Below are 1,047,757 nucleotides of genomic sequence, written 5' to 3'. Positions count from 1 at the left end.
AACGAATATTGATTGCGTCCTAGTTAACAACTTCACATCTGTTTTACGGACAAAGTTTCAGAACGCCGGGCATGAAACGCGGCTTCTACCGCTTTGTGTAACTTTGACGAGAACGATAGAAATCGGCGAATTCATTTATATTTACTGTACTGCATGCACTGCAAACAATGCGCGTGTTTTTGGAGCTATCGACATGTTTGCCTCATATTTGTGACTTCTTTATTTTTCTCTTTGTGTTCAGAGTCGAAGCACTCACATATGCCTTTAACGAGGCAAATTAGAATATTTACCAAGCTGTCACATTCACAAGAGGCATAGATGATGTAACAGACCTAATTGGAACGGTAAACAATCTGTTGGTTTGGATTAAGTTCCTGTATTTATCTACTCACCAGTCTTGCCCGATTCTATTATACCCTACTGCCATCATTATCAATACAGTATGGACCTAATCATCATAATATACTAGTCAATTGACTTCCGTCTCACAAGAAGATCTCCCATCTCTTCTGCGTTGTGTAACTTTCTCCATTCTCCTGTAACTGTATGCCTCTTAACCCCATATTTGTCTAAGGACCTTATTCTGAAACATACTTAGCCTCTGTTCCTCTCTGAAAATGAGAGTCCAAGTTTCACAACTATACAGAACAACCGGTAATATAACTGTTTTATATGTCCACACCTGAGGAGTAACGGTCAGCGCGTCTGGCCGTGAAATCAGGTGGCCCGGGTTCGAATCCCGGTCGGGGCAAGTTACTTGGTTGAGGCTTTTTCCGGGGTTTTCCCTCAACCCAATACGAGCAATGCTGGGTAACTTTCGGTGCTGAACCCCGGATTCATTTCACCAGCATTATCACCTTCATTTCACTCAGACGCTAAATAACCCAAGATGTTGATACAGCGTCGTAAAATAACCCAATAAAAAAACTATTTTATGAATCCCTATGTTATCCTATAGGTGTCGGAAAAAAAAAAAACTTACTCCACGTAAATATAAAATTGAAGTATGTAATCATAATTGGTTTTAATACATACAGTAAAGGCAGCCATGGCGAGAACGTGACTCGCGAGACATTGTGGCTCGCAGTGATAGCTGTGCATTTCGCTTGCTTCTAACCTCCGCAAACCCCCACCCTCTCACTCACTGGAGTCAAACTCCATTCCATTTGTATTTGTCTGCGAGTGGCATATGTCTCTCTCGAAACCATGTACGAAAGTTCCAAGTAGGATGGGAGGACATATTTTTTTGCTGTCAATATGATGAGAATATTAAATGTACGATTTGTTCAAATGATAGATGGATACGTTGGAACGAGCTGCCCCAGGCAAAAAACCCGCCGCAACCACGGAACCTGCCCCAACCAAAAAACGCGCAGCGGCCACAACAACAAATCAGCATCCCAGGAACAAGCACTATGCAACAAACAACAACTTAGAACCACCAAGAGCGCCAACGGAATCTCACAACACACCAGCCCAGACACCACACCAACGTACCACCAGACAAGAATTCAGAATAGCCACACTAAACGTGAACACACTCAGGACAGAAGAAAGAGAAGAGGAGCTAAACTATGCTCTAAAAAACATTAACTGCGATATCCTGGGCCTCTGCGAGATCAGAAGAATGGGGGAAACTATAATCGAAAAGAATAACGGCGACCTCTTCTGCTACATCGGGCAGACCAAAGGACAGAAAGGAGTGGGATTCCTGATAAAGAAACACATCAAACCCATGGTGAAGGAAATCATAGGGGTTTCAGAGAGAATAATAGTTCTAAAGATAAAGACAGCGACATGCGATGTAACTATGATACAAATATATGCACCCACAGAGAACCATAGTGACGAAGACAGCGAAGACTTCTACAGACTGCTAGAAGACACAATTGAGAGACACAGATCACACAGGAACTTCATATTAGGCGACTTCAACAGCAAAGTAGGGAACAAACTCCACGCACAAGAGGACCCAGTTGGGCCGTACGGCTACGGGACAAGGAACGCAAGAGGAGAACGACTGGTACAATTCGCCACAGAACAGAGAATGGTGATACTAAACACGTTCTTCAGAAAGCGTAGCGAAGCAAGGTGGACCTGGAGACACCCCAACGGCACGACAAAAAACGAACTGGACTACATACTAACCGACAGCCTAGCAGGTGCGAGGGACATACAAGTCGTACCAAACCTGAAATTCTCGACGGATCACAGAATGGTACGTGCCACAGTGAATATAAAGAGAAACAGAAGACATTTTGGGAATACAATAGCGAGCACAATTGACAGCTTAGATAGGCACACTTTCGGCCTTGCACTACAGGAACGACTACAAGAAATGGACCTATCCTCCCAGCGCGACCCACAGGATCTATACAACTCCATCGAAGAGGCCCTTACCCAAGCATCAATCACAGCCAGGAGAACAAATGGAACTAGAGAAAACAGTTCCAAGCTCAGCCCGTTAACAATTGCATTAATTGAACAAAGGAAGAGATTATATCCAAGCAGGGATGAAAACGAGGACAATAAAAACCAGTACGCAGAGATTGATAAGCAAACAAAAAGGGCGATCAGAAGGGACGTACGTGAACACAACACAGAGGCAGTAAGAACAATACTGGAATCATCCAAATCAACAAGACAAGCAAGAAAACAGAGAGGAAGTGGGAAGCAATGGCTCTTGGGAGCACGGGGACCCAGAGGCAACCGTCTAACAGAAAGAGAAGACATTGTGACGGCAGCCACAAACTACTACAGATCACTATACACCAGCTCCAAACAGGAAGCGAATCCAAGCGACAGTATTCAGATGAACAACGTAGACGACATCGAGGTCCCACCAATACTTCAAAGCGAGGTCAGGACAGCGATAGGGGAACTCAAACCCGGAAAAGCGCCCGGAGAAGACAACATCCACAACGAACACCTGAAACTCGGTCACGACTCCTTGCTAACACCGCTCACCGCAGTCTTCAACGAAATACTCAAATCGGAGACAGTACCCCACCAATGGAAGACAAGCAAAATTATTCTACTCCACAAAAAAGGTGCCAAGGACGACCTGAACAACTACCGTCCAATCAGCCTGATGTCAAATGTCTACAAGCTGTTCTCTAAGATAATCACAAGGAGACTCACGAAAGTACTGGATGACAACCAAGCTCCAGACCAGGCAGGATTTCGCTCAGGTTACAGCACGGTGGATCATCTACAGACAATCAACCAGGTCATAGAAAAAACGGACGAATTCAATATTCCCCTCTATCTTGCATTTATAGATTTCAAGAAAGCATTTGACTCGGTAGAACACTCCTGTGTATTACAGGCGCTGAGCAACCAGGGAGTCGAGCACAAATATATCAACATCCTAACTAAGCTCTACGGAGACTCGCACGCCATCGTGATGACAGAACGAGAAGGACAAATATTCAGAATAGGAAGAGGAGTCCGACAAGGGGATCCGATCTCACCAAAGCTGTTTACTAGCCTCCTGGAAGACATATTCCGTAAGCTAAAGTGGAAGAAAAGACATGGAATCAATATAAACGGATATCGGCTGACGAACCTAAGATTCGCGGACGACATCGTACTCTTCGCTAAAAACGCCACCGACCTACAAGAGATGATACAGGAACTAAGCGATTGCAGCGCACACGCAGGCCTAAGCATGAACATGGAAAAAACCCAAGTCATGACGAACAGCCAACCACAACCCATCCAAGTCAACGCAACCAGTTTACAGTACGTGGAAGATTACATCTATCTGGGCCAATTGGTCGGATTCAAAAGCTGCATGACGAGAGAACTAAAAAGAAGAATTGCATCAGCATGGAGAGCTTTCTGGTCACTGCAATTCATACTCCTTGACAAGAAACTGAACCGCAAACTAAAGCTGGAGGTGCTGCAATCCTGTATCTTCCCAACCTTACTGTACGGCTGTCAGACCTGGAAACTGACCGTGAACCAGAAGACACAGATTCAGATCTGCCAGCGCAAAATGGAGAGGAAAATCCTAGGACTCTCCCTCAGAGACAAGATTTCCAACACCAGACTAAAGCAGATGACAAACACCAGAGACATGGCACACCAAGGGGAACGCCTGAAATGGAAATGGGGAGGCCACGTGTCGAGACTCCAAGGCTGCAGATGGGCGCATATTTCCACCACGTGGGATCCACGCATCGGGAGGCGAAACCGAGGAAGACCTGGGACCAGATGGGCGGACTTCTTCAAGAGCCTAGCTGGACCCCTGTGGTCCAGAACAGCCAAGAACCGAGAAGAATGGAGATCGCTACAGTTTGCCAGTATCGAGTGAGAGTGCAAGTGTACACACACAAACGACGAACAAAACTTATATAGAACAGAATCTACCGTCATGCGGATTAGCTCACCGCATGATCTCTAAAGAGCTCCCCTTTTAGGAGGCCATAGCCCTTCACGGGAAATCCAAAGGCTATTTCATTCATTACAAGGAAAACGGTTGTATAACATAAAACGGCATTATACTACATTTTACTTATGAAACATTAAAAGGTTAAGTGTTATTATTGTTGTTATCATCGTTCATCATCATCATCGTCATCATCATCATCATCATCATCATCATCATCATCATCTCTGTACGTCGACCCTTTTTCAGCAGATGTACGAATAATGCGGTTAGCTCCTCAATTTGAACTCACTGATTTACTATGTGATGAAAACTAGATGTAAGGACTTGACAAATGTTGAACTTTTCAAATCTTTGCCAAAAAATAAATATCCGAAGCTTCGTTCTTTCGCTTGCTCTGTTGAAGCCATGTTCGCTACAACTTACGTTTGTGAAAAATTATTTTCAACAATGAAAATAGTCAAAATCAAATTCAGATCACGACTGACAGACAAATACCTTCGTGATCAACTACGACTGGCAGTAAGTGACATAATTCCTGATTTTTAAACTCTGTCGCAGAGACATTCTGAAGACAGTTAATTTTAGGTTGTGATAATGTGTCCTATGTTTTCTTATACATTTTTTATTCGTTACACGTACTAAACATTAGTTTGTAACCTTATACTGCATAAAAATATATTTAAGTGCTTGACATAAGGAAAATGAAAATTCGTTAATAAGTCAGACAGTTGCTTCACTTCCCCTTCGGGTGTCCGCGTCCCTCCATAGGTACTATGCACCTTGCAGGTTACATAGTGACTCGGCGCACGACCACATTTTCGCCACTGCTGCAGTAAATTATAGATATAGAAATAATAACAAAGTATTATTTTGAATAAATTTTATTTTATTTATCTTTCTCCAAGTGGAGGCAGCTTACTAGACAAAGCGTACCACAAAACTGTTGTTTTTTTTAAATAAATGGTAGGTAAACAATTGTAATAAAAAAAAGAAAGTAATGGAGAAAGAAAAGGAAATAACACAAGAATTGCTATTTGTTAAAGGGATGGAAGTCCAAAAAGACAAATTTTAATGGAGAGACAAAAGACTGTCAAGAACATCCGTAGTTTTAACATAAATTATAAAATATTATGTTGCATTTTAACCATTTTTACTGTTTTTTTTTCATTCTTTTAACATAAATTGATGCGTCTATGGTAAAATAACAAATAGGCCTAGTGATATTGTAGATAATTGAAAACGATTAAACAAATAATTAATTCCAGAAGAAAAATCACATTTCCTACAGTCTAATTGCTATCAGGTGATATTAGTCGCCTTTTTTTATTCAGCACTAGTTGCACGAAAGCTTCAAACGGATAGCATTTCCTGATATTATACGTCCTCGTAACTGCACGCATTGTATTCTTCAGCTGACATAATTAGGAACATTAAATCCAGACGTTTGAGATTGGCAGGGCATGTAGCACGTATGGGTGAATCTAGAAACTCATATGGAGTTTTAGTTGGGAGGCCGGAAGCAAAAAGACTTTTGGGAAGGCCGGGACGTAAATGGAAGGATAATATCAAAATGGATTTGAGGAAGGTGGGATATGATGGTAGGGACTGGATTAATCTTGCTCAGGATAAGGACCGATGGCGGGCTTATGTGAGTGCGGCAATGAACCTCCGGTTTCTCAAAGCCATTTGTAAGTATGCTAAGTATACTAATTATAAAGTTTTATTAATGTAGTGACAATTTCTCTACAAGTAAAATTTTTAGGGCCTACATGAATATCTAATATTTTACTACGCCAAGGGATTGAAAACGTCTACGAAATAAAGTCAAATACTCTTCAGGTCTACTGACAGTTTGCCTAAGCCAAAATGTGTACATTACACATATATAATACTCCTTATGTTTTAGCAAGATTATTAAAATGATGTGTATCAAGAAGAACAGGATCCCAGTGAGTAAAACCGTTTGAAGATTGAGTGTTAAATAGAAATAGCGATTTTCTTTTGTAATTAGGGAGGGGAGTTAGGAAAATGTTAATATAGTGATTTTAAATATGATAGACAGTTAAAATTTATGAAAGATATTTTAAAAAGTAATAATGAACAATAGAATATATTGTATGAAAAATAATAAATTGTTGCAATGGCTTGAAACTTAAAAATATAAAAGGCGCCTTGCCAGCTCACTCGAGTTGAAACGGTGTCGGGTGAAGTTCCTGGGTAGCTCAGTTGGTAAGAGCGTTGATCGTTCAGCCAAAGATTCCGGGATCGATATCCGGCCCCGGAAAAAAAATTCCTTTCAAATTATTCAAGTCTACTTCACAGGAAGTTTTACCTGAAAGCTAAATTTGCGTACATTAACAGAAAACCACAATTTCAAGTCACATAGAGTTTGAATGCACTCGACGTGTGTTTCTGGCGCCTTGTCAGCTCACTCGAGTTATGTGGACACAGAGGAAAAAATTAACACGGTGTCGGGTGAAGTTCCTGGGTAGCTCAGTTAGTAAGAGCGTTGGTGCGTTCAGCCAAAGGCCCCGGGATCGATATCTGGTTCCGGAACAATTTTTCCCTTGAAATTATTCAAGTCTGCTTCACAGGGAGCCTTACCTGAAAGCTAGATTTGCACAAGTTGAGTACTGTTTAAGGATCGTGCGTTGCATGTCGTGGTGCGAAATTTTTAGGTTTCTTGCACCTTGCAGCAGATGCATAAAAATCATAGACATATCAGGTCCATCTCCCTTTCTTAACTTCCCTGTTATTGTATGTAATACGTTGTTCCAAAACTTTCGGTGTTTCTGTCTTTATGGTACTCTACTACCACAACTGAAGAAATCTGTTGTTGCAACTAATGGAATAAATATACAAATTGAGTAGCTCGTACTAAGGTTCATTGCCGCCATCACATAAGCTCGCCATCAGTCTCTATCCTGAGCAAGATTAATCCAGTCCTTACAATCATATCCCACCTCCCTCAAATCCATTTTAATATTATCCTACCATCTACGTCTCGGCCTTCCCAAAGGTCTTTTTCTCTCCGGTCTACCAACTAACACTCTATATGCATTTTTGGATTCGCCCACACATGCTATATATCCTGCCCATCTCAAACGTCTGAATTTAATATTTCTAATTACGTCAGCTGAAGAATACAATGCGTGCAGTTCTGTGTTGTGTAACTTTCTCCATTCTCCTTTTGGACCCAAATATTTTCCTAAGCACATCATCCTTAACCTATGTTCCTCTCTCAAAGTGAGAGTCCAAGTTTCACAACCATGAAGAACAACCAGTAATATAACAGTTTTATAAACTCTTAGAATTTTTTTTAAGGCAGTGTGGATAACAAAAGCTTCTCGACCGAATAATAAAATTCATTTCCCGTATTTATTTGCGTTTAACTTTCCTCCTGAGTGTTATTTATATTTGTTACTGTTGCTCCAAGATATTTGAACTTTTCCATGTGTTGAAAGGATAAATTTCCAATTTTTATATTTCCATTTCGTACTTCATTCTGGTCTCGAGACATAATCGTATACTTTGTCTTTTCGGGATTTACTTCCAAATCTATCTCTTTACTTGCTTCAAGTAAAATTTCCGTGTTTTCCTTAATAGTTTGTGGATTTTCTCCTAACATATTCACGTCATCCACATAGACAAGCAGCTGATGTAACTGTTCAGTTCCAAACCCTCTCTATTATCCTGGGCTTTCCTAATAGCATACTCTAGAGTAAAAGTTAAAAATGAAAGGTGACAGTGCATATTCTTGATTTACCCCGCAGTGAATTGGAAAAACATCCAACAGAACTAACCTATACGGACTCTGCTGTACGTTCCACTGAGATACATTTAGTTAATCGAACTACTGGCTGTTCATTTCAAAGTGTGTCATGACGTCACTGTTGTTGGGTCACCGATTTGAAGCGATTTTCAGCTTATATGTTAGAGAAGTTGCCTATTATTTAAGGCATTCTTCAATCTGAACTTGAGAACGTGTACGGTATAACTTGAACGTCGTAGCAACAGATGGCGGTCTGTACGGTCTGTGTGCTACCATAACCTCTGTTGAACTGTGTTTTGCGCCGGCAAGTCGTACGCAGGGTATTTGTTATCGGTTGCGTACGGTAACATTCCACAACACAATTCAAATGCTCCTTGTCCATGTTGACCGTCGAAGTTAATGTCAACAAATACGTAAGTAATCGTCTTAACCCTCTCCCCATATCCCGACAGTACGTATTTCCAAACAGTTCACATTCCTGCCACTACCGGCGTTACCGTACGTAAAGGTACGTACTCTTCAGAATGAACGCCGTACTTGCTAGGCAGCTTCTCTGCCTCTTAGGTTATACACCTCTGCGGAAGTGTAGGAAGATTGAATTCTCTAGGCTCATCAGCTAGCCACATGACGGCATACAGCGAGCCAAGACACATTTTGAACTGAACACCCAGTAGTTTCTTGGGAATATCGAATTCAATAAGAATAACTTATCATATAAAACTTCTCTCTTAACCGAGTCATACGTCTTTATGAAATCTATGAATAACTGATGTACTGTGCCCTTATACTCCTATTAAATAATATAAATAAGAGAGCAAAATAAGGAAATATATAAACAGGAGATTAAATGAAGCAATTAGGGAAAAAAATAACAAAGAGGAAACATGCATAGACTACTTGTATATGGATGTAGAAATAAATGTTGTTTATTTTATTAGGACTCGTTATTTGACTTTGAAATCGACAGAGTTTCTACGAGTTGATGACACGGTATTCATTGCTTTGAATAGCGATTACCCTTCGATTTGTGGTACAGATCCTTCTGCTATTATCTGTAATAATTTAGATCTAAACAACTTATAAGCCGGCAATCTAATAACTGTGGTCTGTGACCTGATAGGACCAATAACTGCTCATTAGGGAATAATTATACGTCACGGTGAGTACTAAGCCTGCATAAAGCTGTTTGATTATTCGCAACAAAGTCGGAAGCAAGCGCCCTGTTAAGTCCCCACCAAGCCGCGCGCTAATTGGTACGTATACTGCAGGAATTAGTGTTATTATTGTTCAATCCTGAAGTCGTCATAAAGTGTTACGACGCCAACGCCAAAAGCCAAAGTCACAGTGTTATACTTTTTCCTAAGAGTTTCATTGGAACTACGAAATTATTTCGTCAAAAATATTCAACAACATGCAATAAGAAAGAAATACTGATTGGAAATAATGAAAATGAACATATTTCTCATGGAGAAACGAAAGATATACTGTAAGTAAAGGTTAATCAGAAGCTACGGGGTTCAGTTTAAAAGACTTAGAATAATAGAAATGGAAACACCAAAGCAACTCAACTGAAGAACAATAAAATTAACGTTTAAAGAATAATTTCATTCACTATGATAAAATATACATGGTGGAAGGGAAATTATCCTACAGATTTTCAGAACGAATATAAAAAATATAGTACTATATTTGAATAATTTCAAGGAAAAATTGTTCCGGGGCCGGGTATCGATCCCGGGACCCTTCGCTCTCCTGACTGAGCTACCCCAGGAACTATACACGACACCGTCACAAATTTTCCTTTATATCCACACAACTCAAATGGGCTGACAAGACGCCAGAACCCAACTTTGAGTGCACACAAATTTTGTGGTACTTAAATTGTGGCTTCCTATTCACGTACCTCCAGAATTAATGATTAAACTTACATGCAGCAGTTCAAAACTCATAGGCCGAATTATTCTACAAATATAAATCTACAAATCTAAACGACGTAATCAGTACTAAACATATCTACTTCGAAATTTTCAATACATAGGCCTACATCCAGACGTTTGAGATGGGCAGGGCATGTAGCACGTATGGCCGAATCCAGAAATGCATATAGAGTGTTAGTTGGGAGGCCGGAGGAAAAAAGACCTTTAGGGAGGCCGAGACGTAGATGGGAAGATAATATTAAAATGGATTTGAGGGAGGTGGGATATGATGATAGAGAATGGATTAATCTTGCTAAGGATAGGGACCAATGGCAGGCTTATGTGAGGGCGGCAATGAAGCTCCGGGTTCCTTAAAAGCTAGTAAGTAAGTAAATAAGTAAGTAAGTAAAATAAGTAAAGTAAGTAAAGTAAGTAAGTAAGGCCTACATCCTCATATTGGAATTTCTGATATTGAAACATTAGGTACGTTAACAAAAGAAGGAGCCAAGAATCATGAAGCACATATCAATGACTAAACTTACAGATATCAGCTGAAAACTCATAGCTCGAATTAGTCTAGAAAGAGAAATCTACAATTCGAACCATAAAGGCGATACAAAATATGAAGAGTTCAGAGCTATAGTGGGCCAAGAGCCATTTATTAAAAACGAAGAAAACAAGGATTAAAATTAAGCGATTACCAATATTTAATGAAACATATAGCAAGCAATATAAAGAATGCTCAGTAAGACTAACTGATATATCAGTCTTCATTAAATTATGGTATCCACTTAACTTTAACCCTTGCTTTCTCAGTTTTTAATAAATGGCGCTTGGCCCACTATGGCTCTGAACCCTTCTTATATAACATAAAGGCTTAATCAGTCCAATATTATTACGTTGTAGCAAATGAATCGTTGGGCCGAATAACGGTCTATGTTACAATTTGCTTTCTGTGCAGAAGGAACAAAAATGTTACATCGTAGACCGTTGTTCCAACCAAGAAAGTCATGGTTGTAACTCGTGTAGAAGCGCCTTTGGTATAGATATTGAAAAACAATTTTTTGACAGCTGTGTAAGACTATAGATCATTATTCCAATAAAAAGCCGATTTTGAAAAATTGTAACATACACCGTTATTCGGCCCAACGCTTCAAATAAGCAGCCACATAAAAGTTAAAATGGAATACGGTACAACAGAAACCTTAAAAGTTTTAATATCGAAAAATATTTCTAACTTGTTTGAAGCACAGAATTGAAGACACACCATGACACATTATATTAAATTTTATCACTGTATAAACATCTTGAAATTCTACTTTTGAAATAAAACAAATGGTTCAATGAGGTTTTCAAGCTAAAGAATTGACAAAGATTGAACACTGCTTCCTTTGCTGACATACCTACTTTGCAAACACGTAATGGATTTGCTCTATGAATCTAAGCTCGATAAAGGAGCGATAGAAAGCAAAAAATCTAATTTTTATCGGTTGGAAAAGAAGAGAGAGAGAGAACTAATTAAAGTTGTTTAAGGTTGTCTGTTAAAAGATTGTGTTTGAAGGCTCAGTGCAGACGGAAACCAATGACGGGCTCTCTGAGAGTTCAGTGGCCAATTACTTCTTTCCAAATATTTGCCATTTTTGAATTCACTCTTTGAAGTTGCTCTTGGATTTGTATGTGACTTTACATTGCTAATCAGGTAGCTTCTTTTGTAACAAAATTCCAACAGTGTTGGTCGGAAGCCCTTCTTTGTCACATAGACCCTGTCAATCTTCTATCAACATTCAAAAGGTTTGGGTACTGTTCACTGTGGAAACGTTGGCTACTGATTGCCAGCGATATATTATATAAGTAGTGCTCGGATTTTCATAACCTAGAAGTTACTATGGCAACATAGTATAGTTAAGGGAACCAGGTAGCGATTAGGGGTCAAAAATCCGACTTTTTATTTTGTGTTTTGATAAAAGGTATAAAACATGCTCTTTAAAACAATATTGTGGGGGACATTTCTGCCGATAAGTACTTTAAATGTTCTCTCTAAATTTGGTGGGACATGTAATTCATACATTCTTCTTTTTTTAAATGCATTCTTCCATAATTTGACATTGTTCAAACTTAAGTGCATTTTTCTCTGAAACTACTTAATCAATTTACATGAAAATTTTACAATTTGTTTCTGCAGCCAGTGGTCTACATAGCAGAACTACGAGTTTAAGGATATCACACAATTAACACGAAGAGAGAGAGAGAGAGAGAGAGAGAGTGAGTGTGTGTGTGTGTGTGTGTGTGTGTGTGTGTGTGTGTGTGTGTGTGTGTGTGTGTGTGTGTGTGTGTGTGTGTGTGTGTGTGTGTGTGTGTGTGTGTGTGTGTGTGTGTGTGTGTGTGTGTGTGTGTGTGTGTGTGTGTGTGTGTGTGTGTGTGTGTGTGTGTGTGTGTGTGTGTGTGTGTGTGTGTGTGTGTGTGTGTGTGTGTGTGTGTGTGTGTGTGTGTGTGTGTGTGTGTGTGTGTGTGTGTGTGTGTGTGTGTGTGTGTGTGTGTGTGTGTGTGTGTGTGTGTGTGTGTGTGTGTGTGTGTGTGTGTGTGTGTGTGTGTGTGTGTGTGTGTGTGTGTGTGTGTGTGTGTGTGTGTGTGTGTGTGTGTGTGTGTGTGTGTGTGTGTGTGTGTGTGTGTGTGTGTGTGTGTGTGTGTGTGTGTGTGTGTGTGTGTGTGTGTGTGTGTGTGTGTGTGTGTGTGTGTGTGTGTGTGTGTGTGTGTGTGTGTGTGTGTGTGTGTGTGTGTGTGTGTGTGTGTGTGTGTGTGTGTGTGTGTGTGTGTGTGTGTGTGTGTGTGTGTGTGTGTGTGTGTGTGTGTGTGTGTGTGTGTGTGTGTGTGTGTGTGTGTGTGTGTGTGTGTGTGTGTGTGTGTGTGTGTGTGTGTGTGTGTGTGTGTGTGTGTGTGTGTGTGTGTGTGTGTGTGTGTGTGTGTGTGTGTGTGTGTGTGTGTGTGTGTGTGTGTGTGTGTGTGTGTGTGTGTGTGTGTGTGTGTGTGTGTGTGTGTGTGTGTGTGTGTGTGTGTGTGTGTGTGTGTGTGTGTGTGTGTGTGTGTGTGTGTGTGTGTGTGTGTGTGTGTGTGTGTGTGTGTGTGTGTGTGTGTGTGTGTGTGTGTGTGTGTGTGTGTGTGTGTGTGTGTGTGTGTGTGTGTGTGTGTGTGTGTGTGTGTGTGTGTGTGTGTGTGTGTGTGTGTGTGTGTGTGTGTGTGTGTGTGTGTGTGTGTGTGTGTGTGTGTGTGTGTGTGTGTGTGTGTGTGTGTGTGTGTGTGTGTGTGTGTGTGTGTGTGTGTGTGTGTGTGTGTGTGTGTGTGTGTGTGTGTGTGTGTGTGTGTGTGTGTGTGTGTGTGTGTGTGTGTGTGTGTGTGTGTGTGTGTGTGTGTGTGTGTGTGTGTGTGTGTGTGTGTGTGTGTGTGTGTGTGTGTGTGTGTGTGTGTGTGTGTGTGTGTGTGTGTGTGTGTGTGTGTGTGTGTGTGTGTGTGTGTGTGTGTGTGTGTGTGTGTGTGTGTGTGTGTGTGTGTGTGTGTGTGTGTGTGTGTGTGTGTGTGTGTGTGTGTGTGTGTGTGTGTGTGTGTGTGTGTGTGTGTGTGTGTGTGTGTGTGTGGTTTTTTTTTTTTTTTTTTTTTTTTTTGAAAAATTTAAAAAATGTTAAACAAAATTCAACTCTGGCAGAATCGTCATTGTCACTGGATACAGTGAGTGCAAACAAAATTAAGAATACACGTGTAACTTTAATAGTGGCAACACTGCTGTAAAAGCGAAACGAGACGGAGTTAATTGTTGTCACTTCTACCACATGTTAGTCTATGTCTGCCCTCTCCTCTTCTAAAAGGACCCTTCTGTCCGAGACTCACAGCGCATGAGCAAATACGGAAGCTGCTAGAACATAGCAAACCATTCTTTGGGGGTATCCCGGCGCACTGTTGGACAACTGCATGAAGTTCGTCATTGGTGATGAACTTCTTACCCCTCATGCCCTCTTTCATTCAATCGAATAGGGCATAGTCGCTTCATGCCCTCTTTCATTCAATCGAATAGGGCATAGTCGCTAGGCGCCTGATCCGGCGAATATGGAGGATGTGGCAGCACAGTAAACCCTAGTTCGCGAATGGTGGCAATGGTCTGGCGACTAGCATGTGGCCGAGCATTGTCTTGTTGGAGCAGAACACCACGTCCCCATTTTCCGTGGCGGCGTTGTTGAATGCGTCGGTGGAGTTGGTGCAGTGAAGTGCAGTACCGGTCACTGTTGATGGTCTTATTGGGAGGGAGCCAATCCACCAGAAGTATCCCTTCCTGATCCCAGAACATAGTTTCCGAACTAATTGTCCCGACCCTGACTTCTTGGGACGAGGGCTCCCAGTAGGCCTATGTTTCCACTCCATAGACTGGCGTTTCTTTTCTGGAGTCTCGTGGAAAAACCATGACTCGTCGTCGGTGACTAAACGCCCAAAGAATTCCTCTGGATCTGCACTGTACTGTTGCACCAAGTGTTGGGATATCTCCACACGCGTCTGTTTCTGCGCAATGGTGAGGATATGTGGCACCCATAGTGCACACACCTTCCTCATCTTCAGATTGTCATGGATGATTGTGTGGAGGGTTCCCCGTGATAGACCTGTTGCCTTCACTAGTTCATCACACGTGATTCGCCTGTTCTCCATTATCAGGTCATTGACACGATGGGTATTGTTTGGTGTGTGTGCAGTTGCTGGACACCCAGTGCTTTTGCGTTTTTCAGCACAGTCCCTGCCGTCTTTTAATTGTGATAACCAATGAAACACGGATCTGCGACTTGGTGCTGCCTCCCCACATATGGCTATTAACCTCTATGGCTATGTTCCGGAAATGAGTTTCCCCTTCTCCCTTCCTCAACTTCATAATCATTCCCTACACTAGACTTACACTCACCCTAATACACGACATAACTTTCCAAAGATTCACATCATGTACAGCGTGACCCGCCAAAATGGTGTGCAACTTTAAATGTGTTACAGTTCTACAGGGACATCACTTTATTTTTACCAACATTTTTAACATTAACCTGGCTATACTCGGAAACACTGTTGCCCCCTTCCATTACAGGAGTTTTATGTTACTAGTGCAATATGTAAACAAATCATTTTACTAGGTATAGGAGGAGAGAAAAGTAGTAAATCTATTTATGTTGTAGGGAAATATGATATTACGATTTTCAGTTTGATTGTCACTTTTACGGAATTTATCAAAATACAGTAGAGTAGTAACATTTTTTTTCTAAAAATTTAACTTTTCAGGCCGCTATGTTCGTTATGTAATGTCTACTTTATTTAGCATATTAATTATTGATGTTAACATACAATATAGAGAGTGCATTTAAATTGAGGGGGTCATAAGTAAAGGGCTGTAAGTGCACTTAAGTTACTTTTGGGAAAATGGGGATTAAATATTTAAGCTTTCGTAAAATCGGTGAAATTTTTATTTAAATTTTAATGTGTGATGCGATTAAAATATCCCTTTGCCACTAAAATTTTAGATACTTTAGCTTACACTGGATGCACTTAACTCATGTTATTACAAATGTCACTAGCATTCCTTTGCTTCTAGCCACCTCAATTCAAAATAAGCTAATATGAATTTTTAAACAAGTTGCTGAAAATGGTTGCCGTTCATTACAATGCAGGCTTCAATTCTTTACGCATATTATTAAAAACATTTTGAATCATATCCTCTGAAATTGAATTTATCGTTTCTTCAATATAATTTTTAGTACAATAGTCCACACCTGTGGAGTAACGGTCAGCGCGTCTGGCCGCGAAACCAGGTGGCCCGGGGTCGATTCCCGGTCGGGGCAAGTTACCTGGTTGAGGTTTTTTCCGGGGTTTTCCCTCAACCCAATACGAGCAAATCCTAGGTAATTTTCGGTGTTGGACCCCGGACTCATTTCACCGGCATTATCACCTTCATCTCATTCAGACGCTAAATAACTTTAGATGTTGATAAAGCGTCGTAAAATAACCTACTAAAAAAAATTAGTACAATATTATTAATATAGGTTATAGAAAACGCAACCATATTTCTGAAACACACTATACACTGCAGTGTTTACTTCACTGCTTGAAGACTTCGAACGCAACAGCGGCCGTAAGTTTGTGTGTCTGACGGGAGCAAGGACATTAGTGAAGGGGTGAGAGTGAAGTACATTCAGAAATGCAGGTACAATAAAAATGCAAGTAAAAATAAAATGATGTCCCTGTACTACCTATCCGCAATATGCAGAACCTGAATCATGTAAGTGAAGCTGGTAGACATTGAATATGCACATATTTAACGACGCTAGATTATTTAGCGTCGATGAAATTACTGATAGCGAGATGGTATTGAGCGAGTTAATGCCGAGGATTCGCCAGAGATTACCTGATATTCGTCTTATAGTTAGGAAATACCTCGTGGGGAAATCTCAACCTGATACTTGGTTATCAAACGGAATCGAACCCACGCACGATCGCAGCTCCGAATACCTTAACTTTAATAATATTTTTTTGAGAAACTGACGTTTCTCCGAGCATTCTTTCCTAATCCAAAAAAAAAAAAAAAAAAAAATCGAAATCATCCATATGTTTAAAAAGAGTATTTCGCTGTTGTTATGAATCATGCTGTACATTGAATCCTAATGGAAGTTACAATAAAAGTAAAACGTATGATTATGTTTAATTTAGTATTCTTGAGACGTCTAGCGTTATGATTCTAAATAAGTAAAATATGTTTCTGACACTGAAATGGTTTTAACCCTTTTTAATGGAGAGAAAAGGTAAAATTTAATGATGACCTATATTACACTCTATTTAAATAACTTTAATTGCAGTCTAACCTCTGAACACCATTTCTACATTTACCTAACTTTTTGAAGTTCACGTAGGCCTAATGTAAGTGACGCTTGGTTTCTTTTATCAATGTTAAATATTTATAAAATATCCGTTACATCTCTCCCAACATCTGTCGATATGCCGGCACCAAAAAGACACTTCAATATTCGTCTGTCATCAATGAAATATAAAACAGAGATAACAGAATTCTGGACCTGTTTCTAGAAATATCTTTAGGCCTACGTACCTCTTCACATTCAATCCATTTAAATGTGAATGGAACAAGACAGACATTTATTTCTCCCCGTCTAGCTCACGGAGATGAGAGGAGTTTGTACAGGTTGCCGAAGCATTTATGGATACTGGCCAAGATATTATTCCACGTACAGCTCTAAACAAGTTATAGTGTTTCAAATGATAATTGCTACATAAACAGAATATGTATGAGGATGTTGGACTATTTCCACCAATTACGACAAGCCCAAGGGATACGGCCCTAACGTTTATTTTAATAACTTCCATTACAAAATACACCAAATGTGGTTGCTAGTCTATGTTATTTCCAGGAATAAAATGATAAAGCTCAGGTAAATCTAAATTATACGTATTTTAATAATTACAGGTTGTATATTTTTAATTAAATTGTACAGATAATAAAGAGAAAATAATGTGATGACAAAAGATGATTTCGAGATTCTAAGCGAAAATATATGTTTTTAGTATTCCTGAAACTAAAAATGATCCTTAACATTCTACCTTTTATCAGTTCATGAACAGTGATTGTTTTAAAGTCGGTTTAATCATTACAGTGATATTTATTTGATATTTTATATCTATTATATTATAGTTCACAGACAAAGTACATACAAGTAATCATTTAAACCCTTACATTACACACTTTATAATTTTACACATATATAAACTATTATTTAAATACAATTTCTACAATTTAAATATTTAATATACAAAAAAAAGTTTTGTTTTATCTTGCACTTGCGTTTAGTTTTGTGCAAGCCTCAACTCATTTTAGTATGTTGCTACTTGCTACTTTCTTCTATGCATAATTTTACAACTATAACACAAAAATACAAGCGTTAAACATATTTGTTTAATAATCGTTATTCTTATTATTTTTATTTATTTATTTATTTATTTATTTTTCATTCAATTCTAGCTACTTCATTTATTCTTTCCATTCTAATTTTTTTAGTAAAAAAATATATAAACCTAATTGCTTTTGTAACTTTGTGTTATTATTATTCATAAGTTTTCTTAGAGCTATTTATTTATTTATAGGAACTTTTCTTTTATAAATTTCATCCCTTTATCTTTTGTATTTTGACATTCAAGAACAATGTGATTGTCATCTTCTCTCGTCCACATAATGGGCACGTGCCTTGATGTATATTACCTCTATTACTTCTTAATTTCCAAATTCCTAGTCTGAACCAGGCCAGTCCAAATATCTCATATTCATATTATCTATATATGTACTCCTTCTCCATATTTTTTTTAATATTTAATCATTACAGTGACTTGTAGGCAATCACTTACAGACACTTTTAAAATTTTCTAAATTTTAACCTTTACTTATTTATTTATGAATTAGCTCTTTAAAAAGAAACAATAGTGAAATGTTTAAATTAAATGTGTACTTGCTTACTTATGGCTTTTGGAGAACCTGAAGGTTCATTGCCGTCCTCACATAAGCCCGCCATCGGTCCCTATCCTGAGCTAGATTATTGCAGTCTCTAACGTCATATCCCATCTTCCTCAAATCCATTTTAATATTATCTTCCCATCTACGTCTCGGCTTCCCCAAAGGTCTTCCTCCGGCCTCTCAACTAATACTCTATATCAACCGTGGCGAAAATGTGATCGTGCGCCGAGCCACTGTGTAACCTGCAACATGCATAGCACCTATGGAGGGAGGCGGGCACCCGAAGGGGAAGTGACGCAACTGTCTGACTTATTAAGGATTTCCATTTTCCTTACGTCAAGCACTTAAATATAATTTTACACAGTATAAGATTACAAACTAATGTTTAGTACGTGTAACGAAGAAAAGAATGAATAAGAAAACATAGGACACATTATCACAACCTAAAATTAACTGTCTTCAGAATGTCACTGCGACAGAGTTTCAAAATCAGGAATTATGTCACTTACTGCCAGTCGTAGTTGATCACGAAGGTATTAGTCTATCAGTCGTGATCTAAATTTGGTTTTTACTATTTTAATTGATCAAAATAATTTTTCACGAACGTAAGTTGTAGCGAACATGGCTTCAACAGAGCAAGCGAAAGAACGAAGCTTCGGATATTTATTTTTTGGAAAAGATTTGAAAAGTTAAACATTTTTCAAGTCCTTACATATAGCTTTCATATAACATCTCATTGTAGGGGAAACCCGGGCAAAGCGGATAAGCTAAGAATAAACAATGCCACAGGCTATATTTTGGTGATCCCGAAACAAAAACTTCATGACTTTGGTTGTGACACATGTTGTCCATATATCTACAAAACAGCAATGCGTTTCTCGTACCTACGGACAGTGATATGATTTGAGAAAGAAAATATAGTTAACTATTCGCTTTGCCCGGGTACAAATTTGAACAAGTCGACGTTTCACTGGCACTGAAGACTTGGATTTCTTCTGTTTATACTCCTGCCCATAAGTTACTTCTCTTTCAACGTTTTTAATCGGTATAGAAGTAAGAGCTTCAGAGCGCTGACATTTTCTTCATTTAACTAGCATCTTTCGAGCATCCACTTTTGGCACTGGTCTAAATCAAAAGAACTGACTTGGGTTCTCCTGCTTACGATGTTGAGGGTTTTGGTGTAACCGGAACTGAAAATCTGAGTGTAATTGATGTACTGAATATTTCTTCAATCTCTGAAGATGCCGACATCACAGAGGTGGTTGATTCTGAGTGAGCATTAACTGTTTCTTCAGCCGCTGAAGAAACTGGCACCGCAGAATTGGTTAAATCTGAGCCAGCTGTCGTTTCGCTGATTTCTGTCTCAAGTGGGCGATCTGTAAGTTGATCTGGAGCAAAATCTTCATCAACAAGCACATTACGGTTGTATAGCCAGATAGCAGAACCACTGATTGGAAGATTTTATTTCTTCAAGTGCTTTCTTCATGGCTTCTTCAGACCATTTGGCTTGCTCCGTCTTCCTCTTGAAAAATTAAACCATCTGAAAACACATTACGACCTTTTTAAGTAAAAATTAAGATCAGTGTTACTGATTTATAATTTAATTAGTGTGACTTAATGTTTCCACTATGTAAAATGATCTAACACGCTTTATTACAATAGACAAATACATACAAAAATACAGCTGACACTTATATAGTCAAAAAAGGTGGCAGGGCAAAGCAGATAAGTTATCCACTTTGCCCGCAGACGCCACTTCGCTTTTCATTTAACGTTATACAAATATAAACGTGAATAATCTTCTTCATAAGTACGGCACTATAGAAGTAATAGTATCGCCTATATATTACTATCGTATAACAAAGAGTTTCTGCAGTACTGTATGTTGTACATTTGTTTCTCTTACCTTGAAATATTTTAAGAAAACAGTCAATTTTCTCCAAACACACGCTGACTTCTTTTCTCATTAGCTAGAATGACGACAAGTCAGTTCCGACAGCAAAATCTGGTTGGGATTCTTCCCCAACATACAGTAGCATAAAGCGCTACCTATTGGCATTTCTAAGAAATAGACATTATTCTCTTTGCCCGGGTTATTCGTTTTGCCCGGGTCTCCCCTAAATCTGTGAGTTTAGATTGGAGATCTAACCGCATTGTCCGTACATCTGCTGAAAAAGGATCGACGTACAGAGATGATAATAATAATACTTAACCTCTCAATGTTTCATGAGTGACATGTAGTATAATGTCGTTTTATGTTACACAACCATTTTCCTCGTAATACTTGTGAACAAATCATACTTTTAATATTCTCCTCATATTGTCAGCAAAAAAATGCGTCCTCTCATTCTACTTCAAACTTTCGTTTTTTGTAGAGGTACATGGTTTCGAGAGAGACGTTGAGACGATACGCCACTCGCAGGTCAGAGACAAATACAAATGGAACGGAGTTTGACTCCAGTGAGTGAGAGGGTGGGGTTGGAGGAGGTAGGAAGCAAGAGAAATGCACAGCTATCATTGCGAGCCACAATATGCTCGCGAGTCACAATTTTCGCCACTGCTGCTCTATAGGCATTTCTCGATTCGCCCATACGTGCTCAATGCCCTGCCCATCTCACTAGATTTGTTGATAATATCGTGTATACATTTGTACATTATGCTTTGTAATATATTATCATAGGTGAAGATTTAATGAATATGTCCAAAGTATGTAAAAACCTTGAGCGATATTTAATAACACTATTTCATGAATAGTGCAAACAATTTAAAAATGCATCGAATACATTATATCATATTTATATGTAAATGGGACCAAAGCCATCTCTTTTAACTGCTTTAATGAATGACACAAACAATAGAATAATGGAAATATTCATTTGAAAGATAAATTTAATTAAAAGCGCAATGTTATGGAAGTGACAGTCCGTAAAACATGTTTATTGGTTGTACTTAACGCAGAGGAAATTGATGTTGATTATTTCTGGTTTTACTGACCAATAGAGACGAGTTCTTCGCTGATTCGTGAAAATAATTGCGAATCACCGGCGATAAGACAAAAGTGGAAATATGAATTCGGCAATTTTGTATCGGTAGATGACGCTGGTTGGTTATTAATTATAGTTAAACAGAATTATACACTCCACTTATTAATTCTTACATAAGCGAAACAATTTATATGTAAATCTTGCAGGTAACTAACGCAATTCCTTTACCTTTATGTTTTGCGACAACCTCATTTCTAATTTCTCCTTTCTTGTATATTAATACTCCTAATTCTGCTGTACATTTATGTTCCTTATAAAATGTTTCCATGTTAGTTATATGATAGGCAAATACAACAGCTTATGATTAACAAAAAGTCATTCCTCTAGAACTCAGAGACGTAACTTAACCACTACACCAAAAAATGACAGTCGCTTCAAGACAGTAATCTGGCACTGAGGGATCATTAAACACAGCCTACAGGAGCTTCAACATTTTTATTCAAATAATCGCCTCGTTACCATTCACTACAATGCACAATATTACGCTTCTTAGACACAAAGACACAAACCGTCAAGCTTTCCAAAGACTCACAATAGAGGCAACAGTAGCTCACAGTGAGGTGGATAATGCAGGAAAACAGTACCTGCTATTGTAATGAAATGGTTCTCATTATGAGGACCAGAGACCGATGGTGAATCTACTCAAGGTAGATTTTCATCGTATTTCAACGAGAATAGCACACAGCAAAATTCTTCAAGAACTTATAATACAAGACGTTTTCATACATGAACAAACATTATTATTTATTGAGGACGGCTGCACTTTATCAGGTAATGAGCTTTACTTACTTACAAATGGCTTTTAAGGAACCCGCAGGTTCATTGCCGCCCTCACATAAGTCCGCCATCGGTCCCTATCCTGAGCAAGGTTAATCCAGTCTCATCATATACCACCTCCCTCAAATCCATTTTAATATTATCCTCCCATCTACGTCTCGGCCTCCCCAAAGGTATTTTTCCCTTCGGCCTCCCAACTAACACTCTATATGCATTTCTGGATTCTCCCATACGTGCTACATGCCCTGCCCATCTCAAACGTCTGGATTTAATGTTCCTAATTATGTCAGGTGAAGAATACAATGCGTGCAGTTCTGCGTTGTGTAACTTTCTCCATTATCTTGTAACGTCATCCCTCTTAGCCCCAAATATTTTCCTAAGAACCTTATTCTCAAACACCCTTAATCTCTGTTCCTCTCTCAAAACGAGAGTCCAAGTTTCACAACCATACAGTGCAACTAGTAATATAACTGTTTTATAAATTCTAACTTTCAGATTTCTTGACAGCAGACTAGATGACAAAAGCTTCTCAACCGAATAATAAGAGGCATTTCCCATACTATTTATTCTGCGTTTAATTTCCTCCCTAGTGTCATTTACATGTGTTACTGTTGCTGCAAGTTATTTGAATTTTTCCACCTCTTCGAAGGATAAATCTCCAATTTTTATGTTTGCATTTCGTATAATATTCTGGTCACGAGATATAATCATATACTTGTCTTTTCGAGATTTACTTCCAAACCTATCGCTTTACTTGCGTCAAGTAAAATTTCCGTGTTGGACAGCCGATAAGGGGTGGTCCTCCAGCTTGGAGGTTAAGCGAAGGGCTAACAACTCATCACCGTAAAAAAACAGCTTGTTACGAATCCATATAATAAGCCTCGGAATCTGCGGGCTTAAGCAAGGAGATGCACTATCACCTTTACTTTTTAACTTCGCTCTAGAATATGTCATTAGGATAGTTCAGGATAACAGAGAGGGTTTGGAATTGAACGGGTTACATCAGCTTCTTTTCTATGTGGAATGATATATTTTGATATGATAAATTTTCGTCACAGTACTTCTTTACATGTTATGGTGTACCTCACATTTCATGGTATCCGGTGCCACCATTCACATATTATTACATTAACACATTATTTGCAGTACAATCTACACAAATATTCTCATTTAAACTATGTACCTTTTTTGTTACTTGGTCAATCTCCCCTTCAGTATTTCCCTACATTTCATTTGCTATTCTCTATTTGTTCATTAATCCTAATATATCTAATATTATATACTCCTTTCAAACCCCCTTTTTCCTCCAACTACTATTCACTAAAATCTCAATTTCACTTTTTTTCTATAAATTCTGCAGTTTTCGGTAAAAGTGACACAAGTTAGTTTCCACAAACCCTTTTTGATAATTTATTGACAACTGAAGGAACATCTGCTCGCTTGGAAAAAAATACATAAGTATTTCTCCCAATAAAATAATTCATACAGAAAAAAATCAAATCGACATAAACCAGTGTAAGTTGTCAATAAATTATCAAAAAAGGTTTTTGGAAACTGACTTGTGTCACTTTTCCCGAGCACTGCAGAATTGTCATATTGAATTATTTGTCCTATTTGTTCTTTGACCTTTTCTCCTATCTTCCTCTTATTTTCATTTACTGTTCCAACGTTCAAATGTTAGTACTAATTTTAAGTTGTCACTTGTTCACTTCTCTTAACCCTTATTCACTATTTTCATTCATTCCTATTTGCGCTCATTTTCACTTTCTCACTATCCCACTTGCACCTCACTATTCTCACTTCCTATAAATACTTATATTTTATCACTACACATCTTATTATACACTTCCTCTCTCCTCTATACTTCACGATCTTTTCCAGTTTCACTTTACTTACACTTTTTGATCACAACCCCACATTTTTTAATCATATCTAATACCTCTGCCATATCCTCAGCTGTCGCAGGTTCTGACCTTTCTTTACTGTTCGTCTCTGCCTTATTTCTATCTCTGTCTTTCTTTCTATTTATTTCTTCTTCTATTCCTCTTTTATTTTTCCCCCACGCTTTCAGTTTCTCATACTAGATTTCCACTTACGCTCGCACCCTTATTCTTTTCACTACTTTCTTCTCTATCACTTTCTATGCGGAATGAGCTTTAGCTAATTATATTCATAACTGAACAACACTTTTTCTTTTGAATTGTGGGCCTATAAACAAACCGGACACTGGCTTAGAAGAAACTGACTACTGAAGGTTCGCTTGAAGAAATGGTGAACGGAAGAAAAGTTCGAGGCAGAAGAAGATATTAAAATATAGACGACATTAAGATATAGCTGTAATTCTTGTGCGGAGACTAAGAGGAAGGCAGAAAATAGGAAATATATTTAGAATGCTGGGTTTGAAGTGAGAGACCTGAACTTGGGCAAAAACTATGCATGAATGAATAATAAAATTGAAATATAATTTTTATAACTAAAGAGACATACTACGGCGATAGAACAGCGAGCACATTCAAATAAAAATAAAGATCAATGTATAATATTAGTACTTAATAAAGGGACATCATTTTATTTTTACTTCAATTTTTATTGTACCTGAGTTTTTGAATGTACTTCACTCCTACCCCTCCTACTAATAAAGTTCAACCGTCCTCCATACAGATCCAAGACCGCATATACAGTCACAGTAGCCTTACGGTCATAGTAAACAGTACGTTCCAAAAATATGTTCGCGTTTTCCAGTGACGAAAGAGCTTTCAGTATTGCATCATTTTCCATTTGCCTTCGTCACATCCCGGTTTCCCCCAACTCCTTCTATTCGCCTCTCTGTAAATGCTAGTGGCTGGGCTGTCTTAGATCTTTTCTGGGAACATTACTTTCAGTTAGGAATTGTACGTCTACGTAATATTATACCCATATAATTGTTTAAAATAACTTAAATAAAAGGGCCTCGTTAAATAATTAACTTTTTACTGTAAATTTTATTTTTTTTTATTTATTTATTTATTTAATAATAACATATACATAAAAACGTTACATTAAAATACCCCGAAAGAGCAAAGCTCGTGTTCGGGGACAGTTCCGTTACATAGATACACATACTTTGTAGACAAAATACTTAAGAAAAAAGCTCACATAAAGATTGTAATAAAATTAGTAAATAATAATACTAATAATAACTGAGTGAAAAAAGAGACGATGTTTAGATTGATGGATTAATATTAAATTATTATTAGTAGTATAATTAGTGCAGGTCATGTTGACATAGTAACCAAGATAAAATAGAAAAATACACTTAGGATAGAAATAAACTTGTTTTACAATACATGGTACATAATATATATACAGGGAAGTCTGTCATATAAATTTTTTAATTCTGGATCTGAAAATTTCATTGCTTAAAGTAGTCAATTCTGGATGAAATTTTATTATCGAATTATATAGCCGTGGACCATAATTTGTACTGTGTAGTAAAGCAGCAGATGTGAAATATTTAGGTTCAACTAATTTAAGAATTTCATTTCGTCTCGTATTATGAGCATGTGGCTGAGCTACAAATTTCGTTCTATTTTTATGATAGAATTTCATTAAAGAGTATTCATAAATTTGGTCAATTCTAAAAACATTCAATTCAGAATGGATCAAATTTGTTGGATAATCCAGTCGCCTTTTCAAACAAATTTTGATTATACGTTTTTGCAACATAATTAGAGGAAAAAGAGCAGTTTTTGTAATGCCTCCCCATCCAATTATACCATATTGGATAACAGATTCAACTAGAGCCAAATAAACCAAACGTAATACGTGAGTAGGCAAGTAATGGCGAAGGTTTACAAATTTGTAAATTGTTTTACGTATTCTGTTACATAAAAAGGTGATTTGTCTATCCCATTTCAAGTGCTGATCAACAATAATTCCCAGGTATTTCACATCTACAGATTCTTTCAGGCAAGGGCATTTACAGGTTGTAGAGAGTTTACAAAATGAGTTGTGGATTATTAATTTTAAATGAGAAAGTGATTTCAATTTGTTCAATCCAGAGACTGTTAAAGAAAATGGCACCAAAGTAGTTTTAGTTATATTTAGAGATAGCAAATTTGCATCAAGCCAGTTTTTGATAAAATTTATACCTACATTGGCATGTTTATAAGTGTCCTCCCAAGTTAAACCACTGAAAATCACCACCGTATCATCAGCGTAAGAATAACAGGAGCCATTATGTACTTTCAAATCAATGTTTAATAAATCATTAATATATATTAAAAATAGAATAGGACCTAAAATTGTTCCCTGAGGGACACCTATATCAATATATACATTTTCACTGATATTATCATCAATTTTGGTTACCTGAGTTCTTTTGTTTAAGTATGATTGAAATAACTTATGCGCAATACCCCTGACTCCTATATCAAATAATTTGTCCAGAAGTAAACGATGGTTCACCGTGTCAAAAGCTTTCCTTAAATCTAAGAAAATCCCTAAACATTTAGAACCGTTATCCAACTCCTGCATAATTTTACCAGTGACTTCAATAATTGCGTCATCCGTAGATAATTTATTTCTGAAGCCATACTGATGTTTGGAGAGAATTTCATTTTTCTCTAAGTAATTTACTAATCTGTTTTTTAAACATTTTTCTAATATCTTTGAGAAGCTAGAGAGCAAGGATATAAGTCTATAGTTATTCAGACTTTTTCTTTCCCCTGACTTATGGACCGGTACAACTACAGCATTTTTCAGAGATTCTGGGAAAACTCCTTGGGTGAGACATAGATTGAATACATAAACAAGCGGTTTTAATATATGTTTAATGATAATCTTTAATGTGTTATTTGTAATTTTGTCGATTCCCGGTGAGACATTATTTTTTAAGGATTTAACAATATTATAAATTTCTTCTTCGGTTACTGGTGATAAAAACATGGAGGAAGATGCGTGCTTATTATGGCCACTGCAATAATTTTTCGTGTTAAATGCCGATTTGTTGATGTTCGATGCAATGCTATGTCCTACTTTTGAGAAATATTTATTAAATTCATTAGCTATGTCTTTTTTGTTTTTAAATCACTGTCACGTGATTTCCTCCCTTTCTACGACGCTCCTACGTAACCATTTCGACGGACAGTAGATAGCATGTCTGAGTAATTTTATCTTTTCGGATCGGGCAGAAGTGAAGATTGAATTTACAGTACGTAAGGTCTCTTTTATAGAGTAGGTATAGAATTATTTCAACATGAGTTACTGAAACGAAATACGAACCTGGTAATAGGAATTACGTACAATAGTCTATAGTGCGATAATATGCACATTAGAACGGCCACCATTTTCAAAAATGTGTTTAAATATCCATATTATGATTATTTTTCAATTTAACTTCATTCTCTATAGTATACGCTAATGTGCTGTAGACAGTATAATATACACTGCATAATGAATACGTCCGCATGGAAAGCTCAGTTCGTGAGTAAAATCACTCATTGTTAATACTGTACTGTATTTTGATTAAAGAAAAACCGAATGAAAATTATAAAACTCAAAATCGCGATATTTCCTAGTTTACGTAAAATAAATGGATGAACTACTTTTCTTCCCTCCTATATCTAGTAAAGCGATTTGTTTGTATATTACGCCAGTATCATCGAACTCCAGTCGTGGAAGGGGCAGCAAACGGTGTTTCCGGTTCTTAAACGTTGATCCAAAGGTATAGTCAGGTTAATATTAGAAATGTTAGTAAAAATAAAATGATGTCCCTGTACATTTCAGAATTCAAACCTTAGTAGACATACGGTTCTGTCTTTTGTTTCTCAATCAACCAAATGCAAATAATTCTTCAGATTATGACTTATGACCTACACATTTACAATGTATAATGTCCTCTCGAGGGAGCAATGAATATATTAGTAATTGCATTTCAAAGTCACTACCAGTAACGTCTCTGTACGAGAGATTCCTTGCACCGCGCTTAATAGATTTAAATTCTTAATTTGACAGAATTTATTCAGCTCCTTCCGAAGAAGTAATCCTATAGCGCAGCTTTTCTAAGAAAGACCAGATTAGTACTGCACCTTACGTTGCAGCTAGAGAGAAAAAAAAGGAGGAACAGGACACTCTTATAACGAAGAATTCTCTGCTAGTCTAATATAATATTTATTAGCTGACAGGTTCGAAGCAGAACAGTTGGAAGAGACGCAAATGGAATCATTATTTCTTCATTTGCGACAATATGAAGGGAATTCAGACGCACGTTCAGACAAGTTCCTCAAATATTTAATGAGCATTTGCAGTACTATGTACGCTGAGAAGGGATATTAAAGATTTTAAGAACAAAAAGTTCCGAAGTTTAAATTCTTTAAGTGTAACGTTAATTTTTGTATGCTTCTGAATTTAGCCTCGCAGAAGAAACACTTCGTTCCATTATAAATTTATAATGAAATAAAAAAAAAATTCTTATTTTTTTGCAATAACCGTGAAAACCAATGACAAAATTCTGTGAACTAGCAATTCATTAATTTATTTATTTGATTAAGCTGAGTCTGTACACCGGATTTTGACAAAAAAAATCAAATTATGGTTTTTATTTTTTTTTCGGTAGTTTAATATGTGTAAAATGATAATATGATTTTATTTCTTCTAATTATTAGCTTTTAGCCCTATCTTCAGCAAAAATATTATGTAATTCCTAATGCACAAACGATTGGGGAAAACACGGGAATTTTACTCGAAGAAAGTAAAGAGATAGGTTTGGAAGTAAATCCCGAAAAGACAAAGTATAGGATTATGTCTCGTGACGAGAATATTATACGAAATGGAAATATAAAAATTGGAAATTTATCTTTTGAAGAGGTGAAGAAGTTCATATATCTTGGAGCAACAGTAACAAATATAAATGATACTCGGGAGGAAATTATACACAGAATAAATATGGAAGATGCCTGTTATTATTCGGTTGAGAAGGTTTTATCATCCAGTCTATTGTCAAAAAATCTGAAAGTTAGAATTTATAAAACAGTTACATTACCGGTTGTTCTTTATGGTTGTGAAACTTGGACTCTCACTTTCAGAGAGGAAAATAGGTTAAGGGTGTTTGAGAATAAGGTGCTTAGGCAAATATTTGGGGCTAAGTGGGATGAAGTTACAGGAGAATGGAGAAAGTTACGCAACACAGAACTGCACGCATTGTATTCTTCACCTGACATAATTGGGAACATTAAATCCAGACGTTTGAGATGGGCAGGGCATGTAGCACGTATGGCCGAATCCAGAAATACATATAGAATGTTAGTTGGGAGGCCGGAGGGAAAAAGACCTTTAGAGAGGCCGAGACGTAGATGGGAATATAATATTAAAAGGGATTTGAGGGAGGCGGATATGATGATAGAGAATGGATTAATCTTGCTCAGGATAGGACCAATGGCGGGCTTATGTAAGGGCGGCAATGAACCTCCGGGTTCCTTAAAAGCCAGTAAGCAAGTAATTCTTAATGCAAAAAGTGTTATCAATCATTTTTTTTGCCAAACGCTCAGTGGAATTTTAAATTTATTTAGCCGATTCTATATATAAAAGTATGTTAGATATGTCCTATTTTGTCTACATTTGTATCTTTTATCACCGCTGAGAAAAGTGCTCCCAAAATTGAGGAATTTAACATTGCATGGTATGGAAACTTTGACACCACTTTTCTGCACTTTCTTATTTTTGCGACATTGGTGCACTTTCCTCAGAAATTTTGTATCCAGAAGGCTAAAATTAGTATACAATATCAATGTGATAGCATTTTATACAGTAGATTAAAAAAATAAGATTATTAAATCTTCAGCAAAAATAACAAAAAAAAATTGTAATAATTCTTAATGCAAAAAATGTCATCAATGAAAAAAGATTATTGCCAATCGCTCATTGGAATTTTAAATTTATTTAACAGGTTTTATACATAAAGGAAAGCTTATGTTTCATATACCTTATTTTTTCTACATTTGTATCTTTTATAACTTCTGGGAAAAGTGCACCCAAAGTTGAGGAATTTAACATTGTAAGATATGGAAGTACAGTCTCCCCCTAAGTTCAACTATCTGATCCAAGCTGATCACGTTTCTTACTTTAAAGTCTTGGTTTTTCTGAACCGACGCATTCGAGGTGCGAGGCCCGCCTTGCACAAATTCTGACTACACGAGAGATAGTGAGTGGTTTCTATAGCTGCGAGGTACGTAGACATCGCACCTCGCAACTATAGAAACCACTCACTATCTCTCGTGTAGTCCGGATTTGTGCGAGATGGGCCTCACACCTCGCACGTCGCATGCGTCGGTTCAGAAAAATCAAGGCTTTAGATTAATGAAGGGCTGATAGACTGTTCCTTCTAACCACTGAAATATTAGACAAACTTAATTATTCTACCATACATACATGAAACTTTTAATAGTGCTATAAGTTTACTTTGGCCATTATGAGTTGTCTACTGTATGAAAGTATCTACCTATTTGTGATAGATCCTGTAATGTACATGAACAGATCCGGAAAACACCTTCAATTTTATTCGAATATGATACACGTAAAATGTCTTGCACATACTTGTCACAGATTTGCAGTATAGGTGAGAGCACTAATGCTAAAAATGGCGTTAGTTACGGTACCATATTGTTTTTTTTATTCGAGAAACAGTGTGCCGAAGTACTTATTCATCCTTCTTAATCATTACCAAATGGGGAACGTAGTTGACCTCATGCAATTATATTACAGTATTATTGAAAAATTTTCACACAGTAAATAAAGTGTTTTTCATCTGATTCAAGTGATGTCGTAGGAATCAAAACACCCAAGAACTATTTAATAATGCAGCCATTGAATATATTATAATATAAATTATATTTTGACGAATTTTGGATTTTTTCCAGGTGTTGTTCAAGCTTTACAAACATCTAATGCAGAACTAGCTACTTTAATAATACTGATTAGAAATATTGTTCATAATCTGGATCGCGCTGAAGATGAAACTGAGAAACTAGCATGAACAGACACAGAATTAAAATTTGGAGCGAGCCTTGATGGATGTCCACCTGTATACAGGGTGTTTCCGAGGTGGTGTTACAAACTTTCAGGGATGATGGCGAAGGGCACATGTATCAATTTGAGATAAGTAACCCTGGTCCGGAAATGACTGAGTCGAAAGTTACAAGCAAAAATTGTTGTGTGGAAATGAAATAATTTTATTCCTCTGTACACCTTATTAATGTGTATTTATCTGTACATCTTACACATACTGTATTCATCTGACGTTGTTTACGTAGTCTACTTACAGTACTCCATTCAGTGCGCTGTCTGAGGGATGGGGACAGGAAACTACACTAAAGCAATGCAGATAGCGTAATGTGTAACGGACATAGTCGGTCCTGATATGCACGCCTGTAGACAGCAGTGTGTGTACAAGTTGCAATGTCTAGTCGATCAGTCCTAGTGAAATGGAGTACACTAGAGCGGAATAAGCAGACCTGATTTTCGAATATGGATGAACCAATGGGAACAGTAGACAAGCTCACAGATTGTATCGGGACTAGTACCCACGTAGGAGACATTCGGCCCATATCATCTTTCCACAACTGTTCCAAAGGTTAAGGGAAAGAGGGCACGTGGTGCCAAATTAGAATTCCATTTCCACACAATTCCACAAGCAAACATTTCACATGACTGTCCACAAGTAGCATATATACAGGGGTTCTTGTTTACTACACATGCGCAGTGTCTTGTAAGTGAAACTTTTACAATAAGGGAGTTTCAGATTTTATTTCCGCTTCTGTACAAAGACGAAAAATGTGTCACCATTACATAAATAATAATATACATATTGAAAATGATTATTAACTTATAACTTGTTCAGAAAAATAACTTCAATTTATTCAGTATCACAAAATAAAAAATACTTAATAATCAGTATTTACCTTGAATCAATTGGACAGAGTTACACAATAATAGACCAACCGACAATTTGAAAAAAAAGAAGAGATATTTGTACAAATATGTTGATAGCAGGCTAATTTAACTCGGAAAAAATCAAGAATGCGATATCTGAATTTTTCTCCTATTTATAAACAAAAATCCATTTATTGCATAGAATTCATTAATTTATTTTGCTTTGAAATATTAATTCAACTGCTGGTCTCTTATTAAAAATCGGTTAGCCTTTTTTTGGTATTATTTGTGCTGTTTTTTGTAATAGTATGAATGTTATAATACTTCTTGCATAAAATTTTTTATAAAAAAAAAACAGATTTATTTCAGTTGCCAATATCTAGAGAGAGATTTTTGGCGCTTGGTCTCTTATTGCGTAACTCCGTCCAATTGTACTGCTGTAGCATCAGACTGTCTATTGTTTTTCAGTACCATCCTCCGCCACGCACCTGTACTGTGTTGCATCGTGAGTGCCTAGGAATTACTTTTCCTAACCCTACTTGTTACTTTTAGCAGCTTTTCTTCTTCGTATAGCAAAGAAGTCCAGCGAAAGTTAGGATAGATAACGGCGTAAATTGTTGTTTTGAGCTTCGACCGCAGGAGATATTTTTCATGAATTTGTATCAAAACTTGAAGGGATCTAGAGACGAAGCCAAGTTGTTGAGGAAATGTTTTGCAATCTATCCCAGAGATTGGAAACATTGTCGCTGTAACATTCCGGTATGTGGAGTCATTTATAAAAGCAGCGGAAGAAGGCACATCTGAAAAATGCGAGATATGAGGGTGTTGACGTTTGACGAATGCTTCTAGTAAAAGAGATATCAGACTACTGACTGGGGAATTCACACCCGGCACTGCTTAAGAATGACGGCTAGTCGCCACAGTGAAAACCAATTTTACATATCTAGTAATATTTGTAATACGAGAGTGCTGAACTTGCAAATTTCTGGCTATATAAATCTAGCTGAGGCATGTTCGATTTATATGTTTTTTTTTTTTCCTGTAAAGTTATTTTGATGTAAACAGAAATTAGAAACAGAAACAAATAAAACTAAAGGAAAGAATTAAAAATTATATTCATAAATATTTTCTTGTAGTTAGGTCTACATGATTTTATATTTCTCGTAAATTTATTTTCATGTAATAAAATTCAGAAACAAAAGAGAGACCTAAACAAATAAAACTACAAAGAAAGAAATAAAAATTATATTCCGAAACAAATATAGAGCCCAAAAACACTCTTTATCCATGACCATAACAAAAAACATGCGTTTTTTTAATTGTTTTGTGCGAGATCGTGCGTATTTACTCGGTTTCCGCACAAAACCAATCCGCAGAAAGTCTAAAATTCCACTTTCAGTATTCCCAACCTAACACACATAACAATTTCCCTCTTCTTACCGCTTAAGTGACATATTGATTTTACTGCTTTAGGCTTTTAATATATTATTTTTAGAGACGTTCAATACCCTATAGTAATAATTATAAATTGGAAACTTACCACTGCAATTTCACCTAAACTGCACTGTTAATTATTGTTTTTAAATATTTGCAAAAATTAAGTAAACTCTACAACCCCACTAAAGTTACTGCATTCGTGATGCAAGTAACATTAAGGGAGCCGTGAAAAAATCAACAAGATTCCATAGACTGGGCCAAAAAAAGACAGACGTATATCACGGCCTGCTGGAGTATAGTAAACACAGAAAACATTTTAAAGCAACAATGTTGAAGATAGATATTTTTGTTTTGCAAATTTGCCGTCATTGAACAGAAACCAAGATGGAGATTTCATTGCAATAATTAGAAATTCCTCTTTCAGGTATGTAATAAATGATCTTCGCACAAAATAATGTACGATACATGAGCGGTATGTTTTCTTTCAATTCTCGGAAATTAAAAAAGCTCAACTACGTTTCGCTTTTTCAAACTTTTCCTCGAACATGAAAACTTCAACATACCGCTCTCGTAACGCATATTACTATTGCGTTTGTAAAGTAGGCTTTTATTCAACATTTCTTTATTCCACTAGTGCAATAAAGACTTTACCTCACAGTTTAAACTTTATCTCACAGTTCATTAGTATTTTCCTAGTACCCGGGCACACACGTACACTTTTCCATTCAACTATTACACAAGACGTTACTAGATGCCATTATTACTATTACCATCAAACACTTTCCCTAAAACAGGGATTGCCTAGAAGACAAAGTATACCATTTACAAAAACAAAATGTTGAATAGTACATATTACATGGATAATTTGTTATGAATATAAAAAAAAAACATTTTTTATATCTCCGTACAGTCGATCTCCTTCTCCTTTATCTATCTACTACTACGTCGTAATTTGTGCATTGCATCCATATCTAATGTGTATTCTTTTTTAATTTTGAAATAATTTACCTTTTGAAATAATTTACCTTTTGGAAAGCTAGGAGACTTGAACCTGCGAAGTTGGCTTTAGGATTTAATAACAACACGCCTTAGCCAACTGAGCTAAACAGACTTACTTACTTACTTACTTACAAATGGCTTTTAAGGAACCCGAAGGTTCATTGCCGCCCTCACATAAGCCCGCCATCGGTCCCTATCCTGTGCAAGATTAATCCAGTCTCTATCATCACACCCCACCTCCCTCAAATCCATTTTAATATTATCCTCCCATCTACGTCTCGGCATCCCTAAAGGTCTTTTTCCCTCCGGTCTCCCAACTAACACTCTATATGCATTTCTGGATTCGCCCATACGTGCTACATGCCCTGCCCATCTCAAACGTCTGGATTTTAAGTTCCTAATTATGTCAGGTGAAGAATACAATGCGTGCAGTTCTGTGTTGTGTAACTTTCACCATTCTCCTGTAACTTCATCCAGCTTAGCCCCAAATATTTTCCTGAAACACCCTTAACCTATGTTCCTCTCTCAGAGTGAGAGTCCAAGTTTCACAACCATACAGAACAACCGGTAATATAACTGTTTTATAAATTCTAACTTTCAGATTTTTGGACAGCAGACTGGATGATAAGAGCTTCTCAGCCGAATAATAACACGCATTTCCCATATTTATTCTGCGTTTAATTTCCTCCCGATTGTCATTTACATTTGTTACTGTTGCTCCAAGATATTTGAATTTTTCCACCTCTTCGAAGGATAAATCTCCAATTTTTATATTTCCATTTCGTACAATATTCTGGTCACGACACATAATCATATACTTTGTCTTTGCGGGATTTACTTCCAAACCGATCGCTTTACTTGCTTCAAGTAAAATTTCCGTGTTTTCCCTAACCGTTTGTGTATTTTCTCCTAACATATTCACGTCATTTGCATAGACAAGAAGCTGATGTAACCCGTTCAATTCCAAACCCTGCCTGTTATCCTGAACTTTCCTAATGGCTTATTCTAGAGCGAAGTTAAAAAGTAAAGGTGATAGTGCATCTCCCTGCTTTAGCCCGCAGTGAACTGACCTATACGGGTTTTGTTTCCTTCCCCATAATACAACAAGTAATCTCCTATTTGTGATATGCCATTCCCATCTAACCTAACCTCTTGTACTCCCACGAAGTATATTCTATATCTAGCTAGTTCTTTTGCTACTAATGTTCCCCTCCTGTTCTATAAAGACTAGTTACGTTCCAAGTGCCAAATCTCAAAACCTTATTCCTTTGCTGTGGTCGTGCCAGAGAATCAGTCCTATTCCGAGGCTTATTGTAGGGATTCGTAACAAGCTCTTTTTTACGGTGATGGGTTGTTAGTCCTTCGCCCAACCCCCAAGCTGGAGGACCACCCCTTATCGGGTGTCCACGACTGCTTATTCAATATATTCGCAGCTTCCCTCCATATCTGGAGGCCGTCTCCTCTATCCGCAACCTGAGGACGCGCCATGCCATGGTGATAGGGACATGGGAGCTAAACAGATACGATAATTAATTACGTTTTAATATTCCTCTTAACACAGACATGGAAATACTGCACATCCAACCAAAAAGCCAGAAACTCAACACACTAGAACAATATGAAATATACAGACACACGAAAACACACCCCAACGATATTCTCAACACACACGCACTCACACAGGAAACAAGAGGCGCCAAGACCAACAACGACCAGTTCCGAAGATGACCGAAAATAGGTCGAAACATGTTAACAAGGCACGTTAAAATTTAACAGAAGAAAGTTCTTATCATACATATTCCGAATATTTATTTATTTACATATTTACAAATAAAAATATTATTTCTTCATTTTTAACAATAATAACTTGAAGGCTTTTTTTTAATAGCATTGAAGTTATGAAACAATAATTTAGCTAACATTATGTAGATAATAATTTGTGTTGTCCTTAATATATATTTCATAGTTAAATAATATCATTTACTTTACTGACCTAAATAGAATAACAGATGGAATATGAATACATAGCAAATCAGATAATCATAGTGAGTCGTTGTTTACTTCCGTTGTGATCATGGTTTAAGGAATGGGTGAAATCTGAAATTTTCCCTTGCACTGTGTTTGTCGTCCAGTCACCACAAGAACACCATTAACAACGGAGAATGCACAAGTGGATACGTGAACATGAAACGAAATGAATTCTGTCAAGGCCGTGGGCCTTCTGTTCGATCGCTGGCAGTACGAACCTCATCTTCAGTCACGTGATGCAGAACAAGTGTGATCGGCGTTGCGGCTTCCGTTTAACCAGATTATAGCCACTTGTCACGCAAGAACCAAAACAGCGAAACGCTTCTCGGCGCTTGACTCATTGAGTGCTACACGGTTTTACATGTTTCAGCAATGGAATAACTTCTCTGACAATGAGGAAGGAGGATCCTGCACGACGGACATGCCGTGTGGTGTGGAAGATGGGACAGTGAGGTCACGGAGTGAGCGAGTCGCTGCAGCTGGGTGGAAGAGTGAGCGAATGAATAAAAGAACAAACGAAAGTATAAACTATAAACAAATTGATATGAGAATGAACGAAGAAATAAATAATGGATGAACGCACCATGATACGAATGAACGAATGGGTGGATGGATGAATGAATGAATGAATGAATGAATGAATGAATGAATGAATGAATGAATGAATGAATGAATGAATCAATCAATCAATCAATCAATCAATCAATCAATGTTCGCCATGAAGTCCCATGTTGGGCACAGGCCTCCTGTGATGGGATTAGAACCCCCTCGACAGGGATGGCTCAAGTGTACTCCCTTGGTGAGCCAATCCAAGCGAGCTTGTCGTGTATACTACTTTTGTGACATGGTTAATAACCCTGTTCAACTTTAACTACTGGGTGTTCAGTTCAAAATGTGTCATGGCTCGCTGTATGCCGTCATGTGGCTAGCCGATGACCCTAGAGAATTCAATCTTCCTACACTTCCGCAGAGGTGTATAACCTGTGAGGCAGAGAAGTTGCCTAGCAAGTACGGCGTTCATTCTGAAGAGTACGTACCGATACGTATGGTAACGCCGGTAGTGGCAGGAATGTGAACTGTTTGGAAATACGTACTGTCGGGATATGGGGAGAGGGTTAAGACGATTACTTACGTATTTGTTGACATTAACTTCGACGGTCAACATGGACACGGAGCATTTGATTTGTGTTGTGGAATGTTACCGTACGCAACCGATGATAACAAATACCCTGCGTACGACTTGCCGGCGCAGAACACAGTTCGAAAGAGGTTATGGTAGCACACAGACCGTACAGACCGCCATCTGTTGCTACGACGTTCAAGTTATACATGTTCTCAAGTTCAGATTGAAGAACGCCTTAAATAATAGGCAACTTCTGTAACATATAAGCTGAAACTCGCTTCAAATCGGTGACCCAACAACAGTGACGTCATGACACACTTTGAAATGAACACCCAGTAGTCTCAGCACTCTGTTCTTTGTTCAATTTTTTTTCCTTGCACTACACACATTCCTACTGACACTGGTACTTTGACAAACACTGATTGCTATTTACACTATTTACCTGACACTTTCTCAACACTGACTTTACTATTTACAAAACTCATCTTACACTTTCACTAATACTGACTTTACTATTTACAATAGCTTAACACTGATTACGTTATCTATTTACAATGACCTTCCCTAGTTCTTTCCACAAAACTCTGTTCTTTGCTGTCCTCGACCATTGTTTCCCCGCCTCTTTGGTAAACATGTCAGACCATCTGAGCCGTGGTCTTCCCTGTCCTCTCTTTCCGACGTAGGGGTCCCACATAGTGACTGCATGGGTCCACCTTGTCTGATGTAGTCTCGCCACATGTCCCCCCCCCCAGGTCCACTTCATGGCCGTGTCTCGTTCTGCTGCATCAGTAGTGTTCGCCAGTCTTTGTAGTGTTTCGTTTGTCATTCTGTCTCGTAGCGTGGTGTCAAGAATGGGTAGATACTTGTATAAAATAACGAATAGACTAATGAAAGAAAATAGGCCTATATTACTTCAGCGGTGACCAAAACTCGAACTGCGTGAAAGGTGCTTGGCATGAAAACTACAACCATTGCTGGTTCCTGTACTAACATCTTGATCAATCCCGAGGATAAAAATCTCAAGCTTTGCTGTATTAGTAATTTCACTGCTGTCATCAAGAGCCAGTGTATAATATACGATTTTTCTTGCTTCTTTTTTTAACCTTCCTCTTGAATATAATCAGGAATTTTCTAAATTCTTTTCTCAATACTAATTGGTCGAGAAATTCGTAGTTTTTCAAAATTGAAAACTTCTTATGGACAAGTTAGGTAGCTGACTTCCTTAGATTTATTTTTGTCATCTTTCTCTTCCTGGCTATGATTTATGACATGTCAATTCCTGGCGTTTAACAGTTCGTTGGCATATAATATTGAATCAGTTTTTGTACAATATTATCATTAATAAATAACTAATAAATAGTTACGCTCATCTAAAAATTGAGAAGATTAAAATTGAGATAAAACCTAATAATGTTATCCCTCTAGGGAGAAGATCTAAAAATATCAATATTCGTGCACGTACATAAGAATTATAGAAACACATACTTAGTGGTCAGTAATAATAATAATAATAATAATAATAATAATAATAATAATAATAATAATAATACATTATTCAGCGTGGCAATTAATGTTTCTATATACTCCTAATTGAACCGTTGAGCAACTTATTACATTTTGTCCGACAGAACAAGAAAGTTCTCCTTCTCATTCTTTACGAAACCACCTCTTACTCTTTGTAGAGACAGAGTTTCTAGAGCGATATGATACCGCCACTGCTTGCCTTGAGTACGAGAATGAAACACACAGCAATGTACAGGAAACTCCTCGTATCCGTTTGAATGTCTGTAAAGGGTGAATGGATGAATGGATGAACAAATGAATGAACGATTTGACGAATGAGTGAAGAAATAAACTAATTAATGAAAGAATAGATTAATGAAAAAGTAACAAGACACTACCACATTATCTCATGGCTTAGTTTCCTCATGAGTGTCGCCTTGTTGATGCAAAAATCTTGCCAACTCATGAAAATATGTTATTGTATTTCTTAGGATTCGGTTTAGATGGCAGACTACAATAATTCTTACTGTAATAAAACAATTTAATACAATGGGTCTATTGGACCCATGTTATGTAAAAGTATATTATATACTGTATGAACACGAATAAAAAACATATCTATACTAATAATAAATCTATAGCCGAAATTTTTCTGGTAATTTTCGATTTTCCAAAAATAATTGGTCCTAACATATATAATTAACCACCCTGAAACCGAAAATCGCATTTTTGAAATGTTTGTTTATATGTCTGTCTGTATGTTTGTTACCTTTTCACTCGATAATGGCTGAACCGATTTATATGAAAATTGGAATATAAATTAGGTTCGTTGTAACTTAGATTTTAGGCTATATGGCATTCAAAATACTTTATTTAAAAGGGGGGTTATAAGGGGGCCTGAATTAAAAAAATCGAAATATCTCGCTTATTATTGATTTTTATGAAAAATGTTACATAACACAAGTTTCTTTAAAAATGATTTCCGATACGTTTTATTCTTTACAAAATTTTGATAGGACTGATATTTAATGAGATAAATGAGTTTTAAAATTAAAATAACGCCATCTAAGACGATGCAATGAAATAACAAATGACTTCGTCTATAAGGGGCCTTGGGCAACAACAATCGAAAAAGGGGCCTTGAACAGCAACAATGGAAAGCTATTAAACTATTCCTATCCACAGAAAATTTGATAGGCTTTTTTGTACATTCGTTTTCTGTATTTCTTAAAATAATATTTATGTACACACTCATTTTAATCTCAGAGAATTAATGAACAACGAGAGTGTATTGATTTAGCATGCAGTAATAGTACGTTAGCTTAGCAATCCATTATTTTATAATTCAAAGTTTAACTATGCTCAATCGAATCGTGTTAAAATACATAAAATAGACTATATATGCAATAAATGCAATGCAAAAAAAATTGGGTAATGAGCCAAGCAGATTATGTTGCGCTGTTGTAAAGGTTGTTGCTTCTGAGATTCAAGAGCCCCCGCAACAAATTAAAAACTTTCTTATCGGAGTACATCCGTTATCAACGCACTTTTTATATAATATAATATAATATAATATAATATAATATAATATAATATAATATAATATAATATAATATAATATAATATAATATAATATAATAATAAATATGTAGCCGAAAATTTTCTGGTAATTTTCCCTTTTCCAAAAATAATTGGTGTTAACATGTATAATTATTCATCCTGAGACCGAAATCGCTTTTTTGAAATTTTTGTTTGTATGTCTGTCTGTCTGGATGTTTGTTACCTTTCCACGCGATAATGGCTGAACGGATTTCGATGAAAATTGAAATATAAGTTAAGTTCGTTGTAATTTAGATTTTAGGCTATATGGCATTCAAAATACTTCATTTAACGGGGCCTGAATTAAATCGAAATATCTCGCTTATTATTGTTTTTTTGTGAAAAATGTTACATAACAAAAGTTTCTTTAAAAATGATTTCCAATAAGTTTTATTCTATGCAAAATTTGGTAGATCTGATAGACTTTTAAAATAATAATACAATAAGTTTTCACCGCCGCCTCAGATTGTAGCGTTGTTGTTCCTGCAGTAATTCCATGTGCAAAATATAAAATTTTTGAGTAGGAAGAAAAAACACATTCATTCCATGGCAATGGTACATAGGAGATCGTGAATTCTTACATTTTCGAAAGAAAGAAATATAATTACATATCACTGTTTATGCTGTATCACTATTTAAGTTATTTGAAGGTTTCAGAACCATAGTGGGCCAAGCGCCATTTACTGAACACGTAGAAAACAAGGGTTAAAATTAAGTTATTACCATAATTCAATGGAACCATATAGCGAGTAATATAAAGTTTACACATTAAAACTAAATGATATGTCAATCTTCATTAAACTATAGTTGCGTGTAATAACAAAAAAGAAACATGTTAAAGGAATTGTCATTGCACCAAATGAGTGCTCTCTAGACCAAAATGATAGAAAATTTAATTATTTAAATACAATTTCAATTAAGTAACATATTAAACGATTTATCCTTCTAACAAACACGAATGTTCCCTGTATCAAACGTCCAATTTTAATTACGTAATTACTTTATATTTATTTCTAACAGGTGCAGCGGAGCGCACGGTTACGGCTAGTATAAAATAAATTAATAAAATACCAAATGTGCTACAGGTGTATAAAGGAAGTAACAAGAGTAGCATACCTAGTGGGTAGAGTCACAACGTGAATTAGTTATTTAGAAAATATGTATTGTTGGCAAGTTGGTATAGCGCTGGCCTTCTATGCCCAAGGTTGCGGGTTCGATCCCGGGCCAGGTCGATGGCATTTAAGTGTGCTTAAATGTGACAGGCTCATGTCAGTAGATTTACTGGCATGTAAAAGAACTCCTGCGGGACAAAATTCCGGCACATCCGGCGACGCTGATATAACCTCTGCAGTTGCGAGCGTCGTTAAATAAAACATAACATTAAAAAATATGTATTAAATATTCCGCCGGGTCGACTTGGTTGGCGATTTGGTATAGCGCTGGCCTTCTATGCCCAATGTTGCGGGTTCGATCCCGGGCTAGATCGATGGCATTTAAGTGTGCTTAAATGCGACAGGCTCATGTCAGTAGATTTACTGGCATGTAAAAGAACTCCTGCGGGACAAAATTCCGGCACATCCGGCGACGCTAATATAACCTCTGCAGTTCCGAGCGTCGTTAAATATAACATAACATTTATTCCGCCGGGTCCACTGGACTCATGTTATGCATCCTAGGGTTTCTGCCTTTTTAATTAGTTTACTTCTCCTTTAGTAGGCTACTTTAATTCGTTTGTGGGATCGTTCATTTGGTTTGCCATTAAATTTGGTTAGACGAACTCTTTCTTATATTTTATAATTCATACATTCTTCACTGATTTATAAATCCTTCCTACCATATGTTTCTACCTTCATTTGTTCTTGATTTCATTCGTACATTTGCATGTCTGAACAATAATTACGTTCATTTGTTCCTTCTATTGCTCTTCATTTATTCATCTCTTTCTTCAGTTACTTTCCCTCTCCTTGCATACATCGCTGCCTAGTAAAATAGTTTACTTATCAGACTTACGATATATGCAGCAATTGTTTTTACTCTGGCATATATCATCAAGTGAGGTATATTGCCTGTTAATAAAATGTATTGGCCAGAACCTCAGAAGTACCTATATTAGGGGAGAGTTGGGTAGTATCGGACATCGGGTAATATCGGACAGTGAGTTTCTTTCATCTACCACTAGATGATAGTACCTGAATGACACGGTTACGTTTCTGTGATGTCACATGTTGTTTGTTTTGTTTTTTTCTTATTATGTATTTTGTGTATCTGTGTAAGCCACCTGTAATTGGAAGCCTGCTTCTGTTGGTGGTGGATTTAAATAAATAAATAAATTATATTATATTTTATGCTCGAACATGCCGAAATGTAGTAATTATACACCTGGTAGCAGTGCAATGCATGTCATTAAAGTACACCTAGTCATTAAAGTACAGGTGTTTTCAGCCAATGACAACTCAGCTTACAGTGTTCAGCCAATGATAAGTCAGCTTTGTATCGTTATAAAACCGCAAGTATCGATTATTCTCGGATATGCAATCGAAAGAGAATTAGCGAAAAGTCACGGAGGCTGGAAATCCAATACTGTCGCAGAAGGTTATGTTTTGTTACTATATTTATTTAGTTTTAGTAGTTTATTTTACGACGCTTTGTCAAATTCTAAGGTTATTTAGCGTCTGAATGAGATGAAGGTGATGATGCCGGTGAAACGAGTCCGGGGTCCAGCACCGAAAGTTACCCAGCATTTACTCATATTGGGTTGAGGGAAAACCCCAGAAAAAACCTCAATCAGGTAACTTGCCCCGATCGGGAATCGAATCCGGGCCACCTGGTTTCGCGGCTAGACGTGTTAACCGTTACTCCACAGGTGTGGACTCTGTTACTATAATAATTAGCGTTAATTGTAAATAATATTCAAATAAATTCAATTTGTCATCTCGTTTTTTCAATGTCGAATTCAATAATCAAGGGTATACCAAGTTTAACGGGATTACACAAGGTCAATAACATTATTGTTCCTCGGAAAAAAATCAATACTTTCGCGTCTGCGCACATCTCACAATTCACGACCTAGAACAAGGTCACTTCCGATCTTGTCAGATACAAATAAAATGTATACATCTGAATTAATTTCAAGTTAGAAATATGGTCGAGTATAAAACGTCGTATGAAACTCGCCTATAATGGTAATTAAGAAGCTCGTATGAAAATTATGAAACTCGCTTGCGCTCGTTTCATAAACATCCATACTCTCTTCTTAATTACTATCATTATAGGCTCCTTGCATAATGTACTAATATTATATTATATTATATTATATTATATTATATTATATTATATTATATTATATTATATTATATTATATTTTATTGTGTTTCACAGTGATGCTAAATATCTATATATTTTAAATCTATTTCATTTCTACATGCAAGTGAAAACACCCACAGTTCCAGTGGTTTCCTTCTACACGATTCACAAATCGCACATTGTCCTGGCATTGTAAACTTGGACCTTGTTACAAAATGGTGAATCATAGTGCACAAACAGTTGAACATGCTTGTATTCACTTCGGTGGGGGGTTTTGTTTTGCAGTATACGTTCTCTACTGTCTCAGTTGATGACACAATTTCCCTCCACATGCTGTGAATAATTTCCAGTGAAACCCCCCTTCCCCCAAACACCGCAGCAGTCCATTGTTTTGACTGAGTACGTAACCGCGAATTTGAGGGGTTTTGTCTGTGTATGTGCTAGTTTATTCTAATTTTGTAATCATATTAACTCTGACGAATCGTTTGATTCAAATTGAAATTCATTTTGGCAATTACCTAACTTGTGAAGTTATCTATATCCCTCCCCCCGTTCAGTGTGATTAGCAAAATTACATTACTTTCGCATTAGGTTTATCTGCACGCGTTTGTTGGCATAGTGCACGCTCATCCTATTGTAAACACAAATTGAATTGTAACGTATTGGAGACGCATAGCCCATTCAAAACACACACTTCATGTAGGCAGCGATTACCACTATAAATGGCTTTAAATGGCAGGCGCAAGGAGATTGGTCCGTTATAAAAACAAATCTCGTCAGACACACAATTACAACAAATATATTTAGAAAAATGTATCCGATATACTGTTACGGAGCTGGCTGAATTATCACATAAAAATATGGTTCTTAAACATATTGAGTGAAAATAGTAATATACTTTACAAGAGCGGTATGTTGACGTTTTCATGGTTGAGTAAAAGACTGAAAAAGCGAAACGTAGTAGAGCTTTTTTAATTTCCGAGAACATGAAAACAAACATACCGCTCGTGTATCGTACATTATTTTGTGCGAAGATCGTTTATTACATACCTGAAAGACGAATTTCTAATTAGTTGCAATGAAATCTCCATGTTGGTTTCTGTTTAATGACGCCAACTTCGGAACACCAAAATATCTTTCTTCAACATTGTTGCTGTAAAATGTTTTCTGTGTTTACTATACTCCAGCAGGCCGTGATATACGTCTGTCTTTCCCCCCCCCCCCCAGTCTATAAATGCGAACTTAAAACAAACGGTAAGGTTATGTAATGATTTATTTTTCATTTTAACATTTTAACAATATTATTTATATAACATATTGCAGTAATAACATCGGCATCTGGAATCTTGTTGATTTTTTCACGGCTTCCTTAATGTTACTTGCAATAAGTTTCGTGGAGTAGTAGACTTTACTTAATTTTTGCAAATATTTAAAAGCAATAATTAACATTGCAATTTAGGTGAAATTGCAGTGGTAAGTTTCCAATTTATAGTTATTACTATGTTAAACGTCTCTAAAAATAATATGTTAAAAGCCTAAAGCAGTAAAATGAATGTGGCGCTTAAGCGGTAAGAAGAGGGAAATTGTTATGTGTGTTACGTTGGGAATACTGAATGTGGTATTTCACACTTACCGCGTATTGGTTCTGTGCGGAAAACAAGCAAATACGCACGATCTCGCACAAAAGTATATGCTGTAAATTACACAGCTTTAACTTAGTAATGTCAGTATTTTCTCTATTTTTCCTTCGAACTAAGTAAGTTAATTTGTTTCGGCATTCAATAAATTATACAATATTAACATTTAAGTAGCATAACTTAAATGATGATGAAAGCTGGATAGAACAGAGAAAAATTCTCTGCGGCACCGGGACTCAAACCCGGGTTTTCAGCTCTACATGCGAACACTATCTACTGATATATATTATTTTAATGTACCGAAGTACATATGATGTTTCCATGCAGATATTCTGCGTCATCATACGATGAAAGAGTAATGGAACGGAGAAAAATTCTCTCCGGCGCCGGGATTTGAACCCGGATTTTCAGCTCTACGTGCTGATGCTTTGTTTCTAAGCCACACCGGATACCCACCCCGTTGTCGGACAGAGTCAGTTTAAGTTCTAACTCTTGGGTTCCCTCTAGTGGCCGCCCTCTGCACTACATCATAGATTTCTATGAACGTAGGACTGAAGTCCACACATGTGCTGAGGTGCACTCGTTATGAGTGACTAGTTGGCCGGGATCCGACGGAATAAGCGCCGTCTTAAATCACGAAGTGATTTACGCATATCATATATATTATTTTAATGTACCGAAGTACATATGATATTTCCATGCAGATATTCTGCGTCATGGAGTAATGGAATGGAGAAAAATTCTCTCCGGCGCCAGGAATCCAAGAGTTGGAACTTAAACTGAGACGATTCTGTCCGACGCCGGGATGGGTATCCGGTGTGGCTTAGTGGATAAAGCATCAGCACGTAGAGCTGAAAACCCGGGTTCAAATCCCGGCGCCGGAGAGAATTTTTCTCCGTTCCATTACTCTTTCATCGTACCATCTACTAAGCCACACCGGATTCCAGCACCGATGCCGGATCGAATTCCCTCAGTTTAAGTTCTATCTCTCAGTTTTTCCTTTGGTGGCTACCTTCATGTTCTGTGTCATAGAATATGTGACGTGGCACAATGTCCAACGGACTATGTACAGAGGTGCACTCATTACGAGTGGCTAAGTGGCCGGGATCCGACGAGATGAGCGCCGTCTTGGATCACTAAGTGATTAATCATGCATATCATATTATTATGATGGTCCGAAGTACATATAATATTTCCGTGCAGGAATTCTGCGTTATCATATGATGAAAGCTGGATAGAACAGAGAAAAATTCTCTCCGGCACCGGGACTCGAAACCGGGTTTTCAGGTCTACGTGATGACGCTATATCCACTAAGCCATTAGTACCCCCTGAAAGGCATTTTTCCCTCCGGTCTCCCAACTAACACAATATAGGCCTATGCCTAAATGCATAATGCAGAAATTTCTGGATTCACCCATACGTGCCTTTCCATAACAAACGTCTGGATTTAATGTTCCTAATTATGTCAGGTGAAGAATACAAAGCGTGCAGTTCTGGGTTGTGCAACTTTTTCCATTCTCCTGTAACTTCATCCCTCTTAGCCCCAAATATTTTTCCAAGAACCTTATTCTCAGACGCCGTTAATCTCTGTTCCTCTCTCAAAGTGAGCGTCCAAGTTTCACAACCATACAGAACAACCGGTAATATAACTGTTTTATAAATTCCAACTTTCAGATTTTTTGACATTACACTAGATGACAAAAGCTTCTCAACCGAATAATAACACGCATTTCCCATATTTATTCTGCATTTAATTTCCTCCCGAGTGCCATTTATATTTGTTACTGTTGTTCCAAGATATTTTAATTTCTCCACCTCTTCGAAGGATAAATCTCCAATTTCTATATTTCCATTTCATAGAATATTCTCGTCACGAGACATAATTATATACTTTGTCTTTTCGGGATATTGTATTGTTATTATTATTATTATTATTATTATTATTATTATTATTATTATTGCGTTGTTGCTGTTGTGATCAATTAGATGTTATAGGAGAGCTGATATATGCTGCTAAAAATTATGGGACTATTTTGAAAATCATGAAGATATAAGCACTGAAATATAAAGATAATTCATTACAAGGAATTGAAGAAAACACCGGAGAAAAAAAACAAGAAAAAGGAATAAAAAAAACAAAATAAGATAGAAAAGCATGAAAGAAACATAGAGTAGTCCACAATATTTTAGCAGTATATTTTCGTTCAAATTAGTTTCTATGACAAAAAATTAAGAACGACATTTTATGATATTTTCGATTTTTGATAAGAGACTTTGTAAAACTATTGGGTCTTGCAACAGTGTTTAAAAATTTAATTTCTCCGACGTTTCGGATCTACTTACATGTTCTACTATTAGCAGGGTTGCCAGACGTCCCGGATTTCTCAGTAGTTCTGGATTTTAAGGAGAGAATGTAGGTATGTTTGGTGAAAAATCTCAATATTTCTAACATTATATTCTGAAAAATTCAAGGATGATTAAAAACATTCTTGTCTACTAGTGTGCAAAATTACATGATTCTACCTTAAATACATTCAGAGAAAAAGGTATATAAATTGCACCAATTTAAAATGGCGGAGGTAGGGACCTACCGATACCTACATTCTCTCCTTAATGGTGTGTTCTATGTCGAGTTATATTTGTCCCGAAATTGAAAAAAAAAAAAAAAAAAAAAACAAAAAAAAAAACTGAAAAAACGCAATTTGTTTTTTGCTCATTTCTATAAACCTATTTTTAAAATTCCCTATTCATTTTTTCAAAAAGCTGTCCAACCTATCTTCAATGTCATCATCGCCGCCAGGCATTTCCTATTGGACTTTATTGAAATAAATACGAAAGTGCTACAATATGTGTTAGGTATTATGCAATAGTCCTATCTTTATTCTTTGCTGTCTTTGAAGTTAATTTATTATTTATAGGGTTTAAACACTGTATTGTCGTGTATTTTTTCACTACAGATAAGACTATATTAAGGGATTATTTTTCCTCACTTTATCAATAATTTAAACGAAATTTCATAATCTAGCAAAAATGAAATAAAATTAAAAGTTTAGGATCTGTATAATTAGTTGAAATACATAAAATCAATTGTATTGTAAATTTCATTAATTTAAACGCGTAGTCACGTTAAGGTACGCAATATCACCATCTGTCCTGGATTCCTGATGAGAGAACCTGGAAACCCTGACTGTTAGTCTCTCCGAATGAGATACGGAAAAAACACTTTTATACAGGGTGTAAGGGGTGCCATTGTTTTAACTGACGATTATTCATGTCATAAGGAAGAAAAAATGTCCTTACAATTTTTTATAATTGCAATATTTAACTAATTATTAAAGTTTACAATATTAGACGTTTTGCAACGTTGCTGGGTAGGGAAGAGTGGGTTTATAAGTACACAGTACAGCTCAAGCGAATACAGACGTACGGTACAGATGGTCTGTTCTAATGCAGGAGCGGACTATGATAATACTGTTGTTTACATAAAACGAGCAGCAAATACAAACTTTCAATCTCATTAATAGAACAATATTGCTCCATTTTTATTGCATGTCTAAAAAAATAAATAATAATGGTTTTCTGCACAAATCACACGAACTTTTTCTAATGCAAAATTTTAATCTCTCCCGCTTCCGTAAAGCAGCATCATTTTTAAACAAATTTCTGGTTGTATGATTTTCGAAACGGGGTAAGAGACTTCTAGTTTCTAAAAATCGTTGAGAAATTGCTATAAAAGTTCGCCGATTAGGTAATCTTCTTTGAGAAAAACGTTGGCGGTACATCCTCTTGTCTCACTTGAATTACGACGACTTTCGCCATAAATTAATAACATAAGATATTCCTAAACTGTAGATGACATTGTAAGTTGTTTATCGAATATCCTGTACTGAACTGTTATCCGTTCGGCAGTAGAGGTATGGACAGGAAGCTTGAACTCAGCTGACTCGTACTTACGTCTGTGCAGAGTACTGCCTGCTGAACACTTTGCCGTGTCTCTCACGCCAGAATATTAACAAGTTGAAGTATGCATTTTTATTTAATTTCACGAAAACGTAATAGAACACACAAATATGTATTTAAACTAATATTAACTCTTTGCTAGATATATCTACTGATGTAACTGTTTTCGTGATTCTACTACCGATAAAAGCAGTATAACGCAAATAAAATAAGAAAAGAAATATTTTTTTCTGGAAAAACTATCAAGCTTAGACCCTATGTTGTATGGACATTTTTTTACCCTGTAGACTGTCCCCGACGACTATGAAAAGGACAGCACTTATACCCCTTACAGTCTTTATATACAGGGACATCATTTTATTTTTACTTCAATTTTCATTGTACCTGAGTTTTTGAATGTACTTCACCCCCACCCCTTCCACTAATGAAGTTCAACCGTCCTCCACACAGATCCAAGACCGCATATACAGTCATAGTAGCCTTACGGTCATAGTGGACAGTACGTTTCAAAAATATGTTCGCGTTTTCCAGTGACGAAAGAGCTTTCAATATTGCATCATTTTCCATTTGCCTACGTCGCATCCCGGTTTCCCCCACCTGATTCTATTCGCCTCTCTGTAAATGCTAGTGGCTGGGCTGTCTTAGCTCTTTTCTGTCAGGAATTGGACGTCTACGTAATATTATACCCATACAATTGTTTAAAATAACTTAAATAAAAGGGCCTCGTTAAATAATTAACTGTCACGTGATTTCCTCCCTTTCTACGACGCTGAGACGTAACCATTTGGATGGACAGTAGGTAGCATGTCTGAGTAATTTTATCTTTTCGGGTTGGGTAGAAGTGAAGATTGAATTTACAGTACGTAGGGTCCCTTTTATAGAGTAGGTACAGAATTATTTCAGACATGAGTTACTGATACGAAGTACGAACCTGGTAAATAGAATTACGTACAATAGTCTATAGTGCGATAATATGCACATTAGAACTGAAGCCTGTATCGAAATTAACGGCCACCATTTTCAAAAATGTGTTTAAATATTCATATTATGATTATTTTTCAATTTAACTTCATTCTCTATAGTGTACGCTAATGTGTTGTAGATAGTATAATATACACTGTAGAATGAATACGTCCGCATGGACAGCTCAGTTCGTAAGTAAAAACACTCATTGTTAATACAGTACTGTATTTTGATTAAACAAAAACATAATTAAAATTATCAAACTCAAAATCGCGATATTTTCTAGTTTACATAAATGAACTACTTTTCTTCCCTCCTATACCTAGTAAAGTGATTTGTTTGTATATTACGCCAGTATCATCGAACTCCAGTCGTGGAAGGGGTAGCAAACGGTGTTTCCGGGTGTTAATCGTTGATTCAAAGGTATAGCCAGGTTTACTTACTTACAAATGGCTTTTAAGGAACCCGAAGGTTCATTGCCGCCCTCACATAAGCCCGCCATCGGTCCCTATCCTGTGCAAGATTAATCCAGTCCCTATCATCATATCCCACCTCTCTCAAATCCATTTTAATATTATCCTCCCATCTACGTCTCGGCCTCCCCAAAGGTCTTTTTCCCTCCGGTCTCCCGACTAACAATCTATATGCATTCCTGGATTCGCCCATACGTGCTACATGCCCTGCCCATCTCAAACGTCTGGATTTAATGTTCCTAATTATGTCAGGTGAAGAATATAATGCGTGCACTTCTGCGTTGTGTAACTTTCTCCATTCTCCTGTAACTTCATCCCTCTTAGCCCCAAATATTTTCCTAAGCACCTTATTCTCAAACACCTTTAACCTATGTACCTCTCTCAGTTTCACAACCATACAGAACAACCGGTAATATAACTCTTTTATAAATTCTAACTTTCAGATTTTGTTGACAGCAGACTAGATGATAAAAGCTTCTCAACCGAATAATAACATGCATTTCCCATATTTATTCTGTGTTTAAATTCCTCCCGAGTGTCATTTATATTTGTTACTGTTGCTCCAAGATATTTGAATTTTTCCACCCCTTCGAAGGATAAATCTCCAATGTTTATATTTCCATTTCGTACAATATTCTGGTCACGAGACATAATCATGTAGTTCGTCTTTTCGGGATTTACTTCCAAACGGAGCGCTTTAAGCCAGGTTAATATTAGAAATGTTAGTAAAAATAAAATGATGTCCCTGTACATATGTTATAATTGGCGACACACTTTCGGAGCTATCCAAGTACAACCGGCCTGGATGGAATCTCTACTTTCGAAATGTAGAAGAAATCAAATCTCAGCACGCTGTTGAAAAACACAAAAAATCTTCTTCGCAACCCTTCAGGACTCGAAAAGTTTCATTATCCATCTGAGTTAGACGTCAGAATGAAGCTTTGTGCAAGGATTGAAAGAGGCATTTAGTTATGCACGTCGCGCTTTCTACATATATTTTACCGGTCTGTAAGGGGGTGAGTTGCTGGGGACGGAGAGAGTAGAAGGGCTTCCTCCGCTTCCAAAAGCCACATGCGTCCTGGTCGTGAATAATACCGTGTTGGCATTTGGAAGAAGATAAGAAGCTACGACCAGAATATCCGATCAGCCTCGACAATTACTGCTCATCTGCGTTCGTTTTTCTTTTAGCGAAAAAAAAAGTTAATATACAAAATAAAAGGGCACAAAGTTGCAGATCATTTGCTTCCTATTTAGTGTAGAAAAAGTTTCTGTCATCCATTTCGAAGAAAGTTTAAGAAAAAACGTTTGCCTTTTCTATACAATCATTATTGATTTCACATCCGTTCAACTCTTCTTGAAAACAAATTACAATAAAAGTTATGTGCCGCACCACTAGCTGCCACAACACAAAAAGGGACGTGAAGAATGCCTTTTATAGAAAAGAAAGAAGAAGAATAGAATGTCAACTTTCTTTGATGTAAAGATGAAGGCTGCAGTACGCCAATATTTTTTTAGTATAAAACCAACAACTCTTTTCGTTTTTACTCTCCCCATACCCAGCCACAATTTCCTCTTCAAACTTCCATCATACAACATGTAACGTATCGAAGATGGCTCGTTCTATAAGGAATACTCTGCATCATGTCACATGTGCTTTCTATAATAAAAATTGAGGGAATAGGGTATATATATGCTTGTACAGGGACATCATTTTATTTTTACTAACATTTGTGATATTAACCTGGCTATACCTTTGGATTAACGGTTGAGAACCGGAAACACTGTTTGCTACCCCCTTCCACGACTGGAGTTCGATTATACTGGCGTAATATACAAACAAATCACTTTACTAGGTATAGGAGGGAAGAAAATTAGTTCAGCCATTTACATAAACTAGGAAATATCGTAGTTTTGAGTTTGATAATTTTCATTAAGTTTTTGTTTAATCAAAATACAGTGCAGTATTAACAATGTGTTTTTACTCACGAACTGAGTTATCCATCCGAACATATTCATTATGTAGTACACATTATATTGTCTGCAGCACATTAGCATACAATACAGAGAATGAAGTTAAATTGAAAAATAATCATAATATGGTAATTTAAACACATTTTTGAAAATGATGGCCGTTCATTTCGATACAGGCTTTAGTTCTTTTGTGCATATACAACATTATACTATAGGCTATTGATTCTAATTCCAATTACCAGTTTCGGCCTTCTTACTAATAATTCATGTTTAAATAATTCTGTACCTACTCTATGAAAGAGTACCTTACGTACTGTACTGTAAATTCAATCTCCACTTCTGCCCGATCCGAAAATATAAAATTATTCAGACATGCTATCTACTGTCCATCCTAGTGGTTCTGTCGCAGGGTCGTACAAAGGGGGGAAATCACGTGACAGTTAATTACTTAACGACGCTCTTTTATTTAAGTTATTTTGAACAGTTGTATAATATTACGTAGGCATCCAATTCCTGACAGAAATTATTGTTTTCAGAAAAGAGCTATGACAGACCAGTCACAAGCCTTTACAGAGGTGCGAGCAGAAGCAAGTGGGGGAAATCGGGATGCAACGTAGGCAAACGGGCAACAGTACCTGTGCGAAAATATGATTCAATATTGAAAGCTCTTTCATCACTGGAAAACGCGAACATATTTCTGGAACGTACTATGCTCACTAACTCAGTATTATTTACTATATCCGACCTTGATTCTGTGTGGAGGACAGTTGGAATTTCATTAGTAGAAGGGGTGGGAGTGAAGTGCATTCAAAGACTCAGGTACAATAAAAATTGAACTAAAAATAAAATGATGTCCCTGTATAAGTTAAAACTATGGAACAATACAACATATGTGCGGAAGTGATTCTTCCTTTGCATTTTGAACTTCGACCTTTAATTTAAATAATCTGCCACCACTACACTGAATCGTATTTAAGTATCGTTTTGATATTTAAAAATATTGAGCATGGCAATTTTCTATGTATGTAATGAATATGAGGCAAATTAAAAGAAAACTAAACAGGAAAATAGTAAGGAAAATATAGGACGAAGGATTAGAATATAAAACAAAAACAAAGGTAATAACTAGAGGACGGAGAAATGTGCGTTACCACACTATACAGGTTAGTTTGATCTGAAGTATGGATGACATCACAGGTACAATCGCAATAACATAAATGCACTATGAGAGTGTGGCAGCACAAGTAGGAACCAACAAATGACGTTCACTGTCAACTTCTAGTCGTATGGGAAAGAAAGCCAGGTGTCTACAATATTGTTTACTGCCTTTGTGCAGGTGGTAGTGTTGTGTAAAAGTGATTTAAAATATCTAAGTTAACGAATTTGGAATTAAACAGTCTAAGAAATAAATAAGAAAGAGAGATATTGATTCCGGAACAGAAAAATGTTTTCTGTGCCGTGCGCAAATGTGAAATTAAAATACGCAGGAAATATTACATATAGCGGCATTGTAACAGTAAGTAAAATATCGAAAACATAAAAAGGTCTTCGACATGAAATAATGAAAAACATTCACGATCTGAATTTAATGTGGAGTTATGTAATATGATGATTTCTGCAAATATTCCGTTCAAGAAACTTGTTTAATCCACATTTTCTAGGTGAAATGGTGAAAGAAAAATTCCACAAATTCTGCAAAAAAAAAAATACTGGTTATACAGTTATGTGTAAAATTTTGAGTGGAGGGAAAAACGACATACTACGGCGCTTTTTTCATTTGCACTTCTAACATCTTGTGACACGGAAAGAAGCTTTTCGATGTTGAAAAACTGTTTGAGTGAGAGATGTCAAACTTTCTCTTTCCGTAATTTACGGATGTGGTTCAGTGTAATGCATCCTTTAATCATCCAGGCGGTGGCAGTTAACATTTTAAGTAAGTTTTTAAATCATCATAATTACATTACAACTTCATTCCAGTATTTATAGTTGGACTGAATGGAGTGATGAGGTTCTCATTACCAGACTGTACTCTCTTGCTGCTGTTTACGTGAGTGAATGATAACACTATAGTCTGTTGACACTGAACTTAAGGCATAACGCACATTTTTCCGCCCTTTAGTAATAACAGAAAGTAATAATAGAGGATAAAATTAGAAAAAGATGCCCATGATTTTGTATTAAAAATTCATACATCCAAACGTTCTTCTAATAAGTGTATCTGTCCTATTCTAAATGACCAACACTAACGTTGGGATAAGCATGTTTTTTTTTTCTCATTGCATTAGATTAAGAAAAATTATTCACTGTTTTGTTAGCCTACGAAATTACTTGACTATCCAAACTTTCTACGATTGATTTAATTGTCAGCCTCGGTAGCGTAGTTGGCATAGCGCTGGCCTTCTATGCTCGAGGCTGCGGGTTCGATCCCGACCCAGATCGACGGCATTTAAGTGCGTTTAAAAATGCGACAGGCACATGATATTTGTCATACCGTGGGATCAACAGGGAATTGCAGACGGCTGTCCCACAATGGTTCCGATCCCAGGCGGCAGACTTCTACGACACAGGGATACAAATGTCTCAATTCCGGTGGGGAATGTGCTGAAAAATAGCTCAACAATTGCTATATCTGTTCCAATAATTTTTTCCATGAAATTGTGTTTTCTTTCTGTAAATGACTCCCAGGGAAATTTACCTTCTGGACGACCCTCGTAATAATAATAATAATAATAATAATAATAATAATAATAATAATAATAATAATAATCAGACACACTTTCATATGACATTTTATGCTCAAATTGTTCTATAGAACTGATTCCTAAAGTGTTGATAATTATTTGTTAATTACCCTGTATATGTAACGCTTTAAGGTTTGAAGTGGCTTTTGAATGTCCCCATTTTTGGGCCTAAGCCAGAATGTAATATTGTTTGTGCGAGATCGTGCGTATTTGCTTGTTTTCCGCACAGAACCAATACGCGGTAAGTGTGAAATACCACATTCAGTATTCCCAACGTAACACACATAACAATTTCCCTCTTCTTACCACTTAAGCGCGACATTCATTTTACTGTTTTAGGCTTTTAACATATTATTTTTAGAGACGTTTAACATAGTAATAATTATAAATTGGAAACTTACCACTGCAATTTCACCTAAATTGCAATGTTAATTATTGTTTTTAAATATTTGCAAAAATTAAGTAAAGTCTACCACTCCACGAAACTTATTGCATTCCTGATATAAGTAACATTAAGGAAGCCGTGAAAAAATCAACAAGATTCCAGATGCCGATGTTATTACTGCAATATGTTACATAAATAATATTGTTAAAATATTAAAATGAAAAATAAATCATTACATAACCTTACCGTTTGTTTTAAGTTCGCATTTATAGACTGGGGGAAAAAAAAGACAGACGTATATCACGGCCTGCTGGAGTATAGTAAACACAGAAAACATTTTACAGCAACAATGTTGAAGAAAGATATTTTGGTGTTCCGAAGTTGGCGTCATTAAACAGAAACCAACATGGAGATTTCAATGCAACTAATTAGAAATTCGTCTTTCAGGTATGTAATAAACGATCTTCGCACAAAATAATGTACGATACACGAGCGGTATGTTTGTTTTCATGTTCTCGGAAATTAAAAAAGCTCAACTACGTTTCGCTTTTTCAATTTTTTCCTCGAACATGAAAACGTCAACATACCGCTCTTGTAACGTATATTACTATTACCCTCGTGACCGGCTTGGATATGCCTCTCGAAATCTTCAGTTTTCCGTTTTAAGACACATTTTTTCGTAACCATGAAAACGTTCCGAATTGTTTTAATAATAATAGCCAGATTGTTGGATGTACCATTTGAAATTGGATTTAGCATCCTATAGCTTGCCTCTTCCATTTCCATTTATTTGAGGACATATTCATATCTGCAACTGCATTCGACAGAAATAACACATTTGTGGTCGACATTCCTCCTGCAGGAGGTGCGGCCAAGTTAAATCTCACGTGTTTCTCTCGGATGTCAACAATTTTATTGGTGGCGTGCTGGTTGCTTGATGAGTCGTTTGATTGTCGGTTGTGCGTGCTGTAGCTATCCCTTCCCAGTTAAATTTATTTGTGAGCACAAGTCTGTGATCGAGCTCAACATATGCATGATTTTGTGACGGACTTTCCTTCTGTAGAAATATGACCCAGCTAGATTTCATCATTCCTTCTTTTTTATCGACGTTATCACTACCATACTTGTCAGAACTTTTTATTACTCCCGTCCACCACCCTATCCTTCATGGTTTCTCGAGGAATGGAATAGCTTAAATCTACTTTCTAGCACCTGGTAAATAAAACATTAATATTAATATTATTATTATTATTATTATTATTATTATTATTATTATTATTATTATTAATATTATTGGAATATGTTAGAAGAAAATCCACAAACGATTAGGGGAAATACGGGAATTTTACTTGAAGCAAGTAAAGAAATAGGTTTGGAAGTAAATCCCGAAAAGACAAAGTATATGATTATGTCTCGTGACCAGAATATTGTACGAAATGGAAATATAAAAATTGTAAATTTATCCTTTGAAGAGGTGGAAAAATTCAAATACCTGGGAGCAACCGTAACAAATATAAATGATACTCGGGAGGAAATTAAACACGGAATAAATATGGGAAATGCCTGTTATTATTCGGTTGAGAAGCTTTTATCATCCAGTTTATTGTCAAAAAATCTGAAAGTTAGAATTTATAAAACAGTTATATTACCGGTTGTTCTCTATGGTTGTGAAACTTGGACTCTCACTTTGAGAGAGGAACATAGGTTAAGGGTGTTTCAGAATAAGGTGCTTAGAAAAATATTTTGGGCTAGAGGGATGAAGTTACAGGAGAATGGAGAAAGTTACACAACACAGAACTGCACGCCGTTGTATTCTTCACCTAACATAATTAGGAACATAAAATCCAGACGTTTGAAATGGGCAGGGCATGTGGCACGAATGGACGAATCCAGAAATGCATATAGAGTGTTAGTTGGGAGGCCGGAGGGAAAGAGACCTTTAGGGAGGCCGAGACGTAGATGGGAAGATAATATTAAAATGGATTTGAGGGAGGTGGGATATGATGATAGAGAATGGATTAATCTTTCTCAGGATAGGCACCAATGGCGAGCTTATGTGAGGGCGGCAATGAACCTCTGGGTTCCTTAAAAGCCAGTGAGTAGTAAGTAATAAGTAAGTATTATTATTATTGTGTAATATTCGTCATTACCAGGGAAAGGATTTATATGTAAATACATATTTACTTATAAAGCTAATATAATTTATATTTTGCATTGTCTTTATGTTTCACAATGTGTAGGGTTGAAAAATCCTACTTTTATTTTCCATATTTTTCCATATTTTAGAGTTTAGTACATATTTTCGTTAATTTCCATATATTTTCCATATTTCATATAAAACAGTCCATATTATATTAGGTTTAACAATAAAACAAAACAAAATTCCATTAACTTTTAAAAATACATTTCAACAATAGAGATTTAAACACATGTTCAGTAATCCCTTTAACATCAGAGTTATTTGAAAATTAGCAGTCCTATCAACAATGGGAAAGTAAGTTACAAAACTGTATTAATTTAATTTAAAATTTTTAACAGACTTCAGTTGTGCAGCTCAACAGTTAAATGCCAGTCAGAGTACACATAGGTTCAGTTTTGTAAATCATACTATAAAGACGGTAAATATGCCAAAAGTACGTCATTCAGTCAATTTAAAATCAAAACTAACAAGTTACATTTCAGAATTTAAAGAAGATGGTTTATCAACTGACAATAAAATATTATTTTGTAATTTGTGTCAGTGTGCAGTATCATCTACACAAAAGTTCCTGGTGCAACAACACATTACAACTAGTAAACATCAGGCCAACAAACAACTAAATTCCAAGCAGAGACAATTGTTTTTAACACAACCAACAACATCGAATGTAAGATCTGAGTTTAACATCGACCTGTGCCGTTCTCTCATCTCTGCTGATATTCCTCTCTACAAACTAAAGAATAAGGTCTTCAGGGAATTCCTTGAAAAATATACTCAACATACAATCCCGGATGAGTCAACACTTAGGAAGACGTATGCTCCATCCATCTACGATGAGACAATACAGAAGATAAGAGATGAAATTAAAGATAGTTCAATTTGGGTTTCCATTGATGAGACTCCCGACAAAGAAGGTAGACTTGTTGGTAATGTAGTTATCGGTTTGTTAAGTGAACAATATTCTGAACGAATTCTTTTACATTGTGATGTTCTAGAAAAGTGCAATAACAAAACTATAGTTAAACTGTTCAACGAAGCTATGGGTATCCTGTGGCCAAAGGGTATTATGTACGATAATGTGTTATTCTTTATTAGCGATGCTGCCCCTTATATGGTCAAAGCTGGACAAGCATTATCTGTTGTATATCCTAAATTGACTCATTTTACTTGTGTGGCGCATGCATTTCATCGTGTGGCAGAAGTGGTCAGAGACAATTTCCCTAAAGTAGATTTGTTGATTTCATCAGTGAAAAAAGTATTTCTCAAAGCTCCCAGTAGAGTTAACGTGTTGAAAGAAATGTACCCTGAAATTCCATTGCCACCAAAGCCAATTTTAACTAGATGGGGTACATGGCTAGAAGCAGTTGAATATTATGCCGAACATATAGACTCTATTAACAATGTTCTCCTTGCATTGGACTCTGAAGATGCAGTCTCAATTGATACTGCGAAAACAGTTACCTGTGACATAAGTGTGAAGAATGACTTAGCTCACATTCAGCATACATTTTCATGCATCATAAAAACGCTCAAAAGTCTCCAAAATAGGCACCTTTCACTATCTGAAAGTTTTGAAATTATAAATAGTACTGTGGAACAACTGAATCGTGGTAGAGGTAAAGTTGCAGATGCAGTAAGAGCTAAGGTGGACACTGTACTTTCAAAAAACCCTGGATATGAAGAACTACAAAAGGTTGTTGCTGTGATGAGTGGTGAATCAACAGTGAAGATTAACTTGGACTTATCCCCAGCAGACATTGTGAAATTGAATTATGTACCAGTTACTTCTTGTGACGTCGAACGCTCTTTTAGTCAGTATAAATCTATCCTCAGAGACAATAGAAGAAGATTCACTTTTCAGCACTTGAAAGAAATGTTTGTAACCTATTGTTATGGTAACAGACGATAAAAATTGTGTTTTGTTGAAACTACATTGGAAGATAAGGTACGTCCATTATATTTTTTGTTTAGTTTGATTAAAATGTACCAATATTTAACGTACATAGTCATTTTTTTATAATTTTAAGTCCATATTTAATTCCATATTTTGGTAAAAATCCATATTTAATTCCATATTTTGGTAAAAATAACTACATATATATTTACATATTTCATATATTTTTAGTCCATATAAATCCGTTCCCTGGTCATTACATAAGATTACGATATACATGAAATAATTTTATTTTATAATCCTTGCAAACCTATAATTTCTATAAATGGACTTGTACATGTCCATCTAAAAAGAATTAAACTTGTTACTAAAAAATAGGGCCTACTGACGGAATTTATTTATTTATTTTAAATTATTACAAATTGACATATTAATTTGGGCAATTGCTCTTAAATAGTCCATGGTGCGATCTTCTTCGCGATTAGCTTCATATTGAATGATTTCTAATATACAACTCACGAGAAGATCCCAATTGTGAAGTAGAGAGAGGTAGAATAAATTTTAATATAGAATGTTAACCTTATGTTGAATAAAGTATATCAATATAAGTAATCTTTATTCTAAGATTTAAAAAAATCGTAGTTTGTCGGTGTTTTTCAAATTTTATTGAGTTATATACAGTACTTTAATATTTACAAGTTAACTAATTAAAAAATAAATCATCCTTCTTAATTGATTTTAAGATGAAAATAATAATAATAATAATAATAATAATAATAATAATAATAATAATAATAATAATAATAATACGTTAGTAATGAGGAATTTGTAAAACACTTTTTAGGTATACATAACTTCGGAATGAACTGGTAAAACTGGAGATAAGATTGAGGTTTTGATTACATAGGTAGGCTATAACTTGAGAAGTAGCAAGAAAATAATATTGCTCAGAATGCATAATCTATGAATTCTTGATAATTGACATCTTCTAAATCCATTTAAGTCCTTTATCATAGAAAGCAATTGTCTTATTAATATAATTGCTGTTCAGGCAAAGTATACTGCTAAGTAAGATGTAAGGTTGGTCTTCATGTATCTTGAATCTTACTAGCTTTTGGCTGAGATACGAATTAAGTGTAAGTTTAGTAGTGACTCTGAATATAAATTCTATAAATAATTGATTAAATGGCGATCTTACTCGTGTTAATTTTGTAAGCATGTGCGGCTTACAGCTGTTTCGGTGCTTCTTCACACCATCCTCAAAGCCTACTAGATCTCGGCGTCATCTCGAACTTCGCTGCCTGTTGTGTGGGTGCGTTCGATTGTTGAAAAGTGTTGAAATGTGGTGTCAAATAGTGTGTGTGTTCTGAAATTGATCTGTGTGTTGAGAATTTGATCAGAGTGTGTTTTAGAGTGTCTGTATATTTCATATTATTCTACAGGGACATCATTTTATTTTTACTAACATGTTTATATCAACCTGGCTATACCTTTGGATAAACACCGTTTTCTACCCCTTTCCACAACTGGAGTTCGATGATACTGGCGTAATATACAAACAAACCACTTTGCTAGGTATAGGAGGGAAGAAAAGTAGTTCGTCCATTTACGTAAACTAGGAAATATTGCGCTTTTGAGTTTGATCATTTTCATTAGGTTTTTGTTTAATCAAAATACAGTATAGTATTAACAGTGAGTGTTTTTACTCACGAACTGAGCTGTCCATTCGGACGTATTCATTATGCAGTGTATATTATACCGTCTACAGCACATTAGCGTACAATATAGAGAATGAAGTTAAATTGAAAAATAATCATAATATGGATATTTAAACACATTTTTGAAAATGGTGGCTGTTCATTTCCCTACAGGCTTCAGTTCTCATGTGCATATTATCGCACTATAGACTACTGTACCTAATCCCAATTACCAGTTTCGTCCTTCGTAACTAGTAACTCATGTTGAAATAATTCTGTATTTATTCTATAAAAGAGTACCTTACGTACTGTAAATTCAGTCTTCACTTCTGCCCGATCCGAAAAGATAAAATTACTCAGACATACTATCTACTGTCTGCCCAAATGGTTTTGTTGTAGGGTCGTAGAAAGGAAGGAAATCACGTGACAGTTAATCACTTAACGAGGCCCTTTTATTTAAGTAGTTTTAAACAGTTGTATAATATTACGTAGACGTCCAATTCCTAACAGAAATTAATGTTCTGAGAAAAGAGGTAAGACAGCTCAGCCACTAGCTGGCGAATAAAAGCAGGTGGGGGAAACCGGGATACGACGTAGGCAAATGGACGACAGTGCCTGTGCGAAAATGATTCAATATTGAAAGCTCTTTCGTCACTGGAAAACGCGAACATATTTTTGGAACGTACTGTTTACTGTGACCGTAAGGCTACTATGACTGTATATGCGGTCTTAGATCTGTGTGCAGGAAGGTTGAACTTCGTTAGTAGAAGGGGTGGAAGTGAAGTACATTAAAAAACTGAGGTACAATAAAAATTGAAGTAAAAATAAAATGATGTCCCTGTAGTGTGTTGAGTTTTTGGATTTGGGTTGTATGTATAGGATTTCCATGTCTGTATTTATGTTATTGTATGTGTGGTTAGTATTAGTTATGTGTTATTTATATTCAAGTGTTAAAAATAGTGTACGAAAGATTCAACATGGATAAATCCTATGTTTTCTACCTACTAAAGTTGGATGTAAGTGAAAGTGAAGTTCCAGTAACATTCCTGAATACGGCTCTAAGAATCCGGTTTCTAGATATGACTAATGTACCTGATAAATAATGTGATATATGTACTGATTTTCTGTATAATAATGTAGATATACAATACGTAATATAGTGTTATATTTAAGTTTATAAGTAATGGAAGTGATACCACCACCCATCTCCACTGCTGTAATGTAGTGTTACTAAAAGTTTGTATAGATACGAGTAGCCCATTATAATGTTACTTACCGAAGAAGATCTTGCATATTGATTTGAATACAGGAAGGAGATAACATTCCTGTACGAAGCTCAGCACAAATACTTCGCAAATTCACTCATTTGCTCGTGCCAAAGTAGGCATGCGAAATGTAATATCGTAAATGAGATTCCGTATCCTAGCAACGGCTAAGAATGCTTGTCTATTGTGTGTACTGTCGTCGCTTTGGACAGACGCACGTCTTTGTTTTAAGCTCCTCGTTCTGTCAATAATATCGCGTGGACGCTGTTGTTCTCTTTCCAAGGTCGCAAGTTCTCTCTGGATTTTAGATAATGACCTTGAAAACTTTAACGTAACGAACGAAGCAGCAAGCAACACGGTTTTCATGCTGATGAATATTATAGCCAAGGGCAGGTATTTATGGAGATTAATTCTATCATTTGTGTTTTATTTTTAATATTGGTGTCGGCGGAGATTGTTGGAGATTGATTTGTACTCTTGGCGGAGATTAATGGGAATTTTGGAAAATACAATTATTTTGGAATTAGAGTATTAACTCAATATGAATATTACTTTGCAAATAATTAACATTAAAAGTCATTGGATTCTGGTAAAGATGCGGTATGGCCAATAGACAATATTTGTTAGATTGAGACTGTATTTAACACACATTCATTAAAAACGAAAAAAAAAAAAAAAAAAAAGTTGCAGTCTTCAAATTAACACTTTCAAATTATTAGTGAGATGTTGAATTCTCCGTTTTTGGAGTTGATTAATGTAATCAGAACACCTGGAATACCATGTAATGTAGCCTACTTGGATATGTAACAAATTCAAGTGAAAAAAAAATCAGAATATGAAATTCGCTATAAAACGACTCAACAGTAATAATTCGCTAATGTGTTCATATTTCGCTATTAGAACTCTATTTCGCAATTTGTCGCGATTGTTTTATCCGCATATTAATTCACTTAATTCGTAAAGATTAGTAAAATATCAATTATGTCTGTGATTTTCGCGATCTCCAGAAATACCCTGCCCTGATTATAGTCTTGTTTGTCTATCTGTGTGTTAAAGCTCGTTGAAGACGGGATATTTGCCTACTTTATGGCATTGTCTTTTCGTGGTATTTCATAGGTACAACCATTAAAAGCATTATGTAAATAAACACTAAGTGAAATAAAAGTAAAGAAAAGTTTAAGGAATGAAATTATGGGTTCCATTTAGCTATGTTTACCGTATATGATTTCATGCCCTTTCATTGAACCAAAATGCTATACAGAAGCAGATGCAAGATATAGCTCAAAGTTTGGACCAAGATAACATTTAATAACTTGCTATATTGAAAAATTAAAATTTGTCTAAAATTTGAATTGGTGACCATCAATAACATACCTAACTGTGGTGAAAAGGATGAAAAATTACGTTTTGAAGTTGAGATCTACGAACGCAAAACATATTTGTCGGCTCATTGGTTACACTTGTTCCCAGTGGTGGGGCTAGTGCAATCTAGTATCTTTCTGCAGCAAAGATCAGAATATGGTTTTGGGGCAAGAGGGTATGAGAGAACATTACATTCTGTAAGGAATGAGAATTTTATATTTTGGGCATTTGCTTAAGACAAATTGAAAGAATCAAAAGACACATAGAACGATAATTTTACATTTTTGGCATTTAATATCATACTCGTAGGTTTTAGTTCGAACTTACGGTTAAGATACACATTAGATTTACTTTAAATGTTATTTTAAGTGGTAGTGCTTATTTAATTTAGGATGCTTCCTGGTATTATTATTATTATTATTATAAATTATTAATATTATTAATTATTATTATTATTATAAATTATTAATATTATTAATTATTATTAATATTATTCATTATTATTATTATTAATTTAATATTAATTGTATTTTTTATTATTTGTGTTTATTATTAATTGTCATTATTGAGTGTAATTAGTTACCACTACCACCGGGTATATACCCATTTGCAATGTGAATAAATACATGCATGCATACATACATACATACATACATACATACATACATGCATACATACATACATACATACATACATACATACATACATACATACATACATACATTACACTGCAAATATTTAAATGAAAGAATGACACATAAACTAAATAAAAGGCATCCTTCATGTTTTTAATACGTTATTTTACGACGCTGTATCAATATCTCAGATTATTTAGCATCTGAATGAAATGAAGGTGATAATGTCGGTGAAATGAATCCGGGATCCAGCATCGATAGTTACCTAGCACTTGCTCATAATATCAGGTTGAGGGAAAACCCCGGAAAAACCTCAACCAGGTAACTTGGCCCGACCGGAATTCGAATCCGGGCCATATAGAATCAGAATTTTATATTTTCGGCTCGAAAATGCTTCCACTCAAGAATATAGACCATGTGAAGTAGCTTCTAGTAGCATAAACATTCAACAGTTGGCAGTACTTTACAAACTCACCTCTTTGCGTTTAATGACATGGTTACACTTGCCCCAAATTTATACTTATCCCGGTTCACTTTATCTTCTTGTATTGTTAGCTATGATCGTCCGATATAAAGTGATTTCTATGTTTATGAAAGTAATTTAGAAGGTGTATGTATAAATTTGTTTGATGTCCAATACATGATTCTTTATATAGGATATGTGTCGGGTAATCAAGCTTTCTTTTCAACACATATTTGTTCTTTTTTTTTTTTTTTTGTAAAAATAGTAATGAGAGAAGTGAAGGCTTTTATCCTCCCCATTCTATTATTCCATTTGTATAATAACCCATTGAACTGAAGCTAGAAGTTTCGTTCTCAGTGAATTAACCAATATGAATTGTCGTAATAATTGTACAAATTTATATGTAGTTTTAGACAGCTTGTAGTATGAATAATTAACACTAATGTTCCAACGTAAATTTCGATTAATAATAATACCTAAATACTTTACTTGGTTCGATAGGTTTAAATGGGAACAATTACAAGAATTCGAAATAGAAAAATTATTAATGTCATGAACAGATATATTGTAATTTCAGTTAACAGCGGGAAATCCTGTTAGATTGAGAGTGAATGGTATGCTTTTTTTCTATATTGAGCTACAGTAGATTTGCGTCCAGCCATTTTTTAATTTTATTTATTCCTTGTTAGTATTCTGAAATGCTTCTTTCCAACTGCTACTAGTAAATGTTACAAAAGAGTACAATTTGCCTTATGCGACATTTACATCTAAAAGTCAAAGAACGTAAATAAAAAAAGTACCTCATACTGTTTCTTGCGGAATGCCAATATTACGGTAACATCTTCACCGATACAGAGTTGCGCTTGGGCGTGGGTTCGATTCCTGCTTGGTTTTTTTTTTTCGTAAGGCGAATTTCAGGTAGTTTATGACGAATTTTCGGTCTCATCTCTCTCTCACAATTCCGTCGACGCTAAATGACCCAGTAGGTGACACAGCGTCGCTAAATAAATATAAAAAAATCTTCACTCATCGTATTATTTACTTTAGTACAGATGGGGAGGCAAGACCAGGCATATGAGCTGTGTGAGATTGAGTCTTCAGAAAGAGAGCTTTGTTTCATGATGGTTAATATTATATGAATCTACGGACACGGAAGTTCATCTCAGACTAAAACCTATCTTCCCCTCCATACCAATTGGTGATATAGCCACGGCACATGATAAAGTCATAGGACAAATCTTTCCTCCTCTACTAGGCTATACATTGATATTTACTTAAGATAATATCGAAACAGGTCTAGGGCTTTAATCTTAAACCCAATTGAAGCGGTGAGATGAATAACCATTCAAGTCCACTTTTGGCCATTCATTTTTTGCAAATTTGAAATTAAATTTTGGATACTTCCACAACTGTTACGACTTTAAAAGTTGGTATACTACTTTGTCTTGATCTCTAAAAGAACCAGAAATATTACGTGCAAAAAAAAAAACAATAATTAAGTAAGAAATAAAAAATAGATTTTTGCATTTTTCTCGAAACTTGTGTAAATGGACTTGAGTGGTTATTGATTCACCGCTTGAATTTTTGGTCTTTTTACAAGAATATTTTGACTTACTGCCTCCGAAGTCTTTATAAATGTGTTATATGTCATGTTGCAAACTCGGAATGACCACAATTTTTTGAGTGACACAACTCTCCACAGATACACATAATGTACAGTGTGACCCGCCGAAGTGGTGTACAACTTGAAAATGGGGCACAGTTCTGCCATCTATCCGCAATATGCGGAACCCGAATCACGCAAGTGAAGTGAGTGGGCATTGGACACACACACACACACACACACACACACACACACACACAATTTTTTAAGACTATTTCTTTTATATGATGTCATTCCATTTTCGGCCAATGAAGTGTAATGAAATTTTAAATTCCAACCAATAACAATCATACATTGCGATAATTTCTGCAGCTCGATTTATCACTATCAATTTATGGCATGGTCTTTCTCTTGTTTAGTCAGTGTCGTCAACTGTTTCCACGTAAATCGATGAGCATGAATCCATTGTACTAAATAAAATGCGAAATCCAACTTCCACATCTACATCTTCATCTTCTAATTCCATGTCCACTGTTTCATAACAATTGCTCATTTAATTAATGTATTAATAATGGTATTTATGCTCGACCATGCCGAAATGTAGTAATTATACACCTGGTAGCAGAACTTTAATGGACCTCATTAAAGTACACCTATTCATTAAAGTTCAGGTGTTCCACCAATCAGAAAACACCATTGTAGCAATATGAAAGCGCAAGTATCGATTATTCTCGGATATGCAATCGAAAGACAACTAGCGAAACGTCACGGAGGCTGGAAATCCAATACTGTCGCAGAAGGTTATGTTCTGTTACTATAATAATTAGCGTTAATTGTAAATAATATTCAAATAAATTCAATTTGTCATCTCGTTTTTCAATGTCTAAATCAATTTCAAGGTTATATCAAGATTATTGTTTATTTTACTCTCCATATTATATTAAGGTCAATGACATTTGTTTCTCGGAAAAAAATAAATTCTTTCGCGTCTGCGCACATCTCACAATTTACGAGATATTGCACAAGGTCAGTTCCGCTCCCCAGTCAGATAAGAATAATATGAATACTTATGAATAGTTTCAAGTTAGAAATATGGTCGAGCATAAAAAGTCGTATGAAACTTGCCTATAATGGTAATTAAGACGCTCGTATGAAAATTATGAAATTCGCTTGCGCTCGTTTCATAAACATACTCGCGTCTTAATTACTACCATTATAGGCTCGTTGCATAATTTACTATTCTGTTATAACAAGAGAAAAGCACAGTACATATAATTAACATTTTTAAACCTGTATTTCGCTTTTCTCAATTGGTATTACTAAATAACATTCAATTTCTTTATTGAAATAATCGTTACTCATCTATTTCGACTTCACAATATTTGAATAGGTTAACTATTAATAAATCCAACAATTATTAACATTTTGTGAGCGAATTTTAGGGGTATATTATTTACGTTTTTATTTTATTCACGAAATAGTCCTAATAAATGTCACTCTAGGTCTGAGATTACTATAGACAATTTGGTTTGACCGTAGAAATGATGCGTCTATATATTCATAAAAATGATAATTTGTAAAATATTCCGAACGTACGGGCAAGAAGTCTTAAGGAACAGGGTGGCAACTTTCGCATTGGGATTTTGCTTGCAGACGTGCAGGGAGAATGGACACGCTGTTGACTCAGCTCTTCTATCTTGTCTCTCGTCCCTCAAGAACACTCTCTTCATTCTTTATGAAGTTATTTCTTCCTAATCCACAAGAAAATCCGTCTCCTCTTTTTCTTCCCGGAACACAATCTCCTTATACACTTGTTTTACGGAAGATTGTGACCTATTCTCTTTGTTTACTAAGTCATCTCCGGTCTCTGTGGTTTCTGCTTGTTTACATTCTCTCTCTCTCTCTCTCTCTCTCTCTCTCTCTCTCTTCTTTTCCTACCTTCTTCTGCCTATATTGAGTTAGGATGTCTAGAATCATATCTTATAAAGTGCTCGTCTGGTCTGTTGTGTGCTGTAATACAGGCAACGTGATCCCCTACGTGGGAAGAAGAATCTTTCAGAAAACCCACTTTGTTATATATACACAACGATACTTTTTTAAGGCTTCATAAAATCCTGCGAAATAACTTCGTCAATTCTACTTATGTAGCCCTTGTATCTTCTTGTGTCCACTTCGAAATGCTATTTACTTTATTTTCAACACTTTATAATGGTTCCCAGAGACGACGGAGAAGTGCAGAATTTTAAAATGAATCGTTTATTTCTAAAACCCCACAAGTGACAAAAACAAAACTTTTGGGAAACCAATAAAAACTGTTTAGTTTCGTTACTTTTATTTTTATTGTCAAAATGTATTTTTATTTTAGTAGGTTATTTTACGACGCTTTATCAACAGCTTGGGTTATTTAGCGTCTGAATGAGATGAAGGTGATAATGCCGGTGAAATGAGTCCGGGGTCCAGCACCGAAAGTTACCCAGCATTTGCTCATATTGGGTTGAGGGAAAACCCCGGAAAAAACCTCAACCAGGTAACTTACTCCGACCGGGAATCGAACCGGGCCACCTTGTTTCGCGGCCAGACGCGCTAACCGTTACACCACAGGTGTGGACGTCAAAATGTATTTAACAAGTGATATTATTTCCTAAATATGAGGTTTATTCACCATTATTTGTGTTTTATAATTAGAGAGCGGAATTTAGGCAAAAACCTATTTTTTTCCTTGATACATACAGGTTTGAGATTTAATATTTACATTTTTCATGGAAATATAGGTACAAATAAAGGAGTTCTATAGTGCCTAAAAATGCCTATTTCGACGTTAGTGCCTATTTTTAGGTTTTAAAAAATTTTTGCATCGTTTTTCTTAACTGTTTACAGGTTTCTTAACAACCTGTACCGTTTACATTCCAAGACGGATAACAACAACTCCTTTCTAGCAGACAACACAATAGAGAAGTACCTCCGGGCCACCCCTTCTCATTCTTACAATTTTTCAATCCTACAATTCCAACTTTCAGTCGGCCTGGGTAGCGTAGTCGGTATAGCGCTGCCTTCTGTGCTCGAGGTTGAGGGTTCGATCCCGGCTCAGGTCAATGGCATTTACGTGCGCTTAAATGCGTCAGGCTCTTGTCAGTAGATTTGCTGGCATGTAAGAGAACTCCTGCGGGACAAATTATTATTATTAGGCTATTATTATTATTATTATTATTATTATTATTATTATTGTTATTATTATTATTATTATTATATCTTCCTCTGTCTGTCAGCAATTTAACACAAACTCTCTGATTTGTACCCGAATAAGCATTCTCTTACATTCCAAGACAGATAACAACCTCTTCCTTTTTTCTCACCATTTGTAAGTACAGCAGTGAGCGACACAACAGCCACAATAGGTGCTGATCATCTACTGTGAAGAAACTATGGAAATGTGATTGGTGAATGAAAAACACTAACTTAAAGACAGAATGTCTTCATTTTGTGTATGCATGTGTACCCTAGTAAAATGTGAAATGTGTGGAAGTTTCTTTTAATCCGAGAATTTTGCATTAAATAAATGTTGAATCTTATATTAGTGACATTCTTTAACAAACAGAAAAGCCTATTTTTTATTATATAGAGCCTAAATAAAGGCGTTTAACAGCCTATTTTAGGCGCCTAAAAAGCCACTTTTTGGGGCCTAAAATTCCGCTCTCTGTTTGTAATATATACAAGTCCCCCAAAAAATTAAATTAATTAGGATGTTATGAGGTTTTCCCAACAGACAAATTGAAACTAAGCAAAGCATTGCACTTTTCTAAGTATCAGAATGTATGAAAGTACGTATGAACAAACTTTATACTCTGTGTAAAAACTACAGTATAAAATCACAAAAAATTAAAGTTTTTTCTGTTGCAACAGACATTTTTCTTTTCAGGACTTATTATTTTTCTAGTCTTCGCTTCCACTGTCATTACTATCTTTGTTGGTGGTAGGCCATGTCTACAGTTCTGTGTAGAATCGTTTCACTTCATCCGGTATGTACTGCAAAATCTTCTTAAGGTTCTCCATTTTTTAACATTGATTGGTAGCCTCGAGCTATTATAAGCTAGGTCTGTTGGCCGTTCAAACGGAAAATTTTCAGCACAAACACTTTTCTCAGGAATTCGAATGGTGAATACTCCTGCCGGTACAATGTAGTCAGTGAATTCTTTACAAAGAACTTTACCTTTTTGTTTATTGCAGTGAAAAACGCATTCACCTTCGAAATTTTAAAATGTACCTTTTTATCCTTTGGTACACCACGGCCATAAGATGAATCAGACATGCTATAGATAGCTTATAAAATTTTCGCCACCAAGCTTTGAAGTTAACCACATCATTAGCTGTGACTCGTTTTACCTTGAACTTAGACGAGTTCCCAATAATCCTCATTAGCAACATTTTCATCACTTAAACTAACCATCTTGTAACAAAATACTCATAACAGATATTAATAGTAAGGGCAACACTTAATCAGCAATAGAAAGAACAACACACTGATCCGGCTATGACTGAAATCAGCTGTTGGGTGCGACAGTGCTGTTGTCAGCTAGTGTGGCAGACTAGATTATTTGAAAAACACCATATGGGATGTTACTTGTGGGTGTTTCACAATAAATGCATATTTCTTGTCCAATTTTTTACATGTTACAGTCATGCTAGATATAAGGTTTTTATATCAAAAGATGCGCATTCATGCTGGCGATCAAAATCCACAAAAAAAACGCATTTTGTAAAAAATGTCGGTTGTGGTGTTTTTACAATAAACGATTCAAATATGGTCAAACTTCAATATATGTAAATCCTACACTATATAGATGTATGTCAATAAGGAATTAACATAGGGGATGTTTTTCACAACACGGACTAATGAAATTTCTTAGAGTAAATTCTCTCATAATTATCATTCTTGCGTTACGCAAAAGATTATACTACAACTGTATTTTATTACGCCGTACTTGTACAGTGCACACTAGAGATGAACAAAACTAACTGCCGCTCTCGCTCGCTGTGTTCGCTGCATTTGTCTTTCGAGTCTCGTCTCGTAACTCTTGTGCGCTTCGAGTCTCGCTCATCATTCTAGAAATAGCATTTGGTCGGCGTGGAAACATTTCCTAACTTTGAATAACATACATCATTGAAATAAACAAGATTAGGGATACGTAATTGAGACAAAAAGACAAAACAAAACAGTATCTTAGTTATCAAAATGTTGTGGTTCTATTCAGATATTACTAAAGTTTATATACATAGGAAAAACACTATTCTCAAATAAATTTGCATTTCTAAGAAACATAAAACTTAACGTTAAATAAATCGTTAATATTATATATTTTTTTGTTGATCTCGAACATACGAAAAAAATCCTACCCTTTTAATAAGAGCCTAGTAATTAAATAATGATTGGGGAACGGATTATTATACTGTACACGGAAAGGTAGAGATGATGTTTCAAATAGGATACTTGATTGTTTATACATATATAACAGTTGCCAAAACAAATAAAAGTTCAGTCTGGTTATAAACAAATGAAGAGTCCACTGCAAGAATGATGGATGTCACTTTCTTGTCGAAAATGAACCAAGACTGTCAATGCATAGCTTAAGACATATAGAATCTACATAGAGAGTTATATGGCATTAACACTGATAGTCATTGTCCAGTAACGATCGGAAAATCACAGTTAAGCTTTGAGCGCTAAGCATTTCAAACTTTCAATTGCTTCTCCTGAAAAATGTATTCCAAATGACATCCATCATTCTTGCAGTGGACTCTTCAAATGTGACGATTCAAGGCTGCTTGGCGTTCGAGAGTTGATCACTCCCGATGTCTTGTAACACTCACAAGCAGTCTTTACGTCAATGACGTGACGTAGGCAATATTGTCGTGCTGGCTTTCGGCTTTGCGGGCGTTATTAGTCTTGCTTTCTCGATCGTTGTTCAACTCTAGTGCACACGTATCTTAACAATCATAGATAAATGCAAATATTATTTTCCAGATACAAAGAGGGTAAATACTATGCATTTGTTTAAAGTGTTGAACTAGAAGAAAAAAATGAGATAAGATATATTTATCACTTTGTTTCGAGGAAAAACTATTTTGTATTTATTTACTTATTTATTTATTTATTTATTTATTTATTTATTTATTTATTTATTTATTTATTTATTTATTTATTTATTTATTTATTTATTTATTTATTTATTATTGTACCATAACAATGGAAGGAGTCCATAATCGTACCTATTTTTAAGCTCGGGGACAAGACTAACTGTAGTAACTTTCTAGGAATATCACTTTTGTTGACGTCGTACAAAATTTTGTCGAATATCCTTTTGAGAAGATTAACTCCATATGTCGATGAAATTATTGGGGATCATCAGTGTGGTTTTAGGCGTAATAGATCGACTATTGATCAGATTTTTTGTATTCGACAGATATTGGAGAAAAAATTGGAGAATAAGGGTACAGTACATCAGTTATTCATAGATTTAAAAAATGCGTATGACTCGGTTAAGAGAGAAGTTTTATATAATATTCTTATTGAATTTGGTATTCCCAAGAAACTAGTTCGATTAATTATTAAAATGTGTCTTAGTGAAACTTACAGCAGAGTCCGTATAGGCCAGTTTCTATCTGATGCTTTTCCAATTCACTGCGGGCTAAAGCAAGGAGATACACTATCACCTTTACTTTTTAACTTCGCTCTAGAATATGCCATTAGGAAAGTTCAGGATAATAGACAGGGTTTTGAGTTGAATGGGCTATATCAGCTTCTTGTCTATGCGGATGACGTGAATATGCTAGGAGAAAATCCACAAACGATTACGGAAAATGCGGAAATTCTAGTTGAAGCAAGTAAAGCGATAGGGTTGGAAGTAAATTCCGAAAAGACTAAGTATATGATTATGTCTCGTGACCAGAATATTGTACGAAATGGAACTATAGAAATTGGAGATTTATCTTTCGAAGAGGTGGAAAAATTCAAATATCTTGGAGCAACAGTAACAAATATAAATGACACTCGGGAGGAAATTAAACGCAGAATAAATATGGGAAATGAGTGTTATTATTCGGTTGAGAAGCTTTTGTCATCTAGTCTTCTGTCAAAAAATTTGAAAGTTAGAATTTATAAAACAATTATATTACCGGTTGTTCTGTATGGTTGTGAAACTTGGACTCTTACTCTGAGAGAGGAACATAGGTTAAGGGTGTTTGAGAATAAGGTTCTTAGGAAAGTATTTGGGGCTAAGAGAGACGAAGTTACAGGAGAATGGAGAAAGTTACACAACACAGAACTGCACGCATTGTATTCTTCACCTGACATAATTAGGAACATTAAATCAAGACGTTTGAGATGGGCAGGGCATGTAGCACGTATGGGCGAATCCAAAAATGCATATAGAGTGTTAGTTGGGAGGTCGGAGGGAAAAAGACCTTTGGGGAGGCCGAGACGTAAGTGGGAAGATAATATTAAAATGGATTTGAGGGAGGTGGTATATGATGTTAGAGACTGGATTAATCTTGCTCAGGATAGGGACCAATGGCGGGCTTATGTGAGGGCGGCAATGAACCTCCGGGTTCCTTAAAAGCCAGTAAGTAAGTAAATTTATTTATTTATTTGTTTATTTATTTATTTATTTATTTATTTATTTATTTATTTATTTATTTATTTATATTTGTATGCCGGGCAACAGCCAGAGGCCAATTATAGTTGAGTACGATAGAATAAAAGACAAATAATAGATACATGAATATAAAATTCAATCGATATAAATGATAATGAGAATAATTGCTTCTGTTATTTTATGTTAGAAAATAAGTAAATATCTTATTTTAATACATCGCAAAGCGGGAGATATCAAATTATTTAATGAATGTATTTCCGTCAAATGACTTAATCTATTAAAACAATAACAAAGAATTACATCATATAAAATTTGCTAATATTACGTATAATTTATGCTATGCTGCAAATGTTTTTGCCAATCAATTTAAACATTTTATTAATGCCTGAAGTTGTCAATTATATGTAACATTAGCAAATTTTATATGATATAATTATTTGTTTTTATTTAAATATTGATAAGTCATTTGACGGAAATACCCTCATTAAATAGCTCTATATTATACACTGGATTATCGGAATTCAACACAATGGTCTTGAAGAAAGAGGGAGATGCCCGCTATTAAGACGCCTATATAGTCAGTGTTGTTTTCTAAACTCCGAACGCTCTGTAGTCCAGCCCCGAACACTATTCTAGTGTTCATTGTGTACACATTGAGGCGCGAGAGAATGCGTGTTATGAATTATATCTTGTCTGAGTACAAACCGTGTGGAAAAGGTAAAGCAGGAGTGTCACTGAGGGACACAACCTGGCATCTCTGCTTGCTGTATAGGCTTTCGCGCCTCGGATTTTGTTGTTTAGTCAACTGTCCGAAGACAGATCTGAACCTCACAAGCGATACCAAGAAGACGCCACTTATGAGGCAACTAGGCCAGGAGATAATGGGGTAGAGTAGCCAGTTCCTTTCCCCCTCCATATCATTATTTAAATAATAATAATAATAATAATAATAATAATAATAATAATAATAATAATATCTCAATATCCGGTAATTTCATCACTATAGAATTTTGTTATTGTAGGTTTAATTTATAATTTAGTAAATACAAAAATATTCTTTGTTCTTAACTTCTATGATAAAATGTCTAGCTTTCATTAATCAGGTATTCTTGTCGTACTTTAATTTTTATTGTAATTGTAATTGTAAATTTAATATTAATTGTAATCTTATTGTTCATGTTACAGTTGTAATCCCCTGGTAGAGGGGCAGAGAAGGCCTGACGGCCTTATCTCTACCAGGTTAAATAAATAAATCTAATCTAATCTAATCTAATCTAATCTAATCTAATCTAATCTAATAATAATAATAAATGATTAATTTTGAATAGTATTCTCATAGTTATTAAACAAAACGCATGAATTCTTTAAGATTGTTTGAACCAAAATCCAACACTGCTACAGTATTTAATCTTAGTAGTAATTTAGGCCCAAGAATATATAACAAATTTATATTTAAATATCCTAATCTTGTCAATTCTAGTAGTTCTAGTATTAAATTTAAAAGGTTATGTATGGATTTTATAAAAATTGAAAAATCGTAAATTTACGTTTCTATTTTCTTATTGCGTAGTAGACATAAGACAAGTTCTTAATTTCAATTCAGGAATCCGCCCCTGAGCATGATTTCTATTCTTTCAGGGGAGAGCTAAAGTATTTCTGTTTATATTATATTTTATGTTACAATATTAGCAAAATAAATAAATAAATAAAATAATAATAAATCATTAATTTTGAATAGTATTCTTATAGTTATGAAACAAAAGGCATGAATTCTTTAAGATTGTTTGAACCAAAATCCAAAACTGCTACAGTATTTAATTTTAGTAGTAATTTAGGTCCAAGAATATATAACAAATTTATGTTTAAATATCCTAATCTTGTCAATTCTAGTAGTTCTAGTATTAAATTTAAAAGGTTATGTATGGATTTTATAAAAATTGAAAAATCGTAAATTTACATTTCTATTTTCTTATTGCGTAGTAGACATAAGACAAATTCTTAATTTCAATTCAGGAATCCGCCCCTGAGCACGAGTTCTATTCTTTCAGGGGCGAGCTAAAGTATTTCTGTTTATATTATATTTTATGTTACAATATTAGCAAAATAAATAATAAACAAATAAACAAATAAATAAGTAAATACGTAAATAAATAAATAAATAAGTAAATAAATAAATAAATAAGTAATTAAATAAACAAAAAGTAAATAAATAAATAAATAAGTAAATAAATAAATAAGTAAATAAATAAATAAGTAAATAAATAAGTAAATAAATAAGTAAATAAATAAGGAAATAAATAAGTAAATAAGTAAATAAATACATCAATAAATAAGTAAATAAATAAATAAGTGAATAAATAAATAACGAAATAAATAAATAAGTCAATAAATAAATAAAGAAGGAAATAAATAAATAAGTAAACAAATAAATAATTACATAAATAGATAGGTAGATAAATCAGTAAATAAATAAGTAAATAAATAAATAATTAAATAAATAAGTAAATATATAAATAAATAAGTAAATAAATAAGTAAATAAATAAGTATATAAATAACTAAGTAAATAAATAAGTAAATAAATAAGTATATAAATAACTAAGTAAATAAATAACTAAGTAAAGAAATAAATAAATACGTAAATAACTAAGTAAATAAATAAATAAATAAATAATGTTCGGGAAAAAGTTCGAAAATAAAATACAGGATAATACAAGGCAAAACAAAAATCCGACCCTCTGTAAGCGCGGTATAATCTACACCCGTGGAAGGAATTGAATCGATTCCTTTTTTATTTGTAGCTAGAAATGCTATTACTGGACAAAATCGCGAAAATGGAAAATACACGGAGACATAATTGATCTGTTAGTTATGAAGTGCGGGAATTGGATCATTGAATTGCCGAGAACGGGATGCATGCGACCACAGCGACGACCAGATGGGTTGTGATACCGAGTCTCTGACCATTGCGAATATCTCCTGGAGTCTGTCGCCTGGTGTGTTGTGCGCATGTGTGCGGAGGACGCCGACTCGTTTGCGCACATTACCGAGGGGTAAAAGCGGAGAGCGACGCCTCACGAGCCGTTGTTCCCTCGGAGACGCCGCCGCTCCACGGACAACATCTGTTCCAGTCGCCGACGCCGTTGCCAGCGCCGGCACAGGTGAGTGAGTGACGTGTTTGCTTGTGCTATAGCGGCTGTCCTCTCCAGGTCACTGGGGTCCTCGTGTTGTCGGCTAGGTGGAACATTGGGTCGCTTCGTTCTTCAGGTTGGGGTTTTTGAGCTTCGTACGTTATAGTGCTAGCTCCAGTGATTAGTTTATTACGAACAATTCAATTATTGATATTTTTTTAATTCCAAATATCTGACAACAAAAATGATTTCTGCGTCCATAATTGCCAAAACAAACATTTAAAATCACTTAATAAAATTAAAGCAAGTAAAATCGTCTGTAAAAAATGTGTGGTATAGGTTTTCTTAATGCACTATCAAAAGGTAAAGGTATCCCCGTAACATGCCATGAAGGCACTTGGGGGGGGGGGGGCATGGAGGTAGAGCCCCATGCTTTCCATGACCAAGGCATTAGAATGAGGTGGTGTGGTCGGCACCACGCTCTGACCGCCTTTTACCCCCGGGAAAGACCCGGTACTCAATTTTATCGGAGGCTGAGTGAACCTCGTGGCCGTTCTGAAAGTTTGGCAACGAGAAAAAATCCTGTCACCACCTGGGATCGAACCCCGGACCTTCTAATCCGTAGCCATCTGCTCTACCAACTGAGCATGTTTTCTTATTTGCAATACCACTGTGTTGCTTTCACATTTGATACCTTGCAGTTGGAATTAAAACAACACAAAATAATACTTTTTAAAAAATGTCTGAAGTGAAGAATATTCCAAAGTATGAAATAATTAAGAATAATAATTGTAATGCAGTACTACGAATAAACAAAGGAATAATTAACATAATTTTATAAATTCAATGAATTGAACAATCATTCAACTACTCACGAACATTACTTTAATTTAAAAATATTTTATACCAAAGATGTCGCAAGTCCATTCTTAATGCACTATTACCATTTTAAAAAGTTATGTTTTAAAAGTTATAGACATCACAATTATTAACTATTTTTGTATAATGTGGTAATAATAATAATAATAATAATAATAATAATAATATATTTATTTATTCTGGCGAAGTTAAGGCCATCAGGTCTTCTCTTCGACTTAGCCAGAAACAAAGGAAGCTGATGCGGTTTTACAGACTAATATTTAAAGAACACTAATAAAAATTTATATAGTTATACAAGCACAAGTCGAATAAAATAATGCGAACATACTAAATAATAATTACAAAATAATATAAGACTAGAAGCTACACTCAATGGATAGCCTATGCAAGCGGTCGGTGAAACAATATTACAAATTACAAGAATAACAAATTCAAATGTAAATTATAACTATACAACACTGAGGAAAATTACATATATACCATATACACACAAAGGAGAATTAAACCTGAATACTGGTCACGTGTTTAAACAATTCTCTTTTAAATTGCAATATCGTTCGACAGTTCCTGAGGGAGCTAGGTAGGGAGTTCCAGAAACGAATTGCTGATACTGTGAAAGAGGAAGAATATGAGCTGTGGTATGTACATAACAATTAGAAGGTTTATCCTGTATTTAATTTAATTCTAAATAAATAATCTGTACATCGGAGGTAAAGGGCACTGTGTTCAATTTTTTTTTTTTTTTTTTACGAAATTGAGGTTTTTCCATATTTGTATTTCATTTTTCGCTCTCTTTGCAGTGGTTCAAAGCACTAACTTCTACCCGTAATAATAAGCGTGTTCGCCTTTTTGAAAGGGTGCTATGTGCCATAAGGTATCATGTTAAAGAGCACTTTCATTTAGCTCTCCTGTAAAATTCAGTATTTGTAACATAATGTCCTTTACTTCCGACATACAGTATTATTGTAACGTCCAATCCTTAGGCTATTTTTATTTTGTATTTAACAAGTAAAACTAAAGTATTTGAAACGAATTTCGTCGTTAATAAATTTTTATTTATGTATAAAATTTTATTTTTTTACGTAACTTCATATTTTCTTATCATTGTTCGCTTGCCTTGCACCTGCCGTTGACCGATTACTTCTCGGCAAAATTCATATTGATAGTGTGACTTTGTTCCTGATTTTAAACCGCTTCTTATTTGGGAAACAAACGCTTGTGTATCCGGTCCAACTGGGATAACCTAATCATAAAGAAACTGCAATGTCAAGTTTAGAATCGGGTACCGGAACGAATTCATGTAATAGAAGATTTTCCTGTCTGTGATAAATGTTGTAGTGAAGAAGAAACGTCTACACGTATCATTGAATGTTTAAATATCATGAAAAATTATATCTAGGCACAGAGTGAAACTGTGCTAATCATCTTAAGGGGATAAATAATATTACGATTTCTAAAATTTCCACAATTTTCATCCAAAATTTTTAAAATATAGACTACATAAACACGCCTACAATAATATCATCTGTACAGAATTTGATTCCATTAAGACTAATAGTGTGAAATTATATTTCTTTTAATATATATTTTATTTACAACACTAAAAAAGGCTCTTTGAATGAAAGTTGTAAAAGATTTTAGTTCAATTTGCTCAGAAGCTTGAAAATAGTCATAGGAATAAAAATGAATTAAAGTCTGTGTGATGTATCTTGTCTCACTGTGAAAAGAGAGAGAAAGGAGATATGTCTTACTTCGTCTGTGTTGTTATGGCGATGGGGGAGTGGAGCGGAGACGTTCATCCATCCAGTGGCGGAAGGGACTAGTTGATACATTCTGTAGCGCAAAATAAAATAACAAAATATCTCTCTTCGTACTGTGTAGTTCCGTCACTGAGCTTGCCTTTCAAAAAACTGAGTTCCGGTAGCCTGTACAATAACAAGGTTTTGAAAGGAATCCTGAAAATTTACAACCCTCCTATAATCTCCATCCTCATTTGAAGGGACTTGGTTTTATTGCCACTGAGACAAGATAAACCTTACCAGGTATAGCTTTTTGAGCTTAGTCTAAATAGGGAGTAACAATACATTTTTAAATTTCATGAATATACCATTACAGCATAATTTGATATAAGTGTAATATGAATATGCCCCGAAGGAACTTAGTACTAATATTTCATGCAAATGCTAATTAAATTGTATTTACCAGCATTTAATTAACCTCTGTGAAAGGTTTTAGACCAATCTGAAAATAACTGTTGTGCAAGGAGCATTTTTTTATTCAATAAACAGCTTAGAATTTTAAAGTTGAGAAAACGGGTTTGAAAAAAAAAACAAACGAACAAAAGAACATTTCTCCCAACTCACTCACGCACCATATGTTTAGCCGCACTTGATTATATTGTTAGATAATAATTTAAAACAGTCCCAAATTTAATTGCAATCATAAAAAAGTAGATTTCCTTAATTTTATTTTTCAGCATTATTTCACCGTAGTTACCCTTAAATATAATCTCATGGAAATAGTCTGAGTCCAAAGCAATAATAGCAAACTGTACTAATGTAAAATTTGTGGCCATTGTTAACATAACTCCATAAATGCTTTCTAAATTTCGCATAGAAAAAGCAATCATTCATAATTTTATCATATAATTATTATACAAAAAAATTAATCTGTAATTTAATACGTTATACTGTTGTCACAATTCTTAACCCTTAAATTGGCAATGTATCCTATAGGATACACCAGGTTAATAGGCTATATCTGTATAGGCTATATAATTTGAACTGGTAATGGAAATTACGGGAAAATAGCTGAACGGATCTTAATAAATGGCCCCTCATTTTGAAGCTTGAAACTCAAAGTTTTTTCGGAAAAATAGTAGTTTTCAGTGAAATATCAATTTTTCAACATAATTTTCCTATTTTCCAAAATCCATCTGTCGTCAGTTTTGAGAACTAGCTAATTGCATTCACGGCCGACTTGATGTTCCCTTCGCTTTGACACAGGGATCAAAATGAATTGTCAAGGCCAGTAAAGGAGCAGCGAAGTCAGCATCAAGTAGGCCGTGTTGCATTTCAGAATAAAACAAAACACAAACTACAGTAAACAATATTACACGAAGACCATGATCTGCAAGAATGCTGACATATTTAGAGCTCAAATTAAATTGGTTATTAAGAGCTTAACTTACTAAAAATAATTTACAGGCTCGATTCTGTGGTGTGTAATTTTCTGGGTACAGCTGTGTATTGGATATTAAAAACTACTAAACTTGAGGTGGTTTGATGACATTATTACCATTAGAAATGAAATATTATTATAGTTAATGCCATGATGTGACTATTTTTCATTAATTATACATATTAATGCTATATTGATGATATGAATGTGAAACGTTTTGGGGTTATATAAGTAGATGTAGAGAATAACTTAAATTAGATTTTGATTTCTATATTTTACTGAGTGGCGCCTATATGGCATATGTTATTGAAAGCTATAAAACTTACGTAAGATAATATTATTAAAAATCAAATATTTTTATAGTTATTAATCAAGTGGGGTTGGGTCTTTTTCAGATATTTAATGGCGGTGTGGTGTAGATATTTATATGCGTGGTTATCTTCAATATTGGCTCGAGAGAGAGTATCTTTCATTATTATGGAAACAAATAACTTTCAGAATGTCTGGTATTCTTCATTGAAAATAAATCTGAAAAATGTTTATTTGAACGTCTAATGAACTTAGTTTGCAGCATTTGCTGCACAAGCCACTAGTATTCTATAATTTTATTAGAACAATAGAAAAAAAATGGTAGAAAAATAAAATTTCACAATACTATAGCACAACATATAAAATATGGACATTGCGATAGTTGTTTACTTTACAGTCCGACACGGTTTAATAAACTAGTGTGAGAAATGAAGTTTAGCCATTTTACCTAAGAGCCAACTGGCTAGTCTCTAAAATTGAGACATCTCATCCTGCCCAAGGTTTTTCCGTGGTTTTCCTAAGGCGTTAAGACAAATGTCGGGATGAGCCCTAAAAGAAATGGGCCACGGACCTGCATTCACTTCCCCAGACATTGGTGACGGCTCAAGATTAATGATTGTTCATATCGAACTCGGGCCCTGGCAGGGTTCAATCGTCCCCTTGTACAGATCACTGGAGTCATCAAGGAGCCAATTGGCTGGTCTCCTGATCTGAGAAAAATCATCAAAGCGCCAATTGGCTATTGTAAGATTAATCCCTACGCGTTCGAATCTTCAAACAGCCAAACTGGCTATCACCGTTTCGTGCCTAGACTTCTCCTCCATCGCGTCTCTCCTCCGGATCAGGTCGCTGTACTTCTGCCCCTCCTCCCCCCCGTATGTTGTAGCTAATCAGTTACGTCCATTTTCGGCTTACCCACTAGAAATTTCTAGCGCTCCTTCACTGGGGCGGCGAAACCCGAAGTGAGACAAGTGGCCAAGAGGCTTGGAGCTCACATATTCAGTTTTTCACAGCCCCAACTCCCCCCTTGCAAAAAGGACGTGTTTTCACGTACCTTTAAAGTTTCTCCTCCCACTTCCCCCCAGTCATTCATTAATTCATTCAAGTTTAGCCAATTTAAGGATTAAGAAAGTTACAATCAAGGTAAATATGTGATTGTTGAATAATACAAATGAATTTTTAATCTTAAAATTGATAATAATTGTACAATGTATTCATCTTTAGTTCAGTAATTTCGTATTGTTAGAAAATTTGCTACAATTCTTAATGAAATTCTGGTTATAATCTTTTCTGTTATTTTTCCACAAGGCAAATAAAGCTTTATCAATTAAAATTATTAATTCTGTACTTGTAAAATAAACACACTGTATCTCAATGCACTTGTTTTGCTGTAAATCTGTTACAATAATAAACCAATCTTAATCGCCACAAAACTACTTAATTTCTCAGAAAGTAACTGAAGTTTAATAAATTAAAATTAGAGTTTCTACAGTTGACATGATTCGAAAATTCTATCTGCAATTTAGTAACTTTATACAATTAACAATCAAATCATAATGATTAAATATCTCTGAATCCGAGTTGAACTCAAATTACATTAAACAAATTTGTTGTTTACAGTTTTATACATTTTTTCTGTGTGTACGTTGTAAAATATGTAATTTCTAGCAAAATCCTAAAAATGTAATTTTGTAAATTTTACATAGAAAAGCTGAAGTTTTAGAAGCCAAAATTATTGTTATATCTTCATAAGAACTTTTGTAGTACAGTAGACTTATTTTAAAATCTTATATAATTAATAATTATTGAAATCTAGTCATCAAAATTCTTGCATAGTAAAACCGAAATTGGGTAAATTTATCATTGATGCAGTTAGGTTATTTGTCTGTACTGGACGAAATTAGTGTTTTTATAAAACTGTTATTAATACATAGTTCATGAATTGTAATTCATTATAATTTTCTGAATTTTTCATAGTGACACCAAACATCTTAACTAATAGTACATTATGCAACGAGCCTATAATGATAGTATGAAAATTATGAAACTCGCTTGCGCTCGTTTCATAAACATCCATACTCGCTTCTTAATTACCATTATAGGCGAGTTTCATACGACTTTTTATGCTCGACCATATTTCTAACTTGAAATTACCGGTATTCACATGTATACATTTTATTTGTATCTGACAAGATCGGAAGTGACCTTGTTCTAGGTCGTGAATTGTGAGATGTGCGCAGACGCGAAAGTATTGATTTTTTCCTAGGAACAATAATGTAATTGATCTTGATGTAATCCCGTTAAACTTGATAATATTATGATATTATAACCTTGATTATTGAATTCGACATTGAAAAACGAGATGACAAATTGAATTTATTTGAATATTATTTACAATAATTAACGCTAATTATTATAGTAACAGAACATAACCTTCTGCGACAGTATTGGATTTCCAGCCTCCGTGACTTTTCGCTAATTCTCTTTCGATTGCATATCCGAGAATAATCGATACTTGCGGTTTTATAACGGTACAAAGCTGACTTGTCATTGGCTGAACACATGTAAGCTGAGTTATCATTGGCTGAAGACCTGTACTTTAATGAGTAGGTGTACTTTAATGACATGCATTAAAGTACTGCTTCCAGGTGTATAATTAGTACATTTCGGCATGGTCGAGCATAACATTTATTATACATCTTTATTACACAACTTTTAACACTATATCACTTCGGAAAACATATTAGCCTATGTGTCTTTTTCGTGTTAAATTTACATGTTTTAGCCTGTTATCTGCCACATTTCCACATATGCGCAACACATCACAAATGCTAACCATACCTACAGAGACAACAACACAGACATGGAAATTCTACACATTCAACCAAAAAGCCAGAAACTAAACACTCTAGAACAATACGAAATATATAGACACACAAAAACACATTGAAATGAAATTCTCAACACACAACTCAATTTCAGAACACACACACTCTTTGACTCCACATTACACTACACAAACACAACCCACAGGAAACACAAACAAAAGCCGCCAAGACAAGTAACAACCAGTTCTGAAGATGGACGATAACAGGCTGAAACATGTTAACTAGGTAATGAAAATTTAACACGAAAAATACACATAATACGTTTTCCTAAAATTTATTATTTACATTTGCAAATATTTTACAATTTTATTTCTTTTTCAGTGTCGTGAACATTTCAATAATTGTTTAAAATTTATTAGTGACCATGGTTGGTCTTTGCTAATCATATAACAAATTTACATTTCCTTCTCCTTCAGATATTTCTTTAAAAATGTAATTACTGTAGGCCTATATCGTGATAGAGTTCATGGTTGTTTGAAGTTATCTATAGGCTATTATAAATATCCTGAATTGTGCCAGTTTCACTTCATTAGATTAATTATTAGTACAGTATAATTTTTATGATATCCCATTAGCTTTTAATATAGTTCGTAACATGTTCATAGAAATTTTATTGAGTTCGATTCTGAAATATTAAGACTTTCAGTGCATAAAGGAATAGATAAATATATTTGCATTTTATTAACCTCGTACACATTAAGATTATGTTTCTGGCGCCTTGAGAGAATTTACTGTTGACAGATCTGTCGGATTATACTGAATGAAAAATTTAAAGTTTTGAATATCTCCAAATTAATAATGTAGCATTATGTACATTCGGCGGCAAAAATTCTCAAAAGTCTTATAGCTAGCAAAAATTAATTTGCATTGATCAAGTTTATAGAAACTGTAAATAAAACGGAATATTTCTCTTTTAATTCAGCAACCTCTTACGTTTTATAAAAATGTTGAATATTATTAATGTTATTTTGTGTCAGTAATTTCAGGTTGGTGAAAAATATTAAGATACTGTAGATTGTTATTAATAGATATAATTGATTTAAGACCATACTGTATGTTTTTCGTTCTTATCTTATTAATCTAATATACGAATTTTACATGTAGAAATTTTAATCGAATGGTTTTTTAATTTTTTTATGTTGATATTTATTCGAAAAATAATAAATTACTGATGTACTAGTAAGTATACAATTTTATGTTTACTATTGTTATTTTGTTGTGTTAGGTTATTAATATTATTTATATACACATTTTAAGTAGATCTTACTGAGTAGTATCCTCTATTAAAATATAAATTAAATGGTTACAATTATTGTATGATAATCATGTCAAATTCTGATTAATCACATGGTGCCACATTAATAGCAACTGCAATTTTCCATGCCCTTTTCTTTGTTTCTTTTTTTTTAATTTAATTATCTATGTTAACATAGCTATGTATATTTTTCTGAGGATATGCTGAGCCAGTAAGGGCTATCCTCAATGGAGGGCGGTTTGTAATTAATTAATTAATAATAATTATCAGGCAGTACATCTCACTTGACGGTATGTGTCAGACGAAGAACAATTGTTTGTATGCATCTGAAGTCTGATTAGTGTAATATGTAGCTAATCGGCGATATGTACAATGGAAGGGGAAAGGAACTGGCCACCTTACCCCATTATCTTCTGGCATATTGCCTCATAAGCGGTGCTATGTTGGTATCACGTGTGAGTTCATATCTGTCTTTGGACAGTTGTCTAAACAACAATTGTAATTTACAATTAGGATTTCATGACTAGAGCCTTTGCACAAATATCGTGTACTTTTTCATATCTGTCTCCTTTCTTTATCGTAGGCTAAGGATTAGAATTACAGAAATTGATAAATTCAAGATATTCCAATATAATTTTATCTCTTCTATTTGTCGTTATACAATATCTGATTGTTGTGTCGTATGATTTAAAACAAGCACGTACCTGGTGTTGCATAGAATAATTTTCAAATACGCTTTAATACAATTTAAATCTTAGTGGTCTAATCAGATTAAGGGGAGCCTTACTACCGATCTTTGCAATGTTAAATTTCAGGTGCACTTTTCTCTGAAACCTTTGGAGATGCAATAATTATGAATTTTTAGGGGTTTATTATCTTACCCTTTGTCAACATGCTAAAAACAAAGTTATTTCAATCAGTTTTCAGAATTTTTATTGTTTTTTTTAATTACCGTACAATTAATTGCAAATATTTTAATAATTTTTTTTAGGAAGAGTGCCGATAGAAAATCTATAAATTTGTATTTGGTATGTAGAAGGGCATATCACACGTCCGTGAAATAAATTTTATTCTCGCATGTTGTCTGGTTTCTTGGAAAAGTGCACCAATATCACAAAAATATTAATTCTGTGACAAAGAGCTTTAAAGTTTAACAAGTGTTTTCCTATACCTAATGAACTTTTAAATATTCCAGCCCGATAGTAAGGGTCATCTGCTTCTTCCAAGTTTCCTTTGAGGTTCCTCTTTCGTTTCGTGGCTTCTCGAGTCATCTCCAGCACGGAAAAATAAGTTTTTTTTTTCTTTTTTTTTTTACCTGTTTGATGTCCATTTCGATCGTCTAGTTCAAATGCGCAACAACTAAAAAAAAAAAAAAGTTTTGAGATATCTTCAGTTGAAAGTTTCAAATAAATCATTAGACGAGTTTATCACAATCTTCCAGTTCATTATTAATAAATTTCGAAATGTACTAATAATGAATTAGTAAAGTCCATAGTTATATTATTTCTAAAGCAGTTTATTTAGTTTTTTTTTTCTTTTTGGTTGTAAATATGACTTATCTCAATATTGAATCGGAAAGAGCTCCGAAAGGGTCTTTCAGTAGTATAAATAAATAAAAATTGGCAATTTTTGAGTTGTCGCACTTTTGAACTGGACGATCGAGACCCTTCAGTGTTTTTCATCCTACGCTTAGTCTATATTGAGATGTAGGACTCTTGCTATACCAATATTTCCAATGTTGAAAGATAGCACTGCATCATACACCCAATTTTCAGTGTGCTCACCCCCACAAACATTGCCTTGAGAATCCTTCCCCATATGTTGTTGAAGGGCTCGTTGGTGTTCTGGGTGCGCCCGTGGTGTACAAACACTATTTACTGTTTTAACATATGTATTACTGAAGATGTTGTACAGTAGTGGCAAAAGAAAACCGGACCGAACCTTGTAACTGATTTCAGAGCCTTGTTCACTCCAGAGCACGATAGACTGACAACTAAGACTTTTGTGGTTCGAATCCTGCCTGGGAAGGAAACTTTTTTTGTTCCTTATTTAAATTTATTCCCAATACTTTTCGATTGCAACGATATTTTACTACTTAATTAACTTTTTATTCCCAGAACATGAATTTTACCAGCAATCGAAAAGTATTGGGAATAAATTTGAATAAGGAACAAAAAAAAAAGTTTCCTTCCCAGGCAGGATTCGAACCACGAAAGTCTTAGTTACCAGTCTATCGTGCTCTGGAGTAAACAAGGCTCTGAAATAGCTACAAGGGTCTGTCCGGTTTTTTTTGCCACTACCGTACTTGTCTCTAAGCGTTGGAGGCACCACGCAGCAGTATCCCTACACGTTTCAAATTAATTTTTTGTGTGAGTAAATGTATTATGAAAGGGTATCAGTCTAAATTACTTAAAACTATTTTTGTCGTTAACGTTAAAACAATTATTTTATTTAGAGGAGTTATCTCTGTAATTATTTATCTTATATTTGTATGTATTTGTATCAAAAATCTTCTTATATTTGCATATGTACAAATTTAGATGCTAGAACAACTCTTATTTAAGTATGTAATATTTTCATGTATAAGTTTAAATACATTTCTTTCTCTTCTTTACTGTATCTTTCGATGTCAACGTCGAAATGAGAAAAGCGATCGCCTTATCAGTAACGTTTGAGTGGTATTCCTGTAATAATAATAATAATAATAATAATAATAATAATAATAATAATAATAATAATAATAATAATAATAATAATGATTTATTTTAGCTGGCAGAGTTAAGGCTGTAAGGCCTTCTCTTCCACTCAACCAGCAAAAAGTATATATACATAGGGGAGAGTCGGGTAGTATCGGACGTCGGGTAATATCGGACAGTGAGTTTCTTTCATTTACCACACGATGATAGTACCTGATTGACATGGTTACGTTTCTGTGATGTCGCATAGAGAAACGTAACCATGTCAGTCAGGTACTACCATATGGTGGTAGATGAAAGAAACGCACTGTCCGATATTACCCGATGTCCGATATTACCCGATGTCCGATACAACCCGACTCTCCCCTATGTATGAACTTACAAAGAATTCAACAATTTGATTTATATAAGAGCTACATGTATACAAGAGTTATTTACGAATTAAACAACAAAATACTATGAACTATTAATTTAAACACTGAAATACAAACTATGTACCAGAATTAAGCTAAAATACATAGAATGTTAATATATTTCAAATAATGTTAGATAATAGAAGGAGATTATTATGAGACAATTTTGAAAATACAGCACTATCAGGATGCATGTCTAAAGGAAGGAATAACAATGTAGACAGTGATAGTTTAAGTCAGTATGATTCGAGTGAAATGCTAAGAATATGACGGAGTCAGCTAGCTTTCCAAATTAGAAGTTTCCATAACAAAAGTTTACAGCGGAGAGACTCCACTGTACATGATATTATACGATATAAATTCAAAATTGATATCAGAGTCGTTATATATTGGTCAGAACATCATCCTCTTCAAGTATCATAAATCATACATAGGTCATTCAATAATTAGAGGCAACAATGTTTGTATGTGGCGCTATCAGCGGTAAACGATGCAAGCTGATAAGTGAGAAAGAAGAGCATCTGATGTGTGTTATGTGTGGGTCTGAAGACAAAAATCCCATTTATAAGATATTTGTAGTGAGATTAATTTGTAGACTGTTATGTGTAGCGCTCTAAAATGTTTAGCAAATATGAATAAAGATGCTTAATTGAAATTCAGATTGCAAGAAGCCAGAATGCTCGACAATGCCATACAGCATTACTGGAAGATTGTGGTAGAGAGACTTACCATATCGCACTGTGGCTGGGTGGGCGCATGCATTTCGCAGTGGGAGGGAAGCTGTTCATAAAAAACGTGGAGCTGGCAGACTGTAATCGGCAAGTGAACGCTGTAAGAGCGCTGCTGGAAGAACATCGTTGTTGGTTATGATTTTGACGGAATCCTTCTCAGTCATTAAGTTTCTCTCGGAAATCGTGTGAATGGTGCATTGTACAGTTACTTTCTGGAACACCATTTACAACTAGCGGTGAGCCGTAAATGTCCAAATCTCCTGAATTCTGATCCTATTGTGCTACATGATGGTGTTCGCTCTCACATAGCTGCCCCTGTGGCCAATTTACTTCGCAGATGAAACTGGGAAGTTCTGGAGCACCCTCCATACTCTCCAGATACGAGTCTATGTGATTTTGACCTTTCCCCGAAAATGGAATTACCACTTAAAGAGAACCAGACAGGCAATTACAGCAGAAGTAGAGCAGTCAGTCCGAAGATTAGTACAACAAAACGCTGTGGATGGCATCCGTCGTCTCCCTGAGGTGTGAAGGCTGGTTCTTCATGTTGGAGAAGATTACTTCTGAGCACTGCAACAATGTGACTGTTACAAAAATGTTTTCTTTGTTGTTAATTCAAATGTTGCCACTAATTATTGAATGGCCCATGTAACTACAACCTTGACTGCCTCCATAGTCTGTTGGTCAGCATGCTGGCTTCCAGATCGGGATGTCCCGGGTTGGATTCCCGGGCTGGGCTCTCGGTGAATTTTTCTTGAAGAAGAAGAATTCACTCGGTCTCTAGAGTCTGGAAATTTGTATGAATGTGAGTGTGATTGTGAGTGTGCCGGGTTAATATTAATTAACCAATCATCGCATATATAAAAATACATCAGGACTGTCGCTGGGCAGTAACCTGAACACACGTTTCAGCCTCACATTGTTGACAAATAACTCCATCTGTTAGCACAACCATAAAGCATCTAATAGATGCTACAGAGTTACCAACAACGAAAAAAAAACTACTATCTTCAAAATTTAACAATCTGGCCTTTTCAGCACAAATTTATTTATGTAATTTATTTTTATTTCTATTTATTTCCAGTATGAGTCTATTCGTAACACATGATTTAAATATCCACCTTTTGTTTTTTCATGTCTCGTTTCACGTCTTATCTTTTGCTTCCTCAGTTCTATATTTTCTTGCCATTTTCAATTTCTCTGAACATATATATATATATATATATATATATATATATATCTTAGACCCGTAATTGACAATGTTAAATAATATTTTAGAACAGTTTTATTTTATCGTGGCCGCTATATTTATGAATTTATAGGGTTTATCATCGTTATTACTAATATTTGTGCTATACAGAGACTAAATCTTATTTTCTGCTTTGCATTTAATATTAACTGTAAAAAAAAAAGTTTAATGCTCTTGCTCTATGCCATGATTTATGCATCTAATGCTGAAGTATAATCGATGCACGAAAATTCACCAGAGCCATTAGCATGCACATGCACTCAACGTGTTAAATAAAGAACCTTTCTCGTTCTAAATGGCTCCACAATGACGAGGTGCGTGGCTGTCAAAATGATATTGATCAACACGTACACTGAAATGAATATATATGAAATTGTTGGTTAAGTTCCGAGTATGATCCTTGACACAAAGCAAGGAACTGGGACGTTATGTTGGAAACGAATGGATTTTATCTTCCGTCGAAAGTAGAAAATGTCATTACCTCATAATATACAGAGTGAGCCTGAAAATGTGGTGATATTGGGTACGTGTCCTACTAAGGGAAGGAAATAAAATATATAAATAATTCTAAAAGCCTTAGATTTACTTCTCATTCCTAATGTTATACAATTTTCTAAAGACTACGATACACTAAATAAGTATCAAAACTTGAACAAAATAACTCTGTGTATTATGTATAAACTGATCCTAGAATGCTGCTTTCTTCTCATTGTGTAGTCATATCCAGAGAAACTAATGGATGGAGTTCCCCTTCATTCGTAACACATATTTCTGCTCTTCTCTTCTCCATTGAAAGCTCGCAGCGGCAATATCAGAATATCTAATAGCGTTTGGAAGTATTTTCCTCCTGAATTGGCTAAAAAATCTTTTATATTAGATAGTTTGGGTATATATTATCTAATCGGACCTATCTCAAAAAGACAACACAGATATAATTACTTACGACTTTTAAAGAATCCGCAGGTTCATTGCCACCCTCACATAAGCCCGCCATAGGTCCCTATCCTGTGTCAGATTAATCCAGTCTCTCTAATCATATCCCACCTCCCTCAAATCTATTTTAATAAGTATCTTTCCATCTACGTCTCGGCCTACCAAAAGCTCTTTTTCCCTGCGGCCTCCCAACTAACATTCTATATAACACAGATATACTTCGAACATAATTCAATTTTAATTCGTCGCTTTGAAGTAACGGTTAGCATTCCTCGCCGTGAAACGGGCGAGCGCGGGTTTAAATTCTGGTTGAGAGAAGTTACCTGGGTGGAGTTTTACCCAGACTTTTCTCCTCAACTTCTTGAAAGAGAATTGCTGGGTAATTTTCGGCATTGGACCTCGGACTCATTTCGTCTTCATGAATTTCAACTTCATTTATCACCTTCAGTAGTTTCGGTCGACAAGGGAGATCGAGCAGACGTGGTACCGTGATTCGCCTAAAGATGTCATCTGTCTGAGGAGCTGCATAGATCCCAGGAAGGCGTAGGGCTTTCATAGCAGGCTATGGCAGATCAGAGAGTGTAGCTCTCTGGACAGATGGCGTCTTGGTGAATCACTCTATCTACGGTACTGTTCTCCAACCAGGAGGTTAACCGTGAAAGGAATGTGCTTACTATTGCATCATCTATTGGAGCGAAGTAGATAGATAATATTACCGTTATGACGTCAGTTTAAAAACATTCGCTCTCCTGCATATGTTATTTCCTGTATGGAGGGATTAAAAGACTAAGCGTGCTATGTATAGACATTTCGCTAGCCCGCGCTACGAGCGTGTTAAACTAGCCTCGGCTATCGACTGATTACTTGTACAGGATTCATACCATATCATATCATATCGCTAACACTGGTTTATGAATACGAAAAACGTTAGTTCGCTGATCATCCACCGGAAGCCTGCGCTAAGAATGTCTATGATTAACAGTGATCTGATTTTGTAACTAGGGTAGTATAAATATGTGTGTATCAGTGTTATTGTTTGTGCTGTGAGCGTTAGCCAATGGAGATGCGTGTACCCACGTGTGTGACCTTATGACATCTTATGACATAAACATTTATTCATAGCATTACCCCGCTGCGTTTCATTCCCCTGAGACTTTCTCGTGGTTGGAGTACAGTACCTCTATCTTCAGATTAATATAGAATGCAGCAGGCTGTAGTACGTAAATTGCGAACAGATGCCATCGATCTGAGGAGGCTACAGAACATCAACAGGGAAATGGACAGCAGTGTTGCCAACTGGACGGAAATTCCGTCAAAAGTGACGGAATTTCAACGTAGCGGACGGGAAAAAAATGGCTTTGACGAGTGACGGATTTTCTCGCGGAAATTACGATTTACATCGTCTTTTGATATTTTCAGCTGCTGTCATTTTTAATAGTTTAATTTTTTAGAGATTTCCCTATTTATTTGAACAGTCCTGCCTGATCCGTACTATGTTTAAAAGTTTCCTGTTTCAGATTTTCTCGTAATCAAGTTAGATTTTGAAGAATTATTATTTCAATCAGGATTTGTAAGTAAGTTGTGTTATATATATATTGGGTCTTATTATTTTTTTAATTTTGACGGATTCTGACGGATTTCCAGGTGTTATACTGACGGGGATACAATTTATGTGTTGGTTGGAGAGACGTTCCTGTCTTCGCGGACAGGGCGGACTAAGTCAGAACTGGATGCTGTAGCTGAATTGATAAACTGGTACTAAGCAGTAGATCACGTACTTACAGGTCCTTAGGACTTCAACAATCATTTTACAGTATAAGGAGGTTTCGCATTAAGGCACAGGCTGAAGTGTCGGGCTCCCCTGTGGAAAAAATATGCTTTTTGCACAAGTTTTCGTATTTGAAACATTAGTTAATGGTTAATTAGTTTATGTCAAGATAATTTGCACCAAGATTAGAATTCCAGTAGAACTGACACTGTAATTACACATAAACATTATTTAATAAGTATAAGAACAAGATTACAAACTGGTTTAAATGTAACAAACATTAATCCTGGATTGGGTTCATAAACTATTAACACAGGTAGGAATTCGAAATAGCACATTGTAAATAATGTGTCACAGGAAATGAGAGCACAAGGGTCGATGTCACAGGTCTCTACGGTTTCCATGGAAACGTGTGAGACAGGACCTCGTTTCTCAGGCTTTCCAACACTTTCTACTCTTCTGCTGTTGTTAAAATAGGAATCTGAACCACATAGAGAATGTAACGTAAATTATTAGCACACTGCTAAGGCAGCATTTCTCAATCTGGAGTCCGCAATAGTTTGTTAGAATTTACATGAGAGATCTTGATTAAAAATGAAAATAAATGTCATACCTTAATGGCTAAATGTGTCGAGCGACCTTTACCTTCACATGCAGAGGCTTGTAAAAAATTATCTCATGTTATTATCACGCCAAAGCGTGGTATTTAAAACACTGTAGTTGTTACAAAGCTGAAGGTTTGGGGGGGGGAGGGAGGCTCGATTTCCGAAGAGAATAATTGATTTTTTCGATTAACTTAAAAATTCCTGCTGCAGTATGGTCTTGGGGTAACCCCTGACCTCCGGCCTGTCATGCAGTTGATTTTACCTCACAATTGTTGTCGAAATATTGTCACATACGTGATGTGTATTTAAAATGTAATATATGGGAAGATAGTTACAATTTTTATCTCACGATTGTTGTCGAAATACTGTCACACTCGTTATCTGTATTTAAAGTGTAATATATGGGAAGATAGTTAAAATTTTTATCTCACGATTGTTTCGAAATACTGTCACACTCGTTATCTGTATTTAAAGTGTAATATATGGGAAGATAGTTACAATTTTTACCTCACAATTGTTGTCGAAATACTGTCACATCCGTGATGTGTATTTAAAGTGTAATATATGGGAAGATAGTTACAATTTTTATCTCACGATTGTTGTCGAAGTACTGTCACACTCGTTATCTGTATTTAAAGTGTAATATATGGGAAGATAGTTACAATTTTTATCTCACGATTGTTGTCGAAGTACTGTCACACTCGTTATGTATATTTAATGTGTAAGATATAGGAAGATAGTTAAAATTTTTATCTCACGATTGTTGTAGAAGTACTGTCACACTCGTTATGTGTATTTAAAGTGTAAGATATGGGAAGATAGTTAAAATGTTTATCTCACGATTGTTGTGGAAGTATTGTCACACTCGTTATGTGTATTTAAAGTGTAAGATATAGGAAGATAGTTAAAATGTTTATCTCACGATTGTTGTGGAAGTACTGTCACACTTGTCATGTGTATTTAAAGTGTAATATATGGGAAGATAGTTAAAATGTTTATCTCACGATTGTTGTAGAAGTACTGTCACACTCGTTATGTGTATTTAAAGTGTAAGATATAGGAAGATAGTTAAAATGTTTATCTCACGATTGTTGTGGAAGTAGTCACGCTCGTTATGTGCATTTAAAGTGTAATATATGGGAAGATAGTTAAAATTTTTATCTCATGATTGTTGTCGAAGCACTGTCACACTCGTTATGTGTATTTAAAGTGTAATATATGGGAAGATAGTTGAAATTTTTATCTCACGATTGTTGTCGAAGTATTGTCACACTCGTTATGTGTATTTAAAGTGTAATATATGGGAAGATAGTTAAAATTTTTATCTCACGATTGTTGTCGAAGTATTGTCACACTCGTTATGTGTATTTAAAGTGTAATATATGGGAAGATAGTTAAAATTTTTATCTCACGATTGTTGTCGAAGCACTGTCACACTCGTTATGTGTATTTAAAGTGTAATATATGGGAAGATAGTTGAAATTTTTATCTCACGATTGTTGTCGAAGTATTGTCACACTCGTTATGTGTATTTAAAGTGTAATATATGGGAAGATAGTTACAATTTTTATCTCACGATTGTTGTCGAAGTACTGTCACACTTGTTATGTGTATTTAAAGTGTAATATATGGGAAGATAGTTAAAATTTTTATCTCACGATTGTTGTCGAAGTACTGTCACACTTGTTATGTATATTTAAAGTGTAATATATGGGAAGATAGTTACAATTTTTACCTCACAATTGTTGTCGAAATACTGTCACATCCGTGATGTGTATTTAAAGTGTAATATATGGGAAGATAGTTAAAATTTTTATCTCACGATTGTTGTCGAAGCACTGTCACACTCGTTATGTGTATTTAAAGTGTAATATATGGGAAGATAGTTACAATTTTTACCTCACAATTGTTGTCGAAATACTGTCACACTCGTTATCTGTATTTAAAGTGTAATATATGGGAAGATAGTTAAAATGTTTATCTCACGATTGTTGTGGAAGTACTGTCACCCTCGTTATGTGTATTTAAAGTGTAATATATGGGAAGATAGTTAAAATTTTTATCTCACGATTGTTGTCGAAGTACTGTCACACTCGTTATCTGTATTTAAAGTGTAATATATGGGAAGATAGTTAAAATTTTTATCTCACGATTGTTGTCGAAGTACTGTCACCCTCGTTATGTATATTTAAAGTGTAATATACGGGAAGATAGTTACAATTTTTACCTCACAATTGTTGTCGAAATACTGTCACATCCGTGATGTATATTTAAAGTGTAATATATGGGAAGATAGTTAAAATTTTTATCTCACGATTGTTGTCGAAGCACTGTCACACTCGTTATCTGTATTTAAAGTGTAATATATGGGAATATAGTTGAAATTTTTATCTCACGATTGTTGTCGAAGTATTGTCACACTCGTTATGTGTATTTAAAGTGTAATATATGGGAAGATAGTTAAAATTTTTATCTCACGATTGTTGTCGAAGCACTGTCACACTCGTTATCTGTATTTAAAGTGTAATATATGGGAAGATAGTTAAAATTTTTATCTCACGATTGTTGTCGAAGTACTGTCACACTCGTTATGTGTATTTAAAGTGTAATATATGGGAAGATAGTTAAAATTTTTATCTCACGATTGTTGTCGAAATACTGTCACACTCGTTATCTGTATTTAAAGTGTAATATATGGGAAGATGTTAAAATTTTTATCTCACTATTGTTGTCGAAATACTGTCACACTCGTTATCTGTATTTAAAGTGTAATATATGGGAAGATAGTTCAATTTTTACCTCACAATTGTTGTCGAAATACTGTCACATCCGTGATGTGTATTTAAAGTGTAATATATGGGAAGATAGTTAAAATTTTTATCTCACGATTGTTGTCGAAATACTGTCACACTCGTTATGTGTACCGGTATTTAAAGTGTAATATATGGGAAGATAGTTACAATTTTTACCTCAAAATTGTTGTCGAAATACTGTCACATCCGTAATGTGTATTTAAAATGTAATGTATGGGAAGATAGTTATAATTTTTATCTCGCGATTGTTGTGGAAGTACTGTCACACTCGTTATGTGTATTTAAAGTGTAAGATGTCGGAGGATAGTTATAATTTTTACTTCACAATTGTTTATTACGGCCATTAATATGCTATATTTTACTTGAAGCAAGTGAAGAGATAGATTTGAAGCAAATATAGAAAAGACGAAGTATATGATTATGTCTCGTGTCCAGAACATAGTACGAAATGGAAATATAAAATTTGGAAGTATATCCCTTGAAAAGGTGGAAAAATTCAAATATCTTGAAGCAACAGTAACAAATATAAATGATACTAGTTAGGAAAATAAACTCAGAATAAATATGGGAAATGCCTAATATTATTCTGTTATCAACCAGTCTGCTATACAAAAGTGATAGTTAGAATTTATAAAACAGTTATATTACCGGTTGTTTTGTATGGTTGTAAAAGTTGTACTCTCACTTTGAGGAACAGAGGCTAAGAGTGTTTGAGAATAAAGTGCTTAGAAAAATATTTGGGGCTAAGAAGGTTGAAGTTACGGAAGAATGGAGAAAGTTACATATAATTAGGAACATTAAATCCAGACGTTTGAGATGGGGAGGGCATGTAGCACGTATAGGCGAATCCAGAAATGCATATAGAGTGTAGTTGGAAGGCCGGAGGGAAAAAAGATCTTTGGGGATATCGAGACATAAATAGGAGGATAACACAAAATGTAGGTATATGAGGAAGGTGGGATATGATAATAAAGACTGGATTAATTGTGCTCAGGATAGGGATCGATGGCGGGCTTATGTGAGGGCGGCAATGAACGTCCGGGTTCCTAGTAAGTAAGTAATATGTTATATTTAATATTACAGAGTTATTTGAAATTCTTAATTAAATTTAATACTAAAATCTACACTTTGAATTTGAAAAAAATGAGTACAACTGTCACACCCGTTGCGTGGAATGGCTGAAATTCGAGAAATGTGGAATTGAAGAAGACTGGCATTATGACAATGATAAAGATAGTTATGAAGGACAAGAAGAATAAATATACGACAATAATGAAGAAAGTGGTGAATTTTAAAATAGAATTAAAAGCGTAGAGTATGAAGAAAATTAATACAGTCATGGAAAAGACGTAGAACGCCACAAAAATGGAAAGGTAAAGAAAATGTAGGCCTATAGCTTATTGAGAACTAAAAAATAAATAATTAGTTGAGAATGAGGAAGAGATGGAAAATCATGTTTGTTAAATATGAAGTTAAACTTGACTGGTTACACGTATACGGTAAGTCTACAACACCGAAAGAGACTCCCGTGATGGTAGCAACTTTATGGCACACCCAGTTGGACCTGATCCGCTTCTCTCTCTCTGTCTTTCTCTCTCAGAAACCGAATCAGTGTGTGGAGACGTTGAAGGGACTGCGAAATTAGATTATCCTATGTACACGGAGGGTTGATGTAGGTGAAGTAGCATAACCTGCAGGACATAGCAAACACTGTGCAATGCGGTTACCACACAAAAGTCTCTTTGATGTCTTGCGCCCAAAGATGTGTAGGGTGCTTCGAAAGCTCTTCCAGGATTTATGTCTTTTTTTTGTTTTTGGTTCCACTATGTGAAATGTTAACGTCAGTTTTAAATATATATTTTAAAAAAAAACTTCATACAGTAAATCAGAAGTTATAATAAAATTAAAGCGAAGTATCAAGACATGTTCCTTTGAACTTCTTCTGAGAAGGTGGAGTTTGTTTCATGATTAACATATACAGATTTCACTTTAAGAGAGAAAGAGGAAACTCTTGGTTCATAGGTTATTTACTGGCGACGTTGAGAGTGAGTTTGAATATTTTATTACAGTAAATCTCCCTCTTCTTCGTTTCTGCCATGTATATTATCTTTTCTAGTCTTCCTTTTAGAATATTAAGAATTAATTACGATCCTTCCTCTGGTATACGAATAAAACATGGACTTCCTTGGGAGGAGGAAGTGTAAATTAGTGCCTTACTTTCAAGAAAACAAGGCGACAGGTATCTCCGGTAGATAAATATAACTGAATGACGTGTACATTAACTACATTATATCTAGGTCTCTCCTGACAATTGTTTTTCGAGTACAGTGAAACCTGCCTTTGCAGTCACTTCATTTAAACGGCCACCTGGCCAAAAGGTCAATTTTTTCTGGAACCAATTGGATTTGCCATAAGATCAATACAAATTGTCTCTTTATTTAGCGGCCACCTCATGCTTCGGCCAGCGGCCGGGGTCTGTTTGGATTGGAACCTGACTATAACAGTCACTGTCCAACAAAAAATCTTTTCACGGATACTGTCTGACCTATTTTTTCGATGGTTAGAGGACAGAGAGCAATATCACGAGGACAATAGCTAAGTGTACAACAGTACACCCTCCATATCTTGGGGTTAGTTGGTTAATGTTTTATGACTCTTTTGTCACTTTCCACACCGACCCTGCAAAGCTATAAATTATTACTCGTTTTTTAAGGATTGAAACACGGACTTTTTCTATCGAAAATGTCACAGTATGTTTTAGGTCAGTAGTTAACCATTCGAATTTTTTTTTTTAAATTTTTTCTCCTCTTTCCATCTTTTTCTATTTGGACCAGCTTTTACGAATTTTTCTTCTTTTTATTCAGTTGATTCGGAGGAACTGTGACGTTAGTTTGAGAGAGAAATCATGTCTAACAATAAATCTGAAGTGGTATTAAGTTTAGAGGTAAGACGAAAAATGATTGAAGGAAGTGAGAAGGAAACATCTGCGAGAAAAATTGCAGAAATATTCAAATGTGGAAGGACACAAATACACGGTATAATTAATATGAAATATTAAAAGAATGGTAGCCAAAAAAGAAGATAGAATCTGTGTTTAGTATTGTGAATGATTTCGTTTACGAATGGTTCAAGTGTGAGAGGGCGAAGAAATTGAGTTTTGAAAAGGCTAGTTGCAAGAATGGAAGAGGCCGACATTAATATTGTGATTTTATTTAGTAACAACAATGTAATTTATTCGTCACAACAATAATTCCTTTCTACAATTCACCTTAAAGGCTCTCGTCAACAATTGGATCTTCACTCACACAGTATTCGTTATAGCACTCCACCGACGACAATGACAATTTACTTGGACTAGTACGAACAACAATTAACTGTTAATCTTAACTAATATTTACAAAGCACTATTTACAAATCAGAACTATCAGTTCTCAGTTCACAGTTCTTCTATCTCAGTCACTCGAGTTCACAGTATCTCGAACCACAGACCTTCAGAGACAGTTCACTGTACTCGAACTCGGATCCCTCCAACTGCGGTCCACTGCACTCGAACTCAGGTCCCTCCAACTGCGGTCCACTGCACTCGAACTCAGGCCTTCGGATGCTGACGCAGATGCGGACGCACACTCGAGTCGAACTCCGGCTGGCTTGCTTGCTCTGGCTTTCTCACTGACTGAATAACTGAAAACTCTGAAAACTGCTGTCGTTCCTTCGCGACCGTAATTTATAACCACAGTGACGTAACATCGAAGGTTCCACGCGTCTCTAGAGATGGCATTCCAGAGAAATCCAGAGCCCTCTCCTCTCTACCAGCACCAGATGCGCGCGCAAACTCGTCGCGTTACGTAATACACCCTCTCTCTTCTCTCCACCGCGCGACGTCACTCAATGTTCCGTGGAGCCTGTGCGATCTGCTTTCTTGCGGGACGCTGGTCGTGAGTTCGAATCTCACGTCGCTGTCACAATATGAACGATTGTTGTACGCGCACAGTCCTAAAAAGTCAATGAAATTCAGTACTTTCATGCTGATTCATAAAAAAACCGCAACCTTAATCAAGCGGCCACCTGATAAAACGGCCATTTTACAAGGTAACTTCAGATGGCCGCTTTAGACAGGTTTCACCGTAATTCTTAGTAGAGAGGTTTTGTTGATACTTCAGAGTGAAAAAATCCGCTTCATTTCACTTCCGTACATGAGAGTTGCTAGAGAAAGAGTATTAAGTAATTTCAGTCCGTTATGTTTCTGCACTAGTTGAGGTTTTAAAGTAGATTTTAATAGTCCTAATAATTAATTGTGAAAAGTTTAGAAGTTTTTTATTTATGTCAGTCTCTCCCTCAAGAAATATTGCATCTTGAATATGAGAAATTATTTACTTGTTCTGTAATCATATTCTCGATTACTATTTTGTTTCGCATTGGATCCGTGCCTCTGATTGCGATTACTTTAGTTATGTTAGATGAGGTTTTCACACCATATTCTTTTTTGTGATTTTATGCAATGTGAGTAAACCTTTTTGTAAACTGTCTTCGGAACTGGCGATTACGATTTGATCAACGGCAAATTCAAATTCAAATTTATTCATAATTTACATTTGAAATGGTACATTTGAATACATAACCGAAATGAGCATATGCTCGTGCTCGGGTACAGTCCAGTAGAGTCTACGTAAATTTTACAGACATCAATAATAATGTTGATGATAGAAAAAAATAATAATAATAATAATATAACAGTGAAGGAGATAATACAAAGTTAATAATACAAATTAATTAATAAATAATAATAATAAAATAAAAATATTAACAATAATAAAATAATAACTAAGACTGATAAAATAAAATATAAAACCACTTAGCGGAAGTTAACACAACTTATATACGCATATAATAACCAGAAAAAAAATAACGAACTCGAAATCAAGAAAAAAGTTCGTTGTATCGCAGACGACACCAACCGCCGTATTGATATTATGTTATGCATTATTGGTAGGAGGGAGGAGCCGAAGGTCTATATCCTAACGTTCTCTTCGAATCTTCTAACATACAAGCATTGGAAGTTAATGCTGAAAAACAAAGTGTCTACGAATCAAACTGTTCGTTATTACCAGGATAAATACAAATAATACTGAAATATATTAATCAAATTTCAGTTATAGGTCTCCCCTTTGGTGCAAGAGGTATCAAATCAAAATATTTTATGAATGGGGGGGGGGGAAATAACAATTTTAATATTGTATTTAGTTTTTGTTTGAGTTTCGATTTCTAATGTGTATGTACTCCTTATGCCATCAACATATTATTTCATATACAAGGTGGAAGGTAACCACTGCACCAAACTGACACTGGTAATGAATCACAAGGAGAGGTTTGAAAAATCTAAATAAGCTTTTTCCTAACATTCGCCGTTTTAGAGGAAATCGTTATGTTTCTAAGAAGCACCTGGCAACATCACGGCTACTGAAATAACTCTAGCAGGCTCGGTCACTTTACATTCCCCTTCCCTTCTGCTGTAGGCCTATTCAGTTGCACGTACTCGACGTTGAGCTACGGTGCAAGATTTATTTTAAGGATTTTCGCAATTATTCAATTTAAATTCATAACTATACGGTTTAATTTGAAAAAAAAGCTCAAGACATAACTATTCAGATTATTTTTTACCTATCTCCTTGTATAGCAATCAGTCATTTCCCTCAGGCCGTTACTGCATTAGAGCGCTGTAAACATTGGACAAAGACTATTTTTTTCTTGCTTAACGGATTCTTCATCGAAGGAAAAGTGTAGTAAAAGTTTTGTTACATTCAACATGTAGAATCACCTCTTAAATTTTGGTGTATAGGTCCTCTTCCACTCTGTGTATATATATATATATATATATATATATATATATATATATATATATATATATATAGAGAGAGAGAGAGAGAGTATCCCACTTATTTTGCTGATCCAAAATATATTGTTTTTCTTAGTTGCAAAATGAAAAATTGTTTCAAACAAAAGCTGTTGAGGTACACTGGGGGATTAATAGTATGGGCATACCTTTATTATACCTTAATTAATAAAGGAGATGCGAGTAATGACTAAATTTTTTAAATGGCAACATGTACTTTTTACTCAAGAAATAATTTAACCTATTGAGAGCATGTTGAAAAAGTGTCACAGTCTACCATTCCAATACATAAAACATTAAGGGGCGCAAAAGAATATGAAATTCATGTTGTACGAACTTACCGCAAGTTCGAAGTAAAATCGCACTTTGTGGCACTTTGGTACCTACTCCTTTTAGTAAAACAGAACATTTACATGTCCTATTCGAAGTGGTGAACATTGAAATTAATGCGTAATTGAAAGAATAACTCCATAGATCGTTCTAGTGTTACCTCCTGAATGGATGTACAAACATGAATAATACGCTGCTACATGTCCTCTGGTGTTGCTGAAACATTTCGATAGACGCGTCCTTGACAGTTCCCTCCCACCAAAAAAAAATCTAGTGACGTAAGGTTAGAAGAACGTGCAGGCCAACTAACTGGTCTACCACGTCCAAACCAACTAACAGTAGCCTATATTATGTCTATATGAAATTATGTGAATTTATATGAGATAAGACGAAATAGGGCAGAGTGGCACGAGATAATATGGCATGAGTTAAGACGACATACTCTTATAATTAAAATGAGATTAAAAGATGTAAGATTATGTAAAGTGATAAGTGATGATGTGACTTGCCTGATATGAAATGACATGAGCTAATGTGAAGTGGTATGTGATGAAATGAGTTGAAGTGATGTAAAATGAGACGAGATAATGTGAAGTGATATGAAAGGCGCTGAGATGAAGTGAAGTGATATGCAATTGAACTATTTTTAGTAGGTTATTTTACGACGCTTTATCAACAGCTTAGGTTATTTAGCGTCTGAATGAGATGAAGGTGATAATGCCGGTGAAATGAGTCCGGGGTCCAGCACCGAAACTTACCCAGCATTTGCTCATCTTGGGTTGAGGGAAAACCCCGGAAAAAACCTCAACCAGGTAACTTGCCCCGACCGGGAATCGAACCCGGGCCACCTGGTTTCGCGGCCAGACACGCTGACCGTTACTCCACAGGTGTGGACGCAATTAAATGAGGTGAAGTGTTATGAAATGTGATGAGATAATGTAAAGTTATGCGCGGTCAAATGAGATGAAATGATATGAAATTAAATGAGATTAATTGTAGTGAGGTGAGGTGAAATTAAATCAAATTAGATGAAATGAGATAACGTGGAATGACATATAAGAGGTAAGATGTACTAAAGTGAGGTGAAATCAAATTAGTAAAAGCGAGATGAAATGTAATTAAGTTAGATGAGAGGAAGGGAAGTAATGTGAGAAAAGATACGAATGAATTTTTGTGTCACTTGTTTATTTTTAAGATACATCAGTTGGATTACATTAACATAGCTTTAATCTATTATAATGAAACATTTGATCGATTACGTAGGACGATCTTGTAAGCTGTTCTTTGAAGGAATGAACTAAAATTCATAATATACATAATATTCTTATTAGAGGACCTCGCCGTCCTGTATTCAATATTGTGTATTTCATAACTTTGTGCAATCACCACATAATACTATTAACCTGAGTTCGATTCCCAGTGCCGGAACGAATTTTTCTCCATCGATAGTCATATACATAAATTTAGATATAGGCCTCACTTACAAATGACTTTTAGGGAACCCAAAGGTTCACTGTCTTCTTCACACAAGTCCGCCATCGGTCCCTATCCTGAGCAAGATTAATCCAGTTTCTACCATCATACCATGTTGGACTACCAGTTATTGGTGATCGTGTGTACCAGAACGTGGTACGTATAGGTACCGCGTGTGTGTTGAAGTCCCTGATCGTCACATCGAGTCCTTGTTGTAAGCGGACCCAGAAGAAAAACAAACGTTTCCGGACATGAATTCCTATGCAAAATTTAATTTTTTATCTTGGTTCTCACTACAAGCCCTCAAAGTCTGTATTGGGAATTTAGACACATTCTGTATAAGATATTCCACCAAGCAGTATGTATACGTTGACATGGTGCATCTAAATGCGGGTTGTCATTGATCTCGTATGTCGTAGACCATTTGTTATATCATAGTCTGAATTCAACGTTTTCCATGGTCTACCCAGGTGTTGACGTTCTTATGCTAGTGTCCCTAGAAGTGACATACTCAATATATCTTTAAATAAATGAATAAATTGTGTTAAAACTCTATGCTATCTGTTCTTTACAGGTAGCATCTTATTGCCACACCTGTGGAGTAACGGTTACCGTGTCTGGCCGCGAAACCAGGTGGCTCGGCTTCGAATTCCGTTCGGGGCAAGTTACCTGGTTGAGGTTTTCCTCAACCCATTTTGACCAAATGCTGGGTACTGTCGGTGCTGGACCTCGGACTCATTTCACCGGCATTATAACTTAATTTCATTCAGACGCTAAATAACCTGAGATATTGATACACATCGTAAAATAATCCACTAAAAATCTTATTATGTCCGTCATTTATTCCGAATGAAGAAAAACAAATTAATCTGAGGGATTGGAGATAATTTACGAATTAAGAAATAATATGAGAATAGCAAATGACTCAAAAAAACAGTATCCAATAAAAACATGACTATAAGAAACGTTGGAAAGCCAATAATCAGGGCCGTGTATTTATGGGTTCGCGAAAATCATGACATAACAGTTATAGAATAGATTTTTACTAAACTTTACGAATTAAGTTATTCTGATTAATAATATGCTGATAAAAAATTCGACAAATTGTAAAAAAGAGTTCTAATAGCGAAATATGAACACTAACTATTGCGTCGTTTCATAGCGAATTTCATATTCTGAATTTTTTGTGACTTTTTTTTCACTTGAATTTGTTATATATCCAAGTAGGCTACATTACATAGTATTCCAGGTGTTCTGATCACGTTAGTTAACTCAAAAGACGGAGAATTCAATGTTTCACTAATAATTTGAAAGTGTTAAATCGAGGGCTGTAAGTTTTTTTTTTTTTTTTTCGTTTTTAATGAATGTGTGTTAAAGACAGTATCAATCCAATAAATATTGTCTATTAGCCATACCGCACCTTTACCAGAATCCAACGAACCTTTAATGTTCATATTTGAAATGTAATATTCATACTGAGTTAATACTTAAATTTCAAAATAATTGTTTTTCAAAATTCCCATTAATCTCTGCCAAGAGTACAAATCAATCTCCAGCAATCTCCACCGACACCAATATTAAAAACACAAATGATAAAATTATTCTCCATAAATACCTGCCCCTGCCAATAATTAACATAGCAGATTAACTGCACGTGTTTAACATAAAATTACCACACGAAAACCAAAATTCGTAACATACACATGGCGATGTCAGTGGGCATAATACACATCCCTGATTCCGCTTGCGAAACCAATAAATACTTTCCACATGTCTGGACTGATATGTGGGCTGCCTAAACAAAAATGAACTGCTTAAATCAGATACTTTGTATAAATCTTTAAGAATGAATACACTTAAATACTTAGAAATATTTAGTTGAAGGAATTTACAGATCATCCTTGAGCTTTATTTAAAAAATGTTATATGGGAAGTGTGAATATGCCAAGCCATTCCCTGAAGCTCATTTTTTTGTAGGAGAAAGGGAGAGAGCTTCCCTGAAAGAACCTTCAGAGACCCATTAGACAGTAAATAATGGGGGGCAGGAACCTAATCTAATCTTTACTTGACATAACAAATCGTCCGAGTGCCGTTGCTAAGCAACGAGATACAAGATACATTTGTATTTCACTTTGAGATTGGATTACTGCAAGCCGTTTCTGTCTGTCCTTATATTTCACAATGACGAATCGCCTCTATCTAGCGAACGAAATTATTCTACTATAACAGAGTTTGTTTTGCATAACGACAAATTTAGTTCCAACATCTGAAGCTACGATAAAAGATGAACGCCATTTTAAAATACGATTCCGAAAATATTCTGCGGCAATAGAATGATTTGTCTTTGTGCATATCTACAGCGAACGCAGTGCCAAAAAAATATCGCTTTCCAACAAGGCTCTGCATTTACGAGTATAATGAGAAACTTACAACTATATTGATATATTTCTTTATTCCGAAATATTCAGTGAGGATTCGCAGTTTATTTTTCAGTATTGTTTCTGAATTATTCTGAGTGAGTTATTTAAACGACGCTGTGTTGATTGGTAGGTTATTTAAGTATCGATGGAATTGGTTATAACCAGGCTTCGAGACTTCGGACCCAATAGAGCAGTTCAGTGGAAAATCCGCATAACGACGTACTGAGTATAGTGGTAAAGCGTACAGTGCGTGGGGGTACTGTAGAATGAATGCCAACAAATACGCAAAGACGGTTGTGAAATTCAAGAAATTAGCACACACTCTTCCTCTACCTCCAGACCCCATTCTTACTGGATTGGGTACATGGCTTAATGCAGCTATTTATTATGCCAAAAACTCCAGTACAATTGTGCAGATAATCAACACATTGAGTGACGACTGTTCTGCAATCAGAGTAATGAAAGCTCTGGATTTGAAGGTTCTGACGAATAATTTGGTTTTCATACAAACCCGTTTTAAAACTGTGTCTGAAACTATTACACGGTTAGAAAAGTCACAGCAAGAGATGCCGGAAGCCCTCAAATTAGTTGAGGAAATGATACAGAGAATTAATGAGACACCAAGTACACCGGTTACTGAACGTGTAAAACAGAAGTGGAAATCAATTTTATGTAAAAATAACGGATATGGAACATTATGTAACATAAGCAGCAAATTAGAATAAATGACAGTCTCTTAGAGACTGCAATGATGTTAGGTTTTTTTCCGTTTTGCTCCTATCACGTCATGCGACGTAGAGCGCAGCTTTTCACAGTACAAACTGTGTTTGGCAGATAACCGAAAAAGATTTACGTTTGAGACACTGAAAATGTATCTTGTAGTACATTCCAATTCGGTACTGTAACTTCACTTCTTAAAGACGACCAATATAATAAATGAAGAAATTAAAATTGCTACATGTTTATTTCCACCATTAACACTGTGTATAATTAAACACAAATGCTTATAAAAGACAGGAGAATAAATGCTTTTCACATTCTTTTGACATTGTCATTGTGTAACGTATACTTACTTTCAGAATGTCCATATATGTGCGTTTCCCCATATTACCGTACTCTACTCTAAACAGCAACGTTGTTACCTCAACACTGCTCTAACTTTCACTACCTGCAGCGAGTCAACATCCTATAGGACATGCACAGTAAACTTATTGTATCGGGTCCCAAGTCTCGAAGCCTGGTTATAACTAGGAGATATTTGGTTCTATGAGATCGAGAATGTTCTGTAGGATTACTTGATATTCATCTTACTGTTGGGGAAAACGCCAGGAAAAATTCAACCAGCTAATCAGCCCATTCGGGAATCAAACTCATGTTCGAAGGTTGCCCCACATCAGCAGGCAAACTCTCATACTGTTTTCCAACCAGGAGATTAACCATGGAAGGAATGTGCTTACTATTGCGTCATCTATTGGAGCGAAGTAGATAATATTACCGTTATAATTTCAGTTTAAAAAACATGCGCTCTCCTGCATATGTTATTTCCTGTATGGAGGGATTAAAAGACTATGGGTGCTATGCATAGACATTTCGCTAGCCCGCGCTACGAGCGTGTTAAACTAGCCCCGGCTATCGAGTGATTACTTGTACAGGATTCATATCATATCACATCGCTAACACTGGTTTCAGAATAAGAAAAACGTTAGTTCGCTGATCATCCACCGGTAGCCCGCGCTATGAATGTCTATAAATATGGCCCCAGGAGATTAACCGTGATCTAATTTTGTAACTAGGGCAGTATAAATATGTGTGTGTCACTGTTATCATTTGTGCTTTGAGAGGTAGCCAATGGAGATGGGTGTACCCACGTATGTGACCTTATGACATCTTATGACATCAACATTCATTCACAGCATTACCCCGCTGCGTCTCATCCCCCTGAGACTTTCTCCTGGTTGGATTACAGTACGCCTGAGCTATTCCGGTGGGTTGACATTATTTAAAATCTATGTTAGAGTAACAAGAAAATTTGACAGAAGTTATGGAATATTGAAGCCACTTCCAATATAGTTTTCAAATGTTCTTAATTTTCTCGGAAATTGTAATAAATGCTCTCCTCTGAAAATAAGCCTTAGATTTTAAATTTTTAGAACTTTAAAAAATTCTTCCAACTCAACAAATATTATCAATATATAATAACCACAGAGAAATGCACGCTTTATATTCTTCACCTGACCTAATTAGAACATTAAATCTAGACGTTTGAAATGGGTAGGTCATGTGACACGCATGGGCGAATCTAGAAATTCTTAGGCTATAATATGTTAGTTTGGAGGTCGGAGGGAAAAAGACCTTTGAGGAGGACGAGACGTAGATGGGAGGATAATATTAAAATAGGTTAGAGGAAGGTGGGATATGATGATAGAGACTGGGTTAATCTTGCACAAGATAGGGACCAATGGCGGGCTTATGTGAGGACGGCAATGAACCTCCGGGTTCCTTAAAAAGCCATTTGTAAGTAAGTAAGTAAGTAAGTATATAATAAAGGAGGTGACAGGACAATATTAAATTCAGACAAACTAAGTAGTTCTATGTTATTCATCACTCTCCGCCAATTCTATAAAATAAATGATTTTATATTAAATTCATAATAAATAAGTAGTGGAGTATTAGCTCATCGTTTTGTGTTAAATTGAGAATAATGACGTAGTTCTCTATTGGCTCATTATTTTCTATCGAATTTGGAAATTGTTATTTTATATTATATACAGAATAAACATGTTATTGTGTGTTGTTTTAACTTTGTAAATTATCATGTTTAACATTAAATTCAGAATAACCACATAATTTTGTGTTGGCTAATCATTAGCCGTCGATTTTACTAATGTTTTTTTTATCGAGTTCGTAGTTCGTTTTTTACTGATAATTATACGTCGCTTTTTAAGTCTAGAAATAATTGTTTAATTAAATTATCAATAACAACTTATTTGTGTCGAGTCTTCATTGTTCGTCAATAATTTGAAGAATGCTTTTCGTATTAAATTCTGAATAAGCACACAGTTCTGTGTTGATTCATGATATATTCTCCATTAATTTTATAAATTATATTTCATATTCTGTTCCTAATAAGCAAATAGTTTTGTGTTCGTTCGTTATTCTCCTTCAATTCCACAAGAAGTTCATGAAAAGCGAGAAGTTCACCTTTCTCTTCAGAATGAAGCTTTAATTAATTCTCCACTTCACATCGATTTCCTTACCGTTGTCCTCAATTAACCACAGCTCCTTCCTATCACTCTCTTCCCAATTAATCAATGATTCTGGGCATTAAAACCCAGTTTCAGTCCTATCTTGCCTCGGTTCGTCAAACAGCTTTAATATTATACAAGTAGAAAAGTACTGATATCCATTTCACAAAAGTCTATTAAAATCTAACAAATTTATTCACTTGTGACTAAAGTAATTGTGTTTCGTGAAAGATTTTCTTAATTTCCTTTTTTTACCTCATACAAATATTGGACATTTTTTGGACGATCATTTCTTTAATCCCTACTTACCATTTTCATTTACATGCTGTAAGTTGACAATACCTCACACACTCTGGTTGATATACAAACAAAAGAAATCACAGTGCTGTTTACTTACTGCAATAGTGCGGTAAATTAGAAACTAATCGAGTCTTTATTTAGAGAAATTGAATTTGATGTTACTATTCTCACAATTGAAGCTCTAACATTCTAAATGTGCTAAGTTCCACATTGGAGTAGGCATTAAGGGCGTCATGCTCAACGCATACCAGGTTCGTCTTTTCTTGCATACTGATTTCGTCACAGACCATGATGGAACCTTCTTGGAAGGGACTCTAGGAGAGAAGGTACAAGGAGAATAGCACTTTCCAGGCCTTCTCCACACTCTACCGTCAATCTGGAGAAGGTAGAGTAGCGGTGACCAAACTGGGTATCGTGATTACATCGTGTAATCAAAGACATTCATACTGGTAAGGGGAGTTTCCTGTACATTGCTCTCTGTCTCGCTCACGTACTGAAGGTAAGCAGTGTCGGTACCATGTCGCTCTACAGGGACATTTTAACATTTTTAATATTAACCTGTCTATATCTTTAGAGAACCGGAAACACCGCTTGCTCGCTCCTCCAAGACTGGAGTTCGATGATACTGGCGTAAAACACAAATCACTCTACTAGGTATAGGAAGGAAGAAAAGTAGTTCATCCATTTACGTAAACTAGGAAATATCGCGATTTTGAGTTTGATAATTTTCATTAGGTTTTTCTTTAATCAAAGTACAGTACTGTATTGTGACAGCGACGTGAGATTCGAACTCACGACCAGCGTCCCGCAAGAGAGAAGATCGCGCGGAGCACTTTGGGATGGCGCGCGGGCTTCACGGGGAAAGGGGAAAGGGGCCTATACGCGAGGGGAGGCTGCGCGCGCAGCTGCTACTTAACGCAGTGAATGTGGAACGACCTTCCCGACTATTCCAGAAATCCGTCGAAGTGGATGACTCGCGAATTTTCGAGGCTACGTCGCTGTGGTTATAAATTACGGTCGCGAAGGAACGACAGGAGAGTTTTCAGTTATTCAGTCAGTGAGTAAGCCAGAGCAAGCAAGCCAGACTTGTGTGCCGGAGTTCGACTCGAGTGTGCGTCCGCATCTGCGTCAGCATCCGAAGGCCTGAGTTCGAGTGCAGTGGACCGCAGTTGGAGGGACCTGAGTTCGAGTGCAGTGGACCGCAGTTGGAGTGACCCGAGTTCGAGTACAGTGAACTGTCTCTGAAGGTCTGTGGTTCGAGATACTGTGAACTCGAGTGACTGAGATAGAAGAACTGTGAACTGAGAACTGATAGTTCTGATTTGTAAATAGTGCTTTGTAAATATTAGTTAAGATTAACAGTTCATTGTTGTGCGTAATAGTCCAAGTAAATTGTCATTGTCGTCGGTGGAGTGCTATAACGAATACTGTGTTAAGTGAAAATCCAATTGTTGACGAGAGCGTTTAAGGCGAATTGTAGAAAGGAATTATTGTTGTGGCGAATAAATTACATTGTTGTTACTAATAAAACTCACAGTATTAAGAATAAGTGTTTTTACTCACGAAGTGAGTTATCCATGCGAACGTATTCATTATGCAGTGTATATTATACTGTCTACAGCACATTAGCGTACAATATAGAGAAAGAAGTTAAATTGAAAAATAATCATAATATGAATATTTAAACACAATTTTGAAAATGGTGGCCGTTCATTTCGATAGAGGCTTCAGTTCTTTTGTGCATATTATCACACTATAGACTATTGCATCTAATTCCAATTGCCAGTTTCGTCCTTCGTACTAGTAACTCATGTTGAAATAATTCTGTACCAATATAGAGAAAGAAGTTAAATTGAAAAATAATCATAATATGAATATTTAAACACAATTTTGAAAATGGTGGCCGTTCATTTCGATAGAGGCTTCAGTTCTTTTGTGCATATTATCGCACTATAGACTATTGCATCTAATTCCAATTGCCACTTTCGTCATTCGTACTAGTAACCCATGTTGAAATAATTCTGTACCTACTCTACGTACTGTAAATTACAGGGCATTACGCTGAATACACAGGCATAACAGGTATTATTATTATTATTGTTATTATTATTATCGTTATTATTATTATTATTATTATTATTATTATTATTATTATTATTCACGGAAATTCTACTTGAAGTAAAGAAATACGTTTGGAAGTAAATCCCGAAAAGACTAAGTATATGATTATGTCTCGTGACCAGAATATATATATATATATATATATATATATATATATATATATATATATATATATATATAACTATAAAAATTGCAGACTTATCCTTCAAAGAGGTGGAAAAATTCAAATATCTTGGAGCGACAGTAACAAATATAAACGACACTCGGGAGGAAATTAAACGCAGAATAAATATCGGAAATGCCTGCTATTATTCGGATGAGAAGCTTTTGTCGTCTAGTCTGCTGTCAAAAAATCTGGAAGTTAGAATTTATAAAACAATTATACTACCGATTCTTCTGTATAGTTGTTAAACTTGGACTCTCACTTTGAGAGAGGAACAGAGATCAAGGATGTTTGAGAATGAGGTTCTTAGGAAAATATTTGGGGCTAAGAGGGATGAAGTTACAGAGAATGGAGAAAGTTACACAATGCAGAACTGCACGAATTGTATTCTTCACCTGACATAATTAGGAACATTAAATCCAGACGTTCGAGATGGGCAGGACATGTAGTACGTATGGGCGAATCCAGAAATGCATATAGAGTGTTAGTTGGGAGGCCGGAGGGAAAAACACTTTTGGGGAGGCCGAGACATAGATGGGAGGAGAATATTGAAATGGATATGAAGGAGGTGGGATTTGATGACAGAGACTGGGTTAATTTTTCTCAGGATAGGGACCGATGGTGGGCTTATGTGAGGGCGGCAATGATCCTCCGGGTTCCTTAAAAGCCATAAGCAAGTAAGTAAGAAAATATTATTATTATTTATCAGCAAGTGCTACCATAATTCTAATATATGTGCCTGAATTTATAGGTCTACATCTTCCCTTGAAGAATAAAATAATTACAAGACTATGCTATATCTCCATTTTAATTTTTTTAAATCTTTTGATGACTATTATCAGTTATTTGCTAGTTATTAATTTAATAATAATAATAATAATAATAATAATAATAATAATAATAATAATGGAAATAGTTACTGATAGTATTATCAATAGCAGCAGGAGTAATAATTCATTTATTTATTTATTTATTATTAATATTTTTGTGCTGAACAACAGCCAGAGGCCAATTATAGTTCAGCACAATACACAAACAGAAGATACAAAGGTGCAAAAACAAATAAATAATATCTTAAATAAACAAAAACATACATAAATAAAATAGATAACAAGAACAGTAAATACTAATAATCAAAACGAAACTATACCTTAAAAGGATCTAAATTGTGCCCATGCAAATTGGCATATTTTATGCATCTACAGACTGGAGAAAGTGATTTAGAATTTCTGTTATAACATTTTTTTTGAAATCTTAAAACTTTTGTAGGAATACGAAGGCTGATGTTGTTTATGATAGACTCACAATCAATATCACCATTGATAACTTTGCAAAGAAATTGATAATCAAGATTTTGACGTCTAGAATAAAGGCTACAACAGTTAAAATATTTACAGGTAATCTCATAGTTAAAGTCAGAGGAATTGGGTATAAATCGAAAAGCACATAAGGAAATAAATTTTCTTTGAATATTTTCCAATTTAACCGAATCTGTTGAAGTAATGGAATTCCAGGCTACAGATGCATATGCAAGTTTAGATCGAACAAAAGTAAAATATAGAATTAATAGTGACTCTGGAGTAGAAAAATAATAAGTTATAGACCTTATTAAACCAAGCATTCTTATTGAATGATTATAAATATATTGAACATGATCGTGAAAGTATAATTTAGAATCGAGTAGTACACCAAGATCTTCAATATAATTTTTCCTAATAATACAGACGTTGTTAAGAGAATAGTTAAATTTTATGGAAGTAGTTTTTCGTGAGTACGAAATGACAAAAGTTTTTGTTTCATTAATTTTCATTCCATTATTGTCAGACCAAAGTTCAATAGAGTAAACATCATTTGGCAATCGGCAGGACTATTTATTGAGCGAAAGATTTTGAGATCATCAGCAAATAACAGGTAGTTTGAACTTATTCTTTTACATATGTCATCTATAAATAATAAAAATAATAGAGGGCCCAATGTAGATCCTTGGGAACTCCACATAAACAATTAAATGGGTCCGAGAGAGAATCACCTAGACGAACACAACATTGTCTATTAGTTAAATAGTTTTCAAACCAGCTCACAAAGTTAGAAGAGAGACCAAAGTTTTCTAATTTATTTATCAAAATATTGTGAGGTACAACATCAAACGCTTTGCTAAAGTCCATGTAGATTGAGTCAATTTGACCTTGCGTTTCAACAATCGGCATAACAAGATTAAGGTAGGATCCTAAGTTAGTAGTTGTTGATTTACCTTTAGTAAAACCATGTTGGGCTGAATTAATTTTATTCTTAACATAAAATGAAACATGTTTGTGGATTATTTTTTCAAAAATTTTTTAGAAATTGTTTAATATTGAAATAGGTCTATAATTGGAAACAACATTTTTTTACCATTCTTAAAGATAGGAATAATGGATGGTTCTTTCCAAAGCATAGGGTATGTACGAGTTAATAAACTTAAATTAAATATAAAAGTTAAAACAGGTATTAGAATATTAGAACATCCCTTAATAATAAAATTAGGAATGCCATCAGTGCCCTTGGATTTATTAGGTTTAAGCTTTTTATGGCTAATGAAACGTCTTCAACTGTAATTTTAGGTAAGGATAAGAAGTCAGTAGAATTATAGTCCAACAAACAGAGATTAGAATTAGACTGTTTTTGAATCGATTTAAATTGATTAGCAAATGCATTAGCAATTTCTTTCTGATCAGTAATGTGAACCCCATTTATTAATAATTCGGTGGGATAATTATTGGATTTTCGAAAGGATTCCACATATTTCCAAAATTTCTTGGATTCATTCTTCAAATTTTCATCAATGGATTGTAATCACTTAAATTTATCATATTTAACCATAGCTTTAACTTGTTTTCTGTAATTAGAAAAAATTTGATAATGATGATCAGTTTTTAATTTCTTAAAATTTCTATGTGCTTTGTTCTTTTTCTTAATAAGTATACGCAAGCTATTTGAAAACCATTTAGGATAGTGCGATTTTTTTACGAAGGTGACAGGAACAGCAGTTCATAATTTGAGATAAAGAGTTAGTAGCAACGTTAACATCTGTAGCCTGATATATGGAATTCCAATCATGATTATATAGAGTGGAATAGAGTTTCAAGTAATCACCTTGAGAATAATTAATGAAGGTACTAGATGGGCAGTGATCAGGTAGCGGCAAATAAACTTCAAGATTAATGGAGATAGATGGATGATAAAAGTCCTCCAAAACAAGAGAATGATTGGCTAGTTCTACTGTACTGTTAATGATATTAGTAAAGACAAGATCAAGTAGATTTTTACTTGAAACAGTAAAATTAATTTGGTTTAATCCCAGAAGGCAAGACGAGGAATATAAATCACCGGACTTAATTTTAGAGTAGTAATGAATATCATTAAGATTAAAACCAGTTAACCAATCCATACCAGGACAATTGAAATAGCCAGTAATTACTATTCTAAAATTATGAGTATCGAGGTTTTTTTCAAGAAAATTGAGGTAAGATTTTAAGTGATTATGACCGAAATCAGGTGGGAAGTAATGATTTCCAATTAATAAATTAATACCATCAGCCATTTTAATTTCAATCCAAACACATTCATTAATAATTTATAAATCATATCACCGACAGGTAAAAGGTAACTGGTTGTTAATCGCTGTTAGAACACCCCCACCTCTTTTTTTATTGGTGTCCTCGTAGGTTCTGTCTGCTCGAAACACAGAATAATTGTTAGGAAATAAATTTGTATTTAATACTGATTCAGATAACCATGTTTCAGTAAGACAGATAATGATGATAATAATAATAATAATAATAATAATAATAATAATAATAATAATAATAATGATATAGAGAAACTGATTGAATATTACTTGCTAGTGTAGTAATGAAACGAGCTATTAAACTCCAAGAACTGAAATTGGTCATAAACCATCGTTATGAAGAGAAAAATTACATAAATAAATGTAAGGAACCCAGCTATCTAGTGGCTCGTTCTCTTAAGCCTTCCAAAGATAGAGAGTTTTTTTAATAGCGTAATGATCAAGGTGGCTGAAATAATTTGTCCAATGAAAGTTGTTAATTAATTTGAAAACTGCCCATTTCTCGACTAAATATCCAGAAGAGAATTCAGGAGATTTCTGATTGTGTTAATGAGGAATATTTAAAAAAAGCAAGAAAATTTGTATATATATTTTTATTGGCTCTTAATGACAGTAGTCACATTACTGATACAGCAAAGCTTGCGATTTTTATTCGCGGGTTGATGAAGAACTCAATGCTAGCGCACGAACCACCACTGGTTGTAGTTTTCATGCCATGTACCTCTCCCCCGTCTCCTTACTGCATAGATTATCTCTCGCGTGTAATCACTGCCGATCGAGTTTTGGTCACCGCTGACGTAGAGCAACCTAAACTCATATGTAAACAAGACATTATACCACTGCTCTAACTTCAGTTGGTATGTTGATGAGCGAACTCTAGTCTTGCAGCTAGATGCTGCCGAGTCAACAGGGGTCCTATGGCAGATCTTCTTGACTGCAGGGTCGATTCGTGGAGACGTCCCCTAAACTGTACACACACTCACTTCCAATTGACGGTCTTGATGGAGTCGATTTTGGACCTGGGCAGCAATCGTACGCCGATCCCGCAATGCTTGAAGACTTATAAAGCGGTCGTTCCTCTCGACTGAGACTGTGCTACGATTTGATCCTGGCCTTCTACAGTACAAATTTGTTTCTCTAAAGCGCCTCGCAACTCTATGAACGCTTCCAACTGATGCTCCAAGTCTCTCCGCCACATAACGATAAGACCTTCTATCTTCAATCAATGCAACAACTATTGCAGAGATTTTTCGGGCTTAACGGCATGTTGATCGTATTAAAACATTTTCGTAACTGCGTCAAGCAATGAACAAAACAAACCCCTTCGTCGATTAACTTTAAAATCACAAGCCATCCCCTAGACAGAAGGTGCAATATTTAACAAAACTTGTCACTGGTGGTAATGGTAGTACACAACAAATCCGTTAAGGATCTGAAAATGATTATTAGGGTGGCTTTTACATTAACTTTGTCTTTCAGAATATCCCAGCCTCGTCATAAAACCATAAAACTACTTCAGAATTCAACAGAGAAGGCTTTAAGTCCTAGTATTTAATAATAATAATAATAATAATAATAATAATAATAATAATAATAATAATAATAATACTTTATTGCCAGAACAAAGATACATATTGATTTTTTATATAAGAACTCTCTAGCAGCCCCAGAAAGAGTAAGTTACATACTCGTGCTCCGGGGCATTCCACATAAGTTACTGTTAAGACATTTTATTTAATAACCGAGTAAAACGTAATAAAAAAAGAAGAAGAAAAACACATATCACAATAATTGAACTTTAAATTTCCTCTCTAATCAGCAATTTTTTAATAGATTTTTTGAAATAAGGAGCATTAGCACATTGTATGTTTGGGAATTTAGCTATTATCATTTTATAAAGCCTTGGACCGAATTTGCTACTGTGATTGTATGCTACAGTTGTGGTACATTTAAGTACTATCAAACATATGTTGTCTGATCTTTTGGTTTTATATTTATGTGAATATAATTAAATATATTTCGGTTTTTATGTACGAAATTCAGTAATACATTGTTATAAATTTGATGGAAGTCAAATACTTTAAATTCTGACTACAGCAGCTCTGAAGGATAATCAACAAGTTTATAAAGGATTGTTTTTATTATTCTTTTCTGTAGCAGAGTTATTGGCATGAGGGAGGTACTATAAGCACTACCTCATCCTATAATGCCGTATTGTAATATAGCTTGTACTAATGCGAGATAAATCAGTCGTAAAGTATGGAGAGTCAAGTAATTTCGTAGGATAACAAAATAGTGAATAATTTTTCTTAATCTATTGCATAGAAAAAGAACATGTTTATCCCAACGTAAATGTTGGTCGATTGTTATTCCGAGATATTTAACTTTAGGACATTCATTTAGAATAGTACAGTTACAACTATTAGAAGAACAATTGGATGTATGAATTTTTAAACACAAGAGAGAATCAGGAGATTTCATACCAACAGATGTTAACGAAAATGGTACAGCCGTAGTTTTAGAATGTTTTAAGACAAGTATGTTGGAATCAAACCAATTTTTAATCAACGTGATGCCATTGTTAAATAACTTTTTCTCTAGCGTTCCACTTTATTTTTTTGCACCACAGTGTATAGGCCTATCAAATTGTCATGTGTTTGAAGGTTAGGTAAAGTTTTATTCAATAAACTGTAACTGACACCCAAATTACCCCGACCCACCCTAATCCTAAATTATTCTTTAATATAGTGATTTTAAAAACATTGCTAAACTTTGTTCCATATGATGTAGTGTTATCCCGGTAAGTAATATTGAAACTTTTAAAATATGCAACCACATTTTTGTGAAAAAGTTTTTGGAATGGGATGTTTTTGTTTGGAGCAAAAATTATCAAGTATATTTGTTTGAAAAAAGATCATTCCATATGGTATTTTATTGACGTGATGACCACTTACAAATGGACCGTGATTCACAGCTGAATTATCATCATAGCCTTACTGTTCATTCTAGCCGGAAGTGATTGTTGGGATCGAGAATAAAACAAACATATGCAAATGAGGTCATTGTAATTTGTTTTCTGATTGAGACCGGAAACAATTTTCATTGGCCATATTAATTCGAATTGCCTCTCCACTGTGTATTGAATTGCTTTCCGCTATCCACTACCAGTCAGTTTTAATTACGTCCATAACTATTAAGTTATTTAACGACGCTCCGCCAAGTATTACTTCCTTTTTCCTTCCTCGAATATCTTCCTTTCCTCTCTCTCATTTCTTGCAACTCAACATCCATTAATTTTCCATTGACTTATTCGCATTTAATTTCTATATTCAATTATTTATCAGTTGTACTATTTCTTTCTTTATTTGTTTGTATTATTCTCACCACTTCTTTATTTATAGTTCTAGCGATCTTTTTCCCTGTTTTTTGCCAGAGTTTTTCTATTTTGTATCTTGTGTACCAGAGTGAGTTCATTATTTTGTTGTTTTTTTTTCGGTTTCCTCTCTTCCTGACGAATTCTGTATTTCGTTAATATATTCATTTCTGAATTTTTAGCAACATTATTTATAACACATGACTATTGTACGCATTAATAATGTTTTTTATATTTCGATCACGTTTAATTTTTATTCCCTCTGTTTCTCAATACAATCTTCCGCTCTTCTTCCGTCTGCATTCTTTACTTCTTCTTTTTTTCGTACTTTTTTTTCTACTATTGCATTCCTTATTTCATTCTTTCTGTATTGTTCTTTCTATACCTTGCTTTATTTTTTTACTTCTTTTTGTATTCCATTCTCTCTTTCTACATTTTTTTCTTTATTTACGTTTTCTGTATTTCTCTCTCTTTCCATATATATAGGATAAAGTTTTCTACATTTCCTTCTTTTTGTGCCTTTTCTCTGATTTTACATTTTGTTCCCTTTATTTTATCCTTTATGTAGTTTTCTTTTCCTTCCTATATTTAGTTTACTTTATTTCCTTCTTCCTGTATTCCAATCTCTTTTTCTATATTTTGTTTCCTTAATTTCTTTCTTTGTCTATAATTATTTATTTCTCTTTCTATATTTCGCTTAACTTCTTTTCTTATCTCTATATATTTCCCTCGCTTTCTATATTTTTCTATTTATATACTTCATTATTTCTGTATTTTTCTCTTTCTTTCTATATATTGTTTCTTCATTTCCCTTTTTATTATGTTTTTCATTTTTTATCTTGTTTTCTTAATTTTCTTCTTCTGAATTTTCTCTCGCTTTCCATTCGTTTGTATTTCATTCTTTCTGTATTTTTCTCATTCTTTCTTTGTTATGTTTCTTAATTTGCTTCTTTTTGTGATTTTTTTCATTCTTTATTTTGTTTTCTTAATTTTTAATTTTCTTCGTTCTGTATTTTCTCTCGCTTATCATACTTTGCCGTTTGTATTTCTTTCTCTTTGCATTTTTCTCTTTCTTTCTATATTATGTTTCTTCATTTCCTTCTTTTTGTGATATTTCCATTCCTTAATTTGTTTTCTTTATTTTCGTCATTCTGTATTTTCTCTCGCTTTCCATACTTTGCCGTTTGTATTTCTTTCTTTCTGCATTTTCTCTTTCTTTCCATATTATGTTTCTTCATTTCCTTCTTGTTGTGATTTTTCCATTACTTAATTTGTTTTCTTTATTTTCGTCGTTCTGTATTTTCTCTCCCTTTCCATACTTTCCCGTTTGTATTTCTTTCTTTCTGCATTTTTCTCGTTGTTTCTATTATTTTAATTCTGTATTTCATCCTTACAGAACTTTTCTACTTTGTTCTTTATTTTTCTTCGTTTATTTCCTTCGTACTGTTTTTTCTCTTTTTCTGCATTTTTCCATGTATCATTCTTTCTATAATTGTACCTATTTCTATATTTTGCCCTCCTTATTGCCTTTTTTCTTTATATTCTCTCTCTTTCTATATTTTGATAAGTTTTCTTCCTCTCCTCAATATCTCTTTGTTGAACTGTTGTCTCTTGAGTTTTACATTTTCTTGTGCATATTGTTTTGCTTTCTTCCTTCCATCCTTTACTTCTCCTTATAGAGTTTTCTATTCATCATTATTTCTGTCTGTTTCGTCCTATATTTTTCTCTGTTTACTTTCCTTCTTATATATATTTATTTTTTATTCCTGTATTTTAATGTTCTTTTTTCCTTCCTTTCTGTTTCTTAAATTTCGTCTTCAACTTCATTTTTTCTGTTTTTCTTTCGTATGTATTTCAATCCTCTGCCTACTTTCCTTTCATCTTACATAAGTTTCATCTGGAAACTACATGTTGCATATGGATCTTGATACTAAAGCAAACTTGGCCCATTCTGACGTCCTACTCCGTATGACCGGAAATAATGTTCTACGATATTTCAGATATCAACAAAACACTGAATTCACAATATGTCAAACTGTTATATTCAATAAATAAATACTTCGTTACTAGAGAAACGTGGACAGCAGATGAGCAATAATTTCAGTGTCGTTTGTTTTGCCGCATACCGTACATTCCAAACAAATTTGTTCTTGTACATTGTTATTTTTTTATTCCCGTCTTTTTGTTTTCAATTTTTTCTGTATTTCTATGTTTCTCTTCATTTCTTTCTCTGTCCTATCTCGTTTACCTTCATTTCTCCATTTTTTCCCTGTAGTCTCCTGCTTTGTTGCTGTATTCCCGTATTTCTCTTTCTTTCCTTTTTTTACCTTGGGGATTTAATTGAAGTGAATTTTTAATGGCAGGCAGAGTAACTATCTCATGCCCCCATGTTTTAGATTGCTACCAGTGCACTTCATTAGAACCAGGTACCCAGCTTCGAAGCCGTTAGCCCTGTGAACTTACAATATATTTATGTTCCCCTATTATCATAATTCAGGGTTGTTATCTAAGAAATTAGCAAGTTCTTTGTGATAGTAGAAGAGAAAGAGTGGGGGAAGGGAAGTGGTCCGTGACCCATTTCTTTTAAGGCTCATCCCGACATTTGTCTTATTGCTCAAGGGAAACCACGGGAAAACCTAGATCAGGATGAGGTGTCGTGCTGACGACAAGCCAATTGGCTATAGTGGGGTCTGAATATGTTGAGATGGGAGGTTGTGTTTTAATCATTATTCAAAGTACATATTGGTTAAAATACATAAAATTGTTTACAAGAAAATACAATTCATCTATATACAGCCAATAACGTGATGACCCTGAAACAGAGAAATAACATTATTATTGCATTAATTGACATGTATGTCTGTGGAGTCAGATGGTTGTTTAGTGTTGAAGTTGTTATTCGTCTTGTACGTTGTCGTTCCAAGCTAGAGGGTGGAGTACGCTCTTAGGTCTTTTATGTTTATCTAATGCAGGATTGTAATTTCCTAGTGAAGAAATTAATGGGTTTGTGCTGCTGTACGACTTGGTGTACGTATATATTATTTTAATGTACCGAAGTACATATGATATTTCCATGCAGATATTCTGCGTCATCATACGATGAAAGAGTAATGGAACGGAGAAAAATTCTCTCCGGCGCCGGAATTTGAACCCGGATTTTCAGCACTACGTGCTGATGCTTTATCCACTAAGCCACACCGGATACAAACCCGGCGTTGGACAGAATCGTCTCAGATTAAGTTCCAACTCTTGGATTCCCTCTAGTGGCCGCCCTCTGCACTACGTCATAGATGTCTATGAACATAGGACCGAAGTCCACGCATGTACTGAGGTGCACTCGTTATGAGTGACTAGTTGGCCGGGATCCGACGGAATAAGCGCCGTCTTAAATCACGAAGTGATTTACGCATATCATATATATTATTTTAATGTACCGAAGTACATATGATATTTCCATGCAGATATTCTGCGTCATCATACGATGAAAGAGTAATGGAACGGAGAAAAATTCTCTTCGGCGCCGGGATTTGAACCCAGGTTTTCAGTTCTACGTGCTGATGCTTTTCCATTAAGCCACCCCGGATACCACCCCGGCGTCGGACAGAATCGTCTCAGATTAAGCTCCAACTCTTGGGTTCCCTCTAGTGGCCGCCCTCTGCACTACGTCATAGATATCTATGAACGTAGGACCGAAGTCCACACATGTGCTGAGGTGCACTCTTTGTAAGTGACTAGTTGGCCGGGATCCGACGGAATAAGCGCCGTCTTAAATCACGAAGTGATTTACGCATATCATATATATTATTTTAATGTACCAAAGTACATATGATATTTCCATGCAGATATTCTGCGTCATCATACGATGAAAGAGTAACGGAACGGAGAAAAATTCTCTCCGGCGCCGGGATTTGAACACGGATTTTCAGCTCTACGTGCTGATGCTTCATCCACTAAGCCACACCGGATACCACCCCGGCGTCGGACAGAATCGTCTCAGATTAAGCGTACGTGCAGAATGCTTGATTTGAGATATATTCTTGAATTGTCCAAATTTCTAGTTCTTTATGAATTAATCCAACAGGAGTTACTCTAGTTCTTCACCTGACATAATTAGGAACATTAAATCCAGACGTTTGCAATGGGTAGGGCATGTAGCACGTATGGGCGAATCCAGGAATGCATGTGGAGCGTTAGTTGGGAGACCGGAGGGAAAAAGACCTTTGGGGAGGCCGAGACGTAGATGGGAGGATAATATTAAAATGGATTTGAGGAAGGTGGGATATGATGATAGGGACTGGATTAATCTTGCACAGGATAGAGACCGATGGCGGGCTTATGTGAGGGCGGCAATGAACCTTCGGGTTCCTTAAAAGCCATTTGTAAGTAAGTAAGGAGTTACTCTAGGAAGTCCTGTAATGAATCTTAAAATGTTGTTTTGGAAAACCTGTAATTTTTTAAGGACTGTAATAGGTGCATGCCCCCAAGCAGGACAAGCATATAATATTACTGACCTAATTAATGTTTTGTACAGGGTTAGGGTTGTGTGTATATTTAGATGTCCGCTTTTATTTAATAGTAGCCGTACCCATGCGCTCCGCTGCAACCGTTAGAAATAAATATGAAGTAATTATATAATTAAAATAGGACATTTGATCCAGGGAACATTCGTGTTTGATAGAAGGATAAATCGTTTATTATGTTACTTAATTTAAATTGAATTAAAAAATTAAAATACGATCATTTTGATCCAGAGACCACTCATTTGGTCATAAAAATTAGTTTAGGAAATACAGGAAACGAATATACAGAATAGCCTATCAAGTTTTCTGTGCATAAGAATCTATTTTAATCTTACATGTCCTCGATTCACTCAGAAGTTTCTGTGATAACATTATAGTATTATGTCCATCTAGAGAAACTACACTTTCCAATGGTGAATTAATAATTAATTATACAAATCGGTTAATTTAGCTTCCGATATTACTTCATAGAAACGCAGAAACATTATCTGTAAGTTATTTTTCATAGCTTTCGATTGTTGCTGTCCAAGGCCCCTTATAGACGAAGTCATTTTTTTTTAATTCATTACACGGCCTTAGATGGCAGTTATTTTAATTTTAAAACTCATTTATCTCATTAAATATCAGTCCTATCAAAATGTTTCAAGGAATAAAACTTGTCGGAAATTGTTTTTAAAGAAACGTTTGTTATGTAACATTTTTCACAAAAATCAATAATAAGCGAAATATTTCGATTTATTTAATTCAGGCCCCCTTATAACCCCCCTTTTGAATAACGTATTTTGAATGCCATATAGCCTAAAATCTAAGTTACAGCGAACTTAATGTATATTCCAATTTTCATCGAAATCCGTTCAGCCATTATCGCGTGAAAAGGTAACAAACATACAGACAGACAGACATACAAACAAAAATTTCAAAAAAGCGATTTTCGGTTTCAGGGTGGTTAATTATATATGTTAGGACCAATTATTTTTGGAAAATCGAAAATTACCAGAAAAATTTCGGCTACAGATTTATTATTAGTATAGATTGGATAAAGCTCCACCATTCTAGAATTGGCAAGTCTGAGTTTTTGTAGTAAAGTACATGTTCGGAGAAAGTGAGCCGTCTGTCTAGTGTTACTCTTTCTTTCCGCTTTGTTTCATGGCTTTTTTCTGTTACTTCCATCATCCTATTTTAGTCATCTTTATCGACAAATTTTCCGGCTATTATTGCTAGTTTCAGCATACATGTTCATGTATTCCAACCTTTATAATGGCTTATGTTCGGCGTATTCATTATCTTCAGGTTGTGTATTTCAGTGTAGGAGGAGAGAGGGGGTGGTAAGCAGCAGTGACACTCACTGCCCCTCACCGCTTGATGCGCTGCGTTATGAGCCTTGAAATTCCCTCATACAGAATAACACAAAGTCACATTAAAAGGACACGCTACATTTGACAGATTAACAGACTGGAAGGAAGGGAAAGTTAAAAACTTGCCACGACACAAGCAAAAAGAAATAGGAGCGCCCTGCTGTCCATAAAAAATAACGTCATAAAGTAACAAAACTGTCCCCTCGCGTTTTGCAGAAGGGGTCAGGGGTTATATTACAGTTGTTTTATTCAGTGACGTCAGAAAACATACAAGCGGATCTTTCCCTGTGTTGTGCTTATCTGGTTATTCCTTGAAGGAAAAATTACTTTCATGTAATCATAATAGAATAAGACAGCATTCACAAGGTCTCGATTGTGTTCGTTAATCAGTTAAATCGCTCGCTCGAACTCGGTCGAGTGTCGCACCCTCGAGTGAGATACGATCGGTCGTGATACGCTCGTAATAAATAGAAGCACAGTACAAGGTCATCTCACCGACATGTCTTATCTTGTATGGAAGGCGACAGATAAGATACACATATGTTTTGCTCACACGGTAAAAATAAGGCTTTATTTTCTGCGTTTATGACAAACGTTTAATGGAACAGTCAATGGAACATACCAAAACAGGAACATGAAGTTATAAATAAAATAGTATGAAAAACTTCGATATACAGTTATTATTGCTAATTAATAATTATTCAATATTTGATTTACCACATATATAATATGATAGGTCCATACATAGTGTTCCGCCTATATACTGCGACAATGTAGGAACGTTTTACAAAATATTATTGATACAGCAGTAGATTAATAACAATATTAGTACAGAGATAACGTCACAGAAAATATAATAAAACGAATAATCATGCTGCACAACTGTTACAGACGCAAAGATTGATACACTAATTATTAGAGATCATTATTATTATTATTATTATTACTAGAAAACTTGATACAGTTCTTGCATTATCGTGATTGTGTTCTCCGTTTATAATAATTACATTTACATCCAATAACACCAGATGTGGCAAAAACAAAATCACTCCTGTGTGGAGAAAAAAAAACATTTACCTACAACATTTATATTACATTTTAAAGCAAGTTTTGTAGTTGTACTATGGAGAGGTTAGTTAAACACTGCAAAGTTTTGAAATGATAAACATCTATGATGTTACTACACAGTTCATCACTGTAACAAGAACGAATGTCAAGCTTGGCTTATACCGTTCGAGGATTTATCGCTCGCGACAATTTTACCCATCACGCACGTGCGCTACCTATCGGATTATGCTATGAACTACTTGGCGCTCGAGCGAAAACGTCCAATGCAGACCTCTGGTTCATTTCTCCAATACTTCAGTACACCTAACATACGAATGAATAAAATGATCTGAAATGGATAATTTTCCGCTACATTTTTTCTAAGAATTTTCTGCCTGAGCAGATTGCTGTTTTTTTTTTTTTTTCGTTCTCTTAAGGCCGGTTTTCACATAGGATACTGTACGGGAACTGTGTCGTATCCTCGAGGATGGGTATGCAGTAGAGATGGGATAAACTGCTCTTTTTAAGAAACAGTTTCGACTGTAACTGTTTCATGAACGAAGCTGTTCCAAAATAACAGTTTCAAAGAAACAGTTTCCTATGAATATGTTTACAACATCATTGCCAAGTATTCCAACTGTTTCAACCTCTCATATGCTTCAGGAACATGTTTCAAAGCCCTTGAATCGTCTTTAAATCAGCTGTTCAGTGTATTGTGACAACGAAAGTCATTTTTTTATAGGTTACTGTTAAAGAGTACAGTAAATAACTACAATTCAAAACGAATCGATTTTAGTAAAATTAACTCATATAACCCTAGGAGAGTTTAATAACGATAAGACATTAGCCGATAATATTTTTCGCTGTATATTAATAATTAGTCCCGCGCCGTAGCGTCATGGTCTAAGGCATCCTGCCTAGGACTCGCATTACGGAATGCGCGCTGGTTCGAGTCCTCATGGGGGAAGAAATTTTCTCATGAAATTTCGGCCAATGTATGGGACCGGTGCCCACCCAGTATGGTGATGCACTGGGGGAGCTGCAATAGGTAGTGAAAACCGGTTGCGAATGCCAGCTATAACGGCTGGGGGGATCATCGTGCTAACCACACGATACCTCCATTCTGGTTGGATGATCGTCCACCTCTGCTTCGGCATGTGGGCGTGAGGCCAGCAGCCGGCTGGTCGGTCTAGGCCCTCCTCCCTCCCTCCTTCCCTCCCACGGATTATTATTATTATTATTATTATTATTATTATTATTATTATTATTATTATTATTATTATTATTATTATTATTATTATTATTATTATTATTAGTAAAACTCTTAGCGTAGTTGGTAGAGCGTTAGCTAAGAGTTCGTGAGGTTGCAAGTTCAAATCTTCTTGGAGTTACTAAACTTTCTGGGTAGACATAACGGCTCGGTTAGAAAAGCTAACGTACTATGGTAGGAACGATCATGATTTTAAAATCAAATGTAGGAAACAGAAAACGGATGTAGGTAAATTCTCATTTTTAAATAGAACTATAAATGATTGGAATGACCTACCTGCAGCGGTCTTTGAGGGCTGTCCTTCCTTAAGGAGTTTCAAGAATAATTTAAAAAGTTGTGTATAAAGTGCAAATTAAAATTAAGGTGACATTTAACATTTAATTTTTTTAAGGTGACATGTATTTATTTAGCCTGACGAGTTACTTCCTTGGTTTGAATTGTAAATTATTTAAAAATAGCGTGTAAGAGGGCCTTAGACTAGAAATGTTTAGTTTAAATGTAGTTCTGTTTATAAGTACAGTATGCATAAGGGTGTAATTATTTCACTTATTTGAACTGTTGTATCAGTGAAGCGAGGTGAGTCAGTGGAGTTATGGTTTTATAGTGCAGTGAATAGTTCCGATCAGTGATAATTTATAGCGTCAATGAAATGTGTTCTATAGTGTCAGTGAAATGTGTTATAGTGTGTCAGTGAAATGTGTCCTAAAGTGTCAGTGAAATGCGTCATAGTGCCACTACAGTGAGTGAGATGAGAGTAAAGTGAAAGACTATTGAAACTTATGTAGGGCCTATACATAATTATGTAGGTTGTAATGTAAAATTAGGGATTTTATTTATGTTTTATTATTATTGTGTTAAATTATATTTGTATTCTTATTGTATTGTGTATAAAATTGTATTTTGTATTGTATAATTGTATTGTGTATTGTAAATTTATTGTGTATTGCTTATCATTTTTTTTTGTGTATTGTTTATATTGTGTATACCACTGCCACCGGGTGCTTGCCCACTTGCAAATAAATACATACATATTATTATTTATGTTTGAGCACCATGAACATTTTCTCCATCAATGGGCGGCTAATAATAATTAATATCAGATTTATTAGGGAATTTGATTCGTACAATTAAATTGCGCGGACGTACATAGGCTACTGTTGCACGAAGGCCGTGTGGAACATCGATATTACATCTACTTTCGATTGGAGGTCGATGATAGCGCTACACGTGGTCTTTGCAGACAGCAAAGAACAGGGAAGCTCTTTTGAAATTGAACTGTTTATCTCTTGGAACCATTTGGAATGTTGAAGTGATCAGTGGAGCAGTGTAACATTCTTTGGAACAGTTGGCACAGGTTATTTCACGAAACTGTTCCAGCTTTTCCTCACCCATCTCTAGTAAGCAGTAGTTTCCATTTGATTTATATTGACAAGCTGTTATCTATTTTCACATAGGAGACTGTGCGCGGATTGTACTGTCTGGAATCACTTGGCCAGGCGATTTCGGTCCCGTGATGTCCTGTGGTTACAACACAGTACGCACACAGTTCTCTATGTGAGAACGTTGTGTGAGACAGCCCACAAACCGTCTTCAGGTAACATCGGGTATTTCCGCTCTCCATTCGGTTATAGCACCAGACATCTAGCCAATCAGCGTATTCCGAATTCCATTCGGTTATAGCACCAGACATCTAGCCAATCAGCGTATTCCGAATCTCACCTGTCCGGTGGCATCAATGACGTCACGTTGCAGCGAAATAAGGAACAAAACTGCTGGAAGGATCGATGGCTGTCATGGCGACTGTACAAGTTGTTGTTGTGCTGCACTAGCAAAATTTTGCGAAATTTTCGTACTCCCATCTCGTTCAAAGAAAAGAGAGCATAAACAATTTATTTCTTGAACCGGTAGTAATAACGGGTCCTTGACATGTTCGCTCATAAGCCATTAGCATATTGTTTTTACGTTGTGCTCATTACAAACAACACAGCAGAACTAAAGCAGAACACACCGCCATGACACAACAGTGCACGATGTTATTCGTCTGCTAATTCCCGCCCTATACAAGAACAATCAGATTCACTGATGGCGGCTGATGGAGACTGCCACCACCTCTGCAAGCTGATGGCACCGGTGCGACACCGGTGGAGCATCAGTGACGTCATCGGTGGAATTCGGAACACCGTGATGCCATCGGATTGCTCACCGGTGAGATTCGGAATACGCTCTACGTAAACATTTAAAAAGTTTCAGCGTTACGTATCGGTTTCACTCATGAAGAGCAAGGAAAGGGGAATCTGTATGTTGGACCCTCACCAGTTGAATACTGGATATAAGGAGCCTGTAAATTTTAAAATTCTTTTGCAGACCAAAAAGTTATACTTGTTCGGATAAAATTTCAGCACATTTAAAGAAGAAAACTAAAATTCTTTCAATCATTTATTACCATAATAGACTGCTCTCTTAAGGGGTTAGGTACAGCTTACAGCATTAAAAGTTTTGGAAATATTCAACATTTTTTTCTTCCATTACTGTACCTTGTACAACAATGAAAATTGGTATGTATAAAACAGTGTCCTTCTGCTATATGATAAAAATATTTTCACGATTTAAATAAATCATTTATATATTTGTTTTAAAAATCTATAATGGTGGTAGTTCACTGTGCAGTGATGAAGCTTTTCCCTCATAACTCATAAACGTGTTAATCTTTTCTTGTTCTCTCTCCTTTATTTTATTGTTGAAACTCATGTTTACAATATCATGCTCTTTCAACTACATTTCTTAATAAATAATATATTTTTATTTTGTTTTGAGAGAAAATACTGACATTTGACCATTTTTTGAAATGAATTTATTTTTTTTTCAATCTATGAAAGGTAGAGTAGTGATTTTGCATCATATTATAAATACGACATGCATAAATACACATAAAAATTTCGTCACAGAATGTTGGATAGTTTTTGAGTTATGTGGGAAACTCTTCATCACTGCACAGTGAACTGAATGTTGGAAAAAAAAATGTAAATAATTTCTTTAAATCGTAAAAATGTTTTTTTTTTTTTTTCATATAGGACAGTATTTTACACGTACTAATTTTCATTATTATACAAGATACAGTAATGGAGGAAAAAATGTTGAATATTTCCACAATTTTACTGCTGTAAGCTGTACCTAACCCCTTAAATTGACTGAGTATATTGAAAATTAAATGAATGACTTTCCCAAAACACGCTATGAAGTGTTGCATATGAAACAGTTTGTATCTCGTGAAGGAAGCAAAAACGAGCAAAACTACATTAAACGTTTTTGTTTTGAATATCTCAAAGAATAACCTTCTGAAATTAATGACATTATTTACGATTCAGCTTATATATTTCATAAAACAAGGTATTTTCCGTTATGAATTAAAAAGGCACAAGTTTAATTTACTAAAGTATTTGTTCTGTAATTTTCTGGAACACGCATTTAGCTTAGGATATGAAGAATTTCGATCTTTTTCATTAATCGTTAAATCCATCGGGCATTTCTGTCGATCAACGCTCGTGATGTCACAGATTATTCCGATGACTTAACAAAAGGCTGAGTTCAGAACCGACTTGATGGAGTAAATCTGAAGGCAATTGGTATAAATGTTAACATTTAATTTGTCATTGACTGGTAATGGATTTACGGACATGCGGCAGGTTTTACTGAGTTGTGATGGAACTATACAGAATCAATGACAAAATTTGAACAAATGTAACGAAAATAAATGTCTCATTAGATGGAGTCAATGTAAACTCAGTTATCTAGGTTAGTGAAAGAATATCTTGTATAGTAGCCTCGATTTCACCGTATCTATCGGTTTTGCAAATGGTCCTTCTATGTTACAGATTGATGAAGGATTTATTTTGCACTGATAACGTACCGCAATTTAGCCAATGACTAATTCGTGCTAACCAATCAGAAGAGAGTACAAAAGACGATAGCCATTCATCAAGTCCACATGAAGTCATGTAATGTTACGAGTTGTCATTCATACTTAATGGTGAAAGATTAGTGTTCTAATCATGTGAAATGCGAATAAAAAGGTTTACATTTTACATAAACAGATTATGGTTAATGAACTGATTATATCGGGAAACTCATGGAGAGAAAACGTTGTAAAATTAAACAAGAAAATAAAATGAGCAAAGTGGCATGAAGCGGAATTGTAAAATGCTTAACAGGTAAATGAACAAGATAAAGAAATTTGACAAAATTAGTCATTTTATTTGTTGTCCATTTCGATGCGTACTTTGAACAACAAGAAATTTGCTCCGAATTAAAATAATGTGACCCTTATGGTTTGGTGTGCGCCGAATTCGAAAATGCATCTCTTTTCTTCGCATCACGTAAGGCTTTTAAGATATAAGATGATTTCACTTTCCCCAAGAAACATCTTGTGCACGTTGGGGTTGTAAGCCAAAACAAAAAGTAATGCATTTTATGAGTTTATGATCTATTCCGGGTTCTTATAGTTGTTGACATGTCCTTTTGTACTTCTAATAAATAGACAATATCTGTCTTCTATTCAGTAAATTTCATAACAGTTCAAAATGAGGTCTAGCAATGAACAAACAAGGGTGTGGTTTTCGGTATTTGAAAGAAACGTTTACCAGTTTGAGTGAAGACAAATTAAAATAGTGCATTTTCATCTATCCACAAATTCACAAAATTTATGGCTGACTCTTTGTTTGAGGAAAAAATTTCTATTACAGAAAAAATGGGATGGTGCGCTTTCAAAGATGTTGCTCAAATTTCCTTGGAAATTCTAGGGCAGGCACCTACATCGAACTTGTGGAAACCATGTTAAGTGCATATGAGAAAATGAGGTGTAATATGTTTCTCAAAATACACTTTTACATTCTCACTTTGATTTCTTTCCTTTTAACTTTGGAGCGGTAAGCGACTAGCATGGGGAAAGGTCTGAAATGGAAGGGCGATATAAAGGAAGATCATCATCCAGCATGCCTGCAGACCATTGTTGGTTCATTGTAAAAGACAGTCTTTTGATTAGTAAGTTCAAATTCCGAGATTTTTCTCATTATACACATGAAATATTTTTATTGTTGTTGTCTTTGTTGTGTTTTAAACTATGTAACATCATTTTTGTATCCAGTACACATTTTCAAGAATAATGAGGCATTTTGAATCCCTAGCGTGTTGTAATTTTTTCAGTAGCAGTGAAAAATTAAAAAAAGAAAGAAGTTTTTTCATAAAAAGTTCAGTTCACTTTCCCCGGAAAATGGTACGTGATGGGGCAATTTGGATTTTAAATTCATATTTAGTGCACAAATATTAGTAGTATTCACATATTTTTATTTCGGGGCAAGACAAAAAGTAAAAATTTCTTGTTCAGTGTTATCTGTAACTTTTCTTGTTAATGAAATTAACAATAATGTTACATCGTTGCGAGGACACCTCTAAAAAAATATGTGACTTTCCATAGAAGAAGACAACGCTTACGTGATCTAGTGACTTTGTTAAGATTCAGATTTAAAATATTACATAATAGAAGATACTTAATGGAAAGTGCTAAAATTTCCACTTAGCGATATGAATATTTTATAAACTTAACAATCTGCGTACGAAATACGTAATATTGAGTAGTTTATTTCGTTGTGACGTAATACGACACAAATGGTGTAAGAAAAAGAGATGGCACGATGATACATTTGAATATGCAGTAGAAGTTGCAGTTTACACAGGGACATCATTTTATTTTTAATTCAATTTTTATTGAACCTGAGTTTTTGAATGTACTTCACTCCCACCCCTTCTACTAAGGAAGTTACAACTCCACACAGAACCAAGACCGCAGATAGTAAGCAGTACTGAGTTACTGAGTATAGTACGTTCCAGAAATATGTTCGCGTTTTCCAGTGACGAAAGAGCTTTCAGTATTGAATCATATTTTCGCACAGGTACTGTCCGTTTGCCTACGTCGCATCCCGATTTCCCCCACCTGCTTCTGCTCGCCCCTCTGTAATAGCTGGGCTGTCTTAGCTCTTTTCTGAAAACATTAATTTCTCTTAGGAATTGGAAGTTTACGTAATATTATACAGCTGTTTAATTTAACTTAAATAAAAGGGCCTCGTTAAGTAATTAACTGTCACGTGATTTCCTCCCTTTGTACAATCCTGCGGCATAACCACTTGGACGGACAGTAGATAGCATGTCTGAGTAATTTTATATTTTCGGGTCGGGCAGAAGTGAAGATTGAATTTACAGTACGTAGAGTAGGTACAGAATTATTTCAACTTGAGTTACTAGTACGAAGGACGAAACTGGCAATTGGAATTAGATGCAATAGTCTATAGTGCGATAATATACACAAAAGAACTGAAGCCTGTATCGAAATGAACGGCCACCATTTTCAAAATTGTGTTTAAATATTCATATTATGATTATTTTTCAATTTAACTTCTTTCTCTATATTGTACGCTAATGTGCTGTAGACAGTATAATATACACTGCATAATGAATACGTTCGCATGGATAACTCACTTCGTGAGTAAAAACACTTATTCTTAATACAGTACTGTACTTTGATTAAAGAAAAACCTAATGAAAATTATCAAACTCAAAATCGCGATATTTCCTAGTTTACGTAAATGGATGAACTACTTTTCTTCCTTCCTATACCTAGTAGAGTGATTTGTGTTTTACGCCAGTATCATCGAACTCCAGTCTTGGAGGGGGGAGCAAGCGGTGTTTCCGGTTCTCTAAAGGTATAGACAGGTTAATATTAAAAATGTTAGTAAAAATAAAATGATGTCCCTGTATATAAAGATATGGATCATGGGTTTACATGCTGGTGGTCAGGAAGAATCTCATCCTAATGACTAAATTACTTGTCTCTCTCTGCAAAAAAACATTCATTGGTGATACAAAGACTGGTTGCCATGGCAATAACAATTCCGTAGTTCCTTTCGAGTTTTTTTCTTTTTTAATGACGGGTACTTGACTTTTCAACATTCATCTTTGTGAAGTCAGTTGTGTAGTTCAATTTACCAACAGAGTCGTTGTCCTGAGTGCGCCATAGGAGGCTGGACTACGCTACACCCACGATAAGATAAGATAATGACGGAAATTTGTTGGGATACCACTGGGAAACGGAGCTTTCTTAGAAAACTTCTATGTTACCTGGACCACGGCATTTTTGGTTATGTAACGACGCTGTATCAACTACCAGGTTATTTGGTTTTGATGGAATTGGTGATAGCGAGATGATATTTGGCCGAGGATTCGCCATAATTACCTGACATTTGTCTTACGATTGGTGAAAACCTCGAAAAACCCAACCAGGCAATCAGTGCAAGCGGAAATCGAACCCGCGCAACTCCTGATCTGCAGGCAAGTGTCTCAGCTGACTGAGCTACGCCGGTGGCTCCCACGGGCTTGCCCAATACAAGTTATAAATCGGGAGTACCTGTTGTGACGTATTTATAGGAATGTGTCATATGTAAATGAAAGAATGAAACTAATAAATCCAAAAACGTTCATTTTTTTCCAAAAATAAAATTGTACATTGTTTAAAAAAGCCCAGAACATCTAATAGCCTACTTCCCTTGATGTTATAATTATATATTCAGCCGCTTGTTACGGGTGAACCTTAAAAGATAGATCAGGATATATTGCGAGTGAAATGCGTTAATAAATGCAACATTATCAAAAATGCAACCCGTTTTGACCCATATCTTATGGTGTAGGAATTAGAACCAATTTTTCTTGGCTTATACAGTGCGATCGAGAAGTCTCTCCGCAGTGCTTGTGTAGCCGAGAATCTACTAGTCAGAGAATTCAAGTGTATTTGGTAGAGAATTCAAGTGGCAGCACTGGCCGCTAAGCATGTGATAGACTGGGGTTGTGAGGTTGTCAAATCGGAATGAATGGGGTAGTGCCAACTTTCTACAGAGTTGTATTCTAGGGTTACTAGAGCTAATAGAGCTGCGGAGGGACTTTTCGATCGCACTGTACAACTGCTGTGCTAAGAGTATGATGTAGTAACCATAACAAATGCATGCGTGTGACGTCACGCACAAATAAACATGTCCAAAGGAAGCAGTCTTGTAGAATATGTGAGACTTCATAGGAAAAGAAAATGTGTAAGAAAAGATAATTCTCAATCTAGTACTAGTGTACCCAAACGAAGGAAGACTAACATCGAAGACATATGTCAATATAAACGACACAAAACTCAAGTAAGAACACTACAAATATCTACGTCAATTTTTTCTACATCATTTTAATGTGAAGACAGAGTTGTAATGTGAATTCTAATATTTAACTTTAGTCAAAGTTAATCCTGGAACCAAGGTTGTGTAATCAATTTTTTATAATTTCCATTAGAATTTAATTTTATTATCAATAGTTATCTCATGCGAAAACACTATTAATGGGATACGGTCATGTGCTAAGCAAATATGGGGCAATTAATCACAGACCTCACATCTATATCTAATAATCTATCAGGATAAGAATTAGAATTTTTGTGTCCGATTGAGTATGGATGAATTCTATCGATGCTTCTAAGAACGGTTCCTGCAGACTTTTATGATTAGAGACTAGGGGCCGTATTCATAGACGTTCTTAGCGCGGGGTTCCGGTAGATGATCAGCGAACTAACGTTTTTCGTATTCATAAACCAGTGTTAGCGATATGATATGATATGATATGATATGATATGATATGATATGATATGATATGATATGATATGATATGATATGATATGATATGATATGATATGAATCCTGTACAAGTAACCAGTCGATAGCCGGGGCTAGTTTAGCACGCTCGTAGCGCGGGCTAGCGAAATGTCTATGAATAGCACCCAAGAATTTAATGCACTATAAAATCCCAAAATATGCATGCATTCATGCACTATCAAATTATGAAGTACGCTCGATCAAGCAAAAAATACATTAAAATATGCACTTTCATTTTTGTTCCAAATGTCTTACTTCACTTCACTTTTTTTTGCATAGTTAATAATCTAACAAATTTCTGAATTAATTTCTGTGAGGTTCCTGCACTTGTTAGTCAATATGTTTATGTAGGCAGAAAATGACCTCTCTACATCGCAAAACGTTATGGGTGCAAACTTGAATTGACATATTTTTGTGATAGTATCATATCACATTCTTCATTCGAGTATTCGCCACACTGAACAAAAGAATTCGTAGTCCGTGTTCGCATTTATGGCCCTGTCCAGTTTGCTTTTCGCCACTACACCCACTTTCCCATGGTGTAACTGAGGGATCTATGGAATTCTATGCAGATTCTTTCCTTGTTTGTCATTCTTGCAATAAGTGAAGCGGATAGGACGTTTATCCGAATGGAGAAACCTTTAATTGGAAGCATATTATTACCACATTAACACACACAAATACAATAAACAAATGATTCCAATTTTAGAAGAATCTAAATTGCTACTAGTACTGGAAAGGGAGAGAATTTACAACCTCCCTGAAAGAGGTGCTTTTGACCTAAATTATTTGTCGGCAGTTTCCTTGAATCCGCTATGTTTCCTCTCCACTATTCTCAAAATATCCAACGTAATAAATCCATTTATGACACGTAGACTGTAGAGGACCGTCGGTAAAGTGTTGTAAAAGTGAACTTCCGTCCAGGGAAAGGTCCTCTAACATTTTATTGTAAAAATCTTAACATTTTATTTCATTTTCCCGTTATTTCAAACAACGACCAGTTCCGAAGATGACCGAAAATAGGTCGAAACATGTTAACAAGGTACGTTAAAATTTAAAACAAGAAAGTTCTTATCATACATATTCCGAAGTGATACAGTGTTAAACGTTGTGTAATCAAGATGTACAGGGACATCATTTTATTTTTACAAACATTTTTAATATTAACCTGACTATACCTTTGGATTAAATGTCTAGAACCCCAAACACCGCTTTCTCCCCCTTTCCAAGACTGGAGTTCGATGATATTGGCGTAAAATACAAATCACTTTACTAGGTATAGGAGGAAAGAAAAATAGTTAATCCATTTATGTAAACTAGGAAATATCGCAATTTTGAGTTTGATAATTTTCATTAGGTTTTGTTTAATCAAAACACAGTACTGTATTAACACTTAGTGTTTTTACTCACGAATTGAGCTATACATTCGGACGTATTAACTATGCAGTGTATATTGTACTGTTACAGCACATTGGCGTACAAAATAGAGAATGAAGTTAAATTCAAAAATAATCATAATATGGATATTTAAACACATTTTTGAAAATGGTGGCCGTTCATTTAGATACAGGCTTCAGTTCTAATGTGCATATTATCGCACTATAGACTACTGTACCTAATTCCAATTACCAGTTTCGTCTTTCGTACGAGTAACTCATGTTGAAATAATTCTGTACCTACTCTGTAAAAGAGTACTTTACGTACTGTAAATTCAGTCTTCACTTCTGCTCGATCCGAAAAGAAAAATTACTCAGACATGCTATCTACTGTCCGTCCAAGTGGTTTTGTCGCAGGGTCGTAGAAAGAGGGAAAATCACGTGACAGTTAATTACTTAACGACACCCTTTTATTTAAGTTAAATTAAACAGTTGTATAATATTGCGTAGACGTCCAATTCCTAACAGAAATTAATGTTTTCAGAAAAGAGCTAAGACAGCCCAGCTACTAATCTTTACAGAGGGGCGAGCAGAAGCGGGTGGCGGGATGCGACGTAGGCAAACGGACGACAGTATCTGTGCGAAAATATGATTCAATATTGATAGTTCTTTCGTCACTGGAAAACGCGAACACATTTCTGGAACGTACTATACTCACTAACTCAGTACTGCTTACTATGATCGTAAGACAACTCTGACCGCATACGCGGCCTTGTTCTGTGTGGAGAACGGTTGGAAGTTTACTAGTAGAGGGGGTGGGAGTGAAGTACACTCAAAAACTCAGGTGCAATAAAAATTGAAGTAAAAATAAAATGATGTCCATGCATTTGCATGGCATTCTTATCTCTACTTATGATTTATTGATCACTTCAGGAAAGCCTTGATGGAGTTGCGGTAAGCTTATCGGTAGCTTGAAAAAACTTACCCTTTATAGTTCACATTGATTAACTAAGTTATAGCAGATTGTTATGATATCATCCTGAAGGATAATTCGAAGATTTTGTCCATATGCTCATATTTACCTCATAGTTCACAGCTATTTATCATACATTTTTAACTACATGTGCTATCCAGAAGCTATCAGACGATAATAATGTTACAGTGCAGCAATAACGGAATGTGGATGTCAAGGAAGCCATAGTCCTCGACATAAAAAGCCTGCCACACAATTGCATTGTGCGTCACATATCTCGGAAGATCTTGGCTAGAAGTCATTAGCCGGCTCCTAAACTACTGTCGAGCCCCTGCTCTCTCTATAGAGTCGCTCTCACTATTCTCTCCTTTTTATTTCGCCCCTACGAATATCAGATACCATTTTGTAGCTCTTTTTGCCTGTCCACTATATCGATTTTAAGCTACCCGTCCGAAGTCTTGGCTCGAGACCCACTCTTGTTATCTGTTTAACATATCTATGACCTGAACATTCGTGTCACTGTCATTTTAGAATAGTCTTCAGCCCTGACTCAAGTGGTAGTGCCTGTAGCTACAACTTCAGTGTGCCCGAATACAATTCTTCGCAATGGAGCAGACATTTACAGCCGTCTTACTAATAAATCGGGTATAATTTTTATACGTTACGTTATTAATAAACTCTGCATAAGCGATAGATTTACAGGGACATCATTTTATTTTTACTAACATTTTTAATATTAACTTGCCTATACCTCTGGATCAACGCCGTTTGCTACCCCCTTCCACCACTGGAGTTCGATGATACTGGCGTAATATACAAACAAATCACTTTACTAGGTATAGGAGGGAAGAAAAGTAGTTCATCCATTTACGTAAACTAGGAAATATTACGCTTTTGAATTTGATAATTTTCATTATTTTTTTGTTTAATCAAAATACAGTACAGTATTAAGAATGAGTGTTTTTGCTCACGAACTGAGCTGTCCATGTGGACGTATTCTTTATGCAGTGTATATTATACTGTCTGCACCACTTTAGCGTACAATATAGAGAATGAAGTTAAACTGAAAAATAATCATAATATGGATATCTAAACACTTTTTTTTTAATGGTGGCCGTTCATTTCGATACAGGCTTCAGTACTAATGTGCATATTATAGACTATTGTACCTAATCCCAATTACCAGTTACGTTCTTCGTACTAGTAACTCATGTCGAAATAATTCTGTACCTACTCTATAAAAGAGTACCTTATGTACTGTAAATTAAATCTCCATTTCTGGCCGATCCGAAAAGATAAAATTACTCAGACATGCTATCTACTCTCCGTCCAAGTGGTTATGCCGCAGGATCGTAGAAAGGGAGGAAATCACATGACAGTTAATTACTTAACGAAGCCCTTTTATTTAAGTTATTTTAAACAGTTGTATAATATTACGTAGACGTTCAATTCCTAACAGAAATTAATGTTCTCAGAAAAGAGCTAAGACAGCCCAGCCACTAGCTGGCGAATAAAAGCTGGTGGGGGATACGACGTAAGCAAATGGACGACAGTACCTGTGCGAAAATGATTAAATATTGAAAGGTCTTTCGTAACTGGAAAACGCGAACATATTTTTGGAAAGTACTGTTCACTATGACTGTAAGGCTACTATGACTGTATATGCGGTCTTGGATCTGTGTGGAGGACGGTTGAACTTCATTAGTAGAAGGGGTGGGAGTGAAGTACATTAAAAAACTCAGGTACAATAAAAATTGAAGTAAAAATAAAATGATGTCCCTGTATAAGCAGTATTACTTTGCTGTAATACAAATCTCCTGAGACGTAGATGTGAGGATAATATAAAAATGGATTTGAGGGAGGTGGGATATGATGGTAGAGATTGTATTAATCTTGCACACAATGGGACCGATGGCGGGCTTATCTGAGAACGGAAATGAACCTCCGGGTTCCTTAAAAGGAGTAAGTAAGTAAATAATTAAGTAAGTAAGTAAATAAGTAAGATATTTCATTCACTCCATGTAGTTTACGTACCTCGTCGCTAAACTCCAAATTTCAAACATATTTTCCATGATGATGATGATGATGATGATGATTATGATCTTAAAGTATGGAAAAAGGGTTTTCTGAAATCAATTTGAATCTCATTCTGTACTATTTTCAAATTTATATTCAAGATAAACCTTTCAATTTATTTATTATGTATTTTGGTTTTGTTCGTTCTCAACACATGTGGCATCGAATTATCATCATCATCTGATAGATTTTGGACCAATAAATGATCTGTTCCAGCTCCAAATTATAATTGTTGGGTCCGTCTTTTTAGAGTTCGTCCTTTACACCGTCGTTCTCTGGATTTGTAATTCTACACCATAGATGTCCAATTGTAACTCGTACGAGGTAACCCCTGGCGTAAGCAACCCTCGGCGCATATTCTTTAAGGTCGTTTTTCCTGTTTTATATGGAATGTTAATTGACCTTAGCAGAGCATGCTTGACGTGCAATAATTCCTGGTTCTTAGGTGTTTGGACACCCATGTTCTACACGCTTTGGGGTATTTTTCGCTATTGTTTATATAACTGTGTTTACATTATTATTCCTTCTACATTATTATGTTTTATTAATAAGCTTAAATAGTTTTAGTTATTCACGAATATCTTCATTTATTTGTTTATCCAACAGTGTGTAACCTACAAGAAATCTCAAGAATTTGGTTTCTTCTACATTCGGTCTTTTAAATTAATCTTTATTCAAGGTCTAAAATTCAAGAACATACAACACAGGCATTGCGAAATATCTGTAGGCTAGAGCTCAATTAGGATTTTCTTACTTTTTGCGAATACTGTGCCACATAATGTTAAAATAAATCAATTTTTTTTTGTATCTTTATAACACTATTAATAACGACAATCTTTATTTGTTCAATAGGAAAATTATTAATAATTTACTTTTTACCTATGTTAATCGTTCCTATAAAATACTATTATTCGGTTATCTCTGATGATATTTTGAAATTATATTCTGCAGCTTCTTTGGTAAGGTGGTGAATAACATTTTGTAGGTTATCTTCAGTAGTAATTATAATTTCTTGATCATCTTCGATAACAAATGTGCCTAAGCTTTGTTATTTATTTTAAAATTGTTTTCAAATGTATTGCTTACTTGTTATAAGATTGACAACATACATTTTAAAAACAGCGGGTGAAACAATGCAACTTTTTCTAAGAACTTGGTTGACTATTATGTAAGTATTTTATTCTTTATTTACACATTTATTTCTTAACATTATTCCTACGTAAATATTTCGAATTGCTCTTGTAATATCGTTAAGAAAGTCTGTCTTTTATTATTTTCAAAGCTATATCTCTGTTTACTTTATAAAAGGTTTTGACATAGGCCTAATACATTTAATGCTATGTAAAGTGGGAGGATATTTTTTTTCCAAGCAGTATTTAAAACGCAAACCATCCTGTGCCCTTAGGAGAAAACTTCCATTATATCTTATATCCCGTTTCCTAATTATGTTTGTATGAATCCTATAACAGGTATTTAATATACTAATACCGCTGTAATTACGTCATTCATTTTTGTCTCCTCTTTTGAATACAGGAATTATAATTGCTTCTTTCCACTCTTCATGGATACCTGTTGTTTTCAAACATTCATTTGAAAGATGTAGAATTCTCTTATGAAAAGAGGGTGAGCTGGATGTAATTAGTTCTATAATTATTGTGTTTAAGCTTGACGCTTTCCTACTTTCAAAGCTTTGTACGGAGATTCCAATTTTCTGAATTCATTGGATTATATTTATATAATTTTATGATAAGTTAATTAGTTTCTAGAATTTCAAATATAAAAATATCTCAGCTGTAATTTATTCAGTGAAAATTGTCAAACACCAGCTTCAAGATGATGATGATAATGATGATGATGATGATTATTATTATTGTTATTATTATTATTATTATTATTATTATTATTATTATTATTATTATTATTAACAGATAGGGTTTGGAATTGAACGGGTTACATCAGCTGCTTCTCTATGCGGATGACATGAATATGTTAGGAGAAAATCCACAAACGGTTAGGGAAAACACGGGAATTTTACTGGAAGCAAGTAAAGAAGTAGGTTTGGAAGTAAATCCCGAAAAGACAAAGTATATGAATATATCTCATGACGAGAATATTGTACGAAATGGAAATATAAAAATTGGAAATTTATCTTTTGAAAAGGTGGAGAAGTTCCAATGTCTTGGAGCAACAGTAACAAATATAAATAATACTTGGGATGACATTAAACACAGAATAAATATGGGAAATGCCTGTTATTATTCGGTTGAGAAGCTTTTATCATCCAGTCTGCTGTCAAAAAATGTAAAAGTTAGAATTTATAAAACAGTTATATTACCGGTTGTTCTTTATGGTTGTGAAACTTGGACTCTCACTTTGAGAGAGGAACATAGGATAAGGGTGTTTGAGAATAAGGTCCTTAGGAAAATATTTGGGGCTAAGAGGGATGAAGTTACAGGAGAATGGAGAAAGTTACACAACACAGAACTGCACGCATTGTATTCTTCACCTGACATAATTAGGAACATTAAATCCAGACGTTTGAGATGGACAGGGCATGTAGCACGTATGGGTGAATCCAGAAATGCATATAGAGTGTTAGTTGGGAGACCGGAGGGAAAAATACCTTTGAGGAGGCCGAGACGTAGATGGGAAGAAAATATTAAAATGGATTTGAGGGAGGTGAGACATGATGATAGAGACTGGATTAATCTTGCTCAGGATAGGGACCAATGGCGGGCTTATTGAGGGTGGCAATGAACCTCCGGGTTCCTTAAAAGTAAGTAAGTATTATTGTTATTATTATTATTATTATTATTATTATTATTATTATTATTATTATTATTATTATTATTTATTATTGTACGTAGATGGGAGGATAATATTAAAATGGATTTGAGGGAGGTGGGATATGATGATAGAGACTGGATTAATCTTGCACAGAATGGGGACCGATGGCGGGCTTATGTGAGGACGGCAATGAACCTGCGGGTTCCTTAAAAGCCATTTGTGAGTAAGTAAGTATTATTATTATTATTGTGATGATAATTGATAATACTTACCTTCGAGTACACAAATTTCACGCTGTTTTGTAGCTACAATATTCTATCGTTACCTGCTTAGTGTATGTTTTACTCCTACAGTTATATCCTATGTTGTCTTAGGCCAGGGCCGGGCATGAGAGCGGCTCTCGCTCCGCAAGGCAAGCCAGAGCAGAACGCTCACGCAGTGGCGGATTCACATCACAGCTACCTTCCCTGCATTAATATAACAAGAGCCACGGTTGTTCTAGTCATTCAGTCTGTCAGTACATAATAGTTTATAAGGATATTACATCAATCCATTGTACAGTACAGACTTTATAACACTCTTATTAATTTAATGAAATAAACTTCGCTCTATGCACACACACAAATCATTAGGCTTATTTACATAACCCATACGCACATACTGCAATCTCCTCACCACAGTTCTATGAGAAAGGCGTATGGCTTCCACTTCCCCTACTTGCTGTGGACAGAGTTCTTCTGCCAATATAATTAAACATCGCTTGATGAATTCACCTTCGTTGAATGTTTTCAATTCCTTTGCAATTTCGTGGAAACTTTTGTAGCTAATTCTCATAGCCGATTCACTAAGTGCATTACTGTCATCCTGTTAATACATAATATAATATAATGTGATGCGATGCGATATATGATATGATATGATATGATATGATATGATATATGATATGATATGATATGATATGATATGATATGATATGATATGATATGATATGATATGATATGATATGATATGATATGATATGATATGATATGATATGATATGACCATAAATTAATACAACTTAAAGAAAATGTTTCTCAGGTACATTATATTAGAGTATCTATTCGATATTTATATTGCATTATAAGTTATTATAATACATTTAGTAATATATAATTTTAAATTATACAAATATTATGATATATCAGAGTATAGTATATTACAGTTCATGACATATGATATATTATATATCATAATACTTGTATAATTTAAAATTATATATTACTAAGTGTATAATAACTTATAATGCAATGTAAATATCAAATAGATACTCTAATATAATGTACCTGAGAAACATTTTCTTTGATTTATGGCGTTCATTACCAACATATTTGTCATATTCAGTCGCATGTTGTAAAGAATAATGTCGTTAGATATTGAACTTCACAGTGCTTTAACAATTACATAATGGTAGGCTATTAATATTATTATGAACATAAAGGATTACAATCAGACATAATGGTAAGGTATTAATAATATAAACATATATAATAAAGGATTACAATAATATAATATAATATAATATAATATAATATAATATAATATAATATAATATAATATAATATAATATAATATAATATAATATGTAACTTTATATGATATAATATATATCATAAACTGTAATATACTATTCTATGATATAACATAATAGAACTACTTGTATAATCTAAAATTATATATTACTAAATGTATAATAAGTTATAATGCAATATAAATATCAAATAGATACTCTAATATAATGTACCTGAGAAACATTTTCTTTAAGTTGTATTAATTTATGGCGTTCATTACCAACATATTTGTCATATTCAGTAGCATGTTGTAAAGAATAATGCCGTTGGATATTGAACTTCTTAATCAGTTGGAGTGTTTTATGACAAATTAAACACTTTGCTAATCTACTGACCTCTACGAAAAAGAACTCCTCCTCCCATGATACATTAAAAGCTTTGGGAGTAGCGGGCCGCTTTAGTGTATGAGCGGAAGCTCCGTCTTCAAAGTTCGCCATCATACTGCAGAGTCAACCACTGCACAGACACTGAATGACGTACAGTATGCATACGTCACAGTGTTCGGAAGAACCGCTCTTTAAAGCACACAGCGCTCATTTCTCAGAATCACGTAATGTGCCCAGCCCTGTCTTAGGCGGAAGTATTTGACACTTTGTCCTCTCACAAAGTAAATGTTTCCTCTTTTTTGATATATTTATTATTTCGATCAGTACGAATAAACTCAAAGAACAAGTTGCACTTCGGACTGTCCCGCTCGTTGTAACGGAACAGGTTGGTTCTGTTGTAGGAGAGGGAAAATTATTTAATCTGTGTGAGTTAACAGATATCCCAATGTGCAGTTCAAAAGGGGAAGGAATGTTCAATATTGAAATTTTTGTATCGGGTTTGTAATCGATTTTTGGTAAAATTGTGTGTGTTTAATCACTCACATATTGAAACATCGACCGTTTTTATGAAGTCCTGAATGATGTCTCTAGAGATATTTTAAACAAAACTTTACTGTAATTATTTATGTTCCTATAACATTTATAGTCTGTATGTGATGTATTATTTTGATCCTCATCTACATGTATCTCTTGTTTCTACTCAGAGATTTCTTAATATATTGAAATTTTTGTATCGGGTTTGTAATCGATTTTTGGTAAAATTGTGTGTGTTTAATCACTCACATATTGAAACATCGACCGTTTTTATGAAGTCCTGAATGATGTCTCTAGAGATATTTTAAACAAAACTTTACTGTAATTATTTATGTTCCTATAACATTTATAGTCTGTATGTGATGTATTATTTTGATCCTCATCTACATGTATCTCTTGTTTCTACTCAGAGATTTCTTAGAAATTTTTTTGTATTCTGTGAAAGGAATATTACGATCATCCCCGGTAAATGATTGATGATTGTAATAATAGTAATAGTAATAATAATAATAATAATAATAATAATAATAATAATAATAATAATAATAATAATAATAAATATGTGCAGTATTTAGCAGTATATTTGCTCTCTTTTCTTTTTTTATCTATTTTTCCTTCTGTTCTTTTATCTTTACTTTTCATCTTTAATCTTTATTTTTCTTCTTTCATCTTAACTTTCCTATTTTATCTCAAATTATCTTCTTTCGTCTTAACGTTACTTCGTTCTCCTTAACTTTTCTTTTTTCATCTTAACTTTTTTTCTTTCATCTTAACTTCTCTTCTTTCATATTAAGTTTTCTTTTTCATATTAAGATTTCTTCTTTCATATTAAGTTTTCTTCTTTCATATTAACTTTTCTTCATTCATATTAACTTTTCTTCTGTCATTCTAACATTTCTTCTTTCATTCTTATTTTACTTCTTTCATCCTAACTTTTCTTCTTTCATCCTAACTTTTCTTCTTTCATCCTAACTTTTCTTCTTTCATTTTAACTCTTCTTCTATCATTGTAACTTATTTTTTTATCTGAACTCTTCTTCTATCATAGTAACTTATTTTTTATCTTAACTCTTCTTCTATCTTAGTAACTTATTTTCTTTCATCTTAACTTTTCTTTCATATCAACTTTTCATCTGTCGTATTAACTTTTATACTTTGATATTAACTGTTTTCTGTCTCATCTTGACTTCTCTTCTTTGAAATAAACTTCTCTTTTATTACATCAACTTCTCTCCTTTTATCTCCACTTCTCTTCCTTTACACTTAATTTCTTTCCTTTTCATTTAACTTCTCAACTTCTTTTCTTTTTCTTAACCTTCCCTCTTTTACCTTAATTTCTTTCGTTTTATCTCAACTTTCATTTATCTTAAATTCTATTTAATTACGTATCCTAATTTTTATTTTCTTAATTTCTCTTCTATTGGCGTAACTTTTCTTCTGTTATCTAAACTTGTCTTCTTTTATTTCAACTTTTCTTCCGTTACCTTAAATTAATTTATTTAACTTCTGCTTTCTACGATGAAAGAGTAATGAAACGGAGAAAAACTCTCTCCGGCTGCTTTCTAACTGAATTTCTCTTATTTCTCCTAACTATCATATTATACCCTACCTTATGTTCTTCTATCTTTATCTTATTTTGTTTCATCTTGATTTCAACTTATTCGTTTTATTTTTACTTTAACTGATCTCATCCTTATCCCACCTTCTCTCCTCTTATCTTAATTTTCTTCATTTACCTTTATCTTATTTTGTTTTATCTTTATCTTTATCTCAACTTCTTTTATCTTCACCCTAAATTCTCTTCTGTTGTCATAACTAATTTTATCTTTTTTTAAATTCTGTTCTTTTGTATTATCGTTTTCTTTCACTTCTTCTCCTCTTATTTACGATGATTTCGTCTATAATAATTTTGGGCTTCTAATCGTATGATGAAACTTAGGATCCTATGCATAGACATTTCGCTAGCCCGCGCTACGAGCGTGCTAAACTAGCTATCGAACTGATTACTTGTACAGGATTCATATAATTTCATGTCATATCATATCATATCATATATCATATCATATCATATCATATGTCATATCCTATCATATCATATATCATATCATACTCCTGGTTGAGTGTTAGAGAAGGCCGTATGGCCTTAACTCTGCCAGGTTAAATAAATCATTATTATTATTATTATTATTATTATTATTATTATCATTATTATTATTATTATTATTATATCGTATATCATATCATATATCATACCATATCATATCATATCATATCATATTTTTATCATATATATATCATATCATATCATGTCATATCATATCATATATCATATCATGTCATATCATATCATAAATCATATCATATATCATATCATATCATAGCATATATCATATCATATCACATCATGTCATATCATACCATATATCATATCATATCATATCGCTAACACTGGTTTATGAATACGAAAAACGTTAATTCGCTGATCCTCCACCGGAAGCCCGCGCTAAGAATACCTATGAATTTGGTTCTAAATGTCTCCGACGTTTCGGAAATATAGTTTTTTTTCCCCCCCCTTAATGTGCAAGACCTGAAGTGTTTTCTATTCTTCTTAACGAGTGTTGTGCTTATGTTGATTTGTTTATATAATATTGCTACAAATATATTTATGTACTTTACATGCAGAGATGTTATACTTATTTTTTTTTTTCAAGCAGATAAGATTTCGGGAACGTTCGCTGTCAGTCGTATTTTTCAATATTTTTAAAGGTTTTAGTTGATTTTTAGGTTGTGATTTTTATTGTGCACTGTAAATGTTTGTGACTGCAATTGGAGGAGGTGGAGAGCTCCAACAGTAAATAAGAAGTGGATATGCAAGCATATAGCAGCGGATAAAATGACAGACGTTTACTTAAATTATTCATTACTAAATGTGTGTCCTGATAAATATAATGACAAAGAACTCTCATCATTTAATGGGAGAGTTTTTCTTTAGTTATTTATCTAGATGCACTGTCTATGCGCTTCGAGTTCATACGGCCTTTATTTGATTATACCTGCTCCACTGAGTGATTAGCGATGTACTGTTGTTCAGAAAGGCTTTGTTTCCCGTGATACGCTCTCTTGCTTTATCATTATGCCCTCATTTCCCATTACATTAGTTCTCACCGCATCATGACCAGTTTAACATTTGCTCTGGCTCGAGCAAAAACAGAGATCACGAGATGCAGATTAGGTACTCATTGCACCACTTTACCAGCCAGAATAATTTTAAGTATTTAAATAAGTTAATTTCATGCTACTTTGGGCTATGTTCACCACATGACCAGTGGGTCTTGCTATTCAAATATGTCTAATACAGGTTTGACGTCCTCGTAAAAGCGGAATCGAAATATAAAAAGGGCCTCGATACAAGAAAATTAATTATTTTTGCAGGTCACATATCATTTTTGTACTAATCGTTGAGGTTGTAGTTGATTTCTATTTTTAAAGTCAGCCAGTCAGTTAATACTACACTTGACGTATGGAAGTGACTTGTTCAGCTAGGCAAAGACCACATTCACCCGTCAGCGACACGAGCTGTTAGTAACTTAATTTAATTAACTCATTCAAGTATCTGTTCATTTAGATCAGTGGTGGGCAAAATGAACGCAACCCACAAGACAGGATTTAAATGGCAACTACATACATGGGAGGGGTTGCACTCTACAGTACAGTGACGGATTTACAGACAGTTGCGCCACTACAATCCTACCTACCATATGTAATTAGAATAGTCCATTCATGTGATATTTAATTAATCATTTTTCAAAGCAATTTCTTTGAAATTGGGATTTATATCTGTGCATATTTTCAGTTGCGCAAGGAGATGAGCACCGGTTAAGCTGGATCTGAGGCTGGACTTTATAAATTTCATTTTATAAAACAGCTGTTCGCACTGGTAGGTTGATGAATACATTTCCCATAACTATGATCCTGGAACACAACTATGATCCACGATACAACCATTCAAAGAACATTGTAGAAGTAACATAGACCGTTCGTAGATAGCTGCAGTGACTTGAATTCAATCTACAGTACAGGAAGAATATAGATAAATACGTTATTTTTTTAATGATAAACATCTATTTATTTATTTTATTTAAATTTAAATATACAGAATAAAGACTATAATTACAAAACAAACAAGAGAAATAGAAATAAAATAATACAAGCAATATAAAAAGAAGATACAGTAGTATTAACAAAATTTGAGACCGAATGAGCAGCGCTCGTGCTCGGTCGCAGTTCAGATATAATATTAAAATAAATAAATAATAATAATAAATAAGTAAAATAAAATAGGAACTAAAATATAATTACAGCGGCAATGGAATTATATAATATAATATTAACACTAGAGAAGAATAATATCGCACGTGAAAAGTAGGACTAATATATATTTCAAAATTATAGAATACAAATATAATATAGGTTGATTAATTCATACACATAGGCTATAAATTTATTTAATCAAATTGAAGATATTAACACGTTTCTAATTTTCTTGTTATATGTTAGTGGGTTACATGTTAGAAGTTCTGGGTGTAATTTAGTTAAAGCATTGTACAACCGAGGGCCAAAATTTATTCTATGCTTTAGACCAGCAGATGTGAGACATTTAGGTTCTACTAATGTTGAATTAATATTTCAGCTTGTGTCATAATTGTGTGTCTGTAATACAAACTTATTACGATTTTTATGATAACATTTTAACAGCGTATACTTATAAATTTGTTCAATATTAAATATATTAAATTCAGAGTAAATTAATTTAGTTGGATAATCGAAACGTTTCTTCAAACAAATTTTAATTATTCGTTTTTGTAGTAAATTTAACGGACTAAGATTAATTTTTGTACTTCCACCCCAAACAATTATACCATATTGAATGATAGACTGAATAAAGGAGTACAACATTTGAATAGTTGTATCCTGGACAATAGTTATGTTCCAGGACCATAGTTATGGGAAATAAGGGTATTCATTATTTTTGAAGCAAACTGTCTAAGCAGTGGATATGTAGTACTGGACATCTTTTAAAAAATTTTAGCTCCCAGTATACCTTCACATTCTGCTTTCAAGAAGCCATCATTCTGCAAATCCAGTACCTCTAACTGCAATTCTGGGATAACATTTTCAATTTAAACATGAAAAGGAGTGGCAAAAATATTAAAATCTTTCTCAATCCTTTGAAAATCACTGAATTTGTGTTCTTTGAACTCGAATAACAGGTGATCTATTTTAAGAATGCACATATTTAAGTTCGCGTCCTGAATATTTGTAACTAATCCTAAACATGAGAGATGAAAGAACCGCCTTTCTTGTAAGTGTGATATCCCCTCGATTCATATGATTCTGCGAAAGACATTGTACAGTATCACTAATGAAGCTCCGAAGTACAGCAATCCAGTATAATCCGCCACATACACGCGCAGTATTTTCATGGAGTGGGGGAAGGGGAAGGCAGGGGGTAAGTTTGATGCTTCGCTGAGGTCTGACGTCACTGCGGCAATGCCGCAGGAATGCCCACCCATTGATTTAGATACATAGGTACATGCACAATTATTTGTTGTTGTTTTTTTTATAATTTTTAATCAGCATATTTATGCCAAGATACAGAGTGTTTCCATTTATGTGGAAAGTAGCTGGTGTGTGAATAGTAGACCTCAAGAAATAACATAACGCCCCTATGAATACGTCTTATGCCTGATTATTTGAGTTATAGACCTACATGTGTCAACAGTTGGTAGCAAGTATAGGCCTATTTTTGTACAGATTTTGGTTAGAAAAGTGTAACTCGGAGTGTGTTGCTAGACTCCGTTTCTGGAATCTGTGGAGTAAATCGACGCATTTGGGTGGAGCTATGACAAGCGAATGGGCGGAGTCTATCAGAGCGGAACAGTATTGCGGGTTGCATCGGTTCACGGCCACTAAGGGGTAAGACGTGCGTGACAGAAGGTGGTAAGTAGGGGTGGCATTTTAGCACGCTCGTCTTTAATCAATGCTTTACTCCAGAGTTGTCATTGGACGGCCCCCACCACTCACCACTTGCGGAAAGGACTTTTTTCGGTTCCTATACTCCACAGATTCCAAAAACGGAGTATATTTCCATTGCACTGTCAACATCCAACTCACATCGGGCACCAAACGCTGCTGATACTACTAACGAAATCTAGTTCAGTACTTTCGTGACATTTAAATGTGCTATTAGAGATGCACGCTGTATCTGATAGGCCGTATTGTAGTTCATACATGATAAGGTACCACCAAATTTCAGTAGAGTGGCCAGAGTCTATCGGGATGAACGGTTATCGCAGCAGTCGAGAGGTCGTGCGGGACCAATCGTCTGGCCTGCACGTTCTCCAGATCTAAATCAATTGTACTACTACCTGTGGGAACATCTCAAGCCCTTCGTTTTCACACAACCACTTAAGGACATTGCAGTGCTTCGCCAGCTTATGATATAAGATTTTCAGCAGATAGTCTAATATCTGGGATGTTTGAACTTTGCAAGACATTGTCCAGTGGTTCGAGACACGGATCTGGGGGAACAAAATTAACTTTGGTTACCCTCGTGAAAGTGCATTTTATTGATGAGATAGTATTTTAAACATACTGAACCTTCATATTTCGTAATATAAACTACAATAATCAGGGACATATCAGCACCATATTGTCGTGAATTTGGACCTGTAGGCAGCTGACATTGCATGTAGAGACAGTTGTTCGGCATTGCGAAGAACTGACTTTTACATTTCTAAAGCAAGTTTCAGGTTACATTATGTAGAAAGTTTTAACATAATATTGAATTAAATACATAAACTCGTGTATACATGCTGATGACTGAGAATTATTCAAGAGAAAAAATAATTTTCAGTTTAATATAAATATTGAAATAAGCTTTTAAAAAAAGTGAATCGCAACGCATCGTCGATACTTTTTTATATCTTATCAACAATCCTTAACTGCAAAATATTTAAGATGCTAATTCCGATAACCTGCGGGTTTGTAAGATATATGCCATTCTTTAGAAGACTGTCAACAGTTTCAGTCCTTGAGAGTTCGATATAATAAATCAAGTTACTATACTGTTATAGTAATTGTACTAATTTCCATAGATTTATAGACGCTTTAATTTCGTTCTCATTATCTCATACTTCTTGCATGTAATTTATTAATATTCGAAATATTAATTTTTTAGACGAGATTATGTCGCGCAGAAGAAAACGCGATTTGCCTGTTATAACCCGCATGAAAGTATTTGAAGTGCTGCAGGAAAAAAAAAAATGTGACAGTAAAAGAACTGTGTAATTATGTACAGAAAAAAATAGATTACAGGACTGCAATGTTGTCACTTTTAAAGTTATCATATAGATAATTAACTATTTGAAATCTTGGTTTTCAGATGTTCTAGAAACAGTCGAGTAGAAACTAACATACGTTTTTGTTGAAAAACCAGGGTAGGTTAAATTGAGAAGTACAATTTTCTAGAACTATAAAAAACTATAGAAACCAATTCCTTAGTGGGCGGGCAAAAGGGCTTAAGTCATTATTTTTTGTGATATAAGATTTCCTTCATTAAACCTGTTTTCTGAAAGAGATCCTAAAACCAGTGATGTCAGCAATAAAGAAAATCATGAAATAGCCGAAACATGTCAATTTACAGCAGTGTTTAAATCTTTGACAATTCTTCCTGTAAATTGTGCATAGAGTGAGTTAAGTCCTTTTGCCCGCCAATTAGAGAATTCATGTCACTGAGTCTACTTACTGTTCTTCAAAAGTAGGAAGACCACGTAAACCTGTTTATGAAGGTGAAATGGAAATAAAGTGCAAACTGATAGAATCCCTTGTCAGAAGAATTGTCTCGAAAGTCAGCTGGTGTATAGAAAAAAATGTAGGCTACCTGTAACTCCTGTACGAAATTGAAAAATCTCTTAAATAGATGAAAATTATTAATTTAGTCGCTCTCATTCATTCATTCATTCATTCATTCATTCATTCATTCATTCATCCATCCATCCATCCATCCATCCATCCATCCATCCATCCACCCGTCCATCCATCCATCCATCCTGTAAATTGTTAAGTCAATCCAACAGTAATTAGTCTAACATAACGTTTATCAGTTATTTTTTCAGTAAATGAACCAATTATTTTTGAAAGGTCTCAAGTCCACTTTTGTCAATTTTAAACGAAAAGCAAAAAACTGTTTATTTTGCTAATGGTACTTTGTAGTATAATCAAATATTTTTTATTCGACGACAAAGGTGTAAAGTTACATTTACATGCATGAACTAATGGTAACATCACTAAAACTTAACTGTAAAAAGTAATATTTATGATGGACTTCAGCCCTTTTAATAATAAACAGTAAGTAAAGCGTAATGAAATGATTTTTTATGTTCTTAAATGTTTTTTAACTATTATTGACTAACAAATACTTAAGAATTTAACTGTTAAGAACATTATTTTGCTAAGGCTATATCTCTTATTTGTGAAATAAAGCAATTTAAAAGCATAAAAGTTTTTAAGTTTCTTCATTAAACACTTCCCCTGTAGTTTTCAGTCATCTTCATTGTTTTTTTCTTCTATCGGCCACTGGAGAATTTCTTCATAAAATTGAATACATTCAGGAAGTACATACTGCATACGTACAGCTACAACTTTCTTCTTATTTATTGGAACTTTTCCATAATATTTATTTTAAAGTAGTTTCAAGTCATAAGGATACATCGCATTAGTTCTCTGCAGTAACTTGAATAATGGTGTCATTATTTCATCATCATGTACTTAGCATTAAAAACCATAATTGAAATTATGAAATTTAAAAGTATATTTTCTGATCTTTAGGCACTCCTTTTCCTAATGAGTCAACTACTCGCCATTTTGTAACTGTTGTAAAGAAAGAATGGAATCATAATATTTTATATTGCACATCATGCAAAGAATGATGGGAAGAGAATAGAGTTTGTTATTAATAGGTCATATGTCCTGGACACGTGCCCTTTCAATATTAGACGGAAACTCTTTTCACTGTAAGTTTTGGTAGAGTGCACATACTTGTGTCTTTTCTTCAGCAAACTGTGCTCATCACTAAGAAGAATATGATGGTGGTCATGAGTCAATTTGTAAAAAAAAAAGTGGACACGTACCCTTTCAATATTAAACGAAAACGTCTTTACACTGTAACACTCGGTAGAGTGCACATACTCGTGTCTTTTCTTCAGCAAACCGTGCTACACTAAGAAGGGGCAGGGCATAGTTGCGCCCCACGGTCAGATAAGATGCAGCAGATAAAAAAGGGTCCCTGTTTTGTGGGCATAGTTGCGCCCCGTTCCCATCAGGTAGAGAAAAGGGGCATGGCATAGTTGCGCCCCGATGAAATAGGTAGAGAAAGAGACACTACGGAAACTCGAGCCTCGTAATCAACCAACCTTATTGATTTCTTATTCGATTTAATATTCAATATCGATACCGTTAAAATGAACACCATGAAGTTGGCAGTACTTTGTTAACTGTTTTTCTACTGTTTATGCAGGTGCCTACCGTTAAAATGAACACCATGAAGTTGGCAGTACTGTATTTTATTAACTGTTTTTCTACCGTTTATGCAGTGATTATCGATAGCCTACCGTAAAAATGAACACCATGAAGTTGGCAGTACTTTATTAACTGACATATTCAAATGAGTGAGCCGTTGGAATATGGGGTCTTAGCAGTCTTGACATTTTATTAGTGATTTTCACACCGTCTGTCGCGTATAGTGAGGTTAATTTAAAATGAATGTTAAGTTTAGTGAAAAGGGTAAAGAGTTAATAATTCACAATGGTTCTAAGTTTCAATTTTCGAAACCCTGTACTGTAGGGTTAAGATATCGATGTACAAACAAAAATGCAGTTCATTTATTGTGTGTGATCGATAAAAAAGTGTTATTTTAAATATCAAAATTGATCATATGCTAGGCCTACCTGATTTCACTGTAATATTTTTAAGAAATTTATTTATTTTATGACAATTACTTTCGTGTATACTATGCCCATCGGGGCGCAACTATACCAAGTCCATTCTGCTACCTGATTTCTTCGGGGCGCAACTGCGCCATGTCCATTCTGCTACCCGATTTCTTCGGGGCGCAACTGTGCCATGTCCATTCTGCTACCTGATTTCTTCGGGGCGCAACTGTGCCATGTCCATTCTGCTACCTGATTTCTTCGGGGCGTAACTGCGCCATGTCCATTCTGCTACCTGATTTCTTCGGGGCGCAACTATGCCATGTCCATTCTGCTACCTGATTTCTTCGGGGCGCAACTGTGCCATGTCCATCTGCTACCTGATTTCTTCGGGGTGCAACTGCGCCATGTCCATTCTGCTACCTGATTTCTTCGGGTCGCAACTGCGCCATGTCCATTCTGCTACCTGATTTCTTCGGGGCGCAACTATGCCATGTCCATACTGCTACCTGATTTCTTCGGGGCGCAACTGTGCCATGTCCATCTGCTACCTGATTTGTTCGGGGCGCAACTATACCATGTCCATCTGCTACCTGATTTCTTCGGGGCGCAACTGCGCCATGTCCATTCTGCTACCTGATTTCTTCGGGGCGCAACTATGCCATGTCCATTCTGCTACCTGATTTCTTCGGGGCGCAACTGTGCCATGTCCATTCTGCTACCTAATTTCTTCGGGGCGCAACTGCGCCATGTCCATTCTGCTACCTGATTTCTTCGGGGCGCAACTGTGCCATGTCCATTCTGCTACCTGATTTCTTCGGGTGCAACTGCGCCATGTCCATTCTGCTACCTGATTTCTTCGGGTCGCAACTGCGCCATGTCCATTCTGCTACCTGATTTCTTCGGGGCGCAACTGTGCCATGTCCATTCTGCTACCTGATTTCTTAGGGGCGCAACTGTGCCATGTCCATTCTGCTACCTGATTTCTTCGGGGCGCAACTATACCATGTCCATTCTGCTACCTGATTTCTTCGGGGCGCAACTATGCCATATCCATTCTGCTACCTGATTTCTTCGGGGCGCAATTATGCCATGCCTAGGTCTCCCAATTGACCGCGGGGCGCAACTATGCCATACCGCTAAGAAGAATATGATGGTGGTCATAACTCAATTTGTCAAAAAAGTGGACATGTGACCTTTCAATAATAATCGATTCAAATATGTTATTCAGTCGTTCTGTTGGTTGTTCGATCAGACAGTCGACCTTTCCGTAAGTCATTCAGTCACTTATGAAGTTCAGTCCAGTCATCAGTCACTCATTCTTTACTTTTTAAACATGTCATTTAATAGCATGTCCGTGAGTGACTCTTTTCTTTGAGTGACTCGTTGAATCGGTTAATCATTTCAGTAAATCCTTCAGGTAGTCACTGTACTGTACCTGTTCACCAGTCGTCCGTCTACCCGTAAATGACTCAATCGTTCAATTAGTCAATAATTAAATCAGTCGGTTATTGAGTAATTTAGTAAGCCAGTCCCCTACTCAGTGGGTCATACGGTCGATCGATCTGTTGATTAGTATAGGTCACTTGTGATGAGATTAAAGGTCAACTCCACTCCTCACGTAGACTTCGCCGCTCGCCGTCCTCTACAATCCGGCGGTGCTAAATCCCAGACGTTGGAGGTGCTTCAGGAATCTTCCAGTTCGGTAAGTGCGCGCCCCGCTGAGAAGACGCTCCTGGCCGCCTCGTTATGTGGAGTATTTTGAGAAACACGGCGCCCATTCAGAGACGCACTTAGATCCTTGTTAAGTTGCTCGGAAAGGGAGTTAAATTACGGCCGCTTTTACACCGGGGAAAGCACACATTTTTCTTGGGAACAATTAACATTTTGTGTGCCGGCGTGTAGGCAGGGAGTAAGACTCGGTATTGATCCAGCAGGAGCAATTATACGGCGCCACTTGTCTTATCCGAGTTGACGACTTTCACTGCTTTGTGACACGTCACAAGTCTGCATCTGCTTTAGATTGCACACGATTCTCTCCACATCCTCCGCCAGGCGCGCGCAATAATTCCTGGCGCTCTCCCGATTCAGCTATCAGAGCCGTCCAGGTGTGTCATCCACTCATGTTGCCTCGGCTTCGTGGTGGACACCAAGTCCATACGTAATACAACAAAGTACAATATCATTATAATACTCACCTTTAATTTCCTGATGTATTCTTTCCAATAGCGAGTGTTCTTAGATGACTCTGGGAACTCTGGAATTTCCAAACGATATATCCAGCCACATTTCTTCAATCCTCTTTTGTGTCTATTTGGGGTATTATCCATTATTAATACACATCTTTTTCTTTTAAATAATAATAATAACAATAATAATAATAATCATGATGTTTATTGCATCAAAAATAAAATACAAACAAATTGTAAATTAACAAAATTCTAACACTCCCCTGGAAGAGAGAACTCGTGCTTAGGGGAAGATTTGATACATTAGTAATATGCGTTACAAGAGCGGTATGTTGAAGTTTTCATGTTCGAGGAAAAGTTTGAGAAAGCGAAACGTAGTTGAGCTTTTTTAATTTCCGAGAATTTAAAGAAAACATACCGCTCGTGTATCGTACATTATTTTGTGCGAAGATCGTTTATTACATACCTGAAAGAGGAATTTCTAATTAGTTGCAATGAAATCTTCATCTTGGTTTCTGTTCAATGACGGCAAATTTGCAAAACAAAAATATCTATCTTCAACATTGTTGCTTTAAAATGTTTTCTGTGTTTACTATACTCCAGCAGGCCGTGATATACGTCTGTCTTTCCCCCCCCCCAGTCTATGATGAGTCTGGAATCTTGTTGATTTTTTCACGGCTTCCTTAATGTTACTTGCATCACGAATGCAGTAACTTTAGTGGAGTTGTAGAGTTTATTTAATTTTTGTAAATATTTAAAAACAATAATTAACAGTGCAATTTAGGTGAAATTGCAGTGGTAAGTTTCCAATTTATAATTATTACTATATTGAACGCCTCTAAAAATAATATGTTAAAAGCCTAAAGCAGTAAAATCAATATGTCACTTAGGCGGTAAGAAGACGGAAATTGTTGTGTGTGTTAGGTTGGGAATACTGAATGTGGAGTTTTAGACTTTCCGCGGATTGGTTTTGTGTGGAAACCAAGCAAATACGCACGATCTCGCACAATAATAATATGCGTTACAAGAGCGGTATGTTGAAGTTTTCATGTTCGAGGAAAAGTTTGAGAAAGCGAAACGTAGTTGAGCTTGTTTAATTTCCGAGAATTGAAAGAAATCATACCGCTCGTGTATCGTACATTATTTTGTGCGAAGATCATTTATTACATACCTGAAAGAGGAATTTCTAATTAGTTGCAATGAAATCTCCATCTTGGTTTCTGTTCAATGACGGCAAATTTGCAAAACAAAAATATCTATCTTCAACATTGTTGCTTTAAAATGTTTTCTGTGTTTACTATACTCCAGCAGGCCGTGATATACGTCTGTCTTTTTTCCCCCCCGGTCTATGATGAGTCTGGAATATTGTTGATTTTTTCACGGCTTCCTTAATGTTACTTGCATCACGAATGCAGTAACTTTAGTGGAGTTGTAGAGTTTACTTAATTTTTGCAAATATTTAAAAACAATAATTAACAGTGCAATTTAGGTGAAATTACAGTGGTAAGTTTCCAATTTATAATTATTACTATATTGAACGTCTCTAAAAATAATATGTTAAAAGCCTAAAGCAGTAAAATCAATATTTCACTTAAGCGGTAAGAAGAGGGAAATTGTTATGTGTGTTAGGTTGGGAATACTGATTGTGGAATTTTACACTTTTCGCGGATTGGTTTTGTGGGGAAACCAAGCAAATACGCACGATCTCGCAAAAATGTATTTTCTATTCTGTGGACATTTTGCTAGTGGACATTTTTTATACTGGACATTTTGTTGTGGAAATTTTTGTATACGGACATTTTTTACTGGACTTTATCCCTAGGCCATTTTGCTCTGGAAATTTTTGTTTGTGGCACATTTTTCCTCTGGTATTTTGAAGTGAACAATTTAACCTGGAAGCCTTGGGTTCAAATAAACGTATTGTATCCATGCCTTTAGTTTTGTGTTTGTGAGTAGGCCTATATGATCTGAAATATGTTTGGTTTTTATTTATAAAATTTAATAATGAATTAATATAAATGTGAGGTATTTCAAGACTTTAAACAGTTTTTCGGAGGATACTCAATAGTTTTTTCAGACATATTTTAATTATTCCTCTCTGTAATAAATCTATTGGATTACGGTTAGTTTTACATACTAGGTTCAAAAAGTTCCCGGAATTTGCTAGCATCATAGAAACAACGTACCTTAAACACTATTCTACAGCATTTCCTTCAAAATAGTTGCCTTCCGCAACAACACACTTTTGCCAACGCGTGTAGAGTTCCTGGAAGCAGGCCTGGAAGCCATTTTGTGAAACCCGTCTTAGTGCTCTCGTCGCGTTTGCGATAACCTCTTCAGCATTGAATCTCCGTCCTTTCAGATGACTTTTCAGACGGGGAAACAGAAAGTAATCAGGTGGTGAGAGATCAGGAGAGTATGGTGGGTGATCCAAAGCAGTTATGTTGTGCCTGGCAAGAAAATTCTTTACAATAATTGCGCGATGAGCAGGTGCATTGTCATGCATAAGGAACCAGTTGTTTTCTACCCACTTTTCTGGACGTTTCCTTCTCACTGCGTCCCAGAGGCGACGGAGGGTTTCTACGTACAATTCTTTCGTTACAGTACGACCTTCTGGAATGAACTCATGGTGTATGAGACCCTGAGAGTCGAAGAAAACTTCCAACATAACTTTGCTTTAAGTGAGCTTAAATGCGACAGGCTCATGTTAGTAGATTTACTGGCATGAAAAAGAACTCCTGCGGGACAAAATTCCGGCACATCCGGCGATGCTGATATAACCTCTGCAGTTGCGAGCGTCGTTAAATAAAACATAACATTTAAAATAACTTTGCCTTTGGAAGTGTGCCTAGGAAATTTTTGCTTCCGAGGAGATGTTTTCGATTTCCACTCACATTACTGTCGTTTAGGGACTGGGTCGTACAAGTAGCACCAGTTTCATTTTGTTTAAGAAATCACCATCTTCATCAGCCATACTGATCATGTCCCCAGCAAAACACAGAACTTGATGTTTGTACTTTGCTCTGTGGACATAATTACAAAATGCGACGAACAAACGAAACACTATGATAAACAATTGCCTACAACTCAAAACCAATAATTGCCATTATCAACAAACTTTAAGGAAATGACATCATGAATGTTACCAACAAAACAAATGTATAATATCCCTTGTTATATATTAATACGAAAAATGGTAGTAAAATTCCGGGAACTTTTTGAACCTAGTAGTATAAGTACTGTACTATCCCATCCTAATATTCCATATTGAGTTATATACTAAAATAAGACAAGGTAAACTGTACGTAGCACATCCATTGGTAAGTACTTTCGTAACTGAACAAAGTAATATGTAAATCTACATACTATCCACTACTATTTCGTCCAGATTGCAATTTTTTCATGCTATTTATTTTCTTCGGTGCATTTTTTGGTAATATTCACTTCTACCCGATGGCCTATACTCTCTTGTTGCTAAAATCTCTTCTGATATTTTCATGTAGTCACACCATCCTTGTATCCCTCATACCGTAGGAGAGCTTCCTGGAATGATGTTTTTGTCAGCAAATAATCTGTTGGACGGATGTTGTTCAACTTAGAATTTGCCGATCAACTCAAGTGGGAATGATACATATAACATAGTGAATTACAAAATAAAGAATAGGCATTATTTAAAAAAAATAACGCCAAATATTTATTTACACGAATTGATTGTAACAACTTTTTTAAAAGGTGAATTCTTAAATAAAACAAAGATATATTATAATAATGTAATATTACTTCTGTCTTTGTGAAAAATTAGAGTATTTCGCCTAGATTTTGAGCATTGAATAATGTATTTTTTCCAGTAGTTCGTAAATTAAATACCAGTGGGTGAAATAATATTACATTATGCACAGTTGCTTTTTCCGCTCAAGTGCTATAAAGATTGATTTTACGCACTGATATCGGTGCGAAAAATATAACACTACGCAGGGTCGTTGTAAAAATGCATTTAGTTGATAAAATAAAAAAAATAAGAAAATTTATTAACATCATAAAATCAATTGCTTGCGAAGAATGCAGGCCTGCTAACTTTATACGAATAAAACGGAAACGTAATATAATTAATAGTCACTGGAGTATTTTGTAACGGTCGTAAACATGACATGGAATTCAAACGTAGTGATATTGTGTTAGCTATTAACAGTTGTGCCACTACCTGTTGGAGCGACACAAATATCCCTCTTGTATTGAGGCTGAATGTTTTGGTATATCGGACTAATCAACGGGCATACTTGAACCGTGATGCTGGTCGCATTACCTAGCGCTCAGTTCACGTTGCAGACTTCAAAGTGGCTATTGGAGTTGGGCGATGCGACACGCCCCAGCTGGCTTTGTGCTCTGTGTGAAATGCAAGTTACAAAGATATCCACTCAGAATCCACCGCCCGCAAAAATATTTCTCACTGTTGTAGTTTGCGGTTTGAGCACAGTTCTGATTTACGAGCTCACATTCTATTATACAGTGTGTCTCAAAATGTTCTAATAACACTGTTCTACAAGGGTCATTTTTCTTATATGAAAATATGTGATTGCAAAGGATTTTTATATGGCAAATTCAAATCTGAAAACAGAAATTCGCTATAAGGCACAGGTTTTTAGTTATACGACAATATATGTCTCATTTAACTTACATTTTAAGTTTGTGATAAAGATGGTGAACTTTGCTTAACAACAGTTGCCTACAGTTAATTTTGTTCTTCATTGGTTTTCATTTTCAAATTGTGGCATTCCTGTTGCTAGTAAAATTTTATGTTAATAAGCAAGTCGTTGTCACAGGATTTAAAATTGAGTTAAACTGGCATTATTTGGAGACATTCCTTATCATGTGAGTAAATATTCATTTTCAACCATAATATTCCATTGTGGTATATAAAATATGTAAAACTTTACATAGGCCTAATTTCTCTTTTACAGAAACCTCCTAATCATAGAAATAAAAAAGACAGATTCTAACAGAGAGAGAGAGAGAGAGAGAGAGAGAGAGAGAGAGAAATCTTGAGTTTAATCTGAAATTCTTGTTAGAGGAAGAGAGTATTGTTTGTTTACATGAAATATTGTTTCTGCATATGCACAATTCAACTCATGATGACATTCTGCAATGATGTTTGTGACCTAATGAATACTTTGAACTTCAAATACGAGCCACAGGAGTGGAGACGTTTTATAGATGCCTCAAAATACAGTCTAAAGGGAGTTCTTCTCTACAATGGGAGCATAATGCCTTCTGTCTCAGTTGCCTATGTAAGTATAACTAAAGAGTCATATGATATTTTGAAAAATACGAGTATGCTGAGATTAATCAAATATAATGAGCATAAGTGGAAAATATGTGGTGATTTGAAAATAGTTGCCTTGATACTGTATTAGGTATGCAACAAGGCTACACCAAATATGGATGTTTTCTATGTGAGTGGGATAGTCGCGATAGGAATTTCCATTATAAAAGAGAGATTTGGCCTGAACGTAAGTGAAGTTGGAGAAAAAAATATAATGAATGAGAAATTGGTAGCCAGTGAAGATGTTCTGCTGCCCCCTCTTCACATCAAGCTAGGCCTTATTAAACAATTTGTTAAAGCCGTGGACATATCTGGAAGAGGATTTATGTACCTTTCAAAAAATTTTCCTCGTCTTTCTGCAGCAAAATAAAAGAGGCCTGTTTGTAGGTCCCCAAATTAGAGACCTTCAGAAGGATTCAGATTTTGAGCAATGCCTTTCACCAAAAGAACGAAGAGCGTGGTCTTGTTTCAAGAATGTAACGCAAAATTTTCTGGGAAGAAAAAGAGTTCACGACTTCGAACAATTGGTTCAACAAATTATAAATGCATATAGAGATCTACGATGTCACATGTCTTTAAAAGTGCATTTCCAAGATTCTCATCTACATCATTTTCCTGAGAGCTGCAGTGATGTCTCCGACGAACATGGTGAAAGGTTCCATAAAGACATAATGTCCATGGAAAAGCGGTATGAAGGGAAATGGATACCTGCGATGCTTGCTGACTACCGCTGGAACATTAAAAGACTCTGCAACATTGAACACAGGAGAAAAATATAAGATTTTGAAATTCTTAGGGAAAAGTGTATTTTGTTCATATTTTCTAACCTTAAATAAGTTTTTCCATATAATATAATTATTATATTAAGGCTTGTATTTATTTTTTGTTTTATAGTGCATAAAATGTTTTTAAATAATTTTGTAAGTGACTAAAATATAAATAGTTACATATTTTGCCTACATAAATACATAGCGTGGAAACGAAAATTATTTAAAAAATGAAATTGTTTATAACTTGAAAACTATGCGTGACACAGAGAAACTAATTACAGATTTGAATTCAAGAGGTAAATTTACATTTTAATCAAGAATGTTATACCCAGAAAAATGAATTTCATTTTTTTTTTTTGTAGAACAGTGTAATTATTAAGTTTGTTGTTGGTTTTCTTATAAGTTATTTAAAGTGTTACGAAATGACATTCAAAACATTGTAATACTGCAAATAATTATATACTCGACCATGCCGAAATGTACTAATTATACACCTGGTAGCAGTCCTTTAATGCATGTCATTAGAGTACACCTACTCATTAAAGTACAGGTCTTCAGCCAATGATAACTCAGCTTACATGTGTTCAGCCAATGACAAGTCAGCTTTGTACCGTTATAAAACCGCAAGTTTCGATTATTCTCGGATATGCAATCGAAAGAGAATTAGCGAAAAGTCACGGAGGCTGGAAATCCAATACTGTCGCAAAAGGTTATGTTCTGTTACTATAATAATTAGCGTTAATTATTGTAAATAATATTCAAATAAATTCAATTTGTCATCTCGTTTTTCAATGTCGAATTCAATAATCAAGGTTATAATATTATAATATTATCAAGTTTAACGGGATTACATCAAGGTCAATGACATTATTGTTCCTCGGAAAAAATCATTACTTTCGCGTCTGCGCACATCTCACAATTCACGACCTAGAACAAGGTCACTTCCGATCTTGTCAGTTACAAATAAAATGTATACATCTGAATACCGGTAATTTCAAGTTAGAAATATGGTCGAGCATAAAAAGTCGTATGAAACTCGCCTATAATGGTAATTAAGAAGCTCGTATGAAAATTATGAAACTCGCTTGCGCTCGTTTCATAAACATCCATACTCGCTTCTTAATTACTATCATTATAGGCTCTTTGCATAATGTACTAATTCATTATTTCATTTCATTTCATTTCATTTCATTTCATTTCATTTATTGTATTCTATAGATCTTACATTAGCAATGAAGCTTTAAGATGTGGAACAAGTCAAAATTTTACAATATTACAATTACAATTACAATTTTTACAAATTTTTACAATTTTTATAATATTTTACAATTTTCACAGTTTTACCATTTTTTTACACTTTTCTACCATTTTTTTACATGTCATTTACTTTTAATTTTTTATTGCACCTGGAGCTTTTGTAATAACTATGTAAGCCTCTATTAGTTCTCAACATAATCCAATAGATGGCACCTCTAACTAAAAAGAATTCATTTTATGGACTCTCATCATTCTTCCCGCCAATCCTACAAATATTGTAGGATAAGCAGCCATGATTGGCTGAAGCACGTCATTCCGTACCGTTTTATTGGCCTAAAGTAGTATGACGTAGTAAAAGTGTAATAGTCAATATAAATTACTGATTGCAAATATATTTATCGACAGACCTGATCATGAATAAAGAAAGGAGATTGTGATGTTATCGCTTTAGAGGAGATAATAGTACATTATGCAACGAGCCTATAATGAAGGTAATTAAGAAGCGAGTATGGATATTTATGAAACGAGCGCAGGCGAGTTTCATAATTTTCATATGAAGAACATAACCTTCTGCGACAGTATTGGATTTCCAGCCTCCGTGGCTTTTCGCTAATTCTCTTTCGATTGCATATCCGAGAATAATCGATACTTGCGGTTTTATAACGGTAGAAAGCTGACCTGTCATTGGCTGAACAGTTGTAACCTGAGTCGTCATTGGCTGAAAGACCTGACCTTTAATGAGTAGGTGTACTTTAATGACATGCATTAAAGGTCTGCTACCAGGTGTATAATTACTACATTTCGGCATGGTCGAGCATAAAAAATCTTATAATTATCGAGTGAATCATGGCTGTGGTTGATTAATTTTGCCTATTTTCTTATAAACGATTTGTGTATATTAGAAAACTCGCAGAATACTGAAAAAAGTAGAATTATTGACACTGTATTCTATACTCGACACTAAATGGAAAGAAGTACGCCAAATGACTCCAGAAGTTATGAGTGTCGGATGAAGAAGCAGAAGTGAATCATAATTATAACAATAATTTATTTATTTTGCTAATATTTTAGTGTGCTGTACAACAGCCAGAGGCCAGTAATGGTTCAGCACAGATGAAAAAATTGACAAATAATGACAAAATTTAAAATAATGATAATAATTACAAATAATGACAATAATTGCAATAAATGTACATGAATAGACGTTCATGGATAGATGTGAAAATGAAGAATAACTCAATTGAAGCAATAATAACAAAACATATGTAGAGTTGAATCCAATATTAAAACAACAACAATAAGATATTCAAACTATGCATTAAAAAGATCCAATTTCATACCATACAAATTGGCAAGTTTTATGCATCTGGCAACCGGTGAAAGAGATTTAGACTTACTGGTATAAAAAAAGGTTTTGAAATATTAATCCTATAGAAGGAATACGAAGGTAGATATTACTTGTGATGGATTCACAAAGAATGTCACTCCTTACAGCCTTAGAAAAGAATAAGTAATCAAGATCAAGACGTCTGGCATAAAGACAGGACAATTAAAATAATGACAGGTTCGTTCATAATTGAAAACAGAGAAAGTTGGTAGAAATCTAAAAGCGCATAAGGAAATAAATTTTCTTTGAATATTTTCCAATTTAACTGAATCAGTAGAATAATAGAATTCCAAACAACAGATGCATATTCAAGTTCGGATCTGACCAATGTATTGTATAAAACTATATATAATAATAATAATAATAATAATAATAATAATAATTAATAATAATAATTACAAGTTAGTTCATAGTTGAAAACAGAAGAAGTTGGTAGAAATCTAAAAGTACATAAGGAAATAAATTTTCTTTGAATACTTTCCAATTTTAACCGAATCAGTAGAAGTAATAGAATTCCAAACAACGGATGCATATTCAAGTTTGGATCTGACTAATGTATTGTATAAAACTATACATAATAATAATAATAATAATAATAATAATAATAATAATAATAATAATAATAATTAGGCTTCGTATTCCAGCTACCTAAAGACTGAAGTTAAAGACACATTGGGTATATAGTACGCCGAATACAGGTAACGCAACGGATAAGGATATAAACAAACATGTCGTCGCTGCGTGTTCGTGGAGTACAGTCAACTGCCGACATTCTGAAGCTATGCTAGTAAACACATGCTTGAGCCGTGATGTTCATTTTCGTCGTGATCTTTGCAGTGAATAATAACGTGCATTCGTAAGTTACGGAACTTGAACATATGCGGATGTCACTTGAAATGATTTTATATTGTAAGAAATTCTTTCAAAAGCACATGACGTTATTGGTGCATGATGTAGTACAAGATATTCCTAGTGTGTGATATTTTTTCGTGTTTCATTAGGATATTGCACCTCACTCATCACTGAAAACCCATGTACGTTTCTAGAAATTCTCTTAAATGGAGATTATTGAATTTATTAATTGGGATGTTGGCATTAAACATCATGGTGGGCTATACAAATCCATGCTAAACGCCGAGTTACTATCTTCATAATTATGAGATTTTTATGGTACTGGTTGTTTTTCATTACTGTCTTTCAGTGCACTGTTTTTGTCATTTTTACGTTTATTTTACACAATTTTTATGTAATTTTGTCTATATTGACAGTAAAAGAATTAGTTCAAATATCCTCAACTATGCCCCGCAATATTACACGCTCTGCAATGAACTTTCAATCAGCCACAAAGGTGTAGTTATTTAAATAGCCCTGATACGACGAGTAAGGGCAGTGACCGATAAGATTACTCACTATGGCTGCGTCCCGATTTTCACTTTCTAGAGGAAGAGGGCAGAGGATGCGTAACTATTTTGTTTACGCACGTACCTGTACCTGCGCTATGAAGTCACATATATTTCGCATGAGGCAACTTCATTCCAGTTTATAGGTAGCTGGATTACGGAGCATAATAATGATGATAATAATAATAATAATAATAATAATAATAATAATAATAATGAGATTGGAATAAAGTTTTCTCTTGGTATTAAATAGTTTATAAATAATAATAAATGACGTTCATAGCATTAAATATAATTGGTTATTTCTTTCTTATTTCCGTTCAGTGTTTCACAACCTCGTATATTATAGCTGCGGGAACCAAGACAGCTTGTCACTTCCAGGTGCCAAAACATGCTGGATTCTCATGCCTCCGATCTCAGAGAAAAATACGACTCAACATGGCAGTTTAATACCAAAGACTGTTTACGTGCATATTATGCAAACAAGTTTATTTGCCAATATCCACGTCAAAATCTGTAGGTTCCAAAAGCTATCTAATCTGGCTTCAGTTCGTTTCAATAGGATTCTGTGACACTCACGGTGAAACATTTCTATTAATGTACTTAGGTTTTTTTTACCACATATCACAGTAACAATGTAGATTAAAGAATTCGAATGTAATTTGTAGTGTTGTGGGATTTAATCGATTAATCTAGTCGAATAATCGATCAATTTCTGTTGTAAGATTAATCTATCAAAAATATTTAATCAAATGATCGAGTCGATTAAAATTAATCGTTGTAGTTGATGTTAACTATTATTTTGTTAGTACAAACTCATACTAAAAATTCTGACAATATTCCTCTATCGGAAATTGCTTACTTAAAATCACAATAGTACTGTTATTTTCTAACTGCAAAGCAGGTAGCGTAGGGAAAAATCTTTGCACAAACACTTTAGAAAAAGATGGAAATATGAAGACAGTGATCTAGTCTACCTCTATTGAAATTTGAAACACAATGCGAAACCCTTATTAAGTTTTATGATTTTCCAAGAAAACTTCCACCTTGTTGTCAGCTCATCTTCCTAGCATATGAAATACATACTTTTCTGGGATTCGTCACCCTCATCTCTTATAAAATAGCCATGTCTACACTGTGAGAAAATGGGAGCGTAACTATCTTCTTCTCTTTCTTAAATCTGGTAATTCGATTACAGTAGGGGCCAATCTACTGTTTCGACAGCTGTACTTTTGCAGTTGCAGTTTCTGTACTGAGTTTATAGGCCTATATTAAGCTTGTGTGTTTAGTTTGATAAAGAAAAAAAAATCAGTTTTCTGTGGTCTTTGAAAAGTATAAACTCCATTATGTCATATGAGAATTTTAGAGGTAAACTCCGTGAAACGTTTGGATTTAAATTTAACGATCATGGAGAAGTGTTTGACAGAAAGAAAAAGGTTTTCGTGTTCAGTGATGCAGGAAACATTGTTACTAAAAGTAGAGAGGCACTTAATTCGGGGCATGTGAATGCACTCACATGTTTAATATCATGGATGAAGCAGTATTAACTAGGTGAGTCTTCATACTTCATGTTATTTATGTTTGTCTCAAAAATTCCCGGAGAAATTGACACAATAAATTATGACTCATAATAAATAGGTTAGTAAATAATTAAAATAGTTGTTTTGCAATATAACGATACAATATATACAGACATACAACATTTAATACATATGCTTATCACCGAACACAAGTTAAATTTAACAATAGTTGTGTATTATAGTATATCAAAACATTTTTTCAAATCGATCAAAACTCGATTAAATATTTTGATCGATCAACAGCACTAGTAATTTGTAATGAAAATGCTATGTAGGCTACATATCTATTTAATAACAGCGAAAGGTAAAAGTACCTATATTATAGACCAAGGAAGTCTATTGGGCAGGCAGGAAAACTCTTACAATTTCTACATTGGCATAAGTACAAGTAGTAGTAATAGCGATGTCATACCTAGCTACTTTCCGTTCGTTTATTTTCTAATGAAATACCTGAAGTATTTATTTCTGTTAGAGGATGAGTAAAACCCACGGTTGTAGTGCGACTGGAAAAAAAAAAAATATATAGATCAACTGAGAAATTCATGACCGCATCGGGAATCAAACCCACGAAGTTCAGGCTTGCAGCGAAACGACTTTACTGCGACGCTATCGCGTTCCACATTTAAATTAGTACTTGTACTTATATCACACATTAGTATTTTTGTGCGTTCTAACAATATAATAGGGGAAATATTAGTAAATTTTAGCACACAATAGGAGACTATTAAAATAATAATCGATTTTATTCCAACAAAGAAAAACAAAAACGAAACACGTACAATGAATTCAGAATGTATGCACGCATACATACACACACGTGCGTGTATTAATAATTCTTATTATGCGTCCCTATCACCACGGCATGGTGCGTCCGCAGGTTGCGGATAGAGGAGACGGCCTCCAGATATGGAGGATAGCTGCGAATATATTGAATAAGCAGTCGTGGACAGTCGATTAGTGGTGGTCCTCCAGCTTGGGGGTTGGGCGAAGGGCTAACAACCTATTACCGTAAAAACAGCTTGTTACGAATCCATACAATAAGCTTCGGAATGGGACTGATTCTCTGGCACGACCACAGCAAAGGAATAATCTTGCACAAGATAGGGACCGATGTCAGGCTTATGTGAGGGCGACAATGAACCTGCGGGTTCCTTAAAAGCCAATTGTAAGTAAGTATGTTCTATAATAATTCCTACATTTGTGTTCTACTTTCCTTAGTGAAAATAGAAATTATTTCGACGTTTGGTTGTAAAATATTTGCGTAATATGTGTATACATTTAAGTGATAAATAAAAAAGATATGCTTTGTAATTTATTGTAAAATGTTTTGTTAACGTGAATGACATTATGTGAAAAAAAGGCAAAATACAAACTGCTTATAGAATTTTATATTATAACTCAACGAAACACTATTAAGTAAAAATTGTTATTTATGTATTACATTTCGCATGAAATAAGGCAGCAAATTATGGGCAGTGATAGTGTATAAATTACTAAAAAAGAAAATTGACAGACATACAAAATTTGATACTTATAACATTCATGAATATTCAATGTCATTAAACTTTGGGAAATTAGAAAAAAAAAACTAACTTGTTACGTGGTTAGACGCAATAGGTTCTATACTCTAGTTTACATTATGTGAAATAAAACCACACCGACTTATGATAGCACTATGATGTATCGTATACTATCCAATATTTTCACCGCCTTCATTAAAAGATAATTACTAATATGTGCTTTAATATCAAATTTGTGATAATTTTGCCCCACAAACGCAGCACTCTCATAAGAAAAATATACGTAGAGGACTTTGTGTAATGCCTGGTCTTTTGTTAAGGCATTTGCTAACTTATAGTGGCCTTCCGCTGTTCCTACCATGGCACCATGGAAATCTGTTACTTGTGAATGCCTTACGTAGTTCAGTGATCTTTCAGCGTATTCATTTTTGAAAATTTTTTATGGTTCATGTGCTGACTTATAATGGCCTTCCGGTTTTCCTACCAAGGCACCATGGAAATCTGCTACTTGTGAATACGTTAAAAATCTCAGTACACCCAATTATCTTTCATTCTATTCACTCTCGGAAATTCTTGATGGCTCATGTGCTGACTTATAGTCGCCTTCCACATTTTCGACAATAACTGCAAGTTATTTCATTATACTGTAATTAAATGAATATATAAATAAAGAAATTAACATTTAAACAAATAAAGCAAATAAATAAATACAGTCACATTACATTTCAACTCAGCAAATGCACAAACTTTCCATAGATGCAGATTGTTGCATTGAGCCATTCGTTGTATTTTTATCTAGATTTCTTTCTATGTATTGCTAGCCATCTGACCTTGCATTGATACTTTATCTTAGATTCTTTTTTTATTTTAGTAGGTTATTTTATGACGCTTTATCAACATCTTAGGTTATTTAGCGTCTGAATGAGATGAAGGTGATAATGCCGGTGAAATAAGTCTGAGGTCCAGCAACGAAAGTTACCCAGCATTTGCTCATATTAGGTTGAGGGAAAACCCTGGAATAACGCAACCAGGTAACTTTCTCCGAAGGGAATCGAACCCGGGCCACCTGGTTACGCGGCCAGACGCACTTAATCATAGAATGTTAAATGTTAGGTTTTATTAACGACGCTCGTGACTGCCGAGGTTATATCAGCGGAATTTTTGTCCCGCAGGAGTTCTTTTACATGTCAGTAAATCGATTGATATGAGCCTGTCGCATATAAACCCTGGATCGACCCCGCAACCTCGGGCATAGAGGGCCAGCGCTATACCAACTCTGTCAACCAGGTCATAGATCGTATGCCACTCCAGTATGACTGTCACCCTAGAGCAGGGATGCAGAACTGGCGAGAGAGGGATGAAAGCATGGGAAAGCGTTGGTTCCCAGTCCACAGTCCACTGGCGTTGAATGACGTCACTGTGAACCGTACGCAATCACATAACACAGACTCTGAATACAAATCCCCTCTCCTACCAAGTCAATGACGCGGGGTGGAAGGAGGGGATAAGTGACGTATTCTGCCGTATAACGTATGCCATAATTGGCATCCACTTCTGCAAGCATGCCCTAGAGGGTTCATATCGCACTTTTTTGGATGTGGTGATTCTTTGTAGTACTATTCATTAGATTGACGCTTTGGTTCAGGCTCGTGTGCCCGTGCCCACGTCTCGTCAATGGCAACAATACGTTGCAGGAATACGTCTCCTTTGTTGAGGAATTGAGCTACTCCGTATCGGTGTCACTTCTGTTCTTCTGTCAGGTTACGAGGAATCCAGCATGTTGCAATTTTTCTTATGTGAAGGTTTTTCTTCAGGATGTGCCACACAGTTTGATGAGTGAGTCCAAGATCGATGAATAATTCTCATACAGTCTAGCGATGGTCAACAGCAAGGAGACCTCGCACTAACTCCACTTGTTCATCACAAATGGACGGGCGACATGTGCGAGCCACATGTGGCGTCTCATTCCGACCCGTACGAAATGCAGAGACCCATATTGCAACCGTCCGATACGGTAGTACTTCGTTGTCACAAGCTTCAAGTACCCCTTGATGACATTGGCGTGCATTTCTACCACGGGCTACCTCGATTTTTATCCACGATCGCTATTCAAGTTTAGTAAACATGCTTTAGAGCAGTTAAAAATAGTGCTCTACATTTACCACGCACAATAACATCTGTTGCCATAGCAACCGGTTTTATCATTCAATATATCGACAATATCTCCAACTACGATCATCATTTGTCTCGTATCGCATGCTAATGCGCATGATACATTCCCAGCAGTGTTGCCACTACTTTATTTACAACCCATGTATGTTAAAGGATATTAACTTTAAATATTATTATTTTTCATCTGGCTAAATAACACTTTCCATAATACAGCTGTATATTAACTAATTTATGACATACTTTTATAATTTAAGAATGTTCAATTATGGTTCATCACATCTTTCAACATCGTCACACATAATTTAATTTTTTTGGTCATTCTGGTTTTACATGTATCTCTATTTGAGCAATTACACATACTCACTGTCAACTTACCTTATTTCACAGTTTGGTACACACTATTTAATTTTACTTCACACTATTCTTCTCCACCCATGTTTATTATATTAATTTCATGATTTACTTACATTTTTTTCGCCACTTTTTTCAGATATTAGTGACAGAATTATTTTTACAGATATCTTTGTTCCTTGTAGACTTTGTGGAAAGTATGCATATTTAATTTCTCCCCATTGCTACATAAACAAATTAAACAAGTGTCAGAGTTTTTCCACATTCATACAATTTTTGCGTGAAGTATATATTTAATAATTCACGCATGACCAACCTATTGAGATACAAAAGCAATGATTCGTAAAAAATTCTTTAACTCATCTCATATAGACAATTTTTAGTACGTTTTTATTAAATATGCATAATTTTCTATAAATATCACACGTAATCTTGTCAATCATTTATAATAAATTATTTTTAAGTGATGGTTATTTAATAGTACATTATGCAACGACCCTATAATGGTAGTAATTAAGACGCAAGTATGCTTGTTTATGAAACGAGCGCAAGCGAGTTTCATAATTTTCATACGAGCGTCTTAATTACCATTATAGGCAAGTTTCATACGACTTTTTATGCTCGACCATATTTCTAACTTGAAATTATTCAAAATTAGGTCATGTTACGGTTATGTGCGAACTGACCTGAATTGTGAGATGTTCGCAGACGCGACAGTATTGATTTTTTCCGAGGCCGAATGTCATTGACCTTGATAGAGAATAAGATGAACATTAGTCTGATATAACCTGGAAATTGATTTAGAATTGAAAAACGAGATGACAAATTGAATTTATTTGAATATTATTTACAATTAATGCTAATTATTATAGTAACAGAACATAACCTACTGCGACAGTATTGGATTTCCAGCCTCCGTGACTTTTCGCTAATTGTCTTTCGATTTCATAACCGAGAATAATCGATACTTGCGGTTTTATAACGGTACAAAGGTGACTTGTCATTGGCTGAACACCTGAACTTTAATGAATAGGTGTACTTTAATGAGGTGCATTAAAACGCTACTACCAGGTGTATAATTACTACATTTCGGCATGGTCGAGCATAATTTTTTTTTAATTTGTTTATTGCAATATGTTTCACATGAATTTATTTACTTTTACACAGATATCTATTTATTACTCTGATTATGCCCATAATAAGAGCGAAAACTTTTACGAATATGTACTTACTTACTTACTGGCTTTTAAGGAACCCGGAGGTTCATTGCCGCCCTCACATAAGCCCGCCATTGGTCCCTATCCTGAGCAAGATTAATCCAGTCTCTATCATCATATCCCACCTCCCTCAAATCCATTTTAATATTATCTTCCCATCTACGTCTCGGCCTCCCCAAAGGTCTTTTCCCCTCTGGCCTCCCAACTAGCACTCTATATGCATTTCTGGATTCGCCCATACGTGCTACATGCCCTGCCCATCTCAAACGTCTGGATTTAATGTTCCTAATTATGTGAGGTGAAGGATATATGTACTAGTAAAAATAACTTTTTGATATTTTGCTACAATAAATAAGTCAAAGACTGAACAATTGAAGATCTCAGTACAATAAGTGGGTTATGAATCAAAAGGCAACTTTTCAGGAGAGTTTCTATTCACTTTATTTTTTGGAACAGCATATTAGGCCCTACTTGAACTTTAGTTTCTAATACTACAAAAGGGTTTATGAGAGAACCAATGGCTGGTTCTGATTCTATGAGGCGGGAATAGTAAGAAAGTTTGGAAATACGAAAATGCCACATTTGGTCGATAACCTACTTATTGTTCTGAGGTCTTCAATTGAGATTTTATATTTTGTATTATGTTTATATAAGGAGTAATATTGGTTATCTTTTTGAATAGTACCAATCGTTAAATTTACACAAGAAGGTCATAAAGAGATCGATATACAAAAAGTATGTTCAGTGGTATTACGTCGTGCTATTTCATTGGGCGTTTCGTATAGTTTGAACTTACAGTAAGTACAGTCACTAAGTAGACACACATTACGGTCAATGATAATGACATTTTTACGTGTGTCAGTGCAACATTAATACCACATCGAGAGTAACATTTCGTTATGAAATATTGAAGGAGGAATTAGCAACTCTTTTATACGCGTACATCAGTTACATGAGGTCATTAAATCTACACATTACAAAATAAATTATAAAGTAAGCTTGATTAGATGCATTATAACTTACTCAGTAAACTAAATACTTTGTTAATTTACATCAAATGTCACAGGTGCCTTTATATAGATAAATAATTACACATGCTAAAGTACTATTTTGTGTGCTGATGTGAGTGCTTCTATCATCAAAATCCTATTTCATGTTATATTCGTATTCTATTACAAATATCCCTGGTTAATGGCTACAGTACTCATGCGATAGGAACAGGAGTTGTAACATAATTTCGGAAATAAAAGTGAGAAATATTCCTTACCTCTGACTGTAATCGAAATGACGAGCTATGTCTGCTCAGAATCAACATATTCCTAAGTATTACTATTTTTCAAAGACTAAGTTACGCGTATTCAATTGATGTAAAGAATATTCTTAAGTACGAAAAATTGTTAGATTTGAAAGCGTACGTATTTTTTTTCCCCCGTCATCAACTCAAGATTCTATGTCGTTAGTCGAGGAATATTTTATTCTTAGGTGTTCTACCAATGCCAATGGTATCTCGGACTCTGAAAATTCGATTTGAATGCATGAAAGCATTCATAATAATAATAATTTATTTAATCTGACAGGATTAAGGCCATAAGGCCTTCTTTTCCATCCTACCAGATAGCACATATAAATACAAAAAAGAAATGCAAACACTGAGAAAATGACACAAATTAAGCTAAAGCTCTATAGAGGGTCAACAGAGTTAAAAGTACATCATAGTGCTCTTATCGAGCTAATACAACAAAAAGAAAGAAAACAGAGATAGCAATGATGATATTGATAACTGGCAATAATAATAATAATAATAATAATAATAATAATAAATACATTACATATTAATTTTCAATTTTACAACAGCATATTACAATATTTACTATATGTCATGGGTTAAGGTGAAGTTGCGCAACCTGACATGTGTTCAACAAGCAATTCCACGAACTAGAATGTGATTTTTTAATTTAAATTTGAATTTTGATATTGTCCGACAGTCTCTGACGTGGTCAGGGAGAGAATTCCAGAGGCATGGAATAGATATGCTGAAAGATGATGAGTAGAAGGATGTCCTGTGCAGAGGAATAGAGAGAAGGTACATGTTCCAGGTTCGAGGTAGTGAAAGGTAAACAAAACGAGATGCTAGGTAAGAGGGTGTGGAGGTGTGGATGAAAACCTATGAAGAAAATGTTACAGAAATGCAAACTAAAGTCCTTTTCTGTCTCTTATAGTGCTGCTTATGATTAGGTTTTCTCCGGAGCAGTTGTTTGCGCGCTTTCAATCGGAGACCTCCGATTACCTCCGATTGATGCCGCGCAGGTTGTATATGTGCTGTGGCGCAGACATACACTTTCCGCTGAGCATGCCTTTAATCGGATCAAGTAGTGATTCGAGTCCGCTGACGTCCGCGTATCTTTTAAAATAAGTTGTAATTTGTTGTTGTTTGTTCTCTCTTTTATGTTAATCTCTCTCTCTTTCTTCGGCTCTTTTTCTTTTCTTGTTTTGCTTGAAGTGCTGCGTTAGCTGACAGATTTTTTTTTAGTTTTAAAATTCACAGTATATGTGGAAAGACGTATTAGTTTTATGTCATTGATCAAATCAATAACATTCAATCTAACTGCTAAACTAACGCAGAAGTAAAGCTTTTCAGTAGCTAATGTAAACATGTATACTGTAGTTCTCCTAGAAACTCTCGTTTAATCGCAAGCAGTGTTTGTCAATTATTATTCTAATCGGTTTAGTTTAACGTAAAATACATTGAGGGAGCTTCAGAATGGAACAAAAGAAACGTGGGCTATCAATGGGTTAAAATTTACTGTCCAACATAATTTATTCAGATTCTTCACCGGACAGGATTGTGATTATTGTGTTAAAGGGTGTCAGTATTTGAACTTCCTCTTCTAAAACGCGCCACTCTTTCTCTCTAATAAAAATATAAGCGGATATCAACTTAAGAATAATTGTAATTATATTATTACCACATGTTTCTTTAGTTTCATTCAGAAACTCAAAATTTTAATCCAAACAGTAAAATATAACTGAAGTTGTCTAAACATCAAAATATAACTCAAGTCGTCTTGTAAATATTTCATATGTTTTTTATTGCCTCGACGTTTTAGAGAAATTTCAAGACTTTTTCCTATACTGTGGGCCTTTGGGAACAATAGCACTTAAACAATTTAAAAACAAATCGTATCAAATGTTTTGCGTAATTGTTTTCATCCAGTTCGCGATTGCGCAATCGCTTCAAATGGTCTAACACATTCGAAGTTCCACCACCCTTAGAGTAAATTCGCCCACAAAGTTTACAGTGTGCGACTTTATTATTACCTTCAACTAAATTAAAGAATTTCCATGCGACGGATATCCGATTTGGTGCCATTTTATTCCACTCACAACTACAGTCAGTCCGTACGCGCCGATCGTCCTTGAACTAACTGTCGCTTCGCTCCGAACCACCGCGTCCCTCCGTATGTCCCCTGTTCCACCTACGGTAATACCGGAGACCACCGGTGGAGAGCTTTATTCGTAATCTCCGTTTCCTCCGCTGTAGTAGTCACTCCGATGAGCAGCACTGATCTCTTATAACAACATTGGAAGGAGGAGGAAAATTTTGAATCTTTTTAATTTCAAAATACAAAAGTAGAAAATATTGTGATGATGCAGGACTCCGATTTACAGATTTTCAAGGAAATTACGTACATGTCCAGTGTATCCCTGATAAATAAAAGTAGGTTTGGGCGCGCAGACTCTGTTTGCAGCGAATTCTCATAAATATTTTTACAAATTTCATTGGAATTCAGTATCTGCAAGTCAGCTCAACCGGTATTGAAGTTTAATGAATTGTAATATTGCCTATTATGAACGAGTCTACATTAAAAATTTACCTCAAGTTTAAATTAAGAAAATTTATTGCGTATTTTAGTTACATAATGTGGTATAAAATGAAACATGGTACAAATAATTGATCTAATAAACCAAACGTACTTCCAATAGACAAAAACCTTCAAATAAACGTTTACACTTGGAAATAGAACAATTTAATAGTAAATTATCGTATACTAAAATTGAAAGCTATTTGGGAGTAATAATTCCTCATGAACTTATACTTTTAGCCACATGTAAAATAGAACGTTTTATGTTCTCTTAGAATTTACTCTCTATATATAGATATATATATATATATATATATATATATATATATATTAAAACTTAATCAAAAGTTAATATATAGAACCTATATATGTATAATTTTAGTTAGCAATAATAAAATTGTTTAGAGCCCTAGCATGATATAAAAAGTCCTTTGTTGCTAAATTACAGATTGGATATAAATGAATTTGTTTGTTTCTAATATACAAATTACTTCAAAATTATGAACGCTAGCGAACGTATTTTAAATAACATGCTGTACCAACGTGGATGTATTTTGTGACTAGAATTTTGTTTTTAATTTCAAAGTTTTAATATTTGTAATCAACAAAATATTTTGTACACTCACAATAAAAGAGAAAAGTTGAAATGTCATTGTGTATTTTCGAACAATTACTCCAACATAACACTCTGGAAAACGTTAGCATCTCTTTACCCATCCTGACATATTGAACAGACCACAATTTTACCACAAAAATTTTTAACTTATATTTTTTTAACAGTTGTAATGATCAAATAATATATAATATAATAAAGGAAAGAAATTGAAATGTCATTGTATATTTTCGAATTGGGATATTTTTGTCCAACTTGACATTTTTTCGTATTTTAGTAAAACTACCAGTGAAAACGATTTAACAATAACATAATAAGATAGAAGGATTCATAACTGAAAATAAGTAATATTTTCATACCAGTTTTATTGATGAAATCAATCGGAAGAAACCAATATAAGAAATCATATTTTTAACATAAAATGAGAGAATAGATATTCTGGTGAAGATGGGACTTGGTCGTGGAAGATGTACGCAACAAGAGGCACGCACACGTTTTAACGAAATCGAAATCAGCCACCTATTTCTCTGTCAACTGTTAGTAGAATAAAAGCGAAATTTAGGAGACATAAAAAATCATTATTTTTTAAATAATATTGTGTCTTATTTTATTGTTCATTTCATCAATAAAACTGCTTCAGTAATACAGGGACTAACAAAATATATCAACAATAAAATTGTTATACCTTATCAACCGTAACTATAGCGCTTGTGTACAAAGCAAATGAATTATTGCATAAACATACGCTCTTTCAGATGATATTAACTGTAAGGTGTCATTTAAAATGTTCTCAAATATTTTATTTCCATAATAATTTTATTTTATACATATAATAATAATAATAATAATAATAATGATTTATTTTTGCTGGCAGAGTTAAGGCCGTAAGGCCTTCTCTTCCACTCAATCAGCAAAAAGTGTATATACTTATGCATGAACTTACAAAGAATTCAACAATTTGATTCAGATGAGAGTTACATGTATACAAGAGTTATTTACGAATTAAACAACAAAATACTATGAACTATTAATTAAACACTGAAATAAACTGTGTAGCAGAATTAAACTAAAATACATAGAATGTTAATATATTTCAAATTATATTAGATAACACAAAGAGATTATTATGAGACAATTTTGAAAATACAGCACTATCAGGATGCATGTCTAAAGGAAGAAGTAACAGTGTAGTCAGTGATAGTTTAAATCAGTATGATTGGAGTGAAATGCTAATAAGGTTATCTTTTAAGCTGTTCTTAAACATATAGGGATTGACGTGTATAAGATTTGTGTCCAAAATCCTATCATTCAGTTTTAATTTCAATTGTGTGTTATTTTCGAAACATCGTATATACATACGTATGTTTTTAGCCATATATCAAACTACAGCCCTAAAATACTTCATTGTGAAATAGAATTTCTATGTATCTGGATATTGAATAATAATAATAATAATAATAATAATAATAATAATAATAATAATAATAATAAAATTAGTGATTACGGTACATAACGGCCAGGTATGAGAGTTTCTACAATACTAATACAATAATATATGCAAATATTTAATGGAAAGTGTTCCACTGTATTTATTTTTATTTTTTGTTTCTTATTTTTATTATCTAAATCATGTTTATTTATCACTTAACGCCAATATGTATCCCACTGTGTTATTTTTTTAATTATTAATCTATTTTTTTGTGTACATTTTATTCAATTTTCGGTTTCTGGTTTAATTATGTAAATCCTACTTAATTGTAATTTAATACTAATATGTATACTAATGTGTTTATTTTTATTTTTACTGTATACATTTTTCTTTATTGAATTATGGGCTTCTGATTCCAACAACATTAATATGTATGTCACTATGTTTATTTTTATTTTATGAGGTAAATTTTATGTAACTACCTCTTTTGATCTCATTATGTACCTAAATTGTACCAGCATGTAATTACTTAATTCCGATCCAGTTGTATGTTCAATTGTGTAAGCACGTTTTAATCCTGGTTGAGTGTAAGAGAAGGCCTTACGGCCTTAACTCTGCCAGGTTAAATGAAGCCATTATTATTATTATTATTATTATTATTATTATTATTATTATTATTATTATTATTATTATTATCTACTACAGACCGCAAATATACGACAGAAGTAATACGAGCTATATTGTGGAGTTAAAATAAAAGCATTATGCGTGAAATGTATAAATCAATAAATTTAATGGTATTTACGGGCAGAAATAAATTATATCGTTTATGCATATGTTTTGTATACTTACGAAAATGAACTACATCCTTGAATATCATTGATAAAGTAATAGATACCTGATCGGTTGCGAAGAGCATGAAGATAAAAAGTAAGAAAGTATGTGTCATCTTTAATATACCGACCTTTTATTGTTCGAATTATTTCCTTTATCGCAAAAATAAATGACAAAATTTAGATTTCTGAGGCATAAACGAACAAAATATATTCAACTCACTTCTGGAATCCTCTCACTGAATCTGTTTCTTTAGTATTCATGGCTTGAATTTGAGACTAATAATAGCACTTCATCGTTTCCTGGAATCGATACAAGTTTTGCAAACTCCGTAATGTAGTTACAAAACCGCGCATTCTATAAGACCGATTCGTAGATCTGTTAGTGGCGGAATGATTCCCTACTGGATGGTTGTGTCAATACGGCGTTTAGATTTATAGGGCAACTGTGAGCTGATATACCCTGAACACAATAAATAAAGATAACTACTGCAATGCTGGAGACTTGTACAGTCTGCGTAAATCAACAGAGAGCACCATGAAAATCTATAAATTTTCTCTGTTGAGAGACCTTCATACAGGAAAATATTTGAAATATTTAGACTAGCTTTGTTGTGGCTGTTTTGACACGTGCGAAATTTTACCTTAAAGTGAATCTGCTTTAAAGGGGCGAGTGGATATCAAGGCTTGCAAGATGTAGCGCAATATAACGCAAGAGATAACTTTGCCTCAATTATTAACCTGTCTGTTCGGAACGTAATTGTTGTAAGCTGACATTCCAGTTTGTATTAGTTTTATATAAAGCACTTTTCGAAATACTCCAATTTCACGCAGCCTCTGTCTTCAGCATTTTAAGCTGACATCAGGAGACTTCGGAAGAGCTCATTTTTCTACTCATTATAACATATCGATACTATAAAAACCTACAGTCTGATTCTTTTCGGAAGATATAAAATAAAACCGCTCTATAAAATTATATCAGAAATTGGGTTGAGAAGCTTTTGTCATCTAGTCCACTTTGAAAAGAAAACTGAACGTAAGAATCTATAAAACAGTTATACAGGATTGTTTCCGATCTCTGATAACGAATTTGAATGACGCCATGTGCGTCAGGAATCACATCGACAGCTGAATTGCGGCGAGAGGTGACAGACCAGTAGTGAGTGATTTTATAATCAGAGTGCACGGTGTATCACAGTAGCAATGTCCAAGAAAATCGTGGTTTCGTTATTTCCAAGAAAGGCATCTTGTGTGTACAGACCGATTATTTAGTCCTGACAGCTCAGCGACGCGGAAGAGGGGAAGTAATAGGAGGATGGGGAGAGTTCCGGAGTAGAGATAGGGCGAGCGGTCGGTAAAGGCCTAGATCATATATGTAACAGATATGTCGGGTTTATAGGCTTTGAGGTTAACAACTTTTGTCAGGTTTACTACGCTGCCATCTAGTTGTTACTTAAGGAGTCACGTCATAATTCCCATTTGAATTGAATTAGCGACTGTGCTGCCATCTCGTGTTCGTTTACGGCGGACGGGTGGCGATCCTGGCGGTTGTTCTCTTCAAAGTGCTGCCGATTTTAACGTAGCGAAGAGTTATCTGTTACATATATGATCTAGGGTAAAGGCAAGCGAGCCAATAACCCAAACACTCCTTGGCGTAACTAAATGGACTCGCCTGTCCCACGCGCACATCTCCGGCGACTGTCAGACCTAAATAATCGTACTGTACCTAATAAGGCTGGCAAAGCTCGAATGGGATTAATTCAAGGGTGGAAAAAGCAAGCAAATCCACCCTCCGTCACAAGTCACCGCACCTTACGACATGATACAAATTAATTACATTCGAACTTTACCAAGAAGATGCCTTTCTTGGAAATAATGAAACTTCGTTTATTGCAGGCTTTTTTTATTTTCACTTAAGAGTACTTGGCATCGGAAAGGGTTATTATGTACCCCTCCCAAAAAGGCTCGAGTTTCTTGGGAATTTCTGCTGTGAGTCGCCGTGCACTCTATGAGATCACTCACTACTGGTCTGTCACCTCGCACCACAGTTCAGCTGTCGTGTGACTCCAGACGCATATGATACCATTCAAATTCGTTGTCAGAGATCGGAAACAACCCTGTATTATCGGTTGTTCTGTGTGGTTGTGAAAGTTGGACTCTCACTTCGAAAGAGAATCAGACGTTAACAGGGCTTATACAGTAAGAATCGTGAAAAAAAATTGAAAATTTTTTTTCTCAATCGATAGAGTATACTTTTCTGTATATAATTCCAAACACACTCACAAGGGAACCTTCTTTCATGGTGAATTGAAAAGGCGGTAATGCCGTATGTTTTTGGAAAGTGAAGGCAAAAGTAAGTCAGCAGGTGAAATTTTTCCGCGTGAGCTCCATAGGGACAAAAGTTATGGGACTGTAAATTTAACATGACAGTCTGTAAGAAGTGACTCAATGTACACACTTAAAGGTAAAAATGAAGTTGTTTTTGAAGTCACTGCATTGCAAACAAAATATTACATCTGTTGTGCGTTTTAATTGCAAACATTATGGATATCGATAACAGAATGATATGTATAAGCAGCCGAGCTGCTGCTTTCCGATTCCCGCCAATCCTGCAGTCTTGTGACGTCAGTGTTTCAGTATAATGCGAGTCATGACTTCGTGTTTTTTACCCTACTTAGCCTGCATTTTGCTGCATCATAAGAGGTATTGTGATCTATCGCATTCTGTTGATTTAATTTTCAAATGGCCAGTAACAAAAACTGAATCCTTGTAAGTTCAGCTGCCGTAAGTGGCTTTCTATGTTTTACCCTATTGAACTGTACGTAGCTCGTATTTTGCTATATCATAAGAAAAGTTGTAATTTATAACAATCTTTTCATTGAATGTAAGTGGGATTTAGGTATGTTAGAAATAAATATAACAAAAATACATACAATATTTGAATATGTAAAATATTTATGAAGTGTGAGTAGCAAACACGGAGCTAAAAAGAATTGTCAATTTTTCTAAATAAGTTTTTTAATCTGTATGAGGCAGTGAATTTGTCTTTCTTGTGGCACACACAGGCTAGAAAATTATTCTACAATTTACCATAAACATTCAATAAATTTACCTGGTTTTCTTCCTTATATGTTTTTTCGTTCTGCAGAAAAGTTCAAAAACTGACTTAATGCCTTTCAGCTCCGACCGATTCAATTATTATATTATTAGAAAATCATTGACATTGTTACAAATGTATTCAGATTATCATTATTATTATTATTATTATTATTATTATTATTATTATTATTATTATTAATTACTTACTTACAAATGGCTTTTAAGGAAACCGAAGGTTCACTGCCGTCCTCACATAAGCCCTTCATTGGTCCCTACCCTGTACAAGATTAATCCAATCTCTATCATCATATCCCATCTCCCTCAAATCCATTTCAATATTATCCGCAATCTACGTCTCGGCCTCCGCAAAGTTCTTTTTCTCTCCGGTCTCGCAACTAAAACACTATATGCATTTCTGGATTCGCCCATACTTGCTACATGCCCTGCCCATCTCAAACGTCTGGATTTAATGTTCCTAATTATGTCAGTGCGTGCAGTTCTGCATTGTGTAAATTTCTCCATTCTCCTGTAACTTCATCCCGCTTAGTCCCAAATATTTTCCTAAGAACCTTATTCTCAAACACCCTTAACCTATGTTCCTCTCTCAGAGTAAGAGTCCAAGTTTCACAACCATACAGAACAACCGGTAATATAACTGTTTTTTAAATTCTAACTTTCAGATTTTTGACAGCAGATTAGATGACAAAAACTTCTCAACCGAATAATAACACGCATTTCCCATATTTATTCTGCATTTAATTTCCTTCCGAGTGTCATTTATATTTGTTACTGTTGTTCCAAGATATTTGAATTTTTCAACCTCTTCGAAGGATAAAGCTCCAGTTTTTATAGTTCCATTTCGTACAATATTTTGGTCACGAGACATAATTATATACCTACTTTGTCATTTCGGGATTTACTTGCAAACCAATCGCTTTACTTGCTTCAAGTAAAATTTCCGTGTTTTCCCTAATCGTTTGTGGATTTTCTCCTGAAATATTCAAGTCATCCGCATAGACAAGAAGCTGATGTAACCCGTTCACTTCCAAACCCTCTCTGTTATTCTGAACTTTCCTAATGGCATATTCTAGAGGGAAGTTAAAAAGTGAAGGTGATAATGCATTATTATTATTATTATTATTATTATTATTATCATTATTATTATTATTATATTATTATTATTATTGTTATTATTATTATATAAAACTTGAAGACGTTCATAATGCACTTTGGTGAGAGGAGTTGAGATTTTTAACCTACTGTGTTCAGTTTCTACGAACTGTGTTTTAATATTCTATACCATGCACTATACAACTGAGAAGTATTGTAGTATTCTTTTCTCTGGACCGTTTAAAGGAATGGTTTTGAATTATGGAGACGTGGCTGAATAAAATAAGGGAAACAAAAGTAGTTAATTCTAGAAAATCTGAAGTAAACTTCACCTATATTCAAAATATCGGTCGTATTCGCCGCTTTATGAATCCGGCACACCGAAATGTCAAATCAGAATTAGAGTAACTGTATGCCTATTCAAAATTATAGGCCTAAGTTCTTACGTAAAGTATTATAATATACCTTACTACTCTGAATATGCTGGTCATAAAGTCTGAAAAAGCTAAGGTCTTAAAGTAAATCCAGGTGAGACGGGGTGCAGCAGAAGACAAAGGAAGAAATAGCTAGAAGATTAGAAGAGAACATTAATGAGACGAGAATCATAAGTCAAGAGGAGACGAATACAGACTGAGAATTAATTGTGTGACAGACTTTGACTACTCAGTTCTCCAGGTTTGGAGTTATGCGAGGGAATGGTAATTCCTTCATGTGAAAATTTAATGACTCATAAGCTTCACAATAAGAAGAAGCCGTGTGGAAGAAATTTTGACAAAAAGTGATGAATGACAAACGTTTTGGAATAAAGGATAAGCTGTCAGTGGCAATACGGAATATAAGAACAGACTTCAGTTATAAAGAGATTGTATTTAATGAGCCGTAGAAAAAGGAACAAAAATTCGCAGTAGTAGCTGGAAAAAAAAATAATAAAAGATACAGAAGAACTGAAGTATTTCGCTAAGATCTGGAGAGAAGATGAGTAGAATCTCGTGTGTTAAATACTGACTGGGAAAAGTATGAAGTCCGTAAAAGAGATGCAAGGAATTAATTGAAGATCACTTAGATGTAGAAAACTGCCAAATGAAACGAGGATGGAAAGTAATACAATTCCAGTGTTGATGAATAAATACAAAACCATTGGTAAGAGATATGTGAGGCTTATTAATAATCAATAGATTGAATGAAGAAGGCACATTGGTTTTTAGCCATTATAGTATTTTCGATATTAGTGTCGTGCAATGTTCGAAAATGGGAGGGGATATCGAGAATGATATTACAAACTTTGCCCTACTCCATAGGCGTCCAACAATATTGTGGCACCCGTCTGGAACGTTCTGGTCGCGTTAGGGAGTTGCGCGCGCATCTAGCGAGAAGGAAGGCGCGGAGACACGGAAACTCGAGCTTCGGAAGGCACTGTAACGCGGTACGGAGCGAGGGGAAGAACTACGGTGACAGCGCGGAGCGGAGAGAGGAGGGGAAACATCTAGAAGCCAGAAAGGTTCAGAAAGCCACGCGAATCGAAGATTCCAGATGTTACGGTTTAATAATAAAAGTGAGAAACAGTCTTGAGTCAGTCTTCAGTCAGCCTTCAAGTCTTGGACAGCAGCGAGGAAGGTGGACCTGAGTCCGACGTGCAGTGAACTTGAGTGAGTCCGTAACTGTGGCAGTATCCAGGCGAGTGCAACGTATCCGGAGGATCTGAGTTCGACATGCAGTGAACTTGAGTGGGCCCGTAACTGTGGCAGTGGCCAGGCGAGAAGCGACTTATAAGGGGCATCTGAGTTCGATGTGCAGTGAACTTGAGTGAGTCCGTAACTTTGGCAGTGGTCAGACGAGGGCGATGCGCCCGGAAGACCTGAGTTCGACATGCAGTGAACTTGAACAGTGAGCTAGAAGAACTAGCCAAGACAAGCGAATTTTTAACTGAGAACTTACAGTTTTGTTCTGCACTTAGTGCTCTGTGAACATTAATTGACATTAAGAGTACATTGTTGTTCTTCTCAATAATACACGTGTATTGCCATTGTCGTTGTGTGGAGTGCAATAACGACTATTGTGTTGCTGTGTTGAGTGGAATACCCATTGTTGTATGGTGAATTATTGAGAATAAAAGTCACATTGTTGTTGGGTGCGTGGTGGTAAAAGTAAGAATAAAAACGTTGCAATATGTAGAAATGAAGCATGTAAACTTAAGTAATCGAATTCGTTAAAAACCGGTAAGAGGCCTTACGTGGGGTTCATGTTTACCCAGTCTCTGTAGAACCGAAGTTCGCTTTGCAGAAGCACTTTGTCCAATCTTTCTCCCTATGTTCAGTGTCTTTCTCTGCATACAGAAATTAAATTTAATTCTGGATCTATTGTTATGACATTTTTATTTGATTGAATGTCCTTAATATTTATAGGTTTTGTTTATTTTTATTTCTTCTTTAGTTATTTTGTATAGTGATGACATGGTTCCTGTAATGCACGACGCTAGTAGATAATGATGACTTCCATCTAGAGCATTAATGTTCGAAAGTGAGAGAGGAGGATATGGAAACCGCGTTTTGAACTGGCATACTAGCTCGATGTTTGTGAGATGGATAGTAGTAACGAGTAAGTAGCCGTTACGTCTTGTTTATCATGAAGCTTAACTCTCAAACTTCAGACCGGACACATCTAGTTGATCCTAATGTCATCAGAAACCTTCACTAAAAGACGAGGTAAATCCGTGACGTCATTTCCTGAATGAAAGCTTCTAGGTGTTTCGGAAGAGAGAGAGACGGTGGATTAACGGCAGGAAGCGTCGGGAAAGAACAGACGCCTTGTAGCAACACTGGGGCTCAGAGTTCCGGAAGCGGGAAGACAGTTTAATACTCCTGAGTTATGGAAGAATTTCAATGAATAACGTAAATTGTAGTCCCGATTTTGGCTTACAGTTTCTTTAGTATAGGGTGTCTCTCAGAACAGACACTTAATGTACGTTTTGCAAGAAATGCCATTCAATAAATGATTAGATTGCCAGCCTTACACGCCATAGTCCTTATTTCATAATCTGAAGAGAACAAGTGGAGTTTCCAATAGGAAACATTTCTTGAGGCACTCCTATTTTCTGCCAACATTTAATCAGTTATCCTCTCCACCATTTGTTTTGTACCACGGGCAAATCCTTAACAAATAAGTGATTCTACAGGGACATCATTTTATTTTTACTTCAGTTTTTATTGTATCTGAGTTTTTGAATGTACTTTACTCCCACCCCTTCTACTAATGAGGTTCAACCGTCCACACAGATCCAAGACCGCATATAGTCATAGTAGCCTTACGGTCATAGTAAACAGAACGTTCCAAAAATATGTTCGCGGTTTCCAGTGACGAAAGAGCTTTCAATATTGAATATTTTCGCACAGGTACTGTCGTCCATTTGTCTACGTCGTATCCCGGTTTCCCCCACCAGCTTTTATTCTCCAGCTAGTGGCTGGGCTGACTTAGCTCTTTTCTGAGAACATTAATTTCTGTTAGGAATTGGACGTCTACGTAATATTATACAAATGTTTAAAATAACTTAAATAAAAGGGCCTCCTTAAGTAATTAACTGTCACTTGATTTTCTCCCTTTCTACGAACCTACGACATAACCATGTGGGCGGACAGTAGATAGTATGTCTGAGTAATTTTATCTTTTCGGATCGGGCAGAAGTGAAGATTGAATTTACAGTACGTAAGGTACTCTTTTATAGAGTAGGTACAGAATTACTCGTATTTCAACATGAGTTACTAGTACGAAGGACGAAACTGCTAATTGGGATTAGACTGCTAATTGGGATTAGGTACAATAGTCTATAGTGCGATAATATGCACATTAGAACTGAAGCCTGTATCGAAATGAACGGCCACCATTTTCGAAAATGTGTTTAAATATCCATATTATGATTATTTTTCAATTTAACTTCATTCTCTATATTGTACGCTAATGTGCTGTAGATAGTATAATATACACTGCATAATGAATGTCCAAATGGACAGCTCAGTTCGTGAGTAAAACCACTTATTGTTAATACTGTACTGTATTTTGATTAAACAAAAGCCTAATGAAAATTATCAAACTCAAAAGCGCGATATTTCCTAGTTTACGTAAATGAATGAACTACTTTTCTTCCCTCCTATATCTAGTAAAGCGATTTGTTTGTATATTACGCCAGTATCATCGAACTCCAGTCGTGGAAGGGGATAGCAAACGGCGTTGATCCAGAGGTATAGCCAACTTAATATTAAAAATGTTAGTAAAAATAAAATGATGTCCCTGTACAACAACTGCGCTTTACGTGTAGTGATAGAAGAAATAAATAAATACCGATATATTGATATTGCAATATATTGAAAACATAATTTCGATAAACGATATATATCGCAGAAAATATATCAATATATCGAACGATTATCGGTATATCGCTCTTCCGAAAGTAAATTGCGTTTTCAGGCCGACATTTACTGCATTACAATAAAATTACTTCAATTTTAATATTCCTTTTTACCATTGAAATTAACGTCATAAAAGTTAAAAGCATAAATGTAAAATTGTAACAATAAACAATACATTTTCAATACCATATGATGTAGGTCCTAACCTAAATAAAAATTATGATGGAGGTAAATTACCGTAGCTTAAATAATATAGTGGGAAAGAGTTAAGTGAATTCCATACGGTTGAATATTTGATATTGGAACACGATTCAATTATTCTAATTTTATACAGGATTCAATCAAGAACACAGATATAATGCTCTTTTCTACCTAACAATGTAATCACTTTTTAATGTAAGTAAACAGAACATGTAATTGTTTTTTAATGTAAGTAAACCGTACTTAGAATGTTACAAGTTTTAACAAACTTCACAGTTGGTTTGATATAATCCTTCTATAGTAAGTTCCCATTGCAAGTTACTGTTACACTCCAACATTCCAAACAACAATAGTGATGATTATAGGGATACAATTTTTATGCACTGAAAGATATAAGAAAACGGAATGTCAGCACTAGATTATGCATAGAAATCATAGACGTAAACAAATGTCACATCGGTATTAAATCTTTGTTTCTCTCTCCATTTCAGAATATAGAAATAAAAGTTTGATACCCGTTTTGAGGTTAGACGGTTTCCTTTCAGGGTGGGAGTTGCTCCTGCCTTGGAGAACATTAATAATAATATTAAAACAGTACTAGCTAAATTTCCCATCTGTTTCACGTTCGCACACGCTGCATTTTGAATTTGGTGCTGCATATTAAACAGTATGAATTCGAATTCCAGTCCAGCCAATTAGAAGAAGATAATGAGTCAGGTTGCACAATTATGTAACTGTCCACCTTCAGTAGCGCCATCTCTCGGAAATTATCGGAGTTGTCTAGTGTGAATTTTATTGTTGTTGATAATGATAATAATTCCACGGAAAATCGATAAATTTATCAGAAAACCGATATATCATACAATATATTGAATCAGAATTTCGATATCTATATATCGCTATATCAAACGAAAATATCGGTATTTCGTAAAAACCGGTATGTCGTTCCCATCTCTACTTACGTGTACTGCCGTCCTAAGCCTAAAAGACATCTCAATTTTTTTGTATTTTCTTATTTTTTAACCGCAATAATGTTTATTGGTCTCTCTACCTTCTTCATAAGCAGAATTTGACGAAAAACACTAATGAATTATGACGTATCTCAAAATGTTATTGAAATCCTAACAGCGTAATATAAAAACATAATATCGTGGTTCAAAAATGCATTTGGTATGTACGGAGGTCAGACTGAAAATCATGAGCAGAGACCGGAGCTTTGGCAGAATGCCTTTTTGAATTTGTTAAATCTATCTTCGTTTTGAAAGTAAATCTGTACGAATTATACCTTTGTGATTGAACCTTCACAGTTTTATGTTGCCCTTTTCTGCCTTTTTTAATATAAATGCCTAATTTACAAACTAAATGTTTTTTTGCCTTTATTTGATTATTTATTTATTATTTATTAATTTATTATTAAAAATTGCCTACAGGCATATTTTAATTTATTTCTATAACCGCTACAATGAAAGTGACTTCACCGAATGTATATTATTGTCTTTCAGTCAGTTCATATTCTCTTTGCAACAATGAGTGCTGCCGTGCAAAAATGTATAACAGTAAGCGTTTTAATTAGCTATCGCTTGTGTTTATTTGACAAGGCAACGATGAGTGCGGGTCTTACGTTATTTTTAACGGTTATTTTTCTTTCAGTTTTCATTGCGACGTTGTTGTAGCTAGCTAAATGTTTCATATCGCAACACATCTGTACAACCAAACACAAAAATGCACTTTCCAAGGCTACTGGGAAGAAGATTTATTTGCTTCCAACAGTAATTGCAACATCGAGTCGAAAATCTCAAATTGCATTCGACTTATGTGAAGATTTTCTTGCTGCCGAAATCCCTTTGTGGAAGGTGCAAGGTTATGGGTCTAGTGTAAGGTTTTGTAATTGCCTTTTATTGCGTATTTTAGCTATTTATGTCTTTTTGCCTGCCTATTTTAATGATTCATAATGTCTAAACTTCCGGTCTCTGATAATAATAATAATAATAATAATAATAATAATAATAATAATAATAATAATAATAATAATAATCTAATGTCCCGCGCCGTGGCGTCGTGGTGTAAGGCATCCTGCCTAGGACTCGCGTTACGGAATGTGCGCTGGTTCGAGACCTCATGGGGGAAGAAATTTTAGCATGAAATTTCGGCCAGTGTATGGGACCGGTGCCCACCAGCATCGTGATGCAGTTGGGGAGCTACGATAGGTAGCGAAATCCGGTTGCGAATGCCAGCTATCATCATGCTAACCACACGATACCTCCATTCTGGTTGGATGATCGTCCATTTCTGCTTCGGCATGTGGACGTGAGGCCAGCAGCCGGCTGGCGGTCTAGGCCCTTCACGGGCTGTAGCGCCACGGATTATTATTATCATTATTATTATTATTATTATTATTATTATTATTATTATTATTAGATTTTATTATTATTAATCTTTTTATTATTATTATTATTATTATTATTAGATTTTATTATTATTAATCTTTATTATTATTATTATTATTATTATTATTAATCTTTTTTATTATTATTATGATTATTAATCTTTATTATTATTATTATTATTATTATTATTATTATTAATCTTTATTATTATTATGATTATTAGGCCTAATCTTTATTATTGTTATTATTATTATTATTATTATTATTATTATCATCATCATCATCTGCAGAATCAATTGTGAAACAAAAGCATACTATTGTTAATAGGCCTATATTAAATTTATCTGCTTTTGTACAGTAGAAGAGGCAAGACCTGTACTGTAACCTTACCATGTGCTCTGACTGTATCACTAATGGGTATGGAGGAGAAAGGTATTAGTCCGGGATGAATGTTCGAATGTCCGTGTCGGTAGATTCGTATAATATTTACCATCATGAAACAAACTCTCTTTCTGATAGCTCGTTCTTCCCCCTTTCGCGCAGTTCACATACCAGATCTCGCCTTCCCATCTGTACTAAGAGTTACACAGTCACGTCCGCGGGTGGTGTGATGATCTTTGCCGGTAAAAGGAGTAATGTTGCAGCTGTTGCGTAGCTTAAAATGACAAAATGTTTAAGTGATATTCAACTTGAAGAGATTTTTCTAACATGGGCAATCACTCGTAGAAATTATTTAAAATATAATATGCTGCAGTGATGTACCTGAGACGTGAATCGAATTAAAGACAGTGACTTCTACAGCGCAATAAATCTTTGTGTTTAGGCGTTGCGTGTAGTACGGTAGGAAAAGGTAATAAACGAATTGTATGTTTTCGTCAAATATGTACAGTATTAAAAGTAATGCTGTTGAAAATAGCTTCCAGTCTGTATATTTTGACAGTAGTGTGGTGTCGTCAGAATGATGGTCGCACTGTAGCGTGGTAACCACATTGACTACGTCATCCCTTTGTTGCAGTTGTAGTTACAACATTGCAGTACCGCTCGATAAAAGTTTGTCGTAAATTTTTCATACGGGTAGAATGGTTGCTCCAAGGGATTTTAATTATAACCGTGGATTCAGAACAAACAATGGGAATTCCGAGCTATGATCGAATCGGTTATTGACTTTATATTTAATGGCCCAAAGCTGCGGTTTTGGATAATTAAACACGGAGTAAAATTAAAGTTTGCGGTCGGAGAGAATTCTCATTGAAGTAGTGGAATTCAATATTCTGGACAGATGCGCTAACTTAAGAAAACTACACTAAGACTCTGATAAGTAAAAAGATGTAGGCCTATTAATATTATACATAGAAGATAAATTCATCCGAAAATTTCCCACTGTGATCTAGTAACTTTAATATCCTATGGGATTTGTGTTTACCTCTGCTTCTTATGAACTAATAAAGAAGTGAAGTAGTTCCACACCGGTTTGTCGCTATTGAAACGATGTTAACAATTCAGCGTTCAGTGACTGTGATTAAATCAACTCTTGGTGTATGTATATATGTATATATGTTACTTAATGTACCGAAGTACATATGATGTTTTCATGCAGATATTCTGCGTCATCGTACGATGAAAGTGAAGTGGAACGAAGAAAATTTCTCTCCGGCACCGGGATTTGAACCCGGGTTTTCAGCTCTACGTGCTGATGCTTTATCCACTAAGACACACCAGATTTAAGACGGCGCTTATTCCGTCGGATCCCGGCCAAACAGTCACTCATAACAAGTGCACCTCCGCACATATGTGGACATTGTCCTACGTTCATAGACACCTATGACGTAGTGCAGAGGGCAGGCCACTAGAGGGAACCCAAGAGGTGGAACTTAAACTGAGACGATTCGATCCGACACCGGGATGGAAATCCGGTGTGGCTTAGTGAATAAAGCATCAGCACGTAGAGCTGAAAACTCGGGTTCAAATCCCGGTGCCGGAGAGAATTTTTCTCCGTTCCAATACTCTTTCATCAACTCTTGGTGTTCACTATGCCTTATACGAGTATAAAAAAGCAAGCTGTGCGACGCTAAATATATTTATTTATCTATAGGAACGTAACGTGTAATTTTAAAATTACCGGTAATTTTATCTAGGAAATTTCAAAATCACGAAGTGCGTTTTTAAAGCTATTTCACGAATAAAAGGAAAGAAATGAAATGTCGTAATGGTCATTAAGTAATGAAAATATTGTGATCTTTATTAGTTACAACAATGTAATTTATTCGTCACAACAATAATTCCTTTCTACAATTCACCTTAAACGCTCTCGTCAACAATTGGATCTTCACTCAACAAAGTATTCGTTATAGCACTCCACCGACGACAATGACAATTTACTTGGACTATTACGCACAACAATGAACTGTTAATCTTAACTAATATTTACAAAGCACTATTTACAAATCAGAACTACCAGTTCTCAGTTCACAGTTCTTCTATCTCAGTCACTCGAGTTCACGGTATCTCGAACCACAGACCTTCAGAGACAGTTCACTGTACTCGAACTCGGGTCCCTCCAACTGCGGTCCACTGCACTCGAACTCAGGTCCCTCCAACTGCGGTCCACTGCACTCGAACTCAGGCCTTCGGATGCTGACGCAGATGCGGACGCACACTCGAGTCGAACTCCGGCTGGCTTGCTTGCTCTGGCTTTCTCACTGACTGAATAACTGAAAACTCAGAAACTGAAACTGCTGTCGTTCCTTCGCGACCGTAATTTATAACTACAGCGACGTAGCCTCGAAAGTTCGACCCGTCTCTAGAGATGGCATTCCAGAGAAATCCAGGGCCCTCTCCTCTCTACCAGCACCAGATGCGCGCGCAAACTCGTCGCGTGACGTAATACACCCTCTCTCTTCTCTCCACCGCGCGACGTCACTCAATGTTCCGTGGAGCCTGTGCGATCTGCTTTCTTGCGGGACGCTGGTCGTGAGTTCGAATCTCACGTCGCTGTCACATTGCTCCCTCCTTAGGACTGCTCGTCTCGGGCAGTCCCTTGGTAGGCTGCTAGTCGGTCCAACGTTTGGGGTCCTCCGGCTGCTCCCTCCTTATGGTGGCGCCACCCCATCCTTGGCTTGGCTGGGCAGCGATACTCGTACTGCGTGGGCGCCATCTTGCTTTTCCCCTTGGCCCTCCAAGGAGAGCTCGCTGGCCACGGGTTGGTCCTCGGCGTCCATCAGGAACACTTCATCCCGACCAAGACGGAGTATACGGCGCCGGACGTCCACCGTCGCATCGAGTAACCGCATGGCGTCGAGTCCCAGGACGACGTCCTCGGTGATGTTGGCGACGAACACCCACATCTCCAGTTTCCTCTTCCCCAAGGTCAGGTCCAGGAAGACCTCTCTCTGGATGGGCAAGCTCTCGCCTGAAGCAGTCCGTAGCTCGTATTGGCGCAGCGGCGTCCTCCCAGGTAGGCCCCGCACGACGTCTGGTCTGGCGATAGTGAGCATCGCCCCGGTGTCCACCAGTACTCTGCATGGACGGCCTCTTATCCGTCCTTCAGCAATCAGCCCATCGTCGCACCTTCTGTCGACCGGTTTCAGGACGAGCCGAGGGGACGGTGATGATGGCGCCGACGTGCTCCTCTTAGCATCGGCCCCCTCTCTCTCCCGACTGTTGCCAGGTCGGTCGCAACTCCTCCGCAGGTGCCCAGGTTCACCGCAGGACCAGCAGGTGGGCACCCGTCGTCTCCGTTGCTCAGGCGACTGTTGACTCCTCTCGGTGCCAGCCACCTCTCTCTCCTGCCGGTGGCCGGAGCGGTTGCAGTCCCTCCTTAGGTGTCCCGGTCTCCCGCAGGACCAGCAGTTGGGCGTCCGTCGTCTCCGCCGCTCCGTTGACTGTTGGCGCTCCTCGACGTCGGCCACCTCTCTCTCCTGCCTGTGACCGGATTGGTCACAGTCCCTTCTCAGGTGTTCCGGTCTCCCGCAGGACCAGCAGGTGGGCGCCCGTCGTCTCCGCCGCTCCGTTGACAGTTGGCGCTCCTCGACGTCGGCCACCTCTCTCTTCTGCCTGTGGCCGGATTGGTCACAGTCCCTTCTCAAGTGTCCCGGTTTGCCACAGGACCAGCAGGTGGGCGCCCGTCGTCTCCGCCGCTCCGTTGACTGCCGCTCGGGTGGCTTCAGTTGGCGCCCCCCAGCATCCGTCGCCGTGACGCTCCTGATCCAGTGCGGTGCTGAGACTCCCGCCGCCGACTTGGCCGCCTCCATCCTGAGGGCCGCCGCCAGAGCTGCGTTGATGGTGCGATGCTCTGCCAGGAGTAGCTGTTGTCTTATTTCCGGGTCTCGAACTCCGCTGCCGAAGGTGTAGGCCGCCTCTCCAGCGATGAAATCATTAGGTAGGCCCCTGAGGGCCTTATGGGCCAGTTGTTCCACCGCCATCGCGAATTCTTGTAGGGACTCGCCTGACTGTTGGACCCTCGTTTTTAGGTGGGTCCTAAATGCTGCAGCAAGTTGATGGTCACCATAACGTCCCTCCAGGGCCGCCATTATCTCAGCGGCTGTCCCATCTTCTGGAACGCTGTGAAGAATCTCCGACGCCTGTCCCTGAAGCGCGGCCAGCAGCTGAGTAGTTTTCTCTGCTGGCGTCCACCCATTGTGCTCTGCGATGGCCTCGAACTGGCGACGGAATATCGCCCAAGACGTCGTACCGTCGAACTTCGGCGTCTTGACGTTGTGATGTCTGGCTGAAGCCGATGGTTCCGCAGGGGCACTATATGGAGTCCTCAACTCTGTGGCCGCTTCTTGCATGGCACGTCGAACCTCCTCGGCAACTATCTGTTTATGTTCTCTAGCCTTGCGATCCACCAACGCGAGAATGTGCTTGTTTTCCTCAGCGTGTTTATCCATCATCTCACTCGTCTTGTCCAGCAACTCGGTCGTCTGCTCTTGACGACGCTCGAGATCACGGATTTTGCCATCGAAATGGTCTACCTCCTGTCTCAATTCGGTTACTGTCTCGTTTATAGTTGTAAAATTCTTGTTTAGGTTGTCAAGGTCGGCTTTGAGTTCGTCTTTCACGATGGCGACAATTCCATCTACGTGGGCCGAAACGCTTTCAATTTGCGAAGTGACGTCATCTTTCACTCCGCTTATGTCGCCTTTCACTCCGCTTATGTCGCCTTTCACTTCACTTATGTCGTTCTTGAACTCACTGATATCGTTCTTCATTTCTGCTTTTACTGCACTTATGTCGTTTTTCATTTCAGCTTTCATTTCCGCGATGGCTTGCAGGATTTGCTGTAGGTTCTCCATTGTCGATAATATCCCGATTCTGACACCAGTGTGAATTTTATTGTAACAACAATGTAATTTATTCGTCACAACAATAATTCCTTTCTATAATTCACCTTAAACGCTCTCGTCAACAATTGGATCTTCACTCAACAAAGTATTCGTTATAGCACTCCACCGACGACAATGACAATTTACTTGGACTATTACGCACAACAATGAACTGTTAATCTTAACTAATATTTACAAAGCACTATTTACAAATCAGAACTACCAGTTCTCAGTTCACAGTTCTTCTATCTCAGTCACTCGAGTTCACGGTATCTCGAACCACAGACCTTCAGAGACAGTTCACTGTACTCGAACTCGGGTCCCTCCAACTGCGGTCCACTGCACTCGAACTCAGGTCCCTCCAACTGCGGTCCACTGCACTCGAACTCAGGCCTTCGGATGCTGACGCAGATGCGGACGCACACTCGAGTCGAACTCCGGCTGGCTTGCTTGCTCTGGCTTTCTCACTGACTGAATAACTGAAAACTCAGAAACTGAAACTGCTGTCGTTCCTTCGCGACCGTAATTTATAACTACAGCGACGTAGCCTCGAAAGTTCGACCCGTCTCTAGAGATGGCATTCCAGAGAAATCCAGGGCCCTCTCCTCTCTACCAGCACCAGATGCGCGCGCAAACTCGTCGCGTGACGTAATACACCCTCTCTCTTCTCTCCACCGCGCGACGTCACTCAATGTTCCGTGGAGCCTGTGCGATCTGCTTTCTTGCGGGACGCTGGTCGTGAGTTCGAATCTCACGTCGCTGTCACAATATTATTTCAACTACCAGAATATTCGTTTACTATCTATACTGACGAATGGCTAGTCACTGCAACTGGATTCTGATAACACTAGCATGTAGGGAATTATAAGTATGGACACTGCGCGTCGGTACCTTTGATGTAGTAGTACCTAATTCCAATGACCTTCAAACCAGCTCTGTCTGCATCAGCGGGAGGTTGTGCCTTTTTCCTAGAGTTGGCGCTGATATCGCACCAGCAGTCGACAGCAGAAATACTTTTCAGCAGACTTGCCAGCAAATCAGGATTGCTGTTCCACCGTTCGCGGGTGCTCGATTATATTGACCTCTAGCGTTTGAAAGTGAAATTAGACGCTAACGGAGCGCATGTGCGCAGAAAAAACAGGCCAGAAAAAATTCGTCCAGTGTTCATTTTTTATAATTTCTATTCGCTGGTAATACTATGAGAAATATCTGTCTGAAACAGCATAACTGGCATTTTATTTCTCTATCATTATTGTATTGAGAAAACTGATCTTTCATTTTTAATTACTGTCACAATTTCAGTTCTTAAATTTATAGTACAGGGACATCATTTTATTTTTACTTCAATTTTTATTGTACCTGAGTTTTTGAATGTACTTCACTCCCACCCCTTCTACTAAGGAAGTTCCAACTCCACACAGAACCAAGACCGCAGATAGTAAGCAGTACTGAGTTACTGAGTATAGTACGTTCCAGAAATATGTTCGCGTTTTCCAGTGAAGAAAGAGCTTTCAATATTGAATCATATTTTCGCACAGGTACTGTCCGTTTGCCTACGTCGCATCCCGATTTCTCCCATCTGCTTCTGCTCGCCCCTCTGTAAAAGCTGGGCTGTCTTAGCTCTTTTCTGAAAACATTAATTTCTCTTAGGAATTGGACGTTTACGTAATATTATACAACTGTTTAATTTAACTTAAATAAAAGGGCCTCGTTAAGTAATTAACTGTCACGTGATTTCCTCCCTTTCTACAATCCTGCGGCATAACCACTTGGACGGACAGTAGATAGCATGTCTGAGTAATTTTATATTTTCGGGTCGGGCAGTAGTGAAGATTGAATCCACAGTACGTAGAGTAGGTACAGAATTATTTCAACATGAGTTACTAGTACGAAGGACGAAACTGGCAATTGGAATTAGATGCAATAGTCTATAGTGCGATAATATGCACAAAAGAACTAAAGCCTGTATCGAAATGAACGGCCACCATTTTCAAAATTGTGTTTAAATATTCATATTATGATTATTTTTCAATTTAACTTCTTTCTCTATATTGTACGCTAATGTGCTGTAGACAGTATACACTGCATAATGAATACGTTCGCATGGATAACTCACTTCGTGAGTAAAAACACTTATTCTTAATACAGTATTGTACTTTGATTAAAGAAAAACCTAATGAAAATTATCAAACTCAAAATCGCGATATTTCCTAGTTTACGTAAATGGATGAACTATTTTTCTTCCATCCTATACCTAGTAGAGTGATTTCTGTTTTACGCCAGTATCATTGAACTCCAGTCTTGGAGGGGAGATCAAGCGGTGTTTCTGGTTCTCTAAAGGTATAGACAGGTTAATATTAAAAATGTTAGTAAAAATAAAATGATGTCCCTGTACAATATTTGACAGAAAAACACAAAGATCTCAAAGGTGATGTTTGGCGGAATGCTTCTGTTCTTCGTTATACAATATTTAACGTAAAAGTTATCAAAGTTCAAGGTATATTCCTCTGCTTCTTGAATGATGCTTTTCAGCGATGTTGTTGTGACTGAATAATTCCTTACGTATTTCCGGTTCTTTTTTTATTGCGAAGTTTTCTGTCGCGGATTATAAATTCAATATCTTTACTAGAAACGTCGTCAAATTTTCCTGCCATTTTGAAGTTAGAGCAAACAATTGATAAATGCTGATGTATGTATTACTCACTGCAAATAGATATACCGACCGACCTGATCATGAGTATAAAGACGGGAGGAGATGTTGTTATCGCTTTAGAGGATGTTATAAAACATTCTGATAATTAACGAGTGAATCATAGCTGTGATTGGTTGATTTTGCATACGTTTTTATACGCGATTGGTGTAATATCAGAAAACTGGCATGTGAGTGAAATAGTCTTAGTAACATGGCATTGCTCGGATGTGGGTTCGATTCTCGCTTCGGTTGATTACCTGGTTGGGTTTTTCCGAGGTTTTTCCCGACGGTAAGGCAAATGCCAGGTAATCTATGGCGAATCCTCGATCTCATGTCGCCAAATATCATCTCACTATCACGAATCCCGTTGACGCTAAATAACCTAGTAGTTGATACAGCGTCGTTAAATAATCAAGTAAAAAGAACATAGTATTACAGTATTTCCAATCTCTCATAACCTAAACAATAGGAAAGAAAATCAATTCTAGTGTTATATAAGGAAACAAAATAATGTTTATGCTAATCAATGTAGTCTAAAGATACAAGAGATTACTTAGGAATTAAGCAAATAAAATCAAAGTAGGTTAAACAATATAATTTAACCCACTGGCAGAGCGGGTAGAAGAGAAAGTGACGTTACTTCCTCTAGTTCAGTGGTTCGTCGCCGAGTGGCGCTAACCCTGTTTTCCGTGCCCAGTTTCAGGATCGATATTCAAGTGAATGCAAAAGGTTTTTAAAAATAACCCATTAGATAAGAATGTATTGTAGAGTATTTAGTTACAATATTTTATTTCTTTAAAAATGTAATACTGCCACATTAACAAATTGTGAGTTATATAACACAACCCTGAATAGTAAATATAATAATTAACCAAAAAATGGAACATTGTGCCGGCTTCATCCAAAAATACGCAAAAAAAAGTACAGCATCGCAAAACTGAACATTTTTATGGCATTGTAAAATATGCATTGACATCAAATTATAGTTTTTATACACAAGAAAGAATGTAATATAATAAAGGAGACACTTTATTTTCACTAATAGTTTTTATTTAGTATTTAGTCATTAGTTGCAGCTGTATCTGGTTTATACGTAATTCAGGGGAACAAAAAATATTACGTGCAACTTAGACTCATAAATTAAGCTTCGATATTATATCTATGCTAATGTAAGTTTTGATCTTTTAAAATACCTAAGTTATTTTATGTTTTGTAAAATTAAAACAATTTAGTAGCACTGTATTAAGTAGTTGTATGCTACTTATTGGAGAATATTAAATTAACGACTTTTCCATGAGATCTTTTACTTTCTCATATGCTCGATTAGAAATATCTTATGATGTGGAAACGTAATAAACAAATGTAATAAAATTGTAAACCATATTATGTTCTAGCCTAGATGCAAAGTAGAATTATACTGTACTTTTGTTACCGAAATAACTTTTACGTTAATTACGACTAAAGTGCTATTATTAAAAATAAAATAATTAATAATTAAACATGTGTATTTAATGAAGTGGAAGCTAGGTGCTTGGATTCAATTAGGAGTTCACAATTAGCACTTTAATACAGCACATTTTTTAACCAGTACATAGATTGAAAAATGTTCAGATGGAGAAAGTCTATGGTAATCATCACAAGATAATCATTTTCTAATTCCAAAATGTCGCTCTAGAGGATCCTGGTTAAATTTTTTCTGTCATAATATATTTAAATCTGCTATCCCACAAGAATTAATATATTTCGCTAGTGCTCTGAATTGTCACTGTAAGTAATTCAAGAGTTCTTTCTTAGACAGACGTGTTCTTTGTATTGTCAATTACGTGTAATATATTTTCTAAAATCGTGTAATGCTAGAATCCTTTGTACAGGGCAGACGAGGGAGTCTTTGAGATCAGCGTATCTGCAAGGACGTTCATTCACCTTTGAATTCTTTTGTATTTTCACTTTCCTGGAACCGATCACAGTTTATGACTCTAAAAAATGTATGGATTTTGAAAAACTCACACAAAACATCTGAAATGCTGGTCTGGAGTTCATTCACTGGAAGGAATTACGGTCAATGCAACTAGCCATAATTTTGGGCATTCAGGTGTGGAGTAATGGCACATAAATGCATACAAGCTCATGATTAGCTAAGGTGTTCTTCTGATTTTCGAGTGTCACATCCAATTATTTTTACTCGCATATTTAACGATGCTGTAACAACTACTGGGTTATTTAGCGTCAATGGAATTGGTCATAGCCAAATGGTATTTGGTAAGGGTACATTGTTATGAGAAAGGATTGATGTCTTCTTCGTTGGATATTTCCTCTTCTTTTCTTTTTTTTAAGATATCGAGGCAAGTTTGGGAAAATATGTGTTATGGGATACGGTTTTGGTCGCCAGTTCTTGCGTGGAAGTCCCACTTCTTTATCGGCTCTTACAATCAAAAGTCGCCCTCGGTAGCGCAGTTGGTATAGCGCTGGCCTTCTATGCTCGAGGTTGCGGGTTCGATCCCGGCCGAGATCGATGACGTTTAAGTGTGTTTAAATGCGACAGGCTCATGTCAATAGATTTACTGGCGAAGCTGATATAACCTCTGCAGTTGCGAGCGTCGTTAAATAAATCAGAATTACAATCAAAACCGCAGAAAAATGGATGTCACAGATATAAGAACTAGCATACAATTTTCTGTGTCCGTGGAATTGCTCTACACCACTTCTGAAAAGTAGTCTAGTCTTTGGGTGGATAAAAGAAACGTCTCTTCCTTACAGATTATACAGTATAATTGGATTTACATCAAGAACAAAACAATTAGGCTTATTACTACTCGCTCACATAAACGGCACAATAAAAATCACCCGAACACAACAAGAAATATCTTCTTAATTCCATAGCAGAACGAGTTCTACCTGCTCTGTCCATAGTATTAAGAGGAAAACTGCAATCTTAGAACGATCGCCACGCCAATGTTTCGCTCAGTTGCCGTGGCGACACTAGGGGGTTTAAAAGTCCCATTAGACCCTTGCCGAGTTACCACACTTTCTATTCTAAACGCTCTGCCACTGGTATACGAAGACAATTTTCCATCGATTTTGCAACCCCAAAGTTATTGATGTAAAATTCATGTTCTACAGTATTACAGCTAAATGAAATTAAGTAAATTATATTCAAAGTAAAGTATTGTTTTAATGTTAAAAAGAAGAACGAAGCTCTGAGGAAGAAAATTACTTCGAATATTTTGCGTCTATCCCTGAATATAAACCTAATCATTCTGTATGCTCATCATGAAATAATATACCGTCGGTTTGCAAGAAAAGAATATTAAGTCAAAAATATTACTTCTGATAAAAAGGCGTGTTTAATGTACATCAAACATGTATATAAACTTGGAATTGGAAAATTAAATAAACATAAAGAGAAATAACTTACTACATCTAATATTTTGAGGATTAAGTTCTGTTAAGAACATTCAAACGAATTTCTCTCAGAAGTAAATATTTTTGTCACTAACAAACACATATTTCTCCGCACGCGAACTTGAAACTTTAGATAGAAATACGTGCGTACACACGAATTTAACTGTGCTTTGCTTGTAAACCGACGATATATAGCACAGAATTCTTGAAATTTTATTTTCCTCCAAAAATCTTTTGCATACCACCGGTTGTGCATCACCAGTAGAAACAGACCAAGACGATATCTGGCTGTTATAATATTAAGGGTAAATGTACGTGAGCGATCAAAATAATATCAGAAAATGTAGGCTCTAAATTTCTAAAATTTCACATGAAAATGAATTAAAATATGAACAAAAATTACAATATACCATAAGAAAACTTGTTAGAACTTAAATAACTGATAAAAGTGTAATAATATATTATTTTAATTCAGTTTTATTAAAGTGCGGAAAAAAAAATGCAGTTAAATCATTTGGTAACCATAATATTGTTAGGGTTTTTCTGACATCAATTTATTAATGTATGTAATAAACACTTATTTATAAAAAATGGACTACTCTCAGACATGTAAAGTTGTTAATTTTAATAGAATTAATGTTTTATTTGTCCTATATAAAATATAATAAAATTTACATCATGTTTTGTGACCTTTTTTATTTTCAAAGATATGTGCATTATTATTTTTTGCATTCTATCTCTAATGGTTGTGGAGTTATGAAGTAATATGTGTGGAAAAATTGAAACTTTTGGAAAATTTAATTTAAAATAAAAAGTAAATGCCTTAGCTGACCTATATTGTGTTAGAACATGTTCATTTAAATAGCACAAATGAATGAATGAATGAATGAACTATATACACTAGATATCACTGGATTCAGGAAACTCTGCGTAATTTTTAAATATGTATTTTTTTAATATTCACGTACATATACCCTTTAGTGACCGAATGAATTAATGAAGGAATGAATGAATGAATGAATGAATGAATGAATGAATGAATGAATGAATGAATGAACTATATACACTAGATATCACTGGATTCAGGAAACTCTCCGTAATATTTAAATATATATATATTTTTTTTTAATATTCACGTACATATACCCTTTAGTGACCGAATGAATGAATGAAGGAAGGAATGAATGAATGAATGAATGAATGAATGAATGAACTATATACACTAGATATCACTGGATTCAGGAAACTCTGCGTGATTTTTAAATATATTTTTTTTAATATTCACGTACATATACCCTTTAGTGACCAAACCCCAGATGAGAAATTATGTCTCTTTTAGGCCTCATTGACGTGATCGTTACAGACGGGAAGTTATATTTGGCTATTCGTCTATTTTTCATATCTTCCACTTTTCTCTACCACTCTTCGTCATATGCATTTATTAGAATGAATGTTAAGAAAAGAGGAGAAACACCTATCGGATTTCTATTGGTTGACAGGATTGTTTAATCCACAAAATATATTCAAATGATAATAGAAAATACACATCACATAGCTAAATTTGATTTAAATTATAATTATGTTCATATTGTAATGCAAAGTGTACTGATTGTGCTTGCCTTCACTATGACAAGTAGAAAAATACCTGAATTATTGGCATATCGAAACATATTAGTTTGTTTTTATACCATCAAGTACGAGTACTAACTAGTCATACTAGTCGAGCAAAATATAATGAGGTGGGCGAGACCTCATTCATATTTGATACATATTTGATACATATTAGTTTGTATTTGAAACCCCTTTTTTGTTTTGTTTCACTGTGTGTATTGCCTCTCTATTTTTTGTGAGTCACTTGTTCTTTACGCTAAATACCCGTATTTAGACTAACAGAGTTGCAAACATAATGGTGTGAAAATTCCTCCTGTGTATAATGTCGTTTGTTATTTGTTGTCCCAGTGTTTTTTTAATTATTTATTGGTTGGTTTGTGTATCCTGAGTTTCGAATGTTCGTAAAACTTCTCCACAGTGTTTTAATGGATACGCACAAATAGGCCGACTATGTAACATTATAATATGATTGTATAATAATTCTGTGGCTTCAAGACAAAATATTATGTCATTTCTTGCAGCTTTCAGGGGCGCGGACATTTAAAATTTGAACAACTGTATAAAATCATAGTAATCTTGTTCCATAACAACAGGTTAAAGAGAAAAATAATAGTGATATGCGTGTCATCTTTCACCAAAATAAAGATATAATCAGAATGTACAACATAGTCTATCGCAAAATCTCATTTTAAAATTTCTGATGCAACGATTGGTGCCATAGGATCTCATGTGTTAAAATCATCCTTAGCTATAATTAGTAATCATTTGTACCCAACAAACTTTTATTGTAAATTATTTTCCTATGTTTTCCTATCATTTATCTTAATGTTTTCTTTTTCCTTTCAAATTGTCACACAATTGATTTTAATGATTATTCTTTATGAATTGATTAGTAGGCCGATCTATTCGAACCTTATTTAGGGCGGCTTTTTTTTTTTTGTAAAAAATTATTTATTATTAAATTTTGTGGAATGCCCCTTCAGCACGAGTATAAGCTCTTCCTAGGTATGTTAGAGTAATTTCTATAAAAACAAAAATTCTTATCTCTTTTTAGCAATAAATTATTATTATTATTATTATTATTATTATTATTATTATTATTATTATTATTATTATTATTATTATTATTATTATTATTCCTGCTAATGGTTTAAGATTTCATAAATTGTTTTATAATAAGAATCCTAAATCTCTCTCTCCGGTCTGCAGATGCATTAAATATGCTAATTTGCATGGATTCAACTTGGATCCATTTAATGTGTAGTATATCTGAGCTTTTTTTCTCACTGATCTAATTTTAATAATTATTTGTCCATTTTTTTTCTCTTGCATTTGGTCAATTGATTAAGGTAACTATTCCATTATTTCAATTATCTTATTGTACTAATTTATGATTTTATAATTTTTATTTGATCTATGATTGATGTAGACTATTATATTGTTTGTATTTCATCTCATTGCCATTTTCTAACATTCATTCTCATCATCATTTGTTGTTTTGTTGTATCGTGCTAAACTTTAATTGGCCTTGTGCTGTTGTTTTGCACGTTAATATTCTAAATAAATAAATAAAATTATTATTATTATTATTATTATTATTATTATTATTATTATTATTATTATTATTATTATTATTATTTCCGAAAAATCCCGAAAAGACAATGTATATGATTATGTCTTGTGACTAGAATATTGTACGAAATGGAAATATAAAAATTGGAAGTTTATTCTTTGAAGAGGTGGAAAAATTCAAATATGTTGAAGCAACAGTAACAAATATAAATGATACTCGGGAGGTAATTAAACGCAGAATAAATATGGGAAATGCGTGTTATTATTCGGTTGAGAAGCTTTTGTCATCCAGTCTGCTCTCAAAAAATCTGAAAGTTAGAATTTATAAAACAATTATATTACCAGTTTTTCTGTTTGGTTTCTGAAACTTAGACTCTCACTTTGAGAGAGGAACAGAGGTTAAGGGTGTTTGAGAATAAGATGCTTAGGAAAATATTTGGAGCTAAGAGGGATGAAGTTAAAGGAGAAAGGAGAAAGTTACACAACGCAGAATTGCATGCATTATTTATTTTTCACCTGACAATTAGGAACGTTAAATTCAAACGTTTGAGTTGGGTAGGATATGTAGCACGTTGTGGCGAATCCAGAAAAACATGTAGAGTGTTGATTTGGAGGCCAGAGGGATTGAGACCTTTGGGGAGGCAGAGACGTACAATATTAAAATGTATTAGAGGGAGGTGGGATATGATGGTAGGGACTTGATGAATCTTGCTGAGGACAGGGACCTATGGCGGGCTTATGTGAGGGCGGCAGTGAACCTCCGGGTTCCTTAAAAGCCATAAGTAAAGATTATTTCTGAAGTTATATTTGTCAAGTTTATGAAATTACTAAAAAAATTCAAATGTTGGAAAGAAAAATATAAGTAGAATGTTGTTTAGTCAACTTTCCGGAGATTGCTATGAACCTCACAAGCGCTAATAATAATAGACTAATAATAATAATAATAATAATAATAATAATAATAATAATAATAATAATAATAATAGTAATAGTAATAATAATATAAATAATATTAATAATAATATCAATACTAATATAAATAATATTAATAATAATACAAATAAGAGTAATAACGGTTATATATATATATATATATATATATATATATATATATATAACTTATGTTAAGAAAATTCCGAAAAAATTGGGAATATGTAGGCTATAAAGACTTCATTTAGTCAGAAGAAGATAAGTGTTTTAAGTTTTGTGATTATGATGATTATGAAAATTATGATGAAGATGGCTATATCCTGTGATGAGTAAGAAGGAAAAGGAAGCCTAAATATGAGAAAGAGTGAAAGAATACGTTGTAGAGGGGGAAAAATAATGATAGGAAAGATAAAAAAAAAAATGAAAGAAGCAGGAGTATATGTAGAAAAACTACAAAGACAGCTGTATGCAAAATAAGCAGAAAAAGAGACATGGCGATGATAATGGTAATGGTATTGATTTGTAATAAGCGTTGAGTGATGAATGCGAACAGCCTCTATACGTATAACACAGACAGGGAAAGCTTGCGCGTATTAGTTAGCCGTCCACTTGCGCCAGATCCTTCCTCGGGGGCTTGTAGGACACTGTTTAGATTAGCAGAGCACAGCTTCAAAGGGTCTGAGGACGCGAATCGATCCGTGAATATCCATTCTACAAGTTTGACCGTTCCTTGCTTGCCGGCTCTGTCAAGCCGGAGGAAGTCTAAATTGAACTGAGGTTCAGTGCGCCTGACTGTCGGAACCCTGACTGACCCGCTCTACACCTTTGTTGGAGTAGTTGCCGATTCACATTGCTACAGGCCAAAGACAGTTATTCACTTCTCGAAAGTGATTTATGATCACTTTTAGTTAACGTTCGACTTCCAAGTAGTTTTTTCCCCCTTTCATACTACATGACTCGTACATTATGCAGCAATCAATATCTCCTTTCGATACTTCCTTTTCTTTTCTGTCGTTCTGTTTAAGTTGTCATGTGACTACTACTTATTCAGTACCGGAAGGTTAATATTAATAATAATATTAATAATGATATTAATATTATTAATATTAACAATAATAATAATATTAATAATAATATTAATAATAATATTAATAATAATAATATTAATAATAATAATAATATTATTATTATAATTTATTTATTTTATTTATTTATTTACTTATTTATTTATTTAATCTGGCCAGACTTTATTCTAATGGAATAGAGAGGGTCTATGAGATAAGATAACCTTTATACCAAGTTCAATTTTTTAATTTATTAAAATGTAAAGTTAACCCGATGGATTGTGTATGCTGGTACTAAGTGTTTACAAGTATCTAAATATGCTTACTTACTAACTTACTTACTTACTAACTTACTTACTTACTTACTTACTTACTGGCTTTTAAGGAACGCGGAAGTTCATTGCCGCCCTCACATAAGCCCGCCATTGGTCCCCATCATGAGCAAAATTAATCCATTCTCTATCATCATATCCCACCTCCCTCAAATCCATTTTAATATTATCTTCCCATCTACGTCTCGGCCTCCCTAAAGGTCTTTTTCCCTCCGGCCTCCCAACTAACACTCTATATGCATTTCTGGATTCGCCCATACGTGTTACATGCCCTGCCCATCTCAAACGTCTGGATTTGATGTTCCTAATTATGTCAGGTGAAGAATACAATGCGTGCAGTTCTGTGTTGTATAACTTTCTCCATTCTCCTGTAACGTCATCTATCTTAGCCCCAAATATTTTCCTAAGCACCTTATTCTCAAACACCCTTAATCTCTGTTCCTCTCTCAAAGTGAGAGTCCAATTTTCACAACCATAAAGAACAACCGGTAATATAACTGTTTTATAAATTCTAACTTTCAGATTTTTCGACAGCAGACTGGACGATAAAAGTTCCTCAACCGAATAATAACAGGCATTTCCCATATTTATTCTGTGTTTAATTTACTCCCGAGTATCATTTATATTTGTTACTATTACTCCCAGATATTTGAACTTCTCCACCTCTTCAAAAGATAAATTTCCAATTTTTATTTAAATATATGTAGTCTAAATTTTCTATGGAATGTTTATGCCGTGACACATTCAAATATGGTAATCACTTCCATAACAAAATAGTGTTTATGACCAAATATAATCCCAGTTACCACGTTGTTGGGTTTTGTTCCTCGCTGTATATCCCAGCTTCATCCTGTTTAGTAAGCAAATTCTTAACAAATAATTTTGAAATAATTATTATGTAATATCAATATATATTACACTGCACAGTGTCCTTGTTTGCTGACCCATGAAAAATTTCTGTCGAGTGATAAGTCAATAAACATCCTTTTGTTGTGAGATTAAATAATAAAATTGCAAACTCTTCAAATTTTTATTAATTTCAGAATTCTTTCCTTAAATTGAATTTAGAATTGAACTTCATGTAAACAATACTTCTTAAATAATGTAAATTACTTTAGACCACGCTGTATAGTGTGTAATAGGAAAGCGTAATCTCATTGAGTTATATAACTGGGAAAGATTTTTAAATAATTATTTATCAATCTGTGACTTTATTGTTAAATACGAGTACTATTGACTCTCGTCAAAAAATTAAATTACCGATAAAAAGAAAACAAGTCCCACAATGAATCAAAAGTGAAGCTTGGACTTTCACTTTGACTGAGGAAAAGAGGTTAAGAATGTTCGAGACTAAGGTGTTTAGGAAAGTATTTTGGGCTAAAAAGGATGAAGTTACAGAATAATGGATAAACTTTACACAACGCAAACTGCATCCATTGTATTGTTTACCTGAAATAATCCAAACGTTTGATATGGGCAGGGCATGTAGCACGTGTGATTGAATCCAGGAATACGTATAGAGTGTTAGTTGGGAAACATGAGGGAAAAAAGACATTTGGGAAGGCCGAGACGTATATGGGAGGAAAATATTGAAATGGATTTGAGGGAGGTGGGATATTATGGTAGACACTGGAAAAATCTTGTTCAGGATAAAGACCGATGGCGGGCTTATGTGAGGGCGGCAATGAACCTCTTGGTTCTGTAAGAGCCATTTGTAAGTTACGGGTATTACCAATAAAACATTCAGTCCAACCCAAATAAAAAAGCACGTGAGATTGAAAATGTAACACCCTTGTCATACCTACACTCTTATACGGGTGCGAAACCTCCAATCTTTCCTATTTTCTGCCTTCCTCTTTGTCTCCTCATATGATCCATATATCTTAATGTCGTCTATCATATGATATCTTCTTCTGCTCCGAACTCTTCTCCTGTTCACCATTCCTTCCATAGCATCCTTCAGAAGGCCAATTCCTTTTCCTCTTTCTGATCAGTTTTAGCATCTTTCTTCACCCACTCTTTCCAACACAGCTTCGTTTCTTATTCTGTCTGTCCATTTCACACGTTCCATCTTTCTCCTTATCCGCATTTCAAATGATTCTAGTCGTTTCTCTTCACTTCGTCGTAATGTCCCTGTTTCTGACCCATACAATACTACACTCCACACAAAGCACTTCTTTCTCCAGAGTTATGCAGAAGATGCTCTTTTTTCTATTAAAAGCTTCCTTTGCCATTGATATATTTCTTTGACTTCTTGGCAGAAGCTCATCTCACTGCTTATAGTACACCCCAAGTATTTGTAGCTGTTTACTTGCTCTACTGCCTCATTTAGAATTCACAAGTTTACCTTCTTTACTTTTCTTTCTATGACCATGGTCTTCGTCTAGTTGGCATTTATCTTCATTCCATACTGCTCACAGCTGTCATTTAGCTCCAGTAGCATATTCCTTAGTATCATCTCCTCCATCAACGTCGTATCATCAGAAAATCTTATACAATTTATTCTTCTTCTTCCTACTATCACTCCACCCATGTTCTGAAAACAGTTCTTCACTAAATGCTCCAAGTAGATGTTGAACAGGGTAGGTGATAAAGGGCACTAATCTCCCTACTCCTATCCTGACTTTGACTCGTTGTTGCACATAAAGGTTAGTGAACAGCATTCTCTCTTTCAAATCCATGGCAGTTTTCTTCGGGATACCCGTCGATTTATTCCAATCAACTCTGTCAAACGCCTTTTCTAAATCCATAAATACTACATACATTTCTTTACTCTTCTCTAGCTATCTTTCGCCGATGAGATTGTTAAGGGGAACTATACTTTTCAGGATTATAAAACTAATGATGAAATCCTAACAGAACTCAACGTCAAACCAGCCAGTTATAAAAATTAAAAATACAAAAGAAAATTCGATGCAACATGTACAACACGTCGAAAGAAACTGGTTGCCATCACAAATTGTGAAGTATACAACTCACGGAGGAAGAAGAAGAAGAAGCGATGAAAATCTTCTCTACAGCTATACTGAGACCGGAACAGGCCACTGGGCTTATACTTTGGTTGCACTACATTCATATTCTTTTTCATATTCATATTCTTTATTTGCCTGAAAGTACAAGAATACAAGAGGCCTCGTCAATGTGTTCATATAAAAAACAATAGCTATGTCAATATTTAAAATATTAAAATAGTAAAAAATAATGAAATTTAACTAAAATACTACATCATTTTCAAAAAATTCATTCATACTATAAAAGGGATTATTTTGTAGCCATCTCTTAAGCTGAAGTTTAAATTGTGTTTCATTATGTGCCTTTATATTTGTTGGTATCTTATTATATACTTTTATTGCAGTAATTACATAGCTTGATTGTGTTTTTTGCAACCTGACATGTGGTACGTTTAATTGATCATTATTTCTGGTTTCATAGCGATGCAGATCAGCTATACTTGTATAATTAGTAATATTCTTGTTTACATACATTAAAAGTTCAAAAATATATAGATTGTAGACTGTCATAATATTTTCAATCATTATTGGAAAACACAGCAACTCACAATTTCTTCCACATATTTCTTACATTATACCATTTTATAGTGTAATCGCTCCATTGAATCATTTCCTGACACTTTGAGGTAATTAAATATTGATTATCGCATTTGAAATTCATTTACACCAATAAAATCATAATTTTCTGAACCGCACACAAGAATGTCCGGATCGTTATCGACGAAAGCATTATTGCCTAGAACGCAAACGTGCTTGTTCATTATTTATGTTAAAGCCAGACCGAATCCATTCAAATTTACACATTCAAAGAGAAAATGAATTTCAGTGTAAATAGAGTTGACATTTCATTCACCCGGTCAAGCACCTGCGTGAAATGCTTTTAAAACGTTATAATCAAACAAATACGATTTCATATAAATGATGTTTTATTGATTGTTTAGGAGTTGGCCTATAGAGAGTTTTTAATTATCTTGACATAGGTATTGTCATTATGTCTCTCTAACATTTTGTTCTTTAATGACTAAATTGTTAGGCGAGGAAATAATGCCTACAAAACGCCATTTATTTCTCGTTATTGGTCACAAACTGTAAAAAAAATGTCTATTCAAACTTAAGTCCAAGGTAGGAAGATAATATTTATAAATTAATAAAGCCGTTTTAGATTTTTTCTAGTCTAAGATGTTTAGCTTTCTCCCAAATGCAGATATACTATATTTAGAAGTAGAATTTTTTTTTATTTCATCTTCCTCTTAAGTCAGGTTTACTGAGCCTATTTTATGTAAAGACGCTTTGAGTTTTACAGGTTATTTAGAGTACAAATTTAATGTAGACAAGGAATAGTCAACGTATTTTGTTTGGAGTCATCTATTAGGGATACGATTCTTTCACGTATCGTAAATCTTCGATACTTTTCCCCCATCTTTACAGTATTTCTCTCCCGGACAAATTACTGCTAACGATTTTGTTGCCTTTTAAAATAAATCCCCATTAATCTGGTTTTGAACCTGCTGATCTCTAATCCGACTTCACGCAAGATTGCCGGGAACGATGTTTTTGTTTTTAACAGGAAACTTTATTCTATAAATATTATACAGTTAATTTTTGCTCAATTATGAGAATAAATCGGATAAAAAAACATAGGTGGGTTGTGTGAGGACAAAACCCAAGGGTTTAACGTGAATACTTCTAGGTTCGAGAAGTGAACAACACAAGTGATTTGGTTTCATGCATATATTGACTGTGTGTGACAGAGGGCATTTTAAGTCAGACTCACGCTTCGCCGCATCGGTCACTTTCGTCGTTTTCTGCTATATCTCTGTCCTTTGACCAGAATCTATAGGATATTTTTTAGATTCCTCTGACATTGCTCTATTCGTCTGTTGTAATTCTGATGATATTGTTTTGTTACATATCCGAAATCCTTCGAAGTGAGTCAACTTGTAATAACTTTTGTTCATACCTGAAATAAAACAAATTTCGCATAGATCTCGACTAGTGTAATCCGACGATGTCGGTCTGGTCGACGTACGACAAACTATTAACGAGATAGGGCCCTTGGAACTCTCGAAACGTTCCGCTACAATGTCATTTTGCGCAGGTGATCAGTTACTCTCAGCGGCAGAGAAGAGGCGTGAGGAGCAATGGTTAAAAATCTTTAGTCCTATAGCTACATAACCCTCATAAACCATTCATTTCGGTTCAGTGATTTAGCAACAGTGAACGAAACAAATTACTAGTAAAATCGTCACATCAGGTTTCACTACATGAAACCCAGTACGGAGTTAGTTTAGAGACATATTCACGTCAAAATAATGCCTGTGTAGAAACGAAAACACAAAAATCCTACCACTTGTAGAATAAACCAAAGATGCCACCGATTGTTAACAATCTATTTTCACAAGTATGAATGAGTTGGAATGTTTTATTCTTCTTAGTATTCTTGAGGGTGCACTCAATGTCTGGTATTCAATACGTTAACAAAACAGGGAACGGATTTCGTGGTTGAAAATATCTACAATTTCCTGCAGCTCATAAATTATCCACAATAACCTCAAGGAAGTGTATATTACCAAATAAGTTACTTTTGAACTTGCATTGTTTGGACGTTCTTCGTTGCTAGCGAAGTGTATAGAAAAACCCGCAACGTTTCGATGACTGGATATACCTTTTTTCAGGTTCATCTGAATGGAAAATGCCCGAATAACACCTTTCTGAACAGTACATTATTGCATTCTTTCAGATTTACAACTATATGACTGATATTTCGCACTTATCAATGTGTGTATTACGATAGAATACTTATTTACGAATAGCTTCTACGGAACCCGGAGGTTCATTGCCGCACTCACATAAGCCCGCCATCGGTCCTTACAATGAGCAAAATTAATCCAGTCCCTATCATCATATCCCACCTCCCTCAAATATATTTTAATATTATGCTACCATCTACGCCTTGGCCTCCCCAAAGGTCTTTTCTCCTCGGGTCTTCCAACTAACACTCTATATGCATTTATAGATTGACCCACATGTGCTACATGCCCTGCCCATCTTAAATTTCTCGATTTAATGTTCCTAATTGTGTTAGGTGAAGAATACAATGCGTGCAGTTTTTCAATGTGAAACGTTCCCTATTCTCCTGTAACTTCATCCCTCTTAACCCCAAATATTTTCCTAAGCGCCTTATTTTGGAACACTTAACCTCTGTTCCTCTCTCAAAGTGAGAGTTCAAATTTCACAACCATGCAGAATAACTATTTTGTAAATTCTAACCGAATTAATAACAAGCATTTCCCGTAATTATTGTGCGCTTAATATCCTCTCGGTATTATGATAGAATAGTTTTTATTTTCTTTACTTGAGCAGAAGAGGCGAAATCTCTTAAAGAACAACTATATTGCTCAATATGTCTCATTAATGTAGGATAATTCCGGGTTAGATGGCCATAGTTTTCTAAATCACTTAGAACAGGTTAACCGTTTGGTAAATAAATACGGAAAAAATCAAATACGTTCCTGCAAGGTATATTTCACCACTACAGTGTCTCAGGGCGCATAGAATTCACGGATGTAATAAAAAAACACGTTTGAAATACAATAAACCACTGGCCATTTCTCCCAACATGTATGGGTGAGATGGCTATAGAATATAGGGATAGATGACCACCATTATTTTTAAGTAAATACATAACAAAATTTTTTGTAAAGCAATGAGGTTTTATGCAATGGACACATAAATATTATGTCTAAGTTCATAATTACGGTTGTTTGGAATTTTTCAGCAACTTGATCATTTTTTCCTCTTTTAGTGAATTTTCCTTAAAACAACACAGAAAGAAATTGAAACGCTTATGAACATGTTAATGAAACAAAATCCTAAAAGGTCAAAGTAACAACATTTTCCAACGTTCTTCTTTGTAATTTCATTTGCCACAGAATGTGTTTCGTGCAGCCATCTTTGGTAATGTACAATTTGATTCAATCCGCTTTTTTCCTTTGTCTCATTATAAGTATCACCACATCCTCAAGGGCGCCCGTAGGATCCAATCTCAGTGGTAGCAAGATGGTTAGAAAATTACAGGAAATGGATGGACGAGGAGAGAGAAAATTTAACATGAAAAATAGCCAGTTCTGAAATCTAAATTACCTTGCGCATGCATTTATAGTGTAAAGCACTCGCTTTTGTTGAATTTTTTACCAAGGGTTTGAGAAAACATGTATCGAGCACGTAGAGAAAAAAAGCGCTTAAAAATAAAAATCTCAGTGGTAGCAATTACTACCGCTGGATATCCCCTGGGGGCGCCCTTGTACGTACATCCTACACATTCATCGCTTTGATCAGTTATCTCACCACTGAAAAAATCATCCATTACATCGTTTGTAGATTTTCCTGTTTTGACTCTTATTTCCAGGGCTTTTTTTGGAATAGGCCTATTAAATGTAATGAAAGTTTGACGTACAGGAGTATCATATTTAACGTCTTCAAAACACGGTTTAAGTCATCTTCATTTCAAAGACGCGGTTGCTGCCTGGCTTTGCTTTATATTTTGTCGGCATCTAGAAATAGTTATCAAAAATCAATACTTTTAACATAATAATAATAATACTCAACTGTAGGCCATTTATCCCACAAAAATTCTGGCCACCTTTCCCTTTTCACGGGAGAGATGGCCATACCGCATAATAAAAACTGACAGCAGTGAAGAGAACAAATGAATGGTGAATTTGCAAAACGACTTAAGTCCCTATAAGTAGTTTTGAGAAAATTAAAGAAAACTGTTTTTAGCTTCGCTGAACCATATATTGTTACAATATAATTTTTTATATGTAAGAGATATGTAAGGGAAATAGTTTTATTATAAAAATTTATACTTTTGTATTCTTCTTCAGGTCGTAAAAAATTAAATTATCTTCAGGACTTAAGTTCTTCCGCAAATTAACTTCAATCCTGCATCATAATTATTAGATTACTGACACATAAACATGTTTAACTAAATGTATTTATACCAAAATCATAAAATAACCTTATTGAAATTGTTGAACAACATTATTTTGAACAATTTGTTAACCACAAGAGCACAGACAACTCTGAGGAGTGTTATAACGAAACCACAGCTTAGTTTCATCTTTCAATTCTTTGTTGTTTCTCATGCTATAATGTTTTCGTAAAATGTATTCACGTCTTCTTCATCACGAATGTACTTAAGCATTTTACGAATATCTTGAATTTTGGTTTCATTGATCGGGGATAAACCACTGTGTTGGAAAGTGTGGAGAAAGAATGATGCTGAAAATGATCAAGAAGTACAAAGAGAATTGGTTGTGTCACTGGCTGAATAGAATTGCCTACTGAAGGATGCACTGGAAGGAGTGGTAAACGTGAGATAGGTTCGGAAAGAATTACGAATGACAACAGACAAAAAAAACAATTTGTCAGCTGAGTGTAGGATTAAAATTACTTATTATGTAAGTTTCTTCAGTACTTGACAGGAAAAACAACTTAAGTCCAGGACTAAAATCGTTTTACCCCTTAACTAAATATTCTGCTGGTAATAAAAACAACACAAAAGTCGTGGATTAAAGTCATTCTGCTACTAAACGATGCCCCCTGCACATAGTAACATAATCATGCTCTCAACTCAAAACCCCCAAAATGTGGACTTAAGTCGTTTTGCAAATTCACCATTCAAATATGGTTAAGATAGAATGATTAAAGATGTCTTATCTCTTTAATGTTTCCAGCAAATTTCGTCACAAAATGCAGTACTTTTCTATTGTTATTTCAGGAGGTGTAAAATAATTTTAATAATAATTATTATTACTTGCTCACAAAATCACGAACGGCTACAATAGAAATAAAATAACCTTATGTTTTCGCAGCTATAATAATCACTTCGTTTAAATAACATATGGCGGCAATCCGATTTTCAATTGAAACAGATGATTGGAATAAAAATTAGAGCGGTTGGCCGACTCACCCATATGACTACCTCCCCAGGAATTACCCTAATATATGAACTCATACCGCATAAGTCAAGATAATTTTGAAATCATATAAATTTGTTCAAAATAAAATTACCTAAAATAAAATGCTTCATTCACAAAAGGATAGAGATTGTTGGTGAGACAAAACCTTTCTGTGGATAAATATATTAGAATTAGAAAAGCCCATTACATCCTTAGCAGGAAGGGCCTCCTACCATCGGTAGGGCAGTTATACTTTTGCTCACGGGGTGAGCTAGTCCCTGTGGGCCTTACTCAAAGTTGAGTCACTTCACTTCACTTCACTTCACTTCATTGTTTGTGTTCTACTGTTACTTATTCTAAATCTAAAATTATGTCTTTCTACTTTTCTCTGTCTCTCGCAATACGCGTCCACTGCGGTCCTATCACATCAACGAAGTCCAGTGTCCATCTCCTTCTTGATCTTCCCCTTCCTCTTCTTCCCCTCCTTGGGTCCCAGACTGTAGTGGCGTATGCCCATCTGTCGGCGGGTAGTCTGGCTACATGTCTTCCCCATAATGGAGCGTAAATAAGCATTTTATTTTTATATACAAAAATAAATATTAACAAAATATCCAATATCATGTAATGGGAAGCAAATATCGATACGTTGGACTTAATTGTTTATTATTGTAACCAGTAGTTGTATTAATGTATATCATAAACATTTATTCTTAACGAAGCTTCAGCGAGTTCCTGGCATTTGAACTGCTCTCTCTACACATTACATGCATCTCTTGCAATGTAAGTTCTGATTTCAATGAAATCGTGGGTTTGAATTGACGGATATGATCTCTGCATCGTTTATAATTGTAAGTATTTTGGAAAAGTATACCAACATTCGTGAATATTATTAAAGTGACTAGAGACTGGATTAATCTTGCTCAGGATAAGGACCAATGGCGAGCTTATGTAAGATTAAATTTAAATTTAAAATATTTCCTCTCCAATCAATATTTTTGTTAATAATGTAAAACCATTATTTTTTTTACAAAACACGCATCGTATCTTCTAGTATCACTACTCTAATTTGTATTCCAATAAAAACAAAATTATATCTGAATAATGTAATAAAATAATTTAATTCAATGGTTTTTCGATGAAAAATAGTATAATAAAAGTTGTTTGATTGAACTATAATGAATTTGGACTGTTTTAATTTGATCATTGTGTCCAATTAGAACACTTGTGCCATATTATTTAAGTCATTTATGGAATAATTTAAAATTCAACCAGTTTCAATAAATTTGTTCAACAACTTCACGACAATAGCCATTGTGATCGATATTATCATCGTAATTCGTAATGACATTTTCCACTTTATGGATTTGTTTCATTGAACCTTTCGTTTCTAAATGTTCATCACAAGCATGACTTCTCTGTCTGACATAACGAACGTATTCTGCTTAGGAAGGCGTGGAAAAGAGAGGACATAAAGATACATGTGTATAATCTTTCCGCTGTAAGAATAATCCTACAGTAAACAATGGCACGTGACTGAAGTGAGGCTTGATTGGCCGCAGTTTGGCGCCAGAGATTCTCAGTAAGTGATCCCGTCCACTCCTGTACATTGAACATTTCCTGTTACTCGTCAAAGTAGACCTAACCTCACTATTACGCATTACTGTGCTTAGGAAACTGTTACTTTATAATTAATTAATTGGATTCAACTCACTTAACTTAATATATACATTCAACACTATTTCTTTCTCTCCGCTTTTGAGAGGGTTTCCACTCTTATGTTTAGTAACCACACACATTGAGTATGCAGAAGCCATGCTATCACGTGCTTACGAGAACAAACTCAACTGGCCCCAAAGTATTACAAGAACAGACTACCTTGGTATTACTCTTAGTATTCATCCGCTTATAACGTAAATAACAAAATATAAAAGTAGCTTTTCTTTCACATAGCGTTTTACGTAATGAGTGAAGTTATATGTTTAGTCGTATTTAATAACTAAAATTCAATTTTTATTTTCAAATAATACAAGGTTATGATTTCCAAATACGGAACTATATTTTTCTGCGTCGTGTGAGTGTTTCGACTGGGAGCCATTCACGGGTATGATAGCCACGTGCTTGTGTTTACATTATGATTTTTCTTACAGCGAAAAGGATATATACTGTTTTCGCTGTAAGAAAAATCCTAATGTAAACACAAGCACGTGGCTGTCATACCCGTGAATGGCTCCCAGTCGAAACACTCACATGACGCAGGAGAATATAGTTCGTATTTGGAAACCATAATCTTGTATTATTTGAAAATAAAAAATCGAATTCTACTTGTTAAATACGATGACACATATAACTTCACTCATATGTAAAACTCTATGTAAAAGAAAAGCTACTTTTATATTTTGTTATGTACTATGAACGCGGATGAATACCAACAGTAATACCGAAGTAGTCTGTTCTTGTAACAAGCTGGCGATACTTGAGCTCGTTGTTGTTCACATAACCACGTGGTACTGAAGTATGGTTTCTGCATCCTCGGTGTGTGTGGTTATTAAACATAAGAGTGGAAACCCTCTCAAAAACTGAGAAAAAGAATTAGTTTTAAATGTATATTAGACTTCGGATTTTTAGGCTTGTTTAGCGTAGGCTGAAACTTGCGTTCTTCAATGCACTTAGTTTTAGACAATATCATCGCTCGAGAGTTTCTCGTGCTGCATAAATTTAGGGATTTTTATATAGAATTATTGCAACCTATCCTATTTGAGCCTAAAAATCCGAGGTGTAAATTAATAAGTTAAGTGAGTTTTAATTACAATAATTATAAAGTAAATGTTTCCTGAGCAAACAGATGCACAATAGTGAGGTTAGGTCTACTTGAAGAGCAACAGAAATAATTGTTTAACATGAAACAGAATGTACAACAGTAGGCGGGAACACGTACTGAAAATCTATGGCGCCAAACAGCGGCCAATGAAGCCTCACTTCAGTCACGTGCTATTGTTTACGTTAGGATTTTTCTTACAGCGAAAAGGATATAGTCTTTGTTTTTTAATGGCGTTAAATTCCCAGTTCCCTATCGAGATGGTAACAAGAACCTTTTGTTTTAGTAATATGCAGCATCCACATGTTAAAGGCAGCAAACTTTTATGGGATTCAAAATCATGCTCACAGAAGCAAGTTATCCACAACTGGCGCAGAGGAGAAATCTCTTTTACCCGAAGGTGAAAGAGCGTTAAATTAGGAATGAAATCAAATACAAATTCACAAGTATAAGCACATCTTGTTTTGGAAGCCTGCTATGTTTCCTTTAGAACTTTAAAATATTTACTGTACGGTGCCACTTCGACGTTATGCAGCATTAGCTCTGATTCAACTGCTGGCTTCACATTGTCTGCCAAATGCGGGGATTCCTTTTCACCTTCATCACTTCACATGTATTACGCACACATGTCTGTGGCATTCCCAAGCACAAAGGAAAGTTTTCATTAAAATATTTAGGTAGAATTTATATCTGGCGTTCACGTTGCTATGTTTTCCTTTGAAAAGGTGATGGCCACCGGCGTGGCTCAGTCGGTTAAGGCGCTTGCCTGCCGATCTGAAGTTGCGCCCGGGTGCGGGTTCTATCCCCGCTTGGGCTGATTACGTTGTTGTGTTTTTCCGAGGTTTTCCCTAACCGTAAGGTGAATGCCAGGTAATCTATGGCAAATCCTCGGCCTCATTTCGCCAAATATCCTCTCGCTATCACCAATCTCATCGACAAATTCTTCTTTGATAGTGGTATATTCCGGAACTTTCACTCAGATCTTTTTTATTTTATTTATAATTATGTAATAATTTACATATGTACGTCGTTTTCTTATCTTTTTTCGTTCGTTCCATTGTAACTTTGTAACACAAACAATGTATAAAGTAACTTTATTTTTTTTTTGTCACAGAAGACCAACACAATTAGTTTCTGAAAGAAGAAATGATTGATAATACTCTCTTGTCCATTAGAGAGTCGAAACGTTGTCGTTACTTATGTACTCTTAGTCTTTACGTTTACATACACACGTATGGTTATATGTTTCAGAGTTTCTTTATGACATGTAGCTATTATTGTGGATTTAGCAGAAAACTGTGGTTTTGACTGTTACATAAGACCTATTGCTATATTCATTTCATTATTGATAATATTTTGTGTCCATTTTATATTCCTTTGATGTGAATTAGCATTTCTATCGCATGTGTGCCACAGTAGAAAAATCGATCCATGATTCCCCAGCATGTCGCCATACACATGATTAAATTGTTCTCCTTCTAGTGTTCCTTAAAAAAGGATGGAAATTTGGTTGTGTCGTTAAATTATACAGGATGTTTCCGAGGTGGTGTTACAAACTTTCAGGGATGATGGCGAAGGGCACATGTATCAATTTGAGATAAGGAACCATGGTCCGGAAATGACTGAGTCGAAAGTTGTAAGCAAAAATAGTTGTGTGGAAATGGAATTGTAATTTGGCACCACGTGCCCTCCTTCCCTTAACCTTTGGATCAGTCGTGGAAAGATGGTATGGGCCGGATGTGGGTACTTGTCTTGATATAATCTGTGAGTTTGTCTACTGTTCCCATTGGCTCGTCCGTATTCGGAAATCAAGTCTGCTTATCCCGCTCTCGTGTATCCTCCATTTCACTAGGACTGATCGACTGGATACTGCAACTTGTACACATACACTGCTGTCTACAAACGTGCATATCAGGACAGAACATGTCCATTACACATTACGCTATCTGCATTGCTTTAGTGTAGTTTCCTGTCCCCATCCCTCAGACACCGCACTGAACGGAATACTGTAGGTAGACAACGTAAACAACGTCAGATGAATACAGTATGTGTAAGGTGTACAGATAAATACACATAAATAAGGTGTACAGAGGAATAAAATTATTTCATTTCCACAGAACTATTTTTGCTTGTAACTTTCGACTCGGTCATTTCCGGAACAGGGTTCCTTATCTCAAATTGATAGATGTGCCCTTCGCCATCATCCCTGAAAGTTTGTAACACCACCTCGGAAACACCCTGTATAAACAATGACAAAGATAATGGCGTATTATAAGAACATGACTAAGAAAAAAAGGAAATGTTTCTGAAAAAGCTTATGAAGTTTCTCTTTGCAAGCTAAAAATTAGAGTCGGAAATATTTTTATTAATTAAAACTGTTATTTAACGACGCTGTAGTAATTGGGGAAATTATCGTTTGAACATGTTAATTACATCTTTCCTCGATTTTATCGCTTTGGAAACATTCCTATAAATGTTATAGACTTGCTGTGTGAATTACTTAATTTTGTTGTTGGAAGGGAATCAGTTTATTAGCGATTCTGCGTATCTAGTCACGTGGTCTTATTTTGGCCAACGAGCTGTTGGTTTCGTTACTTCGTTGATAATTGAAAAAAATATATAATTATAGATTTCTGAAGTACAGTATGTTTAAAGACCAACCTAACTGTTTTAAAGCTACTCTAAAATTAAAGATTGTGGTCCCAAAACTCGCTCATATATTTTGGCTATTTGTATGATTTATACATACATGTGATTATGGTTGAGCTCTCTACCATTATATTTTGAGCACTTTTTCTTAAAACACAATAGTATGTGCTTGATAGCCTATTTCAGACTCGACCAGGGTTGCCACATTGATTTTACTTAAAGTCCCCAAATCTTGGTGTCCTTGTAACCCAATGTCGCTAATTTTCTACTTTAAAATAAGTAATCTCATTGTTTTTATGATAATATAATATTGTTATTTTATATCATATTGTGACAGCTGCACCGGGGCTCGAACGCGTGTCCGATAGGGCGCGCGGCAGACGAAACGCTGGTACGGGGAGCATATGCATGCTGAGAAGGCAGAGGGGAAAGGGTGACGCGACGAGGGGAGGTTGCGCGCGCATCTTCTGCTTGCCTAGAGAGGCCGAGAAGTCCGTCGAAGTGGAAAAATCGCGAACTCGAACTTTCTTGGTTACGTCGCTGTGGTTATAAATTACGGACGCGAATGAACGACAGATTCATTCATGATTAGTCAGTCAGTCAGTAAGGCAGTGTTGTTAAAGTCAGTGGAGAGCAAGCCAGATAGTCTTGTGCAGCAGTGAAGCCAGCTTCGAGACCAGAGCGCGACTTGAGTTGTGTCCGTAACTGTGGAGCCTCAAGCCCGGAGTTCGAGTGCAGTGGACCGCAGTTGGGGGACCTGAGTTCGAAGTGCAGCGGATCGTCTCTGAAGGTCTGAGGTTCGAGATTCTGTGAACGCGAGTGACTGAGCTAGAAGAACTAGCCAAGAAAAACGAGCTGTGAACTGAGAACTGACAGTTCTGTGTTGTAAATAGTGCTTTGTGAATATTAGTTAAGATTAACAGTTCATTGTTGTTCGTAATAGTCCAAGTAAATTGTCATTGTCGTTTGTGGAGCGCAATAACGAACGCTGTGTTGCTGTGCGGAGAGCAAATCCCATTGTTGACGGGTGTGAAATTAAATTGTAGAAAGTGAAGAGTTATTGTTGAGATAATAAAATTACATTGTTGTTCAGTATAAAAATTTACAATATGTATGTAATAAATTCTATAAATTTAGTACTTATGAGTTTTGCATTGGTTTTTGTACAGATGTTCTCAAATTTTCGCCACTTTTCCAATTTTACATAACACAAGTCATTGTTATCCCCCTCCCCTGAAAATTAAACCAATCTCAATATCAATACATTTGAACGAATGAAATATTTAGAAAATTTGAGTAGGAACTACAGTTAGATTGCTATTTTTACATTTTTTAGAAAATTCTCTACACTGCATCGTCTGTAAGTTCCAGTATTGATTAATTTATTGGTCCTCAGATTAAGAAAAAAATAGCGCAGTAGGCCTACTTTCTGGGGCGAGGAAGAAAGAGCGATACGTTTGTTTAAACAAGTGTCAAAGATCGGTGACAGCAAATTTCTGCGCTCAACTATAATGCATATTTTATACAATAAAATTTTCTGGGATAAGAAAAAACATGTTCAGGCGTGTTAACAATGACAGGCCTTATATTTTCACGTCAATCATTGGATTGGATTAGCGATGTATCAGCAATGTACTACTCAATAAAATAAAATGAATAAATGATTAAGTGATTTACCTTTGTCGTCCAAATTTCGCAAAATTCCGGGCAAAAGTCGCCCAAATGGCGTTAGTCGCAATTCTTTAAAAAATAGGTTCCAAAATCTCTGTTTATTTAGCCCAAACGGCGAAATATCGCCCAATCTGCCAACCTTGAGCTCGACTTCTAAGTGACGTTCAAGGCACGGCAGCATGTAATTCAATTTGTGCGTTCAAGAATCCCCACATGCAATTCAATGTCTACTATTTCGATCTGCACTGCGATCAAGGAATCAAAGAAGCCTCATTCTTGACCCCACTGTCCGTTTTGAGAAGAATGATCAACAAGCAATAACGTTAACGATGAAAAGAAGTCTATTTACAGTCCATGTATTCCTCACTTCAGTGAGAGATACAAAATGAATATTAATACATGGGAAGTGAAAGGACTTCTTTTTGGCGCTAGGGGAACTTCATTTAAGTTAGTCAAAACCATTCTCCTCTCTCTTAAATTTTCTAATGAGGTCATTAACAAAATTTGTCTAATGGTATTCAGAAATGCATTGTCCATTTTACACAATTACTTGTATAATACTACGCAATATATTTTTTTTTTATTTCATTTCATTACTCTTCAGTGTACTTTCATCTCGTGTTTCTCGGAAATCAAATTGTACTTTATTTTTAAATTTATCATTGTTCCGTATTCTCTCCGCAATCATATTGTATTTTTTTATTTAACCTCTGCTTTGTATTCTGGATCCTAGTGGTCAGCCGTAGATGTCGGCCAGATGTCCCAAATTGTGCAATTTGTGTGATACAAAATAGGTGGAATTGCAAGTTTCGTTTACTGTAGAAATATTGAAAAACGGTATACCGAAGTTTTGCTCAACCTGTATGACACGCACACATTTGATCTTAAACCAAGCGATTATTATAACATATTCCTATAATCTGTTTTAAAGTGTTAACTGATTTATATCCATCCTATTACAGTAGTGTTAATTGTTTCAAACACCCGTTACATATTTATTCTGACAGAAATCAGATACTGATTGAATATTGAATCGTTATTGGATTACAGAGTAATAAATAGTAATATAAATACAATATTGTGCATCTGACAGGATTACTTTCTGCTCATTTATAGCCATGCTAAAAAGTGTGGCGGGGTGGAGGGGGGGGGGATTGATGTTGCACGCAACAGCTTGTATCGAATTGGCGTTTGTGCTGACAGCAGTGGAAATAACGAAAAGTTCACGCATTGCTGCCGACCCGGGTGCGATGGTTATTAACCTTGTCGATCAACATTTTATCACGCATCTCTCATACTCGTGGGACGCTCAAAGTATTTCAATGACATGCAGAATCCTCTGCCATCTCCGTACTGTCGAGTACGTTTCTGTTTTAAAAAGAGATTGGTAACGATTTCTCTTGAGTTATCGGTATGTAAGTTAATATTGGTAAGGATTTCTCTTGAGTTATCGGTATGGAAGTTAATATTGGTAAGGATTTCTCTTGAGTTATCGATATGGAAGTTAATATTGGTAAGGATTTCTCTTGAGTTATCGATATGGAAGTTAATATTGGTAAGGATTTCTCTTGAGTTATCGATATGGAAGTTAATATTGGTAAAGATTTCTCTTGAGTTATCGATATGGAAGTTAATATTGGTAAGGATTTCTCTTGAGTTATCGATATGGAAGTTAATATTGGTAAAGTTTTCTCTTGAGTTATCGATATGGAAGTTAATATTGGTAAGTATTTCTCTTGAGTTATCGATAAGGAAGTTAATATTGGTAAGGATTTCTCTTGAGTTATCGATATGGAAGTTAACGTTAAGAACATGGGACACAATGTTTACAATATGATCTCATGAATTTTAAATTGTTAAATTTATTTACTATATTGTATATTTATTTACAAAACTATTATAGTTTTAGCTGATGCAGTAAAGAATATATTGCTCTGTCGATATAGGAGAAATTCAATGTTTACCTACTGAGAGATAAGACGCGGAGAAAGTACCCTGCAATCGGCAAGCATCATGTTTAGGTATAGCATGAAAGTCAAAGAATAATATGGGCAGTAAAGTAAGTTACTTAATAGTCCACCGTTGTGGGTAACGGCTAGCGTTCTTGGCCGTCAAATGAGCGGGCCCGGGTTCAAATCCTGGTTGGAACAAGTTACCTGGTTATTTTATGACGCTTTATCAACATCTTACGTTATTTAGCGTCTGAATGAGATGAAGGTCATAATGCCAGTGAAATGAGTCCGGGGTCCAGCACCGAATGTTACCCAGCATTTGCTCATATTGGATTGAGGGAAAACTTCGGAAAAAACCTCAACCAGGTAACTTGCCCCGACCGGGAATCGAACCCGGGCCACCTGGTTTCACGGCCAGACGCGCTAACCGTTACTCCACAGGTACCAGGAGGACATAGCTGACTTGGTTCCAGGATTTGTCTATAAGCGACATCTGTTTGCGGGAGCTGCACATATCCAGCGAAGTCGCAAGGGTTTTAAGCGGACTGTTGGCGACCAGGGTAGTGTAGCTCCCTGAGACAGATGGAGACTTGATGAGTCGTGGAATCGACTGCGACGTGTTCTTCTGGTAGCAGATTCAATCACATGAATTGCGAACAGAAGCCATCGATCTGAGGAGGCCGCAGAATAACATCATAGGCAGGCGGAGAATTAGGTCTCCAGTCAGGACTGGATGATGTGGCTGAATCGATACGATGGCACCATGCAGTTAATCATGCACTTGAAGAGCGATCCTAATGGACTTCAACAATCATTCCAATATAAGGAGGATGCACAATAAGCCTAAGACTGCGGTGCTTGCTTGCGGGCCCTCCTCTGAAAAAAAAAATAAAAACTTAGAAGTTAATAATATAGTCAGTGAATAAATTATTAAATAAATTAATTACCTGAGGCATAACTAAGTTATAAGGTATTCTATTTGTTGCTCAATCAGCAATTTATTCAGTGAATTATTTAATACACATGAGAATTAACGAAATAATAAATGAATTACTAATTAATTAACATGTGGAGAGTTATTTATTTAATTGAATTTGTAATTTATTAAAAGAATGAAAGAAATAATGAAATGTCAGTAAATGTGTTAATCAATTTGTTAATTATTAAATAATTTGATGGATTAATTAATAGTTTATTTATTTATTTATTTATTTATTTATTTATTTATTCTGGTGTAGTTAAGGCCATCAGGCCTTCTCTTCTACACCACCAGAAATACAAATAAAATAATAGAAATAAAAAGAAAAATCACACTATAAACAAAGTAAAGCCACACACAAATAGCCTATACACAGGTTACTGTCACAAACTTTACATGAATGATTAAATATTGTAATTAATGATACCCTAACTAATTAATTAACATAAACAAGAAACGTTCAAGTTTGATGTAGAGTAAAAAAAAACAAATCAACACTTCTAACAATACCTGGAAGCATTAAATAAGACAAAATTTTCCAATTTAATTTTGAATTGTGATAACGTCCGACAGTCCCTGACGTCATTAGGTAAAGAATTTCAGAGGCGAGGTATTTCTACAGTATAGGATGATGAGTATAAAGACGTTCTATGATGAGGGATAGAAAGAAGTGCTTGATGCCGAATTCGAAGAGTTGTAAGAAACTGAAAGCGTGATAACAGATAATTTGGAGTAGAAGTATGCATGATTCTAAATAGAAGAGACAGTGAATGTATTATTCTTCGTTCCTTCATACGCACCCATGAAAGTAACTGGAGGGAAAGTGTTATCATATGATCAAATTTACGAGTATTGCAGATGAATCGTATGCACACATTATGAACACGTTGTCTTTCAGTTAAGAGTGAACTTAGCCTACATTAGTTAGCAAGGAATCGCAATAATCAAAATAGGGCATTACAAGCGTCTGAATAAGATTCTTTTTTAGACTAAGTAGTAGAAATAGTTGAGGTAATACTGAAATTAATAAGTAAATGAATAACTGAATAAATCTGTTCTAATACATCAGTTATCTCAGACTCTTTTATACACACAAGAACGCAATAGTAATATAAGTTACGTTACAAGAGCGATATGTTGAAGTTTTCATGTTCGAGGAAAAGACTGAAAAAGCGAAACGTAGTTGAGCTTTTTTAATTTCCGAGAACATGAAAACAAACATACCGCTCGTGTATCGTACATTATTTTGTGCGAAGATCGTTTATTACATACCTGAAAGACGAATTTCTAATTTGTTACAATGTAATCTCCATGTTGGTTTCTGTTTAATGACGCCAACTTCGGAACACCAAAATATCTTTCTTCAACATTGTTGCTGTAAAATGTTTTCTGTGTTTACTATACTCCAGCAGGCCGTGATATACGTCTGTCTTTTTTTTCCCCCAGTCCATAAATGCAAACTTAAAACAAACGGTAAGGTTATGTAATGATTTATTTTTCATTTTAATATTTTAACAATATTATTTATATAACATATTGCAGTAATAACATCCGCATCTGGAATCTCGTTGATTTTTTCACGGCTTCCTTAATGTTACTTGTATGAGGAATGCAATAAGTTTCGTGGAGTAGTAGACTTTACTTAATTTTTGCAAATATTTAAAAACAATAATTAACATTGCAATTTAGGTGAAATTGCAGTGTTAAGTTTCCAATTTATAATTATTACTATGTTAAACGTCTCTAAAAATAATATGTTAAAAGCCTAAAGCAGTAAAATGAATGTCGCACTTAAGCGGTAAGAAGAGGGAAATTGTTATGTGTGTTCGGTTGGGAATACTGAATGTGGTATTTCACACTTACCGCGTATTGGTTCTGTGCGGAAAACAAACAAATACGCACGATCTCGCACAAACATATTTTATGGCTTTGCCGTTTATTTACATTTTGTAGTAAATGAAATTAAATTTTTCAACTCGGAAAGATCACATGACCTACATCACCTCAAACGAATTACTTCTTCTACTTGAAACTCAGGAAAGGCTGAAACGTATTATTAGTGGAGACAAGAAAGAAGAATTTGCGTTTATAATTGTTGAAACCTAAAAATATATATCCTTGAATTTTCAGAAGTCCAAATATAATTCATTTTATTTCCAATTATAGTAACATGCAATGTTCACAATATTTAATGACTGGATAAAATTTAGGTTTCTATAACAAAAGGAAAGTCTTAAAACTGCTAAGAAAAGTATACTATTCTGAAGAAGTCTGCTCGGCGAAGGAGAAATTAATAGTTTTCTTATATACACATTTGTTATGGAGAGATAAAATTTACAACTCATCTCTTGGCTGGTTTACTATCTGACTCCCATCTTCTAGCATTGTCACGAAGGGTTGTAACTTTCTGAAATGGTCTCATAACATGCGTTCATTATGCAGCTGACATAAAGCAACCCAAATTTATTTATTACAGCTTTCTGCCACTGACATTTTTCCTGCATTAGATTTCCATATATTACAACTATAAATATGGTTGTAAATTGTTTCCACGGTTACACACAGCTGATAACTTTTCGGTTGTATTTGCTTCAGAAACGTGACCTGTATAACTGTCAGGACCATGCTGTTCCTAGAAACTGGATATACATGGAGAGAACGTTTCTACATATTCAAGTCAAAATTTAAATATGTATAATGTGGAGTGAAAAAGGTTGTCCATGCAAATTTCATTAGAAAAAAAGACCAATGAGAAACCTCACACCTACTTGGTACTTGGACGATATGTAGAACAATTTAAAAATTTTAGAAATTTGTAACAGTAAAATTGTTTGTCAAGACAAGGTTGAGTGTTATTATTGAGTTGGTTCGTAAGTTCGTAGCGTTTTTGTTTTGCGTTGGTACTACGGGTTTATTTATCGGTTGTCATTTTTATTTGAAATCCAATTATTGTAATTGAGTTTACATATTGAAGTTTTCATTTTTGCGGACAGTGAGTGGAGCCGTGAACGCTAAAAAAAATGGAGTGTCAAATGGAGAAAGTGGAACATTCACGACATATTCTTCTTTTTGAGTTCAAAGAGGGGAGAAAGCAGCGGAGGCTGCCAGAAACATTTGCTCCGTGTATGGGGACCTCTCTTGCTATTAATATAACTAAACATTCTCAAAATTATATATATATATAAATTAAAATATATAAAAAAACGCACATGCTCTTAGTACGGACTAGTATTATGCAATGTTAGAACATGAGAAAGTAAACCAAGACATTACAAACTTCGTCTTATTCCATACGAAAATCTAATCGCAAGGTATGAACATGAAAGAGGAAACCAAGACATTATAAATTTCGTCTTATTCCATATGAAAATCTAATCGCAAGGTATGTGGTCAAGTCCTTAAGCAGCTTAAAATATTGTCCTGCAATGTTAGAACATGAAAGAGGAAACCAAGACATTATAAATTTCGTCTTATTCCATATGAAAATCTAATCGCAAGATATGTGCTCAAATCTTTAAGCAGCTTAAAATAATGTCCTGCAATGTTCGAACATGAGAGAGGCAACCAAATCATTACAAATTTCGTCTTAGTTTATATGAAAAACTAATCGCAAGATCTATTCTAAAATATGAAATGGTGCGAGTGGAGGACAAGGAATATTTTTATAACAAGGTGGAACAAACACGACAGGCCTTCTGCAGAGCGACCACCGATGAATGTCGAACTTCGTCATATTCGACTAACTTGAATCCAACATAATGCCTGTAGTGCACGTCGCTAATGCGTCCATCATCGGTATAGTCACACAAATATTGTTACCGAGAAACTGTGATTTATTTGAATATTATCTGAAGAATATAATTATAGCTATTTTCTGTCGGTAATTGATGTAGTAACAACAGTCATGTATTTTAAAATATAATATGATGTACCTATATGCACGTATATTTTTGTCGATGTTAATCATATTTTTATAATAAAAATTACTTATCCTTACAGCTAAATAAAACTTCACAAGATTTGTTCTAAAATCCTTACTCAGCTAAAAGCATGAAGAGATGGAAGGGGAGGATAGGAGAGGCCAGAGAATTTCAAGGGCACAGATCATACAAGGCGCAAGTCAGAGCGAGTTGTGGGAGATCCGCTTCTTCAAAGCAGACTTAGGTTCTTGTCACGCTCGACAAACGTGAACCGAACATAGAGCTTGAAATGCACGACACTATTACCTACATTGTCGGACTCACCGCACCGGCCCTGGCCGATGGAGAATATCACAGGGAAGCTGGGAGTGGGAATATGGTAGAACTGATAAGAGATGTTGACAGGCTAAATATCTGACCATTCAGCTACTGCAGGGGTTAAGGGGTTAATACATGTATAGTGATTCGTTAATGTTTTATGAAGATTGTACTGGAGAAGTTATCAACAGAGGAAATTCTCTTCAAAATATGTGACTGGTTCGCAGCCAATAAATTGATATTAAATTGTAACAAAACTAACATAATTCAATTTAAATCCTATCCAAATTCAACCTCGCAAATTTCTAGCGCAATAATTAACAATGGATCCCTATTAGAAACAACAACAACCAAATTTCTTGGCTTAAAATCGATAATGTGTTAAATTGGAAAAATCATATTGAAGAAATTACCCCCAAACTAAATTCAGCTTGTTTCGCTCTTAGATCTATGCAAAAGATAGTAAATATCAATATCTTAAAAACAATATACTTATACATACTTCCACTCGGTAATGAGTTTTGGAATAATATTCTGGGGAAATTACACTGATAGTAACAGCATATTTCTATTACAAAAAAGAGTAATTAGAATAATATTAATGCCAAATCTAGGGAATCGTGTAGGATTATTTTCAAAAAACTACAAATAATGCCCATGGCTTGTCAGTATATATTTTCATTAATAATCTTCCTCTTATGTAATCGTGAAAACTTTGTAACTAATTCAACAGTTCATAGCATAAATACACGTCAAAAATGACTTTCATACTCCATCGGCAAGACTGTCGTGCTATCAAAAAGGAGTGCGTTATATGGCAGTAAAAATTTTTAATAGCCTCTCTATCGATATAAAAAATGAAACTCAAAACATAAGATTATTTAGGACCAAATTAAAGAAGTACCTAATTTCTCACGCCTTCTATTCTGTAGGTGAATTCATGACATTCAGTAACACTTCATGAAATTGATACTAAAACTTTATGTTGTACTAGTAGACTATATTGTAAATCTCGTCTGTATATATTTGATCTAGAGTGTGACTATAAATTAAGACTTTATAATAAATAGTATTAAGTTTTTTGACTTGTTCCATATTCTAACTCTAAAGCAATGTATGAATACCATGGAATGTTAATAAATACAATACAATACAATACAATACAATACAATACAATACAATCAGTTCGGAAGCTGGTGAATAGGGGCGTGGTTTCCAGTAGCTTTTAAATGAGTAACAGTTGATGCATTCTTTTTTAATTCTTCACAAGGCCGGTGAGGTGAGTCTCATACAGTAGTTATGTAACTTTGTGTGACGCCATTTAGAGCTAGATTCAAATAGGATATTCTTTCAGGTATATTTTAGTTTTTACTGTATGCAGTATTCTGTGTGGACGTGGAATGACTTAATCATGAGGCCACTAATGTAAAGCGAAAGAAGTGCAGCTCTCTTTCCACTAGTATTTGATGCTGTCACTGCTTCTGTAACTGTACGTCAGTGGAGAGACTCAATGTATCTCAATTTTCACACTGCGTTTTTATTATTGTCACTGTGGCCGTCACGTCACGTCTCAAAGTCTGGCTGGCCTTCGTCAGTGTCGTATTTTGACCTTTACTCTTACCCACACCTCTGTACCTGACTCCCACCTTCCCCCCACACTCTTCGAGCTCTGAAAACTTTTTAACGAGGAAATTCTATCGTTGTTACACGTGCAATATTTGCTGTGAGTTCAAACATGAAATTCTTCCATGCGAGGCTAATCTTTATGCTTCTATAAAAGCGTAATTTCCAATATCTTCATTTTTTCTTTCTCTCTCTCTTCCAGGTTTTGCGCAAGCAGTTTGCTGTTATAAATTCCTTCGAGTCAAGAATCACAGCCTTCTAGCAATGTAAGTAAGATTTTATTATTAAGAAATTATATTGAACTTCTGAGTTGTTTAAGACTCATTAAGCTAATGAGTCAGGACGAAAGCAAGGAAGTGTAAGCAATCCTTTTGTTTTTCCTTTTTCTTCGTAATTAATGCAAGGTGACCTTATTAAAGTATTCAGTTCATTTATTTTAAAAATGACTAATAGATTCAGCTGCGGGAAATTTCTTCATCTCGCTTATTACTATCACGACTTCAAGAGTAACCAAGAGCTACACCACTTATAAAGTCATAGCTATGAGGATCAATATTTCACACTTTTAAATTTCTTCACCATAATTACAAATATCGATAAAATGAATGCGCCGTTCAATTCTCGCTTGTGCTGACTACCTGGTTGGATTTTTTTTCCGAGGTTTCCTCCATACCTAAAGCAAATGTCAGGTAACGGTATTATCAAGCTCCGCAAATATAGATTCAAACTCCGCAAATATGCTTCGCGGTTATAGTCCGACCATCGGATCTGTACCCCCGTAAGATATGCGAACTGAACCTTAATTTCTTTTCAGCCTCGGCAATTCATTTCTCCCCCTGTATTCCTATTTCTCTCTTTTCTATCCCTCTCTCTTTCTCTCCCCCACTACTCACAATTTTCAGCCTTCTTGCGGGATAGTTTATTTGCACTTGCAGTCCAGTGTTGACAACTCAACACGAATACTGTAGCACGGGGTGGTGAAAGAAATATTATTAAGCAAGTAATAGAATTTTGCATAAGTCAATCAGCGTCATTAGACCTATTTAAATTAAATTATGAATAAGTAATAATTAACCTTACAGTATTATAAGCAAAATTCAAGAGACATGACACTGTTTGACGGAAGTTTGGCAACATCCCTATTCGGCAAGGTTCGTGGCCTGCTGTTTGACGTAGTAGGAGAGAAACGGGTGGAATGGGGTGAGTAGAGGCGTTAACTTTTCCAACAACGAAGACAGCGCTGAAGGGGCATAGATCCGATGGTCCGACAATACAACAATAACAATTACCCCCACCGTTTTCCCCTCCCCTACTGTGATAATTTGGGTGCTATTTTCCGTGTGCGCGCGCAGAACTGATTACTCTTCGCGAAGCTATGGCACGGTCATTTCTCCACAGCTGGCGCACTATTCATTTTGTACTGTACGTACCTCGGCCTGCAGCAACTATAAGTAACATTAAAATATACAGTCAAAGAGGGAAGGAACTAACTATATTTGATGAATAAAAATACAGGAAGTAGGGTAAAGGTTGGTAATATTATGATACGAGTAATATTGTGATAGTTCTTTTTGAGAATTTATTACAATTTTACTGAGCAAGAGAATGACCGGTTGTTTGCAGAAACTTTTCCACGAACATTCCCTGAATACGTTGACGCAAAAAACTGATCTTCCTCTCGCTCAGTAAAATTGTAATAAATTCTCAGAAAGAACTATCACAATGTTACTCATATCACAATATTACCAATCTTTATTCTATTACAGGAACAAAGGAGAACATAAATGGAGGTGCATAGTGAAAATGTGTAATGCCAAAATAGTGACAACTGTTGACGGTGACATTCTTTTAAATATAGGATGAAACCACAACCATGAAAAAGATGTAACTGTACACCGTCAGATGATTAAAAATGCCACGAAACGCAAAGCCAGTGAAGAAGACTCGTTCGACAGACCTTCAAAATTAATCAGGAGAGAAATATGCTCAGAGCCACAAGAAACAAGAGAGAATAACGGCCAGGGACATAAACCTAACAAGAAGGAATTTATACATGCAAAGAAGAAAACTACATCCAAGACTACCTAGAACTAGCAAGAGGCTCATGAAGCTCTACAAGTAGTCAACACAGAAAGCAATAACGGCGAAGCTTGTTTTTAATATTAGTAAGTAGTTTTTAAATCGCCAGCATCGACATAAAGGCATATGCTTCTGGTCCTAAGTCTAGAACAGAGTACGCAATATTGACTTACTAATTTGTTTACTCTGAAGTGTGAAGGGAATTTGCTTACTATTGATGTGAAAGAGTGGGGGTAACTGATGAGGCAAGATAGTTGCGCACTTTTATACAAAGTTGACGAGGGTTTTTCTTTTCTTGCGCAGCTTGGTTTAAATTTTTTGTTGCGGAGTTTGATATTGCCCTCAGGTAATCTATGACGAATCCTCCTCCTCATCTTGCTAAATATCATCTCGCTATCATTCTATCGATACTAAATAACCTCGAGATAGGATGACTAGACGTCCTTTTTTGTTCGGACATGTTCTCCTTTTTAGGCCTTTGTCCGGGGTCCGGGCGGATTTTTTAAAAAATCAAGAAATGTCCTCCTTTTCGTAACTCATATGCCTGATATTTTGAAATTATCTGATTTGATGCCCTTTTCAAGTAATTTACATGTAGGTGGCAGCCTAGATCATATATGTAACAGATAACTCATCGCTATGTTAAAATCGGCAGCACTTTGAAGAGAACAACCGCCAGGATCGCCACCCGTCCGCCATAAACAAACACGAGATGGCAGTACAGTCGCTAATGCAATTCAAATGGGAATTATGACGTGACTCCTTATGTAACAACTAGATGGCAGCGTGGTAAACCTGACAAAAGTTGTTAACCTCAAAGCCTATAAGGCCGACCTATCTGAGTATATATGATCTAGGGTGGCAGCAGCATCGACGGAATAGACGGAATACTCTTTGCCAACGATCACAACTCTCTTTGCTCCCCCTTGTTATGGTCGTTGCTCACAGGTAGCTAGTAAATCGAGAGATCGAGGTGCGAATATAAATCTAAGTAGATATTTTCTGTCCTGTGTAATAATTATAGTTCCCTTGACTTTCGTATGTACCTAACTGTAAAATAATAATTATTAAGTTTTTATGTAATCATTTTGTAATAAAATAGATATTAACATACTTTTATGCATGATATAAGCCTAAATCTATACTGCAAATATTTTGTAATAACAAAAAAATTGTGATGTAATTTAAAGTATAATATAAGCCCAAGCTAAATCTAAGTACAAATTTTCTGTCCTCTTTTTTCGAACAATGTCCTCCTTTTTTAAGTTTTGTGTCCTCTTTTTTATCGATGTGAATCTGGTCACCCTACTCGTAATTGATACAGCATCGTTAAATAACCAAGTAAAAACAATAAAAAACACAGTTTTCATTAGCAATAATAATAATTGTTATTATTATTATTATTATTATTATTATTATTATTATTATTATTATTATTATATACTTACTTACAAATGGCTTTTAAGGAACCCGAAGGTTCATTGCCGCCCTCACATAAGCCCGCCAGCGGTCCCTATACTGTGCAAGATTAATCCAGTCTCTAACATCATACCCCACCTCCCTCAAATCAATTTTAATATTATCCTTCCATCTATGTCTAGGCCTTCCTAAAGGTCTTTTTCCTTCCGGTCTCCCAACTAATTGTCTCGGGCATTTTAGGTCTTATAAATTGTGTGTGTGTGTGTGTGTGTGTATTCCCCTTATGTTATGTAACTGATTTTGATTATGTGTAATTTTCTACTTTATTTTATATATTATGTAACTGATCTTGACTATTTGTAATTTTATATTATGTAATTGATCTTGTCTATTGTAATTTCCTACTATATTTTATGTAATTTCTAAGGTATTTTCTTTTGTGTTGTTTTGTAATCAAATTTTGTATCTCGTGTATATTATTGAAACCTGGTTGAGTGGAAGAGAAGGCCTCATGGCCTTAACTCTGCCAGGAAAAATAAACCTACTACTACTACTACTACTACTACTACTACTATTACTACTACTACTACTAATACTACTACTACTACTACCACTCTATATGCATTTCTGGATTCGCCCATACGTGCTACATGCCCTGCACATCTCAAACGTCTGGATTTAATGTTCCTAATTATGTCAAGTGAAGAATACAATGCGTGCAGTTCTGTGTTGTGTAACTTTCTCCATTCTCCTGTAACTTCATCCCTCTTAGCCCCAAATATTTTCCTTAACTTAATAATTATTATTCTCAAACACCCTTAACCTATGTTCCTCTCTCAGAGTGAGAGTCCAAGTTTCACAACCATGCAGAACAACCGGTAATATAACTGTTTTATAAATTCTAACTTTCAGATTTTTGGACAGCAGACTGGATGATAAGAGCTTCTCAACCGAATAATAACACGCATTTCCCATATTTATTCCGCGTTTAACCTCCTCCCGAGTGTCACCCATACCTGCCACTGTTGCTCCAAGATATTTGAATTTTTCCACCTCTTCGAAGGATAAATCTCCAATTTTTATATTTCCATTTCGTACAATATTCTGGTCACGAGACATAATCATATACTTTGTCTTTTCGGGATTTACTTCCAAACCGATCGCTTTACTTGCTTCAAGTAAAATTTCCGTGTTTTCCCTAATCGTTTGTGGATTTTCCCCTAATATATTCACGTCATCCGCATAGACAAGAAGCTGATGTAACCCGTTCAATTCCAAACCCTGGCTGTTATCCTGAACTTTCCTAATGGCATATTCTAGAGCGAAGTTAAAAAGTAAAGGTGATAGTGCTTCTCCCTGCTTTAGCCCGCAGTGAATTGGAAAAGCATCAGATAGAAACTGACCTATACGGACTTTGCTGTATGTTTCACTGAGACACATTTTAATTAATCGAACTAGTTTCTTGGGAATACCAAATTCAATAAGAATATAATATAATACTTCCCTCTTAACCCAGTCATATGCCTTTTTGAAATCTATGAATAACTGATGTACTGTACCCTTATACTCCCATTTTTTCTCCATTATCTGTCGAATGCAAAAAATCTGATCAATAGTCGATCTATTACGCCGAAAACCGCACTGATGATCCCCAATAACTTCATCTACGTACGGAGTTAATCTTGTCAAAAGAATATTGGACAAAATTTTGTACGATGTCAACAAAAGTGATATTCCTCGAAACTTACCACAGTTGGTTTTGTCCCCCTTTTTAAAAATAGCTACAATTATGGACTCCTTCCATTGTTCTGGTACAATTTCCTTTTCCCAAATAGCAAGTACAAGTTTATAATTTTCGGTATATAATGCACTTCCACCCTCTTGTATTAATTCTGCTGGAATTTGATCGATACCTGGAGACTTGTACTTTTTCAGATTTTCTATCGCAATTTCGACTTCTGAAAGCGTGGGTTCGGGTATAAATGGCTCAGCAGTTTGTATTTCAATTTCGTCCCGATCATTTCTATTTGGCCTATGTACATTTTATTAGTTGCGCAAAATAGTTTTTCCATCTGTTTAGGATTGATGGAGAGTCTGCAAGCAAGTCACCATTCTCATCCTTGATCACGTTCACCCTTGGCTGATATCCGTTCTTAAATTCCTTTATACCCTTATATAAATCTCGAATGTTTTTATTCTTACTATTTGTTTCTACCTCATTCAGTTTTTCCTTCAAGTAACCTCTCTTTTTATTCCTAAGTGTACGACTTGCTTCCCGTCTTTCATTGAAATAATTATCTCTCTTCTCCTCAACTGGATCCTATAAGAATTTCAATTTTGCCTGTTTCCTTCTTTCTACTACCATGCAACAATCTTCATCAAACCACGTTTTCTTTTTCTTAGTTTCATAATAACCTATGCTCTGCTCAGCTGCAATTTTGATACTATCTCTGATATTTGCCCACACGCTATTAACATCTAATTCTTTCTCAACTTCGTCGGAACTTTCTAAAGTGGCAAACCTATTCGAAATTTCGACCTGATAATTTTGCTTAGCTTCCTCGTCCTTTAATTTCAAAATATTGAATTTAATAATAACAATAGTAACATCATCATCATTATCATCATCAGCATCATTATCATCATCACCATCGTCATCATCATCATCATCATCATCATCATCATCATCATCAGTAGCGACAGCAACGGAAAAAGGAATAGGGTGGGGCGTGGTAATTTGGATATAGTGAGGTAATTTGGGTATGTTACAATTTGGCGAATAAAGCTTTACCGAATCTACAAACATATGCTAATTTAATATATATTTTCTACTTCACAATTGCCTATCATGGAGTGTTAAGAATTTATGTTAGTCACACTGATATTATCTGTTAAAAAAAGTGTTTCTTGTTTACCAGTCTGTGAAATGACCCATCACATTCAAAGCAATATTGTTGGGAATCAGCTGAGATATAATAGCCAAGTTCATGTATATGTACATTATACAAATTTAGAACATGTTTTAATAAATTTAGTAATATGCCATTACTTTGTTAGTACCGTTTTCTGTCCATGATTTTAATAGAAGATATATTAAATTTATAAAATAAGCGTTATCAAGAACCTAAGTACTGGCTGATTTATATTTTATCTTTATTGATGGAGTGAAGTGCATTTTTTCCATCGTTAGTGATAAGATATAGTTTTACGACGTTTCGAAGATTGGTTCTAGAAGATAGATCTATGAATGACGGGGAGAGTAATGGGTGGATTAATATTTGTTGATGGAGTGGAATGGGCTTTTTCCATTGCTGACGATAAAATTTAATTTAGTTTCACAACATTTTGAAGATTGGTTCTAAAATATAAATGGTAAAATTAAATACAGATCAGAAGTATCACATATGATACCCGGGAACCGAGGAGATCTGTATGGAAATGTATGTCTATGTCCTGAGAAAGCAATGACACTCTTAACTCATTTTCGCATTTTTCATGACTTATCCCCTTTCTGCAATGACCGATTCAATTATTGTTTATAATTCGAATATCTATAATGGCAAACTAATATCGTGTACAGAAAATACTAAGGCTTTGTTACTTATATTTTGGAAAATGTAAGTTATATAATAGACTGGGTCTTGCACAGGATAGAGACCGATGGCGGGCTTATGTGAGGGCGGCAATAAACCTCCGGGTTCCTTAAAAGCTATTTGTATATATATTATATTTTTCATTAATCCCATATTATATTATATACAAGGTACAGCAATATTATTCTAATACACTATCATAAAAGAATGAAGGTTTACATGATCAAACATTATTTACATGTGAATAATTTCATATGAGGCAATCTTTCTGAATAACAACATATAATATACAGCAATATATAAAAGAGTCTATCACTATTTCAAAGTGATTTGAAGCACTATATCATAAACAATTTTCACCCCAGTGTTCCTAGCTAATAATAAACACAAGACACTGACAACCTGTAGTGTCGCTGTAATGTTACAAACAACTGTAAAGAACAAACTTATTATATTATATTATATTATATTATATTATATTATATTATATTATATTATATTATATTTTTGTTTAGTGTTATCTGCGACCAGCAAAAGTTTATTACAGCAAATACTCGAAAAAAAATAAGTTATAAGTTATGTGTTACGAGAAGAATTTCCTCCCACAAGTTCGTGAACACAAACTTGCTGTAATATGAGTGTGCGGAAGAGCCACTGCGCCGAGTTCCGAAACACAAGGAACATAAAATCAATGTCGCTGGGCGGAGTGATCGGTTCAGTCCACGGAACCATACGCGCAAATGTTCCGGGTAGAATCAATGACTCTGGACCCAGTCTTATCACATCTGACATCAACACGAATTACTGTCAGTTGTGGCTCCATCGTTTCGCTATCGATCGACTTCGCAGCTCGTTAGTCTCTTTCAAACTTGGATGTACCACCTCCCATTAGTCACGAATGAGGAGTTGAGGGGATTCCCCAGCCAACTTGTGTAACGGTAAACAGAGACCGTGACGGCCATTGTCTGCTGCCCGTAGGCCGAGGAGTTGAGCTCGTACGAGTAATCAAAGTGCAGAAATGAAGCTTCCTGACTATTCCTACATCATGCTTGTTCGCTATCTGCATTTTTCTTTTCACGATTTTTGTAAAAAAAATTCATTTCAGAAAATCCGATATCTAGGTATATACAATAAACAAAGAATACACCCAAAGATAAAAAGGCTGATAAAAATGACAATGTTGGAAACTAAAGCACAAGTCAAAGTTTTTGGTGGCATGTCAGGAGCCTTTGTTGTTAACAATGGGATGGATTGGCACCAATGCTATTTAATATTACACTAGATTGGGTGATAAGGCAGACAGATATAGATATTAATAATACAGTGATGTATAAGAGTATATACAAGTAGTTGGGTATGCATATCATTTGGACATTATACAGGGACATCATTTTATTTTTACTTCAATTTTTATTGTACCTGAGTTTTTGAATGTACTTCACTCCCACCCCTTCTACTAGTAAACTTCCAACCCTTCACGACACAGAGCCGAGGGCGCGTAAGCAGTACTGAGTTACTGAGTATAGTACGTTTCAGAAATATGTTCGCGTTTTCCAGTGACGAAAGAGCTTTCAATATTGTATCATATTTTCGTACGGGTACTGTCGTCCGTTTCCCTATGTCGCATCCCGGTTTCCCCCACCTGCTTCTGTTCGCCCCTCTGTTAAGTCTAGTAGCTGGGCTATCTTAGCTCTTTTCTGAAAACATTAATTTCTGTTAGGAATTGGACGTCTACGTAATATTATACAAGTGTTTAAAATAACTTAAATAAAAGGGCCTCCTTAAGTAATTAACTGTCACGTGATCCCCCCCCTTTCTACATACCTGCGACAAAACCACTTGAACGGACAGTGATTTTATCTTTTCGGATCGGGCAGAAGTGAAGATTGAATTTACAGTACGTAAGATACTCTTTTATAGAGTAGGTACAAAATTATTTCAACATGAGTTACTCGTACGAAGGACGAAACTGGTAATTGGAATTAGGTACAATAGTCTACAGTGCGATAATATGCACAAAAGAACTGAAGCCTGTATCGAAATGAACGGCCACCATTTTCTAAAATGTGTTTAAATATCCATATTATGATTATTTTTCAATTTAACTTCATTCTCTATATTGTACGCTAATTTGCTGTAACAGTACAATATACAGTACACTGTATAATTAATACTTCCGAATGGATAGCTGAATTCGTGTGTAAAACACTAAGTGTTAATACAGTACTGTATTTTGATTAAACAAAAACCTAATGAAAATTATCAAACTCAAAATTGCGATATTTCCTAGTTTACGTAAGTGGATGAACTACTTTTCTTCCCTCCTATACCTAGTAAAGGGATTTGTATTTTACGCCAGTATAATCGAAGTCCGTCGTGGAAAGGGTAGCAAACGGTGTTTCCTGTTTCAATCGTTAATAGAAAGGTATAGCCAGGTTAATATTAAAAATGTTAGTAAAAATAAAATGATGTCCCTGTAGTTAGATCAAAAGCCAAAGTAGAAGAGATACTTAAAGTCTTTGAAAAAGCAGCAGGAAAAATAGGATTGAACATTAATAACAGCAAGACAGAGTGGATGATAACAGTTCAGAAACACTCTAATATCCAATCAACAGATAGGTTCAGAAAGATATGAAACCGCGAAGGATTTTAAATATCTTGGGTCAGTAATAACCAATGATAAAAAATAGTGGACAGATATACAAACACGCATGACGAAGGGAACTCAAACATACTTTGCATTATTGGATATCCTGAAATCAAGATTTGTACATAAGAAAACTAAATTTCGAATCTATAAAACAATGATCAGAAGAGTATTCTGTTATGGATGTGAAACTTGGGTAATGAATAATAAGACAGAATCAGCCTTAGGTGCATTCGAAAGAAAGATATTGAGGTGGATAGTTGGACCAGTTAATGAAAATGGACAATGGAGGATAAGGTATAACCAGGAAGTAATGGAACAATATCGAGATATGGGTGTAGTGACACACATCAAACTCCGAAGATTGGAATGGGCTGGGCATATCAATAGAATGGAGAACCAGAGGATACCTAGGAAAGTAATGGAGGGAAGGATATATGGTAAAAGACCGATAGGCAGACCGAAGGCTAGATGGGCCGATGCAGTGAGAGTGAATGCTAGACAAGTTTTGGGAGTAACGGCATGGAAGAGAACATCACTGGGCAAATCTGATTGGAAGGGGAGAAAAGAGGAGGTAAAGGCTCGATTTGGGCTGTATTACCATAGCAGAAGTAGAAGTATACAATAAATTCATTCAACATGTTAGGTTTTATCTCTTCTTTTAATTTTTTGATATTTCATAACAAGAAGTAACAGAATGGATTACATGTCTATTGAATTATATCTGCAGATTATAACTTAGATATAGGTTTATTAAAAGCCGGAGAAAATTATTTTACTCGTACTGTCACTGAAAATTTCATTTCATTTTTTTCAGTATTTCTGATATGACAAATTAAATAAACGAACAGCAAATCAAACTAGTTTTGAGTGAGTTAATGTGTGTTCTCCTGCAAATTAATACCAGAAAATAATGATTTCCCTGTGGAAATGCGAATTTCCATTATTCAGTGTTACTGTAAAAGTAACATTGATTGTTTCCATCGCACTGAGAAGATTCAGAACTCTATATGGTTTGACGTATAGGTCCTACAATTGAATCGATGATTGCAGAAAGGACCTCACTCCAGTACAGTTTGGAAATGTAAAAGAAAAACTATTTGAATATTTTCAAAACATTTTTATATGTATGTTGTTTATTTCTCTGGAAAGAATATTTCAAGACACACATTTAAAGCTATCTTGTTCACACTTGCTACTTCAATTAAAACAGTGATTATTATTTACAATTGTTGGGTCCAGGTCCTTTCTACTATGATTGGAAATATAGTGATAAATCACTTCAAATCACAATGAATATCTATTAATGTAGACAAATTCAAGTAATGTACAAACTCATGTTTTCAGTTATTTGTTTTAGTTTGTCATTTAACGATTCTCTCTCAACTAGAGGGTTATTTTTAGTGTCCATGGAATTAGTGGTAGCGACATGGTATTTAGCGAGATGAGGACGAGTATTAGCCATAGATTATCTGATATTCACCTTACAATTGAGGAATACCTCGGAAAAAACACCAAAATAATCAACCGGAGCGGGAATCGAACACACTTCCGAGCGCAATCCCGGATCAGCAGGTCGACGTATTACTGTATGTCAGAATTAATTAACAATTTTTATTATTTCATTACTGAAAGCATAAAAATTTCAAGTTGCTGCTAATATTCTTCATATTTTACGAGTAAATTAAAACATAAATATTTAAACAAAGTCTCCGTAATACAGTCTGGTAACACTTCCTACATTTTTGTACCTTCATTCATACTTGGCCATCGGAAGATAACATTAGAAAATTCTTCATTTTCGGAAGTTTCTGACACATAGGCAGCTGATGAGTTCGTCATTTTTTTTCTGATTAGTACATGCTTATTTAAGTTGTGTTAACTCTCGCTAGTGGTTTTATATTTTATTTTTTTTCAGTGTTAGTATTTATTTTATTACCTATTGTCGAGTTCGTCATTTTTTTTCTGGTTATTATACGCTTATTTAAGTTGTGTTAACTCTCGCTAGTGGTTTTATATTTTATTTTTTTTCCGTGTTAGTATTTATTTTATTACCTATTGTCGAGTTCATCATTTTTTTCTGGTTATTATACGCTTATTTAAGTTGTGTTAACTCTCGCTAGTGGTTTTATATTTTATTTTATCCGTGTTAGTATTTATTTCATTACCTATTGTCGAGTTCGTCATTTTTTTTTTGTGGTTATTATAGGCTTATTTAAGTTGTGTTAACTCTCGCTAGTGGTTTTATATTTTATTTTATCAGTTTTAGTATTTATTTTATTACCTATTGTCGAGTTCGTCATTTTTTTTCTGGTTATTATAGGCTTATTTAAGTTGTGTTAACTCTCGCTAGTGGTTTTATATTTTATTTTATCCGTGTTAATATTTATTTTATTACCAATTGTCGAGTTCGTCATTTTTTTCTGGTTATTATAGGCTTATTTAACTTGTGTTAACTCTCGCTAGTGGTTTTATATTTTATTTTATCCGTGTTAGTATTTATTTTATTACCTATTGTCGAGTTCGTCATTTTTTTTGTGGTTATTATAGGCTTATTTAAGTTGTGTTAACTCTCGCTAGTGGTTTTATATTTTATTTTATCAGTTTTAGTATTTATTTTATTACCTATTGTCGAGTTCGTCATTTTTTTTCTGGTTATTATAGGCTTATTTAAGTTGTGTTAACTCTCGCTAGTGGTTTTATATTTTATTTTATCCGTGTTAATATTTATTTTATTACCAATTGTCGAGTTCGTCATTTTTTTCTGGTTATTATAGGCTTATTTAAGTTGTGTTAACTCTCGCTAGTGGTTTTATATTTTATTTTATCCGTGTTAGTATTTATTTCATTACCTATTGTCGAGTTCGTCATTTTTTTTTTGTGGTTATTATAGGCTTATTTAAGTTGTGTTAACTCTCGCTAGTGGTTTTATATTTTATTTTATCAGTTTTAGTATTTATTTTATTACCTATTGTCGAGTTCGTCATTTTTTTTCTGGTTATTATAGGCTTATTTAAGTTGTGTTAACTCTCGCTAGTGGTTTTATATTTTATTTTATCCGTGTTAGTATTTATTTTATTACCTATTGTCGAGTTCGTCATTTTTTTCTGGTTATTATATGCTTATTTAAGTTGTGTTAACTCTCGCTAGTGGTTTTATATTTTATTTTATCCGTGTTAGTATTTATTTTATTATTGTAAATATTTTTGTATTATTATTATTATTATTATTATTATTATTATTATTATTATTATTATTATTAATTAATTTGTATTACTGTCTTTGTATATCTCCGTGACGGATATTCTATTATTATTATTATTATTATTATTATTATCATTATTATTAGTCTATTATTATTATTGTTACAATTATTTCTAACATCAACATTATTATTGATCTCTTTAAAATTTATGTAGACTACTGGACTGTACCCGACCACGAGCGTATGCTCATTTCGGGTATATATTCATATGTATCATTTCAAATGTAAATTGTGAATAAATTTGAATTTGAATTTGATATCAGACACTTTACTCATTGATAGGATCTGCATTGTCTGAATGTGCAAGGTAGGCCTACACAGGCAGAGCAATATTTTAATTCTGAGACAAAGATTTTTGGATAACCGTATATTTAAGATATTAACTTTATTTACATAGCCATTCTTTATGCGAACGAAGTGTATATTTTAGGATGAAATCCACAAATTATTACAGAGAACATGAGAGTTTTACTTGAAGCAAGTAAAGAGATAGATTTGGAAGTAAATCCCGAAAAAGCAAAATATATTATTATGTCTCTTGACTGGAACACTGTACGAAATGGACATAAAAAAATTGAACATTTATCCTTTGAAGTGGTGGAAAAATTAAAATATCTTGCAGCAACAGTGACAAATATAAATAATAATAATAATAATAATAATAATAATAATAATAATAATAATAATAATGGTTTATTTTAACTGGCAGAGTTAAGGCCATTCGGCCTTCTCTTCCATTCAACCATCGAATGGAAATTAAATGCTCAATAAAAATAGGAAATGCCTCCTGTTATTCAGTTGAGAAACTTTTGTAATCTAGTCTGCTTTCGAAAAAACTGAAAGTTGGAGGTGCTCATGAAAATATTTGGGACTAAGAGGGATTAAGTTGCAGGAGAATGAAGAAAGTTCCACAACGCTGAACTGCACGCATTGTATTCTTCACCTAACATAATTATGGTCGTCCCAGTTATGTTTAGAATAGAAAGACAAAACAAGACCTCTGCAAATGGTAGCCTATGTGGGACGGCTAGGGCCAATGATCGCCTCTGGAGGAGGTGTTGATTGAACGAAGCTAACAATCGCTTGCAGAGATTGGATTGTTTCTATCTGAACTCTTCTCTACCTTCTATCACTAGCATCTTACCCCTTAGCGGCCTCGAGCTAATGCTGCCCCCGCAATGCACTCCGGCACAGATAGACTCCGCCCACAAACGCGTGAAGTTACTATACAGATTCCCAGAACGGACCATAGAAACATTAAATAGTGACGGTTAAGGCATGTAGCACGTATAAGTGCATCCAGAAATGCATGTAGAGTATTAGTTGGGAGATCTGAGGGCAAAGACCTTTGGGGAGGTCGAGACGTAGGTGGGAGGATAATATTAAAGTGGATTTGAGAGAGTTGGGATATGATGCCAGGGACTGGGCTTAGGTTAAGGTCCGATGGCGGGCTTATGTGAGGGCGGCAATGAACCTCTGGGTTCTCTAAAAGCCATTTGTAAGTATATGACTAAGTAAGCCACCATATCAAATTTCTGCACATTTAAAGGACAAAACTAATACTTCTTACAATAATTCATTATAATAATACGCTGATTTCTTAAATTGACTGAGCATAATGGGAATTAAATCAATGTCTTTCTCAAAAACACGCTATGAAATGTATGTAAAACAAATTTTTATCTCGAAGAGGAAGCAAAAACCAGAAAAATTACTGTTAAACCTTTTTATTTGAAATACTTACTTACTTACTTACAAATGGCTTTTAAGGAACCCGAAGGTTCATTGCCGCCCTCACATAAGCCCGCCATCGGTCCCTATCCTGTGCAAGATTAATCCAGTCTCTATCATCATACCCCACCTCCCTCAAATCCATTTTAATATTATCCTCCCATCTACGTCTCGGCCTCCCTAAAGGTCTTTTTCCCTCCGGTCTCCCAACTAACACTCTATATGCATTTCTGGATTCGCCCATACGTGCTACATGCCCTGCCCATCTCAAACGTCTGGATTTTAAGTTCCTAATTATGTCAGGTGAAGAATACAATGCGTGCAGTTCTTTGCTGTGGTCGTGCCAGAGAATCAGTCCTATTCCGAGGCTTATTGTAGGGATTCGTAACAAGCTGTTTTTTACGGTGATGGGTTGTTAGCCCTTCGCCCAACCCCCAAGCTGGAGGACCACCCCTTATCGGCTGTCCACGACTGCTTATTCAATATATTCGCAGCTACCCTCCATATCTGGAGGCCGTCTCCTCTATCCGCAACCTGAGGACGCGCCATGCCGTGGTGATAGGGACCCACCATACATGGTTTTATTTGAAATACATTAAAGAATAACCCCCTGAAATTAAGGACATTAGTTACGGTGCGCTCGGTATAACAGAAAAAATCTATAATCTCCTATTATGTGGCTTCATAGTCATGCAGTATATCAGTTAAGATGAACTTATGAATCAACGTGATTGAATAATTGCTATTGAGAATATTCTAAATCATCCGCATATGTATGTAAAAGTCCATCCACTCTTAAAGTGATCCTAACATAAACAAACCCCAGTTGTATCCTTCCGCCATTCGCGCCGCAATCACTGTCACATTGACAGGGAGCACGTGTGAAGTACATAGTTATGGCATGTGATGTAAGTACAGTACGCAGTATATTAGCGTAATAAACGAAGTAAAATACAAATACATACTCTACATAGAATTAGTTACTATTAATATTATTAATAATAAGTTACTAAGTTTTAGCAGAACAATCAGTAGTTTAAGCATCAATTATACAGTTTATTATATACACGGTGAGAGGGTATAACATTGACAAAAGTGCTATGATCGCATTGTGACACAGTTATTGAAAAACTGTCCTTTCTCCGTTCGCAGACCGTTGATTAAATTTGAAGTGATTGTTGCCAATGTTATTCATATCCCTTTCATTATGCGTTTAAGTTCATATTAGTAATATACGTTACAAGAGCGGTATGTTGCCGTTTTCATGGTCGAGGAAAAGATTGAAAAAGCGAAACGTAGTTGAGCTTTTTTAAGTTCCGAGAACATGAAAACAAATATACCGCTCGTGTATCGTACATTATTTTGTGCGAAGATTTTTTATTACATACCTGAAAGACGAATTTCTAATTAGTTGCAATGAAACCTCCATGTTGGTTTCTTTTTAATGACGGCAACATCGGAAAAACAAACATTGTTGCTATAAAATGTTTTCTGTGTTTACTATACTCCAGCAGGCCGTGATATAAGTCTGTCTTTTTTTTTCCCCCAGTCTATAAATGCAAACTTAAAACAAACGGTAAGGTTATGTAATGATTTATTTTTCATTTTAATATTTTAACAATATCATTTATATAACATACTGCAGTAATAAGATCGGCATCTGGAATCCTGTTGATTTTTTCACGGCTTCCTTAATGTTACTTGTATCAGGAATGCAATAAGTTTCGTGGAGTAGTAGACTTTACTTAATTTTTGCAAATATTTAAAAACAATAATTAACATTGCAATTTGGGTGAAATTGCAGTGGTAAGTTTCCAATTTATAATTATTACTGTGTTAAACGTCTCTAAAAATAATATGTTAAAAGCCTAAAGCAGTAAAATGAATGTCGCGCTTAAGCGGTAAGAAGAGGGAAATTGTTATGTGTGTTACGTTGGGAATACTGAATGTGGTATTTCACACTTACCGCGTATTGGTTCTGTGCGGAAAACAAGCAAATACGCACGATCTCGCACAAACTGTTTTAAAGAGTTATGAATAAAATTTACCGGCAGTTACAATCTTACCAGTTTTTGTCTTTTCTTTCCGAGCACTATTAATGCTTGTACACGACACACCGGTAAACTCAGACGTTAAATTCACTATCTCTTTTATCGAAAGTTCTGGATATTTTTCACTAAACTTGTGAAGTACATTTAAAATAACTGTTTTTTGGCCACTAGTCAAAGGTTTGCTGACATGTTTTACAAATTTATTTGGCGACACAGCAACAGAAGACTCAGAACCTTCAGCCATTTTGTTGCAACAGAAGCGACTGAAGCGCTGCCACCCTCAAATGCGTCTTGCATATGTAATAAACTATTTTAAATTGTAATTATTGATCTCAGAGTGATTAGGTATGTTTTATAATCATTTCTATGTTTTGGATATTATTATTTCAATTACGGAAGAATAACAAGTACATTCAGGGGACATATTTTTAATTCAATGAGGGGATCTACTTTTTTCGCGCGCTTATTGCTTATACATTGTGCTTCGGTGTCATAACCAATGAAACGCGAGCTGGTCACATGCGATTGTTTTGGCGCGGATCACTTTAAGAGTGGATACGGTTTAGGTTCCTGTATACACTGTTGAGGTTGTCAGCTCTTGAAAAATAATTTCGCGATCAATTCACGTATAGATCTACTGATAAAATATAAATCGGCCTCACATTAGACGTGTCTGTTAAGGTAATTTCTACTTTAGTAAAATGAATACAAACATCCGTTCAAACTTACCCAATCTGCACAAGAACAAAATAATCTAAGAATCAGATTTGAAAATCAGCACGGAATAGTTTTCTTAGATATTCCTAATTATTCAGTTCCTTTCCTTGTATTCAAATATTTATCTACTCAGTAGTAGGTCTTCAGCAAGCAAGACTTCAATAGATCACCGCAATAGTCTGGAGCTGGTATTTACGTAAAACATTTGAACTCCGCCGTGTTTGATCTTCAGCCTCCCTTCGTTCGTTCCAGTCCACACGAATGCAAAACTTCATTTCGGTAGCCTTTCCTTTACTTCCGTCCCACTTGATAAGATCCAGGCTTCGCCTTTAAGTACAGCGGCGGTACAACCCTTTCATAAAATAATGTTCACTCCGACTCTTTCCCGTTTTGAGAGAACGTACGTATTCTGACTAAGACAAAAAGTCAGTACTGTTAGCGTAATCATTTCTGTTCTAGATGGTACGCATTGAGAATTTACTCCCTTTTTAATATTTCTCCAGTCCCTTGCGTTTAATTTACATATGGATTTATTCAAGAGTCAGGATGTTTGAACCGATGAAATAAGCTTTGTATGAAAATAAAACCATACTATATTGATTTCGTTTACAACAACTACTTTTAACAAAATAATCTGCCCTCAATGAGGGTGACTATAAAGATCCAGAATAAAAGCACTACAGAAGGTTAAGTGAGATATGGTCCACTGTGCAATAGGTCCTCTCTACGAAAATGTCCAACGTTTAGATTTGTCCATATAGAAAATTCGTCCATGCCGTAAAAATGTCCTTACCTGAAAAGGTCCACTGTCAGCAAGTCCTCTTCTTGAAAATGTCCTACGTTCGAAAATTTCCACATATAAATTCGTCCATTTCCCTAAAATGTCCGACACGGAAAACTACAAGGAAAGTGCCGAGGAATTTATTGTTATTTCAATTATGTTATATATATTAGGCTACATATGTAATAAAAAAATACATCTACTGTTCATCTTGAGGGTCACTATATAATTTCAAATCGCATGGTATCGCTTTAAGAATCGAAACATTTCATTCCTATCTTTATAATCTTGGTAATTACCGACAATGTTGAAAATTCTCGTTTGATTATTGATATAACGTTTATTTACTAGTTGCTTATTATTTGTATGCCCACCAAGGACCTGGGTTACTAAATGTTGTGTTTCCGATTGCTGTTGTTGCAAATGGCTAAAGAATCGTCAAATGTTTACGTGGTGTGCTGCCACAAGTCGTTGGAATTGAGACTGAAATCCTTGAACCACATTATTCGTACGCTGTATTCATGGACTTTCCATGTCTCAAGAGAAAATTAGGGAAAACTGCTCACTTCGCCCTTTTGTTGGATGACCAGTAATATATTTAGGCCCTAATTATTAATACAGTTAGTAACTCATTTCTGTTGAACAGCTTTGTATGTTGGACCTTTTTGTATGGACCTTTCATATGATGGACTTTTCCGTATGATGTGCTTTATAATATGGAGGACCACATAGACGTTGGGCTTTTTCACTCCATGGACGAATTGTATGTAGGACTTTAAATGTTGGACTATTCAGTTTGTGGACATTTTTTGTGGACCTTTTGTACTTGTGGACATTTTGTTATGGAAGCCTACAGAATAATGTAGAAAGACAAAAAGATTAAATACAGGAATTGTTTAGTAAAACATCCAGAAAAATGCAAACCCAACAGAATCATCAATGGCCAAAATATAAATGGTAATGTAATATTTGGATTGAATACTTAAGAATATTCAATAAAATTTTTTGAACTTAAAAAAATCGGAGACCGAGTGCTTTTAAAATATTCCATGTGAATTTAGAAAGTGTGCCACGCGCACCAAACAAAAGACCAGAAACACTCCGCTGACTAGTGGGAAGGTTATATTTCTCACTTAGGTACGGGATGCAGGACTCATAAATAGATTTCTTCTCCTCATCAACGTGTTGTGCCTGCAGGGCATCCCTCTCAAACCAGATTGTAGGATCAAGAACTATTCCCTTAGATTGAGTCCTGTGGATGGCTACAATATCTGCTCTTCTGTTCGAATCTAAGGATGAAACGCAGTGGATCTCCTCGTATACCTCCCATCCGCGACGCTTGAGGACATCAGCAATACCGGTCCTGGCCTTATGGTGTCGATTGTTGCGCAGCAGCTCCGTTTTTCGACAGAACCCCAACACGTGACCAAGAGTTTCCGTCTCGCTGCAGCCGGGATGGCGACAACGGGTTGTGTTGAAACTTCTGCAGGGCACAGATCTAACCGCAGATAGATTGCTGGACATCTTAATTGTACTAATGTATTCTGAAATTGATCAATTTGCTTTTGAAGACATCCAGGAATTTGCCTTGGGGCACTCAGAATACAGGATAATACCTTTGCCCTTATGAGGTCACTAAAAATTCAAGTGTGACTATCACTATGTTCTTCAGTCATTAGAGTCTAAAATAAAAACAAATTATAGTCCCCACATCTCAAAATAACTTTTACATGAAATGAAACATTATTCAGTTCATAAAAGTAGAGGAAATATGACTTATAAAATTCGAATACTATAAATTTAGATATAATTATGTTCACCAGCGATGTATGCCATAGAGAGGGAAAGAACTGGCCACTGTACTCCATTATCTCCTGGCTTAGATTTCTTAAGAGTGATGTCTTATTGGTGTCACTTATAAGGTAGGATTTGAGGGTAGAGAAGAAAATAAATAAATAACGCAAATTATTAAGGAAGGAATATGCAATATTTAATATGTAAGCGAGAAATGGAAGGGAGACAGTCTAGGTAGGAGGGAGACAATAGAAGAGGATAGAGAGGGAAGGACATATAGCAATTCAGTCTTAACAAAACATTAGAAAGCAATCAAGAAATTCTCGGCAAAGAATACACTAATAGAAAAGAGTTGTATGTATTAAAGGGATGGTGGATCGAAAAACAGAAATTTGAAGGTCCACCATAACTGTGAATTGTAAAGTTGACTGACAAATAAATATCATATCATATCATATCATATCATATCATATCATATCATATCATATCATATCATATCATATCATATCATATCATATCATATATCATATCATATCATATCATATTGGTGTCACTTATAAGGTTCAAACCTCTCTTCCGACAGTTGACTAAACAAGACCATGTTTGCGAATAATTAGTACACTGCTCCGTCGATTTAGTAGAATGCGTTTGAGTCTAAGTAAGGCAGAAAACAGTACAACGTTGTCTGTTGTAACGAGAATCCAAGCCCCCGTATACCGATAAGGCTTCGTAATGCTTTCAAGTGTGAGTATTTCTGACAAAGTAAATATTATTCAACGCCTTGAAAACGGCACAAATGTTAAGGATACTGCTTGAGAGAGTAAGATAATATTTATTTATTTAATTATTTATTTATTTTTGTCTTTTCTCTATTTATTTAAATCTTCATTCATTCATTCATTCATTCATTCATTCATTCATTCATTCATTCATTCATTCATTCTTTTCTTCATAACTTCACTCACTTCTTTCTCTTTTTACTTATATATATATTCATTCATTCACTTATTCATTCACTCCTTCTTCCTTTTCTTCATAACTTCTCACTTCTTTCTCTCTCTACTTTCATATATGGCTTTTAAGAAACCCGGAGGTTCATTGCCGCCCTCATATAAGCCCGCCATCGGTCCCTATCCTGTGCAAGATTAATCCAGTCTTTATCATCATATCCCACCTCCCTCAAATCCATTTTAATATTATCCTCTCATCTACGTCTCGACCTCCGCAAAGATCTTTTTCCCTCTAGCCTCCCAACTAACACTCTATATGCATTTCTGAATTCGCCCATAAGTGCTACATGCCCTGCCCATCTCGAGCGTCTGGATTTAATGTTCCTAATTATCTCAGGTGAAGAATATAATGCATGCAGTTCTGCGTTGTGTAATTTTCTCCATTCTCCTGCAACTTCATCCCTTTTAGCCCCAAATATTTTCCTAAGAACCTTATTCTCAAACATCCTTAATCTCTGTTCCTCTCTCAAAGTGAAAGTAGAAAATGAAATTAATTTGTATTAACGTTGTATCAGATTCGCTTTTTACAATGAATTAACAACTCTTAAATAGGTACCCATTCCTGTATGATCGATTTTTTACTGTCCATAATATTTTTTTACTTTCTTGTTCTACCTGTCTACCAAAGGATGATGCTTGTCGTTTCCTTATTTAATGAACGATAATTGCTACTGATACTTCTAATATATGTATTTAATACAATCAAGAATTCTTAGTTTACAGCTATTACTTTAAAGCTCTTGTTAGATTTAATATAATGTATGTACATTCGTAACTTCATAAAGATTTCTAATATTTCGTATTAATTTTATACCTTGATAACTCTTTCATTCACATAATATAAACTGTTCTGTTAATATTACATTAATTGGACCATTTGTTTCTATTCATTAAATAGACTATAGTTACAATTAGTTGTTTTTAATTGAGGTTACCCTACTAATTATTTCTTTAACCCATTTCCTTCGGTATAACTCTTATTAAGGGGATGGACTCTGTACACTGTCTATAATTAATTTTCACCCCAATTCTACATTCTAGTTTCCTTGTCTGTTTTGTAAATTTCTAATCTCTTCCAATCTTATAAGTTTTTCTTCATTCTGTGCCCATGAACTTTTAGTTGGCTAGTCAGTCATGTGGATTTATATAAATTGCGACTGTCTCTGTGTGTACGAGTTTTTTCCTTCTCCGATTTTCTTCTAAAGAAAATAATAGAAGTTGAGTTCTCTAATATTTCATCATAAATCCAGTTTGATCCTATTATTTTCGTAGTAGTAGTTATCGTCGACGTTCTCATCAGTGTTATCACATTTATGTCATAGTTGCGAAATTTCTGCTTTGTGCACATTTTCTCAGCATTGTTTTGACAAGATATTGTAAGAAAATGGAAAATGAATTTTATTATTAAAATAGCTCAATCCTAGGACATCTTTTCTCGTGGGTAACCAGACAAAGTGAATATGTATCGGTTTTATTTTCTTTTGAAAGTGGGTTCCTTTCTGTGACATATGATGTAATTACATATATAGAGTATTTCAAAAGTGAATTCAAACATTAAACCGCTATAAATATTATAATATTTGAGATAGGCAAAAAACAAAAACATCACATTGTTGGACAAACAACGGGGTTTACAAAACATTGGAAAGATGTCCGCCGTTCTCTTGTTCAACATACAGCATTGTCTGCGACACCATGCACAGAATTTTGCAGATAATTTCTTGGAATATTGGCAGTTTCTTGCGAGATGACATCTTTCAGTTGCAGTAGGGTTGTTGGATGTGTTAGGAAAACTCGTTCTTTAAGGTAACTCCACAACCGAAAGTCGGCCGGATTGAAATCTGGAGATCGCGGAGGCCACATTGAACATTATGCATATTATCTTCTTTTTCAGAAAATATTTCTTATAATCTTCGGTGGAATTCTGGAAAAAGTAGTAAGGAAGAAACTAGTGATGTGCTTTGCTTAGAAACATGGACATTACGACGAAGAGAAGGTAAAGGATTAGAAACATTTGAAATACTGGTATGGAGATGAATGGGGCGTGTAAAATGGACAAACAGAATAAGAAACGAAACTGTGCTAGAAAGAAGGAATGAAAAAGGAATAATTCAGAAACTTATCATGAAGATAAAGGAGAAATGGCTGGGTCACTGGCTGAGAAGAAACTGCCTACTGAAGGATGTACTGGAAGGAATGATTGAAGAGAAGAAAAGTTCGGTGCATAAGAAGATATCAAATGATAGACAGCATTAAGATACGTGGATTGTATGTGGAGACTAAAACGAAGGCGGAAAAGAGCATTGGAGAATGCTGGATTTGCAGTGAAAGACCTACCCATGTGCAGAACACTATGAATGAGTGAATTTTTTAAATTTTGCATAAATTATTGAGAAAGTAATTATAATATTTCTTGATAAAAATTTAATTTTATTAACTCAACTAGGCAAACAGATTTTAAAATCTTAAGAATATCGCACCCACACATCAGTCATTCATATAAAATATAATGTAGGCTACAATTAGGAACAACGGGGAAGTCGTTGAGTACGTATTGTGTTTTGCTGCAATATTCGTGAGGCTAATTCCTGAATTTCCACTTCTTATTTTATTTCTCTGCAATATAATATCATGATTGATGATTTTACTTTCCACTTCTTATGTAGTTTATGAATGGTCAGAAATCTGTCTGAAAATATTTGAATAATGTCAAAATGACTACGTTCTTATTCTCAGACTATGAATTATTATTCCACGAAATAGAGGTTTCAAGTCCAAAGATGCGTGTTTCGGTTACATAAAACTCGTAGAAAGTGTAATTTTATAACTTCAACACACGAAACTAAGTGATTTTAAACACAACCCCCTCCCATCAATGCTATGAATTGTTGAGAGATAGGCCTATGTCCGTACTAAAGATACAAGTTTCAAACATTATTCAATGGTAACCCTCACTGAGAGCCCAGAATAGATTACTGAATGATCTTGTGATATGTTTCATGTACAGAATCAATATATTCACCGCAATCATAATTATTACTACCACCTCCACCCTTAAAGAGTGAGCGCTTTGGGTTCTTTTTACTTGCAAAGAATAAATTCCATTTTTGTACCTTTTTTGAAAAAGTACATCATCTTTAACTCAAATGAATGGCCTTTATTTATTTCATTTTTGTGATTTAGACAACTTTTTCAATGATAAATTTGACCTCTTTCTTCTACTAAGGCATTCAAAAAATAATAACATAGTTACAATTTTATATTGCATTATCTTTAACTGAAATGAATGGCCTTTATTTATTTCATTTTTGTGATTTAGACAACTTTTTCAATTATAAATTTGACCTCTTTCTTCTACTAATGCATTAAAAAAATAATAACATGGTTACAATTTTATATTGCATTTATTTAGGTTATTTTTGGCATTACTTCAGAATTATCCCCTTCCATGTCAACAATAAGTTGTCAAATCCTTGGAAGAAGGCTGACTCCATCTGCAGCATCATTTCTAGTTATCTTTCTCACTGCTCAACCTAAAGCTCTTTGGATGTCAACTCTTGATTGAAAGCGAATGCCTCCCTCCCACCTATCTTGCAATAGTTTGATATCGTAGGACTTCTCTTCTACAAGCTTCTTGTAATGCCCTGAAACACGGAGTTGCATTTTTGTCTGTTGCAACTTGAATTTTTTTTAACCATCTGCATTACTACAAATCAGAAACAGTCACTGTATTTAATAAATGTGGTAACATCGAGACTTTCAATATTGATCTAAATGAAGAAGACGAGAACAACGGTGAATTGTTCAATGGTTGAGCTATTTGGTCTTCTTCCATTGCTAATTTTCAAAATTGTAACACAACGTTTGAAAGAGTGCAACTCCCTTCGTCATCAGGTGAAAGCTCACTGTGGGGATCATTAGAAACAGCTAGCAGTCCAACAGTCAGATAGGCTAGCTGTTTGTAACGATCCCCACAGTAGGTTTTCACCTGACGGCGAAAGGAAATCCACTCTTTGAAACCTTGTGTTACAATTTTGAATATTAGCAATGGAAAAAGTCTAAACAGCTCAATCATTTAACTTTCAATAATGCAGATTTATGAATAATCGCTGCTTGCCGATTGTGCCGTCAGGGTAAATTGGCACCAATACTTACAGCAGCGCGCACTCCTTTTCAGCCACAAGATGTCGTGTTGCTAATTTGAGCGGGTTCGAACATTCTTTGTGATCACAAGTATTTAAAACGTGGACAAACAATAGCTTCCTTATTTACATTTTACGCTTGTAGACTTCGTTTTTAGCGAAGCTTACAAATAATAATCTAAAGATGTAAGATCGGGTAGCGTTGGTGGCCAAGAAATGACACCACCGCAGACCGATCCAATGTCCAGGATAGGTTTCATTGGTGTACTTGCTCACTGGCCGGCTGAAATGTGCGTATGTATCAATGTGTGCAGTTATGCGAAGGAATAAAAAAGGAATGTCTGTTATTTCAAATAGCTGTTTCTCGGAAACAATTAAGAATGAGACATATGTTTGTAATTTTCACCCTTCACACTTATCGTCTTTCCTTTCTGAATCGCCGTGTGCAGTATATTGAGAAAAACCAAGGCTTAAATCATACAACTTACGTAACTGAAGTCAAATATAATACGTTTTGGGGTTACAGATATGTATTCTATGCAGAGTAGAATAAATTAAAGTTTATATTTTTTTTATTTTTATTCGTTTATAGTACTATATCATGTAATTTATATTACGATAAAGAAGTTATTTGTTGCAGAAATAGTGAAACTTTCCCTGTGTATATTTTCCATCCACTAGAAAATCACAACACAATTAATAGAAAGACATACATTATGTATACTGAAAACAACTTTTAACTCTGTGAATTGAATCTCTTGTTGTGGATGTATAGAATTATGACAAGCGGATTGTGAAAACGCGATTATCCTTTAATTAAATAAACAACTCGATGCTCGTTGGATTACAAATGTCAACGAGGCATTTTCATCACTAAAAAAGAAAGAATATTAATTGATATTTTCATCCCATAAGCTCTAGAATTGAGCAATGTACACGCCAGCTTCACATAGTTCTGTATGTATTGAAAGCCCAATATTAAGGGCTTAACTTTGATAAGTTTATATCAGAATTCAATGTTAATGTCGTTTCGAAAAATAATTATTACACGAGTATTTCGTAGACATAAATGAATTGCTATATCGGATTTCCCATATTGTTACTGTTGATTTATTACACAGCGTCCCATTTAGTTCCATTTTTTTTCTGAAAAGTTAACAAGAGTTTTCCACTACGTATTGTTGAAGTACATAACATAACATAACATAACATAACATAACATAACATAACATAACATAACATAACATAACATAACATAACATAACATAACATAATATGTAACATAACATAACACTTCAGCACATAAAAATTCACCAGTGTAAAAACGTGTTCAAATTTCAATAAAATATGCAACATGGGATCTAGATTTCAGAATTTCTTACATGAAATATAATCATTTTCTTATTAATATACTGCAGGTAGTTGATTTTAAATAATATTGCTATCTATTTGTTACTCTGTAATTTGCCAATTATAGCTACATTATACATTTTTGATTATGATATCTATACTTATCTATTTTTCATTTAATTTTATTTTGTATTTTTCATTTATATCTATATCTGTGTCTTTTATTTAGGTAGTATCCATTTGTCTGTGCTTTTTTTTTTCACTTTTCATTTTTAATTTGTATTTACACTTGTATCTTGCATTTGTATCTGTTTTATCTCTTTTTTCATGTTATCTGCAATTCTATGTTTCAAACAAATATCTGTACTGTCTATTGTAATTGGGGCTTTGCCCTGTTATAGACATAAATAACTAAATAAATAAATACATAAATAAAAATAACATAACATAACATAACACGTAACCTACGTATGTAAACAATTCTGATGATAAAGCAAACGTCAGTTAATATGTGATAAGAGTAGAAACGAGTACGGGAGTTCAAAAAGAATGTTCTAGGTCACTTATTTCAATACACACAATGTGTATGTATGTATACATATATAATATACAGGGCTATCATTTCAAAACTTCCCAGTCTAAATAACAAATTATTTTATTGAATTCAATTTAAACAAAAAAAAAAAAAACACGTCAATTTAGATATTGAGGGGGAAGTCTGAAATCAGGCTTAATTGCATTTCAGATTTCACCCCCACCCCTCACACGCTCCCACTTTGAAATTTCAAATGGCACCCCTATATTTTTATACTTAAATATGAAAGAGTATTCAGTTGTTTATACATCTCATTCATTTATTTTCGCAACTTTTGTTTTCTATCGTCGCCTGGATTATTGTTATTTTTTATTAGAGCTGAAGAGAATAAAGCTACAAAAACTTATTGAGCATTTCATGTAATAGTTGTGTTTGTGTGTAAAATTATTTTAAAATGATCTATACCCTTCAAGAGAGAACATAAATCATCCTTATTGATTACATTTAGGAAATTACACAAAATAAGCTGTGTTTTTATCCTAAAATCAACTGGTAATAACAAAAATACAGGAAATACTGGAATACAAATACAAAAAAATGGCATATTTCTGCGTGAATTCATTTTTTAGATTGTATGTATATTTATAATATCTCTATGGCCCGGTTTCTTCAACCTTTGTTAAATTATAACAGTGTGTTATTCCATTTTAACTGTAAACTTAACAGTTGAAGCATTTCTTCAACTACTGTTAGTACTAACAAGCTGTTAAAACTTATGTTAATTTAACTGCCCAATTTCAATCAGTTAAATTATTTAACTCTCTGTTAGCATAGAAGTATCCAATATGGCTGGTGCGTTAGATGCTGAACTTATATATCTGCATTATTTAGAAAATGATATCCATGAATACATAAACAGAGCGGATGATTTCTGTGATTTGACAGACCAGAAGTTCATACAAAGGTATAGGCTATTTTCTGCCAAGCCTCACTTTTCGCTTTCAACTTAGATCCGTTTGTTTGTTTATTCTCATTAATTGGTTTATACTGGGAAATAATTGCCAGCAGAAGGTTTCTTTCGAAAGAAGAGAAATTAGTCCCAAGATTTCTTTTTGTTCCAATGTTTTCCATTTCAGAACAGCAATACCAATACGCCGCTCTACTCTATTGTGATACAGACGAAGAAAGAAGCAGAAATCAAACCTGAGAGAATAGAAAGACTTCTATTCTCTCTGAATCAAACAACGGAAACAAGCGAGAATCGCAAATTGTCAGAGTTCAGAAAACAGACGTGAGCCTATACTTGGTTATAGGTTATGGTTAAACTGTAGAATCTCTGGTCCTAACAGAGAGTTAACAAACAGAATGTTAAAATGTGAAATGTAAAGTCGAAGAAACGCAATATTTTTAACAGCAATTCATACTTTTAATTTACAGTTAATTAACGCTATGTTAGGTGCATTATAACAAAGGTTGAAGAAACCGGGCCTATGTCTTGATTACTTTCCAGAAGTTGTTATCATGGTTATTAAACACCCTGTACGGTGAAATTAATCTGTGATTGACGTGTAGACAGTGGACAATTATTTTAACTATTCCACAACAGAGAACACATCTGAGTGGTCAGCTTGTGTCAATTGTTGGTAGCAAGAGTCGTGTTTATTGGGGTCGGTAACCACTTTATCACATCGAAAATGTTTTGTCTAACTCCTGCAAGCTTAGGGTCGTTGTATACATTGTTATTCCAACTTGCGATTGCTACTGTCGGTTCATATAACGCTATTACAAGAATGCGCCTATGTGTATGTGAGGTATTCAGTTTGCATGTCCACTATTTGTGGCTTGGAATTCTACCAGAATTCAGTTCATGTTGCTACAATCGATTTCCATATCGAAGGACAAGTTTGGTGCTACATTTATGCTATTCTGTATTTCAGTGGCATTTGAACTTCATTCAGCTTTAAAGACGTGCTTGCAAGTAATGTAGTTGCAGTGATTATTGCTTTCATCGAACATTGAATGAACGAGGAAAATAGAATGCCTAACACTAAGCATACAGCATAAAGTAATATATCACTTTATAACTACAGCAATACTCTGAATAGAGACGTACGCCCATGATCATTTCCTAAGTAAAGAGTTTCTCTGAGCAAGACAAGCCATGTAAGTTGTTCAATATAATAAAGTTATGATTAAGCTTAGTATTTCAGCTACGTCTAAGCTGGAATACACTTGCCTACTTTCATACTATACCTGACGTCACAGCCCAGGGATACATACCGTCTGATACAACATAGAACAGCATCTTACTCACGCTCATTCTAGTTTGTGTTGAAGCCGGAACACGGTCATAGTGAGTGCTTTAAACCAGTGAAGTGTAAAAGTCGTATTATTTACTTAACGTAACATTTGTATTTGTGACGAGGTAAAATGCCGAAGACAAAAAAGTTCGAAGTATGAAAAGCTGGAGGACTTTAACTCAGGAGTTCGGAGCCAATAATTTCTGTGTGAATATGGGCAACATTACATGTAAGTTGTGCAAAGTAGATATACAAGTTACAAGAAAACAGTGCATTGGAAGACACTATAATATAAAAAGACATAGAAATATGCTTCAACTTAACTCAAAACAAGCAGTACCATCAAACTCTGAGAGAGAGTACGATAAGAAATCCATGTTTTGCAGGGATCTATGTGCCATGATGGTCAATGCCAATATACCGCTTAATAAATTGAACAATAAACACTTTAGAGAATTTCTAGAAAAGTACATGAAGGAACATATTCCAAGTGAGCCCCAACTCCGTCAGCACGTTGTACCCATATTTCATGAAGAAAAAATGTTTGTCATGCAGGTAGGCCTTGGCCAATTTCAAGCTGTTGCGTCATTAGATTATGAAGTCAGTAGTTGCTCTACTTTTATTTCAGGTTGGATGTACTCTACGAACATGCAGTAAGAACATGTTTGTCTGTCTCTTTCTCTGCTGCATCACCTGGGTTCCACCTACTATATAGACTATTTACCCGCAACTTGAGTCTTTTGGTAGCAGGAATACTAAGCTTAGTTATGATGTATGAAGTTTCTTATAATGAAGGGTGACAGGGGAGATGTGTTACAAATATGGAGTTTTTTTTTTTTTTCCATTTTGGAACTTACATGTTTAGAATCTGAACGTAAAATATCGTCCCATTTATTGCTGAATGTCGCTGTGAATTGTACACCGAACTCAGAAGATCGTAAGATGTTATAAAATATTTGAAAACAAGTTCTCAAAATTTAACATATTTCCTTCATACAAATAGAGGTCCAAATATAGAATACTACAGTCTGATCCGTTTGGGTATGGATAATATTAATCTATTATTATATGCCTATTATGATATTAGGAAAAATTTCTTGTTGGTTATATTATGATTAAAAGATATGATAATCAACAATGCATAATCTGGAAGGACAAATGAAAATCGTAGATTAAAATGGCTGCTACAAATCAACAGCAGGCACAATGTGTTCTTTGGTATGCTAAATTTGAGAGTGTTAAAAGAGTTCAAAGGGAATTTCGACGTGACTATGGTGCGCATAATGTACCTAAATACGAATCCATAATGTTGTGGTATCGAACATTTTTGTAGAAACAGGTTCTGTGTTAAAGAAACATGCAGGAGGTCGCAGACGAAACCCAGTACGAGAAGCAGCTATCTCTTGGCTTGGTCCCCAAACTCCTCAGATCTAACCCCTCCTAACTTCTTCGTGTGGGGTTTTCTTAAAGACATTATCTATTCACAGAAACCCAGGAACATTGATAATCTGAGAGAAAAAATTACTCAAGCTTTTCAACAAATCACCCCTCTTATGTTATAACGGACATGGGCTAAATTGCATCACGGTTATGAGTTGTGCAGGGTGCGCAATGGGGGTCATGTTGAGCTCTGAGGAATCTCCCATCTTTCAGTGTTGTATGCACAAAGTTTCAAAATATAAAGTTCAGTAGTAAATGTATTATGGTGTTTTTATTTTATCCTTACCCAAACGGATCACCATGTATTAACAAGTTACAAGATTAACAAAATCGCAAAGTCAAAATGGCCTCTACTAAGAAAAGCACAGTACAATCATTCAACACTTCATTAGAAGATGTTTTCCCAACCGTAATATTGAATCTAGATGAATCGTGTCTCACGTCTTTTCTCGAACTTGTTTTATGCCTTCTTGCATTGCCTTTTCATTCCACTGTTTTCTAAGTTTGTTGGAAGGTGAGGTTTTCCCTCCTTCTGCAAGTGTCAATACTAGTATAACGAAACAGAAAACCAGGATATAAAGATGCAATACTAATAATACTAGTATTTCATATTTGTGGCACACTGATGTTGTAAGTCATAATCTCGAAACATATCATAATTTAGAAATGAAATCAATTAAACATACATTGCTATAAACGTAGATTATTTCTCGTACGTATGTGCAGAATGTTAGGAGTATGAGTGGACAGGAGTTCTTTGTATGAAATAGAACCAGTACTTCTAATGAAATATTTTTCTACAACGCATAGTTCAACTAATAAGAAATAAATTGTGTGGAAAGTTTCGTTTCCGATGTTTTCATATCTCTTTAAAATTGTAAGGTTTACTATGAATGTCGCGATACATATTAAAAAGATGAACAATTATTTTCTTTGTCTTTTTTGTATAAAGTGAACCGTTTATTCATAAATTAATGCCATATACAATACTAATGGTTCAGTTACACGGAACGTACAGATAATAAAATTCGAGCCTCCCAACTAACACTCTATTTGCATTTCTGGATTCGCTCATACGTATTACATGCCCTGCCCATCTCAAACGCCTGGATATAATATTCTTAATTATGTCAGAGAAAGAATGAAATGCATGCAGTTCTGTGTTGTGTAACTTTCTCCTTTCTCCTGTCACTTCATCCGTCTTAGCCTCAAATATTTTTCTAAGTACCTTATTCTCAAACACCCTTAACTTTTGTCCCCCTCTGAATGTGAGAGTCCAAGTTTCACAACCATACAGAACAACCGGTAATATAACTGTTTTATAAATTCTAACTTTCATATTTTTCGAGAGGAGACTGGATGATAAGAGCTTCTGAACCGAATAATAACATGCATTTTCCATATTTATTCTGCGTTTAATTTCCTCCCGAGTATCATTTATATTTGTTACTGTTGCTCTAACATACTATAGTTGAATTTTTCCACCTCTTCAAAGGATAAACTTCCCATTTTTATATTTCCATTTCGTACAATATTCTGGTCACGAGACATAATCATATACTTCGTCTTTTCGGTATTTACTTCCAAACCTATGTCTTTACTTGCGGTCCACACCTGTGGAGTAACGGTTAGCGCGTCTGGCCGCGAAACTAGGTGGCCCGGGTTTGATTCCCGGTCGGGGCAAACTGCCTGGTTGAGATTTTTTCCGGGGTTTTCCCTCAACCCAGTATGAGTAAATGCCGGGTAACTTTCGGTGATGGACCCCGGATTCATTTCACCGGCATTATCACCTTCATCTTATTCAGACGCTAAATAACCAGAGATGTTGATAAAGCGTCTAAAATAACCTACTTTACTTGCTCAAAGTAAAATTCCCCTGTTTTCCCTAATAGTTTGTGGATTTTCCAAAAAAAAAAAATTATGAATTAGAATCATAACTTATTATTCACGGAAATAAGTTATGGTTGTATAGAAGCGAAGATATTAACCATTGATAAAGCATAAATTACGCCTTGTAACCACTGAATATAACTCTTGCTAAAGAATCGACAGTACGTATCGCCTGTTCAAATATCAGCCCAGCAATGATGCCATGTTGCTCGTCGAGTGAGTTTTGAAGATACAAGAAACTACGTTGAAATCAATTTGTATGTAATTTTTGTGTTGCCTGTGTTCCAATATCTAAGTTTTAGGAATTTTAACACTTCCTCTCTCTGTGTTTCTATCAAGTTCATTTAATTAATATTAACTTATTTATTTAATTTAATTTAATGTTATTTTAAATGTAAATTAAACTTATTTATTTAAATTTAATTATTTATGCTCGACCATGCCGAAATGTAGTAATTATGCACCTGGTAGGAGCCCTTTAATAGACCTCATTAAAGTACACCTATTCATTAAAGTTCAGGTGTTCCACCAATCAGAAAATACCATTGTAGCAATATGAAAGCGATTATTCTCGGATATGCAATCGAAAGACAACTAGTTCTGTTACTATAATAATTAGCGTTAATTGTAAATAATATTCAAATAAATTCAATTTGTCATCTCGTTTTTCAATGTCTAATTCAATTTCAAGGTTATATCAAGATTAATGTTTATTTTACTCTCTAGATTATATCAAGGTCAATGTCGACATTTTTTGTCGGAAAAAATCAATACTTCCGCGTCTGCGCACATCTCACAATTTACGAGGTATTGCACAAGGTCAGTTCCGCTCCTCAGTCAGATAAGAATAACATGAATACTTACGAATAATTTCAAGTTAGAAATATGGTCGAGCATAAAAAGTCGTATGAAACTTGACTATAATGGTAATTAAGATGCTCGTATGAAAATTATGAAACTCGTTTGCGCTCGTTTCATAAACATATTCGCGTCTTAATTACTACCATTATAGGCTCGTTGCATAATGTACTATTATTTATTTATATCAGTATATTTATTTATTCATTTAAGGGGAGAGGATGGTATTTTTTGGTGAAAAATCAGTATATTTTCAGAAAACAAAAAAATTCTTTAAAATCCTATGTGATATGTGCGGAATGCATAGCATAATATTTTATGGGTATTTGTGCCCTTATCGGATGTTGAGTCGCCATTTTTAAACTTCCTGCGTTATGGATTTTTAAATCACTCGCCACTTTTATTGTTGTTTCCGGTAAATTAAATTTTCAAAGAAGAAAATTTTTTCTTTAAAATTCCCTTTGAAGTGTGTGGAATGCATTGCATAACATTTTGTAGGTATTTTTGCCCTTATCGGATGTTGAGACGTCATTTTTAAACTTCCTGCGCTATGGAATCTTAAATCACACGCCCATTTTTATCGGTTTCCAGTAACTTCATTTTTTTTTTTTGCTACATTGCCAGACAAAAATGGATATAATTTCTGAACTATTAAAGATACATGCATGAAATTTAGAACACACATTCTTTAGACTATTAGGAAACTTTTCTCTGTAACAGAATTTTGTTAATTGATTTCATTTAAAAAATACGTCCGTTTCTTTGCAAGAAAGTAAATCAGGAAATTGTTATTAAATTTTAATTGTTTATTTTACAAGCGTAGAGACTAATATCACAATTCTGTTACAGACAGTTTGTAGAACATGCTTTTGCAAATACATTGCAAAACACTGTTTCAATCTATCTTTAAAACGGTTTAGATATATCGGTTTTAGTACAATCCTGCATTGGGTATATTTTTTTCAAATTTGGGCCCCCAAATAATTTTTTTCAAAATAGTTTTATTTGGTTGAGTTGCCACAGCTATGAGCTCTCTACCTAGAAAAAAATAATATCTTACACCAAATAGGAAAGAAGTTTTAAAAAATACCATCCTCTCCCCTTAAATGTACTTATATAAATTTATTTATTTATTTTTTAGCCTATCTGTAGTTATTACACAGATACAAATGTCTGCGTTTTATTGCTGTACAGTATAAATAATCTCCTTATAAATAAATTTATAGGATTTTTATCTCTTCTTAATAAATATTCATATGGAATGTGTTTCGACACGATATCCACATACAAACACGTGTTATGCAGGCTGTGACTCTTTCACAGATGGCGGGTTGTACGGAAACTGAAAAGTTCGTTATAAATATGTTACGATGATGATAATTCTCACACAGCAAGTTGCTAAAAATAGATGCATGTTGCCTTTGCATGCAAATATTACAGAAAATTCGCTAAACACTTGTCGGACCCCAGGAACGTGGGCAGGCTTATCTGCCATGTCATTTACGTGACTACTTACATGCTTGTACAGTTTTATCGTGGGCTTGTACTACGAATACGAAAACAAGCGGCTCCCCAGGCGGAGTTAAAATTAGCTTGTATACGCCACTGATGAACGAGATTATTAAGTGTACGTGTCAACGTAACAATTGAGATTCTCTCCCGCTTTGCCGTTTTATTTTTCTGGTGCGATGTATTGCAATTAAACTACAGTGAGAATGGAGGAATCGCAGATCTGCATAGATATGCGCTTTTAAAGAAAGTGCTGCAGGTACTAGCCTACTTAATACGATTACAGAGGTGGTCTATTCTTTACAAATAACGTCTGCTGACGTGTAATTTAAGATTGTACTTTTGTAGTACTCGCGCTCTACAGGCTTTCTCCCGCCGGCGTTTTTCGGATCAAGCATGACGCGATCGCACTGTATGTATGTATGTATATATATATATATATATATATATATATATATATATATATGCATATAATACAACTTATATATGTATATATTCATATCTATTTCATTTCTTTTCACAAATTGTTCTACTTGATTAACGTACGAAATTTATATTTATCAACAGTAATATCACTAGACGTGTTGATTTATCTAGAGAAAATCAAAACTCGAGTGGGATTTAATTGACTATTACACGATTAGAAGAAAGTATATGAAGATTAGAAGTAACGAAGTACTCCAATGGAATAAAATATTAATTGACTTACGAAAATACAACTGTCTTCAAATGTATTATTGTACCATCTCAACATTACAAATATTACGCTAGATGCATGCTAGATGGCAGTAGTGAGTTATGATTACTAGCAATGCCTTCTCGTCGAGAAGTTCTCGATCTATACACGATGGCAATGTTACTAGTCACGAAGGCTTTGTTGATTCAGTTTCATTTTTATTAAAATGCAACATTCCACTTCAGTTATCCGAATCCCAGTAATCAACGTCACTTGACAGATGATTTTCAATAAATCTTAATATTAAACAATCTCTGATACGTGACTATCCATAATATCAAATAGCAGAAGCTATAACATAACCTAACTAATATACACAAGTGTTAGAAAAGTTTTAATTAACGACGATGACATAAAAAATAAACATGAATAATTTTAAAAGGAATAATTATTGAATGTACAATTTTCAAATTTGAATGTGGTTGGTGGTTCCATTGATGTTATATTGGACGTGTGCGTAATAGAAGTGGAACTCGTTGATTTAGGCCTACATGGTGCATTCAACTTATTCAGGATTTCCGAATGGTGCTCTTCATTTATTTGTAAATCGGATTTCAGAAGATGCATAGGTATGATCAGTGATTTTTATTAATTCTTGTTCTTGAATGCCAATGCGAGTCATATTTGAAACTGCTGTGCATCGACTGGAGTGGTTTGTAATTATATTGACGTCCAGACCAGCGCAGTTTCAAATGTTGGCAAACAAAGAAACAAATGCTAGGGACGCGATAAAATTAAACAAATGCTAGGGACGCGATAAAATTAAACAAATGCTAGGGACGCGATAAAATTGTGCGATAAGCAGCCATGATTGGTTGAAATACGTCCATCCGTACCGTTTTATTGGTCAAAAGTAGTATGACGTAGTAAGAGTGTAATAGTCTATGTTAATTTTATTTATATATTCCTCTTATGTTAATAATATATCATTCTGAAGTGCGACCGAACACGAGCGCTGCTCAATCCGTCCTCAAATTTATTATTATTAAATTACATAAGTTAGGTCAGATGCAACAGTGTTCATGAATAAGATAGTTTTATGTATAATAAAAGTAATATAATACAATTATATGAACACTTTGTGTGTGTTCATATAACTGTATTCTATTACTTTTATTATATATAACTTTATTATTATTATTATTATTATTATTATTATTATTATTATTATTATTATTATTATTATCATCCTCTTTTCATACCAGTGTATTATTTTATTCTATTTCTATTGTTATATATTCTGTAATTTGTATTTATGTGTATTTTTGTATATATTTATAATATGTTATTTTATATATTTATTTGGTCGGCGAGAAAAGGCACATAAGTAAAAAAAAGTCGATTTTTCTGTTGTACCTAATCACATAAGTCAAGGATTTTTTATAATTTCTTGTATGTTAAATTGAAAATACGATATCGAATTTGAATGAAGTCTTACATTGTTACACAAATACAACATCTGATTAATCTACCTATTTCAACATAAATTCAATAAGCTAATATCTAATTCATAATACTAAATAAAATATTTACAAAAAAAAAAACTTAATAAATTTTAAAGAAGAAAGAATTCGTCCAAAAGGCTGGATTCGGGAAGAGTACCCAAAACGCTCATTGCATTTCCGCGTTGAATAGCAAAACTTAAGCGTTGACTCAAATAAGTAGTGCAACGGCGATCACCAGTAATGGAGATCAAAATTTCAGATGCCAAAACTTTAGCGTCATGACTCCAAGGACCAAAGGTTTCCACAGCAAAGGGGGTAAAGACATAATTGTCTAAAAGATGTGCATATTTATTGACTTTTTTCTTCACGGTTTATTCAGCAGCAGATGCTGCGCGTCTGGAGGTATTCGGTAAGTGAGATGGAGCTAGAGTGTCTTACTTTGACCAACATATATAAATTTCATTATTATACTTATATTCAGTTAAGAGTGAATTAAAAAAAAATAGTATCTCCTCAAAAATTATGTGTATATTTTTTTCCTTACTTGTCTTTTCCCGCCGAACAAAGATTTGGAATAAGTAAATTAGCAGAAAAACTTTACCGTTTATTATGTGAACATAATTCGTCCTATTTCACGTGGACTAAATTGACATTGTTAGGTTTATCTTAAATGATGATGCTTCAATACTTGTATTTCACTAAAACTCATATTTCATGTATAGATTATAATATTCTAGGATCAATTGAATCATAGGTAAAGAATATGAAGTAAATCGTCAACGACTTAGAATAAATTATTACATAAAGACAGATAGAAAAATATATGGGCAAAAGACATGCGGAATACCTCTTATCTCTTTTTGGGGATAAGAATTGCTGAAAACTAGCATTTCTGTGAAAATATATAAATAGAAATTGCAGTATTGCAATTTTTTCTCTTTATACTTCGTACAGTTGCAAATAAAAATATACAGTGGAGTATGTAGGGAGTAAAGTATCTTGCGAGGTGAACTGACTTCACATTTCCTTTCAGTGCCAAAGTTTCACAATATGGTTTCGTTCCAAACTACGATTTTTAGAGTAAGAAACAAAAAAGAAGCGGAACTGGTGTATATATCTTTAGAATGACAGATATGAGGTTGTCCACCATCGTAAGGGCCACTCATAGTCTTTCGTTTTCCCCGTTGCTTTTCTTCGCCGTCAGTAAATCAAATTTGGTGTTCATCTTGTATTTTATCGCGCTTTCTCCTGGTTCGAGAGCGCATACGGCGGTGGTCCTATATGAGTCGATTAATCATCTGTGCTCTCTCTTTCCTATCCACTTTCCCTCTCCTCCTACGCACACAGGTCTGAATTTCATTCCAGATAACTTTAATGATAATTGGAGCTGCGCCAATAAAATGGATTCACTGAGACTTGAAAGACTAAGAGCTACCGATAAGGTATTTACGTCTTTTATTATTATCAAATTGACAACTGAGTCACTATTTAATTGCAAATAAAGTCAATGCAAAACAGGAATAACGTTAACATAAACTATAAATTATTATATTTGAATTAAAAATTTATAACAGAAGTTAAATAATGAAAATAATATGTCATTGTTTCAGTTCCTCAAAGTTAACACTTGTTGGTTAAATTTAATTAATTTGAAAAGATGAGATACAAAATTCTGAAGCCGTATGTAAGAAATTAATGGTCAACACATTTATACCTCTCAATTCTATAATAAACTTGGGCTGTTACTACTTGATAATTTTTATTTAAAACTCAGGACAACTAGTGCTACAATTATTGGAACATGTTCTGAAACATATGGCCCCACAACCTACATGAGAAAGTAATATTTTCGGTAATATGTAAAAAAAAATAATTATGGAACAGATAATATGAAATAATAAAACACACCTGAATTCAGTAGTACCCTATGGGATAAATGAACGGAGTTACGCAATAAGAGATCAAGCGCCAAAAACCTGTTTCGAGATATTGGCCATTGAAATAATTTTCTTTTACAAACCATTTTATGCAAGAAGTATTATAACATTCATACTATAATAAAAAGTAGCACAAATAATACCAAAAAAAGATTAACCGATTTTTGATAAGAGACCAGCAATTTTTTTTTAATATATCAAAGCAAAATAAATAAATGAATTGTATGCAATAAACGAATTTTTGCTTACAAATAGCAGCAAAATTCAGATATCGCATTCTTGATTTTTTCCGAGTTAAATTAGCCTGCCATCAATAGGTTTTTGCAAATATCTCATTTTTTTAAATTGTCGGTTGGTCTATTATTGCGAAACTCCGTCCAAATATACAGCAAAGGTAATTATGGAATCATTTTCAGGATAAGAATCGAAATTTCAGTGTAAAATATTTATATTGAATTTACGAGCACCTCAATACGGAAAAATATAGAGGAAGTGTTACAAATATGGAATACCTTTTTGTTTTATCGTTTTGGAACCTACATTTTTTTTAATACTCAACATAAAGTATCGTCCTGTTTATCGCTTAATGTCTCTGTGATGGTACACCGGACTTGGAAGTTCGTAAGGTGTTATAAAATGTTGGAAACTTCATAAAATAGAGGTTCAAATATGGAATACTATTAACAAGTTACAAGATTAACAAAATTGCAAAGTCAAAATGGCCTCCACTAAGAAAAACACAGAACAAGCATTCAGTATTTTTGCTAGAACGTCTTTTCCCAACCATAATACTGAATCCAGATTAATCGTCTCTCATGTCATTTATTGAACATGTTTCATGGTTTCTTGCATTGCCTTTTCATTCCACTGGTTTCTAACATTATTGGAAGGTGAGGTTTACCCTCCTACTTCAGTTGCCAATACAAGTAACGAAACAGAAAATCAGGGTATAAAGATGGAATACTAATAATACTAGTATTTTATATTTCTGACATATTGGTATTCTAAAGCAGGCATGTCAATTGATGCCCACAGGAGCAAGCGCGCGCTTTAGAGCCCAGGAGAGCCTGAGCGCTTTACAGCGGAAAGGAAAGAGACAGACGAAAGAGGTGGTATATGCCGCTTGGTCGAGCTATATTCAGGGATGGCCAGCACTTATTCAATAGATAAAGGGAAGAGAACTTATTAAAACTGTATCCATGACAAGTTTTAGATTTGCCTGAGAAGTATAAGTGCATTATAAGAATGTAAGTTCTAATTTTAATGCTCATTTTTCACAAGTTTGATTTTTTTATTAAAAAAAATATTTTCTCAACTTTTCGTGTAGAAAAGTGAAATTTTCAGGTATAGGCCTATTTATTTAGTAGCCTTACAGAAAGTTTTCGTAAATCTAATATACCGTATATACGTATTACTTAAGATAGTGTATTGAAAATTTTGAAAATATTCGCATGGAAATTGTTTGTAAGGAATTGAATTAACAAAGCAATTACTGTTACATCATATGCAAACGATACGTGCCCATGTATTGCAAAAATGTCAGCTCTATAGCTTTAGCAGATTTCGAGAAAATAATTTAATATTCTGATGATAGGAAGTTGCTCACAAATATCACCTTAAAAGCATAATGCGATAAGAGTTTTGTTATGTAATATTAGTTACACCTAAAGCAGATACAGTACCTAGGTAACTTTGCTTTGTACTGTAATATTGTTTTGATTAGTTTATTGATTACTTTTGTAAGGCTAAAGATACCATCAATATAAATTCCAACTTATCATGTCATACTCAATCTCTTTCTTTGGAATATCACTTTCTTTATGAATGATGTGCTTCAGCCACTTAATACAGTATAATATTATACTACTATGGAATTTAAGTGAATATTCCTTCTTAACTCTCTATTATGTTATTAAGATTTAAAACACAAGTGCAATATTAAGAAATCAGTGTTAGTAGTTTTGTTTTACAGACAATATAGATAATATTAAACAGAAAGAAGCCATATAAAAATAAGGACATAAAATTTCACGTTCCATTTGAAGTTTGTGCACCACTGTTTTCTTAAACCAACAGGTTGCTTATTCATATACACAACCCTTCCTCTTTCCATACTTAGCGCTTGCTACCCGTGCACGACGTCAAGGTCAGAAAAATGCGCTTGCTTTGACATCACTGTTCTAAAGCATAATATCAAAACATATAATTTAAAAACAAAATCCATTAAACATACGTTGCTATAAACGTAGATTATTTCTCTTTAGCTGTATATATTTAACATTAATATTTCTAACATTGAGGCATAACAATATATATTCAAGAAAAGAACTTACCGCCAAAATTTTCACTTTCCTCGAAAATGCAATAATGATAAACGTTTTCAACAGTTCAGCTTCTAACTGCAAACTGACACATTCCCGCGAAAGAGTACCAGTGCGTAGTAATTTGGAAGGCTTTCGCTAGAATACAACACGTCTCAGATTATATATATCACTATTTCATATTTGTACCCATATTTCATATTTGTAACTGTTCCGTTTCGAAATAACATATCGATATCGTAATAATAATAATAATAATCATCATCATCATCGTCACATAATTTTTACAATCGTTATCATAATGCTCATGACTTGAAACTTTGGAAATTCTCTTCTATAAATGTCTACCTGTTGGGTTTTGCGTGGACTTCGAACGTTTCTTCTTTCTCTTGTTATAAGAATAAAATAATTTCGGTATATGACTCGGTTAAGAGAGAAGTTTTATATGATATTCTTATTGAATTTGGTATTCCCAAGAAACTACTTCCGTTAATTAAAATGTGTCACAGTGAAACATACAACGAAGTCCGTATAGGTCAGTTTCTGTCGGATGCGTTTCCAATTCACTGTGGGCTAAAGCAAGGAGATGTTTACTTTTTAACTTTGCTCTAGAGTATGCCATTAGGAAAGTCCAGGATAACAGAGAGGGCTTGGAATTGAACGGGTTACATCAGCTGCTTGTCTATGCGTGTTTGACGTGAATATGTTAGGACAAATCCACAAACGATTAGGGAAAATACGAGAATTTTACTTGAAGCAAGTAAAGAGATAGGTTTGGAAGTAAATCCCGAAAAGACAAAGTATATAATTATGTCTCGTGACAAGAATATTGTACGAAATGGAAATATAAAAATTGTAAATTTATCCTTTGAAGAGGTGGAAAAATGCAAATATCTGGGAGCAACAGTAACAAATATAAATGATACTCAGGAGGAAATTAAACACAGAATAAATATGGGAAATGCCTGTTATTATTCGGTTGAGATGCTTTTATCGTCCAGTCTGCTGTCAAAAAATGTGAAAGTTAGAATTTATAAAACAGTTATACTACCGGTTGTTCTTTATGGTTGTGAAACTCGGTCTTTCACTTTGAGAGAGGAACATAGGTTAAGGGTGTTTGAGAATAAGATTCTTAGGAAAATATTTGGGGCTAAGAGGGATGAAGTTACAGTAGAATGGAGAAAGTTACACAACACAGAACTGCACGCATTGTATTCTTCACCTGACATAATTAGGAACATAAAATCCAGACGTTTGAGATGGGCAGGACATGTAGCACGTATGGGAGAATCAAGAAACGCATATAGAGTGTTAGTTGGGAAGCCGGAGGGAAAAAGACCTTTAGGGAGGCCGAGACGTAGATGGGAAGATAATATTAAAATGGATTTGAGGGAGGTGGGATATGATAATAGAGACTGGATTAATCTAGCTCAGGATAGGGATCAATGGCGGGCTTATGTGAGGGCGGCAATGAACCTCCATGTTCCTTAAAAGTCAGTAAGTAAGTATATTTATTCCTCGTGTCAAACGCCGGAAGTTACCCAGCAGTTCTGCTTCAATTGGTTGAACGAAAATCCCGGAAAAATCCTCAACCAGATAACTTGTCCCAACCAAGATTTGAACCCGAGGCCACTCGTTGCACGGTCAGACGCGCTAACCTTTACTCCACAGCGGTGTACCAATAATTCTTCGCTTAGTGATAAGTAGAAGGAGACGTACTTTTTGTATAACAATGGTAAAGAATGTCAAATACTTACATAGACTACATTGGTACTACGAGATGATCGTGCAGAAGTTTGTGAAACACCCGATACACATGTAATCTTGCTTTGTACTAACGTTTCCAGCAATCCACAAACGAGTTGTCCCCATGCCACGTGCAACTTCACATACATATGTTGTCAGTTCCACACACTCTCGCCATGTCAGACTCTTGTATATCGCAGTCCTCCATCTCAGAGTGCGACATATAGGAAATGCATCTTTCAACAAGCAGCGAACAGAATAAACATACCATGTCAAAGGGATTCTAGTAAACAGAATGTTCGTTGAAATTGTATCAAAAGTTTTTTTTATTACTTTCCGTGCGATTTAGGTTTGGTATATGTTTATACTACGTGTTGTTTTTCTCTTGCAGAGTTCACGCTTTGATCAAACACTTTAAGGGGAAATATTATGTCTGCTGGTTAAAAATGACTTCAGATCATAATTCCTTGCCCTCTTCAAATAGCCTGGAAATAAAACTAAATGTTAGTAACATACCTAAAGGAATCTAGCTGAAGGATCAAATGTAGTTTTCATATTTATATGTGGTCTTCTCATAAAAGCAAAGCTTAGAAATTGATACACGTATGGCAGACCTGCAGAACTGCAGCTTCTCAGAGCGACTGCTTTACTACCCCTCCTTCACTACCCCCTTCATTCTCGCGGCGGCAGGTATACAATACGCAATCAAGAACTACAAATGAACAGATAATAAAATTCTTAGGAAAATACCTTTAGAAAATAAGAGAAAAATGAATGAGGGAAATAAATAAGGTAAAAGACATGTAAAATAAATTTTAAAATGTATGTGTGCATATAATATAAGAAGGTCTACCTATGTATATATCGCACTATTACTAGTAAAGCCGATTAAGTCCACTTTTTGTGTAATAGTAATATGCGTTACAAGAGCGGTATGTTGAAGTTTTAATGTTCGAGGAAAAGTTTGAAAAAGCGAAACGTAGTTGAGCTTTTTTAATTTCCGAGAATTGGAAGAAAACATACCGCTCGTGTATCGTACATTAGTTTGTGCGAAGATCGTTTATTACATACCTGAAAGAGGAATTTCTAGTTAATTGCAATGAAATCTCCATCTTGGTTTCTGTTCAATGACGGCAAATCTGCAAAACAAAAATATCTATTTTCAACATTGTTGCTTTAAAATGTTTTCTGTGTTTACTATACTCCAGCAGGCCGTGATATACGTCTGTCTTTTTTTCCCCCCAGTCTATGATGAGTCTGGAATCTTGTTGAATTTTTCACGGCTTCCTTAATGTTACTTGCATCACGAATGCAGTAACTTTAGTGGAGTTGTAGGGTTTACTTAATTTTTGAAAATATTTAAAAACAATAATTAACAGTGCAATTTAGGTGAAATTGCAGTGGTAAGTTTCCAATTTATAATTATTACTATATTGAACGTCTCTAAAAATAATATGTTAAAACCTAAAGCAATAAAATGAATATGTCACTTAAGCTGTAAAAAGAGGGAAATTGTTATGTATGTTAGGTTGGAAATACTGAATGTGGAATTTTAGACTTTCCGCGGATTGGTTTTGTGCGGAAACCAAGCAAATACGCACGATCTCGCACAAAATAATTTAAGTACAGTCCCCGACTTGTCTTTCCGTACTCTATTCTACTAAAATGAAATAATTCAGAAATGTTCCATGCAGGCAACAAACCAATTACTTTATTTGAAAAATTTATTTCGTGCATTAATAAAGTTTTAATTCCTGTTTTACAAAACTTGCATTACTGGTCTTAACTGGTTTTACTAAGTAGTAGGACGATAAATAAATTGTACGTTGATAAGTGAATGATAGCTATATGACCGGATGTCAATGCTGTCATTCAACATTTTAACGCGCTCCAGCTAAATAAACAAATAAAAAATAAATAAACAAATGAATAAATAAATATATAAATAAATACACAATATGCGTACTGCAGTTTAAAGAGAACGGAACATGGCAAAATCTAAACCCGTGAAGAAATACTACTTCCAAAGGAAATGTGAATATTGCTTTGTTGTTAAAGAATAAGAAAGAATTGCTTATTTACCGTGTCCCATCCAATTTATTTCTACTCGTCATTTCAATATTAAACCACATTTCAACAAAGCCCATATTAAGAATTATGGAATGCACAAACTTTCGGGTAAGTTCATTATTACGAACTGTGTATTTATTATTTATTTGAATACTGTTAAATTAAAGACGTAATTCGTTGTGTTCATTTTCAATTGAAATTAATAGTGACTTTCAAGGTTCATTACTTAAATGCTATAAATTTATGTTTCCGTAGGTGATGATAGGAGGAAAGTTTTCGAAAATCTAAAGCAGGTTAGGTGCAAAGAAATCTCAAAGAAACTACCGACAGGAAATCTAGCATAATTGTAAACCTTGAAACGAGATAACGCATTATAAATACAGAGTGATTTACATAGAACTGACACATTTCTTTCATTAATTGTTTCAAAATGAATTGTGCTAGCGACAACTTATTATACCTAAAATGTAGAGGAATTTTGGGAGATTATTTACCTCTATAGCAAATGTTGTCCGGTGTTGTCAAATCCGGAGATGTCGGTGGCCACAGGTTCCTGGAAATTATTCGGTCGTCACATAACCGGATAAATGGAACCATGCTTCATCTGTGAACCATGTGATGGACAATATGGCAGGATTTTGCACAATGAACGTCTGAAACCAACGACAATAATTCAATCTTTTATCCTTATCTGGTTCCTGTAGCTGATGAACAACCGTAACCTTATATGGCCTTATGCTCTCTGACACATTGAGTAGGTGTACCCTGTCTCCTGCGACAAACGTCTTAATGATTTTTTGGGCGACTGCTCCAGTCGTGCTCTTACGTCAACAACAACCGTGGGAAGCCTAGATGAACGATGCTTACCCTTTTCACTCACCAGAGATCCAGTTGTTTCCAATTTGTTTACCAGTCCCAGTATTGTGTTTCTTTTGGGAGGATTGCGAACACCAAATTCTCTCTGGTATGCCTTTTGAGTAGCTGTAATTGAATTCGTAATCCAGTATTGCTTCACAAGGAAGAGTCGTTGATTTAATGTGTACTGCATTTTCACGTTGACACAAAATGTCGAAAACAGCTGCCAACAATAGGAATAAAACATAAACATCTGCGCATCTAGTGACAAGGAATCGAAACTCCAGAACATTCTGCTGTTGGTTTCAGACGTTCATTGTGCAAAATCCTGGCATATTGTCCATCACATTGTTCACAGATGAAGCATGGTTCCATTTATCCGGTTATGTGACGACCGAATAATTTCCAGGAACCTGTGCCCACCGAGATCTCCGGATTTGACAACGCCGGACAACATTTTCTATAGAGATAAATAATCTCCCAAAATTCCTCTACGTTTTAGGTATAAGTTGTCGCTAGCACAATTCGTTTTGAAACAATTAATGAAAGAAATGTGTCAGTTCTATATAAATCACTCTGTACAATGAATTTATTACAATTCTTTTCGAAAATTACAGTGCCGCTACAGGTAGAGAATGTAAACAACTCTGCGCAGAAGTCGATTATCCCCAATAGAAGTGGAGTGAGGCTGACGTCATATTTCCCCTACTTACCGGTTCTGCAGGCCTGACGTATGGTTACACAGTAAGAGAAGGTCGCCATTTATGGCCCCCTTTTCGTTTTTTTGCATACAATATAAATTTTAAAAGTAACTAATTGTTTTTTTGGACGTTCATTCATTCCAGTATTATTGTTCATTAGTGTGAAGTAGCAAATGAAGCAAATTTTTGTAATCACTACAATTTCCGGCCGTGTAATGAGTAGCTCGTAATAAATATTGTGTTTAAATTTATATGCATCCGGTGTTGAGGAAGTGATAATACTCTCCGTGGGCCCACAATTCAAACTGAAATTAAACATACGCACCAGGAGCATACGTCCTCAAGTCTTCACATTTATCAGGGCGTCCTTTCTCGACGACCAGCGTCTCGGCGCTTCGGTTGAGGGCAAAGGGAGGGGAGGAGGTCTGAGGAGACAAATGACGGTCTTCAACTAATCCCTTCTCGCTTGCTTCACGAGCCCAGCATAACAATATAGCGCCCACCCCCGACGAGAAATAAAGCGAGAAAAATGTGAGACTTACGAAACGACCCCTCACATCCTGCACTCAAACTCTATTGGCTCTCTGATGGAGACGAAATAGCACGGAGGAAACTTTTTTTGCCTGATACCCACTCAACACCTTAAGTTCAGTTCTTATCAGGCCAAATATATTCACTTGCCATAAATACCATTCCTCACGTAGCTGTAAACAATTATTAGCGTTGTGGGATTTAATCGATTAATCGATCAATTTCTGTTGTGAGATTAATCGATCAAAATATTTAATCGAATAATCGAGTTGATTAAAATTAATCGGTTGTAGTTGATATTAATTATTATTTTGTTAATGTAAACTCCTACTAAAAATTCCGACAATATTTCTCTATCGGAAATTGCTTACTTAAAACACAATAGTACTGTTATTTTCTAACTGTAAACCAGGTAGCGTAGGGAAAATCCTTGCACAAACACTTCAGAAAGAGATGGAGATATGAGGACTGTGACCTAGTCTATCTCTATTGAAAGTTGAAACACAATGCGAAACCCTTATTAAGTTTTATGGTTTTCCAAGAAAATTTCCACCTTGTTGTCAGCTCATCTTCTTCGCATATGAAATACATACTTTTCTTGGATTTGTCCCCCTCATCCCTTATAAAATAGCCATGTCTACACTGTATGCAAGTGAGAACGAAACTACCTTCTTCTCTTTCTAAAATCTGGTAATTCGATTACAATAGGGGTCAGTCTTCTGTTTCGACCGCTGTAGTTTTGCAGTTTCAGTTTCTGTACTGAGTTTGTATATGAAGGTTGTGTGTTTAGTTTGATAAAGAAAAACAATAAGATTCCTGTGGTTTGTGAAAAGTGTAAACTGCATTATTTCATATGAGAATTTGAGAGATAAAGTCGGTGAAACGTTTGGATTTAAATTGAGCGATCGTGGAGGAGTGTTTGACAGAAAAAAAATTTTCATGTCTAGTGATGCAGGAAACATTGTTACTAAACGTAAAGCGGCACTTAATTCGGCGTGTGTGAATGTACTCACATGTTTAAAATCATGGATGAAGCAGTATTAACTAGCTGAGTCTTCATACTTTTTGTTATTTATGTTTGTCTAAAAAATCCCCGGAGAAATTGACACAATAAATTACAAACCTACATAATAAATTTGTTAGTAAATAACTAAATTACGAGTAGTATTGTTTTGTAATATAACAATACAGTATAAACAGATATACAACATTTTATACTTATGTTTATCACCGAACACAAATTAAAATTAACAATTAGTATATGACATAAAAACATTCGAGATTTATATAAGGGTATAAAGGAATTTAAAAACGGATATCAGGCAAGGGTAAACGTGATCAAGGATAAGAATGGTGACTTGCTTGCAGACTCTCATTCAATCCTGAACAGATGGAAAAACTATTTTGGGCAACTACTAAATATACATAGGGTCCACACCTGTGGAGTAACGGTCAGCGCGTCTGGCTGCGAAACCAGGTGGCCCGGGTTCGAATCCCGGTCGGGACAAGTTACCTGGTTGAGGTTTTTTCCGGGGTTTTCCCTCAACCCAATACAAGCATATGCTGGGTAACTTTCGGTGCTGGACCCCAGACTCATTTCACCGGCATTATCACCTTCATATCATTCAGACGCTAAATAACCTAGATGTTGATAAAGCGTCGTAAAATAACCCAATATACATAGGCCAAATAGATATGATCGGGACGAAATTCAAATACAAACTGCTTAGCCATTTATACCCGAACTCACACTTTCTGAAGTCGAAATTGCGATATAAAATCTGAAAAAGTACAAGTCTCCAGGTATTGATCAAATTCCAACAGAATTAATACAAGAGGGTGGAAGGGCATTATCTAGCGAAATTTATAAACTTGTACTTACAATTTGGGAAAAGGAAATTGTACCAGAACAATGGAAGGAGTCCATAATCCTACCTATTTTTAAGAAGGGGGACAAAACTAACTGTAGTAACTTTCGAGGAATATCACTTTTGTTGACGTCATACAAAATTTTGTCGAATATCCTTTTGAGAAGATTAACTCCATATGTAGATGAAATTATTAGGGATCATCAGTGTGGTTTCAAGTGTAATAGATCGACTATTAATCAATTTTTTTGTATTCGACAAATATTGGAGAAAAAATGGGAATATAAGGGTACAGTACATCAGTTATTCATAGATTTCAAAAAGGCGTATGACTCGGTTAAGAGAGAAGTTTTATATAATATTCTTATTGAATTTGGTATTCCCAAGACACTAGTTCGATTAATTAAAATGTTTCTTAGTGAAACTTACAGCAACGTCCGTATAGGGTAGTTTCTATCTGATGCTTTTCCAATTCACTGCGGGCTAAAGCAGGGAGATGCACTATCACCTTTGCTTTTTAACTTGCTCTAGAATATGCCATTAGGAAAGTTCAGGATAACAGGCAGGGTTTGGAATTGAACGGGTTACATCAGCTTCTTGTCTATGCGGATGATGTGAATATGTTAGGAGAAAATCCACAAACGATTAGGGAAAACACGGGAATTTTACTTGAAGCAAGTAAAGAGATAGGTTTGGAAGTAAATCCCGAAAAGACAAAGTATATGATTATGTCTCGTGACGAGAATATTGTACGAAATGGAGATATAAAAATTGGAAATTTATCCTTTGAACAGGTGGAAAAATTCAAATACCTGGCAGCAACAGTAACAAATATGAATGATATTCGGGAGGAAATTAAACACAGAAAAAATATGGGAAATGCGTGTTATTATTCGGTTGAGAAGCTTTTATCATCCAGTCTGCTGTCAAGAAATCTGAAAGTTAGAATTTATAAAACAGTTATATTACCGGTTGTTCTTTATGATTGTGAAACTTGGACTCTCACTTTGAGAGAGGAACATAGGTTAAGGGTGTTTCAGAATAATGTTCCTAGGAAAATATTTGGGGCTAAGAGGGATGAAGTTACAGGAGAATGGAGAAAGTTACACAACGCAGAACTGCAGGCATTGTATTCTTCACCTGACATAATTAGGAACAAAAAATCCAGTCGTTTGAGATGGGCAGGGCATGTAACACGTATGGGCGAATCCAGAAATGTATATAGAGTGTTAGTTGGGAGGCCGGAGGGAAAAAGACCTTTAGGGAGGCCGAGACGTAGATGGGAAGATAATATTGAAATGGATTTGTGGGAGGTCGGATATGATGGTAGAGACTGGATTAATCTTGCTCAGGATAGTGACCGATGGCGGGCTTATGTGAGGGCGGCAATGAACCTCCAGGTTCCTTAAAAGCCAGTAAGTAAGTAATAAGTATATGACAGTATATTAGAAGTTCTTTTGAAATCGATCAAAGCTCGATTAATCCATCGATTAAATTCAAATAGTTAATCAATTACATATTTTGATGGATCAACAGCACTAATTACTAATTTTATTATAATAATAATAATAATTATTATTATTATTATTATTATTATTATTATTATTATTATTATTATTATTATTATTATTATTATTATTATTTTCTCCTTAAAACTTTTACACAATCCTGTAATAACGAACTACCATCCTAAATCGTATAGTCACGTTCAAGATTGCCCACTTAAATTCGAGCTGTAGGTTCATATTCGTTTGACTTGCCTGTTATTATTTTTTCTCTTGATGTACAGACATTTGGTACACGAAATGCTACAGTAATAGTATCATTATCAAATAGTCGTACAAAATGATAGGTATCGATAGTTGCTGGATTTCTGACGTGAGGTGGTACTTGTTTAAACATTTGACTTGTTTGACGAGTGTCTGTCTAGAACTATTCCTGTTGAGGTTATTAGGAACGCTGGAGTTCTGACGTCAGTAGAGTTGCTTCATGTCTAAAGATTTAAGACGATTATCCGTAACTATTCCTGTTGATATTATTAGCAACTTGATGGTGACTGAATCAGTTTTCCACATTAGTTTGAATCGCTCTGGCAGTTCAAAGTGTTTATTGATTTCTTGTTCCAGAAATGAATTGTAAATTATGGTTAACGGCGTTGCCAAGTCTAACATACCACTGTCGTTTGCTTGTTATACAGTAACATTAATTATTGTCTATTTGTATGAATTTTTCTGTCGATTTTTTTTCATTATTCCAAAATACTGGCATAAATTGAAGTGTAAATTTTCTAGGAATTTTGTGGTACTTATTTATGATGTTGTGTTCCATCATACCTAGGGAACGGATTTCTAATTCCGTACCTATTTTGTTTTATATGTTCTAGACGTATGTTATTAAGATATCTCTACATTTCATGTACACAAGATCCACCTATTAAAATTCTTTACGGCCTAAAATCTACCGGCGTAGCTCAGTCGGCTAAGGCGCTTGCCTGCTGATCCAAAGTTGCGCTTGGGCTCGAATTCTATTCCCGCTTAGACTCATTACCTGGTTTGATTTTATCCGAGGTTTTCCTCAACCATAAGGCAAATATCAGGTAATCTACGACGAATCCTCGGTCTCATCTCGCTATCACCTTTTCATTGACCCTAAATGACCAAATAGTTGATATAGCGTCGTTAAATAACTAACTAAACAAATGATTAAACGAACTATAGACTCCTATAAATGTCTGAAACCTATGTTTGTACCTGAAAATAGCCTTTTTAGTATTTTTTATATACTTAAAATATAAATTTCGGTATTAAAAATGAAAAAAAAAAAAAAAAAAAAAAGGCGAGAAAACTACAAAAATGCTATTCAAAACGTAAAAATATATGTACACTGTGGGTCAATTTCTAAAACACGGACGAAATCATGGTTCCAAACCTCGGCTTTTAAACCGTGATCGAGGGCTGAATCCTTATGCGATTTCTAAAACGAAGTCGAGACGCGGCTTGAGAAGAAACCGAGGTTCGTGTGTTTTATATATGGCAACGCAGCTAAGAATCGATTTTTATTTTTGTAAACAGTCGATATTAGAAAGAAATGAACATCGGGATTAATATTTTTATTGAATTCCAGAAAGTCACATTCTTTTGTTCTCAGCTAAGGTATTGTTATATTTGCTAATTTACAGGATATGGGCTATGTGCGTTTAAAATAATAGCATTAATTATAGGGAACTGATTTTTAGGTACCAGAATTATATTTCCTAAATAATTAGTACAATTCTAACGTTTATGTTGTAGTTTATCATTTGTTCATAGCTACTGCCAATATTAACTACCTGAAAACCCAGGTCTAACGAATCAGTAACCTAAATATTAACTGGATTAAAGTTGCAACTGAAACTAAAATATTATATGGTTCTATTTTCATAAATAATAGGCCTACTACGTGGAAAGCCCCAGTAGCATAGAAGTTAAAATAACAAGACAAAATCACGCTTGCTTCATACATATTCTTGTAGGCCCACATCATATTCGAGTATTAAATAAAATGTCCAGAGCTACTGTAAAGCCTAAGAATTAAGTTACATCGTCTTATAGACATAAATGTGTAATTAGTATAAAATATTAGGCCTATATCTTACTTCCCTCAAAGCAACAAGAAGGTGTAAAAAAACTTGTCAACCTGACGCCTCTTGCATCTCGTTGCAGATTATTATTTAGCATTCTTGCTAAATTTTGCGTTGATTCCTTCGAAAATCGAAAATATTCGCATGAAATTATCGTCATTATATCGTTACAAAGTATTATTCCTGTCTCTCATGACTCTAATCCGAGATTTAATATTTTTAATCACAAATTTTCCTTTCATAGTCATCCAACTGATCTACTTCCTCCATCTTGTATACATGAAGCCGTGGTTTTAAACCAACCCCAGCCGTGGTCTCTGCGTCAGACCATGGTTTCGAGCCATGGCTCAGAAAAATGAAAGAGACCCCGTTTTATAAATCAAAACGCGGTTTAACTCCATGGCCGTGGTCTAGACCTCGTTTTAGAAATCGAACCTGTATATCTTACAAACGCTGATCTGGCATGTTCGTCTCCTATTGGTCTTAGAAGGGGAGAGAAGATGATTTTACATACTGTAATTTCCTGGAACTAAAGTTCGTTTGAAAAATTACATCTAGCATGAAAGGGAGTACCTAGGTTGTTTATGTTAGGCGGGAGTTACATATTAGCTTTCACGTCAATGCGAAATAAAACTGACCAATCAGCAATAAGCCTATTTCACTGATATAATTTCAATCTTCAGTTCAGTAGCACTGATTGTCAGCTCCAGTTCTTTGTACAATAGTGGCAAGAAAAACCGGACCGACCCTTGTAGCTGATTTCAAAGCCTTGTTCACTCCAGAGCGTGATAGACTGGTAACTAAGACTTTCGTGGTTCGAATCCTGACTGGGAAGGATTTTTTTTTTTGTTCCTTATCCAAATTTATTCCCAATACTTTTCGATTGCAGCGATATTTTACCAGAACATGAATTTTACCAGCTTATTTTCTAATGGCTTTCGAAATGGGCTACGTCAGCAGTCGAAACTACAACAATTTCAATAGATTACTCGCTATCTTGTGAATGTGGGCGTGGCATGCCCAGTGGCTCATTTCGGGGACTTCGATTATTCCGTCGGTCCGGTTTTTTTGCCACTTCTGTACACAAATTCCACCTAAAATGGAATATTTCCTAAAATTAAAATTATTCATTATTAATTTTATATAAACTCCTAGAAATCCTAAATTGGATTTTTATAAAGTCCTAAATCTCTGCTTTGTAGCACCTACAAATCCGTTCTATAGTCATCGCATAGTAGTAGGCCTAGTAGTAGTGGTAGTGGTAGTAGGCGAAAATTATACAGTAAGAGAACTCCAAATTTTTTCCGTGTGTGTACATGTCAACCAGAACCTCAATCAGAGGTAAATCTTCTATTGTTTAAATTAATTACCCATGGATTGCAAATCTTTACCAACTCTCAATTTTTGCTGTCAAGATTGGCTTTTATTCTTTCATCATAATATCTCACTTTGTTAAAGGGATTCATAATTTGAAACTTTCACTTTGTTAAACGTGGTGCGAGACATTCTGGATTTTCACCATGTCATTGACGTAGAAATATCCAGAATATATATATATATATATATATATATATATATATATATATATATATATATATATATATATTGGCATTCTCAGTGATAGAATCTATAGTGCCGAGGACGTTGAAGAAGGGACGATATTTTCAAGGGATTGTACAGGGACATCATTTTATTTTTACTTCAAATTTTATTGTACCTGAATTTTTTAATATACTTCACTCCCACCCCTTCTACAGTACTAATGAAGTTCCAACCTTCCTCCACACAGAACCAAGACCGCATATGCAGTCAAAGTCGCCTTACGCTCGTAGTAAACAGTACTGAGTTAGTGAGTATAGTACGTTCCAGAAATATGGTTGCGTTTTCCAGTGAAGAAAGAGCTTTCAATATTGAATCATACTTTCGCAGGTACTGTGCGTCCGTTTGCTTACGTCGCATCTCGTTTCCCCCACCCGCTTCTGCTTGCCCCTCTGTAAAGGCTAGTGGGTGGGCTATCTTAGCTCCTTTATGAAAACATTTTATGTTAGGAATTGGACGTCTACGTAATATTATACACCTTTTTTAAATAACTTAAATAAAAGGACCTCGTTAAGTAATTAATTGTTACGTGACTTTCCCCTTTATACGATCCTGCGACATAATCATTAGGACGGACAGTAGATAGCATGTCTGAGTAATTTTACCTTTTCGGATCGGACAGAAGTGAAGACTGAATTTACAACAGTACGTAACGTACTCTGTTATAGAGTAGGTACAGAATTATTTCAACATGAGTTACTGGTACGAAGGACGAAACTGGAAATTGGAATTAGGTACAATAGTATATAGTGCGATAATATGCACAAAAGAACTAAAGCTTCTATCGAAATGAACGGCCACCATTTTAAAAAAATGTGTTTAAATATCCATATTATGATTATTTTTAATTTTAATGTACTTTCCATATTGTATGTTAATGTGCTGTAGACAGTATACTACACACTATATAATGAATAAGTTCGCATGGATAGCTAAGTTCGTGAGTAAAAACACTTGTTATTAATACTGTACTGTATTTTGATCAAAGAAAAACCTATAATGAAAATTATCAAATAAAAAATTGTGATATTTCCCTGTTTACGTAATGGTTGAACTACTTTTCTTCCTTCCTATACCTAGTAAAGTGATTTGTTTGTATTTTACGTCAGTATCATCAAACGCCGGTCTTGAAAGGGGGTAGCAACGGTGTTTCCGGTTCTCAACTGTTAATCCAAAGTTATAGTCAGGTTAATATCAGAAATGTTAGTAAAATAAAATGATGTTCCGGTATTTGCGAATACTGCAAACATTTATTATTTGTGGGTACAAAGAACTAGTTAAGGCTGGTTCACAATAAACCCGGAACAAAAAACGACAACGAGAACGGAAATATTGTTAAAATAAATGCATTTAAATGTGAGTATTCACAATTGACTATTGTGAATGCTCTCATTTAAATACATTCATTTTAATATTATTTCCGTTCTCGTTTTTGTTGTTTCTGTTTCGGTTTATTGTGAACCAGCCTTTAGTTTCTCTAGAGAGGCCCACTATGAACTACTAGTAAGTTATAATTGCCATTTCAAATGCTTAATTTAGTAAATATAGAAACAATATTTGATATTATTAGCCTACAATATTTGTGCAGCTATTTTCTGTAAGTATATAAATTTTTCCAGATAACTTACTTTATTAATTATAAAATCTTAATTTATGCAAGCTACAGTATATCGAGAAAACGAAAAATCCACTTATTTTGGATATATCCTTTCATTTCTAGTTTTGTAAACATTAAAAAATAAGCAATAATCAATAATATCGTATGCAACATGACATCCCTCATTATAGAACGTCTTTATACTCATCTTCCTATACTGTAGAAATACCTCGCCTCTGGAATTCGTTACTTAATGACGTCAGGGACTGCCGGACTTTATCACAATTCAAAATTAAATTGGAAAATTTTGTCTTAGCTAATGTTTTTAGGTATTGCTAGAAGTATTGATTTGTGTTTTTTTTCTTTTCTTTTTTTTTAAATCTAGATTAAAATTGCAAGTTTCTTGTTTATGTTAGTTAATTAGTTAGGATACAATTAATTAATCATTTAAAGTTTGTGTGACTGCAACCTGTGTATATTTTTGTGTGGCTTTACTTTGTTTATAGTGTTTCTCTCTCTCTCTCTCTCTCTCTTTATTTATTTGTTGTGTAGCTTTACTTTGTATATAAAGTATTTTTCTGTTTATTTATATTATTGTACTAGCCGTACCCGTGCGCTCCGCTGCACCCGTTAGAAATAAATATAACGTAATTACATAATTAAAATAGGACATTTGATCCAGGGAATATTCGTGTTTGATAGAAGGATAAATCGTTTAATATGTTACTTAATTTAAATTGTATTTAAATAATTAAAAAGTGATCATTTTGGTCCAGAGAGCAATCATTTGGTGCAATGACAATTCCTTTAACTTGTTTCTTAATTTTTATTACATGCATCCGTTCTTTAATGAAGACTGACATATCATTTAGATTTAATGTGTATAGGCCCTACTTTATTTTACTTGCTATATGTTTCCATTGAATTATGATAATAACTTAATTTTAACCCTTGTTTTCTACGTATTCAGTAAATTATATTATATTATATTATATTATATTATATTATATTATATTATATTATATTATATTATATTATATTATATTATATTATATTATATTATATTATATTATATTATATTATATTATATTATATAAAAAGTGTGTTGATAAGTAAGTTTTCAATTTGTTATGGGGGCTCTTGAATCTCAGGACGAACAAATTTTATTTTACAACAGGGCAACATAATCTGCTTGGCTCATTACCCAAATTTTTTGCATTGCATTTAATACATATGTATTTTATGTATTTTAGCTCGATTCAATTGAGCATAGTTAAAATTTGGATTATAAAATAATGAAATGCTAAGCTAACGTATTATTACTGCATACTAAATCAATACACTCTCGTTGGTCGTTAATTCTCTGAGATAAACATTATTTTAAGAAATACAGGAAACGAATACACAGAATAGCCTATCAAGTTTTCTGTGCATAAGAAGCTATTTTAATCTTACCTGTCCTCAATTCACTCAGAAGTTACTGTAATAACATTATAGCATTATGTCCATACAGAGAAACTACACTTTCCAATGGTGAAATAATAATTAATTATACAAATCGGTTAATTTAGCTTCCGATATTGCTTCATACGAACACAGAAACATTTTCTGTAGGTTATGATTCATAGCTTTCGATTGTTGTTGACCAAGGCCCCTTATAGACGAAGTCATTTGTTTATTTCATTACACGGCCTTAGATGGCAGTTATTTTAATTTTAAAACTCATGTATCTCATTAAATATCAGTCCTATCAAAATTTTTCAAAGACTAAAACTTATCGGAAATGATTTTAAAGAAATTTTTGTTATATAACATTTTTCATAAAAATCAATAATAAGCGAGATATTTCGATTTATTTAATTCAGGCCCCCTTATAACCCCCCTTTTAAATAATGTATTTTGAATGCCATATAGCCTATAATCTAAGTTACAACGAACTTAATTTATATTCCAATTTTCATCGGAATCCGTTCAGCCATTATCGCGTGAAAAGGTAACAAACATACAGACAGACATACAAACAAAAATTTCAAAAATGCGATTTTCGGTTTCAGGGTGGTTAATTATATATGTTAGGACCAATTATTTTTGGAAAATCGAAAATTACCAGAAAATTTTCGCCTAAGATTTATTATTAGTATAGATTTTTATTCCTGGTGCTGTGGAAGAGAAGACCTGGGGCCTGTTTCTCAAAAATACTAGTTTAGTAGTTCACCAGTTACTAGTTACCAGAGTATATTTCACCAGCTCTAGTAGATTCTGTTTCTCAAACTATTTCACAAGTCTAGTAACTTGTGACAATTTGTCACTAGTCACATGATCTCTTTCACTAGTCAGCTGATTGAGTTCATTTGTTTATAGTCATTGGTAGGTATTGTTATTTGAGGTTAGGAGGCTAAGTTGTTTGTGTTTTGGTTCTTACTTCTCTCTTCTCTTGAAATTCCATCAATTGACAGCAAATTAACTATACTCAATATGATTGATGACTCGAAGGATATATTATTCGGCGCGTTTTCAAGAATAATAACAAAAATGATAAAGTAAACGACTGGACAAAAAAATTTGTAATATGTGAGGCTATGGAACTGATACTTCAGAACAAAGATTATGCATACGTTAGGGACACTTATTGGCTCAACATTAAGAAAGCAACTTTGACGAGTACCAATTCAAGTTCACAGTATCATAATATGAACACATTATGTAGCTAGTGAGTCTACTGGCGACATGGATGCCACTTATGACTTGAAAAATTCGCTAATTTTTTTTTTCAGTTTTACGTTTGATCTATTCATAAATTAGTGTCGTTTTGTATTTAATTTGTAGGCTAAAGTTGACAATGTCAGAAGAACTAGCAGTAGAGGCGGAAAGCCAGCAAAAATTACTGCAGTTGATGAATTGGTATTAGATTATTGGGAAAAAAATTCTGCATGTGTTGCTGGTCTAGGGCAGAAAAACCAGATGGCATTGGAAAATAATCAACATCCCGATTTGTAGAGCAATTTGTATTTGAAGCTTTGCTGATAATGCATGACTTCTATTTGTTTGTCTTGTTATGGCAGATCCCACTATATTTAACAATTCTCCAAGCTTTTTAGCACTTTATTTAAACCGTTCATTATATTTAAACAATGCTCTCGTAAAGCAATAATAATTGTTCTTTCTCGATATAGTTTTAGCTCTTCTCACAACAACTTCTTCACTACTTCAATCGGAATCACTAAACCACATATATATAAAAAAATAACTACAATGTTTTGTTTTGATTATCTGAGAAAGATTGCCACTGGTAACTGATAATATATAAATCACCAGTCTTTAGAGTCTTGTAGGAATATTCCTGTTGAATACTAGTATAATTAACTAGATTAGCATTTTGAGAAACAGAATCACTTATGAACTGGTGAAATCGACCAATATTACTAGTCTGTGAACTGGTAACTACTACTTTACCGTTGTAGTTTCTAGAAACACAGACTTGTAAAATAAACTAATATTACTACTGTACAGACTAGTATTACTAGTTCGTGAGATTTGAGAAACAGGCCCCTGATGGCCTTAACTACACCAAAATAAATAAATAAATAAATAAATAAATAAATAAATAAATAAATAAATAAATAAATAAATAAATAAATAAATAAATAAGTAAGTAGATAGATAGAAGATAGATAGATAGATAGATAGATAGATAGATAGATAGATAGATAGATAGATAGATAGATAGATGGATGGATGGATGGATGGATGGATGGATGGATGGATGGATGGATGGATGGATGGATGGATGGATGGATGGATGGATGGATGGATGGATGGATGGATGGATGGATGGATGGATGGATGGATGGATGGATGGATGGATGGATGGATGGATGGATGGATGGATGGATGGATGGATGGATGGATGGATGGATGGATGGATGGATGGATGGATGGATGGATGGATGGATGGATGGATGGATGGATGGATGGATGGATGGATGGATGGATGGATGGATAGAAGTGTTACGAAATACGTAGAATGTTGAATGTGGAATCATGTTTTCCTGTGAAATTGTGGTTCGCTACAAAACAAGGAAATATCTCCGTTTCTTCTTCTACGTCAAAGCACCATATCATGTTTAACTTGGCACTCCGAGACAACCAATTAACCGCAACACACTTACTTCATTAAATCTGAACACGCTATGGTATTCCTCTTCACGAATCACGCTCCGTTCCATATATAGTTCTAGAACCTTCACCTGCATAAATGCTGCTATTCCTGATTAAATATTCCAGACGATTGACACTTGAAGAGCAGTGAGAGTCGCAATTAAACATTTCTGAACTTAAAGCAGAAAAACGAGGTTGAAGACTTGCTTTATTCACAAGTCAACAGTAAAAAATTAACTTTGTTCTAGTGGCGAAAGTTTTAGATTGATTTTCTTTATTAAAGCTTATGCCTGGTGATCGAAATTTCACACCTCTTTTCATGAGTTTGGTGGGACATTTAATCATTATAATTATTATAATTATAATAATATTTTTTTTTATAAATTTTACAAGAGAAAGAGTTCATCCAAACGGCTGGACTCGGGAAGAATACCCAAAACGCTCATTGCATTTCCGCGTTGAATTGCAATAATTAAACGTTGACGCAAATAAGTAGTGCAACGACGATCACCGGTAATGGAGATCAAAATTTGGTCGATTTGAGATAGCAAAACTTAAATTTTACAAGAGAAAAGTTCATCCAAAGGGCTGGAATCGGGAAGAGTACCCAAAACGCTCATTGCATTTCCGAGTTGAACTGCATTACTTAAACTTCGATGACGCAAATAAGTAGTGCAACGACGATCACCGGTAATGGAGATCAAAATTTGGTCGATTTGAGATACCAAAACTTAAATTTTACAAGAGAAAGACTTCATCCAAAGGGCTGGACTCGGGAAGAGTACCCAAAACGCTCATTGCATTTCCGCGTTGAATTGAAATACTTAAACATTGACGCAAATAAATAGTGCAACGGCGATCACCTGTAATGGAGATCAAAATTTGGTCGATTTGAGATACCAAAACTTAAATTTTACAAGAGAAAGAGTTCATCCAAAGGGCTGGACTCGGGAAGAGTACCCAAAACGCTCATTGCATTTCCGCGTTGAATTGCAATACTTAAACGTTGACGCAAAGAAGTAGTGCAACGACGATCACCAGTTATGGAGATCAAAATTTGGTCGATTTGAGATACCAAAACTTAAATTTTACAAGAGAAAGAGTTCATCCAAAGGGCTGGACTCGGGAAGAGTACCCAAAACGCTCATTGCATTTCCGCGTTGAATTGCAATACTTAAACGTTGACGCAAAGAAGTAGTGCAACGACGATCACCAGTAATGGAGATCAAAATTTGGTCGATTTGAGATACCAAAACTTAAATTTTACAAGAGAAAGAGTTCATCCAAAGGGCTGGACTCGGGAAGAGTACCCAAAACGCTCATTGCATTTCCGCGTTGAATTGCAATACTTAAACGTTGACGCAAAGAAGTAGTGCAACGACGATCACCAGTAATGGAGATCAAAATTTGGTCGATTTGAGATACCAAAACTTAAATTTTACAAGAGAAAGAGTTCATCCAAAAGGTTGGACTCAGGAAGAGTACCCAAAACGCTCATTGCATTTCCGCGTTGAATTGCAATACTTAAACGTTGACGCAAATAAGTAGTGCAACGACGATCACCGGTAATGGAGATCAAAATTTGGTCGATTTGAGATACCAAAACTTAAATTTTACAAGAGAAAGAGTTCATCCAAAGGGCTGGACTCGGGAAGAGTACCCAAAACGCTCATTGCATTTTCGCGTTGAATTGCAATACTTAAACGTTGACGCAAAGAAGTAGTGCAACGACGATCACCAGTAATGGAGATCAAAATTTGGTCGATTTGAGATACCAAAACTTAAATTTTACAAGAGAAAGAGTTCGTCCAAAGGGCTGGACTCGGGAAGAGTACCCAAAACGCTCATTGCATTTCCGCGTTGAATTGTAATACTTAAGCGTTGACGCAAATAAGTAGTGCAACGACGATGACTAGTAATGGAGATCAAAATTTGGCCGATTTGAGATACCAAAACTTTAGCGTCATGACTCCAAGGACCGAAGGTCCCCACAGCAAAGGGGACAGAGATATACTTATTGACTTTTTTTTTCACTGCTAATTCAGCAGCAGATGCTGCGCGTTTGGAGGTGTTCGGCAAGTGAGATGGAGCTAGAGTGTCAACGCAAGTGGAGTCCCAAATTAAAGATTTGCCTCTAAACCATGGAATTATGGTGAGACCATCGGGCCGTTTACCATCCGCGCGACTAATTTCCTGGTGGTTTCAAAAGAGACGGGATGCCACAAGAAGTCAGAGATCTTTTAATGATATCATTGAGTGATGTATGTCTGGGAATGCGACCCTTGCTCCTCGCACAGATGAGTGCATGATGACCGTAAATATCAGCAATTCCTCCGGAAATACATTGGTGTGGCTGGCAGAGTTTACAACCAAGGCGTAAAGCCATTGCGATTTTAAAGGATGTACTATCTATTAGAGTGCCGATGTGAGGAGAAGGTAATGCGTGTAACCAAGCTCCAGACTCAATCTCTTGACGAGCTAGGAGACGTGCAATGTCTTGTTCGGATTTGAAAGAAGAAAGGATAATTATAGTTAATTATCTCTTAATAATCGGGTGACATTTCATTACGACTATTTCGTGAATACAATAAAAAAGTGAATAATGTATCCCTAAAATTCATTTACAAAATATTAATAATTGTACATTTACGAATACTTAGCCTATTCAGACATTGTGAAGTTGAAATAGATCAATGTCTATTATTGCAGTAAAGAAATTGGATGTTATTCAGTAATGCCAATTGCTAAAAGCGAAATACAGGTTTAACAATGTTAATTATATATACTGCGATTTTCTCTTGTTATTATAACAGAAGTACATTTTCATTATCTGCTGAAATCATAATCTAAGTTAAACATTTTATAACATATGATTACAAGTAACCTGATTAATACATTAATTAAATGAAGAATTGTTGAAATAACGCGATTATCAAATCTAAATGGAGTGTAATTCTTTTCATATATCCTACATGGAATTAGAAGATGAAGATGTAAGTGTGGAAGTAGAATTTCCCACTTTATTTAGTACTTCATCATTACATTACACACTACACCGAGAACTAAGAACTATGTAATATGTGTGGAGACACCTATATAACAATGCTTATGTATTCATACTACATGTTGCTACACAGTGAAGCCATCTCTATATAGATAATTAAAACACGAATTTTATTACGTCATATAGAAGGCAGTTTGATCAAAGATGTTACATAAATTTGAACATCTGAGCGATGTTACATAAATTTGAACATCTGACCTATGTTACATAAATTTGAACATCTGACTTTTTATTAATTGTTTAATTTCATTCACGTAATACAAATTTTATAGACTACAATTACGTTAGGCTACCTGTGTGTTACTGTTTCTCCAACGTATTTGAATTTTTCCACCTCTTCAAAGGATAAATTTCCAATTTTTATATTTCTAAACTGCCTTATATAGTGAAATTAATGACATTACTTACTGATCATCCTGTATAGCATACACTGAGATTATTTAACTGTAACCGTTTCGATAACATTCAATGCCTGGATTATTTTAAACATAATTTCAACTGCTTCTTGTCTAGATCGTCTTGTCTTGAAATGTTTCGTGCGTCATTATCAGTTACAATCGTGCTTGTAAAGTAAATTTTTACGTAGAGAAGAAGTGATCGATAAGTGATATTCGTTGGAAAACCGTCGCTATATTTGAACTCTGGTCTGACGTTTAGAATGCTGTTTTATTGAACTGTAGAGCGTGGCGAAGAATTTTCACTGCTTCTGCTGTTGTTTTGTTTTGAAATATTGGCACTGGCTGAACACGGTGACAGGTCCGGATGGTAATGAACCGGAATCTGAACTCTGGTGTCAGGAACAGCTTCCCGGAACGACTGGACTGGCAAATAAACAAATCACAATAAATCAATTATCACCCCCAATGTAGACACAGCTGACACTGCATATTCCAGTCCGCCCATGTCAATAATATAGATGATGTTTATCGAATTAGCAACGGACGCCAGTGCAGATGAATGTTAACAGAGATAGAAACCTAGAGGTAGAAGATATTGTGTTCCTGAAACTGGTTGTAATCGACATGAATTAAGTAGACGTGACTTGTTATACAGTAACTTTAATAGGAAATGTATTAGCAAGAATGTCTCAACATTGTTCATTTTGTCGTTTATTACAACATATATATAGTGAGCATCACGTAAGTGTAGTTCCTAAAAGTTTAATTTGGCCGTCTCCTCAGTGTTGCCAACTACTACCAAATATCATCAAAGAGAGTAAAATCGCAATAATAATAATAATAATAATAATAATAATAATAATAATAATAATAATAATAATATTAATAATAATAATAATAATAATAATAATAATAATAATAATAATAATAATAATAGTTATATTATGATGATGGTTGCCTTGCAATCACATAATAACAAATCAAAGAGCAGAGAATAATTACAATAATATTGCTGTAGCTGTACTCTTTGATCGAAATATAGCGTGGTAATCGATCAGGCCCAGTTGTAATATCGATACGTAGCGCGACACATTAGCGCACACTGTCGGATGCAAGAAAGAATCTCAGTTATTCTGTTGCCTTTCGTAATAAAATAATAATAATAATAATAATAATAATAATAATAATAATAATAGTTACATTATGATGATGGTTGCCTTGCAATCACATAATAACAAATCAAAGAGCACAGAATAATTACAATAATATTGCTGCAGCTGTACTCTTTGATCGAAATATAGCGTGGTAATCGATCAGGCCCAGTTGTAATATCGATACGTAGCGCGACACATTAGCGCACACTGTCGGATGCAAGAAAGAATCTCAGTTATTCTGTTACCTTTCGTAATAAAATAATAATAATAATAATAATAATAATAATAATAATAATAATAATAATAATAATAATAATAATAGTTACATTATGATGATGGTTGCCTTGCAATCACAGAATAACAAATCAAAGAGCACAGAATAATTACAATAATATTGCTGTAGCTGTACTCTTTGATCGAATATAGCGTGGTAATCGATCAGGTCCAGTTGTAATATCGATAAGTAGCGCGACACATTAGCGCACACTGTCGGATCCAAGAAAGAATCTAATTTATTCTGTTACCTTTCGTAATAAAATAATAATAATAATAATAATAATAATAATAATAATAATAATATAGTAATAATAATAATAGTCATACTATGATGATGTTTGCCTTGCCATAACAAAATAACAAATCGAAGAGCACAGAATAATTAGAATAATATTGCTGTAGCTGTACTCTTTGATCGAAATACAGCGTGTTAATCGATGAGGCACAGTTGTAATATCGATATTTAGCGTGGCACATTATCGCACACTGTCGGATGCAAGAAAGAATCTCAATTATTCTGTTACCTTTCGTAATAAAATAATAATAATAATAATAATAATAATAATAATAGTAATAATAATAATAATAATAGTAATAATAATGGTAATAAAAATAAAGATATAGTATTAATAACCATGTCTTGCTTATTTACCACATGTAAGGTTAAGTTGCGAGGTGTTTCCTAAATGATTCATAATGTATTAAATAATGTAAGCTCATTTTCCTCCTGGACGTCTTGCATATTATGTTGGTAATTTGGATTAGTATGTTCTAATATCAAAATGTATTTCGTCTGACAACATGAAATTCCGTACTTTGACTAAACAATTTACGATTCATGAGACCTAACCTAAAAATGTATTTAGTTTGATCACGTGAAATGATTAGTAAGAATACCGAAAACAGATGTATAGCCTACTTAAAATACATACAAGCACTTTCTGTCTTGGAGAAGTCGCTAACATGTTATTTCCTCTCTTGGATGTTTTAATAAAAATCTGAACACGGAAGAAATTAATTAAAATGTGAAATATATGTCCATGTTTCATACTAAGTAGGTCTATAAGCTATTTATTATCTGAATATAAAGTTTGAATTGAAATCACAACACAACAGAACTGAAGTGTGTATTGATATTAATATTAATACCAGTATTACTAATTAATTAATTATTAATTCACAAGTTTAGGTACTAGCATTTTTATCACTTTCCTTTACTGCAATCCGAAATTATTGCTGCCAACATAACAGAAAATTATTGCCATTTGTAGTATTTGTCAGTACCCGAAATTCGAAACGAAGTTGGTAAAAGAACATTTGAGTAGTATAATATCTAAGACGGACATCTGTCGTCTCCATAGTTTTGATTTAGAGGCAATTTTTTAATTCACAGTGTTCGTTGTAATATTTAACACAATTTATTTTATAAATGTAGTGTTAGAGTTTGCTCATGGTTTCACTATAACTGGAAAGAGCATGAAAAATTGTATAAAAAACCACAGCTATCTAAATTTCGATTGAGGTCAGATGTCCGTCTTTGATATTAAGCTACTAATTTAATCTAAGAGCTAGGAAGACGTTATAATTCACTAGCATAGCCTATGTAGTAATAGAGGAAAAATGGTTTGGTTTCATATTAAATAAGGTGATCCGGACTGTAACAATTTCAGCAGAAATGAAATTATTTTTAAATTGTATATTTCACTCTGTAGGATCACAAGAGGTATGTTGTAATTATGGAATTTCTTCGGATTATTCTAACCTTATGGCCAATTAATAAATATAAGGGAAAGTTACTTCAAATAATTTAACGAATCGTCATATTTCGTATACATAATTTCCGCACTGAATGACTTACTGGAATTTTGATAAATCGCTCTACAAAGACACACAGTCGACGTAAGAAAATTATTTTAACGCAACCTTTCAAATTCATTAGATGATGGAAACACCGATTAATAAAAGTTTCACACACGCACAGATAGTGTACATGGCTTGTATTAATTTTATCTGATATCATAACCGATGAGGTTTATCCGAGGTGAATTATTTCTAGTTGAAAACTAGAAACGCCTGAAGGATATAGACATAGACAGTCAAATAAGAGAAGAGACAAATGTCGGGATGAGCCCTAAAAGAAATGGGCCACGGACCTGCACTCATATCCCCATGAATCTCCCTAATTAACTCTAAATTAATTACCATTACATCTCTCCCCCCTCTTCGCAATTGAGCCATCATATAGCCAAATGGCTGGTTTCGGAATTGAGACAAATCAACACGGCTCATGACAACAATCACCTCCTACATAATAGCCAAATTGGCTAGTCTCTTATTTGAGACAACTCATCCTGCCTAAGGTATTCCGTGGTTTTCCTCAGGCGTAAGACAAATGTCGGGATGAGCCCTATAAGAAATGGGCCACGGACCTATATGCCCTTCCCCATATATATTCCCTTTATTATAAACGAAGTATGCCCTAGTTCAGAACTTATATAAATTGTCTATTAAATATAGGAGGTCACTCAATTATTCGCAATTGAAAGGACAGGGACCTCTCAAATTGCAGATTTAGATTTCACGGCGCTTCTTCCGACGGCCTTCACATGCTTTGTCATCGAACAACAGATGACAGCGTCTTGCCATCCTAACGGAAAACACCAGCCAGCTCTTCCTCTTCCCGTTCCGTGATCACTTGATCAAATCTCAGTCCCCCTCGCGTATGTGGTACCTAAGAGGTTACGTCCAATTTCGGCTTCCCCTTCAAAATTTTCTAGAGCTCCCTCAGGGGAGCAGCGTAACCCGGAGTGAGACTAGTGGCCAACAGGCTTGGAGCTCACATATTTAATTTTGTACAGCCCCCAATCCCTTGCAAGGACGCGTTTTGCGTACCTTTTAAATTTGTCCTCCCAATTCTCTTTCGATTTTTCGTTTTTCGATTTTTCGATAAGAGAAGAGCAATGTAGGGATAAGGTTGCTCTGGAGATCCAGTCGATTATCAAAACAAATTGGGGAATCGAGTTATACCTCTATGAAAGAAGCAGAGAGGGCAGGCTGGACTTAACCTGGTTTCGTCTAGGAGCTTGGAGGGCACTTAAAATCGTCAACGAAAATGGGACGAGAATATAACTTCTTTGCGGTAGAGGTGAGACATCACACCATATTTTGTCGGAGTGTGAAGCCACAGAAACTCTGAGGAAACGATTCCTGCCAGAGTCCTTCATTAAATCTAGCAGGGGGCGCCTAGCAACATGTGGTATATTAAATAACGTTAAATTCTTTGACAGTGTAGGAAAATGTTTGCCAAAAGTTCAGATTCTGGACTGCCCCCCGGGTTTTCGAGTTACGATACTATTTTACTAGAAGTGCGATTTAGTCTAATTTGTACATATATTTCTTTAGTTTACAAATTATATTATCAATGTTTTAGTTGAGAGGTCGTTTAAAATAATATTCATGCATTACGAAGTGAATGCGTTGTAAAGTGAAAGATGTAAAGACTGTGAATTTATGAGATAGTTACCAAGATATTCGCTAGATTGCACCCATATCTAAATAATGAAGTCTACGTGATTCTCAACATCACATCCCGCTGAATTCTCAAACCGCAATGTTACTAATAACGGCAATTATCTCCGAAGGAACAAGTAAATGACATAATCAATTTAATCCGTTCTTTTGTCGAGATTATAAAGGAAAGATCTTTCTCTCAGCAAATAACTTACCCGAGGACTTGCTGTCAGAAGCAGAATGGATGTATGAATGGTTTCAAATGAACGAGGTCGTAGAAAGAGAAAGGATCTCTTACCGGTATAACGAAGCGATTCCTACTCAATTAGGAGGGTTGGAAAGAGGAGGATGGGACGCGGAGAGCGAGAGCTTGCCAGCACTGCAGCTTCCAAGAAAGGATTTGCTAGGTTTATTACATTTGTCATTTGGCCATTTGCTCAGTATTCAAAATTAATTGGAATTCTGTATCCTGATTGATGAGAAAAGAATTTGTCAGCATATAAGGAAAAGAAAGTGTGCTAGCGAATTACTGGCTTTTCCGCACCAAAGGCAGTTCTCTATTTTACATCTCTCTTCAACTACAGAAGCTATTCGGAGACAAGGAGATGATTCAGCGACATTGGAAGAATGCTCAGCGAGGATGACAAATGAAACGGAAATAGTACCGAAGAAAATTTGCAGTTTTGCGAAGCGAAGCAGTAATGCGGTATTAGTCTACAATTAATAGCAAGATGACATTGGAAATAGGATTTCCTTTATAAAAATTCATACATTTACTGCGCCTACCTACATTTTCGATATGAATATTATGAAAACTAATTTAATCTGTGAAAGGCTGAATAAGAATAGGCCTACAAGATGCTTAATCGAAGAGTCAAGTTGCAATAATTCTGATCATCATCATCATCATCATCATCATTAGACTTCGTGGAATTGCCACGAGAATCGTAAGGTTTACTATGCACGCGGTATAGACTGTATGAGAAGGAGGCGTGCAACGGATGGAGTATGCCTCTGATGTAAACACTGAGCAGTATACTACGGTTACAATAAAACCTGTATCCTGCATTCAAGAAATATAATGAATGATCATTGAAGTGGGAAATATCTAACCATGTAAATACACAATTATTTTGTTGTGAGATATATTAACTCTTAAAATGTAATGTAATATACTCGCATCATCCTTGAATATGTGCATTGCAGTGAAGAGTTACGTACATTTTGAGCGACTGCAAAGTGAACCTCCTCCGATGGTCACTCAAACAGTTTTTATATTGGGAAAATATACGTTCAACATCACACGATGTAATAGGAGCATATTTGAAGAACGGAAAGTCACTACTTTTTAGTACACCAACTTCAGACGTCTTGTCGTGACCTGATAGTACATCATTTATAATACGAAGTTGTGAATAGGCAGAATTTTTAGCAATAATGTTTCCCAACTTACATTTCACTTTTTCTGAAATTAATGAATTGTTATTTTGGATAACGGTTTGTGGTACTTTATACACTATATTAAGAGCTTCTGAGAGTTGTAGTTTAGACGATTCTAATAGGGTGATGCTTTTGGACACGATCTTAAAATTAGAATCAATGAACAGAATATCTTCCAATAGCTGTTCAGAAGGCAATGATTTCACAGCTGCAACAGCGGAACTGCCTGTACTATCCAATGCATAAATTCCCTCCATTATTTTGCCTAATATTCTGCATAATAATTAACAGCATCCAACCACTTTTTCCAAAGGGTCAAGACTGGCTGCGGGGTTAAGGGTATTCCAGGGACAATTGTTTGGAACAGCAACACTCTCATTGTAGTATGTTTGATTGAATTCTTGTCTGCACTGAACAAATGTTAAGCTTTGACTATTCCAACCACATTAATGCAAAAACAATTGCTTACATAGGTATACATTAGCTGTAGCTGCTCTATCTATTTGGACCGGTCACATCTCTAAACATGAACTGCTTATACAGGGACATCATTTTATTTTTACTTCAATTTTTATTGTACCTGAGTTTTTGAATGTACTTCACTCCCACCCCTTCTACTAAGGAAGTTACAACTCCACACAGAACTAAGACCGCAGATAGTAAGCAGTACTGAGTTACTGAGTATAGTACGTTCCAGAAATATGTTCGCGTTTTCCAGTGACGAAAGAGCTTTCAATATTGAATCATATTTTCGCACAGGTACTGTCCGTTTGCCTACGTCGCATCCCGATTTCCCCCACCTGCTTCTGCTCGCCCTTCTGTGATAGCTGGGCTGTCTTAGCTCTTTTCTGAAAACATTAATTTCTCTTAGGAATTGGAAGTTTACGTAATATTATACAGCTGTTTAATTTAACTTAAATAAAAGGGCCTCGTTAAGTAATTAACTGTCACGTGATTTCCTCCCTTTCTACAATCCTGCGGCATAACCACTTGGACGGACAGTAGATAGCATGTCTGAGTAATTTTATATTTTCGGGTCGGGCAGAAGTGAAGATTGAATTTACAGTACGTAGAGTAGGTACAGAATTATTTCAACATGAGTTACTAGTACGAAGGACGAAACTGGCAATTGGAATTAGATGCAGTAGTCTACAGTGCGATAATATGCACAAAAGAACTGAAGCCTGTATCGAAATGAACGGCCACCATTTTCAAAATTGTGTTTAAATATTCATATTATGATTATTTTTCAATTTTACTTCTTTCTCTATATTGTACGCTAATGTGCTGTAGACAGTATAATATACACTGCATAATGAATACGTTCGCATGGATAACTCACTTCGTGAGTAAAAACACTTATTCTTAATACAGTACTGTACTTTGATTAAAGAAAAACCTAATGAAAATTATCAAACTCAAAATCGCGTTATTTCCTAGTTTACGTAAATGGATGAACTACTTTTCTTCCTTCCTATACCTAGTAGAGTGATTTGTGTTTTACGCCAGTATCATCGAACTCCAGTCTTGGAGGGGGGAGCAAGCGGTGTTTCCGGTTCTCTAAAGGTATAGACAGGTTAATATTAAAAATGTTAGTAAAAATAAAATGATGTCCCTGTAATACGAGACCGGGCGGCCTCTCACCTCTTCTATACTACCGTACATCGGCAACCTGATTGCATGCTGCGTGTGGCAATTCAACGAAGTCTAATAATCATCATCATCATATCATCATCATCATCAACGACATCAACAATAGCGGAGAGATTTAGTTCTCTCTGTCCTACATAAATCTTTGTTTCCTTCATCTTCTCTTTTATCTTCCGCCGTTTTATCTTCTTCGGGTTTATACTAATGTCAGTGCTAGTATTAGTAGTATTAGTATTTATTTATTTAACCTGGTAGAGATAAGGCCGTCAGGCCTTCTCTGCCCCTCTACCAGGAGATTCCAACTACAATATCAACAATAAAATTACAATTAGTATTAGATTTACAATTACAATTACAAATAACATTACAATTAGATTGTCTATCAGTGTTCATCCTGCTAATACGTTAGAGTTAATTAGGTCTAAGCTGACAATTCTGTGTCTACGTTCAGTTATGTGTTCCTCACCTATAGCAACTTAGTGCTACACTGCGGTTTATCATTCAGTGAACTTGGTTCTATCCCCGGCGCGGCGCTTTCCAGAGTGATACTTGTTGTGGAATAAACTAGAAGATTAGGTTTCTGCCAAGGCTGTTGCTTTAATTTAAAATTGCAAATTCTACCGAAACTTTCCATTTCATGTTACTTTTCTCCGTATTTCTTATAATCCGTTCATTCTCGATATTCAATCACTTGTCACGTCCGAAGTACTGGAGTTTTATTTTCGAGCGAAATATTTCATTTAAACATTAGCTTTTCAATAGGCTTATTTATTCATATTTTAGGTAGCTTTCATCGTTTTAAGGGGCGACTGTACTTCCATAGCTTGCTATGTTAAATTCCTCAATTTTTGGTGCACTTTTCTCAGAAGTTATCAAAGATACAACTGTGGAAAAAATACGGCATATGTAACATACCTTTATGTTTATAAACGGGTAAATAAATTTAAAATTCCGCTGAGCGGTTGGCAAAAAAAAATCGTTTATAATATTTTTTGCATAAAGAATTACTAGAAATTATTGTTTATTTTTGCTATAAATAATCTTAATTTTTTAGCCTAATGCCATGATATTGATATTGTATATTAATTTCAGTTAGGTACATGTTGGACCGTAAGAAATGTCCTTAATTTTATGGAGTTGTTCTTTGAGATATTTCAAACAAAAAAAGTTTAATACAATTTTCCTCGTTTTTGCTTCTTTTTCGAGAAAAAAAAACTGTTTTATATTAAAGATTTCATGTTGTGTTTTGAGAAAGATATTGATTCAATTTCCAATATACTCAGTCAATTTAAGACAGCAGGTATTATGTTAATAAATTATTCAAAGGAACTTGTTCGGAAAAGGAATTTTACAAAATGGAGAAATTTGATTAGAACAATTGTGTTATTATTAAATATCCGCGGAGAAGAACCCTAATTCACCAAACGGTATGCTAGGGTTTTAGTTTTTGTTATGGGTAAACTGCTTATCTATACTATTTATTTTGACACAGATAATGGTGAAATATGTATCTAAAGTCTTTTAAAAATGAGGTTTAGCAAGTCTATAAATTGTCTGTAGCAACAAGGTTTTTTGATTACTTCACATAGTGGAGTCCTGTATTTAAAATGTTATAATTGTTCTAAATACAGGACTCCACTATGTGAAGTAATCAAAAAACCTTGTTGCTACAGACAATTTATAGACTTGCTAAACTTCATCTTTAAAAGACTTTAGATACATATTTCACCATTATCTGTGTAAAAATAAATAGTATAGATAAGTAGTTTACCCATAACAAAAACTAAAACCCTAGCATACCGCTTTGTGAATTAGGGTTCTTCTCCGCGGATATTTAATAATAATAATAATAATAATAATAATAATAATAATAATAATAATAATAATAATAATAATAATAATAATAATAATACAATTGTTCTAATCAAGTTTCTCCATATTTAAAGGGAAAAATTAAAGTACTTTCAATCACTTATTATCATAATACACTGCTCTCTTAAATTCACTGAGCATATTGGAATTTATTTATTTATTCATTCATTCATTCATTCATTCACTCACTCACTCACTCACTCACTCACTCACTTATTTATTTATTTATTTATTTATTTATTTATTTATTTATTTATTTATTTATTTATGTATTTAGTTATTTATTTAGTTTTTATTTATTTAGTTTTTATTTATTTAGTTATTTATTTAGTTATTTATATAGTTATTTATTTAGTTAGTTATTTATTTAGTTATTTACTTATTTATTTATTTATTTATTTATTTAGTTATTTATTTAGTTATTTAGTTATTTATTTAGTCATTTATTTATTTAGTTATTTAGTTATTCATTTAGTTATTTAGTTATTTATTTAGTTAGTTATTTATTTAGTTATTTATTTATTTATTTATTTAATTAGTTATTTACTTATTTAGTTATTTATTTAGTTATTTATTAAGTTATGTATTTATTTATTTATTTATTTATTTATTTATTTATTTAACTAGCTACCTATCTTGTGAGTACAAATTAAAATTATAAAACAAAAATGTTTCCAGCCACTACCGAAATTAAGCCAATGGCTTTCCCAAAACACGCTATGAAATGTTTCATATAAAACAATTTTTATCTCGGAAAGGAAGCAAAAAGAGCAAAAATATATGAATCTTTTTGTTCGAAATATTTCAAAGAATAGCCCCCTTAAATTAATGACATTACTTACGGTTCACTCTGTATAGTCCTTGAGGCTTGTGTGCTGACGTGACGCGGACTCCACGTGAAACATAAGGAGAAAGAATTTGCTCAACGGGAAAACCGAACCCAGACTTCCGACTGCATCAAAAATGTATTCCCTCGCTTCCTGAGGAGTTTCCTTCAGAGTTGGCATTGAGTCATTCTCTTCTCTCTCTGTCTTTCTCTGTTTCATGCTGGTCAAAATGCAAGTCTAAGCAGGCAACGGTTAACGTAACTCTTTTGTTCTTGCGTTGTTTATTGTCTATTATCACGCTATGAATTCTCCAGAAAAATAGCCCGACTGAGCGGTTTATTGCTTGAGTAAGTTGTGTGCGAACGCAGCGAAATAAGACATCCGGGACTCGTGAGCGTCATAACCTCAAACTTAAAGTTCAGGTAAATGTAAAAATGTTACGTTCCTTCCTGGGAAGACATAAACTACACACATGTGAGTACAGGCATTATTTCCTTTCCCGTTTATGTCCCTATACAGGCTGAGTGTGTAGCAATTATTTTGCTCGTATGGTGTACTCATTTCACAGAGAAAATTCAGGACTTCAAACATTACCTGAAATGATTATGGATGCATTCATACTTTTTCACTGACGTTCAAAGATATCTGATCCGACTAATCGATAGTGATCGATAATTTGTTGGTGTAAATGTGGATTCTTTAGTTATTGCTTCTATGAATAGATGGCGAAGATAATAGTCACTGTTGTAGATAAATATTCCCGCATTATGGAATTCAATTTTTCATCCCACTCAACTGATTGTAAAACAAGACTGGGTTTAGCTGGAAACCGTTGATATTGTCAATTATGAGAATAATTTATGCTTGATCCACGTAAAATTTTCCCTGACAATTTTTAAGTCGCTCCAATAATGGTGCGACCTATTGAGAACTAGCGGAACACTTTCAAAGTTTGTCAATATCTTTGCTTCTGACTTACCCTTAGTTGTAAAGTTCGCTTACACGATCACAAAATCGTAGGTCAGATATCTTTGAACGTCAGTGTACAATTATATGTACAAAATTTTTGTACATATAACACGCGTGCATGAATAAAGAAATTCATACGTACGTACGTACATATATACATACATACATACATACATACATACATACATACATACACGCATGCATGCATAGGCCTACATACATACATTCATACATACACACACATGCACGCATAGGTACATACACACTTACTGTACACACGAGTATACGTGCATACGTACATTACGCACATTCATCGTGGATACATACATACATTATGTGCATACATACATACATACATACATACATACATACATACATACATACATTATGTGCATGCATACATACATACATTTTATTTATTTATTTATTTATTTATTTAGCTAATTATTTATTTATTTATTTTTATTGCTAGTAAGTTTGAAATGAATACAAGTTAATAAATACAATGTAAGATAAACTAGCCCACTCCTGAATGAGTAAGACTCGTGCTCAGGAGGGGATTTCAATAAAATTAAAACTGAGAGTGAATACAGATTAAATAGTGTTTAATATGTTTAAACTCAAACTATAAATCCAATACAATTTTTTTTATTTTTTTTATTAATTTGGAGAGGATTCGTGGTTGAAATATTATTGGAATAAAATTTGTTTAATAATCTGGGACCTTGACTCACACTATGATAAAAAGCTACATACATACATACATACATACATACATACATACATACATACATATATTACACGCATGCATATATACATACATTATTTATTTAAAGTATTTTAGAAAAATTGTCCTGTGCCGTGGCGTCGCGGTCTAAGGCATCCTGCCTACGACCCGCGTTACGGAATGCGCGCTGGTTTGAGTCCTCGTGAAGGAAGAAATTTTCTCATGAAATTTCGGCCAGTGTATGGGACCGGTGCCCACCCAGCATGGTGATGCACTTGGGGAGCTACGATAGGTAGCAAAAATCCGGTTTCACAAACCAGCTATAACGGCTGGAGTGATAATCGTGCTAACTACACGATACCTCCATTCTGGTTGCATGATCGTCCACCTCTCCTTCGGCATGTGAACGTGAGGCCAGCAGCCGGCTGGTCGGTCTTGGCCCTTCAGGGCTGTAGCTCCATGGATTTACTTTTTATTTATTTTATTTTTATTTTAGAAAGATTGTTATTTGTTCAGCCTCATTGTTAAGTAGGCCTACTTATATCTGAAGAATGCTACATTGAACACATTGTCATGTTAATAAATCTTACATTACTTATTAAATACAATTCGTTGATCTTTATAATGCTTCTTAGGAGAATGTCTATACGAAAATAGTATGTTTCCTTTGTAACCATGCATCATAATCTGCTAGTTGTTTTATTCATGTTTTCACCTTATCGTGGTGCCATTATAGGGTCACAGGTCATAAATCATCACTTTTTACCCATAGTATCCAGCAGTTAGGTAGCTGTTGTGCGGACTTTGCACTAGGTATGTTGCTAATATCTGCTTATTGAAGGATCCTAGAAAATTCCGTCAAAAAATGGATGACAAAGGAATTCTAACGACATCCGATGAAAGTGCCGCTGTTTTCAACGGCTGCGGACCGCTTTCTGTATTAAAAATCCGTTACGTAACGCTAGGAAAGCATTTTTGGTATGCAGATATCGATTTCTGTTATTTAAAGATATTCAATTCTCTTTGCCTGCAACAGCTTGTGAAAAAGGGAACAATACAAAGACATTACTAAGTTATGCGCAATTAAATATAAAAGGACGTCCAGATAGCAGAAAGTATTTCTCAGAAATTTCTATCTGTACGTAGTAAGTTCGCTTTTGGAATATAAAAATTTTAACACAAATTACTAAAGTAGTTTTTTTTAAGTTGGCAAACTTGCATATATTACAAACAGTTCGCACACTCCAAACTCGAATTTTATAGAGGTTTAATGATCTCCTCCAATGGAAATTTTCTGAATTTCTCTGTAACCACAGTCATTAATTTCAAAGTATAAAAAAGCATTTTTAAAATCATTCAGTATTATCAGAAATGAGGCTTACCTGAAAATAAGTACACCATTTCTTTCATGAAATAATACAGTTCATCGTCAGTGCACTTGTATTCAGTCCTTCAGTCCTATCTGCAGCTTTATTCCTCAATTTCATTGGCATAGTGGTCCGATGAGCAGGCATAATAAAACAAAATATATATTTGTATATAGTTCCGTCTAATTACTTACCTATAATATATAAATAAGTTAACACATGACTTAATTATACAGGGGCATCATTTTATTTTTACTTCAATTTTTATTGTACCTGAATTTTTTAATGTGCTTCACTCTCACCCTCTCTACTAGTAAACTTCCAACCATTCTCCACACAGAACCAAGGCCGCGCATGCGGTCATAGTAAGCAGTACTGAGTTAGTGAGTATAGTACGTTCCAGAAATATGTTCGCGTTTTCCATTGACAAGCTTTCAATATTGAATCATATTTTCGCACAGGTACTGTTGTCCATTGGCTTACGTCGCATCCCGGTTTCCCCCACTCGCTTCTACTCGCCCCTCTGTAAAGACTAGTGGCTGAGCTGTCTTAGCTCTTTTCTGAAAAGATTAATTTCTGTTAGGAATTGAACATGTACGTAATATTATACAAGTGTTTAAAATAACTTAAATAAAAGGGCCTCGTTAAGTAATTAACTGTCACGTGGTTTTTCCTCTTTCTACGACCCTGCTACATTGGACGGACAGTAGATAGCATAAGTGAAGACTGAATTTACAACAGTACGTAAGGTACTCTTTTATAGAGTAGGTACAGAATTATTTCAACATGAGTTACTAGTACGAAGGACGAAACTGGTAATTTGAATTAGGTGCAATAGTCCATAGTGCGATAATATGTACAAAAGAACTGAAGCCTGTATCGAAATGAACGGCCACCATTTTCAAAAGTGAGTTTAAATATCCATATTATGATTATTTTTAAATTTAACTTCATTCTCTATATTGTACGCTAATGTGCTGTAGACAGTATAATATACACTGCATAATGAATACGTCCGAATGGATAGCTTAATATATACAAACTACTCAAAATATTCACACTACGAGTAACATGTATTGTACAATTGACCTCTTACGTAGGACAGACAGGCAGATCATTTGAAACACGTTACAAAGACCACATCACAGCCATACTAAAATTACAAAACACTTCCACATATGCAGAACACATCACAAATACTAACCACACCTACAGAGACATCAACACAGACATGAAAATTCTACACATCCAAGCAAAAAGCCAGAAACTAAACACACTAGAACAATACGAAATATACAGACACACAAAAACACACCCAAATGAAATTCTCAACACACAACTCAATTTCAGAACACACACACACTGTTTGACTCCACATTACACTACATAAACACACCCCCACAGGAAACAAAACAAAAGGCGCCAAGACCAGCAACAGCCATTTCTGAAGAAAGTCGATAACAGACATGTTAACCAGGTACGATGGAATTTAACACGAGAAAGACATATAATACATAATCCGAAGTAATAATATGTTATTATCAGGCTTAGGATCCGAGACAATTTAAGTGAAAGTCTCGTGAATTTTCGGCCAGCATCGTGATGCATAAAAATAGTGTGAAATGAATATCATCCATTTGTTGTGCAAGGCCATCTTAAATAAATGCAGAGTCATTCGTTTCCACTTCATTGTAATAGTCTAATTAAGGCAGCACTTACATAAAACTGATTTGATATTAAAAAGTAATTATAATTAGAATTAGCCACGAAATCCCGTGAAGGGCAAGGGCCTCCTGACTATGCAGGGTGGCTTGTCAAGCAGTTCCCTGTTAGCCACTCCGGGAATGATGGTCACTTTTGTAAAGTCATAGTTGAAGGGTTCACTGTTCACTAGTCACTATTTGATTTGCAAGTCACTTTATGATGAGCTTCCATTGTTGTCGGTCTTTCGCTGTTCTCGACCATAGATGGCCGAATCTTTATCATATATCTCGTTAAATCTCAATCCTATAAAAATTTTGAATTTGACACAATCTTTCGGAAATATTTGTTTAAAGCAACGTTTTTTACGTAACATTCTCCTAAAAAATTAATAATAAGCGAGATATTTCGATTTATTTACTTCAGGACCCCTTATAACCCCCCTTTTAAAGGAAGTATTTTGAATGTCATATAGCCTAAAATTTAAGTGGGAACTAACGTATCTTACATACCAATTTTCATGGAAATCTGTTCAGCCATTATCGCGTGAAAAGGCAACAAACATACAGATACACATACATACAAAAATTTCAAACATACGATTTCTGGTCTCAGGATAGTTAACACCATGTTAATATCAATTATTTTAGCAAAAGCGAAAATTACCAGAAAAATTTTGGTTCTAGTTTTATTATTAGTATAGATTAGGGATACAGAACTGGCGAGAGAGGGGTGGAAGCATGGGGAAAGCGTTGGTTCCCGTCCACAGTGCACCGGCGTTGAATTACGTATCTGTGGCCCGTACGCAATCACAGAAGACAGACACTGAATACAAATCCCCTCCCCTACCAAGTCAGTGTCGCGGGGATGGAAGGAAGGGGTGAGTGACGTAACGCCACAATTGTCGCCCAGCTCTCCAAGCCTGGTATAGATGATCACAGAATTTGGATAGTTATTTTACGTGATTTGTGCTAAATTAATTACGTATATATTTAAACCCTACAGTGGCTAAGATCAGGGACCTTACATTTTCTATTATAAAGGATGCATTTTATGTATTACCGGTATAAGATAACAAAAATTAATTTGTAAGTTAGGTGTAGTAAATTGTTGCATGTGCGTCTTATGAGGAATAGTTCACGAAAATGAACTATAAAGTGAAATATTACACAAAATACGATAAATGAATTATTGCACTTACGAAATGATAATACAAATGACAAAGTCTGCGAATTGATCTATGCAACACTATTTTTTTTCCATTCAAATTTTATTTTAACAAATTTCCAATGATTTCAAATGGGTCCTGACTTTTGAATAACCCCATATCTTGCACGTTTGATGAATCACAATCAGTTGTATAGACTATGTCATCATCAGAGAAACTATGAAGTTTTTTAACGTTGGACAATAAATAATATATTTGACAGCGTCAGTGACCTGAAAATCTATTTTAGGTTCGTATATATCTGGAATAAATTCGCAGAAAATATTCGAATTTCTCCCTCTCTCACTCTGTTTCATAAAACGCTGTTGCATATCATTCACATAGGAAGCTGAGTTGAAACTCAGTTTGTTGAATATTATGACGGAAGGAAGCATGTATGGATTGCAAGAAAATAATGTAATATTAAATATACAGTGGACTAAAGTTGTACAGCACTTCCACATTTCCGTTGAAGGACTTGAACAAAAATTATCTCTAAACATTTGCCTTAATTATTTCATAGCATTACTCACATCCTATTATTTATGTTACAATACTATTTCAGCAAAATTATTTTAGAAAACGAAGTCATAATAAAACAATTACAGTATTTTATTATTAGGCTTCAATATAACATTTACTTAGAGTACGTAAATTAAAAACTTATTTTCACATCTACTCTCAACTGTGAAACCGGTATCTTACTTACTTAATTACTTACTGGCTTTTAAGGAACCCGGAGGTTCATTGTCGCCCTCACATAAGCCCGTCATTGGTCCCTATCTTGAGCAAGATTAATCCAGTCTCCATCATCATATCCCACCTCCCTCAAATCCATTTTAATATTATCTTCTCAAATACGTCTCGACCTTCCCAAAGGTCTTTTCCCCTCCGGCCTCCCAACTAACACTCTATATGCATTTCTGGATTTACCCATACATGCTACATGCCCTGCCCATCTCAAACGTCTGGATTTAATGTTCCTAATTATGTCAGGTGAAGAATACAATGCGTCCAGTTCTGTGTTGTGTAACTTTCTCCATTCTCCTGTAACTTTATCCCTCTTAGTCCCAAATACTTTCCTAAGCACCTTATTCTCAAACACCCTTAACCTATGTTCCTCTCTCAAAGTAAGAGTCCATGTTTCACGACCATAAAACGCAACCGGTAATATAACTGTTTTATAAATTCTAACTTTCAGATTTTATCACAGCAGACTGGATGACAAAGGCTTCTGAACCGAATAATAACAGGCATTTCCCATATTTATTCTATGTTTAATTTCTCCCGAGTATCATTTATATTTGTTACTGTTGCTCCAAAATATTTGAACTTCTCCACCTCTTCAAAAGATAAATTTCCAATTTTTATATTTCCATTTCGTACAATATTCTCTTCACGAGACATAATCATATACTTAGTCTTTTCGGGATTTACTTCCAAACCTATCTCTTTACTTGCTTCCAGTAAAATTCCCGTATTTTCCCTAATCGTTTGTGGAGTTTCTCCTAACATATTCACGTCATCCGCATAGACAAGAAGCTGATGTAACCCGTTCAATTCGAAACCCTCTCTGTTATCCTGGACTTTCCTAATGGCATACTTTAGAGCAAAGTTGAAAAGTAAAGGTGACAGTGCATCTCCTTGCTTTAGCCCACAGTGAATTGGAAACGCATCTGACAGAAACTGACGAAACTGGTATCTATGGTTTATTTAAATAATGTAAAATTATTGATTTGTATAATATTAGCTAAATAGCGTACAACATTTCATTTAATTTAAACATATATTTATAACAAGTTTATTGGTACGCTTAAAACGTATTAATACAGATATTAATCGAAACATACGCTCTGTGATCAATATTAAATCTATCGGTAAAAATTACATCTCGGTCTACTAAACATCACGATGTATAGTGAAATTTTGTTTTGCCTCCTATTTTTGTTTTCAATTTTTAAAAATATAATGTTTTTGGGGTTGATAGTAGTCTAATATTTACCGCTTGAGTAAATGTGAACGTCATTGCCAATGACCTTCCGTCTAACACACGCTAACACCACCATAAGAGAAACAAAAGGGCACTCTGATTTCTAAACAAGGATATCACTAGACTTCGTGGAATTGCCACGAGAATCGCAAGGTTTACTGCGCACGCGGTATAGACTGTATGAGAAGGGGGCGTGCAAAGGATGGAGTATGCCTCTGATGTAAACACTGAGCAGTATACTGCGGTTACAATAAAACCTGTATCCTGCATTCAAGAAATATAATGAATGATCATGAAGTAGGAAATGTCTAAACATGTAAATACACAATTATTTTGTAGTGAGATATATTAACTCTTAAAATATAATATAATATACTCACATCAATCTTGAATGTGTGCATTGCAATGAAGAGTTACGTACATTTTGAGCGACTGCAAAGTAATCTCCTCCGAAGGTCACTTAAACAGTTTTTATATTGGGAAATGTACGTTCAACATAACACGATGTAATACGTGCATATTTGAAGAACTGAAAGTTACTACTTTTTGGTACACCAACTTCAGACGTCTTGTCGTGACCTGATAGTACATCATTTATAATACGAAGGTTGTGAATAGGCAGAATTTTTAGCAATAACGTTTCACAACTTATATTTTACTTTTTCTGAAATTAATGAATTGTTATTTTGGATAACGGTTTGTGATACTTTACCCATTATATTAAGGGCTTCTAAGAGTTGTAGTTTAGACGATTCTAACAGGGTGATGCTTTTGGACACGATTTTAAAATTAGAATCAATGAACAGAATATCTTCCAATAGCTGTTCAGAAGCAGATTTTACAGCTGCAACATCGGAACTGTCTGTGCTATCCAATGCATCAATTATCTCCATTATTTTGCCGTAATGTTCTGCATAATAATTAACAGCATCCAACCACGTTCCTCAACGGGTCAAGACTGGCTGCGGGGGTAAGGGTATTCCAGGGGCAATTGTTTGTAACAGCAACACTCTCATTGTAGTATATTTGATTGAATTCTTGTCTGCACTGAACAGATGTTAAGCTTTGACTATTCCAACCACAGTAATGCAAAAACAAGTGCTTACATAGATAAACATTAGCTGTGCCTGCTCTATCTATTTGGACCGGCCACAACTCTTAACATGAACTGCTTATACTACGAGACCGGGCTGTCGCTCTATACTACCGTACATCGGCAACCTGATAGCATGCTGCGTGTGGCAATTCAACGAAGTCTAGATATCACCATAGTTGCAATATACGTGTCGGATCGAAGAAAAAATTATGACGGTCTACTATCATTTCTAAAAACATTAGACTCATAGATACCATTTTTTTTTCTAAGGAAACCACAAGAGTTACACAAAATTATTTTTAAACTTTTTGTTCAGTAATTTATGTTCTGTGACCAGTATTTTTTTTTCTGTTTGTATCGTTTACACCGTGTATAAGATTAAACTCAAAATTACACTTTACAGTTGGATGGTTAGTTTCTTGTAAATGTAATTTATATAAAGGTTATTGTATTTGCATGAGAAGTCGCTTTCCACAGGTTTGATCTTTCTTTCTTAAGGTACACTGGTCTAGACTTGCCATACAATCTGCATTGGGTGAGGAGATGAGCAGCTGTCTGATACTCCTCTTCACATACTTGTTGATGTACTTTTGCCAATTTTGGGTAGGTATTGCTGGAAGTACTTGATTTACTTTGTTGAAATCAGACTTTCCAGAATCATTAATGATTGCAGTGTCATAGAATTCGGGATTCAATACTGGCTAGGCTATTATTATTAGACGATGAAAGAGTAATGGAACGGAGAAAAACTCCTTCCGGAGCCGGGATTTGAACCCGGGTTTTCAGCTTTACGTGCTGATGCTTTATCCACTAAGCCAAACCGGATACCCACCCCGGCACCGGACAGAATCGTCTCGGATTAAGTTCCAACTCTTGGGTTCCCTCTAGTGACCGCCCTCTGCACTACGTCTTAGATGTCTATGAACGTAGGACTGATACCATAGCTGAAACAAATTTATATTCCATTGGACGCATTCGTGTCGACGGAATTAAGATACCATGCGGATACCAAAGAATATAATAGTCTATATAATTGAAGAGGAAGGGTTGATATGATATCAACTGAAACTCTAGCCAATCAACAAGATAGACGACTTGTGCGTAGGACTGAAGTCCACACATGTGCTGAGGTGCACTCGTTATGAGTGACTAGTTGGCCGGGATCCGACGGAATAAGCGCCGTATTTCGCATATCATATATATATATATATATATATATATATATATATATATATATATATTATATATTATTATTAGGCCTATTATTATTATTATTATTATTATTATTATTATTATTATTATTATTATTATTATTAACGTCATCCGCTTCTCAAGTGTGTAACTCGTTTTCACCTGTGACATTTTCTACCGCAGCAGATACTAAAATAGTTAGAGAACTCTTCGCGGTATATACGGATTGGAAAACATCAGTTCAATTACTGCTGAGTTCAGGTTAGTTAAAATTTAAACGTGATTTACGTTTCGTTAAATTGACACATGCATCAATAACTAAACAGTTATTTAAATTTCTAATGAACTTGCTTTTTAAACCGACACGTCCATCAGGTTTAAACACTCTCTTTGTGTTAAAATCATTCTGTTGACAGTCTGTAGAACCATGATGAGATTTAACCTCATTGTTTTATTCGCGGTGTTCCATTCCTTTGTTATGTGTATACTAATAATTTACAATGGATTAATATTTAAAGAAAGACCATCACCAGTATTCAGAAATAGACATCAAAACCTGATATTATTTAAATAGAAGCTGTTTTTAGATCTTCATTTTGCTCTTGCCGCAGGCCTTTTACCTCTTAGTTGATAGTTCAAGAGAATTTCAACAATAGATTAGTCCTTCGAAGAGCTGGAAAAATTCAAATATCTTGGAGCAACAGTAACAAATATAAATGACACTCGGGAGGAAATTAAACGCAGATTAAATGTGGGAAATGTCTGTTATTATTCGGTTGACAAGCTTTTGTCTTCTAGTCTGCTTTCAAAAAATCTTAAAGTTAGAATTTATGAGAAAGTTATATTACCGGTTGTTCTGTATGGTTGTGAAACTTGGACTCTCACTTTGAGAGAGGAACACATATTAAGGGTGTTTGAGAATAAGGAGCTTAGGAAAATACTTGGGGCTAAGAGGGATGAAGTTACAGGAGAATGGAGAAAGTTACACAATACAAAACTGCACGCATTGTATTCTTCACCTGACATAATTAGGAACATTAAATCCAGACGTTTGAAATGGGCTGGGGATGTAGCATATATGGGCGAATCCAGAAATGCATATAGAGTGTTAGTTGGGAGACCGGAGGGAAAAAGACCTTTGGGGAGGCCGAGACGTAGATGGGAGGATAATATTAAAATGGATTTGAAGGAGGTGGATATGCTGATAGAGACTGGATTAATCTTGCACAGGATAGGGATCTATGGCGGGCTTATGTGAGGGCGGCAATGAACCTGCGGGTTCCTTAAAAGCTAGCAAGTAATTAAGCAAGTAAGGTCCATACTCATATGATAAGCAAATTAATAATTGACTGTTTTTCTTATTTTTTTTTTTTTTCATTTAATGTGTGAACTTTATTGTAATAAAGAATATTGGGATCCGTAATAATTGATTAGCGTTAGGAAGAGTGAATGGTGACATACCTAGAAATTCTGAGGGGGTCATTTTGACCCCTTGTTTTTATATTGCCTTAAAATGCACGGAAAATGATTTGATTGTGTAATATGTAATGTGAATTAAAATGGATTTGAGGGAGGTGGTAGGGTAAAGTTGCCTATTTCCGTGATACCCCTAATCCCATGATACCTTTTTAAAATTGAATGTCAGTCAAAGCTTTGCCATTCGATTATAGCGCCAGACATGTTTCTCGAAAGATTGGATCTTTCACCTACTTTTGAGACATCGGTGAATTTCCTAGCAAGATACCCAATCCTTAGCGTTCAGTGAAAATAACGTGTCACGGAATTAGGCAACTTTACCCTGTATGATTGTGGAGAGTAGATTAATCTTGCTCAGAATAGGGACCGATGGCGGGCTTATGTGAGGGCGGCAATGAACCTCCGGGTTCCTTAAAAGCCATAAGGAAGTAAGTAAGTAATATGTCATGTAATGTAATGTAATGCGTTAGCAATATATTTTTCTTCTTCTTCTTCTTCTTATTCTTCTTCTCCTTCCTATTACGTATTAAGCCTGGTGGCCTGTTACAATCTCACTCCATCGTTTAAGCGAACGGCCCAAAGATCTTCTTCCTAAAGAGCGGTAATTTAGTACTTGGCGTGGAATCTTTGTTCTAGGTATCCTGAGTGTATGAAATTTCCATTTATGTCTATAATTTTGAATTAACTCTAAAATTGGGTCAATATTTTAATTCTTTAAAAATATCCAAATTTTTCTTCTTGTCTTATCTTGTATAGCTAGTAGTTCTTCTTAAAAAACTTCTTTTCATTGGCAGCGATTCGGAGTTCATCACATTTACGTATGGTCCAAGTTTCACTTACATACATGAAAACAGATCTCGGCAATGATTTATAGGCTTTAATTCTAGTATGGTTTGGACATAAGAAGGTTTGAAAATGTTATTAATGATGTTCATTGCATAGTTAAAGTAATTCAGCTTTGTAAGGATATCTTTCTCTTGTTCACAGCTCAAATGATAACCCAAATATTTAAAACATGAGACCTGTTCTACAGGTTTATTATAAAGGCAAATTTTTCTGCGAAGATGATTTTTTCCGATGAATTCCATTACTTTAGTTTTGTTAATTGAAATTTCCATCCCGTATTCCTCAGAAATCAGTTGTAATTGCAAAACAGAACGTTGGAGGCCATCAGCAATATATTTTTAAGGATCATAATCTTCACAACAGAAGTACAGTCAATATAAAAATGAAATATGTAGCACAAAATATTATAGTGTCATGGATTAAAGTTATTCTCTCTTTTTTAAGTAATATTTTCATTAATAATATTTTTTTTCCAAGAGTTATAAGAACAATTCTCAAGAAATGCAATACAGTCACTAAATAATATAATAGTATTTAGGAATTTTATTTTGTTTTGGAACATTCTCTTATCAACTCACATTACACACTTATCACACCACATACACCATAATATTACACTTCATTACTACTAATAATTACATCTCAAATCTGATTAGTGTACTGTATATTATTTAGTCAGTGATATATGCAATGGAGGGGAAAAGAAAAGGAACTGGCAACCTTATCCCATTATCTCCTGGCTTAGCTGCCTCATGAGTGATGTCTTAGTAGTGCCACTTGTGAGGTTCAGACCAGTCTTCGGTCTGCTGACTTTACATACATACTGTTTATATCGACGGGTATCAATTTGACCCCTCAGTCTTTGTAGGTATTCCTCTTATTGGGTATCTCCAGTTCTATAAAAGTTTCAACGTCCAGATTTCGGGTGAACAATATCTTGGTAAAATTAAGAAATGTCATAGAGCCACAATTGGATACGACATCTAGCATAGGAATAATGTGCTCAGAAATATGGAAAAGGAGTGAAAATGACCGCTCCTTCTTTCTAATTTTAGAAATACTGTACGTACAGGATTATTCGAAAGTCGGAAAAGATTATTTTATTTTCAAATATACATTTAAGTGTTCAATATATCCCTTCATACACATCACAGTTATAGGTATGACAGCAACATAAACTTAATCAATTACAAGTAATTAATGAAAACAACAATAGACCTATTGCAAATTAAAAAAAAATAATAAATCCAAACAATTCCAACTGCATTCCTCAAGCCCACTCTTCGGCTTCTACATTTAATAGGAATTCTACGGCCTTTCTTTGTATTTTCCAATGAAGCCAAGCAGTACAACCTTGTTCTGAAGAATGAATTCATAACTTTAACAACTGTATTATGACATTCTTACAAATAGCAATTAGGATTGAATTCAGTAATTCTTGGCTTCAAAGGGAGAAGATGGTGAAATTTGACATTTTTTCCTAGTTGATACATAATTTTCATTTGTTTTATGTAGAAATATCATTGCTGCAACAATTTAAATTCTAGATTAGTTTTAGAAAAACATTTTGGGGCCAAATTTTTTTAAAAAGAAATACCAAGATTCACGAATCTCATAATTAATGTAATGCTCGCTTAGGTACCTAGTGGATCGTTCCTTTTCATATTTATAATCACTTCTTTCTTTTTTCCTTATTTCTTTCACCTTGTGACAAAACAAATGTGGGCCTTTTTCAGTTCTCTGTAAACAGTTTGGAACACAACAGCATGACATGTTTTCGCACTTACATTACATTCGTGCTCTATATGACTGTACGAGTATACTGTATAGCGCAAGCTATAATAACAATGGCGGATTTGTTGGCGTTTTCCGTCGCAAAGGATTGCAGTACTCTGGATATCCACGAACTCTGGCAGTGGTGGCAGTGGATAGTAGCTTCATTTCCACCCACCCTAATTCACGACCTGTCCCTAAAGCTTCCGTGATAGCCAATTAGTGGTCTAGCTAGGTTTGAAGTCTATAGACTGAATGTTCACTAGATGTTTTCAATTTCACCTTGTAAAGTGCCAATGCGACGTGACTGTGTGGCGCTTCCAGCAGTTCAAAATGATGGACGTTTCAGATAATGGTATAAAACAAGGATTGTAATTGAATTCCTCAGCGCGAAAGAAATATGTCCAATTTGGATACATACTTGACTCGAAAATATGTATGGTGACAGCACCATTGACATCACTACTGGGTGTTCAGTTCAAAATGTGTCATGGCTCGCTGAATGTCGTCATGTGGCTATCCGATGAGCCTAGAGAATTCAATCTTCCTACACTTCCGCAGAGGCGTATTACCTAAATGCGAGAGAAGTTGCCTAGCAAGTACGGCGTTCATTCTGAAGATTACTTACCGATACGTACGGTAACGCCAGTAGTGGCAAGAATGTGAACTGTTTGGAAACACGTACTGAAGTGAGTTTTTTTTCTTACTGTCGGCCTAGATCATATATGTAACAGATAACTCCTCGCAACGTTAAAATCGGCAGCACTTTGAAGAGAACAACCGCCAGGATCGTCACCCGTCCGCCGTAAACGAACACGAGATGGCAGCACAGTCGCTAATGCAATTCAAATGGGTATTAAGACGTGACTCCTTATGTAACAACTAGATGGCAGCGTAGTAAACCTGACAAAAGTTGTTAACCTCAAAGCCTATAGCCCCGACATATCTGTTACATATATGATCTAGGCTGTCAGGATATGGGGAGAGGGTTAAGACGATTACTTACGTATTTGTTGACATTAACTTGGACGGTCAACATGGACACGGAGCATTTTGATTTGTGTTGTGGAATGTTGCCGTACGCAATCGATGATAACAAATACCCTGTGTACGACTTGCCCGCACAAAACACAGTTCGAAAGAGGTTATGGTAGCACACAGACTTTACAGACCGCCATCTGTTGCTACGACATTCAAGTTATACCGTACACGTTCTCAAGTTCAGATTGAACGCCTTGATTAATAGGCAACTTCTCTGACATAAAAGCTGAAACTCGCTTCAAATCGCTGACTCACAACAGTGACGTCATGACACACTTTGAAATGAACACCCAGTAGAGTCGGACTTTGGGTGAGAAGCTTCAGGAGCGGAGAAACAAACATCGTTGACAGGGCTCGGGGCTGCCGATCAGTGACGGCAGTGACAGAAGACAACAAGGGACGAATCGATGCGCTCACCATGCTCTCGAGGCTCTACAATTAACTCAGGCCGATGTATGGAAACATGAAATTTTGAACACTCGCATTCGTAGCGTTCAGATCGACATGAACGTCATCCTGCTTCTTAACAACGCAAGAACTCATGCCAGATTGCACTCAAGAGAAGCTATTGCAAGACTAGAGTGGGCTGTTCTCAGGGTTGCCAGATAAAGGAAACAAAATCGTCGTACCAACTCATGAAAATTGTCGTACATCAATATAAAATTGTCGTACATCTCTCACTTCACTGTAGATTATTAGTTAACCGGGGTTCAAATCCTGATTGGGACAAGTTAACTGGTTAAAGTATTTTATGGGATTTTCTCTCAACCATTAAGAGAAAATGCGGAGCAACTTCGGCGCTGGACCATGGATTTATTTCGCTGGCTTTACCACCTTAATCTCAATCAGACGCTAGATAACTATCGCAGTTGATAAGCGTCGTAAAATCATATAATTCTACCGCAAAATGTCAGTCTCAGTTAAGAATACTACTAATAATTATATATTGTTCACATCCATAATGACATTTGACATTCAAACAAATCACCACCAATTTCTTCATCATCAAAAATGTCATGCCGTAAAGCGTGCACGATGACGTTGTTCAGAAACAACATTGTTATATTTTAATCAGAAGAAATTTGATCTTTGTTATTTAGTATCAATCAATACGACAGTTGATAATTATATAAAATGAATTCACACTACAGTCGACTCAAAACCGACACTGCTATAATGTCGCGCGTTTAGACTTCTTAATCCTATTGCGGTACTATTTCATTCATAAAATACTTCCTTTATCGAACATACAAGGGAAGTTAATTTAAACTGGTATTACTTTGGTATACATGAAACCTAGAGCTCAAGATGGCAAATTATGACTTGAATGACAAGCGTAGTCACCATATCGATTTTCAAAGTATTTTCCCCACTCTTAAAATTTGTTCCTTTTGCATTAGTGAAGCACATATTGAATGAAGAAAGCTTGTCTGAAAAGGACGAATTAAACATTAATTTTATTTTAATTATATACCAATATTATAAGTTCCAAAATAATTTGCTTGCGTGAGCTTTCTGCTTTCTTCATTTCTTGCTTAGATAAGGGTCAAATTTGATAATAATTGCGGCCGGTGGCCTTGCGAGCTGTAACTCGTAATAATTTTGTATCTTCAGCGAAATAGTCGTACAAAATTGCGTACGACATGGAGTGCGGTCGTACCTCGTACAATTAGTCAAAATAGTCGTATGCGTACGACTATAGTCGTACGTATGGCAACCCTGGCTGTTCTTCATCCTCCTTACAGCCGTTATCTGGAATCCTTCTGACTCATTCTCTTTAACCTTTGAAGGATACACCCGTATGTTGTCATTTTGTGGAAGATGACAAGCTGAAACATTGTTCATATTATAGCTCGCGCAAGAAACGATTACGGAAAAGCAATGGTGGCGTTGCTGTCTGTTTTGACGTGTGTATGTAGGCACGCCTAGGGGAGAGAGGTGTGAGCCGATGGAAGTACTGTCTCTTCCAAGAAGATGAACAAATGAGGACATCGCTGTGGAAATAAAGAACGTAGCAAGAGAAAAATTCGAAGCTAATTAAACGCGCAACATATGTTTACGAATGAAATAATAATACCGTGCGATACAAGACACGTATTCACATGCAATGGAACAAACTAAAGTCGTAATGTAACTATCACAACGCAATACTGATTCTATCGATGTCATTTCTCTTCCGACTTTACTCTTGAATATCATTCAAGTTATCTCGTGACCTTTCCTCTTGCCCGCTCTTCCTTATCGCAGTGTTTGATTCGCATTCCTTCCGTCGGTAATCCGTACTTGCGAGACCTATACCTCTGGAAATGCTGCAAGGAATTTTCAAGTGTCGAAATATACAACGTAGTCTAATTAACAGATGGCAAGCTATCGGCGTAGCTCAGTCGGCAGAGGCGCTTGCCTTTTGATCTGGAACTGCGCTCAGGCTTGGGTTTGATTCCCGCTTGGGTTCATAACCTGGTTGGAATTTTTTCCAAACTTTTCCCCAAACATAAGGCGAATGGCAGGTAATCTATGACGAATCCTCGATCTATCTCAGCAGAGACGCTTACAATCTGATCCGGAGTTGCGGTCGGGCTTCGTTTCAATTCCCGTTTAGGTTGATCACCTGGCTGGAATGTTTTTCGAAGTTTTCCTCAAAAATAAGGCGAATGTCAGGTAATCTATGATGTATACTCGGCCTTTCCAGCAGAGACGCTTGCCATCTGATCCGGAATTACGATCGGCCTTCGATTCGATTCCCGCTTAGGTTGAGTACCTGGTTGGGATTTTTTCGGAAGGTTTCCTCAACCATAAGATGAATGTCAGATAATCTATGACGAATCCTCGGTCTATTTCACCAAATATCATTTTGCTATCACCAATTCCATCGATGGTAAATAACCTAGTAGTTGACACAGCGTTGTTAAATAACCAATAACAAATATAAAGAAAATTAACGGATGGCGCAAGTGCATAGAAAATTAGATGATTTGGAAAAAAAAGTAGGGTATTGATGAAAGATTCAGAAATATTTCATGTAAATAACATAATTTTATCAATTAAAGATTCTAGTAAAAAGTCCACACCTGAGGAGTAACGGCTAGCGCGTCTGGCCGCGAAACCAGGTGGCCCGGGTTTGATTCCCGGTCGGGGCAAATTACCTGGTTGAGATTTTTTCCGGTGTTTTCCCTCAACCCAATATGAACAAATGCTGGGTAACTTTCGGTGTTGGACCCCGGACTCATTTTCACCGGCATTATCATCTTCATCTCATTCAGACGCTAAATAACCTAAGATTTTGATAAAGCGTCGTAAAATAACCTACTTAAAAATCTAACAAAAAGGCATTAGTCTCGTATTAATCTACTTAAGTAGGCCTATATCCATTAAATTCTGGAAATGGACATAACCTAGCCTAACGGCTACCACATGAGAGGAGGTCAAGCACAGCTGAACAACAACAACAGGGCAGAATCGTCGAAAATGTGAAAAACCTGCACTGCGAGCGAGGAAAGAGAGCGCCGCTGTCCTCTCAAGAGAAGGGATCCGAGCCCTTGCGCTGTGCGATTGGCATTCGAGTGAACTCTCTCCAGATTAGGTCTACCGAAGGCAAAATTCGAAACGCAAGGCTCCGATTTGAGAAGGCTTTTAATTTGGAAAATGCCGAAATTTCTGTGGTGGGCGAGGGGAGATTTAGGCTCGCGGCCCATTTCTATTAGGGCTCATCCCAACACTATCAAAGGCTGTAGGGAATATATGACTATATTTTATCTATCTTCACGCTCGCGCATTCGCAGTTTAAAAAGTCTCATGCATATGTGTTGCGAGACATCCTTCAACACATCATCTCCATTCGTTGAAACGCGTTGTAAATAGCTGCACAATACTGTTGCAATCATTGAAGGACACATGCAGAATGATGAATTAAGGAGACTTGCGGTAGTCAGTTGGCTGTGTAGTGACTAATAAAATGTTTCCAAGTCGCCCCCGAGGGCATAATGTGAGGAATTAATTTGCAGAAACTCTCTTTCTCTTACCAATCTCTTACTGTGTCGGACTGCAAAGAAAAAACAACTAATGCAATGACCGTGAATCGATTTTGCTGCCTCCCACGCTGACATCCCGGACACGTTAGTCACTCTTTCGCTCAACCGGTGTCTTGGATCGAGTTTTTCGAATCCCAGAGGCCTCGGCTTCCTCCCTAAGTGCAGCTTGTCAATCACAGTACTATCACAGTCTAGTATATACAGTCAGGAAGCTTGAGTTGATGAGGGTACTAGTAACAATAGAATGTGCAGCTACTATTTCGCATTGTCTTTGATGATACGATAGTAGCGATCCTAGTGGTTAGCAACTATCTATCGATGCATATTTGCTACGTATTGAGCTTCGTGACTGTATATATTAGACTGTGGTACTATTTTGGGTGGGCATCTTTGATATATTTAAGTCCATGATTTATTCTATAACGGTCTGATAATGAGTGTGAGTTAGTCTATTGTAAAAATAAATAAACATGATTAAAATCTCTTTATACAGGATGTTTCCGAGGTGGTGTTACAAAGTTTCAGGGATGATGGCGAAGGGCACATCTATCAATTTGAGATAAGGAACCCTGGTCCGGAAATGACCGAGTCGAAAGTTACAAGCAAAAATAGTTCTGTGGAAATGAAATAATTTTATTCCTCTGAACACCACATTTATGTGTATTTATCTGTACATATTACACATACTGTATTCATCTGACGTTGTTTACGTTGTCTACTTACAGTATTCCATTCAGTGCGCTCTGAGGGTTGGGGACAGGAAACTACACTAAAGCAATGCAGATAGCGTAATGTGTAACGGACATGGTCGGTCCTGATATGCACGTCTGTAGACAGCAATATATGTGTACAAGTTGCAGTGTACAGTCGATCAGTCCTAGTGAAATGGAGGAGTACACGAGAGCGGAATAAGCAGATCTGATTTACGAATACGGATGAGCCAATGGGAACAGTAGACAAGCTCACAGATTGTATCGGTACAAGTACCCACGTAGGAGACATCCGGCCCATATAATTTTTCCACTACTATTCCAAAAGTTAAGGGAAGAAGGGCACGTGTTGCCAAATTACAATTCCATTTCCACACAACTATTTTTGCTTATAACTTTCGACTCAGTCATTTCCGGACCATGGTGCCTTATCTCAAATTGATACATGTGCCCTTCGCCATCATCCCTGAAAGTATGTAACACCACCTCGGAAACACCCTGAATACCACTAATAATTGTCAGCATACTGTACCTGACCTCTAAACTTGCGGGCCTGGAATAGAATCTTGTTTGGGACAAGTTATCTCATTGAGGTTTTATACGGCATCTTGCTTCAACTGTTTGAGTAACTTTCAACGTTTGAACCTCGTACTCATTTTGCCGATATCGTCATCATCATTATCATCATCACCATCTATGTTGATCTATTTCTCCGGATCGCCAGTACGTTCGTTACGATCAGGCACAATCTGGCAGCTATCACATACCAACGATAGTTCCACTCAAACACTTACGTAAGAAAATTAGTTTTGAAAATTCATACCACTTTTAATACTGATTTCCATAAGCAGAAAAAAAAAATAATAATAATAATAATAATAATCCGTGGCGCTACAACCCATGAAGGGCCCAGACCGACCAGCCGGCTGCTAGCCTCACGTCCACATGCGGAAGCAGAGGTGGACGATCATCCAACCAGAATGGAGGTATCGTGTGGTTAGCACGACGATTTCCCCAGCTGTTATAGCTGGCTTTCGCAACCTATCGTGGTTCCCCATGTGCATCACGATGTTGTATGGGCACCAGTCCCATACATTCACCGAAATTTCATGAGAAAATTTCATCCCCCATGAGGATTCGAACCAGCGCGCATTCCGTAACGCGAGTCTTAAGCCTTGGTTTTACTGAACCGACGCATACGAGATGCGAGGTGCGAGGCGGACTACAGGAGGTATAGTGAGTGGTTTCTATAGCTGTGAAGAGCGCAGACCTCGCATCTCACAGTTATACGGGGACATCATTTTATTTTTACTAACATTTTTAATATTAACCTGGCTATACCTTTAGAGAACCGGAAAACCCGTTCGCTACCCCCTTCCACAACTGGAGTTCGATGATACCGGCGTAAAACACAAACACATCACTTTACTAGGTATAGGAGGGAAGAAAAGTACTTCATCCATTTACGTAAACTAGGAAATATCGCGATTTTGAGTTCGATAACTTTCATTAGGATTTTTATTTAATCAAAATGCAGTACTGTATTAAGAATGAGTGTTTTTACTCACGAACTGAGCTATCCATGCGAACGTGTTCATTATGTAGTGCATATTATACTGTCTACAGCACATTAGCGTAAAATATAGAGAATAATGAAGTTCAATTGAAAAATAATCATAAAATGGATATTTAAACACATTTTTGAAGATGGTAGCCATTCATTTCGATAGCCTACAGGCTTCAGTTCTTTTGTGCATATTATCGCACTATAGACTATTGCATCTAATTCCAATTACCAGTTTCGTCCTTCGTACTAGTAACTCATGTTGAAATAATTCTGTACCTACTCCATAAAAAAGTACCTTATGTAATGTAAATTCAATCTTCACTTCTGCCCGACCCGCATAGATAAAATTACTCGGACATGCTATCTACTCTCCGTCCAAGTGGTTATGTCGCAGGATCGTAGAAAGGAGGGAAATCACGTGACAGTTAATTACTTAACGAGGCCCTATTATTTAAGTTATTTTAAACAGTTGTATAATATTACGTAAACGCCCAATTCCTAACAGAAATTAATGTTTTCAGAAAAGAGCTAAGACAGCCCTGCTTTTACAGAGGGCCGTGCAGAAGCAGGTGGGGGAAATCGGGATGTGACGTAGGAAAACGGACAGTACCTGTGCGAAAATATAATTCAATATTAAAAGTTCTTTCGTCACTGGAAAACACGAACATATTTCTGGAACGTACTATACTCAGTAACTCAGTGCTGTTTACTATAAGCGGCCTTGATTCTGTCTGGAAAACAGTTGAAACTTCATTAGTAGAAGGGGTGGGAGTGAAGTACATTCAAAAACTCAGGTACAATAAAAATTGAAGTAAAAATAAAATGATGTCCCTGTAGAAACCACTCACTATATCTCTCGTGTAGTCCGGATTTGTGCGAGGCGGGCCTCGCACCTCGCACCTCGCATCTCGCATGCGACGGTTCAGTAAAACTAAGGCTTAAGGCAGGATTCCTTAGATCACGACGAGGGACAGGCAGAAAAATAGTATTAGCAATAATTACGAATAACAGTATTAGTCCCCTACTTTTTTTAATGTTCATAAATAATCGTGCTCCCCCCCCCCAATAAAACATATAGGTCATCCCATATTATTTGCATATGATCCAGGTATAGTAATTACACCCAATAACTCCAACACATCCAATCTTCAACAGAGGCAATTCTCCTCAATATAAGTGATTGGTTCTCAGTCAACAAAATTAGTATTAAATTGTAACAAAACAAACATATTTGTTTATTTGGCCATTATTCAGTCTATCATTCAATATGGTATAATTGTTTGGAGTGGAAGTACAAAAATTAATCTTAGTCCGTTAAATTTACTACAAAAACGAATAATTAAAATTTGTTCGAAGAAACGTTTCGATTATCCAACTAAATTAATTTATTCTGAATTTAATGTATTTAATATTGAACAAATTTATAAGTATACGCTGTTAAAATTTTATCATAAAAATCGTAATAAGTTTGTATTACAGACACACAATTATGACACAAGACGAAATATTAATTCAACATTAGTAGAACCTAAATGTCTCACATCTGCTGGTCTAAAGCATAGCATAAATTTTGGCCCTCGGTTGTACAATGCTTTAACTAAATTACACCTAGAACTTCTAACATGTAACCCACTAACATATAACAAGAAAATTAGAAACGTGTTAATATCTTCAATTTGATTAAATAAATTTATAGCCTATGTGTATGAATTAATCAACCTATATTATATTTGTATTCTATAATTTTGAAATATATATATATATATATATATATATATATATATATATATTAGTCCTACTTTTCACGTGCGATATTATTCTTCTCTAGTGTTAATATTATATTATATAATTCCATTGCCGCTGTAATTATATTTTAGTTCCTATTTTGTTTTACTTATTTTTTGTATTATTATTATTATTATTATTATTATTATTATTATTATTATTATTATTTTTTTTTTATTTTAATATTATATCTGAACTGCAACCGAGCACGAGCGCTGCTCATTCGGTCTCAAATTTTGTTAATACTATATCTTCTTTTCATATTGCTTGTATTATTTTATTTGTATTTATCTTTGTTTGTTTTGTAATTATATTTCTTTATTCTGTATATTATTCTGTTTATATTCCAGTTCAAATCCTGCTCAAATTCAACCTCGCAAATTTCAAGCTCAATAATTAACATTAGATTCCTAATAGAAACAAGAACCAATTTTCGTGACTTAAAAATCATATTGCATTAAAAAACTCATAGTACAGAGTGATTTATATAGAACTGACACATTTCTTTCTTTAATTATTCCATTGGAAATTCATTCAATGACCCAATTTTAGCACCAAATTAAGCAGAATGTTCTGGAATTTCGATTCCTTGTCACTAGATGCGCAGATGTTTATGTTTTATTCCTATTGTTGGCAGCTGTTTTCGACATTTTGTGTCAACGTGAAAATGCAGTACACATTAAATCAACGACTCTTCCTTGTGAAGCAATACTGGATTACGAATTCAATTACAGCTACTCAAAGGGCGTACCAGAGAGAATTTGGTGTTCGCAATCCTCCCAAAAGGAACACAATACTGGGACTGGTAAACAAATTGGAAACAACTGGATCTCTGGTGAGTGAAAAGGGCAAGCATCGTTCATCTAGGCTTCCCAAGGTTGTTGTTGACGTAAGAGCACGACTGGAGCAGTCACCCAAAAAATCATTAAGAAGTTTGTCGCAGGAGACAGGGTACACCTACTCAATGTCTCAGAGAGCCTAAAGCCATATAGGGTTACGGTTGTTCATCAGCTACAGGAACCAGATAAGAATAAAAGATTGAATTATTGTCGTTGGTTTCAGACATTCATTGTGCAAAATCCTGCCATATTGTCCATCACATGGTTCACAGATGAAGCATGGTTCCATTTATCCGGTTATGTGACGACCGAATAATTTCCAGGAACCTGTGGCCACCGAGATCTCCGGATTTGACAACGCCGGACTTCTTTCTATGGGGTTACTTAAAAGACAGGGATTACGCCACACGTCCCCAGACATTGGACGATCTGAAGCACAACATCACACAGGAGATTCAAGCTAACAACAGAGTCCTCCAACGAGTGGCCAGTAACATGGAACGACGTGTTGAGTTGTACCTTATACAGGATGGAGGACATTTTCAACATTTGCTATAGAGGTAAATAATCTCCCAAAATTCCTCTACATTTTAGGTATAATAAGTTGTCGCTAGCACAATTCGTTTTGAAACAATTAATGAAAGAAATGTGTCAGTTCTATATAAATCACTCTGTATATTAAAGAAATTATCCTCAAACTAAATTCAGCATGTTTTGCTATTAGACCTACTGTATGCAAGAGATAGTAAATATCAGTAAGCCTACCTTAAAAACAATACACTTTGTATAGGGCCTACTTCCACTCGGTAATGAGTTTTGGAATAATATTTTGGGGGAATTCTACAGATAGTAGCAGTAGGTCTATATTCATACTACAAAAAAAAGTAATTAGAAAAATAGTAGATGCCAAACCTAGGCAATCACGTAGGAACATTTTCAAAAAACTACTAATAACGCCCATGGCTTGTCAGTATATTTTTTCATTAATAAACTTCCTCGTATTTAATCGTGAAAACTTCGTAACTAATTCAACAGTTCGTAGAATAAATACTCGTAGAAATGACATTTATAATCCATCGCCAATCTAACGTGCTATTAAAAAGTAGTGCGCTATATGGCAGTAAAAATTTTAATATCCTCCCTATGGATATAAAAAATCAAAACATAAGATTATTTAGAGCCTTCTATTCTGTAGGTGAATTTATGACATTCAACAATGCTGCAAGAATATTTCTGTCTTGTATATTAAGTATCGATACTAACCCCTTGTGTTGTACTAGTATATTGTAAAACTCTTCTGTATATCCAATTTCAACTAGACTGTGACTATGAATTAAGACTTTGTAGTAGCCTACTATTAAGAATTTTTGACATGTTCCATATATTCTAGCTGTGAAACGATGTACGAATTCTATGAAATGTAAATACGAGTAAATAGCATACTGTATTATTTGTGAAAAATTAATTACATGCTTTTACAAAATGCATAAAATTTAATTTATAATTGAAGTGAAATATCGTCGTTGTTCCTGCAATAACTCCTGTGTGACATATTTATCGATTTTCAGATTGTTGCTCTATTAAATAGTTTAAATAGTGATACAGCTAATAATAAAATCTCCTATATGTATTTATATTTCTTTAAAAAATGCAAGAATTCACAATCTCTATGTACCTCTGCCATAGAATGAATAGATGTGTTTTTTCTTCCTACTGAGAATTTTTTTTTATTTTGCACATAGGAGTTATTGCAGGAACAACGACGATATCTAACTTTTAAATCATACCTGCACAAACAGCGCTCAACGAGCGCGCGCGCTTCTTCGGAGCGGGAGAGCCGTGTTTTCCGCTCGCCGAAACGGAGAGGAAGATACGTCAGAGTGACATAGACTTGGTATAGGTAGAGGAGAGGGAAACGACCACTCAGCTATCTAGTGGAGTGCAGTGTAAATCTATTCTCAGTAACTGTTTCACGTTGCTTACCTACTGCTACAGTACAGTATGGAGGAATCTAAAAGACGGAACATAACATTTAACATTTAACTATTTACAGCTCGAACTTATTGATCTTCAATGTGACCTAAGGGCTAAAGATCGTTTGAATAATACTACTAGCCTGGTTGAGTTTTACAAGAGTAAACATTAGCAATAATATCCACGACTACACAGGCTGGCTGTGAAAATGATTGCTATGTTTGGCTCAACATTTATATTTGTGAGCAACTGTTTTCTATTATCAACTGTAATAAAGGCAGACATCGAACATCTGTAACTGATGTTTCATTACGATCAGTAGGCTACTATTCCTTTCAGCTGCCAACAACATAAAACCTCGTTTTGATGTACTGATAAATAAAAATATAACAAAATGATATTGTAAATTTAAGTAACTATAGAATTTCTATTATTTCTGTAAAATAAATATTTCTTTATTAATTAATAATAGTCCAAGATAGTTTTGCAAACACTGAACGGGAATTCATTTCATAAACACTCGTAATAGTAGGGGAGACTGTTGTACCTTTAAACACTTTTCACATTTTTTTTTTTTTTTAATTTTGGGAAATGAAATTTTTTAATGAAAAAATTCTTGAAATAATTATTGAAGATTCCTTTACAACTTCCTGTATGTATTTTCCTGTTTTACAGATCTATTAAGGATGGAAAAAATAAAATGAAGGGATATGTAATGAGTTCAAAGGTACAACAGGTTCATCTACCTTGGAACATACACTCTTGTAAGCTGGAACACATGGAATGTAGGTGGGAATATAGCTGTAAAAACTGACAATCATATTTAAAATGTATTTGCAATCATAAACCAGAGCAGGCTTCTCTGATTGAGATTTTATTTCCTGGAGAAGCAATAACTGCTTCAACAGCTTTCTTCAAGACATCCGAATCAATTGGGGACCTCTTTAATTCCAGACTTACTTCGTGACATAACCTTAAAATAAAAGAAAAACAAAAACCGATAGTATCGTTTAATTTGGAACATGTTCCATGGTACAAGATGTTTTGTGTTCAGAGGTACGAGAGGGTGCACGTTTAAACAAATATGGCTCCAAAAACTAAGAGAGTCAAATGAATCATGGAAATTAAAATATGTTATTACTCACCAGATGAAAGGGAACACACCGTACTTGAAAGATATTAACAAATACAATCTGGTTTTGTGTTAGAAAACATACGTCAATGAACGAAATGTTTACTTTTGGTACTAAAAAAAACTTCTTTTGTCCACGGAACTCAAACTTTGCAGTAAATCAAACCAAAACTACGACCAGAGCTACTTAGCGGCTTTCTCTACAATCTACTTCACTTTGAGTCCTCTAGGCATCAGCAAAAATTAAAAAACAAAAAATGTTCAAAGGTACACTATGCTAAAGGTATAACAGTCTCCTCTACGTCCTTTTGTATATATTTTGTACGAGATCACCCCTTCTTCCAGTCCACCATTATACAGAGCGCAGCTAATATCTACATTCCGCTCATGAGCTGTGAGCCGGCTCGGAGAGCGCAAACCTTGTGCAGGTCTGTTTTAAATCATAAAAAATTGTTTTTTTTAATCCAGTGACGAAATATATGAACGGTATTAGGCCTTCTATTGGCAACATAAATATAACAACTAAATTCTTTTCGAAACTGGTGAAACATTACGAATATAATAAGGGAGTTTTTGGCACACGTAGATTTTCCTTGTTGGTTCTTTGGTGCTTTGATTCCTTCCTACGCCTCTTACTGCTGTTGTTAATAACATACAGAGCCCTCGTTGTGTGTCCTCTGCAGATTATTCCGCCTTGCTTCCTGTTAATTCTGACATTTCGCTCTGGTCGTTTTTGTAAATACGAAACGTTACAAGTCATCCCCCAACACTGGACTTCAAAGAGCGCTAATCTGTCCAATTGAGGAGCGCGGCAGTGTTTTCCCCTGTGTGCAGAGGGCAGCAGCAGCACCTGTTTGCGTGTTGTGTATAATTTGTTGCACCAACCTCCGCAGGGGAACTCAGAGAGCAAGCGGAAACAAAAGCGAAACAGTACGCGAGATGAATGAGACATTTTGTGCAGGTTAATACGTTGCAGGAAATTGAAACCTCTCTCAACTTCATTTAAAAGAAGCGTTTTATGTTACACAACAAGAACAGAATGTTTACTTCGAAGATTCAGAATGTAAAATGCAAGACTCTCAGTTAGTGTGGAAGACTATGTAGTGACCAGCAGGGGCGGCCCGTCCTTATGTGCTACAGTGCAATAATAATTTTTGCTCAAATAATGTATTTGCAATACCACCATAGTATCTGATCTGCCATTTGACAATTTTCCGTGGTTATGTTCATGACGCGTTATAGAGTGTTTAGTCTTCGCTCTTAGCTCTTTGGTGCCTCAGGGGGTACAATGTGCTACCACAGTCTACTATATACAGTCGCGAAGCTCAATATGTAGTAAAAATGCAAACATGGGTAGTTGCACACCACTAGGATCGCTACTATCGCCTCATCATCGCAGATCTCTCTCCTAGCAGCCGACAAAATATGTTACACTTTCGTTGTCGTGTTCTTTTGGAAAAATTATCACCTTCCTTCCATTATTGAAATATTAAATGCATAAAGTTAATTTATTATTTTAATGAAGTATATTAAATTCCACCATAATCTCGAAGATCCCTGCAAGAAATAAGTTAATATAATTTTTGTTTGTGCAAAACGAACTGAAATTTACTATAATAGCTTCACTCATTCAAGATTATAGCGATAATTAACTATGAAACCAATAAATATTAATTTGCATTTCTCTTTACAACAATAATAATGGAAATATGAATTAATGGAGTAACTTACGTGTACCGGTACTTGTTGTGTAGGCTTACGTAGTTAACAAAGTGGGATGAGGTTAAGCAATAATAATCACACCAGAATTTGAAATAAAACGTGATCAATAAATTTTATTGTAACAGACTTTTTCTACGTCTCTAGTAAAGCAACAAATAAAAATAACAACAAAATTAACAGCTATAATTAAAAACATTTCCTTTGAAGGAAAAAGTAGGCCTAAGCAATAATAATCCCACCTGAATTGAAAATAAAACAAACATTTGTGAAAAATTATAAAATTTTGCTCTTTTATTAATAGGGGAAGATGGGAGGATATAATAATTAATAATTAATAAAAATAATCAGACCCACATAAATAATTTATTTTATAATTATGAAATCATTATGAGTTATGGATCATATTCGCTTATCAGATGCAGAAGTTCGATATAATATAACAAACATGGCCAACAAAACAGTTTATTTAGTTTTTTCAACCCTGCCAACCAATATACATTGTTGTATTGAGCTGCACTGAACGAGCGCACATATTCTCTATAATGTCTGTCTTCTCTTGAATAGTCCTTCAAGAAAATTGATTTAATAATAAGGTTTCAAAGACACACAATTCCGAACTCATTGCAATTCTTCAAATTAATGTTTAAGAATTAATAATACATGCAGCAGCTAACATATGGATTCCGCTCATACAATTACAGTCCATTGCACTCGCAAATCACAGCACATTCCGGCTGCCAATACTGGTCTGTGTAGCTCTCGGACCAGAGCTTCAAACAACACATAATAGAAGCATGTGCGCCTAGGACGGGCCAAGGAGGAAGGCACTTGCGCGCGCATCATATTCTCGCTATTTCTACGTCTTTCCTGTAGCTCCAAGAAACGAGCAAGCGTTGCGATATTTGCGGTGTGCAACCTGCAATACGCCTATACAGTATTCCAAAACTCAAAATAAAGTTTAATGTACATAACGCCAATTTGAGAAATACACATTCTACGAAAATATCGGGCTTGCGCAGCAAGCATAGCATGCCCTGAGAAATCGCCCCTGCATTTTTGTAATTATTTTGTAAACCACCACACAAAATTCTTTTGTCACTGGTTAATTAAAAGCACAACATATTGAATAGATCTACATAACTCTCAACAACAAAGCATATTAACAATCCCTAGAAACTTTCATTATTAAACGCGCGAGAAATATGTTTTCGAGGTGTCTGACTTCAGACAACCGCCGTACTCTGACAACCGCTAGATCCTAGCGATCGAAGCGCCACTAGTTGTCAAGTCCGCCACCGATAATGGGAAAGCATAGAAGCGCGTACACTATTTTCTTCTATTCGTCCTGCTTTAGATAACCAAACGCAGGACTCTAGTACATGCGAAGTATTTCACGAATGGTGTAATGGCTGTTGCCGGTATGTTGTCTGCTTGTAGGCTGTTGCGTAGCTTAAAAATTTCACTCAATACCAATGCGTATATTTATTTACGTATTTATGTATGTGTATAGCATTATAATAGATAATAGATAGACTATAATAATAATAGATAATAGATCAATTATTGACCAGATATTTTGTATTCGACAGATAACGGAGAAAAAATGGGAGTATAAGGGTACAGTGCATCAGTTATTCATAGATTTCAAAAAGGCATATGACTCGGTTAAGAGAGAAGTTTTATACGATATTCTTATTGAATTTGGTATTCCCAAGAAACTAGTTCGATTAATTAAAATGTGTCTCAATGAAACGTTCAGCAGAGTTCGTTTAGGTCAGTTTCTGTCAGATGCGTTTCCAATTCACTGTGGGCTAAAGCAAGGAGATGCACTATCACCTTTACTTTTTAACTTTGCTCTAGAGTACGCCATTAGGAAAGTCCAGGATAACAGAGAGGGTTTGGAATTGAACGGGTTACATCAGCTGCTTGTCTTCGCGGATGACGTGAATATGTTAGGAGAAAAGCCACAAACGATTAGGGAAAACACTGGAATTTTACTGGAAGCAAGTAAAGCGATGGGTTTGGAAGTAAAGCCCGAAAAGACAAAGTATATGATTATGTCTCGTGACCAGAATATTGTACGAAATGGAAATATAAAAATTGGAGATTTATCTTTTGAATAGGTGGAGAAGTTCAAATATCTGGGAGCAACAGTAACAAATATAAATGATACTCGGGAGGAAATTAAACACAGAATAAATATGGGAAATGCCTCTTATTATTCGGTTGAGAAACTTTTATCATCCAGTCTGCTGTCGAAAAATCTGAAAGTTAGAATTTATAAAACAGTTATATTACCGGTTCTTCTGTATGGTTGTGAAACTTGCACTCTCACTTTGAGAGAGGAACATAGGTTAAGGGTGTTTGAGAATAAGATTCTTAGGAAAATATTTGGGGCTAAGAGGGATGAAGTTACAGGAGAATGGAGAAAGTTACACAACACAGAACTGCACGCATTGCATTCTTCACCTGACATAATTAGGAACATTAAATCCAGACGTTTGAGATGGGCAGGGCATGTTGCACGTATGGGCGAATCCAGAAATGCATATAGAGTGTTAGTTGGGAGGCCGGAGGGAAAAAGACCTTTAGGGAGGCCGAGACGTAGATGGGAAGATAATATTAAAATGGATTTGAGGGAGGTGGGATATGATGATAGAGAATGGATTCATTTTTCTCAGGATAGGGACCAATGGCGGGCTTATGTGAGGGTGGCAATGAACCTCCGGGTTCCTTAAAAGCCAGTAAGTAAGTAAGTATAGCATTATAATATTTTGTACTTTCTATAACGAGGAAATAGATGTCAGAGTTAAAAAAAAGTCTTTGTTGTGCCCATTCTAATACAGAAACAGCAGGTGTGAGGTATACAAACCCGTTTGACCCTCCACAGCTCACTTGTCTGTGCAGAACGCGTCCAATTCATTTCGAAGCATTGTACTCGTCTCTAAAGCGGTTTATCGATGAATGCATTTGAACTATACACAATCCCCTGCCCACCCAAGACTCTCTCTAAAGCTTAGTATACAGAGTTCCCGTCCATTCGGAGTTTTCTGCCAGAAGCCGACAAGCTTTGCGTAATATTCTGTCCAGAATGACTCTTTCTTATCGTGCCCCTGTTGAATACCGTCTCGCCCGAGGATTCGGATCGGTTTCAACAAGCTGTTTAAAATTAAACATACCCAATGATTTGATACGTTATAATTGTTTGTTGTTTATCCAACTCTGCAAAGACTGGTTTGAACTTCTAAGCGACTCCAATAAGGAATCATTCATAAGGCAACAAAACCAGGAGATAACGAGGTAGGGTGGCCAGTTCCTTTTCCCTCTCCGTTGTATTCATCACTGACTAATAACATATTACACTAGTCAGACTTAAAGAAATATATTATTTATAGGTTATGTAGGGCCTATGTATTTATTTACACTGCAAGTGGGCAAGCACCTGGTGGCAGTGATACAAACAATATAAACAATACACAATAAAATTACAATACACAACATTATATATACAATACAATAAGCATACATAATACAATTATACACAATAATTAAAATTAATAATAAAATATAAAACAACCTAATTAATAAGTGAACCTAATTTTACATTACAACCGACGTATGTATAGGCCGGTATTTGATTCTGGTTGGAGAGAATCTTTGGTGGTCAAGGTATATATTTATTATAATTAAAATTAATCAGTGATGATAATATAATAATTTAAAATCCTTTCTTATATTTTTTGTAATATGGGTTATTGCAATAATATTTATATTAATTATTTAGACTTACATAAGTTTCACATTGGTACAGATAATAATCTTTCACTTTACTCTCATCTCACTCACTCCACTGGCACTATGACACATATCACTGACACTTTAGAACACATTTCACTGACATTGCCTTCAGGCCTTCATTATTTAATTTCGGGTTTCAACTAAATAGGTAGAAGTAACTAAAATAATATAAGTATTGCCTTGATTACTTAAAACTATAAATAAATATAGTAATCTATGTAACTAGTAATATAATTATGGCACGAGCGAATGTTTAGGGTATGAGCGTAAGCGAACGTGCTAATTTTTACGAGTGTTTATAATGAAGGTTATAAACGTGTTACAACGTTTTATGCTATTCTAGCAATAAAATATCTTAAAAAATATTATTAATTTACAAAATGTAATGTTATGACGTACTAGAGACATGAGTACTGGTTATGACGTAATATATTGCATGGTTGCTAAGTAACCGTTTCTAAGACAATGTTGTTTTCTTGTCGTTTTGAAGCTTTTTCTTACAGTTATGTTGCATAAAATTGTGTCGTGAAGGCGGTGATAACGTCATGGAACACTAGTTGCTAGGTAATCTTTTTTGGCACCAGTGCCACAATTAGACCAAAATTGTGCACGATTAATAGCACCATAAAAGCATATTTTAATGCTAGGATTATATGAAGAGTATTTTCCTACATAATTATGCGTCCCTCTTTGTCTTTTAGTTATAAAGTAACAGATAATTAATTTGTATCTTTGTTGTTATTGTTTTGAAACTTAAAAAAAAAACAGTAGCCACCGAAGTAGCTTAGTTGACAGAGGCGCTTTCCTTCTGATCCGCAGTTGCTGTCAGGTGTGGGTTTGATTCCCTCTTGAACTGGTTGAGTTTTCTCCAAGATTTATCCTAACCTTAAAGCAAATGTCAAGTAATCTCTGGCAAATCCTCTGCCTTATCTCGCTCATCTCGCTATTACCCATTCCATCGACTTTAAATAACCTAGTAGTTGATACAGCGTCGTTAAATAACTAACTAAAGACACAGTGGCTAAGCACTAACGCTGGTGTTCCATCCTGGCGCTCCTAATTAAATTACCTGTCTCTTCGTGATGGAATTTCTTATGGGCAAACATGTTGCAGAGGACATTTTTTGCAATTTCCCCAGTCATTCCAGCAACACTTTTCATCTTTCATTCATTTCATCTATCTTCTGCAATATTTGGGAATATGCTACGGTGAAGTCTTGGGAATAGTACTGTTCTTTGAAGCTAATTTATCGCTTGGTCTTTCTTTTGTTTAGTCAGTGTCGCCAACTGTTTCCACGTAAATCGATGAGCATGAAATCTTTGTACGGTACTAAATAAAGTACGAAACCCTACTTCCACATCTACATCTTCATCTTTTAATTCCATATCCATTGCATCTAAAGAAAATGATACTCCTTGATAACAATTGTTGATTTAATTAATGTATTAATCAGGTTATTTGTAATTATACTATAAAATGTTTAAATCAAATTGTTATTTCAGCAGATAATGAAAATGTATTTCTGTTATAATAACAAAAGAAAAGCGCAGTACATGTAATTAAAATTTGAGGGACTCACAACCAGATTGGATCAAGTCCAGCTGTGGTCAGTTTGTGGATTAATACAATCTCGGATGAAGAAAACTTAGATTTATTCATTGCCATAACAAACAGAGTCCATAACTCATTTGTTACTCCACAGAGGGCAGCATTTCCTATGGAAGGTGGAGGTTGCTAAGCGTGAGCCAGGAACTTTGACACATTTTCTCAAAATTATTCCAAAAGGACTCGGTCCACTCTGGTTGTTGTGAACCCCTCATTTTTAAACTTGTATTTCGTTTTTCTCAATTGGCATTACTGAATAACATTCAGTAATAATAACAGTAATCGTTATTCATCTGTTTCGACTTCACAATGTCTGAATATATGAAGTATTCATAAATAATGACTAGCTGCAGGAAATGGGACCTAAAGTCATATTTTTTTGTGGTTTCAAAAAGAGGATGAGATACTGAGCATTTAGAAAAAAATTCATGGTTCTAGGAGCTATAGTTTTTAATATATTACTTATTGAATATTGATATTATATTACATACTCTTCGAGAAAATGTAAATTAAAGTCTTCATTTGTTTTGTTCATTGTGTGTCTGAAGATGATTCTCATAGAAGAGTCGATATAATTGCCATCAATAGAAGAACCCAGAAAGCGATGGTCTTAGACCCTACGATTTGCTTTGAACGAGACACAAATCAAGCACTGCAGATTAATGATGACAAGCGAGCTAAATATGTACCTTGTCTTCCATACCTCAGTGAAAAATATGGCATTTCGCTTTGCAACTGGGATGTAACAGGCTTACTATTTGGAGCGAAGGGTTGTTTACCAAAATTTACATGTACAGTAATATCCTTAAATCCTTTAAAATTCCCTTTTATGAGGTTCAGAAGATTGTAATGAAATTCTCAAGGCCTCTCTTCAAATTCTGCACTATCATCTATATGTTAACACGTAAATTTTTGTTTTAATGTACAAGTCGAATCATTATTTTGCTCGTTTCATTTCCCTTTATCTTTTATGTTTGTTAATTCCGAATCCCAGTGGTCAACCTCACTTGAGGATGGATGATTTGAAATCTTAGTAGAAGAAAGATTTAGATATTTAAGAAGCACTGTGTAAAACTACGTCCTAGTTAATATCCTAGATCATATATGTAACAGATATGTCGGGGTTATAGGCTTTGAGGTTAACAACTTTTGTCAGGTTTACTACACTGCCATCTAGTTGTTACATAAGGAGTCACGTCCTAATACTCATTTGAATTGCATTAGCAACTGTGCTGCCATCTCGTGTTCGTTTACGGCGGACGGGTGGCGATACTGGCGGTTGTTCTCTTCAAAGTGCTGCCGATTTTAACGAAGCGAGGAGTTATCTGTTACATATATGATCTAGGTTAATATGTAAAAAAGCCTACAGGTAGCGCAAGATGTCAAAACATAGAAATACAGTTTTTACACAGCAAATTCGTTATTTTGTTCTCCTGTAAAATTTCCTTTCACGACTTTAGGTCCCTTTGCGAGCAACGGGTCACAATATGCAATTATTAACATTTTGTGAGCGAGTTTTAGGGATATATTATTTATTTATTTATTTATTATTTATTAATTATTTATTTAAATATTTATTAATTATTTATTATGTATTTATTATCTATCTATCTATCTATCTATCTATCTATCTATCTATCTATCTATCTATCTATCTATCTATCTATCTATCTATCTATCTATCTATCTATCTATCTATCTATCTATCTATCTATCTATCTATCTATCTATCTATCTATCTATCTATCTATCTATCTATCTATCTATCTATCTATCTATCTATCTATCTATCTATCTATCTATCCTGTCTATCTATCCTGTCTATCTATCTAATCTATCTATCTATCTATCTATCTATCTATCTATCTATCTATCTATCTATCTATCTATCTATCTATCTATCTATCTATCTATCTATCTATCTATCTATCTATCTATCTATCTATCTATCTATCTATCTATCTATCTATCTATCTATCTATCTATCTATCTATCTATCTATCTATCTATCTATCTATCTATCTATCTATCTATCTATCTATCTATCTATCTATCTATCTATCTATCTATCTATCTATCTATCTATCTATCTATCTATCTATCTATCTATCTATCTATCTATCTATCTATCTATCTATCTATCTATCTATCTATCTATCTATCTATCTATCTATCTATCTATCTATCTATTTATTTATTTATTTATTTTACGAAATAGTCCTAATAAATGTTACTCGAGGTCTGAGATTTCCCAAATAAATGCACTCGCTTCACTCAGACCTCTTGTGATATTAGTATAGATTATTTGTCGTTTCATTTTTGAACTGCTACTTAAACAGTTGTCATCTTAAAAATCTCATCATCCATTGCCATGCTTTAACTCGCCAACATCAAGTGTAATACTGGTGACAGACTATAGTCACTAATCGCGATAATACTAATCGCGATTAGTTCCGATCGCGATTACCGAAAATGTGTTGACACACTAGGTCACGCTTGGTCCAGTCTGGTCAACACCTGAATTACCATGGAGGAAACAATTTTCTCTATGTACATACGTATATGTTTGTTTCCCTCCTGGACAACACCTAAAGTTCATACTTTCTTTTGATGTTTTTTCATTGTTTTTTTTTTTTCCTTTTTTTGTTGTTTCTTGCAGCTTTATATGGGAATTTATTTGTTAAAATTGTTATATGCTTTACAATGTAAACTGATACAATTTATATCATTACTATTTATATTATTTCGAAAAGAGATTTTATAACCTATAAAATTTATATCATCATGTTAAAAATATATATTACTAGTGGCTTGTGCAGTAAATACTGCTGCAAACTAAGTTCGTTAGACGTTCAAATAAAAATTTTTTTCAGATTTATTTTCAATGAAGAATACTTGTCTTTTTGATAGTTATTTGCTTCAATAATAATGAAACATACTCCCTCTGAATGGATTTTTTTAGGCCAAATACTTTTTCTTGAACCTATCCAACTTCAGTTTTTGAGTTTCAACGCGAAAACGCAAGTATCAATGTCAGGACGATAGCAGTAGCTATTTCAGGTCATTGTGGATTGTAGGCAAAAGTTAAAAAAATGTCAGGTTAGCTAAGCTTTCGAACAATAGCATTTTCGTATAGCTGCTGCATGTAGAACTTGAAATGTAGAGCGTAAAATCATTTTATCCTACTAAGAGATCTTGCTGAAATGATCTGGAGACTGCAAAAGTTTCTAGGCCTCTTATTTTATCAGTAAGTAATTCCTTTTGATCTTTCCTTAGGAACTGTAATTTTTGCGCTCTGTCGAGCCAATACTGAAGACAATGACACATATCAATATCTACACTACACCGCCATTAAGTATATGAAAAAGACCCAACCCCACTGGGCTAATAAGTATAAAAATATTTTATTTTTAATAACAATATTATTATCTTACTTAAGTTTTGTAGTTATATATACTGTAGCAGCCACTCAGTAAATTATAAAAATGAAGATCTAAATTAAGATAATCTCTACATTTACTTACATAACCTCAAAACGTTTCACTTTCATGTCATCAATATAGCATCAGTATTATGTACAATTAATGAAAAATAGATGCATCATAGTATTAACTATAATAATATTTAATTTCTAATGATAATAATGTCATCAAACCACCTCAAGTTTCGTAGATTTGAATATCCAATACACAGCTGTACTCAGAAAATTATTATACACTGCAGAATCAGTTTTTAATAACAAATTGAGTTGAGCTCTAAATATGTCGGCAATCCTGCAGGTCATGACCTTCGTGTAATAGCCTATTGTTTATGTTTATTGTAGTGTGTGTTTTGTTCTGAAATTCAATCAAGTCGGCCGTGATTGTTTATGTTTATTGTAGTGTGTGTTTTGTTCTGAAATTCAATCAAGTCGGCCGTGATTCGATAAAATTAGTTCTCAAAACTGACAACAGATGGATTTTGGAAAATAGGAAAATTATGTAGGAAAATTGACATTTCACTGAAAACTACTACTTTTCCGAAAAACTTCAGGTTCCAAGCTTCAAAATGAGGGGCCATTTATTAAAATCCGTTCAGCCATTTTCCCGTAATTTCCATTACCAGTTCGAATTATATATATATAGATTTTGTAATAAGACATATTTTAAAAAACAACCCTAACCTCAACGATAGCGTCGTAATGGAGAATGAAATTGAAAATCTGAAAAAGAAACCAGTTCCAATTTGTAATCCATTATTTATTGAAATTAAACATCTTTCAGCAGCCTTCTATTGCTCTCTCTCTCACCCTCCCTTCCTCCCTCCCTCCCTCTCTCTCTATCTCTCTCTCTCTCTCTCTATATATATATATATATATATATATATATATATATATATGAATAGTTCGTCTGTCATTTGTTAATAAATTTCTTTTTACTTTTCTCACATCTGCGTTAAATTTCTCCAGTACGTCTAATAGTAGCCAAATTCATTTTCTAGCCATTCATATTCGTTTCTATTTGATATAATACAATGGAAGGGGTAACAAAATTCCACAGCAGAAGCTATCACGACTTCCTAAATAATATAAATCAAGGTGATTCGAAACCAAAGATTACTAAAATGTTACTTTCGTCCACTGGGCCGTGCCTCAGCGCGATTATCTAGTTCTGGGAACAGGATTTAGGGCCGAATTCATAGTCAACGCTTATCGTAAGGAAACACTTAAGCAGTTGCTTATAATAGTTTTTAGTTCATAAATCCCACTAAAGTGAACACTTATTCAAATAAGGTAGCTTGTCAGCTTACTCAAGTGTTTCCTCATATGCATTGTAATCAGCTGATTCGGTATACAATAAATGATGATTATGATTTAATTTAATTTATTGAGTTCTGTAATTAAAATGAAAATGAGTTTCGGCAAGCAAAAGATATATCAGAGATATGGAAAACCCTTTAGAGATGTATAATGATCAACAATTTAAGAGGAGATACCGTTCCGACAAGAAACTGTTGTGAATATTCTGGTGTCTCTCATTGAAATTCACAATGCAACCATGAGGCTTACTGATTTCGCCACTGCTGAAAGTTCTGGTTGCTTTGAGATTTCATGATGCAGCAGCATTTCAGATATATTTAAGTGGCATTTTTTTCGAAAAGTATTCACGTCCCAACAAAGTGTTATTTGCATTTTTGTTTGTATTCTACCCAAGGAATAAGCTGTTAAAATTTGCGTAATTATATCACTTCCACTTTGTTTAGCATAAAAATAACTGAAAAATAAATTAAAATGATTTAGGCCTATTTACAGGAATATTTCCGGAGTGTGCATTAAACTCAACTGCAATTTTATTCCATGACAATTTCTTCTTTTGGAGAGAAAAATTATTATCAATTTGTTTTACTTTCGACGACATCTTCATATTTCATAACTAGTTATCTTAGCTCACTTTTTTCTTTTCTGTAAAATGCTTTCTGGACATTTTGTATAATTTTTAGCTCTATAATATTTACTTGTGTATTTGTGTATGACAATAATGCCGACTTAACAATTTGAAGGCGCTGGAAAACAATTGAATGTAGGAAAGCGCTCACGTCTAGCCATGTTGCCATATTTGTTTCGATGTCAAGGGAATGCTCAGGTCATATGAATGAGTAGCGTCTCTGCAATACGATCTGAAATAAGTGCTAAGGAAATGCTCATTACTTAAGTGTTTCCTCATTTTATAAGTGACGACTATGAATTCGACCCTTAGCTCCTGATCGCGATCAGGACGGTGACACACTATAAACCCGATCGCGATTAAGTCGATAATCGCGATTAGTGACTGTAGTCTGTCACCAGTATAACGGCGAACATAGGAACTTCTGTTTCATCAAGCACAATATGCTCGTTGAACTAGCTCTTGTGCACCGTGTAGGATTTGCAGTGCCTTCTATTCCGTGAGATACTTCCTGTTTTCCTTCAGTTAAAACGAGAAAAGATATTAAATTCAAAAGATTCTTTTCACGGCCGTAAAAACTAAGTACGTACGTGATACGGGCACCGCAGAGAAAAGGGTGACTGGTGGCCGTAGAATCACTTTACAAATTTGAGCCCATCAGCCGTCATACATAACTGCAATAGTTTATTTTTCAGTTGGAAACACAAAGATGGTTGCCACCGGCTTTACGTCACTAGGATACCTGATACACGACCTCATTTCTCACATCCTTCAATCCCATCCTTCTCTCCTACTCTACGACCCGACAAACTTCCTCCCGGGGGCAGACCACTCTATTTCACTTTTTCATTTCTCCTGCTCTAAGAACTCAAAGGTAACGTTGGAATAGCAGAATTTTTTAATACTTCAGGGAATCTTCCAGCCTGGTATTTTAATTTTCTTCTGCCATATCGCAACATTAATACAACTTGCAAAAAAGTTGTTAATGTTGTTCTAGAATAAAAAAAAATAATTGAAATATAAATTTTATGCGAAAAGTTTCAGAGAAACATGTCTCTGTATAAGACTTCCGCAGTATAAGTACTAAAGATAACACTGACTAAAATAAGCGGGCTTTCTATTAGGCTCTCGAAGAAAGCAGAGTTTATGTTCAAATATATTCGATAACGCTACGCAGAAAAATGAACACGTCAGCACAGATATTATAGGCCTATTTGAATGCGAGGACTTATCTCATTTAGAAAGAAATTAAGCGAACACCGATATTTGCAAATTATAGAGCTAAAATAATTTCCACAGTCATTATATTCAGCTGCAATTATATTCAGAATCATTTTAATATTTTGGCAAATAAAACCAAATATTATTCCATCTGCAGACTCACAATTAAAATCAAAGAGAGCTCGATTGGTTTCTGCCACACAATACTGAAGCAGAATAAGTTATAAATGTAATTTAAAAGTATTTAAAAAACTCGTAATTTTTTTCTTTTTCGCTTTTAATAATAATATTTTAATTTCTTTCTTCATTAATTTAGTTGGCGAATATGAGTTCGATCCCAAGTGGTGACGGGATTTTTCTCGATGCCAAATTTCGAGAAAGGCCCCGAGGTTCACTCAGCCTCCTATAAAATTTAGTTCCGGGTCTTTCCCGGGGGTAAAAGGCGATCAGAGCGTGGTGCTGACCACACCACCTCATTCTAGTGCCGAGGTCATGGAAAGCATGGAGCTCTACCTCCGTGCCCCCCCCCCCAAGAGCCTTCATGGCGTGTGACGGGGATACCTTTACTTTTTTTTTTTATTATTATTAATTTAGTTGCTATAGTTTTTCAACTTCAAGTGAAACCCCGTAAAACACGCGGATAAACTCCAGAACATGGATTGCACCCTTTCCCTCTTACTTCAAAATTCCAACCTTGTGCACACAAAATAAATTATTGGCACTGAAAAGTGCCTTTTCGTAAATATAATGATGCGCATTCGACAAACGCAGACAAATCTACTCGTTTTATTATTTTAAGACATAATTTGGTAGGTGTTCTAAAATTTTCCCAACACGCCAACTTCTGGAATCTCTCTCTTTCTTCTCTCTCCCTCGCTCCTCGTCATTCAGTCACCAATCACCACGTAAATATCTGAGAGGGTGTTGTGGGCATCGCGACCAATAGAAGAACCACTCTCCAGTATTACCACAATATCGGATTCTTCATTTTTTCCTCGACTGTCGGCTAGGAAGATTCCATTATGCTAGCATTGCAGGCAACTAGTCAACCTTTTAATGCTTTTGTTAGCAGGTTTGACAAACTGTAAGTGGACCTGCAAGTACATAGTGCATAGTGCTCTCTCTCTTCTCCCCCCCCCCGTGCTTTCTCACTTGCTCCTCCCCAAGACAGCCAGCGATCACGTAGTAACTCGGACAGGGTTTCAGTTCGATTTGTCAATCTTTAATTCCACAATTTTGGATATCTGGCCGACATTTACGGCTGATCATTAGGATCCAGAATACAAAGCAGAGGTTAACTTACAAATAAAATACAATATGATTTGCGAAGAGAAACAGAACAATGATAAATTTCAAAATAAAATACAATTTGATTTCGGAGAAACAGATGAAAGTGCAATGAAGATTAATGAAATGAAGTAAAAAAAGAAATATTATTACGTAGTGTTATACACGTGATTATGTAAAATGGATAATGAATCTCTCAATACCATTAGATAAATTTTGTTAATGTCCTCATTAGAAAATTTAAGAGAAAGAATGTTTTTGATTAACTTAAATGGTTTCCTTAGCGCCAAAAGAAGTCCTTTCACTTCCCATGTATTAATATTTTGTATTTGTCTTAGTTTCGCTTTCTTAATGTACAATGTATTCTACTTATTAATAATTTCCTCTGTACCAAAATTAAACTGGTAATAGATAATGAGGAGACATTTCAAAATTTAAATAAATTTCTTCTCTAACATTCACCGTTTCAGAGGAAATCGTTAGATTCTATGAAGCATTGTCAACTTCACGGCTGCTGCAATAACTCTAAGCAAGCGCGGCCTGCACTCCTTACCTTCCCCTCCCTCTCTGCTGTACTCAGTCGGTAATACGCGACGTCCGCTGTGTTGCAAGATTTATTTCAACGGTTTTCGCTGTTATTCAGTTTAAATTCATGGCTAAACGGTTTTATTTTCAAAAAATAAATTAAATAAATAAATAAATATTTACATAAGTAAATAAGAAAAATACATAAGTAAATAAGTAAATAAATAAATAAATAAGATTCAAGACATTAACTGTTCAGATTATTTTTATCTATCTGCTTGTATAGTCTTCTTCTTCTATGGTGCGTCGGCCCGTTTTCGGGTCATGGCCTCCCCAGTTGCACTCCACCAAACTTGTCGATCCTGTGCTGCGACTCTCCAATTTCGGATTCTGAGGATTTGTAGTGCATCCTGACATACACCATCTTCCCATCTGTTATGTGGTCTTCCCACCGGCCTTCCTCCTCCGGAATCTCCTGAAAATACCTTTCTTGGGACTCGATGTTCTTCCATTCTAATTAGATGACCTGCCCATTTGAGTCTCTTAATCCGAATAACATGCACCAAGGGTAGCTCTCCATACAAGGAGTATAGTTCTTTATTATGTCTAATTCTCCATTCCCCTTGCACGCATACAGGTCCGTAGATTCTCCTCAGGATTTTCCTTTCGAAAGAATCTATCTTTTCCACGGCTCTCTTTGAGAGGGTCCACGTTTCACTTCCATACATCACTACTGCTTGTCTAGCAATCAGCCATTTCTCTCTGACCATTACCGCAATAGAGCGCTGAAAACATTGAAAACAGACTGTTTTTTCCTGCTTAACGGTGCTGCATCGAAGGAAAAGTGTAATACAAGTTTTGTTATATTTAACATGTAGAATCACCTCTTAAATGTTGGTGCAGAGGTTACCATCTATTCTCTGTTTCTTCATTTCAATCTTTCTTAACTTCTTTATTCCGTTTTAATATTTAAATTTTCTTTCTTTCTAATTGAAAATGCACTTTTCTATGATGTATTTCACTGTTTCTTATCTACCTTACTTTTTCCCTTGATTTTCAACTGCGTACTTTGTTCAAATTATTTCATTCTTTCTTTGTCTCTTGTATTAATTATTTACAGCTCTCTTCCTTATTTTCCCTATTTTTCTTCATTCTTTAATAACTTCCTAAACATTTTTATTCTTGTTTTCATACACATTTATCTCTATTTCCTTCCTTCTTCCTCTCTTCTATTTTTCTTCCCTTGGTTTTATTTTTTTTTCTTTTCTCTTTTTTATTTCTTCAATTTTGTGTTTATTATGTTTCTTTAGGCCTATTCTTTTCTGTTATCTTTATTTTCTCTGATCTCTCTTTTTCCTTCTTTACTATTTGCATCTCTAAATTGTCTACTCTTTTCGTTTCTTCGTTTTATTACCTTCACCTTCTCTCTTCCATTTCCTCTTTTCAACTTATGTAATATATTTATCAAATTTTGTAATTTTTATTTTTGTTTTCCCTCTTATTTTACTTTACCTTTCCTTCCATTTTCTTTCGTTCTTTAATAACTTCCTAAACATTTTTGAACTTGTTTTCATATAAATTTATCTTTATTTCCTTCCTTCTTCCTGTCTTCTATTTTTCTTCCCTTGGTTTTATTTTTCTTCTCTCCTCTTTTTTACTTCTTCAATTTTGTGTTTATTTTGTTTTTTTAGGCCTATTCTTTTCTGTTATCTTTATTTTCTCTGACATCTCTTTTTCCTTCTTTACTATTTGCATCTCTAAATTCGTTTCTTTGTTTTATTATCTTCAATTATTTCTTCGTCACCTTCTCTCTTCCATTTCCTCTTTTCAACTTATGTAATATATTTATCAAATTTTGTCATTTTTATTTTTGTTTTCCCTCTTATTTTCCTTTACCTTTTCTTCCATTTTCTTTCGTTCTTCCCCTTTAATTTTCTACTTTGTAATTTATATTTTTCAATTTATTTGTTACTGCTGTCTCGTTTATTTATTTTTGTCGCTGCCCTCATTTCCATTTCTTAAGTTTTTCCTTCTTCCTTACATTTTCACTTTTCTGCTTCCTGTTTTAACCCTTAGGCGGGCGCGTCTTTTCTGGTAACACGACCAGGCGCGCGGAGAGCACTGTGCGCCACACAATTTTTCATTAAAAACGACCTTTTCTGTAATTTTAACTGAATATTTTTAAGAGCGCTCTTATAGACTTCATTATTATTATTATTATTATTATTATTATTATTATTATTATTATTATTATTACTACTACTATTATTATTATTATTATTATTATTATTACTACTACTATTATTATTATTATTACTACTACTATTATTATTATTATTATTATTATTATTATTATTATTATTATTATTATATTTTAATACAAAGTGAACACTCGAATGGAGGAATAGGCGCGCGCAGAAGAAATAATCACGGAATGGCGCATACCGTGAGCCGCCGCGCCAGCTGGAGGGTTAAAACATTTACAAATGTGCTCTTTACTTTATCTAAATATATTTGTTTTCTTACTTTTATTTCCCTTGTAATGTTTTATCTTTTACTGTTTGTGTTTCCAAATATTTTTCTTTCATTTACATTACTTTACAATTTTAACTTCCTTAAAAGTCTTACCCTTTTCTTCTCTCTCATATTCATATTTCTTATTTCTTTTATTTTTTTTCCTTCAGTTATGTACTCTTCCTGTTTTCCGTTTTTGTACACGTCGTTTCTTCCTTTGCTTCCTTTACTAAAGAGTAATATTTGTATGTAAAGAATTATAAGAGATTCATTTTAAAAATTAATATGTTTTCTCATAACTTCTGTTCCCGGAGGGAGTTAACATTTATCTTCAATTGCTTTTATTTTTAAAGTTCCCAGTCCGTGTAACTGTAAATAATAATAACGCTCATGGTGGAAAAAGGACGGAAAGCGTTATTCAACTATTGAAATCTAGAAGCTAGTCAGAAGACAAAAGACTCTGTGCTGAATAGCTAGTTCGCTATGAAGGATACACTAAATGCAATTTCGTCAAAATGTAGCAGAGGCTTAAGTGCAAAGTTAGTGCACTCTGTTTTGATTATGTTGGAGGAATTCGCTTTTCAGAGAGATCTGTTCTAAGTTCGAAGGATAAACTGCTGCAATGTAAACCACCTCAGGACAAACAGTTCAATTTAAAATATGGAATCTATAATTGAAACTGTGTCCGGAATTGTATTACCTAATTCTTTATTATATGTATTCGCATGTTTATCTGCTCTTTAACTCATTTCGCCATCTTTTTATCAGGATTTATAATCTACTGCATTACACAACTACAATAAATTTGAGGCTTTCAGTATCTCCAAGTACACCAATATTGATTTCGCCATTTCTTCCTGGCTCTTTCAAAGAATTTTCTTTCACGTGCATTATAATTGTATACATTTCTTATAAATTTAGGTGTACAGTAGTTCTAAATCCACGTGACTGACTGACGACTAAGAACACAAATTCAATACTGCCTGAGAACGAATAGAAAATGAAGAGGTTTCAGAACGATAATTATATGAAAATTAGAAGTTATAATAATAGTAATAATAGTAATAATAATAATTCTTCTTCAGAACTGATTGTTGCTGGTCTTGGCGCCTCTTGTTTTGTCTCCTGTGGGGGTGTGTATGTGTAGTGTAATGTGGAGTCAAAGAGTGTGTGTGTTCTGAAATTGAGTTGTGTGTCGAGAATTTCATTTGGGTGTGTTTTTGTGTGTGTAATAATTTCGGAATATGTATTGTATGACGTTCTCGTATTAAATTCTATCGTACCTGGTTAACATGTTTCGACCTGATATTGGTCTTCTTCAGAACTGGTTGTTGCTGGTCTTGGCACCTCTTGTTTTGTTTCCGGTGGGGGTGTGTTTGTGTAGCGTAATGTGGAGTCAAAGAGTGTGTGTGTTCTGAAATTTATTTGTGTGTTGAGAATTTCATTTGGGTGTGTTTTTGTGTGTGTAATAATTTCGGAATATGTATTGTATGACTTTATCGTGTTAAATTCTATCGTACCTGGTTAACATGTTCCGACCTGATTTTGGTCTTCTTCAGAACTGGTTGTTGCTGGTCTTGGCGCCTCTTGTTTTGTTTCCTGTGTGGGTGTGTTTGTGTAGTGCAATGTGGAGTCAAAGAGTGTGTGTGTTCTGAAATTGAGTTGTGTGTCGAGAATTTCATTTGGGTGTGTTTTTGTGTGTGTAATAATTTCGGAATATGTATTGTATGACTTTATCGTGTTAAATTCTATCGTACCTGGTTAACATGTTCCGACCTGATTTTGGTCTTCTTCAGAACTGGTTGTTGCTGGTCTTGGCGCCTCTTGTTTTGTTTCCTGTGGGGGTGTGTTTGTGTAGTGTAATGTAGAGTCAAAGAGTGTGTGTGTTCTGAAACTGAGTTGTGTGTCGAGAATTTCATTTGGGTGTGTTATTGTGTGTGTAATAATTTCGGAATATGTATTGTATGACGTTCTCGTGTTAAATTCTATCGTACCTGGTTAACATATTTCGACCTGATTTTGGTCTTCTTCAGAACTGGTTGTTGCTGGTCTTGGCGCATCTTGTTTTGTTTCCTGTGGGGGTGTGTTTGTGTAGCGTAATGTGGAGTCAAAGAGTGTGTGTGTTCTGAAATTGAGTTGTGTGTCGAGAATTTCATTTGGGTGTGTTATTGTGTGTGTAATAATTGCGGAATATGTATTGTATGACTTTCTCGTGTTAAATTCTATCGTACCTGGTTAACATGTTTTGACCTGATATTGGTCTTCTTCAGAACTGGTTGTTGCTGGTCTTGGCGCCTCTTGTTTTGTTTCCTGTGGGGGTGTGTTTGTGTACCGTAATGTGGAGTCAAAGAGTGTGTGTGTTCTGAAATTGAGTTATGTGTTGAGAATTTCATTTGCGTGTGTTTTTGTGTGTGTAATAATTTCGGAATATGTATTGTATGACTTTCTCGTGTTAAATTCTATCGTACCTGATATTGGTCTTCTTCAGAACTGGTTGTTGCTGGTCTTGGCGCCTCTTGTTTTGTTTCCTGTGTGGTTGTGTTTGTGTAGTGCAATGTGGAGTCAAAGAGTGTGTGTGTTCTGAAATTGAGTTGTGTGTTGACAATTTCATTTGGGTATGTTTTTGTGTGTGTAATAATTTCGGAATATGTATTGTATGACTTTCTCGTGTTAAATTCTATCGTACCTGGTTAACATGTTTTGACCTGATATTGGTCTTCTTCAGAACTGGTTGTTGCTGGTCTTGGCGCCTCTTTGTTTTGTTTCCTGTGTGGGTGTGTTTGTGTAGTGTAATGTGGAGTCAAAGTGTGTGTGTGTTCTGAAATTGAGTTGTGTGTTGAGAATTTCATTTGGGTGTGTTTTTGTGTGTGTAATAATTTCGGAATATGTATTGTATGACGTTCTCGTGTTAAATTCTATCGTACCTGGTTAACATATTTCGACCTGATTTTGGTCTTCTTCAGAACTGGTTGTTGCTGGTCTTGGCGCCTCTTTGTTTTGTTTCCTGTGGGGGTGTGTTTGTGTAGTGCAATGTGGAGTCAAAGAGTGTATGTGTTCTGAAATTGAGTTGTGTGTTAAGAATTGCATTTGGGTGTGCTTTTTTGTGTGTCTGTATATTTCATATACACACAAAAACACACCCAAATGTTCTGTTGCGTTGAATGGGTGGAATCACTTAACACACGTGATCAAGAGTCAAGGCTGATGCAACCATAAGGAAAATTCCTGCATGACGCAATCGAATTGCGTAAGCAATCTGCAGTAGGTTCCCGAATATGGACTACGACTACACCGTAAAAAAAAAGTCCGTTGAAAGGAGAAAATAGCAAAAAAACAATAAAAAGTCCTGTATTTCGTTAAAAAATGACCAATATACAATAAAACATTGAAAAATGTAGAAAAATGCAAAATAGAATTAGGCTATATTGGTTCTTGTTGAAGTAAAACGAGCTTATATTGCATCCTGCATTGTCTGTGATGTCCCAGTAAAAAAAATGTATATATATATATATATATATATATATTTCATCAACTTCCAAGCCCTACTAATAATACAGTTACAGCCGCTTCAATATAATGCAGTAGTACCATTTGTATAAGGCGTTAGAGTGCGAACAAGGTGAAGATTGTTCCTTATAAGTGGAATAATAGTATGTTAGTTATTCATTAGACGTCCCAGATGTTGGAGCAAACTTTGGGCACCGGAGTGGCTGGCGGTGTGGCCGGTCGGTGGTGGGAGGAACAGATGTTGCCAAGTTTATGTCGATGGGCGAACTGTTTAGTAATATCAAGAAGAGTTGGAACAGTCTGCGAACGTCCCATACGGCGTCGTAACGTTATGACGTCTCCATTCTTGTGCAACTGTCGAGTGATGACTGCGATTACCTCCGACTGAATCAAATTTAGGGCCTCTGAGTAATGAAAGGCTTCCCCTAGCGATTTCAGTTATGTTAGCGCTTTGAATAGCAGAGCCATCTGTTATTAAAAAATGGAAATGCTCGAAACTCTGCCATTAGCTGATAATTGCTGTAGGCAGCCTTATTATTACTACAACGGCTTCCACTCGTTTGGCTGTTTGAATTATGAATGGTTACGATACACATGCACTCACACTGTGATTTTCATATTGCGCATGTCCTCCTCTGTGATTCGAGTGGAATTGTTTTCGGTTAAGTTCAGAGAAATGGATTTGATTCTTTTCGTCAAGTGATACAGCAAATTCGAAGAAAAGGTCAACATTGAACAAATTACTTGTACTTCAGTTGACTGATTTAGTAATAGATATAAGGAAAAGTTTGTTCTGTGTTTAGTTTGTATAATTTATGTGTTTAATTGTTAAATATATTCCATCATTCTCGCTGAGATGAACTATTTTTGTACTCTTCTCACTGTTTGTTTGTTTATTTGTATATTTGTTTACTTGTCTCACACTATTGCATGTTTCCATTATCATGGCTGAAGATAAACTCTACAGCCCTGCATTAAATAAATAAAATGAATTGTATAGTTTTTGTGAGTTTAGTTTGGATAGTTTATTTGAGCGTATAATCTATATAGTTTGTGTGTTTAATTTGCACAATTTATGTGTTTAATTGGTATAGTTGTGTATGTTTAGTTTTGATAGTTCATTTGTGCGGTTAGTTTATATAGTTTGTGTGTTTAATTGGCACAATTTATGTGTTTAATTGGTATAGTTTTTTGCATGTTTAGTTTGGATAGTTTGGTCGTGTGTTTAGTTTATATAGTTTGTGTGTTTAATTTGGCACAATTTATGTGTTTAATTGGTATAGTTTTTTATGTGTTTGGTTTGGATAGTTTTTTTTGTGTATTTAGACTGTATAATTTGTGTGTTCAGTTTGTATAGTTTTTGTGTGTTAAGACTGTATAATTTGTGTGTTCAATTAGTATAGTTTTTTGTGTGTTTAGTTTGGATAGTTTGTATGTGAGTTAAAACTCTATAATTTATGTGTTCAGTTTGTATAATTTTTTGTGTGTTCAGTTTGGATAATTTATTTGTGCCTTTAGTTTATATAGTTTGTGTGTTTAATTGGCAAAATTTATGTATTTAATTGATATAGTTTTTTGTGTGTTTATTTTATATAGCTTGTGTGTGTAATTGGTACAATTTATGTGTTTAATTGGTATAGTTGTATATGTGTTCAGTTTGGATAGTTTATTTGTGCGTTTAGTTTATATAGTCTGTGTGTTTAATTGGCACAATTTATGTGTTTAATTGCTATAGTTTTTTGCATGTTTAGTTTGGATAGTTTGTTTGTGTATTTAGACTCTATAATTTATGTGTTCAGTTTGTATAGTTTTTGTGTGTTAAGAGTGTATAATTTGTGTGTTCAATTAGTATAGTTTTTTGTGTGTTTAGTTTGGATAGTTTGTATGTGAGTTAAAACTCTATAATTTATGTGTTCAGTTTGTATAATTTTTTGTGTCTTTAGTTTGGATAGTTTATTTGTGCGTTTAGTTTATATAGTTTGTGTGTTTAATTGGCAAAATTTATGTATTTAATTGGTATAGTTTTTGTGTGTTTATCTTATATAGCTTGTGTGTGTAATTGGTACAATTTATGTGTTTAATTGGTATAGTTTTTAATGTGTTTAGTTTGGATGGTTTGTTTGTGTGTTTAGTTTATATAGTTTGTGTGTTTAATTGGTACAATTTATGTGTTTAACTGGTATAGTTTTTATGTGTTTAGTTTGGATAGTTTGTTTGTGTGTTTAGTTTATATAGTTTGTATGTTTAATTGGTACAGTTTTTGTGTATTTAGTTGGGATAGTTTATTTGTGCGTTTAGTTTATATAGTTTGTGTGTTTAATTGGCAAAATTTATGTATTTAATTGGTATAGTTTTTGTGTGTTTATCTTATATAGCTTGTGTGTGTAATTGGTACAATTTATGTGTTTAATTGGTATAGTTTTTAATGTGTTTAGTTTGGATGGTTTGTTTGTGTGTTTAGTTTATATAGTTTGTGTGTTTAATTGGTACAATTTATGTGTTTAACTGGTATAGTTTTTATGTGTTTAGTTTGGATAGTTTATTTGTGCGTTTAGTTTATATAGTTTGTGTGTTTAATTGGCAAAATTTATGTATTTAATTGGTATAGTTTTTGTGTGTTTATCTTATATAGCTTGTGTGTGTAATTGGTACAATTTATGTGTTTAATTGGTATAGTTTTTAATGTGTTTAGTTTGGATGGTTTGTTTGTGTGTTTAGTTTATATAGTTTGTGTGTTTAATTGGTACAATTTATGTGTTTAACTGGTATAGTTTTTATGTGTTTAGTTTGGATAGTTTGTTTGTGTGTTTAGTTTATATAGTTTGTATGTTTAATTGGTACAGTTTTTGTGTATTTAGTTGGGATAGTTTATTTGTGCGTTTAGTTTATATAGTTTGTGTGTATAATTGGCACAATTTATATGTTTAATTCGTATTGTTTTTTGTGTTTAGTTTGGATAGTTTATTTGTGTGTTTTGACTGTATAATTTATGTGTTCCGTTTGTATAGTTTTTGTGTTAAGACTGTATAACTTCTGTATTCAATTTGTATAGTTTTGTGTGTGTTTAGTTTGGATAGTTTGTATGTGTGTTAAAACTATAATTTATGTGTTCAGTTTGTATAATTTTTTGTGTGTTTAGTTTGGATAGTTTGTGTGTGTGTGTTTAGACTGTATAATTTGTGTCTTCAGTTTGTATAGTTTTTTGTGTGTGTTTATTTTGCATAATTCATGTGTTTAATCTGTATAGTTTTTCGTGTTTAGTTTATATAAATTGTTTGCGTGTTTAGTTTGTACGTGTATAGTGTAATCTCTCTTGGACTGACTCCCCATGTGTAGTAGACCTTCAGCTCGTCCTACACTACTGTAGGAGGCCGTTGCCCTTATGGGATTTCAGGCTTTTCATATTTCATATATAAGGAAAAGAAAACTTAAGACGTTGTAAAGATGGATAAAATTGTACTAGTAATTAGTGGCGAAGCTCTTAAGAGGTTTCTGAGGCTTAACTTACCCAAAAAATTTGGTTTATATCCAGTAACAGTAGACCTGTAAGTTCGTAATAATGATCTATCGTAGCAACTGGTTTCACTCCGATCTTTACATATATTAAGTTCACTGTTGTCAGTCATTCCAGGACGGAGAGTTCAGTGCAAGGCTTGTGGCAGAAGTCTCTAAAAGCGAGGCTACGACCTTGACTCGCAAACTTGAGGGGGGACCAGGAAAGGTGTGTCGATTAGCTACAATTAAGTACGAAAAGCGTCTAGCCTAACCTTCACAATAATATTGCGCTAATTGGTGTTCTATGAATGCTCTGCGTTGGTGAGTGTTTAATCAAAAGTAAGTGCGTGTGTGTGTTACATATTAATTTTGTGGAAAGTGGCTCATATTGAGGGAACATTGAGGTCATTATTTGTAGTATTAAAAGAGAAAACGTTTTCAAATTGGACATATGAAGCAAAATGTGCTTACAAAGATAGGAGATTGACACACACATCTTTTCTTTTACGAAAAACCATATTGCATATAACAAAAATAAACACGTTCCAGTTTCTTTCCCCCGCCATTGTATACATCGCACACTAGCTACATATTACACTAGTCAGACTTCAGATGCATACGTTCTTCCTCTGACACATATCGTCAAGTGAGATGTACTGCCTGATAATAGATGGAATAATGTGGAGTGTAATTTAAAACTCTTTAATACTTAAACATATATTCACAACAGTAAGGAGAATATTGGTAATCTCTGGCCAATTCTCCGCTTTATCTTGCCAAATACCAACTCGTTATTACAAATCCCATGACGCTAAATAACCTAGTAGTTGATACTGCGTATTCAAATAAGAATATATCATCACAATGGTTACAGCGTCGATAAAAATGATCTATTTTTTTTTTCAGAAATATACAGCACGGAAAAGAAGCCTGTCACTGAATAAAGGCTGGTTCACAATAAACCGGGAACGGAAACGAGAACGAGAACGGAAATGTTAAAATAAATGTATTTAAATGTGAGCATTCTGAATTAACTATTGTGAATGCTCACATTTAAATTCATTTATTTTAACATTATTTCCATTCTCGTTCTTGTTGTCGTTTCCGTTCCCGGTTTATTGTGAACCAGCCTTAACACGTTTTCAGGTAAAAATTTGTCTGGAGTTATTACAATGGTTCGTTTTGAACGGGCTGAGTGCTCACGGATTTGTACATCCCTCCACCTGTAATTAATCAATCCGCCCCCTTCAGGCATTCCTGAAATTCTCCATTAACAATCATCACTATCATCCTGCTGTTATGTAGATCCAATTCTCCCGATGCACAATGGGCAATGTCTGTGAAGACTAGCGATCTACGAATTTCGATGCGTTGCTTGTAGGAGTAGTCGTTTCATGTCAAATGGTTAGAATCAAAGGACTCGCTGTAAGACAAAGCAACTTCCTTTAGAAAGATTCCAATTAGCTATAATTTGAAGCGCTGTAAACAAATAAAGTAGTACCTCTGGTAAATCGGGTTTGATACTTGTGAATAATAGATACTACATTTTTTAGATAATATCGAATAATGATGAGGCGGAAACATAGACAGTACTACAAAGTGAAGAGAAGCGAATAGAAGCATTTGAAATGTGGATATGGAGAAGAATGAAGCGTGTGAAGTGGACAGACAGAATAAGAAATTAAGCTGTGTTGGAAAGAGTGGGTGAAGAAAGAATGATGCTGAAACTGATCGGGAAGAGGAAAAGAAATTGGCTGGGTCACTGGTTGAGAAGAAACTGCCTACTGAGGACTGCAGTGGAGGAAACGGTAACGGGAGAAGAGTTCTCGGCAGAAGAAGATGTCAGATGACAGACGGCACTAAAATATATGAATCTTATGAGGAAACAAAGAGGAGGGCGAAAAAATAGGAAAAACTGGAGACTGCTGGGTTTGCAGTGAAAGACCTGCCCTTGGGCAGAACACTATGAATGAATGAATCGGATAATGAGGATTTTTCTTGAAGTTGTCCTGTTTATCAGGGCATTCGATAAGTAATGGCAACAATACTGTAAATCAGTGCTCCTAGCGGTGACCATTGGAATCTTGTAGTACGTAACAGAGCAGCGATTGTTTCATAAATCTGCAATATTGAACGCCTCGAAGTAACCATATTTAGTAAATACTGTCACTATTTCTGATTTGTAGTAAGTAACACAGCCCTAAAAACAGCTCAGTAGGTACAAACAAAGGTGATTCATAAAATCCAAGTTGCGAGAGGAAAAAATGAAACTCGGTGTTCAGAGCATTACAAGAAGCTTGTGGGGGAGAAGTCTTAACATACGGACTATTGCAAGATTCGCTTTGAATCAAGAGTTAGCATCCAAAGAGCTGTAGTTTGATCAGTGACAGAGATGTCCAGAAATGATGCTCCAGATAGAGTCCGCCATCTTCCAAGGATTTTACAACGTATTGTTGACATGGTAGAGGACTATATTTGATTTATATAATCTTAAAAGTAATCTAAATAAATTTAATGTGATTCATTAACTATGTTGCCATAGTTCGAATATCCTAGTAAAGTTCAATTAGTAGGCTAGCGGTGTCAAAGAGGACGGAAGCTTTGTAGTTTCAATAATTTTAATTACGTCGCTGTCCATTGTCGTCAAGTCTTTTGAAGGCCGCTGCATTGTCGTCGTCAAGTCTTTTGAAGGCCGCTCCAATACTCCACGCGGAGTGTATAAACCAGAGTTGCAAATTTTAGCAGTGTGTCTTGTTCTAGTTCACAGTGAAAATTAATTATATTACAGTTCAGTGTATAATAAAAATGTGGAGGCCGTGGGAAGAGAGTGAAGTGTTGGGAACCGATACCCATGAACGTCAATAACGACGATGTTAATAATAATAATAATAATAATAATAATAATAATAATAATAATAATAATGATAATGATAATGATAATGATAATAATGATAATGATAATAATAATAATAATAATAATAATAATAATATATCAGAGTTAAATAACAATTCAAATTCAAAAGCTAGACCAAAATTATGTAAGCAGTGTCAAACGTTTGTGTGCAATGCTCACACGTATGTTCTGAAAAACAATTTAGGTAAAGAAAAAATTTCGGAGATATCTAAAATTCTTAAATTAAATAGAAATACTGTAAGTAAAATTGTAAAAAAGGGACCTAAGACACCTAAAAAGCGTGGACACAAAGTCACAAAATTTAATAAAGTAGATGGTTTTACGTGTGATTACATTCGCCGTGAAATATATAGTTCTTACAATAAGGGCCAATCCTTAACAATAAAAGAATTATTACAAAAAGTCAAACTTTCCGGTTTTCCTTATGGAGAAACATTTAATTATTTTTTTAAATAATTAATTTAAAATAAATAATCTAAATAATATAAATAATCTTCAAATTAACTGATGCTTTGAGCAATTAAGCCTAGCCCATATCCAAGTTATATCAATATATAGCAGCAACAAACAAGACGTGACAACGTCGCATTTTCATTTTATTATCGGTTCATGCAATAAAGACCTACAAATCTTAAAAGGAATGCCGCTGCCTAATAATTAAACGAGGCAACTATACGATGGTCGTCAGCATGCGCTGAAATTAGTAAAGGGTAAGGAGTGTCTCGGAATATGCATCGTCGAGTAGAAGGAAGAGGGAGAAAACATACCTGCCAGCAACCACGGATACACGATGGAGCAATGCGTTATCCGCGGGTAAGAGACGCTAGCCCGAGAGTGCATTGTGCTGATGACCGTTGCCCTAGTATATCAAGTTTACATGTTTTACTCCGCTAACCTTCTCAATTCGCTGTAGGTCGATTTGGTCGCTTGGGATATTTGTTAACTGTGTTATAGAGGTCGCTTCGGGCGACTATCGATAGATCGTTTGGATCTTCCATACTGTGACCAGCCAGCTTGTGCGAGTGCTTCCATATCGTGTTAGTGTACCTGCTGCTTCCATATATTGAACAGTCTTGAGGATGGATGAGAAAATAGTTCACGTTATTTACACTGACTACTGACTTGACATTTGCTGATTATATTTATGACAATTGCATTAACGAACATGCACCATTTCCTGCAAATATGTGGGCTGCTGAACCGACGGAAGATCCTCGAACAACAAATGGGTCAGAAGCATTCCATAGCCATTTCAGTGCACAGTTCTACTCTCAACACTCCAACATACTCGTACAGAAGGTTAATGATGTCCTTTTATTCATATAGGCAGAGACAAAATTAAAATTAAATTATATTTCCCAAAACATGTTTCATGTTCAAAAGCACGCGGAAAGAAGGAAGCAGACTTTTCTAATCGAGAACTGGAATGACTATAAAAATAGCACACTAAAGTTATGAGAATACTTCACGCAAAAAACCCACAAGTGATAGTTGTAATAAATAGAATAGAATATTTTATTTTCACTGGCAGAGTTAAGACCATAAGGCCTTCTCTTCCACTCAACCAGCCTTAATACAATAGTGACATACATATTTAAATTATGAATATTTACAATACACTTAAAAGATTATTTAATAATATTCTTCAGTTAAGTTTTAACGAGTAGTACATATTTATTTAAATTGAGATAAAACCCATAAGAAAAAGTATTAACTTAATTTATGAGCTAATGTAATTCAGTTCAGTCTATATCGAAATAATTATAATTAAATGATGAAAGAGTAATGGAACGGAGAAAAATTCTCCCCGGCGCCGGGATTTGAACCCGGGTTTTCAGCTCTAAGTGCTGATGCTTTAACCACTAAGCCACACCGGATACAACCCCGGCGTCGGACAGAATCGTCTCAGATTAAGCTCCAACTTTTGGATTTCCTCTAGTGGCCGCCCTCTGCACTACGTCATAGATGTCTACTCTTTCATCGTATGATGACGCAGAATATCTGCATGGAAATATCATATGTACTTCGGTACATTAAAATAATATATATGATATGCGTAAATCACTTCGTGATTTAAGACGGCGCTTATTCCGTCGGATCCCGGCCAACTAGTCACTCATAACGAGTGCACCTCAGCACATGTGTGGACTTCGGTCCTACGTTCATAGACATCTATGACGTAGTGCAGAGGGCGGCCACTAGAGGGAACCCAAGAGTTGGAGCTTAATCTGAGACGATTCTGTCCGACGCCGGGGTTGTATCCGGTGTGGCTTAGTGGATAAAGCATCAGCACGTAGAGCTGAAAACCCGGGTTCAAGTCCCGGCGCCGGAGAGAATTTTTCTCCGTTCCATTACTCTTTCATCGTATGATGACGCAGAATATCTGCATGGAAATATCATATGTACTTCGGTACATTAAAATAATTGTAATTAAGTTGAGATAGCTAGTTGGTTAAAATGATGAGAAATAATATAATAAAAGTTTACTATCTTGGCTGCAATCTTTCTTATATAAACTCCAGGGACGTAGATATTAAACTAGCCAAATTTCAGCAACTGTTAAGAACAGTCAAATCAACTCTATTAAAGAAAGTTCGACCAGAAACAATTTTGAAATTCTATAAAGTTATGGCAGTCCCGGATTATTATATGGTCATTAATGAAAAGACAACTTCGAAGAATAGATGCTGCTGAAATGCGATTGCTAAGATCTCTTGCAGGATATACTCTTTACGACCATAAATGGAACGCTGACATCCGAACAGAATTGAATATCATCGCCATTACGGATACTATAGAATCTTACCGCAACAACTGGTATGCACATGTATCAAGAATGCCCAACAATAGGTTATCCAAGATAGTATTGGACTATACACCTCATGGAAAACGAGACATCGGAAGACCAAGGAAGAGATGGAAAGACCAACTTTCTTCTGGAAGCGGAACAGGCCAGAAGGCCTAATCCAAGACTGTTATTGATGATGATGAAGTTTACTAGAACTGTGATATAGGGAGCAAAATGTAAATCTAAAATATATTGATATAATGAGAATATTAATGTAATGAGACTTTACCATTAGAGGTTTTATATTCTATTTAGAGAAATTGATGGTAATAATAAGAATGGACAGATGTTAAATACGACGTTGGAGAATTATATATAAAAATTATATCGCATAAACTATATATTTTATTCATATTCATATTCGATTTTGAATTAAATGTTTACAAATTTAGTAATAGAAACTTTATATAAACACATACCAAGCTCACAGCTTTTGTCATTGCCTTACATCGCCTCAACGTCCGTTGCTACAGTCGCATACTTAGCCTCAGTCGTCCTCTCTAGATCGGCCTGAAGGTACGTGTTGTAGGAAATTCGCCCCAAACGTCCTACGGCCTCTCAATTTCAGCCTACCTTCCTCTCCATGTAATCTGACGAGAAATAGGACAGTAGGGTTATACAGCAATCTCTGTAATACCGGATGAAAATAACCGGCCAGATACAACTTTCTGTCCGTAAAGCTTATGACCATAAGCCGATAAACGACAAGGGATACTACCTCAGCTTTCTCAGCCGAGCTTGATATTTCAATCTGGTCACTTCTCCTGACCTGTCTCTGCACTATCTTCGGGGATGAAAATCTCTCCATGTAACTTCTCTCATCTAATCTCTCACTATTTCTGTTCTTCTCTTGACAATCGCTTTACACAATATACCTAGTATATGTGAATGGCGAATTTGCACAACGACTTAAGTCCCTATAAGTAGTTTTGAGAAAATTAACGAAAATTGTTTTTGGCCTCGCTGAACCATATATTGTTACAATATAATTTTTTATATGTAAGAGAAGTAGTTTTAGTATAAAAATTCATACTTTTGTACTCTTCTTCAAGTCGTAAAAAATTAATTACCTTCAGGACTTAAGTTGTTCTGCAAATTAACTTCAATCCTGTGTCATAATTATTATGTACTGACGCATAAACATGTTTAACTAAATGAATTTAAAAAAAAATCATAAAATAACTTTATTACAATTGTTGAACAACATTATTTTGAACAATTTGTTAATCACAAAAGCATAGACCTCTGATGGAAAAAAGTAGGATGTTGAAGAAATGTTTCTGAGCACTTATTGCTATTAAGAATTTGATTAGTATGTTGTTCTTATTTTGTCCCGGACAACTATCGCAAAACAATATCAATTCTTAGTATACTGGATGTGACACAGTCATTGAAGTAGTGTGCAGGAGAAAGTTACATAACTCATTAAGACTTTTCTTGGCCTATCCGTCATGGGAGACACAAAAGGACATTTCACTAGTTTTCATATTGTGTACAGAGAGAGCTGGGACAGTAAGCTGGCGATAGTAGTACATATCCTGAACTGGTGTTTTTCATGTAGTCAAATGTGATAGCAAGAAAATCCTCTCTCTCGATGCTTAACTTGGCTCCATTTTGCAGTACTTTTTACTTCAGCTATAAGTTTAGCACAATTACTGAGCATGTTGCTTTTCATTTTCATGCTCTGTTCTTCAAACGTAATAAATTTTCACAACTAAAGAATTACCAATGACAACAGACAAAAAACATTTTGTCAGCTGATTTTATGATTAAAATTACATATTATGTAAGTTTCTTCAGTACTTGACAGGTAAAATAACTTAAGTCCAGGACTAAAGTCGTTTTACCCCTTAACAAAATACAGTATTCTGCTACTAAGAAAAACCTTACAGAACTCGTGGATTAAAGTCATTCTGCTACAAAACGATGCCCCTTTCTCACAGTAACATAATCATGCTCTCAACTCAAAACCCCTAAAATGTGGACTTAAGTCGTTTTGCAAATTCACCATTCATGTGTTTATGTGTGAAAAGAATGAAGGAAAGTCCGTATGCATTTATAATGTATCGGTAGTTGATTCATTATGCATAAAACCCCAGGAGATAAGGATGAAACTATCGGAATCCCTCCGAGCAGATTTTCAGTCCCGGGGATAAGCCTACCACAGAGATAGTACACGCAGATAGAAGCGGACAATTCCCAAATGCTAGCAGGTCTCGCTAATTGGAGGATCTATGACTGATACTACCACCAGGGACATCCCATTATGCTAGCGGTTTTCAGCAACTGAGTGTTCCCGCTTGGTGCTGGCGCAGAATCGTGCGCGTTTCACAGAGAATCAGCAATCCGTTTGCCTGTGTCTATTCGGTACCCATCCCATAACCATATTTTTATGATAGGTATGAAATTTAATTAAAGGAATTGGCCTACATCCAGTTTAAGTGGTCCAACTTTTTTGTTCAAAATCTGTAATATAGAATTTACCCTTTTTGTCTGTGAATAAATTTTCTAAATATATCTATTAATTTCTGAGTTACGGCCAAAAATATGCACCAGAAGAGTAACTTACTAGATAGCACCGCCAGTTATGTTTATCGTTCCTTCTCCGAAACTTAAAATTTTCAAACCATTTCTCTCATAATTCAAAAACTATTCAAACAAATTGCATTAAATGTTATATGGTTATTGTGTAATGTCAGCGGTGGCGAAAATGTTTATTTTCCTTATGTCAAGCTCTTAAATATAATTTTATACAGTACAAGGCTACAAACTAATGTTTAGTACGTGCAACGAAGAAAGAAATTAACAATATCACAACCTAAAATTGACTGTCTTCAGAATGTCGCTGCGACAAAGTTTCAAAATCAGGAATTATGTCACTTACTGCCAATCGTAGTTGATCACGAAGGTATTTGTCTGTCAGTCGTGATCTAAATTTGGTTTTTACTATTTTAATTGTTGAAAATAATTTTTCACAAACGTAAGTTGTAACAACATGGTTTCAACAGAGCAAGTGAAAGAACGAAGTTTCGGATATTTATTTTTTGGCAAAGATTTCAAAGTTTAACATTTGTGAAGTCCTTACACTTTCATTTGACATCACATAGTAAATCAGTGAGTTCAAATTGAAGAGCTAATCGCATTATTCGTACATCTGCTGAAAAAGGGTCGACGTACAGAGATGATGATGATGATGATGATGATGATGATGATGATAATAACAACAACAATAACACTTAAACTTTTAACGTTTCATCAGTAACATGTAGTGTAATACCGTTTTATGTTATACAACCGTTTTCCTCGTAATACTTGTGAACAAATCATACATTTCATAATCTCATCATATTGACAGCAAAAAAATGCGTCCTCCCATTCTACTTGGAACTTTCGTACATGGTTTCGAGAGAGACATATGCCACTCGCAGGTCAGAGACAAATACAAATGGAACGGAGTTTGACTCCAGTGAGTGAGAGGGTGGGGGTTGGCGGAGGTTGAAGCAAGCGAAATACACAGCTATCACTGCGAGCCACAATGTCTCGCGAGTCACGTTCTCGCCACGGCTGCTGTATGTCGTGATTAATGATGAAACCTCTCCTTCCATAGACACGAGGTTGCCTACGCTTCAACCATACAATCTGGGTGTCTCTGAACTCTGCACAGCGGTCATATGTAAACGAGCAGGTTTCAGGCATACAAAGTATACTTCGGTGGAACATAAACGTTGCCTACTACCTGTTCGAAAATTTTTGAGTAAAATAAATTAAAATTGTTAAATTATCGTTTATTTCAGGCGTTAAGAGCTAAAGTAGATCAAGTCACAAATTTTCATAAATCGAGTTTAATTTATTTTCTGCTTATCTGAAGTTCGATCTTTTCCGAGCAGTAATGGATCAAGTCTTAATTCCAAGCAGTCGCCGGTAGGTGACACTAGTCACTTTAGGCTCATTATTTGTTCACGATGTTCTGAGCCATAGTGCTTCAAGTCACCAAAGCGTTGCATCAATTAATATCACAATTGTTTATATTTTATAAATCTAGAATTTGAGAATGGAGCAATAAAATTAGTGCTAGTGAAATTAGATAATCCTCTAGAACAAGTTAACTTTAAGTCCTATTACCTCAAAACTACTTCTCATGGACTTGAATCACTTTATTTCTGAACGCCTCATTTAACGACTCTCGCAACTGCCAAGGTTAGATCAACGTCGCTGGTATGCCGGAATTTTGTTCCGCAGGAGTTATTTTATATGCCAGTAAATCTACTGATATGAACCTGTCGCATTTAAACACACTTAAATGCCATCAACCTGGGCCGGGATCGAACCAGCAACCTCGAGCACAGAAGACCAGCGCTATTCCAACTACGCTACCCAGGCCAACGGGAGTGAAATATAACCAATGTAAAGCTGTTAGTACAATTCAACTAAAGCCTACGTCCCGGTCGGGGCAAGTTACCTGGTTGAGGTTTTTTCCGGGGTTTTCCCTCAACCCAATATGAGCAAATACTGGGTAACTTTCGGTGCTGGATCCCGGCCTCATTTCACCGGCATTATCACCTTCATCTCATTCAGACGCAAAATAACCAAAGATGTTGATAAGGCGTCGTAAAATAACCTACTAAAGCTTACGTATATAGAAAGACTTAATATATAAAGTAATGACAATAACATTGCACTACAGATTAGAAATCGATTCGCTCACTTACTACCGCACTGGATACGTAGCACTACAGTTCAGCACTGTTGCTGTAACCAGACGGTACAGAAAACAATTCTACTTCCTTCCCCCTGACGTCATGTACAATACTCGAGTCATATATATGCTGGTATCGTGTTTACGAAGGAATTGTTTCACTTCTAGTCATGATTAGAGAACGAAGTTGAAGTAGCCTAGACGCGGCTACAGGTTTATGGAACACAGGATATAGGATGACGTTAACTGTTTACTGATGTACCCTCAGATTCGTATGCAAAATGGAGGTCGTCGCGTGAATGGATTATTCATTCGAATTTTAGTGGATGCACGTTTTGTATTATTTACTGTATTATAATAGTTGTTTCGATACAGCACACCTATTTTCTGTTTAAAATATAAACCTTTTGTATGGAGTTCAGTTGTGATCTAGCAAAGGTACTGTGAAGATATATTTAAATATCGCCAATAAAATCTGCAACTTTGCCTGTTCTTGTAACAGACTTCGGAGATGACAATTTTTCTGTCAAGGACGAAAAATATATTATGGTGTACGTGCATGAAAGCTAATCTAGGCGTCATGATTTACAGAAACATCGTGACTCTAAAAGACACATCGAACATCTGGAATTGTTTAGTGATTTGATTTCGGATCAGTCCACTTTTTATTATGACTTGTGCCTGATGCTTATATGTGCGAATATTCCGTTCTATGAAGTGCAGTATGAACTAAATAATAAAAAGGTACAAGATTATAGTCAATAAAAACTATTTTAAATATTTACAAATATACACAGTTGTACCACAGTCTAGTATATACAGTCACGAAGCTCAATACGTAGTAAATATGCATCCATAGATAGTTGCTAACCACTAGGATCGCTAATATCGCCTCATTACAGACAGTGCGAAATAGTACCGACACAGTGTATTGTTCCTAGCACCCTCACAACTCAAGCTTCGTGACTGTAATACTAGACTGTGGTTGTACATTGCAACAAAATTAGTGACACTTAAAGTACACCATTATTGTTTAGAATATATCACCATTTTCTTAAAAAAAAAAGAGAGAATTAAGTAAGTCGCTTTCGTAAATGTGTGTTGTACCGTACTTGTTTTAGTCACCTGATTATACTGAGTAATGTACAAGTCCCTGCACTACCCTGAATTGATGTAAGGAACACAACTTGTATATTATGCGACGTAGTTGACTCCATAGATTCGGTGTCTAAACTTCCATCCCTAGTCGTGATGTACAATGTGAATTTATATCTTTGTCTTATTATTAATAGAAAAAAAAATATAAATGTATTTTAATTAACATTTTTGGGGAAAATAAAAAATAAATACAAATTACGGGAATTAAAAAAATAAATAAAAATTACTAATTAGACACTGCAAATAACACTGGGCAACAAAAAAAAAAACTTTTTTGAATGTTTCTTGTACTTCATGAGTCAATTCTTACTAATTTTGGGCTGAGAAAAACGAATATGACAATGAAAAATTTTTCTTAGCTCTAGTTTCTGTGATACACAATAGGTGGAAGTATTTCAGTTTAACGAATTAAGAGAAAACGATACATTTTAATTACATATGCCAACAACATTGAAAGTGCATTTGAATTTTTTAAAATGTCAGTTACATTCTATGAGTTCTAAATTGATGGAAAAATACCTGGCAGATGGTTGGGTCTGAAGAGAATCATGTGTGGCTTCATGAGATCGTCGTCTTTTAGCTTGCCTCTTGTAAATGAGTTCCGGAACATCCCTACACAAAGACCAGCAGTAACCCGTAAGCATTGTTTCATTCCAACAGCCCTGATTTCTTTGTTCCATAACAGAAATATCGTGATGGAACCTTCCTCCGTGTTCATCACTGAAAGCTCCACAACTAGGAGGGAAAAAGTCTAGGTGGGAGTGGAGAAAATGGAATTTAAGGGACATGTTGCATCCGAGTTGATGGTATTTTTGCAGGAACACTGTCACCAACTGAGTGTAGTTATCATCTCTTTTGTTGCCTAAAAATCCATTAAAAATTCCCTTGAAGGCTTCCCAAACTTCCTTTCTTTTCCCCTCAAAATTTGGTCAAATGCAGGATGCTTTACAAGTTCTTGAATTTGTGGCCCGACAAAACTACCTTCCTTAAGTTTGGCATCACTTAATTTCGAAAATTTCTCTCTTACGTACTTAAAGGCCTGTCCTTCTTGGTTCATACCTGTGACAAAATTTTTTATCAAACCCAGCTTAATATGCAGGGGTGGAAGAACATCTTTTGGGTCCACGAGAGGCTAGGCAACAACATTTTTCTCGCTAGGGTTATGATTTCTTGCAGGTCAGTCTGCCTGAATATAATGTGATTTCCTATCCCTGCTGTCCCACATACATAAAAAGCAGCAATATTTTGTGTACCCCAGTTGCATTCCTAAGAGTACAGCAATGACTTTTAGATCACCACAGATTTTCCACTTGTGTTCATGATATTTGATTGAGTCGAAGAGGGCTGTCATATTTGCATAAGTCTCTTTCATGTGAACTCCATGACCAACAGGAATAGAAGGAAGACGGTTGCCATTGTGAAGTAATACAGCTTTCAAACTAAGCTTGGAGAAGTCTATGAATAGCCTCCATTCAGTTGGATCATGGTTCAAATTCAAACATTTCATCAAGTCATTAATGTCGCAGCAAACAAGATTGTTTTTCTTCTTAAAAAAAAAAAAAAAAAAAAAAAGAAGCAGATCCCTGTGACATTGTCTGTACTGTGAGACCTTGATATAACGTTCGAGAAGATTCCATTGCTGTAGTCTAGACCCTATAATTTCTGCCTTCTCCTTTGACAGTTCAAGGTCTCTAATGAGATCACTCAATTCCGCTTGACTCAGTCTGTGCGATTTATCATCTTTTTTCCTAAAAATCAGGGTCATGGGATGTGGAAGGCTTGTTGGGTTCTTCTTCTTGTTCCACACTGTCTTCATTTTCTACTTCAAACACACAATTTTCGTAGCATTTTTACAAATTTTACACTTTAAAAACACTTCCAAACCAGAAATTCTGCATTAATTACAACAGAAACAATATGAAATTCACAATCACAGCAACAATATCTATGTTTGCAACTTACAAACAGCTGAAGAACATTTGTGTTTTGTTATTTAACAGATGTGCCAACTCCCAAAACAAAATTTTCCCCAAATTTCCCCCAAACTGAAAATGTTGACTCTAAAAACTGAAATGTCACTTTATCTCCAAAGCAAGAGCTAATCTGTCATTTTTATTGTGATTTTTTAATTCAGCAGGTGGAAATACATAAGAATTAGCTATTTTTGAGCCCGAAACATTTTCATTGTTGACCAGTGTAATTTAATGATCCTGATTCACGTTGTTGTCACAACCTTCTGCAATACTCTCTCTAACATCTTTGGTCATATCGCGAGTTAATCATTTGAGTGAAATCCGAAAGCCTGTGTACTATTGTTGAGACTGGTTTTATTGTTGTGAACTAGATGGCGACTGTATGTGTATTACTGATTTGCAGAGACCGGAAGTTTAAGAATTATGAATCATTAAAATAGGCAGGCAAAAGGCATCATAAATAGCTAAAATAGGCGGCAAAAAGGCATTATAAATAGCTAAAATACGCAATAAAAAGCAATTACAAAAACCTTGCACTAAACCCACAACCTAGCACTTTCCACAAAGGGATTTCCGCAGCAAGGAAAACTTTATATAAGTCGAATGCAAATTGAGATTTTCGACTCGATGTTGCAATTACTGTTGGAAGCAAAGGAATCTTCTTCCCAGTAGCCTTGGAAAGTGCATTTTTGTGTTTGGTTGTACTGATATGTTGCGATATGAAATATTTAGCTAGCTTCAACAACGTTGCAATGAAAACTGAAAGAAAAATAACGTTAGACCCGCACTCATTGTTGCCTTGTCAAATAAACACAAGCGATAATTAAAACGCTTACTGTTATACATTTTTGCACGGCAGCACTCATTGTTGCAAAGAGAATATGAACTGATTGAAAGACAATAATATACATTCGGTGAAGTCACTTTCATTGTAGCGGTTATAGAAATAAATTAAAATATACCTGTAGGCAATTTTTAATAATAAATTCATAAAAATGGATAGACAATCAAATAAAGCCAAAAAAGCATTTATTTTGTAAATTAGGCATTTATATTAAAAAAGGCAGAAAAGGGCGACATAAAACTGTGACGTTTCAATCACAAAGATATAATTCGTACAGATTTACTTTCAAAATGAAGATAGATTTAACACATTTAAGAAGGCATTCTGCCAAATTTCCGATCTCTGCTGATTTGTAATGAATATGATTTCGGTGATGAAAGAGACCGGTGATATTCAAGGATGTTGTGGTCCGAATTTCCTGGCAATTGCCTCACGGTTGAGGTAAAACTCTGAAAAACCTCAACCTGGAAATTCAACCCGACCGGAAATCGAACCCGGGCCCTCTGCGTAAGAGACCAGCATGCTGACCTCTACACCACGGAGGTGATCAAAATGTTTTTTTTTTTAATTGTGGGAGCTAGGAGGGAAAGGGTGATTGGTTGTAAAAACATTTTAAAAATTTAAAATATGACTTTTTTGTGTTCAAGTAGTAGTTCTTGTAAATGAAGATGTGAATAATGACCTCATAAATTTTCAACTTAATTCAGTAAGGGAGACTTGAGATAACAAAAAAAAAAATAAATTTACGTAGTTTCCACAAGTATTTAAGCTGGATATACCCCCTTAAATTAAGGGAAAGGTAAAGGGAACTCATCATGAGTGTATCCACGCCAGCAACAGACAGAAGTGCGTCTGGCCGCGAAACCAGGTGGCCCGGGTTCGAATCCCGGTCGGAACAAGTTACCTGGTTGAGGTTTTTTCCGGGGTTTTCCCTCAACCCAATACGAGCAAATGCTGGGTAACTTTCGATGCTGGACCCCGGACCCATTTCACCGGCATTATCACCTTCATTTCATTCAGACGCTAAATAACCTAGATGTTTATACAGCGTCGTAAAATAACCCAATAAAATAAAAATAATAACAGACAGAAATGTCGTAATGCTCAAAGAATTTGATCTGGCCGGTACAGATTTTAAAAAAATAACAACCAGTCAGTATTCCAGATTATTCCACAAAGCTTTAATTTGTCAAGTAATTTTTCAAGAGCATTGTAGTTTCTTAAATTCTGTAAACATCAGTACGAACCTGAATACAGACGTCATTTCCGGCTTTCAATTAGAAAAAAATATGTAAAATGATTAATTAATGTAAATGAATCACTCTTTATATTCAGTTATTTTTCGAGAGACAAGAACGTTGTTACAAATGTGCTTAATCGTACAATGACAAGGCTTTTCATACAGTCATCTGCTGAGGAAAGGCTTTTAGAGCTGTAACAAATTGAAGTCATTATCTTCGCATAGAAATGCCACAGGAATGCGCTGAAACATTTGTCACTGGCTTACGATTCTATCGAAATGGCTGTTTTCAACTCGCAATAACTCAAACTAAATGGAATTTCGAATGGATGCGACTATTTGTAGATATACCATTAAGCACCCATGTCAGACCCCGCTAATTGGAATGAATAAAGGGACCGTGTTTTTAAATCGTGGCCGTTTGAATACGCATATAAAAAGCTAGTGAAATTCCAATCAAATTATAATGTATTTAACTGTTATGAAATTGAGTTTAAATCTCGTACATGAGGGAAACAAACGCTACACGCTGTACTTAAATCAATTCGATCTTTGGTCAAATTATGTTTAATGTTTATCAAATGAATTGTTGCATACTTTGTTAGTTTTATTCATAAAGTAAATTTTGGCATAAGATAATAGTTCAAGTTTAGTACAATTCAAATAAACGTTATTGGTCCCTGAATGTTTGTACACAGCTCCGAGATATTGACACTGATTTCGTTATCATTATTGTTTCTAACATCATTATCATCTTCTTCTTCCTTCTCCCAAACTTATTAACATTCTCTTTATTATTACGTCCTATTTATCATCTTTGTATTATCACTTTCATATGATTTGATAATTAAAACTTTCGTCGTTTCTGTCACCTTTGTCATCATTGATATTCTCGACATCTTTGTCATTTTTATTATCTTTGTAACTGTTAGCAATTGTTCGTCATTTTTGTTATTTTGGTCAGCTTATTTATCGTCATGTATATATATCTTTTTAATTTTAATAATAATAATAATAATAATAATAATAATAATAATAATAATAATAGTAATAATAATGGCTTTATTTAACCTGGCAGAGTTAAGGCCGTAAGGCCTTCTCTTACACTCAACCAGGATTAAAACTTGCTTACACAGTTGAACACAAAACTAGATCAGAATTAAGTAATTACATACTGAAACATAATGAGGTCAAAAGAGGTAGTTACATAAAATTTACCTCATAAAATAAAAATAAACATAGTGAAATACATATTAATTTGTTAGAATCAAATACGAATCACATAAAAACAGAAGCCGATAATTCAATAAAAAAGAAAAATGTACATAGTAAAAATAAAAATAAACACATTAGTATACATATTAATATTAGATTACAATTAAATAGGATTTACATAATTAAACCAGAAACCGACAATTGAATAAAATGTACACAAAAAATAGATTAATAATAAAAAACAACAACACAGTGGGATACATATTGGCGTTAAGTGGTAAATAAACATGATTTAGATACTAAATAAGAAACAAAAAAAAATAAATTGAGTGGAACACATTTGCAACACGTTAGATCTGGCAACTCATCATAAGATATTTTTCTAATTTACATTTAAAGGAAATTAAAGTTCGGCAGCCCTTGACTTCAGGCGGCAGAGAATTCCAGTGACGAGAAGTAGCAACAGTGAAAGATGAAGAATAAAGAGATGATGTGTGCAGTGGTATTTCTAGCGTGTTGTCATATTGTGACCGAGTATTTAAGTTATGATACCGAGAAAGACTGTGGAATCGGACAGATAAGTAAGAGGGAGTAGAGGTGTGCAAAATTCGGTATAAGAGAGAAAGGGAATGTAACTTTCTCCTCTCATTTAACCTGAGCCACAATAATTTATCGAAAGAAGGCGAAATGTGATCGTAGTAGCGGACATTACAAATGGAACGAACACACGCATTATGAACACGTTGCAGTTTCTTGGATAAATCCACCCTGAGATCACTGAATAAAGCGTCACAATAATCGAAATGAGGCATAATAAGAGTCTGTACAAGCGTCTGCTTTAATTTAGCTGGATAGTGGTACAATCCTTTTAATGAGTGAAGAGTGGAAAATACTTTCTTGCACGTGTGTTTGATATGCGTGTCCCAGGTAAGGTTAGATTCAAAATGAACTCCCAGGTTTTTTACAGTTGAACTGAATGGAATGATCTCTTCATTCAGGATCACAGGAGAAATTTAATTTTATTGGGTTATTTTACGACGCTGTATCAACATCTAGGTTATTTAGCGTCTGAATGATATGAAGGTGATAATGCCGGTGAAATGAGTCCGGGGTCCAGCACCGATAGTTACCTAGCATTTGCTCGTAAAGGGTTGAGGGAAAACCCCGGAAGAAACCTCAACCAGATAACTTGCCCCAACCGGGATTCGAACCCGGGCCACCTGGTTTCGCAGCCAGACGCGCTGACTGTTACTCCACAGGTGTGGACTCGTCATGTATAAGTTTATCATATTTTACATGTTTTATCATCCTCGTCATGTTTAGCATCTTCGCCTTGTGTATTATTTTCGTAATGTTCATAATCTTAGTCGTTCTTATCATCTTCATTATATTTACTATTTTCTTATCTTTATTATCTTCATCTTATTTTTGTCGTCTGTATTATTTTAGTCATTTTATCACCTTCATCTTTATCATCTATTTGGCTTTTATTATCTTATACATTTTTTATCTTCGTCTTTTTAATAACTATGTTACACTTTTCATCTTCGTAATCTTAACATCTTTGTTGTCCTTATTCCCTTCGTCACTTTATTACCTTATATTTTTCATGTTCGTTGTCTTCGTTGTCTTTGTTACTTTCGTAATCTTGATCATCTTCGTCATAATTTTGAGCCTCATCAAGTTTTTCTTAGCAATTTTATCACCTTTGTAATTTTTACAATTTTCGTCACATCTTCCTTATCTTCACCTATTACATTTTCGTTGTCCTCATCATCTTTGTCATTTTATCATCCCCAAAGATCAATATTAGGTCCCCTACTTTTCCTAGTGTTCTTCAACAGAGAAAATTCTCTTCAAAATATCTGACTGGTTCTCAGTCAATAAATTAGTATTAAATTGTAACAAAATTAACATAACTCAATTTAAATCCTGTCCAAATTCAACCTCACAAATTTCAAGCGCAATAATTAACAATAGATCCCTATTGGAAACAACAACAACCAAATTTCTTGGCTTAAAAATCGATAATGTGTTAAATTGGAAAAATCATATTAAAGAAATTCCCCCCAAACTAAATTCAGCATGTTTTGCTATTACATCTATACATAAGGTAGTAAATATCAATACCACTTCCACTCGGTAATGAGTTTTGGAATAATATTCTGGGGAAATTCCACAGATAGTAACAGTATAGTCCTTCTACAAAGAAGGGTAATTAGAATAATGGTAGGTGCCAAATCTAGGGAATCGTGTAGGATTATTTAAAAAAAAACTACAAACAATGCCCATGGTTTGTCAGTATATTTTTTCATTAATAATCTTCCTCGTATGTAATCGTGAAAACTTTGTAATTAGGTAATTCAACAGTTCATAGCATTAATACGCATCAAAAAAATTACTTTCATACTCCATCGGCAAGTCTATCATGCTATCAAAAAGGAGTGCGTTATATGGCAGTAAAAATGTTTAATAGCCTCCCTACTGATATAAAAAATTAAACTCAAAATAAGATTATTTAGGGCCAAATTAAAGAAGTACCTAATTTCTCACGCCTTCTATTCTGTAGGTGAATTCATGACATTCAACAACGCTTCATGAAATTGATACTAAAACTTTGTGTTGTACTAGTAGACTATATTGTAAACCTCGTCTTTATATATTTCATCTAGACTGTGACTATAAATTACGACTTTATAGTAGTATTAATTTTTTTGACTTGTTCCATATTCTAGCTGTAAAGCAATGTACGAATGCAATGGAATATTAATAAATACAATACAATATAATCACCTTCGTCACCTTTATTATTTTCGTCACATTTATGATCTTTGTCAGTTTTCATCTGTGTCATCTTTAACACATTTGTTATTTTTATTACCTTCGTCATCTATATAATTTGCGCCATTTTTAATATACTTGTTGTCTTTATAACCATACTCATCTTTATAATCCTCGTCATGTTCATCTTCGTCATGTTTATCACATTCTTTATGTTTATCTTCTTCGTCTCTTTATCATCGTAACCTTTATAATCTTCGCCATCTTCATTATCTTCATTTTTTCATATTCGTCGTTTTCATTATGTAGACCTACGTAACTTTTATCAACGTCATCTTTATCATTTCGTCCCCTTTATCATCTTCATCATTTCTGTCATCTTCATTGTGATCATTATCATCTTTTTGTTTCATCTTATCATCTTCCTCTTTATTATTTTCGTCATTTTATATCACCTTTGTCATCTTTTTTTCATATTCGTTACATTTATTATCTTCGAAATCTTTTTCGTATTCATCATTTTTAACAAATTTGTTTTCTTTATTAACTTCGTTATCTTCATCTTTGTCATCTTTATTATCACCATCTTTTCCACATACGTCAACATCTTCTTTGTCTTCATTATCTTGATCATCTTTATCATTTTCGTCATTATTGCCTTCACTTTTATTATTTTAGTCATTTTTAATTTACAGCAATTCTGAATTATTAAATAATTCATACTTTTTATATTTGTTGTAACAACATGAACAAAATAAACTTTTACTTTTGACTTAAAAATATATTTCCTTTATAGAATTCATTATTATACTTCAACATTTTCATACTTATATTGTTCACAAATACAGGGACATCATTTTATTTTTACTTCAATTTTTATTGTACCTGAGTTTTTGAATGTACTCCACCCCCACCCCTTCAACCGTCTTCCACACAGATCCAAGACCGCATATACAGTCATAGTAGCCACAGTACGTTCCAAAAATATGTTCGCATTTTCCAGTGACGAAAGAGCTTTCAATATTGAATCATTTTCGCACAGGTACTGTCGTCCATTTGCCTACGTCGTATCCCGGTTTCCCCAACCAGCTTTTATATTCGCCAACTAGTGGCTGGGCTATCTTAGCTCTTTTCTGAGAACATTAATTTCTATTAGGAATTGGACGTCTACGTAATATTATACAACTGTTTAAAATAACTTAAATAAAAGGGCCTCGTTAAGTAATTAACTGTCACGTGATTTCCCTCCTTTCTACGACCCTACGACATAACCACTTGGACGGACAGTAGATATATGTCTGAGTAATTTTATCTTTTCGGGCAGAAGTGAAGATTGAATTTACAGTACGTAAGGTACTCTTTTATAGAGTAGGTACAGAATTATTTCAACATGAGGTACTAGTACGAAAAACTGGTAATTGGAATTAAATACAATATGCTATAGTGCGATAATATGCACATTAGAACTGAAGCCTGTATCGAAATGTGTTTAAATATCCATATTATGATTATTTTTAAATTTAACTTCATTCTCTATATTGTACGCTAATGTGCTGTAGACAGTATAATATACACTGCATAATGAATACGTCGTCATGGACAGCACAGTTCGTGAGTAAAAACACGCATTGTTAATACTATACTGTATTTTGATTAAACAAAAATCTAATGAAAATGATTAAACTCAAAAGCGCAATATTTCCTAGTTTACATAAATGGATGAACTACTTTTCTTCCCTCCTATAGCTAGCAAAGTGATTTGTTTGTATATTACGTCAGTATCATCGAACTCCAGTCGTGGAAGGGGATAGCAAACGGCGTTGTTCCAGAGGTATAGGCAAGTTAATATTAAAAATGTTAGTAAAAATAAAATGATGTCCCTGTATAAGTAACAGGCGTTCCAAAAAGGTACCTAATAGATTTTGTTAAAATCCGGAAACACATATGATTCAAAGTTTAATTAAAATATTATAGAAATATTCTGATTTATTAGGAAAAAATATAAAATTTTATAAAACATGCAACAAAGAGTAAAATTAAAGGGACAAGTGAAGTGACATGCATGTCTGTTAAAAATAAAAAACGTATCTCGGGCACCTCTATACAGAATGAACCGTAAGTAAGGTCATTAATTTCAGGGTGTTATTCTTTGATATACTTGAAACAAAAATGTTTAATACGATTTTATTAGTTTTTTGGTTTCTTTTCGAGATAAAAATTGTTTTACACGAAACATTTCATAACGTGTTTTGAAAAAACCATTGGTTGGTTTCCCAATATGCTTAGACAATTTAAGGGAGCAGTGTATTATGGTAATAAATCATTGAAAGAATTTTAGTTTTGTGCTTTAAATATGCAGAAATTTTATGCGAACAAATTTAATTTTTACTTCTGCAAAGGAATTGTACAATGTTACATTTGTTTAGATCAAATTTCTACACATTTAAAGGATAAAATTAAAGTCTTTTCATTCACTTACTGTCATAATACACTGCTCTCTTCGACTGATTGAGCATATTAGGAAATCAATCAATGGTTTTTCTAAAATACGCTGTAAAATGTTTCATATAAAACAATTTTTATCTCGGAAAAGGATGCAAAAACGAGCAAAATTGTATTGAGTTTTTTTTTTTAAATATCTCGAAGAATAACCCACCTGAAATTAATGACATTACTTACGGTTTACATTGTATATTCAGGGTTATTCCAAAGTGATTGTAAAAACCTTCGTAGAAATTTAACCCCGAACATTTGGGGCCTTTTGAGATACAAAATACATGTCCGCTGAGGCCTTGTTTCAGAGCTATGTCAATAAAGGTACTAACCCCTGCAGGTAGTCAAGTTATTTAAAAGAAGGTCCTTTTGATGCGTGGTAACTGTTGTACGTGTAAGCATTATTGTAGGGAAAACCCGGGCAAAGCAGCTAAGCTAAGAATAAACAATGCCACTGGCTGTATTTTGGTGCTCCCGAAATAAAAACTTCGTGACATTGGTTGTGACACATGTTGTCCACATATCTAAAAAACAGCAATTCGTTTCCCATACCTACAGACAGTGATATGATTTGAGAAAGAAAATGTCTTTAATTATTCGCTTTGCCCGGGCACCCGGGTAAAGCGAATAATTAACGCGGGCAAAGTGAATATCCCTATAATATTTTCACATTTCTATTAAATTGTTATTCACTGATAATAAAATTAAATGAACACATAAACACGATGTTAACGAGTCATATGAGACGATGAGAAATGTTATTACAGCCCTTTACAGGACGTTAGATTAGTACAAAATACAAATTTGAACAAGTCGACGTTTCACTGGCACTGAGACTTGGACTTCTTCTGCTTTTCCTCCTGCCCGTAAGTTACTTCTCTTTCAACGTTTTCAATCGGTATAAATGTAAAAGTTTCAGAGCGCTGATATTTTCTTCGTTTAACTTGTATCTTTCGAGCATCCACTTTTGGCACTGGTCTAAATCAAAAGAAGTGACTTGGGTTCCTTGCTGACGATGTTGAGGGTTTGGTGTAACCGGAACTGAAAATCTGAGTGTATTGATGTATTCAATATTTCTTCAATTTCTAAAGATGAAGACATCACAGAGGTAGTTGATTCTGAGTAAGCATTAACTGTTTCTTCAGCCGCTGAAGAAGCTGGCACCGCAGAATTTGTTAAACCTGAGCCACCTGTCGTTTCGTTTGTTTTCTGTCTCAAGTGGGAGATTTTTAATTTCATCTGGAACAAAATCTTCATCAACAAACATATTATGGTTGTATGGCCAGATAGCAGAACCACTGATTGGAAGATTTTATTTCTTCAAGTGCTTTCTTCATGACTTCTTCAGACCATTTGACTTGTTCCATCTTTCTCTTGAAAAATTAAACCATCTGAAAACACATTACGAAGTTTTTAAGTAAAAATTAAGATCAGTGTTCCTGATTTATAATTTAATTAGTGTGACTTAATGCCTCCACTATGTACAATGATCTAACATGCTTTATTACTATAGACAAATACATAAAAAAATACAGCTAATACTTATATAGTCAAATAAAGGTGGCAGGGCAAAGCGGATAAGTTATCCACTTTGCCCTATTCGCTTTGCCCGCAGACGCCATTTCGCTTTTCATTTAAAATTATACAAACACTTTAGAAGTAATCGTATCGCCTATATATTATTATCACATAACAAAGAGTTTCTGCGGTGTTGTTTGTTGTACAAATGTTTCTCTTACCTTGAAATATTTTAAGAAAACAGTCAATTTTCTTCAAACGCAAGCTGACTTCTACTGTCACTAGCTAGAATGACAAGTCAGTTCCAGCAGCAAAATCAGGTTAGGATTCTTCCCCAACATAGCAGAAAGCGCCATCTGTTGGCGTTTCTAAGAAATAGACATTATTCTCTTTGCCCGGGTTATTCGTTTTGCCCGGGTCTCCCCTAGGCAAGAATTAGATAGCTACATTTGAGTTGTAGTAGGCAGTAGCGCTCCTCGTGAGTCAACGGTAGGATTAATACCACAGTCTAGTATATACAGTCACGAAGCTTGAGTTGTGTGGGTGCTAGGAACAGTAGACTGTACTGGTATTATTTCGCATTGTCTGTAATGAGGCGATATTAGCAATCCTAGTGGTTAGCAACTATCTATGGATGCATATTTACTACGTACTGAGCTTCGTGACTGTATATACTAGACAGTGGTAATACCACAGTCCAGTATATACAGTCACGAAGCTCAGTACTTACTAAATATGCAAACATAGATAGTTGCTCACCTCCAGGATCACTACTATTGCCTCATCACAGACTCTATCCCTAGCAGACGATAAAATGTATTGTACTTTCGATATCGTGTTCTTTTGAAAAAATTAATACCTTTCTTCCACTATTGAAATATGAAATACATAAGGTTTATATATTATTTTCATAAAATATATATTATATTCTATAAACTCACCTTCCTGGATCTTTCGGAAGAAGGATAATTCTAACCTATTTTTCTTACAGGTTATAGTAGGCCTACTACAAACGTCTCCTTGTCCCATATTATTATTCAAATTATTGTACTTTAGCCATTTACAATTATTACAACCGATAACGAACATGTCATTGTTTACATAGCTTTTCACAAAAATGCGAAATATGGTATAGTCAATGCATTTTCGATCTAGACCAGGTCGTAATGTTTGTTCGGATTTTCTATTTCAGTGTATGGAGCTCAGTGAAATATTATAACTTTATTGCGTATCATTGCTAAGCTTTTTTTTAGTGTAATGAGTCCATAAGTTCCGTTTACTTCTTGTTGCATAATATGTTGCAGAAATAATTACAAAACTGTGTTATTTTAATGTGAAGAGAATTTTATGTGTTAACATAATCTGTTCGCGTCAACATTTTAAGTTTATAATGGAAGCTATTTTGAGGTTTAATAAAAAAGAATTTATATTGTGATTTCAATTTAGCACATCTAATTTCCTTAATTTTAGACAGAAAATTTACCATACCACTTCTATGAAATTAGTGGACCTACAAATTGTGTTACTTCTTCTCTTAAGTAGTAGATAAATACAATAATTCAGTACTCAATTGTAATAGTAAAATACAGACAATTTGAATGTGCGGGGTATCATACATGATATTATGTTTAATTATAATGTATAATTGCGAATTTAGGAATAAAAGTTAAATATAGTAAACATAACCTATAATATCCATATGAATGGCAAGGCATTGGAGATCACTAAATTTAGACAAAGGGGTAACTGGTACAGTAAATATAACCTATAATATTAACATATCTAAATATCCGTGCGGTGCAACTGAAAATTATTGAATCGTGCATAAATGAATGTACAAGAATTTCGCAATATTTAATCGAAATAAAGGCAGGTATTATACATACGAACAACGTAATTTTCACACCATAAATAATATTACATCTTAACTTGCAAGTGAATTATGTTTGAAGTGTCTCATAATCATTGTTTAAAATTTTATTAATGGAATTACACTACATTTTAATGAAACATATGTTACTGTTTATGCATTCCAATTAATTTATATGGTTGAAATGCGGCCCTTCGTGATCGGGTTAAGCGAATTACATGGTCTGCCTTACGGCCTGTATTAGATCACGATGGCTGTGGCACAGTCTATTGTTCCTAGTACTCAGAGCGCTCCAAGCGGCTAGCAACTATCGCGAGAATTGCAAAAAATCATCCCAAACTTCGTGACTGTATATATTAGATAGTGGGAATACTCTCGCGTCGTCTCGTACCTTGAGTTATAGTCGGTGTTGACAATGCACATTGAACGTATCATCATTGCTGGTTCCCTCTTGTCCACACCTGTGGAGTAACGGTCAGCGCGTCTGGCTGCGAAACCAGGTGGCCCGGGTTCGAATCCCGGTCGGGGCAAGTTACCTGGTTGAGGTTTTTTTCGGGGTTTTCCCTCAACCCAATACGAGCAAATGCTGGGTAACTTTCGGTGTTGGACCCCGGACTCATTTCACCGGCATTATCACCTTCATATCATTCAGACACTAAATAACCTAGATGTTGATACAGCGTCGTAAAATAACGAAATAAAATAAATAAAAATGGTTCCCTCTTCAGACCAATAAGTAGTGGAACAGCGACAAGAAAAGAGCGCAATATGGTGAGTTGTTTAATTTAATTTATTACGAACTAAGATACTTTAAATGTGTTTCAAATTGGAAATGTTGGTTTTATAACGCAAAACAAGCACTGTATAGTATTTTATACACAAAAAATGTTCAGAGCGATCCTTACGTTTGTTTTGAGGCCCACAGTTCGAACGTGTCACTCTCCTCTCTTGTCACCATTCCGCTGCGATGATACCAGACTTAGCCTGAGTTGTAGTCTGCCTGTTGACAGTGCACAGTGAATTCATCCCAATAACATGGAACGATACACACGGCTGTAGTACACCGACAGGCATTACGTACATGGGGAAGCCACAGGTAATACTGGGTGCTTTGCGCATTTACCAACAGCGTTATCCATAGTGGCATCAGCCGAGTCACAGAAAAGTGCTAGTTGTTTCCTGCACGGACACAGGTACCACGCACCAAAAGTGCCTATAATTTGATGCTGCTTTCCGACTTGCAGGGATTAGCACTTCTTTTGACGGATCTCTAAAAGGAGGCTTTGTTGGATATGAATTTCATATCTCGAAAGACTTCAAATGTTCTGCACTATCATCTCACGAATTTTTACGAGTTTTTATCATGTCGGTTCCGGACAATTGGCCACAGAAAATTGGTAACTGGGACAACTGGCCACAGAAAATTGGTAATAGGGACAATTCGCCACAGATAGACAATTTGCCACACCGTCCATTATCCAAAAATGGTACCGTAACAATTTATTTAAATGTGAATTATTGGCAAATATGATAAGTTTCACGTTGTCCTTCGGTTCAAAACACAACAACCACCTTCCTCCTTGTACAGTCTTAGTGTATCTGTTGGCTGTAAGGTTCAGTTCGTCAATATTCCTTGGTTCAGGTGGTAGGTGTAGCTTCCTGGCACGGCGCACCGTTTTTTTAATACATGGTTTCTTCGATAGATTCACATTGGCTTCGCTTGCAATACGCTGTAACTCATTTTGAATAATGACAGACGTTGGTTCTCGAGAAGTCCCCGCCCTTGCCTTCATGTTCTCTACACATTCCTTTGCCTTAATCCTTCCCCAGTCTGCAGAATGATTCTTGTGTTCAGACGGTTCTTTGACGACACTGCTTCCATCTTCTGATAACGTGACTGTTGCATTACACCCACCACACATATCACAGCGCCAAACAACTTCATTCTTATTTTCTCTAAGTCTCGTGTACATGTAGCCAAGATATATTAATTTGTCAGAGCTTCTTTCTGATTTTGTGAAGCGAATTTCTTCCGCCATAATTCCTAATTAGTTTTGTCTTGTGTTACCATAGAAATATATCATAAATTGTTGCGTATCTGAGTATTGCCTTGAATTTTAATGTGTGGCTAATTGTCTTGATACGAATATCAGTTATGTTGCGAATTGTCTTTGATAGGAATTTCAATTATGTGGCGAATTGTCTTTGATAGGAATTTCAATTATGTGGCGAATTGTCTTTGATAGGAATTTCAATTATGTGGCGAGTTGTCTTTGAAAGGAATTTCAATTATGTGGCGAGTTGTCTTTGAAAGGAATTTCAATTATGTGGCGAGTTGTCTTTGATAGGAATTTCAATTATGTGGCGAGTTGTCTTTGAAAGGAATTTCAATTATGTGGCGAATTGTCTTTGATAGGAATTTCAATTATGTGGCGAGTTGTCTTTGAAAGGAATTTCAATTATGTGGCGAGTTGTCTTTGATAGGAATTTCAATTATGTGGCGAATTGTCTTTGATAGGAATTTCAATTGTGTGGCGAGTTGTCTTTGATAGGAATTTCAATTATGTGGCGAGTTGTCTTTGAAAGGAATTTCAATTATGTGGCGAGTTGTCTTTGATAGGAATTTCAATTATGTGGCGAATTGTCTTAGATAGGAATTTCAATTATGTGGCGAATTGTCTTTGATAGGAATTTCAATTATGTGGCGAATTGTCTTTGATAGGAATTTCAATTATGTGGCGAATTGTCTTTGATAGGAATTTCAATCATGTGGCGAGTTGTCTTTGAAAGGAATTTCAATCATGTGGCGAATTGTCTTTGATAGGAATTTCAATTATGTGGCGAGTTGTCTTTGATAGGAATTTCAATTATGTGGCGAGTTGTCTTTGATAGGAATTTCAATTATGTGGCGAATTGTCTTTGATAGGAATTTCAATTATGTGGCGAGTTGTCTTTGAAAGGAATTTCAATTATGTGGCGAGTTGTCTTTGGTAGGAATTTCAATTATGTGGCGAATTGTCTTTGATAGGAATTTCAATTGTGTGGCGAGTTGTCTTTGAAAGGAATTTCAATTATGTGGCGAATTGTCTTTGATAGGAATTTCAATTATGTGGCGAGTTGTCTTTGATAGGAATTTCAATTATGTGGCGAATTGTCTTTGATAGGAATTTCAATTATGTGGCGAGTTGTCTTTGAAAGGAATTTCAATTATGTGGCGAATTGTCTTTGATAGGAATTTCAATTATGTGGCGAGTTGTCTTTGATAGGAATTTCAATTATGTGGCGAGTTGTCTTTGATAGGAATTTCAATTATGTGGCGAATTGTCTTTGATAGGAATTTCAATTATGTGGCGAATTGTCTTTGATAGGAATTTCAATTATGTGGCAAGTTGTCTTTGAAAGGAATTTCAATTATGTGGCGAATTGTCTTTGATAGGAATTTCAATTATGTGGCGAATTATCTTTGATAGGAATTTCAATTATGTGGCGAATTATCTTTGATAGGAATTTCAATTATGTGGCGAGTTGCCTCTGTGGCCAATTTTCTGCGGCCAGTTGTCCCCAACCCTTATCATGTAAGTAAAAGTGTAAACGAGTTTTCACTCATTCACAAATCAACAATTCGCATAACGAGTTTGCATGATTAATTATAAACACACAACAAAGAGATGCTCTTGTATAAGTAAGTGAACGCTAGTAATATTTCAGAATGTTTTTAATGTTTTAAGTGGTAGAGGGCTGGCCTTGCATTCGGGAGGTCCGGGGTTCGATCCCAGGGGCCGGCAATCCTAACTGAGGTTTTTCATGGTTTCCTCAGTCATTTCCAGGCAAATGCCGGGATTGTATCTCTTGAAAGTCCGGCCATGGACAGCGATCCTTCCCTTAATCCTTTCATATGTGTGAGTGAATGCTGTGTAATGTCTTAAATGTTTGTGTTGTATCGGAGGTGGCCCTGGCATTGAGCTGATCCCTCATCCGGGGAGGCCCTCCATGTCCTTGTGTGGTCAAAAAAGTATGTATGTGATCCACAGTTTAATTCCTCTCCCGACAGGTCGCGGCTCTGTAAGGCCCGTGGGCGTGGGAAAGAAAGAAAGAAAGAAAGGAAGAAAGAAAGAAAGAAAGAAAGAAAGGAAGGAAGAAAGGAAGAAAGGAAGGAAGAAAGAAAGAAAGAAAGAAAGAAAGAAAGAACTTAATTTTAACATTTACATCTAGTATTGATCAATTTCTACTTTATTACATTAAATCTCTTAATTAAGGTTAATATATTAGAAATTGTATCTCATGATGTTGCAAGTATAAAGGATTTATTCCTTGAATATTGTATGATAAGTCATTGACTGAAAAAAAAAATTCATTGGTATTGCTGTTGTGTATTAAACTGAGAAACAACCAGAAAACAAATTGTCGATAGTACTGGATGGCAGACCGAGCAGGAATATTAACTATCCTTCATAGGCACTGAGGGAGACCAATTGCCTTGTATTTGACCTGTGTATCTTACAGTAATTTCAAGCCTTGGATCTTAGCGAACGCACACAGCGTGAGAAATTTAAGGATAACTCTTAATAATATCATTGACATAAGGATATAGTGCCACTTAAAGAAATTTATAATAGGCGCACTGCAATTATTATATCGCATTGCAGCCCGCGACAACTGGCGGCCATTTTGGCATGGGCGAAAATTTCCAGGAAGTATATCTCGCGACTGAGATGTGTTAGCACGCTCATTTTGATTTCAATCGAAATATCTCGTCTAGATCTGTCGATTTAAGCTAGCGAATATCGGCGAATATCGAACTTCACCTTACTCGACAAACTTGAACAGAACATAGCGCCTGTAATGCACGATACTAATGGGAATTCACTTGTGAACAGACCGCTGTGCCGTGCATCTCTAGATAACAGTCTGTTATGGTTACCGCACGGATAACGATGTTACTCGTAATGCATAATTTAGATGTGAGTCGACCGCCATGCAGAATGGATGTGACCCGAAGGGTTTTTTAGGAGTTTTTCAGGTGGATATGTGCGCTGTAGTGCTATTCCAACTGCCATAATAAACATGAGTTTCATGATTCTATGTCGTTTATGGATGTCTGATCCCTACACTACCTTATTAGTACACACATTCTTCCCTTTAATTTACATATTTTAAAATTTCAAACCACGCCCCCTAATTCTCATAAAAAAGAAACTAGTCACGACTTATGCCTCAGCTCTCGTTTTTTCGTAAACGAATATGTAAATTTTTGTGATACAGGTCTAAGACTTCTACCCTTCATCTTTCACGGTCTCTGCAGCTCATCTCTGGAACTCTCTACCACAACATGCCAGAGACTGTCGGACATTGTCTAGTTTCAAAAATAAATTAAAATTGCACTTTTTCAATTCAGATTCCTTTCAGTTATAAGCCCTTTTCTCTGCGATAGTTTTGTAAAAATATAGGCTATATATTTCTTTCCTTCCTTTCCCCTTTTTTGTTCTCTTTATCAGCCGATGAATTTATTAGCATAGCCATTTTATTGTGAATTTTATTTAATATTCGTATTTCTTTTCTTTTTTATTACTATTTTATTACATCCATTTTGTTATATTCCACCTTACGTTTTCCATATTAACCATTTGTACTAAATGAGTTGCTTTTACTATATTCCAATGTATTTTACTTTATTTTTTTCTATTATGGTACTATTTTCATGCTGTTTAGTGTCGATTTTATTATGCTATTATTATTATTTTTTTGTAATATGTTAATATTCTGTTTTTTAACTTTTTGTTAAATTTTAACTGCTTGTATACTTTGTGACCTGGTAGAGTGTAAGAGAAGGCCCTATGGCCTTAACTCTGCCAGTATAAATAAAGAATTATTATTATTATTATTATTATTATTATTATTATTATTATTATTATTAAGACTAATGGCGATGTTCAGCGAGGTGCGAGAATTTTGCAGTATCTTCCAGCACTTAGGAATATTTGTTCTCGTTTCCATCATCAAGGAAAGTAAGAAAAAGGGATTCAATGTATTGGTTCTGTTATCAAAAGCTATCCTCTTGTATCGTATTCTATTTCAATCCTGAAGCATAATTCCTGATGGAGCTTCTTACATAGAGGTTGCCTTTCTTTATCTTCTTTGATAGTGGAGACGAGAGGTAGCTAAAACATTCTGCAAAATCGTAAATACTCGTATTTCGCGTGACGTGTAATTTAATAGGGTCTATTATGTAAATTTACAGAGTGTCATTTTGGAATTTGAATTATTGTTCTCTGAATACAACCATTATGTTCTAAATTCCATCTTTATATTCGTTGAGTTAATATTATGTAATCAAGTTTAATACCCACATTTCCTTTTCATCATGTTTCAGGTATGAATGAGGTTTAATGGGTGCAACCATGGAAACCTGGCACCCAAATCCCCGTGCTCAACCTTTTATACCGAAACGTGGGATATACAGCTCTCAATCTCTGACAGCTCGTCCACTGGGGAGAAGAAGAGTTCTGACCAAAATATTTCAGGTATAGTCATGCAATTCCCAGTTCAGTAACACATCTCATCGCTCGGTGATGAAACATGCTTCATCTCAATGTAAATAATGGCAGAAGAAAACTAAGATACCTTCATAAAATCTGTTTCTTCTTTATGAAAATATAGCCTTTTACACACCCAATATAGTTTACTCTGAATGAATAGAAATAATTATATACCTGAGCTAAACAAAAAGCAAATATGTTTCGCCAGTGTACGAAACCACTTCTTGGCAGATACAGTATGTAGATAAAAGTACTCGTCCACGGTGCAACTGAAAATATTGCATGCAATGTCAAGTTGCGCAGGAAAAGTTGAGTTGCACAGGAATAGTGGAGTTGCACAATGTAAACAACCGTGCAACTTGAAATATTCCATATGCCACTCGCTTCTTGCGAAATTTTTAAGTTGTGCACAACTTCAAAACTGGTGTCGTGTGCACAGTGAAATGGACAGAATTGCGTTACCTGAAAGTGGCTTGAAAGTTTAGCTTCAACGTTGCTCAACATCATCATCTCAATGAGGTGGATTCTACACATATTTGATGAATGAAATGAGTTTGATCAAGATATTGTTATTCTTGATTTATTTTAAACAATAGATACATGTTAAATCTAGCTTCATGTTTTCGGCAATTATAAAGTAATACATATCGTAGCATACTGTATACATGGCCGAGAAAGCTGAATGGACACGACATATCACAGACATGCTGATTTCTTATAAAGTCCAAATAATGTTTATGAAAATATGAGTAGTGGACTACAACAATAAATAAAAATAGAGAAATTCTATTAACAAAATTGTACTTGACATTAATAAGTTGGCAGGACGTGTCGACGGACCAGTTCAAGAGAGAAACAACTAAAAAATCTAAAGCTTTGAGAAACTTGAATTTTAAAGTTTCATGTTGCTGTGTAAAATCCAAGAATTATTGAAATTATTCCAAATTCTGTTAATGATGTTTTATATATATAGTAGGTATAAGTTTCTAATTATAGTAATGTTAATTGGATTTCAACACGTACATGAAGCATTGAAATGCTGTTTCTCAAATGTTTAAATTTTGAGTTGTTTCCCTTTTGAGCTGGCCTCCTTTAAAACTAAATACGTAGTTTCTAACACCTCTATGTTATACGTGACATAATGCACTTTAGTATAGAAAACAGAAGCATTAGTCACTGTCACTTAAAGGACAATTTAGGTTCGTTACATTGATGACAAATTACAAATATATTTCCATATACATTCCGTTACTGCATGAAGAGTTATCCCTATTAGTTGTTACAAGTCTCAATGTTACTAAAAGACGTTCTATATTTTGTGATATGGACTATCTCTTTAATGATTCAGAGGTGAGTTCATTTCGGGTCTAAGATATTTCGTGACCGGAAATTTCGTCACTGTTATAGTTTGTCATCAATTTTTCGTCATTAGTTTTTTGGTCATAAAATACATTTTGTCATCATGTTTTTTGTCACTGAGGAGATTTTATCATCGAACGTATTTCGTCATCATATACATTTTGTGACCATTTTCTTTTATACTGTGGGGCTTTCGTCACCAAAATAATACAAAAAATTATATGTAAGCTGTTTTTATTATGAGTCCAAAACTATCACTGTATAATAAATTATTTTAGTGATCTGTATTAACATGGATTTTGAATTGCATACATTCATCCTGTTTTTATGAAGTTTCAACCAAAGTTCCCACTGAAGTTGTGCTCTGTAGGTTCTTTTATAATGGTTTTCTTATCTGAGGAAATAGTCATCAATTAATTACAAATGTCACGCTGATAACATCTCCATAAAACCCGGTCTTCGTAACTTTGTGTTTTGTATACATATGTCCATTATATGTCGATTAACTTATCTCTTGATCTATTACTTTTTACGAATTGCAATAATTCCGCCATACCTTAACTTGAAGATTTTGAAACTAATGAATCCTTTAACTTGAAGATTTCGAATCCAAAAAAATCAATGTATCCAAACGAAATGAACGATATGAACACAATGAATCCTGTAACTTGAAGATTTCGAAACCAAAAAATGAATGTATCCTTGGAAACGAAATGAACAATGAAGTAGGAAATTTTATATTACGTATCATTTTATATAGGTATCATCAAGGGAAGCGATACGAAAGGGGAAAAAATTGTGGTGACGAATAGTGATGAAGAAATTAAATTGGTGACAAAATATGGTGGTGACAAAAGTGATTTAGTGACAAAACCGAATCGGCGACAAAATGTTGTAGTGACAAAATGTAATATGTGACGAAATCACCGGGTGACGAAAAATCGGTGACGAAAATTCCCGATCCCGTTCAATTCCTCTTGGGCTGATTACCTGGTTGGATTTTTTCGAAACTTTCCCAAAATTTAAGGTGAATTTCAGGTAATCATATAAGTCCTCGTCCTCATTTTGCCAAATATCGTCTCGCTGACACCACTTTCATTGACTCTAGATAACCTAGTAGTTGATAAATCGTTGTTAAGTAGCCGATAAAAATGACAGGTAGTTGATCTATACTACACATAGAGAGTAGTGGGTACAGTGAGACACAAAATATTAAGACATATGTATGCAAGTGATAATTCAAGTATTTTTAAAATCAAGTACAATAGAAATAGACATTAAAACATAGAGTACAATAATACATAAACAAAAATGTTAATAGATAAAGGACATAATATACAATACGTGTTTGTCAAAAAAATGCAAATGTCTCACTGTTCCCATTCAGGAGGGTACAGTGAGACACCACAGTGTCTATTAACGGACATTGAAATGATTTACATTTATTTCAAAAGAAAGGAAAGTTTGCTGTTTCTTTATATTGACATGTTCTGTAGGCTTATTTAGAATCATTTTGATGTCTGACTTTGAAACCATTGAAACATCTGAAACATTTGGAAAAGTGAATTTTCCATGACATTTCAAACTTTTGCGAAAAAATGAAATGAAATTTTGTGACAACAAAGCTTATAATTATAAGAATTTAATTTAATTCTTTATTATTTTTTAACATTTTCTTAAATTTTGTGAATAATTTTTTATTTATGAAATCATTAAAATATAATGTATCCATTATTTTAAGCTATAGTTCCTAAATTGGTTACTAGTATGTTCATTTTTAACGTTAGTTACTGGTAAATGTATTATAATTAGTCTACAGTTTGTTTTTGAAAATCATTGGTACATGGAACAGTGAGACGTCTCAGTGTAGGCTACCCTTCAATGGCATGTCTCACTGTTCCCTTTACGCATAGTTCGTTTAAAAATGGCGCCATCACTTCAAAATTAAAACAAGAAAGACGAAACTTTGCCAAACACAATCTCAAATACTATAGTATTAGGTAACAAAACATTCATACGTATATCTCATTTGTATATCCAATATAACCTTCAGTAAACACAAGCCAAAATTTTACTTCTAGAGTGAAAAATTACGAATTATTTTTTCATCACTCACCTTTATAACTAGAATAAAATCGAGTATGAAAATACTGTTACTTTACTCATGGAACATACAACTCCACTGTTACTAGCATCTCAACATCAAAATTTACCATCTAATAAAAAATGTCTTACCGTACCCACTTCTCCCCTACAATACAATATGGTAAAATAATATCTATGGTAGAATAGCATGTAATTGAAAGGAATCACGAAGTCCTATAGACACTTACAAGGAGAAGATATGCTCTGTATATCACCGAATGGAATAAGATTGTGTGAGATGAAGTACAAGACGTACTGTTTAAAGTCATACCTGGTATGGGTGGCCAATGACCCCTCGTTTTGGAAATATTGGCTATTGTTTGTGACATACTTCCGTTAGGTGCCTAATAGGGAAGCATTAGCCTGTGTAACAGAGTAGCCCATATGGTTGGATGCTGAGTTGTTATCCAGGCAAACTAAGTTCGAATCTTAACTGGTTCTATATTTTTTTCTTTTAATAATGATTAATATTGTGATCACAGTTATCTACTTACATACCTATATCATATTTCTCAATGTATTGAATGCTTCATCATGTCTTAAACAAATTACTAATTAACTAACATTGTATTGTAAAGGATAAACAATTAAATACTGCTCACGTAGGAAGGTAAGATGTGTCACCGGTGTCTGTTGTATTTCTGTAGCAGCTATTTCATTTCATTTTGTACCCGATTCATGTCATAAAAACACACAAAACATACATATTTCCTGCACCATGCGCAGCAAATGAAAGAAGGTTGTCCACAGTCACACACATTTTTCCGCACTTCTGCTGCGAAACAGACATCCTTCACATTCACAAACACTTCTCGTTCGTTTATCAATTTTGATGCATACCACGCATATTTCAACATGGCTTTGAATATAGGAACTGAGAGCTGAAAGTGAATTAAAATAATAATAATAATAATAATAATAATAATAATAATGATAATGATAATAATAATATCAAGCTTTAAAAAGTGAGAAGGCATTAGGATTCGAACTCCGGTTGCCTGGATAACAACTCAGCATCCAACCACATGAGCTACGCCCTTACACAGTCTACTGCTTCCCAATTAGGCACCTAACGGAAGTATGTCATAAACAATAGCCAATATTTCCAAAACAAGGGGTCATTGGCCACCCATACCAGGTATGACTTTAAACAGTATGTCTTGTACTTTCATGTCACAAAATCTGATTTAATTCAGTGATATACAGAGCGTGTCCTCTCCTTGTTAGTGGCATATTCAAGTCAGTTGAGTGGCTCTAAATTGGTTGAATATTTGAGACTAAAAGCGTAGAATCCACAAACTATAAAACACACTAAAGTGGTTTGTACACAATCCAAATAACACGAGTTATATGAAGCTTATCCGCACCGCAGAAGGGATAATAAAAGCAGCTTGAATCTGTTGCAGGGCCTGCTGGTCGTGGTGTTACTCATAACAATCGGCATCAATGTAATGTTCATACTGGACACGAGCCGACGCCTCCACGAAGAGATTCCCACAACAGGTACTTGTCAAGTAATTACACCCCTCCGCAAGACAAAGTCTGTTTGTAGTGCATATTCAATTACACACCTCCAAGAGACTCAAGTGTCCAGTACAAATTGCGTTGTAGCATGATAACGCAGCCTTTGTTGCCTACCCAGGCGGACCGTTAATTGTGCGGATTTACATAAGAGGAAACCATCCACCATCCACTTGGAGCTGGGAGCATTGCGTCCAAAGTTAACTCTTTGTTTTAAATCATGAGTACAGTATGCACAGCAACAATGGAGCTCTTGTTTGGACCGATGCGATGTAGCGAGCTTCTTATTGTGCTCAGATCATGGGGATGAATAGGCTTCTGCATGAACCCCAAAGTGTAGGAACTGATTTAGCATGTTTGACTGGATGGTTTGTGAATAGAATGAGCATTGAAAGTTGAATTACAGAAATAGCAGACCAATTAATTGATGTATCAGCAAGTGAACGGGTACAGTAATAACTATGACTGTTCATAGACTGACGATTGATAAGTTGAATTATAAAAATAGTATGTTTGACTGGATGGTTTGTGAATAGACTGAGCATTGAAAGTTGAATTACAGAAATAGGAGACCAATTAATTGATGAAGTAATAGATGTATCAACAAGTGAACGGATACAGTAATAACTATGACTGTTCATAGACTGACGATTGATAAGTTGAATTATAAAAATAGTATGTTTGACTGGATGGTTTGTGAATAGACTGAGCATTGATAGGTTGAATTACAGAAATAGAAGACCAATTAATTGAAGTAATAGATGTATCAACAAGTGAATGGATACATTAATAACTATGACTGTTAATAAAGTGACGATTGATAAGTTGAATTATACAAATAGGTGATTGATTAATTAATTGATTAAATTAATCGCTCCTTTCCAGAAGGACCATAGTTCAGAATGGTAAATTTGAGAAAAGCTGATAAAACTGTTCTGTGTTGCCCATATTTAATAAATGACTTTATTATCATTATGATGGCTAGGTTTCGAAACCTCGGATCCAATAGAGCAGTTCAGTTGGAAATCCGCATAACGGCGTACTGAGTATAGTGGTAAAGCGTACAGTGGGAGGGGGTACTGTAGAATGAATTCCAACAAATGCGCCAAGAAAAACGCTCTGGATTTGAAGGTTTTGGTGAATAATTTGGTTTTCATAGAAACCTGTTTTCAAACTATGTCTGAAACTATTAAACGGTTAGAAAAGTCAGAGCAAGAGATGCCGAAAGCCATCAAATTAATTGAGGAAATAACACAGAGAATTAATGAGACACCAAGTACACCGGTTACTGAACGTGTAAAACTGAAGTGCAAATCAATTTTATGTAAAAATAACGTATATGGAACATTATGCAATAGAAACAGGAAATTAGTGGGTATGAAGCCACCCGAGAATAAAGGACTGTCTCTTAGAGACAGCAATGATGATAGGTTTTTTTCATTTTTCACGTCATTGCAACGTAGAGCGCAGCTTTACACAGTAAAAACTGTGTTTGGGAGATAACCGAAAAAGATTTACGTTTGAGACACTGAAAATGTATCTTGTAGTACATTGCAATTCGGTACTGTAACTGTACTTCCTAAAGACGACCTATAATAAATGAAGAAATTAAAATTGCTACATGTTTATTTCCACCATTAACACTGTGTATAATTAAACACAAATGCTTATAAAAGACAGGAGTAAAAATGATTTTCACATTCTTTTGACATTGTCATTGTGTAATGTATGTATATTTACTTTCAGAATATACATATGTGTGTGTTTCCCCATACTACCGTACTCTACTCCAAATAGCAACGTTGTTACCTCAGCACATCTCTACTTCTCAATATCTGCAGCGAGTCAACAACCTATAGTACATGCACAGTAAACTTATTGTATCGGGTCCCAAGTCTCGAAGCTTGGTGATGACACTGATGTGATAATAATATATCCACATAACATAGAAATGACAATCAAAAATCATTTCCTTCTTATGTTATAAGTATCTAAAATTCTGGAATTAAGCCCATTTGGAAAAAATGCAACTTTTTTTAATATGTTTACAACAACTCGACACATAACCATAATACAAATTACATATACGGGGAACCATAAGTAATGTCAATAATTTCAGGGGGTTATTCATTGAGGGTAATCGAAACAAAAAAGTGTAATAGAATTTTACTCACTTTTGCTTCCTTTTCGAGATAAAAATTGTTTTATATGCAACATTTCGTAGAGTGTTTTGAGAAAGCAATTGATTTAATTCCAAATATTCTCAGTCAATTTAAGAGAACAGTGTATTATGACAACAAATGAATGAAAGAATTTTATTATTATTTTTTTTTTTTTCCTTTAGGTATGCAGAAATTTGATCCGAGCAAATGTAACATTGTAAAATTCCTTTAGGGAATAATCGAATTCTTTTCTTCAGGAGATGGAGGGGGTCTTATTGACGGGGAGAGCAGGAGGAACAGTCTGAGGCTGCAGGAGAGCCAACCCAAGTCCCTCGCTATCGAAGTCGTGTCCAGCCAGTCAAAAGTGTCCGTGTCGGTCGATGGTGCAACGGTAAGTCGCTTAAAGGGAAGCGATTGTTACCCAAATTCTAAATTTTCAGTATTTCTTTTGTTATAAAGTTAACTACATTAACAAGTTGCCTCTTGGGAGAAAAGTTAAAAAAAATGGCATTTATATTAAGACAAATTCAATTAATTTCTTTCTTACCTCACTTATCTTCCTAAATCAGGGATGGGCATAATGTCCCGCTTACACTGTGAGCACTGCCCGCGCGTGAACATTTTATGCCCATGCCTGCCCTAAATATTAATTTCTTCGATGACTTATTTATATTAGTATTTTATTTATTTTTATTACATCATTTCATTGTTTATTTTTCATTCACTTCTTCAATTTACTTATTTCTTTGATGGGTCATTTGCAAAATTTGTATAACAAATGGACGATTGAGAACGTCAAAATTAAAGTACTATTTAGTGCATATTCTGCATGTATTAATGTAGTGCAATGTCTCTGCCATAGTAATCAGCCACTGTACATTCACCTTGCCTTACAGCACTGCTTTGAATTATGTAACAGACATGACACGGAGTAACAGATCTGACAGGTAACAGACATGACAAAGCAAACACAAGCATGTGCTAACCTAACATTTTTTTGCTTAAAAATCTTCAAAATAGCAACTTAACTACTGCACACGTGCACTATTATGTCCTCTTGATCTTGACTTTATATATTTTTATTTGTGGAAAACACAACACAAACAGATCTGACAGAGTAAAAATGCACGCTTAGACTAAAACATAAAGAAGAGTATGACACACAATCTCGCCAAATCAAAATGGGTGAATATAGCAGTATAATCAAAATGACTCTTTGTGCATCATCTTGGCTTGTGCTGACATCTGTGGGATTTCTTTTTCAACTGTGTGTCCATAGGAACAGACTAGTGTAACAGACCTGACTAACTTACTGGACTAAAGTAATTATGCAATCATATTTAAGGAAATATAAACTCAGACATAAATGAGTAAGTTTTGATAACATTAAATGTTTCTTTAATTTTTTTCTCAATTACATTATTAAACAAACCTTTATCTGGACATAATGATGCTCCATTTTTAAAAACTTAATTAGTATGGACACAGCATTTTAGCTGTTACTATGAGAATTTTATCTTATTCTCGTGAAATACTTCACATGAAGGAAATAATTCTTGTGACGTTTACTACATTAGTATTGAAACTATCACTGTTAGAAATTTATAACTCTATCGTTATAAATGCAATAATGGGAAGGGTAAGAATTGATGGACGTCATTTATTATACAAATTCTGAAAATGACCCAATATTTTCTATCCTTATTTATTTGTTATTGACGTCAGAACAACTTTATTGGAGGTACAAACGGGAAAAAGTCATAGAACAGAACAGAAAACAGTGACGTCATGCACTGATAACTTAACAGGACATCCGCAGTAGTGTTACTGTCGAACTCTGTGAGAGAAGGCCGTGAAGTTACTGTACGTACTGAAGAAAACATAGGGCGAATTCGTGTCATAAGAGAGGATTATCGACGAAACCAAATTGAAAGGTAGGACCAGTCCCTCTCATACGAGGGCAGAAACACAAGTTGGTCAATAACTACAGTATAAATAATTACAACACACACATATATACAGTTTATTACTTGCATACCCTTTGACACGGAAAATGGTCGCTCTCCTGTCGCGTTGATTTGTCTAATTGTGTCGTTCAGCTTAGCCCTCGATGTACACTGGGAAATATTAAGCATCTAGGTCCGAGGATGAAATCAAGTCCTAGCAGCGATGTATTTGCATGTCACGAAACGACATATTTCCTGCGAAGCCTTTATGGTTTAGCGATAGAGCTCTTTCTTCTCGTTACAAAGACAGGGCTTCGAATCTCTCTATGTAAAACACACGCATGTAAACACAGGGCTCACGATGATTCCCGAGCTATTCCGATTTGGGATCAATTTCCTTGTCAAAGGGTGTACAATTATCACATACCACCAATCAGTAATGTACAACAGGGTATTACTCAAATATTAGTATCATTTAATCCTCATAACCCCTATTTAAAATTAAATAAAAGGAGAAGTTTTAGACTATTAACTTATTTTCATGCACATTCGTACGCTTTACTTCTTATAACTTATGATAAGAGATATACGCATCTGCAAGTACTTGTTTTGTACACTCTCCTTGCATCCCGTGCATAGCATAAATTAATAAAATAATAACCTTAAAAAATAAAGACGTTGTCATACAATAAATAGGATTTAAAATACTGTGACTTTTTATTTGTTTTATTATCATCAATACAATTATTATTATTATCATTATTATTATTATCATTATTATTATTATTATTATCATTATTATTATTGTTGCTATTATTATCACTATTATTTCCGTTATTTATTTTTATTTGTATCTGAATTTATTTATACTGAAAATATTTGACCGTTGTTTATAGTTTATGTTTTGATACATTGCTTGAGGATTTATTATTTATTATATTGCTTTTTGTGATTTACTTATACATAATAAAATTATATCCATTTTTTCTTTGTACATTTATTTTATTTTCCATGTACATTTTACTCGTTCTTTCTTTCATTTTATTCTTCACTTTTGTTTGTTTGTTTACATGCAGTCCCTATTTTTTTAATATGTTTTGATTGATGTTTCACCCCTTATATACCTACATTCGCTATTGAAGTAGTGTATACTTTCTGTTTGCCCATTTTAAGTTTTTGCTTGGGTTTTATATAGATATATATATATATATATATAAGTTATTACTCCATTGTTTATTTGAATATTTTTGTTTATCATATTATATTGTTTTTGTGTATATATGTCTTTATAAACTTATTTTTTATTTATACGTTTTTATTCATTTCATTCTTTGTTCTTTCTTTATGTATATATTCTGTGCTTATTTTATTGCTTATTTTGTTCCTTTGTTTAGACATTTGTTCTGTCCTTATACAAATGCTTACTTTTATTTCTTTGCTTCCTGTTTCATTGCTTATTTTTCTTTGTTTGTTGATATGTTCTGTTCTTTTATTCCTTATTATATTCGTTTCTTTATGATTTTTTGTGTGCTTATGAATGCTCAATTTTGCTTCTTTTTCTCTGTTTACTTGATTGCCTATTTTTGTTGCTTTATTTATGTTACGTTCTTATTTCATTTCTTAGTCCTATTTGTTCCTTTATTAAATAAACAAATATATTTTGTGAATATTTTATTGTTTATTTTTGTTTTCTATTCATATATTTGTTCAGTGCCTATTTTATTACTTATTTTGTTCCTTTGTTTATATATTTGTTCTGTGGTTATTTGATTCCTTATTTTTGTTCCTTTGCTATTGTATTTATTTTATATTATGTTACATGATTATGAACCATTATGTTATAAGTGTATTTTTTCCTTATTTTGTCCCTTATTCTTGTCTTTATATACATATACTCTGTGCATATACATTTTGTCTTCAATCTATTTTTATCCTTTTTTGGATTCATTCCGTTCTCTGTACATGTGTTGTCCATTTCTGTTTTTTTATGTATTCGCTCTTTCATTTGAGTATTTATTCCTTTGTCTTGTTTACCTAATCTTGCATTGTTTGTTTATTTGCTCTCTATTTAATTTCGCTATTTATCTTTATTATTAAGAAATTGTTTATTTTCTTATGCCTGAGTATATTGTTGTGTGCGGAAAAGACTCAAGAGTAAAGATGGATGGAAAATTATTCCACATTTATGCCATGTTCTTTATTGTTTTGGTATCTTTCGCTGCAGTTGGTTACTGTTTCAACTGATGACTTACAATTTTAAAGTGAATAATGAAGTTATATGTTAATCTCGGTTTTTTTATATTATTTTGTAAATTTTAATATTAAAAATATTTAATATTATACAGTTACTAAATTTAAAGCTTAAAATCCGGTACACGAATAACTTTAGAACAGTGAATTGAGACGAGAGAAATTTAATGTTAGTGTAGCTTGCTAGATCCTGGAGGACGGCGAGGAGCACAAGGGGCGGGGCATCCACGTGATGGTGCTGAACCAGGCGAGTGGCAGCGTGATGGCCCAGCGCACGTTCGACACGTACTCCCCGCACGAGGACGAGGCCATGGCGCTCTTCCTCAACATGGTGTCCGACGGCAGGATCATCATATTCGCCATCAAGGTGAGGAACGCCGCTGTCAGCATTATTACTACTCTCTTTCCAGCTAAAGATTGAAGTAAATGTAAATAAATGCACGTGGCATAATGGTTTCTGATTGGGTATTGGACGCATAACGCCTCCAAACTCGTGCTTGTCATCTTCTTCCTCATATTAATATAGTTCCTTCTAAAATAATGGAATACGAGTGAATTAAACATGCTTATAAGAACACTTTCTTACGATTTAAACAACATGTTTATATTAGTAGTTTCAGACATTGCGTGTTAAATCATTGTAACGTGTATTATGGCAACGCGCATGCGTAATAGGCATTAAATCCCTCCCAAGGTGACTTGCAGCTTCACAGAGCACATCAGCACAGCTGGTATAACACAGTGCGAGATTCAGTGTTGCCAACCTCAAATAAATTTCTGTAGAATTAAAGAAATTCTCCACTCTTCAAAGAATAACATTTAATCACGAATCTACAGAAAATGAAAATCCACTATTCCCAGTAGAGAAATAATAAATATTAACCCTCTGTGAGCATTTTACGGGTTAGTTGAATGAATGTGTTGAAATGTGTGCAATATATCAGACGGTGGCTGCCCTGCGTGTTCACTTGCTGAAAATAATGCGCCCTGGTGGCTGCTTTGGTAGCTAGCTTGCGATTGCGGAGTAATACATTTCGGTTTTGTTTACGTCTACTTCAATCTTTAGTTGGAAATAGAGTAATGGGTGTTCATTTCAAAGTGTGTCATGACGTCACTGTTGATGAGTCAGCGATTTGAAGAGAGTTTTAGCTTTTGTGTCAGAGAAGTTGCCTATTAATCAAGGCGTTCAATCTGAACTTGAGAACGTGTACGGTATAACTTGAACGTCGGAGCAACAGATGGCGGTCTGTACGGTCTGTGTGCTACCATAACCTCTTTCGAACTGTGTTTTGCGCGGCCAAGTCGTACTCAGGGTATTTGCGTACGGCAACATTCCACAATACAAATCAAATGCTCCGTGTCCATTTTGACCGTCGAAGTTAATGTCAACAAATACGTAAGTAATCGTCTTAACCCTCTCCCCATATCCCGACAGTAAGAAAAAACTGACCTCAGTACATGTTTCTAAACAGTTCACATTCCTGCCACTACCGGCGTTACCGTACGTATCGGTAAGTACTCTTCTGAATGAACGCCGTACTTGCTAGGCAACTTCTCTGGCAGATAAGTAATACACCTCTGCGGAAGTGTAGGAAGATTGAATTCTCTAGGCTCATCGACTAGCCATGTGACGACATACAGCAAGCCATGACACACTTTGAACTGAACACCCAGTAGTGATGAGCGATAGTCCATAGTACTATCGAAACTATCGGTAGTCAAATTGTTTCTAGTACTATGGCTGGTTAAGAGCTAGTATATTGACTATTACACTTTTATTACATTATACTACTTTTGACCAATAAACGATACGAAAGGACGTCTTTCAACCTATCATGGCTGCTTATCGCACAATTTTATCGCGTCCCTACCATTGTTTAATTTTATCGCTTCCCTAGCATTTGTTTGTTTTTATCACTACCCTGACATTTGTTTCTTTGTTTGCCAACACTTCAAACTGCGCTCGTCTGGACGTCAAAAAACAGAAAATTACAAACCACTCCAGTCGATGCACAGCAGTTTCAAATATGACTCGTATTGACATTCAAGAACATCTTCCCTGAAACCCTATTTACAAATATATGAAGAGCACCATTCGGAAATCCTGAATAAGTTGAGGAATACACCATGTACATCAACGAGTTCCACTTCTTTTACGCACACGTCCAATATAACACCAACTGAACCACCAACCACTAAAACATTCAAATTTGAAAATTGTATTTTCAATAATTGTCCCTTTTAAAATTATTCATGTTTATTTTTTCTTTCATCATCCTTAATTACAGTTTTTCTTGTTTATTTCATCATCACAAATTAAAACTTTTGTAACACTTCTTTATATTATTTAGGTTATGTTATAGCTTCTGCTATATGATATTATGGATAGGCACGTATCAGAAATTGTTTAATACTAAGATTTATTGAAAATCATCTGTCAAGTGACGTTGATTACTTTGACCCGGATAATAGAAGTGGAATGCCACTGTTTTAATAAAAATGAAACTGAATCAACAAAGCCTTCTTGACTAGTGCATATTTTTTTTACATTTTTTTTACACATTTGGTATAATATTATATATTTCACACTATACTAGGGCTACATAGTAACCGTCCACAGAGTTCAATGAAGATTCCACAGTTGGCACAGCTGATAACAAGAAAACAGCTACACACTACTGCCATCTGGCGTAATATTTGTAATGTTGAGATGGTACAATAATACATTTGAACATGTTAGGTATAATGAAATTCACAGAGTATATCAAGCTGATCCGCCAAAATTTCATGTCCTCACTACTTACTCATCCCAATCCATTGTTGAATACTCAAATCATCTAGCTCAATAGCAATTTCCATCCCCAATGATTTTCTCAAACACATTCCTTACACCTCAATATCAAACCAACACTGTCCACCTAACTTGTCTGCTGCTAGTAGACATTAGTTAAACAATTATCCAACTAATCATATGCTACCCTTCAGATTCATTATAAGGCAAGGGTCCTAAGTAAAGGACCTGGTACTTAACCACACACTGCTCATTTAAAAAAAAAAACATTTGAAGATAGTTGTAGTATTTTCGTAAGTCATTTAATATTTTATTGTATTGGAGTACTTCATTACTTCTAATCTTTATATACTTTCTTCTAATCGTGTAATAGTCAACGATTAAATCCCACTCGAGTTTTGATTTTCTCTAGATAAATCAAAACCTCTATTGAGATTACTGTTGATAATATATATATATATATATATATATATATATATATATATATATAAGAGAAGACTATTCATAATCTTATAAGGGAGCTGACTAGCTGAGCAAAACGATTCTTTGTCAGGAATCTATTCCGACGATTCAATCAGACATATTCGTTCACAACTCGTCCCAGTCTGTGATTCCAAGTATTGTTTTGAATCGTAAACGAACGACTCGTACGACTCTTCGTTTGTAACCAAGCATAGAATAAAAACGTTCTATATCTCTCACTAATTATGAAAAAAAATTAATAACAATGATTTTACAGTTAGCTATATATGAAAGTCATCGGAACTATAATAAAATTATGGAAGAGAACAGAAAATATCTGTTTAGATTTACATTCGCACCTCGATTTACTAGCTACCTTTGAGCAACAACCATATGATCGTTGGCAAAGAGTATATTCCGTCGATGCTGCTGCCACCTATAGGAAAATTACTTGAAAAGGCGCCAAAGCAGATAATTTCAAAATATCAGGTGTACAAGTTACGCAAAGGACATTTCTTGATTATTTCAGGATGAAGGCACTTTCCAGATGAAGCAACCTGCTCGAGATCTGTTGAAGAGGCTGGGCTCCAAGCGCGCCCAGGTCATCGGCTGGAGAGACATGTGGGCCATGGTGACGCAGAAAGGGGCCAAGATGTTTGGAGAGTCGTACAGCAAGAGCACCGAGTTCAACACCTGGGGAGCTCCCGTGGTTCTTAGAACTGAAGTTCCACTTATTTCAATTGAAGGTAATTAATATGTTTCCATTTAATAAGTTACAATTTTCTTGTTAAATTCATTTAAATGTGATATTTATTATTAAAATGTAAGGTAGGGTAGGCTAAAAATAGCCTCAGAAACTTATAAACAGTGTTTATGATTATTTCGTCGGGCAGTTTGAAGGTATTGAATCTAAGCCGCATCTGTGGCTCAGATGCTAGCGCGCTGATGTTCCATTCCAGGCCAGATCGTGATGGTAAAGCCTGTGTGATAATCTTGACTCACTGTGAAAAGAGAGAGAAAGGAGAAATATATCTTACTTCGTCTTTGTTGTTATGGCGTTGGAGGGGGTGGAGCGATGCCGGCCAAAGAGATCCAAAGAGATTGCATATAAATTACTAGTACGTCCAGTAATGGAATATGGTGCTGCATGTTGGGATCCTTACAGATTATAACATATTAAGACACTGGAAAAGATTAAAAAACGGGCTCTTAAGTGTTGTCGGAAAAATTCACCATTAAAATGGGACACACTCACGGACAGGAGAACGCGAATTCGATTATGCGCACTGTTCAAAACATACAGAGGTGAGCCTGCCTGGAGAGAAATAAAAAATAGGTTGCAGCCGCCAAATTACTCTTCAAGGAACGACCACTCATATAAATTGAGGGAAAGAAGGCAGAGGACGGACACTGGAAAGCTTTCTTTTCTAAATCGTACTATCAGGGACTGGAATGCTTTACCTGCAGACTTACAAAAGGCTTTACCAACAACCAAAAATGTATTTAAAAATAGGCTTAAGGACCTTACTAATAGACGGTAATTATACACAGTATTTAAAGGGTGTAAATGATATGTTGTTATTGAAGTGTTGTACCAGTGAAGAATTATGTTGTGTCAGTGAAGTGTGTTGTATCAGTGAAGAAGTATGTCGTGTCAGTGAAGTGTGCTGTGTAAGTGAAACGTGTTCCTGTCAATGAAGCTTTACAGTTTATATTGGCAGTGCATAGTATTTGAACAGTGAAATGTTTTTGAAGTGTTAGTGAAATCAGGATAGAATCAGTGAAATGTGTCGTAGTTTCAGTGCAGTGAGTGAGTTGACAGCGAAATGAAAGGTACTTGTGCAGATATGAACATATCATACTCGTGGGTATTAGTTCGATCTTAGTTTTAAGATACAAATTAGATTTATTTCAAATGTTATTTTAAGTGATCGTTTCATTTAATTTAGTACATTCCCTGTTGTTGTTGTTGTTTTTGTTATTATTATTATTATTATTATTATTAATTATTAGTTTTATTATTAATTGTATTTTTAATTAATACGTTTATTATTGTCATTATTGAGTGTAATTAGTTACCACTGCCACCGGGTATATACCCACTGCAGTGTGAATAAATACATACATACATACATACATCCAGTGGCGGAAGGGACTAGTTGATACATTCTGTAGCACAAAATGAAATAACAAAATATTTCTCTTCGTACTTTGTAGTTCCGTTACTGAGCTTGTCTTTCAAGAGACTGAGTTCCGGTAGCCTGTATAAAAACAAGATTTTGAAAGGAATCCTGAAAATTTACAACCCTCCTATAATCTCCATCCTCATTTGAAGGGACTTGGTTTTATTGCTACTGAAACAAGATAAACCAAAGCAGGTATACTTGTGCTGACAAAGCAGTCGTTGCAGAAGGTTTTTCTTGGGGTACTCCCATTTCCCATTATCGTTTCACGAACACACACTGCCTTCCCTCATTTCATCTGTCATTTTCAATGGAAAAAGTGAGCTTGTGTGATTTCTTCGGGGTAGTACGGATTTCCGATACTGACATAAGAAGAATTTAGGGCTTCGGACCACTGCGGCTTATCAGGCTACTCGTATGCGGATGGAACCCAGCTCTATCAGGGGATGAGGCAGGATGACTAACCTATTAGCATCGGCTCATCACAAAGGGCTTCGAGCTCCGGGCCTCTGGGGCTTGTTAGGCTCTATCAGGCGCTGAGGCAGGATGGTCTACCTGTCAGCATGAATGCCACCCAGGTACTTGTCGGACTTGGACAGTCATCAAATACAGAGTGATTCAAAAGTCTGGCTACAGAAAATCCGTTATTAGTACAGACAGTGAAAAATATAAAGAGGGGAAAAGTTGTTGGAAATACAGTAGAACCTCTATTATCCGTGGTAATGAAGGGGGTGGACCGGACGGTTAATCTCAAAAATCGGATAATCCGTACCATAACATATTTTCATGAATTAAGTACATATTACAGTTTTGTAATTTCCTCCGTAATGTTGTCTTTGACATGCTAGATAGTGGACCAGAAGTTCATTAATTTGTCAACGATGGGTTTATAAGGGCCAAGGAAATTTCTTGTGATGTTTTTTCGCGGAAACGTTGGAATTGTAGAGATCTCCTGTTGTAAATTTACATACTTTATACACTTTATCCTCGTTTTTCATTAAATCGCGCACAGAATTAACGCCAATCTCGTATTCTGATGCGGAATGAACCACGATTTCTCTTTTCCCAAAGCTCTCAATTTTTTGCATTTTTATTTCGACATTTAGCAGAATACTATTGACATCCGTGGAATATATTTTACATAGAAGATATAAAGTACGGGCACTCGAACAGTAGGGCAAGGACTGAATGCAGAACGGATTTGTTATAAAATGTGCGGAAGTGGGACCATTTCTTTGAAAGCAAGTAGTGACTATTTTACAAGTTGGGAAAAACACCTTCAGATAACTGTTCTTCCTGTATAAGGATAAAGGCTTTTAATTATACACTCTAGAAAAAATAGCTAATAATATAAAGTATAGTACATTTTTCTGCAGCAAAGAAAGAGAAAGTAAAGAGCGAGAGAAAGGCAGTCGGATAATCCGCCAATCGGTTAATAGGATGACGGATAATCGGGTTTGTACTGTATGTAGTTTTTAATCTAATAGGCCAAGTGAATAAAAACTAGTTATTGCTTAATCTAGCAAATTTTAAGTTCATACTACCGATTCTCTGAATAAAGTGAAGTTTATTCTTAAACTTATAAGCTATAACTAGAGCTGAATATTACTGAACAAAGTTTATACTAAGGCACGCAGATAAAACTTAAATTTTCCAGCAAGTGCTTTAAAAAGTGTGAATAAAGCCCAGTTAAAACTATTTAACTACAAGTTTAGTCTTACGAATTTTCAAGTGTGCCTCTGACCAGACTTAAAATCAGTTTGTGAGGCTACATCATATAGAATGGCTGCTTTCATGAATATTCGGACTCCTAAATTATACAGAGAACGTAAGTCAACGCACATAGTAGACTACCATGGTCTATTCAGATTCGAAGAAGAGAACGTTGAATGGCTGGCTGAGTATTTTCTGGGTGATATTATTATTACTACTAGTAATAAAATGTATGAATAAAATGGATAACTATTCTTAGCAATAATTAAAAATAAAAATTAATAGTATTAAAATATTACTAATATTATATTATGAATATGCATTACAAAATTATAATATAATTAATAAAAATTTATTATTACGAATGAATAAGAATCAGAGTAAAAATTTATTGACAATATACTAATAGGTTATAATTACCTGGTATTTTGTTGAAAACGGGATTTTCATCAGATGACAGCAAATCCAGTAATATTTTTTCCCAGTCCTTTAGAACCACTTTCTTATTTCCTGTAGCATTTTTATCCGTCTTCTTTTTCACTTCGGTCTTCATATTTTGTATCTTCTTCTTAAGTTGCTTTTCTGTGATGTCTTTACCAACATGTTTTAAGAATTCATTCCTCAATACAGACACTGATCTTTCTTTTTCATCTCTAATTTTGGGCAGTTGAGACTTGCTACAAAGTATCTTATGTTCTGCCAACAACATGACAAATTTCAATTGTGAATCATTAATTGACTCTTGAATTCTTTCTGTTTCTGTTTCTGACCCTGACATCCTGCAGTATTGTTCATTTGCTTGTAAACTACTGCCTTACATTCCCTCAACAACAATACTTTAGGCCTAGTAGTTATTAATAATATCAGACGTGTATACATCAATGCCATAATTAAACCAATTTATACGGATTTTTTTGCAGGTGTTCAGTTCAGCGGCAGCTAAAGCTTTAAATTTTCCAGCATTAACTTAGAAGTCTGATTTCAGTTTTATTCACACTTTTTCAAGCTAAAGCCAGTGCTTTATCGTAACACTTGATAGCTAGAGCTAGTACTAAAACTTAACACTTAAAGTTCTAACTTGATTTTTATTCACCTGGCCCAATGTGCTTGAATTTTCAACGCAGAATACACCGTTGAGGATGTACACTAGTACGACACACCTGCCAGTCCCAATGCTGCCTAATTAGTGGCTTTCCCACTAGTTCTACCGGATTTTAGATACTTTTAGCGTATCTGGTAAATTACGAAATGATGACAGTAATTAGCAGTGTTGCCAATACAAGTTCAGGAAAAAGCACCAGGCAAGAATGAAATTGTCCACACTTGTGGAGTAACGGTTAGCGTGTCTTGCCGCGAAACCAGGTGGCTCGGGTTCGAATCTCGGTCGGGGCAAGTTACCTGAGTGAGGTTTTTTCTAGGGTTTTCTCTCAACCCAATATGAGTAAATGCTGGGTAACTTTCGATGCTGGACCCCGGTCTCATTTCACCGGCATTATCACCTTAATCTCATTCAGACGCTAAATAACCTGAGCTGTTAATACAACGTCGTAAAATAACCTACTAAAAAAAAGAAGAATGAAATTCCTCTCAATACTTACGCTATCAATGTAAAGAGATATTTCTTTCACTGTGAGAAGTTACATAACCGGTAAACTCTGCATGTCAACTATTTTTCTCCGTTAAATAATACGTATCTAAAATTTGGTAAAACTAGCGAAAAAGTCACTAATTTGGCAGAATTGGGATTAGCTGCTGTGACACCCTAGTGAATGTCCTCAAAGGTGTATTCTACGTAGAAAATTCAAGAACATTAGATTGAAAACTATACATTTTCAACAACTTTCTCCTCTTTGCATTTTTCACTACCTGCAATAATAATAATGGAGTTTGTCTATGTTACCGGACTTTTGAACCTCCCTGTATGTATAGGGCGCACAATGAGCCAAGGCTATAAGCAAACTCTGAATCTAATAACTTAGGCTAATGATTACAATTTTCTCAGTCTGATAATGAACGCAGAATGTCTGCCACATTTAACCTTGCACTACCAATAAAATTAAGAGATCGTAGAGAAATGGAAAAACTAAAACACCATTACAAATATCTGGAGGGTCTTGTGATGTATTAGGGCTCTAAATCTAAATGCATTCATAAGGGTAATTATTAGGGATGAACAAAACTAACTGCTGCTCTCGCTCGCTACCAAAGCGTTTGTAATACTCACTAGACACACATACCCGTGAGTGGCAGGTAAGAAAAATGTCACAAATTGAATCGGCTAGCATCCGCCATTAAAGGGAGTGTTTGCGGCGCGAAATTCGAAAACAGTACCACAATACATTGATGTAGCCTGGCGATAGACACTGTTTTAAACATCTTTTACAAAGGATGAGTCATGATGAAATAAACATGAATGGCAGAGGCGCGCTATATTTATTAAAGTATTATAATAATTCATCTTTGGCGATATTCTAAAAAATAAATTAAATCACCCATATACTGTACACTCGGGATAAGTATGTGAAATATTGAATAATGGAAATGTCAACATTAATTTTCAGTATTACTAGTATTGTTTTAAGGACATAATAATGGATATTTACTGTAATATTTAAAGTGATCTATATTTCAGTCCTTTCATGCAAAGGAAAAGGAAGGTATATGGTGCTTTGAAAATATTTAGTGGTGAAATATGAGATCATGAAAATTCTGGAAACTGATTTAAAATATAATGAGATAAATTTTATCATAAAACAATCTATTCATTGTGTAGTTGACGACCACCAAGTTAGAGGTCAGTACAGAATTTTAATACAATTAGTAGCGGTAATAGTAGGTATAGGAGTAGTAGTAATAGTAGGCCTAGTAATAGTGGTAATAACAGACCTAGTAGTAGTGGTAATAAGAGGCCTAGCTAGGCCATCAGCTATATTTTCACTAATTTCTTTGCATTTAATACAACCAAAAACTAGAAGTACGTACTGTACAAAACGGAAATTACATGATTAATTAATTTATTGTGAAACAAAACAGTTTTATACAAATATAGTCTGAGGATTTTCTTATGCACTCTGCTATTATAATCCACTGTACTTAATATGATGACACCTAACCCTTACATACATTGTTGAAATCAACCTTATAAACCTGATTAATGTGTTTCTGGAAAAACTTTATCGAAGAAATATTCCGACATTTGGAACATTCTTCCAAATATTAAGATATGCATGCTTTCCTGAGTATCCTACAATAGTAGCTATGTTCGAACAATTATTTGCAACGCAGTATTTCACCATTTTCTTATTATTTCCCTTCAAGTGTACTTATATTTATTCTTACTCCTCAAATAAGCATGAACTGCTCGCACTCCCGGCGGAGCATCAACTCCCTTTAATGGCGGCCGAACAGAGGTTCAATTTTGTACGCGAAACTAGCGCCGTTGGTGTGTCTAGTTATACATTACAAGCTCTTTGCTCGCTACGTTCGTTGCATTTGTTTTTCGAGTCTCGTCTCGTCTCGTCTCGTCTCGTCTCGTCTCGTCTCGTCTCGTCTCGTCTCGTGCGCTTCGTGTTTCGCATTTGGTCGACGTGAAAAGATTTCGTAACTTTCAATAACTACTGTACATCTTTGAAGTAATTAACATTATAAATGTTTAAATGAGACAAAAAGACAAAACAGAACATTATCTTAGTTATCAAAATGTTCTGGTTCTATTATATGATATTACTTATGGTTAAATAAATAGAAAAAACAATTCTCAAATAAATTTGCATTTCTAAGAAACATAAAACATGACATTAATATCTTTTTACTTGAGATTGCACACTTGATCTCAAACATATGAAAAGAAAATTCCTAGCCTTTTAATAAGGGCCTAGTAATTAAATGAAGACTGGGGAACGGATTTATTATACACTGAAAGGTAGAGATAGTGTTTCAAATAGGCTACTTGATTGTTTATACATATGTAACAGTTGCCAAAGTAGATAAAAGTTCTGTCGAATATAAACAAACTGTGGTGATTCAAGGCTCCTTGACGTTCGGGACTTCGGGAGTGATCAATCTCGACGTCCCGAAACATTCACAAGCAGTCTTTACATCAACGACGCGACGTATGGAATATTGTCGTGCGGGTTTTCGGTTTTACGGGCGCTGTTAGTCTTGCTTTCTCGATCGTTGTTCATTACTAGTAATTATGTACTTAATTGTTTATTTAACATTTAATATACCCTTGTGTTAAAATAAGCACGTATTGTTACAGATAGTGAGTGCGACTGGCTTGATACAGAAGAAAACAGAAGACGGAGAGAATTCTGCAACCATATTGAAGGCTACGGAAGTGTGTGCAGCTGTACAGATCCTGCACCTTTGTTATTTAACCCAGAACCAGTAAGTTACAACTGTAATAAAAGTTTTCCTTACATGTACGTATATAATATGATGCAGCAAGATTCCTCAGACTGATACTCTCCAGTCACGGAAATAATTTACTTGAATACATGGTAAAATGTAAACTAGAACTCTCTATGCAATTATTCATAAGCGAAAGTGTGGTCTCCTTTCTTGTTATTGCAGGTCTTAAACAACGAGGTTCACGACGTACCGGTAGCAATCATTGCAAGCAATAGGCCCCATTATTTATACAGGTAATTACCATTTTATTTCTGTGTTGTTGACGACTCTGTAAGAGTTCTTGTCTCGGTCTACATGTATTACCGTGATGTGAAATGAGCAGATGCCGTAACATGACTAAAGACAATATAGGACTTCATGTTAACATGGACGTATATTTGACATCGTTAACGTGGCTATCAAGCAACGTTAATAGCACATTATGCAACGAGCCTATAATGAAGGTAATTAGAAGCGAGTATGGATATTTATGAAACGAGTGCAAGCGAGTTTCATAATTTTCATATGAGCTTTTTAATTACCATTATAGGCGAGTTTCATACGACTTTTTATGCTCGACCATATTTCTAACTTGATATTATTAATTTTCTTTGTATCTGACCTTGGCCAATGTCCCGTATGTTGTGAGATGTGCGCAGACGCGAAAGTATTGATTTTTTCCGAGGAACAGATGTTCACATTGACCTTGCTAGGCCATAAGAACCTACAGAGATAACATTGAAATTAAATTAGACATTTAAAAACGAGATGACAAATTGAATTTATTTGAATATTATTTACAATTAACGCTAATTATTTTAGTAACAGAACATAACCTTCTGCGACAGTATTGGATTTCCAGCCTCCGTGACTTTTCGCTAATTCTCTTTCGATTGCATATCCTAGAATAATCGATACTTGCGGTTTTATAACGGTAGAAAGCTGACCTGTCATTGGCTGAACAGTTGTAACCTGAGTCGTCATTGGCTGAAAGACCTGACCTTTAATGAGTAGGTGTACTTTAAGGACATGCATTAAAGGTCTGCTACCAGGTGTATAATTACTACATTTCGGCATTGTCGAGCATAAAGGTTTGTTAGTGTGAATATTCTGTGATTTTCACAGTCAGCCAAAGAGTCAAAGTTGTACAAATGTTCAGCTTTTCGTAGTTATATATCTATAGGCATCATCATAATCATCATCATCATCACATCAATGCAGAAAAAAAGTAATTCCGGTATAGGTAATGTGTAAACTTAAAGACGAGATTAAACAAAATAATTAGATATATTATTATGATTAAAGGACGGAAAAATGTGCGTTATGCCTTAAGTTCAGTGTCAACGGACTATAGTGTTATCATTCACTCACGTAAACATTGACAAGAGAGTACAGTCTGGTAATGAGAACCCCATTACCCCATTCAATCGATCTATAAATACTGTGATGAAGTTGTAATATAGTTATGATGATTTAAAAACTTACCTTAAATGTTAACTGCCACCGCCTGGATGATTAAAGGATGCATTATACTGAACCACAATATACATCCGTAAATTATCTAAAGAGAAAGTTCGACATCTATCACTCAAACAGTTTTTCAGCATCGCAAAGCTTCTTTCCGTGTCACAAGATGTTAGAGGTGCAAATGAAAAAAGCGCCGAGTATCGTCGTTTTTCCTTCCACTCAATATGTTACACATAACTGTATAACATATATATATATATATATATATTTTTTTTTTTTTTGCAGAATTTATGGGATATTTCTTTCACCTTTCCAACTCTAAAATGTTGATTATCAAGTTTCTTGAACGGAATATTTGCAGAAATCATCATACTACATAAATCCACATTAAATTCAGATCGTGTATGTTTTTCATTATTTGATATCGGAGACCTTTGTATGTTTTCATTATGTTTCTTGCTGTTATAATGCCGCTCTGTGTAATATTTGCTACATATTTTAATTTCAAATTTACGCACGGCACAGAAAATATTTTCTCCTTGCGGAATCAAAATGTCTCTTCCGTATTTATTTCTTAGATTGTTTAATTCCAAATCCTTCGACTTAGATATTTTAAATCACTTTTACACAACACTACTACTTGCACAAAGGCAATAAACAATATTGTAGACTCCTGGCTTCCTTCCCCATACGACTAGAAGTTGACACTGAAGGTCATTTGTTGGTTCCTACTTGTACTGCCGCCCTCTAGTAGGGCATTTATGTTATTGCGCTTGTACCTGTGACGTCATCCATACTTCAGACCAAACTAACCTGTATCGCGTGGTAACGCACATTTTTCCGCCCTCTAATTATGATATGCAAAAAATAATCACTTACCGGTAGTGATTTAAGACGGCGCTTATTCCGTCGGATCCCGGCCACTTAGTCACTCATAACGAGTGCACCTCTGCACATGTGTGGACATTGTCCTGCTGTCATACTTCTATGACGCAGCGCATGAGGGTAGGCCACTAGAGGGAACCCAAGAAGTGGAACTTAAACTGAGAGGATTCGATCCAACATCGAGATGGGAATCTGGTGTGACTTAGTGGATAGAGCGTCAGCACGTAGAGCTGAAAACCCGGGTTTAAATCCCGGTGCCGGAGAGAATTTTTCTCCGTTCCACTATCTTTCATCATAAAATAATTAGAGTTTACATTTGTTATGATATATTCAGGAAGGTAAGCCCCGGGAGCACGAATTCTACTCTTTCAGGGGCGAGCAAAAGTTTCTCAGTATATTTTATAATTTATGTTACAATTATTAGCAAAATAATAAATAAATAAATAAATATAAAAAAGTTTCTGTTAGCACTGTTACGTAGTTTTATTGACGTATGCATGTGTTTCTGTACGAGACACAAAAAGAGGGAAATTGTTTTAAGTTATGCCGTATTATAATTTGTAGCAGACCTACAGTTCAAGCTCTATACAACTCGGTCCGAAACATGGCAGATATGGATGTAACTGTAAGAAACATGCCTCCGAAAATACCTTTATTAAATTATTATATTTCGATATACTGTACCACAGTCAAGCTATAACGGGAGGAGAAGGTAAATTATGTCCCTCATAACCCCATTATATGGGGATTCTATGGTTTTGCTTTGCCCCCCCCCCCAAGAAAACTGTTCTCTCTCCGCCTATGCAGACATTATACAAATCATACAACGACAATAATCTCAAACTACAATAATATAAAACTTTAACATCAAAACGTTAACATGAAATCAATATAATATTACGTGCGCGAAATTACAAATTTTTAATAGCATCTTCTGTTGGCAGTTTAAGAACCTACGCCATTACACTTCCTGTCGTGTACGATATAAGATCCTAAAGTTTAGGGGTTGTTTTACGTGGAAAATAGCTGTGTATATTGCAGAGAAAATATTGCCGTATCGTTTGAAATAACCACAGTAATATCGTAACGTAAAACAAACGTAGGAAATTACGGGTGAAAGACTGCAATAATATTTCCAGACCAGAGTTCAGGAAGTCGTAAATACAGCGCTCAATGTGCTGATGGTTCTGCTATTACATCCTGTAATATAAGTCGAACGAGAAAACATACAGCTTGCGTGAGAAGAGAGACAAACAGCCCAAAGGCCTTCAAAGTTATGCATATTGCCATGGAATACATGAAAGAAAACAGACGCATCTTTATTTTGTATATTAATAAGAGAAAATTATAGACATGAAATTAAAATCTATACTATCCTTTGGATTCCGAGGAAAAAATTTAATAGGTAATGCTCAGGGGCCGGGTATTTATGTAGATCGCGAAAATAAAGGCATAATAGATATACAATAGATTTTTACTAATGTTTACGAATTAAGTGATTCTGATTAATAAATGCGGATAAAACAATCGCGACAAATCGCGAAATAGAGTTCTGAACACATTCGTGAATTATTACTATTGCGTTGTTTTATAGCGAATTTCATATTCGGAGTTTTAGTCGGATTTTTTTTTCACTTGAATTTGTTATACAGGGTGTTTAAAAAATATGGGGCATAATTTCAGGTATATATTTCCCACATGTAGACAATCAAAATAGTTCATTACAACATGTGTCCGGAAATGCTTTATTTCCGAGTTATGGCCTTCACAACATTGAAATTCACAGGAACGTTTTTCTTTCCGCAGGTCGTTGCCGTCAAAGGAGACGTTAAGAGGGCACTCTGACAGTTCATTCCGAGGCGAAGGTTACATTCAATGTTGTGTAGGCGTTAGACTGTGCGACATGTATTCAAATCAAGGCGTACGGCAATGCTGCGCTGGCTCGTCGTTTGTACCAGGAGAGGTACCCACAGCGACAATGTCCAGATCGGAAGACGTTTGTACGTCTCCATTACCGTCTGTGCGAGTATGGAAAATTTAACTCTCCTGGTTTGGGAAGGGGACGACCAAGATCTACAACTCCAGAAGTACAGGAGGAGATTCTGGAGGCTGTGAACATGACTCCTTCTATCAGCACACGAAGGGTAGCGTTGCGAGTCAATGTTCCTCATACGACTGTCTGGAGACTGTTGAAAGAGTATCAATTGTATCCTTATCATTTGCAACGTGTACAGGCCCTGTCACCAGCAGATTACCCTGCACGAGTTAGGTTCTGTCAGTGGTTCTTGCAGCAGTGTGGTGTAAATCCGAACTTTCCTGCCTTAGTATTATTTACAGATGAAGCACAGTTCACACGAGATGGCATAACAAACTTCCACAATCAGCATGTATGGGCGTATGAAAACCCGCTTGCAACTGTTCCATCTCATCACCAGGTGCGGTTCTCCCTCAACATGTGGGCCGATATCATTGGTGATCGATTAGTTGGACCCCATGTACTTGTAAACAGACTTACGGGGCAGGCGTACACAAACTTCCTGGAAAACACCATACCTCATGTTTTAGAACACACTCCGCTGATCAATCGTCAACACATTCACTTCTTGCATGATGGCGCTCCTGCACACTTCAGTCGTACGGCTCGCCGGTACTTGGATCGAAGGTTTCCTGATCGATGGATAGGTAGAGGTGGCCCAATTGCTTGGCCTCCACGCTCACCTGATCTGAACCCTCTCGATTTCTACTTGTGGGGCCATTTAAAATCATTGGTTTATTCGTCTCCGGTGCCTGATTTGGAATCCCTTCGGAATCGAATTGTGGCATGTTCTGAGGACATACGCAATACTCCTGGAGTTTGGGATCGTGTTCGCAGGTCAATGAGACATCGATGTGAGGTCTGTATTCAAGCAGGGGATGGACATTTTGAACATCTTCTGTAATGACAACGACCTGCGGAAAGAAAAACGTTCCGGTGAATTTCAATGTTGTGAAGGCCATAACTCGGAGATGAAGCATTTCCGGACACATGTTGTAATGAACTGTTTTGATTGTCTACATGTGGGAAATACATACCTGAAATTATGCCCCGTATTTTTTAAACACCCTGTATATCCTAGTAGGCTACATTACATGGTATTCCAGGTGTTCTGATTACATTAGTGAACTCAAAAGACGGAGAATTCAACATTTCACTAATAATTTGAAAGTATTAATTTGAGGGCTGCAAGTTTTTTTCGTCTTTAATGAATGTGTTTTAAATACACCAGTCGCCTGGAATCTGAAAGCATAGCGGCCTTTAGCTTCGTCTGTAAAACAGAAAGTGCGCGTGCGCGAGCATATATTTATAGTACCGCCACAGTCTAGTATATACAGTCAAGAAGCTCAATACGTAATAAATATGCAACCATAGATAGTTGCTAACCACTAGGATCGCTCTATCGCCTCATTACAGACAATGCGAAATATTACCTGCACAGTCTATTGTTCCTAGCACCCTCAAAACTCAAGTTTTGTGACTGTATATACTAGACTGTGGTATTGGTTCTACCCACCGAGTGACGTGGGAAGTGTAATAAAATGACTACTAATATTTTATTTCAAGATTTGATTACTGTATGTACCGCAAATTATTTACTATTATCCTAGATCATATAATTATACCCAGATAGTTCGGCCTTATAGGCTTTGACGTGTAACAACATTTTTGAGGTTTACTATGCTGCCATCTAGTTGTTACATAAGGAGTCACGTCATAATTCCCCTTTGAATTCCATTAGCGACTGTACTGACATCTCGTGTTCGATTACGGCGGACGGGTGGCGATCCTGGCGGTTATTCTCTTCAAAGTGCTGCCGATTTTAACATAAGGATGATCTATCTGTTACACATATGATCTAGGCTATTACGTAAGAACAATAATTGTAATTGTAATTGATTGCCCATTCATTTCTTTATTAAACTATTTTTAAACGTACGATTATGGATTTTATTTTGTTATCTGGCATGAAAATTGTTGCACAATAATTGCGTATCATAATTTATTTCTTAAAACCAAAATGCACACTAGGTTGGATTTGAACCTACATGCTGTATGTATCAAAATGTATGTTACATAAAAGTGTAGTGGAACTAGAACTAGTGATTGATATTAACGGTCTTACTAATAAAAACTCTATATACAGACGTTTAACTGTCTTATACAATGAGTAACTCGTTTATAAGTCATGTGTAAATTCCTTACTAATAATCACTACATACGTAATGTATAAGAGTATAACTGTTACACAGCTACGTCATAGTTTCGTCATTACTTCATTACGAAAGGTAATAGAATATCTGAGGTTCTCTATTGCATCCGGTAGAGCGCTCTAGTGTGCCGTGTTAAGTATCGATAATAGAACTGGCTCTGATCGATTACTACACTATATTTTGGTCAAAGAGTACAAGCTACAGCAATATCACAGTCTACTATATACAGTCGCGAAGCTCGATATGTAGTAAAAATGCAAACATGGGTAGATGCTCACCACTAGGATCGCTACTATCGCCTCATCATCGCAGATCTCTCTCCTAGTAGACGACAAAATATGTTACACTTTCGTTGTGTTCTTTTGTTAAAATTAACACCTTCCTTCCATTATTGAAATATTAAATGCATAAAGTTAATTAATTATTTTAATCAAGTATATTAAATTCCACCATAAACTCGAAGATACCTGCAAGAAATAGGTTAATATTATTTTTGTTTGTGCAAAACGAACTCAAATTTACTATAATCGCTTCACTCATTCAAGATTATAGCGATAATTAACGATGAAACCAATAAATATTAATTTGCATTTCCCTTTACAACAATAATAATGGAAATATGAATTAATGGAGTAACTTGTGTGTACCGGTACTTGTAGTGTAGGCTTACGTAGTTAACAAAGTGGGGTGAGGTTAAGCAATAATTATCACAGCAGAATTGGAAATAAAACGTGATCAATAAATTTTATTGTAACAGACTTTTTCTACGTCTCTAGTAAAGTAACAAATAAAAATAACAAAATTAAGAGCTATAATTAAAAACATATCCTTTGAAAAAAATTGGCCTAAGCAATAATAATCCCACCAGAATTGAAAATAAAACGTGATCAGTAAATTTCGTTAAAACAAACTTAATTTTTCTACGTCTCTAGTAAAATATTATTATTCCAATTATTGTATTTTAGTCATTAACATTTTCATTACAACCAATAACGAACATTTCACAAGCATCAATGTGAAATACGCAACGAGCTAGCACTCGATGGAAATACGACACAGTCCAAAGTCGACCGTGCACAGTCTATTGTTTCTAGTTGCTAACCGCTTGGAGCGCTTTATCACGAGATTTGCAAAAAATCACCTCAAGCTTCGCGACTGTATATAGTAGACTGTGGCAATATTATTCTAATTATTTTGCGCTCTTTGGTTTGTTCTTCTGTGGTTACAAGGCAACCATCATCATAAAATAACAATCGATACGAACAGCTGTTACAGGGGCGCCATTTTTTGTCTATATACAACGCTTAAACAAGGGGTTTCGTGTATATAACTACTGCAAAGGAATTTCCGTTGTATAGTTACACTGTTTATACATCCAACGCTTATGCATGGTTTATTAGTAACGTTTCCTGTCTCAACTCTGCATAAGTCTCGTATAAAAACTATACACGGTTTATTAGTAAGATCGTAAATGTATAGAGACAATATATCGACTCCATCACTAATTCTCCAAAGCAACAGATCGTGTAAGAATAATTATCATATAGCTTATGTTATGCCATATTAATAATAAAAACTGTAAACCCAATGTAGACTCACTCGTGTGATTCTGAAGCTGTTCATTCATATTTGATTTTGTTTTCCGTTTTTCCCTCTCTACAGAATGCTGCGGTCTCTTCTGTCGGCACACGGAGCAAATCCCGAGATGATTACAGTGTTCATAGACGGATACTTTGAAGAACCGCTCGAAGTAACGAAATTGTTCGGTCTGCGAGGAATTCAGCACACGCCGATTGGAGTGAAGAACGCCAGAATATCCCAGCACTACAAAGCGTCCCTCACGGCCACCTTCAACATATTTCCTAACGCCAAGTACGCCATCATCGTGGAAGAGGATTTGGATGTGTCTCCAGACTTTTTTGGGTAAGATTTAAAACATATTATTTTCTTGGAATGTCATCATAATCACTTTCGACGTATTAAAATGTTTAAATCTGCTAAAATTCAATAAGTCTCGTCCTATGTCCGTCAATATTATATTTTTGACGTAGAAGTACACATATCTTTCTCCTGACTAATAATGGAGAGGGGGTAAATGGGAATTGACTCTCACACAAAAACCAAGCCCCTCCTTATTTATCTTGCTTTCCCCTTTTTAGCTTTATCTCCCCCTTGTTTTCATGTAAACCCACTTGTTTCCTTTTATTCCCCTTGTTTCCCTTGTCTTCCCCCTGTTCTCCTTCTATTTTCCTTTTTCTCCTTATGATCCCTAACAGCAGTTACCTCAAAACACACATTTCATAAATTAATTAAGTACATGTATGTGAACAGTATTGTAGATTCACGTCACAAATTCACAGAATTTTTAATCACACCCTAAATTCCTAAATAGTCGCTATGGACTACATCTACTTAAAAGCGTCCTTTAAAAAAATCTTGAAAGACTAGTATAATTTTTCATTCTTTTGGGTTCTGATAAAGTACCTAACCTGTCTTTAATTTTGGCAAATATTTTAGACATAAATACAAATTGCAAAATATACTTTGCTTTGTTTTATTGTCTTATATTTCATTTTTAATTTTGTCATTAGAAATATGGTTTTTTATTGTTCACTATTTTACTTTTATTTGTTAAGGAGTAAGGATACGTTTAAGGTTTCTTTTCGTCGCATACTTCCTTATAAGAACTTCACGCGACACTCGATAGATAACAGCATCGATACGCTTCGACATGTGCAGCATCTAGCGAAGACTTCTGGATTCGTGTTACTCAAAAATAGTGGCATTTTTTTCTTATGTACACTGATGTTCAAAGATATCTGACCTACGATTTTATGATCGTGTAAGCGGACTTTTCAACCACGGGATAAGTCACAACCAAAGATATTGACAAACTTTGAAAGAGTTCCGTTAGTTCTCAATAAGTGACACCATTATTGGAGCGATTAAAAAACGACTATGTAGATTAAGCAAAAAAATTATTCTCATAATTGACAATATCATCGGTTTCCAGCTAAACACAGAGTTGTTTTACAATCAATATAGTGGTATAAAAAATTGAATTCTTTAATGCGGGTATATTTGTGTACGGCTGACAACTATTATCTTCACCATCTAGTCATAGAAGTAATAACTAAAGAAGCCACACTTACACGAACAAATTATCGAATACTATCGATTAGTGGAGTTAGATATCTTTGAATGTTAGTGTACCTCCGAAGAAGTATTCACGCCAAAATCGATATCATGAAGTTGTCGTATATTTTGTCGCTGTTTGGAACAATTCAGTTTTCATGACACCAAAAATATTTCTTGTTTGCAGTACAAGTTTTTTTACAATTTTTTTCGTTTTTGACTATTACCATAAAAGATAGAATTACTTTAATAATATACAGTAGTGGCAAAGAAACGGACCGACCCTTATAGCTGATTTCAGAGCCTTGTTCACTCCAGAGCACGCTAGACTGGTAACTAAGACTTTCGTGGTTCGAATCCTGCCTGAGAAGGAAACTTTTTTTTGTTCCTTATTTAAATTTATTCCCAATACTTTTCGATTGCAGCGATATTTTACTAGTTAATTAACTTATTATTCCCACAACATGAATTTTACCAGCAATCGAAAAGTATTGGGAATAAATTTGAATAAGGAACAAAAAAAAAGTTTCCTTCTCAGGCAGGATTCGAAACACGAAAGTCTTAGTTACCAGTCTATCGTGCTCTGGAGTGAACAAGGCTCTGAAATCAGCAACAAGGGTCGGTCCGGTTTTTTTGCCACTACTGTACAGGAATATCTGTATCTTTAATTTTCACAAAAAACGTTAGGCATGTTACACTTCGTACAGAATGATATACTTTGCTGAATTTCTCATCTAATAGTTTAAAGAAATCGAAGTACGTAGAGAGACGGCTTACCAATGACAATTTTGTCAGTATTAGAGATTATAGAATAGATATGATTAAACATGTACTTAGAGGTGTTTAGAGATGCATATTTTATAGATTCTTAAACATTTACTTACACGAAAATGTCGAAATTGAGTTTTTGCAGTATCACAATTTTTTGACCTTTTTATTCGTACCGACTTTGGTAACGATCCATGTTTCACGCGCATATAGGTCGTAAATGTTGTTTTATTATACCTCACATCCACGGAAATTTGACGTTTACTTCCTTATAAAAGGATACAATAAATATGAACTCTATTAAGTGAAACATCGTTTGTGGGTTGATGTTTTTGTAATGGTGTGTGTACTACAGCTATTTCAGCCAAACCAGACGCCTCTTAGAGGAAGACGAAACGTTGTACTGCATCTCGGCGTGGAACGACCAAGGATACGAGCACACTAGCGATGATCCTAGTTTATTGTATAGAGTGGAGACCATGCCAGGCCTGGGGTGGATACTTAAGAGGTCGCTATATAAAGACGAGCTGGAATCCAAGTGGCCTACCCCGGAGAAGGTTAGTACCATGTATAAACCGGTCATAATTTCAGGCTGGTTACCGAGAAAGAAAAGAAAATTTCATCATCATAATCAACACCATTATTTTCTTCTTCTTCCTGAATTATTTCGAACGAATTGTTAGTGCCATGTAAGAATTAGTATTTGTCTACTACTGTTTCATTTAGGATAAATGAGAGTGACTGTCTATAAACGTAAATATTTCCATAATTTGCATAAAAGTGAGCACAAAACTTTACAAACTTAAAAGGATTTATAAATTAATTTATTATGAATTTAAGGGGGATGTACACTTTTAGCTGGCAAAAAATTTAGTAAAATTTAAAATTTAATTTCTATTTATTCTGATTTAATTTTGTAGCTTCCTGAGTCCTGAGAATATAGCATATTATACTATATTATGCTTCATAAACATGATTATGATATAATATGTATGTGAAGAGACGGAATGCTTTACTCCCCTAAAAAATATCGTGGTCTTTCGTTAATGAAAGCATCTTGGGAAGCTTATGTAAAACCATAAATATCTGTAATACTCTTCTTCATGTTGATGACGCCCATCTCCACAATGTTAGGGACCTTATAAGTGAAAAAGTTTCTGCTCTGTCAAAATTGAATATCACAGCTATTGATGCTATCAACTGGTCAGGTCATAAAATTCGTAAACACTCAAGAAATGACGCATTCCAAACTTGGACAAACCATACCTTGCGTGGTAAAGGGGTTATTGTTTATAGTGATCTCCCCAAGGCTAACTCATGGGTAAGCAATCGAAAGGGCCTATCTTCCTCAGAATGGACCAATGCTTTAAAAATGTTAAGCAATATTTCGGCGGTTCGCGCAATACCGGGCAGAACTCTAAGCACAACCCGCTGCCGTCATCCAGACTGTAGCGAGCTTGAAACACTTGGACACGTGCTTGGACAATGCCCCAAAGGCGAGCTGCTGATCAATGCTAGACATCATCGTGTACGACATGCTTTGGCGATATCGTTAAAAACTTTAAATTGGGAGATTCATGAGGAAGTACATTGTGTATCATCAGATGGTTCTTTTAGACGGGCAGACATTATTGCTATCAACGGACGCTTAAAACGGGCTCTTGATCTTGACCCTACTATCCGTTTCGAAAGAAACCTAGATCAGGCCACCGAAGTTGATATTGAGAAGAAGTCTATATATGAACCTTGTCTGCCGTATCTTTCTCAAAAGTACAACGTCCCTCTTAAACAATGGTCTGTCATTGGTTTGCTGTTTGGCAGTAGAGGTTCAATTACAAAATTCACATGGAATTATCTTAAGGAACTTCACATTCCTTTTGTTTATGTAATGTCTATTCTTATAAATATTATCAAGGATTCTCTTCAAATATTACATCATCATCTCTATTTCAATTAATCAACTTATATTTGCCTTCAACAATTAACTTTCTTTTTTCTTTAATGTATCACATCACATTATATTGTACATGTTTATTGTATTCAGGACCCTTGTGATCACTCAAATTCTTTGAGCTGATGTCTATAATTTAGAAATTTATTTAAGCTTGCCTGCATTTGTGTCCTAACTGTAAACTGCAGAATTTTTTCAGCAATTTTCCTCATTTCAATGACTTTTTTAAGTGTAGAATTATATGCTTCTAATAGTTCTAGTATTAAATTGAAAAAAGTTATGTATGGATTTTATAAAAATTGAAAAATTGTAAATTTAAATTTATATAGCCTGCTATAATTGCATAGTAGACATAAGACAAATTATATTGTATAATTATTAATTTCAATTCAGGAATCCGCCCCTGAGCACGAGTTCTACTCTTTCAGGGGCGAGCTAAAGTTTTTCTGTATATATTATATTTTATGTTACAATTATTAGCAAAATAATAAATAAATAAATAAAGGGTAATTGATAAACACAGGAACGCCATTAACAATAACACGTTTAGCAAGAATTCTGGCTTCTGTTGCATTCAAACAATTATAAAATACGATAATTTGGTCCAGGGAGCATACGTTTTTGGTGCAAAGATAATTCGTTTGCCGTGTTTCTTAATTGAAATTACGAAATGGCGTTTCTGTGCTTAACATAATAGTAATATGCGTTACAAGAGCGGTATGTTGAAGTTTTCATGTTCGAGGAAAAGTTTGAAAAAGCGAAACGTAGTTGAGCTTTTTTAATTTCCGAGAATTGAAAGAAAATATACCGCTCGTGTATCGTACATTATTTTGTGCGAAGATCGTTTATTACATACCTGAAAGAGGAATTTCTAATTAGTTGCAATGAAATCACCATCTTGGTTTCTGTTCAATGACGGCAAATTTGTAAAATAAAAATATCTATCTTCAACATTGTTGCTTTAAAATGTTTTCTGTGTTTACTATACTCCAGCAGGCCGTGATATACGTCTGTTTTTTCCCCCCCAGTCTATAAATGCGAACTTAAAACAAACGGTAAGGTTATGTAATGATTTTTGCAAATATTTAAAAACAATAATTAGCTACGAGTGCACCATAATGCAATGTGTTCTCCGCAGGTAAGAGACACTTACCCTAGGATGCTCTGTGCTGATGACCGCTGCACTAGCCAATAGTTAAAATTGATTAATTAGTATCTAAACTGCTTTGTTAACTTATACAAATACACCTACACGTTCCTAATGTTTTTCAATTATGCATTTTGTCTTCAATAGATTCGGGCCTAATATACAGTAGGCTAATTGATAAAACAAACAAAAAGAACTACACCAAAAGAAAGCAAAATTTTGTACAGTATTTGCTATCTTCCGTACAGTATTCTTTATTAAATGAGCCGTTCAGAGCAGAAGTGGTGTAAGTCAAAATTGGGTAATGATGTTTAAAGTAAAAATTGTGTAAAATACAGCGCAAAGTAACAATAATTGATATGTCCTTCGTGCTATCCACTGACTGCTAATAGTTTAAATAAATTGAATATTAATTGCTACTTTGCGCTGTATTTTACAGAATGTTTACTTTAACTCTCATTACCCATTTTTGACTTACATCACTTCTGCTCTCAACGGCTCAAATATACTAGTGATAACCTTAAGGCAGCCGTGACGAGAATGCGATCGTGCGGCGAGCCACTGTGTAACCTGCAACGTGCATAGCACCTATGGAGGGAGGCGAACACCCGAAGGGGAAGTGAAGTAACTGTCTGACTTATTAACGGATTTCCATTTTTCTTGCGTCAAGCACTTGAATAAAATTTTATGCAGTACAGGGCTACAAACTAATGTTTAGTACGTGTAACGAAGAAATAAATGAACAAGAAAACATAGGACACATTATCACAACCTAAAATTAACGGTCTTCAGAATGTCTCTGCGACAGAGTTTCAGAATCAGGAATTATGTCACTTACTGCCAGTCGTAGTTGATCACGAAGGTATTTGTCTGTCAGTCGTGATCTAAATTTGGTTTTTACTATTTTCATTGTTGAAAATAATTTTTCACAAACGTAAGTTGTAGCGAACGTGGCTTCAAAAGAGCAAGCGAAAGAACGAAGATTTGGATATTTATTTTTTGGCAAAGATTTGAAAAGTTCAACATTTGTCAAGTCCTTATATCTAGCTTTCATTTAACATCATATTGTAAATCTGTGAGTTTAAATTGAAGATCTAACCGCATTATTCGTACATCTGCTGAAAAAGGATCGACGTACAGGGATGATGATGATGATGATGATGATGATGATGATGATGATAATAACAACAACAACAACAACAACACTTAACCTTTTAATGTTTCATCAGTAACAAGTAGTAACTTATAATGCCGTTTTGTGTTATACAACCGTTTTCCTCGTAATACTTGTGAACAAATCAAACATTTAATATTCTCATCATATTGGCAGCAAAAAATGCGTCCTCCCATCCTACTTGAAACTTTCGTTTTTGTAGAGGTACATGGTTTACAGAGAGACATTGCGACGATACGCTATTCGCAGGTCAGAGACAAATACAAATGGAACGGAGTTTGAATCCAGTGAGTGAGAGGGTGGGGGTTGGGGAAGGTAGGAAGCAAAGGAAATGCACAGCTATCATTACGAGCCACAATGTGCTCGTGAGTCGCATTTTCGCCACGGCTGCCTTAAGGCATTGATATAATTTTGTATCTAGAGCACTATGTTGAAACAGGTCCTAGACTGTGGATTACAACACGTTGTTTCTGCTTCAGTTGTTTCGAAAACTGATATCAATTCTAGTGACTATTCCAGGAATGGTCTGTATGTAAACTTCAAAATCAATGGCGGAAAGAACTTTTCTTGCGCATAAAAGACGGATATAATGCTGCGTGATTTGCAGATGTGGGACTGGGACATGTGGATGCGGCTTCCAGAGGTTCGTAAGGGCAGAGAATGTGTGATCCCCGACGTGTCCAGGACGTACCACTTCGGAGCCTCAGGCCTCAACATGAACTCCTACTTCCAGGACGTCTACTTCAAGAAGCACTCCTTCAACACGCTGCCTTACGTGCAACTCAAGAATGTGGACAGGTACTCTTACAGCTAGATAATATAATTTCTATTTGTTAATTTTAATCGGTTATTTAACAACGCTATATCAGCTAATAAGTTAATAATAGTGGGCGGATGTTGATGACCTAAAAATCTGCTTAAAATGATCGTTAAAATGCCCTTAAACTAATGTAAAAATGATATAAAATTAAAAGAAAATTACATTTAAATATTATTCACCGTACTCGCACTACAACTTCTAGTCACTTTGTTTCAATGACTGCCCTGCAAATCTTGGAGAGAGGAGGCAACTTCCTGGAATTTGGCTAAGATAAACGAAAAGAACATGCAACAAAATGATGGTTTTAAGGGAAAAGTATATATTTTAATGAGGGTTTACAATGTGTTTCAATCACGGGGTGGTCCATGTCAGTGCCTTCATTCTCCATCTCCTCCTCCTTCCGCGCTTCACTTTTGTTACCAGATCTTCCAGATGAGGGAGTGTGAATGACAAAACAAATTGTGGGCGCAGCGTGCATTATTGCAATCTTTGTGTTAATAATACTGTCTACTACAGTAGATATTCCTTCCGAACCATGCTGAGGACACAACGTCCTGTCCAGGACATGGTGAAAGTTTCCTCCCTTCCAAACATAAATTCTAAAGACACCCTAGTACCGACAAAAGAACAGTAGCTGTCAAAGTCCTCACTTAAAATAAGCTGCTGACAAGCATTTTATATTACTTCCGTTGTGTGAAGTGAAGCCTCCAGTGGAATGAGTAGATAATTACTACCGTGCTGACTTTTTTGGTTAGAAAATGATTTAACAGACTTATCGGTAAAGAAGAAAGTAAAATGCATTCCAAATGATCTAAAAGTTCTTCAAAGTATTCAAAATTACCAAAAAAAATGCCGAAAAAACATAAAAATGAACTATTAGTTCAAAAACGTCAAAAATGCAAAAAATGCAATATAAGAAATTACTTTTTTACGTTGATATTAACATAGAAAGGATATCTATACTAATAGGCATTGTCCTAATGTGAAAAATAAGATGATGACTTTTCATCAACATCCGCCCCCTAGTTATTAAGTATCGATGAAATTGGTAATGACGAAATGGTATCTGGCGAGATAAGGCCTAGTATTGTCAAGGAGTTACCTGACATTCACTTACAGTCGAGAAAACCTCGGACAGTACCTCGCCAGGTAATCAATCCAAGCTGGAATCGAACCCACGCCCAAGCGCAACCCAGGATCAGTAGGCAAACACGCCAGTCACATGGGCTACGCCGGTGGCTGCTAAATGTCGCCTCTATTCTTACAATAAGGAGATGGTGAGACATTTTAACCTTTCACGATTATTTATTGTGTCCAGTAGACAAGTCCTCTCAAATTCCGGACATACGAGTATTTTGAGAGCCTTATTCATTACACTAGGTTTATTACATCTGGCTAATTCTTGGCCCTTTTTATTATATTATATTGTCAATAATTTTGTTGGAGTTGTGGTTTGTATTTTCATGGTCATCAATAATAGTTACACAATCCCTCTACTTTAAGTTTATTGTTGTTTAGTCAACTGTCCCAAGACAGGTTTGAAACTCATAAGTGACACTAATAAGACATCACTAATGAGATAAATAAGCCAGGAGATAATGGGTAGGATGGTCAGTTCCTAGATACTGATCGCAGTTGATAAAGCGTCGAAAAATAAATTATAAAAGAACAACGCGTCATTGGTATACAGTAATACCGTACAAAGTCGGTTATCATCGATGTAAATACCTAACACGCTCGCTTAAAATTAGGTTTAATTAATTTTCTTGTGTGTGGAATTAAATTGAATGCACTGTAGATCAGTTGAATGGATCATTAAGTTTAGTCAAGGGTTATTAAATCCGATACTAAAACAAAGTTAGAAGAAATAAAAAAAAAACAATTATCCCAAATTTACATTTCCTGCAAATGGTCCTATATACTGCTCCGTCGATATAGGAGAAACCGATGTTTACCTACTTAGATGCAACATATGGAGCAAGTCCCCTGCAATCGGCAAGCATCATGTTTAGGTAGAGCATGAAAGTAAAGGAATATTATGGACAGTAAATAATCGATCATATGGGAATGGGTATTTGAGAGTTGTTAATTAATTATAAAATAATAATATGATTGAAATGAATGAATTGATGAATGAATGGATAAATGAATGAATGAATGAATGAATGAATGAATGAATGAATGAATAAAAATATTTCCTCAAACTCTCCAGCCATATCCTTAATATTTACACCGTCTTCAAGGCGTGAGTCCACACCTGTGGAGTAACGGTCAGCGCGTCTGGCTGCGAAACCAGGTGGCCCGGGTTCGAATCCCGGCCGGGGCAAGTTACCTGGTTGAGGTTTTTTCCGGGGTTTTCCCTCAATCCAACACGAGCAAATGCTGGGTAACTTTCGGTGCTGGACCCCGGACTCATTTCACCAGCATTATCACCTTCGTATCATTCAGACGATAAATAACCTAGATATTGATACAGCGTCGTAAAATAACCCAATAAAATAAAAAAATAAATTCAAGGCGTTGAATAATGTTTACTTTGATAGAAATACTCAGACGTGAACGTGTTTCTGACACGATGCCTTATCGGTATGCAGACGCTTGGATTCTCGTCACAACAGATCACGTCGTACTGTACAACCAGCGCCATCGTTTCTGGCGTGTGTCCTTTACTAAAAAGCTATAGGCATGCAACTGGCAAAACTCCGTTGTAGGAGGTTACTAAACCTTACCGCTGTGCTGGAGGCGGAGCCTGGAGTTTCCCTCCATTAATCCAAACCATTGTCGCTACAGATTGACAAGTCATCAGACTCATCACTGCTATCAGTAGGCGCTACTATTGCCTGACAATTAGGAAGGAGGACGTGAATAGTATATTGTGTCACTCTTCAAGATTGACGCATGAGCAGACCAACGGAGTTTTGTAAGTTGTTCCCCTATAGTCAGTAAGCACTTGTTGCCAGTGTAGCTGAGAACGGTACAATCCAAATACACGTCACGTCACAGTTGTCAGTCTTTTTGTCCACTGACTGCGGTAAAGGCAAAATACTCGCAATTCGCGCTTCTGAGACGTGTGATTGAGTACTTTGCCCAGTCAGTGGCATCTGTTGCCACTTCTACTGATAGAGGTGGCACCTCCTAAACAGAAGTCACGTCAGCAGTCTGCCAATCATAGTTATCAGCTTTCTCTCCCACATAATGCGACAAAGGTAAGATACTCGCTCTCAACGTTCCCACTACTTATTTCACACGCCAGAAACTGTGGCTTTGGTTATACTGCTGCTTTCTTTAAACTCAAACTAATCTACTAAATCGGCGAAGCAGTGTATTTCATTACTTTTTCGTGTATCAATATTCGTATTTCCATACAATAGTTGTTAACTAGCTGTAATAAGTTATGCTGATAGATTAAATTCGAAATGTGTATTATTTTCAGTGTGAAGAAGAACAACTACGAAGAATTGATTGTAGATATGATAAAGCGCGGCTTGGTGCTGGATCATAGCAAGTCGCCATGTGAGGAGAATTTCATACCAGATAAGAAGGTAGGAGCCAAAATTATAATCTATACTAATAATAAATCTGTAGCCGAAATTTTTCTGGTAATTTTCGATTTTCCAAAAATAATTGGTCCTAACATATATAATTAACCGCCCTGAAACCGAAAATCGCTTTTTTGAAATTTTTGTTTGTATGTCTGTCTGTCTATCTGTCTGTCTGGATGTTTGTTACCTTTTCACGTGATAATAGCTGAACCGATTTATATGAAAATTGGAATATAAATGAAGTTCGTTGTAACTTAGAATTTAGGCTATATGGCATTCAAAATATTTTATTTAAAAGGGGGGTTATAAGGAGGCTTAAATTAAATAAATCGAAATGTCTCCCTTATTATTAATTTCCACGAAAAATATTACATAACAAAAGTTTCTTTAAAAATAATTTCCGATAAGTGTTATTCCGTGCAAAATTTTGATAGGACTGATATTTAATTAGATAAATGAGTTTTAAACTTACAATAACAACGCCATCCAAGGCGGTGTAATGGAATAAAAAACAAATGACTTCGTCTATAAGGGGCCTTGGACAACAACAATCGAAAGCTATGAAACATAGCCTAAAGATAATGTTTCTGTGTTTGTATGAAGTAATATCGGAAGCTAAATTAACCGATTTGTATAATTAATTATTAATTCACCATTGGAAAGTGTAGTTTCTCTAGATGGACATAATGCTGGGCCTATAATGTTATTACAGTAACTTCTGAGTGAATCGAGGATAGGTAAGATTAAAATAGGTTCTTATGCACAGAAAACTTGATAGGTATTCGTTTCCTGTATTTCATAAAATAATTTTTATGACCAAATGAGTGGTCTCTGGATCAAAATGATCGCATTTTAATTTTTTTAATGCAATTTAAATTAAGTAACATAATAAACGATTTATCCTTCTATCAAACACGAATGTTCCCTTGATAAAATGTCCTATTTTAATTACGTAATTACTTTATATTTATTTCTAACAGGTGCAGCGGAGCGCATGAGTACGGCTAGTATAATAATAATAATAATAATAATAATAATAATAATAATAATAATAATAATAATAATAATAAATTAGAAATTTGGTAGGATCACATCTGTTATTTACAAATAAAAGTACTTACTTACTTACAAATAACTTTTAAGAAATCCGGAGGTTCATTTCCGCCCTCACGTAAGCCAGCCATCGATCCCTATCCTGTGCAAGATTAATCTAGTCTCTATCATCATATCCCACCTCCCTCAAATCCATTTTAATATTATCCTCCTATCTGCCTCCCCAAAAGTTTTTTTTTTCCCTCCGGTCTCCCAACTAGCACTCTATATGCATTTCTAGATTCGCCTATACGTGCTACATGCCTTGCCCATCTCAAACGTCTGGATTTAATGCTCCTAATTATGTCAGGTGAAGAATTCAATGCGTGAAGTTCTGCATTGTGTAACTTTCTCCATTGTCCTGTAACTTCATCTTAGCCCTAAATATTTTCCTAAGAATCTTATTCTCAAACACCCTTAATCTCTGTTCCTCTGTCGAAGTGAGAGTCCAAGTTTCACAACCATACAGAACAACCGGTAATATAACTGTTTTTATAAATTCTAACTTTCAGATTTTTTGACAGCGGATTCGATGTAAAAGCTTCTCAACCGTATAATAACATATTGATTCTGCGTTTAATTTTCTCCCGAGTATAATTTATATTTGTTACTGCTGCTTCAAGATATTTGAATTTTTCCACCTCTTCGAAGGATAAATCTCTAATTTTTATATTTCCATTTCGTACAATATTCTGGTCACGAGACATAATCATATACTTTGTCTTCTCGGGATTTACTTCCAAACCTGTCGTTTCACTCGCTTCGAGTAAAATTTTTGTGTTTTCCCTAACTGTGGATTTTCTACTAACACATTCACGTCATCCGCATAAACAAGAAGTTGATGTAACCCGTTCAATTCCAAACCCTCTCTGTTATCCTGAATTTTCCTAATGGCATATTCTATAAAAGTAATAGATTAATAATCTTCTTAGCTCATCGCATTAGAGAATAAGAGCTACCCTCTTGCAGGAGGCCTTTGACCTTCAGAGGGACACTCGGATTCATTATTATTATTATTATTATTATTATTATTATTATTATTAATATTATTATATTTACTCGTACGCTTTGTTTGCTTTCACGGCGAATGTGATCAGAAATCAGTTTTTGGGTTTTCCTCCGCATCCTCATTAACATTTCGGTACTATATAGTTCCATCATCAGGGAAATATTGATATGATCAGTGGAATCACCACAGATTGTCTCAGATTTCACACCTACCCACATCGCTATATTGCTATCTCGAATTAGCAGCTCCGCCATTTATCGAGCGGGCAAGAAGGTACGTATTATTCATATAATACTGGTAGCGGTTTGTGTACTAAAAGTGTCACATTATATTTTCTGTTAATGTCACAATGTGTATTGTTCTGCATAGAAGTTTATGAAGAGTATCCTAACGAATAGCTTGAATATTGTAACCACTACAAATTTATAACGAACGAAGTATTAATTTTGTTGACACGGATCGCAATTCATTTAAATATCCGTGCCTGTGTCAAAAATGGCGTAAGTACAACAATGTATCTCACTGATATCATTTAGCTCTTCCTTCTGTACTAGAGAAATAAACTCTAAACTTGTACCCATCGTTAAATGAATATTTTGCATGGAAAACCAGTTATTTGAAATTTTATATATAAGGCTCTCTATCGTTTGCGACGTTTAAAGGCAAAGACTAAAGGCTGGTTCACAATAAACCGGAAACGAGATTCGGAACGAAAACGGTAAAATTGTTAAAATATATACATTTAAATGTGAGCATTCACAATTAACGAAAAGCTTGCCGGAGCCCGAGATCGGGAACGGAGAGTTGGCCAAGTTTCAACTTTGGCGTTCACGTTTCCGATCACAGCCCACTAGATTCATTCTATTGCCATCTAAAAGCTATTTTGTCGTCGTATATTTTGTAGCAAGAAGACCGTGACATAACCTATGCATTATTTTGTTCTGTGCTGTGCATCATGGAACAAGTTTTATTTGATGAGATTCTAATATTGAAATCCTCACATTTACGATAAGCGGCGCGCCTCGTATAAAGATGAGAAAATGAAGGAGAATACGTGGCTTTCAATAGCTGCATCTTTGGACACCGATCGGAAGCGAATCATATTTTATTACTGTATTGGTTGTATTACACATTACATATTCACGCTTCAATTCAATAACTACTGTTGTGTTCATTTTTGTTCTATTGCAAATGTTTCTTCTCTAATTATTTTATGTTATGGTAGACTTAAAATAAGTTGTGATAATAAAGATGCATGGGCATATTTATAGTAGCGTACCTAATGAAATGTTTCAGTTGAAATTTCGAAGTTGGTTAACCTGTGTTTATGTTGGCTGCCTTGTACTCATGAGAGAACGCCATTGGTCAATTATACACAAATAACATCAGAATGCGTAATATCGACTTTACATATCGTTATTGACATACATATCGATATGCATAGTCGTCTACGTTCTCGGTTTATTGTGAATAAAAAATTTTCATATTCACGTCCTCTGCTTCTCGTTTTCATTCTGGTTCTCGTTCCCGGTTTATTGTGAACCAGCCTTAACTCCCTACCCCACTCTCGGGCTGAAAGTAGTGTAGATAGTGCAAAATCAGCTAATTCTTTGAAGCATATTTATACTGAAAAACTTCACACTAAAAACCATTGTTAAAACATGGTGTGGTGCCTCCACGTGTTATGTATGATTCGGGACTTCCTCTTCACTACACACAAGAGAAATGCTAACACAGGATCAAATCGATCTATTCATAGAAGTAATAACCAAAGAATCCGCACTTGCACCAAATTAACTTGCGTCTAGCGCCTAACCCATCAAAGCTTTCACTTCAGTAAGTAGTAAAAATTTCACTCGCCAAGTGACAGTGGTGTTATAGTCCCGTCGCTCTAATTTTCCGCAGCCAATCGGTTTGCAGGTCGGCTACATTTAAACGTGTGCGTCTTGTGATTCCTTATGAAGACGTTATTCATTTCTTAAGGCTCGATAAATACTTAATATAATCGCCCGCCATTTTGGCTCTTTCGTTGGCGTTCGCAGAAAGCACACGAAGACGTTATTTGCCGCTCAATTATTTGCTGAACTACAGTGCGTTTGATTTATTATCATAGGAGCTACGACATGATAATGTTTAACGGTGTGGCAAATAGATTCCTCGTATGGTAGCTCGGGAACGAAAGAATAAAAATGGCGAACTATACTACCTACCTAGACTTTATAGGGCCTTCACTTCCTAAGACGTAAGCAAAGAGGCGGAGTCACGCCGGAAATAACAGCGTCGCGACTATAGTTTTTCGTATGACGCTACATGGCAGAAACAAGAAAGCCAAAATTCAGTAGCAATTAAAATTCTGTGTTAAAAAATGATGTGATATTACAAAATATTAAATTCTGATGCTTATCCTACATATCTGATTATAACACTTTCAAACATTTTATACATTAAACATCACCATTATCATCATAGTCCAAGTCCATGTTACGTTATTTTTTATTGTTACTACAAAATAAACTAAATATGATTTTTTAAAGTAAGATGAGTAGTATTTCTCAGAAGACCACAGTCTAAAGCAGAAGACCCTGGACCCTGATTCATGCAATTGTTTTTTTGTTTGTTTGTTTGTTTGTTTTTTTAATAAACAACTATGAAATTCAACGCAATGTTGACAGTTAAGGCTGCACTGAGACGGCGTGGTAAATGTTACCATGATTTTGACTTGCCTGAACACATTGTTAAAAAAAATCGGAACAATGGAAACATTGTTTGTATGTAAACATACAAACCAGAAACTGCAACTATGGCTGAAATTGAAGAAGACGATAATGATTATGTAGAATCTCTTCTTTTCTAGTTTTGGTAGGTGTTTAATAATATTTTATAGCCTATTCTTACTTGCACGTATTGTACTCTTCGCCTGACATAATTAGGAACATTAAATCCAGACGTTTGAGATGGGCAGGTCATGTAGCACGTATGGGTGAATACAGAAATGCATATAGAGTGTTAATTGGGAGACCGGAGGGAAAAAGACGTTTTGAGAGCCCGAAACGTAGATGGGAGGATAATATTAAAATAGATTTGAGGGAGGTGGGATATGATCATAGAGATTAATCTTGCACAGGATAGGGTCCGATGACGGGCTTATGTGAGATCGGCAATGAACCTCCGGGTTCCTTAAAACCCATTTGTAAGTAAGTAAGTAAGCAAGCCTATTCTTATTATTTTTTTAAATATAATATACATCAAAAAAATCTAGCGGGTTTTATGCTATATTTAGCGGTTTTTAAGTATTTAGTTTATTTCTGAAAACTGGAGTTGGCAACACTGTGCAGTTCCATTATGGCGTCAACAGTGAATATAATGAAGTGAAGTTGAAATTAAAGGAGTTACGGTTGAAATAAGTGCATATCAAATTGTGGAATATGGTGAAATATTACATGTAAGTAATTTTTGCTATATCTAACAAGGGGAAAATTTCAGTATGCAGATTCCTCACTGACGATATATTCTAAAATACTACTGTCTGCATTTATCGAATGCACATTATCATGCTTACGAAAAGGCACTTTTCAGTGCCAATAATTTACTTTGTGTGCACAAGGTTGGAATTTTGAATTAAGAGGGAAAGGAAGGAATCCGTGTTGTGAAATTTATCCCAAATAAGTTTTCCGCGTTTTTCTTCTGTGTTTAAGAACAGGTTTAATGTTTTCGGACATGCGGTTTATTAAATTTCGAAGGCCTCTCTAATTACGCGTCCATTTGAATCAACCATTTTCTTGTGTTCACGATTCATGAAATGCTAAACTATCACAATTTTTTCTGTTGACATAACGTAATTATCGAACGTGTTCTGTTCTTCGTGCTTTGACCGATATAAATTATTTCACCTTGGAGTGTAGGCTACCCAATTTGACAAATTCCCAAAATTTTGAGTCCTATGCAGTTTTCAAGGATATTATGAAATCACTTATTTTGTTAAAGAGAATCGAAATTGCTGTTACTAACTGTTTACAAATCCGATTCGTTATGGTTTTTACGTACGAGATTATTGCCAAAAAGATTTTCCTATACGTAGTTCTCATTTTTTCATTACCTCATCTTCCTATTAATTCCATAACTCGAGTAAGCATTTTCACGGAAGACTTTTTTTGAGAAATTCAGTTTCAGAATTAATACTGGCTTCAGCACATCGTTCTTACCCTATTTAGCAGTAGCGAAGTATTATCTTCTCAGAGTTATTTGGAATAGCCATCGAATCCAATAGAATAGCAGTTTCCCTCTGGTCAGTCTATTTTCCCTGATGATGTAACCTATATGATAGGCCTAATTAGCCTATGTCCGAAATGTTACGTACCTAGGTAATTATTTACTTTAGCAGACAGTGTGTTTTCTCTACAAAATTTGGGTTTACTTGATTATAGGATATCGTTATTGTTTTTATGAGAATTTATGTTGGCTAGATTGTAGAATGGAGTGTAGTGATATTATGACGTCACTTGAAGACGTCACTTTTTGGACGGAAGTGGTTAGGTTGGAAGATTTGTAAATTTTGTTCGTGGTTGGTATTCATGAGGTTTGAATGGCGTACCGGTTAAGGATGTGTTTGGATCTGAGAGGATAAAAAGAAGGTTTGGATGGTGAGCGTTTTATTTGTTTTTTTTTTATAAGGATGGGTTTTCGTTTGCTAGGGAAGTAATTATGTATCGAGGATAATGTTTAATTTATTTATTGTAGATATATGTTTTTATTTTTGTTGGTTTTGTATATATGGGTGTGTGTGTGGATCTGTTCGTTGTTTCTTTTTAATGTTTTTATTTGGGGTTAAAAATTGCGCTCTTATCCAAAATACGATATCACCAATAGAAGCGGGGTATCGGGGCTCCAAGCCCCAATGATGATCCGACGTGTAGCACATGATGCAAAAAGCGGGGTATCGGGGCTGCAAGCCCCGATGATGATTCGTGAGGTGATATTTTAGTGACATGAGATGAATATGTGTTTTGAAATTGTTTTGCTGATATTCTATTCTGGATAAGAGGGGTGCGTTTTATTCGAGGATGGGATGTTTGTAATTGATTTGGTGATATCGTATTTTGGATAAGAGCGGATGGGTTATATTTCAGAATGGGATGTTGTGATATTGGTTTGCTGATATCCTATTTTGGATAAGAGCGGGTGGGCTCTGTTCCAGTATGGGATATCGTGAATTGTTTTGGTGATATCGTATTTTGGATAAGAGTGGATGGGTTGTATCCCGTAATGGGATATCGTGAATTGTATTGGTGATATCGTATTTTGGATAACAGTGGATAGGTTATATTTCAGAATGGGATATTGTGATATTGTTATGCTAATATCCTATTTTGGATAAGAGCGGATGGGCTCTGTTCCCGAATGGGATATCGTGAATTGTTTTGGTGATATCCTATTTTGGATAAGAGCGGATGGGCTCTGTTCCCGAATGGGATATCGTGAATTGTTTTGGTGATATCGTATTTTGGATAAGAGCGGATGGGCTCTGTTCCAGTATGGGATATCGTGAATTGTTTTGGTGATATCGTATTTTGGATAAGAACGGTTGGGTTATATTGTAGAATGGGATATCGTCAGTTTGTTTTTTAATTTTTTTAGATAGTTTTATTTATTTATTGTTTTGGTTTACGTCGGCCATGTTGTGACGTCACTGCGTTGTGCCGTCATTGGCGCCATATTGTGACGTCATAGTTTGTCCAACTTGACGAAAATTAAGCGATATCCTATAGTAAATGAAGCCCCAAAATTTATTAAAAACTTCTAGATTTGACTTGTGACATACGCAAAAACTACTGAAATTGAACGGAAAACAGTAATTTATATTTTTCTAGTTACAACTTTGGTAGGTGTGTATTCTTGGATAGACTTCAATGTACAGTATAGTTGAAGTTCGTACATTTATTTTGCTGTTCTTTGTGTAGAGGGCGTGGTGAAGGTTACTTATGTCCCGGCCACTATAGGAACTTGCTAAAATACGTTGAAAATGCTTTGGCCATGAACGAATATATCACACTTTTATCACTGCCAATGTGACGCTATAAATCAATTTTCTACACTTTTATCACAACCACAACACATTTCAATTTCTATTTGCATTATAGGCTATAAATGGAATTATCACTGCATTAACACATTGAGTCATGCACAAAGCACAGGCTTAACGAACTAAATGTAATTATGAAGAATGAAGACGAAAGACGTTCGCCATCACTTCCTCTTCTTCCATTAGATGGTTCTCGACATGTACACCATGGCGGAAAACATTTGCAAATGGTGAAGGTTACTCTACCTTGACTTCCGTCCAAGGCATACCAAAACCCTAATGTAACCTACCGACGCTGATTCCTGACGTCAAACTTCAATCTAATAAGCTATGGACAGACAGAATAAGAAATGAAGTTGTGTTGAAAAGAGTGGGTGAAAAAAGAATGATGCTGAAACTGATCAGAAAGAGAAAAAGTAATTGGTTGGGTCACTGGCTGAGGAGAAACTGCCTACTGAAGGATACACTGGAATGAATGGTGAACGGGATAAGAGTTCGGGGCAGAAGAAGATATCATATGATAGACGACATTAAGATATATGGATCATATTATGAGGATACTAAGAGGAAAGCAGAAAATAGGAAAGATTTGAGATGCTGGGTTTGCAGTGAAAGACTTGACCAGAAAACTATGAATTAATGAATGTCATATGTCGTTATAAACGTGAGGAAAATAGAGTGAAAGGTAGATAAGAGAGAAAGAAGAAGAGTTTTTATTACTCATCTAATTTCACAATCCCGTAAGACACTTGACTTTAAGTATAAATGTCATATATGAAAAACTTGTTGATCCGATATTGTGCACTTGTTCTCTTAAGTTCCTTCAATGGAAAAATGAAAAACGGAGTGGGACAAGTGGTAACAGGCTTGGAGCTCACATAGATTGTTCCTTGCAGCCCCTAATTTCCTTGCAAAGTCGCACGATTTCGTACATTTTTAACTGTTTCTCCTGTCATTTCTTCTTTCATTGCGTCATTCGACACAGCCCGTCTTCTTCCTTTGTCTAATGATTGAATAGAGTGTACTTATTCTGCCTGTAGTAAATTTGTTACATTATTAAGAATAAGGACGTTTCGTTCAATCCAAGGGGTTTCATAAATCCCTTGTTACTTTTTTTGATAATTTTCGAGGGCTGCAGAGTACTGAAGCCCGGTATTAACGCCGTTTAAACCTTACGTTCAGTTTAAATTCTTTTCATTCTGCTTCGTATTATAAACCTTAACTACCAGTTAATCTTGAGTTAACTTGAGTTTAACTTGATGGGCAGTCTTCTGCCGTTTAAACTTCTGTTCAAGGCTCGACAGTGCTATACACATGGACATGACAGATGTTTTCCGAAAACTTATGAGTAGACTTCGTTGAATTGCCACACGCAGCATGCAATCAGGTTGCCGATGTACGGTAGTATAGAGGAGGCGAGCGACTGCCTGGTCTCGTAGTATAAGCAGTTCATGTTAAGAGTTGTGACCGGTCCAAATAGATAGAGCAGCTACAGCTAATGTATACCTATGTAAGCACTTGTTTTTGCATTACTGTGGTTGGAATAGTCAAAGCTTAACATTTGTTCAGTGCAGAGAAGAATTCAATCAAACATACTACAATGAGAGTGTTGCTGTTACAAACAATTGCCCCTGGAATACCCTTAACCCCGCGGCCAGTCTTGACCCGTTGGAAAAAAACATGGTTGGATGCTGTTAATTATTATGCAGCATATTACGGAAAAATAATGGAGGTAATTGATACATTGGATAGCACAGACAGTTCCGCTGTTGCAGCTGTAAAATCATTGCCTTCCGAAGAGCTATTGGAAGATATTCTGTTCATTGATTCTAATTTTAAAATCGTGTCCAAAAGCATCACCCTGTTAGAATCGTCTAAACTACAACTCTCAGACGCCCTTAATATAGTGGATAAAGTATCACAAACCGTTATCCAAAATAACAATTCACTAATTTCAAAAAAAGTGAAATGTAAGTTGAGAAACATTATTGCTAAAAATTCTGCCTATTCACAACTTAGTATTATAGCCTAAATGATGTGCTATCAGGTCACGACAAGACGTCTGAAGTTGGTGCAGACCTACTAAAAAGTAGTGACTTCCCGTTCTTCAAATATGCACCTATTACATCGTGTGTTGTTGAACGTACATTTTCCCAATATAAAAACTGTTTGAGTGACCATCGGAGGAGGTTCACTTTGCAGTCGCTCAAAGTGTACGTAACTCTTCACTGCAATGCACATATTCAAGGATGATGCGAGTATATTACATTAAATTTTAAGAGTTAATATATCTCACTATAAAATAATTGTGTATTTATATGTTTAGATATTTCCTACTTCAATGATCATTCATTATATTTCTTGAATGCAGGATACAGGTTTTATTGTAGCCGCAGTATACTGCTCAGTGTTTACATCAGAGGCATACTCCATCCGTTGCACGTCCCCTTCTCATACAGTCTATACCGCGTGCGTAGTAAACCTTACGATTCTCGTGGCAATTCCACGAAGTCTACTTATAAGTGACGGTGAGGAAGTGATCAATATTACTGAACGACCACGGTGGCCAAGAACTTTTCGAAATAGAGTGCATCACTTTGAAATATAAATGAACATAAGTTTTAAAACAGATTCAAACTTTCGAAGTAGACAGTCCTAATCTTCAGAATTAGGCTTTACAGTCCCTAACCTTGTTTCGAAAAATTGAAACTCGAATACCCTAGAACATGTAACAAAAAGAAAATGAAAAAGTGCAAAAATACGTGTTTCTTAGTTTTTTTTTTTTAATTTATAGATTATTTGAAAAAGTAAACGATTTCCTTTTTATTTTTGAAAACATCCTGTTGAACTTCTGCATCAGTTATTATAGGGTAAAGGTTGGTAATATTGCGATAGTTCTTTTTGAGAATTTATTACAATTTTACTGGGCGAGGAGAAGATCGGTTTTTTGTGTCAACGTATTAAGGCAGGTCTGCAGAACTTGTAAGTAGGGGAAATATGACTTCAGCCTCACTCCACTTCTATTGGGGATGATCGACTTCCGCGTATTGTTATTTACATTCTCTGGCCGTCAAAGGTCCATCAGTGGCGGCATGTAATTTTCAAAAAAGGATTATAATAAATTAATTGCTTTTATAATGCGTTATCTCGTTTCAAGGTTTACAATTATGCTAGATTTCCTGTCGGTAGTTTCTTTGAGATTTCTTTGCACCTAACCTGCTTTAGATTTTCGAGAACTTTCCTCCTAACATCACCTACGGAAACACAAATTTATAGCATTTAAGTAATGAACCTTGAAAGTCACTATTAATTTCAATTCAAAATGAACACAACGAATGACGTCCTTAATTTTGCAGTATATAAATAAATAATCAATATATATTCGTAATAATGAACTTACCCGAAAGTTTGTGCATTCCATAATTCTTAATATGGACTTCGTTGAAATGTGGTTTAATATTGAAATGGCGAGTAGAAATAAATTGGATGGGACACAGTAAACAAGCAATTCTTTCGTCTTCAACAACAAATTAATCATATTCCCATTTCCTTTGGAAGTAGTATTCCTTCATGGGTTTAGATTTTGCATGTTCCAGTTCTCTTTAAACTCCAGTACGCGTATTATTTATTTGTTTGTTGGTTTGTTTACTTATTTACTTGCTTACTTATTTACTTATTTTCTTATTTACTTAATTATTTAGGCCTACTTATTTACTTATTTATTTACTTATTTACTTTCTTACTTTCTTACTTATTTATTTATTTATTTATTTATTTATTTATTTATTTATTTATTTATTTATTTATTTATTTATTTATTTATGTATTTATTTATTTGGATGGAGTGCGTTACAATGTTGAATGACAGCATTGACATCCTGTCATATAACTATCTCTCATTTATCAACGTACAATTTATTTATCGTCCTATTACTATTAAAACCAGTTAAGACCAGTAATAGAAGCTTTGTAAAAACAGGAATTAAGACTTTATTAATACACGAAAAATCATAATAAATTCTTCAAATAAAGTAATTGGTTTGCTTCATGCATGCAACATTTCGGACTTATTTCAATTTAGTATAATACAGAGCACGGAAAAACAAGTCGGGACTGTACTTAACTTATTTTACACAAAAAGTGGATTTAATCGGCTTTACTAATACTGTAATAGGACGATAATATACATAAGTAGACCTTCTTACATTATATGCACACATACATTTTAAATTTATTTTAACTTATTTATTTCCCTCATTCATTTTTATCTTACTTTCTAAAGATATGTTCCCAAGGATATTATTATCTGTTCATTTGTAATTCTTGTTAGCGTATTGTATACCTGCCGCCACGAGAATGAATGTTGATGCAGCCGAGCTTAACTAGAACGTCATGACCGCACTGGTAGAAAAGGTGGGTGGGGTAAGAAAGGAGAGTAAAGCAGTCGCTGTGAGGAGCTAGAGTTCTGCAGGCCTGTATTAGGGGAATGTTCGTGGACTAGTTACTGCGCAAAACCGGTCCTTCTCTCGTTCATCAAAATTGTAATAAATTCTCAAAAAGAACTATCACAATATTACTCGTATCGCAGTATTAGCAACATTTAGCGTGTAGTTGCACTGCGCTATTTTTCCTCTGATAACGATGGAACATTTCGGATGTGACCGTATATCTACTCTAAGCCTATTGTGCATTGCTCTGTGTGTGGCGGGGACTGTTTTATAAACATACTAATAATATTACGTAACAATAGTAAACTCATAAAAATAATTTTATTATTTGACAGACTTCTGTTTCATAAACATTCTACACAACTTATAAAATACGCACACTAATATTATAGTTCATTAGTCAGCTGATTATTATGTATGGAGTTTTGTCACGGATGATTAGGCCTATGCATAGTTTAGTCTGGTTTAGGGCTGGGGACGGAGCGGTTCGGTTCGGAGCAGTTACTGTGACGTCATTACTCGGTTGAACCGAGTACAAATTTGTGGCGGCAGATTTAAAATTTAGATAGATTGAGTAGATTTTAGAACGTACTTTGAAAGTGAAACCAAGCGTGTTTTAAAAGCGTTGTAGTAAAGCGCTTTCGCTTTCCCGATTGCAAAATGGCGGTTGCAAATTTCATTTGCGTGATTACAACTATTTGAGGAGTTATTTTGTATGAAAGGCCTATTTAACTTTCAGTGTTGTTATAGCCTATATGACAGACGAAATAAAATTGATAAAACAATTTATAATAGTAACAGCTAATAAATTAACATGTGAGGTAAACGTTAAACGCTGCAGCTAAGTAAAAAATAAGATAGAAACGGGCTCCATGAAGCGCTGCCTAAAACACTTAAAAATAACACAAAGAATTATTTACTATTACGGAAAGTGGATAAAATAATCAATAAAACGTGGAATCTTAAACTGAAGAACATAATGTTTATTTATTTTATAACATTACTAGCTTTCAATACAACCATGTTCTCTTTGGTGAAGAGTAATATTATTGATAAATTAAAGTAATTAGGTAACATAATTCGTAGAAATAAATACAAATATAATGATGACTGACGAGGTAACACAAATCCAATAAACACAAATACAGGGACATCATTTTATTTTTACTTCAATTTTTTTTTGTACCTGAGTTTTTGAATGTACTTCACTCCCACCCCTTCTACTAAGGAAGTTCCAACTCCACACAGAACCAAGACCGCAGATAGTAAGCAGTACTGAGTTACTGAGTATAGTACGTTCCAGAAATATGTTCGCGTTTTCCAGTCACGAAAGAGCTTTCAATATTGAATCATATTTTCTCACAGGTACTGTCCGTTTGCCTACGTCGCATCCCGATTTCCCCCACCTGCTTCTGCTCGCCCCTCTGTAAAAGCTGGGCTGTCTTAGCTCTTTTCTGAAAACATTAATTTCTGTTAGGAATTGGACGTTTACGTAATAATATACAGCTGTTTAATTTAACTTAAATAAAAGGGCCTAGTTAAGTAATTAACTGTCACGTGATTTCCTCCCTTTCTGCAATCCTGCGGCATAACCACTTGGACGGACAGTAGATAGCATGTCTGAGTAATTTTATATTTTCGGGTCGGGCAGAAGTGAAGATTGAATTCACAGTACGTAGAGTAGGTACAGAATTATTTCAACATGAGTTACTAGTACGAAGGACGAAACTGGCAGTTGGAATTAGATGCAATAGTCTATAGTGCGATAATATGCACAAAAGAACTGAACCTGTATCGAAATGAACGGCCACCATTTTCAAAATTGTGTTTAAATATTCATATTATGATTATTTTTCAATTTAACTTCTTTCTCTATATTGTACGCTAATGTGCTGTAGACAGTATAATATACACTGCATAATGAATACGTTCGCATGGATAACTCACTTCGTGAGTAAAAACAGTTATTCTTAATACAGCACTGTACTTTGATTAAAGAAAAACCTAATGAAAATTATCAAACTCAAAATCGCGATATTTCCTAGTTTACGTAAATGGATGAACTACTTTTCTTCCATCCTATACCTAGTAGAGTGATTTGTGTTTTACGCCAGTATCATCGAACTCCAGTCTTGGAGGGGGGAGGAAGCGGTGTTTCCGGTTCTCTAAAGGTATAGACAGGTTAATATTAAAAATGTTAGTAAAATAAAATGATGTCCCTGTAGAAGAAAAACATAATGCACTTCTTTTTTTTTAAACCTATTTTAATATTAATCAAACACTCTAATATGATGATGGTGATAATAGTAATAATAATAATAATAATAATAATAATAATAATATTATTATTATTATTGTTAGTTATTATTATTATTATTATTATTATTATTATTATGTCTGGCGACGCTTTGGTATTATCAAAGAATCAAGTGTTCATATCGGAGCAACGAGGTCGCGGGAAGCGAACATTTTGTTTTATCAGTAGAAGATATTCTATGCATTCACTTAATGAAAGAAGATATATAGGAAATATCAGCTGCTAAGTTCAAGGTTAATATAAGTTAAATACGTACAAAATTAAACCAGTTTCTCATCCCAAAGATAGTATAAATTCGTTGTGTTGTGATTAGTTCTTGTGATCACATAATATATGACCAATAAATATACAAGTGATCAATTTGCCAATATCTACAACAATTAATTTAATATGCCGAAATAATAATAAATCTATTAATATTCGGATATATTGATAACCACCGGTCATTATACACATCAATATTATCTTAATCACAGATTATATGAACGACAAGAGCGAAGAAAATGGAACTTATCTTTTTCGTCGCTTTTATCGTTACTCCAATATGCACACCTCAATGACAGTGCATGCTTCAATTCTCTCTGATATAGCATCGCTGCTTCTTTTATCGTTTATCGTCGCTCCACCTTGTACGTACCCTTAGATGTCAGGTTTCATCTCTTCTATACGGTATTGTATAGATAAATAAATTGTTGCACATTATCTCATTGCAAAATTATGAAATATTCGATATTTATTTTTTCCTCGTAAAATTGTTGCATATTAATTTATCGCAAACTTAAGAAGAAATATGCTATAATTTTTCTTCAACGCAAAATAAAAAATGCATCTTTCTTAATAAGTTTACATTAAAATAATATACAACAATTCTTTTGAGCATTGTATTTATTTCATAAACACTTCTTTTCTGGTATATTTTGTATATTTTGGAATAAATAATTGAATTTAATACAGTCAGACTTCTGAGTTCATACGTAAAGATGAATTTTTGGACCTACAGAATAGTATCTGTTATGCTAACAATTACTATTAGAGAAGAAAAATTCGCTCTGGATCATTGTTACCATAACAGATATAGGCCTATTCTGTAAGACCAAAAATTCATCTTTACATAGATTCTTTGCCCAACAGTCCATATTACTGTAGAATCCCGGCCACCAAGTCACTCAATTGAGTGCGCTCCTTGTATAATGGCAGTTGACTTAATATACGCCAACATACATGTCGAACTTGGAGTCAGGCCACAAAGGAGAAAAACACTGGAAGAGGGGGATTCGATTCGGTGCTGTGGATTGAACTTTGACGTAGCTCAGTGGTTAGAGCGCTTGGTACGTAGAACTAAGGACTCGGGTTCGATCCCCGGCACCAGAGCGAATTTTTCTCCTCTAATAATCGTTCTGAGTTCATAATAACTATCATTTCAAAATTAGAAAATTTATGTTTACTTTTTAAATTTATATTAAAACTGTTTATTACAATTTTTAAGAAACCATGTTTTTAAACACTTAATATTAACTTACTGTAGCCTATATTAGCCTATAGGTTTTGTTCATAAACAAAATTAATACCAAAGTAAATAATTACACAGAATAATTCATTTATTTTTTTTCTTTTTGTTTCAGGGTGAAATAATAATTATGTTTATCAAAATGGAAGAACCAAAGGATTTTGTGACATGGCTGCAAGTGGCAAAGGTAAGATTCTCAAAGTATATTAACGTACAGTGGACTCTCCTAAGTTCGACAGAACAGAATTGAAAGTTCTGTCCAGTAAGTGTAGTCCAATAGCAGGTGAAATGAATACAAATTCTTATTGGTTATCCATCAACGAATACAGTACTGTACTTGCATTTCCTGCCCGTCCCGAGACTTGTGTATGCGCTTCTAGTACCACAGTGGGTTTCGACAGTTACTTTTCTCAAATAGAAAAGGAAGAGTTCATTAATTTAAAATCAGTGATCAATATGGATGTCCTAATCAATAAAATATTCTGTTTTCCTTTAAGAAAAGTATCACTACAAGACACAGAACCAATTCCCATTCAAATGGCAAACCCATTTCTTAGTGCCCATATAAGGGCTTGTCTAGTTCGACTACGTAAGCAGTCGAACTATAGGATGTCGAACTTGATTTCTGTCGAACTTAAGAGCTTCCACTGTATTTACAATTAAACATGTATTTTATTAAATTTGATTTACAAAATATTCACCAAAAGCAACGCAGGTGTATGTATTTTGCATTTTACCAACTTTATTCAATATTCTGACTTAAAGCGTACTACTAATGAATAAGGAAATTTAACTCATAATTCCTTTCAAATTCACGCTCGTTTATAGTATGTTTTTGTACAGATAGAATCGTCCCGCCAAGAGAGTTAAACCGGTCAGATTAGCAGTCCAATGATATATTTAGCGGCTGCAGAAAGTAGGAGGAAGGACACAAGTAATCCTAAATGTCCTTGATCTGCTAATTCGACCGGTTTATAACTCTTGGCGAGACGATTCCTTCAGTTTAAAAACCATTTTCTATAAGCTACTCAAACAGAGAGATTTTAGGTCTAAAATAATGATTTTTTTTGGGAAATAGGCTTCATATGGAGTTTTTCCTTTTTTTTTTGGGGGGGGGGGGTACGTTCGTATTAGTACTCAAGTAGGGATGAGTCAGTATACAAGTGGAATGAAAAATGCAATATCAGTAATAAATACAAAATGAACCATGTGACTATAAATACTGTAGAGCGCCACATTTTGTTGATCCCTAAGAAATTAAGATCGATACTTTCGTAGTCCTAAAGAAAAGGCGTTGTTACATCACAAGTAAGCAACTAGGACTGTAATAATAATAATAATAATAATAATAATAATAATAATAATAATAATAATAATTATAACAATATATTTATTCATTTATTTACTTACTAATGCTTTATTTTGCTGTAAAACAACTAGAGGCCAATAACAGTTCAGCACAAAACGACAACACAATAATAATAATAATAATAATAATAATAATAATAATACATAGTTTTCTGTCCAAGAGCGTTCTTTCACTACAAACCCAGCATTCTCCAATCTCTCCTATCTTTTGCCTTTCTCTGTGTCTCTGCATATGATACATATCTCTTAATGTCGTCTATCATCTGATATCTTTTTCTGCCCCGAACTCTTCTCCCGTTCACCATTCCTTCCAGTGCGTCCTTCAGTAGGCAGTTTCTTCTCAGACAGTAACCTAACCCAATTTCCTTTTCTCTTTCTGATCACTTTCAACATCAGTAATAATAATAATAATAATAATAATAATAATAATAATAATAATAATAATAATAATAATAATAATAATAATAATAATTCATAGTTTTCTGTCCAAGGGCGATCTGTTAGTTCGACTCTCTTGAAATATCTGAAATGCATTTGTGTATTATGAAGTTTGTTAAAGTGCATATTCTTTCATTATGTTATTTGTAACTCTGCTTAGGAAGTTGTTAATATTTTAAATATATTTTCAGTGTTTCAAGATATGGGATCTGGATGCTAGAGGATTTCACAAAAGTATGTGGAGAATGCATATGAAGGGCAGTGAAATATTGGTTATTGGTGTTCCAAACTCAGAATATGCGTAAGTATAATGTAACAAACACAGTCTGTTTCCTTATGCAGTAAAACAGAGATAAAATTAGTATTTTGTAGTAAGCTAGGTTATGAGGGTTCAAGTGCCTGTTTGTACTTGTATGTGTTATTCCTAGCTGAATTGGACCAAGTCCATGGAAGGATAACTGTTATTATCTACCGTTTATAGACAATTCATTACCAAATTTCATTGGAGGTAGGGTTCTGCCCTCATATTTTTCTTCATTGATGATGGTGAATGGAGAAACAATATGGCAGGGGAAAGAGCAATAGTCTGAGGGAAAGTATGAACAATCTTCTTTCATCACAAATTTCACTTGACCTTGCCTGGATTTCAACTAGGTCTGTGGCGTAGAATAAAAAATTTTGATCGAACATTGGGAAGCAATTTCTTAATCTAAAATCTATATATATAATTTTAAATAGTAATGGAAATTATGGGAAAACGGCAGAACGGATTTTAATGAATGGCCCGTCATTTTGAAGCTTGGTATCCAAGGATTTTCAGAAAAATAGTAACTTTCAGTGATGTGTTAGTTTTACTACATAATTTTCCTATTTTCCAAAATCCACCTTTCGCTAGTTTTGAGAACTAATTGCATTTCAGAATAAAAAAAAAACGTACACTACAATAAACAATAGGCTATTACATGAAGGCCATGACCTGCAGGATTGCTGGCATGTTTAGAGCTCAAATTATTAAAAACTTCAATATTTACTAAAAATAATTTACAGGTCTGATTCTGCGGTCTGATACAGGTCTGAGTACAGCTGTGTATTGGATATTAAAATCTGCAAAACTTGAGGTGATTTGATGACATTATTACCCTTAGAAATTAAATATTGTTATAGTTAATACCATGATATGACTATTTTTAATTAATTATACATATTAATGCTTTATTGATGATATGAAAATGAAACGTTTTGGGGTTATATAAGCAGATGTAGAGAATATATGAAATTAAATCTTCATTTCTATAATTTACTGAGTGGCGGCTATGTGGCATATATAACTACAAAACTTACGTAAGATAATAATATTGTTATTAAAAATAAAATATTTTTATAGTTATTAATGAAGTGGGGTGGATCTTTTTTCATATACTTAATGTTGGTGTGGTGTAGATATTTATATGCGTCATTTTCTTCCGTATTGACTCGAGAGAGCGCAAAAATTAAAGTCCCTACGGAAACACCAAAAGGTATTACGTACTTACTGACAAAATAAGAGGCCTAGAAAATTTTGTAGTCTCCCGATCATTTTAGCAAGATCTCTCAGCAGGATAAAATGATTTTACCCTCTACATTTCAAGCTCTCCTTGCAGCAGCTATAACAAAATGCTATGTCTATTGTTCGAAAGCAAAGCAAACCTGACATTGTTTTAACTTTTGCCTACAATCCAAAATGATCTGAAATAGCTATTGCTTTACTCCCACATGAAAAACCCACTGATCGTCCTGACATTGTTACTTGCGTTTTCGCGTTGAAACTAAAAAAACTGAAGGTGGATAGGTTCAAGAAAAAGTATTTGGCATTAAAAAAAACCATTCAGAGGGAGTACGTTTCGTTATTATGGAAGAAAATAACTTTTAAAATGTGTGGTATTCTTCATTGAAAATAAATCTGAAAAATTTTTATTTGAACATCTAATGCACTTAGTTTGCAGCTTTTGCTGCACAAGCCACTAGTAAATTATAAATACTAACTCCTTATTTCAGTCGATGTTACTTTATTGACGGATGGAAACACTTTTTTTACATGTGTCAAAGTTTTTTTATACACCATAAGATAGGGTGGCTATGATTAAATGTCTGTATATTTAGACAATAAATGAATAGGCCTACTCACAGATCTGTTATGTTGAAAACTTAATGTACTTCTTATCAGCCTTGTGTATAATAAAAACACTTAGAAGTTTCTTTATTATAAATCATTTAGAGCCACATTTATATTTACAAATCTATCTCTTTGTTTCTATAACTGAGGCGCTGTTCTGCAGTTGGTTCCCAAACAAAATATCAACAACGTGAGTTGGTTCCCCATGTTCAAATATCAACAACTTGAGTTGGTTCCCCATGTTCAAATATCAACAACTTGAGTTGGTTCCCCATGTTCAAATATCCAAGGCTGTGATTTTGTAGCAGGCTGTGTGGGACATGGATGTTAATCGATCATGTAGCAGAGTAGTTGTTATTGCCTATTATGGATTTTACTACTATGCTCAGTGAAAAGGGGAAAAAACTCTTAGTGATCAGTGATTACAAATTCGGTTTTCAGAAAACATTATCCAAAATGGAATTTCAAACGTATTCCCTAATGCCAAACTTAAAGGTTGTAGATTCCATCTTGCACAATCTTGGTGGAGGAAAATTCAATCCTTAGGTTTGAGTGCGGAATTTAAAAATAAGGAATCTGAAATTGGTCAGCTTCTAAAAACTATATTCGGACTGCCTTTATTGGCTCCTCAAGAAGTTGAAGATTGTTTTTTTAATGACTTAATGGCTGTCAAACTTATAGACGATCGATTGGACCAGTTCTTTGATTACCTCCTCCATACTTATATTACACCAACAAGTGAGCATCCACCTCCAATATGGGCTGAGTTTACTTCTTCCTTAGAGCGAACAACCAACTGTTGTGAATCTTTTCACAGTAAACTTAACGCGCACTTTTGTGCTCCACACCCAAATATATTTGCACTTGCAGATGCTCTGAAGGAGGTTCAGTGCGATACTTACATTAAGCCTAGGAATCTGTCTTGATCTAGCGCGGGAACCAATTGAAGTACACAGGAGAAATCAACCTGGAACCAACTCGAGTATAGCTCTGGGACGAACTGGGAACTAATTCACAGATTTGGGAACCAATTCCAGTACAGCCAACTGAGGAGAGCAATGCCATAGATATTATAACTTTTTGATGAGACTTAGTTTATGGAGGTAGCAGCTTTTCAGCCACCCAAAACACGAGCCATTCATGCGTAAGCAATGTTGTCTACGTCTAATGTTCAGACTCAGTCGCTGTTAGTGGCGATAATTTCAATATTGCATGCGCCCAGACAAAATGTTCTAGCCACGAAGAAGATGAGACTATTAACTATGTCGTGTGGAAAGCTTTATAGTCACCTCGAATAATATGAAGTAGAAAAGTTTATTGGTATTCAGGACAAAAACAAAATTAGTATCCATTATATCTAAAGCAATTTAAGCAAAGAATAAAAAGGTGCTATTTTGAATTTATAATATGCACAATGGAATGGATTTTAATTAAAATGTTCAGTTCTAAGAATGTAAAAACTATCGTTTAAATGTTATTGGGGTTATTTTTCTTTCTACATCACTCCATTTATAAATCATTTTGTCACTTCTTGCTGGCCAATTGCAGAATTTGTTTTCGTTTGTTTTTTTAATGAGGCAGTCCACATTCACTGCTTATGAGATTTTAGATACAGTTGTGTTATTGTATTGTATTTCTTTACACTCCATTGTATTCATACATTGCTTCACGGCTAGAATATGGAACATATCATACGAAAAAAATATACATTAGGCCTAATAGTACTATAAAGTCTTAATTATAGTCACAGTCTAGTTGAAATAATTATATACAGAAAAGTTTTACAATATAGCTTATTAGTACAACACAAAGTTTTAGTATCAATATTTAATAGAACACAGAAATATTCATGAAGCGTTGTTGACTGTCATGAATTCACCTCAAAATAGAAGGCGTGAGAAATTAGGTGCTTCTTTAATTTGGCCCTAAATAATCTTATGTTTTAAGTTTCATTCTTTATATCCATAGGGAAGCTATTAAAAATTTTGACTCCCATATAATGCACTCTTTTTTGATAGCACGATAGACTTGCCGATGGAGTATGAAAGTCATTTTTGACGCGTATTTATGCTATGAACTGTTGAATTAGTTACAAAGTTTTCACGATTACTTATGAGGAAGATTGTTATTAGTGAAAAAATATACTGACAAGCCATGGTCATTATTTGTAGTTTTTTGAAAATAGTTCTACACGATTCCCTAGATTTGGCACCTACTATTATTCTAATTACTCTTTTCCTGTAGTAGGAATATACTGTTACTATCTGTTGAATTTCCCCAGAATATTATTCCAAAATTCATTACCGAGTGGAAGTATGCGAAGTATATTGTTTTTAAGGTATTGATATTCACTATATCTTGCATAGATCTAATAGCAAAACATGCTGAATTTAAAAGACTCTGTATGATGATTAATCACTACAACCACTACTGTTTTAAGCGATTATTATTCCAATATTTTGCGATTGTACAGTTATTTTATGTAATATTGTTTTTAATTTATTATCTCCATATTTACGTTATGCAATTATCGAATCTTATTGTTTTGCCACACTATTGTCTTTATGCTCACAGTATCACTCTATGTTACTGAAGATGCCATTAATTGGCGAAAGCTCTTGTCACGTTTTGATTGTATAAATGACCTAATGTAATTTTTGTGTCATTCTTTAGGTTAAATAAGACAGTTATTTTAAGGAGTTTTATACTTATTTCATTTATATGCTGAATTTAGTCCGGGGGTAATTTCTTTAATATGGTTTTCCCATTTTAACATATTATTGATTTGCAAGCCACGGAATTTGGTTGTTGTTGTTGTTTCTATTAGGAATCTGTTATTAATTATTGGGTTTGATATTTACGAGGTTGAATTTTGAGAAGATTTAAATTGAATTATGCTAGTTTTGTTATAATTTAATACTAATTTATTGGCTGAGAACCAATCACATATTTTGAAGAGAATTGCCTCTGTTGAAGATTGGAATGATAAGAAAGTGACTTGTTTGCATTGCACAGAATCATAGTCAATGTGTGATGTAGATGATGATTTAATAGCTGTGTATATGGCACCTTCTCATTGAAATTCAACACGCTTTGATACTTATTTTAAATCATACTATTTTCTTTAAACCCAATTTTTCAAGACCTTATTTTTTAGTTTCATTATATGTGTCATTGCTTTAAGCAAAATGTTATGTATCCTTTCTCTGAATGAAACTTATTTATGTGGTACACATTTTGCTAACTTCTGTAACCTCATCACAATAATAATAATAATAATAATAATAATAATAATAATAATAATAATAATAATAATAATAATAATAAATGATCTTTCAGATGAAATAAAAACTATAGGATGTCCTTTAAAAATGTTTTCAATTAGTCATATTTCGCACAATAGTTGCAAAAATATTTTATTTCCATAAAATATTCCTTCTGAAGTCTGATTAGTGTAATGTTACTAGTCAGCGATGTATGCAATGGAGAGGGAAAGGAACTGGCCACCCTACCCCATTATCTCCTGGCTTAGTTGCCTCTTGAGTGATGCCTTATTGGTGTCACTTACGAGGTTCAGACCTGTCTTCGGACAATTGACTAAACAACAAGAATAATAATATAATATACTTTATAACATAATGTAACGTAAAGTAACGTAACTTTTTTTTTTTTTTCACACATATATTCTTTGAAATAGAAGTTGTCTCTCCATAGATTAAAGTTCATGATGTACTGTACAATATTGTTATACATGCAATGGAGAATAATTTTCCTTCAGCCTAAAAAGAATTAGAATTTTGAATGATGTGACGTGGACCCTGTAAGCTATCTTCATACTGGAAGTTATTCGAACGTTTTTAAGAAACCTATTCAAGGACAGATGAAAAGTGTTCTGATAGGAAAAAAGTCCATTGAACACATCTTTTACTAAATTTCACAATACCTACAAAGTTGACATGTGGGAAACATGCAGTGTGGAAAGTATTGTAAAAAGACTGCAGATGACCTATCAAATATTAAGTTATTTATTTGTTTAATCATTTATTTATATATATATATACATTTGTTTACTGATTTACCTATTTATGTACATTATTACTTAATTAGTTACTTACTCAGTTATTTAATTAGTTATTTACGTACTTATTTATTTACTGATTTACCTATTTACGTACATAATTACTTAATTAGTTACTTATTCAGTTATTTAATTAGTCATTTATGTACTTATTTAATTATCTATTTGTTTGTTTATTTATTTATCTATCTATTCTGGTGTAATTAAGGCCATCAGGCCTTCTCTTTCACACCACTAGAAATAGATATAAAGTAATAAAATAAAGTCAAACTATAAACAAAATAAAATCATGCGAAAATATTCGACTTACTCAGCAACATGACAGATTCTCATAAAACAGCTAAAATTATTTCTTTATAAAATAGAAAGCTTCTTTCATGGAGCCCGACAAAGTAATTCTACTGAACTTCACTATACGAACAATTATAGAAATGAAAATGAACGAGAACTTGTATATACCCGTATTATGGATGAGGCTCATTTCGTATGAAACGTAGTTGTTAATAACATAATAGCAAGATTTGGTAGATATATTATAATCCGATGTTATCCTAAAACAAGAACGACATAGTGTGAAATGTACTGTTTAGTGGTATTTCGAATTGTATTTTGTCATTGGACTATAATGTTTCTTCGGAAAATTTAAGAACGGACAAATAGTTACAGTGGTTATTAGGCAGACTAGAGAAAAACACTTTAACCTTCCTATTATGTTCGAAACTTTGTCACACATATTGTGAATGGGTCAGTTTGACCCAGGATTTGAAAAATGGATGTAATAGTAAAACATCTACTTTTATCTATGTCTTGGTTAAAAAAAGCAATCAATGTTTTATTTTCCAATGTGTGAACACAAAATAATTACCAATTTAATCTATGCAAATGTTGCATTAGGCCTAAAATGTTTGCATGATCTTGGCAGAGAAATGCTTTGCATCTATTGCATTTTGACAGTATTTTGGTCTTTCTTCGGTCTACATTCCTTTTTGTTGCACTTTCTCCTGAACTCATTCCTGGAACATTTTCCAAACTTAGTTTTATCTTCTGAGGCAGGCTTCTTGTCGTCCTTTTTTTCTCACATTGCTTGTGTTAATTGTAGGCCTAGTCTAATTCCTTCAGGAACAATCTTCGTCTATACAATTTATTTGGATTGTACTCGCTTGAGCATAGAATACATAAGCATTTATTCCTTCAATATCGAGTACATTATAAAACACACAATGAGACCATCTTTTGGCACTCCTTTTGCAAGAGTAGGTATTGGCACGTTTATGTGTGGCGACAATTCCTCCCTTCGTTTTGTTGTAACGTAATATGATTTCAGGCTTTCTGTGCTCTTCTGAAGATGTACTGCAGTCGTGATGCACTATGGACAGCAAAATCACTGATTTATTCTTCTAAGACACATACGACACCATAGTTACGTCGGGCTGAAATCCGAAAATGCTTGGACATCCTTGTCTCGTACAGATTAGCTGCATATCTTATGGTTTGCTTTTTCTCAGAGTTCTGACTGACGTTCAGTGGCGTAGCGTCAATGTAAGCTAAAAAGCTCAGCTTCCCCAGTTAATAATAATTTCATAATAAACCTGCCGTTTATGAACAAAATTATTTATTAACTTTAATAGAGTTTATATTTATGCGTTAAATATTGTGATGCGGCAGCTCAGGATGATTTGTGATGCAGCAGCAAACAAGAAGCCTGCACACACCAGCTTCCAAGCAGACTGGTTTCTTTCACTCATTCTTCTGTGTAATCCATCCCGCAGATTCTCCATCCCTTTGTAACTAAACTACCCTTGTCGCAAGGCACGGAAGAAGCTAGCTTTTACATTGAAAGTTTCCGAGTTATCCCTTTTCGTCAGTTGTGTTCAGTTGAAGTGTTAGTGTGCATTGTGGCTGATATAATAAATAATGAGTGAAATAACAGTTCCTGACACCAATTACTTGAATTTTTAGGACAATAATATTATCAAGACTGACTTACGAACAAAAGTGCGATTTAAAAAACAAATGACCGTGTCTATTTGTTAGAGATATGTGTAAACCATGAAATCATATTTTACTACGTTTCATTTGAGGTGTTGCCTTATTGGTGTTACTTACGATGTTCCAACCAATCTTCGACTGCTGGCTTGACATTGACTACTATTTATTTTAAGACTATATTTTTGTAATACGTTTTCTCATATGTACATGAAAGACAACTTGAGTTAGCTTCCCTTGCTCAAAATTTCATGCTACGCCACTGCTGACGTTAGATTCCTCTTGAGAAGTTCCTCGGCCAAAATATAATAATCCGTGCCGCTACAGCCCACGAAGGGCCAAGACCGACCAGCTGGCTGCTGGGCTCACGGCCACATGCCGAAGCAGAGGTGGACGATCATCCAACCAGAATGGAGATATCGTGTGGTTAGCACGTTATAGCTGGTTTGCATAACCGGATTTCGTTACCTATCATAGCTCCCCAAGTGCATCACGATGTTGGGTGTGCACCGGTCCCATACACTGGCCGAAATTTCATGAGAAAATTTCTTCCCCCATGAGGACTCGAACCAGCGCGCATTCCGTAACGCGAGTCCTAGACAGGAAGCCTTAGACCACGACGCCAATGTGTGGGAAATGCCAAAATATAACCGGTGAAAAAATTGCCCGTGGTGATGTTTCGATCAGTCTTTTCAATGCTACCAACATTTCTGCCTTGGTTTGTTTCTCGTGGTCCACTTTCTGGCTTTGCTTTGTAAACTTCTGCTGCACAAACATATTATACTGTTTTTACATCACAATTTTATACCATACTACCCTCTGGGTTTTGAAAGTGTGTACTGGCGGAAGGGATATTTGTCTCGAAATGGCTCCAACTGCTCATATACTGTAATATCTTGGTAGGGTAAGAACATTTTTGGCATTTGTTCCACAAACATATGAGAAAAAAAAATATAGTAGCAGCCAATTTATCATGACGTTATCTAATTGGTCGGACTGATTTTTGTCAAACCTGAGAAACTTGCTAGTAGTATGGAAAAATTGAAGTGATGTTGTTGCACAGAAAACAGGTCTACCATACATACTGTCCCACAGTTCTTGAAGTGATTATCCAGCAGATCTGTACATACCGGCTAATATCAGTGTGAGTGTGTGATTGTGTGACTGTGTGTGAGAGTGTGTGACTGTGTGTGAGAGGGTGAGAGTGTGTGTGAGAAGGTGAGAGTGTGTGAGATTGTGTGATTGTGCGAGAGTGTATGAGTGTGTGAGATTGTGTGACTGTGTGTGAGAGTGTGTGACTGTGTGTGAGAGTGTGTGAGAGGGTGAGAGCGTGTATCGGAAATGTATCGGAACACAACAACAGTATGTAACTCATAATTAAAATCAAAATCCGTGACTGGGTCTAAATGACCCAATCACAATAGATGTGTCAAAGTGAAATATATGACGAAGTACTATATTTTTCTGGATAAAAGTAATAGGAAATATTCGTAATGATGTTTTTTAGGATTACTCAAAGCCCTGTCACATTATCGCTGTTTTTGTAGGTTTTGTGTTAATTTTAGTAAGTGCAATGTGTCAATTAGACCCATTCACAATAGGAAGGTTAAGAAATATAGAAAGATTTTTGCAACATCATGCTCATATACTTACTACCAGGGCCCAGATTTTGATAACCTAACAATTCTTGAAAAACGACCTATAAAATGACTCTAAAATTTAATGAAAACGACCTAATAATACAAAAAATGACCAAAAAATTAGAATTTTCATTCTAATAATTAATAATTGTTTATATTAAACTAATGCACAAAAATTATACACTAAAGATAATTGAATTAGTAAGCATACATACTTAATTTTTAATAATTAGAAAAGTAGAAAACAAGAACAAAAATAATTGAATTAATTAGGTAATTTGAATAATTAATTAAAAATCTACAGTCTCAGATAATCATTTTCCTCTTTGGAACATCTGTAAAGAAAGAAAGAAAACAAATTAGGGCGTGAAATGTTGGATTAGAGTTGCCGAATAATGTTATTTAAATGTTTTATGAAAAAAAAGAACATTACTGGTACGCCTAAAATATTGTGACTCGACTTTTTTCACTGAAAACTTTATTGCAACTGAAGGTTAAACGGTTTCATAATCGCGTATGCATGACAAGGAATAAGTCTCATTGTTGTAAATTAGCTACACGCTCTCATTTCCTGCAGCCAATCACGTTGCAGATCGGCTACATTTAAACGTCTGCGCAGCGAATAGGGATTATAAAGAATGGACACTGAGCGAATTTTCCTGTGTTTTGTTTCTCTGTGCGCCAGCGGCTAGTTCCACTTTCAAGCGCTAGAGGTAGTGTAATCGAGCATACGCTAAGATAACAATTGAGAATAGAATTAAGGCACAGGATCCAAACATCGCCTACCTTATTGCATAATCCAGTAACGCTTTGCTTCAAATAAATTCAAGTTAACAGCTTTTCCTTATTTCTCAGTGACAAACTAGTTGTAATAATAATATTTTATATTTCAGATATCATAAATTATATTATAAAATAATATAATACATTATAAAATTAAGTATCGAATTCGTTTAATATTTGTATAATAATATAATATAGGTACAGTATATGGTTTTACTTCTCGTAAGAGTTTTGTTTTTCCATTTTCAGCGCTATCAAATCATTACATATTTTAATTGTTGTTGGGGTCAACGTCTGAACTCTCATTATAAAGGAACTCTAGAGTCTAGACATTACAGTTAATGAAGGATTTATTATTTTATGGGTCCAATTTATTTTATTTGAGTACATAATGTACCTAGATGTATTAATTATATGTATTATATTTCCGCTGTGTCGACTGCTAGCTGGTGTGATGTCAGCGCCAACTCTAGGGAGAAAGCAGAATCTGACGCTTTAGCTGGCTTGAAGGTCATTGAAATCGGTCCGGCTACATCAAAGGTACCGGTACCGACGCGAAGTGTCCATTCTTTATAATCCCTATTCGCTGGTCTGCGTCTTGTCATTCGCTGCTGTAGACATGCACTTCCTAAGGTTCGATAAATACTGGGTATAATCATTTGTCATTTTTGTTCTTTGGTTTCCGTTTGCAGCAAGCAGAAGAAAACTCGACGCGATGTGATATGTTACTGTATGTTTGTGTTCGTTTCTTCCAGTAGATCAATATAAATACGACAAAATATAATGTAGAAAGCAGATTGCATTTATGAAATCCCGTTAAAGAACGAACCGAAACTGATTCTAACAGGAAACACTTGTATTCACAGTACAAGGAACTGACTTAAAATTAGGCCTAACACTGCAGACAAAAACAGTCACATGTTCACCACTAAATAAAATACAGTATAAACGAACTAAATTTAACTATTAAAGAAGGAACGATAACTAATTCTAACAGGAAACACGTGTATTCACAGCACAAGGAACTTTATTATGCACACTTGCTCACAATGAAAGTTGTAAACCGAACTTACGCGGTATGTCATGTAATCTAATAACAGAAGATCATCGATAATCTACATCGAAACATTGCCATCTGTTGGAATTACTACTGTACTTCTTGAAACAAACTACAGTGGCATTATATCGTTCAAAATTACTACTGTATATAAAAATTGTAACTACAATGAGTAGGTGTGTCCGTTTAAAGGAAGCGGAGGTTTTTAACTACGCATCACTTTAAAAATGGCGTCATAAACATTATGTTCTATACGCCCTAAGCAAATAAAATTTTACATTAACGTACATTAAGGTACGCTTTATTTTTTAAGCCGAAAATAAAAAAAATCTATTTTTTTTACCAAAATCACTAAAACAGCACCTCTGACCTCCCTTAATAACGAAAATATTGACCCAAAACTTGAAAAAAATTACCTAAAAATGACATAACTTTTAAAAATTACCTAAAACCAGGAAATGGCAAAAAAATGACCTATAAATTGTAGAGTTTTAGAATGTGGATGTCACAAATGGGATTTATAAACAAACGAACAATGTCTCCGATACAAGGAAAAAAAATGACATGACAACAGAATCCGGGCCCTGCTTGTTACATTTCAATCTTACTTCAATGCAAGACTGTAACATACATTAACCTGTAGGTGACTTATAGAGAATCACATTACTTTTGGGGATCACTTTGTAAAGTCATTATTTTCCTGATATCATGCCTCATTGATCACAAGATATAAGCCCCGGGTCTACCTGGTTGGCGAGTTAGTATAGCGCTGGCCTTCTATGCCCAAGGTTGCGGGTTCGATGCCGAGCCAGGTCGATGGCATTTAAGTGTGCTTAAATGCACAGGCTTATGTCAGTAGATTTACTGGCGTATAAAAGAACTCCTGCAGGACAAAATTCCGGCACATCCGGCGACGCTGATATAACCTCTGCAGTTGCGAGCGTCGTTAAATAAAACATAACATTATTATAAGCCCCGTAGATTTCCGGTAATTGTTAGATATCTAAAGGAATGAGTTCTTCGTCACTCTTCTTAAACTGAAAAATTGAAGGCAATAATTACTAGAGTAGTGGTTCCCAAAGTGGGGATTGGGGTCGCGAACCCTTGGGGGATCCTGTAAAGAGCTTAGAGGGTTGTGGGATGATTTACAAAATAAATATTAGAAAATTGTCTTTTTAACATAAATTAATTTTGTATTTAGACACAAAAATAAACAACGTTTAACATAAAAGTAAACAATTTTTCAGTAGTTATAAATTAAAAAATAATTAATGGGATAAATGTGTCTGTTTTTTAGAAAGTAGCTTCTCGAATCTTGAGTTAGTATTCGATAAATACAGTTAAATTAATTTCAAATTCAAAGAGATTTCACGCTTTTATTTTGATGGCAGTGATATATGAGAAACTTATTTTGCATGAATACGACGTTGCAACTAATAATAATAATAATAATAATAATAATAATAATAATATTGTTTATTGCCAGAAAAATACAATGCAAAGAAAATTGTAAAATAACAAAATTCTAGCACTCCCCTGAAAAAGAGTGTTCTCGTGCTCAGGAGAGGATTCGATACACAATAAATTTACATGAATCATAAAATAACATTTAAAAATCAATAATTATTACTCTTAACAAATTGCTTACATACATTCTTAAATTTGAAATAGATAAGGATATTTCTTTATTAAGGTATTATAAATTCTACGGCCGATGTTAGTAGACTACTATGGTTAAAAACAGTGCTCGTTAAACACTTAGATTCAAACAAACGTATTGTATCCATGCCTTTGGTTTTGTGTTTGTTAGTATATGATCGGAAATATGTGTGGTATGTTATCAAGTTTCTTTTACAATACATATTCATTATATATGAGGTCTCGCCTACCTCATTGAATATTACACGACTACTATGAAGTAGCCAATGTGTTTTATCATCATTTAATTCGAGAAAAATTCGTTCCGACACCGAGAATCGAACCCGGGACCTCTCAGCTCTGCGCGCTGAGTGCTCTTTCCAACTATTTCTTTTTACAAGCTCGAAGTATTCTTTTGAGACAAAACTGGTCTATGCTGTGCGAAAAAAAAGTGCAGTTTCAACATTCCATCAGAAGATATATGTTTCAGTGAGTGCTTCATTTTTTTATTTGTAATTCAAACCACTTGAATGCAACTGTCTAAAATCGGATTCAATATCCATTTTGTGATTGTCGTAATTGTTTTTCATTTCTTTCGCAAATACTTAAAAGCTGTTATTTAAATTCGTACTTTAGGTGCTAACCATTTTGAGTAAACTTAGTTGTTTGCAGTTTTATAGGAACTTGTATTTTACGAATGGGGTCATGAACCAGTACGGTAGTTGGGAGTCGCAAACAGAGGTCTCGCCCGAAAGTGGGAAGCACTATGCTAGAGATATTCAGAACATGTCGTATAGTTATCTTTTGAAATATCTCCAGAGCCTTAATGAGCGAGGAACAAAACAACATTCCTATTTTAATTTTATATTAACTACATTTATGTTAATAAACCTCAAACTCTTGTGAATTAAATGTACAGTAGGGGAGACTCGGCTAATTCCGCAATATTAAGAAGTAAATCTATCATATTTTTATCAAAATGTTTATTGAAAAATATTGTCAAAGTACGTAGACATGGACGAAACCTTTCCTTACCAAATGAAATAAAGAGATCTATTAAAATGCAAATATATTTAGTTGCACATACATTACAGTTGAAAAAGAACAACTCGTGTAATTCCGTAACAGTGCGGATAAATCCGCAATAGGACTTGGCTAATTCCGCAGTCGTAATTAATTATATAATACATTATGAAATTTATATAAAAGGAACAACTTATGTATAACAATGCTCACTTTCTTCACAGCTGTGTAGCAAAACACGAAAAACAGCCAACTTTCGATGTTTCACTGTATTGCCGACAGAGGATTCGACCAATATCCTTAATTTTTTTTTCTATAGCACTGCAGAGAACATGCCTCCTGTTGACAGCCTCTCAAAACTTACGTTCACGCTATTGTAAAGTGGCAGTAAAATCATATATGCACTACTACGGAATTAGACGCGTTTCCCCTATTATTATTTTATATAAACTTCATTATTAATAAAGTTCAGGTATATAATGTAAATACATCTTCTTGTGTTGTCGGCCTCGTAGCGATCCCGGGCCAGGTCGATGGCATTTAAGTGTACTTAAATGGGACAGGCTCATGTCAGTAGATTTACTGGCAAGTAAAAGAACTCCTGCGGGACAAAATTCCGGCATACCGGCGATGCTGATATGACCTCGGCGTCTTTAAATAAAACATAACATTTTTTTCTTCCTGTGTTCAAAGTATATTCCTTTTTTTTTCTCTCTTTTCTTCCTCCATTCTGTTCTGTTTTCCCAGTCCATCGTTACAAATGGAGAGATATTTAAATACAGACTAAGCCAATATACTAGTGTTTTTACTGCTGAACTCTATGCTTTTTACAGAGTTTTATTGTTTTTAATTAGGCAACCTCGGGGCAGATTCCTTATCTGTTCCGACTCTTTAAGTGCCATCCAGTCCTTGCAGTCTTTTAATTGTAATGATCCGCTTGTCTTAAGAACTCAGCAGCTGTTCCATACTCTCCTTTGCTCTGATTATGAGATTGGAGTAGTGTGGATTCCTGGCCATGTAGGGATTGCAGGAAATGAGGCCGCGGATACTGCAGCCAGGGCTGGCGCACTGAATGGCTCTCTGGTATATTGGCGCGAGAGGTGGCAGGACATTCGAAACTACTTGAAATATAAAATTTGGTGGCAATGGGAAGGAGAATGGTCTGCACAAGAGGGAAACAAATTACGAAATATAAAGAATACCGTTCGAGTTTGGGATTCGTCTACAAGAGCGTCGCGACACGAGGAGGTTTTACTCACCCGGTTGAGGATTGGCCATTGTCATCTGACACACGGCCATCTCCTACGTGGCGAGCCTCAGCCGGAGTGCGATATGTGCCATGTTCCACTTACGGTGGAACAGTTTTTATTGCGTTGCAGGAAATATGACCATGCACGGAGGCAATATGGAATTCGGCCGACATTACGTGACGCTCTTGGAAATGATTTTAATTGTACAAATGCAGTTCTGAGATTTTTATCAAAAACAGGTTTGGATAAGGTGATTTAGTTTTTATTGATCCGTTTTACTTATCCTCCGGACCCTTTACATCCGGAGGTTACATTTGTTGTTTTATATTTGATTTTACATTGTTGACATTTCGGACTTTATACATCCGAATATTTTATAAAATTTTATGATTTTAAAATATGATTCACAAGTTATCTCTGGTGGCCTTAGTTTTATTTGTTCGACTTGAATACCACCTAGTGTGGTAGAATTGCTCACTTTTATGATTCTGTAGAAATCACCTTATGTATACTGCATTTGTGTGCCTCGTTTTATCGTGACAACGCTTTTTAGTTCTTTTAGCACTCTTATTATATTATTTATGTATTTGTTATATTAAGAATTTTAGATAAGGGCGCAAATAGCCATAGTAGCTGACGCGCCCTTCTTAAACCCTACTACTACTACTACTTTCCCAGTCCATCTTTTGCAAACCTTTTTCTCTCATCCATCTTCTAATTTTATCCATCCAAGTGCCTCCAGGACCGCCTCTCTTTCCTCTTCCAGATGGTATCCAGTCTAGAATCTTTCTCGGCAATCGCTAATCTGGCATTCGTCGAATATGCCCTTACCATTCTAACAGCTTATATTTCACAAAATCTGAAATTGAATTTTGAACTTACAATTCTCTTCTTATTGCCTCATTTCTAATTTTTTTTTCCTATTTAAAATGTCTTGTGTAGCATCTTTAATGGTCCATTTCTGTACTTAGCAGTTTCAAATTACTATTTCTATTCAATGTCATGTTTGTGCTCAATGTGTTAAAGTACTTCGAATAATTGAGTTATAATTTGCAGTTTGATATCTTTTGTTATATTTTTGTCCCACAACACCTCATTTAATACAATGCTATTGCTGATCTTCCTTTATGTATCCGATGTTTTATGTTATTCTCTTTCCTGTCATATTTATTAATTTTGATGCCTAAATACTGATATTCATACAGCTTTTCCCGTCTTCCAAGTTTCGTTCTTTTCAAGAATTTCCTGAATTTCGTAATATTGTCATACTTAAAATAACTCACTTATTGAATTGTCTTCCACTTCATTGTGAAATTTGCTTATATTGTTTGAAGTCCTCTTAAAGTCATCACCCTGTTTTGTTTGTAGATATGGGCCCTAATCATACTGTTAGAACAAGCAACATGATGTAAACTAGCTAACGCAATTTTTATGTTAAGGCATTAGATATAGCTTACAGCAGTAAAATTTTGGAAACATTTAACATTTTTTCCCTCCATTACTGTATCTTGTACAATAATGAAAATTAGTATGTGTAAAACATTGTCCTTCTGCTATATGAAAAAAAATATATATATTTACGATTTTAGAAAAATTACTTTTTTTTTTTTTTTTTTTTTTTTTTTTTCAAAATTCAGTTCACTGTGCAGTGATGAAGCGTTTCCCACATAACTCAAAAACTATCCAACATTCTACGATGAAATTTTTTGTGTCTATTTGTGCATGTCATATCTACAATATGATGCAAGATCACTCCTCTACATTTGATACATTGTCTGATAAAAAAATAAATTATTTAAAAAAATGAACAAATATCAGTATTTTACTCTAACACAAAATAAAAAGAATATTATTTATTAAGAAATGAAGAGTCCACTGCAAGAATGATGGATGTCATTTGGAATACATTTTGCAAGAGAAACAATTGAAAGTTTGAAATGCTTAGCGCTCAAAGCTTAACTGTGATTTTCCGATCATTACTGGACAATGACTATCAGTGTTAATGCCATATAACTCTGTATGTACATTCTATATGTCTTAAGCTATGCATTGACAGTCTTGGTTCATTTTCGACAAGAAAGTGACATCCATCATTCTTGCAGTGGACTCTTCAAATGTAGTTGAAAGAGCGTGATGTAGTAAACATGAGTTTCAGCAGTAAAATAACAGAGAGAGAACATGAAAAAGTTAACAAGTTTATGAGTTATGAGGGAAACGCTTCATCACTGCACAGTGAACTGACATCATTTTGCATTTTGAAAAAAAAAAATAATTTTTTTAAATCGTAACAATATTTTTTTTTTTTCATATAGTAGAAGGACAGTGTTTTACACATACCAATTTTCATTATTGTACAAGATACAGTAATGGAGGAAAAAAAGTTGAATATTTCCAAAAATTTTACTGCTGTAAGCTGTACCTAACCCCTTAAATATTAAATGACAAACAAGCAGAATAATTTAATCTTTGACAGTTTACAATATTTCACTTCTTACTATGAGTCATTTTCTTCTTTTCAGGAAATATAAACCATCAAATATCACTCCAATTTATTTGGAACCACGGAAAGAAAAATCTAAAATTAGATAGCAGGAGACGACATCCTTGAAAAGGATCTCTTATTCAACATTGCCATAAAATGTGAAACCGTCTATGTGAGAAAAACTAAGTGACTAGAGAAGTGCTTATTACTATTACATACCATCATCATTAGTCATGATATTTATCATCATCTTCATCGTTATCGTTATCATCAAGATGGAATATAATTACGTGGCTCTACACCATCTTGTTTGTGCCAATATTGTCCTGTGAAAAAAAACTTTGTACAGAAACTGTAGTCCTTTAAAGTTGCCAAAAAAACTGTGTGCTGATATATGTTATCGAAGAAGTGTGACAATAAAATAGTGTGCCCGTTGTCTGAATGGGATATGCTGGAAAAAGAAAAAGTGTGGGTAATTGAATTCATGAAATATGGTCCTTGGGATAAAACAGTTATTTAGAACAACTGGTCATCTGTAGTTAAAGGAACTTTACAATTCATTGTGCAAGTTTCTTACTAAGAAATTAATGTTATTGTGATAGAAAGGAGTTACATTTCTAGCTGAAAAATTGTCATTTGTTTAAAGAAATCATAGCTTCGACAAATTAAACGAATAATGCATCTTTAAATTAAACCTGGATTTGAATCAAAGTGCCATATGTGGGGGAGTGGATGTGGGTGGTTTTTCTACAGCATTTCTTTTTCTGTGATTTTTAGAGCTAAGAATTTGAGGTGCTGCTCCTTATTTTTCTTACTATGTTGTTTTCTAATGCCAGGCGTTTGACAGTAAAGTCATTTGACCTCTTGCACTCCAATATTTTTCAAAGATATTATCATGGTCAGCCACTGAAGCACAGATTTTGAGGTGTTCCGAATCCATTTCTTGGTTTGAGTTGCATAATGGGCAGTTAGGGGACTGATATATTCCAATTCTATGCAGGTGTTTGGCCAAACAATTACTATTAAAATGCCCAAATTGGATTGTCTTGGAAAACGTGAAATAAACACTCCTGTGTTTTGGCTGCACCTTTTCCAATGTCAGAAAGATTTTGCACTTTTCTCATCTTTCTTTGGTCCCCTTTGCCGAATTTTATTGTGGTAAAAATTAAACGGGGAAAACCGAACATGAGCGGCTCGTCAAGTGCTTCTACCTACTGTTAAATGCACTTTTCAGGCACCTTTATCTATTATTCTACTGTTGAATTTTTTTTAAATAAATGGACAAATCTCTTACTTTCTGAATGTTTTATTAGAATTTACTTCCTTTTAGTGTGATACCATATTATTTTCACTTCAGTGGAGTCTTGTTTGGCAAAAGCGTTCAAATTAGTTTGCGCCTCATTGAACTCCCTTTTGGCAAAATGTCCACAAATCAGTTTGCCCTTCTTCGCAAACTATTGAAAGCTATTGAATAGCAAGAAAAAGAATTTGAGCTTGCTCCTTCATTGGCAAAAGATGAATTCTTTTCCTCTCCTTATCAATATCATCTGCTATATTGGCTGAACCATAACCGTAGATCAGTCGCCTGACATTTTCACCAAACATGATTAAACTTAAGATTATTCAAGGAATTTTGTGTCCGTATATGTATAATGTAATTTGTTTTGGTACTGTTTATAATGAATATTTACATTCTGAAATTTACACCTTTTTTCGTACCTTTTCCAACTAAACTAAGGCACTTTTTTTTTTTTTTTGCACTTTCTTGACCAAAATTTTGCACCTAAATCTCCTAGTTCTAGCGATCATAAACTACGTACGTACACATATTTTTCTTATTCTGAATTTTATTAGAAATAAATTCATGATTATGTATAATTTTCGATATTATTATTATTATTATTATTATTATTATTATTATTATTATTATTATTATTATTAATACTAGGATTAAACATAATTTTATTATTTTCATTTTACACGCATGAAATTTGCTTCGACAGTATAAATGGATCACATAGTGGCCGGGAAGAAAAAGGTCTTAAGTCAATTTCATGTGGAAATGAGATTTTTATATATTCTGAAAGTGAAAACAATTCTCTACAATCTGGTAAAACGGCTAAAGTCAAATAAGACTCCTGACTGGATTTATAGAGCATTACGAAATGTCCTAAGTACTTTTTGAATCGAGCACACACAGAATAAAGGACTTAGGAATATTTAATACTTTATTCCTTACGAACATCACAAGCTTACTTTCTATGCTTCCCTATTAGAAAGGTCTAACTTGTATTTTAGCTATTTTATCACATGCTGATGCCCTTTCCTTTTAAAACTTTAAGCACCAGGTAAACAGTCCTATATTGTTTAAGACCAATTTTGAATTCCTAATAAATATTTCTCATTTATTTTGGCATGAAAAAAGTCATGTTTAAATAGTTCCTCTCAGTTTGGGTTCTGGTCTTAAAAGGGCTTAAGTACGGCTATTTTTGGAAATAATCAAGAAAATTGTTAAATGAGCAATATTACTATTTTAGAAGAAATATAAACAAATAATATCCAGGAAAAAACCTCTTAATTAAAAATAACTCTACAATTGACACCAATTTCATTCTTTCTACTGCTCTCCTGAAAAGTATAAAATTTTTACTTAAGACCTTTTTCTTCCCGGCCACAGGTATTGATGGAAAATTTTCTATATTTTGAATGATATTCTAAATTAAATTTCAAAAATTATATTTATAATATCATAATTATGTGTAAATTTTTCCACTATTCTGTTATATAACATTATGATAAGTTTTTCTTTATGTTCTCAATAGAGCTTTTCGATGTTGGGTAGAGAATGGGAAGGTAGGCCTAAAACGGGGGGGGGGGGGAATGTGTCATCACTCCTACCTCTCTGGAACAATAACAAGTCGCACAGTGATTTGAAATAGTTGATCGGGAAAGAGAAAATAGTTGACGGTGATGAACTTTAACATTTATAATATCTGTATTCGATTTCAAAATTGATTTACCTGTAGGTCTATACATTTTTATAATTATCTGTATGAAATAGACTATGAACAAATGTAAGTTGTGAAACAAATTTTTAAGTTTTATTAAGTCATATATGGTATTATGGAGCTTTATGGATTAACATGTCATAGAATTTTATATCCATTATTCTTTCATCGTCATTGGTAACAAGGCAAACATTCACTTTCTAAAAATTCAATTAAAATATCAAGTGAGTTCCTTTACTGTCCTATATTCAAAGTAATTTCTTTCTCACCTATTTATTCGCCAATGCAAATGAATAAAAATATACTTACATTTCTATGGCAGAATATTTTCTTTCTGTTGTTTTAATAGCCTATACCCTGTGTTTCAGACCAACCGTATCAGCCATTTTTCTCTGGTTGTTCATAAAAAATGTTCATAACCAAAACCTATGTAAAGAATCGATTGGTGGTAGTATAATTTCCCGTAACAAACCGGAAGTAGTGGTACCTGTGGCCATCTTCGAAATTTCAAATTAGAACATAGATAATTGAGGGTATCATTGGAAACTGCTTTTAAAAAGAAACGACTTTTACTGAAACTTTTTTTTCTAAAGTTTATTGTTTACTCACAAAGCAATAAAAATTATATCTTCTGAGAAATGCTGTACGTTTTTTATGTACATGGGTGGACAACTCGTGCTTTCAAAGTGTCAACATAGCCTCAGTGCAGGTAGAACAGACTCTGTATTAGCTGAAGTGTCTGTATGCGGTTCTTGCAAGACGCAAGTTCGTTCACGTCTGCAATAAGTGGCGGCTTGTTTTAAGTTTCAGTAAAAGTTGTTTCTTTTTTAAAGTAGTTTCCAATGATACTTTCAACAACCTATCTTCTAATTTGAAATTTTGAAGTTGGCCACAGTACCCCTACTTCCGGTTTGTTACGGGAAATGATACTACCACCAATCGATTCTTTACATAGGTTTTGGTCATCACCAGTTTTTTATGAGCAACCAGTATCATGCAGTTTTCGAGAAAAAAAAGGCTGATACGGGTGGTCTGAAACGCCAGGTATATTGCAAATGTACCTCTGATTGAGGTTCTGGCTGATATGTACATCTATTATCAGGCAGTACATCTCACTTGACAATATGTGTCAGAGAAAGAACAATTGTTTGTTTATACATCTGAAGTCTGATTAGTTAATATGTAGGTAATCGACAATGTATGCAATGGAGGAGGAAAGAAAATGGCCACCTTACCCCATTATCTCCTGGTCTAGTTGCCATGTCGGTATCACTTGTGAGGTTCAGAACTGTCTTAGGGCAGTTGAGTAAACAACAACATATTGCACATGAATACAGAAAGATTATTTTAACTACAGTTGCCAGTAAATCTTACTAGAACAGAATATCGACTGAATTTTGGACCATTTTTTGAGAATTTGAATTTACGGATGTTTGTTATATAAGAAATGTTACTGTACATTTGCTGAAAAACCCTACACTTTCTTATCTTTATTGTTAATATTGACCTCTAATTTTAATTGTAGTTGATAAGTTGTACTAGTTTAGTAAGAATGTTTATTTTGATTCATATGGATATGTTTTAGTATGCTACATGTATCATATTGCTTAGGAAGTAGAGTTTTTCAGCAGAGTAAATTTTATTTTCATATTGAATAAAGTTTCCCCTGATATCGAATTTACACTAATATTTTTTTAAGTTAAAATGTTCCAAATCCATCTTCTATATTGTGATTTATAGCTTATGTTTTCAGCAACATAATTTGTAAACATAATTTCGTAGTGTTGTTCATGGAAATTATATGATTTTTAAGAATAAACAACAATTTTATGAATGCAGCATATTATTTTGAGTAATGTAGCAACATGGAAAGAGTTATCTCTTTCGCCAATAGTAATACACAGACAAACCAGCATTATGTAATGGACATATTATTCAGAACATGAGATGTGATATTCATATTCTAGCATTTCTCGGCTACATTTAGTGATACTCAGTTCCTATACTCTATTCCAGATGTGTTGGGAATGCAAGTAAACAGAGGCAGACAGAGACAAAAAGCGCGGTTCACAAGCTGCCAAACTCACTTTGCGAAATTATTAATGAACATTGTCTGGAATATTAATATAGAGTAAAATAATATAATAGAGGGACCAAGGTTCGAAACTGAACTGCAGCACCATCAGATAGATGGAAAATAATGTACTCCTTATCGCAGCCTTTGTAAAATTATCGGTTGTATTTAATATATTTTTAGTTTTGGTTTTTTTTTTAATTTGACTTGGCCCGTAGATCGATATTCATTTAATATCCTATACACACTGCTCTTCCCTACTCCCAAAGTTGAACACACTTTTGAAACTACGTCTGTAAGAGATATTTCAGGGTTATCTTTCACAAGAATCTTATACACATTCATAATCTGTATTTTTTCTCTCGTATGAAACCCTTCCCCCCGCTTGTGCTTCTTGACTGGCGAATGTCCAGAACATCCTGGTTGAAAATCGTCATTCATGTCAACACTCTACATTCAGTTATGCACAACACATTATATAAAACTAATCTGTACTTCACAATATTGCAGTTCAATGTCTAACGAAAATCAATGACACTTGTACTCGTTGTTGTTAAAATAACAATAATAGTGAACATTTATTTTACTCAATCTATTACAGCGTCGAAACACAACTGCTGGAAAGACAAGCGCGTTACAGTGTATCATGCTCTACTCTTATCTCCCGATTGACAGCCAATGGCGTGGCGACATTCAGTTGAAGGTCACGTAATGTCTGTGACTCTCCCAGGACATCTGGAATGAACTGTAGTCTACCATCGTCAACGTGTTCGTACCCAGGGCGGTGACTCACTCGCTTCGCTTCATATGCGTCAGTCCGTCTCTTCATTATATAACGTGAAATATTGTGTGTGCGTGCTTTTTCAGTGCAGTATAAATTTATAATTGGTGTCTTCAATACAGTTCGGGTAACGTGAAATATCGTGTGTGCGTGCTTTATAATTCGACACTGTCTTCCGCTGTGGCTCAATTGATATCTTTTCTGCGGATTCAGGTTCGATTCCCGGTAGGAATGTGATGTTACATGGCGTTTACAGTCCCACAAAGGGTATTATGCATTTGTGAAATATTCATCTTGTAGAAGGTGTCGTCACAAATTTGTAAGACAGTTTCCAGGAGTTCATCCTCCAAATAAACGTACAATTTATTAAATTGCACTCTCGATGCACTGAAGGAGAATATTCGTGGTGAAATTAATGCTATTACGAGGAAGGAGCTACAGTAAGTGTCCAACAACTTCTTCTCAAGGTGTCAGGCTTGTATTCGCGCCGAGGGACTACACTTCGAAAACTAAGGTAGGTGCTTATAGCATCAAACACGCATGAAATTTCCCGGAGAGTGTTGGTTATCTCCCGCATCCCGCTTCCATGCTAGCGTCGGGGAACTCGCAGTGCGAAGATCCTGTAGTAGTAATTTTGATGTCAGTAGTAACAGCTGACCCATGTTAAAATCTGTAGAGGTGTGTGCAGGGGCCCGTTTCACAATCTTACAAATTAACAATTTACAAATAACAAGTAAAAGATTACAAATGCTTGTAAATTGTGTTTTACAATGATATTTTACAGTGGCGTAGCATGAAATTTTGAGCAGGGGAAGCTAACTCAAGTTGTCTTTCATGCAATATGAGAAAATGTATTACAAAAATACAGTCTTAAAATAAATAGTAGTCAATGTCAAGTCAGCAGTCGAAGATTGGTTGGAACATTATTAGTAATACCAATAAGGCATGACCTCAAATGAGACGTAATAAAATACGATTTCACGGTTTACACATATCTCTTAACAAATAGACACATATACTTATAACATTAGCTCACTCCCTGTCATACTCAGAGAAATCACAATATTAGTATCATTACGTAAGTATGCGTCTGTCTTTTGGTTGTGTCCTTCATTGACAGCAAGGGAGTCGGTCATTTGTTTTTTAAATCACACTTTTGTTCGTACGTCAGTCTTGATAATACAATTGTCCTAAAAAATTCAAGTAAATTAGTGTCAGGAACTGTTATTTCACTCATTATTTATTATATCAGCCACAATGCACACTAACACTTCAACGGAACACAACTGACGAAAAGGGATAACTCGGAAACTACTTATTTTAAATGTTAAAGCTAGCTTCTTTGCGAGCCTTGCGACTAGGGTAGCTTAGAAGGGATGGAAAATCTGCGGGGTGGATTACACAGAAGAAACCGGTCTGCTTGGAAGCTGGTGTGTGCAGGCTTCTTGTTTACTGCTGCATCACAAATAATCCTGAGCTGCCGCATCACAATATTTAACGCGTAAATATAAATTCTATTAAAATTAATAAATAATTTTCTCCATAAACTGCAGGTTTATTATGAAATTATTATTAACTGGGGAAGCTAAGCTTTTTAGCTTACATTGACGCTACGCCACTGATATTTTATTAGTTTGTAAAGTCTGACGAACTTTACAAAATCAGCTAAAGAAATTTACAAATACGCATTATTGGTTACACACGATCGCCAACGACAGTTTACAAAAATCGCTAAGGAGCAGAGCTGAAGTGGCTGTATTTTTACTACCATCGATACATATGTTTATATTTTGTACTAAAATAGATTATTCTAAGCTTGCTGATTCATATTTCACTAATAGAAAATATAAAGTATTGTTAAAAAAAATTAAACGTATTTAGATTTTTATATATTGGCGACAATGGAGTTTCATGTGATGTGATGTGATTGGTTGAGTATAGCAATACGTCTATTACTTGAATGACCAAAGTTAGCACAAAATTCAGTCAAATAAGTAAATAACAGATTTGGTCCACGTACAAATATACAATTGATAAAATAATTACGATGTCTAACCACAAAATCAGGTTAATTTTTTGTATTGATCCATCAGTATTTATTAATGTTGCATCCATAACCTCACAAACATTAGCGATCCCATCAGCAGCATAAAAATTATGTGCTATAGTAAATAACATTTTGGTGATCAAAACCCTGCCCCAAATTTAACTCTTTTAACAACACCAACTACCTTGTGGGCACTTTTGCACACTGATATCTTAGAAATTCCGTGCTTATCTGCTAACCCACGGAACTGACTGCATCCAATGCAAAAAAAAATACAGTTCTCGCTTTGAGGTTAGGGGCTAGGGCATCACTTTCCTCTTTTGGATGTTGGATATGAGAGATTCCAGCGAATACCGCGTAAGTAGTCTCGTTATTGAGATTCCAGCGAATACCGCGTAAGTAGTCTCGGTATTGAATTATTTATTTTTGGTGCAGGGAACTTCTTTATTAAGTGCGAGTATTTATTAAATACAGTCTTCGTATTTACGCGGTATTCTTAAGTATAGCGCGGGACTCATTCGAAACCTTTCATTAAATTTATATAATGATACGAACATGTTATTAATTCTTGCCCGGAGAATTTTACGTATACGTCTTCGTTTGATTAGGCCTAAATTCAATATCTTCGTCTGAGTCATTAGAACTCCTTAATACTGTATTACCCAGTTACTCAAAAATTAATTTAATAAGTATGCGTTTATTGTGTTTATTCATAATTTGTTGCAATATCAAACTTTACACATCTCAGAGTAAAATTTACACGTTTGTAAAATTACTCTTCATTGTGAAACAGAATACTTGTAAAGTGAGCAAAATTAATTTGTAAAGATTTGATTTCCTTTGTAAAGTTCAACATTACAAATAAAGATTATGAAACAGAAATTTACAATTTACAAGCAAAGTTTACAATTTATAAAGATTGTAAACATTGTGAAACAGGCCCCAGGACTGTTCTGAGATTCTTGCTACTCGTGCGATCGAGGCACTGTTCTCAATAAAGTCGATGATACGAGTGGGTTATGGCTATGAGCAGTGTTGCCAACAGTTGTTCGTATAATCCCACTAGATGACTTTCGAAAACCCGCGATTTTCTAACAAATATCTCTAGATTTTAATGTATATTATTGTTCAATAATAATAATAATAATAATAATAATAATAATAATAATAATAATAATAATAATAATGACAATAATAATGACAATAATAATAATAATAATAATAATAATAATGGTCATGATAGAGCATCCGCCCGCCAATGTAACGAATATTGCACACTTTTATCATGCCCAATGTGGCGCTATGAAGCAATTTTGAACACTTTTATCACAGACACAACATATTTAAATTCTTATTGCACTATATATGTTACCGTTAAAACCCAAAATCCGACAAAACCAGTTTCAACTAATTTGAAAATGTAGATAGAAAGCGAATTTTAGTAAGATCTAGAATCAATGACAGGTTAGGTTTGGTTTGTACTGTTTCTCTTTTTTTTTTTAGGCTTTTAATAATAATCCGTGGCGCTACAGCCCGTGAAGGGCCTAGACCGACCAGCCGGCTGTTGGCCTCACGCCCACATGTCGAAGCAGAGGTGGACGATCATCCAACCAGAATGGAGGTATCGTGTGGTTAGCACGATGATCCCCCCAGCCGTTATAGCTGGTATTCGCAACCGGATTTCGCTACCTATCGTAGCTCCCCAAATGCATCACGATGCTGGGTGGGCACCGGTCCCATACACTGGCCGAAATTTAATGAGAAAATTTCTTCCCCCAAGAAGACTCGAACCAGCGCGCATTCCGTAACGCGAGTCCTAGGCAGGATGCCTTAGACAGCGACGCCACGGCGCGGGACTTTTTAGGCTTTTACCAAACAAAAACCTAAACAAACCAAACCTAACCTGACATTGATTCTAGATCATACGAAAACTCACTTTCTATCTATCTTCATTTGCTTAAACTAGTTTTTACTAGTTGAAACTGGTTTTGACGGATTTCGGGTTTTAACGGTAACATATATAATATGGAATTGTCACTACATTAACACATCCATTATTTCACAAAACACACACTGAACGAATTACATGTAATTATCAAAGCCGCTTATAATGCTAATATGAATTTCATTTCAGAAACTTTAAAGATTAAAACCGCTAGTATTCCCGCTAAGCGGGATAATATAATAGATTATCCTGATGTATAATAACGGAATTATATACAGTAGTTTCAAAAATAAACAAAGAAACTTGTGAATTACATTAAATGAAACTGAAAACCAAAAACATAATTAAAAAAGTCTCCGTACACTACAGTTTATATGCATTCAAATCACCAACCACTCTTCATTCGGTGGTCAGTTGGACCTTCTTTTGTTTTTCATGCGTTAGGCATTGTTTGTACTAGTTTTCTTGTTTTCTCTATCTCAATGTTGCCCCATTCCTCTAGAATTTTTCCCTCAATTGTTGCTTGCTTCTTATCTTGTTTTTTTCAGCCTTCGTTTCATTTCATCTCATAATTGTTCTATGGGGGTCATGTCAGGGGATTGGGGAGGAGTTTGGAGCTTTTTTTTTTTTGTATTGTACAATAACCAGAGCTTCATATTTGAGGCAGTGTGTTTAGTCATTGCCTTAATGAAAGATAATTGCCTCACTGATGTTGAGTTTTCAGCATTGTCGTGTAGTTTTTCCTTCAGGATGTTCAAATATTGTATCCAGTCCATACCACTGCCACCGGGTATATACCCATTTGCAGTGTGAATAAATACATACATACACATACATACATAGTCCCGCCCACAAAAAACCAAATTCCCCAAATCTGCACCACTCATGCAGCACAAACAAAAACACTATCTCCTCCATGTTTTACAGTAGGGCACAAATTCTTGCTCTGTAATTGTTCACTTGGCTTTCTCCATATCATTGTCCTACCATCCGAACCGCTGAAGATGATGACTGAATTCCAGAAGCCCTGCAGTTTGTTAACATGCTCCTTTGCAAAAGCTAATCTCTTCTGCTTGTTGACGTTGCTCATATAGGACTTCTTACGGGCAACTCGGCCATGGTAACCTCCTTCTTTTATGACATTTCCTATAGTCTGAGATACCACCTCTACCCCATAACCTTCTTTAACCAAGACCGCCAGTCTCTGTGCAATTATCTATGGATTTTCTCTGGCGGATTTCAATACTGCCCGTCTATGGTTGGATTCCAGTTTCTTGGATCGTCCTGATCGACTTTTATTAACCAGTTATTTTGTGTCATTGTATCTTTCAAACATAATATTGTACAGAAGAGGGGTTTTTTACATTTTCTGCTTTTTTTTTTTTAACGACTGTCCCTCCTTTCTCAACTTAACAATTAACTCTCTAATTGGTATTGGTATTTCCATTGTAGTTCCAAGACTTCCTGCGTCTTAACTTACTATAGTCACAGGAAACTCTATACTGACCCTGTAGCTTTCTGAACAACAACAAACACAGGTATTCTTGCACTAGTGCTGTCCGTACGGAGACTTTATGTACTGGTAGTTTTGAGTTGTGTTGTGTCGTGTTTACAGGAAAATGTACAGAGGTAACTGCGCCGTTTTCTGTAGGTATTAACCGTAAACAGACGTAATAGTAAAATATATTTTTTTACTATATACGAGTATTTAATCAGATTTTTTTCACAAATGTTAATAGGTGAGCCTGGTGTACGGAGACATTTTTTACTGACTATGTGTAGCCATGTTTCTTCTGGATACCTCGTCAGAATAGTTTGTGCGAGATCGTGCGTATTTGCTTGCTTTCCGCACAAAACCAATACGCAGTAAGTGTAAAATACCACATTCAGTATTCCCAACGTAACACATATAACAATTTCCCTCTTCTTACCGCTTAAGCGCCATATTCATTTTACTGCTTTAGGCTTTTAACATATTATTTTTAGAGACGTTTAACATAGTAATAATTATAAATTGGAAACTTACCACTGCAATTTCACCTAAATTGCACTGTTAATTATTGTTTTAAATACACTCAGGGACAAAAAACCGGACACTTCTATATTTGCTTGCATTTTGTTGCCAATTATTTCAAAATGAAACAAAACCCATTTAAACAATGTAATGTTTCATTTAGCACCTTATACGCCAACATTTGAAAAAAAAAAACAATTTGTGATGAGAAAATTTACAAAAAATTACAAAGGGCGTATAACTATGGCATCGTTTGGTCTAACTGTTTTTTTTTTCATTTTATGGTGCCTTAAACATTAAAAACTCTTTTTAGTGACGTGCTCTGGCTTGAATAACTGCATCCATAAGTCTTGGCATGCTCTCAATTTGGTTAGCAATGTCTTCTTGAGGAATAAGCTCCCATTCTTCGCCAAGTGCTCGCCTCAACTCTTGTAACGATTCTGGTCTCGGTCGTCTATTCTTAACACGCCATCCCAGCTTGTCCCACGCCTATTCAATTGGGTTTATGTCTGGACTCCTTGCTGGCCATAGAAGAACATGGATTCCCACTCCTTGGAGATAATTTCCGACCGCATGGGCAATATGCGGTCGTGCATTATCATGCATTAAAACAAAATTATCGCCTACAAATTGGTCAAATGGCACAACATGATCAGCCAAACATTCATTTATATACCTATCAGCTGTTAGTCTTCCATTTCCAACAAAAACCAACTCTGTACGAGCATCCGTACACACTCCTGCCCAAACCATCACTCCACCACCTCCATACGGCACATTTTCGGAAATGCAACACTGTGAAAATCGTTCTCCCCTCCTTCTCCAAACTCTTTCACGTCCATCAGGTGAGCACAGATTGAAACGGGACTCATCGGTGAACAGAACACAGCTCCACTGTCCATTTCTCCAATCCCTGTGATCATTTGCAAAACGCAGTCGTTCAACTCGATGCATCCTGAGAAGTCTGGGACCAGTTGCAGGTCTACTTGATATCAGTCCACTTGCTTTCAACCTCCTTCTAACTGTTTTGGCCGAAATTGGGCGTCCATGCATGTTAACAAATTGCTGGGCTACACTAGTAGCTGGCAGGTTGCGCTGCCTAAGAACTCTCAACATCATATACCTGTCTTCATTTGGATTTGTAGCTCTTAGACGACGCGAACCTGGTCTTCTGGTGTATTCTAGGGTCTCTCTATACCGTTTTATGGAATCATGGGTTGTGCTTCTAGCCATATTCATAACATTTGCAATGTAACGTACACTGCGTCCATCATCGTAAAGGGCTACAGCTCGAGCCACATCTTCAGGTCGCATCTTGTTTTAAGACAAATGTTACAACCCCACTTAAACTCAGAAAATGTAAAAATAAAGAAATAACGAATAATAACGATAATGAACCACAAAATGGATGAGACAAATTTGTTGTAGCTGAGACTCCGAAAACAAAATTGGAATATTTGGTTGTAATGGCTTGTTTATAAAAGAAAAAAGAATCAACAATGTATACACGTCTCCATAACAACAGATGGCTGCCATAATATTGTATGAGAAGATAATGTTTTGCAAAATACCAGAAAATATTAAAGTGTCCGGTTTTTTTTGTCCCTGAGTGTATTTGCAAAAATTAAGTAAATTCTACAACACTACGAAAGTTACTGCATTTGTAATGCAAGTAACATTAAGGAAGCCGTGACAAAATCAACAAGATTCCAGATGCCGATGTTATTACTGCAATATGTTATATAAATAATATTGTTAAAATATTAAAATCAAAAATAAATCATTACATAACCTTACCGTTTGTTTTAAGTTCGCATTTATAGACTGGGGGAAAAAAACACAGACGTATATCACGGCCTGCTGGAATATAGTAAACACAGAAAACATTTTATAGCAACAATGTTGAAGATAGATATTTTAGTTTTTAAAAGTTGCCGTCATTGAACAGAAACCAAGATGGAAATTTCATTGCAACTAATTAGAAATTCCTCTTTCAGGTATGTAATAAACGATCTTCGCGTAAAATAATGTACGATACACGATCGGTATGTTTGTTTTCATGTTCTCGGAAATTAAAGAAGCTCAACTACGTTTCGCTTTTTCAATATTTTCCTCGAACATTAAAACATCAACATACCGCTCTTGTAACGCATATTACTATTCTATGGCGATGGCTCGCAGAATGTCTCGAGGAGTATCATATTTATTACAGTCCTGAGTTAGGTCGAGAGTGTAGTCTATATCATCCTGTTCTAATGGATTTTCTGGGAGCAATAATGGGCATGGCTTAAAGGATAGCCTATATCTAGTTTTTCCTTTTCCTTCATAACTTTCTGTAGGAATCCCTCTTGTGTCTTTAATCTTCGGGGTCCTTGCATATTGCTGGGGTAGTCAACACCGGGTAGGCGGATTAGTTTTTCATGGATTTTAAGTGCAGATTGGACAATATCAGTCTTCATATCCTGGTTGTCTCCTCGTGGTGCACCCTGGAAACGCAAAAGGAGCGGCTAAATAATTTACCACGCCTGCAGGAAATGGTAACCAACAATATGAAGCATAGAAACCGTCCTTCTAGGGACCACGTCCTCAAAATAGCACAATGGAATTGTGGAGGACTAACACAAAGTAAAAGAACAGAGTCTCATAATAATACTTACTTACTTACTTACTTACTTACTTACTTACTTACTTACTGGCTTTTAAGGAACCCGGAGGTTCATTGCCGCCCTCACATAAGCCCGCCATCGGTCCCTATCCTAAGCAAGATTAATCCAGTCCCTACCATCATATCCCACCTCCCTCAAATTCATTTTAATATTATCTTCCCATCTACGTCTCGGCCTCCCTAAAGGTCTTTTCCCCTCTGGCCTCCCAACTAACACTCTATATGCATTTCTGGATTCGCCCATACGTACTACATGCCCTGCCCATCTCAAACGTCTGGATTTAATGTTCCTAATTAAGTCAGGTGAAGGATACAATGCGTGCAGCTCTCCGTTGTGTAACTTTCTCCATTCTCCTGTAACTTTATCCCTCTTAGCCCCAAATATTTTCCTAAGAACCTTATTCTCAAAAACCCTCAATCTCTGTTACTCTCTCTAAGTGAGAGTCCAAGCTTCACAGCCATACAGAACAACCGGTAATATAACTGTTTTATAAATTCTAAATTTCAGATTTTTTGATAGCAGACTAGATGACAAAAGCTTCTCAACCGAATAATAACAGGCATTTCCCATATTTATTCTGCATTTAATTGCCTCCCGAGTGTCATTTACATTTGTTACTGTTGCTCCAAGATATTTGAATTTTTCCACCTCTTCGAAGGATAAATCTCCAACTTTTATAGTTCCATTTCGTACAATATTCTGATCACGAGACATAATCATATACTTACTCTTTTCGGGATTTACTTCCAGCCCTATCTCTTTACTTGCTTCAAGTAGAATTTCCGCGTTTTCCCTAATCGTTTGTGGATTAGGAAAAATAATAATAATAATAATAATAATAATAATAATAATAATAATGTCTTTGTATGAATCTATTATATATTTTTGACTGCTAATCCGTCTCTGATTAATAACATGTTATGGTTGCTAAAGTTTTGGCAGTTCATAGAAAAATATGATTTTCTGTTGCGGTAGTGTTCTGAATTGTCTCGTCCGGGACACCGAATTCTGATGAGGGTACGGCCTATCGTTCCCACAACACCCGGAAATTAATCTCTTTGATGGAATCCAATTGTTACAGATCTTAGTTTTTTCCTTGAAGGAAATGAAATACAGCGTATAGGGAAAAACGCAATAATGTTCGACACATCTTCTGTTATAGACAGTGCTGTGGTGCGATGAATGTTGTTAATATCACCAATCACAATGTCAGATGTCTTTGTCGCGTACGATCTTGACGATAACAATAAGTGAGACGGGATTATTTGGATTAGTAGGAAATTCCAACCTTACTTTCACTAACAATCACACGATTCCTTTGGACAGACGAAATCTCGAAATATACTATCCACGTACCTATTCCTCAAATGGATCCCCTCTTTCCACATTAACTCCAATTTGACAATAGTCTCTGTTTAAATAACCCAAGTACAATATTTCGTTTCCTATTCCATGGAATCGCGCTGTCATTTTGTTGGAACTTGACCTTGATAAATTCCTCATAATCAGTCCATTACGAGCATCCCATCGATGCTAAAGCGTCGTTAAATAACTAAGTAAAAAAAGTTACATGTACAGTACATATCAGTGGGGTTACGACTGATTGTTTTCGAAGATCTACATTTTTCAACCGATTCTTATTATATTTTGGGAACTCACTTACCTATACTCATTGTATGCTGTGCCAAGTTTCAGTTGTATTGTGTAGGTCACTTAATTATCAAGATAAACTTAAAATTACATTATTAAATAAGTCATTTCATTTGATAAGTCCCTTGCGTAATACTGTAGTATTCACTTCTTCAACTTGGTAATAATTTTTAAATAGTGGGCTACTTTCCAAATATGTAGAAACTAGAACAATATTGGATATGTTTTAGTTCTTACGTGAATCAGAATGGTGGACATTGACTGAACGAATGGCCTAATGATCCTCAAATTATTTGACTCATTATTATTATTATTATTATTATTATTATTGTTATTGTTATTATTATTATTATTATTACTGTTATTATTATTATTATTATTATTATTATTATTATTATTATTATTATTAGTATTATTATTATTTCACTCTTTCTTGTTTTACGGGTCTCTTTACTTGCTTCTCATAGTAATTTTCATATCCAGCTCCGTTTCTTTCTTCTTTCCGTTGCCTTCTTCCTTCCTTTTTCCTGTTGTTTCTTTCCTTTATTTGTTCTTCCCGATTTTATTGCTATTTTCCATATTTCCCTCTCCCGATTCTTTTCTTTGTTTTGTATTCCAACTTCGTCTTGTTTTCTAGTCATCATTCTTTCCTGTCTGACTCAGTTGTCGCTCCTTTTAGGAGCAGTCCGCTCTAAAATCACAAGTCAAATTGATTGTCTATAAAAATCAGAGAAAAAATTACAAGACCTTTGCTTTTGTCCGGACTCGATAGCTTTATGTGAACTGGTAGTACTGGGTGTTCATTTCAAAGTGTGTCATGACGTCACTGTTGTTGGGTCACCGATTTGAAGCGAGTTTCATATATGTTAGAGAAGTTGCCTATTATTTAAGGCGTTCTTCAATCTGAACTTGAGAACGTGTACGGTATAACTTGAACGTCGTAGCAACAGATGGCGGTCTGTACGGTCTGTGTGCTACCATAACCTCTTTCGAACTGTGTTTTGCGCCGGCAAGTCGTACGCAGGGTATTTGTTATCATCGGTTGCGTACGGTAACATTCCACAACACAAATCAAATGCTCCGTGTCCATGTTGACCGTCGAAGTTAATGTCAACAAATACGTAAGTAATCGTCTTAACCCTCTCCCCATATCCCGACAGTACGTATTTCCAAACAGTTCACATTCCTGCCACTACCGGCGTTACCGTACGTATCGGCACGTACTCTTCAGAATGAACGCCGTACTTGCTAGCCAGCTTCTCTGCCTCTTAGGTTATACACCTGAGCTGCGGAAGTGTAGGAAGATTGAATTCTCTAGGCTCATCAGCTAGCCACGTGACGGCATACAGCGAGCCAAGACACATTTTGAACTGAACACCCAGTATAGTGCCTAATAAAAAGCTGTGTGACGTCACATCTACAGTCGACCTGGTTGGCGAGTTGGTATGGCGCTGGCCTTCTATGCCCAAGGTTGCGGGTTCGATCCCGGGCCAGGTCGATGGCATTTAAGTGTGCTTAAATGCGACAGGCTCATGTCAGTAGATTTACTGGCATGTAAAAGAACTCCTGCGGGACAAAATTCCGGCACATCCGGCGACGCTGATATAACCTCTGCAGTTGCGAGCGTCGTTAAATAAAACATAACATTTAACATTTAACACATCTACATATCACCCTGCAGCTGGCCGAGAGAGAGTAATTTAAATTGCCGCTACGAAAATTACCAATACATAATTATGTTACAAATAACTTGTTGTTAGGTTTGCTATCAATGACAATACGACCTGTGCCTCAAAAAGCTACGATAACATATGTACACATTATGTAACATAATGTAATCTAATTGTATGTATGTACGAGTATGTTATGTTATGTTATGTATATATGTATGTATACTTCTTAGTTCCCTTACCTTCTGATTGAGGTTCTGACGGACATGCAGACTACATCTTTATCAGGCAATACATCTCACTTGACGGTATGTGTCAGAGGAAGAACAATATATTATTGTTTCTATACATACATCTGAACTCTGATTTAGTAGTAATATGTTACTAGTTAGCGATGTATGCAATGAGGAGGAAAGGAATATTATCTCTTGGCTAAGTTGCCTGATGGTTGATGCCTTATTGGTATCACGGGGTTCCTACCTGTCTTCTACAGTGGACTAAATAAGAACACATAAATTGCTTTTAAATTTATTTCAGTCTGAATCATTTTCACCAGCTTTATAAATAACAACCAATTCCTTAAAAATCTAAATATACTCGTAATAATAACCGTGTTATTTTCGTAGCAGAATTTGTCATTGTTCCATTAGTATAAGAATGTTAAATAGCCTATATATTGTTGAGGTTAATTTAAAGTTAAATAATTTAATTAACTGGCTGTTACTGTAATAATACATAGACCTATGTAGATATTCGGCACCTGAAAAATGAGAAGATATAAATGCAATAAAATTATTAGCTGTTGTGCTGGATATGATATTAATTTTGACAGTATCAGAAATAATTATTTGTCCTTATGCATATTTATGTTTAAATTTAAGCACCATAGAAAATAAATATGTAAATTCATAATCTATTGTTACTTAAACTTTTGTACAGTACACAATCAAAGAAGCCGAGATTGTAATCCTCTTTGCTTTCCATGTTCCTTGCATGGAATACCGAGCAGAGACAGTTGAAGATAGTTGGCGCGTCATGGCTTGTATTTGCAATGGTGAAACTGTGGTGATCGCGTAAACATGCATAATTCGGTATTTAAGCTGTGAAATTCAGTGTATTTTTCTGGTGCTATGAAAATAATGAACATGCCTGTGTAAAACTGTCTTATAGAACAACTGGTAGATGCAGAATTACGTGGTGAATTTGTGTCACAGTTTCAGGATTGTGGCAGTCGAAGTACGTCATAGGTATAAATATAGCGTCATTATGATTATTAATATTAAATTACGTCCTGCAAATAGCATATGTTGAGCTGTTTTACTTAATATGACAGCTGCCTTCATTTAATGTAATTAATATTGATTATCTTTGTGATTAATTGCCGTTAAATAGATATTTTAAATGTCAGGATTTATAAAACGAGTTGAAGGAGATTTTTAGCATTTCGATCAAATAGTGTAAATTCTTACAGTCAATTACTTAATATTACATACATTGTATCTTTATATTATTACATGATGTAGTATTTACAAATTATGACAAACGTTTTTACCAATAAATTTGGCATCTTCAGGTCACATTAAAATGAGCAATTTCCGTTTCTTAATTGACCGTCTACTCATAGTTCCGTTAAATAAAAAGAACTACCGAACAGAATATAAGTAGATCTTACATTTAGCGCAAACTAATGGCTTCAATAAAAGAAATATTAGGCCTACTAATTTGATACGTAAACGTAAATAAACTTCAATCGGAAACTAAAACAAACACTACTTTATTAAGATCTGAGAAGAAGGATAAGATTACTAACTGGAAACCCATGACATTTTTTGGCAACGTTTCGTATAAATTAGGTAATTTCTTCAAAAAAGAAAAAATCAACGTGGCCTTCAGAACGAATAATAAACTCAATAACATCATTCCAAATAACTTACAAAACCATAATAAATTTGCTAATAGTGGAATTTATTTATTGCAATGCAAAAACTGCCCTAGTAAATATATATGACAAACCAAGAGAAATTTCCGCATACGGTATAGGGAACATGTTTCCGATTTCAAATATAATAGAAATAAGTCGAAGTTTGCAACACACCTAATCAACCATAATCATGAACTTACAGCTATAGATGACACCTTCCAAGTTCTAAAAACTGTCAATAATTATAAGTACATGAATGCTGCAGAGGAGTTTTACATAGCCTCCCAGTCTAATAATAATAATAATACCCCTTTACTTAATTAACAATATCCTAATTTAAATAACCCTCTTTTCAAGATTGTACAGAAATGATTTCGGTTTATCCATTAGATTTGCCTGGTACACAGTTTCCTTCTTCCGCTACATTCCTCAGTAAAGTTCAGTCGTGTTGCTACATCAGTGGACTCAAGTCAACTTCTCCTCAACCTTCTTGTAAGTATCGTTAATTCACGACATCAAAATGTATATCCTTTTTAAAAAAATTTTATTAAAAAATTCTTTCACATTACCCTTTTATACTTCACAGGGCATTGACTCCATACGTTCATAAACAGAAACACGATCGTCCTATATACTGTAGCATATTTTCATCATTTTGGGAACTGCACCTGCATAAACTTGAAGATTGGCATGCCTTCTTTCTTCGTTATGTACACTTCTATGTTAATACAGTGTTATCAGCATATTCCACGATATCTTGGTAACATCATCCTGGTACACGTATTTTAATGACGCTGCTCAGACTGCCTATTATACCTGTTTTTAATTTTTAACGATTGTGTTTAACTGGAATATCTTAAGTGTTCATTTTATGTTAATATGTTTTTAATGTGACCTGAAGATGCCAAATTTATTGGTAAAAGCGTTTGTCATAATTTGTAAATACTACTTCATGTAATAACATACAGGTTCAATGCATGTAATATTGTTAAGTAATTGATTGTAAGAACTTACACTATTTGATTGATACTATACTTATCGGACCCAACATGCCTTTAAAATTAGCATTTCGGCTACAAATGAAAGGGATCTATGTTCGATTCCGGGAGACATCAAAATTATTTTTTATCCCATACGAGTTGGGTGATGTAAACAAGTACCCTACGTTCACAGCAGAACTGCTTGAAGCTTTATATAAATAGTAATATTAGCGATAACATAATAATAATAATAATTTATTTATTATTTATTATTAATATTTGTGTGCTGAACAACAGCCAGAGACCAATTATAGTTCAGCACAATACACAAACAGAAGATACAAAGGTGTACAACAAAATAAATAATATCTTAAATAAACAAAAACATACATAAATAAAATTGAGAACAAGAACAGTAAAAACTAATAATCAAAACGAAACTATACCTTAAAACGATCTAAATTGTGCCCATGCAAATTGGCATATTTTATGCATCTACAGACTGGAGAAAGTGATTTTGAATTTCTGTTATAAATTTTTTTTTGAAATCTTAAACCTTTTGTAGGAATACGAAGGCTGGTATTGTTTATGATAGACTCACAATCAATAACATCCTTGATAACTTTGCAAAAAAAAATGATAATCAAGGTTTAGACGTCTAGCATAAAGACTACAACAGTTAAAATATTTACAGGTAATCTCATAGTTAAAGTCAGAGGAATTGGGTATATATCTAAAAGCACACAAGGAAATAAATTTTCTCTGAATATTTTCCAATTTAACCGAATCGGTTGAAGTAATGGAATCCCAGGCTACAGATACATATTCAAGTTTAGATCGAACCAAAGTAAAGTATAGAATTAATAGTGACTCTGGAGTAGAAAAAGAATAAGTTATAGACCTTATTAAACCAAGCATTCTTATTGAATGATTATAAATATAATGAACATGATCGTGAAAGTATAATTTAGAATCGAGTAGTACACCAAGATCTTTAATAGAATTTTTCCTAATAATACAGACGTTATTAAAAGAATAATTATATAATAAATAATAATAATAATAATAATAAATGTAATTTCTGAGAAGATATCGGTCTTTTACAAGATATGTGACAATTAGCATAATGCCAAAGATTATGTGAAAAGATTTCAATGATCTTAAATCAATATCGTAATAAACAATACCTGGATCTAATGGATACTACAACACGGAATTTTACGTTTTTTGGTAGATTGAGAGTTTTCATAAAGCCGAGAATCAGTACACGTATGCCTTGCATATATAAATATATTTCATCGTTAGGGTACCATCTTTGATAATTCTGGAGGACGACCACTCCACGATTTTCAATTTTTTTTTTCACATACTATGATTATATGCTCGATTCTCGAAAGGTAATAGAAAAAAAATTGGATTGTAATCTAACATAACCTACCACTTTACTATGATATACCCAAGTACGTACTGTATTATATTCCCGTGCAGGAAACCATAATGAATCACGACCCAACCTAACCAAAACCAAGCTAACCTGGTAATGTTATGTTTGTTTATGTTAGCTTAGCTTATTTTAAGTTAGTTTTGCTTGGGTTAGTTAAGGTTAGGTTAGTTTAGATTGTGATAGGAGCATATAATCATGGTTTGTAAAAAGAAAGTTCGAGAATCGTGTACTGGTCGTTCGTCAGAATTACCCATCTTTGCTTCATAATTGGGGTGTAATAGTGGCTGTATCTTATTCTTCAGTAATTCCCAATACTTTGGACTAGGCCTACTATTTCGGAATGAAATAGCAATAGTACATTGGGTAATTTCATAGAAGACGGGCACTCAGTTGAATGTAGTAAGCATTACTACTTTTTTTATTTCAGAGTTAAATGTTAGTGATCTTTTAGTGACTTTTATATGTTTGTTCTAGGTTTTTATACTAGGTGTCGCCGTGATTTTCTTTTAATTTGATTGGTTATTGTCGTCACTTGTCCTAGAATTTTCATTAATTTTGAATGGATAATGACGTTGTCAGTTGTTCGTGGTTGTTTGACGTGAGTGGCTAAAACTGTTGAAAGTTTGTCATTTTATGATATTTGTGAAAGATGTGTGAACTTAGAACAAAGTATTAAATTTTGTGTCGATTTTGGTTAAGTTCTTTCGCTGGTGAATAAGAATTGTGTTGAATGTTGAGGAGAAAACTGTTTTTATGTGGTTTAAAGGAATTATTCGCTGAATTTTCTGTATGAGTTAAGGTTTAATAAGTGTTCGAAGAGAATTCATTTTGTGTAGGCAAAATACATGGTTTATTTATGCGAAGTTGACTGTACGATAAAGTGTTGGTTTAGTTCCTTATTGTCTGCATAGTGTGTTTAAATTGCCTTAAAGCCTGTGTCATATACTGGAAGTGAAGTGGTTGTCCTTGAAGACATCAATGAGAATTGAATTTTACTTGATAAGGTGATAAATTATTATGATTTGTTTTGTGTTTTAGTGATTTTTTGGGGTAAAGTGCGGAAGAAAACTGCCAGAAAAGTAATGCCAACTGTGAAGTTCGAATGCCACCAAACACCAAAAAAATCAAAGGTGAAAAATTAAATATATTTCAATTTTTTTGGAGGGCTTGTTCTTCTTTAGAAATATGAATATATATTTGATTTTCCATCTTTGATTTTGTGATGTCTGGTAACATTTGAACTTCATAGTTGGTAGAACGTTTTTGGTAGTTTTCGTCAGCCATGTTGGATTTTGCCCGTCTTCTAGGATATTACCGTACATTGATTTCAACAGTTACGATTATTATGATAATAATAAGAATCCCTAATAATTAAAATAATAGACTTAATAAATAATGGGCATTTTCTTCACATTTACGTTACCATGCTTTACATATACTAGATATTTCCTAAGGATGTGCCCTTTTTTCCAAAGCATACCAAAAGTTTAAACTAACCTAACCTGTCACTGATTGGACCTTATCAAAACCCACAGAAATGAGATGTTCGTGCTGTTGTCTACCCTTTCTACTTCACGAACGATCCTGCATGCACTCCCCTCTGCGCCGGTCACAAATTTCCACACTTATTTCTGTGCGAAATTAGTGTGGGCATTCAGTACTTTCTTTTGTGTATGCTACATAGCACTTGGCTAGAAGCCAAGAAGGTTCATACATGTTTGTACGTTAATATGGTAACGCAATGAAGAACTATTAAATAACAGAAGAAAGCAATACATTTATATTTAGTTACGAAGTAGCAATAATGCATTGACTTGAGGCAACATGTATGATGACTATTATTTCTACTATTGCAGCTACTACTACTGCAACTACTGTTACTACTACTATTACTGCTACTAATAAACTACTAATACTCTTAATACTACTATTACTGCTGCTACTACATCTGTTGCTCCTACTACAACTGTTATTATTACTACTACTACTACTGCTAATACTATTACTGTTGCTACTACTACAACTGTTATTACTTCTACAAGTACTACTCTGCTGCTGCTAATACCTTACTATTACTGTTAACCTATAACTGCATAAAGTTATTAATGACTTCAAAAATGCGTTTCTGAGTTAAAGTTTGCTAGTTGGTGACTTAAGTATGCTTTCATATCAGTTTTAAATTTATGTACTTTCTGGGATAAAAATTACGGACAGTCCCATAAATAGGACACTATGCATAATGGTTAGTGATACAGAAGTTGACTAGAATAACCCCTCTTTGTAATTCAAATAATACTTATGTATTTGTTATGAAGCAGATCTACTACTAGGCCTACTATTACAACTGTTGCTACTACTACAACTGTTACTACTACTGCTAATACACTACTACTACTACTACTACTACAGCTGCCATTCTCACACAAGCTTACGCACTGTGCAACACTATTTTGTGTGATAAGGGTAGAAACATTGGGTCTATATGACTATAGGATATCGTTATTTTTTTATGAGAATATATGTTGGCTAGATTGGAGAATGGAGTGGTCATATCATGACGTCACATTATGGATGGCGGTGGTTAGGTTGGTACTTAGGTAAATTTTTTTGGTGGTTAGTATTGATGAGGTTTGAATGGCGTACCGGTAAAGGATGTGTTTGGATGGTGAGTAAATCATTCTATTATTTGTTTAATTCGTGAGTCGTTGTTAGTAAATCATTATATTATTTGTTTAATTTGTGAATAGTTGTGCTACTGGTGATTTGTTTGGGAATGGAGTGTGTTGCTGGGCCAAGTGGTGTGAAGCGAAGGACCGAACATACTATTTCTGATTCACCATCGGATACTTCAGAATCATCGTATGATGAAGCACCTGCCGTAGTGCCTCGGGTTGGGGATTTTGGGGATGTTTTGAGATATTCGTTTTTAGTTTTATTATTTCAGGATTTGGGGAAGGATATTGCGTTTTTGAGGGATAGGGTTTAATTTCGAGTGAGTATTTTTGTCCAAAGTGTAACAGGGGAATGGTCGAGCGTTCTGTTTCTGATAGCCGAACCAAGGATCGTTTCTTATGGTACTGCCGAAAGGATAATGTTTGGCGGTCCATAAGAAAGGGTTCTTGATTCCGCAAGAGTAAGTTGTCTCTTTTAAATATTATGTGTTTGACTTTTATGTGGGCCTGGAAGCAACGGATAAATTTTGTTGTGAATGAGTTACGTGTGAATGCGAAAACTGTGGTAGATTGGTTTAGTTTTTGTAGGGAGGTATGTAATAAGTTTGTTGATAGGAGGGGGAAGTTTGGGGGGGTCGGGTAAAATAGTGGAGGTTGATGAGTCGTGTTTTGGGAAAGTTAAGTATCACAGAGGGAAACCAGTGAAGAATACATGGGTGTTTGGTGGGGTTGTTCAGGGTTCTGGGGGGCGGGATTGTTTTTTTAATGTAGTTGATAGAAGGGATAAAGTAACTTTACTGAAGCAAATACTCTCTAACAATAATACTGGAAAGCTTCCCTGTTGAGCATTGCAAGCGGCGGCGAAAAGTGACTGTGCTGCTATCTAGCGGCTTGGATTGTTGATACACTCCGTGCGGCGTGCTGGGTTACGTGAGGAAAAGCGGAGAGGTGTGCATGTGATGTCAATAAGAAAATATAAAGCAATAGCATTATTTTGAGTCACAGTGTTAACATTTTTAATTAATAAGAAGTTACAAAGCTACTGAAATAAAAATGAAATGGCACAATTCTCGAATTTTCAAATGTAATTATGATTTAGTTGTGCATGTCTTTAGAAGCTTTCATACTTCGCATGTTTCGTTTCTTAGCTAATTGTTAACCATTTTATTTTTGATGCAACAATTTATTAGTACATTAAAATATTTGTCAGTGAAGATACTGGCACAGTTGCTGCTTTAGGGATAAAGCATGTATCTTGCATGTTATCTATTACATCAAGCAGATGTGATTTTAAAATCTCTGCAGGCATGGTACCTTTTGATAGAAAATAACTTATGGTTTGCTTTAAATTTTTGCATATTCCTCGAATAATGAAAACTATTGCAAGTGGTACTTCTGAAACTTTTACGCTAGTTGAAGTTTTGTGATTAGATCTATTTTACCTAATTCAATTAATCCCTCGAAGTGTGTGCTTTAGCGTTATAAGTTATATTTTCCTTGAAAGACATTTCATCTACAACAATAATAGTTAGAACCTTTTCATTCAATGATAGAATATCCGATTTTATTTTTAATAATGAATTGTAAAATGGTGGGATTGACACCGGGGCCTATACCAGATTCATGAAGTCAATTTTGGAGAGATCTAACTGTTGATAAACATAATTTTCTTCTTAAAAATCTTTAGTCTTGAGGTGAGCAATAATGGAATGTTGCGGCAAAACTTTTGTTGTAACTGGAATACCGTCTCCACATTTCCTTCTTTTTAAGCGCACTTGAGGCTAATAAATTCGCCATCTTAAACAATTTTAATTAAATCAGCGTTTGAATTTGCTGTGTTCGGAGCTGTCATTTACACTTGAGAAATTTTTCATCTTTTATGAATTCTTGCATTGTAAAAAAAAAAATGAATTTTATTTAGTGAAATATTAATAATGCCTTTAAAGTATAGGGCTAGGCAAATTATTTTGTCCGAATCACCTGAATCACTTATTGTGAAAAAACGAGTCCACTTTCTTCACAAAATCAAGAATTCACATTTTTATGTTACGCATCCCAACGCACACTGTTTGGTTAAAAAGGAAGTCAAGACTTTCAATTTTTGTATACGGAGAAACTATAAAGAAATTGTGTTTTCTATGAACAAAGTAAAGTAGATTTATGCAGTTTAGTAACTGATTGAATGAGCATAGAGAATATTATGTAATTGCTAATGTACTAGAAGTATCGTCCGTCGTTTCTGTCTGATATGAGAGAACCCACAGCCTCCTCGATGCAAGATCTAATACGTTTCTCTGGGGCCTTCGCCGTTCTTTCATTGTGTTTTGTTTTTGAACCATACTTTCGGAAGAAGGAGCTGTTAAATGTAGTGAATGAATATTGTTATCTTTAGTCTGTTATGAAAAAACAAAATATTAAAAATTAACTCTCCTACGACTGATTTCAAACTTCAGTATACTTTTCCAATTTATTACACTTTATTTTTATTTATTCCTGATGTTCCCTGATGTTCCAAAGTATTAAGTTATTGAAGTCCGATAATCTAAAGTGATCTGAATATATTCTGTGATTTTTGTACAAACATTCTCTCCCTCTAATCTAAACGTTTCGTCAAGAACTGTTGACAATGGTTTTAATTAGTGTTAACATTTTGCTTGTGATATTGCTTGTGTTTTATTTTTTAAAGAATTTTAGGTAAGACCGCAAATAGCGATAGTAGTTGACGCGCCCTATTAAACGTCACTAACATCTAGGACTTCAGTCCTTGTCGTTTGCATTTATTTACCTATATGGACATGGCGCACCTAAACGGAAAAAAGGCAAATAATTGTAGTAGTAGTAGTAGTAGTAGTAGTAGTAGTAGTAGTAGTAGTAGAAGAAGCAGTATTAGTAGTAAAATAATAATAATAATAATAATAATAATAATAATAATAATCTTGTAATAGAAAAGTAACATTCTACTGGTGTTTACATGACTACACCCTATTTCTATCTTTTGAAAATCTGATGAAAGATCTAGCAGCTAAGCGTAGTTTCTAAAACAAATTCCACATTTAACTGACATTGTGTGCAACTATAATGAGAATAATCCTTACGACATCACGTGTTTGTTGAACAAAACTCATATCACAGTTCATCGCGCTAATCGTCGCGTCATCCTCGCTGCCTACAATCCCTGCCGCTAGATAGCACTGGTGAGTCATTCGCCACTTGTACCGTGAACTTTCCAGTATTATCATTGGAGACTATTTGACTGAAGGAAATAAAGAATCATATTCGGGAGGGTAGTGTTATTTTTTCTGATAAGTGGGCGGGATATGGGGGTTTGAATTATGAAGGTTTTAGACATTTCACCGTGAATCATAAAGTTGAGTTAAAGAATTATGAGACTGGATGTTGTACCAATAGTATAGAGGGGATGTGGTCTGCTGTAAAACTTCAGGTTGGGAGGGGTAAAAGGGTGGGTTCTACTTTACATGGTCATTTAGATGAGTATGTTTGGAGGAAGAATGTAAATGTGGGTGATTGTGTTGTGAGTGAATTTTTGAGAGATGTGTTTTCTATGTTCCAGAGAGTAAAGATGTGTGAGTGTTTTTTTTTATTTTGGAGTGATTTTTATTTTGTTTTTGTTGTAATTATTTGTTATTACCCTTATTGTTTCTGTAGAGGTTACATTTTTTTTTCCGCGAAGGAGAGCGTTTTATTCGTGTTTTATAATGATGGATATTCTTTTGTTAGGGTAGTAATTACGCATGAAGGATAGTGCTTATTTTATTTATTGAAGAAATAGGTTTTAATTTTTGTTCGTTTTGTATATATGAGCGAGTGTGGATCTGTTCGTTGTTTCTTTTTATTTCATTTAATTTGGGGTTCAAAATTGAGAGAACACTGCTGTAGGAACTGGTATTTTGTAAATGATTTGAAAGTCAGTTTATTTAAATTCGATGTTTTTATTATGTTATTGTGTTGTATTTGTATTATTTGTGTGAAAGCCGAGGTATGTGAGAAGGTTAGTGGGTTAGTTGAGGTGATATTTGAGTGACATGAGATGAACATATGTTTTGCTGATATCCTATTTTGGATAAGAGCAGGTGGGTTATATTCCAGAATGGGATGTTGTGAAATTGATTTGGTGATATCGTATTTTGGATAAGAGCGGATGGGTTATATTCCAGAATGGGATGTTGTGAAATTATTTTGGTGATATCGTATTTTGGATAAGAGCGGATGGGTTATATTCCAGAATGGGATGTTGTGAAATTGTTTTGGTGATATCGTATTTTGGATAAGAGTGGATGGGTTATATTCCAGAATGGGTTGTTGTGAAATTGTTTTGGTGATACCGTATTTTGGGTAAGAGCGGATGGGTTATATTCCAGAATGGGATGTTGTGATATTGTTTTGCTGATATCCTATTTTGGTTAAGAGCGCATGGGCTCTGGTCGAGAATGGGATGTTGTGAATTGTTTTGGTGATATCGTATTTTGGATAAGAGCGGATGGGTTATATTCCAGAATGGGATATCGTCAATTTGTTTTTTTTTTAGATAGTTTTATTTATTGCTCGTTTTGGTTTACGTCGGCCTTATTGTGACGTCACTGCGTTCTTTTTTTTCAGGTAGCCTACTGTATTGGACGCAACCAGACCTCATCTTTAGATCAACGGGAAAGTAAGTGTATGCAATCACATGATATTCATGTAAATTTCAAGTTGCCATTTCAATGTGTAGTTTTATTTGCAGGTAATGTAGTTAGCTCCACTATTCGTTGTTTTACATTATTTTAATAATCTGCAGAGAGTGTGAAGTAAACTAGACGTGATTTTTACTACGATGGTTGAATATTCATTCGGTTGGTTATAAGTAGGGTATCACTGAAATATCTTGTTACTCCGGACAAACGAGCGGTGCGTCCTTACGCATGTTTTTCGCATTGAATGTAATAATTAATCAAATCATTATCGTGTCTTAAAGAAAGTGAAGTTTTATCGAGCCATGTCTCAAATTCCCTCATTGCTCTAGTTCATTACTGCGGTGTTTTCTTGCACGTTTTGTAATATGTGTGCAGAAAATCAATCGTTACTTTGTATAGAAAAATGATTCAATTACAATTCAGTTATCGCCATATTCTAGTTGCGTTTTATAGACCTATATTACTTAATATATACATAGAGTTTAAATAATTCATTATTCTAACTTAAAGCGTGAGTTATGCAATTAGTTGTTCAGTTATGACATTACTACCGTTGGACTCAGTTTGTTCTGATATAATTAAATATATACATACTGTCCCGTATATGCAAGGAATAAAAAAAATAAATCTTACAACTTGGAAGCAGAATGCGAATCTCTGGTTCTAGCCATCCTGCCATATTTTATGTAAATTAGAGGAATATACAGGGTGTTTGACGACGATATGTATCCTAATGACTAGGGCTAGAATTTCTGTGTGCCAAAAATATTGCAAAAATTCATACATTTATGCGTTATAAGTCCGAAAATACGTGCTAAAACATTAGGCCTAACAATATATATGACGGGGAAAACAGTTCAATATACATTACCTCCATGTCTGAGTGTCGTCGTGTGTTACGAAGAACGTTCTCAAATTTTCGGCAGTCTGACGATTCTCACGAAATAAAACCCTTGCAGCGCGAAACGTTTATTCCACATCACAAGTCTCAAGTTTGACATAATTGAATGAAGCCAGTTGTTTCGCACTCAGGTTTTGAGGCAGTGACGTAGTCTTCACCAACCAAGACACTCAGCGTATTCCGAATCTCACCGGTCCGGTGGCATCAGTGACGTCACGTTGCAGCGAAATAAGGAACAAAACTGCTGGAAGGATCGATGGCTGTCATGGCGACTGTACAAGTTGTTGTCTGTGCTACGCTAGCAAAATTTTGCGAAATTTTCGTACTCCCATCTAGTTCAAAGAAAAGATAGCGTAAACAATTTATTTCTTGAACCGGTAGTAATAACGGGTCCGTTGACATGTTCGCTCATAAGCCATTAACATATTGTTTTTACGTTGTGCTCATTACAAATAATACAGCAGAACTAAAGCAGAACACACCGCCATGACACAACAGTGCACAATGTTATTCGTCTGCTAATTCCCGCCCTATACAAGAACCAATCAGATTCACTGATGGCAGCTGATGAGACTGCCACCACCTCTGCGACACCGGTGGAGCATCAATGACGTCATCGGTGGAATTCGGAACACCGTGATGCCATCGGATTGCTCACCGGTGAGATTCGGAATACACACACTGGCAGTAGCTGACATAATGTTGAATCCAGTATTTTTTGGCTTTCTCTTTCACTCTATCATTCTTGCTGACAGACTTGTTATTTTGGTAATAGCGATTTTCACCTCTCGAACCGCGTCAGCGGGAGTGTGCCAGGGTGTTTATGCAATGGATGAGAAAGCGAAATTTGAATCTGATGTACAATAGATCTATCTTCAAAGTGTAATTCTTGCAGTACTGCAATAGAAACGCTTTGTCTGCACATAATTCTTTAACAACACCGTACAGTGATTCGAAGTTATCGGCGTAATACAAGGCCTCTACTAGAGGTGCCCTGCTTGAAGCATTCAGAATGGAAGTGCAATTAAACTGTTGACCTCTGGAAACGTCGCACGTATTGCTGTGTAAATAATGAATAGTGAATCAAGTTCGGGTAGCTCACGCCCATCTTTCTTCGCAAGGATGGTCTGGTTAACAGAGTTCATCTCTTGGCTGTTAAGCATACTCCAGTTTTGTGTTACAGCACCAAAAACCACATTTCCTTTGCATCCTGTCTGGTCCGTGATCTCGTCTAGCTTGCCCATATGTTTCCATTGCTGCATTGTTCATGAATTCTAGCTAACATTTAGGCAAATACATCTTTTGTAGGGTTGAATCCTCAGATGTGTTCAGTCCTGTGTAGGCCTATTTCGATAAAAAATTTCTCAGACTCGGGCTGTTTAGTTTATAGAAGAGTATGTCTGCTACAATAAAGACTTCGCAGAAGTCCATAAACTAACGATTGCCTCGTGATTAGCTCTGTGAAGTATTAGTTGAGTGTTGTCTCCCCGCCCACAATTTCTCTGCTCATACCCTTGTACGTGTTGCATCACTAGAGATTTTGATTGCAACTTAACAGGGTTTCTGCACGGCTTTTCCATCACTTTTGAGTATTCACATTTATTAATGAGTTATTTGTTCCTGTTTCCGTAATTTTAGGTTTGGATATTGGAAAGCTATATCTTGCAAGACAAGTTTCCTTCCATTCTCTGTTTGTCATCGCTAGGGTGCTGAGAAGTCCTTGGTTTAATGTATTTTGCTTTCTCTCGCCTGTCTTCCAAGAATCTGGTGCTTTGTGGTGTTGGTACCAGGCTGAGAGTTGCAATCAATTCCTCTATGAAGTACAGTAGGTTGTGTCTGCTAAAATATATGCTATTCTGCTTTGCGTGTATTTTGAGATGCAGAGCATTCCTTTCAGGTAGGCTGCTTCGACTCTCTCCAGCCGTTTGAGATTTGAGTGCGTGAGGTGGTTCCATATAAGGTGTATCCCGTATGTGGCAATGGGCGCAACCTTTATGTTGAAAAGCCTCAGGGCTGTCGTTACGGATAGTAGGTTCAGTTTCTTAATCTCGAAGGTCGCTTTCATTGCTCTGTCTTCGAAGTGCTTGGAAAAGGTGTGGCCTGTCGCTTGTAGTGTAAGTCCTAGGTATTTGTAGCTTTTGACCATTTCCAGTTCTTGTTCTCCGCAAGGGAATCTATCGGTGTTTGCCAAGGGTCCTCCTTTTCTGAATTTCATTACTTTCGTCGTGTCCCTGTTTATGACTGGGTCATTTTTTCTGGGACCAATGGAATGATGGGTAAGTTAGATTTTGGGGCAATGAACCTGCGGGTTCCTTAAGTCATTTGTAAGTAAGTTTTGGAGAACGTTCACTATAATCTGGATAGAATACACTTCTTACCGCGACTCCATGATTGGTCCAGCGAGCACTGGATTTACTAAGAGACTTTCTTTAATAGAAAATGACTTGCTTTCAGTTGTCCGGCGATTCACTTGCCTGTAGTAATGTAATGTGTAATTTATATATAAACTCTCAAAATTATGAGTAAAATCTTACAGATCTCTTATTTGATGAGTAAGTAATACCTTCTGGGTTTTCCTTAGGAATTTTAAACTTTGCGCTTCCGCCGATATTACTGGTCTACTAATATTGGATTAATTTGTGTGAGAAATGGTTACGAACTCCAATCCGCAAGCTGAAATAAAGTAGTTTTAGTGAGCTTATGTTGCTGGCGTGAGTCATTATGTTGTAATTATGAGGCATAAGGGAAGAGGATATAATGTCATCAGATCGCAGTGAGGATTTAATTTGGTCCCCTTTTTCTGTAATGCACAATATAACAATACTTTGGTGGCTCACCATCTTCGGAGACAAAAACACTCACAATTTCCTCTGCATAAGGTTTATTGTATCGTTAATCTAACCCAATATGATCAACGAAATTTAAATCTAAAGATAGCACGTTTTCTTCAGTTCACTATATTTGTCATGCATGTTTGTAGAAAATAGCGTAAAGATTGTTGGAAAAAATAATCGACAACGTTTGGAGTGTGTTATGTACCAGTGAATGCTGGATAACATTTTGGTAATGTAAAACGTTAGCATGTCGAATCAATGACGTGGAACTGGCCATAATTTCGTAATGAATTACTTAGCCTATTAGTGACGAGAGATCAGAGATCTAAGTTACTTATGTATTATCCCTTGTGTTTTCAACAGTATAGGCAGTTGTGGGGAATATATTGCCGGGATGCAAAAAATGAGGCGAATGCTATACCGGAGTTGTAGAATATTATATACGTCCTAAATAAAATAGCTCACCGTAAATCATTCCATAGGCTTTGGTTTCATCGGTAATGTATTCATGTCCAATGAACCTCTAAAGTTTTTTATGCTCGACCATGCCGAAATGTAATAATTATACACCTGGTAGCAGTCCTTTAATGCATGTCATTAAAGTACACTTATTCATTAAAGTTCAGATTTTCGATAATTCTCGGATATTCAATCGAAAGACGAGGGAAACGTCACGGAGGCTGGAAATCCAATACTGTCGCAGAAGGTTATGTTCTGTTACTATAATAATTAGCGTTAATTGTAAATAATATTCAAATAAAGTCAATTTGTCATCTCGTTTTTCAATTCTAAATCAATTTCCAGGTTATATCAAAATTAGTTCATGTTATTCTCTAAATTATATCAAGGTCAATGACATTATTGTTCCTCGGAAAAAATCAATACTTTCGCGTCTGCGCACATCTCACAATTTACGAGCTTGCACAAGGTCACTTCTGCTCTTCAGTGAGATGCGAATAAAATGAATACTTGTAATAATTTCAAGTTAGAAATATGGTCGAGCATAAAAAGTCGTATGAAACTTGCCTATAATGGTAATTAAGACGCTCGTATGAAAATTATGAAACTCGTTTGCGCTCGTTTCATAAAAAACATATACTCGCGTCTTAATTACTATCATTATAGGTTCGTTGCATAATGTACTATTTATCCCAAGCTTTTTTACATAATCCATAATATATATATTGGTTAGAGGCTTGAAGTCAGTTTTCTTTTGACTGGTATGTAACCTCGTTTTACGAGCAAAGTTTTTCTTTTTTTCTTTTTTTTCGTAGTCAGTTTCCAGAAGCTTTGGATTCTATGGCTGCATTATGACGTTTCTGTTTTGCTAGTTCAGCATCGTTCTTTTTCTTATGAAGTACAAGTTTGGCAATAGTAGCGCCTCCTCCCCAACAGTGATCCAGAAGCGCCTAGAGCTGTAAATATTATTGGAACTGTGAAATTAAAATCATCGTGACGTATTGCTATTACACTTCCAATTTTAGCATCTTTTAGAGTCTTATGTGCTGATAGATAATGTGTTAATGTAAAACCTTTACCTTCTTTAGTGGGTTCTATACGACCAAATAATTTCCGCAATTTCATAATAGCACTTAAAAATAAAGGTAATGTAAATATATTGTTATTTCCACCATGTTTTATATTCAACGGTCCTTTGCCTATTTTAGCCTTTGGTCTGGCGTTAGATTTCTTAGAAATCTTTCTATTAAATAGTGTTGACATTTATTGTAATAAAAATAGCGGCTTATACTCAACACCAAATCCTATTTTACGTTTGGCCCACATTCCACCTGTAATCAACAAGGCACCAGCCTTTACATTAAATGGAGTCTTTGGATCATTTTGGATATCTTTGGCTTCGATCTGTAATTCCTTGTCAGTAGTATATCTCGATTCTAGGTCCTCGTGGTCTCTATAGAATATGTCGTATTTCATACATTTTGCATCAAATTCGTTAATTGGCGGATCACCTCTTATTTTATTTTAATGTACCGAAGTACATATGATATTTCCATACAGATATTCTGCGTCATCATACGATGAAAGAGTAATGGAACAGAGAAAAATTCTCTCCGGCACCGGGATTTGAACCCACTAAGCCACACCGGATACCCATCCCGGTAGAGCTGAAAAGCATCAGCACGTAGAGCTGAAAACCTGGGTTCAAATCCCGCTGCCGGAGAGAATTTTTCTCTGTTCCATTACTCTTTCATCGTAGGATCACCTCTTGCTAATCGCTCTTCTGGCCGTGTCCCTGAAGCCCGGACTGTATCTTAATGGATCATCGGAGTAGATCAGACTCCTCACCACCACACCGGTATGAGTCTCTGAGACAGCTCCATATTAGACTGATCAAATTTAGATTTCTGTACGGGACAGTTCTTTCCAAGCTTCATTGAATAACTTTTCTTTAGAACGCACTTTTCTTATGTTTAATCTTTGATGAAATTTCTGTTTTTCATGCCAAATAGGTTCGTTCTTGTGTCTATGGTAGTAATCTCTTCTAACTTTTCTTTTTTCTCAGGGTCTCTAGTCTTCTCACGATTATAATAATAGCTCGAAGCATATTTATTTATTTATTTTATTTAAAGGCCATCAGGCCTTCTCTTCTCCTCTACCAGGGTATTACAACTACAATAGTAAGAATACAATTACAATTATTACAATTAATATTAAATTTACAAATACATAAAAATCAAAGTACTAAAAGATGAACTGACTAATAAAAGCTAGACAGTTTATTGTAAAGGTTAAGAAGAGAGAAATTTTTTTTATTAATTAAGTAAAAAATTAAACCTACTCAACGCAGTAAGGAAATGCTTCATGAGTTTGCTTTTGAACGCTACTAAATTCCAACAGTCTCTGATGTCACTGGGTAGGGTATTCCACCCTGGAATTGATTTATGAGAATTCTCTAATTCAAAATGTTCTTCAATTCTCAGGTCTTTTTTTGATGAAACTACAACAGATCGTAGCGCTTCAATTCTAAAATACTCAATTCCAATATTTTTCATATGTACTGAAATTGGTTTTGGGTTTCCGTTTCTTGCATCGGATCTGTGTCCTGCCATTCTTCTACAGAGTGCGTCTGTTGTCCTTCCTATGTATATTAAGTTATTTGTTAGTTTGTGTATATTTAATATCCAATAACTTTTTTAAAGGATTTCCTAACTTAGGAACTCGCCTGCGGAATGCCCAATCTCAACCGTTTTTGCCATTGGGTTCGGTCATTACCAGTAGCGGCTGGTGGTCAAAATAATGAGTGTGCTACAATCTCTATATTGGCCTACTGTATACACTTATATGCATTTATCTTAATTTGAGACTCGCCTAGTGACGAAATATGGAGTTCCTTCCTACTGCAGAACTTGTCAATTACCCTGGTGTTAAACGTTAAATCCCTCCATCCTGGACATCATACTCTTTTCTATTGACAATATTGCAAGAGCAGTGAGGCGATCCTGGGACATAGTGTTCCTTAAAAACGTTTTTATGCGTTTCAAACAAGAAAAACATCTTTCTGGCTCAGCAGTAGTTTGGTGTTGTAACCAAAATATTTAACAACTTCGTTACTTCACAGAATGGATCCCGTGAATTGTTGGAGACTGTGTTTTGTAACAATTGAACAGCCATCTATATTTCGGAAGTCGGATCTTCCGTATAGAACTCCAAGTTGTGTCTTTAACATTTTTTTGTTCAGTGCAGTATAGCTGTTGACAGCAACTTCAAGTTCGCGTTCAGGAAAATTATGCAAAAAATTGTCAAAAAATTCGCTGTTTAACAATTGTGTTGCGTCTAGGTAGCTTAAAGTTTGGAAACGATGAGTAGTTTCCTGAATTATACGGTTACATACCTCCTTGGCATCAATTTTCTGGGATTCAATTTTCCGTCGCTTGCTGACTGATTCAGGAGGAACCTCAAAAAACTGGTAGATGGCAGCAGCAGTCGAACATTTGAATTACCAAATACATTTTACATAGTTCCGAGTTCCTCCACAAACAAGCATTCTTTCCTTACGCTTTACTTTTGCAATCTCCAAGCTGTGTTGTGCTGAAGCTGACTACAGCACTTCCCCGCGTAAAAATAGCCAATCAGAGCAGTTATTTCAGCTTCGCACATGCGCATTAACTGTCTACATTCTCATTTAGAGTTTTGAGTAGCACAACGAACCCCCTGAGGCACCAAAGAGCGAAGACTAAACACTCTATAACGCGTCATGAACATAACAACGGGAAATTGTCAAATGGCAGATCAAATACTGTGATATTGCAAACACTTTATTTGAGCAAAAATTATCATTGTGCTGTAGCACTGTAGCACATAAGGACGGGCCGCCCCTGGTCATAACCCGAGTTCTCTCTAAAAGTTCCCTAGTAAAAGTGATAGGTTGAGCTCTAAGGGTGTTCCCGCAGGAAGATGTGCATTGCCATGCCCTTTTCAAGCACAACAGCGGTCCCGTTGACCGCAGTAATTATATTTTTCTCCAGTGCTGAAGCTTCTTAAATGTAATTCTGGCATTATACCGGAATTTAGAATTTTATTAAATATTCCCGAACTATGTTTATCCCCCAAAAGCTTTTTACAAGAGAGTATATCGCGTTTGGATTCTTATCTAAGTCTACCTTAAATTTAAAACTTTCATCTAACCTATCAATAATACTTATTTCATTTATCTCTGGACTCTTGTTACCAGCTTACCATGCCCCATCAAGAATCATAATTCTTTCTATAATTTGATTAACGTTATTAAACCACACATATTCTTTTGGAAGCCCAGGATATGTTTTTAGAACCCCCTTTCCTAATTTCGGAGAAGATAGATATGAGTAAGTAGTAGGAGTTCTAGGTTTTTTATTTGACATTTGCCCCCGTAGTGGTTTAATAAATACTACATACTTTTTACCTATGCTAGATTTTGGCATTTTTGTTGATGGATCATTATTTTGATAAATGGCATTGGACTCGGTAAGTATTTCATTATATTTTAGTGTATCTTCTGGTTTGATCACGTTATCATAGATATCTTTCTTAGTTAAAAAAGTGAGTAGACCATCTATTGCCTCGTACGTTTCTCCATTAATAATGAGATTTTTATTATGTACCGACATTTCAGATTGTCGTATATATAGTTTATTACCATCTGGCCTTATTTCAAATACTGGTTTGTTTGTTTTATACGAGTAATTCAAATACTTTGCTATATTAGTATTTATATATGAGCCGTTCAGAGCAGAAGTGGTGTAAGTCAAAAATGGGTAATGAGGGTTAAAGTAAACATTCTGTAAAATACAGCGCAATGTAGCATTTAATATTCAATTTATTTAAACTACTAGTTTTACCCGTGCGCTCCGCTGCACTTAGTAGAAATAAATATAAAGTAATTACATAATTAAAATAGAACATTGGGTCCAGGGAACATTCGTTTTTGATAGAAGAATAAATCGTTTAATATGCTACTTAATTTAAATTGTATTTAAATAATTAAAATGCTATCATTTTGGTCCAGAGACCACTCATTTGGTGCAAAGATAATTCGTTTAACATTTTTCTAAATTAGTCTTAAATGCATCCATTAATAAATCACTCCAAATTAATAGAGCTGATTGTGTACGAAGATCATTTTTATGTTAACCTTACTGTGCATCTTTTTTTTTTTTTGTTAAGTTTATTTTATTCACGCCTTAACATCTGTGGTCATGTCGCGTGTTTAGAATGTGTGGGTATATCAGCAGGCCGTTTTTACTTTTGTGGAGTTCCTGTTTCTATTGTGTGTTGTAGATGGCTTGTGTTCATGTAACTGATTATAGACTTTGATCAATGTTTTTGGTATTGCTAATTGAGGCGGTGATGAATAATGGCATGTATCTTTCCAATCCAGCATTTGCCTTTATGACTAAGGGAAATCATGAAAAACCCCAGTCAGATTGGTCGGCCACGGGGTTTGAACCTGGGACCCCCGAATGCGTGTCTCAAATGCTACAGCCTGAATCAACTCGCTCGGTTGTATATCATTGTTTATGCAAATAAAAAATGGGGTACCCTACATAAATATTATTTTAAGAAACACAGGAAACGAATATGGGTAAATTATGAGCGCAGGAACGCCATTTCATGACACCTTTTAAAATAACTCGGCTCCAGTGATCTCTATGGTAAAATGAGTGTATAAAATTAGAGTATTTTATGTGGACCAAATAAAGTTGCAATAATCCAGTTATACAATATTTCGACAGAATATCAAGTTTTCTGTGCGTACAGATTTCTTTTCATCTTACCTCAGTCCTCATTTGTAGCATTACATCCATCTAGAGAAATTACAAATTTCAAATAGTGAAGGTTAATTAGCTTCTAAGCTTACTTCATACAAGTACACAAACTATTCTCTGTATATTAATATTGATAAACGTCAAGGCCGCCTTAAATAGACGGAGTCATTTGTTTCGATTTAATTGTAGCCATCGTCGTCGTTCCTGCAATAACTCCTGTGTGACATCGATTTTCAGATTTTTGCTCTATTAAATAACTTAAATAGTGATGCAGCAAATAATGCAATCTACTATATATAACTTAATTATATTTCTTTCTTTCGAAAATGTAAGAATTCACGATCTCCTATGCAATACTGCCTTAGAATGAATAAATTTGTTTTTCTTCCTACTAAAAAAAATAATATTTTGCACATTGAAGTTACGGAACGACACTATAGGCCTAATCTGAGGCGGCAGTGAAAATGTATTGTATTGTTATTCTAAACCCATTGTTTATCCTTAAATATCAGTTCTATCAAAATTTTGCCCGGGATAAAACTTATCGGAAATCATTTTTAAAGGAACTTTTGTTATGTAACATTTTTCACACAAATAAAAAATAAGCGAGATATTTCGGTTTATTTAATTCAGGCCCCCTTATAAACCCACCTTTTAAATAAAGTATTTTGAATGCCAAATATCCTAAAATCTAAGTTACAACGAACTTCATTTATATTCTAATTTTCATCGAAATCCGTTCATCCATTATCGCATCCATTATCATCAGTCCTATCAAAATTTTGCCTGGAATAAAACTTATCGGAAATCATTTTTAAAGAAACGTTTGTTATGTACCATTTTTCGTAAAAATCAATAATAAGCGAGATATTTCGGTTTATTTATTTCAGGCCCCCTTATAACCCCCCTTTTAAATAAAGTATTTTGAATGCCATATAGCCTAAAATCTAAGTTACAACGAACTTAATTTATGTTCCAATTTTCACCGAAATCCGTTCAGCCATTATCGCGTGAAAAGGTAACAAACAGACAGACAGACATACAAACAAAAATTTCAAAAAAGCGATTTTCGGTTTCAGGATGATTAATTATACATTTTAACACGAATTATTTTTGGAAAAGCGAAAATTACCAGAAAAATTTCGCTTACAGATTTATTATTAGTATAGATTACTAGTCAGTGGATAACAAGGAGGACATATTAATTGCTACTTTACGCTGCATTTTACAGAATTTTTACTTTAAATCTCATTACCCAATTTTGACTTACACCACTTTTGCTCTGAACGGCTCATATGTAGTTCCGTAATCTGTAATGGTGGGCGTTGACTTGGACTGTGTGTGTGGAAATTCAAATAATCCCGTTTCAATTGGTGTTTGTGGAATTTCTAGGCTATGATGAGCTACTGTAATTAACTCTCTATTTTGGTTAGTAACTTTTTCAACTTCTGTAACTAAACGGCTAAAAGCGTCAATAATTGGCTGTTCTTTCTTTTTGTTCAATTAATATGGTATTTGGGGCGCTTTTTCCATTCCTTGAACTTATCTTTCAGTTCTTGTTTAAGCGTAAGTCGCTCTGATGGTGTTGGTTGCATTTATGTGGATTAATCTATACTAATAATAAATCTGTAAGCGAAAATTTTCTGGTAATTTTCGCTTTTCCAAAAATAATTGGTGTTAACATGTATAATTAATCATCCTGAAACAGAAAATTGCTTTTTGAAATTTTTGTTTGCATGTCTGTCTGTCTGTCTGTCTGTCTGTCTGTCTGTCTGTCTGTCTGTCTGTTACCTTTTCACGCTATAATGGCTGACCGGATTTCGATGAAAATTGGAATATAAATTAAGTTCGTTGTAACTTAGATTTTAGGCTATATGACATTCAAAATACTTCATTTAAAAGGGGGGTTGTAAGGAGGCTTGAATTAAATAAACCGAAATATCTCGCTTATTATTGATTTTTGTGAAAAATGTTACATAAACATTTCTTTAAAAATGATTTCCGATAAGTTTTATTACAGGCAAAATTTTGATAGGGCTGATATTTAAGTCTGTCTGTCTGGATGTTTGTTACCTTTTCACGCAATAATGGTTGAATGGATTTCGATGAAAATTGGAATAAAAATTAAGTTTCGTTGTAACTTAGATTTTACGCTATATAGAATTCAAAATACTTTATTTAAAAGGGGGTTATAAGGAAGCCTGAATTAAATAAACCGAAATATCTCGCTTATTATTGAATTTTGTGAAAAATATTACATAAGAAAAGTTTCTTTAAAAATGATTTCCGATAAGCTTTATTCCAGGCAAAATTTTGATACGACTGATATTTAAGGATATACAAGAGTTTTAAAATAACAATACATTTCCACCGCCGCCTCATTATAGTGTCGTTGCTCCGTAACTGCTACAGTATGTGCAAAATATTACATTTTTTAGTAGGAAGAAAAAACAAATTTATGCATCTGTGGCAGTAGTGCATAGGAGATCGTGAATTCTTACATTTTTACACAATCAACTATATTAATTTGGAGTGATTTATTAAAGGATGGATTCAAGACTAATTTAGGAAAATGTTAAACGAATTGTATTTGCACCAAATGAGTGGTCTCTGGACCAAAATGATAGCATTTTAATTACTTAAATATAATTTAAATTAATTAGCATATTAAACGATTTATTCTTCTATCAAACACGAATGTTCCCTGGACTCAGTGTTCTATTTCAATTATGTAATTACTTTATATTTATTTCTAATAAGTGCAGCGGAGCGCACGGGTACAGCTAGTTTTCAATATTTTTTAGAGTACAGACCGGGTAACGATTTGTTACCTTCTTACATCCTTTTTTTAGGGACTTCGATGCCGTACTCTAACATATTGTTCGTAACATTGACATATGTTTGCGTGACGATGACATGACGAGGACGATGATGCGACGTTGTGTTAACGTTGTCCTTGTAGTATTATAAAGTATTGTATGTGTTGCCGGTATCTTCCTTGGTTAGGTGCTCTTGTATAGTTGTAATAAAGCCATGAGGTATATTCCAACATATATTACACAGCTCTTGGAATTTATCAAACGACATATCGATACCAACAAACTCATCGTACAAATGATTAAGATTTATGATATCTTGTCTAAATAAACACAAAAAAATCATATTATCCCTAATGAGCTGTTTTGATATTTTAGAATATGTTTGGCCTGAATAAATTAGATTGATTCCCATATATCTCCCTCTCAAACATATCTCTCGTACGTTATCTTGATTCTCTAAGATCCAGTCATCTATAAGAATTAAAGACTACGGTTCGCAGTCATCTTCGTCCTTATCTATAAATGTTGTCATAGATTCACCCGCTTGTTCTTCAAAATCAACAAATTTTCTCATCTGAATGTATTTTGGTTGATCTAAACTTTTCGAGAAATATAATAATGAGTAGGATCAATCCATTCAAAGTTATCTACTCCCAATACAGTTTTTCCACAGCCTGATGGACCTACAAATAATGTTCTCATGCATTTATGAAGTAGTTTTCCAGTTATTCTAAGATCGTTGTCTTTGCTTCCTGGAAAATGTGAATGCGGTTCCATGTACTTATACGTGACGTGTTACTCCAGATCTTTTGCACACGGCAGCAACTGAGCACCGCAACACCAACACATCACACAACTGAATACACGTTCACGTCACATTTAATTCGTGTATTCGCATAGTGAATATGCAGACGAGCTTTATGTTTATGGATTTTGTGATGGCAATGCATTGCAGCTGTTTAGGAATATAGACGACGTTTTTCCAATCGTAGGGTTTCATTTAGCTGTATGTTTGCCTGCGTTTACAGGATGTTATCTGAAACTGGCAAGCTACTAATGTTTCATTGAGGTCGGAAAGAGAACCGGCACTGGTATCTGATATGAATTTACAATTCATGGAATCCATAAGAATGGCAACCTTAGTATTTTGTTTTGTGTAATTATTTTATTTTCTTACCGAGTTTGTATTTAATTATGAAATGAACTTATTGGAACAACACAAGATGCAGCATTTTCACTAATGTATCATATCACAATGTTCTAAAAAGTATAAATACATTTATAATGTGTCTCTCCATTTAAAAGTTCTCCAATCAACTATTTCTCAACCGTTACATTTTGGACATAAGTATATCAGGTTAAATCGATGTAGATTAACCCAAACTACATTATCCTGAAGTGTTTTACATTTCTCCTGAGGCATCTTGTACATAATATGATGGTGATAGAGAGGTAGTAGACAAACGATAGGTTTACTTATGTGATAATACTGGGATAACCGAATTGCTATCAGGGATCTGGACTGCAGTCCCTCTTTTCACTATAAATCTCACAAAACTTAACTTCATCACAACCATTCGCTAATAATAGACAAGTCTGTGCATTTTGGTGAATAAATTAATGTTGTCTGTAAACTATTTAAGGATTATCACACCTTTCTTTTCCTTCCAGGCAGGTAGTCTAAAATTTATAGACACAATCTGTAGTACCTTTCCTTGCAACGTGAGTATCAAATAATGCTTTTACTTCTGTTTTGTTGAGAATAAAAGGAATTTCTAGTTTATGTAGGAATAGACCTACTTAATATTTTAAAGTTCTGATAAAGTGCATAAATATTCTTCCGAGAAATTTTATCTGAACAGTTTTCAACCTTGAAGACTTCTGCTTCATAATGATATAGATATCTCTTCTACACAGAAATATTGAAACTACGAAAGTATAACATTGATTTAATCTCACATATTTAGTTTGTTTGGCTTTGGAAACTTCGTTTAATATTCATAATATTTCGTTAAATGTAGTTACCTTTATCTCAAATTATTTTTCATTTGTAGATGATAACTAACGTCCCAGACGAAATTGACCACATCTACTGTACTTATACTGATATTTTAACTTCCTTGGTAGCTCCGTCGGTAGAGCGCTGGTTTACGACTAGCGCAGACCCTAGTTCAAATTCCGGCGATAGCCAAGTTGTATGTGTGGTGAACGAAGTCCAGGTAGTGACGGGTTTTCTAGGTGTTCTCCTGGTTTTTTATCCCATTAATATTCCACCAATACTCACCACAATTCCCCTTTCATTATCATCTTAGTCTCGAAAAAAAAAATAGGGTATTACCTGTGTTTACGTGACGCTGAATCGATGGTCAGTCATGGTGAGTGTTCCTTGAGGCTTGACCAAAGATCAGTGGCGCGTGGTGTGACGAATTGTGGGACCGACTTAGCCGTACGGGTGTAGAAAATTACGTGAGTTGAAATCCTTAGGGATGTTCCATAATCAACTCTATACTCCTATACCAATAGTTTCGTATCGTATTTCGTTTTCTATAGATTCTTACCTTAAGTGTCATTCTTTAAAATTTTGTAGAAGAAATTGTCATACAGAGAACTTTCAGATCATTATTCAGTTTTCTTTTGAATAACATATAATTATTTTATCGTTAAGAAATAATGTATTGCAATTTGTATCAATTGTACACTATAATATGACTTACTTTATTTTCATATTTTTAATTAAATACTGCTACTACTAATGATAATTGCTAATAAGTTAGCGTTATGATTAGAGGGCGGATTTTGGCATATTTGCATGTTTTATTCCTTGAAGGTTAAAGATGTGTATAGGGTGACCAGACGCCCTCTTTTATCCGGATATGTCCTCCTTTTTAGGCTTTTGTCCGGAGTTCGGGCGGATTTTTTTTAAATTTTGAAATATCCTTCTTTTCGTAACTTGTTTGCCTGATATTTTGAAACTATCTGATTTGAAGTCTTTTTCAAGTAATTTGCCAGTAGATGGCAGCAGTATCGACGGAATGTACTCTTTGCCAACATTCATAACTCTTTTTGCTATTTTTTTGATAATAATAATTATAGTTCCCTTGGCTTTCATATGTAGCTAACTGTAAAATCATTTTATATTATTAAGTTTTATCATAAGTATGCTATAATGAAATAGATATTGACATAATTTTAAATACAATATAGGTCTAACCCTAAATTTTAATAGATATTTTCTGTCCCCTTTAATAATTATTATAGTTCCTTTGACTTTCATATGTAGCTGACTGTAAAATCATTATCATTAAGTGTTTGCATAATTATTTTGTAATAAAATAAATATTAACATGCTTTTAAGTATGATATAAGAATAAATCTGTACTGTATATTATCGTAATTTGAAGTATAATATAGGCCTAAGCCTAAATCAAAGGAGGCTACATATTTTCTGTCCTCTTTTTTTCCAACAATGTCCTCCTTTTTGAAGCTTGGTGTCCTCATTTTTATCGATGTGAATCTGGTCATCCTAGATTATCTTTTTCTATTTGGTTATTTAACGACGCTGTATCAACTACGAGGTTATTTAGCGTCGATGGGATTGGTGATCGCGAGATGAGGCCGAGGATTCGCCATAGATTACCTGACATTTGCCTTATGGTTGGGGAAAACCTCGGAAAAAACCCAACCAGGTAATCAGCCCAAGCGAGAATCGAACCCGCGCCCGAACGCAACTCCAGATCGATAGGTAGTCATCCTAGATACAGTATGTCTGTATGAGAGAAATGTGTTTCATGCTAAAGGAAATCAACGGGGTAAGTTTTATAGGGCATATAAACGCATATTCAGGGGGTTAGTGCATATTTCTGAAATATTTGCATGTGGATGAATATATTACACTTTTACCCGAGGATAGTTACTAATGAATGATATCTCGAACCTACTTTTTCATTCTTTTATTTTATTGCTAGTAAATTTCAAATGAACACAAGTTTATATAATACAATATAAACTAGCCCACTCCATAATGAATAAGACTCGTGCTCAAAAATGAAAATAAAATTGAGTGTGAATAAATTGCAGATTAAAAAGTGTTAAATATCTTTAAACCCAAACTATAAATCCAATATATATATATTTTTTAGCTTCGGCTAAAATAATATTAGAATAAAATTTGTTTAATACTCTACGACCTTGACTCACGCTATGATAAAAAAAACTGCATTCATTTTACATTTAGGTTCAGATAAACCCAGAGAACTCATATTTTTAGTTCTTTATTTTTTATGTATATCATCCTGCCTAGGACTCGCGTTACGGAATGCGCGCTGGTTCGAGTCCTCATGGGGGAAGAAATTTTCTCATGAAATTTCGGCCAGTGTATGGGACCGGTGCCCACCCAGCATCGTGATGTACTTGGGGAGCTACGATAGGTAGCGAAATCCGGTTGCGAAAGCCAGCTATAACGGCTGGGGGAATCGTCGTGCTAACCACACGATACCTCCATTCTGGTTGGATGATCGTCCACCTCTGCTTCGGCATGTGGGCGTGAGGTCAGCAGCCGGCTGGTCGGTCTAGGCCCTTCACGGGCTGTAGCGCCACGGATTATTATTATTATTATTATTATTATTATTATTATTATTATTATTATTATTAGTAGTATTATTATTATTATTATTATTATTATTATTATTATTATTATTATTATTATTATTATTATTATTGTATATACCTTTCAAAGTTATTAAGGCCCGATTGTATAAACCATTTAATCTTAGATCAGAGGTTAAATTGATCCTCGTTCTAGCTGAACTTGGCATTTTGTGTTGTATAAAGTCTAATCTGAGATTAATTTGTCTCAAACTAAAGTCAACTTTGACTGAAGAAATTTCTCCGATTAAGTTAGATGATCCAAGTTCAGTTATTTCTTTTCTGTTTGAAATATACGAGTGACAGATTGTGCAAATAAAATATCCATTATTATTAATATCAATAGATATGATAGGTACATTTATATATATTTCTTTCAATTTCTTGCCTTAATACACAAACAATCTTATATTTTATAAGGCTCTATCGTGTTCAGCAGTATCAAATAACATAACCTATAATTATATTACGTTTATAACAACCATTAAATATTAATGGATATGATAGGTACATTCATAAATTTTCAATTTACTGTATTACTAAACGAAAATTGTCGTTTTATAAAGCTTTATTATGTTTAGCAGTGTCAAACACCATAACATGATAACAACTCGGAGAACAATCAACCTTCTTCTTATTGTCCGCCATTATTTACATTGCACAAAAAACTAGTGTCTCCAACAGAGTATACGGAAAGTCGCCAAAAGTAGTTGTAAAGTCGCTAGATTTCTCATTATCAACAAAGAAAGATTAAATTTTGTCACTATTGGGGTGCTAAAAAGGTCACTAAATCTCTATTTAAGCAATATAAAAGTTAAAAGAAATTGTTGTTGAAAAAGAGTTAAAGTCGCTAGATTGGCAACACTGAACAAACCTGTATAACATGGTCCGCGCATCACGTATTTCACCTGTTCATGCGATGTTGCCAGATCCTTTTCACGTGAACTTAGATTGCATTTGAACCAAGGTAATTTGATCGCAGAAAAGTTTTATACAACAGAAGAAGTGTCTGAACTCGGTTCACTTTTCGATCTACGATCAAAGTTGATCTTTAGTCAGGGAGTTTTATACAATTGGGCCTAAGACTTCTGTGAACATATTTTAATAAAATAAAATAATACATTTGTTTAATGTCGAAAACTTTGAAATGTTTAAACAACAGTTTAGTTGCGTAATCTTTCTACTTTTTAAACAAATTTTAATACTTTTTTTTCTGTAGTAAAATTAACGGGTAAAGGTTGGATTTATTAGTTCCATCCCAACCAATAAATATAGATTGACATAATGCTAAATAGATTGTACGTAACCAGTTAATTGATAAAATATTTCTTAGAACAACAAAGTAATATAATGTTTTACGTAATTTATTACAAATATAATGAATATGATTCTTCCATTTTAAATGAATATCAATAATTATACCTAAGTAACCTCATTAACTTCATTAATAGCTGAACAATTGCAAAAATTTAAGTATTAACTGTTCATTGTTTGAAACCCTCTACTCCAACGCACTGACAATCATTCGTGGTCGTTGAAATTTTAAAATTGTTCCATAACTGTGAGAATAACACTTAATAAAACCGAAAACACAAGTTTAAATTTGAAGAAAATTCAGGACATTTCTTTGTGTATGAAACAGCACCGTAGCGAGTAGTGACAATGTCCCGCGTGGGTCGGTAGCAGCAGTTATAAATCTCTACAAGTCGGTAAGCAAAACTGATGATAGTTTATTGGTGATCGGAACTCCCCTTTTAAATTAAATGTTTCTTTCTCTATAGTTTAAATTCTTACCAGTTTCTTGATCATTGTCATTTTGTAAGTGTGAGTGAACGGACATAAACATATTTGCTTAAACAGTGGATTGAGGGGAATCTTACATTTATCAACGGATGGGACAATTGTTCTCGGCGAAGTCTGTGACAAAAATGTGAGTTAATTTTATTATAAATCTTTATTATATTATAATTATAATATCAATATAACTCTGCAGTAAATATTTTGGTCAATGTAGAGTATCCAACGCCCACTGAACGAGTATTTCACACTTTTATCACTGCCATTGCGCTATAAACCAATTTTCGGCAATCTAATGTAAATGACTGCCTACAGATATATGAAAAGTTTCAGAGAAAATTCACAAATTCAATCTTCTAACACGATTTTTTTTGTTTTTAAATAATTAAGTAATTTGCTGGGAGACATCGTTAGATATAGACCACTCTTACACTAAACTGGAGTAATTTGAGCTTATTAAGCAGATATGATTCTACTTACTGATTTTATACGCTCACCTGTTATGTAATTTTTATTTTATACCGGTACATATTTCATTGTTATTGCCCATCCAAAGATAGGAACGATGAATATTACTTAGTATCTCCTATCTTTCTTCAAATAGTGTTTATATGCCATATTAATTTTCATTTGTTTTTATAAGTTAACAATAATGCACATTGGGAGCAACATATAAGAAATTATTTTCCTACACAATCCACGCTATATTCACGTTGTTTTAAAATGATTAATCGAAGATGGTTTAAATCATCCTTGTGCCAAAAGAGAATGCTCCCTGGACCAAATTGTCGTATTTTGCAATGGTCGTCAGTACTCGCTGAAATGAGTAATAATATAATTATGTTGTACATAGCATTTAGAAACATGTTACATAAATCATCCTTGTGCCAAAAAGAGAATGCTCCCTGGACCAAATTATCGTTTTTTTTTTTTTTGCAGTGGTCGCCAGTACTCGCTGAAATGGGTAATAATATAATTATGTTGTACGTAGCAAGCGTGATATATTTATTAATTTGTGCTTTGTGAAGTTATTCCATTTCTCTGTTTAATATGATGAGTTAAAAAATGCAAAGAAAATCAATTATTATAATATTATTATCTTGTACATAGCAAGATCGATTATTCAATTGATAGGATATTTTATGAGGTTGTTATGACATATCTATTGTCAATTGCTTTTATTTCTCAGAAGGCATTGACTGACGGGTATATAAGGACTGGCGCTGTTAGGCATGGAGGTCGGGGTTTGGGATGGCCCACAAGCAACAAGTTATACTAAATATTGTTAGTGTAAAACTGGCCTATGTCTCTATAGTGGGCGGGACATAAGTAACATTCACCAATATTTTTGTTACATTATTATTTACAGTAAGTTTAATAATCTTTTTTTTACAAAAAAAATTGGAGAAATGTTTAGTTGTGTATTGTGACAAAAACAAATGATCATGAAGTGATTGGTGAATGATATTTGATATAATGAATATGATGATTAATGGCATGAGCACATGACTAATCTATACTAATAATAAATCTGTAGCCGAAATTTTTCTGGTAATTCTCGATTTTCCAAAAATAATTGGTCCTAACATATATAATTAACCACCCTGAAACCGAAAATCGCTTTTTTGAAATTTTTGTTTCTATGTCTGTCTGTCTGTCTGGATGTTTGTTACCTTTTCACGCGATAATGGCTGAACGGATTTCGATGAAAATTTGAACATAAATTAAGTTCGTTGCAACTTAGATTTTAGGCTATATGGCATTCAAAATACTTTATTTAAAAGGGGTGTTATAAGGGGGCCTGAATTAAATAAACCGAAATATCTCGCTTATTATTGATTTTTGTGAAAAATATTACATAACAAAAATTTCTTTAAAAATGATTTCCGATAAGTCTTATTTCAGGCAAAATTTTGATAGGACTGATATTTAAGTCTATCTGGATGTTTATTACCTTTTCACGCGATAATGGCTGAATGAATTTCGATGAAAATTGGAATATAAATTAAGTTCGTTGTAACTTATATTTTAGGCTATATAGCATTCAAAATACTTTATTTAAAAGGGGGGTTATAAGGGGGCCTGAATTAAATAAACCGAAATATCTCCCTTATTATTGATTTTTGTAAAAAATGTTACACAACAAAAGTTTCTTTAAAACTGAGTTTCGATAAGTTTTATTCCAGGCAAAATTTTGATAGGACTGATATTTAAGGATATACAAGAATTTTAAAATAACAATACATTTCCACCGCCGTCTCAGATTATAGTGTCGTTGTTCCGTAACTGCTATGTGCAAAATATTAAATTTTTTAGTAGGAAGAGAAACAAATTTATTCATTCTATGGCAGTAGTGCATAGGAGATCGTGAATTCTTACATTTTTACACAATCAACCCTATTAATTTGGAATGATTTATTAAAGGATGCATTCAAGACTAATTTAGAAAAAAGTTAAACGAATTATATTTGCACCAAATGAGTGGTCTCTGGACCAAAATGATAGCATTTTAATTATTTAAATACAATTTAAATTAAGTAGCATGTTAAACTATTTATCCTTCTATCAAACACGAATGTTCCCTGGACCCAATGTCCTATTTTAATTATGTAATTACTTTATATTTATTTCTAATAAGTGCAGCGGAGCGCACGGGTACAGCTAGTTACCAAATAAATTCAATGAAATAATATTACATTTTTATAATTAATTCAATTTATTAGAAAATTGTGAATCTCATTGAAAATCAACACTTTTTTGGTGCATATTTCTCAATTTTTAGAGCATATTTCCAACGTTTTTACTGCATAAATGCATGCATATATTCACTAGTTTCAGTGCATATAAATTCGCCTCTAGTTATTAAAATGTCTCCAACAATGGCTGAGTAGGCACACTTTCAGCTTCTCACGTGGGAGATCCGGATTAGAGTTCCGGTCAGGCCTGGAATTTTTAATAGTGACACTTGTGACGAACAAGGTTGCAGTTGGGGTTTTTCTCGGGCGTCTCTCGTTTCCCCACATTAGGCATCTATATCATTCTGTTAACATTTCTGCATTTCGTCATCATTCCATAGTATTCCCCGAGCGCCGACTGGCGACGCACAGAGTGGGCTGGCCTGGGAGACGAGTGAGGTTACCTGATAGAAACCTGGGTACACAGCAAATCTCAGTATAGTCATCCTTTGTAACTTGAGAGTTAGCGCAATAAATCTTGAAAAGTAGTAGTGCTGGGTAGTAGTGACCTTCCGAAATCTAATTTAATTCATTGCCAATACTTCAGTGGCGGCTGATTGACTGAGGCAAGTGAGGCCGGGCCTCAGTCACTTGGCTTAACTGAAATCAAATTTTGTGTTTTTATATAATGTATTAGTTATTTGAATGAAGCATATATCGCTGTAGAAGCATTTGAAAACTTTGTGATGCATATAGAGCTGTTTTGCAGTAAAATTTGTTCCTGAGGCCAGGATCGCTCGTGCCAGGTCTGGCTTATGCATTTATTGTCTTTTCGCGGGCTTTGAGTTTGCGCTTAAAACGTTGTAGCTGAGGCGCAATTCGTCTGGCCTCGTGGCCTGGTCAGGTTTCACTTCTCCCATCCATGGGCCGGTCTCAAGGGTAGAGTGGGGTGGAAATAGCAATGGTGACTTGTCTTCCTAAATAGGCCATAAATAACAAAATTCCAGCTCTTTGGCAGGCAGAGACCCACTCTATTCTCTCCCCTTATGTCTTAGTTTATGACTTAAGCGAGGATGTTGTACTATTGCACTTCGTAGTACAGTAGTGAATCTGGGCCAATGTTGTTAAGATATATTTCGGGAAAATATAAACAGAAACAAATGAGAGAAATAATGATGGTGCAGTTAATTCGTTGTTAGAGTGTCCTTTCTTCGAGAAGAAATAATACTGAAAAAAGGACGTTTTAAATAAAGAGAGAGACTACCGAGATACCTACGACATCGCTGACAAATTTTCTGACAGATAATCTTAAAACGCTAGTTTCTATTGCATCCTGGTATGGGCAACATAAATGGTTAAGTGGTAATGTGGTGCAAAATAAACTTCTCTTCGCCTTGTTTGTTGCTGTCAAAGGAAAAAAATAAAAAGAAAGGAAAGAAAGGGGAATTTCAACACATAATATGGGTTGCTTCATCACACTGAAACAATCACTGAAGCTCACAGCATAACAGCTCATTTGGTGAGTGAAATTATTTTTCGTTAATAGTAATAATAATAGAATAATAATACAGTAATAATATAATAGCAATAATAATTAATATCATAAACAAACATTTCCTATCGGAGGCACATATAACTATAGCCCCGTCGCTCTTATTTCCGGCAGCCAATCACGTTGCAGGTCGGCTACATTTAAACGTGTGGGTCTTGTGATTCGCTGATGATGACGTTATGCATTTTCTAAGGCTCGATAAATACTTAATATAATCGCCCACCATTTTGACTCTTTCGTTGGCGTTCGCAGGAAGCACACGAGGACGTTATTTACCGCTCAATTATTTTCTGAATTACAGTGCGTTTGATTTATTATCATAGGAGCTACGACATGATAATGTTTAACGATGCGGCAAATAGATTCCTCGTCTGGTAGCTCGGCAACGAAAGAACAAAAATGGCGAACGATACTACCTACCTAGACTTTATAGAGCCTTCACTTCCTAAGACATAAGCAAAGAGGAGGAGTCACGCCGGGAATAACAGCGTCGCGACTATAGTTGCATCTGGCCTCACCAAGGATTTCGATCACTACTGCAATACTTGCGGATCCTTGAAACCTTTGTTTGTTCTTATTTTTATTGTATGTTTCTGTTCTTAATTTTCCTACGATATTTCTTGTTTCTGTGTGTGTCTTACATATTTCCTTTCCTTCTGTCTTTATAATATCTCGTCTTTCCAGTGGCGTGCGCAGCATTTTGTCAAGGGGGAATCATTATTAAAATTGTTTACAATTTACAGTATCTGTATTTAAAATGTTGTATATTATTATTGCTATTACTATTATTAATATTAATATTATATCTTTGAAAAGTAATTTTTTCGCAGCCATCCAATTTTTAACAAACAAGTTGAGTTTCATATTGTATCGGCTTCATTTTATTGTCTGTTCTAGGCGGTAAGTCTCTCTACAATAAAGATAGCATTGTTATAATTCGAATGTGCCGTAGCACCAAGTACATGTATTATATTGAAGGACGGGTGGGAGAAGTATGCCTTATTTTGATGTAATTAGATTTTGTTACTCTGGCAGTGAAAGTTAGAAAGGTGAAAACAATTACGGACTCAAATCTAAATATGTCAATTTTTTTTAAGTTCAAAGGTTGATTCAAACCCGGTAACCTCTCCTTGCGTACAGTCCTGAGTCTTTCTATATTTATATTATATTATTCTATTATTTTCCTCATCTATCCTTTATGTCTTGTCCACACCTGTGGAGTAACGGTTAGCACGTCTAGCCGCGAAACCAGGTGGGTTCGATTCCTGGTCGGGGCAAGTTACCTGGTTGAGGTGTTTTCCGAGGTTTTCCCTCAATCTAATATAAGCAAATGCTGGGTAACTTTCGGTGTTGGACCCCGAAATCATTTCACCGGCATTATCACCTTCATCTCATTCAGACGCTAAATAACCTAAGCTGTTGATAAAGCGTCGTAAAATAACCTACTTAACCTTTATGTCTTCAATTTTCCTTTGCCTATCCACCATTCCTCTCTATTCTTAATTTTTTCTAAGTTTCCCATATAAGAATCCATTTTTTTTCTAACTTCCTACTTTCATTTCATCATCCTTCCTGCATTTCTTTCCTGCTTCATTTGTTTCTAAACCGTACACAACTTTTGCTTACTCGACAAACGCTCTACTGTGAATGAGGCTCTGGTTGGAATTTCCAGTGTGAACGCGCGACGTTTCAAGATCAACACAAAGTGAAGGCGAATCTCCTCCAGCTTCTTGGCATTGTTATTGTTGTAATGAAATTAGGTGCATTTACATCTGTGACAGACCGAGCGCACGTCGGCTAAGGCTGTGCAAGTGCTCTCTAGGTCAGCGGTTCCCAAACTTTTCAGCCACGGAGCCCTTTTTGAAGCAAAAGTGTCTCGTGGAGCCCCAAGAAATGTTTACTTCATATATATATATATATATATATATATATATATATATATATATATATATATATACAGGAAACAATGGTACAGGATAGTACAGGATATATTATTTAAATCTACAAAATGATATAACAAGTAGTTAAGATATTAAAAAAATGTTACAATGTTACATGTACACCCGAAGTTAATGTGAAGAATATGCCTGTTTCTTGCGGCAGAGTTTGTCAATGTCCGGTGTCATAGAAGTCAGCTGAAGACAGAGGTACATAGTACCAAAAGACAGTAAGAGAAATTTATCTTTTGAATTTAATATCAAAAGATCCTTCCCTAACTTAGCCCAAAATTCGAGAAATGGTTTGCTTTTAAATGATGCCTGACAGTGGCTGTCCGAAACCATGTCTATAAGGAGCTCATATCTAAAGCAGTGAGGGCTGCTGGTTTTGACATCACTGGAAATTGATCTACAATTCACTCATATTTTTTTAGAATCGATTCCTGAGTATCCCTTCGAAAGTAATAATTCATATTTTGAAGCAAATTGTTAAGGTGTTCTTTCATTATTGCTATGAATGAGACATTCATTGTTATGTTATTTTCTTCTATAAAGTTTGAAGTCAATGAGAAACGTCAGATCCTTATTGTCGACGCTTTCTATGTAGAACGCTATCTTTTTCTCCAGCGCGACAATTTTGTCATCAGCATCGAATACAGTCTTCCGTTTACCTTGTATGTATGTGCTGAATTTATTTTTGAAAAATGTCTGCCAAGTAACATAATTTGTACAGGGACATCACTTTATTTTTACCAACATTTTTAACATTAACCTGGCTATACTCGGAAACACTGTTGCCCCCTTCCATTAAAGGAGTTTGATGTTACTAGTGCAATATGTAAACAAATCATTTTACTAGGTATAGGAGGAGAGAAAAGTAGTGTATCCATTTATGTTGTAGGGAAATACGATATTATGATTTTCAGTTTGATCATTACTTTTACGGAATTTATCAAAATACAGTAGAGTAGTAACATTTTTTTTTTTTTCAAAAACTCAACTTTTCAGGCGGCTATGTTCGTTATGTAATGTCTACTTTATTTAGCATATTAATTATTGATGTTATCATACAATATAGAGAGTGCATTTAAATTTAAGGGGTCATAAGTAAAGGGCTGTAAGTGCACTTAAGTTACTTTTGAGAAAATGGGGTTTAAATATTTAAGCTTTCGTAAAATCGGTGAAATGTTTTATTTAAAATTTAATGTGTGATGCGATTAAAATATCCCTTTGCCACTAAAATTTTAGATACTTTTGCTTACACTGGATGCACTTAACTCATGTTATTACAAATGTCACTAGCATTCCTTTGCTTCTAGCCACCTCAATTCAAAAAAAGCTAATCTGAATTTTTAAACAAGCTTCAATTCAGTACGCATATTATTAAAAACATTTTGAAGCATATTCTCTGAAATTGAATTTATCGTTTCTTGAATATAATTTTTAGTACGATATTACTCGTATTAATATAGGTTCTTTCTTCTATAGAAAACGCAATCATATTTATGAAACACACTACACACTGCAGTGTTTACTTCACTGCTTGAAGACTTCGAATGCAACAGCGGCCGTAAGTTTGTGTGTCTGACGGGAGCAAGGACATTAGTGAAGGGGTGAGAGTGAAGTATATTCAGAAATGCAGGTACAATAAAAATGCAAGTAAAAATAAAATGATGTCCCTGTACAACCATTCCTGATCATTCAAATCTGATACCAAATTGTTTCGGTAATTCAAAAGAGAAGAAACTTCAGTTCGAAGTTCAAGTAAACGGGACAATGCTTTATCACGCTACAACCATCGCACTTCTGTGTGTAATATTACTAACATTGACTTGTGTATACTACCCATATCTTCACACAGAATACTGAGTAGCCTTCACTGCGAAGGACGTGCCTTAACAAAGTTGATCATTTTGACGGGGTTGTCTAGTACCTGTTTTAATACCACACCACCTCATTCTAGTGCCGAGGTCATGGAAAGCATGGGGCTCTACCTCCATGCCCCCCAAGTGCCTTCATGGCAAGTTACGGGGATACCTTCTTTACTTCTTTTTTTGGCATTTTTTCGTTGCGAGGGCGTGTCGGTGTAATACACAATGACTACTTGTGCAGAAGATCCTTGTAACAGCGCCAGCAATAGGACTTACTATGGCCTTTGCGCCATCTGTGCACACCTCAATGCAATAATGTCCCATGGTATCGAGTTTTAAATGAAGAAGAAAAAATGTCAGTACTGCTTGTAGAGGATGGCAATGGCTTGCAGAACAAAATATGTCATGAAAGAACCTGAAAATTCATACCGCACAAACGTCATTAATACAGCTAATCCGGTAACGCCAGTGGATTTGTCAAGTTGTAGCGAAAATTTTGTTTAACTGATACGGGAAATCATGATTTTTTTACATTTTTCATAGATTCTGGATTCGATTATGCAGAGTGTTATTTGATAAGGGCACACTGGAAATCAAGTTTGCAGTTTTCTCGTCCACCATGCACTTCACTACCTTCACTAATAGTGGTATCATAAGAATTTCAACAAGGGTGAGGTTTACCAGCAAGAATCTGGTCATAACTAACCAAGTACGATGTTTTCAGTGCTTTCTCGTTGTTTGCTTTTACATGAAATAAAATTTTGTCTGAACTGCATGGAGTTCGTCACTTTTTCTTTCGAAGTAGTCTGCAGTTTTATTTGTGAATTCTTGAATTGAGAAATGCCGTCTAAGCTTGCAGGGAACATAGAACTATTCGGAAAAACTTTGTTATATATCACGCACTGTGGACGTTCATCAGAAAACTCAGTGAATCCCACGATCAAATATAAATCACAATATTTTCGTTTGTTAATCTCTTTCAATACCTCTACACTCTATCGTAGACTCTGAGACAGGATCATGTTCAGCATATTCCGAACTCAATTCCCAGGAATACGCACTATCTCCTTTGAAAGTAAGATTATAGCTGTTGTTATCCCCCTTTGACTGAGTACTGGTTGATGGCTAATGACTCTTAGGTCTTAGGGAGCCCGTTTTAAGCCACAGTTTCTGTTCAACGAAAGTTTAGGTAACACATCTGCTATCAATTTAACCAGCGGCGGCTCGTGGGTATTGAATTAAGGGGGGCTGCATACAAAAATAAACAAAGCAACTTATTTTATTTAAAGATTAGTTCCATGCGCATTGTCTTATAGGTTGCAAACTTTTGAATCATCTTCTTATTAAAATCCGGTATGTCGTTTAACATAATCTTTGCAATGGAAAACATAGCTAATGCGGTCACTTCTCTCATCGTATTTCTAATATAGGATTTTACTCTCTTCAAACACGAAAAGCAACGTTCTGATTCGGAAGCTGTCATTGGTATGGTGATAGCTATGCGCAGTAGTTCCACAACTTCTGAAAATGAGGCCTGCAAGTTCTCAGATAGAAGAAACTGCAAGAGCTTGACTGCGTCACTGATATTTCTGAATTCTTGTCTCTGATACAACACATTGAGTTCCGTTTTTAGTTTGTCTTTATCGAACATTGGAAAAAGCTTCACACATACATTTAGGTCATTTTCAGGAAATGAGCTTTTGTAGCATTCAAATTTTTCTTGATCTATGAACTGGAATCGGGTGTTAGCTTGTGTGATAATGAGGTCACACACTTCCTTGGCTGCCGCAACCTTTGTCTGAATCCCTTCTACCTTACGACGCTTTTTAGGGTTTTCATTTTCACAGATCTCGCTGCTCAACTGTGCACTGTTCCGTGCTTGCCTCATTTATTGTGATGTTGTTAGATGTTTCAGATTCCATTATGGTTTGAAAACATTCTAGCAATGGCTCCTTCTTCTCATGAACAACATTTACTGTTTATTTTAAAACTCCATCTTGTTGCCCCAGCTGATGGAATTGCCTTTGAAACACATTAATCTAATACAGACTGTGAGGAGATCGAGAGAAGAAAGCAGAGATACTGGATAAATCAACAAAAAATATGCGAGCCTTTGTATTTTGTTTAGCGGCTCTTTGCATTATGAGATTCAACTGATGGGCACTTAATTTCACATTTCTCCTGAATTGTTAAGGTACTGAACTGAATAGACTGTAAATATTGTACATAATTAAACAGTGTTGCACTTGTTTATACTCACAACATTAAAGAAACTGTATTTAAAACTGCGCGCTACTGACAAACTGCTGCAAATTTTGCAGCGCCTGGAAACTCTGGATTCACGGCAAGGGGCAGCAGGGAGAGGGGTAAAACTAACGCGCAAAGCATCCGAGACGAGACTGGCAGCTCCAGGGGAGGAAGTGGCTTCATCCCATAGTCCTTGTCTCTGGTTTCGCTCTGGCAGCATCAGGGGAGGAAGTGACTTCACTAACGATGTCAATGAGATCGAAATTTTATAAAAAAAATTCGAGCCGCTAAATAGAGACTGTATAATAAATGTATTTCACAACATAAAACGAGACAAGAGCCACAAATGTCTGGGGGTGCTGCGGCTCCGCAGCCCCCCCTCGAAAGCCGCCCCTGAATTTAACATGGAGGTATGCAACATATATACACACATACACACACACAAGGCAACATAACAGTCACTAGAATGTAGATTCCACGTACCACAAATAACAAACGCTCCCTGCCCGGTATATATAAATTAAAATAAATTTCGAGAATCAATGAGTATTTGGCAAGCAAGAAAGATCGAGACAGTTCCAGTGACGAGTAGATCTATTACTGCTGCTTCCATGTAGCAAGAAGAACGCGAACTACTTTCTCAGAAAGTACTTTTCGCTTGATGGAAGTAGTTTTCGTTTTTTTCCGCTAGACACTAGATGGAAGCAGCAATTTTTGTCATCTTCATAACTTCCGCGGACGGAGCCTCTGAGAATCATTCGCGGAGCCCTATGGACTCCGCGGAGCACACTTTGGGAACCGCTGCTCTAGGTAAATGAGAGGGGGGTGGAAACGCTCTGACCGACAGCCTTCGCTTTATGGCTGCAGCTCAGCGTTGCCAACCTGAACACGAGCGATTCGGCTACAAACATCCCGAAATTCAGCTACAAAGACTGAAATTAAGCTACGCTCAAAACTTGAAGAATTTGCGTATGTGTTGGTCAATGTGCTGCGTTTAACGATTGTTTCATTGCCCATTATATTAATTTAATAAAAATAATTCGAAAGAGCTACGAATACAATTATTATTATTATTATTATTATTATTATTATTATTATTATTATTATTATTATTATTATTATTATTAATGTTAATATTTATAATAATCATTATTATTTCTTACAAACCGAAAAATCAATACATAGGCCTAAGCATCAACACACTTCTATAGGTTTGGTAAAGCGTTGCTCAACCCAATCTACAAACTATGCACCAATATAAAAAAGGGAAAGTATCTCACCTAATGAAATCTAGTCGATCCTTCTGATAACACTAGCTAAAATTTTAACTGTAAATATGTACCTATAAATACGTAGACAAATATGTATAAACACATGGACACTGTGTTTTGGACAAAGTGTCGCAGCAAGTGGACAATGGGATAGATATGCGTGGGAAGGGCCAGTTTTTTAAATTTAGTTTCTTTTTATTTGAAGTCGGAGTGCGGTTAATTTCGCGGAGTAGGCGACCCCTAATAAAAACTCTGCCGTGTGCCGGGAAGTTCACAAACAGAGGAACTGTCAGGTTACTGGTTTACTTTTGTTGGGTAGGCGACCGCCTGACGGGTGTCTGCAAATTCACGAGTATACTTTATTTTTTTTCATGGAGTGCAGTTTCATAGAAAGGACTTTGCCGACAGACCTTCTACTGCCCCCTACTAATTGGTTGTCATAAATAAATGTCTTCCTTACTGTGACGGAAATCTTGTCTTCTCCTGTCAGTAACCAATCATAACCCTCGTTCAGAAGAATTGACAGGTGCCCGTCAAATCCACGTGGAGGCAGAGTTGCCGCATCTTTTCCGAATTTCAAGAATCCCGTCAGTTTCACTGCATAATTTCGAAGGTCACCAGGATTGTGACAACTGTGCAATGTTGGGACGAGGGGACAGGATGGTATTGTCAGAGTTGTTTGTGTAGGAAGTCATAAATCTGTAAGTGGGTGTTCAAAGGAGCCACCGAACTGCACTCCTTGAAATAAAATAAGGTATACAGAAATTGTGAGTTAGGTAATAGGCGCTATTCACATAATAGGAAAATAAAACTGAAAATAGCAATGCTATCCTTGCCATAAATGCGGGTCGCATTGTTCAGAATTCAGTCTGTGACACAAAGTTTCTACCGGTAATTGTAATGAGGAAGTGAGGAAATTCTGGTGGGTATTAGTTTGACAAAATAAATTTGTTAAAAGAAAGTGTTTACACATAAAATTTAAGTATTCACAGATGGTCGCTCCATCGAATCTCAATTCGGCTACATTTTGACATTCGGCTACGACCGTTCTGCTACAAGCTACATGACTAAAAATTAAGCTACGTTTAGCCGAATTCGGCCACGGTTGGCAACGCTGCTGCAGCTGCTGTCATATTTTATGAACTTGACACTCGTAAACAGCTGCAACAGGCAAAAGCGGCTTAAACACTTCCAAATCGTTGTAACCATTACCGTACGTCTAATACAGGGACATCATTTTATTTTTACTAACATTTTTAATATTAACCTGGCTATACCTTTAGAGACCTAGGACTCGCGTTACGGAATGCACGCTGGTTCGAGTCCTCATGGGGGAAGAAATTTTTTCATGAAATTTCGGCCAGTGTATGGGACCGGTGCCCACCCAGCATCGTGATGCACTTGGGGAGCTACGATAGGTAGCGAAATCCGGTTGCGAAAGCCAGCTATAACGGCTGGGGGGATCATCGTGCTAACCACACGATACCTCCATTCTGGTTGGATGATCGTCCACATCTGCTTCGGCGTGTGGGCGTGAGGCCAGCAGCCGGTTGGTCGGTCTAGGCCCTTCACGGGCTGTAGCGCCACGGATGATTATTATTATACCTTTAGAGAACCGGAAACACAGATTGCTACCCCCTTCCACGACTGTAGGTCGATGATACTGCCGTAAAACACAAACATATCACTCTGCTAGATATAGGAGGGAAGAAAAGTAGTTCATCCATTTACGTAAACTAGGAAATATTGCGATTTTGAGTTCGATAATTTTCATTGGGTTTTTGTTTAGTCTTAATACACTACTGTATTAAGAATAAGTGTTTTTACTCACGAACTGAGTTAGCCATGCGAACGTATTCATTATGCAGTGTATATTATACTGTCTACAGCACATTAGCGTACAATATTGTACAGAATGAAGTTAAATGGAAAAATGATCATAATATGGATATTTAAACACATTTTTGAAAATGTTGGCCGTTCATTTCGATACAGGCTTCAGTTCTTTTGTGCATATTATCGCACTATAGACTATTGCATCTAATTCCAATTGCCAGTTTCGTCCTTCGTACTAGTAACTCACGTTGAAATAATTCTGTACCTAGTTTATAAAAGAGTACCTTACGTACTGTAAATTCAATCTTCACTTCTGCCCGACCCGCACAGATAAAATTACTCCGACATGCTATCTACTGTCCTTCCAAGTGGTTATGCCGCAGGATCGTAGAAAGGGGGGAAATCACGTGACAGTTAATTACTTAACGAGGCCCTTTTATTTAAGTTATTTTAAACAGTTGTATAATATTACGTAAACGTCCAATTCCTAACAGAAATTAATGTTTTCAGAAAAGAGCTAAGATAGCCCTGCTTTTACAGAGGGGCGAACAGAAGCAGGTGGAGGAAATAGGGATGCGACGTAGGCAAACGGACAGTACCTGTGCGAAAATATGATTCAATATTAAAAGCTCTTTCGTCACTGGAAAACGCGAACATATTTATGGAACGTACTATACTCACTAAGCGGCCGGGTAGCTCAGTTGGTAGAGCAGCTGACTACGGACTGGAAGGTCCGGGGTTCGATCCCAGGTGGTGACAGGATTTTTTCTCGTTGCCAAACTTTCAGAACGGCCCCGAGGTTCACTCAGCCTCCTATAAAATTGAGTACCGTGTCTTTCCCGGGGGTAAAAGGCAGTCAGAGCGTGGTGCCGACCACACCACCTCATTCTAGTGCTGAGGTCATGGAAAGCATGGGGCTCTACCTCCATGCCCCCCAAGTGCCTTCATGGCATGTTACGGGGATACCTTTACCTTTTTTTTTTTTTACTATACTCACTAACTCAGTGCTGTTTACTATATGCGGCCTGTTCTGTGTGGAGGACAGTTGGAACTTCACTAGTAGAAGGGGCGTCAAAAACTCAGGTACAATAAAAATTGAAGTAAAAATAAAATGATGTCCCTGTATATAACCTACAGTAATCTAAAAATGTAACTATTGTAATGAAGTTAGTATGAAGTTTTTATTTTGTAGTACGTTGTAGATGGATAAGTAACAGACCTAAGTTCTTTAACAACCAAAGGCTGCCAATACTAAGTTTATTGATCATTCGGAAAATATAAGTTGATAGTACAGAATGATGATGAAATGAAACAGACTAAACTAAGAGACCAACACATCTCGTAATCTTGTCTGAATATGTGTGTTCCCAGCTCACACCTGGAGTTTTGTATTCAATCCAGGACATATATATAATGCTCTTTTCTACCTAACAATGTAATCATTTTTAAATTTAGGTAAATAATACCTGTAGCAATCAATTTTTAAATGTAAGTAAACAGTAGGCCTACTTAAAATGTAAGAAGTTTTAACAAACTTCACAATTGATTTGATACAATCCTTGTTTAGTAAGGTCTCATTGCAAGTTATTGTTACACTCAAACATTCGAATTACGAATTCAGTGGTGTTGTAATTCTGCAAGAACAATGTTGTAAATACCTAGGAGTGTATTTAAACTCCAAACTTTCTTGGGGAGAGCATGTTGATAATGTTACAGGCAAAGCATGGAGGGCACTTCACTTTATTATGAGAATCTTGAGAAAGGCTAGCCCCAAATCGAGGGAAATAGCATATCTAACGTTAGTGCGACCGTTAATGGAATACGGAACTACGTGTTGAGATCCCTATAGAATATATCAGATAAATTCCTTAGAAAGAATCCAGTATAGAGCAGCTAAATTTGTTAAAGGTAAAAGAGAAGATGGGAACGATACGATAAAAGAACTTAAATGGGAAACTTTGGAAAACAGACGTAGGAAAACTAGAATAACATCATTGTATAGAGCACATCTAGGTCAGAAAGCATGGGTAGACATAACGGCTCGGTTAGAAAAGCCAACGTACTATGGTAGGAATGATCATGATTTTAAAATCAAATGTAGGAAACAGAAAACGGATGTAGATAAATTCTCATTTTTAAATAGAACTATAAATGATTGGAATGACCTACCTGCAGCGGTCTTTGAGGGCTGTCCTTCCTTAAGGAGATTCAAGAATAATTTAAAGAGTTGTGTATAAAGTGAAAATTAATATTAAGGTGACATTCAACATTTAATTTTTTAAGGTGACATGTATTTATCTAGCCTGACGAGTTTACTTCCTTGGTTTGAATTGTAAATTATTTAAAAATAGCGTGTAAGAGGGCCTTAGACTAGAAATGTTTAGTTTAAATGTAGTTCTGTTTATAAGTATGCATAAGAATGCAATTATTTGACTTATTTGAACTGTTGTATCAGTGAAGCGAGATGAGTCAGTGAAGTTATGGTTTTACAGTGCAGTGAACAGTTCCGATCGGTGATAATTTATAGCGTCAATGAAATGTGTTCTATAGTGTCAGTGAAATGTGTTACAGAGTGTCAGTGAAATGTGTGCTAAAGTGTCAGTGAAATGCGTCATAGTGCCACTACAGGGAATGAGATGAGAGTAAAGTGAAAGACTATTGAAACTTATGTAGGACCTATACATAATTATGTAGGTTGTGTTGTAAAATTAGGTGTTTTATTTTATGTTTTATTATCATTATTATTGTGTTAAATTGTATTGTGTATTCTTATAGTATTGTGTATAAAATTGTATATGTGTTGTAAATTGTATTATGTATTGTAAGTTTTATTGTGTATTGCTTATCATTTTAACTGTGTATTGTTAATATTGTATATTCCACTGCCACCGGGTGCTTGCCCACTTGCAGTGTAAATAAATAACATACATACATCAATGATGATAATGATAGGGATACGTTTTTATGTTCTAAAATATATAAATAAAACAGAATGTCAGTATTGGGTTGTGCATAGAAATCCTAGCCGCAAACAAATGTCATGCCGGTATTTCATCCTTGTTTCTTTTTAATTTAGAGCTTAGAAATAAAAGTTTAGATAGGGCCTAGCCGTTTAAGGTCAGATGGTTCCTTTCAGAGTGCAGTAGCTCCTTTCTTGGACAACCTCCTGTCTCAGTCTCACATTCACACACGTTGCATTTCGAATTTAATACGCAATTGAACAGTTTGAATTCGAATGTCAGTCCAGCCACTCAGAGCAAGGTATTAATTGGATAGAATATTTCAAGGTTGCACAATTATGCATCTTTTCACATTCATGAGCACCATCTCTCAGGGAATTATCGGAGTTGTTTAGTGTGATTTTGTTATTGATAATGATAATTCCACAAAAACGATAAATTTAAGAGAAAACCGATCAATTATGATATATTGAATCAAAATTTCGATACCGATATATATATATATATATATATATATATATATATATATATATATATATAGGGTCTATCGATATATTGAAACGAAAATATTGGTATTTCGCAAAATCCTATATATTTTGCCCTTCTCTAATTGAAACCCTTGTAATGTAGACTATACACATTTGAAAGATCACAGAATATTCTGGCATAGTCTAACTCATGATGAGGCTTGGTTTGGACTTGGACTATGGATAAGCGCTTATATCAATAATAAATAGTCTCGTAAGTAAATCCACTGGCGTCCGTCCGTCTACATTACACGAGGCTGTGGAATAATTAATTTCAATTATAATACGAACAGTATCATCCTTAATATTAATAATAATTTCCTTAGAGTAAGAGGATACTTACACAGTATAACATGAAATAAAATCGTACAATAGACTACAACAATACAGTGTAGCACATTCCTAATAAGTCGATATCACGTCATCGCATCAAAAATTATATCGCGACAAATGTGTCATTTGTATGAAATTAATCTCGTTCAATTTAAATAGAAATATTTTTTTTAAATAACTAACAATTTATTTTTAATTCCATGTGGAATTTTTATATTACATGTTTACTACATATTTTGAGGTTTTTAGAAACATATTTGTGTACATATTTTTAGGGTTAATATTATATAAAAATTCTGACTCTAGTAACAAGCTTATCATACAGGAGATTGTCTATCTGGAATCAAATTCCACTCAGTGCGGTGTTCCCGGATTTTCAGCATACACATATATGGAAACATGAAATGTTTCGAAGCTAAATGCATGTTCCATCATCAGGGACGTTAAAAGAAGGAGAATCTGGTTCATGGGAACATTATTGACAACTACTGGGTGTTCATTTCAAAGTGTGTCATGGCGTCACTGTTGTTGGGTCACCGATTTGAAGCGAGTTTCAGCTTATATGTTAGAGAAGTTGCCTATTATTTAAGGCGTTCTTCAATCTGAACTTGAGAACGTGTACGGTATAACTTGAACGTCGTAGCAACAGATGGCGGTCTGTACGGTCTGTGTGCTACCATAACCTCTTTCGAACTGTGTTTTGCGCCAGCAAGTCGTACGCAGGGTATTTGTTATCATCGGTTGCGTACGATAACATTACACAACACAAATCAAATGCTCCGTGTCCATGTTGACCGTCGAAGTTAATGTCAACAAATACGTAAGTAATCGTCTTAACCCTCTCCCCATATCCCGACAGTACGTATTTCCAAACAGTTCACATTCCTGCCACTACCGGCGTTACCGTACGTATCGGCACGTACTCTTCAGAATGAACGCCGTACTTGCTAGCCAACTTCTCTGCCTCTTAGATTATACACCTGAGCTGCGGAAGTGTAGGAAGATTGAATTCTCTAGGCTCATCAGCTAGCCACATGACGGCATACAGCGAGCCAAGACACATTTTGAACTGAACACCCAGTAGTCTCCAGAATTGAACCTGAGGCCGAATAGTTAGGTCAGGTCGTACTGTAAACAGAGCAGTAAGCATGAGTATCTACGTACAACAGCAATTGTAGCGGGACAAGCTAAGCTCTCTGAGATATACGTAGGACAAAACCAAGAAAGTCGAGTAGGATTTAATTGACTGTTACACAATTAGAAGAAAGTATATAAGGATTAGAAGAAAAAAGTGCTCTAATATAATAAAATATTGACTTACTAAACTGTCTTGAAAATGTATTATTGTATCATCTCATCATTCAAATACTACGCTAGATGGCAGTAGTGTGTTATGATGAGTTATTACAACAACCTACAAATGGCTTTTAAGGAACCCGCAGGTTCATTGCCGCCCTCACATAAGCCCAACATAGGTCCCTATTCTGTGCAAGATTAATCCAGTCTTTATATCATGTCCCACCTCCCTCAAATCCATTTTAATATTATCTACGTCTCGGGCTCCCCAAAGGTCTTCTTCCCTCGGGCCTCCCAACTAACACTCTATATGCATTTCTGGATTCGCCTATACGTGCTACATGCCTTGCCCATCTCAAACGTCTGGATTTAATGTTCCTAATTATGTTAAGTGAATAATACAATGCATGCAGTTCTACGTTGTGTAACTTTCTCCATTCTCCTGTAACTTCATCTGTTTTAGCCCCAAATATTTTCCTAAGAACCCTTAATCTCTGTTCCTGTCTCAAAGTGAGAGTCCAAGTTTCACAGCCATACAGAACAACCGGTAATATAGCTGTTTTATAAATTATAACTTTCAGATTTTTTGACAGCAGACTAGATAACGAAAGCTTCAACCGAATAATAACAGGTAATTTCCATATTTATTCTGCGTTTAATTTCCTCCCGAGTGTCATTTATATTTGTTACTGTTGCTCCAAGACATTTAAATTTTTCCACCTCTTCGAAAGATAAATCTCCAATTATTATGTTTCCATTTCGTAGAATATTCTGGTCACGAGACATAATCATATACGTCGTCTTTTCGGGATTTACTTCCAAATCTATCGCTTTACTTGCTTCACGTAAAATTCCTGTGTTTTCCCTAATCGTTTGCGGATTTTCTCCTAACATCACGTCATCCACATAGATAAGAAGCTGATGTAACCCGTTCAATTCCTATTATTATTATTATTATTATTATTATTATTATTATTATTATTGTTATTGTTGCTAACAAGTAGGAGCCACCTGAGTAGCTTAGGAGATAGACTGGTTTGCCTACTTGCGCTCGATTCCCGATTGGGCTGATTACCTGGTTGGGTTTTTCTTTCCGAAATTTTTCCCAACCGTAAGATTAATGTCAGTTAATCTATGGCGAATCCTCGGCCTCATCTCGTCAAATACCATCTCGATATCACCAATTTCATCTACGCTAAATAACCCGGTAGTTGTAGCGTCGTTAAATAACCAAGTAAAAAAAAATACTTTTTTTGTCATTTCTCCACTTCTGACATGTCCTGATATCCGTGAACAGTTTAGAAAGTGTAAAGAAAAGTTATATCAACTGATATAGGCCTACATACATATCTTGCAGTAGAGCCTTGTGGCACTGTTACTCTAAATAGATCATTTTGGCATTAGATACCCCAATTCCCTAATGCGAAATCTGTTGCCAGAAAGATGTAACTGGATATGTAAGTTATTTACATTCGGATGGCGGCATAAGCTGCCCATTATATCCTGCAGTGATCCGTTTATTCAGAAACACATAAACAGGGTTCTTGAAATTACGAGCATTCAAACGATTCTGTAAATTACATCTCCCCGCTGGGCAGTGCCCTTGTATCAAACTTGCAGCAAATTATAATTCCATCCCACTCTTATAGAGTGACATCTATCTGTCTACCCACCCACCTAACTAACTGCCTGCCTCCCTGCCTTACTTACAAATAGCTTTTAAAGAACTAGGAGGTTCATTGTCGCCCTCACATAAGCCCTCCATCGGTCTCTATATTGAACAAGATTAATCCAGTCCCAACCATCATATTCCAGCTCTGAAATCCACTTTAATATTATCCTTCCATCTACAGTACGTCTCGGTCTCCCAAAAATTCCTTTTCCATCAGGTCTTCCAACTAGTACTCTATATGTATTTTTGTGTTTACCCATAAGTTCTAGATCCTCTGCCCATCTCAAACGTTTGGATTTAATGTTCCTAATTATGTTAGATGAAGAAATAAAATGCGTGCAGTTCTGTGTTGTGTAACTTTCTCCATTCGCCTGTAACTTCATCCTCCTTAGCCCCAAATATTTTTCTAAGCACCTTATTCTCGAACCTTAATCTCTGTTCCTCTCTCAAAGTGAGGGTCCAAGTTTCACAACATACAGAACAACCGGTAATATAACTGTTTTATAAATTCAAAGTTCGTTTTTTTTAAAGCAAACTGGATGATAAATGCTTTTCACCCGAATAATAGCAGGCAATTCTCATGTTTATTCTGCGTTTAATTTTCTCTCGAGTGTCATTTATATTTGTTACTGTTACTCCAAAGTATTTTAATTTTTCCACCTTTTCAAAGATGAAATATCAAATTTTTATATTTCCATTTTGTACTATGTTCTGGTCACGAGACATAATCATATACTTTATTTCGGGATTTACTCCCAAATCTACAGTGCGCATTTCACGAGAAGATCCGAGCAAGGAATGCGAGTTTTTCCCCCCACTCTTATAACCTAATCCCGTCACGGAACCGGCTGACCATTGACTGAGCCTTGTTTGTAGCAACCAGCCAATGACACCACTCCTATCCACCTGCTCCTTCAAGAACGCTGAGTTACTGGCTTACTCTCTCCTCTCACCCCGCAAGGACCGTACTCCCCTCGCAGGGATCCTCTCGTGAAACTTGGACAGTACATCTACTTGCTGCAAGTAAAATTCCCGTGTTTTCTCCAAAGACGTTTTATAGTTTAACCTAGACTCACTACGAGCGCTGTTCCTCGACCCAAAATTGAACACTTTCGCACATCGCCATCTTGAAGTCAAGAGAGATGTGATTGCTGCATGTTTACATCACGATCCCATTGATTTAAAATAATATAGAATGTTGTTTAATGATATTTAATATTATTTAATGTGTTAGGAGTAAGTTTGTGTTAATTTAATCAATAGAGCGTGTGTATACAGTGTTTATATAGTTTATTGTAATCGTTGTCTTGTGATATACTGCATGTGAAATTGTGGTGTAATCTTGTGCTGTAAATAAACGTACAAATAGTGTTCATATATACGACAGTTTATTTTAATCGGACTTCTGTGCTAAAGTGAAGCCATCGTGTTCTCTTATCCTGCATACAACTGTACAAAAAGTGTTTATATAGTTAATTAATTGTACTTCAGTGCAGTATGTGAAATCATGTTATATTCTAGTGCTGCATAGGCCTACAACTGGACGAATAGTGTTTATATAATTTATTTTATTTGGTAATTTCATAGAATACGGGCACTTGGTTGAATATAGTACGTATTACCAACTTTTTTATTTCAGAGTTAAATGTTAGTGATCTTTTAGTGACTTTTACATGTTAGTTCTAGGTTTTTATACTAGGTGTCGCCGTGATTTTCTTTTAATTTTATTGGGTATAGTTGTCATTTGTTCTAGAATTTTCGTTAATTTTGAATGGATAATGACGTTATCAGTTGTTTTTGGTTGTTTGACGTGAGTGGTGTTATGTTGTGTCTGATGGCTAAAGCTATTGAAAGTTTGTCATTTTATGATTTTCTTTCGATTTGATTGGTTGTAGTTTTAATTTATTGTAGAATTTTCATTAATTTTGAATGGATAATGACGTTGTCAGTTGTTCCTGGTTGTTTGACGTGAGTGATATTACATTGTAGATTTGTCTGCATTTGTCGAATGCGCATCATCATGCTTGCGAAAAGGCACTTTTCAGTGCCAATAATTTATTTTGTGTGCACAAGGTTGGAATTTTGAAGTAAGGGGGAAAGGAAGGAATCCGTGTTCTGAAATTATTGATTAAATTTTGTGTCGATTTTGGTTTAGTTCTTTCGCTGGTGATTAAGGATTGTGTTGAATGTTGAGGAGAATTTTCTGTAGATGTTATGGTGTAATAAGTGTTCGAAGAGAATTTCATTTAGTGTAACGACGTGGCTTATTTATGCAAAGTTGACTGTACAACAAAGTGTTGGTTTAGTTCTTTGTTGCCTGCATGGTTTCACTTTAGATTGCCTTAAAGCCTGTGTCATTTATACTGGAAGTGAAGTGGTTGTCCATGAAGACGTCAATGAGAATTGAATTTTATTTGATAAGGTGATAAATTATTATGTTTTGTTTTGTGTTTTTGTGATTTTTGGGGGTAAAGTGCGGACGAAAACTACCAGAAAAGTACTACCAACTATGAAGTTCGAATGCCACGAAACGCCAAAAAAAAACAAAGGCGAAAAATTAAATATATTTTCATTTTTTGGAGGGCTTGTTCTTCTTTAAAAATACGAATATATATTTGATTTTTCATCTTTGATTTTGCGATGTTTGGTGACATTTGGACTTCATAGTTGGCAGAACGTTTGTGGTAGTTTTCGTCAACCATGTTGGATTTTGCCCGTCTTCTAGGAAATTACCTTTTATTTATACTACTGTGTAAAACTCCGCAAGTGGAATCATATTGCATTCTTGTGCTGCATATAACTGTACGAATCGACGTAAGAAGGATTCCGGAATATCTTTTCTCTTAGTAAGTTGGTTACATAACTTATATTGTATTAGGATATTGTAAAATGACTGAAAACCATTTGTACATTTTTATTGTGATGATAAAAGGGAGTGTTTTGTAGGAATAAGCGGAAACTTGGAATTTATTTTTATATTTCCACTGCAAAATCCTGAGCTTCTCAGTAAATGGTTATCTACTATTAAACACGACAAATTTATACCACAGGCTTTGCTCTTTTCATTTCATAGAATCGTGTTTGTGTAATTGTAAAAAGTTACTGAAAAGCTGACGCAACTTCATCAGTTTTTAATTTTCCATCCCATCTCTTAAAGGTAATCATAAAACATGATCTAAAATATCATAGGCCTACTGTAATTAGAATTTCAACACTTTGAAATAATGATATATTGTATGTTAATTTATTCATATAATATATTTCAAGTACAGTATTGAAAGTTATTTATAACAGATATTTATTTTGAAATTCGTCATAACTAAAATGTTCATAAGTTAATGTTTATGTATGTGATGAAATCTATATCCAAATTCAGCATTCTTACCACTTCTAATGGTATAGTAATATGGTACAAGTTTGGGAAGTGCTTTTTACAAAATCTAGGAATAGTTTGAAAAACAAACAGAGCGAGTTTTTCAATTTCAGTGATTTTGTAATGCACTTCACAAATGTGTATTGTACAGCACTTTTTGCACGATTGTATTTTTAAAATTGCGAAAATTTAAAGCAATATTATTCTAAAGTCTTTGCAAAACTGCATTGTAAATGTAATGGTAACTAAGTAACAATAGGTGCACTGTAATGAGTATATTTTAGTATAGTTCTATGTTATGAAGAATGGTTTCCCTAGCAACAAGTTTATGTGGGAATTCTAACTTTCAAGGCCTAACTACAATAACTGTAAATACAACGAGAAACACGATCGTGCAAAAATATTGTTTCAAATTGAACCACCATCCTGCAGAGTATTAAAGATATCATTGGAATCAGATAATCATGAAACAACAAATAACAGTTGTACTATATTAATAAATACTACAGGCATATACCCTTAGTCCTAATTCGCAAAGATGACGAGGATTACTGACAGTTTTAGCATTACATCTTTAATAATTTGCGATATACTACAGGAATGCAGGTGATTACGTTTCACAATTTGTATTTCTTTTTATCCTTGTTAATATTTTAGTTAAGGCTTGGTCGTTTTTATGATTTATAGTCAGAGTGCGAACTAAGATTTCTGATGGGGGAGGGGGTAGAATCCTACATAGAGAATACCATACATAAAATTATTATTATTATTATTATTATTATTATTATTATTATTATTATTAAAATGTGTCTCAGTGAAACGTACAGCAGAGTTCGTATACGTCAGTTTCTGTCGGATGCGTTTCCAATTCACTGTGGGCTAAAGCAAGGAGATGCACTATCACCTTTACTTTTTAACTTTGCTCTGGAGTATGTCATTAGGAAAGTCCAGGATAACAGAGAGGGTTTGGAATTGAACGGGTTACATCAGCTGCTTGTCTATGCGGATGACGTGAATATGTTGGGAGAAAATCCACAAACGATTAGGGAAAACACGGGAATTTTACTGGAAGCAAGTAAAGAGATAGGTTTGGAAGTAAATACCGAAAGACGAAGTATATGATTATGTCTCGTGACGAGAATATTGTACGAAATGGAAATATAAAAATTGGAAATTTATCTTTTGAAGAGGTGGAGAAGTTCAAATATCTTGGAGCAACACTAACAAATATAAATGATACTCGGGAGGAAATTAAACACAGAATAAATATGGGAAATGCCTGTTATTATTCGGTTGAGAAGCTTTTATCATCCAGTCTGCTGTCAAAAAATCTGAAAGTCAGAATTTATAAAACAGTTATATTACCGGTTGTTCTTTATGGTTGTGAAACTTGGACTCTCACTTTGAGAGAGGAACATAGGTTAAGGGTGTTTGAGAATAAGGTGCTTAGGAAAATATTTGGGGCTAAGAGGGATGAAGTTACAGGAGAATGGAGAAAGTTACACAACACAGAATTGCACGCATTGTATTCTTCACCTGACATAATAAAATTAGGAACATTAAATCCAGACGTTTGAGATGGGCAGGGCATGTAGCACGTATGGGCGAATCCAGAAATGCATATAGAGTGTTAGTTGGGAGACCGGAGGGAAAAATACTTTTAGGGAGGCCGAGACGTAGATGGGAAGATAATATTAAAATGGATTTGAGGGAGGTGGGATATGATGATAGAGAATGGATTAATCTTGCTCAGGATAGGGACCAATGGCGAGCTTATGTGAGGGCGGCAATGAACCTCCGGGTTCCTTAAAAGCCAGTAACTAAGTAGTAGTAATTTTAATGTCAGTAGTAACAGCTGACCCATGTTAAAATCTGTAGAGGTGTGTGCAGGACTGTTCTGAGATTCTTGCTACTCGTGCGATCGAGGCACTGTTCTCAATAAACTCGATGATAGGAGTGGATTATAGCTATGAAAGTGAATAAGCTCCGCATTCCAGACGTGATGCTTACGTCATAGAGACCTCGAGATGTATTGGCGTGGAACCGTAACCCATAAATCTAATTATGAAGCGGTATACACCACAGTATCATCTTCATTACAAGAAAGCCTGTCGGTACATCCTCGGGCGCAAGATTACATTCCAAACTCGTGGTTGAAACAAAACATTAAGACAGTTAAATTTAGCAACAGCCACAACAAGCTGCAATCGAGTAAATATTACTAAGAACTGAAAATTTTAATATACAAATGGAAGTGAAATAACCTTGCAGATTGAAAGGGACGATAGAGTACGTTGAAATGAATAGGAAACCTAATTACGTTTCGTGATTAAATGCACGGTTAATTAGAAAATTAAGTTGGAAGTTTCAGCTGTCCGACATCATCGCCGCTCATATAAGACACTTTTCTAGTGATAGGCCTACAGATGTAAGAGGTCAACGAACTCAGTGTGTCTCGCTAGATGAGCTGTTCTCTGGCTCAATACTAGTATCACCAATAATAATATTACTTTTGCCTCGATCAGTCTTAAGGGGACACTGCACTAAAAATGACGATTTTTTCCCAAATAATTTTTTCAACCAAATTTTGAGAGCATGTTTACTATGTAAAGGACTAACAAAATCCAAATTTTGAACTCCCATATGTTTTTGACTTTTGATTTTTTCATTCATTTTAGAAATATTTTCAAACCCAATATATTAGTAAAAGATCTCAATTTTTAAGCTTCCGTTTTTGGTTACATTCCCAAGACATAGATAAACATTTCATTTTATTAATTTTATGAAATACTCATTTATTTTTTTAACAATTCATGAACAATTTTAATAAAATAAACTGCCAGCAATTCTTAGAAAAAAAATGCACAGAAATGTGCAGCTATCTGATACTATTACTGTACTACTACTACTACTACTACTACTATTAATACTAATATTACTGTTGTTACTACTATTACTACTACTATTACTGCTAATGTTCTATTTAATACTAGTATTACTACTATTACTGCTAATACTCTACTATTACTGTTAATAGTACCACCACTGTTAATACCCTCTTATTATTTTAATACTACTATTACTACTACTACTGTTGGTGCTACTATTACTTCTGTTAGTGCTATTGCTACTACTGTTGGTGCTACGACTCCTTCTCTAGCTACTACTACTACTACTACTGTTGATGCTGCTATTGGTAATACTATTACTTCTATTAGTGCTACTGCTACTACTCTTCGTGCTACTGTTGGTGCTACTATTACTTCTGTTAATGCTACTGCTACTACTGTTGGTGCTACTACTCCTCTAGCTACTACTACTACTGTTGGTGCTACTGTTGGTACTACTATTACTCCTGATAGTGCTACTACTACCACTGTTGGTACTACTCCTTCTCTACCTACTACAACTTCTACTACTACTACTACTACTACTGTTGGTGCTACTCTTGGTACTACTATTACTTCTGTTAGTGCCACTGCTACTACTGTTGGTGCTACTACTCCTCCAGCTACTACTACTACTACTACAGTTGGTGCTACTACTACTACTACTACAGTTGGTGCTACTACTCCTCTAGCTACTACTACTACTACTACTACTGTTGGTGCTACTACTCCTTCTCTAGCTACTAATAATACTACTACTACTATTGTTGGTGCTACTGTTGGTACTACTATTATTTCTGTTAGTGCTACTGCTACTACTGTTGGTGCTACTACTCCTCTAGCTACTACTACTTCTACTACTACAACTACTACTACTACTGTTGGTGCTACTGTTGGTACTACTATTCTGTTAGTGCTACTGCTACTACTGTTGGTGCTACTACTCCTCTAGCTGCTGGTGCTACTGTTGGTACTACTATTACTCCTGATAGTGCTACTACTACCACTGTTGGTACTACTCCTTCTCTACCTACTACAACTTCTACTACTACTACTACTACTACTACTGTTGGTGCTACTCTTGGTACTACTATTACTTCTGTTAGTGCCACTGCTACTACTGTTGGTGCTACTACTCCTCCAGCTACTACTACTACTACTACAGTTAGTGCTACTACTCCTCTAGCTACTACTACTACTACTACTACTACTACTGTTGGTACTACTATTACTTCTGTTAGTGCTACTGCTGCTACTGTTGGTACTACTACTCCTTCTCTAGCTACTAATAATACTACTACTACTATTGTTGGTGCTACTGTTGGTACTACTATTATTTCTGTTAGTGCTACTGCTACTACTGTTGGTGCTACTACTCCTCTAGCTACTACTACTACTACTTCTACTACTACAACTACTACTACTACTGTTGGTGCTACTGTTGGTACTACTATTCTGTTAGTGCTACTGCTACTACTGTTGGTGCTACTACTCCTCTAGCTGCTACTACTACTGTTGGTGCTACTGTTGGTACTACTATTCTGTTAGTGCTACTGCTACTACTGTTGGTGCTACTACTCCTCTAGCTGCTACTACTACTGTTGGTGCTACTGTTGGTACTACTCTTACTTCTGTTAGTGCTACTGCTACTACTGTTGGTGCTACTACTTCTCTAGCTACTACTACTGTTGGTACTACTATTACTTCTGTTAGTGCTGCCGCTACTACTGTTGGTGCTACTACTCCTTCTCTAGCCACTACTACTACTATTGTTGGTGCTACTTTTGGTACTATTATTACTTCTGTTACTGCTACTGCTACTACTGTTGGTGCTACTACTCCTTCTCTAGCTACTGCTGCTACTACTACTACTGTTAATGCTACTATTGGTACTACTATTACTTCTGTTAATGCTACTGCTACTACTGTTGCTACTACTGTTGGTGCTACTATTACTTCTGTTAGTGCTACAGCTACTACTATTGGTGCTACTACTCCTCTAGCTACTACTACTACTACTACTACTACTACTGTTGGTGCTACTCTTGGTACTACTATTACTTCTGTTAGTGCTACTGCTACTACTGTTCGTGCTACTACTACTACTACTGTTGGTACTACTATTACTACTACTACTACTGTTGGTACTACTATTACTTCTGCTACTGCTACTACTGTTGGTGCTACTATTACTTCTGTTAGTGCTACTGCTACTACTGTTGGTGCTACTACTCTTTCTCAAGCTACTACTACTACTACTGTTGGTGCTACTCTTGGTACCACTATTACTTCTGTTACTGCTACTGCTACTACTGTTGGTGCTACTACTACTACTACTACCGTTGGTACTACTATTACTTCTGTTATTGCTATGCTACTGCTACTACTGTTGGTGCTAGTACTCCTTCTCTAGCTACTGCTACTACTACTACTGTTAATGCTACTATTGGTACTACAATTACTTCTGTTAGTGCTACTACTACTACTGTTGCTACTACTGTTGGTGCTACTATTACTTCTGTTAGTGCTACAGCTACTACTGTTGGTGCTACTACTCCTTCTCTAGCTACTACTACTACTACTACTGTTGGTGCTACTCTGGTACTACTATTACTTCTGTCAGTGCTACTGCTACTACTGTTCGTGCTACTACTCCTTCTCTAGGTACTACTACTACTACTACTGTTGGTGCTACTCTTGCTACTACTATTACTTCTGTTAGTGCTACTGCTACTACTGTTGGTGCTACTACTCCTCTAGCTACTACTACTACTGTTGGTACTACTACTACTACTTTAGTGCTACCGCTACTACTTCTTGGTGCTACTACTTCTTCTTTAGCTACTACAACTACTATTACTACTACCACTTTTGGTGCTACTATTGGTATTACTATTACTTCTGTTAGTGCTACTGCTACTACTGTTGGTGCTACTACTCCTTCTCTAGTTACTACTACTACTATTACTACTACCCCTGTTGGTGCTACTGTTGGTACTACTATTACTTCTGTTAGTGCTACTGCTACTACTGTTGGTGCGACTATTGGTAATACTATTACGTCTGTTAGTGCTACTGCTACTACTGTTGGTGCTACTACTACTCTAGCGACTACTACAACTACTACTACTACTGTTGGTGCTACTAATCCTTCTCTAGCTACTGCTACTTCTACTGTTGGTACTACTATTACTTCTTTTAGTGCTACCGCTACTACTGTTGGTGCTACTACTCCTTCTTTAGCTACTGCTACTATTACTACTACCGCTGTTGGTGCTACTATTGGTATTACTATTACTTCTGTTAGTGCTACTGCTACTACTGTTCGTGCTACTACTCTAGCTACTACTACAACTACTACTACTACTGTTGGTGCTACTGTTGGTACTACTATTACTTCTGTTAGTGCTACTGCTACTACTGTTGGTGCTACTACTACTCTAGCTACTGCTATTACTACTCTTGCTGCTACTGTTGGTACTACTATTACTTCTTTAGTGCTACCGCTACTAATGTTGGTGCTACTACTTCTTTAGCTACTGCTACTACTACTACTACTACTACTACCACTGTTGGTGCTACTATTGGTATTACTATTACTTCTGTTAGTGCTACTGCTACTACTGTTGGTGCTACTACTCCTTCTCTAGCTACTACTACTACTATTACCACTACCACTGTTGGTGCTACTGTTGGTACTACTATTACTTCTGTTGGTGCGACTATTGGTACTACTATTACGTCTGTTAGTGCTACTCCTACTACTGTTGGTGATGCTACTACTCCTCTAGCTACTACTACAACTACTACTACTGTTGGTGCTACTGTTGGTACTATTATTACTTCTGTTAGTGCTACTGCTACTACTGTTGGTGCTACTACTCCTTCTCTAGCTACTACTGCTACTACTGTTGGTGCTACTACTCCTTCTCTAGCTACTAGTACTACTACTACTGTTGGTGCTACTATTGGCACTACTTTTACGTCTGTTTGTGCTACTGCTACTACTGTTGGTGCTAGTACTCCTTCTCTAGCTACTAATACTACCACGACTACTACTGTTGGTGCTACTATTGGTACTACAATTACTTCTGTTAGCGCTACTGCTACTACTGTTGGTGCTACTACTCCTTCAGCTACTACTACAACTACTACTACTGTTGGTGCTACTGTTGGTACTATTATTACTTCTGTTAGTCCTACTGCTACTACTGTTGGTGCTACTACTCCTTTTCTAGCTACTACTACTACTACTGTTGGTGCTACTATTGGTACTACTATTACTTCTGTTTGTGCTACTGCTACTACTGTTGGTGCTACTACTCCTCTAGCCACTACTACAACTACTACTACTACTACTGTTGGTACTATTATTACTTCTGTTAGTGCTACTGCTACTACTGTTGGTGCTACTACTCCTCTAGCTACTACTATAACTACTACTACTGTTGGTACTACTGTTGGTACTATTATTACTTCTGTTAGTGCTACTGCTACTACTGTTGGTGCTACTACTACTACTACTACTACTACTACTACTACTACTACTAGTGTTGGTGCTGCTATTGGTACTACTATTACTTCTTTTTGTGCTATTGCTACTACTGTTGGTGCTAGTACTCCTTCTCTAGCCTACTAATACTACTACTACTACTACTACTACTGTTGGTGGTACTATTGGTACTCCTATTACGTCTGTTAGTGCTTCTGCACCAAAGTGCTACTACTCCTCTAGCTACTACTACTACTACTACTACTACTACTACTACTACTACTACTACTACGTTGGTGCTACTATTGGTACTACTATTACTTCTGTTAGTGCTACTGCTACTACTGTTGGTGCTACTACTCCTTCTCTAGCTACTGCTACTACTACTACTACTACTACTACTACTACTACTACTACTACTACTACTACCACCACCCCTCTTCTTAAGAGAGCACAGATGAAAACTGATCGAACCCAATTGTTGCCCACTTCGATTTTGATAGACTTCTCTATTTGTTTCGTTTGTTTGTAACACTACATTAGGTAAAATGAGTATGGAGAACGAAAAAAAGAGAACCACGAATTTTTCAGATCAAGATATAGGGATTCTTTTAATGCTAACTGGCTTTTACGCCAATATTCTTGAAAACAAGAATACCGGAATGTTTCCTAAAAGAGAAACAAGCAACGCGGTTGAAGTTAGCCATATAATTTAGTATCACACCAGATATATTATATTTCTTATATTTGAAAATTCGCATAATATCACCCAGTGACATCAAGACTGTTGGAATTTAACAGTGTTCAAAAAGAAACTCATTAAGCATTTTCTTACTGTGTAGAGTAGGTTTAAATTTTACTTAAGTAAAAAATATCTTTCTTTGTTCTTTACCTCAACAATAAACTTTCTAGCCTTTATTAATCAGTTAATCTTTTAGTACTTTAATTTTTATTGTATTTGCAAATTTAATATTAATTTTAATTTATAATTGCAATTGTATTCTTAATATTGTAGTTGTAATCTGCTGGTAGAGGGGAAGAGGAGTCCTGATGACCTTATGTCTATCAGGTTAAATAAATAAATAAGTAAATAATAATAATAATAATAATAATAATGTATTTGTATGAATATATTATATTTTTTGACTGCTAACCCGTTTCTTATTTATAACATGTTATAGTCGCTAATGTGTTGGCAGTTCATAGAAAAATATAATTTTCTTTTGCGGTAATGTTCTGAATTGTCTCGTCCGGGACACAATTCTGATGAGGGTGCAGCCTATCGTTTCCACAACACCCGGAAATTAATCTCTTTGATGGAATCCAATCTTTACAGATCGTATTTTTGTCCTTGAAGGACATGAAAAACAGCGTATGGAGAAAGACGCAATAATGTTCGACACATCTTCAATAATACATATTGCTGTGGCACGATGAATGTTGTTATCATCACTCATCACGATGCTAGATGACTTAGATGTCCCTGTCCCATACGATCTTAACGTTGTTAATAAGTGAGACGGGATTATTTGGATTAGTAGGAAATTCCAACCTTACTTTCACTAACAACCACACTGTTCCTTTGTATAGACGAAATCTCGAAATTTACTACCCACGTACCTATTCCTCAAAAGGACCCCCTCATTCCACATTAACTCCAATTTGATATTGGTCTCTGTTTAAATAATCCAAGTATAACATTTCGTTTTCTATTCCATGGAATCCCGCTGTCATTTTGTTGGAACTTGACCCTGATAAATTCCTCATAATCAGTCCATCACGAGCATCCCATCGATGCTACAGCGTCGTTAAATAACTAAGTAAAAAAGCTATAGCCTATGTACAGTTACCCTGAAAAAGAATGAGACGATTCTTGGTCGTCGGAAGTTAAAGTTCTACAGCGCGGTTCACTCGATATCGACGTAGGGATACATAACATGACAGATAGTACAAGAATTGTTACAAGGACCACAACAAGGACAAGGACCAGAATAAGGAACACGAAGAAGACTGCCATTTAAGGCCAGGATTTCACAACATAGCTCGAGTCCCAAAATATCATTGCTTCACTGTACCGAATGGCAAATGCCTACTAAGGGATCTACATTCTGGACTGCTGCTATCACTGTCTTGTCTCGGTAGCTCATATAGTAGCGTGCCGGTTCCATTGTATAACCGAAACGTCTCGTGTTCGATCCCAGGTAAAACTTTTTTTTTATTGAGGTGTAATTAATTTGTTCATAGTTCCTCGACTGTCTAATTTGTCGAAAAATATGGAATAATTTATGCCCAATTTCTGGGTCTTACAAGTGGGCTGAACCTCGTCAAAAAAAATAAATCTTACTTGGAAGTTAAAAGTATTCTTCCTCAAACAAAAATAATAAGAAACAAAAAGAGACCTGTTAACTTAAAATCTTGTCCACATGCCATCAGCTTCTATTACAGCTCTAAGTCAATCCGGCATGGATGTCACGAGATTGTGGAATAAGTTCTGATCCCCGGCGAGATCTTCCCAGGTGTCAACAACTGGATCCCACAATTCGTCTCGATTTCGAGGGCGTCGGTGGGCATAGGTGGCTATCCTTCTCTTTTTCAATTCCGCCCATAAATTTTCGATGACATTCAAATCAGGTGACTTCGGAGGCCAATTAATGATTTCGATCTCGGGTCTCCTTTGAAACCATCTTTGAATGCTTGCAGCATAGTGCACGGGATGGTTATCCTGCTGGAAGAGCAATGTTCCTTCGGGAAAACGTTCTCGGGCGGAGGGAAGGAATATATTTTCCAGAATGTGCTCGTAAGTTTCCGCATTAAACCGGCCATCGATGAGTTCTATAACGCCAGGTCCATCGTAAGACATCCACCCCCAACACGATATGCTAAAGCGCCCCGATCTTTCACGTCGGTGCACATAGCGCTGATCATGTCGGAGACTATCCTCACGATAGACACGGACAGGACCTTCGTAATCACTCGAGATGGTTGTTTCGTCGGAGAAAATTACATTTCTCCAATCGAAATCCACTCGATTGGTAGCGAAGGCAAGACGGTCGACAGCTTGTGCTTCCCCCAATATTTCCATTTGCGCAGCCCTCCGGCTCCTAATACCGCGGTTCCTCAACCTGCTGATCACAGTCTGTGAAGAGCCGGGGAAGTTAGATGCTGCTCTTATTTCGTTAGCAGTCAGAAGGGGGTCCTGTCGAACTGTCTCGAATAAAAGAGCATCCTCTTCCAATGAAGAAATCCGCGGACGCCCAGGAATAGGGCGATTTTCGACTTCCCCAAAATTTTGGTAACGATGAACCCATCTCGCGGCTGTACTTCCAGGAACACCGACCAAACGGCCAGCAGATCTAGCCCCATATCCAGCCTCAACTAGAGCTATAACTCGCTGTCTTATGTCACGTCGGTTCGCCATTACGATGAGAAATGAGAGATGACGATAATACTTTAGTGTAGACAATGACTATTTAACATGATATAGAATTATTGAAATAAGAGGCATCTTGCATAGTAAGAGTTAATAAATCAACCCTAAATTAAATATCTAAATAACAGGATATAACAGGAAGTCCAATTGTTGCGAAACTAATCAAATTAAATCTAATTACATTAAATAAACAAACCCCAAGTTATGACACCACATTGCTACAGCTAAATTGTATATTATTAACATAAGCATTGAATAGGTCCGTGGTTGTGCGTTGGACGACAAAACCAAACATCGAAAGTTCGAATCTTGCCGAGGAATGTAACTTCTTGCTTTTTATAATGTAAATCAGACTTATAACTACAATCATTCATATTTCTTACATTATTTATTAATATTTATAGCCAACATTGAATTTGTAAAGAAAAGACTTTAGAAATCTCATATGGAATTTGTGATCTGTAGTGACATAAACATAGATTATCTCTCGGAACTTTTCCGTAAAAGTAAATTAAATTCATTCCTTGAAACTGGAAACCTTATTCGTAGGGTCATTTTCCCATAGCATACAAGCTGAAGTAACACAGCCATTGATAAACGTTTTGAACACAGAATTAGACTGAATTCCTGTTCGACAGAACCTATAATCAATGGCTTGTCTGACCATGATAAACAAATCCTATGTGTTTCCAATGTCACTGAACAATTTCAAAATATTAATTTAAAAACTAAGAAAGGATCGTAATTGCTGTATCTAGTGATTATTTACATTTATGTCTACAAAATGAATCTTGGAAAAACATATATGATACTGGTACTACTGATATTAAGAGTAAATATATTGAATTTTTCACTTAATTTCATAATCACTTCAGTGATGTTCTCCACTCAATGTTGTGAAAAAATTCAAAAGTTAAAACATGTAGATAACGCAGGGACTTCAAAATCTCATGTATTAAAAAGAAGAATCTATATGTAATGAGTTGCAATGTAATGATCTTCATGTTCTTAAATACTGCAAGAAGTACAGTGTAATTTATCAAAAATTATGAAAGAGGGAAATAGAATATATTTGAGTAGAAAAGTACAAAATTCAGATAATGCAATTAAACCTATTCGTAATATTATTAAATTTAAACTTGTAGATATCCTAAGAAAGAAAATATTTTTTCATTAAAACCAATGATTATAAAGTAGAGGATCCAAAATCTATTGCAAATTCTTTTAACGTATTATAGTATATAATACAGAAATATTATTGACAACTTAAACATTCAAGATTTTGCAAAAGATACTGCAATTGGTTACTTAACAGATGTATTTAATAATTATTATTAATATATGTAATTAGTCAATAACTACAACAGTGCTTATACATTCAATCATAACATGAATAAAATTGAATGCAAACACGTAGATAAAATAGTTAAAATTAACTGCAGGGGTGAGAATGAAATAATCCAAAGCCATACTTTTAACAAAAATTGTTTTGTGCGAGTGCATTTCTTACACATATGGGAAAGCTATTAATAAATTATTGTAATAATTACTCAACAAATGACATAGCCTAAGGACTCTAAACCTTTGTAAAAGTTTGTCTATTATTATATATTTTTTTAATTGTTAGTTTTTAATATATATGCATTTACATTGTATATATGTGTGTATAAATGCATTCATTAGATTAACGTTTATAATATTATAACTTGTAATTTTGTATTGTTTGCGATCATTAACACTTAATCTCAGGACTTTGTAAAACTATATTTCAACGTGACTTAGCTATTTCAACGTTATTTAGACAAAAAAAAATTGTTGTGTAGACTAAGAATCGAACTCGCACTCTTCTACACAACACGCAGAAGTCTTACCGTCTGAGCTATGGAAACGACATGAAAGCTTTCCTTTTTGTGCGGAGTGTCGCTCTAGTCATGAAGGTCCATTGTCGATTTAACTACACGATTTATGTATATATTTATCTTTTATTTACGTAATATTATCATATTTTTTGCAGTTTTTTAATTGAATTTCGGAACGATGCTAGTAACAAACCATATAGCCTGAATTTAAGTAACTCAATATTCGTTATCTTGTGTATCGGTGCTCTGGTCTCCGATCATGCGCAGTGTCTTACATCTGAGACTTAGGAATATTCAATCGTCTCATCCTTTTCCAGGGAAACTGTACATATCAGTGAGAACCTCAGTCCAGATAAAAGTGAGGTTATGACTAATTTTTTTTTTTTAACTTCTATATTTTTCAACCGATTCTTATTATATTTTGGTAACTCACTTAACTATACTAATGGTAAGCTGTACCAAGTTTCAGTTATGTAGATCACTTAATTATCAACAGAAGAGGTTTGATTTATCCAGAGAAAATCAAAACTCGAGTGGGATTTAATTGACTATTACACGATTAGAAGAAAGAATATAAAGATTAGAAGTAACAAAGTACTCCAATACAATAAAATATTAATTGGCTTACGAAAATACAACTGTCTTCAAATGTATTATTGTACCATCTCAATATTACCCTAGATGGCAGTAGTGTTTTATGATTATGTTTTCTTGTTATCAGTGCCAACTATGGAATCTTCATTGAACTCTGTGTACGGTTACTAGTCAAGAATTCTTTGTTGATTCAATTTCATTTTTATTAAAACATTTGCATTCGACTTCAATCATCCGGATCCCAGTAATCAACGTCACTTGACAGATGATGTTCAATAAATCATAGTATTAAACAATCTCTGATACGTGACTATCCATAATATCATATAGCAGAAGCTGTAACAAACATAACCTAAATAATATAAACAAGTGTTAGAAAAGGGATGATGAAATAAACATGAAAAGTTTTAATTAACGATGATGAAATAAAAAATAAACATGAATGATTTTAAAAGAAACAATTACTGAAAGTACAATTTTCAAATTTGAATGTTTTAGTGGTTGGTGGTTCAGTTGATGTTATATTGGACGTGTGCGTAAAAGAAGTGAACTCGTTGATGTACATGGTGTATCCCTCAACTTATTCAGGATTTTGGAATGGTGCTCTTCATATGTGACCAGTGATCTTTATTAATTCTTGTTCTTGAATACTAATGCGAGTCATATTTGAAAGTGCTGTGCATCGACTGGAGTGGTTTGTGATTTTCTGTTTTTTGACGTCCAGACCAGTGCAGTTTGAAATGTTGGCAAACAAAGAAACGAATGCTAGGGTAGTGATAAAAATAAACAAATGCTAGGGAAGCGATAAAATTAAAAAAATGCTAGGGACGCGATAAAATTATGCGATAAGCAGCCATGATTGGTTGAAAGACGTCCTTTCGTACCGTTTTATTGGTCAAAAGTAGTGTGACGTAGTAAAAATGTAATAGTCAAGATAAACTCCAAATTACATTATTAAATAAATCATTTCATTTGATAAGTCCCTTGCATAATACTGTAGTATTCACTTGGTCAACTTCATAATAATTTTTAAATAGTACTTTCCAGATATGTAGAAACTAGAACCATATTGCACATGTTTTAGTTGTTACATGAATCAGAATGTTGGGCATTAACTGAAGGAATGACGATTCTATAATATTATTATTATTATTATTATTATTATTATTATTATTATTATTATTATTATACTGTTTCTATTTTAAGGTTCTCTTTACTTGCTTCTCATAGTAATTTATTTGCTATTCTGGTCCTTATCTTCTTTCTTTTCGTTGACTTCTTTCTTTTTTCCAGTTGTTTATTTCCTTTATTTATTCTTCCCGATTTTATTGCTGTTTCCCATATTTTCTTCTATCGATTCGGTCACTTCACTGTTTTCTTTTCTTTGTTTTGTATTTGAACTTCGCTCTTTCTATCCTTCGTCTTGTTTTCTCGTCTTCATTCTTTCCTAACTCAATTGTCGCTCCTTTCAGGAGCAATCCGCTTTAAAATCTTAAGTCAAATTGATTGCCTAGAAAAATCAGAGAAAAATTACAAGAACTTTGCTTATGTCTGGACTCAATAGCTTTAAGTGAACTGATAGTACAGTGCCTAATTCAAATTGCCGCTACGAAGATTACCAGTACATAATTATAACGTTACAAATAACTTTAATAATTTTGAGGGGAAAAATTGTTCCGGGGCCAGGCATCGAACCCGGGACCTTTGGTTAAAAATACCAGCTACCCGGGAACTCTACCCGACACCGATCCAACTTTTCCCTCTATATCCACAGACCTCAAAGTGGGCTCACACCGTCAAGTAAACAACATTGAGTGCACACTAACTCTGTGTGACTTAAATTGTGTTTTTTCTGTTAACGAACAGTGACGTGTATTATGCAAATCAAGCTTTCAGGTATAACTCCCTGTAAAGTTGATTTGAATAATTTTTCCCTCAAAATTATTCAAATCAACTTTACAAGGAGTTATACCTGAAAGCTTGATTTGTACAAATAACTTGTTCTTAGGTTTGCTATCAATGATAATGCGAACTATAAAAGCTACGATAATATATGTATACACATTATGAAACGTAATGTAATCTAATAATATGTATGTATGTATGTATTATATGTCTTATTTTTCTTATACTCTGATTGAGGTTCTAGCTGATATGTACATCTGTCATCAGGCAATACATCTCACTTGACGATATGTGTCAGAGGAAGAACAATAGCCTATATTATTTTTGTATACATCTGAAGTCCGATTAAGCAGTAATGTGTTACTAGTTAGCGATGTATCAATGGAGGGGGAAAGGAATATTATCTCTTGGCTAAGTTGCCTGATGATTGATGCCTTATTGGTATCACGGGGTTCCTACTTGTCTTCTACAGTGGAATAAACAAGGACACATAAATTGCTTTAAATTAATTTCAGTCTTAATGATATTCAAAATGTTCGTAAATAACAATCAAATTCCTTAAAAATCTAAGTCTAAGGTAACCGTGTTATTTTCGTAGCAGAATTTGTCATTGTTCCATCAGTATAAGAATGTTGAATATGTTCTTTAGGTTAATTTAATGTTCAGTAATTAACTGGCTGTTACAGTAATAATACATAGACCTATGTAGATATTCGGCACCTGAAAAATGCGAAGATATAAATACAATAAAATGATAAACTGTTGTGCTGGATATGATATTAAATTTGCGAGTATCAGAAATAATTATTTGTCCTTACGCATATTTATGTTCAAATTTAAGCACCATAGAAAATAAATATGTAAATTCATACTCTATGGTAACTTAAACTTTTGTACACGACACAATCGTAAAAGCAGAGATTTTAATCCTCTTTGCTTTCCATGTTCCTTGCATCGAATACCGTGCAGAGACAGTTGAAGATAGTTGGCGTGTCATGGCTTGCATTTGCGATGGTGAAACTGTGGTAGTTGCTTAAAAACGCATAATCCTGTATTTAAGTTGTGAAATTCTGTGTTCTTTTTCTGGTGCTATGAAAACAGTGAACATGTCTGTGTAAAACTGTCTAATAGAACGGCTGGTGAATGCAGAATTACGTGCTGAATCTGTCACAGTTTCAGGATTGTAGCAGTCGACGTACTTCAGAGGTATAAATATAGCGTCATTATGATTATTAGTATTAAATTATGTCCTGCAAATAGCATATGTTGAGCTGGTTTACTTAATATGACAGCTGCCTACATTTAATGTAATTAATATTGATTATCGTTGTGATTTATTACCGTTAAGTAGATATTTAAAATGCCAAGATTTATAAAATGAGTTGGTGAAGGAGAGTATTAGCATTTCGGCTGCAAATGAAACGGATCTGTGTTCGATTCCGGGAGACATCAAAATTATCTTTTATCCCATATGAGTTGGGTGATGTAAACAAACATGGTTACAGCAAAACTGCTTGTAGTTTTATATAAAGAGTAGGCCTAATATTAGTAATAATAATAATAATAATAATAATAATAATAATAATAATGTAATTATGTAATTTCTGAGAAGACGTCGGTCTTTTACAAAGTATGTGGCAAGTAGCGTAAAGCCAAAGATTATGTGAACACATTTCAATGATCTTTAACTAAACCAACTAACCCACTAACCTTGTCACATAACTTTTAAAAGACCGACGACTTCTCGGAAATTACCGGAGGGAACTACTTCAGCGCTAGTTTAGCCACAGCAATAAACAATCCCTGGGTCTAATGGATAATACGACACGGAACTTTACATTTTCTTGGTAGACTGAGAGTTTTCGTAAAGCCGAGAATCGGTACGTGTATGCCTTGCATATATAATTATATTATTTCATCGTTACGATCTTTGATAATTCTAGACGACGACTACTCCACGTTTTTCGAACTTTCTTTTTTCACAAACTATGATTATATGCTCGGTTTTCGAAAGGTAATAGAAAAAAATTCAGAAAAAAACAATTTTTACTGTAACGTAACATAACCTATCACTTTACTATGATATACCGAAGTACATATGATATTTCTATCCAGGAAACCATAACGAACCACAACCCAACCTAACCAAAACTAAGCTAACCTGGTAATTTTATGTTTGTTTATGTTAGCTTAGCTTATTTTGAGTTAGTTTTTCTTGGGTTAGTTAAGGTTAGGTTAGATTAAATTGTGATAGGTTATGTTAGGTTACAGTCTAAATTATATTTATTCGAAATATTTTTCTATTACCTTTCGAAAATCGAGCATATAATCATGGTTTGTAAAAGAAAAAAAGTTCGAAAATCGTGAATTGGTCGTTTGCCAGAATTATCCATCTTTGCTTCATAAGTGAGGTGTAATAGTGGCTGTGTCTTTTTCAGTAATTTCCAATACTTTGGAGTAGGCCTATTTCGGAATGAAATAGCAATAACACATTGATTTGAACAATTACAATTATTATGATAATAATCAGAATCCCTAATAATTATAATAATAGGCTTAATAAATAATGGGAATTTTCTTCACATTTACGTTACCATGCTTTGCATTTACTAGATATTGCCTAAGGATGTGCCCTTTTATCCAAAGCATACCGAAAGTTTAAATTAACCTAACCTGTCACTGATTCGACCTTATGAAACCTACCACAGAAATGAGATGTTCGTGCTGTCGTCTACTCTTTCTACTTCACGAACGATCCTGCATGCCCACCCCTCAGCGCCGGTCACAAATTTCCACACTTATTTCCGTGCGAAATTAGTGTGGGCACTCAGTATTTTCTTTCGTGTATGCTACATAGCACTTGGCTAGAAACCAAGAAGTTACATGTTTGTACGTTAACATGGTAAAACTATGAAGAATTATTAGATAACAGAAGAAAAGAATACATCTATATTTAGTTACGAAGTAGCAATAATGCATTGACTTGAGGCAACGTGTATGATGACTATTATTTCTACTATTCCTGCTACTACTACTTCAACTACTGTTACTACTACTACTATTACTGCTACTAATAAACTACTAATACTGTTAATCCTACTATAACTGCTGCTACTACTACAACTGTTGCTACTACTACAACTGTTATTATTATTATTATTATTACTACTACTACTACTACTACTGTTAATACTACATTTACTGTTGCTACTACTAGTGTTATTACTTCTACTGCTACTACTACTACTACTACCACCACCGGTACTACTACTACTTCTGCTGCTGGTGCTGCTGCTGCTAATACCCTACTATTACTGTTAACCTATAAATGCAAAAAGTTATTAATGACTTCAAAAATGCGTTTCTGAGTTGAAGTTTGTTAGTTGGTGACTTAAGAATGCTTTCATATCAGTTTTAAATTTATTTACTATCTGGGATAAAAATTAAGGACAGTCCCATAAATAGGACACTATGCATAATGATTAGTAATACAGAAGTTGAATAGAATAACCCCATTTTGTAGTTAAAAAAATCTTTATGCATTTGTTATGCAGCAGATCTAGTACTAGTCTTACTATTACAACTGTTAATACTTTACTACTACTACTACTACTACTACTACTGTTCATACTACTACTTTTGCTGCTACTACTGCTGCTACTACTACTACTGTTGCTGCTGCTACTACTACTACTACTGTTGCTGCTGCTACTACTACTACTACTGTTGCTGCTGCTACTACTACTACTGTTGCTGCTGCTACTACTACTACTACTGTTGCTGCTGCTACTACTACTACTGTTGTCTCTGTTATTACTACTACTGTTGCTGCTACTATTACTGTTCATACTACTACTGTTGCTGCTACTACTGCTGTTCATAGTACTACTGCTGTTCATACTACTACTGCTGTTCATACTACTACTGCTGTTCATACTACTACTGCTGTTCATACTACTACTGCTGCTACTACTACTACTGTTGTTGCTGCTACTACTCCTACTACTGTTGCTGCTGCTACTACTACTACTGTTGCTGCTGCTACTACTACTACTGTTGTCGCTGTTATTACTACTACTGTTGCTGCTACTATTACTGTTCATACTACTACTACTGTTGCTGCTACTACTGCTGTTCATACTACTACTGCTGCTACTACTACTACTGTTGCTGCTGCTACTACTCCTACTGTTGTTGCTGTTACTACTACTACTATTGTTGCTGCTACTATTACTGTTCTACTTTTGCTGCTACCACTGCTGTTCATACTACTACTGCTGCTACTACTACTACTGTTGCTGCTGCTACTACTCCTACTGTTGTTGCTGTTACTATTACTACTACTACTATTGTTGCTGCAACTATTACTGTTCATACTACTACTACTACTACTACTACTACTACTACTTTTGCTGCTACTACTGCTGTTCATACTACTACTGCTGCTACCACTACTACTGTTGCTGCTGCTACTACTCCTACTGTTGTTGCTGTTACTATTACTACTACTACTATTGTTGCTGCTACTATTACTGTTCATACTACTACTACTACTACTTTTGCTGCTACTACTGCTGTTCATACTACTACTGCTGCTACTACTACTACTGTTGCTGCTGCTACTACTCCTACTGTTGTTGCTGTTACTATTACTACTACTACTATTGTTGCTGCTACTATTACTGTTCATACTACTACTACTACTACTTTTGCTGCTACTACTGCTGTTCATACTACTACTGCTGCTACTACTACTACTGTTGCTGCTGCTACTACTCCTACTGTTGTTGCTGTTACTATTACTACTACTACTATTGTTGCTGCTACTATTACTGTTCATACTACTTTTGCTGCTACTATTGCTGTTCATACTACTACTGCTGCTACTACTACTACTGTTGCTGCTGCTACTACTACTACTGTTGTTGCTGTTACTACTACTACTATTGTTGCTGCTACTATTACTGTTCATACTACTACTACTGTTGCTGCTACTACTGCTGTTCATACTACTACTGCTGCTACTACTACTACTGTTGCTGCTGCTACTACTCCTACTATTGTTGCTGCTACTGTTACTGTTCATACTACTACTACTACTACTACTACTACTTTTGCTGCTACTATTGCTGTTCATACTACTACTGCTGCTACTACTACTACTGTTGCTGCTGCTACTACTCCTACTACTGTTGCTGCTGCTACTACTACTACTACTGTTGTTGCTGTTACTACTACTACTACTACTACTATTGTTGCTGCTACTATTACTGTTCATACTACTACTACTACTACTTTTGCTGCTACTACTACTACTGTTGCTGCTCCTACTACTACTACTACTACTACTACTACTGTTGTTGCTGTTATTACTACTACTGTTGCTGCTACTATTACTGTTCATACTACTACTACTGTTGCTGCTACTACCGCTGTTCATACTACTACTGCTGCTACTACTACTACTGTTGCTGCTGCTACTACTCCTACTGTTGTTGCTGTTACTACTACTACTACTATTGTTGCTGCTACTATTACTGTTCATACTACTACTACTTTTGCTGCTACTACTGCTGTTCATACTACTACTGCTGCTACTACTACTACTATTGTTGCTGCTACTATTACTGTTCGTACTACTACTACTACTACTACTTTTGCTGCTACTATTACTGTTCATACTACTACTACTACTACTACTTTTGCTGCTACTACTGCTGTTCATACTACTACTGCTGCTACTACTACTGTTGCTGCTGCTACTACTCCTACTGTTGTTGCTGTTACTATTACTACTACTACTATTGTTGCTGCTACTATTACTGTTCATACTACTACTACTACTACTACTTTTGCTGCTACTACTGCTGTTCATACTACTACTGCTGCTACCACTACTACTGTTGCTGCTGCTACTACTCCTACTGTTGTTGCTGTTACTATTACTACTACTACTATTGTTGCAGCTACTATTACTGTTCATACTACTACTACTACTACTACTACTTTTGCTGCTACTACTGCTGTTCATACTACTACTGCTGCTACTACTACTACTGTTGCTGCTGCTACTACTCCTACTGTTGTTGCTGTTACTATTACTACTACTACTATTGTTGCTGCTACTATTACTGTTCATACTACTACTACTACTACTACTACTTTTGCTGCTACTACTGCTCATACTACTACTGCTGCTACTACTACTACTGTTGCTGCTGCTACTACTCCTACTGTTGTTGCTGTTACTATTACTACTACTACTACTATTGTTGCTGCTACTATTACTGTTCATACTACTTTTGCTGCTACTATTGCTGTTCATACTACTACTGCTGCTACTACTACTACTGTTGCTGCTGCTACTACTACTACTGTTGTTGCTGTTACTACTACTACTATTGTTGCTGCTACTATTACTGTTCATACTACTACTACTGTTGCTGCTACTACTGCTGTTCATACTACTACTGCTGCTACTACTGTTGCTGCTGCTACTACTCCTACTATTGTTGCTGCTACTATTACTGTTCATACTACTACTACTACTACTTTTGCTGCTACTATTGCTGTTCATACTACTACTGCTGCTACTACTACTACTGTTGCTGCTGCTACTACTCCTACTACTGTTGCTGCTGCTACTACTACTACTACTGTTGTTGCTGTTACTACTACTACTACTACTACTACTACTACTACTATTGTTGCTGCTACTATTACTGTTCATACTACTACTACTACTACTTTTGCTGCTACTACTACTACTGTTGCTGCTCCTACTACTACTACTACTACTACTGTTGTTGCTGTTACTACTACTACTACTACTACTACTACTACTACTACTACTACTACTACTATTGTTGCTGCTACTATTACTGTTCATACTACTACTACTGTTGCTGCTATTATTACTACTGTTGCTGTTACTATTAAGGTGTAGTGCCCAATATTCGTCCCCTTGCCTAAATTCGTCCCCCACAGTATTTCGCCCATAATGTGTCGCACCCTGGTGATGGTCAGTAGAGACTATCCCTCTTTATGCAGTAGCAAGCATGCTTTCAGTTGGAGCGAGTGTTATTGTCTGTTCCGTTGTTATTTTAGTTTTAAATATCTGGAAGGTGAAAAACTATTCTTATATATTCTCAGCAGCATTTCACAGCCTAAGTTACGTATTTTATAACATTTTTTTCTTCTATATATAGAGCAAAATGTCTAGTATAAGAATATATATTAAATGAACCGGACATTGCATCGTGCTTAGAACGAGATGCCGCCATACTTTTGTGGTGCACATGCCCAAATTTCGTCCCCCTGGACGTGTCTAAATTTCGTCCCCGGGACGGATTTCGGAATGGTATTTCCATATCATGTAATTTCAGTAAGGCTGTTGTCATTTATATTTCTAGTTGCCTTCAGATGGGAAAACGGAAACTATGGAGCAAGGAGGAAATGATAGAAGCCGTGAAACCTGATAGGGAGAAAAAGATGGGCTCCAAATTGATATCTAATCGACATCAACCTACCCAAGTGACAGAACATCAGGAAACTGAACCTGAAACTTCAAATTCTGTAATCAGTCCAGAAGATATTCGGAAAGTTCCAGTGATAGAGCCATCGTTTTCCAACAGGCGTGGTACAGCATTTCTAGTAACGAGTACACCCCACATAAAGAACAGTGTTCACACAGCAGCAGAAAAGAAAAGAAAAGTTAATGAGTCTGAAAACCAAAAGCAAAAGCAGACGAGAAGAAATCTTAACGTCGACTTCTGTACCACTATCGCTTCACAACCTGCAGCCTCAGTTTCAACCAAAAAAAGTGCACCGAAACAAACAAAAAGTATAAATTTTCTGCGAGTCTTCTAGCGACAGTGGAGGATGATGAAGACAATAATAATGAAGATGTAATATTCCCGTTATGTGGGAAAAATTTTCATATCATAAACAAGGACAGAAAGGGATCAAATGCACGGAATGCTGCCATTGGTCCCACGAAATGTGCTCATCTTCTGAACACAAAAAATTTATTTGTGATGTGTCTGAATAAGGAAACAAAATTGAAAGGTTTTAGTTCCATTGGACGTAATGAACTATTTAATGTTGGGTTAAAAAGTTACTGTAATTTTCTTTGGAAGTGCTAAGAACCTTAAGAAAATATCACATGAAGGAGTTCTTAATTTACAAAATGTAATTTAAATAATTTTCTGAATGCTCTCTTACATACTTTCTACAATTATTAGTCATTATAAACATTCTTGGTGTTCTATGTTTTTATTTCATTGTACTGTTGAAATTATTGTCATTCAATATGTTAAAGAGTATAGGGGACGATATTTAGACCGCTTCATTGAAATGTAAAAAATTGCATAAATTCATTCTTCATGTTTTATATTCAATTTGATTCCAAATTTATGAATTTAGAATTCTGTGTCTTGTAGTTAAATGTTGAAAGTTCTTAACTAGATTAGTTTCAAGTTTTCAACTTTAATGGTATATGAATGTTGAGACAAAACTAAATGGGGGACGATAAATGGGCACCCTACCTTACTGTTCATACTACTACTACTACTACTACTACTACTACTACTACTGTTGCTGCTACTATTACTGTTCATACTACTACTACTGTTGCTGCTACTATTACTGTTCATACTACTACTACTACTACTACTGTTGCTGCTACTACTACTGTTGCTGCTACTACTAATGTTGCTGCTACTATTACTGTTCATACTACTACTACTACTACTACTGTTGCTGCTACTACTACTACTACTACTACTGTTGCTGCTGCTACTACTACTACTACTACTACTACTATTACTGTTCATACTACTACTACTACTGTTGCTACTATTACTGTTCATACTACTACTACTGTTGCTGCTACTACTACTACTGTTGCTGCTTCTACTACTACTACTACTACTACTACTACTGTTGCTGCTGCTATTACTACTAGTACTATTGTTGCTGCTACTATTATTGTTCATACTACTACTACTGCTACTGCTGCTGCTGCTGCTGCTACTACTACTACTACTACTGTTGCTGCTACTATTACTGTTCATACTACTACTACTGTTGCTGCTGCTGCTACTACTACTACTACTGTTTCTGCTACTATTACTGTTCATACTACCACTATAACTACTATTGTTGCTGCTACTATTACTGTTCATACTACTACTACTGTTGCTGCTGCTATGACTACTACTACTACTACTACTACTACTACTCTTGCTGCTGCTATTACTACTAGTACTATTGTTGCTGCTACTATTACTGTTCATACTACTACTACTGCTACTGTTGCTGCTGCTGCTGCTGCTACTACTACTACTACTACTACTACTGTTGCTGCTACTATTACTGTTCATACTACTACTGTTGCTGCTGCTACTACTACTACTGTTTCTGCTACTATTACTGTTCATACTACTACTACTACTATTGTTGCTGCTACTATTACTGTTCATACTACTACTACTGTTGCTGCTGCTATGACTACTACTACTACTACTACTACTACTACTACTCTTGCTGCTACTATACTGTTCATACTACTACTACTTTTGCTGCTGCTATGAATACTGCTACTACTACTACTACTACTACTACTGTTGCTGCTACTATTACTGTTCATACTACTACTACTGTTGCTGCTGCTACTACTATTGTTGCTGCTATTCTACTACTACTACTACTACTGTTGCTATTACTGTTCATACTACTACTACTACTACTACTGTTGCTGCAGCTACTACTACTACTGTTGTTGCTGCTATTACTACTACTACTACTACTACTACTGTTGCTGCTGCTATTACTGTTCATACTACTACTACTACTACTGTTGCTATTACTGTTCATACTACTACTACTACTACTACTGTTGCTGCAGCTACTACTACTACTGTTGCTGCTGCTATTACTACTACTACTACTGTTGCTGCAGCTACTACTACTACTGTTGCTGCTGCTATTACTACTACTACTGTTGCTGCTACTACTACTACTGTTGCTGCTACTATTACTACTAGTACTATTGTTGCTGCTACTATTACTGTTCATACTACTACTACTGTTGCTGCTGCTGCTGCTGCTACTACTACTACTACTACTATTACTACTACTACTACTGTTGCTGCTACTATTACTGTTCATACTACTACTACTACTATTGTTGCTGCTACTATTACTGTTCATACTACTACTACTTTTGCTGCTGCTATGACTACTACTACTACTACTACTGTTGCTGCTACTATTACTGTTCATACTACTACTACTGTTGCTGCTGTTATGACGACTACTACTACTACTGTTGCTGCTGCTATTACTGTTCATACTACTACTACTACTATTGTTGCTGCTACTATTACTGTTCATACTACTACTACTTTTGCTGCTGCTATGACTACTACTACTACTACTACTACTGTTGCTGCTACTATTACTGTTCATACTACTACTACTTTTGCTGCTGCTATGACTACTACTACTACTACTACTGTTGCTGCTACTATTACTGTTCATACTACTACTACTGTTGCTGCTGTTATGACTACTACTACTACTACTGTTGCTGCTGCTATTACTGTTCATACTACTACTACTACTATTGTTGCTGCTACTATTACTGTTCATATTACTACTACTGTTGCTGCTGCTACTACTACTGCTGTTGCTGCTGCTATTCTACTACTACTACTACTACTACTACTACTACTACTACTGTTGCTATTACTGTTCATACTACTACTCAGTTGCTGCAGCTACTACTACTACTGTTGTTGCTGCTACTACTACTACTACTGTTGCTGCTGCTATTCTACTACTACTACTATTACTGTTGCTATTACTGTTCATACTACTACTACTGTTGCTGCAGCTACTACTACTACTACTGTTGCTATTACTGTTCATAATACTACTACTGTTGCTGCTGCTATTCTACTACTACTGTTGCTATTACTGTTCATACTACTACTACTACGACTACTACTACTACTACTACTACTGTTTCTGCAGCTGCTACTACTACTACTGTTGCTGCTACTATTACTGTTCATAATACTACTACTACTATTACTACTACTGCTACTGTTGCTATTACTGTTGATACTACTACTACTACTACTACTACTGTTGCTGCAGCTACTACTACTAATGTTGTTGCTGCTACTACTACTACTGTTGCTGCTACTATTACTGTTCATACTACTACTGTTGCTGCTACTATTACTGTTGCTGCTACTATTACTGTTCATACTACTACTGTTGCTGCTACTATTACTGTTCATACTACCACTACTACTACTACTACTACTACTACTACTACTACTGTTGCTGCTACTATTACTGTTCATACTACTACTACTACTGTTGCTGCTACTATTACTGTTCATACTACTACTACTACTACTACTACTACTACTACTACTACTACTACTACTACTGTTGCTGCTACTATTACTGTTCATACTACTACTGTTGCTGCTACTATTACTGTTCATACTACTACTACTACTACTACTACTACTACTACTACTACTACTACTACTACTACTGTTGCTGCTACTATTACTGTTCATACTACTACTACTGTTGCTGCTACTATTACTGTTCATACTACTACTATTACTACTTTTGCTGCTACTATTACTGTTCATACTACTACTACTACTGTTGCTGCTACTATTACTGTTCATACTACTACTACTACTATTGTTGCTACTATTACTGTTCATACTACTACTGCTACTGTTGCTGCTACTATTACTGTTCATACTACTACTATTCTTGCTGCTGCTGCTGCTGCTACTACTACTACTACTACTACTGTTGCTGCTGCTGCTACTACTGCTATTGTTGCTGCTACTATTATTGTTTATACTACTACTACTATTGTTGCTGCTACTATTACTACTACTACTGTTGCTGCTACTATTACTACTACTACTGTTGCTGTTACTATTACTGTTCATACTACTACTACTATTACTACTGCTGCTAATACCCTGTTAAAGTAGAAGATGAATGAAGTCGCATATCTTACATTTGGGTTTATAAATATTATCAAACAATAAAACTCAATTTTATTTAGATGTGTAACAAATGATGTGTTTTCAAAATGATGATAAACTTCAAACAGAAGTAGTCATGTGGTTCGCAACATGATAGAGAAACTAGTAAAACGTATAATGGGAAAGTATGTACCATAAAGTAAAGGTAGCGTGTGTACAGGTGGAGTTATACTAAGTATATGAATCCTTGGCCCCATCTCGCTATCACTAAATCCATCGAGCTAAATAACCTAGTACTTAGTTGATGAGGCGTCGTTGAATAACCAAGTAAACATTAAGAAATAGGTGGGAACTGTTCTTTGTCAACCAATAGGAGTATGGCGTTACCATCAATGCAGACATTTTTTCCCTCCGAAATGTTTTCTTCATAGTTTGAGAAACTTTGTTTTCAGTGTTCCCATCCGCGCTTGGCTTGGTGTTTATTTATTCAGAAAGTTTCTTTTTTGTCAAACATGAGCTTTGCTCAAACTTTAATTGACAATCCTTTGCGCTACTGAAAAAAAAAAGTAGAGAGGTGGAGGGGGGAAATTTGAAATTAAAACTTTTGGCTTGGAATTTCTACTTTTGTAATCAAACAAGTAATACAATAAACTTTCACAGATTCTCTACAAAGGAACATGGCTTCCTTAGTTTCTTTTTACAGAACATCACCTGTTTTTGTCCTATTTAATCTGTTTAATTCTGGTGGGGCTTTTTTTTTTTTTTTTTTTTCTTCTTCTTCAGGTAGCCTACTATATTGGACGAAACCAGGTCTAATCTTTAGATCAACGGGAAAGTAAGTGTATGCAATCACATGATATTCATGTAAATTTCAAAGTTGCCATTTCAATGTGTAGTTTTATTTACAGGTAATGTAGTTAGCTCCGTATTCGTTGTTTTACATTATTTTAATTATCTGCAGGGCGTGTGAAGTAAACTAGACGTGATTTTCACTAAGATGGTTGAATATTCATTCGGTTATAAGTAGGGTATCTCTGAAATATCTTGTTACTCCGAACAAACGAGCGGTGCGTCCTTACGCATGTGTTTCGCATTGAATATCTATATATATAATTTGAACTGGTAATGGAAATTACGGGAAAGCGGCTGGACGTATTTTAATAAATGACCCGTCATTTTGAAGCTTGGAACCCAAAGTTTTTCGGAAAAGTAGTAGTTTTCAGTGAAATGTCAATTTTCCTACACAATTTTCCTATTTTCCAAAATCCGTCTGTTGTCAGTTTTGAGAACTAATTTTATCGAATCACGGCCGACTTGATTGACTTTCAGAACAAAACACACTACAATATAACTACAACGTCTTTGACTACAATAAACAATAGGCTATTACACAAAGGCCATGACCTGCAGGATTGCCGACATATTTAGAGCTCAATTCAATTTATTAAAAACTGATTCTGCAGTGTATAATAATTTTCTGAGTACAACTGTGTATTGGATATTCAAATCTACGAAACTTGAGGTGGTTGATGACATTATTATCATTAGAAATTAAATATTATTAAAGTTAATATCATGATGCATCTATTTTTCATTAATTGTACATAATATTGATGCTATATTGGTGACATGAAAGTGAAACGTTTTGAGGTTATATAAGTAAATGTAGAGAATATCTTAATTTAGATCTTCATTTCTATAATTTACTGAGTGGCTGCTATATATAACTACATAACTTAAGTAAGATAATAATATTGTTATTAAAAATCAAATATTTTTATACTTATTTGCCCAGTGGGATTGGGTCTTTTTCATATACTTAATGGCGGTGTAGTGTAGATATTGATATGTGTCATTGTCTTCAGTATTGCTGGAGAGAGCGCAAAAATTACAGTTCCTAAGGAAAGATCAAAAGGTATTTTACTTACTGATAAAATAAGAGGCCTAGAAAATTTTGTAGTCTCCAGATCATTTCAGCAAGATCTCTTACTAGGATAAAATTATTTTACGCTCTACATTTCAAGTTCTACATGCAGCAGCTATACGAAAATGCTATTGTTCGAAAGCTTAGCAAACCTGACATTTTTTTAACTTTCGCCTACAATCCACAATGACCTGAAATAGCTACTGCTATCGTCCTGACATTGATACTTGCGTTTTCGCGTTGAAACCCAAACTGAAGTTGGATAGGTTCAAGCGAAAGTATTTGGCCTAAAAAAATCCATTCAGAGGGAGTATGTTTCATTATTATGGAAGCAAATAACTATTAAAAAGACAGGTATTCTTCATTGAAAATAAATCTGAAAAATTTTTATTTGAACGTCTAACGAACTTAGTTTGCAGCAGCATTTGCTGCACAAGCCGCTAGTAATAAATAATCAGATAATGATCGAGTCTTGAAGAAAGTGAAGTTTTATCGAGTCGCTTCTCAAATTCCCTCATTGCTCTAGTTCATTACTGCGCTGCTTTCTTGCATGTTTTGTAATATGTGTGCAGAAAATCAATCGTTACTGTGTATAGAAAAATGATGCAATTACAATTCCGTTATCACTATATTCTAGTTGCGTTTTTATAGGCCTATGTTACTTAATATATACATAGAGTATATTCATTATCATTATATCATTATTCTAACTTAAAAAAGCGTGAGTTATGCAATTAGTTGTTCAGTTATGTCATTACTACCGTTGGACTCAGTTTGTTCTGATATAATTTATTAAATATACATACTGTTCCGCATGTGCAAGGAATAAAAAAAAAATAAAATAAAATAAATCTTACAACTTGGGAGCAAAATGCGAATCTCTGACTTGGGAAGCTCTGGTTCTAGCCATCCTGCCGTGTTTTGTGTAAATTAGAGTAATACACAGGGTGTTTTACGACGATATATATCGTAATGACTTAAATTAGAGGAATACACAGGGTGTTTTACGACGATATATCGTATTGACTTAAATTAGAGGAATACACAGGGTATTTGACGACGATATATATCGTAATGACTTAAATTAGAGGAATACACAGGGTGTTTGATGACGATATATAGCGTATTGACTTAAATTAGAGGAATACACAGGTTGTTTGACGACGATATATATCTTACTGACTTAAATTAGAGGAATACACAGGGTGTTTGACGACGATATATATCGTAATGACTTAAATTAGAATACACAGGGTGTTTGACAACGATGTATATCGTAATTACTTAAATTAGAGGAATACACAGGGTGTTTGACGACGATATATATCGTATTGACTTAAATTACAGGAATACACAGGGTGTTTGACGACGATATATATCGTAATGACTTAAATTAGAGGAATAGACAGGGTGTTTGATGACGATATATATCGCAATGACTTAAATTAGAGGAATATGCAGGGTGTTTGACGACGATATATATCGTCATGACTTAAATTAGAGGAATATACAGGGTGTTTGATAACGATATATATTGTAATGACTTAAATTAGAGGAATACACAGGGTGTTTGACGACGATATATATCGTAATGACTTAAATTAGAGGAATACACAGATACACAGTGTGTTTGACGACGATATATATCGTAATGACTTAAATTAGAGGAATACACAGGGTGTTTGACGACGATATTTATCGTAATTACTTAAATTAGAGGAATATACAGGATGTTTGACGACGATATATATCGTAATGACTTAAATTAGAGGAATATGCAGGGTGTTTGATGACGATATATATCGTAATGACTTACATTAGAGGAATACACAGGGTGTTTGACGACGATATATGTCGTAATTACTTAAATTAGAGGAATATACGGGGTGTTTGACGACGATATATATCCTAATGACTAGGACTAGAATTTCTGTGTGCCAAAAAAATATTGCAAAAAATTCATACGTTTATGCGTTATAAGTCCAAAAATACGTGCTAAAACATTTGGCCTAACAAATGACGGGGAAAACAGTTCAGTATACATTACCTTCATGTCTGGTCGTCGCCATGCGTTACGAAGAACATTCTCAAATTTTCGGCAGCCTGACGATTCTCACGAAATAAAGCCTTGCAGCGCGAAACGTTTATTCCACATCATAAGTCTCAAGTTCGGCATACTTGAATGAAGCCAGTTGTTTCGCATTCAGGTTTTGATGAAGTGATGTAGTCTTCAAAACCAAGGCAGTGGCAGTAGTTGACATAAAGTTAAATCCAGTATTCCCTGACTTTCTCACTCTATCTACCTTCCTTGCGGGTAACTTGTTATTTCGGTAATAACAGTTTTCACTTCTCGAACCTAGGGTTACCATGAGAAGAAATTCTATAGGAGAACATGGAATCTAAAATAGGAGGACATTGCTGAAAAAAGGAGGACTTTTTAAAAATTGTTATGAACAAAATTAAAGATAAAAACAATGGCTCACCTTAGTCAGTTTTCTCACTAGTTGCTGGATCAGTATTACATCTGTACTCTACTTATCGGTGGAGCCCACTTTGTGCACAAGAGCCTGAAGAGACAAACTTAGCTTCTAACTAATAACTACGGAATTGTTCACAGGACATGTCCTTGAAATTATATTTCACCATGATGATACCTCTGACTGTCTCTGTTAGCATGCGATTTCGTTCTTTTGTCCATTGAGCAGATATTAAGGAAAATACTCTCTCAGCACTTCCATTGTGACTTGGAATAAATAAATATAATTGATACATTTTTAAGACTTCTGAGAAGTTTCAGTGCTCGCAGAACTATTGTAATTGAAGAATTTGCATCATTGTTTATCTAAACTTAAATCATTGCCCAAATTAACTTGATTGGCATATCTTTGTACATTGCAGAATAAAATTGATAAGATAGCTTAGAATCATGAATAGTGACTTTTTTTAGAGTGTAAGAATTCAATGCATGCCAATAGATCATCATATTTTGTTTTTATGTCCTCTAGCTTCAACCATTGAAAGCAGTTAAATTCTTTCATAGGTTTTCACCATTTGTTTAGATATTCTATGCATAATATCGCACATTGTTCAATATTTTATATTAATTCTAGTTGAAATGCGAAATGCGGGACATTTCAAATTTTTTTAAATGCCTACCGGACAGGATAAAAGGATAAAATGATTAAAAAAGAGGACATGTCCTTCTTTTGCCGGACGGATGGTAACCCTACTCGAACTGCGTCAGCGAGAGTGTTCCAGGGTTGTTTATGCAATGGATGTGAAAGCGAAATTTGAATCTGATGTTGGCTACAATAGATCTGTCTTCAAAGTGTAATCCTTGCAGTGCTGCAATAGACGACGCATTGTCTACACATGATTCTTTTAACATCGCCGTACAATGATTCAAAGTTATCGGCGTAATACAAGGCCGCTACTATAGTGAGGATCACGTAAGAGTAGTTCCTAAAAGGCTAATTTTGCCGTCTCTTCAGTGTTGCCAACTAATACCAGATATCACCAAAGAGGGTAAAATCACAATGCTACGTACTGAAATTTATTTTATTTATTTATTTATTATTAATATTTGTGTGCTGAACAACAGCCAGAGGCCAATTATAGTTCAGCACAATACACAAACAGAGATACAAAGGTGCAAAACAAAATAAATAATATCTTAAATAAACAAAAACATACATAAATAAAATTGAGAACAAGAACAGTAAATACTAATAATCAAAACGAAACTATACCTTAAAAGGATCTAAAATGTGCCCATGCAAATTGGCATATTTTATGCATCTACAGACTGGAGAAAATGATTTAGAATTTCTGTTATAAAAATTTTTTTGAAATCTTAAACCTTTTGTAGGAATACGAAGGCTGATGTTATTTATGACAGACTCACAATCAATATCACCCTTGATAACTTTGCAAAAAAATTGATAATCAAGATTTTGACGTTTAGAATAAAGGCTACAACAGTTAAAATATTTACAGGTAATCTCATAGTTAAAGTCAGAGGAATTGGATATAAATCGAAAAGAACATAAGGAAAAAATTTTCTTTGAATATTTTCCAATTTAACCGAATCAGTTAAAGTGATGGAATTCCAGGCTACAGATGCATATTCAAGTTTAGATCGAACCAAAGTAAAGTATAGAATTAATAGTGACTCTGGAGTAGAAAAAGAATAAGTTATAGATCTTATTAAACCAAGCATTCTTATTGAATGATTATGAATATATTGAACATGATCGTGAAAGTATAATTTAGAATCGAGTAATACACCAAGATCTTTAATAGAATTTTTCCTAATAATACAGACGTTATTAAGAGAATAATTAAATTTTATGGAAGTAGTTTTTCGTGAGTACGAAATGACAAAATTTTTTGTTTCATTAATTTTCATTCCATTGTCAGACCAAAGTTCAATAGAGTTAATATTTTGAAGAGTTAGGCAATCGGCAGAACTATTTATTGGGCGAAAGATTTTGAGATCATCATAATAATATAGTGTTAACAATAACAATGTCTTGTTTATTTACCACATCTCGTCTTTATGTTGCAAGGTGTTTCCTTAATGGTTCAATAATTTATTTATGAAATATTGTATTTTCCTCCTGGACTTCTCGCATATTATGTTGGTAATTAGGATTAATATGATCTAATATTACAATTTATTTTGCCAGGCAACGTGAAATTTATTGCTTTCACTAAAGAGTTTACGATTCATGACAACTAACCCTAAAAATGTATGTACTTACTTGCATTTTCATCAGTTTGCTTTACTGTAAACCGAAATCATTGCTGCCAACATAACAGAAAATAACTGCCAGTTGTAGTATTTGACAGTACCAGAAATTCGAAAAGAAGAGCTAGAAAATCACTATAATCCACTAGCATATTTAGTAATAGTGGAAAATTGGATAGGTTCGACCCTTAGGGTATTAAGTAAGCTGACCCGGACAATAGGGGTGTCCTGATTGAAGCATTCGAAATGGAAATGCAATTAATCTGTTGATTTCTGGAAACGTCGCACGTATTGTTGTGCAGATAATGAATCTCACACACCGTGAATCAAGTTCGAGTAGCTCACGCCCAGCTCTTTTTTTTTTTTTTCTCGCAAGGGTGGTCTGGTTAACAGAGTTCGTCTCTTGGCTGTTAAGCATACCTCGTTTTGTGTTACAGCACCAAAAACCAACTTTGCATCCTGTCTGGTCCGTAATCTCGTCTAGCTTGCCCATATGTTTCCACTGCTGCATTGTTCACGAATTCTAGCTAACATTTAGAGAAATACATCTTTTCTAGGGTTGAATCTTCAGATGTGTTAAGTCCGGTGTAGGCCTACTTTGATAGAAAATTGTTCAGACTCGGGATGTTTAGTTTATACGAGGGGGATCCAGGAAATAACGACCGTTTTGTTGTAATAATTAAAAAAATATATATTTATTTGAAAAAACAAAGTCTGTTACATAACTGAAGCTTCCTTTACTTCTCTACATAATCACCACCTACATTTAAACATTTGTCGTATCTGTTCACTAGCTTTAGAATTCCCGTGTTATACTCCTCTGCCGCCAGTTCATTAAGCCAGGTGTTCACTGTCTTCTTCAACTCTTCATCACTTCCAAAACGCGTACCACCCAGAAAGTCTTTCAGCTTAGTGAAAAGGTGAAAATCGTTAGGAGCAAGGTCTGGACTATAGGGCGGGTGATCAAAGATTTCCCAACCGAATTGATCCAGCAATTCTCGAGTTGAAGCAGCAGTGTGCGGGCGGGCACAGATTTTGTGGTAGCCAAGATGTTGCGACACAATTTCACCAAGCAAAGAACGACAAATGTCAGGAAAAGCAATATGCAATTCGTCGAGTGATGTGCGCCTGTCTTGCAAGATTCTGTCGTTCACTTTAGTCTTCAGGTCTTCTGTGATGAGTGATGGGCTTCCGGGTCGAGTTTCATCGTGGACATTTGTTCGCCCATTGTTGAACATTTCGCACCATTTTCTCACATTTCTTTCATTCATTACAGTATCACCATACACTTCTTTCAATTGCCGGTAAATTTCTGCAGGTTTCAAATGTCGGGCATTCAAAAATCGAATCACACTCCTCACCTCACAGTCGGCGGGATTATCAATCACGTCGTTCATTTTGAAGTAACACAAAATGCACAATGGCGACTTGTTGCAACCAGTACTTACAACATTATGAGAACACATGTTAAGGAAGCCAGTTGACCCTCAAACAAGGAAGGGGAGTCAGCTGCGCGGCGGGTATGCGCGAACGGTCGTTATTTCCTGGATCCCCCTCGTAGAAGAGTATGTCTGCTACAATAAAGACTTCGCAGAAGTCCATAAACTAACGATTGCCTCGTGATTAGCTCTGTGAAGTATTAGTTGAGTGTTGTCTCCCCGCCCACAATTTCTCTGCTCATACCCCTGTACGTGTTGCATCACTAGAGATTTTGATTGCAACTTAACAGGATTTCTGCACGGCTTTTCCATCGCTTTTGAGTAATCATATTTATTAATGAGTTATCTGTTCCTGTTCCCGTAATTTTAGGTTTGGATAATGGAAAACTATGGGTCGATTTCTAAAACACGGACGAAATCGTGGTTCCAAACCTCGGCTTTTAAACCGTGATCGAGGTCTGAATCCTCATGCGATTTCTAAAACGAAGTCGAGACGCGGCTTGAGAAGAAACCGAGGTTCGTGGGTTTTATATATGGCAACGCAGCTAAGAATCTATTTTTATTCCTGTAAACAGTCGATATTAGAAAGAAATGAACATCGGGATTAATATTTTTATTGAATTGCAGTAAGTCACGTTCTTTTGTTCTCAGTTAAGGTATTGTTATATTTAGGGAATATATTACGTGCATTTAAAATACCGGTACTAGCATTACTTAGTATTTAATAGCGAACGAATTTTTAGGTACCAGAATTATATTACCCAAATAATTAGCGCAAGTCAAGCGTTTATGTTGAAGTTTACCGTTTGTTCATAACTACTACCAACATTAACAACCTGAAATCCCGGTTCTAAGGAATTAACCTAAATACTAACTGGATTAAAATTTCAATTGAAACTGAAATGTAATATGGTTCTGTTTTCACATATAATAGGCAGTGCTACGTGGAAAGCCACAGTAGCATAAAAGTTAAATTAAGAAGATAAAATCACGTTTGCTTCATATTCTTGTAGGTCCATATCATTTTCCAATATTAAATGAAATGTCCAAAACTACTGTAAAGACTAAGGATTAAGATATATCGTCCTATAGGCATAAAGGTATAATTATAAAAATATTATATCTCACTTCCCTGAAAGCAACAAGAAGGAGTATAAAAATTGTCAACCTGCCGCCTCTTGCATTTCGTTGCAGATTATTATTTAGCATTCTTGCTAAATTTTACGTTGATTTCTTCGAAAATAGAAATATCCGGCTGAAATTATCGCCGTTATATAGTTACAAAGGATTATTCCTGTCTCTCATCACTCTAATCCCGAGATTTAATACTCGTAGACACAAATTTTCCTTTGATAATTATCCAACTGATCTACTACCTCCATCTTGTATTCATGAAGCCGCGGTTTTAAACCTACCCCAGCCGTGGTCTCTGCTTCAGACCATGGCTTCAAGCCACGGCTCAGAAAAATGAAAAAGATCTCGTTTTATAAATCCAAACGCGGTTTAAAGCCATGACCGTGGTCTAGACCTCGTTTTAGAAATCGACCCTATATCTTGCAGGAAAAAGAATATCTAAAAATAAATTGTAACTTCAAAACTGAAATAACTAATTTTTGGTCATCATCATCATCATCATCATCACCATAATCATCATCTCCGCACTACAGCCACACATGGGCTTGGCGTTTACAACAATTCTTTTCCATGTTTGTCTTTCCTGTGCCTTCCTCCTCCAATTTCTCACTCCCAATGCCACTAAGTCATCTGTCACGCCATCAAACCATCTGAGCTTAGGTCTTCCCTTTTTCCTTATCCCTCCAGTTTCATTAAAAAGCAGATTTTTTGCTATTTCGTCTTCACTCATTCTCATCTTATCCTTTCTGCTTTTATAATCGCCACTATATCCGGTTCTTCATATAACTGGTATAATTCCCGGTTAAACCTTCTTCTCCATATTCCTCCCTCTTTAATCGCTCCAAATATTCTTCTTAAGATCTTTCTTTCGAAAGTTCCCATAGAATTTTCCTCTCTTTTTGTCAGGGTCCAAGTCTCCGCTCCATAAATCAACACCGGTCTTATCATAGTTTTATAAATTTTAGTTTTAATCTTACAAGGAACATTCTTTGCTTTTAATATATTTGCTAATCCAAAATAGCTCTTATTGGCTGCTATTAATCTAGCTCCTATTTCACTATCCATGGTATTGTTTTCTGTTATTACTGATCACAGATATTTAATATAAGTATAATTAAGTAAGGTTAGCATCGTTTGCGTAGTGGGATAGTGTCAATGTTCTTTGCATTCGATGATGTGATATGTATCGCAGGATCCTCTACATATGGTGGACTGACATCCGTCGGTGGGGCTGTTGTATCCCTTGGTTAGGCATATTCGGTGATGTAGTCCGAGGGCTGCTACTCTCTTGTATAGATGGCGCAGGTGGTAGTTGGCTTCCTTCTATTCTCTGTTTGTCATCGCTGGGGTGCTGAAAAGTCCGTAGTTCATGTCTTTTGCTTTCTCTCGCCTGCATATGATATGAAAATATAACAGAAATGTCACTACTCATATTAACTCCAAAATCTAACCTACCCATCATTCCATTGGCGACTTCGAAGCAGAGTTGCCAATTTAGTTTTTTTTTCAACTAAATCTAATTTTTTTGTAAGACTGTCTAGTTGGAAAATTGTTTTAGTTGCTAGTGGGAAATCGGAAATATAGTCTTTCTGAAATCAAGTCTAGTTTAAAATTAGTTACATATACTGGGTGTTCATTTCAAAGTGTGTCATGACGTCACTGTTGTGAGTCAGCGATTTGAAGCGAGTTTCAGCTTTTATGTCAGAGAAGTTTCCTATTAATCAAGGCGTTCAATCTGAACTTGAGAACGTGTACGGTATAACTTGAATGTCGTAGCAACAGATGGCGGTCTGTAAGTCTGTGTGCTACCATAACCTCTTTCGAACTGTGTTTTGCGCGGCAAGTCGTACGCAGGGTATTTGTTATCATCGATTGCGTACGGCAACATTCCACAACACAAATCAAAATGCTCCGTGTCCATGTTGACCGTCCAAGTTAACAAATACGTAAGTATTCGTCTTAACCCTCTCCCCATATCCCGACAGTAACTCACTTCAGTACGTGTTTCCAAACAGTTCACATTCTTGCCATTACTGGCGTTACCGTACGTATCGGTAAGTAATCTTCAGAATGAACGCCGTACTTGCTAGGCAACTTCTCTCGCATTTAGGTAATACGCCTCTGCGGAAGTGTATGAAGATTGAATTCTCTAGGCTCATCGGCTAGCCACATGACGACATACAGCGAGCCATGACACATTTTGAACTGAACACCCAGTAGTATATTCAGTCATGAAGCTCAATACGTCGTACATATGCATCCATAGATAGCTGCTAACCACTAGAATCGCCAATATCGCCTCATTACAAACAATGCGAAATGGTACCGGCACAATCTATTGCTCCTAGCACCCTCACAACTCAAGCTTCGTGACTGTATACTGGGTGTTCATTTCAAAATGTGTCATGACGTCACTGTTGTGAGTCAACGATTTGAAGCGAGTTTCAGCTTTTATGTCAGAGAAGTTGCCTATATTTAAGGCGTTCAATCTGAACATGAGAATGTGTACGGTATAACTTGAACGTCGTAGCAACAGATGGCGGTCTGTACGGTCTGTGTGCTATCATAACCTCTTTCGAACTGTTTTGGTCGAGCAAGTCGTACGCAGGGTATTTGTTATCATCGGCTGCGTACGGTAACATTCCACAATACAAATCAAATGCTCCGTGTCCATGTTGACCGTCGAAGTTAATGTCAACAAATACGTAAGTAATCGTTTTGACTCTCTCCCCATATCCCCGACAGTTAAAAAAAACTCACCTCAGTAGACTACGTGTTTCTAAACAGTTCACATTCCTGCCACTACCAGCGTTACCGTACGTATCGGTACGTACTCTTCAGAATTAACGCCGTACTTGCTAGGCAACTTTTCTGCCACATAGGTAATTCGCCTTTGCGGAAGTGTAGGAAGATTGAATTCTCTAGGCTCATCGACTAGCCATATGACGGCATACAGCGAGCGATGACACACTTTGAACTGAACACCCAGTATATTTCTCAAGTTGTTACTGCTATGAAAACTAAATTTTTGCTTTATCAGTACGTATTTTTTTGGTCGTGCAGCTTCGTCATAGATGAGCAGATTACATGATTGTGATACTCCCCCACCACTTTGGTCATTATATCATTCAGTTGGTGATTCACCAGTCTCCGATCGTTGATACAAAACCTTGAATCTACACGCTCATTTCTGTTTGTGCTAATAGTGTAGGCCTAAGTTATGTGCAGGGAAAGGGAGTTCATACCCTAAAAACGTGAAAAATATGTATTCATTTATGCTTTAAAAATATATTTAAAAAATATCAAAATATGCAATATCAGTCTGAGATTATTTTAACAGAATAATAAGGTATAGGTAACTCACGTTTAGTCTATGGATTTTGAAGTGCTTGCCTCATTGCTGAATGCTCCATTTATGATGTTACAGTTCACAGCTAAGCAGTGACGTATGTTTTCTGTTGTCATTCTTCGCCTGTTGTCTCTCAGCATAGCTTTGTAGCGGGAAAAACTTCGTTCTACAACACAAGAAGTAAGAAGGGCTTGCACAAAAGCTGTGAGCTGTTCTATAGAAAATTTGATTGTTTTTGGGGCGTTTTTCCTTCGAGAATATCTTGAATTTCTTTAAATTGATATAGCCAGGGTTTTTGGAAAGAATATTTGCTGTTTTCTCGTTCACTTTATCTCCTACATTTCCTGGAACTGATGTTAAACTGGATATTGTTCTATCGAAATCTGCTGAAGACTGTAGTAAAGGAATACAAATTGCTAACTTGAGAGGCTCCCTATGAGGGCGCCATCGTTACGTTCAAAATTCATAAACATAAATTAGTCGTGTTTACGAGGTTACACACTTTTAAAAATGAGGGAAAGACAAATAAACATACATAAAATGCAGTTTCCCTGCATAAATGTTAAAATATGATGCTCTTATAAATAAAGGCAAGATATGCATTTTTATGCACAATAAAAGTAATATCATTGTATTCAGAAATTTGTTATTCATGTAGATAATCTTTCAGCATATTAACACAACGACAGAAAACAAATATGCTAATGTATGAACTTTCTTTCCCTAGTTATGTGCTTCGTCGAAAAAGTGGGTGATTGATATTCGACTTTTTTTTAGACCAGACTCTAAAATAGGCAAAGTAAAATCGAAATAACCAAGAAATATATATATATAAAAAATATAAGTAGCAAATGAATTTAAATATTTAGGTTCATCCTGCCTAAGGTTTTTCCGTGATTTTTCTGAGGCGCTAAGACAAATGTCGGGATGAGCCCTAAAAGAAATGGGCCACGGACCTGCACTCATATCCCCATGATCCTCCCTAATTACTCTAAATTAATTAACAATTACATCTCTCTCCCCTCTTCGTAATTGAGCCATCATATAGCCAAATGGCTTGTCTCAAAATTGAGACGATTCAACAAGGCTCATGACGACAATCACCTCCTACATAATAGCCAAATTGGCTAGTCTCTTATATATGAGACAACTCATCTTGCCTAAGGTATTCCGTGGTTTTCCCCAGGCGTAAGACAAATGTCGGGATGAGCCCTATAAGAAATGGGCCACGGACCTATATGCCCTTCCCCATATATATTCCCCTCTTATTATAAACGACGTATGCCCTAGTTCAGATACTATAAATTGTCTATTAAATATACGAGGTCACTCAATTAGTCGCAAATTGAAAGGACAGGGACCTCTCAAATTGCAGATTTAGATTTCACGGCGCTTCTTCCGACGGCCTTCACATGCTTTGTCATCGAACAACAGATGACAGCGTCTTGCCATCCTAAAGGCAAACACCAGCCAACTCCTCCTCGCCTCGTTCCGTGATCACTTGATCAAATCTCAGTCCCCCTCGCGTATGTGGTACCTAAGAGGTTACGTCCAATTTCGGCTTCCCCTTCAAAATTTTCTAGAGCTCCTTCATGGGAGCAGCGTAACCCGGAGTGAGACTAGTGGCCAACAGGCTTGGAGCTCACATATTTAATTTTTTACAGCCCCCAACCCCTTGCAAGGACGCGTTTTGCGTACCTTTTAAATTTGTCCTCCCAATTCTCTTTCGATTTTTCGATTTTTTTTCGAATATTTAGGTGTAACTATCACACATGACGATGAAGACGACATAGAAATCCAGAATCGAATTAAAGTCTCTAATGAAGCATATTATTCACTTATCCCTCTAATTAGGTATCGTGGAGCTAATTGGAGAAGTCGAACTGAACTATGTAAAACAATGATCCGTAGTATAATTATATATGGAAGTGAAAATTGGACTTTCACAAAAAAAAAAATCACAGAATGCAGTTGACAACTTCGGAAGAAAAGTTTTAAGGAGGATAGTTGGACCGGTGGTAAGGGAAGAGAAATTGAAATGGAAATGGAGAATCCGATATAATCCTGAATTATACACCTTATACAACGATATAGCTTTGTCAACTTTCATACAGATCAGGAGACTGCAATGGGCAGGACATATAGTCAGGATGGAGAAGGGAAGGATACCGAGGGGAACTTTAGAGGGACAATATGGAGGAAAAATACCTGTTGGAAGACCACGGAATAGATGGGAGGATATAGTTCAAGAAGATACCACAAGTTTGCAGCGATTGCGGAACTAGAAGGTGGCAGCAAGGGACAGAGAAGAATGGAGAGGAAGAATTGGGAAGGCCATGGCTCGAAAACGGGCCGAAGAGCCATAGATGGAAAACCGAAATATGCTTTTGAGATGAGTGGTTGAAAATTCCAAAATGTGCTCAGTGACTATCATGGATTGATGGTGATGACGTGAAAGCGTTTTGTAAAGCATGTCGTCGTAGCTTGGTTAGCAGATTTAGAAGATCATGCAGAAACAAAAAACATAAATCTACAGCGTTCGCATTCTCTTCTCTAAGACAGACAAAAATTAACTTTAAGCCAGTGGTGGATTGCTTGGAATAATAGTGCCGAAGGATCAATTGCTCTTATTGTGTTATTATGTCGTGTGATCATTTAGATGAAATGTGTAAAAACAGATTCAAAGATAGTGTTGCTGCAAGTCAGATTAAATTACATCGTACAAAGTGAAGTGCTGTTATTAAGAATGTTCTTGGGCCTCATTTCACGAATTACATAAGGAATGACATTGGTGATTTAATGGACAGTATTTTAGTAGACAAATCAACTGATATTAGCGTCACTAAGCTTTTAGTAATAACCATTATAATCAACAGTAATCTCACTAGAGGTTTTGATTTATCTAGAGAAAATCAAAACTCGAATGGGATTTAATTTACTATTACACGATTAGAAGAAAGAATATAAAGATTATAAGTAACAAAGCACTCCAATACAATAAAATATTAATTGGCTTACGAAAATACAACTGTCTTCAAATGTATTATTGTACCATCTCAACATTACGCTAGATGGCAGTAGTGTTTTATGATTATGTTTTCTTGTTATCAGTTGTGCCAACTATGGAATCATCATTGAACTCTGTGGACGGTTACTAGTCCAGAAGGCTTTGTTGATTCAGTTGCATATTTATTAAAACATTTGCATTCCACTTCAATCATCCAGATCCCAGTAATCAACATCACTTGACAGATGATTTTCAATAAATCTTAATATTACACAATCTCGGATACGTGATTATCCATAATATCATATAGCAGAAGCTATAACAAACATAACCTAAATAATATAAACAAGTATTAGAAAAGTTTTAATTAGGAATGATGAAATAAACAAGAAACGTTTTAATTAACGATGATTAAATAAAAAATAAACATGAATAATTTTAAAAGAAACAATGGATAAACTCCAGAACATGGATTGCACCCTTTCCCTCTTACTTCAAAATTCCAACCTTGTGCACACAAAATAAATTATTGGCACTAAAAGTGCCTTTTCGTAAATATAATGATGCGCATTCGACAAACGCAGACAAATCTGCTCTTTTTAGTATTTTAAGACATAATTTGGTAGGTGCAATCCGTGTTCTAAAATTTTCCCGAAACAATTATTGAAAGTACAGTTTTCAAATTTGAATGTTTTAGTGGTTGGTGGTTCAGTTGATGTTATATTGGACGTGTGCGTAAAAGAAGTGAACTCGTTGATGTACATGGTGTATCCCTCAACTTATTCAGGATTTCCGAATGGTGCTCTTCATATATGACCAATGATCTTTATTAATTCTTGTTCTTGAATGTCAATGCGAGTCATATTTGAAAGTGCTGTGCATCGACTGGAGTGGTTTGCAATTTTCTGTTTTTTCACGTTCAGGCCAGTGCAGTTTGAAATGTTGGCAAACAAAGAAACAAATGCTAGAGTAGTGATAAAAATAAACAAATGCTAGGGACGCGATAAAATTGTGCGATAAGCAACCATGATTGGTTGAAAGACGTCCTTTCGTACCGTTTTATTGGTCAAAAGTAGTGTGACGTAGTAAAAGTGTAATAGTCGTAGTAAAACATCTGACGGGATTGTTTCAACTTTTCTTTCACTTGCTGAACTTGAGATGTGTGATGTGGACTCTATTGAAGATACATTGAAAGAAATTAATTCAGATTTGAAAAAACTGCAAGGAATCGGTACCGATACTAGCGCGATGGTCGGGATTAATAATGGAGTGTATCAAATTCTTGAAGGGGAGATTCCACATTTGATACTTACAAGATTTGTATGTCACTCAAGTTAGTTGGCATCCTCTGCAGCAACTACAGAATCCCTTCCAATAAATTTGGACTTTCTGGTTAGGGAAAGTTCTAACTGGTTTTCTCGGTCTTCATCGCGTCAGCTCTATTACCGCCAAATTTTCTCCTCTCAAAATGATAGGGAGGAACCATTAAAAATTGCACAAGCTTGTGACACTATGTCACACTGGTTTTCTCGGTCTTCATCGCGTCAGCCCTATTACCGCCAAATTTTCTCCTCTCAAAATGATAGGGAGCAACCATTAAAAATTGCACAAGCTTGTGACACTATGTCACACTGGTTTTCTCGGTCTTCATCGCGTCAGCCCTATTACCGCCAAATTTTCTCCTCTCAAAATGATAGGGAGCAACCATTAAAAATTGCACAAGCTTGTGACACTATGTCACACTGGTTTTCTCTGTCTTCATCGCGTCAGCCCTATTACCGCCAAATTTTCTCCTCTCAAAATGATAGGGAGCAACCATTAAAAATTGCACAAGCTTGTGACATTATGTCACACTGGTTTTCTCTGTCTTCATCGCGTCAGCCCTATTACCGCCAAATTTTCTCCTCTCAAAATGATAGGGAGGAACCATTAAAAATTGCACAAGCTTGTGACACTATGTCACACTGGTTTTCTCTGTCTTCATCGCGTCAGCCCTATTACCGCCAAATTTTCTCCTCTCAAAATGATAGGGAGCAACCATTAAAAATTGCACAAGCTTGTGACACTATGTGGTTACCTATTCAACCGGCAGTATGTAGGATGGCTAGAGTTAAAATCCCACTTCGAAATTGTTAGGCTTAGTGAAAAATGTCATACGGCTGAAATGCTCTATTCTTTGTTCAGAGATGAACTCAGTGTAGCTTATTTGCTGTTTTTGAAACAGATTCTCTCCGATCTTTAGAGAATCAACAAAAAGTTTGAATCAAACGATGTGGATTCATAGAGGCTATTAAATGATTTGGTAGTTTTCTCAAACAAGTTGTCGTTTGAACTTATCCAGTGTAGAGGAAATTTCTTAATAGTGCTTTTGAGCGACGTTTAGATTCAAAGCCTTATCTGGGATACTCTTTTGAAAGTAAACTATGAGAAATCAGAAATAGGCCTAATATACTAAGTACAAACTGTTACAGGAAGGTGTGTAAAATTTGTTTACTCGCTCATCAAACAATTACAGCAGAAATTACCTGATAATATTTAAATATTGAGGAAACTGTCCCTTCTTGCTGTCTCAAAAGTAAAGGTACCCTTAATTTCCCTATTAGAAGTTTCAAAATTGAATTACAGTGGCAAAAATTTACAATTTTAAAATGTAATAATGTCGATAATTCTGTCCATTTTTGGTGTGAGGTGTTCAATTACTGTAATGCGAACGGTGAAAATCCTCTCAAAGAACTTGCAGACTTTGCCTTACCTAGGCCGGTACTGCCTTGGTCAAACGCCGAGGTTGAACGAATATTAAGCCAATTAAATCTGGTTAAAACAAATACAACTCAAATGCGAATAGGAACGGTGAACGCTATATTAGAAATTCCTGCAGGTTTTAGCAGAAATAATCAGAGCACCAGTTCTGAAAACGACAGACTAAGCACCGTGGTAGCATATAAAGCTACTTCATCAACATCTGCTACACCTTCAATCTTCGCAGCTCCCGTCTCCCGTCAGGATGAGGAGAATGATGATGATGGTGATGATCTTGGTGATTCCTCAACTTTTGGTGAGTTACTTTATTTTATATATATTGTATTTCTCATGTAAATGATTTTTAGTAGTTATTTTGAAGTGAAATGTAGTTCTTTACAGGTTGTTTTAGTTGTTTTTTACTGTATGAGAAATCCTTGCCCAAAGTGATATAAAATGTGATGTAAAATGTGTTCTATGTTTTGCAATAACCTGATTTTCCTTTGAATTAAATACAACTCCGTAACTAATAGGAAATGGACGCAGGTCCATAAAACGTTTTGTCCAAAATGATCTGAGAAATAAGCTGTTGTATCTCTTGAAACGTCCTTTATCCTCGGCGGGTATTAAAACGAAACCAAACATGGCGACATAGATTTTAATTCCGTGAACTCTCCAAGCATATTCCGGCTTAGATATCGAGAGACGACCGCGCTGAAAACATTCAAACAAGTCTGATTCTGAGTGTTTTACCTCTGCAGTTGTTTTACTAGTACTGTTATAAATGAATAAAACGCTCTCCTTGATCGGTTATAATGCCCGCGCCGCAGTGGCGGCTCGTGGCTGAAAATGAGCGTGTGCTACAACATGGGAAATTTACTTTAAAAAAGTCGTTCAAATTTGGTTGATGTACTCACTAGTGGAGCAGTATGAAGTTCATGCTGCAGAATCTGTCAATCAGTGTTCCCAACACATAAATTGTATCCCTGTCAGTCTAACACCTGGAAATCTGTCATAATCCGTTAGGCCTATAATTAAAAAGAAATAAGACTCACTCAATATATCTATATACAAAAGAAAACAAATATTAACGCAACTTTCTTACCAATCTTGATTAAAATAATAATAATTCATCCACATCATCTGCCTCTAGTTCTGCGATTGATGTGCTGAGTTGGTCTACGTTCCTTCAAAATTTAAACAATTAAAAATGACAACAGTTAAAATCAAAAGACGATGTAAATGGTAATTTCCGCCAAAAAAATCCGTCACCCGTTAAAGCCATTCTTTTCCCGTCCGCTACATCGAAATACCGTCAGTTTTGACGGAACTGACGGAATTTCCGTCCAGTTGAAAACACTGCTGCCAGTTACTTTGGAGTTCAACCCCTCCATGTCGACAACCAGCAATCAAAATTTTAAATTCGAATAGCATTCCGGTGCATTCAAGCCATCTGTCGGAAGGTTGAAGGAGTAGAAATTTAATTAAATAGCATTAAATATAGTAGGCCTACATATAAAGTTATAAACAATACGTTTGAGTTTTGCAGGAAAGTTTAATAATTAGCATAAGAATAAAATAGTCGTCCCTACATTCTGTGATCAAGACATAAAATAGACACAAATAGTACATGACTGCTTCTCAGAGATGTCGTGACGTCCGCATTGTTTGTAGACTGCAAACCATCTATACAAACAGTCACTCACTCCTGATTGGTTGTAGATTTTATAAAACGCCAATGCGAACGAGTCATTTCAATTCGCTGCGTTTCCTTGTAGCTCACACTGTTTACGCTCGTATAATGGGAAACCATAGCTTCCGTCACACAACAGGCGAATGTAAGCTCTCTGCGCATGTGCAAGGTTCGCTGCATTTCACTGCAGTTCACTGCGATAAGGAAGTCAGCACACGTTACCGACTGGGACTTGCAGACGACGCACAAGCTATAGACAATAGCAGTTGCCGATTCTGCGTGCATTGAAACGCGTAACACGAATGAAAGAAAGAAAATATAAATAAGATTATGCTAGGGACAGAAAATTAACTGTGTGCTGCAGCACATAAAGAGCGGGCTTCACTGCCGCGCCGGTATTCATCAGCTCATGTCCCATAGGCCTATCGTTGATATTATGTTTCGGCTCTTTTGTGTGAGTTTACTGTTTCAAAGTCGGAAATATCTATCCATGAAAACAGACGCCTAGCTATTTAATATTCACTTGTACATTAAAAACAATGATTGATTATAACATTGGTGGGAAGATTAGAATTGGAGTGCTAGGCCATGCGCAACCCTGGATTCCGATGTCGTTAACTCGCCATTTTCGAGCATTTCTGCTAGATGTAAGTCTTGAAGACCATGTATTGTGGGTCCCTATCACCACGGCATGGCGCGTCCTCAGGTTGCGGATAGAGATGGCCTCCAGGGGCCTGTTTCACAATGTTTACAAGCTTTGTAATTTGCAAACTTTGCTTGTAGATTGTAAACTTCTGTTTCACAATCTTTGTTTGTAATGTTGAACTTTGTAAAGGAAATAAAATGTTTACAAATTAAATTTTGCTCACTTTACAAGCATTCTGTTTCACAATGAAGGGTAATTTTACAAACGCGTAAACTTTACTTGTAAAGTTAGCACATTTTTCTACAATAGCTCTGAGATGTGTAAAGTTTGATATTGCAACAAATTCTGAACAAATAGAATAAAGATATGTTTATTAAATTAATTTTTGAGTAACTGGGTAATATTAGGAATTAAACTAGAGCAGTTTTGATGTTATTAATTAGTTGTAATGACTCAGACGAAGATATTGAATTTAGGCCTAATCAAACAAAGACGTATACGTAAAATTTTCCGGCCAAGAATTAATAATACGTTCGTATCATTGTATGAATTTAATGAAAGGTTTCGAATGAGTCTCGCGCTATACATCAGAATACCACATGAGTATTTATATACGAAGACTGTATTTAATAAATAATCGCAGTTAAAAAAGAAGTTCCCTGCACCAAAAATAAATTAATTCAATAATACAATAACGACACTGAAGTCGTTTCGAGTCCCGTTTCGCTGGAATCTCTCCTCCAAGATATGGAACATCACATCCAACATGGAAAAGTGGTGCCCTGACCTTAAAGTGAGAACTGTATTGTTTTGCATTGGTTTAATATACTAGCTGTCAGTCCTGTCAGTTCCGTGCGTTAGTGGATAAGCACGGAATTTCTAAGTTATGTGTGCAAAAGTGCCCATAGGGTAATTGATGTTGTTAAGAATTAAATTCGAGACAGGTTTTTGATAATAAATACAATAAATAAATAAATACTTATTAAATTGATTTTTGAGTAAGTGGATAATATTAAGAATTAAAGTAAAGCAATTTTGATGTTATTAAGGAGTTGTAATGACTCAGACGAAGATATTGAATTTAGGCGTAATCAAACGAAGACGTATACGTAAAATTCTCCGGGCAAGAATTAATAACACGTTCGTATCATTGTATAAATTTAATGAAAGGTTTCGAATGAGTCCCGCGCTATACTTCAGAATACCGCGTAAGTATTTATATAGGAAGGTTGTATTTAATAAATACTCGAACTTAATAAAGAAGTCCCCTGCACCAAAAATAAATAATTCAATAATGCAATAGCGACACTACTTACGCTATATTCTGAAGTCGTTTCGAGTCCCGTTTCGCTGGAATCTCTCCTACCTACAAGATATGGGACATGATATCCAACATCCAAAAGAGAAAAGTGATGCCCTAACCTCAAAGCGAGAACTGTATTGTTTTGCATTGGATGCATACTAGCTGTCAGTTCTGTGGGTTAGCAGATAAGCACGGAATTTCTAAGATATCAGTGTGCAAAAGTGCCCACAGGGTAGTTGATGTTAAAAGAGTTAAATTCGGGGCACGTTTTTGATCACCAAAATGTTATATACTATAGCACAGAATTTTTATGCTGCTGATGGAATCGCTAATGTTTGAGAGGTTAGGAATGCAACATTAATAAATACTGATGGATCAACACAAACAATTAACCTGATTTTGTGTTTAGACGTCGTAATTATTTTATCAATTGCATATGTGTACGTGGACCAAATCTATTATTTACTTATTTAACTGAATTTTATGCTAACTTTGGTCATTTAAGTAATAGAATAATTGGTATACTCGACCAATCACATCACATGAAACTCCATTGTCGCCAATATATAAAAATCTATTTACTTGTTATTTGTAAATTGTTAATTTGTAATTTGTAAGGATTGTGAAACGGGCCCCAGGTATGGAGGGTAGCTGCGAATGTATTGAATAAGCAGTCGCGGATAGACGATGAGGAGTGGTCCTCCAGCTTGGGGGTTGGGCGAAGGGCTAACAACCCATCACCGTAAAAAAAAAACAGCTTTACAATAAGCCTCGGAATGGAACTAATTCTCTGGCACGACCACAGCAAAGAAATAAGGTTATGAGATTTGGTACTTGAAACGTAACTTGTCTTTATAGAACAGGAGGAGTAACATTAGTAGCAAAAGAACTAGCTAGATACAGAATAGACTTCATGGGAGTACAAGAGGTTAAGTTAGATGGGAATGGCGTACTTGGAAAAACTGGCCATTAGTCTGCATGAGAGGGCATGGTATCTTTCACAGGCACCTTCGCACAATTTACACACGCACTCTGCACTGGGCTCATGGTAGCCTGTCGTTTTGTAGATCTTGAAATGAAAACCATGCACTGCGAAGCGTGTGATGGTGTGTCTGAGTTCGTAGTACGGTCTCTTCCAATCGTCGGACAGCATGGCCTCTGTTGTATAGAAATCGCTCCATATTTGTGACCTCTTCGTTCGGAGTTCCTGTAGGAGATTCTCGTACTGGGCAGTGGACGGGAGCAGTAGTTGGTGTCTCAAATCTTCGATATAGAAGGGTTCCCTTGACATTTCGTAGCATAGTCGTGATGGAGCATATTTTGATATGGATAGGGCTCTTTTAATAAATGTTGCCTTCACTCGTTCTATGAGTTTTAAATTGCTCTTTGTAAGGTTCTCCCATATGATGTTCAGACCATATTGCAATATAGGGCTGATTTTGACTTACTTCATGCATTGCTTTTATAGCATGTATGGTTCTTTCATTTACATGTTGTGTATACGTATCCCCATGCGTCTGGGGGGTGATTCCTAAGTACTTGAATTGGGTTACATTTTGTAGCTCCCTGTGCTCCAGATGGAATGTATCTTCAGCTGCTATTCTTCCTCCTCGACGGAAGATCATGGATACGGTTTTGTCTACATTGATGACTAATTCGTTCTCTGGGGCCCATATTGATAACTGGTCTAGTGAGGACTGAAGCTTTTGCCGTGATGTGGATGCTAGGGCCATGTCGTCGGCATATATATACATACATAGCACAATATGTGGCAGTTATTTTTGACGAACACAGTGACAAGTGCCTCTATCTTGAAGACCATTACGAAATTACTACCTGCTGTCCCCGAATGCAGTTTTTGAATCGCATGCAGCAAGCCTTTTCCCGCCCACATTTTACCCAGTAGCTTGACAGAAACCCGTGTTGAGATGACGTCACTGAATGTAGCACATAAGCCGAGAACACCGTAGCACCACACGTCTAAGTCTTGTTGAACTACAAGTATCTGATGCTTTGGGTGGGAATTGAAACTATGTTTGTGTTATTTTTCAATTTTCCTGTTAAAATATAAAATCAATCATCCCAAGTGAAATCTAAGAGCATGCATTGCATGCCTCGCATTCATGGAGAAAACGCCACTGGTTAGGAGTAAGTAATATGGTTACGTGAGTTCCAGTCGCATCAGATGCAAATAGAAAGGATACAGAAAAGATTTTTACGTTAATTATATTTGAAAAGAAACATGACGTGTCGTCTTATGAGAAGCAAATTTCATGTAATGAGTTAGTTTTTGAATTTAATTATGAAAGTTTAAAATCTCGACGATTAATAAATAGTGAAATTTTACTGTATAAGACTGTTAACAGAATATTGAATAAGTGTGATTTTCTGAAATTCCTTGAGTTGAATGTAAAAAAAACAATTACGTTAGAACTGTATTGTTGAAGAACTCTCCATTTGTTATTTGTAATACTTAGAACTCTCTGTCTTTAAAGTGTGATTGTCAATTAGATTTCGGTTGAAAAATGTCATACAATATTAAAATGAATTGTATTTGCTTAGATATTAAAGTTATGAAGAAGTGTATTATAATGGTTTTACTCTAGTTTTAAGTAATTGTGTATCATATTGACATTTGGCACTATATTAAGTGCAATATTATATTGTAGCATTTATTACCGTTATGTATTTTGTTTGCTTTGTTTGTATTTTGTATTTTGTGTATGTATCTGTGTAAGCCACCTGTAATTGGAAGCCTGCTTGTGTCTGTTGTGTATTTAAATAAATAAATATATAAAACCGTGAGTGGTGATGGAAGTGATTGAGGTGGAACTGAGTTGGAGTTGGTCTTCGGAAGTGAGTGTATACGTGAGTTTTGGATGGAGCAAGGAAGGCAGCCTTTGAGACCTGGGTTCTATGTGAGGAAGACGGAGACTGGAAGACCATAGTTTGTGCTGTGGACTATAGATGGAAGAGCCGAGTTCGATGTGCAGTGAAGTTGAGTGAGTTGGTAACTGACAGTATGCAGGGGAGTGCGACGTATCTGAGGCATGGGTTCGATGTATAGTGAACTATGTGGAAGGGTTGGGTGCGAGGTACAGTGAACTTGAGTGAGGTAGAAGGTGATGCCAAGGTGAATGAACTGTAGCTGAGAAGAGTTTGGTTGTGCACATAGTGATTTGTGAACATTAGTGGCGATTAAGAGGACATTGTTCTGAATAACATGTTTATTGTCATTGTGTGGAGTGCAATAACGACTACCGTGTTGAGCGGAATAGACATTGCTGAGGGGTGTGGTTAAAGGTCGAAATAAAAGTAATATTGGTGTGGAAATGTTACACTGAAAGAAAGAGCTATTTCATTGTAAATATTTTTAATGAAACTCATGACAATTTAAAATTTAGTGCTGGATTCGAATGAAAGTTGTATGCCTGTGGACATTAAAATGCTGAAGATGTAGAAATGATAATGTAACTATCGGGATATTGTATAGAAATAATCGGTGGGTCAGAAGTCAGAAGGGAGCCCATATGTTAGATTTTGGTAGGTTATGGGTGAGGTGAGAAGTCAAAGGTCAGGTCGTGGTTGAGGCGAAGTGCGAAGTGCGAAGTGCGAAGTGCGAAGTGCGAAGTGCGAAGTGCGAAGTGCGAAGTGCGAAGTGCGAAGTGCGAAGTGCGAAGTGCGAAGTGCGAAGTGCGAAGTGCGAAGTGCGAAGTGCGAAGTGCGAAGTGCGAAGTGCGAAGTGCGAAGTGCGAAGTGCGAAGTGCGAAGTGCGAAGTGCGAAGTGCGAAGTGCGAAGTGCGAAGTGCGAAGTGCGAAGTGCGAAGTGCGAAGTGCGAAGTGCGAAGTGCGAAGTGCGAAGTGCGAAGTGCGAAGTGCGAAGTGCGAAGTGCGAAGTGCGAAGTGCGAAGTGCGAAGTGCGAAGTGCGAAGTGCGAAGTGCGAAGTGCGAAGTGCGAAGTGCGAAGTGCGAAGTGCGAAGTGCGAAGTGCGAAGTGCGAAGTGCGAAGTGCGAAGTGCGAAGTGCGAAGTGCGAAGTGCGAAGTGCGAAGTGCGAAGTGCGAAGTGCGAAGTGCGAAGTGCGAAGTGCGAAGTGCGAAGTGCGAAGTGCGAAGTGCGAAGTGCGAAGTGCGAAGTGCGAAGTGCGAAGTGCGAAGTGCGAAGTGCGAAGTGCGAAGTGCGAAGTGCGAAGTGCGAAGTGCGAAGTGCAAAGTGCAAAGTGCAAAGTGCAAAGTGCAAAGTGCAAAGTGCAAAGTGCAAAGTGCAAAGTGCAAAGTGCAAAGTGCAAAGTGCAAAGTGCAAAGTGCAAAGTGCAAAGTGCAAAGTGCAAAGTGCAAAGTGCAAAGTGCAAAGTGCAAAGTGCAAAGTGCAAAGTGCAAAGTGCAAAGTGCAAAGTGCAAAGTGCAAAGTGCAAAGTGCAAAGTGCAAAGTGCAAAGTGCAAAGTGCAAAGTGCAAAGTGCAAAGTGCAAAGTGCAAAGTGCAAAGTGCAAAGTGCAAAGTGCAAAGTGCAAAGTGCAAAGTGCAAAGTGCAAAGTGCAAAGTGCAAAGTGCAAAGTGCAAAGTGCAAAGTGCAAAGTGCAAAGTGCAAAGTGCAAAGTGCAAAGTGCAAAGTGCAAAGTGCAAAGTGCAAAGTGCAAAGTGCAAAGTGCAAAGTGCAAAGTGCAAAGTGCAAAGTGCAAAGTGCAAAGTGCAAAGTGCAAAGTGCAAAGTGCAAAGTGCAAAGTGCAAAGTGCAAAGTGCAAAGTGCAAAGTGCAAAGTGCAAAGTGCAAAGTGCAAAGTGCAAAGTGCAAAGTGCAAAGTGCAAAGTGCAAAGTGCAAAGTGCAAAGTGCAAAGTGCAAAGTGCAAAGTGCAAAGTGCAAAGTGCAAAGTGCAAAGTGCAAAGTGCAAAGTGCAAAGTGCAAAGTGCAAAGTGCAAAGTGCAAAGTGCAAAGTGCAAAGTGCAAAGTGCAAAGTGCAAAGTGCAAAGTGCAAAGTGCAAAGTGCAAAGTGCAAAGTGCAAAGTGCAAAGTGCAAAGTGCAAAGTGCAAAGTGCAAAGTGCAAAGTGCAAAGTGCAAAGTGCAAAGTGCAAAGTGCAAAGTGCAAAGTGCAAAGTGCAAAGTGCAAAGTGCAAAGTGCAAAGTGCAAAGTGCAAAGTGCAAAGTGCAAAGTGCAAAGTGCAAAGTGCAAAGTGCAAAGTGCAAAGTGCAAAGTGCAAAGTGCAAAGTGCAAAGTGCAAAGTGCAAAGTGCAAAGTGCAAAGTGCAAAGTGCAAAGTGCAAAGTGCAAAGTGCAAAGTGCAAAGTGCAAAGTGCAAAGTGCAAAGTGCAAAGTGCAAAGTGCAAAGTGCAAAGTGCAAAGTGCAAAGTGCAAAGTGCAAAGTGCAAAGTGCAAAGTGCAAAGTGCAAAGTGCAAAGTGCAAAGTGCAAAGTGCAAAGTGCAAAGTGCAAAGTGCAAAGTGCAAAGTGCAAAGTGCAAAGTGCAAAGTGCAAAGTGCAAAGTGCAAAGTGCAAAGTGCAAAGTGCAAAGTGCAAAGTGCAAAGTGCAAAGTGCAAAGTGCAAAGTGCAAAGTGCAAAGTGCAAAGTGCAAAGTGCAAAGTGCAAAGTGCAAAGTGCAAAGTGCAAAGTGCAAAGTGCAAAGTGCAAAGTGCAAAGTGCAAAGTGCAAAGTGCAAAGTGCAAAGTGCAAAGTGCAAAGTGCAAAGTGCAAAGTGCAAAGTGCAAAGTGCAAAGTGCAAAGTGCAAAGTGCAAAGTGCAAAGTGCAAAGTGCAAAGTGCAAAGTGCAAAGTGCAAAGTGCAAAGTGCAAAGTGCAAAGTGCAAAGTGCAAAGTGCAAAGTGCAAAGTGCAAAGTGCAAAGTGCAAAGTGCAAAGTGCAAAGTGCAAAGTGCAAAGTGCAAAGTGCAAAGTGCAAAGTGCAAAGTGCAAAGTGCAAAGTGCAAAGTGCAAAGTGCAAAGTGCAAAGTGCAAAGTGCAAAGTGCAAAGTGCAAAGTGCAAAGTGCAAAGTGCAAGGTGCAAGGTGCAAGGTGCAAGGTGCAAGGTGCAAGGTGCAAGGTGCAAGGTGCAAGGTGCAAGGTGCAAGGTGCAAGGTGCAAGGTGCAAGGTGCAAGGTGCAAGGTGCAAGGTGCAAGGTGCAAGGTGCAAGGTGCAAGGTGCAAGGTGCAAGGTGCAAGGTGCAAGGTGCAAGGTGCAAGGTGCAAGGTGCAAGGTGCAAGGTGCAAGGTGCAAGGTGCAAGGTGCAAGGTGCAAGGTGCAAGGTGCAAGGTGCAAGGTGCAAGGTGCAAGGTGCAAGGTGCAAGGTGCAAGGTGCAAGGTGCAAGGTGCAAGGTGCAAGGTGCAAGGTGCAAGGTGCAAGGTGCAAGGTGCAAGGTGCAAGGTGCAAGGTGCAAGGTGCAAGGTGCAAGGTGCAAGGTGCAAGGTGCAAGGTGCAAGGTGCAAGGTGCAAGGTGCAAGGTGCAAGGTGCAAGGTGCAAGGTGCAAGGTGCAAGGTGCAAGGTGCAAGGTGCAAGGTGCAAGGTGCAAGGTGCAAGGTGCAAGGTGCAAGGTGCAAGGTGCAAGGTGCAAGGTGCAAGGTGCAAGGTGCAAGGTGCAAGGTGCAAGGTGCAAGGTGCAAGGTGCAAGGTGCAAGGTGCAAGGTGCAAGGTGCAAGGTGCAAGGTGCAAGGTGCAAGGTGCAAGGTGCAAGGTGCAAGGTGCAAGGTGCAAGGTGCAAGGTGCAAGGTGCAAGGTGCAAGGTGCAAGGTGCAAGGTGCAAGGTGCAAGGTGCAAGGTGCAAGGTGCAAGGTGCAAGGTGCAAGGTGCAAGGTGCAAGGTGCAAGGTGCAAGGTGCAAGGTGCAAGGTGCAAGGTGCAAGGTGCAAGGTGCAAGGTGCAAGGTGCAAGGTGCAAGGTGCAAGGTGCAAGGTGCAAGGTGCAAGGTGCAAGGTGCAAGGTGCAAGGTGCAAGGTGCAAGGTGCAAGGTGCAAGGTGCAAGGTGCAAGGTGCAAGGTGCAAGGTGCAAGGTGCAAGGTGCAAGGTGCAAGGTGCAAGGTGCAAGGTGCAAGGTGCAAGGTGCAAGGTGCAAGGTGCAAGGTGCAAGGTGCAAGGTGCAAGGTGCAAGGTGCAAGGTGCAAGGTGCAAGGTGCAAGGTGCAAGGTGCAAGGTGCAAGGTGCAAGGTGCAAGGTGCAAGGTGCAAGGTGCAAGGTGCAAGGTGCAAGGTGCAAGGTGCAAGGTGCAAGGTGCAAGGTGCAAGGTGCAAGGTGCAAGGTGCAAGGTGCAAGGTGCAAGGTGCAAGGTGCAAGGTGCAAGGTGCAAGGTGCAAGGTGCAAGGTGCAAGGTGCAAGGTGCAAGGTGCAAGGTGCAAGGTGCAAGGTGCAAGGTGCAAGGTGCAAGGTGCAAGGTGCAAGGTGCAAGGTGCAAGGTGCAAGGTGCAAGGTGCAAGGTGCAAGGTGCAAGGTGCAAGGTGCAAGGTGCAAGGTGCAAGGTGCAAGGTGCAAGGTGCAAGGTGCAAGGTGCAAGGTGCAAGGTGCAAGGTGCAAGGTGCAAGGTGCAAGGTGCAAGGTGCAAGGTGCAAGGTGCAAGGTGCAAGGTGCAAGGTGCAAGGTGCAAGGTGCAAGGTGCAAGGTGCAAGGTGCAAGGTGCAAGGTGCAAGGTGCAAGGTGCAAGGTGCAAGGTGCAAGGTGCAAGGTGCAAGGTGCAAGGTGCAAGGTGCAAGGTGCAAGGTGCAAGGTGCAAGGTGCAAGGTGCAAGGTGCGTCGCTATGGTCAGAGTCTAAGTCCCCATTTTTACACATTAAAGGTATTTGTTCGCCTTACCATTCGGTTGCGGTTCTCGTTGCCTCTGGTCACAGTACAAGTCCCCATTTTTACACATTAAAGGTATTTGTTCGCCTTACCATTCGGTTGCGGTTCTCGTTGCCTCTGGTCACAGTACAAGTCCCCATTTTTACACATTAAAGGTATTTGTTCGCCTTACCATTCGGTTGCGGTTCTCGTTGCCTCTGGTCACAGTACAAGTCCCCATTTTTACACATTAAAGGTATTTGTTCGCCTTACCATTCGGTTGCGGTTCTCGTTGCCTCTGGTCACAGTACAAGTCCCCATTTTTACACATTAAAGGTATTTGTTCGCCTTACCATTCGGTTGCGGTTCTCGTTGCCTCTGGTCACAGTACAAGTCCCCATTTTTACACATTAAAGGTATTTGTTCGCCTTACCATTCGGTTGCGGTTCTCGTTGCCTCTGGTCACAGTACAAGTCCCCATTTTTACACATTAAAGGTATTTGTTCGCCTTACCATTCGGTTGCGGTTCTCGTTGCCTCTGGTCACAGTACAAGTCCCCATTTTTACACATTAAAGGTATTTGTTCGCCTTACCATTCGGTTGCGGTTCTCGTTGCCTCTGGTCACAGTACAAGTCCCCATTTTTACACATTAAAGGTATTTGTTCGCCTTACCATTCGGTTGCGGTTCTCGTTGCCTCTGGTCACAGTACAAGTCCCCATTTTTACACATTAAAGGTATTTGTTCGCCTTACCATTCGGTTGCGGTTCTCGTTGCCTCTGGTCACAGTACAAGTCCCCATTTTTACACATTAAAGGTATTTGTTCGCCTTACCATTCGGTTGCGGTTCTCGTTGCCTCTGGTCACAGTACAAGTCCCCATTTTTACACATTAAAGGTATTTGTTCGCCTTACCATTCGGTTGCGGTTCTCGTTGCCTCTGGTCACAGTACAAGTCCCCATTTTTACACATTAAAGGTATTTGTTCGCCTTACCATTCGGTTGCGGTTCTCGTTGCCTCTGGTCACAGTACAAGTCCCCATTTTTACACATTAAAGGTATTTGTTCGCCTTACCATTCGGTTGCGGTTCTCGTTGCCTCTGGTCACAGTACAAGTCCCCATTTTTACACATTAAAGGTATTTGTTCGCCTTACCATTCGGTTGCGGTTCTCGTTGCCTCTGGTCACAGTACAAGTCCCCATTTTTACACATTAAAGGTATTTGTTCGCCTTACCATTCGGTTGCGGTTCTCGTTGCCTCTGGTCACAGTACAAGTCCCCATTTTTACACATTAAAGGTATTTGTTCGCCTTACCATTCGGTTGCGGTTCTCGTTGCCTCTGGTCACAGTACAAGTCCCCATTTTTACACATTAAAGGTATTTGTTCGCCTTACCATTCGGTTGCGGTTCTCGTTGCCTCTGGTCACAGTACAAGTCCCCATTTTTACACATTAAAGGTATTTGTTCGCCTTACCATTCGGTTGCGGTTCTCGTTGCCTCTGGTCACAGTACAAGTCCCCATTTTTACACATTAAAGGTATTTGTTCGCCTTACCATTCGGTTGCGGTTCTCGTTGCCTCTGGTCACAGTACAAGTCCCCATTTTTACACATTAAAGGTATTTGTTCGCCTTACCATTCGGTTGCGGTTCTCGTTGCCTCTGGTCACAGTACAAGTCCCCATTTTTACACATTAAAGGTATTTGTTCGCCTTACCATTCGGTTGCGGTTCTCGTTGCCTCTGGTCACAGTACAAGTCCCCATTTTTACACATTAAAGGTATTTGTTCGCCTTACCATTCGGTTGCGGTTCTCGTTGCCTCTGGTCACAGTACAAGTCCCCATTTTTACACATTAAAGGTATTTGTTCGCCTTACCATTCGGTTGCGGTTCTCGTTGCCTCTGGTCACAGTACAAGTCCCCATTTTTACACATTAAAGGTATTTGTTCGCCTTACCATTCGGTTGCGGTTCTCGTTGCCTCTGGTCACAGTACAAGTCCCCATTTTTACACATTAAAGGTATTTGTTCGCCTTACCATTCGGTTGCGGTTCTCGTTGCCTCTGGTCACAGTACAAGTCCCCATTTTTACACATTAAAGGTATTTGTTCGCCTTACCATTCGGTTGCGGTTCTCGTTGCCTCTGGTCACAGTACAAGTCCCCATTTTTACACATTAAAGGTATTTGTTCGCCTTACCATTCGGTTGCGGTTCTCGTTGCCTCTGGTCACAGTACAAGTCCCCATTTTTACACATTAAAGGTATTTGTTCGCCTTACCATTCGGTTGCGGTTCTCGTTGCCTCTGGTCACAGTACAAGTCCCCATTTTTACACATTAAAGGTATTTGTTCGCCTTACCATTCGGTTGCGGTTCTCGTTGCCTCTGGTCACAGTACAAGTCCCCATTTTTACACATTAAAGGTATTTGTTCGCCTTACCATTCGGTTGCGGTTCTCGTTGCCTCTGGTCACAGTACAAGTCCCCATTTTTACACATTAAAGGTATTTGTTCGCCTTACCATTCGGTTGCGGTTCTCGTTGCCTCTGGTCACAGTACAAGTCCCCATTTTTACACATTAAAGGTATTTGTTCGCCTTACCATTCGGTTGCGGTTCTCGTTGCCTCTGGTCACAGTACAAGTCCCCATTTTTACACATTAAAGGTATTTGTTCGCCTTACCATTCGGTTGCGGTTCTCGTTGCCTCTGGTCACAGTACAAGTCCCCATTTTTACACATTAAAGGTATTTGTTCGCCTTACCATTCGGTTGCGGTTCTCGTTGCCTCTGGTCACAGTACAAGTCCCCATTTTTACACATTAAAGGTATTTGTTCGCCTTACCATTCGGTTGCGGTTCTCGTTGCCTCTGGTCACAGTACAAGTCCCCATTTTTACACATTAAAGGTATTTGTTCGCCTTACCATTCGGTTGCGGTTCTCGTTGCCTCTGGTCACAGTACAAGTCCCCATTTTTACACATTAAAGGTATTTGTTCGCCTTACCATTCGGTTGCGGTTCTCGTTGCCTCTGGTCACAGTACAAGTCCCCATTTTTACACATTAAAGGTATTTGTTCGCCTTACCATTCGGTTGCGGTTCTCGTTGCCTCTGGTCACAGTACAAGTCCCCATTTTTACACATTAAAGGTATTTGTTCGCCTTACCATTCGGTTGCGGTTCTCGTTGCCTCTGGTCACAGTACAAGTCCCCATTTTTACACATTAAAGGTATTTGTTCGCCTTACCATTCGGTTGCGGTTCTCGTTGCCTCTGGTCACAGTACAAGTCCCCATTTTTACACATTAAAGGTATTTGTTCGCCTTACCATTCGGTTGCGGTTCTCGTTGCCTCTGGTCACAGTACAAGTCCCCATTTTTACACATTAAAGGTATTTGTTCGCCTTACCATTCGGTTGCGGTTCTCGTTGCCTCTGGTCACAGTACAAGTCCCCATTTTTACACATTAAAGGTATTTGTTCGCCTTACCATTCGGTTGCGGTTCTCGTTGCCTCTGGTCACAGTACAAGTCCCCATTTTTACACATTAAAGGTATTTGTTCGCCTTACCATTCGGTTGCGGTTCTCGTTGCCTCTGGTCACAGTACAAGTCCCCATTTTTACACATTAAAGGTATTTGTTCGCCTTACCATTCGGTTGCGGTTCTCGTTGCCTCTGGTCACAGTACAAGTCCCCATTTTTACACATTAAAGGTATTTGTTCGCCTTACCATTCGGTTGCGGTTCTCGTTGCCTCTGGTCACAGTACAAGTCCCCATTTTTACACATTAAAGGTATTTGTTCGCCTTACCATTCGGTTGCGGTTCTCGTTGCCTCTGGTCACAGTACAAGTCCCCATTTTTACACATTAAAGGTATTTGTTCGCCTTACCATTCGGTTGCGGTTCTCGTTGCCTCTGGTCACAGTACAAGTCCCCATTTTTACACATTAAAGGTATTTGTTCGCCTTACCATTCGGTTGCGGTTCTCGTTGCCTCTGGTCACAGTACAAGTCCCCATTTTTACACATTAAAGGTATTTGTTCGCCTTACCATTCGGTTGCGGTTCTCGTTGCCTCTGGTCACAGTACAAGTCCCCATTTTTACACATTAAAGGTATTTGTTCGCCTTACCATTCGGTTGCGGTTCTCGTTGCCTCTGGTCACAGTACAAGTCCCCATTTTTACACATTAAAGGTATTTGTTCGCCTTACCATTCGGTTGCGGTTCTCGTTGCCTCTGGTCACAGTACAAGTCCCCATTTTTACACATTAAAGGTATTTGTTCGCCTTACCATTCGGTTGCGGTTCTCGTTGCCTCTGGTCACAGTACAAGTCCCCATTTTTACACATTAAAGGTATTTGTTCGCCTTACCATTCGGTTGCGGTTCTCGTTGCCTCTGGTCACAGTACAAGTCCCCATTTTTACACATTAAAGGTATTTGTTCGCCTTACCATTCGGTTGCGGTTCTCGTTGCCTCTGGTCACAGTACAAGTCCCCATTTTTACACATTAAAGGTATTTGTTCGCCTTACCATTCGGTTGCGGTTCTCGTTGCCTCTGGTCACAGTACAAGTCCCCATTTTTACACATTAAAGGTATTTGTTCGCCTTACCATTCGGTTGCGGTTCTCGTTGCCTCTGGTCACAGTACAAGTCCCCATTTTTACACATTAAAGGTATTTGTTCGCCTTACCATTCGGTTGCGGTTCTCGTTGCCTCTGGTCACAGTACAAGTCCCCATTTTTACACATTAAAGGTATTTGTTCGCCTTACCATTCGGTTGCGGTTCTCGTTGCCTCTGGTCACAGTACAAGTCCCCATTTTTACACATTAAAGGTATTTGTTCGCCTTACCATTCGGTTGCGGTTCTCGTTGCCTCTGGTCACAGTACAAGTCCCCATTTTTACACATTAAAGGTATTTGTTCGCCTTACCATTCGGTTGCGGTTCTCGTTGCCTCTGGTCACAGTACAAGTCCCCATTTTTACACATTAAAGGTATTTGTTCGCCTTACCATTCGGTTGCGGTTCTCGTTGCCTCTGGTCACAGTACAAGTCCCCATTTTTACACATTAAAGGTATTTGTTCGCCTTACCATTCGGTTGCGGTTCTCGTTGCCTCTGGTCACAGTACAAGTCCCCATTTTTACACATTAAAGGTATTTGTTCGCCTTACCATTCGGTTGCGGTTCTCGTTGCCTCTGGTCACAGTACAAGTCCCCATTTTTACACATTAAAGGTATTTGTTCGCCTTACCATTCGGTTGCGGTTCTCGTTGCCTCTGGTCACAGTACAAGTCCCCATTTTTACACATTAAAGGTATTTGTTCGCCTTACCATTCGGTTGCGGTTCTCGTTGCCTCTGGTCACAGTACAAGTCCCCATTTTTACACATTAAAGGTATTTGTTCGCCTTACCATTCGGTTGCGGTTCTCGTTGCCTCTGGTCACAGTACAAGTCCCCATTTTTACACATTAAAGGTATTTGTTCGCCTTACCATTCGGTTGCGGTTCTCGTTGCCTCTGGTCACAGTACAAGTCCCCATTTTTACACATTAAAGGTATTTGTTCGCCTTACCATTCGGTTGCGGTTCTCGTTGCCTCTGGTCACAGTACAAGTCCCCATTTTTACACATTAAAGGTATTTGTTCGCCTTACCATTCGGTTGCGGTTCTCGTTGCCTCTGGTCACAGTACAAGTCCCCATTTTTACACATTAAAGGTATTTGTTCGCCTTACCATTCGGTTGCGGTTCTCGTTGCCTCTGGTCACAGTACAAGTCCCCATTTTTACACATTAAAGGTATTTGTTCGCCTTACCATTCGGTTGCGGTTCTCGTTGCCTCTGGTCACAGTACAAGTCCCCATTTTTACACATTAAAGGTATTTGTTCGCCTTACCATTCGGTTGCGGTTCTCGTTGCCTCTGGTCACAGTACAAGTCCCCATTTTTACACATTAAAGGTATTTGTTCGCCTTACCATTCGGTTGCGGTTCTCGTTGCCTCTGGTCACAGTACAAGTCCCCATTTTTACACATTAAAGGTATTTGTTCGCCTTACCATTCGGTTGCGGTTCTCGTTGCCTCTGGTCACAGTACAAGTCCCCATTTTTACACATTAAAGGTATTTGTTCGCCTTACCATTCGGTTGCGGTTCTCGTTGCCTCTGGTCACAGTACAAGTCCCCATTTTTACACATTAAAGGTATTTGTTCGCCTTACCATTCGGTTGCGGTTCTCGTTGCCTCTGGTCACAGTACAAGTCCCCATTTTTACACATTAAAGGTATTTGTTCGCCTTACCATTCGGTTGCGGTTCTCGTTGCCTCTGGTCACAGTACAAGTCCCCATTTTTACACATTAAAGGTATTTGTTCGCCTTACCATTCGGTTGCGGTTCTCGTTGCCTCTGGTCACAGTACAAGTCCCCATTTTTACACATTAAAGGTATTTGTTCGCCTTACCATTCGGTTGCGGTTCTCGTTGCCTCTGGTCACAGTACAAGTCCCCATTTTTACACATTAAAGGTATTTGTTCGCCTTACCATTCGGTTGCGGTTCTCGTTGCCTCTGGTCACAGTACAAGTCCCCATTTTTACACATTAAAGGTATTTGTTCGCCTTACCATTCGGTTGCGGTTCTCGTTGCCTCTGGTCACAGTACAAGTCCCCATTTTTACTTACACGGAACTTTTTCAATTTTCGTTTTTCATTTTTGCGTTTTTTTAGTTTTTTATATTATTTTATGGGGTAATTTGGGGTAATTTATAATATATATCGGGTAATTTATAATATCTATGGGGTAATTTGGGGTAACGTGGGGTAATTTTGCAATTTCGTGGGGGTAACATGGGGTAATTTATAATATATATCGGGTAACATGGGGTAATTTATAATATCTATGGGGTAACTTGGGGTAATTTATAATATCTATGGGGTAACTTGGGGTAATTTATAATATATATCGGGTAACATGGGGTAATTTATTATATCGGGTAACATGGGGTAATTTATAATATCTATGGGGTAACTTGGGGTAATTTTGCAATTTCGTGGGGGTAACATGGGGTAATTTATAATATATATCGGGTAACATGGGGTAATTCATAATATCTATGGGGTAATTTTGCAATTTCGTGTGGGTAACATGGGGTAATTTATAATATCTATGGGGTAATTTTGCAATTTCGTGTGGGTAACATGGGGTAATTTTGCAATTTCGTGTGGGTAACATGGGGTAATTTATAATATCTATGGGGTAATTTTGCAATTTCGTGGGGGTAACATGGGGTAATTTTGCAATTTCGTGTGGGTAACATGGGGTAATTTATAATATATGGGGTAATTTTGCAATTTCGTGGGGGTAACATGGGGTAATTCTGCAATTTCATGTGGGTAATATGGTAATTTGAGGTTATATGGGGTAATTTGGCAATTTGATGTGGGTAATATGGGGCAATTTTGAGTAATAAGGGGTAATTTGAGGCAACATGGGGTAATTTTGTGGTAATAAGGGAAATTTGAGGTAATTTGGTAATTTCATGTGGGTAATATGGGGTAATTTCGTGTGGGTAATAAGGGGTAATTTGAAGTAATATGGGGTTTATTCATGTGGGTAATATGGGGTAATTTTGTGAGCAATAAGAATTTCATATGGGTAATACGGGGTAACATGGGGGTAATTTCATGTGGCGTGATTTCATATGGGTAATATGGTAATTTTGTGGGTAATAAGGGGTAATTTGAGGTAATATATGGGTAATTTGTTAATTTCATGTGGGTAATATGGGGTAATTTCATGTGGGTAGGAAGGGGTAATTTGAGGTAATTTCATGTAGGTAATTTGTGAAACAATGGGGTAATTTTGGTTAACATGGGTTAATTTTGGATAATTTGGGTAACATGGGGTAATTTGGGCAATATAACAAGGATAATTGGGGTAATATGGGGTAATTTGTGTAGTATAGTGTAATTTGGATAACATGGTGTGATTAGGTTAATATGGTTAAGGGGCATTTGGTTGACACGGGTAATTCGGGTAAAATGGTCTGATATGGGGTAATGTGGGACACCATGGAGTAATATGGTGTAACGGGTAAATTGTAATTTGGGTAATATGGAGTATCGTGTGGTAATATGGAGTATCGTGTGGTAATATGGGGTAACGGGTAATATGTAATTTTGGTAATATGGGGTAACTTGTGATAACTGTGGTAATTTGGGGCAAATGTGATAAGGGATGTAACTTAGTTAACTTGGAGTAATTTAGGGAACTTAGGGTATCTGGAGGCTTTTGGTGTAGTTTTGGGAACTTGGGATAATTTGGTATAATTTATGGAAATAGGGTTAATTTAGGGAAACATGGGTTAATTTACGGAGATTGGGGTAACTTAGTGTAATTTATGGAACTCAGGTTAATTTAGGGAAGCTTTGGGTAATTTGGGAAACTTGGGTTATCTTGGTGTAATTTAGGGAAACTTCGGGTAACTTGTAATTTAGGAAACTTGGGTAATCTAGGGAAACTTGGAGTAACTTAGGGGAAATTAGTATAATTTAAGGGAACTTGGAGCAATTTAGGCAAATTTGGGGTAATTTAGCGTAACATGGTGTAATTTTGGGAATCTCTGGGTCCTCTTACACCCTCATCCATGGTGGGTTCTGAGTCTTGACCAAGCCCCATTTTACAACTTCATTTTTTTTAATTTTTTATTTATTTATTTATTTATTTATTTTTTCTATATATTGATATTCCTTTATTGACATAAAACGCAAAGCATACAGGCATAGTCAAACATCTATATTAAAAAAATCAAAATTATAAAGATTCCATTGTTAAACTAGACTAATTTTACTCAAACAATTATCAGGCAAACATCTCATTAAGAGGTAAACAGTTACAAAATTTAACTGACATAAAATACCAATTCTGTTCACACATACCAATTCTAATTTTTCACACATACTTTAATTCTTGTATCTTCATTTTTCCTGGTATAACGATATGAAGAGTATTACTTATTAAAAATTTATCTTTGGCTTTCCTTACAATTAAAAGTCAATACAATATATAAAGACTTGGGTCAGTCATTACTAATTTTCTTTGCAGTGAACTTGGTAATATTCCTGACTGATTATTCTAAGAGCTTTCTTTTGTAATTAAAATGTTTCATCACAATATGAACTATTGTTCCATAACAGGATATCATAAATTGAACTCTGTAATTGTGCATACTATACTTGAAGTAAACATTTCATTAGATAATTAATTTAAATCATCATTTTCATTCCTTCATATTACCTATCAACTTTCTTTGTCAATACAAAAAATACTATACAGAGACATTATGACATGAAGAGAGAAAACGCCAGGTTACTGGTGGGCTGCAATGCACACGTTGCTAGAGATAGAGTAGATCCTCAGCCATCATATGGCATTCACTCTAGTCACAAGTCATCCCTAAACTGTAGTGATTTAATAATGCCCACCAAGCAAACTAGACCTAAACTCCAAACACAACTGTGTCTCTTTTCCAAACAATTACAAAACTCACTGAAAGAAACAGGCTCATGAACAATCCAAAAATCAAACAAAAACGTAGTATTCTTACACAAGAACAATTTGATGAGATTAGTGAAAGATTACAACTTCAGGCTGTTGTTGACCAGAAGATGTCACATATGTCTATGGGGGCCATTTCCAGCCACAACTGTGAGCATGACAAGTCCAAATCATTGAACGTTTATTCTTAGTACTACAGTGAAACTTGTGTAATTCGAATCTGAAGGGCATAAGAAAAAATTTGAATTATGGAAAAATTCGAATTAAAAAAATGGTACTGCAGAAAGCAAACTACAGGTGTACTGTATGTACAATGTATTACTATAACATTTCAAGACAATAGGGCATTATAATACAAGAAAATATAGTGCTGTATAATTATAGGCCTATTACATAAATACAGTACGGTACAGTAATTAGTAAACATTTATGCACAACACATACAGTAGTTAAAAAAACATACCTTACTAGGCCTTTGTTAAGTAGGATGTGATTTTAGTCTGCTTCTTTTTATTGATTTACTGGGTTACTGTAAAGTCCTCCAGTTTATTTAATGCATCATACAGAGAACCATGCACATTTTGGTGTCCCTCAATGAATCTTCTTAGCTCTCGGAAGTGAAAGATCGGGGTTTGTGAAAAGCAATGCACAGTGACCGTTTTAACTGAGTACGGTAACTGTACTTTCGAGGTGAATGACACTCCAAGGGTTGTCAACCCGCACTGGGACCACTTTCTCCGAAAAGGAGATACAATGCATTCCCAGTTCCAGCCTCCAACCCCTATGGTCAGGTCAATTTGTTACAGTACTGGCTCGTTCCGCCTTTGCCACATTTCACTGTAAAACTCATGTCCATTCTGGATTTTTTTTCTTCGAATTAAACAAAATTATGTTCGAATAAAAGACGATATTTATGCACTGTTTCCATACGAAATTCAAGGGGACAAAGGAAAACTTCGAAATAAAGAATAATTCGAATTAAAAACGTTCGAATTACACAAGTTTCACTGTATTATATATTGTACATGTGCCAGTGAAATGGTTACACACTCACAGGAAACCACACTAGCATGAGTCACCCAACATTTTCTCACATCACATCATAATATCTCTGTAGAATGCATATATTGCATTCTGGTCACCTTTAGTTCATTGCAATATTATTCCTAGTTGTGTACATAAATGTCCGTGCAATGTAACGAGCAACATATGCCCTTGTTTTGTTTCCTCTCATCATACTCACTTCAACTCCATGGTGTCGAAAAAAGCACACATGCTCACAGTACTACAAACACTTTTTATAGCACTACAGCCGAACAGGTTTCAATTTGTAACTCTCTCTCTCTGAATATCTACATTATATAAATACACACGTATTTACAGTGCAATTAAATAGTGCAAGTTTATTTGATGAAATGTATTGAACACTTTAACTAAACCACTCACTCTTTCAACCTTGTCTTCTCCTTACATTGCAATTCTTTTCGTGTCTAGCTGTATCATGCCACCAGGACAGCGCTGCAAATATGTTCACACCAATCTGCGACACTGCCAGGCAATCCAGCGACATACTACCATCTACCCAAGGAATCAGCCTGCAAACAGAAGCAATATCTCAAAAGCCTAATTCACACCGGGATGGTTTACAGGAGTCAAGTACTTGAAGCCTCTAAACTTGACGCCACATTGACACAGAGACACTAAACTTGAAACCGTGTTCTGCAGGTAAAAAACCCCACACTCAATGTTCTATGCTTGAAGGTACACTGTTTTGTTTTGTGTGTTTTTTTTTTTTTTTTTTTTTTTTTTTTTGCGAACCACTTCTACATTGTTTTGAACATCTTGTTCCTCAAGTTTCTCAAATAACTGCCTCTTGTTTAATTTTAGTTGTTATTATTACCGAAGTTTTCTCATGCCATATACGCCACACAAGTTCGTACATCTCATGCACTTCTAAAAACAGAGTCTATATATTTATTTTTATTTATTTATTATGACTTACAGGAAAGTAGGTACAAAGGCTAGATGCCTATCGAAGCACCTTCACATAAATTTAATTTATAATTATTGATAATTATTCACATGGACAGTACTTATAAAATAGGTACTAATATATTATGCAACTCATTAGCAACAGAAATAAAAGAAATGAAAACATTAAAAAGATATGTTGCTTATTATGATTACCAAAAAGTTTCAATATTTGTCTCGATCTAGAGATATTAAATACCAAATCTGGAGGAATATAAAATGGAATTCGTTTCAGTACTTCAACGGAATCAGTATTATTTTTCTGACAAATATCGAGTAAGTCCTTCTGTCACTGAGTGTATGGAAACCAAAAATTCACCTCAATAATCTAGTTGGGAACTGGAATGGACAAGGCATTTTGTATATCTTATAATATAGGAACCTAACGAATTTATTCTCTATCAACTCGATAGAATCAACATTATTTCTGCAACGAGGATTCCAAATAATTATAGTACCGTATTACACACGTGCAGACCTAACCTAAAAACAGGTGATTGCTTGAATAATTTCGAATTACAAATCGAAGTGATTTGTAAGCAGAATTAGTAATTTGTTAAAATGTGGAGTGTGAAAGTTAAATTAATCTCAAATTCGATACCTAAATTAATTAGCTATTAATTTAAACAAACCATACACGCACACTATCCACAATATCTATCTGTTTGCAAGTTGCTACAAGTTAGCATTCACATGAGCAAAGTGGTGGAGTCAAGTTCATCACGTGATGGGAGAGTGGACACAAAAGTTTACAGGTCATCAACTCAAATTTTGCTTGACTGTCTCGACCATATCACACAGGGAAAGTCGAGTTGCTTCAAGCGCTTGACTCCTGTAAACTATCGCCGTGTGAATTGGCCTTATGCTTCAAATCAACAATGCAACAAATACATCATGAAATACATAAACAAGACAAAGCAGATGAGGAATGCCAAAGGAAAAATATTCAATAACACTGTACATACAGAGTGGAAGTGAAATAGTCTTGCAGATTTTCAGAGCAAATAGCTCATTCTGTATGTAACAACAAACTATATCCAAAAGCCTAAAAGAACAGAACTTCATTATCCACTTCGGATGGGTCAAGGCTCATGTAGGAATAGAGGGCAATGAACTCGCGGATAAAACAGCAAAATAGGCAGCAACAGAAGATGGCCTTGAAGTGGCATACAACAGGAAACCTAAGACCACAATTGTAACGGAAATAGAAAAAGAAGGATTCAACGAATGGGAGAACGACTGGAAAAACTCACTTAAAGGAGCTATATGTAAGAAGTTCTTCCCGTCTGTACGTCAGAGGATGAAACAAAATATTACACTGACGGCAGAAGTAACCACCATGATCTCAGGCCATGGAAAAACCAAGGCATACCTGCACCGTTTCGGGATCAAAGACAACTCAAAGTGTTCATGCCTTCAAGATGCACAAACAGTAGATCACCTAATATACTCGTGTGTCAAATTGAATAAAGAAAGGGATATTCTGAAGCAGGGAATATATAGAAATCAAGATAGTTGGCCAGTGTCACATGAGAAACTATTATTAAAGCACTATAAGGAATTCAGAAACTTTGTTCAATCAATAGATTTCACATCACTGTAAATATTGTAAATAGTGAAAAAACTACTCTACTTAAAATTAGTATTAGTATTAGTATTCAATAGTAGTAGTAGTTAGATATTATGTTAAAATAATTATAAGCAATTCACGACCTTTATTAAGTCAATACACTTCACGGCAGTGTATTATATTGTAAATAGTGAAAGCACTACTCCAGTTAAAATAGTATTAGTATTAATAATTTTAAATAATTCATAAACTGTATTCAGTCAGCTGACTTTACATCCTTGTAAATATTGTAAATAGTTTACTATTAGTTTTTGTTTTAAGTTCCGACAGAATGTAAAAACAGTGTAGCAACAAATGTGTGTAGTATTGCATTACTGCAATGGAGCATACTGAATAAAAGGGGGACACATTTTTTATAAAAAAAAAAAAAAACAAACTATATCATCATATTGCTGGAAAGTTCTTTTTTTTTTCACAGTGTTTTTTCCAAATTTTAACAACCTCATATTCGCTAACTATTGCGTCATTTTTGTCCATATCGATAGGAAATCTAACAGAATTAATTATCCCTCTGACATATTTCAAAAGCGTGGACGAATTTCGTGTATACATTTACTTTTGAAGACCTCTAATTTGAAGCCACTGCACAATTCGAACTGGTGGCAACATTGATGAAGAGAGAAGCTCACCTACCGAAACACATCCGAGTTCATCCTCTTACATCTGTATCATGAGAACAGTGTGTTAGCGGCGATATTGCCGAACTGCTGAAACTTCAAACTTAATTTTTAATTAACCGTGCATTTAATCACAAAAAGTAATATAGGTTTTCTATTCATTTCAGTGTACCCTATCGTCCCTTTCAATTTGCAAGGTTATTTCATTTCCACCCTATATATGCATGGTTCCCTCATGAAAGCAAACACCAATGCTGGTACAGAAATACCAAATAAACTTTTGTCTTTTTACATACCAGTTGGATCAGCAGCAACCCATATTGATGGTGACACGGAGGTGATCTGCACTGCAATAATTCTTCCATCACATGGAAATCTTCTAAAATGTAGTTATCCTCAGCGATTGCAAATCAGCAAAATCACGCAATACCATCACCTCCTTCTCATCCAACCTCCAAAAGAATAAAAACAGATCAAATAAACAAGCTATTTTAGAGCCCCCAGGAACACATCTACACACAATATATTCACTAATGTTGTGATTTACAAACAAACACAGGGAGAGATAGGGAACTTGGGGTCGGCAAAGTCAGGTTAAGAAGATATGGGCGTAAACATATCTATCGCTATCACTTACTGTTTACCACGTTTAATATGTACAGGAAACTTTTGATCACAAGGCTAATTTTGTTAATAGTACTTTTTCATTTTCTTTATGGCAGTAGTCTGTATTTCCATAAACATTACATTTCGACTCTATAACAAATTAACATCTTTGGGATATGTCGTGTATAGCCCATGATATAAAGTTCAGTTCTCGATATTTTGCTTGACTGACCAGAGACAGGTCCCACCACTATCACAACTGCTTCCATCCACAAACTCATATTACATCACAAGACGGAATCAATTGCGTAATAATAAAGGAAACTTGATCTACAATTTAAGAAAATGGTGTGTTAACTAGTGAACAACTGGCAAAGAAAATTGAAAACATAAAGGATGGAGTGTAGTGGGGGAGGAATGTGAGAGAAAAACATAGTTCTATACATAATGAGCAATGGTTTTAGAGATTAGTGAAGACAAAGAAAGAAGGGGGGGAAGTATACGATGGAAGGGAGGGGCAAGGAAGTAAAGAAATTCATATGCAGTGTAAAGCATTGACAGCAGCTAGGTATACGCATTGACTCATGTACACAACCTGTAGTAAATCGTTTTCATATCGTTTTTATTGGTTTCTTATTACTTAATTTGTCAACATTTTCTTTATTGAAACCTATGTTCTATTCCCATATACAATACACCTTCGCATGGTGAGCATCTGCATGCAAACATAGGCGAGTAAGGGGGTTTGTGGTGTGAAGGGAGGGTGTGTACAAAATACTGTCTTCCAGAAGCATCATATCTGAGCTGCTACTGCACTGACTAATAATTTCGTGTTCTCTTGTCAACATGTGGTCAAAACACCAGTTAGCTCACAAGTCAACACTCTTACTTGAACACGATGATTCCATCTATTGAATAAAGAATAATTTAGAACAAAACCTATGTCATAGTCTTAGAAACACAACCCAGAAAGGAGGTGTCAATATTATTACTCTCATACTACATTGAAATATGCAGATTTAACAGCAACTAGTTATTTGTGCAAGAGCAAGGAGTTTGTCCAGTAATGGTAAGTTTTTTTTTATAAGTTCTAGTTGTGAAAATGAAAAATATAAACTTCTCTAGGTTAATTATAGACGACAAATGCTAGACTTGAGGATGTGAAATTACAAATAGGTTATTTTGTACGATTTCTGAGGATCGACTTAGTGCGCTAACTATGCTATCCTTGGAAAATAAACTTCTGAGGGACATAACAAACTCTAATGAGAAAGTAATGGATAAGTTCGCAGTAAAGGAGTTGGGTGAACTTTTCATGTAGGCATCTACACTAAAGGTACGGTCTATTGTCTCCTGTGATAAATATTTAAGAGCCAATAATACAATAATTTTCATGTAGCCTACTACCTATGCTTATTTAAATGTTTAATAAAAATGAAAACTGCACAACCAAGACCAAAAGTCACGAGCCGCTACTGCTGTAAAGTGAAAAACAGTGAGTTATTATAGGTATCCTACAAACAAAACTCAGCTCGAACTCCTCACGCCGCGCATGCTATACCCCCCTGCGGTAGGCTTGAAAGCATGCTGGGAACGGGAGCATACGTCATCTGCACGTGACAGTCACGCCTGCTGGTTTCTGCGCACTGAGTTTTGTTTGCTGGATGCCTATAACGGTAAATTATATGAGTGGAAAAGAAAAGGTAGAAGGAATGAAACATAAAATGAGATGGATAAGAGATAAAGGTAGGACTAGAAGTAAATATAAAGGGAGTATAGCTAGGCCTATTACTAATACTGAGAGAGGCTATATGAGACAAAGGAAGTAAGTTTCCGAAAACCTTCAACATCAGAACCACTGAGCATAAAAGAAATGCTTACAAAACCGTATTTTTCTTTATTATTAAAGTATTACTTGGGGGGCTTCGCAACTCTCTTCAAAGTAGTTTTACGAAAACCGACATTGAAATCACGCTCAGTATAAAAGAAATGGAATGCTCACAAAAACGTGTTTCTCTTCATTTTTAAGTGCCATAATCTTCGTATATAATTACCCGAAATAGTTATAACAGTGCTATTCTTCAAGGCAAAAGGGTGGTGGGATTCTGTACAGAATATATTACAGCGGTCGGGAAGATGAATAATCTCCAGTTCACGAAAATTTTGTCGTTTTTAACCTCATTTTCGTCCAGCTTCAACACTTTAAAGCACTAAGTAAAACTCAAAGAGTTACGTTAAAACATAATTATTAATATATTTCTCGCTTTCACTGAAAAATACAATAAAAAGGTAGCATTCCGGCGCATTCTATCAGAAAAAAGCACTGCTTATAACGACATGGAACTTGCTAAAGAAGACCAGTCTGTTAACAAGAGAACCTTTTGTATGAGAAATATCGGCTCACCTATTTCCTAATTTTGCAATTCTGTGTTTACAGGATCATAATGGCAGATATATCATCAATCTTATCACAAAAAACATTGATATTTAAATCTATTACATTCACACACAACAATCTGTGAAAGTCCAATGTTGCTAACATATTATTTCAATTTTTCTCATCCCGCAGCTTAACATTTCCCTATATACAAGTAAATTTCTCTACTTAATAAATACTAAGTGTTGCCAACATAGCAACTTTACCACTAGTTCTAACGAATTTTCGAGTTACCTGGATACAAATATAACGGCGTTTTAAGTTTAATTGGGGATCAGAAGGATCCGTCTATGCTTATCTACATAAATAATAAAGTTATTTGTCACATTTTATTAGCTTGAACGTTTTCTGTTCGAAGGAGTCATCTTCAGAAAATTATGCCTTAGCATACATATAATTTAGTAATCATATACGCATTTTTTTTCATTTTTTTTATTTAATTTATTTCAATTTAATTTACTTTATTTTATTTTCTTTATTTTAATTAATTAATTTTAATTTCATTCAGTTTTAATTTATTTTATTGTATTCTGTTTTACTTTAATTTGTTTTAGCTTTATTTTATTTTAATATATTTTAACTTAATTTAATTTATTTTAATTCAGTTTACTATAACTTACTTCAATTTAATATAAATGGGAACATCTCACATATAAGCAGCTGGAAGAGAAAGAAAGAGTAAAAGCCAGATATCTCAAGAGGGCGGTAGGAGTATTGCAAAGTACAAGATCGAGGCTGGTGTACGAGCTCACAAGGGAGACCTTCCTCATAGAAGATCTGCGGACTACACTACTGCTGCCATCTAGTGAAGCTTACACTGGACTTCTACAGAACCTACGTGAGAAGAAAAGGGACATACCACCGGAATTCTATGCAACCTGTGCGATGCAAGACAGAAGCTGGACTCAGACGAACTACGAAATGCGACATGTGACTACAAGACTGGCAGTCCATGGCTTCCACCACAAGCTGTGCTCCAATAAGACATTCCACGATCCGGACGATATGTGCATATGTGTTTTGTGCTCAGAAAAATGTGAAAAGTACCATATATTAAAGTGCAAGAAACGCTGCAGATCTATCGCTGCTTATAGCAAGGACAACTAAGATTATATTTACATCTACTCTTTGCACAGTTTGTGCGCAGTTCTCGTTTATTATTATTTAATATAAAATAACTTAATGTTATTTTATTTTAATTTATAATATTGTAATTTAGTTTATTTCATTTCAGTTTCATTTATGTTACGTACTAAAATTTATTTTATTTTAATTTGATTTATCTTCATTTAATTTAATTTATTTTACATCAATTTATTTTAATTTAATGTACATTATTTTATTCTATTTTATCTTATTTAATAGTATTTATTTAATTGTAATTTAATTTAATTCGTTTTAATTTATTTTGTTTCAATTTAGTGCCTTTTAATTGAACTTATTTTAACCTCCTTTAATTTATTTCCATTTATTTTAATTCACCTTAATTTATTTTAATTTTTATAATTTTAAATTATATTTTAATTAATTTTATATTATTCTAATTTATTTCAATTTAACTCTTTTTTTTTGTTTCACTTTAATTTATTTTATCAAATTTAATTTAATTCATTATATTTCATTTTACTTCATTTCATTTTAATTATCTTAATTTGATTTATTTCATTTTAATTTAGTTTAATAAATTTTATTTTAATTTCCTCAAAGTTCTTTTATTTTATTTCAATTTAATCTATTTTAATGCAACTTACTATTTTTGTTACTTATTTTATTGTATTACAATTATATTTTAATTAATTTTTTTTAATTTTGATTAGAATTTAATTTTTAAAAATATTTTTACTAAAAACATTTTTCTTATTTAAAAACCATTTTTTTATTTATTTTTATTTTTTTTATTTTTTAAAACAGTTTTTATTTTTTTCTTCAAATCTTTCCTTTTCGAAATTTTTTTAATTCTTTTTTTCATTATTTTTATTTAATTTATTTCAATATAATTGACTTTATTTTATTCTTTTGACTTTAATTAATTAATTAGTTTTAATTTCATTCAATTTAATTCATTTTAACTTAATTCAATTTCGTCTCTTTTATTTTTATTTTATTTTATTTTAACTTAACTTACCTTTAATTTATTTTATTGTAACTTATTTTATTTTAATTTAATTTATTTTATTATATTTTGTTTTACTTTAATTTGTTTTATCTTAATTTTAATATATTCTAACTTAATTTGTTTTATTTTAATTTAGGTTAATTTAACTTACTTCAATTTAATTTAATTTAAATGAACTTAATTTATGTTATTTTAATTTAATATAATTTGTTATTTTATTTTAATTTATAATATTGCAATTTAGTTTATACTATTTTATTTTATCTTATTTAATAGCATTTATTTTATTGTAATTTAATTTATTTTATTTCATTTTAATTTATTCTGTTTTAATTTATATATATTTTAGCAGACAACCTACTTCATAGAGGACCTGATGGCAACTCACAGCGTGGTACCAACACCACAAAGCATCAGATTCCTGGAAGACAGGCGACAATAAGCAAAAGACATTAACCATAGACTCCTCAGCACCCCAGCGATTACAAACAGTGAATGGAAGGAAGCCAACTACCACCTGCACCATCTATACACGAGAGTAGCAGCCCATGGACTACATCACCGAATATGCCTAACCAAGGGATAACACAGCCCCGCTGACGGATGTCAGTGCACCATATGTGGAGGACGCTGCGATACATACCATATCATTGAATGCAAAGAAAGAACACTGACACTATCCCACTATGCAAACGACGCTAACTTTACTTAATTGTACTTATATACACAGTGTGTTTAATAAATATATTATTATTAATTTACTGTATTCTAACTTTACTTTATTTCGTTTTAATTTATATTATTTCAATTTATTTCTTTTAATTCAACTTAATTTATTTTAACCTCCTTTAATTTATTTTAATTTAACTTAATTTATTTTATTTCAATTTTTATAATTTCATATTATTTTCAATTAATTTATATTATTTCATTTTAATTAATTTCATATTATTTTAATTTATTTAAATTTAACTCATTTTATTTTGTTTCACTTTAATTTATTTCATAGTAATTTATTTCAATTTATTTTATTTCATTTTAATTTATTTTATTTTAACGTAACTTAATTTAATTCATTTTAATTACTGATACTTCGTTTTAATTTCATTTTTTTTACTTTAATTTAATTCAATTTATTTTTCATTGTAATTTTGTTTCTGTTCAATCTAATTCTTATCATTTTATTTTAATTAGGTTTTTTGTTTTACATTAATTTATTTTATTTTAATTCAATATATTTATCTTAATTTAATTGATTTCATTTTAATTTAGTTTAATAAATTTAATTTTAGTTTCCTCTCATTTCTTTTATTTTAATTTCATTTATTTTATTTTATTTCATTTTATTTTAATATAATTTATTCTATATTATTCATTATAGATTATTTTAACATGGTTTTAATTTATTTTATTGTAACTTATTTTATTTTAATTTAATTTGTTTTATTATATTTTGTTTTACTTTAATTTCTTTTATCTTAATTTATTTTATTTTAACATATTTTAACTTAATTTAATTTATTTTAATTTAATTTTTTGGGGTTATTTTACGACGCTATATCAACATCTAGATTATTTTGCGTCTGAATTAAATGAAGGTGATAATGCCAGTGAAATGAGTCCGGGGTCCAGCACCAAACGTTACCCAGCATTTCCTCGTACTGGGTTGAGGGAAAACCCCAGGAAACGCCTCAACCAGTAGTTAACTTGCCCCGACCGGGATTCGAACCCGGGCCACCTGGTTTCGCGGCCAGACGCACTCACTATTAGTCCACATGTGTGTACAATTTAATTTAATTTAATTTATTAAACCAATTGTAATTTAGTTTATTTCACTCCAGTTTAGTTTATGTTATGTAATAAAATTTATTTTATTTTAATTTGATTTATCTTAATTTAATTTATTTTATTTCAGTTTATTTCAATTTAATTTATATTATTATACTTTATTTTATTTTAACTTTACTTTATTTCGTTTTAATTTTTATTTATTTTGTTTTAATTTATTTTAATTTCCTTTAATTTATTTCCATTTATTTTAATTTTTACAATTTTAGATCATTTTAAATTAATTTATATTATTTTATTTTAATTCATTTTATATTATTTTAATTTATTTCAATTTATTTTACAATTCAATATAATAACATGATAAATATTTTAAGTTCAATCAATACGATTTATCTATTTTGAAAATCTTTATTTGCTATGCCATCTTAAGTATAATATTAACATTTTTGCCTGTCCGGAATCATCAAATATTGTTTTATTATAATTCAATTTAACTCATTTTGTTTTGTTTGATTTTAATTTATTTTATCGTAATTTATTTCAATTCAATTTATCTTAATTTAATTTAATTCATTTTATTTCATTTTACTTTATTTTATTTTAATTTATTTTATTTTAACGTAACTTAATTAAATTTGTTTTAATTACTGATATTTCGTTTTACTTTGATTTATTTTATTTCAATTTAATTTGTTTTATTTTGTTCTACTTTAACTTATTTCATTACAATTTATTTTATTTTTATTTAATTCAATTTATTTTCTCTTATTGAAATTTTATTACTTTTCAATCTAATTCTTATTATTTTCTTTTAACTAGTTTTTTTGTTTTACATTAATTTCCTCTACTTTCTTTTATTTTATTTCAATTTAATCTGTTTTAATTCATTTTATTTTAATTTTTATTATTATTTTTTTGTTACTTATTTTATTAACATTATATGCTAATTTTTTTTAATTCTGATTTGAATTTTTAAATTTCTTTTAATACTCTTACTGAAAAACAATTTTATTTTATTTCTTTTATGTTAAACAACTTTTAATTTTTAAATTTTTTTTCTTCAAATTTTTTCTTTTCGAAAAAGTTTTATATTTTTTCTTTCAGTTTTTAATTTCAATTAGATTTAGTTAATTTTATTATTATTCAATTTGTCATTTTTAACTTCATTCAATTTCATTTATTTTATTTTATTTCAATATAATGTATTCTATATTATTCATTATAGATTATTTTAATTTAATTTAGTTTTAATTCATTTTATTGTAACTTATTTTATTTTAATTTATTTTATTATGTTTTGCTTTACTTTAATTTGTTTTTATCTTAATTTATTTTATTTTAATATACTTTACTTTAACTTACTTCAATTTAACTTTATTTAAATTAACTTCATGTTATTTTATTTTAATATACTTTATGCCATTTTATTTTATGTTGTGTAATAAAATTTATTTTATTTTAATTTGATTTACCTTAATTTAATTTATCTTATTTCAATTGGTATTAATTTCATTTATAGTACTTTATTTTATCTTATTTAATATTATTTATTTTTTTTAATTTAATTAATTTTATTTCGTTTTAATTCATTCCGTTTTAATTAATTTTAACTAACTTTACTTTATATCGTTTTAATTTATTTTATTTCAATTTATTTCTTTTTAATTTAAATTAATTTAATTTATTTTAACCTCCTTTAATTTATTTCCATTTATTTTAATGTACTAGTAACATATTTTATTTTAATTTGTATAAATTTTGTGTCATTTTAAATTAATTTATATTATTTCATTTAATTCATTTTATATTATTTTAATCTATTTGAATTTAACTAATTTTATTTTGTTTCACTTTATTTTATTTTATCGTAATTTATTTCAATTAATTTTATTTTAATTTAATTTAATTCAATTTATTTCATTTTACTTTATTTTATTTAGTTTATTTTATATTACTTTAATTTAATTTATTTTGTTTTACTTTAACTTATTTTAATTTACTATAATTTATTTTCTATTAATTTAATTCAATTTATTTTATTTTATTGTAATTTTATTTCTTTTCAATATAATTTATATTATTTCAATTCATTATATTTTATTTATCTTAATTTAATTTATTTCATTTTAATTTACTTTAATAAATTTTACTTTAATTTCCTCTAATTTCATTTATTTTATCTGAATTTATTTTAATTTAATTTTTATTATTACTTTTTTTGCTATTTATATTATTTTATAACAATTAAATTTTTAATATATATATGTTTTTTAATTCTGATTTGAATTTTTAATTTTTTTTTTATACTTCAACTGAAAAAAATTTTATTTCATTTAAAAACCTTTTCTACATTAATTTTCATTTTATTTTTTTTCCATTTTTTATTTAATTTATTTCAATATAATTAATTTTAACTTAATTCAATTTTATTTATTTTATTTTAATATAATTTATTTTATATTATTCATTATAGATTATTTTAACTTAATTTAGTTTGACTTTATTTTATTGCAACTTATTTTATTTTAATTTAAGTTCTTTTATTATATTTTGTTTTACTTTAATTTGTTTTATCTTAATTTATTTTAATATAACTTATATTATTTTATTTTAATTTATAATATTGTAATTTAGTTTATCTCATTTCAATTTAATGTATGTAATAAAATTTATTCTATTTCATCATTTTAAATTAATTTATAAATCATTTTATATTATTTAAATTTATTTCAATTTAATTCATTTTATTTTGTTTCACTTGAATTTATTTTATCGTAATTTGTTTCAATTCGGTTCATTTTAATGTAATTCAATTTATTTCATTTTACTTTATTTTATTTTCTAGTATTTCGTTTTACTTTACCTTATTTTATTTTAATTTATTACAATATATTTTATTTTAATTCAATTCAATTTTTTAGATTTTATTTCTTTTCAATCTAATTCTTATTATTTTATTTTAATTAGTTTTTTTGTTTCACATTAATTTGTTTTATTTTAATTCAATATATTTATTTCTTAATTTAATTTATATCATTTTAATTTTGTTTAATAAATTTTATTTTAATTTCCTCTCATTTCTTTGATTTTATTTAAATTCAATCTATTTTAATTTATTTCATTTTAATGTAACTTACTATTTTTTATTTTTTATTTATTTTATTACAATTATATTATAATTAATTTTTTATTTGAATTTTTTAATTTTTTTTTAATATTCTTACTGAAAAACAATATTTTTATTTTACTTAAAAGCCATTTTTTAATTTTTTTTTATATTTTTTTTTTCATTTTCTTTTATTTTTTTATTTAAAAAAGTTTTATTTTATTTTAAGTTTTTTCCTTTCAAAATTTTTCTTTTCGAAATGTTTTTCATTTTTTAATTCAGTTTAACTTAATTCAATTTCATTCATTTTATTTGAATATAATTTATTTTATATTATTCATTAGAGATTTTAACTTAATTTAGTTTTAATTTATTTCACTGTAACTTATTTTATCTTAATTTAATTTATTTTATTATATTTTGTTTTACTTTAATTTGTTTTATCTTAATTTATTTTATTTGAATATATTTTAACTTAATTTGGTTTATTTTAATTCAGGTTAATTTAACTTACTTCAATTTAATTTAAATTAACTTGATTTATGTTATTCTATTTTAATAAAATTTATGTTATTTTATTTTAATTTATAATATTGTAATTTAGTTTATTTCATTTCAATTTAATTTATGTTATGTAATAAAATTTAATTTATTTTAATTTGATTTATCTTAATTTAATTTATTTTATTTCAATTTATTTTAATTTAATTTATATTATCTTATTTAATAAGTAGTATTTATTTTATTGTAATCTAATTTATTTTATTTCATTTTAATTTATTCTGTTTTAGTTTACTGTATTCTAACTTTACTTTATTTCGTTTTAATTTATTATATTCAATTTCTTTGTTCTTAATTTAATTTATTTTAACCTCTTTTAATTTATTTCCATTTATTTTAATTTATTTTAATTTTTATAATTTTATATTGTTTTAATTTATTCCAATTCATTTTATTTTAATGTAATTTAATTCAATTTATATCATTTTACTTTATTTTATTTTGATTTATTTTTATTATTGAATTTCCAAGTTTATAGAACCCTATTTTACCCGAAGGTATGTTAGGGCTGTAATTAACTCATACATATTATAGCCCTGTACAAATAGTTACATAAAATATATACATAATTATGACATAACTTACACATATTACATTAAATGTGTATGACAATAAAAAATCATATTTATATTATACAATTACAAAGATATAAGATAAAATAGATATAATATATAGAAACAGATACACAATATATGAAATGCAGACATATTACATACAGTACTTTTCCAGGACATATCCCACACAGACATGTTACATAAAAAAATAACAATAAATAAATAAACTAATATATATATATATATATATATATATATATATATATATATATATATATGAGCATTTCGTAGAAATATACATATTACTTTTAAGGACGTATATGACATAAAAATGACATGAAATAGACATGACATACTAGCGCTATTACTTTCATTTATTTTATTTTAACGTAATTTAATTCATTTTAATTTCTGATATTTAATTTTACTTTAATTTGTTTCATTTTGTTTTACTTTAACTTATGTGTTTTTAATTTATTATAATTTATTTTATTTTAATTTCATTCAATTTATTTTATTTTATTGTAATTTTATTTCTTTTCAGTCTAATTCTTACTATTCTATTTTAATTACTTTTTGTTTTACATTAATTTATTTTATTTTAATTCAATATATTTTATTTATTTTAATTTAATTTATTTCATTTTAATTTAGTTTCATAAATTATATTTCCTCTAATTTCTTTTATTTTATGTGAATTTATTTCAATTTAAACTATTTTAATTTATTTTATTTCAATATAAGAGACAAATGCCCACAAGCTGTGCATAAGATCTGGCATGCTCACACCATGAACACTTTCACATATCACTTATATGGAGTAATATATGGAATACATATCACATGGACTAGCTTTAGCTACAGAGACCTAAACACTTTAGAAAAAGTAAAAGCAAGATTTCTAAAAGCCACAATAGGGATCTCAAAATTCGCACCATCTAGACTAGCATATGAGTTAGCACACGAAACTTTCCTTGTAGAAGATCTATGCACCAAGTTTCTACTACCAGCTACCAAACAAGAAGCAGCACTGAAAGAGGAAAGTCAAAAGAAGAGAAATGAAGTACCGAACGATTTCTACACAATAGACGCGATGACAGATCGGAGCTGGACTGGACCAAACAAAAAGATCCACAGTGCAGTGACAAGACTGGCAGTGCATGGGTATCACCACAAACTCTGCAGAAGGTCAAACTATCACGACCCATCACCGAAATGCGTGCGTAAACTGTGTGACAAACCATGTGCAAGATACTTCAGTGAGTGTTTAAAGAGAAAATCGCTGCTGGAATACAGCAGAGCCCAAAACTAATGCACATATGTGCGCACTTCTCCTTATTAAAGTTAATTTAAATTAACTTAATTTGTTATTTTATTTTAATATAATTTATGTTATTTTATTTTAATTTACAATATAATTTATTTTATTTTAATTTATTTTATTTCAATTTAATTTCATTTATTTTTTTAATTCCATTTTAATTTAATTCATTTATTTTAATTTAATTAAAATTAATTTAATTTATTTTATTTTAGTTTGTTTTAATTTAAATTATTTTCATATATTTTAATTTATCGTATTTTATATGATTCATTATAGTTTATTTTAAGCAATAACAAAGTATGACGCTATAATAACAACGGAGACATTCCTAACTGAAAAATACAACTTACAAGGATATCACGGAACCCATGCACTAGCAAGACCCACAGCCGGAAGACCAGCAGGAGGGGTATCCATAATTATGAAACCAACCCTAGGAACAATAAAACAAGTAATCAAATAAGAAAACATGCTGATAGTAAAAACCCCAATCATCACTGTCATAGGACTTTACATCAACCCCCAGGCAACAGCAACTGATGCAGTCGAGAAAATAGAAGCATTCTCGCACACGAACGAGGATGAAAGAATAATCCTTGCAGGCGACATGAACTGTAGGACAGATAAGCCAAACAGCAAAACAAATCTTAATGGACACACTCACCGATAAAGGTCTCACACTAGTAAACATGGCCACAATGAAAGCATATATAGCACCCAATGGATCCAGCTCCATCGATCTCGTACTATACAAAGGCAAAAGCATGACCATAACCAACCAAGAAGGTCTATGGACATCAGAAATGGCACCGATAAGAAAGCACATACCAATAGTAACGTCGGCAATACTACACCAAACACGGCCATCACCCATACCAACGCTCCACAAACGTTCAAGGAAGATAGACATAGAAAAACTAGAATGCAATAAAGACAAAATAAAGGCGGCAAATCAATTAATCATTCAGGAAGAGATAGATAAGGGTGTCACACAAATCATGCAAGCATGTACTAGTCCAAACAAGGGAAGAAAAGCGCAGCCGTGGTTCGACAAAGACTGCTATAAAAAGAGAAAAGAAATGATCACAGCACTACACCGAGCAAGAACCACAAAGCAGACTGAAGACCTGACTAGATACACGAAGCAAAGGCAAGAATATAAGACGTTAATAAAAGAGAAAAAAGCCAATTACATCGAAGAAGAAGCAAAACGAATCACCGAAGAAGCAAGAAAAGATCCTTATATAGTTCTCAGAAAACCGAGACCAAAGACAGCGAACAAAAATACCCATGGAAACGTGGGAAAATCACTTCCACTGCATTCTTAAAAAAAAAAAAAAAAAAAAAAAAAAAAAAAAAAAAAAAAAAAAAAAAAACACAGCACAAGGAACACACACCAGAAACATATCTGAAGAGCCCATTTACTTCACTAAAGAAGAGATAAACCACACCATAACATCAGCCAAGAGCAAGAAAGCAGCAGGTCCCGACGGCATCTATGCTGAACACCTAAAAGAGTCACTGTTCCTAATGGAAGACTTATGGTACAACTTATACAACAAATGCATAAGCATGGGGAAAATCCCAGAAGCCTGGAGAACGTCAATAATAAAAATCCTACATAAAGGAAAAGGAGACACCAACAACCCAGACTCGTATCGCGGCATTGCACTCGAAAACGCTGCGTTCAAAATATTCTAAAAAAATCTTAACAAATAAGATCACGAACACAGTGGACAGGCACATTCCAGAATGCCAATGAGGCTTCAGAAAAGGCAGAGGCACATTACAAGCGGCAAACTACCTCATAGAGCAGATTGAGGACGCCTTAAGACATGCTGGAAAGAAATATTTCGCAGTATTCATTCATTATAAGAAAGCATTCGACCTTATCAACAGAGATATACTTCTTCAAATCATCAGAAGACTAAGCAGATGACCTTCAGAAAGGGAGGAAAGCCCAAGGCAAATGACAGATTAACGCTTCTCGGCGAGCCACTAGAAATCGTATCACAATTCTCCTACCTAGGCATCACTCTACAAACAACCATAAAATCCTTCAGAATACACGTGCAACAAAAAGTGTCAGCAGCAATTAGAGCAATATACAGCATCAACCACCTCCAGCAATTATCAACAGAAACAGCAATGACGCTTTTCAAGACAGTCATAACCCCCATAGCAGCATATGGAATGAACATAATTTGGGAAAAAACTTATAAGCAGAGACATGGCACAAATAGAAACAGTGAAAGCACGCTTCATGAAAAGAGTGCTAGGATTTGCAAAAACAGCACCATTGAGAATGACGTATGCCCTAATGAGAGAGACTTTCTTCATCGAAGACATTAGAAGACAGCTACTACTACCGAGCACCAGCACATATGAGACTACGCTTTAAGGACTACAGGAGAGGAGGAAAGACATCCGCAGCGAATTCTACACAACAGAGGCCATGTGTAAGAGAGAGTGGACACGACCCAACTACGAGATGAGGCACATCCTAACACAATACGCAATCCATGGTTTTCATCACAAGGTATGCAGCACGAAGAGTTTCCATGAGCCGAACCAAGAATGCGTGTGCGAATTTGTTCAAAAACCCATGTGAACGATACCACGTCGAAAAGTGCGCTGAAAGACGTTCATCGCTTAATAAGTTCTCCTCAGACTAATTAACTCACCTTATGCACATTTACTCTCATTCATAGTTTATTTTAATTCAATTTAATTTTAATTTGTTTTATTATATTTTGTTTTACTTTAATTCGTTTTATTTTATTTTATATTAATATATTTAGATGTAATGTAACATAATTTATTTTAATTTCTTTCATTTTAATTTAGTTTAATTTAACTTATTTAAGTTTAAATTAACTTGATGTGTTATTTTATTTTAGTATAACTTTGGTTATTTTATTTCAAATTACAATTGTGTTATTTCTTTCTCTTTCCTTCTCCATTGTTTTCTTTTTTTCCATTACAATTGTTTACCCACCATTCAGTAAAAAAAAAAAAAAAAAAAAAAAAAAAAAAAAAAAAAAAAAAAAAAAAAAAAAAATATGGTAAGCTTTGTCTTCTGGATAGCCTTCACTTGGAGGAAGCTGAATAAAATTTATTCAAAATAATTTATTTTACTTTAGTTTAGTTTATTTCAATTTTATTTTATTTATTTTAATTAATTTCATTTTGATTTATTTTATCTTATTTAACAAAATTTATTTCATTTTAATTTAATTTATTTCAATTTATTTTCATTCAAATTATATTAATTTATTTTATTTCATTTCATTTTAATTTATATGTTACTTAATAGTATTTATTTCATTTTAATTTAATTTATATTATTTCATTTCAATTTATTTTCTTTTAATGAATGACTGTAAAGCACAAAATATGCATTTTATTATTATTTTCGTTTTAATTTATCTTAGTTTATTTTTTAAATTTAATCTATTTTAATCAACGTTTAAGTACTGCAATTCAACGTGGAAATGCAATGAGCGTTTTGGGTACTCTTCCCGAGTCCAGCCCTTTGGACGAACTCTAAAATTTTTTATTCTGTGTGTATATATTTTTTTTAATTGATTTTATTTTATTTAAACTAATTTTTTTTTTAATTTGACTTATTTTAATTCCTTTTAACCTCCTTTAATTTACTTTATTCTAATTTACTTTATTTCATTTTAATTTATTTTATTTCAATTTATTTCTTTTTAATTTCACTTGTTTTAATTTATCTTCATTAATTTTAATTTAACTTAATTTATTTTATATAATTTTAAATTAATTTATATTATTTTATGTTAATTTATTTTATATTAATTTAATTTATTTTATATTATTTCAATTTAATTCATATTATTTTACTTCATTTTACTTTATTTTATTTTAATTTATTTGATTTTATTTTAATTACTTTAATTATTTCATTTTAATATAACTTAATTCACTTTAATTTATTTTATTCTAACTTAAATTATTTTAATTTAATTCGATTTATTTCAATTTAATTTTTGTTTTATTTTCTTTTACTTTTGCTTATTTGATTTTAATTTACATAATTTATTTTATTTTAATTTAATTTATCTTGTCTTGTTTATCCATTTCTTTTATGATTTGGAAATTTGTAATTAATTTCTTTGATATGCCTACGAGAATTCCACTACTGATCTATCTACTTTTGGGTAAGAGTTTCATACTAAAACCTTTAAAATCAAAATATTTTAATTGGTCAGCATTAAGGTTTACTTCTTGAATAATGAAGATAACTACATTATTATCTGATGTAAAATTTCTACCTCGGGACTAGGAGACATGGCACTGCACAACTTCTAATCACTAGATTGTGCAGCAATAAGCCTGGGTTAAATCCCAAATCTCTCTGCTGTGCATATGAAGAGAAAGCATATGAAGGGTACAAGGGAATAATGAACAAGGTTCATTTTATAAAGTTTCGAGAAAAGCGAATTTTAAAGTTTAAGCACTTAATACTTAGTTATTTGAGTATTTAATAGAAACTGATGTAGTGGAATGTAAAGAACGATGATTTCTTATTAATTATACAATGACATTTTGTTCTAAATTTAGATGGAAACAATTGAAAATGCAATATAAACAAACAATGTGTAAACTTCCAAAGTAAGAACGATCAAGGTCCAAATAGGAAACTTCGAGATACGTGGAATAAAGTGTGCATTATAGTAAAATACCACTTCTAACTCAAACATTTGTTTTTGGTCATTTTATGTATAATTTCGAAATATATTTCTCGTTTTCCTTTCAGTGGTCTTGTACTGCGGGTCTGCAGAGCTGCTTCTTTATTTGGAAGTCATTGAATGTTGCCGTTTTGAAATATATCATAATATAAAGCGATTGAAGATTTTCAACTCTTTCGCATTGTTCTTCTGATTTCTTTTCAATGGTTTGAATATAATTGAAATAATATTAGAAAATGACTATTATAGACTAATTTGGATGTTTAATAGTATTTCAAATTAAAATGCGATAAATAAAATTAAATCCTGCACCGTGGCGTCGTGATCTAAAGCATCCTGCCTAGGACTTGCGTTACGGAATGCGCATTGGTTCGAGTCCTCATGGAGGAAGAAATTTTCTCATGAAATTTCAGCCAGTGTACAGGATCGGTGCCCACCCAGCATCGTGATGCACTTGGGGAGCTATGATAGGTAGCGAAAATCCAGTTTCACAAACCAGCTATAATGGCTGGGGGATCATCGTGCTAACCACTCGGTACCTCCATACTGGTTGGATGATTGTCCACCTTTGCTTCCGCATGTGAATGTGAGGCCAACAGCCGGCTGGTCGGTCTTGGACCTTCATGGGCTGCAGTGCCATGGATTTATTTTTTATATATTTTTTAATAAAATTAAAGATAAAATGATTTTGACAAAATAGAAACTCACTATATAGCTTTCGTATCATCCGCTTGATGATTATCAGGAACACCTTTTTTTAGTATCTTATTTTACATTGTAGATTGCAATGCACCTCTAGGCGAAAGGGCTTTCTTTTTGCAGTAGCTATTCAGAAATTCTCTCCATCCATAAAATACTTTTTCTATCTTGCAGTCAACTATGAAGAATGGGTCACGTTTCTTCCTAGGATAAGCAATCTCATGTCACCAGTCATCAGGAAACTCACATCTTACCTTCTGATTTATAAATTCCATATTATTGCACTCGAGGTACGAATAGCCTCTTCTTGGAAATGTTGCAAACAGACAATACAATTTCTTCATTATGGAAAAATCGGATCACAATAAAATTTGTTATTCTGTCCTCAACAGGATTCACGACAGAATTTCAAAAACAGAAATACCACACCATTAAGCATACTTCATTAGGTGCTTTGTTCAAAACCATTTCATCATACGAGGCCTGTCTAAAATGTATCCGACCTTAAATTTTCCCTCGCAAAGTAGTGATTCTAAGGTGGCGCCACTGTGCACTGTGGAAGGAGGAACCGTAATGCGCACATGCTTGAATTTTTTCACCACATTCGCTTGTGCCAGTCACTGGCTGGTGGTCGCCAAGTAAGGTGCTGTTCTAAGTGTTTGTCGGATTTAGTTTTCTCGCAAGATGACTGAACGAATTGAGCAAAGATACTGCATCAAATTTTGTCAAAAGCTTGGTGATTCTCAAAGTCAAACAATTCGTAAGATTCAGCAGGTGTTTGGGGAAGATGCGATGGGTGTAACACAAATTAAGGACTGGTTCAACCGATTCAAAGATGGCCGCACATCAGCAGAGAGTGCGTGCCCAAGTTGTTGTCCCCGGAACAAAAAACGGGTACGACCCAGAAACAAAAAGACAGTCGTCGCAATGGAAGCATCCCGAGTCTCCAAGGCCGAAGAAAGTGCGGCAGGTGCGAAGCAAAATCAAGGTGATGCTGACTGTTTTCTTTGATTTCCGTGGAATTGTGCATCACGAATATGCACCAGAAGAACAAACGGTGACAAAGGAGTACTATTACGATGTTCTCCAGTGACTCTGTGATGCAGTTCGGCGCAAAAGACCAGACATGTGGACGGCGAACAACTGGCACTTGCATCACGATAACACCCCCGCACATTCATCCCAATTGATCAACACTTTCTTGGCCAAACATGGAATTACAACCGTTCGCCAACCTCCCTACTCTCCAGACCTGGCTCCTTGCGACTTCTGGTTGTTTCCAAAATTGAAGACACCACTGAAAGGATCCCGTTTTGAGAGTAGAGAAGAGATAATGCGGAATGCGACGACGGAGCTGAACACCATTCCAAAAGAAGACTTCCAGAGGTCTTTCCGGCAGTGGAAGGATCGGTGGGCTAAGTGTGTGCAAGCACAAGGGGCCTACTTTGAAGGGGATTAGGGTCCCAACCCCGTCAGGTATTTGAAATATTTTTTCTGGCTAAAGGTCGGATACTTTTTAGACAGGCCTCGTATATAAAAAATACAGATTTCACAGTAGAAAGTATATGGACTTAGCACGAAAAAAGTACAGTTGCCTGTGGTAATATGCTTCACTTGTTGAAATTTTAGATAATGGAAGATTCTTCTGGTAATCCATACAAACTGCATCCTTAATCATAGACTGTCTGGATTTCAAATGTATCCAAACATTCAGAACGCTTTACCTCATACAAAGTATCTTCCTTCCTATTATGTAGTTCATTTTGAGTCATTATGAGATACGGTTTTTGTCTATTCAAATTTTGTATCTGAGTTGCATCTTTATCGTTGTTTATTTCTAATTCAAGTTGAGATATATTGGTTCTAAATTTATCGCTAATTCATAAAAATCAATGGATATTTCTTGTATGACATAGTATTTATAATGATAAGCCCTGTCAGGTGAGCATTCTATGTAGCATAGAAAGCCATTAGATTTCATTCCCTCATTAATCTACTCCTTCCTATAAGTAAAATATTCTGAGAACATTTCAATCCTGAACACTTAAACAAGCGTCTCCTGTAATTTGACTCATGGTCTGTATTCTTTTCAATGAGTTAGAAGTACGTCAAAAAAAAAAATTTCTTCGTACTCACATTCTGCATAGCTATATCTGCTGTTATTTCTGATACCTCAATTTCACTTATGACTTAATGTTAAGGCAACATCCGGAACAACTAACACAAGCCTGAAAGAATGTCCATGAAACAAGCTGCAAATAAAACCTTGTTTACATTAGTGCGAAAAAAAATCATTGCATTCTTACTCAACAGTAAAAAAGTAATGAAATTATCGTTCAGGTAATTTTACATAAATTGCAGGAAAGCCAGCAGCACAAAGCTGCAGCATTATACGGCAAAACATAGGAGGAAAAGCAGAGTAGAAAAATGGACCTTGATCGTTCTTCCACAGAACCAATGCGACTGGAGCTTGATCGTTCTTCTGAAGTACATGAAAACTTCAACGTTCATTTTCGAGAACCATGATCGTTTTGACAGAAAATTAGCTAGGCCATATGTTAGTACTCTCTTTTCACTATAAGATGGCATTATTAACTCAATTTCGATTTTTGATGGACCTTGATCATTTTTCCCGTGTATCCTTCATATGTCACTGTTGATAGTGATTCATCTGTCTGATAGGGACGTTAAGCCTGGCGGCCCCCTTGATGCTATTCGACAGGACTAGGCTGCATGCCAGCACCGGGTTTCCCCTTTTCCCTTCCTCATCTTCATCATCATCACTACTCATTTCATACACTACACTTATATGAACACTTACACATACACTCACCCTAGTACACGACATAACTCTCTACAGATACACATCATGTGCAGCGTGACCTGCCAAAGTGATGTACAACTAGAAAATGGGGTCACAGTTCTGTCATCTATCTGCAATATCCAGAATCCGAATCCGAAGGTTTCGTAACAAGCTGTTTTTTACGGTGATGGGTTTTAGCCCTTCGCCCAACCCCCAAGCTGGAGGATCATCCCTCATCGGTTGTGAGCGACTGCTTATTCAATATATTCACAGCTATCCTCCATATCTGGAGGCCGTCTCCTCAATCCGCAACTGAGGACGCATCATGCCGTGGTGATAGGGACCCACAATACATGGATTGTGGATAAGTACATTTAGAAAAGTATGTATAACATTACACCATTAAGTAAAAGTATTATAAAGTGTGCAGAAGTCTTTGACAGAATGAATACAGTAGACAGACCGATTCAAACTCCGTTCTCGCCGTTAAAATCAGAATATAAATTGACAATTAAAGCTCTCTGACCTTTTCAGCCTAAAAATATCTACGTAAAGATTAATTTTTGGTCCTACAGAATTTATCTGTTACGGTAACAATGGTTTTGATCCCTGGTTCCAGAGCAAATTTTTCTCCTTTAATAACCATTGGTAGGCCCTACTAAAAACATTAAGAGGATAGAGAAACAAACACATAAAAGGAAAAAAAGGGAATGGATAATCAAGCAAACGAATTAATTGAGAATGCAGAGCAATCTAATGTGAAAGAGTTTTATAGAAACATTAAAGATCAAAAAAATGTATTTAATCCAAAAGTAGTGAGTTGTAGAGATGATAAAGGTAATACACTTTCTAATACACAAGATATTTTGTCTTGCTGGACAAGACATTTTAAGACTATTTTATTAGAAGAGCAGGAAGAAGAATGGAGGTTTGTGTTAGAGCAGGGTTATAAGGGGGAGGAGGAACCCCCAGATATTATAGAAATAGAATTGGCTATTAACGAAATGAAAAACAACACAGCAGCTGGGACCGACAGCTTACAGGCGAAACTCTTCAAATGTAGCGGGATAACATTCTTGCAAAGGATGAAGGAAATAATGAGTATAGTATGATGAACTGAAAAAATACCGATGGCTTAGAGCGAGGGAGCGATGAACTGAAAAAATACCGATGGCTTAGAGCGAGGGAGCGATATGCCCAATATATAAGAAGGGTAATAGGCTTATGTGTGCTAATTACAGAGGTATAACTCTCTTAAATACTGCATATAAGATTTTTGCGAAAATTATAAACAATAGATTGAAGTCCTATGTTGAGAAAAACATCGGAATGTACCAGTGTGGATTCATGTCTGGGAAATCAACAATCGATCAGATATTTGCGATAAGGCAGACACTGGAAAAATTGTAACGAGTATAACATAGGACTACACTCTTTGTTCCTGGACTTTAAAGCAGCTTACGATAGTATCAATAGAAACGAATTGTTTAAGACATTGCTCGAATTTCAAGTTCCAGAGAAATTGATAAGATTAATAATGGCAACAATGGAGAGTAACAAATGTAGAGTCAAAGTAAATGCAGAATTGTCGGAAGCATTTGAAATAAGTAAGGGATTAAGGCAAGGAGATCCTTTAGCTTGCCTGTTGTTTAACGTCACCCTAGAGAAGGTAATAAGGGCAGCTGGAGTACAAACAACTAATACTATTTTCTATAGACATCCCAGACCTTGGCATTTGCTGATGACGTAGTTATCATTAGTAGAAACATCAAAAGTCTGAGTAATGAATTTGAGAGACTGAATGAAAAGGCTGGACACATGGGATTAGCTATCAATCAAGAGAAAATAAAATATATGTTTAGTGGGTATTCTAGAATATCAATACCAAATGAGCTTAAGATACAGGAATTTACGTTTGAGAGGGTCAAGTCTTTTAAATATTTGGGATCAGTAATAACAGAAAACAATACCATGGATAGTGAAATAGGAGCTAGATTAATAGCAGTCAATAAGAGCTATTTTGGATTAGCAAATATATTAAAAGCAAAGAATGTTCCTTGTACGATTAAAACTAAAATTTATAAAACAATGATAAGACATGTTGATTTATGGAGCGGAGACTTGGACCCTGACAAAAAGAGAGGAAAATTCTATGGGAACTTTCGAAAGAAAGATCTTAAGAACAATATATGGAGCGATTAAAGAGTGAGGAATATGGAGAAGAAGGTTTAACCGGGAATTATATCAGTTATATGAAGAACCGGATATAGTGGCGATTATAAAAGCAGAAAGGATAAGATGCCTTGGTCATCTCATGAGAATGAGTGAAGACAAAATAGCCAAAAAGCTGCTTTTTAATGAAACTGGAGGGATAAGGAAAAAGAGAAGACCTAAGCTCAGATGGTTTGATGGCGTGACAGATGACTTTGTGGCGTTGGGAGTGAGAAATTGGAGGAGGAAGGCACAGGAAAGACAAACATGGAAAATAATTGTTGAGGACGCCAAGGCCATGTGTGGCTGTAGTGCAGAGATGATGATGACTAAAAATATTAATATCGTTCAACAGGATGGAAAGAAATGCAGAAACTTTTGTTCTGAGTGGTTTGAAAAGAAGGAATGGTTAACGATGTGAGAAACGAAAATCGTTATATTGTTTTTGTCTGCTTTTTGGGGGGCGAAACTCTGTGCACTAAAAAGGGGTGTACAGATTTAAAGCATTTTTGTCTGAGAGAGTAAAATCACATGAAAATTCTACAACACACATTAACAGCAGTATAGCATATAAAACTTTACGTGTTGTGTCAATTCAAAAGAAGTGTGCGACCTAATGTGTCAAATAAGTGACAGATTCCAACTTCGGAAATTTTTTCTGCATTTTCGATAGTTTATCTCAAAAAATTCCCTATTTATTGTGATAATTTCTCTGAGTCATTGCTTCAAACCATTATTACGCAATACAATATGCTGAATAAGGAAATACTTAGAAATGAACTAAATGCATTTTATTCTAATCCCACTTTCAGGAACATACCTATTTCTAGTGCGTTAATGTTCTTACTCCATGAAAATGACCTTACAGACACACTCCAGGAAGTAACAAAGTTGTTGGCAATAGTTTTTGTGACCCCTGTGGCTACTGCCGAAGTAGAATGTTGTTTCAGGACACATAAAATCTTTTTTTTAGAAACTCTATGACACAAGAAAGATTAAATTCACTGACTGTTCTTTCTATTCACAAGGACTACATTCACAAAATAACGAACTATAATTCGAAAGTGACTGATAAATCTGCTCATCAGAAAAAGAAGAAATACAGCATAGCTATACAAATAATCGGCCACTATAAGTTTGTTGATTTGTTAAACCTGATTATTGTTTTATTAATTATGCACGTACTAACCATTTGTAGAAATATTTTAATTATTGTATGTTTTATTCCTAAGTAGTTTTTCTAGTCCAACAATTGATAATATGAACCAATATGTTGATGTAACTATAATGGCATATCGAGAGGAGGTTATATAGACATACAGTATAAGACATGAGTTTATTTTTAATCTGGCCCCACCTAGCCTGGAACTAACGAGCCGCCACTGGAATGATTTATCCTTTTCCTATTTTTAAACAAAATGGACGGCTTTCTTGCAAATAAAATATTAACACATAACATTATTTCTTGAGATGAGGAAGTCTGACAGCTCTACTGCAGTGACTAAAGGATGAAATGCTTCCATTCTAATGAGTTCACATGTGCATTTGTAGAAGAGTCGATGATACGCCGCTACCAAATTACATACACTTTATCCTAATTTTCTAATTAACCATGCACATCATTACAAATTCCTTCCAGGCTTTTATTTATTTTAATGTATCTCATTCTTCCTTCAAACTGCACAGTTATTTCGAATCGTCATAAATCTATTCAATGGTTTAGTATACACACAGAGAGACATGCAAAAAAGAAAAAAGAAAAAACCCTTCCTCTCAATATGATATCTGTATACTTTCTATAATGACAATGGGACAATGAAACAAAGTGGTGGAAACAAGAGGCTGTGGCTGACTCACCTCCTTGAGCTGTCCAATGAGCGTCTTCAGTATCTCTGGCTGATGGAAGTATCATTTGCGGAAGCAGAACTCGTAGTACTCTACAAGCTGCCTCTGTAGCACGTCCAGCAGGCACTTGTCACTCATGAACACCTCCAGCTTCTGCACCTTCTCCTTGTATTTGGACCTGATGCCTGGGCCATATGCAACAGCTTGTACACCAGCACTGCAAACATTGTGCTACATTACAAATAAGCATGTGTGCTCTATAACCCCCTGCCCAATGCCTGTCTCATCTGTCTACAGTGAAGGATGACCTAACCTGGGAGGTCTACACCCAATCCTTTCTAACTATGCATCTAACAGCTTTGTGTAATATTCGTTCATATATTTAGTATTTAGTACTATTTATTTAACCTGGTAGAGATAAGGCCGTCAGGCCTTCTCTGCCCCTCTACCAGGGGATTACAACTATAATATGAACAATAAAATTACAATTAACATTAAATTTACAATTACAATTACAATAAAAATTAAAGTATGACAAGATTACCTGATTAATGAAAGCTACACATTTTATCATAGAAGTTAAGAACAAAGAATATTTTTGTATTTACTGAATTACAAATTAAACCTACAATAACAAAAATCTATAGTAATGAAATTACCGGACATTGAAATATTTTGTGATAGATTAAGAGAACTATTTACAAGAAACCATGTCTGAACGAGTCTCAATTACTGGCCAAGTGCCTAGTAAGTTTGCGTTTGAATTCAATTTTATTTCGACAGTCCCTGATGCTAGCAGGTAACGAATTCCAGAGTCTTGGCAGGGCTATTGTGAAAGAGGATGAGTATGAGGAGGTGCGATGGGATGGTACTGTTAGTATTGTTTCATGGCGAGAGCGTGTGTTCAGATTGTGGTGGGAAGAAAGGTAAGTGAAGCGAGACGACAGGTACGAAGGAATAGAAGAGTTCAAGATTTCGAAGAGAAGGAGAAGTGAATGTAAATTTCTTTTCTTATCTAGTTTAAGCCAACCTATTGTTTCCAGGGATGGGGTAATATGATCATATTTACGAACATTGCTTACAAAACATACACACAAGTTATGAGCACGTTGAAGTTTCGTTTTGTTGTCGCTGGAAAGGTCAGTCAGTAAAATGTCAGCATAATCAAAATAGGGAAATACAAGCATCTGCAGAAGGGACTTTTTTAAGCAAGAGGGAAGATGAACATTTATCCTTTTTAGCACATGGATAATAGAATATACTTTTCTGCAGGTTTCTGTGATTTGCATGTCCCAGTTGAGATTATTATCCATGTGAATGCCAAGATTTTTTACCGAAGAACTAAAAGGGATATGCATTGTACTTACTTTAACGGGGCATTCCCTGATAAATTGATTTGTACTTACTGAATATGAACAAAATCCTAATAATTTGAGAACAGTTAATTGGGAAATCTCAAATGTGCCAAGTTCAGCGACACTTGTTACAAAGTGATTAAAAAAAGGAGGCTTCCTAAGAGTACTTAAGATCTCTGTACACTTTCTAATGAGAAAGATTTCATACGTTGCTCTGTGGTGTAGGCTAGATTAAGGGATTCAAGATGCCGTACCCAGTATCCTCAGAACACCAACCTTAAGTACTTATAACTCAAGCTGACTTTTGTGAAGTTGTACCTTCTGGTCCAGGAACTGAGACGCTGGAAGGCACAGTAGCAAAGTATGAGAAACAGTCAAATGAAGGAAAGAAATTAATTGCCAAATAAGGATCCTACACACTAGCGCATTAATGCAAAATAAGTAGCGGGTGGATGTTGGTGGCTTGAAATTAACCTAAAAAAATGAGCAAAAAAACTTTATTACATTTACATTATAATGCCATAATTATCATAAAATTAATAAATTACAGGCAAGTGACTGTATATATGAACCGATACTAAACACAAATAAGAGCAGATAGTTTTTAAAAGAAATCAAAATAATGTCTTATTTCTGTTTTCCTTATATTACAATTAATTCACAATTATTACAAATTCATGGATGATCATGGTTGTAATCTAAACTGCAACACAGAATAGCATCTCATTTATAAAGTAGCATTTATTCTAGCAACGAAAGTCACAGAACCTGCTATAAAAGTTTTCATTTCTTGTTTACATTGTGGTGCATGTGAAAACTGATCATATATATATATATATATATATATATATATGATAAAATCCTACTTTAATTACGATTTTAAATTGCTATTTCTCATTACGTCCACTGGCATGAAATGTAACTTCATCGACGGTTTCAATACTTATTTCCTTTTCAATATAAACTGTATTAGATAAATGCAAGTACAACATAATCATTGGTAAAAGTGCAAAAATTCCAAATTCCTATAACAGTCTCACAACTTCAGAGTTTTCTACTTGAGCGAACAATATTATTACTACACATAATATACTGTATTAATGTTTCTATTATAGCCTATAAATTTTAATTATGCGTCATTTTCCATTATAGACGAAAATAAATTAATATATAAAATGTACCATCATCACATTCTTTGTTAGCTTATCACATCACTATGACCAACCACCCACTCAAGATCTGTTTTCTTAGCAAATAAAAATATTTTGCAGTGGAAAAGCAGCTACTAAGATTTTTATTTAAGATTGCTAGAGAATGAATCGAAATTTGAAAAATATGTTATAGAAAACCTAAAACTGAAGAAAAATATGTTTAATGGATCCAAAAGTGAAAAAAATATCTATTGCAAAATCTAAGAAAAAAAAATTAAAAATAAAAATATAAAAAACTAAACACAAAAGTTACATATTTCATTTTGCTTCACCTTAAAATGAATTACTGCATTAAAATTAAAAGAAAAAATAATGCCATTTCACAAATATCTGCGCCTTAAAAATAACACACCTTTCATTGTCTCTTCTCCAGTGAACTAGATCCGCTACCAGAAAGTGTCCACAAGACATCTACTGCAGGAAGATGATGGAGATGCCGACAAAGCATGATAGCAATCTTATTCAGCTTCACCACCTGCAACAACAGATAAAGCCGAAAATAACACTCACAGTACAGTAGGCCTACGACTTTGTGACTGTACTTCATGTTATGAAGATGTATTGCTATTATACCAGAGGAAATGGGAGTGTCATGAAAAAGACAGTTCTATTTGGTCTTGGATGTACCTTGCAGGCCTCATTTGTACAGAAATATTTGTATCTATAACCATCATATAAAGGAGCTATTTCTAGTCATGACTTTTATCTATGTGCCAAAACATTTTACTGTTTGTTAAAAAAAAGTCACTATGTGATGCAAAATCTGTCCCAAGATACTTTTTACATAAGCCTAATTGCTTAAGTATAGAATAATGTTGTTCTTCTAATAAGTGAACTCAATAATTTGTCAATTGTATATACTGTGGAGGACTGGTAACTGTGTCAGTGTGAGAGGGGTCTGCCGCAACCGCGGGGAAGAGGATAGGTACTAAAGGTTCGGGATGGGGGTGGCTTTGCTATGACATTGACAGACAACTACCAGTTCTGAATATATATTGCGAGAGTGCAGTCAACTTGAATTTACAGTATTCTTTACATTGTTCAATTCAGAACTTCCTTATACAGTAATTACAGCAAATCTGTGTAATTCAGTGTAGTACGTATATTTAGTATAGGATTAGTATAGTGTAGTGTAATGATAAAATAGTATAGGATGTGTATAGCTATAGTATAGGAATAATAGTGTGAGATGATAGAGCAGTGATATTAGCAAGAACGATAAACACTTTCGTTTAGTATGGCTAATAGAAAGACAAACACAACTATTCATAGTGAAGCAAGAGAAATAATAGCTAACATCATAGAGAAGTGCGATGAGGAAAGAGTGGAAAAACATTTGAGGATTCCCTTAAATAAATCAACTGAAAGAGTGGCCGAATACACTGGAGTGGGATATAATACAATAAAGAAGATTAGGAAGGGACATAAGATAAGAAAAGGAAACAGTCCGGATAGGCTTCTGAAATCGCCAGGAAAGAAGAGACGAATAATATGGCGTAATATACTGCATGTAGACGACTTCGACAAGTGTGTTATAAGAAATACAAGACTTACATATTCAAGAAAAGAGAGTGCCGACAATACCTAAACTTCTGACAGTAATTAAAGAAAAAATCAATTTTCCTTCGGGCAGAAAATCACTAAACAGAGTCGTGAAAAGCATGGGGTTTAGATGGAGGAAATGCCAGTCAAAACGAAAAATCTTGGTAGAAAGACCGGATATTATTGATTGGAAGGCAAACTATCTGCATAAAATGAAGTATCGAGAAGAAGGACGTGAAATTGTGTACGTAGATGAGATGTGGGTCGATAGCAATCTAACTCACAGAAGATGTTGGCAAAGTGATGACGTAATGGGAGTTCAGGACAATATGAATTCGGGGAACAGACTGGGGCGCAAGTGGTTTTCTTGCCGGTGCAGAACTAATATACAAAACTGGCTCTACAACAGGAGACTACCATGGACAAATGAATAGCGTCAGTTTTCAAAAGTGGGTAGTTAATCAACTTATGCCAAATCTTCAACCAAATTCTGTTGTCGTTTTAGACAATGCACTGTACCATTATATTCAGATTGATAAAGCGCCATCACCCTATGCCCTCAGAGGGGACATGATAGAGTGACTGCGAAAGAAAGGAGTCGAGTGCAATGAGACAATGCGTAAGAACGACCTTTATAAACTGATTCTTCCACTGAAACCAAAGGAGAAGACATATAGAATAGATAAGATGTTGTCAGGTAGTGGACATGTTGTGATACATCTTCCTCCATATATGTGTGATTTAAATGCCATCGAACTCGCATGGTCGAAAATCAGGAGAATTGTAAGGGACACGAATGTTACAGGAGATTTGTCTTTAACAAAGATGCGCGAAATTACGAAGAATGCAATATAGGAGGTAACACGGCAAGATTGGGCAGGTTTCTGCCACCACGTCGCCAATTTAGAAGCAGAATATTGGGAAAAGGACGGAGTAGTTCCAGATGTAATTGACCAAATATCAATCAACTTGAACACTGATACTGATAGTGAAGCCAGGGGCAGCGATAGTGAAAATGGCAGTTCATCTTCTGAAGAATCTGTGTGAAACGCGACTCCATCTGCATCCCACTGCAAGCCTACGCGAAGACAAGGTAAGAGGAAATGTTTCTTGCACGCATAATAGTACTTTTACCAATAAGCTGAACTCCCCCCTTCCTCTTCGCTTCCCTCAGAAAACCTTTTCCTCACCAACAAGACCGAGGACACAGTTACCAGTCCTGTACAGTATGAAATTTTCTCCATTCTTTACTACACAATTAAAAAAAAAAAAAGTTACCAAACGTAATTATTACAAACATTCAACTCTACTTCGTTGTATTTTATCCGGCAGTATATAATTTTAAGACATAAATAGACAAATGATTGTTTCTAACTTATTACTTAAGTCTGGTTTATTTTATTTCTAAACAATATCCTTGCAAAAAAGAATAAAACATGTAGACAACTTATTTGCCACTACATGGTTATACTTTATACCTTTAATATTACTAAAGGTAATTTTTCTTCAGAACAATGATAAATGCATTCAATTAAATATCACTCACTTGTCTACAAGCCCATTAATGCTGCATAATTTTAAATATCCTTATAAAAATTCAAAATTGAACTAGAATGTGCATCTGAAGAACCTAATTATATGAGTATTCAAGATGATCATGGTTACAACATTAGAACGAGGACAAATTTAGTAACTCTCTTATTATAGGCTGACCAAGACACATAATAGCTTTTTAATAATGAGCATATACATATCTATAACAAACTACCCAGTACAACTAAGCAGAGTAACAAGTTTAGCAGGTTTAAAGTTTCTGTTCAAAGATTTTTATTACATCACAGTTTTCACAGTGTTGACAAATTTTTTAATATGTAGTATGTTTTTGCTTTTAGTTCCTATGATAAGACCTATTACACGTTTAGTGGCAAATAAAATTATTATTATTATTATTATTATTATTATTATTATTATTATCATTATTATTATTATCATTATCATCATCATTATTATACAACCACTTTATGTTGCAATTAGACTAGACGGCATTTCGGAAGGCGGTTAGCTTCTATATGCGCCGTAGCATTTCTGGTATGTGATGTCACAAGCTTGTACAGTAGAACCAACCAGAATCAGTCTATAGCAAGCACTTCCCGAGTTCGTTTGTTCACGTGCGAGTGTTTCAATACATTGAATAAGTAAAACTAATATTTACTGTGTGTATGTAAGGTAAATAAATGGAAGAAGAGACTGTAAAAAGACAAGTATTACACAAGCAGGCGCGGAAAATAGTTTTTAAGGTGTATAATTATTTTAAAAACACTAACGATCAGAACGCTGCCGGCCATCTTGATGCTGGCAGCAACGTTGCCAACATGCAAGAAACGACCGTAGAAGCATGTGGTGTGGGATTGAGAACCGTGCAAAGAATATTGTTAGTGAAGGAAAGAGGATTTGTTTGATGTCATGCTTACAGTAATCAACGGCTAAGGTCATTATTGTCTTTTGATAATTTAAATTCTCTCCTGCGCTATTTATTTTGCATGTGCTCGTGAAGTACGATGTGGCAATGTTGTACGCTGCCTTGCTCTATCTGTCTCTCTCGAAGCAAACGCTAGCAGACAACCGCCTTCTGAATTGCCATCGACTCTAGTTACAATACTTAAATGACTATAAAGCTAAGTGGAAAGAACTGCTGAGAATGTATTCAAACACAATTATTATACAAATTATTTTACACAAAATAAATACTGTGAAACATGCAAATAGATCGAAACAGTAAAAACTTACGTGTGCTTTGTATATATACTATCAGAACACAAAATACACCACAAACCCAATGACTGCATAAGCAAGGATTACAAACCCATATCATTGTCATGCCATGCTTGAAGAATTACATCTCTGTGGTCAGTTGAATTTGTTGAAAGGGTGTATGATCCAGGGGTAGGTGTGCACCTGCAACACATGCTCCTCCATGATAAGAGGTCAAGCAGAGCCTGCTGGTTCAATGCGGAGGCCAGCCCCAGTCATGCAGCTTCCACTTCAGACAGATCCACCTCATGTTGCCCAGGTAGAAGTTCTGAAGCTTGCTTGGGACTACTGGATGGGATGGAGCACTCGTGTTCGTTCTGCGAGGGCAACTGACATACTCAATAAGGATCTAGAATACTAGTGGCTTGTGCAGCAAATGCTGCTGCAAACTAAGTTCGTTAGACGTTTCAAATAAAAATTTTTCAGATTTATTTTCAATGAAGAATACTTGTCTTTTTGATAGTTATTTGCTTCCATAATAATGAAATGTACTCCCTCTGAATGGATTTTTTAGGCCAAATACTTTTTCTTGAACCTATCCAACTTGAGTTTTTGAGTTTCAACGCAAAACGCAAGTACCAATGTTAGGACAATAGCAGTAGCTATTTCAAGTCATTCTGGATTGTAGGCAAAAGTTAAAAAAATGTCAAGTTTGGTAAGCCTTCGAACAATAGTATTTTCGTATAGCTGCTGCATGTAGAACTTGAAATGTAGAGCGTAAAATCATTTTATCCTACTAAGAGATCTTGGTGAAATGATCTGGAGACTACAAAATTTTCTAGGCCTCTTATTTTATCAGTAAGTAATACCTTTTGATTTTTCCTTAGGAACTGTAATTTTCGCGCTCTCTCGAGCCAATACTGAAGACAATGACACATATCAATATCTACACTACACCGCCATTAAGTAAGTTATATGAAAAAGACCCAACCCCACTGTGTTAATAAGTATAAAATATTTGATTTTTAATAACAATATTATTATCTTACTTAAGTTTTGTAGTTATATATAGCAGCCACTCAGTAAATTATAGAAATGAAGATCTAAATTAAGATATTCTCTACATTTACGTACATAACCTCAAAACGTTACACTTTCGTGTCATCAATATAGCATCAATATTATGTACAATTAATGAAAAATAGACCCATCGTGATATTAACTGCAATAATATTTAATTTCTAATAGCCTATTGTTTATTGTAGTGTATGTTTTGTTCTGAAATTCAATCAAGTCGGCCGTGATTCAATAAAATTAGTTCTGAAAACTGACAACAGATGGATTTTGGAAAACAGGAAAATTGACATTTCACTGAAAACTACTAATTTTCCGAAAAACTTTGGATGCCAGGCATGAAAATGAGGGGCCACTCATTAAAATCCGTTCAGCCGTTTTCCCGTAATTTCCATTACCAGTTCAAATTATATATATATAGATATTAAACCCAATGGGCTCTAATAAATAAACGAAATGAAAGACATCTAAAAAATACACTAGAATCTGGTTTATACATAATTGCAGTTTAACTGGGTAATCTCACCCTATATGCTGCGAGGTATCATGACGGACGAGCGCAAGTCTACTACATGAATCAAATTATACATGTATGCATGGCAGCCAACACTACACTACTTAGCAATGGTAGAAAGGCTACTATCATGTATTTGAAAAGCCAAAAAGTTGTAACTGTATGAAATCGTGGACGTAGTTTAAAGATACAACACCAGAGTCGCATTCATACGATGAGTCCAGCTCCGGAAACCCATATGGCAAAGGAACTGTTGAAAGAGAATTGAAATAATCGCAAAATTAGAAAATATAATGATCCAATGACAGGACAGGGAATGGACTGAGAGCACATAGAGTGGACTGAATAGACAGAGAATGGACTAAGAGGACACAGACTGGACTTCGAGGACAGAGACTGGACTAGTAGGACAGAGAGTGTAGTGACAGAACACCTGGACTGAGAGCACACAGAGTGGACTGAGAAGACAAAGAGTGGACTCAGAGGACAGAGAGTGTAGAGACAGCACACAAATTGGACTGAGAGCACATAGAGTGGACTGAGAAGATAGACAGTGGACTGATAGGACAGAGAGTGTAGAGACAGAACAGAGATTGGATTGAGAAGACAGACAGTGAACTGAGAGGACAGAGAGTGGACTAATAGGACAGAGAGTGTAGTGACAGGACAGAGATTGAACTGAGAGCACAGAGTGGACTGAGAGCATATAGAGTGGTCTGAGAAGACAGAAAGTAGACTGAGAGGACGTAGAGTGAACTGAGAGAACAGAGAGTGGACTATTAGGACAGAGAGTGTAGTGACAGGACAGAGATTGGACTGAGGATGAAGAAGACAGAGTGGACATAGGGACTGAGGACAGAGTGGACTCAGATAACATAGGGTGTACTGACAGGACAGAGATTGGACTGAGGATGGAGAAGACAGATTGGACTGAGAGGACAGAGTTGACTCAGATAACATAGTGTGGACTGAGATGACAGAGTGTAGTGACAGAACAGAGATAGGAGTGAGAACACATAGTGTGAACAGAGAGATTACCGAGAAGAGTGTTAATAAATGTGTGGCTGTGAGTGAAGTTCGTTGCTGTAGTCAACATCAAAGAGATATTATGGGAAAATTTTAGAACACGGATTGCACCTACCAAATTATGTCTTAAAATACTAAAAAGAGCAGATTTGTCTGAGTTTGTCGAATGCGCATCATTATATTTACGAAAAGGCACTTTTCAGCGCCAATAATTTATTTTGTGTGCACAAGGTTGGAATTTTGAAGTAAGAGGGAAAGGGTGCAATTCATGTTCTGGAGTTTATCCGAATCCTCTTTCATATCATGAATGGCAAAAAACTGTGGTCCATTCAACCTGAAATAATGCCTAAACGTATTATCAATCAAATCGAAACCAGTGTCCAAAACTCGCCCTGTGATTTTCAGACATTTCTGGCTTTAATTTTAGGCCTACTTTTTCTTTTTATTAACAAAATATGTTCATGCAACTCCATTTCCTTATTATCTGAATACTCAGATTCAACATAGCGTTCGTATGTAATTTGTAAAGTACGACAATATACTTACAGGTTATATATTTAAGTACGACAATTTACGTAAATACATAACCTATAATATTTCCCGCGAGTCATTACTATAATCAGAAAAATGCATTCTGCATGAAAGCAGTGCATAGATGATCATAGCGAGGTGTGATCTGTGATAGCGAGAACTCGCCAAGTGTGTGGAGGAGGCTCTTCGCCTCTTTATCGCAACACATTTCTCGCTAGCGAAAACTCTTCAAGTGTGTTACGGGCCTTATTACCAATTCTGGAGATGGTACACGTTATCATTATTATGATTTGAATACAGCCTACAACATATGTCACGAAGCAGGAATTATAATGTGTAATGTTTACAGCTTGTACTCATAACCTGAAATTGGTTTCCTCTTTGTTATTAAAAATTTAAAAGAATAATAGGTAATACATGTACCTTCTTTTATAACTTCTCTCAGTCTTTGAGTTTTCCCAAAGAACGATAAATAAATTACTTTTCCGCAGCACAAAGAAGTTCTACAAAATAAAAATACTCCGTTTTGTTTACTAAAGGATATAACGTTTAAATACTGCAGAAAATACTGATTAGCAGAACAGCCAACTTCGAAAATAATAATTAAGAGTGACTTGCTTTCTGCTATTAGACTTCATGCCGTATAAATTAATTTTGTCCACAAATTCTTCTATAGAACATAAAAACAACTGGGCTTAAGAACGTGTCGCATATTTTAAATAATAGTAATAAAGAGTAAATTTTGTTTGAACTACAGCTTGGCGACTTTCCATGCACAGTTGGCTGCTCTGGCACTTTTTCGAGTGGATGTTGGAACTAGCGATGGGAACGATATATCGGGTTTTACGAAATACCGATATTTTCGTTTCGATATACCGGTATATCAATATCGAAATTTTGATTCAATATATCGTATAATACATCGGTTAAACTATAAAACGTCTTTGGTTTTCTCATAAATTTATCGTTTTTTTTTTTTTTTTTTTTTTTTTTGTGGAATTATGAACAACAAAATCCACACTAGTTAACTCCGATAATTCCCTGAGAGATGGCGTTAATGTAAGTGGGCAGTTACATAATTGTGCAACCTTGAAATATCCAATTCAATCAAACGAGCACAGAATACAATAGAGTAGACACTAGCATCTTAATACCATTGGACGGAGTGAAGCCGGTTTGATGGACCTGACGCCATCTTGTTGCTACCAAAACATTGCAAAATAGCTATTACGTTATAGAAGATCTTATGATAATAAGAATTCCATATGTCCCTAATTTCTTGTAGGACTCACACTTTCTTGTTTGTTTCGTAATACAGAATCGCTATGCACGTATTTTTAGCAAAAATTACGAAACTGTCATCGATAAATCACATATATACAGGTTATTTAAATTGGCAGCTCTTCAAATTGCAGTATGGTATTTAATAGATAATCTGGAAGGTTAAACAAACAATAATGATAAAAAAGGAAAATAACAGTTTGACCTTATTTTGCTACTAGTCCAATAAAAATGCTACCCTATAATAATTACTTTTATAGGTTGATCCATTTGCTTCAATTTAATAATGAAACTTGCTTCTTAACGCAAATTATCATTCTCTTCCTTTTGCCAGTATTTCGTATAGATGTCCCGATTTTGTTTGGAGAAAAAATGGAATGCTCTTAACCATATAATATTTGATAGGCTCTTCGTTTATAGTATATAATTAGATTATAACGGCGAACAAAAGTGAAGTTTTATTACCAAGTGGGTCAAGTCAGTTCACGACCGAGTTAATGAAGCTACTAAGTCTGTAAAGCATAAGTCTGATTTCGTGATTATAAAAATTAATTACAATAATATTAATACACTATTTCTTTTTCTTCATCAAACGAATACGTGCATTCGGTTTAAGAGAAACTTCGGTACACCCGTTTTCTATAGCACTCGACACAAACTTCCAACATGGGTTGTTAGGTTAGCTTCGCTCGTAAATGCTAAGTCTGCAAAGCATGTCTGATTTCGTGATTATAAAAATTAATTAAATAATATTAATACACTCTTTCTTTTTCATCAAACGAATACGTGCATTCGGTTGAAGAGAAACCTCGTTACACCCATTTTCTATAGCACGCGACACAAACTTCCAACTTGCGTTGTTAGGTTAGCTTCGCTCGTAAATGCTAAGTTTACAAAGCGTGTCTGATTTAGTGATTATAAAAATTAATTACAATAATATCAATACACTAATCCTTTCTCTTAATCAAACAAATACGTGAACAATACGAATCTAACCGACTAACTTAGGCTAAATCATTCATTACCGTATCTAGCCTACCGGTAATAAGTACATTTCACACATGCATATTTACCCGTGAAAAGTTATTCCAGGAATTTTTTTTTTAAAACCTGTCTGTACAGCCATACGCAGAACATGTAGGCATATTGAAATTAGTTAATTTATTAATTAAAACAACGATGCAACATCACAATCAACTGCCCATGTGCTAACCGGGAGCCCAATGTTTTGGTAGCATCATAATGGCGACTGTCCACAAAAGCGGCTTCACCTCCAAGCTGTTTATATCTACTCTATGCATTCTGTGCTCGTTGATTCAATCAATGCCTTTATCTGATTGGCTGGTCTGGAATTCGAATTCAAACTGTTTAATATGTAGTACCAAATTCAAAATGTAACGTATGCGAACGTGAGGCTGAAACGGGAGGTTTAAATAAATAAATTATGGTTTATTTAACGACGCTCGCAAGTGCAGAAGTTATATCAGCGTCGCCAGTGTGCCGGAATTTTTGTCCCGCAGGAATTCTTTTACATGCCAGTAAATCTAGTGACATGAGCCTGTCGCATTTTACACACTTAGGCCGTGTGCACACATAATGAGACGCGACGCGACGCGGAGAGGCGAGACGCGACGTTTTGCTTTACAACGCCTCGCGACAACTGATTTGCTGGCTGTGTGGGTTTAGAAAACTGGCCTAGGCTAGAAAATGGCGTCAATGAAAGAGGATTTCTATAATTATGAGAAATTCCATTATATTTTTGGTTATTGTTTCCTAAGGATGCCTAATACGCATAAAAATCTGTAGAATTGAAAGAATCTTAAAATTAAATACTACTAATGTAGTGCACAAACGTCATTTTGTATGTTTATGACTACTTCACGACTCACAATAAAGAAAAACAATATATCAATAATGAATGAACGTATAGAGCATAGAAGTAGGCCTAGTACAAATTATTATCAATATTACTATCCACCTGGTGCTTTCATCTCATTTGCAATTTCTCACATATTTTTAGAAACCACATTATTGTCGAGAAATTGTTACAAAGATTTTATAGAACGTATATTTCCTCTACTGAAACAACTAATTTATCCGTATCGAGCTCCATTTCTTTCAAGCCTCAAAAAAGCAGTTTTAGCTGAAGAATGGAAAAATAGTGTAATTATTCCCATATATAAAACAGGAGATAAACAAAATGTTGAAAACTATAGAGGGATTAGTATTCTCAACACATGTTATAACATATTTAGTAGGATTTTAAATGAAAAATTAAAAAAAAAACATGCTGAAACTTTCCTTCTGGAGTGTCAAAATGGCTTTAGAAAAGGAAGATCATGTGTAGATCCATTATTTAGTATCAAACTATTGTTAGAAAAAAGAAGAGAATTTGATTTAGAAACCCATAGAGCTTTTATTGATTTTGTGAAAGCTTTTGATAAAGTCCGAAGAGACATTTTATTTGACATATTACAAGATAAAAATATTCCAAATTTGCTATTACAAAATATAATAGAAATCCTCACAGACAGCAAAATAAGTGTCAAAATAAATAACTGTATATCCGAAAGAAAATTAGTTAATAATGGAGTTTGACAAGGTCGTCCACTATCACCAACTTCATTTAATATTTATATAAATGAAATTATTTTAAAATGGAACCAAATCTACACATCAGAAATCAAAATAACCAGTGCTTTAACATTAAACACCTTACTCTATGCCAATGATCAAGTCATAATTTCCAATTCAGAGGATAATTTACAAAGAGGATTATATACATTAAATAAAATATTAAAAGATTTTGGGACGGAAATTTCAGCACAAAAATCAAAAGTAATGGAATTTTTAGGACAAGACCCAGTCAGAAGTAAAATAATACCCAATAACCAATGCCTCGAAAAAGTACAAAATTTCAATTATCTGGGTTGTGAAATATCTTATCAAAATGAAAAAGATGTGAACAAGAAAATTACCAAATTTACACAAATTCTAGGAATAATAAACAATACATTAAAAGCTAAATTAGTACAAAAATCTACAAGAATAAAAATATATAATATACAAGCATTACCCTCCCTTTTATACGGAAGCGAGATTTGGACATTAAAGAAAACAGACATGAACAGGATCAAAGCAACGGAAATGAAATTTGTCAGGAGGACAGCAGGATATACTCTTTTAGACCGAAAAAAGGAATGAAGGAATTTTAGAACAATTAGAAGTAGAGTCAGTAGAAGAAAAAAATCAACAGATGGAAATGAAATTGGCTAAAACATGTAAGAAGAATGGAAAATTCAAGAATTCCAAAAATTATGATGCAGTATAAACCTAGAGGACATCGTCGACCAGGAAGACCTTTTAGAAGACTGCCGAAACAGGTCTACAGAGGCCTAATTTGTGAAGGATGATGATGATAATGATGATTATGCACTACACAACAACAATAGTGTCTGTAGATGGTGAAAGCATGCAATCATAGCCACTACTAACGCATGTGCAGTATACTGCAGCTATCAGACAGTCTCCTCGTGACCAACTTCTAGCAGTCAATCGATGTTGTCTCTCTGTATCTACTCGCGACCATCGCGCCACATCTGATTCTGTGTGCACCACATAATAAGAAATCAATGGGAGACTAGTACCATGAGTCAAAATGTCGCGTCGCACCACACCGTGTCTGATTCTGTGTGCACCCGGCCTTAAATGCCAACAACCTCGGCCAGGATCAAACCCGCAACCTCTCGCATACAAGGCCAGCGCTATACCAACTGAGCTACTGAGGGCGACCGGGAGGTTTATCTTACTACTGTTTTAGTATTAGTGTTCTCCAAGGCAGGAGCAACTGCCACTCTGAAAAGGAACCGTCTCACTTCAAAAGTTTTATTTCTATGTTTTGAAATGGAAAGAGAAACAAGGATATAATACTAGTTTGAAATTTGTTTACGGCTAGGATTTCTATGCACAACTAGTACTACTGACATAGTTTTCTTATTATATATTTCAGTACATAAAAATTCTATCCCTACCATTATCATCATTATCATCATCATCATCATCATCATCATCATCATCATTGTGAAGTTTGTTAAAACTTGTAACATTCTAAGTATTGTTTACTTACATTTAAAAATGAATACAAGAACTGTTTACTTACATTTAAAAATTAATACAAGAACTGTTTACTTACATTTAAAAATGATTACGTTGTTATCTACAGTAGAAAAGAGCATTATATTTGTCCTGGATTGAATCCTATATAAAATTAGAATAATCGAATCGTGGATTGGAATAAACTGATGAGGATCCTAAAGAAAATTGGCGTGGATTGGAAAGAGAGAAGATGTTTCAGTAACCTACAAATGAATCGAGTCAAAGGAGAAGACATTTAATGTCAGAAGCAAGTGAAATAGGGAGAAGAGTACAATTACTTGGAGATTTAGTGAATAACTGTTTTCAGAACATGGGAGGAGTGATAGTAGGAGGAAGAAGAATGAAGTGTTTAAGATTTGCTGATATTGCGTTGTTAGATGATACTAAGGGATTAGCTACTGGAGCTAAATGTCAGCTGTGAGCAGTATGGAATGAAGATAAATGCCAACAAGACGAAAACCATGGTCATAGGAAGAAAAGTAAAGAAGGTAAACTTGCGAATTCTAAATGAGGCAGTACTATAAGCAGTAACATGAGCTGCTGCCAAGAAGTCAAAAGGAGAATAGCAATGGCAACAGAAGCTTTTAATAGAAAAAGGAGCATTTTCTGCGAAAGAGACTAGTGAAGTGCATTGTGTGGAGTGTAGCATTGTATGGTGCAGAAACATAGACATTACTATGAAGTGAAGAGAACCGAATAGAAGCATTTGGAATGTGGATATGGAGAAGGATGGAGCATGTGAAATGGACAGAGTAAGAAACGAAGCTGTGTTGGAAAGGGTGGATGAGGAAAGAATGATGCTGAAACTGATCAGAAAGCGGAAAAAGAATTGGCTGGGTCACTGGCTGAGAAGAAACTGCCTACTGAAGGATGCACTAGAAGGAATGGTGAATGGGAGAAGAGTTTGGGGCAGAAGAAATTAGATGATAGATGACATTAAGATATAAGGATCATATGCGAAAACAGAAAGGCAGAAAGTAGGAAAGACTGGAGAATGCTGGGTTTGCAGTGAGAAACCTGGCCTTGGACAGAACACTATGAATGAATGAATGAATGAATGTTTCAATATCAAATACGGACCCATATAGAGTTCACTTAACACTTTCCCATCGTGTCATTTAAGCTCTTCTTACCTCCACCATAATTTTCATTTACGTTAAGAGCTACACAATAATTATGGTACCGAAAATGTATTGTTTATCGTTGCAATTTTACATTTAATGTTTTGACTGTTATGTTAATTTTAATGCTAATAAGGAATAGACTATTAAAAATTTAAGTAATTTTATTGTAATAAATGTACACCTGCAAATGCAATTGCATTACTAGCTATTAATTTGCTAATGGAATAGCGATATATCGTTAATCATTTCGATATACCGATATATTTTCTGCAATATATATGGTTTATCGAAATTAGGTTTGCAATATCAATATATCAGTATTTAAATTATTTCCTCCATCTCTAGTTGGAACTCGTGGAAGCGCGAAATGCAAAACGCGACATCGTCAAAAAAATTTTTCCCTGTGAAATAACAAAAAATGTTGAAATAACACTTAGGCACACTGCAGTAGCTCCTGCAATGTTGTATTTTCGGAGATAAAAATAATCTCATTTTCCTAAAAAGTCAAATAGAACCTTCCACTGCACATGAATATACTGTCGATGAGTTCTGCTGCATTCAACCTTTTTAAAGACATTTGCCTGCTGATAAAATATCTTCAGACGGAACCAATAGCCCTGATAACACACACAACATCATGGATGAATACTGTAATGCTTTTCACGCGACTTAGTTCATACTGCGGTTCATGTGTCTCCACCACTCAGAACTCAGCTCTGTGTTGCAAGACACCAGGGTTGCCAGATTGTGATAAGTACCGGTACTAGTCGCTGATTTGCGAGTTGTATGTAGCCTAAAGTCGCCTTAAAAACTAATAATCACCATAAGCTTAGACCTATTCTCAATAAAATGGAATTAGAATGTGCGGCATATATGAGGCGCTCAGCGTACAAATGGCCCAACCCACAAAATTTGCATGAGCACCTCATATTACTTGTGCCTTTGAATTGTATATGGACTTATCCTACAAAAGTGTCACATTTGTTTCCATCTGTTCGTATCTTTAGTGGGGAGTAGTGTGAGAATAGATCTAACTATCTACATCTACATGAATAAAATAAATCCATAAAACTTATTATTAATAATATAAATGGGGCATAAGTGTCTTACGTTTGCCTTAACTCGTCGCCCAATCTGGCAACCCTACTTCTGAATATCGCATAATTGTAAGGCTATAACTTTTAAGGGAGGGGAGGGGGGAGGAAAAATAAAAAAATGGGATTTTCCGGGGCTGTGAGCATGGGGCGCGAGGAAAGTAGTATAAAAGGGGATCGTTGCATTTTGTACCTACCCTACTAGGGCTAACCTTGCTACCCCCATGCTTAAAAATCACAAGTACGATTGTTGGAAAGACTGGAGAATGCTGGCTACCTTTATTATTTGTATGATTAACACTAAGGCCTATTGCGAATACTCATTATTAATATTAGGATACAGATACGAACAAAATTCGAAGCAATACTGTCAGTAATGAACAAGAGCGACTTCAGATTTTAAAGAATGGTCTGAAAACCTATGAAAAATATGTTGTAAACACGTAAAAGAAAATAACACGAAGTCTAATTTCGCCCTTTCGATTTCTGTGGTAGCCTATTTCCCCTCTCATATAACCTAAATTGCGATAAACCGCCTAATCTGTCAACCCTGCCAGACACGAGAGAGACACCTCTCTCTCTTTCCTCTCCTCTCTCTCTGGCTCGTAGATGCATATGGGAGAGGCCTATATTATCACATAACAATAATTGCTTGTATACATCTGAAGTCTGATTAGTGTAATATGTTACTAGTTTTTTTTTATTTTATTGGGTTATTTTACGACGCTGTATCAACATCTAGGTTATTTAGCGTCTGAATGATATGAAGGTGATAATGCCGGTGAAATGAGTCCGGGGTCCAACACCGAAAGTTACCCAGCATTTGCTCGTATTGGGTTGAGGGAAAACCCCAGAAAAAAACTCAACCAGATAACTTGCCCCGACCGGGATTCAAACCCGGGCCACCTGGTTTCGCGGCCAGACGCGCTGACCGTTACTCCACAGGTGTGGACTATGTTACTAGTCAGCACTGTATGCAATGAAGGAAGAAATGAACTGGCCACGTTACTTCATTATCTCCTGGTTTAGTTGTCTCATGAGTGATGCCTTATTCATGTCACTTATGAGGTTCAAACCTGTCTTCTTGTTGACTAAACAACAATAACATTTACTTGTGAATCGTTTCATTATAATTGTAGTAACTTACATTCCGAATACTGTTTTCAGTCTACATAAATGGTATTGTTCGTATCATAAATTTACTTACTCAAATAGTTCAATTTGTAAATATTACTAACATTTTGATAACCAACAAAGTTCTCAGTGAGCTTCTGATTTGGTGCTAGCAAAACTTCATGAATAGTTTTTAACAAATAAATTAATATTAAATATTAACAAAACAGTAGTAATAAAGCTTACCAGTGATAATTTTCAGAATACACCTGGAAGTAATACTTAAAGTATATCATTAAATAAATAATTGAAAGAGATATCATCTTCAAAATTTTTAGTTTACAGATGGACAGTCACATTGGAAGAAACGCGGAGGACTACAGTATATAATTTCTAAACTTAATAAAGCTTGCTACGCAATAAGGTCAATAAGTCTAGTTATGAACAACAATACTCTAAGATCAATCTATTTTGCTTACTTCCAATCCATTTTATCTTACGACATAATGTTTTGGGTTTCCTAATTCAAAATAAAGTATGTAATTAGAATTGAAAAGTGTGATCCTAAAACACGTCCAGTCACAGCCATCTACATAGATGTCAATAATGCATACAAGGGCGGGGGAAAGGAACTGGCCACCCTACCCTATTATCTCCTGCCCTAGTTGCCTCATGAGTGATGCCTTATTGGTGTCACGCATGAGATTCAAACATGTCTTTGGATAGATGACTAAACAACAACATCGTAATATGAGTTTATCTTTTATAAAAAGATTCCTTTCGCCAGACTTACGACTCCCTTTACCATGATCATGGGCAACATAGGTTCATCCAGGGAGAGGCTAAGGGGAGCTTTAGCACCCGCCTTGAACTGATATGACAATAGTTATTATAAGTTTACGGATTTATTTTATTTTGATGAAATTAAACACAACAGTTTTATTTCTTTCTTACATACATCACCAAAACGCTTGCTATGAGTAAGTATAGACCGCTTGAATAGTAACTATTGTCTCAGCACCAGCTCTGAAACAGTGCGGTATGAGGAAGTAGGGAGCAAGAGGACGTGACTCAGCACAGGATGTGTGTGTGAATGTTCTGTCTGTAGCACAAACATTAGCTCTTGAGTGATGGACTACTGCTGCGTCGGTGCGGAAGAAAAATAAAGTTGTGCATTCTGAGGATTGTGCAATTATCAGTAGAATATAATTGAAAAATGTAACGAATAAGCTACAAACAAAACACCCGCTTATTGGTTCCATGCCACATTCCTATTGTATTGTATATTTTTAGCCTATATAATACAGTCTTATGTCATCACTCGCTTAAAGGTTCCGCTCCTCATTCCTGCCGCAGTTTTTCAGAGTTGGCGCTCAGACAGTTTAATGGACTCGTCCTAGCAGCAACCAGAACTGACAAGTGGCGACAATAATATGGAAGAAAAAAGTTTCCCATTCCCTTTAGGGAATCCTGGATCCACCATTGATGGGCAACAACGAATAATTACAAGATAACACAAATCTACATCTGTGAATAATCATAATAATTTATTGTATCCACTAGATCATGTACACAATATGGGACATGTCATATTTACGTACTAATAATTAATTACATAACACATAGCAGTACGTTACATAATAATTAAAATTAAACGCATCATGAATACAAATACACAAAACTTGGAACTTTATTATTGTAGAAAATCATGCGGCCGTGCTGACTGGCTATAACGTCCATTTGCAGCATGTAAACCCATCTTCACGAACACTTGTAGAATTTTTGTTGGCAGTTTGGTTCCAGTAAGTTATTGTAATTAAAGAAACCCTTAATAAATGGTTCTTTGTTGAAAGTAATGATTTCACATAACAGATACAAGGAGTGATTGGAAAGTTTTAAGGCTTAGCTTGTAATTTCAAAATGGCAGTACTTACAGGCTATTGTAATTGATCTCCTTCAAAGTAGTTCCCTTCTGACTGAACACAACGACTCTGTGTTTCCACTTTTGGAAGCATTCCTGGAAATTTTCTTTCTTAAGGGTGTTAAGAACCCTCTCCATAATTGCCCGGATGTCTTCAACCGAGTCAAATCGATTCCATTTCAGCACAAATTCCAATTTAGAAAACAGGTAGAAGTCGGTAGGGCTATATAATGAGAATAGAGGGGTTATGGAACACAGGAATTCGAAATTTGGCCAAAAATTTCCTGATTGAGAATGCATAATGAGCCAATGCGTTGTTGTGGTGGAGGATCCAATTCTTGTCTGGCCAGAGTACAGGCCTTTTCTTCCAGACATTTTCGCGCAAACACTCAAGGACACTTTTATAGTATTCCTGGTTGACTGTCCCTAAGAGCATATTCTGGTGCAAGATAACCGTAGAATTTAAAAAAAAAAAAAAAAAAAAAAAAAAAAAAAAAAAAAAAAAAAACCAGCAATATTATCATCACATTCGACCGATTTTGTCGCGCTTTTTTCGTTCATGGTGAACCTGGACTCTTCCACTGCGATGACTGTGCCTTTGTTTCTGAGTCTACCCATAAACTCATGATTCGTCGCCTGTAATTACCCTGTTTAACAAATCTGTGTCATTTTCAGCCCGATTAATCAGTTCTTGGGACACTTGAAGTCAGTGTTGTTTCTGCTCCTCCGAGAACAATTTCGGAATGCATTTCGCGGACACTTGACGCATGTTCAAATCTTCAGTTAAAATTGACTGAACAGTGTAGAAACTTAAATTCACTTCATCAGCCATTTTCCTAATTGTAAGTAGACGGTCAGAACAAGAGGACTATAATATAACAGAGGGGTTCATCCCTATCCTTTTCCCTGTTAACCACTGCTAACTCCTTTAACCAGCACTACGAACACTATCATCGTTTCTTACCAACATTCCGCCACTGAATTCAGACTCCAAGAAATGGAAAACGAGCATGCGTGCTTTTGGTTTAAGTTGTGAGTCCTGACGAGGAAGGTGAAGGAAGACACAAAAGGGAAGAGGGAAGATATTTTGAATTTTTAAATTTGTTTGGTATGTTGTGCAGTTACTCAAAATGCCATCACATGTTAAATGCGAATATTTCGAGTGCAAGTATCGGAAGGACAGCCACCCGAAGAAATTGCCAATATTTCTTCAAAATACCGGGAGATAGTGAAAGGTGAGTTTTCATTTACAATGTATTAATATTATCATTTAAACTAATTTGATGTATTGCAGATTTTCCTAGCCACGTGCTTCATGATGAATTGTATGAATTGGCGGATACTTATGTTTAAGTTCTATATATATATATATATATATTCTTACACTCCCCACTTTATTATTTAAATGTATTATATATATATTTAATTTATGTAATATGTATTCGTCTAAATTAACAATAACTTACCCGATGAAAGCTGCAGTAAGCCACGGTCGTACACTGTTTTACTACAAATTTTCGGCATATGAAAGGGCTAACAATATTAATTTTTTATTAGGTCTACATTTAAATTTGTTTGATTCACACTATATTTTTACAAATGAATAGCTAAGCAGAAAAATGTTGCAAACGACATTATTTCTGTTTCTCTAAGTTATAATTTGGAGCTTGCAAGCTTCTCCGCTTTGCTATTAAAATATTATCGTAAATTATGAGTATTTTTCTCCAAAAATGCGTTACAAATGGAGTAATAATTAGTATTTTACCTTTAAGGTCATTCGAGCAGTTTCTTTTCATTTTCTAGCTTATCCGAATGATTTTACAAAGTACCATGAAACGGTGTTCCTGTGCTCATCATTTATACACTCAGGGACAAAAAAAACCGGACACTTTAATATTTGCTGGTATTCTGCAAAACATTATCTTCTCATACAATATTATGGTAGCCATCTGTTGTTATGGAGACGTGTATACATTGTTGATTGTTTTTTGTTTTATAAACAAGCCATTACAACCAAATATTCCAATTTTGCTTTCGGAGTCTCAGCTATAACAATTTTGTCTCAACCACTTTGTGCTTCATTATCGTTATCATTCGTTAGTTCTTTATTTTTACATTTTCTGAGTTTAAGTGGTGTTGTAACATTTGTCTGAAAACAAGATGCGACCTGAAGATGTGGCTCGAGCTGTAGCCCTTTACGATGATGGACGCAGTGTACGTTATATTGCAAATGTTATGAATATGGCTAGAAGCACAACCCATGATGCCATAAAACGGTATAGAGAGACCCTAGAATATACCAGAAGACCAGGTTCGGGTCGTCCAAGAGCTACAAATCCAAATGAAGACAGGTATATGGTGTTCAGAGTTCCTAGGGAGCGCAACCTGCCAGCTACTAGTGTAGCCCAGCAATTTGTTAACATGCATGGACGCCCAATTTCGGCCAAAACAGTTAGAAGGAGGTTGAAAGCAAGTGGACTGATATCAAGTAGACCTGCAACTGGTCCCAGACTTCTCAGGATGCATCGAGTTGAACGACTGCATTTTGCAAATGATCACAGGGATTGGAGAAATGGACAGTGGAGCTGTGTTCTGTTCAACGATGAGTCCCGTTTCAATCTGTGCTCATCTGATGGACGTGAAAGAGTTTGGGGAAGGAGGGGAGAACGATTTTCACAGTGTTGCATTTCCGAAAATGTGCCTTATGGAGGTGGTGGAGTGATAGTTTGGGCAGGATTGTGTACGGATGCTCGTACAGAGTTGGTTTTTGTTGAAAATGGAAGACTAACAGCTGATAGGTATATAAATGAATGTTTGGCTGATCATGTTGTGCCATTTGGCCAATTTGTAGGCGATAATTTTGTTTTAATGCATGATAATGCACGGCCGCATATTGCCCATGCGGTCGGAGATTATCTCCAAGAAGTGGGAATCCATGTTCTTCCATGGCCAGCAAGGAGTCCAGACATGAACCCAATTGAACACGTGTGGGGCATGCTGGGACGGCGTGTTAAGAATAGACGACCGAGACCAGAATCGTTACAAGAGTTGAGGCGAGCACTTGGCGAAGAATGGGAGCTTATTTCTCAAGAAGACATTGCTAACCAAATTGAGAGCATGCCAAGACGTATGGATGCAGTTATTCAAGCCAGAGGGGGTAATACCCGTTACTAAAAAGAGTTTTTAATGTTTAAGGCACTATAAAATGAAAAAACAGACCAAACGATGCCATAGTTATACGCCCTTTGTAATCTTTTGTAAATTTTCTCATCAGAGATTTTTTTTTTTTCAAATGTTGTCGTATAAGGTGCTAAATGAAACATTATTTTGTTTAAATGGGTTTTGTTTCATTTTGAAATAATTGGCAACAAAATACAAGCAAATATAGAAGTGTCCAGTTTTTTTTGTCCCTGAGTGTATTTATATTTTATTCTCTTTTTTGATTTCAGATGCAAAGCATGGCTAGAAGCAATTGGCAAAGAAGACCTAATGGTGAACATGCCCAAGAAATTGTGCAATAACTTTCAGGTGTGTGTGGACCATTTTGAAGATCAGTATTTCACAAGTACCCGCCGGACACATCTGAATAGAGAAGTCATACCTTGCAAAGTTCAGGCTATCTCCAGCAATGAAGGTAACTTATTTAATTGTATACTTTTTAGGTATCATCGGCTTACTTCTAAAACCAAGTCCAAATTTTCCGGAATGTTGAAATCTGTGTATAACTATCTTTAAAATGCTTCTGCTGATAACATCTCGTTAGTGTGAATATGCTTATACATTCTGTATATATATTTCTATACTCATTCCGTATGTATATTTATTATTATTATTATTGTGTTTGTAATACTATATTATTATTGTTATTATTCTGGTTGTTGCATTATTATTATTAGACATTATTATTATTATTATTATTATTACTATTATTATTATTATTACTACTACTACTACTACTAATTTTAGTAACTGAACAATACTCCTTATGGAGAAGGGAGAAGATCCAAGAACTGAGCATCTGTTTTAATTCAAGGGTAATTAGGAAGAAGTCTCTGATATTACTGAACTTTTTGTTTAATTTTTCAACTACTGCAAACTCCTGTGCACGTTAATAAATGTATCATTCGTTTCCAGCTAGAGAAAAAATATAACGAAACAAATATATATACGAAGACAGATACGAACCCGGGTTTTCTGTGTCTGAAGTCAGAGTTTTACCACGAAGCTATGACACATACACAGGTCAAACCATTGTTTGCCGATATAAGAGTATGTTCTTGGATCTCGCTGGTTTCGTCCTTACTATTCTGATTTTAGTCTTGTGTATCAAGCGCACAGCTGAACAGAACTTAGACAAATTTACGCTTCAAGAGTCCGGTCATTTTTTTTTTGTCTAAGAGTGTACAATCATGTTCAGTAGGCCATACAACTAAAAACACTTTCACTAAGCAAACTTTACAACAGATGCTGAAAATGAGAACCATTCACAGCCAAACAATGTCCCAGTCTATCCCGGAAACAGTCCATTGTTTTTTTCACAGTTACATTACTGATCTGTTCCATCTCATTATCTCCAATGGACAATTTTCATAATAGACGGGACTTTGTTTGTCTGTGAGTGATTCTCATTTTGAACATCTGTTGTAAAGTTTGATTGTGATAGTGTTTTGTTTAGTTTCATGGCTTACTCAACATGACTTTACATACCGGTATTTATTTGTGTCAAGTTTGAAGTCCTTGAAACAACTTTAATAAATACCGTAGCTAAAAGACACGAAACAGGTGAATAGGTAAAATTTCTACGCATTCATATGTAAAATTTAATGGAGAATCGGAGTACGTAAATTTTAATATAGGGTGCCATTTAAAAAAATGAGTTTATTCTCACACACTGTATGTCTGAATAACTTTTTTCGAACACTGATATGGTATGGTTTATCTTCAACAGCTTTTGCATAAAACTTTTTTTTTTTTGTAAAATTGAAATTTAGGAAGTTATTAGCAATATTCCATACTTATTGTTCGCCCTGTATATTGATAAGCGAATAATAGCTAAATGAAAGGAAGTGGAAGCTGTCATTCGACATTGTAACACACTGCAACCAAATAAAATACATTGAACCACCCTATACAACACAAATATGCAGAATTTCAATCAATGATATATAGATTAATAAATATGTCAATGGATCAAAATGATACAACGGTGAACTGAACACTATAAAACAGAGCCCAAGAAAGTGGATATAATCCTGAAATAATCAATACCACACAACAATCAAGTAAACGACTTAAAACGACCGTATGATGTATTTAATATAGGACTACCATATATAACTTATTTTAACAGTATTTTAACACTGTTAAGTTTTAAAGTTTTTATCATATTTTAAATCTTATTCTTAGATGATTGATTATGAATAGCCTCAAAACTTTTAAGAAAAGTTAATGAATAGTTTTCATCAATAACTGCCCCCACATAATCTCTAAATAAAGTGTTTTGCACGATGTAACTAAATCAAAACAAAATCCTATTTCATGGTATTCAAAAACAGAACTATGTAACTTCTCACTTCATCTCTTGACTTGTTCCACATTTTAAAGCTTCAGTGCTGATGTAAGATCTATTGAATACAATAAATGAAATGAAAAAAATGTTGCTTATATCTCAACCCGTTTCAATAAACAGATCGATAAACATTTCATAATATTAAAATTTATTTATAGACAAACTTGATTAATTCAATATTATTCTAACACTCAACATTAGATTGTTCTCAGACTTAATACTGCTAATAACGTCTACTTAAGTTCATAGAATACTTTATTAAAATGCGAGGTCAAGTAGGTACTTGGTATTTACATCACATAAAGAATTGATCTAGGCCTACATACAGTATATATTTTCAACTCCTATATCTCAATTCAAAATACCTCAGGTATATTTTGAAACCTCTAGCATCCCCTAAGACGAGCTTACACAGATGTTTACATCTCAGAGGTTCCTATCCTTAATTCTCCCGTATTTCCGGGATCTCCCATATTTGTTCCTAATTTTTAACAGTCTCCTGGCTCCCGTATTATTCTTCTCTTCGAGCATTTATTTTTGCATACTGTAAAAACTTTTATCCTAAAAGTTTGATTTTGCTGTGAATGATGATTTTTTATATGATGAGCAGGGAAAGGATTTATATGTAAATACATATTTACTTATAAAGCTAATATAATTTATATTTTGCATTATCTTTATGTTTCACAATGTGTAGGGTTGAAAAATCCTACTTTTATTTTCCATATTTTTCCATATTTTAGAGTTTAGTACATATTTTCGTTAATTTCCATATATTTTCCATATTTCATATAAAACAGTCCATATTATATTAGGTTTAACAATAAAACAAAACAAAATTCCATTAACTTTTAAAAATACATTTCAACAATAGAGATTTAAACACATGTTCAGTAATCCCTTTAACATCAGAGTTATTTGAAAATTAGCAGTCCTATCAACAATGGGAAAGTAAGTTACAAAACTGTATTAATTTAATTTAAAATTTTTAACAGACTTCAGTTGTGCAGCTCAACAGTTAAATGCCAGTCAGAGTACACATAGGTTCAGTTTTGTAAATCATACTATAAAGACGGTAAATATGCCAAAAGTACGTCATTCAGTCAATTTAAAATCAAAACTAACAAGTTACATTTCAGAATTTAAAGAAGATGGTTTATCAACTGACAATAAAATATTATTTTGTAATTTGTGTCAGTGTGCAGTATCATCTACACAAAAGTTCCTGGTGCAACAACACATTACAACTAGTAAACATCAGGCCAACAAACAACTAAATTCCAAGCAGAGACAATTGTTTTTAACACAACCAACAACATCGAATGTAAGATCTGAGTTTAACATCGACCTGTGCCGTTCTCTCATCTCTGCTGATATTCCTCTCTACAAACTAAAGAATAAGGTCTTCAGGGAATTCCTTGAAAAATATACTCAACATACAATCCCGGATGAGTCAACACTTAGGAAGACGTATGCTCCATCCATCTACGATGAGACAATACAGAAGATAAGAGATGAAATTAAAGATAGTTCAATTTGGGTTTCCATTGATGAGACTCCCGACAAAGAAGGTAGACTTGTTGGTAATGTAGTTATCGGTTTGTTAAGTGAACAATATTCTGAACGAATTCTTTTACATTGTGATGTTCTAGAAAAGTGCAATAACAAAACTATAGTTAAACTGTTCAACGAAGCTATGGGTATCCTGTGGCCAAAGGGTATTATGTACGATAATGTGTTATTCTTTATTAGCGATGCTGCCCCTTATATGGTCAAAGCTGGACAAGCATTATCTGTTGTATATCCTAAATTGACTCATTTTACTTGTGTGGCGCATGCATTTCATCGTGTGGCAGAAGTGGTCAGAGACAATTTCCCTAAAGTAGATTTGTTGATTTCATCAGTGAAAAAAGTATTTCTCAAAGCTCCCAGTAGAGTTAACGTGTTGAAAGAAATGTACCCTGAAATTCCATTGCCACCAAAGCCAATTTTAACTAGATGGGGTACATGGCTAGAAGCAGTTGAATATTATGCCGAACATATAGACTCTATTAACAATGTTCTCCTTGCATTGGACTCTGAAGATGCAGTCTCAATTGATACTGCGAAAACAGTTACCTGTGACATAAGTGTGAAGAATGACTTAGCTCACATTCAGCATACATTTTCATGCATCATAAAAACGCTCAAAAGTCTCCAAAATAGGCACCTTTCACTATCTGAAAGTTTTGAAATTATAAATAGTACTGTGGAACAACTGAATCGTGGTAGAGGTAAAGTTGCAGATGCAGTAAGAGCTAAGGTGGACACTGTACTTTCAAAAAACCCTGGATATGAAGAACTACAAAAGGTTGTTGCTGTGATGAGTGGTGAATCAACAGTGAAGATTAACTTGGACTTATCCCCAGCAGACATTGTGAAATTGAATTATGTACCAGTTACTTCTTGTGACGTCGAACGCTCTTTTAGTCAGTATAAATCTATCCTCAGAGACAATAGAAGAAGATTCACTTTTCAGCACTTGAAAGAAATGTTTGTAACCTATTGTTATGGTAACAGACAATAAAAATTGTGTTTTGTTGAAACTACATTGGAAGATAAGGTACGTCCATTATATTTTTTGTTTAGTTTGATTAAAATGTACCAATATTTAACGTACATAGTCATTTTTTTATAATTTTAAGTCCATATTTAATTCCATATTTTGGTAAAAATCCATATTTAATTCCATATTTTGGTAAAAATAACTACATATATATTTACATATTTCATATATTTTTAGTCCATATAAATCCGTTCCCTGATGATGAGTTTTGTTGTTCAAGAGATGCACTAAAGTATGCAGTCTTTATAGAACGTAATGCTCGTCAAAAAATGGGTTTTAGTGCTCACCCGTTTAGGGAAATCACAAAGACCAGAACATACAAGCTCCGCCCACCATCCCTTCCACTTTTTCCCTACTAGCTCACCAGACATCTAGTGGACAAAAGTGGAACTGGAAAAGTGAAAGCGGCATCTACCAAGCAAAATTAGAATTTCGTCCTCTCTCTCTCTCTCTCTTTTATTCTTCTTATGACTTTGCTGACGCTAGTATTCAATCTGTTGAACTTGCCAATGAAACGCACGGTTTTAGGTAACGCTTTAGCCCACTCGGCTACCAAGACGACCTGCTGGAAGAAGGGGAAATGAATCTACTTATGTTCAATGGGGACTACCATAATGTATTGTAGAAATGTAACGTGTGATGTTGTACATGTCTTTGGGTGTATTTCTCCTACAGTGCTATGTTAACAGGTAAGTGTAGTTTTATGCTAAGTAGGTGTGTGTTAACTAAATACGTGGGATTTCCCAATACGTGAGTGTTGTTTTATGGTAAGTGGGTGTGTGTTTTTAGTAGGTTATTTTACGACGCTGTATCAACATCTCAGGTTATTTAGCGTCTGAATGAGATGAAGGTGATAATGCCGGTGAAATGAGTCCGGGGTCCAGCACTGATAATTACCCAGCATTTGCTCATATTGGGTTGAGGGAAAACCCCAGAAAAACTTCAACCAGATAACATGCCCTGACTGGGATTCGAACCCGGGCACCTGGTTTCGCGGCCAGACTCGCTAACCGTTACTCTATGGATGTGGATGGGTGTGTGTTAAGCTAAATACGTGGGATTTCCCAATACGTGAGTTTTGTTTTATGGTAAGTGGGTGTGTGTTAAGCCAAATACGTGAGAGTTGTATGTTAAGCTAAATATGTGGGATTTTCCAATACGTGTTATTTTATGGTAAGTGGGTGTATGTTAAGCTAAATGCGTGAGTGTTATGTGTTAAAACTAAATATGTGGGATTTCCCAATACGTGAGTGTTGTATTATGGTCAGTAGGTGTGTATTAAGCTAAATGCGTGGGATTTCTCAATATGTGTTGTTTTATGCTAAGTAGTGTGTGTTAAGCTAAATACGTGAGTGCTGTGTGTTAAGCTAAATACGTGGGTTTTCCAAATACGTAAGTGTTGTTTTATGCTATGCGGGTGTGTATTAAGCTAAAAAATACGTGAGTGTCGAATGCACATTTGATTTTAGTGATTTCATTTTACTCTAGCAGGTCCTGATTAAAGCAAACGAGGCGGGCATTCGGGCAGTTGCAGGCAGTGAGCCACCGGGACGGAGGCAGACTAGAAAGAGAGAGAGCAACCGCGTGTGGCGAGCGAGCTGCCAAGCGGCGAGGGTGGGGATAACTTCCCCTACTGGCGTTTTGTTCTTTGTGATTTATCCCCTGTTTAAAATCAAACAGTGTTAATGTTATAAATTTGAAAAAACTGGTGAGTTTTGGTCTAAGCATACCAAGTAGTAATGCTCATAAAAATGGGGTGTTTCATCTCATGAACAATAATTGGACATATGTTCGAAACAAGAGCACAACACATTTAATCAAATCAGAGCTGAAAACTGCAGTCGGCTTCAACTATTAAGGCTGGTCAACAATAAACAGAGAACAAAAAACGGAAGTATTCTTAAAATAAATATACTTAAATGTGAGCATTCACAATTAACTTTCATGTTTCCGTTCCCAGGCTCTGGCAAGCTTGTCATTAATTGTGAATGCTCACATTTAAATACATTTTAACGATATTCCCGTTCTCACTTCCGTTCCTGCTTCATTGTGGAGCAGCCTTTACAGGAGATATGTTTCAAAATACTCTTTATTTAAGCCTAGCTGCTGAAGTGTAAAATAAAGTTTTTTTTTTTTGTAACTGAATGGAATAATTAGTCTATTTTCTAAGTGAAATTTTGTCGATTCTTTAACCTCCCGTATTTTCTTCAAAAAAAAAAGTTAGCAATTCTATCTTTAATACACGTACCTACTGTATATGTAACATCAATCTCTGGCAAGTACCACCAAATCCGAATGCCTAAAGACAATATTTCACAAGTTTAAAATTTGCTAGGAATCTTCACATTTTACCAACAATCTTACAAGCAGAATGCTAGAAACGTGCATTACTATGGTTTCTGTATTTTGTGCCTGCGTATATGTGTAATGAAATTACTCCGTTGGTTAAAACGTTTCTGACAATGGTCACATTTAAATGGTTTCTCACCAGTATGTATTCGTACATGCCTAAGAAGGTTTTGCTTATCATTGAAGCGCACGGGACAGGAAGTACAGACAAAGGGCTTCTCTCCAGTATGAATACGTAAATGGGTAATAATTGTATTACGTTGGGCAAACCGTTTCCCACAATGATCGCAACAGAAGGGTCTCTCTCCTGTGTGTATTCGAATATGCCTAAGCAAACCATGTCGATCGTTGCAGCGTATACCACACGAGTTACATTCGAATGGTTTCATTCCTTTATGGTTGCGAACGTGCTTAACAAAATTACTTCGTTGATTGAAACGTTTCTCACAAAATTCACACTTGAAAGGCTTCTCACCTGTATGGATACGAACATGTCGTCGTAAATTCTGACAATTGCCAAAACGTAGCTCACAAAAACTACAGTGAAAAGGCTTTTCTCCGGTGTGGACCCGTAAATGTTTTATCATGGTATGTCTCTGCGTGAACAATTTCCCACAATGTTCACAACTAAATTCCTTCTCTCCTGTGTGTATTTGTACGTGCCAAAGAAGACCATGTCGGTCAGTGAAGCGTATCCCACAATAACCACATTCAAATAGCTTCTTCTCTTCGTGGTTAGGTGTAAGACAGTTGGTACAGCCTTTTGCACAAACATCGCACGAATATTTATCATTATCTTTGGCAGTGTAACGTGAGAATCTAACGTCACAGTTGTCTAGAATAGCTCCGTTACTGTAATGGAGAAAGAAAGGATGTAAATTAATATTTACATCAGACTGCACATTTCTTATTCTGCAACTTCAAACAGTAGGTTGACTGAAAATTTTTTTCCTATAATTGATACTTTATCAGGACAAAATAACATTATTCATCTTTCACCCATCTCTATCAGTATCCAATTTTGTTTCTGATACCAATCCTTGAATTTGGAAGCAAAAAAACTCTGACACATGTTTGTGACATCTTTAAATTCCAGTGGTCGCATGCGGACTATTTCTCCACTGAAAACTTTCAATATGGTTTTTCAGTGTACATGTTATTCCTGTGTCTTACCAATTTTCATAGCTTTCAACAATCAACCTCTCATTATTGACACAGATTTTAAGCACGTTAAAGAACCCTGTCCCCAATAGAGGACCCAAATCAAAATTTTCCGGCGATTTCTCACCATGTCAAAATTTGTAGATAGAACAATGGGCTCATATCAGTGGCCTAAATGTGTGTCAGCTTGTCCCACCTTTCGTACCATGCAATTAGACTTATTCAATTCAACAATTCGATATTATTCCTGATGATTATTACAAGAAAAGACAAACTTGAAAGGAGGTTATTTTATGATGCTGTATTAACATCTCAGGTTATTTAGCGTCAGAATGAGATGGTGATATGCCGGTGAAATGAGTCTGTGGTCCAGCACAAAAGTTACCCAGCATTTGCTCAAATTGGGTTGAGGGAAAACCCTGGAATAAACCTCAACCAGGTAACTTGCCCCGACCGGGATTCGAAGCCGGACCACCTGGTTTCGCAGCCAGACACATTAACCGTTACTCCACAGGTGTGGAATGAGAAAGCAAACTATCTCGTATTGTATACGCTGAATCATTACTAATCGAAGACTCTTGGAAAGAAAGTACAAGCAATACTAAATATTTTCATAAACCCCCATGATAGTGGTATCATTACCATACTGGTTTTCAACTTTATAACTGACGAAACAAAAGGTAGCTTCACTGGTCAGAGGGGTAGCAAATTTAATGCTCACACATACAAGAAGAAGAGAACATTAATTAATCCAGTGGGATATCTCGCACAAAATGGCATCTGCTAGCAATGAAATGCAACATGATCTCGGAGAAAGTGTAGCAAAACTTAACTTACCAGTCTGCATGAGTTATATGTCTATTGTTAAATGTTTACTACTGTTACTGTTAAATTATACTCACTAGGAAGGCTCACCAAGTGATAATGGATTTTCACTATTGTTCTTTTTGAAATAAGAAACCTCCCTATAAATTTCTACATCCGGAAAGGACCTAATTTTCGAGATATGATTTTTTTAAATTCTTCAATCCAGAGCTATAACAGCTAATGTAAACAGTGCTATGTGTTAGACATATTATGTAATAAATCTCATTTAGCTCCACATCAACTATCAAAATCTCCTTACATAACGTAAGTTATGAAAATTACACATGAGATATAAAATATTCATGAAATTGACTATAGAATAGTTTATGAAGAAATTATAAGGAAATGTAAGCATACCTGAAATTACTCACTGTACCGATCACAGTAGTGGAAATCATTGCATATTTTATTGGGTTATTTTACGACGCTGTATCAACATCTAGGTTATTTAGCGTCTGAATGAAATGAAGGTGATAATGCCAGTGAAACGAGTCCAGGGTCCAGCACCGAAAGTTAACCAGCATTTGCGAAATCATTGTAAAAATGCTCAAGAAACAGTAATTAACACAACAGAGAGGTGTAATGACTTTACAATATTTAGTACAGCTGTGGATAGACTAAAAATTTTGATTGGTTAACCGAACGAATTTAGTTGACTAGTAAACCAGTTAATCGAATTCAATCGATTTGATAGTGTTTTTAAGTTTTAACAAAAGCATTGAATAACATTTTATAATAATTCAGTATGCAATAAAGAAGAACACATGTTTTTACAAATAATTTTAATTCATTGATAAATATCACAAATAACTATTAAGAAGTCAGTGATCATTGTGTACACAAAAATAAAAAAAATAAATAACTATTCCAGTTTACACTTATTTACAGTCACACCTCTCTGCTCCAGCCAACTACGTCAATATGTTGACAATGCTTCGCAAGTTTATTCGACATTTAAGATACGGTAACAGAGAATCGATTGAGAAGATGAACGAACGTAGACCCCACCTTGAACATGTTTATGATGATATTAGAGATACTTGTGCTTCCGCTATAACTCAATGATTTTCCGTATTTCTTACAAAATACTGTTTTTCCATTCATCACCTTTCCACGATCACTTCATTTCAATCCAAAACTTCTAACAAGTTTTCCACACAACAGTTCACATGCCATATCTGTAACTAACGACAAATATACAAACTGACCTCTAAATATAACTAGTAATCACGCACAATCTTTGAAAGTGAACTGATAATTTAGATCCCTCGAAAACTGAGCTTTGACAGTTTCAGAAACAACTAATGTACAAAGTTAGGTGCACGTGGATGAAACAAAAGTATTCAGTTCCAAGAAATACCATTGCTCGGATCATTAACTCTCTTCAAAAGCAAACTTTCAGCTTATTATTTTGACAAAGGAAAAGATGTCCGAAAATAAATATAAGGTATGGTCTTTTCATAGTTTAAGTAAATGGTCTCCTAAGCCACGTTTTCAAGGAAAAAAGGCATTAAGGGGGAATTTGTGCGTAGTTGTACTTACAATACTATTACTTTCTAAAGCAAGAAGACAACAATATCTAAAGCAAAAGACAACAATATCAGTTAACATTAATTATCTGTCAATCATAGCTTAAGAGTTTACCGCACCAAATGATATATGTGGACAGATTTTGAGTTGCACAGACTTCACAAAGCAGTTATGTTTCTTTCACCGCATGATAATTTTAATCGGTTCGATTAATTTATTAAATCGACAGGTCCAATATTTAGATTTAGCATTATTAAACATGTATGTGCGGTCATTACAAAGATACATACAGTAATTCATATTCCGCACAAAAAACGTAAAAAACAAACTTACAGCCATTAATGAGCTTCATGCCACATTCCTAAAAAGTAAACTTTCTCTTTTACTTACTCAGGCAAAATCATTCCATCATCTTTTACCGTAACCTCTTCTCTTGGTTCATCCTTTACAGCATCTTTATCCCAAGAAAACTCCTGTTAGCAAATTTACCAGTCATTAGTTTCTAACACCCTTCAATAAGTAAAAGTCTTATAAATTCAATGACATATTTTTTTCTCACATTAAATGTAAAGTTCTCTTTTAGTCAATACTAGGAAACCAGTGCATAATACCATATTTCCCAGAATGCAATGGGATCTATATGAAGAATGTTCCATAGAACAAGTAACTATGGGAAATTCTCGTGTAAGATTTATATTTACTTTATTTTGACTTTGTTGTTTCAACCTCTGTTTCTACAATATCTTTATATTTTTATGTTTTTCGTATTCATATCATTAGATTGTCTTTGTCACGCGCGTGTGTGTGTGTGTGATTTTTGTATTTAATAATATTGTAGTTATAAGTGAACATTATAATTGGTTGGCCTGTTATGTTCACATCTTAAAATAAAATAAAAAATAAATAAATAAATGGTAATGGATCCTACTGCCTCTATTTGTTGGACGGACAGTAGATCTATTTTATACAAGAAAATGCAAACTGTTACGTCTTGTGCTAACAGAACTGAAAATCCTTCTCCTGATCTCTCATTACTTAGCGCCAGACTTTCTCGTGTAAATTTGAACTCTTAAGATGTCAGCTATGTTTAGACGCAGGCAGAAAATATCTCCAGCAACTGCTACAGAATAAGTGACAACTGTAGTTCATGTGCTGTATTAAGAAAAATCCAGCCTTGTTTGCTTTTCTGCCATAATTAGTGCCACTAACGTTTTGCAGGTGAAGTGATATCGCTGTTTTGTAAGCAGCATACCAAGCTGTTCCAAAGCAATGACACTATGAATTTTTTTCAGGCTTCATACTACATTTACCAAGTAACCCAGCAACAAAGTTTCAAACAACAATTTATATACACATGGTACAGGATTCAACCTAAGAGACAGTCACTTGTCAAATTGCAGTAAATATTAGAAAGGTTGCCAACATAACAATTGACAGTACGTAGCTGATTCCCAAATTACTCGCCTTTGTGCTTATTAACTCTCTCTCATTTTCTTGAACAACTGCTAGTGAAAGACTTCCAACTCAACAATTTGCGTAACTATACACTGTTATAACATAACCGTTTCACACATGAGTTACATGGCAAGACTGTTTATAAGAATGCCCCATGCGTAATCCTCATGACAGTTCATTCAGCTGCCACTTCTGGCTAGTCCTGTCAAATGATATGTTATCAACAATAAATTCTTATGTTTACTCACCTTCTCACCCAAATGTGGTCCTCCAAATGGTGAGTATGCGACACTGTTTTCATGTTTTAATTCGTCGTAATACGAGGATTCACTTTCTGCCTTCTCCACGTCCTGCACATAAATGTTATACAATATGCAAATTAAGTAGATTAAACAAAAATCGTAGCATTTGATCCTAGTCATAAAAATTCCAAATATCTGACATCTGCTACAACTTAAAACATTCAACAATTCACAGTAATTCCAGTGCCATAATATATCATGAATCTCATCTTCAGAAAACCCAGCTACTAAGTTTTTGTCGACAGTACGACAACCATGTGTTTGTCACCAATTCAATGCATACAACTGTAGTAAAAAATTCGTACTAAAGTGCCTATTATAATTTTAGCACGAATGAGGCATCTACGTTTTCATCATGTGCACAACAAATAGTGTTCTTCCCGCTCTTTCATAAACATATGTTTCCGAACAGACATTGTAGGTTTTGAGAAAGAAGCAATCTAAATCTAAGCAGGTAACCCGCCACTTATGAACTGGAATTGTAGGGGAGTTGGATGGAAGGGAGAGGGTGAAGCAAAGACAGTTTACAGCGCTGCCCCTGCGATGTCACTATTGCTAGTGACCACGATAACATTCTTGCTGATGCTTGCTTTAATGTAAACAATAATTATTATAGTATCCCTAAGATCCTGAATACTTTTATCTTAATGATTAAGTCCGAGTCTTCTTATCCACGACTAAAAGAATCATAGTCACATATGGACCAAAATAGACAGAATTAATTTCACAGCATTTCCACCTCATCTTCCAGTGATATTACATCCATGCATTGTTTTCACTGTATCTTGTACTGCAATCTTATACTTAAGCTCACCTACCATATATCCCGTAAAAATGGGACATTCCCCTTTTTTGGCCTACGTGTTCGGCATTCCTGTAATTTTTGTCAGGATACTAAAGTCTCCTATTTTTATCTAACTTTATTTCATAATGTAAAAATAAATCATTTCTCTAACTGATGTTTACTTCATAAATTAGTGTCGAACTTATTGTCCAGAACATTATTTGTATTGTTAGAAACGTTTGATTTCGAAATTAGCAAACATGAACGCATTGTGTATGAAGAGTACTGTTAGACCAAAATATAAATGCAAAGTCTGTCATGTGACGTAAATAAACTGACATTAATAAACATTGTTCAAATGCATTAGTATTCTTTCTTAATTGTTAACTCCCTTGCTCCAATCTTACTTAATACATTTTTCTGTAACTTCTAACTTTAATTTCCTTATAAAAAACGGCAATAGTAAAGGTGTCCCGTATTTTCTTGAGACATTTATGGTAGGCTTACTTATACTTCTATTGCTTAGTAGTTGAAAACATGTGTGCGCACCAGTAGCTGGGTTTTCTTGTTATTATGTAAATCAAAGCTCCATTCATGAAATGTAGATCTTTACAAACATACTTGTATAGGCCTACTATCTGTTGGTTAAATAGATATCTCAGTGACACATGTTGATTACAGTAAAACAGGATTCATTATCAAAGAGGTCACTAGATCTCACCTCAGGCTCAACTTTAACTGAACAGAAAGAAATCAGAACAGGCTCTTCCTCAGCATTAGGCTCCACTTTCACACCATCCATGTTCCACCTTCTTCAGAACTATTCCCTGAAACAGACGACTTAACCTGAATTTGTTGTCCAAAAACTGCATAATAGGCTACAATACTCCACTTCGTGGTTCAATTTATTCACAAGCCATTCTACTATATAATAAAATACAACATTATTTTTAATAGAGTTATTTTACTAAAACATCGTAATTTGTTAATATTAAAATGGTAATTGGCAGAGTGCTTTCTATAACAAGCATACAACTGAGCCATTCCCTGGAATAACTACTTAACGCACGTTACGCCGTTTTTCCATTTCGAACATAAAATTTAATCCTTAATGAGTAATAATCAGGCTTTGAGACTTCAGACCCATTAGAGCAGTTCAATGGGAAATCCACACAACGGCATACTGAGTATAGTGGTGAAACGTACAGTGGATGAGGGTATTGTAAAATGAATGCCAACAAATACGCAAAGAGGGTTGCGAAATTCAAGAAACTAGCACACACTCTTCCTCTACCTCCAGAACCCATTGTTACTAGATGAGGTATATGGCTTAATGCAGCTATTTATTAAGCCAAATACTCCCGTACAATTGTGCAGATAATCAACACATTGGGTGACGACTTCTGCAATCAGAATAATTAAAGCTATGAATTTGAAGGTTCTGACGAATAATTTGGTTTTCATACAAACTCATTTTCAAACTGTTTGAAACTATTATATGGTTAGGAAAGTCAGAGTCGGAAGCCCTCAAATTAGTTGAGGAAATGACACAGAGAATTAATGAGACACTAAGTACACCGGTTAATGAACGAGTAAAACAGAAGCGGAAATCAATTTTATGTAAAAATAACGGATATGGAACATTGTGTAACATAAACAGCAAATTAGTGGACATAGAGTCACCCGAGAATAAAGGACAGTCTCTTAGAGACTGCAATGATATTAGGTATTTTTCGTTTTGCTCCTATCACGTCATGTGATGTAGAGCGCAGCTTTTCACAGTACAAACTTTGTTTGGCAGATAACAGAAAAAGATTTATGTTTGAGACACTGAGAATGTATCTTGTAGTACATTGCAATTCGGTACTGTACCTGCACTTCCTAAAGACGATCAATAGGATAAATGAAGAAATTAAAATTACTACATGTTTATTTCCACCATTAATACTGTGTATAATTAAAAACAAATGCTTATAAAATACAGGAGAATAAATGCTTTTCACATTCTTTTGACATTGTCATTGTGTAATGTATATTTACTTTAAGAATGGACATATGTAGGCTATGTGTTTCCCCATACTACATTACTCTACTCTAAATAGCAACGATGTTACCTCAACACATCTCTACCTTTCACTACCTGCAGCGAGTCAACAACCTATAGTACATGCACAGTAAACTTATTGTATCGGGTCCCAAATCTCGAAGCATAGTAATAACACATCTACCTCCTGGCGAAATATTATTTTCCTTCAACAAACACAGCTGCCTCTACACAATGCTGTTATACCAGATCTAAAATATTTCATTATCATCATCATGTCCTTCATGTCCCTCCAAAATGCTTGCAGCTATGTAATGCAAATTCAAAACTTTAAGTTCCAGAGAACGCACCAATTCTAAGAAACATGTCAACGTACAAGGTAACACCATTAATATTCTGGGACTAGAATACAGTATTCTTACGGGCAGCCTAAAATGTCCTCTTACATTTAAATCTGTTACAAGTTTAGTTATAGATTTATGTGTCACATATCTGGCACTATTACATCCTTCCTGAACGCAAATATTATTCTAGTTCTTACGCCTTGTGGGAACTGTAGCATGATCAAGTTTCAATGAAGACTGTGCATTATACACTGAGCAATGCGTACCTTGCTCCCTACTCTTATCGGACCAAATATCACTGTCTCAACCAGGCAACGTGTAGCAGGGAGTTAAAGGGTAGTCGGAAGTGATTCAATTGACGTATCAGTGCCCACGGATGGTTTATTGGATTGTTTGTTCGCTAAAGAGCTAATCTATAAGCGCATGTTTTTCTTACATGTGCCTGAAGCATTTTCTCCTAACATGACACATCACACTTCTCATACAATCAGCAAGGTTTCCGGCAACACGTCTCATGAGCGTGATTTTCCTAACATGCCCCTCCAGCACGATTCTCCTAAAATATTTTATCAACATTAGACTCCTAACCTAATTAATCGCATCTTTTCCTAATATAACTCATTAGCACAGTCTTCCCAACATTCTTCATTAATCTGATTTTTCTACTATACTTCATATATCACTATCTCATCCCACAATTGACCAGACTCTAACTTGATTTTCATAGCACACATCAAGAGGACGTTTTTTTTTAACACGAGTCAGAAATTTTTTTCTCCATACGTAACACATCATACATTCTACAATGCCCAATCTGCATGTTCTTCCCTAACATATCTCATGAGCGTGTTATTCCTAACAAGCCCTACTAATGCGATTTGCCTAAAATGTGTTATCAACCCCTAATCTTACTGACTGCCTTTGATTGACGTTCTGACTGATATCCTAGATCATATATGTAACAGATAACTCCTCGCTACGTTAAAATCGGCAGCACTTTGAAGAGAACAACCGCCAGGATCGCCACCCATCCACCGTAAACGAACACGAGATGGCAGCACAGTCGCTAATGCAATTCAAATGGGTATTATGACGTGACTCCTTATGTAACACCTAGATGGCAGCGTAGTAAACCTGACAAAAGTTGTTAACCTCAAAGCCTATAACCCCGACATATCTGTTACATATATGATCTAGGCTGATATGTACATCCATTATCACGTAGTACATCTCACTTGATATGTCAGAGGAAGAACAATTGTTTGTGATGCATCTGATGTCTGATTAGTGTAATATGTAGCTAATCGGCGATGTATGCAATGGAGGGGAGGTGAAACTGAAAATCCTACCCCATTATCTCCTGGCCTAGTTGCCTCATAAGTGGTGCCTTGTTGCTATCACTTGTAAGGTTCAAACCTGACTTCGGACAGTTGACTAAACAACAACAACCACCTCACTGATCATAATTTTTTCCTAACATAGCCCAATGACACCGTCTTCCCAAAATGATTCATTAGCCTAATTTTTCTACTATGTCTCGTAAGCCTGTATCTCATCCCCAAGGATGTAAATAGACCTACATTTCTACCTTGAAGTAATAACACAACAGTAAAGAAATACCCACTTATTAATATGGGTTCTAACAGTTATGATGTAAAGACGAGGAGAGCTGCAGTACTTAAACTTCATAGGTAAGCTTGGCACAATTAAGGTGATATGTTTCTCGCATTAACAGCATCTGTAAGAAGAACCTTTCATCTACTGATCGTTTACTTTCTTCATTTCTCTTCCCAGCACTAACAATGTAGGCCCTACTGTCACAATTGAGGCAAGGGACAGAGAACGGTAAGCCAAAGTGTGCAAGTATGTTACAAACAATGTAATTGGAGGCTCTGATAACGTATAAATAGAGTCCAAGTTCGAAAGGAAAAGGTACACTGAGCATCATGTGGAGCATCAATGGGTTTTTGGTAACATCAAACAGGAGATTGGAAGCTCGTTTCTCGTTACGCTTACTAAATTGTTCAATCAAAACTTAGGTTACTGTAACTTAATAAAGAACTGGATTCTTCCTGAACAACTACGGTGCTCAGCAGAGGAACAGTTTTCAGAATGCTAGTGTGGGAAACTGACATGCATGTTCAGTTGAGAACAACAATAGGCCTACAAAGCAATTTATTAATCCATATACTGTCGTCAACTAGACTGTTTGCTAAAAGGAGATGAAGCATGAAGCTGGGATAAATGGTTACGTATCAGTTACAGCTCCAGGAAGAGATAAAAACTTGACCCAAGGTCTCGTGGTCACTGCACACTATTAATCAGTTCAACTTATAGCAACAGCGCGACCTTGTCACTAACCATCAATAATCGTCAAGATGTGATAAACATTTATCTGAACGATTGGTAATTTCCTAGTACCCGGTACTCATTACATAGGTCGTTTTTGTGTTTACACAGTGGTTCCTTTCTGAAAAGAAAAACGATAAAAATATTTTCTTTAGTCGGAAATGAACTACAACCTAACCTAACCTAAGAATACATTATTATAGATAACGATAAAAATATTTTCTTTTGTCGGAAATGAACTACAACCTAAACTAAACTAAGAACACATTATTATAGATAACGATAAAAATATTTTCTTTTGTCGGAAATGAACTACAACCTAACCTAAGAACATATTCAAAAATATATTACAAAATGACTAGAATCACATCCAGTAACAAACTATTAAAATTCTTTTCAGAAAGGAGCCACTGTGTAAACATAAAAACGACATATATAACGAGTACCGGGTACTAGGAAACTACCGAACGATTAATAGCATTTATGTTTTGATTCATCGTCAAAGCTTGGGCGGCGCTTAATGCTTTCCTATCGCATTCTTTCATCTCTCAAACTCTCTAGCTTCCAACTGTAGGTATTCCTTCCACAAATATTCATTTCACTGAAAGACGAAGTGAAATATTAAATTGCTAAGATATACCGGTATAAAGAAACACCTATGTTGTTTTAGAAAGGTCAGCACCTTAAGACGTGAGATGTGCGACAGTGTAGTACTGACTGGTTCGCAAGGATAAAATTTTACAAGTTTTAAAAAACAAGTCATGATCTAATCCACAAGTCAAATCTAAGATGCATTAAATGGACACGAAACTCACACTGGAATCTAAATGCAATCAATAACAATTTATTGTTATCAGTACAAGCATATTATGAAAAAAAAACTACACCCATACATTACACTACATACCGGCAATTATTTCTGAATAGTGACGGTGAGATATTAATTGCAATAAATTGCATCTAAAAGACAAAGTAGGCCTACTAATTCCAACAATTTTTACTAACCTGTCTTAGATGCCTTCCAACTAAGGAAAATTCCAATCTTGATAGCAATTACATAATTAGTAACCGGTTTGAGTAAAATTACCCAATTATCTCTCAATTAAGAGTGTTTGTCTACAAATAATTGCTTGCACATTCATTAACTCATACTGAACATGTCAACTTGACAGCAGTACATTAAACATCGTCTCACTGCACACCTGATCCTCTCAAAGTACAATCATTGCCAGCGTTGCCAACTGGACGGAAATACCGACAAAAAATTCCGTCAAAAACCCGACGGAATTTCAACGTAGCGGATAGGAAAAAAAATGGCTTTGACGGGTAACGAATTTTCTGGCGAAAATTCCCATTTACATCGTCTTTTGACATTTTTAGCTGGTCATATTTAATCGTTTAATTTTTGGGGGATTTTACTATTTATTTGAACAGCCCTGCCTCTTCCGTACTATGTTTAAGAATCCCCTGTTTCACATTTCCTCGTAATCAAGTTAGATGTTGACGAATTATTATTTTAATCAGGATTCGTAAGTAAGTTGTGTTAAAATTTGCTTTATATATTTATTAAGTCTTACTATTTTTAATTTTGACGGATTTCCAGGGGTTATACTGACGGGGATACAATTTATATGTTGGCAACACTGATCATTGCACAATTTGATAATTAGTTCCTCAGATTAGTTCTTATGCAGTAGAGCTAATTATTAGAAGAGTAATGTACACTTATTAAAATTCGGATATCACTTCACTAACAAACTGTTGCATTATCAATTCTTTATACTCAGATTATCCTTGAACAAACAAGGCCAAGAAACCGTAGAAATTCTATTTTATCAACGATCGTAAGAGCAGGCATCTACGTACTTGTTAAAACTAAGGCCGGGATTACGTTCGTTTGCGTTACGTTGCGTTCATCTGTACGTTGAATTTCTACCGAACGTTCAGAGGCTGATCGACGGTCGTGACAACTATCACGCTCTGACGGCCACATTTATTTAAATGCACACCTCAGCCACTTAGCTGTTTATGATAAACATTGAATTTTATAGTATGAGACAAATAAAATAGGCGTACCGGTATTACAAAAATATTTTACGACAATAATATAGAATGACGATAATAATAATAATAATAATAATAATAATAATAATAATAATAACAATAATAATAATAATGCCACAAGTACTAGGGAAGACTGTTGTACCTTGAAACACTTTTCACCTTTTTTTTTTTTTCCTTTTAATTTTGAGAAATGAAATTTTTTAAATGAAAAATGCTTGAAATAATTATTGAAGTTTTCTTTACAACTTCCTGTATGTATTTTCGTGTTTTACGGACCTATTAAGGAGGAAAAAATAAAATAAAGGGATATGTAATGTGTAATGTACCTTGGAATATATCCTCTTGTACGTTGGGACACATGGAATATAGGAGGGAATATGGCTGTAAAAACTGACAATCATATTTAAAATATATTTCCCATCATAAACCAGAGTAGGCTTCTCTGATTGAGATTTTATTTCTTGGTTTTGTGTTAGAAAACATATCAATGAACGAAATGCTTACTTTTGGTACTAAAAAAAATTGTTTCGTCCACAAAACTCACACTTCGCAATAAATCAAGCCGAAATTTCGACCAAAGCTACTGAGCGACTTTCTTTACAATCTACTTCAGTTTGAGTCCTCTGGGTAGTAGCAAAAAAAAAAAAAAAAAAAAAAAAAAAAATGTTCAAAGCTATACTATGCTGAAGGTACAACAGTCTTCCCTACTAAATAACTGGACTAGTGCGAATTACGAATATATTGTGTAGTAAAAGCCCCTTTATTTCGGGTTAAAATAAAATAACGTATCTAAAATAATGTAAATAAAGGATTAAAAGATAAAAAAGTTTACCCCAGGCTCGAACCTGGGTCCATCTACACCACGACCAGCCTCTTGACCAGTACGCTATGGAAAGCTACGAAGTACAATTGTTGAATTAGGTGTTATGAATGATTTCAAGTTTGCTGCCTATAATGTTTAATTTTAAACAAAATGTGTTTTATGCCATATAGAGAAAATATATTCATGTGACATGACATTCAATCAACGATCGTTCCTCGCATTATGTAATTTTTAATTAACATTATTTTATTTAATATTTCAGTAGCAATATGGCGCATCTACAACGAAAGAAGAGGTAAAAATAAATGAAGCGCTTCTGATTCGTGATTGGATGACATTCAACTTACGTTTCTTTGCGTTTGTGAAAGCTTGTCCTTGGCAATGTTGAATCAACGCCATCATGCGTTCGTTCATTCTAACGTTGACCATAATCAAATACACGGAGCTTGTATTTGTCTAACTTCAACGTACTTCACCGCAATGTAACGTAATGCAAACGAACGTCGATTGTAATCCTGGCCTAACGCACAGTTCTAGCGATTTCAGAAGTGACCAGTATTGATACAAAACAAAAAATCACTATCCTTTGCCCAGTGCTTTAAAATCCTGCAGATTCCCATATGCAAGGTATAACAAAAGCCTAAACTAACCTAACCTGTCACAGATTCGCATATGCAAGACAGCATAAAGTGTACACTCATGTATAACTTTTTTTTTTTAGTTGGTTATTTAACGACGCTGTATCAACTACTAGGTTATTTAGCGTCGATGAGATTGGTGATAGCGAGATAATATTTGGCGAGATGAGGCCGAGGATTCGCCAGAGATTACCTTGTATTCACATTACGGTGGGGGAAAACCTCGGAAAAAACCCAACCAGGTAATCAGCCCAAGCAGGGATCGAACCCGCGCCCGAACGCAACTTCAGACCGGCAGGCAAGCGCCTTAACCGACTGAGCCACGTCAGTGGCTACCTCATGTGTAACAAACAGAAGATGTGAGAATAAATATATATATATATATATATATATATATATATATATATATATATATATAATTTGAATACTTTTTCAAATTTAGGTATATCATAAAATAGGGATTCCATTTGAAATTTCAAATGGGGATGGAGGCTGAAGCCTAAAATGCAATTAATACTGTTTTTGAACTTCCCCTCAACATTTAAATTGACGTCTTTTTGTTTGAATTAAATTTAATTGAAACAAATACTTATTTAGATTGGGAGGTTTTTAAATGAAAGCCCAGTATATATTTTTATTACATATATACCAATGTACACAAATAACCGTAAGTTGGTGGGCAATACAGACGCATCTTTCAGTGGCCAGAAAATGTTAGAAGTTTAATATTGATCTTCACATTGGTGTGGATGGTTTCATGCACTATAGTGAAAATCCTTTCTCCAAATTCATACGTACATGTTAGTCATTAAAAGGAAATAATCGCAATTAATCATATTTAATTCGAATCCATGTTGTAAGCCGTACATGTCAACCCATCCCACTGGGAAGCCTCTCTAATCTTTACATGTATTTTCCAGAAGGTAGCAGACAGACATTATTTTTGTTTGGTTTGATCTCAACAAACAGCACCAAATAATTCCACTTACCCATCATTTTTTGTTGTTACCATTACACAGTAAGGTCCGAAAGTCTTGTCACTCCCCCCCCTCTCCTTGTTTGTATATTGATGTGCATCCATTTTGAACAAGTCATAGCAGATGTGTGACAATGGTTGATACTTTACGTTCCAACTTGTTCAGTGATCCAGAACATCAGTATGGGCACCATCACTGTCATGGCACAAAATGATGTGGCACCATGTCCTGTGTGAAATTTTCCGCAGCAAAGGGAGTGCGATTTCCCTGAATGCCCCCTTAACAGTTTGCTTCAAATCTTCAATTGTCTGGTATAGATGTTTCGAGACATGCTGCTTAATTATTCCCCACAGGGAAATCACACCGCCTTTGCTGCAGAAAATTTCTCACAGGGCATAGTGCCGCATCATTTTGTGACACGACAATGATGGTGCCTATACTGATGTTCTGGATTGTAAAGTATCAACCATTGTCACACATATGCTGCGACATGTTCAAAATGGATGCAAATCAACAAGGAGGGGCGAGAAAACTTTCGGACCTTACTGTACTATACGCTATTTAATTTACTTATTTCATGGTAAGCTGTATTTATTTTAATGTGTTCTCACTTATTAGGTCCACTTTCTGCGTGTAACAAAATACTTTGAAATTATTCAGGGCCAACATTCAACGTTCTTACACATATATACACCTTCACATTGTTTAAAATGACTTTCCTGAGCTACATCATTATTACCTGAATTAACAAATTGAGGGGGAAAAAATATTTCCAATTATCATTCCACCATCGTAACATAATTTTATCGAATAAAACTTTCCTATTTTAAGGATCTAAATATGAAGAACTATACAATTACTGTGCGAACTTGTATCAAATTCGATGAAAACATTGAACATGTGTAATAAAACTATTTTTATTAGGACTTCAATAAAATGTGTATTAACTATTTCACATTAACCTTTATTTAGACTCAACATATTATTCAAAACGCAATATAAGTGTTATTTTGTTGCAACAATTAACCAGTTCAATAAATTATAAATTAGCCCATCCACTCCTTCCTTAAAATGTCATTTAACTACATTTTAAAAACTGGGTACATTTTTGGTTAGGATTCCAATTCTTCCACTTGTTAAAAAAAATGTGCATTTTTGTTGTTACAACGTTGCAAATTTTAATTTTTCCAGTTAAAACGTTTAGATTGAAAGTTTTCTTACTATAAGAGTTCTCAAAAAGGTTACATCGAACTGAATAGAGCCAGGTAGATAGCACATTCAAGTGCATTTGCTGAGTATCAATCTACTTTACTATTCGAGTGTAGACTTTCATGGCCGGCGTCAATAGGAGAAAAGTTTTTCGGGCTATCAGGCCATGGTCCATTGGTCGAGTAATACAATCTCAAGTGCGGACCGCAGAAAGTTTATTTTATTGGGTTATTTTACGACGCTGTATCAACATCTCAGGTTATTTAGCGTCTGAATGAAATGAAGGTGATAATGAAATGAGTCCGGGGTTTAGCACCGAAAGTTACCCAGCATTTGCTAGTAATGGGTTGAGGGAAAACCCCGGAAAAACCTCAACCAGGTAACTTGCCCCGACCGGGATTCGAACCCGGGCCACCTGGTTTCGCGGCCAGACGCGCTGACCGTTACTCCACAGGTGTGGACGGACCACAAAGACAACAGCAAGCCACGCCCCCTTCACACACTATAAATAGACGATGCAGCCAGCATAGACTGTCATCAGCATGCGCAGTAGAACCAGCCCCACCAGTACTCTACACCACTGAAGATGTTCACCGCAGCAGTGAACGAAACATTTGGTCACACAACCATCAGACCACAGCCTGATAGCCCGAAAAACGTTTCTCCCACTTTACTATGCTGGATAAAATATCTCTTCCAATTCTTACGATCAACATTTAATTTCTAGCATATTGTGCTGTATACTTCACACAGCCTTCTCTTTCTTATGTGTACGTACGTGTTTAATGAGGTTACTTTGTCTGTTAAAACGCTTCTCACAATGTTCACATTTAAATGGTTTTTCTCCCGTGTGGACAGGTATGTGTCGACGAAGACCGTATTGATCCCTAAAACGTACAAAACACAGAGTACATTGGTAAGGCTTCTCCCCAGTATGTGTACGCAAATGAGAGATAACATTACTGCGTTTCGTAAATTGTTTGCCACAGTGTTCACAACTAAATGGCTTCTCTCCAGTATGAATTCTTACATGGAGTACGAGACCATACCGATCATTAAAACGTAACCCACACCAATTACAAACAAATGGCTTCTCTCCTTTGTGTGTGCGAACATGTTTCAATAGCCCACCACGTTGGCTTAAACACTTGCCACAGAATTCACATTTGAACCGCTTTTCTCCTGTATGCGTTCGTATATGACGAAGAAGGTTTGGTCTGAGTCTAAAAGATAAATCACAATGAGTACATTTGAAAGGCTTCTCTCCTGTGTGGATGCGTATGTGGTTTATAATGGCTTTCCGATTGGTAAACATTTTACCACAATATTCACAATTGAACTGTTTCTCTCCTGTGTGTATTTGCACATGCCAACGGAGACCATGTCGATCGCTGAAACATATTCCGCACGTTTTACATTCGAACGGCTTCTCATCATTGTGGATGTGAGAATTCCTAATGATATTACTACTGTTTAACTGAATGCCACATGGACTGTAGTGTAATTCCTTCTCAATTTCATTATCATTTTCCCTCATAGTGAAATGTGAATACCTCAAGCCATCTTCTAGAATGTCCACGTTACTGTAATGTAGAAAACAAGAGTTGGAAATGCATCAATATCAACATCAGCCTGCACATTTACAACACAAGAAGAATAGTTCGAAGAACGATATTCGAATGGCAATGAAGACATCATGGAAGGGCATGGCATATAGGTAGTCTAATACAGAGTAAAAGACAACCTATTACATTAATTGAAGGGTTCAGAGTCATAGCGGGCTAAGCACCATTTATTAAAAACGGAGAAAGCAAGAATTGAAGTGAAGTGAATACCATAGTTTAATAAAGATTAACATATCATCTATATATATAATTTGAACTGGTAATGGAAATTACGGGAAAACGCCTGAACGGATTTTAATAAATGACCCCTCATCTTGAAGCTTAGAACCCGAAGTTTCTCAGAAAAATAGCAACTTTCAGTGAAGCGTTAGTTTTTCTACATAATTTTCACATTTTCCAAAAATCTATCTTTCGTCAGTTTTGAGAACTAATTGCATCATTTCAGAATAAAACAAAACACACACTAGCCTACAATAAACAATACACTATTACACGAAGGCCATGACCTGCAGGATTGCTGACATATTTAGAGCTCAAATTCAATTGGTTATTAAAAACTTCAAGGCTTACTAAATATAATTTACAGGTCTGATTCTGCGATGTGTAATTTTATGAGTACAGCTGTGTATTGGATATTAAAATCTACAAAATATGAGATGCTTTGATGACATTATTACCATTAGAAATTAAATATTATAATAATTAATGCCATGATGCGACTATTTTTCATTAATTATACGTATTAATGCTATATTGATTATATGAAAGTGAAACTTTTGGGGTTATATAAGTAGATGTAGAGAATATATTAAATTAGATCTTCATTTCTATAATTTACTGAATGGCGGCTATGTAGTATATAACTACAAAATTTACATAAGATAATAATATTGTTATTAAAAATTAAATATTTTTATAATTATTAATCAAGTGAGGTTGGGTCTTTTTCATATACTTAATGGCGATGTGGTGTAGATATCTATATGCGTCATTCTCTTCAGTATTGACTCGAGAGAGCACAAAAATTACAGTTCCTAAGGAAAAACCAAAAGGTATTACTTACTGATAAAATAAGGGACCTAGAAAATTTTGTAGTCTCCCGATCATTTCAGCAAGATTTCTTAACAGGATGAAATGATTTTACACTCTACATTTCAAGCTCTCCATGCAGCAGGTATACCAAGATGCTATATTTATTGTTCGAAAGCATAGCAAACGTGACATTTTTTAAACTTTCGCGTACAATTCACAATGACCTGAAGTAGCTATTATTTAGTCTCACATGAAAAACCCACTGATCGTTCTGACATTGTTACTTGCTTTTTCGCATTGAAACTCGTAACCTGAAGGTGGATAGGTTCAAGAAAAAGTATTTGGCATAAAAAAAATTCAGAGGGAGTATGTTTCATTATTATGGAAGAAAATAACTTTCAAAAGTCTGGTATTCTTTATTGAAAATAAATCTGAAAAATTTTTATTTGAACGTCTAATTTACTTAGTTGCAGCATTTGCTGCACAAGCCACTAGTTTAATTTTAATGTGCATACTTTATATTAGTTGCCATATGTTTCAATGAATTATGCTAATCACTTCATTTTAACCCTTGTTTTTCCCAGTTTTAATATATGGTGCTTGGCCCACTACGGCTCTGAACTCTTCAATTCAGAAGACATTCTATTACATTAATTCACAGAGGTAATACATCAAGTCAATGCGAACAATGTTTGTCAAAAAAGTTCTTTGATAAGTTCATTAGTTTTAAGAATACGAAATGTAACGTGTTGCAATGCTGCAAAGAATACAAGTACTGCTCGAGATCATTGCTTCACAGTGGGGGTGAGTAACTTCACTCTGCAAGACTCCCGAGAAGAGAATGCAAACAAAAGGCTCATCAGATACATTTCAATCAAATTACTGTAGATCAAGATGTAAAGTATTCAATGTATTAATTACGCAAATTGTTTCACTCTTAATATTCTTTATTATGCTATAACCTTTTTAACTCTAAATTTAATACATTCCGGTCAGAGTAAGTTACCTGGTTGAGGTTTTTTCCGGGGTTTTCCCTCAACCCAATACGAGCAAATGCTGGGTAACTTTCGGTGCTGGACCCCGGACTCATTTCACCGGCATTGTCACCTTCATTTCATTCAGACGCTAAATAACCTAGATGTTGATACAGCGTCGTAAAATAACCCAATAAAATAAAAAATAAAAAATTTAATACAACGAAGCTTTCTTCACATTTACAGTATCTGTTGATTTCTTTGCTTTTACGTAATTTGAAAATAGTAAAGCATTCTTATAAAACAAAACTATTTCTATTAAAGATTTATTTACATTTGATGTAAACTGAAAATAACATTGTTACGAATACACATTCTGTAACTGAATCTCCAGTTAGTTATCTCTGAGGAAATTAAAAATTAATTTGGAAAAGAAATTAAATTTACAGTAATGTTAAGTAATGTATTAAGTGTTACGAATCTACATTAATTTGATACAAACGTATCTGGTGAGACTTTTGTTCACATTCTTTGCTCGCAAGACTTGCGGACGGAATGGAGTTATTCACCCTCACTACAGAGTAATGACCTCAACGAGAGCTGGTACTCTTTGCAGCATTACAACACGATGCATTTCGTATTCTCAAAACTATTGGATGTAACAAAAAATTTATTTAACGAAAGTTGTTCAATTTGACTCGATCTATTACCTCTGTCAATTAATGTAATATAATAGGTTTCTTCCCATCCTATATATGAAAATACTAGCAAATCACCAATTCTGACCTCACGAAGAGCAAATACCCACTATTCCAGCATTTCTGTAACGACAGCTATGAAGTGAGAAAATTATTTTCAGAAACAATATTGTTTTGTTTCAACGAGAGATTTCAGAAATCACTGTGTCACATTTGAGGGTGCTGGGTGAACGCAGCAAGTTATGATTACATCAAAACTGTTACCGAAATATCCACGTTCCTTGTGAATATGTGTGTGTGTGTGCGTAGTGTGCACAAAAAACATGCATGCAGCTTTTATTCTGCTGAGCAATGAAGACAGTATTATCACAGCATACAGATATCAAATAAATAAGAAAAGTACAGATTCACAACAATTCATTAAAGTTTATACATTGTCATTAAAATGTACTTTCACTTACTTGGACAGCAGAGCCTCATCATCTACTGTAATTTCTTCCTTTGGCTCTTCTTTTACTGCAAATGCTTCCCAAGGCACCTCCTGTTTGAAGAAAATACATATATATCATTATCTTCCTTGCAAGTATTAGGCCTTTTGGCCTGTTACAATCAAGGGAGAATTTTCCTTCCATTTTTTTCTTGATCGATCTATGAAACACGGTACTTAATACACCTGTCTAGAGCAGCCCTACCACTAGACTTAGTTCCCTATTGGCCAGAAACCAACCAGAACTTCTATTGCTTTCAAATCTCATAAGGAAGATAGTCAAACAGATCAAGTCGATGACAGGTTATGCAAGAACATATAAACAAAAAATTATGACTTCCTATGAAAAACAAAAGAAGTAAGAACAGAACTTCAATTTGAACTATGATATTTTATGCTGCAAAAATTAGACTTTTAGGGTGCTATTCATACACATTTCGCTAGCCCGCGCTACGAGCGTGCTAAACAGGATTCATTTCATATCATATCGCTGACACTCGTTTATGAGTACGAAAAACGTTAGTTCGCTGATCATCCACCGAAAGCCCGCGCTAAGAATGTCTATCAATACGGCCGTAAGTGTATAAAATAGGCTGTAAAGATAAAAACAGGCTTTAAAAATCATATCTAAAATGACCTTCCCTCACATATTACTAAAAATTAATAAATCTCTTATACCTAGCCTACTATTATTAGTTGTGTATTACTCATAAAAATTTTAAACTTTAGGAATTGCATTGTATTTCCCTAGCTATCTACATAGGAACATATTAAAATGAAATGGAACTACAGAGTTATGATGAAAAACTGAAGCATTATTTTACTCCCCAAATTTAAATTTAAATTCATTCAATTTAACCGCATGTACTCTACCTAATTGTACTCACAACACACAACCAGTAATTTTTCTAAATTTCGAGAAACAATTTACAAATGTTGTCTGTTAGTGCAAGTTCGTGAGCAGAAAATGAATGCTTCATGTCTATTGATGTCGCGGGAGAATACTTAAATTCTAGAATTGTTTGTATTGGAAAGCCACATTTTCCCATTAAACATTCGCTGCTGCTTTAAGGTCAGTAAGTCCAGGACTCTTCCAGAACTGGTTTGGATGCAGAAAGCCGAAATAAGTTTTTCCCTATGATGAGCTAAAACGTGAAGTTGCTATAATTACTTCTTGTGATTTACTCACTTTCTGATCTGTCTTTGGCTCTCCAAATGATGAATGTGTGGTATTCCTTTCATGTTTTATGTTGTCAGTATACCAGGATTCACTTTCTGTCTTCATCACATCCAGGCCTTCCTGCACACAAAGTTCATACAACATACACAGTAAAAGGAAAATTCAACACTCCACAGTCCTGTGATTAAATTATTGCATCTGCTACAGAGAAATGTCCAAAGGATCAAAACATAAAACTAGACATCTAAAAAAAATTCCAATGCTGTAACAGCAGGAACAGCACACACTGACATAATAAGTTAACACCTCCTCCTGCATAAGCTCAGTCACCTTTATGGTGAAGCAGTGCATGAACTCACAATAGTATCTGTCATTCTAATGTGATTGTTCGGTACAATATTAGGCAGAGGAGTTTTCTAATGGAAACTTATTTGTAGAATAAAACTCTGTAAAATGTGTAAAAAGTTTATTTCAGTTTTTGTAATGGCAGGACCTTAACTTGTCGTTATTCCCCTTGACCCTACAAGCGTGGCTTATAATTGTCACTAGTATCAAGAATAGCGGACCACTTAGTTTGTCAGTGACTATCCAGAGGTGCAGTCATCAGTTTCGTCGCAAATGTTTAGAATTTCTCACTCTCAGATTATAAATGATTCTTTCTGTACATTCATAACTATAGATTCAGTCATGTTTACTCAATCATTACTCTTATCTGTAAAGCAAATGGCAATGATAAAATATTACACAATCGAATTTTATTTCACTAGTAAATACAGCAGACATTCCAAAAAATTATTCTCATAACAATCAATTGAACTGTAATGTCACTAAAAGGGAACTACTATTATTACTTCTACAATTACTACGATATTTTAACTAGCCTACCACATTAAGTAGTGGTGGTGATGGTGATGCTGAAAGATGGCGATAGGAGGAGTAGTAGTAGTAGTAGTAGTAGTAGTAGTAGTAGTAGCGGTAGTAGTAGTAGTAGCAATAGTAGTGGTGGTAGTGGCAGTAGTAGTAGTAGCAGCAATAGTAGTGGCAGTAACAGTAGTAGTAGTGTTGGTAGTAGTAGTGATGGTAATTGTAGTAGTAGCAGTAGTAGTAGCAGTAACAGTAGTAGTAATAGTAGTAGTAGTGGCAGTAGTAGTGGCAATAACAGTAGTAGTAGTAGTAGTAGTAGTAGTGTTGGCAGTAGTAGTGATGGTGGCAGTAGTCATAGTGGTAATAGTAGTAGTGATGGTAGTCATGGTAGCAGTAGCAGTAGTAGTAGTAGTGGTGGTAGCAGTAGTGGTGAAATGGACACAAATATGTCCAAAAGGAAGGAAAACACTTTCAGAACTTGATATATAATGGTGAGTCATTTTCTCAGTAATACCCTCTCATTTACACTTAGTTGGAATATAGACTCCAGTGAAAGAAACATGTCGAAAGGATGGATTGCACTAGACAGTCTGGACCAGGGATGTGGAAACACCTGTATTACATGCTCATACTACAAGCAATGCAAATCCAACAAGGTTCATTTTTCAGCAAGATAAAGTACAATCATCGCTCTTAAGGAAATGTTGTGTGGGTTCTTGTGAGCATGCAGCACGCTTTGACATCCCTGGTCTAGACAAATTCTTGCCTATGTACCAAGATGAAGGAGAAATTTGGGAAGACCACGAAAATGCTAACATGAGACCATAACGGATCCACTAGAGTCTAACACGTGATGATGATGATGATTGTGATACAATGTTAATCACATATGATGTGTTTAAAATATGTAGTCAATCGTTTAAGATTGTTCAGAAAATGTTGACTAAAACAGCTCAGTATGATGTTAAACTATGAAGAAATGTGGAGAATTCTCGGTCTGAGTCGCCTCAACACGGCGACTCAGACGAGAATTCTCCACATTTCTTCATAGTTTAACATCATACTGAGCTGTTTTAGTCAACATTTTCTGAACAATCTTAAACGATTGACTACATAATATGTGATTAACATTGTATCACAATTATGGTCAATGAAGACTTAACCTATACGTCAATTAACATTATGTATGTCACTTCAATATTTTATGTCAAGCACACAAGGTTATTATAGTGTTAAATGCATTTTAAACATTCATCTAGCTTTAATTAATGTTTGTTAAATTACAACTGAAGATTTCGCTACACAGGTCGAGAATATTCCATAGTCTTCCAACATCATACTGAACAGTTTTAATCATAAAACATTGAACAATTTTTTTAATGAATTCAATTGAATTTATGTTTCAAACACATTGCATGTTCTTTAATGTTCGTATCGCAAAATGATCTATGGAAGATTTAATCTATACGTCATTTAATGTATGTTACTCACCAATTTATGTCAAGCATACATGGTTATAAGTGTTCAAATATATTTAAAACTCACCTAGTTTTTAAATATTGTATGTTAAAAAATATCACCTGCAGATGACCTCTATGCAGGTCGAAAATATTCCTGATAACTTTTACCAATTGTATTTTTCAATGTAACAGAATTTTCTGTCATTGATAACTGATAAGTGATTGACTGAATAAAATCTTGATTTTAATATAATGACTTCTAAGACAGAGCGCAGAAGATCTGCAGTTCACAGCCTGCATTTTATTTACAGATGAGGAGGGATTCACAAGAAATGGCATAATAAATTACTACAATACTCACGTGTGGGCAGATGAAAATCCTCGAGCAGTTCAACATGTGAGGCATCAGGCTCACTTTAGTATCAATGTGTGGGCAGGAATTGTGGGTAGCAGACTCATAGGGCCGTATACTTTACCGAACAAATTAACAGGTGCTGTTTATCACGAAATTTTGCGCAACGAATTACCCGCACTATTGGAGAACATTCCCTTTACACAAATCCAATGCATGTGATTTATACACGATGGGGGACCAACCCATTTTCTACACCTCTTGCGACAATACCTAACCCAGAGGTTTAATGGGCGATGAATTGGTCGAGGAGGTCCAGTAGCATGGCCTCCCCGATCACCTGACCTAAATCCTTTGAATTTCTGGCTATAGGGACATTTAAAGACATTGGTGTATGTCACATCGACAATGTACAAACATTACAGAAACATGTAAATGCCTAATGTGGGAAAAACGGGAGAACCCCGAGAAAAACCCCAATTGCGACCTTGTCCGCCGTAAGTGTCATTATGGATTTTCAACGAAAAATCCCAGACCTGACCGTGACTCAAAACCGGGCCACCTGCGTGACAGATCAGAGGTCTGACCACTCAACCACCGCAGGGGAGTCGTGCCAATGATAGTAGTATATTGACAGGTGTTTCGGACCACCCGTATCACCCTTTTTTCTCGAAAACTATATGTTACTGGTTGTTCATAAAAAAATTTTGATAACCAAAACCTATGTAAAGAATCAATTGGTGGTAGTACCATTTCCCGTAACAAACCGGAAGTAGGGGTTCCTGTAGTCAACTTCGACATTTCAAATGAGAACATGGGTCATTGAAGGTACCATTGGAAACTACTTTTAAAAAGAAACAACTTTTACTGACACTTTTTTTTTCTAACTTTTATTGTTTACACACAAAGCAACAAAAATGGTATCTTCTGAGAAATACTGTATGTTGTTTATGTACGTACACTCTTCATTGTAAGTTTTCAAATTGTACGCCACCCTGTGCTAAACACTGTTCTGATCACCTCCTGAAATCCGTGATTGCACTTCAGCACAGCTGAGAGACCCTCAGGCTTCCCTAATTCTTTGTTTCATGTCTACTCTATATGAAGTAACAAGGTGATTGTGTAGGCAGTTTAGAAGCAGGTTTTAAATAAAAAAATCAAAACTAATTTCAAAATTTTTCTAACATCACTGGCATGCTGAATTGAATTCAAACAACGATACAAACTATTTTTTTTTTAGACAGCCAATCCTAAAAGTAGATCTTTTAACTCTGTATTGCTCGTCACATGACTTAATTCATACATCTCCACCACTATTATTATTATTATTATTATTATTACCATCACTGCTCTCTTCAAGCTCGAGGAAAAGAGTGGCGAAGGCCTGGAGACCACTCTGCGCCTTGCACCCTCTCCGGGAGGATGCCTTTTGGATGAGGCTCTATGCTGTATCAGGAAACTTAGCTTCAGAGGCCCGTACCAAGCTCATATTCATAGAGAATAACGACACACCAGTACATTCAAGAGACACTCACTGATCATGTAGTCCCTTTTTCACTTTTCATGGACGAGAACTATGCTCTTATGCACTACAATGCATGTCCCCATGCTGCTTTGTGTGTGGTCAGCATTTCAACTTTGAACTGGCCAGCAAAGAGTCCCAATATGACTGATTCTTGGATTTTACCCTCGTGGTATAGGGATGAATGACGAACAGTCAAGAACCCGCCATTAGTAAAAAAAATATATATATATTTTTCTTGAATTTCTGTTCCTGAACTTTTACCTCAAACCTTCAAATTTTGTACTCGTCACATTTCGCATTCAACCTTATTCTGGACTAAGTATTAAAACTTACCTCAGGTTCGGCCTTCAGTGAACAGAAAGGAAATTGAACATGCTCAGCCTCGACATCAGTCTCCACTTTTAAAATATCCATACTACCTGCAACAACAGAATTTCACATCCTTCGAAGTTGCTTCCTTCAATTATTCTCAATAGCTTATTGAACTATTCGCTAGTTTCTGAGTCATGTGATTGAATCAAATGCAACATTATAAATAGGCCTACTTATTAATAATGCTTGAACCGAACATTCACTACAATTGTAGGGCCTGTTCGACTCTAGGCTAGGCCTATATGTTTATTAATTATTATATTTAGTGTAATATACAGTAGAATAAATAAGCAAATTCTCTCCACGCGGTAGGCCTACATCCTTAAGTATGTTAACTGTTTAGCATCAATACAATGCAACCAACAAGAAAAACTTATCTCAAAGCAAATAAACAATTGATGAAGTTAGCAGTGAGGTAGTTCCGGTGATTTCGTAAGTGAAAATCGTTGAATTTATAAGGGATTTTTGTGAAGATGCAGTTAATCGTATATGCAAGGCATAATGAAAGCCTAAACTAACCGAATCTAACCTGTCACAGATTCGTAGATGCAAGGTATATAATCAGAGTACGAAGGAAACTACCTTAGCGCCAGTTTAGCCAACAATTTTTAAGTTACTAAATATTGTAATTCAGATAGAAGCTTCCCAACCAAATAAGAGTGACAGCATAAGTACAATAAATATATTCAGACAGGAAAAACTGTAGGTATAATTTTAAAACTGTATTACTTGAAGAAAGGCTACAGAGTCTTGGAAATTAGTACAGAAATATGTCCTAGGACATTGTAAAACCTGATAATTTAATTAATTTTTAACCTTCAACCAAATGATTTCGAACAGTAAATGCCACTGTTAAAGCTTAGCAATAAAAGAACTTAAAATATGTTACAATTATCTACTTATGACCAAGATGTGTATATACAAAGCCATAATTATTTTACACAAGCCCACACACTTTAACGCGGTTTACACTAACATACAACTACCATACTATAGCATTTGACAATGTCGGACATCATTAATTCGCTGCTTACTTGATCGTACTTCGTACAACGTTTATATTATATTGATTTATCTCATGATCGTCTGTACATTTATTAACATCAAGTAAAACATGAAATTACATTTTACTTCACAAAACATTAAACTAAACTCTACTATACAAGCCATTAGTGTACACTGACGTTCAAAGATGTCTGACTTACGATTGTATGATCGTTTAAGGGAACTTTTCAAGCACGGGATAAGTCAGAACCTATGATCTAGGGTCAGAACTAGAGATGGGGTAAAACGTGATTTTTCACTCACCGGTGAAGCAGTGACAGCTCATTTTCGATCACGGTGATTTTAACCAGTGATCCAGTGATTAGAGGTGATTTCCAGTTGCCAGTGATGACGACGAGACCGGATCAGCTGATCACTAGTAGAGCAGTGATCTAGTGAGTGGGGGCGATTGGAAGTGATTTTTCACTACTAAATGCGAGCAATCAACTGTTTTGAATTATTGGTGAATGTGATTATGATCGTAGATGCATTAGTGTTAAAATAATGAAAGGAATAGGCCTATGATATTATGGGTGCGCTGACAGTGCAGAGAAAAAACAGAACTAACGCAGAAGAAATATATTATGATGAAATCGGACACATAGTTGAGATTATTTGCGGATTTTAAAAATAAGAATATTTAACTTAAATACCGGCATTATGTAATTTTCATTTGGCTGCATGTATAATAAAGGTGATAAACTGATAAGTGTGGTTGAACAAAGTGTTATTTGTAGGCCTGCATAATTCTAGCCTCTTCCTTCTTTTTATTCACACATTCCACAGTTATAGTATGGTTAAACTACTACAATATACGGTAAATATTAGTGGTAATTCTCCAGGAATCTACGAAGGCAAAATGTTCTTTAGCTTAACTGGCTTCCGTGATATAGGTCTATGTATAATGACAAACAAGTGACTTCAGTTTGCAGGTACAAATACTTTCAAAATATAAATCGTTGTATGCTTGTTAGTATATTCTAATACACTGTTGTGTTGTAGCCCACCATCTTTTGGTTATTTAACGACGCCGTATCAATTACTTGGTTATTTAGTATCGATGGTATTGGTGATGAGATGGTATTTGGCGAGATGAATTCGAGGATCTGCCATAAGTTACCTGACATTCGCCTTACGGTTGAAAAATCTGGGAATCAGTCCAAGCAAGAATCAAACTCACACCCGAGCGCAACTCCGGACCAGCAAGCAAACGCGCTACTGCCTGAGCTACGCCGGTGACCAATTTCTTGTTACTAGGGCTGATTAATTTTTTCTTGAATTAAAAAAAAAATCCGATTTTTTAATTGTGCTTCTGTAATTTCTCCAAGCTGACTAGTGAAATTTTTGCCTCACTGGTAAGCCACCATAACATTTTTAAAGCCCCGCTAATTACCAAGAAAACATGAGAGAGGTCCAGGACGAATTAATAGAGAAATGGTCATTTCTCTAGAATTACGTCATGGACCTCTAGAGTGTTATATTTGAAACAAGTAGGGGGCCGAAGGGCTATAACAGTGCATTAGAATATATAGCTAACTATAGAACTATTTTTATGTTATGTTTTATTTAACAACGCTCGCAACTGCAGAGGTTATATCAGCGTCGCCAGATGTGCCAGAATTTTGTCCCGCAGGAGTTCTTTTACATGCCAGTAAATTTACTGACATAAGCCTGTCGCATTTAAGCACACTTAAATGCCATCGACCTGACCCGGGATCGAACCCGCAACCTTGGGCATAGAAGGCCAGCGCTATACCAACTCGCCAACCAGGTCGACAACTATTTTTATGTTGAAAGTAACCTAGTTCTTAAAAATCTACTAAAGAGAGTTATGCCACATCACTAAGTTGTTCAACTCAGCACTGAAATTGCAGTACAGTATTTTCTTTCATCACAAATCATACAAGCTTACAAAGAACAAAAATCCATGTAATGTCAAGCAGTTCAAAAATTGCTCAGGTGGCAGAGGACTGCAATGTAAGACATTGAGCTGTATGTTGAAACCTAGATCAAGGGTTGAAATCACTGAGGAAATAGTGATTCGTTACAGTTGTTTTTGGTGCAATTAGTAAATCACTGCTTGATCACTGTTTCACTGTTTAACGAACAGTTCACTCACTGGAGTGAAAGTGATTTTTTAATCACCGGTGAAAAATCGCTGCTAGTGATTTTTTCTCCCATCTCTAGCCAGAACTTCTTTTTATCCTCTCAGGTATATTAAAAAAAAAAAAAATTACAAACTTTGAAAGATTTCCGATATTTACAATATGTGACACTATTATTGGAGCAATTAAAAAAGTGTCACGGAAAATAATTATGTAGATTAAGCATAAATTATTCTCTTAATTGACACTATCAGCGGTTTCCAGCTAAACCCAGTGCTGTTCCACAATCAGTAGAGTGATATGAAAAATTAAATTCTATATTGCGGGTATATTCATGTAGCCTACGATTGGCAAAACTGACTACTTTCTTCGCCATCTATTCACAGAAGTAAAAACTAAAGAAGCCACACTTACACCAAGAGATTATCGAATACTATTAATAAGTAGGATCAGATAACTTTGAACGTCAGTACACACTGGGTTTAGCTGGAAACCACTAATATTATCAATTATGAGACCTCGATGTGGCAAGAGTTACGATGTATGATACCTAGTAAAGTAAGATTGGGGGTCAGAGGGAGGCAAGGGTAACGAGAGTGCCTATGGCGAGAATTATTTATGCTTAATCTACTTAATAATTTTCCCTAACACGTTTCCAACGTCCCAACAATGGTGCCACCTATTGAGAACTAGCGGAATTCTTTCAAAGTTCGTCTATTTTTTATACCTTTTGTTCTGACTTATCTCGTGGGTTGAAAAGTTCTCTTACATGATCATAGAATCATAGGTCAGATATCTTTGAACGTCAGTCACTGGCGTTCAAAGACACCTGACCCCACTAACTTAATTGATAGTTTTCGATAATTTGTACGTGTAAGTGTGGCTCCTTTATTTACAGATCTTGGATTGTATCTCTGCCTGTCAGCGGTCCGCAAAGAGATGATTATGGAGATTTGTTGGGATACCACAGGGAAACTGGAGCTTCCTGCAGAAAACCCATATTACCTGGACCATGGGCTTGCTCAACACAAGTTATAAATTGGGGGTATACCGGGGATCAAACCCGGGTCCACAGGATTAGAAGTCCAGCGCTCTAGCCGTGAGATCACCATGGCAACTAGTTATAAGAAATATAAAATGCCTAAATCTGTCATTGAAGATTTTCAGCATGTCTAAAATTATGTTTAGTAAATTTCTCTAATCTCTGTAGGGAATTAATTTTAATGCACTGTATGTCAGTTGAATGAATTATTTAGTCAGAAATTATTAAATCTGATACTAAACGAATGTTAGAAGAATGTGAAAGAAAAAAATGCTTAACAGCTGTTCTCTTTTACATGTTGCCGTATTTAACATGAGAATGGTTAATCTGTTATGTGGAGCAAATCTCTTCCTTCTTTCAAGATCTGTTGTGTATGTGGGCCATACGGATTATGGGAACCTAGAATTTTTTTAATGAATCGTATGGGGAAAAGAAAATTTAGCCTATATGGAGCCATTTGGTGTATGGATGCCTAAGTTTTGTATATGGAGATCTATATTTTTACACAGATATCTGTACTGACTGTAACCATCTCTTGCTGTTCTTAATATAATACGTGGGAGAGTCAAAAAGTAACCTTAATAATTGTTTTATTAATTGACTATGTACAATAAGACTACAAACACTTCATCACTTTTCAACATAGTAATTAAATTTTCTCAGCAACATAAGATACAAATAAGCAAGTTGGAGATAAATTAAAAGATAAATGAATATTAAAGAACTGAAGATAAATTAAATTTTCTCGGCAACATAAGACACAAATGAGCAAGTTGAAGATAAATTAAAGAATTGAAAATAAATTAAATTAAATTTTCTTTCTTGGCAACATAAAACACAAATAAGCAAGTTGGAGATAAATTAAAGAATTGAAAATAAATTAAATTAAATTTTCTTTCTTGGCAACATAAAACACAAATAAGCAAGTTGAAGATAAATTAAAGAATTGAAAATAAATTAAATTAAATTTTCTCAACAACATAAGACACAAATAAACAATATAAAATAGTTTTGTACAATTTCAGTCTATCACTTATCTAAGTGTGAAAGCAGAAATAGGTTTTCATTTCATTTTCATTCATTTATTTTATTCCATTGATCTTACATGAGCAATGAAGCTTTAAGATGTGGAACAAGTCAAAATTTTACAATATTACAATGACAATTTTTACAAATTTTTATAGCTTTACAATTTAGTAATTTTCTACAATTTTTACAATTTTGTGCAATTTTTTACAATATTTTGGCGAGATGTAGTGAGATGAGGTGAGGTCCGAGGATTTGCCAAAATATTACCCGGCATTTGCCTTTTGGTTGGGAAAACCTCGGAAAAACTCAACCAGGTAATCAAATCAAAGGGGGGTAATTAAAATCAAAGGGGTTCATGCCAAGGACTCACCATAGACCATCCGGCTTTAGTCCCACAGTAAGTGATAGACTGAAATTGTACAAACTATTTTATATTACAATTTGAACTTATCTGAATTTTCAACATGACATTTAAAAAAGAAAAAAAAAAAAAAAAAAAAAACAAATAAGCAAGCTGAAGACAAATTAAAGAATTTCAAATAAATTAAATTTTCTCGGCAACATAAGACACAAATAAGCAAGTTGAAGATAAATCTTACCTGAATATCATAGGAATTGCTGAAAGTGATGTCCGTTTTGGTCCAGGTACTCCTGGCATCTCTGAAGGAAGTTTTGTGACACTCGTTGCAACTCTTCTTGCATAATTTCATTTATCAATCTCCGAATTTCGTTCTCGAGGTCCTCAAGGGATTTCTTCTATACACTTTTTTTAAATCTCCCCACAATAAAAATCGATGGTCTTGAGGCATCAGAATAATGTATACGAAATTTTCGTAAACGTCCATAGTAAAACTTCTTCTTTAACAGGTAAATTTCGACAACAAACACTCTCTGCTCAAGGGTGTACGTAACCATGATTCTAATCCTAACCCCCTTCACACTATAAACCACAAGACAGCAACTGGCTTCAAAAGCTTCTTGCCAACAACTTCATATGTGAAGGACAAACGATACACGGCCAATGATCCACTTTAATTTATGTTGCCATGATCCTTCTGCGGGATGACTCAAATGAATGCAGACAATGCACTTTCCAGATCCTGGTAACTGCAATATCAGCGATGCACTAAAATGCCGTAAAGTATTGTTTGGTTTTGTCTGTATAAATACATAAGAAAGTTTTTGAAATTATAATTATTGGTATACCATTTCAATTTGGATTGTTTTTAGTGGGTGTAATACCTTATCCAGTTTGTTTTAGTTGGAAAACAAAAGTATAAACCATCACATTAAATCAGACGCACTAGATGGCCTAAACATGACATGATAATGACAAAAAACCAGACATGAATATTATATATGTATGCTATATTATATGTTGCATTGATAACTCATTAATCAACTCTGATATATGGATACAGTTACATTTCGTTGGTTTTGAATCCGGTTTCTTTACAAACTATTTACCATTCACTGCATTCAATTTTTTAAGGAAGTGGATAGGGTGCAAACAGTAACTTACTAAGATATAAAATACATGACTTTGAAAGTAAATCTGTAATTCAGTTCTTTCTGTACTCTTTACTCTGATACGTAGTTACATCAAATATTGTTTTATATCAAATGGAAATGAAAGAAAAGAAAATGGAGAAAATGAGCTGATTTCTTATTTGGTTTACATGATTCAATTACATAGCTATGAATCAAAATACAGTCACAACTTCATAGGAATTGAGTATCACTTCACATACTGTATATAGTCATGAACTCATGAATATATTCAATATTCTGACAAGAGTTAAGTGTATTGAATAGCCTTTTCTCCACGTTCCCTTTCTAGAATACATTTTTGATAAGACTAAAAATTAGATGTGCCACAGATTATAGCACACAAAAGAAAAGATCCCTACCCCTAACTTAATGAGCTCCAGACAAAATTACTGATCAGTTGTCCTCTGCTCCATCAAGCTCCTTGTTTCTATAGGTTAACATTTCAACAAAGACTGTAGACATCGATAGAAAGTCTTTATAGGGCATGAGGGAGGTCATAATAAGCCAATATATTGCACTGTATGTAGGGTTTGATAGTGGATGTGTCCTCAAAGTAATAATAAAAACGTTTCCTACATCATAAAGCAAGTTTGATCAAAGTACCAGTACTTTTAATTAAGAAAAAAAAATCATAGAAGTATATCGGGCATCAAATAGTACCCAAATATCCTCTAATCGTTCTTCCAGAGATGTGAAGTGATAAACAATTACTTCTGTACAAAATTCATAGAAATGCACGACAATAATAGTAGCTAATTCAAAATAAATTGTAACATCACTATATAAACAGCATAGTTTATATGGAGGGAAGAGATGTAATTAATTTAAATACTACATTGTACAAAGTTGTATACTTAAAGACACTGCAATTACATTTTCTAAATGTTATGTTACTTTGGTAAAAACTAAAAATATATTTATTTTTAAATGGCAAGTATAAAAATAAATAAATTATTTTACACCAAACTGCTGGACATAAGTTCTAACCAAAATTACAGCACTCTTAAATTAATTTAAATACTTTCACTGAAATAGAGGAAATTAAAAAGCAAGGGCGATGTAAGAAAATAGAATCATCAAATTGTTCATATAAATTTGAATATGTAGTAGTAGGAAGTAAAATACGCCCATCTGTAGGATTGGATATTGCTGATTGTAAAGCTAAGTCTGATATCATATTAACAATACACCCAACAGAATTGAACCAAGTAAAAAGTTGCAAGACTTCTCATGAAGTATGGCTTCAGTTACATGAAATCTACGAGTTCTCAGGGCCAGTTAGGAAAGCTAAATTTATAAATGTATTCATAATGGACATAAAATATGTAAATTATAGTCCCGACGCTGTTATTTCCGGCGTGACTCCTCCTCTTTGCTTACGTCTTAGAAAGTGAAGGCTCTATAAAGTCTAGGTAGGTAGTATCGTTCGCCATTTTTGTTCTTACACTGCCGAGCCACCATACGAGGAATCTATTTGCCACACCGTTAAACATTATCATGTCGTAGCTCCTATGATAATAAATCAAACGCAATGTAATTCAGCAAATAATTGAGCGGCAAATAACGTCTTCGTGTGCTTTCTGCAAACACCAATGAAAGAGCTAAAATGGCGGGCGATTATATTAAGTATTTATCGAGCCTTAAGAAATGAATCAGCGAATCACAAGACGCACACGTTTAAATGTAGCCGACCTGCAACGCAATTGGCTGCCGGAAATTAGAGCGACGGGACTATAAGAAAACTTATACATGGATTAAAATTTCAATTTTCTTTGTGATAAGGAAAACTTACATCTGCAAACCACGAGCATATCAAATCTTTAAAAAGAAATAGCCATGACAGTTATTTTTAAGAGAAGACTCAATTGTCAAAAGGAGAATAGATTATTTGACTAGGCTCGATCATTCACCTGATATTCATTTGTGCATTCAACCACTCATGCAAGCGATTCCCTCAACAATTATTCTTTATGTATTCTGCTTCGTGAAAATCCGATACTTCTAAGCTATATTCCTTTGCGATTATTTAACTTTTCCGAAGATGTAAATCAGCACACAAAATTTCACATATTAGATATAGAAGAATACTCTATTTCTTTTGGATCTCTTCATATCATGAAGCAGGACAGGCCAAAATTCTAAACCATTAAGGATGATGAAAATGTTTATTGTGTAATAAGCGTGTGAAAAGTCATTCTTTTGCATTGTGTGTTCGACTTTTTTTTAATTAAAGGAAGTTAGATTCTTTACAAGCACATTTCACAAAATCAACATAAATATTCACCATGCTGCCTTTATCTGCAATTATCTTGGTTCGATACTAATAAAGAATCACTCCTTTCAATGTCCAGCCATCAAACCAGAAGAAAAAACTGGTAAATTTTCTAAAGCTCTACTGGAATACAAGATAAAAGCGATACAATATGAAATAACGAGTTATGGGGAGAAGGAAAAAATTAGAAGAGTTCTGTAAAATATTTCATTTGTAATTTAAGATGAATTTCTTACGGCCTTTCGTACTTAAGTCAAAATAATTTAACGGTTACTCCATAAATCTCGTCTGCTTTGTAAAAAGTTTCAGCAAATAGATTTATTACTCGCCCTTACATTTTTAATCCCCTTCACATATCGATTTATACATACAGTTGAGTTTATCTGTCTGGTTATAGATTTTATTTTGGTTTTAAGGAGATAATTTCAACTGAGAATCAATACATGTTGCTTTAACGATAAAACAAACAGTACATCTGCAAGGTATTGCAAATCAGTGTATTATATAATAACTCATTACATATTACATCTCCAATGGAAGGAAAAGAATGATTTTAGGAAGCCAAGAAATAGGAAACGTATAAATCTCAAGGAAGTTATAAATAGATATAGACTGCATGGAAGCCAAAAGGGCCTTTCAAATATTTAAAAATATATACAGTATAATAGAAATGTAACTCAATAAAAAAATTAAATAAATAATATCGGATAGAGTAAATTGGAAGCAATTGTGTTAGAACAGCAAAGAGCATAGACGGTTTTTAATGCTTATAAATAAATGAAAGTTTTTAAAAGGAAGGCTTTAGATTCCTTTCCTTCTAACTGTTCAATACTTATTTTGTCAAGAGGTTCTGGATAGACAAATCATTGTAATAAATTGTTATTTATTGGTTCTTTTTTTGTTAACGATATCATTGCTACCTATGAAGTTCCTATATGAAACAAAGAGATAAAATGACATCTAACATTCATCATGTTCTTCCCATTTTGCACAGTCTTGCTTCAAGTAGTTCAATTATGTCAAGAATTGAAACATTATACACATAATAGACCTTTGTACAATCATACATATACAGTCACTTTTCAAATGTCCTAGCAATATTATTTGGTACCAAAGGCATCAACTGAGCTTTGAAAGATAACATACATCCTGAACACACAATGATTCTGTCTACTGGAACTCTATACCTCAAATAATACATATTTAGGAGACCTATGAATATCACGAGGTAACATTCTATGAAAATATTTTGTATACCTATAATATTCAACATTTACATTTCTCCCAAATAATGTAGATTATGGAATTGTAAAGAATATAATTTCCGATCAAAAATAAACCTATTACAATTTAACAATTGTATTTCCCTACACTACCAATGATACGATGATTTCAAGTAAAAATATTATGACTTACTTAAACTCTTTTGATAATCAAATACTGGCAAAATTCCTATTGTGGCAATTACATCGAACTATTTTGTCACTACATATTTACCACACTTTGTTAACACACTTGTTCAATAATAATTTTTTTTCACAGTTTTCTCAGAATAATAATACGCTATACCGTAATTTTCTTTTTCATTGTCTCGATGTATATACTTATAATTAAAATAAACTTAAACTGCATTACCGGTACCTCAGTTACATTCCACTTCTTCATCTTAAAATCCTGAAACAGGGAAATGAACAATTTTATTTGCACAGTTAGATATGGCAGACTTGTTCTCTAAACATACAGTACATGCATGAACAATCTGCTGGTCTTTACTACATTGCGAATATGCAAGCAAAAGATTACGAATTCTGCTCCTGTGTCTAATTAAGACACTGAGTTTATGAAATTGTTCTTGAGCAAAATGTTAAATTCATTAAATTATGGTACTTACTCTAATGATAATTTATTTCCAGATTATATTTAATGCCAAATTACTAAAAGCATTCTATAAACACCTTAATTTTTCATTTCTACATGTCGTAAAAATTAAGTGTACTACGGTACTTCACAAACACAAGAAATATTTCATTGGCAATGTTCTAGAAAAATATATCTACATAACCTCACATTTAATGATTGGTACCTATATTCGTTAACTTTCAGACTCTTTAAAGGAATTCTAAAATTTGTGCATATTATACTACTGAGCAATAATATGCATTGTAATTTCAACATGTCACCATCATTGTCGAGGAAATGACAAATTTTGATTTTGGTTTTAGCATAAACTCTTCGAAACAGTGAACTGGTAATTTTGGAAGACAACATGCTAAGGCTGATTTTCGTTATATTCAATTGCACATATTACTAAATTGTTATATTCTTAGATTTTTGTTGCCTCGAATTGTTTTAATGCAACAGAAAAAAAAACTACCACAACATACAAATTGAGTGATGAAAGGAAATACCGATACTGTAATTAAAAATTATATTAATTATAAAATTGTCACTGTCAGGAGAGGAAATCACTGGTGGTTGTCATTCTTGTTATGGTTAGTGATGGAGGACTGAAGTAAAAGATGTATGTCCTTCCTTTGTATAAAATGATTAAGATAAAAAAAACACTAGTCTGCTTGTTGGCACTTACAATATAGCCTATATGTTGTACATAATACAGTTTCTTGAGTGGTACTCAATTGCAGTGGCATACGCAAAACTTTATCAAGGGGAAAGGATCATTATTAAAATTCTTTACAATTTACATTATCGGTATTTAAAATGTTGTGTTATTATTTTAAAAGAAGAAGTTGAACTAGCACTTAAGAAAATGAAGAATGGGAAAGCAACAGGAGTTGATGAAATGCTTGGGTGAAGATAAGAAAATTCTATCATTATGCACCAAAATATATGAGAAAGGTGAATGGCCCGAAGATTTTACGGAGATGGTGTTGCTGCCAATATTGAAGAAAAATAATGCCAAGAAATATAAGGAGTTCAGAACTATCAGCCTGATATCGCACTCGGCGAAGATTCTTCTGCGAATATTGAATTGATGTTTATATTCTAAGATGGAAGGACAGTTGGAAGAAGAGCAGTTTGATTTCAGAAAAGGAAAAGGTACAAGGGATACAATTGGACTACTACGAACAATCGGCGAAAGATACTTAGAGAAGAATAAAGAAGTGTATAATAGTATTTGTGGACCTAGAAAAGGTGTTTGACAGAGTGGATTGGAACAAACTGATGGACATCCTGAAGAAAATAAGTGTGGACTGGAAAAACAGGAAGCTGTTCAGTAACATATATATATATATATATATGAAACAACGAGTCAAAGTCAGAATAGGAGAAGAAATATCTAAAGAAAGTGAAACAGGGAGAGGAGTACGACAAGGATGCTTATTATTATTATTATTATTATTATTATTATTATTATTATTATCATCATCATCGTCATCATCATTATCAGCTGAGTTTTCACAGGGGGATGTGAAACTAGTTACTGGAAGAACCGTTCACGACAACATCGTCATGCTGCGACTGTGAAGAAACATTTGCCAATATGACTAACATCAAAAGAATCACTACACGACTTTTTGCTAAAAAAATTTGTACAATTGAACTTTGCAGTCTCTTAGACATATCAAAAAACCCGGAACGATAATGTGAAGTTTATATTAAAAATATGAACTTGTCAAATGCACAAAACATGAAACGGACATTTCACAACAAAGTAAGAACTCAAACTATCAAACGGGTGAATACCACTCTTAGAATGAGTTTAAAATCGACAATGTACAGCATTTAACAACATCTACACTAAAGGACTGTCAAAACAATCTCTTCAATATGTTTCACAAGTTAAATTTCATATTGTGTCAACTTCATTTTATTACAATCTCTGTACTAGGCGGTAGGCCTCTCTATAATAAAGATAGCATTGTTATAATTGGAACATAGTACAACACCAAACACAGGGATTATATTGGAGGGGTAAGAGGACTATGCCTTATGTCGATGTAGATTTTGTTACTCTGACAGTGAAAAATTATAGAAGGGGAAACGATTATGCATAAAAAAATACTCAAATCTAAATATGTCTTTTTTTTTTAAGTTCGGGGGGGGGAGGGGGGTTCAAACTCGGTAAACCTCCCCTCCCTTGCGTACGCACCTGCTCAACTGTATCAATTTATACATGCACGTCCAACTTAATTGTGGGCATCTACTATACTAACCAACATGCCCTGCACATGATGCATTTCACAGTTGCTGTCATTCTGACTTAGCCATCACATTATGCCATAGTTTGTGTCTGTATATCACAACCAGCAATCCTGCAGTGAATACGAATATTTGTAGCTCTTATAATCATTGTTTTTTAGCAATGCACTGTATATGTGATAGATAACATAAATGTTATTTGTATATTTACAACCTGCAGATTAACAATTTTCACTTCACACTAACAAGCTAAACAATTCTTTAAAATTATAATTCTGTGTGTCCAAACTACTTAATTTACATGTATTAATTACCAGTACTGAAAATTAGTTTTCTATTTCAGACATATGTATCAGGTGAAATATTGGCTAATAATAATGGATGGATTCCATAAGTATTTAAAAATATATGCTGTGACTCCTTCCAGCTATACACTGTAAATCATATAATACTATTTTGTGTCTAAAATAACGGTTTCTAGTTTAATTAAAACATGACTAAATATTAACCAGCTTCATTTATTTACAAATCAGTTCACCAAAAAACACAATAATTCTCTATTATCTTCAAATTTTCTGTCATATGTTTTCTATGTTTTCGTTGAGATTAGCGTCTGGAATATAGGTTTTCTTACAAAATACAAACAGGAAATAAATTGTCAATTTCAACAGCTGTAATGTCACTTGAAGCTTAAACAAAATATTTTTTCCTTTTTTTCTCTCATGCAGATCCAATTTAATTTCTTTACAATGGCATATACATAAGTAATATGTCTCTCTCAATTTGATCAATCAAAGGTTATTCTGTTTTGATATCATCACAACACGACTCTTCACTAATAATAATTTTCGTATAAAGAAGTTTGTCAGCGAAGTTGCAACTCCTTAGCATTAGAGAGAGTCATGCTTATAGAATTCGCAAACTGTCTAGCTTCAAAATCTATCAATTCCGTTTCTTCATATTATATGCGGGAAAATATTTCTGTATATATAAAAAAAATGCAGGGGCGATTTCTCAGGGCATGCTATGCTTGCTGCGCAAGCCCAATATTTTCGTAGAATGTGTATTTCTCAAAATGGGATTACGTACATTAAAATTTATTTTGATTTTTGGAATATTGTATAGGCGTAATACCATCTGCAGGTTGCACACCACAAGTATCGCAACGCTTGCTCGTTTCTCAGAGCTACAGGAAAGACGTAGAAATAGTGAGAATATGATGCGCGCACAAGTGCCTTCCTCCTTAGTCCGTCCTAGGCGCACATGCTTCTGTTAATGTGTTGTTTGAAGCTCTGGTCCGAGAGCTACACCAACGACTATTTAACGTTACACAGACCGGTATTGACAGTGGGAATGTGCTGTGATTTGCGAGTGCAATGTAATTGTTTGAGCGGAATGCATGTGTTAGCTGCTGCATGTATTATTAATTCTTAAACATTAATTTGAAGTACTGCAATGAGTTCGGAATTGTGTGTTACTGAAACCTTATTATTAAATCCATTTTCCCAAAGGACTGTTCAACAGAAGACAGACATTATAGCGAATATGTGCGCTCGTTCAGTGCAGCTCAATACAACAATATGCATTGGTTGGCAGGGTCGAAAAAAACTAAATAAACTGTTTTGTTGGCCATATTTGTTATATCATATCGAACTTCTACATCTGATAAGCGAATATGATCCATTACTCATAATGATTTCATAATTATAAAATAAATTATTTATGTGGGTCTGATTATTTTTATTAATTATGAATTATTATATCCTCCGATCTTCCTTTATGAATAAAAGAGTAAGCCTAACTTTCGTGACTAGCATTCGCCCCTGAAAAAATGTTCCCTTGTTCTCATATAACAATATAATTACTGAATTTGGACAAAGAACAACTAAAGACAAAATCATAATTATACTATCTTTATGGATTTTGATGCATTCCCTTAACAAAGGAAGGAGAAAAGAGGTAGCGATTTATCACTAAAACTAGAACCGACCCATTTGTGTACATTGTAAAGTGAAAGTCATTATTTTCATAGAAAAGTCACATTGAACACATTAGAAGTAGTAATTAAGAAAAGAAATGTCTTAGCATATACATAGGATATTTTGGGTGTCCGGATGGAAGGTATCCAAAATAAAAACCAGACTTCCTGCTGTAATCTTCAGTTTGTTGCCCCAGAACTGTGTTAGAGATTCATGTTCAAATTGTGTTCCAAAGTTACGTTGAACAGACTTTAATTCGGCCCACCACACCACACATATTACCTTGTCCTGCAGTGTTCAAATTGTTTACAAGCTTGGCCAAGGCCATCAACTTGCGCATATGTTTGAGCAGGCTACGGATAAATCTTTGAGAAATTCTTTTTCTGATGGCACAAATACCTTTCTATAGCTATATATATTATTTTGGATATATTTCATCTGGGTACCCAGTATGTACTTCATTATCAGAACTGGCTAGCTTGAATAGATATACACAACAACATTTCGAAAAGGGAATGCATAATGTTTCAGAACACAAAAAGTAAGCATTTCATCATGTGTAACAATTATTATGTGCTACCTTTACGTACTGTTTCATTGTTATTGCATAAAAACTTGAGTAAAGAGTAACACAGTTTTATAAAATGTATTTATTCTACACTGAAAACTTTTTTACGTAAAAACAAATCACTATAGGCCTATTGAGGATTTAAAACTATTCTAAAACAAGAAGAATGGAAATCCGTTTCTCACAGCTGATAACTAATTAACGAATCTTCTATGTTTTTATCTCAGTTTTTAAAACTAGTCATTCAAATTGAGATCGAGTTATGTACTGTTCACCGTAATGGGGGAAAAAAAAATTTTAATTACTTTAAGAATATTAGTAAATTACACTTCACTTACAATTAGTACCAGTACAGCATATTAATAGTACTGGTATTACAAAATTATATTGCTGTAAATGTCATTGCAATTAAGTATTTAAATATACGAAAACTGAACACTACAAAATTCGGAGGTAATATTTAATTTAACATTTCTGTTCATCTCATTGTTTAATTAAGTTTAGCTTTGAGTAAAGAATTTTGATTAATTATTTATCTGTATTTTTTTACTTGTTTCATTATTAATTTGTTTTATTTGTTACACGTTTATATATTCATTTTTATTTTACTTACTCAGTTTATATTAGAATGCTGTTCAACAATACTCTTTACTTAAAAAGCTAAGGAATCTGAATTTTTAATGTGTAGGCTCATGATGGATTTTCTTTTGCCCTGTTTTCTTTTCAGTGCAAATCTTTGATCGATTCAGTGTTATTTAAGGATCAGCAGCATAATGTTAAACGCACAAATTTTAATAGTCCATGTACATTATTATATTAAAAAAAGTTAAAACATCTATAAACATAATTTGGTCCCAAATATTTAACTTTACATTTTTCCAATAAGTGTCAGAGTCCTATACATATATCACAAAGCCATTTAATTAAGGCAAAAAAATCCATTGCCCATTTCTATACAGTATACAAAGAATAATTTTACTGAACTGTGACGCTATTATTGTTTTTTAATGCTTTCCATCAAGGTACACCAAGATTTTTCCGGAAATTTGCTAGCTTGCTAAAGTTGAATTCCATTTTTTTTTTGTATGGGAGCACCTGTAAGGCAGAGTTCACTCCTTCCTCCTTCCCTTCAATGATAGGACAAGGTCTATGATTAGGAGAGTAGAATTTAGACATGGAAGAGAAAGAACAATAAATTTATGCTTACATTCCTTAAATTGAATCAATGCAAGTCACAGGAAAATAAATTAAAATAAAGCAATATTAATTAAGGATCTTTTAACATATTCCTTTTTTGCAGACTACCACACTCAGAAATGGAATGCTACATTACCATCTTAGGTACAAATGTTCATGTATGAAATAATACCACTCTATTTAATTTTTATTAAATCAGACAATTATAATAAAAAGGAAATGATACGCAAAGAAATCATATTTAATTTACGCAGAGAAGCATTCAAACTAATGGAAAAAAATTATATCAAGATGTATTGCTTAGTACACTGAAGTATGATAATACCAAAACTTTAAATACAAACTTAGATGCCTTAAGAACATGGAAATGTAATAAAATTCTTAGCTAAAAATAGACTAATAAATAATAAATAGGTCTAGTTATCCTAACTGATGCAGTAGGTCACTATCCTGTATTTAATGTTTTACGCTTACTAATAATTTAAAAATTTCATCAAAGGTTATGTGAAATACTGAATAAAAACTATATCGGTACATAACCCATCATTTACCACATACTCTTTACTTTCCTATATGCAATAATTATAGTTCTTAATATTATAGGTATCCTCTCACAACAATGTATGTTCATAAACTAAACATGTTGTTTTTATGCCATCATATAGATCAGAATCAATATTATTACAAAAACATGGACATTATATTTTTCAACTTTTCAATCCCACAAATAACTCACACCTGTCAGGGACAAAATGCAAAAAATAATAAGCATATCCTCTCTTAGAAAACTGAACTATAATGGTTTCGATATAGTGATGATACTTCAAAATATATTTAATCGTATGAATACCAGAACCCTAGATTTAATGATTTTAATTATAAATAGAAAGAAAGAAAGAAAGAAAAATTAATTTTGTGTTATACCAATGTGTTCCTGCATTTCTGCATATATTGTAAATTGAGAATTCATGGGAGCGTAAATTAGTAAATTAGAAATTTACTGTTATGAATCTCTGATAAGATATTGAACTTCAGATATTCAACATGGCATTTAGATGTGAGACATTACAGATGTGGCAAATTATACATATTGTTACAATAAAAATAAATTATATTTAATCTTTATATAAAAAGGAAACGAATTATATTTACATTATATTCACTCACAGGGAAAGAGAAAACATATAAAAAGTGTCCTACAGAATATTCATGTTCCAACGCCAATAAACAAATTTATTTTATAGTTGTTTATAACATTTATAAACAAATAAAACCGTAAGTAACATCGTATGTACATTTTCAATTAATTTTTGACACTCAATAAGCAAAATAATTATTACAACTTCAGGTGTTCAATATAACATAACATACTAAAACCTTGCTGAAACGTCTTCTATCTAATATCACAATTTTATTACAGTGAACTTTAAAATTAACATATATTTGAAAAATGTAATTATAAATTTGAACTTCTTGATATTACGGAGGGCAAACAAGGGTAATGAAGCAACCATGGGCATCATGAAATGCAACAAACTAACTCTTCTGTTTCTTAAATCAAATCATGAATGAAGGCAAATAACATTTGATTATTCTATTATCATTTCAATACTGGTTTTGATTCACTTAAACTCTGAAGTAAATACTTATCACTCTTATAACAATTTTGATATTGATTTCTTCTGTACCTTATTTCAAAATGTTACACATATTCAGGTCTGCATCCTAAAACATTTTTCCATGTATCACCTTTCAAAGCTCAGTTACCATCATTTTTCAATTATTGTGCTTAGAAACCTATAGGCAAAAACCTTCACTTGCAGAAGGTCACAGGAATGATATTTTGTATGTTAAAGAAAATATTGTCCTCGAAGGTACTCTGGCTCAAGAATACATGTTAAATTAATATAATATACTCTCTCAATTGTCAATAAACCATACATTCTAAGGACGTAACAAAAGTTTACAAAACTGATTCCTTTCTATATCCAAAATCATTTGCATGCATACAGAGAAGAAAATAAAGCAGACTTTTATATTGGATTAATTATTCTGAAGTAAAACAGTACTGTAAATTGAATTTCTTTTTTTATTTAAAAAATTACAAGTATTCAGCTCACAATACTGTTATTATTTCAGATCATTTATCAAATCGGATGACTTAAGCCAGAGCAATACATACCTTTAACACACAGCTATTCATAGATATCCAATCACACAACATATAGATCACAATAAACCAAAGACAAACACATTTTTGACACATCACTAATTAGTTACAATGTCTTGCACAAAGTCAGCCAATACTTATTGTCTTGCTGCATCATCCATAATTTTCTTCTTGCCATGTCACATTCACTTCCAAATTTCAATCTCACTATCCTGCACATCAAACCTCATGTCTTCAAAACTTGGTCAACACAAAGACAAGTCTAGACTAAACTAACTCTGTGTATTCCATTTGGGGTTACCTGTTGTCCGAATCCATGACCACCTGCTTGAACACTCCCGCTGACATTTGACTCTTTACCTCGTGGCTGCCCAAAGCAGTTGTACCATCCTTTGCAATGAAAAGCTGCAGGCCTGATGCTGTAAATAATGTTCATTGTGACAAAAACGCAACTACTGAAGAGACTTAACATATTTTAAATACAAATTCTGTTTATAATGGGTGGATGGGACCTTAGAAACCTTTCAATTGATTTGTTCTTCTTACTTACTTACTGGCTTTTAAGGAACTCGGAGGTTCATTGCTGCCCTCACATAAGCCCGCCATTGGTCCCTATCCTGAGCAAGATTAATCCAGTTTCTATCATCATATCCCACCTCCCTCAAATCTATTTTAATATTATCTTCCCATCTACGTCTCGGCCTCCCCAAAGGTCTTTTTCCCTCCGGCCTCCCAACTAACACTCTATATGCATTTCTGGATTCGCCCATACGTGCTACATGCCCTACCCATCTCAAACGTCTGGATTTAATGTTCCTAATTATGTCAGGTGAAGAATACAATGCGTGCAGTTCTGTGTTGTGTAACTTTCTCCATTCTCCTGTAACTTCATCCCTCTTACCCCCAAATATTTTCCTAAGCACCTTATTCTCAAACACCATTAACCTATGCTCCTCTCTCAAAGTGAGAGTCCAAGTTTCACAACCATAAAGAACAACCGGTAATATAACTGTTTTATAAATTCTAACTTTCAGATTTTTTGACAGCAGACTGGATGATAAAAGCTTCTCAACCGAATAATAACAGGCATTTCCCATATTTATTCTGTGTTTAATTTCCTCCGGAGTATCATTTATATTTGTTACTGTTTCTCCCAGGTATTTGAATTTTTCCACCTCATTGACTTGTTCTTCACCAGTATAAATTACTGAATGATATATGTTCCCTTTCTTTCCAATATAACGAATGGATAAGAAGTGCAGAATGGGACAAGTCCATGAGTACCTAAGGCCTATTTTGCTGCCTCCAGAATTTAATTTTGACGTGGAACAGAAATGGCCAGTAAATTTTACCTGGGTTCTTTCATTCAGAGTCAGGGATCTTTTAAATATCATAAATCTGCAACACAAATTTTCAAGCTTTACTTACCTTCTAAAGAAAGCCATACTACGGATTTTTAACATTCTTAAAATTGAATCTTTATTGGTCATGTTTGATCCAGATCGCCTTAGAGCCAATGGCATACATGGACAACCGAGAAAGACATCCCACCATAAATAATTGATTTATTTTTTGTTAATCAAGACTCAACAGATCTGGAAGTATTTTCTATCCATGATGTAGTTGATATCATTACAAACACTGCATTATGGAGATTAAAAAACTGCCGCCAAACAATCACACCTCCAGTTCTAGGTCTCTTAAATCTAAAAAAAAGTTTCAAGACGAAGAACTTAGTACCAATAGCATAAAAAGAATGCCTGAAAGAACTCTAGAACTACTCAATCAATTTCAGAAAACAATACAAACCTTTCTATTTTAACTAACTGATAACAATTAATATAAGTAATCTAGCGCACACAGCCAACTACTGAAATCACGTTCATATATCTCAGCAGAGGTGAACGATCATCCAGCTAGTAAGGAGATAACGTGTAGTCAGCAGTTATAACTAGTTTTCGAAACCGGATTTTGCTGTCTAGCATAGCTCCCCAAATTCATTACAATGCTGGGTGGGCACTGGTCCCATCCATCACCCGAAATTTCGTCAAAAAATGTCTTCCTCCATAAGGGTTTGAACCAGCACTCATTCTGTAATGTGAGTTCAGGCATTATGGTATTCAATCTTTTTTTCTCTCCATACCACTAGAGATACTTTTCCATTCAAGCTTGTGGCCCCAAAGTTGTTAATTCAAATCATACACAATTATATCTAAACTAAATGAAATTCAACAATTTATCAATTATTAAATCACCTAGTTTTAAACTATAAAAGAGAACATGCACTGTTGGGCGAAGAATCTATGTAAAGATTAATTTTTGGTCCTACAGAATTTATCTGTTATGTCAATAACAGTTATTAGAGGAGAAAAATTCGCTCCGGCACCAAGGATCAAATCATGGTATGTAGAACCAAGGACCCAGGTTCGAACCCCGGCGCCAGAGCGAATTTTTCTTCTCTAATAACTATTGTTACCACAACAGATAAATTCTGTAGGACCAAAAATTAATCTTTTAAGTGTTTCTGTTCTGTTAATGAGATGCCTGATGTTTTATGCACTTCAGCTCCTCGATTCTTGGTCGAATATTCGTGAGTGCAAGTATCAAAGATCATTCTGGATTAGAGCTGTGCATTTTCCCTTTTAAGCCTGCCTGCCCCGTGTCATTCAGAATACGTCTGATATTCCACTCTTGACCATGTAAACAACAGGCTGAGCGCAAGCTTGCCTGGCAGTACCCGCTCCTTCTCATACCAAGCGTAGTATGACCCAAGCGAGCCCAATGGGTTGTTACGAAGCCTGTGTGTAGTTTAACTGTACGCTATGGATTCTCAACAAGTTAAGGTACGGAGACTATGTTTTGGTTAATGGAAATAAGAATGTATCTGAAGCCTGGAAAAAATTCTCTTGTGTAAATGAAAAAGAAACACTAAAACCATAGGATGCTGCGAAATGCAATACATATGGAAAGATTTTAAAAGTGAAAACAGGTACCTCAGGCATGCTGCGTCATATATTATGTAAAGTGGAAATAAATGTCCAAGATGGGTAAAATATTTTGAAAACTGAAAGATTTTTTAGTGGAAAAGTGTGTGGAAATATGCGCGAAAGACTTGAGACAATTTTCTATTGTGGAAGGGGAAGGATTCTTAAAGTTAGGACAGGCCCTATTAGATATATATATTTTTCTCCTTAAAAACAGCATTTATTTAGACCTATTTCAATAATTGAAGTTTTACGAGAAATAAACTTTGAAATTAACAATAAAATATAAAGTTAATAGTTATCTTAGACACAACTTTTATGTTTATTGAATCCAGTACTGGCTGTGAAAGCTAACTACACGTAAAACAAAACAGAAGAGGCACGATAAGAGCCTGCCATCCTAGGAGCAAGCTCACGTGGAACCCGACTCACAACACAACACACAAACTTGCTTCTACTGTTGGGTTAAATACGCTCTTGCCTGTTCACCAGTCCAAGCAGGTCAGGCAGGCTGAATCTTGCTGTATGCACAGCTCTATTCTGGATTCTAGCAATGTCTGTTTCATTTTGATTGATGTCAATGCACACAAATAAATAGAGGGGAATGGCGGAAAGTGTGAAATAGCGGTGTCAGTAAGCTGCATACACTCTTTGCGAGTATAACACCAGAAATCACAAATTGAAACGTTCTTGAATTATATTTTCAGTGCACTATCAACGCACATTTCTAGTAGATTTTCTTTAATTTCTTTATCAGTTTCAGGAAGACAACTGTTTTTACAAACACGCCCCACAAACCTTCTCTTCATCACAAATCTCAGAATATATATTTAAGAGATAATGAACTCCAGTATAATTGAAGCGAGGTTGTCAATTATCTAACTCAAGTTATTAGTAAGCCAGAAACGAAGTTAACTAAATCATAATTTGCCTTCAAATGTAGCCTATATGAATTTAAATGACTATTTAGATCAAAAATTTTAATATTCTTCAGTACATTAATTATAAAGTTACCTGATTCATCTTGCGGTTCCAAGTTTGTAGATCGCAAAATTTCATCTATGAGACTATCTGGATTCACTCGTGTCACTTCAACACGGCCTTGTGGAACTCCATCCTCAGTTGCCTTCTTGCGTCTCTCAAGTGCTGCCTTTGCTCGATCAAGAGACCCTGTTTCACTCAGGCCGGAACCAGAACTTGGATTCCTGAGATAATACACATCAAGATGAACTTTACAGCACAAACACTGACCTGTCTTCAACACACAACTGCCCAGTTCACCTCTGCACAAACAAGTTAACAAAACAATACCCAGGAAATTCTCCAAATTACAGTATGAATTATTCTGACCATTATCTATAGGTCTACAGATATACAGGGGAAATACTTAAGTAAGAGTATGAGAAATATGACACATAGTTTAATTATAAGTTGCTAATACTGTATCATAATTTAATGTGTAACACTTTTATTAAGCCACCAATGCTTATCTACTATAATAGTCATTTACATGAATAAGATTTTTACACGAACGTTTTCGATACCATTTTTTGTATCATCTTCAGATGCATTATAATTAAAATTAACAATGAATTGAATACTATTATAGTCACAATCATGCCATGGTATGAAAGAAAAATTTTACAACCTCGAGCGGGAATCGAACCTGCGATTTCCTGTTCGCAGGTTCGATTCCCACTCGAGGTTGTGAAATTTTTCTTTCATACCATGGCATGATTGTGACTATAATAGTATTTAATTCATTAATATGTCACATCAACGAACGTATATACATCACCCAAACATCGTAAGATGAAGATAAAATTAACAATTAACATTTGTAAAATGATTGAAAACCTAGCCATTGGTGTGTGTGTTCTGTGAACTTCTTTTCGTGATTAAGTGTGTGATACATTTATGGATGTGATTAAAGTGATTAAAACAAGTGCTCTACAAATTGCTTCTTACACAACGATTCAGAATTTTAATATTATGAAGTTTTATATAAAAACAAAGAGAGAACAGTTATAATCGCCCCATTAAAAGGCAAGACACAACAGAACTCAAAGACAGAATAACAAAAACGACCAAACAAGTGTTCCTTTATAAAAGTTTTTATATTGGTGTTATACTATAAGTTTTATATCGCATTTTAAAAATTGATTGATATTAAGCATTACTAGTATTACTATTAGCACTAATTACTAGTAGATACACAAGTACAAGTGACATCCATAAATGTATCACACACTTAATCACGAAAAGAAGTTCACAGAACACACACACCAATGGCTAGGTTTTCAATCATTTTACAAATGTTAATTGTTAATTTTAATTACAATGCATCTGAAGATGATACAAAAAATGGTATCGAAAACGTTCATGTAAAAATCTTATTCATGTAAATGACTATTATAGTAGATAAGCATTGGCGGCTTAATAAAAGTGTTACACATTAAATTATAGCAGCTTATCAGTAACAAAACAAAAATGAAACTGAATCATAATATTTAACTACACATTATGACACTTTCTAAATAGTAATATATTCTACAGGGTTTATCACGTACGATGCAATCACCTGCCCACATCTCTCACGGCAAATCTACCACATACGCCTAGCACAGTTGCTGCCTCGTGGTTCAGCTTGTCTCCTCTGAGTTGTGTGTAAACTGAGAAACAATGTGACTAGATTAAGGTTGCCTTCATTTACAGAAGGTGCTCAAAATGACGTCCCTCTGCTACTAGAGAAGCCTGGAGCCTTTCGAACACGTTATTAAATACCTGACATGCCGAAATTGTTGAAATCACAATCACTTTAGTCCCCTACTTTTTCTAGTGTTTATAAATGATCTTGCCCCCCTAATAAAAGATGTAGGTCATCCCATATTATTTGCAGATGACACAAGTATAGTAGTTACAGCCAATAACTCCAACACATTCTAATCTTCAACAGAGGAAATTCTCTTCAAAATATCTGACTGGTTCTCAGTCAATAAATTGGTATTAAATTGTAACAAAACTAACATAATTCAATTTAAATCCTGTCCAAATTCAACGTCGCAAATTTCTAGCGCAAAAATTAATAATAGATCCCTATTAGAAACAACAATAACCAAATTTCTTGGCTTAAAAATCGATAATGTGTTGAACTGGAAAAATCATATTAAAGAAATTACCCCCAAACTAAATTCAGCTTGTTTTGCTATTAGATCTATGCAAAACATAGTAAATATCAATACCTTAAAAACAATATACTTTGCATACTTCCACTTGGTAATGAGTTTTGGAATAATATTCTGGGGAAATTCAACAGATAGTAACAATATATTTCTATTACAAAGAAGAGTAATTAGAATAATAGTAGGTGCCAAATCTAGGGAATTGTGTAGGACTATTTTCAAAAAACTACAAATAATGCCCATGGCTTGTCAGTATATCTTTTCATTAATAATCTTCCTCGTATGTAATCGTGAAAACTTTGTAACTAATTCAACAGTTCATAGCATAAATATACGTCAAAGAAATTACTTTCATACTCCATTGGCAAGTCTATCATGCTATCAAAAAGGAGTGCGTTATATGGCAGTAAAAATTTTTAATAGCCTCCCTATCGATATAAAAAATGAAACTCAAAACATAAAATTATTTAGGGCCAAATTAAAGAAGTACCTAATTTCTCACGCCTTCTATTCTGTAGGTGAATTCATGATATTCAATAACACTTCATGAAATTGATACTAAAACTTTGTGTTGTACTAGTAGACTATATTGTAAATCTCTTCTGTATATATTTCATCTAGACTGTGACTATAAATTAAGATGTTATAATAGTATTAAGTTTTTTGACTTGTTCCATATTCTAGCTGTAAGCAATGTATGAATACCATGGAATGTTAATAAATACAATACAATACAATACTGAAATGTTAAAAGAGGTAACGATTTTTTCGGACCTCTTTCTAGGTCGCTCCTATCTCGTCTAATTTTTCCTCAGTTACAACACTTAGTTTTTTAGTTTTCTTTATAGTTAACATGGATCCAGTCTCTTTAAATATTTCTAGTAATATGCATAGCGTCGATTTATTGGGAACATGTATGCCAGGAAATTTTTGTATAAAAGAGGACATTCTGCATATGACTGTTCTTGCATAGCTTAACACAATAAACACTTGTTGCTCCCTGGTGTATAACACAGTTAACGAAACTACACACAATAAGAATGAACTAACGTGTACTCAATCACACAGCAAACGAAACTGAACGAGACTGAGTAATACGCACTGTTTACAGCTAAGGTGCCTGCAAGACTAATCTTGTTACAAGAAATGGGGAAGGTCGCCTGCTGCACAATCGGTGAGTGCTGCCTTTCTGCCAAGATAATGGTTCCGAGCAACGCCCATCGGAGACCTCGAGTTGTGTCATACATGAGAAACCCATTGGTACTACTTTTAACAGCTATGTCTACTTAAACATAGGCCTACAACATTTTACAGGTGTAGTGTAAATGTTTTCATCCATTAAACTTTTGGTTTAAAGATCTCTTTAAAAAGACACAATATTATTCTTAATACAAAATATATTTCAAATGGAAGATGTCTGGGATGAGCAACTTCTAGCTCTGTTCCTTCTGAAAATTATCTAACAAAACATTCCTTATCGTGGCATGACGGCACCATAATTTGTACTTATATACTCATATATTAATTATTAATCAATCGTGTTGTATGTGTGTGATGGAGAGAGTGTGCGTAAGTGAGAGGTAATGAAAATGTGTGCATGAGAGGGAGTGAGAATGTATGATTGAAAGTGAAAGTATAAACGAGAGAGATATAATATTACACTCCGTGTATGTGTGTGTGTGTGTGTGTGTGTGTGTGTGTGTGTGCGCGCGCGTGCGTGTGAAAAAAGAGAAAGTGAGTGAGAGAGAAAGTATTTGTAAAGATGATTTAGAATGTATGTACTCATAATTTCTTTTTGTGTGCGTTTGCATGCGTGTGTGTGTGTGTGTGTGTGTGTGTGTGTGTGTGTGTGTGTGTGTGTGTGTGTGTGCGCGCGCGCATGCGCATGCAGGTCTGAAAGAGTGGGGAAGGAGAGCATGTTCAAGTGTGTATGTGTGTGATTCGTCTCCAACTTTACTGGACCAATATCACTAGTGCTTGCTTCTTTGCTACAAGTGTCACTAACATGAATAATTGTTGCTTCCATCAACAATCATCCATGGAAGGATAACAATAGCAACAGACTTAGAACTTCGGCCAACTATTTAATCTTATGGATGTTAGCGAATATAGAAATTATGAGATTAGGGCACGAAGAATCGGAAATAATTTAAGAAAACCTACTCCAATACACACTTTTTTAACAAATGATTACCTTGGAAATGGCAGACTTTGAACAAAGGGTGATATAGTTTATACATCTCATTGACGATGTGCCATATTAAATTTTATTTATAGATTTAAGGGGAGGCAGAGGTGAAATTTTCGAACAAAACTGAAGAAAAAATGAAAATTTGGTTTTTTCCATTTTTATTATCTTTATTTTCATATTCCGATGTTACTTTTTGATTTTGTGCCCTTAAAAGTATGAAATTAAAACCAAGATAACTGTATTACTATATTATTCCCATAATAAACTAATACTTATCATTATTTATATACCTTCTCTGAACATATAAATAAAAAGAAATATTGAAAATTTCTTACAATATGGTGCATGGAGCATTTTATATGAAACGATATAAAGTTTTATAAAATTATTAATATTTACACAACTATTGTACTTAGAAAGTTGAAACTTGGTATGTCCATTACTAATAACATACTTAGTATATCAGTTTCAAACAAATCGGATAAATTTTGTGGATTTTGAAATATTCACCTCTGCCTCCCCTTAAAAGTTAAATTTTTTAATAGTATTATTCGTTAAGCTTATGTTATTTTTTGACGAGATAAAGAATCTTTATTGAAGGTACAAACAGGGAAAAATATAACATTTATGTGCAACAGAAAATGCAAGAAGTTTCCACTAGATGCTATACATGACAAAGTGTATGTGTGCTGCCATGTAACAAGTGTTACATAACCTGTTTGCAAGAATCAAATATACAACAAAAATATTACACAATAAAAAAATCATATTCCTAATGGTAAAAAATTATTCAATATAAAACAATAGTACAAAGATGTATTCAGGAAAACACCAGGATTTTGTGAAACAAAAGTATAGGACAAGTCCATATCATACAGGGAGAGAATTGTGAAAAACAGACGAAAGCATAGGCCAAATCCATCTCATATGAGAGGAGTAAAGACGCAGTTGGATTAAAAAATCCCCTGTAATTTTTTTAATACATCATATGCCTAACTATACGGAAATCCAAATCACTACCTCATAAAGAAGTTGGCTGCAACTTAGTATCCTGGCTGCAATTTAGTAACCGTAGAACACTTCATTCGCTCTCTCTTCTGTTTCGAGTTCTCCACACTTCTACTCCAAATTATCTTCGTTCCTGGTTTAACTACTTATCCTCCAACCACAATCTAAACACCAGGTCACAGGAGAGCCAAATCCTAGCAATTCCTGCCTATAGAACATCCCACTATTCATCCTCTTTTGTTGTCTCAGTCCCCCGTGAATGGAATTCTCTACCTCAGAAGATAAGGGGCTGCCAGACAATAACCACTTTCAAGAAAAGGCTAAACAATTTCTTACGGGCGCAGTCAAATTGAAGTTATAATTGTGATCGAGTTTAACAATTGAATTTAATTTAGGTATGACTATCATTACTATTACTATTATTATTATTATTATTATTATTATTATTATTATTATTACATAATTATTTAATTGGTGTTGTGAAGATGAAAAGAACTGTCATTGTATTATATTAATTATGTATTATATTGTCTTGTATTGTAGTACTGTATTGCTTTGTATTGTATTGTATTAATTATGTTATATTCGTAGCATTGTAGTACTTTTCTATCATACTGGTTGAGTGGAAGAGAAGGCCGAATGGCCTTAACTCTGCCAGTTAAAATAAATTATTATTATTATTATTATTATAATTAGTATTAGTATTATTATTAGCTTAAATGTTTTTAACATTAATAAAAAAGGTAGAAAAACTGATATTTCATTTTCCTACCACTGACCTCAAGTAATTTTATTTCAGGAGCACCAAATTTTCAAAGACAGTTTAGATATACCTACAGTAGCACCCTGATCATCCGTCAGCCTATTAACCAATCGGCAGATTGTACTGCAGAACAGAATATGAAGTTCTATACATTGTTACTACGTATTTTTTCTACAGAGGGTTATTACAAACCTTTACCATTGCACAGTATGTAGTAAGAATGCTGCTGTTGCCACCAATAGACATAGTTATTATGCTTGTAAAATAGTCACAACTATAGTTTGACAACTTCAAGTGAAACCCCGTAAAACACGCCAACTTCTGAAATCTCTTTCTTTCTTCTCTCTCCCTCGCTCCTCGTCATTCAGTCACCAATCACCACGTAAATATCTGAAAGGGTGTGTGTGGGCATCACGACCAATAGAAGAACCACTCTCCAGTATTACCACAATAATGGATTCTTCATTTTTGCCTTGACTGTCGGCTAGGAAGGTTCCATTATGCAGGCAACTAGTCAACCTTTTAATTCTTTTGTTAGCAGGTTTGACAAACTGTGAGTGGACCTGCAAGTACATAGCGCATAGTGCTCTCTCCCTTCCCTCCCGTGCTTTCTCACTTGCTCCTCCCCAAGACAGCCAGTGCTCACGTAGTAACTCGGTCAGGGTTTCAGTTCGATTTGTCAATCTATACGTGCTTTCAAAGAAATGACCCCAAGAACTTCAGTGCACCATTCAGTCCTTATCCTTATTGTTCGAGTGACCATACTGATTAACTTCTATGCAGAATATCTTCCACGGGTGTCAAAAGAAAACGTGCAAATAATTGAGAGGTCTCGAAAATGAGAAACTGTGGCTCATGTCACATCACAATAAGAGATTGGCTTTGCAACTGTGCGTAATTTAATGAAAAAACAAGGGTAATGTGTATAAAGTACGAGTTTGTAAATCTACAACAAGACAACCACACTAAATTAGTGAACTTCTGATTCAATATCGTGCATGTTAAACACAAGACCATGGAAAAAATTACGAAACTCTAGGCCTAAATATTATGCACTTAATTTATGAAAATCTTTTATGATGGATTATCCGATTTTATTATTAACCATTCAGTTCATCCCCTTCATTACCACGGATAATAGATGTTCTACAGTAATCCAGTCCATTATATGAGAGATAAATAACATTTTTAAGGTATGTACATACGTGTCAAAACATTTATATATAATACAATTCAAATTTACAAATTTCAGATCTACAGTTGAACTTCACAAATAGACACACCAATGGTACGTGTGCAAGACGAGGTACGAACTCTGTCTTTCTACGGAGTACTGCGGACATTGGTAAACATAAGGGCTGTACAATGTTTTTTATGGCGTGCAGACCAAAACATAAATAATTAACGTACATACTTTTAAATAATATATTGTAGTATATGCAAAATATATAACAAAACAACTTCGTGATTAAGTATAATTTACGTGATACATTTGAAACATAAAACAAACTTCTAGAGGAAAAACTCTCTAAATATATCTACATACAGGGCTTTCATTTCAAAACATCCCACTCTAAGCAACTAGTTATTTAAATTGAATTCAATTTAAACAAAAAAAAAAAAAAAAAAAAAAAACAAGTAAATTTAGATATTGAAGGGGAAGTCTTAAACCAGGCATAATTGCATTTTAGATTTCACCTCCCACCCCAGCCACCCTCACTTTGAAATTTCAAACGACACCCCTCTATTTTTATACTTAAATACGAAAGAGCATTCAATTGTTTATACACCTCATTAATTTGTTTTCGCATATTTTCTATCGTCGCCTGGCAATCTGGATTATTGTTATTGTTGGTTAGAGCTGAAGAGAATAAAGCTACAAAAACTTATTGAGCATTTCATGTAATAGTTGTGTTTGTGTATTAAATTATTTTAAAATGGTGTATACCCTTCAAGAGAGAACATAAATCATACTTATTGATTAAATTGAGGAAATTACACAAAATAAGCTGTGTTTTCATCCTATAATTAACTTATAATAACAAAACTTCTTGTAATCACTGCAGAATGCATCGTATTTAGATGAATAATTTTGTTTTATGCCATGCACTGTTCTCACCGAAATGTCAAATTCTTGAGCAATGGCTCTGGTTCATTCACATTTTTTAAACCGTTCCAATATTTGTAACTTCTGCTTCAACATAAGTACACATTTTTTGCTCCCTGCCTTGCTGCCAACGTGTACGAGTATCTGCACACTACTGCACTGGTTCAACTGGTTAGCCCTGTGCAGTGCGAGACAGGGTGCATTGACTTACCTTGTATCGTGACCTATACGAGAGTGAGTGTCTATTTGTGGAGTTCCACTGTACTACAATAGAATACGAAAGATATAATAACATAGTATTTCTCAAATTCCGTTACTATAGGTATATACATGAAATGGGGCAATTAACAGTGTTGTGAATAAAATATTTCGTAACATGAAATCTATTATCTAGTTTTCAATAAGATGCAGAACATTTTTCCATCATGTGTCAGATCATGACAAACCACCACTCCATTATCAGAAAAAAAAGTTTGTTTGAAGTAATATAATTCTGAAAAGGTGAATAAAATTATTGTTCAGAAGTTGCATAAAATATATATGGAGTTCCAAAAGCATTACTGACAAAATAAAGTGTCTGTACAACCTGTCTTTGAATATGTACATGCAGTTGTGACAAAATTCTTTCAAATGCACAGTTACAAGGAATGAGATCTGACCCCTCCTATATACTATTATATATACAAAACGTGCATCCATGCAGATATCGTCAACCTTTTTATGAATATTCTATCCAGAAATATAAAGCACCTGATCAAATGAAACCTATTTGTTTCACCTTGCATTTCAACCATTATTGTCTGGAAGATATTTATTAAGTACAAACCCTAACAACTAGTGTGAAAGATAGCAGATAAGATAAAAAGTTCGTCCAAAATAGAAGAAACAAGTGATGTATTCAGTTTTTCTGCACAATAGATTGATAACTTAGGGAAATTCATACGAGAAATCATCCTTAAATTCCATGCAGCGAACAAGAACAAAAGACAGGGAAAACTAATGACAGATATTACTTCCTTTCATGTTAATGCAAAAATGCATACTGCAGTATACAGAAGACTCTGCAGTAAATGTACTGAGAAGATTTACAACATACACCGTGCAAGTTACTGCCACTGTGCAACAGTCATGTGTTTGGACCTTTCAGATTCGTTATAAAGACAAAAAGCTTATAACATTTATGAGCATGTTATTCAATAGACTATCAAAAGACAATTCTTGAGAACTGTATAAGAAAATGAGTCACACATGGAGATCACTGCTTGTATGCAAAAATTTCTTCTAACATGAATATTTTACATTTGGATCTACAGATAATACATTGATATACTACACATACACAGTAGTAATGTTATTCAGTGGATTTGTATAATCAATATATCATACTTCAGAAGAAAACTCTGAATGAATGAATGAATGAATTTTATTTTTATTTTAGTAGATTCTTTTACGACGCTTTATCAACATCTTAGGTTATTTAGCATCTGAATGAGATGAAGGTGATAATGCTGGTGAAATGAGTCTGGGGTCCAACACCGAAAGTTACCCAGCATTTGCTCATATTGGGTTGAGGGAAAACCCCGGAAAAAACCTCAACCAGGTAACTTGCCCCGACCGGGAATCGAACCCGGGCCACCTGGTTTTGCGGCTAGACACACTAACCGTTACTTCACAGGTGTGGACGAATGAATGAATGAATGAATTAATGAATGAATGAATGAATGGAGTAAATTTATTAAAGTTGTATCTAACAAAAATAAAATCATGTATCAGTAACCAATAGTTCTGTTGACGGTCATTACATAAATATGACATATGATAATAATAGTCTCTATTATATTATACTATCAAAGATGCTGATCAAGATCTTAATACTTTATATTGCTACAGAAACGTTTATAACTTGTTTATATATATGAAAAGTCTTCATCTGATCATGCTTCACATTTGTACCTCTATCCTAAATCAACAGTAAAGTTATTCAATGGATTTGTATAATTAATAAATCATACTTCAGCAGAAAACTATGAATGAATGAGTAGTACAACTTATTAAGAAAGCTGTATCTAAAAAAAAAAAAAAAATACAAATTAAATAACGTAACAATATTTATGTTTTTTTTTAGTAGGTTATTTTACGACGCTTTATCAACATCTAGGTTATTTAGCATCTGAATGAGATGAAGGTGATAATGCCAGCGAAATGAGTCCGGGGTCCAACACCGAAAGTTACCCAGCATTTGCTCATATTGGGTTGAGGGAAAACCCCGGAAAAAAATCTCCAAATATTTATGTTAAAGGCCATCTCAGAAACATGTATATTTGAGATATCTGATAATAATAGTTTCTATTCTTATTTTATGCCATCAAAGATACAGAACAACATCTTAATACAGTAAAACCTCGTTAATCTGGACTAAATGGGGGATAAGTTGACCGATTTAACAAAAGTCCAGATAAACTGAAATAACCTAAAAGAACAGTAGAAAGTGCATTAAAACTCCGTTTATAGCAACAAAATACGTTTATTATGATGTATTTAAAGGGCATAGGCCTAAATACACTACACAGTACAGTAAAATGTACAGTAATATACTTTAAACCTTTGTTTGTGTAACTGATAATAATATTTGTTTGTATAGTTTAATTACTTTAATGCAAAAACTTCATAGATATTCTTTATTTTTAATACTGTACGTGTAATATTGTACTTATTGTAATTCCATAGTTCTAATGTATAAAAGTAAGTCTTAAAATAAGGTTCTTTAATTTTTCCAGACTCTCTCTCTCTCTCTCTCTCTTTTTTTTTTTTTTTTTTTTTTTTTTTTTTTTTTTTTTTGCATATCTGGATTAAGCGAAGTCCAGATTAACGAGGTTTTATTAACTCTCTTGCTCTCCAATATAGGAGAGTGATGCAGCAAAAAATATGGTGCCTACATTAAAACGGTTATATTTTATGTTACGGCGAATTATTTGAATGTAAGTTTGTGGATGTTAGTCTCATTACCATTCATAATCTCGGAAACGCTTCCATATTTTGTCATCACATTGGACTGCTCATATTTTCCAAATAAATTAGTTCATAATTAATATATTCAATACAAGCAAAACTGTTCATTAATTTAAAAGAAAATTTTATACAATCAGGCAAAGAGTATAAAAAAAAAATGTTTGGTACTGGTATCAGATGTACTGAACACAGAATTGCCAGAAATATACAAAAAATATTTTTGGTAAAATCATCATAATTTTTTTAACTTTATGTCAATGAAAGAGAAATTAGAGACCTTTTATTGAGAGATCAAACCTCGTGTTAGGTTTGGAAGAAACGAAATTCTGTACAAAAGCAGTAAAATACAGAAACATATACATAAATTTACCACGTATTCAAATTTTCCAATTGACCACATATTGTTTACAAAGAAACTCTGACAGAACCTTCTTGGATAATATATGTTGGACGCTACAGTTTCAATGTCAAAATACTGCGTAATTGTGCTCTGTGATCTGCGATAATGTTCAATTGAATAAGTCCTCTGCAGTCCACTCATACTGAACTCTCCAGAACGTCACAATAGAGCAGGTTAAACTTCAACAAGCCTAAATGAAATCTAAAAATGTGAAACATTTACAAAAATCATGATTCAAGATATTCGTGAAACAGGATTTCTACAACATTAACGCATTAAAAATATTCCTAATGGAAGAGAAGTGGAAAATATATATTCCCTTTCCATTTAACTAGCATGCTACATGCACATATTACATTTTATAGGTTTACTTTGTATGGCTAAGCTATGCAGATTAAAGGACTTATGTAAGGTTTATTTAACACAATTGTATCTCACTTACAGTGTTTTTTAGAGTAATGTATAGTTCTTATACTTTGGATATGTAAGGGAAAACATATATTAAATAAATTTAAAATGTTCTTCTATATAAGGAGACTAGCTACCAACATTCTATTTGCTTCTATTGCAAAGCAGGGCAAGAGCATAATCAAAGACTATGGAAACAGGTAGGCCTACCAGTAACTAATCATTATAAAACTTATTTCTTTAGTTAATATTTTCCAACGAAAACATAACATTTATTGGTATTTCGTGCAGCACAAAGAAGCATTCTGTTCAGTCTAATTATAATTTATCATATGACAAATCAATTCCGCACAGAAAGATAACAATGTAACAGCTAGGGTAGGGTGACCAGACATCCCGTTTTTAACGCCAAATGTCCAGTTCTTTTTTAAATGGCGTCCCATTTCCCTAAATTATAATTGAAATTTTTCTTTTTCTTTCAATTTATTTAATAATCACGTGAAACACTGATTAATTCTATATTGCTTCCATCAGATGTCACCATAATGAATTAAATAAAGGCCATGTTAATCACAAAATGTCATTTCAAAAATGTATCTTGCATGGACTTCTATAGTTTCCTGAAGGAAAGGCCAACACTTCTAGAGCAAATTCACTCATCAAAGAAATATGATGCTGACTGTACAGTTCATCTTCATGGAGAATGTTGAAATAGTTAAAAGGTAATATGAGGCAAAAAAAAAAAATTGTTATGAAACAATTTCAGAATACAGTGACATGGATATAATGTAAGATAAAATTAACCTGAAGTATTTTTAAACAAATAAGTTAACCTAATTAATTCAGACTAGTTTCAATATAAAAATATGGTTAACAATGACTTAAGCCAAGTATCCATGCTATTCTATCATGTATAATTATTAGGCCTATAGCCTAGTTATTGTGAACAGTGTAGTATTTATCACTTTAAAATAAATAAAACTGGACCTTATTGCTCACTGACATTGTATAAACACAAGTAATAATAACGAATGTTTAGATAAAATGTTGATTCATGTCAACTTTAACAAGTGTCCCGTTTTTTTTATTTTGGGAATCTGATCACCCTAAGCTACGGTCAATGTTCTGGATCTATAATAATAAGTCACAGGCTAAATGTACCTCATAGAATTGTAATTAATAATTATAACTACTATGTTTAGCTAACAATGACAATTTCAATTGTCCAGATAACCTCAAAATTAACAGATTCTTTGTCATAGAGAACGAAAATAATGAAGCAAAATTTATTTTCCTTGTAGTCTTTTCTTTTCCTTAACATTATGCTTTATCAAATCATAATCTCACAAACGATTGTAAAGAGTAAGATGAAACAAAAACTGATCGATTTTAATGTTCAATTTGCCAGCCTCCTTATAATATGTTACGGTACATTATAAATTGTGTGCATTATGAATTGTGAATATCATGCATTCTTTCTTCCTTAATTTTAAGTAGTCATACAAGACAACATAAATTACACTTACAAAATTCCTATAAATATACATTTTTTATTTACAGTTCAAATATCATGCTTTTCTAGTATGAATAAGTGAATGGAATTTTGTTAGAACCTTGTTTTTTAAGCGAATGAACCTATCTAACCTTTAATAAAATAATTACATTTATCCAATAAAAATTACATTTAAATCTTTCGCGTGAACAGATGTACAACACTTTGTGCAGCAGTGATTTTGAGCACAACATTTTAACATATGCATACATGCTACAAATATTGTAACAAAATGCATTTAACATTAAGGTACAGATAGTTGGAACACATACAGACATGACATATTTCCCAAGTTGTCAATGCAAAAATTAGCAGAAGATTTCTTTTATTTCACGTCGCCTATGCTGAAACTAAAACAGTCGCAAAAGAACAACATAAATAAAAACGTAGCCCAGAAACAAAAACGCAATAACAGGAAGAACATAAATATACAGATGCTGAGCAAAATAATTTGTATGCAGCAGGCAGTCAATATTATTACAAAACACCAACTGCAAAGCCACAAACACAGGCAGGAGACATAAACACTAACACTGTGCTGCTTCTCCGGTGCATGACTGCTGCAGTCAGGGTCAAGCAGTCACTCTCCTCTGGCTGGTCATCAGGGCTGATTGCCACAGTTGGCAGTTTCGAGTTGCTTTCAAACAACTTCCGATGTTGTGACATCATACTCCTGCAAGTTAACCACTAGTATTCAACTCCTAATGACACCAGCGCTAGAGTATAGCGCTGTAAGGGGATTTGGGTTCCAACCAAGTAATATATGAATATGCTGGATAGCATGTGGGAACAAAACAATGGGCTTTCGTGCGTATTCTGGATGTGCTTACAGTGCATGGCTGTTTATTCTACCTTAGATTCGTGAAAACACAACCTTAACCTGGACATAATTTTATAACTTGCCATGCATACAATAATTTTATTAAATGCTACTACAATTCCTACAACAATGGAAATTCTTAAGACACATTTATTGTTATACATATGGTTTCGATCAATGAAAACTCAAACTTAAGGTTCTTTTCAACCACACGGTTATACTTCGCCTATTCACAGTACTACAACATATTTCTATACCAAATGTTAAATTACTTGCACAGAATTTTTATGTCAATATAGCTTTCAAATAAAACTTTTGTTTTGTTTGTCGTGCATATTATTGTTTTATCCAGCGCTTTTTTTCAGCCTGAACAAATCCGGAACGTGTTCCGGTAAACTTTTTGCCATTACAAATTCCAATAAGATATATTTTATAAGCGGAATTGAAAATTAAAATTGCTGCCACTGCCGAGTCCAAGAATTTACATTTTCTCCATTATTATCGTTGGTGCAAAAGTAACTCATGCAATCTAGTGCTGCCATCTTCCATTAGTGATCCTGAAACTATAGCTCGAAATCGCAAAATTTCCATTATGCTTAAAATCGATGAGCTCCGTTTGGAACTTACTGTAATATAAGGTATGCAGGCCTAATATTTTTAAACCTACGTTTTTGTTGTATAATGTGATCGAGTGACAGAGTTCCGGTAAACTTTCATCCAGAAAAGCAGCACTGGTTTTATCTATGAAAAAACTTCGGTACAAAATTTCTCCTATCTTTATATCTCATTATTACACACAATTTTAAATACTGTTATATTGATTAATAAAGATAAAAAGGGAGGATGTTTAAAAATATTCAATATAGAATTAGTTTCAGTACAGTGCAACTTTCCAAGACGTAAATAGCTTGCCGAAAACTGTAAATATCGTAGGTTTACAAGAAAGCACATTAAGTCAAAAATATTACTTCTGAGAAAAAGGCGTTCAAAAGTTCTTTACAAAACTGAATTCTCAAAATTTCATTTTTAGTGAATTGTTTCTCTTTGTGTGTATTTCATTTTCCAATTCTAACTCCATATACATCCATTATGTACAGATCCAGAAACAAAATTTGGGCCATTGAGCAAGCACGTATGTTATAACTGGAACTTTGAAAATTCAGGTGGCCCAAATTTTATTTCTGGGTCTGTACATTATGTTGTTTAGTCACTGTCCAAAGACAGGTCTGGATCCCACAAGTGACACCAACAAGGCATCAATCATGAGGCAACTAGGCCAGGAGATAATGGGGTAGGGTGGCCAGTTCCTTTCCCCTTCCATTGCATACACCCGCGACTAGCTACATGTTACACTCGTCAGACTTTAGATGCATACAAACAATTGTCCTTCCTCCGACACATATCGTCAAGTGAGATGTACTGCCACTACTGTCTGATATTAGATGTACATATCAGCCAGGACCTCAATCAGAGGTACTGTACATTATATACGCCTGTTTCTCAGAAGTACTATTTTTTTAATTAAAGTGTTTTGCTTGTAAACCGACGATACATGAAATATTATTACAATTAAAATTAAATTATGAATCGCTGTGATGATTCAATACTGTTAAAATTCTTTTACTGCATATAAAGATTTCAATATAAATGTACGAAAGTTCTACCTTAAAGATATGTTTCCTCATAAAAATGAGTATTGGCATTGTGTTCATACATTTTAAAAATCTGAAACAAAATTATTTATGAATCAAAAGAGCTGTTCCCAGTAGCATATGCAAGGATGAAGTGACTACATGTTTAGAGTAAAAAAATCTACAAAATTTGTTGTTGTTAAAATATTAAAAATTGGATATTTTATAGGGGATTTTAACTGCGGCAGAAATGTAATTGAATCCTTAATAGTTACATCTACAGGAAAATACAGATATCTGAAATGAGTCACATAATATGGGTACTGTATATGTAGCAACCATCAAACTATTTACTAGGATTTTCTATGCTAAGATAGTTCTGAAAACAGCCAATAATCACTTCTCATTACATAAAGTTAACCTACTTTAAAACAGAATATAAACCTTTAATGTTAAGTCTGTTGTTCCTTTATGACAAAAATTCTGAACACATTAGATGAAAATTTGTTGCATCCATGTCGCATAAATAGACGTTCAAGATTTCTGGTAATGTAATAACGGAATAATACTGCACAACTATACAATGTATCATTAAATTTGGTGGGGTTCATGATTATATAAAAACTATAGTCAACAGTAATTTAACAAGTGAATAAAAAGAAATTAATACAATCAGAATTAAGAAATAAAATTTCATTCAAAGTATATCTATGTAGAAATTAATTTTCGGTCCTACAGAATTATCTACCATGGTTACCATTTATTATTAACGGAGAAAAATTCACTCTGGCGCCTAGGATCGAACCCAGGCTTCGCAGTACTATGCACTGAGCACTCTAACTACTGAGCTATGCCGAAGTTCAACTCACCAAACCGGATCGAATCCTTCTCCTTTGGTTCTTTTCTCTTAGTGGCCTTACTGTATTCGACTTATTTAAGTCAAGTCATCACACAAGGAGTGCACTCAATTGAGTGACTTGGCGGCCGGGACTCCTGCAGTATATAGCCTGTTAGGCGAATAATCTATGTAGAGATTAATTTTTGGTCCTACAGAGCGCCCAGTGCATGGAACTGGGAGACCCGGGTTCGATCCTCAGCGCCGGAGTAAATTTTTCTCCATTAATAACAAATGGTAACCATCACAGATAATTCTGTAGGACCAAAAATTAATCTCTACCTGAATTATTTGCTTAACAGTGCATATACTCCAGGAATCCCGGCCGCCAAGCCACTCAATTGAATGCGCTCCTTGTGTGATGACTGTTGACTTAAAATAAATAAAGTCGAACACGGAGTAAGACCACTAAGGGAAAAGAACCAAAGGAGAAGGATTCGATCCAGTGCAGGGGTTGAACTTCGGTGTAGCTCAGAGGTTAGAGTGCCCAGTGCATAGAATGGGAGACCCGGATTTGATTCTCAGTCCAGAGCAAATTTTTCTCCATTAATAACAAATTCAAAGTATAGGTTTAAAAAATTATCTAAATCTTAGTCAATTTCATGTAAGTGGTGTTCACAAATTATTCTTGAATATCACCCAAAATTAAATATTTTTTATAATCTACTGTTCACTCTTTCCATTCAAATAATTTTTAATATTTAAATATTTAACCATCACGAAATAATCAATTAATTAAAGTTATAAGGTTCTACCTATAAGCTGCCTTTACTGAATAAAATGAGAAAATGAAATTAACACAAATTAATCACAACAGAATACATATAACATCTTTCACTAATTTCACTTCCAACATGTATGTACACATATTTCGATAAAAAAATCCTCCTTTAAAGCTACAGAGAAAGAGACAAGCAACAATGCAAACACAGTTTTGTACACCTGGAAGCATAATACACTTAGCACAAACATTAACATCTATCATGACCCTACCTTTTAGTATAGCTGTTGCTGTAGATTGCATCTGCCGGACTGGAAGACAGGCCTCTTGGGGACTTAGGGCTGTGTTGGTGGAGCATGCCAGGGGATGAGGAAGCGCGGGGAGTGGTGCGAGGTGAAGCCCATGGAGGAAAGCGGAAAAGTACTCCTGTCGGCGTAGTAGCAGGAGTCTGGTTGGAAGGAGACTGGGTGGTCCTGGCAGACGAGTGGTTGGCGAAGAACGCCGGGGAAGAAGGAAGCTTCAGGAGTCCATCTGCCATGGAGGTGGGCACGACACTCCTGGAAGATGAGTTTCCTACATTATTCTGGTTGTGAGTACGCTTTGCCCGGAAGATCATTGGACTGTTGCATGACCAGAATCGACTCCAGGATGCATCAATGTTGGGTGAGGTAGTGGTAACATCGTGAATGGCAGGGGATGGAATAGGGGTTAAACGAGGCACCCACACTGGCCAAGATGGGGACCTACAAAGCCCACACAGAGGGAGAGAAAAAAAAAACAATCAAATGCAACGGAGGACTATGGTTCATGCAATCGACAAAAAATTGTTGTGATCATGCTCAAGGATACATAACTAAAATATGTGATCAATTTAAAACATGATCACAACTCTCACTAAACTTACAGTATAAAAAATGCAATCATACTTTTTTTGTGGACAAAATAGAAATTAATGGTAATGTTCATTACTTGCAACTGCATTTACTTTACAAATATTAGAGTGCAATAATTAAATCCACAACATTAACTTTCTATTATATCCAATTACCTTTGTAGTTATATACAATGTTCAGTAATTTAAAAAAATCCAACTTATTTCACATTGAAATCTTCGAAATATTATGCGAACCGTATGTGTTCACTGTGTAAGGAAAAAATACTTAACAAGACAAATTTGACAACATTTAGAATATACAGGATGGAAGTGAAATAACCTTCCAGATTGAAAGGGAAGATTAGGGTACACTTAAATGAATAGAAAACCTATATTACGTTTTGTGATTAAATGCACGGTTAATTAGAAAATTAAGTTTGAAGTTTCATCAGTCCAGCAACATCGCCGTTAACTCTCTACTCGTGATACAGATGTAAGGGGTCAACGAACTCGGTATGTCTCGGTAGGTGAGCTGCTCTCTGCCTCAGCGTTGTTGCAACCTGCTCACATTGCGCAGTGGCTTGAAATGATAGGTTATTTAAATTAAATTTACATGAAAACCGTCCATGCTATTGAAATACCTCAGAGGGATAAATTATTCTTTATTAGATTTCATATCTATTTTTTTTCTTAAAAATAAAAAACTATGAACTTTCCACCAATATGATATTTTAGTTTTTTGTTTTTCATATGAAAGAATTTCTACCACTTAGTCTAAAAAAGAATCTTATTCAGATGCTTGTAATGCCCCATTTTGATTATTGCGATTCCTTGCTAACTAATGTAAGTTCACTCTCAGCTGAGAGACTACAACGTGTTCATAATGTGTGCATAAGATTCATCTGCAATACTCGTAAATTTGACCATATAACACCTTCCCTCCAGTTACTTTCATGGGTGCGTCTGAAGGAACGAAGAACAATACATTCACTGTCTCTTCTATTTAGAATCATGCATACTTCTACTCCGAATTATCTGTTATCGCACTTTCAATTTCTTACAACTCTTCGAAACTGGCATCAAGCACTTCTTTCTATCCCTCATCATAAAACGTCTCTATACTCATCCTCCTACACTGTAGAAATACCTCGTCTCTGAAATTCGTTACCTAATGACGTCAGAGACTGCCAGACTTTATCACAATTCAAAATTAAATTGGAAAATTTTGTCTTATTTAATGCTTTTAGGTATTGCTAGAAGTGTTGATTTGTGTTTTTTACTCTAGATTAAAACTGCAAGTTTCTTGTTTATGTTAGTTAATTAGTTAGGATACAATTAATTATACTTAATCACTCATTTAAAGTTTGTGTGACTGCATCCTGTGTATATTTTTGTGTGGTTTTACTTTGTTTATAGTGTTTTTTTTTTCCTCTTATTTCTGTTATTGTATTTGTATTTCTGGTGGTGTGGAAAAGAAGGCCTGATGGCCTTAACTACACCAGAATAAATAAATAAATAAATAAATATCAAACATGAGCTATTTACTCTGAAAATCTGCAATACTATTTCACTTCCACCTCGTTTGAACAAATAATCTCTTACTTTAATGTATATGTCACATAATATTTTATTAAATTAAACAATAAAAAGTATTAAATTTGTTTTTCAATATTTCATGTTATAAAACGTAGGCAACTCAACATATGCTATTTTTATACATAACATATCTCTTACCTGTGTGTGCACACATATACACACACACATATATATATATATATATATATATATATATATATATATATATATATATATACAGGTACACATACGATATCGCACAGGGAATTCAAGACTTCAATGTAAACAAAAAAGCAATCTTCACAGCAATAAAGTTATAAAACTTTACTTTAAACATAACAATCCATGCCATGCTAACATATATAACAACTTTTAATTAATATTATTAAATATCCTAAAAAGTATACAGGGCATGCAAACTGAGTCTTAATATTCTACACTAAAAGATGCACTGACATGATAGCAAGCTATCGCTGAAGCCCTAACAGCTACAAATGCTTTTGGAATCCATTATTCAAGAAAAAAAGCATCCAGGTTTTTTCTTTTTATTTTACTTTGCAGAAATTATATTAAGAAAAATGCAGCTTTCTATATACACAGGACTCCAGAAGAGTAGCATCATTCAAAGTTTATCTTCGTCAATGTAACGTTTACTACTACGACATTTATTTCATATACCAATATGCCAGTAATAACAAACACACCCTTAATGTGTTTGATTGAGCTGTTGCTAACACCATCAGTTATGGTAAACTAAGAACTTCCTGTACTCCTGTACAGTGTAAGAAATTTCATTTCTAAGGCCAATGGTTGGATGACAGATGAGAATGACATTTAGCACATTTCAACTTTGGTTTGGGAGAGAAATAGCCGGTATATTTTGTATGAAACACTTATTCAGGACACGGTCTTTTGCATGCTATAGATTTTCAACGCGGATTTCCTTTCGATCTGGCCATTTTTGAGATTCTACCACCCAGAGCAGTTACTTTGCTACCCCATTCAAACGCTCAATTATTTTAGTCTCTTAGCATCTCACAACATTGTGCTCTTAAAACAAAATATACTTCACCACATTTTGACGAGCTTATTTTCAAAACGACCCTTCTCCATTCCCATAACTTTGTAGAAAATCACGAAAAACGTTTTTAGTCTAAAATATCTTACCAGTTAGACAAGAGACATTATGAAACCAAAGAGGTTAGGTACATTTAGAATCAAATGGGAACATGAGACTCTATGATTCCAAAGCTGGAATTAATATTTTGTAGCAAATTTTGCTGTTTACAAGAATCAGTTTGATTCCAATAGTAACTTTTAACGCGGGATTTTAGTGGTTTAGAGGGCGTTCTGAAGCCAAATAATGACAGTTGTACGTAGAGTTATATTTGAAGAATGCAGAGACACAGGAAGCTCATTTTCGTTATTTGGTGGACAAGAGACGTTTTGAAAATGAGCTCCTCTTTTGTCTTTACATTTTCAACAAAGTCAATTAAGTGTGTACGGTTTACATACCGATTCATATTCTGTATGTAACACATTTTCGTTATTTGTGAAATACACCGTAAGGTTTGTGATCATATGGCAGCAGATTAGAAATGTGTAGTTATTACTAGTGCATGTCCAGTACACTAAACATGTTATCAATACAGAAGTGCACTGTAAAAACTGCTAAAATTGTATATGCTCGACCATGCCGAAATGTAGTACTTATACACCTGGTAGCAGTCCTTTAATGCATGTCATTAAAGTACACCTACTCATTAAAGTACAGGTGTTTTCAGCCAATGACAACTCAGCTTACAGGTGTTCAGCCAATAACAAGTCAGCTTTGTACCGTTATAAAACCGCAAGTATCGATTATTCTCGGATATGCAATCGAAAGAGAATTAGCGAAAAGCCACGGAGGCTGGAAATCCAATACTGTCGCAGAAGGTTATGTTCTGTTACTATAATAATTAGCGTTCATTATAAATAATATTCAAATAAATTAAATTTGTCATCTCGTTTTTCAATGTCGAATTCAATAATCAAGGTTATATCAAGTTTAACGGGATTACACAAGGTCAATGACATTATTGTTCCTCGGAAAAAATCAATACTTTCGCGTCTGCGCACATCTCACAATTCACGACCTAGAACAAGGTCACTTCCGATCTTGTCAGATACAAATAAAATAATAAAATAAAATAAAATCTGAATAATTTCAAGTTAGAAATATGGTCGAGCATAAAAAGTCGTATGAAACTCGCCTATAATGGTAATTAAGAAGCTCATATGAAAATTATGAAACTCGCTTGTGCTCGTTTCATAAATATCCATACTCGCTTCTTAATTACTATCATTATAGGCTCGTTGCATAATGTACTATAATCTGTTTTAGACGGAATTTCACAACGTAAGTAGGCTACTTCATGTATCTATTAAGAGGAACAAAACAAAAGTCCTGAAATTTTGCAGAATTACATTAGCTATAATTATTGCTAGGTACCCTGAGGCAACTCCATACAATGCTAAAGCTAACATGTTAAAAATATGTCTCCCTTGTTCAGACCAGAACCTGCAATTCTTGAATCCAATAGCAAGTAAGGTAACTGCCACATCAAGAATGACATAAATTCCCAACTGTGAATAAACTACTTTATAACAGAGAAAAAAATTAAATCAAATCAAAAAACAAATCTATCTTCAAAGAAAATCTAAGAAGACTTTCACTGTACACTGCAATAGTACAGAACAATGTAAATTCATTGACAAAGTCAATGCTATTATAATTTTATTAATTTGTAATTTCGTAGTTATAATGCATATTTTAGTAAAATTGTACACATTTTCATAGGCTACGCTTTATTTTTGTAAACTTATCCAGGTTCTAATGTTTGCTGTGCAATTAAAATACAAAATGAGAAAACAGAAATTAAACATAGACACCTTAAAAATAGAATTAGGTTTTTATAAGAGGTAATATCTATACGCCAGTTGCTTACTTTATTTCGCCACTTTTTTGCATTATACAGTATGATCGGAGTGTTCTGTTACTGTACCAAAGAACACCTTTGAAGGAAGTTCATATTACCAGTACCACAAAATAAGGTGTAAACAAACTTCAGTAACTTTATACTAATCTCTTTTACTGAAATTCAAATGAACTGTTTTGTATTAGATACCGAATTTTATGTTCATTGATCCAATATTGCTTATTATTATCTTGCAAAATTAAAAAAAAAAAAACTTGAGAACGAGAACTTCTTATCACTATTGTAAAATCCAATAATTTCAGACTAGGAAAGCACTTACTAGAGTGAATATATTTCACAGTTGTTTTTAAATATTTAAACAATCAACAAGGATGCAACAAATATAATATATATATCAGAATTCAGCTTTGTCTTCTTATTTATTCAAAACTCAAAATGGTGAAAGCACACAATAATGCTTCAAAAACAAAATTTGGCATTCAAAAAAATATCTACTGTTTATCATAACATATATCTCAAAAGATTTTAAAAAAAAACTGCTTCACTGGAGAAAATGTATTAACACAAGAAAGTTATATAATAGATATTCCAAAATGTATTTATTATGCATATTATAATACAATTTTTCGTAAGTAGAATATCGTAATATAATTTTAGAACAGACGCCAAGATCATAATAGAAAAAAAAAGTCTTCTTTGACTCAACCAATTGTGAGTCCAGTATCAGTAATGATTTGTAGGAAATAAAAACGCGTTTCAAAAGGTACGTTAATGCCTTGTAATGTTTAACTAATGTAGTTAAACATTTTGTCCTACAACAATCAGTGTTAATTCTACCTTAATGGCCTGCTATAAAATATTCCTGAAAGAATACAGCCCTTTTATTTTGTACATTCGTTTTGTTATTTAGAAGAGTACATGAACAACAATGGGACATCCAGCACATTCATGGAAATAACTCTACTTCACTGTGAGAGTATCATATTGGTTGGAGTGTTTGAATTAGCATACTTACTAATTTTCTGTTAGAATGGCTTTATTTTATTAAATCCTGTCCTCACCTAATGTGTCCTGAATCTCCCGAGCTGCTCTGTCTACTATGCTGTGATTGGCTGTTGAGGGAGCTGTAGCCTGACGCCTTGCTCATCTGACTGGTGTTGGAAGAGTTACGAGAATGTCCTGGTTCATGACCTTCATCTGTCTCACCAACAGCGTCCGCAGGATCCAGAGTATCCGGCACAGGACCAGTCACTAATTCTGTACATATCAGTTTCACCAGAATTAAATACAAAATTGTTTACATTTATCTCGCTAAACATGTTTAATGAAAGAGTAATGCATTTTACAAACTTTTATAAACAAAGTGTTACAGGCATTTCTGTTAAAAAAACTGGGACCATGAGGCTCTCAGTTTTCGAGTAATAATTATTTATTTTATTTTGAATCTTGCGTACACTACTTTTAACACTTTAATATAATTAATTAATTAACTAGCGGACTTACTCGTGTTAATTATGTAAGATTTGTGCGGCTTACAGCTGTTTCAGTGCTTCACGCACCATCCTCAGAGCCTACTAGATCTCGGCATCATCTCGAACTTCTCTGCCTGTTATGTGGGTGTGTTTGATTGTTGAAAGGTGTTGAAGAGTGGAGTCAAATAGTGTGTGTGTACTGAAATATACACAGATCAATTTCAGTACACACACACTATTTGACTCCACTCTTCAACACCTTTCAACAATCAAACACACCCACATAACAGGCAGAGAAGTTCGAGATGAAGCCGAGATCTAGTAGGCTCTGAGGATGGTGCATGAAGCACTGAAACAGCTGTAAGCCGCACAAATCTTACATAATTAACACGAGTAAGTCCGCTAGTTATTCAATTAATTATATTTATTTTACTTTTACATCACAATAGCTCTGAAATTTTAATGATACATTAAGCAAAATAAACAACAAAAATGTTTATATGCTCTTAAATTTGTAATTTTTGTACTCATGTTTTATGTAAAACAAACTTGGTTCCAACCAGTGGAACTAAATTGTGAAACATGGATGTATAACACTTTTAAAAGGCATGGCTAATTTGCTTCTGAGATAAACAGCAATATACCAGAAAATTTAAAAGTTTTTCCTGCTCTATGCGAAAGACATCCACAGAAGAATTATTGCACATTTCGAAATAATGCAATAAGTAAATAATTTTCTTTTCTTCAGAAAAAAAGACATTTCCTTTTTCAACTTCATTCCTAAGAATGCATCCCCATTTTCTTTACAGAGTTCACTGGAGCATCATATACTCTTGGGAAAAAAATGTTATGTTTTATTTAACGACGCTCACAACTGCCAAGGCTATATCAGCGTCACCAGTGTGCCGGAATTTTGTCCTGCAGGAATTGTTTTACATACCAGTAAATCTACTGACATGAGCCTGTCGCATTTAAGCATACTTAAATGCCATCAATCTTTGCCAGGGATCGAACCCGCAACCTTGGGTATAGAAAGCCAGAGCTATACCAACTGCACGCACCAGGCCGACTATACATTTGGATATATAAAAGATTTCACATCATACCATTTATATACCAATAAAGAACTCTTAAATTATTTAAATAAATAACATTAATACAGTGAAGTACAGTAGTTGTTTATTTAATTAACTTAACAATTCTTCAGTGACATCATTTATAACCAAACTCATCCATCACTTGGACAACAATAATAACAAATGAAATAATGTTCATGAAGAGTTTTTAATGATAATATTCCTAAATATCTCCTGAAATTTCTATAAACTTATCACAAAAATGAAAACAATACAATAGTCGGAACAACTGGATAATACCCACGGCAGAGCAATGTCGATAGTCGACGTTACTCGCTGGCCACTAGTCACCGGGCCGTACCGAGCCGTGCCAAACAAAACACAATCGAAATGGTGGTAGTCAAATTCGCGACTATATTCTTAAATAATTCACTGCATTAGTCAAGTGCAAGACTTCTGGCTTCTGTTGCATTCAAACAATTATAAAGTACGATAATTTGGTCCAGGGAGCATCCGTTTTTGATGCAAAGACAATTTGTTTGGCTTGTTTCTTAAATAAAATTACGAAATGGCGTTCCTGTGCTTAACATTTAATAAAAAAAGAAATATAGCAAAACTGTTTTGTCTCGAGACTCTCATCTAAGTCACGTAATAGGTCACGTAATCTACTTCAATATATTTGCGCAAATATATCTTGTAGCTAACAGTGGTGCTATCTCTCAGTAATGTTCAGAACGAAGGAGGTAGAGAGAGAAAAGAAACAAACTTCTCCCTCCAACGACGCCACACACCAACGTCGTGTTCTTATGTTGGCGAGATTGTGTATTTACTTAAATTTGGTGCTAAACGTAACGGCACGGTTCAAAGATACCGTGGGAATTCTCCAGTTTAGCGCAATAGTCAATAGAATTCGAGTGTAATTCAGTTTTTTAGCATCTCATGTACAAATAATGGAGCAGAAGTTAATAATCTAAGTTGGTATCAAGTAAAATATGTTAACACAAATTTCCTCCCACTTACTGTATTAAAGAAAAGAATTACAAGTTATTCAAATCCTCTACTAAAGAAAACCACAATTAGTTTAATTTTCTACTACCTTTATCTGATTGAAAAAATTGAAGTATATTATTATTGAATTTAAATACTATTATAGTCACAATCATGCCATGGTATGAAAAAAAAATTTCACAACCTCGAGCGGGAATCGAACCTGCGATTTAAATTCATTAATATGTCACATCAACGGACGTATATACGTCATCCACATCGTAAGATGAAGATTATATTATTATGTTTAACAGACATTTCAGAGATGAACATCAATTAAAATAAGATTCAGAACCTATTTAATGCATATTCGCCATACGTCTCACAAGATCCTAGGACTAGCATCAACTTTTCATACAAGAATGTTAATAACTATACTGAATTTGCTTATCTACAACACTATATCTTCGAAAGTGAAATGAGATATCATAAAATACTCAAAAATATTTCACATCTTACCTCTGTAAATTCAGCTGTCATTAAAAATGACGAATCAGTTAAGAAATAACTATTAACCATTTTATAAGCACAGTATTCGCTGAACACTAAAGTTTAAAATTCAATTAACACGAAATAAAAACTCTGCTACTTCAACAAATTTACTTCAAAGTCAAATAGTTAGCAAAATGTGGCGAAGTGCATGCTAATTGGAAAAAATACAGGTGATGTTAAAACATTCATTATGTAAGATAATAGATATACGGTATAACCATTTTTATTTATTGTAAAAAAAATTAACTGTAAAAACTGTCTGTAACATAAACATGCATTCTAATGAAATTATTTGTAAATCTCTGTCGCAAAAAAAATCTTTAGTAAAATATATGCTTACAAATCTCTATCATTTATTATATTTTATACTGCTACAATTTCTGCGAAAAAGTTTAACTGCTAACAATCTCCTATGCTTAACAGTACACTAACGCACTACAAAGAAAATAAACATAAATAGGAGCGGATGTTCATAACCTAAAAATAGCTGAAAAATAACCAATGATATGCACCTTACATTCACATAAAAATGTTCTAAAAGTTAAAAAGAAAAAAAAAAAAGATCTTAAAAGTTAATAAATTAAAGGTAGGACAGATAATAAACACAGAACAGCACATAGTTTTTAAAAGAAATCAAAATTATTCTACTGTTTCTGTTTTACTTGATATTACAAAAAATAATTATGAATTATTAATATGAATTCACAAAAAATAATAATAATAATAATAATAATAATAATAATAATAATAATAATAATAATAATAACAACAATAATAATAATAACAGCAATGGGACGAAAACACCATCCCCAGAATGGTCCCACATTCCACTCAGCCTCTTATCTAATTAAAGTACTGGATTTTTCCAAGGATAAAAGGCGGTCGAAGAGTAGTGCTGACCACATCACCTCATAGTAATTCCGAAGTCATGAAAGCATGAAGCTCTATCTACATCCCCCATGAGCCTTAATGATGGGTAGGCCTACCTTACTTTTTATAAAATTCCTTTGTACTTTTAGTTCCATTAGATTATAGCATAATAATAATAATAATAATAATAATAATAATAATAATAATAATAATAATAATAATAATAGTAGTAGTAGTAGTAGTAGTAATAATAATAATGATGATAATAATAATAATAATAATAATAATAATAATAATAATAATAATAATAATAATAAACGCATGGAGGTAACAGTATATCTTTTCAATATATTCGTATCAATGATATACATGATTTCATCACTCATCTACAGCAGCATCTGGCCAGACACTTGTTGCAAGAAGACCTTTCTACATAGTACAACTCTTCGCTATCACTGACTAGAATCAGGAATTTTGCAATTGCCTTTAATTTGTTTTCTTGTTGTGTACTAGCAAAAGTATACAGTACTACTAGTAATGCTGTTCTTAATTCTACAATGGAGTAAATGGGACTACAGTACTTAAAATACCAAAAACAGAGTTTACTAAAGTGGCATATATTGTGCAAATTAAACAAAGTTTATGATCAAAATAAAAATCACTTTGCAAGACAAGAATAAATTCACGTGTGTTTTAATCTGCAAAGCAATGTGGTGCACTATAACGGAGTTTTACTGCATTATAAAATATTCCACAAAACTGTGCTCTCAAATCACCAATGCTTGTCATACTACACAATCTTTGAAAATACAAGGCAAAGACTAATAGTGAAAATAAAATAACTTCAATTCATGACTACAAAGATCTCTACATGACAGCTGACACAGACCAAATGCCACGTAAGATATTTAGCTTAGTACAGCAATACTTACTCCGGTATGTTCTGACTGAGAAATACATAAGATAAACTTGTAATTGTGTTATTTTGAAATTGTCTTGATGTATAGCCAGTTGTATAAAAAGTAAATAAAAACATCGTATAATCACTCATAAGTCTGCCATGTTCAATATATAAAGGAACAATAAAGAATTATTCCTAAGAGCATCTACAGAGAATGCGAGCAAGCATAAGTGGGCCTGCATGACTGAGAACTTGCCAAAATAAAACTTGAAAAATTATCCTAGTTTTAGCTTATCTGTTTTCTATAGTATTGTCATTTCCAATATTCAATATTATATTTAATTATATTTTTCACATAATCAAACTATGTTTAAACTAAATTTTAATTTACAATAGTTTAATCTATGGTTTAAGCTACAATTTATTTATTTATTATTTTGCTAATAATCGTAACATAAAATATAATATATACAGAAAAACTTTAGCTCGCCCCTGAAAGAGCAGAACTCGTGCTCAGGGGCGGATTCCTGAATTGAAATATACAATACAATTTGTCTTATGTCTACTATGCAATTATAGTATGTAAATTTAAATTTACAATTTTTCAATTTTTATAAAATCCATACATAACTTTTTTAATTTAATACTAGAACTATTAGAATTGACAAGATTAGGATATTTAAATATAAATTTGTTATATATTCTTGGGCCTAAATTACTACTATGATTAAATACGGTAACAGTGTTGCATTTTGGTTCAAACAATCTTAAAGAATTCATACCTTTTGTTTCATAACTATGAGAATACAATTCAAAATTATTTCGATTTTTATGTATGAATTTTATTAATACAATATAATAAATTTGTTTTACGTTAAGTACATTTAAAGTCTAGAAACAAATTTTTAGATGGAAAATCAATGGGTTTATGAAGACATATTTTAATTATTTTCTTCTGTAATAAATAAAGTGGATTAAAATTGGATTTAAATGAGTTACCCCATCCTATAATTCCATACATAATTACCGATTGAAATAAAGTTAAATATATTGTACGTAATAAACTTATTGACAAGTAATTCCTCAATAAAACAAAATAATATACAATTTTACGTAATTTATTACAAAGGTAATTAATGTGTTGTTTCCATTTTAAATAATTATCGAAAATTATGCCTAAATACTTAACTTCAGAGGACTCTTTAATAATCGGACATTTACACTGTATAAGACAACAATCAGAATTATGTAATTTAATACTTAATGTAGATGTAGGAGGTTTGTTACATTTTTCAGACAATGGGAATGGAATAATTATGGTTTTATTTTCCTTGATAGAAAGATAATTTATGTCAAACCATTTTTTTATTAATTTAAGTCCATTATTTGAATTATTATATGCATCATACCAGGTCTACTTGAAGCAAGTAAAGCGATAGGGTTGGAAGTAAATCCCGAAAAGACTAAGTATATGATTATGTCTCGTGACCAGAATATTGTACGAAATGGAAATACAAAAATTGGAGATTTATCCTTCGAAGAGGTGGAAAAATTCAAATATCTTGGAGCAACAGTAACAAATATAAATGACACTCAGGAGGAAATTAAACGCAGAATAAATATGGGAAATGCGTGTTATTATTCAGTTGAGAAGCTTTTGTCATCTAGTCTGCTCTCACTTTGAGAGAGGAACAGAGATTAAGGGTGTTTGAGAATAAGGTTCTTAGGAAAATATTTGGGGCTAAGAGAGATGAAATTACAGGAGAATGGAGAGTTACACAACGCAGAGCTGCAAGCATAGTATTCTGACATAATTAGGAACATTAAATCCAGACGCTTGAGATAGGCAGGGCATGTAGCACATATGGGCGAATCCAGAAATGCATATAGAGTGTTAGTTGGGAGGCTGGCGGTAAAAAGACCTTTAGGGAGGCCGAGACGTAGATGGTAAGATAATATTAAGATGGATTTTAGGGAGGTGGGATATGATGGTAGAGACTGGATTAATCTTGCTCAGGATAGGGATCAATGGCAGGCTTATGTAAGGGCGGCAATGAACCTCCGGGTTCCTTAAAAGCCAATAAGTAAGTAAGTATCATACCAGGTAAATTAGTTTCATTACTTTTGGAATAAGTGGACCTTAGCGTTCTTACAAGTTGCATTACAGCATTTGGTCTGTGGTCAGCATTAGCATGCACAAACCTGATAATAGAAAAGCCTGCTTCCTCTTCTTCAGACTGCAGAAGCCAGAGCGGTTGCTGGTAAACAAGCCAGCGATTGAGCTGGTGACTGAGTCTTCAGAGAAGTAAGGCCAACGTGCAAGGCAGGCGAGTAAGACCGTTACAAAGGACGCACCTGAAGGAAACAAGGCTGGCCTCTTCTTGGGTAAACTGCCAAACCCTGAACTACCACTTGCTAATGATCCGGCAAGAGAGCCGCTGGAAAACTCATCACGACACTCTGGCCCTTCCTCTTGGGCTGCCACCTGCTTATGTTTCGAAGAAGGTGAAGGACTGTGGGAAAAATTAAAAATAATAAGTTTAGTATATAATACGTGAGTACCATGCTTACCATTGCATCTCAAGTTCAGATCTTCAAGGCCTATGAAAGGTTACGTAAACAATAAAAAAATTAATATTTGGTGAACAATAAGAAAGTACAGCAGTAAACCAAGAAACAACTAATGAAAAAGTGCAAGTTTTCTTATCAGTAAATGTGATGTAAATATTCAAAACAGGTTTGATTACATTATATTAACCAGAAATACAATTAAAAACTAAATGATGTATACTTTGGGAAAAGATATCAGAAAATAAAATTTATAGACAATAAATTAAAGCATGTTAATACATAGTCTATATGTGAAAAGGGTCATTAAAAATGAAATAAGAAAGAAACAGAACCTCTATTATTTCTAAATTCAAATAAGTGGAGTGGGTTATAGGCTATTTTCCCTTTTTCATCAAGTCTCTTCCTCATGTTGATAAGCAAAGGCAGAGTGTTCAGATATCGACAACAATAATGATGGTCTAATACTATATCGTTGATCTAAATGAGGGGTTGGAAAGCAATGGTGGATCATTAATGTTTAGGTGAGGGGTTTGGACTTTTTCCATTGCTGGTTGTCACAATCAAAAAATTAAGACACAACGTTTCGAAGGGTGGTTCTCCCTTCGTCTTCAGGTGGAAGGAAGGTTTGGTTTAGTGCCAACATACCGCTAATGACTTCGGATTTTTCTTAATTCGAATCTCCACCGAAGCCAGGAATCAATCGATCAGTCATACAGAATAGCTGTACGTAACGATCCCAACAGTAGGTTTTTTTTTTTTCCTTTCTTTCCTTCCTTCCACCTGAAGACGAAGGGAGAACCACCCTTCGAAACGTTGTGTCTTAATTTTTTGATTGTGACAACCAGCAATGGAAAAAGTCCAAACCCCTCACCTAAATATTAATGATACTATATCGTTGTACCAATACGATTATAATAAAGTTGCAATCCTTTGTGAATAGGTATCTGAGGAAGATTTTAAATATCTACTGGCCAATGATAATAAGTAACGAAAATTTATGGAGACTAACAGAAGAAGAACCAATAGAGATTCAAATTAAAAGACGGAAATGGAGGTGGACAGGACATACTCTGAGAAAACCTAATGAGGCTATAGACAGACAAGCATTGGAATGGAATCCCCAAGAAGCTAGGAAAGTGGGGAGACCAAGAGGGACATGGAGAAGAACGGTTCATGAAGAAGTGGGAAAGTGTGGGAAAGTCTGGAGAGAAGTGAAGGCTACAGCAGCAAATCGTGTCCGTTGGAAGGTTCTCGCCAAGGCCCTATGCTCCACATAAGGAGTGAAAGGATATAGGGAAGAGTCGGGTAGTATTGGACATCGGGTAATATCGGACAGTGCGTTTCTTTCATCTACCATCATATGGTAGTACCTGGTTACGTTTCTCTATGCGACATCACAGAAACGTAACCATGTCAATCAGGTACTATCATCGTGTGGTAGATGAAAGAAACTCACTGTTCGATATTACCCGATGTCCGATACTACCCGACTCTCCCCTACATACACACATACATATCGTTGTACAACTGCCAACGACCTAAACAAAAACGAAACTAAGCAAGATAGAGGTGTGAAAGAAATTTATTCATTTCCTCAGGAAAATGTAAGCGGTCATTTAATATGTAGGGAAGTAAAAAAGTTAAAAATTAATTTTAAAATGTTTCTATTGTATACTACTCCATCGATATAGGAGAAAGTCAATGTTTACTACTTACTGTAGATATAACACGCAGAGCAAGTATCATGTTTAGGTAGAGCATGACAGTCAAAGAATAATATGGGCAGTAAAAAAATCGATCATACGGGAATGGGTATTTAAGAGTTGTTAATTCATTTTAAAAAATGTGAATCTGATACAATATTAATACAAATTAATTTTATTTCCTGCTAAGGGAACGATAAAAGCTAGAATTTCTGCTAAGCGGGAATGATAATTTGTTTACCACTGGTCTGAACTGAATGCCTATGAAGCTAGATTTAGTGAGAAAGAAACTAAATTGGCACTGCTGATGTTGCATTATTGGAATCTGCTACCCAGTCCAAGAACATAACTTTCAATTTATCACTACAAGGCACTCCATAAAAATATAATATGTAACAGAAATAAGGTACACTGCTCCGCCAATTTAGTAGAATGCGCGTTTGTGTTTAAAAAAGCAGCAAAGCAATACAACGTGGTCTGTTGTTGTGACGAGAATCCAAGCCCTCGCACACTGGTAAGGCATCATGTCACAAACACGTTTATGTCTGAGTATTTTTCACAAAGTAAATATTATTCAACGCCTTGAAAATGGCGCAAATATTAAGGATAGTGATAGTTTAAGGTAATATTTATTTATGTTTTATTCATTTCTTTATTTCTTTTTTTCACTTCTTCATATATAAATTTATACATTTCTTCATATCTTCATTTCTTCATACCTTAATTTCTCCATTTCCTCATTCCTTCATTTCTTCATTCACTTATTTATTTAGTTTCTTATTTATTTACTTATTTATTTATTTATTTATTTATTTATTTATTTATTTATTTATGCACAGGGTTTTTCATAAGTAAGGAATAATGCAAATAAAACTAAAATTAACTCATTTTTTAAAATGCTTGGATACGTCAAATTTAATTTTTCATAGTTCCCAAGTATACATTAAATAATTAAATCACATTTACACAAAGGTTTCCCATAAGAGACAAAAACAGAAAATTGTGAGGGTTGACGAAAAAGTTAATACTGAGTTCTTACTTATCATTCATAAATTTTGCTGGAACAGGCAAACCTCAAAGTAATAAATATCCTCTATACATCGACAGTATATGAAAACTTATGAATAAGTACTCACACTTTGAAAAGAATGTCCCCAGAGAGCATGTTCATACGAATGGCTACTCTGAGCATGGAATTATCCTGCCGATGCCTTGTATCGTAACCTTCCAGCAGACAGCGCCGAGTTGTCTGACCAGAGCCTGCGAATTCAGCCAGGTTCAAATCTGTGAAGCCCAGCTTCTGGAATGAACGGCCTCCCTTCAGCTCCTGAAAATGCAATTTCATAATAATTAGCACATTTCAAAAAGTTGATGAAATTATAAAATTACTATGAGGGTCATTTCATAAGTCATGATAACTACTGTATATTACAGCAGCCAATAAGCTGCAGGAATAGAAATTCACTATATGCGATTGAAGGTCACTGGAATGTGCTTCACAATGCTAGTACCAAATTGAGTTTGGGTACAGGAGACAATGGGTAAGAAAAATTGAAAGATGCATAAATAGAAATCATTGTTTTATTACGTCTAAAAGGAAACAAAGTACATTACTCACAGCTAACACCCTTCAAAATTATTCCCCAAGGGTTCCACACATCTTTGCCAATGACGATGCCGATATTGAATACCATCGGTTATGTGTGATTCGTCTATGTGTACCACCTCTCGTCGAAACACTGTTAAGATGTCCTCCCTGTTTGCAAACTGCTATCCATGCAGCAGCTTCTTCAATTGCGGAATGAAATCAAAGTAGAATGGACTGAGATCAGGCGAGTAGGGAGAATGTTCTAAGATCTCCCACCCCCACTGCTGCAAAAGGTTCCTGGCAGGGGTTGCGTTATCATGGAGGATTATGGCATTGTCTAGCAGTGCTGGACGTGTCCTCCAAATTGTACGATGCAGATGGTACATCAGGAATGATCTGCAGTATTGGGCATTGACAGTGTGGCCCCCATGAACAGGATGATACTCCAGAACACCTTGGTCGTCATACGCCAATGTTAAAATGATAGAGCATTTCTGTCACGAAAAACTGTAATTTTCATATATGACAGCTGTTCAACTTTACTTTCATCCATCTTGGAGCACAGCCTCTAGCATACTAACTTTTGCGTGTCCTGTCAACTAGCATCAATGCACACAGACGTAATCCGGCAATGGAATCACGTACAGTGAACAACAGGTTTTCAAACATATATACTGAACTAATCACATTTTCGGTTATTCGAAAGATATAACATAGTTGATATGACTTATGAAATGACCCTCGTATAATTATACATAATCGTACATATTGTTTTCTCTAATAATAATAATAATAATAATAATAATAATAAAATAATAATATCATCACCATCATCATCAATTTACACTTCATTTCTCACATTTAATTATATCAGTGATGTACAATTTCCATTATATTAAAGCATCCACAAAGTGATTTTAGTGTGACAATGTCTAGAAGCTTATAGCACGAGAAGATGAATTCGTTATACACAGGATACGATTATTTTTTTTACTTGGAGACCTGTGTACGCTCCTAAAGTGTTGACACATTTTAATCACTCAACACAAATACTCTTCCGAGCCACCGACGCACAGTGGTCTGTATTGCTTAAAACCCAGACAAAAGTAGTAACTCCTTTCTAGTCGTTATATTTACTTGAAATTTGATACACTTATTACTAATAACAAGTATCTAACATGTGAAAATTTTAATGACATTTTGTGAAATGAATAACTATCCCTCTTGAGAGATGAGATAATTATGCGTTCAGTAATAAAGGCCAAACTAGATATTTTTATCACACTCCTGATATTTTATTGCAAAACTCGATAAATGCAATAATTATAGTAATTTTATATACACGATTCATCAGCAACCCCTAATATAAGGGTTGAAAAGTTACATAAGTTATATAGCCCTAATCTACAAATTTATGATATTATTAAAATTATATGTAATCTGTATGCATATATATTCCAAATTTAATTAAGGATTGTATTTTTCTAGGTGAGTACAGTCTTTCACTTAATAACATACAGTATATAATCCGTTCATATTTTCGTAGTTTTGTAGGGGTATCCAAAATGTTACGTGCCATTTAATAGTGTACAGTACTAGTGATAATATAACTCGCATGAACTTGCACACTTGTAAGTTCCATTACATTTTTGTCCTAAATTATATTAGAATATCTACATTTTCATACATTTTGTTATGAACTTTATGGCTAAGCAGAAATAAAGTAAAGTGAATCGGGGGAAGATGGCTAACTTTTTGCTTTGATTGAGAATTTAAGGCAATGTTTATTTAGTTATGAAGTTCATATTGAAATATCAAAGTCTGGAAGGTATTTTGCAACTACATTATTGGTACAAAACAGAAAACATTAATTGCCTTTTTTATAGATACAGGTTTTCTTCTTACCTGCACTTTAGGCATCTTTTCCCGATAGTCGGGGTAAGATGGCAAATACAATTGACACATTTACTGATATATGTATTTTACCTGAACTTGGTTTGATACAGGTATATAACAAAAATGACTTAATCTAAAGCTCATGGACACTTTCTCACTCGTTTATCACTACTTAGCAACACAGTCATTGCCCATATTTTGTTGCCGTGTGCAAGACTCGTGAAGCCACTTCTTGCACACGATACATTCAGTCCAGTCCACTCGAGGTCCTTTCGGATCATAGTAGATCACCTTACAAACTGAACAGTCATTTTCATTTTCTGTCTTTCTCTTGTTTGTTGTCTCTAAAACAGTTTTTACCTCCTGTTATAACATGTTCCATCGCAAGTTGAAGACTGTCACTCCACTGATCTATATTAGAAGACCTTACATAATGTCTAGGCATTCTCTACTATAAAATAAAACTCCTGCAACAAGTTGTCATCTTACCCCGAAAATAATGTGAGCATCTTTCCCAAGTATGGGGGTAGGATGCCTAGTACAGTGATGCAACCTAAAATGGCAGAACAAGGTCGTTGGTTGTTCACAATACAAACTTTAGAACCTTTACTACAATATCTACAAAGTTTTGACAGTTATAATAAATTCAAGAATGAATTAGAATTTTAACATACTTTTGCAATTATTTCATAGTAGAAAAATGAGTTGTTTCCTTGCTCTTCTTCTTCTCACAACAACAACATGCGGCAAAATGAGTTAGTTTCCACTCTCCAAACAATCAGCTGTCTCAGTGATCATGTAGACATGCACTTGGCGTTCTCTCTTGGAAGAATGTGAAACTACAAAGAAATAAGCATCTTCCCCCAATATTCATCTCCCCCCCGATTCATTCTATGCATTTGCTACTTACGAAGGTGTTCAGCATTTGTATCTGCGAAATGTGCCTTGGATGCACTGAGTAGTTTAATTGTTGTAAATACAGAACTGTTTGAAGGTCGCAATTATTCAAACACCAAGAGCGATTCGGATTTAAAAAAGGAAGACAAAATATTCTTACGTGATAAACTAAACAATTTCAAGAGGGACTTAGATCTCCAGCCTGTCACTCGTCCTCGCAAGCTTATGTTTCAAATTCGTCGTTGTCTTATTATTATTATAACTACTACTATTACTATTATTATTATTATTATTATTATTATTATTATTATTATTATTATTATTATTATTATTATCAGTGTTATTTGGATATAGGAGGATCAGTGCCTTTGAAATATTATTTGTTTGTCCATTTGCACAATTTTGCAGTCATTTTTCTTAGGAAAAAAAAAAACAGATAATTGTAAAATGCAGTACCGGTAATTTTATTCTTCGAAGCGTTCATACACCGCACTTGAAGTTCTCCTCAGTATACGAGGTACGATCAAACATTCATATAGCTAATGGCGGAGTGTTTTTTGTTAAACGATGTTTATACGCAAAATCAATCACCTTCAAACACACTTCCTCTACAGCTTCTGCCACTCTCTGGTCTGAAATCTCAACCCTTCAAGTCCTTGAGTTTGGAAAAAGGCCAAACTCACAGGGCAAGAGATCCGGTGAATATCAGGGCTGCGGACCAAGGGAATGATTTTAGCAGCAAAAAACGTTCGCATGGAAAGAGCTGTGTGACAAGGGTCGTTATCGTAACGGAGTGGCCACTCTTGCTACCACTTCTATCGCTTTAATGGAACTGCAAGCCGAACTCGCAGAGCTTCCTGGAAGAAACGTGTAATCACCGTAGCATCTTCAGGAAAAAATCCGTAGTGCACCATGCCTTGATTTCTAAAAAAAGGTAACAGCTTTGACATTGAGTTTTGAAAATGTAAATACCCCTATCACAGCGCCCTTTTCATGAAAACGTTTCATGATGTAAACGTTCTTTGGTTTTTCAGCCCCTATAAAGCGCAATCGATATGTGCTGCCTAACTTCTACATGGGTAATACAGTATAGTCTACTGCAGTGATGTCAAAGCAAGCGCATTTTTCTGACCTTGACGTCGTGCGCGGGCAGCAAGCGTTAAGTATGGAAAGAGGAAGGGTTGTGTATATGAATAAGCAACCTGTTGGATTAAGAAAACAGTGATGCACAAACTTCAAACGGAACGTGAAATTTTATGTCGTTATTTTTATATGGCTTCTTTCTGTTTGATATTATCTATATTGTCTGTAAAACAAAAGTACTAACACTGATTTCTTAATATTGCACTTGTGTTTTAAAACTTAATAACATAATAGAGAGTTAAGACGAAATATTCACTTAAATTCCATAGTAGTATAATATTATACTGTATTAAGTGGATGAAACACATCATTCATAAAGGAAATGATATTCCAAAGAAAGAGATTGAGTATGACATGATAAGTTGGAATTTATATTGATGATATCTTTAGCCTTACAAAAGTAACTAATCAAAACAATATTACAGTACAAAGCAAAGTTACCTAGGTACTGTATCTGTTTTAAGTGTAACTAATATTACATAACAAAACTCTTATCGCATTATGCTTTTAAGGTGATATTTGTGAGCAACTTCCTATCATCAGAATATTAAATTATTTTCTTGAAATCTGAAGCTATAGAGCTGACATTTTTACAACACATGCATGTATCTTTTGCTTATGATGTAACAGTAGTTGCTTTGTTAATTCATTTCCTTACAAACAATTTTCATGCGATATTTTCAAAATTTTCAATACACTATCTTCAGTAATAGTATATACGGTATATTAGATTTACGGAAACATTCTGTAAGGCTACTAAATAAATAGGCCTATACCTGAAAATTTCACTTTTCTATACGAAAAGTTGAGAAAATATTTATTTTGAATAAAAAAATCAAACTTGTGAAAAATGAGCATTAAAATTAAAACTTACATTCTTATAATGCACTTATACTTCTCAGGCAAATCTAAAAATTAATATGGATACAGTTTTAATAAATTCTCTTCCCTTTATCTATTGAATCAGTGCTGGCCGTCCCTGAATATACAATAGCTCGACCAAGCGGCATATACCACCTCTTTCGTCTGTCTCTTTCCTTTCCGCTGTAAAGCGATCAGGCTCTCCTGGGCTCTAAAGCGCGCGCTTGCTCCTGTGGGCATCAACTGACATGCCTGATTTACTGAACACAAAAGTTTAAAATATTCTTCCGACTCGTACTTCAATTTTAACGTAATAACATATAATGTTTACAAAATGGGCGATACCCACTAGTCAGAACACCGATTACATCTTAATATTTGGGTAACAACAATAAACACTGAATGTGCAGGTAGCCCACGTGGAAAGCGTTCTTGATCAAGCTGAAGCACTGCTCTCGTGGCACGCTTCGTCTCTTCATAAATTAAATGTAAGAGCAAATCACGAACCTCGTGGGCAAAAATTTCACGAACTGACTTCATATTTGGTACCCAATTACAATTTACTTATCTTCATTCTTTTATTGTATATGACCATAAACGGAGAGAGAACAGTTTCCTTGGGGGGGGGGGGGCAAAGCAAACCCATAGAATCACCATATAACGGGGTTATGGGGGACTTCATTTATCTCCTCCCTCTGTTATAGCTTGACCGTGGTACAGTATATCGAAATATTATCATTTAATAAAAGTATTTTCGGGGGGCATGTTTCTTACAGTATTACATCCATATCTGTGATGTTTCGGACCAAGTTGTATAGGGCTTGAACTGTAGGTCAACTACAAATTATAATAGGGCATAACTTAAAACACCCCCTCCCCCTCTTTTTCTCTCTCATACAGAAACATATGCATGCATCGATAAAACTACGTAACAGTGCTAACAGAAACTTTTTTATATGAAGTTTATCTTCTGAAGATATATTATGAAATGTAAACTCAAATTATTTTATTTAATCTCGTCTTTAAGTTTACACATTATACCGGGATCACTTTTCTTTTTTCTGCATTGCTGTGCAGTATGTTATTCATATTTCTCCAAGTGGCGGCCGCCTGATCACTTGCAGACTTGTAACACACGAGTACAGGCTATTACAATAGAAACATGACAGTGCTTCCATTCCTCAAATGAGGTATAGAAATTCTTATACATTCAGAAATTTAAAATAAATATTATAGTTCATACACATGACCAGAAGACATAAATTTAAGCACAGAAACTTAATCATAAACAAAAGCAAAATAGATCTTTTCAATTCAATATTTTCTAACGTTAGACCTAATAGAAAAAAAAAAGTTTAGACAAGTTTGGGGGGCAGTCCCCCCCCCATGTCCCCCCCATAACTCCGCCTATGTGTATATCAGTCGTTTGATGTTGCCGGTCCTGTTGGTTAATGGAATGGTCCACTCTTTGTGAGCTTGCTCAGATAATTAATTACTTCAAACGTACACCGTTATTTTACACATGTCTTGCAAAAATTATTTTTATAGGCAAACCGTTACAGTAAGAACCAAATATTATTATACCTTTTTATTCAGTTGCTGTAAAGGCTCCACAAGTTTGACAACTTACGTAATTTACAGCCTGTACTCATGGAGTCTTTTCGGCTGTTTTTTGAACTCAAGCAGGTACGAGATTTCAAGCCACAGACGGCATTAAATGGGAAGTATCACAGTTAAAGACGATGCCTCAATGAAGGAGCTATAGAGTAAGTGTTTGTGCACCCCAAAAACAGTACTTTCAAAGTAACCGATTAATAGCGTTGCCAGATTTTAAAGCACCAAAAAGGGGTATTTTAATGCAGATGATGTACGAGCGACTTTATAATAATATATTAATACAGTGCAACGTATGCATGTATAGTAATTGAATTGACTAATCTGAAATACAAATGATACTATGTGAAATTAAATTGACAAATCTGAAATACAATTGATGTTTTCTGAAATACGACTGATACTATCTCAAACTGAATTGACTAATCTGAAATACAATTTATATATTCTGAAATACAACTGGAAAAGGTGTAGACATGGTCACACTCACTCGCTATAATGTAGGTGGGAAATATATCTTCACGTTTTTGCCTGAAATCGATTCCAGTTCCACTTTATTTGTAGCTGGAAACACTACCGCTTGAGCTGTAGCGGAGGACTAGAAAATATAATTAGAACCAATACAGCCTTCTAGCATGTTAAAGCATATACACAGAATGAAATCTCATAAAACGCATTTACGATCAAGTTCTGCTTCTATGCTTCTCTTCTCCAAGTATTGATAATAAAACAGAAATATGGAATCCAGCCGTCCGAGTAGAAAATTGTGCTCTCAGAAACGATGTTACCTACGTTCATTAATGCATGAGCAGTCATGCCCGTTGAGGTCACTGCTAATGTTAGTACAAGTATTCCATGGGTCCTGACCTCTCAGATTGCAAACGCATTCATCTTGGAGAATTTTAGACTAAACCATAATTGTCACTTGATTTGTAAGTGGTTGGGAATGACAGAAGAGGCGTCATGCAACGGTGTGGGATTCAAATAAGCAGGAAGGTTTTTATTAATGTCTAAATTAGTTCATTTTAGATAGTGGCATCTTTCTAACCCACTTTACATTTTGTAATACCGTAAAATGGGGTAACTTTGCACCATTTTCTAGTTAAAAATTTGTTTTCAGTCTGTATGTAGTCTTTAAATGTCTAATTTTGAGATGAGCATTTATTTTATACGTTCTAGAGATATGTGGGAATGTATTTAGCCAGTCATATCTTCGAAGATAAATGTCTTTTGAAATTTATAATCTGCCAAAAATTGGTGCACAGTTTGCCACTGCTGGTGTTACATTGCTCAATACACGTGTTAAACAATGAAAATATAATGTATCAGGAACAGAAAAAATGGAAATACAGATTCAAAAACTGTTATAAATAGTAACACGGACAAAACTTTGAAAAAAAACTACACGAAATTTCAATACAAGTGATTACATTCTTCTAAAATGTTGTTTCAAAAATATTTTCAGTTCTTTCGAATGACAAGTCGAGATAACAGCACGTGAATAACTGTAAAAATTATACGTATTATTTTGTGTCAAGTTCTGGAATGAAATAAAAACAAGCCCTTTCTTGATACTTTCTTGGGTGGATTTACTCTCCCAATTACATCCTCCCATTCATATTCCATAATATCCTCCCTTTCAGTTCATTTGCAGGATTTGAATGATTTTGTCACTGCCTTGATGACAGCACTGTTTGTTTTTATTCCCTGGTACCTGTCCAAGCCGAACCAATTGCTGACATCTTTTGGAGCACTTCATTTGGAACTTTGTCCCTCAGTGGTAAGCCTAGTATCCTTCTCAACATTTTCCTTTGGCATATTTGGAGATTGTTACCAAGTTTGGCAGTGAGAGACCATGTATGATTTAATCTATAATAATAATAAATCTGTAGCCGAAATTTTTCTGGTAATTTTCGATTTTCCAAAAATAATTGGTCCTAACATATATAATTAACCACCCTGAAACCGAAAATCGCTTTTTTGACATTTTTGTTTGTATGTATGTATGTCTGTATGTTTGTTACCTTTTCACGCGATAATGGCTGAACCGATTTCGATAAAAATTGGAATATAAATTAAGTTCGTTGTAACTTAGATTTTAGGCTATATGGCATTCAAAATACATTATTTAAAAGGGGGGTTATAAGGAGGTCTGAATTAAATAAATCGAAATATCTCGCGTATTATTGATTTTTGTGAAAAATGTTACATAACAAAAATTTCTTTAAAAATCATTTCCGATAAGTTTTATTCTTTGAAAAATTTTGATAGGACTGATATTTAATGAGATAAATAAGTTTCAAAATTAAAATAACTGTCATCTAAGGCGGTGTAATGAAATAAACAAATGAATTCGTCTATAAGGGGCCTTGGTCAACAACAATCGAAAGCTATGAATCATAGCCTACAGAGAATGTTTCTGTGTTTGTATGAAGTAATATCGGAAGCTAAATTAACCGATTTGTGTAATTAATTATTATTTCACCATTGGAAAGTGTAGTTTCTCTATATGGACATATTGCTATAATGTTATTACAGTAACTTCGGAGTGAATTGAGGACAGGTAAGATTAAAATAGCTTCTTATGCACAAACAACTTGATAGGCTATTCTGTGTATTCGTTTCCTGTATTTCTTAAAATAATGTTTATCTCAGAGAATTAACGAACCACAAGGGTGTATTGATTTAGTATACAGTAATAATATGTTAGCTCAGCATTCCATTATTTTATAATCCAAATTTTAATTATGCTCAATTGAATCGTGTTAAAATACATATGCATTAAATGCAATGCAAAAAAATTGGGTAATGAGCCAAGCAGTTTATGTTGCGCTGTTGTAAAATAAAATTTGTTCCTCCTGAGATTGAAGAGCCCCCATAACAAATTAAAAACTTACTTTATATAATAATATAATATAATATAATATAATATAATATAATATAATATAATATAATATAATATAATATAATATAATACAATACAATACAATACAATATAATATAATATAATATAATTTAAGTTATTTAAGTTATTTGAAGGGTTCAGAACCATAGTGGCCCAAGCGCCATTTACTGAATACGTAGAAAACAAGAGTTAAAATTAAGTTATCATAATTCAATGGAAACATATAGCAAGTAAAATAAAGTATATACATTAAATCTAAATGATATGTCAGTCTTCATTAAAGTATGGATGCATGTAATAAAAATTAAGAAACATGTTAAAGGAATTGTCATTGCACCAAATGAGTAGTCTCTGGACCAAAATGATCGCATTTTAATTATTTAAATACAATTTAAATTAAGTAACATATTAAACGATTTATCCTTCTATCAAACACGAATCTTCCCTGGATCAAATGTCCTATTTTAATTATGTAATTACTTTATATTTATTTCTAACGGGTGCAGCGGAGCGCACGGGTACGGCTAGTATGTAATAAAAAGAAAAACAAATTCAAGTAATTTAGCTGTAATGCCAAGTATGAATTATAGTAAGCGTTTTTAAACTTCATGGAAGGTCCGCAAATGAAAATAATGAAATTAAATTTAAAAAATATTCGTTTGTGTTATGGTGCGAACGAATTCAACCTTTTTCAATGATGATGATGATGATGATGATGATGATGACGACGACGACGACGACGACGACAGTGGTGGTTGTGAAGACTGTGGTATAGTGGTGATGACTATTGTGGTGCTGACAGTCATGTAGACCTACGTATACGTTATTGCTTCCAAGTACGTGACTCCAGTAATTATTGTTCTCGCGCGACCGAGGCTTGCAGGTCTATGACATCATGCATGTAGGTAGCATCAACAAAATTAGACAATACCATCATATAACGTGTAACATTGAAGATGATATAAATCAATTTCAAGACCTTCTGCCAGTCATGCAAAACGCAGCCTTGATAGCATGTAAAACCACGGTCGCTTGTTCGAAACTCGCCTACATAATTTTTAATAGTAGTCTACTTTTCTGAGTTATTCATTTTTAGTTATTTGAGAAGAAAATCCTGATGGGACCCGCAAGGAAGTCCTCACAGAGGCAGACCTTGGAAGACTTGGAGAAGCGTAGAGGAGGAGAGATGCGAGAGACTAGGAAAGCCTGGGCAGACCTGAAGTTGCTGGCCAAAAATAAAGTAAAAGAACATTTGTTGCGGCCCTTTGCTCCAGTGGGAGGTACAGGATTTGACTGACTGACTGACTGACTGACTGAATGATTGGTTGGTTGATTTATTTATTTACTGATTGAACGATGACTTCAACTGTAAAAATTATTCAAAGTTGATCAAAATTATGAAGACATTGCGAATTAATAATGAGAAATAAACTTTAATAGGACCTATATCATGGTCAACTTCAAAGTATCATTTCGAATTCTCTTAAAAATACCCAGAAAAATCAGGAACATATTTAGTCATACTTAATCTCCGAAGTTTAAATTCCGAACGTACTCTATTCCTATACTCTTAATCTAGAAAGTTTAAATATAAAATAAAAATGAATTTCCAGGACACAAAATTGAACCTAAATAGACTCAATTTTCATTTCAGATTTACATTAAAATACAATTAGCCTCTTTCAGTTTTTATTGGCAGTGTTATTTTTTTCTCGGCGAAAAGAGCTGTAAGGTACTTGGTTTTAAATTAAACTAACTTCAGCTGAAAACCAGCGTCTTCCAGACTTATTAAATGACAGTGTCACTATATTGAGCTAAACCCCTCAACACGAGTGACCCTTATTTCAAGTCGCTCTCAAGTTTCGTATTTCTTCATTTGATTCTACTTTTTTTTTTCTGACTCTAGCTTATATTTAAAGCTAATAATGATCTGAATAGCACAAGCAAGAGGCGACTTGGAAGTGTACACTTGTTTGAAACAAGAGATCCCAAAAGATGATCTGTATGGGGAGAAGACGAATGCTTTCCGGTTGTACCTACTAGGTTGGATAGCCATTAGTGTTCTGCAATGTACGAAACATGAGGGAGGCAACCAAGACATTACAAACTTCATCTTATTTCATATGAAAAACTAATCGCAAGATCTGTGTTAAAATCCTTAAGTGTTTAAAACATGAAGGGATGGGAATGGAGAACAGCGAATATTTTTATAACAAGGTGGAACAAACACGACAGCCTCTTTCTGTAGAGTGAACACGGCGAATATCGAACTTCACCATACTCGACAAACTTGAACCGAACATAACGCCTGTAATGCTCGACGCTAATTGCCCTAACCCCATAACTACGTAAGAAGATAGCGCGGGAGTCCCTATATCCAGTCGTTTGGGCTAGCCGGGCGATATGTGATCAGAGTAGGCGATCCTTCAGGCCTCAACAACACGATCCTGACGACGAATAGTTCCGAAAAGCCGGAATATTTATTTATTTACTTATTTATTTATTTATTCATTCATTCACTTATTTAAATATTTTCTTATTTGACTATTTCAATATTTACTTATTTGTTTCCTTATTTATTTAATATTTACTATTTAAACATTTACTTATTTGCTTATTTAAATATTTACTTATTTGCTTATTTACCTATTTAAATATTTACTTATTTAAATATTTACTTGCTTGCTTATTTAAATATTTACTTATTTAAATATTTACTTATTTCAACATTTACTTACCTATTTAAATAAGTTATTTACCCACTAGAATTCTACGAAATGTTTATTTGGCCATTCAGTCTATCATTCAATATGGTATAATTGTTTGGGGTGGAAGTACAAAAATTAATCTTAGTCCGTTAAATTTACTACAAAAACGAATAATTAAAATTTGTTTGAGGAAACGTTTCGATTATCCAACTAAATTAATTTATTCTGAATTTAATGTATTTAATATTGAACAAATTTATAAGTATACGCTGTTAAAATTGTATCATAAAAATCGTAATAAGTTTATATTACAGACACATATTTATGACACAAGACGAAATATTAATTCAACATTATTAGAACCTAAATGTCTCACATATGCTGGTCTAAAGCATAGCATTAATTTTGGCCCTCGGTTGTACAATTCTTTAGCTAAATTACACCCAGAACTTCTAACATGTAATCCACTAACATATAACAAGAAAATTACAAACGTGTTAATATCTTCAATTTGATTAAATAAATTTATAGCCTATGTGTATGAATTAATCAACCTATATTATATTTGTATTCTATAATTTTGAAATATATATATATATATATATATATATATATATATATATATATAAACTGTCCTACTTTTCACGTGCGATATTATTCTTCTCTAGTGTTAATATTATATTATATAATTCCATTGCCGCTGTAATTTAACTTTTAGTTCCTATTTAATGTAATTTAATTTATTTATTTTTTATTATTTTCTATATTTCTCTTATATTAATATTGTATTATATAATTTCTGTACCTGTAATTTTAATTTTATTTCCTATTTTATTTTATTTTATATTCTCTTATAGGCCTATTAATATTATATCTGAACTGCGACCGAACACGAGCGCTGCTCATTCGGTCTCAAATTTTGTTAATATTACTGTATCTCCTTTTTTTATATTGATTGTATTATTTTATTTCTATTTCTCTTGTTTGTAATTATATTCTTTATTCTGTATATTTAAATTTAAATAAATAAATACTTGTTTAAACATTTACTTTTCTATGTAATTATTTATTTATTGGTTTATTTACTTATTTATTTAGTTATTGATTTATTTACTTATTTATTCACTCACTCACTCACTCACTCTCTCTCACTTATTCACTCACTGACTGACTGATTGATTGGTTCATTCATTCACTCATTCATTCATTCATTCATTCATTTATTCTGGTAGAGTTAAGATCATGAGGCCTTCTCTTCCACACTTTCAGAAGTGAAATATATATTGAAACAATAGGAATAGCAAAAGTAGTCAAATTAATGGTAATATTTAAATATAAAATCGTTATCATGCACATTAAGGAGCTTACATATAAAGAAATACTGACTAAACATGATACATAATTAAGTAATTACAATTTATATCCTAATTCTTCTTTATAACAGGCCTAATAGGCCTAAATGACACATAGTTTGATACCAAAAATTATTCTTCTGAAAATAATCATCGAGAAAGTCTACATCGTACGAAAGTCTGTACGAGGCGTATTCATAGACATTCTTAGCGCGGGCTTCCGGTGGATGATCAGCAAACTAATGTTTTTCGTATTCATAAACCAGTGTTATCGATATGATATGATATGAATCCCGTACAAGCAACCAGTCGATAGCCGGGGCTAGTTTAGCACGCTCGTAGCGCGAGCTAGCGAAATGTCTATGAATAGCACCCATAAGTTTATGATAGACTAAAGTAAAACACGAGCGCGATTTCAAGGCAGATAACCTGTTGCAGGAGATGTCTCAGAAGGTCGACGTGTAACGAATCTGTGAATTCAAGTGATGGACTGTGAAAGACAGAGCTGATCTGTAAACACGCTCGATTCCTTATATAACAAGAACAGACTTATATGGATCTCGCAAGCTTATTCATAGGGATAACTGATGAAGAGCTGTTGCGTGGGGACAAGAAACGTGAGTTCGAATTCAGAGTATGGTGTGGATATTCGTCAACTGTCGATGTCATTTCCTCTTTAGGTGAATATCCCACCCCATATCCAGTTAGTGTCTCTCGATAGGAGGCAGATCTGTTGAGTTGTGCACTTTTCCGATTTTATGACGTTTAAAAATTTAAGTACCAACGGATAATGCACCCAGCTTTAATATTGTGTGGGGAAACCCGGCCTGAGACATAGATATGGATGTCCTGTCAGCTGACAATGCAATATTCTTGGTTGTATTCAAGGGAAGCTCAACGATGTATCCATCCAAAGGTTACAGGGATTCAGTTATATTTTCGTTTAGTGTGTGAATGAGAAAATCCTAAAACGGACTTCGATTCAATACAGATAGAAAGGGAATCAAATTCTGATCCTTCGGTGCAGCAATAAAAATAATTAATCAACTGGATCGTGGTGGTGGCGGTGGTGGTGGTGGTGGTGGTGGTGGTGATAGTAGCAGTAGTAGTACTAGGCGTAGTAGTAGTCATAGTAGTAGTATGTCAACATGATCCCTTATTCTCTATTATAGACTAGTACAATTTGTCGGGTGTGTATCGAAGATTCACTCCGGGTTATATTCAGCTTCCTCATGAGTACATCCGAAGAATATGATTATATTCAATAATATTTTTCAGAATATACGAGTAGTTTCAACTAATACAATGCCTTGTAGGTCAAAATTTACTAAAAAGTAAAGTAGACTTCAAAAAGATTCCATCCCGTCTTCGTGACGTATAAGCAAGAGATTCAATTATACTTGGCATAATCTCAGTTTTCACCTCCGCATTCGGCACGTCTCAATTGCAATATTTTACGGTATAATTGTTTTTTATATTCCCTACACCTATATGCTTTTAAAATGATTACTAGTCTGTGTAGCTCTACTGATGAATTGTATATAGGCCTACTGTAAATTGAATGGTAGTCTGTATAGCTCAATTGATGAATTGTATATGCTGTAAATTGTATAGCAATCTGTATAGCTCAACTAATGAATTGTTTATGATTATAAATTAATTAATCTACTTGATATTAATTGCACAAATTTGTATAGCTTAATGAAAGTATGCTACTTTGTATTGTTTATATTTGTATAGTTTTGGCCGATGAATTGTATATGCTTTAAATTGAATAGTAATCTACATAGCTCTATTGATAAATTTTTTGTGTTTGTAATTTGAAGTAGTTTGCATGATATGTATTATCAATTTCTGTATATCACAACTGGTTGAATTGTTTATGCCTTAAATTTAATTAACTTACTTGTTTTGTATTATACATATAGCTCAACTGATTAATGATCGTTTGCGTTTGTAAATTTAATAATTTGATTGACTATGTATTGTATTCTTGTAGTAGAGCCATCGATGTAGCTCAGTCGACAGACTCGCTGGGCTGCTGATCCGGAGCTGCGTTCGTGCTTGGGTTGGATCCCCTTTGGTCTTTAGTTTCTTCCGAGGTTTTCCACAGCCGTGGGACTGAAGCCGGATGGTCTATGGCGAGTCCTTGGTATTAACCCCTTTGATTTGATTATCCCCCTTTGACTTGATTACCTGGTTGGGTTTTTCCGAGATTTTCCCCAACCAAAAGGCAAATTCCGGGTAATATTTTGGCGAATCCTCGGACCTCACCTCATCTCATCTCACTACATCTCGCCAAAATATTTTAAAAAATTGCACAAAATTGTAATTGTAATATTGTAAAATTTTGACTTGTTCCACATCTTAAAGCTTCATTGCTCATGTAAGATCTATGGAATAAAATGAATGAATGAAACCATAACTCTGATCGCATCAACTAATGAAATTATTTTACATATAAATAACAAAACAAAGTTGTGTCATTGTTATCAAGTTGGTATTCGTGATTGATTAATGATTTTAAAATTCGAACTATGCTCTTTCGAGATTACTTACCTATAGACTTCTTACTTCATATGATTACCTGACATACGCCTTATAGTTATGAAAAACCTTGGAAAAAACCCAACCAGGTAATTGGCCTAAACGAGAATCGAACCCAAACACGATAGCAACTCTGTATCACCAGGGGTGTTCTAACATAAATGCAAATGATTATGGCTGAATTTTGAGGTTAATATCTTGTTCTAAACGGAATAAGTTATGTCCCAGGTATAATTAAAAGAAATTTACCCTTGCATTTTTTTATCAACACATCTGACTGCGGACTGAATTTTTTCCCTGGAATGCCATAACTTGTTTCTCAGTGATATTTCCATGTTAAAAATGTCTTGCTGTAATACTGAGGCCATGCACTGATCACTGTAACTCATCTTCATTGTTATCTATTTAACGCCTACATACATGGCATATTCAATCTGTGTCTGCCTTGATCGTTTGCCACCGCAGCGTGGCAAATAGCTTTTGTCTTCCACGCCCAAAACTTCGGCGCGAGTTGCCAAACTCTGAAGACAGAGAGCGATAACTCCTGAAAGCTTATTAAAATGACATGAATAACGTTCTATTGTTAGAAACTATCCTGGATCATTTATTAATTATGATGCTCACTCCGAAGTAATACAAGCCAGACAACACAATATGCTTCGAGTTGTTGGGATGCCTCGCAGTCAGAATCTACGTAACTTGAGTTCGATTCCTCTAGCCTCAACTGCACAGATTTTTTTAAGGATTCATTTATTCTTGTAAAATAAGTTGAATATTTAATCAATCGTATTTTGAGGATAAAATATATAATCTGATACAACATACATAACGAAGTAAAAATTAAATGAGAATGGCAAGAAAAACGGCATTATATGTTTAATAATCAAACAGCTGTTTAATGCATCACAAATCTCATATAGGCTAACACAGATTACATACATCATACTGTCATATCATGTAGATCTACTAGTGTTACGTTGTATTTATGTGTTTTTAGTATCACTGTTATCATCAATGTTCAGGCATACAGCTCTTTGAACATTTCACCCTCGCTCGTACGAGGATTAAAAATCAATAGCAGACATTCACAAGCAAGGGAATTCGGAAGTCATGTGGTAAGCATAGCGCTAATTACATTATAAATTATAGGCTATTATATCGTCGATTTACAAGCAAAACACATTAAGTCAAAAATGTGTGTATGTGTGTGTGTCTAATGCCTACCCACTTCACTTTACGTGATTCGGGTTCCGCATATTACGGATAGGTGGCAGAACTGTGACCCATTTTCAAATTCCACACCGCTTCGGCGGGCCATGTTATGCATGATGTGTATTTGTGAAGAGTTATGTCGTGTACTAGGGTGAGTGAATGTTAAGTGTTCCTATAAGTGTAGTGTAGGGAATGGGTGAGGATCATGATGGTGAGGAAGGGAGAAGGGAAAACCCGGTGCCGGCACGTAGCCTACTCCTGTCGAAGCTATTCGAAGGGGGCCGCCAGGCTTAACGTCCCCATCCGACAGACGAATCACTATCAACAGTGACATATGCCTTCCCTTCATATGCACTGCGGAGAGATATTATTGTTGAGAAAAAAGCGTACATAATGTGTGTATATAAACTTAGATTCGATGTATGGTGGGTTTCTATCACCATAGCATGGCGAGTCTCAGACTGCGGATAGAGAAGACGACCTCCAGATATAGAGGGTAGCTGCGAATATATTGAATAAGCAGTCTTGGACTGCCGATAAGGGGTGGTCCTCCAGCTTGGGGGTTGGACGAAGGGATAACAACCCATCACCGTAAAAAAGCAGCTTGTTACGAAGCCACAACATAAGCCTCGGAATGGGACTGATTCTTTGGCGCGACCACAGCTAAGAATTACTGGATTAATCTTGCTCAGGATAGAGACCGATGGCGGGCTTATGTGAGGGCAGCAATGAACCTCCGGGTTACTTAAGCGCCTTTGTAAGTAAGTATATAAACTTAGATTTGGAAAAACAAATACACATAAAGAGAAACAACTTACTAAAAATAATATATTCAAGATTCAGTTTTGTCAAAAACTATCAAATGGTTATGTCCCAAAAGTAATATTTTTGACTTAATGTGCTTTGCTTGTAAACCGACCATATACTACTGATATGCGTTGTTAGCAGAAGAAGAAGAGACTATACTTAGGGATATGTTACAGAGCTAAATTACAGCCGTGAGCAGTATGAGATGAAGAAAAATTCAAACTAGACGAATACCATGGTTATCGGAAGAGAACTAAAGAAAGTAAACTTGCGAATTCTAAATGAGGCAATACTTGGGGTAGACTAATGAAGTGCTTTGAATGGAATGTGGCATTTTATGGGGCAGAAACATGGACATTACGACGAAGTGAAGAGAAGCGACTAGAAGCATTTTAAATGTGGATATGGAGAAGAATGGAGCGTGTGAAATGGACAGACAGAATAAGAAATGAAGCTGTGCTAGAAAGAGTGGGTGAAAAAATAATAATAACGTACCACGCCTTCTCAGACTGATGCCAACTGTACGCCAGTCATAATGCCACATTACGCCGCGCCGTTTTGGGTGAATAGGCCTATTATTAGAATGAACATGAATACTGAAATGAAGGGTGACGGTGGAATGATAGATGGAAATATAACAACCCGGAAAATACCTTCAGGAACCTGGCTTTGTCCATCACAAATACGACTTCGCACTCACCAGGATTCGAACACGGATCAGTCTTCGTAACCCAGTGCTTTGTGAATTGAGATAGCAAGACATGGTGTTAGTGATAATGATATTGACGTGAAGTTGACAATGATGTTGATGATGCACACAACAATGATGATGATGATGATGATGATGATGATACAGACTTGAGTGTATGATGATGAATTTTATCGTGTTATCTCATGAAACTATTTAAAAGGATTATAAATTTTATCCGCGCGATTCAAGCCTTGTAGAACTTCAAATTCACAAATTATAAAACACGGTTTGTGATCGGCCTAACTGCGAAATAACTGAACTGCGTGGATATTTTACGTACTGATCTAGATTCGTGAAAGTTATCGAAAGTTGAGTTTTGAATAGGATAAATATTAATTTAGTAAAAATTCCGGTACCACAATCTTGTCCAAAAAGTTACGTTGCCTTGGTATCCCTCTGTGTAGTTTGGCCAGGAATTACTTCAGTTATACAACATTGCAGTATATACCTCGTATATAACATTGAAAGTGGAAGGAGATATCGTAGAAATTAATATTTATGTTAAACAAAAATAAGACTTCACTATGTCAGTTTCACTGCTCAGCTGTTGTAGGAAATGACATCAGAAGACCAAACCAAATATGAAAGCAACGACTCTGCTGTCGCAGTGGGCGACCAGACTTGCCCCGCTCCAAAACCATATGCATTAATGTTAGAACACCCACAAAAACTTGGCATGAATATAAGTACAGCAATTTTTTTACCATTCGTATCTCCTAAAAACAACCAATTCTGCTTACTAAGTCTGGCGTAAAAAGAATAGCCTACACTTCTGTTGTCAAATTTCCTAAAATTATCTAATAATCCCGTTCACTAAATCCGGTATAAAAAAGAGGACTTCAATCATAATTGCTAAAATCTAAGTCTATTCACTAAGTCCGGCATAATAAAAGTACCTACACTTCTTTTTTCACATTTATAAAATCATCTAATTTTCACTATAGCCTATTGCACGACAGCGAACCTGGAATTGTTCTATTCCAACTCTTCTGCCAAGTCATTCAACTTGTAATCCTTTTGAAAAGATATAGTTTAGGCGTGTTCTGTTGTCGGTGAAGAATATCGCACAATGCTTCGAAGATCGACTCTATCAGGCAAACCAAAAATGCGAAGCAAGAAGGGCATCCCGTTCATTGGAATCGTTACAAATGAAGGGTTTTTTGACAAAATAACCGTAGTCCAAAAACATACATTTTCAGGAGAAACCAAAAACTATCTGGCAGGGGTGTTCTTGACACTTCAAGTATGAAATTCAGCATGCCATTTCTTAAAATGTTGTAGAAACTTGGGAAAACTCAAGTACATTTGGACGGAGTTAGGCAATAATAGACCAACCGACAATTTAAAAAAAAAATTAGATATTTCCACAAATCTGTTGATGACAAGCTAATTTAACTCGATAAAAAATCAAGAATGCGATATCTGAATTTTGCTGCTATTTATAAGAAAAATTCGTTTATTGCATAAAATTCATTTGTGCGAGATCGTGCGTATTTGCTTGGTTTCAGCACAAAACCAATCCGCGGAAAGTCTAAAATTCCACATTCAGTATTCCCAACCTAACACACATAACAATTTCCCTCTTCTTACCGCTTAAGTGACATATTGATTTTACTGCTTTAGGCTTTTATCATATTATTTTTAGAGACGTTCAATATAGTAATAATTATAAATTGGAAACTTACCATTGCAATTTCACCTAAATTGCACTGTTAATTATTGTTTTTAAATATTTGAAAAAATTAAGTAAACTCTACAACTCCACTAAAGGTACTGCATTCGTGATGCAAGTAACATTAAGGAAGCCGTGAAAAAATCAACAAGATTCCAGACTCATCATAGACTGGGGGAAAAAAAGGACAGACGTATATCACGGCCTGCTGGAGTATAGTAAACACAGAAAACATTTTAAAGCAACAATGTTGAATATAGATATTTTTGTTTTGCAAATTTGCCGTCATTGAACAGAAACCAAGATGGAGATTTCATTGCAACTAATTAGAAATTCCTCTTTCAGGTATGTAACAAACGATCTTCGCACAAAATAATGTACGATACACGAGCGGTATGTTTTCTTTCAATTCTCGGAAATTAAAAAAGGTCAACTACGTTTCGATTTTTCAAACTTTTCCTCGAACATGAAAACTTCAACATACCGCTCTTGTAACGCATATTACTATCATTTACTTTGCTTTGAATTATTAATTTAACTGCTGGTCTCTTATTAAAAATCGGTTAGTCTTTTTTGTTATTATTTGTGCTATTTTTTGTAATAAGTTAGTATGAATGTTATAATACTTCTTGCATAAAATGTTTTATAAAAACAGATTTATTTCAATGGCCAATATCTCGAAACAGGTTTTTGGAGCCTTGTCACTTATTGCGTAACTCCGTCCATTTATAACTTAAATTGCCTCATAGAAATACATGTGTAAATGCAGATAACTGTGGACAATGGTTGTTTTAAGAAACAATTCTCTTTTGTGGCTGAAGTGTGCCTCTCCTTTAATATTATTTTTCTTTATTATATCCTATTGCTTCTCCTTTCGTTGCTTACGTTTCTTCCATGGAGTTACTTCTGTACCTAAAGATGACTCCATAACTAATACAACAATTCACGTACCGAAGTATTTTTCTCTGAGGTGGCTTTTGTCGCGTACATAAGAAGCAGTACTGCCAATCTACTACAGTTTAAAATTGTATGAATAAATGTTTCAAGATGATATGGTATTTGCAAATACTACAATCGTCCTGGCTGGACAATGACTGTTTTCACAAAAAAAAAAAAGTCTTTGGATTATGGTTGTTTTATGAAAACAAGTGTAAATTTCCTATTATATAGCCCTATGAAGTTTTTCCCCCTAACAACTAATTCAGTAGATGGCCGCTACAATATGCTCACCATATGCTTAATATCTCGAATTTGCATTTTTTGGACTATGATCTTTTTTTCAAAAAACCCTTCAAATGTCTACATCAATGTGGCTGATTAACATGGCAGCAGTGTATATTCCTTCACTTTCTTATTATACGAGGCACGAAGAGAAAGTATTATGACGTTGCAAATGTATTTCGATTTTTTTGCGGTCATACAGGACTTCAGCATTGAATAGTTTCCTATATCTCGTCTGTCTGTCTGTTAACAGAGATTTTTCCTACTCTGAGCGAATTTTAGTACGTACAAGTCAATAATTCATCAGTGAATGACGATCTGTGACGATTTCTTTCATGATTTCGTGTCTTGCATAAGTTAATGTGATAAACGAAACAGTACAGACGGTATGTCTCCAAAAATTGTCAGAGAAATTAATTATTAATACTTACTTATGTAATTATGTTTCTTATTTAAACAACAGTTTTAAGACAATATCTACACTTCTTAAAATTAATGTAATAACTGCTTTGAAAGGAAAGTAAAATAAAAACCTGTATTTTTCTCTGAAAATTTAATTGTTTGGTAGTTGAAAATTTACTCTCAGAAATCGATTCTTCCTACGAATAATTTAAAAGCCACGTAAGATGGCAAAGCCATTTGGGGCCGTTCTTTCCCAAAGAATTAGCGTCACTAATCGCTATTATTAAGCACGACAGAATGTTCACAAAAACATAGGGCTACTGACTATTGTTTCACAACACTGTCCTCCACCAATCTGCATTCATATTATCTACTGCTGTATTTTAAACTAACACTTCAATATCTTATCATTAGAGCCCGGATTTTCATGTAAATTCATATTTTTATATAAGCTTGTTACATTTCTCAATTTTTTAAAATATTCGTTTTATGACATCGATTCCAAATCCGAACTTTTCCGCGCATGTTTTGGCCTTTTTAAGACTAAATTCATGTATATTTTGAAGATTTTTTAAATTTAATAGCATATACTTAGAATTTTATATTGCATACTATATCCTTGCATGTCAACTTGCATAATAATGCCCTTTATGAATGTTGCTTCGTTGAATCCAGCATTTCCACGTTATTCGTCTATTAATAATAAAAAGTTTCTGCAGGTAATATGGTTTCATGGCATTTTACCTGGCAACTAGTCTTTGGACTTTCCACTAATTTGCAAAATACGTTTGTGTCGAATTGAGGAGTGCTGCTATAGCTCCTGTTAGAACTGCAAGAAGAGATCTTGTATCTAAATGAATTGAAGGAAAGGAATTTCGGAAGACGGAAGGTGATGTAATTTATTGTGATTGTTGTAATAAAGACATAAGTAATAAGCAATAGCGTCGCGCTTAAGGCGTAATGCTGCAAAGTCGGAAAATCGCGAGTTCGATTCCCGATGGGATTACGATCATGCGAAAATACAAAAGACTTACAATGCGACCTCACATTGTCCCAAATTTCTTCGCTTAAATATGCACCTGTCTCTTCTTGTGACGTAGAAAGATCATTTTCTATGTTCAAGAACGTACTTACAAAAATGAGCTTAAGTGAAGAAAATCTTTAGAATTTAGTTGTAGTACGTTTCAGATTTAAATAAAAATGTAACATAATGTAGAACTCAATTTTGATAGTGCATATTTTTACTGATTTTTCACTTCATTGTACATGTTTTGTCATACGATAGTGCATGAACGCATGTTTTTTTAAGATTTGATAGTGCATGGAAATCCGGGCTCTACTTATCAACATTAAATACTGATTTTTGTACATAATAAAATAAATTTACATTCATGCTATCATATTATATAATCTATAAATTAAATCGTATTCTACTTTCATTTTAGAGTTTAAAAACGTTTTTCTGGAATCCAAAAAAGTAAGTTCATGTCATTTTTGTGTAGCCTATAGTAAATTATTTCATTTATGTTTGCTTTCGAATGGTAGTTAATTGACATTTTTTAACAGGATATCATTTGCAACACGATAAAGAAATCGAATTGTTAAATGCGTAAAATGTATACGAACGTATTACTTTAATGACGCTGATGTCTTTAAGACTTTTCTTAAATCCATCAACACGTTCTCCGTTGCAATGCAAGCGGTAACATTCCTGACTACAAATCCAGCACAAAAGGGATAGATTCAGGGCAGCCAAGAGGAGATTTATCTCCCCCCAAGAAGGATTGGGTGTGTACGGCTTGTGCAGCCAACACCAGCGTTTTCGGTGCGTGTCCTTGAGTACAATACCCAGTCAGTGAGCATTTGTTGCCAGTGCAGTTGTAAGACACTCGCTATTAACGTTTCCATTACTTATTTCACACGCCAAAAACGGTGGCTTTGGTTATGACTGTCCTGAGTTGTTTTTGGATGTGATCAATGAATCTCGTTATTTGTAAACGAGTAGTGTTGGTTAAAACTCTCTGAAGATGGGACCTCCATGATGGCTGCAATAACTAGAAAACGAAGGACCGTTCGTTTGTGTAGAATGAATGTATGTTTCATTTCAAGTATTTAGTTGCATCTATTAAACTGCACAATACCAAAAACATTGTCTTCCCCGTTACAGATAAACAGAAACGGAATTCCGATAGGACGCATAATTATGTCATACGGGTCATGTCAATCATAATATGAATTATACGGATAGACATCTGTCGAAAATAACCTCGTGAGAGGCTGTCAGTTGAGGATACATGTCCATTATAACGCAAGTGTGATTTCTCACAGTATGACTTCATTCACGATGTAAACTTCTAGTAATTATGCAGCAAGAATATGTCAGCAGCCAGAATGGGCAACATATTTCGTAAAGATTTATCAGTTTTATTTGTTCTCGGGTGGTGTGGTCGATTGATGGAATCGAATGTAGGAAATCAATAGCTTATTGCTAAGGCAATATATTTTGTTTACATAGTCTTTTTCTTGTGTTTCTTTTGAGATAATAATCTTTCTTTCATCAAATAAAGTAATCGTGCTTGTCTTTCTTTCGATAATTCGATTATCGACCTTTCCTTCCACTATCCCGATTTACTAAGTCCGTGTTAAAAGGTCGGAGTTCACAAATGTCTCATTTTACGTCTACGTTGCGTATGATTCTAGTTTTTAATCTAACACTATGTTTACGTTTAATTTTACATTATAAATTATACTTAACGTCGTTTCTGTAGATAAATTCTAATTTTGATTTTTTCAATATATAAAGACAAAGTATGCGATAGTGCAAAAATCTATTTCGATATTTTCACGTAAATACATGTTTTTGATAGCTATTATTGACACCGAAAAAGCAGTTTTGGTATATTAACTGTGTCTCTTCAGCGATTTCTAGACAAATTTCGTTGAAATTCAGTACCTAAAAGTTATTTTTTCCGGAAATTATGCGAATTAAACATAATGCAATCTTAAGTATGAAATTAATGGACCTTTATTTCAGATCAACGAAACACAATTGGTGATTTAATCCAAATCAATGATTTAACAAAAATCAAATTATGATTATTCGTGACTTTGTGTTACATGTAACAAACTGTCAAAAGAAACGCTATAGTTTGTAACAAATGAACAATTATTTCCTGAAATAAATTATTTATTATATGCAGAATCATACTTTTCGTTGAGCTTTCATCTAAGTTCCTACAACCCTCAACACAAAAAATTACTCTCAGACAACGTACTCGTATATGAAATAATAATAATAATAATAATAATAATAATAATAATAATAATAATAATAATAATATTATTGGATCGGTGTCGGGTAGAGTTCCCGGGTAGCTCAGTGGGAGAGCGTTGGTACGTTTAACCAAAGGTCTCGGGTTCGATACCCGGCCCCGGAACAATTTTTCCCTCGAAATTATTCAAATTAACTTTACAGAGAGTTATTCCTGAATGCTTAATTTGCATAATACACGTCACTGTACGTAACAGAAAACCACAATTTAAAGTCACACAGAGTTAGTGTGCACTCAGATGTTGGTTGCTTGACGGTTGTCAGCCCACTTTGAGGTCTGTGGATATAGAGGGAAAAAATTGGATCGGTGTCGGGTAGAGTTCCCGGGTAGCTCAGTGGGAGAGCGTTGGTACGTTTAACCAAAGGTCCCGGGTTCGATACCCGGCCCCGGAACAATTTTTCCCTCGAAATTATTCAAATTAACTTTACAGGGAGTTATTCCTGAAAGCTTAATTTGAATAATAATAATAATAATAATAATAATAATAATAATAATAATAATCAGCCCTGTGCCCACATGTCTTGGAGTATACTCTTCAAACCCTACAACTTTGTACGAAATTCGCGTTTCCCGCTGGTGACCTCCCTTTGTAAGTTGTGCAGGCTGTACAGAGGAAAATATCTACGGCAGAGAACTAACTCATCGTAATACAAAAGAGCTGAGGGAGAGAATATCATGGACATGGGTTCCGAAGAGCCGGCGATAAATAACAACATGTAGGGAGATTCAGACGTCTAACAAAGGTTATCTTCTGACAAAATATTATTAAGATGTCGTGTCAGTTGACAGTGTGTCCGCTTACGACGACCTCGGACCAGAGTTCAAATTTCGGCAGTTGTATTTGTGGTCAACAAAGCCAAGATTCAGGGATTTCCCTCAGAATTCTCCCCTTTTCCCCTCATCATTCCATAAACACTCTACACAATTCCAGTTTCATTATGGTCTCCGTCTCGAAACATAGAGCATCTTCTGTGTTTGCATGATGCCAAATCGGCCGTCCGTCTTGGTGGAAGTTCTTCACGGTTTGTACAAAGATTGGTACATAGAAGTGGTGGTGGAGTCTAGATGATTCAGACACCTTGGACACACCAAACACCCCTAGGTTCTTCCCTCTACATGACAGGGATATGAAGCCTCATAGATCTGGGAGGTACAGATTACCGCCAAAATTATGGTATACGAATTCTATGACTGGAGAGGAATGCATAAATAGTATGGCGGACGATGGACCCGGCTTAACAGGCAATGGTGCGCAGTCGATACGCAACTAATTTCAGAACAGGTGCACAAAAAGCCTATTTGAACTGAAGAGCTTAGGGATGTTCTATATTCCGCCGATAAGTATCTCTGAATCTCTATTACAATCTATGTGTTTCAAGCGGTATTTTTTTTTCTATTATTCAACGAAACGGCAAAATTTGTTACTACATTACCATATGGATGCCATACCTACTGATGAATCTGTCGTTGATCATATTACAGTTGTTAAGTATCAATAAAAACGCTAAGAGAACCACATGAAATATATTTAGAATTTAAATACGTTGAGAACCAATCCAACAGATCAAATAACTTTATCATTATACATGATATACTGCTTGTAAGTACATTCAATAAAGCATTTTACGCTATAATTATATTACTTCAACGAAGTCTGTAATCCTGTTTTTGAATCCGGAAATGAACTTTTCTTTCCCTCTTCTAAGGACAATCGCCATAAAACTGGGAAGTCGTCAATGCTGAATGTTTCCTGACATCATCGCCAGGAACATCAAATACGTTTCATCCTTAACACGAACTCACCTGGCTAGAAGCCAGCGACGAGTCATCGAACACATTCAACTCAACCTGACGTGAGCTCCTTCCACGATTAATGGATCTGGTGCACATTTCCTCTAAACATAATGACTACTGCATTGCTTCACAGACGCGCTTCAAAGAATACTGAATACAAATATGAACTATGTACGAAAAAAAAATAGTTTAGAATGAAGTAGTGACTTAACGGATCGGCAGGGAACGTCAATTTATCCCTTTACCATAAAAACTGAGAGATTGTCCGCTGGAAAGTGTTCATTTTGTGTTAGCCTTTATGGTCTTTAGTCTTTGTGAAGTAACCAACAAGAGACGAAATGTCAAAGATTCAAGTCCTAAGCCCTTGAAGGAGGAAGAAAGAGAGCAAGATGAGGAGTATGAGGGAGAAAAGAATAAGAACAAAGAGAAAAATGACGAGCGAAGAAAGGGTCAAGAGCAAAAAGGAATAGAACAAGAAAATCGGCGGCTTGCTTGTACGCAAATAGGTACTGCTAATCCGCAAAATTCCATACTTTCTTACCCGCAAAACGACGGATTGCAAATGCGCAAAATATTTCAAGCCCCTAAATTAATAGTTCCTTAAATAAAATGAATACATGTACAACAACTTACTTTTGTGCGAGATCGTGCGTATTTGCTTGTTTTCCGCACAGAACCAATACGCGGTAAGTGTGAAATACCACATTCAGTATTCCCAAAGTAACACACATAACAATTTCCCTCTTCTTACCGCTTAAGCGAGACATTCATTTTACTGCTTTAGGCTTTTAACATATTATTTTTAGAGACGTTTAACATAGTAATAATTATAAATTGGAAACTTACCACTGCAATTTCACCTAAATTGCAATGTTAATTATTGTTTTTAAATATTTGCAAAAATTAAGTAAAGTCTACTACTCCACGAAACTTATTGCATTCCTGATACAAGTAACATTAAGGAAGCCAGATGCCGATGTTATTACTGCAATATGTTATATAAATAATATTGTTAAAATATTAACATGAAAAATAAATCATTACATAACCTTACAGTTTGTTTTAAGTTCGCATTTATACACTGGGGGAAAAAAAAGACAGACGTATATCACGGCCTGCTGGAGTATAGTAAACAAAGAAAACATTTTACAGCAACATTGTTGAAGAAAGATATTTTGGTGTTCCGAAGTTGGAGTCATTAAACAGAAACCAACATGGAGATTTCATTGCAACTAATTAGAAATTCGTCTTTCAGGTACGTAATAAACGATCTTCGCACAAAATAATGTACGATACACGAGCGGTATGTTTGTTTTCATGTTCTCGGAAATTAAAAAAGCTCAACTACGTTTCGCATTTTCAATCTTTTCCTCGACCATGAAAACGTCAACGTACCGCTCTTGTAACGTATATTACTATTAAAGCACACTGTCCAGTGATTGTCTCGGTATGCCGTCTGTCTACAGTACGATGGGCTGGAACCGAAGTGCAATTTTTTTAACGTACTCCAATAACGATAATTCATTACTTTGATATTTCCTCCACAGTTCACATGCAACACGATGATTATCTTGGTCACGTCTGTTTGTTTTTCTGTTATAACCCACTGTGTTGAAAGAAAGATACGTTCCACTCTGGAGTTGCTTTAACACTTCCGTAAATTCATGGATAGAGGGATGAGGTTTGTAAAACTGTCGCTTCAAATGACGTGGAACGATTCCGCCCCATGTGTTGCTCTGATTTCATCTGTTGGTACACTGGCCCACAATTTAGGAGAAAATTTAGCATCTTCACTTACATCGAACACACATTCATCAGCGTCATCTTCACTAGTACAGAATGCGTTAGAATAAATTTGGTATTACGTTATCAGATGAATTGTGCGGAATTGTAGATGTTGTTTTTGCGGTATCGAAACTAATTTTTTGACTATAATTTTCAGTTATTTTGCGCATTAGCTATCCAGGCGAGAAAATAATAATAATGAAGATGACGACGACGACGAACAAGAATAAAAATTTCTCCTTCATCACAAGCATCATCGTCGTCGTCGTCGTCATCGTCATCATCATCATCATCATCATTACCATCATCATCATGTCATCACTAAAAATCATATAGCTTACATCCACTGATCTTGTTGGCTTCACAAAGTCTAAGTTAGCTTAACACTGTTCTCCCTCTAGCACGGTGTCCCCTCCCGTTTGCCAACATTTCCCAGTGCTTTGTAATTATGAATCTGAAATAGGATTGGATGTGGATCCATTCCAATGAATCGTTTTAATCTGTATTCTGTAATTATATCTATAATCAGTGGCATCTGCTGGAGGGGGCTATGGAACGTCACCCTCCCTGTGGAAATAATTCAAAGCACCTCTTTTGTTCTCGCTTGCGCGACGAGTTTCAAATAAGCATGGTATACGCATGTTTCCAACAAGTATGATTTTTCATTCTAAAACTCCAACGATCTGATTCTATATTTCGATTTCTCACACCCCCAGTGTTTCCATGACTACGCTCCAATGTCTTCATTTCCGTGATGGCCAAATGAAGTAGGCCTAAAATCAGGCACTTCATACTGTGTTGATATTACCGCATGCACATTTCTTTACGGAGTTTCTTTAATTATATTTTTCATTATTATTATTATTATTATTATTATTATTATTATTATTATTATTCCCAGGTCATTATTTAAATTTTACGTACAAACTGGCTTTAATCTTAAAATTTATGACTGGTTTACAACCAATAAACTAGCATTAAACATTAATAAAACTAACATAATTCAATTTATAGCCACACCAAATTTAATCTCTGAAACATTGGACACAACTATCAACAATATACCTCTACTAGAAACATCAACAACCAAATTTCTTGAATTGCATATTAATAATACAATAAACTGGAAAAATCATATCAAAGAAATAACCCCAAAACTTAGCTCAGCATGCTTCGCAATTAGGTCGTTACAACAATTTCTAAACAGCTGTATCTTAAAGACAATATATTTTGCCTATTTTCATTCCATTATGTCCTACGGAATAATATTTTGGGGAAATTTGTAGATAGTAAAAATATATTCTTATTACAAAAAAGAGCCATTAGATTAATAGTTGGAGCAAAGGCTAGAGAATCATGTATATTATTTTTTTAAAAAATTAGAGATTCTAACCTTAACAAATCAATACATATACTCTACAATAAATTTCCTCTTATGTAATAAAGAAAATTTTCCAACTAACTCAGCCATACATAGTATAAATACCCGCAGAAGGAATGATTTTCATACGCCATCATCAAATTTATCATGCTTTCAAAGGGGAGTACGTTACATGGCGATAAAAATGTTTAATAGTCTTCCTGAAGACATTAAGAATCATAGCCAAAACACTGCATTATTTAAGGTAAAACTAAAAAATTACTTAATATCTCATACTTTCTATTCTGTAGATGAATTCTTGACATTTCACAGTACTGTGTAAATATTATAATACTATTGAATGGTAAACATATTACATTGTATAAAATATTATTGTTATTAAGGTATTATTTCTGTACATATTTCATATTTGCATTTTATATGTAGGTATTGCATTTTATTGTTAAACGTAAGAATTGGACATGTTTTTTATTCTATGCTATAAAGCAAATGTAAGAATATTATGGAACGAATCCATATCTACCTACCTACCTACCTACCTACCTACCTACCTACCTACCTACCTACCTACCTACCTACCTACCTACCTATCTATCTATCTATCTATCTATCTATCTATCTATCTATCTATCTATCTATCTATCTATCTATCTATCTATCTATCTATCTATCTATCTATCTATCTATCTATCTATCTATCTATCTATCTATCTATCTATCTATCTATCTATCTATCTATCTATCTATCTATCTATCTATCTACCTACCTATCTATCTTATTCAAAGCATATGTTTTACCGTAGGCCTAATATATTGCTTTTCAAAGTTACGCTAACTCTCATGAAGGAACAATAGGATATTTAAAAATGCAGAGGTACATGTATGCGCGTACATGCGTAAAGCAAATACAGTATATTATCTGAATGTATATATTCCTGTATTACTCTTACCTATGGACAACATGAGGCACGTTATTTTACATTATTTTGCTGAATGCGAAACAAAAGCTGACTATACTACAAACAGCATTGTGTGGGTACCCGAGATAAATTTCCGGAAGGCAAAGGAAATTTCAAATTTCATTGTTAGTGTAACAGAACCACTTCAATGCTTTTGAAATTTTAAACACTGTGAATAATACGCTCACAAACAATACAATTATTGTTTTATATGAATAAATACGTGAAAGAAATCAATGTAATTATTAAATATGAAAAACAGTAGGTAGTTACTTCTTGATTAACGTCAAGCGTTTGTACACACTGACGTCATGTTATACGTAAACAACCCTAAGGGTGACAAAATATTAATACACAGCCCACATCAATAATGTACACATGAGAGCAACACTATTACCTCTGGCCAGTGGCGTACGCAGAATTTTGTCAAAGGGGATCATTATTAAAATTCTTTACAATTTACAATATCGGCATTTTAAATTTTATGTATTTATTATTATTATTATTATTATTATTATTATTATTATTATTATTATTATTATTAGAGTAGAAGGTGGAAACATGGGCTATGAGTGGTAATATGGGCTACCTCGTTTTTTACTGTATATGGTGTTGTTACCTAGCTCAAAAAGTACATCTCGTGTCCATCAGTCTTTGTGCACAAAGAGACAAACCAGTTGTCTTTGTGGTGTGGATGTGGTGTGTTCTTTGTGTTTTTCATCAATTTCAAAGTTTTTGCAGGTATGTAGTTTCAATTTTATTGAAAGAAATATATTTCGTGTTTAGAAATCACGCTTGATGTGTTGCACTGATTAAGAACAGCTCTAGCACATGGAATTAGAGTAATATTTATTTAGAACAACAATTGCCATACATAATCTTAGAAACCTTCATGAGTCGATGCTGCTAATATGGGTTACCGCTATTTATCACATATTATGGGCTAGGTAGCCCATATTACCAGCATATTAACATATCGTGTATTTTCACTATCGTGATTTGCGTTATTTGTTACAGAATATTGCCATTGATGTGACACAGGTTCCCTACTTATATCTCTTTGTTTTTCCCAATTTTATATTCAAATGTTTGTGGTAGCCCATATTTAGACCCCACTACCTATATAGGACCAGTTCGTATTTCTTTCAAAAAGTAATTATATGCAAAGATCTATTGCAAATATTGACCTTTAAGACTGAAAAAGCTGTATTTGAATAATTACTCTGTATGTGAATAAAGATTTCTAAGCAATATGCCATAACACTTTCCATTATTATGAGGAAAACAAAATGGTAGCCCATATTTCCACCTTCTCCTCTACTATTATTATTATTATTATTATTATTATTATTATTATTATTATTATTATTATTCCAAATATGAATTGTCAAATGCACAAAACGTTAAATGAAACGTTTCGCAATAGTCAGAACTCAAAATAACGAAAGGGTGAACATCGCTCTTAAAATGAGTTTAAAATGGACACTGCACTGCAGAACTGTCAAAACAACCTTTTCAATATATTTCATACTTACTTACTTACATACTGGCTTTTAAGGAACCCGGAGGTTCATTGCCGCCCTCACATAAGCCCGCCATTGGTCCCTATCCTGAGTAAGATTAATCCATTCTCTATCATCATATCCCATCTCCCTCAAATCCATTTTAATATTATCTTCCCATCTACGTCTCGGCCTCCCTAAAGGTCTTTTTCCCTCCGGCCTCCCAACTAACATTCTATATGCATTTCTGGATTCGCCCATACGTGCTACATGCCCTGCCCATCTCAAACGTCTGGATTTAATGTTCCTAATAATGTCAGGTGAAGAAAACAATGCGTGCAGTTCTGTGTTGTGTAACTTTCTCCATTCTCCTGTAACTTCATCCCTCTTAGCTCCAAATATTTTCCTAAGCACCTTATTCTCAAACACCCTTAACCTATGTTCCTCTCGCAAAGTGAGAGACCAAGTTCCACAACCATAAAGAACAACCGGTAATATAACTGTTTTATAAATTCTAACTTTCAGATTTTTGACAGCGGACTGGATGATAAAAGCTTCTCAACCGAATAATAACAGGCATTTCCTATATTTATTCTGTGTTTAATTTCCTCCCGAGTATCATTTATATTTGTTACTGTTGCTCCAAGATATTTGAACTTCTCCACCTCTTCAAAAGATAAATTTCCAATTTTTATATTTCCATTTCGTACAATATTCTCGTCACGAGACATAATCATATACTTTGTCTTTTCGGGATTTACTTCCAAACCTATATTTCATACCAAGTTAAATTTCATACTGTGTCGGTTTCTCTATAATGAAGATAACATTGTTATAATTCGAAATGCTGCAGCACCAAGGGATTATATTGAAGGAGAGGTAAGATGGGAGGATAATATTAAAACAGATTTGAGAGAGATCTGATACGATGTTAGGGACTGGATTAATATTGCTCAGGATAGGAACCTATGGCGGGCTTATGTGAGGGCGGCAATGAACCTCCGCGCTCTCTAAAAAAAACTGTAAGTAAGTAAACATGCATTAAGAACTAAGTACCGATATTTCTATTTCTTCGTTATTTTGAACATTACAATAAACGCGCAAATTAATGTATTACAGCAATCATACTAAAAACGTAGACTAACAGGGCAACAATGTATATGTCACTGCAGCTTTCTAAGTGAGCTAGAAAGAAAGTACATGAACTAAAAAAAAAAAGATAGATTCCAATTTTCGCTAGAATAACTCGGTAAGCTGTAAGGGTTGTACGATTTGTATGTGCCATACTTCGTTTTACATCATTCTTTGTCAAAAATAGTATCACCAAAATCGGTGTTCCCAAAAATGTATACAAATACAACTACTGTAGATAGCCAGAGACAGTTTCATAAGACACAGACTCTGGCCGCATTTCGATCGTCTGCTAACAGCCTCTTCTTTTAGTCATTGGGATTCCAACTCGTGACTTGGTTTGTCCTATTCTGCTAACATTAATGGGAACCTCCGACTCTATTATTACTTTATCTTATGCATAATTAACACTGTGGCTGATTATGTATGTAACGGCTAACGTGCAACCTTGCCACTTCCTCAAGGTCACGGTCATGGGTTCTGATCCCACCCAGAGCATTATTGTCAATCTAATAATCCCTTACGTCGTCTTGGAGGCCGACTACACTTCACAGGAGTCCCTGTGTTCATGTAATCACAACTTGATATACGGTAATTCTGTAAGCCTACTTCACATCTCTTTTGGACGATAAGTGTGGTGTAAAGATTTTCGAGAGGAATTCGTACTCTAAGGTTGGGTTGGAATCCTGCTTGTCTGATTAGCCTACCTGTTTGGGTTTTGTCCGATATTTTCCTCAATTGAAAGACGAATGTCACGTAATCCCATGACAAATTCTTGGGCTCATCTCAACAGAATACAAATTCCACCAGCTAATAGATAACCGCGCAGTTTATACAGCGTCATTAAATAACAAATAACCAATAAAACACTATTTCAGCTAGAAAGGGATTCAGAGACTGTAAGATGGTAATATGCCTACCCTATAATGGACCAACGGAAATAGGAGCAAACCTATTCCGCTGAAATTTTATCCAAATTTTTTTCCAACTGTAAAGTGAATGTCACGTAATCTTGTAGCGAATCCTCGGACTCATTTAGCTAAAATATAATCTCATTATCACCAATCCCATAGGATTTAGACAATAGATAACTGCTCAGTTAATACAGCTACATTAAATAATATACTTTTAAGGAACAGGACTGAGTTTTGAAGCTTTTACAATTTTAATCTTATTTATTTCATTTTTAACTGCTCATTGCAAATCTTGAGCTCAATCGGACTGCTAGTTTCGAAGTTAATTTTATTTTAATTATGCAAATTAATATTTCATGCGCATTGCATTTCAATACAGCAAGTTCATAATTTTGTCTTATGGACCCTGAGTCAAGGGCAATATTTTAAAGTTGAGAAATTCACGACATTTACGCATAATAAAGTTTGAAAAACAGACATTTATTTATTCATATTTTATTTACATAATATTAATTTTAGCTCTTAATTTTCAAGATACTTAAGATTTCTGGACGTTAGACCTTAGATAATATTCGTATGAATATTTTCACTGAACATGGTGAAAACTGCATGCGCATGGGGTATTTAGAATACCTAAAAATGTAGTTTCGAGAAAATGCAAATTATGAAAGAAGGTGCAATAAGCTAACGTATGGAGCAGACTTACATAAAAATCGCTCCTGTAACTCAAAGAAGACGTAGAGGAAAAAAACTACTATCAGCTTCCTAAGTGCCCAATGAACATTTCGCACAAAGAAACGAAAATTGAATTTTTGATCCTTTAAAAAAAAAAAATCAGCTCTAGCATCCCTTAAGAATCACTGGCATAAGCTAATACAAGAAGACGTAAATAATAACAACAATCATAATGCATCATAAATAAGGAATTGTATCAAAAGTCCCTCAACCTAACAAATTTGAAACAGTCGAATCTGTTAAATTCTTTGGATGTGCTAGTATTGACATTCATAGGTTGAATCCGCGGACCTGGGTTCGAATTTAATAGCTTTTTTATTTTGCGCCCTATGCGCACTCTACAAGCTTCTGAATCTTATTACTTACTTACTTACTTACTGGCTTTTAAGGAACCCGGAGGTTCATTGCCGCCCTCACATAAGCCCGCCATCGGTCCCTATCCTGAGCAAAATTAATCCATTCTCTATCATCATATGCCACCTCCCTCAAATCCATTTTAATATTATCTTCCCATCTACGTCTCGGCCTCCCCAAAGGTCTTTTTCCCTCCGGCCTCCCAACTAACACTCTATATGCATTTCTGGATTCGCCCATACGTGCTACATGCCCTGCCCATCTCAAACGTCTGGATTTAATGTTCCTAATTATGTCAGGTGAAGAATACAATGCGTGCAGTTCTGTGTTGTGTAACTTTCTCCATTCTCCTGTAACTTCATCCCTCTTAGTCCCAAATATTTTCCTAAGAATCTTATTCTCAAACACCCATAGTCTCTGTTCCTCTCTCAAAGTGAGAGTCCAAGTTTCACAACCATACAGAACAACCGGTAATATAACTGTTTTATAAATTCTAACTTTCAGATTTTTCGACAGCAGACTAGAAGATAAAAGTTTCTCAACCGAATAATAACAGGCATTTCCAATATTTATTCTGTGTTTAATTTCCTCCCGAGTATCATTTGTATTTGTTACTGTTGCTTCCAGATATCTGAACTTCTCCACCTCTACAAAAGATAAAGTTCCAATCTTTATATTTCCATTTCGTACAATATTCTGGTCACGAGACATAATCATATACTTTGTCTTTTCGGGATTTACTTCAAAAAGCTTCTGAATCATCCTATATAATCCAAGATAACAGAATGCAGGAATGGTTTTAGCTCTACAATATGCACAAATCGGACGTCATTCTCTGGAAAGGTTTTTTTTTTTTTTTTTTTTTTTTGACACGACATATAAATAGCCCACTCAATAGGAGTTTCTTTTTCGTGCGGACCAGTGTTGCCAAGTCAGCGGTTTTGTAGCTAAATCTTGTGTTTTTAGGACTATGGTCAGCTTATTTGGCGTTTTTTTTTTATGATTCCTGCAGAAGGACACGATATTTTTTAGTTTTTTTTGTAAATATATAATTGTTTTTATATGTACTTGCGGACAACAATATTAGTTAATCATAAACCAGAGTTTAATAAGGTATTATCACAATTTTTCATTGTGCGAGTATAAATGTTTTATGTTAACTCGATTTGGTACAACCATGTCCATTTCCTGCCTCATCCATTGTTGTTGTACAAATAAGGTATGCCATATTTGTTAAACTCTTAGTCTAATCATGTATGCATTGCTTTTGTAAATTAATTGTTATATTTAATCATAAAAAGTAGATAAAGAACTGAATTATTATTTTCATTTATGATAACTTATATTATGATATAGCCTATTATTTAATTTATCATTCCGCGTTATAGTTTATGTAACACAGACATACAGTATTTAAAATTTAAAACCAAACTTATTGTTGGCAGGCACATCTCCAGCTCAGTGTGAAATCAGATTATGAACTGACTAGTGCGACTGTGAATGTGATTGTTTCCGAAGTGTCCAGTATATTCTTGAGCTACTTCATTCAATTCTGAAGAAATGTGCCCCGTAAAACTCCATACGTTCTAAAGTTTAGATATGCGTGAAAAAGAAAAACATGTGTTGAAAGGTAAGGTGGAAGAAGTTGCCGGTGATAGCTGGAAAGCTCGGTATAAATAATGTAAGGTGATAGGTATATTGAATGCAAAAATATTCAGATTTAATTGTCCATACGATTTTGCACAGAGCCTACAAAGTGATACACACTTTCCATAATTTAATCTACATTTTTATAAAGTCCTCCAGTATAGTTCGCATTTAAAATTTGGACGTGATGTGTTAAGAAAAATCTGGAGTTTTTCAACTACAGTTTAGCGTTTTTTTTAAGCTCGTGCAGCGGTAAATGAAATTTTGAGTTGGCAACACTGGTGCGGACTGAAATACGAATGGAACGAATTCCAAAGTGTCCTTGTCATGTCACGAACACCCCTGAAAACATAACCATGCAATCCTTATTATCAAGCGTAAACTGATTATTTCCTACAATTTAATTCCAAAATCGATTGCTTTGTTCACATTAATATTTTCTGACTTTCTACTTTATAACAATATGCGAAGCACACAAAAATTAAACATAAGCGTAGGTAGTGAGAACAACTGTTCTGACGATGAGTGTGGGCTTTACAATTTCGTTTGTCCGATTCCAATTAGAACATTGAATTAATTCTACTGGAAACGCTGGGCCCACTCAATGTTTCCCGCAATTACAACGATCAGCAGAGTGTAACAATCTGATTATGAATTATTTTCTGCGTTAGCGTATCGACAATATGACCGTAATTTATTCAATGTTCAATAAATCAAAGGGAAATTTAAGTGCGTTATAAACTAAATTGTCGGCATATTTGCATTTTCAAATGAAGATTCATAACCATAATACATAATAATAAAAAATACTTTTCATTAAATATAAGGTATAATCACACTACACCACCATCTACCTTCTAGATCTGGGTCAGTAGCTCGTTCCATCCTCTCTTGCAATAATTTTATTATGAATCAACAGCACACATTCTTAAAAAATGACGGTCTTTAGTCACGTGATTCGTATGGTGCTATGCTAATATGGTTGTAATTGGGTGAGTAGCCTAGTTGCATAGACGGCAAAGTCCATTTTTTTTTTTTTTTCCAAAATGGGGTTAAGAGTTATTCTTATGGAAATTTATACATGGAATCCGAATTTGCTACTATTTTCTGTCAAAAGCCTTCAGAAAAGTATTAAATTACACTTTAAAAACAAGCCTTCATTACAAAAACGGCCACCTCTAAAGCGTATGTATGATAATAGTCGCCAACTCCACGCGAAACCAATCAGAGGCTTGAATTAGGTCATGTGACTGAGCAGGTGATTATGGGAGATGGGAGAGGATGTTAATAACATTGATTCCTTTTCGTTCTGTGCAACAATGTTGAAAAGCAGTAACTTTACTTTCAAAGCGTCAGTGAATTTCTGTATTGTTTTCTCCAAATTGTAATGTGAAATTGCTTTCTATTAAAAGTATGTTTAAGACATTGATTCCTTCTTATTCTGTGTAATAATTATTTTTATTCCGTGTAACAACGTTGTAAAGCAATAACTTTACTTCCAAAGAGTCAGTGAATTTCTGGAGTTTTTTCTATTTAATACGTTGAAATTTCTTCAAATCAATTTCATGTGGTTGCATTGATATAATGTACTTTTCTTAAAATAAATATGTTTCAATTTATTCTTAAAGAGATAAAAGATATTGAAATTTTTAAATCACTCTGTTTCCGTATTCAAACACATGGGGTGTACTGTCACTTATCTTACAAAAACGGTCGCCACCCATTCTTTGTTACAAAGCTGGCCAAGTCAATCTTTATTTTTCAATTATCTCATTATATGTGGAAGATGAAATATTTAAATTAAACAAATTATTTATTCTAAGCTGCCAACATACTGTAGAAAAAAATTCAACTTCCTGAGTTCGCTTAAACAAACTAAAACAGTTTTTGGTCTTTATTGAAAATTTTTGACAAATGGACATGGCTGTCTTTGTAACTAGGATACTCAGATGTCCGTCGGTTAAATTTGTTTCTTGTCTTTCTACAAATACGTCAGTAAATTATGAGATCAACGTTTAATACGAGGTACACATTAGCCTCTACGGAAGATAAAAACATTTATACTTTCCTACCGACATTCGAATTGCATGTACAAGATTTGCAACTAGAAACATTACGACTTCGAACATTAAAGTTTTTATAAATTATTTAAATCCGGTAGTTTCTAATTTTCCTCACTGCACTGTATGCATAACTTTACCTTTGAAAATGTAGCCCTTACAAAGCTTTGCGTTCTATAAAACAGATGACTAAAATGTTTTGTTTTCCGAATAATCCTACCAAAATAGAATTTAAAGATTTCCCCCATAACAAGAAGTGACTTTAAAACCGAAGCTTGCCAAGAAATTAATATTATTGTAATTTAATGTATTCAACATGATCGTTCGGTGTAGTAGATCAGCAGTAGTGTACGTGCTTCACGATCAGACGGCCCGGATTCGATTCCCGGCGTGGTTAATGAAGAAATTTATCTTAACACCACTGGACTGTGTATGTATCCCTTGTCTTGTGATTGTCCTGTGCTGTTTCGGCGGTGGTTCAGTGTCAGAAGACTCGTTCTTGTAAATAGTTATCTTATTCTAGCATAAAATACCTCAATCTCCACTAATTCCATCCCGATATAATAATTTATGTATTTAATTTCTACTTCAGTAACTAATAATTCTTTGTTCTTAACTTCTACAATAAACTGTCTCGTCTTTATTAATCAGGCAATATTTTAGTATTTTCATTTTATTGTAATTTTAAATTTAATATTAATTGTAATTGTATTCTTGTTGTTGCAGTTGTAATCCCTGCCAGAGGATGGAGAAGGTTGATGGCCTTCACTCTACTAGCACAATCTAGTATACACAGTCATGAAGCTCAATATGTAGGGAATATGCATCCATAGATAGTTTCTAACCACTAGGATCGCTACTATCGCCTCATCACAGACAATGAGAAATAGTACCGGCACAGTCTATTGTTCTAGTACCCTCAACAACTCAAGCTTCGTGACTGTATATACTAGACTGTGGTACTAGGTTAAATAAACAAATAAAAAATACCAATGCTAATATAATGTTTAGCTGTCTGATGCTCAACGTCATCTGTTGAATATCATAAATAAAATAGCATGATCCGATTGTGTTAAAAAAAACTGAATACTTGCAATAGCATTATGCATTTATAACTAGTATAACACATTTTCTTTCAATTAATAAATGTACTGATTTGATTTACCGAGTTAATATCCACCATTATCGCAATTCACAGACGGAGGAGAAGTAACGAAGGATAAATTGTTGCAGTGGGACGCCTGATACACCAGCATCGCTTCATGCTCATCAGTACGTTGGGTTGCATAATAAGAAGGTGTTCACCTTGCAGATACACAAAGTCGAGGCTGTAAGTTGTATATCAAGGGAATTTAATTTAACTGCAGGAATAAACCAAGGCTGAAGTATTACATGCAACCTTCTTCATACCTATCTAAGATTGCTGTGGGAAAACTATTTTATCAAAATCAATTAATTTTATTTAAATTTAATTATTTTACTCAAAACAGTTTTAATATTTAAATTTTAGTGTGATTAATTGTTTAATGTTTAAATAGAAATTACTTACATTTCCAAACCTTACATACTATCAAAATTATGGTTGGATAAATGCAGCAAAAAATCTTCAAAAAGGGATCGGTAGAAACTATTACATTATTTTCAAGAACTGAGCACAGCAATCACATTTTCTAAAACTTGCAACTGTGAAGTGACTGCACATTTTAAAGTTCAATCAAATTTAAACTTTTAAATTTTCATAAGTTTATCTGCGTCTCAGTTTGATATTAAGATTCATTAATCAGTTTATCATAAAAGAATATTACTTCTGAAGCTATTTCAGTTTTGTATAGTTTCATAAATAGTCGCATCAACGTCTGTAGAAGACGCTCTTGTATAATTACATAAATAGATGCCTTAACAACGATTGTTTCTTAAAGTATCTATCGCTGTAGTAAAGATACAGATTCCAGAAAGTAATCTATACAGTATATACATATTTTAACGAAAATTATGATTTTGCAAATACAGTATTTTACTGTATGATGCAAGAATAAGGGCTTACTCATATCGCTCTGAACATACTAAAATGTAGATTCGTGTTCTGTCGCTAGAAGTTCAAATTCGGATTTAAGGTGGAGTGTAGGACCAATAAAATGTGCTACTCAAAACTTGGCGGTACTGCTTCTCGAGAAACATTGTTCTAGAGCAGCCATTTTGAACCGGTATGCCGCGAAAGATCAGCTGGTGTGCCGCTAGAAAATGAAAATAATGGAAGTTCTAGTAGAAAAAATTGGAAAAGTAAAAGTGAAATAATTTTTGGCCTTGGCAAAGCAATTGAACTCTGAAAAAATATTTGCACATTGTTTTCTCCATAGAGATGCACTTGTTTCAAAATCACTAGTTCCTGAATTTGCAGAAGTACTGAGCAAGTGATAAAAATGGTTAATTATTTAAAAAGCCACCAGAAACAAGATTATTTTCATTTCTTCGTTCTGCAATGGATTCTAAATATGCTGAGCTGCTTATTTATAAGTAAGCTAGATGATTATCACGTAGTAGTGTACTGTCAAGGTTTCATGAACTGAAAGAAGAACTTTTACTGGTCTTTTTGTCTAAGAAATTTGAATATGCCGATTTTCTCAGTGATGATAGTGACGATAGACGGTAAATTTATCTGATCTATTTTGTATTTTATGGCCTTCATTTCGTCCTAAAACGCTAAAAAAAATCCCCCTAAGGGAATTCACTCTCGGTTTGGAATCACTGGTTTAGATTGTGTGCCGCTTGATTTTAGTGTGCCACATTTTGAAAAAGATCGAAAAACGCTGTTCTAGAGTCTTGGTCAATATTCATCTTTATTATCTTTTAACACGTCAAAGTTCCACTAACACTAATTTTCTTCTACTTCAATTTCTTTGCATTCTGAAATATGAGTTTTTACACTTGCTATTAGTATTTGTATTTAGTAACTAGGAAGATATGGATCTTAATCTTGTGTTCACTTTCTTTTTCAATTTCAGCTGAAGATTCGTAAACTCAACTGATATACTTAGTACCTAATATCTACCTACATTTACCAATGTCGATACGTACTCAGATATTCACTCAAAATTTTGACAGTTACTGCATAATTCACAATGTTATGTATATTAGATCCTTACATAAATATAAATACATTAATTTTAAACCGATAGAATAAAATAATTTATCCATATAAAATATTATAGCTATAAACTCGCATGTAAATAGGCTAGTTACAGTAATATCAAAATTAGCCAAAACCCAATAATTTAATAACAGACGGTAATAGTGCCATCATTTACACAAACATACATAATACATATACAGGATGAACCGTAAGTAATGTCATTAATTTTAGGAGATTATTCTTTGAGATATTTCAAACAAAAAAGTTAAATACAATGTTGCTCATGTTTGCTTCCTTTTAGAGATAAAAATTGTTTTATATGAAACATTATATAGCGTCTTTTGGGAAAGCCATTGATTGAATTCCCAGTATGCTTAGTCAATTTAAGAGAACAGTGTGATAATAAATGAGTGAAAGAATTTTAGTTTTGTTCTTCAAATGCGGAGAAATTTGACCCCAAAAAAATGTGACTTTTCGTTCTGCAAAGGCATTAAAATGTTACATTTCCTTGGGTAAAATTATTGCACATTTAAAGGCTAAAAATAAATTCTTTCGATAATTTATTATCATAATATACTGCTCTCTTAAATTAACTGAGCAAATTTAGAGTTAAATCAATGACTTTCACAAAACACGCTGTGAAATGTTTATATAAAAAAATGTTTATCTCGAAGGGAAATGCCTGTTATTATTCGGTTCAGAAGCTTTCATCATCCAGTCTGCTGTCAAAAAATCTGAAAGTTAAAATTCATAAAACAGTTATATTACCGGTTGTTCTTTATGGTTGTGAAACTTGGACTCTCACTTTGAGAGAAGAACATAGGTTAAGGGTGTTTGAGAATAAGGTGCTTAGAAAAATATTTGGGGCTAAGAGAGATGAAGTTACAGGAGAATGGAGAAAGTTACACAACACAGAACTGCACGCATTATATTCTTCAGGAACATTAAATCCAGACGTTTGAGATGCGCAGGACATGTAGCACGTATGGGCAAATCCAGAAATGCATATAGAGTGTTAGTTGGGTGGCCGGAGGGAAAAAGACCTTTGGGGAGGCCGAGACGTAGATGGGAAGATAATACGAGTATTAAAATGGATTAGAGGAATGTGGGATATGATAGTGAATGGATTAATCTTGCTCAGGATAGGGACCAATGGCGGGCTTATGTGAGGGCGACAATGAACCTCCGGGTTCCTTAAAAGTCAGTAAGTAAGTAATGTTTATCTCGAAAAGGAAGCAAAAGCTAGGAAAATTGTATTTAACTTTTTTGTTTTAAATATCTCAAAGAATAGGCTCCTGAAATTAATGACATTACTTATGGTTCATCCTGTATACACAAATACTGTATAATGGATATACCTAGGCCTATACTATATAAATGACTTCACAAAGAATAATATTAAAACAGATATTTGTCGGATTATCTTCAACTTCGATTTTTTTCACTCAACTTTACATTTAAAAATAACCTTTAACTAGTTAGAACAGATTTAGAAAAAGAATTAAGACATCGAAACAAAAATAGCTGTAAGGGTTAAAGTTGAACATCGTTTTCGTCATCTTTCAGCAATGCGGCATGCAGGCACAAGCAGACATGCAGCAAGCTCGCTAGAAGTTATAGCGTTTAGCAGGTAGTTTTTGTAGTGAAAAGGGTTTCTGACAGCCAAGCACAGAATGATAGGTGGCCTCCAGGGAGATCCAGGGAGTAACGTGGAATCGATCTCCTACCGTCCGGTACAAAGTAAGACAATTTACTGACTCAGCTATCACTACCTCCTATTCACTGTTTCAGTCTCCTGAGATGCATCTCTGATCATTTCATCAGAGAATCCAAGCCATTCATTAAAACCAAGCCCCCTGTCAGCAAGGTTTTTTATACAACCGTCAAAGATATACATGTTAATTGCTTCTTCTGGTCCTCGCTACATGGCAAACAAGCAGACCAAGTTTGGAGCCCCAAACTGTTTTTCGTGCTTCGAAGAGTTAAGCTATCTACCAGCACATTTTTATATATACAGTATATTCACAGTTGGTCACATATGGGGCGCCTACCATGTGTCAAAGTAATCATAGGAATAACAGTTCTCTGTACTGGTTAATTAATTAAATCTATCTGCAAGTGGGTCACTAAAATTACACACAATTAAACAAAGAATTTGGCATTAGCGCATGTTAAATTTGATATAACATCACATTAGTTTCCTATTCATAAATTGTATGTAGACTTAATTGAGCCGTTCAGAGCAGAAATGGTGTAAGTCAAGAATGGGCAATGAGGGTTGAAGTAAATTTTCTGTAAAATACAGCGCAAAGTAGCAATTAATATTCACATTATTTATACTATTAGTAGTCAGTGGATAGTAAGAACGACATATTAATTGCTACTTTCCGCTGTAAAAGGTATCCCCGTAACATGCCATGAAGGCACTTGGGGGGCATGGAGGTAGAGCCCCATGCTTTCCATGACCTCGGCACTAGAATGAGGTGGTGTGGTCGGCACCACGCTCTGACCGCCTTTTACCCCCGGGAAAGACCCGGTACTCAATTTTATAGAAGGCTGAGTGAACCTTGGGGCCGTTCTGAAAGTTTGGCAACGAGAAAAAATCCTGTCACCACCTGGGATCGAACCCCGGACCTTTCAGTCCGTAGCCAGCTGCTCTACCAACTGAGCTACCCGGCCGCTGTATTTTACAGAATTCTTACTTTAAACCTCATTATCCTATTTTGACTTACACCACTTTTGCTGTGAACGGATTAATTGATGACTTACTTACTTATGGCTTTTAAGAAACCCGGAGGTTCATTGCCGCCCTCACATAAGCTCGCCATCGGTCTCTATCCTGAGCAGGATCCAGTTCTTACCATCATATCCCACCTCCCTCAAATCCCTTTTTAATATTATCCTCCCATCTACGTATTTTCGTTCTGCAAAAAAATTTTACAGTGTTACATTTCGATCGTCTAGTTCAAAAGTGCGACAACTCAAAAAAAAACGAGTTTTGAGATATCTTCAGTTGAAAGTTTCAAGTAAATCACTTAGAAAGGAACAGAGTTCTGGTTCATAACCACGACAATTAGAAATGAGTCAGTATTCAGGACGAGTTTATCACAATCTTCCAGTTCATTAATACATTTCGAAATGTATAATAATGAATTAGTAAAGTCCATAGTTATAATTATTTCTAAAGCATTTTATCTAGTTTTTTTTTTTCTTTTTGGTTGTAAATATGATTCATCTCAATACTGAATCGGAAAGAGCTCCGAAAAGGGCTTTCAGTAGTACAAATAACTAAAAATTGGCACTTTTTGAGTTGTCGCACTTTTGAACTGGATGATCGATTTGTTCGGATCAAATTTCCGCACATTTGAAGAACAAAACTAAACTTCTTTCTATCATTTATTATCATAATACACTGCTCTCTTAAATTGACTGAGCATATTTGGAATTACATCAACGACTTTCACAGAACACGCTATGAAATGTTTCATATAAAATAATTTTTATCTCGAAAAAGAAGCAAAAAACAAGGAAAACTATATTTAACTTTTTTATTTGAAATATCTCAAAGAATAACCCCTTGAAATTAATGGCATACGGTTCATCCTATATAGTTTAAGAAATAGCCCCCAATCACAGGACTGCACCTCTTCGTAGTCGTTAAAATGTTAAATGTTATGTTTTATTTAACGACGCTCGCAACTGCAGAGGTTATATCAGCGTCGCCGGAATTTTGTCCCGCAGAAGTTCTTTTACATGCCAGTAAATCTACTGACATGAGTCTGTCGCATTTAAGCACACTTAAATGCCATCGACCTGGCCCGCGATCGAACCCGCAACCTCGAGCATAGAAGGCTAGCACTATACCAACTCGCGAACCAGATCGACTCTTCGTAGTCGTCTCTGGGTGAGTGGCACAACCACCAAGTCATCAAAACGCGAATTACTCTATCTTTTTCCAATTAATGGTTCACTCCACCAAGGCCAAAGGCGCCACAGACCAGCAGACGAGAACACTTCACATTAATTATTATGTTAAGGTAACGCATGACTCACGTTCAGTGATGCCAACTTAGCTATTTTATTGCTAGATTTGGCCTTTTTAAAGCGGCAGTTAGCCATTAGTTTGCGAAAAAAAAATGCTACTATAGTTGCATTCCTAGCCATTTTTCTAAAATGATTTAGTCATTTCTAGGCATCTTCAGTTTTAACTGTCCAATTTTTTAATTCGTCGTCGTCGTCTTCCTAACAAGTATTAGACCAAGTGGCCTGTTACGGTCTCAAACTAGAATTTTCAGTCCATCTCTTCTTCGGACGATCTAGAGATCTTTTGCCATGCGGATGGTAATGAAACAGTGCTTTTGGAATTAATTTTTAATTAAATGTACAAAAATAATTAAACTAGTTTAATTTTCATTTAATTATGATGCAGTATATTACCACAGTCTAGTATATACAGTCACGAAGCTTGAGTTGTGAGGGTGCTAGGAACAATAGACTTTGCCGGTACTATTTCGCATTGTCTGTAATGAGGCGATATTAGCGATCCTAGTGGTTAGCAACTATCTATGGATGCATATTTACTACGTATTGAGCTTCGTGATTGTATATACTAGACTGTGATATTGCTTTAACCTTCCTCTTCCTTAGTGATCCAGTAAGTTACCACATATGAGTCACGTATTGTCACCTCCAAAGGCCAAACCTATGCTAGCCTCTGCATGTGACGCCCGTAGGTCTACTATGGACTGTGGATATCGGGGAATTACTGTGTTTCTGCTGAATCATTGAATTGAATTCGAGCTGCAACTTGTAGGCACTGATTACTCATCACTCCGCAAAATGTCACTGCTAAGTGTGAAAGAAACTTTGAAATCAATTAAACAACAAATATACCACTGATTTGAAGTTAGCCCTGGATTTTGAAAAAAAAAAATGTCGACAAATTGAAAACCAGAAGCGAGATATCAGCTACATCACATCGACGAATAAGTCATCCACCCCTAAATTTTGGCAAGTAGTTAGTTAGCACAGTGATGACGGAGGCCAAAATCCTTTTTCGGATTTGGTCTCACAAGCATTTGACTCTTCAAAATATCGCATTCTACGCGGTAGTCAAGCAGATTTTCAGCAGCGAAGTAAACATTCTGCTATTCTGAACGTAAGGTTTGGTTTGAGACGTCAGCGTAAATGCTGTTTTCATACCAAGTCCCAGCAAAAATTCTTGGAGTTTGTTAATAGAGCAGGAAGAGGAGGAGGAGGATTTATTTTTGCTAGGTGAGTCTTGTATTTTGTTACTCATGCATTTCGTTAATTTGTATGCGAGTGTTAAAAATGTATACTGGGTGTTCAGTTCAAAGTGTGTCTTGGCTCGCTGTATGCCGTCATGTGGCTAGCTGATGAGCCTAGAGAATTCAATCTTCCTACACTTCCGCAGCTCAGGTGTATAATCTAAGAGGCAGAGACGTTGGCTAGCAAGTACGGCGTTCATTCTGAAGAGTACGTGCCGATACGTACGGTAACGCCGGTAGTGGCAGGAATGTGAACTGTTTGGAAATACGTACTGTCGGGATATGGGGAGAGGGTTAAGACGATTACTTACGTATTTGTTGACATTAACTTCGACGGTCAACATGGACACGGAGCATTTGATTTGTGTTGTGGAATGTTACCGTACGCAACCGATGATAACAAATACCCTGCGTACGACTTGCCGGTGCAAAACACAGTTCGAAAGAGGTTATGGTAGCACACAGACCGTACAGACCGCCATCTGTTGCTACGACGTTCAAGTTATACCGTACACGTTCTCAAGTTCAGATTGAAGAACGCCTTAAATAATAGGCAACTTCTCTAACATATAAGCTGAAACTCGCTTCAAATCGGTGACCCAACAACAGTGACGTCATGACACACTTTGAAATGAACACCCAGTATAGCCATTTCTGGCTCTTTTTGGCGAAATGGTTTAGCTTATTTTACTGAGTAACAGTTGCTCAAGTTGTATGTCCAATTCAGCGTCTGCACAACCAGTGTTCAATGCGCTTGAAAGTCTAACTCCCGTTTGCACTTTGATATTTTAGCTCAGTTGTGATAATAGCTCTTCTGTCACGTGGTGACGCATACAGTTTGTTGCATAAGTCTACGCCAAAAAGACACATTTTCTCCCTTAACGCATCCACAATCCTATTACTAACAATGTTGTTCATTGAATGAGCAAGCCTACAAGTACAGTATGTTACAAAATAAATGGAAACACAATCACTAACTGCAAACACGATTTCCGTGGCCTATTTCGTAGCGTTCCTCTTCTGTGATACAATAATGCGTTTAAATCCGGACTTTTTTCCATGGCTTGTGTTTGTTCCGCGCTGTTTCAAGCGATGTGCTTGCGTCATGGTGACCACATGACCAGGGAATCCCAATACGTATTAATGTTAAATGATTCCTGATACCCACATGAGTGAAGAGAAAACAAATCGAAGATGAAGTATATAGGAATCTGTACCTGAATGATTGTTGTTGTTTAATCAACTGTCCGAAGACAGGGCTCCATGGAAATTTACCGCTCACCTGTGGCGGAAAAGTGTCTCCGGACCAAGGTCTCGATTTAAACTGAAAATATTTCTTAAGTATCAGTAGCGTAAGATCGCAAAAGTTACATCAGGCAAAGGAGGGAACGGAACAAAAAATTAGGCCAAGCATAGTAACTCAATAGCATGCTATGATCCAGAGCTTGGGAGAAAACGGGTCCTCGAAAGAAAAATGAAAAGTGCAATGTAAAATACACGCACTTCATCAATGTAAATTACCCGTATATGAAATTATTAATAACTGCGTGAAAATGGAAGTAACATGAGAATGTATAGCATTACATAAGAAAAACAAGTATTCCGGATCCAATTAATTCAGCTTAATAGGCACTAAACAACAACGGTTTATCAGTAAACACGTCAACCCTGTAAGCCAGGCATGTCAAAACCCTGCACATTGTGCAGCTGTCTCTGTGCAACGTGCAGTTTCTATTCCCCTACCTGGAGGGAGTGAATCAAGTTGGAGGGGCGCGCGTCAGGGCTATACAGTATCTGCAGCAGCAGACCGGCTTTTGTTTCAGTAACACAGATCAGTACGGGTGCTGATTGAGCTGTGACTGTGAATGCGTTATGAAAAATAAAGTGAGGACTCCACAGATATAACGAAGAAGAGGAATCATATAACATAATTGCTATGTTTTCCTCAGCCAACAATAATTATTTTAAAAAGAAAGGCTTTCATCAACCCATGTCGAGGTAAGAGCCTTGTGACAGTTTAGATCAGATGAGTAAAGTTCTCAAAATATGATATTCGCCAGCGCTTATTTCTTAATCAGTACTCTCGCGGCAAAACCAAATTGACAATAGCGTTGTTTTGGAGTCTGTACTAACACAGGCATCAAAGATTAGGCGACTGACGACTTTTATTTCATAAGCATAAAAAAGAATCTATTACAGGCATGTCAAAACCCTGCACATTCTGCAGTCGCGCACATTGTGTACTTGTCTCTGTGCGATGTGCACTCTCTATTCCCCTACCTGGAGGGAGTGAATCGCCTTGGAGGGGAACACGACAGGGCTATACAATACCTGCAGCAGCTTTTGTTTCAGTAATACAGTTTCAGTATGAGTGCCGATTTGGCTGTTCTGTGAATGAGTTATGATAAATAAAGTGAGGAGTTCACAGATAACGAAGAAGAGAAATTACGAATCATATAACACAATTGTTATAATATTTTCCTCAGCCAACAATAATAATTATTTTAAATTGAAAGGCTTTCATCAGCCTATGTCGAAGTAATAGTGTTGTGAGATGACAATTTAGATCAGATTAGTAAAGTTCCCAAAATATGATATTGCCAGTGCTTATTTCTTAATCAGTACTCTCATAGCAAAACGTACTTGACAATGGCGTTGTTTTGGAGTCTGTACTAACACAGCCATCAAAGGTTAGACGACTTACGACTTTCATTTCGTAAACTGGTAAGTGATGAGAATATAGTGAGGAATACATGTGAGGCTCTTGAGGTTTTATGGAGCGAAGAAAGCTACTATTTGCAAGGCGGAAAAATTTTCTGGAAAAATATATAATGGCAAATTTTCCATCTATATTATGTTAATATACTTTCATTAATAAATCTTTAAACGTGACATAAAGAGAATGTCATCGCGTCATAGCTTGTGAACTACACTTCTAATTTCTTTCAGTAACGCTCCCGACTTGTCGATACTTGCTCTCAAAGTTTTCCAAATAAACTATATGTGAATTTAAATTCTAAGTTTAATTTATATTATTTATTAATATTATTGTTAATTTATATTGACATACAGCAAGGAAATGATTTCAGTGTAAAAACTTCACAATGTTCTACTGCATGTAATTAATTGTAAGTATACTATTTTCTTCAACATTTGTGTACCAATGGTCCCAATAAATAATAATGCTTGACGAACAATGAAAGAGTAGGGTCTATTACTTTAAAATAATAAGTACATACTACGTAAAATGAAATACTTGTTCGTTTTTTTGTTGTTTCGAAATTACAGCAATATTTTTTTCTTCAAATGCTATATAAAAATCATGTTAATAAATTATGCTTTACAAACCACTACTTTATAAAGTACAACTGAGTAAGCCTAATGTTTCTTGTATTACAAGTATCAAATGTAGACACTGATAATAACTGTGTTTGTTTTTTCCTTCTGCCAAGTGTGTTTATGATGTACAAATGCCTATTTAATCCAATACTAGAAGCGCAGAATAGATTATTGTACACCCCTCCAGCTAACAACAGGTAAGAGCAACGCCTGAATGATGCAGTCCGCACAGACCGGCGATCCGCGCACATAACTGCACAATGAATGCCTCATTTTTGACATGCCTGATGTAAGCGATGGACAACGACAGATTAACACTAACGTTGGAAGAAAATTAATTTTCTCCCGAGTACTGCAAAATGTCGACCGAAAGTGTGTATTTCCGTTTGTCCCACTTTCATTATTTTGATTAGTCCTATAAGAATTCTTCCCTTGTCTCAGAGTGTAGTAATTTTATCTGACAAAACAAGACACGTCATAATTAATCTTGCAAGACCGTTCAGTTGATACTTATTGCACTTACTACTCTCGCCTTATAAGTAGACAGTGTTTCATTTATTTGAAATATATATGGAGACACACGAACTACACAGTTTTATTTTTCACTTTATTTTACGAAAAAAAAAAAAATCGATAAAATTTGTTATATCTCAGTCGCCATATTTTCAAATAAAAACTTATTTATTTTTGTAACAATAATTATATTTCATGTGCATCGTTCCATGATTAATTTAATCATAGTTTCTGAATGTCAAGCGCCATTTAGTAAAAACGGAGAAAGCAAGGGTTAAAGTTAAGTGAATACCATAGTTTAATGAAGATTGACATATCATTTAGTTTTAATGTGTGTATACTTTATTTTACTTGCTATATGTTTCCATTAAATTATGGTAATAACTTCATTTTAACCCTTGTTTTCTACGGTTTTAGTAAGTGGCGCTTGGCTCACTATGATTCTGAACCCTCCAATTAACGCCAACGCTTGTAGTCTTGTAGATTAACAGAAGGAACATATTATACAATAACACACCAAATTATACAGCAGTAAAAGATGTCATTGTGTTGAAGAGAGATGAATAAAAGGTAAAATTTCATGCCAAGATCCGCCACTGGCCTGCAGCCTTCTAACAAAAGTGTAGGCATCCCTGCCGGTATAATACAGTGTATAAAGTGTAAAAACAGAAAATACGTAAATATTAAACAGAGATTAGATGAGAAAAGCCAGCAGCAACTTCGTGTAGTTGTCATGTGCTAGGCACTTGAAATTAAACAATTATTTATCCTCATGGTTTAATTATATATACAAAGTGAACCATAATTCGCGCATATGCAAGCCACCACGTAACAATTTACCATTGTAAACTATGTCCAAATTATTATTTCCGAAAATTGCGCCCGGGCCCTAATTTCCGGAAAAAAAATTGAGTTCAAATTAAACAACGCCCGGGCCCTAATTTCCGAAAAAAAAAAATTGAGTTCAAATTAAACAATCTGGCAACGCTGGATAAACAGCAGCATGAATGTAAAGTCAACCTATCATTACTTACCCGCTTCAGTTACTGTTCTCCAACCAGGAGATCAACCGTGAAAGGAATGAGCTTACTATTGCCTCATCTATTGGAACGAAGTAGATAAATAATATTACCGTTATAACGCCAGTTTAAAAACCATGCGCTCTCCTGCATATGTTATTTCCTGTATGAAGAGATTAAAAGACCAGGAGATTAACTGTGATCTAATTTTGTAACTAGGGTAGTATCAATATGTCTCTATCAATGTTATTGTTTGTGCTGTGAGAGCTAGCCAATATAGATAAGAGTACCCACGTATGTGTGACCTTATGACATCTTATGACATCAACATTCATTCACAGCATTACCCTCCTTCGTCTCATCCGGCAGAGACTTTCTCGTGGTTGAAGCACAGTACGTGTTCTGATAGACTAGGGGTAAAGTGGAGGAGTGTACAACTGTAACATGAGGTTCAGTGGTTCGAGTTCGCTAATAAGTTCTTTTTTATGTACTTAATTTAAATAATAAACCTCTACAGAACCCGATGGACCTTGTTGCATGGCTTCATGCAGCTGTAACGACTGTCAACAGGGATATGTTGCATAACGTACAGCAAGACATTATTAGGCGCGCAGACATGTCGTCGTATGGAGGGTAATGCTTTTGAGCACAGGTTGTAAATAAATGAAATACAGCACAATAAGTGTAAACATTGTATTGTGACTACTAAAGAAACAATCTAACATTTAAAAATGCATACTGGAAACTACATCAATGAATGAGTTAATGAAAATACTGTGTACTGTAATAATGAGGGGTTGGGTGCAAGAAAGGCATTTCTCTCAAATGCAAGTTTTGAGAAAATTGATGTTGAAAATTCAAATCGTAATAATGTGATCTATGCACGCCTTTATATTCTGGGCACTCCTGACCTCTATGATCACAGTATTGAACTACAACTTGGTGAGCATATGCATAACCGATCAGAGAACACAATAAAGCGTTTTACTCAAAAAGGGCACATCCTCTAAAATGTCCGTCTTGTACCCAGCCCCTCAATTCATTTCAAAATAAATAAGTTTCAAAAACAGTAGGGTAAAATGTTAATAATATTAAAAGCAACTTTATACATAAAAAATAGACGGAGAGATGAGGATTCCAGCACGTACAGTTACATGCTTCGATATGAAGACGTTCACGTTACCGCGAGGCTATAAAAGTATCGATTTACATGGCCACTGATGTTGGACCCATTCTATTCCCTTGTTACCAGACTGTGTAATTTTTTTTTATTTTATGCTCGGCCATGCCGAAATGTAGTAATTATACATCTGGTAGCAGACCTTTAATGCATGTCATTAAAGTACACCTACTCATTAAAGTACAGGTGTTCAGCCAATGACAACTCAGCTTAGAGGTGTTCAGCAAATGACAAGTCAGCTTTGTACCGTTATAAAACCGCAAGTATCGATTATTCTCGGATATGCAGTCGAAAGAGAATTAGCGAAAAGTCACGGAGGCTGGAAATCCAATACTGTCGCAGAAGGTTATGTTCTGTTACTATAATAATTAGCGTTAATTCTAAATAATATTCAAATAAATTCAATTTGTCATCTCGTTTTTCAATGTCGAATTCAATAATCAAGGTTATATCAAGTTTAACGGGATTACATCAAGGTCAATGATATTATTGTTCCTCAGAAAAAATCAATACTTTCGCGTCTGCGCACATCTCACAATTCACGACCTAGAACAAGGTCACTTCCGATCTTGTCAGATACAAATAAAATGTATACATCTGAATAATTTCAAGTTAGAAATATGGTCGAGCATAAAAAGTCGTAAGAAACTCGCCTATAATGGTAATTAAGAAGCTCGTATGAAAATTATGAAACTCGCTTGCGCTCGTTTCATAAACATCCATACTAGCTTCTTAATTACTATCATTATAGGCTCGTTGCATAATGTACTATTATTTAACACTTATGCCACATTTACAATCTGTCTACAACAGACAATAAGTAAATATTATAAAGTAGGTTATTTAGTAGGTTATTTTACGACGCTTTATCAACATCTTAGGTTATTTAGCATCTGAATGAGTTGAAGGTGATAATGCCGGTGAAATGAGTCCGGGGTCCAACACCGAGTTACCCAGCATTTGCTCATATTGGGTTGAGGGAAAACCCCAGAAAAAACCTCAACCAGGTAACTTGTCCCGACCGGGAATCGAACCCGGGCCACCTGGTTTCGCGGCCAGACGCGCTGACCGTTACTCCACAGGTGTAGACTTATTATAAAAGAATATGACATGAGTGGAGATGTTATTCCATGACAACACTCCAAAAGAAAAAAAAAACCAATATTTTAAATAGCTGTAGTAAAAATGAATGGAAGGTCAAAAGCATTGGTCCAACTGTGTAATTTGAACTCAATTTTTCTCGGAAATTATGGCCCGGGTTCAAGTTTAAGAAATAATAATTTTGGACATACAGTGAATGTAAAAAGTATTCGCACGGTGGGTAATAAAAAGATATAGCAATAATAAATATGCTTCAAATCATATACTCTCAACTTGTCGGACATGAACCCAAGTTACGTACAAGTACATACATTCTCTGTTATTTGTTTACATATAAACACAAAATTAATTGTACAATTCTCAAACTAAACAATTGTGTTTGATTAAAACACAATGATACCAAACAAAAATACGAACAAAAAATATTCGCACACTGGTCACACTTTAGTCAGTTCCTTTTCAATTTCAGTACTTTGTAAGGTAGGCCATGCATTTTACAATAGCATCTAACCTTCTGGGAATATAATTAACTAAATTTGAAGTAATACTTGCTGGAATGTTCCACTCTTCTATGATTGCAGTCTTTAGAGACTCTTTGCTGGTAATATGCCTATTTCTAAGCCTTATTTCTAAATAATCCCAAAGGTCTCGATTGGGTTGATGTCTGGTGACTGGGGAGGTGCCTGAAGGTATGGAGGGTGCTGTAGAGAATCCACAGTCAACTACTGTGGGTCGTATGTTTGGGATCGTTGTCTTGCATGAATATGAAATTGTTCCTGATGCCCAATTTTTGGGCACTAGGCACTACATGATCCTTCAGACTATAAGTGTAACGTTGGTGATCCATATTGCCCTCTGCGAAAGCCAACGACTCCACTCATGCTGAACTCAGGCACCCCCATACTAGTATTCAAACTCCACCTTGTTTCACTGTAGGAAGAAGATTTTTCTTTTTCAGTTCAGCATTTTTTTTTCTCCACACAGAACTTCTCCCATCAGACTGAAATATATTGAACTCACTTTCATCAGTGAAAAGCATTCTGTTTCAAAATTCTTGGGGCCGGCTAAGATTTGTTTCAGTAAAGTCTAATCTTTTACTCTTATTAACTTCACTGATGTAGTATTTCCTATGGTCGATTCTACCATGGCATTCGCTGCTCCTTAGGTAATTTCGATTTGTACTGTTACATGCACTTATGCACTTATACCGAGATCATATTGAAGCTCTGCCGCACTAATATGTAGATTCTTTTTAATTTTTCGCATGATTGCTCTGCCACTGTATTCGTTTATTTTTCTCTGCCGGCCACTTCTCCTTAAATTTTCGTTAGATTTTCTTTTCCCGTATCTGTCTATGATTCGCTTGATGGTTGACTTACCTCTATTCACAATCATTGATATTTCACTCTGTGTTTTACATTGATTATGCAAACGAATGATAGTAGCCCTTTCTTTCTTAGAAGTTTCTTTCCCTCTTAGTCCCATTTGACGTGATAGCGATATACTACTTGTGATTCTAGAATCAAACTGTCTTGGAACATGCATTAGGAGCGTTTTCTTAGTACCATGTGCCTACTACGTTCCGCATGAGTGCTTTTATTCGTCAACAGAGTAGAGTGTGCGAATACTTTTTATGCTGTAATTCTGTTAGGCACTCAATTTATTGACCTATGACAGAACCTACACGCAAAATTATGAAAATTTATTGTGTGTGTATTTGCTATGTGATGCATTATTATTATTATACGTGAACAGTTTATTTCATACCAAGAATTAATAATAGTTCATTTAAGTCTCAATTTGTAGTAAAAACGTCGTCGTGCGAATACTTTTTACATTCACTGTAGTTTACAATGGTAAATTGCGTGGTGACTTGCATACGCGCGAATTGTGGTTCATTCTGTATAGCTATTAAGGCCCTACATTACATTTTATACAGGACTCCATCATTTGTGGCTTCTATTTTTATTGTGAAATCTCATGCACTGACAGAGTGTACGAGTCTGCTAGAATTCAGATAAATTGTAATTATGTTTAGAGTTACGGTAAAAACGTCTCTTTCATCGCTAATTGCTGAAAATGAGATGTCGTTAACCAAGATTTTAGTGAGCTCGCTGAGATCTTGACCCTGTACTCAAGTGACCTTGCAGATTCACGCTACCTTGTGCGAGCAATATATTGCAAGAACAGGTTGTGCACTACGAGTTAAGCGAGGCAAACTTGTTTTTCTTTTTTGAGTCAGGCATGTTTGGTGATGTCATGAATCTAGCGAACTGCACAAACCTACAGCTTCTCCCATCGCGCGTACGGACATATCAATATTCGAAACACTACGCACGTATTTGTACTACAGTGGGTAAAAAAAGTATTTGAATACTTTCAACAAACTAAAAATGTTTGTATTTCCTAAATAACTTAAATGATTTCATGTTGTATTATTATTCAGGCAGTTACAAATAATATATTTTATTTATAAGTGTAAATATTATCGCCGCGGCCTCACGCTTAACATGTCGGCATCATACAATAACGTACGTTGTGCTTTTAAAACATAATTTTGCCGACCGATTGTTGCTCTGTAGGTTTCACTCTAAGCGTCACGTTGTCACGTCTACTTCCTCGATAAGCATAAGCACTAGTTTGTTATATTGTTAAATGGCTATTATTATTATTATTATTATTATTATTATTATTATTATTATTATTATTATTATTATTAGGTTCATATGCGAGTACGTTGACATTCTTAACTCTTAATAATAACTTTTTAATAATAATTTTTAATCACATACCTTAATGTTTCGTCCTCAGCACAAGACATTGCAACCTCGGTTTTAGTCCACGTGGATTAGACAAGTAGGTGTCATTTAATAATGGAAGCAGCTTATTGGTTGCAATATTGAAATTGAGGCGAGTGAGTGGAGCGGCGACATACGAAATTGAAAACAATAAGACAATTAAATTTCAAAGACCTGCCGAATGTTAACCATGAGAGCGCGGAGATAATACTAACATTCATATACTGTATTTATATCATAATATAAAAATGAACTCAATACATGCTTTTGTGGACTTCTGTGCAAAATTTCACTGAGATTGGAGAAAAACTGCATTCACTAGAGCATTTTTTAATGTTACAAAATATTGAAAATTGGAAAATCGAGAAAACGAGTATCAAAGTACAGCATGTTTGTGATATATACTATCGATATCCTTCCTTCCTATACAGGTCTACTACACACATCTCTCCTACATAACAGCGCAAATATAAACTGAATGTTACTAGTAAATTAGTTAGAATGAAGAACAAAGTCTGTCAGAAAGACAGCTGAGTGTCGGTTTTTTTTCAGTACAAATTATTATATTATTACCTCTCATTAAACTAATTAATTACCTCTACCTGATCACATGACACTGCTATGAATACAACACAATGTCTCTTAGCCTATGTCAACTAATTTGTAATTACAGTACATTACATCATAGCCTACAAATCAAGTCAATTTGTTTTAACTCAAATACTACTTAAATATCATAATTTCATACCATATTGAACTAAGTGCAGCACATATTATTAAGTATAGCAAAGATATTGCTAAAATATTAATATATCACAATATCTTACGTCACTGTATTCTAATATACAGGGACATCATTATTTTATTTTTACTTCAATTTTTATTGTACCTGAGTTTTTGAATGTACTTCACTCCCACCCCTTCTACTAATGAAGTTCAACCGTCCTCCACACAGATCCAAGACAGCATATACAGTCATAGTAGCCTTATGGTGATCATAGTAAACAGTACGTTCCAAAAATATGTTCGCGTTTTCCAGTGACGAAGAGCTTTCAATATTGAATCATTTTCGCACAGGTACTGTCGTCCATTTTCCTACGTCGTATCCCGGTTTCCCCCACCAGCTTTTATTCGCCAGCTATTGGCTGGGCTGTCTTAGCTCTTTTCTGAAAACATTAATTTCTGTTAGGAATTGGACGTCTACGTAATATTATACAACTGCTTAAAATAACTTAAATAAAATGGCCACGTTAAGTAATTAACTATCACGTGATTTCCTCCCTTTCTACGACATGTCTGAGTAATTTTATCTTTTCGGATCGGGCAGAAGTGAAGATTGAATTTACAGTACGTAAGGTACTCTTTTATAGAATAGGTACAGAATTATTTCAACATGAGTTGCTAGTACGAAGAACGAAACTGGTAATTGGGATTAGGTTCAATAGTCTATAGTGCGATAATATGCACATTAGAACTGAAGCCTGTATCAAAATTAATGGCCACCATTTTAAAAACTGTGTTTAAATATTCATATTATGATTATTTTTCAATTTAACTTCATTCTCTATATTGTACGCTAATGTGCTGTAGACAGTATAATATACGCTGCATAATGAATACGTCCACATGGATAGCTCAGTTCGTGAGTAAAAACACTCATTGTTAATACTGTACTATATTTTGATTAAACAAAAACCTAATGAAAATGATCAAACTGAAAAGCGCAATATTTCCTAGTTTACGTAAATGGATGAACTACTTTTCTTCCCTCCTATACCTAGTAAAGTGATTTGTTTGTATATTACGCCAGTCGTGGAAGGGGGTAGCAAACGGCGTTGATCCAGAAGTATAGGCAAGTTAATATTAAAAATGTTAGTAAAAATAAAATGATGTCCCTGTATTACATCTATCATATCACATAATTTCTATCGCATCATATTTTCTTAAATAGGCCTATCTCTCATAGCGTAACATCATATGCACCTAGTTACACCATATCCAATGATTGTATTATTGTTAAATACTCTTTTAAAAGAAATGATTATCCCTGTATTTTCTCAATATTAACATTATAATAAGACAAAACGAATGAGCAATACACTAAATGAATCTGAGTAATGCACGCAATCCATTACATCAGTCTCCTGTGACATTTGTAAAAAATGTTATATTGTACACAAAAGCGAGAGTTAATACAACCAAACCAATATAGTTGTTGAATATTTTATTGTTTACTAATCATGCAAATGAATTTTCTATGTTTAAAGGGCTGCAGCTCTACGCACGCGCTGGTCCCTTTAAATTCGTCCTAAGGGGTTTTAAATTGTCATAAGGCCAAAATAAGCACATATTTATAAAACTGAAAGATTATTTTATTTTCTTAAAAGTTAAAAACAAAATTTCCATTTTAATGGCTTTTTCGTTATTTTCACCGATCCATAGCTTTAATCGTTGAATCAAGAAGAGGGTAAAGCTAAAACTGCGCAACACACTGAAGGTAAAGCTGTTACAAAACCGATCTATAAAAAATAGTTAAATAATAGAGTGAAGAGGTCATAGAAGTTCTACACCAGCATTTTGTCCGGTGTAAATGACGAAAACGTCAAGGATAACTGGTCTTAGTTGGTGGCATATAAAGTAGAAGAAACGGCAGAACACCGTGAAACCTGATCCAGTGCATGTCCAGTCCCCCATGAATACCACTACCATACTGAAACCCACGCTTTGTCTATGCAGCAAATTCGTGAATAACGGTACAATTAGATAATTCAACCGATTCGAGAAGGCGACAAATTACGTGAGTTACACACAGTGCGTGAACCTACGTAACCTAGTTTCCTTATAGCGTGGGACAAAACATCCGTGGACAAAGATTAACGGAAACGAGCTTCTTGTGTGAACGAACATTCATCAGTGAAAGGGGAGAAATAATTCAGAAACAGAGATATGGAAAGAAAGAATGAAACAACAAAGAAATGGAAAGGAAAATAAATGGATGAGTAAAGAATACGGAAGCAACATTGGCATAGGACTGGCTTACGATTACACTGAATCCGGGATGGAATTCCGGTGATGGCGAAGTCTTATTTGTGGTGGATAAAGTCCAGATTCCCACAGATTTTTCTTGGGGCCCTCCTGCTTCCCGTCATTCCACAGTCAATCTCTGTTTAAGGTTATATGTACGTGAACGATCACAGATATTATCAGAAAATGCAGGCTCTAAATTTATATAATTTTATAAGGAAATGAACTCACAATTAGACAAAAATTACAAGGTACCACAACAAGACTTATTAGAACTTAAATAACTGATAAAAGTATAAAAAAAAGTTACTAATAATATTTTTTAGAATTCACTTTTTACTTTAAATTAAATTTTCCAAAATTTGAAAATTTTCACACATATTATTTTATAACTCCACAACCATTAGAGACAGAATTCTGAAATTTTGTACATTGATTTAACATGAATTTATGCAAAAGGTAGATTACAATAATGCCCATTTCTTTGAAAATAGAAACATTAGGTCACAAAACATTATGTAAATTTTAATATATTTCATATAGGACAAATAAAAAATTAATTGTATTAGAACAAACAACTCTACATGTCTGAGAGTAGTCTGCTTTTCAGAAATAAGTGTTTATTACATGCAGGAAAAATGTTAAAGATGTCAGAAAGACCATAACAATATTATGGTTACCAAATGATGTAACTGGAGAATCGTTTTGTTTTTTTCATACTTTGATAAAACTGGTTTGAAAAATATTATTAGTAACCTTTTTTATACTTTTATCAGATATTTAAGTTCTAATAAATCTTGTTGTGGTACCTTGTAATTTTTGTCTAATTCTGATTTAATTTCCTTATAAAAGTTTAGAAATTTAGAGCCTGCATTTTCTGATAATATTTGTGGTCGTTAGCGTACATATACCCTTAAATATCATTACAATAAAGTCATGTACAGATTGTATCAGCCTGAGGAGGCATAGTAGGCTACACTTCCTGAGGAAGTGGTGAAAGGGTAGAGCTTCATCGGAACATTAATCCAATAAACAGATGACATCATATACAGTATGTACCTATTTTCTTTACAAAGAAAACGGCCGTTTGGATTTCAACAAACATTCCTAAGTAAAGGATTGTAGGTACAATAAGCCAATTCGAGGCTGCGGGTCCCTCCTTCGTACAAAGGTAAACAAAATAACACGGAAGAAAATTTAAATCAAATTAATGAAAAATAAAATAAAAACAAAGAGAAACATAGAAAGAGAGGAAGGAAAGAAAAATAAAGGAAAAGGGATAAAAATGAAAATGAACAAAATTAAGAAAAATCTAATAAATAAGCTCCGTATTCCAGCTACCTAAAGACTGAAGTTAAAGACACGTTGGGTGTATAGTACGCCGAACACAGGTAATGCAACGGATAAGGATATAAACAAACATGTCGTCGCTGCGTGTTCGTGGAGTGCAGTCAACTCCCGACATTCTGAAGCTATACTGGTAAACACATGCTTGAGCCGTGATGTTCATTTTCGTCGTGATCTTTGCAGTGAATAATAACGTGCATTCGTAAGTTACGGAACTTGAACATATGCGGATGTCACTTTAAATTATTTTATATTGCAAGAAATTCTTTCAATAGCGCATTACGTTATTGGTGCATGATGTAGTACAAGATATTCCTAATGTCTGATATTTTTCGTGTTTCATTAGGATATTGCATGTCGCTTATCACTGAAATTCCACTGATTTTCTATGTACTTTTCTAGAAATTCCCTAAAACGTAGATTATTTAATTTATTAATTGAGATGTTGGCACTGAACATCATGGTAGGCTACACAAATCCATGCTAAACGTCGAGTTAATATCTTCATTATTTTCAGATTATGATGGTACTGGTTCTTTTGGATTACGTCCAATACACTTTCTGTGTCTTTTGGTATTGCAGTATCCTTCAATGCACTGTTCTCGTCACTTTTACGTTTATTTTACACAATTTATATGTAATGTTTTCTATATTGACAGTGAAAATATTAGTTCAAATATCCTTAACTATGCCCTGTAATATTACACTCTTGAGCGTCCTACCTAAGGCATTTTACTTTTGCAGTGAACCTTTAATCAGCCACAAAGATGTAGTTATTTAAATAATACGACTAGTAAGAGCAGTAATCGATAAGACTGCTCACTATAATTGCGTCCGGGTTTTCACTATCTAGATGAATAGGGCAGAGGATGCGTAACTATTTTGTATACGAACGTACCTGTACCTGTGCTGTGACGTCACATATACTTCGAATAAGGCAACCTCATTCCAGTTCATACAGTAGGTAGCTGGCATACGGAGCCTACTAATAAACAACAGGAAAATACAACACAAACGAATATGAAGAGAATACAAGAATCAAACGAGATACTACTGGTAAAACGGATCACAGGACGAAACAGAAAGCCTGCAACTAAAGGAAAGAAAGGAGAAAAAATAAAATAGAAATAGGAAGACAATCTAAGATAGACGAAGACAAGGACAGGCGTAAGAGGAAATAAAATGAAAGACGGGCACAAAAGAAAGATGAAGATAGAAAGAAAAAATAGATAATGAAATAAAGAATAAACAACTGATTAAAAGAAACATAGAGGATGAAGTATAAAAAGAGGAAAGAAAGGACACAGAAAGAAAGGAAGAAAAAAAATATCGAGGGGTATACAAAATGTAGAACTAAGGAAAGGTACAACAAAAAAATTCAAAAGCAAAAAGTAAAATGGTATGAGCAGTATGTTCTCAAATAGTTTTGTAAGAAAAAAATATCACTTATATATAAACAAAAACTTCACACAAAATTTAATTGAAATGAGCATCAAGAACTGATTTAAAGAAATTGATCTAACCTTAAACATCACGGAAATAGAGCAAGAAAGAATATTCACTTTCTGTATAGAAAAATACCATCTACACTTCTACATACCGGTAATTACACTGAAAACTTCAAACAATTTTATAGCTGAAAGAGTTTTACATGGATTACTTTGTAAAATGAACATAACTCGGGATACGATGGAAAAAGAGCAAGAAAATAGACAATGCTATTTTTTCGTAAAGTCGCAAAGATAAAGTCACTATTTCTTACGACTAGACGTAACTACCTGTTAATAAATAAGTCCAGGGACATCAAAAGATAAATGTGGCGGGTTCCCACAATTTTCCGATAAGCAGCTTGACTGAAACTGAAACTATTCTACAGTAAGTAACTGCTGCATGAGAGTTTTACTCGCTGCGTTCGTCTGAAATTGAGCTCGTATTAAGCAAGAGAAAAACATAGCTGGACCTAACAGACAATTAGTATCATCCGGCAGGGACCGTGATGGACAGAGCGTGAAGTTTCAAGTCTGAATTCCTGTTGTTTTAACTGTACACGTCTTCATAATTTATGACCTGCGTTATGTTATTTACACAGTGACTATTGCTGCTTTCTCAAGGTCACCTCCATGCTTACAGACACAAAAGATCACTGCACCTCATGACATCTGCACGCTTATTCATACTTATTTTTAATGTTGAGTGCAGTAACAAGTCGGCTTTACATACCGTAGATATAGTTCAAATTTCAGCAAGTTCAAAATGCGAAGTTTCTTGGAGAAAATGTCAATTTACAGTCACTGCAACGATTAATAGGCAGATCTGATGCCCAATCAAAGTAACGGTCGACAGTTCGATTCTCGTATAGAATATGGATGTCCTGTACTAAAGTGTCGTGTTGACCTTACACAACGGGAATCCCGTAATTTTATTCTTGTAAGTAAATGCCAGATCTCTAAAGAGTACACTTATGAAGCTAAGATTCAACGTCTCTGAGGGATATGAACACTACAAGAGATATGACTATACGTTATCAATAATAATAATAATAATAATAATAATAATAATAATAATAATATCCAATGTCTACTCACTTCACTTGCGTGATTCACGTTCCGCATATTGCGGATAGATGACAGGCCTGTGACCAATTTTTCAAGGTCTCTAGATGTCACTGTCGAACAGCTCTTAGTCTTAGACTTATCGACGGACCTTGCAATTTTTCAAGTTGCATACCATTTCGGCCGGCCATGCTATGTATGATGTGTATCTTTGGAGAGTAATGTCGTGTACTAGGGTGAGTGTATGTGTAAGTTTTCGTGTAAGTGTAGTATAGGGAATGGGTGAGGATGATGATATGATGATGAATATGAGGAAGGAAAAAGGTGCCCCGATACGTAACCTACTCTTATCTAATAATAATAATAATAATAATAATAATAATAATGATAATAATAATAATAATAATAATCAGACTTAGGATCCAGGACACTTTAGTAACCAATTTAAGCGCAACTTGACTATAGAGCTCTTTGAACATAGTAAACAGGCATACTGTGAATGTAAACAACGACGTCAATGTGCTGCGTTATATTCTACTGTTAATAGTACAGTCTAGTGACGGTGCAAAATGAAGTAGGATACATACCTCACAAGTTTTCACGTCCCTCGGCGACATTGAAGTTGTTAGCGTTACAATGAACAACCATGTAGTACATACTTGTAACTAGTTCGGAAAAAAAACTGTTCACTGTGAATTGAAGATGAACTGTGATGGTCTGAGTTCGTTTCGTAGGGAGAGACGGAAGAATACTGTACCTCTGATCATGAGCCGAATTGTACACTGACGCACAAGTAAACAAAACTCACCGCGCCATCTCACTCCAGCTAAACTCCGTTGCACTGTTAACTTCACTTCATTCTTAAATTGTCTCGGATCCTAAGCATAATAATAATAATAATAATAATAATAATAATAATAATAATAATAATAATAATAATAATAATGCCATCTCACTCCAGCTAAACTCCGTTGCACTGTTAACTTCACTTCATTCTTAAATTGTCTCGGATCCTAAGAATAATAATAATAATAATAATAATAATAATAATAATAGTAATGACCAGGCTTCTAGACTTCGGACCCGATAGAGCAGTTCAATGGGAAATCCGCATAACGGCGTACTGAGTATAGTGGTAAAGCGTAAAGTGGGTGGGGGTACTGTAGAATGAATGACAACAAATACGCAAAGGAAAACGCTCTGGATTTGAAGGTTCTGACGAATAATTTGGTTTTCATACAAACCCATTTTCAAACTGTGTCTGAAACTATTATACAATTAGAAAAGACAGAGCAAGAGATGCCGGAAGCTCTCAAATTGATTTAAGAAATGACACTGAGAATTAATGAGACATCAAGAACACCGGTTACTGAACGTGTAAAACAACTGGAAATCAATTTTATGTAAAAAATAGCGGATATGGAACATTGTGTAATATAAACAGCAAATTAGTGGACATAGAGTCGCCCGAGAATGAAGGACTGTCTCTTAGAGACTGCAATGATGTTATGTTTTTTCGTTTTGCTCCTATAAAGTCATCCCACGTAGAGCGCATCTTTTCACAGTACCAACTGTGTTTGGTAGACAACTGAAAAAGATTTACGTTTGAGACACTGAAAATGTATCTTGTAGTACATTGCAATTCGGTAGACTACTGTAACTGCACTTCCTAAAGACGACCAATAGGTTAAATGAAGAAATTAAAATTGTTACGTGTTTATTTCCACCATTAACACTGTGTATAATGAAACACAAATGCTTATAAAAGACAGGAGAATAAATGCTTTTCACATTCTTTTGACATTGTCATTGTGTAATGTATATTTACTTTCAGAATGTACATATGTGTGTTTCCCCATACTACCGTACTCTACTCTAAATAGCAACGTTGTTATCTCAACACATCTCTACCTTTCACTACCTGCAGCGAGTCAACAACCTATAGTACAAGCACAGTAAACTTATTGTATCGGGTCCAAAGTCTCGAAGCCTGGTAATGACATTGACATGTTCAATGTCGGTCCACTGAAGCTTATTGTTAAGGTTCTTTATTTCATTGATGTGTATAGGTCTAACATCACTGAGTCTCGGTTGCTGAATTTATTGTTAATTTTTCTAATATTGCGTTTTCCTGTAACTCTTCCACAAGTATTTATTTGGCTATTCTCCGTATAAATTTCATTTCTGCTGCACTATTTATACAACTGTTTTAATGTAAAAAAGGATAGTGATGATGATGATGATAATGATAATAATAACAATAATAATCTCATAGATTAGGAAACTTTCCTTTTTTCGTTCTCAATAATAGCTCTGTCATTGTCGGAGGGAAAGGAATAACACCTCGTTAAAAACCTTGATTTATCTTACTCCGAATGACAGTACTTTGTAAAGTCCACTATTTAGGGTAACAGGTGAAGAGAATCAACGGCTTTGATGGCAGAAGAAGATTCATCTCAGCGGCAAAGGATAGGAATAACACCTCGTTAAAACCTTGGTCCATCTGGGTCCGGATGACAGTGCCTTGTGAGGGCCCCTACCTCTGGTAACAGGTGGAGATCAACGGCTTTAACGATGGGTGAAGGCCCCATCTCAACGGCAGAAAAAGTGGAAGAATCTCTCTCCCTGATACAGTAGAGAGAGTACTATCAATATTCGTGTATTGCAGTGGATATAAGGTATAAATCTGGACTGTGACTAAATATTTTACTGGCATGGTCTGAACGACTTCGAATGCCAATAAAAGTGCGATGTGGGACAAGGAAAAACCATCAATTAGTGTAACTAGTAAATGAAACCATTGATATAGTTTAAAATACGATGGCAATCATACTGGAGGGTGCAGGACGTAAAGACTACCAAGAAATGAAAAGAGTAGACGAAAGAAGTGAAGAATGGTTTCACTGACAAAGCCAACAGTCCGAAGACTGGTTGGAATCTCATATAAGCGACATCAATAACCAGTAAGATATCACTTATGGGGCAACTAAGCCATAAGATAACGGGTTACAGTGGCCAGTTCTTTTTCCCCCATGATAACACATGAAATTATGTTAATGGTATCAAAGATTACAGGATTGGGAAGGATACTGGTCGTTATACTTGTAATTCCTTTTATCCTAGCATTCATCTGAAGAGATTTGGAAAACCACGAATAGCTCAAGTCAGGTTAGCCGGCTCCTGGGATCGAACTCCGAACCTCCCGAATACAAGACGGACGTGTTTAGCACTACACCACGGTACTATATTGTGAAACTTAAAAAACAGTATGTTTTATTAAATGTTTCATACAAATTTTTATTAAATGTTTTATACAAATTTATCTATCTACTAACCGTACCCGTGCGCTCCGCTGCACCCGTTAGAAATAAATATAAAGTAATTACATAATTAAAATAGGACATTTGATCCAGGGAACATTCGTGTTTGATAGAAGGATAAATCGTTTAATATGTTACTTAATTTAAATTGCTTCCAAATAATTAAAATGCGATCATTTTGGTCCAGAGACACTCATTTGGTGAAATGACAATGCCTTTAACATGTTTCTTAATTTTTACTACATGCAACCATAGTTTAATGAAGATTGACATCATTTAGATTTAATGTGTATATTTTATTTTACTTGTTATAGGTTTCCATTGATTTATGGCAATAACTTAATTTCAACCCTTGTTTTCTACCTATTCAGTAAATGGCGCTTGGCCCACTATGGTTGTGAACCCTTCAAATAACTTAAATTATATTATATAATATTACATTACATTACATTACATATATTATATTATATTATATTATATTATATTATATTATATTATATTATATTATATCATATCATATCATATCATATCATATCATATTATATTATATTATATTATATTATATTATATTATATTATATTATATTATATTATATTATATCAGAAGCTACTGTAATAACATTATAGCATTATGTCCATCTAGAGAAACTACACTTTCCAATGGTGAAATAATAATTAATTATACAAATCGGTTAATTTAGCTTCCGATATTAGGGGAGAGTAGCCCAAAACGATCCGTGCGGGTATAATGATCCACATGATTTTCTGCTGGAATTAGTGGCGCCTTCTGTCGGAAAACCAGTGAACTCGTTCGAGAAGATAAAGGTAGCCATTTTGAGTTAGTTGCATGGTGATCGTACAACGCGTTTCGAAGTTACAAGAAGAAAACTGTTTTTGCTCAATCTGATCTAAGGTAAGGGTCATATTTATAATCTCATATCTTCTAACAGTCAATTCAGTTTTAAATATGCATTATTTTCCTCAATTGGGGACATGTTTATGTACATGTAAGAACATTTGTGAATGATTGTTTTATGTAGCATGGCGTGATGACGTGATGTTGAAGGTCAAAATATGGAGTTGGGCAAAATGATCCCTGATGGATCGTTTTGCCCTCAGTAATGACAAGCAATACCGTTCACATAGAGAGGATCTTGGGAATGTTTCTCCCATATTTAGTTATAGGTCAAATTGAAAACTTCTACAGAATAATAAATCTTATAAAAGTAATTAAAATATATTACCTGATTATAATATTTATAGTCTAGGCTGACTTTCGCCCTTAATGCTTTTTTTATTTTAGAAATTCTTTTACGTCACATTAAATCAAATTTCGGTGAGATTTCCAGGTATTACACAAAAAAGGTATTCTACTAAATGCATAAAAGTTATTTTTGGAAATACCTCGCATAAAAAATTGAAAATTGGCACAGTTTTAAAAAATTATAAAACTAATAAATTAATTAAAATCTTGAAAAACTCCAAAACATCGAAACTGTATTATCATGAAAATTATCTCTCCATTGATTTGGCTGTTAGAATTTTTATTCCGAGTATTAATAGGAGACACTGTACGCCAATATATTGTTAATTTAAGAATATAATTATCCCAGTTATAAAAAAATTATTGTTTATTATATTTCAAAATTTCTGCGCGCAGGCCTGGTGCCACTTTTTTGCGGTTAAGCCTAATTTCAATATTTGTTTTAGGTTGAAAATGGTTCAGAATTATAAGAGGAAGAGTGACAGACAAAATTGGGATGCAAATAACATGCAAAAGGCCATAGAAGCTGTCAATGGAGGTATGGCTTTAAGAACTGCAAGTCGACAGTTTGACGTGCCCAGAATGGCTCTAAAGAGACGAATTAACAACAAAAATGTATTTGCAACAGATGCTAAGAAATGTCTTGGGAGTAAGAAATGTGTTTTTACCCAAGAGCAAGAAAAGGAGCTAATCGATCATATTCTGAATATGGAAAGTAGGTTGTATGGTCTAACTGCTCGCGATGTGCGTAGTTTGGCTTATCAGCTTGCAGAGAAAAATAATATTCACCACCCGTTTTCTCAAAACGAACAATCAGCTGGAAAGGACTGGCTTGTGGGTTTCCGTAAAAGACATCCTGAAATTTCTTTAAGGAACCCAGAACCGACATCTGCAGCAAGGGCTAGAGCTTTCAACAAGCCGGTAGTCTCAAAATTTTTTTCAATATTGAATGTATTGAATGGCGAGGGGCAGTTTCCACCTCATCGCATATTTAATGTTGATGAGACATCAGTCAGCACAGTTCCAGGGAGGTGCTCGAAAATAATGGCTAAGAGAGGAAGAAAGCAAGTTGGGCGGGTCACTTCAGCTGAGCGTGGAGATTCAACTACAGCTGTGGTCTGCATGTCTGCTGGTGGGAACTTCATCCCTCCCATGCTCATCTTTTCTCGTCAGAGAATGAAGCAGGAGCTCATGGATGGTGCACCACCTGGTTCAATATATGCTTGCAATGAATCAGGATGGATGAGGCAAGACGTATTCTGTTCGTGGTTTGACCATTTCCTGCTGCATACTAAGCCATCAAAAGATGATCCCGCACTTCTTATTCTTGATGGACATTTGTCCCATACCAAAAATTTAGAGGTCATTGAAAGGGCAAGAGCTAATCACGTTACTATACTGTGCCTGCCACCCCATTGCACTCATCGTTTGCAGCCGCTAGACGTTGGTGTTATGTTTCCACTGAAGGCCTATCATGATCAAGCACTTCAGAAATGGATGAACAATCATCCTGGAAGAGTTGTTACCGTATTCCAGATTGCACAAATATTTTGTGAATCCTATTTGAAAGCGTGCACTCAAGTGAATGCAATCAGCGGATTTCGGAAAACTGGGATAATTCCTTACAACCCAGATGTTTTCAACGATGCAGATTTTGTAGCAGCGAAAACAACGGAGCAACCAGAAGGCCATGAAGAATTAAACGTTGAAAGAACAACTTCAGATGATGGCAATATTAGACCTTCGTCATCTTCTAATGACCAAATTCTTCCATCAACCTCCAATGACAAGATTCTTCCATCTTCCACTAATGGCAATTGCCTTCCATCAAACTCACAATCTATCCATATTGAACCTGTTAGCCCTCCCAGAACAAGCACCTCTTTCGCTCACGGACCAGAAGAAATTTCTCCTTTACCTAAACAGGCAGATAAAAGATCAAAGAGAAAACGAAAAAGTACAGGAAATGTTGTTTTGACTAGTAGCCCATACAAGAATGAGCTATTGAACGAACAAAACAGGAAACAACGCCGAATTGAAACCATAGAGGCCAGACAAAAGCAAAGAAACACTGCACAAAAAGGAAAATTAAGCACCAAACAGAAAGGGAAATCACCAAGTTCTCGAATTAAAGCGAATGATCAAAATGGTTATGGTGTTGGTGATGGTGATGGCAGTGAAACGGAGTGCATTTTTTGTTCGGAGACTTTTTCGAGTTCTAGCAAAGGCGAAGGTTGGATAAGATGCTGCAAGTGCCTAAAATGGGCACATGACGAATGTGCAGGTGTCGACGAGACCACTGATGAATATGTATGTGACATTTGCGCCTAAAATACCACTTTGAAAGAGATTCTGCAGTATTGAGAGACTAATAAACTTGGTTCTATGTTTGTAGCCCCACCGTAATTCATTCTGTGTGAAAATATTTGTATTTCAGTGCTAATTAAATTAAGGATCGTTTTGCCCGACATGAAGGGTAAAATGATCCTTTTTCATGAAAATGATTTATATGTTTTGTCATTTTCATTATGTGAGTGTTTAATGTGAAAATTACACATATTGTAAAGGGATATATGATGCATATATTCAGGTTAGAAATTCACAATTTTGTTAATATATTTAGAACTTTAAGCCTATTTTATCTTAGAGGGATCATTTTGGGCTACTCTCCCCTACTTCATACAAACACAGAAACATTCTCTGTAGGCTATCTTTCATAGCTTTCGATTGTTGCTGTCCAAGGCCCCTTATAGACGAAGTCATTTGTTTTTTAATTCATTACACGGCCTTAGATGGCAGTTATTTTAATTTTAAAACTCATTTATCTCATTAAATATCAGTCCTATCAAACTTTTTAAAGGAATAAAACTTATCGGAAATCATTTTTAAAGAAACTTTTGTTATGTAACATTATTCACAAAAATCAATAATAAGCGAGATATTTCGATTTATTTAATTCAGGCCCCCTTATAACCCCCCTTGTAAATAATGTATTTTGAATGCCATATAGCCTAAAATCTAAGTTACAGCGAACTTAATTTATATTCCAATTTTCATCGAAATCCGTTCAGCCATTATCGCGCGAAAAGGTAACAAACATACAGACAGACAGACATACAAACAAAAATTTCAAAAAAGCTATTTTCGGTTTCAGGGTGGTTAATTATATATGGTAGGACCAATTATTTTTGGAAAATCGAAAATTACCAGAAAAATTTCGGCTACAGATTTATTAATAGTATAGATTCCTAAATGCCGAATTTATAAAGAATTCGGCAACAGAGACATTCTGTAAGTTTTATTAGAGGCAAACAGTAAACAGTAAACAAATCTCACAACGGTTTCTCCTAAGTTACTGTCGTAATCACAACTGGCACGCGATTTCTCATGTCTCGGAGACGTGCTCAACCTATTGGAGAAGTAGCCCAAAGGAACGGAAGGAAACAAAAAACCTATACAGTAGTTATCGGGAGATGTCTGGAGCGATTAATGCAGCCTCTCCACCGAGCCAGAAACAAACACATCCAGAGAAAGTGCCACTTCGTGTCGAAACGTCACAGTTCAACCGAAGACGAAGTGCGGTTTATCGAAGCCTACCTGTATTCCAGGTAACTGAATAGAACACCAACTTTCAACTAAAGAAAAATGCTCGCCCCTAATGATGTCCAAATCTGATTGCTATGTAAAAGTGAGCAAGATAAAAAGCGTATGCTGAGATGTTGGAAAGTTTTCGTGTAACTTGAATGTATTTTGAGGCGCAGTAGGGCTAAAGCATCGATTTTCCATGCAAGAGACCAGGACTCAAATCTCGGGTAAAGAGAAAATTTTCTGACAAACACGGGGTAGAGGTATTTGTATTCCCTCTATTATCCCATTTATTTTGCATAATCCTCATACCGTCTCGGCTTCTCAATACACACTACGTATTGGTAATAACCAGAGGATTCGCCATGGGATTACTTGACATTCGCCTTATAATTGGGGAAAACCTAAAAAAAAAAGCAAGTAATCATTAATCAACCCAAGCGGGAATCGAACCCACACCCAAGCGCAGTTCCGAATCAGCAGGAAAACGCGTTAGTCTGAGCTACGCCGATGATAATAATAAAAACCGAAAATAATGCTCCAACGTGTTGTTTATACATGAGTGTACAGGTCACAGGAGTTACCATACTTCATGTATTTTGCGATTTAATGCCATCGAATGAATCTGGCACTAGACCAGCAGTGGCCAAAACACGAGTTGCATGATTACATGCGACAGCCTATGAAGTAAGGAGACGAAGGAAAGGTAGTTGGCATGAAAACTACAACCAGTGGTGGTTCCTGTACTAACATCTTGATCAATCCCGCGGATAAAAATCTCAAGCTCTGCTGTATCAGTAATGTCATTGCTGTCATCAAGAGCCAGTGAATAATAAACGATTTTTCTTGCTTCTTTTTTAACCTTCCTCTTGAATATAATCAGAAATTTTCTAAATTCTTCTCTCGATGCTTGGTCGAGAAATTCGTAGTTTTTCAAAATTAAAAACTTCTTATGGACAAGTTATTTAAGCTATTTTGATCATTACTCTTTGACTTCCTTACATTTATTTATGTCATCTTTCTCTTCCTGGCTATGATTTAAGACATGTCAGTTCCTGGCATTTAACAGTTCGTTGCCACATAATATTGAATCAGTTTTTCTACAATATTATTATTAAATGAATAACTAATAAATGGTTACTCTCATCTAAAGATTAAGAAGATTAAAACTGAGATAAAATCTTATAATTTTATCCCTCTAGAGCAGGCCTGCACAAGGTTTGCGCTCTCCGAGCCGGCTCACAGCTCATGAGTGGAATGCAGATATTAGCTGCGCTCTGCATAACGGTGGACTGGAAGCAGGAGTGATCTCGTACAAAATATACACAAAAGGAAGTACAATTACGAGTGCTTATGAAATGAATTCTCGTTCAGTGTTTGCAAAACTATCTTGGATTATTATTAATTAATAAAGAAATATTTATTTTACAGAAATAATATAAATTCTATAGCTACTTAAATATACAATATCATTTTGTTATATTTTTATTTATCAGTACATCAAAACGAGGTTTTATGCTGTTGGCAGCTGAAAGGAACAGTAGCCTACTGATCGTAATGAAACGTCAGTTACAGATGTTCGATGTCTGCCTTTATTAAAGTTGATTATTAAAACAGTTGCTCACAAATATGAATGTTGAGCCAAACATAGCAATCATTTTCACAGCCAGCCTGTGTAGATGTGGATATTTTGCTAATGTTTAGTCTTGTAAAACTCAACCAGGCTAGTAGTATTATTCAAACGATCTTTAGCCCTTAGGTCACATTGAAAATCAATAAGGTAGAGCTGTAAATCGTTAAATGTTAAATGTTATGTTCCGTCTTTTAGATTCCTACATACTGTACTGTAGCAGTAGATAAGCAACGTGAAACGGTTACTGAGAATAGGACTACACACTGCACTCCACTAGATAGCTGAGTGGTCGTTTCCCTCTCCTCTACCTATAGCAAGTCTATGTCATTCTGACGTAACTTCCTCTCCGTTCCGGCGAGCGGTAAACACGGCTCTCCCGCTCCGAAGGAGCGCGCGCGCTCGTTGAGCGCTGTTTGTGCAAGCCTGTTCTAGAGAGAAGATCTAAAAATATTAATATTCATGCATGTACAGAAGAATTATAGAAACACATACTTAGTGCTCAGTAATAATAATAATAATAATAATAATAATAACAACACATTATTCAGCGTGGCAATTAATGTGTCTATATACTTCTAAATGAACCGTTAAGCAAAGTAAACATATTACATTTTATCCGATAGAACAACAAAAAAATTCTCCTTCTCATTCTTTACGAAACCACCTCTTACTGCTTGTAGAGACAGAGTTTGTAGAGCAACATGATACCGCCACTGCTTGCCTTCAGTACATGAATGAAACACACGGCAGTGTACAGGAAACTCCTCGTATCCGTTTGAATGTCTGTGATTACACGATGTAATCACGACACTCGCTTTGGTCACCGCTGCACTAGACATTTTGAACTATGCTATACGGGAAAGGAAGACTGTCTTAAATTATTAAACAGATATTGCGTTTACTAGATGACGGAAACAACAAACATATTACGTCGAGCTTTAGGAGTTTCTTAATCAATTTCATCACTTCCTTTAATATATTTGCAGCGCTTAGAGTTCATGGGAGAAGATCGTTTCAGCAAAGTTACAATTACTGAGAGACTGTACCATTATAATATCCATTACAACACTGTAAGAGTTTCGAGATTATTTTAGGGAGGGAAAGAACGGACTGAATCGTGGCACCTTTCTTCTTTTTAACTTAAAAATTGCTGTCATGTTCCGTTTTCGGTTCAAAATAATAAGGTCACCTTATCCACGACAGTCATAAAAGTGAGTGCGATAAGGGCTGAAGGGCCCAATCCTTGAAATGGATGCTTATACTTACGAGAGCCATTCTAAGAGAGTACGTGGACATTGCTGTAACGTCAAGGCCGCGACAAAACAGGAGACAATCATTAACTTGTTAAAAAGTCCATCAAACGAAGGCAAGTGCAAGGCTTGCGACTTTATCACTTCAGTAAAACACAATCGCGCTATTAAAACCAAGCGACACGTGCATGTATCGAGCTTGTACAATCTCCTCAAGGTGACGGAGAGGCCGATCCAAACTCATGTCAGAGTTTGCACAACTCGTGTTTTTCTTCATAGCGAGACTTAAAACTTCAACACATGTGCAATGAGCTACAATTCACCCGAGTCTATTATAATAATAATAATAATAATAATAATAATAATAATAATAATAATAATAATGATTTATTTTAGCTGGCAGAGTTAAGGCCGTAAGGCCTTCTCTTCCACACAACCAGCAAAAAGTGTATATACATATGCATGAACTTACAAAGAATTCAACAAATTGATTTAGATGAGAGTTACATGTATACAAGAGTTATTTACGAATTAAACAACAAAATACTATGAACTATTAATTAAACACTGAAATAAACTGGGTAGCAGAATTAAACTAAAATACATAGAATGTTAATATATTTCAAATTATATTAGATAATAGAAAGATATTATTATGAGACAATTTTGAAAATGCAGCACAATCAGGATGATGTCTAAAGAAAAAAAGCAACAGTGTAGTCAGTAATATTTTAAATCAGTATGATTGGAGTGAAATGCTAATAAGGTTATCTTTTAAGCTGTTCTTAAAGGTGTTTGTTGTCTTGCAGCCCCTAATACTTTGTGACAAGGAATTCCATTGACGCGAGGTGGATATTGTAAAAGATGAGGAATAACAAGATGTTCTATGAAGAGGTATATTTAGCGTGCCACAGATAAGTGATCTGGTATTTACGTCGTGGTTAGAGTATAGATAAGAGAAACGAGACGAAAGGTAATTTGGTGTTGAGGTGTGCAGAATTCGAAAGAGTAAAGACAAAGAGTGTAAAGTTCTGCGTTCTTTAAGTCGGAGCCACGAGAGACTTGCGAAGGACGGTGATATGTGATCATATCGTCGGATGTTGCACACGTATCTGATGCACATATTCTGAGCTCGCTGTAACTTGACTGACAGTTCAGAACTTAGATCACTTAACAAAACGTCACAATAATCGAAGTGCGGCATTACTAGGGTTTGTACTAGGGTAAGTTTTAGTTGCTGGGGCAAGAAGTTTCTCAAGCGACTCAAAGAGTGAAAGGAGGAACAGATTTTCTTTATCGTTTCTTTAACTTGAAAATTCCAACTTAGATTATTATCAAAAAAGAAGCCAAGATTTTGTTGGGGAGGGTACTAACTAGTGTTGTGGGATTTAATCGATTAATCTAATCAATTCATCGATCAAATTCTGTTGTAAAATTAATCGATCAAAAATATTTAATCTAATAATCGAGTCGATTAAAATTAATCGGTTGTAGTTGATATTAATTATTATTTTGTTCATACAAACTCGTACTAAAAATTACGACAATATTTCTCTCTCGGAAACTGCTCACTTAACAGCACAACAGTACTGTTATTTTCTAACTATGCTCCCCCACCAAGGTAACTGTTCTCTCTCCGCCTATAGCTATAGGTCATTTGTTATCTCGTGAAACCAAACGCATGCGTGCGCCGTAGTCCATAGTATAAACTTTATGGTGGGGATAAGCGAGCTAGCTAGCCGGAAGTGGACTTGTAGCGAGAGAGGAAAGCTTCTCAGTTCACTTTCTTCTTCTCCTTACACGCGTGTAGGTTTCACGAGATAACGCATGGCCTATAAAAGAAAGGAAAATCTGCCAAATAATGAAAGGTAACACCATAGTCTAGTATATACAGTCACGAAGCTTGAGTTGTGAGGGTGCTAGAAACAATAGACTGTGCCGATACTATTTCGCACTGTCTGTAATGAGGCGATATTAGCGATCCTAGTGGTTATCAACTATCTATGGATGCATATTTACTACGTATTGAGCTTCGTGACTGTATATACTAGACTGTGGTAACACTTATGGTAGACAGAAGTCCATCTACACTAGCTTGCTTCAGATATGCTCCAGTTACGTCATTTGAAGTAGAACAATCTTTTCTGCGATGAAAACTGTTCTATTCGATATAAGACAGAATTTAACATCAGAAAATCTAAATATGTACCTTCTTGCAATGTGCTACGAAGTGGAAGGTGTGTTGCATGAATATCATATAAACTAAGTAATAAAATATATTATCCCTTCTATTAAACATCCAGTAGCTTTTTCATGTTTTAATAGACTTTTTGTCCTGCCTACTTTAAGTATGGTACCGGTATTATAAATGCCTAACAATTGCCTGTTGAAATTTCTTTTACAGCAGTTATATGTATACTTGTAGGCTTACTTCATTTACAAACAGGATGTATATATAATTAGCAATCATGAATGGTCTTCAGAAGTCTGATACAAGTATCGTGTCTTACATAATCATATGGAAAAGTTTATAATGATTTTTTGCTGTTGAAAGATGAGACCTACACTTAATGAAGTTGTTTCCAGCTTCAGAGGCAAAGGGCAGAGATTGTCAGTAGGTGTAATGCGCTGGATGCCATATTTGTGTGTCTTGGTGTAGGATTTCCTAAGATGAGCAGCTTCAATGTTGCGTGAAAGTCTGATTAGGCCCTATCCAGTTGTATTTTAAAGGTATTTCTTTCGTCTGCATTATGTTATGTATTCCATTTTGCTACGGTTATGAATTCGAATTCCACATAACAATGGAAATTTTTCCACTATAAATGTGACACCTCCTGTTCGTAAGATCGAATTACAGAGCCATGCTGACCTAACACAACACCTCGCCATATTTCCGTCGATATTAAGTGCCAGGTATAGAAAAAGTTCACATCAAGACTTCATTTGCTGCTTACAATACAGTGTATGAAGACGTTATGCTCAATTATAAAACATACCTGCTCGTTGTCAGTATCCTACCATAGAAGGTAAGATGGACAAGAGTCAGAGAAATCGCTAACGTAATACATTTACATACGAAATATTTTTATAGTTACACTGATGCATCCGTCGCTGTTCCCGAGCTCTTCACGAACAGGAAATGAATTAGCATTCGCTTCAAAACTAAACACGCACAATCAAGGGGCAAACAATTAAGCAAATATACATTATACATACGTGTGTATAGAGGGAGGGGGGGAGGGAGGGAGAGATAGAGGGGGGAGGGGAGAGAGGGGGAGCAGTATTGTCATTTTACGGATATTTTTCACTACATTTCCCAGTTTTTTTCCTACTGCTCCCACTTCTATTTTTCTTCATTCTTTCTCCATCTTTTTCCTCTCATTTCTTCCTGTTTTTCTTCCTTCTTTTATTTGACTTATTTCCATTTTTTCTTTATTTTCTTTCATTGTTTCTGGCATTTCTTCTTCCTTTCTTTTCCATTATTTTATCATTCTTCTTTCCTTTTCTTCATTATTCTTTCTCATTCTTTCCATCTTTCTTTCTTTTTTCTCAATTACCTCTTTCTTTCTGTTCATTTCTTTGTTTTTCCTTTTCTCTCATTTCCCTTTTACATTCTTCCTGCTTCTTACTTGACCTTTATTATCAGCATTCATTTTCATTTCCTTCTTTCTCCCCTTCCTTCATCCGTTATTTGCTTATTCTCTTCTTTTATATATTTTCTTTTCTTTACCTCGTTTGTCCCTTTTCTCTTTCCTTTCTTTATTTGTTCCCTTCCTCTTCTATATTTTCTATTTTTCTTTCCTTATTATCTTACTTCCATTTTTATTTCCTTCTTCCTTTCCTACTTAATCATCCTTCCTTCTTGCTCTTCCCTATCATTTTTCCTTTCGCACATCTAATCCTGGAAGAATCTTGGTCTTAATACAAATCTGAACGTCTTCGTAATCTGAAAGTTTTCAGATGAACACTTGGCGGAACTATCGTGATATATTCTACTGATTATTGGAAATGTGGAGTTAAACCCTGGTCCTGGAGATACAGAAGGAAGAGTTTACAGTGATGAAGTGTTTCAAAGAGAATGGATAAACTACATGAAAAAAACGAGAAAGACAGACAAAAGGCAAGTTAGTGTTCTACTAAACAAAGTAGCAAGTGATATAGATACATTAGTAAACAGATACACTGAAGTGGAAAAGAAGTTAAAGGAGGTTATCCAAGAGCAGGTGGTGTTAAAATCGATAGTTAAAAAATGGGAAAATGATAGCAGAATTAATAACATTGTAATTTATGGTGTTGAAGAGTGCAATCATGAAAAAGGAATTGATACTGGTTTCGTAGTGTTAGAATTATTAACTAATTATTTCAGTCTAAACTTGGACATAATAATAATAATAATAATAATAATAATAATAATAATAATAATAATAATCCGTGGCGCTACAGCCCCCGAAGGGCCAAGACCGACCAGCCGGCTGCTGGCCTCACGGCCACATGCCGAAGCAGAGGTGGACGATCATCCAACCAGAATGGAGGTATCGTGTGGTTAGCACGATGAGCTCCCCAGCCGTTGTAGCTGGTTTGCGTAACCGGATTTCGCTACCTATCGTAGCTCCCCAAGTGCATTACGATGCTGGGTGGGCACCGGTCCCATACACTGGCCGAAATTTCATGAGAAAATTTCTTCCCCCATGAGGACTCGAACCAGCGCGCTTTCCGTAACGCGAGTCCCAGGCAGGATGCCTTAGACCACGACGCCACGGCGCGGGACAAACTTGGACATAAGTGCGATAAATAATGCGTATAGAGTCGGTAACGGAAAAAAAGACCAATTATTGTGAAACTGAACAGTTACTTTATCAAAGAGCACATCATTGCCAATACGCGTCAACTCAAAGGCACTAATATCTACATAGAAAATGACTTTGCAAAAGAAATGAGAGAGAAACGAAAGAAATTAATTCCAATATGGAAAGAAGCTGGAGGTAAAGGATTTAGGGCAACTTTAGTAAACGATAAAATGAAGATAAACGGAAACATAGTTAACGTAGAGTCCTTAAATAATCAAAACATTGAGGATTTATTCAGTTCCTGCAACAAGAACAGAAATAAGGAAATTGAGACTTGTGGAAATAGAGCATCATCTCCACCACACGTAAACAGAAGAAGTGCATCACGAAACAGGAAGTCTATCGTAATATAAAATCAAAACCACGATGAACGTCCACTTAAGGACATCACATTGACATCCATAAAGTATTACAGCAGCGCGACAGAGTCGTTACGTAAATTTGCGAATGCAGGATCCCGAGAATTGCATGCATGTTACTGTACAACCCACAGAACTTTTATATTACATAAGGGGTGACATCATACTGATGATGCAGCGACAATAGGTAATTTAAGAAACACTGTAGACTATATAAAATGTGCCTTTTCTTGACATCAAGGTCATTATCATTTTGATTCACCCTGTCTGACCAGGGCATAATACGTAATATGGCCTCTGACTCCTGGAAGATTTTAATAACTATTATCTATTTCTGATCTTAAAGTAGGTTGAATGTATTTATCACTGGGTCTAGGGGTTTTCGTCAACGTAATGATTTGTTACAGTTTGTCGCAGAGCTTTTCGTCACACGACGATACGTCACAGTACCAAAGTCATCACAAGACTACTCATTTTTCGCCGTTTAAAGTTTTTACTTTATATGCCTGTCAGCAATTTCCAGACAATCCAAGAGATAGAAATGTTTTTAGATAGATACTACATATATAAATAAATTGTCCTGAAATACTACATAATTAAGATCATGGAAATGTTTTGGGATATAAAAATAAAAATCATGGAAACGCTTTACAATATTATTGAGTTGATGCATAAGTTCGTAGCGTTTTTGTTTCGCGTGTTGGTACTCCGGTTGCTATGGGTTTGTTTATCGATTGTCATTTTTTTATTTGAAGTTCAATTGTTGTGCTTGAGTTTACATATTGAAGTTTTCATTTTTGCAGATAGTGGACACTAGAAAATGGAGTGTCAAGTGGAAAAAGTGGAACATTTTCGACATATCCTTATTTTTGAGTTCAATAGAGGGGCCACAGCATCTTGTTTGTGCTGAAGTTGACATTTTATTTATGATTCAAAACTAGACTTCATAAACTGTTTACAATGCATTATAGTGATAAAGACTGATACTACGATGATGTTTCCTACAATTTAAATTATTTCTACATTTAATTCATTTATTTTCACTGGCAGAGTCAAGATCATAAGACCTTCTCTTCCACTCAGCCAGTATAAAACTGCACAGCAAATATAAATAACAGCAACACAGAAAACAATTGAATAATAATGATGATGATGATGATGATGATGATAATAATAATAATAATAATAATAATAATAAAATGTAGATATGTTTAGTTACATGTAATTCGAAGAGTTAAAGAATTACAATTTAGTGTTAAATAATACAATTTGTATCAAAGAAATAATATTTCATAATGAAGGACAATTAACATAGGTATCAAGTTATATTTGAAGAAAGATATTCTAGAGACGAAAAGCAGTCTTTTTGACAATCGGCTTTTGAAAATAGTCAATGTATGAAGCCCCTTTATACACTACTGTACACTATTTTAAAAACAAGTAGGCTATAGTATTATGATATAAAATACCTTTAATTACAATACATAACACTGTACTTAATAGTGCAAATAATGTTTGATCAATGTAGGCCTACATTCTTTATCATAACGTAAATAGTAAAAATAGCGTATTCTAGTGTACAGAGTTTAAATAAAATAAATTGTAAATATTAATGTAAAAGTGGTCTATGTTTTGTTCTGTCCAACTTGACAAAAGAGTATTCGCGTGAGCAGACAGAAGTATACTTAGCTCACTACATGCACGCATTCATCCATTACAGTAAAAACTTCACTCTTACTTAACCTTGTAACCTCCCGGGACAAAGTACGGTCCCTAATCATTGTCATCACCATCACTATCATATCTCAAGATTCGGACCCTTTCTTCTCATTTCGTAAGGGGATTATTAATCAATACTAAGACGGGACTCTTTAATCATGTGATGAGCAGACATCAGATTCTAGGGCAAATGCCTATTTTGTTTCTTTAGGAGAAAAGTAAAAATAATTATTAATATTTGTGTTTCATGGAAATTGAAAGGTATTCAAAGAGTTTTATAGTGCCCTAAAATGCCCTAAAACGGTTATTAGAGCCTAATTTGTTAATATTCGCCTAAAAATGCCTAACTCACTGTAAAGTTTCGCATTTTACTCTTACTTTTTATAATTTATACATGCATTCACTGCGAAATTTAAGGCATTTAAAAAGTGGAAAGTTTGCTTCACACCGGCCATGAAACCATTGATAAAGGAAACAAAATGTTTTGAATCTCATGACACTCGCAATAGATTTCACCGAATTTAACATGTTTGGAGGCATAAATGCCGACAAAGAACCAACCTTAGTTTTGAAGCAGGCAACAATCACAACATGTGCTGCTACCGATTCAGAGATATACTATACTATAAAAATGACTGTTTTCGGTCTGAAACCGATTAGCTGTACTGCCCTTCAGAGTGTCATAAAATCACAATTTTTGGAGAAAGAGTGTTTTTGAAATATTTATGAAAAGTCGTAAAACTGCGAATTAGTAGGGTAAACCGTTACAAAATATTTAAAAGAATGGCCCTCCTAGTGTTATCACTACCAGGAAATGCAACAATAGGTGGAACTTTGTATTTTTGTCCAATTGAATCTCAATAACAACGGTTCATTTGAATGCTCGTTAACAGTTGCTCTTTCCCTCACCTTAGCCTATTTGTGTTGAGAAGTTTTGAGCGGTAGGACGTTTTCCTGTGAAGTTTAACGCGATAATGCCGAAAAATATAAGTGCAAAATCTACATTGCTCCGGCAATGGCTAACAGAATATTCAGAATTCACTTATTATGATGGAAAAATAATATTCTGCAAGATGTGTAGCAAACAGATATGTAACAATAGTTGAAATATATAAATTCTATTAATTTTAATTAGTAGGCCTATAATATTTATACATTGACTGAGCTATCCTGAGGTATAATTCTTTTTAAGACCACTACACTTTAACCTTTTAAATTCTGATAGTTAAAGTATTTGCAGGTCATTAAAATTTTGATTGTTCGAACCCACTAACTTTGTGATAGAAATACGGCAATACAACAATTAGGATTTTATTTTAATTCAGTTTACTTTACATTTTTAGATTTCGCAAGAAAAGAAGTGCCACCTAAAGCAGCATGTGCAAGGAGCGGCTCATAAGGCTAAAGCTCAGCAGAAAAATCAACTGCAACAAACTTTACTAACACAGCCTACTTCATCCAATCTCAGCAGCAATATCTATGCTGATTTAACCAGAGCGTTTGTTGCTGCTAACATTCCCTGGAATGCAATTGAAAATCCGGTTTTAAGACAGTTTTTACAAAAATACTGCAAACAAAATATCCCATCTGAGTCGACCCTAAGAAAAAATTACTTAGACAGAATATACAATGAAACTTTAGCTTCCATTCGGGAGGATATAGGTGATTCTTACATATGGGTCTCTGTGGATGAAACCTCAGATCCTATGAATAGGTATATAGCAAATATGGTAGTAGGAAAACTTAGTTCTGATGGACCTTCGATTCCACACCTCGTATGTGTTAAGGAACTTTCGAAAGTGAATAGCCAAGCCATTGCTTATTTTGTAAATAAAGGCCTACAGTCTTTATACTCAGGTAATATAGACGATTCTAAAGTTCTGTTGTTTTGTACTGATGCTGCCTCATACATGGTTGCTGCAGCTCCACTTCTTAAAACATTTTATCCTAACCTCACGCATGTAACCTGTCTAGCACATGGCCTTCACAGGGTTTCTGAAACAATCCGGAATGAATTTCCTCTTGTCAATTCGTTTATTTCTAACACAAAAAAAAAAAATGTTTTTGTAAAGCCCCATCCAGGATTTCAATATTCAGAGAGAACTTTCCAGATATCCCACTCCCACCTCAGCCGGTTGTTACACGATGGGGAACCTGGACTCAGTCAGTGGTGTATTATTCTAAGTATTTTAAAGAAGTGGTCACAGTTATTGATAAATTACCTGAAACTGATAGTGCAGCGTGTGTGAAAGCAGTGAAAGATTGTCTGAATGACTCACGAGTGAAAAACGATATTGCCTACATAACATCAAACTTTTCTTTCATACCTGCAAGCATTGAACAATTAGAACGTGAAAAACAATCTCTTTGTAGCCAAATAGCAATAGTAAAGGAAGCTCAAGTGAACATACATTCTGCTTTGGGCGAAACTGGGAAAAAAGTTAAAAATAAGTGGGACAACGTATTAAATAAGAATGTAGGATTTTCATTGTTGGAAAAAGTATCAAGAGTGATATCGGGGGAAAGTGTAAATGTTCCAGTAAGTATTGATGTTTCTATTGTACCTAATTTAAAATTTGCGCCTCTCACATCAGTTTCGGTTGAAAGAAGTTTTTCTGCTTTCAAAATGATTCTCAGTGACAAAAGGCAAAGGTTAACTGTGGAGAATTTAGAAAAAATTCTGGTGGTGTACTGTGCAGATAATTATAATAAAGTCTGAGCATGGAACTGAATTTCAATAACTTAAAATGAGTAATCTTGATATCAATAATCATTATTTCATTAGTTTCAATATATTAAATTTGTGCAGCTCTCTTTATAAATATAAATATATTATAGTATTCTTTTTTAATGTTTAAACATACTTTTTTGTGCGTATTTTAGTGTATAACTAAAAATTTCAGTGAAAGAAATAAGTATGATACCTTGATGTGCCTAAAATGCCTATTTTCATTAAAATAGAGCCTAATTTTACAAATTTTGAGCTTATTTTAGGCGCCTAAAACTGCAATTTTTAGTGCCTAAAAATCCGATGTCTAGTGATGAGCCTAGAGTTCTTTTTTACGAATTTCTTTCAGGTCAAGGTCCAGGTTAAGATTCAATGCAGATGGATAACAATATTTCTCAAGCGGAATATTTGCTGAAATATTAGGTTTACATTTTATTGATGTTACAATGATTCAAGGAAATCATATTTTATCCAAAATAGGCACGTTAAGGTTATAAATGTAATTCATATTTAATCTATATGACATAATATCAAGTGAAAATTTACATTTTACATTCACAAATATTACGAACATAATTTACAGACTGTATCATATTAAATATCGTACTGATAACAACAATCAAAGGTTCGTTAATTTAATACTACACAAATCTAGTCTACAAATTAATTCAAAATGTATTGTTTCAAATTTAAGAATAACAAAATATGTTTAACAGTTTGTAATAACTGCTGGCATACACAAAACTATCCTTTGTTGCGATTTTGTGCCTTCCAAAATAACTGCCAAATTTGCCATGACCAGAGTTTAAACAAAGTTTGGTTATAATCATTTATGTTTTAAACGATGGTGAATTGTTTGATAGTATAACTCTATTACTGAAACTGTTCTTGCACTGTGAACCCAATGTTCATTTCAGCATTTGGACATTATGAACTTTTATACGCCTTTTTATATAACAATACCACATTTTGAATACAGCACAAAATGGCATAGGCCTACACACGCCGTACGTTGATCCAACACATACAGGAAGTGAGAGAGAGAATCCACTTGGATAGCCGCCCCAAATTAGGAAATTAATATGATCGACTTCGTAATCAATTCATGCCAAGCAATACAAATAAGATAATTTTATTATTTTTCAAATGATGTACAGCAGTGGCAAAAAAAACCCGGACCGACCCTTGTAGCTGATTTCGGAGCCTTATTCACTCCAAAGCACGATATACTGGCAACTAAGACTTTCGTGGTTCAAATCCTGCCTGGGAAGGAAACTTTTTTTTGTTCCTTATTCAAATTTATTCCCAATACTTTTCGATTGCTGGTAAAATTCATTTTCTGGGACTAATAAGTTAATTAAGCAGTAAAATATCGCTGCAATCGAAAAGTATTGGGAATAAATTTGAATAAGGAACAAAAAAAAAAGTTTCCTTTCCAGGCAGGATTCGAACCACGAAAATCTTAGTTACAAGTCTATCGTGCTCTGGAGTGAACAAGGCTCTAAACTCAGCTACAAGGGTCGGTCCGGCTTTTTTTTTGTCACTACTGTACGTATATTGACAATAAATGGACGCTCTCTTCTTTTTATTCATAATTTACACATGAACACAATTGACAAACACCCAGTTTCACTGGGAAGAAATAAAAAGCCTACTTCCCTATCGGGAATCGAACTCGATATACGGAATTTGTAGCCACAAATGCTAATTAGTATTTGATATTGAACAAAATACAAAACCGCAAAAGCGAAATGTGCTGGAACTGAAAACAAACTAACAAAGACAGGATGGCAATGTACTGCATTTAACGGTTAATTGCACAGCAATCTTCAAATCTTCAGAACCACGCAATGAGCTAGTTTTAAGCTGCCTCTTCTTATTTTAATTACTCTGTAGGACGTGACGGGTTATGTAACACGGAGGAAATCGCAGAGCAACCACATGCGCTTCAGGCCAGAAACAATCACAGAACACATGCTACAGCGTTTGTGTGATCCTCTTTTAGCACAGCACTTTCCCATCAGCTGCCCCCACGTAATAAAGTGATACAGGAAAGAATTCTGCGGTTACAAGTTATGTCACAACTGCACATCAAGAAATGCCGAGTATGTGAAATCAGTTTCCTTCAGGGATATCCTACACGTATAACAATAACATAGCAGACAGACTGCAAGCGGGTCAACTCAACACAGCGCAACGGAAGAAAATTCATACTCGTTTCCAAGTCTACTGTGGTGTAGCGAAGGCCAACGCATATTCTGACGCCACTTTCGATGCAATTACATTGGTTGCAATATACCTAGTGCATGGATGTCTGTCCGTTTTATCTACATATGTGATGTTTTGTATTAAAACGTGAAGGATCAAAATTTAGTGACCACACATCGTGGGAGTCCCACCTAGTGTTCATCTAATAATGCGTTGTATTAAGACTCGATGCCGAAGACTGTTGTAACTCAGACTTTACTTTCTATTTGTGTTTCTTTCACAAAATGTGATCATCACTTAAGTGTCTACATATTCATTTATTGTGTTCTGCTCAAGGACAGGTCTTTCACTACAAAGCCAGCTTTCTCCAATCTTTCCTATTTTCTGCCTTTCTCTTAGTCTCCGCATATGATCTGAATCTTCTTTGCCCCGAACTCTTCTCCCGTTCTCCACCATTCCTTCCAGAATATTCTCCAGGGGCCTGTTTCATAAATACAGTAATAGCATGATAGTCATGAAAATAATTTTATTAACCGACTAAATTCTGTTTCATAAACGTTTTGCAAGAGTCATAAAATACGTACAGTAATATTATTAATTTCTTAATGAGCGCATTCTATCAGACTTCGGTCGCGAATGGTCATGCATGGTAAACAGTGGTTATAGTGTGTTTGTATCGTTTGCAGCCAGATGATTTGAGGTTAAGGCTGACAAACATAACCTAGTTGGTCTGCACTCTACAGCTATTTATATCGTAAGCAACGATTTATATTATCCTCTCTGTTAACAGTTGTTGAATGAAAATAGCAACAACAGAGTAAATCGTAATATGTGTAAAGATTTGGGAGACATTTATTTCAGATAAGATTGTAAATCATTGCAACTCAAAGTTGTTTCTGTTATTTGATTCAGTTGATTTACGAGTAAAAAAAAAAAAAAAAAAAAAAAAAAATTGATAAATCTAAAATATTGTGAACAGATATTTATCATTCCTAATTGTTCACATCTCTGCTGTTGTAAAGTTTGCAACTCCAAAAACAGTGTATCAGCGACAGAAGCGTGTGTGTGTGTAAAAAACTTGCACGCTCGTTATCTAAAGAAGTACCGTATGAAAATGTTAAGCAGTGAAAACTTTTGATGATAATATTGTAGCAGCCTTACGGACAGTGTTAACGACAGGATTAGTGGGCCCTATAAAGCGTCTTATGCAAGATATTTCAAGTTCCGTTATATTTCGGAATACTGCGCAAGTACTTACATAAAAAAGCTTAAAAAATTATTGGTGCAAGAGTAAATAAATACAAATGCAATAACGACATACGTACTTACGCGGTGAAGTCGTTCCTAGAAAATATCGTATTTGAGTTTGAATATGTGGATGCTGTAGAAGATTAATGTTATGACGAAATTAATAAAAAATATTGAAATTGTCTTAATGGGTTTTTATTGCTGATTATGTTGTAAGTAGTATTTTCAAGAAGTTACCTGACTATAGAAAATGCAAATATGTTCTAATTAGAGATTGTGATGTGGAATTGTAGATACGGTACCTTTAAATCTCGTAAGTTAATTTTAGTTTATCAATAGGGGTGGTTAAAGTAGTCCATATATTTTTTAATAGATCCATTTGTTGATATATGTCTGCACAAGATCTTCACAATGTTAATTAGTCAAGAGTACCTATATAGATTCAGGTTGTCACAAGTATACATTGAAAAAACATTTCAATAGGTACAGCAAAAGTTAATATTACTGTATTTTGTGATGTAAATGTCCCATATGCATATATTTATGAACAATTATTATAATTTAAAAAATGACGAGAAAGGAGGGGAAAAAAGTTAAGTTCAATCATTCAAATAACATAAAATAATGTAAGATATACAGTAATTACTTTCTAACAGTTCTATACTGTAATTTAATTTAATTTAATTTAGGTTTGACCCTTTCCAATTGTTCCTCTTTTTCAATTAGATAAGATAGCTTTCAATTTCAGCATGGTCCATCTACATTGGCGTCTATGACAATTTGTAAGTATGGAGAGGGACTTCGTTAGTCATTCATTTTGTGTCTGATGGTTTTTAAAATGGGGAAAAGACGTGAAAATAACTTGAAGAAACAGAGTTTTTTTTTTTTTTTTTGCGAAAAGTTCACGAATTGAAAGGTCAACTATTTGAGGGTTTTCATCAAGAGTAACAAAAAAACTCTAAGAAAGAAGCATGGATGGAATTGCGGGATTTTGCTGTATCAATTGGCTTGGTAACGAGTGATAAAGATTATATTTATGTACGTAACGCAACATGGCCAAACATGAGAACCAGAACTGTGTTAAGTACGTAATATTTTTCTTTGTCTACAATTGTATTTTAGTCTGTTTTAATTTAATTCCATGCATGTCTGATACACAAGATATTGTCCACCACTACCAACCATTGCAGAGCAATTTGTAGCTGTTGTTGAGAAGTTAACGCTTTATTCCTTTCTGTGGGATGTTCTAACAAGTTATCAATTCTTTGAAGGACATATCCAAATGTTTAAAAATTTAAGCGAAATCTTTCATTATATTCGTAACTTTCTTGCGTGGTTGTGGGATATTCGTTGTCTAAAATTTCTTGGACGTCAGACAAACACTCCCTCTTCATCACTATTTGAGTCTGAATTATCCATTTCAAATGTTTTCATGGTTTTATCTTCAAAATCTAACCCTACATTGGCATTTACTTTTTACAAATTATTAAACTATTACTTAAAATACAGTCATGGAACTAACGTTCATATTATTAATAAATTTAATTATCTTTGCTGCTTTATGAAACACTTTAGTAATTTTATTATTTATTTCAGTAATATTATGAGCGTTTACAGTAATAAATAATATTATTAGCTATTACTTTTATGAGACACAACAGTAATAATATTACTTAATGCTATTACCTTTTTAGTAATGGTATTAAATTATTACTTTTATGAAATAGGGCCCTGTAGGCAGTTTCTTCTCAGTCAGTGACTCTGCTAACTCCTTTTTCTCTTTCTGATCAGTTTCAGCATCTTTCTTTCTTCACTTACTCTTTCCAACAGTCTCTACTCTTTCCAGTCCGTGTGTTATAAATAAGGACCGGATTTTTATGTAATATCAAGGTGTGAAATATATACATATTTATGTAAGAAAAATAAGCTGAATATGTACCTAAATATGTAAAATCATGAAAATATTTAATATCAATATCTGGCTGGTATAGGATAGGGAAGACTCTCCAGTTGTGATTTCACAGAGCACCCGACTTTTCTACCGCACACTTGACACATTATTACTTTTCCATCTGCAGTGAAAGCTTCGTCCATCAGAATCCATAATTTTATTTTTATCGTTAGGGTTGAAGATACAGGGGCCATTTTAGTTAGTTAAAAGCAGTAGATAAACTCATTTGGACTTTATACTGTAAGTACTAAAAATCAGAGAACTGAGTGAAATGAATGACAGAACAGTACTGCAAACACTGTTTCGCTTTACTGGATTAGGAGAAAATTAGAGGAGATGTGGAACACATGCGTTTTAGCTGCTCCCTGTAAGAAACAAGTACCTACTAAAACCTCAAATTGTAGGCATTTGCAAACTGTTGTTTGAAAAGTGACATTCCTGTCTTATTCAGAAGAGTAGGATTATTCCAGCCGAGAACCATACTTCCTAATTGCTCGGAAAATCCCATTACCGTATATGTAATTAAATTTAAAGTAAAGAGGTCAAGCAATAACCTGAAAGTCTCATGTCAGTCTTGACACGGATTTTCCCTGGAAGAATTAGGAAGAGGGTGGGTAATGTTGCAAATTGCATGGGAACGGCTTGTTAAAACGTGTGCAGAACAATTATAGTTCGAGAAAAATCATGTCGTCCTCCAACGCATGAAGGCAACGCTACTTTCTGAGTGATTTTTACAATACAAGGTTGTTCTATGAGAAAGGTTGCCTTTTGTTCACTCATATTTACAGTGGGCGGTATGGGGTGAGCGCCTCATTACTTCCTGGAACTAAGGACGTTATGTTTCATCCCGAAATATAACCTTTCTTGGGTAGGTAAAAAGGCTTTTTAAATCTGCATATTTCAAATTGTAAACTTCCCCAACAGAAGTTTTCTGTTTCCCTTCAGAGAAGTAAAAATGAATAAAACTCCTAAATATGTAGATTTATGTAATACTATGCCATAATATGTAATGTGGGGTAAATATGTAAAAATATGAAGAGTCTACTGCAAGAATGATGGATGTCACTTTCTTGTCGAAAATGAACCAAGACTGTCAATGCATAGCTTAAGACATATAGAATGTACATACAGAGTTATATGGCATTAACACTGATAGGCATTGTCCAGTAATGATCGGAAAATCACAGTTAAGCTTTGAGCGCTAAGCATTCCAAACTTTCAATTGCTTCTCCTGCAAAATGTATTCCAAATAACATCCATCATTCTTGCAGTGGACTCTTCATATGTAGTATCAAATTTTAATATATTAATGGTAATTACAAGATTCGCAAAGATGTTATTTATATACGGTTAGGTTGAAAGGAATATAATATGTAATTACATAAAAATCCGGTCCCTAGTTATAAATCCAACTTACAAGGCCTGTCAATAATAATAGTAAAACAAAAAACACGATATAATGTAATTTAAATAATAATTAAACTTACTTCTGATTTTTTTCATTTCATTCAAAATAAATTATTGCTGTTCATTTTTAATTCACAAGCTTCATTTGAGAGCAAGTAACATATTTCTCAAATTTGTACTCTAAAATTATGATAAAGTACATTCAAAATCATTTTAATGGAGGCTAAATAAAACATAATACTGATACTGATGCACAATAGGGATATTTCGAAGCATGACGGGCCTAACACCGCAACATTTTAATATTCTCCAACGTTGAAAGTAGAAAGAATGCTTCCGTACTAATAGAACGGCACATTTTGCTCTGTATTTGAAGTCTATTTTTAAGTCTTTCAGTTTGAATTGATAGCTTTATTTCTTTGATCGCTTTATTTTACAACAGTTACCCGTATAAAAACTTTGAAGGGCAGATTTAAACCTGATGTTATGGAGATTCCCTTTATATCCCAAAGCTCAATAATAAGCACAACAATCGTCAATGACTATCATGATTGAGGATTTCTCTCATTTTATCGCCTCAAAAACAAAAATTCATTGAAACAGGTTTGTCTCCATTACTGTTTAAAATTTCGTTCCTAGTCACTACATCTAACAAGATAGCATCATCCTGTGACGCCGACAAAGTAATGCACTTAAAAAGAGCCGTTGTGTAGTACAAATAAATGAACCTGTGCAACATTCGTCAAACGGATAGCGTATCCGCAGGAGACCCGGTTTCACACTCTGGTGAATGCAAGTGAAATTTATGGTGGACGATGCGGCAGAATTTCCCTCAGTACTCCACTATCATCTCATTATCACCGCTTCATGGAGAAATTCCCGACTGTACTAGAGAGCACCGAAATATATCTTCCTAAGTACCGCTGGCGCATTATACCTGACAAATTTTATTCAACTCAACACAGTAAATGAATGACATTCTGCAGAAAATAACCAATGCATAAAGTAAAAATAAAAATTGTGACGTGTACATGTGGCACGCAGTTTTCACTGCACTCTAAATTTTACGGAGTAACTATAGTCCCGTCGCTCTAATTTCCGGCACCCAATCGCGTTGCAGGTCGGCTACATTTAAACGTGTGCGTCTTGTGATTCGCTTATGAAGACGTTATTCATTACTTAAGGCTCGATAAATACTTAATATAATCGCCCGCCATTTTGGCTCTTTCTTTGGCGTTCGCAGTAAGCACACGAAGACGTTATTTGCCGCTCAATTACAGTGCGTTTGATTTATTATCATAGGAGCTACGACATGATAATGTTTAACGGTTTGGCAAATAGATTCCTCGTATGGTAGCTCGGCAACGAAAGAACAAAAATGGCGAACGATACTACCTACCTAGACTTTATAGAGCCTTCACTTCCTAAGACGTAAACAAAGAGGCGGAGTCACGCCGGAAATAACAGCGTCGCGACTTATAATAAACCTCTTTTTTTTTTTTTTTAATAAACTTGTATCAGATGATTTATACTCAATAACCGTAATATTAGGTCGATTGAAAAGTCCTTAAGTATAGACTTATAGTTTTTATAATGTTTGATTTCTGATATATTCCTAATAGTATAAATTTATATTAGTTTATGAAGTTATACTTTATTGTAGTGGTTCCCAACCTGTGTGTCGCGCAGCACCATGGAGTGTGTCGCGAAATTTTCGAATTGAAAAATAGATTTTATGCCATCCAAAACGTCTCTTTACAACACATTTTTTATTTACAACGAAGTTTTTGATATGATAATTTTATTTTGAGACAGGCTTTATCAATTAAACTATGCTCAGTTTAATTTTTTTGCCTGGTGTTAATTCGAATGAAAGCGAACACCTGTAACACTGCTTAGTAATTCCCTTACTCTTTCCACTTGGTAATAAACAAAGTTTAGAATCGTCAGAACATATTGGTCAGTTTCAGTATATACGTGTAACCGGGTTACAGTGCAACTAGACTATTTGATCAAAAGTGCTTTATTTAGATTTCATCATTGACAAATTTTTAATTCGAAAAAGACAATCTGAATCAAGTTCTGGGTTAGGTGACAACATTTTAATTCAAATAATGTGAGCGAAAATTCCCTTCAGGGTTCACAAAAACGTACCGCTTTCATAAATATAGTGATGAATACTTGCAATATAGTTTTATGTGGCGTGAAGATGAATATAAACAAAATCCCGAGTGTCTTATATGCGGAAATGTTTTGTGAAATCAGTCGATGGTGCCAAATAAACTAAAAAGATATTTACAACTGCCGTTTTCAACGTCATACTTGTGTGAATCAGCATTTTCTACCATGAAAATAGTGAAATCTAAACAAAGGAACAGATGCTGCATCTTGAAGATGACTTATGTGTTGGCTTGTCAATCATAAGGTCACGTATAGATAAACTCTGTGCAATCCCCAAAGCGCAGACTGCACATTATTTCAAATAGGTGAGTTTTCAAAAACGATAATAAGGCACTATTTTTTTATTAATAAAAACAAATAAATGTGTCGAGATAATGTGGGCGATCAATAAAGTGTGTCGTCAGTCAAAAAAAGTTTGGGAACCACTGCATTGTATAAGTTACCTAATTTTTATAGATGCAATAACTGTATAACGTTATAAACGAGTTTCATACTCTCTTTTCTTCTACAACAGTATTATAACAGAATTAATAAAGACGAAATAGGTAAATAAGATATCAAACTTCTAATCAGTTATTCTGAAACGAAATCTGCAATATACTCGCGACGTCATTTTTTGGTTTCTTGAATTTATTAGCATTGGCGGTAAATATGGAAATCAATTTACCAGCAGATATTTTTAGAAGAAGCTTATACAGTAGAATTGGGTTTAATAAGAAAAACATCTAATGAAAGCTATGAAAGAGAGCACGAGAAACTTATTTAAATGGTTGGAGTGTAGAAAACGAAAGAGATGTCAGAAAAAGCGATTTCGGCGTATCTTTAGGAACAGGTTAGTTGGTTAAATTTTATAATTCATTTAGTGGATAGTTTTACTGTATCGTACCTATCAGAACAGGTCGATTAATTAAATTTTACATTTCATTTTTACGTTTAATTTTAATAAGATTGCGATACCGATTACCGATTGCTTCGTGCTACACTAAAAATGTTACGATTTCTCATTAACTGTACCTCGAAAAAAAAAAAAACATATTCACGTAAAAAGTACTGTATATTCCGTAACCAACAAAAGCAACCAATGTTCAAAAAAAAAAAAAACAGCTTTAGACGCAAGAATATGTCGAGTGTTTGGTTTAATTCTGAAAGTCTACTTCACTTCGAATTTATTCTGAGTACTAGGCCAACGTATATTGAACTGTATTCTCAACAATGGATCGAGTATTAATTTTGTGTGATCGATATCCGTCGTTAGTCAATCGAAAGAAAATAATTTATTAGCATGAAAAAGTTCCGTCCATCGATCATGTCTGACACAAGCCAAGACGCAAGAAATGGAAGACATTAAGATTTTTTTTGCATTCAACAGACAAGCACAACAATGTACCTTTCGATTAGTTTTTTTTTTTTTTTCTGATTCATCGTCTTAATTTCTGCGTGTACGGCACTGCAACAATTTTTATAAGGTTCATATGGCTATACAAAGTGTATAGTCTTCTAAGTTAAAGTTTGATTAAGACATATCGAAAACTTGGGTAGCCCTCGGCAGTCAGATGATTGTGCTCATCAGACATCAAGCGCTTTCAGAATACGAGGTCATCATCTCATATGTCATGTGACAAAGAAGAAGTTCACTTTCGCCAAGAACGGGCCGTTATTCGTTAATGCAACCTTTCAAATATGTTTTCACATTCATGCAGTTAATATGAGCAACTTTTTTTTTTTATCTATCTGGTGTTGAGATATATGTGCGCAAATTTAAGAGAATGTTTCGATATGAGCTCATTAATAATTCACTTCTTTATATAATTCAATTATTTATTGCTTTTACGACATTCCCTTTCTACTTCTGCTTCACAATTAGCAAGCAGTAGCAGTAGTACTAGCAGTAGCAGCAGCAGCAGCAGCAGCAGTAGTAGTAGTATTGAGATAGATATTTAACTACGTTGTTTTCTTAATTCCAGTATTGTCCGAGGATTCCTTTCAAACACAGTAACAATCATCACAAAAATATAGACAATATAGAACTTCGTTGCAGGCCAGAGAAATAATTATATCAGTTGTATCTCTGTTATTTTGTCTTATGACAACAGATGCTATGAAGATTGGAGATTGCACAATTTCAATAGAAAGACTCTTAATTCTGCTATATATTATGGCAGTTTTAAACCCCAGAACCAAGCAATATTCCCAGACCTAGGCTTGGAATGCGAGATATGCCTGTTCCAAGAGTATTTTTAGATTTTCAACAGGTGTACAACTCTGGGAATATATCCATTTGCCATGAAGATGAATCATATATTCTGCGAAGCTCCTTAATGAATAATAAATTGTGTCATTGAGACTCAATGACCTCTACAGCAAACACAACCTTCTGCGCAATACATGCATTGTCTGCGGCATTAAATACAAGACGTAATGAGTTCTACCATATTTCATAATCACATTCACATCTGCATTATCCTTGAGAAAACTAAATGTTATATTTAAAAACGTACATGCTTAGTGACCACTTTATTGGAAATATCTTCCCGTTACATCATTTCGAATCTCATCACTGCTTCATCATAAAATAACTGTCGATTATACTGTACTTATACCACAAAATAAAACAAGAAAAAATAGTTAGGAGATCAAAATCAAAATCAGAACCTTACACAGAACGTTCTGCTCTTTGTACGCGTATTGGCTAGAAGACCGGAAGGAAAAAGGTCGTTTGGAAAGAAGACGTCGAACAGGAATAACAGAAGATAGATGTGGAGAAAGAGGTTACGTTACTTTAATTTCTACAGACGTGATTTATGACGTACAGTCGATATTAATGGACGACGAAATGACGATAAGGCGATTACAGAACTGTCAAATGAGAACGACAAGGGATAACCTAGTAACAGAATGAATCTATACCCTTTTCGCTGTAAGAAAAATCCTAATGTAAACAGAAGCACATGGTTGTCATACCCGCGATTGGCTCCCAGTCGAAACACTCACACAACGCAGGAAAATATAGTTCCGTATTTGGAAATCATAACCTTGTATAATTTGAAAATAAAAATTAAATTCTAGTTATTAAATACGACGAAACTTGTAACTTCACTCATATATAAAACGCTATTGTAAAAGAAAAGCTACTTTTATGTTTTGTTATTTACGTTGTAAGCGGATGAATACTACGAGTAATGCCAATGTAGTCTGTTCTTATAATACGCTGGCGCAACTTCAGCTAATTCTCGTAAGCACGTGTTAGAATGACTTCTGCATACTCAATGTGTGTGGTTACTAACATAACTCTCTCAAAATCGCTGCGAAACAAATAGTGTTGAATGTATATAATAGGCCTATGTTCCAATTAATAAATTATAAAGTAACAGTTCCCTAAGCACACGAATGCATAGTAGTGAGGTTAGGTCTACTCTGACGAGAAACGAGAAATGTTTAACTTGAAAAAGAATGTACAGAAGGGGGCGGGATCACTTACTGAGAATCTCTGGCGCCAAATTGTGGCCAATCAAGCCTCACTTCAGTCACGTGCCATTGTTTAATGTAGGATTATTCTTACAACGAAAAGATTATAGTATGTGATCGAAAACGAGAATGGCAAAGTTAAAACTTGGCCAACCTTTACATTCCCGTTCCCGGGCTCCGGCAAGCTTGTTGTTAAAGCTGCGGTTTGTTTACGGCGATCATCACCGGGCGCACATCATTGGCGATTGTCGCCCGCCTGGAGTTGCTAGCAGTTAAAATGAATGCGCACGGCTTCTTTACAGCGATTATCGCCAATGTAGATCGTTGACGCGACGCAGATCGCTGGAGGTTGTTTCTGAAGCAAATTCAGGACGCACATCGCCGCATACATGTTCAATAATCGATATTTAGAGAAGGCCATGTACAAATATTGAATCGAGTTATGGCAGCAAAACAAATGAGAATTGACAGCGATGTACGCTGATAAAGAAACCACTTCCTGACGATCATCGCCAGCGTTTATAATCGCCGGCGATGTGCGTCCGGCGATGATCGCCGTAAACAAACCGTAGCTTAATTGTAAATACATTTTAACAATATTTTAATTCTCGTTTTTAATGTTCTTTCCGTTCTCGGTTTATTGTAAACTAAACTTTAGCAGCTTTATTCACCTCATATCTGAAAGGATGTCAGAGATCGTAAACCAGATACTTTGGCGAAAAACTTGTAAGTTAACTCATAATTCTGTGCTATAAATGTTTCCAACAAAACATCAGAACCTGTTTCTCCAATGGGAATTATATTACAGAAGCAGGAAACACCCATTGTTCAGAGGACAACTGAGCAGCATGTCGACTCGGAACAAAGCTTCAAAGAAATTATCGATTTACAGCATGAAGTTTAGATGGGTCTCACGAAACTTCCGGGTATTATTAGTGTGACTGCCCTATGGGGGGGGGGGAGATGGGGGTCGCCTGTTGCATGAGTACTCTGCCCCGTTGCATGTAGTCCTTATCCCGGAACTTGTTAAAGGGTCGAAAAATTTAATCTTTGTCACAAAGCCTTTGTGTCGATAGCTCTCACACACTAATTATCTGTCTATCGTTAGAACTGGTGAAATGTTTGATAAAATGAACTCAAAAGAGCCTTTCTATTTGTTGCAATAAATCACGTGAACCAACAAGAGAGAGGTACATTTCATAAAGACATAAAAGATAACATAAATAGAACAGTAGTATATTTAGTTTACAAATTGTATTCCGCAAGATCCGACGTAAAAAAAAAACAAAATTCCGTTTATTGTCTATTTCGCATGCTTTCCGTAAGTCACATTACAGTCCAGATACAACATATTTACTTGCTCTTTAAAATCTATCGATTTAATACGATTTTGACCCTTACTGGTTGAGAATACCATCGTTTATTTATGCAGTTTTCCATTTGTTAATGTATTCACTTATTCTCTTATTCACATACGAAGGTATTTATTCATAATTTATCCGTTTAATCATTCATTTATTTATCCACATACTTCGACGATCATCGGTAAGTATAGCCTACATGTCGCGATTTCCCCTTTAAAGATATTTTCGGCGTGAAGAACGTGGGCGCTGTCAAGGGTTTCAATGCAGTCATTTCAAGGCCATGATATGCAGCTTCTGCAGAAATAAATTACACTAACAAGCGACTTTTATAAATGATGTGTGATGCTGTAATTCCTTTCATCCCGCGCTTCTCTCTGGCAGTCTTCTCCCTAAACGGAGAGTTAGTGATGGAAAATGAAACTTGTAGCATACGAATAAACGTGTTAATATTTAATTTCATGACGCTTTCAACTACTGAGGTTATTCAACGTGGACGAGAAATTACTCACAAAATTTGTCTGCAGGGACTGGATTCTTTCACGCGATGTAATTATATACAACACGAATATTCACTACTTTACATCCCTACCGGAGGAAGCCAACCTAAGGATTTTATTGTCCTTCAAAGTCCACCATCTTCGGCAGGGGTTGAACCCGCGGACCACGGGTCCATTGGCGAGCACGGGAGGTCTACCACTTAAACTACCGAAGACAACCGTACACGTGTTAAGCCCACTCACCGCGTCGCGTTGAGGATATTTTAAGACTGGCTGTCGATAATTAATCTTATCAGAAATCTTGCAGATCTTATGTATAGTTATCTATCACGTCAATTCCTGTACCTGATACAATACCTTGCAGCGACACTACATAGAACACTGCAGTGGTGGTAACATTGTTAATGAACTTAAATCACCATCTTTATCCATGTCGATGGAGTGTAAGAGAAGGCATTATAGGCTTAACCCTGATGTAACAGCACAAAAATCGACCTAAAATGACAGATTTTACCCATATGGCAAGGTCCTTATTGACTACTGTAATAAATCATCAGTCGTGTGGTAAAGAAATTACATAACAATGTTGCACATTGAAAATAATTGTATTAAAAATATATTATGTATGTAGTCAGTAGTATTCTCTTCATCATTAACAGAATCACACGTAAATTTTAAAACAAGAAGTTTTTAACAGAAAAAGGAACATCATCTGCGGAGCTCTAAAAAAACTTAGGGCCGTATTCATAGACATTTTTAGCGGGGGCTTCCGGTGGATGATCAGCGTTTTTCGTATTCATAAACTAGTGTTAGCGATAGGATATGATTTGAATTCTGTACAAGTAACCAGTGGGTAGCCGGGGCTAGCTTAGTACACTCGTAGCGCGTGCTGCAAAATGTCTATGAATAGCACCATAAGAGACTAGTGAAGTGCTCTGTGTGGAATGTGGCATTGTATGGGGACAGAAACGTGAACATTACGACGAAGGGAAGGCAAACGACTAGAAGAATTTGAAATGTGGATATGGAGAAGAATGGAGCGTGTGAAATGGACAGAAGAATAAGAAATGAACTGTGCCAGAGTGGGTGAAGAGAGAATAATGCTGAAACTGATCAGGAAAAGAAAAATGAATTGGCTAAGAAAAAACTGCCTTTACTGGAAGGAATGGTGAACGGGAGAAAAGTTCGAGGCAGAAGAAGATATCAGATGACAGACAATATTAAGATACGTGGATCTATACCAAGACTAAGAGGAAGATGGAAAAAAGGGAAGATTGGAGAATGCTGGGTTTGCAGTGAAAAACCTGTCCACAGGCAGAAAACTATGAATTATTAATTTACCCGTTCATTAATCAGATTAAAAATGAAATTGGTGTCCATCACATTAAAAGCAATGTCAAAACTCGTCACTGTCACTGTCCACTTCAGAACTGTCTTTCACTAAAATTATGACAACCCTTTCAATAACTTCATCCCTAGGTATGTCCTTCGTTTACGGAGAAAACGAAGTCACAAACAAAATCGATTCGGAAAAAGGGATAGAAAGATTGAGGTACACTGACGTTCAAAGATACCTGACCTCTACTAATCGATAGTGATCGATAATTTGTTCGTATAAATTTGGCTTGTTTAATTATTACTTCTATGAATAGATGGCGAAGAAAACAGTGTCATCAGTAGTACATAAATATACTCGCATTATAAAATTAAAAATTTCATCGCCCTCTAATGATTGTAAAAAATACTAGATTTAGAGGGAAACTGCTGATACTGTCAATTATGAAAATAATTTAGCCTATACTTCATCTACATCAACATTTTATCAAATATTATTTCACCTTTCTCAATAATAGGATTACCTATTTGAAAACTAGCGGAACTATTTAAAAGTTTGTCTATTTTTTGTTATATCGTTGGTTCTGATTATCCCGTGGTTAGAAAGTTCACTTATACGATCAAAAAATTGGAGGTCAGATATCTTTGAATGCCAGTGTACATGGATCATAAACCGCAGAGAAAGTTGTGGCGTGCGATGTTCTTGTGCACACCAGAAAATCGCCTATTCTACACTCACCATAGTATTAACGCGTGTGGTAGCATTTCAATGAACTACAATAATTGAAGACTGGATATAAAAATGGCTGGAAGTGCCAAAGGAACAAATCTAGAAAACAAGGCTTTCTTGAGCTAATAGTAATGTCACAATCTAGTATATACAGTCACGAAGCTCAATGCGTGGGGAATATGCATCCATAGATAGTTGCTAACCACTGGGATCGCTACTATCGCCTCATTACAGACAATGCAAAATAGTACCGGCAGAGTCTATTGTTCATAGTACCCTCACAACTCAAGCTTCGTGACTGTATATACTAGACTGTGGTAATGTATACATATCACACATTTTGCACATCTATGGTAGAAGTTAGGCTCTAAATAAAATTTCAACGAAACTTACCCTCTTTTCTTATTGGATTGAGCCAGGGACATACTCTATTTTGGAAAAACTAATTTTCAAAGATATTGGCACTTACAGTCTTTTTATGCCAAGTATTAAATTTACTTCACCAACACATTGCAATTAATGACACTAGCACTCTAATGAACACTAAATATAAGTATTAACACAGTCTAGTATATACAGTCACGAAGCTTGAGTTCTGAGGGTAGTAGGAACAATAGACTGTACCGGTACTATTTCGCATTGTCTGTGATGAGGCGATAGTAGCGATCCTAGTATTGGATGCATTCCCTACGTATTGAGCTTCGTAACTATATACTAGCACAGTCTACTATATACAGTCACGAAGCTTGAGTTTTGAGGGTGCTAGAAACAATAGACCGTGAGGTTACTATTTTGCATTGCTTGTAATGAGGCGATATTAGCGATCCTAGTGGTGAGCAACTGTCTAATGTTTGCATATTTACTACGTATTAAGCTTCGCGACTGCATATAGTAGACTGTGATATTAATACAAAGATTAAAATTTATAGTTATATCTACAATAGCAGACTGACAAGCGAATAGCGACATGTGTATCAATGAAACGGGGAAATTTTTCGATCGATAAAACCGTTTTAGAGGAGACTTTCAACTTGTAAAGTTCCCGTACAATTATTACGGCTGCAAGAGGAAAAAAGCGCCTTAATTGCAATAGGCATACATTTTAGGCATAAGTGAAAAATCAATGTAATTAATTACATATTTTAATAAATGTTTCCAAGGATTACATATTATCTTTTTTTTCACACATATCAAGCCTGCTTATGACACAATTATTTATGTTTCTACAACCCTTTTAGTATGTATGTATAGCACATCTTCTTTCACATAATTTCATATTTGTTAACGCCATCATCACATCTTTACATATTATTTCCCTGCCAAATTTATCATCATAATAATGTTTGCCACTAATTTTTCATCATATAAGTTAAAATGGGCGTTGGTTGCTTCCCTTTCCCCTTCAGTTCCTCCAATACTTTATGGATTTATGTGCTGTGTGCTGTCGTAGTAATCCAATCGTGTAGTGAGCGTACTTTCCGCCTCGTGAATCTGAAAATATTCACATAGTACGTAGAAGCAGTAATTTGGCTTGAAAAGCAACGACTGGTGCATTAAAATAACCACTCCTCCGAAATCATTTAGAAAGCATGTCAATCAATAGTGACGACGAGCTCAAGGAAATTGTACTACCACTGCGTATTGCGCTAATGCTGTACGCTTGTGAGACTCCAATCGAAAACATTTTTTCTACATTATCGAGACTCTCTCTAATGTTTCGACACATGCCACATACGAACGATCAATGTCTTTAAATAGTTTTCCACTAACTTGCTCGATTTTCATAGAACCTATCATTTATGCCTACTTCATTAGAGGAGCCTATATGAGGACGGTGAACGATAAGGAGTTTAGAGGAAAAATTTGCTGCTAGATTCTTCTGAGAAGACAAAATTCTTGGAATACTTCAACAATTGAGGCATTGACATGGGAAAGGTCGTAACTGCCAAAAATTCGAATTTTTAGGTTTTTCATTGAGAAGGTAGTAAATAGCCATGCCAATGGCACAGAAAAGGTAGTATGTCCGTATGTAATGAAACGAAGTTGGAAACGTAGTCACTAGATGTTGTAAGTTGTATGTGCACAGCTGTTGGCGCGGAGAAGGTAGTAACTCCTTTTACAACATCAGAGTGTGTCTAGACAAATATGGGCTGATAACTGTGCAGGGCAGAATAAGAATCGGATGATTCTAATGATTCTGATTTACATTATTGCCAAGAAACGTTTTGATTCAGTGGACTTGAAATTCCTGGTTTCAGAACATTCCTACATGCCATGTGATAGGGAATTTGGCATCAAAGAGAAAAGGAAAAAAAAATGCAAGACCAGAAGAGGTAAGGCCTAATAATGTAATAATGATGAAGGATGAGGATTTCTTCGACTTTTCTGCAGAATGTGACAAGTTTTTGAATACAACTCCTATCAAAATCAGCACCCTCAACTGGATTAGACTCTCAAGAGCTGATTTTCCTCTAATAAAAACAAGGCAGTCATTTAATGGTATTGAAATGTGGACAGAGCACAGGATTTTTAAGAAAGGACAGTCATTAACGTCAATCACTAACTTGCAGTGCTTGCAATGCCTTGAAAGAAGACCAGTCGTCCCTGATGCCAAAAAGAGAGACTTGTTATCCATGTTAGACTTCCTCGATGAAAAGTATCATGCATTTTACCGAAAAATTTGTGCATAATGTATAAATAACGTTAATTCTCAGTTTGGCTAAGGAGTGATTTCAATGTTGTATTTTCATAAAATAGGATTTCACAGATAAATCTGTGCCAGACTTTTCAAATTTCATATGTAACACAAACATGAGTGTATGCCTTTCATTTAAAGCAGTTTCTGTAATAATGTAAGTGAGAAAGTGTTCATAAATTTGTTTTTTGCTTCCCCTGAAAAATTTTGTTTTTGACAGTTACTACCTTTCCCATGTCAGCGCCTCAATTTATGTTACCACCCAAACATCATCAATCCATCCATCCACATTTTTGTTCATACTCGTAGCATTCATCTGTCCATCATTAATTTGTCCAGTTATTAAAGTCTTAATGTCATCGTATAGATTTATTCTGTTCTACCACTACAATTTATTTATTTATTTACTTTATTGCTAGTAAGTCTGAGATGAATACAAATTAATAAATACAAAGAAAGATAAACTAGCCCACTCCTGAATGAGTAAGACTCGTGCTCAAGAGGGGATTCCAATACAAACAAAAACAAAATTAAAATTGAAAGTGGATACAGATTAAAAAGTGTTTAATATGTTTAAACCCAAACTATAAATCCAATACAATTTTTTTAATTTTTTTTTTATTAATTTGGAGAGGATTCGTGGTTAAAATAATACTGAAATAAACTTTGTTTAATAATCTGGCACTTGACTCATGCTATGATAAAAAGCTGCATTGGTTTTACATTTTGGTTCACACAAACGCAGAGAATTCATATTTTAGTTCTATATTTATGTACGATATACGTATATACCTTTCAAAGTTATTAAAATTTCTATGAAAATATTTTAATAAAATAAAATAATACATTTGTTTAATATTGAAAACTTTGAAGTGTTTAAACAACAATTCAGTTGGGTAATCTTTCTGCTTTTTAAACAAATTTTTAATACTTTTTTCTGTAGTAAAATAAACGGATAAAGGTTGGATTTATAAGTTCCTCCCCAACCTTGATACCATACATAAATATAGATTGAAATAATGCTAAATAAATTATACGTAAACAGTTAATTGACAAAATATTTCTTAGAACAACAAAGTAACATAATGTTTTACGTAATTTATTACAAATATAATGAATATGATTATTCCATTTTAAATGATTATCAATAATTATACCTAAGTATTTAACCTCATTAACAATGGAACCTAAGATCACCGTGTCAAAACATCCCTTCAAATTCGTACTCGGGTAGGTACTAGATAGATATAAAGAAAAAATTAACTATCAGTGCTATCTATCATATACAGACACAAAAAATTAGTTCTGCATCAGAGTAACTTTTTTGTCAAACTATTAAAATACAAGTGCTTGACAGGAATTTCGGCGACTCTTCACTCCTGATTACCTAAAACTGAAGACCAAATGTAACATTTTGTCTTCGATCTTCTTTGTCATTTTGCATTACAGTACTTTTGATAAATAATACAACATATACTCTATAGTGTACAGTGATTCAGATAAATTAAAGACTTATCATTCATCTATGTCTGGAATAATATAATGTGTGGAACATCTGGCGTCTCTTGATTAATGACGAGTAGAAAGCTTAAGCTATTATTAGTACGACGAATAATTTCAGCCATTTATTACGCAAGTCCTAATACAATTTTTATTAACCGTTACTTTTTGACATTTTGTTTTTACAATATTTACACCACATTTCAAAGGGGACTTCCATGATGTACATCGGGTCTGAACCCGCTACCAGTTGATCCAATGACGACCATGGTAGCTAATGGACGCAATGTTTTTTGAGCGTTAACACTGCACTACCCTGACAGACAGAGAAAGATCTTGCTACTAGTTAATGTTTATTTCTAGTACCTATTAATTAGAAATCCTCACAAGAATTACGACGGAATGGACTAAAGGGCCCAGTCTTTCAAATGCAGAATGATGCATCTTCTTTATTGTGAAAAGTAGACTACCGTAAACAAATTCAAAATCGTGTGAACCCTGAAATAGTATCTAGCTCACTGCTCAAAGCATGTGCGATATTGTGGGATGAAGTTCTCTGAAATGTATACAGTTTTTTATTCGTTTTCGCAAGAAGTAGGAAAAAAGAAAAGCTTCGACATCTGGCCGAAACGCGCTTCTTCTCGAGTGTGACTGAAATAGCTCATGACATCAAGAGCCATATCATCGGGATATGTTAGATCTGACATTATAAAAGACAGTGACACGACTTCTTTGTAAAATGCTTCATGTCTACGTACAGGTTCTACAGTTCTATATCTATAGGTTATGTGAACAGTGTGGCAATGTGTTCTCTCGAGGTAGCCTTTTCGACCACAAATTATACGGATCCGCATTTCATTTCGCGCAGAAAATAATAATAATAATAATAATAATAATAATAATAATAATTATTATTATTATTATTATTATTATTATTATTATCTATGCCTACAGTTGAAACTCAGAATCAAATTGATTCCATTTATATTGACTTCAGCAAAGCGTTTGATATTGTGCCCCATAACATGTTGCTGAGTAAATTAAAGTCTTTTGGTCTTACCACTAACTATCTGGGCTAGTTTGAATATTATTTAAAAGATAGACAATCCTGGGTTAGACTTGGAAATTCTTACTCTGATCCATATACTGTATTAGTTTATGCGGAGTTCCACAGGGTTCCACTTTGGGGCCTCTATTGTTTTTATTATTTATAGATTACATCTGTAAAAGAATAAGTTCTAACTGCCTTTTATTTGACGATGACCTGAAAATATTTCGCAAAATTAATAGTCTGGCAGGCTGTATAACTTTACAAAATGATATAAACGCTATTGAGCTATGGTCTGCTGGTAATGGAATGAAAATTAATGAATCGAAAACTTTTGTCATTTCCTTCTCTAGAAAAACAACTTCTCTTAAATTTAATTATACTCTTAATAATATTAGCATAATAAGAAAAGACTGTATTAGAGACCTGGGGGTCCTTCTCGATACCAAATTACATTTTCATAATCATATCCAACATATTTATAATCATTCCATTAGAATACCAAATTCATCTGTTTTCAATTACAAGCGTACTTGTAAATATTTTAACTTTTCAAGTCTTTATGCTTGACGTCTTGAACATGACTACTTATTCTTTTGTAAGACCTTAAAGGGTGATATTGATTGTGAATCCTTCATAAGCAAAATCTACCTTCGGGCCCCTTCGAAAGGCTTAAGATTTAAAAAAAAAAATGTTTATACCTATAAGCCGAAATCTCTCTCTCCAGTTGTCAGATGAATGAAAGCTGCCAATTTGCATTGTATTAATTCAGATCAGCTTAATGTATAGTTTGTTGTTTGGTTATTCTTATATTAAGCATACTCATAAAAATCACATTCATTTCAATTTCATTCGTTTGTGTTGTTTTTGAGCTTTTCCGTATCATGTATTTTGGAATTATCTATTCATTTTAGTATTATTGTTTATTTCTATTTGTCTCTAAATTCAATAATTTTTATTTGTAAGCACTGTTTTTGTAATTCCTTGTTCACTGTAAATCTTGTGCGTACTTTATCTTATGCTGAACTGTTATTAGCCCCAGGCTGTTGTACAGCACAATAAATATTAGTAAATAAAATAAAAAATAAAAATAAAAAAATTATTATTATTACTATTATTATTATTATTATTAGTCTATTATTAGCCTATTATTATTATTATTATTATTATCATCATTATTATTATTATTATTATTATTATTATTATTATTATTATTATTACATCTGAAGATGATTTGCAATGGTCGTACATAATTTAAATTTAATAGCTCAAAAATATTCAATGGAAATATCCATTAACAAAACAAAAATAATGGCCTTTTGTGGTAAATACCCAATACCAAGCAAAATTTGTTTAAATAACAAATTTTGGAAAGAGTTAATGAGTTTAATTATTTAGGATATAAACTTTCTTTTGTTGAAAATTTGGATTTATCAGAGAAAATTGTAAAATTGAACAAATCAATGGGCATCATTAATAGAGTTTTAAAGCCTTCATTAGTACAAACATCAACTCGTACTCGTCTTTATCAAATAATAGCTCGACCAGTCCTATGTTATGGAAGTGAAGCGTGGACTATAAGGACAAAAGATGAAAGCAGACTAACAGCTTGCGAGATGAGATTCATGCGCCAAACAGCTGGCTATACTAAATGGGATCGAAAGAAAAATGAAGATATCCTTCAAGAACTTAATGTGTCATCAGTACTGAACTATATCTCTCGCTATCAGTTAAACTGGAAGGAACACGTCTCAAGAATGGTTTCATCCAGGATCCCTAAGGCAATAATGAAGTATCGTCCAAATGGGAAACGGTCACTTGGTCGACCCATAAAAAGATGGCAAGAAAATCGCTTTTTCAGGCCGTAACAGTTCTTTTGGGACTAGTACTTGACAGGATGATGATTATTATTATTATTATTATTTTGTTGTTATTATTATTATTATTATTATTATTATTATTATTATTATTATTATTATTATTATTATTATAGACTGCCGTTGAAACAACTGCGAAGAATTTTATATCAGAACAGAGTAAAGGGTCTTATAAACTAAACATTCAGTTTTAAAAGATACCCTCCTGAAGAAATCCATGTTCACTTAAGACCTATCAATCGTTCAAGCAGCCTACCATAGACTACTATAGTAAAAACCATAATTAAAGTTTTCTTGGTTTGAACTAAAATAATGCAGCATTTTAGATATCGGAGGTGGTCAACATTCACATCAAATCGAAATCATAGCAGAATGTAAATCATATAAGCTAAATTAAAAATTATGGACCGGATTTTTATATAATTACATATTATATTCCATTCAACCTAACCGTATATAAATAACAAATCATTGTGAATCTTGTAATTACCAATAACATATTAAAAATTGATAGGGCTACTACATATTTTTACATATTTACTCCATATTACATATTATAGCTTGGTATTACATACATCTACATATTTAGGGGTTTTATTAATTTTTATTTCTCTGAAAGGAAAACAAACTTCTGCTAGGGAAGTTTACAATTTGAAATACACAGATTTAAAAAGCATTTTTACCTACCCAAGAAAGGATATATTTCGGGACGAAACATAACATTTTTAGTTCCAGGAAGTAATAGAGGCACTCACCCCATACCACCCACTGTAAATATGAGTGAACAAAAGGCAACCTTTCTCATACAATTACCTTGTATTGTAAAAATCACTCAGAAAGTAGCGTTGCCTTCATGCGGTGGACTGGGACGAGGACGACATGACTTGTCTCGAACTATAATAATTGTTCTGCAAACATCTTAACAAGCCGTTCCCATGCAATTTGCAACCTCCCACCCTCTTCCTAATCCTTCCAGGGGAAACCCGCAATAAAGTAGCCGATTTTTGAAAAGAAGCTGGAGTAAAGGAACAAAGTGGAGAGATATTTAAAGATTAAAATAAATAGCTTTTCATATTATTGCTTGACCTCTTTACTTTAAATTTAGTAGACCTATGCGAAAATGTGATTTTCCGAGCAATTAGAAAGTATGGTTCACGGCTGGAATAATCCTACCCTTCTGAATGAGACAGGAATGTCACTTTTCAAACAACAGTTTGTAAATGCCTATCGTTTGAAGTTTTAGTAGGTACTTTGTTTTTTACAAGGAGCAGCTAAAATTAATGTGTCTCACATCTTCTCTTATTTTCTCCTAATCCAGTAAAACAAAACAGTGCTTGCAGTACTGTTGTGTCATTCATTTCACTCAGTTCTCTAATTTTAGTATTTACAGTATAAAGTGCAAGTGAGTTTATCTACTGCTTTTAACTAACTAAAATGGCCCCTGTATCTTCAACTCTAAAAACAAAAATAAAATCATGGATTGCGATAGACGAAGCTTTCACTACAGATAGAGAAATAGTAATGTCTCAAGTGTGCAGTAAAAAACGTCGGGTGCTCTATGAAATCACTACTAGAGAGTCTTACCTCCCCTATACCTGTCAGATATTGATATTAAATATTTTCATGATTTTACATATTTTGGTACATATTCAGCTTATTTTTCTTACATAAATGTGTACATATTTCACACCTTGATATTACATAAAAATCCGGTCCCTATTAAAATAAACACTTAGACCAACAACAGAAATGAATACACAGACAAAATAAAAATGTCGTAAAGAAAACACTTTCAAAATGTAATCCTTGAATAAAATCCAAATCTTGGCAAGGTAAAATACAAACTTCTGAACGACTGAAGTCAAAGCAAGTTTTGACACAGTTTGCTCCCTGTCACGCTCACGGTCATGAACTGGTGAACATAAAGGACGTCTAGAACGAGACCGGATTTCTCAGCCGGAGTTGTCTTTCCATCTGGTGACTCTCTGGACTATATGGTATATTCGGGGCTGTGAACTCACTCGTAGTTCACAAATCTCATACCTCTTTCAGGGTTGTCATCAGGCACAATAGACCTTAAGGCCGCAGTACAGAAGAATTTTGCATTCTAAGAGAATTAAAAAAATAAACAGAAAATACAAAGAGTGTTTAAAAAGTATGGAATATTACTCATAACGTCTTAAATTTTAATAATAAAAAAAGGATTTTATATAAAAGCTGCTGGTGATAAACCATAGAATGATACCAGTATTCAAAAAAGTTATTCAGGCATACAGAGTGTGACGGTAAACTTTATATTTTTAAATGACACCCTATATTAAAATTTATCGTCGTTGTTCCTGCAATAACTCCTATGTGCAAAATATAAAATTTTTCAGTAGGAAGAAAAAACACATTTATTCATCCTATAGCAACCGTACATAGGTGACTGTGAATTCTTACATTGTCGAAACAAAGAAATATAATCACATATAGGAGATTTTATTATTTGCTGTATCACTAATTAAGTTATTTAATAGAGCAAAAATCTGAAAATCAATAAATATGTCACATAGGAGTTATTGCAGGAACAACGACGATATGTATTCCGAATCTACATAAAAATTTTATCCATTCACCCGTTTCATGTTTTTTAACTATTTATTAAACTTGTTTCGTGGACTTCAAACTTGAGACAAATAAGTACGTAAAATCATGTTAAGTAGGCCATAAAAGCAAACAAAACATTATTACTAAACAAAATTTACAACAGATGCTGAAAATGAGAACAATTCACAGTCAAACAATGTCCCAGTCTATCACTAAAACAGTTCATTGTCTTTCTCACAGTTTTATGACTCATTTGTTCCATCTCATATTTACAATCATCTACAATCCTGTAGAGTAGGCCATGAAATTAAAAAAAAAAAACTCTAACATTAATCAACAATGAACAATTTTCATTAGTTTTATGGCCTACTAAACATGATTTTACATGTTTATTTCAAGTCTGAAGTCCACGAAATAAGTTTAATAAATAGTTAAAAGAAATGAACGGGTGAATGTGTAAAATTTCTACACATTAATTCGTAATATTGAATGGAGATTTGGAATATGTAAATTTTAATAGAGTGTCATTAAAAATATGAAGTTTACTGTCACACCCTATATGCCTGAATAAATTTTTTCGAACAGTGGTATCATATTGTTATGATTTATCCCCAACAGCTTTTGTACAAAACTTTTTTTTGTGAAATTAAAATTTAAGGGGAGAGGATGGCATTTTTGGTGAAAAATGAGTAAATTAAAAAAAAAAAAATCTTTAAAATACCCTGTGATGTGTGAAATGCATAGCATAACATTTTGTAGGTATTTGTGCGCTTATCGGACGTTGAGTCGCCACTTTTAAACTTCCTGCGGTATGGATTTTTAAATCATTCGCCCACTTTTATTGTTGTTTCCGGTAAATTAAATTAAAAAAAAAAAAAATTTTCTTTAAAATGCCCTTTGATATGTGTGGAATGCAGTGCATAACATTTTGTGGGTATTTGTGCCCTTATCGGATGTTGAGACGTCATTTTTAAACTTCCTGCGCTATGGATTTTTAAATCACACGCCCGCTTTTATCGGTTTCCAGTAACTTCATTTTTTCTTGCTACATTGCCAGACAAAAAGGGATATAATTTATGATACATGCATGAAATTTAGAACACACATTCTTTAGACTATTAGGAAACTTTTCTTTGTAACAGAATTTTGTTAATTGATTTCACTTAAAAAATACGTCCGTTTGTTTGCAAGAAAGGAAATCAGAAAATTGTTATTAAATTTTAATTGTTTATTTTACAAACGTAGGGACTAATATCAAAATTCTGTTACAGACAGTTTGTAGAAAATGCGTTTGCAAATACATTTCAAAAAACTGTTTGAATCTATCTTTAAAAAAGATTTAGATATATCGGTTTTAGTACAATCAAATTTGGGCCCCCAAATAATTTTTTTTTTTTCAAAATATTTTATTTGGTTGAGTTGTCACAGCTATGAGCTCTCTACATACAAAAAATTAATATTTTACACCAAATAGGAAAAAAGTTAAAAAAAAATACCATCCTCTCCCCTTAAGAAGTTATAAGTAGGCCTAATATTTCATACTTTTTTTAACAATCTGTATTTCCGCATCATGTAGCTGCACACAACGCGTCATTGTACCGTCGTAGAAGTGAGATTTCTGGTGATCACACGGTAGAGAAAAGCATTTTATTAACAGGTTTTATACTCAGGCAGTCACAGTTCATTTTGAAGACTACCGACTCCACCCAAAATTGCTGCCTACTTCAGAGCTCTGTTCCATATCTGACCACTTGAGTTGAAAATAACGATACAAATAAGGCCTAAATGAATAAGCACTTACACACTCAATATTAGCCCGGTAGACAATAGTCGCTTGTACAAATTTGTGACGGCACTCAAAAATTAGCTTCTAGACAAAACATAAAATACGGAGAAGTAAAACGAGCACTAATTAAAACGTAAAACACTTATTCACTCTCTAAATGCAGACGTGAAAATGAAATAACAAGCGGTTTGTGCAGTAGAATCCGCCTCTCATTTCGCAGAACAATGAGAGGAGGTTTTGGCTGCTGGCGCGGCAATACGTCACAACGCCTGCTGCCGGGGTTTATTCATGACCGAGTGAGTACGCTCCGAGACGTGCAATCGCTGCGCGCTACGCGACAGCGTCACAATGCAGTCTGTTCAATGTAACACCTCAACGGGCACAACTTTTCTTGCTGCAACTAGTACTACAACAATAACAGTATCAATGGTACTTATTCAAACAGCGGGGCGCCAAACACATTCAAACAACTGGGGAGTAAACAAGAAATTTTTCAATAGAGATAGGAAAAGTTATTTTCTCGTAACAGTTGGACAAATTACATACAACTGGAGTTATAGTCCCGTCGCTCTTATTTCCGACAGCCAATCACGTTGCAGGTCGGCTACATTTAAACGTGTGCGTCTTGTGATTCGCTATTGATAATGTAATGAATTTCCTAAGGCTCGATAAATACTTAATATAATCGCCCGCCATTCTGGCTCTTTCGTTGGCGTTCGCAGAAATCACACGAGGACGTTATTTGCCGCTCAATTATTTGCTCAATTACAATGCGTTTAATTTGTTATCATAGGAGCTACAACATGATAATGTTTAACGCTGAAGCAAATAGATTTCTCATCTGGTAGCTCGGCAATGAAAGAACAAAAATGGCGAACGATACTACCTACCTAGACTTTATAGAGCCTTCACTTCCTAAGACGTACGCAAAGGGGAGGTGTTACACCGGAAATAACAGCGACATGACTATAGATGTTTAGTTTTAAAATCATTCCAATCATATTTAGTAACAGAAGACAAATGACCAAAACTGAAGATCAAATTAGTGAATATAAAAATATTGATATAAGTTTACCACACGAAACAATTTTGGGACCTACTTTGTTTCTATTATATATTAATGATTTGTTAAATATAAATTTAGAAAAAATTAATGGATCTATATATTCATATTTTGGTGGAAAAACCTGCTATGATGCATATAATAATTCAAATAATGGACTTAAATTAATAAAAAAATGGTTTGACATAAATTATCTTTCTATCAACGAAAATAAAACCATAATTATTCCATTCTCAATATCTGAAAAATGTAACAAACCTCCTACATCTATATTAAGTATTAAATTACAATTCTGATTGTTGTCTTATACAGTGTAAATGTCCGATTATTAAAGAGTGCTCTGAAGTTAAGTATTTAGGCATAATTTTCGATAATCATTTAAAATGGATCCAACACATTAATTACCTTTGTAATAAATTACGTAAAATAGTATATTATTTTGTTTTATTGAGGAGTTACTTGTCAATAAGTTTATTACGTACAATATATTTAACTTTATTTCAATTATGTATGGAATTATAGGATGGGTGGGGTAGCTCATTTAAATCCAATTTTAATCCACTTTATTTATTATAGAAGAAAATAATTAAAACATGTCTTCATAAACCTAATGATTTTCCATCTCAAAATTTGTTTTTAGACTTTAATGTACTTAACGTAAGACAAATTTATTATATTGTATTAATAAAATTCATACATAAAAATCTAAATAATTTTGAATTGTATTCTCATAGTTATGAAACAAAAGGTATGCATTCTTTAAGATTGTTTGAACCAACATGCAACACTGTTACAGTATTTAATCATAGTAGTAATTTAGGCCCAAGAATATATAACAAATTTATATTTAAATATCCTAATCTTGTCAATTCTAATAGTTCTAATATTAAATTTAAAAAGTTATGTATGGATTTTATAAAAATTGAAAAATTGTAAATTTAAATTTATATACTATAATTGCATAGTAGACATAAGAAAAATTGTATTGTATAATTATTAATTTCAATTCAGGAATCCGCCCCTGAGCACGAGTTCTACTCTTTCAGGGGCGAGCTAAAGTTTTTCTGTATGTATTATATTTTATGTTACAATTACTAGCAAAATAATAAATAAATAAATATCGATGACTCAGAACCAAACTATTCCAAGTCCATTTTACTATTCTTTTTCAGGAGAACTATTTTAAGCTCCTGACATTCAAAGCTTCATGAAACAATTTGGAATAGCTTCATAGCAACCTCATGGAGAGGAATATTTACAATTTTGTTCGATTCATATATGCATACAAGAACTGGAACACAATGAAACACAGATTTGTTTCCTATAAAAAGTTGGACTTAGAACAGTCTGGTTCTCAGCCATCGTTATGCAGATGATACGGTATTTATTTTCAGTGGTTTGTCTTGGCAAGGATCATATAGAAATGCTAATGTAGATATGTACTAATATTGTTAAAAAGTGGCTTGATTCCAACTTCCTTTCTTTAATTCTTTTTTATTTTAGTAGGTTATTTTACGACACTTTACCAACATCTTAGATTATTTAGCGTCTGAATGAGATGAAGATGATAATGCCGGTGAAATGAGTCCAGGGTCCAGCACCGAAAGTTACCCAGCATTTGCTCATATTGGGTTGAGGGAAAACCCCGAAAAAATCTCAACCAAGTTAACTTGCCCCGACCGGGAATCGAACCCGGGCCACCTGGTTTCGCGGCTAGAAGCTCTAACCGTTACTCCACAGGTGTCCTTTCCTTAAATATATCAATCAATTTTATTGTCGGCCTCGATAGCGTAGTCGGTATAGCGCTGGCCTTCTGTGCTTGAGGTTGCGGGTTCGATCCCGGCCCAAGTCGATGGCATTTAAGTGTGCGTAAATGCGACACGCTCATGTCAGTAGATTTACTGGCATGTAAAATAACTCCTGCGGGACAAAATTTCGGCACACCGGCGACGCTGATGAATTCAACCGGCTGGGGAGGGGGGGATAAATAGTAATTTAAATATATGTGTACCTATTGGTGGGATGTTGAAACTAGGCTTTTCGCAGACTGTAGACCAGTTTTGAATCTAAAGAATTAATGAAGTTCTTAAATTTTTTACAAAATTATTTGCAACCTCATATTAATGCAAAATAAGCTTCTCCTCTATTATTGCCATCAAAACAAAGATGAGAAATGTCATTGAACTTGAAAGTGATATCACTGTGTGTGATATCCAGATTTGAGTTACTTTCTGAAAAACAGGCACATTTGTCGCATTACTACTTTAGGGTATAACTACTGAAATTTTATTTTATTTTTATGTTAACATAGAGTAAGTGCATGTTAATGAAGCGTTTTTTTTTTTCTTGTTTTGTTTTCCCTATTTTATAAATCACCTCGCGAACCCCTCAGCTTTTTACACGACTTCCCTGGGGTCGCGACTCCCAGTTTGGGAAACACTGCTCTAAATCATTTCTACAAATTACATCTATATGCTACTCAAACTCCTTTGAATGACACCTTCAGAGTATGAAATCATTAATATAATCACATACATATCACAAATTTATAGCAGGTTGCAACCGATAACTTTTCTGTTATCTAGTCCGCTGAATAGAACGGATGTACCAAAATGTGTACACCCCTGTTTACAGGAACGTCTTCTTTATCGACCCCGGATCCGTAATTTTACAGACTGGAAAACTGGCTCCGTTACTGACAAGTCCTAATTCCGGAAATACGAATGAATCGGCTACAAGCCAAATTAATTCCGGGAACATCTCTTGTAAGATGAAATAAAATAGAGAAGTGCTTCCACTCTTATGGTGACTTTAAAGTGCTCTCTTGTTCCCATGACAACACGCGCTTCCTTGCTCCCTGCAGTGTAATGAAGAAACAGAGTAATAAAAAAAGATAACATGCTTATCTCCAACAAACGTCAAACGCTTCCGACATTTGAACTTGAAACTGTCATAAACGTGTTCCAAGCACTATTACAATCAACATTGTAGGAGTAAATGTTAAGTGTAAGTCCTCCCTCAATGTGTGAGTGAGTGAGTGAGTGAGTGAGTGAGTGAGTGAGTGAGTGAGTGAGTGAGTGAGTGAGTCATCTGTCCATCTGCATCATTAATGGATAACGAGGATTTTAAAGACAACACAAAAGATGACAAAAGCAACGGAAACACGTCAACGAAAGCCGTCTCAATACTATTCACTACAAATTCTACTTCAAATCATCAAAATCTGATTCCATATCTCCGGTGTGAAAAGCTCAGCCGTTCCACTATGACTATAATCCTAGATCATATCTGTGGCAGGGAGGAAAAAGGTCGTAAGTCAATTTTTTTGTGAAAATGAGAATTTTACATATTCTGAAAGCGGAAACAATTCTTTACAATCTGGTAAAACGGCTAAAGTCAAATAAGACTCCTGACTGGATTTATAGAGCGTTACCAAATGTCTAAGCACTTTTTGAATCGAATAAAGGACTTCAGAATATTTATTTTAATACTTTATTCCTTTTTATATTACAAAAATCTCATTTTCACAAAAAATTGACTTAAGACCTTTTTCCTCCCGGCCACAGATATATACCCAGATTGCTCGGCGTTATAGGTTTTGACGGTAAAAACTTTTGTCAGGTTTACTATGCTGCCATCTAGTTGTTACATAAGGATGTCACGTCATAACTCCCATTTGAATTGCATTAGCGACTGTGCTGCCATCTCGTGTTCGTTTACGGCGGACGGCTGGCGATCCTGGCGGTTGTTCTCTTCAAAGTGCAACCGATTTTAACACAGGAATGAGCAATCTATATGTGATCTGGGCTATAACTAAGTATCGAAGTTCAAGTTTAATAGTGTAGCGATAACTTTACTTAATATTCTTAACTGTGGTTTTATACTCGAATTAAATAGGATTACATAATACTGTATCGGTAAGCTTATATGAGATTTCTGGTCTTCAGACAGTGAGAAAGATCTTCAACAACACACAAAATTTAAATAAATGATCAATCAAAATTATCAGAACTCTCTAGTAAAAGATGAACATCTGGCAATTACGACCAGAACTGATTCATCTGGTGACTATACATAACTTTTAAGCTAAAAAAAAGGGATAGTTTTACTAATACATTTTAACGTCTACAGTACATATTATATTGTGAAGAGACTGGCGGAGTTGCTGAAAGATTCCAACTCATTATTGTAACCAGTGCTGTCATGGTAATTATTTTCTTGGCCATAAGCCTCACCCCTTGTTTTCTCCCTTGAAATATAATATTTTACTCTCCTCTCTCTATCTTTCCCACTGTCATTTAATGATTTTTTTTAATATTGAAGAAGAAGTAAAGAAACTGTTTCGCTTTACATTTTAATTGTACAACAAGTTTGATTTAAAGAATACACCATGTAGCACCATCGTAGATGCACATTATTTTGTCTCGATGAATCTTGGAGTGTATATTTGCAGCACTTCTTGTTTTTCAACCATTAATTTATATAATTCTGGATTCCAGTGCTGCAGAGATGGACAATTTTTGTTTATGACCATCAAACAAAATACATTAGGAACAGCAAGAGATGATGTAAGATCTGTACAGATCTCCGCTTACAAAACTTAGGCACCCACATGCCGTATGGCTCCATACAGACAATTTTTTTCCCCCATACGATTAATTAAAAAAATTGTAAGTTTCCATACGATGTATGGCCCCGTATGGCCTCCATGACAGCACTGGTTGTAACTTAAATATAAATAGCAACGAGTTGATAAATAGGAACAACTGCTGCTCTCTGGTGAGAGAACTTAGACTCATGAGACAAAGCGGTATATTCAAACAAACATAATGAGAATTATAAAGGGCCCCACACACACACACAAAGACTTAACTGCAGATACCTGCACAAACCTAAATTCACAGACAAGTCTCCTCGTGTATGGGCGAAAAGTATTAAGATTTTTAGCCTTGAGATTCTCTCGACTTTTGCGATTGCTTGAAATTTTCCGACTGTAGCCGCTCCAAATTAAGCAGCAGAAAAAGTAAAAACATAAACAAATGGTACTGCGAGCAAGTGGTCGTGTTTTCGTTCTTTCTTTTTAAACAGTTCTCTGTAGCAGAATGGCGGAAAATAAAAGTTCATATTTGAGCAGTTATTCTCATGCACTTCTCTTAGAATTTAGTAGAAGTGTTCGTTTGTTATACTTGTAACACTCAAAACAGCAACTACAAAGATGCTATTTAAGAATGGCGTTAAGAAATGGCAAACAAATGAACGCAGTACCGTACCATGTAGGAATAGTATTTTTCTAGTGATAGCACTTCAACGACCTCTCACGTCTTCCTCGTGAACTGTAAGTCTAGAAGTTAAGTCAGAGCGTGTATAGACAATCATCCGATTCAGACATAACTTCCCGAATGGTAAGTCTGTACAGATGTCTCCAGTAAGTCTTTGTCTCCTGCATTGAAGAAACCAAAATTGCACAAGTGATGAACAATTGCCTATCTGTCAGGCGTTACATCAACGAATTTAGGTCCTTCGAGAAGTAACTACATAAGCGTTTTCGACCGTTACTTTCTTAGTCCATCTGAAATTATTTCGGTCTACTCCATCATCCTTCAAAGATTGTAGATCTTAAGCACATTTTCCGCACCAATAATATTGGGACTTCTCGGACACGCTGCATATCTGTCGTAAATCGCCTTACAATGTTAGCTATTAAATTTTACCTCCAATAATTTTATTTTTTATTGTTTTATAAATGCTCTACAATATAAGAAGCATAATTCCGCCATACCCGTCCTAAACCTCATTGAGAAAAGAGAAAGAGGAGAAACACTTCATTAAAAACGCTAGTTCGTCTTCGTTCCGGACGAAGAAATTCTCTTTCTGATAGCAGAAGCAGTGCTGACAGTATTAGTGCATTACATTAAATACAAAATCTGGACTGTGACTAAATATTTTACTGAAATCTTCCAATCTATTTTTAAATGACAGTAAAACGGCGATATGGAAGACAATGGTAAACCTCCACATTAGTTGTTGTTCGATCAACTGACCGAAGACAGATCTGAACCTCACAAGTGATACCAACAAGTCACCACTCATGAGGCAACTAAGTCAGGAGATAATGGGGTAGGATGACCAATTCCTTTCCTGCATACAACACCGACTAAATACATATTACACTAATCAGACTTCTGATGTATACAAACAATATTGTTCTTCGTCCCTAGTTAACACTTAAATTGACACAGTATCCTATAGGATACAACAGGTTAATAGGCTCTATATTATAATTTTAATAGAACAACCGAAAAAAATTGGTAGGAAAATTTAAATTTCACAATAGGCTACTATAACATTTTACAACATATAAAATATGGACATTGCGATAGTTGTTTTCTTTACAGTCCGATACGGTTTAATAAACTATTCACCTATCATCGTAGCACCAATTCCGCGTTAAATTATCTGTATGCACGTTGATTCACTTTCCACATACCCAATTGTTAATTTATCAGTATTATTATTTTTTTCTTAAATTTGCCTGAAATTCTGTAAATTTATGTATAGCCTATTACTTTATTTATCAACTAACCAAACTATCATTACACTGTTTCGTCGATACAGGAGAAAGTCAATGTTCACCTACTTAGATATAACACGCGGAGCAAGTTCCCTGCAATTGGCAAGCGGTAGAGCATGAACGTCGAGGAATATTATGGACAAGAAAACATCGATCATACGGCAATGGGTATTTAAGAGTTATTAATTCAGAATAAAACGTGAATATGATACAACGTTAATACAAATTAATTTTATTTCACAGAATATTTATATCTATAAAATACACTCAGGGACAAAAAAAACCGGACACTTTAATATTTGCTGGTATTTTGCAAAACATTATCTTCTCATACAATATTATGGTAGCTATCTGTTGTTATGGAGACGTGTATACATTGTTGATTGTTTTTTGTTTTATAAACAAGCCATTACAACCAAATATTCCAATTTTGCTTTCGGAGTCTCAGCTATAACAATTTTGTCTCAACCATTTTGTGCTTCATTATCGTTATCATTCGTTATTTCTTTATTTTTACATTTTCTGAGTTTAAGTGGGGTTGTAACATTTGTCTTAAAACAAGATGCGACCTGAAGATGTGGCTCGAGCTGTAGCCCTTTACGATGATGGACGCAGTGTACGTTACATTGCAAATGTTATGAATATGGCTAGAAGCACAACCCATGATGCCATAAAACGGTATAAGGAGACCCTAGAATATACCAGAAGACCAGGTTCGGGTCGTCCAAGAGCTACAAATCCAAATGAAGACATGGATATGGTGTTGAGAGTTCTTAGAGAGCGCAACCTGCCAGCTACTAGTGTAGCCCAGCAATTTGTTAACATGCATGGACGCCCAATTTCGGCCAAAACAGTTAGAAGGAGGTTGGAAGCAAGTGGACTGATATCAAGTAGACCTGCAATTGGTCCCAGACTTCTCAGGATGCATCGAGTTGAACGACTGAGTTTTGCGAATGATCACAGGGATTGGAAAAATGGACAGTGGAGCTGTGTTCTGTTCACCGATGAGTTCCGTTTCAATCTGTGCTCACCTGATGGACGTGAAAGAGTTTGGAGAAGGAGGGGAGAACGATTTTCACAGTGTTGCATTTCCGAAAATGTGCCGTATGGAGGTGGTGGAGTGATGGTTTGGGCAGGAGTGTGTACGGATACTCGTACAGAGTTGGGTTTTGTTGAAAATGGAAGACTAACAGCTGATAGGTATATAAATGAATGTTTGGCTGATCATGTTGTGTCATTTGGCCAATTTGTAGGCGATAATTTTGTTTTAATGCATGATAATGCACGGCCGCATATTGCCCATAAGGTCGGAGATTATCTCCAAGAAGTGGGAATCCATGTTCTTCCATGGCCAGCAAGGAGTCCAGACATGAACCCAACTGAACACGTGTGGGGCATGCTGGGACGGCGTGTTAAGAATAGACGACCGAGACCAGAATCGTTACAAGAGTTGAGGCGAGCACTTGGCGAAGAATGGGAACTTATTCCTCAAGAAGACATTGCTAACCAAACTGAGAGCATGCCAAGACGTATGGATGCAGTTATTCAAGCCAGAGGGGGTAATACCCGTTACTAAAAAGAGTTTTTAATGTTTAAGGCATCATAAAATGAAAAAACAGTTAGACCAAACGATGCCATAGTTATACGCCCTTTGTAATTTTTTGTAAATTTTCTCATCAGAGATTTTTTTTCAAATGTTGTCGTATAAGGTGCTAAATGAAACATTTTGTTTAAATGGGTTTTGTTTCATTTTGAAATAATTGGCAACAAAATACAAGCAAATATAGAAGTGTCCTGTTTTTTTTTGTCCCTGAGTGTACAATAATAAATAAATAAAATAACAATTAGTTGAATAAATAAATAACTGAATGAATGAATTAATTACTAAATAAATAAATAAATAAATAAATAAAGTATGCCAAGCAAACAAATAAATACCTAAATAAATAAATATTATCTCTCGAGCAATTTCCTTAATATTTGCGACGTTTTCTAGGCGTTGAATAATTTACTTTGTCAAAAATTTGAGACGTGAACGTTTTGTGACATGATGCTTTACCCCTATGCGAATTCTCGTCACAACAGATAATGCTATATTGTTTTCTTCCTTCTTTAGACTCAGACGCATTCTACTAAATCGGAGGAGCAGTGCACTTTTTTATGGGTTCAAGGTTCGGACAAATCTATGCACCAATCCCAGAGTTTCTTTAAACAATAAGTACACAACTCTGATATCGCCTGAATTAAGTAAGCATGTCGAGATTAATATTGTAATTCAGCATACACACACTGTTAATAATTCGTCATTATGTCACCGCAACTGAGGTGTCACCTCTGATTGAGATTCTAACTGGAATGTATATTATCAGGCAGTACATCTCACTTGACGATATGTGCCAGAGGAAGAACAATTGTTTGTATGCATCTCAAGTCTGATTAGTGTAATATGTAGCTAATCGGCGATGTAGGCAATGGAGAGGGAAAGAAACTGGCCATCCTAACCTATTATCTCCTGGTCTAGTTGCCTCATAAGTAGTGTCTTGTTGATATCACTTGTCTTCGGATAGTTGACTAAATAACTGAGGTGTGTGCTAGATCGAGACGTCAGCCACAAGTGCATCACACTGGCAAGAAGTGTTCTATGAAGGAGTTGTTATACAATGCTTTCACAACCCAGTGTCATGACATTGAATCCGGCTGAAGGTAAAACAAAACACAAAGATGTGACGCAGTAAGATTTTTTTTATATACAAGTAAGTAGAACTTCGGCTCCCACAAAGCTTTACCCTCGGATCGCGAATTAATATACCTGCCAACATCTAATTTTTAATATGGATATTTATGTAATATAAGAAACAGTACATAATAACGGAGCTCAGCAGAAACTTTTTACACAATATTACAAGCCGGATGTTTCAGTCTGTATAATACGAATGTAAACTCAGAAATAATGTTGTACAACTTCGATTGCCTGTTTTTAATCATACAGTAGAACCTCTATTATCCGTGGTAATGAAAGGGATGTACTGAACAGTTAATCGAAAAAATCGGATAATCCGTACCATAAAAGATTTTCATAAATAAAGTGCATAATATATAGGCCTATAGTTTCGTAATTTCCTCCGTGTTATTGTGTTTAACATGCTAGTTAGTGGATCAGAAGTTCACTATGTTAAGTCTGGTTATCGATGACGGGTTTTAGGGACTAAGGGAACTCCTTGTGATTGTTGTCTGCCGAAAGATAGGAGTAGAGGCTTCGTGTTGTAGATTTACACACTCGTACTTTATGCGATTTACCTCTTTTTATTAAATCGCGCACAGTTGTAACGCCAGTCTCGTATTCTGATTCGATATGAGATAAAGTTTCTGCTTTTCCAAATCTCTCAATTATTTGCTCTTTTTTATACTTAGCACAACACGTTTTCTTTCGACACCCATGGAAGATATTTTACATATGTTATACTGAAGAACAGAACGTCCACATCAACAGTAGAACAAGGACTGAATTGTACACGGGTTTTGCGATTGTGTGGCAGTTCTTGGGGTTATTTCTTGAAAGCAGGTAGTGACTATTTTACAAGTTGGGAAAAACACACCCTACAACAAGTAGGCCCTAATTGTATAGGACTTCATATTTTGTCTCGTAAAAGAGAGAGAGAGAGAAACAGTCGGATAATCCGCCAATCGGTTAATAGGGTGACGGACATTCGGGGTTCTACTGTATTCTCTATGTAATTTCTAATCTTCTTAGTAGTATTTTATGTTCTTTTTTAAGTGTTTACTAAGACAACGCAGAACAATAACCGTGAAATAGTTTTATATGAATGATAAGAAAAATGAAGTACAGAACTTAAAAAAATTACCAAATTTCATTCATCTACAATTTGCATATGTGAAAAGTTACAGTACGCGGCTCGCTACAGAATAACTTTACAGTTCACAAATTCCACCTCAAGCCTTTACAGAACCCACATGTGACCTGTCTTCAGACAATTGAGTAAACATCAAACGATTATTATTATTATTATTATTATTATTATTATTATTATTATTATTATTATTATGAACAGGGAAATTTGCCGAAAGCAGATTGGTTTGGGTTGAAGGAGAACCATTGTAAAAGAAATATTCCTAATAAAATTAGTATTATTATTATCAACAGTAATCTCACTAGACTTTTGATTTATCTAGAGAAAATCAAAACTCGAGTGGGATTTAATTGACTATTACACGATTAGAAGAAAGTATATAAAGATTAGAAGTAACGAAGTACTCCAATACAATAAAATATTAATTGACTTACGAAAACACAACTGTCTTCAAATGTATTATTGTACCATCTCAACATTACAAATATTACGCTAGATGCATGCTAGATGGCAGTAGTGAGCAATGCCTTCTCGTCGAGAAGTTCTCGATCTATTATACACGATGGCAATGTTACTAGTCAAGAAGGCTTTGTTGATTCAGTTTCATTTTTATTAAAATGCAACATTCCACTTCAATTATCCGAATCCCAGTAATCAACGTCACTTGACAGATGATTTTCAATAAATCTTAATATTAAACAATCTCTGATACGTGACTATCAATAATATCATATAGCAGAAGCTATAACATAACCTAACTAATATACTGTACACAAGTGTTAGAAAAGTTTTAATTAACGACGATGACATAAAAAATAAACATGAATAATTTTAAAAGGAATAATTATTGAATGTACAATTTTCAAATTTGAATGAGGTTGGTGGTTCAATTGATGTTATATTGGACGTGTGCGTAACAGAAGTGGAACTCGTTGATTTAGGCCTACATGGTGTATTCAACTTATTTAGGATTTCCGAATGGTGCTCTTCATTTATTTGTAAATCGGAATTCAGAAGATGCATACGTATGATCAGTGATTTTTATTAATTCTTGTTCTTGAATGCCAATGCGAGTCATATTTGAAACTGCTGTGCATCGACTAGAGTGGTTTGTAATTATATATATATATATATATATATATTTTTTTTTTTTTTTTTTGACGTCCAGACCAGCGCAGTTTCAAATGTTGGCAAACAAAGAAACAAATGCTAGGGACGCGATAAAATTAAACAAATGCTAGGGACGCGATAAAATTAAACAAATGCTAGGGACGCGATAAAATTGTGCGATAAGCAGCCATGATTGGTTGAAATACGTCCTTTCGTACCGTTTTATTGGTCAAAAGTAGTATGACGTAGTAAGAGTGTAATAGTCACCATAATTATCCACATTCAGAATATATTTTATCTCTTCACGTATGTAATTACTGTCACACAAAAAGTGTAAACATAGTCATAGGCAGGAACTGTGCTGTTCTTAAGGATGTTTTATTAGACTTTCACGGCAGTGTTCAAGCATCTGTGTCTGTCACGCTCGACCATGCCTAGGATGTTAATGAGTATTGTGAAAATTCTAGAAAGGAAAAGTGGTCAGATAACAATACACAAGCGGGAAGAGAATCGGAGCAGAACATCGCTCACTTAACAAAGTCAATATGACTTGCCGCTCCAGACTCTGATATGCACTGCGGAACGAAAGACATAATGAATTCATTATGTGAAATATTAAGGTTTTAGTTAACGCTCTTTTTATTTACAGAGGCTTTCAGAGATAATGGCATGAAGATAACTGAGCAATGAAAGGATAAACATTCTGTGTTAAGTAAAGTAGTCGCATAAAATCTGCTCCGGAGTCGTACACCGGTATCTAGAAAACTCACAGATGTAATAAATGAGCGTTAGAATGAACAACTAATAAATCAGTTACAAATAAACCAACGATTTTCGTACTCCGAACAGGCTTTACCTTGCCCACACTTTTGGAATTTAGATACGCAAGAGGCGGACACCCGGTGAGAATAGGCGTAAATCAACGATAATAAGCAAATGAATAAATAATAAATAAATTACAAATAAATAAAAAAGCTTTTAATTTGGTTTTTCGTACATCTAGCTGACTTTAGATACTCTAAGTTCACAGGTTGAGAATCTAGAAATAAGCCATAGACAGACATCCGGTGGAAATAAAATGAGTGATGAAAAACAAATGATTAGATAATAAATAAATTACAAATAAATAAGGGGAGCTTAGCTGTTATTCATTTCGTTCATGACATTATATAAAATCATTCAAAAATCAATTCAATTTTTTAAAGTGTTGTAGTAGATATTTACGATACAAGTGGGATTAGAGCATTATTAATTTACGCTACTAACCACACAAGTATTAATACGGTGTTATCACACATGTATTCCACAACATTTTATCTACATCCGTTCAAGAATAAAGAAAATTAAGGAAAAACAATTTGACGTTTAAATTTTATCTTTCTTTTTGTAAGAAGCAGAAAATTGAAACTAGCTATGTAACAGTTCAAATAATGTATTGTGAGGCTGGTAAAAACATGACAACCACAATGATACTGTATACAAAAGTTTGTTTTTGTAATTTGTAAGCTTTAAGATGAGTGGTTCTGAAAGTTTTTACCTTCAGATATTGAAGAGCAAGCTTTAAAAACCATATCCAAATAAAATTAATACAATTATTACATTCTGAAATTATGTTATACTTAGTTTCAATACATTTTGAAACATAAGGTAGTAGTGGGTACAGTGAGACACAAAATATTAAGACATATGTATGCAAGTGATAATTCAAGTATTTTTTTAAATTAAGTGCAATAGAAATAGACATTAAAACATGGAGTATAATAATACATAAACAAAAATGTTAATAGATAAAGGACATAATGTACAATACGTGTTTGTCAAAAAATGCAAATGTCTCACTGTTCCCATTCAGGAGGGTACAGTGAGACACCACAGTGTCTATTAACGGACATTGAAATAATTTACATGTATTTCAAAAGAAAGGGACGCTTGCTGTCTCTTTATCTTGACATATTCTGTAGGCTTATTTAGAATCATTTTGATGCCTGACTTCGAAACCATTGAAACATCTGTAACATTTGGAAAAGTGAATTTTTCATGACATTTCAAACTTTTGCGAAAAAATGAAATGAATTTTTGATGACAACAAAGCTTATAATTATAAGAACTTAATGTAATTCTTTATTATTTTTTAACATTTTCTTAAATTTTGTGAATTTTTTTTATTTATCAAACCATTATAATGCAATGTATTCATTATTATTTTAAGCTACAGTTCCTAAATTGGTTACTAGCATGTTCATTTTTAATGTTAGTTACTGGTAAATGTAATATAATTACAGTTTGTTTTTGCAAATCATTGGTACATGGGAACATTGAGACGTCTCAGTGTACCCTTCAATGGCATGTCTCAGTGTTCCCTTTACGCATAGTTCATTTAAAAATGACGCCATCAGTTCAAAATTAAAACAAGAAAGATGAAACTTTGCCAAACACAATCTCAAATACCATAGTATTAGGTAACAAAACATTCATATTTATATCTCATTGGTATATCCAATTTAATTAATCTGGTGATCAAGGCAGTATAATAATTGTAAAAAAGAAAAGTATGTATATAATGTACAGTGTGGGTTAAACGTCGCTTTCCCCAAACACTTCCTTACATTTAATTACATTCAATTTACATTTGACTACACATTCCTTTACAGATATTGTTCAAAATGGAGATCCTGTTTCTCGATACACAATTCAAAACGTTTAGACACGGATTTATAGTTGGCAGAACATAACTCACGATTTTCATCGATTTTCACGAATGACTGTTAAACCATCTGTCGTAGATCCTGCGGTTTCTGAGCAAAAACATCATTTTCAGGATACCCCACAGCGAAAAACCACATGGCGTCAGGTCGCATGATCTGGTTGGCCATTCTGTTGTTCTGTGGTTAATTTGCGATTCATTGCAAGAAACTAGCAGTTAATTCATAGAGACGCAACCTAACACAATAAAACAAAACAATAACAAGACATGACATAGGAAAACAGTTGACGCACGAACATGGTTGTCAACCCACCACTTATTCCACCAGCTATTCGTTTATTGGGCCTATATGTGTACAAGTAGGACACCTAAGAATGGATATTGGGAAAGCGACTTTTGACTCACCTTTTATATAAAATACACAATGAGTGAAATTAAATTAAAAATGAAAATAACAAAAATCTTCGAATATAAATTAAATTACATGACGTATATATTTATTCTTTGGTATGACCGACAGAGGGATAAATTTTTGCTGACGATGACACCCCAACAGGTTAAGACTGTTAACAAGGGAATTCCCTATTTATCGTCAGCTCTCTCTGAAGTTCAAATGAAAGCACACATAGTCATGAAATTACGTGAAATGTGTGTCAGGACAGCTTCACATCAATGTATAGATCTTGTATCATTTTATCTCTGCCTCTGTGTAACGTCACATTTGCGGTGGGAAGGAAAAGAGACGGCACAAAGGTTGTAATGCTTATTAATACTCTAACACCCACGAATAAGATAAGCCACTCGAAATGTAACAGTCATTTACCACCAGAGATGAAATGTAAGATCTGTGGAACATTGGGTCAACGCTAAGTGGGTGTGTAAGTACCAAGAGGTGTATTTTTGTTTTGCTGAACTTCAAGACAATGCTAACTCATTTAAAGTTAGTGTGACTGTAGCCTGCATACATTTTCGTTGGTTTTACTTTGTTTATAGTTTGATTTTTTTTTTTTATTATTATTTTTTTTTTTTGGTGATGTAGAAGAGATGGTCTAGTGGCCTTAACTACACCAGATTAAATAAATAAACAAATATATACAAAATTATATTTAAAAACAGTTAAACGCAAGGCTCATGATGCAATGTTTTTTTTTCTCGGTGCCTGATCTATCTACAGCTGTTTTAAATTGAATTAACTCTGGTAGGCATTAATTAATTCATGTAAGTGACTCTATGTAAAGATTCATCTTTATGAACGAGGTTGTCTATGGTTGAGTTTCCGAGATTTCCGAAAAGTCTAACAACCAGTTTAATTAAAAATAAAAGCAAAAATGAAAACCCGGGCAATGCCGGGTGTTTCCAGCTAGTACTAACATATTACAAAATAATAATACAATTAAGATAATACTGCTGCACGAATTGTATCCTTCACCTGACATAATTAGGAACATTAAATCCAGACGTTTGAGATGGGCAGGGCATGCGGCACGTATGGCCGAATCCAGAAATGCATATAGAGTGTTAGTTGGGAGGCCAGAGGGGAAAAGACCTTTGGGAAGGCCGAGACGTAGATGGGAAGATAATATTAAAATGGATTTGAGGGAGGTGGGATATGATGATAGAGACTGGATTGATCTTGCTCAGGATAGGGACCAATGGCGGGCTTATGTGAGGGCGGCAATGAACCTCCGGGTTCCTTAAAAGCCAGTAAGTAAGTAAGTAAGTAAATAAGTAAGTAAGTAATTTACAAAACTGTGGCACAGAAAGGGTTTATAATTGAAGGGAATCCAAACTGAAGAAGTGCAGTTTTAATTTATTTCTAATGTCCGACAGTATCTGACATGCTGTGGTATCAGGGATGCTGGAAAACGTGCTTGAATAACAAAATCTCAAAACCGTAACGTGAAGGTGCAAAACTGTTTCTCTTTATACTCCGTATAACAAGAAAGTAAAAATAACCTTAATGAAGGAATACGAGACAAGCAATTAAATGAGAATGCTTGCACTTGGGGCCTACGTCTGAATGAGATAGAGCGTCTACATTAATTTCACAGTAATGGTGTGAAAATGGGCGCTGTATTACCCAAACACGACAATCCGCATTGTGAGGTTCTGCAGTCGACTTGAAGGTCGCGTAATCACGGAACTGAAGAAGTACGGAAGTCCAGGCACGCAGAAAGGAACTCTCGAGTCTGCATGCAATGCAGTATAATATTGTCCAAGTTGTGGATGGCATCCTTCCAAAACTCTGTTTCTCTTCTGAAACACGCGGCAGTTGTTGATACAACTCAGTTATAAGTTCTGTCTCGTGTTTTGCGGATATCAGCTGTCTGCAAGGAGGGGTCACTATAGCTAAACTTCATGGTCTAAGTTTGCTACATGTCTTTATTTAATTACGCAAGTCGTCCTCTGTGGTCGAGTGACTACCATACTCCGAAGTCCGAGGGTCCAAACCCAGTTAGAAACAATGGACTTTTAAAGAGTGATGACTAGGGCCAGAAAGTTCATGTCCTAAAAACCTACTAAATATGCATACAAGTATGTCTTTAAAAACTTTAAAGTATGCCAATAAATATGCACTAATAAAATTCTATATTTCTAGCTGTATCATTAATAAATAATAATAATAATAATAATAATAATAATAATAATAATAATAATAATAATAATAATAATAGTAGTAATAATAAATGTAATAATATTACAGAGAAGGTTTGGAATTGAACGGATTCCATCAGCTGCTTGTCTATGCGGATGACGTGAATATGTTAGGAGAAAATCCACAAACGATTAGGGAAAACACGGAAATCTTACTTGAAGCAAGTAAAGAGATAGGTAAATCCCGAAAAGACAAAGTATATGATTATGTCTCGTGACGAGAATATTGTACGAAATTGAAATATAAAAGTTGGAAATTTATCTTTCGAAGAGGTAGAGAAGTTCAAATATCTTGGAGCAACAGTAACAAATATAAATGATACTCGGGAGGAAATTAAACACAGAATAAATATGGGAAATGCCTGTTATTATTCGGTTGAGAAGCTTTTATCATCCAGTCTGCTGTCCAAAAATCTGAAAGTTAGAAGTTATAAAACAATTATATTACCGGTTGTTCTTTATGGTTGTGAAACTTGGACTCTCACTTTGAGAGAGGAACATAGGTTAAGGATGTTTGAGAATAAGGTTCTCAGGAAAATATTTGGGGCTAAGAGGGATGAAGTTACAGGAGAATGGAGAAAGTTACACAACGCAGAACTGCACACATTGTATTCTTCACCCGACATAATTAGGAACATTAAATCCAGACGTTTGAGATGGGCAGGGCATGTAGCACGTATGGGCGAAACCAGAAATGCATATAGAGTGGTAGTTGGGAGGCCGGAGGGAAAAAGACCTCTAGGGAGGCCGAGACGTAGATGGGAAGATAATATTAAAATGGATTTAAGGGAAGTGAGATATGATGATAGAGAATGGATTAATCTTGCTTAGGATAGGGACCGATGGCGGGCTTATGTGAAGGCGGCAATGAACCTCCGGGTTCCTTAAAAGCAGGGACGTCGCTAGGGGGGTGCGAAAGGGTGCGCAAGCACCCCATAAAAATCGGAGTACCCCTTTCCGCACCCCCAAGGACAATTTATTAACAAAATACTAGGCATAAATTATTTTGAAGAACAAAAGCAAACAATTTCTTGGATGTGAAAAAACAATTACGTCCCATAGTGTATCGTAATGGATGTGATGAGCATTAATAATAATAATAATAATAATAATAATAATAATAATAATAATAATAAACAGATGTATAGTATGCGCGCAAGTGCACGAAAGAACATTTTGGATTTTTTTATGTACCACATTTTTACAGCTCGCACCTCATTTTTAAATCTCGCACCCCATCCGCACCCCTCTTGCTCTGATCCTGGCGACGTCACTGCTTAAAAGCCAGTAAGTAATAATATTACAGGTCAAACTAGATGAGATTAACCTTACATTTATTATTGATAAGTTGAAGCATGTGAATCCCTGTCCAAAAGAAGCAATGGGGTGCAGTATTTGGAGTTCACGATAATTATATGGTGTAGGTTTTCAATAGAAATACAGTCTCCATTGTCTCTGAAGATGGATTTGTATCTTGAAAAGCTTCTCTCAACGTCGCAAGACGTTACTGGGGCATACTTAAATGCTGCTAACTGTTCCTCAGTAAAAAATAATTAACTGGGATTAATGGAGGTTTTTTCTTTTGAAATATATCTCTAATTTTGCACATTTGTTCTTATCCAGGAATTTTTGATACCAGGTAATTTATTTCATTCTTAAAGAAAGAGGACGATATTTTTTGGTAAAAAAAATGAGTACATTAAAAAAAGTTTTTTTTTTTTAATACTGCGATATGTGTGGAATACATTGCATAACATTTTGTGCCCTTATCGGATGTTGAGACACCATTTTTAAAGTTCCTGCGCTCTGGATTTTTACATCACACACCCTCTTTGATTGTTGTTTCCAGTAACTTCGTTTTTTTTTTTTTTTTTTTTTTTTTTTTTTTTTTTTTTTTTTTTTTTGCTACATTGCCAGACAAAAATTAATATAATTTCTGAACTATTAAAGATACATGCACGAAATTTAGAACACACATTCTCTAGATTAGTAGGAAACCTTTCTCTGTAATAGAATTTTGTTAATTGATTTCATTTTAAAAATATGTCTGTCTGTTTGCAAAAAGAAATAAAAAAAATGTTATTAAATTTTAATTGTTTATTTTACAAATGTAGGGACAAATATCAAAATTCTATTACGGACAGTTTGTAGAGCATGCTTTTACAAGTAAAATGTAAAATCCTCCTTTGGTTATATTTTTTTTTTTTTAAATCTCGACCACCAAATAATTTTTTCAAAATATTTATACTTTGTTGAGTTGCTATAGCCATGAGCTCTCTACATACAAAAAAATAAAAATAAATAAATAAAATGTTACACCAAATAGGAAAACATATACCGTCCTCTCCCCTTAAGCTTTCTCCCTACACTACAAGGGACGGAATTTAGGCTGTATAATTATTGTTTCTTCAAACACTTGCAAAAACGCCACATTTAAAGATATGCCTACCCTTCCCAAGGGTGTTACTGCTTTAGGCATCTAATGTGCCGTGAGATTCGTGAGATGTGCCGCGAAATTTTAAATACTTTTTTGGTAAAAATAATTATAATAATTTAACTCAATACAAGTTTTCGAAAATAGAATATGATGTTTTTATTTTAAAAATCCAAATTATGCATTTCATGCAACATAAAATCGGTTTTAATAAGCTAAAACCCGAAAATATGTCACAATGATATAAATATCATGAAATATTATGCATTTTCGAAAATATGCCACAATAACAGCTTATAAATATCATGATATATTATGCATTTATAAAAAAAAAACAAAATATGCAAATATATGCAACATGAAATTTGGTTTGATAAGGTAATTAATCAGCAATTAATTACAGCCAATGAAAAAATATATGCAAATGCATGAACTTCCTGACTCTAATGATTATAATTCTTCAGCGAGACACTCTGAAAGATAAATGATTAAAGTTCTGTGCTTCTAGATTTAAGTACGGCATCTAAAGACCCTTGTCCTTCAGTGAAAGTGTTCTAAGCAAAAGTTACTGATCACTTCTTTCCCACGTTAAAATATGTCTGCTTTTTTGTATTTAACATGCTCACCTATTACCTTATAGTCAGGGTACATTAATTTCAAATTACTGTTGCTCCTACCATAAAAATTAAATTTTTCACACTGCCGGACAAGCAGAGTTCAGTAATTCTTAATTGACAATATCTGGAGAGTAACTCTATTATAGAAAACTAGTCAATGAGAAAATTACATAAATGTACTGTTAGTTTTAAAATATTATATAATATTATTTAGTATGGTACTGAGTTCAGACCTCTGACAGTTCACATCGGAGTAATTTTAAACTGCAAGATTGTGTGTATACACAATTTAACGACATTTCACGTCCAAAGCAATACTGCAACAGTACGGTAGCTATTTAGATAACAAGAACTCAAACCTGGAAAGGAATGTGAAATGATAAGACTATGTACTGATGCTGTACAGGAATTTGAAAAGAAAATGTAAAATTTTACGAAAAATTTTGAAGTGCTTAAAATCCAGGGCAGAACATCGAATTGTCATACACTGAAATAAATCACGGCTAAATGAGATAGTGTGTTACAAGTTTAACATGAATTTTATAACGTAAAATCACAATTTAATTTCAAAATATTCGACTCCATTATCCGCATGTTTTGATAATGAATTGTATATGGCTGTTATTGCCCTAATAGTCGTCCTCGCTTCATCTATTATTATAATAATCTTCTTCTTCTTCTTCATCGTCGCCATCTTCACTTTTCACCTCCTTATTTCCCTCTCCTTCTTCATCACCACCTATTACTACTGCTGTTATTACAATCATCCCTCTCATCTTGCTCATAATAATAATAATAATAATAATAATAATAATAATAATAATAATAATAATAATAAACAGTAGTAGTAATAATAATAATAATAATAATAATAATAATAATCACTATCACCATTTTCGTAATCACCATCACTAACACAATCACCTCTTAATTGGCAACTAGTTTTTCCCCTTTACCTCTCCTTCCTTTTTATTTAGCTTTTTTTTTTCTTTATCTTCGCCTGAGCTACTTGGTCCATTACATTCTAGAATAAATTAAAATTATCCACCAATACTATATACCAGTCGTTCGCAAACTTTTTGAAGCCGTGACCAACTTTGGGGCAAAATTTTCTTTCGCGATCCCCCACCCCACCGTACCAGTTAAATCCATTCGAAAAAAAAAACAATCCCTGTAAAATTACAAACAATTATAATTTTGGAAATCTAGCTTTTCAAACAAAGCTCTCTGTAAAGTAGACTTCAATAATTTCAAGGGAAAATTTGTTCAGGGGTAGGGTATCGATTCCGGGACCTCTGGGTAGACGCACCAGCGTTCTACCAACTGAGCTACCCAGGAACTCCATCCGACACAGTATCAATTTTTCCCCTTATATCCACACAACTCGAATGGGCTGACGAGACGCCAGAGATCCACATCGAGTGCACACAAACTCTGTGTGACTTGGAATTGTGGTATTCTGTTAACGTACCTGCAGTAACGTATATATTATGCAAATCTAGTTTTTCAGGTAGAGCTTCCTGTAAAGCAGACTTGAATAATTTCAAGAGAAAAATTGTTTAGAGGTCGGGTATCGATTCCGGGACCTCTGGTTGAACGCACTAGCGTCCTATCGACAGAGCTACCCTGGAACTCCATCCGACACAGTATCAATTTTTCCCCTTATTTCCACATAACTCAAATGGGCTGACGAGACGCCAGAGACTCACATCGAGTGCACACAAACTCTGTGCGACTTGGTATTGTGGTTTTCTGTTAACGTACCTGCAGTAACGTATATATTATGCAAATCTAGTTTTTCAGGTAGAGCTTCCTGTAAAGCAGACTTGAATAATTTCAAGAGAAAAATTGTTCAAGGGTCGGGTATCGATTCCGGGACCTCTGGTTAAACGCACTAGCGTTCTACCGACAGAGCTACCCAGGAACTCCATCCGACACAGTATCAATTTTTCCCCTTATATCCACACAACTCGAATGGGCTGACGAGACGCCAGAGACCCACATCGAGTGCACACAAACTCTGTGTGACTTGGTATTGTGCTTTTCTGTTAACGTATCTGCAGTAACGTATATATTATGCAAATCTAGTTTTTCAGGTAGAGCTTCCTGTAAAGCAGACTTGAATAATTTCAAGGGAAATATTGTTCAAGGGTCGGGTATCGATTCCGGGACCTCTGGTTAAACGCACTAGCGTTCTACCGACAGAGCTACCCAAGAACTCCATCCGACACAGTATCAATTTTTCCCCTTATATCCACACAACTTGAATGGGCTGACGAGACGCCAGAGATCCACATCGAGTGCACACAAACTCTCTGTGAATTGGAATTGTGGTATTCTGTTAACGTACCTGCAGTAACGTATATATTATGCAAATCTAGTTTTTCAGGTAGAGCTTCCTGTAAAGCAGACTTGAATAATTTCAAGAGAAGAATTGTTTAGGGGTCGGGTATCGATTCCGGGACCTCTGGTTGAACGCACTAGCGTCCTATCGACAGAGCTACCCTGGAACTCCATCCGACACAGTATCAATTTTTCCCCTTATTTCCACATAACTCAAATGGGCTGACGAGACGCCAGAGACTCACATCGAGTGCACACAAACTCTGTGCGACTTGGTATTGTGGTTTTCTGTTAACGTACCTGCAGTAACGTATATATTATGCAAATCTAGTTTTTCAGGTAAAGCGCCCTGTAAAGCAGAGTTGAATAATTTCAAGGGAAATATTGTTCAAGGGTCGGGTATCGATTCCGGGACCTCTGGTTAAACGCACTAGCGTTCTACCGACAGAGCTACCCAGGAACTCCATCCAACACAGTATCAATTTTTCCCCTTATATCCACACAACTCAAATGGGCTGACGAGACGCCAGAGACCCACATCGAGTGCACACAAACTCTGTGTGACTTGGTATTGTGCCTTTCTGTTAACGTATCTGCAGTAACGTATATATTATGCAAATCTAGTTTTTCAGGTGAGCTTCCTGTAAAGCAGACTTGAATAATTTCAAGGGAAAATTGTTCAGGGGTCGGGTATCGATTCCGGGATCTCTGGTTGAACGCACTAGCGTTCTATCGACAGAGCTACCCAGGAACTCCATCCGACACAGTATCAATATTTCCCCTTACATCCACACAACTCGAATGGGCTGACGAGACGCTAGAGACCCACATCGAGTGCACACAAACTCTGTGCGACTTGGTATTGTGGTTTTCTGTTAACGTACCTGCAGTAACGTACATATTATGCAAATCTAGTTTTCAGGTAAAGCTCCCTGTAAAGCAGACTTGAATAATTTCAAGGGAAAAATTGTTCAGGGGTCGGGTATCTATAACTATAATTTTACTCAAAGTACGAGTTTTAACGACAGCTTTATGAGTATTTTCCGGAATAAACTCAAAACAATTACGAGAGTCATAGATTGATACTGGATTCGCTGTGTTCAACTGGCTGAAATTCCAAAAAATATGAAGGAAAAAGTAAAATGTTGTTTGATGGAAAGTTGAAACTAGATTTTTTTCCGCAGAGTTTAGACCAATTTTGTATCAAAAGAATACCTCGAGCTTGAAAAAGAAACTCTTAAATTTTGTATAACATTTACAATGTCGTATTTATGCAAAATACGTTCCTTGTCTATGACTGCCATGAGAAATCTCCTTAATAAGGCGTTTTTGTTTTACTTCGCAATCATTTCGCGACCCTCTCTTTGGGAACGACTGGTATAATATATACAGACGTGGACAAATTATTTATTAGACTAAAACGTTTTCTTGGAAACATAATATAATTCGTCATATCAACTATCAGTATAATTCATAGAGTCTGTTGTTGTAAATATGATTGTTTACATCGTCTGGTATATTTTTCCAATGGTTACGTTTATTTTTTCTGGTTATGTTCGTACTACTGGTATTTTAATTATATATTGCAGAAGATATTCTCCCATGGCCTGCAAGAAGACCGGACATGAACGAAATTGAAAATCATATTTCGAATAAATCTGTGATCTATACTGAAGAAGAAAGTGAACAAAAAGAGACTTACAACAAAACATGGACTCATTTAAGCACTGGCTGATATCTGGCTAAATGATGTTGATATTCAAAGAAAGTGTCAAACTTTGGTTTCCAGCATCCCTGACAAAATCAACGTGTTAATAAAGAATAAGGGAATGTTCACAAAATATTAGTAACCTCAAGACTATTTTTTGTTCATTATATCTGTGCAAAATATATTTCTGTTCATTATTTCTACCGATAAATACAGCTTCGTTGCACATATAATTAATTTAGTGTAATAAATAATTTGTCCACGTCTGTACAGTAGCACCTACCGGATTTCTTGGTTATAAATACAGTCCAGATTTGTATGTAAAATGCACGGTGAATATAACATTTTGTAACTTACGTATATGTGATATTCTATTATAATTATGCCATCACCGACGATTCTAGCCTATATGCACTGCATTCAGACGTAAATACATATTTCGAATAAATCTATTTTACAGACACAGCTCATTAATTTGACGAGAAAATGTATACCTTAATTGCTTTTGTTCTTTGTTTTTTAAATTCATATATTTTGTACACTTTCTCAAAAATACATTTTGTTTTACGATAACAGCTAATGGAAGAAATCACTTAAGTATTTGACGCTGACAATTTGGCAAATCTACTATTTTTCCTTTTCATAATGTATGGGTACCGGTAACGTCTTGTTTTGCATAAACAACATTTAATACTGTGTTAAAAATTCTTCGATCAAAGACAACAAAATTTACAGAGGAAAATCTCAAAAGAGTTCCACTACACATTGCAACACCAGAGAATAAGGTAAATTGATTGGCATGAAGGCTACCCTTCTAATAATTTTATTAACTGCAATTAAATGTAAACTCTTGATACATACATACATACATACACACACACACACACACACACACACATAGTGTTCTGCCAAATGGCAGGTCTTTCACTGTAAACCCAGCTTTTTCCAATGTTTTCTATTTTCTATCTTCCTCTTACTCTACACATATGATCCATATTTCTTAATGTCGTCTATCATCTGATATCTTCTTCTGATCCTAACTCTTCTCCCATTCATCATTCCTTCCAGTGCATTCTTCAGTAGGCAGTTTCTTCTCAGGCAGTAACCCAACCAATTTCTTTTTCCCTTTCAGATCAGTTTAGCCACCATTCTTTCTTCACCTACTCTTTCCAACACAGCTTCATTTCTTATTCTGTCTGCTCCATCCTTCTCTAACCATATTTCAAATGCTTCTAGTAATTTGCATTCACTTCGTCGTAATATCCATGTTCTGCCCCATACAATGCCGCACTTCACACAAAGCATTTAACTAGTCTCTTCCTTAGTTCTTTTTCCAGAGATCCGCAGAAGATGCTCCTTTTCTATTAAAAGCTTCCTTGGCCATCGTTATTCTCCTTTTGGCAGCAGCTCATGTTACTGCTTGTAGTACACCCCAAGTATTTGAAGCTGTCCACTTGCTCTACTGCCTCATATAGAATTCGCAGGTTTACCTTCTTTATTTTTCTTTCTATGACCACGGTCTTCGTCTTGTTTGAATTTATCTTCACCCCATACTACTGCTCACAGCATATCCCTTAGTATCATCAAAAAATCTTATTCACTTTATTCCTCCTCCTACTACTATCACCCCTCCCATGTTCTGAAAACATTTCTTCACTAAATCCTGCAAGTAGCCTACATATTTTAGTAAATGCCTGTGCCTATTTCAGTATTCACCTTTGTATAGATGTTTGGGCTGTAGTAATGAAGTAAGAACGGCAGTAACAAACGCAAATGAAGGGTACACGGGAATAACGATCAAGGTCCATTTTAGAAAGTTTCGAGAAAAACGAATTTTAAAGTTTAAGCACTTAATACTTTGTTATGTGTGTATTAATAGAAATTGACGTAGTGGAATGTCAAGAACGATTATTTCTTATTACTAGCTAGACCACATGATAGTACTTCCTTTCCACTATAAGATGGCATTATTAACTCAATTTCGATTTTTGATGGACCTTGATCGTTTTTCCCGTGTACCCTTCAAATTTCAATGCCAGAAAGGTTAAACCCTAGTTCCCAAGTCAAGAAACGAATTGAGTCGAGTTCATTTGAATGCTAGCGACACACCGCACAGACAAGGATAATTACAAGTCTGCGTATTCCTTCATTGAAACTTATAAAGAGAGCGCCACATTCCATATAGTACCAACCGGCTTCGTCTCCTATTAGCAGTTATTGTTAAAATACTGAAATGCGTTTAATTAGACACTTCTGACACCGAGCATTAAACTCCGGACTTCCTCGTTACTGAGCAGAAGCTAATCCATTCAGCGAAGTGATTTGAATACTGATGAGGAATGGCCGTCTCTTACAGTTTGACATGCTTGGTTCAAAACGCAGGGGTAGGTAATTATCTCTGGCGACAGTGTGGGAAAGTCAGATGTGTAGCGAGGTCCATGGGCGGAATTGCTTCACTCGGAGATGGAACTCTCTCTCCGCATTATCTTCCGGAAATAAGGATCTATCTTCAAACAAACGCTGTCATTACAAATGACACATACCTTCCCATCGTTAATCCCTGGAGGTTTAGAATTTAGAAATCTAAAATTAGGTCCTGTGTATCTGAGTTCTGAGATTTTTACTTTTAAAAGTAATTTAGGATTTTGTACGTGTGTGAAGAAAAAAAAAGCTTGAAGCATGCCATTGTATTGTATCTTCGAACTAAATTATTTCATAATTTTTACAATGAAATGAAAACGATTTCATGTTTACTACAACGTTGAAATCCATTACATTACATTTAGCATCACAGATTGTATTTAATACTTTCTGAAAGACATTGAAATAGTAATATGCGTTACAAGAGCGGTATGTTGAAGTTTTCATGTTCGAGGAAAAGTCTGAAAAAGCGAAACGTAGTTGAGCTTATTAAATTTCCGAGAATTGAAAGAAAACATACTGCTTGTGTATCGTACATTATTTTGTGCGAAGATCGTTTATTACATACCTGAAAGAGGAATTTCTAATTAGTTGCAATGAAATCTCCATCTTGGTTTCTGTTCAATGACGGCAAATTTGCAAAACAAAAATATCTATCTTCAACATTGTTGCTTTAAAATGTTTTCTGTGTTTACTATACTCCAGCAGGCCGTGATATACGTCTGTCTTTTTTTTCCCCCAGTCTATGGAATCTTGTTGATTTTTTCACGGCTTCCTTAATGTTACTTGCATCACGAATGCAGTAACTTTAGTGGAGTTGTAGAGTTTACTTAATTTTTGCAAATATTTAAAAACAATAATTAACAGTGCAATTTAGGTGAAATTGCAGTGGTAAGTTTCAAATTTATAATTATTACCATATTGAACGTCTCTAAAAATAATATGTTTTAAAGCAGTAAAATCAATATGTCACTTAAGCGGTAAGAAGAGGGAAATTGTTATGTGTGTTAGGTTGGGAATACTGAATGTGGAATTTTAGACTTTCCGCGGATTGGTTTTGTGCGGAAACCAAGCAAATACGCACGTTCTCGCACAAACAATTTTCTATGAATTAAGTACAATACTCAATCCAATAATTAAAACTCGTCAAATGCAGAGAAAACTGTAAAAAAAAATCACAATTTTACTGCTGCAATCAATAGTTCTTTCCTTTAAAAAATTATTTTACAGTAAAAAATGCAAAAACTAAAACTAACAGCTAGAACCCTGGGTTCCAAAGATTGGATGAGAAATCTTTATGCCTCAACACCCAAATTAAGTATCTTTAAGTCCACCAAACACCGATGCCTTGTCCATCGGAATATGATTCGTAAAATAAAATTTTCGAGCCAACGACATAGAACGGATTCGAACCCAGGGCTTTCTTATCATGTATGAAATGCAGCAGATGTTTTATATGCATTATTAAATTGTCAAGACTGTGAAAGTTCTTTAACCGAAAGGCTATGAGAAATGAAATGCAATCAAATTTGGTGTGTTGTGAGGTGAATTTTATTTATAACAACCTGCGATAGTAGCCTGTGTTACTACTTATTCTATTTACTAAAAAGCTAACTTGGCACAATGACTAGTTCTTCCACTATCACCAAAAAGGCTAAACTGATGTTTACGAATATTATGACAAGTAACTGATATAAAGAATTTTCAACCTTTTTATATGGTACGAGTATTTTTAGATTTATGTAATTACTACTATGCACCAAACACATATTGAGGACATATAACCTACACTGCTTGTTTACCCACTATTTATGTAAAAAGAAAATAAAAAACCAAGACAAAAACTGTCGGAGTTTATTCCCAGTAAATCGAGGTTCTGTTAATTTTTTTTATAAAGTTTCCTTACAATATCAGTGAAAAAAGTAATCAATCATATTTAATGTCTACATTTCACGAGTGATTTATTTGTGTGTGGCTATAAATAAATAAATAAATAAATATATATATATATATATATATAAATATACACAGGGTGAACCATGAATAATGTCATTAATTTCTAGGGGTTATTCTGTGAGGGATTTCAAACAAAAATGTTTAATACAATTTTGCTTCCTTTTTGCTTCCTTTTCAAGGAAAAAAATATTTTATATGAAACATTTCATACCGTATTTTGGAAAAGCTACTGAATTAATTCCCAATATGCTTAGTCAATTTAAGAGAGCAGTGTATTATGATAATATATGATTAAAATAATTTTAGTTTTGCCCTTTAAATGTGCAGAAATTTAATCTGAACAAATGTAACTTTTCGTTCTGAAATGGAATTTTAAAATGTTACATTGGTTCGAATCAAATTTCTGCACATTTAAAAGACAAAACTAAAATTCTTTAATAATTTCTTATCATAATACACTGCTCTCTTAAATTGACTGAGCATATTGGGAATTAAATCAATGGCTTTCCCAAAACATGCTATTAAATGTTTAATATAAAGCAATTTTTACCTTGAAAAGAAAGCATATACGAGAAAAATTGTACTGAACTTTTTTGTTTGAAATATCTCAAAGAATAATGCCTGAAATTAGTGACATTATTTACGGTTCACTCCGTATAGTGTCCCAGGAGGAAAGGTCAATATTCTGGGAGATCATAATGCAGGTCATTTTGAACAAAAAGAAAAAAGTTCATATGAATATATGGTCTATACGAAACAGTTATCGAGATAAAACTGTTTTAATGTGAGCCTTTACCATCTGTACAGACTCTTACATGTGGCGCTGTCGATGTAGGTACCTACATTTTGGGTGGCCGTGCATTACCGTGGAAACCTGTGTACAGCTGATCGTTTACTGTGGATTGTAACTTGAACGCTACAGTTGACTATTGGCTGTGTTATTAGTGCTATTTATTGTGATAGTAACATTATAGACGTGGTTTTCGAGACGCCACACATCCTCACAAGTGCGGGCTCATCTCAGAACCAAACTTCTTAATCGGTGGATTGGTCGTGGCAGTACGTGCCCTGCCCAGCAAGATCTCCAGACAATAAGCATTTGGATTTTTGTTTATTGAGTTGAATGAAGGGTAAAATGTACAAAAGGAAAGTTAATACACGAAAAGAACTGCTTGCTCACATAATGGATGTTGTTGCCGGCGTCAAGGAACGTCACGATGATCTTCGATGAGCAACACATCATCTTCTCGCATGAACTTAAAAATGTATTGAGGTGGACAGTGAAAATTTGTTTAATATATTGTGAAATCGTTTTTTTTTTATTCTATATTTAAACAGTTCTATCTCGACAAGTGTTAGGTATAGACCACATATTCACATGAACTCTTTGGTTCAAAATGATTGACATTATGATCTCCCAGAATAATGACCTTTCCTCCTTGGACACACTGTAGAATATTATTTTTAAAAAATCAGACAGCACGAAGACAAGAGAAGATGTCAGACCGCACGAAGACAGGAGAAGATACTACATGATAAAATCTAATTTTTCTGGTCTCAGGATACTGAAATGTGAAAAATCTCGAAACCACTTTTACATCATTATAATATACTGTAGTAGTCACTTTATACTTCATTTAATGAAAAAGCAAACATGTTCAAGCTTTGAGGTACAGGAATGAAAGAGGAGTTAACAAGTGAGAAACAGCTGAATTTCAAGATGCAAAAGGAGTTACATAATTACATTTCCAAGTAAACATTTGATCAAAGCACTGTCCTCTTTTATATGCTTCAAAGGAACGTTCGTGAAGACGGGATGGTTCATTTTTAATAGATCTGAAAACAAAACAAATGTATAGCGTATACTTCATAACTGACATCTTTTGAGAAATATTGTCGACCTTAAATGTTATAGGCCTAACGTGATATAGTCTAACTTATCAATTCTTACAGGAATGATAACTAAAAACATCAATTCAAGAATACTAAAAAATTCCTTCAAAGTGCACGGATATCAAAGGAATATTTTCAGTACCTACAGCCTTCTCTCACCCAAACAAACTAACACAAACCTTCGTCCGGAAACTGAGTGGCCTTTATGAATAAGCCTATGAAGATAGACCTAATGAACTAAAGGGAGTAGAATTAATAAAGATAATTTTTTTAAATTGCCATTTAATAACCCAAAATTTATTCATTGTTTGTTAAATAATACTAAAACTAATATAGCGAACACGTAAGTTGCAAAAACTTAAAGAAAACAAAATTTAAATTAAACTATATGAAGTAAAAAGATGGATCATGCAGTAAAAAATTAGTTAAAGTAGAATACATTAGCTTATTAATATCAAGAATCGTCTTGAGAATCGATTCTACAGAAGATGAATGAAATACTGTAAAACTTACATTTAATAAGACCGCAGATGGAAGGAAAGAAACAAAAGAAGTTAAGTAATTCAAAGTGTGTCTACAGAAACGAAAATATGTATACAATTAATATATGAATAAATAAAAAATATAGAGCAGCTGGCTACGGACTGGAAGGTCCGGGGTTCGATCCCAGGTGGGGACAGGATTTTTTCTCGTTACCAAACTTTCAGAACGGCCCCGAGGTTCACTCAGCCTCCTATACAATTGAGTACCGGGTCTTTCCCGGGGGTAAAAGGCGGTCAGAGCGTGGTGCCGACCACACCACCTCATTCTAGTGCCGAGGTCATGGAAAGCATGGAGCTCTACCTCCATGGCCCCCCAAATGCCTTCATGGCATATTACGGGGATACCTTTACCTTTTACCTACTGCAATAGATGTTAACAAGGATTTAGCCTTTCTCCAATTTTATTTCCTATACAGGACTTTCATTTTAACATTTCCTAGTCTCAAAAATTATTTATTTCAATTAAATTTAATTAAAAAAACACGTTCACATAGATATTGAGGGAGAAGATTAGAACCAGTGTTAATGCATTATAGGCTTCACCTCCTCATCCCCACCTCCTTAAATAAGCAATGTCTTTCTGCGAAGTTTATGTGAGAAGAGGAAATTGGTGATTTGCTGATAATCAATTGTTCAGTGTGATCATTCCGACAGTACAAACTGAGTAACGATTATTTTTTTTCATTTTTATGTGGCAATAAGAATATATTACAAGAAATTGCTTTATTACCATTTCCATAATAATACTAAGAATTTTTGTGTAACAAAAGATTGTCGGGTCTGTTTTAGAAAAGAAAACGGAAACGGCTTCTAATAAAGTTGAGGTAATAGGAGGCACGTTAAATGAAAAATATGCAAACCCTCTCTCGAACTTGCGCCGCGTTATTTGCATCTGTGTACACTGGAAGAACTGTGAATACATTATTATAATAGAAATTTCTCTCATAAGCCCTCACGAACTCCGAGTAAATTCGAACTAGAGGAGGTGAGAGCTATGTGTAGACACAGGCAGAGAACATTTCCAACATCTGCTATGGAGTGGGTGTGTATAAAAATCCAACTTGCCTGCTTTCCTACGAAGACTTACACTGTCATATTTCGCGACTTCAACTATCTAGGTGATGTTGCTTAAATTGTCATATTATTTCGCAGACGTAGCGATGGTGGTGGTTGCGGGTAAGAGACTTGCTTCTAAGCTGCTTGGCTTGATTGTGACACTCCCCCCCCCCCACCCCGAGATTTTGATTTTCCTCGTAGTTTTCAGTGATATTGTGCCAACCTTTATGTGCCAAGAGTTTCTATTATGATTGACGCGACCTCAGGTTTCGTACCTCACATTTTGCCGACTTCATTTTATAAGCTAGTGGTTGTAGCGAATTTGAGCAACAGTTAATCGTATTTAGCGGCTAGGAATTTGTGTACAATATAACATTTTCGGAGGATTTTAACTTTTTAATTCATATCGTTAGCTCTTATGTATAGGTCAGTTTCTGTCAGATACGTTTCCAATTCACTGTGGGCTAAAGCAAGGAGATGCACTATCACCTTTACTTTTTAACTTTTCTCTAGAGTATGCCATTAGGAAAGTCCAGGATAACAGAAGGGTTTAGAATTGAACGGGTTACATCAGCTGCTTGTCTATGCGGATGACGTGAATATGTTAGGAGAAAATCCACAAACGATTAGGGAAAACACGGGAATTTTACTTGAAGCAAGTAAAGAGATAGGTTTGGAAGTAAATCGCAAAAAGACAAAGTATATGATTATGTCTCGTGACGAGAATATTGTACGAAATGGAAATATAAAAATTGGAAATTTATCTTTTGAAGAGGTGGAGAAGTTCAAATATCTGGGAGCAACAGTAACAAATATAAATGATACTCGGGAGGAAATTAAACACAGAATAAATATGGGAAATGCCTGTTATTATTCGGTTGAGAAGCTTTCATCATCCAGTCTGCTGTCAAAAAATCTGAAAGTTAGAATTTATAAAACAGTTATATTACCGGTTGTTCTGTATGGTTGTGAAACTTGGACTCTCACTTTGAGAGAGGAAAAGAGATTAAGGGTGTTTGAGAATAAGGTGCTTAGGAAAATATTTGGGGGTAAGAGGGATGAAGTTACAGGAGAATGGAGAAAGTTACACAACACAGAACTGCACGCATTGTATTCTTCACCTGACATAATTAGGAACATTAAATCCAGACGTTTGAGATGGGCAGGGCATGTAGCACGTATGGGAGAATCCAAAAATGCATATAGACCGTTAGTTGGGAGGCCGGAGGGAAAAAGACCTTTAGGGACGCCGAGACGTAGATGGGAAGATAATATTAAAATGGATTTGAGGGAGGTGGTATATGATGATAGAGAATGGATTAATCTTGCTCAGGATAGGGACCAATGGCGGGCTTATGTGAGGGCGGCAATGAACCTCCGGGTTCCTTAACAGCCAGTAAGTAAGTAAGCTCTTACGTAAATATCGTTTATTGGAGGTATTTGATGAATACGGGAAGTACAGACCGATTATTTAGTCCTGACAGCTCAGCGACGCAAAAGAGGGGAAGTAATCGGAGGAGTGGGGAGAGTTCCGGAGTAGAGATAAGGGCGAGCAGTCGGTAAAGGCAAGCGAGTGAATAAACCAAACACCCCTTGGCGTAACTAAATGGACTCGCCTGTCCCACGCGCACATCTCCGGCGACTGTCAGGACTAAATAATCGTATTGTACTACTGCAGACTACTGCTTCCACTGATGAAGCCAATATGAATGGCATAGTCTTCTGCAGCAGTTTCCACAAGTTCTTGGTTTCTGCGGCTAAATTTTAATACATACTATGAAAATCTGTCAAGGGGGATCATTATTAAAATTGTTTACAATTTACATCATCGGTATTCTAAATTTTGTGTATTATTATTATTATTATTATTATTATTATTACTATTATTATTGTTACTATTATTGACATAGTAGTGGCGACACCATATATGTATGCCAATGGTAAAGTAGGCCTAAGAGTAACAGTATAAGTAGACGTATTCTGAAAAATTCTGATTCACATCCCTTTGGTTGAACACAAATTTTACGAGATTTTTACGGAGTCGACATTTTGCCCCGTTTGGTATGAATCCCGTCAGCTGTATCTGAATGACAATGACAAGAGGGGAGTATAGGAACTCCAAGCTTGCTGGTCAATTGTCTCACTTCGGTATTCATACCACTGTGGAACTTGGATAATTTTGAAGTGGTAAAGTAATGAAAAGAGTACAGAACATGCAAAAGATTATTATTTATGTCAGAAGAACCAGCTACTTCAGATGAACAGAGATCGGAGATAATAAAAGGGTCATCGTCGTCGTTTTTAAAAAGCAAACCTTCAAGGTCCGTTCTGTTCGGATGTTAAGTACAGACCGATTATTATTTAGTCCTGACAGCTCAGCCATGCGAAAGAGGGGAAGTAATAGGAGGAGTGGGGAGAGCTCCGGAGTAGAGATAAAGATGAGCGGTCGGTAAAGGAATGCAGTACAGCTTAACTATACTAGAAACATACCGCTCTACCGCACGCATGACATCCGATTGCTCCGAAGGCAAGCGAGTGACTAACCCAAACACCCCTTTGCGTAACTAAATGGACTCGCCTGACCCAGGCGCACATTTCCGGAGACTGTCAGGACTAAATAATCGTACTGTAAGTCAATTTCTCCTCTTCGAGCACGTTCATTCAACATCTATTTTTAAGCGGCTCTAACATGATCCATTCGTTAAAAATTCTATTATATTTTTCGTTGTTGTATTACGTAATTTATGTTACCGATCTTATTTCATCATGTATGTCCAGCAAGGTTTCTCTGGAATTTATTTCTGTAATTAACATAATTTCGTCTTTGTACCTTATTGAATGTACAAGTTTCGCAACCATACAGAAGAAGTATTTATAAAATTTCTGTTGAGAGTCAAGTTTCCTTTTTTTAGTTTCTAACAATATGTGGAACACGAATTAAAATTTATACTCGTACAAGTTATCTTCTTCTTAATTGTAAGATAAATTATTTTCACGCCACGATTCTTAAGTTCCACAACTACTGACGGAGTAAACTTATTTTGGATTTTGATTGGGCGAACAATAGGCTACTTACCGAAATTTACAACAGCCTGTGGACGTTCTTTAATCAATTGTTTTTTCACTACTGCTAATACTTCAAAATTATTTAACATAATCTGTAAAAGTGACCGTGGTCTATTATTTATTTATTTATTTTATTGCTAGTAAGTTTGAAATGAATACAATTTAATAAATACAATGAAAGATAAACTAGCCCACTCCGGAATGAGTAAGACTCGTGCTCAGGAGGGGATTCCAATACAGACAAAAATAAAATTAAAATTGAAAGTGAATACAGATTAAATAGTGTTTAATATGTTTAAACCCAAACTATAAATCCAATATTATTTGTTTTATTCTTTTATTAATTTGGAGAGGATTCGTGGTTAAAATAATATTGGAATAAAATTGGTTTAATAATCTGGGATCTTGACTCATGCTACGATAAAAAGCTGCATTGGTTTTACATTTTGGTTCACACAATCGCAGAGAATTCATATTTTTAGTTCTATATTTATGTATATACCTTTCAAAGTTATTAAAATTTCTATGAAAATATTTTAATAAAATGAAATAATACACTTGTTTAATATTGAAAACTTTGAAATGTTTAAACAAAAATTCAGTTGGGTAATCTTTCTGATTTTTTAAACAAATTTTTAATACTTTTTCTGTAGTAAAATTAACGGATAAAGGTTGGATTTGTAAGTTCCACCCCAACCTATAAAACCATACATAAATATAGATTGAAATAATGCTAAATAAATAAATAAATAAATTATATGTAATGATCAATTGTGTAGTCTAACAATAAGAATTAGTTTCTGCTCTATTTCTTTAGTCTGCGTCCCTTTTGAATCAACTGTACTCAGCTAATCCAAAGCAAAGCAAATGATTGACACTCTACGGGACAATAATCATGCCAAGATGCACTTGTGGAAGAAATAAAAGGGAAAGACAACGTTAATTGCAAGTACGTAATAAGAATTTTCGGGTATACGAACATTTTACGTATTATTCGTGAATGGATCAAGTTATTGTATTTTTACATTTGTGCATATATCTAACATTAATAAACAAATGCTTTGCCTATTACATTCAACAATTTCTGAGAAAGTTCTTGCCCATATTTACTCACGAAGATTGCGTTTATCAGAAGGTATCAGCGTATGAATACTTCCTGCATTCAACAGTAAGGTCTATATTTCTATTTCCAACGCCTGAAATCAAATTCGTAACTGGGACTCGTAGTCGCCAAATAACTTAAAATATAATAACGTGGCAGGTCAGCCTATCATCGCACGCTATACACGAGGGAAAACGTTATTGTCAAGTTTGTATTCATAATAAAATCTAGAACCAAGACATTCAAGCACGCACAACCACTGAGAAATCGATCGGCGTGACTGACCGACCAATTTGTTTATCTTGACGAGCAAAAAACGATCTGTGAGAGGGAAATGATTGAATAGGGACTCGAACTAATCAACGAAAACCTGCACGAAGACCATTCTAACTGTGATACAGGCTTTAAATATGATTATCGTAACTCAGTGTTAACCGAGTTTATATCCCAGTTCGAATATTGTTGAATGCAAGTGAAATTTATGGTGTAAAAAAATGTTGGAACGGATTTTGGGCAGGTAAACTCTTTCCTTCTCTTATTTGACTAAAAGAGAGAAAAAATTAAAATTATGTATCTAATAATAATTTTTTAATGTATTTGAGGGTCGTTTCATAAGTCATGGCAACAATGTTATATCTTCGGAATATGTGGCAACAAGGTTAGTTCAGTATATGTTTGAAAACATGTCTTACACTCTACGCAATTCCACCACTAGATGGGATCTGTATGTATTGATGGCTAATTAACAGCACACACAAAGTTAGTGTGTTGGCGGCCGTGCTCCAAGATGAACAACGCCATAATTCTCCATGATAATGCTACAGCCCACATCGCAGCTCGTGTCAGGGGCCCTTTAACAGCGTTGGGGGTGGGAGGTCTTAGAACATCCTCCCTACTCGCCCAATCTCAGTCCATGGGACTTTCAGCTCATTCCGCAAATGAAAAAGCCGCTGCATGGGTAGCGCTTTGCAAACAAAGAGCAGCCAAAATCTTAACAGCGTTTCGACGACAAGTGGTAGGCCTACACATTGATGAATCACATACAGCCGACGGTATTTAACACCTTCTCTATCATTGAGAAAGATAAGCGTAAGCCTTGGAGAACTATTTTGAAGGATGTTAGCTGTGTGTAAAGCACTTTTTTCCCTTTTATGTATAATAAAACAATAATTTCTATTTACGTATTTTTCGATCGCCCCCTGTCCATTGACTCCTATGCCTGAGGTGGAATGTAAAATACTTCAGGATAATGTAGTTTGGGTTAACCTACATCGACTTAACCTCATATAACTAATTACTTATGTCCGAAGTCTAACGGTTGGGGAGAAATACTGGAACATCTTGCGGGTTCCGTATACTACAGTTGACGTGTTACGCCATATCTTTTGCACACGGTAGAATCTGAGCACAAATGAATACACATTCACTTGATACTTAATTCGTTTATTCGCATAGTGAATATAAAGACATGCTTTTATTTATGGATTCTGAGATGACAATGCATTGGCTGTTGTTGAGGAATAAAGACGACGACGTTTTCCCAATCGAAGGGTTTTCTTCTAGCTATGTATTTTCCCATGTTTGTCTACGTTATCATAAAATGGCAAGCTACCAAGCGTTTCATTGGGGTCGAGAAGAGAACCGGTATCGGTTTACAATTCATGGAATCCATAAGAAGGACAACCTCAGTAATTTACCTTGTGTAATTATTTTCTGAGTTTGTACTTTTAATTATGAAACAAACTTATTGGAGCGTTTTCAGTAATGTATCATGATATCACAATGTTATAAAACCTAGAAAAGCCACCGGCGTAGCTCTGTCGGCTAAGGCGCTTGCCTGCCGATCCGGAGTTGCGTTCGAGCGCGGCTTCGATTCCCGCTTGGGCTGATTACCTGGTTGGGTTTTTTCCGAGGTTTTCCCCAACCGTAAGGCAAATGTCAGGTAATCTATGGCGAATCCTCGGCCTCATCTCGCCAAATACCATCTCGCTATCACCAATCACATTGACGCTAAACAATCTAGTAGTTGATACAGCGCCGTTAAATTACCAAGTAAAATAAAAATATAATCTAGGAATACTTATAGCAAGAGAATCTATTTTTCGTTATAATTATTATAGAATTTTTTTTTGTTCGTTGTAATTATTTTAACAATAATACTATATTGTACTTTTGGGAGATTGAGAATATTCTCATTTTATTTATTTTATGAAGGTAGACTGATTCCAACCCTTTTTTTAAGTTTTGTATTTATTTTATTAAATTTTTGTTAAAATTTTAAAAGGAACTAGGCAAGAGTTATTATTCTCGCAGGTTTATCAAAAACATCTTTTCTTGTATTTATATGTGCTATCTGGTGGGATGGAAGAGAAGGCCTTAAGGACTTAATCATGTCAGATTAAATAAATAAATAAATAATAATGCCTTTCACAATTTAAAAGTTCGCCCATCAATAACTTCCCAACCATTTCATTTCGGGCATAGGTATATCAGGTTAAATCGAAGTATATTAACCCGAACTACAATATCCCGAAGTTGCCTATTTTAAGTTCCTTCTGAGACACCCTGTATACAGGTGTCAAAAAATTAATTTTAGAGGTACAACTCTAATTCATGTATCCTCATAAAACGTACTGTTGCGTCTATTGTATATTTAATTCTGTAGAGTCGGCAACAAGTCCTCTATCGTGGCTTAATTTGTAGCGTTTCTGACTGCAACATCAACCTATCTCGAGCTAGCCACACTACAGAGAATTGTTTATAGTTTTTTGGCAATATAAATGCACACAGGCGTGCGGACATTGGATGCCGTGACATCGGTCCACCGTTTCTCCAGTCAGTATAATCCATAACAATGAAGCACAAAGGCGAAGTGACACAGCAGCAGTTATGCAGCAATGTATTTTATGAGCGACAACAGTCGCAATAATTAGCATAGGACGTAGACAGAAGTCACAACTGAATATATAACAAATGTTGGTTAAACATAACGGCAGTTAATCCAGAACAGTCCGTTAAAATGCAAAATATCGATTTCCATATTTCTTACGAAACGACATGCTTCAGCATTGCGACATGTCATCTATCTTTCTGTCTATGTATGCCTAACAGTATATCCTTTTCTCATGTCTGCTTGACGAATTTTGTTCATACTTAAGATCTAATATTCAATATTCATCCTGAAAGAACCACACATAATAAGTAGGCTATGTAATATTTCTTGCACAACAAGATATTATTATTATTATTATTATTATTATTATTATTATTATTATTATTATTATTATTACAGACGTGGACAAATTATTAGACTAAAACATTTTCTTGGAAACAAAATATAATTCGTCATATCAACTATCAGTATAATTCACAGAGTCTCATATTGTTGTAAATATGATTGTTTACATCTTCTGATATATTTTTCCAATGGTTAAGTATATTTTTTCTGGCTATGTTGGTACTACTGGTGTTTTAATTATATACTGCAGAAGATATTCTCCCATGGCCTGCAAGAATACCGGACATGAACGAAATTGAAAATCTGTGATCTATACTGAAGAAGAAAGTGAACAAAAAAGAGGCTTACAACAAAACTTGGACTCATTTAAGCACTGTCTGATATCTGGCTAAATGATGCTGATATTCAAAGAAAGAGTCAAACTTTCGTTTCCAGCATCCCTGACAAAATCAACGTGTTAGTAAAGAATAAGGGAATGTTCACAAAATATTAGTAACCTCCAGACTCAATTTTCTGTTCATTATATCTGTGCAAAATACATTTTTGTTCATTATTTCTACCGATAAATACAGCTTAGTTACAAATATAATTAATTTAGTATAATAATTTGTCCACGTCTGTATTATTATTATCGTGATACGTGGTGGACTGTCTACTGAAATCAGTTATTACCGATCTGCTGGTGACGTTTCTCTTTGCGGTAATCTCATTTTATACAAGCTACAAGTGAAAGAGTTTGCCTGGCTTCTTTGCATTATAATATTTTTTTATTTCGTATCTGAACTTCTGAAGCGTTTTCGGAATGGTTCCTATTCTCAAATAGTTTATGATTTCGCTGATAACCCTAAACATTCCACTGAAACGTTCTGTATATCATCTCTTTCCCAAAGTATTCATATTCGTATTTTTATTCTGTTCAATATTGTGACTTTTATTTTTCGAACTAATCCCATTAATTGTTACTTGCATTTATTTTTCTGTATTCTTTTTTATTGTCCAGATTTACATTCATTTCTTCTACTATTTTATTATTTATAGAATACATTTTACCTTCTTTTCCGATGTTTGCTTCGTATTTGTAAGGTTTCTCTTGCTTCATTGCATTACAAGTAAAAACAAATAATAAGCACTTAACCCTATTAGACCTATGTCTGTGTTCCTATACTTGCAGTATTTCTGTTTCTGTAGAGATACGAGTATTAATGCTTCATTACTTAATTTCAAGCTTTCCCTGCATTCATTAAACATTATTTACAACATGTAAACTTACCGTTCATGGAAGTCTTTATATTCCATTATATTACTGATATCTGAACAGTCACTCACCTTCCTGACGGATACCCTCAGGATACAGGGATCTAGCACACCAGTGGAAGCATTCGCACTCATCTTGCAAACAAACTCGAATTTGGCCCCCCACCGAACAGTGTGGTCCTGGACCTCTTCCCTGGAACAGACATCAACAAGTGGTTATCCCAAATGCTCCAAAGAATTGCGATGTAACTGGGTAGGACGTGGTAAACTATACACCAGTGATGTCAAAGCAAGAGCAATTTTCTGACCTTGACGTCGTGCGCGGGCATCAAGCGCTAAGTATGGAAAGAGGAAGGGTTGTGTATATGAATAAGCAACCTGTTGGATTAAGAAAACAGTGGTGCACAAACTTCAAACGGAACGTAAAATTTTATGTCGTTATTTTTATATGGCTTCTTTCTGTTTGATATTATCTATATTGTCTGTAAAACAAAAGTACTAACACTGATTTCTTAATATTGCACTTGTGTTTTAAATCTTAATAACATAATGAAGAATTAAGAAGGAATATTCACATAAATTCCACAGTAGTACAACTATACTGTACTAAGTGAATGAAACACATCATTCATAAAGAAAGTGATATCCCAAAAAAAGAGATTGAGTATGACATGATAAGTTGGAATTGATATTGATGGTACCTTAGCCTTATAAATTAATCAATGAAATAATCAAAACAATATTACAGTACAAAGCAAAGTTAACTAGGTGTTGTATATGTTTCAAGTGTAACTAATATTCCATAACAAAACTCATATCGAATTATGCTTTTAATGTGATATTGGTGAGCAACTTCCTATCATCAGAATATTAAATTATTTTCTCGAAATCTGCTGAAGCTATAGAGCTGACATTTTGCAACACATGGGCACGTATCATTTGCTTATGATGTAACAGTAGTTGCTTTGTTAATTCATTTCCGTACAAACAATTTCCATGCGAATATTTTCAAAATTTTCAATACCGTACACTATCTTCAGTAATCCATATTTACGGTATTTTACGTTCACGAAAACATTCTCTAAGGCTACTAAATAAATAGACCTATATCTGAAAAATTCACTTATCTATAATAACATTGAGAACATATTTCTTTTGAACAAAACAATAAAACTTGTGAAAAATTAACATTAAAATTAAAACTTACATCCTTATAATGCACTTATACGTCTCAGAAAAATCTAAAAATGAGCATGAATACAGTTTTAATACGTTCTCTTCCCTTTATCTATTGAATCAGTGCTGGCCATCCCTGAATACAGCTCGACCAAGCGGCATATACTACCTCTTTCGTCTGTCTCTTTCCTTTCCGCTGTAAAGCGCTCAGGCTCTCCTGAGCTCTAAAGCGCGCGCTTGCTCCTATGGGCATCAACTGACATGACTGCTATAGACTGTTACTTCATTCAGCTTTGATATTCTGATTGAAATGCTAAAAGTCTGCTAATGTCAATTAAAATTTGTAGTAAAATTATGTGGACCAAACCTATCTGAAAATGACATTGTGGTTAAAATGAGGACGTAAGGAGTTATGGTCTACTGTACAGTACCGTACACCAAATTAAGGGCCGCGCGTCGCTAGTGGCCCTCGAAATGTAGATTAGTGGCTATAATGCAAAAACTATTGCTTAGTAAGACTATTTATTAGAGTATTAGATTGCGATGTTTTTATTTAAAGTGGTGATTTCATTACCAAATACACAAATCAGGCTCAAAAAATTATACGAGTGCAGTATACAATGAATGCTCCAGAAAAGTGTGTAGTGACAGCCGAATAGTTTATATTGATGAGTAGCAATTTAAACATATTTACAAAATATTTCAGAAACATTACTACACATTGCTCTTCCTGTCATGCAATGTAAATAGCATCCGATCAGTTGCCCGCTTTGTCTTGATTCTTGTAACAATATTATTACATCATCGCCATTATTATTATTATTATTATTATTATTATTATTATTATTATTATTATTGTTATTATTATTATCATACTGACCTACGGAACAGACATACCAGATGAGATATTATAGTTGTGGATGAAAGTAGTAAAGCGACTTTTCTAGTAGATCAATCCCTCACTAGCCTAAATTTACAATCTAAATAGGCTAGTCCTATGTAAAAAAAATACTGATTTAACATTTGAAATTACACAAACTTGAAATTGACTGACGTACAAATCTAGCTAGTTGCAATTTCAACAACGATGTAATTTCACATATTCTTCAGAAGGTCCTTAAATGTTTCGATATTAGCAACATTTTCATATTACGCAGAAGGCTTTATTGTTGAGTACGTGCAACATCGCCCAATGAACCTTCAGCAAAATAACACAGTCGTACTCAGCCAGTAGAAATAGTAATCACATATACTTTATTAAACTTCTAATTATTTAAACTTATGAATTTAGAATCCGCGAAAATTCACGAGAACATGATGATTATTATTTATTTTCATTAATAATAATAATAATAATAATAATAACAATAATCATCATTACAGTAAACTAGGGCTACTTTAACTTTAATTTGTATCATTTCGGGGGTGCGGCTTATGGCGGGGGGTGAATTTTCTTGCTTTTTCCCCCCTCTGGAATTAATCCCATCTTAGCTTTGCTAGTCTTATTAGGTACACAGAAGATGCCTTTCTTGGAAATAACGAAACCACGTTTTTTGTAGGCTTATTTTATTTTCATTAAACTGTACTCGGCATTAGAAAGAGTCGCAATGTACCCCTCTCAAAAAGGCTCGATTTTCTTGGTCATTGCTGCTGTGAGACACCGTACACTCTAACTATGAAATCACTCACTACTGGTCTGTCACATAGTTTTTCAGGAAGCAGAACCTTCCTTTCACAGTGTAATTTTAAGCAACATTCCTTTTGAAATACAGGGATATTTTATTTTTACTAACATTTTTAATATTAACCTGGCTATACCTTTGGATCAACGATTAAGAACCGGAAACACCGTTTGCTACCCCCTTCCACGACTGGAGTTAAATCATACTGGCGTAAAATACAAAGAAATCACTTCATTAGCTATAGAAGGGAAGAAAAGTAGTTCATCCATTTACGTAAACTAGGAAATATCGCGATTTTGAGTTTGATAATTTTCATTAGGTTTTTGTTTAATCAAAATACAGTACTCTATTAACAATAAGTGTTTTTACTCTCGAACTGAGCTATCCATTCGGATGTATTCATTATGCAGCGCATATTATACTATCTACAGCACATTAGCGTACAATATAGAAAATGAAGTTAAATTGAAAAATAATCATAATATGGATATTTAAACACATTTTTGAAAATGGTGGCCGTTCATTCCGATGCAGGCTTCAGTTCTTTTGTGTATATTATAGCACTATATACTATTGTACCTAATTCCAATTACCAGTTTCGTCCTTCGTACTAGTAACTAATGTTGAAATAATTCTGTACCTACTCTATAAAAGAGTAGGCTACCTTACGTACTGTAAATTCAATCTTCACTTCTGCCCGATCCGAAAAGATAAAATTACTCAGACATGCTATCTACTGTCCGTTCAAGTGGTTTTGTCGCAGGGTCGTAGAAAAAGAGGAAATCACGTGACAGTTAATTACTTAGCGAGATCTTTTTATTTAAGTTATTTTAAACAGTTGTATAATATTACGTAGACGTCCAATTTGTAACAGAAATTAATGTTTTCAGAAAAGAGCTAAGACAGCCCAGCCACTAGCCTTTACAGACGGGCGAGCAGAAGCGGATGGGGAAAACCGAGATGCGACGTAGGCAAAAGGACGACAGTACCTGTGCGACAATATGATTCAATACTGAAAGCTCTTTCGTCAATGGAAAACGCGAACATATTTCTGGAATGAACTATACTCACTCAGTACTGTTTACTATAACCGTAAGGCGACTTTGACTGCACAGGCGGCCTTGGTTCTATGTGGTCTTTGGTTGGAAGTTTACTAGAAGAGGGGGGTTGGAATGAAGTACATTCAAAAACTCAGGTACAATAAAAATTGAAGTAAAAATAAAATGATGTCCCTGTATAAAGTAAATATTATTTCAAATGCACCAAAAGAAACTTTAAATCGTTGATCTGACGAAGAACAACACGAACCATCCTTTCATAAGTAAGAACTGCCCTGAAACTTGCTGTAAATGTGTACTACACGAATACGTTAATTCTAATAGAATAGCAGACGGTGCTTCATGTCTTTTTCTACGTTACACTGGGCGCAATCATTGCCCAAGAAGAGTAAGTGTCACAACTGTAATGACTATTACCATTGGCAGTGCCAGGAAATGCCAGGTCATGAACTATATAGCGAGATTAGTGACGGACCCGGCGGGGAGGGTTCACCAGACTGTCTGGCTATACTGGAACAACCATTAAAAGCATAATTAATTGGGCTGCTCGGATTATCACCCCAGTGTTGCCACTAGTGTTCAGATTCCACACACACAGAATTGAAATCTAAGAGCATGTTAAGGCTTAGTAAAGCACTGCAACGTACACGTCATTAGTGGCGGATTTTAAGTAAAACTTCTTTTGTTCCTTGAAGATTCGAGCAGGGAATTTAATCTCCAAGTAAAACTACTAATTAACCCACATCGTAAGAAGTGAACAAAATTAATTTCAAAATATATATACAAAGAAAACTAAACTATTTTTCTTTAAGGAGGGAAGATTGCATTACTACGGAGGCTTACACTTCAGGTCAGGGTTGCCAGATTCTCTCAACAGAAATCCAGGACAGGTGATGATATTGTGTATCTTAATGTTACTAAACATTTGAATTCATTAAATTTGTAATACAACTGATTTTATGTATTTCACTAATTTTATCACTGGTCTACAGTGATTTTGCTACTGAACAAATGAAGTGTGCCAACCCTAATTCGAGTGTGCTGATTACAAATCTGAAATCCGTTTTTTTCTATCACGTCACAATTTTAAAATAACATTTTTAACACATTTAGATTCACTTATTTTACTGTGATTTTGCTACTGAACAAAAACAAGTGTACCAACCTTAATTTGAGTGTGCTAATTACAGATCTGACGTCCATTTTTTCAGTCACGTCACAATTTTAAAATAATAACATTTTTAATTGTGATGAGTGACACTACGTTCAGGTCAAAACTGAGTGTTCTTGAAATCGAAGCTTGGGGCACATTTGTACTAGTGTGAACTAGGCTTTTAGGAAATTATCGAGCTGATAATTATGCTGAGCTAGTATATAACATGCTTACAACATTTCAGAATCAAGGTTGTTGCATGTCTTTAAAAATGCACTTTCTTCATTCACGCCTTGACTTTGTTCCATCAAATCTCGGCGTTGTAAGTGACGAATATGGTGAGAGTTTCCATCAAAATATATCAACGATGGAATCCAGGTACCAGGGTCAATACAGTCCGAGCATGATGGGTGATTTCTGCTGGTTTCTACAGCGATCCAACAACATGCGAACAGAGTTTTTAGTGCTTACTACATATTGCAAGTGTATATTTCTTATAAATGTATTTAAAATAATATAATATAACAATTTACAAAGAATATATAAACTAAGCTCAATTTATATCTCTGACTTTACGGTACAAGTATGTAATGAATAGAGAATTAATGTTACAATCCCATAACTAAAAAACCTGACGTGCTATGATAAATCTGATTACAAATCTGGAATCAGCGCACATAATTTCCTCAGTAGCAGACAAAGAGTGTTTTTTTTTTTTTTTGGTAGACCAGTGTTATTATAGAGCCCAAATTTGTAATTTTGTTACATTTTTGCTAGATTATGAAATTTAATTTCAGTAAAGGACAAAGCCTCGAAAAATGTCATATTACAGCCTGATCTATACAGAAAAAATGCATGATGTAGCTAATCGGCTATGTATGCAATGAAGGAGGAAAGGAACTGGCCACCTTACTCCATTATTTCCTGACCTAGTTGCCTCATAAGTACTGTCTTGTTGATATCACTTGTGAGGTTCAGACATGTCTTCGAACAGCTGACTAAACAACAGTGTTTAAATCCTATCAATAATAAATCGAATTTGAAAGAGAGTAAAGAATAAAGATATTGTGTAATATCTAATACATTTTATAGGAGCTACTATCGTTTTCATTTCAATAGAACCCGATAGGAGACGCCAGACGACGATGACGACGTTGAATGTAAGTTAACAGATCTTGAAAAAATTAATAAGGTATTTTAAAAATAATCATATGTAAATGAGCATAAAAAATGCTTTTTCCCCAACTTTTTTACATTCCGGGACAAACGTAACTCGACACAGGACACGCCGCTAAAATCCAAGACGTCTGGCAACCCTGCTTCAGGTCGAAATCTTTCTCGAAAGTTTCTAAACGGGAAAAATGACAAAGAATAAACATATTACCTACAAAAATATATATACATAGCTGTTAATACAAACCGTGAGACAGAAAACACATGTTCGAAATACAGCGTAAAATGTTCTACTCTACTACCTACGTATTTACACACGAATAAGCTTTCTCCGTGTCGTTGGAGAAAACATGCCACATCTCACACTACTGCAAAGCAGCTTAACGTACCTTCTACGAGTAACTCGCAATTTAACTCAATGCCTACCAGAACTACGTATACGTTGTATTACTGTTTGGATACTCATGAGTAGACCACGGAACTTTATGCATTAAAAATATGTATGCAACTATGCAGTAAAAACTGTTGAAATATGCGCTTAAAATTGGAAAATATGCAACAAAAATAAACTTTAGAGATTTATTTAGTTTAATAATATGATATATCTCTTCTGATTGAGGTTCTGGCTGATATGTATATCTATTATCAGGCAGTACAGACTGATTATTTAGTCCTGACAGCTCAGCGACGCGGAAGAGGGGAAGTAACAGGAGGAGTGGAGAGAGTTTCGGAGTAGAGATAAGGGCGAGCGGTCGGTAAAGGAATGCAGTACAGCTTAATTGCACTGGAAACATACCGCTCTACCGCACGCATGACAACCGATCGCTCCCAAGGCAAGCGAGTGAATAACCCAAACACCCCTTGGCATAATTAAATGGACTCGCCTGACCTAGGCGCACATCGCCGGCGACTGTCAGGACTAAATAATCGTACTGTACATCTCACTTGACGATATGTGTCAGAGGCAGAACAATTGTTTGTATGTATCTGAAATCTGATTAGTGCAATATGTAGCTAATCGGCGATATATGCAATGGAGGGGGAAAGGAACTGGCCACCCTACCCCATTATCACCTTGCCTAGTTGCCTCATAAGTGGTGCCTTGTTGGTATCATTTATGAGGTTCGCCGCGAAACCAGGTGGCCCGGGTTCGAATCCTGGTCGGGGCAAGTTACCTGGTTGAGGTTTTTTCCGGGGTTTTCCCTCAACCCAATATGAGCAAATGCTGGGTAACTTTCGGTGCTGGACCCCGGACTCATTTCACCGTCATTATCACCTTCATTTCATTCAGACGCTAAATAACCTAGATGTTGATAAAGCGTCGTAAAATAACCCAATAAAATAAAAAAAAATTATGAGGTTCAGACCTGTCTTCGGACAGTTGACTAAACAACAATATGATCTAAATGGAAATAACTTAAAGTAATAATTGTCATCCAACCATCATCATTTCATTAAATCTATTTTTCTATAAATATTCGTACATTAATTACTCATTTTACATAGGCCTACATCTCTAACTTCACAACTTCTTTTTAACTTTCTTTGCTTTTCACGTAATTATTATGGCAGTAAACAACCAACGATTTCTCCAGGTTCTCTATTGTGAAACTTCTCTTATCTGTCGGAATTAATTAAAAAAAAGCCGAGAACAATCTCTCGTCATCACATGATATGACTGGTGCACAGGCCTACTTGTAAGCAGAAATGTTATAAATTTCTATGATTCACATTTTCCACTGAGAATTTATTTATTTAATTTACAAGACTATTTATTTATTTAAATCCACCACCAACAGAAGCAGGCTTCCAATTACAGGTGGCTTACATAGATACATACACAAAATACATAATGAGAAAAAAAAAAACAAACAACACAAACGAAAGAAAGAAAATACATAACGGTAATAGATGCTAGAATATAATATTGCAGATAATATAGTGCCAAATGTCAATATAATGATGCAAAATTATTTAAACACTAGAATAAAAACATTATAATACACTTCTTCATAATTTAAATATCTAAGGAAATATAATTCTTTTTAATATTGTACGAAATTTTTCAACTGTTAAACTGAAATCTAATTGAGAATCACAGTTTAAAGACAGAGAGTTGTAAGTATTACACATAACAAACAATGGAGAGTTCTTGAAGAAAACAGTTCTAGGAATGGGAATAACAAAAGGTTGCCTATGACGTAATTGTTTTTTTTACGTTGAACTGAAGGAATTTAAGAAAATCACAGTTATTCAATATACCGTTAAGAGTCTTATAGAGTAAAATTTGACTATTTATTAATCTTCGAGACTCTATAAAGTTTTATAATTAAATTTAAAAAGTAACTGATTATATGAAATTTGCTTGTTATAAGACGACACGTGATGTTTTTTTTAAAATACAAATAACGTAAAAATCGTTTCTGTATCCTTTCTATTTGCATCTGATGGGACTGGAACTGAGCTGACCATATTACAGACGCATACTCTAGTTTTCTCCTAACTAGAGTTTTATATAGAGTAACAATAGTCAGAATGTCAGCAATTTGGAACATTTCTTTATAGCCAGGATTATTCTCTAATACACGTTTACATTTTGCAAGCACTGATTTACCTTGTGATCCAGGAACTGCTTCCAGCGAGTCTTTTACCTTTTGGAGCAGTTTCATGACATCAACAATACGTGACTTTATTGTCGCAGGTGTCTCTAAATACATTCATTTTTGGTTCTACGAAATCAGAGTAAAAGTCTGAATGACATCTAGGCGACGCGTGTTTTCGCCCTAGCTCAGGAAACAGTACACTTATACGGCTAATATACACACAGAGCTAGCCTTATGTTAAGAGCTAGCCTTAGTTAAAGTGTAAAACGACCCAATTTATACACTATAGTCGCGACGCTGTTATTCCCGGCGTGACTCCTCCTCTTTGCTTACGTCTTAGGAAGTGAAGGCTCTATAAAGTCTAGGTAGGTAGTATCGTTCGCCATTTTTGTTCTTTCGTTGCCGAGCTACCATACGAGGAATCTATTTGCCACACCGTTAAACATTATCATGTCGTAGCTCCTATGATAATAAATCAAACGCACTGTAATTCAGCAAATAATTGAGCGGCAAATAACGTCTTCGTGTGCTTTCTGCGAACGCCAACGAAAGAGTCAAAATGGAGGGCGATTATATTAAGTATTTATCGAGCCTTAAGAAATGAATAACGCCTTCATCAGCGAATCACAAGACGCACACGTTTAAATGTAGCCGACCTGCAACGCGATTGGCTGCCGGAAATTAGAGCGACGGGACTTAGGGAGAAGTATTCATTGTCGCAGCAATTTCATGTCCTCAACAGTAATGAACTAATTACTGGTTTCATTTCTCGCATAATTTTTATTTTTCTTGTAAATTATTCTCATGTTTAAAGGAGAGAAATTTTGAAATTAGATAATAAATCAGGGGAAAACAAGGAAAGATGTAAATATATGCATTTAGCCTTCAAATCTATAGATAATAAGTTTAACTTAAATCCTCTGGGTGTGGAAATCAGACAAACACATTTGCTTCTCATGGGTACGAGGACACACTGGAACAGCAGGAAATGGAAGGGCTGATGAACTGGCAAAGAGTTCTGCAGTTTAGAACTTCAATTTGAGCTATGGTCTGTGCCTTTATTCATATGCGAAAAGAAAAATAAATGAGCACATAATGAATAGGTGGAACAATCAGTGGCTATGCAATACAAAGGGTTCAGTTACGAGAGAAAACTTTTTTCCTAGGATCCGCACCCGCCAAAATAGCAACAAAATTATACCGGATTTTATACTAATGCATTTTTTATCGGATCATGGAAAATTTGGGTCTTATTTAGAATTGTTTAAATTACATAAGGAAAATGGATACTTGTGTATCTGTGAGAAACGGCAAACTGTGGATCATTGTCCATTATTCGAAAATAAGATATTTTGGTCGGACATTTACATTTTTGTAATGTAATACATACTAGGTTCAAAAAGTTCCCGGAATTTGCTAGCATCATAGAAACAACGTACCTTAAACACTATTCTACAGCATTCCCTTCAAAATAGTTGCCTTCCGCAACAACACACTTTTACCAACGCGTGTAGAGTTCCTGGAAGCAGGCCTGGAAGCCATTTTGTGAAACCCGTCTTAGTGCTCTCGTCGCGTTTGCGATAACCTCTTCAGCATTGAATCTCCGTCCTTTCAGATGACTTTTCAGACGGGGAAACAGAAAGTAATCAGGTGGTGAGAGATCAGGAGAGTATGGTGGGTGATCCAAAGCAGTTATGTTGTGCCTGGCAAGAAAATTCTTTACAATAATTGCGCGATGAGCAGGTGCATTGTCACATGCATAAGGAACCAGTTTTTTTCTACCCACTTTTCTGGACGTTTCCTTCTCACTGCGTCCCAGAGGCGACGGAGGGTTTCTACGTACAATTCTTTCGTTACAGTACGACCTTCTGGAATGAACTCATGGTGCATGAGACCCTGAGAGTCGAAGAAAACTTCCAACATAACTTTGCTTTAAGTGTGCTTAAATGCGACATGCTCATGTCAGTAGATTTACTGGCATGAAAAAGAACTCCTGCGGGACAAAATTCCGGCACATCCGGCGATGCTGATATAACCTCTGCAGTTGCGAGCGTCGTTAAATAAAACATAACATTTAAAATAACTTTGCCTTTGGAAGTGTCCCTAGGAAATTTTTGCTTCCGAGGAGATGTTTTCGATTTCCACTCAGATGACTGTCGTTTAGGGACTGGGTCGTACAAGTAGCACCAGTTTCATTTTGTTTAAGAAATCACCATCTTCATCAGCCATACTGATCATGTCCCCAGCAAAACACAGAACTTGATGTTTGTACTTTGCTCTGTGGACATAATTACAAAATGCGACGAACAAACGAAACACTATGATAAACAATTGCCTACAACTCAAAACCAATAATTGCCATTATCAACAAACTTTAAGGAAATGACATCATGAATGTTACCAACAAAACAAATGTATAATATCCCTTGTTATATATTAATACGAAAAATGGCAGTAAAATTCCGGGAACTTTTTGAACCTAGTAGTATATGACAAACCATTATTCAATGTGTTCAGAAAAACATGCTGCTATAAACAGTTTTGTAATTTTATATGTCATATATTTAAGAACTTGTAATTAATTCAAATTAATGTAGTAGTTATAAGTGTTAATTTTAAGTAGCAAAGACTGGGTTATCCACGTCAAATGAATTCTCATAATAATAATAATAATAATAATAATAATAATAATAATAATAATAATAATAATAATAATAATAATAATATAAACCATCAGTCTATAACTATAACCCTAATGTACTTTCGAGTAAAATAGGGTTCAAGAAATTGTATATTCAAATAAATAAATAAAATAAATATGCGAAATAAAAATAGATATGCATTTAAAAGGGAAAATCCTTTAAATATGCAGTGATGCAAAATAAAGTTGGCTTCATTCGAACGTAAAAACCATGATCGGCAAAGATTCACTTTCACTTTTTCAAAAGGTATGCCAAATCAATAAAAACATGCAATTGTATGAAGTTTCGCAGTCTACTCATGAGGCATTTCCCACCTCTTCTAGTAATAAACCAGTATGATAATGAAATTCGAAGTCATAATGTTCATAGTTTGTCTGTTGTTTATAATATATACATAACTGTATACAACTGTTACAATTTTTATCGGTACAGAAAGCAGTGACATCATATCTTATCATGATCACATGTCAAGAATGTCATCATATGGTTGTGATGTCACTGGTATGACGGTAACAATTTTATTTCCGCAGGAAAAGGAACTAGCTTTATGAAATAATTTCTGCCTGTCTGAACAAAGTCCTGTATCATTCTGGTGGAGATTACATGGAATTATGTATCACACTGACATTTTAATTTCCTTACTTTATTTCTAATATCTTAACCGCTGGAACAGATCTAAGCTGAAATTTCTGGTCTTGAAATCACAGAATAAAACTCGATGACAAAATAATTGTACAAAAATTAAATACATGCAAAGGTGGAGGTATAATAATTTCGAGGCTATGACTCAAGTACGAGTTGTAATGCAATAAAAAGAAGAAAATATATTTCGAAAAACAGACTTTCATAACATCAGAATCAACCTTAGTATGGTACCTAATAATGCTCCCCTTTCCTGTCTCTTCTTCCTAAAAAGAACAAAATGAAATTGCAATGACATTCTGTTAGAATACGCCAGCAGGGGCGAAAAGGCCATGGTGCGCCGAGCCACTGTGTAATCTGCAACGTGCATAGCACCTATGGAGGGAGGCGGACAACAGAAGGGGAAGTTGTTTAGGACGTGTAACGAAGAAAGAAATGAACAAGAAACCATAGGACACATTACCACAACCTAAAATTAACTGTCTTCAGAATGTCTCTGCGACAAAGTTTCAAAATCAGGAATTATGTCACTTACTGCCAATCGTAGTTGATCACGAAGGTATTTGTCTGTCAGTCGTGAACTAAATTTGATTTTTACTATTTTCATTGTTGAAAATAATTTTTCACAAACGTAAGTTACAGCGAACATGGCTTCAACAGAGCAAGCGAAAGAACGAAGCTTCAAATATTTATTTTTTTCCAAAGATTTGAAAAGTTCAATATTTGTCAAGTCCTTACATCTAGCTTTCATTTAACGTCATATTGTAAATCTGTGAGTTTAAATTGAAAATCTAACCGCATTATTCGTACATCTGCTGTAAAAGAATCGACGTACAGAAATGATAATGATGATGATGATAATAATAATAATAATAATAATAATAATAATAATAATAATAATAATAATAACACAACCTTTTAATGTTTCATCAGTAACATGTAGTAACTTATAATGTCGTTTTATGTTATACAACCGTTTTCCTAGTAATATTTGTGAACAAATCATACATTTAATATTTTCATTATATTGTAAGCAAAAGAATGCATCCTCCCATCCTACTTGAAACTTTGGTTTTTTATAGAGGTACATGGTTTCGAGAGAGATATTGCGACGATACGCCACTCGCAGGTCCGAGACAAATACAAATAGAACGGAGTTTGACTCCAGTGAGTAAGAGGGTGGGGGTGGTAGGTAGGAAGCGAGAGAAAAGCACTGCGAGCCACAATGTCCTCGTGAGTCGCATTTTCGCCGCGGCTGGAATACGCTATTGAAAGCAGTACACTACGGAATATATTACTTCCTACACGTGACTGACATGACACATTTTATATAATATGTATATTTCATCAGCTCTCTTCAAGAATTGTGCAATGCGGCCCACTTCCGATTCGATTACTATGATTCTATCGTGGAAACACAAAGCATTCAGGAATAAAAAGAATCTTTGAACACGTGGCCGGTAACGTGAAAGACCACCGCTTCAAACAAAAACAGAACTAACATTCGAATTTTCAATTGCGCACAGAATCGATGACCGGTTATTAAATGTACTGTAACTGCAGGAAATTTGTGGACCAATGATTACGTATAATATGCAAATATACATGTGCAGGTATCTATACCAATAATAAATCTGTAGCCGAAATGTTTCTGGTAATTTTCGATTTTCCAAAAATAATTGGTCCTAACATGTATAATTAACCATCCTGAAACCGAAAATCGCTTTTTTGACATTTTTGTTTGTATGTCTGTCTATCTGGATGTTTGTTACCTTTTCACGCGATAATGGCTGAACCGATTTATATGAAAATTGGAATATAAATTAAGTGCGTTGTAACTTAGATTTTAGGCTATATGGCATTCAAAATACTTTATTTAAGAGGGGGGTTATAAGGGGGCCTGAATTAAATAAATCGAAATATCTCACTTTTGTTATGTAACATTTTTCATGATTTTCATGAAAAATGTTACATAACAAAAGTTTCTTAAAAAAAATTCCGATAAGTTTCATTCTATACAAAATTTTGATAGAACTGATATTTAATGAGATAAATGAGTTTTAAAATTACAATAACGCCATTATATGGCTGCACGTGAGGAATTTGAATTGATAGATCTCCAGTCCTTTTCAGTTCTGAAATATTTGTTTTTACAGGGATAAATCATAGTCTTTATAGTCTTTGCAGAGCAGAAGATACAAAAAGGCTCCAAATACTGTGGAATGTTTCTCTCAAATGTCTGGCTATGTTCGAGACAACCTATCTAGGCGAAAAGAAAAACTTCTTCCTTTTGAAATACATCAAGATCAAAACATGATCACGATTAATTAATTCACATCTGCAGGAATGATTACGTGTAGCTATAAGCGGCTCCTCCTTGGACATCACTGAAATTCTGAGAAACATTCAAGTTCACGGATAGCATTATCCTGGTGAACGTTTCAAAAATTTATTTTTGTTTATTAATTTATTTTATTTATGTATTCATACAGTCCTATTAAACCTATTCCATTTCTTGGTGCTCGCTCACTTAGTATTACATACGGGGGTTGCTCACAATCTTCAAAAGATTGAGAACCTCTGATCTAAACCTTTCGGTCGGCCGCACTATGGTTTACTCAGCCTCTAACAGAAATTAGTACAAGTATTTTCTTGGGGATAAAAGCAACATGCACGTAGACTGACATCCCTGCTGTCATTAATATAGTAAGAGCCAACTTCCCGCCATCATGTGGACCTCCGTGGCCTATAATGGGAATGACATTATGTTCTATATTTCTTGCATTAAAATCATCTATAGGAAACATCCTTTGAAAATCAATATCTCTCTCTCTCTCTCTCTCTCTCTCTCTCTCTCTCTCTCTCTCCTCAGTACTACGTTTAGTCACGATTGCGACAGCCGGAGAACTAAGAACGGAACTAGGCCTATACCTCTTTTAAAATCTGATACGCCAGCGGCATGGTCTAAGACAGCGGTCATCAGCACATTGCACTCTCGGGGAGCGTCTCTTGCCCGTGGATAAGACATTGCACTGGCGTGCATCCGTGGCTGCTTGCGGGTATGCTTCTGCACGACGGAGCATATTACTTTGCACTCGTTACCCTTTACCCATTTCAGCGAGTGCTGACGACCACTGATCTAGGAGATAGGGAGCGGGATTCTCTCCTAAACTGCGCTCGGACGTGCGTTCAAATCCTCTTTGACTGATTACCTTGTCGGAGCTTCTCCCCAACTCCCGAAGTTCTCTCCAACCGTAAGGCAAATCTTTGCAACCCATGAATCCTTGAATTCGTCTCAGCAAAATATCATCTTGCTATCACAAATATTAATGACACCAGATATATACGTCATTATATAGCTGATTAAAACCTATGGAATACCTAACAGAGTTAATCAGTGGCGAAGCTAAGGAGTAAATACTACAGCAGATGTTTGTCGGCTTTTCTATCGAACTTTTTTGATTGACCCCACAAGAAGATGATGGATAATCACTCATTTTCACCCCCAAACAGAATACAGGTATAACAATATAACTTCTTTGTCTCAGATCACCCTGTTTGCCAAGGATATTTCTTATACAGTACCATGAAAATTGAACATTTCTATTTTGTCTTCCTCCATATGTAAATGTGGTGTCGATCTTCTATCTTTGTAAGCACATTTTGTTTCATACGTCCAACTTAAAAACGGTTTCTCTTCTAATTTTAGAAATAATTACCTCAATGTCCTCTCAGTATGAGCCATTTTATACAAAATTAATAACATACAGACGCATGCACTTTTGATTAAACTAACACTCAACAACGCACTGCATTGACAGAACACCAATATAGCGCGACGTAATATTGTGACGGAGAGCAAGAGGCTACCCGCGTTTCGAACTGAGCTGTAGTAAATCGATACCCCCTCCCCGGTTCCCCCCGCTTGCGAGTCAAGATCGTAGCCGTAGTAGCAGAGGCTTCTGCCACGAGCCTCGCACTGCCAGCAGTCAAGTTAATATATAGAAGGATCGGAGTGAAACCAAGTGTTACGATACATCGCTGTTACGAACTTTATAGGTCTGCTATTACTATGTATAATAACTTAAATTTGTTGGGTGGACTGCTAATACAGTTCTATATATTTCCGCAAGTTTAACGACCTTCCGTAATGGAACCAGAGATCTATTTTTGGTAAATATGTAGTTAGCATCGGTAGACCATCTTCCCGCAATAGAAGTCCAGGGCACATATATTTTAATTAATTTTCAGTGTGTTTTTTAAGTAACATATTGTAAGCCTCTCTACACTTTAGTGGGAAACTATGTTCCCTGGATCTGCGGGAAGATGGCGGCCTGGCCACTTAAAATGCCCATTATTTAATTCGAGTATTAAAGACTGCTGCAGCTTCACAGCGCAGACAGGGAAATCTATCCGTGAAAGAAGAAACTTAGGACAGAAAATCGCCGGTAACTTCGACAGGAAACCTCTTATTCATGGACAGAGTTACCTGTATAATAAATTTACGCCATGTTACTTCCAGTTTTACTTCCCTCCCAAAAGAAGTCATGCTCAAGTTCTTATCGTCCTTAAATATTCATTGCCACCCATCGAGTTTAAACCCACAAACCATGGATCCAATGGCAAATGTAGCAACGGCAAGGAAGAAGACCATGTCTGTAGATAGAAAAGTATAAATACTTGCACATTAAATGTCCGGCTACTCTAAAGTTGGTAGGGCAATGTACTTTCATTTCTGTGTTAAAAATTAACGATTCTTGTCCCAATCATTCTTGTTTGTCTTTTAAATCTTAGAAGAACCTATTTCTCATTCCACATCAATAGTCATTAATAACTGAAAACTATGTTCTTCCAACGGAAAAGGACTAATATTTATTTTAAATGGGTATCTGAACGCTACACGACATATGATGAAACGGATTTCAGACAAAAAAAATGGTAATGCCTCTAGTAACACAAAGTAACATATTTCATACACTAAATTGTTTACGAATGGAACAAAGAAGAATTTCATGCAATTTATCAGAGTACAAATAAATGATAAAGGTGGATGATTGCTGAGACTTTCCAGAAAACGTATTGCAAGACGATACCGCCGCATGACTTTCTCGCTCACTGCTGAATATTCAGGGTCAGAATGACAGTCTAGTTAGTACATACAGTCACGAAGCTCCTCAATACGTAGGGAATATCCATTCAATGACAGTTGAACTTTAGTTGCTAGTCATTAGGACCGTTCCTATCATCTCATGCGAAATAGTACCGGCACAGTCTATTGTCCCTAGTACTCTCAGTTGCTAACCGCTTGGAGCATTGTATCGCAAGAAATGCAAAATAAATAAATAAATAAAAATAAAATAAAAAACAAGCTTCGTGACTGTATGATATTAGACTGTGGCCAGAAAATATACTTTTCAAGAACATTTATTTCAAATGTTTTGTTTCTGCACCAGAAATAATGCACAAGAAGTCATCAAGACGTTTCAGATGCAGGAAGTAAAATTCATTTAAAAAGACAAGTAACTTGAGGGGCTGTCACCACAGTCTAGTAAATACAGTCACGAAGTTCAATATGTAATAAATATGCATCCATAGATAGTTGCTAACCACTAGGATCGCTACTGTCGCCTCATTACAGACAATGCGAAATAGTACCTGCACAGTCTATTGTTCCTAGCAACCTCATCAACTCAAGCTTCGTGACTGTATATACTAGACTGTGCTGTGACTGTAGTCTTTACGGCTACAAATCAAGTACGAGATTCGATTCCTGGAAATGGAGTTTCAGGAACAGATTTTTTTTTCTTCTCTTCCCGTAAGCGGTAACGTTACGCAATGCTAACCTCAATGACAGGAAGTTCTTTTCAAATATGAAGCCTATTATTATTATTATTATTATTATTATTATTATTATTATTATTATTATTATTATTGACTCAAAGGAGAATATATCATTAGGCATTACTCTTCAAAATCACCTGAAAAAAATGTCCGGAAAACATATCATCGCAGAATTTCTAAAGAAACGATTTACATGACGTCATTCCATTTTCCACCAATGAAGTGTAATGAAATTTTGAATTCCAACCAATCACAGTCATACATCGCGATAATTTTTGCAGCTCGATTTATCACTATCGCATGGTCGTTCTTTTGTTAGTCAGTGTCGCCAACTGTTTCCACGTAAATCGACGAGTATGAATCCACTGTACTAAATGTAGTGCGAAATCCTACTTCCACATCCACTTCTTCACCTTCCAATTCCATGTCCATTGTACGAGTATCTAAAGAAAATGACACTCCTTCATAACAGTTGTTCATTTAATTGTTATATTAATGAAGTTATTTGTAATTATATTATAAAATATTTAAATTAAATTATGATTTCAGCAGCTAATGAAAATATATTTCTTTTATAATAACAAGAGAAAAGCGCAGTAGGTGTAATTAACATTGTGAAACCTGTATTTCGCTTTTCTCAATTGGCATAACTTAATAACATCCTATTTCTTTATTGCAGTAATCGATATTCATCTATTTCAACTTCACTATGTCTGAATACTTTAAGTATTCATAAATATACAATTCTTAACATTTTATACGCGAATTTTAGGGATACATTATTTACATTTATATTTTATTCATGAAACAGTCCTAATAAATGTCACTCGAGGTCTGAGATTTCCTCAGATAAATCCATGAACGAAGACCTCTTGTGACATTACTATAGATAAATATATTTTATAAATAGATACTTTATTGATTGATACACTATTTTTTAATAACTGTAAATAATAATGATGATGATGATGATGATGATAATAATAATAATAATAATAATAATAATAATAATAATAATAATAATAATAATAATAATAGAAGATTGACAGAATACAACTTGTTACACATTTAAACAAATATATTTTGAGACAATTTGTGATTAGCATGGCACAAGATCATCGCTTACAAGAGAGGACAAATCTCTGTTCCTGAAGCTCTATTCCCGGATTTGTAGTCGAAAAGTCTAATCACAGCATCCTGAAACTCACGTCTTTAAATGAATTTTGCCTTCTATATCTAAAACGTCTTAAGGGGAGGCAGAGGTGAAATTTTCGAACAAAACTGAAGAAAAAATGAAAATTTGGTTTTTTCCATTTTTATTGTCTTTATTTTCATATTCCGATGTTAGTTTTTGATTTTGTGCCCTTAACAGTATGAAATTAAAACCAAGATAACTGTATTACTATATTATTCCCATAATAAACTAATACTTATCATTATTTGTATACCTTCTCTGAACATATAAATAAAAAGAAATATTGAAAATTTCTTACAATATGGTGCATGGAGCATTTTATATCAAACGATATAAAGTTTTATAAAATTATTAATATTTACAGAACTATTGTACTTAGAAAGTTGAAACTTGGTATGTCCATTACTAATAACATACTTAGTATCCATGATCAATTTCAAACAAATCGGATAAATTTTGTGGATTTTGAGATATTCACCTCTGCCTCCCCTTAACGTACACTCAGCATTCAAGGAAATAATATTCCTCTTCAAATATGGGTGAAATCAAATACAGTAGCCTATTAATATCTATACCATAACAATAACAATATGATCCCGATTCCTAAAATGATGGACTGCCAGATACTCTAACATTCTGAAAACTATATAAGTAGTACGCGGTAAATGATGCAGAATTTATTTAGAGACGTAGGAATTAGAAGCTGGTGAGTGACCATCTGTACATTCCAGCAAGGAGTAGAAGACAGAGGAACCCACTCTCATCTCTAACGGGTACGTCCCAACAAATTACATACTCCATAAATCAACGACTATTGTGCCTGTTCCAATTATTAACAAGAGGCCAATCTGTTCGCGTCCCATGAGGCTATGCAAGTGCGGAACAATTTATGTCTACTTTTTAAATGTTACTGCATACAAACATAGCCTTGCAGTCATCTGCTGTTTAATGAGTGGCATTAATAAAGGGCACTCGACGCTTTACCAGACATTCCAAAGAGACTGTCGCCAGCGTATTTGCTCTGCAACATTTGGAACGTTGAACACTCACCCTACGGACATTGATATTAACAATTCAACGCAATAGCTTCTTGCAAATTAGAAACTTGATACCGTATATAACCACTGCTTCCCACTATTGCAAGCAATAACGTCACGCTACCGGCAAAAAATTCTATTTCAACAATTCAATCTCTATTGATACTATGTTAATAGGTTTGCCAACCGTTCCGTTTTTTCCGGGACAGTTCCGATTTCGACCATTGCGTCCCTTGTCCCGAAACAATTTGCACATGTACCAAAAGTCCCGATTTCATGGCATATTAGGCATTTACAGCTGATTTTCGTTGGATTTAGTCTAGACTGGAAGATAATTCAGCACAATTTCATACAGACATGCTTACGAAATGGAGAAATGATTCTAGTACGCATGTTCAAGGCAGAAATTTAATTCTCGTTGATGTGTTAACAGAGTGACGAGTGCAATGATCATAATACACAAGTTAGGGAAGTTTGATCACAGGATACTTACTGAATCATCTTATGCACTTTGACTTTAGTTTGGTACCATTCCGTATTATGTCCACTTTGTTCCACTTGATGCGTGTACGGAAAAGTGGAAACAAAAAACAGATTTATACAACCACTTCTACGACAGATATAGATATAAACGGGGACAACAAACACTTGTAAAATACCTTTGTGCGAGATCGTGCGTATTTGCTTGGTTTCCGCACAAAACCAATCCGCGGTTAAGTCTAAAATTCCACATTCAGTATTCCCAACCTAACACACATAACAATTTCCCCTCTTCTTACCGCTTAAGTGACATATTGATTTTACTGCCTTAGGCTTTTAACATTATTTTTAGAGACGTTCAATATAGTAATAATTATAAATTGGAAACTTACCACTGCAATTTCACCTAAATTGCACTGTTAATTATTGTTTTTAAATATTTGCAAAAAATAAGTAAACTCTACAACTCCACTAAAGTTACTGCATTCGTGATGCATGTAACATTAAGGAAGCCGTTTGTTTTAAGTTCGCATTTATAGACTGGGGGGAAAAAAGGCAGACGTATATCACGGCCTGCTGGAGTATAGTAAACACAGAAAACATTTTAAAGCAACGTTTCGCTTTTTCAAACTTTTCCTCGAAAATGAAAACTTCAACATACCGCTCTTGTAACGCATATTACTATAGCTCCTCACCTGTGATAAGATCTGATAGCTCTAGTGACAAATCACGTAAACGTGTCTGTGTTTTCAGAGAAGGAAGGCTGGAATCTTTTGTGTAGGTAGGTTAGGTTAGTTCGGGTTAGTTCATGTTACGTTAAGTTAGGTTAGTTCATATTAGGTTATTAATTACATCAATAAGATGGTTCCTAGTTCCAAAGAGTTAACAGTGATTTATACTGTTCTTCAACTTGTTTTGTGGTCATTTTGGCAATGAGGTGGTTCTGTTAAAATGTGCATACAGTATACTGTTATAAGAATACTACTGTTGAATATGTGGATTGATAGGTGGAAATAATTACTGCAATAAAGTTGTTAGTAACGTTTGTGTCCCTAATTTTTACTTACGAAAGTTGGCAAGCCTAACTATGTATGAGTATCCTAGTACGAAAAATCTATGTATAACTAAATCTAAAACTTCAGTTTTTACTGAGTAAATCCAAATAGCAATAATATGAAAATTGTTTATTTGTCCAGTAAAAGACTTAGTGGACTTTATCATATTGACTACAACGCCATAAATTTGTAATGGACGCAAACAAAAGCGTACAATAGTTGGGATATGTCATTTATTCACTGAGAAAGTCTTCTTTCCCGCAAAGGACTAATTTTCAATGTGGAGCTTTGGCATATACCAATTAATTTGATACTTCACCATATGAAAGGTAAATGACAGGAGAATACAGTTGTACACCTACTGTATCTCAAAATTCGAGATCGGTTGGAATCTGTCGCTATTATTCTGAACGCCTCAAATTAGACGGTACATCGCGTACGTCGAACTGCTATCCGCTTGACGACAAAACCACGATTGAGTCAAGAAAAGCGTTTGTCAATATAATCAATGACGCTGCAGGAAATTGAAACTGTTACCTGCGGAGTACATGGCATGATCTCTACTGGATTAGTCGATCGGCAGGCTGGTAAATTTTTCCGCTTCGATGCAGGAGATAAACAAGCAACCTTCAAACTAAGCGATATCGACGAAGAAGCACAGACATCATTAACGTGCCGTCACAAACCGTGGGTGAAAAGCGGGAGAAACTGAATACAGATCATCACTGCCTTGACAATCAATTCCACAAGCAGCAATTTCCCTCATCGTGCGGTTTTGTGACTCGCCGCGCCGCTCTCTCTGAGAGACCGACCGCAAGTAATGGGATATCAGCTTCAAGGTGAACTATCAGGGCTAACCATGGCGAGCATCTGGGTCAGATAAAACAGACCCGCTGCGGTGACGGCCGGCGTGTGGACACTATCAGCTCCATCAATCTAAACACACTTCCTCTTCCTTTAATCCCACTACTCCGAGCTGTGCAATTATATATTTAACCCTTTGGACCACAATAGTTCCACAGAATCAGGTCTCATTCCGTAAAAGATTAACCTACTCAAACTTACTCTCAAATTTACGTATATACTGTCATTGTACAGGGACATCATTTTATTTTACTAACATTTTTAATATTAACCTGGCTATACTTTTGGATTAATGGTTCAGAGCCGGAAACACCGTTTGCTACCCTCTTCCACGACTGGAGTTCGATGATACTGGTGTAAAATACAAACAAATCACTTTACTAGGTATAGGAAGGGAGAAAAATAGTTCTTCCATTTACGTAAACTAGGAAATGTCGCAAGTTTGAGTTTGATAATTTTCATTAGGTTTTTGTTTAATCAAAATACAGTACAGTATTAACAATAAGTGTTTTTACTCACAAATTGAGTTATGCATGTGGACGTATTCATTATGCAGTGTATATTATACTGTTTACAGCACATTAACGTACAATGTAGAGAATGAAGTTAAATAGAAAAATAATCATAATATGGATATTTAAACACATTTTTCAAAATGGTGGCCGTTCATTTCGATACAGGCATCAGTTTTTTTTGTGCATACTATCGCACTATAGACTATTCATCTAATTCCAATTACCAGTTTCGTTCTTCGTACTAGTAACTCATGTTGAAATAATTCTGTACCTACTCTATAAAAGAGTACCTTACGTACTGTAAATTCAATATTCACTTCTGCCCGATCCGAAAAGATAAAATTACTCAGACATGCTATCTACTGTCCGTTCAAGTAGTTATGTCGCAGAATCGTAGGAAGAAGGGAAATCACGTGACAGTTAATTACTTAACGAGGCCCTTTTATTTAAGTTATTTTAAACAGTTGTATAATATTACAACAGAAATTAATGTTTTCGGAAAAGAGCCAAGACAGCCCAGCCACTAGCTTTACAGAGGGGCGAGTAAAAGTAGGTGGGGGAAATCGGGATGCGACGTAGGCAAACGGACGACAGTACCTGTGCGAAAATATGATTCAATATTGAAAGCTCTTTCGTCACTGGAAAATGCGAACATATTTCTGAAACGTACTATACTCACTAACTCAGTACTATATGCGACCTTGGTTTTGTGTGGAGGACAATTGGGACTTCATTAGTAGAACGGATGGGAGTGAAGTACTGTACATACAAAAACTCAGGTACAATAAAAATTGAAGTAAAAATAAAATGATGTCCCTGTATAAGTGCTAGCTCAGTTGAAAGAGCACTGGCTCAAGACGATCGCGGAACCGGGTTCAAATTCGGACGATGGCGGAGTCGGAACAAGGACAAGGTTCCTCAGGGTTTTCTAGGGTTCTCCTGTTTCCTCCCATCACTCCACAGTCATTCTCAATTGCAGTATCCATCGTTACCATTTCAATAGCATTTATGAACATTGTGCAGCTGAATGTACGGTAGTATTGTGACTGTCGTACAGGGGCCTATTTCATAAAAGTTACAAAACTATAAGCAACGAATTAATAGTGTAATTTCCTTTTTTTTATTCATTTATTATATTCCATACATCTTACATTAACAATGAAGCTTTAAAATGGGGAACAAGTCAAAGTTTTACAAGATTACAATTACAATTTTTACAATTTTTTTACGATTTAAATTTCAATTTTTTTTATATAATTTTTTTGACGAGATATAGTGAGATGAGGTGAGGCCGAGGATTTTCCAACAGATTACCTGGCATTTGCCTTATGGTTAGGAAAAACCTCAGAAAAAAACCCAACCAGGTAATCAGACCAAACGGGGGTGAAGTGAAGTGAGGCCAAGGACTCGCCACAGACCACCTGGCATCAGTCCCACGGCTAGGGAAAACCTCGGAAGAAACCAATCACACCAAACGGGGGATCCAACTCAAGCCCGAACGCAGCTCCAGTTCAGCAGGCCAGCGAGTCATGGCTCTACTAGCCAATCAGATTATTCAATTTACAAACCCAAACGATTATTCATCAACTGAGCTATAAATACAGGGTGTTTCAAAAATAGAGGGCATAATTTCAGGTATGTATTCCCCATATGTAGACAATACAAAAAGTTCATTACAACATGTGTCCGGAAATGCTTGGTTTCCGAGTTATGGCCTTCAAAACAGTGATATTCACCGGGACGTTTTTCTTCCCGCAGGCAGGTGCCTTTATAGCACATGTTCAAAATGTCCACTTCCTGCTTGAATACAGGCCTCACATCGATGTCTCATGGCCCTGCGAACACGATCCCAAATTCCAGGAGTATTGCGTATTTCCTCACAACCTGCCACAATTCGATTCCGAAGGGATTTCATGTCAGGGACCGGAGACGAATACACCAAAATGGCCCCACAAGTAGAAATCGATAGCGTTAAAATCAGGTGAGCATGGAGGCCAAGCAATTGGACCACCTCTACCTATCCATCGATCAGGGTATCTCTCCTGGTACAAACGACGAGCCAGCGCAGCATTGCCGTCCGCCTTATCTTACATGACGTTCACTTCTGTCAGCTTCTGATTTGAGTACATATTGCACAGTACAACGCCAAACACAACACTCAATGTACCCTTCTCCTCGGAATAACTATCAGAGTGTCCTCTGTTAATATCTGCTGTAAAGGCAACTATCTGCTGGTAGAAAAGCTTTCCGGTGAATATCACTGTTCTGAAGGCCATAACTCGGAAACCAAGCATTTCCAGACACATGTTGTAATGAACTTTTTGTATTGTCTACATATGGGGAATACATACCTGAAATTATGCCCTCTATTTTCGAAACACCCTGTATAATACATAGGCAATAAGTTGATTCAATTTAAAGGCATAAAGGGATACAAGCAACAAGTTCTTCTAATTTCTGTTTAATAAAAATTCACCGTACACTGGCAGTCATTTCGGCACACAGTACCCTCGAACACCCTCAAGCGTAGTTTCATTTCGTCTCACATTTCCAATTGCTGTGTTGCCAAATTCATTTGTGTGCCCATTTAACATTAAATTTAAACCAAATTGAAAATGTGCCCAAATGAATCATAATGTGCCGAAATGACCGTCAGCACACTAGAGCCGCCTTATAACTTCGTGACGTCATTTGACAACTAAGCAGCAGTTGTCAGTAGTTCACAGAGTGCGAATTAACATGGCTGCAAAACAACAAGCGAATGTCATATTACTACACAAAATAAATGAGAATAAAGACATGCTTTTTTTTTTTTTTTTTTAGGTTTTAACCATGGTCGTAACGAAACAATTTATAGCCAAGATGTGCAAAGAGGTCTATGAACTGACATCAAGTACAGAGCTAGATCCAGGATTAAAGACTGGCAATACTATAGAGATGTTTCGAAGCCGAACCTAAGAAGGGCAATGGTATGTAAAACAATGTAACCTTACAACAAATGTATAAAAATAAACAAAATGGGAAATTGTGATAGCGTTCAATGAAATTTACAGTTAATTCAAAGAGTTGAAGATGCCTGATTCCCTGGAAGAAATTACTGGTAATGAAAATAATGTTGATGTTCAAAATACAGAAGCTACTTCAATTTCTCACTCAAGCAGCAGAAGTACACCTACGCCTACAATGCAGAATGAGAATCATCACAGGCAAGCGGTAGGCTACATTTTAGCCTAGACATGTCGAAATTAATTTTGTGCGAGATCGTGCGAATTTGCTTGCTTTCCGCACAAAACCAATACGCGGTAAGTGTGAAATACCACATTCAGTATTCCCAACGTAACACACATAACAATTTTCCTATTCTTACCGCTTAAGCGTCATAGTCATTTTATTGCTTTAGGCTTTTAACATATTTTTAAAGACGTTCAATATAGTAATAATTATAAATTGGAAACTTACCACTGCAATTTCACCTAAATTGCACTGTTAATTATTGTTTTTAAATATTTGCAAAAATTAAGTAAACTCTACAACACCACAAAAGTTACTGCATTTGTAATGCAAGTAACATTAAGGAAGCCGTGAAACAATCAACAAGATTCCAGACTCATCATAGACTGGGGGAAAAAAAATACATACGTATATCATGGCCTGCTGCAGTATAGAAACACAGAAAACATTTTATAGGAACATTTTATAGGAACAATGTTTCGCTTTTTCAATCTTTTCCTCGAACATGAAAACGTCAACATACCACTCTTGTAACGCATATTACTATTATACTGCAACTATTAATTTATTAAATTTAAGCTTTGCTTGTAATCACATTGAAAGATTTCTTGTACATTTATCATCATCGTCATTATTATTATTAATATTATTATTATTATTATTATTATTATTATTATTATTATTATTATTATTATTTATTTTAGTTGGTTATTTAACGACGCTGTATCAACAGGTTATTCAATGTCGATAGAATTGGTGATAGTGAAATAGTATTTGACAGATGAGGTCGAGGATTCGCCATAGATTACCTGACATTCGTCTTACAGTTGGGGAAAACCTCGAAAAAATCACAACCAAGTAATCAGCCCAAGCGGGAATCGAACCCATGCCTGAGCGATTATTATTATTATAAAAAGAACCATCTTCTGCTGACCTCTGGAAAAAGAACTAAGAAAGAGACTAGTGAAGTGCTTTGTATGGAGTGTGGCATTGTATGGGGCAGAAACATGGACATTACGACGAAGTTAAGAGAAGCGAATAGAAGCATTTGAAATGTGGGTATGGAGAAGAATGGAACGTGTGAAATGGACAGACAGAATAATAAATGAAGCTGTGTTGGAAAGAGTGAGTGAAGAAATAATGATGCTGAAATTGATCATGAAGAGGAAAAGGAATTGGCTGGGTTACTGGCTGAGAAGAAACTGTCTAATGAAGGATGCACTAGAAGGAATGGTGAACGAGAGAAGAGTTCGGGGTAGAAGAAGATATCAGATAATAGACGACATTAAGATATACGGTATGGAACATATGAGGAAACAAAGAGGAGGCAAAAAATAGGAAAGATTGTAGAAAGCTGGGTTTGCAGTGAAAGACCTGTCCTTGGGCAGAACACTGAATGAATGAATTTATTATTATTATTATTATTATTATTATTATTATTATTATAAAATGTCTGTTATTATTCGGTTGAGAAGCTTTTGTCATCCAGTCTGCTTTCAAAAAACCTGAAAGCTAGAATTTATAAAACAGTAAGTTATATTGCCACATGTTCTATATGGTTGTCAAACTTAAACTCTCACTTTGAGAGAGGAACAGAGGTTAAGGGCGATTGAGAAAAAGGTGACAAAAGGAGACAAATCGTTCCTTCATTAAATTCATATAAGTATAGAATCCAAAGTTTATTCTTAACCTAGACACTCTTCCACGTCGCACTTGATTAACATAAAACTTCTCATCGCTTTCTGAGTCACGAGATACTAAAATAAAGTTCTACAAAATCATGGTTTTATCAACATTTCCTTCTAGAAAATCTGAATTCTAATGGATAAAACACAACAAAAACAAGCTGTGTGGCTTGGCTTGCTACGTGAGAAGCTGCAAAAATCAGATACAATAAAAAATGAATCTATACTAATAATAAATCTGTAGCCGACATTTTTCTGGTAATTTTTGATTTTCCAAAAATAATTGGTCCTAACATATACAATTAACCACCCTGAAACCGAAAATCGCTTTTTTGAAATTTTTGTTTGTATGTATGTCTGTCTGTATGTTTGTTACCTTTTCACGCGATAATGGATGAACGGATTTCTATGAAAATTGGAATATAAATTAAGTTCGTTGTAACTTAGATTTTAGGCTATATGGCATTCAAAATACATTATTTAAAAGGGGGGTTATAAGGGGGCCTGAATTAAATAAATCGAAATATCTCGCTTATTATTGATTTTTGTAAAAAATGTTACATAACAACAGTTTCTTTAAAAATAATTTGCGATAAGTTTTATCCCTTGAAAAATTTTGATAGGACTGATATTTAATGAGATAAATGAGTTTTAAAATTAAAATAACTGCCATCTAAGGCCGTGTAATGAGTTAAAAAACAAATGACTTCGTCTATAAGGGGCTTTGGACAGCAACAATCGAAAGCTATGAAAGATAGCCTACAGAGAATGTTTCTGTGTTTGTATGAAGTAATATCGGAAGCTAAATTAACCGATTTGTATAATTAATTATTATTTCACCATTGGAAAGTGTAGTTTCTCTAGATGGATATAATGTTATAATCAGGGAACGGATTTATATGGACTAAAAATATATGAAATATGTAAATATATATGTAGTTATTTTTACCAAAATATGGAATTAAATATGGATTTTTACCAAAATATGGAATTAAATATGGACTTAAAATTATAAAAAAATGACTATGTACGTTAAATATTGGTACATTTTAATCAAACTAAACAAAAAATATAATGGACGTACCTTATCTTCCAATGTAGTTTCAACAAAACACAATTTTTATTGTCTGTTACCATAACAATAGGTTACAAACATTTCTTTCAAGTGCTGAAAAGTGAATCTTCTTCTATTGTCTCTGAGGATAGATTTATACTGACTAAAAGAGCGTTCGACGTCACAAGAAGTAACTGGTACATAATTCAATTTCACAATGTCTGCTGGGGATAAGTCCAAGTTAATCTTCACTGTTGATTCACCACTCATCACAGCAACAACCTTTTGTAGTTCTTCATATCCAGGGTTTTTTGAAAGTACAGTGTCCACCTTAGCTCTTACTGCATCTGCAACTTTACCTCTACCACGATTCAGTTGTTCCACAGTACTATTTATAATTTCAAAACTTTCAGATAGTGAAAGGTGCCTATTTTGGAGACTTTTGAGCGTTTTTATGATGCATGAAAATGTATGCTGAATGTGAGCTAAGTCATTCTTCACACTTATGTCACAGGTAACTGTTTTCGCAGTATCAATTGAGACTGCATCTTCAGAGTCCAATGCAAGGAGAACATTGTTAATAGAGTCTATATGTTCGGCATAATATTCAACTGCTTCTAGCCATGTACCCCATCTAGTTAAAATTGGCTTTGGTGGCAATGGAATTTCAGGGTACATTTCTTTCAACACGTTAACTCTACTGGGAGCTTTGAGAAATACTTTTTTCACTGATGAAATCAACAAATCTACTTTAGGGAAATTGTCTCTGACCACTTCTGCCACACGATGAAATGCATGCGCCACACAAGTAAAATGAGTCAATTTAGGATATACAACAGATAATGCTTGTCCAGCTTTGACCATATAAGGGGCAGCATCGCTAATAAAGAATAACACATTATCGTACATAATACCCTTTGGCCACAGGATACCCATAGCTTCGTTGAACAGTTTAACTATAGTTTTGTTATTGCACTTTTCTAGAACATCACAATGTAAAAGAATTCGTTCAGAATATTGTTCACTTAACAAACCGATAACTACATTACCAACAAGTCTACCTTCTTTGTCGGGAGTCTCATCAATGGAAACCCAAATTGAACTATCTTTAATTTCATCTCTTATCTTCTGTATTGTCTCATCGTAGATGGATGGAGCATACGTCTTCCTAAGTGTTGACTCATCCGGGATTGTATGTTGAGTATATTTTTCAAGGAATTCCCTGAAGACCTTATTCTTTAGTTTGTAGAGAGGAATATCAGCAGAGATGAGAGAACGGCACAGGTCGATGTTAAACTCAGATCTTACATTCGATGTTGTTGGTTGTGTTAAAAACAATTGTCTCTGCTTGGAATTTAGTTGTTTGTTGGCCTGATGTTTACTAGTTGTAATGTGTTGTTGCACCAGGAACTTTTGTGTAGATACTGCACACTGACACAAATTACAAAATAATATTTTATTGTCAGTTGATAAACCATCTTCTTTAAATTCTGAAATGTAACTTGTTAGTTTTGATTTTAAATTGACTGAATGACGTACTTTTGGCATATTTACCGTCTTTATAGTATGATTTACAAAACTGAACCTATGTGTACTCTGACTGGCATTTAACTGTTGAGCTGCACAACTGAAGTCTGTTAAAAATTTTAAATTAAATTAATACAGTTTTGTAACTTACTTTCCCATTGTTGATAGGACTGCTAATTTTCAAATAACTCTGATGTTAAAGGGATTACTGAACATGTGTTTAAATCTCTATTGTTGAAATGTATTTTTAAAAGTTAATGGAATTTTGTTTTGTTTTATTGTTAAACCTAATATAATATGGACTGTTTTATATGAAATATGGAAAATATATGGAAATTAACGAAAATATGTACTAAACTCTAAAATATGGAAAAATATGGAAAATAAAAGTAGGATTTTTCAACCCTACACATTGTGAAACATAAAGATAATGCAAAATATAAATTATATTAGCTTTATAAGTAAATATGTATTTACATATAAATCCTTTCCCTGGTTATAATGTTATTACAGTAACTTCTGATATAATATAATATAATATGTAATATTATATAATATAATTTAAGTTATTTGAAGGGTTCAGAACCATAGTGGGCCAAGCGCCATTTACTGAATACGTAGAAAACAAGGGTTAAAATTAAGTTATTACCATAATTCAATGGAAACCTATAACAAGTAAAATAAAATATACACATTAAATCTAAATGATGTCAATCTTCATTAAACTATGATTGCATGTAATAAAAATTAAGAAACATGTTAAAGGAATTGTCATTGCACCAAATGAGTGTCTCTGGACAAAAATGATCGCATTTTAATTATTTGGATGCAATTTAAATTAAGTAACATATTAAACGATTTATCCTTCTATCAAACACGAATGTTCCCTGGATCAAATGTCCTATTTTAATTATGTAATTACTTTATATTTATTTCTAACGGGTGCAGCGGAGCGCACGGGTACGGCTAGTATGTATATAAGAAATAAATTCCACGAAAAATAAAGCTGTAGAATATCATGAGAAAACATATCTTTTAGTACAAATGAAAGATAAAATTATCTACGATATTATACTGTTACATTACAGAAGTTACACGAGGACCCAAGAAACGCTAGCAAGACTGTAAAGCTGAAGAGGCAAAATGTGTACACCGTGAAGTACAGAAGGTTCATTTATATTTTATAGTTGTCACATCTGTTCCGCGGAATTTTAAGAGCCACAGGAAACTTTCGCATGGATTCCTTATGGAAGGAAATAAAACTTGATTCTCATATCATACATACAGTATACGGCACGTAAGAGAACTCTGTCTCTGCATGAGGTCTTGAAGGAAACTTTACTAGCCATTCACTAGTCAAGAGTAAGTTATCTGCTTAGTGGACAGGTATCTCCGCGAATCAATAAGAGTTAAAACTGTAGTGGTTTCTGATGATCGATTAAGTGCAACAGCAACATTTGTCATTATCATCATTGTCAAAGACGGTATACTTGTAATTTTTTCAGATTGAATTTTGCAACATAACAGGTGCCCATTATTATTGATTTAAGAATACTGAGTAACTGTTTCCATGCCTGCGAGGTGTCTATGATCTCAGAATTTTGGACTACTATTGATACTGAATTGTAGGTCTCATGATGATTCTATAATTCCAAAGCTTTTTTTTTTCTAGTCCTTGTTCTAGATATTTTCTTATTTCATTATTACCATTATTATTATATAATAATATAGCCATAACAAATGTTTTACAGTGGTGTACTGTGTTAAGAAACTTAGATACCATACGACAACCATCGAGTATTACTGCCTTCTTTATTTTATGACTGCCTATTCATTCATATTTAAAAAAAATGGAGATCTGCGTGCAGTGGGTTTGATACGAAACCTGTAATTATAGTCGGAATAAGGATGAATAGGGTCATGCAGAATATGGTTTTCTTCTTGCAATTGGACTCAGCATTTATTATTGTTTTGCATTTTATTATTATTATTATTATTATTATTATTATTATTATTATTATTATTATTACTACTATCCTTGCAAGCTCGTTATTTAATACACTTCATCAAATTCCACAACCAACAATTGTACTACCACTTACATTTACTTATTCAATTATCTTTTAAACTAGTCTACAGCTTCCAAAGAGATGCAGAAGTTGAAGATACTTATTTAAGGGGTTAGGTACAGCTGACAGCAGAAAAGGTTTGGGAATATTCAACATGTTTTCCTCCATTACTATATCTTGTACAATAATGAAAATTAGTATGTGTAAAACACTGTCCTTCTGCTATATGGAAAAAATATTTTTACAATTTAAAAAAATTATTTACATTTTTTTAAATTCAGTTCACTGTGCAGTGATGAAGCGTTTCCCACATAATTAAAAAACTAGCCAACATTCTCTGATCAAATTTTTTGTGTACATTTATCTATGTCATATCTACAATATGATGCAAGATAACTTCTCCGTCTCTGATAGATTGTCTGATAAAAAATAAATTCATTTTAAGAAATGGTCAAATATCAGTATTTTCTTCTAACACAAAATTAAACAAATATTATTTATTAAGGGCTGTTGTTGAAAGAGCATGATATTGTAAGCAATAAAATAAAAGAGAGAGAACATGAAAAAGTTAACAAGTTTATGAGTTATGAGGGAAACGCTTCATCACTGCACAGTGAACTACCACCATTATGAGTTTTGAAAATATATATATATATAAATAATGTTTTTAAATCGTAAAAATATTTTTTTTTCATATAGCAGAAGGACAGTGTTTTACACATACTAATTTTCATTATTGTACAAAATACAGTAATGGAGGAAAAAAATGTTGAATATTTCCGAAAATTTCACTGCTATAAGCTGTAACTAACCCCTCAAGTCGCTGAACAGGAAAAACAGAAATAGTGAAAATACTTGTATGTACACACACACATACTGGCGATATTTTTGTTAGCACTGACTGTGTGAACGGCGCCTGAAGAACGCTTCCCATTCATCACGTAACAAATACGATAAACCAGCGCTCAAAACTACGAGATAAATAGCTACCCAAAACGCAAGAAAAAAGCAGTTGGGGCAGGGCGATACCAACACAGGAAATGAAACAGACAAGGCACAGAGATATGTTATACGAGGAGGGGACAGTTAAAATTCCATTCCGGAAGAAATGATAGGAGAGGTCCATTACTGCAAGTTAGCCTCACTGGCATCACCTAGCAGCCAAGATTCGTTACGGTAAAATCATGTTCATGTCGTCGAGTTATATAACACAAAAATATCTTACACACTCGTCACCTGCAAAGATGCCAATTAGGCTTTCACTAAAGACTTCGCCCACTGCTGCGGATGATGTCTAACGAAGACAGATGAGTCGCGAAAACATATGGATGCGGTTTAGGAAATCGGCAATAAGTTTACTGTTCATGAAAAAGTGTCACGCCGAGCAAAACTGTTATGCAAATATTTCCGGTGTTCGAATTGCTCATAATAGTAATATGCGTTACAAGAGCGGTATGTTGACGTTTTCATGGTCGAGGAAAAGATTGAAAAAGCGAAACGTAGTTGAGCTTTTTTAATTTCCGAGAACATGAAAACAAACATACCGCTCGTGTATCGTACATTAAACTGTGCGAAGATCGTTTATTACATACCTGAAAGACGAATTTCTAATTTGTTGCAATGAAATCTCCATCTTGGTTTCTGTTTAATGACGGCAACTTCGGAAAACCAAAATATCTTTCTTCAACATTGTTGCTATAAAATGTTTTCTGTGTTTACTATACTCCAGCAGGCCGTGATATACGTCTGTCTTCCCCCCCCCCCCAGTCTATAAATGCGAACTTAAAACAAACGGTAAGGTTATGTAATGATTTATTTTTCATTTTAATATTTTAACAATATTATTTATATAACATATTGCAGTAATAACATCGGCATCTGGAATCTTGTTGATTTTTTCACGGCCTCCTTAATGTTACTTGTATCAGGAATGCAATAAGTTTCGTGGAGTAGTAGACTTTACTTAATTTTTGCAAATATTTAAAAACAATAATTAACATTGCAATTTAGGTGAAATTGCAGTGGTAAGTTTCCAATTTATAATTATTACTATGTTAAACGTCTCTAAAAATATTATGTTAAAAGCCTAAAGCAGTAAAATGGATGTCGCGCTTAAGCGGTAAGAAGACGGAAATTGTTATGTGTGTTACGTTGGGAATACTGAATGTGGTATTTCACACTTACCGCGTATTGGTTCTGTGCGGAAAACAAGCAAATACGCACGATCTCGCACAAAATCTGTAACACAGTTTTATAATTGTACGTAACAAGTGGCTCCAAATGTAATGTAATGTCTAAAGAAACAAACTAATAAAAGGAAAGAAGAAAAAGTGACTTAAACAAGTACGAATGGCAAAAAGGAATGAAAAGAAACAAGATAGCAGATATATATGTATATAATTAAAGAAACGAAGCACAGATAAAAACAAAGTAACGAAGATAAAGGGAAATTAAGAAAGAAACTAAATAACAAAGAGAAGAATATGAGAAAAATTTAAAGAATGGAAATAAGAGACTAAGAATATGAAACGGGAAGGGAGATAGAAATAAAGAAAATAAAGACGTATAAATGAATATATCTAAATCTGATGCTTGGGAAAAGTGGCATAAGTCAATTTCCACAAAAAAAAATTATTAATTTATTGACAACTTACGAAACATCTGCTCGCTTGGGAAAAGAGACATAAGTATTTCTCCCATTAGAATAATTCATACAGAAGAAAATCAAATCGATATAAACCAGTGTGAAGACAGTTTTTTTCTTTCTCCTGTAAAATTAATATTTTTGACTTGTGCCACTTTTCCCGAGCACTACAGAAATGAGGCAGTAGAGTTAGTGGACAACTTCAAATACTTGAAGTGTAATATAAGCAGTAGCATGAACTGCTACCAGGAAGTCAAAAGAAGGATAGCAATGGCCAAGGAAGCTTTTAATAGAAAAAAGAGCACCTTCTGCGGACCTCGGGAGAAAGAACTAAGAAAGAGACTAGTGAAGTGCTTTGTATGGAGTGTGGCATTGTATGAGGCAGAAACACGGACATTACGACGAAGTAAATAGAAGCGAATAGAAGCATTTGAAATGTGGCTATGGAGAAGAATGGAACGTGTGAAGTGGACAGACGAAATAAGAAATGAAGCTGTGTTGGAAAGAGTGGGTGAAGAAATAATGATGCTGAAAGTGATCAGAAAGAGGAAAAGGAATTGGTTGGGTCACGGGCTGAGAAGAAACTGCCTACTGAAGGATGCACTAAAATGAATGGTGAACGGGAGAAGAGTTCGGGGCAGAAGAAGATATCAGATGATAGATGACAATATGATAATATGGATCATATGAGGAGACAAAGAGGAAGGCAGAAAATAGGAAAGACTGGAGAAAGCTGGGTTTGCAGTGAAAGACCTGTCCTTGGACAAAACACTGAATGAATGAATGAATGAATGAATGAATGAATGAATGAATGAATATGAAACTGAAGAAAATAGAGGAAAAGGAAGAAACAAATTAAGGAATAAAGGTAAAATGAAGAACCAAAGTAAGTAAAAGGAAATAAATCAAATTAAGAGATAAAACAACAAAAAAGGGGGGAGGAAGGTTCCAAGAAGCAAAAATGAAGGTTACAAGGAAGGAAAGATGAAGCAACAAACGCACATGGACAACAGAGGAAGAAAATGGAAGATAGAAAGAAAGGAATTCAGAAAGAAAAGAAGAAAAAGTATGAGAACTAAATATGGAAGGAATGCTTACGAAACAAAAAATAACGAAGAATTGGAAAGAAGAAACTAACTATGAGAAAATAAAAAAGGAAGGACATGTTAAAATAAGGGAAAACGAAAGAATGATGTTGCCTAATGAGAGAAATATGGAAAGAAGGAGAAAGTCATAATTTTAATACAACTTCCTGACGATAAATACAATTTATTTCTTACAGATTACACCTATTTCACGAGAAAGGCTCACTGTGACAATAAAAATCTTAGTTCGCAAAGAGATGAGTCATAACACTCATAACCTAGAACTCAAGAATTAGGCTTAAATTTCAATGCAAATGACTGAGATTGTAGAGAGTGATAAAATGAAATTGTACCCCGTAACACAAGTTGTTATATCATGTCACACAACATTCGTTTTTATAATGCCAATGCCAACTGCCCGAGGCATTTTGAAAGCCATAATTCAAAGTTACATAAATGATCGCAGCAAAATAAAGTACGAAAAAAATTCACTTGAACAACTGACACTTGTGTTGAGTTTTTACAGTAACAAGTGGCATCAAGTGTCCTTGAAATGTTTGTCATACTGTCTCTTGAAAGCTTTCTTCTCAAGCGCTACAGAGTTCAGTTCACTAAGTTCACGACTTCTCTCTCGGATGGGTTTTGTAGTTGGAAAGATACGAGATCATTAATAATAATAATAATAATAATAATAATAATAATAATAATAATAATAATAATAATAATAACAACAACAACAACAGTGGTTTTAGGACTATTTAATTATGTCCTCAAAACTCAAATGTTCTTTTGCCTCTTTAAAGTCCATTACAATGCAACCTAATACCTCTCACTTTGCGCCTTTATAAAAGAAAATACTTAAATTTCTTAAATTAGCGAAAGCGCACAAGAAAATGAACTGATGTCATTACATCAAGATTATAATCAACTTAAAACACTCATTAGAATTAATCTCACATGCAATGTACTTTCTCACAAGTAAACGTTTGAAAATAAAACGTGAAAATGGTTAACCGCAATAATGTGTTTGCTTTACAAAACTGCAGTGCTCGGGAACAGTGGCACAAGTGAAAAATGTGAATTTTACAGGAGAAGGAAAAAACTGCCTTCACACTGGTTTATGTCGATTTGATTTTCTTCTGTATGAATTATTGTAATGGGAGAAATACTTATGTCTCTCTTCCCAAGCGAGCAGATGTTCCGCAAGTTGTCAATAAATTAATAAAAAAAATTGTGGAAACTGACTTATGCCACTTTTCCCAAGCATTGCAGAAATGTCACAACACTGAATGACATCTGTTAAATCAGGCATGGACAATATGTTCCCGCACCCCTTCATTTCTCCCTCCACAAATATTCCACCTGTCTGCGTGAAAGTGCAGTAAGCAGAGGTTGAACTCGGTACCATAGCGTTCCAATAAGGAGTATGTAAAGTGGTGGAATATGGAAAATAAATTGTAGGATTCGTTATAATTTCCAATAAACATGGTAACACAACTATTTTTTTATGAATAATGCCTCAAATGTTCAGTTGAGATTTATATAAAGCACTATAATATCAGACGGCACTTCGATCTTGAACATAAGAAGGATTTTGATGAACATATACAGTACTTATAGATAAAAGTTTAAAACAGGATTGTTAAAATGGGTCATATTAATAAAATTGTTGTTACATACGATAAAGCAATGTGATATTTTAATTTAATTTGTTATACAGGTTGAAATAGTGAGAAAGTTTTCAAGAATCTACAAGAATAATTTGTTAATGAAAAAGCCAACCCACAATCATTACTGTTGAAAATGCAGTGGGATCAATTTATCGCTTTTCAAATACATACTCTGTACGCAAGTCACAGAGAACAATATTCTTTTTCAAATGTCAGGTAAAACCGACAAGGAATTGTATGAATTATTACGTAATGACAAGTCACCTAACTTACGTAATTTTGCATGTAAGATGCTGGCAATCTTTGAATCCACGTATATCTGCGAACATTTTTTGCCTAAAATAAACATGAAGAAAAATATTGCGCGTACACGTCCAACAGCATAATCATCTCGTAACTGCTTTACGTTTATGTAGTAATAGTATTCATCCAATACAGACAGACTCGCCCTGACCAAATGTTGATTCATAATCCTCACAAAAGTGTGGACGAATGGAACGGAATGTCCAGTTCTTCGGGAATGTCTCAACTATATAGAGTCAATATGAACTATACGTACAAAGTTCAGGAACTGAATCCTGACAGGAAAAGGAACAGAAAAACTTAATGTGAAAATATGTCCGGAAATGCACAGAGTCTGGAATACAGCATAATAATATAGTCTATTACATTCCATCCCATTGCACGACACTAGCTATTTAATTTCCGACAACTTTAGAATAGATGTCCGAAGTGCTCCTCATGAGCCTTAACGCAATCGCTACGCGTAGAACATGGACTGACGCACCCCTTCTCATGATTCGGTCTGTATCCGAATAGCGTCACTGACTGCATTGACACGCTGTTCAAGTGTATGCACAACAGGAACTGGCTTTGCATACACAGCACTTTTCAGGGTGACCCACAGTTAAATATCATGCGAGTTTAAGTCCGGTGACCGAGAGGGCCATGCAACTGGACTTCGTCTGATCCATCTTCCGGGGAAAATGTTGAGATGCTGACGAACGTCAACATGGAAGTGGGGAGTAGTTCCATCATGTAGCAGCCACATGACCTGTCGTACTGCCAATGACACATCTTTCAGCATGAGAGGCGGAGTGTCCTGGAGGAATCACAGATACTGGCTATTGAGGCGTTGTGGATGAAGGAAAGGCTCAAGTAGGTGGTCACCAATAATCCCAGCCCAAACAATGATGCTGAACCCGACCACTGCTGTTTCGAGGGAGTAACGTCATGAAGAACAGTGTTGCCATCTATCGTGGAGCACATGCATTTTCGGACATATGTTCAGATGAACTTTTTCGTTCCTTCTTCTATCAGGAATCACTTCCTGTCCCTCTAATTCATATTCACCCTGTATATAAGCAATGCTGGTCGAGAAAATGTAAAATGCGACGACGTTAAACGCGAAAGTAGCATGTGCACTCCGAATTGCAAAGCATGTTCTGAGAACATGTGACAGGAGTGACTTTTTGCACATTTTGGCACAGAACAACAGATTTAAGGTTGCTTCAGGTGAAACTTTTCCATTTCAGTTCTCTGCGCTTTTTGTAATTGGTTTATTTTACGAGGTTTTATCAATTAACTTTGAAAGGTTACATAAATACAGAACTAAAAATATTAATTCTCTGCGTTTGTCTGAACCAAAATGTAAAACCAATGCAGCTTTTTATCATAGCATGAGTCAAGGTCCCAGATTATTAAACAAATTTTATTCCAATAATATTTCAACCACAAATCCTCTCCAAATTAATAAAAAAAATGTGTAATGGATTTAAACATATCATCATCATCATCATCATCATCCTTCATGCATTAGGAAATTGATTACTGTAGCAGCTACTGAAATTGGTCCATCCATCTTTTGGCTGGTCTTCCAATATTTCTTCTTCCTCGAGGTTTATATTTCCAAAACTTATATGGTATCCTGTCGTCCTGCATCCTTGAAATGTGAGACATCCATGTATTTCTATATTATTCTATTTTGTTGTTTAATTCATATATCTCAAGTTCTTCTTTTATTTCTTCGTTTCTTTTATGTTCTATTTTCCTGTAACCTGCTACGCTTCTCAAAAATTTCATCTCATTTGTTTGTAATCTAGAGGCATCTCTCTTTTTCATAACCTATGTTTCGCTTCCATATAGTAAACTGGGCACTAACATCACCTTATTAAACACTATTTAATCTGTATTCACTCAATTTTAATTTTATATCTGTCTGTATTGGAATCCCCTCCTGAGCACGAGTCTTACTCATTCAGGAGTGCGCTAGTTTATCTTTCATTGTATTTATTAATTTGTATTCATTTCAAACTTACTAGCAATAAAAATAAATAAATAAATAAATAAATTGCGATGGTTATCTAGTGTCTGAGTTTGTTGAAGGTTATAATGCCAGGGTCCAGCGCCAAAAGTTACCCAGCATTTGTTCTTAATGGGTTGAGGGAAAATCCCATAAAAACCTCAACCAGGTAACTTCTCGAAACCAGGATTTGAACCTGGGCCCACTCGTTTCACGGTCAAACATTCTAACCGTTACTCCACAGCGGTGGACTCTCTGCGCTTTAAATTGGACGTTAAATAAATAACTATCGGCTGCAGATTCTAGGAACGAGCCTTCCAATACAAACCCAACCTCTACCTGCATTTATCCCATTCGGTCGAAATATGAAACAATACAGCACATAAAAGAATTTTAGCTATGTGAACAATATTAACGTGAAACAGGATTTTGAAGAATTTTTACGTAATACAAGCATTTGCTCGGTAGAGCAGCACGACCATCCATCAGAATATTCAGCGGTTCTGCAACAAGCCGGGGGGAATATGATAATCTGTAGTCACATTGATCCAAATAAAGCGAGGCACGCCTCACGCCTTGAAACAGCTGCTCTATAACTCGATGCTGGCTGCGGTATTTATGGAAGCAGGTATGCCAGTGTGCGCACACCATACACCGGAAGCGGGGTACCAGGCTAAATTAAGGACAAACACAGTCAAATAGCGGAAATCCTATTAACCAACAAATTAGTAACTTACTTCCACGATCTGAATGCAATTCACTGTATAAATCACAAAAGAAGATACACCACAACAATCGGCAATTCCAACATACACCACACGTACAGTACTTGTAAATCGATCGTAATGTAGCCTGCACGACGGTCAAGGTATTGAATTCAGGTCATAGACGCCATCATTATAATTATTACGATGCGAATATTTCGGCGTTTATAAAAATTAATTTTAGCTTTTGTAATCATGAAAATGTTAGGTCCTTAAAACACAATTTTAAACTTTCACAGATCTTTTTACAAAGAGATACTACCTTTATCCAAATTATTAAGACAGCAAAAATGTATAACATCTGCCATCTTAATTGTAATTAGCCGCAATTGCAAGTTTTCTACGACTATTACACTTTTACTACGTCATACTACTTTTGACCAATAAAGCGGTACGGAACGCCGTGTTTCAACCAATCATGGCTGCTTATCCTACAATTTTATCACCTCCCTAGCAATTGTTTCTTTGTTTGCCAAGTCGGTCACTGTAGGTAGTCGGTATAGCGCTGACCTTCTGTGCTAGAGGTTGCGGGTTCGATCCCGGCCCAGGTCGATGGCATTTAAGGCTGTCAGTAGATCTACTGGCATGTAAAAAAACTCCTGAGGGACAAAATTCCGGCACACCGGCGACGGTGATATATCCTCTGCGTTGCGAGCGTGGTTAAATAAACCATAATTTTTTTGTTTGTTTGCCAACATTGCATTTTCAATAATTTATTGCACCTTTTAAAATGATTCATGTTTATTTCGTTATCCTTAATTAAAACTTTTCTATCATTTATCTTGTTTATATTTTTTTAGATTATGTTACAGCTTTTGCTGTATGAGATAATGGATAGTCACGTATCCGGCATTGTTTAACATATTATATTGATCATTGAAGTCGAATGCAACTGTTTTAATAAAAATGAAATTGAATCAATAAAGCCTTCTTGACTAGTAATTGTCTATAGAGTTCAATGAAGATTGTATAGTTGGCACAAGTGGTAACAAACTACTGCCATCTAGCGGAATATTTGTAATGATGAGATGGTACAATAGTACATTTTGAAGACAGTTTAGTATTTTAGTAAGTCAGTTAATATTTTATTGTATTACAGTACTTTATTTCTATTTCTTATAATCTTTATATATTTTCTTCTAATCGTGTAATAGTAAATTAAATCCCAATCGAATTTTGATTTTCTCTAGATAAATAAAAACCTCTAGTGATATTACGACAGTCTAGTATATACAGTCACGAAGTTTGAGTTTATGAGGGTACTAGGAACAATAGACTGTGCAGGTACTATTTCGCATTGTCTGTAATGAGGCGACAGTAGCGATCCTAGTGGTTAGCAACTATGTATGGATGCATATTTACTACGTATTGAGCTTCGTGACTGTATATACTAGACTGTGACATTACTATAAATAAAACTTTGACAATTATCTTTCAGCACAGACTTTTATATATAGCTATAAATTGATTTCAATCAATACTGAATGTGGGACTAAACTAAATGATTTCAGTATACGTTAAAATATGTGTTCACAATATATGAGCCATCCAAAATGTGTAAATGTATAAATAAATTGTAGTTTTGGCAGACAGCAGAGAACGGTTATACAATAGGCGGTAGAATTTGGGTGATTCCCAATCCATTGCCGGAACCAGCAAATTTCCAACTATTTTACTTATGTCGTAGGCCTACTCAGTTTTCTTAAAGTGTTATGCAGTTTTGAACACAGAACTACACGCAATCTTACTACGAACTTTACAAAATTAAATGGACTCAATGGTGACGAGTTCGTTGATTTTTCTATTTTAGGCTTCGGGTCTACTATTGCCAAGCTCAATTCACAACATTGTCACAATGAAGGCGATTTAGTTTTAAAGATCCGCGGTGCTAAGACATCTGTCGACTCACAGGTGTCAACTGCAAGCCAAATGTGACGCAAATACCCTGTAATCGGGACGCTGCAATAGTCAATCCTACTAACACTTGAGTCTTCGAATCTCTGCACGGGAATTGCGAAATGATTTACAAAATAAAAGAACCGCCTTAGCATACATTTATTTTGTATTTACTAACATAAACATAAACGCAATATTTTCAAAGTTACATTAATTTGAAGTTGTTGTAAAGTACCTTTTTCTTTAGTTTTACGGGTAAAAAAACATTACAAATAGAGAAAGAACTATTCAGAAGTGTCATTTCTTTAATTGGCAAGTGTTCTGACTACGTAAAGATTTTGAATTTTATGTTGGCTACAACGCAAAAATTTTTCTCCTCTAATATCAATAATTAATATAAATAGTGTTCTGAAGCTAAAAAGTGTTGTTAATTGCTTTGTGCAGATTTCATTTTTCAATTTTTAACTAAAAATGGCATCATTCTTACGCACTTAACACAAAAATTGTTACAAATCATAAGACTTTAGGAACTATTTCTTTATAGTTTAATTATGCACCCTAATGTACAGTCTTAAAGAATTTAAGAGAGTGGCGTGATTTGTAACAATTGCTGTGATAAATGCGTAAGAAAATGTAATTTTGTACTTAAAAACCGAAAAAAATAAGATCTGTATTATCGCCCCGCTCTCATGGTTAACATTCGGCAGGTCTTTGAAATTTAATTGTATTATTGTTTTCAATTTCTTGTGTCGCCGCTCCAATCACTCACCTCAATTTCAATATTGCAGCCAATAAGCTGCTTCCATTATTAAATGACACCTACTTGTCTAATCCACGTGGACTAAAACTGAGGTTGCAATGTCTTGTGCTGAGGACGAACATTAAGGTATGCGATTAAACATTATTATTAAAGAGTTATTATTAAGAGTTAAGAATGTCAACGTACTCATTTAACAATATAACAAACTAGTGCTTATTCTTATCTAGGAAGTAGACGTGACAACGTGACGCTTAGAGTGAAACCTACAGAGCAATAATCGGTCGGCAATAGTAATATGCGTTACAAGAGCGGTATGTTGAAGTTTTCATGTACGAGGAAAAGTTTGAAAAAGCGAAACGTAGTGAATCACCCTGTATAACTGGATGTTGAGCGGTATGTTATTTGTTATGTTATAACGTGACGTTGTACTTAGTGAGATAAATTTGTTTATTTATGTCACTAATTTCAATAGTGTCATATTCAACAATTAGGGACCTACTTGTATTTTTACAAAAGCAAGATAGAAAAAACAAAAGATGCCAATTAAAAAAGCTGTGGTTCATATCACATGTTTCTGTACATGCGCTTGACGCCCGTCTAGTGTTTGTACACCACTGATTTGCCATCGCTCCGCAATCAACAGGTTCTTACCAAGGGCCTCCTCGTTCTTACACGATTCATCTTGTCAATCTCCTGGCCGTTTCCCAGCGCTTGACACCCGCGAATGATTTCAAGGTCATAAAATGCGCTTGCTTTTGAGATCGCTGGCCTAAACCATGAAGTGGAGTGAGAATTGAGTACCTCCGTGGAAAAAGGTTGGATGTAACATGTTGCCCAGGTGTTACATCCAACCTTATTCCACGGGGGTACTCAATTGATGAGAAGGAAAAAATAAGCAGATGGTGGTGGTAGTAGTAGTAGTAGTAGTAGTAGTAGTAGTAGTAGTAGTAGTAGTAGTAGTAGTAGTAGTAGTAGTAACTTAAAGACGTTTTCAACTTCAGAGATTATTTATTCAATGTGAAAATTCAAGGTGGGCAAAAAATGACAGACAGATTTTGTCTAGAATTCTTTTATGTGTCGTAAATCTACAACACGGCACCCACAGCTCTCCTGGAGGAAGCCATGCTAAGAATTTTATCACTCTTTATATAGAGTAGCACATGCAGGAGTACAAGAATAAAAGATATCATTTCAGCTTTATCACAAGTTTTCATAAACACAGGAGTAAAATGACGCCCAACGCTCACTTATCTTCAGCTCTCAGCCAGTGCGTGCGGTACTGCGCCGTTCAAGTCTAGGCGTGTGAAAATAATTTATTTAATACCCTCGAAACTTATTGCCGACCCACTAAGCAAACAATGCCGAATCCCTCTTAATAATGCAAGGTTTTTTCTCAATATTTTTTACATTTTTACAAATGGGCAAAAAGCCTAAAAGTAAGTAAAATCAGATTATCTCTCTATCTGTATACAATAAAATAAGGATTACTTCTTATCATAACCTACCAAATGTCAGCTTCAAAATGAGCTCTCGTTCAATGTTCTGCAGTAAATGGTTCCAGAGTTCTGAGCGCTGAAAGAGGCTTGTTTTTATAAAATACGCTAAATTTGTCGCTCAATAGTACGAAAACCGTTTGACTTTGGACAGTATATTTTTTAAAATGCACTCTCCTCAGCACCTTGTATAAATAGGAAAAAAATTAGAGTATTAAAAAATACGAGGTTTTTTACTGATCGATTTCATATGGAATAGCCCATATAATAGAGCAGAAATAGAAAACAAATTAGACAAATAAGGAGAAAAGAAACGGCAATGTTTATTAGTCCAGAACAGATTGTAGGGCCTCAATCGTTGAATGAAGGGCGACGAGGTGGAAGACCAGGAAGAGATACTTCTGTGTCGGAGAGGGAGAAGTAACACGATGGCAAGAAACAGACGAACGAAAAAGAAGGAAGAAGAAAAAGAAGTTTCTATTCAAAAGAGATACTGCTGATGTTGACTTTCAAATAACAAAGAAAAGTTCGTGCAAAAAAGTGTTTAATGTCAAGCAAGTGTGTGATTCATCGACTGCTGGGGTCGAATTCCAAGAGTTCATAACTTCACAAATTTATCAACAACTTGAGATAATTACACCAGCTGCTTGCGCTGTGTGTCAGTGGATACAAACTCCACCCACAAAGTACATGCAATTCCTGGACTCTGTCCAGTATTCAGCGATACGTCATAATTATGTAGTGTAGCAATTTATTGCCATGTTGGCAAAGAGGATAAAAATGCGAAACACAAGGTCACAAGCTGTGTGTAACTGCCCTACAAAAAGTCACATAAACACTTTTACTTTCCTACACTAAAACACACAAGTAATAGCATAAATAATCATCAGAGACAAATTTATATGCAAAATCACACTCGTAAGCATGATGCCATATCAAGGGGGTCGCGAAATAAAAATAACCTGTGTACCAAAGAAATAAAAAACATTCGCTTAAGAAAAACGAACACATACGCAGGTCTATATTAGAGTGACATTCATTACATACACAAATTTCAGAACAATATAATTAAAAACTACATTCCAAAGTTCAATTTATTTTATGCGATGGAAGCGTTTGACCTTCATTTAAAAGACGAAAAGTCTTTTTCTCATAGGTAAGACCATGATGGGATTACAGTAATGGTGAAGGCAGATGCCGGAAGAGTTCCGTGCGGTACTGTGCAATGACGATATCTGGATTACAGGAGTGCTAGGGAGCATGAGGCAATATGCAATAATATTAATTTACATTTATAATGCATAACAATAAAAATAATCAAGAGATCATTAGTGCACAGAAGAAATCACATACAACAATTATTATTATTATTATTATTATTATTATTATTATTATTATTATTATTATTATTATTATTATTATTATTATCATAGTTATCATTATTTCTTCATTGGTATCATTATCGTCATTGTAATATTATTATTATTATTATTATTATTATTATTATTATTATTATTATTATTATCATAGTTATGATTATTTCATCATTGATATCATTATCGTCATTGTAATAATAATAATAATAATAATAATAATAATAATAATAATAATAACGGTGAAATGATAATAATAATAATAATAATAATACTGATGGTGATAATACTTATTCATTCATCATTTATTCATTAGTTCATTCGTTCATTCAATCATTGTGTGAACTCTAATTGATTTATTTATTTATTTATTCATTCATTTATTCATTGGTTCATTCATTCAATCATTAATTTATTCATTCATCCATCCATTTATTCATTAGTTCATTCGTTCATTCATTCAATCATTGATTAATTAATTTATTTATTCAAACATTGATTCATTAATTTATTTATTTATTTATTTATTTATTTATTCATTCATACATTCAATCATTGATTTATTTATTCATCCATTCATTTATTGATTCATTTAGTTATTCATCCATTCATTCATTGACTCATTTAGTTATTCATCCATTCATTCATTGATTTATTTAGTTATTCATCCATTTATTTATTTATTTGGTTATTTATTCATTTATTCAATAATTTATTTATTTATTCATTCATTTATTTATTCATTCATTCATTCAGTCACTGTTTTATTTATTTACTTATTCGTATATACACGAATAATAATAATAATAATAATAATAATAATAATAATGGTAATACTGATGGTGATGATACTAATTCATTCATCATTTATTCATTAGTTCATTCGTTCATTCAATCATTGTGTGAACTCTGATTGATTGATTTATTCATTCATTTATTCATTGGTTCATTCATTCAATCATTAATTTTTTATTCATTCATCCATTTATTCATTAGTTCATTCGTTCATTCATTCAATCATTGATTTATTTATTTATTTATTCAAACATTGATTCATTAATTTATTTATTTATTCATTCATACATTCAATCATTGATTTATTTATTCATCCATTAATTTATTGATTCATTTAGTTATTCATCCATTCATTCCTTGATTTGTTTAGTTATTCATCCATCCATTCATTGATTTATTTAGTTATTCATCCATTCATTTATTTATTTGATTATTTATTCATTTATTCAATTATTTATTTATTTATTTATTCATTCATTCAATCATTTATTTATTTATTCATTCATTCACTGTTTTATTTATTTACTTATTTGTATATATATGTATCCGGGCTACATTAGAATGCATTTAATTTTACAAAAATAAAATGAAACATTTTCAAATATTACTTTTCATGATATGAATAAGACAGACCTCTGTGCACACCAAGGTCAAGTCGCAGCTTTTGAAGTTTCCTGGAGTCCAAGGTCGTAGGTTCGACTCAGGATACTCAAAGACGATGAGGTAATAAAACGACGAGTATGGAAAAAGAAGTAATGGTGAAATTTGAATAGCACGAAACATATACTCACAGGAAACATGTTCTACTACAGTTTATTTTTCATCACAAATAACAGAGGCTCTGTCCGGGATTGAATCCCGGTCGTCAGGTGAAAAATCGTCATTTAATTGACCCAAAGGAAGGTTTCGTTTGATGTTGTCAGCATCAAAATCGTTCTGAAAATGGGTGCAATGAAAATGTCTGGCCTTACCGAACGGTATTTTTCAGGTATAGGGTAGTGAGCACCTAAATTATTGAACAAGTACATGAACTAATATGCACATTAACTAACAAATGTAAAAATGAAGAGGAGAATAATGCTTAGGCCATCATATTTAACGTTCTGACATTCACAAAATGAGTCAAGCTCTAACGCAAGAAAATCCAGGGAAGATGTGTCTGACTTTTCCATATAATGCAAAATTAATTACCTTGACCATGTGATTCGTGCTTGGCTGAAACGCTCGCGTTGGTTTCCGTGTCATTAAAAGAGATTGTAGTGTACTGTGATGCTCTAGTTATTATATCGGCCTGGTCTACAGCTAATCAGTGTTTTGGAACAAGCCACAATCAGACATGATAATAAGTTAAAAGTGTGTATTTTTACACGTTTTCTTGTTAAAAATAATATGTGTCAACTGGCTCACAAACACAGTTATGTCTGCAGCAATGAAAGTTTCTCAGCAAAATTATAGTGACTCAAAAATAATTCGTAGCTGATTACAAACAGTTCGAAATATAGTCTATTAAGACTTTCTCAGGCTCTTCTAGTTTACCATATACCATGTGTATTTCAAACTATAGTACGTAGGAAATTAACATTGTCATAAGATGTATAAAAAATTAAAAGCGAAATTTCATGTGTAATAAATTAGCAGGCCTTGGAGAAAAAATCATTGCCATCATTCACGATCATTTGACAACATATTATTAGTTTTAGATTAGATAATTCAAAATAATTATATGATGATGTTACTATTATAATTTCAGTTGTGTATTTCATTTTAAAGATTTTTTGTCACAAAGACATAAATAAATAACAATTTTAGTCATATCATTAAGTTTACACAAAATACTTTATTACCATATGAAGAAATACAATTAATTCACTAGGTGCTCGAGATCACCTTTTGCAGCCAGGCAACCTAGGCGGCACACAGTGGTCTAGAATGCAAATTTAGCGGGACATATTAATAACTTTTCAGCTACCTAACAGATTTTTATTAAATTTTACACAGTAGTTACAGGTAGCATATATGTTTTGTATGCAAGCTCTCTTTACGTTGGTATAAGGGGAACTACCCCTTATAGGGGGGCGCATTTAGACAAAATTATAAACTTTTCTCCTATCTGACAGATTTTTATGAAATTTTACAAAACAGTTACAAGTAGCATATATGTTTTGTATACAAGCTCTGATTACGTTGGTATAAGAGGAATTACCCCTTATAAGGGGCGCAATTAGACAAAATTAGTAACTTTTCTATTTAACAGATTTTTATGAAATTTTACACAGCAGTTACAGGTAGCATATGTGTTTTGTATACAAGCTCTCGTTACGTTGGCATAAGGGGAACCACCCCTTATAGGGGGGGGGGCGCAATTAGACAAAATTAGTAACTTTTCTCCTATTTAACAGATTTTTATGAAATTTTACAAAGCAGTTACAAGTAGCATACATGTTTTGTATACAGGCTCTGATTACGTTCGTATAAGAGGAACTACCCCTTATTGGGGGCGATTAGATAAAATTAGTAACTTTTCTCCTATTTAACAGATTTTTATGAAATTTTACAAAGTAGTTACAGGTAGCATGTATGTTTTGTATACAAGCTCTCGTTACGTTGGTATAAGGGGAACTACCCCTTATAGGGGGGCGCAATTAAACAAAATTAGTAACTTTTCTCCTATTTGATAGATTTGTATGAAATTTTACAAAACAGTTACAAGGAACATATATGTTTTGTATACAAGCTCTGATTACGTTGGTATAAGGAGAACTACCCCTTATAGGGGGCACAATTAGACAAAATTAGTAACTTTTGTCCTATTTAACAGATCTTTATGAAATTTTACAAAGTAGTTATAGGTAGCATGTATGTTTTGTATACAAGCTCTCATTACGTTGGTCTAAGTGTAACTACCCCTTATAGGGGGGCGCAATTAGACAAAATTAGAAACTTTTGTCCTATCTAACAGATTTTTATGAAATTGTATACAGTAGTTACACTTGGTACATTTGTTTTGTGTACAAACTCTGTTTACGTTGGTATAAGCAGAAGTGTCCCTTACAGGGGGATGCATTTAGACAAAATCTTATGGGGGGGAAAATGTAAGATTTTAGGTACTATTGCACTTTTTGGACAATCGGGAAGTTTATTTGGTACATAATTAACAAGCTGTCATCTTGAATTCCCTGAATTATACTGCGGAAGCAGATTCGGTTCACAGATATTGAAATAACTGCAACCGAGAAAAATTGCACTACTGCACCTCGAAAGAATAGTGCTCATAAATTATTACTTCCGCAAATCTGCGCACCTTAAGACTACATTAAAATAGAGGTAAATAGTGGAGGAAGTGAAAAAAAAAATCATTTTTGGACGAACCAAAGGGGTTTTTTTTTCTCTACCTTAGCAAAGTCTGCACTCAATGGTTATATTTATATTTTGTCCCGTGTCCATTCATGCTAATTTTACATACTATAATAACATTAAATGTAACACAAACAAACAGTGTTACATACCTAAAGAACTACTTGACATGTTGGTAAGAAATATGAATGGAATCGACCACTTACAACAGAGTTAAAGCACAAGGAAAACGGCAGACTCGCGGCGCTTGCTGAGTAAGAATGCTGGGTGGCGAAATGTGGCATGTTACCGGCTTCTTATCTCGCTGTGCAGCCACCTCCGCTGATTAAGATAATCAATTGAGTGTTACTCTGTTATATAGGAAAAATAATTTAAGGGTTTAATTTCATTTTTTTACATGTCATTTTTCTGCATTTGTCCTCCTAAATATGGATTTTATATAGGAAAAATAATTTAAGGGTTTAATTTCATTTTTTTACATGTCATTTTTCTGCATTTGTCCTCCTAAATATGGATTTTAGACCACTGTGCGGCAGTAGGTAGCCTACAGAAAAATTAATCACAAGCTTGATCACATTGTGGGATGGAACTCTTCTGCCAGGAAAGAATTCAGCAAGTAGGTCTCTTATCTTTCTCAAAGAATTGTTCCCATGCAGTTCAATAAATAAAATATTTTTCTTCTCTACATCTTTTTCACATGTGTTTCAAAAGTGGTCAATTTAATTTCAGAAAGCGTTATTTGTATTTCAGAAAGCATAATTTGTATTTCAGATTCGTCAATTGTATTTCAGAAAGCGTCTTTTGTATTTCAGAAGTTATCAATATTGTATTTCGGAAAGTGCTAATTATTGTATTTCAAAATAGCATGAGCCAACAATTTGCTACATTCATAATTCTAACATTCATAGGATTATGAATAATTCTTTTGAACTATTGTTAAGTACCTTAGTTCAAAATTATAATACATATACCGTAGTTTGTAATTCACTATTTTAATGGTATATATTTATTTGTTGATATTGACAAAATAATTGTAAAATACAAGAAAGTCAAAGACAAAATGAAGTCTAATAAACTCGTTATTGCAAACTCATGGTAAACAATTACATAGTTTCCACGACAACAAAAATATATGATTCAATTATCTGAAATACAATTGACGGGTTCTGAAATACAATTGAATCTGAAATATAAATGATGCTTTCTGAAATACAACTGATTAATCTGAAATACAACTGATGCTTTCTGAAATACAATTGATGAATCTGAAATACAAATTATACTTTCTGAAATAGCCTACATCTGGAAAAGGTGTAGTATAATAATCTATTGTTGCAAGATTAATTCCATCAAACAGAATTTTAGTTGGCAATAATCAATAAATAGTCTTCTTTTCTACAAGGCCTACTAATTTATTACACATGGCCACCTACATGAAATTTCACTTTCAATTCTTAATACATGGATTTCTTATGGCAGTGGTAAGTCCCTATGCACTATAGTTTGAAATACATATGGTATAATTACATACTACAAAGTAATTTAAACTTCATAAAGTAGAAAGTATCGTGCAATAGCTACAACTTCTTATAACAGTTTAATAGCTGAACTTTCTTTTCAGCTAACTTATTTATAACTAGCCGTACCCGTGCGCTCCGCTGCACCCGTTAGAAATAAATATAAAGTAATTACATAATTAAAATAGGTCATTTGATCCAGGGAAAATTCGTGTTTCATAGAAGGATAAATCGTTTAATATGTTACTTAATTTAAATTGCATCCAAATAATTAAAATGCGATCATTTTGGTCCAGAAACACTCATTTGGTGCAATGACAATTCCTTTAACATGTTTCTTAATTTTTATTACATGCAACCATAGTTTAATGAAGATTGACATCATTTAGATTTAATGTGTATATTTTATTTTACTTGTTATAGGTTTCCATTGAATTATGGTAATTACTTAATTTTAACCCTTGTTTTCTACGTATTCAGTAAAGGGCGCTTGGCCCACTATGGTTCTGAACCCTTCAAATAACTTAAATTATATTATATTATACAAACACAGAAACATTCTCTGTAGGCTATCTTTCATAGCTTTCGATTGTTGCTGTCCAAGGCCCCTTATAGACGAAGTCATTTGTTTTTTAATTCATTACACGGCCTTAGATGCCAGTTATTTTAATTTTAAAGCTCATTTATCTCATTAAATATCAGTCCTATCAAATTTTTCGAGGAATAAAACTTATAGCAAATTATTTTTAAAGAAACTTTTGTTATGTAACATTTTTCAAAAAAATCAATAATAAGCGAGATATTTCGATTTATTTAATTCAGGCCCCCTTATAACCCCCCTTTTAAATAATGTATTTTGAATGCCATATAGCCTAAAATCTAAGTTACAACGAAATTAACTTATATTCCAATTTTCATCGAAATCCGTTCAGCCATTATCGCGTGAAAAGGTAACAAACATACAGACAGACAGACAGACATACAAACAAAAATTTCAAAAAAGCGATTTTCGGTTTCAGGGTGTTTAATTATGTATGTTAGGGCAAATTATTTTTGGAAAATCGAAAATTACCAGAAAAATTTCGGCTACAGATTTATTATTAGTATAGATATGATGTAGGTGTTACTCAATTAATTTCACAAATTCTGAAGAATTAGAAGGAAGACAAAAGACGACATTATTCTTATTTAAACTGTATTTATAGATATGATGTAAAGTGTCATCTTCCAATTGAAAGCAACACTTCATCAAGTTACATTAAGAGGAAAAGTCTCCTTAACTAAATACTGAAGACAAAACGTATAAAAATATCTTTATGTTAAATTTATTTACTAATAGTTCTTTTTTTTAATTTGAATCTTATTTTTGCACCAAAACCTTAGTATCACGAAATTAGCCGAACCTGCTCTACAACTTCATGTGAAATTTATTGACCCCCGATAGTCTTTTACTCCGATTCAAGGCTCCAGTATCGTTGGCCCCTTACATCAAAATATTCAGATAATTGTATCTCCCTATAATCTCTCGAAAGTCTGTAAAACAAAACTGATTACACCCTGTATGTATTATTTGCACTGCACTCCATTCAACAGCAGTACAATTCTCTGCAGGTCAACTTCAAAACACGTGATTCAAGTACCATTCACCAATCTTGAAATCTTGTGATCAATATGATAAACAGTGCGGGTGCCGACGCCATCGATTGGAGCAATGAAACCCGAAGCATGCATCGTCACGTTTCGCATGTGGGCCCACGAGCTGAATGTAATCTCGTTATAGCACAACAGAGGGCCGTCCGCCGTTGTTTGCGGCTGTGACTGGATTAACCTCCTACCACCACTATCCTCGAGAGTTGTGAATAATTAGTAAGCCAAATAAGAGGATTTATGCTAACCCCAGGGGTTGAAAACACGTGCATTATGCAGGCGTGCACGGTATTGAGGTCGTAAAACACGCTCGTATTTGCACGCCAAGGAGACATTTGGGCGAACATGTTTAATAAGCATTGACAACGTTAAACGGTTCAGATATTGACTCCGCGGTAAGATATAACAAATGGAGTCATTAAATGATATTATACTTTCTCATTAAAATAGCGTAATAGTTGAAATAATCACTATTAAAATATATGTATCAAATTAACCTCGGATAACTTTTCTCCAATTTACTTTCCTTTCCAACTTCACATTTTCACTGCTGAAGTTCCTATAAGTAATCCCGACCCCCAACAACGAAGATGTCACCTTAACGTCTTTCTCTTGCACCATAAGCTTCCGGGATGAGATTTATTTATTTATTTATTTATTTATTTATTTATTTATTTATTTATTTATTTATTTATTTATTTATTTATTTATTTATTTATTTATTTATTTATTTTGCTAATAATTTTAACATAAAATATAACATAAGCTTATACAGAAAAACTTTAGCTCGCCCCTGAAAGAGTAGAACTCGTGCTCAGGGGCGGATTCCTGAATTGAAATTAAGAAGTATATAATACAATTTGTCTTATGTCTACTACGCAATAAGAATATATAAATTTAAATTTACAATCTTTCAATTTTTATAAAATCCATACATAACTTTTTTAATTTAATACTATTAGAATTGACAAGATTAGGATATTTAAATATAAATACTGTGGCAGTGTTGCATATTGGTTCAAACAATCTTAAACCTTTTGTTTCATAACTATGATAATACAATTCAAAATTATTTCGATTTTTATGTATGAATTTTATTAATACAATATAATAAATTTGTCTTATGTTAAGAACATTAAAGCCTAAAAACAATTTTTGAGGTGGAAAATCAATAGGTTTATGAAGACATATTTTAATTATTTTCTTCTGTAATAAAATAAAGTGGATTAAAATTGGATTTAAATAAGCTACCCCATCCTATAATTCCATACATAATTACCGATTGAAATAAAGTTAAGTATATTGTGCGTAATAAACTTATTTACAAGTAATTCCTCAATAAAACAAAATAATATATTATTTTACATAATTTATTACAAAGGTAATTAATGTGTTTGTTCCATTTTAAATGATTGTAGAAAATTATGCCTAAATATTTAACTTCAGAGGACTCCTTAATAATAATCGGACATTTACACTGTATACAACAGTGTTAATTAATACTTAATATAGATGTAGGAGGTTTGTTACATTTTTCAGATAATGATGGTTTTATTTTCGTTGATTGAAAGATAATTTATGTCAAACCATTTTTTTTATTAATTTAAGTCCATTATTTGAATTATTAAATGCACCATATCAGTCTTTTCCACCAAAATGTAAAACTGTGTCATCTGCATAAGAATAATGAACACCATTTTATTGTTGTAAGTCAATTTTTAATACTTACTTACTTACAAATGGCTTTTAAGGAACCCGAAGGTTCATTGCCGCCCTCACATAAGCCCGCCAGCGGTCCCTATCCTGTGCAAGATTAATCCAGTCTCTATCATCATACCCCACCTCCCTCAGATCCATTTTAATATTATCCTCCCATCTACGTCTCGGCCTCCCTAAAGGTCCTTTTCCCTCCGGTCTCCCAACTAACACTCTATATGCATTTCTGGATTCGCCCATACGTGCTACATGCCCTGCCCATCTCAAACGTCTGGATTTAATGTTCCTAATTATGTCAGGTGAAGAATACAATGCGTGCAGTTCTGTGTTGTGTAACTTTCTCCATTCTCCTGTAACTTCATCCCGCTTAGCCCCAAATATTTTCCTTAGCACCTTATTCTCAAACACCCTGAACCTATGTTCCTCTCTCAGAGTGAGAGTCCAAGTTTCACAACCATACAGAACAACCGGTAATATAACTGTTTTATAAATTCTAACTTTCAGATTTTTCGACAGCAGACTGGATGATAAGAGCTTCTCAACCGAATAATAACACGCATTTCCCATATTTATTCTGCGTTTAATTTCCTCCCGAGTGTCATTTATATTTGTTACTGTTGCTCCAAGATATTTGAATTTTTCCACCTCTTCGAAGGATAAATCTCCAATTTTTATATTTCCATTTCGTACAATATTCTGGTCACGAGACATAATCATATACTTTGTCTTTTCGGGATTTACTTCCAAACCGATCGCTCTACTTGCTTCAAGTAAAATTTCCGTGTTTTCCCTAATCGTTTGTGTATTTTCTCCTAACATATTCACGTCATCCGCATAGACAAGAAGCTGATGTAACCCGTTCAATTCCAAACCCTGCCTGTTATCCTGAACTTTCCTAATGGCATATTCTAGAGCGAAGTTAAAAAGTAAAGGTGATAGTGCATCTCCTTGCTTTAGCCCGCAGTGAATTGGAAAAGCATTAGATAGAAACTGACCTATACGGACTCTGCTGTACGTTTCACTGAGACACATTTTAATTAATCGAACTAGTTTCTTGGGAATACCAAATTCAATAAGAATATCATATAATACTTCCCTCTTAACCGAGTCATAAGCCTTTTTCAATTTTTAATAAGTCATTAATATATATTAAAAACAAAATAGGGTCTACAACTGTGCCTTGCGGAACACCTATATTAATAATTGAAGGTTCACTTGAATAATTGTCAATTTTCGTTATTTCAATTCTGTCTAAAGTGTTTGAAAATTTTGTCTAGTCATCTGCTTGATATGCAACAAATTATCAATTATTCATTAATGGAATCAAACTTTCTTGGATCTTTGCTGTTTAATTGAGTCATATTTCTTTACCTGATAAGCACTATATCATAAGATATAAGATAAAGTTAAATCGACTTTGAGTTTTAAAATGTTTTGTGCAGTGTTAATGAAAGGATTGCTAACAATTAATACTATTTATGATGTAAAATCAACATACATGGGTCATTCAATAATTATTAGTGGCAACATCTGAATTAACAACAAAGAAAACATTTTTGGAACAGTCACATTGTTGCAGTGCTCAGAAGTATAATCTCCTCCAACATGAAGAACCCGCCTTCACACTTCAGGGAGACGACGGATGCCATCCACAGCGTTTTGTTGTATTAATCTTACAACAGACTGCTCTACTGCTGCTATAATTGTCTGTCTGGTTCTAAAGCGAACTTCTCTAAGTGATAATTTCATTTTCGCGAAAATATCAAAATCACATGGGCTTATATCTGGGGAGTATGGAGGATGCTCCAGAATTTCCCAGTTCCATCTGCGAAGTAAATTAACCACAGGGGCAGCTATGTGAGAGCGAGCACCATCGTGCAGCACAATAGGATTCAAAACACAACTAATGTGTACATCAACCTGCAAATTACCATTTTTTTTCGATCCTTCAAGGACCAAGGCCTGTGACATGTTCTGGTTTTATTCATAAGAGAAATATGAATTCTAGACATTCAAAGACTTTGTCAATCTGCCAGCACGACGCAAGGTAAAAAAATACGGAGGGAGGTAAATCTTGACTTCTTAGCAAAGAATCGACTGAGGATGCAGTATTCGTATCCGGAAAAGTCATCGCTAATCGCTAACATTTATAAACCAAAATTCTACCGCCTGAGTCACGGGGGAAGTCTTTAAACTTTTAAATTAATACAGGACTACGCTTCAGGACTGAAAGTTGGTGGGATTCCACTGCAATACAACTTTGTTCGAGGCTATGTTAAAACTGTTACAAGAGAAATTTCATTCTGCTAAGAAATTAAATGCATAATATGAGATGCTCTGACGTCTGCTCCTGTAACGACGTGAATGCTCGTGCAGGAAGTCGTATGGAAATACCAAACGCCTATCACACTAAACCCTAACAGGAAATTACGAAACTTTCAACCAAGACTAAAAACTACAAAATACATTGAGAGAAATACGGTCACATTCAGCTGTGACACTTGCTTACATTATCGCACTGAGGCAAATGTGTCTTTAAGTCCCGGAAGTTCATGGTCTTAAAAACCTATTAATAAGGAGCATGCATCAAGTTATAGGCTACTTATGGCCTTAAAGTTTTAAAAAATGCCAATAAAGATACACTAATAAATACAAATACGTATCCCATAATATGAGTACGAATGTTAAAGGTACACCATAAACTTACTTTTATACAATACAAAAATAATACAATTCACGCATATTAATAATAATGATAATAATAATAATAATAATAATAATAAACCTTTAGGGAGGCCGAGATGTAGATGGGAGGATAATATTAAAATGGATTTGAGGGAGGTGGGATATGATGATAGAGAATGGATTAATCTTGCTCAGGATAGGGACCAATGGCGGACTTATGTGAGGGCGGCAATGAACGTCCGGGTTCCTTAAAAGCCAGTAAGTAAATAATAATAATAATAATAATAATAATAATAACATATGTCCAAACCTCTGGAGTAACGGTCAGCGAGTCTGGCCGCGAAACCAGGTGGCCCGGGTTCGAATCCCGGTTCGGGCAAGTTACCTGGTTGACGTTTTTTCCAGGGTTTTTCCTCAACCCAATACGAGCAAATGCTGGGTAACTTTCGGTGCTGGACCCCGGACTCATTTCACCGGCATTATCACCTTCATTTCATTCAGACGCTAAATAACCTAGATGTTGATACAGTGTCGTAAAATAACCCAATACTAATAATAATAATAATAATAATAATAATAATAATAATAATAATAATAATAATAATAATAATAATAATACTAATGAAATATAAAGATACAGAAATTAACTGCCTTTCAAATGTATAGAGTTTGTCAAATTTGTTTGCATCTACGATGTTAATACAAAATAGTTACTTTGGAGGATATTAACCAATCTACCAATGAAAAATAGCGAGCAGATGTCAACTACAGACTTCGCAATCAACGCGAGGATTCACATTTTCAGCTTCCTGCTTGTGTTCATGTCATGGTAAAAAAATAAATAAGGTCGATTATGTAAGATAACAAAACATACCTTTTAATCATACGTAGACACATTCCCTTCCTTTTCATTTCATTTTTAATATTTTCTTTCCGTTTTTTGCTTTCGTTTCTTGATCTTTTCTTTTCTTGTATTTTCTTTGCTTTTCGGTTCGTGAACAATAAAAAAATATATTAATTATTAAACTTCCCCGACTATACAGCAATTTCCTCGTTCCAAGTACCACAAGATATGACTCAAATCTAAGAAATTTATCAGTCACTGACATCACGAAACGTCAATCCGACACAGAAGCCTTCCGCATTTAATACCAAAATGTGTAATTTAGAGTACACACGACACTAAATCCCAAAAGAAAGTTACGTGTTTCTCTGAGGATTAAATTTCTGGTCGAACTGTGAGAAACAGAGGGGGCGGAATGTAGTGGGATCAAATCCAGCAGTGACTAACACACAAAACCCACTCTGACACGCTGATATTTCCCATGTGACAAGCCTTTTAATGGCCTATCCTCTGACACTAATCTGTTACCATATCATCGCCCACGTAAGCTTTGGCTTTTAACCCGTAGGTATTTTTCCAAATGCGACCTCGTTTTAAAGCAGTGTTGCGTGTGAGGGACGAAGCTCGCTATTCCGTGAACACGGAATGGCAGTGGTGGTAGGGTCGGGGTCCAGCACGATCTGAACGCGTGATCTACTGGTCGGAGGGAGACTTGAGGGCCGAGTTACCTCGTGAACTAGTGCAGCCATCATCACGGAAACGAAGGGGTAATATCCTCCGTCACGGGGTGGGAAGTGGCCGATTGCATGGGATACGATGCGAGAGGAGTAGGATAATCAAGTGCACCCAACCCCACCCGGGGAAAAGAGAAGAATGTGTCGATCGAAACAGTTATACTACCAAAGTTAAAAACATCAACCAACAAACGCTGCAATTCACAAGATGAACACCAGATTTTCTGATCTCATGCTGTTGTTTGTTATTCTAAGCTAACACCCTCTAAGGACAGGAGGACGGGGTTTGATCTCCGGCTCAAAATCGCTACAGATCAGTTTTCGTTGAACACTTCTATTTCTCTTGCAATCGCTTTATATTTATTTATCTACTGTCTTCCTCCGACGAGTTTAGCGCTGGGACCTTGGTATTCTTGCCATCGGTGCGGGGGGGGGGGGAGGTGCAGGCAGATTCTTTTGTTGCTACAGCCAAGCCGAGCCGAGCGGAGTGGAGTGGGAAATATTAATCGTCAAAAAAACATGCAGTCTTCAGTCTTCTCCCTGATGTTAGCTATGTTAATATTATATGAATTACTCATTAAATATTTCACCGTCACAAGTCATTTTTAAGGAAACATGCTGTGGAAAATTTTTGGTTTTATTCTCTTGGAATTTTAGAATATTTGTGATGGGTATCGTGAAAAACAGATTCCTATAATGTCTTGCGAAAATCATTTGTTGGTGATATCTTAAAATATAAAATCAAGTAGTTATACTTCTCAAGTGAGTTCAGCAGTACAGTATATTTAAATTGATTACTTTACAAATTTAATTCAATTCTACTAATCACTAAATTTTATAGTATAATTCTGCTTTTCATTTATATTATTGTAGTTGTATTATGATTTTTCTTTTTATTTACTTTATTGTATTTATATTTCTGGTGGTGTGATAGCCTTAACTTCACCAAAATAAATAATAAATAAATAAATAAATAAAATTTTCTACATTACTTTCCTTCTCTGAACACGTAAGTACGAATGGTTGTATCTCTATCTCGCCAAAAATACGTTAGAAAACTAATAGGCATACTGCTCTCGTAAATTGGGCAATGTTTTCAGTATGATTGTACTTTCTTCCAGACTGCCGCTGTCACTGTCCCCTCCCACTCCAGTACCGCGCTAGACTAGTCGGAACCGCATTCCTCTCAGCATTAAACTCCTCAGAGGATGACAGTATTTAGTAGATTTATTTCTACTGGCAGAGTTAAGGCCATAAAACCTTCTCTTCCACTCAACCAGTATTAGAAAAATAGCAAATATAAAAATGGTAGAAATACAAGAACAACATACAAATAAATAATAATAATAATAATAATAATAGTAGTAGTAGTAGTAGTAGTAGTAGTAGTAGTAGTAGTAGTAGTAGTAGGGACAGTAAGCAAGTGAACAACTTCAAATACTTCGGATGTACTATAAGCAGTAACATGAACTGCTGCCAGGAAGTCAAAAGGAGGCTAGCAATGGCAAGGAAGCTTTTAATGGAAAAAGGAGCATTTCTGCGGACCTCTGGAAAAAGAACTAAGGAAGAGACTAGTGAAGTGCTTTTTGTGGAGTGTGGAATTGTATGGGGCAGAAACATGGACATTACGACGAAATGAAGAGAAGCGAATAGAAGCATTTGAAATATGGATATGGAGAAGAATGGGAGGGGGTGAAGTGGACAGACAGAATAAAAAATTAATTTGTGCTGGAAAGAGTGGGTCAAGAAAAAATGATGCTGAAACTGATCAGGAACAGGAAAAGGAATGGTTGGATCACTGGTTGAGAAGAAACTGCTTACTGAAGAATGCACTGTAAGGAATGGTGAACGGGAGAAGAGTTTGGGGCAGAAGAAGACATCAGATGATAGACGACAATATATTACGTGGATCATATGCAGAGACTAAGAGGAAGGCAGAAAATAGAAAAGACTGGAGAATGCTGGGTGTGCAGTAAAAGACCTGCCCATGGACAACATTTCCACCATCTCTTATGATAAGGTATGTGCTTATTATCATTGCAGTTGTAACTGCAACTATGAGAATGTGAAGCGGTTGCGGGAATAATATTATAACTGTTTCGGCGGAAGCCCTAGCTCAGGCATGTCAATTGATGCTCACAAGAGCATGCGCGCGCTTTAGAGCCCAGGAGAGCATGAGCGCTTTACAGCGGAAAGAAAAGAGACAGGCGAAAGAGGTGGTATATGCCGCTTGCTCGAGCTTTATTAAGGGATGGCCAGCACTGATTCAATGGATAAAGGGGAGAGAACTTATTAAAACTGTAACCATGTTCATTTTTAGGTTTGCCTGAGAAGTATAAGTGCATTATAAGAATGTAAGATTTAATTTTAATGCTCATTTTTCACAAGTTTGATTTTTTTATTCAAAAGAAATATTTTCTCAACTTTTCGTATAGAAAAGTGAAATTTTCAGGTACAGGCCTATTTATTTAGTAGCCTTACAGAATGTTTTCGTAAATCTAATATACCGTATATACGTATTACTGAAGATAGTGTATTGAAAATTTTGAAAATATTCGCATGGAAATTGTTTGTAAGGAAATGAGTTAACAAAGCAACTACTGTTATATCATAAGCAAAAGATACGTGCCCATGTGTTGTAAAAATATCAGCTCTATAGCTTCAACAGATAGGAAATTGCTCACAAATATCACCTTAAAAGCATAATGCGATAAGAGTTTTGTTATGTAATATTAGTTACACTTAAAACAGATATAGTACCTAGGTAACTTTGCTTTGTACAGTAATATTGGTTTGATTAGTTTATTGATTACTTTTGTAAGACTAAAGATACCATCAATATAAATTCCAAATTATCATGTCATATTCCATCTCTTTCTTTGGAATATCACTTTCTTTATGAATGATGTGTTTCATCCACTTAATCCAGTATAATATTATACAACTATGGAATTTAAGTGAATATTCCTTCCTAACTCTCTATTATGTTATTAAGATTTGAAACACAAGTGCAATATTCAGAAATCAGTGTTAATACTTTTGTTTTACAGACAATATAGATAATATCAAACAGAAAGAAGCCATATAAAAATAACGACATAAAATTTCACGTTCCGTTTGAAGTTTGTGCACCACTGTTTTCTTAATCCAACAGGTTGCTTATTCATATACACAACCCTTCCTCTTTCCATACTTAGCGCTTGCTGCCGCGCACGACGTCAAGGTCAGAAAAATGCGCTTGCTTTGACATCACTGGCCCTATAATCTTTTCGCTGTAAGAAAAATCCTAATATAAAGAATAGCACGTGACTGAAGTGAGGCTTCATTGGCCGCTGTTTGCCGCCATAGATTCTCAGTAGGCTACATGTTCCCGCCTACTGTTGTACATTCTGTTTCATGTTAAACATTTCCCGTTACTCGTCAAGTACGTCTAACCTCACTACTATGCATTCGTTTGCTTAGGAAACATTTACTTTATAATCACTGTGATTAAAACTCACTTAACTTATTATATACATTTAAGACTATTTGTTTTTCTCCGCTTTTGAGAGGGTTTCTACTCTTAAGTTTAATAACCAAGCACACCGAGGATGCAGAAGGCATACTACAGTACCACGTGCTTACGTGAACTACGAGCTCAAGTGACGCCAGCTTGTTACAAGAACAGACTACCTCGGTATTACTGTTGGTATTCATCCGCGTTAATAGTACATAACAAAATATAAAAGTAGCTTTTCTTTTACGTAGCGTTTTACTTATGAGTGAAGTTATGTGTTTCGTCGTATTCAACAACTAGAATTTAATTTTTTATTTTCAAATAATACAAGATGATAGTTTTCAAATATGGACTATATTTTCCTGCGTCGTGTGAGTGTTTCGACTGTGAGCCAATCACGGGTATGACAGCCACGTGCTTGTGTTTACATTAAGATTTTTCTTACAGCGAAAACAGTATAGCTGCTTCGGCGGCGTGCGATCCTCCATGCGCTGGCCGCAGTGCGAAAGAAAAGCACTGAATAATTTACATGTGCTGGCATACAAAAATCTTCAATTATAATAGTCCATTCCATAAACAATTTCATTTATGAACAAATGCATAACGTTTGTGTTACAACGTAGAGCAAATTTTACGGAAACTTAGTAATTTTGTTGGCAGTTATTAAGCACCTAAAGCCAAATTTCGAATATCCGTCTCACGACAACAAATTCTGCTTTACGGCCGACTATAAAACAAAACCTTGATGTGCGCGTGCATTTCTGAATATTTCACTTATCCACACGTCGAGCTTTATGGTCGCTAATGTATTATGCATTTGGTGTTTACCGTCATTTTACGACGCTTTAATGCTTTTTCCTCATGACATCGCAAGAGTCGACACGTGTTCTCTTCTAACTACGTTAGTCAAGCTCAACCAATTAATCGAGGCATTAGAAATGCTTATTAGTTATTACTTTAAGTAAACCATTAGCCTATCCAGCTTGCGCCAAGCTAATGAGGACGTCTCGCGATTTATGAATGACTACAGTAGTAGTTATTAAACAACCACTGATATCCTAAACGAACATCGTCCTGGAGTTCAGTTGCCAGAACACTGTATTACGATGACTTCGGTCCCGGGCTCCATGCGATGGCGGAGTCTTATTTATGGTGGACATGTTCTTGAGTTTTTCTTTTTTTTGCGTGTGGTTTTACGTTTCTCTTCATAATTCCACCGTCACTTTCAATTTTTATTATTCATATCCGTAATTTCAACAGCTTTCACTCAAAACGGTGCGGTGTGACATAGTATCGTGCCTGGAATACAGTTGGCATCAGTTTGAGGCGTAGTACAGGACAGAGGAATGGAAGGATACGCTAGTCCCACCATAACCTCAATTCATTCAGACTGAACCGATAAATGGCACCACACTGATGAGTAGGTTCAGGAAGTTCATGCATTTGCACTTTTTTTCCCACTGACTATAATTCATTGCTGATTCCCTTCACGGATCATCAACATTTAAGCTTATCAAATCGAATTTTATGTTGCATATATTTGTATATTTTAGCTTTTTTTTTTTTCGTATAAATGCATAATACAGACGTGGGCAAATTATTAGACTAAAACGTTTATCTTTGAAACATAATATAATTCGTCATATCAGCTATCAGTATAATTCACAGAGTCTCTATTGTTGTAAATATGCTTGTTTACATCTTCTGGTATATTTTTCCAATGGTTAAATATATTTTGTCTGGCTGTGTTGGTACCACTTGTGTTTTAATTATATACTTCAGAAGATATTCAACAATCTGTTCTCCCATGGCCTGCAAGAAGACCGGACATGAACGAAATTGAAAATGTGTGGTCTACACTGAAGAAGAAAGTGAACAAAAAGAGGTTTACAACAAAACATGGATTCATTTAAGCACTGTCTGATATCTGGCTAAATGATGCTGATATTCACAAAATATTAGTAACCTGCAGACTCAAGTTTCTATTCATTATTTCTGTGCAAAATACATTTTTGTTCATTATTTCTGCCGCTAAATACAACTTTGTTGCACATATAATTATTTTAGTCTAATAATTTGTCCACGTCTGTATTTCATAATACTTATAGTATATTATTGTGGCATATTTTCGTATTTTAGCTCATTAAAGCTCATGTTATGTTGCATAAAAATGCAAAGTCTGGATTTTTAAAATAAAAACATCATATTCTATTTTTGAAAACTGGTGTTGAGCGAAATTATAATTATTTTTACCAGAAAAGTATTGAAAGTTTCGCGGCACACCTAGCCAATCGTGCGTGGCTGAAAGTTTGATGAGTCCAAAATTATCTGTTTTCTATTAATATTTGAGGAGAAAAATTCGCTCCGGTGCCGGGACGGGTCCTTGGTTCTACGTACCAAGCGCTCTGATCACTGAGCTACGCCGGAGCGAATTTTTCTCCTCAAATATTAATTGTCAACATTACAGATATTATTCTGTAGGACAAATTAATAAATCTGTAATATCTATTTTCTGTTTTAGATGTCATGTAATAGCTCAGATAGTGTAGTTCAATTGTGCAGAATAACAACCCTGTTAGTCCAAAGAACGTGACTTATCAGGTTCTTTCCCTGTACTCTTCATTTATGATTATTATTATTATTATTATTATTATTAGTATTATTATTATTATTATTATTATTTAAGAATGTTCTACTTGCATTGGACTCTGAAGATGTAGTCTGAATTGATACAGCGGAAACAGTTGCCCGTGACACAAATGTGAAGAATGACTTAACTTACATTCAGCATATATTTTCATGCTTCATGAAAGCATTCAAAACTTTCCAAAACAGGCACCTTTCACCTTCTGAAAGCTTCGAAATTGTAACCAGTACTGTGGAACAACTGAATCGTGGTACAAATGAAGTTGCAGATGCAGTAAAAGCTAAGGTGGACACTGGACTTTCATAAAACTCTGGATATGAAGAACTACGAAAGACTGTTGCAGTGATGAGTGATGATTCAACATTGAAGGTAAACTTGGACTTCTCACCAGCAGACATTGTGAAAGTGAAATATGCACAGATTACTTCTTATGATGTTGAACGCAGTTTCAGTCAGTACAAATCTCTCCTCAGAGACAATAGAAGAAGATTCACTTTTCAGCGCTTGAAAGAATTGTTTGTAACCCATTGTTATGGCAACAGGCAATAAAAATTGTGTTTTGTTTGAAGTTCACATAACAAAATAATACAATGAAAGATAAGGTGCGTCCGTTACATTCTTTGTTTAGTTGGATTAAACTGTACTAATATTTAACGTAGATAGTCTTTTTTATCATTTATGTCCATTACATTCTGTGTTTAGTTTGATTAAGCTGTATTAATATTTAACGTAGATAATCATTTTTTATCATTTGAAGTCAATACTTAATACCATATTTTCATAAAAGTAAGTACATATAGGATATTTACATATTTCATACATTTTTAGTCCATATAAATCCGTTCCCTGATTATAAATTTATCCAAATTTGTATTGCGAAGTTAATTTTGTATTTACTGCTGCAGTTCAATAACCCAATTTAATTGGCATCGAGTGGGGAACAATAATTGTATACTTAATGATGTATGAGACAAAATCTTTAGTAATAAATTTCCCTCCTCTTCGTGTCAAGTAAGACCTATCGGCTTTAATACTTGTCATGTATGTAACTATTACACAGTAAAACAGAAGCAAAGAATCAAAGTTTATACGACCTACAATTACAGTAACGTAAATAATAATTATCCAGAATGTCACAGTCTGTTATTAGGTGTGCCAGCAGCAAAGCAAAGAATACTCATTCCGTGTTTGCATACGTAGGTAGACATAAAAAAAGAAAACTGCAACTCAAATGGCTTTTATTAATAGTTAGCTTCGGTCTACATTTATGCAGTACTATTTTTTATGAACGTGACACAAATTTAAGCATGTCGATTTTAACGATCCAGTGGCAAACGAATAAGCTAATTTATCTAAGCCATATAATACACAAATTATGTATAGTAATCTCACTAAAGGTTTTGATTTATCTAGATAAAATCAAAACTCGAGTGGAATTTGACTATTACACGATTAGAAGAAAGTGTATTAATATTAGAAGAAATAAAGTACTCTAATACAATATAATACTGACTTACTAAAATACTAAACTGTTTTGAAAATGTATTACAGTACCACCTCATCATTACAAATATTCTGGTAGATGGCATTAATGTGTTATGATGAGCTGTTCTTTTGTTACCAGTTGTGCCAACTATTCATCTTCATTGACCTCTATGGACGATTACTAGTCAAGATTGTTGATTCAGTTTCAGTTTTATTAAAACAATTGAATTTCACTTCAATTATCAATATAATATATTAAACAATCTCTGATACGTGACAATCCACAAATAAATTATAAAAAAGTTTTAATTAAGGAAGATGAAATAAATATGAATCATTTTAAAAGGTACAATTTTATTATTGAAAGTACAATGTTATCAAACAAAGACACAAATGTTAGGGAGGTGATAAAAATAAACAAATGCTAAGGTGATAAAACAAAAGTGATAAAAATTGTAGGATAAGCAGCGATGATTGGTTGAAAACCGTTTTATTGGTCAAAAGTAGCATGACGTAGTAAAAGTGTAATAGTCGAATTAAAAACATTTGGGATAACAGAGTTAACATTCAATTAGCCAGCCAAGCATCTAGTAGTCAATCAGTCAAACTTTCAACTAGCAAACTTGCCAGTCCAAAAAACATATTGTTACTCACTTCAGGAGCCAATCAGTCCATCGAGTCAGTCGGTCAATGAAGCAACTATTTTGTGAATTAACCATCAACCAGTGATGAAATAACTAGCAAATCCTGTTGCGGGGTTTTTCATGTCATAATATGAAAACACCAACGTTTCGGAGCGAAGTACATACAGACACCATTTCCGCTCTTGATAATGGACCCCTGATGATGACTGTCCTCATCTCTGATACGGTGCAAAAGCCCAAAAAACTCGTACCTCCTTCAACGCCATGAAATTTTTACACCAAACTTAACTAGCAAATAAATTAATTAAACAGTCAATGGTTTAATCATACAGGTAAACAGTTAAACAATCAACCAATTACAGTAAATCAATAAATTAAATGTTCAGTGACAATCAAGCATGCACTCAATTAACCAGCCTTATCAGTCAATCATAAATCAAACAACTTAGTGAACAATGACGTCTATCACGTAGCCAGGTAATAATCACTCAGTCGATCAAATAGTCAATTAAAAAACCAGCCAGTCAATCAAACAAACAAGAAACCAACTGGTTAATAAACTGAGCAATCAGTCAAGCAGGCAGAAAGTAATTAATTAATTCAATCATTCATCCATTCAGCAAAAGAGTCACCACAGTAAGTTTGTAGGCCAAATAATATTTTTGGCAATCAAGCAGTCAGTCAGTCTATATGTAAGCCTGTCTTGAATCAGTTAGTAAGGGAGGCTATTTTTCATGTAAGTAAATGAGCCAGTCTTCTATCTGCCAGTAAGTGAGTCTGTTTCCATAATATATCTGTTTAATAAATCTGTGAGCCTGTTTCAGTAAGTCTGTGGGCCTGTTTTTCAACAGTCTGACAGTAGGCCTGTCTTTCAACAGTGTGACAGTGAGCCTGTCTTTCAAGTCCGTCAGCGAGCCTGTTTTTTCAACAGTCTGGCAGTGAGTCTTTCTTTCAACAGTCTGTCAGTGAGCTTGTCTTTCACCAATCTGTGAGCCTGTCTTTCACCAGTCTGTGAGTCTGCCTTTCACCAGTTTTTGAGCCAGTCTTTCACCAGTCTGTGAGACTGTCTTTCACCAGTTTTTGAGCCTGCCTTTCACCTGTCTGTGAGTCTGTCTTTCACTAGTTTTTGAGCCTGTCTTTGACCAGTCTACTAGCCTGTCTTTCAGCAGTCAGTGAGCTGTCTTTCACAGTCAGTGAGCCGTCTTTCACCAGTCTGAGAGCCTGTCTTTCACCAGTCTGAGAGCCTGTCTTTCGCCAGTCTGAGAGCCTGTCTTTCACCAGTCTGTGTGCCTGTCTTTCACCAGTCTGTGTGCCTGTCTTTCACCAGTATGTGTGCCTGTCTTTCACCAGTCTGTGAGCCTGTCTTTCACCAGTCTGTGAGTCTGCCTTTCACCAGTTTTTGAGCCTGTCTTTCACCAGTCTGAGAGTCTGTCTTTCACCAGTCTGAGAGCCTGTCTTTCACCAGTCTGAGAGCCTGTCTTTCACCAGTCTGTGTGCCTGTCTTTCACCAGTCTGTGTGCCTGTCTTTTACCAGTCTGTGAGCCTGTCTTTCACCAGTCTGTGAGTCTGCCTTTCACCAGTTTTTGAGCTTGTCTTTCACCAGTCTGTGAGCCTGTCTTTCACCAGTTTTTAAGCCTGTCTTTCACCAGTCTGTGAGTCTGTCTTTCACTAGTTTTTGAGCCTGTCTTTCAGCAGTCAGTGAGCTGTCTTTCACTAGTCTGTGAGCCTGTCTTTCACCTGTGAGTAAGCCTAACTTTTTCCAATCAGTCGGGCAGCCATTAAATCTTTCAATGAAGGACTCAATCCGTCAATGAACATATCTATCACACATTCAGCCGGTTAGTATTTCCATCAAACATGCAACTAGTTGATCAATAAATCAGTTAATCAGTTCGTTTAACGACTACGTTGATAATACAGTAGAAACTGATCAGTGTTCATGAACTATGCAGGATAAACCGAAATAAACGGACAAAATCCACCACAGAACTCAAAACACGACTGTGACTGAACATGGGACATAGTGTAGATAAAATACGTCTTTTAATCCATGGCTGGTCTGATAAGTTATATACATTCGGAGGAACGTTGGTAATACAAAGATGAACCCCAAAACATTCGTAATGTCAATGCGTTATAACAATGCTAAACACAAAAAGAATCCCGAAGCACATTTGAAAAGCCGCTACATTAACCTCAGAAATGCTCTGAAAACTGTCGCAATAAAAACTCTTGGATTCAACCCACGACCTTTCAAGTTCGAGCCAACAAGGCCCTTCAGCTATCTCATCTGTAATGTGACACATAAAAAGAGAGTCGCTCGATACAGCTCCTGGATTTTGCGGTCTCCTCGAGATTTGATTGATGATGCGTCAAATTCTCCGTCTCCGGAATGAATCCGATAATTAGGGCGCCGCTATATGTAACATGAAGACACGAATTCATTGGTCCAACAAGAGCAGTTTTTAATGTGATGTCGTGAAGCCTCGTTTATACCTTATAAGAAGAAATTAACAAATAACAATTAATACCGTGGAAGTAAAGAAGTTTTACATTTATAATTGAAGACCTCCCCGGAATAAGGGTGTAACCAAAAAATCTTTAACTGAATATACGTTTCAGGAGAAAGAAAAATAATTTCAGGGCACATTTCGTTATGCCTATAATTACTAACAGAACCATTTGAATGCTCAAGGATACAAGTTTATTCAGCTATAGGACTCAATAATTCAACTTTATAAATGAAAGCTTCAAAATTACTTTTTCCATCTAAATCAAATATTTCTTTAATTTGATGTTACATCATTTTTCCGGGGAAGTCTTCCAATTACACCAGGGCTATATGACTGGAAACGATAGAATCACGCAATAAATTATTTTATACAAAATATACTGTATCTTTTTGAAGAAATTCCCAGAAGTGAACCCTGAACTATTGTGAAGATTTTTAATCAACGCTAGATATTCACAAGTAATGGGATTTCCTGAAAATGTGGTCAGTATGGCGCAATGACATCGCTTGAGGCAATACAAAACAAGGAAAAGATGTAAAAACCACAAACATTCCACACTGAAGATAACCTCTTTCCTTCCGGATCTACCAAATTTGCAGCAGGAATATATATATAGTAAAGTATATCACTTGAACGAACTTTTTGGGATAATAATTTACATCGAAACAAGCATATCTAATTATATTTTGCACGATGGTGCGGTATGTTGTACTTACAGTTGCTGTTTTAATGCATGTAAGTTGATCATACCGCATTAGAGTGGTAGCTATGGTAACAAGTGTGGTTTAAGTAAAGGCTGGTTCACAATAAACCGGAAACGAAAACGACAACGAGAACGAGAGCATTCACAATTAACTATTGTGAATGCTCACATTTAAATACATCTATTTTAACAATATTTCCGTTCTCGTTCTCGTTGTCGTTGTCGTTTCCGTTCCATGTTTATTGTGAACCAGCCTTAAAAGTAAATAAAATTGTTTGGATTCTTATTGGAAGTAAAAGCGTGCGGTAAGTAAAATAGTGTCAACGTTTACACAGAAACAAAAAACAGTTGAAAGATCATTACTAGACTTCGTGGAATTACCACGAGAATCGTAAGGATTACTATGCACGCAGTATAGACTGTATGAGAAGGGGGCGTGGAAAGGATAGAGTATGCCTCTAATGTAAACACTGAGCAGTATAGTCCAGTTACAATAAAACCTGTATCCTGCATTCAAGAAATATAATGAATGATCATTGAAGTAGGAAATGTCTAAACATATAAATACACAATTATTTTGTAGTGAGACATATTAACTCTTAAAATTTAATGTAATATACTCGCATCATCCTTGAATATGCGCATTGCAGTGAAGAGTTACGTACATTTTGAGCGACTGCAAAGTAACCTCCTCCGATGGTCACTCAAACAGTTTTTATATTGGGAAAATTTACGTTCAACATCACACGATGTAATAGGTGCATATTTGAACGGAAAGTCACTACTTTTTAGTACACCAACTTCAGAAGTCTTGTTGTGTCCTGATAGTACATCATTTATAATACGAAGTTGTAAATAGGCAGAATTTTTAGCAATAATGTTTCTCAACTTACATTTCACTTTTTCTGAAATTAGTGAATTGTTATTTTGGATAACGGTTTGTGATACTTTATCCACTATATTAAGGGCTTCTGAGAATTGTAGTTTAGACGATTCTAACAGGGTGATGATTTTGGACACGATTTTAAAATTAGAATCAATGAACAGAATATCTTCCAATAGCTGTTAAGAAGGCATGATTTTACAGCTGCAACATCGGAACTGTCTGTGCTATCCAATGCACCAATTACCTCCATTATTTTGCCGTAATGTTCTGCATAATAATTAACAGTATCCAACAACGTTTCCCAACGGGTCACACTAGCTGCGGGGGGTAAGGGTATTCCAGGGGCAATTATTTGGAACAGCAACACTCTCATTGTAGTATGTTTGATTGAATTCTTGTCTGCACTAAACAAATGTTAAGCTTTGACTATTCCAACCACAGTAATGCAAAAACAAGTGCTTACTTATGTATATATTAGCTGTAGCTGCTCTATTTGGACCGGTTACAACTCTTAACATGAACTGCTTATACTACGAGACCGGGAGGTAGCCCACCTCCTCTATACTACCGTACATCGGCAACCTGATTGCATGGTGCGTGTGGCAATTCAACGAAGTCTAATCATTACAAATCAAGTCAATTCCGGAGGCCATGACCTTGTACACGTATGTGCAATCCACATTTTCAGTTTATAAATCCTATAAATTAAAATCATTAAATATAATACACATTATGCAAAAAATAGTATGCAATACACATGCGTTAAGTGCGTAACAAAGTTCATGACACTGAAAAAAAAAACTCTGCTTCTTGTCTTTTTTTTTTTTTAAAACATTTTCCTCGATTCTCTTACGATGCACTTACCACATATGTATTGCAATATAGTAATCATGGTTCGATTCTGCTTTCCTGTAGTACTGAAAGTTGTTGAATGAAGTGTTTGTAAATTAAAATGTAGTTCATGATAACCAACAACCGCTGAAACATACTAATAAATAATATGTTATGCAGTTTATGGTACACTAAATATGTTCAAAACCACGACAATTAATTTCGCTGCAAAGCTCTAAACGACGCGGAAAGAGTTGCCTATTGCGCTCGAAAATCCGAATGTCCTGTCATAGATTTAACTTTTGTTGGTTCTGCATTAAGAGCAACGAAATACATTTCGTTATTCACCGGTACATCGCAAATTAATATTTCGTAAATTCCCACAAACATCGATGTCAGCTCCGGTGAACCCAAAATCCAGAAAAAAACGCAATTTGACGGCATGTGATCATCATTATGGAAGCAGTTCCGATCTATGGATTTACCATGTTGTTTTCAAAATAGTAATTTCTCCCAACGTAATATGATATGAAAAACAGCAGACTGTTTTTTTTTCCGCCAGTGTGTTCGGATCAAAGCGCAAATTCTTTATTACATACAGCGCAGAAAGCGTGTGTCCTCCTTGCGCATGCGTGATAGATGTCTGCCGTTGCATATTACTGCTAACAATGCGTCATTCACTCTGCGCGTGTTAAGTATTCTCTTCAGTGCGACTGTCTCAATGAAGAGAAAAGTCTTCATCAAATTTAAGAAGTGTAATGCCTATTGCTTATTATTTTTTTATATATTTTTTAAGATCTTTGAACAGATTTGATATAATTTTAGTACAAAAACGCTTTTTCTGTTCAGATATATCAAATAAAACATCTTTTTCATTAACTAGTGTTGTGTTATTAGTTCATTTGGATCGAAATGAATATTATGCAATAGGTTTTGTTTCAGAAAGCAATTTCTCTATCCAGTTGGATCAAACTGTAATTTCTTCAACATATTTTTCAAAATTCTACCGAAACTGGTAACCTTTTGATGTCACTAATTTGCTATATAAATTACAGATTAGTTTCTTGTCATGATCCATCAGTTATTTTATATTTTTTCTGTTGCAGCTTCAAGTTACTTAAAAAACCCGTTTCCTGAAAGAAATGCTTCAATGGAGAAAATGCGTTCTGGATCAATTCTCCTCTAATTAACTGACGTAATACAGTATCGTCTGATTAATTCGTTTCTCCTTTCCAAACGATACAGATGTAAAATGCTGAGAAAATACTTATAAAGCGAACAGAGAAAGAGAGAGAGAGAGAACGTCTGTAGAAGATATGAAAGCAATCATTTTAACCATTTAGAGTCGGAGCAGCCTCCTTCAGACTAATATTGTAGCTGACAATGTTGTAAAAGTAACTACAAATCACGTATCTGACTTCCCGGAGTTTACCCCAACGTAATGACTGCCGGTGGAACAATCAACTGTGACGCTCGGACATGAATTCGAATTTCGCTTAGACTCATTACCTGGTTGGGCCTTCACCCGAGATTTTCCTCTACTGATTTATATAGCGAATGTCAGGTAATTCAGTGGCGAATCTTTAGACTCATGTTATATGTCATCTCGCCATAATCAATTTCACTAATGCCAGATAACCTCGTCGTTCGTAAGCGTCGTTAAATAAGACTAACAGACTATACCAGATAAGGTTTATCTTGTCTCAGTAGCAATAAAACCAAGTCCTTCAAATGAGAGTGGAGATTATAGGAGGGTTGTAAATTTTCAGGATTCCTTTCAAAATCTTGTTATTGTACAGGCTGCCGGAACTCAGTTTCTTGAAAGACAAGCTCAGTGACGAAACTACACAGTACGAAGAGAGATACTTTGTTACTTTATTTTGCGCTACAGATTGTATCAACTAGTCCCTTCCGCCACTGGATGGATGGACGGCACCGCTCCACTCCCCCATCGCCATAACAACACAGACGAAGTAAGATGTATCTCCTTTCTCTCTCTTTTCACAGTGGGAACAAGATACATCACATAGCCTTTAGTAATAAAATTCCAAACATCATCAGACATTTGTCGAGGGTCACAGTGTTTTTATAAAAGTGTGCCACCAATCTAGCAATACAAAGGGGATTTTAGATGCAAAAATATGACTTCATAACGTTACTCTTACACATACAGCTCGATTCAACGTTAATGGCCCCTGTCCGTGGTTGTTTGGCTAGTGAGCGAGCAGTGTGTTGCGTCACAAGAAAAAAATTTAATCACAAACGTGCAAGGAGGGGAAGAGGCAAGAGAAAGAATGAAAATAATATATCTGCTCGTAGCTGAGGGACACTCATGTCAAGAAAATACATAATGACATTTTTATACCTATGCAACAGGTAATACCATTTTCAAAATTCGCCTAAAACAAGAACTGATTCAAATGCTATTGTACTCTGAAGGTTTCAATCCTTCAAGAGACTAATCCAAATCTGAACTTTTCTCTCAATTGGACATACTCGACGGGCAATCGATGGCCCTACCGAGATGTGGCATTAAAATGACGTCCATTCTTCCTGAGACAACGTAGATCAATAGCGATAAAAAGTGGACCTCAAATTGAAAGACAACACCAAAATTATGACTATCTGACTAGGATTTGACGATCTAAAATAATAATAATAATAATAATAATAATAATAATAATAATAATAATAATTTATCTTACAAAAATCTATTTATAACAGAAAAAAAACTTTTAATTAAATTGTCCAAACAAATTATTTAAACCAACAAATTTTCCCTTTCCTGGAAGCAATAGCATATTAAAAACTAGCTTCGTAGCAATAATAAATGACATAATAAACAAAATATTAAATTTCTAAAAGTACTTTTTTAGTGCATACGCGTATATGAGCCGTTCAGAGCAAAAGTGGTGTAAGTCAATATTGGTAATGTGGTTTAAAGTAAAATTTCTGTAAAATACAGAGCAAAGTAGCAATTAATATGGCCTTCTTGCTTATCCACTGACTACTAATAGTTTAAATAAATTGAATATTAAATGCTTCTTTGGCTGTATTTTACAGAATGTTTACTTCAACCCTCATTACTCAGTTTTGACTTACACCACTTCTGCTCTGAACGGCTCATATTAAGAAAAAATATATGTACAAAATAAAATTAGAATAATGCATTTTATTTATCATTCAGTGATGCATCAATCACTTATGAAGATCATAAGCGCAACTTCAAAAGCGATAAGTCGGACTTACTAGTCGTATGTTAGCATGACTTAAGACCACAGCTTAAGATAACACTAAGCCAACCACAAGGCAATGATTCAATCAGAGAACATAAATTTTCATTTTCTACCAATATTTTACCACCCGTGTATATATAGCCAGAAAAGTTACATATCTTTCATTACTGTAAAATAATGTATAAAAAATAAAGGTATCTTTAAAATCTGAATGAAGTTTTAAGTTCCAAATCTTTCTCAACGCTCTGTATTTGATAAAATATGATTAGGATTATTAAATAATTACGATCTTGGTAGAATTGACCTTAATTCCAAAACAGAACAATTTCGCTTCAAGTGTAGTCTAGCTTTATCATTATTCTCATACGCCACGTTATAATAGCAGACATTGCGATATCAGAGATAAGATTTCTCTTTATGATGTAATACTAGATAACGACAACATTGCTAACGCCGTGACGTCCCCAAAGTCACTCAACACGTGCCATATACCCTTTTCAGTTGTGAAAGTAGTTTATGGAGTCTTCGTGCGAGTTAATCTATATTAAGAAACTAACTTGCGAAGACAGGAAACACGTTATTTTTATGTAACCATAACCAATTGTAGAGGTTTAAGAGTAGACTGAAAATACGGTGTCATTTCCGTCCCTAAAATGACTTTTCAGAACTTTGCCATATTTCATCTCTACTTATCCATTCCAGTCATTTAGCAGAAATCAGAGTAGCTAAAAGAATATCAATATAGAATAATATGCGTGAAGGCCCGAGTTCGAATCTCCAATTTGTTTCACTTCATTTGTAGTCATTGGCGTATCTCAGACGGTAGGCGAGCTTGCCAACTGATACTGAGCAGCGCTAGGGCGTGGGTTCGATTTCCGTTTGGACTGATTACCTGGTACGACTTTTTTTCCGTGGCTTTCACCAAGTGTAAACCAAATATCTGATTACTCCATGGCGAATATTTATGTCGCCAAATGCCGTATCGCTATTAATTTCATCGATACTAAGTTACCTAATAGTCGATTTTTTATTTTATTGGGTTATTTTACGACGCTGTATCAACACATAGGTTATTTAGCGTCTGAATGAAATGAAGGTGATAATGCCGGTGAAATGAGTCCGGGGTCCAGCACCGAAAGTTACCCAGCATTTGCTCGTATTGGGTTGAGGGAAAACCCCGGAAAAAACCTCAACCAGATAACTTGCCCCGACCGGGATTCGAACCCGGGCCACCTGGTTTCGCAACCAGACGCACTGACAGTTACTCCACAGGTGTGGACCCTAATAGTCGATAGAGCGTTGTTAAATAACCTTAAAGAACTTCTTTAGTAAAGCTTAATCAATGGCATTTTTAGGAGATACACCAGCGAGAATAAACACACACACACAGATATATATATATATATATATATATATATATATATATATATATATATATATATATAGTTGAATAGTTGAACAAATTACCAACTTCAATTTCCTCTGCTGCAAGACATCATACTTAGGAGAAATATATTTCCAACATAAGATTGAACGTTTCAACCAGATGTGTGGAACAATAAAAAGAACGCTGAAACATAAAGTCGATGGTCCAGAACCAGACTGTTCCAAGTCCATTTTACTATTTTTTTTTTCAGGAGAGCTATTTTAAGCTCCTGACATTCAAAGCTTCATGAAAAATTTGGAATAGCTTCATAGCAACCTTATGGAGAGGAATATTTACAATTTTGTTCGATTCATATATGCAGACAAGAACTGGAACACAATGAAACATAGATTTCTTTCTTATATAAAGTTGGACTTAGAACAGTCTGGTTCTCAGCCATCGAAGTAAGAAAAAGACAAAGATAAAGATTTACAAAACTATGGCCACACCAATATATTCATATGGCAGTGAACGTCGGGTTGTAAGGAAAAGAGATGAAACTAGATTGGAAGCAACTGAGAAGAGATTTCTTAGGTCAGTAATGGGAGTTGCGAGATTAGAATGAATTGGGAATTAAAGAATTAGACAAGAACTAGGGATATCTAATATAATTGAAAGAGTAGACAACAACAGATAAAAGTGGCCAGACCACGTACGAGGCGTGTTCTTAAAGTAAGTTCCGTTTTCAGTTATAGCCGTCACATCGCTGCAATCGTTATTTTGCGCATGCATATTTTCTTCTTCAATCCTCAGGCAAGCTGTGCATACAGTTTCAGAGCTTCAGTCCGTGTGTGTGGTTAGTTGTGATCAGTTGAAATGTTTAAAGTGATCGAGCACCCCGCCGACTGTGAGATGCGATCTGTTATCCGTTTCTTGAATGCGAGAAACATCAAACCAGCTGACATCCATCGTCAACTTTGTGAGGTGTATGGTAATGATGCCATTAGTGTTGGAATGGTCAGGAGATGGGTTAGGAAGTTCAAAGAGGGCCGCGTCTCTGTGCATGACGAGCAGCGTACCGGTCGGCCATCTTTGGTCAATGACAATTTGGTGCGTGCTGTCGATGAAAAAAATCACGAGGACAGGAACAAATTGACCATCCCCCCCTCCCCCTACAGCCCGGATTTGGCTCTGAGTGACTTTCATCCCTTCCTGCACCTCTAGAAGTTCCTCGGTGGTCAACGTTTTGATGGCGACGACACCCAAAATCTCATCTCGAAATTTGGCTGGGAACAAATTGACCATTCCCCTACAGCCCGGATTTGGCTCCGAGTGACTTTCATCTCTTCCTACACCTCAAGAAGTTCCTCGGTGGTCAACGTTTTGATGGCGACGACAACCAAAATCTCATCTCGAAATTTGGCTGGGAACAAATTAACCATCCCCCCTACATCCCGGATTTGGCTCCGAGTGACTTTCATCTCTTCCTGCACCTCAAGAAGTTCCTCGGTGGTCAACGTTTTGATGGCGACGATGAAGTGAAAACAGCAGTGCGGGAATGGTTCGCATTGCAGGCGGGCGAATTCTATAATGAGGGGATAGAAAGACTTGTGCCACGACTCGATGAATGCCTCAATAATGGTGGAGATTATGTTGAGAATTAATTGAATTGTGGGGAATACAATGCAACAAAAATGGTTTGTAAATATCTTCCCGTTTACTTTCTACACCCTTTTGGAACTTACTTTAAGAACACGCCTCGTACATCGAATACCAGTTGAGAGATTACCGAAAACAGCATTAAGTTACAAACCGAAAGGACACAGAAACATAGGCCGACCTAACAAAAGAGGGAGAGACCAATTTGGAGTCGCAACGGACTGATGTCCAATGCCTCAAGAAGAAGAAAAAGAAGAAGAAGAAGAAGAAGAAGAAGAAGACAAGACGAAGAAGAAGAACTTCTTTAGTTTCTACTGATTAATATTTTTGTATATTTCCAATGTGTGTACTTAACTTCCGTCATTAACCTAAGCGTCCCACGGAGGACGCGCCATAATTTTTGACACTTTGCAGCTGTAGGGTTGCCCATGATGCACCATGGGAGATAGTCAACAGCACACGAGTATAATTATAATTAATGGAGCAATGGTGGAAAGCCGATAGGGGAAACGGAATACCAGTACCCCACGAAAACCAACCACCTAGCACCGTCCTAGTCCACCAAAAAATCTATTTTGACACATTGAGATTTGAACCCGGGTTACCAGTGTGGAAAGACGACGTTTTAGCTGTTCGACTAACTACATTAATGAGCTTAACTTTTACTTACACCAACCTATAAAGATATAAGCTGTATTCAATATAATCAATGCTGGATAGTAGCCTATAAAATAGAAAAGTAAATTAAATTTAAGATATGAGAGTAGAAGTACGAAGATTCGAATAGTTTACAATGCTCACCGTTTAAATAAAGAGACGTCTAGCATACAAACTGCAAAAGACGGGTAGTCATCAAATTTGATGATACCACTGCTTTAACAATATTTAAAAAAAATGTGTTTTGATTCTACGGTAGTCTACGACCTAGTTTGGATTTCATTAAAACATCGCGTTTTCCGCTTGTGACCTACTCTTGCAAGTGAAGGCATATTGCGATGCTTCGTATTTCCTTTCAGACATTTTCATTAACCTAGTAGATATCGTATGTATCCCCTAGACTCAAATATCGCTCCGAGGCCGACGAATTTTTAGAATGAAAAAAAAAAAAACAAAATAAACCTTCTTCCAAGAGGGAAATATAGCTGCAAGTTCTGTCACACTACGTTTCGAACATATAAAGAACCTCAGACATTTGTTAAGAATGCGTTAACAAACATCTTCGGCAGAATTCTATGTCATGGTTCCACCAGGTTAATATCAAATAGTATCCTTTCATAAATAAATGAATGCATGAATAAATTAATTAATATTTATTTTAATATGGTTTTTTTAACGACGCTCGCAGGAGTTCTTTTACATGACAGTAAATCTACCGACACGAGCCTGTCGCATTTAAACATACTTAAATGCCATCGACCTGGGCCGGGATCGAACCCGTAACCTCGAGCACAGAAGACCAGCGCTATACAGACTACGCTACCGAGGCTGACGAATTAATAAATGAATGAATAAATAAGTAAATAAATAAAATAAGAAATAAATAAATAAACGATGTTAAACTGTCTGAACATATTATCATGACCTAACATTCTATTAAGTTGCCAAGAGAAATTAATTCCGCCTTATACAGGGTGATACACAAAGTTCTCCCTTGGTTTATAGAGGTGATTCCTGAGGTTATTTGGAATAAAAAATGCAAATAAATTAATGGGATCACATTCATAAGTACGGAGTTACAACACATTTTCGAAACGCGTCATACTGAATGGGGCGCTAGGCATGTTTGTTGCCATAACTACGTGCACGTGCATCTGGAGATGGATGAAAGACATCGTGTATCAGGTTAAGGTACAAACACCCGAAGAGTTAGGAAGACATTTTCGAAAATGTGATTTAAATCCACTCTAAATGAGACTGATACATGAACAATCAATTGTTGTATTTTATTATTATTATTATTATTATTTTTTTTTTTTTTTTTACATTTTTGTTAGTGAAATCCTGGAATAAAAGTTTTTTTGGTCGTTTTCAAATTACCGTAACTGCGTAATTATGAATGTGATCCTATTAATTTATTTACATTTCTGTTCCAAGTAATCCCAGGAATCGCCTCCATAAACCAGGGGAGAACTTCGTGAATCACCCTGTAGATGTCGCCATATGAGAAACTCAATTCAGCTGTGCCAAACTACACAGGATTCGCAGTAAAGAGAAGGTCTGGAGTCTTATGGACAGTTTTTTTCTAGTGAAATCCCGATAGTTTTAGGAACTCAATTGAAATAAAATATAGATCTACAGAGTTAGTATATTCTTTCTAGGAACTACACAGTATTTCCCTGACTGGTAAATGTTGAATGCTGGAAAGCTACTTTTTTCACAAGAGAAGACTTTTATTTATTCTGTTTTGTGCGGGATGGGTATATACTCAAGGGAACAGCTCCCGTTGCATCAAGCTGGAATAGCAGACGGTTCAGATTACAAAAGTTTGCCCATGCGTATCTGTCTCTTGAGACAATTTCACAAACATATGAGTATTATAACGAGTGGCGCTCCTTTCACCCAATCGCTCCGATTCTTTTTTGTGAATATGTGATGGCATTAGCAGCTCAGAAGAAGAGATTCCGCTTTTACTACATGCGTAAATTCACAACTTATTGGAAATGTTATATTACATGACATGTGCCAGCTGTAGAGTTGGGAAATATTGCAACATCGTTTCTGAAACATTCAGTCTCCACTTAACTGTTAATTCCGTATATAAAAAATGTCACAAAGATTTTCGTACTCATAATCTAAAGAAACTGGAAATAAATCATAATTGAAGACCTCGGTGCAAAAACCGGTCAAGTCCAGAAATGAAAATTTCACAGGAGCTTTAAAAAAAACTGTCCACAAAAATTGAATAACATTAATTTCAAACTTTTTATACGATAATTTAGAAAATTAGGTTTTTTTATATTTTTAACAATATTCCTACTAGTTCTCTTTCGTTAAATGTTATGTTTTATTTAACGACGCTCGATGATGTGTCGGAATTTTGTTCCGCAGGATCCACACCTGTGGAATAACGGTCAGCGCGTCTGGCTGCGAAACTAGGTCGCCCGGGTTCGATTCCCGGTCGGGGAAAGTTACTTGGTTGAGGTTTTTTCCGGGGTTTTCCCTCAACCCAATATGAGCAAATGCTGGGTAACTTTCGGTGCTGGATCCCGGACTGATTTCACCGGCATTATCACCTTCATCTCATTCAGACGCTAAATAACCTAAGCTGTTGATAAAACGTCGTAAAATAACCTACTAAAATAAAAATAAAAATGTTCCGCAGGAGTTCTTTTACATGCCAGTAAATCTACTGACATGAGCCTGTCGCATTTAAGCACACTTAAATGCCATCGACCTGGCCCGGGATCGAACCCGCAACCTCGGGCATCGAAGGCCAGCGCTATACCAATTGTGCCAACCAGGTCGACTTCTCTTTCGTCTATAGAATTTTTTTAAATGGTGGACTTTAATGTTTTTTGTCCCGAAAATACAACAGATTTCTTTGTCATGTTTGAACTTCATTTATTTCTTGTTTGAAAAAAATCTATGAAACTTATTTCAGTCTCAGATGAGTTCCCGTTGAATAGTTAATCAATGAAAATTTAATAGACTGTAATATGAAGAGTCCACTGCAAGAATGATGGATGTCATTTGGAATACATTTTGCAGGAGAAGCAATTGAAAGTTTGAAATGCTTAGCGCTCAAAGCTTAACTGTGATTTTCCGATCATTACTGGACAATGACTATCAGTGTTAATGCCATATAACTCTGTATGTACATTCTATATGTCTTATGCTATGCATTGACAGTCTTGGTTCATTTTCGACAAGAAAGTGACATCCATCATTCTTGCAGTGGACTATTCACATAGCCTATATTGTGCATACACTGCCAGGTTAAATAAATCATCATTATTATTATTATTATTATTATTATTATTACTATATTACGTTTATTATATATTTTCAAACAATTATAATAATAATTATTATTATTGTACTATTTAAAGGTTAAAGTGTTTAGTGCAGCCAATAAGAGGAAGCTTATAACAATTTTTTTAACTTATTTAACGACGACGTATCAACTACTCGGTTATTTAACGTCGATGAGGCCAAGGATTCGCTATAGATTATCTGACATTCGCTTTACGGTTGGGGAGAACCTCGGAAAAACCCAACCAGATAATCAGCCCAAGCGGGAATCGAACCCGCACCCGAGTGCAACTCCGGATCACCAGGCAAACGCGCTACTAGTACCTGATCTTGGAGGACCAAAGCTGTAGTTAAAATTGGTACTGAAATCTAGGACTGTAAGGAAAGAATATTGACCTATCTTCCATCTATCGGGAACATGTCTGTTTTTTGACGCAAATCAGTAAAACAATCAAGGCTTTTTCAACTATAGAGACGTTACTAAATGTCAGACTTGATGGATTTTTGCACAAACGTGTGCAACATACATTTATCTGTGCAATGCATACTAAATGCAGATTCTTGAGAGAGAGAAAAATTGAACTTGACCGATTTTTGCATCGATTCCATTCTAAACTGTAATATTATTTATGTTATGTCTTGCTTTGGAAGAATTCATTATTTAATTCATGGGAAATAGGGAATTGTTATGAGACAAACCGAAATTATTAGAGAAGTGCTTGTTTTATTTTTTCCACAAAATACTGACTTCTATCACTACATTACCATCAATTTGACGGAGTTAACAGCTGTAAGTAAAAACGTTAATTAAAATCATACACACAACCTAACGTCAAAAATTACAATACAATGACAAAAGATCATACACTGCTGAGAGCAATACTTTCTGTAGTAAGAGAAAAGATCGCTAACAATAAACTTCGCATTCCAGACAAAAACAAGAAAGTATGAATCACCTATTTCTTACACTAAAACACATTACGTGGCTCAAGAGAAATAGAAAGTGATTTTATCTCAGGAGATTGCCAATTGCATGATCTAGTGTTGCGGAATCTAATCTGCCTTCATGCGTGCAACATCAAGCGAAGCTTCTTCATCAGACCAAGTGTAACATTTCGCAAAGCATACAGTATATTTAAGGTAAAGAAAATAATGAAATCCGTGTTATTATTAAATTTTTATTTCAAAAATATAAACTACATTACCTTTCCACTTGGTGAAGTACATTTTCTCTGAACATTATGTTCTCAAAACAATGTAAATCTCGTCTACAAATGGTTTTGAAAGTCGTGTTATTTCCAAAGTGTCGTTATTTCTCCGCTCTTTTATTTCCACTTGGCCAATAGGAGCGCTGCTTCCTGTCACGTGAATCGCGTCACAGTAATGGCTGCTTTCGTTAGATGAATGCATGCATGTGGAATCCAGTGTTTGTATCGCTGAATATTGAGAATTACGGCAACTTTTGAAGAAGTTATAACGCAACAGCCCTCCTTCCAGTAGATTATAACTCGATTTTTCAAAAAGTAGGCCAGGTGCATGTGCTGGGCACTGACTGGGACCTTTTTTAATTGGAAAGACTCCGTAAAGTGCCAGATTAAGTCATAGATGGGCTTCAAAATCGCCGACATGAAAGTACTCATTGTCGATCAAAATGAAGTTCCATGTAGAGTTACCATCCGTCCGGCAAAAGGAGGACATGTCCTCTTTTTTAATCATTTTATCCTGTCCGGCAGGCATTTAAAAAAATTTTTAATGTCCGGCATTTCGCATTTCAACTAGAATTAATATGAATATTGAATAATGTGCGATATTATGCATAGAATATCTAAACAAATGGTTAAAACCTATGAAAGAATTTAACTGCTTTCAATTGTTGCAGCTGGAGCACATTTAAAAAAAAACATAAAATAAGGTGGGTGCTCCTGTTATGGCCATGTTCCTGATATGGCCACCCCGCTATTGTGAGTTAGTTAACCAAAAAATCTGCTAAATTGCAGCAGCATCCAGTGAAAGGGCATCCTGGTATGTCACTTGATCGTTTTTCATCCAATCAGGTTGAGCAATATGGCGTTGCCTGTATTGTGGTTTTTATGTGACCTCTTCTTATTTTTCTCTGGTAAGTCTCCTTTGTTTTATGCATGTTTTTCAAAGACTTGTTCATGAAAGCCATCGTACTCAATTCAGTTTTCAATGTTCTGTTGATCGGTGTTGTCGTTGATGGCATATCTTTTACGAGTTGTTCATAATAAAACGATTTTCGTGAAAGCTTACCTGCTTCTGATATGGCCATATTAAATGCACCATGGCCATATCAAGTTCATTTCACTTTTATTTTTTCACCTGACAAATGTACATGCCTTATAGCTGGGATTAAGCAAAAATTTTGTATTTTAAGAAAAACAACTTAATTTTTTATGGAAAAACCTTTTTTGACTACACTTTTGAATTATAAAAAAGATTATTAAGTGCCATGTTTATTCATTTTACACCAAAATTATTTAATTTTAGCACAACTGCGCTATCAAACAGAAAACAATCACGATTTATAGAACATGGAACAAGGGTGGCCATATCATGTGTACGTATTCCTGATACGGCCACTAGGTAGACTTTTGGAATTTGGGACTTTTTGGACAATTAAAGCTATTTTTATGGGGAAAGGAAATTGTTTTAAGAAAGTCCATTACACTGAGAACGAGTAAGAAAAAAGTGGTTTACATTTTTTTTTCAAAATGGCGGCTAGAAAAATTCTCAAACCTTAGCATGGCTATATCAGGGACACCTACCTTATGATGATTTATATACATGCATCGAATTCTTACACTCTAAAAAATGTCACTAGGTATTCACGATTCTAAGCTATCTTATCAATTTGATTCTGCAATGTGCAAAGATATGCCAATCAAGTTAATTTGGACAAAGATTTAAGATTAGATAAACAATGGTGCAAATTCAATTCCAATAGTTCTGCGAGCACTGAAACTTCCTCAGAACTCTTAAAAATATGTCAATTCTATTTATTTATCCCAAGTCACAATGGGAGTGCTGAGAGAGTATTTTCCTTAATATCTGCTCAATGGACAAAAGAACGAAATCGCATGCTAACGGAGACAGTCAGAGATATCATCACGGTGAAATATAATTTCAAGGACCTGTCCTGTAAACAGTTCCATAGTTATTTGGTACAAGATAGAAGTTTGTCCCTTCAGGCTCTTGTGCACAAAGTGGGCTCCACCGATAAATACAGATGTAATACTGATCCAGCAACAAGTGAGAGAACTAACTAAGGTGAGCCATTGTTTTTATCTTTAATTTTGTTCATGCCAATTTTTAAAAAGTTCTACTTTATTTTTTCAGCAATGTCCTCTTATTTTAGATTCCATGTCCTCCTATAGAATTTCTTCTCATGGTAACCCTAGTTCGAAGTAGGCACGTGTATTCCAATCTTATAGGTATGTGCAAGCCTAGTCTACTGAAAAGAGGGAAAAAGTTGTCTTCTATGAGTGTGGTTGAATTGTCATTGGGTAACAAACTGAAAACAGAAAAAATAAATGATGTTCGACGATTCCTTTCCAAGCTAGGTGTAGGACCAGATCACCTCGCTATGCCTTTCTATGAAAAGATATTCAGTTTGGAAGGTGCTGGTAACAGTATGGAATCAGATTAATATCTTCATGTTTTTTTTTTTTCACACTTTCTTTGAGGTGTTTTTATTTATTTTTTTCTCTGGTGTGTCACAATGTAGATTACATTTAGAAATAAAGCAGTTCCGGGTTCGATACCCGGCCCCGGAACTATTTTTCCCTCGAAATTATTTAAATCAACTTTACAGGGAGTTAGACCTGAAAGTTCGATTTGTATAATACACGTCACTGTTCGTTAACAGAAAACCACAATTTAAGTCACACAGAGTTAGTGTGTACTCAATGTTGGTTGCTTGACGGTTGTCAGCCCACTTTGAGGTCTGTGGATATAGAGGGAAAAGTTGGATCGGTGTCTGGTAGAGTTCCCGGGTAGCTCAGTTGGTAGAGCGTTGGTACGTTAAACCAAAGGTCCCGGGTTCGATACCCGGCCCCGGAACAATTTTCCCCTCGAAATTATTCAAATCAACTTTACAGGGAGTTATACCTGAAAGTTCGATTTGCATAATACGTGTCACTGTTCGTTAACAGAAAACCACAATTTAAGTCACGCAGAGTTAGTGTGCACTCAATGTTGGTTGCTTGACGGTTGTCAGCCCACTTTGAGGTCTGTGGATATAGAGGGAAAAATTGGATCGGTGTCTGGTAGAGTTCCCGGGTAGCTCAGTTGGTAGAGCGTTGGTACGTTAAACCAAAGGTCCCGGGTTCGATACCCGGCCCCGGAACAATTTTCCCCTCGAAATTATTCAAATCAACTTTACAGGGAGTTATACCTGAAAGTTCGATTTGCATAATACGTGTCACTGTTCGTTAACAGAAAACCACAATTTAAGTCACGCAGAGTTAGTGTGCACTCAATGTTGGTTGCTTGACGGTTGTCAGCCCACTTTGAGGTCTGTGGATATAGAGGGAAAAATTGGATCGGTGTCTGGTAGAGTTCCCGGGTAGCTCAGTTGGTAGAGCGTTGGTACGTTAAACCAAAGGTCCCGGGTTCGATACCCGGCCCCGGAACAATTTTCTCTCGAAATTATTCAAATCAACTTTACAGGGAGTTATACCTGAAAGTTCGATTTGTAAGCAGTATAGAAGTTTGAAATTTTTTATTTCTGTGATATTATTACTAAATTAGTTTGATGTAGGCTACTGGACATTTGCGCACATTAAAAAAATTATAGTTCTCAATTTACAATAACGTTCACTTAAAATAATAATATTTCATAATAAATTTACACACTATTTTCCATCATTTAAATTAGAGAAAATATCACATACTATTTTAGTGACACAGTATCCTAACTCCACATGTCACGAACCCAGTCCCCCCCCCCCTTTACAAGTATCCAGGATTTTTGTAACACAGTTGCCACCATTCACATGCAGACCATAAAGTCATATGCTTAACTCCACATATGTATCTTAAATGTGAAGAGGCTATTTAAAAAAAAAAGCTGTTTTCTGGAGTTTCTTATTTGTTGGATTTAAGTCACGTTGGAAATAGACTCTTCAATCTACTTTGACCTCTCTAATTATACAATTCATATAGAGAAATAAACTAAAAATATTGATCTCTTTGTACGTGCTGACTGCATGTTCATTTAAAAGCAGTGCACATGCAACGCCAGAGGCACCTCTTTGATCGTGGACGTCACGCAGTCACTTTCACTAGATAAATTACGGACTGCTTCAGAAAAATAAACGCTACTCAACCGGCTTCCTATGAGCAACGAGGGTAGATAAGACTCCTGAAATGCGATTTACTTAATACGAAACAAAGGTAAGTTAGTTCCTAGTTCTACCATGAGCGTCGAGAAGAAAGAAAATAGACGAAATTATTTATTTATAACTTACTTCGTTTCTTATTTAATGGATGTCAGTCCCAACGGGTCACGAGCGACCCCTGGTGACCTCTTAAGCAGATTTTTGGTAGGGTGCGCCAACCTCCTAACACTTATATCTAGGATGAAAGAGTACGATGAAAGAGTAATGGAACGGAGAAAAATTCTCTCCGGCGCCGGGATTTGAACCCGGGTTTTCAGTTCTACATGCTGATGCTTTATCCACTAAGCCACACCGGATACCCACTCCGGCGCCGGACAGAATCGTCTCAGATTAAGTTCCAACTCTTGGGTTCCCTCTCGTGGCCCCCCTCTGCACTACGTCATATATATCTATGAACGTAGGACTGAAGTCCACACATGAGATGCACTCGTTATGAGTGACTAGTTGGCCGGGATCCGTTCCATTAATCTTTCATCGTATGGTGACGCAGAATATCATATGTACTTCGGTACATTAAAATAGTATATATATATATGATATGCGTAAATCACTTCGTGATTTAAGACGGCGCTTATTCCGTCGGATGCCGGCCAACTAGTCCTCATAACGAGTGCACCTCAGCACATGTGTGGACTTCAGTCTATAGCGTAGTGCAGAGGGCGGCCACTAGAGGGAACCCAAGAGTTGGAACTTAATCTGAGACGATTCTGTCCGGCGCCGGGGTGGGTATCCGGTGTGGCTTAGTGAATAAAGCATCAGCACGTAGAGCTGAAAACCCGGGTTCAAATCCCGGCGCCGGAGAGAATTTTTCTCCGTTCCATTACTCTTTCATCGTATGATGACGCAGAATATCTGCATGGAAATATCATATGTACTTCGGTACATTAAAATAATATACTTATATCTAGGCTTAGTATTCCAGCTACCTAAAGACTGAAGTTAAAGACACAAAGTATATAGTATATAGTACGCCGAACACAGGTAATGCAACGGATAAGGATATAAACAAACAGGTCGTCGCTGCGTGTTCGTGGAGTACAGTCAACTCCCGACATTCTGAAGCTATACTAGTAAACACAAGCTTGAGCCGGTGATGTTCATTTTCGTCGTGATTTGCAGTGAATAATAACGTTCATTCGTAAGTTACGGAACTTGACCGTATGTGGATGTCACTAGAAATGATTTTATATTACAAGAAATTCTTTCAATAGCACATGACGTTATTGGTGCATGATGTAGTACAAGATATTGTCGAAATTTTTTCGTGTTTCATTAGGATATTGCATGTTCTTCTTCACTGAAAACCCACTAATTTTATACGTACCTTTCTAGAAATTCCCTAAAGTGTAGATTATTTCATTTATTAATTGGAATGTTGGCACTGAACATCATGGTAGGCTACACAACTCCATGCTAAACGTCGAGTTAATATCTTCATAATTTTCAGATTTTGACGGTACTGGTTCTTTCGGAATACGTTCAACATACTTTCTGTGACTTTTGGTATTGCAGTGTCTTTCAGTGCACTGTTTTTTTGTCACTTTTACGTTTATTTTACACAATGAAAATATTAGTTCAAATATCCTCAATTATGCACTGCAGTATTACACGATTGAGCGTCTTACCCAAGGCATTTTACCTTTGCAATGAACCTTCAATCAGTCACAAAGATCTAGTTAGTGTATTTAAATAATACGACTTGTAAGAGCAGTGATCGATAAGACTGCTCACTAATATTGCGTCCTGATTTTGACTTTCTAGACTTTAGAAGAAGAGGGCAGAGGATGCGTAACTATTTTGTATACGAACGTACTTATACCTGCGCTGTGACGTCACATATACTTCGAATGAGGCAACTTCATTCCAGTTTATAGGTAGCTGGAACACGGACCCTATTTATATCTATCTAAATCTAACTTAAACCTAAGGGCAACACAAACATCAAGGCCATACATACCAAGGAACAATCCCCAACCAAGGAAAAATTCCTTGGCAGAATCGGGAAACGAATCCGAAATCTCCTGGTAAGAAGTCAGCGTTACTAGCCAGGCCTGGGCGCTATTAGCTCAACTGAGTCATACAGATTTCCCCTTAACTCCTCACTCCACTTTCCCCGGCTGAGACAAGACCGGCAGCACTGCTCAGTGACGGATTGCATCATAGCTTTTACGAACCTTCGCTCTCGTTGGTCTCCTGAAATCCATCACTGATGCACAGTTCCCACTGTGCGTTTGTTTATAAGGCAGTGAAGCGCAAAGGACAAGAGAGGGGGGGGGGGGTTCAGAGTTCCGTTCCACTTCCCGTTTTGCCCAGGGTTGCACTAGACCAAGAGGCTGTTATCTACCATTTATTTACCATTACATTTATTATCATTATTAATAAATTTATTTAATAAACATTCGTTATGTCTTGTCCATTTATCTAGATGGCTTTTATGTACCTAGTTTAGGTTATTTTACGACGCCTTAACATCTTGGTTATTTAGCGTCTGAATGAGATGAAGGTGATAATGCCGGTGAAATGAGTCCGGGGTCAAACACCGGAAGTTATCCAGCATTTGCTCATAATGGGTTGAGGGAAAACCTTGGAAAAAACCTCAACCAGATAACTTGCCCCGACCGGGAATCGAACCCGGGCCGCCTGGTTTCGCGGCTAGACGCGCTAACCGTTACTCCACAGGTGTGGACGGCATTTATGTAATATTGTCTGTTTTCACGGAAGATATCGTCATACATGAGGCGGATATAGAAATTGTAGGGAACGGCATTTAATACCGTACATTAAAATTAACAACAAAAACTATAATTATACAGTAAGCATCGGTATATAGCCTACATAGTGGCCCATTAATCTTTATCTGCTCCAAAAATTGCTTATTTTGGGTTACTGAACATGATTTTCGATAACAGGCCATAGTAACAAAAACTGCATACAACGCGCGAAACAAATGTTTTATGTTTTTAAGTACTTCTGAGATATCATAGTCATTTCCTTACGTTGAATTCTAACTGCGCGCACACAAATGGCTGGAAATAAAACACTAGCAGATAAGACACCCTCCCAGCGACGGCAGACGCGGTGGAAGCATCGCGGACTTCACAGCTACGGTCTCTAGGGTAACCTTGACCCAGTGGCGAAGACATCACTCCATCGACGATGGACACGGTGGAAAACATCGCGATCTAAACACTTTCCTACGGTCTCTTCACTTGGCACAAAGGAGGGGCGAAAGCGTTTCATTGAGTGGTGACAGCATTCTAGCGAGTGCTTTCGGAACACAACCCCATTGGATCTTGGACGGGGGGTGGGGGAGGCTGGTGACGACGCTCTGTCATTTTACGCGCCTCCTCCGATAGAGCGTATTCCGAATCTCAGCGCTGAGCAATCTGATGCCATCACGGTGTTCCGAATTTCACCGATGGCGTGACTGATGCTCCACCGGTGTCGCACCGGTGCCATCGGCTCGCAGAGGTGGTGGCAGTCTCCATCAGCCCCCATCAGTGAATCTGATTGGTTCTTGTATAGGGCGGGAATTAGCAGACGAATGACATCGTGCACTGTTGTGTCATGGCGTTGTGTTCTGCTTTAGTTCTGCTGTATTGTTTGTAATGAGCACAACGTAAAAACAATATGTTAATGGCTTATGAGAGAACATGTCAACGGACCAGTTATTACTACCGGTTCAAGAAATAAATTGTTTATGCTCTGTTTTCTTTGAACGAGATGCCAGTACGGAAATTTCTCAAAATTTTGCTAGCGTAGCACAGACAACAACTTATACAGTCTCCATAACAGCCATCGATCCTTCTAGCAGTTTTGTTCCTATTTCGTTGCAGCGTGACGTCATTGTTGTCCACCGGTCCGGTGAGATTCGGAATACGCTGATAGGCTGCTACTTTGATGTGGTTAGGCTTATGCGCAGGGGCAGGTATTATGGAGATTAATTTTATCATTTGTGGTTTTTAATATTGGTGTCGGCGGAGATGCTCGAGATTGATTTCTACTCTTCGCGGAGATTAATGGAAATTTTGGAAAATACAATTATTTTGGAAATGGAGTATTAACTCAGTACGAATATTATTTTCCAAATAATTAACATTAAAATTTCGTTGGATTCTGGTAAAGGTGCGGTATGGCCAATAAATAATATTGTTGAATTGAGACCGTATTTAATACATAGGCCGAAAAAAAAACTTGCAGCTCTCAAATTAACACTTTCATATTATTAGTGAAATGTTCTCCGTCTTTTGAGTTCACTAATGTAATCAGAACACCTGGAATACCATGTAATGTAGTCTACTTGGATATACAGTATATAACAAATTAAAGTGAAAAAAAAAAAAAAAATCCGAAAAAAAAACTAAGAATATGAAATTCGCTAAAAAACGACGCAATAGTAATAATTCGCGAATGTGTTCATATTTCGCTATAATAACTTTATTTCGCGATTTGTCGCGTTTGTTTTATCCGCATATTATTAATCAGAATCACTTAATTCGTAAAGATTAGCAAAAATCTATTGTGTACCTATTAGCTATGTCGTGATTTTGGCGATCTCCATAAATACCCGGCCCAGCTTTTGTGTCTTAGATACGTCTACTGTCCGATCGTAAAAGGTCAGACTAAAGGTAGTCTGATAAAAATGTTATTCCTACATATGGGGAACTGATGGAACCAGAAAGGAGACTGATATACTGAAAGGTGATGAAAATTTGAAATAACATCCGCGGGATAAGTTAAAAAATGTTCCTATATTGTCATTACATAAGCTATTCAAGAACTACTTTCAAAACAAGCATCTATTTTCATGGTATATATATCCATTCATTAATGGAATAGGATAAATCGCAATATAGCGAATGCCAGTAGGGGAAGTTATCCCCATCCACATAAAATGTGTATTCGACACAACACTCGCCTATCACGTAGAGTGTCTGATGAGCTAGTAGGGGAAAAGTGGAAGGGGTCGTGGGCGGAGCTTCTACGTTCGCGATATTGCGATTTGCCCAATATGTCGCCCAGTTTCGAAAACGAAACTACAGTTGTGTTGGTCTCGATGTTTTATTTTTGTTTTGGTTTACAAATGGAGAGTTTCATTCATTCATAGTCTCCTATCCAAGGGCAGGTTTCTCACTGCAAACCCAGCATTCTCCAATCTTTCCCATTTCCCCGCCTTCCTCTTAGTTCCCGGATATGATAAGTAGTTAATGAAAGGCCATGCAATATATATTTTCTCAACATATGAAGCAACATTCCGAAATTAGTTCCATTTCAACAAATTTTTCTCCACGGTTCACTCAAAGTGGACCATACCTGTCTATTATCACTCTAACATTGCGAAACTCGCAATAAGAAATCAAACGAGCGGTCGCACAAGTCTGTTGCTGCTCTGAATGACGAGATAGAGTCCGCATTTCACGAGAAGATCCGAGCAAGGAATGCGAGTTTTTCTCCCACTCTTATAACCTATCCCCGACACGGAACCGGCCGGCCATTGACTGAACCTTGCTAGTCCCAGTCGGCCAATGACATCACTCCCATCCACCTGCTCCTTCAAGAACGCTGAGTTACTGGTTACTCTCTCCTCTTACCCCGCAAAGACCGTACTCCCCTTGCAGGGATCCTCACGTGAAATTTGGACTGAGAGAGGCGAGGCGGCGCAACGCGGCACAATAAACAGGGCAAAAAGTAGCTAAATCTCTCCAAAGTTTGTTTAAAAAAATCCCCAGTAATGTCACTAAAAATTAATAATAAATATCACTAAATAAAAATAAGAAAAACACATATATGCGGAGAAAAATATCATTTTCTCGTCATCACCCTCTTCTGCGGAGTCTGGTTTTGTTGTTGACGGCTGTGATGTTGAGGTGGAAGGTGTGGGAGCAGCTGATAGTGAATACACTGCACTTGAGCCAATCATTGACACTACAGTTTCTGGCAAATTGTAACACTTTTTAAATCTTATATTAAAATTTATTAAAACAGCAAAAACTACAGTCTTATTTGCTTCACAGGAACTGTCGGCACTCAACTGCCTCGGGTCGGTTCGGAGTTGAAAATCTCCGCGTTGCGGGGAAGAACCAAGATTACAGCAGCTCGCAGCTCGTCACGTGCCAATCAAAGTTGCCACCCGTTTATGGGTGTTGGAGCAGTAGCATTGAGAGAGAGATCTAACCCGTGAGAATCACTGAATCAGCATCTTTCATCCCTGATCACTGATCACAAACATATGAGATCAGAGTTTTCACGTATGAATCATTAGACTACTCAGTCATGCACCCATAACTCTTCTAAAATTATAGATTGACAAATCAAACTGAAACCCTGACCGAGTTACTACGTGACCGCTGACTGTCTTGGGGAGGAGCAAGTGAGAAAGCACGGGGGAAGGGAGAGAGCACTATGCACTATGTACTTGCAGGTCCACTCACAGTTTGTCAAACCTGCCAACAAAAGCATTAAAAGGTTGACTAGTTGCCTGCAATGCTAGCATAATGGAACCTTCCTAGCCGACAGTCGAGGCAAAAATGAAGAATCCGTTATTGTGGTAATACTGGAGAGTGGTTCTTCTATTGGTCGCGATGCCCACACACACCCTCTCAGATATTTACGTGGTGATTGGTGACTGAATGACGAGGAGAGAGAGAGAGAGAGAGAGAGAGAGAGAGAGAGAGAGAGAGAGAAGAATGAAAGAGAGAGATTCCAGAAGTTGGCGTGTTTTACGGGGTTTCACGTGAAGTTGTCAAACTATAAGAAGTGCATGACTTCAGTTGAATGTTTTAACTTAAAAGAAAGAAAAAAGTTGAATATAAAAATCAGCCAGAAAAGTCGCTAATCGTATTTTACAAAATGTCGCCGAGACTGATTCAAAATTCCCTAGATTTAGCGACTTATCGCTAAATATGGCAACACTGACGGATGCCCATATTCTGTGAGGAGAACTGCAACACTCAAGAAAATCGACGGAGGTCAAGGCTGCTGAATATTCACAAATAGCTTGGGATTCCCTATTATACTTTTAGTACGTCATACAGTCACCTCTTACGGCAATACAGAACAAACAAGATAAAGAAATTTCGTCCCAATGGAAGGGTGATAACTGATAATCCTCAGTTTCCTTTGCGGTAATAGAACCCAGTAAATATGCGTGAAACAAACGTTTTAAAACTTATATCGAGCAAGGAAGACCGCAGTCTCCGGCACTATTTTCTATGTAAGCCTAAGATATTTGGGCTACGCCATAAAACGGCGACTATTCTAATGCAAAATTTGATATAAATTCAACAAATTTACACTTAAGCTAGGTCCTCGAAGAAGAGTAAACCCAGTCAATACGCCGGAGGAGATAGCGAGGAAACCATCACTTGAAACTATCTACTTTGTTAGTTGCAACACGGTAACAATACGCTAACTGTTCAATAATACTCTATAGATACGACATCTGACATTTATGCGACTACTGATAATTTAGAGCTTGATTTTTATGCAAGTACCGTAGTATCACATTGCGAAGAAAGAAAGAAATCAGTGTCATGAAGACGACACTTTTTCGTTGCGCGTTTTACAAGTTTCGAGACAATCCACTTCGTCATTATGTTATCAATTAAATATTGTTTGTACTTTATTTTCTTAAACTATTATTCAAACGACATTATGAAACTACTGAAGACCTCAGGGAAAAACTTAACAAGTCCAAAATGATTGATTTTCTGTTTTAAGTGTCAAGTAATAGCTCAGGTAGTGTAGATTAATATAGTTCAACTGTACAGAATAACAAGCTCATTAGTACAAAGAAATTTGAAGAATGATAATATAATGGGTCTTGAAACTTTTAACTTGCTCTCCTGTAAAAAAAAAAGGTAAAACGAGACTTACCAAGTTTTTCCCCTGTAGTCATCATATGCTATGCACTAATCAGAAAAACTTTCGTTTTCACAATTGCGCACAAAAAAAAAAAAAAAAAAAAAAAAACATTCTTTGCATGGCCCAAATGTAAAAAAAGAAAGAAAAAATACAATATAGTACTTAAGTTATAAATTGTACGAGTTAAATAACCTACGTATTTAAGTAAACTTACGTAAATGTACATTAAACAGCTGTATTATAATCATTCATAATATTTCGCTATTCACACAATTCGGCATTCAAAATGAATATACTCACTCGGAGGGGAGATGATGTATGTATGTATGTATTTATTTACACTGCAAGTGGGCAAGCACCCGTTGGCAGTGGTATACACAATATAAACAATACACAATAAAATTACAATACACAATACAATAAGAATATACAATACAATTTAACACAATAATTACAATTAATAATAAAATATAAAATACCTAATTTTACAATACAACCTACATATGTATAGGCCCTACATAAATTTCAATAGTCTTTCACTTTACCCTCATCTCACTCACTGTAGTGGCACTATGACGCATTTCACTGACACTATAGAACACATTTCATTGACGCTATAAATTATCACTGATCGGAACTATTCACTGCACTGTAAAACCATAACTTCACTGACTCACCTCGCTTCACTGACACAACAGTTCAAATAAGTCAAATAATTACACCCTTATGCATACTTATAAACAGAACTACATTTAAGCTAAACATTTCTACTCTAAGGCCATCTTACACGCATTTTTAAATAATTTACAATTCAAACCAAGGGAGTAACTCGTCAGGCTAAATAAATACATGTCACCTTAAAAAATTAAATGTTAAATGCCACCTTAATTTTAATTTGACCTTAATTTTAATTGATGATGATTATTATTATTATTATTATTATTATTATTATCATTATTATTAAGGTAAACTTGCAATTTATAAAAGTTCGGCGCATTCACAAGATATTCACACTTGTTATAGAGTTCAACAATTTGTATTAACATCCTATTTACCTGAAAGCACGGGTGCTGCATGAGCTTCAGAAGTATATTTCGAAGAAGAAAAGTAAAACATGGCAAAGAAAACAATGTCTGACAATTCTCAAACATTGCAAAATTTTCTGCAAAATCAAGTACTTAACAGCAAAACACTTGTAACGACACTCACTATTCGTGTTGACTTGTTACGCAACACAGGACAATCACCCACGCCACTTGCATCCACACCACAGCAAACAAGGCTATATTTGGCAGCATCAGCCTTGGTTATCAGACGCGCCATTTGAATGAAGAACAACTGCTGCCGTATGGATAATAGTCCATTGTTTAGTTCAACATTATTACGTGTTTAGCATCTCGCACACGCCACCTCAACTGCGTACCGCACCACCCGCTCGCACACGCTTCCTACTGTCTGGCACGCTTAGACAACAAACAGTAGGAAGATGAAAAGAAGAAGCGGATCAAGATGTTAAAGTGATAGGTGACAACAGTCGTAGTAATAGCACAGTCTAGTACTTAGTCACGAAACTCAATACGTAGGGATTATGCATCCATAGATAGTTGCTAACCACTAGGATCGCTACTATCGCCTCATCACAGACAATGCGAAATAGTACCGGCACTGTCTATTGTTCCTAGTACCCTCAAAACTCAAGCTTCGTGACTGTGGTAATAGCAATAACACTACTCTTGTAGTCGCAATAGCAGCAGCAGTTAATTAATACTTTTGATTGTAATAATAATAATAATAATAATAATAATAATCATCATCATCATCATCATCATAAACATCACGGGTTAGGCCGTCCGCCCTGTTCCGTCCCAATAGTAATTGAACTCTAAAACTGGTCACTCCATCGTCGTCTCGGTCTTCCTACATCCCGTCGTCCCATGGGTCTATAGTTATGCAGTTTTCTTGGAACTCTGTCTGATGACATTCTCTCTACATGTTCGTGCCATCTATTTACATAGGTATATGTTACATCAATTATATCTAAAATGCCTAATTCCTGTCTAATGTATTTGTTTTGTTTATGATCTAACAGTGTATATCCTGCCAATGGTCTCAACAATTTCATTTCTGCTGCCTCCATTCTTCTTTCTTGCTGTTTAGTTAGGTTCCAAAACTCTGAATCATATACAAATGTTGGTATGACCATTGTTTTGTAAAACTTCAGAACTGTATCTGTCCTTACCTTCTTAATGAAGGTTCTTTTAACTGTTCCTACTAGTTTTTGAAATTTTAATATTTTTTTTTGTCAAAATCATTTATATTGTCATATGATAATGTGCAGCATAAATATTCAAAATGGTTCACTTGTTCTACTGGTTCAAAATAATAATAAATAATAATCATCGTAATTGTAACCATAGCAAGTGTAGAATAGCAACAGTAGTACAGATCTTTTATTACCCGTATATCTCTGCCTCTGTGCAACGGCACAGTCTGAAGTGAGAGGGAAGAGATATAGCAGAAGGTTGTAATGCTTTTCAATGCTCTGACGCCCACGAAAGGCGTTTGACAGAGTGGACTGGAATAAACTGATGGGGGAAAATTAGTGTGGATAAGAAAGAGAGGAGGCCTTTCATTAACCTTTAAACGAGTCAAAGTCAGGATAGGAGAAGAAATGTCAGAAGGAAGAGATATAGGGAGAGGAGTACAAAAATGCCTTTATCACCTACCGTGCTCAACAAATATTTTCAGGATTTAGTAATGAACTGTTTTCAAAATATTGAAGGAGTGATAGTAGAAGGAAGAATAAAGTGTATAAGATTAGCTAATAGTCTAATACGCATTGTTAGATGAGAACATGATACTAAAGGATATGCTACTGGTGCTAAATGACAGCTGTGACAATATAGGATGAAGATAAATGTAAACGAGACGAAGACGAAGGTCATAAGAAAAAAAGTAAAGAAAGTATACTTGCGAATTCTAAAACAGGCAGTAGAGCAAGTGAACAGTTTCAAGTACTTAGAATGTACAGTATATACACACTATAAGCAGTAACATGAACTGTTACCAGGAAGTCAAAAGGAGAATAGCAATGGCAAAGGAAGCTTTTAATAGAAAAAGCAGCATCTTCTGCGGACCTCTGGAAAAAGAATAAGGAAAAGACTAGTGAAGTGGTTTTTGTGGAGTGTGGCATTGTATGAGGCAGAAACATGGACATTACGACCAAGTGAAGAAAAGCGACTAGAAGCACTTGAAATGGACAGACAGAATAAGAAATGAGGATGTGGTGGAAAGAGTGGGTGAAGAGAGAATGATGCTGAAACTGATCAGGAAGAGAAAAAGGAATTGGATGGGTCACTGGCTGGGAAGAAACTGCCTACTGAAGGATGCACTGCAAGGAATGGTGAACGTGAGAAGAGTTCGTGGCAGAAGAAGATATCAATTAAGACATTCATATAGATCATATGCGGAGACTATGATGAAGACTGAAAATACGAAAGACTGGAGAATCGTGGATTTGCAGTGAAAGACCTACTCTTAGGCAGAACATTACGAATGATTGAATGACGCCCACGATCAAGATAAGCCACTTGAAATTTAACGGTCACTCAGCGGCAGAGATAAGATGTATAATACCAGCCGGTAACGTTGCTTGAACACGAATGGTTCGTTTTGTTCTCGGCGACTAAAAAGCAGCATCCTCACTCATCCATGAACTAAATCGTGTGAAAAGGAGTATATTTAGTAGCAAAAGGCAGTAGCAATAGTAGTAATTACAAGCAGATGTAGTAATAGCAGGTAATAATAACAGTGGTTACGATTTGTAATACGAGGACAATAAGAAGATAGAGTTTGTGCCGAGTTTAAAAAGTCTTCGTCTATACCTATAGTCAACAACTCTAGATAATAGAGGTGCTTAAGACTGCGAAACCATCACAACCTCCGATTTCGTCTTCAAGAAGTGAGAGAAAGGTATGCGAGCGTATTATGTCTTCAAGTAATACGACGTTGCCACTTCCTGTTAATTACTCTCACGTCAGTCTTGTCTGGGTTCGAGTCCCGGTCCATACATCTGAAACCTGATTAGTGTAACATATAGCTAGTCGACGATGTATGTAATGAAGAGAGAAAGGAACTGGCCACCTTACCCCATTATCTCCTGGCCTAGTTGTCTCATAAGTGGTGCCTTGTAGGTATCTTTCTTAAGTAGATTATTTTACTACGCTTTATCAACATCTTAGGTTATTTAGCGTCTGAATGAGATGAAGGTGATAATGCCAGTGAAATGAGACCGGGGTCCAGCACCGACAGTTACCCAGCATTTGCTCATATTGGGTTGAGGGAAAATCCCGGAAAAAACCTCAACCAGGTAACTTGTCCCCACCGGGAATCGAACCCGGGCCACTTGATTTCGCAGCCAGTTGCGCTAACAATTACTCCATAGGTATGGACTTGTAGATATTACTTGTGAGGTTCAGAACTGACCTTCGGATAGTTGACTAAATAACAACAAGGTTGCAGCTGGGATTTTTCTTGGTGTTTTCCCGTGTTACACATCCCATCAAGATCTCCATACCATTATCATTTCATAGCATTCTCCGAAGCACAGAGGAGACTGGCTCGGACACGATAAGGGTTGAATGTTCTCAACCCGAATACAAAGCAGCATACCTTAGCGCAGTCAGCTGGTATCGGTTGGGGAATAACCACTGCTGGGAAAATAGTATAACAGACAATGGATGGTCTTCATGCTGTATGACCCCCTACCAGACACCAAAATAAAAACGAAAAATAAAACAGACGTATAGTCTGCCGTATGAAAATGATTTGCTGCGGGTAATATTACCATTATTGATATTTTACAGTGGAAAGAAACTACAACCGGGTTGGAGTGAACATTGCTCTCACAACTACCTCTTTCACAATTCGTTATTATTTTAGTAACATTTAAAATCTGTACCGATTCGAAGGTAGAATTGTTAAATCACACTGCTATTTTGTCTCCAAAGCAATCCCCAACTAATGAAGGGGCGTTTATGATTATAGTTAGAGAATTGCTCACGCGACTTTGTACTTCTGAAACATCAATACCAGCAAACCGTAAAGGCTGTCAGTGTGGGGGCACATAAAACTTACGCTTTGGAGTGGTTAATGTCTGTTAGCAAACACAATAAAAGCAAATGTAGCTATACGACAGTAAAAACCGTCCCGCTTACCGATACTACGAACGAAGTTAAAAAATACATGTCCTCCCACACTTTGTCATATTACATTTAGTAAAGCTACTGTAGCCTACATACGTGATAATCAATGAGGCACTGGCTTAAGGGGAATTCCAGGCTCGCATTCATCACGTGCTTAGGGAAACCACCTACCTCGCTATTTCCTATGTCGATATTCAGATAAGAAGTAACTGTAGGTGTAGATGGATTCCCAATACAACACACGCGGTTTTGTATATACGTACTTCCTTTATGTTACGTGAAACATACAGTAGGCTACAGTTATTTTTTTATAATATTGATCATCAGTGTTAAAGCCACTTCACAAACAATAAATCAAAGTATTTTTATTATTTTCGGCTGTCGAATCATCGTGCTAACCAAACGATACCTCCATTCTGGCTGGATGATCGTCCACCTCTGCTTCGGCATGTGAACGTGAGGCCAGCAACCGGATGGTCGGTCCGGGCCCTTTAAGGTCTGTGACGCTACGGATTATCATTATTATTATTATTATTATTATTATTATTATTATTATTATTATTATTATTATTATTATTATTATTTTATAGACCTAAGTAGAACCAGGTATGTATGCAAGCAGACGTTTTCGTTACACATATGACGCAACAAAATTATAGTAACCATTATATGAGATTATTAAGATTACCCAAAGTAAGCTCTTTTATGCCTATAAATTACAGTACTATATGGCATAAAATATTCTGCAGCACATATTATACCACTTCTTGCTATATCGCCCTACTTAATCTCTCAAAACATTCGTGGCGAAAATTAATTTCTCTACTGAAATCTTTTTCTTTACTCTTAAGTCAGCACTGGTTCACTTGCCACTATATGTTACGCAAAAACAGTGCAAGAAAATCGTTGTAGCCGACTTCCAAATAATTCACCATTTTGCGTTGTAATTTTAATAAAGACACTACCATTTTATTAAACGTTATTAGGAAAAACATCAACATGGAAGAAGGTAGAAGAAACTATGAAACTAAACAACGAACTAAGAAGAGAAACTGATAGCCAAGGAAGTCTGGATAAAAGAGAAATATAAAGAAGTAGAGGATTATTCTAGAGAAAAAAAGGAAGATAGGATTTAATGTACCGCGAAGTTAAATGTTTGAACTTCACAAATAAGAACATAAAATCCATGTGGTTGATAGAAGACGGAATAGAAAATGAAATAACAGACAAACAAAGAATATTGAACACATGTACAAAATATGTAGAAGAGTTATATGAGACAGGGAATCGTCCAGAATAGAACACGAAGCAACTGTATCAGAAGACGAAAAAGGATTTTCTATTTTAAAAGAAGTTGAACTAGCACTTAGGGAAATGAAGAATGAGAAAGCAACAGTAGTTGTTGGAATCCCCATTGAGTTAGTGAAATGTTTGGGTGAAGACAAGACGGAAATTCTATCATTATGCAACGAAATATATGAGAAAGGCGAATGGCCTGAAGATTTTACGGAGACAGTGTTGCTTCCAATACCGAAGAAAAATAATGCCAAGAAATGTAAGAAGTTCAGGACTATCAGCCTGATATCACACTCGGCAAAGATTCTCCTGCGAATACTGAATCGACGTTTATATTCTAAGATGGAAGGACAGTTGAAAGAAGAGCAGTTTGGCTTCAGAAAAGGAAAAGGTACAAAGGATGCAATTGGACTACTATGAACAATCGGCGAAAGATACCTACAGAAGAATAAAGAAGTGTATACAGTTTTTGTGGACTTAGAAAATGCGTTTGACAGAGTGGATTGGAACAAACTGATGGACATCCTGAAGAAAATAAGTGTGGATTTGAAAGACAGGAGGCTGTTCAGTAACCTATATAATAAAACAACGAGTCAGAAGGAAGTGAAATAGGGAGAGGAGTACGACAAGAACGCCCATTATCATCTACCCTGTTCAACATGTACTTGGAGGATTTGGTGAAGAACTGTTTTCAGAATATGGGAGGGGTAAAAGTAGGAAGAAGAAGAATAAAGTGCATAAGATTTGCTAATGATATGGCGTTGTTAGCAAAAGAGGAGACGATACTAAGGAATATGCTACTGACGCTAAATGACAGCTGTGAGCAATATGGGATGAAGATAAATGCAAACAAGACGAAGACCATGGCTATCGCAAGAAAAATAAAGAAGGTAAACTTGCGAATTCTAAATGAGGCAGTAGAGCAAGTGAGCAGCTTCAAATACTTGGGACGTACTATAAGCAGTAACATGAGCTGCAGCCAGGAAATCAAAAGGAGACTAGCAATGGCAAAGGAAGCTTTTAATATAAAAAGGGAGCATCTTCTGCGGACCTCTAGAAAAAGAACTAAGGAAGAAACTAGTGAATGCTTTGTATGGAGTGTGGCACTGTATGGGGCAGAAATGGACATTACGACGAAGTGAAGAGAAACGAATAGAATCATTTGAAATGTGTATATGGAGAAGAATGGAGCATGTGAAGTGGACAGACGGAATAAGAAATGAAGTTGTGTTGGAAAGAGTGGGTGAAGAAAGAACGATGCTGAAACTAATCAGAAAGAGAAAAAGGAATTGATTGGGTCACTGGCTGATAAGAAACTGCCTACTGAAGGATGTACTGGAAGGAATGGTGAACGGGAGAAGAGTGCGGGGCAGAAGAAGATATCAGATAATAGACGGCATTAAAATATGTGGATCATAAGCGGAGACTAAGAGGAAGGCAGAAAATAGGAAAGATTTCAGAATGCTGGGTTTGCAGTGAAAGGCCTGCCCATGGGCAGAACACTTACTGTATATATGTATAGGTCTATTTTTAAAGACAGTGTTTATAAAAAAACTTAATTTAGTGTTGTTAGAGGAGGGAAGTATATATAGGGTGTGAAGGGAATATCTGCAGTGTCTGGGAAAAGTGACATGTCAATTTCCACATACTTTTTTCATAATTTATTGAAAACTTACGGAACTTCTGCTCGCTTGGAAAAAGAGACATATAAGTATTCCTCCCATTACAATAATTCATACAAAAAAAAAATCAAATCGACATAAACCAGTGTAAGTTGTCAATAAATTATCAAAAAAGGTTTGTGAAAACTGACTTAAGTCACTTTTCCCAGGCACTGCAGATATCTTCTCCGAAATTCCAATCTTTAATAACGATTAATGTAACCAATTAGTTGAGATCATTTTAAAATTCTAATGGAGTGTGTTTTGACCTAGTTTTAAGGTGAATAGCTTAGACAATAGCATGAATATTTAACAACTATAATTCATAACGAACGATGTAATTAATTTTGACACAGCGGTCGCTCGGAAAATAATTTAAATATACCGTATTGCACGTCTGTGTTTAAAGTGGCATAAGTACAACAATACCATTTAAATCTTCGTTCTGTATTAGAAAAATAAGTCCTAGACTTGCCTGCAATGCTAGTGATTCAGGAGAATTATTGCTTCCACTCTTAGTACTATCTAATTTTCTGATGGCATAATATTTTCAATAGGAAAGACGACGAAGTTCGCTATAAAGGAAACAGCTCAGCTGACGTTATTCGCTCGGCGATGATCGTCATAGAGGAACCACAGCAGGGTTGCCATACGTACGACTATAGTCGTACGCATACGACTATTTTGATTAATTGTACGAGGTACGACCGAACTCTATGTCATACGCAATTTTGTACGACTATTTCAGTGAGGGACAAAATTATTTTGGATCCTATAATGTTGAACTATAGGCTAATTGAAATAAAATTAAAGGTTAATTCGTTCCTTTTCTTCATTCAGTATGCCATTAATAGAAATAAACATACTTTAGTTTAAAGGGATAAAAGATGCTTTGAAAATCAATATGGTGACTACACTTGCCGTACAAGTCATAATTCGCTATCTTAGGGTGCTATTCATAGACATTTCGCAGCACGCGATACGAGCGTACTGAACTAGTCCCGGCTACCCACTGGTTACTTGTACAGAATTCGAATTATATCCTATCGCTAACACTGGTTTATGAATATGAAAAACGCTGATCATCCACCGGAAACTCGCGCTAAAAATGTCTATGAATACGGCCCTTAAGGTTCAGATTTCATGTAGCCTACGGTGCAGTTATTTCAAAGTAACATGATTTCAGATATCTGCTATTAATAACTTCAATGTATGTTCAACAATGGAAGAATTTTATCAATGAAATAGTACCGAGTAGGATTAAGAAGTCTAAACGCGCCGACATTACAGTCGTGTTGGATTTGAGTCGACTTTGATGAACATCAGCTGCCGCACTGATTGATAGTACCTGCCATCGCTCTGGGCAAAGATAAAGTTTCTGCTGGCTTTCAATATAATAATGTTGTTTCCGACCAAGCGTCATCGTGCATGCTTTATGGGGAATGACAGTGTCAAAGAAGAAATAGTAATTTGAATGCTAAATGTCATTGTGGATATCAACTATTAGTATAGGGATATTAGGAGAGTCTAATACTATTTGATTGGATGAAGAAATGGATGCTGATTTGTTTGAATGTTGAAAGTCATTGCGGATGTGAACAACAGTTATTCATATTTATAATTGGAACTAAAATTTTGTGATAGAATTATATATATATATATATATATATATACTGTATTATATATATTTATAGGCCTATGAACCACTTTTTTGGGTGTTATGTGAAATATATTTGTGAGTACTATCTATAAAAAATAGTAAAATGATGAATGTACGACAATTTGATGCTGAAGTACGACATTTTTTATAGGTTGGTACGACGGTTGCGTTTCCTTTATCTGGCAACCCTGAACCAGAGCGTTGTTCTGAATCACCCTGTTAGTGTCGTTACCATCCCTGTGCACGCTACCGATGTTCCCTATGGACGGCTTTTAATTCAATTATATTGAGAATTCCGATGCCAATAGAAGCCTAAACGATACTCCGCGCATTTAAGTTGATTAGAGGCTCAACTTCACATGCAGACTTGAATGGAATACATTATTGTCATTTTACATATTAACAACTTCGTTTTTACTGCCACCAATTTATATATTATGAATTTTCATAGTATGATAATGCAATACCTGTAATGCTGTCATGTACGATTTGCATATACTCGTATCCATAAACAGACTGCATCCCATATTACGAAACAAAAAAATGACAAACTGGAAACACATCGTTATAAAACATTACAGTGTTGCATGCCAATCATCAAACAACAAAAAAATACAAAGCATAGACGATACAAGCTACCAAATTATTCACGAGGTTCAGCACAATCCACTGAACAAAAAGAGTCTGATGGACAACTTTTGTTCTGAACTGCACAATGTGTCAGAAAAAAAAAAGATAGTATTTTTGTAGAAGTTAATAGTAATGTATGGTTGAGAAACTCAACTAGGTAAGATGACACAGTCTAGTACATACAGTCACACGTAGGGAATATGCATCCATTGACAGTTGCTAGCCGCTAGGATCGCTACTATCGCCTCATTACACACCCCCTTCTCTAGCAGACGACAAAATGTAGCCTATTATACAAGCGAAATAACGGAATCAGCGTTTTTTTTCTTTCTTCTTGTGCTGCCATCTGCTGTTTCGATCAATTACGCATTTCCTGAAATTCTTTGAGCTATTCTTTCTAATGACACCGGTATGAATTTCGCAACACACATAGGCCCGGTTTCTTCAACCTTTGTTAAATTATAACAGTGTGTTATTCCATTTTAACTGTAAACTTAACAGGTGAAGCATTTCTTCAAGTACTGTTAGTACTAACAGGCTGTTAAAACCTATGTTAATTTAACTGCCCAATTTCATGCAGTTAAATCATTTAACTCTCTGTTAGCATAGAAGTATCCAATATGGCTGGTGCGTTAGATGCTGAACTTATATATCTGGATTATTTAGAAAATTATATCCATGAATACATAGAGGGGTTGATTTCTGTGATTTGACAGATCAGAAGTTCATACAAAGGTATAGGCTATTTTCTGCCAAGCCTCACTTTTCGCTTTCAACTTAGATCCATTTGTTTATTTATTCTCATTAATTGGTTTATACTGCGAAATAATTTCCAGCAGAAGATTTCTTTCGAACGAAGAGAAATTAGAACCACGATTTCTTTTTTCCATTTCATAACAGCAATACCAGTACGCCGCTCCACGCTATTGTGATAGACGAGGAAAGAAGCAGAAATCAAACCTGAGAGAATAGAAGGACTTCTATCCTCTCTGAATCAAAAAACGGAAACAAGCGAGAATCGCAATTGTCAGAGTTCAGAAAACAGAAGTGAGCCTATACTTGGTTATAGGTTATGGTTAAACTGTAGAATCTCTGGTCCTAACAGAGAGTTAACAAACAGAATGTTAAAATTTGAAATGTGAAGTTCAAGAAACGCAATATTTTTAACAGCAATTCCTACTTTTAACTTACAGTTAATTAACGCTCTGTTAGGTGCATTTTAACAAAGGTTGAAGAAACCGGGCCATAGTGACAGAATTATAGCAGTTTATAACCCAGGAATGTTTCTACGGACACACCGTATAATACCTAATACATCCTATAGTATTATTTACTTACTTCTGACTTTTCAGGAAACCGGAGGTTCATTGCCGCCCTCACATAAGCCCGCCATCGGTCCCTATCCTCAGCAAGATTAATCCAGTCTCTACAATCACATCCCACCTCACTCAAATCCATTTTAATATTATCCTTTCCTCCGGTCTCCCAACTAACATTCTTTATGCATTTCTGGATTCGCCCATCGTGCTACGTGCCCTGCCCATCTCAAACGTCTGGATTTAATGTTCTTAATTATGTCAGGTGAAGAATAGAATGCGTCCAGTTCAACGTTGTGTAACTTTCTTCATTCTCCTATAACTTCATTCCTCTTAGTCCCAAATATTTTCCTAAGCACCTTATTCTCAAACACTCTTCCCGTTTTTATTTCAATACAACCCGATAGGAGGCGACAGGCAGCAGTGAAGACGACGCTGAATATAGTGGTTAGACAGAGTCTTAAATGAATAATGAATTTTAAAGATAATTGTACAGAAATGAGCAAAGAATTACAGTTTTCCTATCTTTTTGATATTCCGGGACAAATATAATTCAATCCAGGACACAGAATACACCATTAAAATCCAGAACAATCCCGGAAAATCCAGGACATCTGGAAACCCTGATATTAGGCTGCACAAAATTTGGAAATTTTCTAGTACTTTATTACGTCAGTTTCTTATGCGAAAGATTTATATTTGCACATTTGCAAATTAATACTTAAAAACGTCGGCACACGTTAGAGATCCACGTTCAAATCTCGTAAACTCCAAACAGATTTGTGGTATAAGAAATAGTAGGACTATATTACGATACAAAGTTGGAAAGTGTTTTTAAAAAATCGAGGAAAAGTTTCAAAAACAAGCAGAGGGAGTTTTTCAACTCCATCTTCTCCAACATTTTCCCTGTGACCCAAGGTTTCTTAATTCTCACACCTTCGGTGTATCCTATTGTTTCTTCTGCTTTTGTCTGTATACAACTTTTTAAACAAGTCCAGTACTCATTACTATTCTCAGGTGTGGATTCTAATGTAGAGACTTTACTTTCTCTTGAAAATTTGCTCCAAATTCATTAGCGCACAGTTTTTATTTTATTTGTAAGATAGTCCTAATAAATACCACTCAACATTTTCAGTTTTCCTCAATAAATTTCATTACTCGTCTTTGGTCTTCAGTTCCTATACTTTGTCCTGTTCAGTGTCCAGTATTGTTTTATATATATATATATATATATATATATATATATATATATATCATATAAAAATTGGAAATTTATCCTTCGAAGAGGTGGAAAAATTCAAATATCTTGGAGCAACAGTAACAAATATAAATGATACTCGGGAGGAAATTAAACGCAGAATAAATATGAGAAATGTCTGTTATTATTAGGTTGAGAAGCTTTTGTCATCTATTCTGCTGTCAAAAAATCTTAAAGTTAGAAGTTATAAAACAATTATATTACCGGTTGTTCTGTATGGTTGTGAAACTTGGGACTCTCACTTTGAGGAACAGAGATTAAGGGTGTTTGAGAATAAGGTTCTTAGGAAAATATTTGGGGCTAAGAGGGATGAAGTTACAGGAGAATGGAGAAAGTTACACAACGTAGAACTGCATGCGTTGTATTCTTCACCTGACATAATTAGCAACATTAAATCCAGACGTTTGAGATGGGCAAGGTATGTAGCACGTATGGGCGAATCCAGAAATGCATATAGAGTGTTAGTTGGGAGGCAAGAGGGGGAAAAAGACCTATGGGGAGGCCGAGACGTAGATGGGAGGATATTAAAGTGGATTTGGGGGAGATGAGGTATGATGATAGAGACTGGATTAATCTTGCACAGGATAGGGACCAATGGCGGGCTTATGTGAGGGCGGCAATGAACCTCCGGGTTTCTTAAAAGCCGCAAATATGTAATAATGCCTGGGACTTTATACAAGATGTATAATACACTACACCTAGTATTGCATCTAAATTGTCATTCGTTAGTAACCTTAAAGGAACCGTAAGATGTTCATTATCAGTGAGTTATAATTCCTGAAACTTGAAACAAAATCAAATTCAGGGTGACGCAGAATAAATGATAAACGAAGCCAAACTTTCATTTTTACGTTACATTAGTTACAAAGGATGGAACTACATTAATCCAATAAATAACATTTTATCAAATGTGTAATCTTCAAATTACTGTTGATGTTTTTTACCGGTTTTGAACGCATGCCACGAAGAAACAAGTTCTGCCTACAATAAACCACGGAAATCGTAATAGAGAAAGCAAAGCTTTCCCTTCGAGCCTTGCACATCTCTGAGAAATTGGAATAAACGTCGCGTAGCAACCAGCTGATGCCTGCAGTCTCCCAAATCGGCAGCATTTTGCTTCTGTAACTGGCTCGACCACTTTCATGCAGCTGCTTCTTGACTATTAAATCCATGTTTCCACTTTCTAACACAGGGGAAATTGGTAACGAATCAAACACCCCCCTCCACTTAACAGCGATTACATACAAGAACCACTTCCGTAGCTTTTATATCAGCACGTAATAAGGGCGTGGCGTGTTACTGACAGGAGATCGCTGCCGATTATGATTTACAACGAATGATTACCTGCTGCATGGCTATCCAGTGTGGGATGCGCAACATTACGCCCCAGTAGTTAAACAACTCAGTTCTACAGGATAACAATTCCATAAGTTTTATAAGCTGTCTTTGAAATGCAGGGATTACCAGGCATTTCAATAAAATTAAAGACAACAGAGCAACAGTCGAGTGATGCTGGCCGAAAAAGCATATGCGATCAAAAAAGCGATAGAATCAAACTATAAACTGACAATACGTGTAACAAATTCTTTTGTGCGTATTTGCTTGCTTTCCGCACAAAATCAATACGCGGTAAGTGTGAAATACCACATTCAGTATTCCCAACGTAACACACATAACAATTTCCCTCTTCTTACCGCTTAAGCGCGACATTCATTTTACTGCTTTAGGCTTTTAACATATTATTTTTAAAGACGTTCAACATAGTAATAATTATAAATTGGAAACTTACCACAGCAATTTCACCTAAATTGCACTGTTAATTATTGTTTTTAAATATTTGCAAAAATTAAGTAAACTCTACTACTCCACTAAAGTTATTGCATTCGTGATGCAAGTAACATTAAGGAAGCCGTGAAAAAATCAACAACATTCCAGATGCCGATGTTATTACTGCAGTATGTTATATAAATAATATTGTTAAAATATTAAAATTAAAAATAAATCATTACATAACCTTACCGTTTGTTTTAAGTTCGCATTTATAGACTGGGGGAAAAAAAAGACAGACGTATATCACAGCCTGCTGCAATATAGTAAACACAGAAAACATTTTATAGCAACAATGTTGAAGAGAGATAATTTTGTTTTCCAAAATTGCCGTCATTGAACAGAAACAAAGATGGAGATTTCATTGCAACTAATTAGAAATTCCTCTTTCAGGTATGTAATAAACGATCTTCGCACAAAATAATGTTTGATACACGAGCGGTATGTTTGTTTTCATGTTCGAGAAAAAGATTGAAAAAGCGAAACGTAGTTGAGCTTTTTTAATTTCCGAGAACATGAAAACATCAACATACCGCTCTTGTAACGCATATTACTATTTCTAACCACAGGGACTTTTTTAAAGTCTGTAACATAATGCTAATGGAATAATGACGAAATGCGAAAGGCTGCACTCTGGGAAAGCTATTCCAACAGTCTGTTCGTCCAAAACAGGCATGGGCACTATGTTCCCGCGCGGGCACTGTATACACACTAGAGTCGAGCAAAATCGGTTACGAAAGATAGAAGAGACAGATTGCTACTGAACGCCTGGCGCTGTAGACAGTATGCGAAGCTCTTCCGTCTCGCGGAGTAGTCCAATGTTCGGTTTAACGAATGTCCGAGTCTCACTCGGACTACTATGGATCATGAACGACAGATAATATTGAGCCGTCCAGGAGTTCCAAGAATCGTTGCAAGGACCGTGTACCTTTCAATTGATATTTCCTCCTCTCTTCTCTTTGATTGATTGATTGATTGATTGATTTATTGAGTCATTCATTAACCCAGGTATTGCAACAGCATGCATCATGAAGCTATAATCTTTAGACTTAAGAGTGCTTTTATTTTTGTTAATAACTTTTATCTCCTTAAAAATGATTTATTAGTGAAATAATAATACATCTACTTACGTTAGAATAATTAAAAGACATAGGGTATATTAACAACTACTCTTTCAGAGGTAGCCTATACATTTTGAGTTTAAAGTATGAACATTACAATAGCAAGTGTGTACATATTTGCTCTTCTATTTTGTTAAGTAATTGTCATTTGTTTTATTCTTGTATGTGTTTACATGTCATATTTCATCTATGCATTACGCTTATTTTCTTTGTTGTTACCGGTGTCCATTAGTTGATTTATATATTAGTTATGAAGATAAATGTATCAAAGTGTCCAATCAATTATAATCCTATTTCAGGCTAACTTACTTAGTTACTTAATTATGGCTTTTAAGGAACCCGCAGATTCATTGCCGCCCTCACATAAGCCCGCCATCGGTCCCTATCCTGAGCAAGATTAGTCCAATCTTTATCATCATATACCATCTCCCTCAAATCCATTTTAATATTATCCTCCAATCTACGTCTCGGCCTCCCCAAAGGTCTTTTTCCCTCCGGCCTCCCAACTAACACTCTATATGCATTTCTGGATTCGCCCATACGTGTTACATGTCCTGTCCATCTCAAACGTCTGGATTTAATGTTCCTAATTATGTCAGGTGAAGAATACAATGCGTGTTGTTCTGCGTTGTGTAACTTTCTCCATTCTTCTGTAGCTTCATCCCTCTTAGCCTCAAATATTTTCCTAAGAATTTCAAGCTAACACTTCTTTTAATTAGGAAAAGTAAATTTCCTTCAATTGTTACTCTATTTCTGTAGTTACAAAATGTAATCAGAGTTCCTGTATGATGAAATGCGCTTGGTATTCTGTCCTATATATCTGCGGTTCTGTCTAGCCAGACGCAACCGCTTCAAGGCCGGATATTCGAACGAATGTCAAAGCTGGCCGGTTGATCTGCGACCGGTCGAATATAAACCGGTTCTAAGCGCTATTCTGCACTACTCTGATACACACCCCTTCATTTTTCCCTCCACAAATATTCTGTCTGCGTGTCCCTACAGTAAGCAGATGTTTAACTCGGTAACACAGTGTTCTAATCAGGGATGTGTAAAGTGGTGGAATATGGCGAATGAATTTTACGTTTAGTTTTAATTTACAAGAAACACTGGGTCAAGATTATTTTTATATTATAGGTAAAGGTTAAGCTCAACGCCTCAACAGTTCAGTTGAGATTTTTACATATACATTTTATCAGACAGCACTTCGATCTTGAACATAAACATTATTGGCAAACAAACTTAAATGCAAGTCGTCGGTCAGGGTTTAAAAAATAGGATTGTTAAAAAGGTTTATATTAATAAAATAGTTGTTACATGCGATAAAGTAATGTGTTATTTTAATTTAATATGCACGTTGAAAGAGTTAGAAAGTTTTCAAAAATCTACAAAAATAAGTTGTTAATGGAAAAGCCAACTCACAATCGCTACTATAGTCGCGACGCTGTTATTCCCGGCGTGACTCCTCCTCTTTGCTCACGTCTTAGGAAGTGAAAGCTCTATAAAGTCTATATAGGTAGTATCGTTCGCCATTTTTGTTCTTTCGTTGCCGAGCTACCATCCGAGGAATCTATTTGCCACACCGTTAAACATTATCATGTCGTAGCTGCTATGATAATAAATCAAATGCACTGTAATTCAGCAAATAATTGAGCGGCAAATGACGTCTTCGTGTGCTTTCTGCGAACGCCAACGAAAGGGCCAAAGTGACGGGCGATTATATTATTTATCGAGCTTTAAGAAATGAATAACGTCTTCCTCAGCGAATCACAAGACGCACGCGTTTAAATGTAGCCGACTTGCAACGCGATTGGCTGCCGGAAATGAGAGAGACGGGACTATAGTTGAAAATGCAGTCCGATCAATTTATGGCATTTCAAACATGTAAGTGAGTCATAGAGAACAATATCGTTTTTCAATTGTAAGGGAAAACCAGCAAGGAAATGTATGAATTATTACCTCATGACAAGTCTTCTAACTCACGTAACTTCGCAGCTAGGATGCTGGCAATTTTTTTAGTTCACGTATGTCTGCGAATATTTCTTTCTAAAATGAAAAAATAATAATAATAAAATCCGTGGTGCTACAGCCCACGAAGGGCCAAGACCGACCAGCCGGCTGCTGGCCTCACGTCCACATGCCGAAGCAGAGATGGACGATCATCCAACCAGAATGGAGGTATCGTTTGGTTAGCACGATGATCCCCCCAACCGTTATAGCTGGTTTGAGAAACCGGATTTTCGCTACCTATCGTAGCTCCCCAAGTGCATCACGATGCTGGGTGGACACCGGTCCCATACACTGGCCGAAATTTCATGAGAAAATTTCTTCCCTCACGAGAACTCGAACCAGCGCGCATTCCGTAACGCGAGTCCTAGGCAGGATGCCATAGACCACGACGCCACGGCGCGGGACTTTCTAAAATGAACCTGATGAAAAATATTGCGCGTACACATTTGTAGAATATGAGAACAAAAGCTGTAGATTGTAAATTAACATTTAAAACTAAATATTAATTGTTTTCGCATAATTTACTAAAATCATTTCTATATTAGGTGCATAAAAATTGACTATATGAGCCTTCTGCCTTATATTCTGCCTTATACATTTCATAGCGGCCTTTGTTATTTTGTTCATATACACGTGTGTGTGAGTGTTTTTTTTTTTTTTTTGTGGTTTAACCATTTTTTTTATGAATGACCTAATTCGCTCTTTAAACATGCTACAATTTTCAAATTTCAATTTGAAGCACTAATTACAATATTGAACTTTAATGCTGGCTTTATTATGTTGACCTATCCCCACTAAAACGTATGTTTTCTGAAATAAAGTACGTCACAATCAACGTGCCATATTTCATAGCAACAAATATCACAATTCTCGTAATCTGAATTTATTGTTATGTATAACGAAATAGTAAATAATAGCATAACATTCAATCTGGAAGTTCAGTAGGACAGTAATAATATCTCTCACAGCCACAGAATTGTATCGCAGTAAATTCACACTCGCAGAATAGGTATCAGCTTAAAGTAGGCCTAGTTAAATAATGCCGACCTTCTCCATTTTGACATGTCCCAATATGCATACAAGCCTGATGGAAATAAAGACCGCATATTATTATTATTATTATTATTATTATTATTATTATTATTATTATTATTATTATTATTATGTGTAATGATAAAGTTATGTAGCATTTTCGTGACAATTTTTTCTTTAGTTTTGATAACTGGTGATGTAATTGCCCACTGTGTTACTTGGCTTGGCATATCAAAGGCTGGACCAGGGACGGATCTTTGCACTTAGGCACGCATTACAGATGATCAGGCTTCGAGACTTCGGACCCGATAGAGCAGTTCAGTGGGAAATCCGCATAACGGCGTACTGAGTATAGTGGTAAAGCGTACAGTGGGTGGGGGTACTGTAGAATGGATGCCAACAAATACGCAAAGAAAGACGCTCTGGATTTGAAGGTTCTGATGAATAATAATTTGGTTTTCATACAAACCTATTTTCAAACTGTGTCTGAAACTATTACACGGTTAGAAAAGTCAGAGCAAGAGATGCCGGAAGCCCTCAAATTAGTTGAGGAAATGACACACAGAATTAATTAGACACAAGTATACCGGTTACTGAACGTGTAAAACACAAGTGGAAATCAATTTTATGTAAAAATAACGGATATGGAGCATTGTGTAACATAAACAGCAAGTTAGTGGACATAGAGTTACCCGAGAATAAAGGACTGTCTATTAGAGACTGCAATGATGTTTGGTTTTTTTCGTTTTGCTCCTATAAAGTCATGCGACGTAGAGCGCATTTTTTCACAGTACAAACTGTGTTTGGTAGACAACTGAAAAAGATTTACGTTTGAGACACTGAAAATGTATTTTGTATACATTGCAATTGTGTACTGTAACTGCACTTCCTAAAGACGACCAATAAGATAAATTAAGAAATTAAAATTGCTACATGTTTATTTCCACCATTAACACTGTGTATAATTAAACACAAATGTCCACACCTGTGGAGTAACGGTCAGTGCGTCTGGCCGCGAAACCAGGTGGCCCGGGTTCGCTTCCCGGTCGGGGAAAGTTACTTGGTTCAGGTTTTTTCCGGGGTTTTCCCTCAACCCAGGATGAGCAAAAGCTGGGTAACTTTCGGTGCTGGACCCCGGACTCATTTCACTGGCATTATCACCTTCATCTCATTCAGACGCTAAATAACCTAAGCTGTTGATAAAGCGTCGTAAAATAACCTACTAAAATAAAAAAAATAAACACAAATGCTTATAAAAGGCGGGAGAATAAATGCTTTTCACATTATTTTCACATTGTCATAGTGTAATGTACATTTACTTTCAGAATGTCCATATGTGTGTTTCCCCATACTACCGTACTCTACTCTAAATAGCAACGTTGTTACCTCAACACATCTCTACCTTTCAGTACCTGCAGCGAGTCAACAACCTATAGTACAAGCACAATAAACTTATTGTATCGGGTCCAAAGTCTCGAAGCCTGCAGATGATAGACGAGGGAACAGTGGAATATATTGGTGGTATGAGAGGAAAACAAGAGTGCCACACAAATTCCATCATGACCTGGGCGGGGATCGAAGCCGAGCCGCGTGGATGGAAGATCAGGGCACCATGTTCCTTTCGTTAATGTATTATTTTGTCTCTAACGAATTGATTTATCATTAATGAAAATCTCAATATGTGCAATGCATCCTGAGAATATTGCATCTATAGTCTTAGAAATACAATTTCTAGCAAAAGCATTTCAAAAAACAATTCATTTTACAACGCTTTACTCAACATTTATTTTAACGCCAAAAAATTCTCTAAAAATGAAAGAATTCGAACCTACACACAAATAACCATTATAACCATATAAAAGCTTGAAAGGATTTTTTAATAGTACTGTGGCTCCAAGGAAAAACGTCATTTAAATTTGAACGACCGTATAAAATCATAGGAATCATATTCCATAACAATGAATTGAATTGAATTGAAAGAGGTGAATTGGGAGGACAAATTTAAAAGGTACGCAAAACGCGTCCTTGCAAGGGGTTCGGGCTGCAAGAAACTAAATATGTGAGCTCCAAGCCTGTTGGCCACTAGTCTCACTCCGGGTTACGATGCTCCACTGAAGGAGCTCTAGAAAATGTTGAATGGAAAACCGAAAATGGACGTAACCTCTTAGATACCACATACGCCATAACAATGGATTAGAGAGAAAAATAATAGAAATATGCATGTCACCTTTCGCCACAATAAAGATACCATCAGGATGCATAACATATCGCAAAATCTCATTTTCGCCAAAAATTGGCATATATTTTTTTATTAGTTGGTTATTTAACGACGCTGTATCAACTACGAGGTTATTTAGCGTCGATGAGATTGGTGATAGCGAGATGGTATTTGACGAGATGAGGCCGAGGATTCGCCACAGATTAGCTGGCATTCACCTTACGGTTGGGGAAAACCTGGAAAAAACCCAACCAGGTAATCAGCCCAAGCGGGGATCGAATCCGCGCCCGAGCGCAACTTCAGACCAGAAGGCAAGCGCCTTAATCGACTGAGCCACGCCGATGGCCAATTGGCATATATTACTTATCAGTTATCACCTTTTGCCTTGGAATCACAGAATTGAAACATCATAACCTCCTTAAAACAAAACAGAAACACGCCCAGTCCCTGAGGAAGGAAAATAAATCTCTACTTGTCTGCAGGGAAGCGAACTCATCTTCACCAAATTTGCAGCAGGTTACGCTACCGCATGACCAAACAGCGAAAAACCATGCTATATGAGTAAATCTTGAAGACATACTTAATAATAATAATAATAATAATAATAATAATAATAATAATAATAATAATAATAATAATAATAATAATAATTTCGGTCCGAACTCCAAGCGATTCTGAGCCAGAAAACTGTACATGATCAAGAAAATGTCCCCAGTCACCCCAATGAAACAAGCTTGCTTCCCGCCGTATTGAAGTCTTTCCTTCAGGGTCAAGGTTTCGGTTGCAATGCGTTCCCACAAAGTGCATCTGTCTACGACCCGTCCACAAAAAAAAAGTCGTTGAATAATCTCCCAGCGGGGAACCAAGAACCAAGGTATTTTTGTATAGCTGGTTGCATTATCCAAGAACGTAATCCGGGCAAGTCACAGATGCATGACCTTCGGCAAGCTGTGATGTGGAGCTTCACTGAGCAGGCAATCCAGGTCACGTTCAGGCCAAATTTATGTCCAGTATATGTATTAACAGCAAAGTTTCAAACAACTTCCTTAGTCACGTATATGAACCAATTCATGGAGTTTGTTGTTTTATATCAAGAAGCTTTCTTACAGAGTGATTCATTTGCTATGCAACCTTGACTTACGTTCCAATTTTCGGTATACATTGTAAGATTTGGTGAGCTAAAGTGGTTCTGGGCAGAAACTCTCCGAGTTCTTCAGTCTCCCCTCTCATAATCATTATTTCTCTACTATACCAATATAGCTATCGCAACGTTTCTGAATAGCTTTTGTTTAACAAAAAATGTTAATACGCAATACAATAATACACGCGTAAACGCGACACCTAAATAAGAAGACATCGATGTGTGCAATTGAGGGGGAAAGGAACTGACCACCTTACCCCATTATCTCCTGGCTTAATTGCCTCATGAGCGATGCCTTATTGGTGTGACTCATAAGGTTCCAACCAGTCTTCGGACTCTTAAATAAACACACGAAACATACCTATGCTTTCCGGGTGAAAAAAGCCAGCCAGTTATCCTTCCCACACTCATGGCCGGTTTCAACAAGCTTCTTTAAATCAGTAAAAACGACTTGTCAACAAACGAGTCGTTCAATTTTAACGAGATTTTTAAAAGTTGACTGTTTCACCAAGTCTCGTTTCTTCAAAATCAACATGCGTTTACTAACGTGAGGATTTCGTACTTGTATCTTGCATGTTTTATTTCTCATACGAACATGGCGTTGCAATCGCGAATTTCATTGTTTACATATTATGATCACATATCTAGACAATACAGCTTTTGACACCACGTTCATATCACCAGTTAGACCTACTATTTCAAAACTTCCCGTAACAAAATTTTAAAACGAGAAGAATCTGTTGAAAAGGTGTTAAGTGGATGATTCCTATCTGTCGTATTCTAACCTATATTCAGTTTCTTCTAGAATCATTCTTACTACTTATTTTCTTAATGTGTAGCTTTCGTGGAATTTTTTATAATTTAAATCTTCATAATCATTATTCTGAGTGTTATTATAACATATAAATTCGCCATTATGTTGAAGTTCTAAATAAACAATTTTAGCATCGAATATGTTCGCCATGTTGTTGACTTCTTAATGCATCGTTACTGTTTTAATGCGATGAATAGGTCCCAATAAATTAACGATGAGTTTAAAGATGCGTTAGCAATAACGATGCTTGGTGAAACATAAAAACTGACTAACATGTCATTAAATTATTTAACGGGAAGTTACAATGATAACGAAGGTTGGTGAAACCGGCCATCAGCCTTGGTATGACCTTCACAATTCTTATCAGCAGTTTAAAAAGCACAGTCATTAATCAAGAAATAACATCAAGATATACTTTCAAAATTCTCTCGCTGTGATCCCACGGCTTTACGCATAGCGACGGAATAGGCGCTGGTTCGACTCTTCATGAAAGAAGAAACTATCGGCTAATGTATGAAACCGGTACCTCCTCCCCACAGCATCATGAGAAATTGGGGACTGAGTAGCGGAATACAGTTTTGTACACTAATAACGACTAGGGGGGATTATTGCCATGACCATACGTTACCCCCATACCAGTTGGTATTCGCACTCCATGGAATGTCCTGCCACAAATTTAATGTTTTGTACATTTAAGAGATAACAGCTAAAATATAATTAACAAAAGCTAATTATAAAATAGTAACATGAGGTTACCGGTCTTGTAAATGATGTGGCTAAGGAAAGCAACACTAAAATGAATGGTAAGACGTGTCATGCTGATCCTAGGTTACAAGAGTTCCACCACAGTCTAGTATATACAGTCACGAAGCTTGAGTTGTGAGGGTGCTAGGAACAATAGACTGTGCCGGTACTATTTCGCATTGTCTGTAATGAGGCGATATTAGCGATCCTAGTGGTTAGCAACTATCTATGGATGCATATTTACTACGTATTGAGCTTCGTGACTGTATATACTAGATTGTGGTTCCGCCCCTATACAATATGAAAGTGAGAAACGGGCAAAACACCAAACCATGTCAATAATAAAATACGTAGGAAACAAGTTTTCAGTTTCTACAATAGTCGCACATCGGTTTAATAAACGTTTTAGTCAATAACAGTAAATAATATGTAGTTAACAGTAAAATATGACAAAATACGAGTACATGCGATGTTAGGTTACATAGGTTAAAGAAAAGTTCATGGAGTCAATCTTCATCAAGTTCTTGGTAACTGTCATCACGTTATAAAGTAATGCAATAGCTGTAAGAAAATACACAAATGTGGAAAAACAAACAACACTGAAATTATCGCTCAACTGCTGTTCATGTTTTCCTAGAAGCCAAGTATCTATTTATTGCATATGATTGATTGACATATTGTAGGCCTACAGTATATTCAGTGTTGGGATTAGTGCTGCAATTATGGTTCTCACAACAGAAGAGAAGGTGTTTATTGTCGAGTATATAATTATGATACTTGTGTCATCTGCAAATAGTATAGGATAACCTATTCCTTTTATTATGGGACCAAGGTCATTTATAAAAATTAAAAAAAGAAGAGGCCCTAATATAGATCCCTGTGGGACCCCTGTATGAACATTTCCCCATGTTGAAGTAGATTTAAAGGAGTTATTAAATGCGTTGATTTCTACTTTTTGTTTTCTGTTCAGGAGATATGACTCAAACCACTGATATGCTATGCCTTTAATACCATAGTATTCTAATTTTTGTAGTAGAATTTTATGGTTAATACAATTTTATGGTTATTGTGTTACTTGGTGCCGCATTGTTAAATCACTCCTGGTACTGATCAACGTGGCCTAGGGTTACCATGAGAAGAAATTCTATAGGAGGACATGGAATCTAAAATAAGAGGACTTTTTAAAAATTGGTATGAACAAAATTAAAGATAAAAACAGCGGGTCACCTTGTAGTTTTCTCACTTGCTGCTGGATCAGTATTACATCTGTATTTATCGGTGGAGCCCACTTTGTGCACAAGAGCCTGAACAGACAAACATATCTTGTACCAAATAACTATGGAACATGTCGTTGAAATATATTTCACCATGATGATACCTCTGACTGTCTCCGTTAGCATGCGATTTCGTTCTTTTGTCCATTGAGCAGATATTAAGGAAAATACTCTCTCAGCACTTCCATTGTGACTTGGGATAGAGAAATAGAATTGACATATTTTTAAGAATTCTGAGACAGTTTCAGTGATCGCTGCTATTGGAATTGAAGAATTTGCACCATTCTTTATCTAAACTTAAATCTTTGTCCAAATTAACTTGACTGGCATATCTTTGTACACTGAAGAATAAAATTGATAAAATAGCTTAGAATCATGAATAGTGATATTTTTAAAGTGTAAGAATTTAATGCATGTCAATCGGTCATCATATTTTATTATTATTATTATTATTTTTTGCTCCAGCTTCAACTATTGAAAGCAGTTAAATTCTTTCATAGGTTTTCACTATTTGTTTAGATATTTTATGCATAATATCGCACATTATTCAATATTCATATTAATAATTCTAGTTGAAATGCGAAATGCCGGACATTTCAGAATTTTTTTTTTAAATGCCTGCCGGACAGGATAAAATGATTAAAAAAGAGGGCATGTCCTCCTTTTGCCGGACGGATGGTAACCCTAGCTCGGCCTATTCTGACGCCCCACACTGTATGGCCGGAAATAAAGGCTGGTTCACAATAAACCGGGAACGGGAACGACAACGAGAACGAGGACGGAAATATTGTTAAAATAAATGTATTTAAATGTGAGTATTCAGAATTAGCTATTGTGAATGCTCACATTTAAATACATTTATTTTAACATTATTTCCGTCCTCGTTCTCGTTGTCGTTTTCGTTCCCGGTTTATTGTGAACCAGCCTTAATGCTCAACAATAAACACCTTCTCTGTTATGAGAGCCATACATAATTGGAGCACTAATCACAACACTGAATACAGAATCTGAGTTGTTTGCTGGAACAAACCTGATATGTCTATCATATAAAATAAATAAATATTTGATTGCTACAGAAATATGGCAAGCAGATAAGCGATAATTTCAGTGTTGTCTTGCCGAATACTGGAAAACGAGTATTTTAATTTTTTAAGGCGTGTAAAAACAATACAAGTGAATGACAAACTAACAGAAATGTTAAAAGTAGTTTCTTCATATATAGGTTGATATCTGTCCCCGAAAACTGTGAAAAAATCTGGTAACTTTATATTAAATTACTGCATGGTTCATATTCAGTATCCCGAATGAGGATCATGAATTATAATTTTATTACAAAAATAATTAGTCTTTATTTTAAAAGAGAGCACAAAATGAAAATTTCGAAATCTTGTGTACGATAACGATTTTTTTTCACTCCATTTATTTCTCGTTACAAAAAATACTGACAGCTACTGTGATGTAAAAAAAAAATCGGGATTTTCGCGAAAATATAAGTTTTGTGCATCCCTGATATCGAAAATGTGGCTTTGTGCATACTGTCTATGTCTATCCTGTATACAACGATTTATCCTAAACTATTGGATGGATCCTGTTCACAATGAACAGCTAAGGTTCCATTAATCTGGGAATGATGCGCAAGAAAGATCATGTTTAGTAAAATACAAAGAAGTTAAATTTTTATTCGAAATAAAAACATAAAATAGCGATGAAGTCTAATGTAATAAATGAAATCTCATTGACTCTATTTTTTTTAGAGTAAGGTATGTTAAAGAAATTACACAGGTGAATCTTTACACCGTACCTTACAAAATTAACATAACTCTAGTTGTTACGAAAATAGTGCAAGAAAAACGAATCTATTTTTCAGTTCTGAAAAATATTAATTCCACAAAATCATGCCCCAACTCGCACATACGCACGCACTATCACCGATGACTGAATGAATGAAATGCATCAATCATTCAGGTTGTTGTACAACGTTGGAAACTCGTTGAAAGTGTTTGTGTTATGTTTATGAAAATATTTAGGTTAATTTTATTTTTGAACATCGTATAACGACCCTGTGACGCATATAACGCAGAAAAAAAAACTATGTAATAAAAGTGACATTTTTTATACAGTATATACGTTTTACGTAACGATTCTGGAGCCGCCAAGATGGCTAGTGGCTAAAGCGCTGGACTTATAATGCAATTGATCTGGGTTCGATCTCTGGTATGCTCACGATTTATATCTTGTTGAGCAAGCCCGTGATCCACGTAACACAGGGGTTTTCTCCAGGAGCTCCGGTTCCCATGTAGCATCTCAATCTTCATAATCTCATCTTATCGCGGATGTAGCGTAGACCAGCCTCTTATGGCGCACTTTTGGCAACGACTCTGTCAGTAGCCTAAATTGGTCTACTACACAACTGGTTTCATATGGGTGGATGACGACCACTCAGGTATCCGCCGCCGGTAAAAAAAATAAAGTAATTTTGTTCATAATTTATTATAGGAGGTTTGCCGTGACTTTTTACAGGTTATACTTTATAATGGGCGGCCAAATAGTTCAGTTGATATAGCAGCTGGCTATGGACTGGAAGGTCGGGGGTTCGATCCCGGTTGGTGACGGGATTTTCTCATTGCCAAACTTCCAGAACGGCCCCGAGGTTCACTCAGCCTCCTAATAGAGTACCGGGTCTTTCTCGATCGGAGCGTGATGACGACCACACCACCTTATCCTAGTGTCGAAGTCACGGAAATCATGGTGCCTTCATGGCATGTGAAAGAGATACCTCTACCTTTTTTCACTAGACCTACATAATAAGAATGCAAAAATTCTACATTGCATCTCAATAATAATCCATTAGTATTTATAAACCACAGTGATGACATTGAGTAGCCTACTCAAAATGTTGAATTTCTCGCAAGAATAGAAAATCTTCAACAAATTACAAACAAAAATTTGAATAATACTGATATCTGCAGTACAGAGTACCACAGGTTCTGATTGCCGGTATAAATCTCGGTGATTGACTTATATGTAATATCTACAGAAGTGAAGGAGTTATAGGCTGGAAAATCTTCAGTTCAGTTTCTCTTCCTGAAGTTCACTAAACCATCTAATGGGTGGGCACCAGAGATGCTTTCTCCAAATTATGTCGTAATATAGCTAAATGCATTTCTTTCACCCCTTTTGTACCGACAACATTTGTTTCTCTGTATTATAGGCTATTAATACTGTACTTCTCATAAGCATAATATCGATTTCTGCTGGACTTGTTTATTCTTTTATAAAATGAACTACTCACCAAATCAGCATAAAAACAATTAAATAAAACAAGACCTAAGATTAATTGTCCTTACTTAACATACCGTAATCCAATAAAAAAATTCGTGGAATGAAACTATTAAACTTAGACATAATTAAATTATTTAAACTCTTCCATTAAGAATCACTCCAATAGCTTTTTTTTTTCTAAATCGGCCTACATTTCAAATTTACGTTCAAATCACGTAGGCCTAATTATGAATTATGTCAAATATATTTATATTTATAAACTTTGTTTTCTATTCTAGCGGTTTCTAACCATGTTATGTAAGAATACATAGTCACATACATGATTCTACTGATATTATAGTCTAAACATTACTTTCTGGTCAAATATTATAAGATAATAAAATATATTGTATAGGTATATTCTTTTCATACTTCCAGTCATCACATGGGGATATGAAAGTCCGATACACTTGAAAATATTTCAACATAGATTAGAAAATATAAGTAGGGCTATATCAAATCAAATAACTTAAATAAGGCTCGTAACGAATTTGTATTCAGAAAGTTCAAATTTATTAGGACTAAGTAGCTAATATTGTTATCGAATATGCTATAAAGAGTTCTCCCTCTTCTGACGTAACTTAGCCTGTACTGGTATGTATGTTTTGACATAAAAGTTAAAAGTGACAAGTTTCTAATTCTGCAAATACTCTACTATTCTTCAAATGATAGTTTCTACTTCTTATGAAAATATTTTTTGTTCTATATACACTTAAACAATTACGAACTCGAAAATCCCTTAACTCGGCTCATTTATAAATTATTTTGCAAGTTTTCGCAATTGTTTTATCCTTTTAAAGGGATGATGTTTCTTACCACTCGTCTGCAATGTCATTATGCCTGTATTAACGTAACACACATCATGTCATTCTTTATTTATTCGAAACTAACACCACAAAATAATTCTCAAATTGTTTTTATAGTCTGTCCAGAATGTTAAATATGTGGGTACCAATATGTGAACACACAATATATCGTCCTTGAATTTAAAGTTATAAGCACTAGCAGGTAAAACCTCGATGTACTTTAACCATTTAACCTACGTCTTTTAGTATTTTATCAATATTAGGTCCAAACTAATAAGCTTAAAACGTGAAGTACGTCAAGTAAAGATAGGTAGACTACTTCACACACATAACCTTTAAGCTCTAAAAGTATGCCTTGCAAATGAGAACCATTATTGGACACAAAATCACGGGCAAAAACAATAACACTAATTACGTCACTAATATGACTCTGGGGGACTAAAAAACGAGATTAAGGTTATGTCACACGTATAGGCCTGTACTATAGATTAACACAGACGTCAATCAGTTACATTCTGAACATAATTTAAATTCTCTTACCTCGTCGAAATTTCACTGAAATTTCCTCCATCCAAAAGACGCACTTTCGCAAAAAGGACGGCATTCACAAATGGAACTGCAGTCAACTCCTCCAAACATAGTTCCACTTGGAACTTATATTTCTTTTTCTTCATCATGAACGCCATTATTCAGTCATTTGTCAGTGTGACTGACATGTGTGGTCCTAGTATATATTTCACTTAATTAAACTGTCCATTCTTGAATGAGAAGTGAGTTTTCAAAATGACACATTAACACTTACACACCTTAATAATTGCGAGAAGACAAGCTCACTGTTCAAATGATAAATCTCACAATTGCTTAAATGATACACCATTGTTGATATTATTTTAATAATTAAATATCATATACAAAATTGGGCACCAAAATGTTTTAACACATACTCAATACTAGGTGTCACTTAACCCAGTAACGTTCAGTTCCTATTTTTCTTCAGATGAAAGGTACATACATTCTTACTCCACGTTTCTACCGAATGCTGAAAACACAATCACATTTGAACGAACTCAACATTTTTGTCATATATCAACAACAATATGTGTAAAACAGTACATACTGTACGTCCAAGAACACTGAACTTGTGTGCATTCTGGAGGAATGAAAATGGGTTAACTGCAATATATACTGCCTATAAAACACATTCGTCTTTTTCAAAACAATGTATATTAGAGAATGATAAGTCACTACGATTCATTTCTTTCACAATCACTTTCACTTTCCTTCACTGACATAATACTACGGTTATTTTACATTCTACATCCAACTCTCTCTCCTCCACGGAATCCATTGCACTTGTCAATGCCTGTCGACCAACATGAACTGTCATTGGCTATTATTTCATATTACACCCAATAGAACACCACGTTTGGAACTATCTTACGTGGTCCAAGATCGAGATATATCGAGTTTGCATTGTACTAGCAATGCGTGACCTTTGGCATGAAGCAGTGATCTACCAAAGAATTTCTTTCTAATGTATACTGTCGCCGACAGATGGCGAAGGCGCGTTTCCAAATTTTCCTCATAGATGGGGTTGTAAATACTGCTGTGTGATACGTGTATCACATTATCGTATATGCATATCCCTTACCAATTAAATAGGCCTAATCTTAACAAAATATTAAAGCCTGTAGATATAATTATTTAATGACAAAGTAACTGTTAATGAGCTTCTGTAGAAATCTTTCCTCAAGCTGCGCACACAAATCCCAGAGCCAATAAACAAATATAATTTTATTATACAATCACCGTGAATTTGGTCCGGTTTTGGTTTTGGTCCTCTTCGGCACTGGTTAAAAACTGTTCACGAAACTGGCGTTTAATTACTCCATTTCATTGTAATTTTACAATGTAATGTTCATGTATTTTTCTACACTTGTTAAATTTCCCAAATGGGTGAAATTAGATACTTGTATTATCTTATCATTAATAACAATTTTCACGTACAGCCCCATTGATTTTGTTTCTGAGATTCCCAGACCACATTTTTACAGCATACAGAAGGGTTTGAATTTTGTTTCTGTTTAAAAATAGCTGCCATACTTATTGCAAGAGTATTAAACTGACTTTGAACGTAGTATTAAAAATCAAGTGCACATACCTGGAGAGACCAGTAAAGTTGTCATAATGTAAGGTACAGTAACAGAGCTATTCTTCAACACCAAAGTCTTCAGAGTGAGCATAAACATACGAGTAGCTGAGTGGCATGCTTGAAATTTGTCATGGCAAATTTTTAATGTAGTAAACTACAGAATACAAAATATTACGCTAAGGAGCAGCTATTGGCTGCTTTTTATGAAGAATTCGCCATTGAATTACAACTACAAATTTTATTTCTCTTCTGCAGGATATCATACCAAGAATTTACTTCACTGTCCTTCTAAATCCATTATCCATAATAGTGTCTAACCCCATAAACCTCATATATAAAGCAACAACTACTCAAGAATTGATGTTCTATACCTTAATTTCCCAAAACTATGGTCCTGGAACACAACTATGGTCTATGATACAACCATTCAAATTTTGCTAACATAGTACTTCGTGTATTCAAATTTTTTCTGTACTGAAGTTTGCAGCTATCTGTGAATGGTCAATGATACTTTGTGCCTTTTCTGCCACATATACTTATTTTTTCATATCTTTAACTAAGATGCAGCTGTGGAATGCAAAAAATGACAGGATGAGAGAAGAATATTAAATATCTTGACATTCAAATGAAATAAAAGCTTAAGAATGAGATAACTGAAAATTATGTACGTCAATACTAGAGAAGTTACTGATCTATGACACTATGTAGAGTATTATTCTGAATTAAATTTTATGTCTACATAAACTTACATCATTCATATCCGTATGAATGCAATAATGTTTTCTCCTAGTATGTAATTTTTGTAAAAACTTTCATATGATTTAACTTACATTATTCTCTCCTTTTATTACCAACTAGGAGCAATTAGCAATTAACAAGGAGTCAACAAGCTCAATGTCTTTTGATTGATTGACAATATTCTTACATATTTCTCACAGTTTTACCACGTTGTTTCACTCTTACTATAAGTTATTGACATTTCTAATATAAATATAATTATTATCCACATTTTGTATTGTAAATCGTTTCAAAATAATATATTCTAATTACTAAACACATGGTGTTCTAGTATTCAAACAAACTTATTGGTACATTTATATAAAAAAACACACATACCTGTCACCATGCCTGATTTTTTATACCTGGATATGCAAGTGTATGGCTCAAGTGAACAGATAGAGGAAACTGTGTGTGTGCCCCAAATATAATAAACAATATTTTCTGAATTTTCTATGAGTAATCTCGTCAGTTCATAAGAAAATAACCTTCAAATTAATGTCAATATACTTTACATTTATTTTCCTTTACGTTCTGTACAAAGGCAACTGTAGGCTCAATAAGTAAAGGTGACTCACAAGTATGTTACAAGGTAGAAATCACGGATTCCCTAACAGGAAAGCTTATATTTTAACATTCATATAAATAATGGATGGTTATATTTCAACTTTCCTATTAGTTAACAAAACTACACTGTAATTAAATAAGTAGAAAATTTGTTGTTTAAAATTCTAACAGTAAATACAGCTAGGCTACTGTACAGATGAAACAGTTCCAGGTAAGCAACGTGCTTAACAGAAAGCACAGAAATTTAGCACAATACTGCATGGAAACAATGCTCTCATTTACGCAGTTTTAACATACACATCTGCACTGATCAAGAGTGATATGGGAGGTATATATCAACTTTCAGGCATTCTCTGAATATGAATTCAATTATGCTTTCCTATATTTGCGTGACCACCTGTCAGAGCTCTTTAGAAGTAGATGGTGCTGTAGTAGGTACTTCTGTTTAGCACAACACAAAATCTGCATTACACTCAATAATACACTGACTGCTTATTTATGATGAAGTCTCACAACCTTACGATTGAACTGTCTTAGTGTAACTGCAGCTGCTTAGGAAAATATAACAGCACTATATTCATTGAACTTTCCATTAAAATCGATGCCAAGTTTTGTATAAAACAAAATCCCTTGCATTCATTATTTTAAAGATGTCCAATTATCTCTGGAATTTTATATCTGATAAAGACATTATTAATTGCAAAATAATACCATTCATCATAAAACAGGGACCAGCGAATAGGGATTATAAAGAATGGACACTGAGCGAATTTTCCTATGTTTTGTTTCTCTGTGTGCCAGCGTATAGTTCCACTTTCAAGCGCTAGAGGTTAGTGTAATCGAGCATATGCTAAGATAATAATTGAGAACAGAGTTGAGACACAGGATCCAAACATCGCCTACCTTATTGCATAATCCAGTAACACTTTGCTTCAAATAAATTCAAGTTAACAGCTTTTCCTTATTTCTCAGTGACAAACTAGTTGTAATAATATTTTATATTTCAGATATCATAAATTTTATTATAAAATAATATAATACATTATAAAATTAAGTATGGAATTCGTTTAATATTTGTATATAATATAATATAGGTATATGGTTTTACTTCTCGTAAGAGTTTTGTTTTCCCATTTTCAGCGCTATCAAATCATTACATATTTAATTGTAGTTGGGGTCAACATCTCAACTCTCATTATAAAGGAACTCTAGAGGCCAGACATTACAGTTAATGACGGATTTATTGTTTTATGGATCCAATTTATTTTATTTGAGTACATAACGTACCTAGATGTATTAATTATATGTGTTATATTTCTGCTGTGTCGACTGCTAGCTGGTGTGATGTCAGCGCCAACTCTAGGGAGAAAGCAGAATCTCACGCTTTAGCTGGCTTGAAGGTCATTGAAATCAGTCCGGCTACATCAAAGGTACTGACGCGAAGTGTCCATTCTTTATAATCCCTATTCGCTGCAGGGACCATTGAAAAGTGATGTGGAAAAAGCCTAACATACACAAACCCAAGTAACGGAAATGTTTTATTCTTTATCACATTGCGGATCTTACTGAGCTAACCAAGAGAACTGGAAATCCAGCCCACATCATTTCCATATGAATTCTAGGGGACGACATATTTTAAACTTGAAATATTTTGCAAGGTCGGTAGTCTTGGTCCCAGCCAGTGAGATGTATAATTGTACTCAAAAATGTATATTTCCAAAACTAATGCAGCTGGTGATGCATTCAAACATTGGAAATGCTGCCTTTTCAAAACAACGCAGTTTTGCGTACTTTTAGAAATATTTCTGCCAAGTCTTTAACAGCACTGAGTAGGAAGTCACACGAATTGCATCAGGTCCCAAGATCTGGAATCTTTTTAGCAAAAATTCCACGCCATTTGTAACCTTAATTATTGTTTGTGCTCTCGAATACCAATATTTTATCCACTTATACTTCATGGTGCCTATATCGATCCTTGCTATTACATACTCACTAATTAGATTGCACATAATATTCTAAATGGTGTACAAACTGAAAACTATGGTAATCAGTAGGGCCAGGAAGTTCATGCATTTGCATATATTTTTCCATTGGCTGTAGTTAATTGCTGATTAATTTAATTATTTTCACGAATCATCAAAACTGAAGCTTATCAAACCAAATTTTATGTTGTGTGTATATATATATGAATATTTTGGCTTTTTTTGTAAATGCATAATACTGTATTTCATGATATTTATATCATTGTGGCATATTTTCGCGTTTAAGCTCATTAAAGCTGATTTTATGCTGCATAAAAATTGATAGTTTGGATTTTAAAAATAAAAGCATCATATTCTATTTTTGAAAACTAGTACTGAATGAAATGTTATTGTTGTTGTTCTCGAATGGTAATTAATAGTAATGTTGATCGATCAAAATATTTAATGGATTAACTATTTGAATTTAATCGATTAATCGAGTTTTGATCGAGAAGAAAAAATGTTTTAATATACTGTAATACACAATTATTGTTAAATTTAACTTGTGTTCGGTGATAAGCATAAGTATTAAATGTTGTATATCTGTATATGTTATATCGATATATTACAAAACAACTATTTTAATTACTAACATATTTATTATGAGGCTTATAATTTATTGTGTCAATTTCTCCGGGAATTTTTGAGACAAACATAAATAACAAAAAGTATGAAGACTCACCTAGCTAATAGTGCTTCATCCATGATTTTAAACATGTGAGTGCATTCACATGCTCCGAATTAAGTGCAGCTCTACGTTTAGTAACAATGTATCCTGCATCACTAAACACGAAAAACATTTTTCTGTCAAGCATTTTTCCACAATCGTTCAATTTAAATCCAAATGTTTCACTGAGTTTACCTCTTAAATTCTCATATGACATAATGGAGTTTACACTTTTCACAAACCACAGAAAACTGATACTCAGATCAGAAACTGCAAATGCGAAAGTACAGTGGTCGAAACTGAACACTGCCTATTGTAAATGAATTACCAGATTTTAGAAACAGAGGAAGGTAATTACACTCTCATTTGCACACAGTATAGACATGGCTATATATTTTTGTATGAGGGGGACGAATCCCAGAAAAGTATGTATTTCATATGCTAGGAAGATAAGCTGACAACAAGGTGGAAGTTTTCTTGGAAATCCATAAAACTTAATAAGGGTTTCGCATTGTGTTTCAACTTTCAATAGAGGTAGACTAGGTCACTGTCCTCATATCTCCATCTCTTTCTGAAATGTTTGTGCAAAGATGTTCCCTACGCTACCTGGTTTACAGTTAGAAAATAACAGTATTATTGTGCTTTTAAGTAAGCAATTTCCGAGAGAGAAATATTGTCGGAATTTTAGTATGAGTTTGTATTAACAAAATAATAATTAATATCAACTACAACTGATTAATTTTAATCGACTCGATTAAATATTTTTGATCAATTAATCTTACAACAGAAATTGATCGATTAAATCCCACAACACTAGTAATTAAAAGTTTATTTGCACCATTCTTTCTCTAGCTTCCCAATAAAGTGTTTCAATGTTGTTCTTCCTATTATGAAATTATTTTTACCAGGAAAAATATTGAAAGTTCTGCAGCACACCCAGTGAATCTCATGGCACAGTAGTGTGCTGCAGCACATCAGTTGAGAACTGATTGTAGAGTACAGGAATGTTTATCGGGTTATCTCTCGGTTTGGGGAAGGTATGGACAGTGAATCACATGTTTCAATTTCTCAACAATAAATGTTGTTTTCTAATGCCAGGCATTTGACAATAAAGTCATTTGACCTCTTGCACTCCAATATTTTTCAAAGATATTATCATGGCCAGCCACTGAAGCACAGATTTTGAGGTGTTCCGAATCCATTTCTTGGTTTCAGTTGTACAATGGGCAGTTAGGGGACTGATATATTCAATTCTATGCAGGTGTTTGGCCAAACAATCATGGCAGTTGCCAATCTAAATGCAGCTACAGACGATTTTCGTGGTAAATCGGGAATTAGCTGTGGATTGTGATGCAGAGACTTCCATTTTTTCCCTTGAGCTTATGTTATCAAATTTTGTTTGTTGAAGTCTAAGTATGTAGATTTAATAAATCTTTTCAACAATAAATGTAAGTTTAATCTCACCTAGTATGACCTATAATATTATTACATTTATTTATTATTATTATTTATTAGTAATATATCAAGAAATATAGAATTTTATTACTGCATATTTTAAGGTTTTTAAAAGCATAATAGCATGCATACTTAGTAGGTTTATAGGGCATGAAGGCATGAACTTCCTGGCTCTAGTAATCAGATGTAACATTAATAAAACATATATGGGGGAAATACCCAGCAACAACAAATGGAATGCAGAATCAATTCCTATGGCACTGAGAGCAACTAACCCAGACTTAAGGAGCGATGGATAATACACATGAAATAAATAGAAGATAAGTTTCAGGGAAAGATTGCTGATGGTGATGACACATGTAAGCATTTACCAAAATGTGAATAAGAAGCAATTGAAGATTAGCACGATTTGTAAAGATATGTAATTCAAGGAACATATTAATAGCTGTGCAGTTATAGCTTGTTATTATGATGTTTGTATGTCCATAGAAACTAAAAAATAGTTAACGTTTAACAATTTTTAACAGTGGTTCTAATTACTCGTTCTCATATCTGTTAATACTTAATTTTATGAAGCACAGCAGAACTGAGGGCTCTTTCCTAAGATGCACACATTTATTTAGTTCATTTAAATAATATTTCGTTAACACTTACTTTTATACCAATGGAAAGAAAATGATTACCAAGTTAAAATGTACTTTTCCAAACACTCCTCTTCTATCTTTACTGTATTATAGAAACATCTCGTATATGTTCATGTTCAACAAGTTCTCCTTAACGCATACGTAACAAGTATTTGAATAAAAGTTTCATGACCTATTATAACAGTGTTTTCACAT

The 1,047,757-nt window shown here is 35.1% G+C and overlaps 3 protein-coding genes, 2 long non-coding RNA genes and 3 other non-coding genes across 26 annotated transcripts; 6 read left to right on the top strand and 2 right to left on the bottom strand.

Annotated features, from left to right (window-relative positions):
- Positions 1 to 78,319: 78,319 nt before the first annotated feature.
- LOC138708924 (protein O-linked-mannose beta-1,2-N-acetylglucosaminyltransferase 1-like) lies at positions 78,320 to 478,833 on the top strand. Its single transcript, XM_069839284.1, has 16 exons — positions 78,320 to 78,389; positions 236,719 to 236,782; positions 395,438 to 395,588; positions 400,514 to 400,610; positions 403,048 to 403,181; positions 407,174 to 407,353; positions 410,769 to 410,985; positions 418,397 to 418,524; positions 418,711 to 418,781; positions 426,790 to 427,050; positions 429,386 to 429,587; positions 433,910 to 434,100; positions 437,556 to 437,664; positions 454,232 to 454,303; positions 456,114 to 456,223; positions 474,049 to 478,833. The coding sequence occupies exons 3-16, from the start codon at positions 395,454 to 395,456 to the stop codon at positions 474,116 to 474,118; spliced, it is 1,977 nt and encodes a 658-aa protein (XP_069695385.1). The 5' UTR covers positions 78,320 to 78,389; positions 236,719 to 236,782; positions 395,438 to 395,453; the 3' UTR covers positions 474,119 to 478,833.
- A 1,048-nt stretch (positions 478,834 to 479,881) lies between these two features.
- On the top strand, positions 479,882 to 592,229 carry LOC138708595 (uncharacterized). The gene is made up of 3 exons (XR_011334713.1): positions 479,882 to 480,392; positions 503,505 to 503,552; positions 592,067 to 592,229. It is a non-coding gene; the product is annotated as an uncharacterized lncRNA (long non-coding RNA).
- A 20,198-nt stretch (positions 592,230 to 612,427) lies between these two features.
- Positions 612,428 to 706,780, bottom strand: LOC138708921 (zinc finger protein 501-like). 15 transcript variants are annotated; one of them, XM_069839280.1, is made up of 13 exons: positions 701,246 to 702,170; positions 700,173 to 700,258; positions 695,648 to 695,758; positions 694,433 to 694,512; positions 679,916 to 680,021; positions 678,357 to 678,458; positions 677,044 to 677,126; positions 648,852 to 649,128; positions 644,799 to 644,921; positions 643,512 to 643,576; positions 641,893 to 642,097; positions 617,406 to 617,561; positions 612,428 to 614,426 (listed from the first exon to the last, which is right to left on the bottom strand). In XM_069839280.1, the coding sequence occupies exons 5-8, from the start codon at positions 679,994 to 679,996 to the stop codon at positions 648,993 to 648,995; spliced, it is 402 nt and encodes a 133-aa protein (XP_069695381.1). In that variant the 5' UTR covers positions 679,997 to 680,021; positions 694,433 to 694,512; positions 695,648 to 695,758; positions 700,173 to 700,258; positions 701,246 to 702,170; the 3' UTR covers positions 612,428 to 614,426; positions 617,406 to 617,561; positions 641,893 to 642,097; positions 643,512 to 643,576; positions 644,799 to 644,921; positions 648,852 to 648,992. The 15 variants fall into 15 exon arrangements, with proteins under 15 accessions (XP_069695381.1, XP_069695380.1, XP_069695379.1 ...); XM_069839279.1 differs by lacking the exon at positions 643,512 to 643,576 and having other exon boundaries at positions 648,944 to 649,128; positions 701,246 to 702,175; XM_069839278.1 differs by lacking the exon at positions 643,512 to 643,576 and having other exon boundaries at positions 648,776 to 649,128; positions 701,246 to 702,171.
- LOC138708923 (uncharacterized) lies at positions 703,379 to 709,925 on the top strand. Its single transcript, XR_011334790.1, has 2 exons — positions 703,379 to 703,467; positions 704,259 to 709,925. It is a non-coding gene; the product is annotated as an uncharacterized lncRNA (long non-coding RNA).
- Positions 706,970 to 1,040,675, bottom strand: LOC138708920 (early estrogen-induced gene 1 protein). Of its 5 annotated transcripts, none has more exons than XM_069839263.1 (10): positions 1,039,820 to 1,040,675; positions 913,280 to 913,400; positions 757,696 to 757,886; positions 754,641 to 754,798; positions 747,489 to 747,684; positions 741,273 to 741,743; positions 737,466 to 737,606; positions 723,328 to 723,518; positions 719,631 to 719,748; positions 706,970 to 710,928 (listed from the first exon to the last, which is right to left on the bottom strand). In XM_069839263.1, the coding sequence occupies exons 1-10, from the start codon at positions 1,039,963 to 1,039,965 to the stop codon at positions 710,916 to 710,918; spliced, it is 1,746 nt and encodes a 581-aa protein (XP_069695364.1). In that variant the 5' UTR covers positions 1,039,966 to 1,040,675; the 3' UTR covers positions 706,970 to 710,915. The 5 variants fall into 5 exon arrangements, with proteins under 5 accessions (XP_069695364.1, XP_069695367.1, XP_069695365.1 ...); XM_069839266.1 differs by having other exon boundaries at positions 741,273 to 741,557; positions 1,039,820 to 1,040,674; XM_069839264.1 differs by lacking the exon at positions 1,039,820 to 1,040,675 and adding an exon at positions 972,525 to 973,143.
- On the top strand, positions 1,000,674 to 1,000,746 carry TRNAN-GUU (transfer RNA asparagine (anticodon GUU)). Its single transcript has one exon. It is a non-coding gene; the product is annotated as a tRNA-Asn (tRNA).
- TRNAN-GUU (transfer RNA asparagine (anticodon GUU)) lies at positions 1,000,960 to 1,001,032 on the top strand. The gene has a single exon. It is a non-coding gene; the product is annotated as a tRNA-Asn (tRNA).
- TRNAN-GUU (transfer RNA asparagine (anticodon GUU)) lies at positions 1,001,246 to 1,001,318 on the top strand. Its single transcript has one exon. It is a non-coding gene; the product is annotated as a tRNA-Asn (tRNA).
- Positions 1,040,676 to 1,047,757: the final 7,082 nt, after the last annotated feature.

The sequence above is a fragment of the Periplaneta americana genome, chromosome 11, assembly GCF_040183065.1.
Source record: "Periplaneta americana isolate PAMFEO1 chromosome 11, P.americana_PAMFEO1_priV1, whole genome shotgun sequence".
Lineage (NCBI taxonomy): Eukaryota > Metazoa > Arthropoda > Insecta > Blattodea > Blattidae > Periplaneta > Periplaneta americana.
Note: the sequence above shows the minus strand (reverse complement) of the source record. Positions and strands in the feature narration are given on the sequence as shown.

What these genes read in the sequence shown, in the direction of transcription:
- LOC138708921 (XM_069839268.1), bottom strand. Translation starts at nt 701,230, where the DNA reads ATGATGTCCGACATTGTCAAATGCTATAGTATGGTAGTTGTAT. An exon ending in CTATAGTATGGTAGTTGTAT is followed by an intron (nt 700,259 to 701,187) that starts GTTAGTGTAAAC and finishes CTGTTGTTGCAG; the next exon opens with GTAGTATGGATATTTTAAAA. An exon ending in CACTGAAGGCCGAACCTGAG is followed by an intron (nt 695,759 to 700,172) that starts GTAAGTTTTAAT and finishes CTTTGTGTGCAG; the next exon opens with GAAGGCCTGGATGTGATGAA.
- LOC138708920 (XM_069839263.1), bottom strand. Translation starts at nt 1,039,965, where the DNA reads ATGGCGTTCATGATGAAGAAAAAGAAATATAAGTTCCAAGTGGAACTA. An exon ending in TGAGGGTATCCGTCAGGAAG is followed by an intron (nt 757,887 to 913,279) that starts GTGAGTGACTGT and finishes TTGCATTTTCAG; the next exon opens with GAGCTGAAGGGAGGCCGTTC. An exon ending in CACCGGAGAAGCAGCACAGT is followed by an intron (nt 723,519 to 737,465) that starts GTTAGTGTTTAT and finishes GTATTATCTCAG; the next exon opens with GAATCCAAGTTCTGGTTCCG.
- LOC138708924 (XM_069839284.1), top strand. Translation starts at nt 395,454, where the DNA reads ATGGGTGCAACCATGGAAACCTGGCACCCAAATCCCCGTGCTCAACCT. An exon ending in CAACTCAAGAATGTGGACAG is followed by an intron (nt 434,101 to 437,555) that starts GTACTCTTACAG and finishes TATTATTTTCAG; the next exon opens with TGTGAAGAAGAACAACTACG. An exon ending in GTTCCAAACTCAGAATATGC is followed by an intron (nt 456,224 to 474,048) that starts GTAAGTATAATG and finishes TCTTCTTTTCAG; the next exon opens with GAAATATAAACCATCAAATA.